This window comes from Colossoma macropomum, unplaced genomic scaffold, assembly GCF_904425465.1.
Source record: "Colossoma macropomum unplaced genomic scaffold, Colossoma_macropomum, whole genome shotgun sequence".
NCBI lineage: Eukaryota > Metazoa > Chordata > Actinopteri > Characiformes > Serrasalmidae > Colossoma > Colossoma macropomum.
In genome coordinates this window covers 148,694-1,302,126 of record NW_023495660.1, presented here as the reverse complement: position 1 = coordinate 1,302,126, position 1,153,433 = coordinate 148,694, and the positions used below count along the sequence as shown (strand labels likewise).

The following is a 1,153,433-nucleotide window of genomic DNA, read 5'->3' as shown; positions in this document are numbered from 1 at the left end:
GCAGTGCACCTCAAGAAAGGCCTGGGTTCGATTCCCCGGCCAGGGGCTACCCACTACGCCACCGTGCCGCCTGGATAGCAAACAGCGTTAGAATAAAATACTAGAATACAAAACGGGAAAAATTGGTGGAGCAATGGTTAATTAGGTAATTTGAGTTTATGCAGCAGCAGCATCAGGAGGGTCAGTTCATGCAGGTGAGGTTTGCACAGCATTGTACAGTGTGAAGCTCAAAACGGTCCAGAAGGCTGGCAAGCAGTGGGCACCCAATCGAGGCAGAAGAAGCAACAGCACCAGACCGCACAGGATTGGCAGCTGTTCAACTCGGCAAAGAAAAAGAAAACACACAGAGTTCTGTAAAGAGTGACTGATCACAGATTACAGTATTAACAGAGTGCAGCAGAGACTCTGGCAGGTCTAGTTATTACAGCCCAACTAAAAGGGAGAAACCAGAAAGGTAACAGAGACATGAGGGCTCCCTGAGATGTGAGCGCCCCTCCGCTCCACTGTCAGCAAACTTGAGTGAACGCATGAGAGCAGCAGGACGACAGCACCAACACTCCCAGTTTACCATAATACTCTATGTCCATGAACCCCCAGATCTGCACCTTTTATCTAACAGGGAAAACTAATTACCAAAGGCTTGACTTAGGGCTGGGCGATAAAACGATAACGATAAGTACCGTGATATAACTTTTCCTCGATAGAGCGATAAGACAGGTTCGATAAATGTTCGATATAATACACCGTTCTCACACTTCCACGTTTTAGTGAAAGCTATGGTGGCGTTTTCTACTGCAAGGAAAGCGACACTACTCTGCTGTCGCCAGGAGAGGGTGCACTTCCGAATTTTTCGACTTGATTAGAGAGGGAGGGGTCCCACGAGTAAAAAACGGGTCGCCAAATATACTTTAGCAACGGCTGAAACGCGGAGTTATACATTCCCTGTTTGAGTGGAGCGACCGACGATCTGTTCTCCTGTGACCGAGTGTGAGTGACGAGGTCAGTGGTGTAACTGTACTGTCCTACAGCGAACTCACCTCTTTCTGTGCATCCTAACAACTTTAGCGGTGTTAAATCACGTCTACAGCGCCGTGTTACAGCGCCAAACCGTCATATTTTAGTATTAGTGCACTCTCGAGCAACGAAAGTGAAAGAAAGAAGTGGGTTCATGTTCGAAAGTAAACTGAGGAAGCTGTGAGGCATTGGAGAGCAGGAGAGCGCTATCTTTCTAGCTGTTTTTAGCTGCTGGCTAACTTGAAGCAGCGCTCTGGCACAACACGGTGAATTGATGATACGGTAGATCAAACAAGACATAAAATCACTGCTTTCAGTTTAAACATACCTAAAAGGAGGACTCCGTTTGTCTGGTGTGACTATTACAAAAATTGCAGCTATGCTTTTCAAGCTGATAAAAACAGCTCAGAAACTTTCTCCCACTCTTCCATGACAGATTAGTGAAATGTTCCACTGTTTGCCGAGTGTTTGTCATGATCGGACCATAAGTGATAGTTGAAAACTACAATTAACCACCCAGGAGCAAAATCAGCCTTCAAACGTGAAAGAAATCATGATTTGACGTTTATCGTGATATGTATCGATATCGAACGATATGAATTTTGTTTATCGTGATACCGTTTTTGGCCATATCGCCCAGCTCTAGCTTGACTAAACAAGTAAGTTTTTAGCCTAGACTTAAAGCCTGAGGCTGTGTCTGAGTCCCGAACACTGACTGGAAGATTATTCCAAAGCTGGGGGGCTTTGTATGAGAAGGCTCTACTCCCTGATGTAACTTTATTAATTCTTGGTACTAATAGTAAGCCAGCACCTTGTGATCTAAGTAGGTGTGATGGTTCATAGTATGAGAGAAGTTCACTCAGGTACTGAGGGCGAGTCCGTTTAGAGCTTTATATGTCAGTAAAAGAATTTTGTAATCGATGTGAAATTTAACTAGCAAAAAGTGTTCTGGACTAACTGAAGCTTGTTAAGGCTTTTGCTGGAACATCCAGACAGTAGGGCATCACAGTAATCTAGCACTGAGGTAACAAATGCATGAACTTACTTTTCTGAATCCTGTAGAGACAAGGCATTTCTTAATTTATTTCTTAATACTTATTCCCTGATGGTTCTTGTTTGCAGCCTCTGATGGAAGTCTATAGGCATTCTGAAGATCAGCTTTCATTTTCACCACATATTGATTGTGCTTTACCTCATCCTCCCCATCTGGAGATGTCCCAAAACAAATATCCACTGGCAGACGAGCTTCTCTCATTAAAAAGTAGGGAGATTATCCTGTTGCTTCATTCTTTGTGCAATTGTATGAATGTACCAAATGACTTGACTCCAGATCTGCTTTTTGGCAGGATTCTGGGTTCCCAAAATTGAGAGAAGCGTACGGTTGAACCGTTCTGGTTGGGGATCTCCTTGCAGATGAGAAGGGTGTTGTTCTGGACTTACAAATCCCGAGCATCCCCAAAAGTTCCTTAAGGAGACGGCTCTCAAAATCTCATCCCTGATCCGAATGTATCCGAGCTGATAAGCCATAATGTACAAAAACTTCTCAACAAGGATCTTGGCCGCTGTTATGGCTTTCTGGTCTCTGCTGGGAAATGTTGTGCATAGCGAGTGAAATGGTCACTTACAACCAAGACATTTGCAGTTCCTTTAGAGTTAGCCTCTAAAGACAAGAAATCAATACAGACTAAGGCTAACGGCCCAATGCTCGTGATCTGGTTTAACAGTGTTGACCTTTGAGGAAGGGTTTTCCTTGTGATGCACCTACCACAATTCTTAATATAATCTTCAATTTCCCTTGTCATTCTCGACCAATAAAACCTATCCCTGAGGAGCTTGGTTGTCTGTTCCACTGCAAGGTGACCAGATTCATCATGTACAGCCTTCAGGACCATCTCTCTGTACTCTTTAGGTAAGACTAGCTGTCGCAGCTAATGCTGTTCGGCTGTACTCAGTTTACGGCTTGCAAAGGCAACTGGCCTCAGGCCCTCAGGATGTTCCTGATAGAGGACAGCACCTAGGCTATTTAAGCTTGCATCCACATGAAGTATATACGGCTTTCCTGGGTCAGCAAACACAAGCACCGGTGCATGAGTAAGACAATAGATTATCTTATGGAAACGATCTGACTCCTTGAAGTACAGCTTCTTTTCTCCCCTCATATTCTGGCGGTTTCCCTTGGCAGGAAGGTAACCTTTGGTAAGGTCAGTTAGAGGTCTGACAATGGCTGAATAATTCTCTATGAAATGGCAATAAGATTGAGAGTTTCATTTCGAATCAGGATTCTGATGTTATTCTCTTTAATGGCTGAAGATGGCAGCACAATGGGTGTAACAAGCACTCCAGCAGGACGTGTCATTATGATGTCATTATTCAAGGGTCTTCTATATTCAACTTTACAGACAGCATATTTCTTGCCTTCAGGTGGGAGAATAAAAGAATCTGGGCAGTTTTTCTTCTGACTGCCTCTTTGGGAAGTCACCCATTGAGTGTAGAGGCTGGCCTCTCAGGGTGAGAGCTAGATTATGACCACCATTCTCTTGACAGATTGTGTTTAAAAGTTGGAAATGCTTGCATTTGAGCGAATTAGCTTCTGTATCACCTGAGCAGAGTTTTCTGGAGCTTTGCAATGAGTGGCGATATGTCCGTCCTCGCCACACCCATAACAGAAGTAATCATCTTTACTCTTAGAAGGTCCTGCCAGCCCCGGGGCACTGGTGGTACTATTTGGTGGAAGGTCCTCCCTTACAGAAAAGGGGTGTTCCACAGACATGACTGTTATCTGGTATTGCAGTTGTTGTATATGGTTCCTTAAGGCTCGTACTTCGGAATGTTTGTGGGCATCTGAACTTTTCTTGGTTGGCTTCTCTTTTAAGTCAGTAACTTTCAGTGACGCTTGTTCTTTCTGATGTAACACTTCTCTGAATCTGCTCATTAACTCTTTAAGTTCAGCTTTCAGTTCTTGAATCTCAGACTTAGGATCATTCTGAAGATGCACTGGTTTCACTGTAACATCCAGCTTACGCCCTGCTACTTCATTCTCTTCCTACTCACGAATTTCAGTAAGGAGGTTCAGAAAAGAAGGAGGATTGCCTTTTCTCTCTCTTAGTCTCAGCTTCAGCAGCATCATGTCAGATTCTACAGCTCCTCTTATTAGTTGTTCCACACGTGCTTGGTCTCTCAACTCAGGTGACAAACCACCTCTCTGTACCACTCTGGACAGAGACCATTCCAATCTACAAAGGAAATCAGATAGGGCCTCTCCAGAATTCTGACGAAGCACTCTGAATGCAAAATACAGGTCCTCGCCAGATTCAGAGGTTCCGAATGCACTTTCCAAAGCTGCAACATACTCAAGTGCACTAGCTTCCGGACTACAAAGTCTAACAGCTTTAATTATTTCCAATGCAGGGCCTTTTGGGCTTTCCACAGTCATTCTCCGTTTTTCTTTGTCAGAGCAGTCACATTCAGTAATCATCAGTCAAGCTTGTTCAATCTAATTTTCCATTGTCTCCTCTCCAGATGGAGTAGGAACACTACCTGAGTAGATGCGCAGACGCCTGTAAGCATTGCTGTCACTGTGAGGTTTTACTGTTTTCTCTAATAACCCACCCAGGGCATTAAAAATCACTCACACTAGGAGAAGGTGGAGGAAGTAGTGCATGAACATCAGTCATAGGCTTTCCCTCATCCTCAAGGAGTTTAAGAGTTTAGCCACAAACCTGGAAGGAGCTGAGTCAACTTCTTTGGCCCCAACAATCCTTCCATGGCTCTTTGTTACCCACAGGGAACACATCTGGTGGAATGCGTAAAGGGTCTATCTTCTCAGGATACTCACATAACACCAACAGAGTATTTGGGATTGGGTCTTCCTTTGTAGCTCACATGCACACTCTGCCAAATATTTTAAGTGTTTGTACCGTGTCTTCAGTATGTGCTATATCAGCATCTGCAGGCACTCCAGTCAGCAATATTGCATGCTCTGGATCAACTCGTTCATTGCTACACCAAGCACCCAGTTCAGCTTGTAATTGAGGATTACGTACAAGAGCCACTCTTCTAATTCAACGTGAAATTGAATGAAACTGCTTCCAATTTTCACAATTTTTCTTCTTTTTCTCACAGTAACAGAGAGAATCCCAGGGGTGCCTCTATTTATTGTGTAGCGCCCCTACCCTTTATACCCACCCTGAGGTAAAACTTTATTAGGGGGAGGGCCTAGGTTTGGAAATCTCTTAAATAATAAGTTCTGACTTACGAGTCTAGCAAATTTTCCCTCTGCTGTTACGATTTTATATGTGTGTTTTGTTTGTCTTCACATAAAAAGAAAAATTTCAATACTGCAAAGGTTATGCTACCAGGATCAAATACCAGTAACTCTAACAGTGTAGTATTAACCCCCTCAAAGACTCCAGTTATGATCATGACATACCACCAGAAATAAAGAAAGAGCAAATTTGCTGAAATGAAAAAAAAACTTGACTTGTTGCATTTTTTTGTCTTTACCACACTTTTGTCGCCATATAAACAGATTTCACGGAGAAAAAACAATGGCTAATAAGCTTTATCATCACTCCTAAAGAAAACACTAGCAGAAATATGCGTAGATAGTACACTCTTTGTGCGTGACTGAATATAAAACAACTTATACCACTGTGTAGGCCTACACACTCAACTTATGCCAGGGAAAAAAAAAAAAAAAATCATCGCAGGCCTGTTACGTTGCTTGAGTACGTGGTGACCTAGAAAATAGCCCTTTTGCTTCGTAAAGCAAACAAAATTAAATGTTACCTCTGGGAACGATATTAGTCAGCTGTCTGTCTAGAGTGAATCCAAGAACTCAAACCTCGCTGTCTTTACCCCTCTGGAACAAGCTGTGCGCTAGCCCGGTCCTTCAAGCAGGCTAACAGACTCAGTTCTGCCTCACAGTCAAAGTGAAACATTCGTTTCACGCCAGCAGTTTCACTCCAGCAGTTTCAAGCCAGTGGCGTTCAGCGCATGCGCCGATACTTGTGGTTTTTAGTAGCGAACTTTAAGGTAATCAACATTTCAGTCATTGTATGTGGGTTTCCAATATATTTGCATTGGGCTAACGTTATATTTTAAGTTTTAGGCTAAAACAAACTTTGGTTTGAATGCATATAGAGATTCACAGGCCAAATATTACACAAACTAATGTGGCCTGGGTAAAGTAATGGTTTATGTACACATATAGCCCTATTAACTTACCCTTAACCCTTGTGTGGTGTTCATATTTTTGTTACTTAGCCAATGTTTGTGGATCTCGTGGACCCACCAGGTTATTAGGTTTTTAAATCAATGCAGCCATAACCATTTATGTAAAAAAAATACCAGATGTTTACTTTATCCCAATTACAAGCAATAAAGAAAGCATATATGGATAATATTTACCATTTACCTCTGTTAGACTATATCTAGAAACAATAGTGCTATCAATTTTTTGGTGATGAAATGCAAAAAAGGAGAAAAATTCATATCAACATATGGGCGGAAAAACATGTTTATTTTGAACAAATATAAATGAAGCAACACTAAGAAAATAAACACATTTATATTAGTCTAAAAAACATCAGCACCATTGAACAGATACAGTATCCACATCAGTCTACACAAGACACCAGCCCCATTGAACACATAGTCTCCTCATGCCAGCCTATTCAACACATGAGGGGCAGAGGTTTACTGTGTGTGTATTGCATATGTGTTTCTTGCACATGATGCATGCTTTGTCCTTCTGTCCATCTTGGGTTTTTTCCTTTTGTTGCTACTGGCCGCAACCTAGAATGATGAAAATACTTTGATCAGGATTTTTTTTCACGTCTGTCTGTCTGTCTGTCTCTGTCACTCACACACACACACACACACACACAATAGTTGGTCAAGGTAAGAAAATCAGACATAATTTGTGCAACAGTATCTCACATTTACTTCAGCTTCTGCAGATGGTTGTTCTGTGTGTCAGGCTGAAGGGACACAGCACCTTCACACTTTTATTACCTCCAGTGGACCCGAACACCACATGTGTAATATAAACATGTAGGGGGTGTACAGTGTGAAGTCAATGAAAAGGTGTTATTTTATATGTTCTTTACAGAGAATGAACCTGATGGTTTTGTAATGTGTTTTGGCTTATGGTTTAACCGGTTACCAGTGGTTGATTCATATATTGGCCACGGTATCCCTTCCTGAATGGTAATATGTATGGCAACACATACAACCAGCACAAACAGTCGCTGTTTACATCAGAGACGTTATAAATGAGGAGACCGGTATCTGGTTGAAATATGAATGAGATGCTCAACTTTCCTATAAGAACTTTGTTTACGTTGCACAATCGCTCTGTCCTACAGCACATGCATTCCACTGGCCTGAAACCATTGGCGTGAAACTGCGGGTAGAAATCTGTGGCTCTTAACTTTTAGATCAACTGTGAGAGCTTCCCAGGTAAGTCATACAGTCCCGTTTTTTTTCGTCTCTCTCCATTTCTGTCTACTCTCCTCAAATGTATGCCGTGTTTATTGATAATGGTACCCAGTGGTAGCATATATAATGTGAATAATATAGGTCCTAAAACAGAGCCTTGTGGAACACCATACTTTACTTTTGCAAGAACAGATGATTTGCCATTTACATTTACAAACTGATAGCGATTAGTGAGGTAAAATCTGAACTAGCTATTCTTGTTACCCCTACAAGGTTTTCTAGTCTATCTAGTAAGATAAAGTGGTCTATCATGTCAAATGCTGTACTAAGATCAAGGAGGACTAGCAAAGACACATTTCCTTGGTCAGAGACTAATAAAAGATCATTTACAATTTTCACTAGTGCTGTCTCTGTACCATGATGTGGCTTAAAACCAGACTGAAATTTTTCATGTATGTGATTCCTACACAAATAGGAACTTAATTGTTTTGCTACAACTTTTTCCAAGATCTTTGATATAAAGGGGAGATTCGAGATAGGTCTGTAATTTGATAGTTTGCAGGGATCAAGGTTAGTGAGGCCTAATTTCTGCTAGTTTAAGAGTTTTTGGGATATAGCCAAGGCTAAGAGAAGAGGTTTTTATTGACAGAATAGGCTTGGTTATTTCTGGCAAAATTTCTTTGTGTAAACCTATAGGAATCGGATCTAACATATATGTAGAAGATTTTGTGGAGGATATAATTTTAACTAGTTCATTTTGTTGAAGTAAGATAAACAATTCCAGCCTCTCTGCAGTAGTTTCAGTATTCTCAAGATCTAGATTGGCATTATAAGGCAGCAAGTTTGTAGAGTTTAACTGTGCATTCTGAATTATCTGCCTAATTTTTTCAATTTTATCACTAAAGTTCATTTTATCATAAAATTTTATCATAAAATTCATAAAATCATTGCTGCTATAAGCTAATGGCATCTGGGGTTCAGTAACTGTTTGGTTCTTAGTTAATTTAGAAATTGTGTTAAATAATAATCTAGGATTATTCTTATTATTTTCTACGAGAGAGGAGAGATGAACATGCTGCAGTGAGTGCTTTTCTATAGTCTATAAGGCTCTCCGTCCAGGCGGACTTTTAATGGAGCCACATTACCTAGAGTAGATCGAAAAGTATCCTCTAAGCACTTGGTCATAATATCTAATTCGGTAGGATTAGACTGACAGCTGATAGAAGCTGATAATTGTGGGAGGCTTCTGATAAAGCAACCAGCTGTGGAAGAAGTTATAGTCCGCTTAACACGAGAGCATGGTGATGAATGTACATTACCACTAAAGCGAAATTCATATGAGATTAGGTAATGATCTGAGACTGCTGTGCTCTGGGGGAGAATGGCTAAGTGATCTATGTTTACATCAAAGGTCAGAATTAAGTATAAAATGTGGCTGCAATAATGAATGGGCCCCTTTATATTTTGAGTGAAACCTATAAAGTCTAAGATAGATACAAATGCCTTACTTAGTGGATCTTGTGGTTTATCAAAGTGGATATTAAAATCTCCAACAATTATTACTTTATTTGAAAACGTTGTTAAACTTAATAGAAAGTCAGAGAATTCCTGTAAGAACTGAGAATATGGCCCTGGCGGCCTATAGATTGTAATTAGTGAAAAGGAATTCTTATTTGTTCCTCGATCACTTATATTAAGAAAAAGAACTTCAAAAGAAGAGAATTTGTAGCCTACTTTCTGGCTTATGCCTAAAGCTTTTATATGGATGGTTGCTATACCTCCACCCCGGCCACTTAAATGAGGGCTATGTGCATAACTGTAGCCTGCGGGTGTGGCTTCATTTAGACCAAAGTATTAATCAGGTCTAATCCACGTTTCTGTGAGGCACAGAGCATCTAAATCATGATAGGTAGTGATTTCATATACAATGACAGCTTTAGATGTAAGAGATCTTATGTTAAGCAGTCCTAGTTTTAGACCAAAGGTGCTGTCGCTGCAAAGTGGTATAACTGGTCTGATATTAATCAAGTTACTAGAGCAAACTTTGCGAGGATTTTTAACGCTTTGTTTTATTCATGGAACAGACACAGTCTCAATTTGGTGGAACCTATGCGGCGTCTCAAGGCAGCTCGCAGATGGTTGGTTTAGCCTGTTTGTCCCCTGCCTGGCCTTGGCCCTGGTTTCTCCGCAAATGACTGTCCTACGCTGTCTGAGAGACTATGAGCTATGCTACATGAAATGAAAGCAGCACCCTCCCGTGAGGGGTGGATACCGTCCCGACTCAAAAGACCAGGCTTGCCCTCAAAAGTACACCAATTATCTACAAATCCCACATTGTTTTCTGAGCACCACTTGGACAACCAGCAGGTCAGTGACCATAACCTTTTGTAGATTTCTGTGCCACGTCGAACTGGGATGGGGCCAGAGCATATTACGGCATCAGATATTGTCTGGGCTAATTTACACACCTCTTTATTGTTATCTTTAGTTATTTCTGACTGTCGCAGACGAACGTCATTAATACCTACATGAATTACTATCCTCGAATATGTACGGCTAGCTAGCAGCTTCAGGTTCCCTCTAATGTCTGGCGCCCTAGCTCCCGGTATACAGTTAGCTGCTACTAGCTCCTCTAAGGGAGAAGTAGGGCTGGGCGATAAAATGATAACAATAATGATCACAATATAACTATACAACTATAAGAAATGTTCCAGAAATTTTTGATATAATACACCATTCTCACACTTCCACATTCTAGGGACAGCCCTGGTGGCTATTACAAGGAAAGCAACACTACTCTGCTGTCTCCAGGAGAGGGCGAGTTTTCTACATGATTAGAGAGGGATGGGCGAAGAGTAAAATGAATTGCCAAATATACTTTAGCAAAGTCTGAAACATGGAGTTATACATTCCCTGTTTGACCATAGTGATCAGCGATCTGTTCTCCTGTGACCAAGTGCGAGTGACAAGATAAGTGGTGTAACTGTACTGGCTTAAAGTGAACTAACCTCTTTCCTTACATCCCAAAACACTTTAGAAGCATTACTTCACGTCTGCTCCACATAACTACAACGCTGTGTTACAGCTCTCAAAAAAAGTCATATTTAAGTATTAGTGCATTCCCAAGCAATGAAAGAAAACGTTTATGCACGTTACAGCCCTGATTTAAACGAAAGTAAACTGAGGAAGCTATGGGGCATTGGAGAGCGGGAGAATGTTATCTTTCCAGGCTAGCTGTTTTTAGCAGCTGGCTAACTTGAAGCAGAGCTCGGTCACTTGCACAGCACAGCGAATTGATGACACTGTAGATCAAACAAGACACAAAAGCACCAGTTTAAATGTACCTAAAAGGAGGACTCTGTTTGTCTGGTGTTAGATATATTGCGTTTCACCCCTCAAATTACAATAGAGAAATTCAGACATCTGCTGGCTGGTGTTTGAATACATGGATGTGGTAGGAGCGATGGCAGTAAGGCGGGTGTGATCCATCACTGACGTCCTGAGCCAGCTAATGTTTGCTGTTCATACTAAGCTAACATTGTTGAGAAACTAAACAGTTTAGCACTGTTGTTGGCCACTTGTTTAGCATTTGTATCAAGATAGCCTAACACTCATCACCAGACAGCTAAAAATAATGTTTTCTTTCTTAAATTATGACTACTACAAAAAATTGCAGCCATGCTTTTCCAGCTGGTAAAAACAGCCAACCAGAAATTTTCTCCCAGTATCCCAAGACAGTATTGTGAAATGTTCCACTGTTTGGCATGTGTTTGTCATGTCCTGACCATAAAGCATAGTTTAAAACAGCAATTAGCTGCTCGGGAGCAAAAAGCAGCCTTCAAACTTGAAAGAAATAATGATTTGACATTTATCACGATATGTATCGATATTGAACAATATGAAGTTTGTTTATCGTGATAACATTTTTGGCCATATCACCCAGCTCTAGGGAGAAGTTATTTTCACGTGCCATAGAATAGAATCGCCTATAACCAGAGCTCTTTCAACAGGCGTCTCAGAGGGTGTCTCACTGAGTGGGGCAAAGCTGTTGGACACGTGAATGGGACATGAGTGGTGCACGCGTGGGGTAGCTTTGGCTTTGCAGCTATGCCGCCGAGACGCCACCCATTTGCACTGCTGTGAGGGCTCTGCTGCTGGAGTCGAGGGCATGCTAGCTCTCCCTGAGGCACCCGGAGCTTCTAACAGCAAGCCTGAGCCCTGCTGACTAGCCCTGCTCTTTTCTAACTTCTGGATGCACACCTCTAACTGTATAATCTTTTCAGTCAAGCACAAAACTAACTTACACTTCTCACAAACAAAGCTAGTAACACTGCTGTCACTAGTGATGGAGAGAGAAGCATAACTAAACATGCTGCACTCAGAGCAAAGCAATACCAATACTTATGTTGTTTCATCAGCTGAGTTGAGTCCTTTCCAAGTTTTTTGCGAATCCGATGAGAGAAGAAGTGACTTTCAAAGGTCAGTGGTTGTAATTAATTGCGAGTAATATGCAACAGTGAATTGAAAATGTAAAAAGCTGCAAAAGACTAGCAAAATAGAACGGAAAATACAGCAAACGCTCCCGCAAGTAACTTCTAGTATCTTCTAGGCTGCTTATCCTTCTGCGTCGCGGGGGGAGGGTTTAATTCATTTCCATAATTTATGTGCAATTTTGGAACACACATCTAATTGCAAAGCTTTAGATGTTAATGAGATGTGTAGATTGAAACCATTGTCTTTCTTTTATTTCAATTATATAAGTACATCATGACATTTTAATAAATATGCAATAGATTCAATATTGGAGGGGCCTGTGAAGATTAATTTAAATGAAACTTTGCATGCTTCCTCAGAAAATGGTAAGGTACATTTTTGTCCAGGTTTTATCACAATCAGATGAAAATGAATAAATTTATAGCCTATTCAGAAGTCAGAAAAAGCCAGGCCGAACAGATTGACTGATGTATCATGTCCATTCTTTACAATAAAGTCAAGATTTTCAAAATCAGACTCTACAGATTGTTTTTAAAGCCAAATTTGAAAAAAGATTAAAATTCACAAACTAGCTTTTTCCAAACATTGAACAACTGCAGAAAAATTTCAAAGAATTAAAAAATTGTATTTAATAAAATGTAGGGCATGATATGAAGTTTTTTTCTTTTATGTAAGATAACATTTATAGAATTTATTGTAGTTTATGTTGCATAGCACCACCTCATGGCCAATTGAAGTCAAACTTTGTAGCCTATTAGAGACTCCCTTTGTGGACAAATCATTGAAATTTTCAACAAGGGGCAATTTAGCATCTCCAACTGCCTGACTGCATGTCAAAGCAGGAAACCGGAGTACCTGGAGGAAACCCACGCAGACACAGGGAGAACATGCAGACTCCACACAGAGGGTACTGAGAACATGCAGACTCCACACAGAGGGGACTGAGTTTGATTCCCCAACCCTCACCAGGCTGAGGAATCAAACTCAGGCCCTTCTTGCTGTGAGGCAAGTGTTGTGTGTATGTTGTTGTTGTTGTTGTTGTTGTTCTTCTTCTTCTTCTTATGCAAACGTGTTGTAAGCCATCCAGAAACCAAACTTGGAGGGTAGATGTAGTTTATGTGCATTGATTGACCTGATGGTGGTGCTATACAGCAATATTGCACATTATGGCTGCAGCACATTAATCAAAGCACTGCGTGGATTTTTCTAACTCACATCAAAAAATGTACATTGACTGATAATCTGAGGAAGTATGCACATTTTGCTTAAATAGGCTTCAGAGGGCCTCTACAGTGCTGAATTTAGTGCCAGCATCCTATATATTTCATCTCCTTTTTTTGACCACTAGATGGCACCAAAAACGTTAAACCCTTTATAAAAGAAAAATTACCTGTTTTATCCTATGGAACAGAAATAGATCCTTGGTTTTCATGATATCGTCCCCAGATTCATATAGAAACAACCTCTGGAGTCTAAAATCCAATAATTAATGAAAAAATGTTGACTTTTTTGCATAACATGGCTCCAGCATGTGTATTAATAAGTGTGGCTGGGCTGTTCTGACTCATTTGGCTATAATTATATAAAGAACTACCTAGTTGTGATCAAACTCAGAATAAATGTAGAAAAAGATAAACTGAAAACGTTTACCTATTAAATTCCTAATAACATTTCCCAATAACAAAATCATCAATATAGCCGCGAACGGCAATCTGCGGGGTCCAAACACCTGGAAGACCTCGAGGAGTAAAGTAGTGGCCCCTGGTCGTAGACTGCAGCAGATCTCAAGGTTTTTAAGAAAGTTCTCATTTTCCTATGATTAAGGCCACTAGCTGATACATCTGCAACAATCTACGCAACTCATTTTAACATCCATGATGGGGAATCGAACCCACGACCCTAGAGTTCAAAGGCAGAGGCTCTAACGCTGAGCCACAAGATGTCTGTGGCAAAACTGCAGTTTTTGAAACAATTTATTGAAAGGACGCAACAAGGAACCACACACCATTTTAGGACAAAGTAGCAGCATAAACAAATTTCATGTCTCTGGACATAGAAGGCAGCAAATCTTTGGATTTTTAAGAAAGACCCTTCATTAAGATAATTAAGCGTGTGTACTCAACAACTGCTACAGCACCATCCAACACCAGTACAAGGAATCAAACCCACGACCTTAAGCTTGAAAGGTGGATGTTTTCATGGTGAGCTACAAGAGACCCACAACAGACCTATTTTTTTGAGAGAATTTATCGGTCTAGAGCAATAAGGAACCTAGCACCACCCCATTGGGAATTAGTTTCCACCTTGCAATTACTGTGACTATTGAGTAGTATAATTTCAAACAAAATCATAATACACTGTCAGTTTGTTATTTTGTATATTTGTGTCAAATTTGGTTATATTCAGACAATTATTGGTGTATTTTTAGCCTTTTATGGCAGAATAAGCCAATTCACACCAAATTATTCAAATCTTCAGCCACACTGTGCTTAAGTCATGATATTTTCAATATGATGGTTTTAAGAAAAACTTAATTTGATTTAAACTCAAGAATTAGTAAGAAATGTCTATTCTCCATCTTTTTTCAACCGTGATATTACTGAAAGTTTTTTAAGACTTGTATTTGCAAAATTGTTAGGCTTAGTGAAAAACATAACATTCAGAAATGCTCTTCGCTTAAAGACGTACAGTAAAGCTTTCCATGTATATATCAACAATGACGTGCAGTTACTGATTTGGCTCCCTCTGGTGGCCAGAGAAATATCTGACCAAAATTTGCTGAAATCAAATTATAGGATTTCCTGTACAGTACAACCTACACATTATGCAAATTGTTAATGTGTCGTTAATATGCATAATTTGAAACAATAATCATGTCTTTATTTTAATCTTAGACAAGAATAATTACATTTTAGATTGTTGGCAGTTTATTGAGCATTGTAAGAGCCAACTTAAGCCAATTCAAACCAAATGTCATATGTTTCCTCAACTGATAATTTTCAATGTATATATCAATTTTAGTCACAATCAGAGCATAAGTGACAGATTTGTGGTCCCTTGTTTCCGAATAGGCTGGACCGCACTGATTGATCCATAACTTGCAATAACATTGTGCTTAAAAGCCAAGGTTTTTTAAATAATTATTGATCTTGAGACTTTGACGGTTGTTTAGAGACCAAGTTTGAGGCGTTGCAAAAACATTTCAGCAAGCAGTATGAAAACATCAGTTTTCAAACTCCGATGATTTACAGAAAAACAATAGAGTTTTTTAAAAGACTTGTATTTGCAAAATTGTCAGGCTCAGTGGAATACATAAAATTCTGAAAGTTCTTTTGCCGCAAGATAGATGTTGCAAAGACAATGACCATAAGTATGTTTGAAGTCATAATTTGCATTTAATGCTGATGCTCCCTCTGCTGGGCAGGATATTACCCTTATTAATTATGTGTCCATCCTGGCTTTAACTCAAATTTCCACATTTCCTGTGCAATTTTGGAACAGACATATAATTGCAGTGTTTTAGACGTTAATAAGATGTGTAATTTAAAACCATTATCTTTTCTTTATTTCATTCATAGAAGAATATAATGACATTTTAATAATTACGCACTAGATTAAGTGTTGTAGGGGCTTATGATAATCAATTTAAATGAAACTTTGCATGTTTCATCAGAAAACAGTGGTGTACAAGTTTACCAAGATGTATCACAATCACCTAAAAACTAAAGAATCTAAGTCAGAAAAGGCCAGGCCGAACAGATTCATTGGTGTCTCATGGCTGTTCTTTGCAATAAAGTCAAGGTTTCTTTGATAATTATTTACCTACGGACTCCAAAGATTGTTTTAAGACCAAAATTGAAACAGTTGTTTTAAAATCCACAGACTAGTTCAAAAAGCTCAATTTTCAAACATTGATCAATCAAAGAAAAACTTTACAGAATTTTAAAAGACTTGTATTGGATAAAATGTCATGCTCAGTGTAAGCAATGATATTTATTGATTTATTTTGATATATGATAAAATTTATAGGACTTATTCTCATTTATACTCTATAGCGCCACCTCATGGTCAATTGAGGTCAAACTTTATAGGCTATTACAGATTGCCTATGTGGACACAAGATATAATTTTTGTGATGATTGGCCAATGCTAAATCCTCCAAATGCCTGTTGAAAGCTTATTGGCCAATGGCGGCCATATTTGTCAAATGATTCAGTTGTCCTTAATATATCTTGTAAATATTCGGCCATGGATACAGCATGCAGAGTTTCAGCTCAATTGGCCAAGCGGTTGCTGAGAAACAGATTTTTGGCTGTTATAGCGCCCCTATTGAGGAATCGGTATCAACCTTAGTGGGCTTCCACTGAATCATGTGGGGTACAGGACCGATAAGTTTGATGGGAATTGGCCAAAGCATTCGCGATCTGTAGCCATTTATGTGAATTAAGCCAAACCCAGAGGGTCTTAATTGGCACGTGGCAGCCATACTGTTTATAAATATTTACATTTTTTTGATAATTCTTGACCTCCAGACTCTCCTGAACATTTAGAGACCAATATTGTCTTGATATCTTGAAAAACCTCAGACTAGTAGAAAAATGTAGATGTCACATATTTTGCCAATTATGATGATAAATTTTGGGGCGGAGCTAAAAAGGATTATGTAGAAGCAAGAATTTTGAGGGTAGCCCCCATGGTTCAGGAGATATGGGCAAAAACGTAAAATGTTGCTCTATAGCGCCACCATCAGGCCAACTGGGGTTATTTCAGTTGCCTGAGTAGTGGAGGGGAATCTACACCTACCCTCTAAGTTTGGTCTTTGGATGACTTACGGTGTCTTCTCCACAAACCGTTTTAGGGCAGAAAAAGAATAATAAATATAGCCGCAAGCGGCAATGAGCGGGTTCAAGCACACATAAGCACAAGAAGCTCTCATGCACTTTGAGCCAAATAGGCCTAATCAGGCCTCATGCAGTTTGGGCCTTCGAGGCAGAGAGGCTGAAAAGAAGTCTGAGTTTATCAACAGGCCTTCATTTGTCATGAACCATTTTACTTTTATTTTTTACATTTCTATGGACTGATCTGCAAAGGTTTGTAGAACATGCAAAGGATTATCAACATAGATGTCAAAAATACATGCGTAATGGTAAAATATCTGTCATAGTTGTGTTTGCAAGGGGTTTTGTTTCTCCATGTTTAGGCTTTGATAATCAGGCCATAATGAATCCCAGTGCACTCAAAAGGGGCCCTTTTGGCAGAGAGGAGCTCACTGAAAGTGGTTTAGAATTGGTCAAAAGGTCTCCACATGTTATGATAATTGATCAGGGAACTTGATCAAAGCTGTTCACTGAGTTATGTTCAGATTGACCTTTTGACCTTAGTATATTAAGCTGTAATTTTTGAAGGAATAACTCAAAATACTACACAAGGAGTGAAATATTTGACATAACATGTAATTACAAAGTTATTCGGGTCAGTGAACTGAATCAAATGGCACCCTGTGTTTATCTGTAGACTTTGTAATAACACTGTAATAGCATCTTTAATGATTTTTGAGGTTTTTGGAAGCTACGGCACCCTCTAAAGGTCATATTTGGACCAAATTTTGCACACCCTGTTTGAGTCTCAATATATATAAGTGCTCAAAGTTTTCAGATGATATAACCAAAGACTGATGAGTTATAGCAAATCAAGCTGGCTATGCCATGGCCGCAGTGATATATTGAAGGAGCAACAACAGTTTGAGTGAAAAAGTCAATATTTTATTGATAATTATTTATCTAGAGAGGGCAGAGAGTATTTCTAGACCAAATTTGAGAAGTTTGCATCAAAACTCAGAGACTAGTTTGAAAAGCATGGTTTTCAAACAGTTAATGATTACAAAAAAACTATGCATTTTTATAATAAACATGCAATGGAAAAATTGTTTGGCATACTGTACTACATAAGATTCATAAAGAGTTTGTGTCAAAAATTGTAATAATATGTTCATATCATGTAATAATATATGATTTTTTATGAATAGCACCCCCCAGTGGCCAAATCTGTTGAAACTTCACTGGTTGTTAGAAAGGGGCTACATGTAGACATCATTCAAGTTTCGTCATGATTGGTCAATGTTAAGCCGGTCAAAAGCCTGCTGAATGCTGATTGGCTGATGGCGGCCATAAATTTCAATGAATCAAATTATCCTTCAAGATTCACTTATAGTCTGTCTAGTAGATGCTACGTGCCAAGTTTCAGCTCAATTGGATGCATGGATGCTGAGAAACAGTTAATTGGCAATGGCCCCGCCCCCTAATGACGTATGCCCACCAAAATTGATAGGCTACCACAGAATCTTATCCTAAATGTGCATGTCAAGTTTCAATGTTTAAGGCAGAAGCATTCTCCACTTATAGAGTTTTAAATGAATTATGAGCTATTTCAGAAGGGTTCATTAGCATATGGCAGCCATATTGTTTAGCAAAGTCAACCTTTTTTTGATAATTATTGAGGTGCAGACTCTTCTGAATGTTTTGATACCAGACACATGAGGATTGAGTGAAAAGCCTAGAACTAGTTCGCAAAAGTAGGTTTTGCACATTATGCAAATTAGCAAAAAATCTAAGTGGGCGGAGCTAAATGGTCCAAATTGCAAAGTTGTTTGGCTTGACCCAAGGAATCAGCCAAAAAAAAATTTGTCTCTACACATCATGGTGTAGAAGTTATGAAGCAAAACGTGTTTTGATGCTCTATAGCGCCCCCCTTTGGCCAATCGGGGTCATTTTTGTTGCCTGGCGAGATGCACACAAACTACATCTACCCACCAAGTTTGGTGTCTCTAGGCCTTACGGTCTGTTCTCCACAACATGTTTTTCAGGAGAAAAAGAATAATAAGAAGAAGAAAAAAAAGAAGAAGAAGAAGAAAAATCCGAGCAAAAACAATAGGGTTCTATGCACTGCGTGCTTGAACCCTAAAAATCCGCACAATTCCAATAGGGTTCTACGCACTTCGTGCTTGAACCCTAATAATAATAAGAAAAATCCGCACAATTCCAATAGGGTTCTACGCACTTCGTGCTTGAACCCTAATAAGAAAAATCTTGACAATTCCAGTAGGGTTCAATGCATTGCATGCTTGAACCCTAATAATAATAATAAGAAAAACTCTAACAAAAACAATAGGGTCCTACGCACTTGCGTGCTTGGACCCTAATAATAACAAAAATCTTGACAATTTCAATAGGGTTCAATGCATTGCATGCTTGAACCCTAATAAGAAAAATCTTGACAATTTCAATAGGGTTCAATGCATTGCATGCTTGAACCCTAAAAATTCTCACAATTCCAATAGGGTTCAATGCATTGCATGCTTGAACCCTAATAATAAGAAGAAAAATCTTGACAATTTCAATAGGGTTCAATGCATTGCATGCTTGAACCCTAATAATAAGAAAAATTCTCACAATTCCAATAGGGTTCAATGCATTGCATGCTTGAACCCTAATAAGAAAAACTCTAACAAAAACAATAGGGTCCTACACACTTGCGTGCTTGGACCCTAAATATAGCCGCAAGCGGCAATGAGCGGGTTCAAGCATGCAACAGCAGCATGGGCCCTCCTGCAGGTTTAGCCCATTAGGCCTAAAAAGGCCTCAAGCTTTTGGTTTGGCCCATTAGGCCTAAAAAGGCCTCAAGCCTTTTATTATATTAGGCCTAAACAGGCCTCAAGCCTTTGTATAACAAGTCTTTGTATAGTGAAATCTTTGAATGAATAAGCCAAAATAAAAGACAAGCAGTGCAATTTTTGACATAACATGTAATTAGAAAGTTGTTCAGGTTAGTGAACTGAGTTATATGGCACCATGTGTTTATATGTCGACCTTGTAATAACATTGTAATAGCATTTTAATTGATTTTTCAGTGTTTTTGAGTGCTGAAGCGCATCCAAAGGCCAATCTGGACCAAACTGGCATACTCCATTAGAATCTCAATTTGTATAAATCCTCAAAGTTTGAACATGATCTGATCAATGATTGATGAGTTATAGCTAATCAAGCTAACAATGCCATGTATGCAGGAATTTAGTGATTTATCCACATGACCCTGAGTAGAAAAGTCAAAATGTTTTTGATAATTATTTACCTAGAGATGCCAAAGAATTGTTCTAGACCAAGTTTGACAAGATTGGATCAAAATTCAGAGACTAGTTCGAAAAGTAGGGTTTTCAAACATTTATCGATTACAAAAAAACTATACAGATTTGTAATAAACATGTATTGGCAAAATTGTTTGTGCCATTATACTACAAGAGGCTCTAAGTGAAAATTGTAATAATATTGTAATAACATGTAATAATATGTATCTGGTTTAGGAGTTATAGGCCAAAACGCGTTGACCTTCGCTATAGCGCCCCCTTGTGGCCGATTGGGCTGATTCCTTGCACCTGAGTAGCGGGAGGGACTACTACCTATTGACCAAGTTTCAAGTCTCTAGGACTTACGGTTTGGGCTGTGCATTCCGTTTCAGGGAAAAAAAAAAAGAATATGAAGAAAAATCTTGACAATTACAATAGGGTTCAATGCATTGCATGCTTGAACCCTAATAATAAGAAAAACTCTAACAAAAACAATAGGGTCCTACGCACTGCGTGCTTGGACCCTAATAATAATAATAATAAGAAAAACTCTAACAAAAACAATAGGGTCCTACGCACTTGCGTGCTTGGACCCTAAAAAGAAGAAGAATAAGAAAAATCCGAGCAAAAACAATAGGGTTCTATACACTGCGTGCTTGAACCCTAAAAATTCTCACAATTCCAATAGGGTTCAATGCATTGCATGCTTGAACCCTAATAATAAGAAAAACTCTAACAAAAACAATAGGGTCCTACGCACTTGCGTGCTTGGACCCTAATAATAATAAGAAGAAAAACTCTAACAAAAACAATAGGGTCCTACGCACTAAAAACCCTGACAATTCCAATAGGGTTCAATGCATTGCATGCTTGAACCCTAATAATAAGAAAAATTCTCACAATTCCAATAGGGTTCAATGCATTGCATGCTTGAACCCTAATAATAAGAAAAATCCGCACAATTCCAATAGGGTTCTACGCACTTCGTGCTTGAACCCTAATAATAAGAAAAATCTTGACAAAAACAATAGGGTTCAATGCATCGCATACTTGAACCCTAATAAGAAAAATCCGCACAATTCCAATAGGGTTCTACGCACTTCGTGCTTGAACCCTAATAATAATAATAAGAAAAATCTTGACAATTTCAATAGGGTTCAATGCATTGCATGCTTGAACCCTAATAATAAGAAAAATCTTGACAATTTCAATAGCGTTCAATGCACTGCATGCTTGAACCCTAATAATAATAATAATAAGAAGAAAAATACGCACAATTCCAATAGGGTTCTACACACTTCGTGCTTGAACCCTAATAATAATAAGAAAAATCTTGACAATTCCAATAGCGTTCTACGCACTTCGTGCTTGAACCCTAATAATAAGAAAAATCCGCACAATTCCAATAGGGTTCAATGCATTGCATGCTTGAACCCTAATAAGAAAAATCCGCACAATTCCAATAGGGTTCTACGCACTTCGTGCTTGAACCCTAATAATAATAATAATAATAAGAAGAAAAACTCTAACAAAAACAATAGGGTCCTACGCACTGCATGCTTGGACCCTAATAATAATAAGAAAAATCCGCACAATTCCAATAGGGTTCAATGCATTGCATGCTTGAACCCTAATAATAAGAAAAATCCGCACAATTCCAATAGGGTTCTACGCACTTCATGCTTGAACCCTAATAATAATAATAATAATAATAATAATAATAAGAAAAATCCGCACAATTCCAATAGGGTTCTACGCACTTCGTGCTTGAACCCTAAAAAACCCTGACACTTCCAATAGGGTTCAATGCATTGCATGCTTGAACCCTAATAAGAAGAAGAAGAAGAAGAAGAAGAAGAAAAATCCGAGCAAAAACAATAGGGTTCTACGCACTGCATGCTTGAACCCTAATAATAATAATAAGAAAAATCTGCACGCTTGAACCCTAAAAATCTTGACAATTCCAATAGGGTTCTAATAAGAAGAAGAAGAAGAAGAAGAAGAAGAAAAATCCTAGCAAAAGCAATAGGGTCCTACGCACTGCGTGCTTGGACCCTAATAAGAAAAACTCTAACAAAAACAATAGGGTCCTACGCACTGCGTGCTTGAACCCTAATAATAATAATAATAATAAAAATCTTGACAATTTCAATAGGGTTCAATGAATTGCATGCTTGAACCCTAATAATAAGAAAAATCTTGATAATTTCAATAGGGTTCAATGCATTGCATGCTTGAACCCTAAAAATCCAAGCAAAAACAATAGGGTCCTATGCACTGCGTCCTTGGACCCTAAAAATCTTGACAATTCCAATAGGGTTCAATGCATTGCATGCTTGAACCCTAAAGACAAGTTCAGTCAGCGCAGTTATAGTGTGTTACAGGAGCTGAATATATACAGGAGCTTTTCCATCTTCATATACCTAGGTGAAAGGTGACCATTTGAAAAACCTTCAAGGTCTTTGGCCTGACATTGACATCTTTGTTGACTGAATCTCACCAATGACACCAATGATGTCCAGTTTTGCTTCTGAGTCTGCACTATAATGGTAACGATTTGTAATTATAAAGATTCTCTATGTTACATATAATTTACTTTGACCAAGGCTGTGTTAAAAGGGGATGACACCTGTGGGTACTCTTACCACACTCTCTCCTCTTCTCCCTCTTTCTTTTCTCTCTATTTAATTTTAGCCTGCTGATTTTCTTATCTTTTCTTATCTTGTCTTTTTATAAGCCTTTGCACATGAGGTATCTGTATGCTTATGTAAACATAATAACCTGTTTATCTTAATTTTTCTTTTTTATGTTCCTGTAATCCTGAAAAAAAATCTCCTTATTAAATTTTATAATTTATTTTACTTTGAAATTCAATGTGTGGTCTTTTCTTTTTGTTTTTTGTTGTATACCGCAATACAGAAATTATGAATGGGAGTTTTTCATAAATTTCTGTTTTTTCCCCTCTATTATACTGGGGTAATTACCCAACAGCTTTTGGTGTTTAAAAGGATGAGCAATTCCAGGATCTGAGTTTCCACTGGGGGATCAAGAGGCTCATTTTGTCTCACTGCGTTACTTTGCATTCTCTCACTTTTTCCCAGTGTTTAAGGTGGTGCACCACTGCAGCTGGTTAGTAATGAGATAATAATTGTGAAACAAGACAAAAGAACAGTAAAACAAAAGCTAGGGAATGTATAATATATTGGGCCCAAGGGAAAGTTAAAAGGTTGCAGTATAGTTAAAATGATGCTTACTTGGTCATAGGCATCAGTTCATTCAAAGTGATATTGGCTTTTTTATACCCTTTTTGTTCTCACTGAAGACCATGTTTATTTTTTGGGTCAATTTTGATTAAGAACATAATCTGAAAACTAAGTTTTTTTACCACTACAGGATCCTTTCTTTTGTTCATCTGTGTGTTAAAGAGAATGTGTGAGTAAGTCTGTTATCTCTGCTGAAGCTGTGAGTGTATACACATGCAAAATTTGTGGGCTGGCGTTTGGTATAGTCTGTGTTGCTATGGTGACCAGCAGTCTAAACACCAATCTTCAGGGTTAAAGGGTGAATTAGCAGTTATCATTAACTCCAGCGTTTAAGACCATTTATTGTTAAAACTGTGTTAGAACAATCAGCAGAGCTTTATTTTACTGCAAAGGAGGATGTGGCATGCGCCCGCCCCCCGGGCCCCGACGATGACGGCCACCCAGCAGCGACGAACCTCGGCCAAGACGGCAGGGAGAGAGCCGCGAGTGGGGAGGGGGCGGAGCGCAAAGCCCGAGCTCCTCCGAATAACCCGAGTGACGCGAGTGACGGCGGGAGGAGGAGGAAGACGACGACGACGGTGCCGGCAACGAGAGGCAGCAGGGCAAGGAGCCGCTCCATTACACCTCACGTTCGACCCGGGCGGCTGAGCTGCCAGCTGGGGGCGGTGACAAGGAGGCAGAGCAGCGAGCTCTCGTTCCCTCCCTCTCGGCTCAGGTGCTCGCGCTGCCCTTAATGAGAGCCAGCTGATGCTGATCTGGCTGGCAGCGTGAGCGCCTTTTAAAAGAACTGAGAGGGAACAGAGAGGGAGAGGGACACGCAGCAGCAACAAGGACTGAAGAGCTGAAAAGCTGAGGATAAAGGACTGAAAAGTCTAGCCAGCCTAAGCCACTGGAAAGTGGCCAGCATAGTTTGGTTGTTTTGAGTTGTGTTTATTTTGTGGTGTGAATAAAAGAAATATGGCTGGTGTGACACTGAACCCTGCCTCCAGCATCCTCCTTGAGCCCGGGGTAGCACAGGCCGTGCTACAGAGGATTTTTAAATTTTTTCATAAAAATCTAATTCTGCTGTGGAGCCACAACAGGGCAGTAAAAGAGCTGTGTGTTGCCACACCCCTGAGTTAGACTGATAAAGTCAGCAGTTACCAATTGATGATCAATGCTGAATGAAAGCATATACCAGAACTTACCAGCTCTCAATATCAGTTTCTGTCGTGTTTTTGTATATTTTACTTACAATGAGGTTTTTTTTTTTGTATTAAATTGATGTGTGTATTCTTACCTGTATTCCTAAAGGGGAAAAAAAAGAATACTGTGGACCCAAGTGCCACTTATGGATTGACTCCAAAAATGTATGTTCTCATTTAATGGTACTCATTCATAGGATTTTAAAGAAATACTGTAATATTGCTTTAAATATACTACAGATAACATTACTATACAATTTTCCCCACCGCCCAACCCTGCCAGCCCAATCCACAGGAAACTTACTCAAAAGTTTGTCAGCCCTACAGAAATGCTAACAGTTTGGTATTGTGCAAATCTTAGTTAACCTACCTGCTTTTGAAACTTCCCTCCGAACATGTTTGGGTGCAACAAAAAAAAAAAAGAATACTTATGGATTGACTCCAAAAATGTATGTACTCATTTAATGGTGCTCATTCATAGGATTGTAAAGAAATTGACTGTGGTGAGGATTTCGAAGAGGCAAGAAAAAAATCTGATTAGAAGAAGCTGGGATGCTCCAAGCTGTATCGTGGATATCATGCTAAATAACCTTGGCTAGAGGTCAGTTAAAGCTATAAAAGTTTTGAGCTATATAAAAGTATGTAAGTTTATAAAAAGTTATGAAAGCAATAGCAGTTCTAGTATGTAAATATAAGATGGTTACCAAAGCAATAACACACCAAAGGAAGAAGTACACTGACATTAGCAGTGGCATTCAGCGGTGGATAGAACGTTGGATCATGTACAAAGCTAGCTAACTAGCTAGAGAGTTTACCATTTCAAACTAAGCTAGTCGACTAGGCTAATACGCTAACTTGCGATTTCAACGTTAAGAAAAAAAGGAAAGAACGGTACACTTGCAACGAGTTGTATACTTCATGACACAAACTTCACTCGTTTACTTACCATATTCATCCTCGGTATATTTTGCTGGCGCTTTCCCAGACCGTTTCACTCTCTTGCTCGCCATCTTCTCATTGCCCCTTGCAGGAACTTGGCGCGATTCTTACTCAACTTCCTGTTCGCGGGGGTGCATGGTTTGTAAAACAGTGACGGGCTGTCTCTCAAATCGAATACGAAGCTCAGGTGGGTCTTGAATGTCTTTGCTGTTATCCCAGTTTGTGAAACCGTCTAAAGTAGGTGCAATTCCACAAATTTGTACTTTTTTTAATTTATTTATGATATTTGAACTCCCCTCCATGATGTTGATGGTACGCACACTTCTTTCCCACTTCTTAGTATCCAGTTTTTTTTTGGTCGCATTAGCTCTGTTTAGCGTTACAGAGACATTGCTCTTAATCAGAGAATTATTACACCTTCTAATTCATGTCCCTGGCAAAAGAAACGTTAAGCTCATCAAATGGCTTCAAAAAAGAAAGCTGCTAGCAAAGACAGTCAAGTGCCCGAGATGTAGTCAAGATATGAAGATGAAAAAACAAAGTAATACTTCAGATGGCCTTGTGTGGTGGGTGTTTTTTGTTTTAATCTTGTTTTAATATTACTTACATACTAGATGAACATTGACTCACTAAATGAACATTGACTCAGAAAATTCAGTGGAAGGCTGTGGTTCTTTTTGTAATAAATTTTGGAGCATTTCATATTACAAGGTAGCTATATTGCACTACATTGAACTGAAATGCAAAAGCCAGTTTTAAATGAACTAAAATAAAAATACAGATGACGGTTATTACACATTATAGGCCACTATATTTTTAGTTTCCACTTTTTTCTCATGCTTTTACAGGGAATGCCGGCATAAAAGTCACAGAGGCAAGAAATACAGCCGGACTCTGAGAGTGGGATCTTTTTTGAAAAATCCAAAATCAGCTTGTTGACATGGATGACATTTGTTTACAGGTAAGCCTAAAATAATGGAATGTGTAATGCAGTGATTTAACTGTAATAGCTTTTGACACACAGTATGCCAAAACCTGATGATTAATCTTTTTAGACAAATTAAGCCTTTCACACTTTCACATAGTATTTTCTGATATTATGCCTGTAGAGTCTCTATTAAATCTTGCAACTGTATAAACTTTCTTTTCTATACTGTAGAAGAATATTTTCTGTTTAAAAGTAAATAAACACTGGCCAGGTCCTTCATTAAGTCCACCTCCTTGTTTCTACAGTCACTGTCACTTTGTCACTTTGTAGTTCTACAATTGCAGACTGTAGTCCATTTGTTTCTCTGCATACTTTGTTACCCTTTTCTTCAATATTCAGGACCCCCACAGGACCACCACAGAGCAGGCATTATTTGTGTGGTGGTGTGTTAGTGTGTGTTGCACGGGTGCAAGTGGATCAGACACAGAAGTGCTGCTGGAGTTTTTAAACACCTCAGTGTCACTGCTGGACTGAGAACCAAAACAGCACCCTGTGACTGCTGATGAAGGACTACAGGATGACCAACACAAATTGTGCAGAAACAGATGAGCTACTGTCTCTGACCTCTGACAAGGTGGACCAACAAGGTAGGAGTGTCTAATAGAGTGGACAGTGAGTGGACACAGTGTTTAAAAACTACAGCAACACTGCTGTGTCTGATCCACTCGTACCAGCACAACACACACTAACACACCACCACCACATCAGTGTCACTGCAGTGCTGAGACTGATCCGCCACCCAAATAACACCTGCTCTGTGGGGGTCCTGTGGAGGTCCTGACTGTTGAAGAACAGGGTAACGATGTATGCAGAGAAACAGATGGACTACAGTCTGTAACGGTAGAACTACAAAGTGCTCTTATATGGCAAGTAGAGCTGGTAAAATGTGTAGATACAAGGTAGGTGTGTATTGTAGCACTTTAATGCAATCACACACACGCACACTCACATTTACTAAACTGCTTATCCTTCTGGGTCATGGGGGGGGGAGCTGGAGCCTATCCCAGCGGTCACTGGGCGGAAAGCAGGTTAAACCTCACCAAATTGTGACTAACTTGGCAATGGAATGTATCTGTTAAGTGATTAGAGATAAGCTTTTCTGGAGGTTTCATAGTGTCATTTATAATGTTGAATTTTGGGGTTTGTTGTTTCTGCTTAGTGGTGATTGTGCTTGTCTAATTATTAAAAATACCTGATACATTAAATGGACCAGGTTTTCTCAAGGCTTGCGCCTCAGGCAAATTGACATGATGCAAGATGGGATTGCAAGAAGCTCAAGGACGCTTTGTCTGTGTCCCGAACACTGACTGGTAGGTTATTCCAAAGCTGGGGGGCGTTGTATGAAAAGGCTGTTCCCCCCTGACGTAACTTTATTTATTCTAGGTACTAATAATGAGCCCGGTACTAATAATTCTTCCCAAAACTGTTCCCACAAAATTGGAAGCATACAATTGTCCAAAATGCCTTGGTCTGCTGAAGCATTAAGATTTCCCTTCACTGGAACTAAGGGTTCTAGACCATCCCCTGAAAAGCAACCCCATAGCATTATCCCTCCTCCACCAAACTTTACAGCTGGTATGATGCAGTCAGGCAGGTAACGTTCTCCTGACATTAGCCAAACCCAGACTCATCCATCAGACTGTCAGATAGAGAAGCGTGATTCGTCACTCCACAGAATATGTTTCCACTGCTCCAGAGTCCAGTGGTGGTGAGCTTTACACCACTCCATCCACCTTGCTTTCTAACAGTTCTGCTTTATTCTTCCGAAACAACAGGTCTTGCTTCATTGGCGGGATTTTACTGCTTCCTACTAAAAAAGCATTTGAACAAAGCAACAGAGTAAAAACAACTTATAGCAACAGCAGACTAAATATAAGCTAAGTTTTGCAGCTCTGAAACCCATGGTGTCATCCAGTGGTCACACCCTTATCTCTAAGACAAGCACAGATGCGCAAGCTGGGGATGAATGGTCAGGCACATGGAAAAATTGACACGGAGTTAAAACTGTAATTGTACTATTAGATTAAAGAGTGTTAAGACTGCTGTATTATTAGGATTAAAAATAATGTAATAGAAAAATCTTAAGTATTTTTAAAAGACAAGCTGCTTATTACTTCTGCATTGACTTACCATTCTCACTGCTCTCTTCCACATCCTTGGGGTTGCCTTGTCCTTTGCGCATGTTGTACACGGACATCTAGTTAATAATGGACAAAATATAAACTTAATAAATGTTTTTTATTTGTTATATATGGATATTCAGCTAAAGTGCATAAAAAAGTACCCACCCCTATCCTGCATTGTTCCTCTGAATGTATATAAAATAACCATTTCATGTAATAACTTCTTGTGAGGGAGCTTTTAGAGGTGGACGTCTGGTTCCTGTCACTGCCGCTGTGAACAATTCTGACTTCTGACTTTCGAGAGCCGGTTGTAAGTTTCTCTAGAACGGAGCATTTCACACCAAACCACTCTGAATGACTCTATTTACATCCTAATTTAATTACCAAAAGTTGGTGGAATTCCATTTTGCAAAGTCCTTCAGTTAATCAGTGTCAAAAAGCCTGATTAAATTCACTGTGATTCATTGTTATTTAAAAATAAATTGTGAAAAATGGGGGTGAATATTCAATTAAATTGAAGGCACTGCAGCTACGTTAGCTAAAACTCATTACATTAACGTTAGCAGGTTAGCTAGTTAACTAACGTTAAAGCTGGAGAGTTAGCTAGATAACTAAATTTATGCTTACATCTAGCTTAATACCCCATATTAGAAAGCAACTTAGAAAGACTTAATAATATTAAGTTACACCCATAGTAAAATAAATATACAAAACTGGCCTCATAAAAAACTTTAGCTAGCTACCTACAGGGTATTACCCACTACCATTAGTTTCTATGTTTCTATAGTCTCTAAAACATCTTTGTTCAATGTCATGCATTCAACATTTTGAGTTTTCCAGTTAAGTTACAGCTACAACCTCACTAACTTTGCCTTTTCCAAACGGCAAACATTGCAAGTACAGCTCTGCCTAATGTTAAATGATTAGCCAGCTAGTTTCTACTGTTAGGGACAGCTGCTTTAATGTTACTAGAAAAAAAGATATTGTTTTAAATCGCACTGTCAAGCCAAAAATGCACACTTACCTTTTGTGATGTTTATCTTCACAACTTCTCAACTTTCGGTTGACCCTTCTTTTACAAAAACTCCTGGCCGGCATCAGTGGTTAATAATGTGCCTGGCTCTTTGAGTGCTTATGATCCTGCTTCTGCTTGGTGCGTGTCCTGTCAATCACAACCGTTAGTTTTTCTGATTGGACAAATGCAGTCTTTTGCCCAGAACCACAGTGCGTCATAACAGTCCCTACCAAAATCAAATTCCACCTTTAGGGAGCTCGTATTGTCTATGTGAACAGTTATGACTAATTTACCAAATAAGCTGATTCAGAAGGTTTATGTTAAGGAGACAAAAAGACATCACTAAAGCTTATAGAAATGGATGCAGAAGGAAAGTCTTTTGAAAAGGAAAATTAAATGTAGCAAATCCAAGAAAAGACTGAAGATGGTCCCTCATAATTGCAAAGATGGTTACATATGGTAGCTAAGTAAACCTACATTTATTGTGCAATCTTAAATTCTTAAGTTAACTACATATTTATTTTAAATCATTTTTACAAAGACTGGACACTTTTGGCCATTTTGGTATGGTTATACAATTTGATTTATTCTTACTGATTGATTGATTGATTGGGGGCAGTGTGACTACATATCATCGCTGTCCAAAGAAAAACAAGTATCTCCAAAATAGTAACTTTACAGAAGAATGCAAAACCATTCTTTACCTTTAATGGAAATGTAAAAATATTTTATACAAAGCAATTTTGGAGTATTTCTGTTGGTCCAATCATCATGAAATTTTCACAGAATGTGAAGGGCAGCTGCTGCTCTCAAATGATGTAGAAAAGTCAATATAAAAAAAATGATATACATGTTTTTTTTTGGACAGCGATGACATGTAGTTGTTAATCTGGCTAATAATAATGGTATATCTGGCTGTTATTCATGATATAAAAGCTACAGTTACTACTAATGTACAGCCACCATGGCCAATCCTATCACAATTGTTTTTCTGTTTACAGCAGTAGCCTTATCAAAGATACATAAAAAAAAAAACCTTACACAATTTGCTGACATATTATTTCAATGATTTTTAAAATTATAATTGTATTACAATTCCTTCAGTCTCAAGGCAAATTCTTGAGGGCTGATTCTTTAAACTTACAAAGTGCACTTATATGGTTGGTGTCACTGATAAAATGGCCACAGAGTGTAGCTGGCAACTATTTTAACAGTTTAAACATATATTTATAGGAAATGTAAGACGCCATGCAGAACAGCAAAGAGTGTCAGAACTAGGAGCCTTTTTTCATACACAGGTGTGATCAGGCCATGTCACTATTCCACATGAATATCTGCAATATAATTAACTAAAACTGTCAGCTACAAAAACATCATATACACCGATCAGCCATAACATTATGACCTTATTTCTACATCCTTGTTTCTACGCTCATTGTCCATTTTATTAGTTCCACTTACTATATAGGTGCACTTTGTAGTTCTACAATTACAAAATGTAGTCCATCTGTTTCTCTGCATACTTTGTTAGCCCCCTTTCACCCTGTTCTTCAATGGTCAGGACCCCCACTGGACCAGCACAGAGCAGGTATTATTTTGGTGGTGGATCATTCTCAGCACTGCAATGATACTGACAAAGTGGTGGTGGGTTAGAGTGTGTTGCATTTGTACAAGTGGATCAGACACAGCAGTGCTGCTTTTAAAAACTGTCCACTCACTGTCCACTCTATTAGATGCACCTGCGTTGTTGGTCCACCCTGTAGATGTAAAGCCAGAGATGATAGCTCATCTCTTGTTGTACAATATGAGCTAATCATCCTCTAGTCCTTTATTGGTGGTCACAGGATGCTGTCCACAGGACGCTGTTTGCTGTATATTTTTGATTGGTGGACTATTCTCAGCCCAGCTGTGACACTGAGGTGTTTAAAAATTCCAGCAGCACTGCTGCGTCTGATCCACTCAGACGCAACACACATTAATGTTCTTTGGTTTAAATTTTGTTGACTTTAGGTAGCGATTCTAAATAAGTTTTAGAAAAGAAAGGACAGAGAATAATTTCCGAGTAAAGTTATAATGCAGAATTGGACTATAAGACTATAATATAATAATGTTTCCCAAAATGTTCAATTATATATTATTTAATGTCATGTTTTACAAAATATGTTATAAATATAATTTTTCACAATACATATCATGTATGATGACTGATAAGGAATGTTTTACTGGTTTCAGTGGTGTTTCTCTTCTTTCTTTTTATTTTTTTTATAAATTCTTAAAAAGTCTTGTATCCGTCTCAGTCTTGTCTTGGTGTCACCATTCCTGTTGTTGTTGTTGTGGTTGTTATTTAGTAGTATAAATACATAGGGAGTCTGACATTTAAAATTATAAGCATTTTAGAGTTCTATTGAACTAAGTAATCTTACATTTAACAGTTGTATGGGACTGTTATTGTGATAGCTTTGATGTTTCTGTTGAGTGTGAGTGAGGTTTTTGAGTGCTGTGTATGGAGAATGATAAATCCTGCGTTCTCAGTGGATTAGTTTAATAATTCTATTAATACTTTAATTCTGTCTGTTCGATCAGACTCATGGCAGACCCCTACTATGAGACCCCTGATTCAGATAAAGGACTGTTCTATTCAGCACTACAGCACTAATGTAGAGACACAGTTAGCTAGGCTAAGTAGGTTTGGTGCTCCACTCTGATGTCCATTTAATCATGTTGTTTTAGAATAGTAAGTGTGTTAGTGCTTTATTAAATCTGAAGCTGCTGTTTATGTTCTGTTATGAATGCATGCTTGCTAGCTAGTTAATTTAGCTAAGCTTAGCTGTGTGCTAAGCTTATGGGCAGTAAAACATTGTGCCTTATGAAACATATGAAACATAAAGACATGTAATTAATGTACTAGCAGAACATACTGTGATCAATTTCAGCTCTCAGACTTTTTTGTTTAGTAGTAATGACATATTTTGATTTTGTTTTGTTTGGATGTGCTGTTCCTAATATTCCTAACTCAGGAATATTTTCACATTTTGACTGTTCAAATAAAAAAGGACTCAATAAACTTATCCTTACTTTTTCAAAATGTCTTTTTTTTAACTTACTAGTACTTTTTGTATTATAGTCATTTCTTTGAGGATTTCTATTTCAATTTGTTTCACTTTACAATACTGTTCCAGATCATCATTAACTCCTAGTTCATTGGTAATGAGTTACCATGTGTTTTATTTTATAATACTGCTCTTGATCATCATTAACTCATAGTTCATAAGTAATGAGTTACCGTGTATTTCATTTTATAAATACTGTTCCTGATCATCATTAACTCCTAGTTCATTAGTAATGAGTTACCATATGTTTCACTTTATAATACTGTTGCTGATCATCATTAATTCCTAGTTCATTAGTAATGATAACTCATTACTAATGAACTAGGAATTAATGTGTTTCACTTTATATTGTTCCTGATCATCATTAACTCCTAATGAAGAACACAGTAACACTTTGCTCATTAGTAATGAGTTACAATGTGTTTCAAGTTATAATGTTGTTCTTGAAGATCTTTAACTCCTAATGAAGGACAACGCCTTATTCATTATCTAACAGTTAGTAATTGCATAATCACTTGGTAATATTTAGAACCAAATGAATTTGAAAGTAGGACACATACACAACCATATCTCTGTGAGCCCTCTCTTCAACTGACCCTGCCCTCAAGAGAACTTTGAAGGATAACTTCTGTTCAGAAGAAACAACACTGGTTCACAAGCTTCTGTATCAAAAATAGTGTTTTCTAGTCTAAAGAGGTAAGCAGACTGATCTACTGAATACTGTAGAGTTTTAGCAGTTCTCCTATTTGTAGGCTGATGTGCAAAATAGTTCACATTGTCAAATATGAAAATGTGCATTAGCCTTTTAAGGTTTCTGATCAAAACATGAGGGACACCAGACAGTACAGTGTGGTGTGACGCCCTGCCTTCTCTGAGGAAACCTGTTTCTATGAATAACAATGGAGGATAAAATCATTTATATTTTAGAGACTGCACACTGTTTTGTGCATTTCAGTACTGTTAGAAGTGTTGTAATACATTGCATCAGTTAGTAGTTCACCAGGAACCTTGTAAGACTTCTGAGCAATGAATGTTGATTTGATCATTAATTCATGAGTAGTTATTCTAAGAAACAATGGTTACTAAGTAATTCTCTATGAGACTCAGTTGTTATTGCTTAGTTAATAGTGAACTACCCTAATCATTAGTTCACTATTACCTACTGAGTAGTTAACTAGTAGTCCTTTGTAGTTAATAGTAGTACTACTCATGTTGTTCCTGCTTAGTTCCTGATTAGTTGCTTATTAACTACGAAACAGTATTGACATTTGTGAATTGTTACACTCTTGGTAGCTACCATTCATTGAGCTTTAACATAGAGGTCACCAGAGAAATAAGTGCACATGCCTATTAGTGTGTAACATTTTTATAAAAGCTGTTATTGTGGTCTTCTCCTTTTGTACTGACTGTACTGTATATCTTTTCTAATGTTTTACTATTATATAGAGCAAATTAATGAAGAATTGTAAAAATGATTGACATTGATATGCTCTCATCTATCATATACACAAAATATACTTTGGTAATGAAAGAACCAAAAATGTTTCTTTTTGTGCTCAGGGAGAGTGTGCAGCTACAAGAAATGAATTACTAGGAGCACATTCATAAGGGAGCTGAAAGTGCAACTGCAATTCCAAAATGTGCCACTAGAGGTGCACTCATAAGGGGCACTGAAAGTGTGGACCTGGATTTAGAAACTGCTGTTTGACTCTGTGAGCAGCAAACTACTGAAAGTAATAGCAAGGTGAAAAGCTACAGTTCCCCCTGATAGCCTGCACTTTGAGAGAAATACATAAGCTGCGAAAATGAGAGCAAGAGGGCTAGAATCGTGGAGGAGCTGGAACCATTGAGTTTACATGCAATATACAGCCACTGGTTAAAATATGTAATCACTGTTGCTTTTACTGGATATTGGTTAAGAAAATTGGAATCTGCATTTACCCTAAGAAAATCACTTGTCCAAAAGTCCAGGAAGGTGCGTTCCTGGAAGGTGTGTTCCTGGACTTGAGAGCATGGATGTGTGTAAGAGGGACGAAATTAAACAAATTAGAGGTACTCTACTGTCTTCTCTCTATATCTATAAATATCTGAGTTCCTGAGTGTACAGTCTCCTGACAAGGCCATCTGTCCAAATGACTCTGAGGGAAAGGGTGTGTGTGCATGAGAGCTTGGATGTGTGTAAGAGGGAGCAAGAGGTGTTATATTTAGCAGTGCCACTGATATCTGCATGCCAGGTCATGTCCTGTCTCTCCCTCCCTTTCTCCCTCTCACTTCTCTGTTCAGTCGTTCCTCTCTGCAAAAGGCTTTCTATTTCTCAGCAGGACCAGCAGGAACCTGCCTAATCCTGTCATTTACCCTTCACAGTATCTACACTCCTGTTACCTTACTTTCAGAGAAGCAATTTCCAGATAAGCAGTGAAGGAAAGAAGAACACAGGAGAATAGGAAGTGTTGCAAAGAAGAGTCTAATTCTTTATACTGGATTACATTTTGTAGGGTCCACTGTGTGCCACAGCTACAGCAGCTGGAAATTATTTACAGCCAAGAGCCAGAGGTAAGAATGACTGACTGAGACACACATGTGCACATCATATACACACACACTTGAATTAAGAGCTAACAAAGCTACATCAAGCTGCAAACTTCTTCCTCACTAATGAGTGCTTGAGCGGTGCATTACGCTCCACAGCTGTACTCAACACATTACTCATCTATGATTAGCAGGCTAGGCTTTGAAGAAAAAGCATAAAACATTATTTTTTTGCAAGTACACAAATATAAACCCAAAAAATATCTGGTTCAATAAAAACTGGAGCTGACAGGGAGATTGTCTGTTTATGCACTGCATGATAACACTGCTGCTAATTATTGTATTACTGCTTTTTCATTTTTGAAAAAAAAAGAAAAACATTCAGTTGTCACTGATCAATTCCCTTTGACTGAGGCTGCAACTCCTAATCACTTCATAGTTATTCCCTTATAGTATATTAACATATCCAATGCAGAGCCATAGCTCTACTATGTCACCAATTCAGAAAGATATTTTTGTGACAAAAGCTTGGGTGTGCATCTCCAAATTAGATCATTAGCATATTTATTACAGTTATTGTACTGGTAAAGGCAGGGTGTAATGAGTCAAAACAAATCAGACACTCGCAAAAAAAAAAAATAAAACAAACAAAAATATAGCCCCAAGCAGCAATGAGCAGGTTCAAGGGGTTGGTTATAACCAAAGACGTTTACCAAGTTTTGGTCAGATTGACCTTTTGACCTTTGTATAATGTAGTCTTTGAATGAATAAGCCAAAATACCCAACAAAGAATACAATTTATGACATAACATGTAATTAGAAAGTTGTTCATGTGAGTGACCTGAGTCGTACAGCACCATGTGTTTATCTGTTGACCTTGTAATAACATTGTAATAGCATTTTAATTGATTTTTAAGTGTTTTTGAGTGCTAAAGCGCCCCTAAGGTCAATCTGGACCAAAATCTGTTCTAAACTGAACTGCAAGCCTGCCCAAATAAGAAGATTTTCAGCCTGGATTTAAAAGTGACTAGTGTTGGCTTTTGTAATGCTTTCGGTGAACTGGTTTCATTTATGAGCAGCATAGTAGCTAGACACTGCTTCTCCATGTTTAGTCAACGTCTGGCAGGACTAGCTGACTACTTCCTTCTTCCTGCTAGAAATAAAGGCATGGATGAGTTTCTTCAGGTCTGCTTTAGTCAGAAATTCTCTGATCCTGTTAATGTTCTTAAGGTGATAAAATGCTAATTTACTTGGGCATGACTGCAACAATTGAGATTCAAGTCTACTAGTATACCAAGGTTATGTACTAATTCTTCAGATTTAAGTGCTCTCGAGTCCACATAGGCATCTTATCTCTGTCTCTCATTGCGAGTAAAATAATCTCTGTTTTATCTTTATTCAACTACAGAAAGTTTTGTTCTATCCAGTTAGTGATGTGCTCAAGGCACTTATAAAATGAGTCAAGTGGCCCATAGTTGTTTGAGGAGAGGGCCAAGTAGATCAGAATATCGTCTGCATAGCTGTGGTAGGATATCCCATAGTCTTGTAGTATTTGGCCAAAAGGAAGCATGTATAAATTAAAATACTCTCCAAAATGTCATTATAGAACAGGACCATGAGCTTCTAAACCATTCCAAAGCTCCTCAAAAAATACAAGCTCTGCTGCAGCCTTTGACAAAGATACTCCACATGGGTCGACCACCCAAGTATAGACAAGTATAGATCAATATAATCAATATAGACACCCAGATATTTATAAGACAAAACCTGAAATTTAGTATTATTGTGAATAAACACTGGACTGTGATTCCCAATTCCCTTAGTGTATTCTTAAAATTTAAGCTAAGGTGATTCTTATCACACCATTCCACAAATCCCTGTATCTCAGCAAAATAATTTGTGAGGTTGCAGTTTTTTCATGCTTAGCTTAAAACAGCAGTATCATCTGAAAATTTACACAAAACATTGTCTCGGAACATACTCAATGCAACATTGTGGCATCTCTGTACTTAAGGTTTTTAGATCTGAAAGACTTCTATTGACCTTGACCTGTTGTGTCCGAATTGATAGGAAGGAACAGTACCACCCTACAATGAAAGAATTGATCCTCATGTCTAACATTTTGTTGATCAGCAGATGGGGTTGTACTGTGTTAAAAGCAGAGCTAAAATCAATAAATAATAAATAAACATAAGATGTGATTGGTATAGTGTAGTGGGTAACATCCATCTGTGCTGTAGACTGGGGTTCATACCCCACCTAGTCAAGTGCCCTACACTACTACCATGTCTCCCTTGGGCAAGACTCCTAGCACTACCTTCACCTACCTGTGTAAAAATGAAATTGTAAGTTGCTCTGGATAAGAGTGTCTGCCAAATGCCGTAAATGTAAGATGTGGAGTTATCAAGATCATGTTTAAAAATCATTAGCATCAGGCTCACAAGAGTGTTATCAGTACCCCTTTTATGCAAACTGGAAAGGATCTAAAATACTGTTGACCTCCGCTTTCAGTTTAGAGACAATAAACATTTCTAAGCATGTTGCCATCACTGAAGTAAAAAAAAAAGCAGAAATCCCTTCCGGCCCAGTGGCCTTCTTCTGACAAAGTTTTGAAAACACGGACTGCACTGTAATTTGATCAATTACTAATCTTGGGCTTTGCCCATCACTCTTCAGTTGTGATCTAACTCCTGTGCTGAAGAAGCATTCCCTGAGTCAAATCTAAGGATTCATTTATTTCATTGGCTTTTCCCACCTCATTCACTGTACTAATGCATCTCCCTCCCTGTATCCATATTAGTCATAGTTTTTAAAACTTCTGACATTTCCCTAGATGTCTTATGACAACAGTGGTCCTTAATTTTATTTTTATATACAACCCCATTTCCAGAAATGTTGGGACATTATGCAAAATGTAAATAAAAACAAAATGCAATGATGTGCAAATTATTTAAGCACTATATTTAATTGAAAATAGTACGAAGACAACATATCAAATGTCGAAACTGAGAAATTTTATTGTTTTTTGAAAAATATATGCCCATTTAGAATTTGATGTCAACAACACGCTCCAAAAAAGTTGGGACGGTGGCAACAAAAGGCTGGTAAAGTTGTCTAATGCTAAAAAAGCAGCTGGTGGTTGACTGGCAACAGGTCAGTAACATGATATGGGTATAAAAAAGCATCTCAGAGAGGCTGAGTCTTTCAGAAGTAAAGATGAGGATGGATTCACCACTCTGTGAAAGACTGCACAATCAAATAGTGCAACAATTCAAGAATGATGTTTCTCAACATAAAACAGCAAAGAACTTCTTCTTTCTATCATCTACAGTACATAATAACATTAAAATATTCAGAGAATCTGTAGAAATCTCTGTATTCAAGGGATAAGGCCAAAAACCAGTATTTGCTGGCCATGATCTTTGGGTCCTCAGGCAGCACTGCATTAAAAACAGACATGATTCTGTGGTGGAAATCATTGCATGGGCTCAGAACCACTTCTAAAAACTACTATCTGTGAAAACAGTTCATCGCTGCATCCACAAATGCAAGTTAAAACTCTAAAATGCAAAGAAGAAACCATATATAAACAGGATCCAGAAATGCTGCCACCTTCTCTGGGCCCAAGCTTATTTAAAATGGACTAAGGGGAAGTGGACAAGTGTCCTGTGGTCCAACAAATCAACATTTGAAATTCTTTTTGGAAATTATGGACACTGTGTCCTCTGGGCTAAAGACCACTCAGCTTGTTATTAGTACACAGTTCAAAAGCCAGCATTCATGATGGTATAGGGGTGCATTAGTGTACATGGCATGGGTAACATGCACATCTGTGAAGGCACCATTAATGCTGAATGATAAATACAGGTTTTGGCAACATCTGCTGCCATCCAGACAACGTCTTTTTCAGGGAAGGCCTTGCTTATTTTAGCAAGACAATGCCAAACTACATTCTGCATGCATTACAACAGCATTGCTCCATATTAAAAGAGTCCAGATGCTAAATTGACCTGCCTGCAGTCCAGACCTGTCACCACTGAAAACATTTGGCGCATTATGAAATGAAAAATACAACAAAAGAGATGCAGAAATGTTGAGAAGCTGAAATCCTATATCAAACAAGAATGGGAAAACATTTCACTTTCAAAACTACAGCAATTGGCCTCCTCAGTTCCCAAACGCTTACAGAGTGTTGTTAAAAGAAGAGGTGATGAAACATAGTGGTAAACAGGCCCCCGTCCCAACTTTTTTGGAACATGTTGTCGAAAGTAAATTCAAAGTGGGCATATATTTTTCAAAAAACAAAACAATTTCTCAGTTTTAACATTTGATATGTTGTCTTTGTAGTATGTTCCTTTAAAAATTTGGTTCACATGATTTGCATATCATTGCATCCTATTTTTCTTTCGGAATAATCTTAGTTTGAACATGGTCTACCTTCATAAAAGCCAACTTTTTATGATTGGTACAATCCTTCAATTCTTTTGTGACACAAGGCTTATTGTTAGGTTATACTAAAATATTGTATTCAGGTGCCGTGCCAGGAGTACTTCCTGGATCTGTATTCTTGCATGTGTTGGTCCTCGCTAAATTGCTGTTGTCTGTCGAAGAATATGAAGGCCAAATATTTTCACAAAGTTGTTCAACAATGTAACCTACCTTCAAAGATTGCTCCTGAGTCCATGGGAAAACAGCATAAAACTCCTGTTGTCACACAGTTCGCCAAAACCAGCATATGTCGTGTTGCTGGTATGCTGGTCAAAAGCAAAATCAGTGCATGTTGTATTTTGATGCTGGTATGCTGGTCACCTGCAAAACTCGTGCATGTTGTGTTTTGATGCTGGTATGTGTGTGTTTTGTGTGCTGGTTTTGTTAGTGGCCAGCAAACTAGCACCCAAACACAAAATATGCTGGTTTTTCTTTATTCACTTTATTAAAACAAACAAACAAAAAAAAAACTAGTATATGCAACTGTAAGGACAAAACCAGGGGTGCACAACTCCTGTCCAGGTGAGCCAGTGTTCAACACAAATTGGTAGTACCCTTACTCAAACACACTCACTAAACCTGGCAATTAACAAGTGATAAAGATGTTTTTCAGCAGGTAAATCATCAAACTATGCTGGATACTAGACCTCCAAAACCTGGACCTATGGAGAAAACTTTAGACACTCAACACTTTGACAGTCACAAAAAGATTGTCAAAGGGCTGATGTGACCGCAGATTTTTATTGCGACCAAGCAAGACCACACCTTATATATCTAATTAATATTATTTGTGAGAAAACTGAAGCCAATTAATTAAACAAGAAGAGCCAGCTGTGTTCCTTCTTCATTGGCATGAAATTCTCCAGCCATCGCTGCATATTTTTGTTTTTTCCACAAGAGCAAAGATAAATGAAGTGCATGTAAGATAGTAATGTCACTGCTTAAACTGGTCATGTGAGTTTTGTGCAAATGATGATGGAAGGGACACGTGAGGGCATCATTCAAAGATTAGAGCCTGTTTCTTGCTTGCCATAAGCTAAGCATGCTCGTGATACAAATTACTCGTCTGTCAAATGACTTGAGAAATTCAACAAAGCTGACATCAATTATTCTGTCTGGCCTGGCGTTTTCTGACATAAGGTGCCAAAAATCCATCAGTCTTTCTCGGATAATAAACAAATTTGGAAATATAGTACAAAGCAATTGCTTAGGGAAGCATGCAAACTATTGAAGCATGCAAACTATTGAATGATTAAATTGGTCTCCATGGGCCCCTACAATGCTTAATCTAATGCAAATTTACCTTACTATGACATTATTTCTTTCTATGATTGAAATAAAGAAAATGGCTTCAAACTACACATCTCACACATCTAAAACTCTGCAATTCCAAACAGTATGTTCCAAAACTGTACAGGAAATAAGGACATTTTACTTAAACACATCTTGGCCCCAGAATCAGGAAGGGCAATATATTCTCCGGCCACCAGAGGGACCATCAGTACTGAATGCAAATTATGACTTCAATTACACATACAGTCGTAGGCTTTACAATATTTATCTTGTCGCACAGAAAGTTTACATTTTATGTACTCCACTGAGCCTGACAATTCTGCAAATATAAGTCTTTAAAAAAAAGGTACATTTGTTCTGTAATTATTAAAAGTTTTAAAGGTTATGTTTTCTTACTATTTGAATTTTTATCGAATTAACGAAAAACTGGTCTTTGAACAATCTGTGGAGTCTGAACCTAAATAATTATTCAAAACATCATGACTTTTAAGCACAATGTGGCTGCAAGACTTGAGCAAATTAGCGTGGCCTGGCTTAGTCTTAAAAAACTACAAATACGTTTGCAATTATCGGATTATTTGAAAAATTTGTATAGAACGACAAGCAGAGAGTGTATTGTGAATTAATTTTGTATTATATTAATCAATAATCACTATAATTGAAAATTAAGAACTAGTTCCTGAAATGATGCTTGGTTCCTTATTGCTCTCTACCAATAAATTGTCTCAGCTCTTGCCAATGAGTAAAAGCCAGTCCAAGATTTATTCTTATTTGTCACTCCTTGCTTCCACCAACAACATCTTCTTTTATCTTTTGGCAGCCTCTGCCATGATGGCCATGCAAGGAATACCAAGCCTCCTTCTTCTTATAGATAGCTGAAGAGCCATAGCTGTCGGTGTGTGATGTGGTGCCAATAAAGCATTATGCAGTTCTAGGTTAAATAGTTAAATAGCAGTATAGCATTCCGGGCCTGGAGTGGCAATGACAGAGACACTATTCTCACTAATGTAAGTCAGTGTATCTCCAAAATGATTTTGAAGCTGCTTTTGAAGCTATTTTAAGATACAATTGTTACATAATGTTGATTTAATAGTTCTCCTCAATTCATGTAGCATATTAGCAGACAAGATAATGGTAGATGAACATATCCATATCTGATGATCACTTTTTAGAAGATATCCCTACATGACATCAACTGAAATCTGTATGGTGGGCCTTCCCACTCCCCTGGTTATAAACACAGTCTTTCAAAGTCTTTTTCACTGTTTTCACTTTAACATTGACTCCCACATTGATAAACCAGAAAAGATGGCCACATGTTCGCTTAAACACTTTCTCATTGGGTCATATATAAAGAATTTTTTTAATCAACTTATTTAAGATATTTAAGAAAGGAAATATATGTATGGTCAAGAAACTGAACCTCTCACTTTGGGTACCTTAAGGTCATGCTAACTTGCAGCCCCAGTGTCATAAAGAGCAAACATTGTGTTATTAACTGGCTGGTCTTCAGTTGAAGCAACAGAGTTAAATTTATTTTGGTGGTGGGTGGCTCTTTTCACTTAACAGAGTAAGTAGCTTTTAGAGGTGGTTGCCAAGCAGTGATTGGTAGGAAATCCTGTCAGTCATTTTGCAAATGGTCGATCTCTGTTTTTCAAAGCACATCTTAGTGGGCAGCAACCAATAAGCAGTAGGGTTTAATGGGGCGGAGGACAGCAGGTGCACAAATGATTCAGTGCCATTGATAACACATAACATATTGTGTTATTTCCAATTATTTTCAGTGATAGCTTACAGGATGGTAAAAACAGCAGAGGTCAGCCTCACCTACTGACTTGTACTGAGTACTGACTTGCTCCCTAGTGACACCTTGACCTCTCTCACCTGCAGCTCATTAACCCCTCTTTATAAGGACCTTCACTCATACTGGATCTCTGCTAAGTATTGCCAGTTCATCTGTGTACCAAGCCTTGTTTGTTCTCATCTGTTGGATTTTTTGGATTGCCTGGACCTTTTTCTGAACTCCTTGACTCTTTGTTTTTTTAACTCCCTTTGGTACCTTTGCTGTGTTGTGATCTATTCTGTTTTTTTGACTTTTTGGACTGACTCTGATTCTGTTTTTTGTGATTTTTGGTGTGTGTTTTGAGTAAACAGGAATCATGGATTCAAACCCATCTGGAGAGTCTTAATTACAGATATACTTCACTACTTATATACTAAACAAACCCAGGCAGATAATGAGGAATAGGTGTATGTGTAATCAGTAGTCCGGTGAAGCTGAGCGCTGATAGGTTGAGTAGGGTTACTTATACAAAATGCTCAGGAATTTACCTAACTCTTGGTTTACTCTCTCATTGTCCATTCGATTGAGGATGGTACCCAAACTGACATTTATACTCGGATGTTCACAAAATCCAGACCAAACTTTTGACGTAAACTGGGTACCGCAGTCTGACACAATATCCTCAGGGATTAGAAAAGTATGAAGTATGTGAGTGTATAGGGCCATGGCGGTGTCGAAAGTGAAAGGCAATGATTTGAATGGAACAAACCGAACACTACATGAGAAATAATCAATAATAGTGAGAATGGCTGTGAATTCTTCAGAAGGCGGTGAATCTGTGACAAAGCCTACAGCTATGTGTGACCTGGGACATTCAGGAACTGGGAGCAGGATTAGCTTGCCTGCAGGAAGAGCTTTAGGGGTTTAGCTTTGAGCACATACTGAACAAGAAGATACAAACCGGTGAACATCCTGTCTCAATGTCTCCCACCAATAACAAGTAGACAGCAATTGTTGTGTTCTAAATTTTCCCAGATGACCTGATCTAGGGGAAGAGTGTGCCAATGTGATCATGAAATTCAGTTGATTTTTGTGAGGGACATTTATTGGGAACAGTGAAGTTTTCTAAGGCTTGTAAGATCTCCTTGTCAATTTACCAGTGAATAGAGGACATTTGTACAGAGGGTGGCAAAATGGGTTCTGGTTCACGTGAGACCTCATTTTCTTCTTGATGAATATGGGGTAGCACCTCTGTCTTGGAGTTTCTAGAACCAGGACGGTAAGAAATACTGAACTGAAAACGAGAGAAAAAGAGGAACCAATGGGCGTGTCTGGGGTTAAGGCGTTGAACAGTGCAGATGAGTACCTTCCAGGCAATGGCGTCATTCCACGAGAGCTAGTTTCACTGCCAACAATTGGGTATGGTCCCCGATGCCATAATTACATTCTGCAGGTGAGATTTTGTGAGAATAAAAGGTGATGGGGAACAATTTTTCTGGCGTACCACTACATTGTGACAGTACAGCACCTAAACCTGTCTCAGAAGCGTCTACCTCTACCACAAATGGCTTGGAGGCATCAGGGTGTTTTAGGACTGGGGCTGATGTGAAAGCAATCTTAAAATTCTGAAAGGCTGTCTCAGCGGCCAGGGTCCAAATTAATTTCTTAGATGCTCCTTGGAGGAGAGCTGTCCGGGGAGCAGCTATGGCACTGAAATTTCTGATAAATGGGCAATAGAAATTCACAAAACCAAGAAACTTCTGTAGATCTTTAACAGAGTTTGGACTAGGCCAGTTAACAATTTCTTCGACCTTGTGAATATCCATAGTGACACCTTGAGCACTAATGGTATACCCTAGAAACAAGACCTGTTGTATATGAAATTCGCATTTCTCTCCTTTAACAAAGTCATTATCTAGAAGACATTGAAGTACTTGCCTAACGTGATTAACATGAGTGTCGAAACTGGGGGAATAAGTCAAAATGTCATCAATGTAAGCAATGACAAACTGACCAATCATATCTCTGAGAATGTCGTTGATGAACGACTGGAAGACGGGGCGGTAGAGAGCCCGAAAGGCATTACGGAATATTCAGAATGCCCTCTAGTGGTGATGAAAGCAGTCTTCCATTCTTTACCTTCTTTTACTCTGACTAAATTATATGCACTACGAAGATGAAGTTTAGTGAAGTATTAAGCACCTCTCAGCTGTTCCAGTGCTACGATTATCAGTGGCAAAGGGCAGGTGAATTTTGTGGAGATTTCGTTAAGGGCCTGGTAATCAATGCATGGTCATAAAGCTCCATCTTTCTGTTTAACAAAGAAAATCCTATAAGACGGGAGAAGTTGATGGACAAATGAAGCTCTGGGCTAGAGCCTCATTGATATGCTCTCCCATGGCTCTCTTCTTCTTGGGTTAAGGGTTATGGGGTTTCAATGGATGTAAACACGATTTTAAATTCAGGGGTAGTTAGACACTGGGACTGACAATAATTGGACTAGGCAGTGATTTCTCGAATAGATAGGGAGATCTGAGGATCATGTTGCTGGAACCAAGGGAGACCTAATATGAGGGAGAATTCAGATGAGTCTAATACTAAAAAGGGTAGTTGTTCTTTGTGGAGGAAGCTTGTTTCTAACTAAAGGGGTTCTGTGACGAAGGAGATGGGGTCCAGTCCAACAGGTCCTCCATCCAACACAGTGACCTTCATGGGTGTACGAAGATCCTTGACTGGAATCTGCAGTTGGGCCACCACGTTGGCATGGATAGTTTCCCTCTGCTCCAGAATCTATAAGCGCTGAAATGACAAGAGAAGACTGGCGGTAGCGTATGATAACAGGAAGGAGAACAGACTTTGAAACCAATGCCTTTATGGGAACACTCACCACATTAGCGCGTGAATGACCACACATTACCAGCCTGGATGAATTACACTACATGGGTGTAAAGTTGAAACTGGAGTTGAGACTAGAACAGGAGCTGGAGTTTACGAGGAGAACTCTTGTGCATAGGCCATTTTTGCACTTGTTTGTCTAGATGGATAGACAAATCAATGAGTTGGTCCAAATCCAAATAGGCATAGGCTTAGACTGCCACCAAGCGATTACCTTGTTACAGTTTGCACAACAGTTCTCCTTACTGAAAAACACAGCAATGTAGTAGAAAACCTCGACATTCGTCAGGGGATCCGTCAAATTTTTTCGGGCTTACTGACTGGAAAAACTGAATTAACATTGACTGTAGTGGTCTCCGTAGTAGGAGAGATTGGGACAGATACAGAGGTAGGTGAGCAAACAGAGAAGTTATGAAGAGTAGAAATGCCCCATGCCAGTTAGAAGCTGAGCAAGCTGGGCCTGCTGTTCAGATTGTTGTTGTGGATGGTCCCCAACAGACTGAGTAACCCCTGCCAATACCTGCTGGTGATGTCCCAGAAGTTGACTTTGGTTGTTTAAGATCTTCTGAACAGCCTCAGTTTCCGGCGTCTGCATGATGGTGAAGTATCCTGTAACGGTGGCAGATGGCAACAGACGCTCGTAGACGAGGCTGCAGTTAAGATCTTTAATAACAATACAATGATCCAAAAACACAGTCGAAAAGCCAGAGCAAAAAGTCAAAAACCAGAAATCCGCAACAAGACAAAAGGGTAAGGCAAAAATCAAGGTCAGGACAGAAAAAAAGGTCATCGGGAGTCGACAAAAAGACAAGGAGAGAATGCTCGGTATGCTCATAGTGAGACGATACTTCGCAATAAGCTAAACTAAAGCCCTGGCTTATATACTAAATTAACAGAGGCAGGTAATGAAGAACAGGCATGTGTATAATCAGTAGTCCAGTGAAGCTGAGCGCTGACAGGATGATCTGATAGAGTCACGTGAGGCAGCGAGGGGTTCTGGGAGTTGTGGTCTGAGGCGGCAGTGTCAGCAGTAGTTCCAGCCATGCCGGAGGGAGATGTGACACTTTCAAAAAAGGGAAGAAAATCCCCCACTTATTTCCAGTATTTGTAATTACTAAAAGTATTAAAAAGTTATTTTATTCTACTATTAAAGTGTCATTACAGCATTACCGTCTGTAGTATTCCTTACAAGTGTTGTGGGCATGTAAGTAAATATTAAACAACTGATAACTACATAGCTGTTAGTCAGTCAGCTCTTTTTTAAGGACCTCAGCAAGACGCAAGTGGCTGGTGCAAAACAGCAACTCAGGAACAATCCTCATTCTACTCTTGGAGCCACTTAACTGTTGCTTGATTGCCTTCCACTTTTGGTGTAGATGGTGCAGGCTAGTCTTGGGTCTATGTGGTGGTCTACACCCTGTTCTGCCTGTTTTAACACATGCTTTACAGTTTTTATCATTTTCTTTGCTAGCTCATTGGCTTGTGGATAACACAGGCTAGAATGTGTCATCTTTATGCTCCATGCTGTTGTAAACTGTCTCATTTTGTAACTAGAGAATGTAACATGGTCACGCATCATCTCTTTTGGCAAAAACCACCTTCATTTTGCTGACCACTCTGCTTGCTGACCACTATCCCTGAAAATGCTGAAAATGGGCATGCTCCACCATCTGTACAGTCATCATGCCTTTATTCACTGTATGCCCTGATGAGTATTATGACCCTGTCTCCAGTCATTAAGACTCTGTGTCTCATGGAAACTATGTGTCTAATGGGCCAGTACTGCTGATGTGTAAGATCAAGCTGATTTTTATGTTTTGAATGTCTTTTAGTTTCTGCAGTGTGCTATCATTTACAAACATTTATTTCAATTGTTGACTCCCTGTTAAGTTTCACTTGCCAGTATCCATCCTTTTTTATCTGAGATAGCAAAGACTTTCTTCTTGGTCAGCTTGCACAACATATCTGTTGTTGTCAGGATGGATAAGTGTTGGTGAAGGACTGCTTTGTTTAGGTCGTGGGGATCAAGACACACATAATGCCCCATTCCTCTTCTGTGTGACCGTAAGACTGTCAACCCATGCTGTGGGGTCAGTGACATGGGCTATGACTCTGGCCTGTAACCACTCATCCAGCTAGCTTTTCAGTCTGTTCATTACTGCTAGAGGAATTTTTCTGCAGCCATGAATGTTTGGTGGCACACCTGGATCCATGAATGTGATACTAATTGAGGTATTGCCCCAGTCCTTCAAATACTGAGACGAACTGAGCTATGAGATTTTCTTTTGATGCTGGGCTTTTTGCACTCAGTGACTATTCTCTTTACCAGCTGCGTTTGCTCACATGCTTCTCTTCTAAGGATTGGTGTGGATGAATGCTTTATGATGTAGAAAGGTAAACAGATGTGGGCCTTGCCTGTGTTGCACTGCAGTCTAGTTATGCTCACTGGTTTCAGTTTTGCTCCACCATATGCAGTCAGTCAGTATTGCAGAGGCAGGCTCCAACCATGCTGGTCCTCACAGATTTTGGAATATATCCAAAGGCAGGACGTTTGCTTAAACGCCTTAGTCCAACCTAAATTCACATACATGTTTCCAGTGTCAAAGCCTGAGTACCACGCCTTATCCACACTTTTAGCTATTTGGTCAGTGTGCAAAGTTCTAATGAACAGCATGTCTATGTCAAAATCTTTCTTTTGTACAGGGTTCTTGGCTGATTTGGAGGCTGTTTTGGTACAATGTTTTTATTTTCCACACATGGGAGAAGTAGCCCCATAGGCTGGACAGTGGAGAGGTTGATGACATTTGCTGTATTTTCGTCATGTTTGTTGTTGGTTAAATAGATATTTTTAGGTCATTTGTTTTGCTTTGTGTCTTTGCGTATTCTAATATTTTATCATAATGCTGTTTGCTATCCGGTTTCGACCAGAAAAGGATGGGTTCCCCTTTTGAGTCTTGGTTCCTCTGAAGGTTTCTTCCTCTTGCCCTTAGGGAGTTTTTCTGTGCCACTGTCACCATTGGCTTGCCCATGGGGGCTTGGAACCAGATTTTTCTGTAAAGCTGCTTTGTGACAACACCTGTTGTAAAAAGTACTATATAAATAAACTTTGATTTGACTTGACTTTGACTTTGAATTTTGCATGGTACAACTTCACTTTGCTCTCCCATTGCTTGCATATGAGTTCTTGCTACTTCTGCAGCCCTGAGTAAATCAATGCCTTTCTGAAAAGTTAAGATTCTTACAAAAGCTTCTCTTTCAGACACTGATCATTGATGCGGAACATGATTGTATCTCTAATCATGTCATTTTCTGCTCTGCCGAACTCTGAATTTTTACCTTTTTACTTCAGCTTAGTGACATATTTATCTATGCTAATAGCATAGCATAAGCCCAAAACTGGTGTCTTTCAAAGACAGTGTTCTTCTTTTTCAGCAGGCAGTATGTCTCAAATGCACTAAATGCTATTCTTTGTCCCTTCTTCTCAACCTCATGGCTTAACAGCCCACTTAGCCTACTGCTCACTGCTCCAAAATCCTGGTAATTACTCACCCTAATACACAATGATTTCAATGCAGAAACTGACCACTTCTGACATCATACAGTAGTCCTTAATAGTGGTGTGGGAATATTAGTAAATAAGATGAGTGACAACTAAATAGATCTTAGTCATCTTTTAGTACCTCAGCAAGATGCTACTGGATGGTGCAAAACAGCATCTCACAATTCTTAGAACCACGTTGCTGTTGCTCAACAGCACACCCTACTGTGGCTATGAGGTAACTCTTATTTCTGTTAGAATCAGAGCAGAGCACAATATACTATACTGCCTAACTAAGTAATTTTTAAAAATGAACATCATGCCCCTCAACAACACACCACCTACTTAAAATCCTTTCCTGCAGATGAGAGTAAATTATAAGTCTTGGGTTCCATTTCAATACTTTTTACATGTTCTCTCCAACTCGCCACTGGGATGCATGTCACATCTACATTACACAAGAGGCCACTTGCAGCACAAGGAGACAGTGATGAGAGGATTTTTCAATCACAGTGCTCTTGCCCATGGCTAGGTTAGCCTCAGTGTGCTAATCGGCTTGCTATGCAACTTTGCAATAAGGTTTGAAAAGTTTGAACATAATGTAGAAATGATGCTATAATAATGCTTTAATGCAGCTCTTCTACAGGGTTAAAGGCAGTATGGCATAAAGGGGTCATGGAAGCCCTCCTGTAGGAAAGTCCAGACTTATTCTAGAGCATTGTAAAAGAGGTCTATCTTATCTAAACTTTCAAAAGAATGACAGACCAAAAGCCATAAGTGAAAAAGGTACTTGTTCTCTGTAAGATATACAAAACAAGTTCCATCTCAAATTAAACGTGAAATCATGCCTGAGACATTGGAATGATCTTCAAAGGTGTGTTGCATTGCCTTTCTTTTTGTTGTTGCTAGCCAGCAGGCTAACAGAATAAGGTAATTAAGTTGTATCAGCAGTCATGTATAACAGAGTAGTTTGGAACCTCAAGTCCAGCAAATCAAATGTTATGGTTTTGAAATGTTAAGCATTTAACAGTTAACTGCTATGGCTTATAAGCAGCTTTCTCTGCTTTTTTAGGTTTTGGAAAATAAGATGTGTCAGGGAGCTATGATTCTAGGCAAGTGCCCATAATAAACTTCACTTGAGCTAATACAGTTATGGAATGGCCCTTAGCCTTAAAAACTAGTATAGAACTTTAAAATCTATTTTTTAATCTTTAAAAAGACACTCGTAGCCAGTGCAGCTCTTTCAAAAGGGGGGGTGATATTTGCTTTCGCTTTTGATTTTGTTAGTATCTGTGCTGGTGCATTTTGTACGAGTAGAGAATGTGTTGTTTTCTTAGGAAGCCAAGTAAAAAAGATCATTAGAGTAATCAATTCTTATACTTTGCTTGTAACAAATGCATGAACAAGTTTTTCTGCCATAAAAAAGCCAAACTTCAGCAACATTTCTCAAATTTTTAAAAGCTATTTTAGAGACTGTGTTTACATGTGGGATAAAACAAAGCTCAGAAACTGAGATTACACCCAGGTTTTGTACTTCAGGTTTGGAGGAGTCTATGCCACCATCAGACTTGGTGGACCTGAAACTGCCATACAGGTGTCCCCAGCTGCTTCCAAACATATTTTTTAGCTTGTGAAGCTCGGTCTGCTGCTCCAGAAGAGCCCTGATATGCTCATCCAGCTGCTGCAGTTCTCTGCTCTGTGTCCAGAGCTTGTGTTCCTCAGCAGTCACTGTTTTGTCAGCATTCAGAGAGAAAAGAAAAATTAAGATCAGTTAGACTGGAACTAAGAACAATGTTAGAAGAAGCTCATATGATAATAATTTGAAAGAATAAAAAAAAAACCCAACATGCGACCTACTTGCACAAGATGATTCAGGCATAGGAAAAGAAGTCAAATGAAAGAGGAAAACACTGCTGCTTCTCAGACTGAGGCTAGCATAATTAGCACCTTCACTGCAGGCCACAGCACTCTGTCTAGTTGCACTGTGGCTGCATCTGAGACAATTGAACAGAATAAGTGCAGCAGTGTCATTAAGGAATGCCAAACAAACTGCTAAGATATATAGTTTAGCAAGACTAGACTCAGGCACCTCTGACAGTCACTTTGAAATTTACAATATGGCATGACATTGTGTATGGGGTTATTGTAAATCTTGTTGATGTGATAATTTATGCAGTTTCTATAATGGGGAGGGCTGTAGATCTGGATTGAACAGTACTAGAAACTTGTGTTTCTAATTAAACCTCTCAAAAATTACACAAACAAGGATGTCTGTTTCAGGTATTTTCAAGTTCTAATTAGTCTTGTAAAATATTTGATTGTTGTTTTTAACTCACTGGACTAATCATTATCGTCGGTGTTGGAACAAAACCTTGTATCTTCATTTTTGTCTTTTTTTTTTTACAGAATTTGAAAATGTGAGCTGTCCTTTACATTGCATAGAAATTACATGATGAATGGATCAACAGAAAAACTCCATAAATTTTCATAAATTCCATTCAAAGTTAAAAATGTTTTTCCTTCTCCTGTAAAGTTACCATTTGATATGAGGTAAAACTCAAGCAGTCAATCAACCTTTATTTTGACTCAGAAGTACACTGAGGGTGGCCCTCATTTACAGTGTAGGCAAGCAAGTTAAACAGGGGCTGAAAAAGTAAGAATAAAACTTATCAACTGAAACAAATGTAAGACAAGAATATTTACAAAGAAATAAAAAGAACAGCTCAAATAAGAAACAGGTATAAAGTTGCAATAAAATATATATTGAAAACACATTAAGTAAAGAAACCAAATACGATAATAAGCAATAAAAAAAAGAAAAATCTTAGCAATAAAATAGTGAGTGTGACGAGTCAACAGAATTCAGATGCTCGCAGATAAAAAGTGGAACAGTCATTTTATTATAGTCAGGCAAAGCCGTGGTCAGAAAACAGGCGTGGGTCAAATCCACAGCCAGATCACAATTGTCATAATAATACCAGGCAGGCGAGAACAAAGTGAATAAGCAAAAATCGTGGTCAAAAACAAGCCAAAAGGTCAAAAACACAGATCCACAAACGATAGGCATCAGTACAAAGGGGTTAAGCAAAAAAACAAGGTCAGGGAAACAAAGAACAGGTCATAACAGGCAAAGACAATCAGAATATAACACTCAGTAAGTTTTTGGAATAAACAATACCTTACAATGTCTACATCTAAAGCCCGGGCTTATATACTAAACTAATATGGTCATATGACAGGATGCACAGGTGCACAACATTAGTATTCTGGCGATCGGGAGCGCTGATAGGTGCGTGTGCGATTGTCTGATGTCATGTGATCTCCTGAAGGATTGTGGGCAATGGAGTCCATTTCAGTTTCCGAGTCTGAGGGAAGTTGTTTTGACACGTGATCTCCGCATGCATGCTGGGAAATGAAGTCCGAATCTTCCCGATGCGTGACAGTGAGATAAAAAAGGAGAAAGGAAAAGTTAAACTTAACTAAAGCAGTTACAGGCTGTCTGAAGGTAGTTTAAAACTAAAAGTTTACAATGATTGAGTGACACCAGCGAGCTGAGTTTTAGCAACTCTTGTAGTAAACTTCAGCTCACTGGTACACTGTATCTAAAAGCAAATTTTCCTAGTTCAGTAAAACCTCCGGTATCTGAGAGGTGATCCAGTCAGTAGAGTGGGTCTGATAATTACTGTTATTTGTAGATCAGTTATAAGCTGGCATATGAGATATAAGCCGGAGAGTGATTTATAAATGAAAATAAGCTAATGTTTTTTCCAACGTGCTGTAAATGAGAACAAGCCAACTTTGTTATATAGTCTGCAGTGGTGAGTGTTGTAAAGGTTGCTAGTAATGAATCGTTTCCCAACGAACACCTTCAAAGCTAGAAACTCAAAACATTTTTCTTTCAACACTGCGATCAGTAATTTAGCTTGGATATTTGTTCTTATAAACATACCTACTTTGCCTCCTCTTGATTCTCGGTCAATTCTGTATAGAGTGAAGTTATTTAAAGCTAAATCTGCATCACTTCTGGGGTGCTTAAGGCACGTCTCTATTAAGATTAATATATCTGGGTCAAACTGTGCAATCAGAACTTTCAGTTGATCAATTTTATCCTTTTGAGGTAAATTTCTAATGTTTAAATGAATTAAATTTCTAATGTTTAAATGAATTATTCCCAGACCTTTTTTTTTTCTTACAGGGTTTACGGGAGGTTTTAGCTGGGAATACAAAGGAGGTGAAGGCTCAGTGCAGATTAGGTTGTTTGTATTTAGAAAACCATCAAATTGGTGTGCTTCATTGACATTTCTTTTGTGCTTTTAGCTGGTTCTAGATCTACTACCAAAAACAGAATATCTGAGCAAATATTGGTATTGCATAGTCAGCTAGTGTTAAAAACAGAATAAAATATGTTGTGTCCTAAAATCTGTGAACCAAGCCTGTTTGGATAAATTCCATCAATTATGTAGAATGATGGCTGGTTCCAGAAGAGGTTAAAGTTGTCAATATAAGTCAAGCCAGTGCACATTCACTTGGGTGTGCATCATTAATGACTCCTTGTCCGTCACTGCTGCTCTGACCTATACATCCAAATATTTTGGCTACCTTGTAATCATACAAGACTGGTTCATATTGCTCCACCACAACCCAAGAAATTCACATATTTATTCCCACTGAAGTCTCCATGACCTTAATTATTTCTGAAAACAACAACATCCAAAATACATTGTGGCAGCCAGCTACTTAGACACTACTAAGTAATGCCCCAACACTCCAAAGGGGCGCATTTACCTATGAGAGCACAGAGTGAGACACAGGTACTGATAAAGAGTAGCATTGTGTTTATTCACAGTCCACTCTATTACACACTCCTATGTTGTTGGTCCACTTTGTAGGTAGAAAGTCAGAGACAGTAGCTCAATTGGCCGGAGCAGGCTCTTGATGTGGATTTCAGTCAGCACTTTTGCTTCTATTTCTTTCTAAAACTAGGTTCTGAGCGGCATATCGCTACCAATTAGACTTTTAAAATGGATTAATGAAACTTGAAAAACAAACGCAGCTAGATGCAGCTCTTCCATAGTCTGACCTTACAGTTACAACACTTTAAGATTACTGAGTAAATGAAACAAAACAAACTAAGACATAAGACAAACAACTAACATTTAAGATCTGCAGAACTTAGCTAAAGTGCAAAAAGAGGAGAGCAGGCTTCTTTACTTGGAGTTACATGTTGGCTGTCTCGCTCCCTTCAGGACCAACTTTTCCTGTCTTTCTGTTTCTTCTGTTTCTTTTTCTGAAAGTTTCTCTTCCTTGCTAGCTTTAAGGAAAGAACTTTGAAAGGCAGAGCTAAGGCAGAACTAAGGCCAGGAAAAGGTTTTGGTTGGTTTGTTAGGTTGCATATAAGGAATATACAGTTTCTTTGAATGCTGCTCAAGTGTCACATAATTCTTTGGAGATTCTGGGTGTGGTTACATTTAAGTAAAAGTAACTTAGAGGCATGCAATTTCATATATAAAACATTACTGTTTCCATAGTGACTATTACAAATAACTATGGAGCTTACAGATTATTATATCTAAATGTATACCATAATATGGTTACATACAATTAGTTGAATCCTTGACCATTCTAGTCATGTAAGAAATAGGAACTACTTAGACAAAAGAATTAAATTGTTAAAAGACAATTTTGAGGTTATACGTCACACTACTATTTCTAAACAATGCTTAAATGAATGGTTACATAACTCAGTAAAATAAGTGAGTACATTATCACCAATATTTCTGTAGATATGTTGGCAGAAACTCTATGATTAAAGTACACATAGTCACACAAGCTACAAACTTTATAATCCTACTTCTAATAACACTACAAGAAGACTTGCAAGAAAAGCAGATATATAAGATTAACATATGGATTGCATACGAAACATATGGATTGCATGTTTCTCAAACAAAAGAAAAAGAAAAATTAATAAAATGGGTGAAATGAACACAGTTGCAAATGATCAAGGATCAACACAATAACCTAGATCAATGAAGAAGGGTTACAATTCAAGAATCAAAATAACTACTAGAGTATAAAAGAGTATAGTGAAGAGAGTTTGGTATAACAGAGGTGTTCTTCACAGTTTGATAAAGGAAAGGCATTTGATTGATACTTGATTAAAGATCACATTGTGAATAATTTGCCAGAAAGCAGGGTTCTCAGGAGCCTAGTCTCTGTACAGACCCAAAATTTATGAGACTGAAGGAATGAACTTAAGAGTATCTGGCCACACCAAGGGGTCTGCTCAGGGATTCGTGAGGTCTCAACAGTCCCCTCACCCAGGGTTGATTGGTGGGCCATCTTTGGCCATTGTTTTAGGCTAGATGTCTCTCTTTGTGGGGGAAGATGAGATGTATGGGTGTGAGAGAGAGGGAAAGGAATTTTCAAAAGTCACAATTTATTGGTATCCAAAATTTACTTTGGTGATGTCCAAAGGTCTCTTTAGGGTGTCTATAAAGGGGTGGTGTGAAGTTCCATTAAGTTGCACTTAAACTGTTAGTCAAAAGAAAAAGAAAGTCTTCAGACCTCTGGGTCAAAGTAGGTCTGTTTTGAGGTGAGCCAACCCCCCTCCCCACTTCTGCACCAGTTTGCCAAAAGGAGGAGGGAAGCTGATGGGGCTTGCGAGACGTGTCTTTAGTACTCAGCCATAAATTTACTATTGGTCCTTCTAAACATCCTGCCACCTGCAGATGCAGATTCCACTTTGCTCAAAAAGTTCTGATCAGTTTATGAATTAAAAACAGCAAAGCACGCTACACCAATATGATGTCAGGGTACTCTGTAATGTGTTGTAATTCAAGGTAACATTTTTAAACTATTGAAGTTATGTTGGAACTACTAATTTGTACTAAATCACTAATAATGTGTACTCAATATTGACGGTGTCCAAAGAAAAACTTGTATCTCCAAAATAGTAACTGTACAGAAGAAGGCAAAAACATTCTTAAATTTTATTGTAACTTAATGTAAAGAGATTTTAATCCAGGTGATTTTGGAGCATTTCTATTGGTCCATCCATCATTAATTTTTCACACAATGTAAAGGATAGTAGCCATGTACAGCGACGATATGTTTATATATATATATATATATATATATATGTATATATATATATATATATGTATATATATATATATATATATATATATATATATATATATATATATATATGTGTGCGTGTGTGTGTGTGTGTGTTTATAAGTTAATATATACTTTATATATACTAAGTATTCTGGTCATGTTATATCATGTAATCAATTACATAATTAGTATATCAATTAACATGGTCCCAGTGCCTTCCACAAATATTGGCAATCCTGGAAAACCTGAGCAAAACAGGCCTTTATTGCTTATCCTTTTGATCTTTCATTCAAAATATTAACACAAATTTAAGCATTATTTGAAGTACAATGATTGAAAAAAACCTAAATCTTCCATATATTTCTCAAATCTATATGTGCCATAATTATTGGCACCCTTTCATTTAATTTTTTGTGCAGCCTCCCGTTGCAAAGACAACAGCAAGCAAGCAAGCAAAGTTTATTTATATAGCGCTTTTTACAAAAGCGCTTGTCACAAAGCAGCTTTACAAGGAAATCAGCATTACAGAAAGAAATCCGGGTCCAAGCCCCCCTGAGCAAGCCAGAGGCAACAGTGGCAAGGAAAAACTCCCTAAGAGAAACAGGAAGAAACCGTGAGAGGAACCAAGACTCAGAAGGGGAACCCATCCTCCTCTGGTCGACACCGGATAGTAAAACATTGTTAGTATAAAGTAATATAGTACAAAAACAGGGAAAACAGGTGGAGCAAATGATTAATTTGATTAGTTTAGTTCATGCAGCAGCTGCAGCAGCAGCAGCAGCATCAGGGGGGCAGGTTGTGAGGGTGAGGTTTGCACGGCGAGCAGTGGCACCCGATCAAGGCAGAAGAGGCAGCAGCATCAGACGCACAGGATGGGAAGCTGTTCAACTCGGCAAAGAAAAAAAAGAAAGGAAAAACAGTTCTGTAATGTGTGATTGATTAATTTGATTAGTTTAAATGATTGATTAGATCAAATGACTAATTTTGATTAGTTCATGTAGCAACAGCAGTAGCATCAGTGGGGTCAGGTTGTGAGGGTGAGGTTTGCACGGCATTGTACAGCAGGAATAACAGGTCTGAATCTTCTCCTGTAATGCTTAATAAGACTGGAGAACACAAAAGTGATCTGATGTAACAGTGAAGGCAAGGAGTTGGGATGCAAGTGCGAGTTTCATTTATTCAAATCAGATTGAACAGAGTCCAGAAACTGAGTAGCAGAGGGCGGTAGAACAAACAAGTCCATGATGACAAAAAAAAAAAACAAACAAGATCAACAAAAACAAGCCATAGTGTAACATCCACAATGCAAGACAGACACTGAACAAACACAAGGGTATAAATACACTGAGGGAAAATGAGAAACACCTGGGACTAATGAGGGGTGGAGCACAGACAGGTGGAGCAGATAACAAGGGTGCAGGACCACGGAGGAAACATAGAACAACAACAAAAGCACATGGCACAAGAAAATAAAAGGCACATGGCTACCACAGAGGGGAAGAAACAGACACACTCAGACAATAACAAAGGCCATCCAAAGTGGGAGCTGGGTAGGAGGAAGGACCGGGAAAACACATAGGAACCATGTATATGTGGGACCATATACTAAACCGTGCAAAGGACTGGACAAGGGACAACTACGAAACAGACAGGAAACTAGACAGAGGAATACACAAGAAACTGGACAGGGGAACAGACAGGAAACTTGTCAAAAGACAGGACATGACAAATGGTTGAAAGTGAGACTGGACAGTAGCCTGAACATGGGACTGGACAGGAGATGGGACGAAGAGTTGGAAAGGAGACTGAACACGCGACCAGATAGGACCAGGCAGGAGACGAGACTGGAGACAAAAGTGGACAGAGAACAGGAGACTGAACCGTAGATACAGGATACAGGAGGGAAGCCTGGACAGAGGAACAGACAGGGGACTGGACAAAAGGCTGGACAGTGGGCTGGACAAGAGACTGCATAGGAGGCTGGAAAAATGGCAGAACAGGAGACGGAATTAACATAGACATAGGGACAGGGACAGACAGGGTTACTGGGGTAGGGACGGAGACATTGACAGGAACAGGTACAATACAACCAGACACAGAAACAGGAACACTAATGGAGACTAGTACTGATGTATAAATGGTGACAGGGACAGAAACAAAACTATTGACTGGAGACTGGATAGACATGGGGGAAACGGAAACAGAATTAAGAAGTTCATGTAGGCGAAGGAACTGGGTGGCCGACTGAGCAAGGAACTGTAAAGGCGAATGGTACTTGAAGAGCGAGCTGGGTAAACGTTGCAGGAGCAGGATGCTGGAAGGCCAGCATGTGAAGGGGACGCTGGGAGCCCGTCACTGGACACTAGAAGGCCGGCACTGGAGCGGGATGCCGAGAGGCTGTCACTGGACGCTGAAAGGTCGGCATATATTCCCTAGTGAAACATAAAGTCATGGCTGACCATGTAAGTGTTCCTACTCACTCACGTGAACTTTAAAACGTGAAATATGAATAGGAATATGCTTCAGTTAGATTTCATTCTTAGGAATTTCTAGGGGTGCCAACAACCTTAAATAAAGGTTAGATTTTTGCTAATACCAAAAGAAAGGTCAAAAGGATAAGTAATTAAGACTTTTTTACAGTTTATTTTGCTTATGATTACCAGGGGTGCCAATATTTGTAGAGGGCACTGTAATTATTATACTTAAAAATATTGCACAATTGCAAAGTATTTTTGTAGAATCCTTCTTGTGCTTTCACTCATACTACAGTGCGCACAAATATATGGTTAGCATACCAACTTTGCATACACTGTAATACACTGCTTTTTGTGCATGTAAATGATCTGCAAAATTACAAAGTACATGCCAGAAGGAGTAATTCCCACCCACAGAAATCGCTTTTTTCGGCTGCCTAATTGGAACTCCTGCCCTTTTCTCTGTTACAAGATGACACGTTCTCATAACACAATCCTTAGTGCCTGCCTACCAGCAAGCTTAGCATGCCCTCACAAAAATTCAGAGGAATTAGACCACTGCATTTAACCCATCCGTGCAGCGAAACACCCACATACATGCACACTAGTGAACACACTTGACCAGAGCGGTGGGCAGCCCTATCCCTATCCAAGTCAAGTCAAGTCAAGAGGCTTTTATTGTCATTCCATCTATGTACAAGTACACAGTGGAATGAAATTACGTTCCTCCAGGAACAAGGTGCAACAAGGAACAAAAAGTACAAAAGCACAAGAGTACAAAATTACAGGTGGCCAGGTTCTCACTTGCTTCTGGTCTGGTTTGGCATGTCTGATGAGCAGTCTGTATGTTGGAATGAGCATCACAGAGATGTGGTCTGAGTAGCCATAGTGGGGGTGGGGCTCAGCCCTGTACACGCCGGGGATGTTTGTGTAAACAAGATCCAGCACTTTAGGCCCCCGGGTTGCAAAGTCCACATACTGGTGAAATTTGGGGAGCACTGACTTCAGATTTGCATGGTTGAAATCTCCATGAACAATAAACAGTCCGTCTGGGTGTGTGTTTTGCAGATCGCTGATAGCGCTGTACAGCTCATTCAGTGCGGCGTTAGCATTAGCACTGGGAGCTATGTACACCGCTACTACGTACAGCATATTTAGCTCTCTTGGCAAATAAAATGGCCTGGCTCTGACAATCGCAAACTCCACCAGCGGTGAGCAGTGACTAGAGACTAGCACCGCGTTTCTACACCATTCAGTGTTGATGTAAACACACAGTCCCCCACCTCGAGTCTTACCGCACAGCTCAGCGTCTCTGTCCGCACGGAAGCACAACAGGCCGTCGAGCTGAACGGCTAAGTCCAGAGTGGAGCTCGTCATCCATGTCTCCGTAAAAACGAAAACACAGCAGTCTCTGAACTCACGCTGGGTAGCCTGCTGAATGCGGAGGTAATCCGGTTTATTCTCCAAGGAACAAACGTTTGATAGAAGAAGCAATACAACGGCTGGTTGTCTGGGGTTAGCCATTAGCCTAGCGCGCACCCCGCCTCGCTTGCCTCGCTTTCGCCTTCTTGCGCATTGCTTTCGGCCAGCAGGCTCAGGCAGCGCTGTGGATCTTAGCAGGCCTAGCTCACGCAGCTCTTCCCGCAGTTCGTTTGGAAGTAGAGCTTGAGATTGAGGCTGATTTCTCAACTGTAGCAGGCTCTGGCGATGGTAGACGCTGGTGCTGGTTGACGCAGTCATGATATATAGTTTGGTCGGGTTACACGACAGATAGTAGACAAAAAACAGCAAAAGCACCATTTTGCTGTTTCCGAAGTGGCTGCTGCAGCTACCCGCCGCGCCGCCGGAACAATCCACGGCACCCGGGGAGCAGTTGTAGGTTGGGTGCCTTGCTCAAGGGCACTTCAATCACGTACTGCCAGCCAAGGGGTTCGAACTGGTGACCTTCCAGTCACAAAGCTGGTTCCCTAACCTCCAGCCCAGGACTGCCCATTTGCTTTCTGATGTAGAAACATGAAGGAACCATGTAAGTGGTAAATCTAGGGCTGATTATAAGTGTAATTGACATAAAAATGCACAGTGGATATTTGTAGATATCCATAACACCAGCGAGAAAAGAAATACATGGATAAGTACAATAAAATTAAGATAAATTACCAATATAATTCCAGAGAGGAAACGATATTTGCCAAAATTTTTCTGTCTTTTAGTGTAAATCAAAAGTTAACTTCTTGAGAGGAAGTAAAGATGTTATTTGAGAAAACCATAGATTGAGAGATGGGACCTAAGGAGAAGCCTAGAGAAGTAAAATACATGTTTTTGCAATATAAAACAGCAGAATAAATATCTGTCTAGCATTATAGTGAAATGTAGCTTCTAACTGGCCATAGAACAAATACATTTTAGGGCATAATGTAAACTTACGTATTAAGAATTTCTTGTATAGCTGAATGCACCACTCCCCAAAATGTTTTTATTTTATCACAGGTCCAGAAAGAGTGAATAGAAGTGCCTTTTTGTTATTGGCACTTGAAACATAGGTCAGATCTTTCTGGAAATGTCCTATGTAAGCGCAAAGGTGTAAGATAAAATCTATTAATAAACTTAAAGTTAAATTTGTGTATATTAATTGAAGTGATATTGGGGTATAGATTTGAACAGATAGAAAGCCAGACATCCTGATCAATAGCCTCCTCAAGGTCTCTTTCCCAGATATCTTTAAGGCTTACAAAAGAGGACAAACACTCATCAGATAACATGGCATAAACCTTTTAACTCAGTTTAGTCAGAAATAGTTCAATCTCTGTGATGTCCAATCGCAACATTCCAGTGTCCATCTGAGCTTTAACAAAGTGTCTGATTTGAAGATATCTGAAAAAAAGCAAGGAGAGGCCTTTAGGTACCTTTAAAAATTGTTTAACTTCTTTCCAGGCTAGTAATGTATTGGATACGACCAAGCACCCAGGAACATTTTCTCCACATCATGTATGAAAGGTAAAACTGTATAGACAGGCCCTGCATTACAAGAGGACCCAGAGTGAGTCAGTCCTGTTAACATAGCAGCTGATTATGTGTTTCATCTGAGCTGACCAATAATAAAGCTGTAGGTTTGGCATGCCCGCTCCCCCTTTGTCTTTGGGTTTCATTAAGTTCAGTAATTTTATTCTGGGTTTTCTGTTGTTCCAAATAAAACTTGAAAACTGCCTGTTCAAATCCTTGAAAAATGAGCTAGGTAAATAGCAAGGAAAGCAAGATAAGAGATAAGTAAAGCAAGCAAGGTTAAATATTCATTCTTAAGGTTTTTATTCTACCAAAAAGAGAGAGTGGGAGAGAGCACCAGTTGGCTAAGTCAGTCTTTAATTTGTTTACAAGAGGTAAATAATTTTTGGCATAGAGATTATTAAAATCTGGTGTCAAAAAATGTCCAGATAATTAAAACCTGACATGGCTAAACTAAAAGGAAAATTTGCTAATGCCGAAGTGATAGATGTATTAAGTGGTAATGCCATAGACTTAGAGTAATTGATCTTATAGCCAGATAGAATACAATATTGAGAAATATGCTGTAATAATACAGGAATAGATTACTCTGGTTTGGTTATCTATAACAGTACATCATTAGCATAAAGCAAGATTTTATGCTTTTCATGTCCTACCCTAATACCGGAAATTTTATATTTTTTAACCTGATCATTTCAGCTAAAGGTTCAATCACTAATGAAAAGAGTGGGGCCGGGGAGTATCGTTGATCCTAGTCTTGTCCCACGTGCGACACATATTACTTGCAATACTAATCCATTGGAAGAAAGTGTAGCTTGCAAATCTGAGTATAAATGTTTAACCAGTTTAATTAAATGTGGTCCCAAATTAAACTTTTCAAGTGTAGCGAACAGGAAGTTCCATTCAACATGATCAAAAGCCTTTTCAACATCTAATGAAGCAATAACAAAAGTTTTTTTGTCTGTGTTAACAAAGTCTACGATGTTTAGAAGCCGACATATATTGTCAGAGCCATAACATTTTTTCACAAATCCCGTTTGGTCGGGATTCATTAATTTTGGTAACACAACTTCCAGTCTGCGAGCAAGAACAGCAGCAATTTTGTAATCTGTATTTAACAAACTAATCAGTTTATAAGATGGACAACCTATTCTGATGTCCTGCAATGCAGGAATTAGAATAGGTTGAAGCTTGGCCAAAAAGCCCTATAAAATTCAGGTGGATAGCCATCTGAACCAGGTGATTTGTGGGATGGCAACCTTAGTGCCTCATAAATTTCTTCTGGAGAAAAGAGGGCATTGAGGTTGTCCCTGTCTTCCGCTGATATTGTAGGAAGTGATATTTTATTTAGAAAAGACCTTATTTAAATCTCAGAGGCTGTGTTTTGTGATTCATAAAAATATTCATAGTAATTTTTGAAAGTAACATTTATAAGTGAGGGATCATTTGTGAGCCATCTGCAATTTTTAACGATTTTATAATCCTTTTACCTTGGTCTTTTTTATCTGATAGGAAAGCAGGCAACTTCATTTATTCCCAACATCATAATAGTTCTGTTTAGAAAAGCAAAGTAATTTTTACATGATTTGTGTAGTCTAGATTAAGCTTAGCCTTCGCCCAACATAGCATTATCCAATTAAATTGATTAGGAAAAGATTTATGCAATTGCTCCAGACTCTGAACTTCATCCTCTAGTTCTTGACGATTTTGTGCTTGAATTTTTTTTAACTGCGGACGAATATGATATAATATGACCCCGGATTGTGGCCTTGGCTGCATCCCATAAAATGGCAGGAGGCACAGGAGAATATTTATTCTCCTTCCAAAGGTTACGAACCCACAGCTACAAAAATCTGTGAGATTGAGAAGAGAAGAGTTGAACCTCCAGCTCTTTTATGTATTGTAGTACCTAGATTCACATGCACATACACGAGTGCGTCAGAGAGAATGATGGAGCCAATCTTACTGATTTCTACCAGATGGATATAATTATTAGGGATAAAAATATAATCAATACATGAGTATGAATTGTGTGAACTGGAATAAAATGTGTAATCTCTATGACGTGGATTCAGTTCTCTCCAGATGTCTACCAAACCAGATTCATTAGACATCTCCTTAAGCACAGAGGATGATCTGGTGTTGCTTAATGCAAGAGAGGACCTATCTAGGTTTCGATCCAAAGTGCAGTTGAAGTCTCCAGCTAAAATTGTTACACCCTTATAATTTTGGTTAAATAATAAAATCATGTCTGACAGAAATTTAGGGCAATCCTCATTTGGCTCCGAAACATTAAGTAAAGAAAAACATTGATAAAAAGTACATAAATATATTATGATATAAAATATATCTGCCTTCTTTAATCTGCTTTTCAAGAGGAAATGGCCAATGCTTATCAATCAATATAGCACCCCCATTTTTTGGGATTAGAGTTACACGATGCAAAATAAACCTGAGCGACCCAGTCACTCTTAAGTTTCAAATGTTCGATTTTGGATAGATGCATTTCTTGAAGCCACTTATGCTCTCTCCTTTTTAAGAAAAGTTAATATCTTCTTCCTTTTAATGACATGCCCTAGCCCCTTCACATCCCAGGCAATACATCTAAATGAACTGTTCATATCTGTATTTTAAGGAAATTATTTTGAAAATAACTGCACAAATGCAACTTGTTAACCTATTGACAAGTGGCATCATTGAAACATTTAAGCACACAAAACAACAGCAACAACAACGTTTACATTACCCCACCTACCAACCCCTTGCCCTCTCCCCAACTGAAAGGGCATTCCAAATATGACTAGGTCATCAGAGCCATAGAGCGCAAAAAAGAAAACAAATAAAAATAACTTAAAACTCTAAAGAAAATAACAAAAAAACAGTGATGTAAGAAAAACAGAGATTGGCAAACATCACTTGACTTACTACAGTCATTTTAACCAGATTTTAACCAGCTCTCTCCTTTTTTATGTATTCCCATATTAAAATAAATATGTAGTTGCAACAAAGGGAGAGCTGAGAAAGAAAAATAGACTACCTCCTATCACATCTATAAACACCTTAATTATCACTACAGGTTGGTTGTATAAGCCACTTATTGTTCTGAATGCTGTGCAGAAAATCCATTACAGCCGCAGGAGTTGAAAACAGGTGGATCTTGTTGTTGTTAACGCAACACAACTTGGCTGGATAAGCAAATAAACTGAATCTGTCAGCTGGAGAAAGCTTTTCTCAGCTCATTGAATTCACGTCGCTTTCTCAGGACCTCCGCTGAAAGATCCAGATAAAATCGCAGGCTGCTGCCGTTGTACATCTCGTCCCGTTTCTTCATTGCAGCTTGAAGGACAGCTTCCTTGTCTGGGTACTGGAGAAATCGCACCAGCACACTGCATGGAGGGCCACGCTCAGATGAAAATGGCACGAGCGACCTGTGCGCTTGCTCAATTTCAAACCTGGAGTCCGGTGGAAAGTCTAACCATCTTGGAAGCATTAAACACAGAAATTTGGCTAAAGGTTCTGACCCTTCTGTATTTTAAGGAAGTCCGATTATTCTGACATTTTTCCACCATCCCTGGTTCTCTAAGTCGTCAAGCTTAGCCTGTAACTGCTGTAGATTCTTTTCCATGAAACTCAGTCGATTCCTATGCGTAAGTGACAAGTCTACTACAGCAGAGATGTTGAAAGTTTTATTCCATGAAATCTGAGATTTTAAACTAAACTTAAGCTTGTTTATCCATACTTTCAATATAATGCTTCCTATGTGCTATTTAACTAAAGCTGCATCTACATAGTTGAATGAAACTTCCTTTCCTATCTGGTATCTTTCATTTTGCTCTGACCTTTGATTCAGTAGTCATGTAGATCCACAAGCTAGTCAGCTCTGCAAACACATTAGTGAATACATGAGCTTAGATCAGAAAGCAAAGCTGGTAGGATACAATACAACACACACATAACATTACTTTTCCATAGCTGACATGCGGAAAACACGCCAAAATGAAAAGCAAAACAAAAGATACACATTTTATTCCTTTTATTACGAGCGCCACATTTGTTGTGCTTTGGTCAACTAGCCAGCCAGTGTTTCCAAGTGCAGTTTATTACCTAGTGCAGTGTTTCAATAATGCTTAACAAACACCTCAGTTAATACATTATTAAATTCTATATCTATAAAGTGCCTAATATAACAAAATATTTATTTCTATTTTTACAACAGAAAAAAAGAAAAAGAAATATAGCTGCAAACATCAACCCGAGCGGAGTTTATAAATTTGTCAGGATTGTTGATGAAACCATTAGAAATTCTGTTCTACACTGCACATTACAAACAACATGAGTATTTGCAACTAGACCAGACAAGTGGTTGCAGCAATGTCCATGTTATAGTGCCTGGTTTCCTGTTTTTCCTTTTGGTAATTATTATGTGATTATGAGTTGAATCTGACTTTGGAGTCCGTGTGAAAAGGTGCAAATCAACCATTTGTATTTAGTTGCCCTTTACTTGTAAATGCTGCAGTAAAAAAGACGCCTTCGTTTTCCTCAGGATATGATGTGATTTAAGCTGATATGTTTTGGCTATTAGGCCTACTTGTTGATGATGACTGTTTTGTAATGTTTTTAATTTGTCTCATGAAAAAATGAGAATTTTTGTAAAGGTGCAATCTATCTTGATGAACCAATATGATCATTTTGGTTGTGAATTACTTATTAATGCCTCAGCATTGAAAGCATGTAGACACATGGTTTGGACCTATTTTTGGTAATTATTATGTTACGAGTTGATTTTGACAAATTCATAATTTTGGCTGCCCATTTCTTGTAAATGCTGCATCAAAATGACTTCAACTTTGGCTTTTTCATAGTATGATGTACTTCAAACTGATGTGTTTTGGTTATTGGGACTATTTCTTGGTGATGATTGTTTTACAGTGTGTTCAATTTGACTTGTAAATCAGACTTGCACTTTGCATGACTCATTACTCAGAGCTGGACATTGCTATAATATGATAAGACCACATTTGGCCACCAATTTCTTTAACACGCTGCAGCAAAATCATTTGCGCCTTAGTTTGTCCATAATATGCGAGTCTTTGAACTGACATGTTAAGTTCATTTGGACTATTTATTAGAAATATATTTTTATAATGTGTTGAATGTGCTAATATGTTCAAAAAGTGTGATTCATTTCTCAGGGCTCCTACGGACCTAACTTTGCTGCCTTTCTCAGTGGTATACACAGGGCAAGTGTGCAAGTTTGGTGACATTCTGACAAACTACTAAAAACTTTATTAAATAATATGGTAGGTTGCCTGTACAATGTAGTAAAACACATCTATTTGTAAAGTTGTTCGGCTGAAAAAATAGTTTATTTTGCCACCATTTCTTCTTATTTATTTCTAACTAAGCAGAAGACAAGTTAATTCTGCTTAATTTTTTAATATGACTCCAAATTGTAATGCCCCCTAGATGTGGATTTTAACCACATTAGCAATACCTCTTTAGTGTCAGTTTGTATGTTTGTACTGAATTTGGTCTCAATAAACCTAAGTCTATTAGAGTTGTCACCATCTAAGTCATAAAATCTCTGCTAAAATGCTGCAGCAATACAATTTCAACATTTGATAATTATTTACCTACAGAGGCAACAGTTTACTCCACTACTTCAATCCCATTAGGTAATTCAAAAGGATCTTTTCATACATTTAACAATTCCAAAAAGTATGCATTTTAAAAAAAAATATACATTTGATGGAAAGTTGTTAGAGTTGGTCAAAAGCAGAATGAGATCTCTTTAATTGTTAAAAATATGATTGGCACTGTCTAATTCTAAGTCTTTTGAAACTTTAGCAGGTCTTAAACACCCACTATGTAGACATACCATTCAAGTTTGATCATGATTGTGGTCAATGGTAAGCCTTTTAAATGCCTGATGACAGATTGGCCAATGGTGGTGACAATTTATCAATTGTCAGCTCATCCTTAAGAGCTTTACATCTGTTTAAACCCACTATGCTCCAATCTGGAAAGATTAATTTGCATAAGGTGGCCGTCTTGTTTGGAATTTCTATGTTTTTTTGATAATTATTAAGCTTCATACTTTTCCAAATATTTTAACCAGATTCATGCAAATGGGGTGAAAACTGACCGACTATTTCACAAAAGTTGATTTTGCATATTGCAAACAAAAACCCTAAGTGGACGGAGCTAAAATGTCAGCACAGCCGAGACAACAGATAAAACCAAAAATTTGTTTCTACACCTTACGGTTAAGGAGAGGGTCAAAACTAAAAAAAGTTTGTTTTGGGTGCTGTAGAGCCACTTTGAGGCCAATCAGGCTGTGCTCAAGCACCTGAGTAGAAGGAAAGACTACTATCTTTTGACCAAGTTTCATGTCTCTACGATGTATGGTTTAGTCTGCACTATTCATTCTAGGGCAGAAAAAAATAATAAGAAAAATTTGAGCAAAAACAAAGGGGTTCCAGTACTTTGTGTTTGGAATCTTTAAAAAAAACCAGTCTGTCAATAGACAGAAGTAGTAACAATGAAAAATAGATCTATGAAATCAGTCACTGTTACCAGTGAAAACCAGTAACTACTGCTAGGAGCATACCACAGTGAAAATAAGAATTAAATCCATAAACATCAATGACTATTACAAGAAGCCTATCACTTTTGTTTTTTATGTTGTTGTTGCTATCAGAGCAAAGTAATGAATTTGTATTAGCAGTTATAAATAGCAAATTACGTACTTTGCTACATAAAACCCAGTTTAAACATATCAAATCAAATGTTATTGTTTTGAAATATTAAGTATTGCAGATTGTTTTTTGGTATAAAGATTTCACTATGGGGAAATGACAAGGCCGAGCTGATGATGGCATGTTAGAAAGAGTTCTGAAATGAGCAGAAAATTACTATCACAATTTACCAAGAATAGCAGTGAGGTACTCAAGGTAGTGAGTGTGTGTATGGAGAGGGTATTTAAAATTTGCATAATCACAGAGTCTGGATTCCTTGGATATAATTCTGTTTAATAGCATTTTGTGTAACTACACTATCAAGCACTATATTATTCAATATAGAAAATATATATATATTTGTGTGACTCTTGACTCTGATATTGACTTAAATGCAGCACAAATGAGAAGTTAATCAGTCTCTCATTCCAATTCATCCTAAAGGTGTTTGATGGGGTTGATGTCAGGGCTCTGTGTAGGCCAGTCAAGTTCTTCCACACCAAACTCAACAAATTCTCTATAAGTCTCACTTTGTGCACTGGGACATTGTCATGGTAAAACAGGAAAGGACCTTTCTCAAGCTGTTGCCTCAACGTTGGAAGCTCACAATTCTCTAGAACAAGGGTATTCAACTAAAATTTGTGAAGGTTCAGTTACATCAAATGTCTTGCTTAGAAATGTCTGAATAAACATAAGCTAACATAAGTGAATGGTGACACCTTTAAACATTAATGACTTGTCCAGGCAAATAGGTAAAAAAGGACACATCAAATATATATATTGATAAACTGTTTTATTTTTAACATAGTTATATAATCTAACAATAAAACATTGTGGCCATTGACTATTGTTTGTAAAAAATAATTAGTAAATAAATTAACAAATAAATAAATAAATAGATAAATAAATAAGTGGAAAATCTTTTCAGGAGGCAAAAGTCTTAAAAGTCTAAAAAAAACACTTTATAGTAAGGGTACATGATCTGACAGTAATTAAGGCATTTATTAATGAATAATTAATCAGAAAGTAATGAGTCATTAATCAGGAACAAATTAATAAGTCATGTATTAACAACCATATAATTATACTACTCAGCATTAACTAATGCATATACTAATGAATGAAGATGAAGGTAATAAAGAATTCTTCAACATCTGAATCTATCAGGAATTCATATGTTAATAAATCATGCAAAAAGCAAGTTACACAAGTACACATTGGCCCCTGCTAAAAGATCTTTTGGTTTTGTTCTATTCATAGTATTCGATTACGTCATTGAGAAGACAATATTGCCCTGTTGGTAGGCAAGCTATTTATTTGATTGATGCAAATCAAGAAAACGCATGTAACTTAAGAAAAGCTGTAAAGCAAGTCACAACACAAGGGGATAGAATATCTATAAAGGAAAATTGCTGACAGAAGTAGAAAAGACCACGGACACTCAAATCCTAAATTCAAAACATGTCGTAGCTGTACTGTGGGAATTATCAATACAGGGATAGTAGTAATCTGCCTAAATAAAAGTTAACTAACATTTGAAGGTGAATGTTTGCGCTGCATAGAATTTAAAAGTCTGAATGGCTCTTTCTCCTTTCAGTGCCCTCCGGAAACACCGTTGTGACTGGCTTATGAGCATTTCTGAAGTTGCATGTGTTTTCTGTAAATGCAGTGCATTCATGAAATGTAGCATCGGTGTCGTCATTTTGATGAAAGTGCTTTCTGAGTTTGCAGCTTGTTTTTTATTTGCTGTTTTTGGCCACTGTATATATCAAGCTCAAGTCAAATTCTTATTTGAATTTTCCGTTCTACCTTAAATGGTGCTGCTGTTACATTGAGGTGCCTAAACATAGAAAAAATTTCGAAAGTTGGCGAATACTAAGCTAACATCAGCTTACCTAAATAAATGATCCTTGATCAAGAAAAACATTAAACTTTCACTTGGAAATGTTTACTGAGCAGCTAATGTGCAGCATAGTGAAGATGTGATCAGACGATTGGAACTGTTGAACTAACACCGCGTCCCAAACCACACACTTCTGTACTTCACCTATTACAATAATAAATGCACTTTTAGTGGTATATGCACTGTTTTTGTATATTTTGTATATTTTAGTGTGCTAGTATATGGTTTGGAATGCGAAAATAATAACGCAGTGGGAAATATAAGCCATTTAGATTTTTGGTTTTGTTTGTGATCACTACAACCACAAATCAAATAAAATTAAGTCAGTACTCTCAAATACACTGATTAATGTGCTTTAAAAATGTAAAGTGTTTAAAAAGCTGTTGTACAGCCTTTGCTGGATGGGTTATGGCGTTGTTATCTCATTACAAACAGCTGCAGCACTGCTGAATTAACTTAAAGTTGCCAATCAAAATGGTGGCAGTGTAATTGTGATGACATCGATATACTATCAATTCAAGCATTTTATACTATTACCTATGTCATACTGCAGTGTCATACTGTTACAACATGAATGTGAACTGTTATGTTTATTTACTTTATTTATTGAAAACAAACATTTTAATACATTTTGTGGATTATCTTAGTATATACCACTGTCATTATGAAAAATGTATATCACCTTAAAAAAAATAAAAATGTGTTTCCCATTATACATCTGTTATTCTTTAAAAAAAATGTTATACCCAAGCTTTTTTCTAATGAAAACGCAACATTTTGGAACGAAATGTTTTAACTGTTTCCGCAGCTGGAAATTACAACGATTCTTCTTCGCCAGTAGGTGGCAGTAATTGTGGTAGTCACCATATGTCAAGCAGCCATAAAGTCTCGAGTGAGTATCTCTATGAAACCATTTGAGAAAAGTGAATAAAAAGCAATTTTATCTAACAGGAAAACATGTTTTTTTACTTTCACTTACACATTCATGTACCCTGGTTCTATACATTATGTAAGTCATAAGATGATAATAAAATAACATTTTTAATACCTATGAATTTGTCTTGTTTTATATGGGACATATTGTAGGGGAGAGTGGGGCACAACCTAACACAAATAGTTTTTTGTTGAATAACTTTAATAATATTTAAGTTGGAATAATCATGATTTATACAAGCAACATATATGCCTCTGCTACAAAGGAAGTCTTGAATTTAATTTTTAACACCGATTGTTCATGTACAATTCCACTGAAAATGATGGGAAGTACAATTTACCTCATGGGTAGGGTTGATTGTAACAGACAAATGGTTAGTTGTAACAATTGCCAGAAAAGTCTGATAAATTAGTGCAAACAAAGTTAACTAAATATATTTCTATTTTGTAAGAAAGAAATTTGTCAACCGTACTGCATGATATATTATTTATCTATAAGACAGACAGACAGCTAGGAAATGTGGTAATGTGGCCAGAAGCACACGCTGCTTGATCTTCTTTAACAACGTGAAAAGTCTGCGTTAATTTGCACCCTGTGTTAGGTTGTTTCTCATGCTCCCCTGCTTATCATTCATCACTGTTCTTGCGAGGGTGAAAGAATAACTGTCATTTTGGTAAGTAATGATTAACCCCTACTTATTTGTTAGCTTTTAATTAGTAGTAAAGTGTGACTGGTTCATCACTTTACTTTAGGGGCCAAAACATGAATTCATCATGAGTAACCGGTTTTTAATCAGTAATAAAGTGTGAATGGCTCATCACTCTGTTAGGGGGCACAAACATTATAAATTCATCATGAATAATCAGTAAGAATCAGTGCTTTCTTTATAATGAAGTGAGACATGCAGTGTTGTGCAACATGAATTAAGGATTCCTATGACCCTACTAAAAAGGCACTGCACTGTCCATATGAATTGTTAACTAATTTCTGAGTACAGTCTGAAGTTTTAGAATTAACCATTCCCTTAGGACACACTGTGTATCAACATATGGGTTAAAAAGTGGTAAAAGGTATTGTTCGTTTTGCATCTGTGCTTTTACTCAAATAATGAAGGTGTTTACTTTATCCACCCTGCTCCTGGTGGATTTCTTCATGTGGTAGTTTGTGACTTCAAGTAAAAAAGTCACAAACTAGGACTAGTGGCTAAAAGATGTCAGTGTAAGTTTTTTTATTTTATTAAATAAACATAGATACTAAGTAGGTAGAAACAGATGGGGTAACATAAGAAATCAAAAAACCACAAACTCAAGATTTGACATAGATATAATACATGGGCTGCTTACACAGCAAGACAAACCAGACACAGATGGACAAGATGAGAGGATGGAGCTAAAGAAAAAACACAGGTGACTTTGATAGACACAATATTCCAGAACACTGTGCCTAAGGGGGATCTTGTGACAATAAAATACTTAACACATGAGTTCCTAATAAATTCAGATGTTGGAGAAAGCCTTTATTACCTTAATCTTCATTCATTAGTACATACATTAATTCATGCTGAGAATTTTAATCTTATGACAGTTAATATATGACTTCTTCTTCTTATTATTATTATTATTATTATTATTATTATTTGTTCCTGATTAATGACTTATTACTTTCGGATGAATTATTCATTAGTAAATGCCTTAATTACTGTCAGATCATGTACCCTTACTATGAAGTATGATTAATTCTACTTCCAATGTTTGGCATGGACTATATGCTTGATTTTATGCATGTTAGGTGTGGCTGAAATTACCAAACCCACAAATTAGAATGGGTGGCCACAAACTTTGGGCCATGTAACATTTGTAGGCCTGCATGTGACTATATCCAACAAATCTTTCAACTTGACTTGTGACACAGGTGGTATTTATATGGGTGATTTCTCAAAAAAATATCAGCAGGCGAAACGATGGTTAGCTGCTTGATGGTCTGGCTGGAACATTAGCCACTGATCAGTATAAATAGAACCTTTTTCCTAGAGCCTACTCAGTGGCATTCTGCCAGGAAACTGGATCCTTGATCTAAAACAGAACTCCACTGCCCCATGTGGAAAGGTATGTGGATCATACTTGCCCTCAATGCCCTTGCTTACTCTGTAATAGCTAGCAGCGATGGAAAAATTACACTATACTGTGTCAAAATCTTACTTAATTAAAAGTGGAAGTGTGGAGCCAAAAGTATATAAAAGTAAAAATGCATGTTGGTTGATTTTCCTGCTGAAAGACAGGTGATTCGACTCATCAGTTGACTGTCAGGTTATATTAGTGTGTTAGAGCAGGGTCAGCAAACAAATTTTCTCCATAAATATGTTGTTGAAATGGAAACTAAATCATTCAGAGTGATTTGATGCGCAGTGGTGCATTCTAGAGAAATGTACTATTGCAGATTTTTTCCAGCAGTGACGGGAACCAGTGGTTGCGATGCCTACAATGTAAATGTTTTAGCTATGTTATAGCTAAGTACATACTAAGCCAGAACTTTTTCAAAATTATCACAAAACAATGTCTCAGACATCAAGCAACATACCATTTCAAGCTTTCTGTGAGGTAGCTAAGGCATTAAATGCTTCAGAAGTTTGGGTTTCTATCACCACCACTGTGAAGAATTTTGATTTGGCAAGTTTCTCTAGAATGCCGCATTTCACGGGGCTCTGTCTTAACAATTTAATTGTGCAGAAATTTAAAAAAACCCCATCAAATACCCGTTTAACATACAAACAGACAGCTTAGCTATTCTGAGGGGGGAAAAAGATTTACATAGTTCAAAGGGATAGTTAGCAGATTGTATGCTTCAATGTCTATGTCCGTGTTACCAGGAGAACTTTTTTTAACTGAAAAGGACCCATTTTAATGCAGCCTAAGGGTCCAGAATCAGCCTTTTCTTTGGTAAAAGATGAATTACTGGTGACATAATCAAGAGTCAAAGCAGTTCAGCTTCAAACTACACAAGGCTGAGGTAGTAGGCTTTCTTTGTCCTGTTACAGTCTCAGGTAACTCACATCCAAAAGATTTTCACACAGAAAGATTGCTACTGCCCCAGACACAAACAACAAAATCTGCATGACAGCAGCTTCCTGAATGCATACAGAAGTCCAACCAAACATGTTTGTGCCACAATACAGAGCTACAAAACCTCTGACAAAACATCTGACACAGGAGAGCAAGCAGCAAGAGTAGCACCAGCCAGTTAAAGGAACTGAGGGAGGGTACTATTTGTGGTCCTTCCCCAGTGTCCATGGAATTGGAATCTTTTTGCTGCAGTGAGTTTACCCAGGCTAAATTTATTCTAACATCTCTTAGCAGCTCTTGACATCAGTCATTCATATAAGAAAAAATATTACTCATTCATGAAATGTAGATTGTTGCCATAGTGCCCAATACACAAGCTGCAAAGGTTAGAAGATAAGTTTTCCAAGGTAATTTACTCATTATGCTGGTGGGTAGATCTTATGTTTCACAAACACAGAGGAATTGGTGGCTTATTTCACTTCACACGTTGGTGGACAACTGGTTATTGATAGTTAGACTGCAGTGCACATTTATACTTCTCCAGAGTAAAACGCTGTCTGCAGATTCTCATATTTGAATATGCTGTTTTTGTGTATCATCTGGATATTTTGGTTTAGAATAGCCAGCAGCCACTGTATGTTTTATGTGACTTGATAAATAACGCTGTGTGATGCCTATTATTTTCACTGTCTTATAACTTTTGCACTTCAGCACATCCCAACATCATTTTCATGAATAATAGTAGATAATTATCAAGGACTGCAAAACAAATTTGCACTTTCAATACCTGTGTACACTCCCCTTGTGTGGGACATTACTTGGCAGTGTCTAAGTAGCTGGCTTGCTGCATCGCATTGTGGAAGTTGTTGCACATAGCTAGCAGTTGCTCTCTCTCCCTCAGGCTAGTGTTAGGCAAGCGATAGTAAGCACATGCTACAGTTAGCTTTAATAATTTTTAATCAGCTGCATATTAAATCTCATTGAGATTAAATATCTAAATGTTGCCGGCCTCAGGCCTAGGGGAACCTGAGCCGTGCACAAGATGGTATCATAACAACGAATGGCTGTATGATGGCGGGAGATGGTCGAGATCTCTCTCTCTCTCTCTCTCTCTCTCTCTCTCTCTCTCTAAAATGACAGGGAAAACCAACACAAAAGTCAATGTGTCGTCAGCCTGCGGGGCAATGTTTATTCTGAACCTTTTACCCACACAGCCCGTTTTCCTGTCGGTTCAGCCTAAGAGCGCCCTCTACTGGGTGAAATAAATTTGTATTAAAAGACTAAATGATTTGACCTTCTCAGCACTGTCACAAAAAATAAACAATGGTGTACTAATGTCCATAATAAACAAAATGTAATAAAATCAAGTCAAATAAATAAATAACAAAACAAATATGAGGGTCCCTATTTTACTGAAACTAATAAACTCTTTTATTTTTCAGTCCTCTACATAAACACCACGAAATGTAAAATGACTCAGTTTAATGTTAACTTGCTTGCATTCCAAAGATTTGAAAGATGTGAAACTAACTATGAACAGTACATGAGGCAAGTTATAATAAATCAGCATACATTAGCCTAAAGAAAATTCAACTGACTTTATAAAGACTGTGCTACAAATGCTGAGGTTACTGTTTTGTCAGCTTTGATAAAAAGATCTAATTTAGATGCCCAATGTGCACTGAGGAAAAAACCCTTCAAAAAAGACCAAATCATTATAAAAAAATATGTACCAAAATATTTTCACCAGTCGTAATTATTTTATATAAATTATGACAAGATTTCCTTTGTATGCCGCATATTCAGTGGCAAGGGTGTAGGAGTGAGTTTGACATTGCCCCCCAGTGAAATGAGATAATGTTAAGTTTTACGTTAGACAGTGAGGCTGCATCCTAAACAACACACTTTGGAACTTGTACTGCAAGTATGTACTGCACTACTGAAAGCATTTTTAATGGTACTATTTTTTACATACTATTTAGGGTGGCAGAATGCAGTTTGGGATGTGACTTGAGACTAACATTACCTGACAGTTCAGAGTGCTTTTTGACAACTTGAGCATAGTTAATGTTAACATCAGCTAACCCAAACCCTTCTAGTATGTTGCAAGAAGTTATACACAAGTCGTTTTCATAGCTTTTATTAGCCGTCGTTATGCACTGTGCTTGGTACTGCCCTCAAGTTAAAAGCTGGTGAAAGCTAACCTTACTACCAACCAGATGCTCCAACAAGATGAAAGCTAAGGTCAGTGAAGCTGGTGATTGGAGGAATTTCAAATATAGCATGATTTTTTTGGCAAAAGCTCTTGAACAGGCACCTCAACATAAGTCTTAACAAAGGCTAAAAGAATGCATGTTTCCAATATCGAGTGGGACATGTCCCACCCATCCCACCTAGTTCCTGTGCTATTGCTCAGTGGGATTTGAGCAGTAAACCTTTCAGCCTGGTCCTACATATAAAGGTGGATGAGGCAAATGTGTAGTTTATATGGAGTTCAAAGCAAAAGCAGTTCATGTAGGACTAGTGTCAAAATGATTAGCATTTCTGAGGCAACTAACTGAACAAACTGAAAATATGTCTGCCCAGTGTTATTCATTCTATGCCTTTTTGCTATGTTTAAATTTCAACGTTTGATATAAAAACCATGTCTGAATGACATGTCTATGCTATTTTGATTGTATACTTTTCATCTAATAGGGCTTTTTCACAATTCTTCATTTTTCTCCTGGAGTTGGAGTACTTGATGCAGAGTTGTGCTACTTCCACTAAAACAATAACAACTATGGCTAACGATGGCTTCTCTGCTGACAAAGAGCAGAGGAAAAATGGGTTTGTGCCAGTAGGAAGTATGAAGGAAAACACTTTGTCATAAGGAGGGAACACATCTTTGTGTCAGCATTTCACCGCTGTTGACTGTTACACTGAAGGCACCTTGCACTTTAAAGTTGGTTCTGTTCACAGCCACTTTCAGTGGAACAATTTTACAATTCCCCCTCAAAAGCTGTCTTCAGCTGAGGGAGTAGATGTTCGTTCACTGGAGCTGGTATTTGTGGAAAATGTCTACAGTGGTGTGACGGACCATGATGATGCAGTACGCCTGTGGAGCAACAAAAGACTGGTAAAGTTGTGTAAAGTTGTGCTGGAATATCTCATAACTAATTAGGCTAACTGACAACAGGTCAGTATCATGACTGGAAATAAAAAAGGCATCCAAGAGAGGCAGTCTTTCAGAAGTAAAGATGGGTAGAGCAACAATTCAAAAATAACATTTCTCAACATAAAATAACAAAGAACTTGGGGATTTCATCATTTACCGTACATAATTTTATTAAAAGATTCAGGGAATCTGGAGAAATCTCTGTATTCAAGGGACAAGGCCAAAAAGCTGGCCGTGATCTTCAGGCCCTCAGGTGGCACTGCATTAGAAACATACATGATTCTGTAGTGGAAATCACTGCATGGGCTCAGGAACACTTCCTAAAACCATTGTCTGTGAACACATACCATAAAAAAAAAATTCTAGAAACAGGATCCAGAAATGCTGCTGCCTTCTCCAGGCCCAAGCTCTTTTAAGATGGACTGCGGCAATTGGAAAAATGTCCTGTGGTCCGACGAATAAAAATTTTAAATTCTTTTTGAAAATCATGGATGTCGCATCCTCCGGGATAAGGAGAAGAGGGACCATCCAGCTAGTTATCAGGGCACAGTTCCAAAGCCAGCATTCAAGATTGTATGGGGGTGTTTTTAGTGCACATGGCATGGGTGACTTGCACATCTGCAAAGACACCTTCAATGCTGATTTATACAGGGTTTGTAGCACCATATGTTGCCATCCAGATATTGTGTTTTTCAGGGAAGGCCTTGCTTATTTCAGCAAGAAAATGCCAAACCACATTCTGCAAGTATTACAACAGCATGGCTCTGTTGTAAAAGTGTCTGGGTGCTAAACTAGACTAAACTACAACGCTTGCAGTCCAGACCTGTCATACATTGAAAACATTTGAACATTATGAACCAAAACATATGACAAAGAAGACCCCGAACTGCTGAGCAGCTGATATCAAGCAACAACGGGAAAATTTCTTTTTCAAAACTATAGCAATTGGCTTCCTCAGTTCCTCAACTTATAGAGTGTTGTTAAAAGAAAAGGTGATGCAACACAGTGGTAAAAATACCCTTGTCCCAACTTTTTTGAAATATGTTGCTGGCATCAAATTCAAAATGGGCATATATTTAATTCACCAACATTGATATTTTCATTGATCATTGATATTTTGTCTTTGTAGTATTTTCAAATAAATATAGATTATTAATTATTAATTATATTAATTGATTTGCACATCATTACATTCTGTTTTTATTTACAAAAGTCCCAGCTTTTTTGGAAATGGATCTGTACAAAACATTTGATGTTTTATGTATATAAGTATGTTTACTTAATTTTATTGCCTTTTTTGGTAAATACTTGGGACAGGAGGAAGTTTGCCACAGTGCTACATTAAAAGTTTTCAACATTAAGGAGTCTTTGTTGTTGTTTATTGTGCTTCATACTGTGCCATGCATTTTCAGTGGGAAAAAGGCTTGGACTGTAGGCTGGTCAGTTTAGCACGTGTTTAGCTCTCTAGGTTTTGCCCTGGCTAGTGCAGTCTCTATAGAATCCGCCTGCCAAGCCAATTTCTCTGGCCACGCATGCTTTCCCTACCTGGTCTCTGCGCCTCCAGCTTGTCCAGTCTCTTTCCATCTTCCTCATATTTATTCTCCTCTCTTCTCCCTAGCACAGGACCAAAATTCCTGTCCCTTATCTACCTGGCATCTACTCAGTTGGATACAGTGCCTTATTTTATTAAGCCTTTTTTGCTGGTTACGTCAGTTTTTCTGCATCCTACCTAAATCACTAGTTTACTGTACATGTGCTTACTGGGGACTCACTTTATCAGTCATATTGTATTTTGTTCACTGCCTATGTACATTTGATTCTACCACTTGATAGTTCTTACATTCCATTCCATGTAGTACAATGTTCTCTAGTGAGTTGCAATTATCCAAGTCCCTCCACTTTTTCTACCTGACCCTTTTTTATCCTAGTTCCACACCTTTTCATCACTCCCTTTTTCATGTTTCTATCCCTTATCTCTCTCTCTTTTTTCATCCTTTATCCTCTCCTCTTTCATCCACCATCCTCCCCCTTTTCATCCTGCATCCTCACCCCTTTCTTCTCTCATGCCTCTATTCTGTCTCAGCTTTATCCTCTCTGAGCTCCATCTTGACCCAGCTCTGTCTCAAACTGCTCCATCTCAGATCAGCTCCTGCAACCCAGTTCTGCAACTCATTTCTTACTTTACTTGGTCCATCTCAACTCCGCTCAATCTCAAGTTCAGTTCCATCTTAGTTTAGCTCCATTGTGTCTTAGCTCTGTAACTCATTTCTAACTCCACTCAGCTCAGATCCATCTCAGATCAGCTCCATCTTGGATCAGCTCCAATGCAACCCAGCTCTGCAACTCATTTCTGACTCTGCAACTTATTTCTGCTCCTTCTCAGGTCAGCTCCATTTCAGACCAGCTCTGTCTCAGATCAGCTCCAAAGCACCTCAGCTCTGCAACTCCTTTCTGACTCAGCTGGGCTCCATATCAGATCAGCACTGTCTTGGATCTGCTCCATCTTAAGTCAGCTCCATATTGGAGCAGCTTCAACACAATCAGTTCTGCAACTCATCACTGTCTTAAGTTGGCACCGCCTTGGATTCACCTGAATATTGATTTTTCATTCTTTCCATTGGTTCATTTGTGAAGATTCCTGTGCCTCTGGGAACCTGCTGTTCTCCTAATCATTTCAGCTGTTCTTCTGCCACTGCTGATTTGTCCTTTCACCATCAATGGCATTTTGGGGGGCTTAAATTTCAAGCAAGTGATTCTCATCCAACATCATAACTGAACAACTGTTCTGTTACCACCTGGATATTCCATGCCAAACTACCCCCTCCATTGACCAGAACATCATCCAGCTGCCTTCTTCATCATGCCCATCAACTCCCGTACATAGTAACTACCTTGTAATAGTCATTCTTGCTCAATGTTTATTCCATTCAGGAAGACATAATCTGCTTTAATTTCATCTGACCCCTATGCCGGCCATGTTCACCACAATCTTCACAATCCTTGTGTCTTGTTTCCTCTCAAGGTTTCTTCCTGAATTCACTGGGAGTTTTTCCTTGCCCCTGTTGCCCTTGGATTGCTGATCAGGAGTTCAGACCTGCATGTCTGTTAAGCAGCATGCCACCATGTCACCATCAAGATGTTATGCTGAATCAAATTCATCTGCTCCATATTTCTTCTCATATTACAACCTTAGCAAAACTACCTACTCCAAGCACCATACAAAGGGCCAACTTAACTAGATCTCTTTTCTGCCTGGGCTAACTTCTCCACCAAATCATACGCAGCCTAGCACACTATGCCTAACTCAGATACCCCAATGCTAGACCATCTGACCAACATCGGATTCTGAATCCAACTCCTCCATATCCTACTGGCATCCAGTCATACCACGTTTTGTACCCAACCTACCTGCTATAGTTCTTGTCTCTTCAGAATCAGCTCTTGCAGGACAGTGATTTCTGGACCTCTGTCCTTCTCATCATTTAAAGATCACCCAGTCCTTTTAAGGGCCCAGCTTTCTAGCTGCAGGAAGAAGCCACCCAGAACTCCAACCTGTTCTCAGAGTCCCCCCCCCTTCAGTCAGTCTTCCCTCATACTACCACCACATGTTGAAGGCACGGTCTGAACTCACAGACTGTGACAAGGTCTGGACAAGCTGGAAGCACAGAGACCAGGTAGGGAGAGCATGCGTGGCCAGAGAAATTGGCTGGGCGGGCGGATCCTATAGAGACTGCACTAGCCAGGGCAAAACCTAGAGAGCTAAACACGTGCTAAACTGACCAGCCTACAGTCCAAGCCTTTCTGGTGACTGTTTCCTCTTCCTGGAACTTTGCCCAATAGACTGTGGTTTGCCTAATAAACAGTGATTTCTTTACCTCGGAATATGGGTAGAGACAAAGGAGTTATGGTTACGGTTGTGTTTCAGCTGATTTAATAAAGTTCAAGTGAGCACAGAATACAATTTGTCCCATTTGACATGGTGACAGAAGTGACCAAGGTATAGAGTAAGACCATGAGACAGCAAAATGCCAGTGTTCAAGCCATCTGAGAGCTTCTTGTTTGACCACCCAGTGGCGACTAAATTGATGCGTTAGGCAATGATGCTGAGAACAATAAGTCATTGTCTTTTGTGGGGGATGAAAAATTGTAAGAAAATATGACAAATATTTTGTGCTGAGAAAGAATGTAATCCATGAGAGGGTGTGATTTTACCAGTGCTTTTAAGGGGCAAAATAGAAGGCAGAAACATTTATCCTATATGAAGTCCTATATGAACTGTCAGAGAACTGTGAATTTGGGATGCAGAGGAATGAGTACATTTGAAGCAGGCTTGTTGTTGGCATCAGAGATAAAGATAAAAAAGACTTTCGTTGCATTTAGTGAAGGACCTTACACTTGAAACTGCAGTCCAGACGGTTAGGCAAGCTGAGGATGTTGTGCCAGTGGGGGAGACAGCAGGCAGCATACAAGGGGTCGCTTATCCAAGGAAGCTGACAGTGAAACACAACAAACGAATAAATGCTGGCGAAAGACCAGCATGACCGAGGCAACCAGGCAACAGTGAGGGGAAGTGCAGAAGATCTGGTAAAGCTCAACACAAAGGTAAAACAAGGTGTCTAGTACTGGAAATCGACATTTGAAAATAATAATAAAAAAAAAAACGGGGGCACTGAAGCATGTGCCGTTTGAAATCTGTGCTTGAGGTACACAAGCAGAGAGTGATTTTTTCTATTCTAGCTGTAAGTAAACACACATGTAGTGCAGAACAGTGGACTGTAGGCTTAAAGAGAAACACCCCAATTCAGTTCACAATAGACACGGGGGCCAACACTACAGTAAAAATAAAGAGACTTTTGAATTACTGAAATCAAAACACAAGCTACTTTGTGCAGTCACGACACTCAGTAGCCCAGGGGACAGCTAAAATGTAGAGGCTAATTCAGCACCAGTATTACATACAAAGAGACACTTACACTTTATGTTGTAAAAGCCCCTGTGGTGAACAACCTGCTCAGCAGAGCAACTGCCACTGACCTTGGCCTGGTTATCAATGTCGTCAGAAAACACAGTCACACTCTGACTAGTTAGGGGTAGGGGGGTGCAGACCTGACCTTGTAATTAGAAGACATATCTGGGGACAACCTGTTAAACTTTTGGTGCTGGATATTGGCAAAAACCTACACTAACAAGAGTATGTCCCTGCTAACACTCACTCCCAAATTCCTGTAGTGTGTGCTCTTTTCACATCCAGAATACAACAGTAACAAAGCCTAACAAGCTAGCAAGCAAATACCGTTATCCTTAGCCAATGGAACTATTTTTCTCTCATCCCTCTTTACCTTTACTTTATGTTTGTTTTGAAGTGTTTTTTTTTTCAAATATATGTAAATTGTTTTCAAATGTCTGATCTTCAGAAGAATGTAAAAATGGCACCCTAATAAGTCTAAAATTTCTTCCACATTTAAATGGTCTAGATCTGGGTTTAAGATTTCATGACTAAAAGTAAAGTGAATATGTGTGTGAATTTTGAAATTAACTTTTAACTTTTCTTCTACTACTGTTTTTGCTCAAATCTGTGAAATTTTTCAATGATCAAACCAAAAGGTGATCTTCACATTGACTTTTTTTAAGTAAATAAATATATGAACTGCAGTAATTATTTCTAGATCAGGGTCTGAGCTCCTTGAGTGTTTTTCATAATGCATTCATCAGAAATAAACAGCAAATTTATATTATTTAATTAAATAATTTAAATAATCACTTAATTAATTAATTTAGCCTTGTTAGTTAACATAGGCATTCTCATAATTATAATAATTTAGTTTGTGTATTACCTAAAGCTTCCAACTTTTTTTGAAAAAAAAACAAAAAAAAAAACAACATAAATCTGTTTTGCATTGTTTGAAAACTAAAAATACAGTTTTAGGTTTCAAAGGATCTTGGTAACAAGAAAAAAAACCTATGACCAGCCTCTAAGGCTCAGATAACAACTATGAGGTGTAACAAGAACAGCACCAAACAGGGGTGTCACATTTTTTAAAAAGGAGGTCTAGGGCATGCTCCCCCAGCATGACATTATTTAATGGCCTCAAAGATCTGTTTCTTCATAGTTTATTAAGCAAAGATCTACACCTACACATATCACAGATCATACAAAATCAAGCAATGCCCTCTCCTCTCTCTTAGATAAGCTGCAGGTCCTAACTATGTTATTCAAATACACAGATTATAGATTTGTACAGTCTCAGTTTGTACAACAAAACAGAGTGTAACTTTGTTCTGTAATTGTGCTCATGTTTAATAGTCAAGGTGACATGGTCATAGTGACATTTGACAGCACAAAAATTGTTTAGAGTAAAAATTGTTTTCAGTATCTAAGCTTCTCACTCTGCTTGCCTGTGTTTAGTAACATCTTATTTTACCAAACACAGATGTACAAGAACTTAAGGATCAATGAGTTTATTTTTTGTCAGTACTGGCAAACATCTCACCTAACTTGCCATCTGCAGAACAGCCACTTTTAAATTATCATCTACAAATGGAGGAATTCAGGTATGTAAAACTGTGTTATAAACACTAGTATTAGCTATATAGAGTAAAAACAAAATATAGTTAATATATAATGTGATTGTTTCAAAATATTTAATAGAAATATGAAAACAAATAATCTGTGACATTTCTTAAAACTCATAAAAGAGTTGGCTGTTCAGCTAGCTGATGTTTGTGTTTTATGGCCTATCCCCTTTTATTTAGCTAGCTTACAAGCAACTGTTTAAAAACTTGATAGCCAGCTATATTGACCACAATTTGCACAAAACCATATTGTAGGTAGAAATCTTCACTCTGTACTCACTAATTCAGATTTTACATTATACAGCTACTGTACAGCTAAAATCCTGTCACAACTTCAGTAGTTGCCGATTGACATTACTTTGCAGAGTAACACCAGAGACCCTCCCCCAGGTCTGATATAATTGGCCTACAACTTACAAGGTCTGATATGATTGGCTGAGCCAGAATTTTTCCCCAATACTAAACAGCATAGGTTTGCCAACTCCTGTTGTTGTTGGAAAATCTCTCCCCTAGTTTAATTTTTATACAGATCTTGAAAACAAGTATCATTTCAGGAATGTTTTTGTAAATTTCAGTGGTCTCCAACCCTGGTCCTGGAGACCTACCTTCCTGCAGAGCTTATTTCTAACCATAAATTGCCACTCTAGCTGCAGCTAATCAACCTCTTTCCAAGTCCCGGATTGGCTGGATCAGATGTATTAGAGTCACGGACATGGCAGCTTATTGGAAACAGGTTGGAACTAAACTCTGCAGAAAAGTAGTTCTTCAGGACCAGGATTGGAGACCACTGGCCTAGAATGTATGTGAAAATACAAGAATTTTGTTTGCTCATTCTCTTGCTTATTATTGAGTAAAAATAAATAATTACATAAGACTGCCGTGTTTTTGATTTTCTGTCCTTGGATTCATACTGAGTGCTAAAACTTAGACAGCAAGACAGGCCTTATTTTTAATTTCACATTAAATTGGATGTTTACTGTCAGCTGTTTTAATACGTAAAATCAATGTAAACTGGCAGAACTTAATATTATAATTATTAGATTAGTTTATTATTATTATTATTATTATTATTATTATTCCCTTAAAACATTTTTAGTTCTTGATTTTTTGAATATGAGATGTTGAATTGGTACCAAACCACTTACCTCCATCCACGCCTCATTCTCTCAGGGATTAAACAAAGGACATGCAGAGATCACGCACTGCACACATGCCTGTTTGTGTTTGCTCTGCATTTTTGGTGATAGATTTTTAAATACCAATGCTAAACCCTGAATCAGAGTTGATAAGCTGATTAAAATCAAGGAGAATTTCCAGACCAAAACACGTGCAGTAGTGGATATAAATAGAGGATTCAAAAGAGCTATAATGGAGTGGATTAGAGTGGATTTCAGGTTGGTTTTTTTTTTAAAACTGGATTACTGGCCTAAAGCAAGCAGAGAACTAATATGAGGTTATAGAGTGTATTTTGGGTCATCTTTTAGGCAAGATTACTAGCTGATGTTTTGTCACAGCTCGATGATCTCACTCTGGCTAGAGAGAGGGCAGGGACTTCTGAAATTGTGATGGTTAGAAGTCAGCCATGCAAACAGTCTGCATTTTTGGTGATAGATTTTTAAATACCAATGCTAAACCCTGAATCAGAGTTGATCAGCTGATTAAAATCAAGGAGAATTTCCAGACCAAAACACGTACAGTAATGGATATAAATAGAGGATTCAAAAGAGCTATAATGGAGTGGATTAGAGTGGATTTCAGGTTGTTGTTTTTTTTTTAACTGGATTACTGGCCTAAAGCAAGCAGAGAACTAATATGAGGTTATAGAGTGTATTTTGGGTCATCTTTTAGGCAAGATTACTAGCTGATGTTTTGTCACAGCTCGATGATCTCACTCTGGCTAGAGAGAGGGCAGGGACTTCTGAAATTGTGATGGTTAGAAGTCAGCCATGCAAACAGTCTGCATAATGCAGGCTTAGAGTTGTAGGAGTTAAAGGAAAGCTTCACTAATTCAAAGCTTTATTTTTCCACTATAGACATCATTACTAAATCAGAAAAGGTTTTATGGTCACATGTACTGAGTGCCTGCTGGCAGGGGCCACCAGTCAGCTATTGTGTGAAACAAAGATGGATTTTTGTCTGTGAGAAGAATGTTTTAAAGGTTACACTGCACCCCAGGCCATGTAGGACCTGGTCAGTGTAACTGTATAACCTCCTGTATGTAGTCATGTTAAGATACTTTTACAAGCCCTCTTCTACATGCATTTACATGTCTACTTGGCAGAGACCTTGAAACATTTTTCCCAACCAGCTAAACAAGCAGGTAGGGGGAACCATTCAGCAGGGCTGAACAGGATTTTAAAACACCAAAAAATGTGTCAACTATATCAACAAATCTTGTTCTTCCAACATACTTTACTAAAATTCCCTAAAGTTAATCTGCTATTGTTTTTCCAAACTAATAATTTTCATAGAACCTTACTAGTGTTGAGTTGTGTTCAGGGATGGGGGAGTAGCTGAGTAGCACGCTACTTGTTGTAGCTAACTACAAATTTTTGTAGCTAATACCTTTAGCTGCTACAGTTTTATTACATGTAGCTAATAGCTGTAGCACCTACAAATTTTTGTGTAGCTATAGCGATAATGTTCACTACAGACTTCAGGCAATCCACGCAAAATCTGAACCATAGAACGCAGCTGTTGGCGACTGTGCAATCCTGACTCTGACTGAGCCATGGACAGGACACGCGCTGATCACCCCTTACTAGCAGGCTTAGCTCAGGGGTCGGTAAACAAAATGTTAAGAAGAGCTTTTTCGTCCTTTCAACAAAAATTAAAACACCTTAGGAGCCACTACATTTTATGTCCGTTTTAACCATCTTGGCTGTAAATATGTATCAGTATGTGCTAATGTACTAGTACAGGCTAAAAAATATAATATAAATGAAAACACAGGCTTACTCTGCTTTAAGCTTTAGGTCAGCTGTTTTCTCACATCTCAGTCAAGAAACTTTTCCTCGAGTTTCTTGTAAAATGTCTCTCAATGTTAGACTTTTTACGAGGCTGAAGTCAGCTTCTCATTCAAATTGTCCCGTTCCACCTTAAATGGTGCCTGAGGTGCCAGATTGTACTGCTGCGCCATTTAAGGTGGAACGGGAGAATTTGAACAAGAAGCTGGTGAATGAGAAGTTGACTTCAGCCTGGCGAGTTGTTGCAGATTAAACATATGAGGAAACAAGCTGGAGTGCTTATAAATGCAAATAAGTCTGTTAGTCTCCAAATTATCGATGTTCATCTTAAATCTTTCTCTTCGTGTTTTCATTAGCTACAAGCTAGACGACGTTATCTGTGTTGCTATGTGACCAGCAGTCTGCATGTCAATCTTCAGCGTTAAAGGTTGGTGAATTAGCAGTCATGCGTTAACTCCAGCGTTTAAGACCATTTATTGTGAAAACTGTGTTAGAACTGTGTGTTATAACGATTTTACAGCAGTTGAGGATTATGTTATTTTACCTAAAAATCTATTTCTGCTGTGGAGCCGCAACAATTCTGCAGCAGTGGAGAGATTATTCAGCTGTTCAGGCCTGATTCTCACCCCAAACAAAGCCAGGGTCACTGATGAGAATTTTGAGGCTGAAGTGTTGCTGAAGTCTGAATGTCATGTCTGTACGTATCTTGCTGAAATGTTTAAATTGGAGCAGTTTTATTTCAACAGTTGACAATGCTTTGCATAAAATTATTTGGTTTGTATATGGTAATTTTTGTTGATTTTTGTTAGGAAAACCCTGGAATGATTGACTTTGCCTTAATCTAAATTTTTGTTGGATATCATGATTGTTGGTTACACTTAAACTTACTTTTTGGTTATCTTTTTGTATATTTGCAGCTTTGTAATTGTATGTTTCTTTCTAGCACGTGATTAAATGCAGTGTCTTCTTCATAGTTGGGCTTGTTTCGTGTGTCACGTGGAGACAATCCACCTGACAATCACGCTTTGAAAGTAGCTAAAAAGTAGTGCACTACTTTTCAAAAAGTAGCTAAAAAGCAGCCACTACTTTTTCTGGAAAAGTAGCTACATTGTAGCCAGATTGGAAGAAGGAGGGGTTTCAGCCATGCTTATCCCCCAAAACTTCAGTTATAACATAACTACATTTTGTGAGTTCAGACCATGCCTTCAACCTATGGTGTAGTATGAAGGAAGATTGATTGAGGGGGGAGGAGGGAGAAATCTGAGAACTTGGGCTGGAGTTCTGGGCAGCTTCTGCCTGTAGCTAGAAAGCCAGATACCCAAAAAATTCCAGAATGAACTCAGAAACTGTTGAGGTCTAAGACTGAGTGATCTTCACATGATGAGAAGAACAGATGTCCATAAATCTGTTTTATCCAAGAGCTGGTTCTGAAATGAAACAACTGTAGAAGCTTGGGTAGAGAACTTGGTATGACTTTATGCCAGTGGAATATGAAGAAGCTGGATTTGGGTATCTGAGGCATAATATGGTTAGGTAGAGAAGTTTAGTCTAGGCAGAAAAGAGGTCTAGTAATATAGGCCCGTTGTATGGTGCTTGGAGCAAGTAGTTTTGCTATTAAGGATGTAAGATAATAAGAAAAATGGAGCAGATGAATTTGATTCTGTGTGACACTTTGGCATGCTGCTTAACAGACATCTGGGTCTGAACCCCTGATGAGTAAGCCAAGGGTGACAGTGACAAGGAAAAACTCCCAGTGAGGAAGAACCCTTGAGAGGAACCAGGACTCAACAGGGGAACCCATCCTCCTCTGGTCGACACCGGATTGTGAAGATTGTGTTAAATGTGGCAAGCAAAGGGGTTGGATGAGAATAGAGCAGATTATATCCTGAATGAAATGAACATGGAGCAGGAATGGCTGTTGGAGGTAGCTGGTCCATATGAGTGTTGATGGGCTTGATTACCGAGGCAACTGGATGATTCTCTGGCCACTGCGGGAAGTAGTTTGGCATGGAAAACTCTGTTGACAACAGCACGGTTGTTCAGTTATGACATTGAATGAGAATCACTTGATCACTTGCTTGAAATTTAAGCCCCCAAAAGACTGACAATAGCGAAAGGGCATGGCTCCCAGGACTGAGAGCTGAACGTGGTGAGAGGGTGAAGACAACAGCACGAGAGGAGTCAAATCAGCGGTGGCTGAAGAACGGCCAAAGTGGCTGGGAGAGCAGCAGGTTACAGACAGCATTTTCACAAACAAACCAATAGTAGTCCAGTCAGAGGGAAAAATGAAGAAATTGAACCGAGTTGAGACAAAGCTCATCCAAGGTGGAGCTGGTTTGAGGTGAAGCCAAGGTAAGACAGCGATGAGTTTGGATCTGACTGCATTAGATCCGAACCTAGATGGAGCTGATTTCAGATGGAGCAGATCCAAGATAGGACTGATCTGAAATGGAGCCAAACAGAATCAGAAAGGAGTTGCAGAGCTGAGGCACATAGGAGGTGATACAAGATGAATCCAAGTGGAGCCAGAAATGAGTTGCAGAGCTGTTTGTACTGGAGTTGATCCGAGATGGAGCAAAGGTGAGTCGGAAATAAATCGCAGAACAAAGGAATGTATGAGCTGATCTGAGAAAGAGCAGATCTGAGATGGAGTTGAGTGAAGCCAGAAATGAGATGCAGGACTGAGCTGCATTGGAGCTGAACTGAAATGGAGCCAAGTGAAATCTGAAAAAATCTGCAAAGCTGATTGTACTGTAGCTGATCCCTATTAGTTGGATTAATAACGGATTGTTAGGCTGCATCTAAACATGGCTGCTGAGGGTGATGAGATGAACTATAGGACAGAGATGGAAAACCTAGTAGCATAGTGTCAGGTCAACAATTTTTCCTTACATCTTGACAAAACAAAGCTGATGATTGTGGACTATCGGAGAGACAAGAGCAGGACACAGCTCAGCTCATTCATCAGACAGAGGAGGCAGGAGTGAACGCGATCAATATAGCCGCAAGCAGCAATCTGCGGGGTCCAAGCACAATTAGGTTTTATGTATCATTTTCTGGTCATAGAGGACACCGCAAATGGTTGGATTTTTAAGAAAGACTTCTATTGTTTTTATGATTAAGATCCCTAAGTAGTTGCCCACTAGCCGTCATGGGTGATCAAACTCAGAACCTGAGTGATTTTTGTGTACATAGTAACCAATTTTGTTCACAATCACAGCATCACGCGTCAGAATAAGCCAGGCCGAACTGGCTGATTTATATGTTGCAGTAATAAAGCGCTTAAAAAGCCAGACTTTTTAAAATTATTATTGTCCTTGAGACTTCACCAGATGTTGAAAAACCAAGTTTGAGATGATGCAATCCAGGGAGGAGTATGAAAAAATCACTTTGATGATTTACAGTAAAACTCTAGAATTTTTTGTTCATGATTGGTAACTTTGAAGTTGACAAATTGCAGTGATTGCTGAAGCTCGTTTTGTACAATATGTACAATTTGGATGTAATCAGAGAAAGACTAATGGATTTGTCGCCCCTTATGTCAGAAAAAGCAAGGACGAACAGTTTGAATGATGTCTCAGCAATTCTTTGCAACAAAATCAAGATTTTTTTAAAATCATTATTTACCTATACAGATTGTTTCAAGATAATTGTTTGGAACAATTTGATCAAAATCAAGATCAGTTTGAAAAGTTAATTTTGTAAACTTTTAACTATTGTACAAAAATGATAAAGAATTTTAAAGGACTTAGTTTTGAAAAAATGTCAGTTTCAGTGCCAGGCATCATGTGAAGTAATTTACTTTTATCCATGTTAAATAAATAGGATTTATACTTGTTTTTGAATAGCGCCACCTCATGGTCAATTGGAGGCAAACTTGATAGATTATTAGAGATCATATCATTCAATTGTCATGATGATTGGCCAGTGCTAAGCCCTTAAAATAGCAGTTTAAATCTTATTGGCCAATGGTGGCCACATTTGTCCAATGATAGCATTGTGCCTAACACCTCACTTATAAAGTAGCCCCCTTGATGAAACATCCATAGTTTCAGCTCAATCGGGCAAACATTATTTAGATTTAAAAACTTGCAGATAATTTTATAACAGTTTAATGAGGGTAAGGTGAAAAATTAGGACAAGTACCCAAAAGCAAGCAAAAAGATCTGGTTCATAAAATGACACCATACAAAATTTAATTTATAGAATTTTGTTATAAAATAACAAAGGAGTCTTCACTTGTGTTTAAAAGTGCAAACAGGAGAGAAAAAAACAAACTTTAGTAAGCTAATTGGTTGGTAAATTCAAATGAACCATTCTTAAGCATTCATAAGCACAAATAAAGCTAAATATTAGTTCAAATTAATAAGCAATACATCAAACTGCAGGAAATTGATTTGCTTATCTGCCACTACACAATGGGTCAGGTTCATTAACGCACCAGCAGATATACTGTGACCTTAAGAGCAAACAGCGTGGTGGAAGTAAAGTCAAGTCAAAGTTAATTTATATAGTGATTTTTATAACAAGTGTAGTCACAAAGCAGCTTTACAGAAAATTCAGGTCCAAGCCCCCATAAGCAAGCCAATGGCGACAGTGGCAAGAAAAAACTCCCTAAGAGCAACAGGACTCAAATTGGGAACCCATCCTCTTCTGGTCGACACTGGATAGGAAACCGTGTTAGTATAAGCTATTAAAATACAGAAACAGGGAAAAACAGTTGAAGCAATGGTTATTAATCAACCTTTATTTTGCCTCAGAGAACATTGAGGGTGACCCTCATTTACAATGTTGCCAAGTTGATATGGGAAAAGGGATTGATAATGTGCAACAACATATCAAATAATAAAAGTAAATTGAATTAAAAAATGACTCAAATCAGGTAAGTATAAAAAATACAGTAGAAAATATGAAACAATAATTAAAGCGTAGGAGGATTAGATCAAAAACAAAACTAAACATTTATTAACATGACTAAAATAATAAAATAATCATATTTAAAACAAGAATAAGAATATGAATAATAATCAATAAATAAATAAATGGGAAAAAACAAACTAAAATAATGAATGTAATGAAATAATGAAAATAATGAAAATAAGACAAAAATAAATACAGATAAAACAGTTGCAGGCAGAGTGGAGGTGGTTAGAGAGTAACAGTTTAAAATGACACCAGCAAGCAGAGCTTTAGTGTTTCCTGTAGTGACTTCCAGTTCACTGGTGTATTGTAACTAAAGGCAGATTTTCGCAGTTCAGTAAAAACTCTTGGTACCTGGCATGGTTCCAACCACTGGACCGAGTCTGATAATGAACCATTATTTACAGACATCATTGAAGTAATATATGCTGGCATATGGCAGGAGAGTGTTTTATAAATAAAAATAAACCAATGTGTTTCCTGTCATACTGCTAGTGAGGGCCAACCAACTTTTTCATACAGTCTGCAGTGATGAGTGTTATATGGGTCTCCAGTAATGAACCTCAGTGCAGACCAGTGTCCAGTGGTTTGAGGCATGTTTGAAATTACATCACCGTAGTCCATGACAGATAGTAAGATTGCCACAACAATTCAGCAAGTTCATTAATATATATATATTGAATAAAATTGGTCCCAAAATTGAACCTTGTGGTACTCCTTTGGATATAGTCAAAAAATCTGATTTGTCTGAATCTGGTTTCAGCGCTATGCATTGTTGTCTGTCTGAAAGGTAATTTTGGCACATTTGTATTAAACCAATCTTCTGTAAGTTCCTTAGGAGAAGAGTGTGATCAACTGTATCAAAAGCCTTTGATAAATCAATAAAAATGGCAGCACAATGCTTCTTCCTGTCAATGGCCATATAGAGATCATTTAAAACCAGTGTGGTAGCAGAGATGGTGCTGTGTCTTTTTCTAAAGCCAGATTGATAATTAAACAGGACGGAATTTTCATATAGAAAATTGACTATTTACTAGAAATTCTAAAATTCTAGCTAAACAGGACAATTTTGAGATTGGTCAGTAGTTATTTACTTCTGCCGCCTCACCTCCTTTATGCAATGGAGTTACATGAGCTATTTTCCAGATCCTGGGAATTCTGCATGATAGAGAGATTCAAAATATTTGTTACGTATTCTAAAATAATTGGGGTTGCTAGACACAGAAAGTAAAGATCTTCAGCAGTAGTTTTTCGTGGATTAATAGTAGTAAGAGATTTAGCTATTATGTTTGAAGAGAAGAGCTGGAATCTGAAGAGACCATGGCTGGGTAACAATAGAGTTCAACATCAGTTTGATCTAAGCGCAGATTTGAGTCAGCATTTTCAAAAATGTGACCAGCTGCAGCAAAATGTGTGTTAAAAGGTCTACAGAGTTCCTTCTGATCAGATGTCAGCTGATCATCAACTATAACAGTGGTTTGAAGGGTATAGGAATTTTTTTAAGGGATTTTTTCCAAAAGTTTTGAGTGTTTGCAGAGCTGGTAATCAGGCTGAGATAATAATCTGATTTGGCCTTTCTAACTGCAGAGGTGCAGTTATTTCTCAGTTGTCTGAATGTAAGCCAGTGGTCTCTCTCCCCTGTGCGTCTGGCAGTGGACCAAGCTTTTTTTCTAGCTTTAAACAATGAGGAAACTTCACTAGTAAACCAGGGACTTGATCTGTCTCTTATTCTTTGCTTTTGTTTACCACCATTAGAAATTATTTGCTAAAGTGGTTTAATGCCAAGTCAACATCTGTAATTTCTAGTGTAAAGTGAATTTCACTCATTGTTAAGTCAGAGAGAAAAGTCTTTTCTTTAAAATGTTTAAAAATTTTTCTAACCACCATCCGAGAACCTGTTTTGTTCTTGCAACTGTTTCTAATGCATCCAGTGGGGCAGTGGTCACTAATGCCAAGGTCAAAGACTCCTAAGGCAGTAATTTTGTCCATTTTATTAGACAGAATTAAGTCTATCAGGGTAGATTTGGTGAGATCCTTCAGGTTTTGATGTGTTGATTCCATGACTAATTGTGTGAGGGTAAGATTTCAACATATTTCCTTTGAGTAATCAGTTGAATTAGAAAGCCAGTTTTCAAGATTAAAATCCCCTAGGACCAGTTTTTCAGAAGTGGTATATTGTGATAAAAGATTGGCTATTTCATCAGTGCAGAAGACAGAGCAGAGGGAGGCCTGTATATCCCAGCTAAAATAAAAGAGTTATTTTTCCCAACTTTCACTTTCAGAGCTAGGAACTCAAAGTATTTTTCTTTGGAGACTGCAGTTAATAAGGTGGCTTGTATATTAACTCTTATATAAATAGCTACTCGGACTCCTCTTGATTATCTGTCTATTCTATAAAGGTTAAAATCATTTAAGGCCACGTCTTCATTATTAACAGATTGTTTATGCCAAGTCTCTGTTAGTATTAAAATATCTGGATCAGACTGTGCAATCAGGACTTCAAGTTGATTTATTTTATCCTTCTGATGTAGGCTTCTAATGTTAAGATGAATTTTGCCTAAACCTTTTCTGTTTTTAAAACTCTCAAGGTCTGTTGTAGGGTTTACTGCAGGGTTTTCTTGGGAGTGTGAAGTAATTGGAGATGGATCAATAAAATCAGATTGTCTGGATTAATAAAACTGTGACGTTAGACCAGTAAGCAGACGCTCGCAGATATCAAACACAAAAGAAGCTTTTCTTTGGGATTTAGGCAAATATATCATCGTCAATACACAGGCATGGGTCAGTTCCAGAGTAAACAGCAAAAAACAGAAGGCGATCATAACCAACCATGGAAAAGCAGAGCAGAGTCCAAAACACAGGCAAACCTACGCCCCAGTCACCGCCACTTGCCCAGCTACCGCCACCTGCCTTGGACTAGCTGCCCGCCCTACACTGAAATGGACTCCTAACTATTACTACTACTACTACTACTACTACTATTAATATTAGTAGTATATTAATTTTGTAGGAAGTTTGACCAGAGGAGCATGGGTCCCCCCTTGTGAGCCTTGGTTCTTCCCAAGGTTTCTTCCCCAGCTGAGGGAGTTTTTCCTTGCCACTGTCGCCACTGGCTTGCTCACCTGGAGGATTTACATTTCATGTTAAAACTTTGTCCTTAATGGATTTCTGTGAAGCTGCTTTGTGACAACATCAGTTGTAAAAAGCGCTATACAAATAAATTTGACTTGACTTGACTCGGATGTTCTACACTGACGACTGTTTGTCAGCAGAAGTGGTGTCTTCCAGCTCTTCCATCACAGAGAATCTGTTGCTCAGATGGACCTTTTGTGGAATCGGGCGGCAGGCAGAGCGCCTACCCCCATACAAACCCCCACCTGCAGCGGACCATGGCTCAGCCTGGAGCAGCGTGGAGCAGCACACCTCCCTGCTGTAGTAGGAAGGAAGGCTGCCATCTAGCTGATCGCCTGAGTTATAGCCAGCAGGGAGTTGAGGAGATCCTGATCGTCTTTGATCTGGTAGAGCGCAGCGATTCTTCCTTCAAGTTCACAAATCTTCTGGCTCAACCGTGCCCAGCCATCACATCCAGCTGGAAAGCTAAGGGGGGGCATGGCCCAAAAACAACTTACAGATTAAAATAATAAATAATAAAAAGAGAAAGGAAACACGCAGAGAGTTAGTTCTCTAAAGAGTGACTGATTACAGTTTACAGGGTTAACAGAGAGCAGCAGAAACTCCGGAAGGTCTAGTTATTACAGCCCAACTAAAAGGGAGAGTCAGAAGGTAACAGAGACATGAGGGCTCCCTGAGATGTCAGCACCCCTCCACTCCACCGTCAGCAAACCTGAGTGAAAGCGTGAGAGCAGGGGGACGACAGCACTAACACCTCCAGTTTACCATAATACTCTATGTCCATAAACCCCCAGATCTGCACCTTTTATCTACCAGGAAAAACGAATTACCAAAGGCTTGACTAAACAAGTGGGTTTTTAGCCTAGACTTAAAGACTGAGGCTGTGTCTAAATCCCGAACACTGACTGGAAGATTATTCCAAAGTTGGGAGACTTTGTATGAGAAGGCCCTACCCCCTGATGTAACTTTATTAATTCTAGGTACTAATCACAAGCCAGCACCTTGTGATTTAAGTAGGTGTGATGGTTCATAGTAAGACAGAAGTTCACTCAGGTACTGAGGGATGAGTCTATTTAGAGCTTTATATGTCAGTAAAAGAATTTTGTAATCAATGCGAAATTCAACTGCCAACCAGTGTAGGTTTGATAAAACTGGGCTGATATGGTCAAATTTTCTAGTTTTAGTGAAGACCTTGGCTGCAGCGTTCTGGACTAACTGAAGCTTGTTAAGCCTTTTGCTGGAACATCCAGACAGGATGCAGGAAGGCTATTCTAGTAATATTTGTTATATGTACATCAAAGGACAGATCAGGATATATCATGACACCAAGGTTTTTTACAGATGTACCTGATGCAACTGAGAAACTATTAAGTTTAAGTGTTAAATTAGACAGTTTGTTTCTAGCAGCTTTTGGACCCAGAAGCAGAACCTCTGTTTTATCTGAGTCGAGTATGAGAAAGTTACTTGACATCCAGTCTTTTATGTCTGTTATACAGTCCTCAATCTTATTAAGTTGAAGCTTATCATCTGGTTTGGCTGATATATATAACTGTGTGTCATTTGCGTAGCAGTGGAAATTGGTGCCGTGTTTACTGATAATAGTACCCAGTGGTAGCATATATGATGTGAATAATATAGGACCTAAAACAGAGCCTTGTGAAACACCATGCTTTACTTTTGCAAGAACAGACAATTCCCTGTTTACATTTACATACAGATAGCAATCAGTCAGGTAAGATCTGAACCAGGAAAGAGCTATTCCTGTTACTTCTGCAAGGTTTTCTAGTCTATCTAGTAAGATTAGAGTAAAAGTAAGAGTAAGTAAGAGTGGTCTATTGTATCAAATGATGTGGCCTAAAATCAGACTGAAATTTTTCATGTATATGATTCCTATGCAAATAGGAACTTAATTATTTTGCAACATCTTTTTCCTTTGATATGAAGGGGAGATTAGAGAGCTTGCAGGGATCAAGATTAGCATTTTTAATCAGAGGTCTAATTACTTCTAGTTTAAGAGTGGTAACTCATGTTTGCTCATTCATAAATGAGGATTAACAGCATGTTTTACTGCTTGCATGAGGCACTGGTGTGTGTTTCCTTAATTTACACATGATGGTAGCAATTCATAACAGAACATAATCCTGCAAAAAATAATGCCTTAACCACTCTGGTGAAGCCGATGTGAATTAAATTATATTTTCTACAATGTTTCCAAATGTTTGGCCACACATGGAGGTAATAAACAAATTGCACTTTCACTCACTCAGCTGATTAACAAGTACATTTAAAATATATTACTTTGATCTGTTTGGTCTGAGAATCACAGCAAACCTTGTAAATGCTGTTGTAGTACAGAGGAAAATTTCAGATTAACACATTTAACTGCCACTGTACATAAAACGGCCATAAAAAAATGGTTAAAGCAGTTATGGAAACAATTACATTTATCATATGAGAAACATTTATATCATCAGCTATGTTGTGAATGATCACAGAAAGCAGGGATGCTACAGTATGAGACTGAGCCACTCCCAGCTAGCAAGTCTATGCCATGCCACTGGTTAAAGAGGTGCAAATGTAGGATTAAAGCCTTGACTAAGGACTCTTATTGGAATAGCATGATGTGTTAGACCAGGCAAAGAACTGAACCCCAGTCTGCCACACAGAGGGCAACAGCATTACCCACTATGCTCTACTAAATATTACATTACTAACTTAGCCAAAAGGCAGAGAAGCCATTATAGATTTTAAGAATTACAGAAAGCAGAAAATCAACTTGTGATTGAAAGTCAGATCTCAAATCAGAAAGCAGGTGAGGGTAATTATTAAATATAATCAGGTCACAGACTAAAAGAACATTAGAAATATTTGATTCATTACAAACAGCTCAGAATTTAAACTAATTCAGCTTTGATTTTGATCATTTTGACTTATTTGGAGCCTCATAATAACTTTATTTATGCAGCAGGAGTCTATGCTCTAAATATTTATCCATTGTTTTCATGCATTACGTTATAGTTTTGAGCATGTGTGGGGCTGGAGGTTAGGGAACAAGCCTTGTGACTGGAAGGTCACCAGTTCGATCCCCTGAGCTGACAGTACATGACTGAGGTGCCCCCAAGCAAGGCACCTAACCCCCAGCTGCCCCTCCGGGCAAGTGTGCTCACTGCTCATAGTGTGTATGTGGTGTCTCACTGCACTGATAGGTTAGATTGCAGAGGTGAAATTTTCCCATTGTGGGACTAATGGTAACACTTTCTTTAAAGGGTGTCTACATAACACATTCATATCACCTTACATAATCACTTCATAACATGTTCATGAATGCTTAAATCAACATTCATAAACTATACGTTTTACATGATATTAATATGGACTACTATGTCATTTTACCGAAAGATGTTTTTCAAAATAAAAGTCCTCATTTTATTTATTATTTTCAGTGAAACTCCTCTTTTCTGGACTGTCAGCATAAAATCAGCTGGCTTTATCCCTTTGGATAGAAAGTGTTTTGACACTTTTTGCCTAGACTTTCAACTTTTTTTTTTTTCTCAAGCATTTGTATTTTGCAATATGCTATTCTTTCTGCTTTTTACACTAATTATTCATATATGAAAAAGGCCTGTTCATTCAACACTCTATACATTATTGTGGAAAATGTTACTTAAACTAAGTTTAACTTTCTTGGGGTAAATGCTAACACTGTTATCCAAATTACTTTGGAGGTTTTATTTTTAGTGATGTTCTTCCTCACTTATGGTTTTGTATAACTGTGCATTAGTTATCCTGTGTAACTGAGGTTAAATGTGACAAGCAATGTTATCACAAGGAATGATTCCTTTTTTGGCATTACTTCAAAGTACAATCGAGTGGTGGCTCTTTGATGTTCCTCACTCAGGGTGCGGAAAAATTTGTAAGAAATGTCCTTTATAAATTTGCCTTGCTTTGCCTTCACCACAAAAGTGAAGGAAGTCACGTTGTCCTCACTAAAGTGCATGTTGCATGAATGGATGGATCTTGAATGGAATGGATAAGTATTATGGACCTGTCCCACCACCACACAAAGTTTGAGACTTTAAGTTGATTAACTGTTCATAGCATATTTATGAGTAATTCACTGTTCATAGAGTAAAGTGACACGCAAGACAACATTCATAAGTGATTCATAGCATTTTAAGGAGCTGCTAATATACCATACAGTAAAGTGACACGCAAAGCAACATTCATAAGTGATTCATAGCATTTTTAAGAGATGTTTACAGACCATGTGTATAAATAGTGATAGTGATGTACAATTAAATATCTACAATTATTTTCCCTACCTTTGCAGCAAAACCCATCGACTGTGAAAAGGAGTCAATAAGCACCACAAGTAGAAAGGTCCTTTTTTTATTTAAGACCAATGTTCAGAACAGGCACTTAAACATGCTGCTCAAACTCAAATCAGGAAACTACAAACTCTTCTGAACATAGAACTGCAAAATACAGATGTGTTCAATAAAATCTTCAACTCTTTTCTAAAACGAAAAATAAAACACACCACCTCATGTGGCCATTACTTAAAGGGGTATTGCCTCCACTTTGCTCCTTTTCTTCTTAGACTGAAATTATTTTAAATTCTCTGAAAAACAAAACAAAAATATGAAGAAAATAAACAAAACAGCACAAGTCACTGCAACAGTCTGAAGATATCATGATACTGGCACTGATGCTGGCTGTCTGTCCTCTTCTGGCTATATAAATACCATACAGGAGCAGTCAGATGTGTGGAATTCTACACGTACAGGATAAGCCTATTTATACTGGAAGTGCATGAACGTTATATTAGTGGGCTAGACAGACTGTCATAGCAGAGGTATGATATATAACTAGCAGTATAGCAATTAAATTAGCTACTTTGCTTATGATCAGTAACTGTAGCCAAGAAACTTTGCTAACTAGCTAGCAGGCTAACGCTAGCTTACATTAGCTATTAAAATGCATCAAGCTAATGTGAACGTCACCTAATTAGCTAAATTACATGATTCGGTTAAGCCCCAAAGATTAATAGACCTTATGCGGCTCTTGATAACAACATTCTTTTTTTTCGAACTTAAATAACTGATACTGATTTAACTTAGCTTACTGTTCTGTGGCCGTGCCAGTCGAGCTGAAGTAGTTAGTGGGCCTAAATGAGCATTACTTATGACGCACAGCAGTGCGATGCGGAGTGATACGTTAAACAAGCTAGTCCCAAATGCAAGGTCCACTTAAAACACTCGCTAACGTTTGACTAGTGACGTGGTCTATACCAGGGGTCGGCGAAGTGTCAACAAAAATCATTTTACTATCCTGGCTGTAATATGTCTCAGTGTGTGCTAATGTGCTAGTATAGGCTAAAAGTATATAAACGAAAGACTTACTTTGCTCTGCTTTAACCTTTAGCTCAGCTATAGCTTTAGTTTAGTTTCAGTTATAGCCGTGTGTTTCGCATCTCCACCACGAAACTTTGCCGAAAAGTAAAATAATCTTGTAAAAAAGTAAAGTAATTCTTGTAAAAGGTCTCTCAAAGTTCGTTTTTTACGAGGCTGAAGTCGCTTCTTGTTCGCCAGCTTCTTGTTCGAATTTACCCGTTCCACCTTAAATGGCGCCTGAGGTGCCAGAATGTAACTGCTGCAGCATTTAAGGTGGAACGGGTAAATTCGAAAAACAAGCTGGCGAACGAGAAGCTGATTTCAGCCTCGCGACTTTTCAGTATTTGATAGTTTCTCGTTACAGATGAAATATATCGGGAAACCAACTGGAGTGATAATAAATGATAATAAATTCAAGTCCATTCGTATCCAAATTACTGATGTTTGTCTTAACTTTTCCTTCGCTTTTTTGTTAGCTAACTTACTAGCTAGCTGGGCAAGACTGTTGACTGTCCTGCTGTGACCAGAAGCCTGCAGGCCTGCAGGGTTAAACGGTAAATTAGCAGATATAGGCTGTATTAACTCCAGTGTTTAAGACAGTAATCATAGTTGAAACTGTGTTGAACGATCAGCAGAGCTTTATTTTACTGTAAAGGAGGATTATTTTATTTTTGCCTATTTTGCAGTTCTATGTTCAGAAGAGTTTGTAGTTTCCTGATTTGAGTTTTGAGCAGCATGTTTAAGTGCCTGTTCTGAACAGTGGTCTTGCCAATAAAAAAAAAGGACCTTCCTACTTGTGGTGCTTATTGACTCCTTTTCACAGTCATTGGGTCTTGCTGCAAAGGTAGGGAAAATAATTGTAGATATTTAATTGTAAATCACTATCACTATTTATACACATGGTCTGTAAACATCTCTTAAAAATGCTATGAATCACTTATGAATGTTGCTTTGCATGTCACTTTACTATATGGACAGTGAATTACTCATAAATATGCTATGAACAGTCAATCATCTTAAAGTCTCAAACTTTGTGTGGTGGTGGGACAGGCCCATAATACTTATCCATTCCATTCAAGATCCATCCATTCATGTAACATGCACTTTAGTGAGGATAAAGTGACTTCCATCACTTTTATGGTGAAGGCAAAGCAAGGCAAATTTATAAAGGACATTTCTTACAAAATTATCAGCACCCTGAGTGAGGAAAGTCAAAGAGCCACCACTCGATTGTACTTTGACGTAATGCCAAAAAAGAAATCATTCCTTGTGATAACAGTGCTTGTCACATTTAACCTCAGTTACACAGGATAACTAATGCACAGTTATACTTGTGCCTTCTCCAAAACCGTAAGTGAGGAAGAACATCACTAAAAATAAAACCTCCAAAGTAATTGGGAAAACAGTGTTAGCATTTACCCCAAGAAAGTTCAACTTAGTTTAAGTAACATTTTCCACAATAATGTATAGTGTTGAATGAAAAGTACATTTTATATATGAATAATTAGTGTAAAAAGCAGAAAGAATAGCATATTGCAAAATACAAATGCTTGAGAAAAAAAAAAAAAGTTGAAAGTCTAGGCAAAAAGTGTCAAAACACTTTCTGTCCAAAGGGATAAAGCCAGGTCATTTTATGCTGACAGTCCAGAAACGAGGAGTTTCACTGAAAATAATAAATAAAATGAGGACTTTTTATTTTAAAAAACATCTTTCGGTAAAATGACATAGTAGTCCATATTAATATCATGTAAAACATGTATAGTTTATGAATGTTGATTTAAGCATTCATGAACATGTTATGAAGGGTTCATGTAAGGTGATATGAATGTTATGTAGACACCCTTCAAAGAAAGTGATACCGGACTAATAAGGGTCACTTAATGTTACTCAAGTTCAATTGTTATGCAGCAGACTGTGTCATTACATGCTCATCTTATGAAATAGTGACATCTTATGAAATAGTGACATTAGACTTCATTATTACTCATTTTTAATGAAGTTGTGGAAATCCTGCTTTTGCTATGTTTTGTTGAAATTAGAAGATTTTGGCATGTGAATGATGCAATCATGTCAACATGGACCACAATCTCAAAGGAAGGTTGTCATGTGTATAGTTAGCAAGGAGGCTGGATATATGTGCGAGCAGACTTTAATAAGTCTTTATTTTTGTTGAGGGGACGTATTAGATAATATGTTGATATGTTTAGCTGTAGCAAGTCAGGAAACATTCCAGCTACCTTTTTTTTAGCTTCTAGTGAAATAACAGTCATGCTAATTGCCTTTGTGGTGTGTTGAGTCAAGCTAGGTTTACGCTACTCAAATTTAGGAAGTCAAACTTGACAGATTGGAGAAAAAATTGAGTAGTATGTGAGGGGCACAGACTCAAACGTTTGATTTTTTTTTTTACCTGAATCTAGATGTAATCCAGTAGTGTATACTGGTCAACGAATCAATCTGAATTAATTCCTCCAACAGCTAATGAAAACTGAAGGTGCAAAAGAAGACAGTACATCAAACAAAGAAAAATGGACATTTATGTGTGTAGCAAAGCTTTCAAATGAACTGCAAAAAACAGTGGCTAAAATACAAGAAATAAAAACCGAATTTGAGTATAACATGATATCATGAAAGTGACATCATGAAATTAAGTTAAATTATTTAATTTATTATTTAATTTAATCATTAAATAAAATCTGTGAAATACATTAAACATTAGCAAATAATTCCTAATTAAATTGCTTGTCACACTGCAAAATGAAGGCCAAGGAACAAGAAAACTATCACTAATTTAGGGGGAAATGGAAAATGATTATGTTGTTTCTTGAAACAGGTTGCCTTATCTTGAAATAAGTAGGCCTAAACCCATATTTAATTTAAATTTAATCTTAGAGCATACATCTTAAAACAGGAAACTGATTTTACTGAAATCACACCCAGGACTGCACGTGAAATTTCAATCAACATTTATTAAAGTCCTCCACTCTGCTTTGCCTCATCCTGCAAACGAGACAAATAAAGCACATTAGCATAATGATAATAGTGGCAGATCCTAAAATTAGTCTAATTTCCACATCACTGCTGTGTTATAATAATAATAATAATAATAATAATGATCATCATCATCATCATCATCATCAACCCTATTTAATAGATGCCTGATCAGAAAAATACTGGACCTCAAATTTAAAAGGATTGTTGTGAGACATAGATAAATTTAATCACTGTATTTCAAAACATCCTTTTTTTCTGAATAGGAGAATCAGTGTTTTGACTTAATCACTGGAGTAATATGCTGTTATGATATTCACTGGCAATGTATTTTTGCATTGGTGTGGGACAAGGAAAATAATGGCAACGATTTACAGACTGTAACAACAATTTAGCCATTTTCTCACTTATACATGACTGTTAAAGTGAATCAAAAATATAAAAAGGCAGAATAACATATGGTGTAACATTATGTTACACCATAACAGGAACAGTGCAGAAACTACTTTTAACATGGGTGTGATAAATAAACATTTGGAAAATCAATTTTAAGTGACTACTACTAACAAAAGCTCATTCTGCGTGTTGATTATCCTAATATATCACGCTTGGGTGGGAAAAAAAGTAAACAGGACTTATGGTGTTGTCTTGCTGCCATCTTGACAGTTCAAATGATATGCTTTCCTTTCAAGTGTTCGTGCATAGCAATGGTATTGCTGTGATAAGCCTTTTGCAAAATCTCTGTAGAATACTCCCACACTTTAGATGATCATGGGTGAGGTTTTTTTATCTGCAGCTTGGTCTCCGTTGAAATTCACATACTTTGATCGGGTGTGGCCATCTTACTTCATAGCAACGTGCTGATGTGTGTCATGCAAATTGATGTATTAACGCAACGATGGCCTAGATTAAGTTGAAGAGTCACCCCGTCTCTATTAGTTTATGTTACTGAATCTGAAAGTTTGTTTTGGTTCAGCAACAGCTTTAAAGCTGTGTAGTGTGTGATCCCAAGTCTTTTAGGGTGTCATCCCCAATATTTTAGTTACCCATAAAATCTGCAGAAACAAGTTGAATAATATGACATACCCAGTCCTTTTTAAATCTGGCAGTACTTGTAATTCACCCAAGGCCTTAGACATCAGTCATGAGAGGCAATGAGAAACAGGAAGGAAAATCTTTATCAGGACCATGTGTTTGTGCGTTTCTGTTGTATTTCACAGTTGTGACAAATGCTAACTTTGTCTCAATTGACGACTATTTAGACCACATTTGTTGCTGCGGTCTTGCCTGTATAGGTGACATCATGGATCATGGATGAGTCATTCATTTGCTGTGTATGTGTGTGTCCGTGAGTGTGTGTGTATGTGTGTGTCTTTGTGAATGTCAGAGTAATTCTCAAATCTAGCATGGTGGATTTTATTCTAGTAATAGAATAATGCATATGAAAAGTAATGAAAAAATGTTCTTTCATAGATTTGAACAAATTTATATCCACTAATTAACCAATTCACCACTGCTCCATTCTGCATAGCTGCGATACAAATCCAAAATGACTGAACTGACTGCAGTCTATATAGACTTATACTTTATTACTGAATTAATAAAATTTAAAATTATATCTGCAATTTCTCTCACACACAAACACACACACACATTCAGACATGACAGATTTCTTCATTGTTTCGACGCAGGCAAACAGCTATGCGTTCCCGCAGCAACAGCCTGGAGAATGTTCTGGAAGTTAAGTCATCTCAAGTGCGAGCTCGTTCCTGGCAACAAACATCAGAGCCCTTGTTCACCAGTCGAGGGACTGATCAGCCACGTCAAAAAGAACCCCTGGACAACCAAGGCAGGATACAGCGCAACCACAAGAGCAGCAGTGGGCACAGCTGGCACAAAGATAGGACAACAGAATCTGGGAAGGGCAGGGACCTCTCCCGTGATGACCTTCTCTTCCTGCTTAGCATGCTGGAGGGAGAGCTGCAGGTGGGTAAGAACCAAATCTTTGAAGGGAACAGAATCAGAGCATTAGTTCATTTAAGAATTTCAAAAAAAAAAAAAAAACTTTAGAATGAAGAATAGAACAGGAGCTTTGTTGAATTTATTGAACTCTTAGCAATCAAAGGGGGCAGAATGTTAAAATATCAAGGTACAAAATACAGAGGGTCCAGGACCTAGCCCATCTAATTAACCCATTGGACCCCCTGAATGCCACAAAATAAAACATTTTGGGGGACCATGAGCATGAAAAACAGATGCTCAAATACATGCTCAAAATAATTCAAATTAAGCTCATTGTTACTGTATTTTTGCTGCTTTACCTACAACTGGAGCTTCTATCTTCAAGTTTATCATGCGATGACGCTGTAATGAAATGACCTTTTGCTAAAACCCGCTCTGAAATACTGACTATCCAGTCGTAGCTCAGCAACTGTAAGTTTTCCTCTCACAGTCCAAAGACATGCAGTCAGGCCAATTGGACATGCTAAATTGCCCCTAGGTGTGAGTGTGTGTGTGTGTGCATTTATATGTCTGTCCAGGGTGTTTGCTGCCTTCCGTCCAATGACTGCTGGGATAGGCTCCAGCTCCCCCCGCGACCCAGAACGATAAGCGCCTTAGAAAATGTGTGTGTGTGTGTGTGTGTGTGTGTGTGTGTGTGTGTGTGTGCTTACAGAACATTTTTTGTCATTTTAGGCCAGAGATGAGGTGATCACAGTGTTAAAAGCAGATAAGATTGATCTGGCTCTACTGGAGGCCCAGTATGGTTTCGTCACCCCTCAAAAAGTGCTTCAGGCTCTGCAGAGAGACACCATACAAGGCAAGGGCTGCAGCTGGCAGGAAGACATCTATGAGAAGCCCATGGCAGAGGTCAGAATATCTAACAAAATGCATAGAACCATTAAAGATGTAAAATAACAGCATAAACAAAAATGTTGCTAGTGTACTGTTCAGTACTAATATATGATTTCCTTTAAATTATGCTAATTAATAACTCTTAGCTTCCATTGAATATGCAGTTTAAAGTTTTTAGTCAGACTATTTATTTAAACATCAATTACATATAATGTGTCACCTTTTAGGATTTCCTCTGGATTGTATTTTTTAAATAAATGTCATCCAGAGGAACATCTTTTGTTAACTGAACATTCCATAGCAAAATCTGCATAGCAAAAACAGCATAACAGTTTTAACACACAAGGTAGTTCACAACCAAAATCTTCTCACTGTTGTGTGTTATGCATATGTTTGTTAGTTGGACAAATTGGCGGAGAAGCAGAGAGAGACATACAGACGTATGCTGGAGCAGCTGCTTCTGGTAGAGCAGGCACACAAACAGGCACTCTGCAGGCTGGAAGATGAGAAGCACAATCACAGCGAGTTCATGAAGAAGAGTGATGAGTTCACCAATCTGCTGGAACAGGAGAGGGAGAGGTCAGTGGGAGCAGAAAGGAAAACAAAACAAAAAAAGCAGTCAACAGATAGAGGTGGAACTGCATAGAAATAACACTGCACCATTGCATCCAAGTACACTGTAAGTTCAAAATCATTCTTATCCAACGCTTCTTCTTTTATTATCCTTTGCTTATTTGGTGCCTCTACACTTTTGGAAAGGATTTACCGTAGATATTGGAACATTGCTGTGAGGGTTTGTCTGCATTCAACCTCAAGAGCTTTTATGACATCAGGAACTTTTGTTGGATGATTATTTCTAAATCACAAGCAGTACTTTTAACTAATCTCAAAGGACTTTGATATTGCTCCATCACTCCAAAGAACATTCCACTACTCCACAGCCCAATGGTCATGAGCATTATAACCCTCTAGCTAACACTTGGCAATCAAACACCTGTATCAGGTGCACTTAAAGTAGTTGGATTCACAATTAAGATGGAATTTTGAATACTTTTGGATATGTAGTGTAGTTGTCAAAGGTGGGAACAAGTCACTAAGTTGCAAGTAACAAATAAGTTTCAAGTTTTGACACTCAAGTCCCAAGTCACATCCCAAATCAAGACAGTCAAGTCTCAATTCAAGTTCCGAGTCCATTTCATATCATCATATCATTTTTTAAAACTGATTACCCTTCCAAGTAAATTACAAAATCCATGGCAGACATAATGGTATACAATGGAATACATGGTGTAGTGCAACTACACATGAAAAGAATTGAATAAGAAAACTTTGTAGTTGAAAATAATATTTTTGGTGATATATGGAGCATTGGAAGCATGGGATCAAAATAAAAAAAAAAACTAGCTGAGCACTAAAACTAGCTCAGCAAACTAAAAAACAACCATTATTTTTAATTGAATTTAGACGACAAACAACATACACCAAAAAGACCGGGCTTTACAAAATTCACAGAAAAGACAGCAACATGATGGTCAATATATGAAGCTGAAGTTGTTCTTGTTCATATTTTCCATTCCACTTTAAATGTTGCAGCAGTTAGGTACCAGGACTGCTGTAACTGCTGCAACATTTAAGGTAAAATGGAAAATTCAAATATTAAGCTGGCAAATAAAAGGTATACTTCAGCCTCTTTTTGAATGTTGTGCTTGTTTTAACAGCTTTGTTCAAATAGAGAGAGCTCTGTTTCTTTTGTTTAATTACCATGATGAAAGTATTCCCCTGGTAAGTTTCTCCAGTGCTAAGCAAGGGCCTACTGATGTTTTGCATGTTTCTAGTTTATGGAAACATACTTAAATTGTCACACTTCACTTGTCTTTCAAACTCTTTTTGTAGCCAGCAAGGAGTCTTTCTGTTCTTTTTTAGGAATGTTTGTTTAAGATCTACCCACAGATTTTCAATGCTGTTCAAGGGCCATTACAAAAGCTTCAGTTTGCATTTCTTGATTTAGTTCATGGTGGATTTTTTGAGGTATGAGGTATGTTTTTGTGAAATCCCTTTTTCCATCTACCTGTGCAGTGTTTCCTGTGCCACTGGCTGCCACACAACACCAAAGCATGATACATTCACCCCCTTATTCTTAACAGTTGGCAAAGTGTTTTTTTTTAACAAATACTGCTACTTTTTTGTCCAAAGATACCTTGGGTGATCGAGGCCAAAGAGGTCTATTTTTACTTCATCAGCCTACGGCATTTATTTTCAAAATGCCTCTGGCTTACCTTGATGTTGTTTCTCATACATCACAAGTGGATGTTTGTGATGAGGTTGCAAGTAAGTTTTCCTTCTAAAGACTCTTGCATGCAGATCTTGTTTGTGCAAGCAGTGCTCCACAGTAGAACAGTACAGAACCACTCCTCTGTCAGCTAGACTTTCATGCAGGTCCTTTGCTGCCATATGGGGGTTTTGCTTTGCCTTTTCTATCCAGCATACGAACACAGTTCTATCTGAGTTTAGTCGTCTTCCAGATCTTGCCTTGACTGTCATAGTTCCCCTTAACTACCACTGTATTATGACATTTCAAACAGCAGAAAGTGCAAGTTGAAAATGCTTTGATATCTTTTTATAGCATTCCCCTGCCTTATAGGCATCCATAAGCTTCATTTTCAGATCCTCAGCCAGCTGCTGAACTGTAAGTTTAAAGAGTCAGAGACTTTATTATGCTCTAGAACTGTTACCTGATAACAATTCCTAATGATAACTCTTGACCTGCCTTACCAGTCCTCATGAGTCAATTAGGCCTAACCTATTATTTTAGTTCTTAGAATTTACAACTGCAAGAGTGTCTAAAATTTTGTGCATGACACAATTACTATTTTTTTTACATTTTTGTTGAGGACAATAGAGAGCAACAGTGCACTGTGTTGCTGGATTTAACAGTATCTGTGATGTCTGCATGCTAAGTTAATCTTAACAATTAAAGGTGTCTGAATTTCACAAATGTTTAAGAAGAGGTAGACTGGCTAGTCTGGATTATGTAGAGCGTGATAATCTTAAATCTTAAAGGTAATTAATCTGTCTGTCTATCTATCTAGCTATGTATCTATCTATCTATTTAAATTATATTTAAACATAATTTTATAAATATAATTAAATAAATATTTAAATGAAGACCTTCGTGCAGTGAAGCACCTCACAGCAAGAAAGCATAACCTTCAAATTTAGGGAGTTTTTCCTTGCCACTGTCGCCATTGGCTTGCTCAAGGGGCTCTGCCCTGGATTTTTCTGTACTGCTGCTTTGTGACAATACCTGTTGTAAAAAGCGCTATATAAATGATCTTTGACTTGACTTGACTTCAAACGAAATAGGGACAACGCAGATCAAAAAGTTTTAGTTTATTGAAATGAGTACTCATTAAGTGTTATCTGTTCCTCCTCCACTCACCTTTCTTCTGCTATCCTTTCCTCCTTGTCCTCTTTCTGTGTTTGTCCTCTGCCCTCATTTCTATGGTCCTCATTTCTATCATCTGATAATGAAAAGGGGTAAAGTAGTTAATTTTGATATACATACCAAATAAACCCTTCTCATGCACACACAGCTGAATTTGCAGTATCAGTCAGTATCCCATATTTAAACATGGCAATATACTGTTATAAGCAGGGGCGTCAAACTTCAGGTAATGATGAACCTGACTTACCAGGGCCCTATCTATATATGGGGCCCTCCAAAAGCCTCGCAAATAAATTGATATTAGTTTCTAATTTTGCCAATTTTGATAGTCTCTGTAATTATAGAAATAAATGATAACTGCCATATTAAGTTCTGCTTATCTGCCTGCTGCTTCCTTTATTTGTTTATCTGGCTGTGTCCTCCCCCCACACTCTTTGTCTTCCTTGTCTCAAAAACAAAAGTGATTTTACCCTCTTGTGTGCAAATCTATGGTGTTAATAATACAGCTAAAGAAACGCCACACATGACAACACATTCTTTGTTTTAGCAGAGCTGTTTTATTTTTGGCCTCTCTGCTGTGACCCTAAGTTTAGATTAGTTGAATATATCTAAATTTTGTTTAATCCTATCTTACAAAACGTGTAATCTGCAATTGATTCAAATTCCCTTTAATAGCCAGTTACATTACAGTGCTTTCTATGTGAACATAAGCACACATTCAGGGTGCAATTCAGCTTATTACTGGTTTGTTTCAGCATAATAATAAAAGGCAAATGAATTACAAAGTATATTGCTATTCAATCAGTCAATCAATTTCATTCAGACATACATTGAGGGTGACCCTCATTTTCAATGTAGCTAAGCATTTACAACATTAAAGGATTAAAAAAGAAATTGAAATGGAATTTAATCAGGTTAAACAAAATGAACAAAAACTACATAAACAAATTAACAGAAAGTCTAGACAGGAAAAATGGCAAAAGAATTAGGAGAACAATTAAGAGTAAGAAGGTATACAATAAAATCAAGATAATAAACCAATTGATAAGATTTGAAAATAAAAGGATAAATAAGCAAAGTAAACTTTAAAATAGTCAAGAAAAATGCTGATAAAAGTAACTAATAAATAAAAACTGTAACAGAGTTTAAAAAGGAGAAATGAAAAGTTAAACACTAAACGAAAGCAGGTACAGTCTGTTTGAAGGTTGTTAGAAATAAAAAAATTTAAATGATTGAGTAACACCAATGAGCTGAGTTTTAGAGACGCTTATAGTAAATTCCAGCTCACTGGTGCACTGTAGCTAAAAGCAAATTTTCCCAGTTCAGTAAAACTCTAGGTACCTGACAGGTGATCCAATCACTGGAGCAGGTCTGATAATTACTGTTATTCAGAGATCATATATGAGTTATAAGCTGGCATATGCCTGGAGAGTGATTTATAAATAAAAATAAGCCAGTGTGTTTCCCATCGTGCTGCAATTGAGGACCAACTGACTTTATCATAGAGTATGCAGTGGTGAGTGTTGTAAGGGTTGCCAGTAAAGAATTGCAAGGTGGAATGATTGAGTGCAGTGGTCTAAGCGTACTGGCGGATGCATGTCTATCACCATAGTCCAGTACTGATAGTAAGGTTGCCTCCACGACTCTTTCTCTGGCATACATAGGCAGACAAGATTTATCTTGATGCAGGAATTCAAACCCATTCATGTGCTTATTTGCTCAAAATGGTAGTCTTTGACAACATAATAATCTATGAATTTTCGGCTGTGTTAGATCATCTGTTCATATGAAACTAAATGTGACAACATTATTGAGAAATCACATTTTCAAAGTAGAATAGCAGAATAAAAGACACAAATATCCATGTTACCTCTGCATTAAAGTTTCCTTTTTCAGCAGGTGTTGTATTACTTTTGGCTGTTCTGCTGTGAAGTCAGAACTTGTTGGTAATGTTAAATCTGCACTGCTAACAAGTACAGGCCCGGTTAATGTTCTTTTCTTTTAGCATTCATGTTGAGCTCAGCGTTACTTTATCTGCAAAATGATTTTGGTGATTGTAAGCATCTGATTTTGCCTACAAGCCACACACTGACAACTTATTCACAAAATTGCTATTAGTATATTGTGTGTGACATGAGGGAAATAGCTACCAGTACAGGCTATCTGCTGTTAAGCTTAAAGATTTCACACTGTTCACACTGTTCCTTTTGTCTCAAACCTAACACACACGTCTTTTGTCTAATAAACATTAATGTATGCTGTATACTGACTCATCATTGTTGCTTATAAGACCAACCACAGCAGTGTCATCAGCAAATGTGATTTGAGCTATGCCTTGCAGTACAGTCATGAGTCAGAAGTGTAAATAGCAGGGGACTGAGCACACAGCCCTGATGAGTGCCAGTGTTTAGTGTGGTGGTGCTGGAGGTGGTCTTGTCAATCCTGAAGGATTAAGGTTGCCTAGTCAGGATGTCCAGGATCCAGTTACACAGGGAGGTGTTCAGGCCCAACAAGCTTAGCTTTCCAGTAAGTTGGTGTGGTATGAATATGTTTAATGCTGAACTGAAAGTCTATGATCAACATTCTCATGTAATTGTCTTTTCTGTCCAGGTGAGTAACAGAGAGGTGAGGATATCGCATCCTCTGCAGACTGGTTAGGGTGATGCATGAACTGAAATAGATCTAGTGTGGAAGGAAAACTGCTTTTTATGTATTTTTTTTTTTTACCAATGGCTTGAAGCACTTCATAATTACTGGAGTCAACACTGTGGGTCAGTAGTCATTGAGGCAAGACACAGTAGATTTTTTCAGTGCAGGGATGATGCTAGTTGTTTTGAAGCACTTCAGGACAACTACTTGGCTTAAAGAAATGTTGAAGATGTCAGTTAGGACATCCGCAAGCTGGTCAGCACCTCACCTGAGCACCCAGCCAGGTATGTTGTCACACAGAGTGGCCTTCTGAGGGTTAACTCTGGAAAGAGTAGTTATAACGTTTACTGTGGATAGACTAAGTACCTGGCCAATGGGAGGAGGGGTGGTCTTCCTCACTGGCTGGTTGTTCTGTGAGAAATCATTCAGTGCGTCTGGGTGTGAAGCTTCACCATCACATGCATGTGATGTCACTTTGCAGTCAGTGATGACATCAGTGATATGCCTTCATGACTCAATTCAAGACATCTAAAACTCATTTACTGCTTTTCCGCTTTCTGGCACACTGTGTTTAACGTGCCGTCTCCCAGCCAGCAGCATCATGCAGTCTCAAGGTCCTGGGGCCTGGTTTGCGAAGCAGCCCGAGGATGTGCAGTGCCTCCAACAGTGTCATGTATTAAAGCTAAACTCTGTTTTCTAATATCAAGCAGGGTCTGGCATGACAGTCATGTTCACCAGTATTTCTCATGCACATCTTGGCATCTTTGAAAACTGACTACAAAAAAAGCACCATATTTTCAGTACTTGAAGTAGCCACTATGTCAGATATATATATATATGGGTCATTCTACAGAGACATCCATTTTTGTGTCCCTAGCGTTCACAGATATATTACACTTTAAAAAACATGTTAGGGTTACAATTTATTTATATTTTTAATATAAAAAATATGTTATTTTAACAATTACGCCTTCTTGAGCATCAATTCAGCAATATTGTTTTTTAAATCAATTATCTAGAATTCCAAGCACCTCAGAAGTACTTGTCCCCACAGTCGTGTGTAAAGGGTGAGTGCCACATTTTGAGGTAAAAACATGTTTTTCTGCAATTTTAACTACAATAATCTATACATGACTATGGAATATACTTAAATGACATAAAGAAAACAAATGCCAAATAAATATTATAAAATATATAATGAAAGTTGTTGTCCCCAGGAGTTGTGTAACTGGTGTTACTGCGTAACAAAAAATCGCTTATTTTGAAATAAACATCACACTGATGACATCACTTGACTTCGTTTTGCCTATTTTCTGAGGATCTATGAAAAAAAGCACATGGTAAGTCCACTGTGTCTTTTCAGTTATCAAAAATTTTCTCATTTAGCTTATGATTTCATATGAAGCTTTTAGTTGAAGTTTAGTTGAAGTAGATGTATATATATATATATATATATATATATATATATATATATATATATATATATACTTATATAACTGCAGTGCACAATGCAGCACTGCTGATCATTGGTTTCTTTACCTAATATAGATTCCTCCTTTGGAGGTATACTACAATGTACAGACTTTAAACTCAGGAGAGTCTTTGAACAGGCATTAACCATATGTAACATATCTGTCACATAAGGAGAATGTCCAAATGTATTCATTTCTTTTTCCTAACCTACAGTGAACCACTGTCACGCCCTAACTTTGTACTGCTGTTCTTTAATAAGTCATTTTTAGAACTTTACAACAGAAGGGTGAAAGGAGACTGCCAAAACTCAAAAGATAGCACAGAATATATTTAGCCATCTTTTTTGGGGGGAAAAGTGTTATGAAAGCTCAGCCACTATGGGAATGTCACTTGGTTGAAACACAGAAGGTTCTAATTTAATGCTTGTTAATCTATTGTTCTAGGATGCATTGTAGCTGCATGTAATCACTTCCTTTCTGGGCTCTGGCGAGCAGAGCAAGAGATTACATACTCACAGGACTATGTGTTGCAAAACGTGGGGCACAAGACACCATCTCTCTCTCTCTCTCTCTCTCTGTCTCTCTCTTTCTCTCCCCACCCCCCAAACTGTTGGTTGAACCTTTGTTGGAAAGCTTGTAAAGCATATTAATCTGAGAGTCTGGGGTCTGGGGTCTGCAGCCCCTGATGATTAATTGCCTACTGAGTGGTGTCCATGCTTTATGACCTCACAGCATTCTGTAATAGGCTACATCAGCTTGTATGAGAAGCCTCCTGATTTTCACAAGATGTTACAGTATACACTCACACTGCAGGAATTGACTGGATGTCATTGTTTAATGGTCATCTCTATTATCCCTCTTTCTACCCATTCCTACCAGCAGAAAACACTGAAATTATAAACAGGCTCCCAACTTTTTAGAATCCTGAAAAGCTGCGAAGCATATTCTCTAATTTTACACCAAACCTCAAAGCTAATCCTTTGTTGTCTTTTGCTTCATTCAAAAGCAATGATAGAGACCAGATAAGTCAGTATGGTATTTTTTGAAGTCCCTATGGTGCCTTGGGAGCTTCTCACTGAGCCTGGCTGCATTTGAATTCACTTGTTTAGCTTCATACTTAAACACAGCACTACATTAAACATATGGTCTTTACAATTGTAGTGTATTTTAGATAGTGCAGACTATTGTTTTTTGGGTTAAGATAGTTCTGCTTTGGAAATTTTAGTTGGTATGAAACAGATTGTGAATCGAAAGCCATTGGTAAAGCCAAGGTTGTAACATTATCTTTAAGCTCAGGTTTCTGTGTTTGCGTGTGTGTATTGTATGTTGTTCTCCTTTTATGCCCTTTTAGTTGAAAGCATAAGGTGATCTCACAGTGAGGAGTAGTGTCCATGGCAATAGTAAGGGTCAATTTACTTTGCATTTTTAGGGGTCCAAACACGTAGTTTGCACAATGTGCAAACCTACCTTTGAAACTAGTTCTAGGTTTTTGAACTGATCCTCACAAAACTGGTACCAAACTATTTGCCAGAGCCAGAGGCTTAATGATGATCAAAAGCATGTTAACAACATAGCTGCCATGTAAATTCATACTTTTGGATCAGAGCGTAGTTCACTAAAATAGCTGAAAGTCATAAATACTTTGTCTTATTTAGATAAAATATCACAGGCCTGTTATACAGTTGATACCAAAGTAGGCTATCAATTTTAGTACATTTTTGTATAAAAGGGGCATCATAACAGTGTATGTTTCTCAACATCCACACATCCGATCAACTGCAAGGTGTTTTGCAGGATTAACATTAGCATTACCATTACTACGAACAGTGGTAATTAACATTAACCAGTCATCATAAAATGTGAGTGCTATGTTCAAGTAGGTACATAACCAGTAAAGTTAAAAAAAAAAAAAGGCCACTGAGGTGCGCTACTATAAACTGGATCTATATCATACACATATAGTTGGTAAAATACGTGACAATAACATTTTTTTAATAGTCTGAAGTTTTTCAAGATATCCCCACAATATTGATCTCAAAATATTCACAGAAGTCTGGAAGTCAAGAATCATCAAAAGAATTAGGATATTTATAACAATATAGCTTTTCTGGGTTATGCCTAATGCACATAAATGGCTACAGATTGGGATTGCTTTGGCCAATTCTCATGAAACTTAGAAGTTTTATACGACACATGATTTTGAGAAAGCCCACCAGGTTTGACACCAAGTATTCAACAGGGGGAACTATAATAATCAACATGCTTAAACTTTGCATGTTGCATCCTTGGGCTACTTTATAACTCAGATATTCAGTACAACTCAATTATTGGAGTAATATGTCTGCCATTGGCCAGTAAGTTTTCAACAGGCATTTGGAGGGCTTAGCATTAGCCAGTCATCACAAAAATTGAATAATGTGCCTACATCTAATCTCTAATAGGATGTCAAGTTTGACTTCAGTTGGCCATTAGGTGGCCCTATTTAAGAAAAGCAAGAATTAGTCCTATAAATTTTATCTTGGTTAATAATAAATTACTTTAAATCACGCCTTACACTGAGAATGACATTTTTATCCAAAACAAATCTTTTGATTTTTTAAGAATTTCTTACATTTTTCAACGTTTGAAAAATGAGCTTTAAAACTGTTTAAAAGTGTGGATTTTAATCAAGTTGTCTCAGACCTGGTCTTAAAACAATTTGTGGAGTCTGTAGGTAAACAATTATTTGAAAAGTCTTGACTTTAAAGCACAAAGTGGCTGCAAGGCATAAATCCAGCTGTTTAGCCTGGCTTTTTCTGACTGAAAGGGCACTGTATATTGGTCTCCAAAGGCCACCTATAATGCTTAATCATGTGCAAATGTACTTAAATGTAATTATTTCTTTCTATGATTGAAATGAAGAAACACTAATGGTTTCAAACTGCACATCTCTTTAAGTCCTAAAACTTTGCAAATGTATGTATGTTCCAATATTGGATATTTGGCAATTTGACTTAAACCTATCTTGGTCACAGAATCAGGAATGGCTATATTTTGTCTGGCCACAAAATATAGCCATTCTTGGGAACTTCAGCAGTAAATATAAATTGCAAATATCAAGCAAACAAAGAATCATAAGCTTTACTGTATTTATCTTTTGGCAAAGAAGGTTTCTGAAGGTTATGTATCCACAGAGCCTGACAAGTTTGCAAATACAAATCTTTTAAAAAGTCTGTTGTTTCCCAACAATTCATCAAAGTTGGAAATGTGAAGTTTTCATACTACTGCTCTCTATAATCCCCTCAAACTTGGTCTTAAAAAAACAGTGAAGTCTCAAGGTTGATCCTATTGCATGATCAACTTGCACATGTATAAAGGCACTATTAATGCTAAAAAAATTTATAGCCAATTTGGAGCAACATATTTTGCCTTCTAAACAAGGGATGTACATGCTTATTTTAACATGACAACACCAAGCCACATTCTGCATGTTACAACAGCATGACTGCATAACCAGTGGGTGTGGGTTTTTGCTCCAGCTTATTTGGAGTGTGTTGCCAACATCAAAATTAGAATAAGTGTGTGTGTGTGTGTGTGTGTGTGTGTGTGTGTAAATGAATATCATATATAATCAAATTAGCATTTTACATAGTGTCCCAACTTTTTTGGAAATGAGCTTTGTATTGCTACAACTGCTGTAATGCTGTGCTGAATGAATCATCTGTAACAATCTTTTATACATTTACCTCCATATATTTCTACTGTGTCTTGGGGCCTATTCAAGCTGGATAAAATTTACCAGAGGAAGTTCAGGAATGTAATTTGTGCTTGATTGGACAGGCTGATTCATAGGGAATAAAAAATCTGCATAATTTACCCAAATAGCCTGGATCAAAACTTGGATGTTTATGTCAATATTATACAACAGGCACCACACTTTCGAACAGTAACATGTTGTGCATCTAAATGCCGCAAAAAAAAGGTGCTACACTGGACAAGGGGGAGACTTGTTGTGGGGTGACGTGCATTATCAATGGCAATTTAAAATGATGGTCATAGAGTGTGGGAGGGATTATACACCCAATTGTGGATGTCAGTGGTCTTGTCATAAATTTGTGGTTTAAGGAAAAATCAAGCACTATTTGTGTAATTTATCCTTGACAAGGCACCATTTTCAATAACCAGTTTTGTTATAATATTACTGTGATCAGAGTTTGGCCAGTTATAGAAGGTAATTCACTCTAGAATTATTAATTAGCAGGCTTGTTAAAAACTACAGACATTCGTACTGGATTACAATCGTTGATCTTATTGGTAATCACTCAAATTCCAGCACGTCCCCAGTAAAACTAATTCAAGATTCAAGATTCAAGATTCTTTATTGTCATTGCACAGGGTACAATGAAATTGGGTAGCAATCCTAAAGGTGCATAAACAAAAAAAGATTAAACTAGGAATAAAGCAAAAAAATATAGGCTAATGTAAAATATAAAATGCAAGATATTAAAAGAAAGACTATATAATTTAAAAGTATTTAAAAAGGTAAAAAATAGAAAACTAAACTAAAATAATTTAAAATAAAATTATAAAAGTAAAATAAGTAAAATAAAGATGGTGGATATAAAAGAATGTAGCAGCTATGGTATTGCACATATGTGAAAGGGAGTATTTCTATTTACAGTGTAGTGTAATAATAAATATATATTAAAAAAAAAAAACACTTGGTGGAACATCTCACAACTAATTAGGTTAATTGGTGATAGGTCACTAACATGACTGGGTATAAAAAGAGCATCCCAGAGAGGCTGAGTCTTTCAGAAGTAAGATTGGGAGGGGTTCGCCACTCTGTGGAGGACGGGCAAATCTGGAATAATTAATGTATGCTAAGGAAAAATGAAAAAGTGTTCTGTTGTGTGACAAATCAAAATTTAGAATTATTTTTGGAAAAGAAGGCTAAAGATGAGAGGGAGCGTCTGACTCATCAGCATTAAGTTCAAAAACCAACATTTATGATGGTAGGGAGGTGCATTAGTGCACGTGGCATGGGTGACTTGCACATCTGGCACCACTGATGCAGAATGATATATATGTTTTGGAGCAACTTATGCTGCCATCCAAACATGGTCTTTTTCAGGGAAGGCCTTGCTTATTTCAGGAAGAAAATGCCAAACCAATTCTGCATGTATTACAACAGTAGTAAAAGAGTCGAAGTGCTAAAAAGGCCTGACTGCATTCCAGACCTGTCACCCATTAAAAACATTTGCCACATTTTGAAACAAAAAATACAACAAAGGAGACCCCTTACTGTTGAGCAGCTAAAATCCTATATCAATATGAAAACATTTCACTTTAAAAACTACGGCAACTGGTCTCTTCGATATCCAAATGCTTACAGAGTGTTGTTAAAAGAAGAAGTGATTTATGCCCCTGTCTCAATTTTTTTTTTAATGTGTTGCTGGCATCAAATTCAAATGGGCATACATTTTTCAAAAATTAATAAAATTTCAACATTTGATGTGTTGTCTTTGTACTATTTTCAATTAAATATGGGATTTAAATGATTTGCACATCATTGCATTCTGTTTTTCTTTACATTTCACGCAGTGCTCCAACTCTTTTGGAAACAGGGTTGTAAATGAATATTACTTACCCAGTGAGGAAGTGTTTGCCAACACATGCAGCTGAAGATAATAAAATTTAGTAAAATTCTTTACTCTTCCAAATGAAGATGAGAAGCACTATTACATGGCCAAAGTGCACTACAATGTAAACTAGGATGGTATGATAATTACTTTGTCGAGAGTTCAACAAGGTAACATAAGCTAGTTCAGAAGCTAACACTATTATCATGCTAATGGTGACAGAACAAGTGCTTTTGCTCATATTTTCACATTTAACAGAGAAAAGTAAAAGCTGTGTTTGTTTCTTCATTTTGTGTAAATGTAGACATTTGTGGTAGTGTGTGCAGAGTTGTGCACTATGTAGATCCATTTCAGTATATAGTCTAGCTAACTGGCAAATAAGGTCACTAATTAGCCAGATTAGATGCTTTAGAGTGACATAAAACGACCAAAAAGACTTAAATCGTTAATCATGGTTATCATCACAGTTCAATCTGTCTTTCAGTTGGAAAATGAAGTAAAACTAGAACTATATGTTCAGTTGGTTCATGTTTGGGTCAGTTCTTGTTTTTGAATCGGCTGCTACCTGCGTTGTCCATCTGGAAGTTTTCTTCTGCTGAGACATAGCACTGATTTGTCCTATAGTTCAATAAAATGATCTAGCTAATCTGGGATTGCAGTTTGCTTACATAATTTGATTTAGATTTAACACATTTCAGTCATTCAGCGAACATAAACTTCATACAGATGAGATGGCATCACACTGATTTACACATTAGTTACCTAGCTAACAATGAATGTTTTATGATCTTTGTCAGTACTATTAGCTTAATACGTGGTAAACAAGCTGACATTGGGCTAATTCTGACTATTTACATTACATTACATTTACCTGAAGCTGCATTTTTTTCTGTGGCAGACTTTGGAGATTGACTTTTTTCTTTCGTTTCGAAATACTTAGTCCATGTTTACAGGGATGCGGGTTTGGTGGTGCTGTAATTTTGAGCAACGAATATGTGATGCGACTGATGACATGCAAAATTTACAATAGAATGTATCACCTTCACCACCCCCACTTTCCGTGTCCCTGCATGTCCATGATGTGAGAGCATGTTAATGTTACTAATGAGACTGAAATTGGTTTCTCACAGCTTCTAATCTGAATTTTCCGTTCCATCTTAAATGGTGCAGATAGCTTTGACATCAAAATATAACTACGCACCATTTAATGTGGAACACAAAATTTTAATAAGAAGCACTATAAGCAGCGCACACCTCACCATATGATCTCAAAAAAACAAATTGTTTTGGCCAAAAAAGCACTGCATTTCTTTGAAATGTTGTTTTTGGTTTAAGTATACTGATGGCTTAAGTGGCCAGCCTTGTACGTTACCACATCCACCAGCTTGCACACTGTAGGGGGCTGGGGCCGAGGCTTGCGAAGTGCAGTGAAGGATTTTGGTAAAAAGGACAGTCATTACTAACTGACGAACCGAAGGTGAGCAAAGATTAAGGGCTTTGCTAGAAACATTCAGGGCTTATGACCTGAAAGCCCACCCCCATGACACTGGTCTGTGGTACAATATTCTCTACCTTCCCTAGATGTTTTTATTTGATGATTCCAGTTAATGGGAGAATAATTGTTGGTGTACTGGAATTTCAGTAAAGCATGAAATTAAAAGTGAGTTGGTAAAAGAATATAAGTGTTTATAGTGTGTATGGGCAGATCCTTTGAGCCCAGTAAAAAAAAAAAATCAATAATAAAGACATGTTTATGGCCATGAGCTTTATGGAGTGCACAGCTGTCTAAAAGAAAAACATTGATAGCTCAATAGAAGAGAGGTAATTAGGTTTTGGACTTCATCATCGTATGTGGTAACGTGATTACATATCTGTAACAGAATGCAGGAGTCTGTTGCTCAAACCACATGGAGCACACTCTTTGGGACTGCATTTTTTGAAAAATGCCTCTTGGTTTATTTTCCAAAAGTGTTGCATTGTAAAAACAAGCAGCATTTTGAGTGCTTTGTTTAACATGTTGACATATTCAAGCCTAGGTTATATGTTGTGCTTTATCTGTTACAGGGCCAAAAACAAGAATTTCAAGCTTAAAATGAGAAAGCCAGAATCATTTGGTATGATTTAATCATATCTTCATGGATGAAGTTGATCCTGATCTTGTTTGCTCTTTTGTTTACATTAGGTCTTAAGTCTAAAGATAACAGATGCTGTTTCTGCCCTTGTGCTGTTTTTCTTACACCATAATGTTTAGCTCATCTAAATAGACTTTACCATTCTTTTTGAGTCAGGGTGTAATTTTCCTTCATGAGGCAATTTCTGTGTGGCCCATCTTGTGTAATTTTTCATGTGTCAGAAAAACACAAAACAACACTTTTTGAAGAATGAACAAAAAATTAAATTTTGACTGAATTCTGCACACACATAGCAAAGAAGCATGGGAAAAATGTAACTGTGATTGCACTGGGCGAATGAAGAACCAATAACATGCCTTAGGATAGAGTGAAGAAGAACATAGTCAGTGCCAAACTGTCTGCAGTCCATAGATCAGAGTAATGCAGAACTACAGGAGGACAATATTCTACATCAAACTACATCAAACTAATCTCGTGCAGTCATGACCCAAAGGACACAACAATAATTAGAATGATCTGCTAAGGTTAGTCATACCAGTAATTTTAATTATCCATCATAAAATCATTTGATTTTCCTTTAAGAAAATTATGACTTGGTGAAACATGAAAAAAGAAATATTATTCCCCCTGAACTCTGGCAGACTGGAAGGAAGTGGGAGCCGGGTATGTTGCTGCCTAAACAGTGCTCCTGTGCAAGCTCTTGCAACCAAACTCGTATCCTGATATGGAAAGAAATAGAGGGAAAAGGCAGCAAATTAAGGTCTCCTATCAGTCTTGAAAGTGTTGAAAAAATGCACAGGCTTGGTACATCACTGTTGCATGACACTGATCACAGGCCAGCGGTTTTCTAGCAGAGACTGGTGAAATCTTTTTATCAAACAACAAATGTGAAATGCAAGTTTCAGCCATCAACAGGGGGCAGCAGGTGAAATCAGTGTCATATTGGACATTGTGTCCAATATGTTCAGGACAGTCCTTCCACATTCATACAAATATCACAAGATAAAAATATATTTTGGCAGACAAACAGACAAAGAAGATCTGTGTTTATTGAATATGATTCATTTTTTAAGCACTCCACTTCTTTGAATAGTTCACTATAAAAATCAAAGTTATATGATATGTGGGCTTATTAAGTGCTTTTCCCGTATAATATTTATTTTGAGATCAGAGTTGAGTTGGCAATTGGAGTATCAAGCTTTATTTCAAGTGTGGCAGCTGCCAGCCATGTGGCCATGCCCCTGCAACTGTTACAACTAGACTCTCAGCCTGATACAGTTTACCCCACATATGGGGTAAATTAACATTTCCACTTACACCACTTTTGGACTTGTTTGTTCACAGGAGGTGCTTGAAATGTATTCCAGTACAGATTACTGATTATCTGTTAAGAATGTGTTCTGTATTTTAACCCAAAGAATTCATATACAGTAATCCTATTATTTTCCATTACTTTTGGATTAACGTGTCTTTTTAAACACATGAATTCAAATAAACACAAAAGAAAAAACATTTCAGCAAGATGACTTTTATTTAACACAAGGCAAACAGAAAAAAAAAAGCGAAGGCATGAGCAAAGTATATTATATTTGATATAGGTGACATATAATTTACTGAATTTTAAGTGCATTGTGTTTACATTTATAAATAATATTTTAGAAATGGCATTAAATATTTTGATGAAGTTAATCAGGAAATAGAATAATGTATGTTTAGGTTGGATTAAAAAAAATCTAACTGAGTGTACAACATGCTTCAGAGAATGTTGGGACTAATATTGCATCTCATGCAAACAGTCACTGGTCTCATATTTAGCAAAACTGCTATGCTGGAAACATTTAAAACAAAAAAAGTTGCTAAATTTTTACAGTTTAAGTTGTGAAAGATATAATTCTGGTAAACTGGTAGTATATTAAATCATTATACTTCCACAAAATCTACAATAGCTGTGCATTGTTTAAGTTGTATTTTCACTGCATGATATATTTTCATTAAAGCGAGTAGAATTGCTGCATTGCCAACTGTTGGCAGGTTGAGGTGCAAAGAGCAAAAGTATACTGAAGATTTGTATGTTATTTCTAAGCCCCAAAGCAGCCTAAGATTGATTTTTTTTTAACTTAAGAAAAAAAAGTAATAACGTCCCGCGCTTTGAACACATTTTTTTTTTATTATTAACTGTTATATCTCTCACTCAGTGTATTTGAGTGTTGAATCTCAGCGTGTGTCTATGGGCATGACGCACACTTTTGGTTACTGTGCCATACCCATCAAAAATCTGATTAGACTAAACTCATCTGCATAAAGCTCGTCCAGAAGGATAAACAGCAGAGAAATCACAGTGAGCATGAGCGATTTGGTGCGTCAACCATGTATGCATATTATTGTCTCTCAGCACATTAATAGCATGTTATTACACAGTGTGTTTGATCTAAATGATCAAAAAATTTCAAAAGAAATAGCAAATCAGTTTGCTTTTTTAAATTATTTATTGCTGACACATGCACATGGAAAGGCAGGGAGGTCCCAGAACAGACCCATAACACCAAAAATAACTTACTGCAAATGGAAATAACTCCATTTTTGTAGTTTTTAATGTTGTAATATAATTTAAACATGCCAGTTGCTCTTTACATTTTATAATGAATCGACCAAAAGAAATGGTCCAAAATAAAGTATAGTAAAGTACGTTTTTGCCTTCTTCTGTAAAGTTACCATTTTTGGTTTTGCTCTGACAGCGACAATATGCAATATCAGAAACCAACCTGCACTGCAGTTCACACAAAATAATAACACTACAGTGATTAAATTGATGAAAGAATACATTTCTTTTTGCTGAGCTGAACAGTGGTCTGATGCTGCTGCTTCATCTGCCTTGATCGGTTCCCTTTCTGAGTCTTGGTTCCTCTCAAGGTTTTTTCCTCTTGCTCTTAGGGAATTTTTCCTTGCCGCTGTCACCCTTGGCTTGGTCTTTTGGGGCTTTGCGCTTTGTGACAGTGTCTGTTGTACAATGTAATACTTAAATAAACTTGACTTGTTATGCTTAGTTTTTATAAGTAGTTTGTTCTTTTTGCAGTTATTCAACAGGGCATCCACCCACCTTCTTTTTACTACTAGATTATTGGGTGCTGGCACACCACACACTGCCAGAACACCTTGGTATAGATTCTACAAGTGTGTGAAACAGCACAGGAGGCAGGGCTGGACTGGGATCATTATTCAGACCACACACTCATCATATATATTTTCAGTGTTTTTAATAATATTGTAACATTCTCCAAGAAACTCAGTGAAGTCAGGGGTCTAGTCCACAACTGAAGCGTTTATTCCAAACTGCAGAACAGCTCAAAAACAGCCAGGAAAACCCAACTGCCTAGCATGCTCTCTGCAAAAAACAAAACAAAACAAAACAAAAAAAAAAAACTTTTTTCCTTCTTCACAAAACCTGGCACCACACTTGTATTCAGGCTCTTTTAGAACAGAAGTCCATGTTTAGCCCACTTAAACCAGAATAAACATTTCTTTCTTTTTTACTGAACTACCTACATAGTTTAGTAAATGCTGAATGCCACATTGCTCTGAACTGATGTAGTCTCCTGACCCCAGGAGTATTTGGCATCCCCCTCAGCTCAGCTTCCGGCCTGTGCGTTGAATCTGATGGGGTGTCGAAGTCCCCTCAGGTCTCCAGGGGGCCATGGAGAGGATTCCAATGGAGTGATCTGGAGAGGCCTGAGGCGCTCTCTAGAGAGCGTTGGTCAGGTCCTCTGGGGCAAGGTTCTACCCTGCCTGATCTTCCAGGAATGGGGCCAGGCAGTCCCGATGCAGCAACATGTGAGGCCAGCCCCAAGAAGCTTAAAGTCCACTGTACGGACTAGGGTGTCATCCAAATCAACGATACAGGAGGTGAGGGACACTCCTTCGAGGACCCATGCCATTAGTCTCTTGAAGGTGGTGGGGTTGTTAGCCAGGCCGAATGGCAGAACAGTAAATTCCCATAACCCCCTGCCCAGCATTAAGGCTGTCTTGGGAGCTGCGTCAAGGGCCAGGAGACCTCCCAGTAGCTGCTACGTGGGTTAAGCATGCCAAACCAGGAAGAGCAGGACAGCCAGTCCAACACCTCATCAATGCAGTCTTTCCAGGTGACATGGGCAGTTTGCCCTGTTATAGTCTCCATTTTTGTCTTTGTGGGCCGCCAGGATGGATTGAGAGGGACGATTCCTTATCTAATGATGCTAATTGTTGAGCCAGCGTCAACTAGTACCCACAACTCCTTACCATTCAATTTACATGGCACCATAAACTGCCGAGTGTGGAGGTGGCTGTGGAGGAAATAATTCACGCCGGCAGCTATATCCTCCTTTACGGCCATTCCCTGCAGCCTTCCAGCATCTGAGTGCTCACTGAATACCTCCTGTGTGGGCACTCACATGCCCTGTCTGTTTACATAAATGACATGTCACCTCAGCCACTGCTCTGAACATCTCTTTATCTTAAGTATCATTGCAACCCACCCCCACAGCCTGACAGATTTTACTGTGATCTGTGGTCCCTCCATTTTCTTTGCCAGCCACCAAGCCACCCCTAGTCTCACTGTCCGAATGAACGCATCCACCACCAAGATATCATGGAAAGTCGCCGGGAACTCAGCATTCGCTTTAATGTTGATGTCTCTTTGAAGTTTATCTTTTTTTTTTATGATTTATTTATAGACATTGCAAAATACATAAATAAAGCTGTTCAAAAATTGACAAGATACAGGCATTGCATATTGTAAAACAGAATCTATCAAAGAAAAAAAGTAACAATAATAAGAAAATAATTCAAATTAGAATTAAGGAAAAAAAACACAAAGCACAATAATAATTTAAATAAGTACAAAAGTACTATTAATAGTAATTAAAGGAGGGGATCCCCATATTATACAGACAGCAGTGAGGCAAAAATAGTATAGAAAGAGAAAAAATTCACTTGGTAGAAACATCAAGCTGTATGTCGTGTATATGATCTAAAAAGGGCTGCCAGACTTTAAAGATTTTTTTTATCTGAACCACGTAGATGTTGTTTAATCTGATCAAGTTTCATAAATGCCGTGTGAGAGGGTGGGTGGGGCTTTCTCCAGTAAATAAGAATTCGCTGTCTTGCAAGCAGTGTCAAAAAAGCCAAAGTGAGATGGCACAGAAAGGCCTATGGGTAGAACTCCGAAAAGACCAACCATGGGAGAAGGGGAGATATTAATTGATATTACAGCAGAGAGGGAATCAAAAACAGATTCCCAAAATGAAGACAAGGAACTGCAGTTCTAAAACATATGTAGGAGATTAGCAGAGCTATGGTGACACCTATCACATCTAGGGGGGTCAATACTAGGATAAATACGAGAAAGCCTACTTTTAGACCAGTGCACTCTGTGAACAACTTCACACTGCAAAATACAATGATGAGCACATATAGATGGACTATGGACGCTTAAAAATTGCCTCCCAAGACTCTGTCTCTATATTTACACCCAGGTCCTGGTACCGTATAATACGTAGAGGATGAGTGTTTGAAGACTGAAGAGTGAACATGGTGTGGTAAAGTTTAGAAATAGAGCCTTTTATATAAGGATCTATTTTTAGGATTGCATCTAAAGAGGAGGGAGGTGGAGTGGCTGGGGAATTACTGATATTTTTATGAACAAAGTCCCTTACTTGTAAATACTTGAAAAAAAATGAGCCCTGGGCAGATAAAAAAATTGAGATTAACTGATCAAATGAAGCAAATACTCCATCAAAATATAGATCTTCCACAGAAAAAATACCACATCTTGCCCATACTGCATAGGCGTTATCGGAAACAGAGGGAGAGAATAAAGGGTTAGAATGCAGTGGAGAGGACAGAGGAACAGTCTGAAATCCATAATGCCATGTAAACTGGACCCAAATTTTTAATCAATTTTTAACAATATTATTAGAGTATTTAATATGAGAAGAGTATACAGGGAGACAAAGAAGGGATGCAAGAGAGGCCAGAGAGCACAAAGCACTCTCCATATGCAACCAAGGTGTCCAAATGTCCTGTAGAGTACCAGTGTAACATCAACGGGCCAGACCCCCTAAATGCTTTGTGAAATAACTTTCCAGATCCTAGTTTTTTTTTATTCCATATAAACTGAGAAATAAGTCCATCAAGTGAAAAAAAAGGATTTGGGAATAAAAATAGGGATACATTGAAAGACGTATAAAAACTTGGGAAGAACATACATTTTAATAGAATTATAGAATAGAACGATCTTGGGAAGAACACACATTTTAATAGAATTATAGAATAGAACGATCTCAATCTGTTTTTCAATAGATTTGATCACTCACCCCGCCCCTACACAATTACCCCTGCTGCAGCCCCCGTCTTCTGGACTCTACTTCCCCATTGTGGGACTAACAAAAGATTATCTTATCTTAAGATGAGTCCCCTGAAGAAATGCATTTTTAGTACCTAAATGTTTGAGGTGGCTAAGAACTTGGTTATGATTTATGGGTGAATTTAGCCCCAGAACATTCCAGGTCATAAATCTAAGTGCACTACTTGATGCTACCACACTATTTGGACTTGTCATTAGGGTAAAGCAGTATGGGGAGATAGTAGAAAAATAGTGCCCCCATAAGCACAAGGTATAAAGAAGTACAAGGGGTAAAACATTGAGAATATAAAAGGGGAGGATAACAGGAAAATAGAAAGCTTGTAAGAATTAATGATAAAACGAATAATGACGTAATTTAGAAACAATAGTGTAAAGAAGTACAAAACAAAACAAATAAGCCAACTGGCCAAAAACAAACTTGAGCTCCAGGTCCAAAACTACCACAAGTGCGAGAAAGAACATATGCTCAACTTAAGTCAACATGTATTACTTCCTATACCTTAAGGCTCTAGTCCCGAACACAGTTAACCTCGGATGAAACATGACATCAAACTTACAAAAGCTAAGCCTTAAAAAGATATTTTAGAATCTTGCACACAAAGTTTTATATCAGCTTGAGTTACAATGCAAGCAATGCGGACACAATATTAACTTTAGTATAACAACAATAAAAAAAGCTAACCAGAACATTAATTTAAGGGAAAAACGCAGCTTAATTACAAAGAAAGTTCAAGCAACAATCCATACGGCAGTTAATGACAGGATGAAACAACTGCAACTTCGAAGCTGCCGTCTAAGAGGGCCAGTTCAACATACTCAACTGGGAGCAGAGTATACATCGGAGCACGAAAAAAAAGAGGTGAAGATTTGGTTTAATTCCCTGAGTCCAGAGCCAAAGCGCGTTGGAGCTCTGAAGGAAGTTCTCAGCCTCTGATACTGATTGCAGCCATCTTCTTTTGCCGGTCGGCAGTGTAATTCGCAGCTCAGCGCTGTAGTCTTCATATATCTGGATCTTGTGGCCCTGGTACATCAGGTACCCTCGCTTACATGCCTCACAGATCACCAGTTCTTTGACCTGATAGCGGTGAAATCGAAGAATAACAGGCTGAGGCTTCCCCTGCGGGCCCACGTTCACCATTCCGCCTCTCCAAACTAGCTGTGAGGCCATGCCAGGAACGGTTCACCCCCAGGTTTTTGGCATATAACCACTGCCTTGCTGCTTTCTTACACCTTCTTTGAGAGTACATACTCTTCCCCCCTGGCCACTGGGCCTGGTTCTTTACTGCATATTTTCATCTACCCATGGCCTCACCTCCCTCCACCACATGGTCCTCAGCTTGATGTCGCCCATCTGAGGCTCAGCCAAAGCCTCGGGCTGTGGCGAGGCCCGACAATGTATCCCCGGTTCTTGGCCACTTCTAGGCACCAAAGTGACATTCTCTCCAAGAAACTCGGTTGTACCTCCCTCTGATTTAATGACAACAGCACAACTGTTCTTAAATGAACTGATTAGGGTTTTATTCCTAAACGTGAGAACTGTAAAATAAAATAACAAACACATGTACAATTGAGCATAAATGTCTAATTTACTCCAATATTAAACCCTTTAATCTTAGTGTCAATGTTGTCTTTGTTTACTTTAACTTCGTTTTAAAACACCTTCATTTAACCGTTAGCTTTACACGAACATATAACTACATGTATATTAGCACTAGCAGCAGCAATGCAATATAAACTTCACGTAAAATAAATAACAAACAGAACACAAACCTCATTGGCTGCATTAAATTCACAGGGAGGGTATGGTTTCCCTTGTAGTGCTCCTTGACAAACGTGAAACACCTTTAAAACACTTAATTTTAACCCTTTTAACGGCGTGCAATACGAGTTCTCCGCTATCCGCACCGTCCGTGCATATAACGGGTCCCCCCCCGGAAACACTTGCGGACATATAGTTCCGCCTCAGTCCTTAAAGTCCTTAGGGGGTAGGAACCAAAACAAAACGCGCTACTGCACTGCCCAGGTAGGCAGTTACATCGGTGTTTATTTCAAACTGCAGAACAGCTCAAAAACAGCCAGGAATACTCAGCAGCTTAGTGTGCTCTCTTTTTAAAACAAAAGCACCCATTTTCTCCACAAAACCCACCACCACACTTGTTTTCAGATTTTACTTTTAGAATATAAGCCGTTTAGCAACTACTTAAACCAGATAAATGTTTCTTTTTCTTGTTACTGAATCACCTACAGAGGTGATGCCATAATATAATGGTATTCTGGTTGCAAATACATGTGTACAAATTTCTAATATGGTGCTAGCATTAGGCAGTGTCACAGGTTTTAAATAATTTGTACGTAACTATGTCCAGAATGATCTTTTCCACATCTCTGTAGACCAGTGTTAGTGGTTTTGCACCACTAAACTCTCAAAAATTATTTTATGCACTGCTACCGAACTCTGATATCCTGGGGCATTGGCTGGGCATGTAAAGATCCAGGGCTGAGCCCAGTTCACTGAAGAATTGTTTGGGATTTGAGATTTACACATCAACAGTAACCTAAAAATCTAAAAATGTTGACTGCAGTGTCTTGTAAACAAAATTATTTAAAACAAAAAATAAGAATAGTGAACAGAGATATTTCCCAAAATGCCATATGGATATATATTCACTGAAAAACTTGTGCAAGCTCATTACAAAGCGAAGACACTCTTGATTATTCTCCAGCATTTGCTATGAACCAAATTCAAAGTGTTTATAGGCTTGTAACTCCTGCATAAAAGAAACACAGGATTTTGAGTGTCACTTTGGCCAAATGCTGCTACAAGAAGCACTTGGAGACTACTTGCATAGCATGATTAGATGAAAAAGTTTCTCTGAATAAGTGAAATGCTTTGTTATCATAATTTCTCAAGGAGGGAGGAGAGCAGTCTTGTAGCCCTCTCTTGATATTTATATCTGATAGCTAGGTTCCTGAAAGCAAACACAATGATCCTGAGATAAACTGGCTAATAATAAATTAGCCATGGTATTTATTATTATTAATATCTTGTAAAATGTCCTTTTTTTTTGCTATGAAAAATTCTGCACTCATTGTACTCTATAGAAATGTAGGCTATACAGGGTATTTTGATCTCAAGCAACACTAGCATAATGTCATACTTTTACTAACGTTATCTAAATAATTAAAAATGTAATTTTTTAATCACTACCTAGTAACTTTTATTTGTATGCTTCTTGGTTAGAAACAAATAAAGGATTTAATATTGATAAATACTGTGTTGTATGTTGTTTTGTTTTTCATTTTCCTGAATTGATTTTTTGCTTAACAGTTGTGATGGCTAAAGGCAGAGATACAGCCAATATAAAGGTGCTGTGTAGAGCGTGCAGGGAGTCCTACTTGAGCATACATGGGGAGCTAAGTTTGCATATTTCTTCTCATCCTTTTTCTTTCTATTTTCTGCACATAGGTCTTTTCTCACTGTACATTTCTAAGTATTTCTAAGTATTTCTAAAGACACCTAGAGCTCCTAGGGCTCAGAACGTCTGTAAAAGCAGGCAAGAATCTCAGTATGATAGCTGCTGTTGCACTAAGTAAGTTCTGTGAACTCCTGTTTGGATCTAGTGTGTTTGTGGAAGCTGAATAGTTGTAGTTGAAGACAATAGACAGATCACAAAGAAGCGTACACTAATGACTAAACGTCTACTTCAGAGCAGTGTCTCATCTTCAGCACCAAATACATCATTAACCATGGGTAGATAAACATTGTGCCTAGCTATTAACAGTTATGACAGTCATGGGTTATTAACTTGAGAGAGTGTGGGGGTATCATATGCACTTCATTCAGGATAAGCTGCTAAAGGTGTGAAACCTGTTGAGGAGGAGAGAGGAGGTACCGCCTTGGTCAGCTGGTTTGGCTATAATTCTTTTCTAGTCTTTGATGAATAATGTCATGAAGATTTTCTCATGAGCTGGTAATTTATATTTGTAACATCATCAGAAAGATTCCAGTGACCTTCCAGATACTTACTAACTTACTATGGTGTGACATGGCCCATTGCTGTGAAGTAAACTAGACCACATAATGTAAGCTCTTTACCAAACATAGACACGTTTTCACAGGCAGATTGATGCCTACTCTTTTTAAGCCCAACTGGGTTAATATATTTTTAAATCACAGCATTTAAGCATTCAGTCATGTTTCAAAATTATTTCTGTAAAATCTTGGTTTTATGTACTGTTCCTACCTTTCAAGTAAATCTATAAACGATTAATTTCTCCATGCAATACTTGAAGCTACACCATGAGATGAAAATGGCTTCAACTAAAAATCGATTTTTCAGGCCTTTTTATCTTTTATTTTATTAGCAGGAATTAGTTCTGTTTACCTCATACTTTTGGATGAATAAGGAAAGTTGTGTCTCATTCACAAACTATAGATGTGCTATCACTAAGTCAAGTCAAAGTTTATTTATATAGCGCTTTTTACAACAGCCATTGTCACAAAGCAGCTTTGGGAAAAAAAAAAAAAAATCAAGATACAAGCCCACATGAGCAAGCAAATGGCAACAGTGCCAAGGACAAACTCCATAAGAGCCAGAAGAAGAAACCTTGAGAGTAACCAAGACTCATAAGGGGAATGCATCCTACTTAGGTTGACAGCAGATTGCAAAACAATAACATAAGAGCAATATGAACAAAGAATAAGGTTTTACCATTAAAATAGAGAAAAGGGGAAAAAAACAGCTTGTCATTGTACAGAAGTATTTGGATTAAGCAATTAAGCAACTGACTACTGTTAGAGGTAATGAGAAACAGATCTGTAAAAATCAGTCACTGTTGCCAGTGAAAACCAGTAGCTGCTGCTAGAAACATATGAAAGAGAACCATGAAGTAAATACACTTAGAAGCCTGTAATGATGATCTGTTAGTATGAATATGAGAAGTGCTCGGAGTATTGTGAGGCAGGTGAAGCCTACTGCAGTGAACATCTACGATTAAATAGTTCAAGTCTGTGCATGCGCTAGTATCATCAGAAGGGTCAGTGGCATTCAGACAAGGCTTTCTGAATAGCATAGGACACCAGAAAGCTCAACGGTGGTCAACTACTCCAAAAGATTATTATACAATGACCAAACAACTGGTCATTGTTATATATTTTTGAACATGTAGTAGGCTCTTTAACAATACAAAGTATAAAACTACACTGTACACTACAGTAGGCTATTTAACAACAAACTGTATAAAAAACATTAACACAGTTTTGTATGTGTATGTGTCCTTACACTTGCCTGATCTTAAATAAATGTGATCAGTATTCTATGAAACACTTGTTCTGGGTGTTAATAAAAAAAACCCCTTAGTTATCTTTCGGTATACAGGCAAGCACTGGTTTAAAAGAGAGGTGCTTCGATGCAGATTAGCTGGAAACCTCAGTGGTGTGATCTACAAGCATGCAATGTCTGTAATCTTAATGCTCCATCCAATCTTCCAAATCTACTTAAGCACCTGAATATGGATAATTTTTCTCATATATTTATTGACATAAGTTTTGAATTGAAGCATCTGATTTAGGTGGACAAATCTGAATCCAACCCTAAGCACATAATTGGAGGTGCACACACACACAAATAAACACACACAAACATCACCTTGATCATTTTGCTTCAGATTCAAGGTACATGTTTTCATTTTCTTTCTGCTAATCAAACTCCTGCTGAAAACAAAGACTTATAATTAAATAAATAGCACAGCAGTGGACTAAATTATATAGAATTAAAATAAGTTTATACTTTTATGCTGAATATGCTATTGATAATGGTTTTATTACACTCTTTACATTTCTTAATTAAAAAAAAATGAGACAATGTTGGCATTAAAACAACATTGCAATAAACATGGACAGCATGTAGATTCATGACAATGTAGTTTATTTGCAGATACTGCTGTCCAAAAGAAGAATCAGCACTACTTGCCACTTGCTCTATATTCAGGAAACCTGGGAACTCAACATTAGTTTTTTTACTGATCAAACAAAGACATGATTTGGTATGACATTATGAGACAAGAAGCTGTAAAATGTCCTTTCATCCAAATGGTGGTTAAGGTTGTTAGAATTACAATAGAGCAGACTTCCTGACTGCATACATCCTAAGTATGTCATAAGAATTATAACTATTGGATCTTCTTTAAGCCCAGAAAAACAACTGTATATTAACATCAACACATTTCAGTACTACTTTGTCCTAAATTCAGATCAAATCTCTCTAAAACTAGCTTATGTACAACTGCAGATCTTTAGACTGAACATCATATTCTGTCAGTCCTCAAATTATGAGCGAGAAATGCAAAATTAGCACAATCTTATTAACAGCCCTGGTCTTGTTGACAACATATCCCGCTTTACAAAAGATGTGCTCTGCTGTAATCGGTGTGGTGGGTTTTGGGTTACCTTTTATCATGTTTCTTCCACCACGTCAGTAGCCCACAGTCTTTTTTGTGTGTTTTTTTGTTGGACATCTGGCAGTAACAATGCTTTGTGTCACTTTTTTGTTTTTCTACTGGTGATATCAGATCATCTTCTCCTGCTAGCTTTTTGTAACTTTGCTCTACATTTAAATGATCCGTCACCTGCCACAACCATTATGTACCCATCCTCTTGTTTTTTTTTTTGTTACCACTACATGACTACTGCCTGAAACAAAGATCAATGACAGCAACTAGGATGTAAATACAATGAGCCACATTCCATTATGAAGTCCAGAGTGTATTCAGTTTTCTTGGTGAAATCGAGATCTGAAAAGTATAGCTATGACAGGTCTTTGTTGTTCTAGCAGATGTGGGGTTCCACCATGTGGAGGTGCTTTGAATCAGCTCCTGACACCTATCCTATATTTGATCTCAGTAATTCATTACAGAGAACCATACCAGTCATTTTTTTCATACACTCTTAAAGAAGATGGTTCTTTAAGGGTTCTTCAGTAAAGAAAATGATTTCATAGAGAACCATGAAAACTCAAAGAACCCTTTGCATGATTAAAGAGTTCTTTGCATCATGAAATTGTTCTTTAGACTGATAAAGAATGTGCTGTAGATAGTCTTATACAGAACCTTTTTAAAAAGGGTTCTATATAGCACCAAAAAGGCTTCTCCTGTTGTTACAGGTTGTTCAAGCCTGTAACAACAGAAGAATCCTTTTTAAAAAGGTAACATAACCTGCAGAACCATCTACAGCATATTTCATTAATCTGAAGAACCCATGCATGATGCAAAGATCCCTTTAATCATGCAAAGGATTGTTTAAGTGTTCATGGTTCTATATAGAACCATTTTATTTACTAAAGAAGCCTTGAAGAACCATCTTTTTCAAGTGTGTACACAAAACTCTTTGAAACCCTTGACCTGCAGCAGCTACATTAGGCCCCCAGTACTCTGTAATGAAGTAGGCCAGTCAAGTATGATTTGTAAAGAACTTCATAAATCAATTGAGTTTTGATTTTCGATAATTTTCATTAAACCAATTCTTACTATGATATTTATAGACATCATGCCGAGTACTGTGAAGTTAAGAATGCTGTCACTCATTTTTTTGTTTGCTTTGTTCTTCAGTTTCCAGTGCATTGCATGACTAATGCTTGTGAACAGTATGTATGTGAGCTTAAAATTATATGAAGACTCAAAAGTTCAACAGTGTTTCATTTGCACTTTGTCTGTTTCACAGCTGAGAAACTGTTTTCAGAATGAACAAACACAAAACAACAGGACACCACTTCATGCCTTTTGAGGGCTTGAGAGAAGTGTATATGTGTGTGAGAATGAGAGGAAGGGGGTGAGGGAGAGGGAGAGAGACAGAAACAGAAAATAATAGGTGAAAAAGATATCAGAATTTATCAGCTGGAAAACAAAAGGATATGGTGTCTTGATTTTATTGCTCACATGGCTCACAGGACAGCAGATGATTCAGCCATTCAGAACAATCAGGAGCAAGGGCCACATTTACCAAAGTCAAAAAATAAATGGCATATTGTTTATATCCAGGACTTCAGTGGTCCTTAATGACATTCATATGCGTAAGGTAGGCAAAAATGAACTTGTTCTATAAACCAAAGCCCAGAGCAGCAGACTGTGTCAAAGAACACAAACGCACCCTACTTTTGTTAAACCTGCTCAGCTCTGCCCTCATCTGTCCTTTTAAACAGTGTATGGATGTACACACACACACACACACACTTGCTGTGTCTTAAACAGTGAGATCATTTGGGCAAAGGGGGAGAGAGAGAGAGAGAGAGAGAGAGAGAGAGAGAGAGGAGCCATGTGTGTTTAATTACAGGACAGTGACATCATTGTCAGGTAATTGGGGTCCCAGGCACAAAGGCTTTTTATGCCCTTCATGTTCTCTCTGTATCTCCCTCTCTCTCATGTGCAGATACACAAAATGTTATTCTTATCATTACTTAACAAAATACAGTACACATTATTCAGAATTATTCATTCCAAAAAGTGATCCACAAACTATACACTCTTTGTAAGTAAGTGAGTAAAAAGCAGACCATTAACAGAACTAAAGGTATTAAAAGGTTTTAAAAAAGGTATTAAAAAAAAAAGGAACACATTACATGACAACTGAGACATCATGTGAAAGTTCACATACGTTGACACCTATGACACATACATTCAGTCTCGTTCCATTACAGACAGTGATTTACATGCTTGTGCATGTGTTACTAATTTGTGAAAGAACAGTGGAAGTATGGAGTCTCTGGCAGTTATGATCATGATTTCTTATATGACACAGATAGTAAGCATAAACAAAAGTAGTAACAATGGAGAAGTTCTGCTTTACCTTATACTTTGTTGTTGGTTAAGAGTTACAGATAGCGCTTCTGGCTAGCTGGAGTTTTTAAAAAATGGCAGAGACGATGTATGACGATTCATTTGAGCAATCTATGGATTGCACTGTTTAGTGCTACTCATATTTAGTTTTTTTTATTCTGGGTACCCTGGCATAATGGGTAACCACTTTCAGCACAGGTACTTAGGTATGATACAGTTCACTTGGTGAGGTAAGTAACGACAAAATGCGTAATCACAGATCTGCAACCATGCCACAGGGGTGGAAAACACCTAAATGTAATTTGGTACTATATTTAAGTATTCCCTGCAGGCACAAGACGTCAATTTGCCGTCAGAAAGACGTTGGACTCCAACGTTGGACAGACGTTGAATTTTAGTTGAAAATGAAAATCAGGCTGACGTCAATACCCAATGTTGGCTTGACATCACCCTCTGATGTTAGCCAGTCGTTGAATTTTGGTTGAAAATGAAAATCGGGCTGACGCCAAAACCCAATGTTGGCTCTACATCAACCTCCAACGTCGGACAGAGCATTTAGGTGCCTTGCTCAAGGGCACTACAGTTGTCAGTAGGAGGAGTCTGGGATTGAACTGCCAACCCTGCGATTAGTGAAAAATCCGCTCTACTGCCTGAGCCATGGCTGCGTCAACCTAGCTGTGGCCGCCTTAACGCCTTTCTGAAAACGTCACCCTTAAAAAATAAATAAATAAATAAATCAAAATTAAAAACACACAACAACAACAAAAAAACTACTCCTCAAAAATACGTCTTTTTCAGGCTGTTTGGACTGACGTCAAAACCCAACGTTGTTCAGCGACTTGAATTCAACCTAATTTCAACCATGAATTCATGCTTACATATTATATTCATTATATCATATATTCATAATTGCTCTCAAAATAAGACATCTGACAAAAAAAGTACCAATAAAACATTGCATTTATGCATGCAAACCTTAGTTCTTTTGTATTTGTGCTTATACAAAATGAGACATTGAAAAGATGGATGATTTTAAGATAACATTTGACCTGCAACCTGTTAGGACAGAAGAGTGTGACTGCAGACGAACATCAAAATTTGAACCTTGACATTTCTACAGTTCTATGGCTCTATTTGTACCACAAAAGGTGAGCTTTATAGCATCAGCAGTTATCTTGGGCTGTGCACAGGGCTCAACAAGCTAGGGCAGGGGTCGTCAACCCAAATGTTGAGAAAAGCCATTCTGGCCTTTCGACAAAAATCAAACCACCTTGGGAGCCACAACATTTAATGCCAATTTTACCATCTTGGCTGTAAATATGTCTCGGTATGTGCTAATGTCCTAGTATAGGCAACAAAAAATATAATATAAACTAAAGCACATGCTTAATTTGCTCTGCTTTAAGCTTTAGCTCAGCTACATCCACATTTCTCACATCTCTAGCAGGAAAGTTTTCCTCAAAAGGAATAATTTTTTGTAAAATGTCTCTAAACATTTGATTTTTTTAATGAGGCTGAAGTCACTTCTCATTCACCAGCTTCATATTCAAATTTTCCCATTCCACCTTAAATGGTGCCTGAGGTGCCAAAATGTAACTGCTGCATCATTTAAAGTGGAACGGGAAAATTTGAATGAGAAACTGACTTGACCTTCGCAACTTTAGTGTTTGGCAGTTTCTTGTTACAGATTAAACGTACCAGGAAACCAGCTGGAGTGATTATAAAAGCAAATAAGTCCATTCATCTACAAATTATCGATGTTTGTCTTAAATCTCTCTCTTTGCCGTTTCGTTAGCTACTAGCTAGGTGAGATTGTTGTGTTGCTATGGTGACCAGTAGACTGCACACCAATCTTCAGAGTGAAAGGGTGAATTAGCAGTTATACATTAACTCCAGCGTTTAAGACCATTTATTGTTAAATTGTGTTGAACAAAGCAGCAGAGCTTTATTTTCCTGCAAATGAGAATTATTTTATTTTTACCTAAAAATCTAACTCTGCTGTGGGGCTGCAACAGGGCAGTAAAAGAGCCATGCTGCCAACCCCTGGTCTATGGAATTATTACCATTGGATAGCAACAACTCATTTGTTGTAGAACTACTTTTTGGCAGAAGGTATTGTCAGTATTGTAGCATATTCAGTATGAAATTCTGATTTATTTTGTTTGTTTATTTTGTAGAAACTGTTGTATAAAACCAGTAGAACGCTCAAGGTCGCGTTTTATCGTGAATAACATCACGGCTGTGATAATCTAATAATATATCAAATCATAGCCGTGATGTTATTATGCAATAACACATGACCTTGAGTGTTCTATTGCTTAAATAGCCATCAAACAGAACTAGAATTCATGCCTTATGATAATAAGCCACCCCACTGTGTATGGGAACTCAGAACATGCAACATGTATCCATATCTGTAATGTTACAAATGAAAACAAATACAGCTGATACTGATAATCACTTTTGGAGATCAGTGCCGCAGCTCACTTCTAAGCTAATCCAAACAATAGTGTCGAACTGCAGTGAAAGGCGTTTCCATAAAATGATAACGCCCACACCAGGAACAACCCCTCAACTTTCACTGGCTAATATGTCTGCAGAATGGCTTCTCTCATTGATGGATATGACTCAATGGTGAAAATACACCAGTATTTATAAAGACGTTACGCATTCTAAATTAATATTGTTTTTACATGTTTACTTATTGAGCATTTAAAAATATGCACAAATGCAGATTCTTGTGATTTGTATAGAGTACTGTCTCGCGGTTTTGTGATCCCCGACTTGAACTTGCAGTCTGAATAACTAAATATAGCTAATAGCTAATGGTAGCTATCAGCAGTGTTTTCAGCAGTACTACACAATCTGCTCCAGACTAAGCACTATTTCAATTAATGTGCAATAATGGATTATAATGTCCCTGATTGAAATTCAAAAATTCAAAAAGTTTCTGTTGGTTCTCGGGGGTTTCTAATGTGTTTTGGCTTTTCTTGATGGGTTGATAATGTAAAGAATGCTAACGATTTAACAGGTGATCTAGTGACAGGTTCCAGATACATTTCTAATTCTTCACTTGGAAAATATTGGTCTCTATTGGTAACCATTAAGCTAATTCCCATTAGGGGGCAAAAACCATTAGGTTTTAATCCTAATGGTTCTAATGGTCTTTATTCAGCAGGGGTTATTGTGCTGCCAGCTTGCAAAATATAACTGAAAGTTGAGTACTGTTGACTTTCAAGCAACCATGTGCTTATTTTCCACAAGTTTTAAGGACCTGATAAAATGTTAATGTAACAGTAAACTTACCGACATCACAATCTAATGAAGGCACTCGTTAATCTTGACCTTATTGATCTCCTCTTCTTTTTTTAATTATTATTTTATGATACGTTTGTGAAACTGTAAATTGAAACTATTTCTTGATTTTCCACTGACAATAACAGAACCAAAAACAACTGACCCATTTTCCTGTTTTTCAAAACTGGATTTGAGATGAGCATCGAATGACCAAAAGATACACGGATCCTTTTCTCTGAGACATAAATGCTTTGCAAACATGCTCTCAAAATACTCAAGAAAGAGCGGAAGTCTCTCTCTGAGTGAGTGTCTCTCTCTCTCTCTATCTCTCTGAAATAAACAGCAGCTGCCAAACCGGTCAGTAAAAACACGGGTCAGACGCTGCAGGCACGTCAGTGACTTTTACAAACGGTGCAACAAACAACCTGCCTGCCCTCCATCCAAATGGACCAGCTTCACACTACAAACCCCGCATCACAAATCCAGTTTTCCCCTCCAATGCTGCGATACAGGATGCTGGCTAGGCTGACACTGACAAGCTGATATGGCGCTAGCATTAGCCGCTAACGGAAATCTAGCAAGCTTTAGCTTACACTGCCACAAACAACACGCACCGCCTGCCTGTCTGCGCTTCATTCAAATGGTCCGACTTCACACTACAAACCCAAAAACCCTGTTTACCTCCACTGATTCAGTATGGTGCGGTATCTATGCTAACACTAACAAACTAATTTGGCATAGCATTAGCCGGTAACGGAAACGTAGCTTCAGCTTACACTGCCATAGTCAACACGCACTACCTGCCTGTCTGTCTGTCTGTGCTCCATTCAAACGGTCCAACTTAACACTACAAACCCACATGAGCCTCAAAAACCCAGTTTATCTCCACTGATTCAGTACAGTGCGGTGGCTATGCTAGCTAACACTGCTGGGCTAATTTGGCGCTAGCATTAGCTGGTAACAGAAACCTAGCTTCAGGTTAGTCGATCTAAACTTATTAGCCCGACTAAACTTTAGTAAAGCACACATTTCTGTACAATCCAAATAAATTATAATTACTTAATACCTACCCAGTCTTGTCCGCGGTTTTTCAAACGGCGCCCCGCCCTTCTCCTCCTCCTCACCCAATCACCTGCAACTATTGTGACTTTTGAATTTTGAGTGACCAATCAGTCAAAACATGCCACTCTGTCATTCTGTAGTGCTGTCACCCGAAATTCGTATCCTGTGGTTGTGTGCATGTCATGCAGCAGGAAAATACATTAGATAAATTTATTAAAAGAGCAGTAATATCACAGTTTATTGGTATGACATTTTAACCATATTTATGTTTGTATAAATATATTTAAGTTTTTGAACAGCAGTATGTGACTGATTTTGTAAATACCAAGGTCTAAAGTTGTCTGTACCCCACATTAGAAGCACTTTAGCACTGTGACGTTCAGCAGATGTTAGGTTTTGGTTAGTTAACACTGTGACTTCCCAGTTAGCAAAATTTATCTGGCCCACTTTTGGGCCTCATCTTTAGTTTTGTTTTGGCCCAGTTCTGGCTGGGTGCTTAGCCCAGATCTGGTCCATATACTGTAAAACAAGAAGATGAGGCCAACACATTATAAAATTAGTACAACTAACAGATGTAGCCCAACTCTGGCTCATATACTGTAAAGTAGGGGTGCGGGAAAAATCAATTCTTAGATGCATCGCGATGCGGATGTGCTTAATTCTGAATCAATTCATTCAACATCAAAAATCATCATCATCATCATCATCGTTAACCGCTTAGTCCAGATAGGGTCGCGGTAGCAGTTGGGAGAGCAGAGAATCCCAGGTGACCCTGTCCCCCGCAACTTCCTCCAGCTCATTCCCGGGGACCCCAAGCCGCTCCCAGGCCAACTTGGAGATATAATCCCTCCAGCGGGTCCTAGGACGACCCCGGGGTCTTATTCCGGTAGGCCGTGCCTGGTACACCCCCACCGGGAGGCGTCCCGGGGGCATCCGGATCAGATGCCCGAACCGCCTCAGCTGGCTCCTCTCAATGCGGAGGAGTAGCGGCTCTACTCCGAGCTCCTCCCGGATGGCCGAGCTCCTCACCCTATCAAATAGAGTGTAGCCCGCCACCCTGCGAAGAAAGCTCATTTCTGCCGCTTGTATTCGCGATCTCATTCTTTCGGTCATTACCCACAGCTCATGACCATAGGTGAGGGTCGGGATGTAGACCGATCGGTAAACAGAGAGCTTCGCCTTACGGCTCAGCTCCCTCTTCACCACTACAGTCCGGTACAGCGACCGCATTACTGCTGCCGCTTGTCCCAGCCTGCGGTCGATCTCACGATCCTTCTTCCCATCACTCGTGAACAAGACCCCGAGATACTTAAACTCCTCCACCTGGGGCAGGTCCTTTCCCCCTACCTGGAGTGGGCATACCATCCTTTTCCGGGCTAAGACCATGGACTCAGACTTGGAGGTGCTGATCCGCATACCAACCGCTTCACACTCAGCTGCAAACCGCTCCAGTGTGCGCTGGAGGCATCCATGTGATCCAGCCAAAAGAACAACATCATCTGCAAATAGCAGAGACGCCACCCTCCGGCCTCCACACATAATGCCCTCCTGACCCCGGCTACGCCTTGACACCCTGTCCATGAATATCACAAACAGGAGTGGAGACAGGGCACAACCCTGGCGGAGTCCAACGCTAACACTAAAAGAGTCCGACTTAATGCCGAGTATACGAACACAGCTCTCACTCCGGGCGTACAGAGATTGAATGGCCCGGAGTAGTAACCCCGGCACCCCATACTCCCGGAGGACCTCCCACAAGATATCTCGGGGAACACGGTCGTAAGCCTTCTCCAAATCCACAAAACACATGTAGACTGGGTTGGCAAACTCCCATGCCCCCTCAACAATCCGTGAGAGGGTGAAAAGCTGGTCCATTGTTCCACGGCCGGGACGGAATCCGCATTGTTCCTCCTCAATCTGAGGTTCAACTATCGGCCGAAGTCTCCTTTCCAGCACCTTGGCATAGACTTTCCCAGGGAGGCTGAGCAGTGTGATACCCCGATAGTTGGCACACACCCTCCGGTCCCCTTTCTTGAAAATAGGGACCACCACCCCGGTCTGCCAGTCCAAGGGTACTGTTCCCGAGGTCCATGCACTATTGCAGAGGCGTGTCAGCCACGACAGCCCCACAATATCCAGAGCCTTAAGCATCTCCGGACGAATCTCATCCACCCCCGGTGCCTTGCCACTGAAGAGCTTGCCAACTACCTCAGTGACCTCCACCAGGGAAATGGAGCTTGACACGCCAGAGGCCTCTGGCCCTGACTCCCGTGAGGGAGGCATGTCACCTGGATTAAGGAGTTCCTCAAAGTGCTCTTTCCACCGACCAACAATATCCTCATTTGAAGTCAGAGTTTCTCCACCCCTGCTGAATACAGCCTGGGCGCAGTCACCCCGACCACTCCTGAGTCACCGGACAGTTGTCCAGAACCTCCTCGAGGCCGACCGAAAGTCTTTTTCCATGGCCCCACCAAACTCGTCCCATGCCCTGGATTTTGCTTCTGCCACCTTTTTTGCCGGTCGGTACCTATCTGCTGAGTCGGGAGTCCTCCGGGCCATCCAGTCCCTAAAGGCCTCTTTCTTCAGCTTGACGGCCTCCCTCACCACCGGTGTCCACCAGGTGGTTCTTGGGTTACCGCCCTGACAGGCACCCACAAGCTTTTGGCCACAGCCATGCCTGGCAGCTTCCACAATGGAGGTTTTGAACAGGGTCCATTCAGACTCCATGTCTCCTACCTCCTGCCGGACATGAGAGAGCTCTCCCGGAGGTGGGAGTTTAAATCATTCCGAACAGGGGCCTCCGGCAGTCATTCCCAGCACACCCTCGCTATTCGCTTGGGCCTACCGGGTCTGACCATTAGTCTTCCCTGCCATCTGATCCAACTCACCACCAGGTGGTGATCAGTCGACAGCTCAGCACCCCTCTTCACCCGAGTGTCCAGAACATACGGTCCCGAGTAGATGAAACGACAACAAAGTCGATCATTGACCTTTCAGCCAAGGAGCTCTGGTACCACGTACACTTATGAACATCCTTGGGTTGGAACTTGGTGTTCGTTATGGACCATCCATGCCTAGCACACAAGTCCAATAACAACTCACCATTCGGGTTTAGATGGGGCAGGCCGTTCTTCCCAATCACACCTCTCCAGGTCTCCCAGTCATTGCCAACATGAGCATTGAAGTCTCCCAGTAAGACTATGGAGTCTGTAGTTGGGACCCTTTCCAGAACCCCGCCCACTTGCTCCAAGAAGGCCGAATACTCCGACCTGTTGTTTGGTGCATAAGCACACACAACAGTCAGAGTTTTCCTCTCTGCGATTTTAATACGCATTGAGGCGACCCTCTCGTCCACCGGGACAAACTCCAACTGTACTGCCGCCAGCCGGGGACTCGTGAGTATCCCCACACCCGCCCGGCGCCTCTCACCTTGTGCAACCCCGGAGTAGGAGAGGGACCAACCCCTATCCAGGAGTTTGGTTCCAGAGCCGATACTGTGGGTGGAGGTGAGCCCAACTATATCTAGTTGGTACCTCTCAACCTCCCGCACAAGCTCCGGCTCCTTCCCCCCCAGTGAGGTTACGTTCCACGTACCAAGAGCCCTTCCTGGATCGGGGCCTTGTCGTGGCGGAAGGGCTTGTGTGGTCTAGGGATCTTCAGAGCTAAGTCGTCGGGAGCAACATGCTCCTGGTAGGGTCTCCCAGGGCGAACAGGTCTGGAGTGAAGACCCAGACTAACTCGATCCAAAAACCTCCATGAAAAACGGACGCAAAACATCGTGTACCCTGCCCGGGAGAGGGTCACCGGGACCTACCCCTGGAGCCAGGCCTGGGGGTAGCGTCCCTCGGCGAGCGCCTGGTGGCCGGGCAGCCCACGTAACCCGGCCGGGCTCAGCCCGAAGAGGCAACGTGGGGGGACCATGTGGGCCCACCACCCGCAAGGTCCAGCATGGGGGAGTGGTGCAGTGCCGTACAGGCAGTGGGAGACTGCAGGGGGGCCCTTGGTGGCCTAGGCCCCTGCGGCAGAAACATCAAAAATCGGTTTTATGAATATTTAATTTATAACGTAATGTTGACGGAACGCAAAGGGCGGAACTTGGAAGTGTGGAAGTGCAGCGCCCGGACAGTCTGTGGCGGCACATAACAAAAACACAACGGGATTAGCGAGAAATCCGACCGGCACCCTCTGTATTAAAAGCCAGGTTAGGTCAGGAGTCACAACCCAAATGATAAGAAGAGCCATTTTGACCTTTCAACAAAAATCAAACCACCTTGGGAGCCACAACATTTAATGTCCAGTATGACTTAGTATGTGTTAATGTCCTAGTATAGACTAAACAATATAAACGAAAATGCAGACTACTACTCTGCTTTAAGCTTTAGCTATAGCCACTTTTCTCCCATCTCCGCCAGAAAACTTTTCCTCAAAAGTTGAATAGTTTCTTGTAAAATGTCTTTCAGCTTTCGGCTGTTTTACGAGGGTGAAGTCGCTTCTCATTCGCCAGCTTCTTGCTGAACTTTCCCATTCCACCTTAAATTCTGACTGAGGCGCCGAAGGTAAATGCGGCACCATTTAAGGTGGAACGGGAAAATTAGAAAAAGAAGCAACTTCATCTTCGCAACTTTTCGGTGTTTGACAGTCTCTCGTTGCAGATTTAACGTATCAGGAAACCAACTACGTTGCTTATAAATGCGAATAAGTCCATTCGTCTCCAATTGTTCGTCTGTCTTTCTCTTTTCCTTTTTCGTTCGCTACTAGCCAGGCGAAACCTCGTTGCTAGGTGACATGCAGTCTGCACGCCAATTCTCAGTCGTTGAGAAACAGGGCTTTTGCGCTATGTTGCACACACCTCGAAGATATTTTACTGACACAGAGATCCCGCCCCCCTCCATCTCTACCACGAGACCTAAACCGAAGTTATAAAATCACTAAAGAAAACGGATAGGATGGCTATAATGTGCTGCGTGGTCATCCATTACCACTGGAACTTATTTCACCCTAACAGCGCATTTTATCGCAGATGAGTGGAAGCAGCATCTCCAAACAAGAGCAGTGAATGAGAGCCTTCCAGTTCACTTGCCACATCACTTCCATTTGTTTTATTAATAAAATATATTGGACATAAATGCATTATGGATCATTACAAATACTTAGCTTTAAAAGTACCAAGTCCTCAGACAGTAAGAAAATAGAAATCATGTATAGAAAAAAAAGATGCATCGAGATGCATCGATAATCGTTTTATAATCGCATCGCAGCCCTCTGAATCGTAATTGAATCGAATCGTGAGGTGCCTAGAGATTCCCACCCCTACTGTAAAGTGAGTAGAACTAATAAATGTGGCCCAGATCTGGCCCATATACTGTAGTATATATAAAGGTGTGGGCCAGATTTGGCTTATATATGGCACACAGTTATGGCTGAGTACCCACTTTAGTCCCCAGCCAGGTGTCATCCTGCAGGATGCCACATTCATTTATTGCAGATCATGCAAAATATTAGTAATATCTATGATTAGTATTAGTAATATTATAAATAAATAAAAACAGTAAATGAATGAAGGAAAAAAGCCTTCACCTTTGTGACAGGTCGTTCTTGAGCAAAGTGGAGTGGCCACTGAAATACAGGCTAAATCTGACATCTACCTTGGAGCACTGTTTAAATGGGTTTAGAATGTAATTTCACAGACATTTTATTTTAAATCAGAGATGGCAAACATGTCTAAAAAATCATACTTAATGAATAAAAAACATTTGTGTATGTCCCTGAAGTATAGGTGTCAACCCATTCAATGTGCCTTCATAAAATACATACATGAGATCAAGCCAACTGTGTATGAGACACTGTTTTGCGTTTTAATTTGATAAACAGCTATGTTTTCTGATTCTGTCTGCAATAATCCGTATGATTACTGGAGGATCTTTTCCACAGTAAACAAATACAAAACTGGATGAATCAAAACCTGTCCACTTCCTGATGCCTAAGAAAAGAGGAAACACATTCAACTATTACTTACTTCTTTAACTGATTTCCAGATAACATAGTTTTTGTGTCAAACTGTACAACAAATCCCTTTACCTAACAATCTGGAATAACACCACAATCAGCATTTCCAACAGATCCCTGTACAGACTGAATATGCTCAGTCACTTTGGTAGTTGTTTCACTGTAAGCAGTCACAGAGCTCCAATAACAGCTTGTCTGGAATACATGGGTTTTACTTTAGAAACTGAATAATGAGGCAAGAACTCCACAACTGTAAGATCTGTAACAACAAGAAAGTTTTTGTACTAACAAACATTAAGGAACACAATCAAAATTAAGCTACTTACAGGTCGAACTAATGTAAAGCACTCCTGGCAGTGAACTCTCATATGAACCAGGAAATATTGCCTCATTTTAACAATGACAGCATCCATTTTTAAACAGTTTTCTAGTTCTACTGACTTACACAGAAGGATGATGTGTGTGCAGGTGAGAGGACCTGCTACTGCTGTCACAAGACAATGTGCTAGTCCAGAGCAAACGCTCTAGACCTGAGCTAATGTGGTAACTTTGAGCTAATGTCCTAACCGCAAACTAAAGCGCTATACCATTATGGCATAACAGTCAAAAAGCACAGGCTATTCCTTTTAAATGCTCAGAGTAGTTAGCTAACGTTAGCTAAGGAATAAGTTAAAATTAGCCATGATGAATTAGCAATTAAGGGTAATGTAGCTAAACCTTGTGCTGATTACATTAACCTAGCTACCCTGTGCTTTTCAAGTGTTATGCTAAAATGTTACTGTTAGATAGTTAGTTATAACTTTTCATTTTCCATACTGGAACCTTATAATTTGAAATTATTCAATTATTACTCTTACATTTGCCTTCTCTTCAAACCTAGCTGCCAGCTTGTCCATATGAAAATAGTGAACTTGTGCAGGAAAATTCATTAAATGAGGGTCTTAACCTTCAAAATGTGAACTCTGGTTGCACTTATGACATGCCAGACTAGGGTCAAAAGTACTGAGGCGTAAATCAACCAATCTGCTGCAGCATAAAGGCGTGGCCCTCTTCCTTCATCCACACTGTTGGGCCACAACATTCATGTCAGAATTGGCCCTTAAATGTAGATACGAGTTAAGACCATGCACAGCTGTCCAGCATCTGGCCCAATTCTGGCCCACACTTGGGTATGTAAGCCAGAATCGGCCCAGAACTGTCTGCTATTTGGGTGAGCCACTTATGACATGTCAGACATAGGCACAAAAGTATTGGTAACACTTTCTTTGAAGGGTGTCTACATAACACATTCATATCACCTTACATAAACACTTCATAACATGTTTATGAATGCTTAAATCAACATTCATAAACTATACGTTTTACATGATATTAATATGGACTACTATGTCATTTTACCGAAAGATGTTTTTCAAAATAAAAGTCCTCATTTTATTTATTATTTTCAGTGAAACTCCTCTTTTCTGGACTGTCAGCATAAAATGACCTGGCTTTATCCCTTTGGACAGAAAGTGTTTTGACACTTTTTGCCTAGACTTTCAACTTTTTTTTTTTTTCCTCAAGCATTTGTATTTTGCAATATGCTATTCTTTCTGCTTTTTACGCTAATTATTCATATATAAAATGTACTGTTCATTCAACACTCTATACATAATTGTGAAACTGTTACTTAAACTAAGTTTAACTTTCTTGGGGTAAATGCTAACACTGTTATCCCAATTACTGTGGAGGTTTTATTTTTAGTGATGTTCTTCCTCACTTATTGTTTTGGAGAAGGCACAAGTATAACTGTGCATTGATTATCCTGTGTAACTGAGGTTAAATGTGACAAGCACTGTTATCACAAGGAATGATTCCTTTTTTGGCATTACTTCAAAGTACAATCGAGTGGTGGCTCTTTGACTTTCCTCACTCAGGGTGCTGATAATTTGTAAGAAATGTCCTTTATAAATTTGCCTTGCTTTGCCTTCACCATAAAAGTGATGGAAGTCACGTTAGCCTCACTAAAGTGCATGTTACATGAATGGATGGATCTTGAACGGAATGGATAAGTATTATGGACCTGTCCCACCACCACACAAAGTTTGAGACTTTAAGTTGATTGACTGTTCATAGCATATTTATGAGTAATTCACTGTCCATATAGTAAAGTGACATGCAAGACAACATTCATAAGTGATTCATAGCATTTTAAGGAGCTGTTAATATACCATATAGTAAAGTGACAGGCAAAGCAACATTCATAAGTGATTCATAGCATTTTTAAGAGATGTTTACAGACCATGTGTATAAATAGTGATAGTGATTTACAATTAAATATCTACAATTATTTTCCTTACCTTTGCAGCAAGACCCAATGACTGTGAAAGGGAGTCAATAAACATCACAAGTAGGAAGGTCCTTTTTTTTATTGGCAAGACCACTGTTCAGAACAGGCACTTAAACATGCTGCTCAAAATCAAATCAGGAACCTACAAACTCTTCTGAACATGGAACTGCAAAATAGGCAAAGATAAAATAATCCTCCTTTACAGTAAAATAAAGCTCTGCTGATCGTTCAACACAGTTTCAATTATAAACACTGTCTTTAACACTGGAGTTAATGCAGCCTATATCTGCTAATTTACCCTTTAACCCTGCAGGCGTGCAGACTTCTGTTCACAGCAGGACAGTCAGCAGTCTTGCCCAGCTAGCTAGTAAGTTAGCTAACAAAAAAGCGAAGGAAAAATTAAGACAAACATCGGTAATTTGGATACGAATGGACTTATATGAATTCATTATCACTCCAGTTGGTTTCCCGATATATTTAATCTGTAACGAGAAACTATCAAATACTGAAAAGTCGCGAGGCTGAAATCAGCTTCTCGTTCGCCAGCTTGTTTTTCGAATTTACCCGTTCCACCTTAAATGCTGCAGCAGTTACATTCTGACACCTTAAGGCGCCATTTAAGGTGGAACGGGTAAATTCGAAAAACAAGCTGGCGAACGAGAAGCGACTTCAGCCTCGTAAAAAACGAACTTTGAGAGACATTTTACAAGAATTATTTCACTTTTTTACAAAATTATTTTACCTTTCGGCAAAGTTTCGTGGTGGAGATGCGAGACATGCGGCCATAGCTGAGCTAAAGGTTAAAGCAGAGCAAAGTAAGTCTTTCGTTTCTATACTTTTAGCCTATACTAGCACATTAGCACATACTGAGACATATTACAGCCAGGATAGTAAAATGATTTTTGTTGACACTTCGCCGACCCCTGGTATAGACCACGTCACTAGCCAAACGTGCACCTTGCATTTGGGACTAGCTTGTTTAACGTATCACTCCGCATCGCACTGCTGTGCGTCATAAGTAATGCTCGTTTAGGCCCACTAACTACTTGAACTCGACTGGCACCGTTACAAACAGTAAGCTAAGTTAAATCAGTATCAGTTATTTAAGTTCGAAAAAAAGAATGTTGTTAACAAGAGCCGTATAAGGTCTGTTAATCTTTGAATCATGCAACTTAGTTAGTTAGCTAACGAGGTGAGATTAACATGAACGTTAGCTTGATGCATTTTAATAGCTAATGCAAGGTAGCGTTGGCCTGTTAGCTAGTTAGCAAAATTTCTTGGCAACAGTTACTGATCAGCTAGCTAATTTAACTGCTATACTGCTAGTTATATATCATACCTCTGCTATGGCAGTCTATCTAGCCCACTAAAATAACGTTTATGCGCTTCCAGTATAAATAGGCTTATCCTGTACGTGTAGAGTTCCACACGTCTGACTGCTCCTGTTTGATCTTTTTATAGCCAGAAGAGGACAGACAACCAGCAGCAGTGCCAGTATCATGATATCTTTAGATTCTTGCAGTGACTTGTGCCGTTTTGTTTATTTTCTTCATATTTTTGTTTTGTTTTTCAGAGAATTTAAAATAATTTCAGTCTAAGAAGAAAAGGAGCAAAGTGAAGGCAATACCCCTTAAGTAATGGCCACATGAGGTGGTGTCTTATTTTTTGTTTTAGAAAAGAGTTGAAGATTTTATTGAACACATCTGTATTTTGCAGTTTCATGTTCAGAAGAGTTTGTAGTTTCCTGATTTGAGTTTGAGCAGCATGTTTAAGTGCCTGTTCTGAACAGTTGTCTTGCCAATAAAAAAAAAGGACCTTCCTACTTGTGGTGTTTATTGACTCCTTTTCACAGTCATTGGGTCTTGCTGCAAAGGTAGGGAAAATAATTGTAGATATTTAATTGTAAATCACTATCACTATTTATACACATGGTCTGTAAACATCTCTTAAAAATGCTATGAATCACTTATGAATGTTGCTTTGCCTGTCACTTTACTATATGGTATATTAACAGCTCCTTAAAATACTATGAATCACTTATGAATGTTGTCTTGCATGTCACTTTACTATATGGACAGTGAATTACTCATAAATATGCTATGAACAATCAATCAACTTAAAGTCTCAAAATTTGTGTGGTGGTGGGACAGGTCCATAATACTTATCCATTCCGTTCAAGATCCATCCATTCATGTAACATGCACTTTAGTGAGGCTAACGTGACTTCCATCACTTTTATGGTGAAGGCAAAGCAAGGCAAATTTATAAAGGACATTTCTTACAAATTATCAGCACCCTGAGTTTAACCTCAGTTACACAGGATAATCAATGCACAGTTATACTTGTGCCTTCTCCAAAACAATAAGTGAGGAAGAACATCACTAAAAATAAAACCTCCACAGTAATTGGGATAAGTGTTAGCATTTACCCCAAGAAAGTTAAACTTAGTTTAAGTAACATTTTCACAATTATGTATAGAGTGTTGAATGAACAGTACATTTTATATATGAATAATTAGCGTAAAAAGCAGAAAGAATAGCATATTGCAAAATACAAATGCTTGAGAAAAAAAAAAAAGTTGAAAGTCTAGGCAAAAAGTGTTTTGACACTTTCTGTCCAAAGGGATAAAGCCAGGTCATTTTATGCTGACAGTCCAGAAAAGAGGAGTTTCACTGAAAATAATAAATAAAATGAGGACTTTTATTTTGAAAAACATCTTTCGGTAAAATGACATAGTAGTCCATATTAATATCATGTAAAACATGTATAGTTTATGAATGTTGATTTAAGCATTCATAAACATGTTATGAAGTGTTTATGTAAGGTGATATGAATTTGTTATGTAGACACCCTTCAAAGAAACTGTTACCAAAATATCTACATCCTATGACATTAAAATGTTACGGCAATTTGAAGTTAAGGTTATGACGTTAAATAGACATTGAGTTTTGGTCACCATACCTCACAACTACATGTCGGTATTCTACGTGAATAAGACATTGGGATGTGACGTTGGATTTTGGTTACCTGACAGCATGATTTTAAACCAAAAAAATATCAACATCTGATGTAACATTTTAACATCATTAATTTGACATTAAGGTTATGACATTAAAAAGACATTGGGTTTTGCATACCTCACGACTACATGTCAGTATTCTACGTTAATATGATGTTGGCATGTGACGTTTGGAAGATGTTGGATTTTGTTTAGTGAACATTATACCTTAAAACCAACAAAATATCATTGTCTAATGATGTTAGAATGTAACGTCAATTTGACATTAAGGTTATGATTTTAAACAGACGTTGAAATTTGGTCACCATACCTCACGACTTTATGTTAGTATTTGATGTCAATATGATGTTGGAATGTGACGATTGGAAGACGTTGGATCTTGGTTAGTGAACATCACAGTATGTCAGTATTCAGTGTCAATATGATGTTCGAATGTGCCGTTGGGAAGACATTGGATTTTGTTTACCTGACAGCATGATTTTAAACCAACAAAATATCAACATCGAATGATATTAGAATGTTACACCAATTTGACATTAAGGTTATGACGTTAAATAGACATTGGGTTTTGGTCACCATACCTCACAACTACATGTCGGTATTCTATGTGAATAAGACATTGGGATGTGACGTTGGATTTTGGTTATCTGACAGCATGATTTTAAACCAAAAAAATATCAACGTCTAATGATGTTAAAATGTTACATCAATTTGACATTAAGGTTATGACATTAAAAAGACATTGGGTTTTGCATACCTCACGACTACATGTCAGTATTTTACGTTAATATGATGTTGGCATGTGACGTTTGGAAGATGTTGGATTTTGTTTAGTGAACATCATACCTTAAAACCAACAAAATATCATTGTCTAATGATGTTAGAATGTAACGTCAATTTGACATTAAGGTTATGACGTTAAATAGACATCAGGTTATCGTCACCATACCTCACGACTGCATGTCAGTATTCTACGTCAATATGCCGTTGGGATGTGATGTTTGGAAGATGTTGCATTTTGCTTACTTTGCATCAAAACTTAAAACTAACAAAATATCAATGTCTAAAGATGTTAGAATGTTACACCAATTTGACATTTAGGTTACGACATTAAAAAGATGTTGCGTTTTGGTCACCATACCTCACGACTGCAAGTCAGTATTCTATGTCAATATGACGTTGGGATGTGATGTTCGGAAGACGTTGGATTTTGCTTGCTTTACATCACACCTTAAAACCGACAAAATATCAATGTTTAATGATGTTAGAATGTTACGTCAATTTGACGTTAAGGTTATGAGGTTATATAGACGCTGAGTTTTGGTCACCATACCAAAGCTCACGACTGCATGTCAGTATTCTACTTCAATATGACGTTGGGATGTGACGTGCGGAAGACGTTGGATTGGGTTACCTTACATCACGGCTTAAAACCAACAAAATATCAATGTCTAAAGATGTTAGAATGTTACACCAATTTGACGTGAAGGTTATGACATTAAATAGATGTTGGGTTTTGTTCACCATACCTTCTGAGTGCATGTCAGTATTCTACATCAATATGACGTTGGGATGTGATGTTTGGAAGATGTTAGATTTTGGTTACTTTACATAACAACTTAAAACCAACAACATATCTACGTCTAATGATGTTAGAATGTCATGGCAATTTGACGATAAGGTTATGACGTTAAATAGACATTGGGTTTTGGTCACCATACCTCACGACTGCATGTCAGTATTCTGCGTCAGTATGAAATTGGGATGTGATGTTTGGAAGACGTTGGATCTTGGTTAGTGAACATCACAGCTTAAAACCAACAAAATATCAACATCTAACGATGTTAGAATGTTATGTAAATCTGATATTAAGGTTATGATGTTAAATAGACATCAGGTTATCGTCACCATACCTCATGACTGTATGTCAGTATTCTACGTCACTATGACGTTGGGATGTGACGGGCGGAAGACATTGGATTTGGTTACCTTACATCACAGCTTGAAACCAACAAAATTTCAATGTCTAAAGATGTTAGAATGTTACACCAATTTGACGTGAAGGTTATGACGTTAAATAGACGTTGGGTTTTGGTCACCATACCTCACGACTGCATGTCAGTATTCTACGTTAATATGACGTTGAGATGTGACATTTGGAAGAAGTTGGATTTTGCTTACGTTACATCACAACTTAAAACTAACAAAATATCAATGTCCAAAGATGTTAGAATGTTACACCAATTTGACGTTAAGGTTATGACATTAAATAGATGTTGGGTTTTGGTCACCATACCTCACAACTGCAAGTCAGTATTCTACGTCAATCTGACGTTGGGATGTGATGTTCGGAAGACGTTGGATTTTGCTTACTTAACATCACACCTTAAAACCGACAAAATATCAACGTTTAGTGATGTTAGAATGTTACGTAAATTTGACATTAAGGTTATGATGTTATATAGACGTTGAGTTTTGGTCACCATACCTCATGACTATATGTCATTATTCGATGTCAATATGATGTGGGAATGTGACGTTGGGAAGACATTTGATTTTGTTTACCTGACAGCATGATATTAAACCAACAAAATATCAACATCGAATGATATTAGAATGTTACGGCAATTTGACATTAAGGTTATGACGTTAAATAGACATTGGGTTTTGGTCACCATACCTCACGACTGCATGTCAGTATTCTACTTCAGTATGACGTTGGGATGTGACGTGCGGAAGACGTTGGATTGGGTTACCTTACATCACAGCTTAAAACCAACAAAATATCAATGTCTAAAGATGTTAGAATGTTACACCAATTTGACATGAAGGTTATGACATTAAATAGACGTTGGGTTTTGGTCACCATACCTCACGACTGCATGTCAGTATTCTACATCAATATGAAGTTGGGATGTGATGTTTGGAAGATGTTATATTTTGGTTACTTTACATCACAACTTAAAACCAACAAAATATCAATGTCTAATGATGTTAGAATGTTACGCCAATTTGACGATAAGGTTATGACATTAAATAGATGTTGGGTTTTGGTCACCATACCTCACGACTGTATGTCAGTATTCGACGTCAATATGATGTTGGCATGTGACGTTTGGAAGACGTTGGATCTTGGTTAGTGAACATCACAACTTAAAACCAACAAAATATCAACATCTAATGATGTTAGAATGTTATGTCAATCTGACATTAAGGTTATGACGTTAATTAGACATCAGGTTATCGTCACCATACCTCATGACTGCATGTCAGTATTCTACTTTAATATGATGTTGGGATGTGACGGGCGGAAGACGTTGGATTGGGTTACCTTACATCACAGCTTAAAACCAACAAAATATCAATGTCAAAGATGTTAGAATGTTACACCAATTTGACGTGAAGGTTATGACATTAAATAGACATTGGGTTTTGGTCACCATACCTCACGACTGCATGTCAGTATTCTACTTCAGTATGACGTTGGGATGTGACGTGCGGAAGACGTTGGATCTTGGTTAGTGAACATCACAGCTTAAAACCAACGAAATGTCAACGTCAAATGATGTTAGAATATTACATCAATTTGACGTGAAGGTTATGACATTAAATAGACGTTGGGTTTTGGTCACCATACCTCACGACTGCATGTCAGTGTTCTGCGTCAATATGACATTGGGATGTGACGTTTGGAAGACGTTGGATCTTGGTTAGTGAACATCACGGCTTAAAACCGACAAAATATCAACGTTTAATGATGTTAGAATGTTACGTCAATTTGACATTAAGGTTATGACGTTAAATAGTCACCGTACCTCATGACTATATGTCAGTATTCAATGCCAATATGATGTTGGAATGTGACGTTGGGAAGACATTGGATTTTGTTTACCTGACAGCATGATTTTAAACCAATAAAATATCAACATCGAATGATATTAGAATGTTACGGCAATTTGACATTAAGGTTATGACGTTAAATAGACATTGGGTTTTGGTCACCATACCTCACGACTGCATGTCAGTATTCTACTTCAGTATGACGTTGGGATGTGACGTGCGGAAGACGTTGGATTGGGTTACCTTACATCACAGCTTAAAACCAACAAAATATCAATGTCTAAAGATGTTAGAATGTTACACCAATTTGACATGAAGGTTATGACATTAAATAGACGTTGGGTTTTGGTCACCATACCTCACGACTGCATGTCAGTATTCTACATCAATATGAAGTTGGGATGTGATGTTTGGAAGATGTTAGATTTTGGTTACTTTACATCACAACTTAAAACCAACAAAATATCAATGTCTAATGATGTTAGAATGTTACGCCAATTTGACGATAAGGTTATGACATTAAATAGATGTTGGGTTTTGGTCACAATACCTCACGACTGTATGTCAGTATTCGACGTCAATATGTTGTTGGCATGTGACGTTTGGAAGACGTTGGATCTTGGTTAGTGAACATCACAACTTAAAACCAACAAAATATCAACATCTAATGATGTTAGAATGTTATGTCAATCTGACATTAAGGTTATGATGTTAATTAGACATCAGGTTATCGTCACCATACCTCATGACTGCATGTCAGTATTCTACTTTAATATGATGTTGGGATGTGACGGGCGGAAGACGTTGGATTGGGTTACCTTACATCACAGCTTAAAACCAACAAAATATCAATGTCAAAGATGTTAGAATGTTACACCAATTTGACGTGAAGGTTATGACATTAAATAGACGTTGGGTTTTGGTCAGCATACCTCACGACTGCATGTCAGTATTCTACTTCAGTATGACGTTGGGATGTGACGTGCGGAAGACGTTGGATCTTGGTTAGTGAACATCACGGCTTAAAACCGACAAAATATCAACGTTTAATGATGTTAGAATGTTACGTCAATTTGACATTAAGGTTATGACGTTAAATAGTCACCGTACCTCATGACTATATGTCAGTATTCAATGCCAATATGATGTTGGAATGTGACGTTGGGAAGACATTGGATTTTGTTCACCTGACAGCATGATTTTAAACCAATAAAATATCAACATCGAATGATATTAGAATGTTACGTCAGTTTGACATTAAGGTTATGATGTTAAATAGACATTGGGTTTTGGTCACCATACCTCACGACTGCATGTCAGTATTCTACTTCAATATGACGTTGGGATGTGACGTGCGGAAGACGTTGGATTGGGTTACCTTACATCACAGCTTAAAGCCAACAAAATATCAATGTCTAAAGATGTTAGAATATTAAACCAATTTGACGTGAAGGTTATGACATTAAATAGACGTTGGGTTTTGGTCACCATACCTCACGACTGCATGTCAGTATTCTACTTCAATATGACGTTGGGATGTGACGTGCGGAAGACGTTGGATCTTGGTTAGTGAACATCACAGCTTAAAACCAACAAAATATCAACATCTAACAATGTTAGAATATTACATCAACCTGACATTAAGGTCATGACCATAAACAGACGTTGGGTTTTGGTCACCATACCTTCCGACTGCATGTCAGTATTCTACATCAATATGAAGTTGGGATGTGATGTTTGGAAGATGTTAGATTTTGGTTACTTTACATCACACCTTAAAACCGACAAAATATCAACGTTTAATGATGTTAGAATGTTACGTCAATTTGACATTAAGGTTATGACGTTATATAGACGTTGGGTTTTAGTCACCATACCTCACGACTATATGTCAGTATTCAATGTCAATATGATGTTGGAATGTGACGTTGGGAAGACATTGGATTTTGTTTACCTGACAGCATGATTTTAAACCAACAGAATATCAACATTGAATGATATTAGAATGTTATGGCAATTTGACATGAAGGTTATGACGTTAAATAGACATTGGGTTTTGGTCACCATACCTCATGACTGCATGTCAGTATTCTACTTCAGTATGACGTTGGCATGTGACGTTTGGAAGACGTTGGATTGGGTTACCTTACATCACAGCTTAAAACCAACAAAATATCAATGTCTAAAGATGTTAGAATGTTACACCAATTTGACGTGAAGGTTATGACATTAAACAGACGTTGGGTTTTGGTCACCATACCTCACGACTGCACGTCAGTATTCTACATCAGTATGATGTTGGGATGTGACATTTGGAAGACGTTGGATCTTGGTTAGTGAACATCACAGCTTAAAACCAACAAAATATCAACATCTAACAATGTTAGAATATTACATCAATCTGACATTAAGGTCATGACCATAAATAGACGTTGGGTTTTGGTCACCATACCTTCCGACTGCATGTCAGTATTCTACATCAATATGAAGTTGGGATGTGATGTTTGGAAGATGTTAGATTTTGGTTACTTTACATCACACCTTAAAACCAACAAAATATCAACATCAAATGATATTAGAATGTTACGGCAATTGGACCTTAAAGTTATGACGTTAAATAGACATTGGGTTTTGGTCACCATACCTCACGACTGCATGTCAGTATTCTACTTCAGTATGACGTTGGGATGTGACGTGCGGAAGACGTTGGATCTTGGTTAGTGAACATCACAGCTTAAAACCAACAAAATATCAATGTCTAATGATGTTAGAATGTTACGCCAATTTGACGATAAGGTTATGATGTTAAATAGATGTTGGGTTTTGGTCACCATACCTTCCGACTGCATGTCAGTATTCTACATCAATATGAAGTTGGGATGTGATGTTTGGAAGATGTTAGATTTTGGTTACTTTACATCACACCTTAAAACCGACAAAATATCAACGTTTAATGATGTTAGAATGTTACGTCAATTTGACATTAAGGTTATGACGTTTAATAGACATCAGGTTATCCTCACCATACCTCACGACTGCATGTCAGTATTCTACGTCAATATGATGTTGGCATGTGACGTTTGGAAGACGTTGGATCTTGGATCGTAAACATCACAACTTAAAACCAACAAAATATCAACATCTAATGATGTTAGAATGTTATGTCAATCTGATATTAAGGTTATGACGTTAAATAGATATCAGGTTATCGTCACCATACCTCATGACTGCATGTCAGTATTCTATGTCAATATGACGTTGGGATGCGATGTTTGGAAGACGTTGGATTTTGCTTACTTTACATCACAACATAAAACCAACAAATTATCAATGTCTAAAGATGTTAGAATGTTACACCAATTTGACATGAAGGTTATGACATTAAATAGATGTTGGGTTTTGGTCACCATACCTCACAACTGCATGTCAGTATTCTACATCAGTATGAAAATATCAACGTTAGCTGTCGTCATTATTCTACATCAAAGTGACGTCGGAATTAGACGTTGTCTGTATGTTGAATTTTGGTCATCCGACGTCACAACCAACATTCAACCAGATATCAACGTCTTTTGACGTTGGTGGCCAGCTGGGTTCTTTTGGATGAACCTTTACAGAAGTCTTTTTGAAAGTTAATACTCTCACTTTTATTCAGTCACTTTTCCAAGAGATTTGAGATAATGAGTTTTTTCTCTTTTTCTCTTGCTAGTTAGTCACGTTCTCATGCACTTCAATTTGTTATTTTTATTAAACCATCCAGCCAATTCAGTGTAAAATGAAACTGCCCACAACCATTGCAATTTGTCTTGTGCAGTGAGTAGTACCTGATTAGTAATATTAGAACTAGTACTGCATCACACATCACCAAACAAAGAAAGCTTTTAATTAAATTATTTTAACATTTACTTTTATATACTTGTGTACGTAGTATATTTTTGGATCCATATTTTCTATTATATTGAATAAGATTTTTACACAGTACCCATACATTCACCTGGAATCCACCATGGAAATACACCTTTAAAACCACACAGTGGAGTACATTTAAAACAATTTTCTTATTCAAAAATAAACTGGCTTCACAAGATGTTAAATGCTGACATTTGTGTTTGAGAACTGACATAATATGAACGTAAGTTTGATCAATCAGTGAAGCCATGTATACATTAATCAAACCAGCAAAATCGTTTAGCCACTGGCCATTATAGTGCAAAGTTTTCTTGTCTAATAAGGAGCATGTCTGAGAGACAGAAGTTATGGAACTAAAGTTTTTTTTTAGCAAGCTTTAATACAACAATACAAGTAATGGCATGCATGCGAATGCATTAAGATTCTTCTTCACGCTAAATGTTTTTAATCATAAAATAAGGCACTGTAATCTAATTTGTCTAGCCAGTTGTCAACAGCTAAGAAAAACTAAGTTGTAATTAGATACTGTATTAAAATTACTGTTGGCAACCTAGAATAACCTATATAAAGTTGAGCTTTAGTTTTAGAATGTTAAACCAGGCAGTGTCATGGTTGTATTTACTTAATATGGTTACATTTGATCCATGGACTGTCACTAACATGACAATATGTCACAGGGTGATGGTTTTGGGTACACAAAGAAAGAAACTCCCAGAAGCACAGATTCTGTTGGCCAAATTCTCAACCATCTCACCAATGCAGTTCCTTACGTTACAAACAAATGTCATTCATACATTCTGATACATTTTAAATTATTACACATAGAAATCATAATATTGAGGTTTTTCAAACAATTTTATTGATGTTATAATATTATGCATTTGTAAATGTAGTTCTTGTGTTGTAATTAATCTAATTGCACTTGGCTTGGGTCAAGCTCTTCGAAAAATGTTATAGTCACGTGTTGTATAAACAACATAAAGCATTTTCTGTCATAGTAACATCTAGAATTTGTATAAATAGGTCTGCATGTGTGCCTGTATTAGCTTACTTGCAAGCTAAATATAGAGTTTTGTGATTGGCATATGCTTGGCTCTTCAGTGCATATTATAATGGTATCAACAGGTATGAACATTTTTTACCATATGGCATTATAATTTAGACTATAAAGGGATGGATGGTCCAGTGCTTCCCAACCTAGTCCTCAGGGTTCCCCAGACAGCCCACATTTTTCCTTCATCTCTATGTGTTGCTGGTTGGGATGGAGCAAAAAGACCAGGTTGGGAAGCACTATAGATCAATTTTTTCATTGGCTTCCCATCAATCTCCTTAATCGCTTTCATGTTATGTTACACACACACACTCAAAAATAATTTGGCATAATTAATTATGGCTCTGTTTAAATATACGTGTGTTATAAGTTGAAGACTGTATCTGTATGTGTACATGTGTGTACATGTATGGCACTAGGCTCAGAAATACTGAATGAAATTGTTTTGGTGCTGTAATGCATCAAAAATTTTTCTTCCCATTTTGGCTAACTTAATAGCTTTTAGTGAGAAAAAACAATAGGAAGTGTAACTCATCTTTCTTTAGACACACACACACACACACACACACACACACACACACACACACACACACAGCCTGACACAGAGCAAATGGATATTTCTCACATTACACATTCTTTCTAATTCCTCCCTCCCTCCCTTCCTCTCTCTCTCTCTCTCTCTCTCTCTCTCTCTCTCTCTCACACACACACATGCTACAAAAACACACTCAGGCTGTCTCACACATGAGCTCACAACCACTCCTGTGAGAGGCTGTGCAACATAAGGTTCCATATAAGGGCAGAAGGATGATGTAATGCTCCATAGGCAATGAGCATGCAGTGAGGCCATCTCTCACTGTTTGGTTTCCAAGCTGGAATGCTCACATCACAGACGTGAGTACTGCATCTCAACACCAACTTCACACAATGATTACTGCGGTCTCCTATGCCTCAGGTAGGAATACATTCACCAACATATGCTCACAAATAGTGTAGAAAAAAATCAATTATTCATGAGATAAAAGCATTAGCACTTTGCTAGCACATCTTTGGAGGAAGTTTTAGTATTACAAGCTACTTTTTAAAAGTTCATTAAACTGTGTTTACTGATTAAAACAGAATAAAACTGATTATCATTACGTTCAATAAATGGATGCATGTTAAAATGTTAATTAGACCTTGTACAGATTATTTACTACTTTAGGCTTGAATTCAGCCTTTCATCATAGTCTCTGTAGTGTGGATTTATCTGACTCATTATTTCTTGGGCTGAGTTAAGCAACAGCAAAGATGTCTCGGTTTACTTTTTCTTTTTTTACATAGAGGTAAACTTCTTTGGTTGAGTAAAAGTATTTCAGTAGTACAAAATAAAACAAAAGTAATGTACAAACCTTCAAATAAAGTAGTAAGTACCTGTGACAATTATAAGAAGATCATTGTAGGGAACAGCACAGACCTTTACTTAGAAGATGAAAATCCGAGTTCAAGGTCAAATACTAGCTTGAGATCAAGATTGCTTTTTTGTGCAACATATTTTTGACTTTAGAAGATAGGCCTAATCTTTTTAGTACAGGCTAAAACAAACAATTGGAGGTTAAACAGAAGTCCTTTATTAGGGCTTCAAAGTTGTTTATTAAAGTGAATAAAAAAGCTCCTCTGTAATAAAAGCCTGATGATTTCCTGCACTGGCCATGTACTTGCAGAGCATTCTTCCTCTCCTCACACTAATGAGTTCAGGCCCATAGGTTAAACAGGAGCCTTTATTTAAGGGGTGAAGGAGGGAGGAGTGGTAGTTTTATCTTCTCCAGACCCATGCCCTCCTAAACTATACTATACTTAGGTCACAGAGTTCCATAATTTCTTACTCTCAGCAGCATACATCTTCTGTCCTATGCTTGCCTTTTCTGAGACTGTCATTGTCCATTGGTTCGAAGGATGAGGAGGGTGTCTGCAATGGACATTTATTTGATTTATTTCTCCAAATACATTCTACAGTCTACAGCATATCAATTTTTTACATTTTTAAAACTGTGTGTGTACTATTAAGGGTAAAGTCATCATTGTAATAGGTGGCAAAAGATTTACCATACCATTTATTTCTTCAACAGAAATACAAATGACACTATGGCTATATTGTGGCAGCAGTAGCCATTATTATATTGGGCCAGCAGTGGACAAGAACAAAGTACATGTAGTTCATTACTATGTGTAGGTACTTTTTTCAAGCACCTCTAGCTTACTGACATATTTCCATTTTTTGTTACGTTTATTTTCACACCGCTACATTTACTGCACAAAGTACTGCACCCAGTGTTTATTTGTCATTACTCTGAAGTGAAAGAAAACTGGATTTTCTGAAATATGCAAAAGAATATGATTTTAAACTGCAGCAGACAACTATAGTGCTCTGTTTACTAAATCGTTTTATTAATAATCATTATCCAAATGCTTGGAGACTGTACCGAGGCCTGGTCACCTTTTAGAACTTAAATATATGCCATAACGTTGTGTGGGATTTTTAAATCTGACAATTGATATCCTAAGTTTGGAGGGGGAAGTGAAATTTTAAGCGTTTCCTGAACTGATGACAAAAGAAGAGAGATGTAGGATGTGGATTAAACAGTGTGGAATTCTACATTACCAATTAGACCTGTCAAAAGTTAGCTAACTGCAGCATTGTCCTGAATATCTAAAACACACATGCACATATTCATACGTTTATCTTACCTTCAGTGCTAAAAAAGTACTTCTCTTTTATTACTGTCACATGTATGTGAATAATTTGTTTAACTGAAGTAGAAATAAAATAGAAGACTTCTACATTTAATAAATTAATAATTTACAAAGGATGTGTCTACTTTCACTCAAGTGCACTTGAGTCTCTCAATCCCTGAATGTGTATGTAGTGGATGTAAATTTGTACAGATGTTTTCTAAAAGCAAAACTGTCATGTACACCGATCAGGTATAAAAACTCCAGCAGCACTGCTGTGTCTGATCCACTTATACCAGCACAACACACACTAACACACCACCACCAGTGTTACTGCAGTGCTGAGAATGATCCACCACCCAAATAGTACCTACTCTGTGAGGGTCCTTGGGGGTCCTAACCACTGAAGAACAGAGTAAAAGGGGGCTAACAAAGTATGCAGAGAAACAGATGGACTACAGTCTGTAATTGTAGAACTACAAAGTGCACCTATATAGTAAGTGGAGCTGATAAAATGGACAATGAGCGTAGAAACAAGGAGGTGGTCATAATGTTATGCCTGATTGGTGTATTACTGAAAAATAAAATGTGATTTCAGCACAGGGGTAACCTTGGTAATCATAGATAACGAAAGCAGTAAACAAAATTAAAGGATTTTGTTCTTTTTATGTAATAAAAAAAAGGAATATAAACAAGATTATACTCTTGCTCAAACACAGTGTTGATTTTCCTAATTTGCCTCTCACAATGTTTCATGGAGTCACACTACCGCTACTACTGCTTGTAGAGTAAATAGCATAAATGTAACCTTCAGCCATTCAGTCTGTTATGATGTGAGAAATTCTTTTTAAAGCAAGGTTGTTCTATTACCTGCCTCAGAACGTGTGCAATGACACAAGTATACACAATACACAAATAAGAGGATTTGAATGAAGTCAGCTCATATTCCTTGACGTACTTTGGTGTACTTCTGACAGCATGTTCACCTATGGAATTTATGAGAGATTCTGAAACACTCTGTTTATTTTTGCCAGTCTGTAATTGCTGGAAGAAATTGTAGTTTTATATTTAAAAGAATTTTTCTTTTAAATATAAAACTAGTGAAAGGAAGTGATGTTAGTAGTTGGTGGGCTTATAGAAGGGGTGGAGGAACACCTAAGTAGGAGATTTTTTTATGATAATGTGCTGTCTGTAAAGTACTGGCAGCTGTGTGTGCTGCAGTCAAAACATCCCCTCCACCACTGGCGGCGCTCAGACCGATGAAACATGCCAGCCACCATGATGACCCCACTTTCCCCTTTGGCTCTGTAACTGAGGAACACCCACCGCTTCATTTTCCAACAATGTGACCAGCAAAGGCAGGAATGTGCCCACAAGTATGAGAAAGAAGAGCCTACTGCTAAAACAAATGCCCATTTCATGGGCCTTCACACTCGTTTATGACCATTTTACACAGGATTTATAATTTCGGTTAATGAGATACATGTAACCCAACAAATCTTTTTTGTCTTTTTTTCTTATTAGACTGAAGCTGCTCATTGATCAAGAAAAGGCCTATCAGGAGCGAAGAGAGGAAGAGAATAATAGGAAGGTCACCAATCTTAAGGACGAGCTGACTAAGCTGAAGTCTTTTGCTCTGCTAGTTGTTGATGAGCAGCAGCGCCTGACAGAACAGTTGGCACAGCAGACAGCCAAGGTTCAGGAGCTACAGACTTCTGCCACAAAAGGTCAAGAGGAGCTAAACTCTGCTAATATTCGGGCACAAGAGGAGGAAGGCAAAGTCCTGCGCTTAGAGGCTGAATTGCGTGACCAAGCCAGTCGGTTCCACCAGGAACAGGAAGCCATGACTGCCAAACTGACTAATGAGGACAGCCAGAACCGACAGCTGCGTCAAAAACTATCTACACTTAGTCGTCAGCTGGATGAACTTGAAGAGACAAACAAGACCCTCCGAAGGGCAGAAGAAGAGCTGCAGGAGCTGAGGGATAAAATTAGCCGTGGGGAGTGTGGAAACTCCAGCCTAGTGTCAGAAGTGGAAGAATTGAGGAAAAGAGTACTAGAAATGGAAGGAAAAGATGAGGAGTTGATCAAGATGGAGGATTTGTGCAGGGACCTCAATAGGAAGCTAGAGAAGGAGTCCAACCAAGGTCATAGCCTGAAAGCAGAAGTGGACAAGCTGAACCACAGAATTATGGAGCTTGAAAAATTAGAAGATGCTTTTGGGAAGAGCAAGCAGGACTGCAGCTCTCTCAAATACAAGCTAGAGAAGGAGCGTACAATAACTAAACATATGTGCAATGAACTAGATGTTCTAAGAGTTCGGATCAAAGAGCTAGAAGCTACTGAGAGTCAAATGGAGAAGACTGAGTTGGTGCTGAAAGAAGATCTTACAAAGCTGAAAACACTGACAGTAATGCTTGTGGATGAGAGGAAAACCTTGGCAGAGAAACTGAAACAAATGGAAGACAAGGTGCAAAGCAGCACAGGCCAACTCCAGGCAGAACAAGATAAAGTCACATCAGTGACTGAAAAGCTGATTGAAGAGAGTAAGAAGGCCTTACGGTCCAAAGCAGAGCTAGAGGAAAAGATGTGCATTGCCACCAAGGAAAGGGATGAGCTCAGGACCAAGCTGAAAACTGAAGAGGAGAAAAACAGTGACCTTCAATCCAAAGTCAATATGATGAAGAAGAGACTTCAGTCCTTGGAGACTGTTGAAAGGGAGTTTTTGAGGAACAAAGCTAAAGACGAAAAGATAAAAATCACAAACCGCTTCCACCAGGAAGACAACAAATTGAAAGATTTGACACAGGAGGTGGAACGTCTCAGAAGGAAGCTGAAGGAGATGAAAATGGTTGAAGATGATCTACTGAAGACAGGGGATGAGTTTGAATCCTTGGAAAAAAGGTATTCCAATGAACATGAACGAGCAAAATTACTGATGGAAGAACTGGAGATTTCAAGGAAGGAACTTTCCAAATACCGACTAGCTGAGAAAGAAGAATCCAACCAAGAACAAATTCTTTACAAGCGTCTGAAAGAGGAAGAAGCCAAATCAAGTCATCTGACCAGAGAAGTAGAAGCACTGAAGGAAAAGATACACGAGTACATGGGCACAGAAGAGTCCATATGCCGTATGAAAACAGACCATGTGACTTTGCAAAGGAAACTTACCCAGCAGGAAGTCAAAAACAAAGAACTGGCAAGAGAGATGGACACTTTAACAAGAGAGCTGGAGAGATACCGTCGCTTCAGTAAAAGCCTCCGGCCTGGCATGAATGGGAGACGCTTCTCAGATCTACAAGTCTCTACAAAGGAGGTTCAGACAGACCCAACAGACAACCTTCCTTCTAATTACAAGAGCCTTGATCCATTGGAACGAGCCGTGGTGAATGGGAAGTTGTATGAGGAGAGTGATCTGGAAGAAGAACCCAATTATAATGAGATTAATTTTACTAAATGTAACCCCTCACTTATAAACAGTGTAAACAACCTGCAGAACAGTATGAGGCGAGTGAGAGGTCCCTTTTTAAAGAGCAATCAGCAGCCAATTAATGGCAAAGTGCAACAAAACCAGAACGGAACTCATGTTCAGCAAGGGGATGTGGTCCTTGCTCACAGTTCAGGCCAACCTCTTCACATCAAGGTAACACCAGACCATGGCCATAACACAGCTACTCTAGCAATCACAAGCCCTACTACAGAGAACATCCAGTCCTACACCAGTACAGCAGTTATCCCAACCAGTGGAGGCCCACCAAAACAAAGAATCACCATCATCCAGAATGCTTCAGTCTCTCCACACAACAAAACCAAGGGCTGTTCTTCTACAGAAGGCCCCTGCACACCTGACAGATCAGTGTCACCTCTTACTGTGACAGCTTATTCCCAAACAATAACCCCTGACTTCTCTGGTTCAGTGATACAAGACAGAGCCATGTCTCCTATTCAGATAGTCTCTGTCAGAACAGGAACCCCTGACAGGCCACCAACTGGAGAGCTCGTAGAGGTCTCAGCTGATCACACTGTTGTCCGTGTAACACCAGAGAGACAAAATGGCTGGCAACTACAGAGGTCCAATAGCTCAGGCCCGAATGTCATCACCACTGAAGACAACAAAATCCACATTCATTTAGGCAACTCCTACATACAAGCTATAAATAGTGTTTCTCCACCCATCAGCCCTTGCTATTCCTCTGGGCAGGAGCAAAGAACTCCAGTATTATCCAATGGTACTCCAGTTAAGGGCAACAACAAAATCACTAGTAGCATCCTGATAAAGCCCACTTCCTCCCCAGTCCCACGATCCTCACAAATTACAGTAAGTAATGTCTACGACTGACCCAGAATGACTTGTGAGCTGGTCTACTATTTACGAAGTGGCTGTTATAGCTCTCCAGCAGTAAATTCTTCACACTAGGACCCATAATAAAAATTTTGATCTTTGTTTTGCATTGTTTTGGCATGTTTTGTCTCGTAGTGGTTAACAAAAGCTGTTGTAGTGATAAGTTTGTTTCTGTTTGATTGATTTCGGGATTTCAGCAGTATTTGCATGATCACTGATTGAAAAGAGGAGAAAGACTAATAAGATAACAAATATATCTAATTTGAGCATTAGTGCTGAATTTAATTTAGTTTTGGTTTAACTTTTAAAGTGTGCACTTACTGTATCTACTCAATGGCAAATGACCTTGTAACATGACCGTTCATGACACGACTGATGTACCATTACCATTGTTTTATTTGTCATTTACCCCATTTTTTTATAATTATTAAAATAAATCAACATTAACAAAACAATAGGTTGCTTAATAAGTTTCTCATTTATGCTATTTGTGATACATTGTATTCTGGTCATTCTAGTGCAATAAGCATGCATGTGTGGTTTAGCCATAAAATTTGAACTGCTTAACATTTATGTTTGGACATTGCATGCTTTAGATCATTTAAATACTGACACTTTCCTAGTTGAAAATGTTCAACTGCATAAATCCATGCTTTCAGCTTTGCATCCAAACTATTGATCACCTAACTAAATACAGATTACAAATCAAAAGTCAAAATCAGTTCCATCATGAAGTCGTTTCTGTGAAGTCAAATCCTAGAATTGGAGAAATCAAGAAGGAGAAACTTAAACAGCTTGTTTTATAAGCAGATTTTTGAGAAGAGCTCTTTGTAAATGTTCAGAGTTTAAAAAACTACAGAAAATGCTGAACATTCTGACATGTGTTTGCCTGGCTAACTTAAAATCATAGGGTGATGTCATAGTTTCTGCCTCTACCCAAAACACTGTAATCTCCTAACAGCAAGAAAGTCTGTGCATGGCTGAATTGGCAATCTTCTTCAATGACACAGTGGAAACAGCTCAGGGCTACATTTCTAACCAGCTACATTTCCAATGTTTTTATCAAGAGCTTACTGTCTTTGCACACCTTCTGACACAAATCGGAAACCAGGTAGCTCTTTACTGAACACCAGAAACTACACCAGAAGCACTTTATGATTCTGACCCTTTGTAAAGACTAAATGTTGTAAATAATGAAAAGTTCCAACTTATTTTCATTTCATAAAGAGTCATGTAATACTGCTACCACCACAACCAAATATATACACTATTTTCCCCTACCTCTTGTATTACGCAGATAAGCGGACAAATTTTAATACGTCAATCTTCAGTTCTTTATTCATAATTCTTATAACTCTCATTGTTATTGTAATTTTGCCTGTCCATGTCAACCAGTAGGGAGAGGAATTCCCTTTTTCATGCTTTAAGAGTTTTTCCCTACCACTGTTGCCCTTGACTGCTAATTAGGTGCTCAGACCCAGATTTCTGTAAAGGTTTTTTGTGACAACATCCATTGTAAAAAGCACAATACATATACATTTTTGAACATTGAGTTTGAACTTCAATATACAGTCCATTAGTATGCCAGCCGATTCATGAAAATGTGAAATTAGGCCAGCAGCTGGTGGTACTATCTTGTACGCTGGGCTAGAAAAGGCCAATACAAATACTAACTTAGGCACATACATCCTTAGAGTAGAGAGAACAAAGACTGCGACTCGTTAATGTACAAGCCTGACTATAGCAAGTGTTAAATTGATTCAGGCTGGAATTTGTACAGTCTGGAATCTGTATCCTCTGGACTGCACACTCAGGGGAATAATATGGCCTGGATAAAAATGCTATCATTCATTGAGGAGATGAGAACAGCTGTGATGATCTATGAAAATCAAGGCACTTTCGTGCCTGTGGCCTGATGTCTCATTACCATGTCATGACTAATTATTCAGATGTTCAGTTCACTTGGTTACAAGAGACCCAAATAAATGTCCAAAGAATTGGAAATCCAATTCATAATATGAAACTACATGTATTCTATGTATTCTAGGTGTATCACAGAGCCACATTCACTGTAGATGTCGATGCATCATGACTAGGGTCTCCACAACTCCATAACACTACTGAATATCCATTTATGTAAAATGAACAAATGTAAGTAGTGCTACTGATGTGATGCCTGAATTGTGAACTTTGTTCAAAACTAACAAAATCAAAATGGACTATAGGAGTATCTATTAGTCTGCCAGTACATGCTGCACTAAACACGTCACAGAAACACAAAATGGCTTCATCGGCTGCTTTGTGTTTAAAATGACTCCCGAGGCCTGTGTGCTCTAAAGTAGTGCTCCAAAGCCCAAACACACCCCATGTTTTGTTTCCATGGTGACAGTAGCTGAAGTGCTGCCAGTCAGTGGGTTGTTCCTGCCACAGGACAGCTTTACAACATGAAATGGACACTTTTAATTAATGGTCATTATGTGCAAAGTCTACAAACCCCTTAGAGTCTGCCCATGTTGATTTTCTGATCTGTTTTACCCTTGCCAGAAGGACAGGCCAACCTAGATTTAAAAAAAAAAAATACTGGTATTTATCACTGCTCAATTCTAGATGGTTATTTTTTGAAAACAGTAATGAATGCTTACAGTTTGGACATAAACGTGTTTTGTAGACTTTCAGAGCACAGACGAATTCCAAGAGAAATTGGTTAGTTTTGTATTTCATTAACACTTCGAATCATATTTAGATTTGTACTGCATTCAGGTACACTTGGCAGAATATCCAGAACTCCATTTTTGAATAATATCTATATATTATGATGTTTTTACTTGCTGTGGATATACTTCTGCTAGTTGTTTCTGATCTTTGCATGATACTGAATGTAGAATGATGACATACTCCCTAAATGCCTGTATGGTGACATCATTCCCTGGCTGGGATTAGATGACAGTCTGAGCTGATTGTGCAGTAAACAGAACCATGAGGCAAACCTCAGGAGAGTCATTCCCCACCACTTCTCACAACTGCTGAAATGATTCGACACCCGTCTGTCTTCTCCATGTCTGTAGTCTCTTCTTTTAAACAATCTTATCTAGTGTTCTAAGGCCTAGTCAATGCCTAGGGCTAAACATATCAGCTTGATGAGGTATAGGTGGTCAGTCTACTTGTTTTCTAGACCATTCTGCTTACACTGAGTTCCTGTTCACTTTGTTGGCTTTGTAGCAGTGAGAAACAGCAAATATTTTTTCAGTGATGCAGAGACACTTCCTTTATTGAGCTGCCTATGTATATCACAGCTACTTGTTGTTGCCATTATTATTATTATTATCATTATCATTATCATCATCATCTTCCCCCAGCTGATGGCTGCTAGTACGCTCTTTTCTCACTGGAATTTCTAGATGACTTTCTTCAAGTAATCGTAGCAATTGTACCATGATGATCAACTGTAAAGAAAATAAAGGTAAAGCTACATCAAAACACAACTAAATGTATGAAAATAAATCTCTATGGTAAGTAAATACAAATGCATGTAAAAATAAAAAAACTAGTAAATAATCCAATTATACTAGTACTCTAAAAATTCCACTGTTGCATATGAATTAAACTGTTAAATGGCAAGAGCACCATCTTGTGGACTTAACTTGTATCACATATGATTTTTGAGCCATACCAGTCAACTTGTTTGCAAAGACCTTTACCTATTAAAAGATTTCACTTCCTATAGTACATACATGGCAACACAGAGAAATATTACCTTACTCTGTACTTACAGCTAAACCTCTACTACATCATAAAGTTGGGAAAGGTGGTTAAAAGTTTTATGGATCATACTTGATACCCTGTATTTGCTCCTCTTTTCTTACAGATACCTCTAGAAGAATTCCGACAATCTGGCCCCACCAGGATACCAAAACCTAAAGCCTGCAACACACAAAAAGGGACAAATGGCACAGCCATGCCAGAAAAAAACAAAGGAGCAGCACAGTCCCCACTCAACTCCGAGAACAGCATGTCCAACAACCATCACATGATGAACCTCCCTACAAAGTCATGAGTGCGCAGATTCAAATCTATCTCCTTTAGGGGGAGAAAGTGAAAAGAACTTTTGAATCTTTTTGAATCAACTGAATCAAGTTGTCTTTGTTTTTGTTGCTAATAGTGATAAAGCGTGCATGGGATATCCCATTCACTTGTGAACTTAGTATTTCTTTTTATGTTTTTGGCGAGAATCCACTGAGATGGGTCTTGAAGGTGCTTCCCGCACCAAGATAACAATGAATGTTTGTCTCTGTGGCACAATGTCTACATTCAGTCATTAATATAATCAGTGCAATCATGCATAACCAATAATAAAATCCCTAACATTCACATGTAAAGAAAATTTTAAAAATCACATAGCCTAGTAGGCTAGTCAAATAGCCTATGTAATAGTAGAAGTAGGCACTTAATTACATATTTGACAGGCTTAATAGTACAACTGACACAGTTAGATGCATTGCTTTTTTGATAAAGGATGTATTAAAATCAAAAGTATTACATAATGTTTGATTTATCTTGACAAACTGTTTTATTTAGTTGTTAATAAAAATTGTTTTTATATTTCACATTTAGCATTTATTTGCATCTTCATTTTTGTGTCCAAGGTCAACATTTGTCCAATAGATAGGAACCATCTTAAAAAGATAATTAGATTCACAGTTATCTATTGCTGGACAATAAATGGCCCATATCATGGAATACTTTTTTGCTTTTTTTAAATTAAGAGTTGGATGTAGTGTGTTAGGCTAAGCTGAAAAAAGCCTGTCATGAATTAACTGGTATTATGGTGTCACAGAAGGGGCCCTCCTACCCGACCCATCAGCCACGTAAACCATTAGCAGTTGCCACACAGTCACACCTAACACCCCAGTTCTCCCACTTCACTCCTCCCTCCTTTAAAACAGTCTGCTCCATTTGTTGGTCTAAAATTAAGTAGATCTAGACAGAACAGAATGAAGTATAAACAAACTTTTTGAATAAAATATTTTGTATAGAATGTTGAAGAAAAGTGATTATTTACATAATACAAAACGTAAGACAATACTATTTTTAGTTTTATCAGCTCCATCAGGACCATTCAAACTGGTTCCCCTGGAATTCCTTTTATACATTTTCAACTATAAAATACTATTTGTACTATGGCTTGACTGATGGTTGGTACACTGGTTGGAAAATAACCCTGCATTCTTCCAGTAGTTTTCTAATTGTATACAAAACTCTGTAAGATTACAGACAATATCTGCAAATTAACAGCCCAAATGTTATTTAAAGGATGCCAATAATGGCCAAAACTTATTTTACAGAAAAAAAAAATGTATTATGTATACATTATTTTTCTGCTTTTTTAAATTACATGCAAATTTCTGTAAAAAGACAATAATTATGTGTAATTACATATGTAGCACATTATACAAAGATTTATACCCATACTAACAATTGAATGTGTTTTCTTTGTACTTTTAAGGTAAATCTTATTAGCTTCATATTTTTGTATAATTTTATTTTCAAACTCCGTAATACTCTGGATACAAATTTACCAGATGTTTGCATTATGTTTGATGTAATGATAGTCTTTTTTAAGAGTACAAAGCTATACTGCTTTCAAGGTTGCAACTTCCAGGCATGTTCGTGGCTCTGGCCACACCCAGTCAGTGCTGTCACAGTGAGTTTAAGGACATATATGCCAATGAATCTGACAGAATTAAAAAGAGTAAAGGCAAAGTCATGAAAACAAGGCATTGCAATAGTCCAGGCAGGAAGTACAGGAAGCAAGAATGATGCGCTTTAAGCCCTTTAGAGCAGCAACATACTTGAAACTTTCAACCTAAAGAGAGTACTGAAGCAGAAACTTTTTGCCATATGTGATTTAATGTGTACTTATCAGTTCCTGATATAAGCACATTGCTGAAAAGTCAATGATCACTGCACAAGAAAAAGCTAAGAGTTGGTTACTATTAACAAATTCTAATATATCTTAAAATTAATTTCTATTCATTGTGTTACATTAAACTGGAACAGGCCTTTATCTGCTGTTCAGAAAATTGAAAATGACAATGCTATGATTTCCACATTCCGGAAATTGTGAGTAAAAATATTATTGATACTTTTGCTATTTTGCTTAAATGAAGTTAAGTCAAGTCAACTTTAATTTATATAGGGCTTTAAACACAACAAAGTTGATCCACGGTGCTTTGCAGAGAAAATGGTGAGCAGAGATGAGAAAAACACACATCCTTACACACTCAAACTGCCCACAATCCACTCACCACATTCAAAAACACACTTGTGTGGCATTTGACCTGCTTAAAGTGTTTATGTTATCTGATCAGAATGTGAATGTGTTATGTACATAGAAATCAGACGGTCATATCAATGCCTTGGGGAAGAGAGAATAATACAGTGAGGCAAGTCACACGGAGACACTGAAACTACAAAAAGGAGTAGGTAAAGAAAAAGGTTTGAGAGGACTGGAATGTATCCCAGCAAGCAAAGGGTGGAAAGCAGGGAAGCACACTCAAAAAAATAATTTGTTGGGTTTACTTAATCCAGTTACGTCAACAATTTCCACTAAACTGAGTTGTGTTAGATATAATTAAATCATATTATTAAACGTCAAATAACCAACTTAAGTAAAACCAACATGACTGTATTAGGAAAAACCAACATGACTACATTAAGTCAAACCAGCATGACTGTATTATGTAAAACCAACGTAACTAATATGGTTAGCTTGGTTTTAATTAATAGGTTTGTGTGTAGCCAACTAAACTGACCAACATAAACTCAACAAAATGCTTTTTCTTTTGTTTTACTTAATCGTGCTAATTAATGATGACAGAATGATATTTCATTATACCGACTTAACTCACTTATGTAAATGTAACAATGTTGGACCACCGATACTCAACTGTATTTAATAAGATTAACTATACTTCATCCTTCCAACCTAACTGGCTTAAATAACTGGGGCAACTACTGAATTTCATTTTACTTAGCTGTTTTTCATTTTAACAACAGTAGTAATTTTAAGTACACTTACTAAACCTGTCAAAAAAAATCCACACAGTAAATTGAAATCAATCACTTTATTCATGTGAAATAATTAATTTAACAATTTATTTCAAACCTGGTCAGCTGTATCAACAGAATGGGACTTGCCCAGACCAAAAACGTAAGCTTTCCAACAGAGGGCAGAATGTAAACGGTTGAAAATTAATATTTAAATAACTTTTGAAAAAAAGTTTAATTTCAGAAAACTGTAAATTCAGATCCCCACTAAGTTTTAGTTTGCAAAATACATTTTCACTGGAAATTTCAATTGAAAATCTAAAATCTCTTTTCAATGTCAATATCAAAATAGGGTAAACAGAAAACAATATTCAAATAAAGGTGAATCAATGTAATGTCACATAGGAAATATTTCAAAATAAAATAACTAAATAAAAATTCATTGTTTCCCTTGCCACTTTAGTAGTGTTAAAACCAAAACAAATAAAAAAAATTCATAAAGTGCATCACACTTAGCCAGAACATTATCAAAACAGTACATGTTTAAACCAAGATGTCATGCTAAAGAGATCACAAACAGTAATGCAAAATATGCATCTTAATTTGGTGCCAGTGGCTTTTGCTCCAAGCTCACTCAATATCGCCGTACGTCACAAAGTTTCTCTTACCCTCATATTCTTGCTACTTTTCCAATAAACCTCTTATTGCCCACTCACTCATTTACACCATTCTGTGATTTTTTTTTTTATATCCATTTTTTTTATGGACATAGATCTTAACAGTTAAGCTCATCCCGTCTCTCTTCTGTGAACATCAAGTCTGTTAAAACATTCAGACATCAAGCATTAGAAACAAAGAGCATGCCACATCTTAAAAGGAATAACCATGACAGTTTAACATATGGATCCAAAAATATTGTTTATTTTGATTGCCCTAGCTCCAAGCCTCCTTCCCTGCCACCTCAGAGCATTCAACTAAAAGGCTCCACACTCACTTGCAATTTCATGTCTACATTGTCCCTTCACTGTTTGTTTTTTAGCACTTGAGCCTTTCTACCATCCAGTTCCATCACAAGTTTTGTAGAACCTCAAATGTGTACTTAAGGTTGGTTGGGTAGCTCAAGTCCAATGCGTACACGAGGCCAAATAAAACAGCGACTGCATTTGCAACGTTACCAAGGTCGCAAAGCACTTCCACACCTTCGATGATTATTCCAACATCTTCCAACTCATCTGTAGGTTCTGCACCTTCCTTCTTTATGGCAAAGATTAAGCCAAAACATGCACAAGTCACAAAACAACCTGTTGTCAACAGAACATCCATAAATCATACCTTCGAATATTCCAGAAATCGCTGCTAATAATGTTATGATTTTAATATGCAAGTGTGGCAAGTATCTCTTCCCTCAGCTGAAGCAAGCATGGCAATTTTCTATATTTTTCTTATTGTCAACAAATATGTTTGGAGTCAAACCAACAATTAACTAATCTACTAACAAGCATTGTGTGTGTGTGTAAGCTTGGTATATCTTATTTTTCTGTGCCATAGACCACCACTGGTGCCCAAAAGCTATCAAAAACAAGCCAATGAGTCACACCACTGCACTGCGTGACGTTCCTTTATTGTGAGTTTATTCATATTAGTTTGTTTATAAACAGCCAAAAAGCACAAACAGAAAAAGTAATTCTGTGGAAAAAGCAGAGGCCAAAATACTTAAAAGATACTCCCTTATGAGGTTTTCAGGGTCTTCGTTGAAGTAAACAATCATTGCCTTCAGTATGCAAGCTCTTTTTGTTTCAATGGCGTCATTCTGCAGCAAAGAACAAGGGAAATGTATAAGTGGTTATAATATTGTATTGTACAGCATTTAACACCAGAGATGCATCACCACACAAGCAAACTGTTCAGGCTCCTAATTTTTTATGATGCAACTTGCTTCATGTCATGCCAATTTACAGGCAGTGTTTGGCCACATATTATTGTGGCATGATTTGGGACACACATTCTAATAACACAAGCACCTGTAAGTGTTTCATAATTACTTGTGGTAACTAGTTATAATTAGCAAATAATTATATATTGCAAGTTACAGTACATTAAACAACGTATTGTAGAAAGGTACTTATTAAATTAATAAAAGATACAGTATATTAAGTAGTGTTCATGGAAACTTGAAACAGAATGAATAAAGTGCCCATCAGAATCAGGACACAGTCATCGAGGGCCTGTTTACACCTGGCATTAACATGCGTTTTTGGCTTGTCCACATGAAAAGCAAGGTGTAAACACCAAGATGCATTGTGAACAGTTTACGATCGGATCACTCAAACCACATTTGGACGTGGTCCGAGACAGATCTCGTCAACATTTAATACACGTATAAACAGAATTCGTCTTCTGCGCTTACCAGTAGATGAGAGCAGTAATTTTTTTCCCTTGTGGTTTAAACAGATCGTCATATTTTCTGATTCAGCCATTACTGGAATATTAGGACCTTCTACTGTTCCACCGCATTGGAGAACCCACACTATTATTCTAAACTGCTCACAGGCTCAATGAGAAGGATAATTTTGATGAGAAACTGTTGTTTACAGGAAGAAAAACAAACATACGCAGTGGTGTGCTTTTAATGGTGGAAGTAAAATCGGATCTTGTGTGTTCACTCTGGGGATGCATTTTACTGACAAGTGTAAACAGAATCTGGTCCAAGTATATCCAGATACTCTCCGGATACAAAACACTTGTTAACGCCAGGTGTAAACAGACCCCAAGATGACTCAAATGATCTTAGCATTTAGTCAGGAGATCAAGGTAAATGTGCACTGATAAAATGTTTCTGTTCAAACATAATAGTCACACTTTCTGCCTTAAGTATAAACGGATATGCAAATAGTTCCAACCATCAATGTATAAGGGCACTAGATAAAGAAATCAAGAATATTTAAATCGTGTGAACAGCTGTCTGAATAAATATGTTCATCCACCAGATATGATTTTGTTGCATGCAGAAGTAATACAACTGCACAAAATAATAAAGTAAATTGAATCGGCAAAATATTCCTGAACATTTGTTAGAAACACAGCTTGTCTGCAAAGATATTCCTAATTTTTTGTCCAGCAGCTCCTCCTTTTCTTCGCAAAACTTTTATCAGCTGGGAAGAGTGGTGATCTAGCTGCTGCATGAACTTGGATCTTTGTGGGACAGTGGTGATGCGTGCAAACTCTGCTTCTACCTACAAACATTTTACAATGACAGAAAAAATAAAAATTGTTCCTTGTTCCACAACAAATTATGGATTAATAAAAACATGAATGTAATTACCCAACAAATCAAATGGTATTTTTACTTCCCATTTCATTTTAGTTAAAAAACATTGCTAGAGTGGTACATAAACAGGTAGTATGTGCCCCTTTAAACTGTAAACCAATACAGTAATCATTTGTCCAGGATGAGGACACCTTCTACGAATAATTATTCTTCCCCAAAGCTATCATTTTCATGGAAGCTATGATAATTTCCTGGTCTGATTTTCTGACCGAGTTTCAATGACCACCACAAGTGACCAGACTTTGGGCAAACTTGCCACAATGATTTTTTTTACCCACTCCCCATCCCCCCCCCCAATGGCATCACATGGAAAACGTTCATACTGTATTAGAATAATTTGATAATTACAATTTTCATTGTAATTTTCAAGTGAACATTCCTTTAAAAGGCCATCCCCGTAAACCTAAAAAAATAGTTATTTATCAACACAACATGGACTGACCTCACGTTTAGAAAAGAGAGCTGGCCACCTTTCTTTGAAATCTGCAATGAAAGGCTTGTCTTCAATCACCTCATGCCGCCTGTAAGCAAAGGTCCTTTCCATCTTCTCCTTGACCACCTGCTGGTTGTTTGTTTTTTCACCTCAGACAATAGTGACAGCCTCTCTTGCTCTGGTATGTCCCACAGGATAGTCTGGATAGTAGTTCACCTCTGCTCTTCTAGGTTTCTTCACTTGATTTGGAGATGACCACTCTGTGTACGCTTGAGGGAACTGACACTCAGCTCTGAACATCCAATGTTTCGCAGCTTAGTGTGAAAGTTTGCCATTTTATATTTCAAACTAATCTTCCAACCAGAGAAGCCAGTAACAGAACTCTGCTCCCTTAAACATGGGTGCTTCTTCATTAGTGCTTCAGCTACCGCATGAAATTCAGCATCTGAGGGATAAGCTTTATATTTGATAATTTGTGATGCCAAGCATTCAAGAATGTCAGACTTCATTTTTGGACTAGGACAGAAGAGGGTAGTGACTTTTACTTTCAAAGTCACTATTTGCACGCTGGAGTTGGATCTCTACATCATAGACAAACTTGGGCACAGGAAAGTCATCTGGCCATGGCTCACATCTGAGGGATGATGACGATGGTGAAGATGACGACGAAGATGTCGACGGAGATGAGAGAATGTCAGTGTCAGATGACATGGATCTGTGAGTGTAGCCTTGTTCTGAATATCAGTTCTGAATGAAGTGGAGGTCAGGTAGATGAATTTGTCAAAATCAGTGTCTTTGTATTGCAGTCTGAAGTCTCCCAACACCTCACATTGTCTCCTTATCTCACTTTCAAGTTTCTCAACAGAGCCTGGTATTCCGAAAGGCAGGGTTACTTTTGCAGAGTCATTTTCTCCTAAGATGATACAAAGCACAGCTGAAGCAACCATATTGGTCAACAGGTTATTCTGGAAAAAAGCCAAAGAATAAAATGATTAAAGAAAGTGATAGGTAATACAATTCATCTGAGTGGACAGTTTCAGGTCATCATTCATACACATCATAGGCATTAAAAGCACAGTTTTGATGTGAAGAAATTCCTCAAACTGTCAAACAAATGTAAAAAAAATACATTTTCTTCTTTTAACTTGTGTAAATTTAGAGTTATTTTCTGTCTCATTTTTATCTTCGTTCCAATAGACATTCAATCAATATAAAATTTAAATTAATTACCAGACACATGTACGTATCTTTTCAGGGTGACCATTCGCAGATTCCACACTTGTAGTCAGCCAGGGGATAGCTGTCAGTCAGTTCACTTAACTTGACCAACACAACCTCTCTTGCTGATGATGACTGGAGTTCAAATGCTCTGTAGTGCTCCCTGTACCACGAAGATAGTTTTTTGCATATGAAGATCAATGTGTCTTCCATTACACACATTTGACCTACCTCTGAAAATTCAGGCAGTCCACCTACTGATCCATGCACAATAATCATCCCATTTCTATATTCAATGCCATTGCTAGAGACTCTCTGGGCTAGCATAACTGTTGTGAGACAAAGGTATTTTTGTCTTAGCTTAAGTGCAATGTCCTCTTTCATGACATCTACTGGAATTGTTGAGACGTGCGTCACATCAAATGCTGATCTCTCATAACTCCTTGTGTGCATGTGATAGCCAATCATTAGCTGGTGCTTATTCGCCAAGGACAGTGTAATGTTCTTGAAACACTTTGTGTATCTGACAACCTCTTTGAAAAAACTATGCTTGGCCTCAAAGCGCATGGTCCAAAAAAATCACGATGGGGCCAAACAGCTTTATCATTTCTGGATAATGCTCCAGAAAGTGATGTTTTGGCAGGAATCCTTGACTGGGAAATACTTCCCTGTATCTCTGTCTGTGCTCAGAGATTTTACACTCTAAATAAGCCACAGACTCCTCACAGTGGACAGGTGCAACAACACGCTCTACAATATCTTTCAAGTCTAGAATGACTTTCCAAGCTGGCTCATCTTCAGGGATCAACTGCCCAATCATAAACGGTAACAACCTTAACAAACACCAATTTTCGTGGGCATTGCCACCAATTGATTTGCGACTTTCAAAATTAAGTGGCACTAAATGAGGGCGATTTTTTTGTCACCCCACTTGTATGGAAAGTTTTTAATGCATTTATTGAGGTTGTCAAGTGTAAACAACTTCTTGGAAATAAGCTGGGCAAAACACTGTGCAAGCTCAATTGGGACTATGCCCTCACAAAAATATCATGAACAACATCAGGGGGGTACCCTGATGTGACACTGAAGTGAGCAAGTCTCTCTGTGAAAATACAAGCTTTTTTCACACCTAAAAAGCTAGCTCCTTTTGCCTGTGCAGTATTTACATGGTGTGATAAAGTGCGTCCCTAGGCCCGGCAGTATGCTGTGGCAGGGGACACACCTTATGGGTACCGTCGGGCAAATGGTCCAAGTCACCGGAATAAATACAGCTGTTACAAGAGTTCTTCTCCCCGTCACCTTTATTTACACACCAACACTCAGGATTATTTACATATATACACACGCACACATAAACGGAAACAAAACGGAAATAGTCTCTACAACTATAGAATTGACCAATGACTGCAAAGTCATATAGGCCCGCACTCGTATCACCTTCACTCTTCCACCACGCCGAAAGAAGGGATTTCCGTACCCCCCCAGTAATGCCGTTATATTGGGGGTGCTCCTCCCCTAGAATATACCATTACTGGCCCGGGTTAAAAACAAGTGCTTCAGGTATTTAAATATATTTACATTCAACAGTAAATAACTCATGATCTTCCTTACTGATTAAATTTCCATTCATGACGTCATTAACACATATTCACAGTACAGTATACACTTATTAAACAGTTTCACTCTTCTTCAGGTTTGGTCCTTCCCTCCTCTTCTACAGAGGATGGACTCACCCAGGTAAGTAAATCACAGGTGAACCCGTTCAGTTCTCTTTGCTCCTCAAAGCAAGGATAATCAGTCCTCAGGTAAGTACAGGTAAGTGTTTACCCTCAGTCATTATATTGTGATGTGTAAAGGAGTACTTTACATCATCACACACCCCCCTCTTTAAGCTCGACACCTTCCCAGTGGCGAGAAAGGAAGTCAGCTGTGACATTCTGGGAGCTTTTTCTATATTGAATGTCAAAACGGTAGGGCTGCAATGACAGATACCAGCGTGTGATCCTGGCGTTGGAATCCTTCATCCTCCTTATCCATTGCAAAGCCCTCTTATCAGTCTCTAAAACAAAGTCCCAGCAGATAATACTTTAATGAATCAAGAGCCCATTTAATGGCGAGAGCCTCTTTCTCAATGGTGGAATACTTCACCTCTCTCGGGAACAGTTTCCTGCTTATGCACAGAATGGGTTTTCGGTCCTCCCCCTCTTCCTGTAATAAGACTGCACCCAGCCCTAAACCCGGCGCATCCATCTGAACAATAAAAGGTTTTGAAAAGTCTGGGCTGGCTAAAACTGGCTCCTCACACAGTGCATTCCTGAGCTCATTAAAAGCATTTTCGCATTTCTCAGTCCACTTTACCCTTTGTGGCATGTCCTTCTTTGTTAAATCAGTCAATGCTGCTGCCTTGGTCGAAAAATTGGGGATGAACCTGCGGTAACATCCCACAAGACCCAAAAACGAGCACACCCTCCTCTTGGTAGAGGGTTGCGGGGTTGCTCTCACGGCCTCAACCTTGTCCACTTGAGGTCGTATTTGTCCCCCACCCAGGATGTAGCCTAGGTATGAGACGATCTTACGAGCGAGATGACACTTGCTCGGGTTTGCTGTGAGGCCGGCTTCGGTGATCTTCTTCAGGACAATGCTCAGATGCCTCAGATGCTCCTCCCATGACAAACTGTAGATCACCACGTCGTCGATGTAGGCTGCTGCGAAGTTCTCGGTGCCCCTGAGGACTTCGTCCATCAACCGTTGGAACGTTGCAGCTGCTCCATGCAATCCGAAAGGCATCGTGAGGAAATGGTATAGCCCTGATGGTGTTCTAAACGCTGTCAGCTTTCTAGAGGGCTGGCTTAGTGGCACCTGCCAGTACCCTTTGCACAGGTCAAGTGTAGATAAAACCTTGGCCTTTCCCAGTCTCTCTACGAGTTCATCTGCCCGTGGCATGGGGTAAGGATCCAAGGCTGACACAGCATTTAACTTTGAGAAGTCAACACAGAAGCGTAGGCCTCCGTCCTTTTTTTGGAACAAGAACGACCGGGCTGCACCATTCACTGTCCGACAGTTCAATGACGCCCATTTTCAGCATCTCCTCCACCTCTTTCCTCAGTTCCGGGACGAGTCGCGCTGGCACTCTGCAGGTGGTCTGCCGGATTGGCTCGTCCTTGGTGAGTCTGATGCTGTGCTGGGTCACTGCTGTCCGTCCTGGTTCTTCTGAGAAGAGCTTTGTTGGAATCACCTGCAGTAATTCCTTCTGCTGTTGTGCGCTCAGGTGGGACACCACAGGAAGAACATCACCTCCCCCTCCTGTAGGAAAATACTGCTCCTTCACTTCCTCATCTTCTTCAACAGCCCTTATCCACAGCTGTTCTGCGCTCGTGGTGTCTGGTTCATTCCACGGCCTCAGCATATTTATGTGGAAGTTTTGGAGCTTCTTTTTCCGTTCGGGAAGGTACAGTTCATAAGTGGTTTCTCTGACCTGTCTGTGCACTTCATTTGGCTCCTGCCATTTGGCTAAAAGTCCAGTGTCACTGGTGGGCAACAGGATAAGTACTTTCTGTCCTGGTTCCAGCACTCTTTTCCTTGCCGCTTTGTCATACCAGCGCTTTTGTTGTTCTTGAGCCTTCTCCATGTTTGTATGGACGATCTCTGTCAGCTGGCTCAACTTTTCTCTCATCTTCAGGACATAAGACAAGATGTTTAGCTTCTGCTCTCTGTTTTCTCCCTCCCAGGCTTCCTTCAAGACGTCCAGAGGGCCTCTCACCTGTCGTCCATAAAGAAGCTCGAATGGTGAAAAACCACTAGAGGCTTGGGGTACTTTGCGGTATGCAAACAGAACATAAGGTAGCCACGTGTCCCAGTCTGTTCCGTTGCTGTTTGCCAGTTTCTTCATGGCCTGTTTCAGAGTCTGGTTGAAGCGTTCTGTTAAACCATCAGTTTGAGGGTGATATGGCGTGGTATGAATACCTTTAATGCCTAATAGGTCGTATATGGCTTTCATCTGTTTTGAAGTGAAATTTGTGCCTTGATCTGTCAATATCTCTCTCGGGATGCCTACTCTGGAAATGAGCTGAATAAGAGCATTGACAATCTGGCGGGTTTTTACTTTTTTCAAAGCAAAAGCTTCTGGGTATTTTGTAGCGTAGTCACACACAACCAGGATGTAGCGGTTGCCGTTTTTAGTTCTGGGTAATGGTCCTACTACATCCATAGCTATGTGTGAGAATGGGATGTCAGTTATAGGCATGTTCACCATGGGCACCCTGTCTGACCTCTTTTGAGCTGCTGTGAGCTGACACTCTGGGCAATTTTTACAGAATTTAACAACATCTGCATACTGACCTGGCCAATAAAACCTGTGCTATTCGACTAAAAGTTTTGGCTTGGCCAAAATGCCCTGCCCAAGGATCTGAATGACCCAGTCTAAGCACTTCACCCCTGAGACCCTGTGGGAGTACAAGTTGTTCACCTTTATCAGTGACTCTATATAGCTTGTTTTCTTTTACTGTTAAATGGCAACCTTCATCTGGGTTATCATTGTACTGTTTGCCTTTAGCGAAAAGGGGTTTTAATGTCTCGTCCTGACTCTGAAGCTGTTCAAAGTTAGCAGGTAAATTGATGTTGCCAGTGCCTGGCAGTTCTACTTTCTCTGCCACCTTGGTTCCCTTGACTTTTTCTTTCCTTTTTTCCATTTTGGACTTTTTCAGCTTGGGTTCTACAGCATAAGGCAGTTCATTTAGCAGTTTCGTCATCTCTTTAGCTGCATTTTTAGATTGCTGTCTGGTCACCACCATAACCTCAGCTTTGTTTGTTTTTTATTTAGCAGGTCAACCAAAATGGGGATATCTCTACCTAGCATCACAGCATATGGGGAGTTCTGTACTACTCCTACATTTACCAGGTAAGTTTGTCCCTTGATTGAGCTGTTAATTTCAGTAGTTGGGTAGACCTGTTCATCACCGTGGATGCATTTAAACCTTAGCTTCCCTGTGAGACTGTACTGTAGGTTTTCTATACAGGACTGGGTGACTAGTGTTTGGCTTGCTCCTGTATCTATTAATGCTTTGTATTGTTTACCTTTGATTCTAACAGGTATTGTGGTTTCCTCATTGCTCTCCTGTGCGCTAAAAGAATTTTCTTTCCTGGGGATGTAGCAAAGTTGGCTGGAGCTAGCAGGTGGGTTTTGGCATTCACTGCTTTTATGGCCTATTTGGTTACAGCTAAAGCATCTAATTTTTGGCTTTTCAACTCGATTTTTACTGCTTTTGTGCCATTGTGATTTAAAAGTTGGCCTATGCTGATCAAAACCACTGCCATAATCACGTTTCTTAAACTTACTGGTTTGCTTGCTGGAGTGTGGTTTTCCGAGCCGGAACTTTCCTGCAGCTTGCCTTGCTGCGACGAAAGCGTCTGCCATTTCGACCGCCTGCTCTGCTGAAACCGGGCTCCGTTCCATTATCCAGCTCTTGAGTTCGGGGTTGATCATGTTCAGGAACTGCTCCAGTACGATGGTTTGTCCTATTTCCTCTTTTGATTTCTCCTTAGGTCTCATCCATCTCTCATACAGTCCCATGAGCCTTGTAAACAGTTCCTTTGGCGTTTCGTCTTCCAAAACATAGTCTTTACGAAAACGCTGTCTATAAGTCTCTGGGTTGATCTCAAATTTTCAGAGAATGGCTTCTTTCACTGCGTTAAAGTCGTTTATTTCCTCTACGCGCATAGCAACATAGGCTGCTCCTGCTTTTCCTTCCAGCAATGGGACTAGATGAAAAGCCCAGTCTGCTCTCGGCCATCTAGCTGCTAGCGCGAGTCGTTCGAACATTAGAAAGTAGTGTTCGATGTCGTCAGTGTCTTTGAGCTGCGGGAGCCTTGGCCACGCCATCAGCGGGGTCCTTGCGTGCTCTCCCTCCGTTTCGTGTGCTGGTACCACCGGTCTGTATATCCTTGAGTGCGCGGTTGTTGTTGTTGAATGTTGAGCTTCCGGATCCTGCTGCACACCCCTTTGACCCTGCCGGACTTCTTCCTGCAGAAGCCCGAACTGGTGCTGTAGCGAGCGCCACCTCTGGTCCTGCCTCCTCGCTTCTCTCTGCTGCTCCTCGTCCTTCCGCTGCTGAGCATTGATGAAGCCTTGGAGCATTAGCCGCAGGTTAGCGATCTCGGATGCACTCTCCATGGGTCTTTGTGCTGAGGACGGCTCACATTCTTCTTCGCTGCTGTTTGCGTGTTCTCTTTGGGTGGTTGGGTTTCTTGGGAGCCATCGCCTCCTCGTGGCGAACGCCGGAAATGTCCGGCTCGCCGCCAAAGTGTGCGTTGGTCCGCCTTGCAATCTCTTGTGTTCGCTTAAGTTGACAAACTACTGCCACAGTTGTGCGTGGCTCTGCTCTGCTGCTACCATTTGCGCAGAAGCGTGGCTCTTCGCCGCTGCCACCATTTGTGAAGAAGCGTGGCTCTTCGCCGCTGCCACCATTTGTGATAAAGTGCGTCCCTAGGCCCGGCAGTATGCTGTGGCAGGAGACACACCTTCTGGGTAGCGTCGGGCAAGTGGTCCAAGTCACCGGAATAAATACAGCTGTTACAAGAGTTCTTCTCCCCGTCACCTTTATTTACACACCAACACTCAGGATTATTTACATATATACACACGCGCACACATAACAAACGGAAACAAAACAGAAATAGTCTCTACAACTATAGAATTGACCAATGACTGCAAAGTCATATAGGCCCGCACTCGTATCACCTTCACTCTTCCACCACGCTGAAAGAAGGGATTTCCGTACCCCCCCCAGTAATGCCGCTTATATTCGGGGTGCTCCTCCCCTAGAATATACCATTACTGGCCCGGGTTAAAAACAAGTGCTTCAGGTATTTAAATATATTTACATTCAACAGTAAATAATTCATGATCTTCCTTACTGATTAAATTTCCATTCATGACGTCATTAACATATATTCACAGTACAGTGTACACTTGTAAACAGTTTCACTCTTCTTCAGGTTTGGTCCTTCCCTCCTCTTCTACAGAGGATGGACTCACCCAGGTAAGTAAATCACAGGTGAACCCGTTCAGTTCTCTTTGCTCCTCAAAGCAAGGATAATCAGTCCTCAGGTAAGTACAGGTAAGTGTTTGCCCTCAGTCATTATATTGTGATGTGTAAAGGAGTACTTTACATCATCACACATGGACTTGTTTAATCTTTGTTTCTGGTGGTAAATGTGCCTGATTTTACTTCTTTGACCTGAGTCTCTGCCTGCTGTGCTGTGCAAAACCAGCAGAAATACTGGCCTGAGAAACTTTCCACGAAGCCGGCAATTCCATGTGCCGCGAGATTGTCTGACATCACACACTGAAGTGTCCCCTTCAAAAACGTACCCAGCTGTGCAACAAAAACTCCCTGCTGCTCAAGGGTAACAAGGTCTTGGAGTAGTGGCTCGAATATTTTGCGATAGCCACAGGTCTTCACGTCCTCACTTTTACATAAAAGAGCTAGGTATATTGAGGCCAAAGAAGAACGACTGCCAGGAGGCAAATTTCCCAAAACCCAATAGACAGCACAGAGTTTGTATGTTTTATGCGAAATACCGAGGGGGTTGCAAAGTTCAAAGTCATCTACATATAGGCAGACAGAAATTCTCAATTCTTCCCCCGACAGAAAATCATTGTTCTTAAAGTACTGGCCATCTTCAAAAAATCTGTAATGCAGGCAGCAACTCTCTGTTGCTGTCTTCTCTTTTCAACAATCTTGCTAAGCACACCTTTTTGATTGACTAGCTGATGTAAAACCTTTAGCAAAGGAACATACTGAAAACTTCTTTTTGCCTTTGCATCAAGGATATACTGAACTGGATCAACAATATTGAAATGATCTTTGTAATATTGCTTCCGCTTAAAAGAAGTGGCTAATGGTCCATTTTTCCCTAAAGCTTTTGAGAGAGGGTTGGATGAACAAAGTGCACAGCCTAACTCTTCGATGAGGAACTGGTCAACATGCAGGTTATGTTTATTAAAGAAATCAGCAAGAATGTTGCTAGATACAGGCACTAAGGCAGTACTAATCAAATACTGCAACTCATTTAGTAGCTCATCAACAGCAGAGCTTGGTACATGGAAACAGTTTTCCAATTTTAATAAAACAAATGCCAATTTCTCTTCTATAACTTGTAGCACATTCTCTGGTTTTGGACCAGTGCATCATCTTCAGGTTCAGCATCAAGCAACTCCTCACTCTCTCTCAAACATGTATCTTCCAAAGTGCAAAGTGAATCTATCGTGCCATTCTTCACAATTCCAGCTTTAAAATCATTCAGTGTATATGTCTTGTGTTTTCTGTTCTTGTGTGTCTGATATGTTCCATAAATATGTGTTCAAAAGGAACAATTATCAAACGTACAACAGATGGTTTCATGTCTTTTTAGATGGCTGTTAACATGAGCAAAAAAAATCAGGCAATGTCACTACATGAACACTGATGACAGCTAAATGTTGTGCAATCTACTGATCTCATCTTTGAGATGTCTGACCAAAATGTGATCTACAAAGGTGGCTTCGAAGTGCATTCCAAGTTTTAAATGTGCAAGGACAATTTGAATATGTGCATGGATAAGGGTGTCTGCAGCCAAAGTGGCTATGGTTTAACCTGTAGTGCTTCAGTAACTGATATCTTGTAGTTTGTTCTGCAGCACAGTCTTTACACCTCCACATTCATGTTACTGAAAAAAAAAAACAAACAAAAAAACGTTTTACCATCAATAAATACGTAATATTCATTGTATATATTAGTTGCTACTTCAATGTATCCAACATAGATCTCTTAAGTCGTGCGTGATTCTGTAGTTTTTTCTGGGCTAAATCCCTGCTAAAAGCAGCGAACAGTCTGCCGCACTGAAATTACATCACATGAAAGCCTACTAATGCCAAAGTGATAACATTTGGCATAAATTTGCTGGCTTGTGTGGGTATTTTGGCAAGGCTGGCAGTGTGACATCAATTCACTGCACTGCAGTGTTAGAGTGCATTCTTCATATTTTAACTGCTAAACAATGTCAATTCAGGGTATTCTGTAATATCCTAATGATAAATATATACACAAATCAGGTTTGGAAAATGTTTGTTTTCGACAGGGTGCAATAGAGGCGATTTACTAAAACTCCATTTAAAAAAAACTCGGAGAAAATAGTCTAAGAGTACAGGATGACAACTTCAGTAGTGTCCATTTTTAAGACTTTGACCCTTCATTATAATGTTAAATATTTCTAATCAATAATTTGCAAGATGGCATTGTACGTACCACTACTAAAGAGCCGCAAAAAGTAGACCATCAAGTCTTCAAGCTCAGAAATGTTCTTACAGAGAGACGTCCTGTAATAACACATTCAGAAAACATGATTAGAAAACAGTCAAAACTAGATTATGTTTTTTAAAAAAACAGAACATTTAGTTTTATACTTCTTATTACATTAAAACCTGACAATGATGGATCATTTAATACGTCAACGCTAGGTTTGGTACAGGTTTGGCCACTCCGACTTGACCATGTTATATCATTGCTGTGATGCAAAGCCTTGTAACTCCATTTCTGCTTTTTTCACTTCTCACCATAATTTTAATCTGGCTGCTATTCTTTACATTGTGTCAAAAATGACTGATGATTAATGAACCAATAGAAATGCTCCAAAGTAACTTGGAATAAAATCTTTTTACATTGACTTCCATTGAAAGTTGAAAAGGTTTTTTTTTTCTCCTGTAAAGTTTCTGTTTTGGAGATATGAGGTTTTTGCATGACAGCAACAATATGTATTTATTAGCAGACTGGTAAAACAAAATATGTTTAAATGATTTTTAACAGTTGGGTCTTTTGAGGCATTTACAGGTACTGCTAGCCCAACTGTGCAGAATTTATTCAACTTTATTCTACATTCTTGACACATCCACTGCACCTTTAATGGTGCAACAGTTACATACTCTATATGAACAAAAGCACTGGGACACCTCTCAATCCATGAATTCAGGTGTTTCAGTCCCATTAAAATGCATTCAGGCCAATTATCACAGGTGTATGAAATCAAGCACTTTGACATGCAGTCTGTCTTTACACACATTAGTGAAAGAATGGGTAGTTCTAAAGAGTTCACTGAATTCGAGTTGTACTGTAATAGGATGGCAGAGTTGCAACCTCTGTTTAGGAACCACAGCAACTCAGCCACGAAGTGTCAGACCACGTAAAGTTACAGAGCAGGGTCGCCAAATGCTGAGGAGCATAGTGCAGAAAAGTTTCCAATGCTCTGCTGACTCAATAATTGCAGAGTTCCAAACCTACTGTTAGAGCTGCAAAGTGGCACCAACTCCATATTAATGCCTATGGGTTTTGAATGGGATGACATAAGAACTCCTGTAGGTGTGATGTGTAGATGTCCCAATACTTTTGTCCAAATATTTGGAAGCCGTTTTTGAGAAGTTCCATTTCAGCAACCAAAAAGTTTTTTGAATGGATTGGAGGACACAATGCAGCTAAAAACTAGCTAGTTACATTTTCAAAATGATCTAGATTCATGTAGACAGGTCCTAATTCAACATTTTAACTCTTTGAGTCCAAATTTCTGTGAGTAACGTACACTAATACCGTCAATATCCAAATATAACCTCATACTGACATGTCCACTTTACAGACTGTGTTAGAAAGACATACTTACTAAGATAATTAACTGGATGTAGCTCAATTCTTAATCTCACTGACTTTCACCAAACTCGCGCCTCTCTGCTCGGCTCTCCATCGAAAGCCCACATTCACTAAATGAGCATCTGAGCATGCGCAACCTCTGTCCTACGGGAAATCGTGCAGTTCATTAAGCACTGTTGCGTTGCATCAAATCAAGTGGCTTTTGTGGCTTTGACAAGTCTTCAGTTTACGTTAAGCCTGCCGATGTGGACTCGATGTGGATGGCTAATGCAGTTCATTAAACAACAGGAACCCCTTGCATCTTGGAGGCTCTTAAAGATACTTAATTCAACTGCACTATCAATAAAATACCCCACCGTTAAACCCAAAACTCAGAAAGACTGACCGTTTAATGGTGAATTGCCAACTGTGCCAGCTAGCCCTAGCCCTAGCACTAGCTAGCATAGTTGGCAATTCACACAACACACGAAACATATAGTTAAGTAACTGCACATAAAATTTTAATATACATTACATGAGGTTGCAACATGCCATGGGATGCAACCAAACTGATTTTAATTACTTTAAATATGAATTCCAAGACCAAACAGAGCATTTGAAAAACGCTAATGCTAACTTAGCTGGCACTAACGATAGCTAACTAGTGCTCTCTCAATATCTGTTTAAACGGGGAGGATTCTCTTACCAAAATGACCCATATTACACAAAATATTTTAATAAAACAGCTACTACAGCTCAACGTTATACATAACTATGACAAACACTAACCGCACTTGCACTGCTTCTCACCTAAAGAAAATGGCGTCGCTGAAGAGAAGAGTTCACAGACAGCCACGAATGTCCCGGATGAATAGATTACGGAAGCCTGTCGCAGAGTTGCTTTGACAAAATATACACTTAAGTGAATAACAACTCAACTGCATTTCATCAAAACAACCCAACTGACTCAAGTTTCATTCTCTAACACAAATGTGTTAAGTAATATTAGTGAAAGAAACTTAAGTAAAAACAACAACAGCATGAGTTTACTTTTTTGAGTGCAGTCTGTCAGAGAGCTCACCAGGGCCGATTCTAAAATCAGAGCTTTAGGGGTGCTGAGCACTCAATGAGACTAGCCCCCTCCACGTTTTTTTCAAATCATATCTTCTATCATTCTACAGGGAGATTCACTCGAAAAAGGCCCTAAATATTATGTAATAACTCTCGCTAGGACAAAGCAATCTGAACAAAACAACATGCAATGTGCTCCTCAGTACATGGAGCTTTGAACAGGCCAGGATGCCCCTGCATTTAACCTCCGTTTGCAATACCCCCGTACCCCTTCATGTGTCTGGCAGAAAACGGAGATCACTTCCAGCATCGCATGTAATGCAATCGATTACACACACGTCAAGGTATGTAGCGTATTTTTTAGTTCGGATTGATTCATCCCAACGGGAGTTACACCAGAATAGTCGGGGCCTCGTTCAAGTGAATCTCCCTGTATAACATTAATTAGCTGATACGCATGCAGACTTTACTAGTCTAGCACCTTGGCTTTAATATCAACACATAGGCCTACCAATGGCACAACAGCTAGCTTGTCTCACTCAAACTGAAACAGCAGACGGTCGTTGACTGACAACCTGCAACATTAGCTTGCTAGATAAAAAACATCAGATAGCCAACAATAACAACATAAAGAGTGATCTGTGAATTAGTGCAGCAAAGGTTAGAACTGCTAATGATTGTAATGTGTTGGTGCTGAACGATCCTCATCTGCGCTACTTACTGGAGCCACCACACCACACAGTCACACTGTAACTGGCTCTAGTGTGCGCACACCCGCTCAGCGCACCTACTGCACGGCTTCGGGGAGAGCAGGGCGGGGGGAAGAGTAGGAGAGAGAATTTCACTCTTATTTTTGGGGGTGCTGTGACTCGCTTGAGCACCCTTAAAAAGGGGCTAGATATGCCTATGGAGCTAACACACACATACATTCAAACCTATGGGCAATTTAGAATCCTCAATTCATTGAATGTGAATGTCTTTGTACCACAAGTCCCCAGAAGAAACACAAGAAGAACATGCAAGCGACACCCAGAAGGTACCAGGTTTAAAGCTGAACCCAGATCCTTCTTGTTGTGAAGTGACAGTGCTAACCACTGAACCATCAGTCCACAGCAAGCACTAATACATATGCCACTCAAGTACCACATTATTACAGTGTTGAAGTAAATGATAATGCATGCATTATCACACTGCACAATTGCTGTTGAATCGACCTTGCTGGTCAGACAGCTAGTCCAACCAGGGTTCCTGGCAAAACATAACTCTGGCTACATTCACATTACCAGGTACAAATCCGACTTTTTGCCCTAATGTGACTCAGAAATTATGTTTTCAGGGCTGTGTGGACACACAAATCTGATCTTTTCAGTCGCTCCTGGAACTTTCAGTTTCATCTTCGCCAGTAGAAAGTGCACCTATACGATATGTGGCAGTGATAAAACGCACAAAGTGTAGATACAAGGAGGGGCACTTAATGAAGTGGCCGGATGGTGTATATGATACGTGATATTGATATATCTGTATTACAGGAAGTAAAATCACTGGTTAAAAAGTTGTCTGTTGCACAATGTTGGATATCCCGATATCGATGTGAAACACGATAAATTAAGATTAAAATACAGAAATTTAGTGTCTCTCTGAACAGCAGCACGTTCATTTGTTTTGTTTTTTACTGTGTAATGAATCCAGAATAATTCCAAATATTCTGCAGGTTTATTCAACAATAGATAAAATCTAAAATTAGATAACACGTATACAAGTAATAATAGTGCAAACATTTCGTGCGGTGCAAGGCTGTGTTCTCTCAACATTCAGTAATAATAAATAATAAAACAAATGGATAAATACATAAGTAAATAATAGAAAAATAAGATTAAAAAATAAATTAAATAAAACACCAACAAAAGCTCTCTTTTCTGGTAATAGCACAAACTTATTATAGCTAGAGCTCAGCATCACAGAAGCAACATAGCCAACATAAAAGCACAAAAACTTGCAGTTTTTTCTAAAAGTTAGGTATACTCTGTAAAATGCTGTTTGCCCGTACAACCTAAAAGACTTCATTTGGTAACAGAGAACTGGGTTTATTTAACTCAAATAAATACTTTGAATGAACCATTAAAAGTATTTATTTAAAGTTGATTAAACAGTTCAATCTTGTTACCACATGAAGTAATTTTTTAGGTTGAACGGACAAACCATTGTTTACAGTGTAGAACTCTACAGTCAGAAAACATTAAAAAAATAAACCCAAAAACATGCCAACAGACTGCAAATAAGCTCAGCGATCCATTTTCATTTTTTCTATTAATTCTCCTGACTTCTACCTAATATCTTACATTTAGTAACACATTGGACAAATTATCATATCAACTTAATGCCTAAAATCTTAAAGATTTTTGGCCAAGAAAACCAGCATATTTACTTTGCTTGGTTTTAAGCATGAACGCTGACAGGTCACTACATTTCCTGAGGCACTGAAAAGTCTTTCAGAGGGTGCACTCCTGGCAAGCACACTTAAATGAGGAAAGTTGAGGTGGTGCTTCCTCCACCAGGCCAAAGGATCTCCCTCACTGTCAATTGTAGGCATGAGAAGATAGCTGTTAAATTCTGATTCAACAACAGCTTGATCAGTGGGTAGTGGTACAGAGGAGGATGTAGAGGGGATGGCAGACTGTAACAGGCTTCCTAAAGTCCTCTTTTTCCTCTTCACACTTGGTGCTCCATGGCTCTGATGAGACCCTGTCTGTACTTCTGCTGTGGCATCAAAAACAGGTTCCCTCTCCTAGAAAAGACATAGTGAAGGTTATTTGCAGCATGAGAAAATGTCTAGAGTCATGTCTAGATCATTCACAGCATTAACGGATTTTTACCATTTGTGTTGTCTTCATTTCAGCCATCAATTTTGCCTTGATTTCTATGAGGTTTTCAGCACTGATGTAGTCTGCCTTGAACCTGGGATCCAGGAAAGAAGAAGTGTCCAGTAGAGACTGTGTTGCAGAATCCTCATACTTCCTCTCCATGTAGTCTAGAATTTTGGCTTTGACTGAGCGTGTCAGCTCACTGTCCTCCTTATCTTCTGCAAGAGTCTTTGTCTTCAGCAGCTGAAGAACTGGTTGCACATAAGATACGCTCACATAATCTTCTCCAGACAGGGCGTCGGTAAACTCCTGGAGTGGCTTCAGTGCCCTGTTTACTGATTCAAGGACCTCTACATCTTGCCACGAAGGAACCAGATGTCGTGTGTTTCTGTTCTCTGAGAACCTGTGACAGGGCCCGCTGCTGCTCCAGTATTCTGTCCATCATCCGCTGCCTTGTGCCCCATCTTGTTGGGCATTCTGTAATTAGAGAATGCTCCGGCAGGTTCAACTCCCTCTGAGCTTTCTTCAGTGCTTCCTTCTTTTTCCAACTGGGTGAGAAATGTCCAACCAGCTTTTTACACATTCCTCTAGCACGATTAATGCGACTGTCACCTTTAACTGCATTTTCTGTGAGAAAAAAGCCCACAAAAATTATTTTAATTGACCAATTTTGAAGCTGAATAAAATTAGTGATTTAAAGCAGGTAAATATGATTTCATGACATGAATTTGCATATCATATACATTGTATGTAAGCACAGCCCACTGAGCCCAACCCTTCAAATAGCAAATAAAAAAATAAATCAAATACCAACTTTATTATAATTTCAGGTGTGGTTGTTCAGACAGTATGCATAAAAATAGGTCTCATAAATCAAATGATTACTGTATACAAGTGACTATATAAAATTGCTAGGAAAATGGTTGAAATTAAAATGAACACTTACCAATGGCAAGGTGGAGTCTGTGTCCAAAACACTGAAGTCTAGGCCAGTCATTCAGTTCTGTGGCTTTGATCATATTTGTGGCGTTATCCGTGGTAACACACACCAGGCACTCTTCGCGCAAACTCCAGCTCGTCAAAGCGTCTCGCAAGCCCAGAGCTATGTTTTCCCCACTGTGTTCTTCAGGAAAATAGGATGTTTGCAAACATCGACTTTTCAGTTCAAAGTCCTGGTTAATGAAGTGAACTGTCAAGCTCACGTAGGGCTCCGTTGTTCTACTGGACCACAGATCCGTTGTACACGCAAAGAATTCAATTTGCTTCAGTTCTGACTGTACACTTCTAACAGATTGAGCATACATCTCTGGTACGGCAACATGGGAGAAATGCCTTCGTGACGGAATCTTGTACCGTTTATCCACCTTATTTAGTAAGTGCACAAAGCCTTCTTTGCTAACCGTTTTAAATGGCATATCTTTAGCCAAGTAATATGTGATGGCATCGGTTATTTCTTTGTGACGCCGGGAACCCAGATCATATGGAGTCACGCTTTAGAACATTTGAGCAATGGATTTTTGTTTTACACCTGGAGCTGCATCGTGACAAGAAGCAGATCTAACTGTGCTTTCAGACTTTTTTTGCTGAACACTCCTCATACAGTTGTTTGTGGTTGTGTTTTAAGTGATGGAAAGGTTTGTCGTGTTCCCTGTGACTGTAGCCACAACGGCTCGACATTCTTTGCACAAAACCTTGGATTGAGCATGGTCATCTCGACTAAAACCAAAGTATTCCCAGACTACAGACATGCCTCCCCTTTTTGGAACCAATTCCTCCTCACTTACGTCTTCGCTTCTCGAAGATTTTTCGGCACTTGGCCTGGCTGTGCTCATTTTTTTTTTCGGACTAAGAAATCGCGTGTCTGATGAGCGTGTTCACCTCGCTCTGCCTCCCGCCTATTTACGTCACTTGATCATAGTCTGCAGCGTGAAGAGCTCCCTCTGTTGCTGCACGCGGATAATGCACGCAGGTGATGCAATTTGAGTTTGCTGTTATTCAAGGCGTTATCGTGGCTCTTTCGATGTGTTTATCCTGAAACCTCATATCGCGATAACGATAAAAATACGATTAATCGTGCAGCCCTAATTGCCTCTATAATTTAAAGTGAGCACTACCTTAATTACTTGTAAAGTTACCTTTATGTTTTATTCATGTTAATTTAGCTTGTTGCACTTTGTCATCACAGTAGTCATTCTTTTGCCATTAAGATAACTAGGTTAGTTTGCTAGGCTAACTCGTCTACTCGTTCATAGCTAACTATAATATTTAGTCACACAGCAAGCTTTTTCAGAAGTCGCTAGAAATGATCCCATGTACCACCCTAAAGCAAAACACATGCTAAGTGTGGCCATGCATGTCAGATTTACAGGTTTAGATTCAGGACCACCTGGAACAGTTACTTAGTTCTCTTTAATTTACATAATATCTGACTCAGGTGTATGATAGCTAAAGTTTTAATATCAGTATTTTTCTAAACATGTAGTATTACAAATGCTGTTAGAAAGTCATTCATTACAAATACATGGTCAATTTTTAGCATCAATAAACATTTTAAAAATATTTAATTTGCGTTATATAGCATTTGGTTGACGACTAAGTTTATATTAATGTTATATGTGTATACATATTCCTAATGTCACATTCCATGTTCTTTACAGTATTTGTTGTACAAGCTAGCCAGCTAATCCCATTCTCCTATTTTTTTGTTCATATATAAAACGTGTAAGAGGAGACGAGAGAATTTGCCAAGGGCTCCTGTCCATTTGGTTTTCCAGTTGAAAAGTTGGTTTATTTAAATTTTTTAGGTAAGTGTAACTGAATTTATAAAGCTGTTTTTTTACAGCTTGAAATGTTCTGCTAAGCACTATATATGGTTCAGCTCAGCTGAATGCTACTACCACTGATTAGTTATCCTCCACCATTAGCTATGCAATGTACAGTTGTCTGTTTTTGAAAATGTATATCCTTCAGGCGTTTACTCACAGATTAACACACATCAGATTTTGTGTCAAAGGTGTATTTGCTTGACAGTATGCAGTAGTCATATGGATAGTTTGCCTAATTTGCAAATACCCAGATTAGTGTAAAACAAAGCATTGCACTGCACTTTATTTTAACATTATGAGCAGCTTAGGGCAGTTCTTGACAGCACAGGACAGCATGGCACGATACTAGGGCTGGCCCAAACAACATTTTATGTGCTTTTAATACTTTTAATATCAATGTACTACTTGATTACTCTCTCAATATCAACCTTAAAAGAATTACATTTCAATGTAATAATTAATCATAATTTTAAGTATGTTTACTTTGTTTTCCAATCAAAATATTTAATTATATATTTATTATTACATTTTTACGTTATATATGTATGATTATATATTCAATTAACATCCAATTGTTTGACTTATGACAAATAGTTTTGCATGTTTATACATCCATTTCTAAGATGAACCTCCTAAAGATGCCATAAGACATATGTGCTCTAATGTTGTGTCAGATGAGGAGACACGTGAGTTTAACTGGATTTTTATCTATCCAGAGAGTAGCAGTGATACCGGATAGTTGAGTATAGTGGAACTGGGTGCTGGCTCTCTGAGAATGAAATACATCAGCTGAGTACAGTGGAACTGTGCGCTGCCTCTCTGAGAATGAAATACGTCAGGTGAGTACAGTGGAACTGTGTGCTGGCTCTCTGAGAATGAAATACGTCAGGTGAGTACAGTGAAACTGGGCACTGGCTCTCTGAGAATGAAATACGGCAGGTGAGGGTAGCGGAACTGGGCGCTGACTCTCTGAGAATAAAATACGGCAGGTGAGGGTAGTGGAACTAGGCACTGGCTTTCTGAGAATAAAATACCGTAGGTGAGGACAGTGGAACTAGACACAGGCTCTGTCAGTTAAATACTACAGGTCAGTCTTGGATAGCTGTTTCTCCGAGTTGGTGTACAGAGCTTGAACAGAGCTTCTCCTAGTGGGCATATTCCAGGGAAATCTAGCACAGCTTTAAAAGGGGTTCTGAGTTGGCAGGCCCTGGAATACTGATTGTAAGTAATGAAAATCAAATCAAACAGTGTTATCTGACCAAAAAAGCAACTTATATATACTTATAGTGCCTGCTGCTGGAGAAATTTCAAACTGCTATAAGTGCTTGTGTAAATGAATGAGTTCATCAGAGAAACTGTGAAGTCTTAGATTTCCATAATTTTACAACTCCTCTGAACCATTAACACTTAAGCTGTACATAAATTGCTAAAAATTTACCTTAGGTGTTATGTTGCACTCTGGGAAATCCCCACCATATTTTTACTTTGTATGTCCAGGATATTCCCTGACAAGTGCTGAACAGTTTGGACAAAATATTGCGATTTTCTGACCATATTGAAATATTGAGATTTAAATTACAATTAATCGCTTGCCATTAAAAAAATATGACGATGCTGGTGATAAAGCATAATTGAAATCATATCTGTTGCAATTTGAAAGTCTCACTCTTAAATTGTGATTTCAATATAAAAAAAAAAGATTAGTCATTCAGCCCTGCCTATGCCCTGCTGCTCTGATTAGTTATATCAGGTGTATTAGAGCAAAACAATAAACATTAATGACATGACAGATATGGAATACCAGGGGCATAAAAGCTTAGGTGGTTTAACTGTTAAACAACAAAATTATATGTACACTACCACAAGTAAATTGTGACAAGATAAGACTTTATGGCAACAGTTCTCTCTAGCAGTGGCACATTTGCTGCCCCAGTACAGGTGGAGGATTGAGCATCTCACTCTTTTAATGTAATAACAGTTTATAATGTCATTTACAGGTTGTTTCCTGATGGAGCTGAATATATGGCACCAGGACATCTGAAACTGGCAAATACATTACTAAACTATAATGGACATTAACGAAAAAAGAAAAAAGCAAAAGAAATAAAAAAAAAAAGTGAGCAGTAGATAAGTAGACACACACACACACACACACACACACACACACACACACACGCACGCAAGTACCTGTGTGTAAAAATGTGTTCCATGCGTTATATATTTCTAAGTACCTGTATGTAATAATAATTTATCTTATATCTATTATATATTATTACCTGTATGTAGAAATAACATTAACACATTAAATGTAATTATAAATAATAACATGCTTTGTGTTATATTACATATAGATATTTACATATTACTATGCTCTGTTTATTATATTCAATTCTTAACTTTTAATGAAAATTATAGTTAAAAGATTTTATGACAATCGATTTTGCACCATTTCTATTTTTATTCTCTATTAACTTCCACACGATGTAAAGGGCAGCTGGAGTTTTTATATAATGTTAATATATGTATATAAGGTTTTGCTACAACAGCAACAAAATGTTTAACAAAATGTGTAAATGTATCAAAATCTACAAAATTAAACACACGCACATGTAACCCAGGTTAGAATAAATAATAAAGAGGCACTAGTGAAGCTGAGAAATTGAATTAAATTGTTTCAAATGGTTTATTAAGTATAATTCATTACAACATAAACAGGCGCTAGTGGAATAAAATAAGAAATTGAAACTATTGGAGGTTAACTGTGACGTTTGAACAGAAAGCAGACGCTCACGGTTTGAAAACAAAAAGGAAGCTTTACTTGGGGAATCAGTGATGAGCACCGTAGTCAGATAACGAGCATGGGTCAGTTCCAGAAAACACAGCAAGATGAGAATGGCTACCATAACAAACAAGGGCAAAACAGGTCAAAGTCCACAAAACAAGCGAAGGGTCAGGTCAAAATCTCAAATACAAAAAACCAGGCAGAAGTACAAAAGGGCAAATCCAAAAACAGAGTCAGAGAAAACGATAAGAATAAGGTCATAAACAGGAAAAACATCAGAAAGAAACCGCTCAGTAATTTCATAAAGAAAGCAGTACCTTGCAAAGAGTCTAACTAAAGCCCGGGCTTAAATACTATCTAAAACAGCATTAAAAACAGCATAAAAAAGCATTAGTATTCAGGCAAACTTGAGCGATGATTGGAGGATGATCTCTCCAGAGTCATGTGACTTTGCTGAGGAGTCTGGAAAATGGAGTTCGTGTCAGAACGCGCAAGCGAAGGAACTAGCTCCGTCTCATGATTCAAAATAAACGAGAATGAAAGAGTAGTGCTAATTAGCTTAGCAATCGCGACCAAGTTGTAGCTTAAGATAAGCTAAAGCTAAGCTAACCCTATTGAATGTAATGTGAACACTGACTAAGCTAGGCTAAGCTAATGCTTTTGAGTGTAAACTAGTGGCCAAGCTATAGCCACGTGTGTGTATTTATGGGAAAGTGGAAATATAATGTGAGTTTACAGCCTCTGTTCTCATGTAAACAGGTCAGTTTTTTTGTTGGGAAAAGACTGAATTCTGAGAACATTCTTCACATCGTCCGATTCAGTGCTGCTCATGCACCGAAGGGGACGAGACGGCGAGCCAAGCCCTGTTAAGAACCACACAACCAAAAATTGAGTTTGAGTATTCCTTTTTGCTGGACTCTGTTCCACTGATCATTGTTATTTACGCATTCACTGATTTTTGATATTTGATCTTTGATGTGTGAGACTGAACTTTGATGCTTGAGTGAATACATTTTGAAAAAAAAAAAAAACCTTCATTTACCTTTAAAGCAAAGGGAGAGAATTTTGTTTCACTTTAAAGTAACTGTTTACCTATTCTTTGCTATTTGATAGTTTTGATACTTCCTTTTATTTTTTTTTTATCACTGTTAATGTAATTGACAATTGTTGGATTGTGTTTGTTGATGTGTAAATCTACAATTTCAAGCTAAGGTGATTTTGAGCTAAATAACCTAAAGGGTATTTCAAAGAAAAGCTAAAGTTAAACCAGTAATAGCCAAGATAAACCAATAAAAAGTAATAGTTTATCTTTAAGTAGGAAATAAAATCCTAAACTCTAAAAATAAATAACAAAATAAATATATATATATATATATATATATCTATATATATATATACACACATACACTTACTTCAACCCGCCAAGCCAAACGTAAACTGAACCTAGAACAAAAGCAATTAGTTAGTTAACAGACAACAAAGGTGATTAGCATAAGATTAATAACACTGAGTAACCCTTGGGTATAAAGAAAAAAAAAGGAAAGAGAAAAAAAAAAGTTCCTACCTGTGATTTTGCACTTTGAAACAGTTGTACATTGTTTATTTTAGTTGGGGAAGTTTCTATATATTGATTTATTTATTTTATTTCATTTTATTCCTAAAAGAATCTTTGCAACATTGATGAAATTTTCCAATACAGTACATAATTTGCCATATATCTGGTCTCATGTCTTTCATGTCTGTTGCTTCATGAGCAAACCTAACTGGTCCATTAGTCATTTCATCTTCTGTACAGGTAACTCACAAAATGTGTCATGCACAAGTGTTTAGAGGTTGCACACACTTTATAGTAGTCAATACATGTTTTTCTATTACAACTTAAGAATCTTGTTCATCTTGATCACCACATCTTGTAAAATATTGAGTGCATTTACATTAAATAATCTGTTAACTACAAAAAAATCAGCTTGTCAGTAATCAACACGTTTACATGCTCTTGGGTAATCAGATAATGAGGAAACTCCGGGTCTACATGAGTCAGGCAATAATCGGATTTCTGCTTTGCAGCTGGCCAACAAACTCACAGAATAAGATGTGATGTAAATGTAATGTGAAACTCAAACTTCATGCTGTGGCTTTCTTTAAAAAAAAAACACCTGAAAATATTAACATACATCATCTAGAAGATGAAGAAGCATGTAAACACACTCATTATTGTCTCCCTTGAAGCTGGAGTTAGATTTAACTGGTCAACCAGCATAATGACCAGCTTACCAGCTGGAGCTGGACTGAAGTGGTCAACCAGCTCAGTAACCAGTTTATCAGCCTAGCTGGACTGAGCACAATAAACCACTTTACCAGCTAGAGCTGAATTTGACTGATCAACCAGCACAGTAGCCAGCTTGCCAATTGGTAAATGGTCAAACTGGTCAACCAGGTAAACGGTGGAAAAGCAACACATCTTACCTGTTTGGCCTTCTTCTCGCTCTAATAATCAACAGCTAAGAGCTGATCAGAGTTAATTATCTTCGCAGCGAAGGCTCGTTCTGACCGTTAGTTTGAAAAAAAATATTAGAGACTTATCCAAACCGCTCCGTGTTCGAAGAGTTTTTGAATGAAATGGCCGAACGCGGCCGTAGGAGACCGAGGCGGCAGCATCAAAGAACAGTTAAAAGTCTGAAAGCAAAGTTCAAAGAATCCGAGGACGCGAGCCAAAGAAGTGACCGTGGCTGAATAACGTGCACTTACAACGGCGAGCTCTAACACATTCTGGGTGATGAACCCAGCTGTTAGTCAATGAAGCTTCATGATCGCTCCTGGGGTTACGTGCGATGATGAAACTGAAAGCACCGGGAGCGACTGGCGTTCGTTGGAAGCCATGATTACCTCTGGATAGGCGCGCCACGTGAAGCATTGTTCTTTTGTGCATGCGGGTCGGTTTAGGAGCGTGATCTGTGCAGACTAATGTTGCATACAGGTCACATTTAAAAGATAAACAACCAAACAAAAAAATCGGATTTGGTGAGAAAATCAGATGTGGGCCACTTTTACCTGCTGTGTGAACGTAGCCCCAGAACGGATACACATCTGATTTGTGTCCATGCGACCTTAATGTGAAGGTGCAGATGCTCCTTCGGGTTTTTGTGCCCTCAGCTGCACCCCGGGGGCGGGTCTACCCCGCGGGTATCCGCCCCTATTTCAGCCGTTCCTCAATGCCATTGGTTCGCGCTCAGTAAGCCAAGTATGGATCTGATTGGTTGTAAGACAGTTACATCATCCATCTGAAAGATGTTTGAAATCTGGAGCCAAGTCGACAATGAAAGAAAGACACACAGAGCTGTTACAGAGACTTGAGGATTGTATTCGTAAGTGCAGTACTGAGAGAAAAAAGGTAAGTTTTGTTTAAATTGAAGTGCAGTCCGTTGCTGTAAATGTTCGTCCACTGTGATTTAACATGGTAAGAAACTTAGAAAATGTCTAATTACGTGTGCTAGTTAAGTCATATAGCTAACTAGCTCTGTAATTTGCGTTTTATTTATAACATAATCTAACAGTATTGCTGAATATGACTGCATTGTCATATTTCTTTTTGTAGTATGACTGGCTATACTCTCTTCTAAGTGTTCCCAAAATGCTAAATGTTTTGAGTCTTAAATGCAGTTAGCAAGCAAACTTGTTTTGTACTACTCTCAGGGCAGCAGCATTAGTTCGATATACCCTGATAGCAAGAGGATAGTGAAGGCAAACCTGGCGGTTCACTGACGTTTTGCTCAGTGTATTCTGGGCGGCCCACTGGTGGTTAAGTGGAGTATTAGACGGAATTCTACTTGTTATTGCTTGTTTTCCTCTCACAGTCCAATTTACTTTCTTTCTTGCTTTCTTTAGTATACTTTGCATATACTTTGTAATATTAGTTTAGTAAATAATTTTAATCTAGGACAGTGTCAGCAACAACATTTTCTATAAAGTAATTGTTTATTAGGCCTAGGCATTATTTTCTCTCACTTATTTGTAATATTTGTCTTAGTTTATTTTCCAAATATACTGGGTGGACCAGCAGTGGCAAACAGTCAGTGGGGTGCCGACCTTATCAAGCCAGCAGACCGATATATGCTAACTATCTGGGTAGTTTATGAAGTTAAGTTTGAACATTAATAAAGATTGTTGTCTTAGACTGTAAACTGTAACTGCTGGCAAAAGAGGGTGTATTTCGGTTAACAGTCTTCAGATGGTAAACTGTAACTGCTTTTTTTATCCTTCGTTTTCGTATTATGCGTTCCAGATAAATACAGTACAATGGTTACACCTCTCAGAGCAGCAATAGATATAGTGAAATGGTCACTGCTCTCAGAGCAGCATCAGATATAGTGAAGTGGGCACTACTCCCTAAGTGGTCTCCACTACTCTTGTGAAGTGAGTTAAGTGGTCACTATTTTTAGAGCAGCATTAGAGTAGTGGTAACTACTCTAAGAGCAGCATCCGTTATAGGGAAATAGTCAACATTGTCAGAGCAGGATTACAAGTTTTGAAATGGTTACTATTCTCAGAGCAGCATAGGGTACACTGAAATAGTCAATACTTTCAGAGCAGCATTAGATACAGAGAAATGGTATAACTCAGAGCAGAATTGTATACAGTGAAATGGTCACTATTCTCTGAGCGGCATTAAATACAGTAAAGTGGTCTCTACTCTCAGTGCAGCATGGAATATAGTGAAGTGGTCTTTGCTCTCAGAGCAGCATTGAATACAGTAAAGTGGTCTCTGCTCTCCAAGCAGCATTGAATATGTGACACCCACAAAGTGTGGTCACTTTTGTGTTAGTATGTTTTCTTTATATTATTATTATTGTCATTATTATTGTTAGTTAAATTTTGTTAAGTCTACCTTTCTAATCCTCTTCTCGATGCACTTAAATTTTAAGCTTGGTATAGAATGCGGGTATCCCTGCTATTCCCTGATGCTACCAGAAGGGGGCAGTGTAGCGCTGGCTGTGCTGTGATTATCTACGGTAGTCTTGAAATTTCCTCTCAGACCAGAGAGGCATTCGTGAAAGCAAGCCACTTCTTCTGTCTCATCCTTTCAACCCTGTTTTTCAGGTGAGCACTGTATTAAAAATACACTATAATTCTCCTGAACTAGTTAGTACAGCATACGGATACGTATATTAGTACATTTGTGCCAATTTACGTGCATTGAGTCGAGGTTTAGTAGGTATAGAGATGTAGACGTGCCGATTCTAAGTTGTAAAATGGCGGACATACTTTTTAGTTGCTTGTGTTTAGCTTAATTTAATGATGAAACTTGTTTGAGGAAGTTCAGTGATTTTATTTTGACATTGTGAATGAGTATCAAAATGTGTTTACATGCAAGAGATGTTCTAAGAGATTTGATAGCGCCAGTTATTAGCAGTTTGAACATGTTTTTCTTTGTTGAGTTCCATGTACCACAGTTATTAAGTGAGCCTTATCTGTATTTCTGTCTTCAGTACATAATATGTAATGTTATAGACTACATATACGAGCTTTAGCTATTCTTGTAGCATATGGACATCCTGTTGTATTTTAAGAATAATTGTCTCCTTCAAACCTAAAGAAAATGTGAATTGAGGATGCTGTATTCTGCTACTGGACAAATATGCCTAAATGGGACTGTAGTATGCAGCTATCTCCCTCTGATAGAGACAAGTTCAGCCTATTTTAACATATGTGAGAAAACAAGCTAAGTATTTATATGTTTTATACTGAACTGTGATGTTTGCTGGGCAAAGAACAAAAGAAAAAAATAGACAGAGATCTTTTTATAGCGAGAATGGTTTAAATAAACCGAGACCAGAGAGGCATTCGTGAAAGCAAGCCACTTCTTCTGTCTCATCCTTTCAACCCTGTTTTTCAGGGTAAAGTCTGTCCCACGGGTCCCAAGACTGGGACCTGTAACAAATACAGTGAAGTCGTCTCTACTCTCAGAGCAGCATTGAATATAGTGAAATGGTCCCTACTCAGAGCAGCATAAAATACAGTGAAGTGGTCTCTGCTCTCAGAGCAGCATTGTATATAGTGAAGTAGTCTCTACTCTCAGAGCAGCATAAAATACAGTGTACTGGTCAGTACTCTCAGAGCAGCATTGAATACAGTGAAGTGGTCAGTACTCTCAGAGCAGCATTGAATATAGTGAAGTAGTCTCTACTCTCAGAGCAGCATTGAATATAGTGAAGTGGTCTCTACTCCCAGAGCAGCATTGAATATAGTGAAGTGGTCTCTACTTTCAAAGCAGCATTGAATGTAGTGAAGTGGTCTCTACTCTCAGAGCAGCATTGAATACAGTGAAGTAGTCTCTACTCTCCAAGCAGCATCAAATACAGTGAAGTGGTCTCTACTCTGAGCGCAGCATTGAATACAATAAAGTGGTCTCTACTCTCAGAGCAGCACTGAATACAGTGAAGTAGTCTCTACTCTCAGAGCAGCATTGAATATAGTGTAGTAGTCTATTCTCAGAGCAGCATTGAATACAGTGTAGTAGTCTATTCTCAGAGCAGCATTGAATACAGTGAAGTGGTCTCTACTCTCAGAGCAGCACTGAATATAGTGAAGTGGTCTCTACTCTCAGAGCAACATTAAATACAGTGAAGTGGTCTCTACTCTCAAAGGAGCATCAAATACAGTGAAGTAGTCTCTACTCTCAGAGCAGCATTAAATACACTGAAGTGGTCAGTACTCTCAGAGCAGCATTGAATACAGTGAAGTAGTCTCTACTCTCAGAGCAGCATTGAATACAGTGAAGTAGTCTACTCTCAGAGCAGCATCAAATACAGTGAAGTGGTCAGTACTCTCATAGCAGCATTCAATACAATTAAGTGGTCTCTACTCTCAGAGCAGCATTGAATATAGTGAAGTAGTCTCTACTCTCAGAGCAGCATTGAATACAGTGAAGTGGTCTCTGAGAGCAGCATTGAATGTAGTGAAGTGGTCTCTACTCTCAGAGCAGCATTGAATGTAGTGAAGTGGTCTCTACTCTCAGAGCAGCATTGGATACAATGAAGTGGTCTCTACTCTCAGAGCAGCATTGAATACAGTGAAGTAGTCTCTACTCTCAGAGCAGCATTGAATATAGTGTAGTAGTCTGTATTCTCAGAGCAGCATTGAATACAGTGAAGTGGTCTCTACTCTCAGAGCAGCATTGAATATAGTGAAGTAGTCTCTACTCAGAGCAGCATTAAATACAGTGAAGTAGACTACTTTCAGAGCAGCATAAAATACAGTTTAGTGGTCAGTACTCTTAGTGCTGCATTGAATACAATTAAGTGGTCTCTACTCTCAGAGCAGCATTGAATACAGTGAAATAGTCTCTACTCTCTGAGCAGCATCAAATACAGTGAATTGGTCTCTGCTCTCAGAGTAGCATTGAATACAGTGAAGTAGTCTCTACTCTCAGAGCAGCATTGAATACAGTGAAGTGGTCAGTACTCTCAGAGCAGCATTGAATGCAGTAAAGTAGTCTCTACTCTCAGAGCAGCATTGAATATATTGGTCTCTACTCTCAAAGCAGCATTAAATATAGTGAAGTGCTCTCTTCTCTCAGCAGCATTGAAGACAGTGAAGTGGTCTCTACTCTCAGAGCGGCATTGAATACGATGAAATGGTCAGTACTCTCAGAGCAGCCTTAGATACAGTGAAGTTGTTACTACTCTCAGAGCAGTATTTTATATAGTGAAGTGGTCACTACTCTCCGAGCAGCATCAGATATAGTGAACTGGTCACTACTCTCATAGGAACATATGGACACTCACCTTGTTTCCACACCCACTGTCCATTTTATCAGCTCCACTGACCATATAGGAGCACTCTGTAGTTCTGCAGCGAAGAATATTAAATTAAGTGCCAAGGGGTGTACATATAGTTAACAAAGATAGACGAAGTGGTAGATATATTAAGTGGTAGTGCCATAGATTTAGAGTAATTAATCTTATAGCCAGATAAAGTACTATATTGAGAAATACACTGCAATAATGCAGGAACAGATGAGTCCGGTTTAGTTATGTGTAACAGTACATCATCAGCATAAAGAGAAGTTTTGTGCTCTTCATATCCTACCCTAATACCGGAAATTTTTGTATTTAACCTAATCATTTCAGCTAAAGGTTCAATCACTAAAGAAAAAAGAAGGGGAGAAAGGGGACATCCATGTCTTGTCCCTCGTGCAACGCGTATTGCTTGCGATATTAATCCATTGGAAGAAACTGTGGCTTGCGGATCTGAGTATAAATGTTTAACCATTTTACTAAAATGTAAGCCCAAATTAAACTTTTCAAGTGTAGCGAACAGGAAGTTCCATTCAACGCGATCAAAAGCCTTTTCGGCATCTAATGAAACAATAACGGAAGGTTTTTTGTGTGTTAACGAAATCTACAATATTCAAAAGCCGACGTATATTGTCAGAACCATATCGGTTTTTCACAAATCCTGTCTGATCGGGATTGATTAATTTGGGTAACACAGCTTCCAGTCTGCGAGCAAGAGCTTTAGCAACAATTTTGTAGTCTGTATTTAATAAACTTATCGGCCTATATGATGAACAGCTCTGGGGGTCTTTGCCTTTTTTTAAAAGTAAACAAATCGTGGTGGGTATTAAACCATCCCCATACAAGTCCTGTAATGCAGGAATTAGAACTGGTTGAAGCTCTGGCCAAAAAGCCCTATAGAATTCAGGTGGAAAGCCATCTGAGCCAGGCGATTTGTGAGATGGCATAGACCACAGTGCCTCATAAATTTCTTCTGGAGTAAAAGGGGCATTGAGGTTGTCCCTGTCTTCTGCTGATACTATAGGAAGTGATATTTTATTTAGAAAAGACCTTTCAATCTCAGAGGCTGTATTTTCTGATTTATAGAGGGATTCATAATAATTTTTGAAAGTAATGTTTATAAGAAAGGGATCATAAGTAATACAGCCATCTGCCTTTTTTAAAGATTTAATAATTCTCTCACTTTGGTCTCTTTTTATCTGATGGGCAAGCAGGCGACTTGATTTATTCCCAAACTCATAATACTTCTGTTTAGAAAAGTAGAGTAATTTATTTATATGATTTGTATAATCTAAATTAAGCTTAGCTTTTGCCTGACATAACTTTGACCAATTTAATTGATTAGGAAAAGATTTATGTAATTGCTCCAGACGCTGAACTTCTTGCTCCAGTTGTTGACGATTTTGAGCTTGGATTTTTTTAACTGTGGAAGAATATGATATAATATGACCCCAAATTGTGGCCTTGGCCGCATCCCATAAAATGGCAGGAGATACAGGAGAATGTTTATTATCCTCCCAAAAATTACAAATCCACTGCCGTGCTAGGCTACAAAAAGCTGTTATTAAGAAGAGAAGAGTTGAACCTCCAAATCTTACTTTTATATATTGTAGTACCTAGATTCATGTGCACACACACAGGTGCGTGATCAGAGAGAACAATGGAGCCAGTCTTACTGAATTCTACCAAATGGATGTAATTATTAGGATTAAAAATATAATCAATACGTGAGTATGATTTGTGTGAGTTGGAATAAAATGTATAATCTCTATGGCGTGGGTTCAGTTCTCTCCAAATGTCTTCCAAACCAGATTCATTAGACATCTTCTTAAGCACAGAGGATGATCTGGTGTTACTTATTGCAGAAGATGACCTATCTAGGGTTTGATCCAAAGTGCAATTGAAGTCCCCAGCTAAAATCGCTACACCCTTACAATTTTGGTTAAATAATAAAATCATATCTGACATAAATTTAGGGCAATCCTCATTTGGCGCGTAAACATTGAGTATAGAAAAATATTGTCCGAACAAGAGGTCTGAAATCAAAATATATCTACTCTCTTAAGTTTCAAATGTTCAATTTCGGATAGATGCGTTTCTTGAAACATAGCCACTGATGCTCCCTCTTTTTTGAGAAAAGTTAATATCTTCTTCCTTTTAATAACATGCCCTAGCCCCTTCACATTCCAGGTGATACATCTACATGGACTGTTCATATCTGTATTTAAAGAAAAATATTTAAAAAAAAACTGCACAAACGCAACTTGCTAACCCACTGACAAGCGCCATTCTTGAAGCATTTAAACACACAAAACAAGAGCAACAACAACCTTTACCTTTATCCCACCTACCCCACTTTACCCCAGCCCTCTCCCCAACTGAAAGGGCATTCCAAATAGGACTAGGTCACCAGAGCCGTAAAGCGCAAAAAACAAACAAAAATAATTTAAAAGCTCGAAAGAAAATCACAGTAATACAGCGCTGTACAAAAAAGGGAGATTGGCAAACACCACTCCAGTTACAGCAATCATTTTAACCTAATTTTAACCAGCTCTTTTTTTTCCCTTTTCTACATTAAAACAAGTGTGTATTTACAACAAAGGGAGAGCTGAGAAAGAAAAATAGACTACCTCCTATCACATCTATAAATACCTTAATTAGCCCAGTAGATTGGTTATATTTCAAACAAACTACTTATCGTTCTCAATACTGTCCAGAAAATCCTTCGCTGCCAATCGGACCAGCACACTACGTGGAGGGCCATGCTCAGATGGAAATGGCGCGAGCGACCTGTGCGCTCGCTCAATTTCAAACCTGGATTCCGGGGGAAAGTCCAGCCATCTTGGAAGCATTGCCAGACTCGCATGCACTGAAGAAAGAGAGGTTGTTATATTATCTAAACACCCCTCAATCGCATCCAAGCGACTATCGATGGACCCTAGCCGTGAGCTGACTGCACGAATTTCAGCGAAAACAGCGTCACCTTGAGAGGGTAATGGCGGCGCCACTTCGTCTTGGTCGACAGCTTTCTTTTTTGCGCTTCTTTGGGGCTGGGAAGATGTAAACAGTGGGAAATCTCGTACCTCTTGACTGTCAGTCATCTCAGGTTTCCCTTAAGGCTGAATGAAGGAATATTTGAAATAAAAATAACGGAGGTAGTTCCAAAATTAAAAAGCAACCAGAGTAGTGCACAGGCTTAAGCGGCCATTTCCAATCGGGTCACGTGACACCCCCCCTATTTTTCCTTCCTTCACGTTCGTCTCTGGAGTCTTTCTGGTAGAACAGTGTTTCTGGATGCATAGTAAGGATAATGTCTGAGCAAAGTGGACATGACATTTCAAATTCACAGGAAGATGGAGTGAATCGTGTGGATGAAGATTTACTGGATTACATACATGAGTGTCTCTCACAGGGACTTTCAAATTCAGAGATACTGTTAAAAACTGTGAAGTGGTCTCGCACATATTGCAAAAATGACCTCCATGACAAGATATTTTCTCACTCAAAAGGACATTGCTGAGTCCGTGCTGGTTTCAATGCTAGACAGAGGTTTGACAAAAATGACAGTGTCAGTGGACAGATGAATAAAAGCGGATCTACAGGACAGCATACTGTATTACCAGCCTTTATCCCACAGGGAACATCAGCCGATGATCATTGTGTTTAGTTCTCCATGGCAGCAGGAACAGCGCAAACAGTTTGGATCATCAATGATTTTTGTCAATGCTACATACAAAGGCGTCACTCAGTATGGCTTTGCGTTCTATGCAGTGCTTGTGAAAAACTCGGAGGGTAGAGGAGTGCCAGTTGCCTTTTTCGTTATGAGTGAAGAATCCACAAATAACATTCAAATATGTCTGAGGAAGCTCCAGGAGGCAGCTAACAGTTTCACTCCAAGGTACATTTAATCTCTGCATAACCACTAAAATATTACACCTGCATAAGGTAACATTTTCGTCACTGTCCAAAGAAAAACAATTATCTGCAAAGTAGAAGACAAAAAGATTCTTTAATTTCAATGTAAGTTATTGTAAAGAGGTTTGATTCTAAGCAATTTTGGACCATTTCTATTGGTCCAGTCATCTAGACAATTTCACACAATGTAAAGGGCAGCTCCTCTGCTCAAATTATGTACAATTTGGAAACACTACTGTAGGGCAGCATTAATAAGGCTACGTAAGCCTTTTATGACAACTAATATAAACCTACATAGGCATATATAAAGGCTTATTCCACCAAGTGCCATTGTCATTAAGGCTGCATATGTTAATTTTGATGTCAGCATTTTTTTTTTTATATAACAGCTGATGCTTCCTGGAATAAGCCTTTATCTATGTCTATTGAGGTTTGTCAGCTGTTGTGAAAAGTGTATGTTGGTGTTGCCTTGTGTTACCCAAAATTTTATTCTCCCATGTCATGTTGATGTGTTATGGTGGACAAAGATATCAAAGAAATCAACGCAATCATGGCTGTGTTTCCTCATTCAGCTGTGCTATTATGCTGGTTCCATGTGCTTCAGGTAAACAGAATTAAATATAATTTTAATTTAATATAATTTATGATCAATGTTAGAAAAATTGTGTGTAATAAGACACTTGAATTTATAATTTATCAAAATATCAAATGTGGTATTAATGGTAATATGCAGTAAAACATAATATAAAAATAGCACAGGAAAAAATTGTTTTAGTAGCTCACAATGGGGTGAGAGAGGGTTATGGGTCAAGTTTCAGTGGGTACATATGATAAAATGTGTTTTTATGATTTCATGTTGTTGCAGGCTGTACAACGGTGGCTCATTAGGCATGATGGAGGACACTTGAACACTTAAGCTGGAAATATGGTCATTAAAGGCATGGTGTCCTTGAAGCAATGCATGAGTGTAAGTGATCTATAGTTAATAAAGAATATGTATAAATACTAGCCCTGCTGATGTTAATCAGATCCCTCACGTTCTTGAATATTTTGATTATATATCTACATGCAGAAGAGTTCCAGAAACTGTCAGAGGACCTGCTTGCAAGAATTGAAGCAGAAGGACAAAGCAGTCAAGTCAGCGAATACCTTCAAAACAATTGGCTGACAAATGCAGAAATGTGGTCAAATTTTGGTCGCTCATTTTACCACCACCAAAGTGAAATGAACAATGTGGTCAAGAGGTAAAATTATTTGAATTAGCCTTGCATACTTAAGTCAGACATTATAAATGTAATTAATATTTGTACACTGATTTTTCTTTTAATTTTTTTTGTGTGTGGAGATGTAAAATTTTTCCTAGGACTGAAGTATGGTTTCTTCCGTGGCTACTCCAACAAAAGAGTTGATGATCTTCTCCATTTGCTGAACGACGAAGTTGCACCATACTACCAGTAAGCAACAAATCTTTGAGCAAAACATTTACAATTTTATATATATATCTTAAATCTAGTCTATAAGTTTGTTTCTCAGTGAGATTGTAATGAATGATATAAGATTATTCAACATGTTTTTATACAACTATTTTAGGTAATTACATCTATTAAAAATGTCTATTCCATTATTCCATTGACAGATATTGCATGTTTCACAAGAATAGGCAAAACAAATCCCAATAATTTAAAAAAATCCCAGTTTTTACAATAGCTCTGAAACAAGTTTAAGCCTTTGGTGTTTTTATCAAACAGGCATTTGGGAGATCTTCAGGCTGCTCGCAGAATAAATCCAAACTCTCTTCAGGATGTGTCCGAAACTGCAAAGAGGATGAAATCCAATGGACCTGGCCAAAGTGTGACCTTCAACTCTGAAGGCTCAGAGACAATTCCTGGTCATATGTATTCTGTTAACGTACATGACATGTTTACATGCACAACACACACTAACACACCACTACCACGTCAGTGTTACTGCAGTGCTGAGAATGATCCACCACCCAAATAGTACCTACTCTGTGAGGGTCCATGTGGGTCCTGACCACTGAAGAACAAGGTGAAAGGGGGCTAGCAAAGTATGCAGAGAAACAGATGGACTACAGTCTGTAATTGTAGAACTACAAAGTGCATCTATATAGTAAGTGGAGCTGATAAAATGGACAATGTGCGTAAAAACAAAGTCATAATGTTATGCCTGATCGGTGTATATCTTCAATATGCCCATAAAAACAATGATGTAATCATCATAATGATAAATACTCATGTTACCAGCCTTAACCATGAGTAAGGGAAAGAGTGCCCATTCACAGTTTGTCTCTGTGAACTGACACTGTAGGCACTAAAAATAAGTTTACAGCACACTTTCAAATGTACAGTGCTGTGAAAAAGTAATTGCCCCATCCTGATTTCCCCCATATTTGCATATTTGTCACACAACAATTTAGGAGCCTCGTACAAAATGCAATATAAATCACAAAAGTTTTTTCAATTACTGAAGGAAAAAGGTTTGCAACACCTATCATTTGTGTAAAAAAAGTTTAAGTGGGACGGAATTTTGTGTTTAGTCAGGTTGCTTTTGTCTTATTAAATTGTTCGAAGAGCTGTGTGACAATTGCACATAAATAGAGGAAATCATGAGGGGGCAAATGTACCATACAAACAGTGTCCAAAATATTAGACTTGGATATTAGATATTATATTAGTAAGGAGAAAATTGTGTACATTTCAAAACAGTTTTTCCCTTATTAGCATACCCTCATTTTAACTAAATGATGTTTACTGATGTCTGCTGTTGTTGAGTAGTAAATAGTTCTAATTGCTGTTATCTAAACTAGCTTTACTTTGTTTGAAATTACAAGTGCACCTAAACATTTTGATATTTAATGTTAATAATAGTAAAATGGTGGTAAACCTGAAAACCCCTGCAAGTACCTCTCTGCCAAGGATTTTAAACATATTTTAGGCCAAAACACTCAAAGAATTATCATATAAAAATGGCTGAGGCATTAGGCAGTGTATTGGTAACCATTTTATCTAACAATTTTCTGTGTTCTTAATCATTTAATTATGCAGAAAAAAAAATATTTGTAGAATTTTCTTTTAATCTGAGGGTCATTTTACTACAGTGACAATTACTGTATACAGTTTCATACACAAAATAATTTTTTACAAACCATAAAGACTTCGCTCTCAGCAATTCCGTTGTCTTGTCTTGGGATGACCTCTGAGCTTCAGCAGCCGACTTGAAATCAATATGCCTAATAGCAAGTTTTCCTAGGTCCACTGCCAGGTCGTCAGCCTCATCTGTACGGAGAGATTGTCCAAAATTGCTGAAGAGTGGTGTTTTTTTTTTTACTTTCGCATTTGTAGTAAGCTATAGAAGTAGTTTGTTGTCTTGTTGCAAAATGTATCCTTATTTTAGTGCTAAACATTCAATATATCAACAAGCTAAAGTACAGCCAAAAATGTATATTAAAGGGGAATACCATTGATTTTTCGAACTCTCTATAATTAAGTAGTTAAAGAGTAACTACACTCCACTATTTTCGGCTAACTCCACCCCTGGCTCATCTGTGCAAAATGCTCAAAAATGGGAGGACGATGTTCAAGTTTGGAGGTGGGGCTGTAAGGGAAACCGGGCGGGCTGGGCTGCTGTGTTTTTATAGTTAACGTTAGTTACCAGAAAATATGGAGAGTGACAGAATCAAATGGCACTTTTGCAACTTTGAGGTCTTATGAGGCTGACAATTTCCTCTACTACCATCCCAATCTTCGACGAGGGAAAATGTTTCTGATCAGGCAGTGCATCTTGAGCCTTACCAGTATCAGCCACTGACTCAAGCTGCCAAAGAGTCAACATAGTGGCAGAAAAATGATTAGCAGCGAGTGGCAGAGGAAGGGAAACGTGAATAGGATGCAACACCGGCAGCTTTATGGAGACTTGCATGAAACCTTTAGCAAGAAATCGGTCCTTCAGGTTACCTAATCATACATTATCAATAGTAGTATCAATAAATGTGCCAATCATAACATCTTTTTACAAACTAAGCTTAGATTAACTGGGTTATTTACGGTTCTTATAGACATCTGGAACATCGCAGCCTTGTGAGGTGGTGTTGGGGATATTTAGCTCAGCATGCAAGTGTGGTTATCTCCTCACTCTGGGCTCCTGTGTTTTCACATTTATGAGTGTGGCACGAGTAGGGCGTCACCCGGGGGCGGTAACATTGGTTGACTGAATTGCATATTGTGATGTGTAATCCGCGCCTATAGCAGAGTTGAACCAGAGGGGGCGCTGCAGAGGCGGAACTGACCACAGTAAAAATGTTATTTTTACAGTTTGGAAAAATGTGTTTACATTTTAAGCAAGGCTCATATTTTTTCAGATTTCCAGAGCAGTGCAATTCTGCTGTTAAAAAAAAAAATAAAAAAAAGTCTTAGGGTGTAGTTGTAGATGTGAGCAAAGTCATTCAGAGTGGTTTGGTGTGAAGTGCTCCATTCTAGAAAAACCTAAGCCAGGATTGTTCACATAGGAACCAGACTTACACCTTTAAAAGCTCCCTCACAGAAAGTTATTAGATGAAATGATTATGAATACACTGCGTGATGACTGAGACATTGTTTTATGATAGTTTTGAGATTTTGGCCTTAAAATCCATACAAGGTGGATACATGCAGGGTGTTGTGAGGCAAAATAGTCCCATCAACATTCCATATAAAAACGAAGAAGAGTTTCAGTGCTAGGTTTTGAATAGTAAACAAGATATATATATGCTATATTTGTACTGTATACATTGTGATCCTTGGTTCCGATCGCATCTGTCAAGTCAAATCAGAGTAGGTAAGTTTCTGTACAATGAACCATTTCACATCAAAACACTGAATGACTTTGTTTACATTTTAACGATTTTTTTGGAAATTTATTGAAAAATAGGCTGAATTCCCCTTTGGGTATCATGTACTATGGATGCAGTGGATATCTTATGTTAATTTTGAACACATAGAAGTGAGACAGGTCACGGGAGGAGGGATTATGCCTACAGCTGCCAGTTCCCTCTTCAGTGATTCCTTATTGGATTTCGCAGTCCGAAGATAAGATACAAGGCCATTAAAGGACAGAAACTCCGGGGGACCAATGTGACGTTTAACGTCTTCCAAGCTGACATGAAAAAAATGAATTTAGTGGAACACAACTGTAGCGAACACTGGCTGAAACTTCACTTCAAGCTGAGTGTTTACCCAAAAGTTAAGGGCCTTTTGGCTCCAGCGAGTCTGGAGTTGAAGGTGTAAATCTGTCGACTTAACACCCCCAACCCCAAACTCAGCCAAATTTACAGCTGAATCAAGAATCAGCACCCCTGTCCCTTGACCCAAGGGGCAACAGGACACCCCCCTCTGGAATGTGGCATATGGCTCTCCAAAGTCCTGTGGACAACTTTATCTTTAAGTAACAGACAGTACATTTCTAAGGTATATATCCACTCCAAACTGCAACCACTCATTAGGACTCATTTTAACTAAACTAGACATACCAAAAACGGAACTGCTACGACAATCGGAACTGAAAATCTAAAACTTTCTAAATCCCCTGAGGACCTCAAACATAGACCCACAGCACCCCAAGGTGTGAAAACAAGAATTACCACATCACCACCGTTAGGACTGTTGCTCACAAAGGACCCCAGAAACATTCAGTGATATGCATGTTTGACTATCAATCCTGTCTAATTTGCAAGAGATGATGCTTGTATTTGTGTACCCAGTTACTTAACGTGTGTATTCTCCTTTCTTTTACCAGACGTTAGGATGTGTGGGATAACTGTCTCAAAGTTGCTGAAATAACCATTTAAAGTAGTGATCTTAGAACACTAAGCATGCACCTAGGTTTCTTTTCACTTATTATATCTCGCCTTTTGTTTTACTCGTCTTGTTTACTTGATTTTATTCTTTGAAGTGATGATTTTACTGTGTTAAATCTCCTGCCATGAAAAGACACCCAAAGGGTTACCTGTAAGACTATTTCTGCCTTTACAATAGTTGTTTTCAGGTAATATGGATAAAAACTGTCGGTTGATGCACAAATGTTAGGTTTGTCTGTGTGGATTTTAGGGACTTAATTCAATGATCTGAGACTGGGTTAATCTAACTAAGCTTTTCACCTAGAGGGAACAAAGAAGGGAGTTCCCTGGGAAGGCGCTCACAGAGAAACCACCCCCAATCAGAATCGAGAACTAGGAGTAGCTAATTACCCGCTAGGTAAGAGAACCTATCACCACCTTCGCTCCACCCCCGAAGGGAGGGGCCAACAGCCGGGTAAAACAAAAAAAGAAAAGTTTAGAACGCTTAGATCAGATCTGGATTTTGTTGTTCGTGTAGTTTGTCTTTTGTGTATACCTTTAAGTTTAACCCAACCTTAGAGAAGAAAGTGAAGATTTCTTTACATGGCCAAGTAAGGAATTTCTTCAAGTTTCAGCTCCGACGAAGATAGGTAGTAATTCAGGTTATGAGCCTCGAAATTTGACTGCACTCCCCAGCCCTAAGAAGAAGCCCAGAGATTCTGAAGCCCAGCCAGAGCCGCGCCTCGACCGGCGAACCGAATCCTCGCCAGAAGACTGCCCTGGTCCCAAGCTCCATCCTCAAACAGCCCTAAGAAGAAGCCCAGAGACTCTGAAGCCCTGCCAGAGCCGCGCCTCGACCGGCGAACTGAATCCTCGCCAGAAGACTGCCCTGGTTCCAAGCTTCATCCCCGGGCAGACGAGACGCCGGAGTTGGTCATCAACTGCAGTGCGTCGCCTGTGCGAAGTCCCACCAAGACTCCAGGGCCAGAGAAGAAACGCCCAGTGTGCGAGCTCCGGCTGATCCTCAAGCGACCCATCTTAGAGGACCCGCGGTCCTGTCTCCCGACTTCAAAGTAAGGCTGGCTATCTTTCATTTGTGCAGTCAAGGTTTGACGCTATTTTATTCGATAAGAATTCTCTTTTAGATATATGCTAGTTTAGGTTAAGTTGCCCTATAGATCCTTTGTCCTTAAGGCCCGAGTCACTTTCCCAAGGAGCGCCCTCAGCCACCTTTGCATACCATTTTACACTGTGAAATAAGTTACATTACCTGAGCCATTCCTTTGTTTGTTTATTTCTTTTCTTTTGTTTATTAACCAAGTTATCCAACTGTAGTGTCATATTTAGCCAATAAAGTTACTTTTTATTGGCTAAATATAGAAGTTACTTGACTTCAGAAGGGATTCCACCAGGAAGTTACTTGACTTCAGAGGGGATTCCACCAGGAAGACTTTTTTTGCAGATGAAGTACCAGCTGGTGCATCTCCATCTATACTGGACTAATTGTAAAATTTTATTAACAATAAGCTGAATCAGAATTAGGCAAACAAATACAATAACTCTGTCTGGCCAAAAATGCATTGTTCACTGTATCGGCAGTATGTTTGCAAATTAAAATCTATTAATATTAAAAATGTATTTGAAAATGTGCTTATAAAAATTAGAGTTAAAAAAAACTGGAGGGGACTTGAGAAGAATTATCATGGTAAGAACTGTGAAAATAGGAAATGTATCCCCCTGATAGAACCATGAACACTCGGTGAATCCTTTGGATGATTAAAAGGTTCTTTGCATCGTAAAAGGCTCTTTCAGATTGACGGAGCATGTGTTGTGTATGGTTCTATAGAGCACCATAAAAAGGTTCTTCTATTGTTACAAGCTTGACAAATTGATGGAGAATGTGCTGTATATGTTTCTATATAGGACCTCTTTGAAAAGGATTCTATATAGCACCAAATGGGGTTCTTTTATTGTTACAATGTCAAGCTTGTAACAATAGAAGAACTCTTTTTGGTGCTTTATAGAACCATATACAACACATTCTTCATCAGTCTGGAGAACCCTTTCACAATGCAAAGAACTCTTTAATCATGCAACGAATTCAGTGTTCATGGTTCTATATAGAACAATTTTCTTTACTAAAGAACTCTTGAAAAAACATCTTTTTAAGTGTGTACCAGGTCTTGCAGGTGGTTGTTAGGAGTCCCATTTTCTTTGGAGCTTTTTGAATTCCAGTTTTGGAAACTCATTTTGCTTTGACTTTCTGGAAGGTGGACAAATTAAATGCTGGTGAAATATGTTTAGTTGTTAAGGCTTCTATGTAATTTTCTGTTGAATATGTATCATGTTTTTTTTCCTGACACTGAAAAATGGAAGAACATATAATTTGTACTTAATGGCCATTTTGACTGAAAATTAAATGAAAGGGTGGTGCAGTACTGTGTGGGCTACATGTAACTATGGTAACTACTGTTATTGGGGTTTTAGATCAAAGATGCAAAGACAGAACAAGGAGTTGCAGAAAGCTGTGACTGCAGCGTCATGTCTAATAAGTCTTGCAGGATGCAGCCGCAAGATAATGCTGACCAACAAAGACGAGGTGTGCACAGAACTGGCAAAATGGTATGTGCTTCAGAGAACAAAGGCACCATTTGAAATGTATGGATTTTTTCAATTTGACGTTGACTGTTAAGGATACAGGCATTATTTACAGCATGCTTTCCTAGACATGATATTACAATCAGTGAAAAAACAATGGTATGTTTCTTATCAGAATTGATTTTGTAATATAATCCTGTTAATTACTGCCTATAAGATCACGTTAAATCTTTTCTTTTTTTATTGATGGAAATACAACCTTAATCAACAGATTAGGCATTAGGTAAAGCATTGGCTAAAAGGCAATATTAATTTCTCACTAAGGGGTAACATAAGAAAAGCATTAGGCCATAGTCTGCCATAGTCTGTGTGCATTCCAGCATTTGTGAACTCCCTGAACCTACATGTGGGTGTCTTGAGTGGACTTTGTGAACTCGCATGATATCATATAAGAATGACCTTGTAGCAGGTGATGGAGTGGTACGAACTGGATGAAACCAGCTTTTTAAAAAAGGAGTGTTGTATGCAGTTGGAAATAAGGGGGCCAAAGTAATGAAGGGGTTTTGTATCTAATGGAAACTAATGGAACATCAAGTTTGATAAGAAAAAAATGAGGTTTTCAGTTATGTATTCTGTTAAACTGGACTTTCTATTTTTAGGCTTTTCCAAAATTGAATAAAAAAAATTGAAGAACTTTGCAATGGTCTAAGTGTTGGCCCTATCATCAGGAGATCGCGAGTTCAGTCCCTGGTGATGCTACAGCCTGTAATCTTTGACTCTGCTTATCACACATGTAAACACAGTCACTAAAGTAGCTTTTTATCATTTGAGAAATATTGCTAAAATATTATTATAGTATTTTTATATTTTTTCTTGTTTATGCATTTGTTACAGGCAGAGTTGACTATTGTAATGCTCTTCTTCCTGTGCTCTCTAAGAAAACAATACATCCTGGCTACCTGTATCTTTCAGGATAGATTTTAAAGTTTTGCTACCAGTTTTTATGGTTCTAAATGACGAAGCTCCTGCTTATATCATGGAATAGACAGCCTGTTTGTGTTCCAGCATGTGATCTCAGATCTGCAGATATTGGCCTTCTGCAAATACCTTCCGTAAAATACAGAAAACGTGAAGAGACCTTTTTCAGTTATCATGCTTCTAAACTGTGGAACTCAATTACACCTTTTATTAAACAGTCAAGATCAATGCACACTTTTAAGAAATATTTAAAAACGCATCTCTTTAACTTGCTGCTTAACTAAAATTCTATGTCTCTTGGAATTGATCTTTTCTTATGTGATTTTAAATTAGTACTCTTAATTTCTTGTATTACTGTGAAGCTTTATCACATCTCTGTAAAGCACTTTGAGCTGCTACCGGCATGGAAAATGCTATATAAATAAAGATTATTATTATTATTATTATTATTATTACTATTTTTAGTATTAGTAATATTATTATTAATTTGCTTGGAATATTTTTTTTTTTTTACATTACGTTCCTTTAAATGTTACATTAAAAGAATATTTTGCTTTCTCTATGAAAGTTACCAGTTGTGTGTGTGTAATGGTGTAATATATTTGTATTTAATAGTTATTTACTGAAATTCCTGCTAAATAAGTCTGGCACCACCTACTTGTTGATAGTGAAATGCAGCCTCGTCTTAATAAAGCAATCATGGGAAACTCACGGTAAGTACAGCTCCTGACTGTGAACCAAGGAAAAAAAATTAAAATAACACTGTAAAGTGCAGTAATAACATATGTTAGCTTCTATATTCATAAATAATATTACTTAACATATCAAAGCTGGAATTACCAAAATACACTCTTTCAGTAATTTTATTTTATACACAAAGCTGTACAAACTCTAGCTTCAGTTTTATTTAGACTGATAAACTGACCAAATTATGAATGAAACATTCTGTGGTTGCCATACGTACTGTAGGTAAGCTGGATTGCTTTTTTTCTATTCACTATTTTATATACACTGTTATATGTTGGATAACAAGTTAGCAGGCTAGGGAGATGGAGTTCTCTAACATGGTTGGAGAGGTTGTTATTTTTGGTTTTCGCCACTGGATGGCAACATAATCTCATTTTCTGTATTCTTTTATTTTGTTAAAGCATATAATTATTAAAAAATCCTCTCAAAATTTACGATGAAACGAAACTTCGAGTATTGCAAATGTATAAGTAAAGACGTGTGTGGGAATGTGGTCAATAAGACATATGTCTGTTATTATTAATATTTTGCTGTAGGTTAAGAAATATTCAATCACTATACAATCAGAGTATTTGTATTATTACAAGCATAAAGTTGCATAGAATACTGTGTCTAAAAGTCTAAAAAAACAGTAGTCTGAGGGCATTGTTATGGACCGATAAGCTGACCTGATTACGTATGAAGTTACATTTTGTGGTTGCCATACTTATAGCTAGTGCTTTCACTGAACACCCTGGTAGGCTGTGTATATATCTGTGGTGGTTGGAGGATGAGAGGATAGAACCAGTTTAAAGGAAGAAGAAAGTGTTTCAAAAAAAACTGTTTCAGGATAGTTTAAGAAATTTTTTTGACATACAGCTACCAGAAATGAAAAAGGAACATAAGTGATTTTTTTTCTCCTTTGTTGTTTCTGGCAGCACTCAAAAATATTGACTTAGTATCTTGACATTATGACTTATTTTCTTGAAATATTGATGTAATATCTCAAAATAGTGACTTATTTTTCCATATATTCACTTTATATCTCTAATCGATGGCTCATATTCTAGAAATATTGACTCAAAAGTATCTCAAAATATTGACTTAAAGTATCAGAATGATTAAATGATAATTAAGTTTCTTGAGATTTTGAGAAACTAGGTTGAAATAATGAGGTATTAAACTTCAGAGAAGTAATTATTTACATAATACATAATAAGTCGTCCTTAGTGCTGCACTGAATTCAGTTAAACAGGACTAAATTATGCCCTGTTTGTAATTGAAACATGCATAATGCCAAAACATAGGATTAGGAGTGGGCAGTATACTGGTATAACATTCTCGCATGATATGAATTTTGCCATACCATGGACACCATGATAAACCCAACACAGTAAAATGTGCAAACAGTGCCACCCCCATGACAAACTAAACATAAGCATGAACAGCTTAAATGACTCTTATGAATGAAACAAAATGGTGTTTTAGACAAAACTGCACCACTGAGGGTTGCTTGTAAAACCCATCCAACAGGTGTGGAGTAAACTTAACGTGATAAACATAACAACCCGCAATAGTGACCTACCTTTGTTACACATAGCAAGCAGTAAAACATTATTTTAGACACCAATAAATGATAATGACAATGGAATTGGGGGATGAGTGAAGAGGTGAAAACAAACATGAGGAGAGGCTACAGTAGACAACGACTAAAACGTATACTGAAGAATCTGCTGCAGTGTGTATTTACACTATGAAGAATACTTTTTAGTTGCTGCTATAATGATAATAATAATAATTATTATGCGGCAATGAGCGGCTTCAACAGCAGTGCGGGCCCTTCTGCAGGTTTAGCCCATTAGGCCCAAAATGGCCTCAAGCTTTTGGTTTAGCCCATTAGGCCTAAAAAGGCCTCAAGCTTTCGTTTAGCCCATTAGGCCTAAAAAGGCATCAAGCTGTGGGTCTTATTCATAGGCAGAGTGAATAGAACTGAAAGGAAGTCAGTTCATCAAAAGGCCGTCAGTTGCCATAAACAACGAGCAGAGGTCTTTGAACACATTATAGGTATACATTCATATGTACTGATCTACACTGGTTTGTAGAACATCCAAGAGGTTGTCAACATATATGTCAAACTTACATGACTAATGGCAGCATTTCTCACATAGTAGCACTTGCACAGTGGATTGGTTCTATTTTTAAGCCATTGATTTGATGTAGGCCATAATAAGGCCCAATGCACTCATAAGGGGCCCATTGGTTGTAGAGGAGCTCAGTGAAAGTGGGTCAGAATTTGTCAACAGGCCGCCATATGGTATGATTATTGATCAGGGACCATATCCAAAGACGGTTACCAAGTTTTGGTCAGGTTGACCTTCTGACCTTTGTATAATAAGCCTTCGTATAATGTAGTCTTCGAATGATTAAGCCAAAATACCAGACAAACAGTACAATTTGTGAGAGAACATGTACTTAGAAAGTTGTTCATGTGAGTGACCTGAGTCGTATGGCACCATTTGTTTATCTGTCGACCTTGTAATAACATAAAATAGCATTTTAATTGATTTTTTAAGTGTTTTTGAGTGCTAAAGCACCCCCTAAAGGCCAATCTGGACCAAAATTGGCAGACACCAGTGAAGTCTAAATATGTAAAGGTCCTTAAAGTTTGGACATGATCTGACCAATGACTGTTGAGTTATAGCTAATCAAGCTAACAATGCCATGGTCGCAGTAATTAATTGATTGATCCACACGACCCTGAGTAGAAAAGTCAACATGTTTTTGATAATTATTTACCTAGAGATGCCAAAGAATTTTTCAAGACCAAGTTCGAAAAGATTGGATCAAAATTCAGGGACTAGTTCAAAGTGGGCGGAGCTAAATGGTCCAAATGGCAAAGTTGTCTGGTTGGACCCAAGGAACTAGGAAAAAAATATGGCTTGTCTGGCAAAAATCTGATTTAGGAATTATAGACCCAAACGTGTTGACAATTCCAATAGGGTTCAATGCATTGCATGCTTGAACCCTAAAAATCTTGACAATTCCAATAGGGTTCAATGCATTGCATGCTTGAACCCTAATAATAAGAAAAATTCTCACAATTCCAATAAGGTTCTACGCACTGCGTGCCTGAACCCTAATAATAAGAAAAATCTTGACAACTCCAATAGGGTTCAATGCATTGCATGCTTGAACCCTAATAATAATAAGAAAAATCTTGACAATTCCAATAGGGTTCTACGCATTGCGTGCTTGAACCCTAATAATAATAATAAAAATCTTGACAATTCCAATAGGGTTCTACGCACTGCGAAAAATCTTGACAATTCCAATAGGCACACAGTTTATTTTTTCTTCTCTTTAAATTTTGGGAAATAATTACTAATTATTGGCAGAAATGAGTAACACAATCTGAAATTAATAATAATAATCTGATTATTATTATTATTACTGCGTGCTTGAACCCTAATAAGAAAAATCCTCACAATTCCAATAGGGTTCAATGCATTGCATGCTTGAACCCTAATAATAATAACAGTAGCATCAATAGTCAAAGTAATAAACGTATTACTTTTGCAGTGTTTTGTCATTGTTATTATTACTGTTACTTTTTTCACTTTTTTTAGATATCATGATATCATATTGTTATAGTCTCAGTAGTAGAAAATACATAAAAATTTGCCTTCTTATCACCCACCACTAACATGCGGTTGGTCAGTGTTCTTCTATAAGCACTGACGAGATCTACAATATGCTGAGCAAAGCATATTGTGTTGTAATTTATCATAATAACAATAAAAAATTGTCATATTGCCCACCCCTGATGTAGGCAAAGATATGATGCAGTTTCTTGCTTTTCCTTCTGCATGTTGATGGAGCTTATAATGCCATTACTTGCACATCAGTTGTACTGATAATATATCGATGTAAACATTAATGATGCTTATTCTGAATTTTTCAAGATGTTCAACCAAAATGACGCTATTCTCCAATCTGGTTCTTTTGATCTTTCAATTTTGACCAGTTTCAAAACCATGGCTTTGAACACAAGAATTCCAAAGAGATTTCAGTTTCAGATTGTGTTACTCATTTCTGCCAATAATTAGTAATTATTTCCCAAAATTTAAAGAGAAGAAAAAATAAACTGTTTAAACTGGACAGTGACAGTGAAAGTGTTCTTTAAATAGGGAGTAAATAGGACTTTGAGATTGAAAATTTATCACTCCTTGTGTTTCATGTTGGGGTTAGTGCTGGGCTGAACATCTCTTGCTGGCTTTTGAAGTGCCTGTTGACCACAGCCCTCCAGCAGAATGAGACGGCACATGCAGCTCACCGTACTGCTCAGCCTTCAAGCAGCCGCCAGCTCCAGAACTCCTCCTCACTGAAAAGACACCGAGGCGAGACGCCACAATAGCAATACAGAGTGGTGGGACAAGCTTATTTACCTTCATCCAACATTCATCTAAAATTTGCTCCTGAGTAAAATGACATAAGTTACGGCATAATCATAAACAATGATTTAACACATGATGTGTTGTCAATGATTTAACACGAGTTTCTTATTGTAACACATATTTGACACATTATGACCCAAAATGTGTTAAAATAGTGACAACACACAAACTGTGTTGTTAATTAAGAAGAAAACGTCCAGCCTGTAAAGGATTTGAAATTTTATTGTCATTACACAAATACAACAACATTTTTAATGGTAACTTTCCAAGTATAATGGTTAGTCAGAAATGCATAAGATTAATCACACTAACCAAGCTTAAATACATCTTTAGTTCTTTTAAACTTGGAAAGCACTTTGCAATTTGATATTGATCAAATAAATAGTATAATATCACAGGTGCTATGAGCACTTATTAAGTCCCAGTCCCATTGTATCATCAGCTTGAGGAACCAAACAGGCTGCTATCCCACTATGGTGTGTGGTTCCCTCTTGCAACACCATTGGTTTCGTCTGCCCGCTGGTTAGATGATCCAGGAAGTAGAAAGTATATAAGGTATGCATAGCAGATAGGGCTCGTTGCTGAGACTCCATAGCCTGCCCTCTAACCCAGCCCATGACCTCAATGTTGCGACTCTTAGTATCATTGCTGGCCTACTGGTGAAAAAATATGTGGGAGGTTGGCTTTCCGCCTAGGATACTGATCTTGAGTAGATGGAAAGACACACACACACACACACTCACACTCTCACACTAAACCTCTTATCCTTCTGGGTCGCGGTGGGATGCTGGAGCCTATCCCAGCTTTAATTGGGCGGAAGGCAGGATACACCCTGGACAGGTCACCAGTCCATTGCAGGGCAGACAGACAGACATACACACCTAGGGGCAATTTAGCATGTCCAATTGGTCTGGCTGCATGTCTTTGGACTGTGGGAGGAAACCGGAGAACCCAGAGGAAACCCACGCAGACACGGGGAGAACATGCAAACTCCACACAGAAAGGACCCTGGTCACCCAGCCCCAATCGAACCCAGGCCCTTCTTGCTATGAGGCGACAGCGCTACCCACTGTGCCACTGTGCTACCCCAGATGGAAAGCCAGCTTTTCTAAAATTTAAATGCAAATTTGAAATTGCTAATTTCAAAATTTTCAATTGTGTGTTTACTGTTGCATTTTAACATTTAACACTCTAAACTGGGCTGAGAATAAATCTGTTTAAAGTGATTTCCTGTTTTGTGCAGATGTGGTTCTTGACTGACTAAGAGAGCTTGTGGCTGCACAAGCACCAGTGTTAATGACATTGTGACAATGAGAATGAAATTATAAAAACACTTTGCTTTTCTGTATCAAATTCTTCAAGCCATTATATACAAAAATGCAAATACCTCACCTTCCTTAGAGTCCCATGTACAACATGTCAGAGCTGTGTTACAATGGCTATTAGACAACAATTTGTTTCTTAATGGAGAAAAGTGTGAATTCCACCTGCAGTCAGTATCCTTCCTAGACTACGTCATCAGCCATCAGGGAGTTATCATGGACAACCACAAAGTCGAGGCGGTTGTCCAATGGTCCACGCCCACTTCAGTGAAGGAGTTACAGAGATTTTTAGGTTTCACCAATTTTTCCGCAGATTTAATAGAAACTTTAGGAGTATTGCAGCCCCTCTAACTTCTCTGCTAAAAGGAAACCCCAAGAAGATCACATGGACCGAACAGGTGGATCAGGCTTTTCAGAGTCTCAAAGAGGCTTTTACTACCGCTCCCATTTTGAAGCACCCAGACCCCACACAGCCCTTTGTAGTAGAGTGGGAGCAGTGTTGTCACAGAGGACTGGATCTCCTCTGAAATTACATCCCATTGCATTTTTTTCTCATAAGTTGTCGCCTACAAAGAGAAATTATGGTATCTGGGACCGTGAACTACTTGCAGTTAAGCTAGCCCTGGAGGAATGGCGTCATTGGTTGGAAGGAGCCAACCATCCATTCACAGTATTGACTGATCATAAGAACTTAGAATATCTTCGTACTGCCAAAAGACTCAATGCCTGCCAAGCTAGATGGTCCCTATTCTTTTCACGCTTTCAGTTCCACATAACCTATCGACCAGGTTCTCGTAACACCAAGGCGGATGCGTTGTCTAGAATGTACCAACAGGAAACTCCCACACCTCAGTCTGAGACACCTGAACACATCCTTCCACCTGAGGTAACCATTTCCTCTATTAGATGGCAGATAGATGAAGACATCAAAAAGGCTTTACCCAATGTCCATGTGCCCAATCAATGCCCACCAGGGAAGCTTTATGTACCAGAACAGTTCCGGACCCAGCTTATAACATGGGCTCATTCCTCATTCCAACCTCAGGCCATCCAGGAGAAACCCAAACACACCAGCTTCTAGCCCATTGGTACTGGTTGGAATCCATGACCCAAGATATCCATTCCTTTGTTTCCTCATGCTCGACCTGTGCCCAGTGTAAGACCCCAAAGACATTACCTGCTGGAAAGTTAATGCCCTTACCCATACCCAACAGACCCTGGTCCCATATCGCGCTGGACTTTGTCACAGATTCACCGGAGTCGCAAGGGTTTACGACCATTCTGATGATTATTGACAGATTCTCTAGGGGAGTGCACTTTGTATCCTTTTCCTAACATTCCCAGTGCTTTTCAGACAGCTGAAACCTTGCCCCAGTATATATTCAGAATTTTTGGAATTCTGGAGGACATTGTGTCTGACAGGGGACCTCAATTCACATCCCAGGTATGGGCCACCTTTTTTGAACACGTCGGGGTATCCATTAGTCTCTTATCAGGTTACCATGTGCAATCTAATGGACTGTGTGAGAGAGCAAATCAGGAACTGGGAAAGTTTTTGAGACTGTTTTGTCATGATAATCCGTCTGATTGGTCAAAATACTTGGTATGGGCTGAAATCGCACAAAATTCATTGACCAGTTCTGCCACAGGAATGACCCCTTTCCAGTGTATTTTAGGTTACCAGCCCCCTCTAGCACCCTAGACCGGCTCTCAAACAGACATTCCTGCTGTGGATACGTGGATGACGTGCAGCGAACAAGTATGGGAGGAGACGCATGAGCGCATTGAGACAGCACTACAGCGCCAGAAGGAATAGGCTGACCGACACAGAAGTCAGGCCCCAATCTTTCAGCCCAGAGACCGAATGTGGCTGGCCACAAGGAACTTTCACCTTTCTGAGGGAAGTTGTAGAAAGCTTCAGCCCAAATATATTGGGCCGTTCAAAATCATAAAACGATGTGACATACAGATTAGACCTACCCCCACGTTTTAGAGTCTCACACTCATGTGTCTCTTCTTAAACCAGTTGTTACAGGGCCCCTGGATGAGGCAACACCAGACGTCACACCACCGCCACCAGAGGAGATAGATGGGGCTCCAGTCTACGCTGTCCGTAGGCTGCTGGACTCCAGGAGACGGGGCGGGCTCCTCCAGTACCTGGTGGATTGGGAGGGGTATGGCCCCGAGGAACAATCTTGGGTGCCTGCTAGAGACATGTTAGACACAGGTCTCATCGCGGACTTCCACAGTAAGCACCCGAAGAAGCCAGCTCCTTGTCCCAGGGGTCGCCCGCGTAAGAGGCTTACTAGTTCTCTTCCTGCCCATCTATGGAATCCTCAAGAGGAGAATCTGCCTGTCCAGCACCTCGGCAGCTCTGGATCAGCTTTTCTGGATCAGAGTTTAAAAAATGGACGAACACTGAAAAAATGTACCAAATGGTTTGTCAGCTTTACAGAAACATTTCTTGTGCCATTTACATATAAAAGTTGTGTTGTGTTTCTTTTTTGTGCTAAAAAGTGATTTCATTGCTTAGAATATATTTAATTCAAACTGAAATCAAAGCTATTAGTTATAATCTTGTGGAATTAAAGGGATCCACATATGTAACATTGACATGATTTAATAAAGTTAAAGGATAGAAGATCAAATCTTGCGAGAGAAAGGCACTCTGAGAGAGAATTTGGGTGGGAAAGCTTATCAGCTCAGTCTCGCTTAGTCCGTTTGGGGGTTGCGAAGCAGGTAAGCATAATTCATTCATAATTCAAGTTTGGTGTTATTTAAGTTTTATGTTCTAAAACATGTCAGCTCTAGACGGTAGCACCTTAAAATGGCCCTCTCCTTCAAGTTTAGTGTAAAAGCTGCCAAGCAATGTTAGCAGAGAGAGGAGTAGCCATGAAACCAAAACATTCATCGGAGCAGGGTGCAGGGTGGGTGTACTGGGGTGCAGTGTTTATCCAATTTAGTGTGTCCAATTAAGCATGGGTTCAAGTTTCTGTGGTGAGTATATATTGTTATATTTGCTCTGTTAATGGCAGAGCAAATATTAATTATATTCATGGCATGACAGGACTCCATAAAATAGCTATTGCAGTAGATCAGTTGAGTAGTCAAATCTTTTGGATGCTTTGTCTGCAACACTGATCCTACATAAAACTCCCATAGCCTCAGTGGAAGTATTAGGAACGTGAGGGAGAGTCCCACTATTAACCCTGCCCCACTCTGTTATCGGATTGGCCATTGTCATACCATTTGAAATGCTTGTCGTAAAAACAGTTGCAGAAAGCGTCTATGGACGCTGTCTAGTTCTTATTTGTTCACTACTGTTATTTAGCCCTTCCCCCGTTGATATATTTGATATTTCATCATTTTTGTTAGGTTGTCATGCATTTTTTAAATTAAAAACAACTGTAGATTTGATGCTGTAATGGACTGGCGACCTGTCCAGGGTGTATCCTGCCTTCCGCCCAATGACAGCTGACTTTATAACAGTAATCGCCTGATTACTGTTATAAAGCTGACACCGAGCAATAGTTATCAAATCTTCATTTATACATAGAGGGGCAATTGGTTTTACAGCAGATTGAAACATACATAAGTCACAATCCATATAAAGCAACAATAAGTATTGTCAGCCTTGTTTTGTTTTAATAAATAAATACTGTGGTAATTCAGTAAACAGCTAGGAGTTTCTGCATTTTATTTGTTTTTTAGATTGTTTATGCAGATGCCAGTCTCAAGTTAACAGTTACAAAATATTTTTCACTTTTTTCACTTTCATCCCTGCTACTGATGATTTGAGTTAAACTGTCCCTGTGTTCTTTGTTTTAATCCTTGAAGATGACAATGATGCCGGCAGAGCATGCATCAAAAGAACACCTCAACAAGCACACTGAGGATTTGGTGCAGGAATACATGGTAAGTGTGTGCAGAAGTAGGTGATGCCTTTAAAATTGAAAGTTTAAACATATTAAAAAAAAATTAGTAGCCTATGTTATAAGAACTTAATTTTACCGAACATACCTGTGTGTTTCATTACTCCAACAAAGGAGCATGGTTATTGTAACTGGCCGGCAAAAATAAAAAGTTCAGTCGTCTTAATCGTCTGAAATTTGTATGACTCTGCATTCTAATGATAATGATTCTAATTGATACTATTATAATTGACAGTAAGGGCTATGAAAAATTTTGAAGTATTTTTCTGATTGCAGAGAAATTTAATACAGTTAAGTACAGCTTATTCTGGTTGCAGTATCCTTCATCTGCAGGGCTTATATTGCTTTAGATAGGGTGAATTATGAATCAGCGGTTAGAGTAGGACCTAATGCTTTTCTTTTTCGTCTACAGCATGTGGTGTCATTGCAGTTTACCTGTTTTCTTCGTTCTCCAACTCTCTTTTGAATCCTACTGCCACAACCGGCCTGCAAAGTTGACAGTAGCCTTTGATGTGACTTGAAAAATTGTGTAAAATTAAACACTCAGATCATACACCAGAAGGCCATGAAATAAGCCAATTAACAAAGTGTAAGTTTCTGATTTAATTGAAGAAACAAATTTAATGTTGAGTTGCATTACCCTGGGCTCAAAGAGGACGCTGGAGGCAGGGTTCAGGGTCACAGCCGCCATTTTACTTTATTTTCCCTCCAAACAACACCAAAGCTGAACTGCCTTCACTGCCTTCAACTTTTCAGTGGCTTCTAACTGGACTTTTAAGTCCTTTCTCAGTTTCTTCTGCTGCTGCAGCTGCTGCTCGTCCCTCTCTCTCTCTCTCTCTCTCTCTCTCTTTTGTTACCTCTCTGCTCTTTTTCAGAAAAAGAGCACCTGAATCGAGAGGGAAAGAGAGCATGTTGCCCCGCCTCCCCGTCACCGCCCCCTGCTCGGCAGCTCAGGCAGCTGGATCGAACGTGAGGTGTAGTGAAGCGGCCTCGCTGCAGAACGGGGGCTGGGCCTGGGCAGCGGAGTTCGGGACTCGCTTCGTGCCTCTCGTGGCCGTCATCGTCGTCATCCCCTCTCTGGTGACTGATGTCCTCCTCCCACTGTCACTTGCGCCCCTTGGCAGTGTTTGGGATTGGCGTGCTGTCCCCCACTCACTCGCGGTTCTCCTCTTGGAGTTCGGGCCCCACCTTCCTGCCGGCTATTGAAATAATGTGAGCTCCAAGTGCTCTCAGAACAGGGCGGGGAGGGGGCAGGAAGGCTCCGGGCCTCCTCAGAGCTGGGACTGGAGGCTTGAGGGGGGGTTGAGCGGGGGGTTCCTGCCTGAACTGGTCCAAATCTCCCACTGATTGTGGCTTACTGAATGCCGAACCTGTCAAACTTGTATAAATTGAATATAAATAGTTTGTCTTGAATTAACTTGCAGAATTGTGTTAAATCAAAGCAAACTATTTATGTTCAAATTGTTATGTTCAAATGTCAAATATGTTCAAAGAACTTGCTGCCATAGCAAACAATCTGTGTGCAACCAATGTTTACTGCTGAATTGAGTAAATCCAATGTGTTCTTTTTTCAGTGAAGCTATTGATGTTATTTTCTCTTTATGATGCAGTGTGTGTCTGTACACAGTCAGTTTAAAGTTGGTCACATTCTGATCTTTATTTTGAAATGCAAGGGATATTGGAGACACTCTCCCTACAAACCAGACCTACATTTGTGCATTTTCCAGTTTTGGGTAGAGTCCAAATGTTCATGAATAACCATCCATTTCACAAACTAGAGATATCAAAGTTATACATATATAAAAAGGCTTGCGCTTTGATTTACCTCTGGGGATGTGGTGAATGTTCAATCTGCCTGGTTATCAGTGGAGATTCCCAGTGAGGCCATCAAGCCCGCAGGCTTCTCTGTGCACCGCACCGACAGAACAAAGGACCTCTCCAGGAAGAGTAAAGGGGGAGGTGTATGTTTTTTGATCAACAATGCTTGGTGTGATCAGAGGAATGTACACTTCATTGAGTCTTTCTGCTCCCCGGACCTGGAATATCTAATCATCTCGTGCAGACCGCTGTGGCTGCCGAGAGAGATTTCAGGAGTCATTGTCACCGCCGTGTACATCCCACCACAACTTTAGGGAAGTCGCTCCAAAGTACTGCCAACACATCTCATGCAGCACACGAAAATCACGCATGCTGCATCACTGCTACTCCCCCTTCCATGAGGCGTACAAAGCCCTCCCCCAACCTCTCTTTGGCAAATCGGATCACCTCTCCATTCTTCTCCTGCCCACCTATAGGCAGAAGCTGAAAAGGGTACTGCCCATCTTCAGAGAGGTCCACCGCTGGTCGGACCTATCGGATTCTGCGCTCCAGGAGTGTTTTGAAGACGTATGTGAGAATGCTGTATGTGGACTACAGCTCAGCATTCAATACCAACATGCCCTCAAGGCTTGATATTAAGCTTCGGGATCTGGGTCTAAACTGTTCTCTGGGCAGCTGGATCCAGAACTTCCTGACGGGCCGACACCAGGTGGTAATGATGGGCAACATCACCTCCTCCTCACTGACCCTTAACCCCAGAGCTCCTCAGGGCTGTGTGCTCAGCCCTCTCTTGTACTCTTTGTACACCCACGACTATTCGGCCAGACACAGCTCCAATGTTATCATCAAATTTGCAGATGACACCACGATTGTGGGCCTGATCTCCAATGACAACGAGGAGGCCTACAGAGAGGATGTCAGCTTCCTGACACACTAGTGCAGGAGAACAACCTCTCTCTCAATGTTGATGTTGATAAGACCAAGGAGCTCATAGTGGACTTCAGAAAGCAAGAGAAAGTGCACACCCCCATCACCATCAACGGAGCCACAGTAGAGAGGGTCGGCAGCTTCAAGTTCCTCGGTGTTCACATCTTGGAAGAGCTCACATGGACCGAACACACCACAAGGGTGGTGAAGAAGGCACAACAGCGCCTCTTCCACTTCAGGCAGCTGAGGAGGTTTGGCATGAACCCCCGCATCCTCAGAACATTTTACACATGTACTGTGGAGAGCATTTTAACGGGCTTCATCACCAACTGGTATGGGAACTGCTCTGCCATCGAGCGGAAAGCTCTGCAGAGGGTTGTGTGGACAGCCCAGCACATCACCAGGGTCCAGCTCCCAAATCTCCTGGATTTATACACCAGCCGCTGCCTAAAGAAAACCAGGAGGATTCTAAAGGACTCTACCCAGTTTCTTCCCCTGGGCCATCAGGCTGCTGAACAGCCAGTAGTGGTGGTGTATCAGTCCATAGGCCTGTCACTACACCTCTGAGACATCATCAATGATGATCTCCATGGACAATCTACACCTCATCCACATCAACAGACTTACTCTGATCTTACTGCACCTTCAATCCAGCAAATCTATACTTACACATATAGATTGACATCTTGTACATCCTCATCTATATCTTGTATAATCCGGTAGATTTCTATTTCAATTTTCTATCCCCTGTGTACTCTGTATCTCATTTATTTATCTACCTCAGGCTCACTAACTGCACATATGGAAATGTGTACAACAGTACATATTGAAAATAGTGCAATAGTAGTGTATATTTTGTATTTAAATTCTACAAGGGGCTACTCACCTACGATTTTCACTCACCTTGCACCTGTGTAAATGTGATGTGACAATATGCGATGTGGCATGATTTGATTTGATTTTGTTCCTCTACTAATTAGTGACACCTGTTAGACAAATAGACAAACAGCAGCAATTAATTTACTCTGTCTTTGGGGTACAGTGTTTAGGTTAATCATGTGCCTTATTTATTTATAGCCTCCTGACTAAACAACCATAACGTTATCACATTTAACTAGCACTTGTCCTGAAACTCTTCTTTCACAGTCATAGGTTTCAGGAAGTGGGCTTCATATGTGAACTCTAATTCAAGATATAGGCTAAGTGCACTGAACTCCACGCCAGGGTACTAAGAATCAGTTTTCAGAGCTGTCAGATGATTGAGTGCTGAATGAAGCTTCCGACATGACTGATCACGTGTTTTTTGGAACATGAACCATGCATTGCTTGAAAGTAAAGTGTGTTGATTTTTGATGCTTCCCTCGGAGCTTTAGTGTAAAGGGCAATATCAAAACTATTTTGCTGGTATCAGGGCCTTAGATGGATTAGGCTATTTAGAGCAGGTGCATATGAATCTATTTAAAGCCTGTACATAAATGCTACTTTGCGGCACCAGTGGTTCCATTTTTCAAGTGATGGTTTCAAGAAGTGCTCATTGGATCTTACTGATTGTCTGGTTATGCTTTATGGTAAAAGTTAGGACTTTTATGCTGTGTACTACTGAGTCATGGTTTCTGAGCTGTTCTGTTAAATTAGCTAGTGGTATCTCAGACAAGAGGGTAAGGGTTAATCAGTTTTGTTTTAGTTCATTATTATGTATATTAGACATAAACATTTGTTTGATTCCCAGACTAAGATGTTTTTGCCTTATGACAGATTCCAAGCCCTCTAGCTCTTGCCTGATATTTTGCTGGATATTTTTTTTTCATTTGAGTGCAAAATCGAATTAATAAACCACGATAACTAGAAAACTAATATTTCAGTCCAGATTGTAAAATTGATGAATGAGAGGTTGGTCTGGTAGGCCAACCATTTTTATACACTTGGCTGTACAACACAACAAAGTGGTGAAACTTCTATCAGTTGTTAAGTGGTAATCCATAATTATCTGTAAGTTCACTTATACTGAGCTTCTCTAACATCTTCTGTAAGAGTGACGCAATGCACTGGATCCACCAGATCTATTTTCTGACAGTTTTCCAACAGACAATAAGCATTGTTAATTGGCTTATTTCATGGCCTTCTGGTGTATGATCTGAGTGTTTAATTTTACTTGTAATATAGTAGTATACTGTAAAAACCGCACATTTTATTGAAAGAATTAAGTTAACACAACTTAAATACTACAGAAAGTAGTTTTTTTGGAGTAAATTAATCAAAAAAATTTACTCAAAAAATGAACTCAAAAAAAAAAACTCAAAAATGAATTGTTGAGATAGTAACTCTTGAGTAAGAGTTTTGAGTACGATTTTTTTTAGCATGTTTTGAGTTAAGGTAACTTTATTTATATGTATTATATTCAGTATGTGCATGTATATGTCTGTCTGTCTGCCCTGCGATGGACTAGCGACCTGTCCAGGGTGTTTCCTGCCTTCCGCCCAATCACTGCTGGGATAGGCTCCAGCCCCCCCCATGACCCAGAAGGATAAGTGGCTTAGAAAATGTGTGTTTGTATATTCAGTATTTTTATTTAAGTTGACTTTACATGCAAATACAGACAGGCCAATAATATGTTGTTTTTAAAGACTGTTGACAAGTTATTGTGGCTGGATTGTTTTCCCTTTTTCAAACTATATATGCACACTTGTAATGAATGACAGACTGTTTACTCCATGTATTAATCCTAGTTTTAGCCTATTCAGAATTACCTACATTAACAAGTGGTAGTTTAGCACATGAAATGGTCTTGATGCCTATCAGGAGCAGCTGTCACCTCAGCACAAGTGGAATATGTTCTAATGTTTTTAACTAAAACATCAGTTGATTCTGTGGTTGAGCTGTGAGAGAATTCAGTATCAGTGAATTTATGTGTTAGACTGCATAAGACTTAGACTTAGACTTAGACAGACTTTATTGTCATTCAAATTTACACCGTACAGTGCACATTAGAACGAAATTATGCTGCATAGGCTCAGGGTAGATCAGGGAGAATTGTAAGTAATACAGTGTAGTGCAAAGTGCAATGTAGTGCAGAGTGTGGCGCATATGTAAACATATTTATGTCAACGGATAAATAAATTTTAAATAAGTATATATACAAGAGGGTGTATGCACTGTAGCTCCCAGGTATGGAGTAATTAAAACAAAGAATTGAAGCAGCATTTATTTAGAGTTCAGCAGTCTTATTGCATGTGGGAAGAAGCTGTTTTTGAACCTGGCTGTTCTGCTTCGAAGACTTCGGAACCTCTTTCCAGAGGCTAGCAGCGAGAACAGTCCATGGTGGGGGTGGGAGGGGTCTCTGTTTATGTTCTGAGCTCTGGTCAGACAGCAACTTGTTGCAATGTCCTGTATGGGAGGAAGTGAAGTCCCAATAATTCTCTCTGCTGTCCTTACCACTCTCTGCAGAGACTTCCAGTCAGAGGTGCTGCAGGCTCCTGCCCAGACAGTGATGCAACTGGTCAGTATGCTCTCTACAGTGCCTCTGTAGAAGGTGGAGAGAATCGGAGGGGGGAGGTGTGCTCTTTTCATCCGTCTCAGGAAGTGCATGCACTGCTGGGCTCTTTTGACCAGAGCTTCAGTGTGAGTGGACCAGTTCAAAGTGTCCGTTATCTGTACCCCCAGGAACTTCGTTTTGCTGACTATCTCCACTGCTGTGTCCTTGATGAGGAGTGGTGTGTGGTTGGGTTGGGTCCTCCTGAAGTCGACGATGATCTCTTTGGTTTTCTCGACATTCAGGACCAGGTTGTTGGTTTTGCACCAGTCAACCAGATGGTTCACCTCCTCTCTGTAGTCCAGGTCGTTGTCGTCCTGGATTAGGCCCACTACTGTCGTGTCGTCTGCGAACTTCACGATGTGGTTGGTAGTGGACCTGGCACAGCAGTCGTGGGTCATCAGGGTGAACAGCAGCGGGCTCAGAACGCAGCCCTGAGGGGAGCCGATGCTCAAAGAGATGGCACTGGAGACGTTGTTGCCCACCCGCACAGACTGAGGTCAATTTGATAGAAAGTCCAGCAGCCAGTTACACAAGTGGGTGCTGAAGCCAAGGGGGGCCAGTTTGCTTATCAGATGTTGTGGGATGATTGTGTTAAACGCTGAGCTAAAGTCCAGAAACAGCATGTGCACATGTGTATTTCTTCCTTCCAGATGTTCTAAGCTCAGGTGAAGTGCAGAGAAGATGGCATCCTCTGTGGAGCGATTTGGGCGGTAAGCAAACTGGTACGGGTCGAATGTGGGAGGGAGTTTGGAGGTGATGTGGTCCTTTACCAGCCTCTCGAAACACTTCATCATGATGGGGGTGAGTGCTACAGGGCGGTAATCGTTGAGGGAGGAGATTGTGGGTTTTTTGGGCACCGGTATGATTGTGGCAGTCTTTAGGCATGATGGTACGACAGCCTGTTTCAGCGAGGTGTTAAAGATGTCAGTGAGAACCCCAGCCAGCTGATCAGCACATTCCTTCAGCAACCGCCCTGGTATGTTGTCGGGGCTTGCAGCTTTCCGAGTGTTCACTCTCCTCAGGGTTCTTCGGACATCTGCTGTATCCAGGCAGAGTATCTGCTCGTCGGGGTGAGGAGTAGATTTTTCTGCAGAAGTGGTGTTCAGTACCTCAAACCTTCCAAAATATTTATTTATTTTGTTGAGGAAGTTGATGTTGTTCTCACAGGGGGGAGGAGTAGCTTTATAGTCTGTGATTGTCTGAATGCCTTGCCACATTCATCTTGTGTTTGAGGGATCCTGGAAAAAATCCTTCACTTTTTGACCATGAGCACGCTTTGCGACTCTTATGGCATGGTTCAGGTTTGCTCTAGCTGTTCTAAGTGCCACCACATCGCCAGATTTAAAAGCGGTATTCCGTACTTTCAGCTTCGCACGTACCTCGCTGGTCATCCAAGGTTTCTCGTTGGCCCGTGTGAAGATGTTTTTAATCACACTCACGTCCTCCATGCACTTCTGGATGTATGCAGACATGTTTACATTTAAATGTTTACATTTAATGTTTATATTAATGTTTACATTTAAAAGATTTGGACTTTTCAAGCTTTTCTCATAACTTTTTTTTGGTGATTTTAGACATTCGAACCGGATCTTAGTGTTAAATCAACTCATTGCAATTTAGTTTAGACTTCTCAGCTTAACTTAATAAATGTTCGGTCAATGCAACCTTTTTGAGTACAACTCATCATTCCTATTGGCTCTTGGTACCATCTATTTGCATATTGGGCATGTCTTTCCACCTTGTTTATCCTACAGTCTGTGCATTGTCATGCTCCCCAGCCTACCTTCCCATGGCTGTTTACTTGTTCTTTAAATTTTGGAGAATCATCTTAATTAGTACTGATTGAGCATTGACAGAGCTGAGTTACCATGTTCATATCTGCTGCGTGTGGTTCTGGGGTGGTTAAACAACACAAAGACTGTTTCTGCACTCTTGTATGACAAGATGGTCTAGAGTAATATTAAATTGGGTAAAACGTTGTCATCAACGTATATTATCAAATTAGTACAATTTACTCAATTTACTTAAGTGTACAGTAGGGTCTGCATGGGCCTGATAATACCTGCACCTGCCCCCTTCAACCACTAATCACGCGTGCCTGCACCCACAAAATCTAATGTGATTCTTGCCCACACCCACTCGTTTCAAACACATGCCATGCCCACCCGCCTGTTTTAGGCTATTTTATGCGTATTAAAGCCACATAAACGTGCACATTGCATAACACAATGAACGTCATGTGACGTCACTGTCAACAGACAAGGGAGCAGCACAACCGGCAAAAAAAAAAGACAAAAACAAAAAAAGCAAGGCAGCTTTATTATTATTTTTATTATTTTTATACTAATATTATTTTTATCTCTGTCAGCATTACATTATTAGCTAATTACTCTGCAAGACGTCTACAAGTGAGCTGAAATTAATTTAAAGCCAAAACAGAGACTGAGGCTCGGCACAGGTTAAAAATGCTAAAGAATTGTCATTGAAAAATCTGGTTGATTTTGTGCATAAATATTTACTGGATACTCTAGAGCTTCATGTGTTTTGCTGGTTGTGATTAACATGCTTTTCTCTGCAGCACACTTATAGCTCATTTGTTGCATGCCTGTTGGCTTCTACAATCAGCCAGTTGTCCACTCAGCCAGCCATAATACCTGCCTATACAATTATTGAGCAGATCACGTGAGACCCGCGGGTGAACCCACCTTGTGCAGACGTCTAGTATACAACAATAAAACTGTTTTGTTCACACTCAGTTCTGGGCATTATTTATGGTTAAATGATTTAAGTTACTTAAATTGTTTAAGCCAATCAGTAAAAACTATTTGAGTTGACTTATCAGAAGAGGTGTAAGTAAGGAATTACATTTACTCTCGTTACTAGAAATAATTCATAGTACATTTTAAAAATAAATTATGAACGTATCAGCTCATAAATCAATAAGAACAAAATTTAAATTTTGGTTAAATTTAAAAGATTCAACAATCAAAAAACAGCAGCTCCAGCAGAAAAAACAGCTACTTTAGTTAACAGATGTCACCCATAGCCTACCCGTTTAAAATACAGCCTAGTTTAGTTGCTGTTTTGGAGATAAACGGTCGTGTACGGCTGTGATACAAGAAATCTAGTCTTATGCAGGTTCTGTATAAACTCTGGACAGTGATTCTGTCATGCCGTTGCTGTTTAAGCTGATTGGCCTGATCTGATCAGACTGTGGGTGGAGAATGTTTGTGCATGTGTGAGGTGTATTTAGAAGAGTGCTTTTATAAAAGAAGGTAAAAACACTCTTAATTTCAGTATAAGTTGATGGTGGGTTATCTGAAGTTCCATGTGCTCTGTTTTTGCAGGGTTTGGAATGTTTAAATTAAGGGGGCTCCTGGTCTAAAGGCCCCATAGGGAGAGGGCCTCTCTCTCTTAATTCCAAATAGATGAGATCCTTTTAATAAGGACCATATGTTCTGTCTCCTTTTTCAACAAACAAGTACCCTATATAAGCAGTTGGAATATTCTGGTCTGGGGGGGGGGCAGAATTGGCACGGATCCTCTCTCAGGTACTTTATAGTGCTTGATATGATACTGTTTTACTTTGTAATAAACATCTTATACAAGGAAGACAGTGTCAGCAGAGTCTCCTTCATCATCTTCACATCATCGCTACTTAATAAACAACATGTGCTGTACACAGACCAATTGGAGCTCACCTCACATTAATAACAAACCCTCAGAGACATCAGGGCATCACTCAAACAGAGTTTAAACAGTGTTGAGCCATACTATTCAGATCATCATTTGGTCTGACTGTAAAAAAAACTGTACAGTTATCACGTCTGGACTTTCACTTAAAAATGTAGAGTCTCCGCAAAAATACTCCTCGATCTCACCTTACAAATAATACTGCATCATCAGAGACTTTGTTCAGTCAGTTCTTCACAGAACTCTGCCTAACTCTTCTTCCTCTCTCTCTCTCCTTCTCGCTCTCTTCTTCCCTCCCTCTGTCTCCTTCTCTCTGACTCTCTCTCCTTCTGTCTGTCTCTTTCTCTCTTTTCCTCTCTCTCTGTTTCAGTCTCTTTCTCTCTCTCTCTCTCTCTGCCTGTGAGTGGCTGTTTAGCTGTTAACTGTCAAATGAAGTAATAATGTCTGATTCTGTATGAAGTAATCAGAATGATTACTAGTGAAATATATTATAGTAAAAAAAATCAAAGCTGGGTAAATTGCTGATGTTGCTGATTTTAATGGTAGAAATGTTCTGAACATCTGCTTACCTTGTCCTTAGAAAAGAAAACACCATTCTTTTCTGCAGGAGCACGTGTGCCAGTGCTTCTTCTGAACAGTAGTTCTCCTTTAATGTCCTCATGAGGGCAGGGTCAGTTGAAGAGAGGGCTCACGTAAAAATACCTGAATGTGTATGTGTCCTGTCTTCAAATTCACTTGGTTTTACATATTACCCAGTGATTATGTAATTACTGTCTGTTAGATAATGAATGAGGTGTTGCTGTTCTTCATTGGGAATTAATGATGATCAGGAACAGTATAAAGTGAAACACATGGAAACTCATTACTAATGAACTAGGAGTTACTGATGATCAGGAACAGTATAAAGTGAAATACATGGCAACTCATAACTAATGAACTAGGAGTTAATGAACATCTGTAACAGTATTATAAAGTGAAACACATGGTAATTAATTACTAATGAACTAGGAGTTAATGATGCTCAGAAACAGTATTATAAGGTAAAACACATGGAAACTCATTACTAATGAACTAGGAGTTAATGATGATCAGAAACAGTATTATAAGGTGAAACACATGGAAACTCATTACTAATGAACTAGGAGTTAATGATGATCAGGAACAGTATAAAGTGAAATACATGGCAACTCATAACTAATGAACTAGGAGTTAATGAACATCTGTAACAGTATTATAAAGTGAAACACATGGTAACTTACTATTAATGAACTAGGAGTTAATGATGACCTGGAACAGTTTTATGAAGTGAAACACATGGTAATTCACTATTAATGAACTAGGAGTTAATTATGATTAGGAACAGTATTATAAATTGAACTACATTAGAAATAAAAACCCCTTAAGAAATGACGGACTGTAGTACAAAAAGTATTAATAAAGACATTTGGAAAAAAGTAAGAGTAAATGAGTTGTTTATTGAGTCCTTTTTTTAATTTTTGAACAGTCCAAATGTGAAAACATCCCTGGGTTAGCTAGCTATATCACTGAAAATAATACACCCAAACAAAATGAAATCAAAATGTCATTACTACTGTAGGAGAAAGTCTGAGAGCTGAGATCGATCACAGTATGTTCTGCTGGTACATTAATTACACATTTTTCTGTTTCATATCTGAGGTACAAAGTTTACTACCTATTAGCTTAGCTCACATTAGCTAAATTAGCTACCTAGCTAGCATGCACTCATAACAGAACATGAGCAGCAGCTTTAGGTTTAATAAAGCACTAACGTGCTTATAATTCTGAAACAACAAGGTAAAACAGACATCATACAAGAAGACTATACCTACTTAGCTCAGATTTGTTAGCAAGTCAGCTAACTGTGTATCTACATTAGTGCTGCAATGGGAATAAAACCTTGAATCTGAATCAAAAGTCTCACATTACACAGCCCAGGTGTCTGCCATGAGTCTGATTCACTCATCATACATGAGGAGATACATCAAGTCACAATTAAAATATGAACAGAATTATCAAACTCATCCACTGAGAATGCAGGATTAACTGCTCTCCTTTACCAGCACTCGCAAAAACCTCATGGGTGCTCAATAGAAACACCAAAGCTATCATAATAAGAGTCCTGTGCAACTCTATTGTTGAATGTAAGTTTACTTAATTCAATAGAACTCTAAAAAATTTATTATTTTAAATATCAAAACCTTTATGTATTTGTACTACTACTGCTACTACAGTAATAATAATAATACCAATAATAATAATACCAATAATAATAATTGGTGTTGTTAGTATTATTCTCATTATTATTATTATTATTATTATTATTATTATTATTATTGTCAGTAGTAGTAGTAGTGGATTGTGGTGATAGAAGACTTAAGCACTGACCAAGATGCACTTAAATGAGTGCATATTTGAAGTACTTGGATGAAAAACAGAACATTTTTTACCTACATTTTTTGTACCAAGCCCACCTGACACTTGAGAAGACCACCTGACACTTGGCCCACAGACAATTTAATTTTAGGACCCTTTATTTTATAATGGGTGTATGTTTTTTGGTTTGTATTTAGTTGACCTTTTACGATTTTAGAGAAGAAGGGACAGGGAATAATATACCATCAATGTTATAATGCAGAATTGGACTAATATTATGATATAATAATATTTGACAATATTTTCAGTCTATATATTATTTAATGTTTAGTTTTACAAAATATGTTATGAATATAATATTCATCTATATATAATTTATAATGAATAATAAGGAATCTTTTTAGTGGTTTCAGTGTTTTTTCTTCTTCTTTCTTTTCATTTTTAAATTCTGAAAAAATCTTGTCTCAGTCTCAATCTTGTCTGTTTTTGTAGTAGTAGTAGTAGTATAAATATATAGAGAGTCTGACAGTTAATTCTTTTGAATTAAGTAAACTTACATTTTACAGTAGAGTTGCACAGGACTCTTATTATGATAGCTTTGGTGTTTCTGTTGAGTGCCCAGAGATTTTTGCGAGTGCTGGTAAAGGAGAGCAGTTAATCCTGCGTTCTTAGTGGATTACTTTGATAATTCTGTTCATATTTTAATTCTGACCCACTGTATCTCCTCATGTATGATGAGTGAACCAGACTCATGGCAGACCCCCGGGCCACTAATATGAGACTTTTGATTCAGATTCAAGGTTTTATTCAGACTGCAGCACTAATGTAGATACACAGTTAGCTGACTTGCTAACTAATCTAAGTAGGTACAGACATTGTATGATGTCTGTTTTACCTTGTTGTTTCAGAATTATAAGCACGTTAGTGCTTTATTAAACTGCTGATGTTCTGTTACAAGTGCAGGGAAGCTAGGTAGCTAATTTAGCAAATGTGAGCTAAGCTAATAGGCAGTAAAGTTTGTGCCTCAAATATAAAACAGAAAAATGTGTAATTAATGTATTAGCAAAACATACTGTGATCGATCTCAGCTCTCAGACTTTCTCCTTCAGTAGTAATCACAGATTTTGATTTCACTTTGTTTGGGTGTATTATTTTCAGTGATATAGCTAGCTAACCCAGGGATGTTTTCACATTTGGACTGTTCAAAAATTATAAAAAAGGACTCAATAACAAACTTATTTCCTCTTACTTTTTTCCAAATGTCTTTTTTTAACATTTTTGTACTACAGTACATCATTTCTTTAGGGGGTTTTATTTCTAATGTAGTTCAATTTATAATACTGTTCCTAATCATGATTAACTCCTAGTTAATTAATAGTGAGTTACCATGTGTTTCACTTTATAATACTGTTCCTGATCATCATTAACTCCTAGTTCATTAATAGTAAGTTACCATGTGTTTCACTTTATAATACTGTTCCTGATCATCATTAACTCCAAGTTCTTTAATAATGAGTTACCATGTGTTTCACTTTATACTGTTTCTGATCATCAATAACCCCTAGTTCATTAATAATGAGGTACTATTGTTTCATTGAATATTGCTCCAGATCATCATTAGCTCCTGATGAAGAACAGCAACACCTCAATCATTATCTAACAGACAGTAATTACATAATCACTTGGTAATATGTAAAACTTGTAAAATTTGAAGGCAGGATACACACACATTCAGATATTTCTGTGAGCCCTCCCTTCAACTGACCCTGCCCTCAAGAGGACATTAAAAGAGAACTATTGTTCAGAAGAAACACGGGCACACACGCTCCTGCAGAAAAGAATGGTGTTTTCTAAAGATGAGAGGTAAGCAGACTGGTCTACTGAATACAATAGTATTTTAGCAGTTGTCCCATTTGTAGGCTGATGTGCAACTTGGTTCACACTGCCAAATATGAATATGTACATTGGCCTTTTAAGGTTTCTGATCAAAACAAACACATGAGGGACACCAGTCAGTACAGTGTGGTGTGATGCCCTAGCCTTCTCTGAGGATACCTGTATCTGTAAATAGAAATGGAGGGTATACTCCATTATATTGTAGAGACTGCACACTGTGTATTGTATTTCACTACTGTTAGAAGTGTTGGAATACACTACATCAGTTAGTAGTTCAGTAGGAACCATGTCAGATTAATTTTGAATTGATTGGTAATTTATAAGTAGTTATTCTAAGAAACCATAGTTACTAAGCAATTCTCTGTGAGACTCAGTAGTTACTGTTTAGTTAATAGTGAACTACCCTAATCATTAGTTCACTATTACCTACTAAGTACTTAACTAGTAGTCCTTGGTAGTTAAGAGTAGTTACTTAAGCATTAATGCTGCCCTACTCATTAATTCCTGCTTAGTTGCTGATTAGTTACTTTTTAACTATGAAACAGTATTGTAAAGTGTTACCATTTAATTTCAACCATTTTACCATTTTTACCATTTTAATTTCCTTACACAGTTCACAGAAACATGTGAAAATTTGCACTACCAGAGTGTACTGTGGTCAGTCTCACCTCAAAACTTTTTTCCCACATAATATCATGTTTTGATTTAGTGTTTTTCTGTACAGATTATTTCCAATGATGTTGCTGAGTCAGTCATATTTTCAGGTTGTGACAGTGGGAATATGAAAATGTAACTAAATTACTTATTTACTCTTACTTGAGTTATTTTATTTACTAATACTTTGACCTGTACTTGAGTAAATTATCACTACAGTAACAGTACTGTAGGGATTTTCAGTACTTTTTACACCCCTGCTTATCAAGTTTTACAGTGTAGTTGTATTATAAATCCATTCTGCAGCATCACAGAGAGAAAGATCCTTCAGTTAGTGAACCCAGCTGGTCTGTTCAGTGGTAGCCAGGCATGTGGGATTCCGTGCCCTGCCCCCAGGCCATGCGGTCGCAGGCTGTCCAAAACAGTGTCTATGATGGCTCGGGAAACAGATTCGACAGGTATGGTGAGGCTCCTGCCAGCCATAGATTATTTCAAGCAGAGGATAAGGCCAGAAGTCGGTTAAGCCAGAGTAAGCCCTGTTTCTTATGATAGAAATGACATTAGTCATTAGTCACATGTGCAACACAGCTGAGCTTCTAGTCTCCTTCAAAATATAGAGAAAGCCTTGCATCTGGTTAACCTATTGGACATGGAGAAAAAAGTAGACTTTGAAATTAATTTAGGCCCATTCAGTTTTATTACATTTTTTAGATTTATTTGTTTATCAAATATATTACATATGTCCAAAATGACTTGCATTGTCCAACTACAATTCCCATCCAGCAACTTGCAATGTTAGCCTGAACATAAAGTCACAGAAGCAACAGGATTCCGCTGAGACCAAACCATGGCTGCTAGCAAAATTCTGTAAACCCTGGGCTATCACTAGGAGAGACTGGGAATGGTTGCAACACTTTTTGCATTTTGTTTCACTCTCAGTAACTCAGAAAGTGTTTTGACTAGGCCAACCACATTTTTATATAGCAAATTTACATCTGTCTGCTAATTATGCATACCATTTAAAGATAAAAACATTTCATGTCATTCACAATATTTATTTAATAGAAAAAGTTGTTGAGATGTTGCAAAAAAAGATTCTGCAACTAACCCCAACCCTGGAGACAGTTGCAATATGTTAAAAATACATTAAATTTCACTAATTAACTTTTGATTTTTGTCTCAATAAGCACAGTATTCTGAAAATATGCATTGTTTTACAAAAATATCATAATATTATTTATTTGTACAACAATATTATAGTATTATTTATTACTGATTTAGTAATATTTATCAAATAACAGTTATTGAGTTTTGTTTATGCCTCCCCATCCCCCCAACCATTCTGGCAGCTTTCAGAACAATTCTGCCAACTACCAGAAAGGAATTCCATCAACAATGAAAAAAAAGTCTCTAGCACCCCAACCCCCCGCGACCCAAAAGAATAAGTGGCTTAAAAAATGTGTGTTTGTGTGTGTGTGAAGCAGCCGATGTTGAAAGTGTCTTCTGTCTTCCTGGTGGGGGGAGGGTCTAACTGAGAATGTGCAGTATGAGTATCATCACTCTAAGTATGTTTCTGATAGGAGGAATAAGACTCCATCCCATGTTGCAACCATCCCAAGTCTCCCCTAACATATTCCTTAGCCATCCCTTTGATGCAAGAGTGAATGGATAAAGGGATTGTGCTTAAGTGAAAAGAAACACCTTTCCACATCTGTGGACATTAAAGAGTTAGCATTATATGCCTAAGGAGAAAGGACAGCAGCAGGGAGCAGAGGAGTGCTGGCAACCCCGAACCATACCATCATAAGCATTACTGAAGAGCTGTAATTGCTTTGCTGTTCATTATCCAGCAGTCTGCCATTTGACAGTCTCTTAATTATAGCCATCAGACCCCAAGTATTGTTGCAAATATATAAGAAGTATGTTTAGGATAAGTGATGTGACAGTAGCACTTCACTGGTCATGACAAGAACATTATGTGGAACTCACACTTGGAACAGTTACCAAAGCAAACATTTTATATCAATTTACTCACTTCATGATCTTTTTTCCCCTTTGCGAAAAAAGGCCTACCCTTTCAATTCTAATTGGCATTTTCAGAGAGAAACCTGTGTGATGTTCTTAGAGCTGAAACTTAATGATGATAGAAAGACACAGTTCTTCCTGTGCAATCAAGCAGCCATATGTAGCTATGGGTTTGACAACAGCTTCCAGTAATTTGTTTTTTGCCACCCGCTGCTGTCAGTCCGATGTTCACATTTGTTTCTATATCAGGCTGAAAACTGTATTCATGTGTAAATCGTTTGTTAGGTTTGAAAAGGAACACTGAGTTTTTCTTGTCACTGTTCAAATGACAGTAACTTTTTGTTGGGTATAGAAAGTGACCACAATAACTTTATATTGTATTATAAGAGCATCAAGCCTTGCTTTTCAACAGGTAACAGGTGTGTGTGTGTATGTGTGGACTCTCAGCTCTCAACCACCTGGAGGGCAAAAGTAATTCTGTGGTGACAGTCTGTCCAAGTGGAAACTAAAAACACACAGTAACCTTGTAAACAAAAAAGGATTCCAAACTTGTAATTAATAACTTCATGCATCTTTAATTCTTTTAATATTCATGAGCACCTGGCATGTTGACCCCTGGAGCAAATAAGAAGTTATTGCATATTAAACAGTTGCAACTGGACCTCAGTTATTTATCAAACTGTAATGAAAGTAGAAGAAAAGAAATACATATAATATGGCTTCATGAATATAAAAACAGATTGCCTTTATAACTTTATTCTGACAGGTGAGAAGAATACCTAGTTCTTCCTAGAGAACACAAAACTTCAAAAGGGAGTGGGGATGTTTAATTTTGTATGGGAGAGAAAGCTGAATTTATGGATGGCAAACCTTGAGGTCCACCATCATAACAGTACTGAAAAAGGGGGCATTTGTTATTAAACAAACCTATACAGTGGCCACACCCATTCACTCTGGACACATACCAAGTCTTTGGCCCATGGCGATGAGGTGGAATGAGTGGGATTGAGGAGCACAGCATTTGCTAGGCCAACCTGCCCATGTGTGTGAAAGTATGTGTGTGTCTCAGGATATTGACTCATTTCAGCCCTAGCTCCCAGGCACCTTAGCAGCCGGAACCCTGATGCTGTTTTCATGCCTGACTGCAGATCGCTTGCGGTGAATGCATGTTCTCAATTTGCCTCTCACTGAGAGGATAGCCATCTTACAAACACCAGGCCTTTTCTCTCTCTCTCTCTCTCTTTTGCTTTGTTTTTTTTTTCTTTTTTTTCTAATTCGTTTAATGAAGGGTCATTCCACACCAACACACCTAGAGAATGTCCTGTCACGTTTTCATTTTCATGAAAACATTCAAGTAAGAACTTCAGTTTAATAATGCAACAACATAAAAATATATACTCCAATACATTTTTAGCTTTTAACTTAGAATGATTTTAACTAAAGTTGTCTTCCATTTTATTTTCATACACTGCAATAATACAGCGTTTATTTTAGGGAATTAATTACACTAAACAATCACTCTACTATGTTAACAACACTGAGTATTTTGTTTTATTTCACATTTTATTTTTTTCCAGTTGTTTTCATTTTAATACTATTAAGTTTGGTCAGCAGGGGAGGAGTGCACTCACTGCTGGACATCAAACTCCACCCATGAGCACGGCCATTAGCTTTCATGCCAAACACTGCCGTTTTATTGGCTGGCTACAGAAACATTTGCATGAATTAGTGTGTGCTTCATGTAAATGATATGTAAATAAGGTGCTGGTAGGCTGGTTTCATGCACTGAAGCTAATTTATGCTCAAATCTCCACTTGTTTCCACATCGTACAAAATTGTTATGAATCAGACGCAGAGCAGTTCATACCTTATAAAAGGCAAAAAAAAAGGTGTTCTTTTTTACGTAACTTTGATGATTAATGGGCCCTTTTCACAAGATTCGTGATTACTTCCGGTTTAAGCATTCGCAGGGTAAAACTCACTTCCTCTCCATATAGCTACTGCAGACGCGATGTCAAAATGTTTAGTAGTGAACTGTAACGCTCAAACACTGAGCTACAACAGCTGTATTTTAGTTTTCCTGCACGGTTGTGACAGTGAGAGTAAGAAGTGGACGGAAGCACTGATTTAACTGTAAACAGAGCTAAAATGCTGTATGTTGTTTTTACTGCAGTTCTGCTGCAGCTGCTTCACATTAAGCCGCCTCTGTGTCTTTGTACAACATGCCAGCGATTCAGTAATCTTCTGTTTTCAAAAGAAAGAAGAACCTTTATATGTAGCATGAATGTTATAGACTTTGTTTATATTAAGCTAGCTATACTGGCTAGAAGCTACTGCTAACCAAACTAGCCCGGCTAACATAAAGCAGCTTTTTCAGATGTTTTTTTCAGCTAGGAGTCGCGTTTTTGACTGAGCAGTGAAAGGTGGATGTTTTCCGAAGTGCTGCTTCAAAAATTGCCATGAAACTATAAGAATAATGCTGTTTGGTAGATCCCTAACATAGCTAGCATTAGAGCTAACTTAGCTTTAAAGTTTGAAGCTCATACGAAGCTGGTGCTCCTCAAACTGCTAATGGTAGGCTAACTAATTAGCGACTGTAGCCTGCTAGCCTACCGTAAGCTAATAGAGTTTAAACGATGTCTATCAAATAGACTTTACAGGTAAAAGTTTTTGTTTGTGTTATGTCAGAAGTCACTGCCATCATGTAGCTAAATGTGTCACAGAACCTGCTCCACGTTAGCCGGCTGGTGGCAACAGCTAATGAAAGCTAACTAGCTTCCTTATTTTGGGAACACAGCTACAGTTAGAAATGGCTTCTAGCGTTGCTAGCTAGCTACAGCTAAACAACGTCTACCAAATTCATACTACACAGAAGAACTTTAATTTCTTTTGAAAACAAAAATATTACAGAAATCGCTGGCATGTTGTTCAACTACAGAGACACTGCTTGATGTAAGCAGCTGCAGCAGCAGTATGCAGGGCAACACCACACACAGCATTTTAGCTGTGTTTACAGTTAAATCAGTGCTTCCATTCACTTCCTTTTGTCAAGATAGTGCACAAAAACTAACATATGTCTGTTGTAGCTCAGTATTTGAGCATTATAGTTCACTGCTAATGCTTAATCCGGACGTAATCGCGACTCTTTGTGAAAAGGGCCCATGGCCATTAGATCTTTACATTTTGACCATTAATTCTTAAATTCCACTTAATCAACCATTCATTGCTTCTTAAATTCCTCTTACTTAATCATTAATTACTGCTTTTGTGTTGTCACTTTACTTAGAGGGACACAAAAGCAGTAATTAATGGTTAGTTTTCGTGCACTATCATGACAAAATGGCCATTAGATCTTTACATTTTGACCATTAATTACTTCTTAAATTCCTCTTACTTAACCATTAATTACTGATTTTGTGTTGTCACTTTACTTGGAGGGACACAAAAGCAGTAAATAATGGTTGAGTAAGAGGAGTTTAATAAGTAATTAATGGTCAAAATGTAAAGATCTAATGGCCATTAATCATCAAAGTTACGTAAAAAAAGAACACCTTTTTTTGCCTTTTATAAGGTATGAACTGCTCTGCGTCTGATTCATAACAATTTTGTACGATGTGGAAACAAGTGGAGATTTGAGCATAAATGATAAATCAGCTTCAGTGCATGAAACCAGCCTACCAGCACCTCATTTACATATCATTTACATGAAGCACACACTAATTCATGCAAATGTTTCTGTAGCCAGCCAATAAAACGGCAGTGTTTGGCATGAAAGCTAATGGCCGTGCTCATGGGTGGAGTTTGATGTCCAGCAGTGAGTGCACTCCTCCCCTGCTGACCAAACTTAATAGTATTAAAATGAAAACAACTGGAAAAAAATAAAATGTGAAATTAAACAAAATACTGAGTTAACATAGTAGAGTGATTGTTTAGTGTAATTAATTCCCTAAAATAAACGCTGAATTATTGCAGTGTATGACTGAAGCTGTGAGTCAGTAGTATGAAACAAAAGCACAGTGTAATGTGTCTTTAAATGGAACATGAAATAGTTGCAGCACTTGTTTATATCAATGCGCATGTAAAGTAAGTACATCCACTTTTGTACTGGACTGTCATGCACACAAATTAGTATTATTGAAATGTTCTACTGTTGTTCTTATTTTTGCTATTACACATTATGTTGATAATAGTTTTGGTTAATTAGCCACATATCCAGCATTTATGCCCAAATTTACATGCACTCCTACCAGATATGAGTACAGATATGCCAAGATGAATGTGATGAATAACAAAACCGTCCATGAATTTGCGTGCGCTCATCTTACGGTCAGATGTGACCATAAGCATCTTTAATGAACAAGAACCAAAGAGAGAAAAGTGAAGCAACTGAATATATGGAGGTGATGGAAAGTTAATTAACAGATAATTAGCGGGATTAACACATAGGTGCTAGTAAGTTATCACGTTACTTCTTTATATGAAGAAAAATACTTATTAGTTAATTAACAATGTAATAAGCAACAATTAGCACACAGATAACGAGTAAGTAAGCCACAAACTAACAACAAACTAACTTTTTAACTAACAGTGTGCTTAATTACTAATTGATAAGTGCTTAAACAATTACTAAGTAATAGCTAATGCTTAATGAAGAGTTAACTAAGTAAATAATGGCAAACTAATAGTTGATTATTATATATTTAATGATTGATTAGCGACCGTTAATGTAAAGTGTTACCATATATATATATATATATATATATATATATATATATATATATATATATATAATTGCTATTTTGTTCTAGCTTTTTTCCTGAATAAGGTCTTTTAACATTATTAATAAATTGCAGATGTATGGTGATGTCTTTATGATATATTTTTGTTTTAAAAGAAGTAGAAGCAAAAAGTAGTAAAACTGTAAAAAGAAAAACACTAGATTTACAACTAAACCTTCATAATGCTCAGAACATCTGTTCCCCTATTATGAGAGGTAATATGTTCTTGTATTTTTTCTTGTTGTGGGATCTATTATACACAGAATATCTTGCAGAAGCACACAAAATGTATCCTGTCTTGCCATCAGAATGATTTTTCTTAGATTCCAACTGCAGCAAAGGGCTTGAAAGTTTGGAGAATATCAAGAGATAGTACTTTTACATCATTCAGATTTTGCAAATGTCAGTGATATCAACATCAGTGCTTGGACAGTGTATCTCAGAGAAGCATTTTTCTTCTTTGTTTAATGGAAAATGATGGCAAGCATCCTGTCTGGAAACTTCAAATAATGCTGATGTCAATTTTTTTGCAATACAATGCAAATTTTTGCATCCTCGTTGCCAATAAATTAAATTTGATGGCCAGCAACACTGGATGCTTTTTTGAGTGCCTTTACAAGAGATTCTGTGTATTACAGATCAACAACTAACAAAAAATACAATAAATTATTACCTCTCAAAATAGGACAGATTTTCTGGAGCAAGGTTAATGTGTAAATCTATGTTTTTCATTTTACAGTTTTATTGCTTCCTTTTTATTGTGATTCCTAGTCAAATACCTCATTACAAAACCTGATGACATCAGAGCTCATGCTACTTTATGCTTTTTAAAACCATGTAAGGCAAACTTAAAAAATTCATAACTAAAAACTACTTGGAGCACAGTTTTTACATTTTGCACAGTCGAATTTGGTTGTTTGTATTTAATTAAAGTTTTTGCTCGAATGTTTTATATGTATGATGTGACCAGACAGGGGCTAGATGAGTTGGCATATAATAGCCCTATATCTATATTGACATACATACTTGCATCTACTCCAACTATGGCAAAGCATAGGATTTGATTTCACTTCAATTCAGTTAAGTTTAAAAGTATTTTGTATAGCACTTCATGTTGTCACAAAGCAGCTTTACAAAATTCCAGGTGCTTATCAGCCCCTAATGACCAAGTCAAGGGTCACAATTGCAAGGAAAAACTCCTAAAGAGCATAAGGAAGAAACCCTAAGAGAAATCAAGACTCAAAAGGGGAACCTGTGTTTCTCTGGTCAACACTGGATAGCAAAATTACCATAACAATGAGAGTTATGAGAATTATGGATTGAAGTGAGCTTTAATTAAGCAGAAGCATTCAGATTAATCAATGGAAACCAATGACTAAGGTTAGATGTCTTATCAATGGTTTTCTAAAAAGAGAGACTAAAAGTGAAATCTGGTGGATTAGCAATTGGGGAAAACATACAGAGTATGAACATGTTAACATGAATATGAACTGGTATACTAATACTTTGTGAGGCAGGTGTAAAATGTCTGTACTGATTATGAGTTGTGTAGGGATCATCATTCATCAGTCTAATTACATACTTTAGCAGAAATTCAAGAGGAAGGTGATGAGAGACTGTTCATTAAAGTCTGTATGGCATCTGGCTTTCCATCTCGGCAGGAGGGTGGGTAGCATATGAATCTTTCTAGCACAGCAGATGGATGATTGTTACATGCAAGTGATGCATTTTGGTACAGTAAGAGGGTGAATGGCACATGCAGGTGGTGCCAAGGTGGTCAAGCTGGTCTAGAGGGCAGGTGAGCAGGAACACTTGATCAAAGACAATCTTGGACCAGCATCAAACCAAACAGCAGGAGCAGTTGTTTGGCTTGGCAAACACAAGAGGTTGTTAGTTCTGTTTGGAGGGCACTGGACATGACACGTGTGGTTAACAGAGTACAAGCAGAGACTCTGCCAAGCCTAACTATATCTAGTTAACTAAAAAGAGAGAGCTAGAAGGTAACACGTATATAATCGTTCATCAATGCCCCTCCTCTCCACTATCAACAAACCTGATTAAATACGTGATATTCTTGGGGTGACCACACTAATATCTCAGTTTATCTTAATTCTCCACAAACTCTTAGATCTGCACCTTTTATCTAACAAGACAAAATTAATTATCAAAGTCTTGACTAAACAAGCAGGTTGTCAAACAAGACCTAAAAATTGAGAATGTATTTGAGTTCTTAGGTACTGAGGGACAAGGCCATAAGGTAATTAAATATGAAAGGTATTAGCAGCGTGAACTAGTTTTTCCACATTATGGAACCCCTCTTGGGAGTGTGCTGCCCTCATTTCTAGTAATATAGCATGTAACTCTTAATCATTAGTGTAGGATAGATCATTGACAAACAAGAGTCTTTTTCTTGTTCTATTTTTTTCTATTTTTTCTTCTTGTACTTCTTCTTTCTCTACTACTTCTTCTTATTATTATTCAAATTCTCAGCTAAAACAAATTGTGCACCCTGTGAATTCTGGTGCATGTGTATCATTAGGGGGCGCTGTAATTGCTATATAACTGTTTCTTAGCATCTTGGGTCAAGCTTAAATTTTGCTGCATCTCCGATACATCAAAATTCATGGCCGCATCAGCTAGTTAGCTTTCAGCAGGCATTTAAAAGGCTTAACACGGACCAATCATCAAGATAAAACTCTAAAACGCAAAGAAGAAACTGTACATAAATTGGATCCAGAAATGCTGCCACCTTTTCTGGGCCCAAGCTCATTTAAAATGGACTAAGGGAAAGCGGAAAAGTGCCTTGTGGTCCGACGAATCAACATCTGAAATTCTTTCTGGAAATCATGGACGCTGTGTCCTCCAGGCTAAAGATGACTCAGCTTGTTAACAATGCACAGTTCAAAACCCAGTATTAATGATGGTATAAGGGTGCATTAGTGCACATGGTATGGGTGACATCCACATCTGTGAAGGCCCCATTAATGCTGAATTAATGGGGTGTGTGACAAACCACATTCTGCACGTATTACAGCAGCATGGTTCTGTATTAAACGAGTCCGGGTGCTAATCTAGCCAGCCTGCAGTCCAGACCTGTCACCCACTGATAACATTTGGCACATTTTGAAATGAAAAATGTGACAAAAGAGAACTGATGAGCAGTTGAAATCCTATATCAACCAAGAACTGGAAAACATTTCACTATCAAAACTACACCAATTGTTGTCATCAAACACTTACAGAGTGTTGTTAAAGGAAGAGGTGATCAAACACAGTGGTAAACATGCCCCCGTCCCAACTTTTTTGAAATGTGTTGTTGGCATCAAATTCAAAATGGGCATATATTTTTCAAAAAACAATAAAATTTCTCAGTTTCAACATATGTTGTCTTTGTAGTATTTTCAAATAAATATAGGGTTTAAATGATTTGCACATCATTGAATTTAGTGTTTATTGACATTTTGCACAGCATCCCAATTTTTTTGGAAATGGGGTTGTAAAAAAGAGTAGCATGGATCCTTCCATACTAAATAATTTTAGACCAATTTCAAACCTACCTTTTTTAAGTAAAGTCTTGGAAAGTAGAAGTTGTTTTTAAACAACTAAACAACATGCGTATCCAATATCAAACAAGTTATATGAGAAGTTTCTGTCAGGTTTTCGTTCTAACCATAGTACAGAGACAGCATTGATTTGCGTTATGAATGACCTCGGGTTCAGTGCTTATGCACAAAATCCTTATGTTCTGGTTTTATTAGGTCTTAGTGCAGCTTTTGATACCGTTGACCACAATATTTTTATTTTGAATACTGGGTTGGCCGTCTCTGGCATTCTTTTAGTATGGTTTAAATCATATTTAGATAATAGCCAATTAATGATTTCACTTGGAAATCATTCATCAAAAAGATTTGGCATTTCTTGTGGAGTCCCTCAAGGTTCAGTTGTAGGGCCTTTGCTTTTCTCTTGTACATGCTACCTCTAGGTGATGTCATTAGGAAGCATAATATAAATTTTCAAAGCTATGCTGATGACACCCAGTTATACATTTCCTTTTGATGATCAAGACTCTGTAGACAGACTTACCAGCTGTGTGTCAGATATTTCTCAGATGTCGCAAAATTTTCTACAATTAAATCACAAAAAAACTGAAATACTGATCGTTGGTACAGAAACTCAGAAGAAAAAAAAACTTGGTTCTTTAACTTTATAGACCAAACCTGAAGTATGAAATTTGGGTGTGATCTTAGACTCTGAGCTCTGTTAAATCCAGTGCCACCTTAAATTCACTGATACCTTAAATGTAGTGCTACTTTAAATTTACTGCCATCTTTAAATGCAGTGCTACCTTAAATTCAGGGGTACTTTAATTTACTGCCACTTTAAATTGACTTCCTCTTTAAATTTACTGCCACCTTAATTTTACTACAACCTTAAATCCACTGCCAACTTCAATTCATTGCCACTCCAGAGAGCAAAACATAATCTGGCCCGGATCTGGGACAAATCATCCGTAAAATAGATCTGGCCTGGTTTCTTTTGGCACAACAAGCCAATACTCAATGATTTGTTTACTCATGCTGCCCAGATGAGGGCCACATCCATTATGCTCATTTTACATATGGATCATCTCCTGACCAGATCTGCATCACCTCCAACAGTTTCAGCTGTTGTTAATTATTTTAACATTTTATTAGAATGTATGGAATTATTAGTCATTCACATTACAATGAACAGTATTTAGTTATTAAAACATTTTGAAAAGGTTTTTAACTGTTTTTATGTGTTACAAACCCATGTCTGGTCCTGGTCTACCCTGTTCTTCAGATTTTATTGTTTTTCCTGCTCCAACACACTCACTTTAACTCAGAAAGGGCTTGATATGTAGCTATTTGCATCAGATGTGTTTGGATCAGAAAAAACACAACATACCAGGCAGATGGTACCCCAAGACCAGAGTTGACAACCACTGAGATACACAATTTCTTCACAGAAATTATTTTTATTACTGTATTAACACATTTCTAAGAGTCTATTAGAAAAGACAAGAACTTCAAGGTTTATGCACACTAAAATAAAACAAAACACACTTAATCATATTTAATCCAAGTAACAATGTACAAACACAGAATAACATGCTTTAACTGTTAGAGAAAAAAAAATTAAATACCATTTGAACACTACACTTTAAATCATATTGTTATTGCAATCTATATAATCTTAAAGCTGTCTATACTGTACTGTAAACTATAAATGCTGTACATAGACAAATGAACTAGTCTTTAAGATGCATTGTAAATGCAAGACTGCATTTGAAAACAAAACATGGTTACTTTCATTGATATTGCCAATTACTTTTTTCTCTGTGGCTTCTGTGCCATTGCACATCATTTTTTTCCTGTATTGTGCAAAGATAGTCAGGGAGTCCTCAACCACCCTGTGAAACAGTTACATTTTTACAGAATGTGACAACATTGTTTCTATTTACATAGGTATTAAATTAAGGACTCGACTACACCACCTAGAGAATTTCACCCGAGGATGTTTAATGCAAGTGAAACCCACAAGCACACAGGTACGTTGCGAAAGTTATCCAGAGACATGAGATTGAGTTCAATTGACAACAACATTTACTAGGCATTTAAAAAAGAGAACAGTACATGTCAAATCAACAATAAAATCTTTACAACTTTATTAATACACCAGTTTAAAATCTGTGTATAGATATATAGATATCAAAAACTCAAACTGGGGCCTCGTCCTCCAGGTGCTACTGAACAAAAAAAAAGAGAAAAAAAAAATTTAAAAAAACAACAGTCAGGTATACTGGCTGTGCAGGTTTCTGAACACCAGACAATTGCCCTATATTCTTAACCAAAAAACCAACTCTGAGCACTCCAGCACCTGGTTCCACACACCTGAAACTGCACACCAAGACACCACCACACACACACAGGTTACTGAACCTCAACAATAGTGACTTCAACACTGCAAGCTAAGTGCAAAAGGGGTGAAGGAGAGAAGGAAACTCCAAGAGGCTGACAACAGGAGAGACACCACATGCAAGAAGAGGGAGAAAACACAAATCATTAGTACCAGGCAGATTATATGCTGCCTAAAACCTGCACTTAAATCACTTATACTACAGCCAATACACTTGATTCAACAATAATCCAATAGCTTAACCCACTTAGGAATTGACTTAGTGGTTGCAAGAGATAGCAAGCACTAATTTACAAATCAAGAATAGACTAACAAAATAAAACAAATAAACTTGGAATTAACCCAAACTTAAAATCAAGAAAACTAAATAACTAACTAAAGAAAATAAATCAAATAGAAAACTCAATCCAAATGGTCTGGTCCAGGCAAAACAGCAGTGGCTTCAATAAAAGGCTCTTTATACTTGGCACGTGGGATGCCACCAAGGCCGGCCAAATGGCAACGCTCCAACGCAGAACCTGATTAAAACACACTTAAATCAAAATAAAAACTAAAAAGCCTCACATTATAAAGTGGAATAAGAGAACAAACTGTAATTCCACCACTAATAAGTGCACATACCTTTAAGCTGAAGTAACAGCAAGAATGAACATGCTCTATAATCACATTTCCATCACTGTCTGGGCTAGTAGGTGAGTAAGAACCTAATCACACACTCTTTGAGCCTCATACTTAAAACTTGTACCCAAGAATGCACTACATACATATGAAAACAATGAATACAGTACGTTCCGACGCAGATTTCCAAACCCACCCGTTATCAGGCACGCCAACATACACACCTAAATAAGGGACGTATCCACCATTAATCACGGTTATATTATCAAATAAGAGACCGTGGGTGCAGTGTAGCACCGAGAACATACCTTAAGGCCAGTACTGCCCAGGACAACACAAAACAGCAGCTCCAAGCCCAGCGTACTAGGTATATGCTGGTGCTAACAGCTAACGGCGTGAGCCAACCGAGGAAGGGCTACCTGTATTCAGCAACCACCTTCAGGCAAAACGTCCCCCAGCAACAAAGCCCTGTAGTATAAGCTTAATAGCAGTGAAAAGACGAGCTCAAACACAGAGCGTCCTGCCGTGCCTATCTTCACTGGTGCTAATGGCTAACACCTAGCGTGCAGGGGAAGGGGAGGAGCGGCTCCTCAGGACTACGGTGGCCGCCAAAGTCCATAAATGACTGATGGCAAAAGCAACGAGAAGGGGAATGCTGCAGACCGGAGCCCTAAAGGGGAGTTAACTGGGGGCGGGAGTCTGTCAATCATTTTTTGCATCAACCAATTAAATAACTGCTCTTGGCCGTCAATCACATTTTGCATTGGCCAACCGCAAATTAGAACGAGCTGTCCGTCATTTTTTGCATTAGCCAATCTAAAGGACTATCTGCAGACCTGCACTCTTAGCCTGACCTGCACCGCCAGCCTGTTAACGACGTCAGCCACCAGCGCCGCTTTGACACGACAGAGCTTTTGTTGGTTTTATGAGGAAAAATAGCGAATCACGAACTGATGGACAACAAGAGTTACACTGAATGTATATTAACATTCAGTGTAACATAATAAGGTAATTAAATATGGAAACTTTCAAAAGAAAACCACGACGATAAAACAATGTTGGGTTCATTCGCAGAAAAACAAACAGGCTGCTGAAACCCATGAAAGCCATGCTGAAGACGATCAGAACCATTAGGAATAAAACCTGAGGGTTTTGCTTCCTACCGGGAATTGGCTCGATGGTTGCCGTTAGAACTTTAGGAAACAACCAACTGTAACTTATATGGAATCAGTCCCAGAACACATAATTAAGTGATTTTAATCCTTTACACATAAAATCCACCACCCAAATAGTACCTGCTCTGTGAGGGTCCATGGGGGTCCTGACCACTGAAGAACAGGGTAAAAGGGAGCCAAAAAAGTATGCAGAGAAACAGACGTACTACAGTCTGTAATTGTAGAACTACGAAGTGCACCTATATAGTAAGTGGAGCTGATAAAATGGACAGTGAGCGTAGAAACAAGGAGGTGGTCATAATGTTATGCCTGACTGGTGTATATTATATAAATAATATTTTGAATGAGCGTATATTTACAAAAAAAGTTAATAGGATAAAACATTAAATATGTTGTTGTACTATTTTCAATTTAAGACAGATCTAACAAATTTGACTAATTACTGTTTTTACTGTAATTACTAATGTAAATCACTTTTTTAAACTTAGCTGTCAAATTTAAACTCCTAAAATGTGGGGGAAAAATCTTGACTTGACTGATATTCTGGGACATCACCAATTCTGAATTAAAACAGGGAAATGTCTTTGTTTCGTCTGAACACAAATTGTAGTTTACTGGTTTGGATGATTGTGGATGGTGGATTAGTGGATGGAACACTAATAGAGGTTGTAAACAGAACATGATAAAATAAATAAATAATAATAATAATAATAAAGAAAATAATGACAGGCACTAGCACACAGAAATGTGGAAAAAAGTCATGAGGTCAAATGTTATTTTCATCATATTCTTGACGAGTGGACAAGTAAATGTGTGGTTTAAACCAAGAGAGCAGTGCTGTCCTGAATGTTTGACCCCTAGAGTGATAGGGTCTGATGACTGGTATGCTGTGGTGGCATTTTAGAGGCATGGTTTGGGTCCACTTGTCCCCTTAAAGCGAAGGGTCACTGTAAATCAACACAAAGTTATTCTGACTGATCACCTTTATCCTATGATGAAACATTTCTATCCTTATGTTTGTGCATTCTTCCAAGATAAAAATTCCCCCAGCAGAGCAAGAGACAACCACTGCATGGTTTGACGAGTATGAAAATAATCATATTCTATGTCCACAGTCACTAGATCTCAAGAAAACTGAACACCTCTGGGAAATTTTGGACTGACATGTTAGACAGCGCTGTCAACCACCATCATCAAAACACCATTTGAGGGCATATCTTTTGAAAGAATTGTGTTTCATTTTTTTAGTACAGTTCAAGAAACTTGCAGCCTTTAAGTGCTGTGTTCTTACTAAGCATGAAACAACCCATGATTGCATTAACATTAGCATAACTACTCAATGCTGGGCAAAACTCAGACAGTGTAATCAACACAGATCCTTCACATCAGGCATCACCAAACATTTGCAGCATAGCTGAACAAGGAGAACAAAGCACTAATAAGTTTATATGTAAATATGACACTATGCTGAGATGCATCAAAGCTTTTCTGGCTGCTAGTTTTGACCTAGCATCTTACTAAGACCCTTTATGGTGTTTTTTCCTTAAATCTGTGACCTGTCTGTATGACCCCATATAAAAAGTCATCAGGCATACAATGTGTGATTAGGAATATGCATAAATTACAGTGAAATGTGGACACAGAAAAAATCTGTCTGAATTATATGTAAGCCTTAATATTTACTTTTATTTTACTATATAGTTGGCATGATGGGGCATGTGAAGCCACACATGATGAATTTGAAGAAGGGAGAAAACTACATATATATTGAAAGAGAGAATAAATTAAAAAGCCATGAGAGGCCATGCATTAATGTGAGTACTTTAATTTAAGCCTGTGATATTAATGATAGAGTTGTTTAGTTTTAGCTTTTACCTTGTTAGCTAGCCAACCAGCCTAGTTCTAGCTAAGAAAACAATTTGTGGGCCCCTCAGTTTAAACATAAAAATGTGCTCTTACTTCATCTGTACACTCAGTGGTCCATGCAAGCAGTGTTAGAGACAAATTATTCCATTAACAGCACAAGGATTTTTCTTGACGTGGCGTAGTAATACAGAATTCATTTGTTTTGACGTGATCATACGCGTGTTTTATAATGGCTTCAAATGTGGTTCAGCTAATCAGATTTTAAGACCTGAACTATCCATTTTATGAAGACATATAGAGCTATGTTAGCAAAACAACAGAGAGAGAAAACTGGAGTGTAAATGATGGAGAGGTTAAGTCTATTATGGAATGTAGAGAGAGGAGGGAGGAGATTTGCTGCCACAACCAAATTTTAAATCATTGAGGGTCTGCCCCATGGCGGCCGGTGATTGCAGACACAGATGGAATCCAGTGCCCACAGGAAGCGAATAAACTGTCAAATAAACGTAGCCACATACTAACACACACACACACACACACACACACACACACACACACACACACACACATTCACATTCCTTTGACAGATGGGCACCAACACCTCACCAAAGGGAGAGAGAAAATAAGTGGAGAGGGATGCTTGCAGATGACACTCCATCTGTCTACTCCTCCAGGAGGAAAAGAATCTTACCTTCCATGATTTGTTGTCTCTTTTCACCTCCATTTCCACCTACATTTACCTTTTTCATTATTTCAAAGAAAAGATAAAATACCAGTAAATGTGCCAAGTGAAAATTAAATGAATGACTAATTAATAACTAATTAATTTGACCTTGCAGCAGGGATGTATAAAAATAAAATTTATCTGTGGCCTAGGACAAGACAAAACAAAAGCATAAACAAATTAATTCCTTTTTCCTCGGTGTGTCACACTGGAATAGCATCTTAAAATAAGAGGGTAAGTCAGGTATATGTTTAGGTTATAAGTGGGTAAAACCATTGCAGCTGTCGTTAAAACAGATGGTATCTCATTTATAGACTTTTATGGACTCTAGCAGCAGTGCAGAAAGTCTCTGTGGCATGTCAGACATATTGTGAGCTCACTTATATCACTGGGAAGAAAATTTCCTTGGACCTGGAGAAACATCTGCTCTCTTTCCTCAACAGAATTTAGAGCAATCAGAAAGACAGGAAACCTTATTACAGACAAATACACATACACACATATTCACACATGGACTGGCATGCACAGTCACATTGGTAGTTTACACAAGGCAGTAGATATAGCTGTTTTGTCACACAAAATATGTAATTGCACATACATTGCTCATGACCAATGGTCAGATAATAGGGGCACACAGATATCACTTAGATTTTTTTTTTAGTTTTCCTGGCACTACAGCAGTTGACAAGTACCCAATTGACTCTGTTTTTGGTAAAATGTGATCTGGTCCAGAAATCACTGCAAAACCTGGACAATTTAACATCAATTGCCCTCCTTTTAATACATTCTTAGACTTAGAAAAATCTCTTGAAGAAAACAGATATTTGTAATCAAATTCTATTTTTGTTAGCTAACATTAACTTTTAAGCTAACGGTAATACTTTACAATGCTGGTGCATAAATAAGCTTATATTTATACATAACTAATGAGTTCATCATGGTGAATTAATGTATAAACTAATGCTCAATGTATCAGGAAGCACATACATTAATGACTAACTGAGTCATACATAGCCATTAATAATGGCAAACGTTAAGTATCAATATTAACACATAATTAACACAATGAGTTATTCTGTTAATCAAAGTAGGATAGTTTGGATACTATGTAAGTTACCTATCGTTGTACATTGATGTAGGCAAAATTATAGGCTGGGGTCATCAGCGGTGATTAAGATTATTATGATTGAGTTTTGGAACTATTGCAAGAGGTCACTCTTGACTTTAGAGGTGCTACTGAGCACATAAATTAACCCATTTACTTAATCCACGTATACCCAAAGACAGTACAATAATAGAAATGAGACAACAAGGAAATTAGTCACCGATTTTTGGTTCAGTTCAATAAAAATCTCTCTAAATTTGGCACTCATGTAAAATCTCTCTAAATTTGGCACTCATGTTTCATATAGAATCTATTATAAGTTGTGCCTTAAAAAAAAAAAATAAGGGACCAAAAATGCAAAAATATATTCAAATAATATTTTCTCTTCGAAGTTGCACATAAATCCACAACATACTCATAAATTATGTTGTAATTTGGCCTTTTCTGAATCAGGCGGTACTATTTTCTTGATTTTCTTAGTTGTAATCTAGTTTCCATTTTACACACCTACCTTGTTCGTACTGTTCTGGTGTACAGTTAGAGACTGTAGCTCAGCTTTTCCCATGCAGAGTTGGAGTCAGTCATCCTGTAATGGCCCTGGTCCTGGAGTAACGAGCTGGTTAGATCTGGGAAAACCCTTAAATGTGCAGGGCAGGGGGTACTCCTGGACCAGGGATGGGAACCACTTCTCCCTTCATCCATGGTGAAAAAAAATTCTGACAACATAGTCACTGCTGGGTAGTTATCCAGTCTCAGCTCAGCAATGACAATAGTATTGTGCTGGTATATCAGGGACAGCAGTACTGCTGGGGTTTTTAAACACCGTACGCACTTCCTGGCAACTTCAGTACACACCTGCCTTGTTGGTACCTTGTCTTGCCATGCAAAGTTGGTGTCTGTCTCCTTTGACCCTTCATCAATGGTCAGTTTCTAACTACAGGAATACTGCTTGCTGGATATTTTTAGTTGGTGTTTTCAGTCCGTGTTCCAAGTAAAGTCATGGCATAAGATACACTTATAAGTCATCTGTTAATATATAGATATACCATTAATTTACAGTGTGCACAAATAATTGTTAACATTCGTTTGAATGTGTTTATCAACAAAGAGCATTAGCTAAAATACGATTTCCAAATATGTTTCTTAGGTCACAAAACATGAGGTAAAAACAAACTATGTGAGACAATGTAACATTTTTTACTTTTTATTTTTATCTGTCTTTCAGAACACATACAATTATGAATGTATAAAAAATATCCATCTTTAAACAGGAAACTACTGCTAATTCTTCTAATAATTCTCAAATATAAAAAGCTATCTTTATGCAATTAAAACACATAAAAAAATAAAAAAAACACAAGTCACAGTCAATTTATTCAAAGCCTGCATCTTAAAACAAAAACTGATGCCTAACATGTTTAAGCAAGTTCCCAGGGGTACCATGTGGCTACAACAAAACCAACATTTCAAACAAGAAACTGATAGCTACTTCAGTAGGTTTCTTAGGTATAATGAAGGGTATTTGTTGTTAAACAACAAACAAAAGCTCCAAGCAATCTAAACACATAAAAAATAAAGAATGTTTAAAAAGCAATGGCTAATCCTTTATTAAGTTCTTAGGGATATTTAATAGAATTATTTGTATAAAAAAAAAACAAAAACAATGAAACAAAACACAGAAAATCACAATTTCATAGAAGTCCTCTCTTTAAACAGGAAACTGGTGCCTAATATCTTTAAGCAAGCGCCCAAGGGTACCATGTCTATGTTTATCACCCAGCCAGTACGACCACTCAACGAATGAAAGGTACTGTTTTAGCATTTGATCTGTTCTGTTGCCTCGTAGCCTCCAGATTCTTGTTTTGTAGGTCAAACATGCCCTCTCAAGATGTTGGGTATGGGCTCCAGTGTGAGGATCTACAAACCACTGGGACTGATTAACGCTAAAATGTGTGTAGCCCATATCTCTCAAAGCACCTCTGTAAGCTCTCCATTCATAACACATTAATGTAGTACCTGGACGCACATGTTTAACAACTATAGTTACAGGATGATGTCGTGATCTTCTCTTCATAAGGCGCAGGACTGGATGCCATTGTTCCTTCTTTACCCCAGGTACATCAAATACCCATTTCTTTCTCCTCCAAGTGGGGCCAACTCTCCCTCGACCATACTGTTGGAATAGGATTTTTTTACTGGAGTAAGATCATGCAGGCCTGTTGAACTTAGGCCACAGCGACTTCTTCCCTGCAGGCACAAGACATCAATTTGCTGTCAGAAAGATGTTGGACTCCAACGTTGGACAGACATTGAATTTAGTTGAAAATGAAAATCGAGCTGACGTCAATACCCAACGTTGGCTTGACGTCAACCTCCAACGTCGGACAGAGCATTTAGGTGCCTTGCTCAAGGGCACTACAGTTGTCAATAGGTGGAGTCTGGGATTGAACTGCCAACCCTGCAGTTAGTGAACAATCCGCTCTATTGCCTGAGCCATGGCTGCCCCAACCTAGCCTTTCTGAAAACATCACCCTTTAAAAAATAAATAAATAAATAAATAAAAATTAAATACACACACACACACACACACACACACACAAAACAAAAAAAACAAACAAAAAAAAAAACCACAAAGCAACAACTCCTCGAAAACACGTCTTTTTCAAGCTGTTTGGACTGACGTCAAAACCCAACGTTGTTCAGCAACTTGAATTCAACCTAATTTCAACCATGAATTCATGCTTACATATTATATTCATTATATCATATATTTATAATTGCTCTCAAAATAAGACATCTGACAAAAAAGTACCAATAAAACATTTGCGTATTTATTTTTGTAAGACAGAAAGACAACATTTTTCAAAGAGACAGGAAAAAAAAAACAGTTAAATTGGATAAATATTGTGCTCCTAACTGTTTTGGGTTGGACGTGTAGTCTCCACGGCCAAACTGTCCAGGGGTTTGTTAAGTGGTCTGCCACGGCATAGGAAATATGTTCTGGTTCTTGCTGTACCACTTTTTGACAGCAGCTGCAATGACAAAGAAATATTAATGAGTCTTTGTTTAATGATGATTACAGACTACAATCAAAGGAGCCAGCCAAACACTGTAATGGACCATGACATAGGGTGCAGGTAAGTAATTAGCCTAAGCTAGGGCTGCTTATATGCAATGCAGAAAATTAGGATTATTAACGGCATATTAAGATGGTACTCATAACTACCCACACTCAAATGCTCTTAAAGTTGATGTGAATTGGAAATCAAAACGCATTTTTCTTTCTTAACACTACTTGGGTGGGAAATAACTGTGGGGAAACTGTTGTCATTTCTGAAATATGATTCATTAACAGCTGAAAGCTTTATTATAAGTTTTTTTTCTTTCAAATACACAGACAAGGCGAAATGCTGGGTAGCAGGCTAGCCTGTTAGCATCCATTTTGCTCTCGCTTTTCTTAGACTTTCACAACAAAAGCAAAAGAAAAAACTTCATGAAAAAGATCTTCTTACTCTTACTGGTTGGCAGTAGATGTAATTCTTATGTTAATGTTTCAGGAAAAAAAAAATAATTATTCAAATAAATACAAAAAGGATTACAAAATTCTCAACATTATTTTGGCTCTCATGGCCTGTTTCAGTCTGCTGTCGCTCTTATAATCATGCTACACTTTCACCACAAATTTGCCATATCCCAATAACAAAATCTATTGTATTGCTAATTTGACAGTAAAGGGGGTAGCTGTATGATTGTTAGTTAATAATGTTATATGTAACTTGTGGCCAAATGCATGCAGAAGTCCAGTACAACACCATTGCTAAGCTTATCACTTGTGAACATTTAAACTACTGAGAAGACTGTTCAGTTTAATCATCCCTCAAAGCAGTTCAGTAACACTGAGATTAATAACTGACTCATATATTACAGTCTCATTTGTTCCATATACTCAAATTATGCAACATTTGGTTCCGTCTTTACAAGCTGATTGGTTGAGAAATGTTCTAATTGTGCTGATATTTGTGACAAGAGCATGACTTTTCCACAACAAAACTGTATCACTCCGCTGACGTGTTGTCAAGTAACAAGTTTACAGGCTTTATGCATGCAAACCTTAGTTCTTTTGTATTTGTGCTTATACAAAACGAGACATTGAAAAGATGGATGATTTTAAGATAACATTTGACCTGCAACCCGTTAGGACAGAAGAATGTGACTGCAGACGAACATCAAAATTTGAACCTTGATATTTCTACAGTTCTATGGCTCTATTTGTACCACAAAAGGTGAGCTTTATAGCATTAGCAGTTATCTTGGGCTGTGGACAGGGCTCAACAATCCAGGGCAGGGGTCGGCAACCCAAATGTTGAGAAAAGCCATTTTGGCCTTTCGAAAAAAATCAAACTACCTTGGGAGCCACAAAAAATTATGTCAGTTTTACCATCTGGGCTGTAAATATGTCTCGGTATGTGCTGATGTCCTAGTATAGGCTAAAAAAATATAAACTAAAACTTCAACTTCACAACTAGTGTTTGGCAGTTTGTTACAGATTAAACGTACCAGGAAACCAGCTGGAGTGATTATAAAAGCAAATAAGTCCATTCATCTCCAAATTATCGATGTTTGTCTTAAATCTCTCTCTTTGCCATTTTGTTAGCTACTAGCTAGGTGAGATTGTTGTGTTGCTATGGTGACCAGCAGTCTGCACGCCAATCTTCAGAGTGAAAGGGTGAATTAGCAGTTATACATTAACTCCAGCGTTTAAGACCATTTATTGTTAAATTGTGTTGAACGATCAGCAGAGCTTTATTTCCCTGCAAATGAGAATATTTTTACCTAAAAATCTAATTCTGCTGTGGGGCTGCAACAGGGCAGTAAAAGAGCCACATTGGCAACCCCTGGTCTAGGGAATTATTACCATTGCATAGCAACAACTCGAACTACTTTTTGGCAGAAGGTATTGTCAGTATTAAAGCATATTCAGTATGAAACTCTTTGATTTGTCTTGTTTGTTTATTTTGTAGAAACCGTTGTATAAAACCAATAGAACACTCAAGGTTGTGTGTTATCGCGAATAACATCACGGCTGTGATAATCTAATCATATATCAAATCATAGCCATGACGTTATTATGCAATAACACATGACCTTGAGTGTTCTATTGCTTAAATAGCCATCAAACAGAACTAGAATTCATGCCTTATGATAATAAGCCACCCCACCGTGCATCAGAACTCAGAACATGCAACACGTATCCATATCTGTAATGTTACAAATGAAAACAAATACAGCTGATACTGATAATCACTTTTGGAGGTCAGTGTTCCGGCTCACTTCTAAATTAATCCAAACAATAGTGTCGAACTCCAATGAAAGGCGTTCCCATAAAATGAGAACGCCCGCACCAGGAACACCCCCTAAACTTTCATTGACTGATATGTCTGCAGAATGGCTTCTCTCATTGATGGATATGACTCAATGGTGAAAATACACCAGTATTTGTAAAGACGTTACGCATTCTAAATTAATATTGTTTTTACATGTTTACTTAATGAGCATTTAAAAATATGCACAAATGTACAGATTCTTGGGATTTGTACAGAGTACTGTCTCATGGTTTTGTGATCCCCGACTTGAACTTGCAGTCTGAATGCCTATCATTGCTAATGGTAGCTATCAGCAGTGTTTTCAGCAGTACTACACAATCTGGTCCAGACCAAGCACTATTTCAATTAATGTGCAATAATGGATTAAAATGTGGATTATAATGTCCCTGATTGAAAAAAAAGAAAGAAAAAAAACATCAAAACCATTAAGAGTTTCTGTTGGTTCTTGGGGGTTTGTAATGTGTTTGGGCTTTTCTTGATGGGTTGATAATGTAAAGAATCCTAACGATTTAACAGGTGATCTAGTGACAGGTTCCAGATACATTTCTAATTCTTCACTTGGAAAATATTGGTCTCTATTGGTAACCATTAAGCTAATTCCCATTAGGGGCAAAAACCATTAGGTTTTAATCCTAATGGTTTTAATGGTCTTTATTCAGCAGGGGTTACTGTTGTGCTGCCAGCTTGCAAAATATAACTGAAAGTTGAGTACTGTTGACTTTCAAGCAACCATGTGCTTATTTTCCACAAGTTTTAAGGACCTGATAAAATGTTAATGTAACAGTAAACTTACTGACATCACAATCTAATGAAGGCACTCGTTAATCTTGACATTATTGATCTTTTTCGTGCTGTTCTGTTCACTCAGGAACATTACTGTGGCTTTTACTTCAAGCCCACCTGCCCGTGACATCACGTGAGTGGCGTTCCTGGGGGGCATAGATCAGAGAAATGCACACAAGTGGGCTGCATTACCATCACTACAAACAAACAAAAAAAACAAAAAAGAAGCGAAACCTTTTCAGTCCGTGTATCTTTCGGTCATTCAATTGTCATTTTAAAACCAGCATTGAAAAATGGGAAAATGGGTCAATTCTCGTTTTTGGTTTTGTTATTGTCAGTGCAAACATCAAAAAATAGCTACATTTTAGAGTTTCACAAACTAATCATAAAATTAAAAAACAAACAATTTAATAAAGGATAGTATTTCATTCATCCAAATAAAAAAAATATATATTGCCTGAACCAGAAATAGATGTGCAGAGCGTACACATGGTCTCAGAAACTCAAAAATCATCTGTTTGTCGGTGTTGTGCAGAATCCGGACTCCCATTTGCATGCACGTGCCTCCAGCAGGCATACGGACACTGCAGTTTACACTCACGATTTCAATTGTTTCTGTGTGTAAATAACAGTTAATCCACCCTTTTCTTCACAACAAACAGCACAACAGGACCTAAAGCCCAACACAGAGTCTCCTCTCTCAACGAGAGTTTAGTTTAATGCAACAAAGGCGCTGGTTGTCGGTGCTGCACTCGGAGGACTGAATGGCTTTCTGTCGTATTGAAGGAGACACAGGAGAGGGTACAGAATAATGTAAATAACACCTACATACATTTCAGGCTAACAGAACAACATTAACATCATTAAACCACGACAACGTCCTTTTTTACTGGTGCGGAGCCACAGCACAGCTCTGCATAACATGCCTCTAAAGCTCCCTCTCAAAACCAGAGCCAGTGGCAGCTGCCACAGTATTATAAGAACAATCTGAACACAGTACAGCTCACAGCTTTAATTCTTAAGTCTGGAGCTGTTTACATCTGACAATGTGACATCACAGTATTAATTTTTCTCATCATTATTGGGCAGTGTGACTCATTTTTTCTCTTTGATTTTGCTGTTAAATGGCAGGAGTTCTGTAGAGTCTCTTCCCCAGATCACTTAAGATTTTTTCCTGATAGGACATTTTATTTATTTATTGTTTGTGATGTTAAAATTGTTAAAACGTTAAATTTAAGATACATAAAACACGACCCCTTATTCCTCTTCTGTTTTTTATTTTTATTATTATTTAATGATACGTTTGTGAAACTGTAAATTGAAACTATTTCTTGATTTTCCACTGACAATAACAGAACCAAAAACAACAACAACTGACCCATTTTCCGGTTTTTCAAAACTGGATTTGAGATGAAAATCAAATGACCAAAAGATACACTCAGAATACTCAAGAAAGAGCACAAGTCTGTCTCTCTCTCGCTCCCTCTCTCTCTCTCTCTCTCTCTCTCTCTCTCTCTAATAAACAGCAGCTGTAAAAACACAGGTCAGACGCTGCAGGCACATCAGTGACTTTTAAAAACGGTGCAACAAACAACCTGCCTGCACTCCAAATGGACCAGCTTCACCCTACAAACCCTGCATCACAAATCCAGTTTCCCCCCCCAATGCTGCAATACAGGATGCTGGCTAGGCTGACACTGACAAGCTGATATGGCGCTAGCATTAGCCGCTAACGGAAATCTAGCTAGCTTCAGCTTACACTGCCACAAACAACACGCACCGCCTGCCTGTCTGCGCTTCATTCAAACGGTCCGACTTCACACTACAAACCCACCTGAGCCTTAAAAACCCAGTTTACCTCCACTGATTCAGTACAGTGCGGTAGCTATGATAGCTAACACTGCCGAGCTAATTTGGCGCTAGCATTAGCTGGTAACAGAAACCTAGCTTCAGTTTAGTCGATCAAAACTTATTAGTTCGACTAAACTTTAGTAAAGCACACATTTCTGTACAAAATTATAATTACTTAATACTTACCCAGTTTGTGTGTCAGCGTGTCTGTCTCCAACGCTCTCGGCTCCAATGCTCTCGGTGGTTGTGTGAGTGTCATGCAGCAGGAAAATACATTAGATGAATGTATTAAAAGAGCAGTAATATCACAGTTTATTGGTATGACATATTTTAACCATATTTATGTTTGTATAAATATATTTAAGTTTTTGAACAGCAGTATGTGACTGATTTTGTCTACCCAACACCACAACTGACATCCCACAAAATACCAAGGTCTAAAGTTGTCTGTACCCCACATTAGAAGCACTTTAGCACTGAGACGTTTAGCAGATGTTAGGTTTTGGTTAGTTAACACTGTGACTTCCCAGTTAGCAAAATTTATCTCATCTTTAGTTTTGTTTTGGCCCAGTTCTGTCTGGGTCCTCAGTCCAGATCTGGTCCATATACTGTAAAACAAGAAGAACTAATTGATGTGGCCCAGATGAGGCCAACACACTATAAAATTAGTACAACTAACAGATGTAGCCCAACTCTGGCCCATGTACTGTAAAGTGAGTAGAACTAATAAATGTGGCCCAGATCTGGCCCACATACTGTAAGGTGGGTAGAACTAAGGGTTCTGGTCCAGCTCTGACCCATATACTGTAGTATATATAAAGGTGTGGGCCAGATTAGGCTTATATATGGCACACAGTTATGGCTGAGTACCCACTTTAGTCCCCAGCCAGGTGCGGCCCTGCAGGATGGCACATTCATTTATTGCAGATCATGCAAAATATTAGTAATATCTGTGATTAGTATTAGTAATATTTCTTCTTAATAATCAATAGGTGTCAAAAGCCATTTTAGAATGAAAACTCCATGTTGATTCTGGTTAAATAAATAAAAACAGTAAATGAATGAAGGAAAAAAGGCTTAACCTTTGTGACAGGTCATTCTTGAGCAAAGTGGAGAGGCCACTGGAATACAGGCTAAATCTGACATCTGCCTTGGAGCACTGTTCAAATGGGTTTAGAATGTAATTTCACAGACATTTTAAATCAGAGATGGCAAACGTCTAAAAAAATCCTACTTAAGCGGTCTGTGGAATAAAAAACATTTGTGTATGTCCCTGAAGTATAGGTGTCAACCCATTCAATGTGCCTTCATAAAATACATGCATACATGAGATCAAGCCAACTGTGTATGAGACATTGTTTCGCAGTTTAATTTGATAAACACCTATGTTTTCTGATTCTGTCTGCAATAATTCATATGATTACTGGAGGATTTTTTCCACAGTAAACAAATACAAAACTGGATGAATCAAAACCTGTCCACTTCCTGATGCCTAAGAAAAGAGGAAACGCATTCAACTATTACTTACTTCTTTGATTTCCGGATAACATAGTTTTTGTGTGAAACTGTACAACAAATCCCTTTACCTAGCAATCTGGAATAACACCACAATCAGCATTTCCAACAGATCCCTCTACAGACTGATTATGCTCAGTCACTTTGGTAGTTGTTTCACTGTAAGCAGTCACAGAGCTCCAATAACAGATTGTCTGGAATACATGGGTTTTACTGTAGAAACTGAATAATGAGGCAGGAAGATCTGTAACAACAAGAAAGTTTTTGTTCTAACAAACATTAACGAACCCATAATCAAAATTAAGCTACTTACAGGTTGAACTAATGTAAGCACTCCTGGCAGTGAACTCTCATATGAACCAGGAAATATTGCCTCATTTTAACAATGACAGCATCCATTTTTAAACAGTTTTCTAGTTCTACTGATTTACACAGAGGGATGATGTGTGTGCAGATGAGAGGACCTGCTACTGCTGTCACAAGACAATGTGCTAGTCCAGAGCTAAGACTATGAGCTAATGTCCTAACCGCAAACTAAAGCGCTATACCATTATGGCATAACACTCGAAAAGCACAGGCTATTCCTTTTAAATGCTCAGAGTAGTTAGCTAACGTTAACTAAGGAATAAGTTAACATTAGCAATGATGAATTAGCAATTAAGGGTAATGTAGCTAAACCTTGTGCTGATAGCCATCACATTAACCTAGCTAGCCTGTGCTTTTCAAGTGTTATGCTAAAATGGTACTGTTAGATAGTTAGTTATAACTTTTCATTTTCCATACTGGAACCTTATAATTTGAAATTATTAAATTATTACTCTTCCATTTGCCTTCTCTTCAAACCTAGGTGCCAGCTTGTCCATATGAAAATGGTGAACTTGTGCAGGAAAATTCATTAAATGAGGGTCTTAACCTTGAAAAGGTGAAGTTTGGTTGCACTTATGATATGCCAGACTAGGGTCAAAAGTACTGAGGCGTAAATCGACCGATCTGCTGCAGCATAAAGGCGTGGCCCTCTTCCTTCATCCACACTGTTGGGCCACAACATTCATGTCAGAATTGGCCCTTAAATGTAGATACGAGTTAAGACCATGCACAGCTGTCCAGCATCTGGCCCAATTCTGGCCCACACTTGGGAATGTAAGCCAGAATCGGCCCAGAACTGTCTGCTATTTGGGTGAGCCACTATTGACATGTCAGACATAGGCCAAAAGTACTGAGGTGTAAATCAACTGAGCACAAATCTGCTGCAACTTAATTGTGCTGTGGCCCTCTTCCTTCATCCACATTGATCGGCCATAACATTCACACTAGAATTGGCCCTTAAAAGTAAATATGACTCAAAACCATAGACAGCTGTCCAGCATCTGGCTAATATCTATCTGGAAGTCAACGAACACTCACAGATGTAAGCCAGAATCGGCCCAGAACAGTCTGCTGTCTGAGTTAGAGCCAACAACATGTCATAGTCTATTGATGTTAGAATTTTGTTTCGTTAAGGTTAAAACTCTGACACCATGGCCTAAAACCAATAAACCAATTTTGACATGAGACGTGTGGAAGACGTTGGATTTTGGTTACATTGCACCACAATTTTAAACCAACAAAATATTAACTTCTAATAATGTTAGAATGTCACATCGAATTCACCATACTCAAGACTGCATGTCAGTAATCTATGTCAATTTGAGGTTGGCATGTGATGTTTGAAAGATGTTGGATTTTGGTTACCTGACATCACAATTTTAAACCAACAAAATATCAATTTCTAAAGATTAGAATAAAGGTTAGAATATCACGTAGCATTGACATTATGATTAAGATGTTAAACAGATGTTGGGTTTTAGTCACAATACTCACAGCTACATGTCAATGTTCTATGACAATATGATGTTGGCATGTGATGTCTGGAAGATGTTCAGTTTTGGTTACCTGACACCACAATTTTGAGCCAAAAAAATATCATTGTCTAATGATGTTAGAATGTCACATTGAATTTTCTTTAAATTTATGACTTTAAATAGATGTTGGGCTTTAGTCACCATACTCATGACTACATGTCAGTGTTCTACATCAACATGATGTTGGGATGTGATGTTTCAAAGACGTTGGATTTTGGTTACTTTACATCACAAAACCAACAAAATATCGGTAACACTTTCTTTGAACACATTCATATCACCGTACATAAACACTTCATAACATGTTCATGAATGCTTAAATCAGCATTCATAAACTATACATGTTTTACATGATATTAATATGGACTACTATGTCATTTTACCGAAAGATGTTTTTCAAAATAAAAGTCCTCATTTTATTTATTATTTTCAGTGAAACTCCTCTTTTCTGGACTGTCAGCATAAAATCACCTGGCTTTATCCCTTTGGATAGAAAGTGTTTTGACACTTTTTGCCTAGACTTTCAACTTACTCAAGCATTTGTATTTTGCAATATGCTATTCTTTCTGCTTGCTTTTTACACTAATTATTCATATATGAAAAAGGCCTGTTCATTCAACACTCTATACATTATTGTGGAAAATGTTACTTAAACTAAGTTTAACTTTCTTGGGGTAAATGCTAACACTGTTATCCCAATTACTTTGGAGGTTTTATTTTTAGTGATGTTCTTCCTCACTTATAGTTTTGTATAAGTATAACTGTGCATTAGTTATCCTGTGTAACTGAGGTTAAATGTGACAAGCAATGTTATCACAAGGAATGATTCCTTTTTTGGCATTACTTCAAAGTATAATCGAGTGGTGGCTCTTTGACTTTCCTCACTCAGTGTGCTGAAAAATTTGTAAGAAATGTCCTTTATAAATTTGCCTTGCTTTGCCTTCACCATAAAAGTGATGGAAGTTACGTTGTCCTCACTAAAGTGCATGTTGCATGAATGGATGGATCTTGAATGGAATGGATAAGTATTATGGACCTGTCCCACCACCACACAAAGTTTGAGACTTTAAGTTGATTGACTGTTCATAGCATATTTATGAGTAATTCACTGCCCATATAGTAAAGTGACATGCAAGACAACATTCATAAGTGATTCATAGCATTTTAAGGAGCTGTTAGTATACCATATAGTAAAGTGACACGCAAAGCAACATTCATAAGTGATTCATAGCATTTTTAAGAGATGTTTACAGACCATGTGTATAAATAGTGATAGTGATTTACAATTAAATATCTACAATTATTTTCTTTACCTTTGCAGCAAGACCCAATGACTGTGAAAAGGAATCAATAAGCACCACAAGTAGGAAGGTCCTTTTTTTTTTATTATTGGCAAGACCACTGTTCAGAACAGGCACTTAAACATGCTGCTCAAACTCAAATCAGGAAACTACAAACTCTTCAAAAAAAAGGCAAAAATAAAATAATCCTCCTTTACAGTAAAATAAAGCTCTGCTGATCGTTCAACACAGTTTCAAGTATAAACGGTCTAAAACACTGGAGTTACTATAGCCTATATCTGCTAATTTACCCTTTAACCCTGCAGGCCTGCAGGCTTCTGGTCACAGCAGGACAGTCAACAGTCTTGCCCAGCTAGTTAGTAAGTTAGCTAACAAAAAAGCGAAGGAAAAATTAAGACAAACATCGGTAATTTGGATACGAATGGACTTATATGAATTCATTATCACTCCAGTTGGTTTCCCGATATATTTAATCTGTAACGAGAAACTATCAGATACTGAAAAGTCACGAGGCTGAAATCAGCTTCTCGTTCGCCAGCTTGTTTTTCGAATTTACCCATTCCACCTTAAATGCTGCAGCAGTTACATTCTGGCACCTCAGGCGCCATTTAAGGTGGGATGGGTAAATTTGAACAAGAAGCTGGCGAACGAGAAGCGACTTCAGCCTCGTAAAAAACGAACTTTGAGAGACATTTTACAAGAATTATTTTACTTTTTTACAAGATTATTTTACTTTTCGGCAAAGTTTCGTGGTGGAGATGCGAAACACACGGCTATAACTGAAGCTAAACTAAAGCTATAGCTGAGCTAAAGGTTAAAGCAGAGCAAAGTAAGTCTTTCGTTTATATACTTTTAGCCTATACTAGCACATTAGCACACACTGAGACATATTACAGCCAGGATAGTAAAATGATTTGACACTTCGCCGACCCCTGGTATAGACTACGTCACTAGCCAAACGTTAGGGAGTGTTTTAAGTGGACCTTGCATTTGGGACTAGCTTGTTTAACGTATCACTCCGCATCGCACTGCTGTGCGTCATAAGTAATGCTCGTTTAGGCCCACTAACTACTTCAGCTCGACTGCTAAGCTAAGTTAAGTAAGCTAAGTTAAATCAGCACCAGTTATTTAAGTTCAAAAAAAAGAATGTTGTTAACAAGAGCCGTATAAGGTCTATTAATCTTTGGGGCTTAACCGAATCATGTAATTTAGCTAATTAGGTGACGTTAACATTAGCTTGATGCATTTTAATAGCTAATGTAAGGTAGCGTTAGCTTGCTAAGTTTCTTGGCTACAGTTACTGATCATAAGCAAAGTAGCTAATTTAACTGCTATACTGCTAGTTATATATCATACCTCTGCTATGGCAGTCTATCTAGCCCACTAACATAACGTTCATGCGCTTCCAGTATAAATAGGCTTATCCTGTACGTGTAGAGTTCCACACATCTGACTGCTCCTGTTTGATCTTTTTATAGCCAGAAGAGGACAGACAACCAGCAGCAGTGCCAGTATCATGATATCTTCAGACTCTTGCAGTGACTTGTGCCGTTTTGTTTATTTTCTTCATAATTTTTTTTTGTTTTTCAGAGAATTTAAAATAATTTCAGTCTAAGAAGAAAAGGAGCAAAGTGAAGGCAATACCCCTTAAGTAATGGCCACATGAGGTGGTGTGTTTTTATTTTTCGTTTTAGAAAAGAGTTGAAGATTTTATTGAACACATCTGTATTTTGCAGTTCCATTTTCAGAAGAGTTTGTAGTTTCCTGATTTGAGTTTGAGCAGCATGTTTAAGTGCCTGTTCTGAACAGTGGTCTTGCCAATAATAAAAAAAAAAGGACCTTCCTACTTGTGGTGCTTATTGATTCCTTTTCACAGTCATTGGGTCTTGCTGCAAAGGTAAAGAAAATAATTGTAGATATTTAATTGTAAATTACTATCACTATTTATACACATGGTCTGTAAACATCTCTTAAAAATGCTATGAATCACTTATGAATGTTGCTTTGCGTGTCACTTTACTATATGGTATACTAACAGCTCCTTAAAATGCTATGAATCACTTATGAATGTTGTCTTGGGTGTCACTTTACTATAAGGTATATTAACAGCTCCTTAAAATGCTATGAATCACTTATGAATGTTGTCTTGCGTGTCACTTTACTATATGGTATACTAACAGCTCCTTAAAATGCTATGAATCACTTATGAATGTTGTCTTGCATGTCACTTTACTATATGGACAGTGAATTACTCATAAATATGCTATGAACAGTCAATCAACTTAAAGACTCAAACTCTGTGTGGTGGTGGGACAGGTCCATAATACTTATCCATTCCATTCAAGATCCATCCATTCATGCAACATGCACTTTAGTGAGGACGTGACTTCCATCACTTTTATGGTGTAGGCAAAGCAAGGCAAATTTATAAAGGACATTTCTTACAAATTTTTCAGCACCCTGAGTGAGGAAAGTCAAAGAGCCACCACTCGATTGTACTTTGAAGTAATGCCAAAAAAGGAATCATTCCTTGTGATAACATTGCTTGTCACATTTAACCTCAGTTACACAGGATAACTAATGCACAGTTATACAAAACCATAAGTGAGGAAGAACATCACTAAAAATAAAACCTCCAAAGTAATTGGGATAACAGTGTTAGCATTTACCCCAAGAAAGTTAAACTTAGTTTAAGTAACATTTTCCACAATAATGTAGAGTGTTGAATGAACAGGCCTTTTTCATATATGAATAATTAGTGTAAAAAGCAGAAAGAATAGCATATTGCAAAATACAAATGCTTGAGAAAAAAAAAAAAAAGTTGAAAGTCTAGGCAAAAAGTGTCAAAACACTTTCTATCCAAAGGGATAAAGCCAGGTGATTTTATGCTGACAGTCCAGAAAAGAGGAGTTTTACTGAAAATAATAAATAAAATGAGGACTTTTATTTTGAAAAACATCTTTCGGTAAAATGACATAGTAGTCCATATTAATATCATGTAAAACATGTATAGTTTATGAATGTTGATTTAAGCATTCATGAACATGTTATGAAGTGTTTATGTAAGGTGATATGAATGTGTTATGTAGACACCCTTCAAAGAAAGTGTTACCAAAATATCTACGTCCTATGACGTTAAAATGTTACGTCAATTTGAAGTTAAAGTTATGACCTTAAATAGACGTTGAGTTTTGGTCACAATACCTCATGACTATATGTTAGTAGTCGATGTCAATATGATGTTGGAATGTGACGTTGGGAAAACATTGGATTTTGTTTACCTGCAGCATGATTTTAAACCAACAAAATATCAACATCAAATGATATTAGAATGTTACAGCAATTTGACATTAAGGTTATGACGTTAAATAGACATTGGGTTTTGGTCACCATACCTCACGACTGCATGTCAGTATTCTATGTCAGTATGACGTTGGGATGTGACGTGCGGAAGACGGGTTACCTTACATCACAGCTTAAAACCAACAAAATATCAACGTCTAATGATGTTAGAATGTTACGCCAATTTGACATTAAGGTTATGACGTTAAATAGACTTTGGGTTTTGGTCACCATACCTCATGACTACAAGTCAGTATTCTACGTCAAGATGATGTTGGATTTTGGTTACCTTACATCACAACTTAAAACCAACAAAATATCTACGTCCTATGAAGTTAAAATGTTATGTCAATTTGACATTAAGGTTATGACGTTAAATAGACATTGAGTTTTGGTCACCATACCTCACAACTACATGTCAGTATTCTACGTCAATAAGACATTGGGATGCGACGTTGGATTTTGGTTACCTGACAGCATGATTTTAAACCAACCTAATCTCATGACTACATGTCAGTATTCTACGTCAAGATGTTGGATTTTGGTTACCTTACATCACAACTTAAAACCAACAAAATATCAACGTCTAATTATGTTAAAATGTTACGTCAATTTGACATTAAGGTTATGACATTAAAAAGACCTTCGGTTTTGGTCAACATACCTCACAACTACATGTCAGTATTCTACGTGAATATGATGTTGGTATGTGATGTTTGGAAGATGTTGGATTTTGGTTAGTGAACATTACATCTTAAAACCAACAAAATATCAATGTCTAATGATGTTAGAATGTAACGTCAATTTGACATTGAGGTTATGATGTTAAATAGACATCAGGTTTTAGTCACCATACCTCATGACTGCAAGTCAGTATTCTACGTCAGTATGACATTGAGATGTGACGTTCGGAAGACGTTGGATTGGGTCACCTTACATCACTGCTTAAAACCAACAAAATATCAACGTCTAATGATGTTAGAATGTTACGGCAATTTGACGTTAAGGTAATGACGTTAAATAGACGTTGGGTTTTGGTCACCATACCTCATGACTACATGTCAGTATTCTACGTCACTGTGATGTTGGCACAGGACCTTTGGAAGACACTGGATTTTGCTTACTGTACATCACAACTTAAAACCAACAAAATATCAATGTTTAATGATGTTAGAACGTTACATCAATTTCAAGTTAAGGTTATGACCTTAAATACACGTTGAGTTTTGGTCACCATACCTTATGACTATATGTTAGTATTCGATGTCAAAATGATGTTGGAATGTGACGTTGGGAAGACACTGGATTTTGTTTACCTGACAGCATGATTTTAAACCAACAAAATATCAACATCGAATGATATTAGAATGTTATGGCAATTTGACACTAAGGTTATGTCGTTAAATAGACGTTGGGTTTTGGTCACCATACCTCGCTAACATTGTTAGAATGTTACGTCAATTTGACATTAAGGTTATGACGTTAAATACACATTGAGTTTTGGTCACCACACCTCATGACTACATCACAACTTAAAACCAACAAATATCAATGTCTCATGATGTTAGAATGTTATGGTAATGTGACGTTAAGGTTATGACGTTAAATAGACGTTGGGTTTTGGTCACCATACCTCACGACTGCATGTCAGTATTCAACGTCAATATGATGTTGGCATGCGACGTTTGGAAGACATTGGATCTTGGTTAGTGAACATTACGCCTTAAGACCAACAAAATATCAACGTCTAACATTGTTAGAATGTTACGTCAATTTGACCTTAAGGTTATGACGTTAAATACACATTGAGTTTTGGTCACCACACCTCATGACTACATGTCAGTATTCTACATCAATTTGATGTTGGCATGTGACATTTGGAAGACGTTGGATTTTGGTTACTTTACATCACAACTTAAAACCAACAAAATATCAACGTCAGCTGTCATCATTATTCTACGTCAAATTGACGTTGGAATTAGACGTTGTCTGTTTCTTTGAATTTCACGTCACGACCAATATTCAACCAGATGTCAACATCTTTTGACGTTGGTGGCCAGCTGGGTTGTGTTAAATTGTTTTTGTTTGCTTGTATTTTCTGGCACAAAGTCTGGGCAGGCTTAAAAGTTAGGCGGGCAACTAAGCAAGCAACTAAGTACATCTATATTTAGGGATGTACAAGGAGACACCGGTCAGGGTTTTTGTTAAGGCTAATTCCAATCTTTAAAATTTGGTTCACAATACTGGGTCCACATTCTCACAATATCTTGAACAAAATTTGAATGAAGAAAAATGATGACTATAATATTGTTGTTATACAGCTTACAAATGACACATCTGGAACACAGGAGAAGTGATGGAGTGAGTTGCTGATTGGTGCTGACTGTTTTCAAAAATTAGTGTTTAAACAATACAGTTGCATTAGATGGCATAATTAATAGAATATCCATTTTACATAATGCATTGTCACATCTCCAAGATGCACATTTTGCATACCATCACTGGGAACTGTTATGATGGTAATCATCACCAGGCACGACCTATGTATTCAGGGCATGTTTTACTGAGACTACCCAAAGACTTATAGGTAGAAAATTAAGCTTAAGATGAATGTCAAATGTCACCCACCTTTGTGGCGGACGTTGCTTTCATCCAGAGCGAATTCTCTTGCACCTCCAATCATCTGCCCTTGTTTTCTGGTATATTGTTTCATGGCACGGTGGCAAATTTTCCTTAGAACTGAAGCCATCTTGGAGGGCGTCCTTGAGCTTCTTGCAATCCCATCTTGCATCATGTCAATTTGCCTGAGGCGCAAGCCTTGAGAAAACCTGGTCCATTTAATGTATCAGGTATTTTTAATAATTAGACAAGCATGATTACCACTAAGCAGAATCAAACAGGCAAGGTTAATGTGTGGATATTGAAGTAAATCTTGATGTTAGAGAACCCCAAAATTCAACATTATAAATGACACCAAGAAATCTCCAGAAAAGCTTATCTCTAATCACTCAACAGATATATTCCATTGCCAAGTTAGTCACATTTTGGTGAGGTTTAACCTGCTATCCGCTTAATGACCACTGGGATAGGCTCCAGCTCCCCCCATGACCCAGAAGGATAAGCGGTTTAGTAACTGTGAGTGTGTGCATGTATGTGTGTGTGTGTGTGTGTGTGTGTGTGTGTGTGTGTGTGTGTGTGTGTGAGATGGCATTAAAGTGCCACAATACAACACACCTACCTTGTATCTACACTCTTTGTCCATTTTATCAGCTCTACTTGCCATATAGGAGCACTTCGTAGTTCTACAGTTACAGACTGTAGTCCATCTGTTTCTCTGCATACTTTGTTACCCTGTTCTTCAACAGTCAGGACCTCCACAGGACCCACACAGAGCAGGTACTATTTGGGTGGCGAATCAGTCTCAGCACTGCAGTGACATTGATGTGGTGGTGTGTTAGTGTGTCTTGTGCTGGTACGAGTGGATCAGACACAGCAGTGTTGCTGTAGTTTTTAAACACTGTGTCCACTCACTGTCCACTCTATTAGACACTCCTACCTTGTTGGTCCACCTTGTCAGAGGTCAGAGACAGTAGCTCATCTGTTTCTGCACAATTTGTGTTGGTCATCCTGTAGTCCTTCATCAGCAGTCACAGGGTGCTGTTTTGGTTCTCAGTCCAGCAGTGACACTGAGGTGTATAAAAACTCCAGCAGCATGTTGTGTCGGATCCACTTGCACCAGTGCAACACACACTAACACACCATCACACAAATAATGCCTGCTCTGTGGTGGTCCTGTGGGTGCTCCTATATGGTCAGTGGAGCTGATAAAATGGACAGTAACTGTAGAAACAAGGAGATGGACTTAATGAAGGAGCTGGTCAGTGTTTATTTACTTTTAAATAGAAAATATTCTTCTACAGTATAGAAAAGAAAGTTTATACAGTTGTGAGATTTAATAGAGACTCTACAGGCATAATATCAGAAAATACTATGTGAAAGTGTGAAAGGCTTAATTTGTCTAAAAAGATTAATCATCAGGTTTTGGTATACAAATCACTGCGTTACACATTCCATTATTTTAGGCTTACCTGTAAACATATGTCATCCATGACAACAAGCTGATTTTGGATTTTTCAAAAAAGATCCCACTCTCAGAGTCCGGCTGTATTTCTTGGCTCTGTGACTTTTATGCTGGCATTCCCTGTAAAAGCATGAGAAAAAAGTGGAAACCAAAAATATAGTGGCCTATAAGGTGTAACCATCATCTATCTGTGTTTTAATTTTAGTTCATTTAAAACTGGCTTTTGCATTTCAATTCAAAGTAGTACAATATAGCTACCTTGTAATATGAGGGTATTTACTGATTTTTTTTTCAAATGATCCAAAATCTATTACAAAAATAAAAAAGAACCGTAGCCTTCCAATGAATTTTCTGTGTCAATGTTCATTTAGTGAGTCAATGTTCATCTAGTATATAAGTAATATTAAAACAAGATAAAGTAATATTAAAAACACAAGGCCATGTGAAGTATTACTTAATATCTTGACTACATCTCGGGCACTTGACACTCTTTGCTAGTAGCTTTCTTTTTTGAAGCTATTTGATGAACTTAATGTTTCTTTTGCCAAGGACATGAATTAGAAGGTGTAATAATTGTCTGATTAAGTGCATTGTCTCTGTAACGCAAAACAGCTAACGCAATCAAAAAAAAAAAACTGGATACTAAGAAGTGGGAAAGAAGTGTGTGTACCACCGACATCATGAGGGAGAGTGCAAATACCATAAATACATAAATATAAATTCGTGGAATTGCTCCTACTTTAGACGTTTTTACAAACTGGGATAACAGCAAAGACATTCAAGTCCCACCTGAGCTTCATATTCGATTTGAGAGACAGCCCGTCACTGTTTTTACTGTTTCAAAACCAGGTAGGTTAACTAAGATTTGCACAATACCAAACTGTTAGCATTTCTGTAGGGCTGATAACCTATAGATTTTATGGATTTTTTTGAGTGAGTTTCCTGTGGATTGGGCTGGCAGGGTTGGGCGGTGGGGGAAATTCTATAGTAACGTTATCTGTAGTATTTTTAAAGTAATATTACAGTATTTCTTTAAAATCCTATGAATGAGTACCATTAAATGAGTACATGCATTTTTGGAGTCAATCCGTAAGTGGCACTTGGGTCCACAGTATTCTTTTTTTTCATTTAGAAATACAGGCAAGAATACATACATCAATTTAATACAAAAAAAAACAAAAAAACTTTCATTGTAAGTGAAATATAATATACAAAAACACAACAGAAGCTGAGATTGAGAGCTGGTAAGTTCTGGTATATGCTCTCATTCAGCATTGATCATCAATTGGTAACTTCTGACTTTATCAGTCTAGCTCAGGGGTCAGCAGCACACAGCTCTTTTACTGCCCTGTTGTGGCTCCACAGCAGAAATAGAATTTAATGAAAAAATAAAAAATCTTCCTTTGCAGTAAAATAAAGCTCTGCTGATTGTTCTAACACAGTTTTAACAATAAATGGTCTTAAACGCTGGAGTTAATGATAACTGCTAATTCACCCTTTAACCCTGAAGATTGGTGTTTAGACTGCTGGTCACCATAGCAACACAGACAAAAATCTTGCCTAGCTAGTAGCTGACGAAAAGGCAAAGAGAAAGATTTAAGACGAACACTGATAATTTGGAGATGAATGGACTTATTTGAGTTTATAATCACTCCAGCTGGTTTCCTGACACGTTTAATCTGCAACGAGAATCTGTCAAACACTAAAAAGTCACAAGGCTGAAGTCGCCATTCGCCAGCATCTTGTTCGAATTTTCCTGTTCCACCTTAAATGGTGTCTGAGACGCTAGAATGTAACTTCTGCACCATTTAAGGAGGAATGGGAAAATTCGAACAAGAAGCTGGTGAATGAGAAGCGACTTCAGCCTTTATAAAAAGTAAAATGTTGAGAGACATTTTACCAGAAACTGCTCTACTTTTGAGGAAAAGTTTTGTGCCGGAGAATAAAAAGCAGCTATAACTGAGCTAAAGCTTAAAGCACAGCAATGTAAGTCTAGATTTTCATTTATATTATATTTTTTAACTTGCACTACTACATTAGCATATACTGAGGCATATTTACAGCCAAGATAGTAGAATAGACATAAAATGTTGTGGCTCCCAAGGTGGTTTGATTTTTGTTGAAAGGACAAAATGGTTCTTTTTAATATTTGGGTTGGCGACCCCTGTGCTAGTCTAATAAGGGCAGAATGTAGTCCTGTTATAGAGAATATTGAATAAAGATTAGAAAAAGAGAGCCTGTTAACAGTATCAGACTCTCTGTCAAATTGCTTTGCTGTCAAATTCTTCACCTGGTTGCTTTGCATAGACCAGTTATTAGCTACCTAGGTAGCTGCTCTCCCTCACCTGCAATCATCTGAGAGCACACGGAAGACTCATTACCGGACCAGAGTGTTTTTAGTCAGTGAAAGCTGGAGTGGCAGCAGTAGTAAGAAAACTTTAGGTTACGAACATAACCCCGGTTCTCTGATAGCATGAGTGAGGTATCTCACTATGGGTACGCCCCTCTGCATAGTCCTCAGAAGCACTTGTATCAATACACCAGCCCCTATTGGCTGGCAGCCGGGACGTGCGCGTCAGGGAGGAGCCGCCCCTCCTCCGTATTTAAGGGCTGACACAACATCACTTTGTTATTCAAAATGAGCACAACTCTTCCTCGATTCACGCAAGGACGGTGGTCTGCTGAGATACCTCACTCATGCTATCAGAGAACCGGGGTTACGTTCGTAACCTAAAGTTCTCTTTCAAGCATTTGTTTCGGTATCTCACTATGGGATATACCGACTCCCGTATTGCCAGACAAGCTCACATCGGAAAACCGGCCGCCCCAAGCCATGTAAGTCTGCCCCTTCAGAGAGGAATCATTCCCTGGCCGGTGGGTCCCGCCCCTCAGGCGGGCATACACTAAGCACAGTATGCACCAAGGTAGGCGCAGTAACATCCAGCCTGTAAAACCGGATAAAGGTATGAGGCGAGGCCCAGTTAGCTGCAGCACAAATCTCCTGAACAGAAACGCCCTGAAACAGGGCCCAGGATGTTGCCATTCCCCTCGTGGAATGTGCCCTCAAGCCAGTGGGAGGCTGCATGCTTTTGCTGGAGTAAGCTAAAGCTATAGCCCCCACTATCCAGTGGGACAGGCGCTGTTTAGTGATGGGCTTCCCAAGGTGAAGTCTTGCCCAGGATACAAACAGCTGATCAGTTTTCTTAAACTCCTCAGTCCTGTTCAGATAAATGCGCAGCGCGCGCACCGGACATAGCAGGTGTAAACGCCGCTGCTCATCAGAGGCAAACGGTGGGCGGTAAAAAGCCGTCAGCACAAGATGGGGAAACACCGCTGACGAATCGACAATTTTGGGGATAAAGGCAGGGTTAGGTTTCAATATGACCTGAAGATCCGCCGGTGCAAACTGAGTGCAGGTTGGGTGAACCGAAAACGCATGGATTTCACTGACCCGTTTCGCTGATGCTAGCGCCAATAAAAGGGCTGTCTTCATTGATAATGTTTTGAGATCCACGTCATGTAGAGGCTCAAAAGGGGGGTATGCTAGAGCCTCCAACACCAATGACAGATCCCACGAAGGAGTGAGTGACTTGGATACAGGGCGGAGCCGGCGCGCTCCCTTCATAAAACGGCATATCAGGGGGTGCTGTCCCACTATTGTGCCATCGAAGCCCACATGGCAGGAGGATATTGCAGCCAAATACACTTTAATAGTGGAAAAGGCTTTTCCCTTCTCCAAGAGCTCCTGTAAGAAGGACAAAATCACAGGGATAGAGCACTGAAAAGGCACCGCCTGTGATTTCGCACACCACTCCTCAAAAACTCGCCACTTATGCCCGTAAAGCGTTCGAGTAGATGAGGCCCTGGCACTCTGAATCGTCGCTATAACGTTATCGGGCAAACCTACGGTAGTTAGGTTGGACCTTTCACGGGTCAAGCCCAAAGAGCTAGACGCTCTGGATGAGGGCAAAAGATTTCCCCTTGCGCTTGTGATAGGAGATCTCTGTGTAGTGGGAGGGGCCAGGGCTGTCCGCACAGCAACTGGTCTATCTCCGCCACCCACTGCTTCTCCAGCCAGTTTGGGGCTATCAGAATTAGTGACAGCCCCTCTTGTCTCACCCTGGTCAGAGTTGGTGGTATCAGCGCCAATGGCGGAAACGCATACAGGAGGACGCACGGCCACGGGTGTGCTAGCGCGTTCACTCCCATCGGCGCATCCTGGTCGTTCAGAGAGAAGAACGACGGGCACTGAGCATTTTCTCTGGTGGCGAATAGATCTACGGCAGCTTTCCCGAAGATCTGATACACTACGTCTCTATGTAGCTGCCATTCCCCATAGCGAGGATTGCCCCTCGACAGCAGATCCGCACCCCGATTCAAAACACTGGGTACGTGAGTGGCTTTCAGAGACAGAAAGTGCACTCCACTCCACACAATCAGTAGGTGTGCCAACGTGTGCAACTGCCGAGATCGCAGGCCTCCCTGTCGGTTTATGTAAGCCACCACCGTAGTATTGTCCGTTCGGACAAGAACATGATGGCCAGCTAGATAAGGGAGAAATAGTTTCAGAGCCAGGAAAACTGCCAATAGCTCCAGGTATGTGGGCCGATCGTAAGTGTGGGTCCCACACTCCATTCACTGATCTGCCCTCGTGGGTGGCCCCCCAACCCGAGAGGGATGCATCCGATGTGACCATCTTTCTGGCCAGGATGGTGCCCATCGGAACTCCCCTTGTCAGGAAGGCCGGCTGTCTCCACTGGCGCAGTGCCAACGCGCAGTCTACTGAAATCAAAACTCGGCGGTGGCTGTGACGTAACTGGTTCAGTCTGAGGGAGGCCACCCAACATTGAAACTCTCTCATGTACAGGCGGCCGAACTGCACAGCGACTAAAACCATGCCATTAATCACAGAAGTCTGAGACATAGCCTGAAAGTGACGTAGTTCCCCCTCTGAAAGTGGGCTAGACACGTCTGAAAAACTCTCACCCTCTCCAAAGATAGTCGTGCCCTGAACGAAACTGAGTCCAGGCTCAACCCTATGAAAGAGATGGTCTGAGTGGGAGTTAAAACGCTCTTGGTGATATTCACCCGAAAGCCCAGTGGCCTCCGTGAGTAGTCTGGTGTGCTCTCGCGCTTCCTGCTCTGACTGGGCAGCTAAGAGCCAGTCTTCTATGTATGTGGCCAGATGAATGCCCTTCCTCCTGAGCGGCGCAACGGCCGCTTTGGTACATTTCACAAACACCCGGGGGCTCAGTGAAAGTCCGAACGGAAGAACAAGATGTTCGTAGGTCACGCCCTGAAAAACGAATCTCAGGAACTTTTTGTGAGGGGGGTATATGGGGATGTGAAAATAGGCGTCCTGTAGATCGACTGAACCAATCACCTGGTCTTACAAAATGCAACAGGGCTGTGTGTGTCAGCATCCTGAACTTGAACTGTCTGAGGTGCCTGTTTAGAGCACGCAGATCCAGAATTGTTCTTAAACCTCCTCCCTTTTTTGGGACCAGAATGTACCTTGAGTAGAAACCGCACATGCTCTCTTTGGGAGGCACAATTCTTATTGCTCCTTTTCTCATCAATGAGGATATTTCCTCTTGAAGAACACGAGCTGATGCGCCCAGAGCTTTTGAGAACAGTATTCCCCTGAATTGCGGTGGAACGATGGCAAATTGGAGTCTGTACCCCTTGTCTATCATTCTCCACACCCATTTTGAGGTCACGCATGCGTGCCATGCCTCTCTCTTTACAGCGGGCGGCGTTAAGGGGCGCTCCACTGACACCGATGGTGCATGTACACCATCTGCTGGTGTAAGCGGGAGCTGTGCCCTGGCCATCCAGGTGCTTATGTGACCTTTTTTGTGGGCAGAAATATTTTTGTTTAACACCGTGTCTGAAATGTTTTGCAACATGGTATGAGCACTGTGTTTTAACACTGCATGTGTCTGTAACATATGTGATAGCACCCTCGGCTGCAAGCCTGGATGCACTGCGGGGAACACTTTTATTAAAGAACACTGGTGTGTGCTTTTGGAATTTGGTGGAATTAAAGGAACAGCCACCTGAACACTTTCTTTGCTGGGCTGTGCGAACTGAGCACCAGCTGGGGCTCAGCACGCCTGAACTGCAACTCTTGGGGGGATGGAGAAACCAGCATCTGGCCATCCTGGTTGCTCCCTTCCCACGGCTGTGCACTAGGTAGCACAGCGCTTTTTCTTCCCACCCTGAGTGGAGGCCTGGGTTGGTTGACTCCTCTGCGTCAAGGTAGGAAGAGGGGGGTTCTTGGACCAAGCAGCTCTTGCATCGAGGGACTTGGGCTGTGCAGGAGGTCCCGTTTGTGTCATGGGACGCTTAGGGATCCTGAAGGCAGGAGGTGGGCAGGCCACTGCCTGAGCAAAGGTCTGGTGAGGAGCAGCAGATGGGGTCATGTGTGTCTTCCTGGGGAGACATATCTGCAAAGCTTCGCCTTCCCTTTTCTTCTCTTCACAGCGCTGTTGCATGGCGGCGACAGCAGAACCAAACAGGCCCTGGGGGCCACTGGAACATCCAGAAGCTGAACCTTCTCCTTGTGAGAAAGGCTAGAAAGATTGAGCCACCGGGCCCTCTCCTGTGCCACCATGATACCCATTGCTCTGCCAGAGGCTTGGACAGCACATCTGTGTAGTCGAAGGCAGAGGTCAGTCACAACGCAGATCTCATCCCAGCGGCTTGAGTCTGGTTTGGCAGTCATCTCCTCCTGCAGCTCAGCCTGGTATGCCATGAGCATGGATGAGGCATTGAGGGCTCTGACGGCTGTAGCAACCGAACGATATGACTTTTCAGTCATGGAGGACTAGAAGCCATCAGATTTGGAGGGGAATGTAGGGCTGGCACCAGTCATGGTTTTCTGCCCTGGGTGCAGGTGGAAGGCCACTATGGACTCTTCCTTCCATATCCACACAATCTAGCACTGACCCTCTCTGAATGGCAGAGAATGGTTTATTCCAGGCGCGAGTTACTTCCTCCTTGCATTCAGGGAACACTGGTAGGAGTTGTCTCGCTGTTCGCTTGGCTCTGGGTAGCCGTTTCCCTTCATAACGGGAGCTGGTAGTCTCTGCCAGGACGCTGGGCCACGGAATGCCCAAGCGCTCTGCTGCGCGTTTGCACACATCCTGCAGATCCACGCTGAGGGGCGGTGAGTCGGCATCGCTGCCGTCCACTCCCACGGTGTTCGGTTGGGTAGCCTGGGCTGACGGGATGAAAGTGGACTCATCGCAGTCCTCTTCCTCAGAAAAAAGCCCCTCAGACTCACCCAGTGAGTCAGACTCGCTGTCCATGACCGCGGAGATCCACTGTATGGCTGTGAGGCCACTGAAGTCATCCATTAGTGGCTCAGCTTCATCAAGCTAATCGCCCCAGCTCGCGCTGGCAGGCGCCTCAGAGTCCTCCGCACCCGGGGTCGCTGAACTTGGTGTAGTTCCCAACAGCGGGTCTTGGTCAGGCAGTCTAGCTGAGGGAGAGGCGTGCACAATGCTCACAGAAGTCGGGTGAGGTTAGTGCCGCTTGGGCATGTTGCAGCCCGAGGCACGCAGCACATCTGGTGTGAGTGTCCGTGCCTGAAATCTTACTGCCGCATGGGCACACTCGCGGAGGGGGTTTCTCCTCCACCTTGGAGCTAGAAGCACCCGTGGGCGCTTCCGCCATTGCGAGTTAACAAGGGAGAAGTTTTTTACAAAACTTTAGCTAGGTGGGTATAGCCACCAATGCTAGCCGAAAGTCAGCTAGCAACTGATTAGCTCGCTACTTGTTTGGAGACAACGTAGTGACCAGGTCCGCTGTTTGGAGACAGCCGAACCGTGTTAGCTTCGAGCCTCTTCCTATGGTGAAGGAATGAGGTTAACACCACCGCACAAGCAGGCAAGTTAGCGCCTGGCGACCGAGTTGTTAGCTCAGGCTGTGGACAGTTAAGCTAAGCGCCCAGGTGTGGTCGCGTCGAAGCTGAGCTTCTGAGTGAAGTGAGAAGAGGTTTTTGAATAACAAAGTGACGTTGCGTCAGCCCTTAAATACGGAGGAGGGGCGGCTCCTTACTGACGCGCACGTCCCGGCTGCCAGCCAATAGGGGCTGGTGTATTGATACAAGTGCTTCTGAGGACTACGCAGAGGGGCATACCCATAGTGAGATACTGAAACGAATGCTTGAAAGAGAACTTTTCATCAAGAGATTGTTTCAAGGGCAGTGAAAAGGCATGTGAAATGGCAAGTGTGACGTAAGAAAGCAATGCGTGAGAGTTGGCAGCCCTGCTTCTAAAACGAACCATAATCAAGTCTGTAGGTTAGTCATAACATAGCACTCTTAGGTGACTGATGCCTGATTCACACTTGCTACCTTTGACTGACGTGAGCGATGCAACTGATAATACAATTAGCCACTCTGCTCAATAAAATATAATTTTTAAAACAGCATGGTACATTTGTTTAGCCTCAACAGCATTCTGATTTGCAATGGGCTAAAGCCTGATAGACCAACCGGGAAATCTATGTGCAGTACAACAAGTATTTTGTTTAATAACATTCATTAATTAAAGAACTTGTGAAAACGTTTTATTCGGTTTTCTGTTCAGTTATCAGTGATTTTCACGGCTTATTTCAATGTAAAATTAATTCCTAGTCGATTCTCAAAATATCACTCAACTTCAATGTAGCATCTGGGATGCTCTGCTGTTTCGTTTGCGCAGCCTGTGTAAAAGCGCTGACATGTTAAAATGAGTACCGAAGTGGGAAACTAAGCCGTCCCTCGTCACTCATGACTACCCAGAGGAAGAATGTGTAAATCAGGCCTCAGTCACTGTAAACTGCAAAACAATAACATACTCATCTTTTTCAGTTCACACAACAAAACATTCAAATAATTACCTTAGTACTGAATGACCCAAATGCATCACTCATAGTGTTACATAATAATAATACTACTAATAATAATAATAATAATAACAACAATAGGTTATATTTACAACCTTTTTTCAAACTCAGGGTTGCTTAATTTTGTTTATTTTGAATTGTTTCAGGTTTGTCCATCAACTCAGGGAAGAAAGCTGTGAAGCAAGTGGCTGCAAATGCTGATAAACGTGCTAGCAGTTCCTGTATTTTTGAGAGAAGTGTGTTTATTTAGTCATCATCGGCAATAGTGGCCAGTTACATCTAGGATCACTTTATTAATTCCATGTCATGTGCATGTCCATCTAAGAAACATAGTATGCATAATTCACTTTTCACTTTTCATAATTCACGTTTCCCACATTATAGCGAAAACGCCAAGACTTTTTTATTTACAGCCCTAAACTATACTGTCACCCACATACATATATATATATATATATATATATATATATATATATATATATATATATATATATATACTACTGTTGTAGTACGTAATATGTTACTGGTACGATGCACTACAGCCTAGCAGCCATTTGTATATGTTTCTGACAGGTGAACAACAGTGAGCCGAAGTGTGAAGTGTGCCTGACAGAAGAAACCGTACATGCTGGCAAAAGGGGTTAAACATATGCTGAAAACAAAGGCACAAGCTAGTCTTTAATAACATCAAGTCTCCTCCTCTCACATGGCTTCTTGTTAAAATATTTCTCAGTGCTCATCTGTTATGCAAATATTACATTAATCAGTAATGTAAGCACAACTAGGCCTTCTTTCAAACTAAGAGAAAGCATGTTCAGCCAGGAAAAATATGCTAGTTACGTGTAGTTAGATTACTTTATGCAAGAGTTGCTGTTGCTGTTCACTCTCCCGCTGTCACCTTCTCTCTCTGTCTCTCCCTCTTTCCCCCTCCTCTGACCTGAGCTGCATAGCACTCATATTCAAACATTTTTTCTAAGCGAACAAATAGAAAAAAAACAAAAAAACTTTTTTTTAAATGGTCAAAATACACTTTGGCATTATCTATATACCTTGGTGCTCCATCAAATAATAACCTATGGGTGGGAAACACTATAATTCATTCTCTTGTTGAAGATTAAGATATAGTGCACAAATGTCCATATAAAAAGGAAACAATTCTTTGCTGAACTATAGCTGGATGAATTCTGGAAATCTTAATAGTATAATTATAAAGCATTCAAAAGATTAATGTTTGAATGCTTTCTGTTTATGTCTTGTACTAGTTAAGGAGCATCATTCCTTAACCACTCAACCTGCAGAACAGCTGAAGAAAGTTCAAACCCAGAAGACAGTGACGTGAAACAGAATAGGAGAACAAGTGGTATTTGTGTTGAGAGAACATGTTAACTTAATCTGCCTTTTGAGTTACAAGGAAGCCAATAGCTTTGAGTAGGAATTACTATATGTGCTTGTTTTGCATGTTTAATCATGCTGGAAATAACAAATAACAGATCCTAGGAGTTAAGACCGGGGGCCTCATTTATAAAATGTACTTGAAATTCATCCTAAATATTTTCATTATGACATTATGTAAGCAAAACTTACTTTTTCTGGTTTGACTTTCAAGATGCTCCTACAGTCCAGTCTGCACTACGAAACGCTAAACAGACTGTAGAGATGCAGGTGAAGATAATTAGTCTGGAAGAAAAGGTAGCATCCTTAGTAGAAGAAAGAAATTATCTTTGTGAGAGGCTTGAAGACAGTAAGTATGCAAACTATTTAAATTATTGCTTCAAAATGTGAAAAGTTCATATTAACTTTTGTTGAACACAGTTCTAGAGGATGTTACAGTGTACTGCTACTGCAATAAATTAGTAAAGGTAGAATCGTTGGCTCAGTTATACAGAATTCAAGTACATATCAAAAAAAGTTAACTTTACAAGGCAACTGGTATGGCTAAATTTATTAGAGCATTTTTTTTAAATTGTTGTATTATTACTGTCATTGCTAAAAAAATGTGCTATTATAAATATATAAGTATAAGTATATATCTCATATCTTATCTATATATCTTTGGTTGAGTAAATATACAACATAGGAAGGTATGAATGTTTGGTTTAAGTTAATTTTTAAGTGATTTAATGTCTTTGTTTAAGCTGGAAGTCACTGCTGGACCAATACTGTGTTCAGGTGTATTCGCAAGTTGAAAGTCAGTACATTCCAGTGCTTCAGCTCAGAAGAAATGGAGGAGCCTGATAAGACACTCGAATGTCAAAATGGGTCAGAATGCACATCCTCAAAACTGCTCAAAAACGGACGTAAACCAATCTGCGGATGAGCAAAAAGAAAACAATAGAACATGTTATTGCAGAAAATAAATGATTAATAATTTTTAAAAAATAATTTTCTGTTACCAAGTGTACAGCGGCTTTAATTATATTTTTCCATCTATTCCATTGCAGATTTCTGAGATTGTATGAGTTGTATGTGAACAAAGGAATAGAGCATAGAACTGGGATCTCCAGTGTAGATGGTTGGTTTGACAAAATCCCAATGTTGTTTAATTGCTTTCTGTCATAGCTCTTAAACTGAAGCTAGATGATTTGCATCAACTCCAGAGATCTGCAGCACCTGAGCCAACAACGCTTCAGATGTCTGTAGCACCTCAGAGTACTCCAAACTCTACAGACTCATCAGAGTCTTCTGATTCAGAGGATTCAGAGGCCTCACTCAAAAAGAAGTAGCAAAAGAAAAAGAAATCAAGGAAATCAAAGACTGATTATCTTAGCTGAGGTATGTTAACATTGCCAATAACTGAGCTATAACCAGAGGCGGGTAGTTTAGAAAGATTCAGAAAAAAAGATTTTGTTCTGATCACTTGGATTTGTTAAGTAGCCCAGCAGGTAGTCAGAGGCGTACTGCAGGACACGCGTGGACAGAAACACAATCATTAACCAGGCTGCTATAGCCGAGTTGGCAGCAGCTAATCCTGAAATGTTCCATGCCCTTAGGGTTAATTTAAAAAAAGGTAGCAACTTGCAAAAGTTTGTTAAGCTTTGTGAAGACTTGTGTTTATTGAGCCGAACCTTGTGTTTATTGAGCCGACTTGTGTTTTTATTTTTTTGTGCTTTAATTGCATAAAGATAGCTTTTTTATACTTGAGAATTATTAGAAGGATTAGCAGTAGTTTCTTGTTTAAAGATGGATATTCTCGTATACATTCATAATTGTATGTGTTCTGAAAGACATAAAAAATAAAAAGTAAAAAATGTTACATTGTCTCACATAGTTTGTTTTTACCTCATGTTTTGTGACTTAAGAAGCATATTTGGAAATTGAGTTTTAGCAAATGCTCTTTGTTGATAAACACATTCAAACAAATGTTAACAATTATTTGTGCACACTGTAAATTAATGATATATCTATATATTAACAGTTGACTTATAAATGTATCTTATGTCATCACTTTACTTGGTGGGGCACATTATCATTTGTAAATACATTAACTAATGACCTGTAGATGTATTAAGTAATGACTTAGAAATGCGTAATTACATCTTGAATTTTGGCATCATCATTGAGTTATTGATTAAGTATTTTTTAATGAACATGGCCATCAGTAAAGTCAAGAACAATTAGAAAAAAGGCCTGAAACTGAACTCTTGTCACTGCCATGCACCAGATATGATTTGGGTGATGGACAGTTCTCATAATGACATGTTTAAAATATCTGGAACACAGGCTGAAAACACCAACTAAAAATATCCAGCAAGCAGTATTCCTATAATTAGAAACTGACCATTGATGAAGGGTCAAAGGAGACAGACACCAACTTTGCATGGCAAGACAAGGTACCAACAAGGCAGGTGTGTACTGAAGTTGCCAGGAAGCGTGTACGGTGTTTAAAAACTCCAGCAGTACTGCTGTCCCTGATACACTTATACCAGCACAATACTACTGTCATTGCTGAGCTGAGACTGGATGACTACCCAGCAGTGACTATGTTGTTAGAATTTTTTTTCACCATGGATGAAGGGTGAGAGCAGTGGTTCCCACCCCTGGTCCAGGAGTACCCCCTGCTCTGCACATTTAAGGGTTTTCCCAGATCTAACCAGCTTGTTACTCCAGGACCAGGGCTGGGAATTACAGGATGACTGACTCCAACTCTGCATGGGAAAAGATGAGCTACAGTCTCTAACTGTACACCAGAACAGTACCAACAAGGTAGGTGTGTAAAATGGAAACTAGATTACAACTAAGAAAATCAAGAAAATAGTACCACCTGTTTCAGAAAAGGCCAAATTACAACATAATTTATGAGTATGTTGTGGATGTATGTGCAACTTCGAAGAGAAAATATTATTTGAATATATTTTTGCATTTTTGGTCCCTTTTTTTAAAGTCACAACTTATAACAGATTCTATATGAAACATGAGTGCCAAATTTAGAGATATTTTTATTGAACTGAACCAAGAAAGCTGTGACTATGTAAGAGTGTTAATTAATGTGCTCAGTAGCACCTATAAAGTCAAGAGTGACCTCTTGAAAAAGATCCAAAACTCTTAATTATAATAATCTTAATCATCCCTGATGACCCCAGCCTATAATTTTGCCTACATCAATGCACAACGATATATAACTCACATAGTATCCAAATAGATCCTACTTTGAATAATAGAATAACTCAGTGTTAATTAAGTGTTAATTAACAGATGAGTTAACAAGATATTGATACTTGACGTTTGCCATTATTAATGGCTATTTATATATGACTAGTCATTAATGTATATGCTTCATTATTTCCTTATACATTGAGCTTTAGTTTACACATTAATTCACCATGATGAACTCATTAGTTACATATTAATATATACTTATTTGTGCACCAGTATTATAAAATGTTACGAAGCTAATTATACCTTTAAAGTTACATATTTACACCTGTATGTTCCCAGTTAGGTGTAATGTATTTGTGAATGAATGAATGAATGAATGAATAGGTAAATAATTATGTAAGCAAATTTTAATTTAAAAAATCATAAATAAAACAACAGGTCTCCAAACACTATTTGCCTGTGACAAGGAAAAAAACCCTACGAGCAAGAAAAAAACCTTTTGAGGAACCTTGACACAAAGAAAAAAAATCCTCCTCTTGTCAACAATGGACAGCAAAACAAAAATACAAGAGAAAAATGTATAAGACTATAAGATTTTACAATTAATATATTAATTACTTATAATAACAACTTAAATTAAGTAAACTTGTCATTGGACAGAACTAATTGGATTAATTAATGACAACCGATGACTACTGTTAGAGGCCTATCAGAGTAAAGATGAGAAACAGCTCAATGAAAATCAGTCACTGTAATCACTGAATACCAGTGACTAGTGTTAGGAGCATATTACAGTGAAAAAACTATGAACATCAAAGACTACTGTTACTTAATCCCTGTGCTGCTCACATACTGTGGTTGGGTGATGAGGTAGTCCAGGATCCAGTTTGATAGATGGTGATCCGCCCCTGCGTTCTCCAGCTTGTCCCTTAGGAACCCAGGCTGTATGGTGTTAAAAGCACCAACTTTGTGTAGGAGGTGGATATTGGCATCACCCACTCTGATGCAAGGTTGGTAGGTGAGCCCATAGACCTTACTAGAAGGCAGAGATGGACAAGAACCAGCCTCTCTAATGTCTTCCTCAGGTGCAATGTCAGTGCCACCAGCCTGTAGCTGCTGAGTGATCAAATCTTTTAAAAATAGATTGAGGTTTACGTCGGAGCAATGAAGAAGACAGAATATTAAAGCTCTTGAAGATGTATTTAATTCAGAGGGGATGTTAAGCTTTGAAAATTTAGTAATAACCTTCAATATACCAATATTTTCCTTCTTTCTATATTTACAACTATGTTCAGCCCTTAAAGCATATGGAGTTCCATGGGGAACAAGCCTCAAGCCACATCTGATTTATAGCTGGGTCATTAATGCGCCACCATGAGGTCTTGTATCAACTATATATTCTCATCTCACTGAAATATTGTATAATAAACTCCCAATTCAGTCTATCTGTTAATGCAATTGATCGGAACATCGTATGGGGAAATATGTTTCATGCATCAAAGAACCCCAATCATCAACTGATCCATTTTAAATAATGTCATAAGTTATATTGGACACCTCGGAAACTTTTTTGCACATGGTGTGAGAATGTGGGGATGTTAATGACTTACAGGGCAGATAATATGGTTACTACCATATTATCTGCCCTGGTTGGACAAGAAATTCCTGTGGATCCAGCTGTATTATCGCTAACCGACAACTCCTTAAATTTAACAGGGAAACAAAGGAAAATATGGCTTGCTGGTTTTACATCGGCTACAAAAAAATTGTACAGAGGTGGCTTCACCCACATAATCTAAGTGTACGACATTGGCTATTTCAACTGCATGACATAGTTATGTTAGAATTGGCCACAGCTAGGATTAATACAGTTAAAACATCTACTCTCGCAACATGGAAACAGATTTGTTGTGGTGTGACAAAAAGATTGGAACAATGCTATGAGTTACATCTTATAGGCTAACATTCTTTTCTCTCTTTTTTCATTTTATTTTTGGAATATCATCCTTTTCATTAAATCTTTAGTAAATAGTTCAAAAATTATGTACAGAAAATGGGGATGGATAGACCAGGATAGACCGGGGAGGGATAGGGTGGGAAAGGGAGTTGTTTTTGATTTCCTTCAGTTCTGTAATGTTGTGATAAAGAGCTGCTTGATTAACAGGAAACAAATAAAAAATTGATCACAATAGATTGAGGTTGTTCACCCACGTTTGGTCCCCTACAGACTGGGAGTCAGGCCTCTTGTGGCCAGTGATTGTTTTAATGTAAGGTTGATAAAACTGGGCTGGACTGGTGTGATCAAACTTTCTAGCTCTTGTAAGGACTCGAGCTGCAGCATTCTGGACAAACTGAAGCTTGTTGAGGAACATCCAGACAGTGTTAATTTAGATTTTAAATTTTTAGTTTGTTTCTAGCAACTTTTGGATCAAGAAGAACTTCTGTTTTGTCTGAGTTGAGTAGGAGAAAGTTATTTGACACCAAGCTTTTTACGTGTTTTACACCATTCTCAATCTTATTAAGTTGAAAATAATCTCATTTAGACAATACATAAAATTTTGTGTCATTAGCGTAGCAGTGTTAATTTTCACCATGTTTACTGATAATGGTACCCAGTGGTAGAACATATGTAATGTAAATGTAAACAGAGGTCCTAAAACAGAGCCTTGTGGAACACCATATTTTAGGAAGAACAACTGATTTGCTGTTTACATTCACAAATTGATAGCTGTCATGTATTCGGCCAGCCAGCCACAGAATTACGATTCCCAGAATCCTCTGCCTGCTCACGTGAGTCCGGGAAGATCATCAGCAGCCTATCACCGCTCTAGTTCTCCTGAATATTGATAATTTTCACCTGTATGTTTTCTCACATGACCTGCTTAGTTAGTATATTAGCTCGGGCTATAGTTAGGTTCATTGCGAGGTATTGCTTTCCTAGTGAAACTAATGAGCGTTCTTTCTGATTTGATCTCCCGTGTTTTTGACCTTGTGTTTGGACTCTTCTGGAGTTTGGTTTCTCGTTCTCTCTGATTTTCGGATTTGCCCTTTTGATACTGTTGCCTGGTCTGTTGGATATTCGGTTTTTGACTTTTGCCTGTGTTTTGGACTCTGATCTGCCTTGCCCTATTTTGTTATGATCGCCTTCTGTGTTTTGTTGCTAACTTTGGAACTGACCCATGCCTGTGTACTGACGACGATATATATGTCTAAATCCCCAAGTAAAGCTTCTTCACTGTTTTGCATCCATGAGGGTCTGCTTACTGGTTGCATGTTACAATAGCGATCAGTCAGATCTGAACCAGGAAAAAGCCTGTCTTGTAGGATAGAGTGGTCTATTGTATTAAATGCTCACTAAGATCAAGCAAAACCAGCAAAGATATGTTTCCTTTCCTTTAAGCTCAAAATGAAGATTCAAATTCAATACTGTGATTTTAATTTGCCATTTGATACTACTAGTGATATTTCATTTACACAAAGATTTACATGCTTTATGAGTAGCTTTAATAAATATATATTCAGAACTGAACATTTATGCTTAATGCCATTATGCCATATTTGTGTCAAAATGATCATTAGAATGTATTTGATCTCTTAAGCATTTTCACTCTCTAAAAATGCATTTAATTGAATTATCAAAGAGAACACCAAGGTAGAAAGATGGCAAAATTCAAATATAAATAGGGGACTGCTCCTCTTCTCCTTGCAATTGCATATTCCCAGCTATTGTGCTCATTTTGTGGCAAAATGCCTTTGAAAATGCTTTAGACCCGATTGCATTTTCATTTTCATGGACTTCTCAACCTATTAACCATCCTGTCAGGGCAGAGCCAACAGGATGCTTAGTGGAAAAGGGTTTATCTGAAAACATGGTGGCCAATCTTTCTTTAGAATATGAAGTGAAACAGCAATATATCATTTTGTGATGATTACATTGTCGGAGAATCCTTAATAAAGCATGTGGCAGATTTTTCTGTTTTAATCAGTTGGTTGGAAATGTTTGTCATTGTTAGCCAGAGGTGTAAGTAACGAATAACATTTACTCTCATTACTATACTTGACTACAATTTTCCCTGTAATGGTACTTTTTGGAGTAGTATTAAATCAAAGTAGTTTTACTCTTGCTTGAGTTCATTTTTAATTAAATACGTTTACTTAGCTACTTTAATTTTTAATAACATTACAGAGTAAAAATAAATTCTGAGCATATAAGCTTATAAACCAATAAGAACAAAGCACGGTTAAATTTAAAAGATTCACCAATCAAAAACAGCAGCTCCGGCAGGAAACAGAGAGGTCCAGTTTAGTGGAGAAGGAGAGAGGAGGACTTAATCAGCACACACGAGGAACAAACCACATTCAAATGGTCATCTGTGTTCATTTTCACATAAACTAAAGAAAATAGCGTTATAATCAGCAGCCAAACACGAAACCTGTGGAGAACTCTGCTTTCACAACTCGACTCCAGTCTGAAGCAGCATTTGCAGAACTAGCTGATTCAAGCTAGACAGATACTGTGTTTATGGTTTTCTTCTTTTATAATGTTTCTGTTCTACTTTAGTTAGCAGGTGTCGTCCACAGCTTTCTGCCTTGGTGTTTGTCTTTAACTGTGAGAGGCTCTTTAGATGTTTAACTGTCAAATGAATAATGTCTGATTCTGTATGAAGTAATCAGCATGATTACTAGTGAAATATATTACAGTAAAAAAGTAAAAGCTGGGTAAATTGCTGATGTTGCTGCTCATTTTAATGGTGGAAATGTTCTGAACAGATATCAGTGAAAATATACAGTTTGAAGGCTGTGAATGTGTTTACTATCTGTAGAGGTTCACTGTCCGTAGAGTCCAGGGAGCTGTTGGGCAGCAGCACTACAGTAACAGTACTTGTACCTAAGTACCTTTCAGTACTTTTTACACCCCTGCTGTTAGCCTACCATCAGCTACAGATGAGGCAGATAGAGATTAATCCAGCATCAAGGACATCTTCTAATGTACACAGTGAGCATCAGATGTGAATGTATTGCTGTGTTCCACTTTATCTGTTACCAAAAATGTGCTTATAAAATTATTGTAAATCACACAAGAACCTAGTTAAAATGGCTGAGTTGGCAACAGCCGCAGTACCGTGTCGGTACTGTGTAATATTCAATCGAATTCAGCTAGGGGGTCTCTTTTTAAAAACTAATATTACAAAAATTGCTGGTATATGCATGTGACATAGTGAGCTGGATCATGTAAAATCAGCAGATGGGGCTTGTTTATGTAATGTACTGTTAGCTAGCATTAACAATGGCTTCATCCCTCTGCAATTCATGTAGTGTATTAGCAGGTGAGGTGATGGCAGAGGAATATATCCACCTTTGATGCTCACTTTGTAAAATATATCCTTACATGGCATTAACTGAAATCTCTATGGCTGGCCTCACTTTCAGACACCGTTCTCATTTTATGAAATGAGGCTGAAGTTAGCTTCTTTTTCGAATTTTCCATTCCATCTGTAACATTTAGTCACATTGAAGCACAAGAATGTAACTGCTGCACTGTTTAAGGTGGACTGGAAAATTTGAAAAAGAAGCTGGAGAGAAGAAAGCCAAGTTTAGCCTTGTTTTATCAGATGAGACTGATAAACTAGAAAACTTGACTACATGTTTACTAATGTAAGAGCAGCTATAAATTCTTCGGCTGCCACATTTTCATTTTAAAGTCTTTTGCTGAGCAGGCTGACAGGATGACTGATAGGTTGGCAGGTCCACAAAAAAGAAAATGCATTCTGGTCAAATGCACTTTCAAAGGCATATTGCCACAGAATGAGCACGGCAGGTGAGAATGTAAATCTATGTAAATGCAAAGAGGAGTAAAATGCGACAACTTATTAAAAATGAAACATCTAGAACACTCCCACCAAGCGATTTTGCTGAAAAACCTGTTAATGTTCTGCTCGTTGATGGTGAGCTGAGCAGGGGGCAGAGGTGAGAGATCCAGGGTGGGAGAGGAGGGTGGATGACTGAGAGAGAAAGGCTGAAGAATGTCTTTTGTGCATTCAAACCTGCAGGAAAACTCATTCAGGTCAAAGGTAAGCCGGCAGTCATTCAGGAGAGGGGGAGTCTTTTTCACTTTGTAGTGGGTAATCTCTTGAAAGCCCTTCCAGTCTAATGTTAGGTTGTTAGCAGCAATGTGGCTTTTCTGAGTATTTCTTATTTGCTGCTTTAACCCCTTTCTCCAGGTTGTACTTGACCTTCTAATAGAGAATTCTGTCCCCACTCCCGAATGCTGCATCCTTTTCCCTCCAAAGCTGAGGGAAGCAGAGAACCATAATTTATTGTTGCTGTATTTATTTAGTTGTAATTTATGTTCATCGCCATGCTATCATGTAAAGCGGACTATACATCCTCCAAATCTAGTCACTTTATCAGAAACCTCCCAGATCTATCAACGTCTATCAAATGTCCGTCTGAACCTCCCGAATCAGATATTATGACTGAGTGCTTAGAGAACAATTTCTAAATTGACTAAGAACCAAACCACTACTGAACCCTACAGCAGCAATGAATTTCTTTAATAATGGAATTGAAACAATCAGGCAAAAAATTCAAAATGCACAGTTAACCTCTACAAACCTGCTGCCCTACAAAGCTAATCCACATCTTGAGTACACTGTAAATACTGCAGAGGGGCTGGAATCATATACTTAACTTTAACAGATTGAGCTAATTACAATTATTTCTTCCTCCAAATCTTCTACTTGTGTATTAGATTCAAACCCTGCAAGGTTACTTAAAGAAGTTTTGCCAGAAATAACCAATCCTCTTCTTTCAATAAAAACTCCTCTTTTAGCCTAGTAATTAGACCTCTGATGAAGAAACCTAATCTTGATCCTTGCAAGCTATCAAATTATAGACCTATCTTAAATCTTCCCCTTATATCAAAGATTTTGGAAAAGGCTGTGGCACAACAACTAAGTTCCTATTTGCATAGGAATCACATACATGAAAAAATTCAGTCTGGATTTAGGATTCATCATAGTACAGAGACAGCATTATTCTCTGACAAAGAACATATATCTTTGCTGGGTCTCTTTGATCTCAGCATTTGATATGATAGACCACTCTGTTTTACTAGATAGGCAAGAAAACCTCATAGGAATTACAGAAATAGCCCTTTCCTGGTTCAGATCTTACCTGACTGATTGCTATCAGTTTGTGAATGTAAATGGTGAGTCTTCTTTTCTTACAAAAGTATGGTGTTCCACAAGGCTCTGTTTAGGACCTCTATTATTCACATTATATATGCTACCACTGGGTACCATTATTAGTAAACACGGCATCAATTTCCACTGCTACACTGATGACACACAGTTGTATATATGGAACAAACCAATTTAACCCTCATGTGGTATTCGGGTCTGTGGGACCCATTTTCAATGTTTACCTAAAGAAAGAATGATGCGATTTATTATTATTTCAACCTCAGATTTACTGGCCTTTACTTATTTTCTGTGAAGAATATATAAAATAACACATTTTCAGTGACTTCACACTGTACACCCCCTTACACATTTATATCACATGTGGTGTTTGGGTGAACCCATAGGGAATAAAAGTGTGGAGGTGCTGTGTCCCTTCACTCTGTTCTCCTCCTACATGGCCTGCTGTTAGTGTGTGTGTGTGTCTGTGTGTGTATGTGTTTGTATATGTGTGCATGTGTGTGAGGGTGGACAACATGGACAGGCTGCTGACTGGCTACAGCTGCTAAAGGAGAACCCTATGCTGGCCAACTGATATTTTAAACATCTGGTATTTTTACATAAATTGTTATGGCTGTATTGATTTCAAAAAACAATAATACAGTGGATACACCAGACCCACGGAGTAACAAAAACATGAACACCACACAAGGGTTAATAAGATTGAGGACTGTGTAAAATACATAAAAGACTGGATGCCGAGTGACTTCATCCTGCTCAACTGAGACAAAAGAGAGGTTCTTTTTCTTGGTCCAAAAGCTGCTAGACTGTCTAATTTAATGCTTAAGCAAAATAGTTTCTTAGTTGCATCAAGTACATCTGTAAAAAAACTTGGTGTCAAGATTGATCCCATTCTGTCCTTCAATTCACATATAATAAATATTACTAGAATAGCTATCCTCTGTCTTTGCAATATTGACAAATTAAGAAATGCATTGTCTCTACAGGATGCAGAAAAGCTAGTTCATGCATTTATTACCTCAATGTTGGATAACTGTAATGCCCTGCTGTCTGGATGTTCCAGCAAAAGCCTCAACAAACTTCAGTTAGCCTAGAATGAGTCCTTCGAAGAACTAGAAAGTCTGACCATATCAGACCAGTTTTATCACACCTGCACTGGTTGTCAGTTAAATTGCGCATTACATACAAAATTATTTTACTAGCATATAAAGCTCTAAATGGCCTCGTTCCTCAGTACCAGAGTGAACTTATTGTGAACCATCATGCCTACTTAGATCACAAGATGCTGGCTTACTATTAGTACCTAGAATTAATAAAGTTACATCAGGTGATACATACACAGCTGTAAGGGTCCAGTCGGCCCCGCCTGCTGCCAGCAGAGGGCGACGTCAGCAAGCTGTCCAGCCTGCGCCGCCAGCTGCCAGCAGAGGGCGACGGCAGCAAGCTGTCCAGCCCGCGCCACCAGCTGCCAGCAGAGGGCGACGGCGGCAAGGGGCCATAACTTCAGGGAACTCCAATACCCAGAAGCCCTCGGGCTGATTAGGTCCAACTCAACAAACCTGCGGACTCCTCTAAACAGTGGCGTTTGTCACACCTTTGTAGAGGGGTGACCGGTACTGTACTTATATGTATGTATATATAGTAAGAAATAGAAAAGGTGTTTGCTCCACCAAGAGCCCTTCATTTTTACAGGGGAGGTGTATTTCGTTTTCTCTTTTTTTATTTCGCCTTTCTAGTTCAACCTTTGTTTGAGCACGCTGGTTTCAGTGTCTCTTTTGTTTGACGTTTCCCACCTTTTCATTTCCCACTTTCCTTTTAGGTGCTTTACCCATTGTCACTGGTGCATCCCAGTGGCACAGCGGTAACGCCACGGACTGCTGAGCAGTACAGCGGCGGTTTGAGCCTGGCTCTGCGTCACCTCAGTCACAACATTCCAGCACGCACGCTCCATTGCCACTATAAATTTATTTAGTCTTTTTTTTTAACTGGTTTTCATTTCTGCACTTGGGTCCACCTCCCCACTGTCCCGTAACAGAAAGGTGAGACCACCATGGACCCAGCAGAATTGGATCCCATTAAATCTGCCCTGCAAAATCAGGGTGCCGTTATTGGTTGAGCATGAGCAGCTGTTACAAGACATGATGCAGCAGCTGACCCTTCTGGTCAGGGCACAGACCGAGGGGGGTTCAGCCTGCCAGTGCTGTTGCTGCTGCCCCTGCTCCTGCCTTAGCTTCCACTCCACCCCCCCCGATGATCTGAACCCCATCCGGGGTGATGCTCTGGTGGCCAATCCAGAGAGATATGCTGGGGACCCAAAAATCTGTAGAGGATTTCTCTTGCAGTGTTCTCTGGTGTTTGAGCAGCAACCCTCCCGGTTCCCCACAGAGACGTCCAAAGTGGCTTACATGATCTCGCTACTGACCGGTAGGGCTTTGGCTTGGGCCACCTCACTGTGGGAGCAGAGATCTCCTGATACTGCCTCGGGAGAGAGTTTTGTCAAGGCCATGCGGGCGACCTTTCATAACCCCATCGGGGGTAGGGAGGCGCGCCCCGCCTCCTTGCCCTCTCCCAAGGAGCCTGTTCAGTGGCGGATTATGCCATTGAATTCCATACCCTGGCTGCTGAGTGTGGCTGGAATGAGGAGGCACTAATTGCTGTCTTCCATCAAGGACTTAACGGGAGGCTCAAGGATGAACTAGCCACCCGGGAGCTGCTCTCCACGTTAGAAGGTCTCTACGACTTATGCATCCGCCTGGATACCCGCATGCATCTTTGACTGGAGAGGCGGTTCCTGCGATCCTGCCTCCCATCCCCCCTGGTGCCCCTCTCCAGCTGGGCCACCACCTAGTGGGGACCTGCCCGAGCCTATGCAACTGGGTAATGCTGGCCTGACTAATCGTGGTCCTGGACCTTAATCATTCGAGGCCAGCTGCCCTGACAACACCGGCAGCCCATCGGGAAATGCACGGGCCCGCTCCGGTCAGGGGGACTGGTGAGGGGCCAGTCATCCTTTTCCCCCACTTCAGGGCTCTTCTTGAAGGCAAAACTTTCATGGGGGCCCGGTCAACACACCACCTTGCAGGCCTTCGTTGACTCAGGAGCAGTGGAAAGCTTTCTTGATGCCACATTGGCTGCTGAGCTGGGCCTACCCATTGAGCCCCTGACACGTCCTCTAGAAGGTCTCTACGACTTATGCATCCGCCTGGATACCCGCATGCATCTTTGACTGGAGAGGCGGTTCCTGCGATCCTGCCTCCCATCCCCCCTGGTGCCCCTCTCCAGCTGGGCCACCACCTAGTGGGGACCTGCCCGAGCCTATGCAACTGGGTAATGCTGGCCTGACTAATCATGGTCCTGGACCTTAATCATTCGAGGCCAGCTGCCCTGACAACACCGGCAGCCCATCGGGAAATGCACGGGCCCGCTCCGGTCAGGGGGACTGGTGAGGGGCCAGTCATCCTTTTCCCCCACTTCAGGGCTCTTCTTGAAGGCAAAACTTTCATGGGGGCCCGGTCAACACACCACCTTGCAGGCCTTCGTTGACTCAGGAGCAGTGGAAAGCTTTCTTGATGCCACATTGGCTGCTGAGCTGGGCCTACCCATTGAGCCCCTGACACGTCCTCTAGAAGGTCTCTACGACTTATGCATCCGCCTGGATACCCGCATGCATCTTTGACTGGAGAGGCGGTTCCTGCGATCCTGCCTCCCATCCCCCCTGGTGCCCCTCTCCAGCTGGGCCACCACCTAGTGGGGACCTGCCCGAGCCTATGCAACTGGGTAATGCTGGCCTGACTAATCGTGGTCCTGGACCTTAATCATTCGAGGCCAGCTGCCCTGACAACACCGGCAGCCCATCGGGAAATGCACGGGCCCGCTCCGGTCAGGGGGACTGGTGAGGGGCCAGTCATCCTTTTCCCCCACTTCAGGGCTCTTCTTGAAGGCAAAACTTTCATGGGGGCCCGGTCAACACACCACCTTGCAGGCCTTCGTTGACTCAGGAGCAGTGGAAAGCTTTCTTGATGCCACATTGGCTGCTGAGCTGGGCCTACCCATTGAGCCCCTGACACGTCCTCTACCAGTTATGGCCATCGACAGCCGGTCTCTGGGGTCTGGACCCATCACTCATCACACTGGGCCAGTCACCTTGCGAGTGGGCCCCCACAGTGAAAGCACTGCGCTGTACCTCATCCAAGCCCCCCACTTACAACTGGTGTTAGGGCACAACCCTCGCGTTGAGTGGTCAACACAGTCTATATATGCGTGGGACCCTGGCCCCCTTCGAAATGCTATGCCGGACCTCTCCCGCAGGAGCAGGCTTCTTCTTCGTTGCAAAGAAGGATGGAGGCCTCCGCCCCTGCGTGGACTACCGTGGTCTCAATGCCATCACCATAAAAGACTGCCATCACCATAAAAGACTGCCACCCCTTGCCCCTCACGTCAACAGCGTTTGAAGCACTGCAGCAAGCCGCAGTATTCACTAAGCTGGACTTGCACAGTGCCTACAACCTCATCCGCATTCGGCAGGGGGATGAATGGAAGACGGCATTCATCACCCCAACTGAGCATTATGAGTACTGGGTAATGCCCTTCGGGCTAATGAACGCCCCGGCGCTTCATAAAATGAAGTCCTCAGAGAAGCCCTGGGTCTTGCATATGTCTACCTCGACGACAGACTCATTTACAGCCGGTCCCTCGAGGAACATGTCGGGCATGTCAGGCGGATCCTGCAACTATTGCTGGAGAACCGCCTGTACGTTAAGCTGGAGAAGTCGGTGTTCCATGTCTCTACGGTGTCCTTTTTGGGCTTTGTGGTGTCCTCCGATCCGGAGGAACCGTTGTTGCCAAGGTAGATGCTTCAGAAGTTGGCGTGGGGGCTGTACTCTCCCAATGCCTAGGTCCAGCCAAGAAGCTCCACCTATGTGTGTTCTTCTCCCATCGTCTTACCCCGGCTGAATGCAACTACGATGTTGGAGACAGGGAGCTTCTGGCCGTGAAGCTCGCTCTGGAGGAATGGAGGCACTGGCTTGAGGGGTCTAAACATCTCTTACCCCGGTAAGCTGTACTTGCCTGCAACTGTGTGGCAACGGGTGCTGCTATGGGGTCATGCCTCCCCATTTTCAGGTCACCCAGGGGTGACTAGGACCCTGGACTTTTTGCGCAGGAGATTTTGGTGGCCTAGTATGGAGAGAGACATCCGTGCCTTTATTGCGTCTTGCAAGACGTGTGCGCGCTGCAAGGCACCCCGGTCACGGCCCCAAGGTCTCCTCCACCCGCTGCCCATCCCTGCGCATCCATGGTCTCACGTCTCACTGGACTTTGTCACAGGCCTACCCCCCTCCAAGGGCAACACGGTCATCCTGGTCCTCCTAGACCGCTTCGCCAAGGCAGTGGCGCAGCGGTAATGCCACGGACCACCGATCTGCTCTGGGTCACCTCAGTCACAATGTTCCAGCACGCACACTCCATTGCCACTATAAATTTATTTCGTCTTTTTTTTTTTAACTTGTTTTCATTTCTGCACTTGGGTCCGCCTCCCTGCCGTCCCATAACAACAGCCCCCCCAGCTTTGGAATAATCTTCCAGTCAGTGTTCAGGACTCAGACACAGCTTCAGTCTTTAAGTCTGGGCTAAAAACCTACTTGTTTAGTTGAGCCTTTGGTAATTTGTTTATCCGTTTCGTTTATTTGTTTATACTGTATACTGTAATCAGTCACTCTTAACAGAACTAACTGTTGTGTGTTTCTTTGCTGAGCTGAACAACTGTCCATCCTGTGCAGTCTGATGCTGTTGCTTAGTCTGCCTCAATTTGGGACCCACTGCTCATCCGTCTCCTGGACCAGTTTTGACCACCATGGAGCTTACTGCTGTACAATGCTGGGTAAACCTCACCTGCTTGCCACTGACCCTCCTGTTAATGCTAGTGCTGCACAGACTCGAACTATTTAATCATAGCCATTGCTTCGCCTGCTTTTCTCCTTTTCTGTTTTTTAATATTTTATACTAATGTTAAAACTTTATTCTCTGTTCATATTGCTCTTTTATTATTGTCTGCTGTACAGTGTCAACCAAAGGAGGATGGATTCACCTTTTGAGTCTTGGTTCCTCTCAAGGTTTCTTCCTCTTACTCTTAGAGAGTTTTTCCTTGCCAGTGTCACCATTGGCTTGCTCATGGGGACTTGGACCTGGATTTTTCCGTAAAGCTGCTTTGTGACAACACCTGTTGTAAAAAGCTTGACTTGACTTGACTTCTCTATCAATGTGGATGTTGGGTAAGCTGTAGGAGATAACAGCTTAACCTGAGCTACAGAGATTCAACTGGCACAAAGAAATCAGATGCACTAAGTAGAACTGACCTATGTGAATGCTGTTGGGTAGCTCAATATCTCTGTGAGCTAGGTTAAGTGTGAACTACAGTAAGGCCAATGACATCCATAGAGAAACTACATGCAACAGCTATGTCCTTATCAAAGGGCTCATTAATTTTAAGAATGCCTTGGAATCCATGGAGCTGACCTCTGATTTCAGTAGGACCTGTTACTGAGGCAAGGACCACAATTTCAGTCATAGGGGGGCACTGAGACTAGTGACAGCAGGGACGCTTTGCAAAAGAATGGCAAGGCTTGGTACGAGCTAATTAGATAATCTTTTCATGCCAAAACACAAAGGCACCTGAGGCTGTGTCAACTAATGCACCACATATCCTGAAAAAGTCCCATGCAAGGAGGGCATTCTGTCTAGAGTCCCTTAGGCCATACATGTGGACACTGAGGATGTGAATACCAAGGCGCAGTGACACACACAACAAACTGAAGATGTCTAACTGCTGACCTGATGTAATGACTTGCTGATGAGTGACAAGCCAGCACCAGCCTGTGTCCAAGTAAATATGGACTTCTTGATCCTCAATGAGTACCCTAATATAGGGAGTCCATGCTGTTGTCACCAACATAGATGTTTCTGTGTGAAGTTGGGCCACAGTATGTTCAGCTGAACATTGGCCCTCATCCCCAGCTACCGTCTTTTTCCCCGAGTGCTGACTGTAAGCTAAGTGTACATAATGAACTGGGAGGCTGTGGACTAGGGGAACAGATTTGTAATACTGTTTACCTCTCTGCCTGTTATACCTGGTATTTGGGCCAACATCACTGCTAGAGTAACAACTCTAGGTACACTGGGCTGACTCAGAGTCCTCATATCCATTGGATCTCCTGCGAAGGCTAAAGCAGCAATCAACATGGTCTCTCCACAAATGTTTCTCATAGCTCTGCTGCTGAGATTTTGACTGGGGCTCCAAAACATTTGGCCATGACTGTCACAAGAGCAAGGGGAAGGTTGTCCTCTTGGCAAACTGGGGAGGTGGAGGTAGAACTTATAACGTCCAGTCTGGCAATAAACATGTCAGAATTCTCTTTTTTGATAGCAGTCACTCCATAATCTGGGAAAGCTTCATGCACAAGGTGGCTCAACTCTGCAGCCTATACCTCTAGTGGCTCATTGCCAAAATGAGTTTGTGCATTTAGGTATCTCTGAATCTTTTTTTGTTGTTTCTGACCAAGGACTGCTTGTATTTGGTTATATGTTCTGTCATACTAAGCTTTTATTTAATCTGAAACACTATCCCAGTAGCTGAAAGCAGCTCCTGCCAGTCTAGACAGAAGTACTTCGGCAAGCTGAGCTTTATCCACACCTGAGGCGTTCCAGCTCCTTTGGAATTGTCAAGTCCGCTGATTGAAGTTTATGTTGCCATCCTCAATGAAATCTGGTGGCAAAGATCAAAAATCCTGATCTCAACACAAAAGCCTTATTTCTGTGTTTTGTCCAACAACGTCTTTTGCTTTTAGGACACTTAGAAGTCTGCAAGTACGTTTTGTCCAAAAATTGCTGAGGTAAGTGCTGCTACATGCTTTTTGTGACTGGGCACGAAAAATCCTCATGTGCTATTACACGGTTTGTCCACAGAAACAGAGTTCATGCAGACCTTTACACAGTCCCTAAAATCCACCACAGGGTGTCGCTGTGAGAACATGAATGAGTTAGTAAAAAGCCATGCCGCTAAGCACTGCACCAGAGCTAGCATACTCCATCAAGTGCTTGATAGTGCGCAAAGAAACATAAAACTCACACAAGAGAAAAAAAATGGCCAGGATGTACAAATATAGTCCATGCAGTCAACGCAACTGAAAACTTCAGAAGCATGTCCAATGCGATGCAAAACCACCTCTGCCACCAATAATTATGTGAGGCATGGGAGTTGTAGGTGGTCAAGGTCTTCGTGTAAGTGGAGCAATCTTACAGAAACTCAATAGAGAAGTGATGGACTCTTCAAAAAAATAATAATAAAAAAAAAAACTGATGGATCACGGGGGAGTATCAATTGTTGCCTACACTCACTATCTGCAGTGTCAAAATAAAAGTCTCTAATTTGAAGAATTCAGTAACATAAGAATGCCTTCAAAATTAAAATTAAAACAGGCAAGTGCATTTAACAACATAAGCTTTGGTAAAATTCTGGTGTTCTCTGCATTTGGTCTAAGAAGCTGTATTTGAATTAATCTCTAAGTACACTTAACTCTCTCAATGGTGACAGAAATGTGGATGGAATGGCTTTATGACTGAACACAGATAAGTGTACAGACAAGCTGAAGAATTAATTGGTCTGATGCATCCAATGTAAAGGTTCACAAGCCCAACAGTGATCTCTGAAAGCAATGCTGATTCATTAAGAAACAAAAGATTATCAGTGAAAAATAATGTTTTAAATAGACACAACTACTTTTAAAATTATGTGTAACAGCTGAAACTTATACACAAGCAAGCCTTTGTCACCTCATAACACAAACAGCATGAGAAGTTCAGATACAGTCTGTGTTTTGGACTTTGCCAGAGGAGTAGACATATAAACAAGAAAAACATGCACAGCAGTTTATAAAATCACATGAAACATATATTAAGATTTTACAGTAAACATTCTAAAAAGTAGTTAGAGCTTTCACACTTGACACTATATGTGCATATATATTTATCTAGCTGTGTGACTGCTGTAAATAATGGAATAAGTAAAAGTAGTTGCCTTTGTTTTCCATATATGGGGTCCTTGTATGCACAAATGCTCTGGCAGATTTTGCAGCAGTTATGAAATGTGTCTAATAATTGTGGAAGCTAATTTCATGGCAAACATGGTATGACAACATGTCTTTTTTCTGTGGAATCTTCATTCTGCTTTACTCTAAAATCTAGTTCTAAAAGAAAAAATCACTGTCAAAAGCATCAGTAATCCATCGGTGCACCAAACAACCAAGAAACAGGCTTTTGTTTAAACCTGTACACAGGAAAGATGCCTATCTTGTTGCCTTGTTTACTTGAGCTCAGGCCACCACATCATATAGCCTAGTTACAACATCTAAATCAATGGGCTGCACCTATAGCTAATCTCCTGAATGAGCTTTAAGAGCAGAGGGTGCCACTGCAGGCTAAATTTCATGGCCTGTGTTTACAAAACTACCTCAAGAATGTGAGTATTATACTAAGTCAATTATACTTACAGCACACAATAACAGGCTATTTTATTTCAGTGCTAACCTAACACAGCATTTGAAAAATTACAACTGCAAAGTCTTTCCATTTCACTGGGCACAATTGTATCTGTGTACAGTATTGTATCTTTTATTACCATTACTTGTAATTTAAAATGCATCAACTAAAACTCTGTAGCCTAAGATGTATTCATAGATTTTTTAAAAATGATTAGTTGACATGACACTTGTTCAGTACTCCACAATTTGACAATCGACTGGGATGAGCCCCACGTCCCACAACCACAAGGGGTTGCACAGCTGGCTGACTTTAATACTGCACACAGATCCCTGACTGAAGACTCTGTGGAGGAAGGTATATAGGTATATAGGCCTAGGTATGGGATATTTTTAAAAATCTGTGCTGAAGGTGCACTTCAATTACAAAACTCTTGCCTTAAACCTCAGTAAAACCTAAAGACTAATGTCTTTAGCAAGTTTAAGATAGATCTCAGTTAAACCTGAGACACAGTGACATCTAGTGGTAGATGGGTGATTTTTAAATGATACAGCAGGTACCACAGATATGCTTTAAACTGTATCTTCCAAAGACACTGCAATTAAGGTTTTACCTCAGATTAATCTCTAAACCACAGCTAAATTAATGACACTGCAGTTACCCCTATTAAAAACAAGAAGACAACATCTTACACATATAGTTGAAAACCACTTCTTAGATGCCTAAATATATTACTACTTTGACTTATAATACATCTTGTGCTTACCTACAGTCTGCTAACTTTGTATTTTTTTGTGTTTGAATAAATATTGATGGATTTGTATGTAACTGATGCACTTGTAATTTTATCTAAACTTATACATTTACAGGAACTTACCTGCAACTGAGGCACTAACATTATAGTAAAATATTACAAGAAGATATCTTAAAGATTTTACACAACCAAGATTGAACTACAACCAGTTGCTAGTAATTTACTGTAAAATTACATGAAATTGTAAAAATATTTGTAAAAATATTTTAAGTAATGACAGGTTACATGCCTGAAACTCATGCACACTGTAAAAAAATGGCAAAATTAGCAGTAAACATATGTTTCCTCATTCATGGTAAAAATCTGTAAAATTACAGTTACTTAATTTCTTAAAGAAACTGCCTTTTGCTGCAATTCATCGGTTTCAGTAGTTTAACTAGTTACTCTAGTTACTTTACCATAGAGTAGTTGCAATAACAATAACAGCATCCATTAAAATAAATGCAAATATCTGCGAAATACAGGTGATATTTAGTTTTTGTAAATTCATACTCTGTTTCTGTAAATTAACAACAGCAGTGTCAAAATATGGTGTATGTTTATTAACATGTATTACATATTTTTTTAAAAAAAGACCATTAAATTGTACAGTACTCTGACAGTGAAAATACCTTTTTTTACAGTGCACAGTCAAGCTTTACAGAAAAATCCGGGTCCAAGCCCCCATGAGCAAGCCAATGGGTGACAGTGTCAAGGAAAAACTTCCTAAGAACAAGAGAAAGAGACCTTGAGAGGAAGGGAGACTCAAAAAAGGGAACCCATCCTCCTCTGATTGACATCTGTTTTACTACTAGTATGAAATATTAAAAATATAGAAAAGGGGAAAAGCAGGTGAAGCAAAGAAAGCAATTCTTCATCTTCAACTCATAGCACAGACATTGCATTGTGCACTATACTCAGCTGAAGGGGTAGATAATGAATGTGCATGGCAGTTCACAAAACCACATGAAATATATCCTTTACAGTGCACTCTAATGAGTAGTTAGGTTAGTAAAGGTACTGTAGCCGCAGAAAAAGGTTTAAAAAAAAAAACGAAAGAATGAATGATTGTATATTGGGCACATAACAGTAAGAGAAGAGTGCAGCTCGTGTGGTGGTGACACTGACCATGCATAAACCTGACAGAGGACTAACGTGTATGTAATATAACAAAAAAGAGTAAGGCAACACTGACGACTATTCATTAAAAGACTCTTTTTACAAGGACTATAAATATTCATGAGTGATATGAGTTTTTAGAAGATTTGTTAAATGTAGCGATTATTTTAATAAATATGTTTTGCTTTTTTACACTCTGTTTCAGACAGAATTTCAGGTTTTCTGAGTTTCTGGTGGGTCTCAAGTAAACTTTCCACTGCCTATTCTGTTTCACTCTGCAGAACTCTAGAGATATGGCAGTGTGACTCCTACAGCTTGCACATGCGGTCACTCACTCATACAGTGTTAATGCTCCTAAGTGGAGCTGCAAGAAAGTTCCATAGATATCCTATTACCAAATGGATAAACAGTCAAATCAGTCACAAAAAAGATAATTCTTAAAAGAGCATGGTACATTTCTTTAATTTTAACAGTTTTCTGACATGTGATTGGGTTATGGTTTCAAACCTGATAGACCAATTAGGAAATCTGTATGCGGCACAAAATGTTTAACTAGTATTTCGTTTGATAATGGTCATGACTGAGAGAATTTGCATTTTTAAAAGTGTTGTTTGTTTTTCAGTTTCATTTTCATTGATTCTAATGGCTTATTTCACTGTAATTAACTCCATCGTATGGGCATTATTCAGAGAATAGACAAAAAGCTGTGCGTATGTAACCCTGCTAAATAATCAGTCATAGGGGTTTTATTCCTTTAAAATAGCTCATAAAAATTTGGTTTAATATTGATAAACAATGTTATATTCTTTATCTTTATTTCTTTTCCCTTCTTTTTCCCTTCTCTCTGTCAGTGGCTGTGCAGGGAGAAAGGGGCGGGGCTAGGGGGATGAAGGGGGAAGGGAGAGTGCGAGGAGAGAGGAGAGCGAGAAAGTTCCACGGTGATTCTGTGGCTAACGGAACCACCGGTCAAATATTACAGTCGTGTTATCAGCTCGATATCATGAAAATAACTGTGATACAAAGAAAGAGTAATGTTGTGTAATTACTTGTACTTACAGCAGTTTAACTAACAAGTTCGACACTCATTAAACTGCCCGCTAGCCTAGCTCAGACTAGCAGCCAACCTCTTGTGCTAGTTAATATTCGACTTTTTGGTTAGCTCATCCAAGCCTTCTCCGGTCCAACCAAGTTAGTTATAGACCTCGCTTGATGCTCAACCATCTCCAGTTAGCGGTTTGGGTGACTGGAAAGCCCATACTTCCACTGGCACCGTGGGAGTCTGCACTTTTAGCCTAGCCTAGCCACCCCTGCATGCTCAGTCCACCCTCGATTATACTTTACCTCTGCGTTTTGTATTTTGTTTCTTTTGGGGAAGGAGGGAGACTGGACACGAGTAGTATTCTTTTAACGCAGCACAGTAGCAGCAGTTTATGACAACTGGCTTTTCACATGCAGCACTTTGGAAAACCTGGAGCTCTGCATTCACATGACCTGCAATAGCAGCTAGGCACACATTAATGGCAGAGTCCTCCCTTCACAAAGCACAACACAAAACTCACTTTTTGCATATTGTTGAATGCAAATTAATAAAATAAAATGAATAAAAGAACAAACAGTGCATCCATACTGTGCAAAACAAAGGCTCTAGTGCCTCATAACCATGCTTGTTAATGTGACTGCTTCCACTGACACTTATTTTACTAAACTAGAAAAAATAACTTACATTGTTTTACAAAAGGAACAAAACCCTCTTTGTAAATATGCCACAATACATTTTTAAGCAAACTCTGAACATGGATGGCTTAATAAAGTAATAATTTTAGCTGGATGCAGAACTTAACATCTTACCTTCAAAAAGCACAACACAAAACTGTAACTTCCTGCTTCCTGTGCAGCATATTAACTAACAGCTTAGGACAAAAACACCTAGTGGCAGGGAAAAGGAACTGCGGCCTACACCCGCCCCTACTAAAGGTGATGGCGTCCCTGCCATCTAAATAAACAAATGACCCTCAGATGTAACAAATTAACTGTGTTTGTAATTTATTTTAATTAATGAGAGAATGCCTATATGTGTCATGCATGTGATGCAGTGGTGCTGCTTCCTCGTTCTGGCCAGCTGCCATATTTTCCGCCCTCTCTGTATCTTGTCCTCCACTGTCTCCGCTCCAGTAACATGCTGTTGATAGGACAGTCTATTTGGCACCTGTCTCTTCCTTGGGGGATTCCGGTGGGGGGCCTCTGTACTGCCAGGGCTTTTTTGTGTCTCCTTGGGGTGGGACCCCTTGGGCAATGGTTGCCTCTGACTCTCTGCTAGCCAGGCAGTCATTCTGGCTTTGCACCAGGGAAGAGCAATCCTGGGAATTTAAGCTGCCTTCCATGCCACCTGTTAAGTCTGTGTCGTTTTCAGAGACATCACTCCCCTACTCTCCATGTCTGTAGCTCATATCTTCATAGTTCACCATAGTGTCCTCATCACTACTACACACTTCTGAGCTTTCAGTGTCACTCAACCCCTGCTCCACTTACTCACTCTCCTGCGTCTACTCATGCTCCAGGGGAAAGAACATGCACTGGGTCATGAGATTCTGATGAACCACCCTTTCCACAGCACCATCTTCTGACTGAACGACATACACAGGTATCCCAGGTTGTTTCTTAATGATCAGGTAAGGCCTCGGCTCCCACCGGTCACCTAGCTTCTGTCTGGTTTCAGTGTGACAGACTTTGATAAGGGTGCCTGCCAAACATCAAGTAATAAGGCATGTAGCCTGTGGAGTCATGGCGAGTACAATTATAAGCCTGGGTCAAGGCATCAACAAACTCATGCCAGCTTGCCTTGGAATGTGGTGGCAATGTACCCAACATATTCATTAGGGTGAGGTTGAACCTCTCTGTCTTACCGTTTCCCTGTGGGTGATAGGGAGAGGTGTGAGTCTTTGCAGTACCTGTTAGCCTGCACAACTCTTTGGTCAGTGTGCTCTTAAAATTTCATCCTTGGTCTGCATGAAGCTTTGCTGGAAAACCATACTTGCAGAAGAAGTTCCTCCATAACACTCTTGCCACTGTTTCTGCCTTCTGGTCCTTGGTAGGGTAGGCCTGAGCGAAATGAGAAAAGTGGTCTGTTACAACCAGGATGTTTTCAAAGCCTCCTTTGGATTTCTCTAGAGTCAGGAAATCAATACAGATGAGTTCTAGAGGAACACTGGTGTGGATGCTGACAAGGGGGGCCCGGAGACCTGCCATAGGCATCTTTCTGAGACAGCATCTTTCACATTGTTCACACCATGCCTTGACATCACAGAACATCCAAGGCCAGTAAAATCTTTCCCTGACCAGTGTAAAAGTGTGCTCCACACTGAAATGCCCTGAGTCATCATGAAGTGCTGACTTCACGTAGCTGTGTAACTTCTCTGACACTAATTGGAGAAAGGATCCTCTTTGCTTATCCCTTACTTACTGATACAGGATCTCATCCTTCACCACAAGTCTTTTCCACTCCTTCATGATTAGCCACTCATGCTCATTCCCTTGGTGCCTCCCAGAGCGCTAAGCTTGATGTTCTGAGATTTTTAATACAGGACAAGTTCAATCACAGGATCGGCTCTCTGAGCTGCTCTTATCTTCTGCTTTGACATGCTTGGTAGGGCATCGCTACAAGCACTGTGGAACCCGTCTGCTGCACCCATTTCCTTATTTGTTCTAGACTCCCCTGGCAAGTCTGAGTGAATCCACATGACCGAATATGCCTGTCAGGATTTTGCAATGAGACGTTTCCAGGCACTGGAAAGGTGTCTGAGGTAAGCAAATGATTGATAGGAGAGCTAAAGAGAGGTTGGGGCTGACTGTAATACTGTGGGGGTGTGACGTAGGCCTGCTGCTGAATGGGGGCCGTCACCTGTTGAGGGACGTGGAGGCTGGCTGGAGGACTGCCATGGGCCTGTTGGGTAGCAGCGTGAACTGGATACTCAACTGAGGCTGGCCCATGCTGAGGCCTATAAGGAGTAGCTTGGGTTTTAGAACTGTAGTGAAACTGTGGGGTTGTTGGATGTACATGATTGTTGATTGGACCCTGATGGGCTGGGATGGCTACAGGTGTTGGGCTAGCATATGGTAATGCATTCACCTGGCTAGGCTGGTTTGTTATGGGTAAACCCACCGCTGGAGGGGGAACTGTATCATCGACAATATATACTGCCAGATCAGGTTGGGCGCTCCCCAAGTCAGGCTGGGCTTGTTCATGGCTGACAGAGAGTCAGAGTTTCAGGGGTGAGCCATTGTCTTACAGCCGTTGGTCTGTAAGGGTATCACCACTAGCCATTTATATTTTGTGTGGGTCTGATTAGACACTTAAGTGGATTCTAAATGTGTGCTGAAAAGTGTTAATATGTGACTGGTGTAGCTCAGGAACACAAAGAAATGTAAATAGTTAATTAAACATCAAAAAAACAAAGCTGATGTCTGTGAACTTTGTTTTACCAGAACAACAATCTAAAACAGTATATAAAAAAATATATATAAACTATTAAGCTATAAGGATCCCAGCACGAAACTGGTCACCAGTATAACAGCAGAATTATTAATAAAAAATCCCAGACAGTTAAAAACACTATTCAGGTAATTCAGCGACCACTTTGTCATAACACACAGCTAAAGGCGAAAGTAGCTGTAATAACTGTCTATTTACACTCAACACTCATGACAGGTTTATCAACAATTCAGCATATTTGTCATCAACTGTGCTGTCTAATCAATTCAAAAATAACAAAAGGGGTTAAAAGTCCAAAGGATATAATTTTCTTTTTCAATAAGGTCCCCTTTCTCTGTTCGTCTGGGTATCTGTGTACTGTTGGCTGCGTTCCCGGGTTTCGGCACCAGAGATGTAACCCTTGTGTCACGTGGGAGGGAGACTGGACACGAGTAGTGTCCTTTTAATGCAGCACAGTAGCAGCAGTTTATTTGACAACTGGCTTTTTACATGCAGCACTTTGGGAAACCTGGAGCTTGGCGTTCACATGACCTGAAACAGCAGCTAGGCACACATTAATTGGGCAGTCCTCCCTTCACAAAGCACAACACAAAACTGTTGATGGATGTTTTGAATAAATAATCTTTATTTTTTGATAATGTTAACAAGTAGTGTTTACTAACTAGTAATCTTCACACTGTAAAATAGGCCTTAGCTTCAAAGCCTGTTTGTGAAAGGGGCCTCCTGAAGCTTGTTAGGATCTGCTGTGTGAGCAAGAAGAACTGCCCTTGAGATAAGAACTAGCACTGGAACAGGTGAACTTACAATGCAACCAGTCAAAAGCTAATATCCTTGGGTACTGGAACATTCTGGTACAACTAAGATATTTTTAAAGAACATATTTCATGTATGATTGGAAATAAGGGTTCCCAAGTGCAGATGTGACGGTTCCCATGTACATGCAAGGTTTGGAGATAATGGGAACTAAGACGGTATAGAATTCCATAGAAAAGGAGGGGCGATTTTTTCATCGCCCCAAACAGGATATAAAAGTGGGTGTTTTTGACATGTTCTTTGCATTGTGGTTGTCCAGGAACCATCTTGCCATCCAAGCTCAATAAAGCAGAAGGCCTTTTCCTTCCTTCCACAAGAACTCAGCGACTGAAGTCTTTTATTTTACTTTGCTTTTTACACATTTTTCTTATTTTGTTAGAAGAAGTTATTTTGCAGTTAGCTCTGTATTAGAACGCGCTAGGAGGATCCATCTCTGTCCACGGGCCTTGAGCACAGAAGAGAGGCTTTTGGGCCCAACACTCTCACTTTTTGCATATTGTTAAATGCAAAATAATAAAATAAAATGAATAAAAAAACAAACATTGCATCCATACTGTGCAAAACAATGGGTCTAGTGCCTCATAACCATACATGTTAATATGACTGCCTCCACTGACACTTATTTTACAAAACTAGAAAAAATGACATATATTGTTTTACAAAAGGAACAAAATACTCTTTGTAAATATGCAACAATACATTTTCAGCATTTTTAAGCAAACTCTGAACATGGATGGCTTAATAAAGTAATAATTTTAGCTGGATGCAGAACTTAACATCTTACCTTCACAAAGCACAACACAAAACTATAACTTCCTGCTTCCTGTGCATCATAAAACACCACCTAGTGGCAGGGAAAAGGAACTGTGGCCTACATTAAAGAGGGAGGTTAATTGAGAATGGCCAGACTGGTTTGAGCTGACAGAAAGACTATGGTTTCTTGGACAACCACTCTGTACAAATGCGGTGAGCAGAAAAGCATCTCAGAATGCACAACACATCAAACCTCTAGGCAGATGGGCTACAGCAGCTGAAGATCACATTGGGTTCTACTTCTGTATGCCAAGAACAGAAAGCTGTGGCTGCAGTGTGCTCAGGTTCAGCAAAACAGAATAGTTCAAGACTGGAAAAGCGTTGTCTGGTCTAATGAATCTCGATTTTTGCTGAGGCACACAGATGGTAGGGTCAGAATTTGGCACCAACAGCACGGATCCATCGATCCAACCTACTTTGTGTCAATAGTGCATGCTGGTGGAGGTGGTGTAATGGTGTGGGGAATGCTTTCTTGGCACACACTGGGCCCTTTAATACCAACCAATCATTACTTAATTGCAAAAGCTTATTGGAGTATTGTTGCTGACCATGTGCGACCTTTCATGGCCAAGAATTTAACATCTTCTAATGACTATTTCCAGCATGATAATGCACCATGCCACAAAGCAAAAGTCATCTCAAACTAGTTTCATGAACATGATAATGAGTTCAATGTTCTTCAATGGCTTACCAGGTACCAGATCAGAATCCAATAGAACACTTTTGGGATGTGTCAGAGGGAGATTCATAGCATGAAAGTGAACCAGAAAAATCTGCAGGAATCGCTCGATGCAATCATGTCGACATGGACCGGAATCTCAAAGGAATGTCTTCAACATCTTGTGGTATCCATGACATGAAGAATTGAGGCTGTTTTTGGTATGTGAAAACAAAATAAATAATTAATAATTAACATGTATTCAGCCATGATTCCTGCTCTTGCTTTTAGATGACTTAATTCCCAGAAAATTCTAAATCAGCACACTCATCTGAAACAGAATATATAACAAGCACTCCTGTTTTCTGACTTAACCATGCAAGACTAATGTCAGTATGGATATCATTGGGTTTTCTTTGTAACATACTCATGAACTGTATTCATCCAGTGTATATCCACGAAGACAATTATGTTTTAACCTTGTAGCCACAAACAATTTTGAGGAAGGGCATAATAGATATAAAACAATCAAATGTTGCACTAAGTGGTTTGATACGGAGCCCCTGAAGGGACGTGGTGTATTTTTTTTTCAGGAAAGGGACTTTTTTCAGTAAAGGGTGTAGGTAAAAATCTGGTGTGTGTGTGTGTGTGTGTGTGTGTGTGTCTGACTGACTGTAAGGTAAGTTCTTTTGTTTAGACAGTAATGAAATCTTAAAAAGTTACAAATTTGTCAGAATCAAAGAGATATAACTTTATGTAGGCTGCCTTTGCTAGATACGGTTAGCTAACTAACTTAGCTAGTGATGAGGCTTGCGCTGCTCTCTGCACAAAACATGTTAGGCTTGGTGAAAGTAGCCTAAATGTTAGTGCCCAGAAGTTTTTTTTGCTGCAAAAAGAAGCCTTCTGCTTTATGCACTTCTCTTCATAGTTAACTAGCTAACGCTAATGCTAGCTAACGTTAGCTCTGGGCTGATAGCTAGCTAACGTTAGTTATAGCACTCAATTAAATCTATAGTAACTAGCTTCTCAGCAAAATAAGTTACAGTAAGTGGCTAATTTAAAACCTTTTGTTCATATTACACACATTCATAGCTACCTTTCAGTTTAGGCTGTTTAGCTAGCTACCAAAGTCTCCACAGTTTGCTAAAAGTAGCATTTTGCTAATAGTTTGTTAGCCTAGCTAACTAGTCAAGAACACTGTCTATGTGACCGGTTGCTTAAGCTACATAACTAGCTAGTTAACTTCCCCACACAGGGATTTTTTGCATTAAAATTATACACCCGTGACAAAAATGAGCAAGCAGGCAAAATGACTTCAAGTTCAAGTGACAATGATAGCTAACTTTTGCTCCTCACAAAATGGATAAATGAATACAGTTTCACCACTTTATTCAGCAGCTGGGACTTACATAACTTATAGCTTGACTGTCTGTATCTCAGCTATGAAGACATGCATATAAAATGATGTACTTAGCATTTACTTTTGCCACATTGAAAACACTGTGCAGTGAAATGCAGTATAGCTCTTGTGGGTTGCTGTTCCAGAGAATTTGCATTAAAGAAATCACATGTCAGAACAAGTAATGGTTTTGCTTTTACATTTTGATGCTTTTTCCTTGTCATCTGTGAGTTGCGTTTCACATTATTTTACCATTAGGATTGCTTTAAGATCTGGCACAGAATTGTCTTCTTAAAACTGATCTTGAGACTTAAGAAGAAGGTTTTATTAATATTTTTCTTCATTTCAGATTGACATGAATGTGATTTCCATCATGACAGATGAAGAGCTTGGAGCATACTTCCCCAAATATGGAGATCGTATTGCAGTAAGAGCATTTTGTTGTCAAAAAATGGCTGCTTGCAGTTCCACTGGGGTGGAACAAGTGTAAAATGATCAATTCTGCAAAGATTAAAAGCGAAAGATCGATCATTTGCCTTTGGCCATAAGTATGCATCTAAGGATAAAATGTGGAAATGGGGTGGCTGCATTTCCAGGATGGACAGTATCGGCAGGTATGGACAAAAAACGGAGGAGGAGCAAGACATCTAAGCTGCCAGAAAAAAATTACGGTTGAAGAATTGCTTGGTGTAAACAGTTGTTTTTCCCCAAAGGTGTCTCATCAAAAGGCCCTGAAGATAAATTTGTATTTGAAATTCGTGATTTTAGTCAAGGTGTCATACCTCCAGAAACCACGCTGTGTCCGATATATGAAGAAAGCATATATCTTTGCTCAAAGGAAGTAAATGCCGAGGAGGGGCCATCCCTTGTCATTTCTTCGGATAGAGATTCTGACTTTCAGCCTGATGAGTCTACAGAGAGGAAGAAGAGAAAGGTATGCAGGTTGTCCTTTGTACAAATCAAGGCACTAATTATCTTAAACTCTTTCATGGGAAAATAACGAGACACTGTTGTAGTACATATTTTTAAAATGCTGTTTTAAAACTGCTAAATACTTAGAATTTATGTATTTATCAAAACAGTCCTGTCCAGTCAAAAGGAAATCAAAACCAGGGAGGGAGAGTTGTGTTCAAGAAAATGAAAAGCTTGGTGGACATGTAAGCTTATCTTCAGATCCTGAAGTAGATGAATTACATCATGAGGAGCAGAATGAGGTAATGACTGCAATTTTTTAATGAAGTCTTAAGGTCTACAATGCTCCATTTCTGCCACTGATATGGTATATCATAAGTTAGTTTTATAATTTGACTTGTACACTGTATGTCTAGAAGTTTGTATTTATCTGCTTCTCCAGTGTTTCCTCAGGGGTATTCATAGAGAGTTTGTCTCCCTTTTCTACAGTAACAGCCTCTACCCTACCGGAAAGGCTTTACGCTAGATGTTGGAACATTGCTGCGAGGATTTGAGTGCATTCAGCCACATTAGTATTAGTGATTAGTGAGGTCTGATGGTGGATGGTCAGTTCTGGATCACTCCAATTCATCCCAAAGATATTGGATGGAGCTCCATCATGCCAGAGGACACAGTTCCACTGCTCCACAGCCCAATGCTCCATAGCCCTCTAGCTCACACTTGGCATTGGGCATTGTGACCTTAGACTCTTGTGCAGTTGCTCCAGAGCATCCCATTCTATTGGTAAATGCTTTCCTATGGAAATTATCCAAGCTTAGTGTGCACAATTAAATGTCAGCAGTGGGTGCACCTTAAAGAAGCTGAATTCACTAATCAGAAGGGCTGTCTCACTATTTTTGGACATAAAGGGTTCTGTGTTTCACCATTTGCTTTGTGACTATAAGTTATGGAATATAATTCATTTAGAGGTTTAGATATTTGCATTCTTGAATAACTTTCTACAGCACAGCGAAAATCAAGAAGGAAAAAGAGGACAGATAATCAGATGCAAGAAAATCATGATGGCAGAAGTAACGAAAGTATATCTTCAGATCCTCAGACTTGTGAATTCGCACTTGTACAGATGAGTATGGTAAGATGTGGACTGAATGACCTAACTATCTGGTAATTAACGATTAACAACTACAGTACAATCACTACCAGGCAGAGGTGTGTAGGAACTAGTAACAAACTAATTTTATTTAAGATCTAAGAATTTTATAGATTTATACTTCCCTGGGTACTGTTCTTACCTCTCCTTAGGTACATTTTGTTAGGAAATTAAGGTAGTCATCAACATTCCATTACAAATTCTTGTTTTGTTCTCAATGTCATTCTGTTACATTAGTGACAGCAAATGTACTGCTTTGTGATTGGTCATACCTCTGACTTTCAGATTTATCATTTTATTTTAGGTTCAAAATGAAAAAAATTGAGTCCAACAAACTTAAGTTCATTTGCTTATAGTGTGTATGAACTTAAGTAGTCTTTTGACGTGATACATTTGTTTTTTACTCAAAATGTTTTTTTTAGAAAGGTAGTTTTACTTGAGTTATTACTGTTATTGAAATATGATGACAGTAGTAGATCATTCACTAACATCCTCAGAAAACACGTCCTTCACCAAGTATTGACTTCTCTTTGAATATTCTTTCAATAATAAGATTCTTCTGCGTGCAATTACACATTTCCACCAGAAAGTGGAAAATAGTGTAGCTTTAAAGGAATGGTTCAGACAGTAATGCTTTATTATGCAGTAATGCTTTAGTAATGCAATTAATGAAAGTGAATACTCAACGATTAGCATACTAATTGTGACTACCAGATTACATTTTTTGTAAGTAACATTAGCATGTTTGGTTAAACAATTTATTTTTTAAGTGTTATATACTATACTATATACATGTTATATATAAAGGAGTCCTAAGTAGGGCTATGTTCTTTTCTCTTTTTCAAGAGAGGAAGAGGGCAAAATATTTTGAGTAAATAAGAATAACGAATGGTTGGAAAGTAACACAGTTGGCAAAAAGTTTACATGGGCATATTTGTTTTGTTTTGCAGTGTAGATGCACTGATGTGTTTGTAATATTACATGAAGTGTAATATAATATTTGCAGTCCTGAATGATCAACCTCTTGCTGTAGCACCATCAGCACATCCAGTGGCAGCCACAGATGAACGTGCAAATGTGAAAGAGGTCCAGAAAGTTAAGATAAGACATTTCTGGAGCACTGTAAAGGAGAGGAGGAACGAGTGCCTAGACTCCAACCAGACTATTGAGAGAAAGAATGGCAAGCTGTTGTTAGACTATGGGCTAAAGGATATGTGGACCATGGCATTATTCCTGTCAGACTCTCACCAGTGTTTGTCCTAGCATGTACTCAGGGAATTGATTCAGTGGACGAAAGCCTGCTGATGTCATCATTTGTCAAATACTTGTCGTCTGCAGAGTGAGCATGTGTTGAGAAGGCATTGCAGGGCAATATGGATGAAATTGACAAAGAGGACTTACTAGACCTCTTCACATGAATGGGATCTCATATCCTCCCTCCAGAAGGCAACACGCAACATGCCATTCTGACAATGGCTCACAAAGTTTTATTACAAGAGCCCAAATTTGTAATCGATTGCTTCAGCTATGTCATGAGAGCCTTGCATTGCAATCTGACAACTAAAGAAAGCATACTGAAACTGTATGAGTCAAAGCAGGCCACAAACAGGAAAGTAGCACAGATTCTGAAACCATCCAAAGAATTCCTGAACCAGCATGAGCAAGTGGTTCTTACTGCTCACTTACTGCGGTATGTGCGAAGTGTCGACCAGAGGAGACTTGAGAGCTTTCTGCAATTCTGCACAGGCTCAAATGTTATGTGCAAAGATAAAATTGAATTAACTTTCAACATTTTGTCAGGTCTTAGTCGCAGGTCAATAGCACACATATGTGGCGCTGTTCTTAAGGTACCATGTACGTAAAATTCATATCCTGAATTCCATATGGAATTTGACAACATTCTCTCTGCTAATTGCTTTGCAATAGATATTTTGTAAATATACACACTGCACACAATTCTTGCAAAACATGACTGTAAGATTTAGTATGGTGGATTGAAGTATTACAGGGTATCTCGTAATATAGAAAAATATTTGGTAATTGTGGACCTGTTGTAGATCTTGAATGACAAAAGCGTAGTTTTATTAAATTTTCTACTAAAAATGACTATTTTGTCCATTTAGAAATATATACTGCAAAGCACCAGTTGAAACTGGAATAAACGACTAAACCCTTAAACCCTTGTACTTGAAATCCCATAACTTAATCCACCCTACCTATAAATATGTGCAGTGTTCTGAAAGTGATCTTGATTTTTGAAAGTGTGAAACACAAGCAACTGTTTTAATGTGTCATATTTTTAGCATTTCTTAATGTATTTGATACTCTCGTCCAAGAAGGGTTCAAAAAATTCTTATACAAAATGCTTCTTTCAATTTGGTTATACTTGAGTTGTATTTACAAGTTCAAGGAAAGATTTACTATTTAGCACTTTCTGTATGAAGTTCAATGAAGTTCAGAGCATTGTTAAATTTAGTGGTTATTATGTTTTGCAGTGTATATTTGTGAGCTGCTCATGGCAAAGCTTAAAATTAAGTTAACTGTTCATTTGCAGTTATATACATTTGCAGTTTCTGCATGAGGTTTGGATTGTATTTTAAAGTGCGCAGAGCACTGGATGTTAGTCAAATGAGTTTTGTTAGGCCCACTACATTTTATTTCTTTGCATTCTCAAGAATAAGCACATACTGTTTGTAGAGTTGCTTTTCTGTTTCATGTTTTAAAACATTTAATTGAATTCAAAAACAGATTCAGTGTATTTCTGGCAATTGGTATGACTATGTAATGTTGACATCTCTGATTTATTTACATGATATTAAAGACTCGTGTCACAGGGAGGCTCTTATTTCGTTTCTCAAATGTATGTATAAATCCAGTGCTTGGAAGGAGTCATTTAGGAAAGTGATTTGCAATTTTGCCATGGTAATGTTGCAGAGCTCATAAACAGCAGGGTCACATGGTACTGTCGATCGAAATGTACACGCACTCTTGCACAGCTGAAGGTCTGCTTCGTCTGCTAGAGACAGGAAGTTTTCTGTGCCGTACAGTGCAGACATCAAGTATTTGACATTTGGGCGCCCACTTGGAATGCTGTCATTTTTGCATTGTCTGATAACGTGAATTCCATACTCTCATGGTCTCATCAAGTTCAACCTGCAATAGATATAAAAGCAAAATAATTAACAAAAAAGAACACCTCTTGGACGTTGAGAGATTGATCTTTATACGGACTGATTACATACTATAAATGCAATAATATTTTTTCTTTCTTTCTTAAAAGCTGTCTGAAACACTAGCCTACAGGAAAAGACTAAAGCATGTATTGACTAAAAACTTAAGGCTAAACATATGGAAATCTGAATATTTGGAAGGGACATTCTAAAATGCATAAAGTGGCATAATATGCTAAAACAATGACCTTGGATCACTATTTTTTCTTCCACATATACCAAAAGAACAAAACTAATCTAGACTAGAAGTAATGTTTGAAAAGTTAAGCTCTTTTATCTCCATTAAAACTCTTAAACAACAATAAAACATGTCTATGTTTATAACTCAAACATGTGTTTCCTTAAAATTGGTGACAGTGCTTAACCAGTAAGGTTGTTAAGATTTGGTGATTACAGGTCATTGAAATGTTTATCATAAAACTCCATTCTGTGTTTTTCTATTACATGTTCTTCTTTTTAGAGGTAATTAGTATTTATGACCAGTAAGATGAGAGCCATTTAATTTTCTAGGGCATTATTTTATCTTGTTAGCAATGAGCTTTTGAACAAATGAATATGTAAATCATGATTATTACCTGGATAATTCCCATGAAACAAAACTGAAGAATCCAGGAAACATCCGTCAAACATGCTATTGTCCATAAGATCAGTGAACAAAGAGATAAAGAATTCCATTGATTCTCTTCTTAGGAGTCCTCACCAACTCTCTATTCGTTGATTGGCCATGCTCACTCCATCCAAGTAGCTGTCTATGGCGTTTCCATCATCTCTGTTGCGGCAGAGAAACCTTTGAAAATCCCTGATGTGTACATTTTCTGTACCCTGATCTCCTCTAGCTACTCTAGGGCAATACAGCTTCCATGTAGTAGCCTCCCACAATTTTTGGATTGCTGCCTGTAGTGAATGCTTTCAACAAAATGATATTTCTAGAAAATCCATCAATGCACCCATCGATACAAATACCAAAGGGCTTTAGTTTGTCATAGGAATCAAAATGCCAAATGTAGTTTGGTCCTCTTGCAAAGTAATTACGACAATGGAGGCTCCAGGCTTTTTTTTCTGAGCTGAATTCCTCTTGGATCCAGGGCCTTTAGGATTAGCTGAACGTCTTCCCTCTTCACATGCAAACCATTTTCTTGACATTTGGCATGCAACCACCTGTAACCATGGAGCTGACCTGAACTGCGCAATTGTTGTTGAGTAAACACAATAATGTTGTCTATGTTGCTATAGTTCTTTTGATGAAATAGACCCTTAGTCTTTAAAATACGTTTTAAATGTGTCTCAGTGATAATGTATCCATGACGTCTGGCAAGAATAAATGTTATGTCTTTATATTTGAGACCTAGCTGAAAGTACACTTCAATAAACTCTGCAATATCCATTCAGCCAGATCATAACTGCAACATGGCGCTCACACGAGTGTAACTTAGTGCTCATCTGATAGTATCGGGTGCTCAATTGATAGTTTCTGGTGCGCACCAAATAGTATCTGGTGCGCACCAGAAACTATCAAGCGAGCACCCAATACTATCAGATTAGTATCGGGTGCTCACCACATAGTATCGGGTGCTCACTTGATAGTATTGGGTGCTCACCTGATAGTATCTGGTGCGCACCAGATTTTTACCTAAAAAAAAAAAAAAACACCACCTCCCTTTACCAAAAAAAATTACCACGTCCTTTCAGGGGCTCCGTGGTTTGAAGAGATTAAAATACTGAAAACATTTACATAAACATCATTACATAAACATAAATAGCATCTACAAGCCAACAGTGGTCATCTGCCATAGACAATGTCTAGATATTCTAAATATTCAGGGTTCAACTCATGTTCATGTTTTTCTGTCAACATACCTAATTTTTTTCCAACATTTACATCTTATTTGTGTTGGTCAAATGCCATTGATTTGTTTGTTTGCTTCTATTCATTTACTCATTTGTTCATTCATAGACTAATAGTGACAGCCCTAACAGTAGTGTTTTCAGCTGCACAATTAGTGTTTCTAAACTGTGCAAAAGAATTTGGCTACTATATTGTGGAAAACTTTTCATCAATTCACTGCACCATTTTTGTATGTTTTGAACTTTGAAGCATAGAGCCCCAACCTTGCCTAAACAGGCCAGACTTGATGTTCATTTGGGAATATGCCTGTAAGCTTGAGACTTTATTTTGAGGGAAGTGTTTTGGACCATTTTCACTGGCTAGTTTCTAGGTTTTCAAACAGTATCAGTTATTCATAATTTTAATCAAGCATAACTGTCTGTGTAAATGATGTTCACTGTGGTCTTTTTTGAGATAAATTACTACTGCGTTTTCCATAGTACTAGTACTTTCCAGTCGCTAATGATGTGTACGTTTTTTTTGGAGAGTAACAGTGTAAAGTAATGATGCAAGAAGATCCAAAAAGTAATTAACAAAATTATCTCATTACAGTTTAAGTGAAGTAAATAGACATTTGAAGTGAATTATTTATTTTCAGTAGCAACTAGGGGTGCGGGAAAAAATCGATTCTTAGGTGCATCGCGATGTGGACGTGAACGATTCTGAATCGATTCACAAATGTCAAAAAACAAATTTCTAAATATTTAATTTATAACGTAAGGTTGACGGAACGCAAAATACCGAACGTGGACGTGGGTAAGTGTGGCGCCTGGACACTCTGTGGTGGCACATAACGAAAACACTACTGGATGAGCGAGAAATCTGACTGGCTCTCTCTGCATTAAAAGCCACGTTAGATCAGGAGTCACAACCCAAAGATTAAGAAGAGCCATTTTGTCCTTTCAACCAAAATCAAACCACCTTGGGAGCCACAACATTTATGTCGAGTATATGTCAGTATGTGCTAGTATAGGCTAAACGATATAAACAAGAGTGCAGATTTACTTTGCTCTGCTTTAAGTTTTAGCTGTAGCCGCTTTTCCTCCCATCTCCGCCAGAAAACTTTACTCAAAAGTAGATCTGTTTATTGTAAAATGTCTCTCAGCGTTCAGCTGTCTTATGAGGCTGAAGTCGCTTCTTATTCGCCAGCTTCTTGTTTGAATTTTCCCGTTCCACCTTAAATTCTGACTGAGGCGCCGAATGTAAATGCGGCACCATTTAAGGTGGACCGGGAAAATTCGAAAGAGAAGCGACTTCATCTTCGCAACGTTTTAGTGTTTTGACAGTCTCTCGTTGCAGATTTAATGTTCCAGGTAACCAACTGCGGTTTTTATAAATGCGAATAATGCATCGTTGCTATGTGACCTGCAGTCTGCACGCCAATTCTCAAAGTCTAGAAGATATTTTACTGACACAGTGACCCCCCACTCTCTACAATAAGACCAAAACCGAAGTTATAAAATCACTAAAGAAAACGGGTAGGACGGCTGTAACGTGCTGCGTGGACATCCATTTCCACTGGATCTTATTTCACCGTAACTGCGCATTTTATCGCAGATGAGTGGCAGCAGCGTCTCATGTGCTCCAAAGGCAGTGAATGAGAGCCTTCTAGTTCACTTACCACATCACTTCCATTTGTTTTATTAATAAAAGATATTGGAAGTAAATTCATTATGGATCATTACAAATACTTTGCTTTAAAACTACCAAGTCCTCACACAGTGAGAAAATAGAAATGATATATAGAAAAAAAAGATGCATCGAGATGCATCGATAATCGTTTTATAATCACATCGCAGCCCTCTGAATCGTAATCGAATCGAATCGTGAGGTACCTTGAGATTCTCACCCTAGTAGCAACCCAACACTGTTTTGTTTACTGGATATGACTTAATAACCTTAAAGGAGACTTAGCATTAGCATTAGTTTATATATATATATATGTTTATAAGCATTAAAGTATCAAAACTTATGAAAAGCACTCATCTTAAATATGTGTTCCAAATCCCCCCTTTGTCTAATGCTACTACAAATATAAATTTAAGTGGATATCAAATTGTAACAAGTGGCAACAAATAAAAGTAACACAGCAATTCTTTTAGGGAATTTTTTTTTTTTAATCGTTGCTTATGCTTTATTTTTACTTCAACATACTGGATAGCTATATGAACTAATAAAGACAATGAAGAGATCAAGTCAGAGATGTGCTTTTAATGCTTATGCTCAAATACAAACACATATCTTAAAGACGTAAGAGCTGTTGTCAATGAATGTTTATGCTGCAAACTGCACACAACTGCACATCAACTACAGCAAGCCAGCATGCCCATATGAAACTGAAACTGAAATTAAAGACAAAATATCACCTAAACAATCCTCCTGTATCTATCTCATGTTGTCCAATATATTAAATGTAGATTGTACTCTACAGGGCTGTTCCATTGTCTCTCAATGCTTCTAAAAAACAGTAAAGAGCCAGAATTCAAAATATGCTGTACTGAGTACATTTTTAGTTCCAGAGAGAATGCAGGACACTGGGATTTGCTTATTTCTGCCACCATTTTTTTCCCTGTGTGTGAGTCCCTAAATAATTGTCAAAGGATAAATGATTTGCTTTCCAGAGCAGCTGTAAATTATTGATAGCAGAAGGGGAGGATGAGCTATTTGCTGATGTCTGGCCACTCCATTTGCCTCCCTTGGCATCATTATGCATTAGCTCATAGCTTCCCCAGTATTCTCACTTTCAACAAAATGAAGCCAATGAGATTTCTTTGTGGTGTTTCCTGATAATCCATCTGGTCAAAGAAAAGTATCCAGTCTGCCTGAAAAAAAAAACAAAAAACAAAAAAAACTAATATTTCCAACATATTTTTTTCTCGCAAAATGTGCTTGTTTGTTTTTTGTTTGTTTGTATTATGCAGTTTTACTGACAACACCACACACAAGGATTCTCCAGGAGGAATCAATAAAAATGAATTTGCTCTCAATAAAACATGCTATTTTTTAGTGTGCAATTGTTACACGCTAATAGAATTTGTAAAAGACAAGGAATCCGTCAAGAATCAATCCAGATTTGGTTTGCTGCTCTGACTGGAAGTGTCCCTCTTGTGGTATCATTTACTTTTTCATTTTATTTAAGCATTTTAATTCATTTTAGACTATTTTATTCCTAAATAGACTATTTTAAACAACTGTCAATGAACTCTTATGCTTTGTGAAAATTATGGCCCTTTCCTAAGATGTTGCAGATAAACAGAGATGTTACATGTTAGTTAGTTAGGCTGGACCCTGACCCAAAACGGGAACCAGCCGTATGTCTGGAGAAGTGAAGTTTATTCATTTGCGCACAGGTACCAGACACCTAGCCAGCCTGTAAGACAATGGGCTGATACAGTTTTATAGCTGGACTGATGCCAAGATTAGCCTCAGCCTATCTATGACAAATGACAGGTGTGACAGACATGACCATGTAGGGATAAACAAAAGTAGGCAGAGCAGAATGTTCGAAAAACAATCACAGTACAGGCACACATAATACTGAATATAATGACTTATAATACAACACTAAACACATTACACAGCAGTACATTTCTACAATTTATGTTACACATGTGGTGTTGGGGTGAACCTGTGGGGAATAAAAGTGTAGAGGTGCTGTCTATCTACACTCTGTTCTCCTCCTACATTGCCTGCTGTTAGTGTGTGTGTGTGTCTGTGTGTGTATGTGTTTGTATATGTGTGCATGTGAGGATGGACAACATGGACAGGCTGGCCACTTGTGACATTTTAAACATCTGGTATTTTTACTAAACTGTTATGGCTGTATTGATTTATATATATATATATATATATATATATATATATAATACACAATTAATGTCTCAGTTAAAGAATGAATTTTGAGTTGTTCTCTGGCTTCACACCAGAGGACTGTCTGTCACACTTGTCATAGTAAGCTAAAGAGTGGCTATGAGTAATGGTATGCATTTCAATAGGTTTAGCACATATTTTGACGTAACAATAAAAAAAGTATTTGGTGTGTAGTAGCCTACATAACAAGAGATTATGTATAATTTTCAGTACATATCACTCTGTCTGAGGCTGAGACTATTGTTAATTCATGCTACATTAACATTGTGCGGTTGGTGCAACTACCACAACTAAACTAAACTAAAATAGTTTTAAACTAAAATAGCTTAAATTAGATGTAATATATCATGACAACCCTAAGGAAAAGGCAGGACCAGAAAGCATTTCTTTATACATGCAATACTCTTCACTGGTGTATTAACTAAAACACACACACACACACGCACACACAGTCTCTAGCACTTTTTAGTCAATAATGAGCAGTTAACACTACACAAACACTACACAGAAGAATAAACCAGCAAGGTGTCATCTTGGCCACCGGTCTCTCATTGAAGGACACCACTACAAACACCATGCCGTCATGTTCCAGTAAGCCTGGCTAATTTTTGTCCATTTCAGTTTTACAAAGCCTTGCTCAATTACCATGATCACATATGCTCTTGGACAAACTTGCTCTGCACCAGGCTAAATTTGAGATGCAGCGTAGCTTAATCAATCACATTGATGTCAGAAAGCTTCTGGATTAAAACAGTACTCTAGAACAGTGGTCACCAACCTGCTTCACAAAAAGCTGCCTTTTCCTTGCCTAACACTAATGCATCTGATCCAGCCAGTCATAGACATCTGTAGTAGTTAATTTGCTGGAGCAAGTGTGGCAGATTGTGGTTGGAACTAGACACTAGAATGGTAAGACAGGGCCTGCTTTAGCCTTTTGGGGGCCCTAAGCAGGATTATTATTTTTTTTTTTGGTTTGTATGTATGGGGGGGTTTAACTTTTGGATTTTAATAATTTACAGTTCAAATTACAGAGAACCTTCATTATTCTAAATCCAGGGGTCTGTATAACAGCGTACTAGGTTCTTTTTCCGTTCTTTGGAGTCCTTCTCCTGTTTCAAGCGATTTGATGTTCATAATAAACATCATGCTTTCAGGCAGTGCCATGCAGAGACCTTTAAAAGGGCAGGTGCTCAAAGATAAAATGGGAGACATGGACCAAAATGATAAAACACTAACTACAGCATAACTCTTTAACTACAGCAACAACCAGTATTCAAAAAGAACATCACAAGAAATCTTACATTGCCTTTTTGAAATACTTTCACAGGAACAACATATAATTCTGACCGCTTTATCAGTCAGAAGACAGGGGCAGTTAAACATTGGGAAGCATGAATGATGCTAAAATGCTTTAAACTTTGATCCACATCATTTTAGTGTGATTCTTGTGTTAAATTATTAGTCATTAATGGCCAAAGAGGCACATGCTCTACTACCTGCAAGACAACCTAATAGTACAGTAATTCAAAAAAAGTTGTTAAGGGGCCCCTGGTGGCCGTGGGGTCCCAGGCAGCTGCTTAGTTTGCTTTATAGGCATAGCTGGCACTGATGATAGATCTGTCGGACCAGGGTTGGTGAGCACTGCTCTAGAACAACATTTTGCTTTGATAGTGTCCAATATATTGCTGCATACAATATTTTGTTATGAATATACTGTGGGGCCTCAAATGATTAGGGATAGCTTAACATTGGGAATATAATTACTTTATAAAGATTTAAAAATATAAACATAAATGAGTATAGGTTTTAGAATGAGTAACTGCATTAATAGTTTAGTAGCAGTTCAATTATCACTAGTTGTTGATATGGATAAAGTAAACTAATATGTAAAAAAGTATAAAAAGACCTTAACTGCAATTAAATCAGAAATTTATACAGGGTAAAGATATCACTGACCTCAAACATGCTTGTTTCTATCTAAATGTAGGTGTAATGCTTACTCTTGTCCTGTCTGGTCTGCTGTGGGGAGTTAATGTTTTTCTGCATACACCCTATACAAATTTTACATATTCATTCATTTGCATTTCTGTGTACAGTGCAGTGGCAGTATATTGCAGACTTAATTCAAATGAAATTTGAAAATGCTAATTCATTATCTTAAGGGCCCATCACAGTATTTTTCCTGCTTGCTCAAAATGTTATATTAGCAGAAATTCTGTGATTATCTTCATACTTCTGCCATTTGTTGGGCACTGCAGAGTGCATAAAATGAGCCCCCCCCCTTTGCATACTGCCCCCTAACCACCTTTTAGGAATTACATGACACAATCTTAGATGTCACAGATAACACAAATTGATTATAGTTATTATATTATTATATTCATGAGCTGTGAAATCACCTGACCTTTCAACATGCTCCGCATCGCTCAACGCAAGTAATGTTATAACTACAAGGAGATGGCACACATTTACAAATGCTCAGTTTTTAAAAGTTGGGCTCAGTATAGCTCCAGATTTACCATTTGTTGCCTTTTTCGCATGTTTCTGTGGTTTTCTGAACTGGATTACTGACTGGATCTTCGCTAAAACTTTAGAAAGTCACTCTGGCGACACAGGGTAAGACCTGATGGTCAACATGATGTGTGAATTGCATCACTGTTTTAACCCTTTTGTTGCCAAATGAAGGCTAAAGCAGATAGCTAATAGAGGCTTTTACAGTGATCCGGCTGTGTGTTTGTGCTGTATTTCTGGGTTGTGGAATGTTAGAGCTGGTTTCTCTCACTCTGGCTAGTGATGGCAGGTTCCTCTGAGTGTTCTGATGTGTGAATCATGTCGCTATTTTTAACCCTTTTTTATAATATAAAGGCTAAATGCAGAGATGTAGAATAACAGTAGCGAGTGGGTTTTGAGTGATTTGATTTTGGAGCTGGATTGCTGGCTGATGGATTGTCACAGGTGGATGAAATCACTCTGGATTGTAAGGGGAAGAGTCTGATGAGTGATCTAATGTGTGAATCATGTCGCTCTTTTAACTCTTTGTTGGAATATGAAGGCCAAAAAGCAGAGCAATAATATCAGGATTTTGGGTGATTTTCCGAGCTGAATTAATCACTGATGGTGACATCACAGCTCACTGCCACTAACTAGTTAGGAGTGGGTCTCCTGGATGTCCTGATACATGTATCATGTCTGTAGCTTAAACCGTTCTGAAGTTATGAAAACTTACCTATGGTTATCGGGTCCTAAGTGTTAACATTATCTAATGTTAAGTAATGTTAACGTTAACCTAGACCCCTAATAGCCTTTCTTCCATTGTATGTGAAGCACCTGCAGCCCCCAAAAATGAGCGATAACATGCCAGTATAATGTTCATCCAGTGCATATTCAGATCATTTTGAAGTTAGAAATTCACAGTTAACAATATGAGGCTTAAAAAAAAACAACTGTGCAGGGCCTTTAATGCTCTGACTCCGAAATATTCAAAAAGTAATGAAAATCACCCATTTGCAATTGATTTTCCTTATCATGGCACTTTAGCACTGCCAAAATGAAAATACAATTGTAATACTGTTTGCAATTGCATTTTCACTGTGAATGAGGCTTCCTTTCAGTCAAACACTGTGGACAGGATGTTGAGAGGAATTTTTTGAGGCAGGGCATGTTTTCAGAGTCTAAATTGTCTGACTGTACTGGAACAGAGCTAGATGCTTATTTATGATACAGAGCTAGCAATAACGATCACTGTTAGTTACATTTTAACACTTGCTAAGAAGGCCAAGAATAATTCTGTTCAAAATGATTATCGTGTGATTCTTGACCGACTAGGAGAGCTTATGACTGTTTCCTCTTAAAACATAAAAGGTCCCTCCTGAAGTCCTGCCCACAGTTTTTAGTATATGATTGACATGAAGCTTTGCTGACAGTAAAAATGCAATTGCAAACAGCACTGCAATTGCATTTTTATTTTGGCAGAGCTGAAGAGCCACAAAGAGGAAACGGAATTGCAAATGGGTGATTATTATTCCTTTTTTTAATATATATGTCATAGTCGGACCATTAAGACATCAAAAGGACTTTCCTTTTCCATATTAGATTTAACAGCCATTGTATGCACAGAAATGCAAATGCAAATACACATATTACCTTTGACTTTGAATTAAAACAGCTACTATGTGCAGAAATACAAACGCAACACATTTTGCATTTGAATTTGAATTATTTCTTAAATTATGCACGCTCACATTGGAAATGCAAGTATAAATACACAATTGAATTAGCTTTTTCAAATTTGCATTTTAATTTGAATGCTGCCATATTCTTCAGAACTTGTACTTAATCAACTGCACCATCTCATAATCACCACACAAAGAGCCTGTGACAAGCCTGGACAGACACCTAATAGTTCTCTTTTTGGAGCGAACTAATTAAACTTTTTACTCTTGATCAATATTATTTGTGTATCATAGGCTCACGCACATTTAAAAAAAGATACTCTGTATTTCATTGGTTTAACAGCGTCATGTGACATTGTAGCTCTTTTACTGGCTGCAGAAGGTCCACCCTCTAAATTCTAGTTAAATGCTAGTCTCCAAGCTAGCTCAGGCTGGTCTGAATTCAAACAAAATCTCTGCTTGCTTAGCAGACAATGCCAGTGTGAACTACGGAGAGCACAACAGTGTGTTTCAAAAACTGAAACTTTCTCTAAAGGACATTATTTCAGCAAATGCTCATATAGTCCACAACACATCCAAGTATGCTGCAGGAAAATTTTATTTTATTGAAAATGTTGTAAAGGTGTATAGCCATTTCAGCATCTCCACTAGTAGGACAGCACAACAGAGGGAATTCTGTGAATTTCTTGAAATTGATGAATGCAATATTTTGGGTCATATTATATCAAGATAGCTGTTATTACTTCCATCTATTGACAGAATTATTCAGGAGTGGAAACTCCTGACAAGTTACATCCAGAGTTTAGGTGAGGAGGAAGTTCTGCAGAACTGATTTGGAGAGAATGCATGTGATGTGTCAGAGTCTTATTATTATTATGCCATTGTGGAGACATTTCTCAGTACCCCAGAGGCAGAGAACTGCAACAGTGAGGGGAGATATCTCAAGTTGTTCACCGAGGCTGAGGTGCCCCTCAAGAACATCAAAATTGTAAGTGACTATGCATTCTCCATTCCATGTAGCAATGCTCTCACAGGGCGTGTTTTTTCAATGATGAGCACAGCATGGACAAATGAAAGGAACTGTTTCGAGTTAGATAGCATCAAGGCAGAACTTTAGATCTGTGTGAACCTCACAGAAAGATGTACAGAAATGTACCACAAATTCATTGGCCAATACCAAACTCTTGGAGGCAGTGAGAAAAATATCGCAAGTAGGCACACTAAGTTTGGTGAGTAAAACATAATTTATGTAACAGATTTCTAGTTTAATTAACAGTTATGTAGCTTACCCAGCAAACACTCAACATTGTCTCAACATTGTCTGCTTTCCTACAAGGTTCTCAAAAGGTGCTGCTGTTTGCGTTGTATGAACACACAACATTGTCACAACCTTGTTATTACGTAACATTGACATATGGTATTATGACAACCTATTGGCAAAATTCCATGGAGTTCCATATACAACATAATGGAACTTTGGAAGATTCTAGGGGGTTGTGACAATGTACTGATAACGTTGCCACCACGTTGTCACAATGTTTTCAGATAACTTAGTCGCAACTTTCTGAAGATTTACATGTCCACATTGTGACAATGTTGTGGACACCAAGATGACAGGTTGTCACAACATTGTCACAGCATAACTGTTTGCTGGGCTTGGTTTACTTTCTGTGTGTTGTAGTATTATGGCCCCTATCACTGGTAAGATGTTTTCCTCCTTTTTGCAGTTATGAAAGTGGCCACCCTAACTCGACAGTAAAACATTCTTGTGGTCACACTGAGGCCTGCAGCAAAGGATTGCCCATTGGGAGTACCGGGAGATCTGACTTGCTAGCTGTGCAAAAGATAAACTTAACTAGGGCACTAGGGCTCAGTAACATCCATTAAAATGTGATGTGGAAAAATCTCTCCTCTGCCTCTCTGCCCCCTGATCTCTTTCAAGTGATTGATCTTATTAAAGTATGTTCATGGTATACATGCAATAAATGGTAATAAATCAGAGATGTACAGTAGAACTAGCTGGTTAGATCTTTTAGTTGGTTAACTAGCCTACATTATTACAGTTTGTGTTCACAACTTTAAAAATGGATAAGAGCAGGAGGGAAAGGTGGAGCTCAGTGAAAACAAAATGTGCACAGAAAAACTAATTCAGTCATTCAAAAACTAATTCAGTCATTCATTTACCTCAATAAATGCATTCTTAATCAACAAATACCTGAAATGTTCACTTGGAAATGTTTTATAAGCAGCTAATGTGCAGCTCAGCAAAGCAGCTGTTGAATGTGTCTTACTGGCTGATCTAATGATGCATCCCAAACCACACACTTCTGTACTTTACCTACTACACTAATGAGTGCACTTCTAATGGTATATGGCCTATTTTTACACACTATTTAGTGTGTTAGTGTGTGGTTAGGGACAAAGCACAGGCTAGTAACGCAGCAGGAACTCTAAAATAAACAAAGTACACTCAAATATGTCAGTTAATATGCTATAAAAATTAGTTTTAAAAGAGTGATAGTTTTACTGTCTTTGCTGGATCTGTTATGGCTTTGTTATGTCATTACAAACCGCCACGGCACTGCTGAATGAACATGATGTTGCCTACCAAAATGACAGAATACTATCAATAGGATTATTTCATGCCGGTCACCATTTTGAAAATTTCCTGCATGAAAACGAGTCAAGTATGGCATATTGTGTACCAGGCTGTTCATCTTAACAGAGACAAGAATGTGATTATGGCTTGTCTTTCCATCAATTTCCAAGAACCCCACACACCCATCACCAGTGGATTACCAAGATAAAGAAAGATGTTGGACTTTATTTTCAGGTAAAGGTTCACGAGCTAATGTTAGGTAACCTAACAAAATCATTGAACAATAATGTTTTTGTACTGATTTTGTTAGCTTATCTAACGTTAGCTTGCGATGCATTAATGTTACCTGAAAATAAGGTCCAACATCACTCTTTATCTTTGCAATGTACTAGCAGTATCCATCTGCAGTACCTTAGCTTTAGCCCCCTGAGCCTCTGTTTAGGATTTTTAAGAGTATGGGAGTAAATGGTGGATTGAACTTCTACGACATTACTCTTTTTAAATGTGCATTAAACATGTACAGGTGTAAATCATTGCTGATTAGCCGGTCATTCACATAGCCAATCTCTCCAGTTCCACCGCACCACAAACTTCCTTTTATTTCATGATCACTTAGGCTGAATCTCAAATGGCTCCCTACTTCCTAAGCAGTGCACTATGTAGGGCGTAAAATAATGTCTCCAGCACCAACAGTGCATAATATAACAAAGAGACGTTTGAGATTCAGCCACATGTGCACATTTCCCAACAGGATATATACTGCACTAATTTGGTGTAAAAGTCCAAATTTCACAACTCACATACTGCACTATGTAGGGAGTAAGTGTAGTGTTTAAAGTTTTCTAAAAATGGTACGCACTGCCTTCATGCCTGCCATATAATAAAACGCAATGTACAGTAGCTAGCTACTAAGCTTATTGAAAGTGATTTACCCTCTCATCACATTATAGTACTAGAGCTCAGTTCCATTTGCCATTCACATGAATGATTTATCCCCTAGTTATATTGCACTGGCTCTCGTTGGAAAAACAAATAAAAAATTTTAGAGCACTATTTTCAAAAATCTTACTACCTTTTCCACTGGATTTTAATATGAAATTTGAATATGAAACTGACTGAAAATAAGACATTAGTCTGTATTTAGTATGTAATTAGTATGATCAGACTGCACAGTATATTGCATTAATCTACTTTTTATGCATTTAATCTAAAGTTTTGTAATGTGACCCTCCCTTTATTTGCTCTATACATGTATGCATACTTGTTGCATACATTACATCCATGAGTATGTAAATTCTGTTACTTCTAGTATGGACCACACACACTTACGGTTTACACCACACCTATGCTGGCCTAAAAAGCCAAATACAAGTATTTTGAGCACAAAAAGGTAGCACTTTCAAGCCTTATAGGGTAGCAAGATGCTTCCAAATGTCTTCAAGAAGTTCTACATATTATGAGCACTTGTTTGTTGCTGAAAACTACTTGTGAACTTCACTATGCATTAACTTCACTATTTATTTAGAACCAAATTTCAGTCATTTAAGCATAAGCCTTTAGATTATTATGCAGAGGTATGGTATGGGTTTGAGTTGTTCTTGTTTTTTTATTGATACTGACACTCATTATAGGTATAGTTAAGTTTTTGTATTATAGCCATATGTTTATTGGCTGTATGCCCTAAATGTATTAGTTGACATTGTTGTAAACTTACAATTATCACTCACTGTCCATTGATTACGGTATCTTTAGATCAGAGAATGCAGAGTTTAGTTCTCAGAAAGCCTGTAATTGGCCAAAACATCCATAACAAGGATTACTGCTCTTTTTTGAAGATGGATGTGTCAAAATTTTCCATGACTGTTGTTTATTGTATTTTTGTATTAATTATACATACCAAAATATATCATTGTCTTTGCTATCTTTAAAATCCTAAGAATCTTGAATTTGTTTCTAAGAAAAAAATACATGGTGAAATTAATGACTATGTGTAAATTTATTTCCAACACAAAAATTCTAAACAAAAATTTCCAAAAGCATGTTCAGTGTGTGTGTAATCTCTTCAAGACTGTAGGAAAAGCAGGTGGCTACCTGCAACCTTATTTCCATTTTTTTTTTATTTTAATGATATTTCCGATATGATTTTTAATTTAATGATTTTCTCTTTCAAATCCATAGTTTTAATCATGCTTTAATTATGTTTTAATCATGTTTTTAATTTCTAGTCTCCTTTATTTTTAAATGACTCTGTATTTTCTCATTTGTAAAGCACCTTGAATAACAGCAGTGTATGAAAGGTGCTATATAATAAAGAAGAAGAAAAATAAAGAAACCCTTCTACACGTGGGTGTGTCCAAACTTTGGACTGGTGCTGTAAATCACAGCAACTTTTCAACTTGCTGCAGGTAGCACAATTTTACACTAGGTGGTAGTAATGGCCATTTCTAAATGTTACAAGAAAAAAGAAAATACCTGAAGAAAGCTGATTTATACACACACACACACACACACACACACACACACACATATATATATATATATATATATATATATATATATATATATATATATATATATATATAATAACATAATTACTTGTCCGAATTTATATAGTATATATATAAAATAAAATTTTAATCTAAAAAAATTGCTCTCCCAAACTCCCACTGACACCTGCCACTCCCTAACCCCTAATATGTGCATGCGCCTAGCCCTCAAGGAGCATCTGCACTCTCTCATTTCCATATGCCACATGCCTCTCAACCATCCACAATCACTTATTCATTGTGATCATAAATTAACAATCCATCACTGCCCTGCCACCCTATCATATGAGCTCAGTTTCTAATTATGGTGATTGCTTGCTTTAACTTTCCATGCACTTATACAGATCTTTTTAATGTTACTGACAGTAATGACTAGGGAAAAATAATGGTTACTTACTTCATAATGTTTTACATCAAACAATCTAGATAGGAAAGCAGACCGAGGACATGGAGTTAAAAACTGGCACGTCAGAAGCCAAAACATAAGCAAATGTTCAGGAAGGAGGTGTGACCGCCCACTCAGTAGATTTTCTGCTGCCATTACCTTTTATCTGTGAAAAGGAAAGTAAGAGAGGGAAAGAAAACCTTTTGTGGTTCTCAACAGCATAGTGATTGTTCACCCTGGAGTTGAAAATTCAATCCGCTAGGACCTACAGGATCATGCACCTGAAGTAGATTTGTTTATACTGCACTCTTTCTCTTGCTTTCCTGCTATCTCTTCTCAAATGCTGGTGTAGATTCTTAATTCACTCTGCATTATAAGCAAGCTTGCTGACAGACTGCTTTAGACAAGGGAGACCATTTCAGATGGTAATGCACTTTTTGGCAACAGGGTTCAGGCATGCTCTTCTTTATCTAGCAACAACATCATCAGCCTCAGTCGAACCAGAATTTCATGGTCCCTAGTCAAAATAATAACAGCATTATTCTGCAAAACTGTCTCTTTTATTTTATTTGTGTAAAAACATGCTAGGTTTTAGTGCACATACTGTTGTATTTATTAATAATTATTATAATTGTGGACCGAAATCTTTAGTGCATGTTATTAAAGATCTTACATGTGAGTTAATACATTTAAATATATAAACACATTATCAATTGATAGGGGAAAATGGAGGAAAATACCTCCCTTAAGAACAATGTCCATTTACTGTAAGGCTAAACCAAATCTATGCATGACTTTAGTATGTATAGGATTATACATTTAACACAGTTTTGTTTTTCTAACACAAAAAAGAAAACACTTAGCTGGGGGCTTGTTACCTCAGGTGTTATTAATCAAAGAATGCTAAAAATATCATCATTTAAAGTGAAATTGGTGCCTCAGTTTTACTGATTCCCCTTAATTTTTAGTAAGTTATGAACAATGACAAATTATATTAAAATAGAAACATTGGAGGAAAATTTTGATAAAAATAAGCCAGAGTTGAGAATTGTCCAACAGCCCAGTTTTTTTGGCCTAAGTTATCAGGCTAACTGGGAAACCCTGCTTTGTGAAATAATCCCCCAGGTATGGATATAATTCTGCCAAACTGCAAAACAAACATACAAAATTATCTCCAGCAAGGTGGCCAAGATGTTTCCCAATTCTAAATAATGATCATTGTAGTCATTATGTAATGCTAATGCTAGCTAACCAGTGAAACTCTGGTGAGCAACTTTTGTTGAAAAAGTGCGTTGAAAATCTAACTAAATGATCTTTTGGGGGCAGTATGCCAAAGTGGCCCCTTGTCTGGAGGGACTTTTTACCCTAAATATCTAGCTTTATATTTCCAGTTTAAAAGGAAAAAACTTCCACAGCATGTCCATAATCATATATTTTTATAAAATTTTATATTTTATATTTTCTTATATAACTTAAAATAAAGCCATAAATCAATGCCAGAATATTAACTGACCCTAAAATTTTTCAGAGTGAATAAATCCCAGGCATGCAGTGATCCAGATTAAATCAATTAAATTAGACCATAGTATTTCAGCAAATGTGTTACTATTAAATTTGGCTCCATCATTCAATCATGAGAAAAAAATAATTGTGGTGGCCTTATAGACAATGGAAATTACCCAACATACTGTGTTGATCATGTACAGAATAGTTAGTATGCTTTCATATATTAATTTTACTTTCATAAACAGTACACTGTACCATCAGCAGTTAAATAACTTGATTAACTCTCATGTATTAAAAACATTTTAGTTTGTTGGCAGTGGTGAAGGATGAAGCATCACTTTGTTGAAAGCTGGACCCAAGTTGAGATGGACAGAATAAGAGTCTGTTCCAGCCTTCTAGCATCCACTCGCTTTTTCTGAGCACCAATCTGGAAATTTCAGCAGCGCTTGTGGCACGGTATGTGATATCGTCTAGTAACCCACCTTCAAAAGCCATCTTAGCTGAAACAGAGCTCTCTCCTGTAATTTCCTTTCTCTCCCTAGCACCCTCCAAAAATTTGCTATGGCCATCATAAACATTAAGCAAATATTTTACATAAAACTTATTTTAAAAACATAAAAATATATTACTTATTTATATTCATTAGAAACAACCCAATGTGGATAAATCCAAAACTGATTAATCAAATTGTATAAGACCTATTAGATTTTTCCACTAAATCTTATTAGGAGGCAGTGTGCATGTGTAACAGGAACCGCATCATCAACCAGGAAATTGCTTCAGCTTTCATGGTGGACATGAAATGGCTCTTTTTATTTTTACAATCTCCTGCCATCCTTTTTTAATACAGTGCAACTGCAATGAAATAGTGATGCGCATTAACTTAATTTGTGTTTTTAATGTTTTTGTATATATGAAATGTTAAATGTGTTTATATTAATATTTCATTTTACTTATTTTGAGAGATATTCTAGACAACAGCATCCTTGCTAGGTCTGTTGTCATGTTAACGGGTACAAAAGGTAGATCAAATAAACAATGGGAGTGATTTATTGTGAAGCATAGTATATAAAGATATATTCCATTAATATTTAAATCAAAAGTTCATGGTTTTTGTAACTGTAAGTGACTTCAACATATTAGCATTGCATGAAGTGACTGATAACATTTTCTAGCTAACTTGCATAATGGTTAGCAGGAGAGTTGCACCTAAATAGGAATGTCGCGTGCACATAAACATTTGCTAGTAGTTAAGTTGCGAGTGAATAGAAATTTAAACCAGGGAATTTGATCACAGCTGAAATATATAAAGTTATGTTTATTACTTTCACATTAGACTTTAAAGTTTACATGTGCTTTGTAATGTGCCTCAGCAAATACTGTTTAATAGAGTCTGGACTACAATAAATGTTTGTGAATTTAACATGTATTGTCATTTAATACATTTACACAGTCTAAGTAATTGTGCTGTATTCTGTGAATACAGAAGGTACTATTAACTCTTTAGAAATACATAAATGTTATGTAAAAGAATTGCATAAATCCTACAATCCTTCAAATTTGAACATTCAGGTTTATTGAATATGATGGAGAAACTTAAATTATAATACCATTTTTTACATAGGATTTTTGTATTTAAATTGAATGGAAAATTGACATGTAATTAAACTTTTGGGCTTAAATATTTTTTTTGAGTGTACAACACTTTGACAGCAGTTTTGTTCCAGAGCTGTATATCATGGATACAGTCAAGTTCAGAGCTCTGGACAAATGGTGTATGTCCTGGAAAGTGGCAACACACAGCATGAGAGTTTAGAAACCAGAAGGTAAAAAGCAAAGACGGGCCATTATGAAGTTAGAGCTGTCAGCTAACAAGCGTGACTTATGTCCGAGGGAACTCTAGTTAGAGGAGAGTAAAGGGTAAAGAGCCTGAAGAAGACAAGTATGCCTACTGGGTATGGAGGCTGTGAGGTACAGCTGCACAGACTGAAGTAATTAAAAACTGAACTGAACTAAATGAGCTTAGCAGCTTAGATACACATGTCCAAAGATTTGTGAGATTTATTTGTTTGTTCTAGAAGCAATATTTATCAAGCATCTCAGAATAAGAACACTGATCTAAAATCAGGTCTTATTGGTTCATGTAGTTCTGTTTACCATTAGACATATGATTGGATCAGCATTATTACTCTAAGAAGCTTGATAAATATAAGCCTGTGTTGGTAGATGAAACTAGAATACATACTCTTAGAGATTTCTGTGCCTTACAATCGTAACACATTTTATAAAACTACCAATATAAAGGAAAACTGTAAACAAATAAAAAAGTCCACTTTGTTAGCCATGTACAATGAGTGTGATGCTCTAGCAGTGCATGTGTTTAACAGCTATTACTGTCATTAGCTTATTTGAAAATTGTTTCTCTTTGATTCAGATGTCAAAGCGACCTATCCTTGGAAGCAACAGTTAACAACACAGCCATACTCATCAAGCAATAATTTTATCATACTATTGATTAATATGATAACTTAATGTATTATTTAAAACCCTTTCTGTAATGCATAATGTTTGTTTGGAGATGATGTACATTAATACACATTATAGGCTAATAACTAATACACTCATCTACAGGAAAATCAGTGGTTTGCATCCAGTAGGTTAAACATGTTTACCAAAATGCAATATTACAGATTTTAAAATTGTTTTGGGGCTGAGCTCGGATTGAAAATGTGCTGTTTATTTATTTAATCAATAATGATGTGACAGGAACAAAGTGGGTATGTAATGATAAATTTGCAGAGTTATGGTTTAATGCATCATCCACAATATAGGCTCATAACCAATGTTAAGCATGGTACTAAACATGTTCAGAATATTAAAGAATATATAATTTTGTATATGTTGTGTAAATTATATATATGAATCATACATTATGTTAATTGGTTGAGATTTGTATTATTTATTTGTAAAATCATTCATATCCAATACTTTACCAGTAATGTAATCTGATAAGGGGTAAACCAATAGGTCACATGATAAACAAACCGCTTTCTAACAGCCCTGCAAAAAGTATGTATCCTCAGGTTAAATATGTAACAAAATAATAGTTTAATATAACATAGTAAAATAATTGAGGTAATAATTTTGCATGACATGACAGCTATTTTAAATCATACTTAATTATATTCCATTAGTTAATATCATTAGTTAACATATTTATTCATAGTCTATTTGTTCTATGTTCAGCATTAAGTAATGATGATGTGCTCCATCAAGTAAAGTCATGGTGTAAATTTATCTTAACATGCCATGGCTAATACATTAATATATCATTATTAAACGTGGACAGGATGCAACCAGAAAGACTAGCGTCTGTGCTAATTCAATATTTACTGTCATTCTTTTGTTATGCCTTTTTCAGTTATTACTTCCAATACTGAACTAAAATTTTCCCAAAGGCTAAAATCTCATTAATCAACGGTAAATAAGGTTGGAATGCTTTACAAATTAGCACAAATGCTACTCATATCCAGCAGAAATGTGGTGCTGCAGAGTGCATGCGTTGAGTGAGAACCCACTGTATGTAACTGAAATTATGCCTGAACATAAATACCCTGTGGTCTATGTAGCCTCAGTGATGTGAACCGTGCTGGGAAAATCAGAATATGTGTTTGTCCGGCACGATTGTGGATCCTCCTGTCTCATGCGCGTCCCAGTGGGACAGAAAGGTGGAGGAATAACAACAGTGGAAGCTCATTTCTGAGCCTGATCTAGCTAATACATGCCTGGAATCACCTGAGATTAAACCCAAACAAAATGGTGGCTGTACATTTAGGAGAAAAACGTGTGGTATCTTTTTAAACACATTCACAAAGACAGCGCTGAGCAAACCGTGAAAACTCTGTTCACGGTGTTTCATCAGCGTGCTGATTTGATATGAAATGCATAATGTTAGTTAACCTATATCGTTTTTTTTTCTCATAAGGTGTTCACTTACGCTGCAAGACATATTTAAAATTGTGTGTTTTTAAATAAATGGTCTTCACTGATAATTCTGTGTAGTGCTTTTCAGTCATTTCACTGATCAATAATTTACTTCTTATACGCTGTAAATTAATGATATATGGATGTATTAACTATGATTTGTAAATACTTATTTACATCATGACTACTTGGCGGGGCTCATCATAATGAATTAATGATGAATTTAGACAAGTTACATGATATACAAATGTGATGACTAATGATGCACAGACACATTAAGCAATGAATTGTATCATATATCATTATCAAATGTATCATTACATACTGTCTTTTTTCCTGGCACATCATTACTGATTAAGTAAATCAGCATTACATTGCGAGTGCATAAAACTGAGTCCAGCTGTTATCATGTAATTGTAATGAAATTTCTGATAATTTATTAATTATAAAATGTTCACACAGCCATGCCATTTCCTGCAGATTAGTGTATTGGTTATTAGCCTATAATGTGGTTAACCTACATCATCTCCATCAGACATTATGCATTATAGAAAGGGTCCTAATTAATATATTAAGTCATGGCATTAATTAACAGACTGAGTTAAAATTTTGTTAACAATTAATGACTGCCTTTATCAATGGTTCTTCATATTTGATTCAGTTCTTTATTACATTCATATACAATTCATTATTTCCCAATGTGTTAAGTATTAGTCGATGAATAAATTTACTGTGATAAAAGAATTAGTTAAGTATTAATACATGCTTATTTGTGGACCAGTATTGTAAAGTGTTACCCATTTTATAAATGTCAATCTATCTGTGACAGTTATCTTTTTAGTCACTTGTCTTGTTTATGTTGTCTTTTCATCTCAAGCTAGCTCATTCTTGCTCAATCCTTTAAATTTCTTTCCCATAAACAAGTGCTTTTTGTCCTTTTTGTTAACACTCTAACAAAGTTCTTTTGGAGGAGCATTGTAAAGGGGTTATTTTGCTCTTCATCTGGGGGGCCTCCCAGACACCCAAAGGTCTAACGTCATATTATCACTTCAATGCATTTTTCTCTCAAAAACACATGGGCCGCTCTTTCCACAACCCTCCATAATCTTATAGTTTTCAACTATTGTTTATTCACAACTTAATATAAATGTATAGATCACTATAATCTAGTGTCAAAAATTAGATCACCCAAGGTAAATATATACTGTTTTATATATACATTTTGCATTTTCACTGACACAAAGCAAGTCCATTAATAATCACTTTATTTGATATCTTATAGTGTATAAATGCATGTGCTCATCCTTCATTTAGTGAAATCCTGTTTTGTGGTTACCATATACACTTTTAAAACAGATGCGTTAACTAACAACACATTCTGTATCTAACTAGACAAATCAGTGTGTTCAGTTGGAGAAAAAAAGTCACAAAAATGTGTTGAAATATTTCTGTGCCAAGTTACAGATAACAAATTTTCCCATTTACATCAGAAAACAATATTACACAAAAAGTGTTAAAACAGGTAACAAAAGTAAGTGTGTTGTTATTTAACACATCACTTTTTAGAGTGTATAATATTCTTTTGCAGTTTGAAGTTTCTTGCATTGTTCCCATTTAATTCATTTAGTGCACAATCTCCTCCTAACCTTTGGCAGGCACTGTAGCATAGAATTGTCTTGCAACCTGACACAGAGAGTAAATGAGCCACTTTCAGGGGTCTTAGAAGAGTGTTTTCATGTTGCTCAACAATCTCTGTGCAAAGAACCATGCAAATGCAGCAGTAGATGAATGTATGTTTTGAGTCTAAGGCTCATATGCAACAAGCAGGTTGTATGTGTGCGCGTGTGCATGTGTAAGAGAGAGTAAGATAGATAGATAGATAGATAGATAGATAGATAGATAGATAGATTGCCATTGTATGTAAGGTTTGATTTATGTTGCTGATTAGTCATTGTCTTTGCTCTGTTGGCCACTGCCTGGCAGAGAAAGCAACAAAGATCTATGAATATAACATGAAGACAATTAAGACACTTTATCACAAACATTATATCATAAAGCATCAGATTTTTGTGGACATCTCGTTTATTTTCATGTTTTGGATTATCAGCAGTAGAAGTAGAAGGGAAGTTTTTAAGGAAAAAAAGGTTTTGTTTTTATTATTGATGTTTTGCTCTGGCACCTATCCACTGTCAAAATCATTTCTTCTTGGATCTGCTCCGTAGCTACCTTTGATGTTTGTACAGGAGAGTGCATGATTGTCAATAAATTCCACAGTAGAGCTGTTATAACTTTTCACTACCCTAGTTTACTATCTGTTGTCTCCAAGCTGCCAGCAGTATTCTTGGAGCGTCCATTTAACTGGTATATCTGTCATGACTCCCATCCCCCCTCCAAATTCACCTATTACGGTGTGGGTCAGGCAGCATTCTGTCACTGCCAAGCTTGAATGCTTTATCACTGATGCATTCACAGGGTGCTTCAAGTGGGGGGAGGGTCTCTCTTTACCTGCCTCATTACACCTATGGCCCATCCCTCTCTCTTTCATGACAAGGTGGGGACAGGCCATCACTCTGTCGGCTTTAAAGGGCTGTGTCTGGAGCCCCGGCACTACTAAACGCCCTACCTGGCCTGCTGGCTAAATGGCTGCAGTCATCTCACCTAATGGAGAATGGCCTGGCTGTGTGTCGCTGGGCTGTGGAAAGCACATTCATGTTTGGAACAATGAATTGGTCTAGGCTGAAATGGTAGAAAAGAGACTAGATTTTGTGTTTCTAAGACAGAGTGTATAAGAGTGAGTTTGTGAATGGTAAAAATAAAATATTCTGTCTTCTTGCTTACAATTTAACAAATTAATTGTTCTTAATGAAGACTGGTGTCACTGAAGAAAAAATACATAATGCCTTCTCTTATATACTTATCATATCACCATATTAGCATGTGTTTAATGGTTGCTTAGTGGGTCAGTGTCACGAACAAATTAAATTGGTCTTTTTGGTTCTTTAGACAATCCAGGTTTTGGATTGCTATGGCAGCGTTGGCCATCTTTTTTTTTTTAACCACAAAAATTGTTACAATACAGACATTTAACCAAACATAATTTTAAATTTGACAAATGCAGTTGATTAAAACATAAATAATAAAACATTATATTTATATCAAGCTCATTGATGGTTCTGGCAAAATGCTAGCTTTTTATGTTTCTATTTTCATCGCATGTCAGTGTAAAATGTTTCACATTAACAAATGTATTAAACTCATACATCTCGGATAGATGATTAAATGTGCCTTTCAAACAGAAAGATCCAACACCTGGGCCATCTACTAGTGAAGTGGCCACTCTCATACTAAGAAAAACAAGAAAACCAGCAGTGAGTAGCATGCGCAAGAATACAGCAGTGAATAGCATGCACGAAAATACAGCAGTGAGTAGCATACATGGGAATAGAGCAATGAGTAGCAAGCACAAAATTACAGCAGTGAGTAGCATGCGCTGGGCTTCATGTGCATGAGAACTGAATGAGCAACTATCGCTCTGTGTTGTATGGTCAGAGATCTTTTCCAATGAAGCTTTGAAACTCAACAATATTCATCATTTCTTGGAGTCTAAACATAATGGATAGATGTGTCTCAAAGCTAAGGATGCACTCGAGGTACACCTTGTTAGGAGGGGCGAGTTAATGCACAGGCTTACCTGGGCTGAAGCCCAGGGGGCCCAGGTAATTCAGGGCCTCCGATTGACCATTTTTTAAATTAGATTTATTTATTCCTTCTCCACCCACTGGGCCTACCCAGATTGTTCACAGGTTTACCCAATTACGTGGGGAAATAATATTTTAATAAGCCAATTTTTTTAAGATTGTGAGATTTAATTTGTTTTCTGTCATTGTACAACCCCATTTCCAAAAAAGTTGGGACGCTGTGTAGAATGTAAATAAAAATAGAATGCAATGATATGCAAATCATGTAAACTATACTGTTTTTAATGGAAAATACTACAAAGACAACATAGCAAAAGTTGAAACTGAGAAATTCGATTGTTTTTTTGAAAAATATATGGCCATTTTGAATTTGATGTCAACAACACATTCCAAAAAAGTTGGGACAGGGGTATGTTTACCAGGTGTTTCTTCACCTCTTCTTTTAACAGCAAAGTGTTTGGGAACTGAGGAGACCAAATACTGTAGTTTTGAAAGTTAAATGTTTTCCCGTTTCCCGGGCGTTTTAAAGTGAGATTCTGACCTGTAAAGTATGTTGTTTTCTAGCCAAAAAAAAGACTGTTGTCAGTTTTCTTTACAAGGCTCCTTTACTACAAAGGTTGGAATGGGTTTTGTAAAAAAATGTAAGAGTAAATATTTAACTTTACTTCAGCGCATCAAACTTGAGACATGGATGGACGATGACATTTTTTAATGCCCACCATGGCAGTATGTCTTTGCCTTCAATTAGGTTTAGGTTTTTAAGTTTGCAGTGTTGTTTTTCCCTACCTTTGTACACTTCAGCTGTCTGTTTTTAACTTTGCCTGCTAGTTATTTCATCTTGACAAATGAGTTTGTGGTGAGCAGACACATGCTTTATAGCAAAGGATGGTGTTGGTTTTTCAAACATCTATTTTGATAAATTTAGTGGATTCATGTTTATCAGCTAGCAAACTGTTTTTGGGCTTAAAGGTATGAGCTGAAACTGACTATTCACCTATTTACCAGATTCTTACTTGAATTTTCTGTTCTTAAATGGTTCAGCGGCTATAGGCACCAGAATATAACTGCGGCACCATTTAAGGTGAAACGGAAAATTTTAAAAAGAACCTGGTGAAGCAAACTTTAGCTTTGTATACTGCCTTCTCTGTGCAATTTCCAACCAAGACTGTCTATGACTTTTAGTGGTGTGGTTCTGGATTTAGTTTCGTGCAGTAATGGATGGCAGTATTGGAAGTCACTGACTGGCAGCAGTGGTATATGGACTATCATTAAAAACAAAAGTTTTAGGTTTTAGGAAACTATGTGTAACTAGACCCATAGGGCCATGACCACATGTAGCCCCAGAGCCCACATGCAGGTTAAAGCACCCCTGCTTCCTAGCACTGCTATACAAAGGCTCTTCTTTAGTACTCAGTTATGCACATTTAAGACAACCTGAGCAGGCTGCACAGTAACGTCACAGCACACTGATGTAAGTCACACTGCACATGTAAATTTCACCAGCTTACCGTATAATATATCCCAGACCTTATCATGACCTGTTGTTATGAGGTAATCAATGTTATTTGCTTCATTTGTGAGTTGTCATAACATTTTTGATCATCAGTGTACATGTATATGGACAACCTGATCTCACCAAAAAAATTTTTTTGCCGGTTTTTGCCAATTGTTAATGGTTTCCAATTCCCATCCACTATCTTTCTTGATTGTTGAAGGCCAGTCTGTACTCATGATACATAAGAAGAACAAAGAAGTATACAGGTGTTGAGCGCAACTGGCAAAACAAGCTAAATGAAACTAAACAAACCAGTACTCTGTTTTCCATAGTTAGTTAGTGACTATAGTTACATAGTAATAATCAAGACACTTACATCATAAATCACAGTAGTAAATCTCTTGAATCAGAGATTATGGATTATTCACTGATGGTTTTGCCAACTGCATACTATAACTTAATAAGAAATGTTTGATGAACAGAAAGGTCTAGTTTGTCAAAAAGTAATGTCGTATGATTCATGTAGTGTGTAGCCTGATTCAAAAACCACAGGTACATAAACACTACTTTATCGACAGTGACAACAAACTAGAGAAATATGTATCCCTGTATAGTGTACTTTGTCTCTTTCTCTCTTGCTCTCTCACACACACACACACACACACACACACACACACACACCCTCTCTCTTCTTTTCTGTCACTGAAAAAAAGACATATGGTGTTCCTGTTCTCTTATTTTTTGCTTGGAAATAATACAAAAGGACAAAACGGACAAGGTCAGTTTATTAGCTGAAGTTACAGTTTAATTCATAAACTTTCAAATTGGTATGGTGCTTCGCCCAGTCTAACCATTTGGAGCCCAAACAAGATGAACTTACTGAATGCTGTTTTCCGTTATCTCCACTTTTTTCAGTTTTGAACAAATTTGAGTTTGCATTTGTATTTTGAAGCATGTAAAAGTTTGACAGAACAAGCTATTCTCACAAAATGAGGTAGACAAAATGAGTTTACATATTGCAAGGACACTTCAACAAGGACACTTCCAGGTTAAGACTCTGGCTAATTCAAGCCTTTTTCCAATTCATTATAAGCACAGTAATTTTTACTAACATAAAATGTTAACATGTATTACAATTTATTTAAAACAGTTATTTTTTATTACAATTAAAAATAATTAAATAAAAAAAATACTACTAAAATCACTTTTACTTTTTAATTAGTAAAATGTCATTTTCACATATGTAAATTGAAATCCCTTATGAAACCTCTGTAAATTGAAAACTAGTATAAAGTTAAAACTGCTTGCAATAAAACCCATTCAAACATTGTAGTTAGAATATCAACATGTCAAATTACTCTTCAATTCCTGGGAATAGCTAAACCTGCTTTGCATAACAATAGGGGTATTCACAAAGCATCAAAGTTGATGCAGGAAGATGAGGTCCTTTTACCCACAGTGCCACTTAATCTATGTATCTGAAATACTGCTTAAGCAAGTATTTTTTCTTCTCTATATTACCTCAACAGTTAGAAGGTTTGCCATGCTGCTCTGTCCAAACAAATCAAAATGTGTCTTTTAAATATATTGGTTAGTCAGCTAAGTGTGTGTATGTGTTCTTGGAACATGTATATAAATTCATGTTTCAGCTCCATGTTTCCTTTATCAAGTTTCCTTAAGTAAATAGGACTAATGTCCATACAAAAAAAGATTCTCTTAGTGATACAACCCCAATTCCAAAAAAGGTGGGATGCTATGTAAAATGTAAATAAATGTAAATAACAACAGAAGGCAATGATTTGCAAATCTCATAGACTCATATTTAATTCACATTAGAACAGAGAACACGTATCAGACCATTTCATGAAAAACATTAACTCATTTTGAACTTGATGGCAGCAATACATCTCAAAAAAGTTGGGACGGGCAACAAAAAGCTGGAAAAGTAAGTGGTACTAATAAAAAACACCAAGAGCAATTTGCAACTAGATTCAGAGAATCTGGAGAAATCCCGTACACAAGGGTCATGGCTGACGGTTAATGCTTGTGATCTTCGTGCCCTCAGGCGGCACTGCATTGAAAACAGGCATGATTCTGTACTGGAAATCACTGCGTGATTTTCATGAAATGAAAAATCCCAGGACTGTTGAGCAGCTAGAATCCTGCATCAGACAAGAATGGGACAACATTCCTCTCCCAAAACTCCAGCAGTTGGTCTTTTCACTTCCCAGACGTTTACAGACTGTTGTTAAAAGAAGAGGGGATGCTACACAATGGTAGACATGGCCCTGTCCCAATGTTTCTAAAATGCGTTCCTGCCATCAAATTCTAAATGAGTTTTTCACGAAATGGTAAAATGTCTTACTTTCAACATTTGACATGTCTTCTATCTTCTATCGTGAATAAAATATGGGTCTATGAGATTTGTAAATCATTGCATTCTGTTTTTATTTACATTTATTTACATTTTACACAGCGTTCCAACTTTTTTGGTATTGGGGTTGTAATTTTTTTAACTTTACAACATTAACAACATTGCAAAACACTACCAAATTTGGCATTTGTCTAACTATGGAATCTTTGAGCATATCTTGAAGAACATCTACCCTCCATTTCAATACTGTTTTAACATGCCCTCATGAACTTTCCCTCACCATTTCCCCATGGGGAATTTCCAGTGCCGTCTTAAGGGGCATTCCATTACTGAATTAGATCAAATGACCACTTGGCAAGGAACTGATACAACATAAATGTAGATTTCAAGAACATGACTTGACCTTGCCCAAAACTTTGACATTTTATTTGATATTTTCAAACTGGGCTTTATGCAATAAACTGTTTGTTATACATACCTGCTGATGTACAGTTGTTACTTGACTGTCACTCAAAGCTTAGGGCTACACAACTAACAACAAAAATGAGGGCAGTGCACCATGATTAAACCAGACAAAGCAATTGTTAGTTCTACATTCTGACTTCTCAAACAATTGTTTGCTTTAAAAATGCGCCAACTAATTAAGTCACTGAGGTTAATCTGTCACAAAAGCAAGTACTATTCTATTGAAAAAGCTGCTCCTCATTTACCCCTTTTACACCTCTTCTCCTGTGAATAGTCACAAAAAAAAACACAAAACAAAGCAGTTCTCTGTTGTGAGAGAACTGCTATGTTCCCTTTGCCCCCTCTAACCCTGAATAGAGTACAATGCAGAACTGATTTGTTCCTATATGTAAAATGGCCCTATGTTACATATGTATTATTTCCAGCAGAGAGTTGCGTCTCTATTGTTATCTGACAGTAGGTTGGTACATGGGGAGGGAGTTTATTTGAAGGTCAGTGAATACAGTCGGACTTGTTTGAGGAAAGTCTCCTGGTGTTCCTGCTGACACAAAGAGGAGCCCTGGAGGTATGGCCAGCATGCTGGCTCCCGTCTATTCCACTCCTGTCCTCCAAGCATTCACGCATATGGCCCCTGAGGTGCCTCCAGAATGGGTTGCCTCGGCAAGAGAGAGCAGGGGAGGGAGGAATAAGCCACACTTGTCCATCTGTTAGAGCATCTTTGGGTCTTTAAATTGTCAGACTTTAAATTGTAAGACAGTAGCTCTGGAGGGAGTTATGCTGTTTGAGATGTTTGCAGGAAGGAGCGATCTGGGAAGAAAAGGAACAAGGAGCACACACACACATCTTTCTTCCTCTTCTTATTTTTTTACAGTTTTAACTCTTTTCAAACATGCTCTGTTGAAGCCTGGATGAGAAATCTTTGGGTGTCTTTCAAATTGGTTCTCCCTCTCTTACTTACACTTTCTTTCTCTCTTTCAATTTCTGATTCTGTCTCTATCTGTCTTTTCTCTCTGGGGTTAAAACTCAACTGATCTTCAAACAATATGCATAAGAGGACATATGATGCGAAAATGCTTGCACCCTAATATCTACCCACCAGACACCATAAAATCAACCTCTACCTTTTTTTGAATGGCACTTTAAATGGCAAAGGCTCTCCTCTCTTCAGATTATCTATGAATGAAATAACTTGTCATCAATTTTTATCTTAATTTGTGAGACCCTGGACTCAGATGGAAAAAAATCCCTTTCTATAGAGTAAAAGATTGAAGGAATTAATTCCAGTTTGTCTGTAATTCATAATGATGCATAATGATGACTCACTGCATGCTTAGCTTTTTATTCAGGAGGAAGGAAACACATTTCAAAATCAGTCATCAAAAATGTCAAGAGATCATAGTGGTAATAGTTAAAAGAAACACATTTGTTCAGCACACTGATATGTCTTTCTGTCAGCAGAGAGAGCAGTCACAAGGAGAGCAGCTCACTGCAACTCCAAATACAGAAGATACTTTGTGTTGTATAATTCACCATCTGCTTATTAGTCATTCACTGTGATATATATAAAGATGTTGTATAATATGCGGAGCTAGTCCTCGCGTGAAAGGTTTGTCTGTGCTCCCTATCCATATTTCTCAGAAAATCGGATGGATGGATGGAAGACAGATGATTGAAATGCAAGACAAAAACATCACAAAAGCAAATCGACTGAAAAGTACTCTGATGACACATTTGAAGTGTACAAACTTAATACCAGTATGCTAAATTATTTATGGAACAATGTGCCAATCAACTTTAATCACTGCAATCACTGGGATGCTATGGAGAATATTTTTTTATGCATTTTATTTATTTATTTATTTATTTATTTATTTATTTTTACTATGTTTTAGTCTAAGTGTAGTGTAAGTGTTCTGTACACATGACCCAACAGACAATCATGACTGGCTAACATCATTGTGAATAGACAGACGAAGCCATCCTTCCACCCAAATTGGCCAGTAATATTCCTGGGAATTGAACCCAGGTCAAAGACATAGGACATAGTCTGCTTAACTGGTTTTGCCAGTTGCGAGTCCAGGAGAACTATGTTTTAAAAATTTTTTGGTATCTACTGAGATGGAAAATAAGGCCATCAGTGCTCTACTACTATAATGAAGTGCAGTTTTAATTATGTGTACTTAAAATTGTGGTATTCCTTACCTCTTATTTTCGATGCTTCTAACACAATAGCTGTCTAACACTTTGTTACTGTGGTGAGCTCATAAACCACAACTCCAGGATCATCAGATAATGGCCCATGCTTGTCAGTCAAAAATATGTGGACACTTAATCATCACATCCATATGTGCTTGTTGAAAATCTCAAAACCAAAGGCATTAATATGGAGTTGGTTCCCCCTTTGCTGCTTTAACAGCCATTTCTCTTCCAGGAAGGCTTCTAGGAAAGATTTTACAATATGGCTGCAGGGATAAGCGTCCATTCAGCCACAAGAGCATTAGAGAAGTTGGGCACTAAAACTGGGGGGTAAGGCCTTGCTCACAGTCGGTGTTCCAATTCCAAAGGTGTTCAATGGAGTCAGGACTCTGCAGGCCAGTCAAGTTCTTCCACACCAAACTTCTTAATGGATCTTACTTAGGGGGGGGGCTTCAAATAAGATAACTCTTAATGGTATAGTATACAAAGAAAAACAGCCTCAGTGTACAATTCATGAACCTCTCAATCAATGGTTCTATAAGGGTCACTTAATCTTAATCTTGTGCTGACATTGGTACCAGAAGTAGTTGTGAACTTGGTAGTGACTGCTGTAGTGAGAGCATAGACGATTGTTACATGCTAAGTGCTTCAGAAATTTGACGAAATGACTTGTTGGAAATGTGGCAGCCTATGACTACATTGATCATCATTCTACTACCACTGTTTGTCTATGGATTCCCCATGTAGGTAACCTTTGATGTGTATCATTTAGTTGTACTATTAAAAATCCTAATATTTCAATTTAAATGGATACTTTCACTTCACATACAATGAGTTCATTCGTTCAAAAAAAAAAAAATTATATAATTGTTTGTTTTTTTCTTTTTTGTCTATTTCTTAGATTTACAAACACTAATATGTGCACTGTGTATTCAGACTGCCTACTAAATTATTAGCAACATGGCTTTTAGGGCTGTGGTTCTCTTTTTAATTTCATTTGAATAAAACACATGGGTTGGTTTCTCACACAGGGATTAACCTTAGTGCTAGACTGCATCTTCCATTCAGAATGCTGTGTAGTCCTTAGCTGGGGTACACACCATATTTATATTACTATACTTCTCATTTGTCCCACGATAGCAGTTAAGATAATAGCAGTATCTGCTGAGGGACAAACCATGGAGTGAATGGGCTGTCTAAATGATACATTCCTAGTGGAATAGTGCTCTGTTTAATATTGTAATACCATCAACTGGAATGTCTCTCGTGAACTAAGGCCTATTTCTTCTTAATCATGATATCTAAGTAACTGTAATGCCTGCACAGAGGAATTTCAGGAAAGGGTTGGATCATGTTTTATTTTAGTGAGTAAAGTAATTGCAAAGATTCATATTTAGGCTTAACATGTAGTCTTCTGCTATATGTGTGGTGCAATCTGAGACACTTCACAGGGATTCACCCTTCACAAACTTCACATCTGGATTCAGATGCCATGTCAAGACTGGACTTGAGTCTTGAGTTGAGTCTAATTTGCCCTGTATAATGTTATGAAGCTTGTGAAGACGGACTAAGATTTCATGGAATTTACCTAGATTAGACTTTTAACTCATAATGGTAAACTGCCTTAGTAGTGTCTGGAATCAGAACCTTGATTAGCTTTGTCTGGTTTCTTGACGAATACAGGCCCCAGGTATGGCTTTGACAGTGAGAGTCAGTACAGTGGCTCTTTGATTGGTTGCTAGGAAACAATTGCTACAAGCCAGGAATAAATCTGTGTGATAAACTTTAGTCTTTGTCTAATGATCACTTCACACCTTTTATTAAAACTAAAATAAGCATTGAATCAACTTGTTTCCTACTCATGGAAGAGATAAAGAAGCCATTTTACTATCTAAAATTACTACAAAGAGGAACTAGGAGTTTTGTCTGTACTGGAACACCAGAAAGGGAGAGACTGTTATTTATCACTTCTAAGTTATCTTCACCATGACAATAACATATCACCTTTTTACACTGGACTGATACCTCCTGTTGCTGCTGGCAGATTTTAGGTTACTTCAAGAAAGAGACACCTGTCACAGATGAGTTAGGGGGAGCTGATATTTTTGGCAGCGTATACACACATAAAAATAGGATGATTACCAGCAAGATTACATTCAAACCACATACATGCAGACTCATGCCTTCTGTCAAAATTTGCCATTTTGAATAATACGTAGGTCACATAAGTTGTGTGGTTTTCAACTTGGATAAGAAGCAGAGGAGGAGGGCCCTGCTGCCAGGAGAGATTTCTGAAGAATTCCCCATCCTCAGCAACAGTTCATAGTGTTTTATTCAGCCAATCTACAGAAACTTTTTTAAGCATTTTATTTTGCATTATTAAGCAAAACTAAGATCTGCACTTTTCCCTAAGATATCTGAATCAATCATTCACCCTGAGCTTCTGTTTTGCCAGATGCTACAACAGCTCACTGATTTGATATGGCAGTAAGCTCTTCTATTCTCTTTTGTTGCTACATAAATTTCCTCAATTACAGTAGCTGTAAATCAAGATTTGTGACCATTAACTTGCCAAATTTTAAGGCTGATGTAAGCTATCATGGACTAACAGTACCAAACTGTATACAGTCTCAAGAGCAGCAAAGTTAATTTCATTTTCGCATGAATGATATCTTTGTTTGGTAGTTTTGGAATGATGGGTGCAAAATGTTAATATGTGTAAATTATTATTATTTGTAATTAGTACAATCATCTCCCACTTAGTTTTCATGTGAAATTACTGCCGTTATGAACTCACAGAACACTATGAACACTCAGCCTGTGTCTCTGAAGACCAGGATCTCTCTCCAGCCATGGCACTTTTCCTCTATCACCAAGCTGGAGAGAACTGGTCTTTAAAGTGTCCATGCTCCTCTTGTTATTCAACACAGTTGTTCATAATCAGGAAGAGTTTTTTGCCTTTGCCTTTTTTACCTTCTGCCTTTTGTGCTGTGTGCCTGTCTTTTGTAATGTTTGTCTATTTTTGAATTTGGCTTGTCTTGGTTCTGACCTTCACCTGGTTTTGGACCACGTCTGTGGACTCTCCTCAAACTAGTAAGGCCTCATTTGTCGATTTTACCCACGTGTCTGACTAGTTCTGTCTCAAAAATAAGTTTTTGTGTTTGCCTTGTGTTAAGTTAACTTTTTAAATTATTTTTGTGTCTGTTTAATTATATAACTTTAAAAACATAAGTAACCCAAAAGTAACAATGTAGTTAGATTAAATTATTTAAATGTAATAATCCTTTACATTTGTTAACAGTTAATCAGTAATCTGTAACGGAATACATTTTCAAATGAATGCTCCCATTCCTGCATATATACGTGAAGAATACTGTTATGTAAGGTGACAGTGTTTTTTTTTCCTATTTCCTTTGAACTGTTTGGAAAGAGATAGCAAGACATAGATGTGCTCATATAAACAACACAGCAATCACAGCTGATGCACACCCTGTTTTCTCTCCTCTCTCTTGCTGGATTAACTTTATGTAAATGAGCTGAGCATCAACCAGATTGTGGATGTGAGGTGGAAATAAATAATAACATATATTTCCCAAACTAAGCTTGAAAAGGACTGAAAAGTCCTCTCTGCTCCTTTTAAAAGGCGTTCACGCTGCCACCCAGATCAGCATTAGCTGGCACCTGAGCCGAGAGGGAACGAGAGCTCGTTGTTCCGCCTCCTTGTCACCACCCCTGCTCGGCTGCCTGGGTTAACAGTGAGGTGTAGTGAAGTGGCCTCGCTGCAGAACAGGGGGCGGGGCCTGGGCGGCGTAGTTTAGGGCTCACTCACTGCCTTCATGCCTCTTGTGGTTGGCATCATTGTCTTCCTCCCCTGCCGTCCTCGCAGGGCTTCGTCCTCACTCATAGTTTGAGCCCCGCCTTCCTGTCGGCTCTCACAGCCGTTATTGGGGCCGGCGTGGGCGCATGCCATACCCAGCTACCATGTCCATGTGGACCCCGTGTGGGTTTTAGCTGGGCTGCAAGGGTTTGAACTGGGCATGGGCTTGCAGTGGGCTTTTTGATGGGTGTAAAGGGTCATGGGTTAATGTTGCAGGCCACAGTCAGGCTACAGATGTGAGCCCCAGTTGAATTACAATTTCGGGCCCAATCAAGCTGCCCATTCATGTGTGAGTCCTTCAGGATGTTTTGTAATCGTTTCTTGCATTTATTACATAAATATACAAATATAGAATATCAACTCCTTTTAAAACAGATTAACCATAAACAGCATTTAAATATTTCTAATAAAATACTATAAATACAGACAGTTCCATGTGGTACAAAATTTTCTGTCTCAGCTCACTTAAATACAAGCACAAAATATAGTCTTCTACTTTGCTTTATTTTTACATAAAGGTAAAATATCTGTTTCTATTGCTGGTAGGAACTGGTTCAAAATGTTAAAGATTGTCAAAATGACTGATTCAGAATCAGAGTTAACACGGTGCAATGTAGCAGTTACTGCCACCACAAACCTAGAACATTCTAGGCACCTCCAGCCTCAAAAGGTTAAGGAGCTAGCTTTTCACTGCTGCAGATTAATCAACAAAATTTAGTCAAATTTCACTGTTATTGATAAGTAAAATTGAACATCCCTGCTAGAAAAACCAGCACAGACCAGCATGGCTTGTCACCAGCAAAACCAGCATACGTTGTGTTTTGGATGCTGGTGTGCTGGTCAGCAGCAATGGAAGCTGATATGTTGATCACCACCAAAACCAGCATATGCTGTGTTTTGATGCTGGTATGCTTGACCAGCTAAACCAGCATTACAGCAGCATAGACCAGCTTAGACCAGCATGAAATGCATGCTGGTCTGTGATGTTTTGTTTTTTTTTTTTTTTCCAGCAGGGATTTTGTTGAAGGGATAAGATATTAGTTCAAATGATGATTAAGCCTGTAAGCCAGTAAACCTTAAACAAGCTCTAAAACAGACAGTTAGCCATGTGGCAAAGTAAACCATTTTCAGCTAACTGCCTAACATTTTATTTGTTTATAGTTTTTATCTATACATACTATACATTTCATTTTATTTTTTTTATTAAAGAATTGTAAAATGAGGTTCAATTTAGGTTTGAAACTTCTTTGTAATATGCTGTGTATTTTCCATACAACAGTATTTTTTTGCAGGTAGCTAGGTTTAACAGGCTGAAAAGCTTCTCCAGTAATATTCTAAATAAAGCTTTAAGTTGAAGTATTTACAAAATGATTCACTGAAAATCGCAACATAAAAATATATTATTTGAATGTGTTTGACAAGCTTTAAGTGTCTATTTTAAAGCTAGAACTGTCATAAGTAGCATTAAACCTAGTGTGGAAGTGACGGTAAATGACAATTAGCTAGCCGCTAACATAACACTCAAACAAAAAGGTGCTTGTGGAAAGGGTGCTTTGCATTATTGCAGCAGCAGCTGCTTATAAAGTGGTATCTTCATAACGTTGTTATATATTATGTGCAGCAGTTACATGTTTATTAGAAAATAAAAAAACTTGAAATTACAGGCTCTAAGCCATTTAGTCCACTTTAAACTGTGCAAAATGGCATTCAAAAGTTCTTACATTTTATATGCTGATGTTGCAGATACCTTGCCTAAAGTAATGTTACTACATTGCTCTTTAAAGTTTATTTAATAACATTTTCTCTTTCTTTTTTTCTTTTTTGTAATGTGATACAGAGGACTCTGCACACTGTGAAGCCATGTTAAATTTAGTAGTACACAATGTTTTGTATTATATCGAATTGAATGTAATTAATAAATTAATTGACAGTATGAACGCACACTTGGCATTCTATCATGTTGTGATAGAAAAGTGATGCCTGTTGTCAATTACACAGTGTGTGTTGGAGCCATTGAAAATATCTCAGAAATTTGCATGTTGGCCTGTGGTAACTGTATATAACACATGTGATAACCCACTCAAGGCCCAGGTTTACTGCCCATATTACCCATAAGGGCCCTACTTGTAGCCTATCTTAGCCCCATTATTAGCCCTTAAAATGGGACACAATAAGGGGGCCATGTAAGGCCAGTGGATGATTGCTCATGTGCTCCACTTACAGCCCAGCCTGGCCCTATTAGTTGCCCACACAGGCTAACACACATGGGGCCCATATGCAGCTGAGGAACAAATCTTTGTGGGCCCTATCTGGCTGCTGCCGTCATAACATAAACTTGGGCGGGTCATTTTATGTAAAGATGCTATCCAAACAGCGTAATGCTAGCTAGCTAGGTTGGTTAGTGTTGATAGTGTTCCTATGTAGTGTTTAGTGTTCCTATTGTGTACAAAAAACAGGGCTAAAGTGATGTATGTGTGAGGGTTGCCCTTACTGCTGCTGCTGCTTGCTTGAAAAAGTCTCTCTATCTTTGTACAACATGCCAGCAATTTCTGTAATATTTCTATTTTAAAAAGGAAGGAGAAATAATTTGGTAGACTTTGTTTATATTTAGCTAGCTATGCTGGATAGAAGCCATTGCTAACAGCGTCTATTATCTGTTAGCCGGCTAAAATAAAGCAGCTTTCTGTATTCCATTTCCCAGCGGATTTTGTACTTGTGTCTTTAAAAAGCTAATGCTACAAGCAATTAACCATCAACGATGTAATTTATCCTGCATCAGCCTGGAACGACCAGCTAATGTTAGCTGTCACGTTATGTCAGGAACACTATATATTTATTCATTCATCATCATGAACCTTAATCCAGATAGGGTTGTGGTAGCAGTTGGGAGAGCAGAGAATCCCAGACGACCCTGTCCCCTGCAATTTCCTCCAGCTCATTCCCAGGGACCCCCAGCTGCTCCCAGCCCAACGAAGAAATAATACCTCCAGCAGGTCCTAGGACGACCCCGGGGCCTTGTCCCAGTAGGCCGTGCCTGGTACACCCCCACCAGGAGGTGTCCACGGATCAGATGCCCGAACCACCTCAACTGGCTCCTCTAAATGCAGGGAGTACCGGATGACCAAGTTCCTCACCCTATCAAGTAGAGTGTAGCCCGCCACCCTACAAAGAAAGCTCATTGTAGACCGCTTGTATTCGTGATCTCATTCTTTCGGTCATTACCCACAGCTCATGACCATAGGTGAAGGTCGGGATGTAGAGCAACCGGTAAACAGGGAGCTTTGCCCTATGGCTCAGCTCCCTCTTCACCACTACAGTCCAGTACAGCATTACTGCTGCTGCCTGTCCCAGCCTGTGGCAGATCTCACAAGCCCTCTTCCTATAACTCGTGAACAAGATGTCAAAATACTTAAACTCCTCCACCTGGGGCAGGTCCTTTCCCCTTACCTGGAGTGGGCATGCCATCCTTTTCCAGGCCATATAGTTCTCTCATATCACAAACTAAGCCAGAAATGGAAAAACAAAATGTCACAGCATAACCACTATGCTAAGACACAAACCAGGAGTTGTGTTTTGAGTGAGCAATGAAAGGTGGATGTTATTCAAAATACTGCTTTAAAATTGTAATCAAACTAAAAGAATGATGCTGTGTAGCAGATCACTAAAAGAGCTGGCCAGCTAATGTTTGTTACTCATATGAAGCTGGTGTTCTTTAAAATGCAAAAGGTGGGCTAGCCAGCTAGCATCTGTAGCTTGCTAGCCAAGAATTAGCTATAAGAGAGTTTAAACAAAAGTCAGGTTTCCATTACGTTTTGCAAATGTTGTGCGCAGTTTCAAAATTTTGTCAGGAAAAAAAAAAATGTAAATTAAGTTTCCATCCACTACAGTTAGGCAAAGAAAATTTTTATGACGTAGGCTACCATGATTTGGGGCTGCATTGAACAAGCAGAAGCAATTTAACTTGTTTTTTGCTTTAAAGTAGACTTACTTTACAGCCATTTACCATCTTTTCATGTCCGTGTTGTTTGCAGCTCAGAGACGCCAGGCAGGATGAGCAATGGCCCACCTATGAAGACTGAAATGTCCATGCCACCCCGATGAAGTCCACCCATCTAGGAATGCAAATGCACCAGACAATACTGGAAGCACACAGTGCAGAGCCATTTTTTAAATGAGTTTTGAATTAGGCATTTCAGAATGTTGAAAGCAACCTTTTGAAAACTATGAGCCATGATTGGAACATCTAGGGCCAGTTGTTTCCAGTCACCGGCCACTCATGCCAGAGAATTGCCACTGCGTTATACAACCTAACCTCTTGTGTGAATATATGGTAGTGGGCGAAATGCGTGGTGCAAGCTTAACAAGTTTTCCATTGTGTGCACGCTGTATCATGACTTACAGCTTGAGACACATTGTTTATTCACTCTTTTCCATCACCCTTTTTTGCATTTCAGCTTTAGCGATATTCTAACTTTTCCACTTTGTCCTAGCGTAAAAACTCTTTTTGCGATATTTGGGTGTTTTGCTAAATTTCAGGCTATTAAATTCAAACTACATATACAAGTTCCACTTTCTTTTTAAAACATAAATATTACAAAAATTGCTGGCATATTGAACAAAAACACAGACACTGCTTGATATGAGCAGCTGCAGCAGCAGGTAAAAGGGCTACACCACACATACAGCATTTTAGGTCTGTTTAGGTCATATTCTCACTGTTTGTCGTGTTAGTGCACAAAAGATGACTCATTGTTTAAGTGCTATGCTACATTACAATTACATTTTGATATAATCTCTGCAGTAGTCACATGGAGCGGCTGCACCCCTTGTTCACCCTGACGTCATGTCACATGACTTAAATGCTATCCTGAGTTGTTTTTCTGAAATTTGTTGGCAAGCAAAAATTACTCTAGTGTGCAGTCATAAACTGTCAAAAGAAAACACACCCAGCTACCAGATTGTGGTTTTGCTACATTTCTCAGTAATTTCTTTGCCTTTACTCTTTGAACAAAAAGCAGAGACTTGAGCCTCATTCACGGCAATGGAAAATTCTGCCCATTTCAATCAAATCAATCAATCAACCTTTATTTAAACTCAGAACACATTGAAGGAGACCCTCATTTACAATGTAGCCGTGCAATACAGAAATCAGGGACTGAGAATTTGGGTAATGAAAAGAAATCAAATGTTATAATTAAGTAATAAAGATCATAATAGTAAAATTTAATAATAAGAAGATACCAATTGTAATGGTTTATTGATCATTAGATCAATAAACCATTACAATTACAATACAGTAATTTAACAAATAACAGATCAGATAAGGATAAAATAAATAAAAACATAAATTACTGAAATAAAAACAAACAGAAGTAGAAGAAATAAAAAAAAATAAAATAAAAAGAATAAAAAGAACAATAAAAAGTAAAATAATAGCAAAGACATAGCTTAAACATACCAAAAATCATAATAAAAGATAAGTAAAATCAAATAAAACAGTTGCAGGCTGTGTGGAGGTGGTTAGAGATTAAAAGTTTAAAATGTTCATGTGACACCAGAAAGCAAAGTTTTAGAGTTTCCTGTAATGAATTCCAGCTCACTGGTGCACTGTAGCAAAAAACAGATTTTTCCAGCTCAGTAAAAGCTCTCAGCACCTGAAGGGTAATCCAATCACTAGAACGAGTCTGATAAACTGCATTATTTACACTGAGCATTTCTGTGATGTACGATGGCATATGGCCAGTAAGTGCTTTATAGATACATACTTTGTTACAATTCAGGGAGCTAAGTTTTTGTCTCAGTTTACATGTAAGTTTGTTAACATGTTGTGTAAAAGTGCATTTGTCATCTAGCCATATGCCAAGGTATTTGTACTCATTAACTCTTTCAATGTCATATCCCTTCAGGGTTGTGATTTTAAAAGTGCTAAAATGGCTCTGGAAAACAGCATAAATTTTGTTTTTTCAACATTTAAGACTAGTTTATGGTTGTAAAAAGCCAACTGTAGGACATTACAAGAATGCTGCAGTTTATCCACTGCAGGACAAATATAATCAGCCAGTACAAGATAGTGTGATCAGCATATAAGTGTACTTCACAGTCAACAGTTGAGGTTGCTATGTTATTAATATACATTTCACCAAACTTTACTAATTACAGTGAGGTTGTGGCCATTTTTGTACTTGAGCCTAAACAAACATTTTCTGATGAGCTGATTTTAAGAAAAAAACTGTTTTGTTTTGAGTGTGTTCAGTCCACTGCCCAGTCTTTCAGCACAGGCTGCTGCTGTTGCCCCAGAAGCAAGGGGGAGGGTTAAGCGCTTGACTTAAGCTGTGTCCAAAACTGCATACTACTACTACCGCTATTTTCCATGACAACAATGGAGGGACCATCTTTGTTTATTTTGTGTTGAAACTTCTGGTGCGATAGCTGATGCATTGATATAGATTAAGACCACAGCGATAATAAACATACGACATGAGTAGTATAATATGCTCAGTTAGAGAACGTCAGAGGACGTCAGAGTATTTTGCTTGAACAGCAGTGTTACGTACACAACACAAAAAGATCAGTTTTGTGGGGCACCGTATAACCCACCGCCTTCCAAAGAAGAGTAACTGCATCTATGGTTGAAAGCACTAAATTTAAAACATCCAACCAAACATCCATATGTTTGCTCTTACCATTTTGTGGAGGGGAAAGCAACATCAGAATATCCTTACCAAGAGAAATTGCTTGGTTATGTAGCTCTGGTGAAGCAGACGTTGGGTGTTTGTGAGGCTGTCAGGTAAGACGTTAACCTAAGAGGAAGCTAGTTAGCTATGCTCGCTAACGTTAAATAACTTGTTGGAACATTGGGTTAGCATAGCTAGCTACTTTATGACAAGTGTCCATAGCAGTAGCCTACTTCAGACTTTATTTACTTCAGACTTTTAAAGAGTGAACTGCTTTCAAAAATTAAGAAACAGACATACAAAAATTTAGTTGTGAGTATAATTTTTACAGATGCAGAAATACATTTAAACATTAACTCCCTCATCTGACACATGAGGGAGCATATACTTAAAAGGTACTAGGTCTAGCTGCAGTCTTACCTCACTGTATGGGACATGGAGCAAAACATCTTGTGATGGAGTCCATATGAGTAGCTTACATGCCCCCCATTTTTTCTCTCCACCCACCTCCCCACCTCCCTGCCCTCTCTCTCTCTCTCTCTCTCTCTCTCCCTCTCTTCCTCTCTGTGTCTCTCTCTCTATCTCTCTCTCCCTCTGTGCCTCAGTGTTTGTCCCTTACTGTGAGAAGCTGTTTAGCTGTTTAACTGTCAAATGAAGTAATAATGTCTGATTCTGTATGAAGTAATCAGCATTATTACTAGTGAAATATATTACAGTAAAAAAATCAAAGCTGGGTAAACTGCTGATGTTGCTGCTCATTTTAATGGTAGAAATGTTCTGAACAGATAGCAGTGAATATATACAGTTTGAAGGCTGTGTATGTGCTACTGTCTATAGACGTTCACACCTATTACAGTAAGCTAGAGTCCAAGGAGCTGATGTAAGTAAGTAAGTAAGTAAGTAAGTAAAGTTTATTTATATAGCGCTTTTTACAACCGGTGTTGTCACAAAGCAGCTTTACAAGGAAATGAGCATTACAAAGAAAAGAAATCCGGGTCCAAGCCCCCATGAGCAAGCAAGTGGCGACAGTGGCAAGGAAAAACTCCCTAGGGAAACAGGAAGAAACCTTGAGAGGAACCAAGACTCAGAAGGGGAACCCATCCTCCTCTGGTCGACACCGGATAGTAAAACATTGTTAGTATAAAGTATTATAGTACAAAAAAACAGGGTAAAAGCAGGAGCAAACAATTAATTTGAATAGTTTAGTTCATGCAGAAGCAGCATCAGTGGGGTCAGGTTGTGGGGGTGAGGTTTGCACGACGAGCAGTGGCACCCGATCAAGGCAAAAGAGGCAGCAGCATCAGACGCACAGGATGGGCAGCTGTTCAACTCGGCAAAGGAAAGAAAGGAAAAACACAGAGTCAGTTCTACAATGGGTGATTGATTAATTTGAATTTAAATGATTGGTTCAGGTGAATAATTTTGCTGATGGGCAGCAGGACTCTCACTAAAATTACATTATTTATAAAGCAATCTACTCATAATTTTGACTCTTTGAGTTTTTTTTCTCTTAAATTAACTTAATTAGACAGTAACAACCTCTGCACAGTCTTTCAGGGATTCTAAAGTACTTTATTGGAAACAGATAAACTAGGAAGTCTTATATAATCATCAAACATGAAATGCATGCATTATAATGTAAACCTTGTTCCTTACACAGTTCACAGAAATGTGAGCAAATGTGCACTAGCAGAGCGTACTGTGATCAGTCTCAGCTCTCAGAACATTTTTCCCCCATAATATCATGGTTGCTTTAGTGTTTTTTTTTACAGCTTATTTCCAGTGATGCCGCCAAGTCAGCTCAGAAATATTTTTAGGTTGTCACAGCGGAAATACGAAAAAGTAACTAAGTAACTTGAGTACTTAAGTAGTTTTTCAATAAACTACTTATTTACTCTTACTTGAGTAATTTTATTCATTAATACTTTTACTTGTGCCTAAGTAAATTATCACTACAGTAACAGTACTTGTAATTAATGTAAGTTATATCAATTAAAGCAATGTATATAGCCAAGCCAATCCCACACCATCTACCATCAATATTAGCAACCCATGCTGTTCCCTCCATTCGGAGAGAACAGTTAATGTATCGTCCTCAGGTCTACAGCAGAAGAAACCGGCAGTTTTGTACAATAACCAAGCACAAACAGACACTTCCTTATGTTGTACAGATACATGATTTGTTAATAAGTAGACTCACCTGGACTCTAGATACATGATATTATAAAATGTAGACTTACCTGGACTCCAATCATTTACCTTGCTCCAAGGAACCTTAACAGATTTGACAACATAGGCTACTTACAAATGGTCATAAATTCAGCAGCTGTGCATGTCTAAAAAAAACAGGTTAATATTCAGAGATAGACACAATGTAAAAAAAATCAAGACATTGATAATGGATGTTCAGTACAAGATAAACTAAACAGAAAGAATGTTTTCTAAAACACTAATAGAAAAAACATGACTAGTTTACCTTCTGTAGAGCATATTAAAGTAGAAAAGTATAAGGCTTGGTAGCTAACGTCATATGCACTTGACAGGCAACTACACATAAACTCTCTGGGTAATGTGAGAGAAAGCCTTTCTGACTGTCACTGAATTGCACATATCAATGTAATGTTACCCTTTACATTTCGTCACTGTCCAAAGAGAAACAAGTATCTGCAAAATAGGAACTTTACAGGAGAGGGCAAAAACACTCCTTTAATGTAAGTTAATGTAAAGAGTTTTTATTTCAAGTGATTTTGGAGCATTTCTATTTGTCCATTCATCATAAAATTCACACGACATAAAGGACAGCTGGTGTGTTAAAATGATGTAGAAAAATAAAAATCGTACATGGTTTTCTTTGGACAGCGATAATTTGTTTCCAAAAAAACACAGGAGAACGTAGCTACCTTTCCCCTTCTAAATAGCATGTTATTGCAAAAAAATACGAGGCAATGCCAGCTACTGCAGTTGACAGACAACAACTGATAAAATCACAAGACTGCAAGCACGAAAGAAAGACTGTCTTACTGCTGTTGAATTGTGCACATCAACATGATGTTGCCCCATAAAGTATACAAGCTTACCTTCCACAAGTTGTTGCAGCATGACTGCAGGCTTTTCCTAAGACGGCAATATAGGGGCACTCCATTGTCTCCACAGCTCCTTGGACTATAACCAAGTGGCTCGAGTAGATTGCTTTTTACACTGACTTTCAGAAATATAAATTTACCGTCTTTGTGTAGTAGTACACAGCTGACTGTAGGAACTGATAGATGCGTTTCTGTACTTTTATAGAGTTTCCCATCGCCAAACCATTTTGTGTCAGTTGCTTAAACCACGGTACCGATGCCGCTAGTCTATGCCTGACATTTGATCCTGGTGGACGAGCCATGAGGCGAGGCGGTGACCGGGAGGCATAGCACCGAGCTGTTTTTCTCTTTTGGCCCAGGTGCTTGCAAGTAGAGGTCTCCATTAAAATTAAACAGAAGACCATATAAAAACTTTAAAAGGTGATTTTTATGTAATTCATGACGAAATACTAGTTAAATATTTCCCAGTTAGTCTAACAGGCTTTTGCCTAATCACAAGTCAGAATGCTGTCGAGGATAAACAAATATACCGTGTACATATAAAATATAATATAAATTATATTTCTATTGAGCAGAGTGACTGATGTGATCAGGGGTGGTGCCTGTGGTGGGACAGAACATATTATTAGCGGCTGGCTGAATGACTAAATGCAATTAGGCCACTGACTAAAATAGCTTTTCATGTCATGCTAAGAACATGTATTTATAAACCTACTCAGAGGTGGGTAGTAACTAGTTACATTTACCCAAGTACATGTACTTCACTAAAGTGCTGATGGATTTTTACTCTCCTGAGTATTTTTCAAATCACAAAATTACTTTTATTTCAACTAAAGTGAGTAAAGAAATCTTTTTACTCCGTCACTTTTTAGTCATTCATTTTAAGATATACTTCCATATTTTGTATGTTCAGTTTGTTTTAATGGTGTATGATATTTGTACCACTTTGTGATAGGTTACATCTCAGACCTTGCAATTTCTGTATTTTAGACCAAAAGAATCCCAAAAAGAGAAGAACAGAGTCGCACAGAGTCTTCAGTTCCTGTGCTGATAAATGCTGGATGCAGTAGTTCCACTGCAGTAATGAGTACTTAAGTAGATTTTCATCCTGCTTCTTTTGTATTTCTATTTAAGTTGTTTTGGGGAAGATGCTTTTACTTGTGGAATTATTTTATGCAAGTACTGCTTCAGTAGCTGCAGCCTTAGATAGCAGTATTTGTTAGCTAACATCTCTGAATAACATCAGGCTGTTTTCATTCAATTCTCTAAAGACCGCACCACAGTTTTTTGTGATGTTATACCTCTTTCATTTGGTTCAGATGGTGAACTGCAAGAGCTAAAGTGGACTAAATTACACACGTGGGTGTTTGTTTATTGATCTGAAGTTTTGCAGGGTTGCATGCGCTCCGTTGCTCCCACATTCACCACCATGAAAACAGAAAAACAGAAAACACTTATCGTCTATGTGTACACCAGTTCCAATTTAACCGATCAGGTCGCTGATGCTTGGCTAAAAAGACGCTCCACAGTCCATGTACCAAAATCTAACGCTCATCATTATTTTATTGCTTCTCTCTCGTTATTTAAGGCAGCTCGCAGTGCAGGAACGATATGAGCGCTTGTAAAGAGTGAAATGTTAAAGCAGCAGATACTGTAGACAGTACAGCGAAAATGTGCAGTGGGAAAAGTGTGCTCTGGTGTTGAATTCCCTCGAGAATCAGCATGGTTCAGTTGTTTGATGCGGATCTGAATTCAGGTGGAGTCGCATGTCAAAACCCAACTATAGAAAAAAGTTGGACAGGTCCGCACAAACCACGGCAGGTCTAAAAGCGCCTCCCAGCAGAAATGGAGATTCTAATTTGCTCTGCCGCCCAGTTGTACTATGTTTGTCCGTGCTGGTCAGCGCTTCATGCCATCAGCGGAGGTTTTTACGTCCGCGAACTGAACTCAATAACAGGTGGGGCGTTGCCACAGTACTGTTAAAAGTTGTGGAGCAAATGCCCGCTCGGCACCATGGTTCCGGCGGCCTTGGATGTGACCATTTGCCTGTCTGGAAAAAAGAATGTCTGTATAACTGTCTTGATGCTCCGCTCCACAGCACGAACGCTGTATGAATGAAAGGCCAGCGCGTTCCAGCTGTAGCACTGGCGCTGCAGCATCACTCACGCCACGCAGAGGCAGCATGTATGAATCAGGCGGAGCCTTCAGTCCGACAGCCACAGCTGCCCAGCAAAACACCCAAAATAACTGCTCTGTGGTTTAATTCCTGCTTTGTGTTTACTGGGAATGAATGCCGTTTGGTGAAGTTACTTCACAGTGCGCCTGATGACCATGACTGCCGTGTTACTTCAGCTGAGAATATGTTTGCGAACAGACTGTGTCAGATATTGGATGTGCGCGGAACTGCGCGGGTGGGGGCGGGAACGGGACAAATCGTTTCGGTTGCGGGCAGGAGCGGGAGAAATGATGACCTGATGCTTAGCGCTATCTAAAAGGCGGGGACAGTGAGACAGGTCACCTTTCACCATACAAAGTTTGTACATGGTAACTACAAAGAACACACCAACTGCCCCACAGAAATGCAACTATGAACATTAAAATGTCTCTCCTTCTGCAATGCATTACTTCTGTGAGTGCATGGCCCACAGGATACACTACTAAACTAATGAAGGACATCTCATGGTGGGGTACTAGTTTTGACATACTACTTAGTATGATTGTATGTGGTTTTGGACTCAGCATTAAGGAGATACGAGCAGAACTCCTTTTCACCATATTCAATGGAATAGGTACGCATCTTGGTTTATATTATGTTTCATTATACATATATCATTTTTACACCAGCATTGCAATGCCATCACTGTCTGTTTGCATATGCACTTATGAGCTGACAGAAAAGTAGACCTGTTGACCTTATTAAATCCTGACTCACTCACCCAGACTAAGATTTACATCAGTTCTATTTAAATAAAACAAGGAGATTCACTTGAAAGAGGCCCCAAACATTCTGTAATAACTCTCGTGAGGACAAAACAATCTGAACGAAACAACGTGCAATGTGCTCCTCAGTCTATGGACCTTTGAACAAGGTAGGTGCTGGACAGCCGTCCACCATGTTTAACCTCCATTTGCAACTTCTGGGTGCATACCCCGTACCCCATCATGTGGCTGGCAGTAAATAGAGATCACTTCCAGCATTGCATGTAATGCAATCGATTACATATATGTCAAGGTATGTAGCATATTTTTTGGTTCAGATTGCTTCATACTAACAGGAGATACAACAGAATACTTAGGGCCTCTTTTGAGTGAATCTCCCTGTACATTTTAAACTAACAAGCTCTTATATTTTTAATCAGTTGAACACATTTCAAATAATTAAACTTAACAATATCCCAGTATGGTGCTCTTTACCCAGTGGTAGCTGAACTGATGATTGACCTGATTAATTTCTTGGAAGTCATGGCCTAAATCACGATAAGAATGAGCTTTTGTGGTGAAGGGTGTTTACAAGGTCAAATCAGCTTAATCTGGTGCTTGACACTAATGTTTTGTGCCTGAAAGAACCTCTTCCTAAAGTGGCTATGTGTGTAATTGAGAGAATAACTCAATAGCAGGCATGGTAGATAAGTAGAAGAAATGCCCACAAAGTAACACCCCAACTACCTCTCCCATTTCTAAGGTGAATCTACCCAACGCTTTGCTTTGTCTTTGCTGATGTCAGTCACATATGCCTGAAGGATACATTGTCCATTTTGATGAAGTAGAAGCTCACCTTTTCATCGCTTTCTTATTTCTCACACAACATTATTATATATTCTAGATGCTGATTATGGAGTAGAAACAAAATAAATTTCACATAAACTGTTAACATGCTTAAAAACACAGTTTATCTTGTTTATCTATCTCTGCCTGAATATGCAGCTCTTGCATCCAAATGTATTTGATATTTTTCAGTGCAGATGATTGTACAGGCACTCAGCTCAAATGATGAGTGGTGTTCCAGAGCACATATAAATTACAATAATTAGCTGCAGTTTGCACTTTAAGCACTGCTTTCAGTGCTTGGCAATTACCCCAGTATCTGGGAAGGCATGTGTCCTAAACAGTGGTAACTCCTTACTCAAAATGAAGGCTATAGAGGACTTCAGTTCACACATTACAAACAGAATATTACTTTTTATTTTCAGTGTGTTTGTTGCTGAACTAACCCCCCCTCCTCAAGTTCTCTTTTCTATGACTTTCAAAGTCTCCTCAAGGCAGGTATGTATTATTCCACTTTGTTTTTGCATTGCAAGTTCAGCATGGCCTGTAAGTATTTTGATGTGATGGTGACTTCTGAGGTTGAGGTGAAAAACAGTGATGTTTCTATGGTAACAGAGAGACTTTTTGTGAAGTTTTTTCCTCCATTTTGAATATGTTGGCAACAGCAGGGTAACAGTAAAGTTATTACAGTGATTTTCTTACCATTCAAATGAAAGCTGTACATGTTCTGGTGATTTACCATGAGCTCCCTACAATTAGGAAAAGACCTTTTATAGGCAGCATGCTGTGTATAGAAATGCACAAATAAATGAAAAAGAAAACAACCCAAATTAATAAATTATGAATTATTGAAATCAGTACTCATTTGGGCACCTAAAACTTTTACGTGGTTTATTAGAGGGTAAGCAGTTATTATGCTCCATTTGCTCTGTTAAATAATTAATCGTTATTATCATAATTCCTTCAGATTGATGAAAAGATCCTCTGCCCTAATTCTCATTCATGAAAGATAAACCATTCATAATCCTGAGGCGCTGATGCAGAATTAGCTTGGCCTATTTTCTTCTTTTTCAATAGGTTATCAAAAATGTTTCATCTCTTTCCCCCCAATCCATGCCTCGTGCTTTCTTCTGCCGTTTTTTCTCTCCAGGTTTCATTCTCTTCATCCCCTTCATGCATCAGCTTTTGTCCATTGGGGAGTTTTAATTAAATGCACAGTATTTTACAGGCTTAAAGTATAAATCCTGCACAACCACTACAATTCCAACTTGACGAGATCAAGGCAGGCATTCACTGGTATGGTGTTTATTAAGGTTAAAGGTGACACTAAGTATAAGCAGAAAGCTCCAGAGTACCTCATTTTATGGCTTTTGAGGAGAAGAAATCTAAACACATCACTTTAAGTGATGTTAGTTCTGTTGGTGGTGTCACATGAAAAAAAGAAATATGGAAATTTTCAATCCAAATTGAAAGTGAAATACAAGAAATCAGCCATAAACATTCCACTAAAGTGTGTGCTTCATTCTCGACTCGAAAAAGGCACCCTTGTGAGTGGATCCTTGCTCACTTTGATCTGTATTCAGTTGATATGTCCCGGCCAATAGTGACGTAGGAAAATAATTTATGCAGTGTCTCATTTCCATGGCTTTGATTGTTCCTTTTCCGTGTGCGCCGGAGTGCTTGCGATTATTCCACACCCACAGAATAGGGTGCCATAATAATAGTTTGGATAACTTTGTACTAATTATGTGACCCTGGATGCAGCACAGCAGGATCTGAAGACATGTGCTCAGCTGGAATTGGAAGGAAAGCCTGTATTAGCTGCTGACAACCTGCTATTAGCCTAGCTCAGTCTCTGACTAGAATAGGCATCATCTACTCCAATTCCCCCATTGTTTCTCTCTGTTTTTTTTTTTTCTTATTGTATGCTATTTTGTTGTTGTTGTTGTTGTACAATTCTAGTGCTCCTCCGTGGAATGCTACAAATAAGTCCACAGTTTTGCTGTGTTAAATAAAAGTAGATTGTTAAGCTAGACTGTTAAGATAGGCCTATGGATAGCACCCCCACCTGTTTACTTTCACTTTGCCTAATGGCCTAATATCATGTTGGTGCCTGCCCAACTGCATCAACTCCACCAGCAACCAGGAGGATTGTCATTACATAGATCAGAGACAGCATCCCACTTGAAGTAGATTTCAGGGCTATGTTTACAAAGATGAAATTGGCCCATTAGCTGATTTCATGGGAATCCTTTTATTTTATTTGATGAATGTGATGACAGCATTAAATTTAATAGTTAATGACAGCAGTCTTATCTACAGGAAGGCTCTTGTATTCTGTTATTCTAACTGAACATGGGAAGTTTTAGCTGAAAGAGCAGTTGCCAATGGAGTTCTAAATATGTAAGTAAAAACTGTTGAATGAACACAACCAAGACTTCTGTGCCAGTCACTTAATAGAGTGCATTCATTAGTGATATTTGTTGTCATTTTAACTGAGAGTCTAAGAGAATTGCATATGACTGAGTATGTATATTTTAGTTTATAGTTTTCAGAGTTGTCAGAAGCCTCCTAAATGTGTTAAAACTGATATACATTTTTATTTGGAAATCGTATAATAAAGGGAGTATATTGTGCTGCCTATGAAGCTTACGCCTTTTGTTGCCAATTTGTAGTGTGCAGGTGAAGTGGAGAATTAAACTTTGAAAAATTGGAGCTTGGCAAGTGCCAACATTTTCATAGTAACATAATGTATTATTCCAGAAGACTGCAGATTATTTGAGATTTAAGTGGCACATCTTTTATTGTGTCATGTTGAATGTAATGGCTACAGTCGTGCTGAGAGTCTACCATTTTGGAAGTCTCTCTTTGAACTGTCCTGCTAGTGTTGCTGCCAAGCGTGGGAGCTACAGTGGGGTATGGTACGTCTTTCAGTAGGTTGTGTGACAGTGTAAGTTTCTCTCTCTCTTTTAGTAGGATACGATCTGTCAAAGCTTGCCTGCAAAACTTAAACATGACCTTCCAGTTTGTGAGCTATTAAAAATGAATGATTTATTAATCAATGATATTTCACTGAACATAGCTTGCATGATATATGCCTAATGCAGTTGTATACTTTCCCCTCCTATAGGTCAGAAACAGTTTATTCCAGGGCAAGTTGACTTTTAAAAGATGGTCAGTTTTCCAGTCTGATATTCAGGGACCATATTAACCAATTAATTCACATCAATAATATGGAATTTCAGGCATAAATATTAACTGTCATCAGACAACATTTAATCATCTTGGTGACTGTAAAACATTCTTCTCTGAGGCATCAACACCAGCCTTTCTTTCACACGAATAATAGCAGATCAATTACAAGTATCTTTAAATGTTTGCCTTGTCATAAGGCCTCTCTTTACTGGGGAATCCAAATACTTTCTTCACGATATTGTTTAGCATGCCATTGTTTAATTTTTACTATTATACATAGTCTTTATCACCACCTTTAAGTAACAGCAATTCAAGGGTCAAGTCAAGTTTATTTATGTAGTGCTTTTTTATAACAGCCGTTGTCACAAAGCAAGCACAAAAAATCTGGGTTCAAGACTAGGGGGCAATCCAAATGTGAGTGGAAAGTGGCAAAGAAAAACCTTGAGAAGCAACAAGACTTAAAAGTGGAACCCATCCTCCTCTGTTCAACACCAGATAGCAAAACAATAACATCCTTTTTGTTTAATATGTTAAAATACACATATAAATATAATATATATAAATGGATGGAAACCCAGCTAGTTTCTTGTTTTTATTGGTCATTGGCAGTTCGTCATTGTCATAATTTTTAAAATTATTATTAGTATTTTTTTATTTTTAATAAAGTACAATTTACCAAACTACTTATTCTGCACGAGACAAAAGTACTGTAGTCACAAGGCAGTTTGTCTGGCCCTTTCCCTTACTTTTTCACTCTTCTGGCAATACGTCTACCATTTATGTGTTTATGCAGTCAGGACACAAAACCACTGTCATCTGCTCTGCCATTGAAGCATCGTCTCCAGGTGACACCTGTTTGGCCCAGCTGAGGAGACAGCAGGTGACACCAAAGTCCTGTATCACACACACATACACAGGTGTGAGGAGGTGGCGCCTCGCTCTGACACCTGACATGTTCCCCTAATGTCTGCACAGTCAGTTGTGAGGGTCAGAAAAGTTTCCTCGGTTGCTGGTCAGCAAGGTCAGAACAAGACTAAAAAAAAACACTCAACCTTTCCTGTCTCACCATGGAGATCAAGCATGGTCAGTTTACTGCATGTTAAGATGTTGTAAACAGATGTTGCTTTAAAAAAAAGACAGGCCAGTGAAGCTGGTGTAACACTGTTTAACATTCTGACCAAATGAAGCAGTTAATATTTAAAGAATATACAGCTTTAACGGTCTAATGGTCACATAACAAATTATAGTCTTTTTTCCTTTTGAAACAGTTGAATTTCCCAATAAACCTAAATAAAAAATATTAATAACAGGGGGAAAAGAATGTAACATGGCAAGAACAACTTGTTTTAGCACCTCTCTAGGATTGTTCCTTATTCACATCAGGCAGGTTTTCTTTGCCACTGTCATTCTCAGCTTGCCTATAAACTGGAACTAATGTGTATCAGGAAGCTCAAGTTAGATAATTTAATTGTCAGAAACAGAAAAATAATATATCATTGTCTTCTTTTTGTCTTTTGTGTTTTGTGCATGTACTATATAAGCTCTAAAAGGTTTTTCAAATAGCAGCAGAAGAACTCTTTACCATGAGTGGCCTTGCTTAACTGATAGTATGGTGGCCCGGAGAGTCACATCACAAAAGATCACAATATCACTGAAAATTATACATATACAAACAATGCATTTGTGGTAATAATCAAAAACATACAGTACTAAAACATTGATGACATTAGTATTAAGCCAAAACACATCAACATTAGGTGAAATAAAAACAGTTTCAAAAATGGCATATTTAAACTCGCTCACAAGTTCTCCTGGCCACTAGGGGATGGCATTTCCAACATGAAAGATGCACGAAGATTTAAAGATCACCTGTAGAATTGTTAGCAAAGCATTTGCTAGGAATTATTTTACCCCTCTGGCTATAATTTGTTTAGTGTAAAGGGGCATTCTTAATGTAAGGTAATGTAGTGATTTTCTGGCTTGCAAATTGACATTAAAAAATTACTTATATTTGCAATGCATCATTCAGCTAACATCAGACACTGTAAGCCAGCTGCATGTTAGTTGGACTTCTGGACAGGAACAGGATGTCATATTAAAATACTATTTAATAATATTTAATTTACTGTTTTAGATGAACATGTATAGTTTCTTTTGTGAGTCCAGGCTAGAGGACAGCTATATATTTGTAGTGTTTGTGGCAGAAACATACGTTTTTAAACATGCTAAAACAAAGGTCTCTGATGAATGTCACTTTAGCACCAATGAAATTACAAATTAATTAGGCTGTGCCAATTTGACATTATTGTTGGACATAATGGTTGTTTTTAGTGCTTACATATGAATCATGAGAAATGAGTAGTTCTTATCTCTTACAGAAAATAAATATAGTACAAATTACAGTACAAATACAGTATAAATACTGAGCAGTACAATTACAGTACAAATGCAAATTTGTCAGAATGATCACTTCATCTTCATATTTTGCTAGTTCTCACAGACTATTTTTGAACTTATTTTCGAATCAGCCAAATTATCTTTTTGTTTAAACAAAACCTTCTTCCACACTGCTTCTAAAACATTTTTCTTGAAATCCATCACTATTCCGCCAGATCTTTCAAGAACGTACATCCTTTCTACAGAACTTCACTAAGCCAATTTACAATATCACACAGAGGACCTTGTATCTGGAACTGTGTGCCACTCAACCTGAAAACTTGTGACAGTCTGAATACCTTCAATAAACTAGCTACTTCCCACTTCCTATCTCAACAAAAAGTGCATTTTGCATTGTCCCTGCACTGTTTTGTTTATCATTTTATTTTTTTGTATCTTAATGCTCACTATATTTGGTCTATTGTGCTTTTAAAAAAAAATAAAACATGAACATGTATTTTTAAAATGTGAGAAACATTTCAAATATATAGTTGTAACACATAATGTATTTGAAACAAAGTGCATTAACCATAATAATTGGCCATTTTCATACATTTTAAATATGTTTTATGAAGACACTTATTTCTACATATATTCTATTCTATATACATACATTACCTAAATAAATGTCATTTCTGTATATATGTTACAAACAAATCATGAACGAACGTAGTACATTTGTAACAAATGATATGTTATGCTTCATTAATAATGAAGAAACATGAGAAGAAATGGCTTGTTCTTGCAGTAGTTAACATAGATAAAGTACATTTACAAAATTAATAAACAAAATAACTAATGAGGTAACTAAAATAACTAAGAATAACTAATATAGCAACTGAGATTAACTAACATATTAACTACAGTTAACCAATATAGTAACTAATATTAGTAACAATCAGATGTAGTAGTAACAGATATATAGTAGTAAACAGATATTTAATAACAACCGGGAGCAGATAAAAAACAAAAATTATTTATTAAATAAATCTTTAATATGGTAAATATTAAGATTGCAAATGTGTTATGTCATTAACGATAATGAACATAAGGTGAAAGAATAAATCTGAATAAATTTAATTAAAAAAGTGAAAGATTAACCAATATTAAGAGTCAAGAGCCATTTGTTTCAGGAGCTAAATGTTTTCACTAGTTAAGGACAGACTACAAGGAGACATTCCTTGTAGTATTATTGTTGTTGTTGTTATTCATATGTGCATGTGTAATTCTGTAAATCTAATATAGAAATACATATTAATTATATTTATATAATCTTCATTATATAAATATCCATTATGCTAATGATTCATAATATGTTAAATGTAATGAAATTATTAAGGCTGGAACTGGTCCAGAAAAAACTTGTAGATTTTAGTTGTAGAACAGTAGTAGAACAAGAAAAGACTGTGTTAATTCTTCATAATTAATGCATTAAATCTATATAAGTGTACCTACAGTAAGTCATAGTTCATTCAGCAATTCCACAGAAATATTAGCCTACATTATAATAAAAAAGCTACATATAACATGCTACTTTGTATGTGTGATTTATTTAATCTAAATTCACTTACCTAGGACACTAGACTCATCAACTGAAGAAAGAAAAATCACAGACTACTCATCATTTCTTCATGAGTCATTAACAGGTTTAATGTGTTATTACTAACACTTCATCATTATTTGACAGAATTTGTGCCTCTATTGTGAAGTGGTGGGCTTACAGAGTTCACATGTAAATACATGAAGGATCACTTGAAAAGAAAAAACATTATAAAACTTTAGTACTTTGGTAGGAAACAAGGAAGTAACAAATTAACAAAAAATGTTACATAATATGAACAGTTAATGCGCAATCAAATGTTACACAAACTAGCTACCCAGATCACATCACCACTCGTGAAGATAAAATCTCATCGCCACAGTAAAACATAAAAACAGGTACTGAAGCAATATGTTAAAGGAGGGTTCTTGCCCCAAAAGTTCTAACTTCACATTTTCATATAAATCTATTGCTCACTTACTCAATATACAACAAAAAACACAAAAAACATTTGAGTATGTCAGTCATAGTGTTGAGATGGCCTTATCATTTAATCAGGAAAGAAAAGAATGGAAACTCCTCCCTCACACACACCTTACATTATTATTGATATTATTATTATTATTATTATTATTATTATTATGTATTTATTTTAATGGAATAATAACAACAACAAGAATACTATTACAAGGATTGTCTAATATAATATAATATAATATAATATAATATAATATCATATCATATATCCGCCCAATGACAGCTGGGATAGGCTCCAGCACCCCACCGTGACCCAGAAGGATAAGCGGTTTAGATGATGTGTGTATGTATAATATAATATAATATAATATAATATACAAACTTATTTCCAAAAAAGTTGGGACGGGGCAACAAAATACTGGTAAAGTTGAGTAACACTAAAAACAAACCACACGGTGGAATAACTAATTAGTTTAATTGGTAACAGGTCAGTAGCATGATTGGGTATAAAAAAGAGTTTCACAGAGAGGCTGAGTCTTTCAGAAGCAAAGATGGGGAGGGGTTAACCACTCTGTGAAAGACTGTGCAACAAATTAAAGAATAACATTTTTCAGCAAAAAATAGCAAAGAACTTGAGGATTTCATCATCTATGGTACATTATGTTATTAAAAGATTCAGAGAATCCGGAGAAAACTCAGTACTGCATTAAAAGACACAATTCTGTAGAGAAAATCACTGCATGGGCTCAGGAACATTTCCAACAACCACTGTCTGTTCAGACAGTGGTTGTTGGAAATGTTCATTTACAGTTTATTGCTGCATCCACAAATGCAAGTAAAAACTTTACCATGCCAAGAAGAGACGATATAAAAACAGGATCCAGTAATGTTGCTGCCTTTTCTGGGTCCAAGCTCAAGACGGACTGAGGCAACGTGGAAAAGTGTCCAGTGGTCCAACAAATCAAACTGTGAAATTCTTTTTGGACATGGACACCATGTCCTCCAGGCTATAGCGGACAGGGGCCATCCAGCTTGTTATCAACACACAGTTCAAAAGCCAGCATCTGTGATGATATGGGTGTGCATGAGTGCACATGGCATGGGTGACTTGCCTATCTGTGAATACTGCCATGCAGATGACATCTTTTTCAGGGAAGGCCTTGTTTATTTTGAGCAAGAACATGCCGAACATGCCAAACATGCCACATTCTGCACATATTAAAACAGCAAGGCTCTGTAGCAAAAGGGTCCGGGTGCTAAACTGGCCTGCCTGCTGTCCAGACTTGTCACTGATTGAAAACATATGGCGTGTTATAAAACAAAAAAATGACAAAGGAGAGCCCATACTGTTGAGCAGCTGAAATCCAGGATCAAGCAAGAATTGGAAAATATTTCACTTTCAAAACTACAGCAGTTGGTCTCCTCAGTTCCTAAATGCTTACAGTAGTAAACATGCCCCTGTCCCAACTTTTTTTTAGATGTGTTTCTGGCCGCAGTTTCAAAAAGGGCTTATATTTTTCAAAAACAATAAAATTACTCAGTTTCAACATCTATGTGGTCTTTGTCAAGTCAAGTCAAAGTTTATATAGCGCTTTTTACAACAGGTGTTGTCATAAAGCAGCTTTACAGAAAAAATCCAGGTCCAAGCCCCCATGAGCAAGCCAGTGGTGACAGTGGCAGGGAAAAACTCCCTAGAGCAAGAGGAAGAAATCTTGAGAGGAACCAAGACTCAAAGGGGCACCCATCCTCCTCTGGTCAACACCAGATAGCAAACAGCATTAGTATAAAATATTATAATACAAAACGGGGAAAACAGGTGGAGCAATGGTTAATTAGATTAGTTTTAGTTTATGCAGCAGCAGCAGCATCATCAGGAGGGTCAGTTCATGAGCGTTCATGAGCGCTGTACAGCATGAAGCTCAATGGTGGTCAAAACGGTCCAGAAGGCCGGCGAGCAGTGGGCACCGATCAAGGCAGAAGAAGCAACAGCATCTGACCGCACAGGATGGGCAGCTGTTCAACTCGGCAAAGAAAAGGAAGACACAGAGAGAGTTAATTCTGTAAAGAGTGACTGATCACAGATTACAGTATTAACAGAGTGCAGCACAGACTCCATTTAGTTAGTTTAGTTATTACAGCCTAAGTAAAAGGGAGAAACAAGAAAGGTAACAGAGACTGAGATGTTTCTGAGTTTCTGATGTTTCACAGTTTCTGAGTGAATCAAATAGTTGTGTAAAGTCTTCATCAAGAGTTCAGTTTTTCTGTCTTTGATGTAGTTACAGCTTACAAGAATAATCACATTGTATACATTTGAGTGCTTAGCAAGAAGACTAGGCTGCTACGTAATGTCATTTACCTTGGCACCTGATTAGGAGTAGGTTATTGCTGAGTCTCTTTTGACATATTTGACGATAGAGTCTCCAACAATCAGTGTGCATGGTGAAGACTGCGGCGTTGGCGTCCAGCAGCGGTGCTCACCGTTAATGTCACGCATCGGCATCCTGCGGCAGGGTCTGGTGAAAATGCCGTGTGTCAGCGTCCAGCTGCAGATTCCAGCGACAATTTTTCACATCGGTGTCCCGCGGCGGTGCTCGGCGAGAGTGCCATGTGTTGGCCTCCAGCGCCGCAGTGTCCGAAGTGAAGGCCACATTGAGGAAGCCTGTGGTGGTGGTTAGAGCAAGCGCCTCACAGTAACTCCTGTAGAAGGGCACTCCAGGTCCACCCGGCATGAACCTGGCGACCATCCACACAGGACCGCTGAAATCACAGGAGGTGAGAGGGGAGCAGGGGTGATGAGAGGATCTCGAGACAGAGGGTGCCGGGCTGAGTGCCTACGACTGTGCGAGTTCCTGCGGGCCGCACTCCACGGCTCTGTCTGGTAAGGCGTGGAGCAGCTCACCCCCTTGGATCCCGCACCCAGACGAGGCCAGTGGTCTTCCAGCTGTGATGAAACTGCATCCACCCTGGTTACTGAGGTCAGGGCCTGAGCTGTTGCTAGCATAGAATCTGGCAAGTTCTCATCCTCCTTGATTTGGTGCAGAAGTGTGATTCTGCCTTCCAATTCTGCTATCTTTTAGGAGAGACGGGCACAACTTTCGCAGCTGCGGCGAGGTAAACGTAGGCATAGTGGAAGACCACCAGCATTAAAAGTAAGCTAGGCTGCTCACTGTTGCTCACTCTCTGACATGCTCACTGTCGCTCACTGTCTGACATGCTGACTGTTGCTTGCTCTCTGTATGGTCATTGTATGGTCATTGGGGTTGTAATATGATACATATAATAATATACACGTTTTAGATTGTTGAATATTAATACATTTAAAGCATAATACAATACTTTACTATTATGATGAGGATTATTATTAGCAATATATGTTTATAAGCTCTTTCTGCTACTACTACTATTATTATTATTGTGGTACACTGGTTGAATGCCAAACTGTTAAACAGTGGTTAAAAACAAAGACCACCATGTAAAAAAGGGAGTATCATTTTTATTAAACTATCCATCCACCATGTTGTACATCTAATGTGGTCTGCTGCATTTCAACTCAGCCAGCAGTGGGCGCTAGCTGCGCTGTATACTGTGGTGAATCTGCCTGATAAATGCACATAAAGAACAGTCAGTAGCAGACAGCATTCATATGTGAGCACAGTGCAGCTAGCTCCGATTAAAACCTGTATGTTGCATACATTTTCAGACTACCCCCATCCCCCCTCCCCCCCACCGCCCCTTCAATAAATGTGTTACCGCTGATTGGACCTGGTGTCTGATTTCACGCCTGTAACATATTTTGGCGAGTCAAGTCAAGCCAAGAGGCTTTAATTGTCATTCCATCTATGTACAAGTACACAGTGGAGTGAAATTACATTGCTCCAGGACCAAGGTGCAACATGGAACAAAATAAGACAGTACAGACAAAGTGCAAATGTGCAGACATAAGTGTGCAAACATTAAACTGGAAACAATACAATACATACAATAAATAAAACAGACATTAGACACAGTAAACAGACAGGACAGTGCAGCGCTGACACAGCACTCATTTCTGAACATGAGGTAGTGAGAATAAGGTGGTCTCTGCGATATTTAACATGCTGTGTTATGTCTATACTCAGTCAGATTATGACATTCGTGAGCACAGCAGTTACTGAGGTAGAAATATACAGTACTTTAGTAGAATACAGTATTAGCAGCAATGTTCCAAGTGCAAGTAGATCATCAAAAAGAGGTTTGTGTGTGTGAGTGTAAAGTATGTGTGTGAGGGGGTTTTCAGTTCAGTCCTTTTAAGTTTAAAAACCTGATTGCTTGAAGAACAAAGCTGTTGCAGATTCAGGCAGCGACGGCACGGATGCTCCGGTACCTTCTGCCAGATGGTAGCAGTTAAGAAAGTCTGTGTGAGGAATGGATGGGGTCATCCACAATGCTGGTAGCTTTGCAGATGCAGTGTATGGTGTAAATGTCCATGGTGGAGGGGAGAGAGACCCCGGTGATCTTCTCAGCTGTCCTCACTATACGCTGTAGGGTCTTGCGGTCAGAGGCGGTGCAATTCCCAAACCAGGCGATGATGCAGCTGCTCAAGATGCTCTCCACAGTCCCCTGTAGAACATATTGAGGGTGGGAGGGGGGAGATAAGCTTTCTTCAGTCTCCGCAGGAAGTAGAGGTGCTGCTGGGCTCTCTTGGCTATGGAGTTGGTGTTGATGGACCAGGTGAGGTTCTCTGCGATGTGAACTGAGGAACTGTGCTCCTGACAATTTCCACAGCAGAGCCATTGATGTTAAGTGGAGGGTTGTCACCTCACACTCTTCGGAAGTCATTCAGAGACAGGCTGTTGGTCTGCACCAGTGCGTTAGCTGCTGCACCTCCTCTCTGTATGCTGATTCATTGTTCTTGCTGATCAGACCCACCACAGTTGTGTCATCAGTGAACTTGATGATGTGGTTTGAGCTTTACTTTGCAGTACAGTCGTGAGTCAGCAGAGTAAACAGCAGTGGACTAAGCACACAGCCCTGGGGGGCACTGGTGCTCAGTATGGTGGTGCTGGAGATGTTGTTACTGATCCTGACTGATTGAGGTCTCTCAATCAGGAAATCCAGGACGCAGTTACAGAGGGAGGTGTTCAGGCCCAGCAGGCTCAGTTTTCCAATCAGGTGCTGAGGGATGATGGTGTTGGATGATGAACTGAAGTCTATGAACACCATTCTGAATGAGGTGGAGATGGCGTCGTCTGTTGAGCGGTTGGGGCGATATGCAAATTGCAGTGGATCCAGTGAAGGGGGGGCTGGTCTTTAATGTGCCTCATGACAAGCTTCTCGAAGCACTTCACGATGATTGGAGTGAGTGCAAGGGGACGGTAGTCATTGAGACAGGACACTGGAGACTCCTTCAGCACAGAGATGATGGTGGTGGACTTGAAGCACATTGGAACGACTGCAGTGCTTAGAGAGATGTTGAATATATCAGTGAGTACATCTGCCAGCTGTTCAGCACATTCTCTGAGCACTCTGTCTGGTATACCGTCAGATCCAGGTGCTTTTTGTGGGTTGACTGACACAGCGGACAGACACAGTACCTGTTCATTTAGAGGAGGTGTGGTCTTCCTCACCATTCTGCCGTTCTGTGCTTCAAACCAAGCATAGAAGTTATTCAGCGCATCTGGAAGGGAGGCATCACTGTCACAAGCAAGTGGAGGTGTCTTGTAGTTGGTGATGGCCTGGATGCCCTGCCACATGCTCCGTTTGTCAGCAGTGTCTTGAAAATTATCATGGATTTTCTTTGCGTAGGCGCACTTTGCCTCTCTGATGCCCCAGGAAAGCTTGGTTCTTGCTGTTCTAAGGCCTGCCTTATCCCCTGACTTGAAAGCCTTATCGTGGATTCTCAGCAGCATGCGCACCTCTACAGTCATCCATGGCTTCTGGTTGGGGTGTGTTGTGATGAGTTTGGAGACAGTAACATCATCAATGCTCTTACTGATGTGGCCGGTCATTGATTTTGTATACTCTTCCAGGTTGATGAAGTCAATGGAAGTTGCTCCTTCTCTGAGCATCTCCCAATCAGCGTGCTCAAACCAGTCCTGAAGAGCAGAGATAGCTCCTGGCGGTGAGTTTCTCACTTGCTCCTGGTCCGGTTTGGCATGTCTGATGAGTGGTCTGTATGCTGGACTGAGCATCACAGAGATGTGGTCTGAGTAGCTGAATTGGTGGCGGGGCTTGACCCTCTACACACTCAGGATGTTTGTGTAAACAAGATCCAGCACGTTAGCCCCTCAGGTTCAGTCCACATACTGGTGGAATTTAGGGAGCACTGACTTCAGATTAGCATGGTTGAAATGTCCAGTGACAATAAACAGTCTGTCTGGGTGTGTGTTTTGGAGATGACTGATAGCATTGTACAGCTTATTCAGTGCAGTGTTAGCATTAGCACTGGGGCTACGTACACTGCTGCTATGTACACTGTAGTCAGCTCCCTTGGCAAATAAAAAGGCCTGACTTTGATAATCACAAACTCCACCAGCACTGAGCAGTGACTTGAGACTAGCACTGCATTTTTACAGCATTCAGTGTTGATGGAAACACACAGGCCTCCACCTCGAGTCTTACTGCACATTTCAGCGTCTCTGTCTGCCCGGAAGCACAGCAGACTGTCAAGCTTAATGGAGACCGGAGTGGAGCTCGTTATCCATGTCTCCATAAAAACGAAAATGCAGCAGTTTCTGAACTCACACTGGGTAGCCCGCTGGCTTCAGAGATAGTCCAGTTTATTTTCCAAAGAACAAATGTTAGAAAGCAGGACTGATGGCACTGCTGGTCGTCTGGAGTTAGCCATTAGCCAAGCACACACCCCGGCTCGCTTGCCTTGCTTCCACCTTCTCGCACACCTCTTTCGGCCAGCAGGCTCACACAGCACCATGGATCGTAGCAGGCCTAGCTGGCACAACTCTTCCCGCAGTCTGTCTGAAAGCAGAGATTGTGGCTGATTTCTCAGCTGTAGCAGGCTCTGACGATGGTAGACATTGGTGCTGGTTGTTTCAGTCATGATTTTTGAGTTTGGTCGGCTTACAGCAACAGATAGTAAATAAAAAAGCTGTCTTTAGAAAGATAAGTTTAGTGCATCACATTGTAGTAGGCCTAGAAAAAGGACACACAGAGGCTGAAGTCATTGAAGCTGTCTTTAGAGCAGTGAATCCAGGTTTACCACTGAGGGACATGCTTGAAATTAAACGTGGACTGACAGAGCATTGTACACCATACTAAAGAGCCACTACAAAGATAGACAGCACCACTAATCACCAGCTAATTAATATATCACAAGATACAAAAGAGTCAGCTCAGAACTTTGTATTTAGGGCCACTGAGCTGAAAGAGAAACTGATATGGAAAGCCACAAATGGTGACTCTGATAAACAGTTTAGCCAAGATATGATTCAACGCAAATTTCTCCGCTCAATCGAAACAGGGCTACTGAGTGACTCTGTAAAGTTCCAGATCTTACCTTATCTCAGTAATGTCCAAACCACAGATGAAGTCCTCACTGAAAAAAGTGAATGAAGCTGCCAAGCTGGAGGGTGAGAGGCAGGAGAAGCTAAAAACAGTGAACACAGGTAAACGCCCGTGAGTGCATGAGCACACAGAAATCCAGCCAGACCACTTACCTTCTCATCCTCCCCGGGACGTTAGTACTGTTTTAAATGGGATTGATTACACACACAGTAAGCACAGCTTTCTCTATAAGTACCCAGACGGTGGTAAAACTGTTGTATGACACAGATTTGGATTTCAATGTGGGCATGGTTAGGATGGGAAAAAAGAGGGTGTTCTTACCAGCCAAACAAGTTAGCACAGTCTACATCCATGCCCACATAGGCTCTCAGTACTGGGGTCAAGAAGTGTTGTTTTCTTCTGATGAACTCAACCCAGTTCAGGAGGGCCTTGTCTTTAATGAAGTGCTGGTGAGTGTCTCATATGTGCCTATTCCAGTAGTGAACACCAGTAGTGAACACCAGGAAGCAAAATGTTTTCCTCGAACCACACACGATTGTGGGCTACTTGCAGTCCGTGAAAAGCAGCTAAACGCCAGCAACCCAGCCTGAGAACAGAGAAAGCAGACACCAGAGAGTCAAACACCAAAGTCAAGGAAATCATACAGCCGTGTGAATTGGACCCCCTGTCAGTCTTAATCATCTTGCTGAGACACAACAGCAAATTGTAAGGAAAATGCCGAGAAAGGAGTGCCATGCCTTTTCATTTGATGACAATGACACAGGCTGCATCCCATCCCTCAAAATGCATAGAACACTGCACCAGCCCTGTACAGAAAACCTACATGTCCGTCCCCAAGCCCATTTGGAGGTAAAAGAGTACCTACAAAACCTGCTAAATCGAGGGCGGATCACACTGTCCCGCTTCTCCTACTCCTCATCAGTGGTCTGTGTGAGGAGGAAAGAGTTTGCGACTGTGCTGCAACTATAGGAAGTTACCGCAAGTCAGTACCCAATCGCCATCCCATTCCTAGAATACAGCACATGCTTGATGTGTCAGTGGAAGTTCTTGGTTCTCCATGCTTGACCAGGGAAAGGCATATCACCAGGGGCTTTTTGATGAGGCGAGTTGCCCACTGACAGCATTTATCACACCCTGGAGTCTCTACGAGTGGGTGAGAATCCCTTTTGGCCTTAGCTCCACCCCTGCAGAATTCCAAAGAAGCATGAAACACTGTCTTGCTGGTCTCAGGGACAAAATCTGTCAACTGTATTTATATGACAACTTGATCCACAGGGGCAGTTTTGAAGAACATCTTGAACATGTGAGGGCTGTGCTAAAGCAATACCAAGAACACAGAGTAAAACTCACACCAAAGAAGTGTGAGATGTTCAAAAGAAAAGTGAGGTACCTTGGAAAGATGGTGATGGGAGAGGGCTACACCACGGATCCAGCTGACATTACACTAGTGGAAGCCCTAAAAGCAAGAATGCCAGCCATGGTTGGAGACCTGAGGAAGATTTTAGGGTTTCTTTCACATTACCACTCATACACACACAACCTTTCCCTCATTGCACAGCCTCTGTATGAGCTCCTGACTGTTCTGTCCTGCCAAAGTTGCAAGTCAGCTGTTAAGAGACAGAAAGGTCATATAATGTCACGCACACCAATTCAGTGGACCAGCCTACACCAAGACAGGCTGAACCAGCTGGTAGACTCACTTATCAAGCCTCCAGTCCTGGGGTATCCTGACTTTACACAGCCATTTGTGTTACACTGTGATGCATCCCAGGATGGACTGGGTGCTGTATTATATCAGAGGCAGAATGAAAAAATGATGGTAATAGCCCATGGTTTCCGCATGCTAAGCCCACCTGAAAAGAATTACCATATGCATTCAGGGAAGCTTTTGCTTTCGCGACTACCTTTACTACGCTCCATCATTTGTTGTATATCTGACCACAAGCCCCACCATTTTCACCATTATATATCACCCAGGGAAAAGCAACGCAGATGCTGACGGGCTCTCACATACGCCCCTCAACATTGATGCTCACATGGAAAAGTGCAGCGAAGTGGTGGGCCAAGATGTCATGACAGCGTGGTAGTGGAGAGAGAAAGCCCTTCACAAGGAATGGGAGCAGCGCATATTAATGCCTTAGATCTTTTGCAGAAAGAGAGCAGCAGCCGCATTGTCCAGCCCTTCACACCAGACCAGATCCGAGCTGCCCTGGAAAATGACAGCATCCTTAGCAGGGTGCTGCAATACAAATGAGAGTACCAGAAGCCAACGTAAGATGTGCTGAAATCTGAGCATCCACATGTGGTGATTTTCCCAAAACAGCGGATGAAGCTTTCTGTGGATGGGGATGAAGTTCTATGCTGCAAGACCTCTAAAAGAGAACAGCTTGCTCTTCCCAAAGCCTTTCACCCTCTAGTTTTCAAAGAGCTCCACCAAGAAATGGGCCACCTTGGTGTCAAGAGAACACTGTCTAATCCGGGACAGGTTTTACTGGCCAAGAATGCAGAAAGACATGAAACACTTCATCACAAATGTCGGCAAGTGCCTGAAGAGAAAGAAGCCAAGTAAACAGACGCGAGCACCACTGACAACCATTCACACCTCTTACCTGTTTGAAATGGTGTCGATCGATATCTTACATTTGGAGACATGCAGACAAGTATATGAATACAAGAAAGTGCAAGGGAGAGACCTCCAACTTGGTGACAGAGTATTGATCCGCAGTCTCAGTCCAAGAGGTGGTCCAGGCAAAATCCAGTCCTACTGGGAAGACCAAGTGTACATTGAGAGGAAGAAAAAGTAATGACAGTCCTGTGTACGAGGTCATACCAGAGAATGGAAAATGAAAGCAGTGTGGTATCCACAGAAATCTGTTCCTTCTATGCGATTTTCTTCCTTTTAGCAGAGAATGTACATCTGAGCCAGATGATGACTTGCAACAACCTGTCAGACTGTACCCTCAAAGACAAAGACACAAACCAGTAGTGCTTAGCTATGACACTTTGGGCCAGCCTTCGCTGGTACACAGGAACTGTGAGGTAACTGAGACTCAGGTAACAAAGCCTGTCACCACTGAGGTTAACTTTTGGAGACCATGGAAAGTTGTTGAGCTGTATTAATTCATGTATGAAAAATGTTTCAGAAAGGTCATATGATCTTTAATAATGTGGGAGAGAGTATGATACATTGATTGAATGCCATATAACAAACCCCCATATAACAAAGGGAGTATTATTTTTATTAGATAGTCCATCCACCCTGTTGTACATTTAATGTGTGTATTTGCTGCATTTCAACTTTCAACTCAGCCAGCAGGGAGCGCTAACTATGCTGTATACTGTGGTGAATCTGCCTGATAAATACACGTAAAGAACAGTCAGTAGCAGACAGCATTCATATGCACAGCGTGGCTATCTCTGAATAAAACCTATATTTTTCATATATTTTCAGACGACCCCCCCCCCTTCAATAAATATGTGACCACTGATTGGACCTGGTGTCTGATTTTATGCCTGTAAGAATATTATTATTATTATTATTATTATTATTATTATTAGCTAGCTTTTTGCAGACCTGCAGGCAAAAAACAAATAAAGCTGCACTTTCTGAACAATGAATAGCTTGTGTAGTCTTACAAACAAGTCTATGTGGTACTTCAGTTAAGAAGAGTTTCTGGAAACAAGTTAATTAAGTACTTTTGAGAAACGCAACCCAGAATGATCAGCACAGAAAAAAGCCTATGACACGCTACATGATTGTTTTGATTAGAACCTTTAAAGCTAAGCAGCCTAGAGCTCTCAGCTCTCCACATAAATGTGCTGCAAAATGTCTCTCCTCAACTAGCAAAGACAAAAATTCATTTATGAAGTATCATAACACATATTTGGTTTTTAATATTTACTATGTTTCTTAATGATTTATTTAATACATTCATTCATAGTCTGTTCCTGGTTCCTACAGTATTAGTTAATATTCGTTACTATAATAGTTAACCTTAGTTATTATATTGCTTATTCTTAGTTACTATATTAGTCAATCTGTCCACTAATTCTTTAAATGTTCTCCTATGTTAACTACTGCAAGAACAAGCAATTCCTTATCACGTTCCTTCATTAGTAATGAAGCATAGTGTATTATTCATTGCAGGTAATTACTATAGTGTCCATGATTTGTTTGCGCATAGTTACTAGGTTACTAATAGGGGTGGGAATCTCTAGGCACCTCACGATTCGATTCGATTATGATTCAGAGGGCTGCAATGCGATTATAAAATGATTACCAATGCATCTCAATGCATCTTTTTTTTCTATATAGCATTTAAATTTCTCACTGTGTGAGCTCAAGTTTCGAGTTCAAGTTTCAAGTTTATTTGTCACTTGCACAACAAGTCAGGACATTTATGCATTGAAATGCTTGTGGTGAGGCACAGGTAATCACTCTACAGAAAGTAAATAAGTAAAAATAAAAATACAAGAAAAACCAACTAAAATATATTAAATATACACAAAATATACACAAAATATATACAGAATGTAGAGACAATATACATTTTAAAGTGACTAAGTAACTCGGTGTTATTGTTATTTAAAGTGACTTGGTACTTTTAAAGCAAAGTATTTGTAATGATCCATAATGAATTTACTACCAATATCTTTTTTAATAAAACAAATGGAAGTGATGTGGCAAGTGAACTAGACGGCTCTCATTCAGTGCTCTTGTTTGGAGCACGAGAAGCTGCTGCTACTCATCTGCGATAAAATGCGCAGTTACGGTGAAATAAGATCCAGTGGCAGTGGATGTCCACGCAGCACATGTTACAGCTATTCTACCCGTTTTCTTTAGTGATTTTATAATGGTTTTGGTCTCGTTGTAGAGACGGGGGGGATCGCTGTGTCAGTAAAGTATCTTTGAGACGGGACGTGTGCAACATAGCGTGAAAGCCCTGTTTCGCAACGACTGAGATCCAGCGTGCAGACCGCAGGTCACATAGCAGCAATGCATTATTCGCATTTATAAGCACTGCAGTTGGTTTCCTGGTACGTTAAATCTGCAACGAGAGACTGTCACACAGTAAAAAGTGGCGAAGCTGAAGTCAGCTTCTCTTTCGAATTCTCCCATTCCAACTTAAATGGTGCCGCATTTACATTCGGCGCCTCAGTTAGAATTTAAGGTGGAACGGGTACATTCGAACAAGAAGCTGGAGAATATGAAGCAACTTCAGCCTCGTAAAACAGTCGAATGTTGAGAGACATTTAACTGATCTACTTCTGAGGAAAAGTTTTCTGGCGGAGATGGAAGAAAAGCGGCTGTAGCAAAGCTTAAAGCACAGCAAAGTAAATCTGTGTTTTCGTTTATATTGTTCAGCCTACACTAGGACATTATTACATACTGAGACATACTGGACATTAAATGTTGTGGCTCCCAAGGTGGTTTGATTTTTGTTGAAAGGACAAAATGTTAACATTTGTGTTGTGACTCCTGACCTAACCTGGCTTTTAATGCAGAGGGAGCTGGTTGGATTTCTCGCTCATCCAGTTGTGTTTTTGTTATGTGCCGCCACAGACTGGCGCTGCACTTCCACACTTCCAAGTTCCGCCTTTTGCGTTCCGTCAACATTACGTTATAAATAAAACATTTAGAAAATAAATTTTTGACATTTGTGAATCAATTCAGAATCGTTCACGTTCGCATCGCAATGCATCTAAGAATCATTTTTTTCCCACACCCCTAGTTACTAAGGAAACAAATTGTAAAGTGTTACCAATTTAACTGTGTGTGCAGACCACACCTTCAACATGTAGTTGTAGTATGAGAAAGGACTACACAACAGTAGCAGGGAATAGAACTCTGAGAACTTGGAATGGAGTTCTGGCAGATTTAGCTTGAAGCCAGAAGGCTGGACTCCCACATAATGAACAGAGATATGGCTGAGAAGCGGTCTGAAAACCGTTAATCAAACGGTTATATATAATATCAGTAATAGAAGGTAAAAAGGGGGAGGGGGGGTTGGGGGGCTTGAGCTATAGACATGGTTCTCCGCCAAAACTTGAAAATGGATGTTATTTAACTAATCTGACCTTATTTAATGGTAAATATTGCTTATCAGCTGGCCAGCAATGTCAAAAGAAGTTGATATCTGGTTGAATGTTGATCGTGACATCAGATGACCAAGATTCAACATATACACAACGTCTAATTCAAACATCAATTTGACGTAGAATAATGAAGACAGCCAACGTTGATATTTTGTTGGTTTTAAGTTGTGATGTAAAGTAACCAATATCCAACGTCTTCCAAACATCACATCCCAAAGTCATATTGACGTAGAATACTGACATGCAGTCGTGAGGTATGGTGACCAAATCCCAACGTCTATTTAACGTCATAACCTTAATGTCAAATTGACGTAACATTCTAACATTGTTAGATGTTGATATTTTGTTGGTTTGAAGGTGTGATGTTCACTAACCAAGATCCAAAGTCTTCCAAACGTCACATGCCAACGTCAAATTGATGTAGAATGCTGACATATAGTCGTGAGGTATGGTGACCAAAACCCAACATCTATTTAATGTCATAACCTTAACGTCAGATTGACGTAACATTCTAACATCATTAGACTTTAAAAGTTAATTGGTTTTAAGTTGTGATGTAACGTAACCAAAATCTAACATCTTCCAAACATCACATCCCAACATCATACTGACGTAGAATACTGACATGCAATCGTGAGGTATGGTGACCAAAACACGTCTATTATCGTCATAACCTTAACGTCACATTGACGTAACATTCTAACATCATTAGACATTGATGTTTTGTTGGTTTTAAGGTGTGATGTTCACTAACCAAAATCCAACATCTTCCAAACGTCACATGCCAACATCATATAACGTAGAATACTGACATGTAGTCATGAGGTATGGTGACCAAAACCCAATGTCTTTTTAATGTCATAACCTTAACTTCAAATTGACGTAATGTTCTAACATCATTATATGTTGATTTTTTGTTGGTTTTAAGTCATGATGTATAGTAACCAAAATCTAATGTCTTTCAAACGTCACATCTCAACGTCATATTGACGTAGAATACTGACATGCAGTCATGACGTATGGTGACCAAAACCCAACTTCTATTAAATGTCATAAGCTTAACATCAAATTGGTGTAACATTCTAACATCTTTAGACGTTGATATTTTGTTGTTTTTTTTAGGTGTGATGTTCACTAACCAAAATCCAACATCTTCCAAATGTCACATGCCAACATCATATTAACATAGAATACTGACGTGTAGTCATGAGGTATGGTGACCAAAACCAAATGTCTTTTTAAAGTCATAACCTCAATGTCAAACTGATGTAACATTTTTACATCATTAGACATTGATATTTTGTTGGTTTAAAACCATACTGTAAGGTAACCAAAATCCAGCATCACATCCCAACGTCTTATTGACGTTGAATACTGAAATGAAGTTGTGAGGTATGGTGACCAAAACCCAACGTCTATTTAATGTCATAACCTAAACGACAAATTGACGTTACATTCTAACATCGTTACACGTTGATATTTTATTGGTTTTAAGTTGTGACGTTAACTAACCAAAATCCAACATCTTCCAAACGTCATATGCCAACATCATATTGATGTAGAATACTGACATGTAGTCGTGAGGTATGGTGACCAAAACTCAATATCTATTTAACGTCATGACCTTAATGTCAAATTGACGTAACATTTTAACATCACAGGACGCAGATATTTTGTTGGTTTTAAGTTGTGATGTAAGGTAACCAAAATCCAACGTCTTTGAAACATCACATCCCAACGTCATATTGATGTAGAACACTGACATGTAGTCATGAGTATGGTGACTAAAACCCAACATCTATTTAAAGTCATAAATTTAAAGAAAATTCAATGTGACATTCTAACATCATTAGACATTGATTTTTTTGGCTCAAAATTGTGGTGTCAGGTAACCAAAACCGAACATCTTCCAAACATCACATGCCAACATAATATTGACTTAGAATACTGACATGTAGCTGTGAGTATTGTGACTAAAACCCAACATCTATTTAACATCTTAATCGTAACGTCAATGCTACGTGATATTCTAACCTTTATTCCAATCTTTAGCAATTGATATTTTGTTGGTTCAAAATTGTGGTGTCAGGTAACCAAAACTGAACATCTTACAAACGTCACATGTCAACGTCATATTGACTTAGAATACTGACATGTAGTCATGAGGTATGGTAACTAAAACCCAACGTCTATTTAACGTCATAATCTTAATGTTAATTTGACGTGATATTCTAACATCATTAGACGTTAATATTTTGTTGGTTTAAAATTGTGGTGTCAGGTAACCAAAATCTAACATCTTTCAAATGTCACATGTCAACCTCATATTGACATAGAATACTGACATGCAGTCATGAGTATGGTGAATTCAACATGACATTCTAACATTATTAGAAGTTGATATTTTGTTGGCTTAAAATTGTGGTGCCATGTAACCAAAATCCAACGTCTTCCACACATCTTATGCCATGGTGTCAGAGTTTTAACCTTCACGAAATAAAATTCTAACATCAACAGACTATGACGTGTTGCTGTCTCTCACTCAGACAGCAGACTGTTCTGGGCCGATTCTGGCTTACATCCGTGAGTGTTTGTTGACTTCCAGATAGATATTAGCCAGATGCCGGACAGCTGTCTATGGTTTTGAGTCACATTTACATTTAAGGGCCAATTCTAGCGTGAATGTTATGGCCGATCAATGTGGATGAAGGAAGAGGGCCACAGCACAATTAAGTTGCAGCAGATTTGTGCTCAGTTGATATACACCTCAGTACTTCTGACATGTCATAAGTGGCTCACCCAAATAGCAGACAGTTCTGGGCCGATTCTGGCTTACATACCCAAGTGTGGGCCAGAATTGGGCCAGATGCTGGACAGCTGTGTATGGTCTTAACTCGTATCTACATTTAAGGGCCAATTCTGACATGAATGTTGTGGCCCAACAATGTGGATGAAGGAAGAGGGCCACATCTTTATGCTGCGGCAGATTGGCTGATTTACACCTCGGTACCTTTGACCCTATTCTGGCATGTCATAAGTGCAACCAGAGTTCACCTTTTGAAGGTTAAGACCCTCATTTAATGAATTTTCCAGCACAAGTTCACCATTTCATCTGGACAAGCTGGCAGCTAGGTTTGAAGAGAAGGCAAATGGAAGAGTAATAATTTAATAATTTCAAATTATAAGGTTCCAGTATGGAAAATGAAAAGTCATAACTAACTTTCTAACAGTACCATTTTAGCATAACACTTGAAAAGCACAGGGTAGCTAGGTTAATGTAATGGCTATCAGAACAAGGTTTAGCTACATTACGCTTAATTGCTAATTCATCATGGCTAATGTTAACTTATTCCTTAGCTAACGTTAGCTAACTACTCTGAGCATTTAAAAGGAATAGCCTGTGCTTTTTGAGTGTTATGCCATAATGGTACAACGCTTTAGTTTGTGGTTAGGACATTAGCTCAAAGTTAGCACGTTAGCTTGGGTCTAGAGCGTTTACTCTGGGCTAGCACATTGTCTTGTGACAGCAGTAGCAGGTCCTCTCATCTGCACACACATCATCCTTCTGTGTAAGTCAGTAGAACTAGAAAACTGTTCAAAATAGATGTTGTCATTATTAAAATGAGGCAGTATTTCCTGGTTCATATGAGAGTTCACTGCCAGGAGTGCTTTACATTAGTTCGACCTGTAAGTAGCTTAATTTTGATTATGGGTTCCTTAATGTTTGTTAGAACAAAAACTTTCTTGTTGTTACAGATCTCACAGTTGTGGAGTTCTTGCCTCATTATTCAGTTTCTAAAGTAAAACCCATGTATTCCAGACAAGCTGTTATTGGAGCTCTGTGACTGCTTACAGTGAAACAACTACCAAAGTGACGGAGCATATTCAGTCTGTACAGGGATCTGTTGGAAATGCTGATGGTGTTGGTGGTGTTATTCCATATTACTAGGTAAAGGGACTTGTTGTACAGTTTGACACAAAACTATGTTATCTGGAAATCAGTTAAAGAAGTAAGTAATAGTTGAATGCTTTTCCTCTTTTCTTAGGTATCAGGAAGTGGGCAGGTTTTGCTTTATCCAGCTTTGTATTTGTTTACTGTGGAAAAAATCCTCCAGTAATCATACGGATTATTGCAGACAGAATCAGAAAACATAGTTGTTTATCAAATAAAACCGTGAAACAGTGTCTCATACACAGTTGGCTTGATCTCATGTATGCATGTATTTTATGAAGGCACATTAAATGGGTTGACACCTATACTTCAGGGACATACACAAATGTTTTTTTATTCCACAGACCACTTAAGTATGTTTTTTTAAGACATGTTTGCCATCTCTGATTTAAAATAAAATGTCTGTGAAATTACATTCTAAACCCATTTGAACAGTGCTCCAAGGTAGATGTCAGATTTAGCCTGTATTTCAGTGGCCACTCCACTTTGCTCAAGAACGACCTGTCACAAAGGTGAAGGCTTTTTTTCCTTCATTCATTTACTGTTTTTATTTATTTAACAAGAATCAACATAGAGTTTTCATTCTAAAATGGCTTTTCACACCTATTGATTATTAAGAAGAAACATTACTAATACTAATCACAGATATTACTAATATTTTGCATGATCTGCAATAAATGAATGTGGCATCCTGCAGAGCCACACCTGGCTGGGGACTAAAGTGGGTAGCCAAATGTGGCCCACACCTTTATATATACTACAGTATATGGGCCAGAGCTGGACCAGAACCCTTAGTTCTACCCACTTTACAGTATGTTGGCCAGATCTGGGCCACATTTATTAGTTCTACTCACTTTACAGTATATGGGCCAGAGTTGGGCTACATCTGTTAGTTGTACTAGTTTTATAGTGTGTTGGCCTCATCTGGGCCACATCAATTAGTTCTTCTTGTTTTACAGTATATGGACCAGATCTGGGCTGAGGACCCAGACAGAACTGGGCCAAAACAAAACTAAAGATGAGATAAATTTTGCTAACTGGGAAGTCACAGTGTTAACTAACCAAAACCTAACATCTGCTAAACATCACAGTGCTAAAGTGCTTCTAATGTGGGATACAGACAACGTTAGATCTTGGTATTTTGTGGGATGTCAGTTGTGGTGTTGGGTAAACAAAATCAGTCTGTCAAAATGTCTCATACTAACTTCATACACATACTGCTCAAAAACTTAAATATATTTATACAAACATAAATATGGTTAAAATATGTTTTACCAATAAACTGTGGTGTTTGCTCTTTTAATAAATTTATCTAATGTATTTTCCTGCTGCATGACACGCACATAACCACAGGATGCGAATTTCGGGTGACAGCACTACAGAGCGACAGAGTGGCATGTTTTGACTGATTGGTCACTCAAAATTCAAAAGTCACAATAGTTCCAGGTGATTGGGTGAGGAGGAGGAGAAGGGCGGGGCGCCGTTTGACAAGCCGCGGACAAGACTGAAGATTGGAACCGAGACCGATGGAGACAGACACACTGACACGCAAACTGGGTAAGTATTAAGTAATTGTAATTTATTTGGATTGTACAGTAATGTGTGCTTTACTAACGTTTAGTCGAGCTAATAAGTTTAGATCGACTAACCTGAAGCTAGGTTTCTGTTACCAGCTAATGCTAGTGCCAAATTAGCCCGGCAGTGTTAGCTAGCATAGCTACCGTGCTGTACTGAATCAGTAGAGGTAAACTGGGTTTTTGAGGCTCAGGTGGGTTTGTAGTGTGAAGTCGGACCGTTTGAATGGATCACAGAGGCAGGTAGTGCGTGTTGTTTGTGGCAGTGTAAGCTGAAGCTACGTTTCCGTTAACGGCTAATGCTAGCGCCAAATTAGTTTGTCAGTGTTAGCATAGCTACCGCACTGTACTGAATCAGTGGAGGTAAACTGGGTTTTGAGGCTCAGGTGGGTTTGTACTGTGACGTCAGACGGTTTGAATGAAGCGCAGACAGGCAGGCGATGCGTGTTGTTTGTGGCAGTGTAAGCTGAAGCTAGCTAGGTTTCCGTTAGCGGCTAATGCTAGCGCCATATTAGCTTGTCAGTGTCAGCCTAGCCAGCATCCTGTATCGGAGCATTGGAAGGGAAAACTGGATTTGTGATGCGGGGTTTGTAGTGTGAAGTTGGTCCATTTGGTTGGAGCGCAGCCAGTCAGGCAGGCAGGTTGTTTGTTGCAACGTTTTTAAACGTCACTGACGTGTGTGCAGCGTCTGACCCGTTTTTACTGACCGGTGGCAGCTGCTGTTTATTTCGGAGGGAGAGAGACACTCACTCAGAGAGAGACTTCCGCTCTTTCTTGAGTATTTTGAGAGCATGTTTGCAAGGCGCGTTTATGTCTCAGGGAAAAGGATCCGTGTATCTTTTGGTCATTCGATTTTCATCTCAAATCCAGTTTTGAAAAACAGAAAAATGGGTCAGTTTTTGTTTCTGTTATTGTCAGTGGAAAATCAAGAAATAGTTTCGATTTAGTTTCACAAACGTATCATAAAATAATAATAAAAAAAAAACAGAAGAGGAATAAGGGGTCGTATTTAATGTATTTCATTTTAACATTTTCTATCACTTAAACAATAAATAAATAAAATATGTCCTATCAGGAAAAAATCTTAAGTGATCTGGGAAGAGACTCTACAGAACTCCTGCCATTTAACAGCGAAATCAAAGAGAAAAAATGAGTCACACTGCCCAATAATGATGAGAAAAATGAATACTGTGATGTCACATTGTCAGATGTAAACAGCTCCAGACTTAAGAATTAAAGCTGTGAGCTGTCCTGTGTGCAGATTGTTCTTATAATACTTTGGCAGCTGCCGCTGGCTCTGGTTTTAGGAGGGAGCTTTAGAGGTTCATTATGCAGAGCTGCGCAGTGGTTCTGCACCCGTAAAAAGGGACGTTGTCGTGGTTTAATGATGTTAATGTTGTTCTGTAAGTCTAAAATGTATGTATGTGTTATTTGTGTTATTCTGTAGCCTCTCCTGTGTCTCCTTCTTTTTCAAGACACCTTCATTACGACAGAAAGCCATTCAGTCCTCCGAGTGCAGCACCGACAACCAGCGCCTTCGTTTCATTAAACTAAACTCTCACTGAGAGAGGAGACTCTGTGTCGGGCTTTAGGTCCTGTTGTGCTGTTTGTTGTGAAGAATTGTTGTTTGTTTGTTTTTTTTATTTTATGATTAGTTTGTGAAACTGTAAAACGAAGCTAATTTTTGGTGTTTGCACTGACAATAACCAAACCAAAAATGAGAATTGACCCATTTTCCCATTTTTCAATGCTGGTTTTGAAATGACTGTCAAATAACCAAAAGGTACACGAACTGAAAAGGTTTATCTTCATTTTTTATTTATTTATTTATATTTTTTTGTAGTAGTAATGGTAATGCAGCCCACTTGTGTGCATTTCTGTGATCTATCCCCCCAGGAATGCCCCTCACGTGATGTCACGGGCAGGTGGGCTTGAAGTAAAAGCCACAGTAATGCTCCTGAGTGAACAGAACAGCACGAAAAAGATAATTAAGGTCAAGATTAACGAGTGCCTTCATTAGATTGTGATGTTGGTAAGTTTACTGTTACATTAACATTTTATCAGGTCCTTAAAACTTGTGGAAATTAAGCACATGGTTGCTTGAAAGTCAACAATACTCAACTTTCAGTTATATTTTGCAAGCTGGCAGCACAACAATAACCCCTGCTGAATAAGGACCATTAGAGCTAAAACCTAATGGTTTTTGCCCCTAATGGGAATTAGCTTAATGGTTACCAATAGAGAACAATATTTTCCAAGTGACGAATTAGAAATGTATCTGGAATCTGTCACTAGATCACCTGTTAAATCGTTAGGATCCTTTACATTATCAACCCATCAAGAAAAGCCCAAACACATTACAAACCCCCAAGAACCAACAGAAACTCTTAATGGCTTTGATGTTGGTTTTCATCAGGGACATTATAATCAATTATTGCACATTAATTGAAATAGTGCTTGCTCTGGAGCAGATTGTGCTGAAAATGCTGCTGATAGCTACCATTAGCAATGATAGGCATTCAGACTGCAAGTTCAAGTCGGGGATCACAAAACCGCGAGACAGAACTCTATACAAATCATAAAAATCTGTACATTTGTGCATATTTTTAAATGCTCATTAAGTAAATATGTAAAAACAATATTAAATTAGAATGCGTAATGTCTTTACAAATACTGGTGTATTTTCACAATTGAGTCATATCCATCAATGAGAGAAGCCATTTTGCAGACATCAGTCAATGAAAGTTAAGGGGGTGTTCCTGATGTGGGCGTTCTCGTTTTATGGAAACGCCTTTCATTGCCGTTCGACACTATTGTTTGGATTAGTTTAGAAGTGAGCCGTGGCACTGACCTCCAAAAGTTGTGATTATCAGTATCAGCTGTATTTGTTTTCATTTGTAACATTACAGATATGGATACATGTTGCATGTTCTGAGTTCTGATACACAGTGGGGTGGCTTATTATCATAAGGCATGAATTCTAGTTCTGTTTGATGGCTATTTAAGCAATAAAACACTCAAGATCGTGTGTTATTGCATAATAACGTCACGGCTATGATTTGATATATGATTAGATTATCACAGCCGTGATGTTATTCGCGATAACACACAACCTTGAGTGTTCTATTGCTTTTATACAACAGTTTCTACAAAATAAACAAACAAAATAAATCAAAGAGTTTCATACTGAATATGCTTTAATACTGACAATACCTTCTGCCAAAAAGTAGTTCTACAACAAATGAGTTGTTGCTATGCAATGGGAATAATTCCCTAGACCAGGGTTGGCAATGTGGCTCTTTTACTCCTTTTACTCATTTGCAGGAAAATAAAGCTCTGCTGATCATTCAACACAGTTTAACAATAAATGGTCTTAAACACTGGAGTTAATGTATAACTGCTAATTCACCCTTTCACTCTGAAGATTGGCACACAGACTGCTGGTCACCATACCAACACAGACAGCCATATCACCTAGCTAGTAGCTAGAGAAACGGTAAAGAGAGAGATTTAAGACGAACATTGATAATTTGGAGATGAATGGACTTATTTACAATTATAAACACTCCAGCTGGTTTCCTGATACATTCAATCTGTAACAAGAAACTTCCAAACACTAAAGTTGCAAAGCTGAAGTCAGTTTCTCATTCCAATTTTCCCGTTCCACCTTAAATGATGCAACAGTTACATTCTGGCACCTCAGGCATCATTTAAGGTGGAATATGAAAATTTGAACATGAAGCTGGCGAATGAGAAGCGACTTCAGCCTCATTAAAAAATCAAATGTTTAAAAGACATTTTTCAAAAACTATTCCTTTTGTGGAAAACTTTCCTGCGAGAGATGTGAGAAAAGCAGCTATAGCTGAGCTAAAGCTTAAAGCAGAGCAAATTAAGCATGTGTTTTCGTTTATATTTTATTTTTTAGCCTATACTACGACATTAGCACATACTGAGACATATTTACAGCCCAGATGGTAAAATTGACATTGTTGTGGCTCCCAAGGTGGTTTGATTTTTGTCGAAAGGCCAAAATGGCTTTTCTCAACATTTGGGTTGACGACCCCTGCCCTAGCTTGTTGAGCCCTGTGCACAGCCCAAGATAACTGCTGATACTATAAAGCTCACCTTTTGTGGTACAAATAGAGCCATAGAACTGTAGAAATATCAAGGTTCAGAATTTGATGTGCGTCTGCAGTCACGCTTCTGTCCTAATGGGTTGCAGGTCAAATGTTATCTTAAAATCATCCATCTTATCAATGTCTCATTTTGTATAAGCACAAATACAAAACATACAAAAGGTTTGCATGCATAAAGCATGTAAACTTGTTACTTGGCAACACATCAGTGGAGTGATACAGTTTTGGTGTGGAAAAAACAGTGCTGTTGTCACAAATATCAGCACGATTAGAACACTTCTCGACCTATCAGCTTGTAAGGTCGGAACCAAATGTTGCATAATTGAGTATATGGAACAAATGAGACTGTAATATAGTCTAATACATAACCGGTGTATACTGATAAATCAGTGTGATGAGTCAGTTATTAATCTCTGTTACTGAACTGCTTTGAGGGATGATTAAACTGAACAGTATCAGTAGTCAGTAGTAAATGTTCACAAGTGATAAGCAGTGGTGTTGTACTGGACTTCTACATGTGTTTGGCCACAAGTTACGTATAACATTATTAACTAAAAATCATACAGCTACCCACGTTACTGTCAAATTAGCAATACAATAGATTTTGTTATTGGGATATGGCAAATTTGTGGTGAAAGTGTAGCATGATTATAAGAGCGATAGTGGACTGAAACAGGCCATGAGAGTAATGTTTAAAGTTTAAAGTAATGTTGAGAATTTTGTAATCATTTTTGTATTTATTTGAATAATTAAATTTTTTTCATGAAACATTAACATAAGAATTACATTTACTGCCAACGAGTAAGAGTAAGGAACAGTGTGAAATAAAAATTACTGCAGAGGTTTTCTCAGATACTCTGTGTTTATTCCAAATGTTTTTTGAATACATTACTTTCTTAAGTATTGTAATGCAGGGGTTCTCAACCTTGTCCACCTCAAGGCCCACCTTTTTATCACTAGAAAGCAGGAAGGCCCACAAGATAACAAAACTGAACAGTTTTGCTTAAAAATGTCATTTTTGGGGAATTTCCAATACAGTGATATGTGGGGGCCTACTCTTGCAATATGTGATGTATATCAGTGGACATGAAATCTATAAATATATTTATATATTTTAACTGGTGATATATAAATTAGCTGGTAAAGGAGTGACATGCACAGTTACACAGACATACACAGTCCATCTCTTGCTCAAATGTTAGGCGATTGCACTCATGTATGGAATTGTTAAACTTCAGAAAAAGATGTTATTTTCTTTTGCTTTTGTCATGGAAGTCTAACAAAAGCGAGAGCAAAATGGATGCTAACAGGCTAGACTGTTACCCAGCATTTCGCAGTTAATGAATCATATTTCAGAAATGACAACAGTTTCCCCACAGTTATTTCCCACCCAAGTAGTCTGTTTCACTCAGAAATATGTCACGTTAAGAAAGAAAAAAATGCGTTTTGATTTCCAATTGAACTTTAAGAGCATTTGAGTGTGGGTAGTTACGAGTAACATCTTAATAGGCCGTTAATAATCCTAATTTTCTGCATTGCATATAAGCAGCCCTAGCTTAGGCTAATTACTTACCTGCACCCTATGTCATGGTCCATAACAATGTTTTAATTGGCTCGTCTGATTGTAATCTGTAATTATCATCAGGCAAAGACTGATAAGTTTTTTTCTTTGTCATTGCAGCTGCTGTCAAAAAGTGGTACAGCAAGGATCAGAACATATTTCCTGCACCGTGGCAGACCACCTTTTAACAAGCCCCTGGACAGTTTGGCAGTGGAGGCTACACGTCCAATCCAAAACAGTTAGAAACACAATAATTATCCAATTTAACAGTGTTTTTTTTTCTGTCTCTTTGAAAAATGTCTTTTTGCTGTCTTACTAAAATAAATAAGCAAATGTTTTATTGGTACTCTTTTGTCAGCTGTCTTATTTTGAGAACAATTATGAATATATGATATATATATGTAAGCATGAATTCATGGTTGAAATTAGGTTGAATTCAAGTCGTTGAACAACGTTGCATTTTGATGTCAGCCCGAACAGCTTGAAAAAGATGTGTTTTTGAGGTGTTGTTGATTTTTGGTTTTTGGTGGTCTATTTTTTTTTTTGACGGTGACGTTTTCAGAAAGGCGTTAAGGTGGCCACAGCTAGGATGGGGCAGCCATGGCATAGGTGGTAGAGCGGGTTGTTCACTAATCGCAGGGTTGGCAGTTCAATCCCAGACTCTTCCTATTGGCAACTGTAGTGCACTTGAGTAAGGCACCCAAATGCTCTGTCCGACATTGGAGGTTGATGCACAGCCAACGTTGGGTTTTGGCGTCAGCCCGATTTCCATTTTCAACCAAAATTCAACCTCTGTTCAACGTCGGGGGTTGACGTCAAGCCAACATTTGGTTTTGGCGTCAGCCCGATTTCCATTTTCAACCAAAATTCAACCTCTGTTCAACGTCGGGGATTGACGTCAAGCCAACGTCTTTCTGACGCCAAATTGACGCGCTGTGCCTGCAGGGTTGTTCACTGTCAACTGGTTGTTAACTAAAAATTGTTTTGTCAACAGAAAGAGACAGAGAAAGAGAAAGAGAGAGATAATATTGAGTTTTACTATACAGATGACACTTTTTTGTGTTAAAATTAAAATGTTAAATTGCTATTTATTTATTTTTCCCCAATTTAGTTGTCTCCAATTCCACCTGCTAGTTAGGACTCCCAATCACATAATACTACCAGTGCTAAGAGGGTGAAGCCTAACACAAATCAAGACTGGGATAGTAGCACACCAAATTATTTTGTTTTCTTTTTTGTTGAACAGAAAAAAAAACTGACCAATTTTATGATTGTATTTTTAATTCTCTGCCTGCGAAAAGATTGGAGCAGTCCTGTTACCAGTCCAGCCTGCTCCTGAGGATCACTGCCAGTGGCCTTGGGTAGTGGAGCAATTATGTGTACACATGTGAACATCATTGCTGTCCTGCCAACAGCTTCTCTGTTGCCCTGGAATTTGCTCCTGCCCTGCTGCCTGCAGTTCCACCTGCTCCTGCCACTCTGACCGTGGCCCCATCCCCTCGGTCCCCTGTCATTCCAGCCTCCGAGTCCCTGTCACGCTAGGCTCTGAGTCTCTTGACCCAGCAGGCGCCCAATTGCCTGACCAGTCAGATATGCAGTTGTCTGACCAACTGGCAGCCCAGTTGCCTGACCCACCGCCCGTCTAGTCTCCTGACATGTCGGCCGCCCGGTCTCCTGAAAATCTGGCTTCCCAGTGCACTGTTCAGCCAGTCATGATAGCTATGGCTATCATGCCATATGCCAGTCATCCCACTATGATAGCTCCCCAGTCTCCGCTTCCAGCCTCTCAGTCTCCTGTTTGTTACCCTCACTTGTCTGCCTTTTCTCAGGTCCAGAGTCTTGTGCCAGTCCCTGTCACTGTTTATTTACCTGTTCTGTCTCTGTGCCTGTCACTGTCTATTTCTTTGTTCAGCCTTGTCCTTCATTCTGCACTGTATTTGTTTAGCTCCTTATGAGTTAATTGTGGATGTTGTGGATTATTCCCTGTTTCTAGTTATTCCCTTTATCTGTTTTTTATTCATTTGCACTTATTTTATTTTTTTTTTTTTGCTAGTGAAATAACCACATAGTGATGAATAAAGAAGATATATTCAAACAGGGATTTGGTTACTGGTTTCCTAACACACAACCAAGTTGGTCTCTATAGACACACAAGTGAAGGCAGGCCATCTTAACTAACCTGATACCAGACATATACAAACATGTACATGGCATGGCCTGTGTGGGTCCTGATGTTGCAGTAAAGATGGCTGTCTGCCCTCAGAAGAAATGTTCGCCTTGGAAAGTACTGTAACTGGGATGAATTATTAAGGTAGATTTGGGTCAGAGAATGTCACAGGGTGAAGCCTAAAGGGATCTCTCTCCCTCTCTGTCCTTTATCTAAGTCACACAAATATATTTCTACAGGCCTGAAGATAAAATCCACTTAATACCAAAATCACTGTCATTCACACCTGCTCTCAGGTCCTCAAACAAAAATGTAGGCTTGTGTGTGTGTAAATGTACAGAACACTTTCATGCTGTTCATCAGTGAGATGATATGGCCAAGAAAAGCTGTTCATTTAAGTTAGAGGCGGGATATCATTTTCAGTAATTGCACTTGGTAAATTGGTTATTGTAGCCTTGGGTATTATTATCAAAGTTCTGCTGGAACTTTTCAATATTTCATGCATAGCAGACTCTCCTATATATCAATATGTGTGAATGCCATTACAACTTAAGCTAATATTTTAATTGCTTCTTGGGAACAGAGGGCGAGCCAAATTGCTTTGATATCCCTAAGGCTTCTGCATTAATTTGAGATGCTCCTTCGGCCTGTATTTGGAAGGTCCTGACCCAAACTCATTTTTGGGCCATTCTTGCTGTGGATCAGGCAAGGCTTGCTGGAATAGAATGCAGGGGCCAATAATGATAATGGACAGTGATGATGTGTATGTAGCAACAATTTTGGTTAAGAGGATGGAAGACAGACTTTCGAAATAACACATTTCTTGCTTTCATTCTTTTGCCCATTTCTTTATCCTTTCTTTATCCCCCCCTTCTACCTCTCTCTCTCTCTTTTTTAAAATTACAATTTGTGGAATTGATCCTGCTTTCAAAGCTCTCCCAGGCATCTGGCTCCTTTTCATATGCATCCACCTTGCACACTGTATTTTCTACTGGATCCTAATACCATAAATTTGCAATAAGAATAGCATAAATTTGCAAAAAGAAGGAACAAAACATCTCCACTAAAAGCACTATTTAGCAAGAGACTTCTTCTATGAAATTAGGTTTTCTGAAATGAAAATGACACCTAATTATACTTGATGCTGCTTCTTGCTGAAAGTACATTTTATTTATAAACATATTCTAATCGTTGTTGCCAATATTTGAATGTTTAATCACATTATGGTTACAATATACAACAGTTAGTTCTGGCCATAACATCATGGTTTTTTCACAAACACTGCATCACTTCCCTGAGACGCCGTTGCTAAGCAACGACTTTGACAGCTGTAGGAAACGCTCAAGCCATTTGAACGTTTTTACTTCTTACTTTGCGCACAAACAGAAAATGGACACTTTTAAGATTACATTTGACCTGCAGCCGATTCAGACTCTGAAGATGAGACTACACTAAATTCCGAAACTGTCATTGACACTGAGCAAGCATTTCAGGCGGGAGCTGTGACAGAAGAACACCTAAACAACCTGGAATTAGCCAGAAATAAACCAAATACCATTCGCCAAACAAAATGGGCTGTAAAATGCTTTACAGACTGGCTGGTACAAAACAACATTAATATTGATCTAGCAAAAAATGACAACACTGAGCTAAACTTGATATTGCGGCAGTTTTATGGCTCAGTCCATACTTCAAAAGGCGAGGCTTACAGCGGACTGTGCAGCGAGTGAGCGGAGTTTGTTACTCTGACGAAGCTCTAACAAGCTGCTTGTTACGGAACTATAATTTGGCGAAAGCAACTGCTAATATGAAAACATTAAATGCCACGTTCATGGCCCAATTTATTTATTTCTTACTTTATTTATTTAACTGTTGTATAAAAGTAATAGAACACTCGAGGTCATGTGTGTTATTGTGAAATAACATCACAGCTGTGATGTTATTTGCGATAACACAACCTCTCATGTTCTATTGCTTAAATAACATATTACTAAACATAAGAAAAATTGAATTTTTTTTTTCCAAGGAATTAAATTTGATTGTGCTCTGATGGTTCTGCCCTGCTGTTCTAACTGTTTTGTAATTACCCTCTATAACCAGTGTTGAGGTTATAACTCGAAAAAAAGTAATCCACAGCAAATTACTAATTAACTCTCTGAAGCTGTAATGAGACTACATCCTGGGAAAAAGTCATCTCATTATTCATTATTTTATTTCTGCATTACCTTAAAATCCAGACTCATCTGTACCACTTGGAAAACCCAATAGCCCTTTTAGTACTTCATTTATAAACACATTTAAAAGGTCACTATGTCTTTATTCTGAACACACAGCCAATACAGAAAATATAGTAAGTGAAGTAAGATCTGCAGGGTTTTCTTTAAGATTTTATTCTCCTTTTTTGCCTTATAAAATTCTACAGTTTGACTAGCTATAACATGTTAAAGTGAGCTTAAAATTCATGTTGGTGTATGCTTTTTTAACAGGGAAGAACAACAAGGAACAGAGGAATAAATGTGAAAAGAGATTAGTTTTATTTTCACCTATATTTTGTTCAACAGTTTTGAATGATAGGTACAAAAATATTAAAATGGATTATTCCTCCTTATTGATAACTCATAAAACTTATAAAAATGTCACAGACAGGAAAAGAAGGTAGATAGCACGCCTCCAAACACACTAAAACCAGTCCCTGCCATGATTCAAAGGTGAACCATTTAATTAATCAGGTAAGAGACGTCATCTGAGCTCCCTTGGTCAGTGGCTGTCCCTGACCATGTGACCTAACTCACTTAAGATCGACATAACTATCCTAACAGTACTTATGCTTCACTGCTCATAGTCATATCCAAAGTCACGTCATCATGTGGCCAGCTCATCTCTTAGCGATATATGAGCAACACAACTAATTAAGTCAGTAACTGTAATGTGATCACAAGAATTTATACTGTATTGCATTACACTACTTCATCACAGGAAAAAGTAATCACATTAATGTAATGAAGTGTTCCATCAAACCACGTTAATCACAAACACTGCCTATAACCTAGTATGCAATCTTTTGTGGGCTGCAAAATCAGTCAAAAATATAAAAATATAATAATAGTCAATAGTATTCTATATTTTTGGTAACAGAGACTTTACATTATGTCTTCCATAACCTACAGACATCTTTGATGCTTCTCAAATGCAGCCAGGGGAAATTTGTGATCTTTGAACAAACAGCTGCAGCTCAGAATCATGATTATAATAAAGTTAAACTACACATGGAACTCTCCAGGAATTCAGGACAAAAATATCGCCTCTACACACTAATTCACCCAGTGGAGTGTTGGTCAGATCTAGTTATTAGCCTTTATATTTTTGACAGGGTTTTATTTGAGGAGAAAATGTTGGTGAAATGAGGTGAAGTTAAATGTATTTTTTTTTAATTGATTTTCAAACATATGATGGATCTGTTGCAGAACTTGCTTTCTCCCAGTAGCATTATTCTGGGTTAGAGAACAAGATAAATATGTTATTCTAAAGGATGTGTTAAATATGTGCCTTTTTAGTTATTAGGAAGTCAGGAGCTGTGCAAGGTGGAGTGTATTTGCTTGATACGAATCAGGAGTCTGTAACTTTATGTTGTGTTGCTGGTAAAACAGGACTTTAAAAACAAGAATGGTGTTTGAGTGTTGGATGATAAACAGTAAGCCTGAAATTCTAATTTCATTGCATACTGTTAGTTCTATGTCTGTTCATGGTTCATCTGTCTGATTGGTACATATCCACTTGAAGATGTAATACAGTTGGTTGCTGAGAAGACATTGCTGAGGGGCTTCGAAGCGCCTTGAGCTTTATGTTTATTAGTTATGGCAAAATGACAAAATATATATTTAGCAAAATATATATGGATTATAGTTTTACACTGCAGAAACAACTGAAACAGCAGGATCTTGTTTTAGATGAATGACAGATGATAAATGAAAACGGTTTCTTATTTAGCCCCGCTTTGACCTAACATACCTCAGATTGCAATTTTGCTGCTAAGCTTTTTATTGTAGGGGAAACTGCACGACAGGCTTGAAAGAGGAAAGAGGATTTTGACACTTTTTGATCTCCCCAGCATCAAACCTACAGTAATGAGATAATCACCAAGCTCTTTGAAGATGGAACTGCTCTCACACAAAGGCAGTGGATCCTCAAATCCCCTGTGAAGGGAAACTTGTCTAAGTGTAATGCACACATAATAAAAAAAGCTGTTTTGATTTTTTTTTCTTTTGTTTTTTAGTGACATTTGTTTTACTCACAAGGCACCTCCCACCCTGCCTGATTTTTTTTGTGAACTGGAAAAAGTTCAGCTCAAAGTGCTCAGGTTTGCTGTGTCGTGAGCATTTTTGTTCAAATAAGTTTCTGTTGTGTTTAAAATGAACACTCCTCCATCTACACCCTCCTGCTGCCACACTGCTGCCACACCCCATGCTCAAAATAAATTCCTGTGGCTATGCATAGGTCATATGCTGCCATGAGCAATTCAACGACAATTTAGTGTCTCAATGGATTTTGAATTAATCAAAAAATCAATTAATATACTAATTAGTTCACTTTAATTACACAGTTCTGGGGTAGACACAGGGTATTCATTAGTTATTCATTCATTAATCTGATACAATTAAAAATACTCTAATCTTAATATTTAAAACTTCACTTGAGTAAAATGATGAGCAATTAATTTCACTATATCTAAGCAATGACAGTGACCCTGAGCAAATTCTTCTATGATTTAACTAAGATGCTAACTAACTGTTTTAGTGGAAAGATGGAGCTGACGCTATCAAGCAGACAAGAAGTCCATGTGATAGAGAGGCAGGTATACACACAGTATACTTACTAGGAGATTGCTAAGATATGTACATACCCACTTTAAAAGTAACAGTAATTTATAAGAAATTCATGTATTTGGCTGTAACTATATGTGAATTTTTGAGAAAGAAAAGTAAGAATTGACACACTCTGTACATATCTGTCATGTCAATCAAAACTGCAAGGCGTTCTACAAATGGAATTCAAATAGGCATTATAGCAGATTATTTCTAGGATTGCTTCTGTGATGATGTCAGAGGGACCTGTTTTTGTGCAACACACACCAAAGACTTTAAAGAGACATTTAGTTATATGTAACAAGACAAATGTATTGCAAAGAAATAAATGTAAACACTTACCTTAACTCCTATAGGTATGGTGGCAATGCTAAGCGCGTCCTCATCTAGGAACCACAGTGACCTGAGGAGAGCGTGGGGTACAGCAAGTGAACCTGTACACTGTTAGAAATAAAGGTACTGTGCAGGTATATTTTTCATTCATCAAGGTACACAATGTAAAAATGTACTCTCAAAAGGTACAACAGTGGTTTTAAGGTCCAATTGTGTACCCTACACAAGTTTTTCCTAGGTGAAAAGCATGTATTCATAACCTATCGTTTTAAAACAGAACAATAAAATAAAACGCCTGGAGATAGGATGGGGTATGTGGAGTCAATACAACTTAGAAAATATAGTTTCAATGGATTATGGTACAATTATTTTCATTGATCAAAGGTACTGAGATGTACCCCACCCCAGTGACAAGAAGGCTACTGCCCCCAGTTTTGTTCCTTTATTACTGAGAGTGTAGAGTCGGAAGAGAACAAGATAAAAACTAGTTGCATTTGCTGCCCTTCGCACCCAGCTATGTGAGGCAGTGGTAAAAAAAAAAAAAACCTGCAGTACTACCAGGTAGAAAGCTGCAGCCCACAGGTAGAAAACCACTTATGTACACATTTAAATAAAATCTGTTGAGGATCTAAATGATTTCCATGTCTTAACCGAGAATTATTTGTTTGTTTTTCTTTGTTTTTCATTGGTTCCAAAATTCTAATAAGAGCACATCAGAATGTTAGCATTACTATGTTTTCATTTAATAATGAAAATGGATGTAGTTTAGTTTATGTTCATTTGACTTTTTTTATTGATTCTGAATACGTTTTAAACAAGAAAGCAACAGAGAATAACCTTATCATTGCTTTCAGTTACAATGCAAAGTTTGACTAAGACTATAAAATAATAATAACGCTTTAGGCTCTGTATTGTTTAAGGATAATGATATACATGCGGTGCTGCACAGTTTGTGGAACTTGGTGCTGAGTGGTGCATGGAGCAGCTGACGTGAGGCTTTGGTGCTTTGGCACTTTTAGTGGGTTTGGACTGTCGCATGGACATGGACCCAAGGAGCTGTACTGCATTGCTGCGACCTGTGTACGGCAAAGAAGGGACCACCACAGCTGTTGCACACTCCAATGCAGTCCTTCCACTTCAGCACGCCCATAGAGAGAGTTGCCATTGACACTCTGGGCTCCTCACCCACTACTGATGCTGGGAACCATTGTGCTCTTGTAGCCATTATTTCATGAAATGGCCTGAGGGATGTGCGGTCCCAGATCAAAGTGCAGCCATGACAACGGAGTGAGTAGTTGAGGAGTTCATCTGCCAGTTCAGGTGCCTAAGGAGCTGCTTATTATAATAAGAGAGACACTTTCGTTTACATTATATTCTGGTTCTTTTCCACCACAAAACCACAATATGTTTTCTTTTTTTGGTTATATGTTGTATTGTAGGGGGGGCAGTGCAAATTGCTGCCTATGTCACCCAAATGCTCAAGGCTAAACTTAAGGAGTTTTAAGTGGTGATCGACTGGGGTGTAAATATAAGGTGGCACACAGGCAAAATATGCTGAAAATATGTTTTAGCATGAGGATGTTGAAAGAATGCACAAAATCAAGCAAATTCCAAATTATTAGCTTTAGTTATATCTATTATATTATTATATTTATATATTATATCTATATTTAGTCAAGTATTTCTCGAAGGATCTGCCAAGTAGGTGGAGTTCTCTTCAGCGTCTGTGGTCACGTGATTACAGTGAACACAAACAATAGTAGCAACAATGAAGGTGTGTTAACCCTTTACTTGCTATTTGGTTTTGTTCCAACTTTTTGAAGAGTTACAGACAGCATTTTAATGTTTACTCCACTGACACCATGTGACATTTCTATGATGACCGAGTTTGATAAATCAGAGGTCTACCCTATTTCTAGCTCCCATATGTTCCAGTTTGGCACACCTGGTGCTCAAGTATGGTGCGTTTCACTTGGCAATAGCAACTTTGATAAAATATATGATCATAGATTTTTAACCATACCATTTTTAACAATACTACATTGCCCAATGGAAAAACAGCAGGAGATTCCATCATCTACCAAGACATTTTAGTGCAAAATCTGACTCCCTCTGTCAGGAATCTAAGAATAGGACAGTTGGATCATACAGCATGAGAATGTTTATACTGTACAACTCAAAAGTGTTTCATCTACCTATTTAAGTATAAGGGCAGAGGCATTGGACAAATTACAGTGTAAATCCATCATATACAATGATAAAAAAAATTTCATTAGTCACTGGTGTGCCTATATACAAAAGACACAACTAAAAGCATTCCATCCTTGAACATTCCATTCCTTGAACAATTCAGGATGGAAATGAATCTTTTATAGGCCCTAGTTACATAAGTAAAGAGATAATGTAGGCAAACTATGCACAAAGAGTACAGGGAGTAAAAGAGGGCAGAATGAGCCATTACTGAGTATCATTCTATCTCTGTGGTTTAGCTTCTTAGATCTAATTAGGGCATAGAATAATTTAACTGTTTACTAACATGTCTAGCACACTATAACCTAATGGATGCACAAGTGCATACTGGATTGGAATTTTCTTTGTATTTCTTTTTTTTGTCATGAGAACAAAATGATAAAACACATCAAAAAATTGTGATCCAGTGTAACCTAACATATGACATTCATATCTTCAAACACACTGGTTATGTTAATGTTATTACTAAGGAAAACCTTAGTCTAATGATGCCTAAGCTATGGCCTAAATCACTACGCTCATATCAGCATGACAAAAGAACAGATGTGTGGTCTTAAAAGAGGCTTCTGAACAAGAGCCCTTTAATGTAGCGTTAGTGTGCAGCAAGCTAGGCCCTCCATCCCCTGCAATGCTCAGCAGTACAACATCAAACACAGCACATTCATCAGTGCGATGTCAAACCAATTGCTGCTTGACGTTGAGACAAATCTCAGAACCCTCTTTAGAACCCTTTATTACCTTAAACATGGCACTATTTTTATGCGAAAGAAATATGTAGACCATAGCTTCAGAATCGTCTCATGTGGTGAAAGCACTTGCCCTGAAAGACTATCCATGTGCAGAGCTGTTTTGTGCTACTGGTTGGAGGATATCAGATTTGTTGAATAATAACCCTTTGGCAGGCAAACATTTCAGTTGTTTGCATTCTCTGTCTGTGTCAGCGAGATAGGCATAATTTCTACTTGACATTCTCTAGACTGTTGAATTACAGAAGCCTTCTCAACACAGTATGTCTTGACATTTCTGATATTTACAGTCATGACATGCACTTTTTCAGCTCATGCCACCTGTCAATCAATGTTGGTAATTCCCAGAATCAAGAAAGTGAAATAAAGATAGAGACAGCATAAGAACAGAAGTGTAATTGATGAAAGTAAGTGGCAGAGCCTTCCTCTGTTCTAACTGACTGTAGTAGAGTATCCTTACAGGTTATGTGGCAGATAAATTATAGAGTACTTCCAGCACACTCTGGCCAGTCATCAAGCATTACATCAAAATAGATCTCTCCCACTTGTTTTGATGAAGCAGGGGGTTTCCTGCAGTAACCTAGAGGTTTGGAAGGGCGAAAAGGATGTAATGAGAGACAACAATTACTGGGTGGCCCAAAGAGAGGGAGGGAACAAAAGGATGAGGTTTGAGGGAATGAAGCAGAATGCATAGAAGGAATCATATGGAAAGACTGAGGAATCCAAATAAAGCTTTTATGGCATTTGTTAAAGCCTACATAAACACTAATTGCAGGTGGCAGACCAGTTTTTGATAGGACTAACACCCTGCTCTGTACAAAAATCATAAGTAAAATACGCAATATGCTACTTATACAATATTGTACTGTGGTGTAAGTCTTAGCCTGGGCCTCACTGTTTCAGCAGTTGCTTTAACATCACCTGACTGATTGACTGATTGATTCAAAGATTGACTGACTGATAAATCCATTAATCCTTAGTCATCCAGACTAAGTGTATCTTAAGTTGCTAAAGAAAAAAAAATCTAAATTTCATTAGATTTCTATGAACAATATTTTAAGTTGAAAAAAAAAAGTAAAAAAGGGTAAAAAGTCTGTCAGCAAGGGGGACAGAAAAACTGGTTGATTAACCATAAAAGTATTTTTTTCATAATAAGTTTTGCTAGTTCAAATAGTTTTTCTCACGTAGAGTATTGTAGTATAATAATAACAACCATTAGAATAAATTCAAATGTCTGTGAAATAAAGGTAATAATTTACATTTTATTTTTGTAAAGCCCTGAATACACTACATAACTTTTAAAGTCTGATGAATTTTTCGGGTGACTGGCATTTTGGGGCTCACACATTAAACAACTTGGGATCACATCCTCTTATAGCAACATTATGTAACAATTTTACCTTAAAATAACAGTTTAAAAATCATTTTGATGGTACACTGACTTATAATAGGGCAAATGGTGTCTCTGTCATTGCCACTTCAGGCCTGGAATTCCTGTTACAGCGCTATGTAACTTTGGAGGAGCAAGCATGAAATCTCTCGTGAGAACTGTGTAACGCTTTATGAAACCACATCACACATCAACAACTATGCCGTTTCAGCTAGCTAGCTCAGTACTCCCAGTATGGACATCATGGCAGACGCTGCGAAGAGCACTGAAGAAAACGCTGTTGGAGGAAGCGAGGAAAAGAAAAATAGAGAGTGAATGAGCAGGAGACCAGATAATGTAAATGTCGGACTGGCTTTTACTCATTGCTGAGAGCTAAAAGAAGTAAAAGGATACAAACAGTCTCACAGCTAAAGGAAGACAATGGCAATCTGACAGCAGAGTGTATATCCCTGTCAATTTTAATTATGGAAGATTGCGACGTAGGCTGTAACCTTATCGGTGTCCTCCCTGTCTCATGGAGTTTTGATGTCTTTTCTGGACGCCAAAAAATCCAACTGGCCTGAAATGTGATCAAGAGGCAAAAAAAAGGAATGTGCCCCTCACACACTACTCAGTTTTCTCTCGCAACCATCAACTCTGACTCAAAATCTGCTGGGAGACTCGAGCCAACCAGCCAGACTGAGAATCGGGGCTAAAATTGGGGTAAGAGTCGTGTGGGGTAAGCCCAGGTTAAAGTCAACCTTTTTTTTAATGCATTTAAGTTGAAGAAAAAAAAACAGTATTGACCATTAAATTCTACAGTACTTTGACAGTAAAAATGCATTTTTTTATATTATACACTATGAGCTCAATTTGAATTTACAACTAAAAAACTTTTTTGTAGGGCTTTTTGACTCCATAGACATTTTTATTTCTAATTTTATTGTATTCTAACTTTTTCCTGAAAAAGGATAATTATGTCTCATTAACAAGTAAAAAACTTGCAGATGTGCTATGACCTTTTCATGTTTAAACATGTGGTATTTGACTAGGAAGTTCAAAGGAAATATATAATAAAACTGACTAGAAAAATACATACCAAAAAAATATCCAAAATAACCTATAATGCCTTATAATTCCCAAGAAAGACTTGTTCTTTCTTATTCTTTCTTTCTTATTCTTATTTAAGAGGTTTTATGTTTTTGTTTTTTCATGTTGTCAAGTATATTATACATAAAAACCAACAAATACTCAACAAGTATGTTGTGTTGCTGGCCATCAAAATAAAGTTTTTGGCCATGAGAATGCAAATAAATTACAAAACCATCACCATCATCATCTATAGTTTCCAGATGTGATCCTGTGCTTTTTTGGATATATTCTGTTAACCTAATTTCACCTGAATTCCCAGTTTGTACCGCTGGTGTCACCAGCATCGAACTCATTGCTCAGTGGAGCACAGCTTTAAGATTCTTCATGGCTGCATGAATAAAAATTCAAAAAAGGTTTTGCTTGATTTGTTTTTAATAGAAATCTGTGGTGTGCACAGGCCCTAGATGAGTTAGTATTTAACAACGTTCCAGCAACACTAAGCAAGACCAAGCATCATTCCAAGTTTGCAAGCTACTAAGTCAACTGATCATGTTGGTTATGTTATATGTCTGGAGTGCTGTTCAGTTTCATATTGTATTGTAGCATGATGCTTTTAACATGACATGTATTATATGGGGTTAATTTTGTGCCCAAAGTTTCAAATAAAATAATAAAATCCACAAGCAAAATATTAAGTATCAAAACATCCAAAATGTTGCAAATACAGATAATCAGTCTTAATATTTTTATCATTATCATCAATCATTTTCTCTCATTCTGATATACATTTATTACTCGTTTTGCCAGTTTTTGCTTTAATTATTGTCAAAATCTGCTGAATTTGCTGATATATTTTTGCTTCTGGAATCACTCTTTTGCTTCTGATTTTTGGCACTTTTTATCAGTGGGTGAGTCTTAGAAGAGGGTGTTCATCTGTACTTTTTACTGGCTGACGGATTTGGAGTGACAGGTCTTCTAAACATGTAGTCAATCAGCATGGACCGTCCCCCTGCATGGTGGAATATGTCATACCTAGTGATGCTTTAGGTCCCGCATTGTACTGGTATATCTGACATATGAGCTAATGTTTCTCATGTTCTTTTTCAATTAATAATGTGACATGTTTATGGGTCCTGTGTCAACCTTTGTAAAATGATGTAACTGTTATTTTGGGCACTGACAAATATAAACTTAGTCATTTATAAATGAATGAAGCTGTATCACCTTTTGAGTTTGTCCTCTAGGGCGAGAGAGTGTGACTCCAAGGCAGTCATAATTGTGAATGGCAGTTTAAAAGGATACTAGTGTCTTCCTTCACATGTCCCTGAGGAAGCACACGCTAGCTTTTGTGTGATAGAAGGAGACCTAGCTAGTTGGTGGGAATTAGTCATAAGTAAATTGACTGTCCATGTTTGTTGCCTGATTGAGCAATACGAAGCCTATAAAATCGTCTCTCTCTCTCTCTCTCTCTCTCTCTCTCTCCCTCCCTCCCTCCCTCTACCATCAAAAATGCAACAATAACACATAAAAACGGGGTTCTGGACTGTGAATAATTTAGACAAGATTAAAGTTGTGTCCCTGCACTAATCTATTTCATTTTAGGTTTTCTAATTATTGGCTTTGCAAAACCTTGTTCAATGAAACATTGATACCTTTAGGGACATGAATGATCTTGACTGCCATTTTTGGCAGAAAGAAAGCCTTGACTAATGTCCATCAAGTATCTAGTATGTCTTTCTCTCTCTGGAAGAGCCTATTAAATGACTGCTTCTCTTTACAGGAGTAGATTTAAAGAACCATGTGAGAAAATATGTATCGTTAGCAGAGCAGCAAGACCACATAGCTCATTGAGAATGGAAATTGAGCTTTCACATCATCTGTCGATTCACAAAAGCAGTATTAAACCCACAATTAATTTCACAACAACTGAAAAACTCATTTTTGTTCACTGCAACAATGAAAGCTCAATAATAATTTCACACCACACAAAAACAGGAGAATTATAAATGATACATGAACTCTAAATGATAATTGCAGCACTGTAAATTTAGGAGGTTTAAATGCTAAATGTAGGCCAGCTTTCTGAAAGAAAATAACTTACTATCTTACTAGCATTTCAGTTTCATTCTGGAAGTAGTAGCCTTTGACTAGGGAAGGGACACATTTGTCCTGTGCCCAAGTATAGCTAACCAGCCAGTGATACAATCACTGCAGTCCAGCAGCACTACTGGCTTTTTAGTTGCACCTCTATCTAGCACAACTGCTGTGTATATCAGTCCATCACCTAAACACATGTGTATCAACCCAACTGCTGAAGAAGCCCTACATAGTAATAGTGTGTGACTGGCACAAATACAGATTACTGCTCATGTTCTCTTTCCTGACTGCACTGATATGAGAATGAAGAGTCACATCCTTCATCATCTTCTCTGACCCGTTGCTGTAAGTTATGCTGCATCAGAGTTTGGCAGATCAGCTCTATTTCAAAGCCAGCAACAACCACTCAAAGAGCCCCACAGCCACTACCAGCCTACAGGCATGCCTTTTAAATCTAGTGCATCTCAAGGACATCAGATGGGCTCTCAGAGAAAGACAGGGAGAGAAAGAAAAAGAGAAAAAGAATGAGGGAAAGAAACAGAAAAAGAGACAGACAGACAGACAGATGGGGATTAGAAAGAAGAGTGTTGGATGGGTTACATTTAGAACTTTCATGTATAAAGTTAAATAGGCTATAACATAGAAAAGTGAATTTCCCTTTTTCTTTTCTGAAATAAGCATTTTTTGTAGATGTGATGTAGTGTGTAAACACTGTTAATGTTTCAAAATGTATTAACTCTCCAATCCATATGGTCTACATATAAAAATTAAGCATATTTTGAACTTATAATAGGGTGTATCTGAACTTTCTATTGGTCATATGATTTGGAGTGACAAGTCTTCTGAGTGGGCATGGATACACATCCACTCACTGTAATCTGCCTTGAACATGGCGGAGCACTTTGTACTGAATGCAGTAATGCCAGAGAGGGTTGTGCTGGCATGTCCAACATCATGAGCCACATTTGTTGTATTTGTAAAACTGATGTATTTAGGTAAACATAGCTGATGAATGAAGGTGTACCACCTTTTGGGTTTGCAGAAGCTAGCGCTAACTAGCCTAACACTGTCTGCTAAATGGCTAAGTAGGCGAGCTTTGCAGCTGTTTAAATCAGTGTTTCTTAACACTGCTTTTGACGACCTATAGCTCCACACAGTTTCAACTATTCCTCATCTTAAAAATACCCGATCCAGCTCATCAACTGATTAATGAGCCCTTCATGAGCTGATCAGGTGTGTTGGGTCAGGAAGTCCTTGAATCTGTGTTGCTGTGGGTCAGGTTGATAGATGTTAATCACTACAAAGGGAATAATGTTAACCTGTCATGGTTGGCCGTTCTGTTCTGAGGGTTATGAAGGCTGTTATGTCGGTCTTTTCTTGTTTCTACCCACAGATTGCCTCTGTGTCAGTCACTGAAACAGGCTATCTCAGCAGACCAGTTAGACAAAAGGCTGCTACTTCAACTCACTGTGTTCATATTAATATGATATATTTAAGCAGAAAGTATAGTTCTACCAGATAGACTCCAGAGTCAAATGTGAAGGAAGAAAAAATATTTTAATCTCAATAATATTTAAAAATTTGATAGATAATATTTTTGTAAGTTAAAGTCCTTGGCCCAGGTCTTCAAATGTCTAGACCCTCGCAGGTCCTGCCTTATAGGGTAGGCAGGTGTGGAGCCTACCCCACAAGATCATATAAGATAATATTTACTCACCGGAGAAGGCTTCACCTGGATCAAGTAGTCTTAAAACAAAACATAAGAAATATTATTAGCAAAGATATATCAGCATATATCCAATAAAAGATACAGATTGACGATAGGTTGTGAGTATTAGTAACAAGTGCAGGTATATTACTGATTGAAATGTACTAAGTGCTTTTAATTATTGCATATGTTATGATTGAGTAAAAAAGTGAATGGTTCTAAGAACATGGAGCCCATTGTGGTTGGTGCAATAAGTGACAGGTCTTATGTGCTCTAGCGCATTAGGTCACCTGAAGTACATTTGGTGGTGTTAAATTTAATATTTATTGTCAGGTTAATATGGAACTTTGAAAATGTACAGGCTTAGGCCAAGGCCTTGATGCTGCAGAGAGTTGGCTGAGAGCAACAAATTCATGTTCGCTGGGCAACGAGCCCACACATGCACTATGTTTGCTGGGCAACACATACATTTTGTTCGATAGGATGACGGGCCCATACATGCATTGCATTCGTTAGGGTGACAGGCCCACACAAGCATTGCGTTTTGCTTGGGTGACTGGCCCATACATGCATTGCATTTGTTAGGACGACAGGACCACACATGCATTGTGTTCACTGAGGTGACAGGCCCACAGATGCATTCCATTCGTTGGGATGATGGGCCCATATATGTATTGCGTTTTGCTCTGGTGACGGTGATCAAAAACTACTACTACTAAGTTGAACAGCAAACTAAAACCTAGACTCCCACTTAACGCAAAACAGAGGCCAGTCAAACAGGTGAATAGGCAACATTTTAACGGCATCTGTGATATCGGCTTTAGACAGCAGAGCGCTGCAACCCGTAACCTTAATAAACTGAAGAGTGTCATTAACAAAGCATAATACAGGGAAAAGGGGTTGGGAGGAATATATTCATTAAGACTAGCAACCAGATCTGAACGAGGAGAAGACATTTCAAAAATAAGCTGCTTCTTGGCAGAATACTTGCAAATACACCAATAGAATTAACATGAAAAGGAGCAAAAGAAGGGGATTTAAAGGGGCCAATATTATTGCAGGGAGCACTTACAGTTTCAGCACAATGGACAGTGGGCACAGCCACGGCAGCGTAGGTCTTATGGCAAAGGGGAGAGGAGTGACTGTGAGAGCTACAAAAAAAAGTGTGCCGCCGTAATGCTGGCTAAAGTCCGCCATCATGGACAAATACAGGTCCAGCCCCTCCCTATGTTCGGGATAGACGTGGCACAAAACATCCCTATAGATGCCAAAAGCGACAACAAACTGCCCAAAAGATAGGTTGCGCTGAAGTTGAGGATCGGACGTTTTAAGAAAAACAGAAATGTCACCACAATCAACCATTTGCCAAATGATAGTCAGAGAAGGGAGAAGCAGAGAGGCTAAAAACGTCCTTACCCTGAAGGACATCAGACTGCACAAGAGATGAAACAGTGACTGCAGCAGGGAGAATAAAAGGCCTACCCAAGGCCTGCGTGGGGACAGCAGTGGAGAGACTGAAGAAAAAGGCATGGTTGAGACAGCATAGGCAAGAGAAGGCAGCGCAGCAGTAGCCGCAGAGGGGGCAGAAGCCAGTGCGGATGCAGCAGAGGAGGCAGAGGGGCCAGGGAGATCTGAAAATGAAGGCAGATATCTCCTGGGGGCGTAGCTGATATGCCACTCAACGGCAACCAGCCGAGACTCAAGGCCACAAACAGAATATGCGAGATCCTGAATGACCTGAAGCAGTTGGAGATCTGGGGCAGTCAGAGCCTGAGAGACAGAGGTGGGGAGCGAGTAAGTGGGGGGAATGGAGGAGCAGGAGACCCACAGGACCTCTTTGCCTGGTGAGGTGAGGAAGCCTTCGCCGAACACTTCCTTCCAGCTTTTGTGGGCTGTGCAGGTGCTGTGGAAACAGCAGGGGCGACACTGTCAATAGGAACGTTAGGGCAGCCCAAAGTATTAGCAGCCGTGAGGAGGAGATCACTCTCGAAGTAGTAATAACATGGCTGCGCACTGTAGTTTGTGTTAAGCACAGCCAGCTCAGCAGGATAGCTATGCCTTTATGACTTTAAAGAAAATAATAAGGGGTTTAATTTTGTTTGTTAGTATGATTTGTTAACTGTTTGTGTCTCCAGAAACATGTAAGGTGAAGTTGGCTGCCTGAAGTGAGTTTTTAATCAGAGAATGTGTCTGTAATCTGGTGGGACAGCACTTGTGCAAGTTGGCATTTTACTATCCAGAGGGGCACCATGGTTGCATCTGCTGGTGGTAATTATTATCCAATTAGAGTGCTTTTTAGGAGAACAGATATGTCACTTTTTTACTGCTCTAGTGAATCCTTTCATTTGACATCTTGTTGATAGAATGATTTGCACAGTGTTGTTGCCCACTAATTCTGTGATTCTGTAAGCTTAAATTTGCAGTTCAATAAATTACATGCTATTTAAATTCATGCCTCTCAGGGGAAACCTGCATTTCATTGTTTAAACCATTACACAGACATTGGCTAATTTTTTCAGGGCACCTATTTAAGCTGCTTTAGCCTACTTTAAAGGCCAACGTATCCTGCCACCTACTAACTCCCTTCAGCCTCAGAGACCATCCCCATTAGGCAGCTCTACACATCATCTCCTCCGTCAGGTATTCTGGGCTGCGCAAAAGGCTTTCTCCATAAAGTAATGCTCTCAGACACCGCTGCTCCTGTCTGCCAAAAACTGCACCACTCACCTCTGTCTGTGCAAATGCTAATTGAAAAGATTGATGCTTTGCCCTGGGTTTCTCCAGTCATCATCACTCAGAAAAAATGGGTGGCATTCAAACATGTGTCAATCTCAGAGAAGCCAATAAAGAATTTTTTGTGGACAGCAATCTGCTGTCACACATGGACAAGTTACTTTCACTACTGAGAGGGGCCACAGTATTCTCAGTGATCAACCTGCACTATCATCAAGTACTGCTCCACCCAGATAGCTGGGACTTGACGGCCTAACTTCTCATATTCTGCCGGGGACACGCACGAGTGTTATCAGCAAAATGTGCGCATCAAAATGCTGGTTTAGTCAGTCTAGATTATGCTTCCTCGGTCACACCCTCACAGCACAAGGCATTCAGCCAGACAAAGAACACCTTACTGCCATTGTGCATTCATTATGATTTCTTTCAATAATGATGTTGTCTACTGGCCTGGGTGCTACAACTCCACTGCTGACTGCTTGTCCCACTTGCCTCTGCCTTCTGTTCCTCCCGATAATGATTTGGATACCGAGCATGAATTTGTGGCCCTGCTGTCTACTTCACTGACTGCTGTCTCACTAAATGAATTTGCAACTGCTTCCTCCTCCTGCTCTGAAACGTGTGTGCTGCGCTCTCAGATTGACCATGGCTGGCCTTCATCTTCCTTGAATCTCCAGCCACCTCCGCAGTTATTCTATAAGGTGAGACACAAACTCAACTTTTCTCATTGTACCAGTTTCACTGTGCCATGCCTTAGTAGCATTGTCACATGAAGGTCATCAGGGCATTGTACACACCAAGCAATGGTTGCAGGACCTATACTGGTGGCCACGGATGGATGCAATGGTTAAAGAACAGATCGCTTCCTGTCAGCTGTGCCAGTCATCAGACAAAAGTGTTAAACTTTTGCCTGCTCCTCTTCAACCTGTGCCCTTTCCTGCTAAGCCTTGGAAAATGCTGACTATGGATGTGGTGGGTCCTTCTGAGACGGCCATCCACGGCAGGAAAATGCACACTTGTCTTGACATCCTGACTCCTCTACTTGCCAACGGAGACAAAACACTATGCATATGATTGGCTAAATTCATCAGGCCGTTTATTTTAAGTTGCTTTAGCCTGCCCATTCTCGCCGCCCCTCTGCAAGCCACTTTGCAACCCAACTCCAACCCGCCTCCAATCCCCCTCCACCCCAACTCCTCCTTCATGCTGTGTCTGACTTACTCAATGTCATGTTGGTCATTGAAGCCTGCTCTGTTTTGTACCCTAAGGGCGGTCTTTCTGCTGCTCTTCCTGCCTTAGGCTTTCCATGTACACACGTGGAAGGGCAGGGAGGTCCTAGAACAGAGCCATACTGAAATGTAATCCGTCTGTTTTTGGGCATAATTTGTTCACCCCTTTTACCCTGTCCTTTAATGGGCAGGGCCTCCACAGGACCACCACAGAGCAGGTATTATTTGGGTGATGAATCATTCTCAGCACTGCAGTGACATGTCATAGTGCTGTGTTAGTGTGTGCTGCGCTGGTATGAGTGGATCAGACATAGCAGTGCTGCTGGAGTTCTTAAACACCTCAGTGGCACTGCTGGATCCAGTCAACAGCGTCCAGTTACCACTAAAGGAGTTACCTGTACCTCAAATTTTCTCAGAGGAGGAGGGAGAAAAATATAGACATGTCCAATCAAGACAGAAATAAAATCACCAGGTAGCACCTGTAAAAGAGGAAATTATCCCAGGACACCATGTAAATTTAATCTTGTTCAAATAGGGCTAATGAACATGTCAGGCCATCAGAGGTCAACAAATTTACAAAGTAGCATATTTCCATTATAAGGACAAACATCTAAAACAATCTGTTGCTTTTTAGAAGCAGAAACTTTTGTTATAATCTGAAATGACATTACTGAAGTGTGTCACCTAAAGGCTCCATTTCCCCTTCATTTTGCCCTATTTATCTCTCTCTCTCTCTCTCTCTCTCTCTCTCTCTCTCTCTCTCTCTCTCTCCTTCTCTCTCTCCTTTAATGCAGTGCCATACAAGGAGTAATCAGGCTTCACAGATCTCCAATACATTGGTCCCTTGGGCTATCTTAGTGCTAGACATCATTGACCTTCACAAAGCAAGTTTCACCCCCCCCCCATCTTTCCTCCATCCCTCCCTCTGCACATCCATCTATCTCTCTCTCTTTTCCTAGCTTCTTAAGTTCTTCTGTGTGTTTTTGCAAAGCTTTTCCACCAAGCTTGAATTTATCACCCCACCATCTGACTGTGTTAAAGGTATGATCATGAAAAAATAATAGATAATGTAACAGATGAAATGAAATTATAATATCTGCATCACAGAAGATGCAGCTATAGCTGGTCTAATGTATTGCATCTGTTATTAAGGGAGACAAATGGATTTTCTCATTTGGCTTGAGGCTTTGTGACACCAATCTTACCTGTGCCAGCACAAAGCATCAGACCTATCTGATACAGGGAGGAAGACTGCATTCAAGGCACTGTTTTTGCTCTGGAGTAGTCCAGAGTATTAAAAATAACAGTCTCTCACAAAACATGTTGTACCCCAAGGGCCCAGAACCAAGCTGGAAATGGAGATGATTGAAAATGATATGTAAGCAGCTTTGCTATGAACAACCAAAAGAAATTCGTTGTTATAAATTAAGATAATTTCTTTGCCATGCCCTCAGCGCATATGCCAGTGCATTTGGGTGACATCCGAACAGTTGAATTTTTCTTCCTATCTGCTTTCCTTGTTTTTGCTTTATCAGCTCTGCAATTATGCAGACAGATGACAAATTAAAGCAAAGCCAATAAAAGTGAAAATAAGTCTAAAATTGAAATGTAGTAATAAAGTACAATATACTTGAAAAAGTACATAAGTACAGTTGCGAAGTAATGCCAGGCCTAAATCTGGATCATCCTGTGGGTTTTATGGCACCATGCTGAATGACCCCAGCCACAAGGGGGCCCCTGTGAGCAATTGTGACAAAATCTAAACAGCTGCGTTGCCTCACAGCGGGAACTTTGCTAGGGAGTCAGCAAAAAAGTCAATGGCTGTCAAAGAGACAAATAGCTCACATAATGATTCTGCCCAAAAGTAATTAGATAGTATGTAGTATGAGACTAACATGACTTTCCCCAGTTTGTCAAAATATTCTAGTGGCAAGAGCTATCTTCGCAATAGACTGCGTACCAAAATGCAATGCGGCCATTCCATGAGGACATAACCACTGACATTATCGCTTGGATATTTTCAATAGCCCTGGATTCAGCCTTTCTTCTATACATTAAAAACAGCAATATGAAATAAATGCTGCTGTTTTCAGTGCAACACTGATCTTGAGGTGGGTTTGTTTACTTTGTCTGTTTAAAAGTTAACTTTATGCTTAATGTGAATAAAACTGTAACTGTGCTGCTCTGTGGGATAATCAGTAGACACAGCCCACATGTGTGATATAGTTGTGGGGCATATAGCACAAGAACATGTTTACGGCTGAGCTAGAAAAATGTGGCTGTCAAGCTATGTGAACTGGTTGTGAATAAACGGAGATGTTCTACAACAGTGTGAACTCATTCTTTAGTAATTAGATTCAACATGGCATCAGAAGCGAGTTGTTGTATTACTATGTAGCTTAGAGACATTTCAATTTAGCATAGCTACTCAAGTGCTAAGCCAAAAGCAAGTTACTGAGCTGGCTACTAGCATTCATCATGAAGGAGAATGCTGTAAAGCAAGTGAACCCTCGCCAAAACTGTAACAAGTGTAACAGGTCAGAATGCCACATTTAGCATCCAGCTGTAGCTGTTTGACTTCACAAAACCTCACGAATGGCCAAGGTGGATATGCTGCTTAGAACGCTTTCGTCTGGTAAGTAACCTGCACACATCCACAGAGGACAACCAGGTAAACACTCTCATTACTGCGTGGGGGACGAAGAGGGTAACTGGTGAGATGGCCTCAATTCTTTCTTTGTTTCAAGAAAGTGCTCTACAAAAGTGCCCAATTTGATATGTGGAAACATATCATGCAGAAAATGAAAGCTTGGATTAATTTGTGACTGCTTTATATGCTTTTGCCGAGCACTGCAGCTATGGACTGATGCATGATGAGCTGATATGAGACAAGTTAGTTGTAGGGCTAGCCGATAGTGGACTATCTGAGTGCATGCAGCTTGATAAAGACCTGACTCATAAGCCATAAGCATTGCAAGGCAATCTGAAGAGCAGAACAGTTTGCGTAGAGACCCAGCTGTAGCCTGCTCAGTAGACAAAGTGTTTATGAGTAGTGCAGCACCCAAATGAGAAAAGTCAGTAAAACAGAGACCAAGCAGAGGGAAGCACAAGAGTAATGCATGCCATGAATGTGGGAAATCCCAGTAAATGACATCTTCTGTGTGTAGAAAAAGGTAATTTTCAGCATGTTTGTGCCTCAGCCAAGGCCATGCATGAGATAAATGAGGAGGAGTGCATATTCCTTAGGACTGTGTCAGCCAGTGGAGAATATTCTGGTTCTATGCACAAATGTCAAATATGACCACTATCCTAGAAGAAGTGTTCATCCCAAAGCTAACCCTATTAACTGTGATGAGAACCATTCTAGGGCCTGGTCGACAACCTTTACATGTGATGGGCGTCTCCAGGCTCCTGCTGCAAAAGGGACAGACAGAGGTAATACAGACAGATGTATACATCATAAAAAATGTACAAACATCCTTACTTGGTAGGCCAGCCATCACAAGCCTGGAGCTAAAAGCACGACTTAATAATGTCAACATGGAGGCCATAAAGAAAAAGCTATGAACTCAAAGCTATGCAGTGGTTTAGGGGTTGTCCAACGATCTTTTTGTCCAACAACAGTTTTCAGTCACTAATATGAGAAGGTAAATGTAATGCTCCTTTATTACATTTAGAAGTGAAGAATTTCACAGTTGCAATTCAAATGTCATTAATGTTCACAAACTAGTTGCATGACAATTTGATTAACATCCAGTCCTTGAGGGTGGGGGCGTGCACCAGCTCAGAGCCCCACCTGGCAGTGTGTGACCTACGGAGCTCCTCCCTTGTGCCAGGTACTACTGTATATCTGTAAGCTAACTACAGCCATATAGCTACAGCTTTATAAAGAACAGTTTGCCCATTTTTAAACTCTTTTTTATGTCTATAAGCATATGGGTCTCCCTGCTTTAACCACAAGATAATATAATCATCCTCTTAGATGTACACCATGGAATGCAGTCTGCTGTGTTTCAGTAATGATGAGATGAGTTAATAGATCCTGATATGAGACAGTGTGTTAATTTCCTTCAGAATGTCTATACAAGTGGAGAGGCAACACACGCAGTGTATAACAGCATGGTAACTTCATACATTTTTACTTTTTAAGTCATGGCATTTAAATTTGCTTTTTTTTGACATTTAGCATGTAGGTTTGAAATCTCCAGCCAATCTTGCCCTTTTCTATACCATGTAGTATCCAAATCATAAATCTGTACCACCAGAACGCAGCTGGACATGCTTCCAGTGATATCATAATCAGCATTAGAAACACTTTATTTTGCCAAGTGTGTTACACATACAAGTAATTTGTCTTGGTGAGTGCACACATGTATGACATGTAACATACTGAAAATACCAGACAAGCACACATACCATTAACAAGTATTTTAATACAGGACAAACATTAAAATATTTTTTTAATATTTAATTATATTTAATTACAGTCAATATAATAAAAAACAAGAAAGACCAGTAACATTTTATTTTATAAAATTGTATAAAATGTACATATGTTTAGAAATGACAGTTCATGTAGTTGTTGATGTGTGTATTAATATTTAGGAATGCTGTACATTGTGTTCACTTGCAATATTCCCTTTCATTCATAAATAATAAGTTGTACAATATCAGTTCAGGTATACAAATTGTTGCAGCAAATTACTGAAATGTATAACTTTCTAATAGTGACATAATCTTTATATTTTGTCCAGTATGTGTATATGATGACAAAATATCTTTTGTCTAAGTAGTTAGAGAACTCTTGTGTGAAATTAACTCCTGTTAACAGATGTGTGTAAAATGTGTTTTCTTTAATTATAGACATTTTTGCAGTAGCTAAAGTTTAAACTGTTCATAATTAGTGCATTTCTGAAATAAAAATGAGAAATGCCTGTCATGTGACTTTTTTGAGAAAATGAAGCCTGAGCAACATGCTGTTGTAGTTTCTAAATTCATTTGAAGATGTTTTCGAGTTTATCACATATTCAAAAACTATGAATACCAGGTGAAGAAAACAGTGGGAGAGACACAAATGAGTTCAGAAAAGAATGCACATATGTTTTCACGTGACAACATGATTTGGGAATCAGACACGCTTTACATCCCTCCATGCGAAAGGTGCAATTTAAAGCTATTTAAAGTTTCCACTTTACTTTGGCTACTGCAAAAAAAGTCTACAATTATAGAATACATATTTTTCCAACTTCACACATGAGTTACCTAATGACATAGCAATAAGATATTTTGTCATCATATGTACATACTGGGCAAAATATAAAACTCACGTCACTTTTAGTAATTAAGTAATTTGCTATAGCAATTTGTATACATGAACTGATGTTGTACATCTTATTATTAATGAAAGGATTTTGTTGTAAATGAACAGAAAAACAAGTACAGCATTTATAGCCACCAATGACTTTTATAAACACAAACATTTGTACACTTTCAAATTATTTTCAAATTCTGATGAACTAATGAGTTGTTCACAGCAATTATAATGGTCAGTTAATGGTTTATTTAAGTCATTGCAAAGTGTTACTAAAAGAAGAATAATGAGCCTATGTGAAAGGAGCTAAAGAGATGTGTAAATATCTGTATATACGCAGATTTGAATATTGATACATATGCAGGTCTGAGGAGACATATAATAACTATTGTATACAGAATATTACAGAATTATATGATCTTTGTAAAAATTGACATTTGTACAGTCATACAAATAAGCATTATGTTACAGAGAAGTTATATTGTAATATAGTAAGGATTGTTTGTTGTTTTCAGTTTAAGAGCAAGGCGTCCACTGTGGTAAATGGGAGCCATAGCTCTGGAGAATGTTAGCATGTCTGTTTGTGCTGTTTTTCATGGCCCTGAATCTTCTACCAGAGAGGGGTGGCTGGAAGGGGTGATGTCCAGGATGAGAAGGGTCAGCTGTAATTTTTCCAGCATGTTTCATCACCCTGCTGCTGTAAATGTCCTGAAGCTTTGGCAGACTACAACCAATGATCCTCTCTTGCCTTCCTAAATAGTTTGGCTCGTTCTTGTGAGGTGGAGGAACCAAACCAGATGGTAATGGATGACATGTGGATGGACTCGATGATCGCTATGTAAAATTGGATCATTGGGCTCTGTGACAAGTTGAATTTCTTCAGATGTCTCGGGAAGAACATTATCTGCTCTCTCTTGGCTACCGAGCACATGTTCCTCTTCCACTTCAGATTCCTGGTTATGGTTGTGCCCAGGAACTTGAGTGACTCCACAGTGGAAACCCCAGAGCTGTTGATTTGGTGTCATTGGTATAAAGACTGAAGAGCAAGGGTGAGACCATACAAATTGTGGAACTCTAGTTCTGAGGGTCTGGGAGTCTGACATATGTTTTCCAAGCCACATCTACTGTTTCCTGATTGTCAGAAATATTTATCAAACCCACCATCGTTTCTGTGTCATTTGGTTTACAAATTCACATTGGTTTACAAAAGGGCCAACTTTTTCTCCCAGTCCAACCTGAACTTTCACCAGTGGCAAGAATCAGTACTGCAGTGGAAAGCAGTGCTTTTTCAAATGCTCAGTTGACTGACATGTAATGTAGTTGTTATCTCCTGGTTCACATTTGAGTCAAAACGTTCGATCTGGAGGCATACAATTTGCTGAATTATTAATTATAGCACTGACAGTCCCTGACTAGTGAAAAAAAATTCCCAGTCCTTTTTTTCTCACCTTCTTTCTCTTTTCCTCCCCCCTTTTTTATCTTTTTAGCAGCCTTTTTCAGACAGTGCAAAGCTTTTCTCTTCCCTTTTTCTCACTGTCTTCAAGTGATTATTTGGACTATGCGGTGGATATATTTTCTGCTCATTAAAATCTCCCTGCATCCCACCCAATCCCTGTGGTTCACTGCTCAAAGCTTTTACAAGGCTTAAGAAAAGAATCAGATATTAGTGAATAATACTTCATAAACCGTCACTGAATTTCTTTCTTATTATAATTCATAATTTGTATAGGCCAAATAATCAGTGTCAGCTGAATCAAATGCAGTTAGAGTATATGAAGTATTTAAATATTTTAAGCAATCACGTGTCCCCTCTAATTTTGTCAGTATTGTAAAGTATCGATCACTAAACAAGTTTTCAGCAGATGACATTGCCTTTTAATATGTAGTAAAGAGAACAACTGCTGAGAGATATCTCTTGAGTCTTGAAAGCTAGAAAACATAGATGCATATTCATTTTTGAATATTCTATCAAATATTATCTTGATTCTGGAAATGCTCACTTTAACAATAAAGGATATTCTTCTTCTTCTTTTTCTTCTTCTCATTCTTCTTCTTCTTCTTCTTATTATTATTATTATTATTATTATTAGGGTTCATGCATGCAATGCATTGAACCCTATTGGAATTGTCAAAGTTTTTCATAATGTGAAAAACCTATTCTTTCGAATTATTCTCTGGATTTTTGGCCAATTTTCATCAAATTAGTACCCTATGATTCAGAAGACACTGATGGTAAATAATTATCAAAAACATTTTGACTGTTCCACTCAATGTATTGAGGATCAATTAATTAATTACTGCAAACATGCCATTGCTAGCTTGATTTGCTATAACTCAACGTCATTGGTCAGATCATGTCCAAACTTTAAGGATATTTACATATTAAGACTTCAATGGTGTCTGCCAATTCTGGTCCAATGTTATTACAAAGTCGACATATAAACAATTGGTGCCATGTGACTCAGTTCACTCACTTGAACAACTTTCTAATTACATGTTATGTCAAAAATTGCACTGCTTGTCTTTTATTTTGGCTTATTCATTCAAAGATTTCACTATACAAAGACTTGTTATACAAAGGCTTGAGGCCTTTTTAGGCCTAATATAATAAAAGGCATGAGGCCAAACGAAAAGCTTGAGGCCTTTTTAGGCCTAATGGGCTAAACCTGCAGAAGGGCCCGTACTGCTGTTGCGTGCTTGAACCCGCTCATTGCTGCTTCCGGCTATATTTATTATTATTATTATTTTGTTTTTTATTTAAATTAAACATTAAACAAACAATTATTTTTATAGAAAGTAACAATTCCAGGTTTGCTGAGGTTGTTTAAAGGTGTCAGTAATGTTTGATGCTGAGGAAGCAATGTGTTTTAACCATCATTTTAAAATGACAAAAGCTTTTTAGCTTAATTCTTCAGATTCTATGTGATCATGTCTTTTAAGCACCAAAACTGCTTTACACCAGAACAAAACTCTATGTCTAAAAGCTGTGTAAGAATAAGTCTGAATAATAATAATAATAATAATAATAATAATAATTTTATTTATATAGCACTTTTCATGCCGGTGGCAGCTCAAAGTGCTTTACAGACAGGTGATAAAACATAGTTATAGAAAAGATCATTAGTACTTAATGAGAATCAGAAGAAAATGAAGAAGATTAAATTACAAGATAAACACCACGAGACATTCAGTTTTTGTTAAATGCTAATTTAAAGAGATGTTTTTAGGTGCTTCTTAAAAGTGAGCACTGAGTGTCTAATAAAAGGTAGAATTGAGTTCCACAGTTTAGAAGCATAATAACTGAAAGAGGCCTCTCCATGTTTTCTATATTTTACAGAGGGTATCTGTAGAAGGCCACTATCTGCAGATCTGCATGCCGGGACATAAACAGACAGACACTCCGTGATGTAAGCAGGTGCTAGGTTGTTTTGAGCTATCTATCCTCAATGATACAGGCAGCCAGTGCAGTTCTTTCAAAACGGGAGTGATGTGATCTCTCTTTTTTGTTTTTGTTAGGATGCCTGCTGCTGCATTTTGTACAAGTTGTAAGGGATGTGTAGTTTTCTTAGGAAGTCCAGCAAGAAGAGCATTACAGTAGTCAAGTCTGCTTGTAACAAATGCATGGACAAGTTTCTCTGCATCGCTCTGAGATAGAAAAGGCTGAACTTTAGCGATATTTCTTAAATGATAAAAAGCTACTTTAGTGACCGTGTTTACATGTGGGGTAAAACAGAGCTCAGAGTCTAAGATTACACCCAGGTTTCGTACTTCAGGTTTGGTAGATGAAGCTAAAGAACGAAGTTTCTTAAAAATCATTTTCTCTGAGTTTCTGTACCAACAATCAGTAATTCAGTTTTTTCATGATTTAATTGTAGAAAATTTTGTGACATCCACTGAGAAATATCTGACGCACAGCTGGTTAGTCTGTCTACAGAGTCTTGATCTTCAGAAGGAATAGAAATGTATAACCGGGTGTCGTCAGCATAGCTATGAACATTTATACTATGTTTCCTAATAACATCACCTAGAGGTAGCATGTACAAAGAGAAAAGCAAAGGCCCTAAGACTGAACCTTGGGGGACTCCACAAGAAACGGGAAATCATTTTGATGAATGATTTCCAAGTGAAACCATGAACTGCCTATTACTTAAATATGATTTAAATCATTCTAAAACTGTGCCTGAGAGGCTGACCCAGTATTCAAGACGCTGGAGTAAAATCTTGTGGTCAACGGTATCAAAGGCTGCACTAAGATCTAATAAAACCAAAATAGAAGGATTTTGTGCATCAGCGCTGAGCCTGAGGTCATTCATAACACGAATCAATGCTGTCTCTGTACTATGGTTAGAACGAAAACCTGACTGAAACTTCTCATATAAATTGTTTGATATTAGATACGTATTTAGTTTGAAAGCAACTTTTTCTAAGACTTTACTTAGAAAAGGTAGGTTTGAAATCGGTCTAAAATTATTTAGTATGGAAGGATCCATGCTACTCTTTTTTAACAGAGGCTTCACCAGGGCAGCTTTGAAAGCATCTGGAGAAACACCTGTTGACAGAGAACAATTTACAATAGTTTAAACATCATTGTGAACACAATCAAACACCATCTTAAGGAATGAAGTAGGAACAGGGTCAAGATCACATGTGGATGAACTTAGTTTGTTTAAAATAGTTGTGAGCTCCTCATAGTTGATAACAGAGAAAGACGTCATTACTGATGTAGGTGACCTATCAGGAATATTATAGGAGCTTGTTTGCGTCTGCTGCTTATTTTGGAAATGAATTGCGAACTCTTCACAGATATTAGAAGATAAATCATCATTAAACGCACTAGCAGAGAAGTTAGGGTTAATTAGTCGGTCTATGGTGGAAAAAAGGATTTTGGTATTATTTTTGCGTCTATTGATTACACTAGAGAGATATGACTGTCTGGATATTTTAATAGCATTATTATAGAGTGAGATCTGCTCTTTGAGAATATCATAGTGTGCCTGCAGTTTAGTTTTCCTCCATAGGCGCTCTGATTTATGACAATTTCTCTTAAACTGGCATATTTCCGCATTCATCCATGGATTTTTAAGAGTGTGCGAGCTTTTCTTCCTTTTTATTGGTGCGGGAAGGTCAAGGCCTTCCTGTAAACTAGCACTTAGATCGGAGACTAGATCATTACAGGATGGAGCCGTATCTGTTTTCGCTGAACTATTATAAACAGTTTTAAACTTTTCAACTGTTTCTGAGCCTATGTAACGTGTTTTAAAGTAACTTTAAGGTACTTTCTTCTTTACTTCTAAATTGATTTGAAAGAAAATACAGAAGTGGTCTGATAAGAAAACATCCGAGATTTTGGACACCTTTGTTTTTAAACCTTTAGTGATGACCAGATCCAAAATGTGACCTAGCTTGTGGGTAGAGCTGCCCACGTGCTGCTTCAAATCAAATGTCTCTAGAAGTCTAATGAATTCTAATGCATTACTATCTGAAGGACTATCGATATGTAAGTTAAAGTCCCCAGACAGAAGAATCTTATCATAGTTTGTGGACGCTACTGATAACAATTCCTCAATTTCTGACAAAAATTTACTATTTTGCTTCGGAGGTCTGTATATTACACTTATTAACACAGATGTATCATTAAAAAGGTTGATTGCAACATACTCAAAAGACATGAATTCACCAACAGAGGTACTTTTGCAGATAAAGTCACTATTATAAATGCAGGCCACTCCTCCTCCTCATCTGTCCTGTCTTACTGTATGCATAAATCTGTAGTTTTCAGGAGCAGCTTCAAATAAAGTTGCTGTGCCATTATCACTGAGCCATGTTTCTGACAGAAATATAAAATCCAGCTTATGCTCCTTGATAAGATCTCGAATCAGCAGGGTTTTGTTATTTAGTGACCTTACATTGAGTAGAGCAAGGTTTAATTCTCTGCTAGGCACACCATGTGTTTGGGGGGGACTGGTCTTTTTAAGGTCTATGCAAATTAAATTATCAGGGTTATGACCGTGCACGTTTTTCTTTGATTTTTTTAATTACACGGGGTTTGATGACTCTAATGATGTTTTTGGAGCAAAATCTCCCTACACAAATAGCTTTAGTGTTGAGACAGCAGAAACAGAGAGGAATGGTGGCAGTTAAGGGGACATTGTCTATATCATTAAAGGCACTTACCTGTCTCCTGATGATTCTACTTACCCGTCCGATGTCTACTACATTTAAGTCCAGGCCGGCCTGGTGTAGTAAGTTTCCTTCTGCTCCGGACAGCTCACTTGCCAGCACATTCTCATTTATTCTCAGAAAAAAATGCAAGGACAAATGACAGCATGTTAGCTGGCTAGCACTTTGAAGCATTAGGAAACTTAAATGGGCTACACCTGGTGGTTATTATTAACTCAAATTAGAGCTCTAAAACAGATCGTTAGGAAGTCTACATCCATTTAGGGTAGGAGTCTCGACATACATGTATGTCTGACTGTCAGCAACTGATAAAAGCCAGTGCACAGAAGTGTGTTTTATAAAATAGGTAAAAGTAAATGGCTATTTTGTTTGGATTTTTAATATCAGAATTTATCTAATATTCGTTGGAACCCCATTTGTGAATATCCTAATTCAAACAACAATCAGAACTTTGTGCTCTTGACATGGTTACAAAGCGTGAGGTATTATCAATTGTAAATTATTGTCATTTGTAGGCTAAGCTTTACATACCTGATCCTTCTCTGAAAGTTATGTAGGCAGGAGTTTCTTGTATTGTTAGCATGCATGCTCCATAACTGCCCTTTTGCTGCTGTAGCCAGCCACACTTTGAAGAGTCTCTGTTGTTTTCTCTGATTATATGCTGTGTCTGAGCTTCTGACAACCAAGTAGAGTTAAGTGCACAGATGTAGTGAATAGGCAGATGGCCTTTGTCAGCCCATACCAGCACCACGCTTCTGTGTTTTCTAAATACACTTCACCTTACCTTGTAGGACACTGTGACATCATTTTGTGCAACTAAAGCATTTGGTCAATGATGATGAAAGGAAAAGTGAGGTCAGTGTTCATGTGGTACTGTTTGCTATTGATGTTATTCTGTTTCCACTAATCAAGTAAAATCAATAATTAATTTGAAGGTTTTTTTATTGTTTTTAAACAGACTGAAACATGAATTTAGATTTTTTTTCAGCACCATTAAACAATTATTAATTGGAATGTGGAGAAATTGCACTGATATGTTTGCACATTTTGTATGCATTGTGTGAATGGTCTGTCTGTTGATGACAATAAATGTAGAAAACCAAATGATAGAGAGAACTGGCAAGTTGGAATCCTGAGGGCATGAAAGATGAGGCATGACAGATTTAATTAAAAACACACACACACACTCATAATCCAACAATTGCAAAGTACTGCCAATTTATTATCCATGCTTCATGCAGACTTCAAAGTGAGTCTCCAGACTGTTTGCCCTAAGTATCTTGAATAGTTTGGCCTATTAACAAGGTCACAGATAGTGCTAATTTTTAATGTTGAATGTTAGCTTTTCAAGTGCATGATTGACTCAAGTGTTTATATGTGTAGTGAAAACATTTCGCTTTTGCAAAGTGAATACTTGAAATATTTCGCAGTCACTGTGATACTAAGTGCAAACGTGTGGGTGCAAAAAACTTTTAACTGCCAGGTATCTTGATATTGATATTGAAACCTTTAGTAATGTCTTATACTAATCTGTTATTTTTTCTTTTACAAACTACTAAACTTTTGGATTGGTGCCATCTCTAGTTTGCAGCAGTTACTGACACTGGCTATGTCTGAGGTTGATCTTTATTGTTGACTTAGAAGATTTGCTACCTGCATTTTGCAAAATTATAAATCTCTGCATAGTGTCATTTTCAGAGGGCTAAGCAGAGCAGTGTGGTCTGCCTTGGCATGTGTGTCATGCTGCAGATGGCAGTGCACTGATCCCCTCATGGAGGTGGCCTGCAGGGTCCTAGCCGACCCCCTTCGGAAGATCAGAGGGATCTGCCAAGGCCCCCAGGGTTTACTAAGGGTTACAGGGGAGCAGCTGTCAATGAATTGGAACAGAAGTCATTGAGAAAGAGGACCCCACTCAAGGGAGGGATAACACACACAGCAGAAAACATAAGGAGCAGACTTTATGGTGATACTTGGACAAATGGTATGGTCCAAATAGATGACAAATATGAGGTGGTAGTGAATAGATTTGCTCAAATTTTAATTCTTCTTTAATTCTAAGTTTGAACATCCCTGGTAAATTGTGTTAAAATATTTTTTCTCTTGAACAGTCTATATTTTATGTTTTATTTTTCCAATATGTCAAGTTCAGCAAATAAACAGTAACTGTACAATAAAATGTGCAGAAGTATGTAGAGGGTGTGTACCTATTTTCATTTTCAAAACAACTACATGACTTGCATGTTAAGCATTAAAGAAAATCTGCAGGTGCAGCTTTGCAACATAAGAAAAGCTGAAGATGGCTGCTGTGTGTGTGTGTGTGGCTGTTACTGGAAAACTATGGCCCCTGCTGGGGTGTGTGATAAATGTCCTGTAAAAGCCACAGGATGGTGATGTTGTGTGGTTCTCCTGGGTGCAGACTGTGCTGAGCGACTGTTGAGGGATTTCTGCAGCCCTACTAAAGGTCAAGATCCTATTATGCAACTCAATGCAGCTAAACCAACAGAACAGCGAGTCAAGACTAGTGTTGTAGTCAAGACTGCCAGATCCGAGTCCAAGACTAGGACCAGATTAAGATTTTTTTCAGAAAATAAATAAATAAATTGTAGTTTTGTAGTTTGTAGATAATTGTACATTTATTCATAATCATTTATTTTAATCATTACTCATACATTATGAATACTATTATATTATAATGCATATATATATATATATATATATATATATATATATATATATATATGTGTGTGTGTGTGTGTGTGTGTGTGATTTAGGCTATCAAAATATCCTACCTACAGTTTTATGTAGAGCTCTACCTATAATTACGCTATGGTAAGACATTTTCACAAGGCAGCACAATTCGTCAGAGCACCTGTTGGTCTCAGACAGTGTGATGAGCTAAACTGTATAAATAACTTTCGTTATAAATATGAAAAAACTGAAACAAATTATTAATTATCACACAAGCACAACAGGTGATATAATAAAGAAGGTTGTCTTTTTTATTACTCAATTTAAACAGAGATTGGAACTTTCAGTTTTGCTTGTTTTCTTGCTTCCACTGCTTCTGTCTGTATCCTAGCAACACGTCTGGGCATGCGAAGAGTGGTGCAGAGCAGAGAGTTTAGTCCACAGAGAAAGCACTGTTTTATGCTGTTCATGTTGGGTTCTTTGATATTTAATAATAATTCAGCTTCTATTTACCTCAGACAGAAGCATCAGACTGGGCTGGTCTCGAGTCCACCTTACCTGAGATAAGACCAAGTCTCAGTGAGGTCAAGACTGAGAGAGACCAAGACCGCTCGTTTATGGTCTCGAGACTGGTCTCGACACCAAGACCGGAGACGAGTACTACAACACTAGTCAAGGCACTTAAATATACGTTTTTCACTTTGTTGTACTGTGTTGCTTTAGATTTTTATTTGTGTATTTATTTTTTGGTAAATAATAAATACCAGTTTGTAGTCAAAGGTGTGGTGTGAGTTTGTAAACCGTTAGGCCTACATGATTTTATGCATGCAATGATTGCAGATAAAGGCATCTCTGAAAAAGCAAAATATCTTTTCAGTGCTTGTTCTTTCCTTTCTTCCTTTCATAATACATGTATTAAAATATACTACATAATAGGTCATAGATAAGAAGTGCACACTGCGGAGCTGCACATGATATTATGCACTATATTACAAAATGTGCATTATATTATAATCATTTCAATCATTTTACATTTTAAAAAAATGTGCCATGTTCTAACTTCAAAATATTTAGTTCTTCACAAATTAAACAGCATGCTGTTTTCTTTAGTATTGAAAAAAAAGGTACCGCTTTATTAGTAGTATTGCTTTATCAGTTTTAAAATGATGCATTTGCATTTCAAATGTGTGTCAACAAACCACAAGAAATCCCATACAGTGATTAGAGCAAAACTGTAAATATTAAAATATTAATCTTCATTATAAATATTGGCCCTCTTTAAAATTTTATTCCTGTTTATAACATTGTATGTACTATTCATTTCTATTATAATTCATTATTAATTTTTATTTGTTTTAGATATGTAAACATTGGCTCTGATTTTTAGCAGAGGATATAATTTATTTAGCCTATTTTATTGTGGAATTGATAAGCATTTAATTTACTATCCAAAATGACCACCATATAGTAGCATGCAAATGTTTGGCACCCAGGTCAAATTACATGTTGTGTTGATTTTTTAAATGACAATAATTACACACAGAGAACACACGTCTGCAAATTTTGCACAATTACTGTTTATTTGCTGAATTTCATATAAAAACAAACAAAAAATGCAGAAGTTAGGGCACATTTTATATTTTGCCTTGTTAACAATGTTATATTATTCAATAAAAGTAGCAGTGTGTTCACTGTAGAGGATGTGTTACTTATTTTCACATAGAAAATAAACAAAACATGTAAACTAATCAGTGGTGTTCAAACTTTTGCATATGTAATGATGTATTACATATTTGTATGCAATGATGATAATGATAAAATTGTAGTAGTTCTGATAAAAATAATACACTATGACTCCGGCATCAGTCTTCTTATTTGTAACCATTTCTTGCAAAAAACTTTCTGTAAAGTGGATTTTAGATTAAACTCGTCAAACATCTGGTTCCTGTCACCACCTGTGTGATCAATTCTGACTCTGCACATTTCTCTAGAATGCTGCATTTCACATCAAACCACTCTGAATTACTTTGTTTACATCATAACAATTTAATTATGCAGGAATTTAGAAAAAACAAGTAGTGAAATTCCCCTTTAAATTTCCTTATGTTTCATCTGCTAGTTTCTCTTCAGAGAAAATAAGCATCAATCCTGTATCCAATCATGAATCATGAATCCAATTTAATATACCTATAAAAAAGTATGTCATATCAGCAAGTTATATATCAAATAGTACACAATGTAAATCAACATAATCCAAATGACTTTTTTGCTTGCATTAAAAAATTGTAACAATAATAACAACCTTCCAGGGCTGTGCACAGCCTTTGCAGTGTGGACATGGCCACTCATCTCTCCCTTCACTATAATGAGGTTTTTGTGCATAACAAGATAGGTAATAATGAGAGGTTTAATTGTGTAGTGCAGATACTTCACGCTAGCCCTCTCACTCAATTAACAAAGAGATGAAATGCTACTTTCAAACATGTTCCATAATTATACATCCATTTGCTCTTGTTTATTTATTTATTTTCATAGGCTATCCATAGAGAGCCTTTATTAATAAACAAGTTGCTTGATATTTTAATTGACACTAGTCCTGTGGATGTGAAAGACAAGGTGGAGGGGGGAACTGATGATTTATGTTCTCAGGTGTTATTTAATAATGATTTCATTAGGGCAAAATTCAATCAGGACACATTGGCATTTTCATCTGGTTTTAATTGCCTTATTTGAAGCCCACATCAGGTCCAGCCTGGCATTAAAAGGAAGTGTGGAGTGTGGCTGTCATGAGCGGACACTGTGTTACCATGATATTATTTTAATGAAAGGTCATCTCTCAGTAAATTCCACCTCTTCATGTTTAAAAATGAGTAAGCCAGTTTGTACGCAGAGAGATCACAGATTACACACTCAACTTCTAAAACAATGGTGCTTTTTATAAGAATGTATAATTGCAGAAGTGTGTTAATACAAGGCAATTACATTATATTCCCACCACAAAGACTGCATTAATTCTAGAACCTTATCCTCAGCCCTATGTTGAATCTTTAATTTCCCCACCCTCATCCCAGTGCATCAATCATGCAAAAACCTATTATAAATGTTTAAGTATGCACCCCATTTAAAATATGCAAGTACATAGTACAAGAATACAGCGTTAGCATAACAAAATTGCCATGAGACCGGTACACATGGCCCTTGATTTCCTTAGCCCTGACGTTTAAAATTGCTCACAAATCACTGCAGTGCTGGTGAAACCCTGAAGAGCTTGTGCCTCTGCAGGGAGCTGCCAAGACACTCATGACAGTAATTTAGATGTGAAAAATGTTCAATGCCTCATCAGGGTTTTTCTCTCAGCATGTCCTCTGCCACATTTTACAGTTTCTTCTTCTTCTTCTTCTTCTTCTTCTTCTTCTTCTTCTTCTGCTGCTTCTTCTTCTCCTCCTTCTTCTTCTTCTCTTTCTATCTCTCCTCCCCTCTCAAAACATTCTTTTTGTGTGCTATTCTTTTGTCACATTTAACGCAAAGAGCACCATGTGGCTTATCAACAAAATTGTTTGTGTTTGTTCCTTTGCCCTTAATTATGTAATTGCTCCATTCTTATCAGAACTAATTGAAAGGAGAAGATGAAAACTGTTATAGCTGCCTTCCAACTCTTTCACTTCAGAGGCGCTTGTGGGAGTTCTCTCTTTGATTAAAGTTTGTTACTTGTTGATGAATGAGCCATTTCTATTACTTTCTCCCAAAGATGGATTTTTTAAAATTTTGTCCAGTTTATACACTACTGTTCTAAAGTTCGGAATCAGTTGTCTTTATTGATAACCTTTGTAATTTTATTTATTACATCTTGTTCAGTGTAGAAATAAATAATATATGCTGGAAATGGACTAAAACTGGATAAAAAATAAAAGATACTTTAGATGTTTTATTCAATAGTTCATTCAAATAATAAACAATATACAATGTAATTATTTATTTGCTTTTTTTGAAGGTGTTGGCCTTTGCAGAACATCTATGTTGAAGTCTCAAATGAGTAGGTTGGCGTATTGTAGTGGGTAACACCTCTGCCTTATATGTTGTAGACCGGGGTTCAATTCCCCCCAGGCAAACAATTGTAAGTTGCTCTGGATAAGAGTGTCTGCCAAATACTGTAAATGCAAATGAGAAACAGATCTATGAAAACCAGTACTCTCTCCTACTAATTATCTGATACCTCTTGAAAATGACTAGCACATTAGAATCCATTTACACATCTATCAGCAACAAGTCTTCTTTCATAATACTGAAAACATTAATTCCAAATTTTTGGACAGTAAACGGTAGTCTACATCCAGTCTTTTTCCCTCTCCGGCTGACTCACCTGTAGTGCTTCCTGTGTAATTACACCGTAGTGTGGACTGTGTTATGCTATACACTACATACACAGGTTGCTTGTTGTTCATTTCTATAGAGTTTCTTGATAGAGACTCGAGGAGGAAGATGCTATCGCACCTTTTAATTTTTTTTTTTTTAAAAGTGCTTTCCTGCTTACCCTCTGTTTAAAACTGATGATTAAAAGTCAGTGGAAAAGATTATGTAATTGTAAACTTATGGATGGGAAATTGCACAAAAATAGTGAATGTCTGGTTGATTTTAGTATATTTAATTTCATCTTTGCTTCCTCACTGTGTGCTTTTGTTAGGTGTTTTAATGTAATACAGTGTATATATACATAACATTTTATAATAGTTAATAATTTAATAATGTAATTTAATAAAAATAGATAATAGAAGGAAACAGTGCAAAGCTGTATGGAGAATTACATTATACTGTTAAACATGCGTACCATCACTATTATAACAAAGCCTCCTGTCTCAGGAGTCTTCTCAGGATCTTGCCCAAAACTGAAGACAAGGGCAGCACAAAGATCTGCAATTTTCCAAAGAAGTTGGGACAGTATGTGAAATACTAGTTAAGCGATTAGCAAATTTTGTTTCACCTGTATTAAATTAAAAACAGTAGAAAAACAACAGTTTTACCTTGTGAACTCTATTCTTTTTGTAAATATATACTCATTTCAAATATGAAAATGAAAATATTTAACACAGTCTAAAAAAGTTGGAACAGAAGCATTTTTACCACTGCTACATCTTCTTTTCCTTTTAACAACAATCAATCAATCAATCAACCTTTATTTAAACTCCGAGTACACTGAGAGTGGCTCTCATTTACAGTGTAGCTGAGCTGAATAATAATCATAACCATAATAGTAAATTTAATAGTAAAACATCAATAAAATGAGAATAAACCATTCAATTGCAAAAATAAAATAATAAATAACAGCAAGTAAGGATAAAATAATAAAAAACATAGTTAATAAAATAAATAAAACAATAGTAAATGTAAAACAAAAATTCAGCAGTAACCAAAAAGTAAAATTTGATAATAAAATAAACTAAGGAATAATCAATGTAAAACTGTAACTAAAACATACCAAAATCATTTTCAAAGTCAAATAAAACTAAAAAACTAAAATCAAATGAGTGTAGTTGGTTACAGACTAAAGGTTTGAAATGTTCATGTAACACCAGCAAATGAAGTTTGAATCCTGTAATGAATTCCAGCTTGCTGGTGCACTACAGCTAAAAGCAGATTTTCCCAGTTCAGTAAAAGTTCTTGGCACCTGAAGGATAATCCAATCACTGGAATGGTTTACACTGAGCATTTTTGTGATTTATGATGGCATATGACCATTAAGTGCTTTATAGATAACAAAGGAGCCATTGTGTCTCCTGACGCACCACCAGAGATGACCAGCCAACCTTTTCAGTACAGTATACAGTGAGGGGTATTGTAGGTGTCTCCAGTAATGAATCATAAGGCAGAGATGATTCTTTCAGGGTTGTGATTTTCAAAGTGTTAAAATCAATTAGACGCTCTGGAGCCTTGAATTACTCGTAGTAGCTCTGATTTTCTTTGTCTCAGGGCCACACATTGCTGTCTACCGGAGAGAGTCCAGTTGGTAGCTCTGTGATCAAAACCAATATTTTTTTAGATATTTAACCCCTCTGTGTTGTTCATGTTTTTGTTACTCAGTGGGTCTGGTGGACCCATCACATTTTTGTTTTTTTCAAATCAATACAGCCATAAAGATTTATGTAAAAATACCAGATGTTTAAAATATCACAAGTGGCCAGCATAGGGTTCTCCCTAAGTAGCTGTAGCCAGTCAGCAGCCTTTCCATGTTGTCCACCCTCACACATATACAAATACATACACAAGCAGACACATACACTAACAGCAGGCCACACTTTTATTCCCTGTGGGTTCACCCCAACACCACATGTGTAATATAAGTGTATAGGGGGTGTACAGTGTGATGTTATTAAAAATGTGTTATTTTATATGTTCTTTACAAAAAGTGAGCGAAGGTCAAGGAATCTCAGGTTAAAATAATAATTACAATAAATCACATAATTTTCTTTTTTGGGAATCATTAGGTATGATGTGGGTTGGAATCGGCACTGATTTGTGCTTGAGTGAATTAAGTGTCTTCCAGAATTTGAAGGATTTGTAAATAACTGAAGGTAAGCCAATGGTCTCTGTCCCAATTTCTGCTTGTGTGGGCCCGTAATTTATTTCTTGCACTGAGCAAGAAAGATATTTCAAAACTGAACCAGGGATTTGATCTTGGATTCTAACATTTTTATAAGGGGTATGCTTGTTCACCACCACCAGGAACTGATATCTGGGATTTCAGAAGTGTAATGTATATCATTGAGTGCCGGATCATTTAAAAGACCTAGTCATTAAAATGTTTAACACTTCTTTTATCTACCACCCAAGAGCCTGACTTTTTTATGCTAGTGTTTTTATTGCATCTGATAGGGCAGCGCTCACTAAAATAAATACACCTATAGAAGTAATTTTGTCAGATCTATTGAATAAAATTCAATCTATTAGTGTTGACTTGTTTGGATCACACAAGTTTGGTCATGTTGGTTCTGTTATTAGTTGTATTAGAGACAGATTTCCACACACTTCGTAAGCGGATGCATTAATTAACCACTTCAGATTAAAATCACCTAGGATCAGCATTTCTGAGTTTATGTATGAATTTAAAGTTCAGCTAAATCATCAACAGCATGAGGGGCACAGAAGGAGGTCTATAGATCCAAGCTGCCACAAAATGGTTACTGTGTTGTGCACACATGTTTAAGGCTAAAAATTTAAAACCTTGGATTTCTCCTTGGATGATGCATTAAGTTTACTTGGATAGTGGATTTAATGTAAATAGTCTCACTGCCACCCCTTGCTTTCTTATTAACTCTGTTTAAATTATAATCAGTTGGGGCTACTTCTAACTGAGTCACAGATTGTTTTAACTTGGAATCAGTCAGAACTACAATATCTAAATTGGCTTGTGAAATCAAGATTTTCAGATTATCGAGTTTATCATGCTGAAGTCTTTTCTGTTTTTGTATCTAAAAGGATCTGTTAATAATTTTGTAGCAAGCATGGGTTTCGAGGTCTGTGAGACAGTTTGGGGGTTGAAGGGTGACCAGGATGACTTAATGCTAATAAGATTATTTTTTATTCCCATGTCTGAGTAGCTGATCCTAAGTCAATTGCTAAGTATTCATTTCTAGTTTCAGCTTGTCATTAAGATTAAGAACAGAGCCAAGCCTGCAGCTTTGGTGGAGAATGCAGCACGGGGCAACATAAATGCTGCATGTTGCCGTCCAGCAGCGGGGACCGGTGTGACTGCTATGTCAAAAAGTCCTTTCAGGAACTGCTGGAATAGGGCACCCCAGCTCTGTCCAGCTTGAACTCGGTGAGCCTCTGCATATAGCTGCCAAAAGCACAAGAGGTGAGAGGGTAGCAAGGGATTTATGCAGGTGGACATCCTCGAGCTCTTCCAAAGTGGGGAATCTGTTGCTCAGAGGGATATTTTGCCACAGAAGGTGGCATGCCAAGCACCTACTGCTGCTCTGTCTGGCAAGACATGGAGCAGTTCACCCCCTTGGATCCTGCACCCAAACTCTGAGTTTTCCAGCAGTGATGAGTCTGCATCCGCCATGGTTACCGAGGTCAGGGCCTGAGCTGTTGCTAGCATAGAATCTAGCAAATTTTTATCCTACTTAACTTGGTGCAGAAGTGTGATTCTTCTATTTGACTCTATCCTCTGGGATAGACAGGCAAAGCCATCACAACTGTATGGAAAGGTGAGTGAATCAGCCACCAGCACTGGAAAAAAAACAAACCGAAAGAGTTTAGCTTAGTTTGTGTTGGGCTTAGCTAGTCTGCTGTCTGTTGCTCACTCTGACATGTTCTCTGTTGCTTGCTCTAACATTTTTTCTGTTGCTTGCTCAGACATACTTGATAATAATCGTGGAGAGACTGAAGACACCAGTTGACTCAGTTTTGAAAGCATGACTTTTTGTCATTGTTTAGTTATACAAGTCTTCAGCTTTGCAACCACACAGGGCCTTGTTGTTGTATTTTGCGCTTCATAATGTACCACACATTGTCAATAGGAGACAAGTACATCAGTTTAGCTCCCACACTCTGTGATTACACAGTCATGCTGCAGAATATTTCTTGGTGTTGTCTTGTTATAATAAGCATGGATTTGACTGAAAAAGATGCCATCTCAAGCACATCATTTGTTGCCCCAAAATGTAGATATATATTTCAGCATTAACAGTGCCTTCACAGATGTGCAAGTTACTCATGGGCAATAACTTATCCCCATACTATGACAGACTGTGGCTTTTGAACTTTATGCTGAAAACATTCTGGGTGGTCCACAACCAACCAGAGAATACAACCTTCATTATTTCCATCTATGGTCTGAAAGCTTGACTCATCAGACCTCAAAACGCTTTTCCAATGTACATCAGTCCATTTCAGACTGATTTCAACTCACTCACTCTCTCACTCACTCACTCACTCAGTCACTCACTCACTCACTCACTCACTCACTGGTACAATCCCATGATGCTCATCACTCATATATTTACACTTTTTTCATGTTGAGGACAAAAGTCAGTGTGATAAAGTCACTGACTGCACAGGGAAAGAAAATGCTTTGTTGGCCTGAGACCAGGACCCATATTCATAAAGCTTTTCAAAGTAGTGAAAGGAGTGTTGCTCAGAGATCAGATTCTTCAATTACGTATGATGACCTTACTGAAAGTAATAATTACTACTTCTAATCTATGAAGTTTCATGAATACAGGCCCTGGTCTCAGGCAAATGAAAGTGTCAGTATATTTGTCTTTGATCAAGTGTTATCACTATATTCATTTTTTTCCAATGGACTTACAAGAAATGTATAAATTTACTAAACCAGCATGAGCTATAGTTTATTTGAAAAGCAATGATTGTTATTAATTGTAAGCTGTAGTCAAATTAAAAGGTGCCACCCTTGGGTCCAAACTGGTCTCTTCCTATTGCATTAGCTTAATCCTCATGCAGTGCCTTCGAAATGGGCAATGTGACTTTCTGTAACTTCCTGTCTGGCTGTTTCTGAAGACCTCCCACCTTATATAATTAACCCCACTTTTTTACTTAACAGCTGTGCTCCTGATTTTACATTATCTGCAATAGATATGGAAGATCCATGATTAATTGCCTTAATGGTGACTCTAAGTTGGGGGTGCATGGCTCTTAAGGTGTTCATCATTAACATTAGGCAGCCTCTGGTCCTGTCCCTATTCATTCATGGACCCATCTTTGGTCTGTCCAGAAAGAATTAAAGGACTGTGTCACATCTGTGTAGGTGCCAGAAAGTGGTCTTACACATGTTTAGTGGAGTAATTCTTCTCTATATTACATTAATGAAATAGTTTGGGCTGATTATTCTGAAAAATCTTTCATTTTTCATTGTTTCAAAATGTCAGCAGCTTGTTCATTGATTGAACATCTAATAATGAATGATCCAACAGCAATGCAACTTGTGCTAACTTACAGAAGTCCATATCTTACTTATAAGCCTTTGTAAATACAAAGCAGTTTTCATCAAAGTAAGTTAAAATGTTGTCTCATTCGAATTACAACTAGCACAGCAATTCCCACTTCTCCTGAGTGTTCTCTTCATTTCAGCATGTTCTCCACCCATCAATCCTTATAGCACTCTGCCATAATTAAGCTTTATATCCGGCCTTGGCAGTCTGATGCATCCACAAATTGTGCACTGAGACAAAAAGCTGTTGTTTACCATTTTAAGGAGCACTGCCTCATCCTGTTAGTGAATCAGACGGTGGTGTCTGCCTTGCTTTCCTGGCAGCATGAATCAGTTTTATTCAGGCACCACAGACAGGCAGTGATGCGCGTTATGTGCCATCCCCATCTGGAGCAAAACAGCCCATTGCTTATTTGTCCCCTGCTAATCAGACGCAGTGAAAGAGCTCCACTGGGTGAAGCAAACTTGAAGAGTCACATAAACACACGCACCTGTTGGAGAATGAGATTAAGCACTGATGAGCTAAAAGTGCCACATTATGCTGGTGATTGCACACATTGTAATGGAGAAATTTGAGAGAAGTGCTGGTGCTGCAGTTAATATAAAGGTCTGTATGGTTCTCTGACAATGACCGTCATTTTGTATATGCGAAGGATGCAAAGAGGAAAGTACAAAAATAAAATGTACCTGAATATTCCTATATTTTATTTTTAAGCCTTCTCTTTCTGGAAAAAGAGTAAAAGAGTAAACAAATTCAAATTGGAGATGACATATCACTCTTTGATGAAAATGCACAGTTCTTTATGAGTTATGACTGGACTGAGCTTCAGATGAGGCAAACACTGAATCATTGCACTTCAAACAAGATTCAGGAGCATCTGTAATCCCTCGGAGTTTGATTTTTGGCTTCAGTGTTATACCCTTGAAAAGTGGAGATGAAACATGCTCTTGTTTCTTTCTGATATCTTTGCTTCTCTCTCTCCCTCTCTCTTCTTTTTCCTTTTCTCCCTTCCATTAACTTATGCATTACCTTGAGTAACAAACATTGGGTGTTAATATAGCGTATAATTTGACACTAAATATGCAGATTTGTTTGGGCGAACAGCTGATTTTGTATACCCGTGTCACAACGCCATCTGTGCAGGGTCAGATGGTAGCTCTGTATTCACGGGAGCAGAGAGAAGGAGAGAGGGGGAGAGAGAGAAAGAGCTAGGAGCTACAAGAGATGTCTGTGTATGTGAGGATGGAGTTATTGTATCCATAGGAAAGTACTGTGTGGGTGTCTGCTTCTCTGGATGTGGTGAAGGGATCTACAGTTTCTACAGGGGACGGTATGTTGTTAAACTCCTCCAACTGAGCATGCACCCCCATGCCCCACACCACACACACACACACACACACACACATCCACAACCCTCACCCACCCCCACACACACACATACACTAAGAAGTTCCAAACAGGAATAGATGAATGCATAACGCTTGAAGAGGAGCTCCGTAGGCAGTTCTTCCTCAGCCTTCCTTTCCTCTCCCACTCAGTTCAGCGCTGGTCAGGTTTGTGTGTGTCCCAATGGAGATCCGGCAGCTAAAATTACTACCTCTGACATACACGCTCTCACTACCACCAGCGCCACTGTCTGACAATGTGGTGTCCTCCACTCTCAGCAACTTGACAAAAGAAGTGTGGAGGTAGAAAATGTTTGTAGCTTACTGTGGGCTTTTAGGAACTTAAAGTGAGAAAACATGCAAAGGCTCGCAAACTAAACTGCAGGAAGGAAAAAGGAAGGAAAAGGAGAGAGAGAAGAAAGAGGAGAGGAAACTGGAGCTTTTTCCACCTCTTTATTAAGCCCTAATCTTGTGCTCTCAGGCCCCTAATGGAAAGGATTCGCCCAGCTTTGTGCTCTTCTTTGGCTCCCGAAGGAGAGAAACAGCACCAACGGCTTACTCTCCATGTCACACACACAAACAAATACCACACACGCACATACACAAAGAAAGCTTACAAAGCCCTCAACGTTCAGTAGACATAAAATTTGATTTTTTTATAGTATTTTTTTACATGCAGTGAATCAATGTAATGTTTATAAGTGCTAAGCTCAAGTAGAGAAGGATATATTTACTTGAAACATCAACCCGTAGCAGCATGAGTAAAGCAGGGAAGAACTAGACAGAGACACACTGTACCTCGCTGTAAAATGCATTTGTAACCTTATGCAAGGAGATTATGGAGAGTTCTTCACAATGATAGGAGAACTGCACAGCTTTTTCACATTTTGCTATGGTAAACACAACAATTGCATGAAGTGTGAGGCTGTACTGTGAATATTAGTAAAATGTATGTGTGATAAACCTAGCAGACACTGTTTTGTCCTATGCACAACTGCATTATTTTATAGCAGCTGTTCTGAGGTTGGAACACTTTACAGAATGTAAGAACAATAATCCCATTTAACTTAATGAGAAATTACAGTGATCATTATTTAGAGTCACCATCTTGTTCTCATTAGATCAGGAAACTGCACCCTGAAGCTCAGATGCTATTCAACCGATTTGACTTGTTGTGTTACTATTATTAAAGGGGAGTTCCAGTATCAACATTTCTGCATAATTCAGTCATTGAACAAAAGTCATTCAGAATGGTTTCATGTGAAATGGTGCATTGCGGAGAAACACACTGAATCATATTTTAGCACAATGGTACACTCTCAGAAAAAAGGTACTAAATTGTCACTGGGACAGTACCTCTCTTGTCACTGTGGTAGACAAGGGTAGATCTCAGTACCTTTAGTTCAAGTACGCCTTGAAAAATCCCCAAAAGAGACATGTCTGTGTTTTACTGGTGGGATTTCTAGCACTGTGGTGATACATGCATCCATGATAGATCATAGTTGTCGAAATATCCATAGGTGGGCTGGTTCTGTACCAGAGGGGGCGCCAAGAGCAATGAACAGCAATTATTATACACAGCAACTAAGAGGACACTTGTACAGTCTGAGGGCAGAAGGACAGGGGCTCAATCAGTCACCCCCACAGTCCCATTGGGCCTGTCTATGCATGTACCTGGCCACCACGCCAATGTTACGCTCAATTACATGACAACAAAATTACTATCCTAACGATTGGTCCTAACAGTGTGGCCATTCAAGTGCTTTAAAAACAAATATCATTTCAAAATAATAACATACTTTTAAATTGAGTGCGCTATTCTTTTACATTAGGTTGAATGGGATTTCTGCCAAGTTTGTCCAGCCTTACGACAACAGCTAGGCCAGTTAGGACAAAACTGCTGAAAATGTTTCATGCCTGTTAAGACCAAATTTGTCTAGACCCGGCATTCAGATGAATGTTGTTTACAAAACACCATTGCTTTGAAGGAAAACAAACCAGAATGTTAACAGTCTCTGCATAATGTTAGTTGCATGCCAGTGGCTGAGGGTCTCTTTTAGAGTTGTTTTGAGTTAGTAAACCCACAGAGCAGGGCAAAAACAAAGACACATTTCTAATCACCATCAACAGGAGGCCAGAGAGGCTGAGCTGTGACTGCCTCTTTCTGGCTGGCACACACTGCTGGGGGCTTGCACCTGGTTGACTTTCTGATGGCTGAGTACACATACACACACAAACACACATGTACACATACACACACACACACATGCCACATGCAGGTTACACACAATGACTGCTTCTCTAGAAGGTGTTTTTCTCTGGCTCAATCCCAAATGCTAAAAAATCAGAAACATTTGATTTTCTTAATTCATAGACAAAAACAAACTGTTTATGTTTTGATTTGCCTTTTGTGCTTAAATCCACATATGAAAATATTTGGATTTAAAATACACTACAGTTTGATAAAGATCAGTATAACTTTGGAATGTAACCAGCTTGTCTTGTATGTTAAATTATAAGTATTAAGTATTTATTTATATTTTTTACAATCCTACAGTGCAAAAGTCAGAGACCACCCTTAATTTATTTCATTTCAAGTCAAAACAGCCATTAGTACAAATTATTCATTTTTCAGGGGATATTTCTAAAGTGATCACATATAAGATAATACACTTACATAAGAAAGGAAAAAAGGCAAAAGAAAATAATTGATAAAAAACAGGACTTTCCAAAGTTCAAAAATGTTTTAAAAATGTAGAGTAAATTGGACTACTAATCACTGTGCAAGACCAGGTAGACCACCAGACCTGTCACCATCATATAAGCAATACTTAAAGCTTTCATAATTGAGAGACAGAAGAGAATAAAGCTCAACTCTAGCATCAGATCTGAAGAAATCCACAGGTGTTTCTGTTCATCTTTCCACTGTGAGATGACAGCACTGTGAGTTTGAAAAGATTTGTCAAGAAGCCATTGACATTGATGGAGAAAAAGAAGATTGTTCTCAGAACCATGGACTGCTACCTGGAAGCCTAGACCTCAGCATATGTTGTGTTTGGGATTTTTTTTTGGATTGGGAGAAGCAGAAAATGCAACCACCTTTTTTTCATTTTGGAGGTTATCCATGCAGATTTCTTCAAAAGCAAGTCTCCCAAAATAATGGAAGTTGTAATGAGGCAAAGAGTGGACAGACTAAGTATTTAAAAAATGTGAAATTCTATGTTTTTTCCTGTTGCTGAGAATAACTTTTACTTAATGACCATTTTGACTGGAAGTTAAAAGGTGGTCTTTTGTACAATACTGCACATAAGGAATTTGCATTATTTAAATTACTTTATTTATTTATTTATTTATTTATTTATTTATTTTTATTTTCTTGCAATGGGTAGAGTTACTGCTTTTTACAGGTTTTTATATGTTTCTCTAGTCACACTGGATCTATAACCACATTACAGCACAGTTACAGTAAGGCTACCCAGGGATTGTGGGGATCAAAGACAAAAGAGAATTAATTACCATGAGTTCCCATTGGTATGGAATATTAAATATTAATATATGCAGTTAAACTCAGCAGTTACATGAATCAGGCCAATAACGAGTGTATCTCTCCTTCTCATTAATCTGTGCTGGCAATACAGTAGCACTGACAAAATGGGCCAGTGGCTGGTCCCCCAGTCCCCTCCCCCAACACACACACACACAGCTTTTTACCTTTTTAAGGCCTGATATGATTGGCCAGGGCTCTCAGAGCCCTTCAGTCTGCTGATTGCATGAGCAATTCTTTCTTTATGGTCACTTAAATCAACCCCCAATTCCAAAAGTCAGAGTTTTCAGAAAGGAATATCTTTATTGTTGTTTGTTATTCTTATTCAAGAATATTTAAAGTTGGAGTGCCGCAGCTAGTCAACAAAGATGGAGAGCAGTTTTCATAAAGAAGAGATTTCAGAGGCCTCCACTGAACTATTTTTCCTTTGAAAATATAATCCACTGTATATAGTATGGCAAGGAAGGAAATTATTTTATTATAGAGCTTTTTTCCCATTCCCACCCCCATATTTTTCAAGTGGTCTGTTTAAACTTCAAATATGTTCTTCATCACAATGAACAAGCCCATAAAGTCAACTAAACATGAAAACCAAATAGTCAAATTTTATATATTCACATTTTGGAATTACTTTGCATGTGAAAGTTGTTCTTCCTGTTAATCTGGTAAGAAAACCTAGAGGGAAGTTTGAAAAAGAGAGAAACAGAGAGAGAGAGAGAGAGAGAGAGAGAGAGAGAGAGAGAGAGAGAGAGAGAGAGAGATGCCCCTGAACATCTCATCTCATATTCATTTGATGGCATGAAATTATTCATATTTTTTTAAAGTGTCACACAGAGTGTCTGCTATCAGTGTGGTGCATTTAGTGTCACGTCCCATTTTTGGCCCATTTTAAATTTGATGCCAACACGTTCCAAAAAAGTGGGGACAGGGGCATATTTACCACTTTGTTTCATCACCTCTTCTTTTAACAACACTCTGTAAGCGCTTGGGAACTGAGGAGACCAATTGCTGTAGTTTTAATACGGAGCCATGCTGTTGCAATACATGCAGAATGTGGTTTGTCATTGTCTTGCTGAAATAAACAAGGCCTTCCCTGAGAAAGATGTCATCTGGATGGCAGCATATGTTACCAAGACATGTATATATCAATCAGCATTAATGGTGCCTTCACAGATGTGCCAGTTACTCATGCCATGTGCACTAATGCACCCCTATACCATCATAAATACTGGCTTTTGAACTGTGCCCTGATAACAAGCTGTGTGGTCTTTAGCCCAGAGGATGCAGTGTCCATGATTTCCCAAAAGAATTTCAAATGTTGATTTGTTGGACCACGGGACACTTTTCCACTTCACCTCAGTCCTTTTTAAATGTGCTCGGGCCCAGAGAAGGTGACAGCATTCCTGGATCCTGTTTATATATGCTTTCTTCTTTGTTTAAGAGTTTTAATTAGCATTTGTGGATGCAGCACCAAATTGTTTTCACAGACAGTGGTTTTCACAAGTGTTTCTGAGCCCATGCAATGATTTCCACTACAGAATCATGTCAGTTTTTAATGCAGTGTCGTCTAAAGGCCCAAAGATCACAGCCAGCAAATACTGTTTTTTTGGCCTTGTCCCTTTTGTATAAAGTTTTCTCCAGATTCTCTGAATCTTTTAATGTTATTATGTACCGTAGAAGATGAAAAGTAAAAGTACTTTGCTATTTTATGTTGAGAAACATTATTCTTGAATTGTTGCACTATTTGCTTGTGCAGTCTTTCACAGAGTGGTGAACTCTTCCTCATCTTGGTGGTGTAGTGGGTAGTGCTGTCACCTCACAGCAAGCAGGGCCTGGGTTCAATCGCCCGGCTGGGTGACCAGGGTCCTTTCTAAGGGGAGTTTGCATGATCTCTCTGTGTCTGTGTGGGTTTCCTCCCACAGTCCAAAGGCACATAGTCAGGTGAACTGAAGATGCTAAGTTGCCCATGGGTGTGTGTGAAAGTATATGTCTCTGTGTCTGCCCTGTGATGGACTGGCGACCTGCACCCCTTGCAACCCAGCAGGATAACTTAGATAATGTGTGTATTATAATTGCTGGCAAATGTGACTTCTAGGAGTTAATGTTCACTGTAGAATAGAATAGAATAGAATAGAGAGAGAATGGTTGTGCTAAACTGTGTGTTAAACTGATAATTCAAATGCAACCCTTTCCACCCTGGGCCATCTGTGCCACTGAGAGTTGACTCTGCCTCACTTTCGAAACCATGACTTGTAACCTCCATCAAAAAATAAGAACTTTTGCCTGACTCTGTTTTTGTAGATTAACAAATAATTTTAATAAATCACGTTTTTTCCCTATTATTCACCATTTTGGACCTTATGGACCTAGCTTGCAACTCATTTACACCCTTACTCACATTCATAAGGCACACGATTCTGCAAATGGAGCGCCGATATAGAATTTCACATCAATGACTCTGTGTCCTTGTTCACTTAAGGTACCACTATGTCATGAGTATGCATTGCTATTTTTCTCTAACAAGCACAATTGATCATTATCAACAGAATGCCCAAAATGTTAAAAAGATCATGTCTTATCTGTTCAGCTCTACATTCCAACAGATAACTTAACTAACTTGGAACAAAGTCCAAGTCAGTGAAATGACAGTACTTTACCTTGTCTTCTATTTTAAAGCTTACTTTTGGGGTGGTCACACAGCACAATCTTCATTTTTCTTCTGTCTGATTTTATTCCTATTGATTTAGACCAGCTATTTGGTGAAAGCTTTTTAAAAGCAGCATGCATAACTACGTGAAAACAGATTTGCTATAACTAAAGCTTGAGCCATCCTTCTGCTCAGCTCTGAAAATCTAGAAAGTGAACTTAAGTTGTGTAGAGAAAAAGTTACTAGGGAACATCATTACTGAACTCATCCTGCTCTTGGCAAGGTTTGTCTAGTGGCATTTTTTTCATCTCCTTATTAATCACACTTTCAGTAACTGTATGGTGAATTAAATACACAACAAACGTTAAGCCCTATTAATATTGTAAGTCTACTATGCAGAACCAACAACGAGTTAAAATTGAAGAACTTTAGAAAAATTAGGTGCAGTTTCACTGCAAACACAGGTTTGTGTTTTCTATGCTATTGTTTCTCTAACCTTACCTTTGAAGGCAAAATATTTGAACACAGTTCAAATACAGGGAATGTTCTTACTATAGAGGATCGTCAAACCCGCTATACAGCATGCAATTATTTTTCATTTTCATCTTTATCTAATACAAGTTAGGACATAGATTTCTGCTTTGTGACAATCTTTGATGCAAAAAGCTATTCAAATGGACTGCACTGAAGAACATACAAATGAACAATCATCATAGTGCATTTTGAAACATAAAATGTTTAGGTTTTTCTAGAGTTTATTCATTTTTTTTTTTTATTTGTTTTTTTATAGTTGGAAAAAGAGGTGTGTTATAATCATTGCCATCCACTATAGTATAACGTAGTGATTAGTATGCATATTCTGATAGATTATATTATTGCATATTAGTTATGGTAAAGGAAGACTTGTTAACACTTCCCTTCCAGTTTTTCCCCTGAACCATAAATGCGAAGAGGCCAAGGCTAACAAATGAGTCCACTTTTCATGTGGAGCCAATTACCGCACATACAGATCCATGCACATGACATTACAAAATAGCTGAATGCACCAGGAAGTAGTAACAACACAGTTCTGTATACCTGACTTAATAGACACTCATGATTGGTTAGCATTGCTCTGTACCGTCAGGAGAAGAGGAACTGAACCATCCTATGTGAGATATAGCTAATTGTCCTGTCATAGACTCCCAGTCATGAATTAAACTCACCTCTCTGTGATAGCGCATGACCCTCACAGCTGGGAGCATCTCTCAGGAGCTTCAGCAAGCCATTATTGGGTTAATTTGCAGAAACATTTTGGTTTGTTATCCTAGGGGGAGATGACAGGGTTTTATTCTCTATGCAGTAAATGTTTTAGAACATTACAGTCCATGTGGCTAAGAGGTTTAACAAGATTCTCAGAGTCTTTGGAAACAAAACAGAATGTAAAGTTACATTTTTCTAGTTCGCCCAGAAATGCTGCTGTGACTGTGACACACTGCTCTCTTAAAAACAAAGGTTCCTAAATGGTTTTTGCCTTAGATGTATGGTTCTAACAATAAACAGAACCTTTACATTATATGGAGTTTTTGTAACTAGTGTATTGAGAAGGGTCCACCTCCCAAAATAATATCTGGTCAGCAGTGATCCTATGATGGTCTCTTTCCATTGTTGAATGGGGTAAAGAGCAACTAACAGATTGAGCATAGCAACAGATGGGCTACAGTAAATGATTGTGTATCCACACAGCTAAGCCAAACAATTCATAAGTGTACCTGATAATATACACTCACTTCATGTATGACTGTGTGGCCTCCCAGAACGACACCAGCATCATCACATTTGCTGATAACACTACAGTCATTGGACTGATCACTGGTGTGGACGAGACAGCATACAGGAGGGAAGTGGCTGATCTGGTGGCCTGGTGTCATAACAACAATCTTTCCCTAAATGCAGACAAGACCAAGGAAATCATTATTGACCCAAGCAGGAGGAACACACTACTATACAAAGGTGAGACAGAGGTGAAAAGGGCATTCACATCAGTGAGGATCTCACCTGGTCTCACAACACATCATCAAGAAGTCCCAGCAGAGACTGTACTTTCAAAGAAGGCTAAGGGAGTTTGGTATGTCAACCAACATTCTTAGCAACTTCTACAGGTGTTCTATTGAGAGTGTCCTTACCAGATATATTGCAATCTGGTATGGAAACTGCACTGCTCTCCTGCATGTGATCAAAACTGAACAGTCCATCTCAAGAGCACCCTTCCCCTCACTACAGGACATCTACCACACCAAGGTCATTAGGAGAGCACTCAACATCAACAGGAACAGGACACATCCCTGACACAGCCTCTTCACACTTGCTACAGGAGTGTGAAGTACAGAACAACAATGCTGACAAACAGTTTTTATCCAAAGGTCATCAGGCTTGTGAACGACTCTTCCACACACTGTCCCTTCCCATCACTCTGACAGTGAACGCCGGCTAACACACACACACACATTATTTGTCAAACCTTACTGAACTCCGTACACATACATACATTTATTGCTGCTGTCATTCTTTACTTATTTGAACCTGCCATGAAATGCACAATACACTTTATGACCACTGCTTTCTGTCACTTTATGACCACTGCTCTCTGCTCTTTGCACAATACTGCACAAGTATTTTTTTAACTGCTAAGTTTACTTAAGTCTACATCTTTAATTATTATTTTTTTATGAACAGAGGATTAGCAAGTAAGAATTTAATGGTACAGTGTAACTACATGTTTCACTGTACATGTAACAATAACACTCTTGAATCTTGAAAATGGCTAATGAGTGTAGGTACAAAACGTGTATATAATAAATGGCAACTTAGTGTAGGTTATTCTGTGTGACATCATTTGTTTTTGCTAAACTCTGGACTTTATTACCAAAAAGCTGCAATTTGTTGTAACCTATGTACAGAAGCTGGTTCCAATTGAACTTTCAATCATGTTTTAATGTTAAATCTCCAACTCGAGCATTTATTTAACCAGGATGTCCTGGAGTTGTTCTGGAGGTGTTATCTTTAAGGGAGTGTGTAGACTTGGTACCCCAAGATGCATTTATTTAACTGTGATCCTTGGAAAGTTGTAAATGAAAAAAGGCCAAGGAGCTTAAAGTGCCCAATTGTTTTCCCTTTTTTATTTTTCCCCTATGATGGAGATGACCATACATGTTTTTATAGTCATTGCCCGATTCACGGAGGTCATCAACCTAATTTTATTTGTGCATTCTCTGACCGCTTTTTTGGACTAGTAAGGGAATGTGCCTCACTTCATATTTATACACCAAATAAATCATTTGAAAAAATCCTTAGAAATAAGAAGTCATGGAACACTATAAATCTTTCCAAAGCTTCAGAGGGCAAAATGATTCAGCTCTTAATTTAATTGTAGGGAGCCAGAGATGGTAGGAAATAAGCATTGAGTAACTTTATTTGGCATCTCCAGTAATCAGGAGGCAGGAACTATAAGCGCAGGTGGCCATGGAAACCACTGCGGCCGTGACTGCTGACAGGGAGGCTGGAAAATGACATAGCATAAAGTCATAGCATTCATTGACTGATGCTTCAGATAGGAAAGGGTGCTAGGATGAGCAAGTTGGACCTTGATGGTGAAGCCAGATGACAAGACAGCTTATACCAGAGTGGCTTCAATTTTAGGGTTGTCAATAATTGTGACTTGCATGCTTTTAAGAGAGCAATTTAGTTTCCTAATAAATATTTAATTTAAAAATTCTATTATTTAACACACTGCGACCCAGAAGGATAAGCGGTTTAGACGATGTATGTATGTATGTATGTTGGTATGTATGTATTATTTAACATGTATTTAACCATGAAATCCTTTGAGATTAAAATCCCTTTGTTAAGGGAGAAATGTTTTTACCCATTGGGTTAGACCTCCTGAAAGTTGACAAATGGCAATAACATTTTTGGTTTCATCTCTTCTGTGCTCTGGAGAGCACTATAAGTGCCATGTAGCAATGCTTTGTTCTGAGTTTGTCCTGAGGACAGGTCCAAGAACAGATGGCTCACTCAACCTAAGTTCATGTCACTTTAAGAACACAGTTAATACTTGGATTTGAGACATTTTTAAATCCAAGGCTTCTTGGATTTTAGCTTCTAAACATAATGGCACAAATAAATAATGACAATCGAAATTATGTTGTGGCAGTCCTCAAAGGCTTCCCTTAATTCTCTAAAAGCTTGGTCCACCTGCCATGAAATATTTGAAAACATTTGTTGTTTTACTAGGAAGGAGAATCGGAAGGTTTAAATATTGAGACGGTGCTGCTGGCATGCCTCCAGAACTTGAGAGCTTAGGGTGTGGAATCATGGTTTTTGGAAAGGGCAGAGAAAAAGGAATGTTGTCTGATGATGAGATACAGCGGTGTAACCAGGATCTTATGGGCCCCACTGCCAAAAAATGTAAATGTAGTTCACACGATTAAATAATATTTATTATTAATTAATTAAAAAAGACAGTGTACTTTACTTGGTTACTAGCTATTGCTGTTTCAACCAAATTAGTGCTATATCATCATTGTGCTTGTTTTTGTTGCTACTGCTGAATCAAAGGTAAAAAAAAATGCATAATTAGCTATTTGTTGAGTCTAATAACATGTCAGGTGGCCCAGTTGTCATAGGCCCCTTCTTTGTATTGAGGCCCAATGTGACTGTTACACTACTGCCAAGGTAAGCTTAGCTCTTTGCGACTGAACTTAAAGAAGAAGAAGTCCAGTTAGATAATAATTTCACAATAACTATACTTAAGTATTCATTTGTTACATTGGTATTCAGATCTTTATTTAGTATCCCAAAGCTTTGTATTTTTTTCAAGCTACAAGAAATTACAGCCTAAACTACAGTAAATTTAATTAGCAAGTCAAGTCTTATTGTTTATTGTCAGTTCAGCTATATACAAGAACACAGTGAAACAAAACAACATTCCTCCAGGACCATGGTGCAACACAGGAACACAAATGCAAGACAATACAATATACACAGTGCAGACAATACAGTATAACACATAAATATGAAAAACTTCATATACAAAACAGAACACAGGCGGTACTGAGAGTATGTGGAGTTGTGCAAAGGAGGATGTAACATACTATGACATTATAGCAGCCTAGCAGATAGCCTAGCATATATGAGCATAGCAGTCACTGAGGTAGCAACCAGAGCAGCAATATACAGTATACAGTATTTGGTTGATACACTAATTCTAGCAGCTAACATTGTTAAAGTGAAATAAAATGTGCAAAAATGCAAGTGTTTTAGTGAAATGCAGTAACTATATTTATACAGTGTTCCATAATTTGGAACTGCAAGGAGTGGGGAGTGAGTTAGACCCCTATTGTTATGTATGTGTGTGTGGGTCCTTGTGGACCTTGTGGAATCTAAGCGCCATCTAAGCAAAGGCCTTTAGATAGAAAAGTTATTGCTAATATCTGGAAAAAAGTTACAAATAAATAAATTAAGGCTGGTTTATTTGAAATCATCATAAATTGATTCCTGGCATCCACATTAGAGCACAAAAGACTGCACTGCCTTCCAAATGGCTGCTGAAGCTCACATGTATGGAGCACTTTGAATTATCAGACGATAAGGAACATTTTTAGTGCAAAATTTGCAATATGAGGTTGGTAAACCATGGAGACACAAAGAGTTTGATGAATCATCTCTAATATGTAAATTTAGAGATCCTTATCCCCAAAGATATTAGTATCACTAATCTCTGGTGAGGCTGGCACTAAAACCAGCAAGTTCCTCAAACCTGTTTGTTTTGGTGAGTTCTGGAGGTGGATGAGAAGGGTAACCCTGGTGCTGCTGCCATCATGGACACTCCCAGGCAAAGATGTCTTGCCAATTTAATCAGTGACCTTCTAGGCCATGGGCTAAGAGCACACTCTGTGGGGTGGAAGTGATCATTTTCAACAGTCCCATTACCTTGCAGCCTCAGTCTTCTGAGCTTGGTACTAGGTCCAGTAGGACAGGCCACATAAGTGAGTGGAGTACCTGCCAAGCTGTTTCCAGGTTGGTCCTCCTGTCCAGATGGGCCTATAGCTCCAAAAGCTCAACTCAGCCTGTGTTTTGCACTCACTGCAGACAAATAAAATAACAATGTGCTGTTACTATACCTTAATGGTCTTGATAGCTCTTTATAAATCCATTCAGTGTTAGATCTCATCTACTGTTTCCACACATACTCCACTTTATGAGGCTCTCTGATGAATGACCATGAATGAGCACACACCTTTTCTGTCTTTTATTTTTCCTTGTTATTTTATTTTATTCATTATTTATTTATTATGTAATGGCTGTAGGCAGAGGCGGCAGTACTGATCGTGTGTTGTCTGGTCGTAGGAGGTTGTTAAAAACGCTGCATAATTTCTGTAGCTGAATGTGCTCTTGACAAGGTCACTGAATCAACACTTACTGCTAGGTTTTCTGTGTGTTCTCTGAAAGGCCCTTCGTGATTAGACCTCCTGCCCCAAAAATGCAGCAATTTTGGAGAGCTCTACTGTGTCTATGTGATTCTAGTAAACCTCTGAAAAATTACCTCTTTTTTAGCTGTTTTTCCACCACTCATTTTGATATGGCATCTTGTATATGGAAATTAGTCAGGTTTTGTTAAAAGGATAATTTCCTGACCTTTTCATCATCTTCCTCTGAGGCATAATGATGGAAAACCCATCATCTTCTGCTGCTCGTCATGATCTTAAATTTATGCAAACAGCTTTTGGCCAGCAATTAAGTGATTCAAAAAAGGTGTTGGATATCAATGATAGCAAGTGTCACTTCATTTCTATCTTTGGTCTTAGAGCCCTTGTGGCCTCTGGCTGATGCATCAACTCATCTCTATTGTTGAACATGAATCCTCTCGTCTTTCATTAAAGCCTAATTAGCAGCGGATGACTCGTTTTAGTTGAGCAGCCAGGCAGACTTGGCCATGTTGTCTCTGGTGCAGAGGTGCCGACAGGCCTGCTTCGTTCCCCTTCTCTCCATAGGCTTGTTAAAATTTGTTAACAAGTAATGGTGATTCAGCATGGATGAATTTTGCTCAAAGAGATCTGCTCTAGCCAGCTCTTTGGATTGAGCTCAGTGGCATGTCATAGATTTATATTAGAGGTGTACTAATTCCACTTTGTTTCAATCACACTTTGTTTTCAAATCACAGATTCTTCATCAGTATAATAATGAGATTCATTTTATTTCTTCTGAGACAATTTTAAGCAAGTTATTACTTTCAGTTTGCTATTGTACTAAAATGTAATTATATAATTACATAATTTATGTGTAACATGACAGAATGACGCAGACGCTCGCAGACAAAAGGTGAACAAGAGGCGTTACTAGTGCAAACAGAATCCACAATCGTAGTCAGGTCACAGGCAATGGTTAAATCCAGAAAAGACAATAAACACAAAAACACAAACAAAACCAGGCGAAAAGTCCAAAAGGGATCAGGCAAAAGGCAGGTCAAAAAACAAGGCAAAACAGGTCAGAACAGGAATAAACAGTCAGAAATAACGCTCAGTAGCTCTGTGAAAAGAAGCAATACCTCGCAATGAGACTATCTACAAACTTGGACTTTAAACTAAACTAATCAAAGAAGAACAGGTGTTACTCTGGAGAACTGGAGCGCTGATTGAGCATAAGAGTGAGGCTGGAGTCATGTGATCTCCCAGGGGATTCTGGGAGATTGAATCCAAAGAGAGTTCAGAGCCAAAGGGAGTCGTGACAGACAAAGAGTCCGGGATGGCCTGAGAACGAGGCAGACCAGGACGACCACTACGCCCATGTCCGGAGACCTGAACAGGAGCAGGACTCGAGGTGCCGTGGCGCTGGACAGTCGATGACGACCCCGCACATGACGTGGATTGGAGGGCACCTTCCGGGGACGGCCCCTAGGTGGAGGAGCAGGTTTCTCTGGGTGACGGTTGTGAAAGTCCAGTATCAAACTGGGATCCAATATATCCCATGCAGGTACCCAACACTGCTCCTCAGGGCTCCAGCAACCTACGGACAGCGAACGCAGGTGCTCCGTCTATCTCCTCTGGATGGGGTGGTGTGACGTCTGGCGTAGCCTCATCCAAGGGCCCTGAAATAACAGGTTTCAGTAAAGAGACGTGAAAAGAACATGAGACTCTGAACCTGGGGGGCAAATCCAATTTATAAGTCACTTTGTTAAGCTTTTTAAGTATTTTGAAAGGACCAATGAATTTAGGGAGCAATTTTCTACTTCCCTCAGATGCTCTGAAATCCTTGATAGGCAGCCACACTCCAAGCTGATAGATGGGGGTTTCACCTCTATGGCAGTCAGCTTTCTCCTTATTTTTTCTTAGTACTTCCCCAATTAGCTGGTGGGTTTCCTCCCAAATGCTTTCGCTTCTCTGCGTCCAGGCATCAACAGCAGGGGCATTAGTGATGGCACCTGTCACACGTTGTGATTTTCATAAGTAGTGCCTCATCCTGGACAATCATTTCTTTTCTTTTCCTGGATAAACATCGCTATTGTCCAATCAACGATTTCTGACATCATCAGCCTGTGCCTTTGCTGTTGTTCAAATTCCTACCAGTGCCTCCTGCTTGTGCAGAGCAACAGGTAACTCCACAAATACATTGTCTATGAGCTATTTCTACACTGAAATGTATTAGGATAAAACAAATGGGTACAAAATTTTACTAAAGTAATTTCATCAACTGACAGATAATGTGGATGAATAATGTTGAGTCTCTCATACCGGCTAGTCAGTCATCTTACCATGTAGCATTGCTAACTGGCTATCTTGCTAGTTAGGTTGTGTTTACCAAACAGTAAAACTAAGAAAAGTGTGATTTTTTTAAGGATATGTTTGACAACATTCACAAATACCTAACCGATCAACTTATGAGCTATCTAAAGCTTATCTAGTTAGAAGGCTAGCAAACTTTTCACAGCATGATGAGCTGCTTGTCCAGGGTAGCTAATAGTTGCTGATCCTGGATAGTCAGTTAATGACTGTGTTAATCTGAGATAGCAAATGAATCCTTTAATTGACAGTATTGATCCTGGAAAGTCATTAATCCTATTACTGATGGTATTAATCCTAGATTGTCAATTAATCTAGTATTATTGACTGTTTTAATCCTTATTAATAAGTTAATCTGGTTTTTGACTGTATATATCTTGGATAGCCAGTTAATCGTATTAATGCCTGTGTTGATCCCAGATAGCCAGTTAATCTTGTTCATGACTGTATTGATCCTGGATAGCCATTTAATCCTGTTACTGATTGTGTTGATCCTGGATAGCCAGTTATAGCCAGTATTGACTATGTTTTTTCTGGATAGCCAGTTAATCTAGTTCATGACTGTACTGACCCTGGATAAGCAGTTAATCCAGGTCATGACCATACTGATCCTGGATAACCAGTCAGTAATATTATTGACTGTTTTGATCTTGTTTAGCCAGTTAATCCAGTTCATGGATGTATCCATTCTGGATATCCAGTTAGGGTTCCAGATTCAGGCGGTCAAATGATTTGTGTCCAAGTATTAAAAATGATCAAAAAAGCTCAAAATGATAAAGCTTTGAACAAATTTTAAACTCCAGTATATTAATATAATATATGATAAACATAACTTCGTTGACATCAAAATATACTCTATATCATAGTGGAAATATATGTAGGTTTAACATCTCTTCATTCAATTGCCAGCCAAAGCATTCTTGTTTAGAATATGCATACAGCCCTTACCTTAAATTGGAAATATTGTGCATTTGCTACATTAAAATACATAAGGCTAATCAGTTCAAAAAGTGTAAGGAAAACCCATGGATATCATAAAACATTGCAGTTTTAACAGTAAGAACTATTCAGAGAAATAATTGTAGATTTTTTAGGAGGATAAATAGGAAGATAGTAATAGACCTAGAAAACAGCTTTGTAATGGACTATGTGTATTCTTTTTCTATTTTTGATGTTGCTTGTAAAAATTTTTACACTTTATTTTGATAGTCCACTGTAGATGCTGTAGCCATATGTTGTCATGCATATTTTATCAGCTGTCCTTAACCCCTGTAATTATTGGTCAGTTTCTGGGACTGCTGTTGACTAGACAGTTGTAGGTCAGTATATTAGACACTGATATGGTACTCGTATGGTGGATCTAAGAGTTTTGCTGGATTTTTGCACATCAAGACTGCTGCTGTTGAGAATACTCCACCATCCAAAAAATATTCTTGTTCAAAATGATTAAAAAAAAAAAAACTGAACAGTTATATAGAGCTAGAGGATGGCTAACACATGCATTCCATTTTACATTGATAGGCTGTAATCTCTGACTACATGATGGTGATTCTCAGTGATGGTTGTATTCTGATCAAGCATTATGGTATAATGTGTTTTCTTTGGTATTAAATCATCTCTACAGATTGGATCACTTTCCTAGTGGAATGTACAAAAATTGAGAAATGTGTAAAGTAGGCTTATATTCTTCTGAAGAACTTTATTGTTGCTTTTCTAGAGCCTGCACTGAAGGGTCCACTGACTCCTGAATCGGATTTCATCAGCCAATGTACTTGTAAAGGAGAAAGTTATGTTAGCATTTCTTTTTATAAAATACTACAATAATCAGATCTACACATGCTGTGAAAAACTTTTATGTGTGTATCTCATAAAATTAAACATACATGAGGAACATGGCACCAACAAGGGAGAGCACTGATTTCACATATATCTCTGTCAACTAAGAATGACCTGAAATTATCAAAGGAGATTCAATATATTTATTCAGCTGTATGCTGTAGACACTGACAGTATAGTAAGAGATCGCAGTGTAAGATATCTGTGTGATGTATTTTTAATCCTTATGCTAAGAGCAATAAAACATAATCCAATGTCTTTTAATGTTCCTAGGTGCACTTTAATGGACACATTGTTATAATTAATATTTGACATTGCAATGCATATTATGTACATGATAACATGATTCAGGCATGTGCAAAAGTTTGAATACTTCTGTTCAGAATAACTCTAACTGCTAAGAATTATTCGGTATCTATTATGACTTGTTTAGTAAATACTATAAATGATACACTAACTAATATGAGTGACTCAGTAACTTATATAAATTATTCAGTAACTATGAGAAATATATCGCAATATTAAGCTCAAAATATGACAATAACGACCCTGTACAGTTGCACAGCTGAAGACTCGTGAAACTGAAGATTGTCAAAAAGTTACACTTTCACAACTGGAACAATTTGTGTCTTCAGTCCCCAAATGATTAAGTGCTGTTAAAAGAAAAGGTGATTTAACACAGTGATAAACATGCTCCTGTCACAACTTTTTTGGAATGTACTGAAGGCATCACCTTTGAAATGAGCATTTATTTACAAAAAACAATGGAGTTTATCAGGTACAACATACAACACTGTTTTAGTACCATTTTTATTTAATACAGGTCAAATATAATTTACAAATCACTGCTTTCTGTTTTTATTAGCATTTCACATATTATCACATATTATAAACCATTATCTCAAAGTCAGATCCTGGAGGGCCAGAGCTCTGCAAAGTTTTGCATTTTTTCCTGCTCTTACACAACTCATTGTTCCAACTCATTGTTTCGTTATGATACTAAATCAATGTCATTCATCTGAATCAATAAGTCACCATTCATTCCACTCAGTAATCACTTGATCAACTGAAAAAATTATTTTAAAATTAAAAATCTTTAAATTAATGATTCAATATAAGAAGCACACATGGAATTACAATTTGATAATATTGAATGATTAATGGAATTACAACTTGATAATACTGAATGATTAATAATTAAAAACAAATCACTACACGAAATAATGATGCTGAACCATGCACTGACAAATGTCTTTGTAAAATTAAAAATAATAATTAACCTTAAGTTTATAACAGAGAAATCTGACTCACTTAAAATGCATATTTCAGTGGATTCAGAGTGGTTTGATGTAATATTGTTCACTGTATAGAAACTTACAGATTTCTTTACAGCTGTGGTGACAGGAACCAGGGGTCACAAGGTCTACAAGGTAGAATATAGTCATATTATTTACAATCCAAACCAGTGAACACATCTTCTGGAATTTTATAGGTGATGCTTAAATAATGGTCAAACCAAATAGGTGTCTTAAACATTCATGAACTGAATTAATAGACCAGCCAGGAGTGATACAGACATGAACTAGAATAACTGAACATCCAGGATCAATAAAGTTATCAAATGGATTAATTGGCTAATCAATAGTTATGAACGACATATATTGACTATCAAGAATCAGTACACTCATAAATGGGGTTAACTCTCTATCCAGGATCAATACAGTCATAAACTGGATTAACTGACTATCCAGGATCAATATAGTCATAAACAGGATTACCTGACTATCCAGGATCAATATAGTCATAAACTGGATTAACTAGTTATCCAAGATCAATACAGACAATAATAGGTCTAACTATCTGACCAGGATCACTACAGTCATAAACTGGATTAACTCGCTACCCAGGATCAATTAGGTCATGAACTCTGTTAACTAGTTATCCAAGATCAATACGGTCTATAATATGTCTAACTATCTATCTAGGATCAATACAGTCATGAACTGGATTAACTGACTATCCAGGAACAGTTTAGTCAGAAACTGGATTGACTGATTATCCAGGATCAATACAGTCAATAACTAGGTTAACTGACTATCCAGGATATATACCTTCATGAACAGGATTAACTGACTGTCTGGGATGACTAGAGTCATGAACAGGATCACTTGACTCTCTGGGATCAATTCAGTCAATAATAGAATAATAGGCAATGCAGGATCAATACAGTCATGACCTGGATTAACTAACTATCCAGGGATAAACACAGTCATGAACTATATTACTTGATTATCCAGGGATAAACACAGTCATGAACTAGATTAATTGATTATCCAGGATCAATACAGTCATGAACCGGATTAACTAACTATCCAGGGATGGATGCAGTCATGAACTGGATAAACTGACTATCCAGGATTAATACAGTCTTGAAATGTATTAACTGACTATCCAGGATCAATAAAGTCAAGAACTGGATTAAGTGATCACCCAGGATCAATGCAGTCAGTAAGTGGATTAATAGGCCATCCAAGATCAATACAGTCATGAACTACATGAATTGACTATCCATGATCAGTACAGTCAGATACTGGATTTACTGATGTTCCAGGATCAGTGCAGTCCTGAGCTGGATTGAATGACTCTCCTGGATCAATGCAGTCATGAAAAGGATTGAATCACTATCCAGGATCAAGATAGTCATGAACTGGATTAAATGTTCAACCAAGATCAATGCAGTCTATAATACAATTTACTGGCTATCCAAGATTTAGTCATGCACTAGATTAACTGACTGTCCAGGATCAATAGAGTCATTAACTGGATTAAAGTCATGAAGTGGATTAAGTGATTATCCAGGATCAATGCAGTCTGTCATAAGATTAAATGACTATCCAAGATTAATACAGTCATGAACTAGATTAACTGACTATCCAGGATCATTACAGTCATTAACTGGATTAACTAACTATCTGTGATCAATACAGTCAGTAGTAGGATTAACTGGCTGTCAAAGATTAATACAGTCAATAGCAGGATTAATTTGCTAGATCTAAATCTCACATTAACACAGTCATTAAAAAGGATTTCATGCAGGTTCCAGACGAAATACAGTCATGAACAATATCCAGTTGACTATCTAGGATCAGCAGCTATTGGCTACCCAGGACAAGCTGCTCATCATGCTGTGAAAAGTACTACTAAGTTTGCTAGCATGCTAACTAGATAAGCTTTAGGTAGCTCATAAGTTGATCGGTTAGGTATTTGTGAATGTTGTCAAACATATCCTTAAAAAATTCACAATTTTCTTAGTTTTACTGTTTGCTAAACACAACCTAATTAGCCAGATAGCCAGTTAGCAATGCTACATGGTAAGATAACTGACTACCCAGTATGAGAGACTCAACACTATTCATCCACACTATCTGCCAGTTGATGAAATGAGTTTAGTAAAATTTTGTACCCATTTGTTTTATCCTAATACATTTCAGTATAGAAATAGCTCATAGACAATGTATTTGTGGAGTTACCTGTTGCTCTGCACGAGCAGAAGGCACTGGTAGGAATTTGAACAACAGCAAAGGCACAGGCTGATGATGTCAGAAATCATTGATTGGACGATAGCGATGTTTATCCAGGAAAGGAAAACAAATGATTATCCAGGATGCGGTGCCACTTATGAAAATCACAACGTGCTGTACCTGTCCATGGTGCCAGTGGAGGCTGGTAACCCAGAACACACTGAAAAGAGGAAAGACCTGTAGCAGAACTTATCAATGAGTTTTGCTCTATATCTGCCCATAAAAGAAACTTAGATGGATGACCAGATGTAAGAGAAGAGTGGGCCCAGGTTATTAACCTATCACAAAACTGTGATGGTACATAAAGTTTACCAGGGGGCCAATGACTAGGGACTTGGAAGTCTACTAAGGCCTTTTCTATCTCTTTATCTATTTCCCATCGAATGGCAGATACAGCCACTGTGGGAGGCAAGATTGGTTCAGGATCAGAAACTCAGATTGGTGCATACGGGACAAAACGTCTGCTTTGGTGTTCTTTGAGCCGGGACAGTATGTAATGTTGAAATTGAACCTAGCAAAGAATAGGGACCAACGAGCTTGACAGGCATTTGTTCGCTTAACATTACGTAGGTATTCTAGATTTTTATGGTCAGTGAGTACAAGGAACAGATGCTTAGCTCCCTCTAACCAATGACGCCACTCCTCAAGTTTAACTGCCAAAAGTTCGCGATCGCCAATACCATAGTTTAGTTCAGTGGATGTCAACTTGTGAGAGTAGAAGCTATCGGATGGAGTTTTAGAGGGTTACCGAAATGTTGTGATAGGACAGCGATAGAAATTAGCAAAACCAAGAAATCGTTGGTGCTCTTTAACTGATGATGGTGTGGGCCAATTCAACACTGCATCAACTTTCTTATCGTCCATCACGACCCTGTTGGGGCTAATGATGTAACCCAGGAATGAAACGGATTGTCTTTGGAATTCGCACTTTTCTCCTTTTATGTACAAATTATTTTCTAAGAGTTTCTGAAGGACTGCCCAAACATGACTGATGTGGGACTCCAGGTCTGGTGAGTACACAAGAATGTCGTCTATATAGGCTATCGCAAATTTACCCAACATTTCTCCTAAGACGTCATGGATAAATGATTGGAAGACAGAGGGGGCGATAGAGAGCCCAAAAGGCATCACACGATAATCATAGTGCCCCCTGGTGGTCACAAAAGCTGTTTTCCATTTGTCTCCTTCTTTGACACGAATGAGGTTGTAAGCACTTCTCAAGTCCAGTTTACTAAAATATTTGGCTCCCTTTAATTGTTCTAGAGCTGAGGGAACTAACGGAAGTGGGTAAGGATATGTTTTAGTGATTTGATTCAGACGTCTGTAATCTATGCAGGGACGAAGACCTCCATCCTTCTTTATAACAAAGAAGAAGCCTGAGGCTACTGGGGACTTTGATGGTCAGATAAAAACCTGATCAAGAGCTTCTTGGATATAAGTTTCCATGGCCAGTTCTTCCTCTTGAGTAAGGGGATAGACATGTGACTTAGGGAGTACAGGGTTCTCTACAAGATCAATAGCGCAGTCATATGGTCTGTGTGGGGGTAGTTTTGTGGCATTGCCTTTGCTAAACACCTCCTTGAGGTCCATGTGTCAATCTGGGGGCTTTCTATGGATGTGGAACTGACAGACAATGTGGGGGGAGATGCAGGAGACAGTGGGGTTATGTTTTTCTAACCAGGGTAAACCTAGAATAAGTTCAAACTCTGATTGTTCTATGATGAAAAGGGACAGGTTTTCAGAATGTAGAGCACTGGTTTTGATGAGTAGGGGCTGGGTCTGAGATGAAATAGCTCCTACATGGGTCTATCCAGGGCAGCTACTTGTAGTGTCGTTGGCAGGTCTTCTACCGGAGCGCAGAGTTGTTCAACGAGGCGGGAATGGATGAAATTTCCCTCAGCTCCGGAATCTATAAGGGCTGAAACAACAACAGACACTTGATGACAGCAGACAATTACTGGTAACAAAAATGACTTGGAAACCAGCCCCTTTGTGGGAACACTCAGACTCACCACTTTCCAGGGGTCGGCGCAGAATTTTTGGGTGGCCTGGTTCTGCAATCCTGTATTAGATGAACGGCATCAGCACAGTATAGACGGAGGCCTTCTCTCAGCCGTCGGAGCCTCTCCTCCTTGGATAGGCAGGAGGAGTCACACTGCATGGGTTCTTCACTTTTTTCATGAGTCAGGTGTCTAGGGGTAATTCGTGTTTTCACAATGTTTTTCCAGGATTGTCAGTTCGTTTCCTGCCACGATTATTCAGTAGCTGATTGAGGCGAATGGAGAGGGTTATTAACTGGTCTAATGAAAGGTCATCGTCTCTGCATGCCAGTTCTGTTAGAATGTCCGCCTTTAGTCCCTGGCGGAACATAACCAGTAGTGCTGCTTCGTTCCATCCGCAACTAGAGGCTAACGTGTGGAACTCCACAGCGTATTCTACTACTGAGCGGCAGCCTTGGCGAAGCTTGGTTAACATTTCACCACTGACTTGTCCTTCATGGGGGTGATCAAACACAATTTTAAATTCTTTTAGGAATTGGCTAAAAGACAGGTTGTGAATATGTGACCAACTTGCGGTGGCCCATTCTAAAGCTTTATCTGATAAACGAGATACCAAAAATGAAATCTTGGCTTGGTCGGAGCTAGCGGGTGAATTATTAAAAAAGATGGAACACTGAAGCAAAAAACCACGACACTTGTCAGGGTTGCCATCAAATTTATTCGGTTTACTGAACAGCACTCGAGTTCACCGTTGAACCTGAGGGACTGACGGGTCTCACCACCGGTTCTGCTGGGTTGAGGCTCTGAAGTTGGGTGGTGAGATCCTTCACGCTGTTAACCAGGAGCGCTAGCTTGGTTTGTTGTTCCGACTGTTGGTGAGCTAAGGACTCCAGAGAATGAGTTACCCCTGCTAGCACGTGTTGATGTCGGCTGAGATGTCCTTGCTCATTCACAGCTTTCTGTAAAGCCTCTGGATCCGCTGTCTGCACGGCTGGCGAGGTATTCTGTAACGCAACAGAATGACGCAGACACTCGCAGATAAAAGGTGCACGAGAGGCGTTACTAGTGCAAACAGAATCCACAATCATAGTCAGGTCACAGGCAATGGTCAATTTCAGAATAGAAAATAAACACAAAAACAATAACCAGGCGAAAAGTCCAAAAGGGATCAGGAAAAAAGCAGATCAAAAAACAAGGCAAAATAGGTCAGAACAGGAATAAACAGTCAGAAATAACGCTCAGTAGCTCTGTGAAAAGAAGCAATACCTTGCAATGAGACTATCTACAAGCCCAGGCTTTAAACTAAACTAATCAAAGAAGAACAGGTGTTACTGAGCAATACTCTGGAGAACTGGAGCGCTGATTGGAGCGTGAAAGTGAGGTTGGAGTCACATGATCTCCCGGAATCCCCTGGAAGATTGAGTCCAAAGAGAGTTCAGAGCCGAAGGGAGTCGTGACATTATGTCATAGCAAGTTCCAAAATGAATTTAAGGTATAGTTATTGTTTTGAATATGTAGCTGCTTAAAACTATTGTTGCTGTACAGTTGTCAATATCCATGTGCGTATTCTGGTATATTTACATGTTTATATATGTTTGGGTACATGCATATACAATGAAAAGAAAAAAAACTGGGACAGTGAGATTATTATGCGATATACTCATATAATTTGTATTCCAGATGAGCATGAAGCACAGATTGCTTTTATTTCTGGGAAATGTTTTTTTATACAGCATAAACAGAAGAACTGAATAACTCTTAGGTTAGGTGTACAGTATACTTCAGGTCATTGTCTTACCGGATTATGAACTTCAGCCCAATGAGTTTGGAGGCCTTTGCTCAGACATGGAAGGATAGGATGTTTATGTATACCTCAGAATTCATTCAGCATTCTGTTGTGCTGAATTCTGTTTCCCTTGCAGAATCCATGTCCCCTTCACATTCCTGAATGTCAGGCAGATGTATGTACTCGGCACAATAACTGTCTAAAATAGTGGACCGCTTCGTTAACTTCAAGATGAAGTTTTGTTCATTTTTATTGTTCACAGTAAGTTATACTATGCTCCAAAACACATTGATTGAGCAAACTTAATGAAGATAATTATTGTTGTGAAGAGTTTTGAGAAACAGAAATCAGTACTGAACATGTTTGTTAACAATCTTAAGAAACTGTAAGGCTTATTTTGAAAACGAGTATTTCAGTACTTGTTCAGAAATACCAATAAGTCTTCAAAGCCTGTAAAATGCTGTTTGGGACAGCCCTACAAATCCTATGAATATTTAACAAAATAACCTATTTCATATTATTAACCTAACATTTTTACTTCTAATTGTATGTGTTGGCTGTTTACATGTGTAAATAACCTTCGGTATGTGGACACGACACTGATGAAGATGTGAAGGGCCTCATGAGGAAAGTACAAAGATGGGCCTTCAGCTCCTTATGAAGAAAACAAAGATTAAGACAATAGAAAAGACTGCTGACTTTAGCATTGATAGTGAACACACAAGGCCACTGCACACTGGGGGCAACGTTCTGTGTCAATGCACTGTGGCACTCATGTACTCTGGGCACTGTTCAATTTCTCAGCACCCCATTAGAAATTTGCCATTACTACATTAAGTTACAGTTTTGCTTGATTGCCTAAACGCATTTCAGGACACCGTGTCTCGTCTCTCAAATGCTACACATTCTCAAAACATTAAACACCTGTGGCAAATTTTCCCATATTGAAATATTCACATCAAAATATCAAACGCATCCTATGAATTTCAATAAGAAATCAGGTTTTTCACACTGCAAGGAGAAGTTGAGAACACAGCTGCCTTTGTGAGTTTTCTGCTGTCTTTGGACTAAAAAGGTAACGTGTGTATGTGTGCATGTGCATGTGTGCTCCATTGTAAGTACGCTGGCGCAGTATGGCTGCCGCTTTGCATCAGATTTTGTTTGTTTTGTATTGTTTGTGTGCTTGCTTTGATGTTTCCCTGCTGACTGAAGAGTTTATCTTCATATCCACAGAGAAGGTGGCCAACAGTGATTTTCCACATGTTGCTCAGAGGCTTCTTGGGCTGGTTGGGTGACGCTACATTACAGCTATGATGTAGCCTGGGCTGGCCGCTTGAGTGACACTGTATCATGGCTATGAGACTGCCTCGACCGGAGCCCTAATCAATGTTACATCACAGCTACATGGCTGCCTGGGCCGGCTGCTTGGGTGATGCTGCACCGCAGATGTGGTGCTACCTGGTAATATCACGTGTCCTATCCAGCCAAACAATGTAGTAAAGATTTTCTAGGATCTTCTAGAATGTGTTATCCAGTCTTGGCAGTTCATTACACTGTTGTTCCTAAATGTATTGTCCATAATGTGAAGCATGGTGACCTGCAGATGTAGGTTGTGCTTACAGACCTTATAAATTCAAGAGAGAAAAACTTCATTTGGATATAGAAATCATTTCTCCTTATCTGTCTCTATGTTCTTCTCCTTCCTGTCACCTTCTTTCAGCTTGCTTCATTATACAGCAGGTAGCAGTGCAGTACCTGTAGTTGCTATTTTTTATTCATGAGTCTGTTGCTGTTTTGAAGCTTATTGCCTGAATGCCTGTTGTAGCAAGTTCATCTAAAATATTACTATGTGGCTCTAATACATGACGTAAAAGATGCATACATGCATTATATGTTATTAGACACTTTTGCCTACTTGTACCTGTATGTTTGCATTACATTTATTAAGTTTTTTGACACATATGAGAAATAACACATTTTTTCCTCATTCTCGACTGATGCAGAAGTGTGGAGAAAAGCTCTGTAATGTTTGTCCCATTGCAGAGCACTGTCAGAGCTCTGTAAAGAATTTTCAAATTTATTAATTTTCTGCTTTTATCTTTGAAAAAATTAATGAGATACTGTCATGGAACTTGTGGTTAGAGATGAACTGAGAGAACTGTGTTTAATGTTCTACAATGAGTAATGCAGTGAAATGTCACCAACACAAATAAAAATAACTTGAGCTTCAGATATTCTGAACTGTGTGCCGGCATACAGTGTAAGCCTTTCAGAAAAACTGCAAAGCCGTATTGACATAAATTACATAAATCACATGTGGCTTAATATTTACACAGATAAAAGCAGTTAAGTCTGAGAATACATCAGTCAAGGGTTAGACTGCGTCAAAGGGGCCCAAAGAAGACATCACATACATACCATACCGAGCTGAAATTTTCAGAGAAATTCAGACAAACAGTTACAGACCAGATCATCAGTCATGGCTTGTCTATGACAGAACATGGAAGAAGGGTCCACCCATCAAAACACTGTAGCATTCATTGTACAATTTCTTTTAAAAAACTTCAATAGATAAGTCAGACATTGTATAAATCTATCACACATCCTTCCACTGACAAACACTGTCTCCAGCCTCCTATTTGTCATCATTTGGACAATGTTGCCTTCCACTATTCTTGTCTTTTTCCATGAGTATGGAAAAAAAGGTAAAAAGTTGGTGGATGTTATGGTGTCTATGAATCAATAGTTTGGAAGTTATACAATCCTAGTAGGTATGTCTGTCATTTTTAAATCGGATTTACAAAATGACAGTCTTACCTACTACCTATTTTTAACTCATACACACTTGTCTAAAAGCTCTTATTGATGCTTACACCAGCAACTGATGATAACTGAGTTAAAAATCATGTATTATGTTTTTCACATGGGTGATGAAAGTAGATGTAAATACAGTATTTTCTACAAGCTGTCAATAAATGTTTTCCTTTTGTTTTGCACAGTTATCCAACAAACGTTTGTGTTTTTGTTTGAGATCCGTGTTAAATCTTCTGTAAAAATATGTGAAAAATGGCTGAAATCCGTAATAACATATTAACACATTTGCACGACACTTATGTTTTGCTAATAAAGTAACAATGAAGATTACAGTTTTATGATTGCTTACATTTTAAATTCAGAAATAATACACAGTTAGTAAAACCTGACACTGAAGGAGCAAAAGCTTAGCCCAGATCTACTCAACTATAAGCACTACACAGCGCATTTTGCAGACCACTAAACACACTTCTCTACTTTAGACACAGATATCTAACATGATGTCACTTCTTTGTTTTTTCTAAGCACAGTCTTTTAAAATACCACACCTGTGAACCAACTAAACAAACATGGCCATCAGGTGTACAGACACTTAGGTGATTAATGGTAAACTCACCAATCAGGTGTAAGCACTACAAAAAGGTAACAGGTGAGTTTTATAAAATTCATGTTTTGTTTTCTGTCTCCACAAATGTTTTTTGCTGTGTTTATGTAAGAAATTCTATTTAGAATATGTTCTATTCTGAATTTCAGTTCAATATGCAACCTTTGGAAATGCTTAGATGTGTTGACTGATGTTACAATGTGGAGAGGAAAAAAAAATCATCAGTGTGCAGGGTTGGGATGTAATGAAATACAGGTATTGGGAATATGAAATAGAATACAGAAACAGTATCTTTTTTCAGTCCTAGTTACATGTTGTAAAGGCAGTATTCAGAATACACTTTACTTTTTACATTTTAGGAAAATAGTTTGTCTTCAAAAGCAAACATGCTCATTAGATGAATCCTTAAGAGGACCTCAATTAACAATTTCTTTACCAAAAGTTACTTTAGCTAAAACCTGAATAGACTGATACATCAATGTGATGGTTAGTTTTTAATCTCAGTTTTACTGAGTTCTCTTAAAGAATGATCATACTAATAATCTCTTCAGTAGTGGACATGTTTGCAAGCAATAAGCTTAGCATCGGTGTTGTACTGGACTGCTCACAGTATTGTGGGATCAGTAGACTGAAGAAGGTGGTGAGAAAGAAAAAAATTCTAAACTTTTATTATTTTATTTTATATTTTATTTCATTATTTTATATTAAATATTTTATTACTTATATTATTTCTAAACTTATATTTCTATTACTTTTTATTGCATTTAAAACAAGGTACAGTGTGAATTAAAAAAAAAAAAGAGAGAAAAGAATTACCATGTTTTCCCAATGTGCTTTATCAATATGCATTACTGAATACTTCTTTTTTCAATTTTGCCCAACACTGTCAGTGAGTAGTACTGGTCTTGCGTGCTCAGTGTGTTTACTTATATATTTTACTCTAAAAATATCTCTGAATAAAATCACAGCAAACCCAGACTATATCATTAGAAAAGCAGAAATGTTTTTTGATGTGTTTTAGATTGAGCACAACAGTGTGTAACTTGTTCAAACAGAATCAGATCATATGAGCTCTGTGTTTGCCATACAGTGACAAAATTGGGTTTTTAAAAATTGTTGTACAGTTTTAATTGAAGTCTTTCATTTTGCAAAAAATCTGAGGTGTTCTGCTGCTTGTGTGTCTTTTTTTGAATGTGTGAATGTGTGTGTGTGTGTTTACATGTGTGCATTATTGTGTGCTGGGGTGTTTCTTTGTTTACTCATTTTACTCATGTGTGCACTGTTGTATTGGCCTGTTTCTACGTTTACGTGTGTGTGTGTGCATGTGTGGTGGGTGTGTATTTGTGTGTGTGTTTACATGTGTGCATTGTTGTGTCAGGGTATTTCTATTTTATGTGTGTGTGTGTGTGTTTATTTGTGTGGATTGTTGTGTGTCAATGTGTTTCTGTGTTTACTCGTGTGTGTGTGTTTGTGTGGCACAGAGAATGATCCCTGCTGCCAGACTGTAGAGGGGGAAATACAGATGAAATAGAGAGGGCTAAAAAGGATGCTGCACTGGAACGATGGCAGTGCAAAGAGGCCCTGTATGTAGCTGTGTGTATCAGGCTGATGATCAATGCCAGATTAGGTCTATTGGAGGCAAAGAGAAAGTTTAGCCGGGTTGAGCTTATCTCCTCCATCGGAGAGGTGAAAGTGATGTATTTCTCTTTCAGCCACCTTTAATCTGAGCTCAATCTCACCCAGTGTGACTCTTTATCACCCTCTCTGATTCACCACAGACCAACCGCTCCCTACACCACAGAGTTCTAGGCTCCTCAGATAGCCACTCTCTCTTTTCCTGTTCCTGTTTCTTTTTCACTCTTGTTGCTTATTCTTAAAATAAATATTCTCAAATTGTTTTTTTTTTACCCTCTCACTTCTCATTTATTAAAATGTTTTTTTTTTTAAAGAACAATTCATTGAAACATTCTTTAGGGAACCAAAAGTGATTTTTCTACAGCATCACTCCATGAGACATAGCCCTTTTTTAAGAGTGCAACTGGGTCAAGAACTGCTGGAAGAGTTTAATTTAAAGCACAAAACAGAAAATATTGTAAAATGCTTGTAGGGAAACAATACAAAAGCTCAAACAATGATGACCTGCTGAAATGTACAATCAGAAAGTAATTAAGAGTGCTTTCTTACTTTCTCAAGACTTTTAGTTTCTCTCTCTCCTCTTCTCTTTTCTCACTATTCCTCTGTTGATCCACCTGTGCTTTGACCACATATTTGTTCTTTTATAGTAACCGTTGCAAGGCTGCAATGCTTTACAGAGCATAAGCAGAAATCCATGAAACTTAAGCACAAGGCTCAGTTTTTGTTGTGATATCTATATTTTTTTAAATGATGTTTACCTGTAGAGTTTTTATATGCAGTATATTTTTATTATGCAATCCAGCTAATGGCGCCGTTTCCAACCTAGGTAGCTCTGATTAGCTACAAAAACATAGTCCAGCTTGGTAACATAATATTTTACACTGGAAACTCAACGCTATGTTATGTAGTGACTTTAAATGAAAACCACTGCAGTTTCTCATTAGGTCAAATCGGATTTTTGTCAACCTTGTGTAAACCATGTCCTTGCAACAACTGCAACAAAAGAATGTATTTGAGCATGGACAAGTCAAATCAGTTCAATACAGTGAGCTTCATTATACTCAGGAAAATGGGTATACCAGAGCAGGGGCCTCATGCCCATTCAAGCCTGGGGGGGTGCCTTCCTGGATTTTTTAAATCTGTAATTTTTATGTTTTTTATTTTATTTTACTTATTGCCATTATTTTTATCATTTGTAATTAGTCATTTTATAGTATGAGTCAAATGTATTGATCTAATTACAGTACATCCCCCTTTCCCTACGGTATTGTTTTCTCTCAAAAGTTGCAGGATGAAATTGGTTCACAGCAACAGGTACAGATGCACCCAGCACCTGTGTGCATCAGTGCCAAACAGTTGATGAACAGTATGCTGCTGAAGTGGTTAGTAAGCATCAGTCCCTTTTTCACATACACACACACGTCATCCAAACCGCCCATTTTTCTGGGCCACGGTGGGGTGCTCGAGCCCATCCCAGCAGTCACTTGGCAGAAGGCAGTCCCTTTTTCAAATATGTGAAAATGAAAAGCGTTTATACACACTTATGTACACTTTAGAAATATAGGCAAGTTTGCCTTGCAAGATAGTTGGCTAAGGCTAGTACCAGCTAAATCTAGTAGCTGTCCCTCAATCCAGTAGTTTAGCCTTCTGGCTTGCTAGCTAGTCATGACTTGTATAGCGTAGCATCCTATTTAATATTGGTGAAGGAGAACTGTGTAAATCTTATGGCTGTGAGCTGATAGATTTACCACCACTATCACAGCTTATAATTAGCAAAACACTAAATTCCATTTGATATATCTTCAGGTCATGCAGAGAAAAATCTCCTCATTCTTAAAAAAAAAAACACAACAAAAAGTCCCAGGCCTGTTGATGGTACAATAAGTAGGTAATTTGTACGGAGATTTATAGTGATACACTCTTAAAAAGATGATTCTTCAAGGGTTATTTAGTAAAGGCAGTGGTTCTATGTAGAATCGTGAGTTCTTTGCATGGTGAAATGGTTCTTTAGATGATGGAGATTGTGTTGTATATGACTCTATATAGAACAGGGTTCTTCTGTTGTTATAAGTTTGACATTGTAACACTAGCAGAACCGTTTTTAGTGGTATGTAGAACCATATACAGCACATTCTCTATCAATCTGAAGAACCATTTTACCATGCAACAACAACAACAATAATAACATAATAATAATAATAATGTTACATTATTACCTTACCTTATTACCTTATGGGAGATTACTGAGATACAAAAACTGATTTAATTATATTTTAAAATAATCCCTCCAAGAATATATTTGTCAAATTGCAGAAATTTGTATCATTATTTTCATTTTATTATGGCTTGTGGCTTATTCTTTTGGCTTGCATGACACTCGTGTCACAGAGCATCACATTGCTCTACTGAGGAACCTCTAAATTCATCAACAAGCCATGGAAAATGGACAAACTTACTCGTTCCACATCATCAAAGGACAAAAGGCTGCATTCTGTCATCATACATTTTCCACCTGTGTGCTGATCATTTAATACAAGAAGTAGGGCTGGAGAAGGATGATGGAGGATTCAATAATGGAGGAAGAGACATTAATAACCTTCACTATGTGGATGACTCAACACAATAGTGGAAAATTAGGAAGACCTGAAGGCCCTTATGAGGAAAGTTAAAAAACAGAGTGAAAAGATGGGACTTCAGCTCAACATTGAAAGACTAAGCAAGCCTAGTTTTGAGGGACAGCCACTGGCTGCACAGCATTTGTCACACAAGTGTCCAAAACATATAACTAACTTTTTCTTCTTAGTAGAACTCTTCCTCTCATTTCTGGACTGAAAACAGTTCATGTAATTAAACACATTCATGTCTCAGTATATCCATGCCTTCATTTAATTTATCACTATAATATGTGTGGCAATCTGCAGGAACAGCTTACATGGTGAAATTTAGAATTTTTGGAATTTGAAACTTTATAAAAACTGTAACAAATATGTCGCTTTTTAAAATTTTAAGATAGTCATCAATGTATGACATTTTAAAGTCTACCAACTCTGAAAAGCAAAAACCTGAGACAAGTAGAGATTTTACTGCATCCTATCAGGTTTCTGTTTAATCAGGAGACAGCAGGACACAATTTAAGAAGTTTAATCTGTTACTGTATTTATGAACCTTTTAACGCATATATACATTGTGTGATATGATTTCCAACTTTTCTTATAACTACATAATTTTTTTAAGTAATAAATAATAAATAATAAATAAAAGTAATGTACTTTTAACCAGGGGCGGTGCTAAGGTTAATGAACACCCAGGGCTTGAGCTGCCAAAAACCCACCCTTGCTGCCACCCAGACTGAAACAATTATCCCTAATTCTGACACAACGCCTCTTTGGTATGTTAAGGTCCATATTTTTTTTTTAAAGTTAGGACATACTTTGCGAACATCCTTTATATCTAATTACGAACCTGCATGTTAGTGGATTAACATATTTGACCGCAAGTTTAAGAAAATAAAGGTTGTTTTAAAATGCCATAAACCGAAAACACTGATACAATTTTGCATGTACATAGAACTTTATTCTTGGCCCCCTTAATGTTCTTATCTCTCTTTCTATCACTCTCCTCTTTTCCTCTTTCATTTCTTCTCTTATATTAACACTGAAGAAGAAATAATCTAATGTAGTCTTTACAAGATGATATAAGATGACAATTTTAACTCATTCCTCTATAAAAACAGACGTTAGTAATACTATAGGGATTTCTATAAGATTCATATATGAACCTTATAGCATAAACTGAATAAAAAGAATGCTGACTTTACTTTTTGTAAGTATGTTTTTTATAAATCTCTGTAGTACTGTGCTGTATAAGTCTTCTGTAATGATCTATAACACATTGACCTCCATATAATATTCCTGAAGTGCCTAATCAAGTTAGTCTGGGACTGCAATTTGTCATTAACCCCTTACAGGGCCAGGGCCTGTAGGTGCGCCCAAAGTTTTATTACACATTACTATAACCTGAAAGCTCAACCATTTTACACTAAAGTCTCTGTAATTACTGAATAATAAGCCTTCATATGTAATAAGCCTGGGATTTTGAGGGGTTAAACTTTGACTTAGACCACATTTCAGTAACTCAAAGAAAATTAACTTAATATAAGCATAGATGGTGTGTCAGATTCATATACACATTGGAAGGGCTGCAAGTATCGAATATGTTTATATTCTCGAATATTCTGCAAGAATAAGAAAAAAATAAGATGTGTGTTTAAATATAAAAAGATATATATTTATCTAGGGAGACGTGGCAGCCCAGACCAGGCTGCCGAGCCTGAGACTATTTAAAAGTGCCAGTAATGAGCAGTGCAGGAGAATAGAGGAAACAGCATCTATTTAAACACATTGTCTTAAAAACTTATAACAGCTTTTTGGTCATCATAAGTAAAAGGCGACCATGTTTTCTAAATATTTGTCATGTTTTTGAGACACTCAAAACCTGCTTTATACCTGAGATCGTACAAAACGCAACTGTTAGTTTTAACTCCCAGCACAGTCTATTTATTTTTATTTTTTTTCTGCTCCAGGTGGATGGCTCGCTTTCCAGCATAATGTCATTTTTATCTGAAATAAATGCAGTGGAGAGCATACTAGCAGTCCAGAGCAATATTAAAAGCATTGAACTGCATTGGACAATAAAGTGATATTATCACCTCAAATTAGAGCTCTAATACAGACAGTTAGGAATGGTATCTCAGGACCTAAAAAAGAAATCTTCGAGGCTTTCACCCCAGCAGTGCTTAGCTATGACAGCTGGTTAGATTTCCTTTGCAGGCACCTCAGTTTAACCCTCACTGTTTGATTCACTCTTGCTTTTGGATTGGATTTATTTGAATGACGGATGGGTGAAACTTCTGGTGAGGTTAAACTTTCCACGGCACAGCTCTGTTGTGACCCAGGCTCCCACACTCCTGTTCTGCATGGTTCTTATAAACATTTTTAACTTATGAAATGAGTTAGATCTAATGTGACCTATACCTTAAAATAGTAAAACACACACACACATATATATATATATATATATATATATATATATATATATATATATATATATATATATATATATATACATATATATATATATATATATATATATATATATATATATATATATATATAAATATATAAATCAAGATTTCAACAAATAATAAACTGTCTAGCAATAACTACAAAAGATTCAAAATCAAAATTTTGCAATACCTCAGGACATACACCCACATGAAAAGATGCAACTTTAGTTAACATATCTCCTGTCTCTGCACCTGTCCTTGGTACACTGCTTGCTAGATTTCATTAAATGGGTCTGGCTGCACTCCTTGCAAATGCACATTTTAACAAAGAGTTCAATCTCTGACATCACTCAGTCAGTCAGTGAGAGAAAATGCCTCTTTAAAAAAGAGTTATGACAATAGGAAAGGACACTTACTTTACCATTGACGGTGAAGGTGTAAAAGTAGTGGACTGCTGTTTTTCAGCTGTTGGATCATTTATTACCAACACAGGATGTAGCTGATAAGAAATGTGACACAGATTGGCACACTGTAGAACAAGGATAAAGGACTTTCAAAAGAGCTGCAAAATGTAGTGATGTGTCTTTACAAACAAAGATCAGAATTGTCCAGGCTATGGTCAAGTGTGTGTGAAAGCTGACAATAAAAAAAGCATGAGTGAATGCCGGTGATGGTGAAGAATTTTAAGGGTACTTTGGATAGCACAGAAAAGAAAAAAAGTGGATCATTGACCACATCAACCTTTCCTCTCAAGCACTAGTTCAGTTCAGATCAGTACCACCGGCCAACTGTGCTTGCACACAGAGGAATTTGACCTCTGCATTTAATCCATCCGTGCAGTGAAACACCCGCATACACTAGTGAAAACACACACTAGGGGGCAGTGAGCACACTTGCTCGGAGCGGTGGGCATATCCATGGCGGTTGGGGGTTAGTTGCCTTAAACAATTTAAGTTAATAAAAAGTAATTTGCTTGTTTACTTAAAGTTGCTATGTTTCAACCATATCATGGATTAATTAATTAAGAGATCCTTATTAGTCCCACAACAGGGAAATTTCACCTCAACATTTAACTGGTCCATGCAGTGAAACAACACATACACACTAGTGAATGCACACACACACTATGGGGCAGTGAGCACACTTGCCCAGAGCAGTGGGCAGCCCTATCCGCAGCACCTGGGGAGCAATTGGGGTTAAGGTGCCTTGCTCAAGGGCCCTTCAGTCTCGTGCTGTTGGCTCAGGGGATCGAACTGGCAACCTTCCGGTCACAGGGCTGGTTTCCTAACCTCCAGTCCCTCCTATGAGGTGTGGCTGAGTGAAGAATATTAAAAAGCAATATAATGTGAGTAAAGTAAAGAAATCAAATACATTAAGGGTTCACCACAACCCACAGTGTGATTGCCACACCTACACTGGTTGGTATACCACTGGCTGAATGTATTTTTGATAGGTGGAGCCAGGAATTAAGGAGTTAAGACTCTTAAATACAAAGAACAAACTGCATATAAACAGGATCCAGAAACCCTGTAACCTTCTCTGGGCCCGAGCTCATTTAAAATGGACTGAGGGGAAGTGGAAAAGTGTTCCGACAAATCAACATTTGAAATTCTTTTGGAAATCATCGACACTGCATCCTCCGGGCTAAAGACCACTCAGCACAGTTCAAAAGCCAGTATTAGTGATGGTATAGGGGAGCATTAGTGCATATGGCATGGGTGATGTGCACATCTATGAAGGCACCATTAATGCTGAATGATTTAGAATACTTACCCACTAGATGCAAAAAATACAGACTACCTTTAAAAGAAACACCATCAATTCTTGTTTATTGACTATTTTATAATCAGTGCCCAGCATGTAAAGATGAACTCTAAAGAATAACTAAAAAAATGGCTTTTTATAAACACTGAAGCCCCTACTAAAGCCTGAGTATACTGATAAATCAATGTGGTGAGCCAGTTATTAAACTCAGCAATACTAAACTTTTTTGAGGGATGATCAAACTGAACAGTCTCCTGATTGTTCATGAGTGCATACTCATGCATGGGTTTCAAGGCATGTTAAATGCATTATTAACTGAAAATCCCACAGCTACCCACTCTATAGTCAAATATGCAAGATGTTGTTATGAGGATAGAGAATTTATTTTCTTAGTTCATGAGATGGCAGAGGGAGGGTGGTCAGCAGTGGACTGAAGCAAGTGATTAATTTTGTAACTTCATTTGCATAAGTGATTTTTTTTTATTAAACATATTAATGGAAGAAGAAGAAAACTACCAACTGGTAACAGTGAGGAACAGCGTAAATGAAATAAAAATGACAACAGCAAAGTTCTTCCCAAGTTTATACCATATCGATATGTGTTTGAAATGTGTTTGAAATGTTTTCTGAATATGTTACTATATTGTATAGTAATGTAATATGTTAATAAAAACATTAAGGAAAGTGTATTCAGTATTGAGCCAGCACTACTTTTTTCAAAGTGCTCTGCCCAACACTGTATTTAAACCAATTGAGGGAACACATGGATGTGTGGCTGAGTCAAGCATGCAGTGTTCTCATTCTAGTATAATGGGAGACTCCAAAGTGTTGCATGGCCAGATTGAATCATGCATTTTGGAGAAAGTATGAATTGACCTCCCAAACTGGCACTTGATCATTAAGGTGAGTCATATTCTTTAAAAAACTGGGACTTTACCGCTAACAATTTTACCAGGCTGCCATTTGATAGTTGTTGTTTATAAGGATACATTCTGTCCTATAAACAATTCAATAAAGATGATTAATTCTACAAATTTGGCTGAGAAGATCTTCAAATGCAACATTTTTTTCTGAGATTTCTGTTAGCCATTATGCACACACACACACACACACACACACACACACATATTTGGAAGCCTGTTTTTGCTTGATGCTAGAATTCTATTAAACTCAATTTTTCTCCTTTAGTTTCTTTTGAGATTTTCTTCTCTTAAAAGAGAAGAGATGTCAAGGCATTTCACATTTTACCTGGGAAAAATGAAAGTCCTGTGAAAGTCAAATGTATGCAAAGTCATCAGGAAAGCCAGTCAGCTTTGATCATTATAAAAATGGAATGGCATAATGGGACTTGAAAGAGACATCATTACATTACAATGAATTGTCGAGACCTCACTTCATTTACTGTTGCAATTTAACTGAGACTTGCTCTATTTATTGTGGTGCTTCAGTGCATGTTAAGCAATTCCATTTGGGCCACAAATTAAGCCAGTTTTGAAAATGTGAGGCAAAAAATGCTTTAAATTTTTTTTTACAAAGCAATGTTTCATTGGCATTTACCAGATTATTATTAATAATAATAATAATAATAATAATAATAATAATAATTATTATTATTATTATTATTATTATTGTTGTTGTTGTTGTTACTATTATTATTATTATTATTATTATTATTATTATTGCGTATGTATTATTTGAGTTTTCTATATGTCACACTAAGTTGGTCACTATAACATTATTTAATGTGTCAAGAGGAACAGTTGCAAGAGCATGTTTTAAATACAGACAAGCTGCATCAGCAAAAAGTAACTGACAAGGACAGAGATACTTACTGAACATCACAAATATGGGCTCAAAAATGACCATGCAAATTACCACCTTATGACTCCAACAACAACTGTAACTACACAAAGCTAGGCTGCCTACCACTTCTTCATCAAACAATCATGGCTTCGGTGATCATTCTCTAGATTCACATTTCCCCTAACTCTTAACCTGATCCCAACCCTAAACTTAACCTACTGCCCAGAAGCTAAACCTAACCCTAACCCTGGTCCTAATCTTAGCTGTATCCCTGCAACTTTTAAGAATCAACTCAGTTTTGCCAAATAGTTTAACAATTTGAACATTCATAGATAATCTATAGGTGGCTATAGTGTACTATCCAAATAAAGTGAGACCCAAGGTTTTTCCCAAGGCTTTACTGACATCATGTGCTGTTAACCTTTTTTGTGGCTGAAGTATTTTTATAGAGAATGAGGAGAAGGGGGTCTTGAGAATGAAAGTGACAGTGCAAAATTTGTCCACTGGAAATTTGCTACACAGAATGACTGTATGGTTCCCTTCATTGGTGCCTCTTGTTTGCCTCACACACACACACACACACACACACACACACACACACACACAGCCCTGTCAGAGAGTTTGAGTTGGAACGGCGGATGTTTGATGTCACAGCTGTTCTGTTATTTTGTTGTGTTTTGGACACAAGTGCAGTAACTCACTGACACTTCATATATTTTTGTGAGAGAAACTTGTCCCATGAATAAATAAAGAATCAAATTAAAAAAAAAAATATTAGTCAGAACTTAAAATTCTGAATGAGAGAAACTTGTCCCATGAATAAATAAAGAATCAAATTTAAAGAAAAAAAATATTAGTCAGAACTTAAAATTCTGAATGGCTTTAATTCTGCCATGGATAAAATAACACACCTTGAAGTTTTTATTCATTATAGAAAATAAATAAGGTAAATATTTGGGTAAACATAAAGACAATATTTTCAGGTCACTACCCAGTTTGCCAACAGACCACAGAAATGCAATGAATTTGATCTTTTTAAACCAGTGGTTCACAAACTGGTATTCAGGGACCCCCAGACAGTCCACTTTATGCTCAGTTTATATCTATTGTGAGTTGGATTGGAGCAAAAATGTGGACTGTCTGGGGAAGAACCACTGTTTAAACAATTCTTGCTGATTTTAAAACAAGATACAGTAAACAGTTTAAAGCATAATTCCAGTAAATACTATACACAATTTAAACAAAATGTTTGAGTGATGTAATGTGCTTGATGCTTTGAATGACCATTGAGTTTGGGGTAATGTTGCCACATGCCAACTAAGGGAAAAATATTGCCTTCCACTAATGGAACAACAAACTGGCTTTCCTTTATGGGTGACATGTTCTGATTTGTCTTTCAATTTGCTGAGCAAATGTGGACATGTCAATACACACTTTAAGGGTCATGTGCATGGAAAACACAAATAGCTGAGCAAAATGTGGGAGAATTGCACAGAAAATGGGAGGACATATTGGAGCTGTAGCCAATTACATACTCTGCTCAATTTACGTAAGGAAATATCAACGATTTTTAAACATGTCTTTATCATTAAATGGTTAGGATATAAACAAAGTCATTTAGTGGTATAAGACATATAGTCTTATAGAAAACTTTTTTTTTTTAATGTTTTCACTATTTTACCATTGGAAACATTACATTGTATAAAACTCATATGACAGATGTAGGTCCACTAGTTGTTTTGGTTGGCACACAGGTTTGACACAGTGATTCCTGTGACCCCATCATCACCACTGTAAAGAGTAGCTAAATTTCTCTACAATGTACCAGTTCACCTTCAAACCACTCTGAATGACTTTGTTTACACAGATTTTCCTTTGCCTTTAAAAAAAAAGTGTAAATATGCATTAGGTGTTGGGAGACTTCCTTCAACAATGCCCAACAGAAAACTTTTAAAAACCTCTGGACCAGTGTTGAGAGAATGCATTGCAAAATGTGCCTTAATGCAGCTGCAGTGCATTAACAATGCATGTTATTGTTCCATACATTCTATTTTTTTTTTTTAGCTGCAGTAGATTTCCATCCCTGTTGAATGTTTTGGTGGGTAAGAACCTCATTTATTAACACCACAATTTCTTTGTCACTGAGCATTTATTTTCTTGGCTCCATTATTTAACTGCAACTTTTAAATTCTGTGACTCACAAAGCCCTTAGTTAGCAGTAGGACCATGCACAGTTTAAGTGGAAAGCAATCAAATGTAAATTTTAGATGCATTATGAGCGCACATTGTGGTTGCATCAAGGCACATCATGCGCTGTGTTTGCACTTGTACATTTCATGTCCCGGTCAAGGTGATCAGTCTGTATGCTCATTTCTCTGATTAGCCAATAACTAACTAAACTTCTTTCAAAGTATAACTAGGGCTCAAGCTAGACACAGCTACATACATCAGAACATATTGAGACCCCAGAACACATATTTTCAGAACATTCTAACCCACAATCTCATTATCTATGCTTTGTCTCTCTTTCTGTTTATTTGTTTCTCTCTCTTTCTCTTTTTTGTTGTGGCTAGTTAGTGCCTTGATGCAACCACAATATGCGCCCAAACGCATCTATAATGTGCTCTGTGCTCTGTGTGCGCATATGTTAGTTGCATGTTGAGGATGGAGGGAGGAAGAGTACTGCCACAGGGGCATCCTGGAGCAAGCTGGAGCTCAATCATAGGGGAGAGAGAGAGAGAGACAGAGAGAATGCTCTGTGGGGATGCAGAAGCCTCTTCTTTCTGCCAAATGTTCCAGGGCCAGACTGACACCCTTAAGAGCATGCAGGACTGATATCTAGGTCATTGCCAATCATGCATCACTAACTACAAGTGAACTTCAGACAAACCTGTCCTTTCTCTCTTCCAGTCATGGCTTTTTCAAGTCTCGTGCACAACTGGCCCTCATGGCCTCTTGAGAGCTAAAAATCACTTAATCGTTTCATCTCAATGATGTCATGCAGTGGGGCATATTTTCTGTCTCTCTCTTTGCCTCTTTCTATTTCTCCTTCTGTATGGCTCTCTCTCTGTATCAGTCATTAGTAGTGATACAACTGTTCCAGTGTAGGGTGGTTTTTGGTTAAGACCTCGCACTGACCTTGCTATAATTGCAATGGAGAAAAAAAATAGTTAAAATTAAAGTAGGAGAATATTAAGAGTCTGTTTGGTATTATACTTTTAATTACTATTCATTATATTAAACAATGCTGTTCATTAGATTAAACTTCTTAAGGTAACACAGATGGGTTTATTAAGTATGTAATCAACTTAATTACATGTTACAAAATTAATTAATAATAAGATCAGGCTATAAAAAGGATATCGTAAGATAAAGCACAGTACTGAGAATACTGTAGCATTCTGCTGCTGGCTGGCGCTGGCGCCTGACACCACACACCTAGGCTCAGGATAGCTAGTTTAAGTTATGTGTACATGTTGTGTGTGTTATTAAGTGTCTGGGGTCGTAGGTTCTGTGTGTGTGGGTCACCATCAAGGTGAATCCAGTGGCTAGAGATGACACTGCGAAGCTCCACAAGGAAGACAGCATGGTGAGCCTTGATGATGCAGCAAAACGAGGCTGGAGCAAGTGTAGGAGGGCCCAAGGATGATGCCAGTGCAAGGAGGCTCTGCGGGGAAGTTGACGCAGTGAGGCATGACAGTGGAAGGACTGGTAAGAGACTGGAAGAAGAGAAACTGAAAGTGAAACAATTGAAGGCTTCAGCACAGGACTGCTGCAGCGAGCAGTGGAGCAGTTGGTGAGACAGCACTGCGAGAGAGAGGACATCTCGCCGGGCAGTGTTGCGGGCCGAGGAGGTTCAGCAGTGGACACGGGCAATAGGCCAAGTACGACATGGACTAGAGGTGGCTCATCACACCTACCACCATGAGGAGGGGTCACCATGAGGGTGAAGCTGGAGGCTAGAGGGGACCTCTCACTCAAGTTCTGTGTGTCCTTTTCTGCCAGCATGCTTAATAAAAAGCACTTTTTGCAGCAGGTATGGGCTAGCTCTGTGTTTCTTCTTCTTCTCTGCTCCAACTAAGAGTTCCTTCACCTTTTATTATTATTATTTAAACCCGGTGTCACCAGTCTTAGCCACACTCATTGCAATCAAAAAGAAGAAGTACACCTCATTCCAGTTGTTTAATTAGTTGGTCTGTTGATGAGGTGTGCTTAGGCTTTGTTGAAAACAAAACCTGCAGCCACACCGGCCCTTTGTGGATAAGACTGGTGACTTGAGGTTTAAACCAAGAGTCCTATTCTGACCAATAAAAGTGATGACATGTTAGAAACATTCTCCAACCTGAAACTGTGCCATATATATATATATATATATATATATATATATATATATATATATATATATATATATATTTATACAAACATGTATATAAAGTTGGGACGCTGTGCAAAATGTAAATAAAAACAAAATGCAATCATGTGCAATTAACAAATTAAATGTTGAAACTGAGAATTTAAATATATGCCCATTTTGAATTTGTTACCAACAACACATTCCAAAAGGGTTGGGATGGGGCAACAAAAGGCTGGTAAAGTTGTGTAATGCCAAAAAAACACCTGGTGATTAACTGGCAACAGGTCAGTAACATGACTGGGTATAAAAAGAGCATCCCAGAGAGGCTGAGTAGTCAAAAGCAAAGATGAGGAGGAGTTCACCACTCTGTGAAAGATTGCATGAGCAAATGTACCGTTTACCAAATAACGTTTCTCAATGTAAAATAGCAAAGAACTTCTGTTTTTTATCATCTACGGTACATAATAATATTAATAGATTCGGAGAATCTGGATAAATCTCTGTATGCAAGGGACAAGGCTAAAAACCAGTAATTGGGCCCTCAGGCGGCACTGCATTAAAAACAGACATGATTCTGTAGTGGAAATCACTGCATCGGCTCAGGAATACTTCTGAAAAACACTGTCTGTGAACACAATTTGGTGCTGCATCAACAAATGCAAGTTAAAACTCTAAAACGCAAAGAAGAAACCATATGTAAAGAGGATCCAGAAATGCTGCCACCTTCTCTGAGCCCGAGCTCATTTAAAATGGACTGAGGCAAAGTGGAAAAGTGTCCTGTGGTCCGACAAATCAACATTTGAAATTCTTTTTGGAAATCATGGACGCTGTGTCCTCTGGGCTAAAGACCACTCAGCTTGTTATCAGGGCACAGTTCAAAAGCCATTATTCATGATGGTATAGGGGTGCATTAGTGCACAAGGCATGGGTGACATGCACATCTGTGAAGGCGCCATTACTGCTGAATGATATATACATATTTTGGCAACATATGCTGCCATGCAGACGACGTCTTTTTCAGGGAAGACGATGCCAAACCACATGCTGCATGTATTACAACAGCATTGCTCCATATTGAAGGGAGTCCGGGTGCTAAACTGGCCAGGCTGCAGTCCGGACCTGTCATGCACTGAAACATTTGCTGCATTATGAAATTAAAAATACGACAAAGGAGACCCCGAACTGTTGAGCAGCTGAAATCCTATATCAAACGAGAATGGGAAAACATTTCTCTTTCAAAACTACAGCAATCGGTCTCCTCAGTTCCCAAACACTTACAGAGTGTTGTTAAAAGAAGAGGTGATGAAACACAGTAGTAACATGCCCCCTGTCCCAACTTTTTTAGAATGTGTTGTTGGCATCAAATTCAAAATGGGCATTTTTTTTTCAAAAACCATTAACATTCTTCAGTTTCAACAATTGATTTGTTGTCCTATATGTATATGTATTCTGTATATCTGTGCATGTTTTTATGCAAACATTTATAAATGCATTAACAAATGTAGCTAAAACATATAAGTGGACGTGGAAGATTCTGAATCAGTTCACAAATGTCAAAAATCGATTTTCTAAATTTGAATTTATAACATAATGTTGACGGACGGCAAAAGGCGGAACTTGGAAGTGCAGAAGTGCAGCGCCCGGACACTCTGTGACGTGCACATAAGAAAAACACAACTGGTAGGTCAGGAGTCGACAACCCAAATGTTAAAAAGAGCCATTTTGTCTTTTCAACAAAATCAAACCACCTTGGGAGCCACAATATTTTATGTTCAGTAATGTCTAGGCTAAAAGTATAGGCTAAAAAATATAACCGAAAACACAGAATTAGCTACTTTGCTCTGCTTTAAGCTTTAGCTATATCTGCTTTCCTCCCACCTCTGTCAGAAAACTTTTCCTCAAAAGTATGAGTTTCTTGTAAAATATCTCTCAACATTTGACTGTTTATGAGGCTGAAGTTGCTTCTCATTCGCCAGCTTCTTTTTTGAATTTTCCTGTTCCACCTTTAATGCTGCCTGAGGCGCCAGAATGTAAATGCGGCACCATTTGAGGTAGAACGGGAAAATTTGAAAGAGAAGCTGACTTCATCTTCTCAGCTTTTTACTGTTTGACAGTCTCTCATTGCATGTTTGACGCTCCAGGAAACCAACTGCGCTGGTTATAAATACGAATAAGTCCATTTGTCTCCAAATGTTAGTCTTAAATCTCTCTCTTTGCTTTTTCGTTAGCTACTAGCTAGGCGTTGCTATGTGACCTGCAGTCTGCATGCCAGTTCTCAGAACCAGGGCTTTCGTGCTATGTTGCACACTTTGGAGCTGAGATTCAGCATCCCGTCTCCAAGATATTTCACTGACACAGTGATCCCTACTCTCTACAATGAGACCAAAATTTAAGTTACAAAATCAAAAAAATATAAAAGAAAACAGGTAGGACAGCTTTAACATGTGCAGCGTGGACATCTATTGCCACTGGATCTTATGTCACTGTAACAGCACATTTTATCACAGATGAGTGGCAGCCAGTGTCTCATGTGCTCCAAACATGAGCAGTGAATGAGAGCCTTCTAGTTCACTTGCCACATCACTTTCATTTGTTTTATTAATAAAAGATATTGGACATGAATTCATTATGGATAATTACAAATACTTTGCTTTAAAAGTACCAAGTCCTCACACAGTGAAAAAAAAGAAATCCTCTATAGAAAAAAAAGATGCATCAAGATGCATCGATATTTGTTTTATAATCGCATCGCAGCCCTCTGAATCGTAATCTAATTGAACCGTGAGGTGCCTAGAGATTCCCACCCCTAATACTGAGTGGGTCAGATATTTCCCCTTTCCATTGTAATCTGTTAATTCAGTGACACTCCATACACAGCATTTTTAAATGGGTAAACTTTAAGTCTATTAATTATGTAGGGGCACTGGAAAGATATTCCTTCATTTACGTGTCATTTGTACACCTGTATCATTAGAGTTTAACAGGTTTGAATTTGCCTTATATACTCAAGCATACTGAATGTTTATTAATTTATTCATGGATTTTTTTTTCATGATTTTTTCATGGTGTTTGTTTTTTTTTCAGTACAGTTGAAATGCTTGCCTGTGGTAATCGTCTATACCCTGCAAATGGAGCTGATAGTGATTAGGTTGAAAATGTTGGAGTAATCCTTTAATTTCCTGCTTTTTTATATAACTCCTCATTATGTATGATACTGACAAAAAGAACATTGCATCTCATGGTTTAGGTTTATGCATACATTCATAATTTAGTATTATGAATGTATGCATATTATCTATGCATGTGCAAAGTAACCAGCTAACACCTGCTGATTTGGCATAAACAGGGCATTCACGAATGAGGCCAGCTTGTCCACAGTACAAGTTATAAGCTGATTACAATAGTGGTGTCAACAGACTGTAGAAAATTTAGCAACCTATTAGAGACACCTACACTGTATGGACAAAAGTATTGGGACAGACCTCTTAATCATTGATTCAGGTGTTTCATTCAGTCCCACTGCCATAAAATCACGCACCTAGCCATACAGTCTGCCTTTACAAACATTTGTGAAAGAATAGGTCATTCTAAAGAGCTCACTGAATTCGACCGTGGAACTATTATAGAATGCAACTGTTGCAACAAGTCAGTTTACAAAATTTCTTTTCTTCTAGATATTTCACGATTAACTGTAAGTGGTATTATTGAAAAATGGAAGCATTTAGGAACCATAGCAACTCAGCCACAAAGCGGCAGACCACATAAAGTTACAGAGCGGGGTTGCTGAGTGCTGAATCGTGCATAAAAGTTGCCGACGATCAGCTGACTCAATAACTGTTGAGTTCCAAACCTCCTCTGGCATTAATATCAGCACAAAAACTGTGTGCCCGGAGCTTCATGGCATTCGGTTTCCATGGCCGAGCAGCTGCATGCAGGCCTTACATCACCAAGCACAATGCCAAGTGTCAGATAGAGTGGTGTGAAGCATGCTGCCACTGGACTCTAAAGCAGTGGAAACGTCCATCCATAAAGGCATAGTTGTTTGGTGTGGAAGAACTTGACTGGCCTGCACAGAGCCCTGACCTCAACCCCATTGAACACTTTTGGGATGAACTAGAACGGAGATTGCGAACCAGGCCTTCTCATCCAACATCAGTGTCTGATATCACAAATGCTTCTTTGGATGAATGGGCAAAAATTCCCACAGACTTCTAGAAAGCCTTCCCAGAAGAGTGCAAACTGTTATAGCTGCAAAGGAGGGATCAATTCCCTATTAATGTCTGTGGATTTAGAATGAGATAAGAGCTCCTGTAGGTGTAACATGTAGGTGTCCCAGTACTTTTGTCTATATAGTGTATTAGCTAGGATGTATCTAATAATTTGGAGAATGAGGGTACATCGTATTATTTATTTGCACAGCAGAGGACCAGTTGAAGCTGACTATCATCACTGTGTGTTTTATGGAGCCACACGGAGACAGAGACAGCTGGCATAATTAAGAAGCACCAAGGTCACTTTAAACTTCTGTTTGTTCTGTTTTTGTTTCACACAGCTCAGGCCAAACTCAATCAAAGCACCATAAAACGATTATGCTGAGTTATCCACATAAAGACACAGCACTGTATACACTGGTGTAAACACATTGACTATTTTTTTAGTTGCCATTATAGTAAACAGCAACTATTCTACCTCATTAAGACAAACTAAAGTGTCTTTATCACTTTTCCTGCCAGCAATGAAAGTACTAACAAAGTAATTAGCGCTTAAAGCGTTTTTTTCAGGTAAGTAGGTACTGATTGTCTAAAGAGCCAACTGTTTCCATTGTGCTCTGCATGTGAATTCACAAAACCATGAGAACACAACCTCTCAATGCCATTGCATCCCTACAGTTATATAGCAAACCAAGCTGCAGACTTGTTCCTTTACTTTTCTAAAATTATAGAACTAAATTGCTATTATCTAAGCAAATAAGTAACTAATATGTAGAGTGTCATGCCACACAGGGGCACCAGTAAGAGCAAAGGCCTTGAAAGAAGAAGTTGGCAAAAGCAGTAAAAAAAAACTTATATGGGACCCATTACTCACTCTCAAAGTAAACCTGAACCAAAAATCATATTGCATTTTTTTTATACCAAGACAACACAGTATTAGGGAGAGCAGCTAGCATTTCACTTGATGACATCTGGGGTGGTGGGACACATTAAAGATGATTTTATTGTTAAATATTATTTTCCCCCCACCCAAAGCCATTTTTGATCAAAGGTTACAAGTAAGGAAAAATTTTGTCTGTGATGCTGCATAAAATGTTTAATTGGAGCCAGCTTAATTTTCTGCTTTGTATGGATGAATTAAAAATCAGGCTGACCAATCAGGGCTCCATTGTCATGGTGGTCCAAGCAAATGTGGATCAACATTGTGGCAGAACATTTAATTTTGTTGTATCAGTGGTTTTCAACTCCAGTCCTGTAGACTCATTGCCCCGCATAGTTTCAGCTATTCCCTATTTTCCATATTCCAGCTCATCAGCTAATTATCAAGGCCTTCATGAGCTAAATTACATGTAATGGGTGCTAAGAATACCTGGAACTGTGCAGGGCAGTGGGTCCCATGGGCTGGATTTGAAAACCACTGGGTTATACAACAAGCAACACATTAAAGACTATTAAAATACAGAGGTTAAAGAAAATATATGGTAGATAACTGCTGAAAAGCTGGGGAATCATTATTACTACGTGAGGAATGTATTTGTTCTTTCACTTCTGCTTTATTCCTGAGTGTTTAATTGGAATTGATGTGAAGATTCCACGACAGTTTTTTTTATTCAGGCTGAATTCAGGCATGCTTGGTGCGAGTAGGCCTTTACTGCTTTGTTACTCACACCTCTCATTTTTCAGCCTTAGCATTTTAAGTCCAAAAGTATCCCAGACAGAAAATAATAGCACCTAACAAAGTTCCTATATTAACCTTTATGTATTGATAGATGGTGGATGTACTAAGAACTGCAGTTCTATTGAGAACTCAGCAGTTTTGACGTGATACTTCTTTGCATCTGTTTGATTGATGTATCAGCAGCTGTCATTGAAATACTTGCTTGAATATGGGTACAGACTGCTTTACCTATCTCTGAAAAACAATAATAGCAAAGTTAGTTATGCTGATGTTTGGATGTACAGTTTGAAAAATGGTGCATGGCACCTCTAGGACTGTGGATATTTGATCATGGCCACATCTTAATATGCCTCAGATCCATGATGAGGCTGTTGACTCAAGAGAGGTCCAGGGGAAAAAATACAGAGCCTTTCTTACAATATGCATCATGCAATCTCTATTTCTTTCATTATACACTTCCAGCAGCCATCAGGGTTGAAACAGTGATATTCCAGTGAAGTTAATTAACAAAGGAAGTCCTAACGGTCCATGTGGGATTCCATCATTGTCTCATGATGTGCCTATGAACACCTTGATTGACTTGCTGATGTTTAATTCCAATTTGATGTGTAGGCCTTGGAGAATGACTCATTAATGATGTTGACAACAGCTTGAAAAACTCTTTGCTAACTGATTAGTATTTCTAAACCTCCATCTCCTCCTGAATGGCTGTAGGAAATGCTGTTTGGTGGATCTTGGAGAACCATTCTCATCATTAGAGATACTTTCATTAATACAGGGAAAGATAACATAGGAGAGAGTGGGGTTGTTTGGCAATCTCTGCCCTATATCGTACGTTTGTAGATACATTAGGATAACCCAATTAGCAGCAAATGAAAGCTGAACATCTAAACAGCTAAAAAGACAGACACTTTCAGTGTTAAAAATTTCCTGGAATTAATTCATTCATGTAGCACACTTGTGTCAACCAGCCCCAACCCTGTTCTTCCCTACTAATGCACTGGAGTTTATGTAGCACTCAGTCTGGTATCTTTGAATTTAAATTGGTACACTAAAGGTTTATGGGTTAGTGTAACATCTTCTTTACAGTTGATCTAGCTATGCTCCACCGACAATTGCATTCTTTAGTAGCAACGGCAGCATGATTGGACAAGCTTTATAGAATGTGGCAAATATTCCATTCAACCTAATGAGAGATTGTAGCATACAATACCTTAACTTAGAGTGCATTATTAATTTCATTTGGAAGGAAACACCCTTACAACAGACATAGCTATTTTTTGTCATCTAGTTGAGCCAACATTAACATGGTGACAAATATCATTTCCAAGTAGTGCAGGTTTGATTAGCTGTAACAACATAGCATTAGTAGCACAGCATTTCAAGAAATTCAACATAATATAGTGTCTGTAAAAGAAGTGTGCTTTCCGATTAGGTTAAAGGTCACTTTTGCCAACATTCTGTAAAGCTTGACTAACAAGTGTAGCATGGATAATTGTCTTAGTTGTCTATTGATTGATAGTCTTTAAAAACCTTCTGTAACACTGAATTTTAAGAGCCCACTGTAGATGATTTGTAGATGCTCACACTGTCTTCAACATTTTAAATATCTGTTAAACATTTTTAATATCTGTTAAATGCAACTTTAAGTCCAGCACAGTTTGATAATTCACTGATGAGTTAAATTAATTGTATTTGAGCAGGGAACTCACCATACTGTGTTGGACACCAGCTGTCTAAGAGTGGAACTCAAGAACCCTGCTGTTGATAATCAACAAGTTTCACCAGATACTTTGTTAATAATTTGAGTATATGTAGGTAATCTATAGAAGACTATCAAAATAAACATGCTAAACATTTAGGCAATATTTTAACCCAGGTAATCTCCTGGAGATTTAATTTAATTTAGTTCAAACCCGTATCTGTACTTTTAAAGAACTTAAATAGCTTGAGCAGGTGTGGCCGATTGGTTTGGCGCTTGATCCAGACTCTAGCAGATCTCCAGGACCAAGGTTGCTGACCACTGATGAAGAACAAGCAAGACTATTTAAATTCAGTATAGCACCTGTATTTAACCAATTTGCAAAATATAGAATGAATTAGATAGTCATTGCAGTAATAAATACTTTAAATGATGATCATATTTGCCTTTTTTATTTACATAGAATAAGGCCAGACCAGCTGAATTTCAACATTTGCATATACTACATTTACTGTTTTTGCACAAGCTTTGATTAATCAATAAATACTTGTGCTCATTTGGCTTCCCTGACTTCCCTATAACCTACTGATAAGGACACAGTTTTTACGTTTATTATTATTATTATTATTATTATTATTACTATTATTTTGTGTTTTGTTTTCTTGAGGTGCATGAGTGGACACAAAATGTACACGTAAATGTGTTACCCCCCCCCACACACACACAAAAAACCTTTCTAGTGTATTTTTTCAGATCATTTTCGTGAAACAATTTTCCACTAAATGTACATTAGTTAATTTTTCCTCAGATGTTACTTGTCAATTTCTGATTATAGTTTAACTTAAACTCCACATTTCAGAACCTGTTTTTATCTTATTAATGAGTGCTGCGTGAATGGTATGCAGACTTTAAGTAATAGAATGCAAACACTAATAATAATAAGAAGAATAATAATAACCATATAGTTTTATTTATAAGTGCCTTTCAAGATACTCAAGGACACTGTAGACAAAAGATTAAGATAAAGATAAAATTTAAGTGACAGAATGCAAACACTAATAATAATAATAATAATAATAATAATAATAATAACCATATAGTTTTATTTATAAGTGCCTTTCAAGATACTCAAGGACATTGTAAACAAAAGATTAAAATAAAGATAAAATTTAAGAAAAAAATGAAGTATAATGTAGTATAATGGGAGTTGGGTATTTGATAACATGGAAAGTATTTTTGGAATTTATTTTCAACCGCAGTGCAATGACAAGGGACTTCAGCTTGTCCTCAGAACGGACTAAATGCGTGCTAGTCTCTGGGGAGCGAGCCACTGTGCTGTGTTAATGACGGTGTGTAATTAGATAGTGTGTGCTTTCTGTACTGGCACAGAACTGGTGCCAAGCAGATAAGCGGAAGAGGGGCACAGTTCTGTATAATCATCCAGGGGGTTGTGTCCTCCTATCAGACTAACAGCTTGATACCTCTGACCCACAGATTAAATAAGCCTGAATTTAGGGCAGAGGGCATTTACTAGCCCTTGGTGTTTCCTCCTGACATGCATGTATGTGTATGCACTTGTACACACACTTAAAAATGCTTTCACTAACATTGTGCATATGCTTGCATGAGGAAAGATACTTAGTTGGTTCTTATGACTCCATCATTCTCTTCATATTTGTTCCAATGTTCCACCAAACACCAGATTTCACTAATTAAGAAGGTGTAGTAGTGAAATCAGGTTGGATTATGCAGGGTTAAAATTAATATCTAAAGGAATTTGCATATTTTTTGTGCCTGTCATTGAGCCTTTAAATTATTGTGAGCTTTCAGGAAATTCCCAGTAAACCATAATAGCTATTTATTTTATTTCGAATAAAAAAGAAAAATACTGTATTTGTGTTGTAGACAGTGGAAACTTTGGTTCCTATCATCAACACTGTAAAGAAATATGAGTCCATGAGTTTCTTTACAATAAATCATTTTACATCAGACCCCTCTCAATGATGGAATTGTGTAGAATTTGTTTTTTTTTTAAATCAAGACAGAATTTTTTATTGAGGTTATTTTGAACTCATGGTGTAGCATGAAATGAATAAATCACAAGTTTAACAGAAATGTAGGAATGTTACATAAAACCAAAGTTTTGTGAAAATAACTTTAAAAACTGACTGAACATTTCATAAAGATGCTCTGACATGCTCTGACATACAAGGTACACCCGCCACGAAATTGTAGACATTGCAACCCCCGGTTTCTATCACCACCACTGTAAAGAAAATTTGAGTTTTGAGTACATTTCTCTATTTTGTGCAATTTAACATCACACCACTCAGAATGACTTTGTTTACATCTTAATGATTAAATGATGCAAAAAAAAAGTGTTTATACCAAATCATACCCAGTTAACATTTCAAATCAGTTCAGTCATTTTTTACACATTTAAATGGAATATTTAAGATGGAGCAACGTTTAAAAATGAATAAGTAAAACAAAGTCATTTGAGCACAATTTTGAAATTGTGCATGGTTGCATTTATTAAATTGAAGTTTTTGCTTAAATTGTTTGCAAAACTGGATATTCATAAAATGTATATTATAAATGTATAAATATTACTTGCTAGGCCCTAGATGAGTTGGTGTGGAATAATCTGAAACTAGAGATTTTTTTAGTAAGTTCAATGTGTATCAATCTCGTATGCTTGTAATCTGCTTTACTCACAACTTGCTGACACAGTATCCCATTAAGATGTTCAGTTTTTATCACTGCCATTCTGAAATATGTCTGCCAAAGTTTAGCCTTCACAGCATGCGTGTGATGTACACTCATTTTGACATGTTTCACTTGTCATTATTTACTGTTTGAGAAGAGCCAGACCCAACAGCAGCCAGACCTTTTGAAATCAAAGCCTTGTTTGTCCCCTTTCCATTCATTAAGGAGTCACGTTTGTCCTGAGCCTGTGTGACAGAGAGGGTACCCAGGGAGGACGAGTGCTCTGAGGGGCCTTTTCTTCAATGCTGAAGCCCCTCATCAATATTCCCCTCACAGAGGTGAGATTCGGAGGCCACTGCTCTGACAGTCCAACGCAGCCCTGCAGAAATAAAACAAGAGCCATTCAGGCATTCAAGCAAGTCCTCCACCTTTAAGACCAATACACATGCACACACACATACACAGGTGAATAGACGTCCCCACCTTCACAAATGTCATTTCAATACCCACGTTTTCCAAAGTTCAACTTCTTGGACACTCGATGAAAGTGCTTAAAACTGCTATCGACCAACGCATTAAGATGTGCAAATGTTTGGGCACCCCATTCAAACTGCATGGTTTGTTTATTTTAATAATTGCAAATAAATTAACATGTCCTCTTCAGGGAACAAACTTAATTGTGGCATTATTCAGAAAATTTTAGAATTTAGACGTGAATTTAACATATTGGACAAATAAAACATAAAATGTCACGTGTTCAAACTTTTGCACATGATACATTTTTTGCTCTATATTTCTTTCCAACATATTTAATGAAGCAATTGTGTAATGATTGTGCGATACTACATTGTTTCTGTGTTCAAGTGTGTTCATTAACTTATGTTTGCTGAGAAAATCAACCAAATCTGTCATTTGACCAAAGGTACCCAAACTGTTGCACTGCTGACCTACACTTAAAATGTTTTAAGTAGCCTAGCAGCTAAGCTAAGCAATTTTTCATTCAGTAAATAAAAAGGTAACAGAACACAATACATATTACATTGTCCTGTTACCTTATATAATGTTTACTGACCTCAAAATGTAAAGCATTAAAATGTATTTATTTATTTTTAATGATGTAACTCTTTTGACCTGATTGTGCCTGGCTCGGTTTGGGCATTGGCAAATGTACAAAAAAGTTATTGTTTTTTGTTTGTTTTTGTTTTTTAACTGTACTACTTTTTTCTTCTCTTTGCCTTTGAATGCTACACGCTCATAGGCCTTCTGATTTCTGCTAATTCATGAGTCATAAAGCCTCTCGGGCTACAGCGCTCCTAGTCTAGTCTTCTGTTAGAGAGAGAGAGAGAGAGCTGCTATCTCACCTGCACTAACGACGGCTCGCGTAAGTGATGGAGGTAGACGAAGCTTGCGCCCTCATTGCGAGCCTTCTCCGCTGTTTCCATTGGGCGGCAGTGCGCGTATCCTTTAGCTCGGACTAAAGCGCTGCCCACCGGTACTCACTGAGGAGGAGGAGGAAGAGGAGGAGGAAGAGGATGGAGTCGGCGTCTCAACACCTTCAACTTTCATCAGCCGCAACCGCCGCACGGGACGCGACCCCCGGCCACACGACGGCGTATCAACCTTGATTTTTCTCGCCATCCTACCGTCTTTCACGCCCGCGATGGATGCTGGCTGCGCGTTTTGGCGCCCGCGCGCTTGTTGAGCAGCGGCGGAGGCTTTAGGACCGCGGGGACTGCAAGAGGGGCTGCGATTGTGCACATAGCTCCAGAGGAAAGCCCCCCGGGTCGGATGTGCTAGCGCAGGATACTTCTCCATAGAAGCTAGGTGTCGTCAGCGTTAGCGACGCTGCGTGCTGCTGGAGAGCGCCCCATGTGCGCGCGGGGGATGGCTGGGCACTGCGGCCACGGCGGGGGACGTCTGTGACACGCTCCAGACTTCACTGATGAAGACCCCTCCATCTCCTCGCACGCCTTCCTTCAGTTTTCTTTCTCAAGATTAGCCTAAGTTTGTCTCCCCCCACCCCCTCCTGGTCCTCACATCTGGCTGAGAGACCCTGCGCGCATTCTGAACAATTTAAAGGCTGCCAGCATGCGTCTCTGCTTCGGATTAAGCCGCCCTCATGAGAGCCCGAGATCCAGCCTTGCCTGACTGGGATAGTCTATTGCTCCATCATTTCATCTTTCGTTGATTTTCCTTTTTACGGGAAGACGGAGAGGTGTTTTCTGCCTGTTCAGCCAGTGTGATGGTTACTCTCGGTCTGTACTGACAGCGGGATACGATCGTTTTTGGGGCTTTTTGGGGTAAGCTCATTTCTCACTTTTTCCTTTTCCATTGTGTTAAAGTTCAATGAAGATAATTCGTCATGAGATCCGAAAAGGCAGTTGGTCCATTTCGTTTGGTTTAAGCAATCACGGGGATAGCACATCTCAGAGTCACCAACTCTGGCCAATATAAAAGACAGAATGGTGCTCCTTGAATAATTTGAGGCGATCTTGCTTCATCGGTCTGCAATGTTCGCTTCACTGCTTCATGCTGGTATCGTTTTTACACTGTCTTCTAGTTTTCTGCATGTATGTATTCTCGCGATTTCTAGCTGCGTTTCTGCAACGTGTATGCCACTGTAACTTGTAGGCTTTGTCTTAAATATCTTAATTTAGGCAGCAGTTTGTTTCTGAGATATTGGAATGAAACGGCTGTAACCCTGCAGTGATTTTTTATGACCGCTCGCTTGTGAGAGGAACAAATCATTAAGATAACGTGATACGCTTTAACGTGCGCATGAGGGTGTGCGTGTGTGTGTGTGTGTGTGTGTGTGTGTGTGAGAGAGAGAGAGAGAGAGAGAGAGAGAGAGAGGGAGGGAGCGGTGCTGTCTAAGTGAACAGTAGTCTCTCTGCATCATTTTCTGACAGCAGTCTGAATATGTGAGAATGAGCGGTACATTTATGACAGAAATGCCTTCGGCCGCCTGATCCTTGTGTCTGCTTCACATCGCACTGCAAACTTAACGCAGCACGCACACACTCACACACACACACACACACACACACGCACGCGCGCACAAACCGCCCCGTGGAAATACGCAGCTGAGCTTTTCTCCCATCGCCACGGCCGACGAGATTTCAACCAAATCTTCCGTGGCTCCTGTCAGCCTGCGTTGCAGCATTCGTGAGGGTAGCCTGCGTTATGGCAAGTCTGACACTTGCCAATGCATTTCAACGCATCACGCGCGTAGCTACAGTAAAACACCAGCAGAGAGCAGAGCAGAGAGAGACGCTTCTCTCTAAATGAGGTGTGCTCTGGCGATGAAGATGAGGAATTTATCTGTCAAACCAATATTGAAGCCCAAGTCCCATCTGAATAAGGAATTCCTCTATATTGCTCCAATAACCTTGATGGACGGAAGGCTGACAGCCGTTTAAGTTTGATTTCAGAGCCAGCTCATAGTGCAGTCTGTTGGGTTCCTAATACTTCGGTTGTTGTGATGAAGATTGAAGTAATGAGGAAGGAGGAGTAGTACTGCATGCTGGTGAAAGATTGCGCTCAGTATGAAGGAGAAACGCTTAGACCCGAGCCTGCCAACTTCCGAGCTGCTCATTAGAGTACACTTCAGCATATGTTCCCTGGAGACTTGATTTAAACCTGATTTAGTGCTGAACTTTAGTGTCCCAGTGGAAAATAGCTGCATATAGGCTAGACCTGAACTGTCTTTGTCTCAGCACAGTTCTGTAGTCTGAACCACGTTAGGCCCTTTTATCGCCTGCTGTTCTGGACGTGACAGACTGATTAAAGCCTTCCTTACCTTTGTAATGACACATTCTTCAAATACAAGTCCAATAACCTTCATTGGGTAAGAACAAATTAAAGAACATGCCTCAGAAATAACTCAGCACACCTCTGCCAATATCCATTTTTTCTACATGAAAGGCAAATCTGGAGGAATATGTGTCCGAGCTTAGATATGTACACAGGTTTTTCATGCACTCAAGCCTTTTTGAGCACTGATGAAAGTTGAACCAATCAGATTCTATTCTCAAGGAAGTTGAAGTAATTCTACACATCTTGTCAATTTAACTAGAACTAGCACTCGACCTCCTGTGATAAACAAGAATGCTTACAAGATGACAAAAAAAAACACTTCTTTAAAATAAAAACAAACAGTTCCTGTGACAAAACGAGCTTTTAACTTTCATTCTGCCATTTTACATTTAATCCCATTCGTTTATTGGTTCAATAGTGGCTAGATGGTATTTTTGCCCCATCAAGACTCAGTTGTGTGAAATGCCAAGGAAACCTCTGTCGCTAACATAAGATGGATTCTATTTCTTCAATTTTCACTGTCTTCAGTTATTATCAGTATGCATTTAAATCACAACAGATAATTTTTTGTTTTTATTAGTTTAAATCTCTATCCAGACTGCTGTCAAACGTAAGTTGCAGCAATTTTTGAGTTTATGACTCCCCACCTTTCATTAAATATACTTATGTTCACACACAACCTTATCTGCTGTAATTTCCCCCTGAGGTATTGCTTTTGTTTAAAGAAATGAAATGTAGCTATGATGCCCTTTTTTTCAAACCTTAATTAGATGCCACTCTACAATGTTCTCCAATTTATGGACTTAGCATCCCCAGGGCCTTAGACTTCCCTCGCTTATAGGCTATGTTAACTCATATTTATATCAATGTGATTTAGTGTCGTGTATAAATGTTATTACGTTCAATTTATGAGCATTTGGGGAATAAGAAGTCATAAAAATGCAAGAATTTAAATGCAACCAATCAGAGTGCTTAATGAGGTAATTTGCATATGGATCATTGAAAGAACGATCAGAGGAAAATCTGTTTTTTTTCATGCGAAATGGGTACTTAGACATAATAGAGGAGAAATGAAGTGAACAATGGAGAGGAAGAGAAAGAAGGTGTGTACAGCTCACATACTAGCCATGAAATTGTTTTGTTTCTGGAGGCAGTAGAATAGATAGAGAGTGTGAGTTTGTATGGGGATGAGAGAAAGAGAGAGAGAGAGAGAGAGAGAGAGAGAGAGAGAGAGAGAGAGAGCAAGACAAAGGGGCAAAAGGACAGCATAATGAAGAGAATATGCTCTGGGAGCGCAGAGCTTAAACAACAGCTTGTTCGCCTTTGGTGCTTAAGCTTGTCTGTTCCATCCCTCAGGCCACTGAAAGATACAGCACCCCAGTAACAGCCCACTGATCTCACAACAGGCCTGGGATTTTAACAAGCCAAAAAGTCCATTCTCCATTACTTTATGCTGGGGCTGCATGATAGAAACCCCTCAATATTCTGGCAAAATATCATTATTATGGTATAACAAAATGATATAGAATTTCCAACTATTCTGCTTTATGTAGGCTAGCAAAACAAGTTGTGTATTTTCGATGCCCACTGTAACAACAATTATATGTATCACAAAATAAAGTTGATGTAAATAAAGTTGACCAATCACGACCTTTTATGCATAATAGCGCATTTGGGTCCATGCTTTGTTAACAGAGTCTTGAGTTAATAGCTTTAATAGATGAAGGGAAAATATCTATTATTTCACTATCAACAAATACTGGCTCTGTATTATTCGGATGCCTTATATTGATTTTTAAAGGCTGCAGTACAGCAAAAGCTTCCATCACATTCAGTCATGAGTGCACATGCACGCAAAAAAAGCAATATAGAGGAGCAGAGAGCAGTTTTAAAAATTTATTTATTTTTGGACAAAGCTACACTGTACTAAGTACAGAAATATTAGAGAGTCTGGTCTATATCTTCAAACAAATTCATTAGAGGGACTGTAGTAATTGGTTCATGTGTGTATGTGTGTCTGTATCTTCTTGTGAATTCACTTTTGTGCATATGTGTGCATCTGTGTGCAAATGGAAATGAGGATTTGTGGCCCATTGTGGAATACCATGTGTTGAGACTAGAATGATTGGACCAATTGCTGTGGATTTGCAAGTGCAGCACTGCCACAGGGACTCTTTAGATGTCTCTTTATCTTCCCTGTTATATTTGTAATTATTGTGAAAGGCACTGATGGCACTGGCATTTCATGAAGAGCTTGGGCTTTGGGGACGAAGCCTGCTTGCTTGTGCGTCATACGGCAAGATGAGATGGAATTTGCACAGGAGCAAAGCAAAGCCAAGCCAAGTGCTCTCAATGCTTATATAGATTTGATTTTAAGCTCTCTATGGGAAGGAGGCAGATTTTTAGTAATCTTTCTTTGGCTGTATGAGGGGTACTTACTGCTGTGTTTAAGGTTTATATTTGCGCTCACAGATAACGATATAATTACTGCCATGAAGTGGTAAGAACTGATGTTCTGAAATGATAATTACATCTTAAAAACTCCTGAGAGATCGCAGGCTGCATTCAGTTGCTAGCAGTGTTTTATGATATCGCTGACTCACAGAAATAATTAAAGAATGTTTACTAGGTCTGACGTATACGCTCCTGGCTATAGGTTTCTGAAGCCGAACTGAAGTCTTGTGTGCTTTCATAACTCCTCTCTGTACATCAATGGTCTGTTAAATGTTCTGGAATTACAGTACACAGCTGCTTGATATGAAGCAGAGGTCTTATGGCCCCTGTCTACCACATGCCAGTTCCTTCGATACAGTCGAAATTCCGTTGCTGCCTTTTTTAACTCCTGTAGCCTGAACAAAGCTGGCTCATTCTTTGTCAAAAGGAAATGCAGAGAAAAGTCACAAGAATTTCTCTGTCTATTCAATTTTTAAATCAAATGGTGTTATAGAGAAAATACAAAGGCACAAAGCAGGTATACAGGATGATATCGGAAGCATGTGCTGATAGCAGATACTTATTTTTAAAGAGTCATTGTCATTGGACTGATGGTTTAGATTTGACCGATAATCCAAATTGATATTTGGCAATGCAGTTAATGTATTCCAGATGGGCACAACGTTTAGGCAACACTGCGCTATTGAGCTAAAATGTCTCCATTTTACCACATCACACAAATAAGTTTTATATTTCTTTGTAATGCTTACCCAGGTATTTAGTCCGAGTTTTTGTATGGAATGTCATCAGCTTTGAGCTTGACAGCCCAGAATTACTATTCTGGTGCATCTGTACCGTGTAGTCCATTTAAAAAAAAAAACAAAAGAGATTGCTGGTGAAATACCCAGTATACATGATGTTAGTGGAATGCACACTAAATTGTATTACTTACTTACTCAAGACTATTATGACATCCCATTTCAGTAGCTCAACTCATATTGAAAATCAGGATCTCCAAGGATAGAAGCTCAAGCCTGTCCACAGCTATTACTGGACAGAGAAAACAATGATTGAACATGATCCTGATTTAACAATGATTGGTTAAATCAGGGTCATGGTAATGCAGTGGTTAGAAAACAATAAATGAATCCGTCCCATTACTATTGGAGCCTTAAAAAAAGCATTTAACCCTGAAGTTGCTTCAGAGGAACTACCTAGTAATTGGCATCTGTAGGTTTGTTAGGAACAAAAAGCACAAGGGCGAGCTCAGAGGTGGTTCACTGTGGTTTGCGAACTGTTCTGGTAATTACTATATTAATCAGAGAGATCAGGGGTCAACAGAGTGCACAATGGCTCTAATGAAACAAATCAAATGCTTTATCTCAGTGATCTGAAAGACAGTTGAATAGATATGATCTCATACCGGCACCTATCAGACGGCTAATTTTGAAAAGCCATTATTAGTTAAGTACAATGATCTACAGTAGAGGAAAACAGTTTCATTCTGCAGCAATAGCACTCCAGTAAGCTGTAAGCAGTGTTATAGTTAACATTACATTATTTAATTATTATTCAACTAATAAATTGATTGTAATTTTGGACAAAATCTTCAGGAATGGAATTTAGGAAGCCCCCATTGGTATATTAATGGGGCACAACACATACCTTCTACAAATAAGTTAATAAAGGGATGAAGATATAAAATGATGTTGTACATAAAAGACAAAACATAGAACCTCTAGAAAATGCTCTATTGAAAAAAGTAAGCAGCTGTCCCAGAGTCATTGCTTAAATAGAGATTATATGGCACTTACAAATCAAAGCGACAACATGTTAAAAGCATCCCCTAACATGAACCAATCTTGCAGTCTCTGCAGGTATGAGAACAGTAGGAGTTTAGACCCAGCTAAACATGCCTTTGATATGCAGACACTGATGGCAACCGTCCATTTGTGGTAGGAGTAATGCAAGCTTCCCCAGACACAGGGTAAGGATCCTGTAGAGTTAGAAATCACAGAGCAATTTTTAGCCTACAGACTGTATAATCACCATAAATTAACCTACCTGCTTGCTCACCATTACATTAAGAGGGATCTCCTGGTAAGGATGTAATAAGAAAACCCATATTCACACCATCACAGGAACTTGCTTGGACTGCCTCGTTTTTTAAGGGAGTCAACTCAGGCAAAGCTGAGCTGAGAGGGTTCCCCCAGAAGCCTCTTGATTTGATCCATCACATCTATGGTCAAACATCTAGGAGAACAGGCGAGAGAGGCAGTCACATGGAAAATAAGGGCTCAGGGGCATACTTCTGTACACTTACACATCGTCCACTTGTAAAGAACAGCATGGATCACGAAAGATGGAGGTGAACATTTGCATTTCAGTCTTCACCTTAATTCAGACTGAGAATTGCAAAAATAGCAGGAAAAGCTAGCAGGGAGCCTGGTGGTTGAGAACTGCCATAGTAAGAAAGACTCTGGTAATGGGCTCTTTCTTCAGTGGCCTCCGGCTGTCCACTCTAAACATCTCAATGACCGTCATTTAGAGGAGCCTGCAAAATGCACACTGTCTCTCTTTTACCAAGCCATTTTCATGGACCAGTTGTTTTTTAGTTCAAGGCATCAGAAGGGAAATATAGGCCAGTAGTGTCATCTTGATTCTGTGTATTATTCTTTTCATACACTAAAGTGCTTGTGTATATCGACCTTTTATGTGGTCTGTATATACACAATTATATTTTATAATTTACAAAGGATGAACAGGACTGTATAGTAGCCAATACTGAAATGAGGGCATTCCGTACTCCGACTTGGCTGTTTTTTTTCCCTCTCAGTCTTTTTGGTGGCACTATCCTGACAGAAGCAAGCTAATGTTGTGGCATAAGAGTTATAACAAAATCATTTTCCCACTGTCGGCTTATATTGTGCTTCAGAAAAATATATGGAAGCATCCCAAGGGGATGGAAAGATGAAATGCTGGTCAATTGTTTCACACACAGAAATAAAGATTGAGGCGATGAAAGTGTTGTCCTACTGCCCAGATGAAATTGCATTCACAGGTGTAATCAAATCTTTTTTGTGTGTGTTTCTTTTCCCTGAGGCAAGGTGGGCTAAAGCGAATAGTTCTGTCAGTGATGGAGCAAACGGGCCGCAGCTCAGCAGAACGCTAGAATTATCATGTTCATCCTTTTTACTGCCATCCAAAGCTTTTTTTTGTTACATCCAACAGAGCCACCTGTGAGGGCCTCGCTGCTTGCAAAATAAGGTTGGTGTGTATGTTAGACACATAGCACATATGTGCAAAATATAATAGAACGTTCATAGGCTCTGGGTTAAAAAAAGGAAAAAGTGAAAATCTATTGAAGGATTTTTTTTGCCTGCACACATTTGCCAGTGGCGGTTCTGGTTACTCATTCATGAAGGTTTTCTGTGTGATACAGTGCACATTACAAGATGGATAAACCTCCTCCCTTCACAATCCAGCAGCTTTTGGAAAGAGACCTTGGATTTATTGTAGTATCAGCTGAAGGCTATAGCTGCTTCTGCAGCACAGATAACTCAGCATTGACCAACACTTCTTGTCTACGAGAGTGATGTCTCACAAGAGACAAATAGAGAGAGAGAGAGAAAAAGAGAGAGAGAATCAACTAGCAACCCTCCAACTTCACTGTGTAAATCATTAAGGCCTTCTTGGATACAATGGACCCTATAAATAATGACTTTTGCAGTCTTGTGTTTGCTGTGTTTGGCTTTGGAGAACATTTTATAAAGGGCAAGGTATGAAGTCTGCTCATAACACCAGTGGCAGCCTCAGCTCGATGTCTGGCAACACTGTAGATGGTTTGTAGATGCTTTTAACCCTTCCTAATCTATCTTCAACTTTACATTCAGACTTTGGCGATTCATTAAAAGTTGCCACCAGCAGCGGGGAGCCTTAAGGGCATAATGAATTCCTGGGAACTAAAAATAAATGTCTGTAATTTCTACTTCATTTTTATGTAATAGAATCATTATAATTCTTGTATTTAACTCTGCACAGCATTATAGCTTTACTCTTATTTCACTGTTACATTTTATTTGGAAACTAAAGGGTTAAAATATTAAAACATCCAATGAAAAATTGTCTAACCAGAATTTTTTTTTCCTTTGTGGTATCTACATGGTATCTATGCAGATATGGCCAAACAACTCATCCATTAGTTAGGACTTTAGGACCTGTACAAAAGTAATAACAGTAATATTACTCCATCCATGTTTTCCCCAACTTCATCTCTTAAACATGTGAAGTTCAAAAATGACATCATTCTGAGCTTCTACTTCTTAACAGCATAACTACCAATGTAATTTGAAATTAAATCAATCAGTGGTGTTTTGATTTACCATGGGTTTGACCAATTTTGTGAGATAAAATGTCACTCTAGGAATGACAGTAGTTAACTACTACTGTTACCTCATAGTTTCTGAGCAGTTGTGTGCACACATTCAAAACAGAATTTTGAACGCTAAGCGCTAAGTTTCATTTAATCAGAGAAATGAAATTAAAATATAAACATTTAAAGAGAAAAGCAGGTCAACAGGCAAAAAGCCACTTGCATTAAAACATAAACTGACATTCAATAAAAGGTATATACAATTCAACTTAACTTTTCTGTATCCCTATACCTATACCTAACCCTAACCCTGGTCCTAACCCTAACACTTATGTAATAGTTAATATTATGTATTAGTAATAGTAAATTATGTTGTTAACAATTTGTGTACTTGTAGAAAAGCTGCCAGGGAATATCAAAAGAACAGGTGACCCAATTTTACAGTGACTATATTGCCTGAACAAGTAATGTAAGTGCAGTCATTTTTCTCCATTGGTGGAAGGGGGAGGGTGTTTCAAATTCAAGCAGTCATTTTCTGCTAGTGAATCAAATATCCAACGGGTAAATCAAGTAACCAGACTTACTATTGTGAGTCATGCCTTCTTCCTGATTTATCATGCATAGAACACATAACAAATCAGATGCCAATTAATTTATTAATGTTTTTTTTTTTTTTTACAGCATTAGTAAATGCTAGCTGGTGTTTACATTGTGTGAACACGTCATGGCAAATGGACCAATAATAAAAATAATCCATTTCAATTACTTGGAATAAAATCTTATGTTGATATACATGAAAATCACAAATGTCTTTCCTTCTCCTATAATGTTACCTTTTTAGAGATAGGAGGTTTTGTTAGGACAGCAGCCATATATAGCTTTCTGCAGTCATTTGCAAAAGTTTAGGCACAATAAATTTGTAATGTAATTTGACTGGAGGACGTTCTGACTTTTGTGTGCAATTGTATATATCTGTGTTTCTAAACCCAGTCCCCAGGAATCCCTGAACAATTCACATAGTTGTTTCATCCCTTGTTATGAGTTAGGTTGGAGCAAAATGTGGACTGTCTACAGGCCCCTGAGGACCAGAGTGAGAAACACATGTATTTATATAAAAATATTTCTATGCCTAGCCCTATGTCAGTAACAAAAATGTTTTTACATGTTCTGTTTGAAAAATGAAACGTAGCTTTTGTAAGGAAGTACTTCACAACAAAAAAGGCAATTTCGTTGGTCCTGATTTTATGGGTTACTCCTGTTCTTCTGTAGTTTTCTAACAAAGACTCAAAGACTTTTGCACATCACACACACGCACACGCGCACACACACACACACACACACACACACACACACACACACACACAGTGTACAAGCTGACACTTAAGCATAAAAAGACTGACAAATGCCCAGTTCTCTGAGTACAGGAGCGGTACAGAAGAAGGTGCATAAGAGAAACAACATCTGTTGGGTAGCTACCTGGTGCTGCTTTCAAAGGGAGAGGGACTAGTCGCATCAGCAGCTCCACACAACCACCGTTTGACACCTCTCTATCCTGCAGAGAAAGCTTGCTGACTGGAAAGAGGCAGCCTGGAAGAGGATTGGTGAGGCATTGATGTGGAATGGCTGAGGAATTGTCTTGTTCAAGGGACATGACTGTCCATTTTTGGTCAAAAAGAAAAATGATACCAAATCCAGGAACAATCATTGATTTTATGGCATGCATGGGGTTGTCAGATCCAGGCGTGTAAACAATTATTACAGAAAATAATAAGCACAGCTTTCTGCATCAAAAATTAATATCCGCAAAACTCCCACTTTTGTATAACTAAAAATTCTTCCTAATTTATCACACATAGAACACAACCAATCAGATGCCACTTAATTGGCATAACTTAGTTCAGTTAATTTTACTTTCAGTTTGTTTTACTTTGACTCGACTCTACCAGGGAGCCCCTAGAGGTTGTATACACATGGCACAAACACATACCAGGAAGCTACAGGCTAGACTATGTGAAGAAGACATGCCGATTCAGAACAATAATTAGAAATATGTGGTGTTCTGTGTTTTATGAAGTTAAATTGTAAAGGATTCAGCCGAAACACAGAGATAAATGCTGCAAAGATGCTATTGAAAAGTTTGATTCAGCTAGACTTTTTAATCAGTTGAACCAATTCATTGAAAAGTACCAGTTTAAAAGAATGATTAGTTTATGATTCAGACATGAATAATACCTTGCACCTATTCTAACTGTGCATTTTATCAGGTACCCCTACCATAGGTACACTGTAGCTCATGTGCACAATTTATCAGCCACTCTACCTTGTCCATGGAATGGAAAGGGACTACCATAGGACCAATACTGACTAGACATTATTTGGGTGATGGACCATTCTCAGCATGCTCAGATGTTCTAATCTGAACAAACATAGCTTGATCCTGGTTTGGATCCTCCACTGGAAACATTTACAGTCAAGTTACAGCACAGTTTCTGTCTGATAAAAGCCAGAGTTTTGAAAGACAGTTACTGAATTCAAATCAGAGTCCAATAATAATACTGGCTGCTATTGATGATAACAATAAAGGACTATTTTTGCTATGTTTTGAACTCACAATCTTGATGTTTAGCATGTCTTTATTATACTAATGAAGATATGATGACAATAGTAGATAGTTCACTTACATCATATGAAGACATATCGTTAACATTTTGACTGAGTTCTTTTTGTATACCCTTTCAACACACTCGTAATCATCAGATTCATCCACTTGGGAAGGATTCAAAGCAAGTTTCCAAATCCCCAAATCTTACGTAGTGTAGCTTTAAAATTGGTATTGGTATTACCAAATAATTTTCCTATCAGTTGGGCTCTGGCGTGTCTGATTGAAATTGCCTAAAAGATGTACATCAATTTTAAATTTATAAAACATTTTAAATCAACACAGTTCATAGAGTGAACACTTGTGTCACTTGGATGTCAGATGTGAGGCACCCCTTCTTTATGACAGCAATCCAGCTGAACTGGTACATTTGAACACAAAGCCCCATAATAGTTACAATAACAAACACGTATAAAATGTATGCAGACTTCACCTATAGCACAGGAATAACATTATAACACACACAAAATGTTTTTTAAGAGAATTTGGGACCATTTCTATTTTTATGAATTTTTATATTACAGGGACTATGTGTATATATATATATATATATATATATATATATATATATATATATATGGGACATATATGTAACCCCATGTCTTTACAAGCTATAAAAAAGTGCATGTGTTGTCCATCTTTCTCTGCAGAATTGACCTCCTTTGTTCATTCATGTGTGAATTCTACAACCTCTCTTCTTTTTCAATTAAAACTGCAGCCTGCTTGCTTGTGGGGAGAAAGGTGTGTAGTTCCCTTTCCGATGTGCTCTTGGGACACCGGCATATGATGCGTTGTTGTTTTAGAATGATTTGGCTGATTAAACCTGAGTGCCACAGTGGCAGTTCTTCCAGGCTCTGCTGCTCCTCAGAGCCTTCTCTCGCTCAGGGAGCTGCTTTTGTGCTCGCATGTTTGTGCAGAAACCTTCAGCTTTATTTACCATCTAATAAAGACCAGGGAGCCAGACCTGTCAATCAAATCACCCAGAGAGGGACGCGAAGATGAAAAATGTGTGGTGACATTTCTTTTCTCTTTTATTATTTTTTCTTTTCCATTATTTTTTTAAGTCAAGGCTTTGGCAGGACAAGCTACCCAACTTGTTAATAAAGGTAGAACTTGCTTAACTTTGCTTCTGTCTCTTTCTCTTTCTGAGGCCCAGAGCTGAGAGCCCTTGTGACCATAAACATTCCAGCAGCATTAGTTAGAATTAGGTTCCCTTGTAATTCTAATAATGAAGCCTCATCTTATGCTACATGCTGATTTGCAATTATTCACAGCGCACAAACCGCAATCTTCCACAGTCATCGGCATAAGCATCGTTTGTACTAACAGTACAAGAGGGAGTCAGTTTCATGCTCCGTTGACTGATGTGGTTAACTTCTCCCAGATTTAGCCCTGCCATGATGGATGATGGAATAACACACCAGTGCTGTGAGTGCGGCCATTATAAATCACAGGAGCTCCATATCCTGCTCAGTGCCAAGCCTGCATGCAGCCATACCTGTGTGTGTGTGTGTATATGTGTGTGGCAGACATTCACCAGGCTTCTCTGTCACTCTGCACTAATGAGTCAATGGGAGTCTGTCTGCTCAACAGACTCTTAGCAGGGGGTTGGTGTTAAGTCCCACTTGTAGTGGTGTAGGAAGTTGCACTGAGTTGATTTAAATGAGGATGTCTTCTTGGCTTTGGCTTGTGATCCATGAGGTAGTCTAAAGGGAAAAAAATGGAAATCTGATTTTAAAGAGGAATTCCACAGATTTTTTTCAAAACTTAATAATTTAATCATTGAGATGTTAACAACGTCATTCAGTATGGTTTGATGTGAAAATTGTGCATTGTAGAGAAACTTGGATGTTTTTGCAGTAGTGGTGAAAGGGATGGGTTCACAATGTCTACAGTGCAAATAAAGTCATTTTATTACTTTACCATTAAAATTGACCAGTGAACCTACACATGTTTCTGAGTTTGAGCATTATATTTGTAACAGTTTCATGTGATAACTTTCTGCAGGGATATTAACTCTGACAGTATTAATTTTATGCTACAAGAAATTACAGGTTAAGTTGCCTTTCAGAATGGTGTCTTTTCACACAAAAATAAATCCTCCTGCAAAGTATTTTAAAAATAAAGTCTGTATCAGAAAGTTAGGGAACAAAGGTATTTATTTAGACATGGCTGTTTTTAGAGCTGTGTGCCTCCCTGGACCCTTAGTGTTCTCCTTCAAACCCGTTGGACTGTTCTACAGTCCTGCATGGCCATTATGTAGCACTGCCTTGTCAAAATATTTACATGCATTTTGGGTTTTATTTTCGATTCATTTTTCTTTTTACAGTCCTCTAGTGAGTGCCAGGAAACATTTTAGCCCTCCTAATAAAGAGTGAACTGAAAAATAGCAAGGAAAAAGATCTGGGAACCAATGTCATCCATGTGTAAGATGCTGAGCAGAGTCTTGCTCAACAAGGGAGCATAATGGGCCATAAAACAGCGAATGGACTGAATAATTCAGGTATTGAATTTCAATACTGCAGTGCTTGTTTGGAGAGATTTGGGCTGGATTCGCTTATCTTTTATTAAACACGTTCGGCAGCAGAGCAGGAGAGACTACCTCTGTCCCCCAGTGCCTCGTTGCTGCTGCATATTTGGCACTCTCATAGCAGTGAGTAGTTTTGGGGCTGATGGCCTCCCTCACACCCTACTCCCAGGCCTGGAGAACATGTCGAAATAGCACTCTTGATTAGGTTTAACTTTATTTCTGTCCTGCTCAGACACCACGCTAAAGAAGAGCACAGGTTAAGTATAGCCTTCTGATTAGAACTGAACTGGGCTTGAGATCTGACTGTGTGTGTGTGTGTGTGTGTGTGTGTGTGTGTGTGTGTGTGTGTGTGTGTGTGTGTGGATTTTGACTTTATTGAGCCAAATTTATGAGTCTGTTGAGGTGAAAATAGACTGAAGGAAAAAAATCTGTAGGGCATCCACTACAAGGGCTCTTTGCGGGCCAGTCAAGTTCTTCCACACCAAACTCACCCAGCCATGCCTTTATGGACCTTGCTTTGTGCACTGGGGCACAGTCATGGTGGAACAGAAAAGGGCCTTCCCCAAACTGTTCCCACAAACTTGGAAGCATACAATTATTTAAAGTGTACTGGTATGCTGAAGCATTAAGATTTCTACAGTGGAACTAAGGGGCCTAGGCCAACCCCTGAAAAACAAGCCCATAGCCATATTCCTCCTCCATCAAACTTTACAGTTGACACAATGTAGTCAGGCAGATAACATTCTCCTGGCATTCCCCAAACCCAGACTGATCTCTCAGACTGCCAGATAGAGAAGCATGATTCGTCACTCAACAGAATACATTTCCACTGCTCCAGAGTTCAGTGGTGGCATGCTTTGCACCACTTCATCTGATGCCTGGCATTGTGCTTGGTGATGTAAGGTTTGCATGCAGCTGCTCAGCCATGGAAATTCATGCCATGAAAATTTTGTATAATACTGTATAACATGACACGCTTAAAAATAAAAATGGCAATAAGAGTTCCTTAGAGTGCCATTCTCTAAAGAACTTTTTGATGAATGGTTCTTCAAAGTCTTTTTTCTGTAAATGGGATGTGTAAGTCTAAAGAATCTTTTTAATGTTTAAAGAACCTTGATATAATGTAAAGGTTGTATATCAGTTAATGCTTTTTCCTAGAACTGTATATCCCAGTCAATACAATTAAGGAACCTTTTTAGGAGTGTATGACAACTGCTACCAAATAAAAGATCTGATTAATCAACAGTTTTCCTTCAAACAAACTCCCAACCTGAAAATGTTTGCTACACAATGGTCAGAAGCTCACTTGAGTGGTTTGGCCTAGTGACCAAAAACATCACAAGTTCTGATCTACAGTCTTAAACATGAAGGTTCTTAAGTAGTTTTTTTTTTTTCTTGGGTAAGAACAGAACCTACACACACTCAAGAGCACAAAGGTGCAAACAATTCTGCGGTTTAAGAACACGAACACGTGTTAAGAACAAATGAATCTGATCTAGACTTTTTTCTTGGGACCTTTCTCAAGAACAAATTTAAGAAAAAACTTAAGATATTGGTGAATGAGGCCCAATGACTGGTATAGAATGTATAGAATGGTATAGAATAGTATAGAATGAGGAGTGCAGGGTCATCTTTCTCCTCAGTGAACTAAACATGCTAGCTGTGTCTTAACAAATAATCTGTTTTATGAACAAAAATCTAACTCTCAGAAGCAAGTCGATGGTCAATAGGATTGATTAGCTACCAGTCTGCCAGAACATTATCTGACCTTCGCCAGTCAGAGAAAGAATTACGTCAGCACACTAGGGTGTTAGGAGATATAAACAATTGGTCGTTTTAGAAGTTTGAACCAGCATATATTTCAATGGACCTTGGAACAGCTTGTGAATAGATGGAGCCCAGTTTGTATTTAATTCCTCTCTTCAGCTTTTGTAGCATGAGACTGTTGCCTTTGGTGCTGAATATCTATGCTGCTCAGAAAAGACTTTAGCTTGGCTTGAAGTTTTTAGATTACAATTTACAGTTTAATGACACCTTGTGAAGACCAGCTTTTAAAACATAAGATTAGTATTGTTTAGCAGCAAGATTTTTGTTGGAGTATGTAACATTCCTTATTAAAAAGAAGTAAGCTATTAGTAGTATTAGCTAGTAGTATTAGCTTTTACATGAAAAATAAATGAGTATGCTTTAAGTTTACTTTTTGTGTACTTATCAGAGATATACTGAACAAAATTATACTTGGCTTATACTGACAAGTACACAGAAAATTTTAAGTATATTTGGCCTATACTTGTACTCAACCTTTTGATGAGGTATACCTATACACAAAGTTTATGTACACTTTATTGGCGTATAGTTTGGTGTGAAATAGCTTAGAATAAATAGTACATGGCTGGAACTGAACCTGACCTTGTTAACCTGACAGTGTTATTAACCCACACAGAAACAGATAAATATTTGGGTGATTTTATTGACAATTCTTCCAATGTGTGATTTTGTTGTGTTTTGAATTGGAATTTTGATTTGAGTTGTTATGTCCTAATATCCATCCATCCATCATCTAAACCGCTTATCCTTCTGGGTCGCGGTGGGGTGCTGGAGCCTATCCCAGCTGTCATTGGGCGGAAGGCAGGATACACCCTGGACAGGTCGCCAGTCCATCGCAGGGCAGACAGACAGACATACACATTCACACACACACTCACACCTAGGGGCAATTTAGCACGTCCAATTGGCCTGACTGCATGTTTTTGGACTGTGGGAGGAAACCGGAGTACCCGGAGGAAACCCACGCAGACACGGGGAGAACATGCAAACTCCACACAGAAATGACCCTGGTCACCAGGCCGGGAATCGAACCCAGGCCCTTCTTGCTGTGAGGCGACAGCGCTATGTCCTAATATGTTCCAATACAATATCTGTTTAAAAATTTTCATTCATAAAGAAAACAAATATGTTCTTGATCATAAAGATTGTATTTTTATGTGTAGTCCACTGGTAATATTCAGATTAGTTAACTTAAAGTCGACTTAAAATACATTTAAAGGTAAAAACTTACAAGTATACTGGCAGTATAAAAACTATTAAACTAGCAGTTTACTGAGAGTATACTAAAAGTGTAATTTCATCGACTAAAAATGGCATAGGAGTATTGTGGGGGTGGAGAGGCGAAGCTGGCGCAACCACTCCCCTGTACCCACTTGAGGGGGTGGGGAGAGGCAGAGAGAGAGAGAGAGAGAGAGAGAGAGAAAGAGAGAGAGAGAGAGAGAGAGAGAAAGAGAGAGAGAGAGAGAAAGGGAGAGAGAGTGAGAAAGAGAGAGAGAGAGAGAGAGACCTTGAAAGATAGGTTTAGAGATAAGTTTAGTTTCTGTTTGTGTTCATTAAGGTGTAAATAAAGAGCTTCGTTGCCTTGTGCTTGTTTGTCTGTGTGCGTCTCTGGGCCTGCATGGGCTCTCAGCCAGAGTGGATCCGCCTCTTCCCAGGCTGCTGCCACAGTAAACTCGTAAAGTATATAACTATTAAACAATATACCTGTAAGTTCACTTTTAGTATAGTTTACAATATAGTTGCAGTTCAAAATAAAACTTGTAAAAAGATGTAAGCCAGTTTGTATTCAAAGTTTACTACTCTTACATCTAAAGAATACTTAAAACATACTTTCATAAACTAAAAAGTGGACTAGTATCACATAACTAATAAACTAACAGCATATATAAGTTTACTTCAAAATATACTTTCATAAAGTAAATAGTGGGCTATAAGTATAAATTCACTAGTATACTTACTGCATAAAGTATACTAGGGAAATATACTTCAAGTTAACTTAATAAAATGAATAAGTATACTTTTTTGTAAGGGATACTTTAGAATCCAGATTTACCGACAGATTTACTAAGTTAAGCAGTAAGATTGTAGCCTGTATATGGATGGATGGATTAGTGTTTGTAATGCTTTGATTCAGCAGGATCTCATCTAACAGCCAAATGCTGTCATCACACGTAAAAGCACAATGACAGGCTCAGAGCAGTTGATAGGATGACACCCAAATATTATCCAGCCACACAGACATGATTTTAACAAATGCTTTGGGAAATTAAGGAAATAAATGAGGCTATGTTCAATTTATAATTACATAGCTGCCGATCATCCAGCCTCATTCTGGCACATAGCCACTTTGGTATTATGTTGTCTGAGATTTTCTAGGTGCGATGCAATTTAAAATCAATTATGCTACAACAACACTGCCATGTAACTGCTATTGTAGAAAAGCTTATACCACTAAACCTCAGTCATAATTTTTACAGTGAAGTTTTTTTTTCACTTCATTGCAAGGTTTTCCAGCGCACCGTCTGAATAAATGTCAGCCACAGTCAAATACAAATAGCTCTTCAGAGGAAGCAGTCCAAAGCAATATAACAACCCTTTCTCTGCGTTGTTGAGAGTTGAGTAGACGAGTGGACACGTTTGTTCCTGGGGTACTCTTCCATAATGGATTTTGCTCTTTGATCCACGAGAAGGAACCCAGCGGCCCTGTATGTGGGTGAGTGAAGTGGGGTGCCAATCTCCAGGTAATTTAACAAAATGAAGCAGGGTATGTGCGTCGAGGTAGCGGCAGTTGGCCTTGGCATGCTGAGCGGCTCCTCTCTCATTAGAACTGACCTGCAGTGGCCTGGAGACCGCGACCAGCCAGCTCTGGGAGCAGCAGGGCTCGTAAACTAGAATACCCAATGGCGTGCATCACTCACCCACAATAAAAGCATCTCCCTCTGTGCCTCCAGCCTGAGTTCACACTGCTGTGACTGCTCTTTGTAGAGAAAGAGAGAGAGTGAGAGACAGAGAGAGAGAGAGAGAGAAAGAGAGAGAGAGAGAGAGAGAGAGAGAGAGAGAGAGAGAGAGAGATTTGAAAGGCATTGTGTTAAATTATTGTACTGTTTGACTGATTTTAAGGATTTTAAGCCTCATTTATTAGGTGTTTATGCAAATATTAAAATAAAAATATTTTTTTCCTGTTAAAAGTTTTTTTTTTTTTAAGCCCCAGGTTTGAATTCCCCCGTTTTGAAAAGTCTTTGTACCTCTCTAGAGAGCAGGAAGCAGTGCAAATTCAGTCCACATCTCCTAGCTTCATTCTTACATACTGCTTTTACGACTGGGTGAAACCTGACAATATCAGTGGATTTAGTTCATTTTCTATGGTTTTGTGTTTTCAAGGCCATCTTGAAAAACGGAGGGTGTGTAGAAGTTCCAAATCTGTTTAGAGGTAAGCGAGTGAATTTCATGCTACATGAGAATTATACATTCATATTTTCAGGAAAAGAAGTTTCAGTTCATGGGTTCCTTACATTTAGACGGTAGAAGGCTATATCACATTCACGGGCACAAGGTCATGTAGGTGATCAACGACAAATGTGCATTTCATATCTGTACACTATAATTTACATTGTACAAAATAGCATTAGTGATTTCTTATATGCTTCCACATGAGAAATAGTATGTGGTAACGTACAAGATCTAAGGCATGTTGTACATACAATTAAATTCTTTATTTATTTATTTCTTTTTTTGGTATGGCGAAAAATGTGAGAAAAGGTCTGGGAATATTAAACAATAAACAGATAAAAACTGCTGCTTTGCGACCGAAAGTAAAACAGAGGGTTCACAATAAATGAACAGGGTTTATGGTAGTAGCAAAATGGCAGTGTGTTTGCGTGTATGCATTCTACAGCACATAAGTGTGATTATGCATGAGATGGTCACTCATTATCCCTCAGACAGTGGCAGGAAATATTGTACTTTACTTAATAGATACGTTACTTTCTCAATATGGTCAAGGTTGCTAAATTTGGGATTATTATTATTATTAATATATTTTTATTATTATTATTATTTTCGAATCCCATTGAATTTTGAGCACTCAATGGTACAGTAGAGCTCTGTTGCCATTTCATTCTGTTAGTACTATGTAGTTCTTTTGGCATTCAACATTTTTGGCCAGTCTATAGCTAAACAGTGTTTGCTGAGTACTTTTATCAGTGTGGTATGCAGATTTTTAATTCATAATTGCGTCCTTTGGTATAGCGTCTTTTTTCAGGGCCGAATTTCTCAATAAATAATGGACTTTTGTAGCAGCAGTGTTGTTACTTGGTTAATTTATTGTATTTGCTGTTCAGTTCTGATTCTGATCCCGTGACCATTTATTGTATGTTTGTCTGTCTAAAACTATAGCTGAGAAAAAGTGGGAAAACTGCAAAGTTTGCACAGTTCTTGTGTCTTGATATTGCAGAGTCTTACGCTGTATCTTTATAATTAGTTATCCAAATTTGCTCCAGCATGCATTGTCTTGTTCTTATGCACTTTTAAGTGCACAGAAAACTTAAAAGCAGACAAAGCAGATACCATGCTTCAAGGCCATAAGGCCAACTGGTGCAATTATTAATTTGAGTATGTATTTTTAGACAAATTCTGAAATCTCCAGAACAGTTTGTTGAATGGAAAGCTCTTGTTTCAGCACATTCACTGCCTGAAGAAAATTTTCATATGAACTGATGTTGACAAATAAATAATATTTGGAGAAGTGATTAATTGTATTTGATTTGTGCCTACCACATATTCAATCTCTGAGATCTGCCTCATTTTTCTGGATCATAACTATTGCTTTGTTCAGGATTTCTGTCAGGGCCCAGTGGAAACAAGTCAGATCTGGATTTGGCACCCCATTCAAAGATGAATCAAATTTATGCAACAATCTAATAAAGAATGCAAACTTTTGAAACTTAAAAACGATCAGTTTTGCCTCTATAATTAGCACAAGTTCTTTCAGTGCATATTATTATATAATTAAATTTTTTTATAATTATGTTTACAAAGATATACTGAGAGGGACAATTCTCTGTACTTCCAAGGAAGGATGGGGGGGCTTTGGGGTTCCGGACCACCCCCTATAATTTCCACTTATGTTTGTAGGATTCTTAAATGCAGCCAAGAAATGTGTCCTTCGTTTCTGCAACATAAAAGGACTCAACTGGCATATCCTTCCAGACCTTCACAGCACAAAACCGTCTGAAAAACGACAGAAACAGCTGAAAATGGAGAGATTGTGATTTATGTAATGAAATGAAGTGTAAAATGTAATTAAATGTTTCAAACATGTGGTGTGGCTTACATTAGTTAGAGTTTATTACAGGTGCAAGTGATTAAAGTCGATATCGATTCGTCCGTCCTCTCATCTTTTCCACACGTCCTCAGAAGGAGGGGCTAAGACATAAAGAAAGGATGCAAGGAAAGAAAAAGAGGACGAACAATTAAAGATAGGAAGATTAGAGATCTTTCTTTTCTCTTTTTTTTATTGCTAGAGGAATAAGTAATTATCAGAGACAGGGTTTCAGTATAAAGATAGTTCACAATGAGAATTCAAAAGCTTAAAAAGGAAATAAGAAAGAATAATACAAAAAATAATAATGATATATATATATAAAAAATAAATTACATTCATAAACTGAAAAGCAGATATCACATCTTGCATGAGGTAGTGGAACAAGTCTTCAAACAAAGTTGAATTTTCTCAATACATTTATTAGTTTAGCTGTTCTTTTATAATACATATACGGGATTGAGGAGATATAATTGCAACAGTCATTTTTAAATACACTGGGATTCTCTTTGTAAATTTAATTTTACGGACAAAGTATTTACCAAGTAGACTGAACAGATTAAGCAAGTAGCAAATGTCCAAATTGGAGTCTTTATAATAAAATAAAATATCAAATATATCTATTCTTAATATAATGTTCATTTTTGTCCAATATCCTTCATTGCATCATACCAAAAATTCTTAGAGTGGATACAGTTAAAAAATATGTGTTCAGTACATTCATTTTTATCACCGCAAAAATTACATATATTCTCTACCTGTTATATTTTGAGACTATACTGTTGCAGGGGTAATATATATATGAAGGATTTTGTATGTTACTTCTTTGACTTTGTTTTTTAATACATATTCATTAGAGAGGGTCCATACTATGTTCCAATCAATGACAAATGTTGATGCCCATTGAGCTAGTACCATGGGAATACTTCTTGGGATGTATAAATCTCTAAGAAATCCATTATTAAATTGTTATTCATTTATATTAATTCCATTAATTGAAGCTGTTTTAAGGTTGTAGCTAGCTACAATTTAGCTACTTTTCCAGAAAAAACTAGTGGCTATGTTTTAGCTACTTTTTGAAAAGTAGTGCACTACTTTTTAAGCTACTTTCAAAGCGCAATTGTCAGAATGTTTGTGTATCTTCACCTGACACACCAAACAAGCCCAACTGATGGTGTGAACAAGACACTGCATTTAATTATGTGCCAGAAAGAAACATACAGTTGAAAGCTGCAAATATACAAAAAGATCACCAAAAAGTAAGTTTAAGTGTAACCAACAATTAAACTTACACAACCAAAGGCGTGATATCCAACAAAAGTTTAGACTAAGTAAAGGCAAAGTCAATCATTCCAGGTTTTTCCTAACAAAAGTCAATAAAAATAACCAAATACAAATCAAACAATTTTGCACAAAGCATTGTCAACTGTTGAAATAAAACTGCTGCAGTTTTTCAGCAAGATATGTACAGACATGACATTCAGAGTCCTTTGTTAAACTTCAGCAATACTTTAGCCTCAAAATTCTCACCAGTGACCCTGGCTCTGTTTGGGGTGAGAATCAGGCCTGCGCAGCTGAATAATCTCTTCATTGCTGCAGAACTGTTGCAGCTCCACAGAACTAGATATTTAGGTAAAATAACAATCCTCATTTGCTGTAAAATCATTATAATACACAGTTCTAACACAGTGTTGACAATAAATGGTCTTAAACGCTGGAGTTAACACATAACTGCTAATTCACCAACCTTTAATGTTGAAGATTGGTGTGCAGACTGCTGGTCACACAGCTGTTCACACAGCAATGCAGACAATAAAAGATTTAAGACGAACATCGATAATTTAGAGACAAATGGACTTATTTGCATTTATAAGCACTCAGCTGGTTTCATTATATGTTTAATCTGCAACAACTCGCGAGGCTGAAGTCAGCTTCTCATTCTCCTTCTTCTTGTTCGAATTGTCCTGAAGCAGGAGAATGAGAAGCGACTTCAGCCTTGTAAAAAGTCGAACATTGAGAGACATTTTACAAGCAACTCTTTCACGGAAAAGTTTCCTGACTGATGTGTGAGAAAAGTGGCTTATATATATATATATATATATATAAGCCAGGATTGCACAATCGCCACCAGCCCCGTTAATGACTGCGTTCTATAGCTCACATTTTTCGCAGATTGCCTGAAGGCTGTAGCGAAATTGTAACGAAAATTATCGCTATAGCTACACAAAAATTTGTACAGCTACAGCTACTTGCTACATTTCATAAAACTGTAGCGGCTACAGCTATTAACTACAAAAAATAGTGTGCTACTTAGCTACTTCCCCATCCCTGCTTACCAACAGAATACTATTCCTGCACCTGTTTTCAAAGAATAAACTTTTTCTTTTGTTACCGATTTCACTGTTATTCCAACTGAAACAACGTCAAGGAGAGATCTGTCTTTTCTCATCGATTCCTCAGAACGTAGCAATATGTCCTTAAAGATGGTGGAGTTCGATTGATTGCCGGGTGACGAGCTGAATGTTGGAGGAGACATCAATTAAGCTTTTAAGATTTGAGCCTGGTGAAATACCGTATGAAGCAATTGTGTCAATAAATGGCATGTTGTCAAGACAATGTGCCTAATAAAAAACTTTGGGTCTATAATAGTAACAATTAAAAAAAAACAGTCTTTGCCCTATTATTGCTAACACAAATGTCTTGATATTTCTGTCTCAGAGACTGGCAGGCAAGGAACACAAATTAGATAGCTTTAGATTGAAACTTTTTTCACTGTTTTCAATTTTTTCTTTGTTTGTTTTTGTCTTAAGTTTTAGCATATCATTTCAGATGTCACCAGGTACAGAAGTCTCTTTTTTTTTGGATTTTTACTCAGTTATCTTCCAAATTTAGTCGTCTCCAATTCCACCCTCTAGTTAGGACTCCCCAAAGCACACGATACCATCAACGCTAGGAGGGTGAAGGCCAGCACAGGCTTCCTCCGAAAGTTGTGAAGCCAGCCGCCGCATCTTTTCGAACTGCCGATCACGCAACGTCATTGGACAGCTGAACGCGCTTGGAGAAAGTACCAACCGCCAGATCTGTTACGTCAGCTAACAGACGCCTGTGCTGACTAGCATTGCGTTAAATGATGGGGGGAGAAGGAGGGGCCATCCTACCCACCCAGAGAGAGCGAGGCCAGTTGTGCTCTCTTGGACTCCCGGCTACGGATGGCTGTAGCATCACCAGGAATCGAACTCATGATCTCCTGATGATAGGGCCAATGCTAAGACGGTTGAGCCACTTGGGAGCCCCGCTCAGATGTCTCTTTTGATTAGAGGCTTTTCATTTTATCTGTAAATCTAATGGGTTCTGATTGCCTTTAATAGCCAATTCAAATTTAAATTTTGCACACTTTCTGTTTATATGATTTAGAGTTTTGATTGACTTTTAGATTGGTGTCAGCGGCTTGTGGGTGTATTGCATTTGGAATTATATTGCTATATTGTTTTACAGTAAACAAGGCGTATGTTCGAATTCCGTCTCTCTTTCGAGCACTTCCTCAACATTCTGGAAATGCAGTTGCTGGTAATCTTAAATAGAATAATTCAGTAAGTAGGGAGCTAGTTGTACTGTGTGCACGTGGGAGTAGTGTATCGGGGCTGGGGTTTGCACTTCTGCGTGGGTGTATGTGTGTTCTTGAAGTGCGACTATTGGGCTTTCACCACAGTTTCTCACAAATAGAAATGTTAATAACTTGCAAAGGCAGTGGGAACATCAGTTTATCACCATGCTCCAAAGAGAGAGAGGAGGCACGGGAGTGGAGGGAAGAATAACCGAGGTGGATGGCAGGTGGGTTTGGGGAAAGAGTGAAGGGCGGATAGAAGGGGAGTGGGGTTGTATGAAACTATACAGCATATTCCTTAGGGCTTACAGTCTCTTACTCACTCACTCTCTGGTCTTTTTCTGACAGATGCTGCAACTGAGTAATTGAATTGAGCTGAATTCAATGGGAAGAAGGGAAAAAATGAAGGGGGAGGGAGAGAGATGCTAAGACAAGCTAGAGAAGGGGGGGTGAGGGGCAGAACAACCTGCATAACAGCGCGCACACACACGCACACACACACACAAAGCACTGTGAGATTTTTGCTTGTGTTGGAGCCAGACAGGGATTGGGGAAGCAGCTTTTTCATTTTACAATTATAGCAGACGGTTTGTTTGACAGTTTTCAGTGACTGGAACTTGCATAAGGAGGTTTTAGTTCTGAAGGTATAAAACCTGTCTGAGCTATGTCATTTTGCAAATTAAACCATTCCAGTATGCTTAGTTTTATACAGACTATGAAGGAGGGGTGGGCGATATGACAAAAATATAATACTATTTTCTGATAATACTAATATAATAAAATATATGATACTTCAAGACATTTTTTGGTACATGATATGTATCACATTATGTAGTTTTTCTGTTGGAACAGACATAAAATAACCAATTTTTCACATACTACGCTGCATTAAATAGGACCCAACAAACTGCAAACTCAGAAAACGCTTTCATTCAAATGACAACACCAGTGCTACCTTTCACAAAAGCACTGCAAATACAGAAAACACATGCAACTTCAGAAGTGCTGATAAGCCAGTCATAACACAATGGGGATGTTTACGGAGGGCACTCAAAGAGGACAGAGGCATTCAGACTTTTAAATTCTATGCAGCATAAACATTCACCAGTAAAAGTAACGTACCTTTTATTTGTGCAGATTACTACTACCACTGTATTGCAAAGGGGAATTAGCTGTAGAGTGTAACTGTAAAAGGTAAACTAGGAATACCAGATAACTACCACAGTACAGCTATGACATGTCAGTCAGATAGCAAACTAGCCAGCCTGGTTAACCATGAACTTAGCAGGGTTGGGATAGCTACAAAAAAAAATTGTAGTTAGCTACTTTGTAACTACTTTCCCAAAATTTGTAGCTAGCTACAATTTAGCTACTTTTCCAGAAAAAATAGTGTCTACTTTTCAGCTACTTTTTGAAAAGTAGTGCACTACTTTTTAGCTACTTTCAAAGCGCAATTGTCAGAATGTTTGTGTATCTCCACCTGACACACCAAACAAGCCCAACTGATGGTGTGAACAAGACACTGCATTTAATCATGTGCCAGAAAGAAACATACAATTGAAAAGCTGCAAATATACAAAAAGATCACCAAAAAGTAAGTTTAAGTGTAATCAACAATCAAACTTACACAACCAAAGGCGTGATATCCAACAAAAATTTAGACTAAGTAAAGGCAAAGTCAATCATTCCAGGTTTTTCCTAACAAAAGTCAACAAAAATAACCGTATACAAATCAAACAATTTTGCGCAAAGCATCGTCAACTGTTGAAATAAAACTGCTCCAGTTTAAACATTTCAGCAAGATCTGTACAGACATGGCATTCAGAGTCCTTTGTTAAACTTCAGCAATACTTTAGCCTCAAAATTCTCACCAGTGACCCTGGCTCTGTTTGGGGTGAGAATCAGGCCTGCACAGCTGAATAATCTCTTCATTGCTGCAGAGCTGTTGCAGCTCCACAGCAGAACTAGATGTTTAGGTAAAATAACAATCCTTCTTTGCTGTAAAATTGTTATAACACAGTTCTAACACAGTGTTGACAATAAATGGTCTTAAACGCTGGAGTTAACACATAACTGCTAATTCACCAACCTTTAACGCTAGGGATTGATGTGCAGACCGCTGGTCACACAGCTGTTCACACAGCAGTGCAGACAATGAAATGGCAAAGAGAAAGATTTAAGACAAACATCGACAATTTGGAGACAAATGGACTTATTTGCATTTATAAGCACTCGGCTGGTTTCCTCATATGTTTAATCTGCAACAACTCGCGAGGCTGAAGTCACCTTCTCATTCTCCTTCTTCTCGTTCAAATTGTCCCGTTCCACCTTAAATGGCACAGTAGTACAATCTGGCGCCTCAGGCACCATTTAAGGCGAAACGGGACAATTCGAAGGAGAAGCAGGAGAATGAGAAGCGACTTCAGCCTTGTAAAAAGTCGAACATTGAGAGACATTTTACATGAAACTTTTTCACAGAAAAGTTTCCTGACTCATGTGCGAGAAAAGTGGCTTTAGCTGAATTAAAGCTTAAAGAAGAGCAAATTAAGTCTGCGTTTTTGTTTATATTATATTTTCAGCCTGTACTAGGACATTAATACATACTGTGGCTTATTTACAGCCAAGATGGTAAAACGGACATAAAATGTTGTAGCTCCCATTTTTGTGGTTTCATTTTTGTTGAAAGGACAAAATGGCTCTTCTTAACATTTCAGTTGCCACATTGGAGCTACATTTTACAAATGCACTGCAAATAAAGAAAACACAGGCAACTTAAGAAACACTGCTAAGCCAGTCCCAACACAATGAAGTGAGCCACAACACAACGGAAATGTTTCAGGAAGACTCAAAGGGGGTGGAATACATATGATGGAAAATCACTGACAGATGTAGAGAAGACCACAGACATTCAGACGCTCACATCCCAAGTTCCAGGGATGGGGGAGTAGCTAAGTAGTGTGCTACTTTTTGTAGCTAACTACAAATTTTTACAACTAATGAAAGTGTTTTCTGTATTTTCAGCACATTTGCAAAATGCAGTTCAGGTGTAGTCAGTTTGATATTTTTTTTTTATGGCACTTCAGTGCGTTTGTGAAACATAGTTCAGGTGTAGTCATTTTGATAAAAGTGTTTTCTGTGTTTGCAGTGTGTTTGAGTTTGCAGCGTTTTTAATTGTACTGTGAATAGGGTCTTGTCGGCCACTGTACTAATAATGCTCTCTTTGCAATGTAACATGCAATTGGTCAGTGTTTACTACTAATTTAATTATGATATAGATAAATATCATCATATTGCTATTAAATGCTCTGAAAATATAAATATAAAAATATAAAATGGTGCCATTTTAGCACTGTAGCCCAGCATCACTTAAACATTCTGCTCTTCTGGAATACAGGGCATACTTTAAATATCAATTTGAAGTACTGGTCTAATCTAAGCATCTGTCCCATGGCAACATTTTTGTTTTAAAGGGCCCATTTCATCAAAAACTTAATTTGCCCCAGTTTTTTGGAAATTAAAGTTTGATATGATATAGATTAGTAAAGTACCAAAATATACCATTTAGTTCCCAGTGCATACAGTCCACATATGGAAACTAAGCTGCAAAAATACCTCGTTTGAAGTCATTGTTTCTGTGATGTCATGAAAACCAACACATTTACATATATCCACCTATTCAGCCTACATCAGTTTAGCCCCACGCGTTCACACTGAAGCATGTTTTTTGAATGAGGCACAGCATAGAACAACCAGAACATAGCTCATTTACATAGATGAGCCTTAGAGACATAGTAACAAAAACTATGTCAATACAAGGAATAAGGAGAGGTTGAACACAGTCATGTCAAATGAATTATGACTGGTTTTAGTTATAAAAAAACATGTTAACATTATAAGTGGACCTCAGAGGATCCAAGAAAATTGTAGGATATGGCAAACTTTAAGCAAATATCTGTCAATACCAATATAATTCTGACATCATCGCGCAACCCTAGATAACACTAGGGCCAAATCCCATTTCAGCCCTTGCTCTTACCACTTAGCCCTTAGCCCTCCGTTTTGTGTGTTCATGCCTAGGGGTAGGGTGTCTCGATTTTTGTTGAGATGGAAGGGTAAGGAGAAGTGTTAGAGCTACATGGTCCTCCAAGCTGAGGTTTTTTTAGAGGCACACTCTAAATGGAGTGTTATGAGAAAAAAGAAAAAACGTCAAGATGGCTGTGCGAGCCTTCACAGAAACCCACAAATGTAAGTATTTACACAGTTAAAAATTACGATAACCATTGTATTGTCTTAGTTTAATGTCATTTCAATGTATTATGGTCCTTTTCCTCAGAACAAGCATATAAATAATAATATGCTGATTTCTCTGTAGCTAGCTAGCTAAATTTCTTGTTCCACCTTAAATAGTCCAGCAGTACGCTTGAAGCGCCAGATGGTAACTGCTGCTCCATTTAAGGTGGAATGGGAAGCTAGCAAATAGCTGACTTCAGCTTCATATCACCAAAGAAATAGGGGTGGGCAATAATAAATAGTTATCGCATCCCCCCTCTTTGAAAGCATATGATTCCCTAAATTGAACTAAAGGCCAGCAGCGAGAATGCTGAACTTTACCGCTCCTCTGCTATCCCTGCAGAGTGGCAGTGTAGCCTACAGAGCACTGCTAGTAGCCTGTTAATGAAGCAGTGTTCTTTTTTTTTTTATTTTGGGGTTGTCTCATTTTGTAGGGGAAGATTTCAACCACTACCCCTTGTAACTCAGTTCCAAGGGGCAAGGTGACACTCGAAAACAAGGAATAGGGGTAAGAATAAGATATGGGATTGGGCCTTTCTTTCTTTCTTGTCACGCAATAGCTACTAACCTGGGAGAGTGAAGGATAACATAGTCCCCCATGTGAAATCAGTCACTGCATCTTTTTAATGATGTTGTTCAGGGCAGTTGGAGGAGATTGCTAATTGCTCAGTTCTGTGTAAGTGATGTAGCTGCAGCCCTTGACTGGCCAGCATAGTGTTCTGTTGACATCCATTCCTATAGCAGTCAGAAGTGCCCTTAAGAAAACCCCTTATCCACCATACCAAAAGAAAAAAAAGGTGATTGAAACTGTTCCCAATGTGTTCTCCAGGAGCCTATAACAAGTGGTACTCTTGGAGAAACGACTTACAGTACTTGGAAGGGCTGTCCTTTACTGTACTATCTCTCTCTTGCTCTCTCGCATTCTCTCTTTCGATCTTGACCGCCAGCACTGTAACTCTACAATTAACAGCAAGATCGGTTTCCTTGGAAACAACAGCACAGTGTCTTGCATATTCAAATGGAACTCCAGTGCGAGCGCTGGCTTGCAGTTCGGGAAATGTCATTTTGTCACATTTTGAATTCTATCATATCACAAAGCCTTTAATCCTTGTTTATGCATTCCACATCAGCGATCTCCAACACATGATTCCTGTCCTGACTATCTGCCTTTCTTCATGTTAGAGATAGTAGCGTTAGTGGTTGAATCTGTGAAAACTTGCTTCTCTGCAGATGTGCTGCAGGGGATTTTTTTTAAACCCCTTTCTTATAAATGACAGAGTGTTTTGCCTTGTAAAGCTGGAAATAGTGTGGCTTGGTGATTAGAGTGTTCGTATGTCACCCTGTATGCCTCTAATCACCCAAGAGAGAAGGCAAGGGGAAACAAGGGAGCCTTAGCCCTCTTTTCTGATGCGCTTTTGTTCGAATGTTTGCACCCTGCCAGAGGGGCAGCTAATTAGGAGACGATTCAGATTGCTGTGAGTGCTGAGGGTGAGTGAGTGGGCGAGAGGGGTGGAATTGGTGAAGCAGGCCCCGCACAATGGCTCACTCAGTGAGGGACTGCGCCTGTGCTGTCATTCTTGGATGCTGGCCAGTTCTGGAATGGCACCATTGCTGTCCCCTGAGGCTAACTGTGACTGAAGGGGTCTCCCCCACCTTCACCCACCAGGCATCCTCGTTTTCCCCTGTCAAGACCCCCCACCCCCTCCCCACTCTCTTTGCACTTTCTATGAGTAAAGTCTTTGTCAGGCTGAAATGTCAAGTCAAAGTTTTGTAACATGGTGGCGGATGTGTCAATTAAGGTGACAGGTTCTTTTAAAATGGCTGTTTGCATGTCTTTGTGCTCTTTCAATTAAATTCCCCTCTTTCTCTCTCTCTCTCTCTCTCTCTCTCTCTCTCTCTCCCTCTCCCTCCCTCCCTCCCTCCCTCCCTTTCTCTCTCACGCTCTCTTTCTCTCTGGCTGATCTTCATGATATTTGATTTTTTGTGTTAGTGGTTGTTTATTAAATGCAAGCTTATTCCTTCCACATCTTGACAAAGTTTTTGATTTGTTGTTATCTGATACTATATCTGCAATGGAGATATAATGTACAAATATCTAAGCAAAAGCCAGTGTGACTCTGGAGCAAAGCTGTAATGCACAGTCATTTCCCTCCTCTCTACCGAGCATTAGACAGCTCAAAGGCTAATTGGGTGTTATGTAGATCTGCTATTTGTCAACTACGACAAACATGTTTTTGACACCGAATGTGTGCTATAGCCTACCATTTGCACAGTATGTAATTTAAGCATTCAGTCAGTGTATGTCCTAGAGCAGAATTATGTGTAAGTTGACCACTGTTAAATGTGTGGTTTGTAGATGTCACTCTAGTTTAAAAAAAAACTCTGAAGGAATAATGGCCTAGTTAAAGATGGCATCACACCAATCACATTTTCATCTGATCCAAGCATGTGTATGGCAATATGAATGCCTTGAAAAAAATGCGTTTCATTGGCCTGTAGCTTTAACAGGAACCTATACAAATGGTGAAATGCTAAGCAAAATGGAGGAAAGGTTGTGCATGTTGGCAGTATTGAAGGAATGATGGTGAACAAAGAATCTGTGCCTTTGTTTTTTTAGAGATTCTCTTGGCAGGTAATGGATATTCCTGTAAAAATGTGCAGTGCAGAAGAATTTGAAAATTTTTGTGTGGCAAATGCAGGTGCATGGGGTATTACATATTGTGACTTATCTTGCTGCTTGTGGAATGGCTGTTGTCATTTACACAGTTTTCTCTGTGGTCATGAATAGCAAAGGTATCTTTTTTAATGTAATGTGAACCATAAAGTAGTAAATCAAATTTAGGGTAGTTTAATATTTTTACAGTGTGTAAAAGGAGGATCAATGGGATATTCTGATGACTTAAATACAACAATTTGTGGATGCAGCGATAAACTATGTTCTCAGACAGTAGTTTTCGGAAGTGTTTCTTAGCCCATGCAGTGATTTACGCTGCAGAATCATGTCTGTTTTTAATGTAGTGCCGTCTGAGGGCCTGAAGATCACAGCAAGCCAGTATTGGTTTTCAGACTTGTCCCTTGCATACAGAGATTTCTCCAGATTCTCTGAATCTATTGATGATTTTATGTACCACAGATGATGGAATCCCCAAGTTCTTTGCTATTTTACATTAAGAAATGTTATTCTTGAATTGTTGTACTATTTGAATGTTCAGTCTTTGGCAGAGTGGTGAATCCCTCCCCATCTTTGCTTCTGAAAGACTCAGCCTCTCTGGGATGATCTTTTAATACCCAATCATGTTACTGACCTGTTGCCAGTTTACCATTAGGTGATTATTTTAGCATTACACAACTTTACCAGCCTTTTGTTGCCCCGTCCCAACTTTTTTGAAATGTGTTGCTGGCATCAAAATCAAAATGGGCAAATATTTTTCAAAAAGCAATAACATTTCTCAGTTTCAACATTTGATATGTTATCTTTCCACTGTTTCAGTTAAATATAGGGTTACAGTTGTTTGCACATCACTGCATTTTGTTTTTATTTACATTTTGCGCAGCATCCCAACTTTTTTGGAAATGGGGTTGTAGATTGGTTTAATATAGGATTTATCAAATGATTTGTCCAGTCTTTAGTTTGTAGAACATCAATTTTACATTTTCTTTGACATTGCACTTGTTTCAGTGAAATAATCAAAACTGTTTCTCCAGCTCTCATTTTAAGACTTAAAATAAGTCATGCTTATTTAACCCTTTCTTCCCTTGCTGGTTTCTTTGTAGGACATTGAGACGGGGGAAAAATGAAAGCACCCATCCCTCTCCAGTTTCTCCTCTATGCTACAGTAATTAGGAGCTTAAAGGTGGTGTCCAAGCGAGGCTCAGGTAGGACCACAGCTACATCATCATGATTATAAAAAAATACAAAAAACTGAAGAATTAAATCTTAAATAGTGATGATCTAGTGAATGCAAGCTGAAGCGTTCTTGGGTGTTGAAATATCTGGAATTGAAACAATGAATTATTAAGATGAAGAAAATGTCTTCTGGAGGGGAATGCTAGTATTGTGTATCTTTAGGTGCCGTAGACAGGCTGGTGTACAATGTAAAAGCATGAGGTTTGATATGTTTCCTAGGTTTTCGAGGTCGGTGACAGGAATGCAAAACAGTGTGCAGCATGTAGGGATGTAACGGTACACAGTCTATTGCCAAACTGTTTGGTATGTCCTCTGTTGTTCAATGTGAACCTGTTATTTTGCTATAATTTCCAAAACGTGCTTATTATACTGCAGTCTACACACATATTTTACCTACACAGAACATCACTGGAGCATATCACAATTTCCCTGGAGCCTATCAGTGCTCTATATGTAAATATAAGCTGGAGAAGAGAGGGAGGAGCTAACAACAAATAAATAACCTTCAGCTCCAACGTGACAAAGGCGAGCACTAGCTAGACATAGACAAGTTAAGGCCACTAAACAGTGAAGGCGCTGCGTTATGTTGCGTGGCTTCCAAAAATTCTAAACCTTTGTTTTATGGTGCTCGCCGACTCCGTCAGCCAGTCTTTCAGGTAAACAGAGAAATGCTAATAGTAAGTTAGCTCAGCTAGTGTCCTTTTTCAGTTTCTATCTTTCAGCTTGAAAACAACGAGTTTGTGAAGAGGTAATAAACAGATGCCAAGCATGACAAATAATGCTAAATGTTTTATTTCATTCATTTTACCCAAGTAGAGTGTAAAAATTAACTTAAACCTGGCTATAATCATCTCTCCCTGCCAGCATTCTATAACAGTGTTCTGCTATGTGACACAACGCTACGTGACATGACACAACATGGCACGATGTGTCCACAGTGCGGTGGCCTTTACAATGTCTTCTCCTGCGCACATTAAACAGCAAAGTAATTCCTAAACTCTATGAAACATCACAGAAAGACATTGAAAATGAATCGACACAGACACTCTATCTAGCTCTCTTTAATTATTTTTTAGTATAGAGAAATCAAAGCACCAACAGGTTGTCTGTAGGCAAAATAAAGAGTTCATTGTTTAAAGGTTGCGTTTTTTTTCTTCTTTAATACAAAGCTGATCACGGTGGCCCAAAGACCATGATACATACAGAACCGTGGGCCCACTGTACCGTTGCATTCCTAGTAGCTTGCAGAAAATGGAAAAGAGTAGATTATAAAAATAATGCTTAAGTTACTGTATTAATAATTCAAATATAAGCTATGTTTACATGGCAGCTGTGCTTTTTAGCTTGCCATTGGCAAACAGCTGTTTTAGTAATGTGTTCTGTCACTCTGTAAGCTCGACAGAGTGTATGAGAATATGAGTTTGTTTGTGTGTCTCAGTAGAGCGCAGGGGCTTGTTTTAATGCAATTGCAGGTGAGATTTTAAGTATTCTCAGTGCTAAGACACAGTGAGTGAAAATATAATTCTTGTATTGCTGTTCCAGAGACACCAGCAGTGTATGTTTGCCTGTTTTTAATGGTATATTTGGGTGCTAGCAGACACTGCAGCATTATCACTTAGCTGCAAGAGATCTCTCTCAAGCATCTCTTTTGTTTGTGTAAAGCCCTACTTCATCTCATTCTGAAGAGTTTAACTATGTTGAAACAATGCCATTTCTGACGGCATTTTCTGAGACAAAGGCTACTGCTTGTTGTGGTTACTGATTGAAGATGGCTAATGTTACCTTATTAAAAGTAAATTGATGAAGTCTCAGTGATCAGCTGCTCGTGTTAATTCAAGACTAAATGATGGAGATGTATATACAGTCACATGTGATGCTCAAGAAAGCTTATGCTGCTGTGGCTAAACAGTTATTGTTTATGAATTTGATGATAAGTACCTCATATGAGTGTGCATACAAGCATGTGTCTGTGGATTTGTGTGTGTTCTTACTCAAACACACACCAAGGTACAGAGAGGTGTCCCATCTCACGCAGAGGTCCAGATGGCCTCTCTCATGGTACGGGGCGGCATGCGCCTCCACTGTCATTATCAGGACTAATCTAGGGCAGCGGGGTGTGACGCCGTGCCATATTGGAATTGTCTTGTGGGAACAAGTTCAACATAGAACCAGGGGAACATATTGGAGGTGGCACAACGAGGGTATCGCATCAGACGAATACTGCCTCTGATGAACAGATCCTGTGGGTTTTGAAGTGTCAACACATCTCCAATACGTGTCTTCACTGTTCTCTTCAAGTGCACCAAGTCCAAAAAGTCCTTTGATAAAACAAATCTGTCTTGCTATGAAAAACATGTATTTTTCATATTCCCTAGCTACATCTAATTAGACAGTTACACATGACTGAAGTGACTTGCCTGTCAGGAAATACTTGGTATATTATTCACTAAATGATGCAATAACTATTTATTTTCACTGTGGCAGTAAACCTCTCAGAGGTCATAAAGTGACCTTTTTACAGTGTCTGCTTCTTTTTATATGTACTCTGAAAGGTCAGGGTAACATTGAACCCATCGATCATGTGGCCAGCAATGGACAGAATCATTCTCTTTCTCCACTACACTTACGTGCAGACTCTTTGGCGAGATGGCTTCTGGACATCATTACTGTATTAGAGATATCAGGAATGTTGTATATGCAGAGAAAAGGAATGCAAATTTTGGCAAATTCTTTTAACTGATAACTGACCATTATTAGACTGCGATTAATCATTGTGTGATGAACCTAAAACCACAGACACAACCATGAAAACATCAAACACAGAATATTGCATTTTAAATAGACATGGCTTTCGGCTTTATTGAATGAAAAATTCATCCTAATGTAACAGATGTCACAATAGCAGAATGAAATTTTCTTACTTACATTTACCATATATTATTAGCCCAAGGTAATAAATATATATGGACTGACCAGGGCTAGATGTTCATATGCATAGTTTAAACAACAATCAACATAAACACAGCACCTTGCAGCTTTTAAGCTTTTTGTCATGGGACTTACTACATATGCTTACCATTAGCTAACAAACACATTTGTAGGCTATAGCTTAAGGCTACACTCAACAGAAGCAAAAAAGTCAGTTGTAGCATACCTTAGCATTCTGTCATGTGGCTAAATATCCTAGCTGCGATAGTGCTGTAAACTACATTTAGGATGACTCTGCTATATCCTGGTTGTTTGTTTCACATCTGAATTTCTCAAGTCATTCGACTCATACATGCATCCAGTCTCGAACTTACATCTCTGAGCGTCAGACTCTGCCAATGTTTTGTAAGTTTCGGACACTGTCAATAGTAGTGATTGAGCCACAGATTTCTTTGCTTTGTTGAAGCAAAAGGCCACGAGACCCTGCTGCTGCATGACCACCACAGGCGGGGCTAGTAGACGCACAGGTCCGGCTAGTAGGCTGGTATGCTAAAGGCTAAACCAAGATTAATGGCTTTCATTACCCCAAGAGAGCGGCAGTTCCTTCCATATTTCTCTCTAACTTTCGCTCCCTCGATAACAACCCAGATTAACATTAACTCACACTGTAAGTCACTACAGAGCGAGAGATAAGGGATTACTGAAAGAAGCTCAGCCATTGAGGTACATTGCTAAGGTTAGCGTGTTTTACACCATTTGTATGTTGTGTAATCTGGTGTATCTGAAACACAGTGGTAAAACTAATAGCTTAGGAAGAATTTCAACCTGTAGGCTTTATCACACACTACTACTGTCTTTCCACAAAAAACTGGCATCAGAAATTGCTTCGTGGTATAGTCATAAGTATCACTGTTTTCATGGCTATTACTGATACTGCAAGTGGCAGTATCGGCACTAATTCCTATTGTGATGAAGCTAGAGGCTCCAGGTCTTCACCAGCATGACAAACATGTGCAATGTATGTTCACATAAATGTACTTACCTCTTAATGTGGTCTGTTGAGACTCCTAGGGGAACTGCTGGCACGATTATCATCCTCTTTTATCTAGGTTGCAAGAGCCCACAACCATATAGAGAGAGGAGGGTGATCCCCTTGTCAGCAAACCTTAAAAGGAAGAAGAACATTGTCAGTGTTGGCCATGTACAAGTATACTTACCTGTAGAATGTTCACAGATCTGATGGCATGTCAGTTTTAAACATGGTGGGAAGTAATTATCTTAATATTGTTTTATGTGTACTGAGTATCTACCCTTTGTGTTAATTGGTTTAACCTTGGGCAGGGTTAGAATTATAAATACATGGGGAGGTCAGCCTAGCAGGGAGGTTAATTTTTAAAACAAGAGTGTGGAAGGAAGTCTCTTCGGTCTCACGACCTTGAGACAAAAAAGTTCCTGTGCTGAGGTTGAGCCAGGGCAGAGGGTGTGGACCAAGAAAATGGGTGTTTGAGGTCCTGAACATTGTTACATACTTGTTCTATGAGAGAACTTGTTTTCTTTTCGTTTTCTTCCAGTTTTCTTTTTTTCTGTTTGTAATTCACTTAATAAACGTCAACGTATTGGCACTTACCTTTGGAGTCACAGTCCTTAATTTTGGTAAACCTAGGATTCCCAACCAACCACTCGACCAGGTGTGAATCTGAGAATATCCCACATGACACCAATACAGTATATATATATATCGGTGCAAGTCCAGTTTATAGCAAGCTGTAATTAGAATGGTGTTTTAATATTTTAGTACTGTGTTGTTCATTGCTATGACTGAGTGCAGATATTTAACGTGAATGTTATAAAAGAGATAAACATAACTGTTGTTGTTGTTTGTAGTAGCATCAGAATCTTTCTGGGGGGAAATATCTGTGTCTTTTAACTACTGTCAGCACATTGTCAGCAGAAATCACATCCAAGGCTATGGATCCAAGGAGCTCACATTTCGTGTTGTTGGAGTCTTTTCTTCTTCACACTGTATAAAAAAGCTCTGTCCATGCTATGTGAAACAGCTGGTACTGACAGCTCTGTCTGTGAACAATTCCAAATAAAGCTTTTTCATTCAGAACAACATGCTGCACACCCAAGTACTGAGCAAACACACTGAGAAACTGTGCAGCTTTGCTAACACTGTGCACTGAAGCTAAACCAGGTGGTGATGTACGTGGAAGAACAATATAGTCTCTCTACAACCTATATGCAAAAATAAGTTAAAAAAATAATGTGTTAATGTTTATGCCTCACAAATCTGTTCAGTTAAATAGAGTAATGTCAGTGTGTGCAGAGTTTAGTACCGCAAATGTTGACTTTTTCTCCTCTGTATTGCTAGCCTACATGTGCCCACATGCTTTGGGGAAGCAGCTGTGACTGTGTTTGTGTGGTTAAAAAGGGGCTAAAATCACACAGTGTGTACCTGGTGGGAATATGCCAAGAAGGAATGTTTAAAGTGACCTTTGTGTCTGACCGCCATGCTGTCAGAAAACTCTTCTCTGTGTGAGCAGACCCTCGTTCACAAGCACAGTATTGGGCCAATACCTGATACCAGTATCTTAATCAATGTGTCCCTAGTAAATACTGGAAATTTTTGGTTACTGGTCACTTGGTGTGCACATTATTTGCACTGGAACTAGGGATGCACTAAGTTTGGAATTGTGGGCCGATACAGATTATTTTTCGTGTATGTATCTGCCAATGCCGGTACTAGTATATTAGCGTTTGTAAAATTTAGAAATTGGGATTACATCTACCTGGATTAGCATTACAGTGAAATATAACATACATATAACATTCATTTCTAATAGGGTTCCAAATGCAGTAAAATGAATAAAAATGCTGAAGTTTCAACACAGTAGCCCAGCATTGTGAAAAACATTTTGTTTCCAGAGTACAATAAATACATCATCAGATATTGGTTTGGATCATCTAAACATCTTTCCTGATTACAGTGTATATTTTTTAAAGCTAATATCTACTGATACCAAATAAATCTGACATCATTGTGCCTGCCTAACTGGAACACAGCAATCCTGTCTTTGCTGTGCCAACTATGGGATGTGCACTGGTACTCAAGTACTTGGTTAACCATTTGAGGTGCCAGTATTCGAATGCTAAAATTGCTAATTGCATACTTGCTCCTTGTCAGGAAGATGGAAAAAACATACAGATGAACAATTCAATAAAAAACACTTTTATGCTTTATCAGGACCGTATATTACAGTTTACTCATATTTGTGAGTAAGTATGTATATTTCACTTTGCCAGTCCAAAAAAAGAGTGCCTAAACATCAGTGTGTTGCCAAGTTGAGAAAACAGTAGCATAGCTTTATCGTTGACTAGTAGAGCTGCACCGATACTGCTACAGGCACTTAAATGCAGTATCGGTATTGGCAATGGGAATACTAATACCTATGACCAAAACCACGAAGCAATTTCTGTCAGTGGTGAGAATTGACAAGCAGTAGCAAAAATGCTCATGGCTGAACAGCCCACTAGCCAAACCTGCGTCCACTAGCCCCACCTCGGTCAACTGCATCATGCAGTGGTGGGGATATTGCAGCCTTTTGCTTCAACAAATCTTTGGTTCAACCACTGCTAATGACAGCGTGAACAACTGAAATATGTACTGCACTCCAGCAGAGTCTGACGCTCGGATATGTATGCGCGAGTGTGTGGGCCGCATGAATAAGAAAAATGACTTGAGAAGTTTGCATGTGAAACAGCATTCAGCACTGGTTTAGGTAAGCCAGAGAAGCTGCTGTGCTTAATGTACATGTATCTATATAGTGTTCAGTTCTGTGTTTAACTATTTAGCACAATAAAATATTTTAGGTTGGTGGTCTTCAGCATTTATTCAAGCAAGTTTATTTTGTTAGACTCTTATTGTAGAGGGTGCAGCTAGGACCCGCCCAACCCCCCGGGTATCAAAAGAGCTGTTAGAGAAGAAAAACTCTACATGTACAATGTAGCTGTGGTGAACAACAGCTGGAAAATAAAGCACCACAAGCAGTGGATGCTACTATCTGTGTATGTATAGTAGAACTGTTCATATATCTGGACTTATAAGCTAGTTAGGTTAGTATCTGTATCAGTATTTGGTAAAAGCCAATCCTCAAGGTATCAGTATCGTAAGGGGAAAAAGTGGTATCTGTGCATCTGTAGTAACTAGGCTAACTAGTATAGCTGATGTTAGCTAGATTGGGTGAAACAGATTGGGTGTGGTTGATTTGTTGGTGCCATATACTTGTTTTAGCTGTAAGGTTTTTTTTGCTTTTTTTGTTTCTGTTTTTTTTTTTCCCTCCGGGTTCTAAATTCCAGCATCATAGGTGCTGGCTGAACAGAAGAACTGGAGTCTAGGGAAAGGAATAGGGCAACCTGGTCTTTAATGAAACAAAGAGAAAGAAGGCATGGAATAGAACAGTAGATGGCATCACAGTAAGGCAGGTAGTGAGGAAAGAATGGTAGACAGCGAAGGAAAGATGAAGAAAAAAGAGACAGTAAGACATTCTGCGAGGAGACAGAAGGAAAGAGAAAGTGGCAGAGGGAGAATGAGACCAAGAGAGTGAAAAAGATGAGTAGAGCGGTAGAGAGAGAGCAAGGAAGAGAGATGGGAGTTTGTGAGGAGAAGACAGAGAGTGGTAGTTGGAGACACTGGAAAAGAGAGAGAATGGGAGAGGATAAGACAGAAAGAAAGATATTAGTAGAGGGAGAGCATTCTGCTTTAGCCCAGTTTGTGGTTCTTGCCCCCATTAGAGCCCACTGTGTAGTCTTCCATAAATCAGCAGGTTTGGTAATGTGCCATAAATCCCTGTTAGACCCCAGGGATTGATCACTTACCCGTATATTCATTATGGTTATTCAAGCAAAGCTAGGCCCTGATGCTAAATCTACCATTTTTAAAAATTTTGTTCCTTCCCTACCCCACCCTCCTCCCCCGCCCCAAAGTGTTTGTGGGAGAGCACAAACCAGAGTGGCTGCCTCTAAAATCTGTCCAAAGACTGCCAGTGCTCAGAAAATTGCAGTTTTTCTTCTAATTTGATGATGTGAAATGGCATTGTGGAGGTTGTGAACAAGGCATGGTTTTTCATAATCGTTCACTTTTCTGAATCACAGTGTTTTGAAAGGCCTTGTCTGTATGAGAAATGGCTCACATGGATGTTAAAGTAAATTATGAGCCAATAGGGGTCTGTACCTCATGCACTAAAACTAAGACAAACTGGGCGTATGTAGTTGTGTTTATGTAGTTGTGTTTTAGTGGCTTGCCTTACTTGCAAACAATTACTTGATGACCCATTATTTAAGGGTTCCTGCTTAAAGGAATAGTTCAGTAAATAATAATATTTAAACAATTTTCCACTAACCCAGATGTAGTTGATTGATTTGAGTCCAAATTTTGCTTCTTTAGTTTAGAACTGGAGCTGCAAAACTTTACTGCTACAGGCAGCCGTTTCAGACAACACCAGGGCTGGTATAAGGCAGCTTTAAGTTTTTAGGCTGATTTAGATCAGATTCTTCCTTATTTATCATGGTCATTGTCACAAAAACTGATTCTAGGTCAGCGCTCCCACTGCTTGGTTTATGAGTGTGGACCCTGTTGTCTAAAAAGGCTGCCCACAGCATTCAGCTACACAACAAGGTTTTGTTAAAATTTGTAGTTCACGGTAAATCATACTGTGTCCTAAACCATGTCAACAAGTCTGCGTGACCTTAACCTCTTCAACTCCTTGAGACCACTGGTGGTTCCAAAACGCACTTTGTCATATTCTTCATAACTTTCATATTTCATAAGCTACGTTCAAAAAGAGGGTGTCATATGAGAGCTGTAACTGTCTTCTTTCCAGTCAAATAGATGGGTATTGTAATTTTAAACCCTTATAATAAAAGAAGCTGAACTCACAATTTTTTTTGTCTACTGAAAGTTGAACCATTTTTCCACAAATCTGGGCTATAAACTATAAACAGATGGTGTCTCTTTAGTGATATGCTCTGTAAAAATATTTTTACAAAATAATACAAAGAGCGTCTAAGATTTTTGGCTTTCAGCAGTAAATTGTAAGTGTATGATCATAAAACACATTTTCTGTTAATTTGAGGGGAGTTTTACAAAAAAAAAATAAAATAAATAAAATAAAAATTTATATTCATTTCTTGCAGTTACTCAATAATTTGCCTTACGATTTGGTCGTGTACATTCAGATGAAAAACCAAAATATAGCCTGGAGCATAAGTTAAGCAGTTGAAGCAGGTTGAGAGAAGTTTTGCATATGTATTTTTATGGAAACAATTAGGGCTATTTGGGTTTCTACTGAGCACTAGTGTTTGTTAGCAACGACTGCCTTGAAGCTCCCGTTCTTAACTAAAAAAGCAAAATTTGGCCTTAAATATGACATGTCTGACTACATTTGCGGTAAATAAAAAAATGGTCTAAACTTGTTTTTTTACTGAACTATTCTTTTAAGAACTTGAAACATTTGTATGAAACATGAACCATTCATAAAACATGCATAGAACACTAGCTCTTGAGCAATGTATAGGCCTACATGGCTGCTTTCTAGGTAATATTGCCTGATATAATATTGCTGGGTTTATTTTATTAGTGATATTTTTATTGTTCCGTTTTTCATATATCACTGAAGGATCTTTTGATTTTCCTAATGACTGGCAATGCTGACTCAGAATGCTACACTGGTGAACGAATATATCATGTATTCACTTAAAGTCTCGTTTAGCTATAACATTACATGGTGCAAGCTGCCTTGTATTATGCTGAGGGTTGAATCAACATATATTTTACTACTTACTCATTTTTACAAAGACCTGACAAACATACATGGGTACAGCTGTTGATCTTACCAGTGGCTTTATCAGAGTTTTGTAAAGCCCTTAAGAACTTCTGAACATAGTGAACATAGAGAAATAATATGAATATGAATATGTTATGTAAGTTTTGATTTATGATCAGTCCCTGTCTCCTGTCCCCCCAGTCTTCTGCCCTCCTCTCTTCTTCCCTCATTTTTATTCCCTCACCTTCCCACCTCTTTCTCTCTCCCTCCCTCAGTTGTTTGGAACATTGATACTGAATAAATGCTTGACCAAGCAGTGCAAGATATTTTTTTTTTGTGCTTAAAACAGCAAAGAACACCTAGAAAGAGAAGGGAAAGAAACATTTCTTCCTCACTGATGCAGATTCCCTTTGAGTGAGTGAGAGAGAGAGCGTATGCTTTATGCTTATAGCATGTAATAAGTAACATGCTGGGAAAACAGTGTGGAAATCAGTATAAATTATGCTACAGTTGCGTATTTATGGCCATGCAGAGCTTGGACAGCACTTGCTGTTCAAAATCCAAACTACCTTTGAGCCCAGTAGATAAGAGGAAAGCTGTGAGCGAACAGAGCTCATGCCCATGGGTAGCCAAGCAATCTCATGAAAGGAAGGAGCTCCTTTGACACCAGTACAAAGAAAAAGTCTTTTTTTCAACTCTGTATGAGAAGAACAGACAAACTTCAATCTCACACAGGATTTTAAACCACATTATTTCTACAAAAACATTAATGACTATATGATTCTTTCCTGCTTTGCTTTTCAAAATTAGAATTGTTCGGCACACAGGCAAAATACATTGAAAAAAGTAACGCATTAAGTTTACTTGATCTAAATATGGAAATGATTTCCACATGAATAAAAAGTGTAATAAAAACTAGAGGTGTCAGATGATTCATGTAATTAATCGTGATTAAACACATAGTTTTGCATAGTTGATCGCAATAATCTCATTTGTCTTATGCTCAAATTTGACCTTAAAAAGCAGTATATTTTGTATTAGCTATATAAGTGGACAGAATACACTTCATCAGAATGTATTTATTACTTTCAATAATTGAATATCATTATTTTTACTATGTGAATGCATGGTCACATGAACTGAACATCAAAATTACATGATTTCCAAAGAACAAACACAGTTTCCGTTTTCATCACCGATATCCAACAAGAGCAACAGTGACTGCATGTTTCAGCTCCTCTCTAATAGTGGCCGTCATTATGTCTTGTCTTCAAGGGAACTGTGGTTTTTCACTTTACAGTTTGTTTTGTAAGTTGCTGCTTGTTGGTTGCTCTCCTGCAAACACTGTCCAGTGCAGTCTGCCAAATTACTGATAAATTCACAATGTTGTAGTAGCTGGAAATACTTTATCTAGAACAATAGAAAAATGCATTCATGGTGTCGTTAATTAAATGCATTATTAACATATTAACTTTGACACTACCAAAGTCAACACGATTTTGTCAGCTTGCTTATTTTTAGCTGTAATTATAATTATGTAATTATAATTATGTGGAAATCAAGTTAATTCAGTGCAGTAAAATGCAGTATTTTAATGGCTGAAAATGTAAGCTGGGAGGTAGACAGTATGGACGGTCCATACCGTCTACTGCCCAGCTTACATTTTCAGCCATGAAAATACTGCATTGTACTGCAGTATTTAGTATATACTGCAGTATAATACTGTTTCACATTCTGTCATTTGAATAGTTTGCCATACATTATGAATGGGTATCACTCTGTTCCATTTATTTGAATGTATTGGAAATTGATACGCACACAATAGCTTCTTTCCCACAATAGCTTCTGGATTGGAACATTTCGCTGTGGTCTAACTGGAGCAACAACACAGACCCATTTATCTTCTTAATCAGTTCTGATTCATATTCAGAAAGATTGCATTCAGCAGAACAACAAGCAAACACCAGACAGTGAGCTCTCAGGGGTTTCTCTGCTGGGCAAGCAATTATAGCTACAGCTTGTGACTTTTAAGGTTATTTTGTTTACATGAACTATATAGTGTGCATTGTATGCATTTTGTGCTATTTCGTCTAGATATAGCTGGTGTATGATGTGGTTAGGTTCCCTGATGTTCCCTGACGTATTTGAGAGACGCAGAACAGAACAACAGAGTTTAGTCAAAATAGCCATATCAGTTTGGTAAAACATTTTTAGCATGCAGTACCAGTACTCAGAAATTCTTTAGGTTCTTTAACTTTAATAATGCAAAAAATAAAGCAAAAAAAAAAAATCTGACCATGATATATATAGAAAATATTGCGATATTGAATTTTATCAGTACTGCTCAGCCCAAAAAGACCGTCCTTCATTTATTTATTTTTGAGTTAAAGGGCCACAAGCTATTTATTTCTCAGTGTCAGGAAAAAAGCAGAAAGCATATATTTAACAGACAATTTAAATAAATTTAATAATTAAACAGTTAAATAATTTCAAAACAGACAATCAACAACTAAATCAGAATTTTCAGCATTTAGTGTGTCCACACTTTGCCATTATTACAGCTTCTGGTCTTCTGAAGAGAATTCTGTTAAGTTTTTCAGAGTAAACTGCAGAGATATTTTTCCACACCTCAGAGTTCTGTCCTAGAAGTTGGTTGCATTTTCTCCTCACAATACATGTAATCCCAAACATATTCAGTGATGTTGAAATGTGGGCTCTGGGGTGGTCAGTTGATTGTCTATTTCCTTTCCTCTCAAATTGTTTCTTCTCAGACCCATAGCACTGAGTCGTCTTGTCGCCGTGGAAGGATGAACAGAAAAAGATTTTTTCAGATGTGAAGCAAGAATAGATCTCTCAAAGATAAAAGCGTTAAGTACTTTTTATCTAATAGTGGGAGTTTTGGTGGTCTACCAAGACTTGCAGTGTTGTTAATAGTCTTGTAATAATTAAGTTTTATGAAATTATAATAATTTAATAATTTGATAAGCTTTTAATGTTTTTTCAACTTAGATTCATTTGAATTTCCGAGGCGTTTGATTCTTTGACATCTTGTCCTCTGTTCATCTCTTAGTTCAGGATATGACCCCTGTAGAGTCAACAAATTAATTGGCAATTTGCTTGAAAATTCTTTTTCTGGTGTAATAGCGACATGAAGTATTCATCTCTTGTCCAGCCTCAGTGATAATTTGTGACACCACTTTTAGATGAAAGCACTTTTTGTTGCACAGGGTCAAAGGCTCTCTGCTTCATATTATGAAAATAAATCGGTGCTTATGAGAAAAAGGCAAAGCAACAGACTATTAGTCACTGTGCTTGTCTTTTAATACCTCATAACAAAACTGCATGTCTGAAAACCTGGGCAAATGAAAGGGACATGGGCTGGACTAAGTCACAAAGCCATTCTCATTCTTCTAAAATCAGGGTCAAATATGATTGTCCAATACAAACACTGATGAGGCTTGCTTTGTGTCTTTTCACACATGCACAGGTTGAGACATTCATGGTGCGTATCTGTCATGCTGCTTGACTAAGGTCAGAGGTCCTTTGTTTGACATTCTTTCTGCATGCTTTGTAGAGATTGATAACACTGTTATTCTCAGTGATCTCCAAGTAGAACTCATTCACTTGAATGTGGAATGAGAAAGAGAGAGACTTGGCATTAAATGCCTTTGCATTTAAAAGCCCTTGTGATCTGAATGTGTTCAAATGCAGTGCTGATCCTGAAGTTTGTGTGTGTGTGTGTATGTGTGTGTGTGTGTGTGTGTGTGTGTGTGTGTGTGTGTGTTTGTGTGTGTGTGTGTGTTTGTGTGTGTGTGTGGAATGTGGACAGCATGGCTACATTTATGGTGTAACATCACAAGCGTTTCATCCGCAACTTTCAGTGTCGTTCCTTCCTCTCTTGTTATTTTAAGTTATTTTAAGGCCTTCTTAATGTGCATGCAACTTACGCTGAGAAACATTAAATCTAAGCATGCAGTGGGCCAATCTGATATTTTTCATGCAATATGGATTATATTTGGATTAGCAATATGGAGAAATATAATGTTACAAACGCAGTAAAATAAATAACATGCAGTGTAATAAATATAATATAGTATAATAAATACATCAACAAATATTGGTTTCAAATATTGGTCACCTCTCAACATCTGTCTGATGCCAAAGTTTAATTTAAAGTGATTATTTGCTGATACTGACATGATTCCAATATTATTGTGCATCCCTAATAAAGTACACAGAATAGACTGTTGTAACTGCTAAGGAGCCATACCTAATTCGCTGTTCTTTCTCTGTAACTGATATGCCTGGAATGCTCTACATTGGAATTTTGAAATGTTTTGTAAAGTATTTTTGTAATGTTTTGTAAACATGGCATAGCCTGCTCCGAAGGCCCGCCAGCCAAATTTAAAAACTTAAATATTGTGCAGGTAAATGAGATCTAATCAATGTCTCGATGCAGAGGCTACATTTGAAAGGGACAGATGTAAATGTGCTCTGAATTAATTGAACGATGATCAGATAACTACGATCTGTTTTCAGAGATTGGTTGTTAATGCACATTAAGGGTAAACGCTGAAGTCTTTACATATCATCATAATGCAGCACATGATCATCCATGTCATATCTTGTAACATTTTTTTTTTTTTGGTTTGAATTTTTTTGTATACCATTAGAAAATGCAAGGTGTCCTTTACATTGTATGAACATTATATGACAAATGGACCAATGCAAATGGTCCAAAAATGACTTGTAATAACATTATTACGAAAATGAACCTTAATATTAAGAATGTTTCTTTCTTCTACAAAGTTTCCATTTCAGAGATACAAGGTTTTGTTATGACGGTGACAATATGCTATGTGTGTTTCTGCAGGTGAAGTCCTTTAAAGTATTGTACTGAAAGATTTTTATTTAGGCTATTGCAGTTTGTTCTAAGACATGACTTTCATCATGTTCTGAAACCCAGGCCTAGGCAAGAGTATTCTTATGTCCTGATCCCATCATACCACATACACCATACCCACAGCTCTTTCTATTACATTTACTGGTCTGTGGTGATGCCACAGGCTAGATCATGTTGCCGCTGCTCAAATGTCATTTGCTTTTCCATTGCAATATTTACCCACACTGTTCAAATAGTGTTTCCAGTGGGCTGTAATGCTGTACAGCGTTCGCTCTGTCACGGCTGATGGAGAGGCGCTCTCAGCCCCGCTGATGGGAAGAGCCAGGCCTGCTTCCCATTAGAGCATTTGGAAATAGAGCTCCGGACTGTCTATTCATGCAGCCTCGTCATTCACCACTTTCTGATTTTTACGCTCTGCCATAATTTTGCAGGAACCGTCAAGGGCGCCGCTAACACTCTATTTAAAATGACAGCATCAATACAACAGAGGTAATTTTTTTCCTTTTTTATGGAGGTAGGGAATGTCAGGATCGATACTTCAGTTTAAAAATGGATTCCCTTCCTGACCCGAATGGGGCCACTCACGGTCTGACCAATAAAACGGCAGGCACTAATTGGAAGAGACAGTGATTTTTAACAAGGGGCATCAGCAGCGCACAAATTCAATTAGGGCTGTTCACTTGACTTTGTAATTGATATTAAAGGATGTTAAATATGGAGCCGAACTGTCAGCAGTGACGAAGGGAGGTTATTTCCCATGAGGAGAGAAGATGCCCTTGGTGTAAGGTCCACAGCTGTGAAAGTGGTTGTAGTGCTGTGTGTGTGTTCCTGCCTGTATGAAGTCTTTGAGTGTGTGTGTTTGTGTGAGAGAGAAAGGGAGAAAATGGAAACTGCCGCATTATTTCACTGCTCTTCATTACATGAGTGCAGGGGAAATACAAGCTGGAGCTGAAGCAGTGGCTGCATAACTGTTGGGGATTAAAGCAATGGCTTCACACTTCTGCCCACCCAGTAAATTGACATCACACAATATGTTATGGAATTTAACCACAACAAGCAAGCAGCAAGCCCACAAACACTGACAAAGTTTGTAAAAGAGTTAGAGAATTTGGCTGCAAGTTTAAATAGTACAGTGTTTCTAACCCCCGATACACTTCCAGGTTTTTTGGGGGAGGCAATATAAGAAGCCCTGAGGGACGGCACAAAATATGCTTGCCTGTAACCCACATACTGCAGCCCTTACCGAGACAGTGCAGGAGAGGGTGTTGCAAGCATATGGTGACACAATTGGAACAAATAAAATTTGTGTGCGCCAGTTTTAGAAGCTGGGGGATCTATTCCGCAAATTAATTTATAATTAGATTTCCCCCCGGGTCAATTCTTTCAATTCCCCACCAGTGGTAGTATTGATTGCATCTTTGCACAGAAGTTGGCTATATTCTCTCCTTTATGGGGCACTGTAATTTTAAGGCTTTACTTTAGCAGCTGACTGTGAGGACTTCAAGGGGATGGCTGCCCAGAGATAGTTTTTGTGCTGTGATGCATTTGACTTTGATGCATTTAGGCTGTGTTAGATTTACAGTGTCTCCTTGTGTCCTATTGATTAGTGCTCTCTGGATGCTAGCAGCAGGTAATGCTAATCACTGTAATGGTAATAATTAGTAAATAGGATCTGGGAAACCACTCTGAACCACCTGTTTGGGGGTTTAGCTGTGACCAATTGTATACAGTTACATTCCAGGGACAGCAGTCACACTGGCACACGCATGTATACACACACACACACATACACATGCACACAGAGTACATCCTCTCTCATCCTCACTCAGTCGATATTGCTGATGCTCTCTTTGGTGATCATTGGGGCTCCATGTCGAGTGTGGAGAGGGACAACGAAAGAGAGATTGATCTCATGTTATTGGAAATGAAATGGCGGATGCTGGGTCTATGTTTCCTCTCTATGTTGCTCACTTTGCCAGGAAGATCTCTGCCAACCAGCTGCAGAGAAAGAGAGAGACAGAGAGAGAGAGAGACAGAGAGAGAGAGAGAGAAAGAGAGAGAGAGAGAGAGAGAGATGAAAACAGAAAAAAGCGAAGAAAGATTGAAATGGGGAAAGAGGAGAGAGAAAGAAATACAGGGAAAGGAAAAAAGAGAAAGAGAGAAAATGGGAAGAAAGAAATAGAGAGAGACACGGAAAAGAGGAGAGTGAGAGAGAGAATGAGATGGGGTAAAAAGAGAGAGAGAAAGAGAAATACAGGAAAGAGAGAGACTAGGAGACAGGGGGAAAGAGCGAGAGAAAAGGAATGAGATGGGGTAAGAAAAGAGGGGGAAAGAGAAACACACACACACACACACGCACATATACAGAGGTGTAAGTAACGAATTACATTTACGTTTTCCCTGTAACAGTACTTAGGGAAGTAGAGTTAAATCATAGTACTGTTACTCTTACTTGAGTTAATTTTTAATGAAATACTTTTACTTCGCTACTTTAATTTTCATAACGTTACAGAGGAAAAATAAATGATGAGCGTATCAGCACCAGTAAGACCGACGCATGGTTAAATTTAAAAGATTCACCAATCAAAAAACACTACAGAGAGGTCCAGTTTCGTGGAGAAGGACAGAGGAGAACTGAACCAGCACACACGAGGAACAGACCGGTCAGTCCAAACAGTCATCTGTATTCATTTTCACACGAACTAAAGAAAACGGTGTTATTATCAGCGGGTACACACGAAACCTGCTAAGATCCGCTCTCACAACTCCACTCCAGGCAGCATTAGCTGAGCTAGCTGATCCGAGCTAAACAGGTACTGTGTTTACAGTTTTCTTCTTTCTTTTATAATGATTCTTTTCTTTATGAATATAAAACCTAGTTTAGCCGTTTTGGAGATAAACGGTCGTGAATGGCTGAGATAGAAATCTAGTCTAATACAGGCTCTTCAGCAACTCTGGACAGTGATTCTGTCGCGCTGGCCTGAGCTGATCCCTCTCCCTCCCTTTTTTTTTCTCTCTCTCTTTCTTTCCTTCTCTCTCTCTCTCCTCTCTCTCTTTCTCTCTCGCCCCCTCTCTTCCTCTCTCTCTCTCTCTCTCTCTCTCTCTCTCTGATGGGTAGCAGGACTCTCACTAAAACTACATTATTAATTAAACAATCTACTCATAATTTTGAGTCAGTTTTTTCACTTAAATGAACTTAATTAAACAGTAACCTCCTCTGCACAGTCTGGAACATACTGGAAACAGATCAACTAGGACATCGTATATAATCATCTAACCATGTATTGCGTGCAGTTTACTGTAAACCTTGTTCCTTACACAGTTCACAGAAAGGTGTGTAAATGTGCTCTAGCAGAGCGGACTGTGATCAGTCATTTCTGTGTACAGATTATTTCTAATGATGTAGCCAAGTCAGCTCAGAAATATGTTCAGGTTGTGACAGTGGAAATACGAAAAAGTAACAAAGTAACTTGGTACTTAAGTAGTCTTTTAATGAACTACTCATTTACTCTTACTTTTATTTGTACTTGAGTAAATTATCACTACAGTAACAGTACTTGTACTTAAGTAGGGATTTTCAATACTCTTTTCACCCCTGCACATATATACATATGAGAGAGAGAGAGAGAGAGAGAGAGAGAGGGAGAGAGAGAGAGAGAGAAAACAAAAAAAACAAAAACATTGTCTGGGTTTTTCATTGCTGCAAAAAAAAGTGATCAGTCTGTAGATTTATTGCGGTGTGGTGGTCCCAGAGGACTGATTTTGTGCGTTCCAGCACAGACGCCATGCTAATTTGGTTGGGAAGAGGCCTACAGGGAGCACTGTAACAGACTGGCAAAGATTATCTGTAAACTTGTGAAGAGGAGATGTTATTAGGCACTCCACACACACCAGATGCCATGGAATTGATGCAGTGACTCCAAGTACTTAACTGTGGTTGGAATTGTTAGATACATTAATGTGTCTTTTGAACCTGCAGTACAGCCATGGCTTTTGAATGTATAATGTGTGGATTTTCATGTTTTGTCAAGTCAAGAGTGACCATGTACATTTGGTGTACTTTAATGATGAGAAGATAAGCTCAGAACAGCAGTTTTAAAAGTATAGCATGCACACCCATCCCTATTTGAAATTTCCATTATGTAAAACAGAGCTTTAATTTTTATTATAATAACTTTGTCATAGTTTGTTTTTGTTTGTACCCAATGATAGCAAGCTGCTGAAGACAGAAACCATTGTAGTTTCTCACTTTACGTCCTGTAGCTGTGCAGATAAATTGCTTTCATTTTTTTTTCAGGACTTTTGACAGGAAATCATGGCCGCTATGCTTAGGGGAGATGATTTGACAATTTGCTGAGACGAGCAGGCAGAGAGCTGGAATGCACCACAGATTTTGTGGTTGGGGGAGCGTGTCCCATAATCAATACAGAAATGTGTCTTCTTTTGGGGGGAGAAAAACAGCTCTCAAGTGAGGTCTTCAGCCCTAAAGTTTCTCTCTTTTTCTTCCTATCACATCTTTCTTTTCCTTGTGGAAGATGAGCGACATGTCTGGATGAGTGGTTTGGGAGTAATGGCCTAAGCTGACAACGTGTTACTAAAATGAGCCCGAGGGAAGATTGCTACACAGTGCAAACTCATTTTTCTCTGCGCACATTCAGTTTAGTGGGTTTAGGAGACGACGATCTGTATGTCACCATGCACCATTCAAGTCTTGAATGCAGTGCCTTTCTATTCTCTCTATTTACATTTGTCCATGCATGCATAACACATGATTATTACTCAGTTGAATTGCTAGCTTGGCTGTTGCTTAAATAGTATTAGTGAGTAAGTATAGTACTATTGTTACTATAATCACATAATAAATAGGACTGTCATTAAATTTTAGCTGGTGATTAATTGATGTATAAAAAGATAGCTTATTAGCTATCTTGCTTAGTTACTTCACAGTTAACAAGACATGCAGTATACTGTGCATAACAAGTGTCTACTGTTATACAGTGTCAACCAAGCATACATTATTCTCTTAAGACTGAAAATATGGGTGAAAAACACTTCTGCAAGCACAGACGCTAAAATTAGCATTATCTATATTAGCTATCAAATTAAAAATGTCATAAGAAAGAATTTATTTCTTTTATTTACATAAATTTGGCGCAAGCCCACTAATGAAAATACATCACGTTATGCTTGCTGCAATACAATGTGATTGTGTAATCTACTGACTGAGGAAAATAACTGCGGTAACATTAAATATTTGCAATTATCTCAAATAATCAGTTGATTATGTAATAATTGTAACAAGCATAGTAATAAACATTAAGCACTACAAAAAAGATTCTTTCTAAAATTCTACTTCTCAAGAAAAAGCACTTATTATAGATAAAATGTTTGCTTTCAGTATAAACAAATAATAAATGAAAGCAGGTAACAAAATATTTTTTCTTATATTATTGCAATATCACACATATGATTGTAGCAAGGCTGCACAATAAATCATATTTCGATTGTTACCCTCAGTTTCTGTGAAAAACACATTGGTAAGGGCTACAATGACAGAACAGAAATGTAATTACTATTCTCTTTCCCAGTGTTATGTGTAAAGTGTGTGTTGTAAAATGTATAAAGCAGTAATGGCTACTGTTACAACAAATCTGCTTGATCATAAGGAGCATCATTATTAAGAAGTTAAAGATTTTCATTTTTGTAAGCCTATATACAATAAAAAAAATAAATCTTGGTGTTGTGTCCTGCTTGCAAACATGAACAGAAAAGGCTGCTCAGGGAAAACTGCCTGTTTTTAGACTAAAGGTGTGTTGAAATCGTTCTCAGCACAGCATAGGTAACAACATGGTAGCATCAAGTAGTGTGGTGCTGATCTGAGTATATCAGGCACAGCAGCATTGCTGGGGTTTTTAAAGCTTTGGGCATAAAGAATCAACTGCTAAATAGTGCTTTTGTAGTTGCTCACAAAAGATTCCTAACAACTAACACCACTATGTTTATACTTCCAAAATCCAACTAATTGGCTTCAAAATTAGTTTCCAGATGGAGCTTGACTATCTCTGTAATTAGATATGTAACACACATGTTGGTGTTGTCTATAACATCCTATCTCAGTTGCTTCTCTTAATTTAGCTCCTGGCGTTCCTTCTCTTTCGGAATTCCGTCTCTTTCTCTTACTGTCTGGCTTTCTGTTAGGCATGAATGCTTTGTCTTATGTACTTTCCTGTCATCTCTGCCCTGTAATTGTATTCTCGTTCTGAAAAGTGTTCCATCTATGACCACAGCATGCTCATGTGTGTGTCATACCAGGCTTCATGTGCAGGGGTATATTGTGCTGAAAGCACTATTTTTACACCTGGTTGGCAGGTCCATTGGCTTGTGATTCATAAGGGCAGAATCAAATTGAACCTGTTGACTTTTGGTGTCGGATCCTTGGGATAAAGCTGTCTGTTACAAGAAGTCTGCGCTTTATCCTCCCTTTATACTTTCATTTACTGTAACCTGCAACAAAGCATTAAAATACACTGTGACTTAGACTCAAGTGATTAATCACTTGAAATGCAAATTTATTCAGTTGGCTTTGTTCAGCCTGATCTCACAAAAAAATTGTAATAACCACTGTGATTTCATTGCATTTCATATGAATGAGGTCAAAAGAAAAGCTATGAATGCTAAGCCTGCCTCTAGCAGTAATCCTAACCACATTTCATATGAGTCAGTTTGTGAAAACTAGTATGAATTTGCAACTGTGAGATTCTGTAAGTACACTTTTCATTAAAGACATAACAGTATTAGGGCTCAGTAAAAGTCAGTGAAAGCCATCAGCTGTTATAACACTGACCACAGGTTTATAGCTTCAAGCATATACTGCTGCTAATAACTCATAGGTGAACCTTCAAAACACTCTGACACCCACAGACTCTCTGCACTTTAAGAAACGTGGGTAAACCCGAAACTTCAAATGGGCACCCAATCTCATAACTGCAGAATGACAGACTACATCAATAAACTGAGCATATCTTTTTATCCCTTTAATTAATAGTGTTATTATTTCAGGGAAGGCTATGCTGTAATTTGGTTTCCTTTATTGCATATGCTAGTATGTTCTAGGAGGCAAAGCTTTTATCATTAAAATAGTATCAAGTCAAATATCTGCTTGTTAAAGTTCTAATATGAAAGATCACTGAAGCATGTAGTTGATAGGAAAATAGATTGTCAGCCCTAGATAGGTTTGAGTATTGTCCGAGTATTGTTGGGAGGAAGTGGTTCTGTGCTACTAGAACCAAATTACATAGCTCATTCTGATTTCACATTTTGATTTTCTACACACATTTAATTTCCAATTGCAGGACTTTCATCAACTGTCATGCCTTCTGTAGCTGAGACCGTCATCCCTCACTCCGTCCAGTACTCCAACTCCCAGAATTCACTGGGAGGTCACATGATCAGGAACTCTCAGCCATCCACCTATCAACGTTCACGCTCACCTGAGTATTGATTGTGTACACCTGTTTCAAGGACTATAAATGTTTGTCTACTATGCTTTGTCTTTGCAAAGTATTGTTACATCCCTGTGCATTACCGAGCCTTGTTTATGTGTATTGACTTTCCGGTTTTTGAGATTCTGCCTGTTTCCGTTTACGACTTTAGCCTTATCCTTTTGGACACTGTTTTGATTTTGTGTGTACGGACCCTCGTCTGCTTGTACTTTGATTATGGATTCTCCCTACACTAAAAACCTTTTTCTATAGCCTGCTCTGTGCTCGTCTGAACTTTCATCAGCCGTTACATCAACTTTCATCAATGTACTGCTTATGAATTAAAAAAAAATCTGTGATGCTGTATTTTGGTATATCAAAGCTGTTACAGTTTTCACGGTTGTCAAGGTATCATGATACATGTAACAAGTGGGTGGGAGGGGGGAAACTTGCTTGACTAGTGGTCGACATAGCACATTACATTAATTAGTGGTTTTGACGCTGTTTCTTTGGGGGACTTTGCGAGTTGTACTATGCTATCTTTGGCTCTTTTTACATTTTGTAGTGGAACCAGGAGTTAAAGGGAGAGGACATGAGAGTGGACTGAGAGAATGTTTGAAATGAGCAAACTCTCCCATAGGTTTTGTTCTATGGGAGGTATATCCATGCCTGAGGAATCAGGTCCCTTGTTGCATCCGAGCAGAAGATAATTTATCTTTTAAATCTCTTAAAGGATACATATTATTGTTATAAATACTGTAATAAATACAACCCTGTTTCCAAAAAAAGTTGGGACGCCATGCAAAACCCTATATTTGATTGGAAATAGTACGAAGACAACATAGCAAATGTTAAAACTGAGAAATTTTATTTATTTTATTTTATTTTATTTTATTTTTTTTTAAATATAAGCCCATTTTGAATTTGATGCCACCAACATGTTTCAAAACTTTGTGACAGGGTCATGTTTACCACTGTGTTGCATCACCTGTTCTTTTAACAACAGTGTTGGGAACTGAGGAGATAAATTGCTGTAGTTTTGAGAGTGAAAGTGTCCTTATAGAATTAAAGCTGCTTAAAGTTTCAGGTCTCCTTTGTTATATTTTTCATTTTATAATGCACCAAATGTTTTCAATGGGTGAAAGGTCTCAACTGCAGGCAGGCCAGCCTGCACTACTGGTTCATGCTGTTGTAATAAGTGCAGAATGTAGTTTGACATTGTCTTGCTGAAATAAGCAAGGCCTTCTCTGAAAAAGATGTAATCTGGATGGCAACATATGTTGCTCCAAAACCTGTATATATCATTCAGCATTAGTGGTGCCTTCACAGACGTGCAAGTTACCCATGCCTTGTGCACTGATGCACCCCAACACTCTCACGGATACTGGATTTTGACCTGTGTGCTGATAACAAGCTGAATGGTCCCTCTCCTCTTTAGCCTGGACTATACAGTGCTACCTGAGGGCCTGAAGGTGACAGTTCCACGCGGGCATATATTTAAAAAAAAAAAAAAATACAATTTCTCGGTTTCAACATTTGATATGTTGAGAATATAAGGTTGCGCCTCATTTTATTCTGTTTTTATTTACATTTTGCACAGCATCCCAACTTTTTTGGAAATGGGGTTGTAAATAAAAGTTGATAATCAATAGTCAATTTATTTAATCACTTTCATCATTTGGTATGTTTGAACTCATTTATTGTTTTCTGACCTGACTGATGCCCTTTAGCTTATTATGTAGGTGTTAAAGATAAGATATGCAACTGTTCATGCCCCATAATATTGAGTGTAAGCTATCCTTTGCAGGCTAATAGGCACAGACATGAAGCAAGCATATTGTGATGCAATACTGTGGTTAGGTTTTATAAGGTAGAATTAGTGAGCCTGTTGCAAGTTAAAAAAACTGTAATTAACCTAGAAGTGAAGAGAAGCTGATTTTTTTCTTTCTTTGTGTGTTTTTGAATGTCTGCTCATTTTCACCCTCTTAAATAACTCCTAGACCATACTGAGGGCTCAAACCTGCACCGTGGCCTTCACTCTTAAAAATGCAGATAAATGAGGAATCATTCATGCCTCCAAAATATATTCACAGTAGAGAGTAAGAGAGAGAGGAACGGAGAGAGAGACAGAGAGACAGAGACCGTTTTTCTGGCCAATTCCGAGGATTATGTGTGTTGTTGATAATGAGCTTTCGACAGGGAAAGGATTCAAATATGGAGGAGGCCATTACTGCCTTCTCTTGTCGCCTAATTGCAGAAAATCCAGTCCAGCTTTCAACAATCAGAGAGGTTTGAAAACCGAGAAATGCTGGAGCACTGGTACAGAAAAAAAGCTTTGCCCTCTTTCTTTAATGTGGCAGAAGGACAAAAGGAAGTGGCAGATTTTCTGGGGTTTTGTTGCTGGCTTGTCTAGGTGACTTGACACAAACCTGCTGGGTTTCTGGACATAGCGGGAGGTGCTGGGATGCTGGAATGGAATGGTGTGTTGGAGAGGGTTGCTTTTACTTTCTTTCGCAAATTTTACAAATTTAATGCTCCTTTTCCCAAATCTCTCTCTCTCTCACACCCTGCGTGGGTGTCTCTGACTGTGATGTGTGGAGCCATTGATTACTCCTGCATTGTTTCCAGATGGCCTTTGGGGGATAAGGCCAGAGGGGCGGCTCAAAAAATAAGTACTCACTAAATCCCTAATCTTATTCACCCAGTGATTCAGTCATTCTGAACCGTTCAGTTTTTCCCACTTTCCTTTTCTTTGCTCACTCATTCACACTTGTCCACTCACTTGCTCAATCATATGTTTGCTTTAGTCACTTATTCACTTGCATATGTAAATCACTTTAATGAGACTATAATTTCCATTGATCTTTATGAAGTTATTGAAAGAAAATGGAAAGCAAGCAAATCGATCCTGTCTCTTTGTAGACACCTCTGTCAGTCAGCACTGTAGCTCATCTTTTTCACAGTTACATTATGTTGCGATTGATTGTTTTCCTGGCGTTTGTGTGGGAAGTCTGTGTTTGTTTCCCTGCTCTCTTTGGCTCCATCGAAACAGCACTCAGACCTACAATAGGGCTACAGGAACCATATGAACTGCAGTGCCTAATCAAGGATTGATCCATTGGCATCTCAATTATGCAGTCAACTCTTGCAGGTTTGGCTGCTGTGAAACTTAATTTAGTCTTCTTAGGCTGTGGGGGAATTTAAATTTGGTTACTTTCTTATCGATTTAGGTAGACGCATCTTAAGAATGTTCTGTTGTTATGGCAATCTGCTGAATGAACCAGCATAATGGCATCATTACACAGACAAATTTATTAGGAAGTGTTTTGCAGCTGTTTTGGAGGAAAAAGATTACCCAAAAATGCATTTCCCTTTCTTGCATTTCTCCACTCCGCTTTTAACCTTTGAGGGTGTAACAATACACTCAGCCCATGACTTGTTTTGATGTTTTGAATAAAATTTGAATGAAGATAAATAATTGCCATAATCATGTTGTGAAACTTGTCAATGACACCAGAGTACTACAGGAGTGCTAGCACGAGTTGCTTGGTGCTGATCACTTGTAAACTTTGGTATTCAAACAATGTCATTGCATTTGTTACTATAATTAGTAAAGTATCCAAGATAACTGGACATGCTTACTGGAACAAGGTGCCCTGCATAACTGAATGTGTTCCTTGTTTATGCTGGTGTCTATCTCTTACTCTGTGACATATCAAAATTGTCTATGAGATATACAGTCAGTAAAAATAAAAGCCTCATGCCTAGGCTTTGCTGTCAAGCCCTCTACAGTCTATACTGATCGGTTTGATTATTGACCATGTACTTTATAGATTTCAAATAGAAACAGTAATATTTGTGTGCACCCTAATATTAATGCCATTATAATTTTAGTATAGTCATAGGCGTCAGTAACAGCCGGAGAATTTCTTTTTTAACTTGCGCAATGGCACACAGACAAAAGGTTCCCCACCAGCAAATGCCATAACCACACTATAATTACACACTGCCATTACACATTTACAACACGATTTGAAGTGCCACCATTTTGATATGACTGCAACACTGTGCCAGCATTGTGATAACCCACCATAATCCTCCCCTTTCTTTTCTTTCTTGTTGCTCAGACTTGACAACTCATTGGCTTTTTTCCTCCCTGGTGTTTATCACCATAACAACCATGATCAGCTGAGCAGCTATAGTTGGGTTCTTTGCACATCCTGGGAGGAGATGGAACAAATTTCTTTGGAAGTGACATGCCACCATAGTGGTAGAGAAATGAGATCAATTTTAATGCACTGATACAGTGAATGGACACAACTATTTACATTGGATTTGATCTGGTTTAGACATCATTTCACAAATTTATGTCCAGCTTTAGTTCAAGTTGACATTTTATTTTTGGATTCCAAAGATCATCTCTGAAGTTTATTGGTTTTTGCCATGCTTTTGTTGCTAGATAACCCTAGATAACTTAACGTTGTCCCTAGTTTTATTCAGACTTTGGTTGTTTGTAGTCAAGTTTGACTCAAATCTTGGTCCTGTGGGTTGGATTGGGTCAGAACGTTCTCCGGATATATTTAGGGTTACACCAATATTTCAGACCCAGTTAAAACTCTACAATGGCACGCATTCGGCACTACACTTTGGTGACATAAAGTAGGTTTAGTTTAAAGTTGTGCATGGACACATGCAAAAGAAAAATGGAACACACTGCAAGACACCACTTTTAACATGGTTACAGCTCCAAACACAGTCAAGATGTTCTAGCTGTTTGTTCTGCTGCTGGTTAAATGACATAGTGTGTGCATAATGTGTCTGTGCTTCTTTGTTCACTTGATAAAATTGATTTTGTCCACCCATACAGATGTAATTATAAGCCTAATGTGATCTTTGCACCTGTGCTCCCTGCTTAAAGCTAGCTAACTGCAGCATTTCTTCCCTCATCAGTTGGTCAACACAAATTTTGCAGATTTATTACAAAATAGGAATACATACTTTGGCAAATTCTTTTATATAACCAATCATTATTAGTCAGCAGTTAATCATCGACGGCAGTCTTTAACCTAAAATCAAGGAGGTGACCCATCAGAATATCAATTCTAAAACCAATAGTTCCATTCTGATATCTGATTATCTGAGCTGTGTTTAAAATCCTTTATATATGCACACGTATGAGTGAACACATCAACCAAAATCAGTATTATTGCACCAATATATCAAAAAGTGTTCTTTGAGAATATATGACCAAATACTAAAAATTTTATGAAATGAATAGAATATACAATGATGGGCTGGTGAGGTCTTCTAAAATTCAGAAGTTACATTTAAAACTGACCGGGGCTAGCTTTGGCTTTGGTCCGCCACGTCCTTCTCTATAATTATCCACACTCGTGTAGTTAACTCCCAACTTTGTACATCACACTTTCTTCAAGTTTCACGTTTCAAGTTTATTTGTCATTTGCACAACATGTCAGGACATTCATGCATTGAAATGCTTGTGGCGAGGCTCAGGTAATCACTCTATAGAAAGTAAACGAAGTAAAAATAAAAATACAAAAAAATACTGAAACTGAAATATATTAAATATACACAAAATCTACACAAAATATATATTAAACAAGGGATAATCTGTGAACAATATATACATTTTGTTCACAGACTTTCTTTCAGAGAACATGGAAATAGTTTTGGTTTTATAATAGTTAGTGGTTTTATATATGTATGTAAATATCACTTTGTAGTTGTCTGTGTTATAGCTTTATAGATGTCTGCTCAGCTTTGTAGTCGTTCTGTTGTCCTCTCGAAAACTAGACTGGAGCACCGCTGTTTTTAAATGCGCACTTCATTTCTAGCAGACCTTTCCAGTGGAAGCAACTGCCTATTCTGCCTACTTGTATATAATTTTAAAACATTCCTCAACTTGGATCATAAACTAAAATAAGAAATGTCATTTATTGGAAATAAAATAAATTAAAACAAATATTTTTTACTCATTGCATTGGTCAAACAATTGTTTGTTATTATTATTATTATTATATTATAGTCAAAGCTAGCTATTGTTTATGAAAAAAATTGTTCAGTTTTGGGAACTGTTGCTCTTCCCAAAACCCTGGCAGTGACCTCAGTTGTCTGTCACAGGTGAGAAATGTAAAAACTGAAACGTACAGAACATCATAGAGGGGCTTTGGGGTAATACCTGCTGAGAGGTCTTATCTTTTGTGAGAGGCACAGCAGTGGCTCACCAAGGATACTTGGGAGTACTTTTGTGGAGCACAAAACAGAAATGAAACACCCTATTGGGAAATGCCCTTGTCACAGGCCCTGTCAATTTAGAGTAACGTCCGAATTCAGTCTCTGGTGTCCATAAGTCCAGATGGATAGAACTGGCCAGTCCAAATGAATGAAACTTGCAGTGTTGTCTGTAAAGGTTTTCCGACATCTAGGTCACTAAATTATTGGGGTGGGCAATCGGAATTGGGCAAGGTTAGCAGTCAGCTGTTTTTGTTCCAAACACACAAGGTCAGCATTTTATTAAAATGTATTATTTATTTTTAGATTTTTTTTAATATAATATAAGCCAGGTAAGTGCACTGTACTAGATTTTTCACTGTTATTTGAACAGGCAGCTGATTTATTTACTTACAATGCTGGTATGGCCTGTTGAAAAGCAAATATTGTTATTTACCTTGTGTTTCATGTGGTCATTTAGCCTACGCAGGGCTAATAAAAATCAGCCATTAGCCAATTTGGCTGTAAAGAAATTGGAATCGGCCATAAAAATACATGGTCAATGCACTTTTACTGCATTGTCTAGTATTTATCGATTGTAAGGCAAGTCAAGTCCTGGATATTATACCAAAAGTCCAGTTGCCTTGACTTACTACTGCTAGACTGCCCTACAATGCTGCATGAGTAGCAGCTCAAAAAGATGTGCTCACTCATCAAGAAAGCACATGGTAGCCATTATGGATTCTTCCTCTGAGGCTGGCAGCTGTGGTGCCATAGGGAAAAAAAGATAGTGAGTGGGAATTGGCAACAGCTAACACAGGGGAGAAAACTGAACTAACCGAATAAATAAATAACAAAGCTGAATTATATATCCACAAATTGGGTGTTAATGGCTTTTTGTTGTGATTATTTACAGTAATTGATAATTTAAATGCAAATGAATTCATAACCCCTGACCCATACTGTAAAATTGAATGAAGCCTGGTAAGCCTTGTTGTTTTCCACACTTAACCATGAAAATGCTTAGCAGTGCATGGGTTGCTCTGCATTCACATTTGAGTCTGATTCATGTGGGATTTGATGGAGTGTTGTTTCCGTGGCACCATGCAGGCGGTTTATGAAGTCTTTACAGCAGAGGGAGAGAGAAAGAAGGGGAGAGAGATAGAGATAAACAAGGCCATGAATTATGGGGCTAAAATGTCTCCTGCTATAAACCTGTTTTGTTCCAAAAGCACCAATGAGCAGCAGGCTGTTTTAACTCCTTTGTCTTTCAATTACTGGGCCTTTGATGTTATGATAACACTGTTATGAAGATGAAGTGCTTGCATAAGTTTAACTACATTTGCATATGCATAAGCTGTATTAGCATGGGTAGAACCAAAACTTTAGCTGTTTGTAACAAGCATGTAGTACCTTAATATCAGCTGCATGCATATTCAACACACAGATTCAGGTTTTATAGCTTCTTTTCATTCTTCTTTTATCTTTTTTTTTGTAGCTTCAAGTCATTTCATGTTACTATTTTTCCATCATTTGCATGCTTGTTTTAAGCAGTAAACATATTATTGCTTCTTTACGACATCAGTGACACCATTACTCCAAACCTCCAAATCTCTCTTCAAATGTACGATTTTGTTTATGTTTATATGACAACATCAATTTAGTGTGGGTTGTAGATTTTGTAAGGCTGAAAGACTGATGCAAATGCATTATTTTTCAAGGGGTAAAGTCACTAACAGTAATATGAGACAGACAGAATTGCTTGAGATTGCTAGCATCACAGCAAAAAGTAATAAGCTGCTTCTTGTTAACTTGATGAGGCAAGGGGCCTAAAATGATATGACTTCGCACCATCAGAATGAATAACAATGATGTTTGGGCACAGGCTGCAGGCTGCCTTTATTTGTTTGGCCCTTCAGGAATTGAGGTCTTTCAAGCAGAATTCACACAGAAAAGCAAAGCAAAGCCTGTCACAGCAGCCTTTACAAGACAAAGGTACACAGTCACATTCATTATCCTGCTCCTATTATGTGGGTAACCACAAATGGCTGGTGTTTCACATATCTGACACATTAGCTATGTATTGCCTGTCCGGATGAGTATGTCCAAGTGGATTTAAAATCTGTTTATGCTGAATGTGCCAGTGCTAAACATAAAGATCTTGTAATTATGTAACTATATTTAATTCATACGCCAAGGTTCTGATTGTCCTGAGAAGCTAATCTCCAGAAGAAACAGAATTACAGAATTGTGTGTGGTACTGTGTATATTTGTGCCTAATGTTGTGTGCGCGTGCCCAAATCTGTTTGTCTGCCTCCATGTGCATGGTTGCGCTAAGTAGTGTATCTGCTCGTGAGTGTGTGTCTCCCATTCTGTTTAAAGTGAGTTAGCTCTGAGTCATCAGCCACCCTAAGCAGCACTGCTAAAGAAGCCGGCTGTTATTTGGCTGTCAGTGCACTATCATTTAGCATTCAGCTTGCGTCCGCCCGCTAGCACTGTACTTTACAGCATTCCACTTAACATTCCACTGCTGCCTATTCTACTCCTTCGTCCATGCACACACACAGACACATTTCCCTATCATTAACCATTCAGCCCTACTTCTGTCCTCCACCTAACACTGTACCATGCTGCTGGCACTTCACTAACGGCTGTTCTCCCTCTATAACTTCTTAAGCAAACACAAAGCAAGTGTACATGTAGAACACCTGCGTGACAGAAGAAACATCTTCTCTAACAGGAGGAATATTATATTATGAACTAAAATTTGCAAATCAGAGTTGTTACATCAAATTTCTTCCATACAAATAAATAAACACATATAAGTGAATAGCGACAATGGTTACCTTTAAATGCTTAACCATCAATAACTTTTCAAGCTTTGCATTTGTTTTTCTCAAGAGCTGTATTTTGTGGGTAGGTTAATTTAGTGTGATTGTTTTTGTTTCACAGTGGTGCTGGTGCTTCCTATTTCCACTTTGGACTAGTGCCATGTATTCTAAACAGATGAAACACATCTGTTTTGAACTTGTAACACAGAAAGAAAACACAGTTTTCTGTTCTTTCATCATTTTAACAAGTCATGTTGTTCCTTCACTACTTGGATCAAAAATAGCAAATGAAATAAAAAACCATACAAAAATAAGTGAAATTATTAGCTTTCTGACCTGATGTCCCACCCTGTAACACAGAAGTTGATTAGTTTTGCTACAGATTTTTTACAAGTAGTCGGTTCTGTCTGCTGAAATACTTTGCTGGGTCTGCATACAGGCCACGGGTCCATAGGTGATGTTATGTTATTTAATAAAATAGTTCTGTGTGTTTTGTTTGCACTTTCTGACAATCTAAGTAATTTCTAACACATTCAGTTATGTTGAGGTTTGGGCTTGGTATATTTACTGTGTGTGTGTGTGTGTGTGAGGGGGGATGTGTGTGCATGTGTGTGTGTTTTGTTCATTTTCAGGATAAAAATGTGGTTACTTTGAAGTAACTTTTTTTACTTCTTTCTAGAGCCCTTTTTAGCCTGCCACGATGGCTGGGTCAATAAAATATGACTTTACTACTAGTGGCAGTGCTGACCATAAAAGAGAAATGGATAATGATGATGATGATAAAAAATTAGACAACAGAATTAATTACAAAATTCAGAAGTGGAAGGGAAATTTGTGGCTGGAGTATAATTTTGAGAAGAATGTGACTGTGTCTGTCAAGCATATTCTCAGGTTCCATGACAGGCAGATGCTACAATTCTTGATATGCTTCATTTTTTCCTAGAAGAAGGGCCGCAGCTTTCAACAAAGTGCTGTTATAGGGACCTTGAGTGATCCCGGTAACTAACCTATAGGGCCATTTGATCAAAGCCTGAGGTGTGTCAGTCTTCAACCTGGCTAACTGTATCATGGTTTGACTGTTCTGATGGAAAAAAAATGGAGTGGACCTGGAGGACATGTTGCAAATAGAAACACTTGATTTTTTTTTTGGTACTGAAACGTTTGTAAATTGTAATTACAATAAATGTTTCTATAATTTTGGCCACAAATTTTTTATTTTTCTTAAGATTCATTGGTGGCCAGTGCAAATTTACCCCTAGTTATAGATAAATATATATAAATATATATTACAGGACATGTGTGACCTCGGAGGCTGAAAAAATCTAAAACAAATGCGAGTGTGTGTACATGACAGGAACAGCATTTACAATATGCTTTTCTCTGATTGGCACTGAAACCTGTGTTCATTTTCGTGGCTCTGTGTTCTCAGCAGACTCGACTGCATTAATGTCAAGAAGCTGTTAGCCACTGAACATCCAGACTTCAGGGTAATTGCTGTTCCTGGATTAAGGAAAAAAGCCTTCAAACTGAAAAGACAGTTACATAATTAGAGAATCTTTATGTGCATCACTGGCACATTCAGCATAAACAGGTATCAAATCCACTCGGACTTACTCCTCTGGGCAGGTGCAGTGACACGGTATGCAGCTAATGTGTCAAACCTATGAATATCAAATCTGTGAAATATACACATAAAAGAGGGAAATAATGAACATGATTAAGTGCCTGAGCTGCAAAGAGCTTTGCTTTGCCTCTCTGTGTGGATTGTGCTTGGTAGATCGTAATTCTTGAAGGGCCAAACAAGTAAAGCCAGCCTGCAGCCTGTGACCAAATATCACCGTTATTCATTCTGATGGTGCAAAGTAAGTGTAGTTAATTATTCTTTTTTTTCACATGCAATGACTTGACTGTTAATTACAGCTCTTAAAGGCGGTGACTTCCTGTCCCAGCACAGAAATAAAATGCCCCCTGAATGATAAAGTCTGATGTAATGTCCTGGATGTATTTTGTAGTGATGTGGATGGGGCAATGCAGAGGAAGCAGGAATTACCTAACTAACTAGCACAAAAGAGAAAAATAAGCAATTTATTTTTCTGCTTTATTGCATCAAAACACACCTCATAATAAGGAGTGCTTTCACATAAAAGGATTAAATTAAAAAAACAGTAGTTATGGCTCAGTTATAGGCAAGTTAATATATATATATATATATATATATATATATATATATATATATATATATATATATATATATATATATATATATATAGACTTGCCAGATGTATCATCAGTTTGATTCTGCAATGTTAATGTGAATTCTTTAGCATCTACTATTCTGTGTGATCAGAGATTGTGTAGTGTGCCTGCTTTCGGTTCCACAGTGCCAGTGCACAATTTCTAAGACACCCTAATGTGCTGTGTGTGTGGATGTGGGTGTGTAAGCCACTAGGGACACAGGGAGCTCTATAATTCCCCCATTTAAGTGCTGGTGAATGGAGGAAGTTTGTGAGCACGGCGAATGATGAGGTGTCAGCCTTCGTCAGGTCTGTCAAACTCACAGCATGTGGCCCTTTTCATTGTTTTCTTTACACACTTGCTCAAACACACACACGCACACACACACACACACACAAAAGTTAGAAAACAGTGTGTCTCCCAGCCTGCCTAAGCTTGCTTGTTTACAGTCGTCTTGCACTCATTTGCCACTGCAGAACAGTGTGTTCTTGTTTCCTTTATGAAGCTCCTTTTTGGAGAAGACTGAACGACCTGGAGCTGCTTCCAAACCCAGAGAGAGAGAAAGAGCAGTTTTATTAAAGGAATAGCATAGCTCAGTCTGAAATTGTTGCAGTGAATGAAAGCAAACAGCTAGCGATTAGCTATGCTTTTGGCATTAGAAATGGACAACATGACAATATTTTATCATAATCATGATTAATTTTTTTATCTATTTATATATTTATTAATTTTTTATTATTTTATAAACAAAGCGCTATTTTAAGCAAATTGTAGAAATCATCAGTACTTGAAGAACTGATAAACTACATGTATAATTTATAAGAGCAAAATTAGTCCTGTTCAATTTGATTTAGTGCAGGACATTGTGTAAAATGTTAAAGAAAAATCTTTGTATCCACAAGTTTAATGTCAGTTTTTAAAATGTGACACTACTAGTGCTACTGTTGTGTGTGTGTCAAAATATCGTGATACGTATCAACTTTCATGACCGTGTCTTTTAGTATCGTGTAAATATTTTGTCATATTGTCCAGCCCTAATTGGCATCATGCTATTTCTTGATTCCTAGCTTTCTTTCATTGGTGCCGCTTACAAACACAATCATTCTGCTCTATTCCGTGCAAGAGAGAGTCAGAGAGAGATGACAGCATTATTAAAGGAATGGTTCAGCAAGAAATGCTAAAATAAATGAATCGCTAGCAATCAGCATTATGCAGTTGGTATCACACTATTTTTTGATTACTAGCTTTCATCTGTTTGCTTGTCATATTAGCCTATTTGGATGGGCCTCTTTAATACTCGAAGATGCTGCTTCCAAACACGATGCTGTTTCCATTCACAATTAGCCTCTTTAGCATGTTTTGTTGACCTGCTTTTTTAATGCGAGAGGCTCTTCTGCATCTCTTTTTGGCCCTCTTTTATTTGTTGATTTCTGAGTTTTGAGGAAGAGCCAGGGGTGCAGGCTTGCAGGAGCCAGGCTTTGAGACCTGTAGCAGGGCAAGGATGGTGTGAGGGGTGCTGGACATAACCCAGCTGTGTCTCTTTTTCCCGGGGCAGCAAAGCGGAGTGCTCTGGCCTCTATACCTCCCCTGAAACAGGATGGAAAAATGCCATTCAGTCGTTAATTCGGTCACGGCTTCTTCTAATGAAAAAAGTACCTGGGATTTCCCTTGCTTTCAAAAGGACCTTTCTCGGGTCAGCTGTCCCGCCTTTTTGTGTCTCTGTTGTTCCAGCTCTTTCTGTGGCACTTTTTAAATTGCGTTCTGCACTGTTTAATTGGATTGGTCGTTTCTGCTTCCTCTAAGAATCTGGACCGTTGTTTGGGAAGCAGCACCATTGGGTCTGCATCACCGCACACTGCATTTGAATTGAGTTGATTTATTCTGATGGCTAAGTCATGTATTTCTCTGTCAAATTTATTGCACTGCATTTTTCCCTCTCCCATGCACTGGGAATGTTTATTGCCCTGTGTTTCCCATGATTCCCTCAGTCATTTAAAACAGCTGAATATGCCGGATGATTTCCCCACAGTGCTCAGATCAATAAATTCTACATATTAATTAAGTTCCTCTGTCAAATTCAAGGGCTCCCATTGCGTAGACCAATCTCTTTGTATCTTCCTCTTCCTGCTTCTCTTCTTCCTCCTCCGCCTACTCAGCTTTTCCCTCTCTTCCCTGAATTTACAGGACACTACTTTATTTCATCCCTCTGTTTATGTGACACTGAGTGACAGAACATTACAGGACTGTAAAATTGAATTAGAGGTAAAGTTCCCACTTGCTGGGTTTTGATGGCTATGAAAGTCTTTATGGCCCTCGCTGGTCTTTTTAACTGATTAGATTTCATTAATGTGGAAAACATAAATAATAGAAAGGCTGCTCATGCGTTCCCCAGTTTCTGCTCATAGCCCCATCATGTCTTATATTGCTGGCCAAGCCACAAAAGCAGCATGGAGCAGGCTCATATGAAGAAAGGTGCCTTGAAACTTAACTGAGTGTATGAGGAAGGGAAACCCATCCAAGACCTTGAGTCTGATGCTATACTGATGCAAATGTTTCTCTGTTGCATCTATCCATGTCTCTGCCCTTCACCACTATGTTACATGCGCAGGCCTGTACTGCATAACCTGCTAACAGAAAGCACATCTATAGCATTACTCAACCAAATGAAAACCCTCCATGTGTCACCCCTTGATGTATAACTGTTTTAATATATATCACTGTGGGCTAATTTAAACCAGCACTTTCTGTCCATTGTTTTATCTCACTTGGCATTACTTAGCCTTAATTTTAAACGTAACTGGCTCTGTGATCACCTGAAGAGGTTAATTTACTTAGTTTTGTTTTCAAGTAAATAAACATTATGTTCTTATTGATGCACCACAGTACAGTGTCACCTGTTCTCTGTTGTTTGCCCACACTGCTTTAAAAAGTATCAGTAGTGCATTAAGAATCTAAAAAGCGTTGTTTGGGATAAACCTTTTTAACTGCTCTGGCTGTTATTGTTGTCTTTTTCTGCTTCCCCCTCATCTGAGATGTTGCCTTCGTTTAGTAATGCTCAGTATTGATCTCTCTGCAAACATGCAGGGGTCACAAGAGACAAGACACATCAAGTGTTCAGCACAAAGAGAAGATCAGTCTATTGAAGATTTAGACTCTCTCTCTCTCTCTCTCTCTCTCTCTCTCTCTCTCCCTCTTACTCTCTGCCTTTCTATCCATGTCTCTCTCATTCTGTGTGTCTCTCTTTTTCTTTTTCTGCATGGCAACATAACATTCAGTGCCTCAAGGATAAGTATTTTACAGTAAAGGAATGCAGCATTGCAAACAGTCCAAGGCCAGGTCACTGATGCAAAATGATGGGCATATTTTGTAGACTTTGTGAGCCGTGACTTTAGACCCAAAGGAAAGTTAACACTGTTCATTGACTTCTTTCCTCTGTACAATCCAAGGCCCTCTGAAGTCCAGAGTTATTACTTTTGTTTTGCTACTATACCATACAAATGTTACTACATGTTTAATTACATAGTGAGTTCTGTAATTAATTACATTTATTTGCTTGGATTTTCATTCTGAATTGACAGCTTTAAGTCTGCGCATTTTTCATGCCTACTGTCCTGAGCATGTTCATTAGGAGTCTCTGTGTGGATTTCTACCTTGTAAGAAGTGAAACTGTTTAATTTAAACGTAGTTGAAAAAAAAAAAAGTTAAATTGCTTGCTACCGCATGAGATGTTTTAGGATAAACTGACAAACCATCTTCTACAGTGACAAACTCTGTTGTAATAAGTACTTTGCAAATTAAACTGAACTAAATCAAGTGCAAACAAATGAACAAAACAAGTCACGTACTGGTTGTGTCACCAGTTTTAGAAAAGCACTGATTCTTCCTGTATCGGCACCTTGAAAACCATCGAAAAACATTGCATGTGAAGAGCACACTATTTTTATTTTTAAAAGTTCTGTTCAGTACAGAATACAGGATAGAATCTCTGATGTCCAATTTCTCATTCTATATGTCTTCAATCTGGGCAGTCACAGAGAGGTTGGGGTACAGTTGAAGCACAATTCAGTGCTCTTCATGCCACAACCCTTTCAGTTCTGGGACTTGACTCCGAACATTCTCTAGCCTCTCTTTGAAAAGCAGTCAGTAATGCAATGACGAAAATAGTTGTCATGTTGTCTCCCCCCTCTCGGGAGACTCCACTTGGACCCTCCCTGGCTCTGCCCACTCACTTTTGCAGAGCAGCAAGTGGTATAAGACGTATTAACTCCCTTGTACATACCCCTTTGTTTGGTTCAGTTGTTTGCGAAGTCAGTGTTTCAAACTGAGTTCCCAGCCATTTGTCCTTTGTTTATACCTGTGTTTTGACCCTCACCTTGTCTTTCTGGTTTTTGACCATCAATATGATGTTGCCTGCCTGTGTTTTGACCCCTGCCTGTTGTGACTGAGTGTTGAACTGCCCCAAATAAAGCCATTTCGCACTCACAACTGACTTACTTGCCTCCAACGTTCCTTAAATGTTATTAAACCTTCACCAATATTGCAGATGTGAATAATGTACAAATGTGCCTCACAATTGTGAATCAAGGCATCAACATCATTCAACAAACATGAATAATTTTGATAAAAAATTCACTTATGTGTTTTCAGTATTGAACTACTGCATCAATTCCCCTCTAAGCATACCCTTTCCATTACTAAAGTGGTAAATAGCTACATTTAGGAGTTATCTGGGTAAACATTTGACACTTGTTTTGTTTTTAAAATACAGTATAGGACTTTTCTCCCAAAATCATTCAGCCCCTGGGTCATATCAAAGAAAGAATCACTAATATCCATGTACGCAGTATCATGGATGTGAGTGCATGTGCTAAGCTAGCCAGGTTTAGAAAGCTCTTGAGCATATCATAGGCAAACAGAATTGTCTTGATAGATAGGCACCAAGTAAATGTGGTGAGTAACTTTTCACCCTGCCATCTGCTGAAATCTCCTGTTATGTTCCATCTTCCTAGTATTCCAATTTACTTAAAATAAAACTCTTATCACACTCTTTGGCTGCTTCCAGTACCTACATGAATGCAGTAGATGCGAAATTGAGTTTGAAAACTTACAAACATCAGCCAGCACAAAACATCGTTCGAGGTGTTGTAAAGGTACTAAAATGTATCTTATTACTCAAATTTGTAAGTATCTATTTTTTTTTTCTACTCCACAGTTAACCAGATGTCTGCTCATTAATTCTTCTGGATACTCAAATATCAATATTAGTTGGAATGCACATACCTAACGAAAACCAGCACGTTTACATATGCCCTTCTATTCAGTCTAAAGCAGCCAGTTCACACTGAAATTATACGTTTTTCAGTGGCAGATTTCTTTTTGAATGAGGCACAACTCAAGGTAGCCAATTGGAACAGACATCATATACGTATATCAGTCTAAAAGGCACAGTAACAAAAACGGCCTGTTTAATTCTAAAGAGAGGGATAAGAAGAGATTGGAGATTGGTTACATAAAATGAAATATGACCGTTTTTGGTAAATCAACCCACACAAATGTCATAAGGGGACCTCAGGGAAAAAACAAAATGCAAGAAAAATGTAGGATATGAGCAAGGCAATTCTTTCAAGGCAGTTGTCTTAGCACACTAAGAGAAGATGATGCTTATCATGTATGACTTAGCCCAGTAATGACATGCACTTGTCCCTGGACAGCTGTAGATCAAGTATGTGTAGTATATGTAGCACATTCTCTTTCATCAGTGTCTGCTCCTCAGAAGAAAATACAGTAATGTGCCAGAGAGAGAATCAGAGTGAAAGGCAAAATGGTAAGCATTCAGTAATTACACTCACATTTCATCCAAATTCATTAGAAATATCAAACAAACAATATAAAACAAACAAAAAAGAGACCAAAAAGGCCCAAAGAGGTTATTGTCAGAAATGGGCTTAAGGATATGCTACATTGACTGTCTTTAGAGAGTTCTGACAAGGCAAGTAAGTTGCAAGGTAATTGCAATTATGGAGCAATTATCCTCAGGTTCACTCTTCGCTTGCCTGTGGGCTAGTGAAGCATTTCTGGTGAAGACAACACGGATGTCCCTGAGTTAATCAGACCAGAGCTGCCGAGCACTGCTTGCATCCTCTACTATTAACTGCTTTTTGAGAGGTGAGAAAAAAAGAGGTCATTTCAGGCTCTCCCAATTATGTATGTTGACATCATCAGCACATTGTACATTTCAGCAAAACGTGTGCAATTTCACGGATTGAAACATGCTGTAATCTGGCCTTTCCCGCTCTGTTTTTTTCTCCCAGATCAAACGACATGGTAGAATTGCTTCCTGTGCTACATTTCTAAACACTTTTGTGAGTCCCTGATATGGGTAATAATACATCAAACTGCATTCGTATGCTGATGACTCGTGTGCAAGCATTTCCATGTCAGAATGTCGTAGTAATACTGCATAAGTGGTGATAAGGCCTCCTACCACCAGGAAATCATCATGTGGCGACATATACCCTACCACAACAACATTACACTACTTATTCAGTCTGCACTCTCTGACAGTATTGTTTTTCCCCCCCATCCCCGAAAGTTGTTATGCTCAGTATCACGCTTTACTCTCTGCCTAAAACCGTAGAATATATTCATATTTTTTTTAAACATTGCATTGTTTTACCTAGCATTTTGCCTTTGTCTGTACTTCTTAGTTTGATTGCCATGGTAGGCAACTTATACTCGTCCACTGTCTCATGGCTACCACTTCTGTCTAAAATAGTAGGGCATAGTAGCTCAAACATCTATTTGGTGCTTTGACGGTCAGTATTTTAGGATGTGTTTATAATTCTGTCTAATGCTGAGAGCAGGATTGTCTATATCAACTGCATATCTCTGGAAAGTGTACCATGAATCTAGGTTAATAAGTTAGTAAACTCAAATTCAAAGTTACTTTATTGAAAACCACTTAGTGGTTTGTTAAATTTATCTCAAGAACAGTTTGCTAACCCTTAATTCAGCTTTGCAGAATACCCTAATGGCAAATGTGAGTATCAGCACATACATATGACATGAATTTCAATGTTTCTTAATAAGCTTAAACAGACCTGTAGGAACTAAATCTTGAGGAACTGGTGGAATTTTCAAATGCAAATATGCTGTGAATATATTTCAAGATGTCTTTGAGACAAGTCCATGGCATTTGTGGCGATTCTTTACAATTGGGCTGTAGTTGGAAGCAACTGAAGAGCAGTGGGCTTTTCCATTGGGAAAACAGAAATGACTGTGAAAGAAAGTAAATATAGGAATGATTAGCATCCACTCCTACCAGGATTGGCCCATGCCAGCACAGCTCAGCAGACACCACACTAATCTAGCATTTGCATGGTAAAAGAAATGAAAAGGGAGTGATCCTGCACCCGGCCCTGTGCTCCACACATCACACTCAGGCTGCAAAATTGCCAAAGAAAAGCTTTTGCAGCAACGTTATAGAAATGCTGGATGCCACATCCTATTCAGCAAAAAAGCAGGCCTTCAGCTAATGTAAGACTGTGTGTGTCTATGCCACAAACAGGATGACACATGAGCTTCTAACACAGGCCTACACTGAGTTGCTAGTTTTATTTTTAGATATTTATTAGATTGTAGCTACACTCACTGGCAGTTTTATCATACACGTTTAATATACAGATGCACTTTGTAGGTTTAAAATTACTGAAGCCCATCTATTGATATTAACAAATTATCAGCTCTACTTTGTACCCTGTTCGTCAGTTGATCAGATAGTATTTTGGTGGTGGGCCATTCTCAGCAGACCAATGATGCCAACATGGTAATGGCATGTTAGTGGGTGTTGTGCTGATGTGAGTAGTACTACATTCTTTCATAATCAGGGCTGTATATCCACTTTTTGAACAGGTAGCACTGGTGCTAGAAAAGTTGTGAGTATTAGCACAAATGAAAGTTTTAGCACTATTCTAACAAGTCATTCATAATAATATGTGCAGATAGTCCTTTTTCTTCTCAGTAAAACAGAGTATGCACAAGGAGGCACTATTAGCATTCTACTAGGTTTTGTGTGCATCATTAAAATGGAGGAAATGGAGAAACTCTTTAGGATGCCTGTGTGTTTTTTTGGTCGCAGATTTCAAAATGGGAAATTTATTAGCTAAAGGAGTTGTGCTGCTCAGTGTTATTTAATATTTTAAGTCATTTATTTTGTCTTATGTAAAAAGTTGATTATAAATAGGGATGTAAGCAAAGAAAGAAGGAGCAGCTTGGTGTACCTCTGCATTCAGAGACATCTTTGAGCTGGCTTTTTTCAGAAGGCAAACAGTAAAATCCCAAATTGTAGCTGGTTTACCATGGACATTTACAGCATCATGCGAAACAGCTTTTGGGCATTTTGTATTTTGTATTTTCTACAAGCATTTAAATTTGTTCTATAGCTCTTGGACTACCTGATGAACTATAACTACCATGAACACTTATACACATGTGTGACTGTAATATTTTTTTAAATTGGCACAGGATAATTTTATCCTAGCATGTGCAGCAGTATTGTTACACTGTACAGCCCTGCTAATACATTGTCAACTGTGTCTGGAATTAGTCACTTTGTAACTTGTTCACTATTCATGACATACCATTTGTTCTGTAGTGAACAAAAATGTAAGGGCCAAAAGATTTATTGATCGATAATTTGATCAACACTTCAAGAATGCTGACACATTATATGGTGCGCTATTTTTCAGTTTATGTATATATAATGCAGACTTGCTCATTAACTTGGTAAAGTGGAGGTGACACGGCATGTATGGGGCAATATATCATCCATAAATAATTTCTATCAGCACGCAGTAAATTCCATTGACAGGAAGGAAAACTGAAAGATCGTCACCCTTACAAATAAAGCGTAAATCACTTTAAAGCAATTTTATCCCCACATTTGTTTACATCATTTGCTTGTCAACAGGAAACTGTCAGTCTCATGTAACTATGATAGCATATCAAGGCGCACCAAGGACAAATGAAACACACAGCCAGTAAGAGCAATGAACACATCTACACAGCACAGGATATCATGTATAACAATAACATTCAAGGGTACATGCATGCTTTCCTGTACTAAAGAGAGCCTTTTGAGATAAGCTGAAGCATCAACTGTCAGAACTGTCCAAATAAATGGGGGTGGGGTAATGATTGTAATGCAGTTTTTTAAAGATAAATACAGGCAGAAAGAGTGTTTTAAGAATAAGGTGAGAAGAATTGAGATGCAAAAAGAAAGGAGGGGATTATGGGTTGATGTTTCAGTTATAATTGAGAGTTCCCTTGGGCCAGTGTGCTAGCCACAGTCCCATACTAATGCAGCTCTGTATTGTCCTTTGTGCAACAAATTCAGATCACTGCAACTGACCAGTAGTGACCAGTAGTGCTAATGCAGCCTACCACACTGAAGTGTGCCACAGCTGCACACTAATAGTCTTTGTACAATTCAGCTGTGGCTCTAGACTAACACAGATTTGTACAGTCCAGTACGCTAGCTGCAGCTCCAGACTCATTCGCTATTGTATGGCACACTCTTCTCACCGGACATTGGGCTAGCATTTGGCTTTCGCCATGCTGCAGTTGCTCTAGATCTCTGATGTTCTCTATGGCCAGGGGACTGAGGCTGCCAACATCTGGATTACTGAGAGCCATTAGCATGCAAAGCCCTGTAATGCAACAATATGAGGGGGATTATTCAATCAAAGCCCGACTGAATGAAAAGGGACAGCAACAAACACACTCTGTGTGTTACGCTCTGCGTGAATTGGCACTCTGTGAATGGCTAAGCAGGGTGATTTGTTTTTATGGTGGTATAAAAGACAACACACAGCTTCCCCTCCATACACCAACGCATAATAGAAATCACTGTGAAAAGAGGGTCTGTAATTAATAAGATTAAACATCTGAATTAGTGGGTGAATATGTGAGAGATGCCAATGTCCTTTGCTTCTCTGCCAATAATAAGAAAAAAAGCCGTAGATAAAAATAAGGTTAGAAAGCAAGATGAGTGCAGTATCCTGTGCGTCCACTGTTAGTTGGTATAGGAAAGGAAATTTTCTCTTCTGGTCATTAGTGCAGTGATACAGATAATATTTTGATTTACTTCATTTCATTAGATATTTTACTTAAAACAACTGTTCTAATTAAGAGTTTTGTCTTTCCAGCAGCCTGAAAGGTAATTGGTAGAGAATTACAGTGCGTAAGATATTAAAAAGATGATAGGCGCTGCCTCAGGGTCTGTCAAAGGAAAAGTATTTTAAAATGAAACCCAATATCCGCCTGATGAGCGATAGTCTGTCCAGAGGCCTGTCTGAGAGAGAGAAATAGAGAGAGAGAGAGAGAGAGAGAGAGAGAGAGAAAAGAATGAGTGAAGAGGATTTATTTTTGTTTTCCTTGACCTCTTTCCAGAATTCAGAATGAAGTCGCTTGATGATAGTGAACCTAATTGGGTTGACAGGGTGCCGTATTCGTCTTAACCACTCAGTCCTCCACGTCCTCTCTCAGTTTGTCTTTCGTCTCTGTGGTTCTCACTCCTCACTCCCTCACTCCTTCTCCATCTCTCTCTGTCTCTCTCTCTCCCCTCCCCCTTTCTGTCATCCATTGCACACTGCTTTCACACTCACTTTACAATCTGTTCTGCTTTCTTTCTTCCATGCTCTGTCACCGTTCCAGCCACTATAAGAGATATGTGGATTATAAAAACATCTCACTGATTTGCAGATAGAAGAACATCACAGCATACATTCATGCCTTGTATTGTCACAATGCCAAAGTATTTAAGAGAATCCATACATTGGTTTTTCTTAATCATCTCCCAAATCCTCCTTTGCCTCCGTTCTGCTGATGTAATGTATAATGTATAGACACATATGACTCCTGACACTGTATAAAAACCTCTATGTATTTGACATTGTTGGGTTCAGACCATCAGGCTGACGATAGGAGGACAATGGGAAATATATTTAACAGTGTAAGTGTTTTGGCTTTTACTCTTCATCACAGTCAAACCCTTTCCGTATGACTAACACAGTGCAGCCTTATTACATGAAACCAGCAATACTGAGGCAAAGGATGATATGGAAGATGATTAAGAATAACCAATTTATGGATTTATTTAAAATGCTTTGGCATTATGACAATACAGGGCATGAATTTATGCTGTGATGTTCTTCTGTGCAGGGTGAGCATGTGAGAAGGTGATCATGGACGTCCGTTGAGAGCAGAATTTTGCATACCTTGGTGATAAACAAATTTGTGAAATTGCAGTAGCTGGAAAGAACTTTTATCAAAAGACCCATCAATGGAAGATGCTATTTATAAGCTGTGTTTGATTGAGGACTACACAGTGGCATGCGAATAGTTGGACTTTAGGCTGGAACTACAGCTGGTTTGTAGGTTCAAACTATGAAAATGTTTTAATAGTTTTAAAAAGTGCTGTTAATAATTTGTTGTGTGCGTTTATTATTAATTTTGGACTTGGACCCACATGCATGCATGGCCAGGCAGAGACACGGTGGATGGGCTGAGGCCTGTGGCCTGCAACTGTCTGAAAACTTGTCTTTGTTAATTAGCTGTGGGAGGAAAAGCGAGATGCCATTAGACAAACCCCTTAACAAGATGGCTCCTCTGTGTGTGTGGGACAGGCTGGTGGGGAAGTTGGGAATGTGTGAGTGTGTGTGTGTGTGTGTGTGTGTGTGTGTGTGTGTATGTGTGTGTATGTGTGTGTGTGGATTGCTGAGGTCAGGTTTGTGTAACATTGGAAGGTTAAAGCAAGGGTGCTCATCATCTGTGTGAATATCTTTACCTTCTTTATTGTCCCCCCTTCCTCCTTCCCTCCCTTCCCTGCTTTCTTTCTCTGACCAACATAGCATAGAGAGACAGTGAGATAGACAAGTATAAGGGGATAATGTCTGTGTGTGTGTGTGTGTGTGTGTGTGTGTGTGTGTGTGTTTGTGTGCAGGAGGGGATGCCATCAGAGAGATGACACAGATGAAGTTTATGAGTGCAGAGGAAGTGGGCAAACACAAAATCTCATCAATTAGAATGCCTGGTTGTTTCCACGGAAACTCAAGCGCAGACATTATTGAGGCTGCTGTTAAGCACTCGGAGTAGTAGATGCTTTAAACAGGGAGAAAGAAAGAGGGAGTGAGAGAGAAATGATAAGGATAAAAATGACATTGCCTTTTTGGTCTTGTCATTAAAATGAGACCATACATCAGAGAACCAAAGATTAGAGGAGATCAAAGTTACTACGACGTGCTGACCATCCCTTGGTAGATACTCATTATTAAAATTAATTCACATCAGTTGTATTAAAGTTCCCTGTCAGGTGGAGTCCTTGTTTTTATCTGTAAAGGAAGCACTCTGCTGGGTACTGCCAGTATGACAGTTAAGAGCTTTTTGTGCCATTTTCTGAAGGAGAAACTGAGAGTGATGTTTTCTTTTTTGAAAATTAAAATCAGCCCCATGCATAAAGCAGGGAGTGCTGCTACTCCCTAAAGCTTGTGATACCATGAAGGCTTTGAGGGGTGGTGTTGTAGTGCAAAGGTATTAGCATTTGTTTAAATGCAGGGAAGCCCAAAACATGATGCATATTCTAAGTAAAAAAGATATTAAACTGGCACTGTGATGGCACCCCTCAAATCATTTGAGTGATACCCAGTATCAGTACTGTTATTTAGAGAATATAATTGCACCGTTTTCTGTTGCAATCATTTTTCTATACATTCTTTCTTGACTCCATTTTTTTTAATGTTATGAAAAAGCTTAAATATGCCCCTTTCCACCAAGAAAGTGAATACCATACCTTTTAGCGTACCTTTTAAACTCATTTATAATACACAATAGGACCTTAAGACCACTGTTGTCCCATTGAGCATTAATTCACATTGTTTGTACCTTAATGAAAATGTACCTGCACAGTACTCTTTTTTTTTCTAACAGTGTACATCAAGCATTACAAAATACAGAACTGCTAATCAAAGTAAGCACTGTTTTATTTATTTTATACAAGCACACAAGATTTTATTCATGACGTGGGCCTTTGAAGCAACACCGAGTTCAGATAGGGAGGACAGCGGAGGTACAGTATCCAAATCGACATTGTTCTCCATTCTCTCTGGTGTATGTGCGTGTGTGTATGCGAGCATGTTTGTGTGTGTGTCAGAGGAGATTAAACAGTTCCCTGCTATAATCTTCCTCTTGGAGTGGTGCAAGTGTTGAAACCACACTGACAACTCTGTGTGTATGTGTGTGTGTGTGAACCCAACAGATTCCTGCTAAGCTGGGATGAGGCACCTACACCAAAGGTAATCTCTGTTCGCCAGCCTTTGTAAGTGGAGGGGCATTGGCAGCCATGATGAAGCCTCAGCACATCGCACACCCATGTAATTCTTGCTAATTACTGACCACAACCAGATAAGAGCTACTTGTGTTCAGATAAGGTGGAAGAAAGTGGGAGAGAGAGAGAGAGAGATCATGTTAGGGTGGATAGGTTGGGTCGGGGGAACTGCACATGTTCTTCGAAGTCTGCTATTGCTGTGGTTACCACGGAGAGGAGATGTTTAGCCCTCTCTAAGCCAGTGAGCAAAGGTGGCATTGGCGCCCTGCCAAGACTGCAGCCTACATGCATATTTCCTACACCGGAAAACTCACTGACATTGAAGGGGGACCTAATTAACTGTTGCACCAAGTGCCAATTTTAACAATGTTTGTTTTTTTTGTTGTTGTTTTTGTTTGTTGTTTTTTTCCTCAGAGCAGCTCTGTTTAAAACCTTTCCTCACCAGTTAGGGATTATGGATTTGGATTGATATTATGACACTGCTCCTCGTATCAGAGACAAAGAGAGGATTAAAGCTGAATAAAGAGCTCCATTACGGCATGCCAAGCTAACACATAGACTTCACAGTTCTCCCCTTTACTCCCTAAAGCAATGATGGAATGGGATCAGAGAAGTGACACACAACCCCCTAGCCCCTGACATCATCACTGCACATACTTCCAGTGATAAGTACATAATACAGTAACTACATCTATGATCTAATTATTAGTGGATTTATGGCCCACATGTATGTGGGTCTCTGTATATTCTGGGTCAAAGTTGCTTCTTCATGCTGAGGAAGTGTGTTTTGTCGGTTGTGATGTTCAGTGCTCCCGGAGGGCCCATGTTAACCTCTGTTTGGCCCCTGAGAGCCAGCAGGGGCAATCAGGGATGTGGTCGCTCATTAATGGGCAGTTTCATTTGATACATGACCATCTTGTCAATGATGGATGGGACTTTGAGGATGTGGGTGGCAATTTAAAAGGACAAGTTCATGTGTAAGAATGATGGAGGATGAGGGATGGTATCTCTTTACAGCACTCTGGCCTGTGCTGTCCGAAGGTCCCAAAGGGCTCCAATAGTGAGAGGGCAAGTTTGTTGAAAACAGCAATTTTCTGAGTGCATTACCATGTTAGTGCTGAAGTACTGCCACTGCTACTGCCATGTTTCTACACTGCCTGCAGATATTTATATTTTGTCTGGTGAAAGCTTGCCATTGTCTCATAGAGATGAAACGGTGGCATTCATACACTGCTTGTGGAAGACTCAAGCGAACACTACCATTCCTAATTTAAACTTCTTGTTAGGTGCAGAAATAGAACACATGAGCTCATGGTTATGAGACACAAAGAACTTCAGTAATAAGCATGTCTCTCCAAGTAAACATTTTTTGTCATTTTATGCTCATTTGAGCAGCTTGCCAGGCCTTTAACATGGTCTTGTTAAAGTTGCCTTGTGGTAACCATGTTCTGAAATGCTATTATACTGTAATCTATTGTGTTCTCCTTAGGTGTGGGTGTGTAACCATGGGTTACTGCAGAAGCTCAGGAATATCACCTACTGTTGGAGTGTCAGGAGAACAGATAGAATGTTATAGCAGCAAATGGCCAGTGACCTAAGCTGGGGCCTTGCTTGGCCAGTTTCTCTGCTAGAGAGTTTTTCGCTCACCCACTCATGAAAACGTTGCTAAGCCCTGCCAATGTGACTGCTTAGATCTCCACTCCTCACAAGAGCTGAGGGAAAAAAACAGGAAAAGGGAAAGAAAGAGAGAAGAGAGAATGAGAGTAAGGGATGGGAGGGAGAGAGAACAAGTGAAAGAAAGGGAGAGATAGAGGGATAGAGAAGGGGAGAGGACGGGCAGAGAGGCTACAGGGGATGCCAGGCAGAGAAGTGAGCTCTATTAGAGATGAGATTGCGGGGACATAGAAGCAAAACGCTTGAGTGGTTTTCTGCTCTGGTGATACCATTTCATGTGACCCAGTTTCCGGAGCTGCACAGAATGCTAAATACTCATGCTAGAAACTGGCTAAAATGCGGGCCAGTCGTGTTCAAACGTTTAGATGGTGGAGGTATTTGAATTAAATTAAATTGAATTAAATTAAATATTTCACCTAACATCAAAGGTGAGCAGGCCTTTCTTTACCAAAGCTCAAGCAGTACTTTCTGTAAACCATTCTAATGACAGTACACCCCCTCTTAACTGAAAGCAAATATCATACCAATTTCACTATCATTTCATGTTCTCTAAAATACACTCATAATGATATAATAGTTAGGGCAAATTACTCTGTAACCATCAGAGACACATAAGGGCCAGCTGTGTAAATGGTTTGAATAGATCACCATTGGCAGTAATTGCTTGTGTTCCTGTTACCTTGGGGAAGAGAGGCTGTATTCTGTGAGATTCAGATGGGACCAACCTTCTTCTCTAAAACTCTGACAGAATTGTCCTCATACAGCCATCAGAGAGGTCCTTCGTGAGCCATACAGAATTGTAGAGAAGACAATGCTATAGTTACTGTTTTGCTACAGTGTTGCTAGTTGTCACTGGGATTCACTGGAGCTTTCAGGTTGTGGGATTTTAATGCCTTTATTCTTTGCTCCTGTCATGTACAAGCCTGTCTCCTCAGGGAAAAATTTAATCAACCGGTATTATTTATGCCTTCAATTAACACCTGCACTTGATGGATCCACTTAGAAGAGTAATCGCTTCAATTGAGCTAATTAAAGGTGTGAGAGGAGGGATGGACCACAACTGAGGCCCCAGGCCCTCAAAGGGTTCAGCTGAAGAGCTGGAAACATCTAATCCTACAGAGACAAGATAGCGGATGTGCTTTCTACACAATCTGTCATAGACTCTGTCGCTCATTAGTTAAACACTACTATTAAGTTTTCCAAACTATCACAATGTTCAATGGAGGAGGTACATGGAGTGCAGCTGCAACCAGATCAGAAAGGAAGTCTTAGTAAATGACTGGCCATAGCATTTTCCTCGTAGGCCTATACACTCTGAACGTACTTTAGTTAATGTATAACTAATGTATAACATTTGGCACAGTGACTTGACTGGTTCTTGCACTTTCCCTGAGGATGAGGAATTAAATCTGTATTACAGTGACTATGTAGCTAAAGTAATGTGTGTACATATGCATGTCTGAAAGAAAGACCAATAGGCAGAGATGGAAAGCACTCTTGGTGCGCATTAAGGTTGGACAATATGTAATAATTATAAGGGATGACATTATGAGCCCATCCAAGCATATTTTAATGGATCAGGTATCAGATATTTTAAGAATGATCAAGTTCTGATCCTTTGTTTGCTGTTTTTTACATTATACTTACATCACTGTTGTAGTGATGTGAACAGCCATTATCTAGACTGTGCAGAAGCAGAGCGCATTGTCTGAACTTAACAAAAAGATCAAAATGTTTGCAGTGTGGAACTGTTTTACAGTAGAAAATTAATCTTATAATGTCTGCATTGCCAGGGTTTTGTTTGAGCTAGCCATGTTTCTAAATACATAAAATGTCAGCAAGCACCTATTGTGCTTCGAGTCTACTTTCTGCCACTTGCCACGAGTAACATGCCACCAGAATGCACTTTTTTCACTCACAAGTTATGACCAGTTGACGATGAAACTATTACAGAAATGTTTTGTTTTACCGACCTTGCTATACTGCTTCTGGTTGAAAACCACCATTCACTCATTTAGAAATGCCAAAAATATTTATGCAGCCTGAAAGTAATCATATTTGTCTTGTAATTTGTTGTCTTGAGTTGATGTCCTGAATCAGCCCTGATATTTCGTATGGTATCAGAACATTCTTTGGCAGCGCAAAGCTAAATAGACCACTTATGCAAAACACAGACAAAGGCTTTGGTGATTTTGAAGTTGTGATTCGATCAATGCTACAATCTTATTATAAGCTATAATAGGTTACAGTAACATAATAGCTAAAGATCATTGTGTGAAATAGCCGAATAAAAAGATTAATAAGATGTAAGCATACAATTTATTTTAACAAGAAGCAATTTATGGGCTGTAAATGTATAATTTATTAAACCTATAGCAAAGAACACCAAACCAAACCAAGAAGTACCAAACCATAAAAAAGAACAAAACTACCTTGTTTTTGAGCTTGAACATGAGCGTTTAATAGGATCCACTGTCAGCTTTAGGAGTAGCCTCTCAGTCTGTTTTGCTTTTTTTCTGTGCATGCTGGAAATATGCTCACTCAGACTTTTTTTTTTGGAAAGCCCTCAACCCTCTGCCCTTCACATTACCAGACTAAGGAGTGTGATCAGACAAAAGACAAAAAAAGACAAAAAGAGGTGCGATAAATTACCCACACCTAATGTGCATATTTAAAAGGGTTAATATGGAGTAAGATATTGTTGAGGGCTGAAGCAAACTTACCCCATGGCTTGCTTTCTGCCTGACTGCTGGCTGTTTAAATAATGCATGGAGGCGCTGACAAAAGCAATGAGCAGACAGGGCCCAAGTGGGCTCCTCAGGGGCAAAAAACTGACCCAGGCCAGATCTATTCCTCCACTCAGGATTTTAATGATGCTTGCACGGCCAGACATCCTCACTCTTGTTCCCCCATCTCAGCAGGAAACAGAGGTAGCGAACAGGGTTCTTATTTGTTTTTTGTCTTTGCATTTCTCTCTCTGTGTCCCCCTCTCTGTCTGTCTCTGTCTCTGTCTCTCTCTCACTCTCTCTCTCTCTCTGACATCTGACACTCTCTCTAATGCTTTCTTTCTTTCTCTCTTTTCTTGTTTTGCTCATCTTTCATTTTACTTCCCTGCCTACACTTTTCACTAGTGCAGGGCAGGTATTGATAAAATTCTATATCACAATATTTTCCGTAAATAGCTATTATGGTATTACATGATCGTTTACATTAATAAAGTTTACGAACCCATGTACTTTTACTTTATATATTTTACTTCATATAAATCAATCTCCATTTCAGATAGCCATCAGTACTGTCCAGCACAAAACACTTTCCCCTTTATCCACAATTTAAAAAAAAATAAAAGCTCAGTTGAAAACATGATCAAAGCAGTCAAGCGCTATCATGGATGGTGCTTCCCTGGTGTTTAGCTGTGTAGGTTACCCGAGTGCTCTGTCTGGCTCCTGCCCCAGTGTGAGGCTCTGGTCAGGGGCCAAGCAGAGGAAGGTGCCCCCCGAACCCGCGGTGGCTCTAAGATTAGCCAGGGGATCCATGGCAGGCTTTCAGCTTTCCTCGACAGAGCACACTGGATCTGTTTGGTCCAGATAAGACACTCGCACTTCAAAGGCACTTTTTAACCCCACCAAGAGATGAGCCCTCAAGGCACCAAGCTGGTTTTGTTTGTTAGTTTTTTTCTTTTTAATTGGTTTGCTTTATTTATTTATTTGTCGTTCTTGAAAATTCAGCGACCCCTCCCTTCTTTCACGGAGTTGTATTTCTAGTGTAATTTCTACATTATTAAAATATAACCCAAGCAATCCTGCTTTACCTTGCTGCTATTAAATCTTGTGAAACACAGACATCAACATGATTATGACAAAAATATCACTCTGACACAGCACTGCTCTAAATGGTCTACTTAGCTCCATTGCATTTCCTAATTGAATTTAATGTCGATCTGTTATGATTGACGTTGCCTTGGTGACCATCTGCAGTGGAATGCCAGCATATTTTGTATTTAAATGGTTGAAAACTCAGACTGTAATTTTCACTTAATCATCAGTCACGGTACAGTGCAGATGTCCTTAGACCTGTTCCCTTGCTGTTTTCTCATTAAAACCTCAGGATCAACAAGTTTTTACATTGCGTGTGAAACTTTTCCTTTTCTTTCTATCATGTGCCAGCTGTACAAATACAGCTTGAACAAATGTAAAAAGAATATACAGACAAACAACGCATGTGCACACATAGTCCTTGGGGAATCATGCTGTCCTTTAGACTGAAGAATGCTGAACTGGCAACCTTTGTGTCAAAATGGCTTCTATTATTTTCTGTGAATTTATTTATTCTGCACAAGGCATTTTTTAACACACAGTGCAGTGCTTAAAGGCCCTGGGCTATGCCACCCCTTATCCAGTGTCCCAGCAGGCCTTCTCGTCAAAATAATTGGGAACTCATTTTGTATAGAAACAGGCACTGTATCTAATGGTCTGCTACACTAGAGCTGTTTCCACTCCTCTCTTACTGTTTCTTTTTAGCTGCCTCTCCCTGGCTGCTCTTGGCTGCATTTCTCATAGGAGTTGGCAATATAGCACAAAATATAATGCACAATACTCCTCAGTTTTGTGGAACTCAGAACCATGCTACCCCAACCACCTCGAGAGTGAGACCAGTTGTGCTTCCAACCATGGATGGCTGTGGCATCACTGGGGATCAAACTCGCAAACTCCTGATGATAGGGTGATGGTTGCGCAGCTTGGGAGCTTAACAAGTTTTAAGCATGGAAATTTGACCTAATAATATGGAGTTTGTGAAATGCCTGAAAATGAGATAGAACAATCAGAATTAACAAAACATCCACCCGTGTTATGTACGTGACAACACACCCACAACTGACTTTCAGTCTGGCACAACATTCAAGGCCAGACAAATTGGATGTAGTGATCCCCTTGGCTGAAAAAATTATCCTGGAGGCTACTTTGCATAAACTAAAAGCAATTTAAATTGCAGTTACAGTATTGAGCAGAAAAATGCTATTTTAGCCCGATTTCAAACACATGGAATCACAATCACAACCACTTTCCCAATACGGGTGGAGACACTAAGGCTAACAAAACACAAAAAAAATTGTCATTCTGTAGCCAGGCTGTCTGTAGGGGCTGTGTTTCATATAGCATGTCAGTCGGAGTCATCAAAGAACAATATTTCTGAAATCGCAATGTGTATATCTGGCTTTAAAAGACATTCAACTACAGTTCAACCAGCCAAAAGGCTTCCAAAGATATAAAACTCCACAAGTGAGCTCCTCACATGCATTAGCCTCACATGTGATTCCTGCTGTCACTGTGCTGCAGAGATTGTTATTGAAAGAGACCGACGAGGGGCATGAGAACCACACCATGAATTGTACTTGCAGCTGTACAGAAGCGCTATCTGATGTGGAACAAAACCAGCTCTTCTTCACCGCAATGTTACCAAGCTAATTAATGTAACGTAGCTAGCAAATGCACATTTTAGCCAGATTTATTTGTTAAGGTATATTGCACTCATTTACACTAACAACTGAATTCTAAGTAGGTATTCATTATGGGATTGTACTCTGTATCAGCGAGTATGAAAAAAATGTACTTGATCTGAAAAAAATGGTTTCAATGCCTTCACTTCTCATTCTGCCTCCCTTCACCTGCTTACCTTTGTCTGCCTGTTTTAACTGCCTGTCTCTGGCTGCCTCTATTAGCTGCCACCAAAGGCCTGTCCAGCGCTGCAGATGCTGAAAGCTATGGTGCCAGAATTTTATTTTATTTATTTATTTATTTTACTGGAAGCTCCACATGAAACACTTCTGGGGCTCCCAAGCTAAGCTTATTGTATAATTAGAAGAGCCTGTTTGTTTGTGCACAGTAGGCAAAGTGAACAGTGTCTGCTGTCAACTTAAGTACTTCACTTAATGCCTCAGAAATATGGAACTTATTTGCTCGGTCTAGACCAGGGGTGTCAAACTCAGTCACTAAAAGGGCCATATTAAAAAACCTCAACAAATCCGAGGGCCAGAGAGCGTTTATGTTTTAATATGCCAAAGCATCAACAGCAAAATATAGCCACTTGTAGTAAACCTTCAAATGTTACATGTGAATACATGATATATTTAGGCTAAATTAGCTACAGATAACTGTTAAATCTCTTTAAATGTCCTCAGGATGTAGGTCTTTTAAACCTACTTGTGTGTTTGGTCTTAACACCTGACATCTTTTCTGTTGCAAGTTAATTCATTCTTAATCAGTTTCTGAGCTGCTGAGTGTTTACAGTGTTTATGTTGGTTGAACTGCAGCTGAAACGCAGCTGGTGTGTTTGGTAATATGACATTTGCAACTGGGTATAAAACTGCTGTCCCATAGATTGTTGATGGGAGTGGGGTGTCAGCCCAAATTATGTTGCAGTGCATGCAGAGGATTGTAGTGCTACTGATTGTGGGCCTTGTGTTTGACACATGGGGTCTAGACCAAAGTGTCATGCAGAAAGACTACTATATTGATGTTATAACAACATGCTTTGATCATAAAATTAATTACCTTTTCATTAAGTCAGTTACCTGTTCAGAGAGGAAGACTTTAAGAGGTAAGTTATAACAGGCCATAACTCAAGCAAGTCATGCTTTTTTGAACTATGACTGGAAATTTGCATATATTAAGTCTGTCTTTGATCTCATGATTAGTATACTTTGTATTCACAGGTCTACATACTTTTTCATACCAAATGTATTGTCATATTTTTCTATTTCTCTGTCTTCTATGCTTCCATCCTTCGCAAGGGTGCTGTATAGCAGAACACATAATGTTGTATTCCATTGTGCCGGGAAGGGCTGCAAATTTTTAAAATCATTATTGCAGAATTAGCCATTGCAATGATATCACTGAGGACTGCTTTAAGTTAATAAGAATTTGAGCAAATATTTTCTTTCTTTTTTTGTGTATGGTGAGAGCATTCCAACCAATTCTCACAGATCTCAGAAAAGCTTCTGTGGGCATTGTGATGAATCAAGGCATTCACTTAATCAAATCAAAATTACAAATGTGTCTTGGAAAACTGAAATTTCCCTTCTTTTTGAAATAAAAGGGTTTGATACAGTATGTAAATGTTTCAAACCATACTGTTCACTCCACTGTCCATATATGGAAACTAAGCTGGTGTCTGCATTGCTGTGTGACCAGCAGTCTGTGCGGTAATCTTCAGGGTTAACGGATGAATTAGCAGTTATACATTAACTCCAGTGTTTAGTACCATTCATTGTGAAATCTGTGTTATAATGATCTGCAGAGCTTTATTTTCCAGCAAAGGAGGATTATGTTATTTTACCTAAAAATCTAGTGCTTCTGTGGAGCCGCAACAGTGCAGTAAAAGAGCCAACCCCTGGCTTAGCTAAAGTGGAAAAAACATTTTTGTTATACACAATTACTAATAGTACTGCGCAGAGCCAGGGTCACTGATGAGAATTTTGAAGCTAAAGTGTTGCTGAAGTTTAACAAAAGACTCTGAATGTCATGTCTGTACATATCTTGCTGAAATGTTTAAATTTGAGAAAAATTGTTTGGTTTGTATATGGTTATTTTTGTTAGAAAAACTTGGAATGATTGACTTTGCCCTTACTCAGTCAAAATTTTTGTTGGATATCACACCTTTTGGTTGTGTAAGTTTGATTGTTGGTTACACTTTTTGGTGATCTTTTTGTATATTTGCAGCTTTTCAATTGTATGTTTCTTTCTGGCACATGATTAAATGCAGTGTCTTGTTCCCACTTTCAGTTGGGCTTGTTTGGTGTGTCAGGTGGAGATACACAAACATTCTGACAATCGTGCTTTGAAAGTAGCTAAAAAGTAGTGCACTACTTTTCAAAAAGTAGCTAAAGAGTAGCCACAACTTTTTCTGGAAAAGTAGCTAAATTGTAGCTAGCTACAAATTTTGGAAAAGTAGCTACAAAGTAGCTAACTACAAATTTTTCAATACCTATCCCAACCCTGATAAAGAGAGATCGGTTGTGTAAAAATTAATTATAACTGTTTTTGGCATATAAACCCACACAAAAAACTGTCCAAACAAGATCAAGCAGAAAAGTATCCTACATAGTTTACTCTTATAAGCAAAGGTTGATCAAAACAGTGCTGCGCTTACCTATTTAAAACATTTTCATTGTCATTGTGAAGCTGTTTTATATTGATCATATGAGTTTCTTTTTTTTTCACCTGGCTCTCGTCCTTGTCTCCAGTATTTTTCAATATTTTTATGTATATGTTCACCAATATGTTTTAATATATTTTGGGGCATGTTGCAAGTTCAGTATGCAGCAGTATATTGTGCAGCTCTAGTGTCGTGTCTGGGGAGTCCCCAAGAGCTCTGTTAACATGTTTGGAAACAGGAGCATGTGTATGTGTGAATAATCCCTTCAACCAAACACATGGGTCCTCCTCTAGAATCACAGGTGCCCTCATGCCATCTAAAAGAGACAAAGAGGTGCAGCTGGTGAAAAGGTGCATGCCTTTATCACTCTTGCTATATGAACCAGCTGTCTTATGAATTGTATTTTAGTGCTGTGTTGCTTGGATACAGCAAAGCCGATGTCAAGTGACTGTGGCTGAAGGAGAGTCCCTCTGGCTGTGTGCGTGATGGCGTGTGACTGGATGCCTGTGTGTGTGTGTTTGTGTGGGAATGGTCCCAATTAACCACCTTGTAAGGGACACAACTGCAAGGCAGATTTGGTTTCTCTTGGGTTGCCAGGTTTTGGCCACTGTGAAGACTGGCAGCAGTGAAAACCCAAGATGTCCTATTACGCAGCAGAGCTCACTTTGCCTGAGTACAACTTTTTTTTTAATCCAGCATTTGCTAAAATATCGATTTAAGAAGAAACAAGAAGAAACAATTGGTAAACATGAATTAATTATTGATTATTTGCATAATGGGCTGGCAGTCAATTAGCTTGTTACTATGCAGTTTGCTTCTTGTTACTATGCAGTTTCCTTCTAGGTTTTGTACTCTGGTTGTTGTATTTTTTTAAAAACATTGGGTCTTTATAATTGGCTATTTGTTACAGACACTTTTTTTTCCTTTTCTGACTGCTTCTTGAAGGCTACATGTTCTTTCAGACTAATAGTGTTGAGTTGTTTTCTCTCACTTGTTTTCTTTCACCTGTTTTCCTTTGACTTTTGACTTCCTTATGCAAGTGGATTATCTTATATCTAATTTTTTTAGACATATCTCTTGAAAAATGAATAGTTTATACTTAATAGTGGTTTTGACAGGAAATTAAATAAATGAATAGTGGTCTCTGACCTTTGAAAAATAAGATGAAATACTCTCTCTCTCTCTCTCTCTCTCTCTCTCTCTCTCTCTCTCTCTCTCTCTCTCTCTCTGCAGCACTGTTAGTCAACAGTGGCTGTTTGTGAGCTTGTCCCTGAGTGTCACCATTGATGGGACACAGAGGAGATAAAACTCATTCAGCAAATGAGCCATTCAGTCTTCCAAACTTTCCATCTCTCTGTTGCTCCTTCTGTCTCTCTCTCTCTCTGTCTCTCTGACTGTCTCATCTCTCTCTCATTCTTTCTTTCCTTCTGGTTCAGTCGTTACCCAATAATTAAGTTGCATTGGATAAGGGAGGTGAACTGGGTGCTATCTCATCCTTCGCGATAGAAGGATCAGACCCACCTATTTGTGGCATATGAATGTGATTTGGAAACCTTTTTGCCCTCAGCAATAACTCCATGCACGCAATGTGCCACATGTTCTTAACTAGCTCGACTGGCTAGTCAATTAAGCAGTTTCAGTGCTCTGAATGAACATGAGAAAAACAGAGGCATGCAAAGACACTAAAGGGCTACACACACCTACAAATTATTTCCTTTTCTCTCAAAAGGGGAAAAAATTGCAGAGGACCAGCAGTTGATTTGTTTCATCATTAGTTGGGCATATTTCATAATTTATTTCATAGTGTCACATAGAGCAGCTGCTCTCCAAGCTTCATTAGGAATATTTGGCCCACAATTAATGGAAAGTGATGTTGGAATGCAAAAAAAGGTTCATTTTTAGAATATGAAGTTGCCTTGAGACAAGGGGAGCTGATTTTTATTATCTATTGCCATAACGCTTAATGTAAGGCTCATTATCTTTTGCAATAAAGCTTAATGTAAAGCTTAATATGTGAAGTGTTTTTCTTTTTGCTAAAACTTTATTTTGTAGTCTGTTGTGATGGAATTGTTTTCAGCAGTGTTTGCCTTGCTCGGCAGTTGCTGAGACACAAGTTGAGTCAAAACTCCAACCCGAAGTGTCCTTTTATGCCTCTGAATCTGAAGGATGTGTTTTCCATTTGCAGCTCAGCCATGACCTTGATTCATGCATCCCTTCTCTCTTTCTCTCTCTCTCACTTATACTCGTATACAGCTTTTTCCCTTCTCTCTGCTAATCTGCACAGTGTGCTAAACGTCTTTGGAGAAGAGACTAAAATTTTGACATGTAGAACTCACAGAAGTTCTGACTTTCCCACATACCATAAGCAAACGAATGAGAGAGAGCAAGCAAGAACGAGAGAAAGCTAAAACTTCACACATCTCATACTGGTAAGACACATTAATCTTCCTTTATTGACACTGGTTCTCTGGCTTCTCAAACAAAGTGTGCAGCCCTAAAGTGGAACAACTGTACAAATGAAACTACCCTGCACCAGCAGAACCTATTCCATTTATTCTGATAGGAACTCCTTATTGTTTTTTGACATATGGCTGGATATGTTGGTTGATGGCCAGAGGCATATGAGGGTCACTGCCACTGAACACTGGCTGACACTGCTGTCCAAGCTTTCCCGTCCTGCTCTTTACATGTCAGAGATTATAAATGACTCTTCAACACAAGATTAATATTACTGGCCTGGGTTTGTTCTGCAGAAAAGTGTTAATGAAAAAGAAGCTTTGTGTGGATTTTGGAAGGGAACAAGGGCTTTCAGCTGGGAGAGCTCTTGACTTCACCACAGTGAAGCTGCCGACTTTAGAATAGGCTGAATCAGGCTTTTCCTGACCATAGAAGTCCAAGTGCAGTCAGATGTGATGGCTGAACCCATGGCATATTGAAGGTTTCTTTTATAAACTTTTTTTTAAGTTAATTTTAAAAATTTTTCTAAACAGTTTAATTATATCCAGGGGGCTTCCTTATATTACATAAGTGCACATCAAGTCCAGGAGGGTGAATGCAACACAAGCTCTCACACAGTGTTTTTCTAATTGCTGGTTACACAATGTAGTAATGTGCCATTGACATATTATGAAGTACCCAGATATGAAAGAGAAATCATGGAAATCTCAAAAATTGAATAAATATTTGATAAGCAAATTTGCTGATGTGCTTTGTGCTCCTTAAATTCTTTAGTTTTAAATTTTGGTCAGAGGTTTTAATGTGTTTTGTTCAATGACAGAAAGACTACTGCGGCCATCTAAAGGCTAACATATACTTAACAAAAAGCAGGGCTGATAGTACAAAGTGCAACTTTACCACACAAAGTGTCACAGAAAAGCGCTGATAAACAAGCTCAAGCTAATTTGCATTATACTCAGATTTAATGGCATAAAACTTTCAACATTAATTAGCTCACTAACTCCTCACAAGCACAGTGTTTTTCAGTCAAAAGGTGAATGAGGGATATCTTATAACGCATTACAAGTTCAAATATCAAAATTTTAAATGCCCATCCCTGGTGGTAACTAGTTATATTTCATGTACTCAAGTTAAATTTTTGATAGATTAGTACTTTTTCTGAGTGTTTCCAAAGCATAATACTCTAATTAGACTGAAGTATATTTGTGAGCAGCGCAGTCTATTTTTTCTCAGTTCCATTTTTGCATTTGTTGGAGACAGCATGTACACTGCTTTTCTGTTGAACACATCTTGCACTTTCAAGCTTTAACATTTCATTTTAGACCAGAAGAATTACTAAAAGAGAAGAATAATGCCTTACAAACTTCAGTTCCTGAGTCAGTACTATTTTTGAGTATGGGTTTAGGCTGCTCTGCCCATCTATACACATATTTTTTGTAGATTCCTGACTACCTAATGCCTCTTACTGAAATTATTTTCAGTTGCATGCAGAACATGAAGCCTACCTTAAATCACCTCTGCACCAATGGTCATTATTCAATAGTACTGAATAGCATAAGCATATATCAGTGGAAAGTTTTGAATCAAACCCGCACAAAGGTTTCATTGATCTGAAGTACTGCTCCAGTAATTCCAGTGAACTAGGCCCCACGAAAACATAATTGCAGGCAACTGCATGGACAAAAAGATCATTTCTTTAAGTGTAAATTTCTGCATTTCTGGACATTTGTTTTGGGACAGTGTGTATTGTAAAAGGCATTTTATTAATACAACTTGAATTGAAAAAGTTCATTTTTCTAGTTGTGGTAGACCAACTAGACCTATTGAAATACTAGTACCACCAATACTGCGGTCTTTAAATAAATTCCCTGAGTGTCCCTGATAAATGTTAAATGCAGCACTGTAGGCTGAGCTGAGGCAGATATGGTGTATTTGGGTGAAGTGCTGCCCAGCAGCCTCAGCTCTCTACTGCAGCTGTGGATTTCATGCTTGCCTGACTGAGTAGCTTCACACTGGCCCAGGCCATTTCTGTTGTTCTTCTCATCAGTGCTGAATTTTTCTGTTTCACTCTGTTTCACTATTCCTTCTTGTTCTTCCTTCTCCTCCCTCTTTTTCTATCACTTTCTCTGTCTCTTTTCCCCCTACACCAGGTCCTCTTGTGCTTTATTTTCAGTTTGCAGTTAGGCCTAGACTGTAGATTGAGTCTCTGCTGAATTTTCAGCCTCCAATCTTAGTTTTTTGTCCTTGTGTGCTTCCATCTCTATCTTTTTTGCTATGTTTTGTTTCTCTGTTTTCCATTTTCTTTCCTTCCTCTTTTTCCTCCTCAATACGCCCCCCCCCACCATGTCTCTCTTCGCTGGCCATACATGGTCTTCTTATGCTGTTTTGTCCCTGCTTCTGCTTGGACTTGGTCTGCGTGAATAGCTACTCTCTCTCTGGGAGCCTACGGCCCAACATCAAAGACCTGTTCTGGTCTCTGATGTTCAGGCTCTGCTGTAAATGTGTGTGTCTGTGTGTATGTATATGTGTCCTCCTCCTGTAGTCATAGTTGCTTGAATCGGTTACAACGCTCCACCTACCTTCTTGTAACAACGTTATCCTTTTATGTTAGATTGTTTAAAGGATTTTTGAGTTGGAAACACTTAAACTAATGTGTGTGTGTGTGTGTGTGTGTTAGAGAGAGAGAGAGAGAGAGAGAGAGAGAGAGAGAGAGAGCATGTGTATGTGTGTGCATGTTTATCTCATGCATGCACACGTGAGAGTGAATCGGCACCATTCGGCATATTCTTTGCATCCCTCCCCCCTCTTAAATAAAAGCAAAAATTCTAGAAAATCCAAGCGCTGTCTTTCTTTTTTGGCATTTCCCTGACACAGCATTTGCACCAAGTGGGGGAAGGAGGGAGGGAGGGAGAGAGAGAGAGAGAGAGAGAGAGAGAGAGAGAGAGAGAGAGAGAGAGAGAAAAGGAGCTGGATGACATATTGAGGGTCAGGAGGCAGAGTTGGCCAAGGAAGAGTGACAGTTACTCACCTTTACTGTGACAAGTTAAATGGACTCTCTTTCTTGCTTGTGCCACCCCTCCTTCTTCTACTCTTTTGTTCACTTCTCTGTCTGATAATTTTAGGGGTGGTTTCTACTCTGTTCATTATAAAAGATTTCAATCACAAATAACAGTGTTGTGATTAGGGGTGAGCAATATGATGACATGCTATCAATGTTATGATACACTACATCTTGTAAAGATTTTCTGAGTATATTGTGCTTCAGCATGCATCACTGTGACCAGGGGTTCCCAGTCCCAGCCCTAGTAACCCCATGTTTTGAGACAGAACATGGATTGTTGCACTCCATAAAACATACAAAGTAAGTTGTTGCAGGTGTGGGTGAATACGTATTGCCTGCATACTGCAATGAAGATGAGGCCAAAAAAGTATTTTTATTCCATAAAGTGAAAAAAGTCAGACACAAAGCCAGAGCAAATAATACTTTTTCACTTCATTTTGACCCCATGTTATGCACATTTTTGTGTTTTTTCTACTTTATATACCTGACTCAGCCCAGAAGGAACACAAAAAAGTGCAGAGTGTGGGATTGCCAGGGTGCTTGTTCTAGAGCAATAAACAACTGCATGTATTATATAGATAAATTAGACCAAGTATATAGAGCTTGTAACCAAGAACAAGCAATGTATAGTAAACAACATTCAAAAAGTAGGACGTTGAATGTCCGCCCATTATGGTACTTTTTCCATAGCATTTTGTTACACAACTGCATTTACTGCTGCATTTGTGTCCAGGCATTCATGGTCTGTGGTACAAAACAACTCAATAAAAATGTTATGAGTATCGTATAGGCCACCAAATTGCGATCGTTAAATTTGTCAATTTTTCTTTTTTTTCTTTTTTTGCTTTGTAGATGTCAATAGCCTCATGTTATAAACTTTGCTTGTAACTCTCACATGTTCTTTCAAAATATGCATTATATTGATAAGGAAACACATTATTCCACATCCAGTCATTATTCTCATTTTACCTCGCACTGTTTCAGCTGGCTTTGTCCCTGTGGTTTCAATACACAATCAAGTAAGACCTGTCCTGTTGTATTGTTGTGTCCTGTTGTATCTTAACCTGACTTTAATCATTATATATCTATATCTATATCTATCTATCTATATATGTATAGATATATAGATAGATACATAGATGTGAGGATAAAGCCATTAAACACTGTAATAACCACTAAGCATGTTCAAGCGTTTAAATGGTATTGGAAAGTGCTGTTGGTGCGAAAGAGTATACAGGGAGTGAAGCCATATTTATTAGATAACCACCTTGTAAGTGACCTCCAGTTGGACACCTGAATGCACCATTAGTGTACAAGGACACAGCGTTGATTGCTATTTCTAGAACACAATAACTTTGTAAATAGTTTGCTAAGGAAACATTATCTAACTAGGTACTTAACACTAGCATGTATGCTAGCTACTATGGCACAAGTGCTTTTTGTAAGAGTAAGAGGACCAGGCCTAGTATGGAAGAGGGTTGAGAGGACCTGTTGAAAGAAGATTTTCTTGTAAACATGTAACTTAAAATATAATATCGCAATACTACTGAAGATGTTTCTTGCTAGCTGAATGCCATCACTCCTCAAGAACCATTTATTTATTAGCCATGCTAATACATGCAGTGTGGAGGTACAGGGAATAAGCCCTCTGCTTGCTGTGATGTTTTTATGCCCATAAGGGAAAAACACTATATTTGATCTCAAGCAGTAATTTATTCATACACATGTAAAATGTACATAGTTTTTCTTATATATCTATCTCAAGTCTCACTAGAAGATGCTCCCTGAGTTTGCAATGCGCATCTGAAAAGTGGTTGATTACTGTTAATTGTAATACCTGTCCTAGACTTGCTAGATCATTGATGTGTTGATGATTTGTCAACAGTCATTTGCTTGTGGTTGGTCTTGAACCTGCATTATTTCTTTTCTCTAGAAGACTTAGCTACAAAAACCTAATTCGAGTTCTTTCAGGCTTTAGAGACAGATTTTCTGTCAGGCTTCATATTCTGTCAGACTTCACTCCTGAATTCAATTGAAACAGTTAACATGCTTCTCAGATTATCATTTATCCTTCTGATATGTTCTGTGCTGGGCTCTTGAATTGTGCATGTCACAATGCATAAGGTATTTTATAAACTGGTCCTTCTCTTGAGACATTAGTCTATCTAAAAGTAAGCACATGCATTTGTCTAAATTTCTAAATTTGATGCTCTCTGAAAGTCTAAACTCAAACTTTGCCATGAGGGAAAAAGTGATACATGGGCAACTTTGTCTATTTCCACAAAACCCCAAGCTAACAGAAAATCTGCATTTTGCTGTGTGCTTCAGGGAACCAAGGGGAGGGATTGTGCATGTATATTGTGTAAGTGTGTGAGTGCATATGGATGGGAGAGTGGTAAACAAAGGAGAGCGGTGGGATTGACTAGAGTAAACAGAGCAGAGTGGTGGGATTGCGTGGGTTGAATCTCTCCCTGCAGAGCCATAGGGCTGATGGAGCTCTGCCGCATGCTCAGCATCCATCACCAAGATTGGGGTTCCTGTGAGGGCAGCACCCCCTCACCACCACCATGCCAGCTCCATATGTTTGCTACAGCTGTTCGACTCTTCTCTCATCTCCCCCCAATAATTCGCTGTCTCAATGTCTCCCTTTGTCTTTCCACACCTCCAAGTGTCTCTCTGCAACTCTCTTTGCCTCTCTACATCTTTCTGCATCTCTCCAACTCTCTCTACATCCCTCTTTATGTCTCCTCCCCCCGAGATTAGATCATCACCTCCAGATTTTGATGGCAAGTGTGCAGGGCTGGCAGGAACATGGCCAACAGGGAGGGCTGTTAAAGCGCACACCCCTTGGGCGGTTTGGCTCGCTTCAGAGAAATTGCAGCAGTGTATCTTTTGATAGACGAGAGATTGGAGAGCTCGTATTACTCGTGTTTATGCCTGAGAAAAGTGTTTGGAAGGTCAAGACAGACAGTTTGCTGATGAAAGGAATCGCTCTGGGGAAATTCAGCAGTATGGCAGGCCCAGTTTCAGGGGAGGGTCTAAAATGTCAGCTGGCAAATTTAGTCTGATGGCAATAAGTTGGAACATAATGCGAGTGAACTGTCTGAAGGGAAAACAGGCAGAATACTAAAACCCTCATTGATGAGGTTGTCTGGATGAAGACAGGAGAGATAGAGAGAGAGATAGAGAGAGAGAGAAAGAGAAAAAGAGAGAGAGAGAGAGAGATTGAGCAAGCAAGCAAGAGGAGGTGGTGAAGGATGAAATGATCGAAGGAGAACTGCAGAAAAGCAAAGAGGAATAGAGAAAAATAAGGAAAAAAGAGACAGGAAGGAGTAGGAGGAAAGAACGCTGTTGAAGTTAAGACTCATAGATGAAAAGAACTGCCCACATGCCTGCAAAGCAATCAGAAGGAAACTGACCCAAGTTTTACTGGTTGATTGCAATCACATTGAAACCTTTAATATTCTGCACTGCAAACATTTTGAACAGACTAATTAACTAAAGCCCAACAAATCTTTTTCTGTGCATCTGATTTGATCCTGTGCTTGTTATATCCCTTTGTTTTTCAACTCACACGCTGCAGGAAGCCAGACACCGAACTTGGGCTGGGGTTCTTGGCGGCTTCTGCCTCTAGCTAGAAGGCCAGACCCCCCAAAAAATCCCAGGATGAATTCAGAAACTGTTCAGATCTAGGACTGAGTGAGGTGTATGAAGAGTATGCTTGAGGGACCATCACATGGTAATAAAGACAGTAGACCAGAAATCTCTGTCCTGCAAGAGCTGATTTCTGCAGTGGAGCCAAGAACTGTAACAGCTTGGATAGATAACTTGGTATGAATGTATACCAGTGGAATATGGAGGAGCTGGGTCCAGAATGAGGGGTTGGTCAGGTGGTCTAGCATTTTGGTATTTGACTAAGCCTAGTGCAGTATGCATCATATAGTTTGATGGAGGTGTTTATCCTAGGCAGAAAAGGTCTAGATAAGTTGGCCCTTGCATGGCACTTGGACTAAGTACAGTTGCTATTGAGTTGGTAAAATGAGAGGAAAGATGGAGCAAATTAATTTGATTTCATGTAATGTCCTAATGGTGGCATGGTTGTGCCTGCTATATCCAGGTCTGAACCCATGATGAGCAAGCCGAGGGTGAGAGTGTAAAGAAAAAACTCTCAGTGATGTGAGGAAGAAACCTTCAGAGGAACCAGGACTCAACAAGGGGAACCCATCCTCCTCTGGTCAACACAGATTGTGAAGATTGTGTTAAATATGGCAGGTAAAGATTAGATGAGTTAGATGAGAGTAAAGCAAAATATGAATGTGGAGCAGGAATGGCCATTCAAAGGTAGCTGTTGCATATGGAAGTTGATGGGCATGATAATAGGTGGAGGGAGCTGGATGATGCTCTGGTCACTTCAGGAGGTAATCTAGCATGGAGTACCCTGTCGGCAGCTGAGTGGTTGTTCAGTTATGATGGTGGATGAGAATCACTTGCTCAAAATTCAAGTCCCTAGAAGGCCAGTGATTGTGAAAAGATGACTCACAGGGCAGGATGGGATGATAGAGTGAAGTCAACAGCATGATGGTAGCCAAATCAGCAGTAGCAGAAGAGTTGCTGAAATGACTAGAAGAGCAGCAGGTTTCCAAGGGTACAGGCAGCATCTTTGCAAACGAACCAATGTTTGTTCACACTGAGGGGAAAAAGGGGGCATACTGAAGTGGGGTGGGGGTAGTCCTCCATGATGAGAAGGTCTGGTGACCCAGAGGAGAAGGAGTGGGAGTGGAGGAAAAGGGGGAGGCAGACTATCTCTGCCAAGCTGTACAGTGGATAGCTGAGATGTGATGGTATCCGGACGTATGGTGAAGTGTATGAGTTTAAGCCGAGTCGAGATGGAGATGGCTTATCCAAACTTGAGCTTATCTGAGGTGGAGCCAATCCGAGGTTAAGCCAAGGTAAGACAGCAGTGAGTTGTTGAGCTGATTGTGTTGGAGCTAATCCGAGGTGGAGCTGATCTGAGGTGGAGATGACCTGAGATGGAGCAGATCTGATATTGAGCCGAGCTGTGTCAGAAATGAGATGCAGAGCTAAGGTGCATTGGAGCTGATCCGAGATGGAACTGATCTGAAATGAAGCAGACCTGAGAAAGAGGTGACTTGAGTCAGAAATTATTTGCAGAACTGAATTGAGTGTGAGCTGAGCCAAGACGGAGCAGAGTTGAGGTGGAACTGATACAAGGAAGGCAGGGACAATAGAGACAATAGCAAGAAAGAAAAGAAATGGCGGCTTGTGTAGCCGGTCGGAAAGTCTGACGGAAAATCTGATGAAGGAATAATGTCAGCATGTAGAATGTGTGTTGGAGTGGTGACGCCATCACGCAGGGTAAGCATCGACGTGGTGGCATGGTCACATGGTTTCAGGAGAAAAGAATCGAAGTCTGCGGCACAGTGACACTTAGCTGAACTGGCGTCTCACAGCTGATTGCAAGAATTTTGTCACATGGAGCAGAAGATAAAGATGTGAATATATAGGGTCCCAGATAGGAAAGAGAAGGGGATTCAGGCATGTGCCTCCCCCCAAACTTCAGTTATTCCCTAACTCCATATCTTGCAATGGAGTGAAAAAGGGTCTTGCTGCTTCCTAAGATGCTGACCTAATTGAAAAAAGTTGACCCGGCTTACCAGGCAATTGATGATTAGACCAGACACAGGTGGGGTTCATGAACCAGAGTTTCTTCAGGCAGGGTATAATAGGCTGGTGAACCTGCCTGAGAAGGAGATCAATAGAAGAGGCTATAGCTAGACATTTAGACCCTGATTCTGGGTTTGCATTTTATTTTCAGATGTCAAAAGTTCACCCTGTTTCTGGTAAAGTTGTGTTAAAAGCTTTGAGTTTACCTGCACATGTTAAGTGACCATATCCTGTCCTTTCTGCTCCTGTTAGACTGTTACCACTTGTTAGAGTGGCAAAGCAACAACATAATATTTTCTAAGCATTTTTGTATTGAGTTGTTAAGCATCATCCTCACACAGGCAATTACAGTAAGTCTGTTAAATGAGAAATGATGTTTGTCTGTGCTCTGGTGATTCTGCAGTTAATCTCTGGAAACTGGCAGAAGATCTCTCATGGACGGCAGAAATCAATAGGCTAGAAACCTATATGCTCGATATCTGCAGATCAGAAGCATGCCATATAGCACTCTCTTTCTTTCTGGCATTACTCACAGGAGGTCCTTGGAAGATAATTCAGAAAAGCTTTATTCATACTTTCATAGGTTCATATTTGTGTCTCTGAATCATTCCACTCCCATATGCTTGAATCCCTGTGCAAGGATGAATAAGACAGCCCAAAAGCTGCTATAAAGATACACTTCACCCAAAAATGCTTAATTTGCTAATAATGGAAGAAAGATACTAGGAGCCAACTAGCAATATGTAGAAAAGCTTCCCAAATATAGCTTATTGACTGCTAGCCATATTAGCAATTTTGGGTGAAGTATTCCTTTAAGAGCAAGAAAACTGGCAAGCCCAGGCAGTAGCAGCTGGAAGAGATGAGGCCACAGTCACAGCTTGGTTGCCCCCAATGACCCTGGACTCACAAACCAGAGGGAGAGTGTCCACAGCCTGCAGCTGATGGTAGGGGGTAGGCCCAAACTGTAAGCTTGACTGAGAATACTAGGCCGCAGGCAGACCACAGGGGTTAGAGCAGACCCTCTGTTCTATGTCTGAGGAAAGTACCATCAGCCAGAATCCTAGCTTTTATCAGTCATGGAAGAATTAGTTGACGGCAGTCTAATGAGCTGAAAGTGTTTACTATAGCTGGTTCACTCTTATAATAAAATAAGGGTTCCTAAAATGTTCTTTGCTTGAACATACAGTTCTAAAAACTTTAAACCTTTACATTATGTGGAGGTTCTTTAAACTTTCTTCACACTTTGCACATCTCCTTGCAAAACATAATTGCTTCAAAAGTGTTTCTTCTGTGGCAACCTTTTGAAACAATACTGGAATTTTGTTTGTATAGTACCATTTTAAAAGAGTTCTTTAAAGCAGTGCTTCTTCTCTTTATGTGTTGCAAGTTAGGTCTAGGGGGGTCCCTCAGGACCAGTTTGAGAACTATCGCTTTAAAGAACTGTTTTTTTTCATCATAGAGAACCATTTGACCATGCAAAGGTCCATTTATGCATTCAAATGGATCTTTGAGTGTTTGCGGTTCTATATACTACCATTGCATTCACTAAAGAACCCTTGAAGAACAATTTATTTTAAAGGATGTACATGTTTGTTGCCCTTGTTTGTTGTCTAACTGGGGTAGTATCTCAGTCAGGTATGGAGCCAGTCTTGAAGCAGTTCAAATGTCTGACTTATTGATACTACTCATGATGTCAGTTCAGTAGCATGGCTCTGAATATTGTCCTTAATGATTGCTTCAGTTGCTTTGTTATTCTGCTGGAAATGGAGACTAATGCAGGAAAGGCTGATTTTACAGCAGCAGTAACAGCAGCCAGGCTTTCCCTTCTTCTGCTCTTCTATTGGCACCACCACAGTCATGCAAATATGCCAGGCTTGAATTGCCTTTGATCCATTGCTGCTGCTAAGCTGCGTTGTCATAGTCCTATTCACAGGGAAGGCCATACATCATCCCTGCCGAGCAAGACAGAGAGCATAAAAATAACTGTGTTGTTTGGTGCTCGCACTCTGTGGCAGATGTTCTAGAGGCATATAGAAAAGGCAGCGAAGACAATAACCATTAGAATCATATTAGAGTTTGTCTGGTGGTGCGCTCTGGGCCATAAACTGCAATTAAATGCAAAATAAAATATTTATTTTCTGTCCTTGCTGCAGTGGAAGTAATTCTGGATTCGTAATGTAATGCCTCTTTAGAAGGAGCCAAACTGGTTTCCGTCCGGTGGTTTGTGCCGTCTGGGGAAAGTGGTAGGTAAAGCTTTACAATGCTAACAGAACCAAGGCACTGACTGTGTCTGACTGCAGGCTTCATTTACTTGTGGACGATTGCTGTATACACATTTGCTGCCGATATCATTCTCAGTTAAGTGACACGAGGGGGTCTTTGTAGTGCAGACAAATGAGTGTATTAAGGGGAGGCCGGCTCTAATAGAATTGATCCATCCGGGAGAGTGATCAATGTGTAATTTGATGCTAGCTGACCCGGAGAGTTCATCACTGCGTGTGACCTTTTCTTTCTTGAGCAACTTTAATTTTGTGCCTCACTCTTGCAGTGCTCTCAAAACACTGAGAGATTAGGACTCTAGAACAGAGATCCACCCAGGTGGTTGTGAATTGGCAGGGGCATGCTTCCACTTGTGTGCAGAATGGATTCGGAGGGATCCTTGGATTTAGAGGCGGGCGTTCTTGGTTTTAGGAACCTGTTGGTCAATGATACAGCAAAACTATTTACTCTGAGCTCCTGAAAGCATCTTGTAGTACATACAAGTCAGTATGTACTACAAGATGCTTTCAGGAGCTCAGAGTAAATAGTTTTCATACCATAGGATTTTGTCAGGTGAATCTTTTGGTTTCTGCCTAATGCATATTGAAGCACAATGTTTATGTGGAATATATGGACATACTAGTCTTTTTTGTGTGCCTTTTAACCTGTGTTATCCTAGGTAGCAAAGTGCTATGAGACTTCCTAATGCAGTCCAAATGTCGTATCTCAGTACCAGTTCCGAGAAATCTTTATTGGTACAGAATACGTAGATGTGAGGGGGTCTCAGTGGATTGCCCAGCAGGCTTTTGAGACAAGCACATCAAGGAGTCTCAGGATGACTAATCTACTGACACCATCATTAAGCAACAATTGATCACAGCTCTGGGAAAGATTACCAGACTGAATCCTCTTTACAACTCCTCTTTATGTGACAACTGGAATAAGGTCAACATCACAAAGGTTAAATGTAGGACCAAATAAAGAAAAAATATTTCTCTTCTTACAGCAGAGGATAATGGTTATATTTGAGCTGACAGGTGGAATAACATATCATATATATATATATATATATATATATATATATATATATATATATATATATATATATATTTTGCTGTCTCTGTTTCCGTATTATTAAATTACATTTGCCATCTGCTTTATCTGATTTTGATATAGATTGTAAAGGCAGTGAGCCTCTGAGACGTTCTGGCAGCCATTTGTTGGTATTCTGCAGCCATGAGGTGCAAAATGATTATTAAATTATTACAGGTTCTCAGTTAAAGCAAAAAAAAAAAACAAACAAACACATAGCCATTGTTATCTCATGACAGTTCTCATTCCATCACAATAAAAATGGGATTGCTATTCAAGCCTTGCCAGTGGAATTAAGGTTATGGGACAAGATGAAGCAGGTCACTTTATGGCTGAGGAATTGGAGCTTTTGTACACTGAGGCTTTATGTCAGATTGCTATGTGTTAAACAAGTGAGGCTAATGTCTTACCTGGCTAATAAAGAGATAAGAGCTATTACTGGCAGAACAGTATAGATTTTGTTATCATGTGATATTATCTGAGGTGATCCTTTATTTTGTATTTTATTTTCTAGTTTCTTTCTGGTTATTTCCATGTTGAAGCACAAAAAAATGTTAAGCCATGATTCAGTTATTCTTTCAATGCCTGAGATTGATTTGCTACTCCACCTTTTTTATCCCACTAGCACCCACGTTAAATGCAGGGAATAAAAATGCACACAAAATAATCTTTTACAACTTGTAGTTGGCAAGTTTGAGAGGTTCGCTTTGGAAAAGCTGGAGGCCCTAGAATTTCACAGCACCCACAGAGCTGGTGTCCATGTCTGTGGGTATTTTACATCACACATTGGAAAGTGAGTCAGAACACTTATGAGAGAGTGATGAGATATGAACTTACCAGCCTCCTCACCTCTGCGTCCTAATCCATGTAGTTCGTAACATCTCTGGCTATTTATTTGACTACCTCCTCCTGTGTGTGATGAAAGAATGCAGCCCTCTGCTTCTGCCTCATCTCTCTGACAGTATCTACCTATTTTAGACAGTATCTGCCACTATTCTCTCTCTCTCTTTCTGTCTCTCTCTTTTTCTCTCGTCTGTGTTAAATGCATGCTAATACCACTCCCTCCCACACTCTTGCACTCTCATGGCTGTGTATAGATCTGTCTAGCAGTAGAGTTTTTGCTGTGGACTTATGTAGAGGTTTATCTCCCACTTCAAGTGGAGCTGAAGGCCTGGCAAAGTCAGGAAGCTGGAGGAAGATCCATCCACGCCATGTCCGCCGGGACTGATTACATCATCATGTGGGTTCGAACAGGGGCCAGTGCAACATTTTACCTTATAATGCAAATCTTTCCTCACATGTCGTAGACGGTGATTACAGTACAGTAAACACAAACACAATTGAAAAAGTTCATTTCAAACTGTATTACAAGTATAATAACAAGAATATGCAGCTACAAGTATACTTTGAAACGTCACAATTTCCCTCACATTTTAATTAAGTGTGCCAAAATGCGATCATAAAACAATTCTCAATGCATCTCGATTGTTTTTTTAATTATTATAGCCTACATTAAGAGTTGTGTTTAGCTTTGTTAAATTTGAATCTAGCCTACACTCTAGCCATGTTCTTTGTGTCACATATTGTTCACCGTAAAGCTCATGGTGTTTATTTGTCATCAGAAATAGGAACTGATTAAATATTTTATATTTAACATGGTTTGACTTTGCCGGTGGTTCAAGCATTATCTCTTTGTTCTGTCCCTACATATCAACCTGACATTGCCTTAGACCAGTGACTGACAAGACTAGAAGTGTTTGAAGCTTAGAGAAAGCTTTTTTTGTGGGTAGTATCACGTACCATTGTGCCAAGTCTAACTTTCTGTTCCATAGATTTCAACAAGGTGGTGTAACCACTGCTCAACAACAGCTAGGCTATAAGATTGAGAATTTGCAAGCCTTTTACCATGTTTCTGACAGTGACTTTACAGTAACATCCAGCTCAGCTACGCTTACTCCAACAGGATGAAGGCATCCAGAAACCTAGAGAGGATTTCTGCTTCTCTGTGGACTTTTCACCAGAGGGTTGAGCTTTGGGCAGGGCTGATGTTTGATTTCTGCTTCCATGCTAATTTCCTCATCTTATTGCACTATGCTTTTCATTTATTGTTTTTTTAGTCTTCAAGATAGCAACATGACATGCTTGGAAAATAATCATTTGCTCGGTATTCTCTGTGTGTATTTATGCAAGCGCAAGTGTGTGTCCCACTGTCCCTGTGTAATCAATTGTGAAAGGGAGGTTTGTAATGGCTTCTTTTTTTCTGGTCTTTGTCACATTGGTAATTAGCAGTGCACATTGAACCAGATATACAGGCCTAGGCCTAGCCCTCCATAGCTGAACACATACAAACACTGCATCCTTTAGGAATAGAATATCTGAAAGTAGATGGGCTGTTTTTGGCTTTCCCATGGTGCTTTGTGTTAACCTCAATCTGTATCACCGGGGCAGCGTGGTCTTCTCCATGTTCCAAAAAGCCGTCTTTCAGTTTTAAATGCATTTTTATATTTTGCCTCTTTCCCCCAAGCCTCCCTTTCTTACTTTTTTTAGTCTTGTTGGCGTTTTTGAATAGGTTCCTAGTTTTGGAATATGTGTCTGTGCTGCTTTTGGCTCAGCTATGCTTACAGAGCATAGTAACTGGTAACACCTCGTATTAGCATAAAACTTACCTCCAATCAGCATACCCAACCAATAAGGGAAGATGGGAGAAGATAAAGCTAAACCATATCTGTTCCTTACTTTTGTTTGTGCAGGATGAGAATGCGTAAGCCTACACACAAGTAGGATGAATAAAGTGGAACATGAGTTAATTTTGTTTTTATAGCACAAAAAAATTAAATCTTTAAAAATGGCTTCTTGCCATTCTTAATAGCAAAAAAATGCTATTAATCAAAGTATAACACAACTGGGTGGATGACATCTTACCCTGGAAGGTTTATTCGCCCGGTTCTGGTGGCGCGGCGGGTAGCTGCAGCGGCCACTTCGGGAACAGCAAAACGGTGCTTTTTTGCTATTTTTTTGTTTACTATCTGTCGTGTAACCCGACCAAAACTATGTATCATGACTGCTTCAACCAGCACCACCGTCTACCATCGCCAGAGCCTGCTACAGCTGAGAAATCAGCCACAATCTCTGCTTCCAAACGAACTGCGGGAAGAGCTGCGCGAGGTAGGCCTGCTACGATCCACAGCGTCGCGTGATCCTGCTAGCCGAAAGCGATGCACGAGAAGGCGGAAGCGAGGTAAGTGAGCTGGGGTGCGCACTAGGCTAATGGCTAACCCCAGACGACCAGCCGTTCCATCGCTCCTTCTCTCAAACGTTTGTTCCCTGGAGAATAAACTGGACTACCTCCGGATTCAGCGGGCTACCCAGCATGAGTTCAGAGACTGCTGTATTTCCGTTTTTACGGAGACATGGATGACGAGCTCCACTCCGGACTTAGCAGTTCAGCTCGACAGCCTGTTATGCTTCCGTGCGGACAGAGATGCTGAGCTGTGCGGTAGGACTCGAGGTGGGGGACTGTGTGTTTACATCAACACTGAATGGTGTAAATATGCAGTGCAAGTCTCTAGTCACTGCTCACCGCTGGTGGAGTTTGCGATTGTCAGAGCCAGGCCATTTTATTTGCCAAGAGAACTACGCTGTACATAGTAGTGGTGTATGTAGCTCCCAGTGCTAATGCTAACGCCACACAGAATGAGCTGTACAGCGATCTGCAAAACACACCCAGACAGACTGTTTATTGTTGCTGGAGATTTTAACCATGCTAATCTGAAGTCAGTGCTCCCAAAATTTCACCAGTATGTGGGCTTTGCAACCCGGGTGGCTAACGTGCTGGATCTTGTTTACACAAACATCCCCGGCACGTACAGGACCGAGCCCCGTCCCCACTACGGTTACTCAGACCACATCTCTGTGATGCTCATTCCAGCATACAGACCGCTCATCAGATGTGCCAAACCAGACCAGAAGCAAGTGAGAACCTGGTCACCAGGAGCTATCTCTGCTCTTCAGGACTGTTTTGAGCACACTGATTGGGAGATGTTCAGAGATGCAGCAACCTCCGGTGACTCCAGCCTGAAAGAATATACAGAATCAGTGACTGGCTACATCAGCAGGTGCATTGATGATGTTACTGTCTCCAAACTCGTCACAGCTCACCCCAACCAGAAACCATGAATGACTGCAGAATTGTGCATGCTGCTGAGAACCCGTGACAAGGCTTTCAAGTCAAGGGACAAAGCAAGCCTCAGGATAGCAAGAGCCAAGCTTTCCTGGGCCATCAAAGAGGCTAAGCGTGCCTACTCAAAGAAAATCCACACTTTCAAAACACTGCTGACACATGGCACATGTGGCAGGGCATCCAGGCCATGACCAACTACAAGTCACCTCCACCTGCTTGTGACAGTGATGCCTGTCAGATGCGCTAAATAACTTTTATGCTCTGTTTGAAGCACAGAATGGCATGACAGCGAGGAAAACCACTCCTCCAAGTGAACAGTTTCTGTGTCTGTCCAGAGCTGATGTGCGGAGAACTCTACACAGAGTCAACCCACGGAAAGCACCAGGATCCAACAGCATACCAGGCAGAGTGCTCAGAGAATGCGCCGTACAGTTGGCTGATGTTCTCACGGACATATTCAACATCTCTCTGAGCACTGCAGTCGTTCCAATGTGCTTCAAGTCCACCACCATCATCCCTGTGCCGAAGAAGTCTCCAGAGTCCTGCCTCAATGACTTCTGTCCCATATCACTCACTCCAATCATCATGAAGTGCTTTGAGAGGCTTGTCATGCGGCACATTAAAGACCAGCTTCCTCCCTCACTGGACCCACTGCAATTTGCATATCACCCCAACCGCTCAACAGACGACGCCATCTCCACCACACTCCACCTGGCTCTCACCCACCTGGACAATAGAGACACCTATGTCAGAATGCTGTTCATAGACTTCAGTTCTGCATTCAACACCATCATCCCTAAGCAGCTGATTGGAAAGCTGAGCCTGCTGGGCCTGAACACCTCCCTCTGTAACTGGGTCCTGGATTTCCTGACTGAGAGACCTCAGTTAGTCAGGATAGGTAATAACATCCCCAGCACCACCACACTGAGCACCGGTGCCCCTCAGGGCTGTGTGCTCAGTCCACTGCTGTTTACTTTGCTGACTCATGACTGTACTGCAAAGTACAGCTCAAACCACATCATCAAGTTTGCTGATGACACGACTGTGGTGGGTCTGATCAGCAAGAATGATGAGTCAGCGTACAGAGAGGAGGTGCAGTGGCTAACGGACTGGTGCAGAACCAACAACCTGTCTCTGAATGTAGACAAAACTAAGGAGATGGTTGTTGACTTCCGGGGAGTGCAAGGTGACCACCGCCCACTTAACATCACTGGCTCTGCTGTGAAAATCGTCAGGAGCACCAAGTTCCTCGGTGTCCACATCACAGAGAACCTCACCTGGTCCCTCAACACCAACTCCATAGCCAAGAGAGCTCAGCAGTGCCTCTACTTCCTGCGGAGACTGAAGAAGGCTCATCTCCCCCCTCCCATCCTCACCATGTTCTACAGGGGGACTGTGGAGAGCATCCTGAGCAGCTGCATCATCGCCTCGTTTGGGAATTGCACCGCCTCAGACCGCAAGACCCTACAGCGTATAGTGAGGACAGCTGAGAAGATCATCGGGGTCTCTCTCCCCTCCATCATGGACATCTACACCACACGTTGTAGCCGGAAAGCCACCAGCATTGTGGACGACCCCATCCATCCCTTACACAGACTTTTTCAGGTTTTTAAATTCACAAGGACTGAACTAAACCCCCCCACACACACACACACTCACACACACATACTCCACACTCACACACGCACCTCTTTTGATGCACTACTTGCACTATCTGGAACATTGCTGCTAATACTGTGTTTACACTGTTTTTCTACCTCAGTAACTGCTGTGCTCATGTATGTTATCTGACTGCGTAAACTCACAGATCACAGCGTGTTAAATATCTCTGCACCTTATTCTCACTACCTAATGCTCAGAAATGAGTGCTGTGTCGGCGCTGCACTGTCCTGTCTGTTTACTGTGTCTAATGTCTGTTTAATTTATTGTATTTATTGTATTGTTTCTAGCTTAACTTTTTGTTTGTTTGCACACTTATGTATGCACGTTCACACTTTGTACTTTTTGTTCACCTTGTTCCTGGAGGAACATAATTTCACTCCACTGTGTACTTGTACATAGATGGAGTGACAATAAAATCCTCTTGACTTGACTTGACTTGATGTAGTGTAGAAATTATATTAGTCAGTCGTAGTACTGCTGTCCTTTTGGTTATATAACACTCCCAGATTGCTGACTAAGGGCCGACTTATTGTGAGGGATCCCAACCTAGCCTGTGCAAACCAGCCAGACAGGTAGTAGAAACCTGCCCCTGTGCATTTAGGCTCTTTTCTTGGCATGTAGGTGTCCCGCCAGCATGTGAAATGTAAGACAAAGAACTACTCAGTGAGACCTAGCAGCACTAATGGATTTCCCCTCTGCTCAGTCTTGCTTCTCTTGTGCAAAAGTATTCATCGAGTCTCAGTGGCACAGGTCAAGCATGACAGTGATACATTTAAATGGATTCAGAATGAAATCTCTCATCTGGTAGTCATTGGTAAGGGGTGTTTGGAACTTATATTGCGTGTGGCAGGGTAGGGGGTGAGTGTGTGCACTTGTTTGTATGGTGGTGTTGTGCACTGTTTTTGTCCTTGCATTTTATAGCTTCTTTTCATCTCTTTTGTTTTATCAGGGTTTCTGAACACATATTCTGAATAGGTTTTTTTGGAGTTTTCATAATGACATTGTTTTTCCCAGTTCTCTGTCTCTCTCTCTCTTTCTTTCTCACTGACTGACACAAATTATGCATAGAAAAAGATCTAGACAAGAGCTAGAGTCTTTAACTGTACACCTACTGAATACTAGTAGAGTACCAGGTAGGTGTGTCTAATAAGGTGTATGCAGTATTTAAAAATCCCAGCAGTGCTGCTGTGCCTGATGCACTCAAACCAGTGCAACATGCATTAATATGCTGAGCATATATGAGAAAATAATATCGGGTCAGTGGCGGTCCTGTGGTGGTCCCTTTCCATTGATGGATGTGGTAAAGGGCAGCTGATGAATTGTGCAGTAATAGATGGGCTATAATCTCTAATAGTAAAACTACATAATGCATCTATATGGTAGTATTACCTGATAAAATTGCACATAAGTATGAGAACTTCATGTTGTTTTTTGTTATCATTGTATTTCTATCTGTCTATCAGTCTGTTTTTGTCTTTCCAAGTGATTGCCTTTTATTTATTCACTTACAGCAAACAGTATTCTGAGATTGTAGTGCTGTCTTCAATAGTGCTGTACCAGCTGCATCACAACTGAGAGTCAGCTGGTGTCAGTCAAGACCTAGAAAAACCTTTTCTATTTATTTCTTTAGAACTGTAATCTTACTGAGGACGTCTTTTTAAAGACCCCCACCTCCCAATCACCTACACTTGGAGAAAATCACCTCCTCCCCCCACCCCAAATTGAATATAAACAGCAATATCATTCATTTTGCTTTGGTGTATCATATTAAGTGACTTAATACAGGTGGCTGCCAGAACGCTTTGAAAACAAGTCCCATATCAAAGGCCGTGGTGTTAAATATTCCATTCTGTGTAGTTAAGCAGTGAAAATGTGCTTCTCTGGCTCTTTTTGAACAGCATGCAATTTGGGCTAAATTGGTTTGATACAGACTCCTGGTGCATGCCCTCTCTGGCACAGGCCACACTCTCTGTCGATGACTGTGAAGATTAAAAGTGCACTCTGGGGTTGCAATTCATGGCTTTGCAGTTTAGGGCTCCATGTTGCCTGGGCATCAGATATGAAAAATGTGCTTTGTGTGTCCCGGATTGCGACCTTTAGTTTCTTGGGTGTTCATAATGGAAAATGGACTGCGTGGAGGAGTTTTCCCCTGCTGCTTAGTTGTTTGGCTCCTAAAAACACAGGCTTTAGCAAGGGAAGGTCCAGTGGGGCCTATATTTGCGGAGGGTAAATTGGGGTGCAGGGGCAGACAAGGGTGTGTTTTAGGGTGAGTGTGGCCGTTGAGGTTCATGAGTTCCCTAAGGGTGCATATTTCTCATTGCACAATTTAATTGATATTAATAATAATGTTTATTTATATAGCACCTTTCATATATTAAAAATGCAACTCAAAGGGCTTCACAATAAACAAAGTTAAACCAGAAAGAGAAAAAAGATAATCAGGAAAAAATAAATAAGAAACAGCAGAAACGGGGATATATTAATAACAATCACAATTAAAAAGCACAACTTAAAAGTATAAGTAAAAATACAATGAAAATGTAACTAACAAGATAATAAAAGTAATAGTAACATTCCAGTAAAAACAAAGAAAACAATACACTAGTTAAACTAATATATTTTTAATAAATATATTTTAACTGTTTTTTTAAAACACACTGAGAGAAGGAGCCTGATGGATGTTTATAGGTAATGTGTTCCACATATTATCTTTTGTCATTATTGTTCATTTTTGGGTTGTTTAATTAAACACAAATAGCACAAATTCAAGGCACCATTCATGACAACTGCATTTGTGTTATGTACTGTGAAAGTAGAAAAACTGAGAAAAGTCAATAGTTCTACAAATACAGATAAATAGATATTTAATTCCTTAAAAGATCCCAATGATTATACAGGTTTGTTGTGACAGTAGCCATTACTGCTCCATGTATTTTACATACAAATCTGGAATTGAGAACAGTTATCACAGTCAAATTTGTACAGACTATTAATTAAGGTTAGAATAGTTTTTGAGCTGTGTGGGTGTGTGCTATGTAATGGGCTTTATAGCAGAGTGGTTAAGAGTTCACGCCATATGTGAGAGAGCAGGGTTTGATTCCCTGCTCAGGAGAGTACAATTCACTAATACTGTGTACACCTCCTAACACTACATTTCTATCAGTCTAATCACTATTGGGCAGCAATTTTATTTAATACATTGTCTTATCACAGCTGTTAACCATGTCTTTATTGCATATACATGTAACACTCACAATTCTAGATTTCATTTGTTTTTAGCCATTTTAGCATCATTGTTCCAGATATTCCTCTAAAAGTGTTATTATCCATTGTATGGATTGTATGGAAACCAGTAGCCTTACTACAATATTCAGTTCAGAGGTGTCGAGGAATACTAACTGAAATGACTGTCCTGGTCTGTGGGAATGACCCATATTCTGTGTATTTCACTTATCGAATGCATTTTAGTTGTCACCACAGTACTGTGGAATAAAACCCTTTGTTTGTCTGCTGTGTCTTGTGGAATTGCAGAAGAGTGATCACTGCAGTCTCTCAGTATTTATTCTTGTTTATTGACTCCCTCCCTCTGACAAATGCAAATTCCTCCAGTTTTTGGACAACTTCCTGATATAACAGAATAGAAGAAAGGGTTTGTTTCAGTCCCCTTGCCCCATCCCTTTCCCCCCTCATCTTTCTGCCCCTTCTTTATGTTCTCTCTGTCTTTTTTTCATATTTTAATAAAGAGAGGCCTTATGGCTTTGGGGTTGTGGAGGGTGATGCAAAATATGAGGTGGCGTATGAAAGCATTCCACACATACCATTGGCACTTATTCATGGATTTTATTAGATGGCCAATATCCTGTTTATTGCTGTTAGTGTACTTGTTCTTTCTCTCTCTCTCTGACACACTCACCTTCACTGTGAAGGATTAAAAATAATTATATATACATAAATATATATACAACTTATTTTACGTAGATATATGTATAGATATGCAGTGCAAGTTGTAGGAATGTGTAGTTACATGCTTGTGAGTACATGCATTCATCTGCAACACAACTTGAATGCAGATGTTCTTATTTTCTTCTGTTTATCCATCAATGAATACTTCAGTTAATTAGAATAGGCTCTTAAATGCTTATTAGGGCTGTTATAAATACCATTCCAGTCACGCTGTAAGCATCTATTTGTCTGTTGTTCATCTCATATCCCTTCCTTCTCCACTAGACCAGTTTCCCGAATGGATACATGGGCACCGCAGCTTCAGCTGCTGCCAAATGCACAAAATGTCACCATCACTCCTAGTGCTAATAATTGTGCCGTACTACTTTATTACTAGCCATGTCATAAAAGAACTAATTCTAATGTTCACCGATACTCTTGCTCATAAAAGACCTGTAATGGCTTTATAGCTTCTAGTGTCTGCTGGCAGAAATATGACTGCACATAGATACACAGACAAGAAGACAACATACACACCAACCACATCCATACAGAGTAACAGATATTCTATCTTTCCCTCAGAACACATCCCCTCTCTCAGCATACAGATGTCTTGGAGTATTCATGTTAGTATGAATTATATAATTATATAATAATAAACATAGATACAATAAAAACTAGCAACAATTTCTCATTTTCAAAAATGTACAACCCCATTTCCAAAAAAAGTTGGCACACTGTGCAAAATGTAAATAAAAACAAAATGCAATGATGTGCAGATATTTTAAACCATATAGTTCATTGAAAATGATACAAAGACAACATATCAAGTGTTGAATTTTGATAAAAAAAAATATTGTTTTTTGAAAAATATTTGCCCATTTTGAATTTGATGCCAGCAACACGTTCAAAAAAAGTTAGGACGGTGGCAACAAAAGGCTGGTAAAGTTGTGTAATGCTAAAGAACACCTGGTGATTAATTGGCAACAGGTCAGTAACATGAGTGGGTAGAAAAAAGCATCCTAGAGAGGCTGAGTCTTTCAGAATAAAGATGAGGAGGGGTTCACCACTCTGTGAAAGTTCAAGAATAATGTTTCTCAGTGTGAAATAGCAAAGAACTTGGGGATTTCATCATCTACAGTACATAATGTCATTAAAAGATTCAGAGAATCTGGAGAAATCTCTGTATGCAAAGGACAAGGCTGAAAACCAGTATTTGCTGGCCGTGATCTTTGGGCCCTCAGGTGGCACTGCATTAAAAACAGACATGATTCTGTAGTGTAAATCACTGCATGGGCTCAGAAACACTTCTGAAAACCACTGTCTGTGAACACAGTTCATTACTGCATCCACAAATGCAAGTTAAAACTCTACCATGCAAAGAAGAAACCATATATAAACAGGATCCAGAAGCGCTGCCACCTTCTCTGCGCCTGAGCACATTTAAAATGGACTGAGGGGAAATGGAGAAATGTCCTGTGGTCTGACAAATCAAAATTTGAAATTCTATTTGGAAATCATGGACATCATGGACACTGTTTGATATGTTGTCTTTGTAGTATTTTCCTTTAAAAATATGGCTTACATGATTTGCATATCATAGCATCCTATTTTTATTTACATTCTGCACAGCGTCCTAACTTTTTTGGAAATGGGGTTGTAATTGATATCTTGTGAACAAGTTAGAAAAACAATGTTTGATGCCTCCTCAGTTATCGTATTTGTTTATTTCCACCACCAGCACCCTTGATTTACCATAATGAGGTACTGATTAGCCAAACCAGGTATTGGAAGATAACTACAAATGAACCTAGGCTGCCACGCAGAGAAGTTTGTAAAATCCCTACTTGTTGTATTAATATAATTTGCATTTATTCAATTTTTTTTTCTGAGCAAATAAACACTTACTGTCCAGATAACAAGCTTTTTAAATTGGATTTTCTCAGATGCTTAAAACTTTTGCACACTGCTGTATTGTACTGTATTAACCCAGTATTAAAGTTAGTCTCAGCTGTACAGTCTGCACAGCACCCATATGAAACATCAAGGTTTTGCAAACATAAGTGTACCACACAGGCAAAATCAAAGGCTGTGTTTTTTTTTCCTTTTTGCTGTGGAAAAGGCTAAAAAATTAGAGATGCACAGATACCACTTTTCCCTCCTGATACCGATACCTGATCCTTGTGTTTTGACCCATACTGAGTACCAATACTAACTCTATCTAACCTAACTAGCTCATAACTCCAGATATTTGTACAGTTCTGCTTTTTAAATATTTTCTTTTGGTAAAAGCTTGGTAAAAGAGTGTTGTGTTGAGTCACTAATAAAACATATCAAGCTTGAATGAATGGCATTTACTTGTTATATAAAATCCAACAATTTGAGATGCTTAAAACTAACCTATTTTGTAGCCAGTATTATATAGTAGTAATAAGAACCATATTTAACTAATGAATTAAATGTTAAATGTTTATAGTGCAAAACAGTTTAAAACAGAACAGAACAATATATAGATAAACTTGTGATATGTACGTGTAGGCGCACAGCAGCTTCTCTGGCTTGGGATAAATGGTGGTGAATTTTGTTTCACATCTGAATTTCTCAAGTCATCTATCTCATTTGTGCATCCCGTTCACTCTCACTTACATTTCCGAATGTCAGATTCTGCTAGAGTTCAGTAAATACAGAGTACAGTCATTCACACTGTCATTAGTAGTGGTTGAGCAACAGATTTTCTGGATTTGTTGAATCAAAGTCACACAGGCCCAGCTAGCGAGCTGCTATGCTAAAGGCTTAACCGAGGCTAAAGGCTTATAACCCATTACCCCAAGAGTTTCTTGCATATGTCTCCCTTACATTTGCTCCCTCACTAACAATCTGGGTTATATAAGAGTAATATTAATATTAATATTCGTAATATTAACTCTGCAGATGAGGGATTACTGAAAGAAGCCTCAGTCCGCCTTTGAGGTAAGGGGCTCCCCTTGGCTTGTTTAACCAACACTGTATGTTGCATTATGTGGAGTGTTTGTGACATATTGGTGAAATCAATAGCTTAGGAAGAATTCCAACTGGTATATCACTAATTACTGCTGGCTTTCCATGAAATTTTGGCATTACAGATTTTGCCATGAACATTTTACTGCTGCTTGTCAACCCACACTGTGGAAGTGCTGTTAAGTTCCATCTACTAGCACACATGCAAGCATCAGCGTGAGTGTGCATCAGAAATTGTGTTATATTATTCGTCTTGTTAACAGTATGAGGGCTATTATGCAGAATATACAGTATATAGTGGTGCATTTGTATGCTTTTTCAAATACAGCCATTGGTAATACTGTTGAAATTATGAATTTTTCACTAATTATTGACATAGTACAGTGTTCTCAAAAGTATTTGCTATACTTTAAAATGTATTAAGTTCATTAGAAACAAAATGTCAAACCAAGTGACATTTTAAATAAATCATTCCAAGACCTTTCAAAGGTGGCTGCTGTGTATTAGATTGTTATTTTGCTGAAAGATCCACTTGTGTCATTTGAGCAATTTCTTCACAGATTTTTGAAGGTTTGCATCCATAATGACTTTGTACTCTTTAAAGTTCATGATCTCATCAATGAACACAAGCTCACCAACATCACTGTAAGAAAAACATTTCCACCTTTACCGTACCCTTGGTACAATCTGGTTGGAATTCTTTTCTAGACTTTTTCCACACAAAGAATCTACCATCAGACTGATGTTGTGCTAAAACTGTTCCTCTGAAACAAATATCATTTTTTTTAAAGATCGTGAAGTAACCTAAACAACTTCATTAAAGTTTAACAATGGCAAAACTTTTTAGGGTCTCACTATGAAATAATGATTTATTAAAATTCAAGAAAATAATTATTTGGGGATATGTTTTGAGACACTGAGTCAAAATCTTGAGAAAATAAGTTGTTATTGTGAGATTTGGAGTCTTTTGGAGAGAATTAGTCATTATTTCAAGACACTTAAGTCATTATTCTAAGGCACGTAAGTCATTATTTCTAGATATTAAGTCAGTATTCCAAGAAAATAAGTCATTATTATGAGCTATTAAGTCAGTATGCTCCCCTTTCTGCAGCTGAAAACATTTACATGTTTTATCCACTTACTGTTGTGTTAAAAATTAACTTCTATATCAAAAATGAATTACATACATACAGCTATTGCCAAATCCACAATAGATATTGTATGATGTTTATATTTGTGTAGACACACAAATGCGTTTATACACACACTGCACACTATGGAGTCCCTTCCGCTCTCCTCGACCCAAGGCCCAAGTTTTACTGCAGGACTTTCCATGGGTCACACTACTGCATCTTGTCAGCATCAATAAGAAATGTGCTCACCCTTGCAAAAGAGGCCCTGAAAAAAATGGGAAAAGGGCAGAAAAATAGTATGAAAAAACACTTTTGGTTGTCTGCTCTGAAGCCTTGGCTGACTATAACACTGTCCTTCTATTTTTTCATCTGAACTCCCTCATCTAGCACATATATATTTATTTATTTTTTCTCCCCTCATGACTGGCCCTCCTCCAAGCCTGTTTGGGTTTATTCATTTTTTATTTATGATGGGGAATACTGCAGTGTCAGAATGTGGTTGCCTGATTTTGTTTTCACTGGGGGTGGACACAGCCTTTGTCTTGCCACTCTCGCCATCCTCCCCCCACCTAAAACTCAGCATGCCCTGTACCTTGGCTTGCACCCCAGAGTTCTGTGGGGGGAAGGCATGTGTTTGATGTTCAATGTCAGACTGATCAGAGGAGAGAGCAGTCACGTTCTTGTTTGATAATAAAAACAATAACACACAAAGTGTGTGTGTAAACAACAATAAAGCCCCAGGGAGCCGAGGATCCCACACAGCTTACACATATTAACCTTGAGGAGTCACAAGGTGCCAGGGGAAGAAAACTGCTAAATGATGTTGAACTCAATGTAGGGGACTAAATAGAAAGGGTGACGATAGGGCTGATGTTTGTAGATAATGTGTAGTTCCTACTGAAAAGGTGACAGGTTAAAGCGCTTAAAAAAAACTCTTTGCCAAAAATGCTTACACCGCTGATGAAAATTTAATAGAGTTAGGAATACACAAATGAGAACATACTAACCAATGCCTACTAGTTTCTGTTTTTTGTGAAGCATCCAGTTTGAAAGAAGAATTCCTTTAGATGCGAAAGCCCTGTTATAATGTCTTTCCAGTAATACATTCAGAGTCTTATCCTTTTTACTACATTAAGTTCTTTTTTTTGTTTCCACATAATTAAGTGGTTAAGATGTAGTCAGTCACTCAGAATGGTTTGATGTGAAATGTTCCATTCTAGATACACGTCTGTAGTGTACATCTGTAGTGCTCAATGCACATCATTTTATAATAGTTTTGAGAGAAAAAAAATGGCCTAAAGGGCCCATAACAAACACTTTTTAAGCCAATATTGTATATTTTTCCCCAGAGACTCATTTATGAAATGTGTATTTTTAGGTACCAAAATGAGTCAGAATTCATTTTTATATCACTAATTACTTTTCAGCCTCTCTTTATCCATTAGAATTAGCGTCATCTGTTTTCGTTACTGTAACTTTTAAACCAATATATGTAATTGACCACTGCTCTGATTGACTGCTTTATATTGTGCCTCATTCAAAGAGAAGGCTTGGGTTATTTGGATTTCACCATCGTCAGCATTCCATGTAAAAACTGAAAAGAAAAGTATAAGAAGCTGGTTATTTTAGATAGTAAATAAAGTGGCTAGACATTGCGACCCTGGTTCCTAACACCAAGTCTCTCTATGTTTGGGACATGAGCTACTGTGTTTTCTATCACTGTAAAAAAGAAGCTCAATATGGCCTATATTGTAAGAAGCACTGTGATAGTTTCTGAGAGAGTGTGTATGCACATTCAGAAGAGAATTTGTATTGCTAAGGGTGTATTATTCATTTCTTTCATCAGAGTAATAGTAAAAGGTGATTGATGTGTGACATGTATTCCTATTCATGTATTTATTTGTTTAAAATGGTAGTTTGAGACCCAAACAAAATAAAAATGTGTGAATTTTTGTTTTTTTAGGTCACCTTCTTTACATATAAAAAATGCAACAACAGCGTTGAGAAAGCATGTTATTAAATGAGAAGAATAGATTAAAAGAAAAACAAAAAACTTTAAAAAAATTATACCTCAGCATGAAAGAGTTAAAGTTCTTTAAACTGGCAAGTTAAAACCCAAAACAAAAGAGGTGGGAGTAGACACTCTTTTTAAAAAAGTAGAAACTTTTTTTTTAAATCCTACAAGTTACCTGTAGGTTGCAGTGATTATTTGACTGGCCTTTAAAATTCCTTTAATACAAAATGATTTCCTTAATTGACCCTTAAAGTCAGCGTAACTCTCTGTAAGATCACACAATGAAGCAAAATTCTGTACATGTGCTGCTTTGGATCCTGCCCAAAGTGCACGGCAGCACCATATGAGCAGACTCAGGAACAGTTGGTCAATTCCTCTCCCTGCTGAAAGCATTATGAAGCCAATCTCTGCACTAACCTCGGTCCAACCATTGAAAACAGTGTGTTGTTCCTCCAGTTGGTGTCCATGTCTGCAGATGTGCACCTGATCCTGTGCTCCAGGTAGGATGTTAGTCAATGAATTGGCAGTCGGGAGAATGACAAGTTGCAAATTACCTGTGGCAGTGCCGCCTTCACGTGCCATGTACGTGTTGTGCCAGGCAGCCGGCAGGTAGCAGGCAAGCTTGAACACTGCCATTAAAGCCCTGCTTGACACAGTGTAATCTACAATGCCACAGTGTGCTGCTTGTGTACACACACACACAGACACACACACACAGACACACACACACAAGCTGTTTCCCTCTCTCTTAGATGCAGTTTATTCACATATACAGCATTATTTTAATGTATTGAAGCATCCATGCTTTGCCTATAAACATGCTCTTTCATAGCAACTGATGCAAGGTTGGACAAGCTTTAAAGAACACAATTTTTTGGCAAAAATCCCAATTCAACATTGTGACAAACTGTAGCACACCATTCTCACAGAAACAGTGCCTAACCCCTAACCCCTAAAAGTTTAGATGTTAGGCCAGAAACACACACACAAGTATGCAAAGGCAAACACTTTGAGCAATGCAAGCACTGTTTCACACATTGCATTCTAAAAATGTGTTACAACGCACTTTATAATGCAATGCAAAGGCAAGCTTCATTTTTGAAACATTTTGAGCAAACATAACATCCAAACTGAATTAATTAGTGTATATATATTGCATTGCATTATAAAGTGCGTTGTAATATATGTATATATATATATATATATATATATATATATATTAGGCTTGTACGATAGTGTAAATTTAGACAAACGATTATCATCTCCAGAATTATCGCGATAAACGATATTATCGTGTTAAAAATTAATTTACGAAGAAAACCCAAGTGAGTGGGCCTTTCAGTCACATGATCATTTTATTGCAGCCTATGTAAGTGAACTGCTGCATCTCAGTGGAACAGCAAAGGAGAATTATAGCAGTGAATCTTAATTCTGGAAAAAACAGTTATGTTAGAAGAAATATTAATAATAATTATTAATATTATTATGATTATAGTCTTTAACAACCTAGACTGTTTCATACACAATTAACATTATCATACATCTCAGGCATCGCTGTCTTGCTGAAGTACTTACAGCTTGGCAGCTCGTACTGTGGAGTGTTTGATTTGCATATACCAATTATTCTTTGCCAGACTGAAACGTTACATTCTAATCTTTTCAAGTGGCATTTTAAAAACGCATATTTGTAGTTAATTAGTTATGTTTGCGTGGTCTATACTTAAATGCCGTCTTTTCTGTTATAGCTTAGGTCTAAAATTTTAACTTACCATAGATACATGTACATGCTTGTACAAAGTCAATGGTTAAATATAATGTACTTAATATTGTACTTAATATCGTCAATATTGCCCCAAGGCTTATATATATCGCCTCACAGCAAGAAGGGCCTGGGTTCGATTCCCAGCAAGGCGACCAGGGTCATTTCTGTGTGGAGTTTGCATGTTCTCCCTGTGTCTGCGTGGGTTTCCTCCACGGTCCAAAGACATGCACTCAGGCCAATTGGTCATGCTAAATTACCCCTAGGTGTGAATGTGTGTGTATGTCTGCCTGTATGGACTGGCAACCTGTCCAGGGTGTATCCTGCCTTCCGCCCAATGACAGCTGGGATAGGCTCCAGCACCCCACCGTGACCCAGAAGGATAAGTGGTTTAGATGATGTATGTATATATATATGTACACATACATAAATGTATGTTATAATCTCTTTTTCTATTAGCCCAGCTATTCTGTTTGTATTAACTGCTTTACAAATAAATGAACAATCATGAGAGTTTTGAGCAGGTGGTAACACATTGATTGAGAGAAGAGATGTTGCAGGTCTTGACCTTGAAAATTAACTCTCAGAAAAGAAAGAATCAATAGCTGAATAAAAAAACTGGTTGAGTAACAACAAACAACAAAGGCGTTCATTTCATGTTTTAATTGAGCCCTTTGTTTCTTCCTTATTCTGACTATATGAGAGAGAGAGAGAGAGAGAGAGAGAGAAAGAGAGAGAGAGAGAGAGAGAGAGAGAGAGAGGGAGGTAGTGACTCCCATAGTCAGCATTTTTCATCAAAAACACGCCTACTTGGCCAACATTCTATTTGCAGGATTATAGTAGTCCTTCACCTAGGGACCTACTTTTAATCTTAATTAATTTCTGATAATTCCCTATTAACATTAGCAGAACACGAGTAATATTGCTAAGGATCAGTAGGGACAATGTGTTTTAAAAACAAGAAGTCCCTGGGATGGTGGGCTGTGTATGTGCAGACTGAAAGAAAAAGCCTCCTGTTGGGATAGGGGAAGCAGACAGAATAGGGAGATTATCAGGCCCAGGCTTGCTAAGGCAGTAGACAATTGGAGCATTAATTGTTATGTTTTTCGCACGATGGAAATTGACAGTGTCTTTTTTATTATTATTATTTTAAACATGGAATATATTAGTTGAAGTAGCACTTATTTAGAGACTCTTTAGCGCACACACACTTGCACAGTTACTCACCATCCATCACTGTCCAGCACAAGCAAAATCATTCACATAGTCTACAAACCTTTGTTCCTTAGTCTGACGGTATTGTAGCTGACACTAGCAGTGCAATGGTCCATGTAGTTCCAAAGCAGCTGGTGAGTTTTTGTCTTGAGTCTCTTCTCTTTAGTCTAAAGTAAGTGTCTGAACTCAGTTCCAGTGAAACGTCACAGAAAGAGGGTGTTGGCAAGAAATATTTGTCTGAACCTGATGGGATTCAGCTATTTGGGCATTCTTTTTGAAATATTTGGTGGGCCTACCTTCGACCTTGGAATGCAACCTGAAATTGACCATTATTACCCTGTTAGTTAATTTTTCTGGTCATATTAGGCACAGTTCATCATATCATGCCATTTAAAAGATGTATTAGTAGACAGGAAAAACAATATTCACAATGTTTCACTTCCCCTTTCGTCAACCACCACCTATCATCAGGCTAGGCACTTTGCTTGCTATGAGACCCCCCATAATGCTGTGTTTCACCTGGAAATACATCACAGTATGGATGGAAAATGTGATGTCCATTTCATATTTACTGATGGATTTTGACCTGCACTTTCCCTCGCTTTTGCTTTTTTCTCCATAATTTATTAGGAGTGTAACAATACACTCAGCCTACGATTTGCTGTTCTCAAAATATTTTATTTAAATTTGAATGAAGAAAAATTATGACCATTATCATGTTGTTGAACAACTTACTAACATCTCTAGAGCTGGGAGGCAGGATTGCTGGAAGGAGTTCTTGACTGTTTGCACTTTGGTGTTTAGACCAAAGTGCAAATTCTACAGAAACGTCCACTTTTCAATTTACTCATAGGAGTCACTGGTGTTACCAATCCTCATTGGTGTTACACATAAAAAGGTGACACCAGAGACAGGAAGACCAGTGACATTTTTAATGAAAAATGCATTTTACAAAATGGCTGCTACGGAGCATTAAACCACATGTCGTCAATCATGGAATATCCACTAAAATATGTAATCCATTTGTATTCTGTTTTTTCACAGTTACCTAAGAATAAAGTAGGTCATACCAGTGATGTCAACTAAAAGCTTCATATGAAATCATGAGCCAAATGAGAATTTCTGATAACTGAAAAGACACAGTGGACTAACCATGTGCTTTTTTCATAGATCCTCAGAAAATACGTAAAAGGAAGTAAAGTGATGTCATCAGTGTGATTGTTATTTTAAAATAAGAGGTTTTTTGTTATGCAGTAATACCAGTGACATGACTCCTGGGGACCACAACTTTCATTATATATTTTTTTATAATATTTATTTGGCATTTGTTTTCTTTATGTCATGTAATTTGTATATTCCATAGTCATGTATAGATTATTGTAGTTAAAATAGCAGAAAAATGTGTTTTTTCTTCAAAATATGGCACTCACCCTTTACACATGACTGTGGGGATGAGCACTTCTATGGTGCTTGGAATTCTATACAATTGATGTCAAACACAATATTGCAAAATTGATGGTTCAAGAAGGTGTAATTGTTAAAATAACTAATTTTTTAAAAAATATAAATAAGTTGTAATGCTAACAAGTTTTTTAAGTGTAATATATCTGTAAACGCAAAAATGGGCGTTTCTGTAGAATGACCCACAATGCAATAGCATCTGATGACTTAAATATTCCACCTTATTTTTCACATGACCACTGTATTTTAAGCTTATGGCCAAAATATCCATTTGGGGAATAGAAGTGTTGTTTAAGAACTGTTTTAACTATGTCAAGAAACATATACTTACTACAGCTGAATGAAGCTGAAAGTACAGCAAGAATAGGAATCTTACAAACATAACCTCCCAAAAAAGTGCTTCAAAGGACATATGAAGTTGGCATTAGAATGACTGCAAGAAAAGCCTAGTTGTCATTGTTGAAATTCGTGCCCATAAAATCCAACAAGATGACGAACTGCCATTTGAAAATCGCAGGTTGCAGACTCATTAACTGGTTTAAACTTTATTGTCTTTATAACTGGATATTTTCTGCCCTCACTAGATTAAGTTTAGCAGAAAGCTAACAGGCTGCCAGGCTAACACTTCAAAATAAAAGACAGACTTCAAATTCACAGTTTAAATAAGGAGTTCCTTAAATACTGAGATATATAAAGTAAAGAATATCACTAAAGCATTTCTCTCATGCAGGTTCAGGTTTTTTCTTGACAGATCGGTTACAAACATCAGCACACAAGCATTCAAGCATGCCAACAATAAAGATTATTTACATTTTTATTTATTCCCACATTTCTCTGGTGTTAGGATGTTAGCGTTTAACATATTTTACATACATAAGCTGTTTATGCTTCCCAGGAAGTTCTGACTATATAACATAATGGGCCATATGAATAATGTAGATAGAATATCCATTCTCCATGATACATTGTCAAAATAAAATAGAAATATGTATTTTTTATCTGATGACAGCTGTCGTTTTCGCCAAGGTAACATACCCGGCACTACTATTAGGAATTTGGAGTCTTATTCATTCACTTATTCAAAACGTAGTGTTGTGGGTCAGGTCAGGTTTGCACCGAAATGTCAGGCCTGATTAAAGCTGTAGAGCTGACTGTTCAGTTGCAGTCTGCGTTGTCCCTGGCCCCAGCATGCATAGGCCCTTTCAGTAAACTCTATCACCAATCAACAACACTTGAAGAGAGGAAAAACTGAAGATCCAGCACACACACAGCCACAGCCACAGCCCAAAAAACTCCACAGCACTCACCTTCACTAAATAACACTTCTTAGGTGGCTGTGAACAAGAGTGGGACTGAAAAAGAGATGGAGAAAGAAAAAAGATAGGAAGAAGACCCAGATAAAGTTTAAAAGTCAAGCTATTTTTGTCTGTGTTTCTGTGCAACTTCTCAGTACATTTCGAAAGGAGAGCTTCAAAAGGAATGTAATTAGTGGCCTGAGTGCTCCACCACTAATTCATACATGGCTGTTTCTGTTCTTCAGTTTGTCTCTGTTTTTTATGTTCCAAATAGATACAGCTCAGGCTGTTCTGCCTTCAAATGGACAGCTTGTCCAGCCTGACCTGTTAGGCGTCCGACTTTGCTATCTCCCTCTCTCTCTCCTGGAGGCAAAATGTGTGAGTGTTTTGAGAGACGGGCATCTGTGATGAATAACTTATGTAATGTCCCACGGCCATGGCCCTTGCAGACACGACGAGCAGCTGTCTCAAACACATTTAATTAATCCAGCCCTTGCTTGTGCCCGTGCGGGGTGGTGCGGCCCACTCTCGGCTGCCAGGCTCTCGCCCATCACACCAGACTGGCGGCAGCTTCCCTGAGACGGACAGGAAAAGGATGTCATATAGATGTCATAGCAAGTGATGGAACGAGAGACGCGCTATTAGGATTCGAACATTTGTGATTTGGACCACATTGATTAATTCTGTCTGAATAGGATTCCGACTGGGCGTAGTTAAATGGTCGATTGGCTGTACTGGCTTGCCAATCCATCATTATACTTTTAGCTAACCATGTATGGAAACTGACTGCTATCAGTTTCTGATATCAGTGACATGGAAAAACCTTTAAATGGGTTTCACGTCAGAGCTAGACTCTATGACTCTCAGTTACACACCTGGCCAAGCTTTTACGTGGGTAGAGTAGTATCTGCAGTCAGAATGATTTAAGTTTAACATTCTTTGCTGAGTGGCATTTTGAAAAGCATGTATAATGCACCAGAGCAGGTTTGCATATTGCATATGTGTGCATGGATATTTTAGCGGTTAGGCCAGTTTAGCACCGTGCAGCTCCACAGTGGCAGACAGGCTGTTCTACTTGTGCTTGTGCCAGGAGCTGAGGAACAATGGTTTGTCAGTGGAAAGGTTAAAAGAGAGAAAAGTGTGTGTGTGTGTGTGTGTGTGTGGAGGGTGGTGCTGTGGGGGTTTTAGAGGGAAAAGGAATGAAAACCCCTGTAAAATCCACTTTGTAACTAGGGTGATGCAAAACAGTTTACATGTTGAATGAGGCATAGGCATAGCACTTACATTCAGCACAAATATTTCCTTAAAGAGCACAGAGTTTGAACAAACTTTTTCAGTGTTATAAAGCACTGGAAGTGCATTATACACTCACTGAACACTTTATAAGGAACACTGTACTACAGCCTCCCTTTCCTCTTAAAACAGCCTCAATTCATCAGGCCCCTGAACTCATTGTCACATTCATGAAACCAGTTTAAGATGAATTTTGCTTTGTGACATGGTGCATTATTATACTGGTTGTAGAAATTCTTTGTAAATTTTGGCCATGAATGGATGCACATGTTCAGCAACAGTACTCATTCAAAGCAAAGACTGATTAGTATTAACAGGTCCAAAGTGTGCCAAAAAAAACATTTCCCACACCATTACACCACCTCCACCAGCCTGGTCTGTTGATACAAGGCAGGTTGAGTCCATGAATTCATGCTGTTGGTGCCAAATTCTAATTCTAACATCTCTGTGCATCAGGAGAAACAGAGATTCATTTGGCCAGGCTACATTTTTCCAGTCTTCACCTATCCAGTTTTAGTGAGTCTGTGCCCACTGCAACCTCAGCTTTCTGTTCTTGAGTGGAACCCGATATGATCTTGTACTGTTGTAGAAGCCCATCAGCCTCAACGTTTTGTTGTGTTGTGCATTCTGAAATGCTTTTCTGCTCACCACACTTGTACAGAGTGGTTATCTAGATTAACATAACGTTTCTGTCAGCTTAACCCAGTCTGGCCATTCTCTGTTGACCCCTCTCAGCATCAAGTGTTTCTGTCCGTAAACTCTAGAGACTGTTATGCATGAAAATCCCAGGAGATCAGCAGTTTTAGAAATACTCAAACCAGCCAACAATCATGCTATGGTCCCAAAATCACTGAGATAACATATTTTCCCCATTCTGGACATGTGAAGCTGCTAGCCTGTATCTGCATGATTTTATGCACTGCTGCCACATGATTGCCTGATTAGGTAATGGCATGAATGAGTTGGTGTACAGGTGTTCATAATAAAGTGCTCAGTGAGTGAATTCCAGTACATTATATACTTTACATAGTTTCAATAAATAATGTTATGTATAATATAAATACATTATAAATTTCAGCTGCAGCTTTATAATGCAGTCCTATTAATGATTATGTATGTTTAAAAATGATTATTCATACACTAACCATTTAATTAAGTAAGCATCAACATGTATAAATGTTTACATAAAAGTTTACATACATCATTCAAAACAAGATGTAAACAGTTACTATGTTTATCACTAAGTACATAACTAAGTATTAGTAGAATTATCATTACTTCACATTTGTTATTTATGAATTTTGGGTATCGTAATTGAATAACTATTAACAAACTTACATTAATGATTAGTTTTCTATATTTAAAATCATTATTAATTCTTTGACATCACTATGTAAATGGTTACAAACATAGAGATTTAAGAAGAAACACTGTTTAACTGAATCAGATGGTATTTATTGATGCATATATAATAATTCTATAATTATTAACAATCATTAAAGTATTAGATAACATGTTTCTGTTTGTTAGTGCCTGTCAAAAAAATATTTCTGAAGTTACTCAGCTGCACAGAGTTTAGTCTCACACTAAAAAGAACTGCTAGTGAAGAATCATTATTGGTGGTGTATTGTAGCTCGTGACTGACATTATTCTGTGCAGTGGTGTAAGTAACGAAATACATTTACTCTCGTTACTGTAATTAAGTACAGTTTTCCTGTAACGGTATTTTTTGGAGTAAAGTTAAATCATAGTACTTTTACTTGAGTTAATTTTTAATGAAATACTTTTACTTCGCTACTTTAATTTTCATAACGTTACAGAGTAAAAATAAAGGATGAGCGTATCAGCTCAGACACCAGTAAGAACTACGCATGGTTAAATTTAAAAGATTCACCAATCAAAAAACACAACAGAGAGGTCCAGTTTAGTGGAGAAGGACAGAGGAGAACTGAACCAGCACACACGAGGAACAGACCGGTCAGTCCAAACGGTCATCTGTATTCATTTTCACGCGAACTAAAGAAAACGGTGTTATTATCAGCGGGTAAACACGAAACCTGCTGAGATCCGCTCTCACAACTCCACTCCAGGCAGCGTTAGCTGAGCTAGCTGATCCGAGCTAAACAGGTACCGTGTTTACAGTTTTCTTCTTTCTTTTATAATGATTCTGTTTATTACACTGAAAATCTGCTGCGTATATTTTATTACAGTGCCTGTCAGCTGCTTTAGTTAACAGGTGTCGCCCACAGCCTGCAGTTTACCGTTTATAAAGCCTAGTTTAGCTGCTGTTTTGGAGATAAACGGTCGTGAACGGCTGAGATAGATATCTAGTTCAATACAGGCTCTTCAGCATCTCTGGACAGTGATTCTGTCGCGCTGGCCTGAGCTGATTCCCCCCTTCTCTCTCTCTCTCTCTCTCTCTCTTTCTCTCTCTTCCTCCCCCCTCTCTTTCTGTCTCTGATGGGTAGCAGGACTCTCACTAAAACTACATTATTAATTAAGCAATGTACTCATAATTTTGACTCAGTTTTTTCTCTTAAATGAACTTAATTAAACAGTAACCTCCTTTGCACAGTCTGTCAGGGATTCTAAAAAACTTTACTGGAAACAGATCAACTAGGACATCGTATATAATAATCTAACGATGTAATGCGTGCAGTTTACTGTAAACCTTGTTCCTTACACAGCTCACAGAAAGGTGTGTAAATGTGCATTAGCAGAGCGGACTGTGATCAGTTTCAGCTCTCAGAACTTTAGCTTTATATATTACGTGTATATTTATGTATATACATTATATATATATATATATATATATATATATATATATATATATATATATATATATATGTATATACAAAAATATACACGTATATAGAGAACATTGATAAATTGATAAAACATTTATAAATTAGTATTGTTAGGTGGTTAAAGATTGGCCTATGTTATTTGACCTAAATAATTTACATTTGTTGGATTACATTGAATTCTTCGATTAATCAACTAATCAAACACACCACGGAATCACACCTCACACACAGTGATAGATCGAGATGCTCACGGCATATTAGAAAAAATAATGTGCTTGGTTAGAGGGCTCATTTGCATGTTGCAGCAGTCTGAGATATCAGTACTTCAAAGGCCAATATTATGATACTGATTAAAAACTGATACATATACAGTACTGATTAAAAACTGAAATACTGATTAAAACCTGAAACTAATACAACCCTGATCTGTGGCATAGAAGCAGTCCCACAGGGTGGTGTGGAGGAGTCTGAAGCAATACAGACAAAGTTTTATTCTAGGTTTGGGCCTCAGCGGACCTCAGAGTGATCTACCTTTAGCTTAATAGATGTCCTTGAAGAATCTGCCATTTATCAACTTCTGTTGTCAGTGTTCATATTCCCTTCTCTTGCTCTCTTCTTCTCTCTCACAGATGCTTGAGGTGGGTCAGGATCTCTATTCTTTGTCAGTTTTTAAGGGATTTGTGAGAGCAAGAATAGAGCTTGCGCCCAAGTTATAGATCAACATGGTACTTGGAGAGTTTGAGAAGAGGACAGTCTTCACTCTTAATGAGAAAGGATGTGTCTGCTACATAGAGCAGATAGAGTGTGAAAATGGAACAGAAATTCTGGCTGGCTAGACTGAGTTTTGACTGGCATTGGGTGCATATTGTAACTGCAGCATGCAATATTAATGTGATGTCTAATGATGCAGTAATCTACGGGAGTCCAGTGACTTTACCACAATTAAAGATGTTAGGCACAAAGTGGAGTAAAACCCTTTAACCACAGTAAAATCAATGTAATGCATTTTTTATACTAGATATTACATTTATATTGGGTGCTTCCTAATATACCTTTCAAAAAGTAAAATAACAGCAAGTTTATATGATAAACTGCATCACTGTTCAGTAAATAACTTTTAACAAAAATCATAGGAAACCATTATTCCATCAAAAATTGGTGTATTAATTTACAGTATGGTTAACAAGCGATGTAATTAACATTTTTGCATATGCACTGATGTTTCAACTGATGTGTATGTATATCGACTATATTACAATGGCTTTGAAGATTTTAGAACCAAAACTACCAGTTTTATGAATGTCATTTTACAACGATGCAGTCGACTCAGTGCTCCCACTCTGCCTCCCATTTCTCCATGCTCAGTGAGTTGTAATATCTTGCTGTTATTTACAGAAGCCAAATACCAGCGTGATCCTCAGTTGAGCGGCAGATAATCTGTGGATCACCAAACAGGCACCTTTGCTATTTCTGACAAAAAAGAGTCTTTTTTATTTCAGAGAAAAGGTGTTAAAATGAAGAGAGAGTCAAAAAAGGAGGGAAAGGGGGAAAAAAACGCAGCTCTATCTCATTAATAATTCATCCCATGCAGATGATTTTGAAATAATAGTTGTAAACATCCCTTCGCTCGGTTTAAATCGGAGGCATTATCTGTCAGGCAGAAAAAGAGGCATGATGACTACAGTGTGGTAATTGTGGATGTGCTCCCCTCTGGAAAACGGGAGAATAATTAGCTAGCGCAAATGAAAAGTGCAGCTTTATTACTTTGCACTTCGTTCAAACTGTACTTTAATCATCGGCGCTCGTGCACACCGAGCACGGTGGTCTACTTATACTTATGCCACCGAGGTGGGATTTGGTTTGTTTCAGTGGCCCGATCGAGTGATGAATGAGGCAGAAATCATAGGCTGTCACCAGCCACCTTATTTTAACTATAATCACATTGGTTTTTTTTTTGTTTTTTTCTCCACGAAGGGGATAAGAAAAATACCCCCCAGAAGTAATAAAAGAGAAGAAAGAGGCTTTGGTGGGTGATACAGTACACATTATTTAGAGAGAAGGAGGAAATGAAAATGCCAGAGCTGGAGTTTAGGGAGATTTTGCAGCCGTCTCTCTCTCTCTCTCTCTCTCTCTCTCTCTCTCTCTCTCTCTCTCTCTCTGCCCGCTTGTTTTTGGGTCACGAGCGAGTGCAAAGGGTGGGGGGAATGGCACTGGCTGCTTTTGCACATTTCTCTCTCTCTCTCACACACTCTGTCTTTTCATGTCTCTTGCTCTTTCTCCCACTCCCGTCTTCATCTTACCGCTCCTTCTCTCACTCCTCTCTCAATCACCCTTTCTCTCACTCTCTCTGTCTGTCTCGCTCACTTTTCTCTCCCTTACTTACCCATTCTCTTTCTCCCTGTCTTTCTATCACGCTGTCTCTCTTTATCACCCATTCCCTCATTCCCATACTAACCCATTCTCTATCTCTCTCTCACTTTTCCTCTCGCGCTGCCTCTCTCCCCCTCTATCTCTCTTGATCACTCCTTCACTCATTCCCTTACTCACTCATTCCCTCTCTCTTTGCCTCTGTCTCCCTCCCTCCCCTTTCTCTCTGTTATTTTTAATGTGTATTTGCAACAGCTCTTCTGCTCTGTAATAAGGACATGTGATGCGTGAATATTTTATAATGTTATATAAGAGCCGACAGCCCTGGAGACCAGCGGCCTCCTTTTTGTTCATTTGCTTTAAAAACAAGCAGGACAAGAAGACTGAGAAGCAGAAACTGAGAAGGAGAGGAGAAAAAGTAGAGAGGAGCTCGCGAGGGGAAGGATCGTTCTATTAAGTAGCAGTGCTCTCTCATCTGCGCTATTGGTACCTTGATACCTTGCAAGAGTACTCTAGGGCAACAGCCACAGCCATGAGAAAACACTCATCAGCAAGTGCTATGCTAATAGAAAGTAATGGAGAGAGAAAACAAGGGAGAGCTGGGGAGAAGTAGAGAAGTGAAAAGAAAATGTTTTTTTGTTTCCTTTTTTTTTAAAAAGAATACTCCAGTATGTTTCCACCGAATTGTCTGCCCTATCTGTTAATTGAAGTTGATTATGTGGTAATACAGATTTTGCAGTGCTTCCCTGTTCTTAGAAAAGAACACAAAACCTGTTGACCCAAAACACACTAACAAGAGAAGTCAGTGGGCAGTTCCTTAAGTTACTTATAATAAAAGACTTATTCGTTGGAACAAATGAGAACACTGCCATCCAAATCAACTATGTTGAGGTTTGTTTGAAGCAAGAACGCAAAACAGACCAAAGACATCTGAATGGACCAAACACTGAATGAACTTACCATGCTGTTTTGACAGGTGGACATGTTTCATCATCTCTTCATGAATACTGAATTAGTCATTTTTGGGGCTGGGCAAATTATTCAGATACACATTATGGCACATTACACACATTACTTACATTCATTTGTTTGGCTATAGTTTTTACTGTTGAATGAAATTCAGGGGAAGATGCCGAGCATGCTCGTTTACCCACTGCGGAGCTGAGCGGAGGAGAGAAACAGAGATAGCAGGCTAGCTAAACAGTTAAGCTAATTCCTATGGGATTTGAGTGGCCACAACTTACTAAACAAAGTTTTTAAAGATTTACCTCTGTATCATCGCTACATAGGTAAACTAAAATTCTGTCACACTCATCTGTCTCCTTAGTGGACATAACTTTACAACACATCTCTCTGCATCTTTGGGACGCCCATCGTAAAAAGTGATGTACAAATGTGTAAAACTATTTGGTACAAATCAAAACTGGTTAATTATGAAATGCAGAAATTATAATGTTTAAGGGTGGTATTGAGAATAAGTATTAAGTGCTCTTTCAGAAATGCCCAACTATTTGAAGCTTGTAAAGTGTTGTTTGGGACAGCCTTAGTAATTTTGGAATAGACATTTTTAAAACAAGGCTGAGACAGTGTTTAAAGTGGTTATGAAATACTCAGTACACACATGTGACCACACGCTTCTATTATATTATGTATGAATGCACCAAATTTTTACCATTTACCATTTTTGGAAATGTAATAATTCACTCAAGGGCATGTTAGTGATTTCACCCAGCTTTGTGTCGTGGGAAAATCACAGTAACACTTGACCTCTCATGGTTTGTTGCTTTATTACACATGTCGGATGCCAATCCTGGTGGGTCAAGATGCTGCAGACTTTTTTACATATCAGTATGCAGGCTGCAGACTTTAGACTGTGTTTCCCCTGATTTAACTCACCGGATTCAGCTCATCAGCTAATTAGTAAATCTTTTGTAAGTTGGTTTCAGATGGAACACGTCAATCTGTGTAGAGCTATGGCCCAGAAGGGACCCAGCTTCACATCCCTGCTTTAGAATATCACATGACAGATGAAACAAGGCACACTTAAAACCCAGAAGCCCAGTCAGACCAGAACAGAATGTGGTTCAGATAGCTTACTGGAAATTATCACACTTATTACCAAATATACCTCACAAAATTTGCATAATCATCTGTGACTTTTTCTGCATATGACTGTTGTTTACACCTTTGAGTTTGATGTTATATATGTCAGTGTGAATGCTAAATGAAAAAGAATTAAAATGCGATAATATATAATTTGCTGTTTTGGCTCGGGCCAAGGAAACCAAATCTACAAATACAAATGCCCTCTTATGATAAAAGCCAATAGGTAGTTGCTTCAGCATCTTCTGGATTCTATTATAAATGAGTTTTAAGTGAAAGGGTTTTCAGTTCCTCACCTACAAGTACAGGGAAATGCACTGAAAATGTGTGTGCTGCAGATTCAATGTAATTTTGTTTTTTGCCAAATTTCTGTGAATTAGCGATCCCGGCATATCTCCCTATTACCCACTCTCTCTTTTCTCTCTCTCTCCCTTGGTCTCTCACTGCCTGAAGAGTTCAAAACTGTGCTTATGCCCGGAGTGGTGAGGCTCTTATGCCTGTCTGTATTAAATGCATGCATCTGGCTCTCCTCACTATCCAGTTTCTTGGAAGCTGCTGTGCAGCGTTTTCGGGAGAGCTCATTTAGATCAGGATATCGATCAGCTCATGCTCACACACACTACTTGTAGCCATGGTTACTAAGTATGGCTGGCGTGGAGCCGGGCCCGGGGGCAGCTGCAGTGTGAGCTAGCAGCATGAGCGTGCTGTCATGCAAAACTAATGTTGACTGGGCAGCAACGGCATGACCACAGTCCGGGCATACACACAAACACACACACACACATGCTCTCTGTCTCTTCTATGTGCTCTCTCTCTCTCTCTCTCTCTTTCTCTCTCTCTCTCTCTCTCTCTCTCTCTCCTCCCCATCTGTCTGTCTCTCACACAGACACACACGAACACACACACACCCTACACATATATTTGCACACATTCATTCATTCCGGCTCAGTTCCACTTTGGAAGTGCATAGAGTGGATTCGATTAGAGTTCACTATGAATGCCAAAACAGGCTTAAATGACAGTGGTGTATTCTGCCTTTTTTAGGATCACATGATAATGTCCCTCTGTGAAAATGGCTGACTGTTGCTACTTTGAATTAAAACTAGGGATGTGCATTCCAACTCATTTTGATATTTGAGTATCCATATGAATTCATAAATGGATATCTTGTTGAAATAAACACCATGAATCAGAGAAAAAAGAAGGCAAGTACGGATTTGGGCTTATATTAATCGCTTACCTTTTGAGTAAACAGCACTGGTATTGCATAAAAATGGAGCATCACACAGAGGAATGCATTTCAAAACTTGTTTTTATTATTTAAAAATAGGCGAGGTAGATGTTTTCATGATGAATTAATAATGCAACGGAGTCTGCCTCAGATGAGCTCATGCACTAAAACTACAACTAACTGGTACAACACTGGATAGTGATAGAGACTCTACATTTGTTTTTTCCTCTTGTGCCAAGATGTTAGTTAAACATACTTGCAAATATGAACAAAACTTTTATTGTTCTGTAATGTGTACAGTTTTGTTAAAACAAAATCTTTGTTTCACTGAAGCGTTGGTTCATATATTTTCCCTGTCTTCCTGAGATGAAACAGAACAAATAGCTGAATAGTGATTTTAGTATTGTAGGCACCTATAAACTGTGCACCTATATACTGTGAATGTAGTATACTGGCACCTATATACCATGCAAACCAGCCTGCTCCAAATTCCATGAGTATATACCTATATTGGCACTCCAAAGTACTAAATGAGTAGTTGAGAACCCATGAACTTCTACAACCCCATTTCCAAAAAAGTTGGGACGCTGTGCAAAAATTTAATAAAAACAAAATGCAATGATATGCACATCATATAAACCCTAAATTTCACTGAAAATAGTACAAAGACAACAAATCAAATGTTGAAACTGGCTGGTAAAGCTGTGTAATGCTAAAAAAACACATGGTGGCTAATTGGCAACAGGTCAATAATGTGATTAAATATAAAAAGAGCATTCCACAGAGGCTGAGTCTTTTAAAGGTTAAGATGGGGAGGGGTTCATCACTCTGTGAAAGACTGCACGATCATATAGTGCAACAATTCAAGAATATCATTTCTCAATGTAAAATAGCAAAGAACTTAGGGATTTCATAATCTACGGTGCATAATATCACTAAAAGATTCAGAGAATCTGGAGAAATCTCTTTATGCAAGGGACAAGACCAAAAACCAGTATTTGCTGGCAATGATTTTTGGGCCCTCAGATGGCACTGCATTAAAAAAAAACAAACAAACATAATTCTCTAGTGAAAACACTTCTGAAAACCACTGTCTGTGAAAACAGTTTGTCGCTGCATCCACAAATGCAAGGTAAAACTCTAAAATGCAAAGATACCATATATAAACAGGATACAGAAACACCACCTTATCTGGGCCAGAGCTCATTTAAAATGGACTGAGATGAAGTGGAAAAGTGTCCTGTGGTCCGACAAATCAACATTTGAAATTCTTTTTGGAAATGATGGACACAGAATACACAGTGTCCTCTGGAATAAAGACTACTCATCTTATTATCAGTGCACAGTGAAGGCACCATTAATGCTGAACAATAGATACATGTTTTGGCAACATATGCTGCCATCCAGACATCTTTTTCAGAGAAGGCCCCGTTATTTCAGCAAGACAATGTAAAACCACATTCTGCATGTATTACAGCAACATGGCTCCATATTAAGAGTCTGGGTGCTAAACTGACCTTCCTGCAGTCCAGACCTGTCACCCACTGAGAACGTTTTGCGCATTATGAAATGAAAAATACTGCAAATGAGACCCCGAACTGTTGAGCAGCTGAAATCCTATATTCTAAATCCTAGTAAGAACAGGAAAACATTTCACTTTCAAAACTACAGCAACTGGACTCCTCAGTTCCCATATGCTTACAGAGTGTTGTTAAAAGAAGAGGTGATGCAGCACAGTGGTAAACATGCCCCCGTCCCAACTTTTTTGGAATGTGTTGTTGGCATCAAATTCAAAATGGGCATATATTTTTCAAAAAACAATCAAATTTCTCAGTTTCAACATTTGATATGTTGTCTTTATAGTATTTTCCTTTAAAAATATGGTTTACATGAGTTGCATATCATTGCATTCTATTTTTATTTACATTCTGCACAGTGTCCCAACTTTTTTGGAATTGGGGTCGTATATTAAAAATGTTCTTTTCGAAAAATAAATTGTCCTGAAAACACACTTTTTTGGTGATAAAGCAGGACCAGAGTGGGCTTGTTTTCAGGCTCAAGGTCACAGAATGCAGGCCTTGCCCACTCCAATCTCCACAAACCAATGCCATTAAATCACAGCATTTCTTATTTTTTTTTGGCAGAGAAAGGCTAATTTACAGACTACTGTGTTTAAAAAAAGGTTAGCTAACATGTTTTTTTAAATTTCAACATTCTTCTCATCTTCAATTTAATTTACTATTCTTATTTATTCACTTTAAGGAGGTAGTGATGCTACAATACCAGTTTTTTAAGAAGGAGTACCAGTACGATTACGTGTTTTTTAATACACACCTATGCCACGTCCAATACTGTACTGAATAACCTACTTAAGTAGCTGTTAGTGTGAATGAATGCAAAGTAATTTAACAATTAAATTATTAAAATCTAGGTGCAGTAGCTAGTTATGTTACATTAGTTACCTTGGATTGAGTAGCATTGCATTGGAGAAAAGTGGGTTTTGTTCCACATTATTAAAGCGCATCTGTGATATACAGGTGATGATGTACACGGTAGGACAATACAGTCTCTATACAGCCTATTTTACAAAGACAGTTTTTAAAAAAATCATCTTATTAACGTTTATACCTCACAATTCCTTTCAGTCAAACCGAGTAAAATCGGCATAGATGGACTTTGGTAGCAAATGTTGACTTTTTTTACCTCTTCAAGTGCTATTTTGCTTGCCTTCTCAGTGCCACCTTGGCTTTTTCGTTCTTTTCTGTTGTCATCTGATTCATGTTTGGAAATTACTACATTGGTCATTCGTGCAAAAAGTTATGCCCTCTGCCACTACTTGTTCTGTCAGACAGCACCAGATTTATACTGCTGTGCCAAATGCCTTCAGCCTAATCACTTCCCAATCTATGAGACTCATTAACTGACCAATTACAAAGCAAACTGGGGCTGTTCCACTTGTTTGGTGGCACTAATTTAAGCTTTAGAATACTAGAAATACAGACTTGGTTGTAGCGTTTAAACTTTATAATTGCCTGTGCGTTCTTCTGTTTATATGTGTGGGTTTTTATGTTAGACCACATTAACCAGCACAGTGTGACCACCCCTCAAGGAATTCTACCAACTTGTTTGATTGCACACTCTGGGATTTTGTTGAATCTAAGCACTGCTACTGATGCAAAATTTGGAATACATTTTGGCCATTTTTTAAGGAGTGGGGGAGAGGATATTGGAGATATCATATATACAGATCAGAAAATTTGCAGAATGCCTTAAGATGTCTTGCCCTCACCCCATCATTGTTTATCAAAGTGCCCACCCATACTTTTTTACCACTTAATTAAATTTTGTACCAGGTGGCCCCATCATGCCTCTAAGTGCACAGAGTTGATTGAGTTGAGCTCGTTGCCCGTCTGTACAGCAGATTTATATTCATTTGCAGCAACACTTCTGCAGTCTGGACCTCTGGTCTAAGGGCAGCAATCAATCATGATTCTGAATAGCCAATGTCAATGATTCACGCCAGACTCGGCCTTCAGATCAATCCAATACTGCGGCCTCGTCCAGCCAGGCCCAGGCCTTTTCCTTCTCCTAATGCTCTATGGATTAGGAATGACCATTGACGTTATTGAATGGGGTCTGCTATTTCCATGTTCTCGGATTACTGCTGTGCTCTTAAGCTTACTTGAGTCAATGACCGAATTCTGTACTCTGTAACGGTTAATAGATGATCTGCTTTAATATAGCCCGAACTTTAAAGAGAGATAATATGCACTTTGAGTTATGTGAACATGCTTTGTTTCTAAAGCACATATCAATGCTGCAGAATACTTGACTGTCATTACACCAGGGGCATTTTACACACTCAAGGTCACATTGTTGCCCAGAAACATTTTATTTTTATCCCTGGCTAAAGCTTACTGCAGATTACACTCTCCACTTATCTCTGTCTCTGAACTGCAATTTTACCTCTTAAAAAAGACCTCAAGTGTTACTGGCCAATTAAGTGCTCAAAAGGAGAAAAAAAAAGAAAAGCAGGAGAGGAGAGGAATAGACAGCACCTTCTGGTTGTTGCTTACAGAAAAGGTGGATGTTTAGAATGAGAGAGAGAGAGAGAGAGAAAGAGAGAGAGGAGATGGGGGAAATATGGCAATCCTCTTTAAAATATATCTCTGGAGCTGACAGAAAGATTAAGCATGCTTGACAGCAGGACTGCATTACCCAATATTGGGTCCTGGACAAGCTGGAGAGCCAGATAATTCATCCACTGAGGTATAAGATTGAGTCGATTTGATTTCCCTGTTATTTATCGCTCTACATTGCGCTTGAACCATGCTGATTGTTAATCTTTCCCATGCAATATTTTATGCTAATTTACTGTTTCTCTTGCCTTGACACAGGAGCTCAAGATCTTGGCCTATCCTAGCCGGCAGAACTGAGACAGATAAACAGACAGACATACCAATAGATAGGCAGACAGATTGATGGATTTTTAGATAGATTAGATAGATATCAGATGTTAGATTTTTTCCTATCTTTGCTTGTAACTGTATAGCAAATTTAAGTTTTATATTCCATGAGTTCCTATTGAGCTTCACTTATTAGGAAAAAATTAATGAGTCTCGGTAACACCCAGGACTCCTGGCCACTGCACAATTATTATTAGAGCGTTATTGTTTCATTTATTAGTTTATGTTCATTAAGCACCACGTCATAATTGCCTATTTTTTTCCTTTTTTTCTCAAAGGGACCACAACTCAGTTAATGAACATGCCATTTAAAATGAAGATGAAAGTGTCAGTTAATTATCTGAGAGGAAAATGCTGTGAGGCAGATTAATTCTAATAAAAAAATAAATCATTATGCTGTGTGCTGCCTGTCAAGCGCAGATCTGGTGAGGTTGTTCACAGAACCGTGTTGATAGTGAACCCACAGTGTTAACTGAATGTAATTCTACTGCAGCTGGCGTGCCAAAGGATATAAAACCAACTATTTCAGTAAAGTTTGGAAACTGCTCAGAACATTAAATGTTACTAATAAAAAAAAGGATTTGCAATTTTGTTAGGATCCACAGCAGTAACAACCAAACCAGACTGAAATACATTACTTCTTTAGATAGACAGACGATTTGAGGATTATGCCTTGTATGGTCGCTGCTTATAATTTGACAATATCTGTATTGATGAGAGAGTGCTTTTACTCTCCCTGCTTATCAGTGCATTCCTGCCCAGTAAACCTTGTAAATCCCTGCTAGCTATTAGCATGGGGTTAAACATGAACCAGTGGGATCTTGCTGTGGTAGGGAGGGGTTATGAAGGATTTATAAGGGCCTGTGACAAGCCTTAATCTAAATTTTTACAGCCTCCATTAGGAACCGATCAATGTGAAAAATAAATTGGGCCATGTGTTAGAGAGCTGCTGTATTTTTTTCCAACGATGGAAATGCAGGTAATGTGCTGGCAGGCTAATACACTACTTGATACAAGGGTTGAGAAGTATGTGTGTGTGTGTGTGTGTGAGAGAGAGAGAGAGAGAGTGTGTGAAAGAGGGATTTGAAGAAAATATCTTAACTCTGCTTGTGTTGTGTAGGTGATGCAGGAGTCTAATAGCAACACTATCCTTGTGCTTCACGTGACCTTACACTGCATAATCGCTGCCTTCTGATGACCAAATAGGAGACTCAGTGTGCTAGCTAACAGGGATGCCTTTCTGTTTGCTGTGCTGTTGGTTGTAATAACCATAAAGTAAGCAAGGGATTGTAACTTTCCATTAATTCTGTTTCCCTGGCTCATGCACTCAACTGCAAAATATATTATTACTATATATATTATTTTATATATATATATATATATATATATATATATATATATATATATATATATATATAAACCTTACCTAATTCCAAGGTTGATCAGAACAATTTGGCTGACCATGGTAAGCCTTCTTCATTCCCTTTTAATGTGATCAAACTAACTTTGTCTAACTGTCTTTAAACTACTTATAACAAATCCATTGATTTTATCTGCCTACAGTGACAGTGGCAGTAGTAGTTCGCAGAAGTCAGTGGCAGATTCCACTCTTTACTGGCATATGCCACTGTGCTAGTGGTGTGTTAAACTTCATTTTCTTTCTTGCCAGTGGCAAGTGTCGCATGCCATTCTACTGAATGCTACTTCTACAAGTCACTTTTTTTTTTATCTGTAGCTGTATTTAAGCATATTTACACAAGACAACCATGTATTGCATTCATAATTTAAAGGTCTCATATTGTAGAAAATTCAGTTTTCTTCACTTTTTTAAAGGAGTTTTATGTAGTATATAAACATACTGTTGCCACTCCAGTCTGTAGTCTCCGTATATGTAAGCCGCAAAAACTCAAAAAAAATCTTTTTTGAGTTGTTTCTGTGATGTCATGAAAACCAACACATTTACATACATCCAGCTATTTAACCTACAGCTGTTAAGCCCTGCCCATTCACACTGAAGTTATAAGGAGTGTTTCAGCCTGCTTTTTGAATGAGGCAGTCAGTCAGTTAGATCTAATTTATGCATATCCGTCTTAAAGGCACAGTAACAAAAACAGCCTATTTAATTCTGAAGGATAAAAAGAGGGTGGAAAATGGTAATGTAGGAAATGTAGGATATGGTCTCTTCAGAAAAAATGTGAGAAAATTCAGGACTTCAAAATTCAAATGGCAGTGGTAAATTCTACTCGCTACCTGACATGAGCAAAAGTCAGCAGCATGTTACATGCGATTTTTTTTTTTTTTTACATGCCATGTTTTCCACGATTAATTGCTGCTTTAATAATTTAAATCATCATCATCATCATCATCATCATCATCATCATCATCGTTAACCGCTTAGTCCAGATAGGGTCGCGGTAGCAGTTGGGAGAGCAGAGAATCCCAGGTGACCCTGTCCCCCGCAACTTCCTCCAGCTCATTCCCGGGGACCCCAAGCCGCTCCCAGGCCAACTTGGAGATATAATCCCTCCAGCAGGTCCTAGGACGACCCCGGGGTCTTATTCCGGTAGGCCGTGCCTGGTACACCCCCACCGGGAGGCGTCCCGGGGGCATCCGGATCAGATGCCCGAACCACCTCAGCTGGCTCCTCTCAATGCGGAGGAGTAGCGGCTCTACTCCGAGCTCCTCCCGGATGGCCGAGCTCCTCACCCTATCAAATAGAGTGTAGCCCACCACCCTGCGAAGAAAGCTCATTTCTGCCGCTTGTATTCGCGATCTCATTCTTTCGGTCATTACCCACAGCTCATGACCATAGGTGAGGGTCGGGATGTAGACTGATCGGTAAACAGAGAGCTTCGCCTTACGGCTCAGCTCCCTCTTCACCACTACAGTCCGGTACAGCGACCGCATTACTGCTGCCGCTTGTCCCAGCCTGCGGTCGATCTCACGATCCTTCTTCCCATCACTCGTGAACACGACCCCGAGATACTTAACCTCCTCCACCTGGGGCAAGTCCTTTCCCCCTACCTGGAGTGGGCATGCCATCCTTTTCCGGGCTAAGACCATGGACTCAGACTTGGAGGTGCTGATCCGCATACCAACCGCTTCACACTCAGCTGCAAACCGCTCCAGTGTGCGCTGGAGGCATCCATGTGATCCAGCCAAAAGAACAACATCATCTGCAAATAGCAGAGACGCCACCCTCCAGCCTCCACACATAATGCCCTGCTGACCCCGGCTACGCCTTGACACCCTGTCCATGAATATCACAAACAGGAGTGGAGACAGGGCACAACCCTGGCGGAGTCCAACGCTCACTCCGGGCGTACAGAGATTGAATGGCCCGGAGTAGTAACCCCGGCACCCCATACTCCCGGAGGACCTCCCACAAGATATCTCAGGGAACACAGTCATAAGCCTTCTCCAAATCCACAAAACACATGTAGACTGGGTTGGCAAACTCCCATGCCCCCTCAACAATCCGTGAGAGGGTGAAAAGCTGGTCCATTGTTCCACGGCCAGGACGGAATCCGCATTGTTCCTCCTCAATCTGAACCTCCATGAAAAACGGACGCAAAACATCGTGTACCCTGCCCGGGAGAGGGTCACCGGGACCTACCCCTGGAGCCAGGCCTGGGGGTAGCGTCCCTCGGCGAGCGACTGGTGGCCGGGCAGCCCACGTAACCCGACCGGGCTCAGCCCAAAGAGGCAACGTGGGGGGACCATGTGGGCCCACCACCCGCAAGGTCCAGCATGGGGGAGTGGTGCAGTGCCGTACAGGCAGTGGGAGATTGCAGGGGGGCCCTTGGTGGCCTAGGCCCCTGCGGCAGAAACTGGCTCTTGGCAATTTAAATCAGATATGGAAAATGGAAAAAAAAATCTGTGACATGTTCCAATCACGACTGGCACATTCTCTAAACTGGCACATGCCAGTGGCATAATAAAAGTAATTTTCTTCAAAAATGCAAAATACTGGTCCACAGAATGTTGTTAACCCCGCCAAAGTGAAAGGACTACAACTTATTTTATCAATTTTTTCATGGTCATTTCAGTTATCTTTCACATCTAGTTGTGTTTTGCAGCAACATTGGAAATTTGGACTGAAACACAAATATTGCTAGAGTGTGCACATATGCATTTGTGGCATTATTATGCACCTGTGTCTCATACTGCTTGAAATTCAGGAAGCACATATTCTGCAACCATCTGTACCAATTTGCAGCATCTCTCCCTATGGTCTTTATGGCATGTGTGTATATTAGCCTAACCTGAGTGAGAGCGATAGGGCTTAATCTAACACCCGGCCCTAAAACACACCATTAACTACACACACTGTTTAATGCACAACCAGAGGAAATGAGGGGAGAAAGAGTGGGGCAAATCGAGGAGGAAGGATTGTGTGCACTTTAGTCTAGTGCATTCACTCATCCAGTCAGCCCTCCATAAAGCATCAGCCAATTGTGAATGCCTTGCAGAGATCATAGATAAATTAGTTAAAGGCATATGATGACCTGAAACAGGTGCCAACTGTGTCACATTTAAGATGAGTTTTGTGTGAAGTTGTAAACACCTTGATGGAAGAATGTATTATAAGAATACTATGATTGCAAGACATCCCTTGACTGCTAATTAATGTTACCAATTGTGGATTTCGTTGAGTAAAAGACAGCCAAGAATCTATTATAATGGACTTTTATAGAAGTTTTGGTTTTAATAATTAAGCTGTACACTTCACAATGTTATTACCATGTCAAGTTCCAGGAAAGTACTACAGTGTAGAACTCTCTTAATTAATTGATTGCACAATAATAATAATAATAATAAGAAGAAGAAGAAGAAGAAGAAGAAGAATTTGTTTTCCATGTATGGCAGTGATTAGATGGAAATTTTAAAATGCGGTCCTGAAATCTGTAGCCATTATGAAGTACACGATAAATGCAAACTTAAAAAACCACAGCTCAACAACTGAATTGTTGGCAACAGTAACATATTTGAAACAACAGATCCAGGTGGAAGAATTGTTTATGATGATTATTATTCATCTAATAATTAATTTAGTTAACATAGTTAAATAATTTATTGATAATCTGTATTTAGTATTTTTTCATATTTTACCATTTTATAAAATCAACAAGCCACTTGAGACCATGTGTTAGTAATTTTTGCCACATGTAAGGAGGTTTTAGAACACCCCATCCCCATGATAAAATCACAGTAAAGTGTGGCCTATCATTGCTTTGTTTTAATGATGATCATACATATTATAAATTCTCCTACTGGTCTGTCTTACTCAAAATGGTTAAGCATGATTTATTACTGCTGTTTTCACTCTTTGACCTTTCTGGAAGTTAATTTTCAAAGTAATCAGTAGATTATTCAGGTATTCAGTAATTAATAGTTACAGATCTACTGGAATATTACAGTATGAGAGAATGACATCACTGAAGGCAGCATCCTGGATTGTCTGCTCACCTATAAAAATAATCAAGACACAGCGTGAGAGAGAGAGAAAGGGAGTGCAAGAGAGAGAACAAAAGCAAGAAGAGAAAGCACAAGAGTGAAGAAAGAAAGTGAAAGTGGGAACAACTATGATTTCTTGATTAATTTTCAAAATAATCAGTAGATTATAATATAATATAATAATAATAATAATAATATAATAATAATAAAATTTCTGTGGGGAGCCTGCTCACCTATAAAAACAATCAAAAGACACAGTGAGAGAGAGAGAGAGTTTAATAGAGAGAACAAAAGCAAGAAGAGAACGCACAAGAGTAAAGAAAGAGAACACCATTAGAATGGACGGAGAGAAAGAAAGAGAGCGAAGTAGCATCATCATCAGGAAGAGTCATGTCATCGCTGAACGCCCTGCATCTAATCAGCATTCATGTATGCAGCTGCCTCCTACTCTCTCTCTCTTTCTTTCTATCTCTCTCTCTCTCTCTCTCTCTCTCCCCAACTCTTACACACACACACATACTACACACACACATGCACACACATATTATATTCATGAAAAACGGTGTCATTAATTAGGGATCTCCAGTCTGCAGGGCTGTGTAGAAGGCTGTGTAGATCTGTGCTGTTCTGTATAAGGCCATGTGTGTGGTGTGGTTTGGGGCAGAAATGATGGGGTAATCGCCTCTATAGTCTCCATAGTCATGCTCTGCCCAGCTAATCCAGCCTGACCTTGGCTGGCTGCAGCACAAGACACTGCAGCACTGGATTAATATGCACTACTTTAGTGAGCCAGAACAGAACCTTGCTCTCTGTCTCTTTCTCGTGCTCTATCTTTTTCCTGTTTTCCGATTTCTATTTCTCTCTCTCATCTGTCTCTCTCAGTTGGCCTCCCACTGCCTTTTCTGTAGCTGTATAAATTGTCTTCAATTCATATGAATCTCTCCCCCCTCCCCATGCTTTGCTCCATTTCTGCCTCTCCTCTCTCTCTTTATACTGATGTCTTAAGCAATCTCCTTCTGCAATATTTTCCTTTTTCCTCTATCTGTCTTCCATCCTTTGCCATTGTTTTTGTCCTGCATCTCTGTCCATCTCATTTTCTGTTCCTTTCCTGTACAAATCCTTTCCTTGCATGTGTTATACTTTCACTCTCACCTACTTCGCTTTTCCTACTAAGAATGGACAGAGCAGAGTGAGGGATAGAGAGAAGTGTGTCCACTGTCTACGCACAGTTGTCACTTGCTAATTTAAGCCACTGGCAATTTTGTAAAGCTAAACTAATCATTTTTATAGTCTGGGAACAGAGCTCCTGAATGACTTCTAAAATACTACTAAAACTTGGGTTGTATTGTAAATGCCATTGTTTCTGCCTGAAATGGTTCCATTAATTATATACTGTGTAAGTTATATAAATAGTTGTTTGTAACGACATTTCTTAAGGTTACATACTGATTTTCAAACATTGGGACACAGTACCTTCAGAAAAATGTGATCCTAGTGCTCACCACATGAATATGACATGTCATTTCAGTCTAGGAAAGTAACTTAAACTTAAGTCAATGAAAATTTCAACCTGTGTTCTGACCACTTGAACATCAAAACTGATGAAAAGGTTTATGACAGCTGAGACCAGATATTTTTATATTGATTTATGGCTGTTCTCATCAAGAGCTTATCAAAGGGCATTGTTTAGGTGTCACATAGCTTTTTAAACACTGCCCTTAAGAAAAGTGTCTCCTATTTTTTAAGTGTATTTTTAATGGTAGTTTGCAGGGCAGTGCTGTCACTGGAAACATGGGTAATATGTGTCTCCCATGTTTTTGTTTGATTTGGCTGGCGTTAATTACTCTGTTCTTTTCGCCAGTTGAGATGATAATGAGTCATTGAATGAGAGATGATTGATCCTAGAGGGAGGGTAAACAGAGAGACAGAGAGAGAGATGATATTTCTGCAGCTTGAGACCCACAGAGAGAGATAAAGAGTATGACAGCTATGCTAATATCAGGCACAGAGCACACACACACACACATTTTGCCTCTCTGGCCTACCATACGCAAACATACCATTAAAAAAAATTAACATTTTATGTGAATAAGGCAACATTGACAGTGTATTGCGTAGGCTTTTTTTTTTGAAGTACCAAAGGTACTGTATCTTCTCTAGTGGGAGCCTCACCTGTATCTGACCCATATAAATATGTAATTCTTCTTCTTTTTCTTCTTCTTCGTCGTCTTCTATCTTCTTTTTCACTTCATTTTGTTTCACCTATACATGTCGATCAAAATCAACCAATTTGTTTCCCCCAGCTAAATTTAGTTTGACAAGGCAAGAGCTACAGCACTTAATGTCTAAACTGATATTTTGCATAGTGATGTTTTGCATGGTTTTATCCAGTGGTGGTTTAATAGGGGAACTCCACTTTTACTAATACATACTAAATACCTGTTTCTGGTGCATTTTCACATTCACAAATGATCCCAGACCTTTTAACATTCATAGATTTTTAACAAACAAATAAAGGCTTGTATGTAGTGCCTTTCATGCATTAAAAGAACATAAGAGGTTCAAGAACAAAAAAAGATACCTTACATCAGGGGTCTTTGATCATTTTCTACTGTTATAGCTACAGTTTTCCTCTTCATTTCAATAATGACCGATGTAATGATACATTGTATTCATCTTCTAATAACACATTCTCCTATTGTCTTGCCTATTTACTCTTATTAGGCCATTACTCGCCTCCTCATGTGCTTCTCACGTTGTTCCTCTTTCTGCACTCATTCTCCTTTTATTCAAGCTAAAAGAACAAAATACTCACAATAGAACTATTGCCAATAAATCTAGGTCTGTATCCAGTGTATACTGCAGCACTACTACTACTACTACTACTACTACTACTGCTGCTGCATTCCACACTAGATTTTTATTTATACTAGTTTATAGTATAAATCTAGTTTGTACTAGTATATACACTATAGAAACAGTGTAAAACAACCACTGGTGTTTTTCACCTACATTACTGTGCGAAAGTCTGAGACCACCCTTCATTTATTTAATTTCCAGTGAAAAAAGCTATTAAGTACAAGTTGTTAATTTTTCAGGACATATTCTTGAGATTACATTTGAGATAATCCACTTGCATAAGGTAGGGGAACGTCAAAGTGGAAAAACAAGAGTTTCCAAAACTGGAATTTAAAAGAAAAATATTAATAATTAAAAGATATAGAGAAAATGGGACTCCTGATTACCATGCATGATCTGGTGGACCACCAGAACTGTAAACTCTCAGATGAACGGTACTTCAAGTTTAAGATTAAGATACACTCCATACACTTTATTTTATGATCGCCAGAAGAACAGTTTTTTCTGCCCATCCTTTGACTGTGAGTACACAACTCAGTGCTATGGGTCTGAAAGGATGTGTAGCTGTCAAGAAGCCATTACTGAGAAAAGGAATCAGACCAAGTGGCTGCTGGCTTTCTACTTTTTGCCCCTGATGGTAAAAATTGAATAACTGAATGCCATTGAATAAGTAATGCCAATTTTGATGGGAATGAAGGGTAGTCTTATAAATGAAGGGTAGTCTTTGACTTTTGCACAGTACTGTAAATGAGCAGTTATTTAGTTGTGGGAGTGTTGTTTACCCAGATCCAGCCAATTTTTGCTGCTGATTATATCTTGGATGAACATTTGGATTTCTGATTACATGTAACTTTTATACTTTTATTCACCGTAAAATTGGAATTTTCTGCTGTTTTGATGAAAGGTGGTCTAATGTGACCAAATAACTACATTGAATAAAAGTTATAAAAGGCACTATAATTAGAGCAATCATTACCCATATGTTTGGTTGATTTGAGAAATATCTTCAAGAACAAAAAATTCCAGATATGCTCATTAATAAGTTACGTTTATATGTTTGATCATTTTTAGAACTTTTAGATATTAAGCATTTAAACATCTACATGAGGACTTTGTATAAATTCACATACTAAAAATGCAGTACAGCTAAAATAACTCACTGATGAGACAAACTCTGCTCATGCATATCATGAGAAGTGTTCTGTTCTTTCAGAGAGTAAGAAAATGTGGCAATGACATCCTTTCTCACACAACAGGGAAATCCGATTTCTATAACTGGTTTGTGTTAATTTGAATCCAGTTGGAAGTCATTATAAAGATCCCATTTTAAACCCCTCAAACTGGTCAAGGGCGCCGACTGTGACCTTGATGTATTTTTGTCAGTTTTGGAATGTTAAGCCGCTTGGCTACACTGGAGTAGTGTTTTTTCAGGAGTATTTTTATACGAGAGCCGAATTTTGTGATCATTCCGCAGATGCTGCTCTTTTTTTAAGGTTACTCTCATATGCTGACCGGGGTCAGCCTCCTGCCATCATTTCTAACATCACCCATTTTAAAAGTTACACTCCAAATTGGCCTCAGGTCAGTGACTTAGGCCAACTTCTGCCAGCAGTGCAAACACTGAACTCATGCCTCTGCTTTTTCCAGTGCCAAATAATGCCATTTAAACCCTGTCAGAGGTGCAAAGAGATAGATATCTGTGTTCCGCTATCCACAGGCTGTTGATGTAACAGTACAAGAAGGGTTTTGAAGGCTCTTGGGTTAGATAGTAAGCTGCTCTGAAGGAGCCTGCATTGACTTTAATAGCCTATTATGAAGTTGTGGACCGTCAGTAGACACAATGTTTTTGAGCTTTCTCAGGTTTTCCTAGCATGTTAGCCAAAGGAATTATATGTTACTAGTGCTGTCAGTAGAGATGACACAGTGCTGCTTTTATACTGATGTTGAAACTTTGAGGATTGGCTTATACTGATCCAATATTTTTGCTTAGCTTTTTAATTTTTTAATTGAAGTGCTCCACTTAAGAAGAGCATGTTAAATTAGACTATAATGCACACTCAAACAATGCTACCACCCCACAGTAAGAAATACAGCTAACAACATGGCATGATGCAATGTGAAGGATACCTGGCATGAGGTTGGTGCCATCTCAGTCACTGTTAGTAATCCGGTAGACCAAACATTAAAAATTTCACATAACTGAATTCTAATAATAATCAGCTAGGTTTCTATATCTATTACTAAGGTTGATTCATTCATTGTGACAGCCCTAAACATTCCTAGACCAAACCTATAAACAACAGGAGATGTTATGTAAGAATGTGAAGAGACATTTTTTTTGATACAGGCAGAAATATGTGTCACACCTGCTCTGCTGCTGCCGATGTCATGAGATGTGGTTTCCGAGCGGCACCCGCTTTTGTTGTTATGGGATGGCCTTGCAGTGTGGGCAGTTCGTAAATGAGAGCTATTCCAGTGAGTTCACAAACAAATTCATCACTTGCTTCTCCCCTGGCACTATAGGGAGTCTGTTATTCTCTACACCGGCAACAGAAAGAAATATTGGATTATCAACTCATTGGGTTTTGACCTCCCATAAGGCTTCCTGTGAGGTGTTATTTTTCTATTTATAGTCCACCGCTTTATCACTGCAGCAGTACATGTCACATCACACAAATGAGTCACGTTTGCAATTCTAATCTGTCCTTTATACAATAGCCATGCATCCATTTGTCCTCACGGGATGAAACAACTCTGATTGTTCTCTTTCTGCCTATTTTTGTTTTTTTCTCCTTTAAAAAGGCAGTTCATTTGTTTGACAGGCATTAGTATTGTTTTAAAGGGATGCCGTGCTTGATAAGAATGGCTGGCAGACATATTGTGTGCCATCCCCTGGCATGGGCTAGTCTTGCGATGTGAGTGAGGGAAAGAAAGAATGTGCACATACATAGACACAACCAATTCTTTGTTCTGCTATCTGCATGTAAAATTGGATGGATGTTTAAACAGGTAGCTCTGAAGCTGGGTGCTTGTTTTGTTTGCCTCCAGAGCTCACTGATCAATGAGCTTTTTTCTTCCAATTTACCCCCTCCAATAATGAGAACTGCTTTTTACAGGGCTGCCTTCCTCCACTCTCACTGTTCTCCTTTTTTTCTTACTCTTCATCTAGTATGAGGCCAAAGCCCAGAAAATGAATTATGTATATGCAAATGTCAGTAACTACTGCCAAGATCGCAATTTTAATTTTCTTTTGGCTTTTTTTCCTCCAGTAGGCAGATTTATCAAAAACTCTACCTGCAATATAATTGTAGTCCTTTGACAATGTGTATACTAAGGGCATTGTGATTTCAATACTGTTTTGATCCTTTAGTCTCTTACTATGTTTTGCCAGTTTTGTAAAAGAACATAGTCAGTGGTCAAAGCTAAGCATTTGCATGAAAGTTTTCAGAGTATTGTGGGAGGTGAGAGGGAGGGTCTTAATATGCCTGCACTCACACAAACAGCTGGGCTTTTTCCCCCCACTTATAATCATTTTATGTCTTTCTTCTCTTTCATTCTCATTTTACTCTTATAAAAGTATTTTATAAATTCTTGTGGTTGTGTATTTTTAGAAGGCTGGGCAAGCCAATTAGAGCTTAGTAAAGTTGAGACAATTTAAAATCATAAAATACCAGAAAACATCAAATCAAATGTCCCAGAGATGTTAGCTAGCTACTAAGCTAACACATGTAAACTGAGCTAGTTACTGTTAGCTAATGTTAGCTAGCTACTAACCTTTAAAATTAGCTAATTTTATTGAAGTGCTTCACTTCAGCTGAGCATCTAAAAATAGGCTCAATCATGCTCAAACTACTCAAACACTCTACTACTGCACAGGAAGAAATACACAGCTAATAACATCCCATTACGCAAGGTGTTTTCTATTTCAGAATAGATTTGTTAAAAGATGGGTGGGATTCTTTTTTTCCCTTTTCTAATGTCTGATCCAGTATTTTTTTTGCTAATTTCAGGCCAATACTGATACCTGCTATTGGTGCTTCTCAGTCACTGTAGATTATATTAGTAATATAGTAATCTACTTTTTGGTGATGGATCAATGGCCAACTGATTACATGCAGTAACCACTGCAGATCTAGATCTGAGATCGTGAACATAATTATAATTGATGATATCAACTCTATTAATTTATACATTACTAAAAACTAGTATTGTAGCAGTACAAAAACGAGAGATCCAATATTTTTCATGCACATATCTGCTGATGCTGATACACAAACATTTATAAAATGTAGAAATAAGGACTAAATCTACCTGGATTTCCATCATGGAGAAATATAACATTTATTTGTAGACATCTGCAAATGTAAGTATGTTGAATGAAATGCAGATATTTTAGTGCAGTAGCCCAGCATCACCCAAACATCCTGCTTTTCTGGAACAAATAAATACATCATCAAATATCAGTTTGAAATATCAGACAAATCTAAACATCTGTCTGATGCTGAGATTTTTATCTGCCAATACCAATATGATTCAGATATTTTTGTGAATCCCTAGAACCTTGATGGCAGTTCTGAGTCTGGGTGTGTATGAATATGCGTACAATTGTTTTTGTGTGTGTGTATGTGTGTAGGCAGGCATTTCGAGAGAGAGAGAGAGAGAGCAAGAGAGAGAGAGCACACTCATCAAGATAACTCTTTGATTTGGTTCTGTTCCAGCCTCCATCAGTCGAGTCTTTGTTTGAATTCACTGATTAGGATGAAAAGATGGCAAAAAAGATACTGATCATGAATTACAACTTTTTTAATGTTTCATGAAGGAACTTTCTTTTATCTTATTAATCTAATAGATCAAAGATGCGTTTTCCAGTGCTCGTTAAAAATGTTCCTGTACGAAATAGAATGCTGAGTGACACCTATTGTTCTTAAATGGGCTGAAAGTAAAAGGAAATAGTTAATGGGGCTGCTACTGTTATACATCGAACACACAGAAAGTCTTCAAGTAAAAGGTGAGATTTTCTTTTTGGGTCTTTTGGGTTAAAAAAAAAACAAACAAAAAACAAACAAAACATTTATAGCATGTTAAAGTTCATTTAAGGACAAAAAGATGCTACAGTGATACAGTTGATTAATGATCACAAAATAAATCTCTGTGTTTGCAAGCAGGATACACAATATTAACATAAATATCTTGCATGCACATATTTTAATGTTTGTTGCAGTTCTGGGTCCAAGTTGTACAAATATTAAACACCGTCATAGATGTTACTGTAAATTAGGGCAACTTGGGAACAGACTGTGCTGAATTCTCTTTATTGTGCATTTAATTGTACCCTATATGACATTTGTGTGTATTTGCGCAGACATGCACACATGCATACTGGTCAGTAAGCGTGTGTACCCATTAGCTGCACTTCTCTATCTGATGTTCTCTCTATTGCTGTTTGTGTCTGTGTTTGTAAAGCCATAAATGTTCCGTCAGTGCTATAATACACATTTTCTGCTATTGTAACTATTGATGAAGAAATAAAATAAAATATAAAAGCATGATTCTGATTTATGTGGGTTGATCTTTTGAGGCTTGCATGGAGGTAAGCTTGCCCCACTAAGGGCAATACCATCCACAGTCAATTAATAATTTCTTTGTATGTATATGCAGACTGTAGGTACATAGACTGAACTGGTCACTACAGGTTTTTGAATCCATGGTTTCACAAAAATAAAATCAAAATGATAAATCAGTAGTGTTCTGTATGTAGTAATTTGTATGTTTACCAGAAAAATTTATCACAGCAAAACAGCACAAATTGCTGTTGTCGCTAATGATTTTAATAGTTGAAATGTACTATACAGGTATCGGTAAATTTAGACAGTTTGGAGGCTGTAAAAATAAAGTTTCCTGTCTTAAGAGGGTGACACATTATCGATAGGTTAGCTCGACAATGCTTTCGATAGTTTCCAATAAGTTGTATGAAACCAACAGCAAGCTGTCATGCGTGAGCATCTTAGAGAAACATAATATATTCTCAGCAAAAGCCAGCATGATGAGTAACTGAGACTCCAAAACCATAGGAAAAAGTCAGTTGATGTATTAAGCAAGGATGCACCGATATTTCGGCCACCAAAGCAGTTCAGCTGAAAATGGTCAAATGTGGCACTTTCGAAAAACAAAAAAGGCTTAAAAAGGACAAAAGATTGAATAGGACTACTACGAAGTGTCAATTAACAAATCATTGTAGTGCTAATAAAAACAAGAACGCTGCTTTTTCCTTGAATCTCCTGCATGGTGAGCACAAATGAAGTCAGACAGTTTAAGCAGCAGACAGTCAGTGTGGAAAAAAAGTGTGACAGTCTCCTGGAACTTTTTCACGGTTTCTATGGACAGTAGACAAGCAATTAATAATCTCTATTTATTCTGAGTATCAAGAGAGGGCATGATGCTCAAGAACGTCTCCACTGCTGGTTTGTTGGCATTTGAAAAAGCAACATCCTGCTTGATGCTCAGAATGCAGCAAAACAGAGTCTGTGTGAGCACACCAACACCATCTGGAGCATCGGTTTTTGAAATGACAAAAACTCACAAACTTTTCACTGTTGTTGAGTGTGCAGGATTTCATGGACACATACTGCCCATGGTGCTTTGTGACAACGCCTGTTGTAAAAAGCGCTATATAAAAAAACGTTGACTTTTGACTTGTATTTTTGTCAACTCAGTTCTGATGTATTGACTGTGTGTTTCTAACATAATGAATAACCAACTTTCTCTGTGTGTCCACTAATATTAAGTGAAATTATGATGTTACCACACAAAAGTTTAAAAAGCAGCCATATCCCCAGTAATTGGAAGTCCCCACATTTAGAGGTTCTGTTTATCCATAAAATTCTCTGTACTGTTGTGTAACCGTTCCCAGCATAGTTAAATGATTATGCATGGCTGGATGGCAAAGGCATCCAACAAAATTTGGTCCTTTAATAATGTATTTTAATTGTGGACCTAAATAAAGAATTCAGATTATGTGTGTATATGCCCGTGCGTATGTATGTGTGTGTGCTTACTGTCACATTGAGTGGGCAGACAGTATTCCATCCTCCCTGCTCTGTAATTGAATTGCTGCTCTAATCAGTGGCCAGGAGGTAGCCGGGTTTCAGCAGCTGACAGTAATGTCCTCTAATAGTCATCAGGCTCGCTCTCACGTTCCAATCCACTGAGTCCCCTCACTGCCTTTGCCAGTGCTCTACCAAGAGTGTGTATGTGTATGTGTATGTATGTGTAGACATATGTGTGTTTTGACAAAGAGAGAGGAGAAAGAGAGAGAGAAAGAGAGACAGTGATTGAGAGTGCATAACTGATTAAACCTGTGATTTAACACTAGCCGTTCAGGATGTGTTCAGAAGCAGAGGGATGCTGGGTAGTATGCATATACTGAGACTGAAATGCTAATATTGAAAAATAGCAAGATCTCTGCAGGAACCCAAGAGTAGCTTTAAGTTTTCTCTCCACTCTAGTTGTCGTGAGATTCTTCAGTTTGGGTTGCCATACGCCATAATCTGATTGGCTAAACATTCCCAGTGGATAAACATTTCAGTGACAGGAGTATGCTCCAGTGATGCTTCTCATTCTGAGAGTTTTGTTCTGTTATTGGCTGGAGTAAAATGCCACATCAGCATGTGAATACCTATCCTCACATATGTCCTGAGGGAATGGCTCAACCCCTGTGGGTGGGACTATGTGCACTTTCACACCTACCTTGTTTGGTACACATCAATCAGACTTTTTGCTTGGTTTGTCCCATTTTGAAACAAGTGAACCATGGTCTCCCAAAAATTTCAGGCCTCTCTCTGCCTCCAACTGACCCATGGTTCAGTTTGCTGCTAATGGGGATGCATTTTCACAATTATCCGCACCAGATGAGGGAATTCAACATCAGAGCATGCTTTTCTCTTTATACAGCAGCATGTCAGAACTGTACTGTTCACCTAATCTGCCGGTTCTAAAATCTTTTGGCTGTAATGTGAAAGTAACAGAGTGCTTGTATCCCAACCAAATTTCTGACCAATAAACAAACAGCCATACGTGTAATTTGGTGCCCTTTTGCTATTGCAGTGTAAAACCAACCGATCCAAATGAAAAAGATACCGTGTCACAAAAACCCTTTTTCATACCACTGTACTTTTTTACTTCTTACTAGCATATTAATACAAATTTATGTGAACTAGTATATGTTTTTTTGAATGACTATTTAGTTGTTAACAAATGCATGCATTTTCTTAATCTAATTTTCCAATCTGAAAATCCAGTGCACTTAAACTGTTTATCCTAGTATATCTGCTGGATTTTACTGGACCAGGCATTTCAAAGAAGAAGCTGCTGCAGAACTCTTCCTTCTCGATAATCTACTTTACAGGACACACACACACAAACAGAAACAAAATACACATCTGTGCTTCAAAACATACTTCATCTTTCCTCCTCTTCTTTCTAATTCCCTCACTCTCATTCTCTTCCTCCCTCTCTCTGACTGATGCTCTAGAGGGAAAGAGAGGAAATGCGGACGAGGGGGAAAAAAAAGGTCAGCGTTGAGTTATCTGCGCTGACAGAAGCCTTGTTCAGAGCTTGGGCGGCGTTTAGCGGACATATGCAGCCCATCGCGCCGAGACGTTCTGCAGATTAGGCAGGAACCTCTGGCCCTGTGCAACTGCACTGCTCTGACTTTCTTCAAGCCCTTGAAAACTCCACTTTCAAACTGCACTTCCAAACTCCTTTTTAATGGGTTTCCGTCTTTTGGCTTTTTTTTCCCCTCAACAGCTTTTGTGGACCCCAAACAATTTACAACACTTGGTGCAGAAAAAAGAACTTTTCTTTCTTCAAGATTCTCTTTTTAGTGCAACTTTCTATGGAATTCTGAAGACTCTGCTTATGTTCCTGGGGAAATGGGGAAAGAGATATGATGTTCTCAGAGTTTTATATGGAAAACATCATATTGGTGTGCTTCCCAACGTTTAGTATATGTGGGTGTGAAGATTCTTAAGTAGTGGCATGGTCTGAAAAGGAAAAGCGTTTATCCCCCTTTCTTGATGTAATGGGCATTAAGAATACTAGCTTGGAGCTTGAAAATATTTGTCTCAATCTAATGGGACTGTTTAAACTGGGTTTGGACATAATTTCTCAAATATTTGTCATGTTTAGGTTGGGTCTCAATTTCACATTCAGGCTTCTTATATCCCATCTCTGACCTTTAATGAATTTTGGCCTGCATTTACCCATACTTTAGTTTTTCTACCTAATTTATTTCTCTACTCCTACATTTATTACATTAGTTTTCAAATGAGCATGCTGAGGTCGAGACATATACATCAGATTCAGACAAATATTTTCAAGCTCCAAGCTAGCATTATTTATGCTCATTATGTCAAGAAGGATGAACGCTTTTCTTTTTCAGACCATGCCGCTACTCAAGAATCTTCACACTTCACACTTCACACCCACATACACTGAACCTTTAGAAGCACAACAATACAATGTTTTCCATATAAAACCCTGAGAACATCATATCTATTTGTTGGCAGGTCAACAGAGGTCAAAATGAGAACAACATGTTACGTAGAGTTTGTTGCATATTGTAGGGCTATCATTAGACAGGTGGCATATTTTAAGTTCAAACTGAGTTTAGACAGAATTTTTGTCTCAGGTTGGGTTTGAATTTGAAGATTGGTGCTGTAGGTCATCTTGGACTCGGGCAGAGTGTTCAGGCCTGATTACAGCTCTATGCTCTAGTTGTATAGCTGAGAAGTGAGAGTGAGATAGCCTGGGCACATAAAGAAGAAGTCAATGCTAAAGACAAACAAAAATAATAGGAGTTCAGAATATGCGAACTCATGGTAGAGAATAGACAGTTAACAGGGCTGTAAACTGAATGTACATAATCAGATCTTCACCATACTGCAATGCCTTGTAGAGCACACTTCACAGAGAGAACGAGGCCAGTGGTTTCTAAATCACTAGAGTATCTGATAAAGAGATGGGACCCAAAGGGGAATGGCAGCCATGTTTATTTGGATGGAGAAATAACAATAATTTTTTGCACATTTGCATATAAATGATGGCTGCTACACACACAGACACAATCAGAGAGAGGAAAAGAGAGGGAGAGAGTTGAGGGATGAAGATGGAGGATGCCAGGGATAGACTGAGATTGGGCATGGGTTTTATCTCCATAGAGATGAGGACGGGGAGGAAGGTCTGAATGTGTTGGGGCTCAGGGAAATAAGAGAGACAAGAGAGAAAAGTGCCATTGTTCAAGAGAAAAGGCAGACCCAGGCAGACCTCAACGTGTATGCCTAGGTCTAAAGCCATTTACCACACAATCACTGACCTGATATTAGTGCTCTGCCTCACCTGACACTCTTAGCACATTTAAAAATTGCCTTATATAATGAATAGTTATGGTTCTAAAAGCCATTTGGGTGAGTTCTGTTTAATGACTTTGTAAAACAGTTGTTATATGAACATATAAGTTAAATTCTGTGTTAATGCACCAAGTAACACCAAGACCATTGTACACTTGGCATAGTGTAGTGGGTAACACCTCTGCCCTCCACACTGCAGACTGGGGTCATCTCTTGCCAGGCACACATCATACGCCATACCAATAAGACCTTGGGCAAGACTCCTAACACTCCCTTCGCCTAACTCTGTAAAATGATCACATTGTAAGTCACTCTGAATAAGAGCATCTGCCGAATGTCATAAATGTAATGTACATATTCATGGAGTAGTCTTTTCCTGGCAAACATGGCTTACTCTTAGGCTGTCTTCAGTTAGGTCCTAAGTTATTAATTTCAGAAGAAATGCAGATTTATTTAATTTATTAGATGTTACTTTGAATAACCATTTAGCTGTTAACAAAGTTATGTATTATCACAATGTAAGAATTGCTTTCCATTGTTGCATCAATATGCTGTAGGTTTTTGGATACTGACAATTAAACTGTTTTATTATTTGTATTATTATCTTTGTTTTCTCATTTGTTGAGAAAAAAAATCTAGTAACCCTGATTTGTGAAGGTTTAAGAACAGCTCTTTATTTATAGTAGATGGATCTTTGCTTTGCACACTGGTAGCATAAACAGGTGAGTGCCTAAAATCAGCTGACTGCTTTAAAGGTCACGATGCACACACACACAGTGGGGACAAGAAAATTGCGATTGGCTGTGAGTGAGGTAAACCTCACTCAGCAATTTATCCCCAAGGATAGAGAGTATTTATAGAGACACTGTGTGTGTGTGTGTGTATGTGTGCGTGTGTGTGCTATTTTCCATGATTCTAGGTGACACTGTTCTTTAAGAAACAGCCTAGTTTAGCCCCAGTCACAGCTAATCAATCACATATTTCTCTCAGCTTACACACATGAATGCACACAGACAGACACACAGAAACACACACACTCAGTCTCATACTGTGTGTGTGTGTGGACGTTAGTGGTTAGCTGGGTTTGAATGCATGAGTGTAAAAGTCTTAGATACATCACTGGCTGTGAATATGAATGGTAGCAGCCTGACTCATGCAATTCAGTCAGGTATTAAAACTTCTGCAAGGTTAAAATAAAACATGAAATCTCTTTTAGATGTGTCGAAGCTGTGTTTAAAGAGAATGGGCACAAATTGTTAATGTGAATTGCCATTAGCTTAGCACTAAAATACAAAATGAAGTCCAATAGGGGTGCTATTAGAAATTTGCATTATAGTAGAATTTTTTTTCTCATTTTTGACCACGTTTTTACATGTATGACCCAAACTGAAGGTCTAGCTCTAATAGTCATGGTTCACAACTGGTGTCCAGGAAAAACTTTTTTCCCCTGGCAAACGGCTTCTAAAGGGGTTAAATTTCTCTTGGATGTGTGCCAGAAATGATTTAAAGTGAGGTTGGTGATAAAATTCAGTGTGTGTGTGTGTGTGTGTGTGAGTGTGTTTTAGTGAGTGTGCTCTGCCTGCCAGCCTCGTATTTATTGCAGTGTTAAAGTGCAGTAGAGGAGCATTATCGTGCTGCATTTCTCCAGGCTAAGACCTGTCTGCTCTCAGACCCATCAGCCATGCATGTGCCTGCAGAATGGCAGGAACAATACTGTCCATTACACTCTCTCTTTCTATCTCTGTTTCACACACTCACACAGACACACAACAATCTCATACCATCTTTCTGTCTCTCGTCTCTCTCTCTCCTTCTCTCCTCTAAATGCCCGTGGCTTATGATGTACATGCTATTCCTGTTTATTATACATTTTAAAGCTAGACTAAACTTACTGTTACACAGTGAGACACCTTATTCTGTTGCCTCCTGGGAAAGAATACAATGGCTGGTCATATTTATGTCTGTTGCATAGAGCTCACGTTGGTTTTATTCCATTATAAAAAGTAAATTTCAATATGTTGTTGTTGAGTGATATGAACTTTTACTTTTATTTTGTTTTTGATTTGGAGTATCCTGTGATAACAGTTAACCCCAAAAAGTCCTCACCTCAATGCAAATTCAACATGAACTTGGCTACTTAATTAATTCTTTTAAACTCACCTAAAAAGTGTAACATGCATTAAAAACAGTTTACGACAATATGGATCAATAAAAAATAATCCACACTGACAGCTCACTCTGGTATGATAGCTAAACGTGCTCCCACATAAACATTTGAAGGGCACTGTAATGAGAGATTCAAATTACTACAGAATTTGAAAAAATACTGAAATTCTTACACTGTTAAAATGAAGAGTGGAGCTGCAGAAATGTTTTAAAATGACACGATTTTGTTCCATTAACTTTCATTCAAAGTTTAGAACGTCTCCTGTTGTCATTTTGGAGATACAAGATTTTTTTTGTGACAGCCCTTTCTTTCAATTTCAGTTTCAATTTTGGTCAATAATAATAACAGTAGTAGTAGTAGTAGTAATAATAAGCGTAGTGTCATTATGTGAGTAGAAGCATTAAAAACACTGAATGGATTGAAAACCACCTTCTGAAGTCCCCAGGCCATCCATCAACTAGTGAAGTGCAGAAGGTTGTGCTTTTAGGTGCCGTACACATCTTCACAAAGTTGCTTGGGTGAATGACTCTGACTCTCGTCTCTCTCAAAGGCAAGAAGAAGAAAACACAAACAGGCTTCTACTACCACCACTAATACTACTACTTCTACTACTACTACTATTACTACTACTACTACTACTAATAATAATAATAATTATAATGCTTTTTGGGTAGATCTTGATATTGTAAATCTTACAGTTTGTGCAAAAGTTTGGGCACCCCAGTCATATTGGTATGTTGATTTTCTAAGAGAAAATAAGTACTCATTCTCTACAGAGAACACTCTTCTGCACATTTAATGTACAGTAACTTATAACTTATGTTTTTTTTTTGTTGTTTTTTACTATCAGCTCAGTAAATGAATAGAAAATTTACCTTACAATTTGCAGATAAATGCCATATTTAAGTTTGTTTCCTGTAGAGGGCATGTCAACTTATTTTCACTTAAAAAATCAGCAAAATGATTAGATTGTATCACCCACCCCTAATAGGACCAGTTTGTGTTGTCTAAATCCTGTTCTCCACCAAGGGAACAGTAAACTGGTCTCAGATCAGCAGAAAAGGCAAGCATTAATCAGCCCATACTTATCATCCATTGCCAGGGACTACTGCAGCAATGTTCTTTCTCCAATCTGAGCATCCACAGTGCATATCTCTGCATAAGCAGGCAACATGGCCACGCCTCCCTACATGGCAGAACACTCCAGAATTCATGTTGGGAGGAAAATGTTAATTGGGTTTAATCAAGCTTGGCTATGTGTTTGTGTGCTGCCAGCAAGATTATACAGTTTTCTCTGGCACTAAAATGGATGTGTAATGAATGATAACCCAAATGGCTTGCTCACTCATAATAAGAGATTTGAGCATCAGTAAAAATTATGAGCAGAAGGGAAGGGAAAAAAAGAACTTTGTAATCTCAGCCTGTGTAACTATGTTGAAAATATCCTCATGAAAATTCTCTAATTGAATCCATTTTCTTGGGACTAAATATTTATATTCTGAACTGAACAACCCCTCTTCCTTTGCATGTTTTATATTCTTTCCCCCTCACTTTCTCTTCTGTCTCTCTGTGTCTCTGTCTCTCTGCCCTCTCCCTCATTCTTTCTCACTCTCTCGCTGTTTCCCTCACTCTCTCTTTTCTCTCTCTGAGCTTTAACTACTCAATTAAACTGCTGACATTTTCAACATCCCAGATCTAAAATGAAAAATCAATGGGTTGCCCGCAGGATGTTTTTACAGCTTTGATTCTTCACATTAAATGGACTCAAAACTAGCAGCCAAACGCAATCAGATCTGTGCTGTAATTTCAAACCTCTGCTCCAAAACTATCTGAAGGAAGCCTTTTTGCTCATTCACCCCCCTAAAACTTTTGATGCTTGACGCACATATATAACAAACCCAAAACAGCTCTACTCTATTGAAATTAAAGCTAAACTTTAAATTGAACTGAAACAAAACACACTCACACCACTCGATAACTGGTATGTTCAAAGTGATTTTATTTTCACGGCAAACTCTCAAGGTCTTTGCACAAAAACACATTAATGCACAGCATAATCTTTTTTAGAGCTGTTTTATCTGAGCTACACCAAGGCCTAATGACTCTCCTTCAGAGTGGACAGCCAGCACATGGCCTCACCTTTACCACTGCAATTTCAGCGGATGGAGGGACAAAAGACAGAGACAAAAAACCAAATGAAAGACTGAGATGTTGAGGCAGATTGGAGCAGAGAGCTAGTCGTAATCCTGAAAGTCAGTTGTGCTGTCAGAAGGGCATCGGACACTCCAGGACCTTCACGCAACCCCTATTTCATCAGCACTGGCACACCATTATTTGATAATCTCTCATTAGTGTGCCTGCTGTGATAAGTTTATGATGTGATGATGTTAGAAGTTTATGAGCAGAGACATGCACATGAAGTTTGCAGTTGTGGGCGTCTTGCTCATGCAGATAGAGAAGACAGTGGCGATAATTAAGGGAGATAATTACGCTTTATCCGTCTGAGCAATTGCTTGTTTTAGTTACAGACTGCCACGACGCCTCGGAGTTATTACCACACAGAACGAGTCTTAATTAGCTGGAGCTTGATTAGCAAGGTTTAGCTCCGCCCACCCCTGCCACACCACATTGCCACAGCAACTAGTCACGCGCCCCTCCCCCGTTGCCATGGCACTGGAGACATGTAGCACTTATAGTAAGCTTTTTTTCTGCCCCTTTTATATTCAAAATTGTCACTCCCGCACCCAGATACATTGCCTATATCCTCACATCTCTCTCTATTTATTTATATATTTATCTATTTTTTCATTTCCATTCGCAGATCAACAGTGGGATAGAGATTTCTGGGGTTTGACGGATTTAAGCTAATTCAAAGGCAATAAGGGAATTCCTCCATGCTCTGCACTCTTTGCTGATTCTGGTTGGCTGGTTTTAATAAAACGCCTTTGCAGAGGATATTGTTATTCCTGTTCATGGCCAAATGAAAGCGCGCCCATGCCGTAATTGTCCTGGCTGCTTTCTTTCACGTATAGCCCCTGATAGTGCATGATGATCCTGTATCCGATTCACTCATTGCATAAAGACATGGGCTTGTAGCAGAATGGTGAGTGTTTGCTCAAAGAGCACTTGACCCTGAGGCCTCCCAGCACTCTATTCTCTGAGCGCATCCCTCTGAAAGCCCCCTGCTACAATTAAAATGGAAAATGTAAAAAAAGGAAAATAACTAAATATATAAATTAAATTGGTGTGATTGACTGTACTGAAAGTAGCAGAGATGAATAATGGGACATGCTTTCCCTTCTGTTAATTAGCTGCTGAGATGTTTCTTTTGTAAATAAAACATTCACGGAGACACAATTAGCCGAGCCTGTTGAGCTCTCGGCAGCTGGCCTCACCAGCTGTTCCAGCGGGGAGTGGAGCGAGGGATGGGATGGGAGGGGAGGAAAAGAGGGAGAACGAGAGATAATGGAAGAGGCAGAGCGGGGGGTTGGACCGAAAGGGACACAAGATGACCCGAGCGTAAGGACCTGAAAGGGTGCGATTACGATCATCACCGTCATTAGGCAGTGCAGCTGCTGGTGAGCGTCGATGCTGACCAGCAGGGAGCACAGGAGCAAATGAATAGGCCTTCGTTCATGGCTGATTGACACTGAGGATGTACATGTGACAGGCTTTACCTATCTCCAAAAAAGCTGATGGTGGAAACAGCAGGAGTTTGTCTGTCTGCCCCTTTGTCTGACCATTGTCTGTATGCCTCTTTTTACCTTATTGTGTGTCTGTTTGTATTTTAAATACAGCCATAGGCAAAAGTTTGAATTCTATAAGGGAAGTTTGAATTCTATAGGGAACCAACTCTGCTATAACTTTCACACAGGCCTTTTTTCATATTAATTTTTTCTTCCCCCATTATTTTAAATTCAGCAAATAAACAGCAATTGTGTGTTAAATTGTGTAGAAGTGTGTTCTCTATAGGGTATCTTTACTTATTTTCAATTAGAAAATTAGCAAAACAGTGTTCAGCACAGTATCTACATATTTTTGCTGTGGCCTGCGTGTAGTAGGTAGAAGCTTGTGATTGTGTGAAATACAGCATTGTCTGATTATGCTCTTAGCCGCATTGATGATTGCCCCTTAACCACATTGACAGTTGTATCATGGGGCCAGGCAGCAGGTAACATGGTAATGCCACGAGAGAAAATAAACATGCTTGTGCTTCTGCCCAGGAACATGTAGCTTTTGGTATATTTTGGTTGTTAGTGCTCTAGGTTTAATAAACCACACTTCAGCACCATATAAATCACCTACTGTTAACATGATAACATAAGGTAAAGCTTACTGCACTAAGGTTGCGTATAAGCTTCTGTTGTTGTAGACTGTTATTGTTGTTAGGCTATTAGGCCTAATCATTTAAGGCCTAGTTATTTTATCATTTAAGTTCATAACACATTCTGTTCATGGATAGCTACAGCATGACTTTGGTCTGTTTTGAGGCACAACCACTATAAAATGTTGTTTTATTTTCTTATATGTCATATTAGGGCTCGTATAGGATGTAGACAACAAAATGGAATAAAACATAATGAGGCAAATGTGATTTACAAGACATTTTTTTTTTTGGTCAAACTTTAAGCCAGTCTAATGTTTAATGGTTACCAATGTTAGTGTTTATGTCTCATTGGAGCCACGTATAATAAACTTAAACATGAGCAAGTCATTTTAAAACCTAATGGCAATTCCTTGCATTGTCAGTCTGTATATTTCTCCCTGACTTTCCATAACATAACAAATACCAGAATATTTCATATATTCAGTATTTGAATTTCAATATTTAAATACTGGCCCTGGAATGGTTACCCAAGTGCCCGTGCACATCGCTAGAAGCTGTCAGCAATTCACAATACTACCACAAATCACCACAAGTCTAGCATGTAGAGTGTGCTTGTGTGGACTTGTGTTCAGAAAAAAGAATAGAGCAGTGTAGTTTGAAATAGTTCATAGACTGATACACCAATCAGACCTTAAAGCAGAGCTGTGGCCTCTGCAAATACTTCGTCCTCTGGAGTCTGGTGGGGTTGTGGTTTGTGAGCCACTGTCTGCCCACTGTGTTTGGAACTGGGACTACAAACTGTCCATTTACTACTTTGTCTTCTACTCACATTTTTACTGTCTGTGTTTGTCATCCCCCCCAGACTCTCAGTTTCTTTCCCTCTGTCAGGTTGTATGTCTGTCTATTCTCCCATGCTTCCTTACACTCACTCTCACTCACTCTTCTTTCTGCAAAGCTTTCTCTTCCATGTTGTCTCTCTCTCTGTCTTGCTTTCTGTCTCTATCTTTCTCTCTGTCTCTGTCTCTCTCTATCTCTCTCTCTGGCTTGTATTGGGTCACAGCTGGTGCCGTTGCTCAGCCTCTGCTGGGTGCTCAGTCAACTGCTATCCATCCACACACAGCTGCAGGCAGCATGCACGTACACTCGCACACACGCGCACACACACAATATAATGAGCCTGTTAGTCTCCGCTGCCTGCCTCTCCATCTTGCTGATCTGCTGTTGTACTCCAAATGTTAACACTGAATAAGTGAATCTACCCCAGACTGTATTTGTCATATGTTACTTAACAATTTTTATTCTGTTAAAATCTAAATTTTAGGTGTTTTTGTGTAAGATCTTACCTAGGAAACTAATTAAAAACAAATCACTTTATTCCCTGTAACAATAAATGTCCTCCAGATATTGGTTCATATTAATGAAGCTTAAGTTTTTTAAGTTAAACATTTAATTTTGAAAAGTAATATTAAAAATATTTGTATCCTCTGATGTGTTGTTATGGTGTTGTTACTACTTCACAACACTGACATGCTTCTGTCTCTCTTATTAACAGTGGACGGCTGCACGGACTGGTCAGTGGACTACTTGAAATACAAAGTGCTTCTTGGGGAGCCAGTGAGGATTAAGTGTGCATTGTTTTACGGATATATTCGCGCCAACTACACCCACGCCCAGAGCGCGGGCCTCAGCCTCATGTGGTATAAGAGCGCCGGGCACGGGGACTTCGAGGAGCCCATCTCCTTTGACGGAATCAGGATGAGCAAGGAGGAGGATTCCATTTGGTTTCGACCAGCCGAATTACAGGATGTCGGCCACTACTCCTGTGTGTTACGGTAAGAAGCCAGGAACGTCCATCTTTCATTAAAATAAAATTATAAAGTATTATCAAATAGAGATTTGTCCGCTTTAGTTCATTGAAATCTGCCCCGAGTGCTTGGAATGTGTGCATGCTGGGCATAGTAAAATGTATCAGCGGAAGTGGAAATGTTTTCTGTGTGCTATATAAAATAGAAATGCACAGAAATTTTACCTGATCCTGAAGTACATGCTAGTACCAATGCTTTATCTAAACGATTTGATATATGCTTAGAAATCCTGGAATTTGTACCGTAGAATACCATACCATATTTTTGTTGCTGTCAGAACAAAACTTTGTGTCTCCAAAATGATAACTTTACAGGAGAAAAAAAGAAACATTTCTAATTTGTAATAGAAGTTAATGCAACAAGATTTATTCCAAGTAATTTTGGACTGTTTTTATAGTTCCGTTTATCATGAAATTTTAACACAGTGCAAAGGGAACTGGAGTTCCCAAAAAAAAAAAAATACTAACAGCATTTTTTTACTCCTTGTCTTAATGGTATAGTAGTAAAACATAATCCCCACACCACCATTCCTTGCTTCAGTTAAGCTCCATCTACTGACGTGCATGCAAGGATCACTCAGTAGCGCACGTGCCATAGAAATTTCTTCATGTTATCAGTATTGTTATTGTTATTGATAATATTGATAACCATACTGTATTTAACAGCCATTATCAGGGCCAACACTGATACGATATCAATATCAGGGCAACACTTACATAAAAGAAGCACCATGCTGTTTTTATTGTTGTATGTACTGCAGTAGTTTCTAAGCAAGCATGTACACACATTAAAACACTAAATGATTATTACTGATTTCTCTTGAAAGAGTAACAATAAAAAGCAACTTAAATATGAAGTATGTCCCTATGCTTTTGATTTCATGCTCAAAATGGTTTGTTTTAAATCTACACATTTTCAGCTGTTAGATCCTGTTCTTTGCATCTTAGAATAAATGTGGAAATCACATTGAGAAATCACAAAGAGTAGATCAAAAGGTAGAATTAGCTACTTTTGCCTGAACATTAAAAGGTAAAAGACTTGAGCAGTTTTTTCTTTTCCAAATGACCTTATGCATCTCATGACCATACATTTTAAACTTAGCTTAATCTCACACTATCCAGGGTTATTATTCAGCAAATACTACAAGCTATGCAGTAACTACTTTGAAAATAATATGAAAGTTATGTAGAAGGGTAGAATATATGTCTCAAAATGTCCACAGTTTTTAATGAGATAAATGAGTGTTTACTTATAATTGTTGATACTTATTGTTTGACTGGTTGGTGGTTGTTGTGTGTAGTTGTGACAGGATGGTGTCAAGAGCTTTACAGTATGAAGGAAAGGTCAGCAGACTGAGTTAGTTGCTAATGGGAGCTTTATAATGGCCCTTTGCAAGACAGAGTACTAGAGCGTTATTGTAAAGATAGCAGTGCTCTTGTATCTGCCTGTTTTGATGTGCATTTACTGTGTAATCCATTGGCTGCGGGAAGGTTGTTTGTTGGCCCTTTCTCTTTCTGTCTTTCTTTCTCTATATGGCTGTTGTTCACTGAGTGCTGTGCTAAGGAGGGAGGGTTACTGGAACAGTCTCTCATAAATCATGGTCCTTTAAAGTCCTCCCATGCCCATTTCTAATGAGTTCCTCCATTCTGTAGCTAGAGGAGGGTTGGGCAGAGGAGCCGCTACAGTCGTCCTCTGCCCCATCATGGCCACTGCCTTACTTAACATGCTAAATTAATTCTTCATTCATCTCTGGGGAACTATAAGGCATTAAGGACCATTGGCAGATGCATAACTCAGGACTCATGTTTGGTGTTTTTGAATGCATACATAAGATATTTGTGCATTAAGGATGTGGGATTGTGTGTGTTTGTGTGTGTGTGTGTGTGTGTGAGAGAGAGAGAGAGAGAGAGAGAGAGAGAGAGAGAGAGAAAGCGGGAAAGAGACAGCATAAAAAAAGTAGTTAAAAACCTCTCCATTATCCTACTCCTTCAATTGTAGAATAAAGAGAACAAGAGTGTGAATACTCTCTGAGAGCCAGGTAAGAGAGGAGCTGCTCTCTTAGAACAACTGCACATAGGGAGCATTCAAATGTGCTTTGATCCTAGTCAAAAAATTACAGAAATCATAGAGCAGAAAAATTTTCATTTATTCTCACTAACTCAAACCATTGTCACATCAGAGGCTGTAGTTTCCTAGAGTATATGTCTTTCAGATTAGCTTTGATAAAGGAAAACTGTCAGAACAAAGCCTTTTTGAGAATTTGTTTAGAATTATGTAAATATCTGTATAAGTGCATGAATAAATTCAGTCGGTAACCACCAAAGCCTAATGATTTCTGGGAACTAAAATAATATATATATATATATATATACAGGGCGTCCCAAAAAAATTGACATCATTTGACAACTGAGTAACTACATGTCCTAGGCAAACAAAATTAAATAGGCCTCATGTTGAACAATACAAGACTTATTTATCAAAATTCGAACAAGAAATTCGGAGAGATGTAGATTTTATAACCGATTTCACAAAGCTTCACAAATGTAATATCTTCAGATGCTGGTGGTCGTCCAGATCCCTTTGCCCTGTACAGACATGTGCCATGTCCAAATCTGCTTTCCAGTTCGTGCATTTTTATTGAATTTTCTTAAAAATGCACAAACTGGAAGGCAGATTTGGACATGGGACATGTCTGTGCAGGGCAAAGGGATCTGGATGACCACCAGTATCGGAAGATATTACATTTGTGAAGCTTTGTGAAGTTTGTGCATTTTTATTGAATTTTCTTGCACACTCTTGTTTGACTGTGTTCGAGCATATTCTAACACACAAAATGCCTTTTCATTTCTAGTGAACGCCATTCTTCAACCTGAAGAAAAAAAAAAACATTAAAAATTAAACTTGGTTAGTTTTTACACATCTTGTTAAAATTTGAGATCATTTGAGGGAGAATTGGGTATGTTATTAGACTACGAAATGTAATTTTTTTTGGGACACCCTGTACATATATATATATATATATATATATATATATATATATATGTTTTCTCTGCGGAATCTAGGTAGATACAGCAAAGTAAACTCTAAGGTTAGGCCAAGAGTTGAACAAAAGAGTCACTTAGCTGGCCTCAAAAAAGTCATTAGCCATGGGAGAAGGTCTCTCTCAGCTCTGAAGGTCTCATAACTGTGTGTAGCTTGTCGTTATTGGCTGGCTTGGGAAGCCACATAGCTTGGGTGTAGCATCTCTGAGCCAGCCAGCAGGGAAACATACACAGAGACAAGACAAAACAAAACATATGATACCAATATAAAGTTCTAGACACTGACTCTGAATACAAACTGTAGCTTAACTGCCGGTTTTCAGTCAGTTGTAATGGAAAACAGCTTAATGCCATGGCTTTACTTAAAGAGTCAGTGTAAAACTCCTACATACAAGGTAAAAGATATGTCATAATGTCTGTTATAAGCTTCACTTGAAACATGTCTTTTATGAAAATCAAAAGTCTATGTTTAATTTAGAAAACTGTTGTAATTTCAAAAAATGTTACAATGTCCAGCATTAACTTAACTGTAATACTAATTGTCCACCACTGAATTAAAGCTTACTGTTTGTTGGCACCAACATCAGAACATTCATAGTCGACACCCCCCCCTCCCCCAGGTGAGAGAGAAGATGCCCTTTTAGAGTTGGTGCTCATAGGGAGCACTAAACATTGCGTATATAGATCTTTAGTTAAAATCAGCAGGATATAATCGCTCAGCTTTTATCCTTGAAGTCCGAGCCCAGCAGTGTGCCTATATCTCTTCAGTCCGCCTCCCAGTATCCCCTCCAGCAAGCAGTTATCAGTGAAAGTGATGTGGTCATTTTGCAGCTCAGATAGATATTTTCAGTTTTAATTACAGAAATTCTGTATCCAAAAATGGGGGAGAAAGTAATGATAGAAATGCCACTCACATCATTTTCAATAGATTAAATGTACGCAATGCATCTTCTGACCAATAGTAATTTGCAAGTCCCTGTGAACATACAAAGGACGGTCATGTTGACAGTCAAGAAAAAAGCTAAAATGCCAAAAAAAAACATTAAATGACTATTGCCTCTTTGCCATTATATATGTGTGAGAGAGATTTTGTGATCATGTGTGTGTGTCCTGAGCCTATTTGTGTGTATCAGTTTTTCCAGGTATGACTCACTTGCATCTATTACTCATCTACTCAAGTCAGAAACAAACTCACACCTCTCTCTGTCCCTCTCTTCATGAGCTGCCATGGGCCTGGCGTAATCATTCTGGGCCCAGTTATTGTGTAATCGGACTGAAAGTGGGGCGAAGGGATTTGATTTGGATGAGTGTGTTGCTTTTTAGCTAGTCACAAATGCTTAGGCTAATTAGGACCAACACTTACTCAACCAGAATTGCAAGGAATAATCCCATTCTGCATTTTTGCCTGTGTCCCTCTGTTTCTCTCCAGCTCGAGGAAAGCTTTGGCACCGTTCTGAGGGCTGGGGGAACAATGGGCAGTGACAGAAGGAAAAAAGGGAAAAGGGCTATTTTTTCTGTGCTGTAAAGCACGAATGGGGCAACTAGTCAAATGTGATGGTTCTTGTGCACATACAGACTTGCTTTTTCAGTGCTATAACGCTGTGCCCATTTGAGCTATGATAAGCAAAAGAGGATGGTTGTGATCTACCCAGAGGATTAAGAAAGAGCGAAGTAGAGAGAAAGAGGGAGAGGGAGTTCTCTCATGAGCTTACTGAATAAACCTCTAAAAGCTAAGGTGCCATTGGGTTAGTATAACTTGGTAATGGATGGGTAAGTTCAAATCCTAAGCTGCTGTTCTGGATTTCATAGTACGCTTCCTGGTCTTGCAGTTTTATCTGCTCTCTGTGTAGGTGCCAATGATGTATTTTTTCAATGTATCCACATGTTTAGTATTGAGTGATCATCCAAAGAACCATTCTGATCTTTTATTTTTAGAGAAGCTCCTATTAATCACAACCGCTTGGCTATTCGAACTGAATCCTTGGATGAATATAAGACAAATAAAAATAGACCAGAGTTAGTCAGCACTGAAGGCTGGCACACTCTGTGCGCTAAGCTGTGGGCTGATTTGAGGAGATAGAGGGATAACTGAGGTTCTTTCAACTCAACTAAACTTTCACTGGCCCGCCACACTGAATTTCTGCTGCTTGGCTGTGGAGTCCCGTCAGTGGCAGTAAAAATGAGGAAATCATATATTATATGTGTGCATAATTATATGGTAATAACTTATTAACCTCTGAGGTAAAGGGCGTCTTCTTCTGAAAGGCTCATTAGGCCTCTTCATTAAAGGGAAGGCTGATTTTAGAGGACTCTCTCTCTCTCTCCCTCTCTCTCTTCCTCACAGGGTGAGGAACGAAATTTAATATTATACGCTTCGTCCCCTTGCTAAGTTAACCTTCAGTCTGAGCTAAAATGTGCTTTGATCCTAACCGAAAAAATCATAAAAAACATAAAGCAGAGAAATTTTCATTTCTTCTCGCTAACTTGAGTCATTGTCACATCTCAGGCTGTAGTTTTCCAACGTAAACGCCATTCAGATTAGCTTTGATTAAGGAAAACTGTTGGAATACAGACTATATTTAGCTTTTGTTTAGAATTGCATAAATTCATACCAGTCCATGAATACATTTAATGTATTATGTTTAAATCATCATACAAAAGCTTACTTTCTTATTGAGACCAACATTGGAAATTTCAAACTGAATTTCATGCCCCCCCCAGCTAAAATTGTTTTTCTCATTAATTGGCTTGCCTCCTGTGAAATCTACTTGCACATCAGCCACCAAAGCATAGGCATATGGAAATACACTGGACAATAATATAAGCTATGTGATGTTATCTAAATGTAGCTGATTTGAGGCCATCGACACTGACGCCATCGGCCTCCCTCTGCATCAGTCACCGGTAGGGTGTTAACATATTGAATTTGGATTAGGCTCCGGGCACAATAGGCAAAACAAAAGGAGGGGAGTACTCATTTAGGAGGCAGAGAGATTAGAATGTACAGCTTTATACGTGATTCACCATGGTTTGGCATCAGCAAAAGGAGTCCCAGCAATAATAGCCTCACGCTTGTTCTGTTGCTGTTTTGGGGCATATATTCTCTACAGTAGGTGAGTGTGTAATTCTGGATTTTAAGACTTATTTTGCACATGAATTGTAGAAATATTACAGATTAAGAGAGTGAAGAGGAAAGTGGTTAGGTTGTGGTGTCCTTCTGAGAAACGGTTTGTCTGTTTAATGTCCTTGAATGTGGTTGTGGAGGACAGCACCTGAATTTTTTGTTTACCTTGAAGATATATATATATATATATATATATATATATATATATATATATATATATATATATATATATATTCCTTGTGTGTGTGTGTGTGTGTGTACAGGTGGATTCTGTGTGTGGAAGTATGTGTAGTGTTTTGTGCTTGTATGTAAAGTATGCAGTTTTGCATAAGAGAAATAAATCATTTAGACAGTGCAATTGTGCTGAGGAGGCTCCACCCTCCCAAGACAACCATCCCCACCTCCAAACTATACCTACCTTTGAAGGTCCCTTATCCTACATTATGTACAACACTATGCAAAAGTCAGAGTATTTATTGTGTAGATTCTTTGATTTTTTTACAATTTCTATTCTGGATACTTGCTTTCAGTGTTTAAAAAAAAAAATCAACAGGAATATTTTATACACCTCCAAGTTCAGGCTTAGAGGTCGGTGGCATTTTCTCACAATCTGCATTCAGGGATCTAAACACTCCTTGTAACTTCAACATCAATGGGTGACCAAAGTACCATTGGTCAGATTGTGGATCTGAAGGGAAGCTATAAAAGTGAAGACCAATCTTTCTAAACAAATTAGAAATAAAGTTATAGACTTGGTATAAGAAAATATAGGAAAAGGCTACAAAATAATACCCAAGTGTTTGGATATCCCAGTGAGCACTGTTGGATCAATTGTGAGGAAACAGAAGCTGCATTATACCAGCCTGGCACTCCCTAGACAAGGCCGTCCATCAAAAGTCCCAAAAAAAGTAAAAAGGGGACTTGTGAGCAAAGAGGTCACTTTGAAGGAGATCAGAGTTCAGTGGTTGAGACAAGGGTCAAGGTGTACCAGTCAACAGTATCAAGAGCTCTGCAACGACTGACCTGTATGGGAAGGTAGCTAGAATGAAGCCATTATTGAAGAAAAAACACATCAACGCACATCTGGAATTTGCCAGAATCACCAGAGTGACCCAGGTAAAATGTGGGACAAGGCATTGTGGTCAGATGAGACAAAAATGGAGCTTTTTGGCCAAAATTCAAAACACAAAGCTAGCATTGCCCTTTCCTCAACAAATGCCATGCTAACAGTGAAACAAAATGTAGGGAGATATTGCAAGACAACCTTCTTCGTCTGCTTAAAAACAAGAGCTTAGGAGAAACTGCACCTTTCAGCAGGCCAATGATTCCAAGCACAAGGCCAAAGCAACACAAGTGGTTGAACAACACAAATGTGAATATTCTACAGTTAAGCTAAGAATCTGTGGCATTATTTGAAAATTTGCGTCATCCAACCAACCCAAGCAACCTGGAACAAATCTGTCAATAAGAATGGGTGAAAATTCACTCTAAAACAGTGCAATAGGTGGTTCTACCAAGTACTAGTAAAAATTAAAATGAATACAGGCTGTTTTTATGATCTATACACTGTATGGCCTGGGGAGTTAATGGTACATTTCGAAACAATGCTTATGTACTCTATTTAACTCAAAACTCAAAAAGGTGAAAAAAATGTAGTTTCGTACAATATGGGCCATTTAATAGCACAGCTACAACTGTTGAGTAAGTGATATAAAGCCATAAAGCACACTAACACACAAACAGACATGGAGGGGGTGCTGTGGGACATACAGAGTTAGGGCCACAGGTCAGCATTGTGTGTACAAACACATCCCACCAATCTGCTCCCTGGAGATGCACTTCCTTCTGACACACACAGACATTATGTGCCTCTAAACTGTGTGTGAAATCAGTCTTATCTCCTGTCTGTGTGCATGCATGTGTGTGTTTGTGTGTGAGAGAGAGAGAGAGAGAGAGAGAGCAAGAGATTCAGAGAATGAAGGAAAGTGATGAGCTGTGGTATAGGTGCTGTAAAGGTGTATGCATCAGTAAAACTGTAAACTGCACATCTCTGAGGAATACAGAGCAGTTTGAATTTAGACTCTTTTAACCGAGTGACAGACATCTGCTGATGTACAGGAGATGATGACACCTCCCCTGCATGTGAAGCAAATGAAGCCAGCCTGAGCTAAATGTATTCTTGCCTGCTCTCCGCCTCCCAAATAACGACGACAGTTCAAATGAGACCAGTTGGTATGAGCCCAGAGTGAAAAATTTTCAAAGGACCCTGAACAACTCCTGCAATGATGAAGGAGCTTTTGTCTCCAAGTTCTGAAAAGCTCAGCTGTTGTACCTTATCATGGAGTAAAGCCAGCTCAGAGATGACATGAGTGTGAAAAGGAATTTTTTTTTGGCAGGAATGGAGCCGCTGTCTCAAATCTGATGAATTTGTTGCCGAGCCCCTTTTATTCCATATGTCAGCTAATGTGCAAAATAATCACCGGTGACAGTGTTTGTCTTTGAGTTCTCTGAGAGAGGCCATCAGGATGACAGCAGAATAAGTTTCTACTGACCCAACAAGAGCTTTACTCACGCGGTACGTTAGTCATGCTTTAACTCTTGAGCTAATCTTCCATGGCAGCTCATGACAAAGTGCATAGCACTGAAATATGTATCTCCCATAATGTAACATAATGAAGCCACCTGACCACCTGTTGTGTCTTTGTTACTGGAGTTTTTGATTTTCTTGTTTATTCTAGTGAGAAAGACAGTTGCCTGTTTATCATTAGTGTTTAAATCAGCATTATGACAATTTCAAACACAGGACCATAGTCGCTAAAAATTCAACTAGTAATGTCAGCTAATATCATTTTAGACGGTCAGAAAACTCCAAATGTTTTAGTTAAACCATGTTTATTGACTCAAGTGGTCCATGCTTGAGTGTGAATTGTAAAATGTGTTCGTAAATGTCAAACTTCTGAAATTCAAATAAACAACAGAATCTCACCAAGGTTCTGTCTGACAGAGCTCGTTTCTGACCAAGTTTCAGCTTCACAAAACAAATGCAGCCACAGTTAACTCATTTTACGATGGCACTTTGCAACGTTCTTCATTTACCCAGGTTTAGGTACTCAAGCTCTGATTAATCCTTGTGCGCATGCCCGCGAAAGTTTGATGTTTATGACTAACAGGTAATCATGTGAAACATGAGCAGCAGTCAAATGCCATGGTTTTAATGCTTATCGGAGTAATAAATGTTCTATAACCTTGATAGCTGTTATGATTTGTTTCTCCACTGCAAAGTAAAATTGTTCACATGGGTTATGCCACAAATGTCACCAAAAAAAAAAAAGATCTGTAAAGCACTATAGAGGTCCACCTCTATCACCTCTATAAGAATAGCTTGATTGGTCAGAGGCTTCCAAATGATCTAAATAATAGAATAATTCCAGAAATTATAAATAATATTTATATTGTCTTATATTTTCTTCAAATTGTATGGTAATATATGTTATACTAACAGCAAAGGTTAGGTTTGGATGCATTTTACATTTATGTTTTTAATGTGGTAACCATTATTATCAAGCTTAAGTTCTGCCTGTATTCCTGTAATAAGGAGGAGCACCTGGTGATTCATATACGTTAAGTTATACAGTACTTTGCAAAAGTCAGAGACCTTTCAGTTATTTATTTTCCCAGATGGGCAGAAACACCTGTGGATCAGATCTAAAGCAGGGGTTGAGCATGCTTTTCTCCTAACCCATTTTTGTCTACATCTTTGAAAAAAAAAAAAACTCCATTTTTGGAAACTCCTGTTTTTTTCACTTATTTTCCTTTGACTTTTCCTTTAAATTAAATCTAATTTTTGTCAAAAACCACACAAAGCACAGAAATTTGCAAGGTAGCTAAGGTGTATTTAGGTACTTGCTTGTGTGAATGCTAGTGTCTCTTTGAAGGGGAACATAATGTCAGTGAGAGATTTTGGAACAACTTTTTTTGGGAGGACACAGCTATGATGGTATTTAGATTGGAGAGATGAATGAGTGGCTGTACGGTGCACAAAAGTTGACAAATTACATACTGGTAAATTTGATATTCTTGATGTTGGAGGCTTTTGTGTAATTTTAAATTCATGTGACACTGAAAAATGAAAAACTTGTAGTTAATGACCATTTTAACTGGAAATTAAATACATTTAATTGATCTATTTTTCAATGACAATTGATCACTTTTAATGCTCAGTTTGGGAGCAGAACAGCATCACCAAGCAGAGCTGTGTTACCTGAGGTAGTGGGGTTCAATGTCTTGCCCATGCGCACAAAAGCATGCTGGTCATATCTAACCTGGAATTCCCAGTCATTTCTGGGATCCAAAATAGCAACCTTCCGATTGCTGGCTCACCTCTCTTGCCATCACGCCAACAGCTACCCCCAGTATCCTGGAACAAGCTTGAAACCATTCAAATACTCAAGAATGATTTGTTTATATTTGAGCTTTCATTAAATTACATAGCAAGCAACTTCCAAGCATTATTGAGGCTTTATCGACTGTATATCAATAAATATGAGGAACATTGATATCAGCCAATTTTATTGACTAACCAAAATACTAGCTAGTGGTTACGAAACAAGTCCAAGATGTTCACTGACGTTTTCTCTGGCGACCTGTTTAGATAATGTAAAGCAGCATCCTGTCTGCTGGGATGGATGGGCAGCTTTACTTTCCCCCTCCCTTTTTCTTCCTCACTCCCGTCACAATGAGGAAGACTGTGACGGATCTTTCCTGCCGTCTGTGAGTGTGCGTGCACTTGCTGGATATTTATGGATTCCCTGCATGCTCTTCCATTCCGGGCTTTTCCGTGCTTGGTGCTGGGGGTGCTTGCAGCCCTGCGGGAGCTTGCAGGGATTGGGTATGCCGCGGCAGAGCCTGACGGCTATCTCTCAGGCAGGTGACAGAGAAGCACGCCACCGTCGGCACTCCCTCATTCCGCTTAGGGCGGCTCTGTGCACAATAGATCCAGCTCACCTGTCACATCACACACACAGCATGGACTGGGGGTTGGGGGCGTTGGTGGTCATGCGTGATGTATGCTGAGGCATATTTGTTATGGCTGGGGAGGCATGTGGGTTGAATGGGCGAGCGAAACAGACTCGCATGACATGGAAAGCCATGCTGTTGCTATAGGAAAGCATTTAGATAGCTGTATTGGGCAAGAAGAGGGAGATAAAGGAAATTCATATAAATACATTTGAAAAGCTGTGAAACTGAAACCATAAAAAGGCTATATAAATAAAACTTACTAAAACTTATGATCAGTGAACAATTATTTTGGCTCAGAAGTACATTAAGGGTGACCCTCATTTACAATGTAGTTGAGCAGTCAAAGGATTTAAAAAGTTATAATTAAATTAAATTTTAGCAATTAAAACAAATCAAAACTAAATTAACAAAGAAAATATATAAACAAAATAAATGAAAGCTCACATAAGAAATAGAGATAAAACAGCAATTAAAAAAAACAATTAGGAGATTAGACACAAAGAATCGACCCACTGCCTGTTATTATAGGGGAGAGTTCAGCACCAAACTTTGCTAGAATTGCACAAGTGTTGTAGTACTCAAGTTCGGTCTTGGTCTCGAGACAAAAAAAATTGCTGTGAACATCACATGCATGGGCCAAATTGTAGGCTGCTAAAATGTGAATTTTAGTGTTAGTTCAGAACTGTTACACCACTAACACATGCACAAATACAGTTCATCCTGTGTGTGGTGTGTGTGAAGGAAAGAGAGGCCCTGCTTTGATTAGGAAGAGACATGAGGAGGTTTCCTGCAGTAATTGATGGAGTCCCACAGCTAGCTAAACTCATTACCAAAGTACTGCTTTGATCAAAGCAACCCAATCAGCTGCATTGTTAGGCAGATGAGCCTAATCTCTCCAAACAAAAGACATCTCCGTATTAAGCACGTTCACACACACACACACACACACACACACACACAGGTGTGGCGGTTTGGCCACTCGTCAAAAAGTATCATAATGGGCTCCTGAGTAGCACATGTGGCCAAGAGGTTCACGGCCACAGTCGTCTTGGCTAGGAGTCTCTGCTGCTCTCAGGGTGGGAAGCAGGATTTGTACTGCTTGTTAATAGTGATCGCAATCTTGGCGTTTGCATTACCAATATCACAGAAGACTGCAATATTCTTTTGCTTTAAGCAATCGCAGTTCCAGATCAAAGTAATGCTGACCAATTTTTTACCATGTGCTTTGTTAATATATTGTAAGGCATATCGCAGTCACGTTTTGCAGCTAAATAATTTAATTATATCATCTATCTATCTATCTGTCTATCTATCTATCTATCTATCTATCTATCTATCTATTTACATTACATTATTACATTTACATTATTGGTGTTTTGAGGGGAAAAAAGTGCCTGTAAAGTACCGTAGGTAAGGTAGTGATTGCGTCTGTCCATCTATAGCAGTGTGCTGACCATTCATGAGCAGGTACAAGCTTCACATGTGTTGGAAGAAGAAGATAGTTGTTGTCTTATTAATGTGTGAGGTTTCATTCTGACCAAGACAACATGCCTTCACACTCCTAATCTGTCTGGTACCTTACAGAAGACGAGGTTTAGACAACAGGTGGCAAATAGCAATGACTAATATTGGGGAGATAATTGGGTGAACCCCACTCCTCCCCACAAAAAAAGCATAACATTATGTCTGTCCACATAGCTGTATTATCTGTGCTTTCATGGCTGCAGTCCTCTGGATGATAATGCCTCCCTGCTGTATGAGTTTGACCTTTTCACAGCAAATTGCAGAAACATAGAGCTTCTCCCCCATCATTTAACCTTCTGCATGTATTTCACACGAATTACAGCCTGTTCTCCATGTAAACCTGCTGCTTCTGATCTTCCAGCCAGTGGCATTCCTATTAGAAGTACCAGTGCACTTCAGGCATGTGTTACTGAGAGTGAGGATGGGTGGGTGGGCGTCAGTGGGGTGGCCCAGTTCGATTGGAGTACAATTTAATCTGACTGAGAGAGGCATGTGTAAAGGTCTGCACCAATCTATTAGATACCCTTCATGCCGTGCTGATTGGAGATTTGTTCCATGCTTGTGCCTCAATTCCATTTGATTAAGCGAAGCCAGAAGCCGTGGGCATGGGGAAATATCAGTGCAACACTTTTGGCAAGGGGACACAACTGGAGCAAGTCTGTGGCTTCAACTTCTGTCTTTTACACACTTAATGCCAAGGATGCAGCCATGGTAGGCTACTTTTCTCAGCCATTACGTCACGACCGTTTTATATGATCCGTTGAACGTGTCAGAGAAACGCATCTTTGGTTTCTGAGAATTTGATCGATGCAGGAGACCTTCAGTCACCAGTACTCAAGACCTTCAGTCACCAGTACTCGTCCGAATGCAGCGCAAAATCAGAGGAAACAGCTGTAAGTGGGGGGATGCTGTGGTACAAGAGTAATGAAATGTAAATGATAATTTAATGTTTTTAAATGTAAGATTAAAATGGGTCACACTGCTTATATAAGCAGGGATTTGCCGGTACAGACTGCTCAGATCTTAAAAGTGCATGAGTGAGTACTGAAGGGGAGCCCTTGTACACAAGTGCTTAGGTCGGTCTCTCCTATCTTAGCTATAGCCTTCACTTTGAAACATGTCTACTGACTAGGACTGAATGTGTGGACCACAGAAAGACTAAGTACATTTTTTACAATTGTGATATGTGAAATGCTAATGAAAAAGGAAAGCAGTTATTAGTGCATTTCTCTTTGATCTGTATTAAATTAAAAACAATACAATATATGATTTATTTTGTTTGTTTTTAAATATATCTTCATTCTAATTTTGTTGACACATTATAAAAAAGTGGAATGTTTTGTCTTTCTTCCATTATATAAGTCAACTGTGCAGGACCTTTGTTGTTGTATTTTGCACTTCATAATGCTACACGTTTTCAATGGGAGACAGATGTGAACTGCATGCAGGCCAGTCTAAAACTGCACTCATTGGTGATGCAGCCTTGGCAGCGTTTTTGGACGTTTTTGACATGTGGCTTCCACTGTGCATAGTACAGTCTATTTTGTATTTGAGGACGCCTTGATGTTTGACAACATATCACTGCATGGACATGATGTTTTTAATGCAGTGCTATCTGAGGGATTGAAAGTCATGGGCAGTCAGTTTTCAGCCTTGCCTTTTACATACAAAGATTTCTCCTGATTTTCTGATTGCTTTTAGGATATTATGCACTGTAGCCGATGATATACCTAAAAGCCTTGCAACTGGTCATTGAGAAATGTTTTTCCTAAAGTGATGCGTTTTTCACTGAAGCATTTTTTTTTTGGCAAAGTAGTAAGCCTCAACCCATCCTTGCTCTTAAAGGACTAGGCCTTTCCAGCATGCTTCTTTTCTACACAAGCATATTTGTATTACCTGTTGTAGATGTTTTTTAAACATTTCACAGCATTCCTAATTTTAAATTCCCCCATTCAGCTTTTTTGGATTGTGCTGTATGCATCAATTTCAGAATGGAAATATATCAACAAAAAACAATTAAGTTGGTAAGGTACAACATTTAATAGGATGAAACTGTTAAGTACAGGTCAAAGTGGATTCACTAATCAATGCTTTTTGTTTTATTTGCATTTCACATACTGTCCCAGCTTTTCTTGGAAAACGTCAAAATTTGTAAGTCAATATTTTGATGTACTGCTGCCAGAAACAAAGATCTTTCTGGTGGTCTCCATCTGGAGCTGATGGGCTTCCATAATGTTTAGTTTTTCTGAGGGTCTTACTTGCAACAGACACGATGCACCAGCAAAACAGCAGTGCACATGCTATCAAAAATGATGAGTACATCGATTTTTTTAAAACTTGTTATTTCATTTATTTATTTTTCACAAGAACAACTAAGTTCTCTCAGACTTTGGTATTATTAGCATTCAAATGTTACATCAAACCCCTAGCAGTTTTTGTTTGTGTCTCATAAATTAAAAACTGATCATATATTTAAACATGTTACATAACACCATACTAAGTGTCATAATTGTAAGTCCATTTTACCAGATCATCCTTTGGCTGATGATTTGCCCTTACGCAACATGCTAAAGATTACATTATCTTGTGAAACATATGGAGAGTGAAGTAAGAAAAGTAGTCAGGCCTTCCTCCAGTATGCAGCTTCAGTCATGGTGGATGAAGGAGATCTTGTCAAGCTTACAGCAAAGCCAGATTATAATATAAAACCTTTTGATGGCCGGACTCTCTGTGGTTTTAGGATTTTGAAAAGAAAGTTATCATTACATGACATTTAAAAAATAGAACTATGTAATTCACAAGTTTGTGTTTATTTGCTGAAAGGTAGCAGCAGTTCAGGTTCTCCACTGGCAAAACAGTTTGTCATTGTCAACTCTGAACTGTAATTTTGCAAAGGTTTCCTCCTTTCAAATCCTCAGCTCAATTCTGTGTTGTATTTCCTCCAGGTCTGGGTGGGGAGAAGATTCTTGCAGGCTGGGTCTGAGCATAGCCCAGAAAGACACTATCTGATAGCTTCCACACTGACCTTCTCAGTATCTGATGTATGGCTTTATCTTCCAGACAAAATGTCAGAATGCAGTTCTTTAGCTAAATCAAATTGCTCTGGCTGCCTCTGCCTTCTTCCTCCCCCCGCGAGCCCCTGCTTTGCCAGTGTCAGAAGTCAAAGTCAACCGCAATGCTGCGGCTGTCACTCAAAGCATGATGGGATGTGACTTAAAAAAGGAGCTGACTATTTTGCAGGGAGGAAGAGAGACAGATGGACAGACAGAGGGAGAGATAGAGAGAGACAGGCAGACAGAGAGTGAGAGATGGAGGGAACGAGACAGACAGACAGATGGAGAAAAAGAATGACAGTGAACAGGAAGAAAGTATCTTAAGTTCCTCAGATTGTATCTGTGCATTGGCAATAAGAGTCTAGTAAACCTCACTTTCCATCCATGTGTGACTTTCAACTTTTCCGCCAGTAATGGGTTTGCTGATGGTTATGGAGTGATTTGAATGGTTTTATAGATCAATTACAGACTCCTCAAGGTCATCTGGTGGTCATTGACAGTGGGGGCTGTAAATTCTTGACACAGCTGTAAGGAACAGGTTGTGCTGTATATTGGTTTTAGGGCTGTTACGCTTTAAATAAATAAATAAATACATAAATAAATGTAAAAATTACCTGTGCAATAAATTGGCAGTTCGGAGTTCATTGTGGTGCATATATTGGACTATTCCTGAAGAATAAATACAAATAAGCATATGTGCATTAAAATGTAATGTATTTTTTAAAACTTAATTGCAAAGACTGAGAAAATATTTAAAAATACATTACAAATGTTAAGAATAGCCATTTTGTTCTTTCAACATCTCCTGCTATGCTTTCATATCATGCTAATATCCTAGTATAGACTAAAAATATAATATAAATGAAAACACAGTCTTACTTTGCTCTGCTTAAAAGCTATAGCCGCTTTTCTCATATCTCCAGCAGGAAACTTTTCCTCAAAGTAGAATAGTTTTCTTGTAAAATGGCTCTCAATGTTCAACTTTTTACGAGGCTGAAGTCAGCTTTTCATTCAGAGTTTCTCATTCGAATTTTCCTGTTCCACCTTTAATGGCGCCTGACGTGCCAGAATGTAACTGGTGCACCATTTAAGGTGAAATGGGACATTTCGAACGAGAAGCTGACTTCAGCTTTGCAACTTCTTTAGTGTTTGACAGCTTCTTGTTGCAGATTATAAACGTATCAGGAAACCTGTTGTAGTGCTTATGACTGCAAATAGGTTGTCTCCAAATTATCCATGTTTGTCTTTGCCTTTTCATTAGCTATGAGCTAGATGAGATTGGTGTCTGTGTTGCTGCATTGCTATGTGCCCAGCAGTCTGCGCCAACTTTCAGGATCAAACGTTGGTGAATTAGCAGTTATAGGCTACTTTAACTCCAGCGTTTAAGAACATTTATTCCTAAAACTGTGTTAGAACGGCAGAGCTTTACTGCAAAGGAGGATTATTTTATTTTTATCTAAAAATCTAATTCTGCGGTGGAGCCGCAACAGGGCACTAGAAGAGCCGCATGTTGCCGACCCCTGTCTAGCCAAACAAGGTATTGGATTACTGCATTAATATTGTATCAATGCTGTTTGTATTTATTTTAGTATTAGCATTTTTCTGAGCAAATATACATACAGTTTTTAATAAAATTTTCTTAGGGACCTAAACCATTCGCCCAGTACTGTATTTGATGTTATTTGTTTGATATTTGCTAATGCAGCTTTTTGAATATATATGCATTACTGGGCTGATTTTCTGGGAACAGAATAAATCTCATTTTGTACTAAATCATTCTGCCAGTGCTCGTCTTCCATTTAATATGTAATGCTTAAATACCATGAATAGCAGAATCACTGGCATTGTTTAGATTTGCTTTAGACGTGACCTTTTAGACTTTTTTCAGGCACAGAAGGTTAAAAAAAGATGAAAGGATTTCTTGAATGAATCATCAAAACAACTCAAAGGACAAAGCTCTGACTAATCTTTCATATTGCATGACATGATGGATATTCTTCAGGTGATGAGGAGCTCAGCTAATTGAAGGCATTTTCTTTGAAGTCCATGTGACTAAATTGCAAACTTCCACCAAAGATTTCATTTTAACATAATTAGGTTTCACTTATTATACAAGACAAATGAGACTGAACTAGTTTCAACCTAATTACAAGGACAAATGGTTCTTTTGACCCAATAAACAGATTATCTGCATTACAACTTCACAGTGCTTTTGCTTCACATGCCTAGAGAGAGAGAGCGAGATGGAGAGAGAGGACGAGAAGGAGAAAGAAATTTACATTTCTGTTCATTACTCACTTTATACAGTGAACTGACACTTCAGCTGACCACAATCATTCATTTTTATTACTTGTTGAGGTCTGCAATATTTAAATATTTAGACACAAACCCACTGTGGCTATAACTTAATATTCAACACTGTTACAGAGGGAGTGACAGAGAGGGAGAATATAGATGAGGCAATGATAGACTGACTTTTTTAGTCAAGACGAGGAGTCAAAAGAGAGCGCTAAGGAGATATAGCAATACATTTGTTGGCTGGTATTTACATATTGGCCAGTATTGAAGTATGATGGATTTATCGGTATTAACAATAAAAAATCCTGGCATTAAGGCATCAATAATTAGAGGCTTCTTTTGCAATGAGCTGCTATTTCTAATGTGAGGAAAAATGTTTATGTAATGATACAGTATTTATAATCCAGTACTTTAAGCTTAGAGACTGCTAGGCTGCTAGTAACCACTTATTAGCTTCTATTATAGCAACACAGGGTGAACTGGAAAATATTAACATAAAAGACCATTATATTTTTTAAAAACTAGATCTGAAATGCAAAATCTAACTTTAAGTATGAGAATAACATCATAACTTCAAAAATTAAAAGTTCTTTCTGAGAAGAGATCTGACGAAAAATAAGTGCTAATTAACAGAATCACCAAGAACTCTTTGAAGTTTCACCGCTGTGCTATGATATTTTTATTATGAAAGAGTTTGTGAGTTTCTGCTGTATTTCTGTGTTGTGAAATGTGACGGATGAGAGCTATATATGCCAGTTTACAGTTGTCAACTGTGACATTATAACATCCAATAGAGCAGCTTATAACTTGACGTCTGTTTAATGTTTGACCATATTAAATGGTCAAAAATATTATTGACCATAAATTTAGCTCTTCAAAATAGGCGCTGATCACAAAATGTTCATATCCGTTAGTCCTTACAACATATGGGTGTGTATGCACACACACACATGTACGCATGTGAGTGTGAATGTGAGGCAGTACTGTTGCACAGTGATGGGTGGTGTGTTAAATGCAGGCTAAGTGGGGGGACATTTGGCTGGACTTGACCCCAGCAGAAAATCGTTAATCAGCTGAACTCCATACCCTCCTGCGTGAATTATGCTGCAGCCGCGTGCAGGTAGGGGCCCGATTCCTCCTCTCCCTCCCTTTTTGTGGCCCCTGTGCACACTGACCTTCCACCAGGTCATAAATAATGCACTGGCCATAAAGGAGTGATTTAGGAGAACACTACTGCCACCGCTCCAGCTTCACTGGCTTGAACAGATTGTGGCCTGAGAGATCTTTACAAACCATCCCTCGAGAGATTTCTTCTTGATCTCTCTCTGTCTCTTTCACACATACACATACTTCTTAGTCAAATAGCCAGTTGGGCATTTGACTTCTCAGCAAGGCATGTACATACAAGAAATATTCCACTTGCTGTATAATGCTAGTATCAGAACACTAGCATATGCCAAGTTCAAACACTGCATGTCAGATGCATTTCTTTCACTAAATGTATGCTTCCCTCAAATAGACATAGTTTTCCTGGAAAGACACTTAAATTTTAGAAGTCAAGAATTATCACTTGTTTTGTGATGCTATTGAAAATGTAACTATGTGATTACATTCAATTACCAAGTGAGTCATGCAGTGCAGTACATGTACATTCAATAGAGTGAGTTATGCATTGAATTTACATTCAATGTTCATTCTGTGTCAGCATTCTCTAGATTGCACTTCTGACCTTGCTCTGTCAAGAAATAATAAAAACTTCTTTTTTGCCATAATTTCTCCAATGCTGGGGGATGAAGGCTAGCATGAGCTTCCTTTAAGTCATATGAAGCTGCTGACAGCTAAGCACCGGTTTTATTAGCTCACATTAGCAAACAGACGTCCACATTGGCTAGAACTGCACTGAGTGGTGACGGAGAGAGATGGGGGCCTCCCAGAGAGAGTGAGGCCAATTATGCCAATCATAGAGCTTCACTGGGGAATGAACCTATGATTTCCCAGTGATAGAGCCACCCCTTAGATCAGGCGTGCACAGCTCCAGTCCTGGAGGGTCGGTGTCTAATTCAGTTCGGTGATTAACCTACTCAGACATACCTGATTACACTTATCTGTCAAATGCAAGGTTTAGTGGGTGTGTTTGAGTAGGGAAGCCTCTAAACTGTGCTGCACACTGGCCCTCCAAGGCCTCTAGATGGTTGTGCCACTTTTCTACTTATGAACTCAAATGAGTTGAGGGTTCTTCCAATGGTATTTCACTGCTTGCTTCAATGCACTATGAGTTAAAAATACTTGGTATTAAATTACACCATGCTTTTATTATTCCAACTGGTAACTGTGACTTCTAAGGGTTAGTCACTCACCAGCCAGACAAAACCTTTGAAGAGTCATAAGTCATGATATTACTTGAGACTTGCCATGGAGGACTGTTTTCAAACCTCAGTCAGTGCTGTGTTGGCATGCGCCCTAAATCTTCTCATTATATAATCTTCTAATTAAGGCAAGTGAAAGATTCTCCTCTGTACGAGAAATCTCATCTGAGCTTGCATATAAAAGCGAAATTAGCCACAGCTGCTTGACCTGTTTCTCCTCTTCAGAGCCAGTAGGCTCCAGTGCATGGAGTGCTCTCACTCCATCTTAGTCTCCAAGCAAAGGGACTATGTGGCAATGAGGAGGAAGTTAATGGCCTAGCCTAATGATTTAACCAGGCGAGGGTTGTGGTCCACAAGCTACCTAATTCCCATACAACAGCTGCTTTGATCCTGCTAATTATACGTTATTAATTTCCCTCCAAGCTCCTTAATGCCTAGCACAAAGGTTCAGGCATGATCATGCATTATAGAAATGCTATTACTTACACCTTGACATACTTTCATACAGCATACAATGTATTTATTTAATGAGCAGTTTTACCATTATCTACTTACGAGATGTGTGATTGTGAGATGGATGTAATGCAGTGTTACTTAATGCAGTGCCTATACCATTAGGTCTACTGATACAGAAACATCTTGCAGAATATGGCTTGGTTGACATGTTGCAATAAGTATGGGTATTCAGTGTTAATGGTGCTTTCACAGATGTGCAGGTGTGTAGGTTGCCCACTAATACCATATCATGACAGACCCTGACTTTTGAACTTTACGTTGGCAACAGTCTAGATGGATATTTTCTTCTTTGGCCCAGAGAACACAATGTCCATTATTTTCATAACTAATCTGAACGGTTGACTCGTCATATCACAATGCATGCTTCCACTGTGCATAATACAGTCCATTTTAGATTCAGTCTAGCCCTGAGAATTCAGCAGCGTTTCAGGGCTCACTCCGTGAATCTTTTGATGTCATGCACTATAGAGTGCCTAAAATCTTTGCAATCATTTCCTAAGAAACATGTTTAAAATGGCATTTTTAGCAAATGGTCACCCTAGTCCTACTCTTGTTCATGAAGGCCTTTCCAGTATGTTGCATTTACATCCATGTATAATTGCAAAACATTTTGTATGTTCGTAGTTAAAAATTACACTGTCCCTTTTTTTTAATTATATTACAGGCAGCAGTTTTAGAATAAACATATTTCCAAAAAATAATGACCTTGATATTAGGTATTATTTTTCTTCAAATACAGGGCAATATAAATCACTGCTTAAATGTTTTGGATATATATATATATATATATATATATATATATATATATATATATATATATATATATATATCATATCCTACTTTAAGACGCAGGGGTGTTGCTAAAGTACGCCTCTGTCTGTGGTGTTTTGGTAATGCAAGGAAAACTTGGGACTGCATTGTTTAATTATTATGTTTTATTTAAAAATTAAACTCATGAATCAAAATCTTTCAACTTCATTTTAAAAGAAAAAGAAAAGATCTTAAAACATTTTAAAAATACAAAAACTATTCTTTTCACAAACTGACACATTAGAGTAATTACAAATGAACACAAATATAATAAAAAAAACAATAAGAATTGTGTGTTTTTAAATAAGTTAAAATCTTGGTTAGACACATTTAAAAGAATTCCTGATGACTTCTCAGTGCGCTCCAGCCACTGCAAGGATTTGTTAAATCATTATGACATTTTTTATGTATTTATTCATCCATCCATCCAACAAGGGAAATTGACCATTTTGCCACTTAACTATGTCCAGTCTGGCAGCACCAACAGCCCCAGCAAAGAAGACCACCTGGGCCAGTAGGAGGGGTTAAGTGCCTTGTCCAAGGGCATGACTGGGTATACTGAATCGCTGTCCTGAGACTTGAACCTGCAACCTCCCAGTAGCTGGCTCACCTCTCCTACCACTAGGTGGCTGGCAACCCTGTTCTATTCTGTCCCATTGCTGAAAGACTGTTTAACCAGACAAAGCATTCGATGGCAACTGTATATACTGGACCTCCTCAAGGAGAGATTTCAAAATCTCATAACAGTGTGACATCAGATCACAATGTTTTATTTATTTGTATTGATTTTAATGTTAGTGTTTATTTAAAACAAGTAAATACTTACTCCCCAGATTAGTAGTTTTACATATAATTTACTCAGATGTCAAAGACTTTTGCACTGTACTGTTAATTATATATTAGAGTGTTATTTTTGATTCCGAAGTGGCTTAGTATTCTTTTTCAAAAAGCAGACTCCCCTAAACAGTAGGAACTAATGGTTACCATTTCTGACTTCATCAAGGGAACTGTAGAGCTCCTAGTATTTCACCCACTGAAACGCCTTATGCATATGGATGTCTTCTTTTTCTCACTTTGCATCCTCCATTTTCAGACAAATGTGGAGGTGACCCTGACAAGAGTTGGTCAAATGGAAAGTTTTAAATGTTGAACAACTCACTGACAAGTGAAACAGCATGAGAAAAGATGAGTAAGAAAAGCCTGAGCTACTGGAGCTAAAAATTTCCATTACTTAGGGAATTTGAAGACATTTGCACATTTGCAGGGCCACTTTCTCCTTAACAGGCAATCATATGCACGGACATGCAGACACACACATACACATACACACACACACACCCAGTCCATGCAGTATCAGCAGTGAAACACATATCAGCACCATCAGCAACTCAGCAGATTTTTTTCAACAGAAATGTTATTCACTACTCCCACTCTGAGTGCAAACTGAACAGCGAGCTGTCACAGAAATGAACTTTTTTTTGTTTTTTTGTCACCAGACAATTTTTTTTCTTCACTCGGTAATGCTTTACAGTTGCCCTGCCATCTTCATCCTAGCAATGATAGACATACCAGAGCAGACACACACATGCGCACACACACACACACAGTCATACCATTTTGATGTTATTTTACTATTATTTCATTTCTTCTTGTCTACAGAATCCCAGTTATGTCAAGTGTACAACTGTTTCTTCACTTATCTACCTGAGCACCATTATAACCAGCCTGCTGCAGGTCTAATCTAAATGAGGAAAAGAAAGAGGAAAAGAAAAAATGGTGGGCAGTATGGCAAAAATATAGCATCTCAATATTTGAGAACATTTTCTCGATACACAATATGTATCATGATTTTTCAGTTGTACAAGTTAATGTACATGTTGGAACACAACAAATGCAGCAACAATATAATAGACCACATTTAAACAAGACATCAAACAACTGGTAAAAGTAATAAAATAAGATTAATATCCAATCATAAATTGAGAGTCTATGCAGTTTGGGTAGTCAAACTGCATAGTGACAAGTAGCAAATTGTTGCTGTTTAAAGGCTCTCTATAACTGGTCTAAATCTTGGTCTAAATATTGGTAATTTTATGATAAATGCAGTTGTTCAGTATTCCAGTATCCAGCATTCATTATGATGACAATAACTTACTATCATATTGCCCATTAAGAAAGAAAGAAAGAAAAACGTAAATAATAAAAAAAAATAGAGCTGTAGGCCAAATATCACAAAGTAGGAGAGGCGTTGGGTTTGGAAAGGTGTTGTAGGAGTTGGCTTAGTCCATCGATCACTTCTCCCTCTTTGGACATGCTTGTGTGTTCCCCATGGACAGGTTCAGCAGTGCTACCTGGAATATTTAGCAGCAGTGGGGGGCTCGGGGGATCTCATTTGCACAGGTGTCCATCTGCTGTGCTGTGTTTCTTATAATCTCCACATCATGTTGCATTTACATCTGCGCTTCATAAAAGTGCACCACTTGAGCCAGCGGTGCATTTAGCCTGTCCAACGCAGAGATTTGTGGCCAGCTTGTGGCTCAGCTCACCATAGTGCCAGGTCCAGCTGCAGCAGAGTGTTTTCATCTGACTGACTCTAATCAGCTTTTCCTTCCTAAAGATTAAATGCTAAATTTCAGTTATCCCTCACTGATCGGGCCTGCAGACCTGAAGACCTTGCAGGAGGCAACCCTATCTGGAAGTCCATGTATGCTGCAGCGTCAGTGATGGACTATTGAACTCTGACTGGCTGAGGCAAGCCTGTTAGCAGTATTAGCATGGATGGAGGCATATGGTCTGATCGGATGCATTGATCATCGGCTTCTGAATTCTCTTGTAACACTGTTTCACCCAGTCAATAGCCCTGTCCATTGATCTTGATGGTCCGTGTGGGCTTTTTGCCCAAAGATCAGCCAACTGGAACAAGCCAGAGTCTGCATCTCTACTAGCTTGTTAATCAGGCTAGAAGTCCATAGCTCAGATAGGTTAGCTAGCCCGTGGTTAGGGAAGTGGATGTGGTGATTGAATTTTCTGACTGCTCAGTGGCTTGAGACATGTTTGCTGCTGGCCTTTCCTGCCGGCTTTGGCTTATATGATGGGCTGCGTCCTGTTATTGATAGATTGTACAAGCTCCGAACCAGGGTTGAGTTAATAAAAGGCGACATGAAGTGAAATTACAGTCTGAGCTTAGCGGCACCACATGTTGGGCTACAGAACTATACCTAATGCTGGTTTCTGCTCTCCCCTGTTTAAACCTAGCTGTTCAGCTGTTTCTAATCCTTTTCCTCCTTTTCAAACTTTTGTCATGAGTGAACAGTTACAGAACATCAATTCTGGCAAGTAATTTTCTGCTAGCTTGCACTGTATCTGCATAATATGTGAAAACAAAGGCCTCAATCAATCTTCGGTGCTGTTGACTATCATGCCTGCCTTCCAGCATTAGCTTCTCCTTTTTTTCATTCACCTTCTTTTATCCCTCCATTTCGTCTACCCCCCCAAGTTTTCTCAATAGATAATGCAAGATTGGCCAGGTTCATCTCTCCTCCATCATCGATATTCATGCTAAAATGGCTGAGCAAACACAATGCATTTCTGCAGGCATTTGTAATGTTCCCGACAGCATGCGTTGCCAGGCAGAGGGAATGATATTATTTTCATGTTGGTGTTATGAGAATGTCAGTCGGACTTCCACTTGTCTCCTCTGGAAGACAAGCAAAACACATTGTCTGTACTGAAGCCGTTCTGTGATTGCAAAATTACCCAGGTCTGTATCATAACAGTGACAAATGATAGGCAGTGTTTGATCTTGTTTATAAATATTGCTTTCCTAAGCCATGATCATGTTTGTCTACCTAAATGCTGTTTACTGTTGGACATTTACCATGTTCTTCAAAAACTAACCAAGTAGCTAAGACCTGCTGTAGCCTCTCACATTAAACAAGATCGGATAACCCCATCTTTTTGTTGAAGTGAGTTCTTTAACGTTTCTGATGTGTCATCTTGCTTCTTTTGTGTTGTTAGCTGCTATAATCCAGAAGATGGCTAAGCAGTTGAACTTTTGTTTTAAATTAGGTGGACTTGTAAGCTGATTTGTATGTAAACTGACTTATTTCTGTTAAACTGTCATTTAAATTGGGTTGTGGAAATAAACACACTCTAGGCACTTCAGTGGCACTTTACTCAGTTATGCAAGAGTTAGGGTTTTTAGCATGCTAGCAGGCTAATTTTTGCTTTGTCGAATGTAGAAACATTGAACAAACATTAATACAGTGTATATAACAGAATGTATCATATGTACAACATTAATGTTAAGCATTTTTAAGGATGTACAAATTACGTGGAATGCCTAGACTAGTGTGGCAGTGTAATAGGGCTGCTGAGAAAAAAGTGGGGCATGTGTTCTTTTTGGTGCATAATGCAGACTGTAGGTAGTCAGTCCACCATAATAAAATAGAGTCCTTTTATTTCAGAATGAACCATAGCATTTTATACTTACACTTTTGCTTGTACTGTTTCTGTTGGCCAACAAGATTATCCTCATAATCCTATGAGCTATACTTCATCACATCTGCCTTGTGCTTACCAAGTGCACTTTGTCCTCTCCAGGTTTCCATATATCTGTTCTGTTCTGGTGTTTGTTTTCATACCTATTTGCATTTAGGGAGTTGTTTTCCAGTAAATTCAACTGTGGCTGTTACTGCACTCTGTTGTGCTGCTGAAAGCAGCATTCTAACCAACCTGAGAAATAGGCTTTGTCTATTTTAAGTGATTTGGGTTGTTCTGATGCAGGGACAAAAATGCTGGCAACAATGTAACAATGTATAACATAATTGACTGATTTATCATCCTATTAAAGTAAATTTTATCCTATTAAAGTTTCTGGATGGTTATGAAAAGGAAAATAAAGCTGGCTTTGAGCTTTCCAAAAAAAAGGACAAAGACAAAGAAAACCACAGTGCATCTCTTTTTTATTTTAAAAGATTGCAGCAGCATCATGAACAGTGTTTATTCAAACTTTCATTTACTTTTCTTCTTTTGCAGAAATTCCACATACTGCATGAAAGTGTCTATGTCGCTGACAGTGTCTGAGAATGACACAGACCTGTGCTATAACTCCAAAATGAAGTACTTTGAGAAGGCTGAGTTGAGCAAAGGGAAGGACATCCTCTGTCCTGACATAGAGGACTATGTCCAGCCTGGCAAAGACCCAGAGATTGTATGGTACAAGGTAAGATGCATGTATGCATATATATTCCTTTCCTTCAGAACCCTGTTTATTTTCTAAGGATGCTTTTGCACCTACCTTGTTTGGTGTAGATCCATTGTCATGTGTTAACAATCTTAAAAAAACAAACGAAAAAAAAAAACTCTCGGAAAGGTATGGGCATTGTTAGGATTTTATCAATACTAATAATGTCTATCAATACTCTTATTGATCCTACTCTCCATTACTTGGTGCAGAAAATGAACATGACATGAAAATATGTGGAAAGATGAAAAAAGATTCAAAATGAAAAGATGTGAAAAGGCTGTGGTCATATCCCTACAGTTGAAAATACTAGCAACCATAAGCAGTACAAAATGATTTACCCCTGGTTGTCAGGACAGCTCACAGTAAGTTCAAACTTACGCTACCTAGAAGTTGGCAATTTATGCTATGTTAGCTATTGGCTACAGAATTCAGTACAGACTCAGCTTAAGAGTAGTACTTCCCCCTCATGAGTTATCAGAATATCACAATATCAGAATATCCTAATTATTTTTTCAATGCTGGAAACATTTTCTAATATGGACATTTAGACTATCAAACTATCCTACCTGTAGTTTAAACACAAGGCTAAAGTTGGCTTCCTATCTGCCAGCTTCTTGTTCGAATTTTACCGTTACACATCAAATGGTGCATTAGTTATTATTATAACAGCTGAGGCGCAGGCATGCACCATTTAAGGCGGAAGGGGAAAATTTGAACACGAAGCTGGCTTTAGCTTTGTAGTTTTAATTCTGGTAGCATTTTTGATAAGGTGATTCAAAAATCAAAGTATCCTACCTAGACTTTTATGTAGTTAAATACCTATGCACTACCATAGGACATTTCGTTGCTTTCTAAAGCAAATCCGCTGCACTACTTAGGATTTACAGAATGTTGTATTTGTAAGTGTTTCATGAGGTTACTGGTGTTACACCCATTACACGCAACACTTGTTTTACATATATTGTATTTAGTTGTGTTGTCATTAAATTTAGTAAAATGAGCCCAAAATATCTCATACTCTGACTTGGTTGCTCTCTCTACTTACCACAGAACTGCTCAATGACTTTGAAAACACATGCACTTGTATCTTGATGTGTTCTGATTTGTGTTTTATGCTTAGTGCTTTGAAACATATCTGTATAGAGGAAGGGTGTAGAAAATGAACTTTTCTGCTTGTGATTACCTTACATGCCCTGAGGTGGTGCAGTGCTAAAAAAGAACCCCACACACAGAGCCAGAAAAGGAAAAGTTATGGGAGTTTATCCAGGGCCTCTGCCAGCTTTGGCTGCCCACGGCTAACTGCATACTGGAGGAGTAGGCACTTGGTCAATTCATCAAAAGTAGATGAGTGTCGGATTAGATGGCTGCGGCTCCTCTTTGGTTTCTCTGTGAATCAAATTAAAAGAGGGATAATGGCTGTGGACTAGGAAGCCCCCTGGTTATTTTCTGTGGCTCTGTAACAGGTTTGATTGAATACAGTCACTCTGAATGCAGGTGGAGGCTGACCTACAGGGAAGCCTGCTATAGGAGAGTTCAAATGAGGAGAGTGAGTGCAGGGGTGCAAAGAAAAAGGGGGAATAACTGATATGGGAGGCAAATTCGGCCCAAAAAGAAATTAAAATTAAAACAATAAAATGTAAATGCAAACCTCTTTTTGCCATTTATTTTTCCAAAAACCTGCGCGAATATCCTGCCAAAATTGAAAATGTAATGAAATACTTATATTTGCAATTTAATTTTTGACATAAGCACGAGTAATTAGTGACAAAAATAAAAATAAATTTAAAACAGCTATTTGTCATTTCATTTTAGTCCTTATTCTGGTGTTTCATGGCCATATCTAAAATGGAAAAGCTAATACATACATACATACATACATACATCATCTAAACCGCTTATCCTTCTGGGTCGTGATGGAAAAGCTAATAGAGAAAAGAAAATGCAAGCTTGACTTTGGCTTTGCCTTTTCTTCATAAAATGCATAATATGTGTCAAAACTAAAGTCAAAATGCAATGTTTACATTCTTATTTCTTTTTCATAGCAATAGTCTGCATACCTGAAATTAAAATGAAAATGCAAAATGGATAAATCAAAGTGACAGCAAAGTGACAGTTTGCGATTCGGTTTTCAGCCTAGACGCACTTTAAGTGTCACAATATAAAGGCAAATGGAAACAAACATCAGCACCACCTGCTGGAGATTTACTTTTCATTTCCCACTTTGGTTTTTTGTTTTCGAGTTGACCAACATGCAAATATATGTTAATTAGCACTGGGCCGGGCTACGGGGTACATTTTAGGACATTCTCAGACCTCCGCGTCAGAACGACATCATTCCTCGAACTGAACGACTTAGAGTCTCGGGAAAACCATCATCATGTCTCAGATCTGGTGTAACTGATCAGACCAAACGGCCTCAGAAAAAAAGGTATCAGATCACACACCGTCACACAAAATGCCGTCGATCATTAGAAGTAGCAAACACCCATGAAGTATAGATCTGAGGATGTCCTAAAATGTACCCCGTAGCCCTGCCTAATGTTAATTAACATATATTTGCATGTTGGTCAACTCGAAAACGAAAAAGCAAAGTGGGAATTCAAAAGAACATCACCAGCATTTGCCTTTTTATTCTGACACTTAAAGCGCATCCACGCCAAAAACTAAATCACACACTGTCACTTTGCTGTTGATTTATGCGTTTTGCATTTTCATTTTAATTTTGTGAGGTATGCAGACTATTGCTATGAAAAAGAAATAAGAACATAAACATTGTATTTTGATTTTAGTTTTGACACATATTATGCATTTTATGAAGAAAAGGCAAAGCCAAAGTGAAGCTTGCATTTTCTTTTCTCTACTAGCTTTTCCATTTTAAAAATGGCCATGAAATACCAGAATAAGGACTAAAATGAAATGACAAATAGCTGTTTTAAATTTATTTTTCTTTTTGTCACAAATGGCTCGTGCCTATGTGAAAAATTTAATTGCAAATGTGGGTATTTCATTTCATTTTCAATTTTGGCAGGATATTAGCACAGATGTTTGGAAAAATAAATGGCAAAAAGAGGCTTGCATTTACATTTTATTGTTTCAATTTTAATTTCTTTTTTGGCTGGATTTGCCTCCCATATGACTGAAAGATGGACATAGCACCTTAACCTTAATCCTGTTTCAGGATTCTCTCTCTGCCACAATAATGAACTCATCTGTTCATCAAACTGGAAATTAATAAGTACTAAATATGTTGATTGACACACACATTACGCATCCTTTGCCAAGGCCACTGTTCAAAGCAGAAATTATAGCTGTTGTCAAAACACTGTCAAGTCTGAAATTTAATGTACCCATTCTGTTGACATCACTGAAAGCCCTCCCATTTCAAATCAATTTATTAACATGTCAGCAAAATGAAATGTGAATATGGGGTTATCATGAACACCATTGTATCCCTTCTCTCTTTCTCTCTCATCCTAAAGGAGTGTAAACCCAAGCATTGGCGGCAAAGCATCGTGAGGAGGAGAGATACCCTTTCCATTAAGGAAGTCAGAGAAGACGACATTGGAAATTACACGTGTGAATTAAAGTTTGGAAACTTTGTGGTTCGAAGAACCACTGAACTGTCAGTCACAGGTAAGGCACCATCTAGTGCTTTTCACTCAGCTTTCTAACAAATACAGTACTTCGTCATTTTGGGTAGTTGCCAGTGGTCTGCATTTACAGGTTATCAACAAGAATGTAACAATCTTTCTCTGTGGATCAGTTTGATGTGTCGTTATTTTGCTCCATAATGGGAGGCATTTTGCTTTATTTTACAGTGTTGTCACTCGGAGTACTGCGGTCTAGGGCTGAGTAATGTTTTCTTTAAATTTTTGTGATAGATATTGTAGTATTTGAAAAAAATTGGGTTAGAAGCTGACCTAGATAAACTATTTTAGAGCTAATTAAGACTCTAGTGTATTTATATTAAGGATGAGTCAGAATTTTATAGTGGTCATGAAAGTTTAAAAATCAAGTAGTAAATTAGATTGTTTGATATGCAATTTAGCTTCTCTCTGACATTGTACATTCTCATATTTAAAAACCGTGAGATGATAAGAATTCAGTAATCCACTAAGTGTGCAGTGTAGAATCTGTGACTTGGTTTGGTCAGAGAATCTACACTGTTTAGTACAATGGAGGAAACAGAGCACCACTAGATAGCCATCTAAAGGCTACCAAACCCTGGATTAGAAATGCCTCACCATGCTGTTTTCAAGCTTAAAGTATGACAGGATATAAGTTACAGCGTGGTTAGGCTAGTTAGGCTATGTATATTTAGACTGGCTCGGTTTAAAGTCATGTCACCCATTAAGGATTTGTGTTCTAGGTTTAATATAGTGCACTAATAGTGAGATGCCGAGTGGTGCTGTTATGACACAGCGTTTTGCCAGCTTTTCTCTGCTTTTGTTTGGTAGGGGTAAGGTTTCAAATATTTTTGGAATAATGCCTTATGGATTTAAATATGAAATTTGACTGAAATACCCATCCCTAGTTTATGGAGGGACAGTTAAGGCAGTAGTTGTCTGTTCTGGTAAGGACTACACAAATTGTCCAAAATATAATATTGCTACATGATGCGATTGCAATATACCTTCCAGTATAATGATATCAGTTTAGTGAACCCTTATAGGTATGGTTAATACTATTGGGGCAGATTTATTTTTGACCAAAGGTATGTATGTGTGTTGGTTCATGTGAATACCATGACCCATTCAAACACCCAAAGAACATCTGTGATCTGTGATGTGGGTCAAAGTGCACACAGCACAGAATGACACATTGAGTTATTGTTTCAAGACCAGTGCATGTGCTTGCGATATTAGTATTGCAAATTCTGATCCTCTCATATCTAAAGCGTATATACTATTGCTTATGTTTTTGCTCCCCACTTATCAAAACGTAGCAGGCTATGTCGAACAATAATAATCTCTATTAATGTCCTGCAGATCAGTATAGCTGGCATAGACTACGATATATCATCTTACTCAATGTCCCACATATCCCACCAGAAAAACTTATCCCTTTTAAGAATAATCAAATCAAATGATCAAAATATCAAATGGATGAGACAGGAAACAAAAAATCAACAGCTGAAAGAATTTAAATTTTAATGATAAACATTCACTCATCATAGAGGATTTGCATAGGTAGCATGTACCATCTGTCTGGACTCATCAATTTACCTGAATTAAAAATGTCGCAAAAATTTGCCTCTTTACATCTCAGCAAATTAGCATTACTATGCAGAGAAGTTAAGAAGAAAAAGTGTAGGCAACTGGAATGCCCAAGGGCAAATGGTCTTTGCTGTTTGGTAGAATACCAGGCCATTGGTGGTGTCATTGAGAGAAATATGGCATTCCTCCTCTTTAATAGTGATTTGCAATCGGTTTTACAACACAATTAACCTAGATATTAGCACATGCATAACATGAGACCATCTGTACCATGACCTTTTTTGTGTCCCTGAAATGTACCAGGTAGTTGACTGTTTGCCAGCACTATGACTGACACTATTTAGAGTCTAGCTGCGAATGATTGGGGGGTGGGGACTGGACATTGTAAGCTTGTAGTTTATTACATGCAGAACTGTTGAGTTTATCACATGCAAAATTGAGTTTATAATTGGTTGTACTTGTCAAGCTCCTGGCATCAGTCATCTTACTGACCTTGTGTGTGTGGAAAGCTGAATAAGGTTTTTTTTTCCTTTACCAGGCTTCATGTGCCTCAATTTAGCCTATCTAATAAGCATGTCTGTATTCAAAAAGAACACACAGTGATTTCAGTAATATAAATTACACTTTTAGAGCTTTCACATTAAATGTATTTCAAAAAAGAAACACTTGTGAAAGCTCAAAACCTTTTTTTTTCTTTTCACTTGAGCACTCTAGCCAGGATGTTATGGTCAATACTCCCCTGTAGTACTGATTTCTAGTGGCTGTAATTAGCTAAGCAGTAGAACAAGCCCTAAGCTACCTCAGCAATTCAGCTTAACCAACACTTCTGAAATATTTACATCTGGACTTTAGGACCGTCATGTCAAAAAAACGCAGGTGACACACAATTAGTGATTAGCTGCCACTGACAGGGCCCAGACTTGATGCATTGTCCGTTTAGGCTTTTGAGTGTGTGCAGGTGTGTTCAGCTAATGTCTCAAGCGGGCTTGGGTACATTTAATCAATAGCCGGTCGTCTTAATGCTACTGACAAGTGAAACTAAAGGTTCCCCTTAGGTCCACCCATTGTTGTCTTAACTTATTGAAATTGAGCCATTTCTTAGGTTAGGCTTGCCATTGGCATTTGTCTAACTCAGGCTTTGTGGATATTTAAATCATGCTTTCAAATGTGCTGTTTTCACACTGTCATGGTACTAGTCAAAGGAAGGATTGATTTAGTGGAGGCTTGCCCATTGTATGCTGCCCCAGTGGAGCATAAGCACTGAACTCTTCCCATGGCATAAACCTCGCAGCCGCCACAGCGGCCCACACTCTGCAAGAATGAGAGAACTTTAATGGCAGCCCCTGGTCTCTTTGTGAACATAACAGGGCTATTTACTCATTTACTCATTAAACTCATTTACTCATTAAAGGACTATTGCACCATTTTCGCTTAGCTCCCATCGCTGTTTTTCCAGTTTAGCTTGATATTTGAATGTGCAAAAATATACCTCATACATGCTTTATTTGACCTATTTCCCCTGATAGTAAGTTGTCCAGATAAATAATTAATTTAGCATTGAAAATTAGCTGAAGCCCGGGAATACTCAACCACTCAACCATAGGCATGAAATCTCTAGGACCCCGTTAAGCCTTAAGAGTAATATATCCATGTATCTGTATGAATAGTTCATAAGAGAATAGAAATGTGAAGTGCATTCAAAGCCATACACTGCTTCCTTCTCTTGGTTTTAGACATACACCCCCATCCTGCACACTTTTCCCACCAAATTCTCCAGCTCTCATATTACCTATCTACAGTGTGCTAACAGGTTTTTAAAATGAATGTCCATTCCCATCATGTAAACATTCCAGTGATTAATTAGCACATTTGCCTTATCGAATGTGTGGTGGAAAAGGTGGGACAGTGTTAAAGATTATCCATCACAGAGAATATTAAAATCTCTGCTCAACTCAATTTTCATTTTGTTAATGCATTGACTCCCTGCATAGAAACAGGTTACAGGTCAAGCAAACTATTTGCAATTTACCGGCATGAGATCGTCAGTGATTATGCCCGAGGCTAAGGCTGAACGGATTTTGTTAAAGGCCAATTTCAGCAATCAATCATGTCGTTCATCACATCAGCCACAATCTCCTCCTCCCTGGTTTCATTTTATTCTCTCTCCGTCTCTATTTTTCTCCCATTTTAAGTCGAGAGACGAGCAATTACTGTTATTATGCTAAACAGTAAACATCCCCTTTTGCGTATTGCAATCATTGGTGAATCAAAGTGAGTGCCAGAGCGTTATCCTTCTTGATGTATGCTTAAATGGACCCGCCAATTACTAAGACAGGACCTGATTGCATGTAGGTTATTTAAATGGCTTTGGTGGCGGCCACAAGATGAGAAACAATTGACAATCACAGTGTGGGATTCTATCAGCATGAGCTGTCACTGGCGATAGATTGGGATCTGCCTGGATTTCATTACAAAAGTTGCACTGAAATGTCAGCATATACTTATCTAGAAAAGATAAGGTTTGTCCTGGAAGGCACCAGCTTTTGTGCATCTATGGGGAACAGGTGAATACAGTACGTGTCCTGACTTGACTTTGTTACAGGTAGACATATGTGGACATGCATATAATTGGAGTTATTGGGGCATGTTATGCATTCAGAACCAGTTTCATTGCTTCCCTGTAGAAGTAGAGCTGCAATTTGAGGTTTATATGCCGATCCTTTATCAACCCTGCAAGGCTGATGCAACCCAAATCCATTGGTTGGAGTAGAGCTGAATAGTCCTTGTCCTGAAGGGCCACAGCAATGCTCAGTTTAATGTTTATCCTGCTCTTACACACCTGATTCATCTTATCAAGAGCTTGGTAATTAGCCGATGAGTGGGATCAGGTGTGAAACCACTAAACTGTGCCCTGGTAAAGCCCTCCAGAACTGGAACTGCCCATCCATGGATTAGGCTGGAGCATCATCCAGTAGCAGTGTGTTTTATCATTGTTTTCCAGTTTGAAATTGGAAACCGTGAGCACATGAGGCCCAGGGCCATGTCTGTGGTTACTGATTACACTCATTCTTCTCATTCTGTGGCTATGTTTACAAAGCAACCCAATTACTATGCCTATTAATATGCGTCCCCAAAGAAAATGATTGGCTCTTCTAATTCCTATAGGGGAGCATCGCAACAGAGCTTTTCGCAAAACGCTGCACTGCAGTCAAATGGCAGTCTAATGAAAACTAACGATCATAGTTATTGAATTTGTGTCATGGATTGGATTTTGCTCTAACAGAAACATGCATCAATATTTTCTCTGCTGTACGTTTAAGCGTATAGGGATCTTGTAAATATAAGATATAGTGCATTGTTGTTAGAGTCTGTTATTCCCTGGAGTGTTTCTGCTTTTTCCAGCAGATAATAAGAAGGATTGGTGCAGAAAGTGCTGAGTTAGGAGTCTTAGTGAGATGTGGAAGCCCATACCTGATACAAGTACGTCAGCTTGGATTTCACTGCACTGAAACCAGGAAAAAAGTACTGAAATAAGTCTTTGATGAAACATAATGTTGAGATATTAAATTATAACTTTGAATTCAGTCTATGCATTTTATTTGTCTAATGTTAACCTTCAGCAAAATCAGTGCTTTTTCTGAAACTTCTATTCGTATAGCGCACTAAATGCTATATTATACTAATATAAAATGTAGGTGTGATATGTCAGCATTTTGCAGAGCTGACATGGAATTCATGGTTGTGAGTCTCTTTTCTAGAACTGCAACTGTTTTTTATCTAGTAGTTTATCAACACAAGCACAATGCTGTCATCCCTTTGATATCTCCATCGCTACAGTGGCAAGCTCGGAGAGGTCAGTTTCAATTTGGTTGTCTTTAGGACCTCTTAAATTTAATGATCTCTCCCTTCATTGTGGCCTATTAAAACATACATTATCTCCTAAATGAATTTTGGGGGTTTATGACTATGTTGCTGGGCATGGCTCTTGGTTTCATCCCCAGGATTAAAAATCCATGCAATAAAAGGTACATAATTGAATGCCTCCTCATTGGAGTGTTGTTATAGTTGCCCTAAGGGAGACGAGCTGAGCTGTCTTACGATGACGACTCCCAGCTGACACCAGTGATCTCAAGTTTGTTGTGGTGCTGTTGTGGAACAGACTAGAGCAGGCTGATAGTGATTTTAAAGAGAAGATTATTCAAAAAGCTGATATCAGCTGATATTATATATGGTCAAAACGAAACGGACTCCAGTAGTTATAGCTAAACAGTGTTTTAAAAACTGTTGTGATTGTCAGTTAATTTTCTTCACCTCAAACAGTAGAAATTCTCAGACCTTAAAACAGGTAAACAACTTCAACTCTCGCAAGACGCTCAAACGAGAGTATCCTTTAGTACCTTGCAGGATGTTGGAAATCAATGGCAATAACTCGGTGGAGTCTGTGGATAAATCAGCAGAACCCTAGTACAGACGATGCCACTGACAAAATAAGAAGTGCTAGCTGATTTTAGACCCTACTTTATGACACTCAATTAAGAGTCTTGGTAATTGGTTAAAAAAAATACTGATTTGAAATTTTCAGTTCATGTTTTATTGATAGCATTGATGGTAAAACATGCATGAGAGCTACATTCTGAAATCAGTCCTGATCTGATCCCTGCTTATTTCTCTTAAGTGAGATAGCTTGTTGATCCGTACTGCCATAATCTGTTAAGTGTGGGCTAAGATAGGGAAATTGAGTGAGAAATATTGATCCACTCGTACCTATTATGCTAATCGTAGCCTGGGGGAAATAAGACCTAGAGAACATTTACAATGTTCTTTACAAAGCTGCTCATAGTTCTCCAGTTGCTGCTTTGCTGACAGCCTCCAGTAAAGAGCTCAAATGACACTTTTTTCGCACAAAATTAATTAACATCATAAAATATATATTTACCACACATGTCCATATATAATGTTCAGGGCATTTCACATGACAGGATATGTTAGATGCATTCGCTTGGTTTGAACTACAACTGCAAAATTAGAAAAGTCTGGCTGTGCATATTGACATGTTTTATTGAAACTTTTGGCATATTTTAAATATGTATTGGATGATTTCCTGCCCCAGGGGGCTCCTCTGATCTCACTTTCTCTTGTTCTGCCATTTCTTCCTCTGTTACCGAGGTCATTCCAGGCCCTTTGCTGAGGTTGACTGATTACCATATGAAGGATGGTGGACCATAATTGCTCTTTTAATTGATAGAATATAATTAGGGTGACCAAAGCGGTCCGTAGTCTGAAAAAAGGGAAAAAAAAACTATATAACTCTAATTCAGGGCAAGATGTCCTTTGTGAGGCCTATTGGGTCTCTTTTGTGTCACTTTTGCTCCTGTTAAAGAGTGTTAGATAAGGGCCATTCAGTACAAATAGCGTTCTTCTGTCTTTCACTTCATATGCCGGGCATTGTTGAAACCATGGACCGAGAGAGGTGAGGCAGAGGTGAGTGAGATTTGGGTTACATACATTTTCAGGACAAAAATGCCCTGACCAGTTAAAAATGGGTACCCCGCAATGTCAGACCCAGCCAAGTGTTCCTGTCTTTGTAAAGCTCTTTTTTGCAAAAGCTACATTTTTAACTTTTAAAAACTTTTTTTAAAAATAGCAAAAACGTTCCTTTTTTATTTCTGAGGTTAAGGTTAAGAATAGGTGTAGGGTAGAAAATCTTAGGTAGTTACATATAAGCACTAAGTGAACACTTTATTAGGTACACTTACATTGTATTTACACTCATTGTCCATTTTATCAGATCCACTCACCATATTCTATTGTGGGAGCACAGAACTAGCCTGGAGTTCTGCCTGGACAGCTAAACTTACTTTCCTTTAGTGATACACCCACAGCGCAGCCTACGCTTGGTGAGGTAAGCACGTCGCTTTGCTGTAATGTAAATGAGGAGTAACACAAACTGTACTCAATAACTTGTCTTTTTTTTTCAGTGTTAGCAAAAAAGACTAAATTTACACAAGAGCTTCAACAACTCAATATTACATGAGATTTTTCAGTATGTAGTTTGTCTACCCTTTGGCTTTATTACAGCTTTCTTGGAAAAAAAAATGTAATTAATGGCCCTTTTTAGCGGACGTCAAATAAATGTAGGGTGGATATATAATACAAATGACGCATGGCCCCATGTCCTGACATTGTATATCAACAAAACTGTGTGTATGCTTGTGTGCATGCACATGTGAAAAGCTTTCGTGCAGTCTCTCAGTGAAAGGACTGTGAAGCTTCAGCCCACGTGAAGATCAATATTTAATGTCAACATTTGATAATGATTTTTTTTTATTACTTTGCTCTCTGTAGATCTTGCCACTGTGCAAGAGCCCGTGTGGGGTGCTTAAAGATGAGTCATCCCTCTGCCTGCAGAATTTTCACTGTCTCAAGTGTGGTGATAGCAATCACAACGTTATTGCATGTAGTGCAGATGACTCGGTTAATCCTCCCTGACAGTGCAATACAGCCATCCCTGTAATGCAGCAGCCGTGTGTTGGAGACATTAGCATCAGATCTCATAACCATAAACTGCGGTTAAAAAGTGCAAAGATATCACTCCCATCTGTGTCCTTCTTTACCGGCTGAGAGCACATACCACCACTTGCTGGAACTTCCCTAGTTGTCACTCAAACTTTAGTTACCCTGGCAACAGTGAGAAATAATGGAAAAGTGTCTTTTGCCCTTGCAGGGGCATTTTTTCCACTGCTTTACTTTTTCTTATCTGTGATTTTGTGTATCATGCGGATAGCAGAGGCTGTGGAGGGAAACGAGAAGAGTAAAAGAAGATGAAGAGGGATAGAGAGAGGATGAGGAAGTAGGTGAGACATGAATTTGGGATACAATGATATGGAATGGGGTAGAGATGAAGAAAGAGAGAAGCACAGGTGTGTAGATATGGCAAGACCTGGTTGAAGTATGGACTGATGTGGAGGCGAATGTAGTTGGAGGAGTTATACGTATATAATATTATATATTACGTAATATTATAGCAGAACAGAAAGTACTGAGTGAATGATGGAATTGAATGGAAGAGAAGTGAAAAAGAGGGAGAGGAGAGAAGAGACAGATGTACCTCTTTTCTCAGGTTTCAGGTGCATATAGAATACACATTGTGCCCCAAAAATTATGTGCGTAATAAGCACTCAGTTTCTTTGCAACATACATGGAAAATTAATGTCTGTACTTCATACATATGCATTTGAAGGATGATTATGAGAGATCACTTAATAAACCAGTGTGGCTGGTTCTGCATTCCATTCAATGTTCTTGATGTGAAGTTTCAGCAGGTAGTGTGTGAAATGTGTGAAAGGAGGAATCTCTTCTACACTGCACTTGCACATTCTCTTTTGTTGACAGCTATACTATTTTGCTATACATTTTAAACCATGTGCCTTAGAAGCAGAGAGCAGTTTGGGTTAAATTCAGCGTGACACATTGTACTGTACAAAACTATATTGTGTACAAGACTACATACTGACAGCAGTATATTACTATATTTAACAATACCCTCTTAGTATTATACCAGCTATTCCTTCAATTAATTCTTTCAACAAATAACAGGCCAAGAGGCTCCTCTAATGATCCTCACAGTAAGGATTTAAGTTGAAGAGTTACATGCATGTCTTACAAGCTCCAAAAGTTAGAGTTGTATAGTGTTAAACTCCATGTGTAAAAGTGAATATACGTCACGAATAGCTTGGCGCTGACATGACACTGCAAGACTGAATCCTATAGCAAGCTGAAATTAGTATTATCATTGCTTTATTGGTACAGGTTGTGCTAGGTAAGCTGGCATGCTATTAGGTAGCTAGCTCACTTTTGCTAACTAGGCCAATGTTAAATAACTTTACTTTTATTAGTAATAAATGTGTTGCTTTTACACTGGTTTACATATTATTGCAGCTCAAATAGATAACATAAATAAAATAAATAATGAGTTTACTATCATGAATAGTAATTCTAGTAAATAATGGACACTGAAATACAACATTGAGTTGCAGTACAGACAGTCCTTTGCTGCCTCAGAAAGCTACTGGCACCTAATTTTACAGTAAAGCTGATCATACTGTACATTTTGATCTATTATTACAAAGTTGTTACAATACTTGTACAGTAGCCAGGTCTTTAATATAGTAAAAGGTCTTTAATACAGTATAGGTTATATACTATATATGGTTATAAATGTTTTCCCAGAATTCAACACGAGATGATGTATAAAACTGTGAAACATTTAAAGTGTCATACTGACTCAAACACAATACATTATTGTAGAAATTACAGAAATTCTTTACAGTTTAGGATTAGAGTTTAGAGCGAAAGGTTCCTTAACATTGATTGGACAGCTGTGGATATGTGGTGCTCTTTTGTGGGTACTCAGCACAAAAGTTGGCTTTTTTTAACTTTCCAATGCAAAGTGCATTGCACAGGCTAGAGGTATGCGTTTCGGTTGTGGTGTGCTCCATAGACAGCAATGAAAAGAAGCATGCTTGGAAGAGTTAGAAAAGACCAAACACCACCTTAGTAGGTGGTCTTATGTACTTTTTGCATGCTTAGCTGCAGCTTTTGTAACATACATTAATTTCACATGCATTGTGAGCACATATTGTGGCCACATCACATTAACAAGTACATGCCTCTGGTCCAGAAGGATTAAAGGACAGATGAGGACAGGTAAAGCAATAAACTCTGCTCCTTAGCAAAAGACAGAAGGAATGTTAAAGTGAGAGGAGAGCGCGCTCCTCTTAAGCACTGAAGCCGATGCGCTCTGCTCACTGGAAGAGCTCTTAGGCATGATAGATGGCCATGTGATCCATTACAGTTATTTGTCATGTGCACATTTTTATAAACACATTACTGATGGAGAGCCCCACGGGCCGGCAGCATGGGGGCCATTACACAGTCCTGCAGTGCTTTTTTAAGGCTAAGCCAACACCCTTCATGTAGGACAACATTGCCCAGTGGAAATATCTTACAAACACCAGCTCCTAATTCCACAGAGAAACTCCAGTAAGGTTAAATACATCCATTAGCTGTGATGGACAAGGACCCTCGTGATACACATTAGCATACTGTCACTGTCGCTCCAACAGCAGCAAGCAGCTCGGAATCCAGTGTGGTTTCCTCCACTCTCCCCTGGTGTCCTCTCTATTTTCATCATGCTGCTTTTTAGCTTCTTATATATCTATTTTTTTATTCCCACTGTTACCTAATCTCTTTAGTCAGTACTTCTCTTCCTTTTCCCGCTTGCTGAATAATTATATACATATATTATCTTGTACTCTAGAAAACAAGCCCATTATATCATACTCTTGTCCCTCGGGACAGCTCTTAAAGCTTGCATTTCCTGATATATACAGTCACAAATCGAGAGAGGTAAACGAAGGCTGAGAGAGGGAGGGGAGGAGAATGTGTATGTGTGTGTTTGGAAGGTTGTAGCTGGACTGCTGGTGTGGTGGGTTGTCTTGTCAGCGTGACTTTAAACAGGCTTTTAGCTCAGCTCCCTCCTCTCTCAGCTCCACTCTCCCTCACTTTGATCAAGTGAGCACACACACACATACACACACACATGCACACACATTAACATTCATCTGGTAGCCCCACGCTCAGCTCTTTTACCCTCACACTGACATATACGTGTGCACAAACACTCACAAGATAGTAACTGCATATGTTATGATAAATCAGGAAGAAGGCAGCTTGTGGACTAACCAGTAGGCAGTGCAAATATCATAATAATGTACCTGTCAGTTTACAATTTACCAAGTTTAAGAGTAATTCCAAACCATGAACAGTGGTTTATAACTACACAGGAAGTTGCAGGAAAGTTTACCCATCAGTCATTGCATGTCTCTTGAAAAGTCTTTGTTTCTTCATGTTGATGATGTTGCAGGGCATCCCAAATTAATGTATTTAATCAACTGGAGTTTGCTTAAGTAACATCCTGTACTCACTGTTAACAGGGTAAGGGTACCACTAGTTTTTTTCTGCTCATGAATGACAGTCATGCTGATTTGCCACCTGAGCTCAGTTTTACACCGTTTACAGGAAACCATATTTTTAGATGATGTGAAGGTGAAGAGCTGTCATATTTTTCACTTTTTAGATCATGCACCAACACCGCACTGCAGTCTCCACAAGCGTTCAAATTTAGAGGTGCTGGGTGGTCCTGGACTTCCCACAAGAGTAAAGAGACCCTACGTAAGAGAAACAAAGTTTAACTTGGTGGGTCTGATGTTATTTCTTTGAATAAAATGAATACAAATTCTGACGCAATCAATGCACTCACACGAGTTGACAGTCCTCTAAGTTTGCGTCATGTTCAACATTAAATTCCTCCTCCAGGCCAAATCCATAACATATGCGTACAATCTAGTGCACTGATCCATTGCTCTGGTTTAAAACTGCCATCTTAAACTGCTAAGAATATTTTAATTTTATTACTTTAAATCAATAGCCATGAAAACAGACAAAACAAATTTTGCAGCAATGACATATGCAATCAGATGTTTTTTTGGAAAAAAAAATAATTTGCTGGTCGAACATCTGGTGGGTAACCTGTCGCATCATGGAATATTGCACTTTTTTTTAAATTATAACTATTATAACATTGTAGTGACATAGTAGTAACATAGTAATTGTACCTGTTTGTCCAGCATAACTTTTTTATTCATATGGGTGGGTCATCACCCACTGCTGATGACCAATTTTTTAAACAATATATTTTAATTAAGTAACTTGAAAAGGGCCTACCTGCTGTGTCTTCTTGTCAGTGTAAAAGTAATTCATGTTGCTACAGATATGAAAATAAATTACTCCTGCCTAGGAACAAACCTCACAAAAATATATTGTGAAAAAAGTGTGCATCACTATATATGTTGCTTCAAAGTCCTCTGTCACAGTTTGAACCCGGGTCTCCACTATCTGTATTTTCTTTTAATTAAGTAAGACAGCATTTAATGGGAAGCATAAACATTGCCAAGCCAAAGAACTGATAACAAGATTTTTTGTTACTATCAAGATTTATTGATACTACCAGTTTAACTGATTTGTAGTTGTGGGTTTAATCAATAGGTAAGTTGGATTTTTGGATTTTCATTTAGGAGTCATCTATTTTTCTTTTGAGTTTTCACAGTATACTGCTCCTTTTTTGACATTTTCACATACTTGTTTACACATATTTTATGTAGCAGTAATTGATTAATAAGTGTACAGAAAAAGCTTTTGGATCTAGTGAGGTGTGGTTTATTTATCTTTAGTGAGTATAACTTCCAGATGGTATGGCCTGTCATGTTTTACACATACAATTCTTGCTTAAACTATCGGAAATTGGGGGCAGTTCAGAGGTTTTTCTACTTGATTGATGAAAGAAAAGAAGAGAAAAGGGATGCAGACACCAAAAGAACATTAGATTGAATTGAGAATTGCCTGAAGCTGTAAGCTGAGGTATTTGGAGAAAGGAGCTTAAGAAAGTCAACCGTAATATGAATGTGAGCAAAGAGTTGCAACTCTGTTGAAACACTGACAGCAGTAGATTGTGCAAAATATTGTAATACTACGGCAATGTGTTTTCAATGAATTGATATGTATAAGCTTGGGAATTAAATAGAGATGTCCAATACCAGGTATCAGTATCAGGCCAATGTCAGCAGAAAACGCTGGATCAATATCAGTTTATCGAACTTCTCTAACAAATTTAAACTGGAATAGCACACACTCACATTGTCATGCTGTTAGCTGTTTAGTAATAGAATACTGAGTAGATTCAGCATGATAGCTTAAGTGAAGTGAAATCAATTAAAAATAGCTCAATTCAAAGCTTAGAATTTTTTTCAAATACTGTAATAATAAAGTTTTTTAATACTTTTTTATCTTAAAGTAGAATTATTGATGGTAAAGTGGTATTGTGCCATCTGTAGACTTAACAGTAACAAAAAGGAAATGCTTTTCCAGACAAAGCACAAAAATAGGTTATAATGTTGTCTTTAAAATTATTGTGATTTTTCAGAATTTCTGCATAATTTAATCGTTGAGATATAAACAAAGGCACTCAGAGTGGTTTGATGTGAAATGCTGTATTGTAGAGAAACCATTTCATCTGCTTGATTAAGTGCTCCTCTTTGCCCACCTTATGGACTAGTTTGACCACCATGGAGCTTCCTGTAGTCCAGTTTTTTAGGCCAAAAAATCTCAAAACAGTCTTAAGCATCATGTAGGACACTTGTAACCATTTTAGTTTAATAACTTTCTGTGAGGTAATCTTTAATGGCAATAAACACTTTAGATGTCAGATTCCTGCCATCGCTGTGAACAATTTTGATTCAGTATATTTCTCTTGAACAGAGCTTTTCTCATCTAACCACTCTGAATGACTTTGTTTATGTCTTATTGATTTAATTTGCAGCCATTTTGAAAAATAGTTGGATTTCCTCTTTTATTGCTATTTTTTTTCCCAAATACCATTAAGTGTGTGCTGCTAAAAACGAATAAACACAGAAAAAGTGACCTTAATACAGAAAATTCTAACCTTTTATTCATTTATATCATGCCAATCACCGTTTTCAAGTTTCACTCACCACCTGACATTCAGCAAACTTGGATAACTGACTTGAAGAGTTGCAGCTGGTACATTTCTTCTCCTTAACCAGTATTTCCTGTCACTATGCAAGGCTTTATGGGAACTGGAGTTCATTGTGGCAGGTTGTCCCCTTGGACTGCTGGCGGGTAGCTGATCTCTACTAAAAGGATCATTAATTTACCCTCCATGTCTTATTCCCATACTAAGCCATCTCAAGTTGGTTGATGAGAAATCCAAAGTTTCCCCCAACTTTTTTGTCCCCTTTTGTGACTGTGCAGGTACCCAAGCAGCTCAGAGCAAATGCAGGTTCAGTGTATTTTTGACAGAAAGAAAAAGAAAAGTCTTGAAACAGCAGCGCTGGGCTTTGCGGAGTGCCTGTCGCCTTGATGTGTGTCAGAGCTTTGTGATGAGCAGGCACTTTCCCAGGAACCTCAGTGCAGTGTTAAATAAATGATTGGCATCTTCAGGGGGCGCCTCCATGGCTGGAGCCGCTATGGATGTCAAGGGAGATGTCTAATGCAGCCCGCTGGCTGCGTACTTGTTCACTAATGCACTTATATTTAGAACTCATTTGCAGAGGAATGGTGCAAATTATGTCTTTTTTTTCAAATGTGTCCTTTATTAATTACATACGGCTGACTATCTGGGTGGAGAGAGAGAGGGAAAGAAAGAAAGGAAGAAACAGAAAAATCAGAGGTCAATATAAGGGTCCGCACTCAGGCAGACAGGCAGGCATAATGAGTTGGCATTTTAGCTGGTGCATCTGCCATCTAGGTACACTTTGTAGGTATACATGGCCTGTAGCCCATCAATTGCCACAAAATTTATCAGTCACCCTCTACCTCATTCATCAATAGAAAGAGACCACCGTAGGACCTCTACTGAAAAGATATTTTTTGGGTGGTGGACCATTCTCAGCACAGAATTGGCACTAAGAACATAATGAAATGTTAGTGGATTTTGTTTTCAGTGGTACAGAGGTTTCTTTCCATGGATGGACAGAATTTGGTGGCTGTCAGATTGTGCTTTGCAACAGATGGGCTCTGCTCAGCAATTATATACCTACAAATTGCACATATTAAATAAAATAGTCAAAGAATATAGGTACAAGAAAGGTAAATTAGCAGCTAAGTGTCCTCAAACTGGTGGATTAGTGTTTGACTGTTGGTGGAGTTCAGGACTGTTCATATGCATTACGGCAGTCTCAAATCATTTTCCAGCCAGTGTTAATTTTGGCTCATTATGAGATTCACAATTAGATCTGGACCCAGCCCAGTCTGGTGTGGAATGAAGTGGAAATCTTTGATGGCAGTAAAACACATTTTTTTTTGTAAGTGTCCATCTGCTGATTTCGAGTCCCACCTGTGCGATCAGCCTGCTCTCCTAAAAGAATTTGTTAGAATTTTAATGATTTTATTAGATTTTCTGCAAATGCTGTCATTTAAGCCATGTCTGCTAAACTTTTATGGCAAACCTTACCCATTCATAACTCTTCATATGAGGTGAATTCCTGTGAATTTGCATTCATAGCACCCTGCTGGTGTGGTTATTTCATGAATTGCTAGAAGAAAACTCAACCATGTGTCACAAATGTCATTTTTAGTTCAGCAGTCTTCTGAAACATCTCCTCACATCACCCCCGTATCACCCATGTGGATGTGAAGCCAGTTCCAGCTGCAGTGACACTTCTCTTGTGTAAGAATGTGTTCACACACAGTAGTACTTCCCCTCTGTGCTTCCCCTGTCTGATTCCTTGTTCTCTGTGACTGTAGACTTCTGTCTCTGATCGCTTGCTTTTTTTGTATTTCTTCATTTCTGGTGCTCCGTACGGGTGCTGTATTGGTGTCGCATGCCCAGATGATGCATGCATAATGTCTGATCTGTTCTGACACACACACAGCACAGTAACATCCAGCGATTACTTCGCTGAGTAGGCCTGTCACGATTATGACATTTAAGCTGACTCTGAATTGTCATACAGATAATTGTGATTAACAATTTAACTGTGTTTTTGTTGAATGAATGAGACCATGAAAGTTTAAACCTAAAGTGTTCAATTTGGCTGGCAAGCTGTCTTGCTTTCACGTAATCGACACTTGGTATCTCCCTACTGATGACAGAAATAGCTGCAGCTCAAATAAACAAATATTACTTACCACTCTTCTCTAAAGATATTATAGCACTATGTCAGAAGTTAGACCTTTGGTCGTTTTTATGAGAACTGTGATGTAATCTTAATAAATGCATTTTCTGCTTTTGCTTTTCTCAACCCAACTGATCAAATTTCAGTCAATTCACATTCTGCTAATTGCAACATATGTAATAATTGTCACCGTATCACTAATATTGTGCAGAAGTCAGAGACCAAACTCCATGTAATTCATTTCCAGACAAAGCGGTCATAACGTATAAGCTGTTCATTTTTCAAAGAAAAAGGAGATGAGCAAGGTTGAGTCCTGGGGGGTCCAGGGCTTTCACTTAAAGTTTGAATGTTTCAAAACCAAAATTCTGGGGGGAAAATATAAAACATCATTTCCCAGTGAAGAATTGTTGAACCAAGTATTTTGTTGCCATTGAAGCTAGCATCTGCATCACTATGGTGAGTGAGTTAGCAGCTAGCCAACATAGGACCCCCAAAATACCAGGAAACATTTAGCACACTGGAAAAATAGACAGATACACCTGTGGATTTTTTCAGATCAGAAGCAAGAGTGGAGTTGATTTTCTCCTATCCTTTAAAGATGAAAGCTTTAAGTAATGTTTATCTGATGGTGACAGATTTAGTGGTCTACAAAGTCTTGCATGGTTGTTAGGAGTCCTGTTTTTTTACTTTCCTTTGGTTTTCCTCTTTCGTATACACATAGATGATCAAATGTATAACCTCTCTGAAATCTCCCCTGAAAAATGAATAACTCATTTAAAAATATTTACTTCACTATGTCTTGACTGCTAAATTCAAGTCAGTCAGAACTGACAGAACTATTATCATATCTAAGGTTTTGGCTTTGTAGTCTTAACCAATGTACATAAAGAAGTGATAGTATCAAAATATTCTATACATCCAGCAATTACTGGAGCAGTGATAGTCAAACATATTCAATCAGCATAGCCAAGAATAGCCATGTTCTGCACACGGCCTAATTGCCTCCCCACGCGACTTTGTCTCTTCCTGCGTCCCTCTTGTCGTTAGTCAAGTAAAGGTGTTGTAGGTAAGAGCAGGGGGTCCTGATCACTGTCTTAGCTGACCACTGACCACTCTTCTCTCCATGTGTCCTCTCCTGCCCTACGCAGGGGTCAGGCCCCAAGAGTCTCATTCTCACACTGACACTTCACACTCACGTGCCCTCACTTCGGCATATTCCAGGTGTCAAATGGTTTCCTGGGAAACCAGAATTGAAATAGAACAGAGACAGCCGTTGCTGTGGTAATGAAGCGAGGATGGAATCTGATGTCTCTGATGCTCAGAGGTACTTTTAACCGCCTAGTCGTTTGGTGTTTGGTTCTTTGTCCACCAGAGAGAAGATGAGTCCGCATATACAGCTCTATACAACTGATTGCATCAAGTATTGCCACGAGTACATAATGGACATAGCTTACTGTATATATTGTGTCATTTTTTATAATGTATGAGAGAGCATTTTTCTCATCTTTGTTTGTTTGGTTTCAAAGGGACCGAACGTCATTTCTTTTGCAGTTGTATTTCCTCTCACTTTAATAAAACCTGCACAAATCTTGTTGTCTCCTGGTATTTCTCCCATTGTGATCTCTCTGTCTCTCTATCTCTCCCACACTGCCTTCTCTGTTTCCTCATCATACCATCTCTTCTCATCTCACATTTTCCTCTCTCTCTATCACGCTCCCCCCTCCCCCTGGGTCTTTACTCCCCTCCTCCCTCCATCCCCTCTTTTGCTCTTCTGCTGTTGTTTTCTGCTCCTCTGCACTGATTGTGTGGGGTGATGCGTAATTAGCTCAGGTGTGAGAGCACCTGTCGGCTGGACTTCTGACTGGTTCAGCTTTAGCACGGCTGCTGGCCTTGTTGCTGAAAGCTTCCTCACCATACGCTCACCTGTTCTTGTGTTTTTTGTTTACCTCCTTTTGAAAAAAATGAACAAAAAAAATTGCATCAACTAACTGAGGCATCCTCTGCTTAGTTTTTAAATTGCTTAGTGTTATGCAGACAGTGCGTGAGCATCGTATAAAGTGGCACAGTTGGTTGTGTGGTTACGTCTTTGATTGCATATTGCTGACAGTTTTAGTGAAAGAAACTCTTGAAATGCCTACTTCTGTAAAAAAAGAGGGATTTAAGAGACACTCAGTTAGTCTTATGAGGCACACGTCATAAGCTGTACACAGTTTTAGCTGTTTGTTTGGCACTGTTTAGACAAAGCAAATCAAACTCAGTCAGTTAAGAGCCACTTGACTCGTGTGTTATGAATTATTTCCAACACAATGACACAATGTTGATTCAGGGTAGTAGACAGAAGGTTATACAGTGTTCGTCAGGGGTGGCTTGTCCATTAAAATAATTAAGCACTGCTTAATAAAAATAACATGGAAAAAATTCAGAACAAACATATTTCATAATCATAGCTTATTCATAATTCTGATTTCTCTGTCTTTTTCTGTAATAGATGGGCCTAAGTGCCCTCCCACACACTTTGCACATTTCCTCTGTCATTGTGCTTAACGTTCAAAGGTATCCACCAGCCGCCACTGTTTTTCATCATATTTTTGATCTTTTTAATTAAGTTAGGAATTTTAGTCAGAAAAATTTAATCAGAACTGTTCACAGCAGTAATGATAGGAGCCAGACATTTTGTGATCATTTTAAGATAAGGTTTTTGCCTAAAATACATTGCAAAATTTTTAAATCCATTCATGCCAAATAGGTACATGCAAGGTGTTATAAGGCAAAATAGTCTCCCAAATAAAAAACATTTTTTAAGATTTACCACTATTTTACCATTATATACATTATGTTCATTATGTAGAACTTGGGAAGACAAGAGTAGGCTCACTGGTTGTTTTCAGTAGCAAATTAAAAGGCTATACCACCTTTGTAAAGAAAATCAGTGAGTATCCTGGCAGTGCACCATTTCACATCAAAGCACTCTGAATGACTGTCATCATCTCAATTATTAAATTATGCAGAAGGTTTGGTGGAGTATTGTTGAGGATATTGGTGGAATTCTACTTTCACTTCAGACCTGTTACTATAAGATGTAAGTCTTATTCCTAGGTTTAATGACCAAATATTTGTTATTGTGATACACAGTTATTTCGTATTCTCAATATAGTCCGCTAGAATCCTTTTGGGGAATGTATATTGTTTCTGACATGGTACTACTGATCATGTGGGATTTCAAAGCTATTGATTACTGCTGTTCATATGACTTGTGAGGTCACTCTTGTATTAAAGACAAAAAAAAAACAAAATTCTTTTCACACACACTTACACACACACACACACACACACACACATTCAGACACCAATCAGCTGCAAAAGCTGGTCTCTGCAGTGCTGACGCTGAGGTATTTTCAGCTGTGACCTGCGGCAGAGGTGTATGGGGATGATGTCAGAATGAAGGCTTTTACAGTCATATAATGAGGCCGTCTGGAGAGGCTCTCTCATGGACACTGTTGTCATTGCTATCTGACTGCACAGAGCTTGTTTTCTCTCTCTTTCTCTCTCGCTAGCCTCCCCTCCCCCTCTCTCCCCATGTCGTTTTCAGGACTGAGATTGTTTTGCCTTTTTTTTTTCCTTTTCCAGAGGTACACACCTGGCTGTACTGCTGTGAGCTATTCAGTGATTACATACAAAACTGTCCTTTGACAGGAGGCTGTGGATGACTGTGCCGAAGTGCATGTGAATGTGCATGCATGTGTGGATTTGGTGAATACCTGTGCATTTTTGTTGTCACAATTTTGCTGAACCGTATGTTTTATGATTTTTTCTCTTTCTCGCTTTCTTGCTTTCTCTTCTCCTCTTTGCTCTCTGCTCTCTCAAACTCTCTCTATCCATCTCTCTCTCCTACTCTCTCCTTCAACCTCTCTTTCTCATTCTCTCTGTCTCTCGCTCCTCCTTTCACTCTCTCTCTCTCTCTCTCTTTCTTTCTCTCTCTCTCTCTCTCTCTCTCTCTCTCTCTCTCTCTTTCTCTCCCTCTCTCTCTCTCTCTCTCTCTCTCTCTGTCTCTCTCTCTCTCTCTTTCTCTCTGTCTCTCTCTCTCTCTTTCTCTCTTTCTCTCTCTCTCTCTCTCTCTCTCTCTCTCTCTCTCTCTCTCATTCCTCCTTTCTTTCTCCCTCCCTATGGAAACCATTTCTAGTGCTGCAGACAGGGCCTGTCGAAGATTATAGGAGTGAAGACATTTCCGCTCATTCTCTCTAATCCCTTCACTCACTGAGACAAGCTCTGCATCACAAGGCTCAAAGCAAGTCAGCCACCTAATTACAAATAAAAGACCATTTGATATGTTCTTTTCTTTCTAACTCTGCTTTCATTGACACAAGTCAGGGGAGCATTTGCAGTTGGCTGACCCATATTGCAGCATTTACATAATATTACATTAGTCTTGCTAACCAATACCTGCTGTGTAATGACCATCTTTTGCCTTAGAATATATCATAAATGGCTGTGAGATTCCCACAGTTCAGCCTTTGGTATTGAGATTCATGTGTGCCTACTGACTTTTTAGATCAAAAAAGCACATTTGACTTGGCTACTGTAGAAAGGAATACGCTTCAACATCCTGTAGAACCTTAAAAGCTACATTTTATTATCCTTGCAACCTGAGCTCTGTTTATAAATTTGAACTAAGCATCTTACTTCTGGCAAGTGTCCAGCAAGTGTCACCAGTTTTTAGTGATCTTTAATAACGTCTTTTTAATAACCATTTTTTTATTAACCTTTTGGTTGTTTGCTATCTGGCGGGTCAGGGAAGAATTGTGGCTGTGATACCGATACACAGTGTAGCAACATGTTAAATGTTAAATTAGTCAAATAGGTGACTAAAAAACCCTAACATGGCTTATTTTAACATGTTCAAGGGAAAATTGAGAGTAAAACAGGCATACTAGATGGCCTAGCATTCATTACACTTTATTTAAAACAAATTTGTAATTGTTTCTAGTAACATTAGATTAGATTAAGTGACCCTTATTAGTCCCACAATGGGGAAATTTCACCTCCGCAATCTAACCCACCCGTGCAGTGAAACACGACATACACACTAGTGAAGGCACACACTAGGGGGCAGTGAACACACTTGCACGGAGCGGTGGGCAGCCTGGGGAGCAGTTGGGGGTTAGGTGCCTTGCTCAAGGGCACCTCAGTCACGTACTGTCAGCTCAGGGGGATCGAACCAGCAACCTTCCGAGCGCAAGGCTGGTTCCCTAACAGCCAGTACTGTGCAAAAGTGTTAAACACCTGAGAAAATTATTTTTGTGAACTGCTGGTAAATTGGCCAGAAAGCATTTATTTACCTAGTAAAATGCAGTAATATAATACATTGAAATATCCTTAATATCAGTAGTCATTTTAAGTGTATAATAATGTACCCATTTCTAAACCTCTCCTTGTGGAAGCACAGATTTATTTGTGGTTGTCATCCAAACCTGTTTTCTAAACTCACCTGCACTTGTTATTATTTACTGCATTTATAGCAAAAAAAAGCATTGTTACATGTTAGTGCTATATAATGTGTTTTTACTGCTGGGATAAATGGTTTTTATGCAATTTGCCTAGGTGCCTAGGACTTCTGCACAGTACTGTCTGTGAATAAAACTAATCGCTTATATTTTTCTAACATGCTAATGAGTAAGTCTCTGCGTGTCTGAGTCAAATTGGGATGTGCAGTTTGAATCACCTGTAGACACAATACAGCATCATACATTTATGCTGTATTGGCAAATATTTTATATTGGACAATTTTTATAAAGTTTTTATATAATCTGAATCAGCACAAACTCAGTTTTTCAATTATACCAGTTGTTGAGTGCAAATATTAAATGCGTAAGAAATAAATGCAAAGGCAAGAAAATACACAACCAGAAAAACAACAAAGGATATAGAACAAAACAATTTGAATAAATAATCCAAATAAATACTGTAATGGTTATGAACTTATAAAAGTCACTTCATATCTCTACTGTCTGTATGTACAGATCTGTGACCATTTTTCTCAGCTCTGTCTGGCAGCACTCTTACTGTTGCTTATTGCTATATTGCAATAGCTGTCCAGAGCCAAATCACACTGCTGACATTTCTCAAGTGTCTCCAGCCTTGTAATTACTGCACTTGGAAAGTGTTTGTAGGTGTTCTGCACACAATTTGAAGAAAATCTTCTTTTTTTGAAAGTCTGAAGTCAAAAATTGTTTGAAGTCTTTCAGAAGTTGCACTCGATCTGCTAGCCCACAGCAACGCACTAACTCTATATCAGCAGTGACATTTTGAAACACAGTATATTTTATCCGCTGACTGGATACCAAACGATGACAAAACAAAACAAAAATTGTACAAAAATTGATGGATGAACTTCGATCTTGTTTACAAGGAAATACAAGTTGACAAGTTGACCCAAGTTGAATTTTGACATTTTGTTAGAAATCTCTGCTTCTGTAGGTGGAATTCAAAGTTTGTTGATATCTCAAACAATTGTAAAGTTCAATTCAATAATTCAATTACAATAAAGTTGGAGTATGAAATATAATGCAAATAGAAATGGAAAGCAGTGATTTATAAGTTCGTTTTGAACTGGATTCTAAGCAGTCATTTTTAAATTGATGCCCAGCACAGCACCAATTTAAGAAAATGAACATCGTGAAATGTTCAAAAAACGTCTTAGACAGGTGATGCAGTTATGCTTATGTGTAGAAGGAGCATTCAGGAAAGGCCTAGTCAGTCCTTTATGAGCAAGGTTTATTAAGGCTTGCCAATTTGCCAAAAATGCATCAGCAAATCCAACAATTTAAAAATAATGTTCCTTAGCGAGCAATTTCAAAGATTTTAGGTAGTTCACCCTCTACAGTTCAAAATGTCATCAAAAAATTTAGAGAATCCAGAGAAAACTTTGTGCGTAATGAAAAAGCCTGAAAATCACAAATGAATGCCCATGAGCTTTGACCCTTCGGCGACTTTCTGTCACTTCTGTGATAGAGGTCACTGCATGGGCTCGGGAATGCTTTGACAAACCATTGTCAGTAAACACCATCCATCACTGCATCCACAAATGCAAGTATAGACTGTACTGTCCAGAAACACTGCCAAGTTCTCAGAGCTCGAGCTCATCTGAAAGGGGCTGCATAGTGCACAGTAGGTGTTCAGTGGAAACACATGTGGTGATCTCACAAGTCAATCTTTCAGATTGTTTATGCAAATAATGGATGTTGTGTTTTCCAGGCTGGACGAAAAGGACCATCCCGACTGTTACCAGCATAAAATTCAAAAGCTAGCGTCTGTTATGGTATAGGGGTTTTAGTGGGTAACTTGCATCATTAACACTGCCTTCTAGATGCTGTCTTTTTAAGGGACACCCATTTTCATTTCAACATGGCAACTCAAAGCAACATTGTGCACATACAACAGCATGGATGCATAATCAGACAGTGCAGGTGCTAGACTGGCCTGCCTGAAATCAAGACTTGTCTCCCATTGAAAGCATATGTGTTATTAAGCCCAAAATACAACAACAAAGGCCCTGTACGACTAAGTAGCTGAAAAAGTTTTCAAAACTTGATCAGTTAGAGTCTTCAGTCCCCACACATTTATTAAGCAATGTTAAAAGGAAAGGTGATGTAACAGAGTGTTTACAAAAAACAATTAAGTTTATTTACAATTAAGTTTTTTTGGGATTGGCTTTGTACAACCCTTCCACACATACCTTGTTCTGATATAAGTGCACCATTTGCATGCAAGTAGTGCTAAATACCTGTCCCTTCCCCAACTATGATGATATGTCTATATAAGCAGTGTAACAGGCCAGTCTTTTTAGTGATTGTTTAAATGACGGATTGTCCCTTTAAGTGCTGAGAAACAGAAGTGATGATGCTGTCGGGGCAACAGTTGTCCTAAGGGACCAGTAGCTTTCACACTTGCTTGGTGCATCAGACTGATGTGACACACTGATGATGTCACAGGGCGAGGAGCAGGGGGGCTCCTCTCCAGTATGGTCCAGTTTAGAGCCAAGTTGCATAAGCAGCACACAAGCACATCTGCACATACAGCCTATATACATTCAGTTTTGGGTGTCTGTCTTATTAAGTTATTCCTTATGATTCACTCACTGAACCACGCACACACATGTCTCACTCACAGAACTATTCAATGCCCAGTGGAAGCTAAGTGCTAATGAGTTGTGTGTACTTGTGAGCTTCCTCATGATTTACATCTGGGGCTCTCTAATGAGAATGACGTGTCATATAATTAATTCCTATTTTTGCCAAATTAACACTCAATTAGTGTGCGAGCAGTCACAGTGCGCACAGCGGTGCTAAACAGGCACCAATGGCGGGGAAATCACACTTGTTCACTAACGCCCCACCCCAAAAAAAAAAGTTGATAAGAACAAGGAATAGCGATAGTTTGGCTTCTCTTCATCATGTTAGGCAAAAGCATCACTGACAGCCTTCAGCATGGAGATGGCACAATACCACTTTTCCATTTCTGATTCTGATACCAATACTGAAACCTTGAGTCTTGGCTGATACCAATATGAATTTCCTTTTTTTTCTATCAGAACAGCTAAGCTTTAAAAGTAGATTTTAGGCACTTCACTTGAGCTGGTACTTAAAGTTAGCTCCATAATTGACACCCTTGATAAAGTTGGCATAAAAAAAGAAAACGTGATGAAAAAATTTCATTCAATTACATCAAACACTGAAAATATGCAGAAAACCTAGACTTTATTGAATTATTGAAATGTAACTGAAGCATACATTTTCCCATTTATATTTCACTTTTTTAAGTCCACAAGAGTGTTCAGGAACTCTTGTGCAGTCATTATGACTGCATATTTCACTGAGGTGTAAATATGAGGTGAACAGAAGCCAAATTTCCTTAGTCATTCATCAACATTGGGAAGATTAGAGAATAGACAAATGAAATGAGAAAAAAACCTGTGTTAACCTTCATAATTCAGGCGATGTCTATTAAAAATTGCAACAAGCCTGAATGCCCATATCCACTGTTAGGGTAATAATATAGGCATTTAAACCAACCAGAGCTGTAGCAAACCTGCCTGGAAAAGGACACATGTATTTTACCACCATGCTTAGTGAGGAGGACTTTTAAAAAGGCAGAAATTTACACAAAGCAGTAAATGCAGGGGTGCCTATTATTGTAAGACATTGTTTTTCTTGGGGTATATTTCTTAGACTAAACTTACTTTTTATATTTCATATTTTAGTGTGAGTGTAACTAACCACAAAGATGTTTTTTCACAACGTTTTTTCTTTGACAAGGGTGCCAATAATTATGGAACTGACTGTATGTTACACAGGTGGATTGGATTTGTTGTTCTATATTGGCTCAGTATTGATTATTGTGTGGGTGTCATTTCTGCTCGGGACAGCTGCTAATGTAGCGTGTGCTGTTGTTAGTGATATTACTTACTGTAATGCATGTAAATAGAGCATCAGACATACTACAAACCAAAGGAGAGACATGGAAGCCTGAAAGTTACTCCAAAGTCATGCAAGGCAGGGATAAAAAGAAGAAAAAAAGGGGAAAAAAAACATACTTGTTTATTTCTATTTCAGGTAAAGTGGGGAGAGAGTGGGGGGAGCATATGTTACTGTGTTGTTTGGGGAAAGAAGAGGATCCTCCTGAATTTGATTATAGAGTGGTGTGCTCAAGAGCACCCCGGAGGGCGTTGCTGCCGTCTGAGACGTGTATCTGCACAGCACTTTCATTTTCTTCTGGATCGTTTGATTCTGTCCACATCGAATGTCCTCACAAGGACAAATGTGCAGCTGTCTGAATAATATCTGTCTGGTTCATGTTTGTGTCATAATTTGAATTTAGACAACTGTGTCTGTCATGATAACTTCTTTTGGGAACATGAGAACATTTCAATGAAGTGCTTGACAAAGCACTGGAATCTAAATATAAAAAATTTCATGAGTAAGAGGCAACTGTAATTAAAAAAGTTTGGTTTTATGTATTTATAGTGAAATTAAGGAATGGGGTATCAATCAAATCAGCTAGGCAATGAGTCTCAAAACAAACAAACAAATACAAAACTGAAAAAACAACAAAAATAACCAGAAAAAAAGATATATATATATATATATATATATATATATATATATATATATATATATATATACAAAGTCTTGTGCAAATGTTTTGGCACCTCTGCTCCAATTACGTCTTTTTGACTTGCTAAAAATATGTTAACACACTAGGGCTTTTTTATTTGCTGAAATTATAGATATATAAAAAAACACATAAAATCGGTCACTGAGACGGTCATTCAGATTTGCAGAAGTGTGTTCCCTGCAGAGGTTGTGTTAACCTATCTTCACTTAGAAACATGTCATTTTGACCAGGGGTGCCCAGACTTTTGCATAGGGCTATAATTTGTTGTGGCTGTCTATGTATGGGAAATCAAAATGTAATAAGTTACTCAGATTGTGAACTTACGTAAGTGAATGAAAATGCAGCAGCCAATTACTGATTGACTGTACAGTTTAAGTATGCATGATATCAAGGTTACTGACACACATGTACAGTCACACACAGACATGCAAACACACCACCCTTCCTAATCGGAAATATTAGTTTGTTTTCCTTGGTCAGCCAGAGCTGATGTGATTAAAATTGATTGTGTGGCTTCTAGGCTACATTGTTATGACAAGTTATTTTAGTGGCCCTGAAAGTCATTCACCTAAATTAAAAGGGGGACAAAACTGTGACTTAAGGCATGTTTTCCGCTTCTTAGGCCTTGCTTTATTAATGAAATACAACAACACGTAACTGGAATGCAAGGGTTAGAGAAAATGCATTTGTTTACTTTTTGCCCAGCCTTCCATTTTCAGTCTGTCAGCCCTTTATTCCAAGCGGAAAAATAGTTTCTCCCTCTATAGCTCAGTAGCTGTCAGTAGGGGCTGCAGGTATCCAGCTCTGTGGGCTGTGTGCGGCTATAATTGTGGGTTGATTTGTAGTCTTCAAGGGTCATCGTTTCAGTGCCAAGCAGGACAGCCTTACAAAACCCCAATAAAGCAAACCAGCAAACCACATTTTTTTTCCCCTCCCAACTTATCAGCTTTCTGGAGCCCCCTTCAGGGGATGGGGGGTTTACTGAGGGGAGTAAATCAATTCTTTATTTGGCTTACATGTGTACGATTTTGTCTTGTGGGCTTTAGGCGGAAATCTTGAGGCTCTGGCTTTCCTGCAAGCCAGCAGGAAGCTAATAAAACAGCACAATAACAGCATAGCTATGTTCCTCCATTTAAGCTTAGCCAATTTCCTTTCAATAACAGAAAATAACTCCATATTTCTCTTTGTTACCTCTATGACTTCAAATACAGATGAACTCTGCACATGTAGGTTTGGTAATTTTGCTTTGTGTTTTGCTTTTATTTTCAGAGACACAGGGGGAGGAAAAGAGAGACAGATAATTTTAAGTGCTATCTGACTCTTAAGTTCTGTGGACTTCTGATGGCCATATAAAGAAGTCTAAGATTTTTTTTCTCTATAAAAATTCTCTGTAAAAATTGTAAACAAAAATGTTCCAAAACTGATGTTTTGTCCTTCATACATTTTTCCTCCGAATGTCTCTGAATTACCAGATTTCCATGGTCATTTAGTAGTCCAGATATGAATAATCCTACACAGTCATATGCAAAGTAACACCCCAGTCAAATCACGTTTTGTTGATTGTCTAATTGAACATGTCGTCTGTAGGGTGCAAAGTTAAATATAACATTTTTTTCTGAAACTTTTAGTCTAGCATTTTTTATTTATTTACTGGGTGTAAAATATTTGAAAGATAATAAAACATACAATATACAATGTGCCATATTTTTTATTCCCCAATATGTTACATTTAGCAAATAAACAGGAATTGTGCATTAAAATATGTACTGTATAGGATTTATACTTTCACTATAAGCAAGTTGTACAAATACAAATATGTGCTTCTCCCCTAGAAAAGTTGGACCTTAAAATCATTATTATACCTTTGATGATACATTGTTTATACTGTGATGAGCAAAAAATGTACATCCACAGTACCTTTTTCTGATTGTGTAGGCTACTACTGTCAAAGGACCTTAACTACCAAATTTGGCAAAGCTGGCTGGGGTGTTTTAGTGAAGTTGCCAGTCTTACGACATCAGTTCAGTGTATAGCAGTATTAGCTTGCAAGTCGCGTATCCAGTGATATTTAGAGAAAAAAATGTATGTAGGATAAAATATATATGGACTTTGGAACATTTTGTTCACCACAGGGTGCGATAGAAGTGGTTTCCAAGAATGCCATTTAGTTTTACCATAGGGAAAAGGACTGGACCTGGAGTCCTTACACATGCAGGTTACCAACTACAAAATGATGATGTGAATTGGCTGTAAGAATCTTGTGGCATGGAATCTCGATACAGTCTTATTTACAGTGGTATGCTGTAAATGCTGTAAATGGTATGCTATTGACAAGAAAGCAAACACCAAATTATAGTTCCTGAGGAGGTTGAAAAGTGCTGGGTTGGCCCCCTCAGACTTGACATCAATATACACCAGTTACATTCATTGTTAGACTATGCCTGCTCAGCATGGCATGGAAATCTGACACAGGCTCTGTCAAACCAGATTGAAAGTGTCCACAGACATGCATACCAAGTCATCAAGGGTAGCCCACTTTGTGGGGAGTTTGCTTTCAGCCTTCTGATTTTCCCTTTTAAAGACTGGCTACCACCTTTCAGGTCCCAGACGTCCAGCCAACAAAGTAGAAATAGTAGCAAACTACAGATCTACAAATGAGAACTGATAGATATTTGGATATGATAGTAATAGTGTTTGGTATTTTTGAGATATGCATTTGTTTTGCATTTAGATAAGGTATTTAGTATTTGAATATCTTTATTAATGTCTAAGTAGACTTTGTACAGTACCTCACAGTTCATTATTTTTGTAAAACTGCTTTGAGTGTGAAATAAAAATCCAATCCACTAATTTATTCACAAGAGTGATCATAAAACAGTGAAAATATGACATATTTTGTCATCTGTTCAGGCTTTATGATGGAAAATGTGTGTCAAAATGTCATTACCTGCCATTTTCTGTAGCACTTGACCAAGTCGGCAGTATCTAAGGAGGAGGTGGGGTCATATATTGTACATATTGTTATGGACCTTTGAGTTGCATGGGGGTTTGGAACCACATATTCTGTCCCTATGCAGTTCATCCTTTCTTTTCATAATCCTTCTATCCCTGGGTTCTCTTAGCACACTATATAATGGCCTCATGTTGTGCCCCTGTCAGAGATGAGAAATGGAAGCTACTTTAGTTACTCATGCTGCCTGGCGCGTATTGGGGCTGTGAAGGTGTGCATGTGATGTTGCCAGTGAGCAGAGAATTCCCCAAATATCCCCTTCTATGACCACTCTATCCATAAAGTTTAAATCAACCTGTGGCCACATACACAAAGCACTGGTGACTCATAGTACTGTGTTGAGATCAGTGTTAAAATTGTAACTGTGGCTGCTGTAGTGATCAGCTTTTAGTATATTTGAAGTTCCAGACTGAATATCAAATCTGATCATAAAAGCCAGGTAAAAAGTCACTGGGAGATAGGGATGAATGATACTGAGAAAAAAAAAATCACATTTTATGTTTCCAAGATAAATATTGTAAAATTTGACGAACAAAAAATGAGTCCCCACTAATCCCAAATCTCTCTAGCAGTGGAAAGTGTGTGTTTAGAGGGGGAAACAAGATTAAGATTAAAGCTATATGATATGGGCAACAAATTGCAATGAGATTAACGTATCGAGTCAGAATTGTTCACAGCGGTAGTGATAGAAACCTATCAAAGTGTTTATTAACTGATAAAATTAAATGATACATCACACAAGTAATTATTTGATATGGTTGTAATATATATATAATATATATTATATATATATATTATATATATATATATATATATATATATATATATTCATGCCATGTTCTTATAAAACACAAACTATAATGTATGTATTAATAAAGGCTTAACAGAACGTTATGCATTGCCATCTCTAAGCAAACAGAAGCATTATGTGTCATGTGAAAGTGCCTGTGCCAGTGTCTGTTACATAACTGTTGACCACTCTGTGAGAACCACACTCTTTCTTACTAATAAGACCACTAGCTTGCACTACACATAATGATTTCCATGTCTTTTCCATGACCCTGACATGCAGTAATTTGCACTTTGTCATCACCTCTGCCATGCGACAAGTGCTAACTAATTTGTAAAGCTGTAATTTCTCTTTATTTTTCCCACCTCTGTGCTAAAAAGAGAACATATTGCATGACTTCCAGTCACTCATAAACATGGGTTATTTTATCACCTCTACTCCCATGATTTTATAGGGGCTGCCCTGTGTGTCCTATGTGTAACCAGTGGTGGTTATGGAAGAATCCATTTGTTAATGTGGAGAGGGGGTTCTGTTGGGGTTTCCCTGTCAGGCTGGATTATTCCCACTTTAACACTTAATGGTTTAATCCCCCTGCAAATATGACCTCATTAATTTGATGTTCAGATGAGAGTCTGAAAGTGCCGCTGGTCAGCTTCACTCTTTAAGACTTTAGATGATGGGATTTCCCTGTGCATATCCCCAGAGAGGAGAGAAAGCTATGGTGTATGCTGCTGGAGAGAGCTTAGTGATTTCAAGTAGTTGCTGGTAAATGGATACACTGAGAGAGACTGTGTCAGAGGGCGGTTCAAATTGTGAAGATAATGTAGGACATATAATGATAAGGACATGGTAATGCTATAGGATTTACTCCCCTCTCTTTTTGGTTTGCTCACCCGTAAAACGTGGCTACAACAGCATCAGAATTTCTTTCAGCTCTTAGGAGGCACAGAATTGGCAGAACAACCGCTACCTAAGAAACAACCACAAGCTCGAAACTCACTTTGCTAAAATGTAAGGACTTGACCTCTAGCACAGGGTTGTTGGAGCAGTGTGCCACAGGCAGCTCTTTGGAAAGTGTGATTTATTCTGCGTTGGCGCCTGTACAGATGCTCATTTCCAGTGGAGATGTTTACAGATTGAGGTGAAGCTGTCAGACATAGAGGGCTTACAGCAGGGTATGCTGTTTACCCTTAGGTTCTCTAGTAGAGGGATTACAGAACAGAGTGTTCAGTTTATTGGGGGGGATGTGAGGTTTGGGTGTGAGTGTGTGTTTGTATGCTTCTTTGTGTGCTGGGGCTGCATAATCTAAATGCAATGTTTAATAAAGCTATTGGATATCACAATGGCGATATGAGAAGCAATATATTATTATTATAGTACCGTGTCTCTGACTGAACATTTGGGAATTACGTTTTTAAGAAAATAGCAAAAAACAAAAAAATAATTTTTAAAATAGCAAAAACACACAGTGTCACTAATGCGAAGTACTGCTCTTATAAAGCTTCAAAAGCTATCTATCTTCTAATGGCGCCCCTTATAGAAAATTCGTAGCCTGTAAAACATAAGCATTTCATGGGGAGCTTCAGTCTAAAAATGCTTGCAGTCAGGCTACATATATTCATATTTTTTTTCTATTTCTGTTTTCAATGTAAGCCCACAAAAACAAATAAACATATGTTTAATTCCTTAAAAGCTGTTTATGGTGATGTAGATTGGTTGTGACAGTAGCATTACCGCTTCATACATTTTACCATACCCCATGTGTGTTTTACAGACAACGCTGAGACAAGACTGAGAATAGTCATCATGTTTAAAACATTTTTAAGAGGCGCTGGTAGTTCAGGATAGAGTAGTTTTTGAGCTGTGCATGGGTATGTTTTATAGCAGACTGTTTAGCTAAATGGTTAAGGAATTCACTGTACATGTGGGAGAGCAGAGTTCATCCTAGTGCTAGGAAGCATTTGTTGGGTTTCTAATGATATTTCAACTAATCTAACTATATCACAGTCCCTAATGATGTGTTCATAGAGAAACCTTGTGGGGTGGGGGGATGGGGCTAAATGACACTTACAATGACGCACTCACTCTATGTCTGTCTATCTAAACAACTCACATTCTTTTTATTTTACTCATTAATTTCACTTTATCTTTGGATTCAATTAATTCAGCCATACAGGAGCTGACACTAACTTTAGTATGTCAGCATGACCTTTAGTAAAAATACAAATCAGGCAAAGGTACTTACTGTGTAGAGCAGAGAACATTTGCAACTTAATGTGTGGAAATATCTGAACATTTGATTACCAAATCCAATTTCGAGTATTTAGGAAGCTATTTAGTGTATCATGAAATGCCAAAATGCATCGTGATCTAAATTGATTATTTTGGTCAGATTCCTAATTTTTAACAGAAATGCTGAATACATAAATGTGACATGAGAAACTATTTACACAGTAGCACAATATTGACAATTAAAGGAGAATTCCAGTGTTTTTTTTTTTCATTTCTGCATAATTAAATGCTTATGATGTAAACAAAGTCAAAGTGTTTTGATGGGAAATGTGGTATTATTGGGAAATTTATGGAGTCCGAATTGCTTATAACGGATATAATAGTAAACAAAAGACTGAAGACTTTAATGCATCTAGAAGCTACTTCACAGAAAGCCATGATATGAAATGTCCCTAAATAACTTGACTCATAGTTTTGAGAGAAGATTTACTCTATTTTCCTATTATATTACATTAAAAATCGAGTCTGTAAGGGTTAGATTTCATATCACAAAATTTAAAAATTGGTAGAATTCCTGTTTAAAACTGTACATATAGACTTTCATATGTGACAATAGCAAAAGAGAATTTTATTTTGGCCACACGAAAATGCAAATGAATGCATACTTAATTGAACATTGTTATAACCGGTTATAATTGATTATAGAATTTTTACATCAATGCAGTTGAGTTGCTACCTTTAGACGGATGCATCAATGTGTTGTTCTTTGATATAGAATTAATATATAGTTAATTAATATAATTAATCTCAGCGTTTCTTCTTCTCTTTCTCTCTCTCTCTCTCTCTCTCTCTCTCTTTCTCTCACCCGCTCTGTGTCTCTCCCACTCTCTTCATCCCCTCCTTCCATCTTACACTATCCCATTCCCCTTTTCTCCTCATCATGGGGTGTTCCAAATATCTAACCCTGCTGTGTCTGATTGTAGTTGTCCCATGCCCATTTGGGCTGTATGCCCTTGTGGCCTGTGCTGGCACTCCAGACCGCAGCCCTGTGCCCGGCAGGCGCTGCCATCACACACTGACCTGTTTGAACAGCTGGGCGGCCTGGCAGCGCCTGTCTCTGGGGATTAGCACACTGGCACAGCGGGCAGTGGCCCTGCCCACAGCAAAAGACACCGCAGGCCATACAGGGCCACACTGCATGCACTGACAGACTGAACATTACAGACTGTCAGACCCAGACCTCATCTGTGTACATTTATGTGTGTGTACATGCACCTCTGTGTGTGTGGTTATAGGTTGCATATAACAATCCTGTTTTGCTCCTGACCAAATTGAAAAGTTTGACACCAATAGTTTTTGAGGAGCTAAAAATTCTGATATATATATATGTATATATATATATATATATATATATATATATATATATATATATATATAAATAGGTTAAATTTAGACGCATGATATACAATATATATACGATATGCAAATCTCAATTCCAGACAGTTGAGACAGTTAGTGAAGCTCAAGTAAAAACAGAAAGAGGGGTTTTTTAAAATTATTTTGACCTGTGTTCAAATTATTTAAATGAAAACGTTAAAAAATAATATTGTGTTCTACCTTATCGACTTCTCTCTCTCTCTCTCTCCTTTTCTCTCTCTCTTTATATAAACATACTCTAATTCTGAAAAATAATTCTCACAACATGTTCCAAAAAAGTTGGAACAGGGGCAATTTTAGACTAGAAATGTTGTGAAATTTTCCAGATGAGGATTCTTGAAATCCGGTCCTTAAACACACACAATACACCTGGCACAATCAAGTGTATTTGAGCAAGGAAATCACCAAACTGTGCTCACCCTCCAGGAGAAGATGTGAGAAACCCTATCTTAAACAGTCAATGCAATCATGCTTTTAAAAAGGAGCACCCAGGAAAGGCCATCGTCCTTTATAAGCAGAGATAGGTTGAGGCGCATCACTGCCAAAAATGATAGCAAATAATGAAATAGTTAAAGACTGATGTTTCTCAACTAGCAATTGCAAGGATTTTAGGTATTTTAGCCTCTACGCAGCATAATAGCATCAAAAGATTCAGGGAATTTAGAGAAATCTCTAAATAAATTGAATACCCTTGACCTTCCATCTCTCAGACAGCAGTGCATTAAAAGCTAGCATGCTTCTGTGATGGATATCACCGCATGAGCTGTAAAACATTGTCAATAAACACAGTTTGACACTGCATCCACAAATGCAAGTTGAGACTGTCCATATGTCTATAACGTCCAGAAACACAGCTGACTGGGCTCAAGCTCATCTGAAATGGACTGATGCATAGTGTAAACATTCATTATGTACTGATGAGTCAACCTTTCAGATTTTTACGGAAATAATAGATGTCATGTTATCCAGACCACCCAGACTGGTACCAGTGTAAAGTGGTAACAGTAAAGTAAAGTGCAGGTTTTGGCCTGGTCTGCCTGCAATCTGTACAGTTATGCAGCTGAACAACTGTATAATGAAATAATGGCAAAAAAACAAAAAGACTTTCACAACTATATCAAACAATCAAGCATCATTAAAAGCAAAGGTAGTGTATCATAGAGGTAAAATGCTCTTGTCCCAGCTTGTATTTAAAAATAACTAAAGTTCATAAGGTAAATCAGACATTGAATATTGACTCTAATACAATTTACTAATCACTGCTTTCTGTTTTTATTAATAATATTTCACATGCTGTCCCAATGTTTTTGGAATTGAAGTTTATGTCAGTCAGGCCCTAGTGCATGTTTCTGTATGTGTGAGTTTGTATGGACCCTTATTTAAATATTTGCTCTGTATAAGTGTGTGCACATGCCTGCCTATGAGCTTGTATACATGCGAGTGTGTGCGCTGTGTGCAGACAGTCTCACAGACCTAGATCTGTCCATACCCATTGTAGTGTTGCTGCTTCAGTGAACACGTGTATACATGCAGTACTAATGCAGCGCTATAGAACATATGACTGCCACCTGCAACTAGGCACAGGGCATACAGTAAATGTTTATACACACTAGTTTGAGAGTTTATACACACAAACCATGGGTCAGTTGAGGCTTCTCAGAAATCATCATTCCAACTAATTTTGATATTCGAGTATGCATAATAGTTCATAAATGGATTTCTGGTTAACTGGGGAGAAAGGGAAAAAACAATGGGAAAAATAATAAATAAATAACAACTAAATCAATCAATCAATCAATAAATAAATATACATTTTGGCTAAAATTAGACTTTTTTATCTACCTTTATCTACAGTGACAGCACTGGTTATCTAAAATACACAAAAAAATTGTTCCACAGGTTTAAGTGTCGATGAGTAACATAACATAGTCTGCCTCAAATGAGCTAATGAGCTACAACTACGGCTAACTAGTACCAGTACTAGATACTAATGGAGACTCTTCCGTAGGTGTTTTTCCTCTTCAGTGGATAATGTGCCAACATATTTGCCAGAGAAAAATATTATATATGTTTCTGGACCTAACATCAACCTAGCCTATTTAGAAAGAAACAAAATAGTGATATCTCTGCCTTCTCAGTCACAGCCATAACAATGCATCATATGAAACAAGCCCACTTTAAGGTGGTTTAAAGTAGAAAAGTATAACATATTTACTTGCAAATACAAGCAAAAATGTCTATATGAGTTGTTGGTCTATATTTTTTTCTACGTCTTGCCATGATGACATGCTATAAATCGTAAATAGTAATAGTACATAGTAATTTTAGTATTTGAATACTGACACTTCGAACAGTTAACCAAATACCCATGCGCACACTTATTGTAAGATACTTGTAGACTCACAATTACACACCAATCTGTGGTGTAGTGTACCTGTGCTGATGAAGTCAAATCTAAACACAGAAAAGTGGTCAGGGTTACACAAGGGCTGTGAAAGTGTGGTTCACGGGCTGTGTGCGCTCCTATTTCCCTGGGCTCCTTTTGGCTGCCGAACTTGTTTATGTTATGAAACCTCAATTTGAAGGCTTTGCATTATTCACGACAGCTGTGGTGTTGTTTATGGAAGAACACTGGAGCCCATCTCATTCCTTTTGGCAGAGGTGTGTCCGTTAGCAGCTTTCTGTTAAATAATTCACCAGACCCAAGCGCAATGTGCAAGTTAAAGGCAACACTTGAAAGCCTGACATATTCACCCACATAATTTCAAACTGTGAGATAAGTGGGAAAAATGTAGCCCTTTGGGTCAGGAGGAATAAACAAACATATACTTTATTAAATATTATCAAACGGAAAGACTTAGAGTGCTGCTAGTCTTTCAAAGAGATGTATATGGCCTCAGTGCGCCTGCCCACTAGGAGGTGAAGCGTGTGCGTGTGTGTAATGTTTTCATGTGATCTTCCCCAGCATGCACTGAAAGGGTGTGGCAGACATCGTTCTGTACACATCTCATTGGCACTGTGAGTGTGTCTCCGTCATAATGGGAAGTAGATGCTGTGGGGTACGCAGCACCTCCTGTCAACAAAGAAAAACAGAAAAAAAAAAACAAAAAACATATTTTTGGAAACAGAGAAGAAAAGTCCAATTAAAAATGAATGATAAAATATTCATTATTTGATTTGAAATTATTTGAAATGTGTGGACTGAGTGGCTAGAACAGTAACCAATAGTAATCTTTAATGTCTGGTTCATTTAATCATTTCTTGTTTACCTTAGCTGTTATGGCAAATAGCCTCGGGTAGCTTCTCAGAATGGCACAAAATACCTTTGTGAATACAGAACAAAATAAATGTTTTTGAAGCCAGAAAGTTATTTAGCTCAGCTAACCTACAAGTACCTCCCCTAGAACATCAAACATAATGTTGCATTCTTGGTACATTCTGTAATAATATTATTGATATTGTCATTATATTGCAGGTTTTTATATCAAATCGCTTAGAATGACTTTTTTACATGTAAATAATTAATTTATGCCAAAAACAAATCAGTAGAATTCCCCATTAAGCACCAAGTGCAAGAGTGCTTTTCAGACATGTTGCACGTTCCTCTTTTAGCAACAATGAAAAGAAATGCGCTTGAGAGTTTGAAAAAGTGTTGTTAGAATGCCTCCTTAAGCTTTTCTGTGTCGCGAGATGAAAAAAGTTGAGCTCAAAGTGGTTGAGCATTTTTTTTTCTGTGCTGACTGGTCAGATAAATGTGAAGACAGACTGTGAACATGGTGGAGAGTGGCTGCAGTCGCCATAGGCTAATCTCTTTGGTTTCATGAATCCAGTTAATCATGGCATATCCAAATGATAGCTTGCTAGCTACATTGTAAAAAATGGCTCGTCAGATGAACCTAAAAAAATTACTTGATGTAGTAACAAGCAATTGAACTAGTTTTATTCAACACAAAAAATGACATCGATTGAAAGAGTCATTTGTTTAGAGTATTTAGGTTTAGAGTATTTATTTAGTAAATTTATTTGTGACCACAAAAAGTATTTTTTTGGGTTGATATAACAAGCCATTTTTTACAGTGTATGGCAGACAACACTAACCAACTAACTTTGAGGACACTAAAACACAGCTGTCTGACAGCTGTTGCTGCTTTGAAACTTTGCAACCTTCAGAAACGTGTTGTGAAATTGTATAGAAAATCTGTACATACCTTCATTAAGTACTGCTATTCAAATATTGAAATGTCACTGGTGACATGGCCACACCCCCTACTTAAAATACATTGCCACCGCTATGGTTTCTATACAGTAAACGATTTCACTCAACAGTCGTCTTCGGCAGAATGCTGTGTTAATGATGCAACACTTTGCTGTCTAATTTACACAAACTGGTGCAGTCATGGGCAGGAAGTAGAGCGTGAAAGCTCTATAACCATTACCATATATAGCTCTCAGTGTATGTGTGTGTGTTTTGTGTATTTTTAATCTGCCTATGGACCTTTTTTAATATCACTACTACAGTTACAGCTCGCTTATTGTGTCAAGAGCAGTACTAAAAGTGATGGGTGAATTTTTCTTGAGGGAGAAACTGTGTGTGCAGGGGATGAAAGAATGTGTGTGTGTGTGTGTGTGCACGCACAGTGCAGCGTGATACTTAATGTTAAAAATGATACTTTTCCGAGAAGAACAGATGGTCGATGTGCGCTGCTCAGTCCTGATTAGACTGCTGGGACTCTGAGAAAGAGAGAGAGAGTTAGTTAGTGAATGAGCGAGTAGGTAAGCAGTGCTTGGCTTTGAATGCACTTTTCATATTTATATTTTCATATGGACTATTCATGTGAATATATGGATACATTTCTCCATCCATTGCCTTTTTATATATTTAAATTCCCCTTTAATGCACTGCTTCCTCTTTGTGCTTTTCTCTTTTTTCTGCCGCAGAAAGATCAGCGTTCGCAGTGAGGCATTCAATTAAAACAAGCAAGTAGCTCTGTTTGATATCAGCTAAAAGCCATGAACATGAGTAGTTGCCCTTCAAAAACACACAGCACAAGCTTTCACACTCACTCGCCCATTTTATTGTGGAACGGAGGGAAATGCACTCCATCTCTTAATTAAAGATTATATCACATCAATTTTTCTGCATACAGAAATAGTGGGAAAAAAAGGCCATTGCAACTGACTTCAAAGAAAAGTTTTTTTTCCCCTCACTGTTTCCTTAACGAGAAGAGCAAGTGGAATAATTTCTGTAAGTTGGCTAACTGAAAACGAAGGGGAAAAGTTATTTGCGGGAGTAAGATTGACGTTTTTAATATCCATTGCACCAGGCCATTGGATTGGGAGCGGCTCTGTGGCAGTGCCCATAAGAAAGTGCGCTGCATGTTGCAGCCGCTGTGTGCTGCAGCGCTTTCCTCGTTAGTGAGAAAACAATGTGTAATTAAAGTAATCATGATTAATTACTGCTCGCACTCCGTTTACACATCTGCTTAATTATAACTCTGGAAAAAAATACTTTCACTTTGTTTGGGCTTGCAAGGCAAGGTTGTGAAGATCAGCTGAACTGGTATTCTTTTGAGAGTATACTATGGGTGTCAGCTGCATGCTAGGAGAAAACTGCTCTCTAACCCAAACTCACCTCTTTCTTTGAGTATATTTATGTTACAAAGTATATAGATCTAACAAAGAATTAATAGAAAATATTTTCAGCACAGGCAATTCAGGTTTACACAAATGGAGCTGTTTTCTCAGAACCAGCTTAAAGGAATAGTTAGGCCAGGGGTCAGCAACCCAAATGTTTGTCCTGGCAACAAAAATCAAACCATATTGGGAGCCACAATGTTTTATGTCCACTTTATCATCTTGGCTATAAATATGTCTCAGTATGGGCTAATGAACTAAATGAAAACGTAAACTTACTTTGCTCTGATTTAAGCTTAGGCTCAGCTGTAGCCGCTTTTCTCGCATCTCCGACAAGAAACGTTTCCACAAAAGTAGAACAGTTTTTTTTGTAAAATGTCTCTCAACGTTTGACTTTTTACAAGGCGCAAGTCAGCTTCTTGTTTGAATTTTTCTGTTCCACCTTAAATGGTGCCTGAGGCACCAGAATGTAACTGCTGCACCATTTAAGGTGGAAGAGGAAAATTTGAACAAGAAACCGACTTCAGCCTTGCGATTTTTGACTTTGACCGTTTCTCATAGCAGATTAAACGTGTCAGAAAAGCAGCTGGATTGCATATAAATGCAAATAAGTCTGATTTTCTCCAAATTATTGATAAATCATATATCAAGATATTGATAATCTTTCTCTTTGCCTTTTTTGTTAGCTGCTAGCTAGATTTGTTGTCTGCATTGCTATAGTGACCAGCAGTCTGCATGCCAATCAGCGTTAAAGGTTGGTGAATTATAAGTTATATATTAACTCAAGTGTTTGACAATTTATTGTTAAAACTGTGTTAGAACGATCAGCAGAGCTTTATTTTGCTGCAAAGCAGGATTATTTTATTTTTATCTTACAATCTAATGCTGCTGTAGAACCGCAACAGGGCAGTAAAAGAGCTGCATGAGTTAGGCCAAAAATCAGATTTGCTCAATTTTTTACCTACTCTACATGATCAGCCAAAATATGCTTGGTGTCCAAATCTTGCTACTTTAGTTGAGCCCTCAGGCTACAAGGGCTCAGCTAAAGTCACTGGAGTCATTGTAACTCCAATTTTTTTCATACATGCCCATACTTCTCTAAAACCAGTTAGATTACATTCGAGATTTCAGTTGTTTCTCATGTTAAACATATATCTTCAATTCGGAAATTCAGAAAACAAGACAGAAATCGCATATGCAATCTGTAGCTTCCATTTGCCTGCATGACTCAAAAGGGAGGCTAATATCAGCACAACACGTACATACTGTCTTCAGCACAACACGGCGTACTGTCTTCTAAATGACGTTGACAAGTCTGAGTGACCTTAATGAAGACCTGGATGCACTTGAAGCAGGTTTTGAGAGGTTTTGTATTTACAGAAAAGATTTAGGTGACTGTTAACTATTGTTTGTTTGCAATATTGGCCTCAAATCTCCAGAAGTAGATTTAAAAGTAAAGAAGCAATTTCAATAATGTAGGTTATAATTAAAATGCAGCTCTTGAGATTCGAAAATTGCATAAAAGCAATGAATCATGTGGCTGTAAGCTGAACCATTTGCAGATACAAGTACTTCAGATTTGCAGATACAAGATGCTGTTGTAGTTTTGAGATGCTGCTGTGGCTGCTGAGCAACAGCTGCACAAGCAGAATTCATGGCTTCAATACAGTTCATTTTGGTATCATCATGTTCTCCATTCCTCTTTCAGCTCTGCCAAAGGTTCTGTGAATGAAAGTGCTTGGATTTATAAAAGACTAGGCAAGGCTTGGATTAATCCATTTTTTAATTTTACCAAGGTACGCAGGTAATGCATGCCAAGAGAGACATAGGGCTAAAGCCTGCCTCTCATTTACCCACTGTGAGCAAGATAGGAACTATGGAAATCGATAAAGCATTTTCTCTCCTACTTCTTGAGAAGCACAGCAACTGCTCCATTACATAAAGACACTGGGCCTGTGGAAGGTCGAATGAGCCTGTATGTGGGTTGCTGGGGGGAGGGAATGGATGTGTTCATTAAGCTGAAGCGCCCACATCTGCTTGGCCTAAACTCACGAACACAGCTGGGGAACAGTGTAGAAAGCCTCTGTGGAGGACTTTTATGGTACTTAAACGTAACGTCAAAGAGAAAGAGAGGACTCTAAGGCTCGCTTAAAAGAGCTAAATCATGTCTGCGAGTTAATTAGGTTGCCTTACCTTGCACAGGAAGTTCCTCTACCAAGGGAAGGAAATGGATTTCCTCTTAAGGGTGCTTTGCGCTTGTTAGAAAGGCAACCAACACCTCAAGTGCTGGCTGAATCTCTTCATGAGCCTTCCGCTCAGAGGACGCAGCAATGATGCCCTCTAATCAGCTTCTGCATGAAGAACCATTCAACAACAACAAAAACTGTGGTATAAATACAACCTGGTGAATCAGTGCTAATAAGCGCAAGATAAAATAGGACTCAGGGATCCAAAAGTAATTCTGGAAAGCTTTTCTTGTATAGAGTAATTGGAGCTGAGCAGGTGGTTCAACTTTTAGGAGAATGCAAATACACTTTTCTTTTGTTCCCACTCCTTCCCACCTGGATAAATGTCAAGTGGCCACACTAAGTCACAGCATTTAGGTCATAATCAGCCTCCCCGGCCTTGGCGTTTCTCTCTGTTGATGGAAATGATTGTGTCATAGAGAAAGACGGGTGCGCGTGAAGAGAGAGCATTACTGTTAATCAGCAGGAGAAATGGCAGCGGGCTGCTTCTACACGCGTGTGCACACACCCCACCAGCGCAGCGTCCCATGGCGTCCTCCAACAACAGCGGGCTGCTTCTGGAGAGGCGCTGTTCTGGTCTGATGTTCAGGAGTGTGGAGGGGTAATCATGCGTAGCCGTGAACGACTCTCTCGCTTTTTAATGAGAGAGAGAGAGAGAGAGAGAAAAGTGCATTCATGATTTACCCCTTTCTCAAAAGAGCTTCTTCAGAGCTGGCGCTAGACAATTGGCTGTGTGAGAGAGATGCGGGACATACATGAAGACAGTACTCTGGCTGTCACATGCATCTGACAACCACCCGTTTTCCATATTAATGAGTTGACACCTGTATGTTGGTGGGTGCAGGACCCACATTTGATGCTTCTGCTCATTATGTGCACATAGTAATGCCCAATTTCTCACTGAGGGAAATACTACAAGAGGGCAAAGGAAGTTTTGCAGGCTGGAAGGGAACCTCAGAGGATAACAATGTGTAGTATAGTGATGTTGACCTGCAAATGAACTGTTATACACATAGTACATAATAAGAAATAGTCTTACCTCAAAAAGGGAATTATACCTTAGTCAGAATTATATATAGTCAGAATTGTTCACAGCAGTGATGATAGGAACCCAATGTCCAAAGTATGTAATGCCTTTAAAAACTACCATGTGACATTTTTACACCAAATTGTTAATTGCTAATAAGTTAACTGACACCTGAGACATGAGCAGTGCTTCCATTGACTTTCTGTACAATTTGCAAATGATAAAATGTATATATGTATAAAATATTTAAAAAATGTTAAATGTATTTTTTTGCACTTTTGCTTCAAACTGACTGAGCAATAAAAATGCTTTGTGTAATGATGCCTATAACACTAAATGTATGTGGTGTTATTTTAGTTTTCACTGTATCGCTAAAGAATCGCTAAACAATTTTTTTTAAAGTTGAAAAAGAAAAACAGTTTTGTCAATGTTCATAAAATATTATTGACAGTATTTGTTTCAATAGCGCACACTGGCAAACCTTTTGAAAACATTTTCTATTTAAAAAAAAAAAAATCCACTGGAAGGAAATGTTGGTACTGTTTTAGTAGTTTTAGCATAAACATAATTTTTTTAAAATCAGTTTATGGCGGAACCTTACATGCAGGAAATTCTAGGCAAGGTAGACCCCGGGTTCCATCATTTTAAAGAAATTCCCCTCCCTAATTATAGAGTTTCCCTACAATAAACAATTTCACATCAAACCTCTCCAAATGACTTTGTTTATATTTCAACAATTGAATTACGCAGGAATTTAGAAAAGTCAATGTAATTCCCTTTGAAATTGTTCAGATACAGTAGCAAACACTGGCTAGAATTGCCTTAGCAATTTCCATTGTTTTTCTGCCTCAGAAACAGTACAAAGAACTGTTATCTAAAAGTCCAGTTGGGCTGGCAGGCTGAAAAAAATACCAAATCAACCCTTTTCTTTTTCCAGGCAAACAGGCTTCTCTCTTTTCCCAGGCCTAGTTGGATTTCACTGAACCAGGTACAAATATGTTTACATAGTTGGAGTAAGGACACCATCTTAGATGCAGTTTTGACTTTTAATTGGCTCCACCCATCACAGTACCACCATATTACAGCATTTATTTTTTCCTGGTCCTGCTGAAAAAATAAGTGTTTGTATTTGATTCTGCCTATTCTTGAGTCACTTTCTGTCTGTTCCTGTAGATATGAAAATCCTTTATATCAATAAGTAGATTAAGTGATTAAATGCAAATCAGGACATTTTTGCTGAATGCATTTTTTGCTCAAAGCATGCGGCATACAGGGCATCCCAGCCAATTCCACTCTCATTATACTCTGGGATTGGTTCAGGCTTCACATTCACTATGATCTGAATTTTATATTTTCAGTGTGTTTTCATCTCTCTCCAAGTTGCCACACGGAGCGAATCAGTATTCTCTGCATTAAACAATACAACAGGCTTATAGTAGTTGTGTTGCTTCAGTTCATTGCAAAGGTGTATATATAGTTTAGTTGATGACAACAGGGATGAAGATTGGGGCTGCAAATAAGGATAATTTTTATGATCGATTCTTGTATTGACTATTAGTTGACTGACAAATCAAGCCTTTATGTCTTATGTTTCATCTCACTTTGCCTCCACAGTACCATCATCATTTAAGCTTTATCTGTGAAGGAATTCTGCTAGTGTGTCTGTATGTCAATGTGTTGGAATGACTGAGTGTCATATGAACATTATAGAGCAGTTTTGATTATAAGTACGGTACTTTAATTTCCAGTAAAAATGGCCATTAAGTTCAGTGCATTTTTTTATTTATTATTGATATTTTTGAGAAGACCAGTTATAAGATAATCCATTTGCATAAGGAAGGGTAAAATCAAAAGAAAATAAATGAAAAAAAGAATATATATATATATATATATATATATATATATATATACAGGAGTTCTAAAAAGCTGTAGTTCAAAACATTGTGAAGAGAAAGTTTGACTCGTAACAGCTATGCACGTCCAGCAAAACTGAAACCATCAGATAAAAACAGAGGAGAACCTTTAGGGCCTTCTATGCTATGATATCTAGGTAAATAAGGCTAAGCGAGCTCTCCTATTAGTTAGGACTTCAAGAGTTGAAGAGAAGTCCTAACACATTAGATTAACTATTGGCATAACTACAAAGTGACAGTGGAATCAACCCATTACATTTTGATTTCCAGTGAGTGGGACCAGTTTTGTGAGGGGAAAAAAAACATGACTGCTTAACCTGGAAATTAACACGTGAGTGTAATCAGGTGTGTTGAAACAAGTAAATCATCAAACTGTCCTGGACGCTGGCCCTCCAGGACCGGAGTAGCGCACCCTTTCTCTATTCCATCTGGAGGTCCTGGATACATAACTGACCGAATACAAGCAGCAGTTTAATTAATGGGCTATTAGAAATTGAAAACAGTGGCAGTAGCTTTGTATCACAGTCACTGTGAATCTCCTACAAGGTCAACTTATATGCCGGTATGTCTGCCGTAACCTTCAAGTAAAGCATGTAATGTCTTTTAGAATCTTCAGATGTCTGTGTTTCATCTAGAATTGCCATTTTCGAAGTTCCTGTCTCACATAATACCAGAATGTAACTGCTGCACAGTTTAGGGTAGAACAGAAAGTTCAAATTAGAGGCTTCAAATTCAATATCATCGGAAAGGGTTTATTTGAATTGCTGTTACCTTAGTGCTAACAAACTACTAGAATACTGTAGGGACACTAGCAGACGTTAGCGTTGTGTTTTTTTTTTTTGTTTTGACCGAGTTTTGACATTTATGGCCCAAAATGAAGGCCTAGCTCTAATAGTCATGGTTCGCCACTATATAAACAGCACGTAAAGCTTTCATCTTTGAGAGATAGGAGAAAATCAAGTTCCACTTTGAGAAGGCAACTTAATGCTATGGGTCTGAAAGGACATGTAACTGTCGAGAGGCTGTCACTGAGAAAAGGAAATACACAAAAGAAAGAACATTTACAAACGAAGAGACTGCTGATGTTCTCAGAACATTGAATCATAGAAAGTGTTTGGGACAACTTGGATTGTGAGAAATAGAAAATGCAACTAACTTCTAAGGCTAAACTTTGGATGTGTGGAAGATATCCCAGTACATTTCTCTTCAAAATAAATGGATGCTAAAATAAAAGCAAAGTGTACATAAACTAAATACTGAAAAATGTCCTATTATATTTAGATGTTGAGTCTTTTGTGTAATTCTTTGTTAAACAATTGTTTTCTGCTTTCTTTCCTGACACTGAAAAATGAATAACTTGTACTTACTGGCCATCTTAAGTGGAAATTAAATAAATGAACGGTGGTCTCTGACTTTTGCACAGCAATTTATGTGGCAAATTGACTTTCAAATTGACTCAACACTGTCAATGACTAATTGACTAATCCTTGCAGACATAATGATGGTGATGGTGGTGAAGACCAGGATGATGGGTGATAACACTGTTGTTTCAGTTCTAAAAATTGTATAAAATAAATAAATAATACCTATGAATTATAATGCCTCTCAGCTTGCCTCCACAAATTCTAATCTTATTGGCTCATTTCCCAAGAGTGGCTAGTTAATAAAGGTTTTGTGGCTCTTGCAAGAAGCTGCAGACGGGTTGTGCAATCCCTTTTGGCCTTTTATAAACAATTTAGACTTCTGTATCAGCAGAGGTTTTAAAATGTTTCACTGCTAGTGCTGCTATACCATTATTTTTAAGAAATCCCAGAGCAACAGAGGGAATGAAGTTTGCCTGAATTTTGATCTTCATTATGCATGCAATTTTAATCTCTTCATAGTCTCTTTATTATGTTGCTCTATATGTAGGACATTGAATATGCATAGTAATGAGCATTGCAAGTGGTGTTCATTAGAAGACCCCGTAATGTCAAAGGACCATTCCAGCATTTATCTGTTTCAACCAATGCAATAGACAGCTTGCTCAGACAAAGCCCTCTACATGAGACTAAGTACAAAGACTTTCTATTTTCAGTCCCATAAGTCTCATAAAGAGATTGTGAGGCTTCTAATGAGGAGGAAGTAGAAAATGGTATTTAGGATAGACTCATTTACTGGGCAGAGCCACAGAGTGGTTCGATACGACGTGATGGTGGGTCGTGGTGGCTGACTGGATGAAAGCAGGAGATCCAGAAGGTCATGTGGTTCATTTAGTAAACAAATCCAAAGGGTAGGCCTGTGCTCCAGCCTTTTGAAGTCGCCCTGTTGGCTCAATAGCAGGTCGATGGGCCAGCACTGGGCTTCAAGGCTGCCTTCTCCCTACAGGGCTTTTGAAGTTGCGTTCTTTCTGCACAAAACAAGACACTTCACTATGCAAACGGAGCTTGTGATAACTGGTTGTCCACAAGCAACATTTAACATTCTGGGAAGCTTTTTATTTGCCAAAAGATGTTGTGTGACACAAACTGACAACTCTAAAATGACTCTAACAACTCCAAAAACCATGTATATTTGAAGCAGCTTTCTAATGTGTGACAATGCATTTTTTAGCTTTTGAAGTTAAGAGATAACAGGATCCTTTGAGAAAGGGAAAAAAAAGAAATATGACAAAGAGCGAGAGGAGAAGAGTAACAAAAACATATTATAATCAAGCAACAGATTTATCACGCGTCTGCCTCTGTTCTTTGTTCTTTGACTTTCTTCTGAGCGTGTCCCTTTGCTAATTCACAAAACCAGTGGGACCCAATTATATTTGGGAGGAGGATGCTGGCTCTCTTGCCTGCTCGCTCGCACCTAACTGGAACAAAAAGAGTCTTGCTGGAGTTGCAGGAGCGCACATGTTTAAAAGTAGAGTGCTTTTATAAGGCTCAGTGCTGGGCCTGGCTGGGTTCCTGTGATGTTTTGGCAGCCGTAGGGAGAGTAATTTCCTCCTCTTCTCCAGCCTGACATTTGTTAAAGGAACCCCCCAGAGAGCCGCTCTCCAACCCCTGATGGTGATTAGTACGCTTGCTACACAGCATGGCCACCCAGAGCAGCCTCAGTCAGCAAGAGCAAAGAGACAGACAGACAGACAGACAGAGGGAAGAAGGTAAACAGAAAAAGAGAGAGGCACCATAATGAGAGCAGGAGAGAAAAGTCAGAATCTAAATAAAAAACAGACACATATAGAGGAGATGTGAGATGGGGAGAAAGAGTGAAATAAGTGTGGAAAGAGAGAAAAGGAAAGGAGTGAAAGAGAAGCAGAGAAAGAGCAAGCGACATAGAAGCATACTTCACACTAATAGCTTCAATTGGGCAGGATTAGTGGTAAGGTCAGAGGAGCTCATGTTGAGATGCTGCTTACCTTCTGGCCCACATTGATGTGTTGGAGGGTAATTATGAGATAAGAAATGTATTGATTGCGCTGAGATATGGTTTCAGATGGAGCCGTAATTGAATGTGGTATCCGAGCACATGCTTCTATTGAATTGACTTTAGTGCTCGATTTCTCTTGGGATGAAAACAGATACTGATAGTTTTAAATGCTCATCATGGCTTAGCCTTCTATGAATGGATCTAGTAAGGCTAAATAAGGTGGAAACACACTTCAGCAATCTATATAGAACAGAATTGTATATTGCCATAGATCACTAGACTGAGAATGACCACAGTCGTTCAAGACTAAAAATTAGGATTCACCTAAACTGAAAATTTCAGCTGTGCTCAGTTTAAAATCTAAATTAAGTAGCTTCGTTTTGACAAAAAAAAACTCTCCCACAGCATGTCTTCAAACCTGTTTCAGTGTGATGTGAAGCGCTGCTCTTCTGAACCATCCAAACCTTTGCCTGATAATGGCGCCCCCTTGTGGAGAATTTGTATCCTGTGAAACGTGAGTGAATTCAATGAGGTCCTTCAGTCAGAATTCCCTGAGCAGCTTTTTTCTATTTGTGTTTGCAGTCAGACTAAAACAAACAAACAAACAAACTCCTTATGATGATGTAGATTTGTTGTTACTGTAGCCATTACTGCTTTATACATTTTACCCTGCAGTCATGTTTTGCACACAATACTGGGAGAGAGAGATAGTCTTCACTTTTTTAGCAACTTTACAGGCAAGTCACTCAAGATAGCGTACTTTTTGAGTTGTGCATGTGTTTTGTAACTGGCCGTTGAGCTTAATTTGAGTTTTTAAACTTTCATGACATATTCTGACTTACCCTGGGAACTAAGCCCTCATCCACACATATCAGAATATTTTTAAAATATACTTTCTTCCCTCAGAGCATGCCACAAATCTAAAGCAGAGCTTGACCTGCTTGACATTGATCTGCAGTCCTTCAGACCTATGTAATTTGATAGTTTCACACAAAGTCAGATTTTGCTTGAAAATAAAAGCTTTAAAAAGTAAAAGAAAACCGCCTGTTGTGGGTTTATTTACACTGCCATGGCTATGCTGCAGTCTCGGAAATGTCCACACAGTCTTGATCAGGCAGAGAAGCTGAGTGTTTCTTGTTTCCCATTAGAGTTATAGAGTTAGAATTTATTTAAGTCTGACTTTGGTTAATAATCATCTTCATATATCTTTAGAATTATTAAGGTATTTTTTTAACATTCGCAGTTAAGTGACACCCCATTTACTGAGCGCAACACATTCTGATGGCCCTGGACTGCAGTTTAATATCGAAGTAAAGCCAAATTCAATTATAAATATGTTATCAACTCAAAATTCACCTCTAAATTGCTCTGCACGCATATTTTTAGACAGAGTTTTCATGCCCAGTAAATGAAAACATCTACAGACATGTGCAAGTTCATGGCGTGATGTGAGCATCTTCAAAAAGCTGCATTTTGCCTGTCCACATGAAAATAGTGGAAAAAGCAACATTTAACATACATTTTCAAACACTTTTTGAGGATGGGATGCCAAAACACAGAGAATAAACTATGTCATCAAAAATATTCTGATATGTGTGGACAGGGCTTGCTCTTTTAACACAAGAGTGTTATTCTGAAAGTAGCACAGTCTGTTCTGCTGCAGTTTCCATCTATTCTTATTTTTGGATATAGACCATTGAAATGTCTGGTAATGAAGGTTGCACTGGCTGGTGTTGGCCTTTCAGGAGAAAAGCAGAGAGAAGTGCTGGTGGTGACGGGTAGAAGGTGGTACTCATGGGTGTATGTGGTTAATAAGCAAATACCTGGCATTTGAAATGAAACCCCACTATTTGGTTAGAGAGAGAGAAAGAGACAGATACACAGAGGGATGAGTGGATGGTTGCTCCTTAAGGGCCACTTCTACAATCTGCCCTCTCCTGGGGCCATTATCATTACAGAAGACTCTGCTGAGGAGAGGGGAGGAAGTGAAATAAGGTAAAACACAGATAGAGCGTGAAGGGTGATAGAGGAGAGGGGAAAGGGGCAAGTGAGCAGATAGCAAAGTTAACTGAAAAAAAAAGAGTGTGCAGTAGGGCTGAACAACGTTAATCATTATCACAACATTGCAATACTGAAATCACAAAAGTGTGTGTTATGCAAAGGAGTCTATAACCAATAACGGATATGTGAATCCCGACAGATCCTCGCAAATGTTCCTTTTACCGTTTAGATTAATCAATTCATATGAACTAACAAACAAAAATTATTTTAGTATATAGAATAATGCAGGTCGGTCCTTACCCGCATCACATTAAAGGTTCACTAATGTGTTTCCATTATATTAGAAGGTACAAACAGGTGACAAATTAAAGGAAAAACCTGAGTAAACCGTTGGAGAAATACAAATGATGCAGATGCTTCCAGACAGGTATTCAGTTAAGTTATTAATATCCTACCATGCTCTGTGGCATGTATGAAAATACCGAGCAGGTCAAGTTGTTCTTGATTTGGATGATAGGAGGAAAACATCTAAGTGATATTAAAAAGGCTCATTATTATTATATCTGCTCTTAGATCTATGGGAAAGACATCAGTAAAGAGGGTTGGAAATGTGTTTGAAGGCACACATATAGTGACTATGATGCTTGTTTATTAATGCAATATGTAAAGAAGAACAGAAGAGCAACTGTTCCTCAAGTGACTGAGGATGTCAAGGCAGGACCTGATTAGACTGTGTGAGTAAGAACAGTCTATCCACAGAAGAGCTACAGTGCATAAACCCCCTCATTATGAAGATGAATGCACATTTGAGAGTTCAGTGGTGCAAAAAACACAGGCATTTTCTACAGAGATGTGGAAAAAAGTGATGTGGTCAGATAAGTCATCCTTCCACTGTATTCTTCACAAGTGGGTGAGTGCTTGTGTGGTGTTATAAAACAGTGCAGGCCTGAATGCTTGACCCCCACAGTGAGGTGCTCTGGTGGCTATGTTATGCAGTACGAGGCCATTGCTCATATGGTTTGAATTAAACTGTTTCCTTAGTAACTGCAGCATTCCTTTATACTATGATCAAACCTTTCTATCCTGATGGGAGTGGCCCCATTAACAGTGACAGTGCTCCCATTAACAGGGCATAGGGGTCACTGAATGGCTTGGTAAATATAACAGTGATGTAAATCATGCTATGGCCTTCAAAGTCACCAGATTTCAACCCAGTTGAACCACTGTGGAAGATTGTGTACCGACATGTTAGACAGCGCTCTCCACCACCATCATCAAGGCACCTAACCCCCAACTGCTTCCCGGGTGCAGTGGATAGGGCTACACTGCACGGATGGGTTAAGTGTGGAGGTCAATATCCTTTGTGTGCAAGCGCAATTAATCAATGGTTCTAAATTATAAATTATAAATCAGAACACCAATTGAGGGAATGATGTTCCATCCCTCCAATACAGTTCCAGTGTCTTCCAGAAGCTGTTGTGAGGCTTTTGGGGGCCCAGCACCTTACTAAGACACTTTATGTTGTTTTTGCCCTTTTCTTTGTCACCCATCTATATGTCAGGATCACAACTTCTAGCAATATATCTCCATATCGCACATCCCTAACAAGAATATTGTACTGCTGCATTAATTCCCTCTGTAAACACACCCTTTCCATTGCTAGAGTGACAGTTATCTCCATTTGGAAGTGGTTTGTCTGGGTACGTTTTTGACTACTTTTTGTTTTTCAAATATCTCAATATTTATTGCCAAGACATCTGAAAAAAATGTCATTTAGACCTAGTGTGTGATGTTGAGAGTTTATGTAAGAAACCTGTATGATGTCCGAGGGCACTGACCAGTCCCTGTGTAATCCTCGTCTCTTACTGTGCCTTCACATACGCACGTGTTGTGGCACAATGTTGGATCAGCCCCACAGAGCGTCCAGCACTGCAGCCTAAGCCCAATATGAGTCATATCCCACTACACTAGCTGAGCGTGGCCAAGGCTGAGGAGGGATTTAAAACCTCTGTGTATGAGTGTGAGAGAGAAAAAAGAGGAAGAGAGGGAGGAAGGTCTCTGTATATAACCTTTACTCCCACCAAGGTAGGATATTTTTCTTTATTGCTCTGTTTCTCATGTACTTGATAAATTATACATTCGTGATATTGCAGGGCAGCGTTTGGTGAAAGAGAAAAATCAATAAAGTGTTTGTGTTACATTCATGCTGATGAGTTGACTCAGGAAAGCCTTAATGCTTCCGTCGAGAGAGAGAGAGAGCTGGGGCGAGGCAGCTAGGGGCAGCCATGCAAATATCTCAACTGGCAATTCATTAGTTTTCCCCTTTCCCCTGCACCTCTCCCGCAGAATAATGGCCCCGAAAATATGGCAGTCACCACTCTCCCGAGCAGAAATTGGATTTTGGATGAATGATCACAAGTTTTACATTCATCAAGCCCTCACGTTTTAAATCCCAGCTCACCGTAGCTTGCGATCAGAGTGTGGAGAAATGAGGAGATGGCTGTTCTGGTGGAGCCACTCCACACACGAGTCACCAGACTCATCAAATGCAGCTCAGCTCACCCTCTCAGTTAAAACACACACCTCTCTGTTTCCATGACCTTAAGGCTGATGCTTGAGTATTCAGGTAGTTTTTCAGTGGAATAGTGCTATATGAGTATAAAGGGGTCAGAGCTTTCATGCCAGATTTGATTGGGAAAAACAATGCAAGAACAACAAATTAAATTCTCACTGGTCATAATATCTAGTAAGGAAATAAATAAAAATAAAATAAATAAATAAAAAAAGTACCTATAAACTTTTAAATAAATATAGTCCTATGATGTTGCCCCTTTCTGTTGTTCTTGGGAAGAGACTTCCCCCGTCTAATGCCATTTAATGGAGGACAGAGCCTTGTGGAGGACAAGTTTAAGGAGACTAAACTCTGCTGCCTTTCACACATTCAATGCAAATGTTTATTGTAACTTCAGCCCCTCATCATTTACCAGCAATACATTTCCACGACTTCAAAAATACATGTCTTTTGCCATTAATATAGGACTGTATACTGATGAAAATAATATTTTTGTTTAAATTTGAGCATTTAAAAGTACCAAGCAGCTAGGCTAGCATAACGTGTTAAAAGTTTTAGGAAGAATGTAAGCACTCACTCAAACAGCTGTGCAGATACACTCACTGAACACTTTATTAGGAGCACCTCCTTTTATCTACACTCATAGTCCATTTTATCAGCTCCACTTACCATATAGGTACACTTTATAGTTCTACAACAACAGACTGTAGTCCCTCTTTCTCTCTGCACACTTTGTTAGCCCCCTTTTACCTGTTCTTCAATAGTCAGGACCCCCACAGGATTGAATCTATAGGGCACAGTGACAGCCACACAAATTTCCTAGCATAAACTCTGATAGAACTCTGGGGTATAATAGTACATCATGACATTGTGATGCAAAAATGTGATCAGGCTTGTTTAGAACAATGGTCCTTCTATTTAATTATGGCATTGAATGCAGTTGTATTATTTGAGCACCAAAGTTTGAAAACAACCAGGACCAGTACGTTTTCATAGCAAGCTGTGCAACATGGACAGTCACCATTTTTTTCAGTCGGATTTTGTTCAAAATATTGTGCATGATATTAAATCACAAAACCAGTATCAAGAATCTAGCCATCGTTCGTTATACCAGTGCAGGTATACCATATTAGTGTGATGTTAACAGTACCTATACAGAATTTAAAAAAAAAAGGGATTTTGCTGATTTCTCAAAAATTCTGCATAATTCAACCATTAAGATTTAAACAATGTGATTCAGAGTGGTTTGATGTGAAATTCTCCCTTCTAGAAAAACTTTATTCAGAAACATTCACAGTGGTGGTGATGGGAACCAGATGTCCAAAGCCTTTCATGCCTTTAAAAGCTCTCCCAAAGATGTAACAGTTGTTACATGAAATGGTGATGAATGAACCACCCGATGCCCGAGACTTTGTTCTGCGATAACTTTGAGATAAGGTTTTGGTTTAATGTTTACCACCATTATGTGCAATTATGTCAAGTGCAATATTTCTCCATTTATTACTGTTTATTTATTTGCTATTTTATTCACTGTGCAATACTCACTACAATACATACATTTCTACATTTCTAAATTTAAATTTAATACTTTGTATATTTTCTTGTAATTTTTGTACATATACATATATCTTTATATTTTTATTGTTTATTCTATTTTATATATTGTTTGTATATTTCCTGCTGCTCTGTCTTCTGTGCTGCTGTAACACCGCAAATTTCCCCATTGTGGGATTAATAAAGGATTATCTTATCTTATCTTATCTTACCCGATGCCCGAGACTTTGTTCTGCGATAACTTTGAGATAAGGTTTTGGTTTAAAATTTTAAAACCGATTCATGGCACATAGGTACATGTAGGGTGTTGTAAGGCAAAATAAGATAAAAGACAAAAATAAAATGGTTATATTTGCATTGTGGATGTCATGACCCCTGGTTCCTATCACCACCACTGTAAAGAAATACAAGCCTGTACATTTCTCTGGAATGCACCATTTCATGTCAAAGCACTGTAAAAGACTGCATTCTGTGGAAATTTGGAAAATTGGTGAATTCAGATTGTTTGAAAGAACAGTTTAAAATAAATAAAAGCTTAAAACATTTTCTTTTTGGAAAAGTGGTTTCTGTCTTGTTAGTGTTTGCAGTACTTTAGTGCAATTTAATAGAAGCAGAAGAGAATGAAAGAGTTCATTCAAAACAAGCTATGTCAGGCTTTCAAGACATTCTTTTAGCAAAGAGTACCAGCATGGGATCATTAACTTTATTAATGCAAATTTAAGTATCATTTTGTCATCGGAAAATGTCATATTGAATTTGATCTGTACTTCTCAGCACTAGTTTCTAATTTGCCAGTGCCCTGAATTACAAAGCAGACAAATTTGCTATTGCATACAGGCATGAGCACAGCGTGCTCCATTTTTGCACTTGATGAGTCCAGAAAGGGTTTCTTCTTCCTTTTTTTTTTTTCCTTTTGGCTTTGGGTTTTGTCAGAAACGAGACGCCTCTGTTGCCAAATCAGCCCATGTCTGCCTGCTTAGTAGAGGATGAAGAGCAGCACATGTAGGCCTAATCATTTTAGGCCCTGCTTGAGTCCGCTTTTCATGTCTTCATGAAACAAAATAATCAATGCATATTTCAGAGAGAAAGAGCTAATTAAGATAATGAGATTTTCTCTGTCGAGTGGCGTCTACCAGCCAAACGCGGGGGCTCGTGTTTCGAATTGAAATCTGTAATTGATGACTGTGTGTGTATGTGTGAGAGAGAGTATGTTTTGTGAGTGCACGTGTGCCTGTGTTTGGGCGTGTAAATGTGTGGGTGGGTGTTTCTCATCTCTGTCGTTTCTGGATAGTTTGTTTCCAGCATGCAGGACAGTCTCTCCTTCTTGTTTGTCATGTACTTGCATTTGTCATCATTATGAGCGCATGATGAAGCGCAGTTTCACAAAGGTGAAAACGCTGCCATGTTAACAAATTAGGAAAACGAAATAGGCTGCTCCGCCGCTCAGCTTGTCCACGGGAAAAGAAAAGAGAGCCAATGGACTGCAAATAAGATCCGACACGTTAGGCGATTTATAATACAGCGGGGACAGGAAAAGAAAAAAACCCTTCCAGTGTCTGAAAGTAAACATGAATGTCACTGAGGCGACGCCAATGACACACACAAATGAATAAGCAGCCGAATACCAGACTCCAGCTTTCCAGTGCTTGCAGAGCTTGATATTGACTACCACTCTGTGAACAATATGGAAGTGGAAACCAAATTACTCCCTATCGTGTCCTCCAAAATGGTGTAGGCAGGAGAGAAAAAGCGCTTCAGGGTTTCTTTTAGACACCTTATTTTGCCAAGTGTGACTATCGTACCCCAGTTGTACTTTAACATCTACAGACAATAAAAACATAAACCATTCAGAACCTTGAAATTACAGCCTATGCATTTTCTGAAGCAAACATACTGGAGCATTTGGTTAACTTTTCTGGGTGCCACTGAAATCGCTATCCAAGTATTTGTTATACTGCTGAAAGTTACGCAGACCAACAATTCAGTAAGGCCATGTTAAGTTTTATCAGGGCTGTAAAAAGTGACAAATTTGAGTGTATTATACTTGGTTTTTACAAAAGTGCCTTGGCTCAATTGAATGTGTTGTTAAGCACATGGTTGAGAAGGAAGAGGTAGTGCTGCTAATGGGGAGTAACTAGGCTGACCACTCTATGCTAGTTTAGCTAAAACCAAAAACAATAAAAAAATATTTCTCAGGTTTTCTACAATAGACACTTGATGCCTGACACTTGAGTCTATGGATTCCACTTTTTATCAAGACAGTGCCAGAGACATCAGTAAAGGGATTTAGCAGAAATTATGCCATCCTAAAAGTAGCTAACATTACTTTTCAGTTGCTGCACTCTCAGAAAAAAGTACTAAACTGTCACTGGAGCAATGCCCTTCTTGTCACTGTTGTGGGACCCTCAAGGGTGTGTCTTTAGTACCTTAAATTAAGGTAATGTAATTGTACCATAATCCACTGCAATTAAGTTTTACGTTGCAGTGACTCCACACACCCATGTTGTCTTTATTGAAGTTTTTTTTATTTTATTGTTCTGTTTTAAAGCATTAAGTTATGAAAATATATAAACATGCATTTTTCTCCTGGGAAAAATTATTTAAAGTACAAAGTTGGACCTTAAAAGCACTATTGTACATTTGAGGGTTCACTTACATTGTTTGTACCTTAATGAACAAAAATGTACCTGCACAGTACCTTTTTTATGACAGTGTATAGATAATAGTGATGTGATGGCAGTACCTACATATAGCTACAGCATTAGCAGGAATTTATTCCACCAGGCACTAGATTTGCCTCAGATGAAATCTAGACTGCATCATTAAACACATGAATTTGCACATGAATGAATGAATGAATGAATGAAAGAATGAATGAATAAATGAATGAATAATCAGTTAGCATGACTGTTGATTACAGTTGACTAATGTTTGACAGTTAACATGTCGTACTGTTACGGATACTTGATTAATATCAAAATTAGTTAGAATGCACATCCCTAGAACATAACTTATACCCATTTCTTCAGTGCTGTAGAAAATCTATTGCTTTGACTACTACTAAAAGTCCCTCTCTGTGAGATTCTAAAGTTGTATTTCTGCTTGATGATGAAGTTAAACACTGTAAATTGGGAACATACCCAGCCAATGTGTATGTCCCTTGTAAGCCCCTCAGTCTTATTAAATCCATATTGTAAAAAAATCTCTAAACTCTGACTGAGAATGCTGTGTTTAGATATGAACAGAAGTCCAAAAATTTGCTTGTGGAGCCCTGTTGCAGCATGACTGTGTTACATATTCCCATGTAAAACCTTTGGGTCTTTTTGATCATTTTGTGATTAGGGCATAGCAACCTTGAAAGAGCATAAAATGTGTTGCTAGCCTCTGGTACAACAACAGACCATAGGCAACTTGACCTTGATCCTCTTAACATCAAAATCCAGTGAGGCAGCTTAATATGCTACAGCACTAACCAGGGTATAGTGAATACTTGCTTGCCATGCAGAAAAAGACTGATAAATAGCTCTGCTGCTCCTTATTATAGACAAACAATCTTTTAATTCTCGTCACTGAGCAGAGAACATCATATTTCATGCATAGTATCATCTGAAAAACTCCTAGCTTTTAAACAACAACTGTTCAGGAAAAGAGAAAATGGCCAGACTCCCCAGTGCTTTGGCCTAATTATCATAAAGCAAGGTGTTCAGAGTTGATTATTTAACTCTTAGCAATAAAACAACAGTATAAAAGCAATTGAGACAGAAAATATTGAGATAGGTGTCAAAAACCAAGACAGCTTTACTCCCAACAGCCTGAAATCTTCTCATGAGAGGCCACTGGGCATGAACTAATGCAGTTTTGGACATAAGAGAATTCATAACTAGAGCAGAATTCTAACTAAATTAAATATATGTACATGTTCTCATAAAACCTGAGCTTATATGCACTTGCATCAATGCTGAGGCATACTTAGCATGCATTCCACTGTGTGTGTGATTGGCACAAAGCCAATTTCAGCTGGAAATTAGACAGTATATCACCCGGAGATCAGCCGTGGTAGCATGCCAGTGCTGAACATGAGCAGCCAGTTCCAATTCCAGGCCAGGCAGCTGAGGATGCAGCTGGTGCTGCTCTGTAGATGCGTCCTGATTAACCTCCTGATCTAGCTCAGGGGAGTGCACAGTTCTAACCAGCATTAATAATGAACAGCATTCTTAGCTAAGAAATACGGGTGGAGAGTGTTTAGAATGTTTACTGCCTTTTGTTATAGCTGAAGCTATAGTACTCTGTCCTGTTTTTATTGCTTAGACAAACTCCACTTTTAGAAAGGGCTTGAACTGTCTGAACCCAACATAAGGCACAATGAACCCCCATAATAAAGAAAATTAGCAATATAGGTTCTGCTAATGTTAGGCTAGTCTGATAACCATGAGCAACATGTAGAGGTCACTGCAAATGTGACGGATTCAAAAATAATCACATCGCTAACTTACTTCCTCATTTATTTTTATATTTTTAATTATATTATTTTATATTATATTAATTTTCCATTACAAATAATAATAATATATTTAATATATTCCTGAATATACCGGAGGATTTTTTTATACTTCCCTTAACAGGGCATTCCGGTCAAAAGCTAGCATTTAATGTTATTGTCATGTTATCCAGTATTCTGTAACACAGCATTAGATCCTTTAGTTTCATTGGTTTGAAAAAAAAATCATAATTTTATGTCGTTTTTTTGTTTTCATCAGTGTCCTGTCATTACAATACCCAGAATGCATTATGTAAGTATATTATACAACCATTGGGAATATTTTTGCCTTTATTCAGCACAAAATGGAAGCCAGATCTTATTACTCTTAACCCTGAGGTAAGGTATCAAGCTAGCGAGCTACCTTGCTAATTTTAGCTTTTGGCTTGTTGTCCTTTTCATCCAATCAGTCATTTCTGCTCTCTGTGGCAAATTCATTCTCTTAATTGTAATGATGACTCAAAGACAGTTACTACAGTTGTTAGCCAGTTGTTAGCTTTAATGTAACATAGCATTAATTGCCTTCCTTCTGCATTCACCAACTAACAGGCCAAAAAAAAAGTCCACTCCCAGAACATCATCAGAAGTGAGTTTTCTTAGTCTTCACGTGGAAACTATTGCTCTAGAGAGTACTGCAGCACTGCTGCAGGATGCAAGTAAGCATATTTACAGTGGCTGTAGTGGTAAAATTCTTCATTTTGTGTCCCTTTAATTAATCTTTAATCTCAAATCTTTGCCCGCACAGTTTGTGATTATATCTGTAGTAGTTCAAGTTTCAACAAACAACGGACAGACCAATGTGGTACATTTTAATGGAAAAAGTAAGTGTGAGGCCAGTTGATGCCCCCTGAGCCTCTTACTACCACAATTCAGGGACCCGCCGCACAACACAGAGCAACATCTGAGGCAGCGAAACCACTCAAAATTCATAGTTCAGCATAGATCATCATGGATCATGCTCCAGCTGGAGCACTGCCATTAAAATGTGCACCTCGTGTTCCTCCTGTTGCTTTCTTATGCTGCAGATAAACTTGTGATGCAGGCTGTATAGCAGAGTCGTGTCAGGTTAAATACACGCTGTGTGCACCGCTGATATGATGACTGACCTTTGTGGAACAGCAGAGGAATACATTGCATTTGAGAATGCAGATTTGGCGTTTTGGACGATTTTCAGGAGAATGCTCTGGTCATTTGATGTCAAGAAGACCAAACCTGTTAACTCTTGATGTTTCTCAGGTGGCCTCTCAGGTGGTCCACTGAAATCTGCTTAATAGAAATTCATTTTGTTGTTTTTTTTTTGTGCTTTGCTGCTTCCTTTCCATTTCCATATGTATGCAACAGGGTCTCTCTCTCTCTCCGTCACTTCCAGAGTTTCTTAGCAAGTGTGTCTTAGTGAAACACTGGCCAATTAGCAAGCCCATGAAGTTGGTAAGGGCTGAAGATTTCTTGCTTCATCTGGTTTTTCTTTTTGCCCATCATTATTCAAGTGCTTTTACTCTACTAATAAGTGTTGCAGTGCAAAGACTTTCTGATGACACTTTGAAGAAGATAAGCAATTACAGAATAATGATAAGAAGTTGGCCTAAGTGCCGGTCTTTTGTTCGGAAGCAGCTGCTTAATTGAACTGAGTGTATTATGGTGAGATGAGCTTTAAAACCAGGGCTATGACCATGACCTCTACCAGTGTCCAGTGCAGCAAAAGGGCAGCTTGGCATCTCATCATCAAAATAGCTTCCTTCCTTCCTTCTTTCCTTCCTTCTACCTGACACACTCAGTCAGTCTTCAATTATAGCTGCTATCAGATGTGAAGCCTGTAGTGCCAGATTTCTCCCGGCAAAGGTAGCAGTTCCTTTCTTTTTCTTTTAATTAAACATGCAATTAAATATGCACAAAATCCAGCTGAATTAACTGACCACTCCTGAGAACTCTCTGGATGTGGCCTAATATTCTAATGAGCGTGCCAGAGTGACATTCCTCTGTCCAAGACTTCAGGCCTGTTTCGCCTTTGTAACAGAAATATCTACAATGGCGCAAGCATGGGGAATCGAATGTGATCAACCCTATGTATACATATCTGATTTAGAGAATCAAAAGATCTGCCATCAGATTACGTGTGTTCATAGGTGGTAAAGGGATAATCGCAACAGACTGAGCTTGTTACATTACTTTTTGCTCACTATACTGTCAGGAAAAAGGATACTGTATAGATACAGTCATGGCCAGAAATATTGGCACCCTTGACACTTTTTTTCAGACAATGTCCCAATTCGACCAGAAAATTGTTGAAATATAAATGCTTTGTTAAACACAGGTGTATTTCCTCTGTTTGCATTGGAACAACATAAAGAAAGCAGAATCTGATCAGTTTGAAAATTGACTGGATAATATTGTTGGCACACTTTATAAATTGTAAGAGATAATTGGATTTCAAGCAAGTAAACCTCGCAGCACCTAGCACTATAGCAAAGCTCTCTCAACAAATTCAAGCTGAGCTGCAGAAACAAAGTACAACAGTGTAGGGTCACACTGTCATCTGTCATCATCTGAATAAAAGGGAGACCAAGGAGTACCACACTGCAGACACATACAAAAGCCAGATTGGAATTTGTGAAAACTTCCATAGGAAGCCAGGTTCTTTCTGGGAGAATGATAAGACCAAAATAGATCTTTTTGTTAAAGCATATCATTGTTTGGTTTATAGAAAATACAATGCGAACAGAATTCCTATAGTAAAACATGGAGAAGGTTCACAGATACTTTGGGGTCGCTTTGCTGCTCCTGACACTGGGTGCCTTGCATGTGTGTTCATGGCATCATGACAACATTACCAAAGAATTTTATGCAGCATTGATGGGCCCACTGTCAATAAGCTGGTTCTCCGTTGGAGGTCACTGGCCTTTCAGCAGGAAAATAACCCAAAACATACACCAAAAAGTACCCAGAAAAGGTTTAAGAAAAAGCACTGGACTGTTCTGAAGTGGCCATCAGTTCAGATCTCAATTCCACAAAAAACTTGTGGAGAGATCTCAAAACAGCAAATGGGAGAAGGCACTTTTCAGAGTGTAGAGTCCATAAGAAAAGTGGTCCAGAGTTCCAGTACAGAGGTTCAGCAAACACAGGAAATGCTTGATTTCAGTTATTCTTTCCAAAGGATGTGCTGCCACATGTTAAGTTGAGGGTGCCAATAATTTTGTCCTTCCCTTTTTTTGGAATGGATATACTAAGTTCTGAGTGGACACAGAAATGAAGAATTGTGTAAAGCTACTTTTGAACTTTTTGGAGTGAACAAAATTATATTATAGCAGTTTGTGAGTTATTTGGTTCATACCTGGGAGTACCATAAAGGTACAACAATGGTTCTGAAGGGTCAGTAGTGTACCTTAAATACGTTAACTTCACATGCTCAAGGGAAAGGTAAATAATAAACTTTTTGTATAGAAAAATGAAATAAAAATAAAAATCTGGACTAGGTTGTCAGCTTAAAAAATTAAATGGGGTAGAATTAGGGTACAATTAATGTTTCCTAACTTAAGGTACTGAAGACATGTCCCAGTATCACCCCGGTGATGGGCGGTACCTTTCTTTTTTCTTGAGAGGTTGCTTTTGTTCACTAGGTGGTTCAAAGTGTGAAACTGTTCAAGTGGAGCACACGGTTTTGGTAAAAAGCTATGTAGGAGGGGCAAGTAACCCCCCAAGCTTTGGTGAGAGTACACAATCTTTACCCAAGATTAGGACCACCCAGTTTACATCAAAAAAGGGAGAAATTCTGGCAAAGCACATGTCAACTTTGGAAAGTTATTCATAGGGCATACTTTGTACATGCATACAAACTATGCACCTTCACATAACTAGAAAACAAATATGGAATTATGTTTCATTGAGCTTTATCCATTATAGTGGAGTTAGATAAATCTTTATAATAATCTCTATATTATAGTGGAGAAATCTTCATAAATTGTTAAAAAAATCTTAACAAACATGATATTCTTTTACTGAATACACCCTACATTTGTATTCATTTTAATTTGTTACTATTATCTTTCTTCTGTGATTATAATCCATGAGGATTGAATTACGTCTATTGTAATGTGACCTGATTACCAAACCATTGAACCGCCACAGATGATCTGCTGGCATTTGGAAAAACCATACAAAAGTCATCCTGTTCACACATGATGACCTCTAAATGGAAAAGTGCTGTCACATTTATGGAAAAGGTTGCATGTGTGAAAGCTAATGACGTTTCGGCTGAGATCGTTCGGGAGAATTGAGCTATAAATTAGAAAGGCTCTATCTCAGTTAATGTTGCCTGATTCGGAATAAATGCGCTCATATGTTAAAGCAGACACACAGCAGACACCTTGGGTGTTAATGTGGGCTTGAATTTGCTACAAATGAAAACATATTGTTTTTTCAATGTACATAATTATAGTAGAGAGATATAATGCAATTAAGTATAAGTCAATGTATGGTGATTTTTTTTTGGTAAATTGTTCTTATTATTTGATACAAATGACAGCTTGTTCATGCACTCTTGATGTTTCTCAGGCCACCTCCCACGATACACTGATGCAGCTGTATCTAGACTTGCAGCGTACAGTTGAGATAATGAGCATTTTTTTTTTTCTATTACCACAGCACTGCGTGATAAATTATGAATGTCAGCACAAGCTGGAGAGAAGCTTAGAAATGTTTTTCTTTCTTTCTTATTCCCTGCACATATTCTAACAAGCTGCTTGTGAGTACTGGCCAGTCTTAGCACAGGAGGCCTAATTCTGCCAGCCATTCTTTTTACAGTAGGGCCAAAATCTAATAGCCATTCCTAATACAGTGTGGGTGGGGTGAAAAAATAACACACAGCAGATTGATCAGGTGATGCAACAGTGGGGAACATTGGGCTGTAGAGGATATTGACAGGTTTGTTGAGATACATAAAGGTTAAAAGAGCCCATTCCAAATAGGCTATCCATGTATGTATGTGTGTATTTCAGCTAACATAGATAGAAAGCAGAGTATATTAATTTGTATTAAAGTAATGTGAAATCAGAATCCATTTTTCATTCTGAACATAAGATATTTTCAAGGGGAAAAAGGCTATTCTGGGGGAGGGGGGGGTTACAATAGTGGACGGGACATGAATTTTGTTCTTCAGGATTTGAATGGATCCTCAAAAGTAGGTGTTCCAGAACAAATGTACAGTCAGTCTCTGATGGTCAGCAGGATCTGTCTGTTTTACAGAAAAGCCAAAGGAAAAAAAAACAAAAAAAGATTTTGTCAGAAAATTAAGTACTACAATATTTTGATGTGTATTTTCTATAGTTTCTGAATCATGATTCATTAATTATTGAAAGCTGAATTTTATTATTTTTTTTGGTTGTTTGTTTTAATTTTTTAAGACGTGGTGAAACACCAGTCAGCAGGATAGCCTGTTAGCACCTGCTTTGCTTACACTTTGCTTACAGCAAGAGAAAAATACCTCACTCCTGTTAACACGAACATGGATAAGCGTAAGCGAGCTGAAATAACTCATAAGCGATTATTTTACAACCAGTCCAAATACAGACAGTGAGAAAGTAAAGTGAGGAGAAGAAAGGAGGTTGTCTGCCAGCACACATGTATGTGCAGCTGGCAGCAGAGGGGATAGGTGTTCTCGTTTGATAAGTGGTCAGGGTAATGGGGTGATGGTAAGACATTATTGGCCAGTTTTATTTTCCCACCAGCTGGAATACATTGACGCAGTCAAATATCAGACGCCATTTAGAGGCGGGCAGAAATCACCAGAGGTAGGAACAAGTCACTAAGTTGCAAGTAAGAATTAAGTCTTAAGTCTTGGCTCTCGAGTCCCGAGTCAAGTCCCAGGTCAAGACAGTCGAGTCTCAATTCAAGTCCTGAGTCAGTACAGGCAATTAATCAATTAGTAGGGCCATTTCAACACTGATGGTAACAGTGATATAGCCTTTCAGTGGGAGCATGTTAGTAGTGTGTAACTGTGTTCTATTTTGTCACCTCCCAAATAGGGGTGCGGGAAAAAACGATTCTTAGATGCATCGCGATGCGGACGTGAACGATTCTGAATCGATTTACAAATGTCAAAAATCGATTTTCTAAATATTTAATTTATAACGTAATGTTGACGAAACGCAAAAGGTGGAACACGGAAGTGGGTAAGTGCAGCGCCCGGACAGTCTGTGGCGGCACATAACAGAAACACACATGGATGAGCGAGAAATCCGACCGGCTCCCTCTGCATTAAAAGCTAGGTTAGATCAGGAGTCACAACCCAGAAGAGCCATTTTGTCCTTTCAACAAAAATCAGACCTCCTTGGCAGCCACAACATTTATGTCCAATATGTCTCAGTATGTGCGAATGTCCTAGTATAAGTTAGGTTAAAAATTATAAACAAAAACGCAGACTTGCTCTGTTCTGCTTTAAGCTTTAGCTATAGACGCTTTCCTCCAATTTCCGCCAGAAAACTTTTCTTCAGAAGTAGATCAGTTTCTTGCAAAATGTCTTTCAACGTTTAACTGTTTTCCGAGGCTGAAGTCGCTTCTCATTCTCCAGCTTCTTGTTCGAATTTTCCCGTTCCACCTTAAATTCTGACTGAGGCGCCGAATGTAAATGCGGCACCATTTAAGGTGGAACAGGACAATTTGAAAGAGAAGCGACTTCATCTTCAAAACTTTTGTGTTTGACAGTCTCTCGTTGCAGATTTAACTTACCAGGAATCAACTGCGCTGCTTATAAATGCGAATAACGCATTGTTGCTAGGTGACCTGCAGTCTGCATGCCAATTCTCAGTCGTTGCGAAACAGAGCTTTCGCGCTATGCTGCACGTGTCCCGTTTCAAAGATATTTTACTGACACAGCGGACCCCTCCTCCCGTCTCTACAACGAACGAGACCAAAACCGAACTTGTAAAATCACTCAAGAGAACGGGTAGGACGGCTGTAACAAGTGTTGCGTGGACATCCATTACCACTGGATCTTATGTCACCCTAACAGCGCATTTTATCGCTGATGAGTGGCAGCAGTGTCTCATGTGCTCCAAACAATAGCAGTGAATTAGAGCCTTCCAGTTCACTTACCGCATCACTTCCATTTGATTTATTAATAAAAGATATTAGAAGTAAATTCATTATGGATCATTACAAATACTTTGTTTTAAAAGTACCAAGTCCTGTCACAGTGAGAAAATAGAAATCCTGTATAGAAAAAAAGATGCATCAAGATGCATTGATAATCGTTTTATAATCGCATCGCAGCTGAATCATAATCGAATCGAATTGTGAGGTGCCTAGAGATTCCCACCCCTACTTCCAAATATAATACAAAATCCGTGGTACACAGACAATAGCATAGACAAAATGCAACTAGATATGAAAAAGCTTTGTACTATAAAACGTAATAAAAAAAAATTGAAGGTAATTATTTTTGATGATTTTTGGGAATATTGGGTACATAGGATTAAAATAAAAATTAGTTTATCACTAAAACTTAGTTTAACACAATTTACAGAAAAGACAGCAAAATGATGAAGCTAAAATTGACTTCATTCACAAGCTTTTTATTTGATTCCAGCACCTAACTGCTGCACCATTTAAGGTGGAATGGCAAATTCAAATTTGAAGCTGGAGAATAAAAAAAATCAAATCAAAGAGAGCTTGAACTCTAATGCTTCACTTGTTTTCTGAAATAAAATAAGCCGAGCATGAGCACAGACATTTGACAGTGCAGCTGTATATCAAAATTATGGCAGGAAACAAATCCATTCACGTGAAGCGACTGTGTAGAGTCCCGTCTTCAGTCGGACACCTCTCCATGTTGCTTCCACTTTGGGTCTCGAGTCTTTCCAAGTGATGAGGCTCAAGTCTGAGTCAAAGTGTGGGTCATTGGTGTTCGAGTCAAAGTTGAGTCACAAGTGTTTCTCGATTTTGTCCAGTTGAGTCTCAAGTCATCAAATTTGGGCTTGAGTCCAAATCGTATGACTTGAGGTCACATCACTGAAAATCACTACTCTTTGTTCAAAGATTATGGAGAAACAGGAATTTTGTCTTTTGAATGTTGTGATGCAATGAATAGTGCTTAATGTGACCATGGACATGAACTAATAAAGAAAGAAAAGATCCGTTTTAATTTCAGTTTGACTTTGATTAATTCTGTTCATTTTTATACAACACAAAAACATAAGGGATTTGTTCAGTACTTACTAAGTCTTCTCAGTTGCAGTAGAATATGTGAAGTGACAACTTGAGTGTCTCTGGCATCGGTACTTTAGACTTTGGCTCTGCTCCATGCAAACTCACACTATTAGCCCGAGACCACGCCAGTAAATTGGAGCATTTCTGACACCCAGTGCTTGTGAAATTTGCCTCATGGTGACAGGTCATAATGTGCTAAGATACATTTGCCTCCCTCTACCTCCCTCTTACCCTTCTTTCACTGCCTTGATCTGTCTGTCCAAATAACAGTAGCAATAGGTACAGGAATATATTATTTAAAACCATTCTTCTCCATCTTTATCAAACGTTTGAACTAGCCAGCATCTGGAGGGAGACTTTTCTCCCGCAGCCTCCCAGCTGAGAAAGCTTTAGTTGGCTCTCTGCTCTTCCGAGCCTCTATAAATAAGAATAAACATTCTCCTGGGTTTATATTATAGCGTGATGCTAGTTTGCAGTCAGCATGCGCTACACAGTATCTGACCTTAATCCGCATTGGTTCGGTGGCACATCCCTTTCCTTAATCACTGACGTGGTGTGTCCCCGAAGGTACTGAAGCCATTAGTCGAGTTGAAATGGTTGTCAGGCCAAGTTTGGAAAAGCCCATTACATTCTGAGCCTTAGAGAGTGTGAGTCTTATTTATGCCTTTCCCTTGGTGCCTATTTTACCATGTCTGTATTTTCATCCCTCTTCAGTGGATTGGGCCTGGGTAATTTTACTCTCCACCGTGACTAAAGGTGGGTTGTTTTGTTGAGTGTTGACACGGAATTAATGTTATTTGTGTGTGTGTGTGTGTGTGTGTGTGTTTTTCTCTTTTACAGCCCCTTTGACCGACAAGCCTCCAAAGATCCTCTTTCCTGCCGAAAACAAAATGAGCATCATGGAGTTACAATTAGGTAAGAATGCTGAGATTTCTTCATGCAGGTTGCTGATACCTGACTCACGGAATCTGTGCTATCCTCATTATGCACCACGGGGGTCCAGTTTGTCCTTTGCTTCTGCCAAATGCATCACGTAAATGATTGACATTCATAATGATCCTATCTGTGGTCCCATATGGTAAAAAACGTAGTTTGTATGTATGTGTGACGCCCCGGCCATGTTGGCGGCTGAGTGTGTTTTGGCCATATTGCTGGCGTCCTGGCATTGTCCGCTGCCACATGGTGTGTGATGTGCTGTGCATGGCAAACAGCAGAGACCCAGCGGGGAAAGATGGGGTGTGTTTGATCACCTGCATTACACTTGAGATTGCCACCTTTGTAGAGACAATGGGCCTTTTATGCTCTTGCACTTGAATGCTAGTTTGCAGGTGTATGAGTGGCAGCGAGGGTGAGTTGAGCCACTGAGCATGAATGACAGGCTTTAGAGAAGCTAACCAGGCTTGGATCACTGCAGCCTCATGGGAATAGCTTTGCCAAGCAGCAATTGGTCAAAGGCTGGACTATAAAAAGAATGAAAATGGACCATTATGGCTTCCACCTTTTGAAAATGAATTTGTCATGGTCGTTGCACATCGGAGAAGGCCGAGGGGGAGGCAGCTTTGTGGGGAAAATGCCCGATAACGCTTCATTTGGATAAAGGAATGGGAAGAAAAAGATCATGAAAAAAGAATGGACAGCAAGGAAATATATCCTTCTAAACGTAGGTTTAAGTGCACTTCAGAGCGCTTCGGCAATGACGTAACGTGAATTAATGCGCCTTCAGTTTAGATGTCAGCGCAGTTGAAAGTGCTGAGGGATGACACGCAGCCTGAAGGCAAAATGGGGGGATCTTGGATGAGTGGCAGCTCCACTTCGCATCCCCGCCGTGAGATCAGCCAGCAGTTACTCTGGAAAATAAGCTCAACTTCATGAAATATATTGGGAAGAACATGAAAGCACTGCGTTTTCCCAGGCTCATCCAGCCCTGCATTCATATACACGTAGTATATAAAGACATTCTAGTCCCTGTGATGCACTTTCACCAGGGTAGTGGCATTTCAGGCTAGACCATAGAAGTCCTCCATTTCTGTGGCTTCTTTTTCTTTTATGTTCTATTGCAGATGCTTGGGGAAGTGCTTAATATTCATTTCTTCATAAAGTATAGAAACATAAATGGCCATATTTGACAGTTAATTAGGCATATGTACCCCTGAGATAGAGAAAGAGAAAGAGAGAGAAAGAGATGTAGCCAGTGATACAGAACGCAAGAAGTGAGAGAGAGACTGAGAACAAGGCAAAGGCAATGAGAGAGAGTTTAAGTGTGGATGTTAGGAAACTACCAAGCTCAACCCCAGGAAACAGAGAGATGAATGTAAACTGCTGGTCTCAATTAATCAACACTTCTTTCTTTCCTCTCTATACCCACTTTTCTTTATCCTGGTAGATGCTTTTCTTGTGCAATCGATTCACAGCCAGTCAGTGGATTACGAGCTGAAATATACTCTACTATAAACGCTAACCTTGCTTACCTCTCTGACTTCTATAGCCAGATTGGGTCTACAAGAGTTGCAGTGTAAGTGCATGAGGAAGGAATTTTGTGCAGGCACCCACATCTGTTTATTTCTCTGTGAACCCAGAAAGCATGCTTTTGGTAACTGTTTTGAGGGCAAGTAAATTAACTTAGTAAATATAAGCTCTCAGAGATCAACTTTGAGATGTTTCACCAGGCAAACCTGCAGTGGAAGTGTTTGTTCTTTGATGACCATTTGGCCAATATGAATATAACTGTTAATTGTGCTGGTTTTTGTTTGTTTATTTCCCCACACCCCTCTCGGCCCTTTTACTGGGACTGTGCCAGTCCTTCAGTAGGTTGCTGCAGGATGGTAGATGCAAATGACACTAGTTCTGACAACAAACCAAATGCCTAAGGGTCTGATGAAACTGTGTACATGCCGTGATTACTGCAAGTGGCTGTATCCAAGCATTATTCTCACCTGCTGTTGAGTTCTTTTTTTCTGCAGTGACCCAGAATGAACTGCCGATGTTTGTTGACAGCACTTGCAAATATCCGACGACAGTGACTTGTTTCAGTGCCTGGCTTCTGCCTCTGAGGCATGCTCAATTTGGGCCGGTCTCAGCTGGGCTTGCCAAAATGATGAATGACAAGCCTTCAACCAAGTGTCACTTGCCCCTGAAGGGCCGTATATCCCCAGTGCTCGCCGCAAATGGACTTTACAGCAGCAGATTCTGCATCGGTCAGGCTCCATCTCGTTGCTATAGATCAAGCGGAAAGTACCAGAAAGTTTTGCCCGCTTCTGGCTTGTCACCTGGCAGGAGCTGATATGCAGGTTCTGTCTGTGGCTCACAGAGTTGGCTTTCGTTCAGCAGTACTGCGACATTCAGCCTTATTGTGAGTCTAACCTCACCACTCTGACCTAAAGGCCCTGTATCTGTTCTGTATAGAGCTAATGAGCTCTTATGTTTTGCTTCTATTCATTTGTACTTACACTGAGTTGCCAGAACCACCTCCCCTTCACTTCTTTCTCAAATTAAAAATTCCTTAAATCTATTAATCAGGACTTACTTATCATTCAAACAGTAAATTTTGCCCAAAGGCGATAAGATTGTGTGTATGCAATTTGAATATTTTGTAGTCTACCTGTTACCTGAGTACTGTCTTTTTCTGTAGATATTTTTTTATGTTTGAATTTTATGTTTTTTATCCTGATTAAGTACCACCATTACATATATTCCATTACTACGCAATCCAGCATATAGGTGCACTTTGAGGTATAGTTTTTATCTGTGGCCAATCTATTGCTGCACAGATCATCAGCAGCCCTCTACCTCATTCATCAATGGAAAGGATCCCAATAGGACCCTCCTACCCATATTTGGGTGATTTGTGTTGCTGATACAAGTATACCACACACGTCAGCTTGGCTGGGGTTCTTACACACCTCAGCCACACCATCCTTTGTGGAAAAGATTTGTTACCTCAGGGCTAGAAGTAGTCTCAAGGGGCAAGACGAGATGTAACAAGAACGCACATTTGAGGACAAGTTGTTGAACTTTTGGTGCAAACAAGGGTACTCTCCCACTAAAATCTGCCCCCTTGAGTCCTAACATCCAGTATAGAACCCGTAAACTAAGAAAAAGAAGCTAACCAGCGAAACACTTTGGCTACCTCAACTGTTTTTCCCTTGCATAATACATACATAATGTTTATTTGTACTGCATGTAATTTATCCTCTGCACACATGACACAAATCTACATGCTTAATTAGACTTTTTTGGTGGGACCTTTTATAGCCATGCAGACTTATTCATTAGTTATCCACAGTGTAGAAGGAGCACAGCATTGCCCCTACTTTGAGCTCTGCCTTCACAAAGCATTGGATTGTGTTCCCACCCACACTTAGCCCACAATTTCTCATGGTTATATCCAGAGATTCTTTGTCCAAGATCATGTCTGGCACTGCAAGACTAGGCTAGAGGATGACTAACACAAATTGTGCAGAAAAAAATGGCCCAAAGTCTTTAACTGAACACCTACAAGGCATACTGACAAGGTAGATGTGTCTAATAAAGTGGCCACAAAGTGTACACTGTGTTTAAAAACCTCAGCACCTCTAGCATGTTGTTGTAACTGCTGTGCTGAGAACAGTCCACCACCCAATCAATATCTGGTCAGTGGCGGTCCTATGGGATTCCCTTTCCAGAGACAGGGTGGATGCCAGCTGATAAACAGTGCAATCTGTAATTGTATACCTACAAGTATACCTGTATGGTAGGTGTAACTGATCAAATGGCCAAGGTAAAAAAGTACAAGGTAGGTATACCTAGTATATTCAGTGTAGCAGCATAGTTCTTCTGCGGTGGTCTGTTCTTAGGCTAGCTTTACACTGTGAAACTTTCATGTACCTTTAGTTGCTTGAAACCTACATGAAACCAAATTCCACTTGAGTTGCATAATGTAAAGCATCCTACAACTCACTTGAAACTCAGCCACAACAGTTGCAATCATCTTGGCTTCATGAAACATGTGTAATGAAAATGCCAATCAAAACATTGAGAACACATCGTGCGATCACACAGATTGAATTAGTTACTTACACACTGATTTTCAAAGACTTAATATACACCCAGTTAATAGATAAAAAATGTCATAGGTATTGTAAAGAACCCTGGATAGATGTTTATATTTAAATGTAAATATGTAAATTACACCACACAGATGACTTTATAGTGAGAATGATATCAAAAAATACAAATTACTATCTTGGCTAACTAGTGGAGTAATTGTATGTGTTGTGTGCAACATTAATTGTTTTTGAATTGCTTTAAGTAGCTGTCAAGTTGCACAGGCAACTTTGCAACGACGTTACAGGCAACTCAGAACATGCAACTAGTTGCATGTAAGTTTCACTGTGTAAAGCAGCCTTACATTAAATATTAAATCATGTCATATTTGTGATGACTTTGCTGAAGGTAGGACAAAGATCACTGCAAGACAGTAGCTCTTTGAAACAGGGTCTTGTTTCACTGTGTAGCTCAGAAGTTATTGCCACTAGAAACATCAACAGGCCTCTGTATCTTTTTTTTTTGCTTCTAATGCCCAGCTGCTCAGCATTGCTCTCTCGAAGAAAAATCTCACAAGTGATTCATTCAGATGTACAGGAGCGCTTTCGTCATCTGAGAGTCAGCCATCCCAGGCAGCAGACCAGAGTGGCTCACCAGGCTAGGGTCAGTATGTGTGCATGTGTGTGTGCTTGTGTAGTGCAAGCAATCAAGGGTTACTCTTCTGAACACCCAGCAGATGTGGGCTCTTTCATGGGGGAGGGAAAAATAAATAGTCGAGTATTATTTCTGTAACTAGCGCCCATCAGCACAACTGGGCCACTAATGACAAAACACCCCCTCCTATTCTCTCTCTCTCTCTCTCTCTCTCTCTCTCTCTCTCTCTCTCTCTGCTCACCAAAGCAGGGGATGCTGAGAGGAAAGAAGCCCTGCAGACACTTCAAACTGGAAAGCTGACAAAGTGAACAAAAAAAAAAATAGATGGTTGTGGCTTTATTGGCAGTGTTTCAGCCGCGAATGGTGATTTTGATCTTCACTAAACGTTGAGCCTATTTGTAGAACTCCATTTCTGTCATTCTTTCCCTCATCCCTCATGCCCCCTGACATCCTTGCCAATATATACCCATCCTTTGTTTTCTTTCTTTTGCTGCTTTCCTTCATTTCTACCCCAAAAACTATTTTACATCCCTTTTCTTCTCCATCCACCCTATCCCGCACTCTTTCCCCCCTCTCTTTCTCTTTCTCTTTCCCCCTGCTCTCTCTCTTTCTCTTTCTTTCTCGCTTTTGCTCTCTCCCACTGCTCTCTCTTTTTCTTTCTGATCAGACAGTACTCTCTGCCTCTTTGCTGTCATTCTTCACAAACACCCCAAGCGCCTGCTTTCCACCCCGCGACACCTGACATTCAGCTCCGGCGATGATTTCTGACATCAGAGCGCACCAGAGGCTGCTATAGTCCAGCGCATGAGTCACGCCGTAAATGGCAGTGCCACCTCCCTTTTCTTTCTGCCTGACTGCATGACTTGAGAGATGAAAACAAGGAGAAAGTGCATTTGTCAGGAGCTCAACAAGGGCCCTTTTGGCAAGTGGGTCACCGGTGGTTAGGCTGAATTGTGCTCCATTCTCTGTAATGCCGATTTTCTGCATTTCTGATGGAACGATAGCTTGGTTGTGCAAGTAGGTCTAATGACAAAAAAGGTGTAAAATGCTTTTACTTGTTTGTGCCATGGGAGGTTCTGAAAAGCAAGAAAAGGAGAGGCATTAGGGCACCCAAGGACATGTCCCATCCTATGGTGCAGGGTGCAGCATTTGTTTGTTGTTTGCCCTGATTTACTTACTATTCAAAAGGATTTCAGGGGCTGACAATTTCAGGTGCTGTGTAAAATGTTATTATGAAAATGGATTCTGTAACTGAGTTACATTCAGAACTATAAAATACTACTAAAAAAGAATATAATTTATAATTTTTTGACCTTCAGTTTTGGAAAGTCTTGTTTTTCTCTTCCTAATACAAGTGGATTATGTTATATCTAATCTCATTGGAAATATTTCCTTTAGCTCTTTTAGGTACTCTTGAGAAAGAAATTTGCAAGGTTGCTAAGGTGTGTTTGGATAGTTGCTTTTGTGAATGTTAGTAATGTCTGTGTATAAGAACAAAATGTCAGTGACACCTTTGGGAACACCTTTTGTTGGAAGGACACAGCTGGAGCTTGCTGGTTTTGAGATTGGAAAGATGGTAAAGTGGCAGAAGGTACACAAAGAGTGGGCAGATAAATTACTGGTAGATGTGATGTTAGATTTGGAGGTTTTTCTGGAATGTTCTGTATATATCTTTACTGCTTTTTTCTGAAACTGAAAATGAGCTTCAAATGGGGTGATCAGTAGTCTAGTGGTAGAAGAGGTGAGCCAGCAAACTGAAGACTGCAGGTTCAAATCCCAGGACTGACTGGGTCTGCCTGGCTGTGTCCTTGGGCAAGATACCTGACCCTCCACTGACTCAGGTGGCACTGCTCTGTTGGCGCTCCAAGCCTGGGAATAGTTAGACAGCAAAATGACAAGTTTCCACTGTAGGACCAATAAAGTACATAACTAACAAAAAAAATCATATTCTTTTTTGTAGCTGTTTTATAAAAGCAGTAAACCACTTGAGGTTTTGCATTGCAATGATTTTATCACAGTTAAGGAGGTTTTAGAAGGTCCACTTTGCAAGATGCCTAACATATCCATAGTAAAATCACTGAATTGTACAGCCTCTCTTGGCGTATTGCTTTACTAGGACAGAGATTTTCAGTCGTGTCAATGAAGACCTAATACTTTCATTACCTTCTCACTCTCAATCAATAAGTCAAGCAATCAGTAATCAATCAATCATTCAGTCATTCAAACACTAATTGGTCGGGGTTTATAGTCCATGATTTCCCCTCATTAGTTATTATGGGACCTGGAATAGAACAAAACTCTGGACTGGCTGGAGCCTTGGATTGAAAACATCAGCATTTTGCCATGGGAATCACAGAAATGTGCCTATAACACCTTTAGTAAATCTGTTCCTCAAGGCCTGTTCTTAGGGTCAGAGCAACATGATGCTAAATGACAACCAGATCACTGAGAAATGTTTGTTAGCATGAACACAATTCAAGAAGCAGCATGACCTCTGGTCCGACAGCCTTTGGGACAGGATCTGCCCACTCAAGGACAGGCATGCAAAGCCACCAGAGTTCACAGCGGACGCCATTGATTTTCCAGTCCTGTCTGACTTTTTTTGCTGTAATTGGAGCTCATGGTCTGTCATAACTTGCCATCTTGACTCGATTGTATCCCATGCATTTGGTTTGCCCCTGGTAGAGTTCAGAGCCAGGGCATAGTGAAGGAACTGAGGTTTCTCACATTTGTTTTGAGCCAGGAACATGCTTGTGCTTGCGGAAGTACCATGCTTCTCTAATAATATAGAATCCTCACCTATCAATCTTTAGTTTTTAGTATTTAACTATCAATGGTCACTACACATACCCTGTGCAGAAACAGGGTAGACACCTGTTTATACAATATTTCTTCAAATCAAGGGTATTAATAGAGAGTTTGTACCTGCCCCCCACTTTCCTGTAGTAACAGTCTCTTTTTGTCTTCTCTGCACTTCAGGCTTTACACTAGATGTTTGAACATTGCTATGAGGATTTGATTTGATTCCACCACAATAGCGTTAGTAAGGTCATGTACTGATGTTGGTTAATTTGTTAGGGATCACAAATGCCACTCCAGCTCATCCCAACGGTAATGAAATGTGCTTTATCTCTCAAGAGAATGCAGTTTTACTGCTCCACAGTATGGAGCATGTGGCTGGTACAGAGCATCCCATTCTATTGGCAGTGCTTCTTTATAAAGATTGTACAAGCTGTACATGAGCAGTTGAACACCTGTATCAGCAGTGGGTGGCTGAATTCGCTAATTTGAAGGGATATTTTGGAGGTACAGTGTCCATTGTATCTAACACAATGTCACTGAAGCCGACTGATGAAAATGTGAAACAACACAGTTATTAAATCCAGAGGGGACTTCACATTAACTTTGACGCTTTCATATCAAAACCTTCGAATTTATCTGCCAGTTGCCCTATACATTGTGAAAACATTATATTACATATGGGCTAACATATGGTTTTCTTATATCTCATGCTGTGTATGCTCGAAGCTGGCTCTTTTAGTTGCCATCATATATCATCAGCAAAGATATTCCATTGCTGCGTTCACATGTGTAAACTAAATAAATAAATAAATACAAAAATACTATGTTTGATAAACTTTGAAAAAGACAACACTTAATTGTTCTCATCGTTAATATATATGTGACAGTGACATAACAGGCATTTTCATGCATCTGTATAGAGTGGAACAGTGATATGTTTAGTCCCAGTACCATTCTTTCTTTTCCAAGCCCACTGGAGTCGAGTGTTGACGCTTGGGTAAATGTCACGGCAGTGGAGTGTGCGCCGCTGTGGCAACGGGGAGCTGTATGGCAGATCAATATTACATCATTTCTCTCAATTAGGGAATGCTTATTGTTTGTCTGAGGCATTCCTGTCTTCCTCCAGTCTGGCTCTGCAAATAGTAGGCCAAAAGTGAGGAAGCTAAACCGGAAATGATATACTTCTAAGACAGGCTTCTTATATATATATATATATATATATATATATATATATATATGTATGTATATATAAATGCTGCTGATGGTGAATGATGTTATTATTGTTGGGGCCTGGCAACTGATATTGACCAGTGTTGAGGTCCCATAGATTTACCTGGAAGAAGAGCAGGTAGAGGAAGAGGAAAAGACTAAAGAGAAATATGGTCAGCACACAATCACATTTCACTAATTCATGCCCTGCTATTACGTGAAAGATTGAGTGGAGTTCCTTTTTCAGACGTGGATGTCCCTCATGCATTGTGTAATAGTCTCTTTCTTCATTCTTTTCTTCCACAGTACTTAATGCCAGAAGCATCAGTATATTTTGTCCCAAAGCCATTGAAACTTCACCGAGAGGATGTTGATTAGTTGTCATCTCTTTTCAGCAGAGCCATCTCAAATGAACTGGATTTTAATTGCAGAAGATTATAATTGCACAGTTACAATCTACTCGCCTTTCACCAAACACTTTTAATGTCTTTAATTTTTAACAAGTAATTATTACGCTATGATCTGTCCCTGTATTACACACTTTTTTTCTGAGGTTTTCCTTCACTATCCATTAAAATTTGAGCCTTGAGCTCTTCGATATGATCATTAAAATCTATTACTTAAAGAGCAATTAGAGAAATGGATTTAGTGGCGAGCATTGAGTAAAAGCTCGCGGAGGTGGGGAAAGTGTTCAAAATTGGCTTTATTCCTTAGCCAAGCATTCTGCTCTACTCATTACTTCTGTGTGTATTGTTTATGAAGGAGTCACAAAGCCTGTTTTTTTATTGATTGGGGAGGATGATAACTTTAAAATGGATTTGATTTTTATTTGTACTTTTCATTTTTCAGCAATCCTGTAAAATTACAGTCATTGAAGGGATCAAAATCAAATCACTGCCCCTTTTCTGAGGTTCTCCAGTCCACACAGGTCAATTCAAACTGCTTTTGCCAGATACAATTATGTGTCCATTACCTGGTTTTCATTATCTCAGGGAAAATGAAACAAGTATTGTATTCTCCAAAGGTAGACTGTAGAAAGTGAAATAGGAATAGGCAAGGTTTTGAAGGTCGCCTTTGGTCACCATGCCCTCTGAAATCTGGAAGAGTGATATAATCTCTTCACAGAAATCGCTGGTTAAGTTTTGTACCAAAGCAGCTTGGTCTTTTGGGCTTAAATATTGCTCTGGTTGTCCCTAAGTAACCTCGTTTACTCTAAGGCTTCAGTGATACTAAGCAGAAACTCAGAACAGAGAACAAACAGCATGTACAATATACTACACTACCCAGTTTTGTGGACTCCCTACTCCAAGTGGCCAAGGTTTTTTTCTGGTTGGACAATGCTCAATGCAATAGATCAATGCTCTGACAAGATATGGAGATGCTAATGGTTCAGGGCGTTTGCTATGTAATGTGGTATATATATCAGAGACTTTATAAAAGAAGGAGGAAACAGTTCACTGGTTGAAATACAAATTGAATATTTCACAGTGCTCAGCATGGCTGTGTTATAGAAAGTCCCACCTATCAATAAAAAGAGCTTTGTTGGAAAAGATGTACGTAGGAAAAAGCCCCCTTGTTGCAGAGAAATGTGTAGCAGCCGGAACAACCTGAAAAATACCACAAACTTTTTTTGTGGTTTTGTCAAGATTTTACCTGTGAATTTAAATATGTTTTAGAAATGTTAGCCCAGCTATCAGTTTGGGTTTATAGATGTCTCCCCATTTTGTAGGAAGTAGGTAGACTTTCCTGTGAGCACTTTGTGTATATTCACACAGCATGCAAAGTGCTTTTTTTCTGCTTGTGGTGGGAAAACTGAACTCTAACCCTAACCCCAACTCCTCTATTTTTGTTTGTTTATTACGATTTTGTGATTAGTTGCCAACAATTCATTTACATAACATGTCCATTAACAAAACCAAGTAAAACTGATACATTTTTCCCCTTTTTTCTATATTCGTTTTTGAAATAAAGATTAAATGGCCATGGATGTATGCAAAATGTGACAGAAAAAACTGAATATGCTTATACTTGGCATGAAAAAAGTAAACAAGGAGGAATGCCAGGCTGAATCTGTGGAGTAGAGCGAGGTTTAGTTAGTCCTTTTATTGGTTTTGTTGAATCAACATTTGTCCATGCTTAAATAGACCCACATTCTAATATTACTGTTCTCTATGTTCCACGCTGATACTCATAGATCAGACACTCAACCAGTATCTTACGAAATCTTATGCAGTCTTATGTAGTAGCTCTGAGCATGTGTATGTGCAGCTCGCTCTCTCTCTCTCTCTCTCTCTCTCTCTCCCTCTCTGCTAATGTGTCTAAGCTCTCAGAACCATAATTAGCTCCTCTTCAGTGTGCTATGAGTCACCCCAATTGCTAGGTCTTCTCTCTCTCTCTCTCTCTCTCTCTCTCTCTCTCTCTCTCTCTCTCTCTCTCTCTCTCTCTCTCTCCCCCTTCTCTCTTTCTCTCTCTGTTTCTTTCTTTCTCCCTCTTATGCCCTCGCCCACCCGCCCACTGCAGCAACACCAGCCGCTGCAAATAGCACCGCCGCAGTTCTGACACCTGCCGTACCCGCTGTTCTCCATGCACTTGGCTCTCTCTTAGTCATACATTAAAAGGCTTGGTATGCAGAGAATTGATGGTCTACTGAATGGGACACTAAGTACCTACATGATTTCATGGGGCACTTGTTTTTTTTTCTTTCTTTTTCTTTTTCTATTTGTCCAAACCAAAATTATGTCCACCAGTGCTCCTGAAGGGCTTTGTATTTATTGACTGAATTATTTATTTTTTTATCTTCGGGATCATAACAAATAAAGGTTAAAAGCGCACAGGGATCAATTTTATTTATTTATTTTTTATTCATTTATTATTTTATTTAAAAACTAAAATCAATAGTGAGCTTTGCACATTTTTTTCAGGAAAACAACAATAGTCACAACAACAGCAACGCTACATGACTTGAAGCACGTGACTTTTTGCTGTTCTTTTAAAAGGAAATGCCTTGTACTGCAAAAAAAAAATAAATAAAAACAAAAATAAAAAACACGAGGAGGTGCATGGCGTGTCCCATAAGTTGAGACTGCATTTGCAGTTCCTCTACTCCCAGTCTTGATTACATGTAACATAAGTAAGAGTGAACAAAGCCCCCAACCACCATTCCTACTCTCTTCATTGCCCTGAGAGGCAAATATTTGAAGTTTTGGAGACTTGAGCACTAAAATAAACATCAGAGAGGATAAAGCTGTTATCCTGCACTAACTCTCGGAGCGAGGAGCTGAAGAGTGACGTTCTCAGAGGCAAGCTAGCATGGAGAGACAGCTTTCCCATTCGCTTTGAAGGCATGCTTCTTCCCCGACTGCTTTACATGAGTGAAAATAATAGTGCAGCATCCTTCTGCACAATCATGACAAACTTTCCCTGTTTCTGCACCTCGACTCTTCTGCTGTTGGTATTTTCATCTAGTTTTTTTTGATCTATGACTAGCTCCTCTCTGTTAGTAAGGCCTGTATTAGAATTTGGCCAGGCTGACACCAGGGTACCTACAGTGGTGCACTATAACTAGGACCCGATCAGTATATTGGTTAACCAATAAAAACAGCTGATATTAAAGCTATGTGGAGTTATCAGTATTAGTGAAGACACCACTGATAAAACATGGATATTTACAAATATAATAACGACCAAATGGCTGTAATATGAGACAGTAACACATTTCTATGGATCCTTATGCCTTCATGCTCTTCTGCCAGTCTCTCCAGAAACTGATTAACTTCGCAGTAACCAGTTGCTCACATTCACGACTATGTATATAAAAGAAAAGTTGGAAATAACCTTTGTTTGGACAAATTTTGTATGTTGGTGCTGTAAAACAGTTGTTGTCAAGTGTTAAAACGGTTCAAACTGCAAGAGGCAGTTCTGTAGGTGTTGTTGTGTCCTACCCGAGCTTCAGTCTGGGGCAATAAGTTAAAAAAATGGTAACTTACCTTTCAGGGAGGCTCGCACACTCTCACAGGCTCACACACTCTTCACAGATTGCAAATAAAATAGCTACCATGGTTGCTGCCCTAGACAGGATTCCTGAACAACAATATCTAGATGATAGCAAACTGACAAAGTAGCAGCAGTCAGCTGAGGGAGAACAGCAGACTACCACTGACTACTTCTGGTTGTTCACCCGGTGGAATTTATTTGTTGTGACAAGTTTATTCAAGCAAAATTTGCTCTAACATCAGCAGCTTTTGCCAAAAAAAAATTCAACCATGAAATGCAGATTGTTGCTACAGCATCTATTGCACATATCGAAGAAGGACAGATGGTCATATGCTTAAATAACATGGAATATTTGTCTTGCTGCTGATAAAGTTGGTCTACTAAGCAGCAACAGTTAGCATGAATGCAAATCCAAGCTAATTTGCTCACCTCAGTCTCAGGCGTTTTATATTTTCAAGCAGTGTTTGAGGTGCTGTGGGTGGATTTTTCATGTTCCATTAACACAGTGGACAACCAGGTAACAGGTCATGCTCAAATTCTCCACAGTGGAATGCTGACTACATATTCTCATATTTGTCTGCAGCCACTGTAATGTTTGGTGTGACTCAATGGCAGGTAAAGTTCTCTTTTTACCATCTTATAACAATTGTCTAAGTAAGGACTGCAAAACAAGCTGCTGCTCTTTTTCAGTATCTTTGTCTCACTTTGCTTGCTCACAGGTAAACACGCCCCTTTGGAGTGTTGAGGCGTGACCTGGAAGCATCTAGCTGGCTGCCGCAAGGCTTTGTGGAAGTTGTCTTTAAAAGTAAAGCTCATACCTCATTGGGCATAAATATTTGGATTTCCTGGGCTTTGGTAGATATACAGGTCTTCTTAGACAAAATAATAGACCTAGAGCTTAATAAAAAAAAAATTTGCAATTTTAATCACAGTCTCAGATCAGAAAAATCTTTTTCCCTAAATCGTTTGGACCTAGCTCCACCTGGAGCTACATAATTTAGGTTATTTCATTTCTGATGTTTATTAGAATTTAAGAAATTGCACAGCATTGTTTAACTAAAACTGTTGGAGCCTGTTCAATTTTGATTATATTCGATTCAATTGGCTATCAATTGGCAATTGGTTATCAAAAGTGTACTGGTATCGGTATCAGGGACAAAATTTTCATATTGTTCAGGGACTAATGATAAATGCTCAAAGCAATCCATTATTATTTCATTTTGCCGTTGCTGGTGTCTCTGACATCTATAACTTGTGGATACTTCCAGCAGCAGCCTCCTGCCTGGCACATTCATTGCAGACGGAGGGTTGGGTTAGTAGGCGGATTGGTGTGCTGTGATGCAAAGCCTCAGGAGTGTCCAGGAGGCTGAAGCTGATGACCACGAAGTGTCCATCTGTGGCAGCACACTCCAGCAGGCCTGATTGTGTGACTTGAACCACACTGCCTTAAGCCGTTCCTGCTGCTTGGCCAGACAATTAAATTCACAATGTCATGGTCTGTGTCACCTCCTCACTCTCCCTCAGAACTCTCTCTTTCTGTCTGCTCTCTTTCACTGTCTCTCACTCCTCTCACTCACTCTTTCGCACTCATACTTCTACTTCAATAGGGAAAGACTTATTGTCTCTCAGTCCCCCCACACACTTCATCTCTTTCTCTTTACTATTCCCACTGTCCTTATGTGCCAAAGCTATCTTTTCAAAGAGATTTTTTTGCCCCCACCTTGTTCTGCTGAGTAAGGCTATTTTACGTAAATGTAAAGCTGCTCTTCTTTGCAAAGCTGTAGAAACATCCCCCGCAGAGGGAGGAAAAAAGCACTGACACTGCTATCAGGCATCATCAACAACAGCACTTGTTCCCTTAAGTCATGCACTTTAACTTGTGTGTGGGCTCCCCGAATGATGTCAGTCCTCCTGCAAAATGAACAGAAAGTGAAAAAGTGCAGTCAGTGGTACTGTTTCAGTTTAGCCATGATTGTTCTTTAGCACACAATTTAGCAAAGCCAGTGATGCTACTTATAGCTCTTCGCCTGGATATCAGTGATAAAAGAAATTGGATCAATATCCCTGTTCTGAAATGAGAAGTTTGAGGTGGATCGCCATGACTGGGGGACCAAACACCAATGCTGCTGGTCAGGGATGTAGTGGTACATAAAAAGGTGGATAAACCCAAAACTTCAGTGAACACCCAGTTAGTTTAACTGCGGAACAATGGACTACAAACGTAAATCAAGCTTCTCTATTTATATCCTTATAGTGTTACTATTTCATATAAAGTGCACTACTGTTTGGTTTCCTATATTACATGTGCTGTGTAGATTCTGTAAAAACAACTTTTTCTGTAAAAAAAAGTTGTAATATGAAGGAGCCATTGATAGACACCAAGTTTGCTTTAGTGTAACATCCCTTTATACCTACATGTTCTGGCTATATGCCTAGTAATATTTATATCTCACTGTTTCGTTTTGCAATGACATCTGTTTATTGATGAAATCACAGTCACACATTTTTACCACTGGGTCAGAGAAGGGTTTCCTTCACGCACCATTAGTACAACGCATGAGCTGCTCTGCATCTACCACACAAATATCATCACTTCTGTAAACTATTATTTTAAAGGTATTATAGAATGCTATAGAAAGTGGGAGTGCATGCTTTGACCAGAAATCTATGGAGTTTATGCTTCACTCGCATGCAAGTGAAAAAACAGTGTTTTGATTGCCATAAGACATGACTTGCACAGGCAGTGTAAAATTAAAACATTGATTAAATTATAAACCTATCTGGTACATCAGAGAGATGACTAAGCATTCTGCAGACATTACTGTTTTTCTTTTTTACCCCTTATGTGGCCAGGGCCAGCCGGCAGGCCCGAAGTTTTATGACACAATTCTATAACCTAAAAATAGCTCAACCAGTTTGCACTGAAGTCCCTGTAGTTACTGAATAATAAGCCTTAGTATGTAATAAGCCTGGGATTTTAAGGGGTTAATGATGAAAATGAGTATACAAGTACTCCTTCAGAAATATCAACAAGTATCTGAAGCTAGTAAAATGCTGTTTAGGCCAGTTCTAGTAACACAATGTTACAGTATGTGATTAAAATATATACCTTGTACATTCATGATTTCAGCCGAATACTATATAGGGGGCTAAGCACTAGAGGCATTCTGAGCAGGTCCTCACACGTAGTCCGTGCAGTCCATGTGGTGCCAGTGCACCTATTGCTGTAGTGCCATCAACTGGCAAATTATTTATTAATTATTAATTTATTTAAAGGTTTGATATTGCAAAATATTGATATTTTACAGAAACAATATTTTAGTCTATTTTTCCCTTTTTTCTGTGCTGTTATCAGGTACTTTACAGTTTACCATAGGGTCAAATAGTGTCTAAATGCATTTGAATCATAGAGGGCTAGCTTATAATGCTAAGTTATTGATGCAGTTTGATGGCAACAGGACTGCACAGCATACGTGTTACCATACTTAAAGTTAAGAGCATAACATTAAGCTGTCAATGTCAAAAATAATTTGTCATTACAGAAAGAAAAGCTTCAAAAGATTCATTAAGCACTTCTTATTAGGGAATTTGCTTGAAATTAAACTGCTTGTAACTGATGCAGCTTTTTAAATTCATATTTCAGATCCTATTCACATTATTGTTATAATTCAGTATTATTATAAATAAACATTGTCCTGTCCCATTAATTTTTAAATTATTCCTTACTAATGACTTCACTATTGGAGTGGGTCATACGGTTCATTAGTTGCAGCTGACAAAATGCATCAGGAAGCAGCCACATAAAAAAAAAAATAAAAAAAAAACTACGAATACAATATCATTCAATGTTTCACTATAGATTATTCTTTAAATAGTATTTTTCAAATGCTGATGATATCCGTGATATACTCAGAAAAGCACCTTGTGACATAATGTGACATTATTTATCACAAGAACAACATACATCATACTCTAGTTGTTAGCAAAGAAAGACTAGTTTATAATGGTAATGTAACTTATACTGCTATGATCTGGGAATGGCAGAGCTGACAGAAAGCCAAATTATTTCAGGCCAGAGAGGCAGAGTGCGGGTCTTTATGTATTGTCAAGGCACTCCAGTAAGACCCAGCCAGCAATTTACAATTTGATGGACACGATGAGACCTGGAGCCTGAACATGTGAGAATCTGGATGTACTAATTAGCATTTGTTATCTGTGTGTGTACGTGTGTGTGCGTGTCTCTGAGGTGGGTCCACTGTGTTCATCAAAACGAGTTCGCTTTGTACCAGAGCATAACATCTGCTAGCTCCACACCTCAGGGAGAGCTTGCAGTGCGGGGAAAGAGCAAGAGGGTAGCATTCTTTTAAATTCTTTCAAATGGCTGCTACAGTGAAGGCATACTGAGCAGGCCACACAATACACCTCCATAAGATTACTGCTCTTGTCTTGTTGGAACAAAGCTTTTGTGCCACAGCCCCCACCTACATATACGTACGCTGCTTTTGACACCTTACTAGGACATGGTGTTACAAATATGTCTCGTATGTGTGTCTGAATATCGTCACTTCTGGACAAAACCTTACATTTTTGTCTTCATTTTTTAATGTTTTTAACAGAATTTGAAAATGCCAGGTGCCCTTTACATTGTCATAACTCTCCACTTTTTATTTATTTATTTATTTTTAATTTTGTCTGTATAATTTTCAACTATTTCTTTTTCTGTTCCATTTGTCATGAAAGTGTAAAGTGTAAAGGTCTGCTGTCCAACACTTCAGTCCAGAATCTGAGCTGTGATAAGCTACTGAACCACTTCAACCATTTACCCTAGACATCTACACCTAGTGCTGTAAAATGTAGAATTACCTCTGAGGCACAATGCTTAATTAGCTTTTAATCACTGTGGTATGCTGTTAATTGTTATAGTAACTAATGCTAGCCAATTAAATCCAAGATAAGCAACTGTTGCAAAATGTGTCACTCTGAATATGTTAATAGGTGAGTATTTTTCTATAACTTTAGGGTTAGGGTTGGATGGTGGTTGTCATTGAAACTATAATTTGCATGGGGGCACTGTGGATGGGGACATTGTCATCCTGGAAGAGACCGCACTCATCAGCATTGGCATGTTTCATTATAGTATAATGGTGATCCGTCGGAATAACTTTGTATTGATTTGCAGTGCCATTTCCTCTAACCAAATTGCCCTCTTGCCATCTTAATCCAAACTTTAAGTCAACTGGGTCTGCTGAACATTTTTAGACATGCCACAGAGCATGGTAGGTACCTTTCCAAAAGCATCTGCACTCGTTATGTTTCTCCACTCACTTTGTCAGGCTTTTTATTTTATTACCCATCTGTTTATGTAATAAGAACTTTTAAGGCTAGCTCTGAACATAACACTCATCTTAACCTGAGTAACGAAAGAGAAATGATTTACCCTGTAAGTTTTTGTAAAAAAAGAAAAAAAGAAAAGTCCTTCTTTTTTCTGGTGATCAGTTCCTGCTTTTCTCTAGTTTTCCTATGATGTCAAGACATGATTACCTTGAATATGTACAAAAACACACACACACACACCCCTTTGGACACCCCTCTATCCTTCACGTATCAGCATCCTCTACTTGTCTATCCTCCTCACGATAGCTAAGGGAAGGAGGGAAGCTAACAGGAGCAGATTTTGATCGCTGTCCTTTATATTAATCGTCTGTAGTGTCAAGCTCTTGTTTCTCGCTCAGCAGGTATTGACAGATGCGTCACAAAGAATCCTTAGGCCCCTGGATGATGGGTGTGTTCTCACTGACCCTCAGACCGGTACAGCCTGCACGTAGAATGACACACTTCAACCCGTCCCTTAAGGAAAAAAAAAAAATTTGAGTAGTCAAGTAGTTCTTCGCTTCTGACATCTGGAATGCGTTTCTCTGAATTTAGATTAGATGCTGATTTATTGTTTTATGTAATGTGGACATCAAATTGATAGAAATAGCCTTGTTACATGGCAAATAATAGCAATATAAAATATGATTCGCTGCATACACTTCAATGTACTGGAGAGCTCTATTGTACAAGCCCATTTCCAAAAAAGTTGGGACTCTGTGCAGAATGTGAATAAACAATGATGTGCAAATCAAGTAAACCATATTTTTTTAAAGGAAATACAAGGCAACATATTAAATGTTGAAACTGAGAAATGTTATTGTTTTTTTTTTAAATATATGTCCATTTTGAATTTGATGCCAACAACATGTTCCAAATAAGTTGGAATTGCTGTAGTTTTGAAAGTGAAATGTTTTCCCATTCTTGTTTGATATAGGATTTCAGCTACTCAACAGTTCGGGGTCTCCTTTGCAGTACTTTTCATTTCATAATGCACAAAATGTTTTCAGTGGGTAACAGGTCTGGACTGCAGGCAGGTCACTTTAGCACCCTGACTCTTTTAATATGGAGCAATGCTGCTGTAATACATGCAGAATGTGGTTTGGCATTGTCTTGCTGAAATAAGCAAGGCCTTCTCTGAAACAAAAAAAGCATCAAAAGCAAAAAAACGTCATCTGGATGGCAGCATATGTTGCCAAAACATGTATATAAACACTTTTCCACTTCCCAGAGAAGGCGGCAGGGTTTCTGGATCCTGTTTATATATGGTTTCTTCTTTGCATTTTAGAGTTTTAACTGTCTGTTTTCACAGACAGTGTTTTTCAGAAGTGTTCCTGAGTCCATGCAGTGATTTCTACTAGAGAATCATGTCTGTTTTTAATGCAGTGCTGCATGAAGGCCCAAATATCATTGCAAGCAAATACCGTTTTTTGGCCTTGTCCCTTGCATACAGATGTTTCTCCAGATTCTCAGAATATTTTAATGATATTATGTACCGTAGATGATGAAATCCCCAAGTTCTTTGCTGTTTTATGTTGAGAAACGTTATTCTTGAATTGTTGCACTATTTGATCGTGCATTCACAGAATGGTGAACCCCTACTCAGCTTAACTTCTGAAAGGCTCAGCCTCTCTGAGATGCTCTTTTTGTACCGATTAACCACAAGGTGTTTTTTTTTTTAGCATTACACAACTTTATCAGCCTTTTGTTGCCCCGTCTCAACTTTTTTGGAGTTGTTGGCATCAAATTCTAAATAGGCATATATTTAAAGAAAAAACAAACAAAAAAAAACAAATAACATTTCTCAGTTTCAACATTTGACATGTTGTCTTTGTACTATTTTCAAGGAAATATAGAGCTTAAATGATTTGGATATCATTGCATTTTGTTTTTATTTATGTTTTGCACAGCGTCCCATCTTTTTTGGAAATGAGGTTGTATGTGTGTTGCACTGGTAATACTCAGGCTAGTAACATGTATGCATAAAACATTATTAGTTGGTTCTCTTTCAAAGGTTGTAAAGGTCTGCTTATGGACAAAATACCATTTTACCATTATATTGCTACAAATTGCCTCTGTATGTAGCAATATGTAAAGCCATGTTGGTGAATTCTTGATGTGACATAGTTAACCAAAATGATTTCAATGTGTTGGATCATATGACTGATTTATCAGTAAACCCAAGGAGCATCTGTAATTAGTCAGGATACTCCCAGCACACTATAATGCATACAGTGTTGGTTAGAGGCACATTTAGAGTCAGGACACAAAACTGATCCTTGGTACTAAAATTCTTAGAAAAATGCTTGGCGTACCAAACCTGAAGTATGAAACCTGGGTGTAATCTTAGATTCTTAGCTCTATTTTATTCCATATGTAAACACAGTCACTAAAGTGGCTTTTTATCAATTGAGAAGTAATGCTAAAGATCAGCTTTTTCTATCTCAGAGTGACACAGAAATGTTTCATTTGTTACAAGAACACTTGATTACTGTAATGCTCTTTTTACTGGGATTCCAAAGAAAACACTACATCCTCAATGAACGTACAATGCAGCAGCTCATATCTTAATGAAAATGAAGAAGAGAGATCATATCACTCCTGTTTTGAAAGAACTGCACCGGCTACCTGCACCGGCTACCTTCAGGATAGATTTTACCTTCAGGATAGATTTTAAACTTGTGCTACTATTTTTTTTTTTTTCTGCTACTAGCCCTAACACTGACTTACATCACAGAACGTGTTTATGTTCTGTAGATGTTTAGATCTGCAGATACTGGCCTTCTGCAAATACCTTCCATGAAATACAGGAAACTGGGGAGGCCTCTTTTGTTATATTGTTACTTTTTCATTATTACGCTTATAAGCTGTGGAACTCAGTTCTACCTTTTATTAGATAGTCAAGCTCAGTGCATACTTTTAAAAAAAATTTGAAAACATATCTCTATAACTTAATGTCTAATTAAAATTCTATGTCTCTTTTGGTATTCATCTTTTTAATCTGATCTATGTCATTGCTTAATGAATGCTCTTAGTTTCTTCCGTAAATACTGATATCGCAATAATGATTAACAAACAATATATTATTCAGCACTACTCTGAACAAGTCAAAAGCGTGCAGGTTGGCATAATATCTGCCCTGAGGTAACGTGCCACATTAGGATGTAGCCTCAGGTCTGTGTGCTGCAAGCTAAGGTGAAGAGTATGCAGCTGCCTATGTCTGTAATGGGCCCGCCTGTTCCCTAGAGAGGGCCTGATAACTAGCAGCGACTGTATAAAAAGCACTGTAGATATGAAATCTAATATCTACACAAATGCAGTGGAAGATACAAGCATATAATTTGATTTTGACCAACTTGAGTTTCTCCCTCAAGCTTTGTGGAATTCTCTGGTCGTTATGTATACAACTGCCATGATTGATTTTACATGTGATCAGGATCGGAAAACAAGAGCACTCCATCCTAACTGGTGGAATTTGCAATATTCTAAAGAGAGGCTGGTCAGTGGTCTTTGGCAGCATTGTTGTGCAAACCTTAGTTTTGAAACATGTGAAATGCTAATAAAAAAATTAAAAACAACAATTAGTAAAAATTCTCTTTAACCTGTATTAAATTGAAAACCAAAAAAAAAAACATGCTATTTGTTGTTTTGTCATAGGAATACTATTGGGTTTATTGCCAATATATGCTTATTACAAGTATATAAGCCTGTATCAAAAAAGTTGGGACAAGAGCATGTTTACCCCTTATTTTACATAAATTTTCCCGTGGACAACAAAAAAACGGGGGCTTCGTTGTGATATTTTACACCTTTTAATTTGCCACAAGTTTTAAATGGTAGACAGGCCTGGACTGCAAGAAGACCAGTATAGCATGTGCACTTTGTGATGCAATCATGCTATTGTAACACATGCAGGAAGTTGCAGCAGAATGTTATTGAATAAAATGTTGAAATAAGCATGGACGTTTCTGAAAAAGACATCGTCTAGAAGACAATGTACGTTGCTCCAAAATGTGGATATATCTTTCAGCATTATTGAATCCTTCAGAGATGTGCGCGTTATGCCATGGGCACTAATACACCCACTTGACAGACCCAATTTTTTTTACTTTACGCTGGTAACAATCTGGGTGGTCCTTTTGTTTTTTTGAACGATTCATTCATCAAACCACAATGCACTTTTCCACTGTGCATTGGTCCACCGAAGTCGGTGGTGCTTTTAGACCTTGTTGACATACAGCTTCTGCTGCGCATTCTACAGTCTTAACTTGAATTTGTGGATGCAGCGACGAACAGTATTTATTTAGAACAGTTTGCCAAAGTATTCCTCAGCTCATGTGGTGATATCCATTAAAGAAGCATGCCTGAGGGATCAAAGGCCATGGACTTCAGCCTTGCTGCTTAGGCACAGACAGTTCTCTGGATTCCCTGAGACGTTTGATGATATTTTGCATCGTAGAAGGTAAATTACCTAAAATCCTTGCAATTGCTCATGAAGGAGCAGTATTCTTGCACTCTTGAATCATTCATTGATGCATTTTTTGGCATAGTGGTAATACATCTATGCTCATAAAGGGCTAGAGCATTCATGGATGTCCCGTTTATATTTAAACATCACCATGTTTAAGATGTTTTTGAGCATTCCACAACATTCCTAGTGTTAAGTGAGTTACTTTGCTTTTGATGAAGCTCATTCAAATCATTCGTTATTTCTGGGGATTTAATTTTTTTTTGCACTGAATCAAAGTATACCTGTCCTACTTTTCTTAGTCCACAGAGTGAACATTGAGCATTTTGCAGAATGATCTAGATTCCCATGCACCATTCTTGCGACCGATCAAATCTCAATGTGTTGCTCTTTCTGCGCTCCAGTTCTATTTTAACACATTCCCTGTGTTCTTGATTCCCTATATCTCCATCCTTATGATTCCAGCTAAAACTTATCTGCTTCTATGCCTCAGTCCCTTTCTTTCTCTCCTCTTTTTCTCCCTACCTGAGTATCCCTCCCCCATCTTTCATCCTGCTGCCTGGCTTGAATCTTACCCCATGCAGTCATTCTGGCTGTAGATGACTAGAACGCACCAGTCCCAGAGGCCCCCTACATTATTGATGCCTACTGTTTCGCAAAGAAAAGAGGGAAAGAAATGCATGACAAAGAGAGGGAGTGGGGAAAAAACTTCCTGCCAGTTATTGAGAACAAATTACAGTTATTTGCAACTGCAGCTGCACATACAGAGCTGAATGGGCTCAGACATTTTGTGCTACATGGCTCTGTTAGCATAATTTCCACTTTCTCAGATGCGTTGGAGTATTACACTTTTTTTTAAGTTCAAGTAATTTTTGTTTGATTTTGGGAGTTATACAAAGTCCTTTAAGAAGGTACACTGATGGTCTGTTTGAAGAGCATCTAGTTGTATGTACACTAAAATCAGAAATGTTTGCTTGAGAAAGTAGAGAACATTTGCCCATGCCCTTTAAGGTTCATTAACTACCTGCTAATGTTGCGGAATATTGATGAACTAATGATAGCAGTGATAGTTTGAATGTTTTCAGTGGCCTTTGTTTGAACTGAACTGTAATCTTGAACTTGAACTTTCCACTTGTAAGCAGTAAGGAAAGCAATACTGTGGAAAGTATACAAGTAAGAAACATCTACACATTAACCAAGAAATATACAAATATAACAAATGCTGATATGTATAAGTTAGCATATTTGACCTCTTTAGTAAGATTTATAGCAGCTTTTATTTTCATTTTTGTACTGATTGCAGATAATGGAAGAGGGGGTTGTATTTTGTGTACTGGGTATATTTCTGATATACTTCTCCCTGTTTAAGGTATATTCAGTCCTGATAAAGCAAAGCCAAAAACCCACCCTTTGGTAATTAAATGTACTGGCAAATGTCCCTCTTCATCAATTTCAGATATCTTGTCCCTGAAGCCTCTACTACTGTCCCTCCCTCGTCTCACCACCAATCACCCACCGCCTCTGGTTCCAATAAGGCAGATTGTAGCTCTCCTCCATCAATCGATAGTCATTACCCAGGTGAGCTCGATCTACAGGGGCTGTCTCTGACCTCTTCTCCACCAGCTAAGCAGCCATGAGACTTAAAGGGGAAATCAGATTTAGAGGAGATGGAGAGGGATTGACCCCTGTGTCTTTTAAGGCCACTGGAAAAAAGTCCTCCAGAATTCAGTGTTTTGGTACGTAGCTTTTGTGTGAAGTGGTGTGGTTGATTGGGGTCCCTGAACGTATATGGCTCCATTTATGATGCTTTGCCTTCCAATCAGCAGATGAAGGCTGTTCATTAAATACAGCTAGCCTACTTTAGAGACCCAGTGAGACCTACCAATTCCAGTCTCAATGCTATTTTTCCCCTATGAAAGCAACACAGCCTCTGTGCTGCCACCACTTTAACAAGACAAATAATTGAGTTGATAGAGTTTAACGTCTCTGTGGGGGCTCGTCTTAGACTGTAACACATTTGGGATCATGGCAGGAATTCATTTCACATGTTATTGTACCGGAATGATTCTGAAGAGCAACATAGTGAAGGACAGAGACTTCAAATTTAAGCTGATAAAATAGTTCTATGGTGCCTGAAGGCATAACCTTAGCCTAGCCTACTCTGTTGCAGAATTGGACTGATAACTGATCAACTAACCCTAACACACAAATAATAAATTCTTTAATCAGTGCTATCTGTTTAAATGCTAATTTAAATATTATATGCATTTATTATTTCAAATGCATTTGTGCTGTTGTATTGTTCTATTTATTACTTATGTGTTCATTTTAATTTCTCACTGCTATAAACCACTTTAATTTGTTTGACATTTCCGGTATTCATAAATTTTACTTCTTCTTAATTTATGTTCAAAAGAATTGATCATTGATCAAGAATGAGTATTTGCATGCAGAAGTAGCAAATATAATTACTATATAGTCCTAACAGTGAGTCCATATACATGTCTTCAAATACTCCTGCACTGCTGTGCATATTTTAGTATTCCTCCTACCCCCTACACATCTGATTAATTATCAAGCCCTGTATGCATATCAAACCTACTACAGGGCCAGTATTGGATAACACTGCTCTATGTAAATGCACACTAGATATAGTGTACAGCCTTGGATTTACTCTTTAACTACTGTGATTCCTTGCCATACTGTCCAAGATGAAGCCTTTGCTCAAACTGGGTCCAACAGATGTTTTTGCTGTTATTTTATAGGCATTGGAGTTATGTCTTAACAAACAACTTATTTAGAGCAACAGTTCTGAATGTGTTGCCATGGGCACCTGTTGGGTGATGTCATCAAAGCACGCCACCTCCACCTGCTGCAGCTGCTGTTGCTATAGAGACCGTTTGTATGGAAGTGTGGCCAGGGAGAGATGGTGGAAGGGTGTCCTTTGTGTGGGCTTGTGTTTACTGTCCAAAACTGTAATACACCAAGTCATTCTGTTTATTCAGATTATTTTTAGATTTTTAAAAATTGATCTCAAGAAGTCTTTACCAAGTGAAATAATTTTACTTCTTACAGAGTATATTCTGTAAAATGGTACACAATGCAGTGGTTTAAATCTCAGAATTATCAAGTTTGAGGTTGTGCATTCCGTCTAATTTTGATATTCAAGTGTCATTAGAGTTTATGAACGGATATGTCAGGTTAACTGCAGAGGTCCAGAAGTTCTGAGAGTTGAAATGCAGGGTTAGTCAAAAGTCAGAAACCAGTCAGGTATCTGTAATATCTGTAAGACACGAAGAATGTTGTGTTAGGCCACTGTTGTTCCAAAGGGTGTAGCTATGGCGCATGTTCCCCTCTGGTGTAATATAGGGGTTCCCGACCTTTTGCAGCTCACGGCCCACACAACGGACCCCAAAGGCTTTTATGACCTACAAGAAGATTTAACCATCCTAATTATTTAAAATGCAAAGAAATCAATGTAGCCTCCTGATTTTCACTCAACTTTATGATCACACAACATAGGCAACACCAAGATATCTCTGAAAATGTTCTGTTAGCAACTGTTTATCCCGGATTGATGAACTTTGTACAATCTAAAAAAAAAAAGAAACATTTTACATTGACTTGCACTGAAAATATTGGCACCCGTGGTAATCATGAGCAGAGCAGGCTGTAACATAAACATTCTTTATTGCTTATCTTTTGCTGCACATCTTTCATTGAAAATATTAACAAAAACCTAACCTTTTTTGAAGTAATTGAAAAAAGCTAAATCTTATCAGAAAATAAATATTTTTGTCAAACCTGTGTGCCACAATTATTGGCACCCCTTCATTTAATACTTTGTACAGCCTCCCTTTGCAAAGATAACAGCACTGCGTCTTCTCCTATAATGCTTACTAAGACTGTAGAACACATGGCAAAGGTTCTTAAACTATTTCTCTATACAGAACCTCACCAGATTCTTCAGATTCCAGGGTCCACACTATAGACTGTCCTCTTCAGCTCATGCCCCAGGATTTCTGTGGGGTTTAGGTCCTGGGAATGGGGTAACCATGGCAAAACCTTACTTCTTTGGTCAATGAACCATTTTTGCGCTGATTTTAAGGTGTGCTTTGTCCTGACAAGATCCAAACTATGGCCCAGTTTAAGCTTCCTGGCTGAGGCAGTCAGCGTTTGATTTTATTTCTGCTGGTATTTGATGAAGTCAGTGAAACCATGTATCCAAATAAATTGTCCAGAGCCTTTGGAAGAAAAACAGGCCAACAATATCACAGATCCACCACCATACTTCACAGTGGGGATGAGGTACTTTTCTGCATAGCTATCTTTGTATCCATACCAAACTCACCTCTGGTGTTTGTTGCCAAAAACCTCCATTTTGGTCTCATCTGACCATAGAACATGATCCTATTAAAAGTTCCGTTTTGCAAACCGTAGGAGCTTGAGTTGACAACAGAGCCTTTCTTCTTACAACCCCCTCAGACAACTTATGGTTATGTAGATGGTGTTTGTGCAGCTCAACAACCTGTTGTCATACATCATTACTGTTTTCTCTGGTCTTTCTCATAGTGATGGATGACTGAGGGAATTTGGCCTGTGTTTAATCTTATATATATTCTTTAGTGAATCACAAAGTCATGGGTGACTAATCTCTCAGGTGAGCTCAAAAACATAAAATATGAATGGTATTATACATCAGTTATAATTTATACTTGCAAATTTCTAGGGGTGCCAATAATTGTGGCACATATAGATTTAAGAAAAAAAATTGGTATTGCTTGGATTACAGATATGTGAATTATATACAGATATTTGAGTTATACACACATTACAGAAAGCCAGCTATCTGATTTCCAGTCCACTCGTTACACATTGATTTGAGTCACTCTGAAAAGAGATAAAGAGATGAGATCAAAGAGAGCAGCACGTGTAGTGTTTTTTACCCAGATTTAGCTGCTCTCTTGTGTGTTTGTGTGTAAATAAGTTTGTATATAGGCCTGTTATACTCATAACTTTTAGCTAATGATTAATTGCCAAATAAAAATTGCAATTAAAATTTTTTTTATTGTATGCATCTATGAAATTCAAGCCTGAAGTGGCCACATGTTATTAACAAACATAAAATAAAAACATTACTCACTAATGCCCTCTAATAGGGGTAGTAGAACAGAAGTTAGAACTTTTTTATTCTCAGAGACAAATGTCCTGCAGTAAATGTGTTTTCTGCATCCTTTTATTACATTTATTTGCCTAAATCAGTGAATGAAAACATTGTTTGTTGCAAACATGTGGTTGTTAAAGCTAACAACTGAGAAAACTAATTGCAGTGATCATTGTGATCAGGCTGTAGTGTAATCATTGTGATTGGCCTGTGTGAACCTGTGTACAAAGTATAGAATATTAAGGATGTTTGGAAGAGCTGACACTTATTCTGCTTGTCACACTTGTTTGTCCATCTTGTTGTCTTGTTGTCCTTTTAGACAGCTAGGTCAGATATGATTCAATAGATGCAATAGACAGAGCCTTGCTGAGCACCTGCCTTGCTCTCTGATTGCCCTGCAGTTGACAGTAATTTCATCATGAGTTTCGCTTGATGCAACCTACCTTCATAGCCAAAGGTGGTTTGTCTCACACTTTTTTGACTTTTTGTGTTCTTGTATTCTAAATATTTTATACAGGACAGCGAGTGCACGTGTGGGCATACAGAGCAAAGCCGGAGCAGAAGCTGTCACAGTGGATAGGAGTTCTACTTTATACACAGTGCTAGCTTTAGGCCTGATAGTGTGTTTAGTTTTGATACGGCAAGCCGCTGGGTTGTGTTGCTTTTGGAGCAGATTCTCATTGCGGTTGTAATATGAGATAAATTAGCAATTCTAGTGAGCCACAAGAAATTGCTGTGAGGTTTTGAATAGAGGAAAGTGAAAAAGAGTAAAGCCAGAATATGGGCTCTTACAGACAAAGCTTCATTTCTAGAGACTAAGAGACTGGTGTCATTCTCTCCATACTTAATAACTGACCTATTGATATTAGAGCCCAAGCAATATGGAAATATTTTGATTCTAACCGATTTTAAAGAGCTAAAAATTATGTTAAGCAGTCATATAGGGCAATATAAATCTGTATGGTCAAAAATGAATGATGTATTCGGATATCAGCAGTGATTGACAAGTAACACGATGACGATACTTCAAAAGCAATGCCTGCTGTGTAGGTAAAGAGAATTGATAGAGAACTAGAGAGGACTAATTTAATTTTAAACAGCTTGCTAAAAAATGCCAAGCAGTATGTGAATGTAATGTTTTCCTCCCTTTTATTGTTTCAAGAATGATTAATTACTGGGCATTAAGTCATTAAGCTACAGTCTAGCCTTTTCCACACTGTCTCTGCTGGTTTCCCAGATCGCAACATATCATCTAATGAAAATTCTCTGCACTTTCCATGCAGTTCAAGTGTCCCAGTGGATCACATGAGTTGTAAAATTCAGAAAATATAATGGTTTCCAACATATTATCATTGTGGTTTCTTTAAATTAAGCTCCAGGGCTTATTTTGGCCAAGAAGACCAGCACATCCATTTTTTCAGGCTTGAGGCTTGAATAATGACTGTAGTGTGCCAGACTGCCTTCTCACCATTTCTGCATTATTAGGTTAAATTTCTCAACTTGAAATTTGTTAAGTCAACTGTGAATAATACAGAACATAATCAAAATTGCAGCTCTTGGGATTTGACACTCCTTCAAAGTGTGATTTCGATCACGAATAACCATGCAGCCATAGGCATCCATAGCAGAACTAAAAAATAGCTTCCACTGTAACATCAGGAAACACCTTTTTTAATATGTGAAGTGCATGGATGTGTAGCAGTCAGGTTTCTCCAGCAGGGGTGCTATTAGCACACAAGTTCCGCTGTTTATTGCATGTCACACTGGACGAGATGCTTCGACTAAAATCTTGCCAAACTCCATATTGTGTGAATTCAGAAATGCTTCACGTCAGATTATATGAAGATTTTCTGCAGATAATATATGTGATGCCAAAAAATATTCTACAGGTGGCTTCTTTTCTGCCATAAAATAGGGTCATGCAAGCAAAAAACAAATCCAGCATGAGATGCGATTCTTTGTCTAAAATAAATTTAATTAAAAATAAAATCAGATTAAATAGAGGTTGGAGCTGTTCTTGAACAGGGAAAGAGGGTTACACATAATGCTCACTCTCCAAAGTGGACTTGAGGTCCATAGGCAAATGTTTCTGTCTACTATGCGGTAGCTAGCTCTGCTATTTCATAGCAGGTCACTATATGTGAACTGAGGGCTGGGCCAGACCAATACGATAAACTAAAATTCTTAAGCTTGTGAAAAATAAAGTTTTTAGTCCTGTCATTTTGTGTTGGTCCTTATTGGCTGTTTTTAGACATGTGCTGTAGCAGCAGTCACACTGCAAGATTTTAGACCAAAATTTCAGACTGCTGTGTGTTATAATCAATAACCACGATTGTAGGTTTTGTTGCTGGTAAAGTCAGTGATAAGTCAGCAGCACCTCAATATTGGCCAATGTTATCTGACAACAGACATATCCCTCAAGCCCTGAATGATATAATCTGTTACAGACAATAAACAATGCCATGTTTACTTATTCACACCTTTTCATGCTAGAGTGAAACTTGATTGATTGCTGTGACACCATGTACAGCTTTAGCTCCTAGGATAATAAATTTTCTGCTCATTCTGTAGAGCTTATGGCACTCTGCAACTGTTGACTGGGATTTTTCAGCGCTAAATTACAGTGAAGAGCCCAAAATGGGGAGCAATAATTGTTGGTTTTGCGTAGTTTAATAGGGGGCTCAGAAAGCATGTGGGACCCAAACCGCTCTTTAATGAACAGATTCCATCTCATTTAGTGACACCCATTCAGGAAACAGAAGTTCCTGGCTATTGTTTGTATTTTCCCTTTTTTCCTCTCTCTCTCTCTCTCTCTCTCTCTCTCTCTCTCTGTCTTGCTCCTTGTCTGTGTCTCTCTCAGTTGTTTTTGAACTAATCACACACAAGCCCCCACCATTGCTAGGAGCAACAGCTTTGAATTCTTTCTGGCCGGTGAGGGGTGATCAAGAGTTGCTAAGGGGAATAGTTTTAGTTAATGGCTTTGACTTAGCAGTTATTAAGATGTGTTGCTTTCAAGGAAGTGCATTCAATTGTTGGTTTATTTGGTGAGAACACTCTGGGATGTTAATTGTGTTTCTTCATATTTAGTCTTTTGTATTTACATTTAAATTACAACCCCATTTCCAAAAAAGCTGGGAAGCAGTGCAAAATGTAAAAAATAAACAAAAAACCAAATTCAGTGGTGTGCAAATCATTTAAACCCTATATTTCATTGAAAATAGTACAAAGACAACATGTCGAGTGCTGAAACTGAGAACTTTTATTATTTTTTGAAAAACATATGTCCATTTAGAATTTGATGTCAACAACACGTTCCAAAAAAGTTGGGACGGGGGCAACAAAAGGCTGGTAAAGTTGTGTAATGCTAAAAAACACCTAGTGGTTAATTGACAACAGGTCAGTAACATGAGTGGGTAGAAAAAGAGCATCCTAGAGAGGCTGAGTCTTTCAGAATAAAGATGAGGAGGGGTTCACCACTCTGTGAAAGACTGCACAATCAAATGGTGCAACAATTCAAGAATAATGTTTTTCAATGTGAAATAGCAAAGAACTTTTGCTTTTCATCATCTACGGTACATAATATCATTAGAAGATTCAGAGAATCTGGAGAAATCTCTGTATGCAAGGGAAAAGGCGAAAAACCAGTATTTGCTGGCCGTGATCTTTGGGCCCTCAGGCAGCACTGCATTAAAAACAGGCATGATTCTATAGTAGAAATCACTGCATGGGCTCAGAAACACTTCTGAAAACCGCTGTCTGTGAAAACAGTTCATTGCTGCATCCACAAATGTGAGTTAAAACTCTAAAACACGAAGAAGAAACCGCATATAAACAGGATCCAGAAGCGCTGTCACCTTCTTTGGGCCCGAGCTCATTTAAAATTGACTGTGAGGAAGAAGAAAAGTGTCCTGTGGTCCGACGAATCAACATTTGAAATTCTTTTTGGAAGTCATGGACACTGTGTTCTCTGGGCTAAAGACCTCTCAGCTTGTTATCAGTGCACCGTTCAAAAGCCAGTATTCATAATGGTATAAGGGTGCGTTAGTGTGCATGGCGTGGATGACGTGCACATCTGTGAAGGCACCATTAATGCTGAACAATATATACATGTTTTGGCGACATATGCTGCCATCCAGACAACATCTTTTTCAGGGAAGGCCTTGCTTATTTCAGCAAGACATTGTCAAACCACATTTTACATGTATTACAACAGCATTGCTCCCTATTAAAAGAGTCAGGGTGCTAAACTGACCTGCCTGCAGTCCAGACCTGTCACCATTGATAACATTTGGCGCATTATGAAATGAAAAATACAGCCGAGGAGACCCCAAACTGTTGAGCAGCTGAAATCCTATATCAAGTAAGAATGGAAAAATATATCACTTTCAAAACAACAGCAATTGGTCTCCTTAGTTCCCAAACACTTACAGAGTGATGTTAGAAGAAGCGATGATGCAACACAGTGGTAAACATGCCCCCGTCCCAACTTTTTTGGAATGTGTTGTTGGCATCAAATTCAAAATGGACATATATTTTTTAAAAAAACAATAACATTTCTCAGTTTCAGCATTTGACATGTTGTCTTTGTACTATTTTCAAAGAAATAAAGGATTTAAATGATTTGCACATCATTGCATTTTGTTTTTATTTACATTTTGCACAGCTTCCCAACTTATTTGGAAATGGGGTTTTACATTATCAATCATGTGTTTGCATTATAAAGCAGAGCATACTATGGTCTTTTGCAGTGGCCAAAAAATCAAAACTTGGCATTTTTGTATACTGTAAATTGTACAAGAGGGTGATTGTAAACTGGATAGGTTCAGTTGGCCATGACATATCAAGGATATGGTGGTCCATAAAAACCGCATGTAAAATCTAAAAAGCAAGCTGTGTGTGGGGACACTTCTGTATTCAGGCAGATATTTTAGGTTTAAATAAAATATACAGTTAAATCAAATGGACATTTAGGGCCTAACAGATTGAGTTAGTATATTGGTCAGTAGTATCGTCAGTCGTTGTTGTCTTGCTAATGTGTCAGTATCAGTTGCTGATAATTAAGACCTTGTTTATACAGAAACCTCTGATAGAAGGACAACTATTCAGTTCTGAGAATTTCATGGTTTCATACTGACAGTCTTTGTGATTCTTTTTGCGGCAATAAAGGCTAAACTGGTGAAATAGCCAAAAACATACAACATATATACAAGCTTCTAGCATGGGGATAAAATATTATAATATTATGGGTGGGTTGCAACAACAGAGATTAAACTTAAGCCTGAATTAAATTAAAGTTTATCTATTAATACAGTTGCACCAAACTTTAAACCTAGTTTACAAATGAGGGTTATATTTAACAGTTTAATAGATTTCTGACAGACTTCTCGAATAGTATTCAGAGATAGGTTTTAGGTTTGAGTATTTATGAAGAATTCACTGTAAAACTTTACCTTATAAACTAAAAAACAATGTGCATTTCAACAATGTGCAACGTCTTACCACCTTCGAATATCCGTTAAGGTAAATCCTTCATAAATAGTATTAAATCCAGTGTGGGAAAGTGAATGTAATCTGTTATCATAGCATGGAGATGCTAGAAATTAAAATTATCATAACAATGGAAATGGAAAATAGGATATGAATCTTAAAATATTGTCAAACCAGTGTTGTATTAAAAATTATTATACTCACATAGTTTTATGTATAATTTTCGGGACTGGCTAATTGGCTCCCCCTGATGTCAAGCCTCTGGGTCTAATAAGATAACCTAACAAAACAAGTGCTGGGGTGCTTCACCCTTATGCTTTTTACGATTTAGAAGTGACAGTCATATGTGATAACTGACAATCATATCTGTCAGTAAAGCACTGTTTAACTAAAATAATTGTTTGATTTTTGATCACATTACATTGTACAGGTATATGCTAGTAATATCAGTTCAATATTAGATTTTTTAGCTCTGTAAAAGCAGCATCAGTATTGGTCACAGAAATATTATGTGGGTTAGGCCCTACTAACGCTTCATGAGTGATTGAAATATGAAGACAGAATCTGATTCAGATGAACGGTGTTAAGTGGTCCTCATTATGGAAGTGGTGTTTGATAGATTCTATCATCAGAACAGTAATGGCTACACCTGTAGGTCACACCTTTAATCTGGTTAATCTTGTCTGGTATGATTTTTACCTGCCACTCTTTCTTAATTCAACCCAATTATCCCCATAGGGCTCCAGGACTCAGTTGACACAGCTCATGGCAAAGTGCTTGCTATCTGAAATCAGCATTTTAGACTTAAAAGTATTTTAAGTATTTTATTTCAGCATTTTAGATGTCAAAAAGTGCCAGTGCTGGGTAATTCATAATAATTTGAAAATATGGTATCACAGTATCATTTAACGTTAACGAAACTTACTTTAACAAAGAATGCCATAACCTAATATAGCTTTGTGGTCATCCTGTTGTTATACTAAAAATATGTTTGTTCTCCCATTGAGTGAAGGATTGAGCCATATTAAATATATTTATGGGCCACACTTTGGGCAGCCCTGTAATAGATGAGATATTAGGGATAGAAAGATCAATGGGTTATAGGTCAGAATCAGCTGATTTCAGACCTAAATAAATAATGCTTTAATTTGGCTGATAATAACAGCCCATCAGTGATGCAAAATATGTGAGCCAAATTTCCCTAAATGCTCTGAAAGGAAGCATTTCATCTGGTAGTTTTTTACAGTATCTCACCCTCAGCCGATATTATTTGCAAATTTTAAAAGACTAACATGACTAGTGAGGGAAGCTTTGCATGAGTATGGACAGCGGAAGATGTTTAGTACTGCTTCAAAAATCTTGAACTAGAAATGGAACAAACTGGTGTAGCAGAAAGCTGAAAAGTTAATCTTCAAGAAACAAATTGCCATCAATGTACTGAGTCAGTTGTACAGTCATGTGTTTGTGGCACTTGGTTCTGCATTAAAATATTAGATTTTTTTTCATCAGTTTGAGAATTTTCCTACTTTGTTTGTTGCCACAGTTATTTCATTATTTGACTTCTAGCTGTTTTTGTCTGAAAATACAGACAAAAATACATGGGATTGTATCAGTGGAGCGTGACAGTTTTGGCCTTGAAAATAATGAAAAAGTCAATGTGTTCAATAAGCAGTGTGTAATAGAGCATTATTTGCATGTTAATTATATATTACACTAACTGTAGGCTACAGCTAAAGCTCCTCAATTTAGGAACATATCGCTGCTGTCGGAAGAAAACCTTATATCTCCATTTTTGTCATTTTTCAGTTTTTGACAATTTAAAAATGCCTGTTGCCCTTTACATAGTGTGTAAATTTCATGAAAAATAGACCAAAAGAAATGGCTTGTAAAAAAGTCTGGTTCCATTGACTTACAGTAAAAGTAAAGTAGTTTTTTTTTCTTATCCTGTAAAGTTATTTTGGAAATACAAGGTTTTCTTCCGACAACAGCGATATATAAGACATCTCTATAATAATCCTAATTGCAGATAGTTCCCTTTTTTAAAATATATACACACTTCATTGGTTAAGAAAACGATAGACACCGGTTGGTGTGCCAATTCCTCCCAGGACCTGCCTCTATGAATATGTATCAAGCCATCTTAATTTCATTATATATTAACGAAATGTGGATGCCTGGGTATAAAACATGCAGAGAAAGCTGCAGCTCTGCTTCGCATTATGTAAGCACTGTAAGATCAGGAAGGTTTTAATGCAGAAAATAGAACTTTCCCCTATTCCCCCATAACTCATTAAAAAAACCTTCACTGCTTCATTTAGGCAAAGAAACACATTTCTACTTGTTATTACAAGCAATCGAAATGTGCACAGATGCACTAGACATCAGTACATTAAAATGCCACCACTTATGGTCTGGGTGCTGTATGTTAAGTTTTGTAATGCTGTTGCTTGTCCTTGAGTGGCACGCACACTCCCTTCCCGCCCCAAAAAATACATTTTCAGGGTGTTCGAAGCTTGTTGAATTTGAGGAGGGGTTTTTTAGTGCAGAAGTGTGGCTTTGCCTAATGGCCTCTGAGCTGGAGCCCTAATGCTGTTAGGGAGTTATGGTATAAGTAGATTGCTGGTGTTTTGGAACAGACTGCAGTGCTGACCTAGTTTTTTCCCCTCCCTTTTCTCACACTTTTATCTCCAACCAGACTTCCGAAAGCAGAACGCCGCACACAGCTCATTAAAGCCGTGGCGTTAGAAGTTCAAAATAAAACACTATCCCCCCCCACCCCCCACCCCTACATTTCTTTTTTTTTTTTCTTTTTCAGAACTACAGACTTTGGACCAGAGAGCCTCAGATGGGTAAAGCAATACAGACTCCAAAGAGTAGCATAGAAAATTGCCTCTAAAATCTCTATAAGGGCAAGAAGACAACACAGAAATCTTCCAGCACGGAGTTTTGGATGGTTTTTAAGAAATATTTGTTGTTTGAATTCTTGGATATAGACCCGCATTGATCTGTTGTGTATCGCTATGTGAATAGAAGGTTGTTTTCATTTGACAGCCCGATGTCGCCCCTTTAATTAACTGCGTCACTGAGGCAAGTCAACATATTCCCATTATTGTACATCCAGTGTGTTCAGCTTATAATGCATCCTGCAGTCAAAAGTCCCCAGACTGTCTCTCGCTTGAACAGAGCTCTGAATGTTCTTTATTGCAGTAACAATTTGAACAAGGTCTTGTTTAATGTTGCTTTGTAATGGCACGGATCCTCTCACAGCTCAGCCATATGAGCGCCTTTGTCAACCATTCCTTATTTTGGCACCCCATGGTCACTGCTATAATAAACCCTGCATTCTGTTTAGAAGGAAATATGACCTTGTGTGCTGCCAGATAAAGTGAACTTTAGAAGAAGAGTATTGCCTTCTCTTTTGCACTTTCTCTCTCTCTCTCTCTCTCTCTCTCTCTCTCTCTCTCTGTGCTTTCCCCTGAGGCTCTGTTAGGAGTCCGTGAAGGCACTCAGGAGATGTACTCTATCCTAAATGTTTTAATTAACAGAAATATTACATATTAAGATGTCCTCTGATGCATACTCATGTGAGTGAACAGCATTAACCCTCAGCATGCCAGTCTGTCTCTCTGCTGTGGTTCTGTTTTGTTCTGTAACTCTCTCTCTCTTTCAGCCTCTGTTCTAGTTTTACCCCTCTGTCCCCCTACCTCTTCTCTCCCTCTCTGCTCTCTGTCTCTTACTCCTTCCTTTTCCCTGCCTCTCCACCTTTTTCTCTCTTGATTTTCTCTCTTTCTCTCTCGCTTGTTCTGTTTTTGACCCTTCCTATAGAATGTGTTTGGTAATCTCCTTTAAGCAGCACTGTGTTAATTGCTATGGGCTAAGCCAGTTCTAAATGCAAGCGGCAGGTCAACTTCCCTCTGTGGCGGAGGCAAGGAAGGTCATCGGCCCCATCAGCTGCCCGTGGCCCTTTCGCTCGACTGCGGCCCCGCACCACACACACAAGGAAAAAAAAACGTCATTAGCCAAAGGAAGGCTCGTACCCCAGCGAGCGTTAATTGTGTTATTTCTTAATTTGCTTCCGCTGCACAGGTTCTAAAGCAGCTCGCTGAGTGATTGGAAGCCACATTAAACAAGGGGAAAACAAACAGGGATGCTGATTGAAAAGCTCTGCATGGATGAGGTTTAATGGAGGTGAAGAAAAACAGGGGGCGGACAGGGCTGAAGGCAGTGGGGCAGGAGGGGGATGGGGGAACAGGACAGGCTGGAATGGTCAGGGAGGTTGGCCTGGCCAAATCCTTACAGCAGCTCATACTGTTCAAGCATCTTGTTCACTTTAACAATGAACACTGTGCAGTAGCTGTTGATTTTAGAGCATACCGTTGTGTGCCAGTTAGTGCAGCATTTTTCTGGTGAAGGGTAATTTTCATTTTTAAATTTAAATTGGCCTCTTAGTCTTATGCAAATTTTAATGCAAGTATGAAAGTAGAAATAGATAAATTAGACACTTTGGCTGTTCACATATGCACATATGTAAACAAAGAGTATTTGAATTTCCCAAGGAGAACTTTTAAAATGTTATTAATAACAAACCTGGTTGAACTTTTGTTTGTGTGCAGCTAGCGAAAATAGTACCTGATCATTTGATTTAGTGATAATCTGTGTGTGATCATAAAAACTACAGCTTGACAAACATAATGATAAGTCAGAGTTTTCCACTTTGACACTTCCAAGTCATTTCCCGTTCCAAGGCTTTCTGATGAGATGTATTCAGTCAAAATATTTTAACCTTTCTATGACATACATATGGCTTTCCAGTTCTTGGTGAGAGTCCGTACTGCAAGTGCTAAAAGTTATGTTTCTTCTTGAAATACTTCTGTATATAGCTCTTTTTAAATAGTGTAATTTTGCTTAATGTGACAGTATCAGCAGCTTATGCCATGAGATTTTGTGTTTCTACGTCACCCTCAGTCAGCTTTACTTAAATCCTAGGCCTATCAATGTCTTAGTCAAATATCTGATTAACCTAATAACTTCATATACCTGATAAACAAATAGATGAGCTTAGATATTTGTATATTTGAGTAACAATGCCCATCTCCATATGAAAGTCAATAAAACAGGCCAGTTAGGCAATGCACAACAGTGGTCCATTTGATTTAGATTGATGGGAAAAGCTGAGAGAGACCTGTGCTCCTGCATGACTTTTTCCAGAGGGATGGAGGAAGCAGCTAGGGTACCAGTCCCCTGCTGCAGAGCCCACCTATGCAGCTGCACTCGGGCTAGGGCGCAGCTCTCAGGCAACCAGCAGGCTTCACTGGCTCTCTGCTGGAGCTTTGAGTTCACATTCTGCAGTCTCCACGGTCATCAAGAGCAGGGAACAGTTACATTAGAGCCCTGCAGTGCTTTTGCAGAACCAGGGAAAAATAAGGAGAAAACAGCAGGAGAGAGAGAGAGAGAGAGAGAGAGAGAGAGAGAGAGAGAGAGAGAGAGAGAGAGAGAGAGAGAGAGAGAGAGAGAGAGAGAGAGAGAGAGAGAGAGAGAGAGAGAGAGAGAGAGAGAGAGAGAGAGAGTTCATGTTCAGAAAATACTGTTATATAAGCAGTATTATACCAAGTTATGCTTTCCTAGGAAGTAAGAACAAGCCCTGATGGGCAATTATTGCTAAAATCTGTGATTTACTTGTTTGTTTGTTTGTCTGTTTGTTTAATGGAGAATTATCCAGTCATTATTTTTGCTCTGTGTTTTTGTGATATCTAGGTAGATACAGCTAAGATAGCTCTTCCACTGGTTAGGCCTTCCTGAGCTGAACTGAAGGCCTAAGGTGTCAGATTAACGACTAACATAGGACCTGACAACAAAATCAACCATTCACGGTTTGGTTTCCGATGGGTGAGACCAACTGGGTGAAGGAACTTCACTCTAAATATGTGACTGACTGTGAGTGGTAGTGTGATCAATGCGTTTCTGTCAGTTGTTTGAAATAGGCAATTCTATGGCAGGACTCTTAACTGAAAAAGTGTCTTTTACAGGCTTCAGGTGTCTGCAATCTAGAACAGCCAAGGAAAATTTCATGAGAATCGCTGTTTCATGTTATTAAAATGCATACAATTCCAAGAAGAAAACAAATTCTTTTAATTAAAACAGTGTTAGCATTACCTTAAGCTTACAAATCTGAGATTAAGTTCACTTTTCAGAGCTCTGCACTGCTTATTTGATCTGGTATTTCCATCTGAGAGACATAAAATACCTGTTGGGCAGGTACATTTGTTAGTCTCAGTAAGAGACTCACTTGTCTGTGAGCAGTGTTTTGTAGTTACTAACACTCCTCTTGCTGTTGGCAGAGGCCACCAGAAAGTAAATGTACAGCTTATACTTCACTTCACATTTACAATGGCAAGTGAATGTACTATTTGGAGTCTTTCTCTTATTGGTCCAGCATAGGCGTTCCTCCCTGGAGAGAAAAATTGTGAGGTTGTTAATAACGGACCTAATTTCTGTGTGATTCTCTGTTCATTTGTAAATTCCATTTTAATGTGAATTCTGTAAAATCCTCTGCAATTCCTTGAATTTATAATGCCCTCCATAAGTAGTAATCATAGTAGTAGTTTATTTATCTGTTGTGGTCACCTCTGTCTATTTATTCTCAGCTAGTGCAAAGGCAAATAGATGGCTTCACTACAAACTTTTGGAAGTGCTTCCATCGTAATTCCAGTCATTATCTTTCACTTTCATCCCATCAGTTTGAAGGTGATCCAACTCCGGCACTAATGAATGCTTTCAAAACTTTCCTCTTCTTCATGGTGTAGGTAATGGGAAGCAAAATGTTCTTTCTTTCTTCTCAAAGCCCTGGCCCCCTTCTCAAAGGTAATTCCTACCCATAGCAGTTGAATGTAAATGTCTCTTTTAGCAGCAATCACAGTTGCTTTGAATAGTTCACCTCATTTGTAATATGTAATTAAAAGAAAATACAGCACTGTGTTCTTCACAATCTTGTTTACTGATTGTGCCAAGATTTTTTCCCCTCTCTTTTGCTAATTGAACGACTAAACAATCAGGGAGCTGATTGAATCTTGTTGCAAATCAAAGATTCGCTCTGTGCATGTCTCTGAAAGCCATAGACAGCTTTTGGAAAATGTGGGACACTGTTTGATAAAGCAGGGTGTAGAATATGGATTTTTTTTAGTGTTAGACACGTGCACACACACACGTGCGCGGTTTTAAAGGGGTGTTTGGGGTGGCGAGTGCCTTCCCTAAAATGTGATTGGCCACCCCAGATGCCACCCCAAAATTTTTACATCACCCCCACTACCCCACCGCCAAATCGCCTTCACACATTTACAGTGCCAGTATGTCTCATCTGTTTCGCTTTGCTTTAAGGAGAGAGTGGTTTCACTATTGGCAATCTGTAGAGCAACTGTCCAACCTCTCTCCAACCTCCATAAAATTGAACCTGGGGGGTCCTGTGTTATTTCCTTGAATAAAATCTAAATTTTCTGACAAAATAAATGCCCTCGCACTAGGTGACTGTCTTCTATGTTTTATCATGTTCAATGTTAGATTCCTCCCCTTGGATAAAATGTAAACTTGCTCAGCCCTAATTTGTTACGTAGCTCTACAATATAGTGCACCAACTTGCACCAACTTTTACTGTGGTTAAAAACTGAATAAGCTCCAGCACTCTCACACGGCTGAGAAACTTTAGGTAATTTTGACTTAAAGTTAGCAGCAGCCACAAAACACAGAGAATATATTTTAATAGCAGCCATGCCACAAGCCAGCAAATATGTTTTTGTTAGCAAAGAGTTTTTATTTTAGGCTGTTTGAAAACGCGTGATGGGTAATATTCAAACTATCATGTTGCCTCATACAATAAAACATTTTTGCACAACAATCAATATATGGCTGGAATTTTACTCATTTGTATGGCAGATGACTACATATTTTTCTTTCTACCTAAATAACATTTTAATTAAGGAACTGAGATGTCACAATTCTTTCCTTGGGTCTGCCCAAACCTGTGCCTGTCACAAATATTGCATAATCACCTGATCACAATTATTTGAGCTGACTGCAATTATTTCCACAGTTATTAGCTTTCAGAATCCTATGTTTATGTCATAGCACCTAACCTTAACCTAAACCTATGTGTTTATCTGACAAAAGAAAACAAACAGCAACAGCTAGTTAGCCCTACAACATCTTTTTCATTTGTTTGTTTTTCTATTATCCTGGGAACATTTGGTCCCCAAAATGGCTGTTGCAGTTCAGGGTGTGTGTGTGTGGTTACACACACAGACCCAGACGTCTATTACTATTTTTATGGGGCGTTTCCATTGACTTTTATATTACAGTGACTGAGTACTGCTATTCTTACACCTAACCCAGTCCTAACCTCAACCTCAAAAAAATCTTCTATATTTTCATCTCCATACCCACAGAGGTACATTTCTTTTCTCTCTCTCTCTCTCTCTCTCTCTCTCTCTCTCTCTCTCTCTCTCTCTCTCTCTCTCTCTCTCTCCCTCTCTCTCTGCCACTATGGGCCCTGAATTGAAGCATTTGCCACCTTCCTGAAATAGGTTTATGGAACAATGAGAAGTGACTAAAGAGAGAATACAGGGCACAACTCTATCGGAGGCTGAACCCAGACTAGTGAGGCTGTTGGGTGGCTGGGCAGGCGGATGGGACATCAGAGCCGGCTCAGACCTCCCCAGTGATATACTCTCCTGATCCACAGCAAGGCTGTTTAACCGTAACCGGCCTGTGCGAAATTACCTTCCACAGGCCATGGTTTGGGATATAAGTGGAAATGCCAATCACTGTCACTAGCCCCCACCTCTCTCGTTCTCTACTTCTCTATCTGTTTATTTACCCACAGCTCCATAAATATTATCCATTGAGGAGGTGCACTTTTGTACTCCTCTATGACTGGCGCTTGTAATTCAACTAAGTGTTCATTAATCCACATTGCTTTCTTATTTATATTAATGGCTTTAGTTTGGCTTCCACTAATAATAATAATGTATCTCAAATGAAGCGAACTCTGAGCGTTTTCTTTTTTTCTAGGAACTACCCTGTCGGTTTAGGATCAATTAGCTCTGCTGATTAGCGCGATTCCAGTCAACTTCATTAGTCCTGTTCGGCCGGTGAAAAATGACTTGTGCAAGCCCTCGATTCATGTTTGCTAATTGCATTTGTTGTTGTCTGTGATTCAGGCGAGACGGATGTCTTCGTATCACGTCCAAAGCAAATCATGTTTTTTTTTTTTGTTTTATGTGATCATCATTCTTTTTATCTCGATGAATGTGCGACTCACCTAATGAGTGTGCTAATTACCAGTATGCCAGTCTTTCTAGATCTAATTAGTGGGGTGGCAGTATTGCCATGATGACATGCCACACAGAGGCCTAAATGTCTGGAATTGTGTTGTTTTTTTGTTTTGTTTTTTCTTTTCTTTATAGGGTAATATCCTTAGTGTGTGTGAGAGAGAGTGAGAGAGAAAGAGGGAGGACAATGCCAGCAACCAGTAGTAATGAACTCCTAATCTAATCCATGTAAATAAACCAGTCTCACAAGCATACGCACACACACTGAGTAAACGATCTGCGCAATTGCTTCTCCTTGAGTTAATCATCTCTCTTTATGTTGTTCATTTGTCAGTGGTTATTGTTTGTAGAGGTGGTACTGTTGCACAGTGTCATCTGAAGTGGAAGGCAAATTCGTTTTCAGCAGTCTTGCCTTGCCACAGACGATTGTCATCCAGATTTACACTCACAATAGCCACTGTGATGGAATCTCTAGCCAATGTAATTTGTGTGATTGCGATGTCACAGGTCATGATAAACACTCTTTTTTACGTGCAAAGCACTGGGTACAGTTCCTTCCCTGTTCCATTATACAGTGCTTAAAATAAATGCTAGAAAATCAAACGGTTCTGAATTCCTATTGTTATGTGGGGCTTTCATAACGTGTTCGAAAATGTTTAGGCTTTACAACAATATGTCGTGATAGGCCACCTTTGTGGCAGTTTTGAGCCATAATTTCACTCCATGATTGAGGTTATTTCATTTTAACGGTCAATGTCAAAATGTAAATTAAAGTTTGCTCATGACATTTAACTCTCTCCCTTGGTCGATGGGGTGCTAGAGCTACACGTGCCTTTGTTCTGATGTTTGATAGGATTCCTGTTTAAGTTTGAAAAACACATTCATCGGATGCCCTTAGCATTACACTGGAAAACGGTTTTCACCTGAAGAATTCTGTTACCAGGACGCATCGATGTCCTGGATGTTTCTCAGAGTTTCTCCTTGACATGGTACTGCCATAGCACAGTTGAAGGTCCAGTTTGGAAATAGGAAGCACAATTGTAATGTTCTAGCCTGACAGTAGACAATAATGCAAACTTCAAATATCACAATAGTGTTGAGTTCTCTTCTCTCAGCAGAAAGATGGACATAAACACATTTTTTAGATCAGAAGTAGGAATAGAGCTTGATATTCTTCTGTCTCTCAAAGATGAAAGCTTTAAGTAAGGTTTATCTGATGGTGACAGTTTTGGTGGTCTGCTGGGTCTCAAATTGCACACCTTTGGACCACAAAGGTGTGCGGTTTGAGACTATAGATCATCTCTTACATTGCATAATTGTGTTAGTTGTTCGCTAGCCCTTCATCTGACCAATGGATGTTTTTAGACTGTTCTCATACCAGAGACGACTTTAATATTTCAGCAAGACTGCTGTACACTCATACCAGCACCACATAAAGTGTAACCACTGCTATGTAGATGTCACTCTGAGAATGGTCCGTCACCCAAAGTCAGTGGTGGTCCTGTGGCGGTCCATTGATTGATAGGGTTGGGGTCGAACGTGTTCTTAGCCGCAGATGGGCTACAATCTTTTGAGCCTACAAAGTATGCCTATGTGGGAGGCGTACCAGATACAATAACCAGTGAGTGTAGGTACAAGCCAGGTGCCTAATAAACTGACTGCTCAGTGCTTTTTCTGGAAGACTTGTATTTCACACAAAGAAGCACAACAACCCACTTCAACGATGGTGCCCCCCTCCCACACCGACACCCGTCAGCTGATAAACCAATAAACCTGTGAGCTCGATCACCCGTTTAAATTCCTGTTTTAGCCCACCACTGTGCCCTTAGACTGACGAGGGCGACAAGATACTCTGGGGGTAAATAGCAAGTATGTTTGTTTCTGAATTTATGGAACGGTCTATTGGAGTAATGAATTATCCACCTTGTGCCTTGCAGGTAATACATTTCCCTTTACTGCCTCAATTATCTTTCCCATAAAAGAGTCCTGTGCAGCTGGCACTGAGGAAAACGCACTTTACCCGCTTAGGAGTGCAAGTAGTGCTGCTATATATACTCAATTCAGACTACAGATTGGGGTTTATGTGCTCAGTTCAGGCTACAGAATGGCCTTTAATGGTCTAACAGTGTCTGGAGAGATTGTTGATTCTTGCTGTAGGACTTTGGTAGAGTTTGGTGGAATTAAATGAATTGCTTATAGATCTTAGGGTAGCATTTTACTGTGGGGCAGTATTCATAAAGCTGCATGACACATGCATAAGCTTGTCATGACAGTTAAGTTACACCTACATAAACATTTGTTATGGTTTATTCCAGTAAGCATTGTTACCTTTTGTCACATTGACATAACAACTTACATTGAGTGACATCACAGTGACCTAATGCTGATGATGTGACATGGTTTAAATCTTATAAATGGTAAAATGAAACTCACTTTACAAAAGGGCCACTGAAAATGCTCACTTCTGTTTAACCAGCCTAACATGGCAGGCAATGTCATATTATCAGCATGATGTCATTGTGACGTACAGTGAGATACAGTATTTGTGATTTCACCCCAGAAAGTGTCATGAGACAATCTAATGTCTGATAAAAGTCAGTGTTACCTGACATAGATGTTATGTCAACTTGACATCAATCTTGGCACATGCAAACTTTTTGACAAATGACGCCTTTTGCAATTAGTAAAGTAAGTTTGTAAATGTTTCTGCAAATCGGATAGTTGTCATGAAGGCTTTATGTAGGGGTCATGTAGCGTTATGAACACTGCCCCACAGTAACACGTTTCTGATCTTATTCGGTGTAGCTGATGGATATGTAATTCTGGCTTCAGCCTCTTAGCCTCATTTTATGAATGTTTATTTTATTTGTTGACAATTCATCAAGACATTGTGTTCTTGTCGAGTCTGTGAGTAGTCATATGACAGTGTGTGTGCGTGTATTTGTGTGTTTTGTTGGCCTATGTATTTTTCTACCAAGAACAAGTGAAGGCAATAGTGTTTTGCAAAAAGTCTGATGGTAATGAAAAGATATGAACCTCACATGTTTCCATGGAAACCTGGCAGCATTCACATGCATAACTCACATGTTTGTATGGCAGCAACATAAAGTAGGAAGTCATGATTTCACTCCAGAATAAATCAAAAGGACATTGCTATGTTTTTTTAACAACTTTCATCATGGAGAAGGACTCATAGCATGTGTTTTAGTATTTCGGTTTAAACATCAAATTACTTTCGCATTTCTCTGTCAAATGCATTAACCAGCATGGTAGCAGGACTGTGAAAAGCCTTTTCAAATACACTTGTACACTTTTGCTTTTAGCAAAAGGAATTCATAACCCAGAGAGGCAATGTGAAACTGTATGTGTGTGTTTATTTCTGTGTGTATGTGTTAAAGCTAATGGTGTTTAGAGGGGGGATTTTGATTCACTCATGGAATAAAGCGGTTCTCTCCTCTTTGTGGTGATGAGTATTGCCCCAATAGATCTTATCTCAAAGATATAGCACAACCCAGGAGGAAGGCACTTTATTTTAATGTGACAGGTATTGGATTTGCTGAAGAGAGTATATTTAAATATGCTTGAACGTGGCACATTTAAATGCTCTCCCTCTCCTCTCCTCCCTCTCTCTCTCTCTCTCTCTCTCTCTCTCTCCCTTCTCTTTCTCTCTCCCTTCTCTTTCTCTCTCTCTCTCTGCTTTCTGCTTGTGGAGCAGATCCACAGTTAAATGAGTTTTCCTCTCTACCTGCAGACTGTCGCCTTCAAGGCCCCTTCTCGAGAAACCACTGTCCCCAGCTGAAAATCACCGCATTTCAGAGGCGGTGGCTGCTTTTTGTGCCGATGCGAGCAGGCTTGACTCCGGCAAGTGGCGTTACTTAGCAGACAGGGTGTCCAGGCGTCACCCTGGGGGAGAGATGGGACATATCAAGGGCCAATTACACGCTGCTGGAAAAAGCCTTTGAGTGAAGCCAAATGGCACTTTAGACTCCCCGTTCCCCCGCAGACTCATTAGAGCAGCGCCCGCTGCCGAAAGAGTTCGCGGGTATAGCTTTTCTCTCTGTGTGTGTGTGTGTGTACGCACGCCGTTTCACCTTCCGCGCAATAGATTTCAGTTGTATCCTCCGTTATTGTGATTGTTGCCATTCGTAGGTCAACTGGGTGCATATACCAACTGGGCTTCATGTGCTACAAAAGTGATGGTGTAATGTGTAATTTTTGCGCCTATTCCTGGCCTTCAGCTTGTGCATTTAACAGCTCATTAATCCTATGTGTCGTTTAGACCCAAATCCTCAATAGCTGCCTCCCTGTTAAATTCGACACTCATCTTTCATGCGGGATACAATTTTAGATGTTTCTAAGCCCCTGGTGGCCAGCCTAAGAATAGCTTGCATGCAAATTCATTAACTAGATTGAAATCTCATCCTGAACTGTGTCGGAGGCCTTGCGCGCTCTCTGGCCTTGCCTCCACGGACCTGTACCAAATACCACGACACATGGTGCAGCAAATGGGTAATTACCAGTTCTCGGCAGGAGCCGGCTGCAGCCGGAGCTGCTTCCAGTCTGAGGCCTAAGCCCAGGGTTCCCAGAGCTCCCTCCTCTGGAAAATGATCTGCACATTTTTACAAATATCAAGGGAGGCCATCAGGCCCTGTTAGTGAGCAAACAACACATTTATTCCCCCGCTCCGGTGCGCTCCACTAGCAGACCCTATTGTTAAGCCTAATTAATTTGTTTACCTTCAACTTGATGTATCTGGAGTTTAGTCTTATACTGTCCCGGGTGAAGGAGGTTTGAATTATCTCCTTGCTCCCTCCGACGGTGGTTAGGGTGCACATGGAATAAAAGAAAATGAATAATAAATAAAAGAAAGAAACGAAACCTGAAGAGGAAAAAGAATTGTGGTGGGATATTGCTTTGAAGGGACCATATCCTACATTTTTTCTTTTATTGGCATTTTGACACCTATTGATATTTACGTAGGTTAGTGCATGAAAAACATACATTTTAAATGTTTTGGAATCTCTATTCTTCCCTTAGAATTAAACAGACTTTATTTGTTACTGTGCCTTTAAGAATGATATATGTGAATGATTTCTCTGCTCTGATTGTTTGCTCTGTGTTGAGCCTCATTCAAAAAGTGTTCCAGACTGAAACACCCCATATGAATTGGAGGGGTTGAATTCCTGTAGACAGAGTAGAAGGATGTAAATGAATGCATTGGTATTTGGAACATCACAATAACAATGAATTCTGAACAAGCTGTTTTGCTGCTTAATTTCCACATGGACTGGTGAGGAGTGGCTGGTATGTTTTTAAATCATATTTCTATACTACGTCAAAGTAGTTGGTATAATGGGTGGTATACCTGTTGAATATCTTCCTCAGGCATGAGTTTGTGTTCTTTTGCATCTGAATCTGAAAAAGGTAAATTTCTTATTCAGCAGCTTTTTGTCCATGTTTCTCCTTCCACCTTAAATGATGCAGCAGTTATATTTGCCTTAACAGGTGCCAGAATGGAACTGCTGCTTCATTTAAGGTGGAGCAGAAAATTCTCATAAAAAAACAAATAAAAGGCCAAATTCAGCCATTGCTTTGCCAGGCCAGTGGGGCTAGTGGTAAAAAGCAATACTGACATAGGTTTATCTATATATTGTTCATTTTCTTTATTTTGCGCAATAAAAATATTTAAGATTTACTTTGGTTGTTAAAAAAAGTGAAAGTATCCCAAAATAACAAGCCACTGTAACCTACAAAAATAGGTAAACTTAAGCATCTAAAATTATTTTATTTGAATATAAATGGACAATTCCACTGAATTACTTCAATCTGCAGTCCCATTGAAAAAAAAAAAAAAACTATTTGACTATTCAAAAAGCCATTAAGTATTTAGACTTTATAAACACTATATGTCGAAAAGCATGTGGACACCTGACTATCACAGCTATATGAGCTTGTTGGACATCTAATTCCCAAACCATGGGCATTAATATGGAGTTGACCTCTGTTTTGTGGCTATAACAGCCTCCGCTCTTCTTAGAAGGCTGTCCCCAAGATTTTGTGTGCAGGAATATGTGTGCTTTCAGTCAAAAGAGCATTTGTGAGGTCAGGCACTGATGTTGGATGAGAAGGCATGGCATGCAGTCTGTGTTCCAAGTGATCCCAACGATGTTCAGTGGGGTTGAGGTCAGGACTCTGTGCAAGTCACTGGAGCTCCTCCACACCAAACTCATCAAACCATGTCATTATTAACCTCTCTTTGTGCACAGGGGCACAGTCATGCTAGAATAGGAAATGGCTGTGCCCAAACTGTTGTCACCATGTTAGAAACATATAATTGTTTAAATGTCTTTGTATGCTGTAGCATTAACATTAACTTTCACTGGACCTAAGGGGCCTAGCCCAAAACCCTGAAAAACAGCCCCAGACCATTATCCCATCTCCACAATCTCCACTTTACTCATGGCACTATGTATTCCTGTAGGTAGCATTCTCCTGAGATCCCCTAATTCCAGATTCATTCATCAGCAAATAGTGAAGTGTGATTCATCACATTCCAGAGTCCAGTGGCAGAGTGCTTTACACCACTCCAGCCAGTGCTTGGCACTGAGGCCTAGTGATCTTAGACTTACCTGCTAGGCAATGGAAACCTATTTTGTGAGGATCTTAATGGGCAGTTCTTGTGCTGATGTTGCTTCCAGAGGCACAACAGAACAGAGTAGTGGGCAGTACAACAGAGGATAGACAATTTTTTTAAATGTGCTACACACATCAACACTCGGCAGTCCCGCTCTGTGACTTTACGTAGTCTGTTGCTTCATGGCTGAGCTGTGATTTCATTTCATGTTAGATTTCACAATCATAACACTTACAGTTGACCAAGGTCGATCTAGCAAGGCAGAAATTTCACAAACTGACTTGTGGCAAAGGTGGCATCCTATGACAGCGCAACATTTAAAGTCACTGAGCTTTTCAATACGACCCATTCTACTGACAATGTTTGATTATGGAGATTGCATGACTATGTACTTGATTTCATACACTGTTAACAGTGGATGTGGCTGAAACACATTTATAGGGTACTTTCTATTGGGAGGTGGCTTTCTCAAACTGTAACCCCTAAATTTCAATTGATTTGTGAAAATAATACTTTTTTTTCCCAATGTTATTATCTAAAAATGTAATAAAATAGCTTTTTCATTTCTTTTAAAGTGAAGTTAAAGATTTATATTTATCATTAGATTAATGTTTGAATAAAAAAACTGCTGTCCCATGTTTTCATGTCACTACCGACTCACAAAGAGTTTTAGTCTATTTTTAGTCCTTAATTTAGCCACACACAGCATTTTAGACGAGCAAGTGAAGCTGCATCCCTTTTACTGATGGCCACATGGTGAGCAGTTAGATCCAATTTTTAAACTGATTGTGTCCCAATGTGTCTGAAAATCAGCTTGTAACCTTAAGAATTGTCACTACCAAAAAACACTGGTTTTAAAGAAGTTTCTATTTCATGAAGTTTAAAAAAAAATAAAATATTATATATATATATATATATATATATATATATATATATATATATATATATATATATATATATATAATTTTATTATTATTATCAACAAACAGTCCCTACCAAAACATTTGGTAAAATTGTAGAGGCATTATCGCTCAGTCATTTGTTGTAATAAAATAAACATGAATAAGGTAGAGGGCCACTCGAAGCAAAAGTAGTCTAGTCTACGTCCTAGTCAGTCAAAGTCCTAAATGTGTTTTCAATGCTGACTTTGAACCAGTTCAGTAGTATGATCCATATACAGAACAAAATGTTCAGAAATATTTATTATACTGTTTTATACATTTCTATTCCACCCACTACTACATCAAACTGTTTTGTTTTCCAAGAGGACAATTAGTTTTTCAATGATATGGACCCTTTAATAGAAGAAAAAAAAAACTTTGAGCAAGGTGTAGAGCCACATTCTCCCACACATTCCCTCTTACAGCAAAGTGATTAAAAAAAAGAGGTTTTTTTTTCCTTCGCTCTCTCGGCCAAAATCATCAGCTGACCCAATCTGTGCTCTGCAGCCAGCAGAAGTTTCTCCTTGGCCAATTAGTGTCCTGGGTTGAGGGTGTCCTCCTGGGGGTGATAAGACATGTGCTTTTTCAGTGGGCCCTTAACAGCCGGCTCAACCCTAATCAGCTGCAGCTGCATTAGCGCTCAGATTAGGCTTGTATCATGGAGGACCCTACACACCCTCGGCACTGGCTGCCTTTAACAGCAGAGGCAGCACCACCACAGGGGCAGGCATGGCCCGTCAGAGATAAGATGGAGCATTCGTGGAGAGGAGAGGAGGAGGTGTCAAAGTGGAACTGGAGAGTGTGTTGGGGGGAGCTGAGGTAGGTGGGGGTGTTCTAAGGTGTGCTGCGGTAAGTCGTTTAAAGTTCTGATACCTCTTCTTATGGAGAGGTGATGGGGTGTGTGCATTGTGGGGGATTAGATTGGGCTTTTGAGAAAATGGTGTTGAGTTTAAAGGGCAGATAAGTCTCGAAAGGGCACAAGGTCTCAAATTGGGACAATATGTACTGAAGAGAGAAGGGAGAGTTTGAAAAAGCGAGATTGAGAGATATTGAGAGCAAGGAGAGAAGGAGAAATAGGATTCATTTTGGTGTTTCCTGACTCCTTGCAGTGCTAAGTTAAGCTTTCTAAACAGCCACCATGCTCTGCATAATTGCATTATGAGTCAGAGTCTCTGCTTGAGTCACTTCAGAAGCAGAGTGCTCTCTGTTGGCTTAATTCATGCCAAATCTGTGGGAGCAGACTGTTTGTTATGTAATTACCCAATTCGAAATGATAAAAGATTTCTTACCTTTGAACCATTTATGGGCCTTGTTCACTTTCCCACCTTTCATTTCCATTTTAATCGCAGTTAGAAGAAAAAAAATGCTATCTGACAATCCACGGTAATTATCACTAGCTCTAATAGCAGACAGATAATGGTTGTCTTTTTTTTCCTGTTGAAAATGCTGAATAAATTTTCCTCTTTTTTTCGCACTCAACAATAAAGCAATACTGATGGAGTTCCCTCGCTTAAAAACTGGCTGTGAAAATGTCGGGAGATAAGATGGAAATAGCATTTTAATCAGACTCGGTTGACTCCTCTTTTCGGGGAGAAGCTACAATTTGCTGATATTTAAAGGAGATTTGTGAAGGTACATTGCATTCAATTCCACTGTAGACTGCCTTAGCCGGTAGCGAGGTGATTCCAGCGAAAATGAAACCCTTTCTGCTGGCTCCAATCCTTAGAAAACGTTTTAGGCCGTGCTGTTTCGAGCCCAGTGAACACTCCATATCTTCCTGTTGTTACAAACAGAGCGATTATGGCCCATTGCCTCTTTAACATACCATGTCTCTTTCTCAGCTCAAGTCTGTGCTGAGCTGTTTACGCTGGCTGGCTGTTTATTAGCATTGGGGGTAGAAGCTTTATGTTTAGAATGAGGGAGTAAGCGAAGGAGTGAATGAAGGAGTGAGGGTGGAAGCAAGTGAGCGAGGCAGGGAGGTGGTGAGTGAAGAAGTGAATGAATGATCCAGTAAGTGGGCTTAAATTAATGTTTGCTGTTTGAAAATTTGGGGAGTGTCATCTTTTGACAACCAAATTCTGTCTGTGATTGTCTGTGATTCATGTCTACCACATGAATATGCTCTTATCTATACCTACATTTTTAATTGTCAGATGCAGCTAGACTTTGGGGGCTGTGTCAGTTCTAGACTGAAGGCACAATGGATCAGTTTTAACCCAGGACACACATCTTAGCAAAGAGTACACTGTTTGTAATGTTTGCTGTTGGTTGTGATAAATTTCCCTCATTTGTATTTCTTGTCTCACTGATTGATATCTGTGGCTATGACTAGAGAGGTTCGCAAGTCATGTTAAGCAATTCAGAGTCAAGTCTCAGGTCTTTAAGGTGCAAGTCTGAATCGAGTCTCAAGTCTCCAGTTGTAAACTTTAGTTAAGTCTTAAATTGTTATTATCCATTAATAATTTTGCTGTATCATTTAGAATGCACTGCAAAGCACACATTACACTTGACGCGTCTTGCTCTGTTCTTACTTTTCCACATATTCAATAAACCTCTACCTCACAACAAAAAAATTGTATTCACTTATTATTGTTTACAAGATATCTGTGACTTACAAAAGGCAAAAGTATCAGGATTTTGCTAGATCAACTATCAGGCTAGCTATCCTATAGTCCAAATTATGCAACCAAGAACCCAACAACCAACCTTTTGTGGGTGTTTCCTTTTTTTCTTTATTTTTGGGGGGGTATGTTATAGTGTTTCACAAACATGTATACCATATTGTTCTTGGTGGCAATATTGGTACTTAAATATGGTTTTGAAAATGACAATATTTATACTTGTCTCAAATAAGGTAAGGCACTAGTTGCGGGCAACATACTGTTTGAAATTCTTCCTAAGGTATTAGCCCCAAATAAGCACAGATAATGCAATGTACAAACACTGCAAAACACGAGAATGATAACCCTTTACCTGAATGGCTGACTCGGGCGTCTTTCTGTAGTCCCTCATTTCCCTCTATGTAGTCAGTAGCAGTTTGAGTTAAATGTTAGTCCAAATCGTTATCAGTGAAGCAAACATTATGGAGAGATATAGTAGCAACAACCAGTCTCCTGGGGTAATAATAGCCTTTAGTCTGCAGTTAGCCTTTAGCAGGCAGCTTACTAGCTGTGCTAGTGTTTTCTCTAACACTGCAGCAGACAATGGCATGATCTGAGGCTTGCCTTCACATCAAGTCAAGAATCTGCATCTCAAGAGCTGCAACTGATATTGTGAATGACCAACATTTACCTAACTCTAGCAGTGTCTAATGGTCATAGATGTAAGCTTAAGTGTATATGACTCACACATGAGGCAAATGACTTGAAGAATTCAGACCACTAGCATCACTTTTAACTGGGCTCAGAGAAGCTGCTACGTGCTTATGTATACACAAGTTTATCTATATATTGTTCAGTTCTGTTTTTACTATTTTGACCAATTTCCCAGTACCATTCATTCAAGATTAGTATGATTCATTTGTGACGCAGAACACTGCTTTTATTAAAGTAAATTATTTAAAAGGTGGAATTGTATAAATATTAGGATTTATAGGCACCTATCAAGCTGTTAGATTACATAGAGTTAGTATCGGTGTCAGTGTTCTGTGTTCTGTACTCTGTAAAGGAAAAAGTGGTATCAGCGCATACCACTAGTATCTAGTATCTTATAAATTAATTACTTAATGTTTTGCCAGCCCAGTTCTAAAAGTTAGAAAAGTTTAAGTATTTTGAAGCCATGCCGGACCTGACACAATGCAAGCTGTTAGAGACTGGCAACAAAGTAATTTACTGCAAAAGATGCTTGCACAATTTACAATCCCTTTAGGTCGGAGAATAGAATTTTATTTCCTGCGTTGAATGTTGTGCAGGCTAAAATTTCACAAGTCTTTAGTCTAGAGTCCAAATGCATTTGGGGCTTGAGTCAGTTAACATATGACTCGAATTTCTATCTCTGTGACTCACACTGATCGATATATTCATGCTCTCCTCACAAATGAATTCTTTTGTTGCAACTGTTTCCAATACATTGGTGCAACTGTTTCCAGGTTGAACAAACTTTACAGAGCCTTGTCATGCCAAATTATGTGAATTTATAGTGCATCATTCATTTCAAATTATTAATATTTTAATGCGGATTGAACACTATTAAGATAGACCAAATGTAGTTTTCACCCTGTCTTACATAGCGACCATCTGTGAATCATCTCCTAACTTCATGGAGGCTATGTATGGCTTATAATTTTCTCCATCCTTCTCCTCAACTGTTACTGAGTAGCTTGACTTTAGGCCTGTTGATATAGCTAGAGGATACATTTTGTCATCCTTTGTGTTTTTGCCATAATAAAAGTTTACATGTCAAGTATGAGGAGTAAAGTATTATTGGAAAATCCCTTAAAGTACCTTTAGCCATGCTACAGTAGCTAGTGGTGTAGGTAACATTAGCTAGCAACAGCAAAACAGACTCAGTCCATGCATGAAGAGGGGGCATGGGTGGGTTCAAGGTCATTTAGTGTTGTTGGTGCGAGTGTAGACCATGGTGTTTGACACTGGCCCTGGCTGTGAGTGTGTGGTCAGGGACGGGGGTGACGCAGCGGTTACTGTGTCGGAGCCGTGGGCATGGTAACACAAGGTCATTATGACAACATTTGTCATCACGCTCTCAAAAACCTCCAAATTAAATGGTCACTAGCCCGGAGATATGTGTGTGAAATTCTCTCTCTTTTCTCTCTCTTGCTCCTGTTCTCCTCCTCCTCCTCCTATTTCTCCAGCTCCCTTGTTCCGGACTTCTCCAGCTGCTTATTTTTTTTATTCAGCTGTTCCAGCCAGAGCAGCCACGCTCAGCTGAGGGCGATTTGTCTTTGCACTTGGGAAAAGGGGAAAAAAAGAATTGAGTATTAGGAAAGGATTTGCATCCATATTTGACATAAATTCATTTTCTTGTGTGACTAAGTGAAGAATGCTGAGGGCGACGTGAGATTGTTTACAACATGCGCAGGCCAAGACCTTAGCGCTCAGCATTGAAAAAAAATCATTATTTTCTTTGGTCTATGAGGGGAAAAAATGGAAAGTGCGCTGACAGACTGACTTTGACAAAGCAACTCAAGCTGTTTGTGTTGGCCCTTTTGTCGACACTTTACTTTGACACTCTTGCGCTGATGATTATAAAAACTGTCTCTAAAAGCTTTGGGTAGATGTGGTTGTTGATATACTGTCATGAAGAGAGTTGCCATTTACTTAGGCAGCAACAGCTGTGTGTTTGAGTTGAAATTGCTGCAGTTTTTATTCTAAATGTGGAGAGTGCGGTTCGGCACCCAAGGTATCTGGGGTCAGACTGCAAGTACAAGCAGTTTGGTGTGCTAGTGCTTCTCCACGCTGATTTGATTAGCAAGTCCCTTTTGAGAGGCCAGAGATGATATGGTGTGATGTTACTTATGATAGCAGAGGGTGTGTTTGTGAGGACAGCCATGCTGAGAGCAGGCACAGCAGAAACATTTGTCTTTACCTCCCTGCTTCTCTGCAGGGCTCTTCCCTCTCGTGTGCTTTGTCTGGCAAGGCTTGTAGAACCTTGTATCAGCAGGAAGCGGCTAGTCCTCCTAGCAATCCATCACAGTGGCTAGTGGGTCCCTGGGGGAAGTGGTCATAGACAGCCGGATCTGTTTGTTTTGCCCCTTCGCTGCTGCCCAAATTGCCTAGGCGACACATTTCCACACAACAGGCGTCATTAGCCAGGGAAGCAGGTGTTCTTCTACTTCCTGACCCTAAATGCAGGCAGGTCTTGTCCCAGGGCACTGTGGGATAGCATCTGGAGGACCACGAGGAGAGGTGTAGAGCAGAGTAGTCTTACAAATGATGCACAAGCAATGATCTTTATCATCACGCAGATTGTGCCATGGCAGCCTGGTCTTGGCCTACATCACAAAAAAGGGTGGCATCTCTTGATAATGATACAAAATAGCAACACAATCCACACATTTCTGAGTACTAGCTATTTCACCTAAAGAGGCTATTAGTGTGAACCATATTACACTAGAGTTTGAAATATTTGTCCATGTTGGTTTCGGTCGGATGTCATTTCTCAAATATATATTGGGCTTGGCTCTGATTAAAATGTTCCGTGTTCAGGTTCTCACAGCAAACTTCCCACATTTACCAGATTTTTACCCTGCATTTCCCCTTACTTTAGTCTTTTCTCCTTACTTTAATCTTTCCACCCTACTTTAATTGCCATTTTTAGTCTTGCATGCTGAAGTCATCACTCGCACTGTTGACAGAATTTAGCACCGAGGTCCACTAGGCTGAAGTCCTGAGGAAATGGATGTGAGATAAATAAAATGCAAATAGATTCAGGAGAGTTTAAGACAGCCAAAAGGACATAAGGTGGCAATATGTAAGTATGTAAGTTTTCTTTTTTAATTGAAAGAAGTATCATTCCTCACCCTGTAAAGCCAGAAATAGTGACTTACAGTTACATTATACATATTCACAAATTAACATCACCCTCACAGCCTCAAAAAGAAGCTGTAGTTACATTTTTAGATCTCAAATAAAAAATCAGTGTTATATTGATATATGACAGTAGTAGACTCATTCACTCGCCTCCTTGGCAGAAGTCAGTTGCCAACTTTCAAATGAGTTCTCTATGTATACTTTTTCAGCACATCATGTTCATCCCATAGATAACATTATGTTCATGTTCATCACATAGATAACATTAAATAGGTGTGCAAATTAGCCCAGACAATGTCTGATACCGTAATATGCTCTGGCCCCATCTCAGTTTGATGTGGCACTGAAATCTACAGCAGGCTATGGTCACTGAATTGCTGGTTGTCCAAGTGGTGCTCAGCAAACAGTGTGGGCTTTGTAGATAATTGGTCTACTTTTGAGGGCAAGCCTGGTCTTTTGATTCAGGACGGTATCCACCCCTCGCAGGAGGGTGCTGCTCTTATTTCTTGTAGCATAGCTCATAGTCTCTCAGGTAGCCATCAGTGTAAGTCAGTCAGTTGCTGACAAACCAGGGCCGAGGCCAGGCAAAACAGGCTAAACCGACTATCTGCTAGCTTAAGATGCCACATAGGTTCCACTCTATTGTTGGTTCCCCAAATCAAACAAAATTTCCGAAAACCTTCTAAAGTTTGTTCTACTAATCTAATCAATATCACACCAGTTAAACCATTTTGAAATGACAGCACCTTTGGTCTAAAACTAGGGCTGCTTAATTTAAGATCTCTTATATCTAAGGCTGTCGTTTACAAGTTTACTCAAAATTAACTTATTACTGATCCTGATTTTGATGCTCTGTGCCTCACAGAAGCGTAGATTAGACCTGATGAATACTTTGCTCCAAAAGAAGCCACCGTCACAGGCTACAAGTATGTACATAGCTCTCGTTTAAGCGGCCAGGGTGGAGGTATAGCAACCATTAATACAAAAGCTGTGAACCAGAAAGCAGGCTATAAAATTCTCTTTTTTTAATATGAGTGACTGAGGAACAAATAAGAATCTATAGGCCACCAGTGCCCTACTCTGAGTTCTTACTGGGATTTGCTGACTTTCTATCAAGTTTAATAATGCTCTCGAATAAAGTAATATTTGTCAGAGATTTTAATATCCACTTTGATAAACCACAGGATCCACTAAGTAAGGCATTTATATCTTAGACTTTGTTGATTTCACTCAAAATATAAAGGGTTCCAATCATTATTGCAACCACACTCTCGACTTAATTTTGACCATTGGTGTAAACATCATTTAGCTATTCTCTCCCAGAGCACAACAGTCTCAGATCATTACCAAATTTCACATGAAAGCCGCTTTAGTTGCAATATATACCTCCACAGCTGCTAGCTTTATCATAAACCTCCCTCAATCAGCTTCTATCAGCTGTCTGTCAGAACCTACTGAATTAGATATTATGACCAAGTGCTTAGAGGTTACTTTTGTTTTACTCTAGATAATGTGGCTCCATTAAAAAGTTAAAGAATAAGGCAGAAAAAGCTTGCCCCATGGTACAATGATCATATTTGATCCATAAAACAGACTCTCAGACAATTAGTGCAAAAATGCCACGTCATTTAACTAGAAGTATTACTTAGGAGCACTTAGTGCAGCACGCTCAACCTATCTCTCCTCTTTGATTGAAAATAATAAGAACAATTGTAGATTATTCTTTAGCACATTTCTAAATTGACTAAGAACCAAACAGCTACCAAACCCCAGATGCTATCAGCCTAAAGCAGCAATGATTTTATTAAGTGCAACTACTGCAGAGAGGCTGGAATCATTTATTTTACTTTAACAAACTGAGTTAGTTTAAATTATTTCCTCTTTAATTCTTGTGCTTGAATGTTAGATCCAATTCCTACAAGTTTACTCAAAGACATTTTGCCAGAAATAACCAAGCCTCTTCTGTTAATAATAAACTCTTTTAGCCTTGGCTATTTTCCAAAAGCTCTTAAACTTGCAGTAAGTAGACCTCTAATTAAGAAATCTAATCTTGATCCCTGCGAGCTATCAAATTATAGACTTATCTCAAATCTTCCCTTTACATCAAAGATTACATCAAAGCTGTGGCACAACAACTAAGTTCCTTTTTGCATAGGAATCACATGCGTTAAAAATTTCAATCTGGATTCAGGGCTCAACAAAGTACAGAGACAGCACTAGTGAAAACTGTAAATTATCTCTTATTATTCTCTGACCAAGGAAATGTATGTTTCTGGCTCTGCTTGATCTTAGTGTGGCATTTGATACGATAGACCACTCTATCTTACTAGATAGGCTAGAAAACCTTTTAAGAGTACCAGGAATAGCTCGTTCCTGGTTCAGATCTTACCTGACTGATCATCAGTTTGTGAATGTAAACGATGAATCATCCATACAAAAGTTAAGTATGGCATCCCACAAGGCTCTGTTTTAGGTACTCCATTATTTGCATTATAAATGTTAACACTGGGTACAATTAGCAGTAAACATGGCATCCATTTCCACTGCTATGCCGATGGCACACAACTGTGTATATATATTGATCAAACCAGATAATAAACATCAACTTCATACAACTGAAGACTGTGTAAAGGACTCACAAAGTAACTTCGGTGCAACACAGACAAAACAGAGATTTTTCTTCTTGGTCTAAAAGCTGCTAGAAAAAACTGTGTAAATTAATGCTTGAACTTAATAGTTTCTCAGTTGCATCAGGTACATATGTAAAAAACTTTGGTGTCACAATCAATCGTGATCTGTCCTTCGATGCACATATAACAAATATTACTAGAATAGCTTTCCTCCATCTTTGCAATATTGCCAAATTAAGAAATGCATTGTCTCTACAGAACAGCTAGTTCGGGCATTTGATCACCTCAAGGTTGGATTTCTGTAATGCCCTGCTGTCTGGATGGTTCAGCAACAGCCTTAATAAGCTTTAGTTAGTCCAGAATGCTGCAGCCAGAGTACTTAAAAGAGCTAGAAAATTTAACCATATAAAGCCAGTTTATCAAACATGCACTGGTTGTCTGTTATATTCCGTACTGAGTACAAAATTCTTTCACTGACAAATAAAGCTCTAAACGGCCTCATCCCTCAGTATCTCTTATCTCTTATTATGAACCATCACACCTACTTAGATCACAAGGTGCTGGCTTACTATTAGTATCTAGACTTAATAAGGTTACATCAAAGAATAGAGCCTTTTCATACAAAGCCCCCCAACTTTGGAAAAACCTTCCAGTCAGTGTTCAGGACTCAGACATAAATACCTACTTATTTAGTCTAGACATTAGTAATTAGTTTTTCCTGGTAGATAAAAGGTGTAGAATGGGGGGTTCATTGACATAGAGTGTTATGATAAACTGGGAGTGTTGGTGCTGTCGTTCACTCAAGTTTATTGATAGTAGAGGGGCGCTGACATCTTAGGGAGCCCTCATGTCTATGTTACCTTCTGGCTCTTCCTTTTCGTTTGGCTGAAATAGCTAGACCTGCTGGAGTCTCTGTTGCACTCTGTTAACACTGTATACTGTAACTAGTCTCTCTTAACAGAACTACTGTCTGTGTGTTTCTTTGCTGAGCTGAACAACTGTCCATCCTGTCCAGTCTGAAGCTGTTGCTTAATCTGCCTTAATCGAGTGCCCACTGCTTGCCAGCCTTCTGGACCAGTTTGACCATCCTGATGATACTGCTGCAGCACTGACTTGAACTATTTAATCATAGCCATTGCTTTACCTGCTTTTCCCCTTTTCTGTATTTTAATATTTTATACTAATGGTACAACCTGATTCTCTGTGCATATTGCGCTTGTGTTGTTGTTTTGCTACCCGGTGTTGACCAGAGGAGGATGGGTTTCCCTTTTGAATCGTGGTTCCTCTCAAGGTTTCGTCCTCTTGCTCTTAGTGAGTTTTTACTTGCCACTGTCGTCACTGGCTTGCTCACTGGGGCTTGGACTCGGATTTGTCTGTAAAGTTGCTGTGTGACAACACCTGTTGTAAAAATATATAAATAATCTTTGGTTTGACTATTTTGAAAAATACTTTTGTACTAGGAGTTGCACATCTATTAAATTTAACTAGTTGACTAGTCATTCGAAAATAACGGCTGTAGTAGCAGATGCTCCCATTTTAGATGTGAGCTTCAAGCATTGGCCACAGAACTACACAGGCTGTCTGATTTAAACTGCACACTAAAATCATCACAGCTCTGAGAAGCTCACCTCTCACAGAGAATTTAAACTGGCTCTGGTCCATGCACTGTCTGATGGGAAACAAACAATTTATCAAGATAAATGTTTGTAGCAAGCAGAATATCTCCTCTCTTGAAGCCTTTTAGAGCAAGATTTAGGTGTAGTCACTGAACCAGGAAACATTTATGATATCCCATTTTAAAAAGTTATTCCTGAATTTTGTTTGAAACTGTAGGTAGCAAGTAAATGATACCTTCATTGGTTTGCCAACTGGTACTCCAAGTTTGTTTTGGTTACACTGGTCACACTAAACGGTCTGTGGTTAGATGTTTTGCATGTCAGTCAAATGGCCCTTTCCAATTGCGGTGCTCAGAACCAACCTAGTCTGGCTATTTTTTCAGCACACTCTGACGCAACCTACAGTGGAATTGGTTTCATTTCATGTAGTATTTTCACAATAATAAAGTACTTTGGGATTTATATTATTAAACAGGTGAAGACTAACATCATGCTATCTCAGCACAGAAAAGAATGAGAACAGTGCTTAATGAAAAAGTTTATCCACACTGAAAAATATTTGGGATTTAAATTCATTAAAGCCTAATTTAAATTTAAATTTGAACAGCAGATTGTATTATTAAACAATCTTACTGTTATTGTTTTTTATTTATTGTGGTCTAATAACAGCTATTACTGTTGCTACGTGGCAATCTACCCAGCATTATCTTTAAAAACTTGTTATTCACAACTTTGGGTGATGATGTGGTTCAGGTTGGTTTTGGACAGAATTTTGTTTAACTCAGGTCAGTTTCAGGCTCAAATATGTGGTTCAGGTCAGCTTTGGACTCAATTTTAGTTGGTTGGACTCAGATTCAAAACTTGGTGGGTGGTTTGGGTCGGGTCAGACTTGAACAGGAAGTTCTCAGGCTGTATTTGGGTTTGGAACAAAATTTCAGGTCCAAATGAAAATTTGTATAACAAGCATTCCCTACTTTACCCTTGTGTGACATACTTAGTAGGGCTTTTTGCTAGCAGACTTGGCAAAATTATCATTCAAATGAACAAGGCCATGCTGGTGACAGTGAGAGACATTAGCTCCGCTGTAGCATCGCCCCTTTATGACACTCAGATAAGCTGTGAATGGCAGTTTGAGTTTGACACATGGCTATGTCGTTTTTGCAGTCACAGATGCTGTAAGGGAATGAGATGGGTATTAATGCCTGTGTATGTGTGTGTATGTGAGTGCGTGTTTGTGTGTGTGTGTATGCACGTGTGCTGCTCCCTCTACCGTGATTGAAAAGGCCATTACAGACACAGCTTCCCCTCATTGTGACTACAGAGAGTGGAGAGAAAATAGCAATTACCACCATGAAGCTTTTGAAGCAAAGCATGCAGAAGAGTGCTGCAATGTAGCATGATGTACACATAGACATACGCTAATGGAGATAATAGCGTACAGTTTCACACATAGAAACTTAAACACACATGGAACAACACACACATGCAGACACACAAAACCATCCCTGTTCTTTGTCTTTTTCTGTAATTGCTCCGTAGATGGTCTAATTGCTAATTTGTCGTTGATTAGCAGAATCCATTCAGTGGCTATGCCAGTGCCACATTTAGGAAAGTTTTTATAACTGTTTTCATTGCTCAAAACGAAAGTCAGCCATGGCTAGAATGTTAATCGCTCCTTGCGTCCCTCTCTCTTTTTTTCTCCTTTTCCTGACTTTTTGTTTTCTATGGGACAGGGTAAAATCAAATCTTTTTATGGGGAATAAATGATAAGAACTAGCTCTTTGTTTTTTGTGTCTCGTGTCCTCTTGACACAACCTTTGGTGGGTTACCAAGGCAACCTTTGCAGTAATGTTGGATGTGCTAGAGTGCTCAGGTAGAGAAGAAAGGCAGCAGAGTTTAGAGATGTTGCATCTGTACCATGCAACAGCATCACTTATACTGTGGTGCCCCAGAAAACCACAGCAATATTTTAATGCTTTACTACTACTGTTACAGGTAGAGATGCCTTGTGTGGTTCTGAAAATCATTGGCACAATTCCAGCACTGTATAATATTTCTCTTTCTCTTTCTTTCTCTCTCTCTTTGTCTCTCTCTTTGTTTCAATACTGGTTTTCACCTCATGGCATTAGCTGGATTGGCCTTAGCTTGCTAACTAGCAAGCTAGTAGAATAAGTAACAAGGTAGTTGTGTACAACAGAGATGGTGCACTTTGCTGAGTGAAACCCAGTTTAAACCTAGCAAATCAAATCATAGCAAATTCCAATTTTGAGTAGTTAAGTGATTTATTATTGATTTTACTTTACTCTTTTTTAGGTTTGACATTGAAGTTTCATCAGGTCACAAATAATTCACAGGCTCCTGCTCTTGAAGTCTGTACTTATCACTTCTTTTACCCTTCCTAGGGGGTGATCCAACAAATTTCAGTTATGATACAGTACCGGAATGGTCTATAAGATGCCATCAGGTTGGTGAGGGTATAAAGAGGGCATGTTAAACACAGTATTCAAACAGAAAGTCTCTCTTTCTCCTAATTCAGTGCAACTTTATTGGCATTGAATGTTGCAAATTACGTTATTGCCAAAGAAATTAACATACACACACACACACACACACAAAGCAAAAACTAAAATATAATTATAATAGTAGAAAATATGTTACAAGACCATTAATCATCAGCAAAGAAAGAAAAGGGTGAGGAAACCTTTTATACACCTTACAACAATATATTTGTTTTGCCTCACTGGTTGTCCCTGAGCTTGCTCTGCAGTAAGATGCTACAAATCTTGCTGCCTGTATCAGCTTACTCTTCTCTACAGTACTTTTTCTTTATAACCGCATACAGCAGATACAGCAGATTTTCTTATAGAATATGTTTGTAATTGAATCATACCTGGAGCAGTCTGAGAGAAAGTGCAGTGCAGTGAGGTCACAGCTCAAATTATCTGGGCAGCCACATCAACCTGCGGTGAACAGTTTCGAAGGCCAGTCTGTGCTCGCCAACACTGTACATTATGAGGGTTTTCCTGAGGCTTTTTTTATTCAGATCTAAGAGATGGCCCACGTAGCACATGTGTCTCAATTAAGGGACGAGTAGTGTTCATGTAAGGGTAGGCGGTCAATGATGTTGAAGTCTCATTTTATCTTTATCTTCTGATCATTTTTTGAACTTCAGTTTTGGAAGCTCCTATATGTTTTGCTTATTTTCATTTGACTTTTCCCTTCCTTATGCAGGTGGGTTATCGCATATCCAATCCCCTCAGAAATATCTCCTGATAAATGAATAACTTGTACATAATGGGCATTTTGACTGGAAATGAAATAGATAAAAGGTGGTCTCTGAATTTTGCAAATATTGTAGTATTTTCAGTTTACACAATTTTTAAGAGCAAACACATTTAAACTATTTGATCTGAAGTCTTTACTGTGTTACATTTGAACATCTTTCAAGTCATTACGTGAGTATGAAGCAAATATGTGGTCTTTCTAAGGTCTTCTTGAGATTGCATCTTCTGTTTTGTGTGGCACTTTATTGTTTTTGCACTATTGTTGTTTGATGTATTTTGTAAATTAACAAATCCAGATGTGTCCCTGCGTGGCAACGAATCTTGATTCTTGATTTTTTTTAATTGTGCCAGACTCTACATTGCAGTATGTGTCATGCTTTTATAGATTCTGTCTCACTCTTTCTGTCTCTCTCCCAAACCTTTTGTTGCTCCATTGGCTGTGTTCTAGAATCCCAAGACCACTATTCTAGGCTTCAGTGATTGTGGTTCTAATGGTTTAACATTAAGTGCTTTATTAGTGTTCTGTTGCTCTGTGTCCAGAGTTCTAGTCCCCTGAGAGCACTTCATAATGAGCACAATAAAGCCCAGCCTGTGGGCACTCTGCATGATATGGATGCAAATGTTAATAGGCCCAGAGTGCAAAGCGAATAATGTAGCATGTGTGTGTATCAGCCATTAGCCTGAGATGACAAATAAGCGTCTATAAGTGTGGATTGTGGGATTATGTGAGAGATAATAATATGCTGGGAAAAATGGTGTTCTTATTGTGGTACACACATAGAAAAAACACACATATATAGAGCAAACAAAAAACAAAACAAAACAAATTCAGTCAAAATCAAAACGTGATTTAAAAAAAAATGAACTTTACCTTCTCAGTGAATCAGCAATGATTAATTGACAATATGCATGATAATTAATTATGTGACTTTAATTATAGTTCATTTAAATTCTCCTTAAGGAAGATGTATATAGACCCAACAATATCCACAGATAAATTGCTATCGGACAGATGTTTAGATTTGATCAATATTTTAGAATGATCTTTGAAGAATCATTGTACTTTAGAAGAGTTGAACGTTTAGGCAACACTGAGCTACTACGTCAGCAAAAATGCATTTTATTGCATTAGTAACCCTCTACAGTAAATACTAATTTCCATTACAATAAATGTTACAGTCCACTAACAAATGAATGTTACTTTCCATTACTTTTGAATTTGTCTTTTAAAGTCATACAATTAAATATAATGTGTATACAAATGTACACAAAAGTCTGAATATCTCCAGTGGAATCAGTGTATGTGTTGTTAATTTTCTAAGTGAAAATGAGTTCACATGTCCTCTACAGGGAACAAACTTAAATATGATAATTTTCTGTAAATTGTAGTGTACACTTTCTATTTATTCTATTAGATTAACCTATTGTAAATAAATAAAATATTAAATGTGCTACAGCTTTTGTACAGGCTACATTTGTTTCTGTTAAATTCAGCAAATTAGAAGTACTCATGCAATAAAATGTGCTGAAGTGGGTTCCATTTTAAGAATATGTACTTATGTGTAAAACAAAAAATGTAGTTTGACCAGGGGTGCACAATTGTTTGCATACATCTGTAGACTGTGTTTGATGTGAAGCATGATTTTAAGAGAATCCTACTAGCAGTCACCCATTACATTTTTTATAATGTAAGTGTAATCTAAATGCTTTTTTCTGTAACAGCAACAGAATAGTTACCTTTTTTGTAACATGATTACTGTTACATGTATTCTGTTACTACTCAAGTCTAATACTGCCAGACCTAAATAAATCATGGGCCATTTATCTTCCACTGTATTACAGGGAAGTGATTTGTGAAGCTGTGCTTTTATTGTAGTGTGAGTCTACAGTATTCTAACGTGTCATAACTCTGTCGTAACTGAGTCATGAAGCACACTGTACAGGTCTTTTCAACTGATCTCCTCTCAAACACACATCCTTCTTGAAGGTAAAATGTAGTTGTGGTTTCTGCCATCTGAAGTGGCTTCTGTTAGGAAGATGATTGATATATAAGGGGGCGTAGACAGATCTCCTTTTTGCAGACCTCAGCATGGACAGCTATTGGCTGAGTCAAAACACTGAGTGATTTATAAGCCAATAAGAATACAGAAGAAAACAGGCACTCTCAACCTATGGCCTCCATGGCTGTAGAGAATTGCTCAGAATGATTGATGGTGGAGACACTGCCATATTGGTTCAAATGGACCAGTTACATAGTAATTGGTTTTCTAAACATTTATACATGAAGCAAGTCCAGCTAATCTCCTGAGGGTTTGGCTCAATGGGAGGCATCTGAAGAATAAGGGACACTGATTTGGCACTGTGAAAATAGCACATTTGCATTCTGATACTGCTCCAGTCTGATCCCAAGGTTAATGAGTGTAAATAGCACATTCGATTCTCACAGCCTGCGCAACTTTGTGTGGATGCCTTTGTGACACATAGAGACACACAAGCATACACAGTGCACATAGATTGGCTGGTACACGTGGCAGAAAAGGCAGAGTTACTTTGTGACTGAGGAGCTGCATCTGCATACAACATATGGAGATGCATCCACTCTCTGCTAGACGCGTACACAAGCAAACAAATAAAATGAAATCCTGCCCCCCTCTTGTGCAGTGCTATCCCCTTCACACACCCTCCCCATGGAGCCTCAGAAGTTTGTTTGAAATTCAGCAGCCTTTCTTCTCTCTGCTTCCAATCTAATGGAATGTCCCTCTCGCAGCACACACACTAAGGCCTTTTGGAGATGGGGCGGCAGCGTGGCTGAAGGCTATGCGCACACACTGATAACACATACAGCGCTGTGCAAAAGTCCGAGACCACCCTTTCAGTTATGTCATTTCCACTCAAAGCAGCCATTAAGTATGAGTTATTACGTTTTCAGTGCCAGAAAAAAGCAGGAAACATTTTTAATTTAAAAAAAAGTACTGTGTCCTCCCAACAAAAGCTGTTCCCAAAGGTGTCACTGACATTGTTACCTTTCAAAGAGACACTAACATTCAGATAAGCAACCATCCAAACAAAAGCAAACAAATTTCTTTCTAATATGCATTTAAAATGGCTAAAGGAGACGTTTCTGAGGAGATTAAATATAAAATAATCCACTTGCATAAGGAGAGGGGAAGTTAAATAAAAATGAGTGTAAAGTCCATTCTTCCACTTTGAGAAGACAAGTTTTTGGGTCTGAAAGAATGTATAGCTGTCCTGAGGAAAGGAAATTGAAGAAAATTTGCAGTAGAACATCAAAATAGGACATCTGAGATGTGGAAGAAAGTGTTTTGGACTTATAAGTCTAAATTTATATTTGGGATCATGTGAACCATCTTCTAAGACTGGACTTTGGAGTTGTTTATAATAAGCATGGACAGATATCCCTGTAGATTTTTTGAAAAACTAGAAGTCTCCCAGAATGAAAGGAAGCTGTAGTAAAGGTGAAGAGTGGTGGACACACTAAATGTTGAAAATCTTGATATTATGTTTAGTTGTTGAGGTGTCTGTGGAATGGTCAGTTAAATATGAGAAATGAGTCACTTGTAACTAATGGCAGTTTTGACTGGAAATTAAATAAATGGAAGGGTGGTCTCTGACTTTTGCACAGAATTGTACATCTTCTCATGTGGACAAACAAGATGTATACTTAAAAGCTGGGAGACGTTCATCTCATACAGTGTGTGTATGCAAACTTATAAAAGAAAATATTGTCATAGTTAGAGCAAAGCAAGCATTTTACAGTACTGAGCAAATTCAAAAAGGATCCATTCACTATAACCACTACACTGATCTGATCTAGATCCAGCTAATATGAGGTCCAAGCAAGGACCATAGCCAAGAGAGTGCAGCAGAGAGGAAATTCAACCTGGCGCAGACCCTGATGATCCAGTTCTACACAGTGATCATTACGTCATGTATAACCACCTGGTTTGGGTCCTCCACCTGAAAAGAGCAAGCTGAACTGCAGCATATAATTAGGATGGCCGAGAAGATCGTCGGAAGTAGTCTGCCAACATTTTAGGACATCTTCAATAGCAGGGTCATGAATCACACTGGCAAGATTACAGCTAACCCCTCTCATTCTGGACTTCACCTCTTACAGCCAGTTCCTTCTGGTAGAAGACTCAAGGCTATCAAAGCCTGCACAACTCGACCTGCTTTTTCCCCAGAGCTGTAGCTCTTAATGACTATAATGAACACTTTGCACTTCAAACAGAACCTAGAAAACCTCCCTTACTTTGGCCAATACTGTTTCCTCAGCTGTATAAATGTTCACATCATTATCTAATAAAGCACTAAGCCACAAGAAGCTGAGTTACAGTGATTTTGTCATGGGTAAGGGTGTGCCTAGACTGGACTGCCTAAAACCCTCTTACACATGGTAAAATCAGTGCATGGCCTCAAGTAGCATATTGCTATCTTAAAACAGTAGATGATATAAAATGATATACAATGATTCAATGAATAGTTTTGATTATTATTAATAATAATTGAGATAAAAAATTATTCTGCCAAAATGTATTTTCTTTAGAGTTTGTTATTATTTTCAAGCAGTGAAGGACTGCTGAAATAGGACAAAAATGTTCAGTCATCCATCGTTGAATATCTATTTTTTTGTTTTGTTTTTGTTTTGTTTACACTTGTTTACATAGGATTTAAAATATTGGCTCCTGCATCCAAATGGTGTGCAATATCTCTAACAAATAGTCATTTGTTATTCAGGATTGTGCATAAAATTCCATACTGGACAAAGCCAGAATTTCTTTACTTTTATAGTACACTATGTAGGATGGAGGCAGCCATTTGAGATTCATCCTGGGTTTGTCCCTACTTATTTTACAATGGCTTCGAATGCAGCTCAGCCAATCAGATCTTAGGACTGGTTGATAATATACTGCAAAATAATAATTTGTTTTATCTCTCCTCAGATTCTGCACATACTCACATACTTGTCTTGTTTGGATCTTTTCACATTGGCTTTTATATCTGCTCTCATATATATCTTTTGTTCTCTATTCTATTTATTCTATTTTTATTTTATTTATCTGATCTCAGGTCAGTTGCTTCTGTTCCATGTTGGCTGAGTGCTTGCCTTGATCCCGGCTCTGATAACTTCCAAGGCCAGGGAGCTTCCTCCTGCTGACCTGAGCTTAGTAGCCCCTGGCTGGGTCAGTCAGGAGACAGGTCTGCCAGCTCCACTGACGCAAACCCAGCCATGGTAGAGGTAGGAGGAAGGGGGTTTGGGAGCGAGCTGTTTTCTTCACTGTTTATTAGAGCCTGCAGGCACAAGAGATGCTAGTTGAGGACCTGGGCCCAGCTGTCACCGCACTTACTACTCTACTTACTACTCTGTGTGTATATAAGAGCTTTCAGCAGGCTTGAAATTTTCAATCAGTGCCGAATATCCGACCCATCCCGCCTCACAGCATATGTATATTGATTGTTTTACAATGGCTTCAAATGTGGCTCAGCTAGTCAGATCTTAGGACAGATTTATAATAGACAAATTTCTCATATGTGTAACATACTTATGTGTAAGATTCCTGAGACCATAGGCCATGTTAGGTTCCCAGTGTACAGTGGAATGTGGAGTAAAGAAAAAAAAATGACAAATTGAACCTCCCCCATAAATGCTAGCGCAGCTAGCAGTGAATGGAAGCTAGGGCAGTACCATCATCCCATTTGCATAATGCTGACTGACTCCTATTGGCTTTCATTCATTATTACCATTAATTATTATTCATTATTAGCATCTCTAGGTAAAATATTCCTTTAATGCATTAAAATTCAGCTCACATCAGAGTCAGTGGGCAGGAGCTAGGCTTAGATAAGTGGCTGTGTTGTATTGCTGGATTGGCTCACATTTTGTTGAGCTTTTGTGTGAATCAGTGCACAAGGGTTCATACCTGGCTGGTGCTGAAAAGAGTGCCAACAATAATAATCGATAAAACACATGTGCAAACACTTTCTCAGACAGCTGCATACAAATAAATCCCACAATAGAGTCTTTTATGTGCCTTACCTTATGCTTCACAGCCACGGGTGCTTGTGGTTTGTGGGAAGTTTTGGACCTAGCAGGGCTAACCAAGGACAGAGAAGGAATTAGCATCTTCTCACAGGTGGACTAGAGAGATATCACTTTCTCTCCCACTGCCCTACACTCTCTCTCTCTCCCTCGATCTCTCTCTCTCCCTCTGTGTTGTACCCATAAGCAATTGCTTTTATCTGTCTCCATCAGTGGGCTAGCATTAGTGACATTTAGCACAAGTATCCACCTTGGGCATTGTGCCACAGCACAGCCAGTAGACAAATGTCTTTGTGTGTGTGTGTGTGTGTGTGTGAGCGCGCTGCTTGGTTATTAAGCTCCTTTTTTTCCAAGTGTCGTTTTAGCAGTTGAGCTGATAGTGGCTAAGATAGTTTCCAGGGCAGGATCTCAGGTCAGTGGCTTCTGCTCCATGTTGGCCGAGTGTTTGCCTTGATCCAGGCTCAGATAACTTCCAGAGCCACGGAGCTTCCTCCTGCTGACCCAAGCTCAGTAGCCCCTGGCTGGGTCAGTCACAAAACAAGTCTGCCAGCTCCACTGAGGCAAACCCAGGCCATAGCAGAGGAGAGATGGGGGAGTGAGCTGTTGTCTTCACTGTTTATTAGAACCTTCAGGCACAAGTGGTACTAGTGGAGGAGCTGGGACCAGTTGTCATTGCACTCACCACTCTTCACAGTTTTGTGTATATTATTGAACCAGTGCCGAATATCCTACCCAGCCTGCACCACAACTCCAGGTTTTGAGTGCAAACTGTAACTGGCTTGACAAAATCTGTCACCACCAACTGGAGACTAAATAAAACTCCACATTCCTAATGACAACATATGTTATAGGAATATGCTGGCATTTTCCAACCTAATCTCCGTCTACCACATCTATAGCCAACAGTCGATTACCATGGACAATAATTTCAACATGATTCCCTGTGCTTTGTAAAAGAAAACCCACAGATTTTAATTATGTTTATGACTTATTCTAAGCCATGTCATTCATCAAATTTTGACTGAGTTCTCTTTAAGTGCTTTTCAGCATGCTCACAATCACCAGATTCATCCACTCAGCAAAGGTGGATGAAGCACAACCAACATTACAAAATGTTCCTCTGCGCATTGCATGCAAATACACATTTGCACCAGAAACTGACATAGTATAGATTTAAAGGAGTAATTTGTAGGATTTTTTGCTTAAATGAGAGGTTTTGCATTCCAAAACTAAAACTTTCAATAGTTTTGACATTATGAGTTGCAGAAATATCTACTGAAGTTAGCATGCTAACTAGCTCGCCCTGGCCTGCCCTGTCTCACAATACCACTTTGTACCTTAAGAGGTGACAGTGATAGTACACTGTAGTGTTGAGTCTGCCATCAGTCCAACATAAAAGGATGAAGCATTAGCACGCCTGCTACCGGCAAGAAGCCACAAAGAAAAGAAGTGACATAGAAGCAAAACAAAAGTTAACATTGTCTTTGCTTTCCATTGCTGGAGACAGCTCTTGGCAAGTAAATGGAAGAAGTTTAATACTGAACTTGCATCATTTCTTCTAGACTGGTAAGTAAACAGGAGGAGGAGTGAAGAGGAAGAATGTGGGACTGTGTGGAGAATGATTTCAACATATTGTGTCATCTTACATATTGCTCCTTTAACATATGGACCATTTGCTGCAGACATGGCAAGTACAGATTAAGTGAAAACAGCAGGATTAAAGCTTTGTTACCTTGTGGTGGCAATGACAGTTGTTTATAAGCTGTACAGAATTACATTTTGTTAAGATATATTCAACAACATTCCAAAAGACTTTAGTCTGCAATATAAATGCATTGTTCTCACGCTGTCCTCAAATACCTCAGTTGTCCTTCCAAAAGATAAGTGACTCCAGCATGCTAGATTAAAACCTGTTTATGATTATAAAAGTAATGAAGAATAAAGTAGAAAATAAACTACAGGAGAGGTAAAGGCAGGCGAAAGTCTCTTCAAGGTGGGAGACACCTGAACCTAAAATTTAAACTACTGACAGCAGCCCAATACATTTTTGAGAAATGATGTCTGAACTATTACATCGTGTTTGGTTGGCTTTGGACAAATGATTTAAGTTTTAGTGTACACTCAGTAGCCACTTTTCTCTGCATCATTTGTTAGCCTTTATTTGTCTTGTGCAATGGTGAGGATCCCACTGGACAGGATCATCACTGAGCATTATTTGGGTGGTGGATCATTCTCAGCACTGCCTTGACAATGCAGTAGTGGATGTTACACTGGCACAAGTGGATTAGAAACGACACACTCTGTGTACACTTATTGTGTGCTCTACCAGACGCAACTACTTTGTTCGTCCGCTTTTTAGATGGAATATAAGTTCATGTGTGGCTGCCCAGTCTGTAGTAGTCATTAGTCTCTTCTGTGGTCAGTTACTGTACACGCAACAACTGTTGGCTGGATATTTTTGGTTGCCAGAATATTCTCAGCTCAGTATAGACAGTTGTTTAACTATTTCAGCACAGATCAAGTGTCTGATCCACTTGTACCAGTGCAAGATGAGATAATACACTACCACCATGTCAGTGTCACTGCAGTGCTAAGAATGGTCCACCACCCAAATCATAACCTCTCAGTGGTGGTCCTATAGGGGTCCTGTCCATAGACAGAGTGGGTAAAGGGAAATAACCACTTTGTGCAGGAAACATAGGTGACAATCTGTAATTGTAGAAGTACAAAATGCACCTAAATGGTAAGTAGACCTGATAAATTGGACAAAGAGTGTAGATGCAAGGTAGGTATACCTAATAACGTGGCCAGTAAGTACATATTGCACTGTATATTGCATTTTCTATCTTTGTGTGTGGTTCCAGATGAGCATATTGTTTGTTGTATGTTGAGACAGAGGCGAATTTTGCTGTGTCTAGGGCACTGGCTGAGTTCAGGCTTATCTGACCATTGAATCATTGCTCTGTCAGCTCAAGAGATTGCAGGTGTTTATATGTGTTCCTCTGTGTGTGTGCGTGTGTGTGTGCATGCATCTGTGTTTATGTGTGTGTATGGATCATTGAGAAGGCTCTTATAGCTCACTTATGCTTGAGCTGAAGAGTCTCAAGATCTGTTGAACACTGGTGCACAATGACATTCTCCTCAGCGCTCTGTCAGCCAGGCGAGATGTTAAAAAAGGGTGGCATAATAAACATTGCTCAAACAGCCTCAACTTTCCAAATGATAAGATATCCCAGTTTCATAAATAGGTTTCATTTAACCTATACAGAGGCAGAACACAGCTAACCTTTGCCCACCCCATGGCCCATATAATATGATATAGTATATGCAGGGGGAAAAAAAGCAAATACATTAATAATGCAACAATACAGTCATGAGCTAGTCATCTATATAGGCTATTTGATGGGCAAACTGATGCAGACGTGAGATGTGGACATGTTTTAAAGATCAGGTGTTTAGTGTTTGTGTAGTGTAGTGTATTTAATGTGCTGGGAGTGTTTACTGCGGACAGTAATGCACATTAAGCACTGAATGTATAATATATGACTGAGCTTAGGGCAGCAGTTGTTTAGAACGGTGTTCTTTTGGCTTTAACAGCATTCTTTAGTTAGAGTCTCATTATTCTACACACCATTAGACCAAGCCCTAAAGCTAACACCTCTCTCTCTCCCTCTCTCTTTCTCTCTCTCTTTCTCTTTTCACTCTCCTCATTCACACACCTGTTTTTTTCCTCCTCCTGGGTCCACCCTCCTTTCTTTCTCACTATTTAGTGTTGTGACAACACCCTGCCATAATTTTGACATTAGATTTTCAGGCAGATAGATTTTTCAGACAGTTTTACATCACACCTCAATTTTCCCAAGGTCATTTACTGTAACACAGCATTCGGCACTGAATATATTAATACTTTCGCTTCAGCCCAACCTGCAAAAGATGCACAGTCTCTCTCTCTCTCTCCCTCTCTCTCTCTCTCTCTTTCTCTCTCTCTCCTCTCTCTCTCTCTCTCTCTCTCTCTCTCTCTCTCTCTCTCTCTCTTTGGGTATCTCCAAGGTGCCATTGGTCCGTTCTGCTTGGCTCAGGGGGCTTCAGAAGTGACCCATGTCCATGTGCCCAGTGCCCGGGTCTCTGGCAGGCTGTTCCTGTTGCTCCATGTCTGTGTGATGTGTGCTGTGTGATGTTGGTCCAGGCACACTGGCTGTAGTCCCAGCCTGAGTCTGTGCCCTATAGTCCACCATGGTGGCCACCTCTTTGGCCTCACTCCCTCAGTCTGGCCTGCTATTGTGTTTAGAGTCTTTTCCTCAGCCCCTCTCATCTCTCCTACTCTGCTTTTCTCTCCTGTCCTGTCCTTTCCTCCTCTTTTCTATCCTCTCCTCTCCTTTCTTGTCTTTTCTATCCTATCCTGTGCTCTCTCTTTTCTATGCTGCACTTTTCTATCCTCTTCCTCTCATTTTCTCTCCTCTCCTCTTTTCTCCTGTAGTCTTTTTTCTGTCCTTTCCTCTCCTCACCTTTTTACCCTCTCTTCACCTTCTCTTTCTTTTCTATCCACTCCTCTCCTTTTTTACTTATCTCTCTTCTCTTCTCTTCTCTTCTCTTCTCTTCTCTTCTCTTCTCTCTTCCTGTATTAGACCTCTCCTTAGACCAAGCACTGGATCCAGGCCTTTGTTACTCTCCTCTCTCTCTCTCTCTCTCTCTCTCTCTCTCTCTCTCTCTCTGTCGCTCTCTCTCACTCATCCCGGTGTGAAAAGGCTTAGGTGAATTTCCATTCGCTTTCAGAGAGGCTCGGCTGCTAATGAGCTGGAAATGCATGGCTTAATGGAGAGCATTGTATATTGCTGTTGTTTATCAGGGGCCTGTCTAATGGGGCACTCGTGCAGGTTTGGGAGGGGAACTCCCTATCTGCAGTATGTGCAACACACACACACACACACACACACACACACACAAACACACACACAATTGATATCTTTTATATTTATGCACCCTTACACACCCACACCCACATACACACATACTCTGTCTCTCTATCTCTCTCTCTCTCTCTCTCTCTCTCTCTCTCCCTCTCTCTCTCTGTATTTGTATCTCTCTGTTTTGCTCTCTCCCTCATTTTTTCAATGTAACAACTCTCATGAGTCCTCATGCTCTCAAACAGACCATGGACAAGAGCCAGAAACACAGACATCAGGCGAGATTTTAGAGAACGGCGGTAAATAAGCTGGTATCAGCATTGTGTTTATAATTCTACTCATTTTCTGAGATCTGGGATAGTAGATCACGGCAGGCTGGTCAAACAGAGCCCAATTAAGTAAAAATAACTTCATCTCCATAATGAAGCTACATGCACACTGCACAAAAGAAGAGATTTACTGACACCATCTGCAACATGGCTTAATGGATAGTAGGATCAGATGCACAGGCATACATACATACGCACATGTATACTAGGGCTGCACAAAGTATTTTTTTTAAGGCACAACGATGCAAAAATGTGATACTTTCTGTCATTTAATGTGCTCTTCAACATAAATCATGTGATTTCTCAGTGCTGTTGTTGCATTTATTTAATATGTAAATAATAGTACAAAGCAATATGTTACAAGAATGTGTTTGCTTTTTCTTGTAATAAAGTAACGTAATGGATTACATTTAAGTTCTTGTAATCACATTACAGTTGTGTTACTTTTGTCACATCTTTAAGAGAACAAAATACATAACGTGATAATACATTTCCCCCTATATGTGATCCATGACTGTCATAATACATAGTTTGAGTGTGTGGGTACCTGTGACAGCTGACTGTTACTCTGATTGTGAATTTGACCAGCACAGCATGAGCAGAGGGAGCTCTGTAAACTCGCCGAGCAATCTGTCAAAACACCTATTCTCACTAATATGTGTAGGCCATTGGTTGGCATTAATCTATCTACAGGGAGTGTACAAAATTAGATAAACACCAATGAGATGCTCAAACTCACTGGCCACTTTATCTGGTTCACCTACCATATAGGCGCACAATTTTTTCTGACACTGGGTTGTGTCATGACACTTTTTTGATTAAATGTCAGCACGTTAGAACAACTGCCTTTGTAGCTTAATAAATATCACAGTGACATAATGCTGATGATCAGATTGCTTTAAACAACTAAAATCTCGTAACTCCACAAGGCCAAATAAGTTGAATACTTTTGTTCAACCAGCCTAACTTGGCAAGTTACATGGCATATTTATTAGCATTATGTACACTGAGTTACAAAGTCTATGTCACCTCATCCAATTGGATCAACCTAAAGTTTGAAAAATCGTCCATGTCTGGTGTTTTGTCAACTTGATACCAAAGGGCCTCATTCGACATCCATTCTTATGAAGATATTTCCCAACCCACCTACACAGTTTTATGAAGATTCTGACATTCACTAATGTTTTTTTTTTTGTTCCTAGGTAAGACTAGAACTACGCAGCCTCAAGAGCACAAAAGTGCTTACAGTTCTCTGGTTTAAGAACATGTCATAAATCTGATGTAGACTTTTTCTTAGGACCTTTCTCGAGATCAAATTTAAAGATTAGGAAGGTGCTTGCAATGCAGTAATGCCTACTGGAATGAATATGTAGGTCTATGTCAGTTGTCATGAAGTGCTTGTGTAGATATAATATAGTCTTATAAACATTGCCTTATAAAGTGTTAACAATGGGGCTTTTACGCACCCCAGTGGTGCACACCTTACTCCTGGGTCAGAAGTTTGACCTCTGAGAAAGACTAACACAAAGTATGAATGAAAAAAGATGACCTACAGTCTCTACCTGTACACTTATAAAGTGGGACAGCAAGATATGTGTGTTTAATAAAATGGCCAATAAGTGTATACAGTGTTTAAAAATCCCAGTAGCACTGCTGTGCCTAATACTGTCATACCAGTACAACATAACACTTCCACTTTTGTATCACTGCTGTGCTTAGAATGGTCCACCTCCCATATAATATCCAGTCAGCAGTGGTTCCATGGTGGTCCCTTTCTATTGACGGACAGGGCAATGAAGGGCCGACAAACTGTGCATCAGCTGATGGACTACAGCCACTAATTGTAAACCTAAAAACTGTAAACCTACCTGATATCACCAGTGGTTATGAGTATTTCATGTAGTGTTTCCATTTATTTTGTACCCTCCCTGTAGCACAAGCAAAGACATAAATGTATGGCTCTCTAACACTGCGGTTTGTGTATTGTTCCATGCAGAGGGGTTGAGCCCTTTGAGATGAAGAATGCAGAGCTCAGCTAGAGAGCTATTAAGCATGAAGAGACCCTCACCTGCCTTTTCCATTAAATATACCCTAGAGAAATACTCACAAACACAGCTAACATATACAGCACATACTCACAGACACGTACACTAATAAAAGTAATTGATATCTGTACGTTTAGGTGGGTAACACCTGTGCACTAAATGAATGCACATAATCTAGAATATATGCACATTGTTTATTCTGCTGTATATGGAAGCCTGCAGGCAGTCCTTAGAGTCTCTTTCCAGGCAATTCCGCCCCAGGCAACACTCTCTGGAAACAAAGGAACGTAGGCTTAGCATGTCATCCCTTTAGTTTAGTCTTCCAGTGCATAAGCTTTAAGCTGGTCAGTGATTCAACTCCAGCTGCCTTCATACGCTGGTATAAACAGGTCCTTAGCGTGGCCTACTGACCATTTGCCGAAACAAGATTTACTGAAGGACATCCAAAGAACAAAAAAAGACAAGAAAAAAGGTTGAGGTTCCTTACCTTAATCCCCTAATCAGGCAGGGAAGCCTGCGCTTTAAATCCATGAGGCTTGTACGGGAGAAGGCGAGATGTTAGCCTGTCACGGTAAGGGCACCCATGTCATGGCTAATAACGCAACAGGGAAATTGCTGAGAGCAACTCTTCACAAAAGCCCTGGTAATTCCTCACAAGGCATAGCCCACCACAGTGACCACCATAAGATTAACCCGAAAACGATTACTCTAATCTCTGACAACACAATTGTTGTAGGGTTTTTATTTGTCTGCGTTATTGTTCCTTGTAGTGTTTCTAAATGAGGAACTGTCTATACCAAGGCTGGAATGTTTTGTGTGTGGTTTTACATAGCAAGTATGCAGGTACATGTAAAAAAGGCAGTGCTTTTTATTTTTTGTCTTCTTGCAGTAATTTCACTTATTCATTATTGGCCATTCTCTAAATTAGGTAATGACAGATAACGGCAACTTAAGGAAAAGTTAAGTTGTTGCCACAGTAGTCCTGAGTGAAGTGCTTAACTCTAATCTGTACCATTGAGAAGGAATTATATATTATTATAATAAAATAAAATCGAGCTGTACTGTATTATTCTGCAGTGCAGTGTGTATGAATAAAATAGAGCCTCAATCCTTGTGCTTAGAGTTGCTTGCTTGCAGTTGTTCCAAACCCAGTGTAGTGTTGCAGATGAGGCAGAAAGCACAGGGAGCAGTGAGCAAATTAGGGGATATAGAATGGTGATTCATGCACCAGCTAGGCTTTACATTGCAATGCATGAATAGGATCCAAACTGTTGGACTGTGGAATAGGTGTAGGCCAGAATCTGTTTTAGTATGCTGCAGTAGTGTAATACTGACTGACTTCTGTGTGTGTACATTTTTATGTACGTGTATAAGAGAAAGAGATGTAGCAGTTCAGCATGTGTGTAAGCAATTGTGAAAGCCAGAGTGTACATACAATGTTAGATCACCAATACCAGCTTTTGTACATCAGTATTAATAAGCAAATTGACACCTTAACCTTGAAACACAGGTAAAATGAAACATATTGTCATATTTCAAGGGATGTAATGTAAGCAGGACATATTCATGAAGATGAATCATGAGACTTTTTTCTTCTGGTGCACCTCTGAAAGTTCTAACTTCTATCGGGCACAACTAAGGGCAGCATTAGTCTATCTGAGCTTAAGCTGTTGGACCTCATCTGGTTAATACTTACAGCTGAAGGCAAAGTTATTCACAAACCTCACACTTATGGAAACACAGTTTAGCTAATTCATTACTGTTCCAAGTGAAGAACACTAATACATGTCCATTAATTGCACAAGAATGTAAACTCGGTAGCGGATCCTGGCAGCAACTTGCCAGGGCACATGCAAAATCACACAGTTTCTGAGCGCCTGCTGCTTATTGGTTGCCTGCCGCCCCCACTTACCACTGGCATGTGTTCTAAAAAACATAGAATTGATTAAGCTAAGAGATTATGAAAGAAATTATTGAGAATTGTGTAAATCAGACATTCACTATTGTGATCATCTGGAGAGTGCTGTGTTGATTTTTTATTACTTTAGAAGCTGGAAATGTTTTGAATTAAACTGCCATATATGGAAATCACACTCACAGTTCAATGTAGAAAACTATTTACAAGCAGTATCTGAGTTTTTGCTGCTGTATTTGCTTACTTAAGAATGTAAAGATTGGTTAACTAGCTAAGTTTTAACTTGATATAGTAGTCAGATCAACCGGACTGAGCATCTCACCAGCCCTGCAAACTTGTTTAAATCTGCCACTAGAGAAGATACAGCGCAAGAATGTAGGCATCAGATAGGCCACAGCTGTGTAAAGTAGTAAGTGCCGGGTTGTTATGTTCACAGTTGTCACTTTGTAATAATGTGTTCTCTGTCAAGCTAAGATTATAAACTAAGGCAATGTTTCTTAATCCTGGTCCTGTTGGCTCACAGCACTGCGCCATTTCAACTATTCCCTGCACACCTAATCCATCTTGTGACTGGCTCCGTAATCAGTTGTTGAGCTAGATAAGATGTATCAAGTCAAGGTGTACTTGAAACCGTGCAGTTCTTTCGGTTGCTAGAGGCAAGATTAAGAAACACTGAGCGAAAGTAATGATAGCCAGCTAGATAGAGAACACTAATGTCATTAGCTTGTATGCTAGCACCATCTTGGGAAGTTGTGCCCCTCTTTGCTGCAGTACAGCCTCTACTCTTCTGGGAGAGCTTTACACTTGACATTTGAACATTTGCTGTTTGATTGCATTCAGTGAGAAGAGCATTAGTGAGGTCAGGTACTGATGTTGGATAATTAGTTCTGGATCACAAACTCCTCTTTAATCGTCGCAGAGGTATTTGGTGGTGCTCCATCACTCCAGAGAATGTAGTTCCTCTGCTCTACAGCCTAATGCTGGGGGACTTTACACCCCTTTAGCCACCACTTGGCACTGGGTATGGTGACGTTAGGTTCATGTGTGGCTGCTCCAGAGTGTCCTATTTTATTGGCAGTGCATTTTTATGGAGATTACAGAATCTGTTTAGACAGTTGTATCTGTTTACATAGCATCTATCAGCCTAAGAAAAACAGCTGTAATGGCAGCTGAACTGAGCTAAAAAGCAGCTGAACTGTCCTTTCACAAACACAACTAGGCACATGAGTGCCAGTGCTAGGCTTGTTGTTACTGGGCCTAAAATAGGCCAGCTGCCTGCAGAGAGGGTGAAAGAAAAGAAAGAAAACAAAAAAGGAAAGGAAAGGAAAGAATGAATGAAGCAAATAAAAAGAAAGAAAAAAGCAAATATAGAATGAAAGAATTTGAGAAAGATTTCAAGAAGGAAAGTAATAAGGAAAGAATGCAGAAAGCACATATGGTTACAGTACTGCATTAGTATGCTTCTGGTACAGTCCTATATCAGTATGTTCTCTGTGTGCTTGCATGTTTTATTCTGGAACATGAACACACAGGCATGAGAATATCCACACTTTCACACTCAAGTACACACTCACTCACTCAAGAGGTTGCACGCTCACAAATTGTACTCCACCACAAGCAGAAACAACAGCTTGAATAGGTCACAAACACGTACACTAGGCATACTTAACCTTGCCCTCGCCCCCTCTTACCAACAAACAGACACACACAGTCGCACACGCTTACACACTAATACACACAGGGATGCGTAGATGCTGACTTTGTCTCCTCCTCTTCTCCTTTTCTGTCAAGTGCTCATCAGGAGCGATTAGCCAGGCCTGGGGAGGGAAGCCGCTGCACCAATCACGCAGAAATCTGCCATGCTCTGGGGATTTGGGGCAAGAAGAAAAGAAATGATGGATTTGAGATCTTTTGAAGCTCACTGGGAACGAGACAGATAGGGAGAGTGAGAGAGAGAGAGAGAGAGAGAGAGGTGTGTAAGGAGACAAGACAGAATGTGTATGTGTGCAAGAGAGAGAAAGAGGGAGGGAGAGAGAACGGTGTCAGTCAGTCGAGTAGATTAAAGGGTTTTAGTGCTCCTCTGCAGTGTTCTCATACACACAGCTGAAAGGACAGGCTTAGCTTTTCTCTCTCTCCCTCTCTCTCTCAATACTCCACCAGTTTCAGAGGACATCACTGCCTGTTTTGGTGCTGTGACAGGGACTGCACTCCTCTCTCCCATGAAACACACACTTGCTCTTCACATGCACTGGTGACGCAGTGCATTCTGTGAAAAAGAAGAAAAAAAAGAAACACGGCCAGTGATTGACATGTCAGCACTTCCTGGCTGGCAATTTATGCAAGCGCCATGTTCCCACCCTTTCCCCCCCAATCCACCCCCCTGCCCCAAAAACGTTCTCTCCCGCACAAGGTCATAATTTAACTTCCTCGTTGTTTACTTTGCCCTGATAGCATTGCTTGTAATTTATTGTATAGTTTTAATTAAATGGATTGAGAGGAGCTTAAGTGCCCAAGGTTTTAAGACAAGCTATTTTTTAGGAAGCACAAGGTTATCTGAATTCTCAAGCTTGGGCACAGCATGGCCCAGGCATAAAGCACTTGCCATAAAGTTGAATAGGCTCTAAACTATGGATGTGTGTTAGTGGAATGAAATTGTTATACAAATGTCAGACGCTAAGGGCCATATATACACAATATGTCCAGATGTATCCAGACAGCTATTCTAATTAGCGTATTCACTGGATACACTTTAAGATGCACCCCTTGCTGGCGAAAGCCAGGCAGTATGACAGTATTTATCGTTATTGTGATAAATTTCATCAGTATGTTTTTCTGAGCATATTGTAGATATCGTCAGCACTTGAAACACACATTTTGCAAATGCTTGTTTCAACAAAAAGAGCACATTAGTCCTTTTTAATTTTATTTAATCCAGAGCAATAAGTACAATGTTGGATCAAATTATTGGATTTATAGTCCTTGTTGGTATTTTTTAAGTGTGGCTTTAATTTGTTGTTCTAAATCTAAATATCATGAGACATTGAGTACCATAAAACTTTTTAAAGTATTGTCATATTGCAGCATAGTGGGGAAAACTACCATCTATACCCTTGATTTCAGAAGATATGTTGAATGGGCAAGTGTCTATACTAGGACTGAACTGATAGAGTTTGTAGGTGATGAAGTTTCCCAGACTGCTTAGCAGTTTTGCTAGTTTCTGTTTATTAGCACTTATTTTTTCTTGTCTTCAGGTCTCTTCATAGAAAGTTTTTGACTGTAATAGCAGTGAGCAGGTGGTGACTGTCAAATTAGCAGTCTATAAAAACTAGCATGCCAGCATGAACACATCAATTCCTCAGAAGTGAACAGTTTTCTACACATAATTGGTGCCTGTTCGTTACAATATAGGAAAAGCCACTAAATATTGGTATTTTATCAGCAGGTACCAATAAATTCACAGGACCTCAACATTGGCCAGTATTATCAGCCGGGCCTTATACACATATAAGTATTATGAGAAGAGGGGAGAAAGAGGACAGTGTAGTGCTAACCTTTCTCTCTAGGTGCTCATACTAGTTATTTTGTATGTTTGGTGTGATAAATGAAGGGATTGAAAAGCATCTCTATGTACAGTTACTGCAGTTATAATGCACTATAACCTGCTGTGTTAATTGGTAATGCTGCAACGTTGAAGTCTGCTTCTAATCCAACACACCTGTCGCAATGTTCAGATACTCTGGAGGACCCCAATTAACTAGAGATGGTGTGCTAGATTGAAGCTGAGACTAAACTCTACTGGCTGATAGATATCCAGTAGCAGCAATGGGCATCCCTAATTTGTACAGTGCAGGGCATGATTTATTACTATATTCATAGCATGCCCCATATAGCAGTTAACCCACAGTCTTCAGCATAGCTTTGCGGTTTTCCTAGCTATTTCTTATAAACAAATCATACATTTCTGTCACTCTGTACAAACCACATGTTGTGACAGAGTTAATTGTTATCTATGCTTTTTCCTTGCAGCTGGCATTTATCTGAGCTTATTGGCTGAGATGTCCTCATCAAGGGTTGTTTACAATGTGTGATACTTGCTTGTGTGATTCTTTAAAGTTGTCAGTGGTGGGTAAAGGTGTGCAGCGGTGGGTAGTAACTAATTTCATATATGTAATTACATCAACTTAAGTACAGTTTTGAGTATTTTAATAGAATGTTTTTAGTTCCATATAATCTACTCACAATTAGTTCCTAATTGCTAAATTTGGGGTTTAATTTCATTCTGTTCTGTCAGCACCTGGAGTGCTTCACCATGTCCTTTAAAGCTTTCACATTAAAGCTTTATCATTTTATATTTAGACCCAGAGAATACCAAAAAGAGAAGAATAGCACTTAACAAACTTCAGTTCCTAAGCTGATAGATGCTGGATTTACTAAGATGTTCTGCTGCCTGAATAGATACTTGTTTAGTTCTACTCAAGTTATTTTTTGCTAGGCTACTTTTACTTCATTACTTCACTGAAATATCATTACTTTTACCTAGGAGTGCACAATATATCAACCCCTGGTATACTATTTATCTGTGATAAATGACCTATTGTTATTGGAATTACTATCGATAATTTAGCATCCTATTTTTGAGCTTATGTTTTTACTACTGGTGAGCATTTTTATTTTGATCAACTCACTCAAATGTAGAGCACAGTGGATAACACCACAGATCCATGGATACACAGATGACTGAAGGTTTGATTTCCTGTCCAGGCAGAAATGCCATTGCTAGGCCATTAAAAGTGCTTGGGCAAGACTTCTGAATGTTGTGTTATTGGTAATGTTAATTATCATTATCAGCCCATCAATTCTATGTTGGTACATCCCTACCTATGTGTTTAGACCCCTCTATCCAACTCTGTTAGTAGAACTAGTCTTATCTCCAGAAGAAAAAAAAAAACCTGAGGGCCGATACTGTGGCACCTACCCTGACCATTTAGCACATGCTCAGTGCACCCACAATGCAGCATCACATGTTTACACACAGAGGCCTCTTGGAATACCTGAGGACAGAGACCATAAGGATGAGAAATTATGAAAAAAAGAGAAAGTCCGAAATAAAAGGTAGTGGAAGGAGAGGGGAGTGATAAGAACAGAATGAGAGAAGGCAATGAAATGACAGAGCAACAAAGAAAGACACAAGATGTGAGAAAGTGAGAAATTTGCATGTAAGCATGGGAAGCATGGAGGAGAAAGAGAGAGGGGGGTAGTTGGAGACACACCAGACAGTCCGTCTGGCTCCGTTGGCCCACTTTTCCCTGCCGAGTCTGGAGAGAGGAGATGTGTCTCCTTTTTTCTGCTTCTGCAAGTGTTTTCAGGCATGAAGAGGTGCCCTTTCTCTGCGTGTTTACTCTGCTCTGGCTGTTGGACACTCTGGTCTGTCCTAGGTGCGGTTTCCCGGATGTTTGCTGCTCTGATCTCTAGCACAATAGCTGAATGTGTCTGAGGAGACAGGAAAGGAGAGTGAAAAAGAGAGAAAGGGAGGAATTGGAGAGAGCAACAGAAGGATTTCAGTTTTTCTTTAATGTTGATCCCCATGGACTAGCACTGTCTGGCAGTGAGACCCCTACAAGACCTTTGTCGGGCCTGAATTTGTAGTCTGAACCCGAATATAGCCTGAGATTCTGCTTCCTGAATCTGGTCCAACAGAACAAAGTTTCAAATCTGAGCTAACTCGAGCCAGGCAAAATTCTCTCTGAACCTGACTAATCTGGTAAAAAATGTAGTCCAGAAAAAAGTTCTGTCCAAACCTGACTTTAGTCTGGCAATATTTGTCCAAATCTGACTGCAGTCTGGCAAAAAAAAAAAAGTCCAAACCTGACAGTGGTCCAGAAAAAAATTCTGTCCAAACCTGAGTAGTCTGGCAAAATTCTGTGCAAACCCAACCATAATCTGGCAAATTCTATCCATACCAAATTATACCCCAGGAAAAATTCTGTCCAAACTTAATCATAGCTGGTCCAAATTTTGTCCCAAATTGATAGTAGTCTGTCAAAATTCTGTACAAAAAGACCTGCCACAACCATCTGGAGCCTGAATAAATCTCCTTCTAAGTATGAGCTACCCAAAAGTAAGCTTATGAATCTATTAATTCCAAAGACATCCCGTTCATGCTGACCTTGTGGTGAAGTGGTGCTGCCACAATACTTGGACGTGTGCCAAATTGAAAACTGTTTAAGGTAATAAAAGTAGGAAGCCACTCCAGTGTTATATGCACTATAGCCTGAGATATTTGTCTAAATCTGACTGAACCTGATGAGTATAATCAGGTTCGGATATCTCAAGCTCTAATCTTTGAAACACTGGCCAGAAATGGACTTCTGGAGAAGTATGTTGTTGGCTCTAAATATTAAATATTTGAGAAATGATATAAAACCATATCCAAATGTTCTGGTCCCATAAGGTTTGGACAAAATATTTCAAGCTCTGTTGCCTACTTCAGTCAGTGGAGGGGCTTGAGATTGTGGATACACAGGACCTTGTACTGACAATCACATATAAGTAAACTTCAGCAAGCAATGTCCAGTTATCCAAAAGCAATGTAGTGCTAACATTATCAGAGCGCAGAATGGAGAGTATCATTTCAACTCTCTGACAGCTAAGATGATCTCGAGGTTACGTTGCCTTTGGGAACATTTAGCGTGAGTGCTGCCTTTCATGTGTTCTTGTGATCTTTCTCTCTCTCCCTCTCTCCCTCTCTCTCTCTCTCTCTCTCTCTCTCTCTCTTTCTCTCTCTCTCTCTCTCTCTGCCCCTCCTGATATCCAGTAAGCTTCTCTAACAGCTCTCTCAGCAGGAGCGGCTGCCGGAGTGGCCAGCACTCGCTCTCCCCTCTGCTGGTTGCTATGACTTCCCAGCATCCAGAGCAGCAGTCCCTATTAACCTGGAAGAGAGAAAGAGAGTGAGAGAGAGAGAGAAATGGGGGGATTATAGAAACCCCATTATTTTAGTTCATTTCCTTCGCTGATCATCTGCAGTGTCAGGACGGGGGGAGGAGAGCTGCGCTATTCTCTACAGTGTTCACAGAGGCGGAGAGATGGAAGATGGCTTTGTGCACAGAGATTACGGAAAATAATGTCGCAGTGTCTGTTTATAAGCAGAACTCCCAGGATGCAACACTACTTATTGCTCTACCCCTATGTGACGCCTAAATATACCCAGTGGCTATCGTTAAGTGCATTGTGATCTTAGAAGAGCTCCCTATAGAGTGGCCAGGTTCTTCTGTGTGAATTTTAATCATTCTGGCCTACTGTTTTGAATTGCGAACATTGTTCTACATGTTCTGATTTTAATTTCTCAGCCCATTTATGCAAGGTCACTCCAGTGAGGTAAAGCCAGCAAGTCTCGGGTCTGTGTAATTTCTATGTGTTAGGTAGATGGCTGGTGAAACTGCACTAGTGAATGTGCTCCATGGGGCGGGCTTGAGTACCTTCCTTTGTTGAAACAGGAGCGAAGGACAGGAGCCTGTTGATCTTTTAAAATGTCAACCTGGCACTGGCAGAGGAATTTTATTTCAGCAGCAGACCCATTCTCCTGCATTTTTACCTGCTTAGCCTTTCCTGTGGCTCTGTACATGGAGCGGCATTGATCTTGAGTGTACACACACATCGGTCCATTCATGGAGTTTGTTAGATTGCTGTGCTTTTGACCCCCTACAAGGAAAGCTGGACAATGTTGGATGACCCTCTTCCTTACCCCGTCACTCAGCAAGATGCTAGCATATGCGGGCATCTGTTAGCTGATGTAACAGAATTCGCAAGTGTGTTAGCAGCAGTTTGAAAAGATAGGGAGTGAGTGTTGGACAAGGTAAAAATCTGAAGGAGAATCATTAACTTTACCTGCCCTCACAGTTAAATCAGACATAACAGTTGCATATTTGGTAGCAATGGTCCAAATTTATTGTTTAATATATGCATTTGAATTAACATAATACTGATGATGATGCTTCAAAGGCAATAGTTGCCATGTTGGACAAGAAAGCTGACAGAGCACTAAATGACTCTTACTAAATAATACTAAATATTAAAAGTTGTTAAATCATGAAAATATCATACTTCATGGTTTTTGAAAGGCAACTAAAGATGAATTTAAGGGCCCCTCTGCTATATGAGAGAAAACATCTCTTTTTTGTTAGTACGTCCTTGGGAGAAGAAACAGCAGTGGACCCCAAAAGATTCTAACAAATGCATGTGTTTGCAGTTACAACTTTTAAAGTTTGTTACTTAAAGATCTTGAGTTATTCAGTGTTATGTACGCGATTTCTGTTAAAGAAAATCAGTTCATGCTAAAATTAGGCATACTAGCTAAAGACGATAAAGAATGCAAGTCCAAGCTGTAGTGTAATGGGCTTGTGTGTTTCACTGTTGATCTGATGCTGCTCAAACTGTTTGAATGCAACTGTGCTAACCAGTGCAAGAGAGCAAAGGACACAAACAGCATTTTTAATCACTTTTTCTCATTTTCATTACCACTCCAATTATGTGTTAGACTTCTTTTTGGCCTATTTAAAGCTGTTCTTTCGGCCTAAAAGTCAAAGTGCCACTTTTTGACCATTTTCAGTCAAAAATTTTCAGTGGCTTAAATACCAGTGCATCTTTAATATTTAAAAGACATTTTTAGGTGAATGTAATTTTAGAAGTATTTTCCAAAGACCAACACTTTTGAGTCATTCTTGCCTAAACTGGCCATTAAACCTCAAATCTTCTGGTTGTGGTGTGGTGGTGTTTTCCATTATGCAAGTGAGTGGTGCTTCACATTTTAATGTTTCTCTGCTCTTAACACAACTAATCAGCTAATTAACAAGCTCTACTCATTACATTATTTGAAAACACTAAAATGTGCAGAATAAGGGGGTACTCCAGGACGAGGATTCAGAACCTATGCGCTGTCCTTTGTAAAGAATTATTAATTTGCAAACAATCTATGAAAAGAACTGAAATGAACTGAAACTGCTGGTGAATACATAAGCAGCAATGTATACATGAGCAAAAATGGGCCACCAGGTTATCAGTTATTTGATAGTAATTATTGGCTGTAATTTCAGTATCAGACTGATAGTTAAAGTTTCCCTTTTATCAGTGAATAATATATCTATTATCAATATATTGTGCATCCCTACTCTCAGCAAAGGGTATCCTGAGTGCAGGGGAGCAGTAGAGTGATATGTCTTGAAGTGGAATTCAAACACACACACACACAACAAGAACACACAATAGCCCAGTCATAGCATTGTGAGAGCACCAACACTCTCTATAGCATAGCAACAAGCAGAAAGGCAGCAAAGCCTGTCGCCTGGCCACACGTGAATAGCAGCAAAAGTGGCATCCTGAATGGGCCTCGTTAATTGAAAACTCCATGTATGGCCGCAGCTGAGAGCGCACTGAGAAATTATAAGACAAAAACACAATTAATATGCCATGGAGACCCGATTCATGAAAAAACAGCAAGATCCAACTTTGTGGAAAACAAAACACACGCACATACAGCTGTACCCACCTGCATTTGCAGGAATCTAAACTAAAATTGAATTCTAGAATTATCACAAAAGGACAGCTTTTGTTTTGGTCATTGTTAGTGTCATTACTATGTAATTGGAGCTAGCCCTCATCAGTATAGGAAAAGTGGGGTGATGTGTTTATTTCAGGTGTCTATGCAACGCTGCTCTAAATTTGTGGTTTCCTGAGTGTGGAACTGTTCAGTCCATTGCTACAGAACAAAAGAACAAACAATAGTTGCTGATTTTCTCCTGTTGACTGTGTTTCTTTACAATGATAAGCTTTTTAAAGGAAACACAATGATATTAATGTTTTAAGGCGGACACAAAAAAGTGTGCTTTTCTGTTTAATCTACTCTTCCGCTATAATAATGAGATTCCTGAGAAATAGATCTGAAAAATGTGTGCTAACAAGGCTAAAAACTAGAAGATTATTTATTTGTGTTTCTGAACAAACATACACATGAATAGTCCAAGTTACGTTACAGATCCAAATTGCTCTGAGTGAGTTTGCGCACTTGCACGGAAAATAGCTCAATGCATCCAACAATAAAGAAGTCTTGTGTATCCTTTATGGAGTGATAGAAACCGTAGTAGCACTCAGAAAGATATGTTTCACTGTGGTCTATATGTGCGTGCTGTAACTCTCCTAGCAGCAGATTTAAATGAGTTAAAGGGAAGTCTCTGAAAGGATTACCATTCTGTTCGATAGGTTTCACAGTATTCCAATCTGGTATGCAGAAATCAACTCAACCTCAAGCCTGAAGTTAGCACAGCATGAAGATGCTTCCAGATAAACCCTCAGAATAGCAGTGTTAAATAGTTTTTCATAACAACACTGGTTCTGAAAATGATTACTCATACAAAATGAGTGCTTGTGAGGACCTCATTGTTTTTTGTGACGCTACACTGAACTGTTGCACACTCAAGTCTCTTCCTCCCTCTTTTTCTGTCTGAGAAATAAAAGCCACTAGGATTTGAATTGATCCCCCACTTTTTCAGCAGCAAAACGTGCAGCGGTGTCTTTTCTTGATTTGCTAGGCAGTAATTGAGCGTCTTCACGTATGTTCATTAAGTCGGGGCTGTGAAAGGAGACTGCTCATTTGAGTGTAATCCCTGTCTTTGTAATGCTCCTGGTGGCTTTCATATCTGGCCGTGTGTGTCTTCTTGGCTGTCCAATACCACATCGACTATGAGCTGTTTCCAAGAGGGTATGTGTTGCCAGCACTGCAGCTTCTCTTTCTTTCTTTCTCTCTCTCTCTCTCTCTCTCTCTCTCTCTCTCTCTCTCTCTGTCTCTCTCTCTCTGTCTCTCTCTCTCTGTCTCTCTCTCTCTCTTTCCCTGCGACTATGGAGGAAAAGCTCAAGGAAGGCAAGAGAGATAAGAGGATGCAGAGAGAAGGAGCAGACAATCGCGTTAGGCCATGGTCGCCTGGGCCAGGGGTGTGGATTTAAATGAATCGCGGGCGTCCGGTTGTTAATGTCACTCGTTTCGCCCGTGGAGGCATCGGGGATGGTACTGAGAGTCACTCAAACTCCTTGACTCACTGAGGTCAGCACAGAGTCTGCAGGAACAGTGGCTTGGTTCAGGCCTGTGAACTCCCTCTTGCCTACACTGCAGAAATCTGTATTTTCTCTGCTCAAACACAGCTGACTTCAACTGATGGTTCAGCCAGATATCAAATTTACACAATTGATTCTTTATCCCATATGTTTTCCCTTTATCCCATGTTGAGACATGTTTGGTGTCTGAAGATTGCTTCTTCAGTTTTGCACTGCATTCTTAAAAAAGATGGTTCTTCAAGGGTTCTTTAGTAAAGGGAATGGTTCTATTTAGAGCTGTGATTTCTATGTAGAACTATTTCATGCTTAAATGTTGTATGGTGAAATTGCTTTGTATGGTTCTCTATAGTTCTATGTAGACCCTTTTTGTAAATGGTTCCTTATAGCACCAAAAAGAGTTTGTAACAAAAGAAGAACTCTTTTTGGTGCTATTTAGAAGCATTTTCAAAAAGATTATATATAGAGCCGTAAACACATTCTCCATCAATCTGAAGAACAAACAATTTTACCATATAAAGAACCATTTATGCATGAAATGGTGCTATGTAGAACTCATAGTTCTAAATAGAAACATTCCTTTTACTAAAGAACCCTTGAAGAACCATCTTTTTTAAGTGTGTGGAGCTAGTGGTTAATGTGGTTAACACATAATAAAACCTTATAGCTTGGTTTAGTTTAGCATAAATCATCATGCCCTAGCCACAATAACATCATAACTCGCATGGAATATCTGAAAACAATATTTACTAGCAACAAATTAAATTTAATCTTAATTTTAGCTGTATTTTTGACCTTTATTACATATCTCATACAGCATGGATACTCATTTCCGGTTCTGAAGGGTGTATCCAATATTTTTATGTAAGCTTCAGGGATTTGTGGACTTGCAGGCTTCTCTGATGAAAATGTGTAATTGCATGCAATATGCAGAAGTTGTAACATCAGTTGTTACAGATCAAAATCTTACATAGTGCAGCAACAACTCAAAATGGTTTGAGGCACATTCCATTAGCTGTTAGATGTTACATTAGACCTATACATAAAATGTATAAGAGTATTAATAGGGAGTTGTGACCCCCCCACCACCACCCCTTCCTTTTGCTGCAGTAACAACCTTGCTTCTCTGGGAAGGCTATACACTAGATGTTGGAACATTGCTGTGAGGATTCAGCCACAAGAGCATTAGTGACGTCAGGTACTGGTGTTGAATGATTAGTTTTGGATCACAGATAGAACTCAAACTCACTCCACAGAACACAGTTCCACTGCTTCACAGCACAGTATTGGAGGGCTTTATACCTATCTAGCTGATTCTTGGCATTTGTGATGCAATGCTCCAGATCATCCCATTCTTCTGGCAACGCTTTTCTAAGGAGATTATACAAGCTGTGCAACTGTGCACGCCTGTTTTAGGAATAGGTGTGCCTTAAAGCTGAATTCATTAATTAGAAGGGGTGTCTGAATTCTTTTATACGTACAACATGGCTCCAGTCCAAAATCAAAGATGCAAAATTTTCACAGAACCATTGCTTTATATCCATGAATCATGTGACTGTGCAGAAAACACAAAACTATGCAGCACATTACGCCTTTGAGGACCGTGGAGAGGGAAAGGAAACACAGTTTTGGTTAACAACTAAGGAGGGTACCTAGAAGGAGCATGGGCTCTCTTGTTCTTTTTTTGCTGACTAATTTTTCATTAGGGCTAATCTTCGAACAGTCCTCAGCTTCTGTGTGTGGGTGTGAATAAACCAGAAGCTACATTTCCGAGGTGAGACACAGCAATTAGAGCTGTTGATGATTCACCGTGTAACTCAATAATGGCTTAGTGGTTGAGAAAAAAAGAGGTAGGTTCGTCCTTTTGAATATGTCAGTGTTTTTCCCTCTCTCATTCTCTCTCTCCCTCTCTCTCATCAGTGTGCAGTTTTTACTTCATGAGACTGCAGTGACCTCCGGTGGCCTGGAGAAGAGCTACGCTTGAATAAAGGAGGTTCCCTGAGTCTGAGGCTTTTCAAGAGACACCTATAGTCATGCTTGTTTTTGGGGTCGTTTAACACAAAATGCTCCCTGCTGAGTGAGGCACAAAGGTTAACCATGAGCAGTTATTACTTTGATAGCTCAGGTGGAATTATGTGGCAGGGGCACAGTTGAAGAGAATTGTTCTCACATTGTCTCAGAAGAGAGAATTCAGAGGCTGAAGAAAACAAGGCTTGTTTCGAGAAATGAGTGAGTTTACAGCTGAATGGTTATGAGCAGTTGTGCCGAGTGTGATAGTCAGGATAGGCCTGCGTGTGCGTCATATGTGTCCTTGGAGGCGTGTGCCTGTATGTGAACATGAAAGCTGTTTGAAAGTATTGGAATGAAATTTTGCTTGCGTTCCAGGAGATGTGGTATGGTTGTAAAGGTTCATAGGCAGGCAATCTGACAATAATTTACACCACAAAATGCTTTATTCTGGTTATATTACGTTTTTGCTAAAGCCCTGAGCAAGTGCGTGCGTTGTAAAAAGACAGATATGGACCAATTATAGTGAGCCTGTAAACAGTAACATGTATAAAGAAACTGCCTTAACTGCATAGTAACAAGTAGCACTTTACTGTAATGCACTGTTAATAAGGCTACCTGACACTTACATAAGCTCATCATGACAACTGACATAGACTTACATACAACATAACACTACATAAAATCTATATATATATTTTTTTTGACATTAGGTTGTGTTGTGACCTTTTTTGGGTGAAATGACATGGTTTGTTAGAGTTATATAATGCTGATGGTGTAATATAGCGTAGATCTTAAATATGATATAATGAGACTCGCCTTATCTGTGGGGTGCTAAAAAAGCTCACTTTTATTCATACTGTCTGACTTGGCAAGCTATGTCATTCCATCATCATTGTGTCACTGTGGCATGCATTGAGCAGGAATGTGTATGATGTTTTTCCCCAGTAAGGGTCATAACACAACCTAAAGTCAGAAAAAATCAATGTCACTTTGTTCCACAAAAGGTGGAAAATGCAACCCTTATGACTAATTGGAATTATTGTTTATAAATGCTGATGTCAGTTGTAATGATGAGATTATGTACGTGTCATTTTCACCAGTTGTTTGATTTTTCATCATCTTGCCTTTTCTATATTTTATGTTGAACAAAAGAAAAATAAACTATAAAACGATATGCTCGTAGTTTTTCAGAGCCTTTTTTAAAATGTGGCACTGCTGTTTTGCTGGTGCGTTTTTCTTCTTTGAAGTAAATCTCAGAACAACTAAACTCGAGTACAAATTGTGTATAGTGATGTTACAGTGACTGCCATATTCCCTTTATAAGGGTACATACTCGTCCATTGAGTGTATGTGTATTTATTGCTGCATTCAAATGTGCAGCTCACCAGTTAAATACCAACTGCACGGCTCAACTGCCACACGTCATAACATGCATCCGCTGTCAGAAAGCTGTCTCCAGAGAGAGTGTGAGTGAAGGAGAGATGGAGGGAGTGAATGAGAGATACACGCTTGATCCTAATACCCACTAGAGATATGTAAAAAAGCGAGTGATGAAGAGCGGTGCGGAGGGAAGCGGGTGTTCCCCCGGGCGTGTCAGATTACAGCTCTGCCGTTCAATTCACAATCATTCTCATCCTCTCCTTTTCAGTCTATCTCTACATCTCTCTCTCTGTCTTCCTCTCTCTTTCTCTCTCTCTCTCCCTCTCCCTCTCTCTCTCTCTCTCTCTCTCTCTCTCTTTCTCTCTCTCTGCATTGAGTGTGTTTTTCGTTAGGTCTATTCCTTCAGAATCTCCCTACGGCTTTGGTCAGTGCACTGACAAAAGACCTATTGTACCTGCACTTACTCCTCTATGTGAAAGCATTATAATAACTGATCCCAGTGCAGAGGCCCAGTGGCTGCAGCACCGCTCCTACAGTGAGACAAATATTATACCACAGTTAGCTTTGACTTTGCAATATGATGGGCTAAGAGGCATTCTATGAGTGCCAATATTTTCCTGATACTGGCACTCATAACCACATTCTTAAATCTCTGGAAGTATGGCTCCACTTTATTCACCTGTAACCTAGCAACAACATTCGTTTAATGGAACTTTTTTAAGCGTAGTATAAATAAACTTCTTTCTTTTTAATTAATTTTGGTTTAATTTCTCAAAAGCTAATTACAACTGTCAATAATGAAACTGTGGTACAATTGTAATAACACACTTGAGGTAATGCTATACTGTCAAATCCTGGCACTGCTAGTCAACTGCGTCAATAGAGAAGTGATCCCAGTGCAGTAGGCGTTTCTGCCTAGCTCTGCTCCCACAGCAAAGCAAAATAATACAAAACTGATCCCAGCACAGTAGCCCTTTGTGCCAAGCGCTGCTTTTACTGTGAAACAGAATAATAGCAAACTGATCCCAGTGCAGGAGCCTATTCTGCCTAGCTCTACTCCTACTGTAAAACAGAACAGAAATCTGATCTCAGTATAGCAGGCCTATATACAGTGCCCTCCACAAACATTGGCAACCCTGGTAAATATGAATAATATGGCCTGTAAAAAACATTCCCCTTTGCTTATCCTTTTGATCTTTCATTCAAAATATTAACACAAATCTAACCTTTATTTGAAGTACAGTAATTGAAAGAAAAAGACTAAATGTTATCATGCAATCAGTGTATGTGTGCTACAATTGTCAGCACCCCTTCATTTAATACTTTGTGCAGTTGCCCTATGTAAAGATACAGCTTGAATCTTTTCCTGTAAAGCCTACGGAGACTGGAGAACTCACATCAAGGAATCTAAGATCATTCCTCCATACAGAGTTTCTCTAGATTCTGAGGTGTGAGCTTGTGTACTTGTGTACTTTTTCAGCTTATCCCACAAGTTTTCTATGGGGTTTAAGTCAGGAGACAAGGAAAGCTGTGGTAATACTTTGATTCTGTGCTCAGTGAACCACTTTTGTGTTGATTTTGAGCTGTGCTTTGGATCATTGTCCTGCTGGAAGTTCCAGCCATAGCCTAGTTTACATTTCCTGCCTGCGGCAATCAGGTTTTGGCTTAATATGTGCTGGCACTTGATGGAGTCCATGATACCATGTATCTGGACGAGTTTTCCAGGGCTTTTGGAAGAACAACAGCTACACTTCATCACAGATCCACCACAACACTTCACAGTGGGGATTTGGTACTTTTTCTGCATGGCTATCTTTGTGTCTATGCCAAACCCACCTTTGGTGTTTGTTGCCAAAAAGCTCAGTCTCACTGATAGTTCCAGTAACATCTTATGAACTGTAGGCATTTTGTTCATCCTCGACAGCAGAGGCTTTCTTCTGGCAACCCTCCCAAACAACTTGTGGTTATGTAAGTGGTGTCTGGTTGTAGTTTGATAGATGTTCTGACCCCAAGAGCTAAACAATGTCAATGGCAATTCAATATAGACATATGTCCACTTCCCAGCAGATTTCTAACATCTCAAATTGCTTTAAACTGGTTAGTTATTGATCTGATAGTGGAAATGGGCATTTTAACTATTTTGCTCTTTTCTTTTAGCCATTTCCTGTTTTGTGTAGGTAGACAGTCTTTTGTCACACAATGTTACTGTATTCTCCTAGTGATGGATGACTAAGGGAATTTGGCCCATGTGTCACCTCATATTTACACTCCAGTGAAACAGGAAGTCACGGCAGATCATTAAGTTTTCCTAATCGCTCAATATGAATGTAAATATACTTTAGCTTTGCTCTTATTGTGATTTCACTTATAAAATTTCTAGGGCTGCCAACAAATGTGGCACACATAGGTTTGAGAAAAAATATTTATGTCATGATAATATTTAGGTTTTTCTCTAAATTATTATATTTGAAATAAAGGTTAGATTTTGTTAATATTTGGAATGACTGATCAAAAAGCTACGCAACAAGGAGTGTTTTCCACTACCCATTTAGCTCATGTTTACCAGGGGTGCCAATATTTGTTGAGGGCACTGTATCTGCTTGTACTCCTACACCTAAACAGAATAATAGAAATCTGATTCCAGTTTTTGTTTTTTTGTGTGTGTGTGTGTGTGTGTGTGTGTGTGTCTGTGTAGGTGAAAATAAGTTAACACATCCTTTACAAGATGCAAACATATGGCATTTTTCTGGCTTTAACATATTGGAAAAAAAACATAAAAAATCTAAATGTACCATACCATCTTATGTTTATTTTTTCCCAATATGTTAAATTCAGCAAATAAACAGTAACTGTCCATTAGAATGTGCAGAATTGTATTCTCTATAGAGGATGTGTTAACTTATAATCACTTATAAAATCATCAAAGCATAATTTAATTGCCCAAACTTTTGCACACAACTATATTTTGGCATGTAAAAAAAAGAAGCGATGTCAACAGCAAATATAGAATTAAACTGGTGAAAGATTTGTTCTCTTGCTTCAGGTGGATGTATTTTTTTTTGCTGGTAAAAATGAAATGCAATAAAAGATGGAAACACATTTGCTAAATAAATAATGTTCATGCAAATAGAATTAAGTCATATGACTGCTCACTTCTGTCTGCTTTACCTTGCCGTAACAACAAAACAAAGCAGGAGTCAGCAGTCAGCAGCAGGTTGATGAAGCTAAAACGTACCCTTTTCTCATAAAGAAACCTAATGGTGATGTTAGGTGGTAAACAGACATAAGGTGCCTGCCTCTGAAATTGCTGCCAGTGCGTTTTGTCTCTGCACTCTAATGATGGAAAAACAGAGCCATAAAATTAAACAGAACAGCAACAAGAAGCTGTTCAGCATTAAATATTTCTCTGTAAACTCGCTCAGAAGTGTTTTTACGACTATGACATTGTCTTGTTATTGTCTTGTTCAGAGCTAATGGAAACTCAGACTAATATGTATAATTATTTTTCAACATTTCAATTATTTGCTTGAATTTAATTTGACAGTTGGGTGGAGACCTGGCAGAACATATGCAGGTATGTAGCTAAATCCAATCCAACAGTAAGAAAAGATAAACAGATCCCAGTCCTGAGCTCCACACCAGCAATGAAATAATGGGTAACTGATCTGAAATCAGCACATGCGTGAAGGGTTTGGGCAAGCTTGTAATACTGAGAAGTCTCAAGCTGTGCTGCCTTTAACACTCGGAATGGAAGAGAGTCTACTGTTTTGTGTGTAACGACTTGAATAGTGTGTGCCTGCATCTGTGCGTATGTATGTCTTGCAGTGTAGCTTCCATCTGTGCCAAGTCCCGCAGTGCTACTGCAGTATTGCTTTATTTAAATCACATATGCACCATGAGTAGCACATACCAACTTGAGACAGATGCACGCGCACAACAGGCTGTCTGAGGCATGTGAGCCTCTCATGTGGTACGTGGGGTCAAAGGCGACCCGCAGTGCCGCTCTCCATGGTGAGCATCAGTGCATTAACCTTAACATAAGCAGACATAATTCAGCTTTAGAGAGCACACTTCACTATCTTCTGCCCCAGAAACTAAACATTTCATATGAATCACTGTCCACTGTATCTCGAAGGCTTCTCCATGATGGAACAGCCAGCAGCAGCCTAGATGTACTTAAAGTTCTCTTTTCTTTCTGAATGTTTTGCTATTGTGTGCCTTATTAAATATGAAGAGACTGCCTTGCAAAATGATATGATTCTGAAAAGGATACGTGCCTTAAGACTCAATATTAGATGTTGATAAATAGCCTACAAAAATGTTTACATGTCAGCTCAAGTCAATACTTGAGAACAGCTTAAGTAGATGTGATGTCTCCAAGCAAAATATTGAGTAATTGAGGACAGTATTACAAAGAATGATTTGGGAGGAAATTGGCCCAGTCACAAACAGCAGCTTTGCAGCATTATTCGCCTTATATCTGAACCTTCTGCTATTACCCATCGAATGGTTCTGTCAATTGTTTGTGTAGGAAGTGGACGCTACATAAACACACCGTTTACTCTTTTTCAGATTTTCTCTTTGTCATTATCTGTTCCTCTTGCAAGGATGTGCTTGCTAAATGTGGATGTACTGGTCAAGATTTTTTTTTTTGAATCTTTGAAGCTCACACTATGTGGCTTAATTGAGAACATAAAACACACTAGAACATTTTCAGGGCATTAGCCAGTATAAAGTATTTGCTGTTCAGTGGGCCCAACTGGCATTTTCTAATTTTCATAGGTGACAACCTCTAGTAGAACTTACATTCACAGCATCTAAACTCTATAAAATCACTGACACCTGTATAGCATATTTTTACCATTAAATCTTTTAGCAACAACAGCAATTTATCCTGTTTTGATTTTCTTTACTGTGATCTATTACACAGATACATCTGTGATCTGTCGCTCTAATTACTTCATACAGAAGTTCATTTTACTTTATTTGGAAGTTAAACAGCTAAACGCAGTTGTTAACTATGCATACAAACAGGGCCGGGGGAAGTGGGACTGCTGAGCGTGCTAAAACACCCCCTACTTTTCAGGATTGCTTTTCACGAACTGCTAAAAATAATGATTATAATAAAATGTTCTGAACTTAATAATTTGAGTGTAATAAAGACCCATGCGTGCTTGCTTTAAAGTGGAGTTTTTATCTTTACATTTTATTTCTATGTTTTCAAAACCTGCAGTAGCCGTGTTTAAGTTAACACTTCATTTTCATTGCAGTGAGCCAAATCGCTTCCCTCGCCAATTGCTGGCCACTTTAGGGACATGCTGCTAAAACTCACACAGATTAAGGTGCAAAAAGGGAAAGTGTATGCAAAGTTATAGACCAGTTCCCAAAGTGGCCTAATATTGTTTTTAAACTTTAAAAAAGTCATTGTTCACATCATATACAGTACACATTGCTTAAAATTTCAGTACCCATACGCAGTCTAAGACAGGAAAAAATAGAGCAGAATCAGGTTGTGGCCTACAATGAGTTTACAGGACAAGGACATTCTGACTCTGAGATTGAGGAGCAAATTTATCTTTGCTAATGCACTTTTTTGCCTTAAATATTGGGCGCATGTTTAAGTGAGTTACACTCCAGACACTTTAATATTTTCTTTTTTTATTGGTTTGCCTTTGTTGTTTTTTTTTTTCCTTTCTTTTTCTACAAGGAACTAAAGTCTAATCCCTCAAACGCTGATCTGATTATTACAGCATAACACCTTTTTAATGTCTGGCAAGGTTTTTCATGTGGGGTGGTATCTGTTTTGTTCGTGTACAAAATTTTACATAAATCAGTATGCCTACACTACCACCCACAGTCTGAGCACGTGACTTTTTAGTCTAGTATGCCTTAGACAGAAAGTGAAAAATCAGAACATGCCAGGAATATTGATGTTAATTGGCCTGAATTAGAGTAGATTTCGTGTATCTCAGCTTTACATGGCCGCATACCGCCAGAATTTCCATAGAAACTTTATTTATACAGGTAAAATGTATAGGTTGATATCTGTGCATTCTAAAATGAAGTTGCATCAAAAGTAAGAGGCATCTTGTTATTTAAAACAATGACTCATGCATCATCATGCTATGTCATTTTCATACAGGCATAGCTGTGCCATTCAAATACAGTGCAAATACACTAGCTTTAATTACTTACCTCATTAAATTGCAACATAGATAAGCCCATTCTGGTCACACATCTATAGTACAGAGCAAACTTATTCATTTCTGTTTCATTCTACTTACTCTCATAACACATATACACAAAAATACTGTAATATATTTTCAATGTATTTGATTTTTTAAAATGCCTGCCAACAATTAAGGCACTCAGCCTTTATTACTGATGGTTTTCTCTAGCTGATAAAGGGTGTAACACTCTGTTGTTTTGCATCTGCAGGCAGTCCAGTGAACCTGACGTGCCGAGCGTTCTTCGGCTACAGTGGCGACGTGAGTCCGCTCATCTACTGGATGAAGGGCGAGAAGTTCATCGAGGATCTGGATGAGAGTCGGTTCCGAGAGAGCGAAATCAAGTGAGGCAGTTTTTCTGTTCAATGGGTTCTGCGGTGTTTTCTGTAGCATGATGAAGCTAGTAGCTCTCTTTAAAGCAAAAATCATTTGAAACTATTTTGTATAATTTCCGCCTTATTGGCTTCTTTAGTTTTGCTCTTGAGCTACGAAGCTAATGTAATGGAAGCTTGTAACACAAATTAGCATTGTGCTAACGGTATGCGTTGATGATCTCATTCTTGCCTCAGTGTCAAGTTGTTAAGTAATCTTAACAAACTTGTTTGTTTGGTTTGTGACATTGTATGGCATACTGGTACAAATTAAAATGAACAAAAATCTCGATAAAACTTTGGATTGAAGGTGGCAGCTACTACAGTTTTAAGCAGTGCTGCGTACTTTTGGCTAGTTTTATTTATTTTAATAATATTATTGATAAACTACATTTGAAATAAAGGGATCTTTGTATAAATAGGTTTCTTTTTACCAAGCTTCATGTAGACTGTTCTTGAATGCTCATAAAATGCTCTTTAATCACTACTGTTCATGACAGATCCATGCTAGGACAGTTTGCATTTTAAAAGATTGCTGTAATTCTGAGCGTTCCGTTTGCTTTGTTATTGTATAATGTGCTTGGAAACTTAGAATATATAATATAGTGGGGCAAACCTCCTCAAATGTAGTTGGCATTTCATAATCTATCTCCATGTAGGCGGCTTGAAGCTGTTCCTGGGTTTACCAGTGGTCAAGTGGTCGTTACAGAGGGTATGAGTGGCCTAGTGGTTTCTATGTGGTGGACCAGCCACATTGTGGACATTACTGAAAGTATGAGGCTGACTGGATGGCTATGTGTGTCAACAAATTGCTTTAGACCTATAAAAACAGCTGTACATATTGTTTTAATGAATGCTTGTTCGGTCTGTGCATGTTTGCATAGCCATAGGCTTTGTGATCTTATGCTACTTCTTTTTGTAGTGTGGCCTGAGCCCACTCTTGAGGCCACAGTCTCAACTATGTAGCTTAATACAGCAAGTACAGAATGAGCTAAGACAAACGTTTTGTTGCAGTCAGTGCAAATATCTCCTTTAGTGCCTTGAGCTGAGGACAGGGTTACAGTGAGATGGCTCCTACTGAGAGCGAGGTTAGCCAGAGATGGCTGCTCCTTTTCTGATCATTATCAATGTTTTATTCTGGCTATTAATAATGTAAGGCAGGCATGCAATCTTTATCATAGCGTGATAAGACTGATGGTACACAGTGCTGACAGGCTCAAACACGAGATCTACCCGCTGGAGACCCTGAAGACTGAGCAAATGTAGAAGAACACACATCCTAGAATACTCTGGTCTAGAACAGATTTGTATAGTATGCCTCATTTTGGTACTTTGAAGTGGTTTTTTTTTTGGTCATGTGTTGCTAAATTGCATAGCAGATCACATGATTCTTAGTAGAAGTAAGGCATGGCTGACATGAAGAATTTACCACCTATACTGATTTTAAAGAGCTAAGGATTTCAACGTGAGCATCACAGTGCAAGCACTGAACTCCCAGAACAATCTGTGGAAATATCTTATCACTGTAACATGGAACTCATAGATAAAGATCCCCATGTTCTGGAAGCAAGAGCCCCAACCTCAACTGAACCGGCCAAACTTGATTTTCATCCAGGAATAGCTCTGTAAGATTTACATTTTATTCATAAACATTTTATGAGTCATTTTATTTGGTTTTTGGACATTTCTAGTGGTTACTTTCTCATTTTTTGAATAGCATCAGGGTTTTAGAGAGTAACTTGAAAGTAGCAAGTAGTGAGATTGTTTTTTGTGTGGAAATCTCATTACAGGTTGTTATAACATGGTTATAACATGTGATCATAATTCTTTTTGATCGTTGTTTTAACCAAGATGGTGTTTTATGTTTAGATTTACCAATTCAGCCTATAATAAATTGAGCAGATGGCAGCTTAGCAGTCTCAATAAAGACTGGTACACAAGCATGAAATCATTAAATTCTCATAAATGAGCAATTTTTTTTTTTATATCTGGGATGTCTGTTTGCTACATTATGAACAAGCCACTAAATATTGCTGCTTTTTTGGCATCATTTCAGATACATATTAATCTACTGGATCTCAGTATTAGCCAGTGTTATCAGTTATATATCGGTCTGGTCCTAGTCATATCATTGAGTAACAAGTAGCCCTCCAGCTCTAACTCATGTCATGAATGGACAATACTTTTCCAGGTTGCAAAACAAAGTATTGATATTATGTCAGACCACCACATGACACAGTTTAACAGCATTTATGAATGGTTCTAATGGATTGCGGTATGAAGATCACAACACTACATGATCTTCAAATTGATATATCTGATGGAAGTGAGCACCTTTGCCCTTGTTGATGTTTGTTGGTGAATGTTTTGCCATCTACATCAGTTCATTCATTTTATTCATTCTAGTTTCTAGAGCGAGTTTTCTCTCACATGATGTCTTGGCTCTTTTCATTAGCTAAGACACTCATTCATGATAAAATCTCCCAAGCATACAGTAGAGGAAATGATTATTGTTCCATTATGCTTGGGTACAGTGAGCAATGAGGTAGGGGAGAATTTATAAAGAAAAGTCTTTGTTCTGTATGACTTTACATTATGAGCGTGAAATTGTTCTTTGGTGCTTTTGAAGTGCTTCACGCTTAAAGGAGTCCCTCTACTAACTCACTCAAATGCACACACGTTCACAGATGAATTTGATTGATTAATTTTATTACCCTTTCTGACTTGCAGCCAAAAGATTGGTCTTTTTGAAGTAATTAAAAAAAGCAAAAACATATCAGTTTTCTGAATAATTTGTCTTAGTCTTTATGCTATGATGTTTGCACAGCACACACACACGCGTGCTGGGCATACACATGCAGCCCCACCCAGCGTGCCCATTGTTCCCCATGCACAGCAAATGAAAGCTAATGGAAAGGTTAACACCAAAACAGGGTCAGACAGGCAGCGAGAAGAGAGAGAAAATGAGTCAGTCAATGGAGTGACATTTAAGAAACATATCTCTGTTAGGCCAGCAAGGCTTAGAGCAGCGGAGCGGCAACACCCCGCACTGGCCTTGGGGAAAGTCCAACCAATTAGGGACTGGTGAAGGGAACGAGGAGAGGAGTGAGAGAAGACAGGGTTGTATGATTTTCTGGTACTAAAACATTACCTCAGTACCAAAATTTTTGAAGAGGTGCAATACCATCATTCTGATGCCTGATGACATTTTTCTTTGTATTGCACTCAAAAAAAACAGGGCTGTACAAGTGAAATACATGAAGGAGAAACTATTAATTTCTGAATGAGTTGAACAGTAATGAGTGCTAGAATACATGCATATATGATGCTAATGATGTTAGCATTAGCTACCTAGCTAGTTGACATTACTGTAGCAACTCTTTACAAAGTGAAAAACAACTATTAACACAAACATACAATTTTAGTTTATATTCTGGTGTAATTGGTAGTCATGTTATAGTGCCTGGTGACTTAATTCTCACCTGGAAGAGTAAATAATTAGCTAAATGTTAGCAAAACTGAAGAGGACCTCCTAGTAAACATATAGCTGGAGCTCAGGTAAGCAAACATTATTTGGGTCTGCCCTCTAAAAGTGATATTGCATCTGTTAGACGTTAGAACTTTGTTTTTGTAAGATTCATGAATCGGTTTTGAGTTTTCTTTCATTACTTATATTTTAGCGTTATGTCTGAGAGGCCAAAATCATTTATTTTCACCCCCAGTCGAACCTACAGATAATGCCCTGGGAAATATGTCATTTTTAGTGATTGTAAGTTTGTGTGCTGTTATAAATATTGTTCTGTTCTTTCTGTCAACCAACTGAGGCTATTAATTTTGTTGCCTATGGCATTTATTTGGTATCAATATCAAGGAATCAAAGTGGTTATTTGCACTGGAGTCAAAATTCTGGTATCGATCCCGCACTAGAGGGAGAAGGAGGAAAAAAGAGAGAGGAGAAGGAGGAGGTAGTGCAGGAATGCCAGTAGTTGAGTTGATTGAGAGAGAGTGGAGTGCATTTATATGTTGACTGACAGGTTGACAGATTGGCTATATTCAGGAAAAGGCAGGGAGATGTGAGTGTGTGTACGTGTCTTACCTTGCACACTGAGCAGCATTTATTATTCGCCCTCTGTCTTGCACTAGGCAACTTAAAGAATTGTAGACAGAATTGCATGACCACTTTTTCATAACCCTCCAGCTTTATCAGCATACTAACCACTAGCATTGTAGGTTTGATCTTAGTCTAATGAAATAAACCTTGCTCTGCAGATTCACACCACAGCAGCGTATTTGGAGCTAGCATCTTCAGCTGGAGGTTATGGCATTGTGCCATACTGGAGATCAAACAGTGTGTTTGCAGTGTGGCTGCCCTCTGGAGACATGTCAATCACAGCCCCCCTCGAGAGATCCTCTCGCTGTAGCTTACGCTCTGCAGAGCCATCAAAGTCTGCGTCTCCATTCTACTGATCTCATGAAGCTGCTTTCCAGAGAGCGACTGAAGCCTTGGTTATTATTCTTTGACACGTGATTGTGTATATATGTGTGTGTGTGGGTGTGTGTGTGTTTTCAAATGGCAATCTGAAATGAAAGGACAATATGCATGATGCTGAGGGATATAATTAAATTTATAGCTAGATACTTCTGTGTGATAGGTGCGTGGGTGGGCGTGTGTGAGAGTTTTACTGTATATACTGCTGTGAGTGTCAAAGACCTGAGCTGCCGCAAGCTGTACTCACAACTTGTTTTTATACAATGGACGCTATTTTCTTGTGCGCACAGGTGAAGTCTAATGGTACAGCACCGGCATGTTGCTATTTTGGTTGGGTGCAAGTGCATTTTTGCCCATTTGCGCTCAGTTGCTGTTTTGGTGGCAGTTATTTGCAGTTAGTATAAAAATAAATACAAAATTTAATTGCATTTAATTTTAATTTAATTTTTGCTTTAAGTAACTCACCATCATGTGTTTGTGGATTATTCCTTTAAATACCAGTCTCATCATATTTATTGCCGTAATTACTGATGTAGAGAGCTTTCACACAACAGATAGACCCACACTTAAAATGCAAATGTAGAAAGTTACGTCAGCCTTATATACAGTCAGGTCCATAAGTATTTGGACAGTGACACAATGTTTGAAATTTTGCCTCTGCACACAAACACAGTGGATTTGAAAATATAGCAGTCAAGATGTGATTAAAGTGTAGACTTTAATTAAAGGGTTAACAAAAATATTGCATTAATCATTTAGGAATTACAGCCATTTTTTTACACAGTCCCTCCATTTTCACAGTTTCAAAAGTAATTGGACAAACGGAAATTGTAAATACAGAGATTATTTTTAAAGATTGGATGCAAATCCTTTGCAGTCAGCAGTCAGTTGCTGCTTGTTTGTGGGTCTCTCAGCCTTCAATTTTGACTTCAGTAAGTCAAAGCAAGCTCAATTGAGTTGATGTCACTGACTCTGCCTTTTAAGAACATTCAATGAAATGAACCTTTTTCAGCCAACTGTGTCTGAACACATCGGAATTAGACCTCCACATTTAACCCATCCGTGCAGTGAAACACCACATACACACTAGTGAACACACACACTAGGGGGCAGTGAGCACACTTGCCCGGAGTGGTGGGCAGCCCTATCCACGGCGCCCGGGGGGAAATTGGGGGTTAGGGGCCTTGCTCATGGCCACTTCAGTCACGTACTGTCAGCTGAGGGGATCGAACCGGCGACATTCCGGTCACAAGGCTGGTCACCTAAGCCCACGACTGCCCCACAATTTCATTTCATTGCCTTAAGAATCTCTTGGGTTGCTTTTGTGGTGTGACTTGTTTTTTGGTCATTATCCATTTGTACTGTTAAGCACCATCCTATCAGTTTTGCAGTATTTGACTACGTTTGAACAGAAAGTATAGCACTATACACTTCAGAATTCATCCTGCTACTTCTTTCAGCAATCACATTGTTAATAAACACCAGTGACCCATTTCCACTGCCAGACATACATGCCTATGCCATAACACTGCCTCCACCATGTTTGGCAGATGATGTGGTATGCTTCAAATCATGAGCCCTTCCTTTCCTTCTCCATACTCTTCTCTTCCCATCATTTTGGAACAAGTTAATCTTGGTTTCATCTGTCCATCTGTCTTGTTCAAGAGCTTGGTAGTTAGTCGAATCTGGCCTTTCTGTTCTTGAGTGTCACCAGTGGTTTACATCTTGAGGTAAATCCTCTGTATTTCCATTCATGAAGTCATCTTTTGATTGTAGACTTTGACAATGAAATGGCAGCCTCCTCCAGAATTTCCTTGACCTGACTTGATGTTGTGAAGGGGTTTTTCTTCACCACGGAAAGTTTTCTCTGATCACTCACTTTAGTTGTCTTCCAGGTGTTACAATGAGCTTTACATACTACAAACTACATATATATATATATATATATATATATATATATATATATATATATCATTATATGGAGTGGGCCCTGGACTTCATCTATTCAAGGGTGCTTTAGTAAAGCCAATGGCTATATATTTAACAATAAATATTCAAAGAACTATTTGAATGCATAAATAGTTCTTTGCATGGTTAAATAGTTCTTCTCTGATTCATTCCATGAAAAGACACCCATTTGATTCCCCGCCTGATGCAATGTGCAAGGGATAAAAATCAACAACTTTAATTAATGTAGTGAGTGAAAAATTTTATTGCATGTCAAAATGTTTTTGTTCATATATATATATATATATATATATATATTTTGAATAGAGGGACTTTCAACTGACTGACAGACAGCCATCACATTCCAGTCCATCACATTCTCCTCTGTCACAACTCCAATATGATGAGGTTGCACTTGTCGGTGTTATGTGAAAAAAGGTGTCATTTATTTTCTTAAAAAATGTCAAATTACTATGTCCATTTGGCACCAATCACATAGAATGATCTGATGTAAAAGCAGTTCTACATAGCACCAAAAAGATTCTGTGATTTTTACAAGTCATTGAACCTTTTTTTGGTAACATATAGAATATGTATATGTGTATGTGTATATGTATATATACACTGTATTGCCAAAAGTATTCACTCACTCATCCAAATCATTGAATTCAGGTGTTCCAATCACTTCCATGGCCACAGGTGTATAAAACCAAGCATTATGATTATGCTGGGCTCTCTCGGCAGGCTTGACCTCTCTAGCATTCCCAGCAGTTTTTTTTAAATGCCACTTAGTGCTGCACATGGACAAGTGCACTCTTTAAAAAGCCATCAGCCCAGTTTTATCTACCGCCCTTGCCAACCCTGATGCCTGAACAACCACAAAGCGAGCAGAGAGAGGGAAAGCTCTCCACATGTTTACTGTAATACTCCTTAATCTGCCTCTTTGTCACAGTGCAACACTGCTCTACTCCTCGGCTTCACATTGGCTACACTTGGCTCATTGGCTACACTGACCTAATAATGCCAGAAGGCATGTGCCATGAAATCAGCATATCATCTAAACAGGCCTTTGATGATCAGAGATTATTTGGTACTTACTGACCTTCACAAACCTTTCTATAGTAAGAGGGATGAGAGAATTCAATATTTTCTTTTTGTTTTCATATACAGCTCTTTGTCTCCAGACATATATTAAACAAACTGTATATGGGTGCTGTAGCCTGCATCTGCTATAAACAAAACCTTTTGCACTTAGCTTATACACTTAAAATGATGTGTCAGCATATCTCTGCAGTATGCAGTTGTCAGTTTGTTAAAATGGATCCTGAGGCGAGTTTGTCATCCCAGCCTCTGGCATTCAGTGTGTGTGTGCATGGCATGCGGAGTAGCTGCAGCAGTGGTACACAACATTACACAATGCCATATAGAGCAAGACAATGTAACACAATAAAACTATGCATTGTAGATGCCTACACTGCGTTATATGATGATGAATTCAGTTGTTTCTTTGATTTGTTAAATTTAAATTTGGGTGAGCTTTCCCCTGGGTTGGATATTATTTGAGGTTGCCACGTTTACACAAATACTTAAAAATTAAACTAAATTTTAAAGTAGTACCATAGCCATCATTTTGTGCATTTTTGTGCATTCTCTTGCAGTCATAAAAAAACAAACATGGTGGGGCTAGCATACTTACCATGTTTATAGAGAGATATGCCCAAAAAACTGTCTAAAAGCAGGCCTGTAGAAGTGAAGTATGTAAGGACGTAACTGTTAATTTCAGTAGTCATGTCATGGTATTTATTGACTTTAGAAGTAAAGAACTTATTAAATGATACCAAAACTGAAGAGATCTTCCAAAAGAATACAGAAACAGCTTGAGCTCAGATAAATAAACATTACTTGATGTTCCGCTATAAAGGTGTTACTGCACTTTTTTCTCTTCTTTTTACCCCTGACAACCCCCCACAGACAATGCACCTGGAAATACGCACCAACCAGTCACTTTATTAAGTACACCTCCTTGTAGCTACTCTCACTGTCACTTACCATATAGGTGCACTTAGTTGTACTATTACAGACTGTAGTCCATCTGTTTCTCTACTTTATTAGCCTCCTTTATCCTGTTCTTCAATGGTCAGGACCCCCAGAAGGCCATCACATTTTCTGAGCACTGCAGTGACACTGAAGTGGTGGTGGTGTGTTAATGTGTTTTGGGCTGGTATGAGTGGGTCAGACACAGCAGTGCTGCTGGAATTTTTAACACTTTAGTGTCCCTGCTGGACTTAACATGATAACATATCGTCAATTTGCCCACCCCTAACAAAATGTCTTATTTTTAGAAGATTGCAGAAAGATGTGATTATGTAATATGATTATTTTCCTGAAGTAACGTGTAAATACAGTATTGTTACAGTGTATAAAAAGTCTTATACACTAGCTGTGTTTTGTAATTTTTCGGTGGTATAAAACAGTGTAATATGTCTTTAAGTGAAACATGGAACAGTTGCAGCGTTCGTTGAAAAACATTGTTTTGTACTGGATTCCTTATGCATAAATTATTAGTATTATTGTTATTTTCTATTTTTATTCTTATTGTTATTCTAGATGATATTGATAGTAGTTTTGGTTACTGTACAGATACACCAAATTTGTATGTGCCCATTTTATGATCAGATTTGACCATACACAACTTTAATGAATTAGGGCCATTGAATGTAAAAGCTGGTCATTAGTCTGACAGAGAAACATTCCAGAGAAGTGTAGTACACTCTGTTTCGCATGATTCCATTACGGCCATCATTCAATGACAGGTTCATCTGACCCATTTGACCTAGCCAGGTCAGTTTAGTTTCTCTTCTTCTTCTATAATAGATTAGCATCTAGTAACAGCCCCGTCCCATTGGGAAGCCTCATTTGACCCAGCCAGGTCAGTTCAGTTTCTCCTCTTCCTCTATAATAGATTAGCATCTTATTAAGAGGGGCCGGTCCTGGGTCAGCATAAAAAGCCCTGAATAGAACCAGCGGGTGATGGGTACACAGGAAGAGAGGCCACATTTCAGCCATTATTAGCCCTTCTCTCACAGCCAGCGTGCTGTAATTTGTCTGATTTACTCCCTGCACGCGCGTCGCCCGAGTGGCGGTGATTAATCGTTATTAAACGAACTGGAGCGTCCTCCGGGGAGGACGCGATACAATACACTGGTGTTCTGGCACTCATCTGTCCTGTGTTATTAGTCCCGTGTGCCATCAATGGCACCACAATGGCAGCGGAAATATCAGTAAACAGAACGGAACAGAGAGCAGGAGGGAGGGAGAGAGGCAAGAGATTCAGCAGTGGTTTGAAGCTTCATTTACTTTATGGAATATTGTGTCCTTCTTCTAACCAGACTTAGTTTCCATGGTAGCTGCTAAGAAAAGCTGCTTTTTTTTCCTCCTCCAAACCTCATTATGGAGTAATCTTCCCTACCGTGCAAGAAAAAGATTTGCTATCTCTGTACTGATTTATATAGCCTACAGTATATTCTTATTACTTACTTCCTTACCGAAACACTCATTAATACACGGGCTGCTGAAAAAAAAACATTGTACTTTATGATTGTTGGTGCTGCTTGTGTCTTGTTGTACAGATATCTGCTGCACTGTTTGTGATGGTTATTCCACTCAAATCTGTTGATTTTCATGTATACTATTACAGCTGTCTTATGATAACCAATTCATTAGCTGATACATCGACCCATCAGTTACAGCCTCGCTTTGCCTCATGCTGTTACTAAGCAAGCTAATACAATTTCGTCTGTTGTACTCATCTGATGAGTGTTGGAATGCCTTACTGAATAATAATACTGAATTGCCACGAGATTATTTTCAGTCGCTTAGCAGTGCTGTCCCTCTTCTTTGTTCTGTAGGACTCTGCGAGAGCACTTGGGGGAACAGGAAGTGTCCATCTCTCTGACCATAGATGCTGTAGAGGAAAGTGACCTGGGTAATTATTCTTGCTATGTGGAAAATGGCAACGGAAGAAGACAAGCTAACATCCAGCTCACCAAGAGGGGTAAGAAACCAGCTAACAGACGTGTGTGCATCAGTAATGCATGGGCCATTTTCAGTTGTCCTCCAGTCATCACTGCTCCTCCCCAACTTATGAGATCTGTCCATAATAAAGCACCACACACTTTTCTGCTTACGAACCTCAACCAGCCTGACATGTCAGATTGCATCAAAGCACAAATTACTGTTGTAGTTGTGTATCCATTTTGCAGAAAAAGTGAAAGGAATGAAAAGTGTTTTTTATGGCATTGCCAAAAATAAAATAAATGTTACTCTTATTTTCAGAAAGTAGTAGCCAGTTAAGCCAATTGATGATAGTGTTGTGAGTCAATTGATAGTTTCCATCTATCAGGATTGTCACTGAAGCTGGATGATAAAAATATCAGAAAATGTCCCCTTCATGGCTTTAAGATGGCACCAAAGTAGCCATACTTTACTCAAAATGTTTTTTTGTTTTTTTTTTATGTGAAGCACCTCATGGACCTGCTTGTAACTCACTCACTCATTCACATACTCACTCACTCACTCACTCACTCACTCACTCACTCACTCACTCACATTTAACAAGATTGTCCACAAGGGGGAGCTACTGGCACTATAGAGAAATTTCTTGGTGGGCCGCTGAGAGATTGAGAAAGAGAGAAATACACAGTTGTTTCTAATGTAGTCCTGTATAAAAAGGAACAGAGATCGACTGGAACAAACAGTATGTGTCAGACAAATACTGGAGTGCACATCTACACACATTAGTGGCCCACTGCATTTTCACTGTGTAGCCCCACAAATGCCACAAAACAAAGCATAATGATAACAACTTGGAAAGTTAAACTGTGAAGGCTAACCAGAAAGAGATGGAGGGAGAGGGGGTGGTTGACTTGAACAAGACACAAAAAATAAAGATGTGAAAGTACACAATTTGTTTGGATTTCAGGATGAGAAGCCATAGGGCCAGAGTGCAGAAGGGTTGTCATGGGTAATGGGAAGGAGGTCACTGTGGTTGTATTGGGCTGGTCTAGACAAAAGTTCAGGGCTGAATTTGTCCAGACATACTTTATAGATTATATCAAGGCTTCACTTAGTCCTCAACTTACTGATAAAACCTCAATTTTCTCCCAGAGCCTTCCGCATCCACCTACTCCACTTTTGGTAGCTTAGTTGTCGACGGTAAGGGATTTGCCTGTTTGTGTGACATCTTACACTTTGCAAGAGACAAGCTGCTTTTAAATCTGCTCAAGGATGCATTGATGTAACTTAGCTGCAATGTACAGTTTTTTTTTAAAGATATCTTAAAGATATCCTTATTAATTACACATGCTTGTATCTACAATCTTCGTCCATGTTATGAGCTTATTATTGTCTTTTCTTCAACAGTGGAGAATACACTTTTTATTATTGGATAACAATATAGTTATATGTTGAATTTCAATAAATGGTGATTTGTAATACTTTTTTTAAAAAAATATAATAAATATCTCTTTAATATGTATAAATATCACAAAGTTACACTTTTATACATTATTCCACCCCAACCTACATAATTCATCTTGGACTATGGTAATGTCCACTGGGAAGAAACAAACAAACAAAACAAAACAAAAAAATAATAGGGTGCTACATGCTGGTGCTTCACATCTGTGATATTTTGTGCCCTTGTTTAATATATATGTTCATGTAACATGTTCTAAATTAGCCCTAATATGTGATAATTTGTCTGGCTACAGAGCATTCTGTTTTTCAACTCATGGTTTTGCTATTTAAACTAAAAGCTTTATTGTAGCCAGCCATGCACAGAACGCCTTCTCTCATGAAACATGAACAAGGGCAACAGTGTGGTTACATCAAAGTTAATAAAAACAAAGGACTATTATTATTATGAATAGTGTAATAATTTTAATAATAGGCTACAATGTTTATTGATGGGCTAAAAAGGAGTCCATTGATATGCTCGGTTTGCTAAACATATAGCAAGAACTACCAAACTATACCAAAAACAAAGTTAGCTTGCCAAGCATGTTTACTTTGTCTGGTTTAGGCAGTTTCTCTGTGGTGTTAGTACTGTGTTAAATCAGGTTATTAAGTAAAGCTGCCACAGATGGTGATTAAGAGGGTCTTGTCAGCATTAGGAGCGGTATTTCAGTCAGTATTTACATCTCCTTCTTTCTGTATGTGCTCTGATGGCAGGGAAGCGACTCCTTTATATTTATAAAGTTATTCATTAATTTATTTATTGGGAAGGTGGCTCTTGCTTGCCTGTCATCTCTACCTTCACATCAATAGATAGTATCATCAATCACTATTGCCTAGAGAGCACAATCAGAAAGATAGTATTGTAGTGTGTTCGAGAAATGTTTTTAACATGTTAGTTTGGGTTACTGTTCTTCAGCGTTAACTCACAGGATTATTCTGATAGGGACTCTTATTGTGAAGGGGGGATATGTGTGTAGAGCAGGAAGAACTGAGAGCCCATCAGGAGCTGAAGAGTTGAGAGTCAGATATGTGCTGAGGCTTAGAGTGAGCTAACAGAGAAAGCTGATCTTATGTATGGCATAGCTGTGGCCTATGGCAGCTGTTTAATAAAGCACCATGACTTGAGCGAAAGCTGTGTCTCTGTTGAATGCAGAAAATGCTACAGTACACTGCACACAATTTCACAAGCTTAATAAGTAATGTGGGCTTGTGGATGCTATTTTGACACTAACATATCCTAGCAACTCCCGAAGAGAAAATTAGCATTATTATAGAGGAGGAGCAGCTCAGATCTCATTGGTTATCTTTCACGCATGACACACACAGCATTTTGTTTGAGGTGGTCGGCACTTTCCCCACTCTACAGGATGCTGAGTTGTAAATGCTGAACATGTTTAATATTTATGATTCAAAATTGGGGTGGCCAGAGGCCAGATGGCTAGAGGCCCTGCCATACCATATCATGATACTTAAGCCACAACACAATTCTGATGCTGTTTTTTTATGTTATTTGTGAGATGCTACAGTAAGTGTTGCAATATGACACATTTTGATACTTATGCCTCTGTGTATCAGTACTGTTTTTTCCTCCCAAAGTTTTGCAAGACCCATTTTTCCTGTAACCACTAACAGGCATGCATACAGTCGTGACACTTTTCCATACTCATAACACCATGCACACTCTCTCTCTTTGTTGCACACATACACACAAACACACGCGCACACACGTAACACACACACATACACACACTGTGGGGCTCCTTTCTGACAAATTGTGATTTGCTGATAAACATTTTGCCCATGGCCGCTCATACTTGTGTTAACACAGAGAAAGAGTGGCTTTACCCATCTTAATAGCCTTCTCCCTTACCCTCGACATCAGCCTTTTTGAAAAGGCAGATAGACTCTGCGTTTTTCTGAAATATTTCTCAGACAGTTAGACGTGTTTGTCGAGGGGGATTACTGGGGCCGAGCTGAAGCGCTCGTCTGTCCTCATTTCACATTTAAGTTTGTTTGAAAGTTTCCCTCAAGTCTCTCTTCACAAGTGAAGCACCATGTTACCAGAGCAGTGAATTAGTCTTTTCCACTTTGGGCTTTACATTTACTCTTGAAAGACTGTAATTACTATTGTAGTTTTGCTGTGCGTTCAGTTTATGTAATTATGTACAGAGCTGTACAAAATTCAGAGACCAACCTTCACATATTTAATGTTCAGTTAAAAACAGCTATTTAGTACTAGTTATTTATTTTCAGGAAATATTTATTGGGAGATTAGATATTAAGTAATCCATTTGGGTAAGGAAGTGGAAATCAAAAGGGAAAAACAAGACAACCCAGGATTTACCAATGCTTCAGGTAAACAAACTGTTAAGAGATATAGAGAAAATGGGACTCCTAACAACTGTGCAAGACCTGCTAGACCACCAGCACTGTCACCATCAGATAGATAGTAAAAAAAAAAGCTTAAAGCTTTCATCTTCAAAAGATAGTAGGACGTCAAGCTCCACTCTTTTTTTCAGATCTAAAAACCTGTTACTGAGGAAAGGAAATAGACAAAAAGAAGAAAATTTGCAAATCAAGCAGAGACGTTGCTGGTGTTTTCAGAACAGTGAACTGGATCCAGAGCTGAGAAATCATTTTAAGTGTTTGGGAATATTTGGATCATGAGAAGCGGAAAATGCAACCAACTTCTAAGACTGAACTTTGGAGGTGTGGAAAAAAGATCATAGTACATTTCTTTGAAAAACTGAAATCAATGCAGGCTGTCATAAAAGCAAAGAGTGGACAAAATGAATACTAACAAATGTGTCATTATATCAAGGCTTCTGTACAGACGTCTGTCAGATATGTTTTTTTCTTTTGTCCTGATGCGAAAAAATATCCTGATGCTGAATAACTTAATGGCTATTTTAACTAGAAATGCGAAAATCTGTGACTGGTGGTGTCTGACTTATGCACAGTATTGTATATGCAGTAATGCATTTAAATTAATGAATTTAATTTAATTTAGTTAGGTTAATTTATTTACATTTGATATACACTCTGTGTTAACAGGCAGTTTTGATCTTTTTTCCATTTCAGTTTCAAAAAATTGACAGAAACAAGGCAAAATGTAAGGGATATTTTCCTTTCCACATAAGACTGTACACGCATCAGTAATCTTTCAACAAATTCAGATCATAATAAATGATCTTTTCTGCCTTTCAACATAAATGTGGCATGGATTAAAAGTTTATAATCCATACTTTTGACCACCATCATTAAGCTGTGAGTGAGAAATAGTTAAACAAAATGTGAGACTATGTGTTTCAAGGCACATATGTTGCATTGATTCAAGTTAAGGATTGTAGGGCAGCTTTTGGTTCTACCTGTATTTAAAGGATTAGGTCACACAAAACTGACATGGGAGATCATTAGGAGTCTGTGTGGTGTTATACTTTTATTACAGTTTTTTATATTAAGCAGTGCTTTTCAGTAGATTAATCTTCACAGTGGTTTCAGGGACATGGATGGATTTATTAACAGTAAGTTATCAGCTGTGTTAAATTGAATGAGTAATATGTGTAAAGTTAAGACAGAAATGATCAGACTGTATTGATTGATTCTTGATGCATTAAACAATGTCTCATGTTTTTCTGAACAGCCTGAATTTCTTCAGCACTTAGTAAGAGTTGATGCCAAACATGTTCACCACTGCGGTTGTTCAAGGCATACTATTCAAGGCGTACTGTTTTCTCCTTTTTTTGATTGTGGGGGCGCCTCTAGCCAAGGCTAAACGGAGCTCACAATCAATAACTTGTTCACTGATCTACTGTGTAGCACCTGCTTCTCTCTACTTGCTTACGCCTCTTCCAGTCCCAATTCCCTAGGTATTTTCATCACCATACCAGCAGAACAGTCCCAGAGGTCCTCTGTAGCGACTCTGAGCCAGGCATCAAAAATAGCCTTGTGTTTCAGACAGTGTTGTGTTATTTACTCAAAAGTGTAATCCACTGCAAATTTCTCATTTTCACAAACTGTTATGGGATTGCTTTTCTTATTACTTTCTGGAAAAAATGCAAGTATACTACTCTTTACTTCTACATTACTCTTAAAAACTACCAACTGGCAATTACAGTGAAAACCCCAGTAGTCTTTTTTAGCACATCATTTACATAGAAATAACCAGTGACAGTGGACATCATTTAAATGGTCTGTCACTGTCCCTGCCTTTTAAAGACACAAACATGCTTAATTTAAATTATGAATGACTGATGCTGTTTGAAAACCCAGTAACTAGCCAACAGAAACAGTTCAAAAACAGCTACCTTGAAAATAAAATCTTTGTGAACAAAATGTAAAAGCTTACAGAGCTGTTCATGAATGAAAATCACATCTGGCTTGTTTAGGTGAGGGTGGGTCTTTTCTTTAGCCGTCTGTTTTATATTAGTGTGATTAGATGCTTTGACAGATTGTTCAAGTTTACAGCGCTTTCTGTTTTCTCGCTGCTCACGTTTGCAGTGAAAATGAGTCATGAGAAATCATGTGCATTTAATGCAAGCTGCACACACATGCGCAAATTACGTAAGGACAGGCATGGATCATTTACAATAGTATGCAAAATTTGAATACCACTGGTCAAATAAGATGTTTTGTTGATTTTCTAAGAGAAAAGAAGTTAACATATCCTTTAAGGGAACAAAATTAAATATGGCAGTTTTCTGCAGGTTATGGCACAATTTCTTTTATTAATTTAAAAACAATGAAATATAAGTTTTGCTCTGACCACAATTTATGTTTTATTTATTTATTTTTTTCAGTAGGTTAAATACAACAAATAAACAGTAAATGTGCATAAAAAGTTGCAGAAGTGTGGACATATCTTTGCTTAGAAAATCAAAACAAACATGTAAATTTACAATTTGCACATAATTAATATTTTTCTCTTTGAGATATATGAGTAATGCAAGTAATGATTATATTAATAACTGTAATTTGATTACAAGAATTCAAACTGTAATATGTTACACTGCTTCATTACTGGAAAAAGTAACCACATCACTGTGAGACATTAAATTGTGATGCCTTATCCCCAACACTGGTTTTAGATAGAATAATTAATCATTATTTAAGTTGTAGAAACCAAATCATTAATTATAGTTTTTAATAATATATGATACTCATGATTTATATAATCACTGATCATATTACTTGAAATATTAAGCATTTACATTTACAATCAAATCAATCAATATAATTATGAATTAATTGTATATGTCTTGTTTTAAATGATTTTAAAGATGATTTATTTGTGATCGTGCTACTTTGTGATACATAAACATCTCCTTAATGCTTAGTTAATCATTAAGTGGTTAATATGTACTTTTTAAACATTAATAGTCATTAGTTGGACCTCTATTATAAAATTGTGACTTTATAATGTATTTTATAATGTTTATGTTACTTATTACATTTAAATACAATGTATTTAAATGTAATACAATAAATAAAAAAAACATTTACAGTGCTTTAATTGTTGTGTATTAAAACGTATGTGGTTATTAATTTAAATTGTGGCATTTATTAAAGCACAGTTAATAATTATAATTATTGACTATCATTAACAAACTACTAGGTAATAATTATATTGCTATTTATAGGGGCCTGTTATTGTAACATGTTTTTGGAACTCATTAAATTAAGACATAACTTGTCTACATAGTGTCTTATGATTTTTGATTGACACCCTACACCAGCTGTATCAACCAGTGATATCATGTTTCACTTCCCACACTCACCACCCCACATATCAAGTGAAAACACTCAGCAGAAATATGTCACGATACAGAAGGAAAATGTGTTGTAATTCCCAGTTCATGTTGACTTTAACTGTACTAATGTAGCATTAGTAGCTTGTACAATAATATGGAAACAGTCACGTTTTCTTTAATAGTTTCTGTATTTAATTTGCTTAGAACATTAAATTGAACCCGGTACCAGGAAATGAATCATGACCTGAATGTATCACTATAGCCCTTGTTTCAAAACAAGGTCCTGAATGCTTCTCTCTCTCTCTCTCTCTCTCTCTCTCTCTCTCTCTTTCTCTCTCTCTCTCTCTCTCTCTCCCTCTCTCTCTCTCTCTGCTTTTCCCTTTCTTGCCTTTTAAAAACAGAGTGGTTCTCTATAATCAAAATGATTGCGGTCTTTCTTTTCAAGAGGTTTAAAATTGTGTCTGGGGTGGCAGAGGGGGTTCAGGGGCAAAAAATAGCAATACAAAGGAAGAAACAAATCCACAGCCACTTTCATCTCACCTATCTCAGCTCAGAGGAGAGAGAGAGTGGGTATTGTTTTTAACCTGTTTTGGTGGAGTCCTTTTTTTATATATATATATATATATATATATATATATATATTTTGTCATCTATTTTCTGTATTTAGCTCAGCGCCATGTGTCCTCAGCACTGGAGTGCTGTTGTAGGCCCAGGGCCTAGGGTCCTGTGGTAATGGAATCTCCTGTGGTGTGTGTTGAATGCCAGTGCGGGACGGATGGAGGCCATTCATGAGGCAGCGTTACTGGCACAATGACCCTGCGCGATTTGATGCTGCGACGAATTTTAATTATTATGCATTAAAACAAGCTAATGCATTTGGCTGGAGTGTGCTGCAACAGTACTGTCTGTGTCGGTGTAAAGCTTTTGATCTTATTCTAAACTCAATTCAGGAATAATACAGAGTTGAGATGGGTCAAGTTGGGCAAAAATTAAACTTCACGGAAGTCAGGTTAAGTGTGAATTTAACACTGCTACTTTACACTGGGAGGTCAAAGCAAGCACACAAGGCCATAAATGTTGCAGGTTAATGTATGAACAATTTGAAAATGTCTCCATATTTTTTAACAGGGCAGCAACCGAACAGTTTAGCTATAAGCACTTGCACCCAACTTGAAGCAATGAATCATCCAACATCCATATCTGCCTGTTTAAATATTAATGCCACCTCAGCCCAAGAATGAGGCATGGATGATAGCTCCTTGTCCAAGAACAAAGAACTACTTGTTCATCTTCACTGTCTCTCGCTCTCTCCCTCTCTCTCTCTCTCTCTGGAGATAAACGGGGTGTGAGGTGCACTTTTTCTCCTAAGAGTTAGTATGAGACTCACCCGGTGGTCTCGACAGATCTTTCTAATACTTGTGGAATAACTGAGAAGTGCTGCTCTATGCAGTTTGAGTTATGGTAACCTGCTGGGGCTGCTTCTTTTCAATTGTTCTGTGAAAATTTTACTTTCCTTTTTCAGAGAGAAAGTCCTCTCATTCTTTAAGCTAGCTGGTTTTGAGGACAAGTGACAAATCTTTGGGTGCAGCAGCAGCAGAACACATTATATACACAAAATTAATACACTTAATTACTCATTCACACTCATTACATTCTGTGTTGTCAGGTTCACATCTGCATTACCTTCTCTTTCTGTTTGTCCAGGGTAGAACAATAACAGAAACAAAATTGTAAATGTGTAAAGAATGTTTTTCCATTCTGCAAAACAAGACTGTACATACAAAAATAACTAAATAACAAAATGATAAAGTATAGCATAATAAAATATCTCATTTTCTGCTTACAAACACAAATGAGGTGTTGACTGAAATTTTAGATGTGGAACGGTTTTGTTGTCACTCTCAATCACTGTGACATTTTTGTATAAAATGAATGTTTATTAAGAATTTAAAATGTATATTTTTATATAAATTTATGTATAGTTGCTTACAAAGATTTGGTCAAATTATGTTTTGTTTGAAAAAGAGAAGTTAACACATTCCATAAATATTACATTTTTTTTCTGCAAAGTTTTATGCCCCTTTTCTATTTATTGGCCACATTTTATGCTTGATTTTTTTCCCCAATGTGTCAAATTCAGCAGATAAACAGTAATTGTGTAGTAAAATGTGTTTAAATGTGTTACATGCTAATTTTCTCTTAGAAAATTAACAGAATGTAATATGACCAGGGATGTCCAAACTTTTATATACAGCCGGATGTGATTTTTCACAGGTCAAAAACAAAATAGGAATATTGCCAAATAATGAATTAAAGTAAAATAAATACTAATTATTAATAATATTTTTTCCACACTTCCAAAGTTCAGTCTTAAAAGTTGGTTGCATTTAGTGCTTCTCACGATCCAAGTAATGCTAATTACAAATTTAGACTCCATCACTCCATAAAACCTTGCTCTGCATCTCAGATGTCTAGTTTCCCTGAGGAAAACTGAAGTAATCATTTATAATGAATAAATAACCATTTTAATAATATAAAGAATGATTTAGTTTCAACTCCAGCTTTGGAAACTCCCATTTTTTTCACTTATTTTCCTTTGATTTTCCTGTTTCTTATGTAAGTGGATTATATTGTATCTAATCTTCTCAGAGTTAATTCTCCTTAAAAATGAATAATTTACATTTTATGGCCAATCTGACTGGAAAAGAAATAAATTAAGGGTGTCTTTTGCACAGTGCTGTAGATATTACAGTATTACATTATTTACAGTAGATATTATAGAAACCCCTCAAAGCATTGACAGCACTGTGCCAGTGATTGAGGATAACCTCATCAGCACCATTAATCTGAGCTGCCTGATGGAGAGAGAGTGTAAAGTGGTTTCCAGTAGACAAATACTACTTAACTATGCTCCACACTCTGCTCTATTATGTGCACTCATCTGTTACTATTAATTAATACTCTCTTTTTTCATTCATCGTTCATGTTGGCCAGCCATCTCATTAGCCACTTTTAGCTTTGCAGTTGTTATTTTTGTCCTGAAAGAAAACTTGGATTTATGAAGATTTTTTTTTTTTTTGGCATTCTTATGTCCTTCTTCAGCTTCATTGTGTAGCAGAGTTCCGGGGGAAACCACAATATTCGCACATATCGCCTCCGTTTTTGTAACTGCTGAGGTTCTTTTTTTCTTCCCCACCCAGGAGACTTCAGTGTTGAATATTTTTACATAGTAAGTCATTTCACTTTTAAAGTTTGGGCTTTGGAAAGCACTTTGATGGCAGCCCACATCCCTTTCATTTGCTGCAGTATATTAAAGGATTTGCTTGGAGAAGAGAATCTGGGAGTAAACTGGAAGAGATTATTCTGGGCCTGCCGGATTGAAACATCTCCGGAGCTCCTGGCCCAGTCTTCCCAGCCTTCCCACAAACACACCAGTCATTCATTTCCAGCGGTCAGATGTTTATTTCATGGGTCTGATGTTGCACTATTCATGAGTTTTATGTCTAGATGGGCTACGATCATGTTGATCAGTAGAAATCAATGTTGTTTGTGGGGTTTTTTTTTCTGTTAAAATTTCAAAATCCTCCAGATCAGTTGTTTGAACCAGGTGCAAACATGCAGAGCTCTTTACATACAAATCCTTTCATGCCTGGCAAACACACACATACACACACACATACATACGTTCTCTCTCTCTCTCTCTCTCTCTCTCTCTCTCTCTCTCTCTCTGCCTTCTCTCATTATTATGCTTTCTCTCTTTATCTCTATTTTATCTCCTTCTCACTCTTTCTCCTCTCTTGTTCTGTTTCCTACTCTTTTTCTTTCCATTCATCCATTTCTCTCCCACTCTCCCTCTCTCTCTCCTTCTCTTTATCTTCCTTTCTTTCTGTCTGTTTTCATCTCCTCTCTCTCGCTTTCTCTTTCTCTCTTTCCTTCTCTTTTTGTCCTACTTCTGCTGTCCCTCTCTTTCTCTCTCCTCTCTGTCTCACACTTTCTCCAGCAGTCTCTCTTGCTCTCTCACCTTCTCTCTTTCTTCCCCTGTCCATGTCTCTATCTATCTATCTATTTATCTATCTATCTATCTATCTATATGTATATCTATATGTATATCTATGTGTATATCTGTGTATATCTATCTATTTCTTTCTCTCTCCTACTTCCTCTGTTTCTGTCTTTCTCCATTTCTCTCTTTCTCCTCTCCTTCGCCCCCTTTTCTTGTTGCTTATAAATCTTAGATATCCTGACAGAGAGACAGTACGTTTGCTACCACTATGAACGATAATAATAATAATAATAATAATAATAATAATAATAACCTTTATTTATATAACACTTTTCATTTTAGTTATGAAATCTTAACATCGTTTACAGAGGAACATAAACAAATATGGCCGAATGTCATGGCCAGCCTTGTTGAAATGCGTCTCAGAAGCACTATAACAGAATCGCTCAAAAGAGCAGTAACCGAAAGGCCCTACAGCCCAGGAGAGCCCGAAAAATAGGCCATCTAATTAGAGGATGCGTCCAAATTAGAGAACAAAGCAGCTTTGAAGATGCATTTCTACCTGTTACATATTGCTTTCTTTTTTAAAGTTAATTAGCCATTGCACTCGTCCGCTTGGTAATTTGTGCCATTTAAAAGAATGACCTGGATTCCTTTTTTCCTCTCTAATGGCTCTTAGGAGTAATGAAGTCTTCCTCTCTGCTCGTTTTGTTTCTTAATGCCCCCACTTGACCTTTGGAGCGGATGGCCACAACCAGTGAGAGCAGTTTTTCTGCCTCTACGGATCGTTTTTTCCCTTTATCGCCAGATTCTTTATGGCACACTAGTACATTATTTTGTGTTTCCAGATAACAGGATGCTAGAATCCAATTTTTCATTCAATACCAAATCTTTAATTGTGCTTTTATTAATGCCTGTTATGAACATATGCAACTGAGCGCCTTTATGTAACTGGCCCATAAATGTGGTGCCAGCAGTCTTGACCCCCTCCACAGACACCACACACATGCGCGCACACACACACATACACTTGTGCACCCCTAAATCCCCTTTGCTGCTCTTTTCTCCCGCCTGTGCCAATCGATGCGTTCCGGCCGACTGGGCGATCTAGCCGATTGTAAATCTTTCAGGCTTATGCTCAGCTTTGTGCTACCGTTATGTAAGCACTTGGTGCCCTGCCACCTGCCACCTCTCTCTGGGTTCTTTTGATAATTGTTGTCTTCATTGCATTTGCTGGCACAGGCACCCCTATAATATGTTATTAATGGTGCCCGAGGTGGCTGGGGAATTTGGCTAGACATGACAATGCCCATTTTGTTTTTGCAGCACCTGATAAAGCCTCATTGCTTCGTTTCTGACTTGAGCTTTAGTGCTAAACAAAGCCGAGCCGAGATGTGTCGGAGAAAGTGGAAGCCTTTTAACACAGGATGCGACGCGTGCGTGGACCTTGGCTTTAATGGGCTCTGCTCACTGTGTGTGTCTAAAGTAACTGTGAGTGCAAAATGGCCTTGAATCGGAGCGAATAGAGATGTGTTTAGCTTTATCGGCTTAATACTGCAGTGCACAGAGAGATGGCACCTGTGTCTGTGTGTTCTGTGTGTGTAAGTGTAGAAAACATTTCTGTTACCACTGAAAGTTTGACAATTGTTGCATACAAATATAAAATGATTTTTGTCATTGCCTAGAGCTATGCTATTTTACAAATGTTTCCCATAATTTAGAATTAAACCAATAATAAGGAAATTTGTGTCCAGAATGATAACTTGAGCTACAAATGATTCAAAAATGAGAATGCTGCAAAGATGTGGAGTTCAGTCAGACTCGAGCCACAAATATGATGACTTGAGACTTGAGTCAATGAAATCAAAAGGCTTAGACTTGGGCCGAAGTGGAAGAAACAGGATAGTCATCTGGATACAGACTTCATTCTGTAGTTGGTTACTTTTCATGTACAGTACTGTGAAAAGGTCTTTGCTCATTGTTTAAATCCATTTATCTTAGCAATGATTGTGTTTGCTTATAAAAACATCAACAAATCAAAAAAGTAACTATAGTTTCTTGTTTGGAATAAAGTAGTTGATACCTTGTGAGCTTTGTGAGTTTGAAGAACATTGGCTCCAGGTTTCTCCTTGATGCTCCAAGTCATCACATAGATTTGTTAAATTTCATCACTAGCACATGTGATTTTTTTAATGATAAGGCAAACCAGGTATTGGATAAAAACTACAAGTAACACTAGGCTGCCATGAGGAAACATTTATAAATGATTAAACGAACACATTGACACCTGTAAAGTCACAACTTGCTGTATTAATGTTGTTTGTGTATATTTTTATATTAATGTTTTATGAGCAAGTAAACACTGTGCTTTTTAACTGTGTTTTTATCAGGTGTCTAAAACTTTTGCCCAGTACTCTACATGGATTCGTTTATAGGCATACCAATACTGCATCGAAAGTATATTTAATATAGATGGTTATGCTTTGTGAAATGTTAATTATATATATATATATAGTCTCTGATCCAACTAGTTTAATTGTGCATCAGAGTTTCAGTACATTTGGTTTATATGAATGGCTAGTGTTGTGGTACTAGAGTCCAGTGCTGGTCTTGTGTCAGTCTCAACATCATTTTGACTTAGTCTTGTTTTGGTCCTTTCTTTAAATGTCTAAATAAAATCTGTTAGCTACCCGGTGAATATCTAACTGATGCTTTTCATAATTGCTTATTGGAATATTATTTGTTCGCTGATGTTCATTGGTTCCAAAATTCAAACATCGTCTGAGGGCAAATAAAAATGTTATTATTACTGTATTTTCATTTAATAATAAAAATGGATATGTTATTTTGTTTATATTCAATTGACTTCAGGTGGAGACTTCTGAATAAGAAGAACGGACAGAGAATAATTTTACCATCATTTGCTTCCAAACATTACGATGCAAAGTTGGACCAAGACTACATTTTTTTTTACTTTTTAAAATTATGTTTTACAAAATGTATCATAAAATATAATGTTATTCATTAATGTGTATCATATATAATAAATGATAACAAGTGTACAATTAGTTTTAATTTTTATATTCTAAAAAAAAAAAAATTCATCTGGCCTTAGTCTTGGCTCAGATCTCAGTGATGATTCAGACTCTAGGTCTTGACTGTAACACTATGAGAGGCAAAACAGATGATATCAGTGCTGAGAACTAATTATAATACCAAATACTCAATATAACACCACATATATTGAACAATTGAAAAATTTATTTTCCACATTGACATAAAAAACATAGGTGTCCCCCACTGACGAAATCCCAATTTAACCCCTGCTCATAACCAAATTGTCGCATCTGTTTCTAACTTATTTAGGCTATTAGCGATCACATTGGTTGGAGTCATTCAGAATGGGCATTGCTTAGATTCATTCATGTCCCACAATTTGCTTTTAAAGATGCACACATCCCATAAACTGTGAATTTAGGCTCGTGCACCAGTTTCAAACATAACATGTGGGCAGAACGCACCTGAAATTGCTCGAAACACCAAGCTCTCAGTCTTTAGTCAGTCTTAAGGCGGTAAAAACTGTTTGTAGCATTTGCCACATAGACAAATGTGTGCCACCATTTTTCTCCATAGCAGGTAAATAAGCTTTCTTTATTTGAATGGCTTCTGTAGTTAAAACAAGGGCAACATTCACAATCACTACATACAGACATTCTGCAGCTATATAGTGTCAGGACACTTTTGGGGCATGGAGGGGTAGCAGTTTTGAAGATAGTTAGGGAAGGTTGAGGGCTCAAAACAGGAGTTCCCAGAAACCATCAAAATCTTTAACTATAAAGTTTATTTTATTGTTTTTTTGAAGTGTAGCAGCGCTACTTTTATTTGTATACATTGTGTCTGTTATGGTTATCCATGTAGCATGGATTTAGTAATTTATTGGAATGGAAATAAAAATATATATTAAATTGTTATATACCAACATGAGCATGGTATTTTAACATGCTATCATTAAATAAGCTATATTCCTTTTAAAGTCATTTTTAGTGCTCAGTGTTGGCATTAAATTTGCTGAAGAACGCATAGTGACTTGGGCTCAAACTTGAATCTTGACTTGGGACTTGAGTGTCAAGACTTGTTACATGTAGCTCTGACCGCATATGATAAAGTTAATTTCCACAATGCCTTGCTGTGATGGAATCTCAAGGCAGATACTTTGACAAGAAAGTACTATAAATTTTAATTACGGTATAATTTATCATTCAGTGACTTCTTGCTGTTCCCACACTTGAAGTACTCAGTAAAACATCTAATAAAAGTACCTTTTGGTGTCTGCTCTATTATTTAAATTGACATTGATTTATATTATATTATATTTATATTATTTAAATCTACATTGTGTAAGTCGTTACTGAATAAAATAACATGATTAATATGACAAGTGGAAACTTTTGAGCAGTGTGTGTGTGTGTGTGTGTGTTTGCAGAAGTTGTAACAGGCTTTTTATTGCCTTATGTTATATGTGTGTTCCATAACTGTTAGTAGACATCCCTTATGTGAGTCTATACATAAATGTTGATCACAGGGTGAGCTGACTCAGTTATCTTCAAGTAGTGTTTATACCAAAGATAAAGGCACAGAATATTAAAGAACTGGCTAAATAATGATAAAGCTTTGAGTTTCAGGCTTCAGCACAGCATTCTTCTCTCAGCATGTGTCTGTTTCCTTGCTGCGAGCCTCATGTTTGCGAGCTTTAAACAACACACCCCCCTGCTTTCCCAGCCGCACAAACACACAAGAAGATGCATTTTGTGTCGGGAAGGCAAATCAGGCAGCTTCTTTTCCATTTCCTTGACACAGAGCCTCTGAACAATGAACACCATTCGTCTTCCCTCCTCCCTTTTCAGCTGTCCTATTGGCTGAGTCATCCCTCCGCTCTCTTTTCCCAGAAGAGAGAGGTGCAGAGCAGGCGAATCGGGGCGGCCGCCGGCCCAGACGATTCCTCAGAAACCCCTAACACCAACGTCAGCAGTGACAAATCGAGATGGCAGCAGCATCCAAAAACAGACTTCTCCATGTTTAGAAGGGAAAGAGAGAGACATGGAGAAGAGAGAGATAGAGGGAAGTGAGAGAAAGAGGGTGAGAGAAGGGGAGACAGAAAAACAGAGGGAGAGAGAAATGATGAATCGTGCCATGCCAAACGGCTTTGTCAAATCTATCGGCACATAAGTGAGGCGCAGCCCTGCCAGTCCACAGATAATTTGTCTTAATCTAGCCATGGTGGCTGGGAGAGAGAGGCAGAGAGAAAGAGACAGAGAGAGAGAAAGACTGAGGCTGAGGGATGAGTCTCTTTAGCTTAATCTCACAGCAGTGACAGACACAGCAGATATGGCTAGGACTCATCTGATCTGTGGTGGGAAGGAAGGAAAGAGAGAGAGAGAGAGAGACAGAGAGAGAGAGGGAGGGAGGGAGGATAGGAAAAGGAGACAGGAAGATGGGAGTGCACATAGGTGATAAAAGTTCATTAGGTTGTGTTCGTCATGCCTACACACACAAAATACAGCATATTAGGTAGAGCAGAGCTTTAGCCGGGCCTGAAATTTTGGTCTGAACTCGAATACACACCAAGAATGTTCTCTCAATGCCTGAACCTACCCACAGCATCATGTTTTCATCCCCAACTCGACCTGATCCCGACATATATGTATGAACTCGATCTGCGCCAAACCACATTATCATATTTTGAGTCTAAAACTGATTCAAGTATGACAAAATTCTCTCTGAAACTGACCCAAACCGGCTCATCAAAACCCAAAGTGCAGAATAAAACTTGACAGAACAGTGCTGGTTACAAAGGCAGTGACAATAATGGCCATCACTACAACACAGATTAATAATACATAAATACAAAAAAATTGTTATAACAAAAGAACTAGCTGTCCAAAATTAAGTTCAAATTCTGCTTTGATGCATTTATTCCTCAAATAATACCTTTGAACAGCATCTCAAATGTGTTTTAGTCTGGATACACTTTCCATACTGTACTGTTCTCATGCTGTGCGATGCTGATGTAGCGAGATGTTGGCTATTTCTGCACATAGGACATGTTACATAGGACATATTGAGCATGTAATATTTTTGGCCAAACAAATCAAATGTTCTTTTGCCTGCACTAAAAAGTATTTTCCTGAATCGATTCACCTTTTTGCTCACGAGCGTGGGCCTCATGTATTGCTAAGTGGGTGACTCCAGTGTGAAGCAGTAAAGAATATCCTAGCAGTAGCTCTGTTGGAAAATGGTAACTGAAGCAGTGATGAGTTAGACCTAATTCGATTTTCCTTAAGTGGTTTGGAAGATTAGAACCATTGCAATTTATTCTTCACAACAAAGGCGTACAACTGCCGTTCTTTCACATGGGAAAATGTGCCTTAACTATATCTAATTGGCAGAATGGCTTAAATCCTTTTCTGCTTTGCTTCCTCCACTCGTGTGTGACCGCCCTCTATATTACAGAAGTGACAGTTGCGGAGAGCATATGCTCTAAATTCTCCGACTCCGGAATATTCCCTTACTTAGCTTTTACAGGCTGTTGTCATAGCAACTGTGATGATGATAACTAGAGTGGGTGGAGCTTTGAATCATCTATGAACACTAATCATTTGAACCCACTGATTCACGATGACCCCACATCAGGCCACTCACAAGAGTCCAGTGTTTCTGTTTAATGTATGGCGATTTCTCTACCTAATCTTAATTTAATGGGGAGAGTAAATGTTAAGAGATAGAATTGCCCTTAATTTTATACCTTAATGTAAAAGTTATTAGAATGCAGTAGAATGAATGTCTTCTCTTTCTTTTTTCTGTCTTTCTCTCTCTCTCTCTCTCTTTCTCTCTCTCTCTCTCTCTCTCTCACTCTTTCTCTCTCAGCAGAGCTCATGTATACAGTTGAGCTGGCCGGTGGACTGGGTGCCATTCTGCTGTTGCTGATTTTCCTGGTTACCCTTTATAAGTGCTACAGGATTGAACTCATGCTCTTCTACAGGAACCACTTTGGCAGTGAGGATGTGGACGGTGGTAAGATCAAAATTACTTATGGCCTTACTCAGCAATGCTTTATACAGTGAACTGCAGGAGAGCAGGACACAACCTAATAAGATTTGTATTTTTTGGTTTAAATTTTTTGGAAATGTTTTATACAAGCATCATGCAGATCTTTCCTACAAAAGACAACTTAAACTTTGTTTGCAGCACCTACTGTTTATGAACAAGCTTGCTAACTTAAGTACAAAAAAAATATAAATCTATAAAATGAAAATATCTAAAATATATAAATACAATTCATGATAGAAGCTGTGTCAAATGACAAATGTATTTTGACCTCAAAGTAACATCAGCATGATAAATTGAAATATTTTATGTAAATTTCCATAACTGTTTTTGAATTTATATATGGAAGATATGGACTTCCCTCATGGTTAACTTTAAGAGACTTAGTTGTAACACTGCACTACAACTAACCTGCCGTGTGCAGGCATTACTTTAGTCTGGTTAGCTTTTGCCATTAGTTGTTTACATTCTTCAAAATGAGGGTGACTACAATAATATATGTTTGATTTCTGTGACTTATACACAAATCTCAGTAACTGAAACAACATAAGATGAAAAAAGTTACTTTTATGGTCCAAAAACAGGCTTGAATCTCAAGAAATATCTATCAAACTGCTGTCAGATTTCACACGACATTACCATGGCGATGCAAGAAGATGACCAAAGCATGTCGTACTTGAACCTGCTTAACTACATATAATGTTCAAGTTACATTTTACCCCATGTTAGGTTGTGCCTGACTCTCCCTTACCCAACATCTGATTCATAAAACTGTTCTACGACATCAAAATGAACAGAAATTTGAGCACAAAAAAAATGGATCAACTTCAGTGTGTAGAAACAAGCGCCAGTGGTGTGATGCCTTATTTACATATTGTTTAAAAGGATATTCCCCCATCTTTCTCTTATATACATATGGTTTACAAAAAATACACCCTAGTTCATGCAGATTTTATGAATTGAGCCAATAAAAGGAAGGCATTCAGCAGGCTCATGAGCTAATGATTGTCCTCATAGGGGGAGTTTAAGGATAAGCTTTGTTTTTTGGTCATTAATTAATTGTTCTAGAAATGCTATGACGCAAAAGTGCAGTACAATATATATTTATATTAAATGTTAATATATTAACGTTGTCATATTGATGTGCATGTAAATAAAAATAAACAGTACTTGCACTCCAGCGTTAACTCAAAATCTGTCTTGAAAATGTTTATTGCCATTTGATACCTTTGATGACTTGATGCATTAAAATGCATTTTTACTTTGACTTTTTAAGGAATTAATTTTAGCTTTTGTAGTAAAAAGCAATGTAAGCAGCAAATTCAACAAAAAACAACATATTTTACATTTGTTTTTGTCTTTGAAAATAGGTAGAAAAGGACTTTTACACGTCCCCCATGTCCATTTTTGAGCCCAAATTCAAACACTGGTAAGCAGTGATTGGAGGGCTGCTAAAATAAGGTGGAGCTTGGGATTGGTTGATTGGACTAAACCTTATGCACTGTAATGATTTTAATTGGCCATAATACAATGACACGCATCACCGAAAAAAAAAGACTGACGCTATGTATACCAAGTGTAAATAGGATGATGTTGCAAGGTACTTAGTATAAAAAACATGCTTTTACTATTTGCACTTAGTGTTCATAGTAATATCATGCTGTGTACACTTACATAAATATATGCTATTTAATACAGTGTCTTGTTACTGATTCAGCAGTATTAGCCTAGGTGTAAAATGATTGTTTTTTTCTAAGCTGTACTTCAGGTTATTCTTACCAACAACACTCTCTCTCTTTTGTCAGAAGGTTGCTGTCCCCAGTTGATTTGTACTTATTTGTTCTTGTAATTGTACATAGTTACTTCTGTTGTTTACATTTTCACTTGCTTATCTGAATATGTAGATTTAAACAAACAAATTTGTCTGTAAAAAGTACATTTTAATTTTAATTACAACAATGCTAGTTGATCTAAAGGAGTAATGAAATGTTTTGTTTATTTAAGTCAATTATGAACAGTACATAATCCTTTAGAAACATGAGAAGTACACAAACATTGCCTTGCTAGATTTAAATAGCAAACTGCTGAATTATTTTGCCAAAATTAAAAATAATTTGCAAATGAGGCCTAAACTCTCCCTTTCCTTTCTGCAGAACCAGCATCATTGTGCTGCCATAAATAACAGTTTAAGCTTTAACAATTGTTATTTAATTGTTAATTGTTATATTATTATTACCTACAATATTTATTAAGCAGTGAATGGAAAATCACACTTACTTATTTTCTTGGTAATATTACTCTGTATAACCCTTCTCTCCCATTTTCCCTTGAACACAGCGTTTCTCAGTGCTGCCTCATTTTTGTTCATGGAAAGTATAAAAAGTTTGGTGCACTATATTCATGTCATTTACTAGGCGAAGTTAGTGCAAATAACCAGGCTGCATGGTTAATGGTATTTACATTTAGTGTAATCAGATACTGCCAAAATCTAATTTAATTTCCTTAAAATGCAGCTTAATGAATACTCTTTCCCCATTGGCTACCCGTGGCTGTGCACATGACATCAATGTTTAAAGCCATCAAAACAAATCATACTAAACAAACCTAATTAGTGTGCAAGTCCAAACTGTTCACTGGCTAATCTACCTAACATTTTATTTTCATTTTATCTTCTCTCATTCACAAACACCACAAACAGCTTTTTTTCTCTCATTTGGCCTTACAAGACTGAAGCAGCAGGTGTCAGCAGCCTGATTTTAATAATATTCTGGTTTATATAGGCACATGGGGATGGGTCATGCATGAAATACATATTCATGTCTGTAAACATTACATTTTCATATTTAGCAGACACTCTTATCCATAGCTATTTAAAATGGTTGGTGAGTGTAGTTGAGTTTTACTGGTAACTTATTGCAGCTGTTTTTTAATCAGTAACAACAGGGAACTATATATGAATAAAAAATTTAAAAAAAAAGATCCGTTATATTTGAAAACACCACCATCACTCTCCCGTTGAGATGCAGCAGAAGATGGTCAATAGTATGGCCACTGCAAGGAAAAGATCACAAGGCCCAGAGATGAATAGAACATGAGAGTGTGTGTGCTGGAACTGCTTTTTTGTGGAAGAAATGGCCAGAAATAGAAAATACTAAAAACTTGTATTTGAAAGAGTGTATTCGATAAGGCTTTAAACAAAAGCGTTTTGTAAAAATTATTACTTTTTCTTTACTATGTGAAAATGCATACAAACAATATGTTATCATGTGAAGCATCACAGCTGTGAAGATCTACAGTGACCAAATCACAGCTGTTCTATTACAATACAGATGTTATTTATGTCAGTGTACTCCCTGGCATGTTCTTTTGCCTAATTAACAGTAGAATTAAAATATATTAATAAAAAAATGACAAGGAATAACTCAAGACAGCTTAAATAATTATATATATTTTTCTACTCCTCCTACACTTAGGTTTAACCCATTGACCTCACATTTGTGTCCAAAACCTCATCTCAAAACTGGCATTAGGTAAAGTATTTGTAACAGTTTTGTGCAATTGTTTCCTGTGAGGTAGCTTCTAGAGGCTTCTTGTAATGGTTCCTATCACCACCTCTGTGTGAGTCTATAAATTTCTCTTGAATGGCACATTTCACAACAAACCACTCTGAATTCATTTGTTTACATCTTAACCATTTAATTATACAAGAATTTAGAAAAAAAATTGTGGAATTCTCCTTTAAGGATAACCATGTGACACTGAACTTAAATAAGGGTATGCTATGTAATGAATCCATTTCTTACAATGCACAGAGCATTTAGTGTGTTGTAGCTTTGTAACTGCACACAACAAAGCACAGAAGTGCATTCGTATTGTACCTCTTATGTGGCCATGGCAATGGACATGAATTGTGAAGCCAACAGCCAACAATAGCCATAATTTACACATCCTCTCTAGTCATTAACTTGTTTTTTTAAATCTTTAGAACCCTGACCTGCTGCTCCTTTACTGTGGCCTCTAAGGAGCAGATACATTTCAGCCCCTTTGCTCTGTTTACTTCCTCCAGTCCCAACTGAGAAATCGCACGCAGTTTATTTGATGAATGGTGTTCAGTGATGCGCCTACCTCACCTTGACATTCCATTAAACAAATTGAATGTCCCGTGCGCTGTAGGTCAGGACTACATGGACTAAATATTTCACCTCTTGTAACAGATTTAATATTTTCGCTTTGGGCTTTGGAAATTGCCAGGCCTTTTCAGATGAACTGTGATAAAGAAAGTAATTTTTCTGCTCCTTAATAATGAAATAATGTGTTTAACTTGCTCTTTGTCTAGATCAAAGTCTGGAATGTCAAAACATTCCTGTATCAAAAGAAATTAAAACTTTTCTGAAGTGGGTGTCAGTTCAAGGTTATTCGTAATTTCCTCTAAGAGCTGTTGGCAGGCAACTGAGCTGCCATACATTAGAGACAAAAGACAGAAGGGCTGAGAGAAATATTAGTTAGCAGGCAAGAACCATAGCACATAGGGGTGTCACTAGGTTAGGGAGCCCCCTTCCTTTTTTGTTGCTCTAAAGCACTGCATGCTTTCTTTTGAGGCGCCTTGATGACCGGCGTTCTGGACATTTCTATGAAAGTCATTACTGCAGGAGCTGGGATGGGGTCCCAGCTCAGGGGCCTGAGCATAATAGATGGTTATAAGACAGATAGTGGTGGGGAAAAAGCTGGATAGGGATGGAGGGGAGTTAACACCAGTGCCTTGAACTTAATTCCAAACAGCGATTGTCTCCTTTAATTGTGCCACTCCGGTAAGCTCAAGGGAGAGAGAAACAGATTTTCAATTTGCTCTCAGTTTAAGGGGATCAGTTTCAATAAGCCAGCAGGCCTTGCCCACAGTTCCCCAAAGAGCCGCACACATCCCAGAAACACTGAGGTGATTATTCCTCTCCCCACCTCTCCCTTGCACATTTAGCCTGCCCCCAAAGCCTGAAAGGACTTCCTACTGGCTGAGGAAACTGCCATTCAAAGACTATCACTTTAGCAAAAACTGCGTAAGTGTAATCAGACTAGAATTAACACCAACATACTAAAACTGAATGTGCAATGTACAGCCCATCAACAAAAGAAAGGAGACAAAATACTCAGATTTTATTGCATCACAACAAAGCTTTCAGGGAGCTTTTATACTTTTATACTTTTATACCTGCTATAAAAAGCCCAGCCAGACCAACTCAGCGTTAATCCCTGAATCGATCATTCTCTTTAAAATAGCTTTGACTGCACTCTGAGTCGCTGACGGCCATTTTTATAAAATAAGACAAAGACATGAATCATCAGCCAGAAGCAATAACACAAATGCTTGTTTGATGGAAGTTTGTCAGTATCGTCCAGATGTATGCAAAGGTGGGCCGTTGGTGGTTATCCTTTGATAAAGACAGACTGGTTGTGGTGAACCAAGCTGGTTAACAAGTGTTAAAGTTTCTGGAGTTCAGTGTATAAATTTATACCTTAATTTGCAAGGGAAAAAAATCTCCAAGTTGAACTCATACAATCAAGACACAAGAGTGGTGTTTTTGCATTTTATGAAAAGACATTGTTTTTGAAGAGAACAGAATACAAGTGTGCCAACAGGATCCCAAAGGCATAAGGCTTTTGAAGTGGTTTGAGAGCCTGAGACAGAATGCAAGAGAATACTGGATAGTGTCCATATCAAGGTCTCAAACACCCTTTTGTTTTTGTGTTTGTTGGATTCCAACAATGTGGAATGGCCTTACAGAGAATTGGAATACTTAGTACGCAATTTCTATGCATGTGTTAACTTCATATTCTTCTTGAAAACTATAAAAAATCTATTTTAAAAGTTGTCCAAAGGGGAAAAGAGATGCTCTAGCAGTGTGAGCATTGATATGCTTTCAGAATCACCTGCTTGGAAACAAAGGATAATTCACTGAAAAATGCCAACATAGCTAATGATGAAGTGCTACTGGGGACCGGATTGCATAATTTGTTTATTCTCATTTGCATAATAGAAACGGGCTCCAACAAGCCTGCATTTAACATTAGCGGCACTAGCATTTAAACAAAGCGTCCATTTAAAGTTAAGGATACGAAGTTTATTCGCAAGACATTAGGATCTGGTACCTCATTTATAAAGCACATATATATATATATATATATATATATATATATATATATATATAGACAGCAGCATGAAGCCATGGAAATGGTGCCATGGTGATAGCACTACTGGAATTACAGTGGCATTCTTGCCTGTGTGTAGAGTGAATACATTAGATACATTGTAACCTAAAATCTGTCTTGAACATAACCTAATGTTTGTAATGCTGTATTTTCTTTGTAGTTTGGGACTTCAGCTACAAGTGTTCAGCTTGTAGATGTTTCAGAAAAATTCAGCATCCAACCACTGTGGTACGCTGCCATAGCTGCTTTCAAAAACATGAAATATAGCTTTACCCTCACCAATCTGAAGCCTAAAGTAATTTTTAAACCACACCCAGGCAGTTGTCAGATTTCTTGGTTTTTGTGCATCTTTTTTTCATTAAAATTTTCTAGATTTTTAATCCAGCTCGCAAGTATAATATCATGTGATTACCAAAAAACCTTTGATTTTAATAGGTTTGTCTTATGTTAATTTTGTTGTGCGCTTGTTTTTAGTTTTTTTTTTAATAATTCTTACACAAATGCTGCAGACTTTTCTTAATAACAAATTTAGCGTGGCTTTCAAGCGAGGTCCCTGATCTCAGCCTTATCTCATCTATATGTGAATGAATAGTCTCCAAAGAAGTGAATCCATTACAAACTTTACAGATGCAAACTAAGTGCTCAGGTGGGCATCTTGTGATACCCCCTTTCTTCGAGCTGCACCTTCCCTCTATACTAAAACCTCCTGTTCAGACACGCGGCCTGCAGTGCCACAGGAGAGCGCATAAATATCCCACATCTTATTCACCGCTGTTTCACAAGTTCACTTTGGTGTCCGTGGGTGGGACGGGCGTGGATGCGTCAGACCTGCAGGCCGACACGGCGAGTGTGTGTGTGGGTAGCTGAGGGGTAGAGGTGCTGCGTGCGTGTTTGTGTAGCACCGAGTCTGAGCTCCTCTGTGGCCCGATGACGGAGAGAGAGCTGACGGAAAAGCAAGATTGATTATTCCTCCTCCGAATTTCAGCCTCCTCCTGCTCTTTCACTCTTTCCGTTTTGTCTTTTATAGTTGCTCCCTCACTTTGTTTCCCTCTCTGTCCTTCACAGAAGAGTGAATCATGTCTTCTTAAGTAGTGTAATGATCTGCCTACTTTTCTACCCAAAAATGGAATATCACCAAAATTGTTTTGAATGCTCATCGGTACTATACTACAAATATACAGAACATGTAATACAACAGAGTTTATTGCTAGGAGCTAGTGCGAGAGTTTGGGCATTTTCCTAGCAGAATCCCCTTACTCAGAATGCTTAGAGAATTCTTGCCATAAGATTATCGACACAGGCTGCATGCAAGATACACACTGGGGAAATTAAATGTTATTGCCAGCATCATACATGTCAAGGTATCTAGGTAGCCGTTATTGATTTGCTGCTTTATAGTGCAGTGCCTATGATGTAAACAAAACATTTGTGTTTATAGTTACATTTTTGGCCATGGCCATGCTGGAACAGGAAAGGGCCTTTACCAAACTGTTTCCACAAAGCATATAATTGTCTAAAATGTCTTTTTATGCTGTAAAATTATCATTCACAAGAATGGGACTAGCCCAAACCCTGAAAAACAGCCCCAGATCATTATGCCTCCTGCATCAAACTTTACAGATGGCACTGTGCATATTGGTAGGTAGTGTTCTGCTGGTATCTACCAAAACCGGATTCATCATCCGACTGCCACATAGTGAAGCATGATTCATCCCTCCAGAGAACACCTTCTTCCTTCTCCAGTGGCGGGAGGCTTTACACCACTCCAGCCTACGCTTGGCATTAAGATTAAGAGACCCTTATTAGTCTCACAGTGGGGAAATTTCACCTCCGCATTTAACCCTTACAGACTAGTGAACACACACACTAGGGGGCAATGAGCACACTTGCCCAGAGCGGTGGGCAGCCCTATCCGCAGTGCCCGGGGAGCAGTTGGGGCTTAGGTGCCATGCTCAAGGGCACTTCGGTCACGTACTGTCGGCTCAGGGGATCAAACCGGCAACCTTTCAGTCACAGGGCTGGTTTCCTAACCTCCAGCCCATGACTGCACGCTACTCCGTTACGCGACTTTGTGAAGTCTGTCACTTTGTGCCTCAGCTGCTGTTCCTCCTAAACGCTTCCAATTCACAATAATAGCATTTGCAGTTGACCAGGGCAGATAGAACAGGGCAGAAGGTGGCTAGTGGCAAAAGTGACATCCTGTGTGCCATGTTTAAAGTCACTGAGCTTGTCAGCACAACCCATTATACTGCCAATGTTTGTCTACTAAGATTGCATGACTTTGTGCTTGATTTTATACAGCTCTGAGCAATAAGAGTTACATTAGAGTTTTACAGCCTGTCTGTTCATGGCTATAGATCAGAGGTTCATGAAGTTTAAGCAGAGTGTTTTTCTTTAGCTCTTATTTTTAAACTCAATCAAAAAAGTAATGAGTATCACCCTAACACTTTGAAAAGTGGTGAGTCAAATGCGTGCTTGCTCCCATAGCAGCCATATGCAAAAGCATGGTATAGCTAAAAGCATTAAATGTTTGTAGTCTTTTCTAAACTTGGGGAAACATGAATTCAGGAAAGGTATGAAGTCGAGCCTCCCTTCATTTTTCATAGACAACAACTGAAGTAATAGGATTGAGGTTTTGCAGTAAACATAGCAAAAGCACCGACAGCAGTAAGCCTACCAGAAATATTTTTATGGTCCCAGGACATGTTAGGAGACGTGAAAAACACATTTAGTGTTGATTCTTTGGTGGAACTGCCCTTCAAAGAGCTGCCTACTTTCATTGCACAGTGGATAATGTTTTTTTCAACACACACATCATGGACTGGAAATGTTAGTTCTGGCTGCTCCAGACCCAAGGCAAAACCCCTACCTTTTATACATAACCCTTAACTTCAGCCTACACCTAACCCCAATCCCATCATGAGCCACCTCCCAGAAGCAATCAGTCCATCCAGTCAGAGAAAATGGAAATACTAGCGGTAAAAGAAGGCAGGTATATTGAGGCGGAGATAAAGACATGCCGAAATGGAGAAGGAGTGATTCAGGAATGGGGGAGAAATGCTAGGAGAATGGTAAAGAGTGATAGAAGAGTGAGAGAGAGTGATGGCTCTGTCTGTAGTCTGAAATGAGCCATTACAGCAGCATATGGGACGCACCTGCCCCGTGCCGTATGCCTCTGTGCTTCTCCACCACTGCGGACGACTGCAATCTGCACCGCTAGGCAGAGAGTGGTGCTAAACTCATGAGAGGCTTGGAAAAAGTTTGAGTTCTCATTATAAGATCTGACAGATTGCATCTTTTTTTCAGTTTGGCATATGCAAATGACAGCAGCTTCATGTATGTGTTTATATGGAACCGTTTTTGGCTGACAAGAGTATGCAGGCAAGTGTAACTTCGACTTCATAAAGTTTTTAAAAATACATGTTGATTTTTTTTTTGTACAAATGTTTGTACAAATTCTGTTTTCTACAGAATGTTCATGTAATATATATATTTTATATAAATATTTTGTGAGACAATCTCAATTTGGCAAATACCAGCCATGCATTTCATTACATAAATTCGGACTAAAATGCTGTGTTACTTTTATAAAATGTATTTGAATGTTTAGCAAAAATCATAAAGCAAATTTGCATAAATGTAGCCAATCTGTCCAAAAACAGAAAAAGTTCTGTCAAAATTCAGGCTTTAGGTATGGTTGCTGCCTCTGCTAGTAGCCATTTGATGTACTTTGGTCTGTTCTATAGAGAGCAGCATATAATACAGTGTTGGAAACTACAAAAGCAAGTTATTTGTAATTACTTAACTTTAAGTAATGTGATTTAGGCATGTAGCTTGCACAGTGCTAATTAGCGAGTGTAAACAGGAGTGCAAAAATTTTCAAAAGAGAAAAACATAATATTACTCTTTATATTTCAAAAGAGGGAGGAGCAGGTTCACTTTTTGTGCTATATCCCAGGCATAACATACATTAGGATTTCCAAATTAGCAGCAAATAAGAGCTGAACGTCTTAGTGCGCTTGTTATGCACTTGTAACGACTAGCCCCAACATGGAATTGGTTGGCACATGTTTTGGGGATGGTTGGCCCAGCATTTGAAGAATAAAGTAAAAAATATAAATAATCCAAGCCTTTAAACCAAACCATAAATAAAACAGTCAGTGGCAACCACATAACATTTTTGATTCAATTAAACATTAAGAATATTTCATTTATTTTATTGTGCTTAAAAACAATAAGAAGAACAATAATAAGAAAAATAAAAATGGGGCACTTTTAACAATGTACAACTCTTTTTTGCCTTTTATTATTCTATTTTTTAATAAAATATCACAATTAATTATATATTTTTTTTCCACTTAGTGAATCAAAAATTGGCTTGTTAAAACAAAATATTGCAAAATAAAAATTAAATCTTTAAAAAAAAAATAATACATAAATAGGTTGGATTCAAAGTTATGTTAATTTCCTTTTGAGATAGACTCCCTTATCAAATGGCTTAAAGCTTAACTGTAATAACAAATTGTTACACATTTTGGTTAAAATATGAATATAAATGTAATATAAACAGTGGCATAGTTCAGTAATGCATTCTAGTTGTGTTGTTTAGTATGCAATTTATTATGCATGCAGCGTATATGTTTGTGACAATAGCCCTACACAGGCTGAAACATGCCAACCAACCCCATTTAGATTAAGACCAGGCTCTATATACTATATTTACTTTATGTAAGTGAACTATATTTCATTTCTACTCAAATTTCAAAGACATTATCATTTTTTTCTTTTTACAGTTTTTCTCTCCTTCCAAGCTGTTAGGTTCGATTGCATTTTAATTAATTTATTTTTTTATTTATAATTTTTTATTATGTCCAATTAAAAAACAGTTACAATTCATTTTTTTACATGAGCATTTTACACACTTCTTTATCCCTCATAATTGAACAGGCTGTTTTTGTTGCTCTGCCTTTAAGATAAGATGTATGTAAATTACGTATTTTCTGATTGGATGCCCTCTATTGTGCCTAATTTAAAAAGTAACCTGGGCTGAAACATTCTTTATAACTTCATGGTGAATGGGCGGGGCAAAACTGTTATACTGATATGCCAAGGTTTTTGACATCATAAAAACAATGAATTCAAAACCATTTAAGCCTTCATTGCTTCCTTCTAGGGCTCCATCCACAGGTGGGGTCTCATAGCTCCAGTACAAACTTTAGACAGCCAGTGTGTTTTGGCTGATAAGCTACATTTGTAGTAAGTGGAAAATTGTTAAATTTTGATGTTTGATGAGATCATTGCTTTAATTCCAGGCCAGATGGCACAGTTCAGTCTGAGTGTTTGAGTTACATAATGGCTGTGGCTACTATTGTGCCATTTATCATAACTTGATTAACTTAGTCAGAGTGTGCGCAGCCCACCTTCATCCATCTTAGCATATAAGTGAGCTCAAGGTTTACTTTAATCAGAATGAGAGATAGTGCAGTGCACTTAAAAGAAGATCGCTCACCCTCCTTTCCTCTCCTTCCCCTCTCTCTCTGTCATCCTTCGCTTACGGGTCCCCACCAGCCGACAGAGGGATGAGGGATGGGGCTGGATTAGGCCTTTCTAGGAGATAATTAGGAGTGAGAGAAAGGATGGAATGATTAGAGAGAAAGATAGAGGGACAAGAAGATGTACAGAGAGAAAGAGGGGAAGGGAAGAGCAGGGTAAAAGAGAATGATGGAATGAGGGGAGGGGTCATAGAAAGAGAGAGAGATTGGAGGGAACAGGGAGAAGGCCGAGGAGGGATTGGGGTAGAAAGACAGAGAAAGCAGGAGTTAGGAGGCAAATAGAGAGGATGTGGGAAAGAGTCAGAGAGAGAGAGAGAGAGTGATCTGTTTTGTAATGAGCTCTCCTGAGGGAGAATTAGTGTCTTGTGTTCTCTCTCCCTGAAGAGCTTAGTCTGTTGTATCCTTCCTCCACTTCCTCTGGCATTCCCTGCTTTGTCTCCTTTAGTCTAGTTGTGTATGTGTGTGTATGTTGTATGTGTGCCTTGGTAGTAGAGTCAAACCGATACTACGGTGTGCCATAAAATTAGGTGATTTTGGGAATGGGAATGGGAATTTCACATATTTTTCAAAATGTCTGTATGATTAAATTACTAAGATGCCAAGAGAGTCATTCAGAATGGTTTGATGAAAAATGCTCCATTCTAGAGAAACTTGCCAAGTTTTATTTGCAGTGATAGGAACCAGACGTCTGAAGAGTTTAATGACCGAAAAGCTGCCTCGGTGGAAGTTATTACAGAAAATGTTTATGAATATGTTGCTTGATGTCTGACACATTATTTTATGAAAGTTTAAAGATGAGCTTTTGGCTTAAAATGTATTTGTCAAAAAGTATTCATGACACAGAATACATGAAGGGTGTTCTAAGGTAAAATACTACCCAAAGAAAATGTGTATTCTTTTATATTTTTGCCATTATTTTATCATCAACATAAAACTCATTTACTGGTTGTTTTGGATAGTAAATAAATTGACTATTTTTGTGTTGTAGCCATCAAAACCTCTGGTTCTTTAGCAACGCTATAAAGAAATCTGAGGCGGTGAGCTACAATGAATCATTTCACATTAAACCACTCTGAATTAAAAAAAAAAGTTGTAGAATTCTCTCTCAAGATTCCACAGATTTACTGGGATCATTGAAAATCTTGCTAATACAGCATTGACATTGCTTGGAATGCATTCATTTCATTTTATAATGAACACACACCTGTACCATGAGGACATCTTTTCTGGGAATTTTCATGTTCTTATATGATGTTTTACAGAGACTGCTTAGTTAGCACTGGCCAGTTTCTCCTCCAGCAATACAAGCTTACCCTGTAAACTTGACAGCATCATACTTAAAGTAATGAAAACAAGTAATATGCATTCAAACATAAGTTTGAGCTTTAACATCCCTACATGTAGCAGTGCATTCTTATCAAAAAGGGTTCTTGATAGCACCAAAAGAAGGTTTTAGGATTTTTAGCAATAGCGGAATGCTTTTTGGTGCGATACAGCACCACTTTTTAAGAGGTTCTTTTCAAGAACCATATAAAACATGTTTTCCATCATACAGAATTTAACCTTGCAAAGAATTTAGCATTTATCCTTGCAAAGAGTTCCTCCTATCATTCAAATGGTTATTTGATTTGGTTTTCTGTTGTCACAGTTCTATATGACCATTGCCTTTACTAAAAAACGCTGAATGAAACGCTGAATGAATGACAACTGCGATTAACTTTGATACATTCTGCCTCTGTGCTACATATTTTATATTTTATAGGCTTTGAATTTCTGCTGTTTTTATTTGAGTTAAAGAAATGTAACAGTCATATCTGCCATTTCACAGGTGACAATGAAATCAGTCAGTTTAGTTGTTTTTTTTTTTTGAGTCTGTTTAAATTTTTTGTACTGTATAAAATTCTATCAGCCAATGCTGAAACTTATTAGAATTTTTAGCTAAAAACTGGTATCTGTAGCAAAAATGTAATATCCGTCATGCCCTGGAAGTCATCTTACAGGCAGTGGCCTGTCTGTATCACTCAGACTGGCCCTCGCATTGGAATCTTATAAAAGTCCACCATCAGTCCTGGCCTTCTCATAGTCCTTGTCATCTTACAGAGTGGGAGAGAGGATTTTTCTTTATCTCTGCACCAAGATGATTATCCACTATTGGGTAGCTCAAGGCAACTTTACCTGGAAACAAGCCAGATGTTTCAGGTGTAGGTGGATTTAAGGTATGATCCTGTCCACAATCCAAGACCAAAAGTTTAATTGAAAATCTCTTTCCAAGTTTGAGTTCATGTAAATATTCTTAGATTTGGGTTCAGAGTAGGGGCCTTAGCAATGAGGCTAAGCAATACGGTCCGCATACTGTTTAAAAAAAAAAACAACTACATCCACCTAACTGTTGCCTTTAGTAGTCGCTAATTAACCAAATGAGGTGTGTTTGTTTTGTGATGGATGTGAAATATGCAAGGTAGATCTTCAGGAGAAGGGTTAGTGACTACTGTTTTATACCCTCCTTATTTTAAGCACTGATTAACAACATTAAGCCAATTGATTGTTTACAAAATGATAAAATATTTTGACACAACTCTCAACTCTTGCTTAGTAGCTGTCTCTAAGCACCACTTTCTTTATCAAGTAAGGAAAAACCCAGAAAAATCTACTGAAAACAAACCTGCAGTAAGGATGGCAGTGACAGTAAATTAGTCATTATAAGGCTAAGAGATGTAAAAAGTTGAGGACCCTTTAATTCAAATACACACTCATTTTAATGATGTCTAACAATAAATAATGTCACAGAACAAGGTTAAGGATCTGAAGAAACAGTCTTTGTCTCAAAGCCCCCTCTTCTAAAATGAAAGCCTGCTGTGTGAAGGTCCAGTGGCTGAAAGATTTCCCTGGTTTCATTCATGTTAATATGGTTTTCATGATCATTTTTGCCTTAAACTGGCTTACATTCATATTTTCAGATGTATGTTAGCATTGAAATGATCATAAATCCAGTGCATTTTTCAAATAATATATTTGTTTTAAATGTTTTTTTCCTCTTCATGTTACTCAAATTTAGTGTGTTAGCAGAACTGCTATGGATGCAACGGACTCCACACCCTCTTATGCACTCTCCATATTTTGTCCCTGCCATAGTGTTTAATACTCAAACTTGTCTACCAGCTGCCAGTGGTTCAGGGACAGATTGATTAATGTACACTAGTATCTGACACTCACTCACATGGACACACACAAGCTGAACCTCACTAATGACAAGGCATGAAAAGCACCATATATTTAATTTGAGACTGGAATAAGACTGGAATGTGACTGGGTTTTTCTTCCAGCTCATGAATAATTTTCTGCTCAAGAACAGCTGTTTTTGAAATCATTGGAATGAAGTGTGCAGTTTTCTGTTTTTAGTCAAATGCTTCAATAACCATATGTGTATAGGACCTCACGCTGAAGCCTCAGAAAATAGCAGACACATGTACCATTTCATAGGCTGAAAGGAAAAAATAGGAAATAGTGATATATTGGGGGCTTTATTTGTCACAAAAATCTCAGTGGTTCTTTCTCAAATAAACAAAATAGCTATGAGCAGGAAATTGAATGCTCCATTTTAGTAAGACAAATCCACTTAATTTGGACCCGCTTCGGACAAAAAGGCAGCTGTGGTCAATAAGCCCCTATGGTGACTCCCCCCAGTGGCTTGTTTTGAACAAGTTGCACTCAAACATTCTTAGTGCAATGAGTCAGCCCACAGGCCTGTTCCACAGGTCGCCTTGGCGGTAAATGGCCGGCCGTTTGGAGAGGGTCTGAGATCGATGGCCCACGCTGTTCTGGCTCGATGAGCATTAGCCTCCTTTTGTGAGTAAGAGGTGGTCACCCCTGGATATGCTGATTTCTTTGTTATGGTAAATGGGCCGAGTGCAGTTGGCCCAGGATGTGAAAGCCTAATACAACTTGCATGTTCTGCCAATCTTTTTGATTACTGTGCTGTTTTCTAGTGCTACAATGTGTCTCTATAAGGTTTAGCCCACACAGACACTGTGGCCTAAACACTCAGTTTTTGTTCACCGTTTCATGGCTTGTCAGAACATTGTTTTTAGATTTTCTACCATATAAATTTTTTTTTTGTTTGTTTTTTTCGTTTGTGGAAAGTAAAAGTAATGAAATTTCTACTACATTAAAGCTTTTTGGATGTGGTTTCTCAACAATGCACCAAAAAAGAATAAACAAAACACAAGCACTATTAACATGTCCACCACTGCCAGTTTAATGTTTAATAATGTATTTACTAAGAAATGTGTATTTTTGTGTGTTTTGCAGAAAACAAGGACTATGATGCATACCTGTCTTACACTAAGGTGGACCCAGACCAGTGGAGCCAGGAGACCAGAGAGGAGGAACGCTTTGCTCTGGAGATTCTCCCGGATGTTCTGGAGAAACATTATGGGTATAAACTCTGCATCCCTGACAGGGATTTGATCCCTACTGGAAGTAAGTTCACCTGGGCGTAGAGACTGTGCATGTCTTTCTGTCTGTCTGTCTGTCTGTCTGTCTGTGTGTCTGTATATGTTTGCTTATATACTGAGTTGCCAGTTTATTATAAGCCCCTATGATATGTGCCTGTACATCTCTTATCCTCATCCATAAATGGAAAGGGACCCCAATAGGACCACCGGTATTATTTGGCAGGTGGACCAGCAGTGACACCCACATGGTAGTGGCATGTTAGTGCAAGTTGCGCTGGTACAAATGTGTCAAGCACAGCAGTGTTACTGCAGTTTTTCACAATGTGTACACTTACTGGCCAGCTACCGTGTTAGTACACTATTTGTATTAGTCATCCTCTGGCCTTAATTCAGTGATCAGCCTCTAACCATAGGTCCACTGTCGGCTGGATTTTTTGTGTTCGGCAGTCTATTCTCAAGCCAGGATTGAAGCGTGTAAAACCCCAGCAATGCTGCTGCACCTGAAAAATTCCAGCACTCCTTTCACACAATACCATGCTGTGCTGAGAATGCTACACCACATGGGGGTTCCCAAACTTTTTCATGCCCAAACCCACATGTAGAGATGTTTAAAAGTGTTAAAGTGTTAAAGTGTTTGTCCTTCAACCTGCCAAATCAGCATGAAAGCATGAGATAGAATGAAACATGCATAGGCTTATATTGGTGAAACTGGTGATTTAGAAAAATAATAACATATCACAGTTTATTCTTTGTTTAGATGTATTCCATTCAGCTCTAACATTTGTTATAAACACATTAATACATTTCATTAATATTTAGTTGGACATTACATGTCTAGATTTGTTGTTATCCATGTTCTCAGCTAGTTTAGAAAGTTAGCCAGTCTGTACTCTGATCACTGTTGCAGAAAAAAAAAACAGCAACTGTGGATCCTTACTGTTGTTGTTCATGTGACAATAGATAACTGCATTTAAAATCCGCTTCGAGAGCATCAGTGGTGCTGCACGATGCAGAAACAGTGTGATTCAGATCTGAACTATGCATCCCCACATCAACACACAGTTTTAAACTACTGACCTAAATAATCTCTTGTCAGCTCTGGTCCTTTAGTGATCCCTTTCCATTGATGGTGTCCCTGACATTGTGCACAACAGCAGATGCCTTCAGTCAGTAATAGTGTACCTCCAAAGTGCATCTATATGGTAAGTGTGCCTGATAAAATGGCCAATGAGTGGCGCTACAAGGTAATAAACAAGCAACTGTATGTGTGTGTTTGAGGGCATGAATGTGTCTTTGTGTATTTCTATGTGTACGTTTGTTTGTGTATGTTTTTATTTATACACATATGTATGTATGACCCTGTCTTTTGTCTTCTTGTACACGTGTCTCTCGTTTACATATTCATTTTGTCCCATGTGTCATGTTGATTGTATGTGGTGCACTAACCCCAGCCTCAGCCATTGTGCCAAACCTGATTATAATTTCAAATTTGGAGCAGGTTATATAAACATACACTCGGCACACCTCACCTGCTGGAGGATCTCATTAGAATTTCACAATTCTTCCATTGCACCACCTGCTTTCATTAATGCCAGTCAGCTATCAGCATTAAAACTGCCTCTGTGTGTCCAAAAGACGGCCAGCCGAGCGCTGAATAGCAGTCATCTCTCTCATCACCACCACTCAGTGCCTGTATTTGCAAATACTGCACTGCTGTTTTGGTCCTTTTACAAGATTATGTACCCACTGAAGTTAAAAGAGCTGTGTTTATTTGAGATAATCACTGCTATAGTACTGCAGTTTGTTTTGTTTGTGTCATGCTTTGCTTCCTACGGTTTCCTCCATCTTGCCCTCTTTGCTTTAAAATCCCTTTGTCACTGTTTGTGTGCTGTGTATTTACTCACAGGGGACTGTTTGTTTTTAATGTGGGACAAACGGCACACACAGGGCTAAAAAACTCTGTCTGACACCCCAGCCCTCACGCACTTACTTTATTTCACGGTGAATGTGTTTGTTTTTCAGCGTTCTCAAAGTTAAAGCCTGAATCTGAATGTTTTTACAGCCAAATTACATGGAACTTAGTCTATGTTTGCTTAGTAGGACATGTAAATAAAAAGTAAACTCCTAGATGAATAATGTGCATTGTAAAATGAACATTGTAAAAAACATCTTGTTTTCTTTTTTCATATGGGTCGTATCTGGTATAAGGAAAGTCCTGCTGTCAAAACATTAGGCCATGTTTTTCATGCACAGATTAAACCTACACTTTTAAAATACATGTAACTAAATGATTTTTGCCTTGGATGTATGGTGCTGAACAAAGAGACATTGTCACTGATATGAAGCGCTACTCTTACTAAGCACCGATAACTACATGAGTGCTAATAGTGCCCCTTGTGGAGAATTATCAGCCTGCTAAATGTGAGTGAGTGAGTGAGTGAGTGAGTGAGTGAGTGAGTGAGTAAAAGAATTAGTGCTTAATTAGTCAGTTAGATAGTTATGAGTTCCATGAGGTGCTTCACATCTAAAAATGTTCTTTACATTCAATTATCTCATTTACGAAAAAACATTTTTGGTTCCTAATGAGGTTCTGAATTCACTCAGAGCTTTTTTATGGAACCAAAAATGGTTCATCTTTTGCATTGCTGGAAAAAGCCCCTTTCTGACACCTTTATTTTTAAGAGGGTAGCCTGAAATACATTGCCAGTGGGAAATCTCTGTTGGAAATCCTTTTTAGTCAAGGTCTCAATTTAATCTGTGTGTGAAAAAAGTCCTATATGTTGTATTTCAAACTGGCTTAAGGATGCAACCGTAAAAAACGTTTCAGACATACATAAGCCCTTCAAAAAGTAACTTCCAAGCTTTGTTAGCCCTGTAGTGCCGAGTCACATATTAAACTGGGATAAACTGGTTGTTTTTGAACTCAACAGCAAATCAGCAAGGGCTAAAGATGAATCACCAGCCAGACAAATAGAATGGTTCATGCCAGTTTCTCTTTTATGGAAGTCCCTGCACTATTGTACTGATGAGTTGCTGCTGAATCTTCTGATCACGCTTTGAATGTTGAAATATTTATGTTTAGGTTTCACCAATGATCATTTCCAGGATGACACGAGACTCCTTAGAGGTACTCTTCCCCAGCTTTCACCACTTGTGTCAGCTATCGTACTGTACGCCTTTTCTGAAACTTGTGGTCTGGGGTGTTGCTGGGAGGGAGAGGTATGTGGCTTGGCATTTGCGTCTAAAAGGGGACGTGTGAGGGGCTCTGTAGCAGCTCCAGGGCCGAGACGATAAAGCAGCCATTGGCTCAGGCTGTTCTCATGGGGTTTGCTTTGTGATCTTGGTAAGCCTGGTATCAGACAAACCTAGATGCCGTAGGCCACAGACAGCGAAGAGAACAGAGTGTGAATGCACTTTTACTGAAAAGGAGGACTGGGAGGTGAATAAAGAAAGAAAAGAGATAGAAACGACAGAAAGGATAGCACTGGAAATTTAGCATGACATTCTGGGCCAGATGTACCTATGTGAGAAGGTGCAGTACGTAATATGCTGGGGTGTGGCGCAATATGAACTATGCATCATGTCTGAAATTCATGTTCAGTTTACTAAAGCTGAAGCTACTCGCACAGACTGCATGTAGGACCACCTATTAATTGTACTATGCTTTTGATGCCCAAGGTTTGAAGGGCACAGTGAAACAGTGGCAATAAACAAGTTCAGTGACAAATGGTGTTAAAGTAGTTCTTTTGTAGCAACATATTTCACAGAGGTGTAATTCTACCTACACTTGAAAATCAGAATTTGGGAAACAATAATACAGAAAGTCAGTGTCATAACGGTCAATAGACTCCCATAGTTCCCATAGTTTGAATAGTGTTATTCTAATGAAATAGTGTTATTCTTTTGGAATATATTCATTCAGCACTTGTGTGTCACTATCTAACCATTATCACTTTTAGTTGTTAAAGTCTTCTAGTATTACACCTTTGAGACTCTACCACTAACCCCTACTTGATTTTAAGAACAAAAACTGCCTGCCAAAAAAGTAGTAAATAAAACAGAATATGTAATCAGCCACACGTCCAGTATTCCACCCATTTCTTGCCTGATCCTCTCATATTTTACATGAAATATATGCATTTGAGGGAGATAATCATGTACTTTCAATGGCCAAAAGTATGTGGACACCCCTTCTAATTAGAGGGTTTGGATATTTGGCTGTAGCTGCCTTGGTCAACTAAAGTGGAAAAGTCTAGGAACAACAACTGCTCTGCTGTGAAGCAGCAATCCACATAAGCTCACCGAACAGAAGTGCTGAAGTGTGTAGCACTGAAAATCGTCTGTCTTCAGTTGCGCCATCACTACAGAATTCTACGCTGCCTCTGAAAGCAACGTCAGCACAAGCTGCAGGTTGAAAGCTTTGTGGGAGTCATGCCTTTAGAGGAGGAGAATACTTTCTGCCCAAATGCGTTACAGCAGTTATTAGGTTTGGTGGAGGAGGAATCATGGTCTGAGTCTGTTTTTCATTGTTTGGGCTGGGTGCCTTAGTTCCAGTGCCAGGAAATGTTAATGCTACAGCATACAATTATATGTTAGAGGATTTTGTCTGAACCAACATTTTCAGGAAGGCCCTGCTGAGTTTGATATGGAAGAACTTGACTGGCCTGCACAGAGCCCTGACCTCAACCCCATCAAACACCCTTCAAACAGGCTTTGTGATTAATTGGTGAACGTCAGTGGCCACTCTTGCGGCTCAATAGATGCAGACATTTTCCAAAATCTAGTGAAAACCCATCCCAGATGACTAGCGCCTGTCATAGCAGCAGGGGAGGGAAACTCTATGTTCTGGAATTTGTGTTCAAACACATATGGATGTGATGTTTGTGTGTCCACATACTTTTGACTGTGTAGAATATGTCAGAGTTTAGGTTTATACACTAGTTTTCCTATGTGGTAGCTTTTCCAGGCAGTAACAGTGCTATGTGCCCTTGAAACTTGTTGCAAAAGGCACAGTACATCTGGCCTCTGTCAGTGTTACCTTTGGTGTAGTTTCTGCTTTAATGTGTTATGCTTCTCTCTAAGATTTTGATTACTGAATTACCAATAACTGAGACAGTAAGGACTGTTAAGTATAGAGTAGCTATTTAAAAGGCACAGTTTTGTTTTCCAGTATCAGGACATTCACAAGTGATCTAAAGACAGTTATTATTTTTTAGAAATGCAGGCGGCATAGCAGAAGGACACCCAAAGGGAAGCAAATAGTTATGCTTTGTAGTCATATTCTCCCTTTTAAAGGTTGATAGTGAGGTGCGGCGTTTGTTTTGCATTTAAAAGTGCTGTTGTCGTTACTGATTAAGGCAAAAAATTGTGTCTTTGGATGTGCTTCAGCTGGCTCAAGCTCGTAGCTTTTGTTGAGCAGTTTAATCGGCGCAAAACAGTAGAGCGTGTTAAAGAAGGGTTTTAGAGATTGCCAGCGCTTCTGTTTTTGTTTGATGTTATGTTTTGTGTCCTGTGTTCTTCCCCATTCTGTTTGTTTTCCAGTTTCACTTTTCCTGTTTTTCTGTTGAAACTATGTCTCAGATTAACACATTTGAATTCTTTCAAATGCTTAAAATGTACCTGACACAGTGTGGTAGTCTATTCTGGACACTTTTCAGTTTTCAAATGAGACACCACAATAAATAGTCAGCATGTAACTAAATTTGTATATTTAATTATGTATTTATGTCACATTCTTACCTTATTTATGTAATTAATGTATGAAAATGTTATGTAAATACATATATTCATAATAGTTTTGTGAATTGAGAAATTCAAATTGATATCTTTCTCAATTTCCTTTCTTCTTTTTGCCATCTTTCTCTCCTCTCTCCCTCTCTCTGTTCCTCTCACTCTCTTTCTCCTGTCTCCTCTATCTCTTTTCATCCTCTTTTCTCTCTTTCTGTCCCTTCTTCTTTTTCCCCACTTTTTTGCTCTCCCTCGCTCTTTCTCTCTTCTTTCTTACTGTTTTTCTTCTCTTTCTCGCTCACTCTCTTCCATCTCTCTTCTTTCTCTTTTCTTTGTATTTGTCTCTCCTTTTCTCTCTCCCTCTTTCTCTCTACCAATCTCTTTTTTCTCTCTCCCTCTCTCTTTCTTCTTTCTCCTTCTCCTTTTCTCTCTTCTTTTTCTCTCTCCTGTCTTTTTATTTATCTTCTTTCTCTTTCTTTCCCTCCTTCTCTATTCATGCTCTTCTCTCTCTCTTTTCCTGTTTATTTCTCTGTTCCTCCCTCGTTTTCTCTCTCCCATCTCTTACCTTACTTTTTTCTGTTTCTCCTTCTCTCTTTCCTTCCTTCTTGCTCTTCTCTGTCTCTCTTCCATCTCTTTTCCTTTTTTTTTCTCTTTCTGTCTTCTATCTTCTTTCTTTCCACGCCACTCTCTCTCTCTCAGCGTACATAGAAGATGTGGCTCGCTGCGTGGACCAGAGCAAGCGGCTGATCATCGTCATGACACCCAACTACGTCGTGCGTCGGGGCTGGAGTATCTTCGAACTGGAGACACGCCTGCGCAACATGCTGGTGAGCGGCGAGATCAAGGTGATCTTGATCGAGTGCGCTGAGCTGCGCGGCATCATGAACTACCAGGAAGTGGAGGCACTGAAGCACACCATCAAGCTGCTGACCGTCATCAAGTGGCCCGGGCCCAAGAGCAGCAAGCTCGACTCCAAGTTCTGGAAGCGGTTGCAGTATGAGATGCCCTTCAAGCGGCCCGAGCGCGTGCTGTCCCACGAGCAGGTGCTGGACGTGAGCGAGCAGGGCCCGTTCGGCGAGCTGCAGACCGTCTCGGCTATCTCCATGGCAGCGGCGACCTCCACGGCCATGGCCACGGCGCATCCTGAGCTGCGCTCCACCTTCCACAACAGCTACCACACCTCACTTAGACAGAAACACTACTACCGCAGCTATGAGTACGATGTCCCGTCATCCGGAACCCTTCCACCCCTGACCTCTCTGGGCAATCAGCACACCTACTGCAACATCCCCATGACTCTCTTGAATGGCCAGCGGCCACAGGGCAAAGGACAGCGGGCCGAGCAGCAGCAGCAGCAGCTGGAGGAGCAACACGCGAACAACGCCATGCTGCCGCTGTTGCCCCGGGAGACCAGCATCTCCAGTGTCATCTGGTGACGCCATCTTCCGACGAGGGGAAGGAACTGGTTTTTAATTGCCATTTGCTGAAGCCCTGGCGATGGAAGAGAACGGGAAGAACAAACACTAAAGAAGAGTCAAAACAAACGTCGACTGCTGCTGTCGAATTTGCACCCCAACTCACAGGGATTCAAAAACTGTGGAGTTCAGAACACACCCAGAAACCCTGAATCAGAACACATTTTCATTAAGCGGAGTGGGTGCAAAAGCCTATGAGAACTCTGAGAACCCATTGCGTTTCACACCTGCACACTTTTCACATCCACACACACATGCAGACACACACAAAAACACACATGTCGCACTCACTCTGACACTTGCTAGGAATACAGGGTCTTGTACATATATTTGAGATTTCTTTGTAGCATTGGTATTTTTTCAGTTACGGTCTATTTTTGTGTTCTTTTACTTGTTTTTATCATCCAAATTTTTATATCTAATTTGATTTCTTTTTTATTTTTTCCTTATGAAATATGAAATAACTGAAGAGAGCTCTGTAAGGTATAAAGACTGATGTGTTGTATTTTTCTCTTGACTTGTAGTTTGCAAATGTAGTTTGAAACAATTTCTTTCTTTTTTTTTTTTGTTTTTCTTTTTAAGGTTATGGGATTTGTGGCATTGTGATGTTTTCTTTGAGAGAGCACCAGTTTTTGGTTGTTGTAGTTTTTTGTTAGTTTTGGTGAATGAACAGTGGGTATCTCTCAACTTTTAAGAGGACTATAGAACAAAACTCGATTATGCAAAAGGTGCAGAGGCCTGGGAGCAAATCCTCTTCCTGAACGAACGACCAAGCAGAAGACACCAGAGAGGAAACAAAACACCTCACGACGATCTAGTGTCTCTGCTCTCTCTCTCTCTCTCTCTCTCTCTCTCTCTGTTTCTCTCTCTCTCTCTCTTGCTCCTTAGCTCTCTCTTGCTTTCTCTCTCATGAAATATCGATACTTTCTATTAAAAAAAAACAACAGCTTTGCTGTTTAGCTTGATAGTGAAAGATTTCATCATAAGAAAAAAATCTGTATATTATTTTAAAAGAAAGAAGTATATTTTTGTAACAAAAGAATTTGCTTGGAAAGACATACTTAGTCACATTTCATTCCACTAATGAGAGGTGTAGAGTGAGTTCTTTGCATAATATCCTACCTTTAATTTGAAAGGAAAAAAAAACACAAACGTATTTTTAATGTTTCTGTCAAAGTCTTAAATCATGGTTGGGCAAAGGGGAAAGAGTATATTTGTGTTTTTAGGACTATCTTACCCATGATGACGGTGTCATTTCTGAGTGTGCATAGCAACTAGATATGTATTCAATTTATAATATAAATATCTATATATATATATATATTTACAGACATTTCACAACTGACAAAAAGTGCTTATCATCAAACCAAACCCATAACTTGGAATAATTGCATCAAATTTGTTTTTTCACTACATATTAAAACCTGTTAACCTCCTCTTTAGTGCCTCCCTGCTGTCCCATGACAAAGCGCCACCTATCTGTTTGGAGTGGCACTGCATCAGATATGCACTCACTTCCTGCGTATGCCAACTTACTGCCATGCCATCTCTTTGGTTCTAGGCCTCATCTTTGGTGTGGAATATAAGCTGATTTTATGGATCTGAGATGAACTGGGTACATTTTTACCTCATGACATGAAGTGGCAAGGTTTAGGCTGTGGGCCTGTGGTTCAGTAGCAGCTTCTCTCTAATGTCTAGTCTAGTCCACATAAGAATACTGAAAAAGCCTCATCTCAATTTGGACATGAAAACCAGAGGCAAACATCACTTTTGGTTAGCAGTTGGTCTGATGTTAAGGAAACCTAGGTGGAGCTTTAGTGCTGATGTAGGATCCAGCTTATGCCATCAACATCCTCATCTTTACCATTTACAGGAGTAATGCAAAGCTGCTCTTGAATCAGCATCCAAAAGCAACCTCCACCATTATCACAAAGAGCCTCATTAAAACTTAGACTGAGGCTTTGTGTCTGTCAGCCATAGACCTAAATGGCATTATTGTGGCGACTGCAACTCTGCTGTCAGTTCAAAGAGGCAAAACCAAAGCTGGCATTTTGTGATTGTTACTTTTTTTTTCTTTGTTTTTTCTTTTGTTTTTGCATTTTTTAAACAGTCCAATATGTACAGGGCAGCAGGATAGAAATTATGTGATGAAAGGCAGCACTTTTATTATTTTTTTTCTTTCTTCAAAACAAAAGGCGATAATTCCCTGGTTAAGAAAGAGGTTGAAGTCCCATCCAGAACTACATCATTTTATATAACAACATTGATCATGATCCAGTATTTGTTACTCTTATCAATGGTGCCAAAAGAGCTGATTAAGTCATAAAAGAACAGATGATATGCAAAACTATGTAAATTAGGGAAATGGTGTGGGAGACAGGGTTACGTCAATCTTCTGATCATAAAACTGACATTTGATTCCTCAAATGACTCCATTAAACTCTTCACCTTTGCCGGATCTGTCTTGGGTATTTTCTACTGGAGCTTGACTTCTCAGAGTCACTGCTGTTCCAGATAAGTCACATGTTCTCAATTGCTGGCAGAAATGTACAGCAAAAGGCTGTTGGATTTAAGAGTTCACTGATCAGATTCTTTTCATTTGTTTTGTTGACACTTTTCTTTGTCTTTTTGTTTCTTGTAACATTGTGTATATATCAAAAAAAAATATTGAAACGGTAATAAGATGAAGACAATCTAGCCACATTCATAAAGTACCAATGTTGCGTTTTTTCCAAGTCAGTGACAAGTTGTTTCATGAACATTGATGATAAGAGTGATCAAAATGGATGAGGATAATGATAATGGTGACAATAATAATAATATATAGCACAGATTTATCCCTGGCACTTTCACAACTCTGACACTAAAGATTAAGGTTCTGTTTGTCTTCTGTTTTGGATTTTTCTCTTTTTTATTCAGTACCTGCAATGTTAATTGAAGAGATACTATTATTAATAATAATAAAATACACATTTATTAATTGTTCTTTACACCTTCTTAATTAATTATCCAGTAATGTTTACTCTGTGTCATTTAGGGTACAGAATGAATGTATGAGTGAATGAATGTATGATTTTTTTCTCAGTCAAAGCAGGAATCAGAAGAAGTAAACTATAAAAAGGTTTTATTAACTGTTAAAATTAAATAATTATACACTAATGACCTTTTTTCACCAGGCAGTGTGGTGCAGTAAGGTACAGTTAAAAATCATGCATTTGTTGCCATTTCCACTGCAATGTAAACCGTATATGAGTACATGTGCTAAATTTGGTAACTCTTCTTGCCGAGTGTGCTGAGCCAGAATGTATGGGTGGAGCTAGAAATAGTGTGGCCCATTGATTGGATGCTCATAACAGCATTGTCACACGGTGTCAAAAAAAAATAGCTACCCCGAATTGCTGTCTATTGCTTTCACATAACACTAAACGGCAAGTTAAAGGTAAATCAGAACTGGAAGCTCCTTGCTACTGTTGTTTGTGCTTACTGTTCAAGCAGCTAAGAACTCCTCTTATATTTATGGTTCTTTTATGCGGTGAGAACCAACCAAGGTATGGATAGTGCTGGGTTCGGATTTGTAACTGTACCATACTGCCGGGAGAAATAAACACCAGAAGTTGCCATTTACAAGGTACATTTACCTTGTATCTGCCATCATTAGCCATGTTATTATGTAGTGATAATATATTGTGGTTTACAGCTGCTGACTTTATGAGCCCCCTCTACGCTGATCATCAGTGGAAAGGGATCACTGTAAGACCACTGCTGACCAGATTTTTTGGCAGTGGACCTATTCTTAGCACATTCTACTCTTATTCATTCACAGCAGTGACACTCACATGATTGAGGCCTGTTGGTCTGTGTAACCTCTTAAAAAGCCTACTTTTTACTACTTAAAAATAATTTAATGCTTTGGCATTGTTCACTGCACATTGCGCTTGTGGTCAGAAACTGCTCTGTGTGTCTGATAGAGCAACAGATGGCCACAGTCTGCAACTTTAAGCCTATATAGTGCATCTATAGCTGTATGCAAAAGTTTGGGCACCCTGGTCAAATTGTGTCTTGCTGATTTTTCCAAGTGAAAATAAGTGCACTTCCTCTACACAGAGAACACACTTCTGCACATTACTGTTTATTGGCTGAATTTAACATATTGGGAAAATATTAAAACGTTTTCCATGCAAAAGTTATAGCACTTTTCATGTTATGTTAATTTTTTTTTTCCAATATGTTGAACTCATTTGCAGAAAAATGCCATATTTAAGAGGAGATGAGTTAACTTATTTTTACTTAGAAAATCAGAAAACATGTAATTTGAAAACAAGTGTTTGAACTTGTGCATACAGCTGTATATGGTAGGAGTATCTGATAAAATGGTGAATGAGTGTAGCTAAAAGCCTAATGAAATGGCAACTCAGTGTACATATTGATGAAGTACTAAATGAGCCTTGCCTTAAGTTGTATGGAAGGCTTCTTGCAAGTCTGCAGTGTTTCCCCCACCAGCAGTGTGTGAAACTGACAGAGCAAAACAGGAAAACAGAGCGTTAGCTGTGTTTACCTGCTCATTACTCGTTTTCTGCAGAGAAAGAAGGGCGGAAAAAAGGCGCGTTGACTGTCATGTTGCGCTGTAGCCATAACCCCCCTAACCCCCCACCCCCCACCCACCCCCGTAACCATGAGAACCATGTCAACCTCCCTCCTGATGAGAGCAAAAAATGAGCCAGAAGAATGTGTGTGTGTGTTTTTTTATTGTTTTTGGAGGAAAGATTTGAAAATCTGGGCAGAGGAGAGGAGAACGACAAGATAAAAAGAACACAATGACATTCATGAATAAATAAAGGTCTGCACTTGTTTCTCCTTATAAAGCCACCCCTCCTTCCACACATACACACACACACATACGCATAACCGGCTCCAGTGCACACAGGCTCTCCATTTTAATTGGCTGACTTGGGCAAGTGCTGACCAAAAGGCAAGCCTTCATTTCAGGTCTAATTAAGATAATTGTGTTTGGGCTCCAATGCTGATCACTGCCTGGAGACCGTTAAGCCAATAGTGGCTCTGTTAATTCCCTGATGGGACACACAAATCAGTTAGCCTGCAGAGGCTCGCGAGCTAGCTTAGGCAGACACACAGCCAGCCTGTAGCTGTCTGTCCGCTGGTGTGGGCATCAATCTCTCATTTCAGAGAGGCTTGAGGCATTTCTGATGCCAGTAGAACTACTCTGAGAGCTGCAGCTGGAGTTTTCCAGATTTATAACAGCACACTCTCTGGATGATAACTGCATTTTTTATTTCTATATATATTTTTTTACTTTTGGCAAAAAATGCAATGTATGATTTATGATTAAGAATATGTGTTATGCTGCACAAGCTGCATTATTCGTGTGTACAGACAATGTGTGTATGCATTTTGCGAGGCAGAACTTGGTGGTGAATTGCTGACAAGTCTTAGACTCACCCCCTCCACCTCTCTCTCTACTTCGCTCTCATCACAGCCTATAACTCACAGCCTTGCTGTAAAATCGGGATTCAGCAATCAATAGGATTCTTCATTCTGCTCTGCTTCTCTAGACCTGAGCCACTGAATCACACACCACACACACTCACACACATACAGCCTCAGGTGAGTCAATATACGCTGCAAATAAGTACTCTCACTTTATACATCCACTCAGGCCTCTACAGCTTTTCCCTCTAGCCATCATGAGTTCCTCACTGGCATCTAGATGGAGTGTGTTTGGCTGTGGAATCGAACGGGTTGGAATATGATTTTATCCCACTGGATGTAAAATATCTGAGCAACAGTCAAGGAGTCCAATGTCCATCCATTATATTTTTAGCCAGACCATGTTAGATGGAAATAACACTCATTTCAACAGACCCCTATACTAATACTGCCACACTGATAGTAGAAAGGGCCTGTATTATTTTTCCCTTTTCCCCTGAGGTCCACTTATAGGGTTGTTCTTCAGGACAGTAATTGCACCTGGTCCTGGACTACACTGCATTCTGAACTGAGATCCTCCATTGAAAATAAAATGTAGCACAGGACTTAATTTCTGACAAGGAATCTCATGTTTGTTTTTACATGACAATTTCCCCAGCCTCTCTTTATCCATTAAAAGGAAAAGACTTTACCTTTAAGACTTTTATATTTGCATTGACCTTTGTTCTGATTGGCTGTTTGTATTGCTCCCCATTTAAAAAGTACCATTGTTGGATTACACAACTGCTTTGTTTCATCAAAACACCTATAGAAATTCATTTGGGACATCAGCGAGCTTATTTTCATACTGCAGCCTTCTGCAATATCAATTTTACATAGGCTATATTGCAATAATATTTAACAAGTGCTGTATTGTGCAGCTGTAGGCATGTAGTCATTGTTAGATTATAAATGTGTTCACCTTTATTTATTTGTATGTTTGAGTCATCAACTGCATGTAACTTGCAGCCTGTGGCTTAGCAATAAGCTGTGTGCTAGTCTGGGTGTAAAATGGCCTTCAAACATTAGCCTGCAGTAATCACTTCTTCTGTTCTGCTACATTTCCAGCCTAATGTGAAGAGCAGAGTTCAATAGCAGGAGATATTTAAGGTGCATGGTCCTCATAATCACACACTGATGCACACATAGTTTAATCAATTGCTTATTGAGCATTCAATCTTCCAAGCATTTAACCTTCCATCTCTGAGACAAACTCACCTTGCATGTCCTCCACTGAGAAATGTTATATGTGAGGTTCCACTCAGTACCCCTCCAGCTCTGGCATCTACAAGAAGGAAGAAAGAATGGGGCCTAAAACTCCAGATGTTTTCATTTAACATAAAGCAAACGCCATCTGGCTGTTGGATATCAGCCTCGCCTCTCCAACTGCAATCCCACTCGCTTCATTAAAGAGCCACACAGGGAAGCAGCCTCCAGACAGCCAGCATGAGTGAGAACGACTTCATCACATTAACACTGTTCCTCTGAAGCCACTGCACATATTTGCCACTTTGTAAGTGCATATGTCCAGATTTTGTAGAAAAAAAAACAGAAAATAATAGAATAACCTACTATGCCAGGACAAACTAAATAATCATATTATACATATAGTGGTACCCTTGAAAAGGAGGGGGAAAAAGCTTGAAAAATATCTCTGTGGTTAATTAAACCTCCCACTGAAAATATAAGAAAAAAACAATTAACTTTGAAATCAAATAAATTTCGTCTAAGAAAACAAAATCTTAGACTCAAATTGGCACCTCTATATTTACTGCTTTGTGCAACTTCCCTTTGCCAACATAATAGCAATGCATTTTTTCCTGTAAAGCTTAATGAGAAGCATCTTCCACACAGAATCTCTCTACATCCTCCAGGGTCCTAGGTCCTCTCTTTCAGACTCTCCTTTTTAGGTCACCCCATATGTTTTCAGTGGGGTTTGGGGGGGACTCTCCTTGCCATGTCAAAAGCTCGATTCTGTGGTTACTAACCATTTTTGTGTAGATTTATGCATATGTTTTTGATCATTGTCCTGCAAAATCTAACCACAACCCAGGTTAAACTTTTGGGAAAGGGCAGCTAGATTTTCATTTAAAATCTCCTGGTATTGCACCAAGTCTATGATGCTGTATGCCCTAACAAGGTTCTCAGGGCCTTTGGAGAACAAGCAGCCCCAAAACATCATAGATCCACCACCGTACATAGCAGTGAGGATGAGGTGTTTTCTATATTATCATCCAATAATTGTAGAGCAGGCCCTGTGGCGTATACACGTATATATCTATCTGTCACCATAAAAACAATACTCTAAACTTTCATCTTGGAAAGACAGGAGAAAAGCTCCAGTCTTGCTTCTTGCTTCGGTGTTTCTGTCTGACCACCTACCTGACCAGCTACCTAAACAGCTCCAACCCACTGGGTCATGGACCTCTGAAGGTTCCCTGTGGCATCTGGCACCAAGACATTAGCAGCAGATCCTTTAATTCAATTCAATTCAATTCAATTGGACTGAGATCTGGGGAATTTGGAGGACAGGGCAACAGCTTGAATTCTTTGTCATGTTCTCCATTCCTGAACGATGTATGCAGTGTGGCAGGGTGCCTTATCTTGCTCAAAGAGACCACTGCCATCTGAGAATGCCATTGCCATGAAGGGGTGTACCTGGTCCGCAAGAATGTTTAGGAAGGTGGCATGTGTCAAATGAATGTCCACATGAATGCTCAGACGCAAGGTTTCCCAGCGAAACAATGCCCAGAGCATCACACTCCCTCCATTGGCTTGTCTTCTTCCCACAGTGCACCCTGGTGCCATCACTTTGGCAGGTAAACAACATGTACCCAGCCATTGATGTGATGTAAAAGAAAACAGGCCTCATCGAATCAACCTTCTTCCACTGATCCGAGGTCCAATTCCAACACTCATATGCCCATTGTAGGGGCTTTTGACAGTGGACAGGGGTTTGCTTGAGCACTCTGACTGGTCTGCAGCTGCACAGCCCCATATGGAGCAGGCTGTGATGCACTGTGTGTTGTGACACATTCCTTCTGTAACCATTATTAACACCTTCTGTACCTTGTCCCACACTAGCCCCTCTGTCATTCGGACCAGACGGGATAGCCATCATTGCCCTTGCACGTTGATGGGTTTTGGGTGTCCAACACCCTATCAGCAATGTGTGGTTTGTTCCTTCCTCGGACCAGGCAGATGCTTACCATTGATGACCAGGAGCACACCACAAGTTTGCCATTTTGGAGATGCCTCGACCCAGTCCTCTGGCTATAACTACTTGGCCCTTGTCAAAGTCAGGCAGGTCTTCACGCCTGCCCATTTCTCCCGCACCCAGCACATCGACTGTTTGCCTACCATCTAATATGTACCAGACCTCAACATGCTCCATGGTTACAAGATAATCAGCATTATTGGCTTCCTCTGTGAGAGGAAGATGTGTGTACTCTGTCATATTTCCTTTGTAGAGACTAATGACAGTGGCAATGAATTTGAAAGTTTTAATGTTTTGGGAAGAGTCTCATGAGGAAAAAAAATCATCTTTGTATTCAAAAAGCACCTTTGATTTGAGAAACCCGCAGTAGAAATCATAACAGTATTAAAGTGTGTGTGCATGCACATATAACTCACTGTTAAGCTCTAAACTCAACAGAGTAATTTCAGAAGTTTGAATATAGCCAGTTCCATATGCATGCAGTGATTAACAATAGACCACAGAGGAGAGCCGAGACAATCTAGACAGTATGCTGATTTTTGCCATAACAGGTTTTTAAGCAACACGCTAGCAATTTGCAAGAAGATTTACGTAACTGTGCATGAATAATCCCAGTGTGAGTGCGCCTGAAACAAGCATGCATCAATTATCAAATACATCTAAGCAAAACTGTGATCCATAAAGCAGCAGCAGTCCTGATGTGAACACAGAGGCTTGCTTTTCTCTGTGGAACAGTGCCATCTGTTGACCATAGGTGCTATATTTACATATGGGCAACATCTGCCATGTTACCTGACAGGATCTCGATGGTATATATGATACACCTACTCCTACCTCATCATCTTCCTCATATTTCAAACACTGTTAGCTGCTACGCACTGACAGTGAAGAACTGAGAAGGGCTTTGGGTCCACCCAAGCACTATAATTTGATTAGAAATTCTGCCCAGGGCAAAGAATATCAACAGGCAGCTTATTTATTTATTTACTTTTTTCACATAAATTTGCACTTAGCATCACATTTCACCGCTTCCTTTTATTTCTGTTGGGTTGGAGCAAATAATGCAGGATTTACACACTTGTTTATACATAAACAGATCTGTTTTACGAGCAACTCTAAGCGAGTTTTTGCTCCTCGGCTTCAGCGAAAACTGGCTTTGACTGATCAAATCTTAAATCAGTTGGTAAAGACCTAATGTGACCAGTGTGTAAGGGTCTTCAGGGAGCGCTGACCTCAATGTTGTAAAGCAACTCAAAGCCCTAACCGACTCACTGAACGTCCACCCCCTGCCCCCATGAGGGCTGCTGGGAAACCAAACTGCATCAGTGCTCCCAAAGACCATAGACAGGAAGATGTATTTTATGTGTTCTCGGAATGTGGCCCGCGGGGCCTGTAAGGGATGCGCTAGATAGTGGTAGTTTCTCCTCTTAAAGCACCGTCGCAAATCTCACACCAGTCACCGCCGGAGCGCGCATCAATCTCTTGATTGTGTTGCACTCTGCGTTCTGGAGAAGTATTGGTCTGAGCATTGTGCAGAGTGAGCTGGGCCCGCCGTTATGTGCTGTGTGGTTTGCTGGCCAGGATAACGGAGCTACAGTATGAGAATGATCTATCTTCTGACATCCACAGCCACAGTGGCTTTCTATTCATCTAGTCATTGTGGGGTCGAGTGCCTTTTTACAGACATAGAGTGGGAGAGACAAGCAGGGAGATAGATGGAAAGTTTGGTCTGTTTCAGGATGTAATGAAAGTTTGGCTGCATTGTCCTGTCCATCTGTACCGTAAATACATATTTAGTGGTAGCCAGTGGTAATGGCGCTTCGCTCAAAATAGCTAAGAACAAATTAAATAAATAGTTAGCATTAATTAATTTGTTCAGTGCAATTTAGCTTTTAAACCCCTATTAGCCAGTGGCTAGGGCATTACTTAGTGAGGCCCATCAAACATAAAAGTGATTCATTTCACATAGTGAATAAACTACCTGCAAATGTGTATTACACCATCAATTCATTGCTCCTTTTCTCATCCATAATTATGTACCTTTTTCTTTTATTTGTTCCTTTCCTCTCCCTTTATTCTGCCATAAACTGCTGACCCACTCTGTTCTTTTCTTTTTTTTCTTTTTCAATCCTCAATGATTGCTGAAAAAGTCCATCTCATACATAATCCAGCCTCTCTGCCTGTTGATTTCTTAACTATGTTTTAATTATCGTATGTATAACATGATACTGTGCCATTAATATGCTAGTAAACAGTGAACATTCTTATGCTGGTTGTTGTATGTTGTAAATAGATAGCACAATACAACAACTTTGAACTACAATTATCCTATTATTTAATTGCTAACATAGCCAAGTATGGAGCTTGCAGCCTAAACTGAGCAACTACTGGAACTGAAGCATCCTGATTTAGCTAGCAACGTTACAAGTGGTCTGAATAAAAATAATAATTATGGGGTTTGCATTCTACAAGCATAATCTGTTAATTAACAGATAAACTCTCATAGTTTCCTCATAGCAATGCCGTATGTGAGCCTATGTGTGCTGCATACCAGTATATCTCAAGAAGTCAAAGTCACTCTGAGGATGGTAGATTCAAGTCACGTTCTGGAAAATAGAGCTTACAGATTGATGTCCACATTTTGAACTGTGGTGGATAAAGTGAAAAGGCCTGAAAGGCTGAAAAGTGGCCTGAAGAGGGCTTCTGCACATGCAAATTCAGGTGCTCATGTCAATGAAAGAGCGATTGGTAACACTTTTTTTGGTATATATTCACCTCATTCACCTGTGAATCCCTCTGTGACAGTATGAGAGAGAGAGGGAGGGAGATTCAGTGGCTGAGGGCTGAGGTCTAGAGAAGCAGAGCAGAATGAAAAGTCCTATTGATTGCTGAATCCCGGTTTTACAGCAAGCCTGTGAGTTATAGGCTCTGATGAGAAAGCGAGTGAGCAAGAAAGAGAGGGAGAGGAGGGATGAGAGATAGAATATCAGAACACAATCTTTTAGTTCACAGACACTCACAAAGACAGTGAATTAGGTGCACCTGATTTATAGGGCTGCAGGACACACACACCTCCTCCTCCACTGCTGGAACTGTAAGCTTGGTGTGCCATTGACTGTCAGCGTCTTACGAGATATAAACTCTCAACTCTTCATGCCCCCTGACCTTCCCTCGTGCGACTGGCTCATAAAGGCCATTCCCCTCTTTAAGAGCAGGGCAGAGTTGAATTATTTGCTTAATCACATTGACACTCCTGCACTGTGTGAGAGCATTGTGTGAATTTTGAAAAAGGCCTGGCCCTATTTTACTGAACTCAACTCAGCTTTATTTATTAATATTTTTATAGTGTCTTTTACACTATGAAAATAAAGTTAATTTGTCCAACAACAGTAATAATTATTTTGCTAGTGCATAATTTTTTTCTTAGGTTTTTGTTTGCAGCTGTTTTATTTGATTTATGCTTCTAATGTATCGTATGACAAAATGCAAAACAGTAAAAAATTTGAATCGCTGTAAACTGAATACAGTTCGATTTCATTCTATGAAACGCATGATACCGGGAATAATTTGTGTAGTTCTGTTTAACACAAAAAACTCCACTGAGCAGCCCTCAGGGGTGTATTTCACTCATTTTTGCCAAATACATATATATTTTTAGCCGTGTTTTAGCTTAAATTTAAAAATCATCAAAATATCTGCATTTCAAACACTAGTAAGTCACTTCGGGGCTCTGCATTCAAATCCATTTTCTCCTGTGCTGTACTGATCCACAATCAATGTCTCCACAGAGTGCTTTCCTTTTTTCCCCTACTTGATTTCAACTTCAATATGTTGACAATTTACAATTAGAAGCCGTGCAGATATCCCTCTAGCTTTTTTTCTCTCTCCCTCTGTCCTGGAGAGACTGACTGGAGAGCAAATTCAACCCAGCATCGCTTCAGGTTGTGCTTCTCTCTCTCTGCTTCTGAACACGCGGCGGCTAGGCATCCTACTGTGCTTCTCAGCAGCAGTTAAAGTTATCAAATATCTGTTTTCATTGGCCCTATCAGGCATTTTATAGCCTGGAGCGGTGAGTTTAGGTACACACCTGCAGCTTTCAACAGCAGTGCAAGAAATTACAGGCAAAATAGAGTAAAAAGAGTCACCACTAGGTGTGCAACAATAAACTGACATGTAATGGTGTATTAAATCACAAGGCAACAATATCATGGAATTCTTACAACTTGCAAAAGGTTTTTCAATTTTGGAAGATTTATACCGTAATGACATGTCATACTCTACCTCAAACATGAGCCCTTTTTGATCTACTGCAAATCAAACCAACTGACAACAAAAATTTTAATTCAAGGCTGAGGCCAAGACCTTAGGTGAACTTGTTAGGTCATTTCCCTTATGTTTGCTGGTTGTTTAGCAGTTGGCTTTCTGCTATTCTTTGAGTTGACTATGTAGAGTGTTTACATTGTTTACATGTGTTGTCACAGATTTTTCAGAAGCTTTTAATGTCCCAGTGCTCCAGTAAATGTATTCCCCTTTAACTAATCAGGTCATTCACTTTCCTTCCATAGACAGTAATTTACAACAGCAGTCGATTTGCCACACTCCCCTGCATCGGTACGCAATACACTCTTGAAAATAAAGGTGAGCAAAAGGTTACTTGGAGAAATTGCATAAGAGAACCACTTTGTTTCCATGCATCTTTTAACAGATAGCTCTTTAAAGAACCATTCCTTGGAATAAGATGTGTCAGTGTGAAAAAAACTTTTTTAAGGCTTAAAGACCTTCCAAATAAGAAAAGATTCATTACTAATTAAAGTTTTTTGCCTAAAACTGCCCATCCAAGCCAGGAACCATTTAGGAACCTTTACATTTAAGACTGCATCTGTTTATGATTGTTGAGTTGTTTAGAGCATTCATTTTATTTACATTATGCGTTTGGTTGTTTTGTTTTATTTTGTTTTTTAAAGACAGCTGTTAGTATGCTGTTGGACAGCGCTGGGTCAAGGTTGTCAGTTGACCTATGTATTGCTTGGCTATATTGGTACAGCTAAAACCATAAACTTTAAGGTAGCTTGACAAAGTCAGTTAGAATGCTTGAAATGTTCAAGCAGTTGAAGATGTTGTTTGTCTGAATTGGTTTCAGGTTGTTGCTAAGTTACTAGGCTACTGCTGTGATATCCCATTTGATTGCTAATGTGTTGCTAGGCTGTTGTTATGGCATTCCAAGGCGTTTCTTTTCTAGGCCATTGCTATGATATCCCATGTGGGTGTTAAAGTGCGCTATAGCCAGTGCTGTGGTATCCCAGGTGGTTGTCGATATGTTAATAGGCCATTGCTATGGCATTCAAGACAGACGTTAAGGTGTTGCTAGGCTGTTGGTGGTAGTTACTTGAATTTTTTTGAGCACTGCGCCTTTCATTTCCTATGGGAAAAAATTTGTCTTTGGATGATTGCCAAAACCGAAATCCATTCATCTGATTGGTCCAAAAAATACAAGTTGATGATGATGAAGATGATGAACGTTTGTGCCATGTTTGGTGGTTTTATCTCAAAAGCTGCAGACTGTGAAATGCTGACAATTTTGAGTGTAGAGTAATAAAAAGAAACAGATTAAGAAGAATAGCAAGTTGGCTTTGTCAACTTAATTACTTACACACTCTAAATGTATGTGTTTTAACATGTTGCGCACTACAGTGTGTCATTAGATTGAATGGGATTTTTGTTAGCATTCTGTAAAGCTTATCAAACCTAGCAACTGTAGCTACAAAGTGACGCATTTGTGGGCAAAACATGGATAGGTCAATTAAAGACCTGAATGGCTGTTTAAACCGTTGTCTTTCTTTGCTCCACTCAATTAAAATAAACTCCTTTGTTTTTTTTGTGCAGTTCTCCTTTCAAATGTGTAAGTGGAGATCATTCCTCTTTCCTTTCTCTCTTGCCTAGTCTCACATGCATCTGTGGGTCTCCGGATGTTGTCAAGGTCACCGAATCCTCAGCTTGACGGCGCTAGCTCCGTTTCCGTGGTGACCGTGTGGCGACAGCAGCCATAGCAGCTTTGGCGTGTCTTTGCTTGGCAACAGCTGTGCTTTTATTAGCACAGAGACAAATAATTAACTCGTTATTATCTTTGGCAATTACGAGCTTAATTGGAAAGAAAATAGGGCTGGTCCAGGGGCGGGGAGAAAGGTAGGTCTACTATGAGTATGGGTAGAGATGTATGAATTAAAGTAGCATCTTTATGAGTGAGTGAGAGAGAGAGAGAGAGAGAGAGAGAGAGAGAGAGAGAGAGAGAGAGAGAGAGACATGTGAGATCTTTGGTTGGCCTCTTCTTCTGTTCTCTTTGCACCCTGTAGTTCTCTTTTTCCCAAAGGAGTGTAATAAATCTCACACAGCAGCTGGAGGAAGTTAATGAAATTAGGCGTAAAGGAGCTCCCTCTGGAACAGAGGTGTGTGTGGGACTGTCAGGTGGAGGAGGGGCAAGGGAGACCCCACTGAGGGATTCGTAATTGACATGAAGAGGAGATCAGCCCTCACACCTTCTCATATTAGCCACCATGTATGAAGGACTGTTTTGAGAGGCCAGACAACACAGCATGCGCTCAGTGTGAGAGGATAGAGAGAAAAAACAGCATTCAGCTAATTAAAAACTAGCTTGGCGAAATGTGATCAGCTGTCAGGACTTTCAAGTGATATTATAGTACAATTACGCTCGAATCACTGAAGACAAAGTTAATACCTTTCTTCCCAGGAAATATAACATGCAGCCTTATGAGATACACACCTTAATAGGGCTAGTGCATTATAGAAAGTGTGTATTTTTGGTCCCTACTACAAAATGATGGGAATTTTTAGAGGGAAGCATTTCTGATATTTGACCATCTAATGTTTCATATACACTAATTTCATGAATCAAAGAGAAGTTCAAAATCATTCATTTCCTTTTTTAAATCATTAAAATGGCCTATGTCGTGGAAAACTGAATTTAACTAACCTTTTTTTTAAGTTTGATGTAGTATGTAAATATTGTCAAAATTTCAAAATGCACCATTCGCTCTCCAGCCCATAAAATCTATATATGGAAACTAAGCTGCAAAAACCCCTTGTTTTGGATTCATTGTTTCTGTGATGATAAATAACCACACAAACATCATGAGTGGACTTCAAGGAAAAAAATAAAGTACAAAAAAAAAAAAGCATATGGTCCTTTTAAGGTCAACATGAATAGAAAATCATAATGCATGCTCCTTCCATGTTGTGAAGGATTTCCGATGGTATTAGGGAGTGTCTCTGAGCTATCTGAGCATTTTCACTCCATGACAGGTGTGGGTGGTGGAAGGAGAAGGTGAAACATGATATTATGGCTTAAAAAGATTTTTGTCTGTGGTGCACAATGAAATAAAACATTTATGAGGCAGGAAAAGTCACTACCCTTCAATCAAAGATCACAAAAAATCAAGAACTTTGTCATTAAAATGGTGTGGTGTGATATGATGAATCATTCTTAATATGACAAGGGAAATTAACTAACAAGGTGAAAATTGCCAAAGTCTTCAAAGAACTGAACGAGCGCCAATTTGCTGTTTCAGAAACTTGCCTGTCTGTCTGCCTGTCCTTCTGTCCTTGAAGCTGCACACTGGTGCTTAGATGTTATTTAAAACATGATCATTAAAGATTAAACAGTGAAGAAGTTGGCTTCACTGGGTGAATTATTATAAGTGCATCTTGGGATTATCACTAGTTAATTAAGCCCAGTGCTCTCTGCCATGGGAACCTGTGTATATTACCATATAGATAATTAATGACAGTGAGAAGTATGTGGGCAAGGGTACATACATGGAAAATTAAAAAAGAAAAGTTCAAAACCAAACCATGTGCTTCACACATATAGTAGGACACCCCCAATTAAATTACGTTTTCTTGGTTTTCTACATGAAAATAACTTAACACATGCTCTACATCAGGGGCAATTTTTAACACAGCAAGGTTTGGGTACCTACCCCACAATATATGACATATTTGTCATTCTACATAAAATTTCAACAGATTAGGCTAATATAAGATTGTTTTATACCAACAAACAGACAGAAATGTGGTAAATTAAGCTCAATGTTTCTGTAATGCAGTTTACACTGCAATCCAATCCAAATGTCCAAAGCTGCTTTGTGTGCTATTGTTGTGTGGCTTGTATTAATATTGTTTAACATTTGAAAAAAAAAAAAAGGATTCTTATTATATTTATTATAAAGTGCCATCAACAGCCCACTACGGACCACTTGCTTTCCCCAGTACAGACCGAAGGACCACCAGAGGGTGCCTATGGGGAAACTCTGTGTTACAGGGAAGAAACTAATATATGCAACCGTATGCTAATTGTAGTGCACAATTGCTTCATGCACTAAAATTTAATATATTGGAAAATAAAACATGAAATGTTTGCACATGCCACATTTGTATGTTTTATTATTGGTAAATTCTGCAAACAAACAATAAGTGTGCATTAAAATGTGCAGAAGTTCTCTGTAGAACATGTTTACTTATTGTCACTTAGAAACTCAGACAAACATACTTTGTCTGGGGTGCCCAAACTTTTGCATATGACTGTATTTGTAAAACGTTTTGACGATAGTATCAGTGATTTAAGGTTTAAGTTGAGGGGGCTTTTATCTACATATGCTGAACCACACCCTTATCATAGTCCCCCATTTTCAGGAGCTAAAGCTAATTAGACAAATGAACATAACCTTTAAAATGTCATGTATAGCACTTGGTTGTGAATCATTTGCAATCAGTGACAGCCTAAAGTCTATGACCCACAAAGACCTCCAGATGCATCCTCAGAGATGCTCAGCAAAACCTAAGATACAGCTATTTTCAGTTCCTGCTTGTTTTTAGAGCATTCTTTTAACTCAAATGAAGTATTTGGTAAATGAAATGTATTCTGAATGAGGATTAGATTGACTGACTTGGCCAGAACATTTCACTTTAGACCCTGAAAATATATTTGCTTTAGTAGGAAGTTTTGAGTCATTATCTTGCTTCAAGGTGAAGCACTACCCAGTACATTTCATTTCATCTGAGCAGTTAAGATGCTTCTGCAGACTTAAGAATTCCCAGTGGCTGCCAGACCATCAATAAAGATGAGTGAGTCAGTTCCACTGGCAGCCATACATGCCCATTCCATGTTTCACTGATGAGGTGGTGTGCTTTGAATCATCAGCACTTTCTCTTTCTCCAAACTTCTCTTTTTCCATCACTCTGTAGATGTGGAAATGTCTAGAGGCCTTACAATAAGATATGCTTGACAACATACTTAAATCACTACACTGTGTTTTAAAGATTTGTGACATATTGAGTATTGTGATATGACACCGAGGTATATTGCAATTTAAATCAATTATGCCATATCCTGGCGGCACGGTGGCACAGTGGGTAGCACTGTCGCCTCACAGCAAGAATGGCCTGGGTTCGATTCCCGGCCGGGTGACCAGGGTCATTTCTGTGTGGAGTTTGCCTGTTCTCCCTGTGTCTGCGTGGGTTTCCTCCAGGTACTCCGGTTTCCTCCCCCAGTCCAAAAACATGCAGTCAGGCCAATTGGACATGCTGAAATTGCCCCTAGGTGTGAGTGAATGTGTATGTCTGCCCTGTGATGGACTGCCTTCTGCCCAATGACAGCTGGGATAGGCTCAAGCACCCTACCGCGACCCAGAAGGATAAGTGGTTTAGATGATGTATGTATGCCATATTCCAAAAGAAAACTTTCTCTGTTTTATCTATTGATACTCACACGCTGTTAAAACTACATGATGTAAGATTGGGGATTTGGAGATCTCTCTGGTGTAACTGAATGCAACATGAATATTCAAACAGAACTCAGTCAAAACTCGGTGAAGTACATTTTCCAAGGATTTAAGTGAAAATACCTATTATTGTTTTCATATCTTCATTAGTTTAATCTTGATTATGAGCTAAACCTTTTTCGACCCTATATGTGTGATGCTAATACTTAAAGACTCATGACGTGGTCTGAAAAACAAAATCTGACTCTATTTATCTGACTTTTAAATGACCATATTTCAGCATTAGTAATGCCACAATTTTAATATCTGTTTTTATCCAGATTGAATTACATTTGAATACAACAGTAGGTGAAAGTAACAAGTCAGGAGGACTCTTGTTGATATATTAGAACAATATTTCTGAGCCCTGCCTGAATGGGGAATCAAAACCTCCCATGCAGAGTGAGGGTGCTATCCACTTCACTACCTTGCTGCTTACAAAGGCACCACTGACAGAAGCATTGCCACCCATTTCAATAGTCATTTTCACATGTACTGTAAACTTGGCCTTGTTATTTCTCTAATGCCATTTTAGATGTTCCATTAATTTACTAACTCAAAGTTTGTAGGATGAGCCTTTGGAGGGGCAAGTGGACACATGTGAAGTGGACACTTAAATAGCAGAACTTGTCAAAATATTGTTGCAATCTGATGCAATTTCATTTTCAAACTTCTGAAAAATTGACTCATTGCAATAAATACTGTAAAATATTTATACTCACAATGATTATTCGGTTTCCTATGTTTAAGCAGCAATTCATGTAGCAAACCACTCCATCTATTTTACATAACTGCTGATACAACTTCATTACATTATTCTCCTAGCTTGCTAGTCAGCTAGCTAGCAACAACAAAAAGAAAGGAAATACAACACAGTTTTAAACCAAAGCTTACAGCCAGACAAAGCAATTATTCACAAAATTTATATGTTCAGAAGGTTTGCATTACAGAGCTGGCATGGCTGACTTATTAGCTTACTGAGGCCAATCTTGCTGAGGGTGAGTGTGTTCCATTTGAATAATCCACTGCTCACTGTCCCCTCCACCCCTCATACTGTTACTGGCCATTTATGTAACATAGGTATGGCACACTTCCCAGTGCTGAGTCCAAGTTGGCAAGGGCATGTAAAAAAATGATTGAAAAGGGATCTTAGTGTTCACGTTCACGTCTGGCCCTGCTGGTCCCTACTTTGAGCTCTCCAGAAAGGAAGAAGGGGAAAACGTCTCCTCAGTGCCATCTTGTGGACAATATATTTTTGCATACAATTACAATTAGCTTAATAGATATTAATAAAATATTGAATATTGAATATTTTTTTTCGCACCCCTGCTGGTTGTGCTTATGCTTACGTTTACACTTGCGTTATTTATCAGACACTCTTATCCAGAATGTCTTACAAAAGCAATTTGTTGTCAGCTTGGAAAAAAGACCTTTAAGTTAATACAAATAGGATAAAGTCCAAAAATCCCCATGAACTAATACACTGCCACAGACAGAAGTCAGAGCTGATACCTAGATACAAACCAGAGACAAGACATTTAATGAGTGCAATTACAAGTTCAAGTTTTAATCTAAGTGCACATTTTTATATAATTTGTGCATGTTTTTATCTAACCTGTCTCTCAACTCTACTGGTTTTGTTATGTAATCTATAGCAAACGGTAACCTGGCCTTTCTGTTTTAGATGGGGGGTTTCATCTTGTGATAAACTCTCATGAGGTCATGTTGGTGTATTCTTATCATTATGGTGTTCTTTGATACATCTATAGGTACATCTTGGAGAGTGCTTTTGATCTGATCAAGAGGTTTTTTCATTATTGAAAGAATATTTCATCCAAAACAGTTTTTTTTTATTATTGTGTTGGCGGGTTCTCTGTATCATTATTGTATCTTCACTACCACATATGCTTTATTATCATTGAAACTTCTTTAGGTCTTTTGTGCATGAACTAACAATGCAAAGGCATACAGCTGTCCATAAAGCAGGGCCAGACGTGAACTCGTAACGAGAATGTCATGACCGGGGACTACTGGGGTCCACTTGTAAAACTTGGTGCTGGATTTTGGCACAATCTAAAACTCATGCTATCGCTCCCTGCTTTGAGCTCTGCCTTCACAAGGCATTGGATTTGTTTCGAAATTTGACAGTTTGTTCCCCCCAGTAACTCTACATTCCAGCTCACATTTAGCCCAACATATAAACTAGCTAAGAAACTGCTATGTGGCCAATTGTCCAATTTATTTTGTTGACCTAAAATGGAAGAACTACAGTGAATGCAAAACATTGTGCACCCCTGTCAAAACTGCAGATGTGCAGCAAAGATATTTACAAATCTTAATACAGAGTTCAGTGACATTCAAGTCAGGGGACAGTGAGGTCTATCAGCATTTCTTGGTCCAATGGTGGATTTTGAGGAATGTTTTGAATCGTTGTCCTGTTGTAGAGGCTAGACTAATTATAATTAGAATGAACACTGTGTGTAACATAAATGAAAGTTCAACAATTGGTATTTTTCTTGACATCAGGAACTTGATTTGGGCATATAAAAATTAAATATTAAATATCAACTAGTAAAAATTCAGTTCAAAATTACAGTGCATTTTTACTAGTAAATATGTTATTTTCACATGTAAAAACCCACTTTCCATACAGAGGAGGGAAATCACAGGAAGAAAAGGCTGTTTTAAGTAGAGAACCAGTTAAATCTGTTGATCTGAAATCCTACTTGAGCAAGTGTTTTTCTCTTCTGGTCTCCTACAAATGTAGTTATAACTAAAGTTTGGAGGGGAGGAAATGCCTGAAACTCCAACTTCTTCCAAGTTAACGCCCTATAAATTCACATCCTCACCTTCTGTTCCTGTGACAAAGTGTTATCAGTCCTCAGCACCACCCTATCTCCTCTGCATTCCTCAGTTCTACATCAGTCCTACCACAGCTATGGAGGGGTTGGCCTTCTAGCTACTGGCAGAAGCTTCCCAGAACTCCAGCCCAATTTATCAGAGCCAATCAGTCTTCACTCATACTACCACCACGTGTTGAAGGCATGGTCAGAACTCACAAACAGCAGTTAGAAGGCTTTCCATGCTGCTCCATCCAAACAGATCAAACTGTGGCCTTTAAATATATTGGTTAATCAGCTGAGCATGTGTATGTGCAATGTGTGGATGTGGGACCAAACATGTTCAGAAATATCATTTAATCCACATCAGCATCTTACCAGGAAAATTACTGGCAAAGTGGTTCAGGCAATATCTTTTGTGGGACTATGTCATGTTATGAATCGATACTGGCATATTTAAATGAGGTAATAGCATGGCCATGCTTTACATTGCACATGTGGAAAAAAAATCATGCAAATCTGCCACTGCATTTTATGAATCTGGCCAATTACTTATGGACTGCACTGTATGTCTTGATTATCAATGCAGGATGATCACAGCGTGTCCATATTGTGTATGTAGTCCAAATCTTTCCTTTGCATAACACTAACTTGCCCCCTCTAGAATTCAGTTATTATTAGCAGTCTTTGGGTTTGTGGATGAAACTGTCCTTTAAGCTGTGCAGCTTCATCAACACTAAGCATATGTTGTCTCTGCACAGCCTGCAGGGTTTACAATAGCTTGTTATCGCTTTCCTTCCAGATGCTTCATGTACAGTGTAGAGGCACTGGGGCAGATGGGAATCTTTCATCAGCATTGACTGGAAAGGAGAGGCAGGATGAGAACTTGTTTTCTTGCCTTCCACGGCATAGCTGAAATCCAGGTATTCATACAGCACACTGTTTGCGATAAGACGGCTAAGCTGTGGAAACAGAGGCACAGCTCCAGCTGCAGAATTCTGGAGCTAAGATTTTGATAACATAGGATGATGTTTCCATTAGTGCAGATTTCTGGAAGTGATTTGCCATCTTGCTGGTGGAGCTTTAAGCAAAGATGCTGTCTTTGCTGACATTCAGGCTGATTTAGACCTTTACTCCATCCTCCAGTCTCTGTACCGTCTGCTAAATAAGGAGGAATGAAAGAAGCTTGTAGCGGCGGAGAGAGAGACATGAGAGAGACAGAGAATGTGTGGGGGATAAAAAGAGAGAGAGAGGAGAGAGAAATAGAGAGAGAAAGTGAGATAAAAAGAGACAAGGAGAAAAAGAGGGAGAGAGAGAAAGAGAGACAAGGTAGGGAGAGATGGAGAGAGAAGATAGAGATGGGGAAAAAGAGAGATAGTGAGAAAACAAAGAAGGAGATAGAGACAGCGTGAGAGAGAGAGGAGAAAGAGAGACAGGGAAGAGAGAGAAAGAAAAAAAGACAGTGGGAGGGAGAGAGATGGGATTAAAAGAGAGAAATGGTGTAAAGGGAGATAGAAAGAGATGGTACAGAGATAGATAGAAAGAGAAAGAGAGAGAGAAAGAGAGATGGGGAAAAGACAGAACGAGATGAGGAAAAAGAGAAAGATGGTGTAAAGAGAAATAAATGAGACAATGAGAAAAATAAATAGAGATGGCAAGAAAGAGAGAGAGGGATGGGAAAAAGAGGGAGAGAGACAGGTTACAGAGAGATAGAAAGAGAAAGACAAAGACAGAGACAAAGAGAAAGAGTGATAGATGGGGTAGAGAGAGATAGAAAGAGAGAAAGATGGGGATAAAGAAAGAAAGAGAGGAGATGGAGAGAAAGGAAGTATAGAGGAGGACAAGGAGAAGGAGAAATAGAGAGAAACAGGGTAGAGATAGAGAAATAGAAAGAGACACAGGGAGGAAGAGAGAGTGAGAAGGGGAGAAAGGAATGGAGACAGGGTAGAGAGAAATAGCGTGAGGAAAGGGTAAGAGAGAAAGAGAGAGAGAGAGAGAGAGAGAGAGAGAGAGAGAGAGAGAGAGAGAGAGAGAGAGAGAGAGAGATGCTTCCTGAAGTGTGTGCAGTGTGGCAGCTCAGGGGAGCAGATTAATTAGCCGGTCTGTGCTGAAAGGTCTTCCATATCTGGATGGGCTCTGACAGCACCGCGGGCTTCCGGATCAATCCGTCATGATCTCCTGCCTGCTTGGGAATGAGATGGGATCGCTTGGGGAGTCTGACTGTGTGTGTGTGTGTGTGTGTATGTGTGTGTGTGTGTGTGCATTTGTGTGTGTGTGTCAAACACTGACTTTAACTTGAGCTGCTGTAGATTTAGCAAGGGACATATTTCACCTTCTGAGAAAGAGATAGAGAGAGAGTGAGAGAGAGAGTGAGAAAGAGTCAAAGGCAGAAAGGAGAGTGACGAGAGTGACATTCTCTGCAGCACTTCAGTTCAACAGCAGAAACTCATCATCTACAGTACAGCTTCCATAGCAGTCAGTATACATTTACAGTAGCTTTCTGAGCACATAGCTAAAGTATGGAAATCTGTGTATTCAAGGCACATGCTGATGTTGGTGTTATGAATAATTAAAGGCCAATTTATGAGCTTCCTCACTGAGCTATTTTTTTTTTTATTATGCTACTTATTAACTTAGCAACTGATAGTATTTTCAACAGATGTCATATGTCAACAGTGTCTGCTCTTGTGAATAGTACTGATAATGATATTATATACTTTTTACACTCATTTTTTTTTTTTTATTTTATGCACTGGGCTCTGTACTGTGTTCTGTGCACATTATCTGCACTCTGAGGACCAAAGATGATTACAATTAACAGTGAGCACTGAACAAAGCTGAAGTTGGTTTCTTATTCATCAACTTCTGATTTAAATTTTCTGTTCAAATAAGAAGCTGGCTAACAAGCAGCCAATTTCAGCCTCATGTACAGTAATAAATAGTCTTTACTACTGAAGACCAACTGGTGTCTTCACTTCATTCACTCATCTTACTGTCCACTGTTCTGTTTTTACTGTCAACTGTCCTGCACTTAATGTTTATTTTATTAGTTTAGTACTGGACAGCTTAGTTTATTAGTGTTTTGTATAATCGATTGCAGGGTTCCCAACCCAGGCCTCAGTGTTCCCTAGATGGTTCACATTTTTCCTTCATTCCTGACGTGGTTGGGTTGGATTGTATGTATTTATTGTTTTTAATGACTTTTGCATTGTGTTGCTCCTTTTGTACTGCTTCCCTCTGAGTGAAATGTAGCAACATCCTGGAGGAACTATATTTCGTTCCACACTCAACACATGGCTGTGGTGAGAAGGAATGACAGCAAAGTTGAATTTGAATGCCTTAAAGGTCACAGAGGGAAAGCAGCAAGATTTCCTTGTATCTACACTCTGTAGACTGTAGTCCAGCAGCGTCCTGTGACCACTGACGAAGGACTAGAGGATGATGAACACAAATTGTGCAGCAACAGATGAGTTATTGTCTCTGACTTTACATCTACAACAACAAGGTAAGTATGTCTGATAGAGTGGACAGTAAGTGTAAACCACTCGTACCAGTGTAACACACTAACACAGTGTCACTGCAGTTCTGAGAATGATCCGCCACCCAAATAATACCTGCTCTGTGGGGGTCCTGACCATTGAAGAACAGGCATACTTAACAAAGTGTTTGGTCAGTGTATGTTAAAGTATTCTTTAACCATTTCCAAACCTCTCTTTGAGGAAGCCCAGTATTAATTGTGGTCCTCATGCTACACCTATGATATGGCTATGTAAAACTTTATTATGCTAAATCAAGCATGCTGGTGATGGAATTACCAGGGACATTTAAGAGAATCTGAAACCAAACTTTGTTCTTCAAACTTATATAACTTATATCATCTACTCTTCTGAAAATAAATTCTTGTTACCTTTACTGTATTTATGCTTATTTGCATCTATTCCAATGATAAATGGTGTGTTTACAAACAAAACACAGTTATTGGCAAGATAACTTGTTTCAAACAATGCACTTAGGTGCCTAAGACCTTTTGCACAATACTGTACATAAATAAGTGCTCATCAAGGACAACATATAAAGAGTTTTAGACATGACACTGGGGATTGCAGCAGGTTTTGATTCTACCACAGACTGCAGCTGGTGCTGTTTTCGTGTCTGAGACAGAGTATGATGGTCACTAATTTGTGTTTTTAATGTTCTTTTCAAACTAAAATGTGCTCTTTGAAGTACTCTGATTTTTCTGGTTCCCTCAGATAGCAAAACATAAAAATGTTACAAGGAGTGCAGATGAAAGAAAGCACGCCTGTTAGCTCAGAGCTCTTTATTTTGACAATTCAGACCAGGGTCAACGCATCTTTTCACAAATTTAATGGTGAATGCAGGTATTTTGACTGATAAAAGCTTTGAGAGTGAGATATGACAGCTCACCGAGAGGAAATGACATTAGAAGATTTTCATTAAGCACAGGTGCTTAGTGCAGGTTTTTGGTGTTACTTAAAGGAACATTCCAGGATTTTTTAACCTAATCTCTTTCTGCTGCATTTGTACAGTTGATTGCCACGGACAGTAATTTCAATGCCTTTCTCTCCAGGTAGAAAAGAACAGAGAACGTGGACTTGAAACACATTTTTAATAGAAGCCAATGGGCAGTTGGTTTAAAGAAATACTCCAGCATTTTTTCTCTATCTGCTGCATCTGTACCATATTATCGATTGCCATAGATGCGTCTCCCTGTAGATTATAACTGAACAGAAAACATTTTGTCTTGAAACATGTTTATTATTGAACTCAATGGGAGAATTGAAAATGATTGTATGTGTTAAATTATGATATGATACTGATGCTGCTGCAGCAGAGATTAGGTTGAAAAATGCTGGAGTATTCCTTTAACTCTTTAAAGTATATAAGTTTTGGTAAATTATGTTTGGTCCATTAAAGGGCCTACTGCCTGAATTTTTCTTGAACTTTATTTTTTCCCTGAGGTCCACTTATGACATTTGTGTGGTTTTATGTACAAAAAATAGTTGTTAATTCATTTTCACATGATCATTTTCCAATCTGTTTTTATCACCTAGAATTAAACAAGCTGTTTTTATTACTGTACTTTGAAGACTGGTATACATAAATGATCTCTTTTCTGGTTAGCTGTCCTGTATTATGTCTTAATTAAAAAGCAGCCCAGGCTGAAACACTCCTTATAACTTCACTGTGACTGGCTGGAGCTAAACTGCTGTAAGCTGAATAAGTGGAAATGCTTTGTTTTATATTTCATTTACAAAAAACAATTCCATTCCAAATTCCAAATGGGCTGTTTTTGCACCTTAGTTTCCATACATGGACTGTATGGACTGAGGAGCTAATGGGACATTTTGAAACTTTAGTGTTTACATATTACATTAAATGCTTTTAATTATGAAAAAGCTGGGTTTTACACAATATGAGCCCTTTAACATTCCAACACATTCACCCACTGTCCTCGACAGACACCCCTTCTAAGCAGCTGCATCCATTGACTGCCCTCTCCACATGGCTAGCCATGCGTTCCTGCCCGTATCAAACAGTCAAGGTGCCATGTCCTGCTCCCCTGCTCAAAGGCACAGCCTGACCTGCCGCTTAACAATTCTATGACTAATGTTCCTGGAGCCCAGCATATGGTGCCCTGCCCCACAAGAGCATGTCGGACCCCATCACAAAGATGCAGAACACTATTTTACACACCATGGCCTTGTTCAAGAGAGAGTTTGTTAATGCTGATTTGTTTTGAAGCACCTCATCATTAGCTGACTTGTTTTGAAATCCACCATGTCTTGAGGTTTGTGGGCTAACACTGCCCTCTTGTGGTAGGAGACGTTTGTTTTCCTTTTATTTTGTTTGTTTGTTAAGCTTGGCATTTTCAGAAGGCAAAAAACTGTGCATTTTTAGCCTATTATTTTATTTTTTTCAGTGCGGTCAAGGCATATAAGGTAACAATAAAAACACAGGTCTACAAGATTTTCTAATTATCCAAATATACTCCAATAAATAGCTTATTTCATCAGACAGCTGTACAATGCAGGAACACACAGGAAAGCTAAATAACTGAATTAAAACAAACAATCTAAAAAACAAAAACTATAAAGCTATTTCCCCAAAAGGGAATAACGTCAGACTTTGGATTCAGCGATGAATTCAACTCAGAAGGCAAAGAGAAAAACACAGTCCAAGTATTATAGTACAAAAATAGCGTGTGTAAAAAGGAATAAGTTCTTGTGGAGAGCGCATGCGCACTGCCGGACTTCCCCGCAGTCTCACTGAATGAGCGCTTGCCGGCTCGGCTCGGTCCGTTTAAAGAGTGAGAGCAGAAAAAGACTTCTACTTCCCGTAAAACATGTCGAGCAGCAGTTCCTCCATGTTCACGGTGCCGATGACAGGGGTGAAGAAAAGCCCCGCCACCACGTTAGCGTTGATGGAGCGCAGCATGGAGAGCGCGATGAAGAGCTTAGCGAACCTCGCCGTGTCTCCTCCGTGGATCATCTTGACGTATTCATTCAGCGCCTGGTGCGCCTCGCTCTGCAGCCCCTGAATGTATCGGTGGCACTGCAGACCCGCCACGTCTGAGAACGACACACACACACGCACGCCGAGGTACGTTAGGACATTGTCTGAGTGCTATAGACACACTTTAGTTTACACAGGTCTGCTTGTGCAAACTGACACGAAACTCACACCTGTGAAATCGCAAAGAGTAAAACGATTGTCTAGACTGAATGAATAACAAGTAGTGTATACATATATATATATATATATATATATATATATATATATATATATATATATAGTATAATATAATAGTAATCATGATTGCTCTTACTCTTAAGAAACAAACCAGTTCCTTTGTAACGTCAACAATCAGCAAAACTAATAATAAACGAAACGCTATTTTTACTTTTATTATAATTGTTATTAATTTTTGTTTTCTTGCAGTTATTCGTTTTGTGCTGTTCTAATTATTCTTATTATTATTTATGGTGGTGGGCGTCGTCATCCTCATCTCAAGTGTAAACACATTTCCAGCTGTTTTTAAAGAGCGCTGAGTATAATAAACTTTTGCTCACCTGGGTTAAACAGGATGGCCCCTTTTAAGTAAGCGTACTCCTTGGTGCTGATGTCCAGTCCCCAGCACTTGCTGAGAAACATTTTAATGGCCTGAACGTCCACGAGCGCCACGCCGGCGTGTCCGCGGGCGCGCGCGCTCTCCTGCTCGCCCTGCTGGCCGCTGGTGAGGATGCGCTGCAGCATGCTGGGCTCCGCCGTCTCTGCCGTTTCGAAGTCGATCCTGTCCTGCGCCATGCCGAGCACGAGCAGCGGCGCCCAGCTGCTGCGCACCAGCGCGTGCTGATCGTCGATGGGCAGCTCGCGGAAGCACGGCACGTTCTTCACGAACTTCAGCGTTTTGACGAGCACGGCGGACGCGGCTTTGCACGTGGTGTGCGGCGAGCGCAGAGCCACCTGCTTCTTGGCGCCGCACGCGCACGCGTGCATGGACACGGCCAGGCGCGGGTTGCGGGGCGCGTGCAGCGCGGCCTGGCCGTCGCTCTTCAGGATGCTGTAGAGGATGCTGCTGTGCGGTCTCTGCCCGCCGCAGTGGCAGCTGTCGGAGTGAGCCATGCTGGCAGCGCCGCGCGCGCTCTCGGAGTCTCGCTGCTGGTCAAACGCTGCTCGCTCCCCCTGAACACTTCCATGCACGTCGGCGGGTTGGGTTCCTTGCGTCCAAACGGCAAGTAGTTAGAGTTTTTAAACAGGGCTCGACACCTCCTACTTCTTCTCTGACGCACACCATAGGGGGGAGCCAGTCCCCCTCTCATATATATGAATGTGTTGAGCAAGTCAACAAATTTTATATATATATATATAACTCATATAGTGCAATGCTTGAAATGTAGACTGATGAACCAAGTGAACCAAAAAATAGACTGATAGTTTATTTACAATTTAATGTATTTTGGGAACAACAAGTAGTTACGTCATGGTCAAAAATAACAACTGCTACAAAATAATAAACTATAATTTTCCGTTTAAAGTAAATTCTTGCCATTCGAAATTACTATGAATAGCTAAATGATCAGCAAGATTTGGTCATGAGGCATTCTGGGGTCCATATGATGCTATACAGCTTTTTCAGTTATTATGGGATCATCTACAGCTGATTATAATCAAATATTTCTTCAGTTTTCCAGATTCTGCAACAAAATTAGTTCCATATTACTTAAGACATTAATTTCAAACTATTGAACTGTAGTGTACAAAATATATCTCTCCCCCACCCCCCACACACACAGTTCTCAGTTTTAGGTCCAAAGTCTAATCAAGTATTGTTATTTCATCAGTATTGTTCTTTCTGTAGAAAATAACAGAACAAAGCCACTCCGCATCCAGTAAAAGGCATTTCTGGCTGGAGAGTGAACCCAGGAGGCACACTCTTCTCACATCGACAATGATACTTTTATTCTCCACCTCATTTCAAAGACATCAAGCCTCATGTTTACACAAGGCCCTCTTAAAAGGAGCAGAGAGCCGAAGAAAGTATAAAAAGAAAGAAACACATGCATTTCCTTGTCCTTGATTTCCAGCCTTCTTTAACACAGCTTTCCTTTGTGGCAGACGCGGCAGAAATCGCAGGGTTCTGAACTCATTATCTCGGCTTTGTGGTTAACTGTGCATGTGTTCTCTCAGCCTGGGCCTCCTTTATGTCTGGCTGAATTCATGGCTCTGCCTCTCGGGTGGCAGTTTGGGAGGCTGAATATGTTCGCATTGAAATAAAGCCAACGAGGCCCTTCAGAGGGCGTCTACCTGCGAGCAAGGTGTCTGTCTAGACCAGATGAAGATCAGGCCAAGTGCTCTGGCTGTCTCATTATATTATGGTTGAAAATGACATGGTCCTGGTGCGGTTCCAGGGGTGACTGATTATTGGCCATTTATGTGACTTATGTTATCAATTCTAGGGAGTAAAACTATTCTAAAGGCAGGCTTTTGCTTCTGTGTGAACACTCTTTTTATTCAGCTTTGCGTACTGTAACAGAATCCTATTAAAACCATTTCCCCTTGGCTTCAGTACCAGGACTGGGCAGATTTACATGCGTGTGTGTCATTGCCTTCATTGTCAGTAACTAAAAACATTAAATTATCAAGGAAACTTTCAAGCCCAGGGTCATCCTTATTGTGCACATATGTAAGAGACAGACAGCGTCATATTAAGGTAGTGCTCTTGGATCTGAATGGTCGAAGGACAAGTCTGCAGTGTAGGGGATGAAAGCAGTCACAGAGGATTAGAATATTGTGAGATAAATGCGAACTCGCACAATTGATTTATTTGAAAAAGATTTTTTTCCCTCTTTTTTTCACCATTTATATCAAGGCCAATGTCAAGTAAACAACCTTCACAGCCTTCTCTACCCCCCCCTTCCAAACACATACACACACACACACACACACACACATGCACACACACTGTTTTGTATCCAACTGAGCTTCTGTTCAAGGTCTCAGAGTCTGACAGGCAAGTTTCTCTGTGAAATTACAATTTTGCCTTAGATTATAGCTCTCAGTAGCGTTGCATGAAACGGTGCACATTCTTTTCTAGGTCATGTTCTCTTTGGTGACATGAAAAGTTGGCCTTGAAGGCCAAGGCTTACGTCTTCCTCCTCCTGCTCCTGCACTTTCACAAAAGTAGGGGGGCTTGTTCTTCAGTAGCTTCACCAGGCCAGATGTGCTTAAATATAAAAGTTCCTAAATGGTTCTTAACTTGGACATGCATTCAGGGTGGAGCCAAAAGGTGTCTAGCGGTGGCCAGTGCCACTATAGCGTGGAGCTTGGCCACTACTCTGGCCACACCAGTTAAACAAAATGAGACAGTCAGCCTGCCCCCTTTTCTCTCAAAATGAATAGCTAAGTAGTAAGTAGTATGTAAAAAAATAGTGCACCACCATGAGAAGCATATAAATTAGTGTAGTGTGTAAAGCATAAAAGTTTGTGGGAAACAGCGTCAGAAGAAATATATTAATAAAAAGAGAAAACAATTACACGACAGAGTTTCATGGCATTTTCAGTGCAATGAAATCAACTTCTCCTCTGGATGTGTTGCCACCTTGCAATTTCCGCCATGTCTGCCACAACCTTTACTGAAAAAGAACCATTAGAAGCTATTAGGATTAAAACCTAATGTTTTTTTTGCTAATGACACTTGGCTTAATAGTTTCCAATAGAACACGTTTAGATCCTATTAGGAAACCATCAAGTGCATTTAGAATCAGCCATTAGATACATGCAAACCATTAGGACTCATTAAAAAACCAAAACACATTACAAAACCATCAGGAGCCAACACAAACAGTTAATGGTTTTTCAGCAGGGAAGGAAAGCTGTGTTAAAGAAATCTGGAAATCAAGGACATAGTCTTTTTGTACTAGTGATGGAAAGTTTGATTCATTTTACTGAACCGGTTCTTTTGAACTGTTTGTTTTAATGATCAAATGTCTATTGCCACTGACTCATTCAATAATTCTTGTATTGGCTTTGCTTAATAAAATGCCTACATTTACAAAACAACAAATGTCTCACATACCCAAAATCCTGAAGCTGAGATGTTGAGAAAATGTATTATCTAGATTTCAATATCTTAATTTCAGTCTTAGAAATAAAGTTCTTATGTGTATTTTGGCTTGGAAACATGGTTCTAGGAAAACATTTCATTGGTCCAGAGTCTTTATATTATGTAGAAGTTCCTGAATTAATGCTTGAGCTTTAAATGTCTGTGTTTAAGCCAAAGCTTAATTTAAATGCTAATGCCAATGTGATAGCTTAGTGCTAACATAATATAGGCCTGGATGCACTTATAAAGCGCATTTAAAAAGTTTCTTTCTGCATCAGAGGCCTAGCTACAGGCCCTCTCACTTGGAAGCCAGGCTCCCTCAGATTCCTGACTGCCCAAAAGCAAAAAGTCCCCATCATCTGATGTCAATGAAAATTAGTTATTATATTATGATATTAAGATGTATTAAGATGAACGCCAAGGCGCTGGTCCCTTTATGTTCACCATAAACAAATAAAAACAAAACTCTCATTTGATAATCTTCATTTTTTTCACCATCATCATTAAGGCAACTTTCACTGTCAGTCATGTAGATTCACAGTTTTGAACCCACCATTCACCTTACCCATTTGCATTCAGTGCTGTAAAAGGTAGACTACCCAGCCTTTAAGTGTGGTATGCTGTCAGCTGTTGCAGTTACTAGTTAAATGTGAGGTCAGAAACCCTATGTTGTGTTTTCTGTACAGTGAATGTGCTCACCAGAGGGCTTGATTTGAGAAGGGGAAAGTGATTTTGAGGGGGAAATTAATTGGATGAGACACGAAGAGAGCATCTGTACCCCCCAAAAAAGGGAGATAGCATGCCAGTGTATTTTCATCCAGCTCGTCAGATTTTGGAGATATATGTTTACAGTTTACAACACGAGGCTGAAGTTTACTTTTTACTCGCCAGCTTCTTGTTCAAATTTTCCTGTTCCACCTTAAATGGCACAGCAGGTGTTATAAAAACTGCTGCACCATTTAAGGTGGAACGGGAAAATTTAAATAGTAAGCTGGCAAACTAGAAGCTGACTTCAGCTTTGTGTTAACAATATAGTTTAAATGCATAACATTCGATTAGCTGGCTAACAAACAGAAATCGGATCACATCAACCCGACCTTGAATGTGAAGAAGGAGATTCTGATCAAGAACCTGGACCTCAACCTAAAAATTGCAGCCTTGCATCAACTTCTCAGTGGCACTGTTTATGGCCAGATTTCTGTTTGTTAGCTAGCTAATTGAAGGTTTCGTTTTACCATAGTTAACACGAAGCTGAAGTCAGCTTATAACTCTTCTAACGCTTCTTGTTTGAATTTTCCCCTTCCACCTTAAATGGTACAGCAGTTATATTCTGCCTGTGCCTGCCCACCCATGTTTCGATAGACCACTGTATTTGTGTCGTCATTTTTTAGTCGGAGCCATGCTCTTATGCCCATATTAAGAACTCTGGGTCTAAGCTTCATTTCTCTTTGGCCGGAATGAATAGCATTTTTGAAAAATCGCCTCTATCGCACCCTGTGGTACATTAAAACGTTCAGAACTGGATATATTTTGCCCTATGAACAAAAAAATACTGTGCAGGGCCTTTAAATAATGCATCAGTTACATTTTTGCAACCGTACAGACAAACTTTAGCTTCGTTGGTTATCATAGTCACTTCAAACAAAGTAATCCAATATCCTACATCGATTCAAAGTACAACACTGCCAGAAAATAAAAGTTTAAAAAAGAAAAAAAAAAAAGTCAGTGGCTGAGGGATTATTTACATTGCCATGGTCTGATTACACACACTTGCACACAGTCCTGATCAGGTAGGGAAGTGAAGTTTTATACCTTTTAGCTCTATTTGAATATTTTTCAGATGTGACTTTGGTTAATCATCTAGTCAAGTATCTTTAGGATCATTGAGATTTACAGTTAAGTTACTGATACTATTACTAAAAAAATCCTGATTCCAGAAGTGGGCCAGCGTCACCAATTCTACACCAGTGAAGGTTTTGTCTTAGAACCATACAGACCTATGCAAAGCTTTGAACACACCCGGTCAAGTTATGGCATTTTTCTGCAAATTTTAGTGTACAATTTCTATCTATTTGCTAAGTTTAACATATTGGAAACATTAAAGCATAAAATTTAAACTTTTTCCCCCAATATATAAAATTCAGCAAATAAACAGTAATTGTGCACTAAAAGGTGCAGAAGTGTGTTCTCTGTAGAGAATGTGTTCTTATTTTCACTTAGAAAATCAACAAAACATGCAATTTGACCAGTGGTGCCCAAATTTTTTGCATACAAGCATACAAAAATCTTCCTTTATTTATACCTCCAGATATCATTTTGCTTTCCATTTCAATAAATGAACTTGGAAGGTGCAGTCATTAACATAAAGGCAGCCTTATTGTTGTGGGCAAATGCTAAAACTCATTGAACTGAGTAACCACTTAAAAAATGCAAAATGCACAGTTTAACTGAAGTTGTACCATCCAGAATGCTCCTGCACAGTAAGTTAGTGCACAATACGAGCTTTATTTGTTGCATTTCTATTATCATCACAGTTTTCATCACAAGGTCATGGTACTTCTTGTTTTTTTTACCTTTTCATGTGTGCATCTGAGAGGGAGAAAAAGAGGGATATATACAACCCACAGTAAATTTAAAAGTCTACAAAAGCTTTTCAGAGGCTTTGATGAGCCTTGAGCAGTTTAAGCTGGTGAATGAAATTCACAATATTTTCTCAAAAAAGCATTGCTCTAGCCATTAGATATATTGCATACACTAAACAAAGTGATGCATGAGTTTACCTGACTTAACTGTATACATAATTTCCACAGCAAAAAAAATATTAAACATCATCATCATCAAGTTATTACAAAAAGTAAATCAAAAAGTAAAATGAAAAACAATATAGTGTTCATGTAATATATTTCATTCATGTGGAAATGATAAACACACAAAGTGCATTACCATTTTCAGAGTACCATATTTTCACCTTCAGCATTTCTGAAGCTGAGAAAAAACATTATTTTGTTTGTTTGCAAGCAATGAAATGATTGTGCAGCTCAGGATTGAAATAGGTTTGGGAACATTAAAGTTCACTTCTTTTCTTCTTTTTTTCCCACTTTTTTATTATTAACTCCTTAGCTCCCTTTCACTCATAAAATGACATATTAGTCATAAAATGCAGTTTCCATCTGTTTTAGAGGTCCTTCAGTTAAACTATGCATGTTTTTTTTTCTTCTGTAACATTGTAACATTGATGGAGTATGTTTTAATGGAAACGTGCATGAAAGCGAATTGGATTTTTATCTTTAGTGGTGAGCAAGCAAGTCAACATTCATGAAAGCGTTCTTGTGTTTAAATGCTGTTTTTACTGTGGCAGTTGTACATGATTGTTTGATGATACAAAGAAAGCTGCAGTTGTGCTGTCAGCTTTATTTCAGCACAGCGGTTTTTATTAAGAGGTGAATTGTTTTCACAGTAGGGGGTTCTCCTTTTTCATCCCTCAGTGCTTGCTAGCAGCTCAACACAGAGTCACAATATGTCATACACAGAAAGCCAACACTGTCCAACAGAGCCAAGCGAATTATGCAATTTTTAAAAATATTTTATTTTATTAAATATATGATTATATTAATTATATTACTCTCTATTCTGCCAGGCTAATTGCTTCTTGCCTGCAGAAAAAGGTTAGTCAGACAAGCTGTCAAACAGTCTTGATCAATTTTCCAACCCTCTCAATAAACATGTAGATCAAAAATCATGACATTTTCCAGTATCGTTCCAAAGATATTAAACTATTTTATTCCAGGACATACAATGCATTAATTCTGTCTCTTCATTGGCATTGTTTCAATTTAATGGGGTCATAGATATGTCTACATTTCCACTTGAACCGAAAGTAGTTTACTGTGTTCTCATATATTGCGATTCACTACTTTAACATACCTACTTGCCAGTGAGCTACATTTTCTGCTGAACATTTTTACTCTTGAATAGCTTAATATGCCAATATTACCATGTCCACATGGTCATTCCAAGCACCACTGTAAAAAAAATTAGGCGTCATTTTCGATTCCAGTCTCTCTTTTGATACACGTTAGCAGCATCGTTAGAACCGCATTCTTTCACTTGCGTAACATCACTAAACTACATAATATTCTAGCTCTAAACGATGCAGAAAAACTGGTGCATGCCTTTATAGCCTCCAGGCTGGACTACTGTAACACCATTTTAGCTGGATGCTCCAATACATTACTAAATAAGCTCCAACTGGTCCAGAATGCAGCTGCTAGACTCCTTACAAGGACCATAAAATTTTACCATATATCCCCAATCCTTTTGTCATTACACTGCCTACCTGTTAAATTTTGTGTAGAGTATAAGATCCTTGTCTTAACGTATAAATCATTAAATGGCCTGGCCCCACAGTATCTTAGTGAATTAATTCAGTCATATGAACCCACACATACGCTCTGCTCACAAAATAACGGCTTGCTGACAGTTCCTAGAATTAGAAAAACCACAGCACTTGGTCGAGCATTTTCCTACATAGCCCCAAAATTGTGGAATCATCTCCCGACCTCTGTTCAGGACTCAGACACACTCTCTACATTTAAAACTAGACTCAAAACTTATCTGTTTGCACGAGCATTTTGCTAATATCAGTTGTTTGTGCTTGTTGTTTATTAAATAGCGATGATGTGAAGATGATGAAGAAGTCTCCGCTGACACCGCCTTGCTTGTATAAGATGTTTATTACAAAGTAAAACAGTATCATATCAAGCACTATAAGGTACCTGAGAGGGGATCCGTGTCAATTCTGAAGTGTCCCCTACCGAGCAGTATGACCTACTGCTTATATAGGGTGGTTGTTATGGAAAAAGGAGACGGAATATATAGTCCTTCTTAGAATAGTCTCATTCATCTGGAACTAAAGTGGAAAGGACCTTTGGACGAGGGGCCCCCTCACTTAAACATTCCAATCCTGCAACGTCAGATTACACCTGGAGCATGGATACTACACACTATTACTCACTAATATCTCTCCATAAACAGACCTGCCCTATTAATCAATTTCTTTTTCTCTCTCTCATTCTCTCTCTCTCTCTCTCTCTCTCTCTCGCTCTCGCCCCCTTTTTTGAGCCCCTGAGCAACGTTTGCCTGAATTGCCACATGGGAGCCACCAGAGCTGCCTAGATTCACCACCAGAGTTTCACGCTATACAAAGCTGTTCAAATCTCACCTGCATGAACCGACCCTCCTGATGATGATGCTGCATAAACTCAAGCTATCTAATTAACCATTGCTCCACCTGTTTTTCCCTGTTTTTGTATTCAAATATTTTATACTAATGCTGTTTCCTATTCGGTGTCGACCAGAGGAGGATGGGTTCCCATTTTGAATCTTAGTTCCTCTCAATGTTTCTTCCTCTTGCTCTTAGGGAGTTTTTCCTTGCCACTGTCGCCATTGGCGGCGCTCATGGGGGCTTGGATCCAGATTTTTCTGTAAGGCTGCTTTGTGACAACACCTGCTGTAAAAAGCGCTATATAAATAAACTTTGACTTGACTTGACTTGACTTGTTGAAGGGTGTGCAGTCTTATAGCACACTACCGAAAGACTATAAAAGTGAGGAAACAAACAATAACCTAAATGAAAACACACCATAAGATGTGCTGAGAAACATTTGTGTGTGTTCAAAACACTAATTTCAAGAAGGATTTATAGTTTAGACTTTTAAACCAGTAATTCCAGACTGGAACTCATTCTTTCCTTGGACACTATCAACAGGAAACATCACCCATACAGAAGAAAATCCAGGCTAAAGTGGACTGTACATAGTAACCAGTATTACTGCTAAATATGCTTTCGCTACTAGAAAAAGTGCTCATTTGATAACATCACAAAATGTTTGTCTTTTTGCATTGTTTTGCACTTTTATATGTACAATGCCAAGCGTCTGCTTTAGTGCTGTAAAGCACGCTGCCACCGCACTCAGAAGCAATAGAAAGGTGTTCTCTGGAATGATGAATCAAGCTTCACTACCTGGTAGTCTGATGGACAAATCTGGGTTTGGCGGATGCCCCTTAGTTCCAGTGAAGGGTGATGTTAATGCACACAGAGCCATTTTAGACAATTACATGCTTCCAATTTTATGGCAGCAGTTTGGGGAAGGCCCTTTCCAGTTCCAGCATGACTGTGCCCCTGTGCCCAAAGCGAGGTCCATGAAAACATGATTTGACATGTTTGGTTTAGAGAACTTCCAATGGCCTGCACAGAGCCCTGACCACAACCACACTGAACACTTTTGGATTGAACTGAAACATTGATTGTAAGCCAGGCCTTCTCGTCTAACATCAGTACCTGACCTCACAAATGCTCTTTTGACTGAATGGACACAAATCCCCACAGACACACTCCAAAATATTGTGGAAAGCCTTCCCAGAAGGGTGGAGGCTGTTGTAGCCACAAAAGCAACAACATCTAAATTGGAATGGAACAAGCTCAGAAGTGTGATGGTCAGGTGTCCACATACTTTTGGTCATATAGTGTATGAACTAGATTTAGCCATATTAGAAAAATATGGCTCCAACCACTACTGTGGCAAGTTCTGTGTTTCTGGTTAGTAAGGCTGTCATTTCTGTTTTGTGTGAGTTTGAAGGGGATGGTCAAGTGGATAGACTAAACAAGTCATGCCACAAAGGTGATTCTCCTCTTTCTGTTTGATACAGGACTAATGACACAATTTCCCTTTAAACTCTAAGGACCCATATGTGAGCCTCCACTTCAGTTCCTCACTCCCATATCTACTATATTTTCATGTCATTTTCATAGCAGTTGCCTAATATTAAGTCTTAAGGTAAATATCTGAATAATAAGCTTAGGGTCAAAGGGGTTAAGCTAAAGTCAACAGTAGTTGCTACGTCTGGATTTCACCTTGAACGATGCTTTTAACATTAAGAACTTCTTGCGAGAAGATGCAGACCTTATTCTTTTCTGTTTTCCCTAGCTCCACAGTAAATAAGTCTGGTCTTGAATAACTCATACGATTATGCATAACTTTGTCTGTGCTCTCGATAACCTTCAAAGCAAGAGCACAGCTTTCAAACAGTTTTCATTGTAGTTATGTGAAAATTATGTGAAGGACTCCTTGAGGACATTTTCAGTGACAAATAATATTCTCTAGCAATTTCACATATATTGCAGATATATCTGCATTGCCCTGCTGTCTTATCCTCCAGCTGTTTCCAGATATTATCTAGAAAGACATCCAGACAGTTTTTTTGACATGCACTTGATGCACCCCTTGCATACTTAGAAACTTATAAAAGATGGGTTGATCAATGAACACACATTCATAGATGTAAAACTGCAAAACATAAATAAATGAATAGCTACAGATTTGTATATCATTGCTGTTGTGACAACTTTACAGGTAAATGAAAATGCATCCTTAACTTCAGTGTATGTTAATTGACAGGATTTTATTTATTTATTAAGAAATAAATTATTATTTTATTATTATTCATCTTGAATTTTTCACACAATGTAAACAGCATTTTTATTTTTAAATCACACTTAAAAAGAGAGAGAATCATAAAGTTTGGATACGATAAAATTTTATATGTCTCTCAAATTAGTCAGTTCTGTTTATTTGCTTAATGCTTCATACAACAGACAGCCCATATCAGCTTTACAAAAATCTAGATGCTGAGACTAATAAGCAAACCCAGGGCAACAGTGGCAGGAAAAATTTCCTGAGATGGTGTGAAGAAGAAACAGATTATTTCTCATGAAAAACAGGAACGATTTTGTAAAATATATATATGTGATCCTGCTGTGGAGAGATCAGCACTAGCAATTATCATTTAGAAGAAAGGATGAGTAATCAGCATGAAACACGAATGACATTAGACATCAGAGCTGCTCCATTTGCTCAGCTATTGACTTCCAAAAGCTAAACCTGGATGCTCACACACTATAACACAATACCCATCTGAACTTCCCCAGAGTTCACACAACCTTTACACATTAATGCCATACACTTGAAAATGACACCAAAAAAACTTATACTAAATACTTATACTAAATACAGCCCAGCATAAGCAAAGCATCATGGGAGCCAAAGCATGCTCTGACACCATAGTATGTGGCACTGTGCAAAAGTCTTAGGCAGCGATGAATATTGTATTATTGGCTGTACAAATTATAGGTATGTAGGTATGTACAAATAAATACCTACTGCCCCACAGGCGTACATTTACATAATGCTAAGATGCTTTTGAGAAAGTGGGCCCTGATACTTCACTGTTATTGGTCTTCATAGACTTAACCCTTTTGTGGTGTTGATGTTTTTGTTTTATTGTTTTATTGTAATTTTTGCATTATTATTGTTTTTTTTTTGTTTGTTTTTTTTGTTTTTTTTACAATACAGCCATAGCAATTTATGTAAAAATACCAGATGTTTAAACACCTTTATTCCCTGCGGGTTCACCCCAACACCACATGTGTAATATAAAGGTGTAAGGGGTTTGCAGAGTGAAGTCATTAAAAATGTGTTATTTTATATGTTCCTCACAGAAAATGAGCAAAGGCCAGGAAAACTGAGGTTGAAACAATTATAAATCACATATATATAATAGCATATTTTTAGCATAACATGTCTTTAATGCTAATAAATAGCATAAACCATCTTACACTAGGTCAGGTGGCTTAAGCTGTGCATCAGCCCCCCACCACAAAGGTGAAATGATACCTATGTGAGTATATTGCCCACACAAACGGCTTTACATATCATTTTTTTCATATGCATAAAAATTTTACACAGTACTGTAGTTTAAAGTATGTTGCTCTCCAGAATTAAGGATTAATTTCGCAACTTGATAAGGGTTATTAGTAAAAAAACATTCTGGGTAAAATATCTTTGTTATTTATCAAGCTGATAGTAAATGAAAACATGAGCAAAATCTAAACGTACAGCTAAAACTATTCAAACAGAAATATCTGCATTTAAAAATGAATATTTGGTAATAAACAGCAGCACCTAATCTTCTCTCAAGACCTATTTGAGCCCTGTTTTTTCTAGGCAGGAAATTCTTTTTCTTTTTCAGCATAGGCTGCACTCAAGACTTGATTCTTGAATCAAGAATCTTTAATCTTGAATTATGTAACAGCAGGTCAATATATAAAATATTTTGTTTTTACGCAAATTCTTTATCCCCAGCTTAAACTATTAGCAGTGAAAAAAGGCAAATATGGATATTATTTAGTGTCTGTTGTGTAGCCACTCCAGCAGAAGAGCTGTTCTTGAAAAAGTGCTGTTTCCTTGTTTGGCTCAAATAAAACAGAGCCATCCAGCCAGGTTGTCATGACCCCATGAGAATAAGAAACTGGCACAAATGCACAGCAGCAACCTTGAGGAGCTTTTAAAAATGTAGCCTTGCTTTTAGTTCACACACATAAAAAGAACCACCCTGAAAGTTAAAACAAAGAATTTCCCCAAAGTTTCCTGTATGAGAGAGCTTCTTATTGCCTTGTTGTGTTATGAGAAGTTCAGGCTGTTACTATAGTAACTAGCTCGATTTTCTCCCTGCCTGCTTCTGTGACTTTACCCATAAAGTGAGGTGGCCTTGTGGCTAAGAGACTTACAAATTGAATACTCCTCTTTTCAAGGGCTTCTGTCATTCTGTCTGTAGCTTAAAGAGCTATGGGAGAGGAAATTCATTTGACACGCTGTGGTATGTGTGTGTGCGTGCATGTGAGTATCTTGTGAGTTTCTGTGTGTCAGTAAAGGGGCAAGAACAACAGTTAAGACGAACTGTAGTACAGTGTAGCGAGGAGTCTCATTGTGTCTGTTATTGATCTGTGGGCATCGTAAGGTCTGCCCTGTCTTGAGGATTCATTGCCAGGACACAGACGGGGCGGGAATAAGTCCTTCAGTTTTGAAGAAAAGTGAGCAAATTTAAGAATAAGTCATTCTCAGTTGGCCCTATTGCTGAATTAAACCTTCATCTGTCAAGTATGCTGTGCACAACCAGTCAACCTTGCTCCACTGAACCGCACAATGAAACCGTAGCAGATGTAGATGTCCTTACATTATACACAAAGAGAGACTTAAGACTATCATGTAGCCGTTCCTAGAAAAGACATAAAAGTTAAAGGAAACACTTTATTTCTTTTATTTTTATTTATTTATTATTTTGGAAGAGGCGGAGCATTTGCAATGGAATCTGGTTATGTTATAATTATCAAGGCTTGGTCTGCTCTACAACGTAGCAAAGGGTTCCGTAAATCCTATTCCTTATGCACAATATAACTTTTTGAAGGTATTGTCGGCCTGCGAAGGGCACAATGAAAGGAATCTGCATCAGCACTCCATCAAATTTGAGTCAGCAGTGTTTTCTGACAGAGACAACTCACCACTTCCCAACATGTACCAGAAAGTGTTAAATATAAGATTATAGTGACTGTGCTTTGCTTGAAAATACCTCCAAGAATTTGAAACTTAAAGGGCCATGTCAACTTTTAATCTGCTTATACTTTTAGCTATTGGATCCTGCTTAGCATTATGCCAAATAAAGAACAACACTTTGACTTGACTAAGATTTTGATCGAGATTTTTGCCCTTTTGTATTTCCTTGGCTGGATTTGAGTTGGGCGAGACAATTTTGGAAGACGCTGATGTCAGGGTCATCCCTTAAACCAGTCAGAATTAGGATTTTTGTCAGTAGCTCCGCCTGCACAAGGTAAAGTCTTGTTACTGCCTGACAAACTATTGAGCTAAATAGCTAGCTAGCATTTTAAAAACACTCCTTAACCATGATCAAATCACTTCATGATTATAATTATAAAGAAAAGTGTCTGCAGTGCCTGAAAAAAAAAAACAAAAAAAAAAACATTAGTTCCACAATTTCACACAAATTGTAGATAGAGCTGATCCTTCTCTCCTTTTCTCCCTCTGCTGCTACTGGATGTCTGATGCTTCTGGGCAGAATGAAGTTAATTAAATGTCTGTGTAATTTGTGTACTTGGTAATCAATTCCTCACGCTGCTTGCTGTCATGCTACCTAGCCACAGTATACCATACATTAAAAAATGCGAAGTGTTTGAATAATTTGCCAAATTCCAACTAGTGTTAACCACTAATACTTGTAACTACAATTATTGTAGTCATTCCTGGTTGGATGCTGTGCAGTGTGAGATGCCCACTTATTAAGTTGAGTTTTGGCCAGTTTGGTGGTGAAGGAACTTTAGTGGTTCCTTTCATGTTTCCCTCACTATACCACAGATCATTTTTAAAAATCATTTTTTTGATGGACTTTCTTACTGGCCTGTCAGGCCCCAGAAAAAGACTGAAGATTAGAAACAAAGTTTTTTTTTTAATCAGTGTTTTAATTTGCTTTTTACTTTACTTTACTTTAGAATGGAATGAATCAAATTCATCTTAGAAAACAAGCCATTCGCATTAAGAGACACATACTGTTAGGAAATAAGCACATATAGCCATACATATATGTAAAACTGCAATTTCACATGTCATTCTCATGTTTTTTATGTTTCCTGAGTAAAAATAAGGGGGAAAATAAACAACATTATATGTCATATACTTAATGACTGAAATTTCGGATGTCAAATCTACAAATTTTATTTTCCATTTAACTTTACATTTATTCTGTACAGAAGTGGTGCCTAATTTATGATTTTTACACAGCTACCTACTATCCTAATACAGCCACTTAAACCAAAACATATCACTCAATTTGGAGTCTTTGTGCTGAGGACCAAAAATCAAACAAAAAATAAAGTGTTTGTGTTATGGATGGGCTGTAACCATTTAAAATTTTCTTACTATTAAATCCTAGTTTTTACAAGAGCTTCTCCCTGCAGGATGCAGAGCAGAGGCACTGGTGAACGGGCTCATAAAAACACTTACTGTCAGCCCTGAGGTAGTGGCCATGATGGTGAAAACCAGTAGCACTGCTCCTGTCCCTGCCCCTTGCTGATAAGAGCCCCATTACCAAATGTGAAGTGAGCAATGACATTAGTGGTTAGATAGGCCAAGTGAAAGCAACACCCCTCGCAGCCAGATAATATTCTGCAGATGAGTTTATGATTAGCAAGTTTGCAAGCAAGGCCATGAGCACAAGGGCACTGCCGTCTCACGATTACTTGCGTAAAGACTAATAAGAATGTCCTCAAGCTACTGAAACCACTGGCAAGGTAATCTACTTGTGTGAAATTATAAATTATGGGCTGGTATACCTATCAATAACAGTTTTTGCAAGAGGATACAGATCTAATCTTAGATTTGCATTTGTATGAGAATACAGATCCATAATCTTTGGTTACGACATCTTTACCATTTCACTCTCATCTCCCTTTGGAAGCCATAAAGTAGGCTATGCTTTTGAAAACTGCTCTGTACTTTCTTTGAGTGGTTGTTTTTCCTGGACACACTCTCTCTTCACACACACACACACCACACACACACACTTTTCATGGCCATGCAGCAGCAGTGGTTGTCTGCTGCTTCAGCCCAGCTCAAGGCCAGCACACAGGCACACAAACACAAGGTCAGCCTGTTCACAGCACATAAAGGAGCAGATGCCAAATACACAGCAACCACCCCCCCCATACACACACACACACACACACACACACACACACACACAGCACTACTGCTTCTGCTTAAGTACTAATAAGAGTTCTTGATGGGTTTGTGCAGTTCTGGGTGCAAATGTCTGAACATAAAAAACATTCTCACCTCCTGAATTATCATTAAAGGTTCTTTCCAGTATGAAGAGCCATAGTTTAACACGGCAATAGTGTTGTGACATCAGTCCCCACAATGTTCCCTCTAAAACTCTGAACAGTTTAGAATTTTCAACCCTGTAACACAACTGATTCACATTCTAATTATGACTAACTAATTTTCATGTAATTATTGAAGCAAGCCTTAGGTTCAAGTCAGGGCTTACCTTGTTAGTAAATGGGTACAAACAAGAAAACTTGAATTAGGACCAAGTTACATAATCCTCATATGAATTTGCTTATATTAAAAATATATTTGCAAAATATGTATTGGTTTAAATGTATAGAAATAATGTATTTAAATGAAACAAATATATTTACCTGTGCCATTTTTGAAAAATATATGAAAATACAGTGCCTTACAAATGAATGCAGCCCCCTTAAATGTAATTAGATTTCTCTGGATTGCAAAATACACATTGATAGTTTGTATGGTGCCAAATTTATTTTAAAGTTTGACCCTCAAAAATATCCTGAAAAAAAATTACCAACTGAATCTTTTTGCCTATGTATTTGCTGTGAAAGCTCCAAGTTTACACAGATCAAAGATATTGACCTAATAAGGACACAGTTGGTTTAGAATTGGCCCGTACCTATGAATCATTGAAGTTCACTTTTGCTGGATAAAAGACAAGTGCCACTGGTCAGACTATGAATGTGAAGGATAGCTGTGAAAATTAAGACCAAAGAGCATTTTAAGGAAATTACAGATAAAGTTATAGACATGCACAAGATAGAAAAAGGCCACAAAATAATATTGAAGTGTTTGCATACCCAGTGAGCATGAAGAGCAAGAAGGTGACTTGTGAGGAAAGCCACATAAAAGGCCAACATTCTTTTTGAAGGAAGTACATAGTTCACTGGCTGAGACTGGAGATCATCATATCAAGAGCTCTGCACACAATGGCTAGAAAGAAAGTATTGCTGAAAAAAACACATCAAAGTACCCCTGGAATTTGCCAGAAAGCATCGAAGTGACCAAGCTAAAATGTGAGATAAGGTTTTGTGGTTGGATGAGACAAAAAATGGGGCTTTTTGGCCAAAACTCGAAATACTATTTGTGGCGCAAAACCCATCAGTGCCCATTCCTCAACAAACACCATCCCAACATCCCATCTTGTTAAATTTGAAGGACAGATGGGCAAAATACAGGGAGATACTGCAAGCCAACCTGCTTCAGTCTGCTTAAAAGATTGGGAGAAACTTCACCTTTCAGCAATACAGTGATCCCAAGCACAAGGACAGTGCAACACAGGAGTGCTGAACAACAAAAAGGTGAATGTTTTACAGTGGGCATATCAAAGTCCAGATCTCGATCCAATCAAGAATCTGTGGCACTGTTTGAAAACTGCAGTCCACAAGAGTGATTTTTCAGTTTTCTTTATATCGGCTGACAAATAATGAATCTTGACTTTTACTTTAACAGCATATTGGTTTGCACTAAAAATACTGGCTGGAACAATCTGTGTGTCATTTGTAATCCAGACAAATCTGATGACTTTTAAGGAGCTTAGATACTTTTGTGAGGCACTGTATATGTGCTCTTTCACTCTCCCACAAGTTGCATGCTTGTTTTTCAGGCTACCAGGTGAAACTTACATGCAACTAGTTTCATGTTGTGAGCTGCTTGCAACATATTTTTGAAAAACAAAGTTATAATTGAATACATTTAGGTACTCCACTAGTTAGCCAAATTCACAGCTTGTATTTTTTTTACTCCATTCTTAGTGAAGTCATCTGTAAGCTGTCATTTATGGAATTTCATCAATGTTTTTTTCTAACTTGAAAGTTATTAGTTTTTCCTTTTATCTATCTGTATGTTTATCTATGGTTCTTTAATATTGGTGTTTTTATCTGTAGTTTGTATGTCAAATCTTTGAAAAAATGTGTTTGTGTTTAACAATTTTTGTTATAGCCTAATTGATTTCTCAGTCATCCTCTCTAAGAAGAAGAAAATCAAAAAACTTCAGAAAACTCATGATGTCATGCTACAGGAAACTGACAAAATGAAAAACTACCAACCTTGAGCCACTCAGGGGAAAGGGGTCTTCTTTTCACAAAAGCCCAATAAACCATCTTCTGTTTTGCTGTCTTGTCTACTGAACCAGTGATGGCAGTTGTTTGAAAGTATGTCATTCAATGTGATCACATGATGTGTTCTCACAGTTCTGCTTGGTTGTTTCATCAAACAAAGTTTTATACGAAGTTGAGATGCTTGTGACAGTTCCGGCTGAGTTTCAAATGAGTTGAAGTATGCCTTCCGTTCCATATGTCAAACACAAGTCTAGCCCGTGACACAATCCTATCAGGCCCACAAAAGTATTTTAATTTTCCGTAAAGCCTGTTTCACAATGAGCTGCTCTACAAACCCCAGCATGCACTGCAACATAATGTGCGCTCCCACCTCCTCCCCCAACAACAACCTATGGGAGAGCGGTTACACCACAAAAAGAAAACATGGCAGGTGTCTAGTTCAAGCAAAGTTCAAGATTACCTCTTGCAGGCATTTCAACAGGTTTAACAGTTATCTGTAGATAAAGCAGCCTGTTGCAGCACAGCACTCACTAGCACGCCATCCAAATAATACCTGCTCTGGGGTGGTCCTATGGGGGTCCTAACAAACATAACACAGCAAAAGAGGGCTAACAAAGTATGCAGAGAAACAGATGGACTACTGTCTGTAATTGTAGAACTACAAAGTGCCCCTGTATGGTCAATGGACAGTGAGTGTAGATACAAGGAGGCATTCCTAATAAAATGCTCAGTGAGTAAGTGAGTATATATATATATATATATATATATATATATATATATATATACAGTGGCAAGAAAAAGTATGTGAACCTTTGAACCTTTTGGAATTTTATGGTTTTCTGCATTAATTTGTCATAAAATGTGATCTGATCCTCATCCAAGTCAAATGTATTGACAAATATAATGTGACAAATATAATAATAATACCACAAAAAAAATACGATCTTGCAGGTCTATATTGTACACACTCATTCAACATTCAAAGTGGTAGTGGAAAAAGTAAGTGAACCCTTGTAATTAATAGCTGGTTGACCCCCCTTGGCAGCAATAACCTCAACCAGGCGCTTCCTGTAGCTGTGGATCAGACCTGCACATCGTTCAGGAGGAATTTTAGCCCATTCTTACTGGCAGAACTGCTTTAGCTCTGTCATGATCCTTGGACGCCTCATGTGTACGGCTCTCTTCAAGTCAATCCATAGCATTTCTATAGGGTTGAGATCTGGGCTCTTACTTGGCCACTCCAAAAGGTGGATTTTGAGGTGGAAGATGATAATTTCATGGTGATGTGCAGTGCCTTTTTTACGCCAGATGTAGCGCTGCGTGTTCTTTCCAAATAGTTCAATCTTAGTTTCATCTGCCCACAAAACATTTTGCCAGTACCGTTGTGGAGTGTCAATGTGCTCTTTCGCAAACTTCAGGTGTGCAGCAATGTTCTTTTTAGTAAGCAGTGTCTTCCTTTGTGGTGTCCTGCCATAGATACCCTGCTTGTTCAAGGTTTTATGGACTGTAGAGTCATGAACACAGATGTTAGCCTGTACCAATGACGCCTTCAAATCTTTGGCTGACACTCTGGGTTGTTTCTTTACCTCATTGATGAGTCTCAGTTGTGCTCTTGGGGTCATTTTGACTGGGCGGCCACTTCTTGGCAGAGTAGACACAGTCCCAAATTGTCTCCTTTTGTAGATTGTTTGCCTTACTGTAGATTGGTGAATTTCTAAAGTCTTTGAAATCGCTGTATAACCCTTTCCAGCTTTATGTAAATCAACAATTTTTGATCGTAGATCCTCTGAAAGCTCTTTTTGGCGAGGCATGGCTCACATACGCATATCCTTCTTGTGCAGAGCAAACTCAAAAAGTTTGAGTGGTTTTTATCAGTCAAAGTAGCTCTAGTCCACACCTCCAAACTCAGGTATGCTAACACCTGACTCCAATTAGCTTTTTTGAGATCACTAACTCAAGGGTTCACATACTTTATCCTTATACATATATATATATATATACACACACACACACACACACACACATATATATATATATATATATATATATATATGTATGTATGAAATGTCCCGGTACTATCGGAACAAAACTTCGAATCTTAGTTTTTGACAGTACCTGTTGCCCTTTGCATTGTGTGTAAAATTCATAATGAATAGGCCAAAAGAAATGGCCTAAAATTACTTGGAATCTGGTTACATAAGACTTTTTTCCTTCTCTTGTAAAGTTACCATTTTGGAGATAGTAGGTCTTGGTCTGCAGCTATATATATATATATATATATATATATATATATATATATATATATATATATATATATATATATACACCTTAGGATGCTACAAACTTGGGAAAAGGGTTAATCAGGGTTATATCATTACAATGAACATTCAAGAGTAAGTGCACATGAGCCAACACTGTGTATAGAACACCCTGCCTGTAATGGCTCATCAAGGATCAGAGTTCATACATAGTGTGTGTCTGTGTGTGTGCACGAGCAAGCTTGTATGTGCATTATGGCATAAGGTAGTTGAAGTTGAACAAATGGACGTCTTCATTTTTCATGGAACAATTTCGAAGCTTGGTTGCGCTCACAAGGCCTTGCACCTTCTCCGCCTTTTGTGCAATTCTTTGAACGACCAGTCTGTGAAGACTCTCTCCATCTGTACTCTGACTCATGGTTGAGCTCTGAATGTGTGGCCTTGGCTCTGTCCTTCTAGGTGCAGCGATGAAAAGATAATTCATTAGATGAGCAGAGCACAGGAAAGCTAGTTTATAGACATCTCCACACTCTCAACCAATTGCAGACAAACAGCACTTAGACTTGAAAGTTATGTGCACCTTCTGCATGTTGTCCAGATCTCTCTAAATGAGAAGCGGGAAAGTGGATCATAAAGCTTCATAAAAAAGTGTTGCTTATGCCAGGTTTGTTGCTTAGAACAGTGGTATACCTTGGTTTGTCTTTGTATGGATTTTTTTTTCTGTTTTGAGCCCTTCCATCCCCCCACCACACACATACACCACACACATACACATACACACACACACAACAAAATAATTTTTTCACTACCTAAAAAATTTTAACACAGTTCAGTCCAGCACAATGTCCTGAAGGTTAGGTGGTCAATACAAAATACATGGTTCTCAAATTGGGGCAAGCCGGAACTTATGTCCGTGCTTGGCTGCAAGGAGGATGGAGATGGTCAACCAGGACATGGCAACTCACCCCATCAATGTTACATGGCATGCAGAAATCATAGCCAACCAACTATGTAGTGATTGGCCCCATTTTTTTTTTTTTTGCCCAATTTGACTTGCATCTTGACTACGTTACACAAGTGTAGAACAAAATTATTCAAACAAAACACACTAGGCAGGTTAGCCTCAGTGAGCTAATTGGCCAGCCATGCAAACTTTTCAATGTAAAATGTGTTTGAGAAGTTTAAATATAATAATAATAATAATAATAATAATAATAATTTTATTTATATAGCACTTTTCATGCTGGTGGCAGCTCAAAGTGCTTTACAGACAGGTGATAAAACATAGTTATAGAAGAGATCATTAGTATTTAATTAGAATCAGAAGAAAATGAAGAATATTAAATTACAAGATAAACACCACGAGACATTCAGTTTTAGTTAAATGCTAATTTAAAGATATACATTTTTAGGTGCTTCTTAAAAGTGAGCACTGAGCTTGACTGTCTAATAAAGGTGGAATTGAGTTCCACAGTTTAGAAGCATAATAACTGAAAGAGGCCTCTCCATGTTTTCTGTATTTTACAGAGGGTATCTGTAGAAGGCCACTATCTGCAGATCTTAGATTACATGGTAGAACATAAACAGACAGACAATCTGTGATGTAAGCAGGTGCTAGGTTGTTTTGAGCTTTAAAGACTAGTAGCAGAACCTTGAAATCTATCCTGAATGATACAGGCAGCAAAGGCCCTAAGACCGAACCTTGGGGGACTCCACAAGAAACGGCAAATCGTTTTGATGAATGATTTCCAAGTGAAACCATGAACTGCGTATTACTTAAATATGATTTAAACCATTCCAAAACTGTGCCCAAGAGGCCGACCCAACATTCAAGATGCTGGAGTAAAATCTTGTGGTCAACGGTATCAAAGGCTGCACTAAGATCTAATAAAACCAAAATAGAAGGATTTCTATTGGTTTTATTTCTATAACGTACGAAACATCAGTAAATAATGCCTTTGTCTGGCTATAAACTTATTAGAGTCGTGCTTTTCTTTTTTTTGTTGTTAGCAGTGTAGCATTGTAGCATTTAGCATGCTAACTAGCCAGTTAACTGAGTAAGGTGATTAAGTTATATCAGCAGTCAAGCATAAAAGATGGAGTAGTTTGCAACTTAAAGCCCAGTAAATTAAATCTTATGGTTTTTAATGGTAAGCTTTTTTTTGTTTGAAAGGGAAATGAATCAGGTTGCAATGATTTCTAGGCAAGCTTTGATGCCGAAGTTGACAGTGATTCACTCAATTCTTCACCTCTCCGAGGGCTCATTTAACACCCTTCACTTGAGCTAATAAAGTAGTGGAATGGCCCCTAAGATGGTGCTGAGGATTCTCTCAAGGTGAAATGATAAGGCCAAGAGAATGAAAAACCAGTATTAAAATGGGCAGCTTGTTGGGGTCTGAAGATATAGCCTGCCCCCTTGGTGGCTCTACTGCATTTTCCTGCCAGTGCAGGCTCTGGCTCACAGCAGTAGTGAACTTTGAGGTCACGTCATTTCTGTCTGCCTTGACGACAGTTTGCTCCAGTGATGTTGCCATTACTAGGCTAACATGGTGCTGCAGATCCTCTGTTGTCAGTGCACTGAGAAATGCCAGTTAATGCTGCACCTTTTCAAGAAAGTGGGCATAGGCCTGCCTCACCAGAACTGCATGGGCTGGGAATTAGCTAATGCACCGCCATAGAGCTGTCTTGTATGCTGTTAGCAGTGAGTGTTTTAGCTCCCTTAGTAATGTTGAGCAGTATTTGCAACACTTTTCCCTCCAATGCCAGACTTAACTGCAGCACTATCATCTCAGCCGTCCACCAATAATGTCTTGCAGCCACGTTCAGCTGAACCCAGGGACTTTCATTATAATCGCAGGGTAGGCATATGACTCCAGCTGCCAGCGGAGCCAAAACACTCTACTCTTTGTCCACTCTCTACAGGCCTCTTGAGTGCTTGTCACTGCTTGCTGCCATGCCAGCTCTGAGTACTTGCTGCTGGGCTGGCTTGCTTTCTGCTGCTAGCTCAGTTCCACCCTCTTCAGGCCTCCCCAGCCCCAGCCAGAACTCTCTGTCAGAACTTCATTGCTGCTGGCTCCACCTTAGCTGACTCTGTCCATACTTCTTCTCACTATGGTTGCCAAAGACTGGTTCATTTTCTGCCATAGCTGCTCCACCATGAGCAAGCTCAAGCCATCCTACTTCTGACACAAGTGTGATGTTAGTAAAGAAGAGGCTGGAACAGGAAACATCTTGGAATTAAATAATCTTTTATTAACGTGTTCACACTCAAAGCTTAAAACTTAAATGCTTGGTGGTTAGATGGAGGAAAACAGTGTGCTTGGTGGTTAGATGGAGGAAAACAGTGTGCTGTTAACAAAGCTATAAACATTACTCAGCATAAAACTGTAAACATTACCCAACATAAAGCTTCCAATGCCATTCAACATGTACCTACAGAAACAAAAAGAAAAGCACATGCATAGCTAATAACAGACACTATTGTTTGTTGATCTCAACTTGGGAAGACATTTTGTGCAGCAGCTGAGCAAAGTGAAATAGGACAGGTACAGTAAAACTTAGAATCATGCTTAGAAGCAGGGGTGTAAAGAGTACTGAAAATCCCTACTTAAGTACTGTTACTGTAGTAATAATTTACTCAAGCACAAGTAAAAGTATTAGCAAATAAAATTACTCGTGTAATAGTAAATAAGTAGTTAGTTACAAAACGACTTAAGTACTACTTAAGTTACTTAGTTACTTTTTCATATTTCCGCTGTCACAACCTGAACATATTTCTGAGCTGACTCAGCTACATCATTGGAAATAATCTGTACAGGAAAACACTAAAGCAAAAGAGAGCTGAGACTGATCACAGTACGCTCTTCTAGTGCACATCTACACACTTTTCTGTGAACTGTGTAAGAACAAGGTTTACATTAAACTGCATGCATTTCATGGTTAGATGATTATATAAGACATCCTAGTTTATCTGTTTCCAATAAAGTATTTTAGAATCCCTAAAAGACTGTGTGGAGGTTCTTACTGTTTAATTAAGTTCATTTAAGAGGAAAAAAAAAGAGTTAAAATGATGAGTAGATTGCTTAATTAATAATGTAATAATGTAATAGGTGTGAACCCCTACAGAGAGTAAACTCATTCACAGCCTTCAAACTGTATATTCACTGATATCTATTCAGAACCTTTCTACCAGCAAAATCAGCAGCAACATCAACAATTTATCCAGCTTTGATTTTTTACTGCAATATATTTCACTAATCATGCTGATCACTTTATACAGAATCAGATATTATTACTGCATTTCACAGTTAAACAGCTACACAGCCTCTCACAGTTAAAGACAAACACCAAGGCAGAGGCGGGGGGAGAGGGAGAGAGAGAGGAAGAGACAGAGAAAGAGAGAGAGAGAGAGAGAGAGAGAGAGAGAGACAGACAGACAGTGTGAGTGATAGAGATAAAGAGAGACAGAGAGAGGGCGGGGAGGTGGGGAGGGATCAGATCAGGCCAGTCAACGACAGCGCGACAGAATCACTGTCCAGAGTTTATGAAGAACCTGTATTGGACTAGAATTCTTGTTTCACAGCCTTTCACAACCATTTATCTCCAAAACAGCAGCTAAGCTGTATTTTAAATGGTAAACTGTAGGCTGTGGGCAACACCTGTTACCTAAAGTAGCTGACAGACACTTGTAATTAAATATACACAACAGATTTCAAGTTTAATGAACAGAAGCATTATAAAAGAAAGAAGAAAACTGTAAACATGGTACTTGTTTAACTCAGATCAGCTAGCTCAGCTAATGGTGTCTTAGGCTGAAGTCAAGTTGTGAAAGCGGAGATCTCAGCAGGTTTCATGTTTGGTCGCTGATAATAACGTTGTTTTCTTTAGTTCATGTGAAAATGAATACAGATGACTGTTTGGACGCGGTGTGTTCCTCATTTGTGCTGGTTCAGTTCTCCTCTGTCCTTTGCTAAACTGAACATCTCTGTAGTGTTTTTCCTGCCAGAGCTGCTTTTTTTGATTGGCGAATTTTTAAATTTAACCGTGCTTTGTTCTTATTGGTTTCTAAGCTGATATGCTCATAATTTATTTTTACTCTGTAACGTTATGAAAATTAAAGTAGTGTTAGAAATTTGGCACCAAGAGTCAGGGGACTGGAGCTTCGGCATTGACTGGAGTTTATTTCCACATACAGAGTATGGGTACAGCGTGGTCGATCAGCAGTCAGTCAGCAGGATCAGGAGTCTAGTCTTATTCACGTGCATGCAGACAATCATACACGGGCACAGCTTGGTTATAAGTGTGTCACCAGTCTGGTCTGGTCACCAGTCTAGTCTAGTCCAGTCTGCAGTCCAGTCTAACAAGAATATTTTAGAAGAACCTTATAAACTAAGGAGGGGGACAGAGGAACAAAAGGACTTTGAGGAGGGGTAAGGAGGGGTTGTAGACGGGGGATATGAATAGAGATGTAGGGAGTAGAGTTAAGGGGGGTTGATGGTATCACCTTAAGGTCGTGAGACAAAGGGTCATTTAAATACAAACGAAGAAGTGATCGGACAAGGTGAGAGTGCGACCAGTTTCACCTTTCTGCCATTTGCTCTCTACAATGAAAATGGTTTAGACCTTAAGAAGATAACATATATTGAGAATATTTTCTCTCAGTAGCGAAGTAAAAGTATTTCATTAAAAATGAACTCAAGTAAGAGTAAAAGTACTATGATTTAATTCTACTCCAAAAAGTACCGTTACAGGGAAACTGTACTCAATTACAGTAACGAGAGTAAATGTAATTTGTTACTTACACCTCTACTTATAAGCATGTTAATATCGCAGTTTATTTAGGAAAAAGCTCATAGACTAAGACTCAAGGACCTTTGCACCTCCATGTATAAAAATATGATTCAGAAACAAACTTGTTCATTTTCTTTTGCTCCAATGGTAATAGAGCATGAAATGAAGGCTGAAATGTTTAAAATCACTGCTTAATTTGGCTTTTTTTGGTGTACACAAAGGGAATACCACTGACATCATATATTCAGTGTCCCATCTGGAAAAGATTCTGCATTAAACAAACATCTCTAAAACAATAGTAATTGTTTTTTCAAGAAGATCTTCCAAAAAAGTTTATAAAAACCAAAACTACTCCCAGCCCCAACCACTTACAAATATCATTACATCTGCTAAACTATATAAATTAAAGTTTTGGTGAACATATAGCATTGCAATTCATGGATATTAATTAATATCAGCCGTCTACATCTCTAATGAACAAAGGTTTTAAAAGCTTCTCTGTGTAATGAGATATTGAAGCCCTAGTAAAAAAGTCCTTGTATACATTTCTTATTATGTTTCTCTGTCTCAGATCAACACTAATTAGCAAAAGTTTGGAAAGACAAACTAGCAGGAAGCATTATCAAGGTCCCTGTGAATAATTCAGCACTCTCCGTACTTCTAAAAACCCAATTCAGTTCTGTAATTGAATAGGCCTACAGTGTTCCAAGATATATTTCATTATACTATTTGTTCGTAATTGAGCTGCTGAGGAGATATGTGCAATTAACATGCTAGTGAAGCTACATCTGCAAATTTATTAGAAACCCCGACCTTGTTGGTCCATCCTACACATTTAGATTGTTGGCACATCTGTTGATGCACCTATTGGTGTTAGCGTTTCTCTAGCCCTTCATTGGTGGTCAGTTTCTGGTGGTCAGTTTCTTTCCTGGACATTTTTTGACGGTGGACCCCACTCAGTTTTGCATTGACATTAATGTGTGTAAAAGCCACAGCAATGCTGCTGTGCTTCATACACTCGTGCCAGAGCTACTACCATGATACTGCAACATCAATGTCACTGCTTTTTTGAGAACAGTCCACCACTCACATGATATCAGGTCAGCAACGTCCCTGTGGTCAGAAACTAACTCATAATGAATGTGCTAGAAGGTAGCTCAAAAACTGTTCCTGGCAGCAGATGGGCCTCCAGGGACCTACAGTGCCCTCTGTAATATTTGGGACAAAGGCTTTTTTTAATTTGCCTTTGTACTACACAGTTTTAAATTTGTACTCAAACAGTTCACTTGTGGTTAAAGTGAACATTCTTAGATTTTAATAATAGATATTTATGCATTTTATTTTTACCACATTTTATTTTATGTTTAATTGCTTCATTAGTGCAGGTATAAGAATGCTTTCACCATCTAATCTTGATTCTAGGCTTTTGGTCACCTTTGGAGGCTGCTTTTGCTTTTGTCAAAATGAGGGCCAGAGTTGTGTCAGTGAAAGTCATCAGTCAAACATTAGGCTTACCAAAATCACATTATTAAGAAAGAGAGAACTGGTGAGTGCTGTAACCATAAAGGGTAAGCAAAGGAAGACTTCCACAGCTGATGACAGAAGAATTCTCACCATAATGAATACAAATTTCTGTGCACCTGTTTGACAGATCAGAAACACTCTTCAGGAGGCAGTTGAATATTTGTCAGTCAGTACTGTCTGCAGAAAACTTCATGAACAGAAATACAGAGGTTACGCTGCAAGATGCAAACCACTAGTCAGCCACAAAAACAGAAACATCTTATCAGCTCAAGTTCAGGAAAAAGCTTCCAAACTCACTCGATGTTGCTTCATCCGACAGCAATACAGTGATCCCAAACATGCTGCCAAACTAACAGACAGGTAAGCAGACCTCATAAAGTGACCGGTGAATTGAAATACAGGGCAATTGTTTCTCACAAACTGGAAGATCACCGTAGTTTACACACTACATAAAGATATACTATTAACATACTGCTAACAGAGTTGGAAGTTGAGAAGAAATGTCCACCTTCTATTTACATGAGTGAACATTGGCTAGATGAAGGGTTCATCATTTTGTTAACCCTAAAGTCAACCTGAATTCAGAAACAACCCTTTTTTTCATGTTAGGCTGCGTTCAGATGGCTGAGCGTTTTACTGCAAAAAAAATAAAACAAAACAAAAAACAACTGAACTGCAAGGAATCAGCCTGTGACGAGTTTTGAGAAGCAGAGAAGGAGCACAGTGGATCTTTATGGGTGGCGTTATGGGCAGAAAGTCAAACATCACTAAATGGATAGACTAGTTTAGTTCTTTCTACTTAGCCCATGCAACTATTAGCAGTATTAAGTGCCTTGAATGCAACAACCAGCAAAGACACACAACATTAAAGTAAATTACTCACCAGGCTACAGCAGTGACGAGCACTCACTGTCCACTTCTAAAGGTTTTTTAAACTTTGGTGATAGCAATGTAGAGGATGGTACATATGTGGGTGTTTTCTAAATTGCAAATGTGAGCAAATCTTTCCTATTGTACAATATAAGTTCGTTCTCCAGTTTGGTTTTACCTGCCCTCCTTTTTGATTGGTTACCTCAGGAAAAGTGACACATGATGAGCGGATCTTTTCAGCTGAAGTTAAACGTTCTTCAACTTGATCCACGAGGATCCATGGTGGAAAAAACGCTCTCTGCGGCAAAAAGAGTGAAGCCCATTCTTTTGCCCTCAGACTGTACAAGTACTCTAAAATAACTAATAACTGTGTGTTATATGGCCATTCTTCAAGACCTGTTTCAACAAGTCTCAGCTGAGACTCACCCTGGAAATGAAGCTCATTGGCCGACTTGAGTTCCTCAAGCTTTATTGCACTTTGGCACCTCCTCTGGTGCAGTACCAACCACCTGTAGAGGAATTTCGACCTGTTACAGATACAAGCATCACTCAGCCCTTCAAATTCCACTGATAAAGCCACCAAAAATGACTCTTGAACCCCTTATAATCCCAGGCCTATTACATACTAAAGCTTATTATTCTGTAACTACAGGGACAATACAAACTAGCTGAGCTATTCTTAGGGTATAGAAGTGCATAATAAAACTTTAAGCCTGTTGATGTGCCTTGGCTATTTAAGGGGTTAATAAAGGGTCAATGTGGTAATTTTGAACAACAACAAAATGTAATGTTGGCAGGAAAGTGTGCTAATAACTTGCAAAACCACAATTGCAAAAATCAGGGAATGGCTAAAGCTTCCTCCTCAGAGTCCCTTCCCTGACACTAAAGAAATTGCGTAATGATTTCCAATCTTGACTTTCTCTTACAAAAAATCACACAAGTTTCACATGTGAGAAAGCACATGTGGTTTTGCACACTTCACATGTTAAAATGTGTTAATATGTCACATAAAAAATTGTGATCACGTGAAAATGAGGTTTTGCACACACTGAATTTTTTGTACAGCTAGACATTCTTGAAAATATGAGTTTGCCAAGTAGTATCTTCAAAATAGTTCACTACTTTTCACTTTTAACTTCTCTACATTTAAGTGTGTGATCAAAACTATAATTATAAACTCTGATACGGCTGATCTGATACAAAATGGGACTGACAGGTTAGGAAACTGGCAGCCCATGGTAAGTTAGCACTAAACTAGATTGAAAAATATGCCTAAGGGTAGATTAAGGTAGACCTGTTTATTTGCCTCTGTGTATGGCCGCTTTTAATATAGGCTGCTGCTTTTTGTTTACAAGAATCATGCTCTTATGAATTGATATTATTGCACTCCTGTGGAGTTGTATGCAACTATAGCAGGCACCAAGGACACCTGCGGTTTCAGACTGAATAGCTGCGTATGCTGCATATACTGCAAGTGAGGTTTTAATCAATTACCTTCCTGCTTTCTAACATGTAACTGGAGACTAGCAATGTCCCTGTGTTAGTACCCTTTTTTTCTTCAAGACTGAAAAAAATTAGGTCACAATATTAGGTAGCTTCACAGCTTTTTTTTTTTTTGATACAAAGCACCTCATAGACCTCGCTTGTAACTCACTCACTCACTCACATACTCACTCACTCACTCACTCATATTTAACAAGATTGCCACAAGGGGGAGATACTGGCACTCTAGGGAGAATTCCCGGTGGGCCAATAAGAGAGTGAGAAAGAGAAAAATGCATGGTGCTTTAGTCTTGTAGATAAAAACTGGAAGGTGCCAGAGACAAACAGCATATACCGGGCGAATACTGGAGTGCATATATCTAGACACGTTAGTGGTCCAGTGCATTTTCATTGTATGGACATTCCCGCAAATGCCACAGCCCCCAGGACAAAACATAACGATAACTGCCATGAACGTTAACCCATGAAGGCTAGCTAGAGAGAGATGGAGAAAGCCTCCAAAGCGTGAATAAATACTTATGCTCTAAGGCTACAGAGGTCTAGCACTATCACACACTGGCTAATTAAGAAGCTAGCTAACTTTCAGTCACTCCAATTCTCAGGCATGTTACAGCATCTTTGACATGTTCACGCTCATGTATTTTTATGTATTTTAACATGTGTTTTTTTTTGTTAAAAAATGTGTTAAGTCATGTCAAAGTTTATTTATATAGCACTTTTTACAACAGGCGTTGTCACAAAGCAGCTTTACAGAAAAATCCGGGTCTGAGCCGCCATGAGCAAGCCAATGGCGACAGTGACAAGAAAAAATCCTTAAATGCAAGACGAAGAAACCTTGAGTGGAACCAAGACTCAAAAGGGGAACCCATCCTCCATAAAATACAGAAATGGAAAAAAACAGGCGAAGCAATGGTTATAGTTAAACATACATAGAAATATACATAATGCAAGTACACAAACGCAGATTCATCGTGCTACACAGACATGGTTTTGCATGTTGATGCATTCTAAAATGTGTCACGACACAATTCATAATGCAACGCAAGCACAAGCTGCATTCTGAGCGTTACAGAAAGGGGATGCTATAGCGACAGCCAAACTGTTTCATACAACCAATATGCTTTCCCCCAGTCAACTTTCATAGAAGATGAGCAGTTGGACAAGTATTTAGCTTAATAAGTATACACATTCTCACATTATTCAACCCCCCAACCTACATGAGTCAGCTGGGATAAAACAAACAAACCAAACAAACAAAATAAAACAAATTACTAATGGGGTCTACATGCTGCTGCTTCGCATCAATGAGACTTTGTGTCCGTATTAGCATATCTACATTTGAGTCCATCAGACTATTCTGGACATTATGATGAAAAATGAGCCTTTTAGAGCAAGATATATCCATGAGATTTTTCTCATGTCGTCTCCCTGTAAACACGTGCCAAAACAGTGGGCTGTGATTGGACATCTGGCACGTGAATCAAATAACCTCTTCTGACAAGGTACATTGTTCAAACAAGGATATTTAAATTTTTCTCAGTAATATATGAGCTCCCAGTACTGCAGCAGATTGTTAAACTAAAATTTAAATTTGTTGTTTAGTTAACAAAAACATTGACATAACACCATATTTTACATTTTGGCAATGCAATGAAACATCCTGTGTATCTTTTGCACTAGGCCTATGCTTGGTTGATCCTTCGAATTTGATACTTATTACTTTTCTTTTGGCATAATGTTCAAATATAATCAGGTAATCATTTGTGTTACACAATGAGTCACACAGTGATTACATTTACATTTGATTTACATTCTTTCATGAGGTTTGTGACTATATACACAACAATAACCTTTCATCAAATCAGATTATTGCACAGAGCTGTAGATGATTCTGTAATAATGGAGAAAGCTGTATCATATCTTAAAAACAATATCCAGAATGCCTGGTATTTGAACAGAGGTGATCAAATCTTGAGGCAGATAACCTATCAAGGAATGGGTATAAATAGATTATATTTATCATTTGACAATGTTTTGGTGTTCCCAAAAAACCTGACACATTGAACAAAACATCTTAAAAAACCTTCTGGCATCTAGCTTGTAGTATTTCAGTCTTCCCTGTTCAAGTTATTATTGAATAAAAAACCAGCAATATGACAAGTGATTTGTCAACTTTTGAATGGTAGTGTACAATATGAACACAAATTTGGTATGGATTGAAAATTTTGAATTTGTATTTTCAACTGTATTTTTCTGCAAATGAAAAATGATTAACATACGTTTAACATGCTTTTATTATCATTGGTGACAAATGCAGCTTCTAAGGGTTTATCTAGTGTATTCCTCTATGTACTCTCGTTTGAAACAGGAATGTCTCTTCTAAACTCAGTACCAGTAGTCATCTAACTGCTGCTTTCTCTCTCTCTCTCTCCCTCTCCTTCTCTTTCTCTCTCTCTCTCTCTCTCTCTCTCAACTGTAGGTGAATCAGGTTACCCACAGTTCATCCCAATTGCTGCCTCTCCATCACCCTGCCGCCTCCTCAGGTGCAGTATCCGTCAGCATCGGCCACCCCAACCGGGTAAGATTGATGACCATGGCCTTTACTGTTGCCGCTTCACCAGCATGCACTGCCAATTTTACATATTAATTTATGGCCTGCAGCACTGTAATTGAGAGAGGGGGAGGAGCAGGCGCTTTGGAAGGGGGATGAAAGCCGCTCTGTCTCTGATTTATGCTCCTTTCATCACCTTTTATAGGGTCCGTTTGAGCAGGCCATGTATACGTTGCCTTCACAGGTGAGTGGGAGAGGGTCATGTTTGCATAAAAGGCTAAATTATGGGCCTAATAGTGTCGCCAAAGCAAGAGCAGCCATTGGGAAGCAAGAAAGGCCAAAGAGACAGAGCTGGAAATGTCACTTATGAAAGAGCATGCATTTTCCCTTTGACATAAACTGTAGTTTTACAGCTATGAAAAAGGTTATTCATGTAATGATTAATGTGGCGTCAGTACACACTTCATTAGAACTCTTCAATAACTATTAGTTAAAGGAATGGTTCACTGAAAAATCTAATTTACACAGTTTTCTTTATACCTTAAACATAATTAATATAGAGATTTGGTGTCAGATTTTTGTCTTTAGTTTTGCAGCACAACTACAAAACTAATATACCAGTTACAGGTCACAGTGTTAAGATAGGTCAGACTTTTTCTTGTGCATTTGAATATTAGAATGTTAGAATTCTTCGTTGTCATTTACAAAGTGAATAGTTTCCATTATCTACAAATGCAGCTCTGCAGATCTGTATTTTAAACCAGAAACGCGATGTTATGTAGCAACTCTGAACATACACTGTAGCATTCTGATGTGTATAATTTGTAGATTTTGACAAAAAGTTGTATCATGCCATTCCATCAATTTTTCTAAATTTCTCCATAATTAAATGTAAACAAAGCCATTCAGACTGTTTTTGTAGACATAGCGATCCCTGGTTCCTGTAACTATCATTGTCTAGAATGAGTTGCTAAGTTTCTCTACAAGCACCATTTCACATCTAAACACTCAAAAAAGTGTGTTTACATCTTAATAACTGAATTATGCAGAAATATGGAACATTCAGTGCAATTATTTTTAAATTTGAATGGGATTTTTGGTAAAATTCTATAAAATCTGTCCAGGACATGCATTTGTGAACAGTGCACGTATAAATTGATTGAAGCTTTGCTGTAACATAAAAGCAACTAAAAGCAAAGTAATTGGAATAGTAAGCTAGTCCAAGCAGATATTCCAATAGTTTCCAATAAGGCAGCATCAATTTACAAGCCTGTGCCTGGTTTGAAAACCGGCTAAAAAATTATATGGATGTTGCAAATTGTTTCTTTCAATGCAGGACTACACATAGAGCAAATAACATTAGTGTAAAGAGCAATGCAACTACACATAGTAATACCTGCTGCAAAAGGAACATGGCTGTGCAATTCTGTTTAACAACTACACTCTTACAAATTATGGTTCTTTAAGGGTTCCTTGATAAAGAAAATGGTTCTATATTAAACCATGAACACTCAAAGAACCCTGCATGATTAAAGGGTTCTTTACAACGTGAAAGGGTTAAGATTGATGGAGAACGTGCTGTAGATGGTCCAATATGGAACCTTTTTGTAGAGAATTCTATATAGCACCGAGTGCTATATAGAACCCTTTTCAAAAAGGTTCTATATAGAACTACAACCCCATTTTCAAAAATGTAAATAAAAACAAAATTCAATGATGTGCAAATCATTAAAACCCTATATTTAATTGAAAATATTACAAAGACAACATATCAAGTGTTTAAACTGAGAATTTTTTTTGTTTTTTGAAAAATATATGCCCATTTTGAATTTGATGCCAACAACACGTTACAAAAAAGTTGGGACGGGGGCATGTTTACCACTGTGTTTCATCACTTCTTCTTTTAACAACACTCTGTAAGCAATGGGAACTGAGGATACCAACTGCTGAAGTTTTGAAAGTGAAATGTTTTCCCATTTTTTCTTAACATAGGATTCCAGCTGCTCAACAGTTCATGGTCTACTTTGTTGTATTTTTAATATTATAATGTGCCAAATGTTGTCAGCGGGGGACAGATCAGGACTGCAGGCAGGCCAATTTAGTGCCCAGACTCTTATGGAGCCACGTTGTAATACATGCAGAATGTGGTTTGACATTGTCTTGCTGAGAGCAGGGCCTTCCCTGAAAAAGACGTCATCTGGATGGCAGAATATGTTGCCAAAACATGTATATATGATTCAGCATTAACGATGCCTTCACAGATGTGCCAATCACCCATGCCATGTGCACTAATACAGCCCTATACCATCATGAATACTGCCTTTTGAACTGTGCACTGATAACAAGCTAGGTGGTCTTTAGCCCAGAGAATGCAGTGTCCATGAAAAAGAAATTCAAATGTTGATTCGTCAGACCACAGGACACTTTTCCACTTCCCCAGTCCATTTTAAATGAGCTCAGGCCCAGAAGAGGTGGCGGTGTTTCCGGATCCTGTTTATTTATGGTTTCTTCTTTGCATTTAAGAGTTTTAATTAGGATTTGTGGATGCAAGTTTTTCTGAGCCCATGGAGTGATCTCCACTACAGAATCATGTCTGTTTTTAATGCAGTGCCATCTGAAGGCCCGAAGATCACGGTCAGCAAATACTGGTTTTCAGCCTTGTATACAGAGATTTCTCCAGATTCTCTGAATCTTCTAATGTTATTATGTACCGTAGATGATGAAAAACAAAAGTTCTTTGCTATTTTATGTTGAGAAATGTTATTCTTAAATTGTTGCACTTTTTGATCATGCAGTCTTTCACAGAGTGGTGAACCCCTCCTCATCTTTACTTCTGAAAGACTCAGCCTCTCTGGGATGCTTTTTTATACTCAGTCATGTTACTGACCTGTTGCCAATCAACCACCAGGTGTCTTTTAAGCATTACACAACTTTACCAGCCTTTTGTTGCCCCCGTCCCAATTTTTTTGGACTGTGTTGCAGGTATCAAGTTCAAAATGGGCATATATTTTTCAAAAAACAATAACATTTCTCAGTTTTAACATTTGATACGTTTTCTTTGAAGCATTTTCTATTAAATATAGGGTTTAAATGATTAGCACATCATTGCATTTTGTTTTAATTTACATTTTTCACAGCGTCCCAACTTTTTTGGAAATGGGGTTGTATATAAAACACATTCTCCATCAGTCTGAATAATCCTTTCATGATGTGAAGAACCCTTTAATTATGCATTGTTCTTTGAGTGTTCATGGTTCTGTATAGAATCATTTTCTTTACTGAAACACCCTTGGAGAACCATCCTTTTTAAGTGTGTAGTCTAATCTAACAACAACCAATGGATTCTTATGCTTTTCCATTGCATTAACAGGTTGCTCTTCTATATTCTCTGTAGCTGGAGATGATAACAGGTTAAACGGCTCAGCAGATAATGCAGTTAACAGGCTCCTACAATAATATTCAGATACAGGCTTTAAGTTCAAATCTGTAATTCAATGCAGAAGTGCAGTATGAGTCAAGCATTCAGGCCTGTAGTATTCTCTTGGTGAGCAGCACATATGCACTCTCTAACTTATTGAAAATATGCTGAATGATGACTCATCTGATTATATCACTTTTTTCCATTCTGCACAAGCATCACAGTCATTGAATGCTCGCTTTTGATAAGTTTTCAACTCCATTTACTGATGTCTTTTCCATAGATCTAAATGGAATAAAGATGTCACATTAATCACTCTTCCAGTTGAAATACTAGCTAGTTGAGAAGTTTTTGTGATTGAAGCTCCTGCCATTCATGAATCCTGTTTCAAAGTCACTTAGATCTTTCCCTTTTGCCATCTTGATGAGAAATCGAGATCAACTGGGCCACAGACCATGGTAAAATGTTAACTGCTTAAAGGAGCATTGGTCAAGATTCAAGATACGCAACTTAAATTGGTGAACTAAAACAATACTGGAATTTTTTGTACTGTTTGGATTTGCCTCCCATTCACACCCAACAAAAAGTATGTCTGTGGAATCGATGGTGCCCACTGGAGTTCATATAGAGTTTATTGTCTAGCTTTTTATTAAGTATATTGCCTTACTTTGGGATTTAGATGTAGATGATAAAAGTATGACATGATGCTATGTTTGCTTCAGAAGTAGTCAAAATACCCAATATAGCCTATATCTCAATAGAACACATAATGTTTGTTGCTTTTCATAGCAACAAACAGTGTCACAAGTTTTGAACAGTGAATAACATGGCTATAGGATAATTTATCTCAAGGTGGTTGTGTTTGCTTTGAGGAACCTAGTTAAAAGACAGAAGCATCAAGAGATGGCTACAGTCTGCTCTATTCCCAGCAAAGTATTGATTTATTCAACTTGTACCCTGTATTTCATTGGTTTAACAGTGTCAACTGACAACATAGCTCACCAGCTAAACGCAGAAGGTCTGCCCTCTAAATGCTATGTTAGTCAATTAGTGAGCACTCATAACTGCCTCATGCAGTGCTGTGAAAATGCTAAAAAGAAAAATGACTAACAGTTCTGACTGGTCAGCGCAGCATTTTTTCATTTAAAAAAGCAGGACAGATGAAGTTCATGCCTTCATGCTCAGAAATTATTTACTGACTGCACTGAGACACTGGAGGTCAGATTATTCTCTGTCACCTCAGTGTATAAGCTAATGACAGATCTGAATGGCAAACTTGAGAGAAGACTTAGGGATCACTTTTTTGGCTTTGCTGTGAACACCAGGCTGAGACAGCTCCAGATCTAGCTAGAAAATGTGAGGCTGACTTCGTTCTTTTCTATGAAAGGGCAATGAAATATGTAAATGACAGATATGACTTTTCTGCAAAGAGCTTTCACTGCCAATTTTCTGAACTGAGTCTTGTACATCCTGTGCCATTTGAAGAATTTTGTGAAGCAGTATAGGCCAAGATATTGATATGGATGGACTTTACAAAGATTATGCCATTGTGGAGACATTTCTGAGTTCTCCAGAGGCAGAGAACTGCAACACTGAGGAGAAGTATCTCAAGTTGTTCGCCAAGGCTGAGATGCCACCCAAGAACATCAAGATTGTAAGTGCCTATGTATTCTCCATTCCATGCAGCAACGCTCACACAAAGCGTGTTTTTTCAATGATGAGTACAGCATTGGGAATGAGAGAAATCATCATGAGGTAGATAAAGTCAAAGCAGAGCTCTAGATCTGTGTGAACCTCACAGAAGGCTGTACAGAGATGTAACACAAATTCCTGGCCAATAGCAAGCTCTTGGAGGCAGTAAGGTACAGAGTCAAATATCACAAACAGGCATTGGTTTGGTGAGTAAAACATTAATTTATGTTATAGATTTCTAGTTTAAATTGGCCAACTCTGTTATATAGGTTATGGTTTCCATTCTGTGTGTTGTGGTATCATGTCCCCCTGTCCCTGGTATGATGTGCTCCTTTTGGGGGTGTGATGTCCTCCTTTTTGAGGTTACGAAAGTGGCCACCCTAATGGAAAGTCAGCCATTCAGACAATTCAGTGCACTTACCTACTGGTCCTTGGTCCATGTAGCCAATTCTCCACCAGCTTCACCTGCTTCATATGTAATAGTTAACTCCTTTTTGGAAAAGTGCCTCCCCACAAACACAAAACATGAAAAAGAAGCTATAGGCTACAGACCACAAAGAGAAGGGGGGGATGTTCCTAATATCTATTTTATGTTTCGATTGTTTTACAGACTTGGTACATTCAAGAAAGAATATAGTGGCTCTATTGTGTGGAGCATAAGCAATGTAATATGCTCGAATCAAACTGTATTAGAGCTGAACTGAATCATATCAGATTGGTGAATCTAAGTGTATTGGATCCTTACTTGTTTAACTGTGCCATTTTTGGATCATAACATGAACAGTTTGTATGTGTACTGTACAGTCGGTAACACAGTAATGTAGTGTGTTACTGTTCCTAAATCCAGTAATAACATTACACTTCCTAATAGTGCACACTCAAAAATCAACTGACCTCTCGTCACATGACTTTGGCCAGAGTTTGTGCAGGAGATTAGACAAAAATGGCAGAGGGATATACAAGTTTTTGAGGGGTAGAGATATGTACATTACTTGAAATGTATTGCGCGAAAGGACAAGAATGTGATGATAAAGTGCAAACTGTGCCCAGGCCAGAAACTACTATCCACTGCTGTGAACACATCAGATCTCTCCAAACACCTAAACAGGCAACATGCTTTCATGAAATTAGTAGAGAAAGACCCCCAGACCCAGAGTGAATCTCAAGCTGAATGTATGCTGACCCCAACCAAGCAGCCAAAGCGTTTTTTTCATCAGGTAACTAAAGCAGTGATTAACAGGATTTTTTTCTGAGAAGTGCTCTTTGGGCTGGTTTTCACTAACTCTACTGTTGCCTTTGCGATATTTTGTTAAAAATCATAAAAGAAAGAACTTGTGTATATCTGCTTACTGGGATAGGCTGAAGTCAGCTTCCAATTGCAAGCTTGTTTGAATTTTTCCATTCCACCTTAAATGGTGCAGCAATTATTATTATAATGCCTCCAGTGCCAGAATGTACTATTTAGGGTGGAACGAAAAAAAAAAAATGAATAAGAAGCTCACAAATAAATATGTATGGTTTAATGTTATAGGTGACAATTCATCTAAGGCGACGTTGTACAGAAACGCAAAAGTATTGTAATGAGTAGTGTAACTATCCATAGGCATTCAGTAAGTAAAGTAATGCATTACTTTTTTTTTAAAGGAATGAGTAATGTGTAATAAATTAGTTTTTGAGTAACGACCCCAACACTGGTACTGTATCATTTGAAATGAAGAGATACACGTCCCTATTGATATTATATACTTGTTCTTAGAAGTGAGCAGTCTGTGGCCTCAAGCGCAGAGATTTTTTTTCCCTTTTTATTTGAGGAAAGCAAGTCTGTTGACCTGTTTTTGTCAGTTTTGTACTTGATTTGAAGCTTTTATACCCTGAATAAAAAAGATAGACACTATTCTCACCAAATTTTAAACCCTAAAAGCTCTTTAGATATTCTCCATCATTAGCCCATGGCGTCCAAATGCCACACGTGTCTGAAAGCCTGAAGTGTAAACCCTGCTTCGCTGCACTGATGGGTAGCAGCTCTGTCATCAGCCTTGATGAGAATCATTTAAAGCATCTGATCTTTGACTGCTGTGTAAAGATAGCGCCATACTCCTTTGTGCTGGTGAGTCTCGTCGTAATTTTCCGCTTAAATCCGGATGATCCCTGTCTGAATCTCTCCCCCTGCAGACTCGGAGAGTGAAGGCCGAATAGGTAGCGCAGAAAACCTTGAAGTCCTCATTGACTAGGAAAAAAGTGTGCTTTATTCTCGCCCTTCTCAATGTCAATCGGCAGGATAATGGACGACACACGTTTCTCCCACGCCTCTGCTGTGTCTTCTGCTGATGTAATTACAAACAAGTGTCTTCCTCAAGGCCATCACAGAAACACAGAACTCAGATGAAAACTGCTGTTTAATTAAATATTGCTTGTCCTTGTGTGTTTCAGCGTTTTACTCCACTGTAAGTCTAAATGCATGTTTTTCAATTCAAAGGGAAGAAAATGCAAGGTTTTTGGTACAAGGCCTCCAGATGGAGTGATGAATACACAAGCTAAAGAATACTTCTTTTGTATGTTGGCTTTGTCTGTCTTTATAAATCCATTTTTAATGATAATGATCTGACTGAGACCATGTGCACAGATTTGTAAAAATGTATACATGCACCAGTGCAAATCATACATTTCCTTCAGTTTAGCTTTTATTTCCCTCTGTATCCAATTCTACTTTTCCACTGATTTGTCAAAATGTATGAAAATGCAGAAATTTAGAAAAAAAAAATGGTTGGAATGACAAATAGCAATGCTGTAGGTAAGAAGTGCTAAAGACTCTTTTTCTCTCTGTCTTCTCCATATATCTTCCACCTATCTGTTTGTATATCTCTTTTATATCTCTCTTCTTACTCTGTTTCTCTCACTCTGGGTCTGTCTATCTCTCTCTGTCTGTCTCTCTCTGTCTTGCTTCCTTCTTTGTCTTTCTTCTTCTCTGTCCTCCTCTCTTTCTCTCTCTCTCTCTCTCTCTCTTTCTTTTCTCTCTCTCTGTCTCTCCCTGTCCACCTTGCCCCTTTTCTGTACCTCTCTTTTCTCTCTGTTCTCTCTTCTGTTTCTTTCTCAGTCTGTCTGTCTCTCTCTCTTTCTCTCTCTTGTTTTCTTTGTCTCTTTCTTTCTCCCCCCTGCCTCTCTCTATCTTTCTGTATCTCTCCCCCCTCTCTTCCCTCTCTGTCCCTCTCTCATCCGTCTCTCCTCATCTCTTACATTCCGCTTTTGCTTTCTTGTCTCTCTTTCTCTTTCTCTCACTCTCTCTCTTTCTCCTTTTTCTCTCTTTCTGTTTCTCTCAACTTCTCTCTCTTCCTTTCTTCTCTCTCTTTTTTTTCTCTCTCTCACCTCTCTCTTTCTCTCTCTCTACCTGCCCATCTTCCCCCTGCCACTCTTTTCTTTTTTTCTCCTCTCCCTCCTTTCTCAGTCTGTCTGTCTCGCTCTCTGTTGTTTTTTTTGTCTTTTTCTTTCTTTTCTGTATCTCTCTCTTTCCCCTTCTTCTCTCTCTGTCCCTCTATCATCCAACTCTATCTGCCTCTCTCTTACATTTCTCTCTCTTGCTTTCTTCTTTCTCTTTCTCTTTCTCTCTCTGTCTGTCTCCCCCCTCTTTCTCTTCTCTATCTCTCCTCGCACTGTTTGCATCTCTCTCCTTGCTCTCACTCAGGGTCTGTCTGTGGGCCTTTCTCTGTCTCTCTCTCTTTGCTTTCTTCTTTTTCTCTCTCTGTCTTGCTTTCTTCTTTGTCTCTCTTCCTTTCTGTCTTTGTCTCCCCCCGTCTCTCACCAATTTCATTATGCAGATATATATAAAGAAAAAAATGGGTAGAATGACATATGACAGTGCCTTGTAGGTGAGAAGTGATGTGGAATCTCTCTCTCTCTCTCTCTCTCTCTGTCTCCTCTATCTGCCTGTGTATCTCTCTCTCTATTTCAAATGTTAATATTGATTTTTATCTCTCTCCTCTCTCTCTCTCTGTCTCTCTTTCTTTCTCTCTCTCTCTCTCTCTCTCTCTCTCTCTCTCTCTCTCCCTCCCTCTCTCACGACAACCATAAATCAGCATGCTGTCACCTGTAATAAAACCCATTTGTGGAGCACAGGATGTGAATAAGGAAGGACAAGGTCAGGGTCAGTTGACTGGTGAGGGGGAGTGAGGAGGCGACTCTACTGTAATACAATGTGACATTGCATAGTGGTAGCCAGACAATTAAACCCAATGCAAGACATCCATTCTCTCTCTTTCTCTCTCTCTCTCTCCCTCTCTCTCTCTCACCCTCCCTCTCCCTCTTGCTCTCTCTCTGCCTCTGTATCTCTCTCTGTATTGCACATGCACAAAAACCAGGTTGTGGAAATAATCACCAGTAGACTTTTTGATTAAATTCTCTTCCGAAGAAAAGCACTTTCCACAAAGAGACAGCCTTGAGCATACACTGCACACAAGGGTACAGTAGACAGAGCAGGCACTCAGAAAACTGACAGTAAAGTATATATATTTTTTCAAAGGTTTCAAATGTTTTTCCTATCAGGTGAGCCTAATCAAAACAGGCTCAAATTGATGGAGTGAGTGAGAGAACGAGAGTGAGAGGGAGGGAGAGGTGGAGCGGAAGGAAATAGTCATGATGTAAAGAGAAAAGAAAAAAAAAGAAAAGGAAAAAGTGGCCTTCATTTTGATTTGAGGTGTTTTGACCTTGTTCTTATCCAACCCCTGAATTAATAAAATGGAAAAATAACAGTAAATGATCTAAGCTACTTAAAGGCTGGGGCTAGTGGCGAAGCGTTTGAGTATTCAGGATATATTCCTGCATGTGTTTAGGTAGGTCCGTGAATCACCTCTGCTTCTTATGTTATCAGTGCATAATCACTTCTGCTTCTTATAAATGATAACTGACCAATTGCAAAACCTGCTTAATTTTCTTAGCCGTCAAATTTCGCTGTAAATATATTATGAACTTGAAACTATACATATTCCAAAGATGTGCCTGGAGAAGTTGGTAAATACACTCGATACTCTGACAGAGCAGAGGATGTTATTTTCTACCCATTTCCATCGGCTGAATACACATACTTCCACATAGACCCCTATTTATAGCAGTAATGGTTTTGGTATAATAATGAAATGAATACTAAATGGGTGAGCCTCTAATCTGGCTCAGCCAGATTGCACTGAATCTCCAGAGGAGATAATAAGGTTGACTTGACTTGTGAATGCATCATTTGTTAAACTATTTACTGAAATAAGCAGTCAGAAAAAGTAGTCTTAGTGGGTAGCACTGTTGCCTCAAGAGCAAGATGAGCCTGGGCCACAAAAAACTGAAAACTCAGCTGATATATATTAGAAAGATGCCCATCCATGCTCTTTGTTTATATATTGTTTTGGTTTTTTATTGTATCTAGCTCTGTGAGAAATTTGCTAGGGTCTTCTTGTAATTGTTTGTGTCCGAGTACAGAGGAGTGTTTAGGCGGCCCAATCCACATGCAAAGCTGACTTGCTGCATCACTGAATGAGCCATAATAACCTAATTTATTTAGCACCACAGCAAGAACCAGCAAGAGCAAGGATTTAATACCTACTTTCATGATGTGGAAATTGGTGGAACTATATGAGGAGGACGTGTCAGGGTTAGGGTGTGCAAGAATGTGTAACTGTCAGCATAGTTTATCACACTCAATAGTATAATGAATTTTGCAAAGATTGTACTGGAAATAGTTTCCTTCAGATTACAGTACCAGAGCTCAGTTCCTTTTGCTATTCATACAAACAACAGGTGCCAGTTTGGCGCAGTTTAGTGCTTGCAGTTAAATACAGTACTATTAGTAGCACTATTAATCAATGCGAGCTAATGACGGCCAGTAAGGATTTTGCATATAAGATTATGTAAACTGGCCCCAGTCTTCAGTCATTTTAAGACATATTTGTGTTGGTGAGTGATGCTTTAATGGCCTTACCTTTATGTTATATTTTAGGTGCTTGATTTTGGACATTTCCAGTATTATTAATGAAAATACTTATGTAAATATATTTTCAATGGAGTCTGTTAGCGTTTTTCTACAAGTTTTACATTGCGCGCTTCCATAGACTCTCAAATTACTATTCTTTTAAATTCTGTGTCCTTCCCTAGCACTACCTTTGTTGAGTACACTGAAAAAAATCATGCATCAAACTGACATGATTAAAATATCTCAAATGGCTATTAATGAATGAAATGTATTACACAACAATTGCCAACATTAAACAAGCAATTTTGTTGATGTTACATATTGTGTTGATGCTACATTTTGTCTGTGTACCACTATTTGAAACAAAAAATGTTTGTGTATTATATTGCACAATGTTTGTTTTTTTTTTCTGAACTGCATAATATATTGCTGTATAGTGATACTGACCTTTGCAGAAGTGTGCTATCCGCAGATGAGCTTCTCACCAATCACTGAATGCTTTATTGTGTGCTGTGAGCATCCTGGCCAATCACAGATGTTCTTCAGCTGTTTGGATAAATCAAGTGTTCACATGATCTAGTGAAAAATAATTTTGGTCAAAAATATTGCAGATGAGTTTAAACCACATTACATCAAGAGTATACTGATGTATGCTCAATGAATTGGAAGATGTCTCACAATTGCAATATGATTGCAGTGTAATTTCACTAGAGTATGTTGTGCATATTGTACCACTCTAGAATTCTGCATTCCTGCTAACTTTCCCCCTCTAAACAAACCCTTTTCATTACTACAGTGATAATTAGATTCATTTGGGAGTAGATCATCTGGCTAAATATTTGATTCCTTGATTGTTTTTCAAATATTACAAATCTTTTCGCAGAGAACTAAAATTATTTTTCCCTTAGTATTATTCTGCCTCTGTTTGTTCTGCTGGAGGACTCTGACTATTGTTTTTTTCTTAGCTAATTTTGTGAATACCAACTAAGACCCTAAAGAAACAGAAAGAATTATGGAATCCAGCTTGAGATGAGACTGTCAAGGCACATCAGTGAGGGGTCTTGGATTTTAAGGCCACCATTAACAGAGGGGAGTCTGATCCTAGATGAGCACTGTGAAATTCATTAAGGATTCATGCCCTGGTCTAATTAGATCAGGTGTGTGTGTGTGGGTGTGTGTGTGCATGGGTGTGTGAGAGAAAGAGAGAATCTACTACAGGCACAAAGCTTGAGCTACCCCAAGGCCTCCATGCAAATGGAGGGGATGCTTTGTATCATAAGACCTTGGGCCAAACAGACAAACCCCATATGGGCTGAATTTGTTGTCCTCAATCCCTTTTTAATGATCTGCCATACATTTCCCATCTCCTTGAAATATGTGATTCACATCAATACATGATTTGTTTTTATGCATAAACCATGGCTTTGCTTGAGTGTTTGGCTGAAGGCTTTTGAAGAATTGCAGCCTACTTTTGAATAAATGAGACTGAAGCTCTGATTGAGAATTGGTGAAACATTTGAGTCTATTCTGAATGTAATGTCTAAGGGTATGATGAATGGGCATATAGCTGTATTTTATTGGGTGGACCCTGGCTTGCAATACTGTGGTGATTTGAAGTCATCTGTAGTAATCTGTAAAAGAACACTCTGGCCAAAATAAAAAGAGTAGCCATCCGTTGTAAACATATTTTCTCACACCCTACAGCAGTGATGATGTATCTTGAGGAACGTTTGAAAAACCTCAACTACTTTGGGTGCAAGTCTTTTTTCTCATTAGCCGGTAAATGCAGAAAAGGGACAGAAAGCTAATGTTACTGCTAAGGAGCCAAACATCTTCTTGCAGCCATTTAACTGTAGTAACTGTTTTCAATCATTGCTGCAATGCAAGAAAATAGATTACTCAAATGACAGAAATGATTCAACAGACAAGAAGCACAAAAAGCTAAATGCTAAAGTTTAGCTAATACAAGGAAGCTAACATAGCTAATGAGATAACATACCTCAGTTTGGCTCCTTTTCTCTGACTCAAAGGATAAAAACCTGTCCCTGCCAACCAATTTGTACTGAATAAAGACAGTCACGTTTTCTTAGTGAGTTTGTTCAACCAAGACCAAGGTAAGAGCTGTGGTCACACTGAACATGAGTAGAATTGGCCTGGCAAATGAAAAAGGCAGCAGGAGCATGGAAAAGGAATTCGCTTGCAGTAGCTGTTAATTTTGCCGAGTTCATCTAGGTGAACTTCAATCCCATGGATTTGTGAATTCTGTCAATCTGATGAGCTGAGCTGATGAACTCTAGTTTTAGTCCAGAATGCCCTTTTAAGGTACTGAAGCAATTATGCTGATGGTGTTTGAATATATGTGGTTGTACAATTTGGAAAGTTGAGAAAAGGGTTGTACCGACACAATCCAAACTTTAGCATGAGGTTTACATGTCACAACATGAAAAACTTAAAATAAGCCAACAAAACCATAAGAAAACTATTTGTGTTGTGGACATCATGACCCCTGGTTCCTATCACCACCACTGTAAAGAAGTCAGTAAGTTCCTCTTCAATTAATCATTTCACATCTAACTACTCTGAATGACTTTCCCCAACCATACAACCATCCAGACCACTGAATTACACAGACATTTTGGAAAATCAGTGGAATTCCCCTTTAACTCTCAATGAACATTTGACTTTGTTCTCCATCAATTGCAGCTTCTTTCTGTCTTAAACTAACACACATGCCTAAGTTATATGTTTAGTATAGATTAATAGTTTCAATATCAGTGTTTTCAGTCCTGTTTGTTCCTTCTTTGGAATAAAGCGAAAATTGTTGAAACATGTACTTTACAATTGTATCTCAATGAAGTATACTATATCTACTGCTAACGAGTTAAAGACAAAGTGTTACAATCCTCCCTGGTCAATTTATAAAATTCATATATACAATTTAAGAGTGTGAGTTTTCACTGTTTGTTAACGTTTAAGAAATGTGAGAGGTGACAACTGGCAATCATATCAGTCAGTGAAGCACTGTTTAACTAAAACCGTTGGACTATATCACCTGGTATTATGGATTATTAACAAAATTTTTAGCCTCTTTAGTATTATCCGTCAGAAAATAGTTGAGAATTGTTGAGTTAGGCCCTAGTTGAGAATTTGTGAAACTTAAAACTTAGAAGGATCTGGAAAGAAAACATGTTTTTCCACAAAACATCAAGCTTTATTTTCACTGACATGAAAATAAAGTGAAAGAACCATTGCGTCATGTTGTCAAGGTTAATGGAACTGTTGGTTTCACTTAGATGTCAGACCCTTTTCTACAAGCCCAGTAACTAAAAGGGTCGAGTTACTCCCAAGGGATCAGTCATTTATCTACTTTCATGTTTCAAACATGCTATAGATGCTATAGATGCTATGGATACAAAGTAATGCAGGAAGACCAGTGGCAAACCTGCTAGAGCTAGGCCTTCAGTTTAGGCCATAAATGTCAAAAACAGGGAGAAAAAAAAAAAAACACTTTTACCATAATGCTAGCGCCTTTTTGGGAGTTTAGTAGTATGCTAGCACTAAGCTAATAGCGATTTAAATGAACATTTTTTGACTGATATACATTAAACATGGGCATTTGAAACATGTATTAACATATATCGCATATATTACCTTGTAACAGTTTTACTGTGACTGTGACTTAGTTTCCTAATTACGTTCGTGGTAAAAGAGAAATTTCACTGACTTTTCCTAATTTCTTGCTAATTCAATAATTGGGATGAAAACGAAGTCATTCAGAATAGTTTAATGTGAAATAGTTAATTGCAGAAAAACGTACCGACTTGTCTTTTTTTACACTAATGGGTACTAGGGGTCATGATGTCAACAACACAAATATAGCCATTTTATTTACTATCCAGTGAAACTACACATATCTTCCTAGTTCTTAAATGTAGTGTTGATGATGGTAAAAAAGTGGTAAATCTGAAAAAAAAAACAAAAAAACAAAGTTTTCTTTGGGGATGGCTTTGTTTTACATCTTGCATGTACACTTCCACAATTAATGGATTTTAAAAATACACTTTAGGTCAAAAACATAAAGCAAAACTATTGTAAAACAACGTGTCAGGCATCAGGCAGCATATTCATAATTATTTCATTTAATAACTTTCTGTGAGGTAATGTTTAGCAGCATTAAATTTGTCAGAAGTCTCATATTACCACCACTGTAAACAGTTCAGTTAGTCAGTTTCTCTATAACAGAGAATTTTACATGAAACCACACTGAATGACTCTGTTCACATCTTGCCCAGTTAATTATGAAGAAGTTTGAAAAATCTGTGATATTCGCCTTTAATATGTCATGTTAGAACTAGGATTTACCTAGATTCCAAAAAAGTAAACATTTTTCACTGCGGTGGTTTAAGAATTTAACCCTTTTGAACTAACATTTTACAGTGAAATAAGAGTATTTCTATAATGCTTACAGAGGTTTTTTGTTTTACTCGTGTTTTGTATGACTTGTTTCGTTGATTGTTATTGCATGTATAGTATGTCTACTGGGCCCCAGGAGGAATAGCAGCTATTGTGATAGCTAGTGGGGATCCTAAAAATAAACAAACAAGCAAAATACCATAGTGTTTCAGGCTGAAACACTGAAACTCTTTTTCGCAAACCTGCTTGTTTTGTGAAAAAGTAGTAGATTTCTATACGACTGTTATTTGTAACAGACAAATAGGGTGCCTTTTTTTCTAAATGTCTGAAAGCAGCACAAACAACTAACAAGTTATAAAGGCTGAGACAAAAAGTGTGACAACTCTCCCTGCTCTCCACTATATAATTTATCCTGACTGCCCCCTGCATGAGTTCTTGGAATGCAACTTGTTTCTCCTCCTGCTGTGTTTTGGAGTATGTGGTGCATTTCTTGTTGTGAAGTCCTTGTGGCTTTGGAGACCTTGTCTACTTTGTAAAGCAAAGCTTTAACACAGAACACTTTCTGTGCATTCTGATCCCCCCAGAGCTGAGCAAGGATCTAATAGTCCTTCTCATGTCCTGTTCTGAAAGGTGGCCAGCAGCTACACTGAGGCCAGCTCAGTGCTGCCATCTTGTGTATGTGTCACTAATTCAGTTATCCATTTCTACACAGAGGAAAAAAATCTTTCTTAAGATTGACACAGAGAAATAAAGCAGATCTCAATATTATATTAATGAGGGATCACTGATTCCTAAATTGTTTCTCCTAAACCCCTTTTAAGAGAAAAGAGAAGACTAATACCAGCCTTTCACTGGCATTCTGATGATGAAAGAGAAATGCGTGAGTTCTTCTTCTGCACTAACAGAGTGCTGAAAGAGTTCTGTGATACAGAATAGAGCTTTATAAGAAAACACTGAGATTTTACAATTTTCTTAAGGAAATATTATTCAGCTGAGACTGGGGTGAGATGATTCCGACACAAAAGAGTTAAACCCATGTGTGACAACATTTTGATCAAAGTGAGAAAGTGAGTTTTATGTCTCAGGAGCCAAATTTCAGAAACAGGAGGAAATGCCTTAAGTCTGACTCTGATTTCAAACTGGACCACATCTAGGAGAAGTACCTGAGATCAAGAGGAGATCTCATTTAGAATATTTCTTTTCTCTGGGTATTTGACATCAGTCTACTGTTTAAATGCACATGGGAAAATCCTGTAAAGGTAAAAAAGATAAAAAGATATAAAAAGTAAATCGTCCAGACATATAAATGAACCTATACAATATAAACTTTATTAAATAATGATACAAATGAGCTTCCAATATACAAAATTGAACACAATTTACGATAAAAAGCTTAGAAATATAAAAATATATTAAATATGTTAATGTGTAAGTATATTTGTATTGTGACATTGATTGTCCTTCTTCCTTTTTCTTCTTTCTACAACTCTAGTAGACCATCTTCATACAGTGGACAGAGGTAAGAGTCCGTATACTACTTCATCAACCAGTTAGTGAGGTCAGCGCCACATGGACATGTCCAGTCCTGTCTGCTCCCAGGACACCCGTACAGGTATAATGGACTGGAGGAACTGCCCACTCTCTGTCTCCTTGGATACAGCATAGTGGTAAGGAATCAGCTGTTATTGTATTATCCTGTGTCCTGAGTGATGTTTGTTGGAAAGCCAGAAGCGTTTGAACAGGCGGGAGAACACACATGCTATGCTTTCTTTTGGGTGGACACTGCTGGGGGCAGGGTGTGCATGGCCTGATGAAAGGTCCAGCAGATGTACGTCCCTTGAGCATCCCTGGAGTTGGTAAAACTGCTCATGGTAACCCATGCTCCACAAAGTGCTTTCACAAAACATCTGTGAAAGAGAAAAATATTTAAATACCGAATTCTCAATTTAATCATGACACTTCATCATTCTGTTTTTCCTTTGATACCAAAGAACAGACAACAAAAAATAAAATTTACATTTGAATTTTAAAGTGGATTTTCACTCATTTAACTTTGGCATAATTCAGTCATTGCGATATAAACAAACTTATTCAGGGGGGTTTGATGCGAAATTTTGCACTGTAGAGAAAATTACTGATTTAGATTTCTTCACAGTAGTAGTGATAAGAACAATGGGTCGTATATATATGTTAGCATGTGTTGATAATGCTAAAATAGTGATAAGTTTGAAAAAAGTTTCCTTTGGGACTTATTTTGTCTTAGAATGCCCTGCATGTACCTCTCTGGCATGAAAGGATTTACGAAAAAGAGGTTTTAGGCCAAAATCTTATCTGAAAACTATCAGAAAACAATGTCCCATGCATTAGGCAGTGTATTCATAACTATTTCATGTAATACTTTTCTGTGAGGTAGTTTTTAGAGGCATTAAATACTTTGGATGTCTGGTTCCTATCACCAGCACTGTGATCAATTCTGACTCGGTAAGTTTCTGACTTTCTATGCAGACATTTCGGTGAAATTCCCCTTAAAAAAACATTTCATTAGGAAACTAATAAACAAGAAGAAACTACAAACAGTAGAAATTAGAGACTCAAGAGAAAATTAAAGCAAAAGATGAAAATAAACTCTTACCTTGATGTGTTTATCTGTAGGACTAAGAATGAATCAGTAGGAGAAAGGTATGACTGTTTGTGCTCACCTGGTTTACTAGCTTTTATAAGTGGCCTTCTGACAGCTGTAGGTGGTTTTCAGAGTAATATGACACCTGCCACACTAAAGATTAACATGGAAAGCCCACCTGCTTCGACAACCCTGCATGGTTTTACAATAGTGCTGTGTGGGGTTTTGCCCAACAGGTTCAACAGAGGACAAACCCTGTGTACTACAATGGAATGAGACCATGTAATCTCTCATAAAAAGCTGTAAATTTTCTAAGGGAGCATTTTCTTTGGAGTTTTCTTGGGGCTTTTCCAGATTGTTAAGGACTATTCGTTTCTTTTAAAAATTAGTTTGTAAACAAAAACTGTAAGCAGGCATTTAAGGGAAATAAAGTTTGAACTAATCCAGGATTTTATTGTATATTTGTGTTTGGTTTGTAGTTGGATAAGATTTAGTACTGTAATTACAGTTTTTAATATGCTTGAAGGTCAACATTTCTTGACCTGCTCACATTAATAGTGTTTTTTGCATTCATGGCTGGGAGGCAAAAATTTTGTATAACTTTTTTATATTACTTTTGTGCTGATTTTCATTATAATGGGTTTGTTTTCTTGGTCTACCTACTTAGTCATTTTTAACAGATAAAGCAGATAGAGGCAAGCTGTGAACTCTGTTGAACTCTGTTGAAAACTGTTGAGTACTTTCCCTTTGGAATGGTATAAACTATGTTTTAGAAAGGAAGGTGAAACAAGGTAGTTTAGAATGTTTGAGGGAGTACACAGGCAGTCAAGTAATTTTATGATATGGGTAATCAAAATACAATGTTGCCATAAAACATGGACAAGTTAAAACATGTTACAGCCCACAGAAGGAAACTGAACTGCAAAAGCAGCCTGTTTTTAATTAATTGTTTTTGTGATGTCAGAAAAACAAACTCATTTACAAAAATTCACAATTCAGCCTACAGCAGTTAAGATCCCCACCTTCAGAATGAAGTTATGAGGAGTGTTACAGCTGGTTTTTAAATGTGCCTATTTAATTCTATGGAATAAGGAAAGGTTGGAAAACATTAAAATTAGTTACAACTTCTTTGGGGGACACAAAGAAGATAAGTGAACATAAGCAGGAAAAAAAACAAAAATAAAATAAAAATATAATAAATATGTGTCAAACACAAGTCAGGCCTATGGTACAATCCTAAATTATTTACATTTTTTATTATTATTAGCCTGTTTCACCCTAAGATGCACTACAGTTCCCAGCATGCACTGCAACATAATGTGTGTTCTGACCCCCTTTCCCTGACAACAATCTATAGGCCAACGGATACACAAAAAGAAAACATGCCTGGTGTCTAGTTCATGCAAATAGGCAGTTTTTAAAAACTACCTAAAAAAAATATTTTTATTTTAATTATTTTAAAATAAGTATTCAATGTCTATTTTGCTGTTGCAGTTTTGGCATATTTTGAATAAACAATGACCCATTTGGGTCATGGCAAAATAAAAGTAAAAATGAAAGAAAAACACAGATCTGTAAAGCTGCTTTGTGACAACACCTATAAAACAGCTGGCCCAAGGATTTGCTGACATTTTTTAATATGACCCTTTTAGTGGTTGAGTTTGACACCCCTGGACTAATGAGTCTAAATATGTAATAAGTATTACATGGATCATGAGAATTAGAACATGTGGATACTTTGGAAGTATTACTTTGGACAAATATCCCTGCAGATTTTGAGTCTCCAAAGAGTAAAGGTAACTGTAAAAAAAAAAGTGTATATGTGAATATATAGCCCTAAATTAGTATACCAATTTTGTTATCACACCATTGAAATTATATTTATGCAAAATGGATATTTGACCAACAAATTAATTAACTTGTTGATTAGGTAAGCGCTACACATCTACATCTATATCTACATCTATACAGTGGTCAGTAGCGTGTGTATGTGTGTGTGTGTGTGTGTCTGTGTCTGTGTCTGTGTGTGTGTGTGTGCACATGGAGGGACATCTGGAAGGAGGGGTTTAAATTGCTAATTAGGGGTGCATGTGAGTGGACGTGTGTGCATTGGCCTAAATGTAAATAGGCCATCTGCAGAGTCCCTCATTTCAGTCATACAAGTCAGAGTAGCCGCTTCATTTGGAGTAGGTCAGCTGCAGGAATGGTAAGTATATATTCATTCTGTTTTTAAATAGTGAGAAAGAATATAAAGAGTTCCAAGAAGCTTTGTGTCTTTGTGAAGAGATCTGTGTATATTTTATTTTAAACACTGAATTGATTACTAGTATGTTGTTCTGCCCCATGATCTGACATGAGTTTATTGGAATGATCTATGGGCTGAATTATTTTAATTTTAAGTTACAGATTTATTAGAGTTATGACATGGCATCTCAACTGAGTCAAGGTATCTGTTTTCATAACCTCATTGAATGAACAATTTAGGTTTATTTTTAGGTTACTGTGTATGTTGATAAAATTGTATTTCAGTATTATACACAGTCAGAAAGCACCCTGCTTTTATATGCATATGTGCATACATGAAATCGGGGGACTGAATCTGTTCTAAATTTCAGTGAGTTGCTATCGTCCACACTCACTAGCCATTTTATTTAAAACACCTATGTATTTGGTATGCATCATCCACTTACACTGTTTAAAATTCAGTTAAATTAGAAAATTCGTGTCAGTTTTCTGCATGGTTTTGTTCAAATTCAAAAGATCAAATATTAAAAAAAAAAACAAAGCATGTTTTAGTACTGCGTCTTAGATTATGTCAACAAAACAGTTTGAGCTTGAGCTTACTCAATTTGAACTTACTCAAAACAAAAACAAAGTAGAAAAAATACCCCTTTTTTCTGAGTAAGCTCAACTTACTGTATTTTGTAGTTCTAACTTACATGCAGTACTAAACATGTAAGTTAAGAGAATTTTTGACTAAACTAATTTGAGAAAATTATGAAAAGCAATGCAGAAGGCTGACTTAAAATTTTAGGTTGAGCTGACTTTAATTTTTTATTATGTAGGTATACAATTAGAGACTATAGCTTATCTTTTTCCATGCACATTTATTTGTTATCCTATATGCTAAGTGGACCTGATGGGCAATGGCCATTGAAGGCAGATACAATGTAGTGTACCTAATATACTGGCAACTCAGTGCACACACAAACATTGAGTAATAATATTGTACTTTCACTATCCCCAATGTTCTTTGTTCTAACAGTACGGCTTCATTAACACGTGCTTGAGGACTCTAGTGGTTGAGAAGTTTGGAGAAGAGACATGGGAAGAGCTAAGGTCAGCAACTAAACATTCGGTGGAGGGGTGCAGTACATGCTTTAGAGTGATTTGCTCTTCTTTCTGTGACCAAAGTCATATTTTCTCAGGTTATTGGCAGAGGTCCAAGACAACTTTATGACCTATGAAATTTATGATGATGTCATCACTCTTCGCCTGGTGCAAGAGGCTTGCAAAATGCTGGGTGAGCCTTAATTCACACAAACAATTTTTGATCGTGCATCTAAATCACCTAGCCTTCTGTCTTTTAAATATTCAGGAGCAAGGTCAAGATACAGGATGTGTAGTGGATGTTTTGTGTCCTCTGACATGATTAACCTCTTTGCTCTTGTGCTTTTCAAACTTAGTTAAAGCGTATGCTCTTTTTCCAACTCCCATTCATCATCTCTCCGGTCGCAGGTTCACAAACATCATCTATTTCATCTGTTTGTACTGAGGTGCGCTGAAGTGTTCTTTGCCATTCCTCAATGGTCCCAGGGTCAAATGCAGAGTCGATAAACTAAAGCAGGAACTAAAAACAAGAGAAAGAAAGCAGAGAAAGAGTGCCAGTGAAAAGCTTTCGGGCTGTTTGTGGGCAGTGTCTCTGTATGCGACGGCCTTGGGGAATGGTTGTGTGCTGATCAGAGAGCGAGTGAGATCTGTGTGTAGGTGTTAACAATGTCCCCGCTGAAGGCTGCCCATTGAGAGCAGTGTGTCACGGAGGATGCTGTTCCAAGTGCAGATCCCTGTGAAAGAGCACAGACAAGGACAGGTGCGAACCAATGAACAGGTTGCACACCTGGGCTCCAGTGAATCACTGCTAGGCCTGAGGGACCCAGCAGAAACTGTTGCAGCATGGGAAGAAGTTTAGGTACCAGGCAGGGATGTATTGGAGGGTAAATGCACCATTTACATACTTTTTAAAATTTAGCATTTTTGTCCACCTTTTTAAGAGGTTACAAACTTATTGGACTTTCTAAAAAATGTGATTTTGACATATCTTGTGTTCAGTGATCATGGCTGCATATGGTTTCAGAGTTTTTCACTGTCTGCCCTCACCTCCTCCCCCCTCCTTTTCCTAGTTCCATTCACAAAATCTGTAAAGAGACAAAGAGACCATTGTATTATGTTATATGGATCATTCTACCATATTGTTTCAAAGTTAGAGTTAAAACATTTCTGACTTTCACTTTAGACTAAGATCTCTTTGTTACCTACTACATTCTTAGGATTTTTAGAATACTTACACTTTTAATAAAATAAATAAAAAAATTGAACTATTTTAAAATCAACACACAGCATGTAGCAAATATTCACTAACAGTCTCCTTAGTAGTGGACATGTTTCTAAGTGACAAGCTAGCATCGGTGTTCTACTTGACTCATGGGAATTGTGGGAGCAGCAGTCGACTGAAGCAGGCCATGAGAGAGAAAGAAAGAAAAACAGGTTTTGGAACTTTATTTAAATGATAAGTGAATTTTTCATAAAATGTACCAACAGAAGACTTATATGAAAAAAAACTGTCAACTAGTAACAGTAAGGAACAATGTGAATTAAATAAGAAAACTTTTTGCCTTATTTCTATCTGTATTCTAAATGTATTTTGAGCAAGTAGCACATTACAGATTACATTTGTGACAGTGTATTCAGTATTCAGTGTATTCATCACTGCTTTTTAAAAGTATTTATACTTTAAAAAAGTATTTTTGCTACCGATACAATAATAATGCCTTTGAAACTTTCCAAAATATTTCGGTAGTGACAATTTTAGTTCACTTTGAGCATAACTCAAAAACACTAGCCAGTATGTGACTCACAATCACAGCTTTGAACAGTTGTACACACACACAAAATCACATTCTGTTCCATTAAAACACAAAAAGAAATGTACATAGTTGCAGTACCTATGTGTTTCAGTAGTGGCAATTCTTAAGGTTACACACTGATTTTAAGACTTTGGGCCACATTTACTTCAAAACATTGGGATCTAACTGCTCACCATGTGGCCATCAGGGACAGGGATGTAGTCTCACTTCCTGCTCTAAAATACAGGGGTCTGGCTAAAATAAGGCTTCGCCTATGGACTAAAACAAAACATAACAACATGGGGCATCATTTTTGTAGGAAGTAGATATTAAACTCATAAATCAAAATCTTTCAATTTCACTAAATACATGAGGAATTTTGTACATCATAACATATTTCTTGTAAATATCTAACGTCTGAATATTTATTTGTTTTTTACAATAGTTTTAAATAGTTTAATTTTGAACTAATTCAGTAGAATGATCCAAATATTTCACAAATTCAAACCTGCTAATGAGTGTTGCCTTTTATAACGGTGTGTAGTATCATGCCTCTAGAAGAATGTACAAAATACTGCAATGGTTTTCCTTAGTGAAAACACAGCATCACAAAAACGTAACACTCTGCAAGGAGCTCCGTGGTGCTTCCAGTATTCAGGTTGCAAAAAAAGGTACATCATTTAAAATTAAAAACGCACGCAGAGAATTGAAACATGGAATAATATGAACATAACTTGGTTTTAGTAGAGCAGGACACTTTCTCGCAATCCCTAAAAAGCATTCATCGACAATCCTCAACTCCATCCAGTGTTGAAAATGTACTGTTTAATAACTTATACAATTACCAGCTTTAGTGAGGTGGCCAGTGACACCCCACAACCCTACCACTATGCAGCTCCACTACAATAAGCACATACATAGAAAGATATAGGCTTAACAGGATGCACACAATTTTGGTGTCTGTCAGTGTTCATAACCAGTTATAGTCAGTGTTCTTGTTCAAAATCTTATCAAGTCATAATGTGTTAGAGCATATAAAAAGATATTATGACTCATAGATAGCATTTAAATTAAAACATTTGTTTTACATAAAGTACTAGCCTAAGCAACCAACCTGCAGTGCAGCTCACATGAAAAAAAATGATTATAGGGGTGAAAAGATATGATTGGTTAATGTTTCTAGTTGTTCATCATTCCACAGTTATGCAGATGAAGTTTAGGGTTTGCTACCTTTTCTTTTTTTTAGCACACTATCTCTGGAACTGGACTTGTTTACTGGGATTGTTGCTGAAAGCTGTGGAAATAGAACTTAATTGAAGAGGCACTGCATAATGTTTCCAGTTTAAAGTGCTGTGTTACAAAGTTGGAATTTGTTGTTGTAGATTTGAATGCTAACTATAGCATGCTGACTATAGATTGAATACACAACAACAACAAAAAAAAAACTACGCTCTGTGTATCACTAAAGAATGACCTGTCAAATATACAAAGTAAAAAGTCATTTTTAATTATTAATGCACTCTAACCATGAAGCTTTGACAGAGTTGTGGTCTACAACTTCTGATTAGGCTGAATGGTATTTTGCCAATGTTGTATAAAGTTTGTCCAATTTTTCAACAAGATTGTGGGTGGAACATAAATAGATTAATTGATCTATTATACTTAAACTGACTTGGATTGAATTCAACTGACAAACAAAAGTGAAGCTGAAAACTATATGTTCCCTTGTTTTTTGCCTTCTAGATGTCTCCTCCGAGGTGGTGTTGAAGCTTTTTGGAGAATACTTCTTCAGCTTCTGTAAAATGTCTGGCTATGACACAATGCTACGCACTCTTGGTGGAAACTTAGTGGAATTCATTGAAAACCTTGATGCCCTACATAGTTACCTGGCATTGTCTTATCAGGTCTGATACTTTTGCTCATGCCAATTTCAGTTATTATGTTCTCTTATGGCTTGTGTTTCCTCATTGACCTCTAGATTTAGTTATGTACACATTTTAAAGCCATTTAATCCATGTTAAATTCTTACAGTACCCTACAACCATCTGCAGTCTTTCTTAGGATCAATTTCTCTTTGTCTCAGAAGACGTGAAGCAAATTTCTGTATGAAAAATCACTGACTGTTGAGTTCTTTCTCCTAAACCACCATTAGGAAAAAATGAGAAAAGAGGAAACTAACATCAACATTTAATTGTAAGAATTTAATTGTTCCGGCTATACATAATAAAGCAGGAGTTCTCCTGCGGCACTTATGGAAAGATTTCTGAGATGTAGAAGAGAGCTATTTAAGGAAATCATTAGATTTTGCACTTTTCTTATGCAAATATTATTCAGCTAAGACTACACACTTAAAAATAAAGATGCCTGAAAGGGTTTTTTAAATGATGGCAGAAAAAAAGACTTCTAGTTCCATGAAGAACCTTTCAATGGATGGTTCTTTAGAGAATCATTTTTGTAAATGAGATGTGTGAGTGTGAGGAACATTTTTAAAGTTTAAAGCATCTCCACAAAATGTAAAGTTTCTAGCACTTAAAATGCCAAAAAAAAATCACTTTTACAAACATGGTTCTTTAGGAAACCTAAACTGTTTCTTCTGTGGCAATAAATTAAGAGTTAAGTCATCTGAGACAATATTTTAATCAAGGTGAGGGTTATTTCTCAGGAGCCAAATTCAGTAATAGGAGAAAATTGCAACACATTGATTTCAAGACTTAAAGCTGCACTATGTGAGACTTTTTGTTAAAATTGAAAGAAGTGGCATTACTGATTCAGGGAAAATACTGCACTGCTGCCACTCTTCAAAGCCTGAAATAGTCAGTTGAAAGGCAGAGGTGTCAGGTCAGATTCCGCAAGGGTTTTTCAGACCGCATCATATGTCTTTATGTATTAATGTCATGAATAGAGTCTCAAAAAGAAGGTCTGGGTCGATGCTTAAGGTTCAAATGCAAAATTAAATGTATACTGATGAAAATCCGATGACAATAGTAGATTATTCACTTACATCCTTGGAAGACATGTCCTTCACCAAGTTTAGACTGAGGCCTCGGAATACGCCTTCAGCACACTTGCAATCATCAGATTTCTCTGCTTGGGGAAGTGGTCCCAAAGCACAACTGATGTAGTTCTGCACTTTACAGGCAATTACACATTTCCAGAATGTATGTAGTGTAGATTTAACTATGTATAGGAGAATTAAATAAGATTAAGATGAGAGTTTATTTAGAATATTTGGTGTAATGTACAGGGTGTATTATTTGTACCAAATCACCAGATGGGTGAATGATCTGATACATGTTACATACAAAAGATCATGTGGCCAAAAGATCTTTATGATTTTGTAACACTGGTTTCAAAATACAGCCACATTGTACATTTCAAGCAGTACTTTCTTGGTGTTATAGGTAATATTACCTTTATACAACTGTGTAACTCACAACTTGAATGGAAGAAAAGGCTTAGAATGCTGGTTTAATTTTTTTCTGTCACCTGGTATGTGTTTTGCCTCAGGAGATGAATGCACCCTCTTTCCGTGTGGAGCGAACAAATGATGGCAGGACGCTGCTCCACTACTATTCTGACAGGAAAGGTCTCCACCATATAGTGCCTGGTACAAAACACACACTCACACACACACACACACACATGTTTTTGAGATATCTGCTCTGACCTTGAGATAAAACAACTTTAGAGACTAATTCCAATAACTGAAAAAGACATTCTTCCTCTCTGGACCTGTTCTTCCTCTTTGGTCTTGTTTCCATGACTACATGGCAGGCATAATTGAAGCAGTGGCAAAGGATTTCTTTGGCAGCAAAGTGACCATGACCATCCTGGAGCAGCCGGAGGAGGAGGAACGCACAGGGAAGAAAGAGCATGTGATCTTTCTCATGACACAGACAAACGAAGGGGCCAAGGCAGAAACCCACCCAAATGAAGAGAATGGGGCAGAACAGAAAGACATTGCGAGAAAGGTCATGTCGGGTAGGTCCACCTGCCACAGTACCATCAGATTCATCATTAGGCCTGGTTTCTGTTTCCACTTTAACTTTGTTACATACCGCAAATGTGACCAGTTCATATACATTGTACAGCCATTTAAACAATGCTAGAATCTGCAAGTCTCTCTGTGGCCTGAAAGTCAGAGTTTGTGTGCAGTTGCAAAAAGACTTAAACCTCATAGGTTGTATTTTGTTGATTAAGCTGGTATGACTTACAAACCTCTGGGAATACTGTATGTGTCAAACTTTAAAGCATTTTGATTTATTTCTATGTGACTAATAATACATGCATTTACAACACTACTATTTTGGAGATACATATTTCTGTGGACAGCAATAATATATACTTTTCTTTCCATTTCAGACCGAATTCCGCACTCGTTCTGCCCCAGCTATCCAAAGAGACTGTGGATTGAGGAGAAAGCCTTCTGCAATGCTTTCCCCTTTCATATCGTCTTTGACCAAGATGTAAGACTTCTTTAGAAAACATCTGCTAGAGCAAAGAATGGGGTCGATTTACAGTGTGATCAACTTCATATTGAACTTTTTTTAATGACATGCAAAATGATGCAAAAACTACCAGTATTTTGATTTTTCATGTGACAGCAAACACAACTACAACTTATTTGGCATCACACATTGTTCTATAAACTTGTCTCAGTGAAAATAAAGTTTATACAGTATAATATTTCACACAGAGATCAAAGTATTTATACTTTATGATTGGAATCAGGAATAAGAAACACCAGAATAAAACCTTTGGGAAAAAAGAACATTGAAGTGAAATAAACAAAGTGTAAACTTGATTAGATACAACAGAAGGTTTTAACAATTTACAGAGTTTAACAATTTACAAATCTACTAATCAATATACTCTTATATGTCATTTTGTAATACATAGCATATCACTTTTTTTTTAAACATTGCAATATAATCAGATTCTGGCTCAAGGGTCATGATAACATCGTATCATCCATATTATTTACATCTGTCTGTATTTCTGCAGCTCATAGTAAAGCAGACTGGCGTGAATATCCAGAAGTTTGTGCCAGGCCTGCAGAGGACAGGGATCCGTCTGGATGAATACTTCATCGTGGTCCATCCTGAGGTCACCCTCAACATTCACAGCATCAAGAAGTTCATCAACAGCCAGTTCGTGCTGAAGACTAAGAGAGAAATGCTTCCTCAGAGCTTTCAAAATCAGTCCATGCTCAAACTACGAGGTATTATTGGCCATATGTGTAAAATATTTTGAATGCATTAGGTGCTCTTTATTAATAGTCATAAAGCTGATGAATTATGGGACATTTAAGATATGTTAGAGCAGGGAAAATGCTAAAACCTGTGTTGCAATGGCCAACAAATTTAGTTGGAATTTAGCATTCACTACTTTAGTGAATATAGATACACTATATATCCCAAAATATCCAGACACCATTTCCAATTAGTGAATTCCGTTACTTTAAGCAGCCCCCATTCCTGCCTCAGGTGTTCCACAGAGTTTAGTCAGAGTGGCGTTTGTGATCCAGAACTCATCATCCAACATCAGTGCCTGACTTCACTAATACTCTTGTGGCTGAATGCAATGAAATCCAGACAGTAATGTTCCAGTGTCTAGTTAAAGCCTTCCAAGAAGAGCAGAGAGCAGCCAAGAAGTGGACAAAGTCTCAATTAATACCCTTGCTGTCTGAAGAAATGTTGCATAAGCAGCTGTCTACTAACAATTGGACATGTAGTGTAGATGGATGAATTTATGTATGTGTGCAGCAGTATCAGAAAAAATGCAGAAACATCAGTGCACAAACAAGAAATGAAGCGCAGAACACAACGTCAGTGCATATTCAGTGGTATGTGTGGAGTATTGTGGGTGAATGTGAAACAATCAGTAGTATGTGTGATAAACTTTATTGTTTGTATGGGTGTGATTTGACAGTCTTTGTTTACTGCAGGAAGCAATACTTAAATTTGTCCTAGATTTGTTTGCTGACAGTCCTAAATAGGGCTTTTGCAGTGAAGAGTTAAGTTTGTGTTTATGACACAAACAATTTTGTGTGTGTTGCAGGTCAGATGGTGTGGATGGAGTCTCTGTGCTGCATGGTGTATCTGTGCTCTCCTAAGCTGCGTAGTCTGCAGGAGTTGGAGGAGCGAGGGCTGCACCTGGCTGATATCGCCCAACATGACACCACACGTGACCTCATCCTGCTTAATCAGCAGAGACTGGCCGAGATCGAGCTGTCCAACCAGCTTGAGCGCAAGAAGGAGGAGCTGCGCATCCTCTCACGCAACCTGGAGGTGGAGAAGAAGAAGACAGAGACGTTGCTGTATGCTATGTTGCCACGGCATGTCGCTAACCAGTTAAAAGAGGGCAAGAAGGTTGATGCAGGTAAAGTAATGAATGGACTGAGAGATCAGCAATACTAGACTCAACAAAGATGCACTTTACCAGTCTTTATGATGTCAGTTAACTGGTGATATCACACACTTTATAGGACACCTATCCTACACTGTTCTTGATTTTTTTTTCCTGAGGTCCACTGATAATGTTCTTGTGGCTTTATGCATAGAAATCAACCGTAGGTTATTTTTGCATGACCATTCCAACCTCTCTTTATTCCTTAGAAATAAACGGGCTGTTTTTGTTGCCATGCCTTTAAGACTGATAAATGTCTCTGATTGGTTGCCCTGTGTTATCATTTAAAAAAGCAGTCTGGGCTGAAACACTCCTTATAACTTCAGTGTAATTAGGAGGCGCAAAACTTCTATAGGCTGAATAGTTGATGTATGTAAATGCATAAGTATTCCTGACTTCACAAAAACAATAAGATTAGAACAGCCTGTTTTAGCAGCTTGGTTTTCAGTTGTGGATTGTGTGGAATGAAAAATGAAGGTAAGAATCCACGCTTTATCAGTGTTTATATACTGTATTAAACTATTTTATTTCAGCTAGAAAATGTTGTTTTCTTTTTAAATGAGCCCTTTAAAAGTTATAATAGTGTTAGTTACATAAAATTGTTGACTTTACTTATTTGCTCGATAAAACACTAACATTACAATACAAATTGGTAACAAATACAAGTCATGTTACGTCTGTGTGTTAACCATTTTAAACCTCTCCTTGAGGAAACCCATTATTTGCTACTAACCAGTACTAGTACTGATTGTTTGGCCAATCAGTACTTCATCAAGTTATGCCTGATTAAGCAATCATGTCTGCTTCTGGTGGAATTTAACAAGTACACAAAATGGCTGGAGCTGCATTGAGGACAAGAGGAAACCAAATCCACTAACTTGCTCACCAGATATCAATAATTTTTCAAAATAAGATTTTTTTTTTTACTTTTTTATTGTATTAAAGTTAATTTCTTGAATATTTGAATACAATACACTTACTGCTCAGATAAATAGTTCTGCATCATACTGTATGTAAAACATTTAGAGATTGTTTTGCAGGCTGTTTGAAGAAGTCTGCAGGAGGTTTGAACAGTGGTTACAGTAAAACCAAATAAAAGAAGAAAAAAGAGGAAAAAGAAGATTTTAATTTAAAAGAATTAAAACCTGCAATAAATGTAAAATGGGTCCCAAAAGTTGGAATATCTTTAGTATATTCCCCTTTTGCTTTAATTACAGCATGCACTCGAAAGGCCTTAACATGGTCAATGTCACAAATATTCTTAAATTTGCATATGACCTAGAAATAGTGCAAAGGCGTAATTAAAATTAAAAGTTTAATTATCATAACTTTAAACTCTTCAAAATTCTAAAACTTGTTTATTTGCAAGATTAAATGAAATTATTCCCAGATTTTCAATGTGGTTTTAGACTTTTGGCTGTATCCCAAACATAACCTGAAATACCACAGCTAAACTACTGTTCAGCCCAAATCAATTAAGTGTCATACTCTGTATGTTCAAGTAATTCATTATTTGTATTTGCTTTCTTTGTGATATTATTTCCTCTCAGGAGAGTTCAAAGTGTGCACCATTCTCTTCAGCGATGTGGTCACCTTCACGAACATCTGTGCAGCCTGTGAGCCCATTCAGATAGTCCACATGCTCAACTCCATGTACTCAAAGTTCGACCGCCTCACAAATGTCCATGATGTCTACAAGGTCAGAAAAAAACAAGAAATCATTATGTTTCTACTTCAAGGTTTACAAAGCATATCTAAGTAATTGTACGTGGTTTCAGTACATCTAAAAGGATCCCCAAGGTCAAACAAATCAAGTGAAATAGCTTGATTATAAAGTTTTCAAAACAGCCATTTTTGTCTGGTAGTGCACAATTGCTATTTATGTAATGGCCATTACAAGCAAGTCATACACGATTTGATTAGTCATTTAGTCTGCCATGAAAATACTAACTGAAAAGATTTGATGCAGTGTTTTCCCTGAAATCACATGACTGTGTCCTCACTGCAGGTGGAGACGATTGGCGATGCCTATATGGTTGTTGGCGGTGTGCCCATCCCCAAGGACACCCACGCTGAGCGCGTGGCAAACTTTGCCTTGGGCATGAGGATTGCAGCCAGGGAGGTGACCAACCCTATCACAGGGCAGCCAATACAGGTGCCAGTTCTTATCTCTGTTTAACTGTGGTGGTGAGTTCAAGGGGATTGCTGGTGTTGTGTGTCTGAGCATGTTCTTGTAGAAATAATGTGATTTCATTGAAAGTGTATTTGTGATGATATATTATCACTATCATGATAAAGTACAGCACATTGGGATTTTCTGGGTATGTAGTAAAATGAACCAAGTGCAATAAATACTGGAGAACATATATCCTAAAACTAACATGCCAAAACATTTATTAAACACGTTACAAAATACATTTCACTCATTTTTTTTTACCTTGGAGAACCTTTTAGATGTATTGAAACTGCATACAATCACTTAAATGTATTTCATAGAAATATAATGATTTCTTCATTTTTTTTATTAATTTTATTACAACTGTCTATTTGAAGATAAATGTAGATACTTTATGGTTTCTGCTCAGCTCTCTAATGTAGACATCTTCCATCCTCAAGAAAACTGTAAGACATAAGTCACACACTACATGTGATGATAGATCATTTCTTTGTGCCTCTTGACATGTTAGTTCTTTAATCAGCATTTTATTCCTTCTAACAAAACTCTCCACAGGGATTAGCAACAACATTGGTACCAGGCATGACATTAGCACCCATTTCTGTAGCATGTGCAACACTGTTGCAATACATTGCTAAGTTAGCTTTATTACTTCTCATCTGACATATGCAAATAAAAGCTTTTATTTTTTTTAATATAAAGATAAAGGCCAAAGATTTTAAGCTCCAATTTACAGTTTTATTAACTTGAAAATCATCTCTCACTGTGTACAGATCTTGCTGTATTTTTCATTCTCTACGGGGGGCAAGGTTACCAGGTCCAGCAAAAGTCTCCAGCCCAAAGTTTGATATTGAAAAATATCGATAATAGAAACTGTTATATCACAATTATAACATATAACATTGACCAACTGTATGTATCGTAATAAAGACATAAACTGGCAATATACTTAAAACAACAAAAGAACTGAACAAAACGGAGCTACTGCCAAGCATGCTGTTGAAAGAGTACTTAAAAAAAACTCAGTGTACATCTCAACACTGTTAGCAGCCTGCTTTGTGCAGTGGACCAGCTGCAGTCAGAGGGAGGTTATCAAGCAGCGCACTGAATTAACTCAAACCACTGTATTATTTTGGCACTGTATTATTTTTGAAGTATACTGCAGCCTACTGCAGACCAGTTATAGAGAGCTTGTAAACAACAACCATTGTACTGCACAAACTGCAGCCCATTATTTCATTTTCATAGACTGTTGATGATCCATTCCAGCTTTTTCACAACACTCAGAAAACCTAAATATTGTCATGCATACTGCAAATCATTAAAATGACTGTAAGTACTGTAATGTTATATTGTTGCCATATCATGCATCCCTAATATGTGTATTCCAGATCAGAGTAGGTCTACATACAGGTCCTGTGCTGGCTGGTGTAGTGGGTGAAAAAATGCCCCGATACTGCCTGTTTGGAGACACAGTCAACACAGCCTCTCGAATGGAGAGTCATGGAGTTCCTGACCATATACACCTGAGCCCTTTTACCTACAGGTACCATACATACTAAATCAGTACACATACACATCTGAATATTCTTTTTCAAAAACGTCCCTTAGAACTACTATTGGACTACTATTGACCCCATGCCTGTAGGTGTGAGAAAAACACATATTTTTATTGTGGAGTTTGAGAATAAAACAGGCTCTCCCGCCGGTTGTCCTGATAAACTCACACGCACTCCATACATATCAGTCCCTTTGCTTACTGGTTCTCATCTGACATTTTATGTAAACTGCAGAGCCTGATTCTGGCACATACCTGAGTATATTAAAATTCAGTGTTCATTTAAGAATTTTCCCCTTGTTATGTAGACAACACAGTTCTCAAGTCACGCAATGGTATCTTTATCAGGTGTGTGTAGCATCCCTCTGGCACTTTTTTTGTGGAGTTTGTGGAAAGGGTGAGGGAGTTTCAATATAAAACACAATTAGCGTCCATGATAAAGTTTATTGCTTTCACATCTTCGCATGCACACTGTGGGCTTAAGCTGCTACTCAAAATCTGAAGACTTGGTCTTGGCAAATATAGAACTGCCTGTGAGTATGGGCCATTCTCATACCTGGCAGACTGAGCACAGATACTTGTTGAGTGGGGTCTGATATGATAAATGGTACTGTGCAAAAGTTAGAGATTGCCCTTCATTTATTTTATTTCCAGTCAAAACAGCCATTAGGTACAAGTTATTTATTTTTTAGGAAATGTTAATGAGAACTTTAAATTTAAGATAATCTATGTCCATGAGGATAAGGGGAAAGTCAAAAGGAAATAAGCGAGAAAACAGGAGTTTCCAAAACTGCAGATCAAAAAAATATTAAAAGGTAAAGAGAAAATGTCACCACAGATTAACTTTCAAAGAAGCATTCGCAAATTAAACAAAGAAACTACTAGTGTTCTCATAACAAGAGACTGACCACACCAGAGCCCACACTTCTACATCATTGAATCTGTTTCTAAGACTGAACTTTAGAGGTGTGGAAAAAATATTCCTACAGATTTCTTTGAAAAAAAAAACCCTTTTTCCTGATGCTGAAAAATGAATAACTTGTACTTAATGTCTGGTTTGATTGGAAATTAAATAAATGAAGTGTGGTTTCCTTTGCATAGTACTGTTTTATTTATAGATAACCACTGACTCCTTATTCAGCTGTTGCTTTGTCTCATGCAGAGGGTTCCTCCAGATTGGCCTTCTTGATGTTTTGCATATGGCTGTTAAACTGGAGATGACAACAGCATAGATTTTTAGGTGTGTACGGATGCTGGTGGAGCAAGTCCATTCACAATTAGGCCATGCTCTTTGCATGTGAAGTATTGATATTTACCATTGCAGGAAGCCAGTGTAGGGATGTGGAGTGCAAGGTTCTAGTTATTCTAGTCATCCCTGAATTTGCCCTTAGCATATATACTTTTCAGGTTCTATTAGAAGATTAATGCCTAATCTAGCTACTCTAACTCCATGCGTCTTTTTTGCGTTTTGAGGTAGAAAATGACAGAGCCACTGTCTGCTGGGCTTGGCTTTGGGTATTTACGATACTGTTCCGAAGGTCATTGTGTAAAGTTTGCACCAAGGTATTAAGGTTAAAGATGCTTGGGTGGCCAGTACATAGAGGAATTTTCTAGATTCTATTTGTTTCAGGTTGAAAAAGTAGATGTAAGATATAGCATTTTGTGGAATGTCATTGCTCTGCTTCTTCCATCGATCATTTCTTCTTGAATTGTCCATGGTGTACTCTGAATCTGTTCATAAGCAGAGTTCCAGTGAAGTCCTTTAGACTTTCCTTATAGCAGAAACCTGTGCCACAGTTTGTCATAAAATTAAGAAATACAATGCATATAACCAGTACTTGTTTACACATCCTCACAAAAACAACTTTAGAAGCTATGCACTGAAGAACAAGATGTTCAAAGACTTCCAACAGAACAAAAAGAAGTGAGAGTGGATGATGACTTGTTGTGAGTTTGGTAGCCTGTAAGTTTTGTTGTCTGCTGCTTAGAAGGTACAGAAGAAAGTACAATATTTTTCCTCCACTGAGGTGTTTCTCAGACTCCACTACACTTTGTCTACTATACTTTGGCCTTCTGAAAGATCCATGAGTTGATGATTGCTGGTAGGTGCATACATACCTACATGACCTAATATTAAGTAGAATGTAATCTGCAACATAAAAGCATTTTGTTCTGCACTCCATAGGGCCCTCAAGGATAAAATGTTTGACATTTGTGAACGGGGGGAGATCCAGGTGAAAGGCAAAGGCCTGATGACCACCTACTTCCTGCTCCAGAACCTCCAGCTGTCAGAGGAGCAGATCATGGGCAAAGGGAAGGAGGAGACGTGTGTGTACCAAGATGATCAGCAGAAGGAGGCACAAAGCCTAGAGAGTAGGGAGTTTTTTTATTTTTTTTTTGGTATAATCTTACTTTTAACATAATCTAAAATCGAAATGTATCTATGAACTGAGGCAAGTCAGTTATCATATTACACCACTTCATTCTTTTGTTTGTTGTAATGCTGCACAAGCACAGAAAGACACTCGCGGATCTTAAAAAGGAAGTGGTTTAATAAGAGACAGTAAGATGGTCAGACAGTTTCAGGGCAAATCCAAAATCAGAATCCAAAAGCCTTGCAAAAAGTCAAAAAGCCAGAAGATACAAAATGCACAAGCGACCAGAGCAAAAGGGCAAACACAAAAACGCAATATCCAAAAAACAGGTAAAGGGTCCAATACACAAGTCAGAAAACCCGCTCAGTAGTCCAGTGAAGGGCAATACCTCACAATGAGGAGAACAAACCAGAAACTATTTAAAGCCTGGGACAAACAAACACAGGTGAATTGCATTAATACTCAGGTGACTGAGAATGAGGAAGCTGTGTGTGATTGGTGGAAGGAGTGACATCATCAGGATTGGAATCATGGGAATTGGAATCCTGTAGAGTATTAGGCAAGGGAGGAGAACCCGGAAGCATGACATCTGTATTGCTAGTGTTGCTATTAAGATGTCACAGCTCCCACAATCCTATGATAGTTTACCAACGCTCACAAGTTTAATGGTTAAACTCAAATCAGTGCAAAATCAAATCAGACAATAATAAAGAAATCAGTCAAATAAAGGTAATTTTTGTCCAATACCATAATAAGTATTATTATCGTAAACCATAAAATCACATGGATTTAACTTTTTTTGCACCGATCAACAGAAAAAGTTGAAAGATCTCTGCAAACTGATTTAAATTAATTACAAATATAAAACACAAAGTACCTGACTGCATAAGTATGCATATGACCCTAAATCATCCACTTGGTATTAAAAGTCACATTATTAGTTAAACGGAGATCACCTGTTTACAGCCAAGGGTATTCCAATTAATTGTGAAACAACTGTATCTCATGTCAAACTTCTGGTGAGTCAGTATCGTGGCATAACCTGCATCATGAAGGAAAAATAACACTCCAGGGAGCTCAGTAAGAAGGTGATTGGAATGCACAAGTCAGGGGATGGATACAAGAACATTTCCAAGTCAATGAATTTTCCTAGTAGTACAGTTAAGTCAGACATTAAGAAATGGAAAGAGTATTGCACATCTGTAAATCTGCCAAGAACAAGCTGTCCAGAACAGTTTGATAGAAGGCATGTGGAATGCTCTAATGTCAGCTGAAGAAACGTTCTTTATAAATCTAGCTATTTGGCCATCAGACTAAATGTTGTTTACATATCATCATAAACACACCATCCCCACTGTGAAGCATGGTTCTGGCTGCATCATATTATGGGGATGCTTCTCTGCAGTGGGTCCTGGAAGGCTTATGAGGGTGGAATGAATGCAGCAAAATATAGAGAAATCCTGGAGGAAAACCACTTGAAGTCTATAAAGAAACCTGAGTCAGACACCAGATATCAGTGCAATAAATGTGGCTGAAAATAATATCAGTGCAATAATATGTGGCTGAAAAAGCTGTTGCATATTAAATACTACGTTAATGGTGTTGAATACTTATGCTGTATGTATTTTATATTTGTAATTATTTTAGATCACTTTGCAGAGATCTGTTTTCATTCTGACATGAAAGGGTCAGTTTCTGTTCATCAATGTAAAAAATCCACTGTGATTCAGTGTTTTAATAAACATGAAAACTTGCAAAGAAGTGAATTATTTTATAGACACTGTAGATCTGGATTTTTTACACTGATAGGCTAGTGAAAGGTCTTTGGCCCACTTTAAAATAAGGCTGAATGATTTGGGGAAAAAATCAACAATAATAATAAGCCCATTGTGAAAAAAATCACAATGGACTTATTGTGAATTTTGTGAGCAATATTGTGACTGCATTGTTTTTGAATTGTGAATTTTTTGCATGAATTCAGGTCCTTGTTGGCCAAGAAGACCAGCATTTTGTATGGTTTGAGGTTTTAACACTGAATGTAGTATGTCAGGCTGTACAAAACACATGAGTGTTTGGTTTCTTGTGATTGGTCTAACTCGTCTACTGGTGATTCACACGTTAAATTTTTGAGCACAATCATGAAGGCCGTAATATAAACTGCAACTTTTGCGATTTGAAGATTGCATTGTTTCGTTTTTGCACTTTTTTGAAATGAAAACAATTAATCTTTCAGCCTTACCGAACCTGTCTGTTCCATGTTCTATTATTTAAATAATAGTGATTGATAAAAGTAACCACACATTAATGTGGTTAATAATGCATAACTGATGCAAATTCTCTTCTTCCTTAGATAAGATAACAGCAGAGCAGAAGAATGTTAGTGGGAAAGAAGAAAGGAAATCTGTCAAAGAGCAAAGCAGGAGCTCATCTGCCCACTTCTCTGTTGATGACCCTTCACCTCAACCCTCTGCTGATGTCACTCCTAATATCTCAGTAGTTCAGTACCACTTACCAGATTACTCTGAACCCCTGGACAATGGCCTTCCTGCAGAAAACATCAACATCAACTCCCGTCTGTGCACTCTGCTTTAGAAAACACATGACTCAGAACGGTCAGATTCCACAACCTTCTTGCAGTTCTTTTTAACCTCACAGTCAGAAGTTTTAGAAATGGCCACAACAAAGGTCTCATTTGCAAAAGATGTCAGGCTGGCCCACAGCAGGGCTTCATGTGTATCCTTTTTTTTCTTTCTACGTGTATTTTAGTTGTATGTTTCTGCAATCTGAGGATTATGATTCATCTGGAGATAAATGATTTGTGTTATGTTTATACCGTAGCCGTTCAACTTGGAAAGCTAAAAACCTTATGGACAAACTCTATGATGATGCAATATTATACTTCTTTGACAAAAGTGATGATCAAGTAAATGGTTTAGGCCTTAAACCTGGGAGCTGGAAATACATTACATAGAGTCTGCAAGTGCAGTGGTCCACCAAGATAACAGACTTGAAACAATGTTTATAGTTGTTGGGCAAAACCATTAAATCAGCATAGATCTGATGTTCACTTTGTATTGATCTTCCTTGTTATTTTGGCCATTGATTCAGCACTGGAAAATCAACCATACTGAACACTGTTCCAATGTTGATTCAACCTCCAATCTTCTGTATGCAGCGTGATTGTGTTACCTTCTGCTCAAATTCTAGCAACTTATGGTGCTGACAAAAGTTGGTATAATCTGTGCTTGACAACACAAGCTTTTTTAGGTGTAAAAGATGGTGTAAGTGGGTAAGGCAGAATATACAGTATATCTGAGGTTCAATCCCAACTAGGCAGCACTGCCATGAAGGAATGAAAGTCCTTGGTTGGGGCTCCAAATGCTGCACTTACTTACCACTTTAGGTTTCTTTGGATTAGTGTCTTAAAATGTGTCGTATTTTGTAAATAGTGAACTGAATTTACTGTTTTCAACACTGAATCAATACTCCACAGTCATAGAGTGAATACTGATTCAAAATTAAATCAACACCAATACTGACATTAGAGCAACAGCTGTTCAGCTATCAACAACTACTGTTGAATCAATGTTCAACATGACTGAGTTTCTAATGTGGAATCAACGGCAAATGCAATGAGCAAGATCAATCAGTCAATCAAATTCAACATCAAAGATCCATGTTGAAAGCTAGCTGTTTGGGTAAAGCATCCAGCAGAGCTACATTTGGCAGTCAGCAGGTACTAATCCCACAAAAACATGGGTTGCCAGTTTGGAATTGTTGAAACAGCCACTGTAGTGGCATCAGTTTTACTAACTGCATATGATTAGGCTACATATTACTTTGCTTAAGAGGTGCATGCATCTGTATTTCCAGCAGCAGAACATGCTCTGCCTGTTGCAATCCCTGATTATGCCTTTAAGAGACATCTCTGTTGTTGTACATAACTGTGTGGCCATTCTCATGCTGAGGCTCATGACTGACAACTTGGATAAACCAGCTCTGTGGACACTGGCTTGCCATCTGGGAGAGACACCCTCAGGCAGGCCCACAGCAGGACCCTGCGGCTATGCTTCATTTGCACCTGTTTTCTTCGTGCATGTGGAGCTGTGTGAAAACATGACCCACTAATCACACTCTGGAGAAATCATCCACAAACCCCTGAGCGCTTTCAAATGAAAATCAGATGGCACACACAGATGACCAAAGGCTAATAACAGCAAGGCTGGGCAGCCATAGCCTTGTGTTAGGACAGTGACCTAAAGGTTGGTGGCTTAACCCCTAAAATTGCAGGCTTATTAATTGGTTATTTATCTTGAGTAATCAAGCAGTAACGACTAAAAAAAAAATCTGTAATTATGCAGTGAAGAATTTTAGTCCCAACATAGTTTAAGTAGTTAAAATCACATCAGTGAAACGCTTCTGGTAATATATGAACACAACTCAGTCAAAAGTACTTAAAAGCTGCTTTGGCCTTGGTTGTTTTTCAAATACTTTTTCCTTCGTCTGTCGCTTTGTTCTGTAAAACCCTGAACATCAATGCTCCGAATCATCTTTATTCTTATGGAGCTGCTATAAGAGCTCCTTATTAATTATTATCTGTAAAGAAAAAAACAAAAACAAGGATTCTCGTAGGTCAAGTGGGAACAGCATGTCTGGTGTTCTGGTGTTCGAAGCCCTCATTATTTCAGTTTTATCTTTCTGTGAAATGAGTATGTAATAGAGTGGCCATTTCGGCTGAAAATAAATGGTTTTTGTAATATTCATACTTGTGAATCTTTAGCAGAACTCTTAAGGACAAACGCTTTGACAGTGTAATATAATACCTCTAGAACAAATAGCCTCTGAAAAACCACAAAAGAGATCAAGTAAATGGTAAAGCCTTTAAAATCTGGTAGCTACAAATGCACTGTATGAAGAATCTGGGAAAGTAATGGTCTCAAAACATCCAGCAGAGAATATCTAGCTGGATTTGGCATGCAGTATGCCTCCCTCTCACCACTGTTATGCAGAAATTTCAGAAGTATTTATGTACAAAATAAATAAAAGTAAAAACAACAAATCATCCTATATCTTTTACTGCATCTTTTTCACATTACATTTATAAGTACATCAAATTCCTCCATGCGAAGATTCAATTTTAAGGCAAAAATCATTTATGGAGGGGGATGTGACAGGAAAAGTAGTCTGGCAACTTTTGAAAATAAATAAAGTGTGTATTTGCATAATAAACTAGTGAACACTGGAGCATGCCAAGTGAGCGACAAAGCAAGAAAAAAGCAAAGTTAAATGTCAGTACACACAGTTCCTTGGCACTGTAACAAAAACCTTTTCATCAAGGTTCTCTGCACAAAACAAAAGTAGGCTACACATCACCTATGAAATCCAAAGTGAATTTCTATACTCTTCACTGAAGGGCTATGGCAATGAATCATGTATCACAAACCAAAAACAACATTTTGGCAAACAAAGAGCAATTTAAAATACCTGGAAGAATACAAACATTCAGATTGGACGTGTTTTTCTGCAATTTTCTCATTATTAAAGTGCAACGAAATGCTTCATTGAAGAAATAATACTTCCTAAAACACCAATAATGCACGCTGCGAACAGTAGCTGCACAGCAGTATTCCTTCAGGTTTTCTACCCCTAAAAAATTTGCTCGCCAAGCTCAAAGCGACAGGTCTGACTCTGGAGTGTCCGTTTCCGATCCAAAGCGGGTGCACGTACTGATCTCTTCAGGGATGACTGTCGCAGCGTCACCGTTTAGGCTGGCTTTGGGGAACAGCACAAGACCTTTAGTGAAAGAAACAATAATAAAGGAACTGAAGGAAAGAAACATGGAAAGACAAGCACCGAAGATATGGACAACTGCTTCTGCCTACACCAGGGCTATCTAATCTTATCCACAAAGGGCTGGTGTGGCTGGAGGTTTTCATTGCAACAAAGCAGGAGCACACTTGATCGGTTGTTTGAAGACTGATTATATGAGTGGAATCAAGTGTGCTCTGCGTGTTTGGAACAAAACCTGCACCCACACCAGCCCTTTGCAGACAAGACTGGACACCCTTGGCCTCAACTGAAAACAATTCACTCCCATATCAATACAGTGTATTTATGGAAACTACGCAGCAAAAACAGTCCGTTTTGAATTCAGTGTTTCCTTGATGAACTTATTCACACAGTCATCTGCAAAGGTTTGAGTTTTGTTGATTTTCTAAATTAAAATAAGATAACATGTCTTATACAGCAGTGGTCAGAGCCTGCTGATTTACATTTTACACCAAGTACAAAAAATTTTGTTCTAAGGTCCTTAATTTCTGTCATCAGGTTGCCACTGATCTTACAGTCCTGCTAGACCATGATGTTCCATGCTCAGCATCTATTTTTCTTTTTTCTTCTCTAAAGCTCTCAGTTCAGCAGAAACGACTGTTGCTCTGTACTTTGACAGCTGCAAAAAATTGTTGATCAATCAATGGAATCCTTCTCACTCCATCTCAAGACAGCAATGGATTTTGACTGCTCTTGATATTATTTCTTTGGAGCTTTCAGTTGCTTGGACACATGGGGCTCAGTCAAGAACTATTAATGCTTTGAAGAAGGCTCTCCAATCAGTGGAGTGTTTACTAGGCCCTTGCTAGAGTTATCTATTTGTTTTTGCATTTTAAGAGAAGTCCCGCTATTTAACCCATCTATGTATCTTTTTTTTCCTTTTTTCTTTTCCATTTGTTTTCATGAAGCTATGTTTTGATATGTATATGGCGTATGTATGTTTATGTATATATGTGTTATTTATTTATTTTTTATGTACTGTTTAAAAGCTTGATTCGGTTATCTGTCAACACTGCCTGGAGGGGGAGGTGAGGAGGAAAATGGGATGTTATGTGTTCTTATGATTATGTGTATGCCAACACAATCATAATCGTACTGTCATGCCGAGAATATACATTGACCAGCCACAATGTACTCCTACGTTTCCATATTTTTTGTATATTTTATCAGGTCTACTTACCATAGAGGTGCAATTGTAGTTCTACAATTACAGACTGTAGTCCATCTGTTTCTCTGCATAATAAGAGCAGGTATTATGTGGATTGTGGATCATTCTCAGCACTGCAGTGACACTGACGTGGTGGTGTGTTAGTGTGTGTTGTGCTGGTCTGAGTGAATCAGTTTTTAAACACCTCAGTGTCACTGCTGGACTGAGAATAGCCCACCAACAAAAAATATCTGGAAAACATCATTCTGTGGGCAGCATCCTGTGACCACTGATGAAGGACTAGAGGATGACCCACACAAACTGTGCAGCAACAGATGAGTTACTGTCTCTGACTTCATATCTACAAGGTGGACCAACAAGGTAGGTGTGTCTAATAGAGTGGACAGTATGTACGTAATGTTTGCACAGGGCACAATTTATTTCCCCTCCCCAAGCCCAATATGTTCGCCAAATAAACAGTCCAAAAGTGTGTTCTCTGTAAAATGCCAGCAAGGGTTCCATTCCAACAAAGCAGGAGCAAAAACCTGCAGCCACACCAGCCTTTGTGAATAAGACCGAACACCCCTGCTGTAGAGGATGTGCACACAAATTTTCACTTAGAAAATGAACAAAAAATTTAAATTTGACCAGGGGCACCAAATCTTTGTATATGACTCTATATCTGCCTATTCACCCTACAGCAGTTTAGCCCGGGCCACAAAAGCTGAAGTTATAAGAGGTTTCAGCTCGGACTGTTTTTTTTGCAGGGAGACCAATCAGAACAGAGATCATCTACATATACTAGCTTTCAAGGCCCGGTAACAAAAACAGCCTGTTTAATTCTAAGGGACAAACACAGGTTGGAAGATGGTCATCTATGAAGGAATTATGACTGTTTTTGTTACATATTATTACAACAAAACATTACTACAAATATCATAAATAGATAATGAACATTCAAAAAACAGCATGCAGGAGTATTGACTCACGCTCCATCTCCTCTGTACCACCGTCACTAAGAGCCTCTGTATCTGAGCATGTCCGTGTGCGTCTCTGTGACGACCTCTGTACTGTCATGCACTCTTTCGGCACACTTGACCTTGAGAGCAGGAAAAAGAGAAAGAGTGTACCAACACACTAACACAGAGTATCAATATAAGTAGCAAGCACTTTGTGTAATGAAATAAAAAACCTAACAAAAAAAGTTGTTTTGTGTATACTGTACCTGTCATAACTATACGTGCCTGGATGGCTAATTGACCGCTTCATCTACACAGTAAAGAGAAAAGGGAAAATATAAATATGTTTTTTTCTAGTTTAGCATAATTACTCAAATGAATAGAGAGACAGACAGATAGACAGATAAACAGATAAATAAAACATGCCACAAACGTTATTTTGCAAGGTGCCACACAAGAACCGCTTTTAGTTCCCTAGAGAACCCTTTAATGGATGGTTCTTTGGAGAATCATTTTTGTAAATGAGATGTGCAAAGACCACATAACATAAAGGCATAGAACCTTTACATTATGCGAAGATTATTCAAACAATTAAAAGGTTTTTTACAGTCACAAATCTCTTCAAACTTAACTTCCTTAAGAAACCAAAAGGGGTTCTTCTATGGTATTGCTTTAAGAACACTTTGTGGCACCTTTTCTTTCTGTCTTTTTTTTTTTTAAAGTGTAGATTTGTTTTTTACCCTCGCCATTTGGATGGGAGAGGGGGAAACAGGGGACATTAACGGGTCTGAAGGACTTGACTGCAACATGTCTGTCTGGAACTTTGAGTTGGCAATCTTCATACATTCCTCCAAGGTCTGAATAAAGGTATTACAAGTGGCGCTCAGCAAAGATGAAGCCTCATTCCTTGTCTGGGAAAACAGCCAAAAAAAAGAACAAAAGGAAAGAGAGAAAATATTCATTCAGCATAAACACAGTAAACAATGTGAGAGTATCTCACAAATGCCACAGTGACTATTAGAAAAACATTTAAAAAAAAATTATTTTAACAGCACATTGGGTGATATCTGTTCCAGAATTTCCTGCTGATATCGGAAGGTAAAAAGAATGAATCCAATCTATCCTGAAATAGCACACAGTCACATTCAGTGATATGTTGTTAGCCATGTATTTCTTCTTGTGGGGTAGTAGAGTGTTTGAGTACTTTGAGCATGATAGCTCATCTTGTGTGAAGTGCTTAATTAAAAAAAAGCTCATTTTAGAGATTTCTAGTAGTTTCTAAAGAAATAATGTAGTATTGATACTGAAGTTTTCATTGTCGATATCAGTATCAGTATATGATACTTTATGATATAAAATATCATAAGTATCATCATGCCCTCTCTATATGCAAATGCTTAATTATATTTGCTGTGCTACAAAAATACAAATTTAACAATGTAAAACAATATACAATAAATTGTTCCAAAATCACAAGTTTACATGGCTAATCAGCCCAATTAGCATCATGAAAAACATGTTATGTGAATTTACTAATTGGAGGTCCCAGATTCCATCCACTTACTATCTTTGCATTTCAGTCAAAAGTTCCTTGAAAGGGCCAATATCATGGAAAAAGACTTAAACGTATGTGCATATATTGTTAAAGTTTTGTTAAATGTACCATTTATAGAAATTGAGATGCAAAAACAGCCTGTTTAAAATGTATAGTTTTTGTGCTGTCACCAAAACAAGCACATATAAATATATCCTACTATTCAGACTCTAACAGTTTAGCCCCGCCCATTAATTAATTCATGAAGTGACAAAGTCTATTTCAGCCCCGACCGCGTTTTTAATCAGTCAGAATACAGGGTCAATCAGATGTCTTAAAGGTACAATATTCAAAATATCCTGATAAATTCTAAAGGAAAAAGAGAGGTTGGGAAATTCGTGCAAACTTATTTATTTTTGACTGTTTTTGATACATACAACCACACAAATGACATAAGAGAACCTTAATGGAAAATACAATATTTAAGGGAAACGCAGTATATGGGCCCTTGTGAATGTGAATGAAAGGCAGTTTCAAATTTGGTGTCTAACCTCTGAGTGGTCTCCCTCCTGCTCCACTGACTCCTGAATGGTGTGAACCTGTTGCATTAGTAAGTCACAGTAGAGACGCAGCTCTGACATCTTGGTTTTCAAAGACTCAGTGGTCTCTGTTAGTTCTGCAAGAGGTAGGTACATCATTTCACATTTTTTAGAACTCATTTTGGTTTAAACTTTATTCACATGATTAGGAACATAGACAAAGATAGAAAGAGAGAAGTAGGTGGTGAGAATACAGAGAATGTTAAAAACATGCAGGGAAAATGTAGGGGTAACACATGCACTGTGAATGTCCCACCTCTCTCTTTTTTGGTTCTTGTGTCGATGAGCCCAGCCTTGGAGCTCCCCAGAGCCACAAGCCATTTCTGTCTCTCAGCTGCATTTACTGCTTTCACGTAAAAATGCTGCTCTCCTGGTATGATGAGCTCCAGCCTCGTATTATCGGTCTGGTGAACTAGTTTACGAGAATGAGGAAGTTTGGAAAACAAAAGAATTAGGCCAGCTTCTTAACTCTGCAGAACTCTTTTAGTTGATGGGCAATAATCCTTGGAAAAAAAAAAGTTCTGCTTGTACAAGCAACACTTATGTGTACACATAAGCTTTCATAAGCTATAAATGGATAAAATTCTTTTACCTTTAATTTCACACACTGACATCTTTATACTGCCCTTGCTGCCTTTGCAGACATCATCTTGGGAGTCGTAATATGAAATTATTCCATTGTCCAAAACAAACCACCGTGGCTGCCATCCTAAAACAACACACATAAAAGAAGGCATTTCAGTTCACATCCTCCAAATTGCAGCTACCCACTTTTAGTAAGGGCTGCCTGTTATATAACTCTCTATTCGACTGTCATTTGGTGAGAACTTTGCTAACATTACATGCAAACATTAGAAAAACCGATATGATCATATAAAAAAAAAAACTAAACAGGTCAGCAGATCTCTGCTCGCGGTCAGTCAAAAGGAAAAGGAAAAGTGCTGGCCTATCGAGATTCCGCTAAAGTACTGACCAAAGAATTTTTCACTCTTCCCTTTCTTTTTACAAGCTAGTTATATGAAGTAAAGCAACAGTAAAATTCTTCACACAGACCACCGTGACAGGGACAAAACAGGCATAATCAATACAAGCAATCAAAACTCACCAGAACAACAGTAAAATAAACTTAAATACACTGTTTAACGTCATTTACCCAAACACTCTTATGGAGTGCCATATATTCAAAAATAGGTCGCAGCTACATAAAAGTTTATAACCTGACAGGCTCGATGTTATGGCAACAGTTTCCCATGTGACAAATATTATTAACAATAATAAAGCCTCTATTAGCTACCTGTCATGTAGTTGGTCCACTTGTAAAGTACACCTTCCATTCTTCGCAAGCAAAAACGCGACTTTAAAAATGAGAAACTCGTCAATTTAACCAACACTTCATTGGTGGCCTTAGACCCAGTTAGCTTGCTAGCCTCCAAGCTAACTGCGAGGTGCATTCACGTGCGTTTCATCTCGACAAAGAGAGTCGAAGCGCGTTTATGAAATAAAAAACATTTTCGAGGCTAGTTTGTTCGGCAAAATAACGTCACATCGTGAGAAGTGCTCGCTGAGCGGAGCCGAAGAGGAGGCGAGAGAGGAATGGTTCCATTTCCGCTGAGTGAACGCCAGTGAACCGGATGTGGCGTTTATTTTGGCTGAGGGTTGCCAAAACTCGGCGGACAGACAGCGCCGCGCATAAGCTCATTAACAGCGTAGCAATGGCCGGAGAGGCCGGGGAGGAAATACCTGGTAGGATACATTGCTTTATTATTGCTTTTCTTTTAAGTTACAGTCCAACAGACGTTAGTGTTTTTTAGCGCTGCGCCAGTTCGCTAACATTTAACGTTACATTAACTCCGCTTGAATTAGCCTAACCAGCTAACTAACTTAGATGGTAGTAACGGTACGTATGGGAGTGCATTGCGTTCCAGAATCTGTGTCATGATTAGGATAGCTAAGTTAACCTTTTGGCTAGAATTATGTTAGTTATTTAGCTACCATTTCACATTGTACTGAAATATAGCGAGCTATTTGAGATGAGATGAGAAATAGCTGGCTATGTGTTGTCAGGGGCAACCATGCCATGTGGTCACGCCTCTCTCTCTCTCTCTCTCTCTCTCTCTCTCTCTCTCTCTCTCTCTCTCTCTCTCTCTCTCTCTCTCTCTCTCGTCCGTTTTCTAGCGTATTTGCATGACTGCTTTACGTGCCGTATTGACCACCAAAGCAATTACAAGATGATAGAGGTGGAAATATGACAATATTCATCATTATCGTGATTAATTATGTCGCAATATATATCGGAGGAGTCTCTAAGTATGTAGTAGATATGATCAGCACTTAAAGAACACTGAGCAACTCTGCTTCATTACATGAGTATCCATGAGTCCTGTCTAATTGGATTCAGTGCAGTATGTGAGACGTTGAGTAAAAATAATTGTATTTGTAGTTTTGAGAGTATTTTTTGTAGCTATATAAAGTTATGCATGCCATATATTGTGTATTTCTGCCACATCACTCATATGTACTGTGCATCAAATGTAATTCCTTTTTTGTTGTTGTTTGTTTGAAGAACATCTATCTTGAATAGTTTTCATAGTGAATAAGAAATCACTAAACCTCTACATTAACGTCTCTCTGTCTTAATGTGTCACATAAAAAAAATTCAGATCATATAGTTGCAGACAAAGAATACATTTATCACCAGAGCCTTTGAGTCTGAAATGGACGGTAAAGAAATGCCTTTATGAAGTTATTGCCTTACTTATTTATAGATTCAGGGGCTGTCTTCACATTTGGCAAGAGTAAATTTGCAGACAATGCCCCCAGCAAATTTTGGTTGAAAAATGATGTCCCTTCGAAGATAGCATGTGGAGATGAGCACACGGCACTCATTACAGGTATGCACAGGCTGTGTTTGATCATTCTTTAAGCATTATTGTAAAGTCCTGGAGTATTATGAATCCAATATGTCTAATTAAATATCTATAACTTTCTAATCTCTGTTTTTGTCCCATTTAGAGAATGGAAAGCTGTTCATGTTTGGCAGTAATAACTGGGGGCAGTTAGGTCTTGGAACAAAGACCAGTGTAAATAAACCTACATGTGTGAAAGGTATGTGATTGTCTGATGCATTATTTTATCAGAAAGAGTATACAGGGCACTCTTGCTGTCTGTCACTAGCAGCTGCTAAATCAGTCAGTGCAATGTTCATGAAATTCAGTTGAATAGAGCCTTTTTACTATAATAAAATATTAATTAGCATTGTATAGTATTTTAATTCTTATGGAGGGAAACAGGAAAAAACAAAGCCACAGATCTGAGTTCCTCTTAATCCCAATCTGGAGTGGTCCATAATCTTGTTTAATCCTAGAGCTCTAGGCATGTGATTGCTGAGACAATGCTAATTGTACTTGTTTGTCTTGAGAAATAGTCTTTTTCTACAAAAAGTCTCTTTGGCCACTCATCAAGCAACTTTTTCCTTTTTCACCTATATGGGAAATCAGATGGCATAGTCATCTTGGTGTTCTGAAATCTCAGACTGTGGCATGTTCAGTAACCCTTTCGCAGCTAATGCAGAATCTCTTCTTTTGTTTAAGCTTTGAAATCTGAAAAAGTAAAACTTGTTGCTTGTGGAAGGACTCATACGCTTGTTTACACATGTAAGTATGCTTGTGCACCTTACTACATTTTCCTACAGAGAGCAAAATCAGCAGCATTGTCACATTGTGCTAACAGTGCAGGCATACAAAAGAAGTAATTTTCTTCATGAGTGTTGTTGATAAGGTTGGCAAGGCAACACAAGGGTCGGGGGATGTGACACTAGTCTGGCTTGTGTCATCAGCATGTGGTAACCTGTATGCGGCTGGTGGGAATAATGAAGGCCAGCTTGGTCTTGGAGACTACGAGGAGAGAGCCTCATTCCAGCTGGTTGATTTCTTCACGAAACATGGTCCAATCAAAATGCTTGCTGCAGGTTCCAACACGTCAGCTGCCCTTATGCGTAAGACTTCTTCCTGCATATAAAATTGGACGCAAAAGTTTGAACACCCCTAGTCAAATTACATGTTTTGTTGATTTTCTAATTAAAAAGAAGCTAAACAAACTTAAAAAAAGGCAGTTTTAGTTAGTGCACAATTTCTATTCATTTGCTGAGTTTAACTTGAAAATACTAAAATGTATTAAAACTCTTGCATTGGACACATTTTATGTTTTATTTTCTTCCTACTGTGTTAAATTCAGCAAATAAATCATAATTGTCTATTAAAATGTGCAGAACTGTGTTTTCTTTATGTGTTAACGTATTTTTACAAATAAAACGTGTAATTTGACCAGGGGCACCCAAACTTTTGCATATGACTGTAAAGAATTATATTTGATTGTTAATTGTCAAAGGTACACAATCTGTGTAGCCCTGGTTGCATTGCCCCTGTAAAAGACTTGTTAACATGTATGAAATACATTAAACTAGTACTTGTATAACCTATGGAATAGTGTTTTTGGCTCTTTCTGTAGCATCAACATGGCTTCAACTGATTTCTTTATTTGCTTTAATGAGCTACGAGTAAGAATAAATTAATATCCAATGACACCACGCTTTTCATATCTCCAGCAGTAATCTTGACTTCTAGGCGTTAAAGCCCTGTTAAAAAGTTGGGCCTCTTCTATGGCCAGAGCTGCTAACTACAGCTCTGCACAATGGTGTGGTTACTCTGTGTCCCTAATATTTGGTTCTCTGGATTATGCTCGCTCTTTTTGCTGTATTCTCTTAGAGGATGGAAAGCTGTATGTGTGGGGTGATAACTCTGAAGGCCAGATTGGTTTGGGTAAGGAGGCTGGTGCTGTGACTCCTCGGGAGCTTTCTGTCGGGAGACGAGTGGCTTGGGTTTCCTGTGGCTATTACCACTCTGCCTTTGTTACAGGTATAAACACTTATAGTGGCATAGTTCATACAGCTCTGCAGTTCAGTATAGTCCTGGGTTCAGTGTAAAATAGGTATTCTTAGATGATGAATAATAGTAATGTTTTAAGAACTTTTTCATGTGGACTAGATGGAGGAAGCAAAGATAGAAAGCTAAGATGCAAGTGTTCTTTGGGTGTTTGGCATTCACATGGATACAGATGGGTGACAAATTTAAGGAAAAGGAAGGAATATTTTAATAAATGAGTGGGGAAACAACAAATACAGATGCTTTCAGAAAGGTGAACTACATAATTTAATAAACATCCTACTATGGTTGTTGACGTATGAAAATTACCTCAATTTTGGATCAAGATCGCAGGAGGACAAGATCTAGGGTTCGTTATTGGGGAATTGATGGTATAAGCTTCAATCATAAACATTGCTCAACTGGGTAGTGTTTCAAAGGGACAGTGACTAAAATGACATCAGTAAATTGTGTTGGAAATTGTGGTCAAAAGCACACATTCAATGGCTGTGATGCTCATTCATTAGTACGATTTGTAAGGAAAAGCAGAAGAGCAACATCTTGGCTACAACTCCTACTGTGAGAATGTCAATGCAGGACGTGATCACACTGTGTCAGCAAGAACAGCCTGTCCACAACTACTTAGAAAGGGATATTATAGTATGCAGTGCATATACCCCTCTTTAAAAAATGTGTTGTGAGAAGATATGTTCTTTAGCTTTGCATACCAAAGCTGAAGTACGAAACCTGGATGTAATCTTAGATTCTGAGCTCTGTTTTGTACCGCATGTAAAAACCAGAGTAGTTTTTTATCATTTGAGAAACATTGTTAAGGTTTGGCCCTGTTCATTCATTTGTTACAAGCAGAAATGCTTAATGCTCTTCTTATTAGGCTTCCTAAGAATATAGTACATCCTCTAAACTCATACAGAATGCAGCAGCATGGATCCTAGCTAAAACAAGAAAAGAGAGGTATATCACTCCCATTTTGAAAGAATTGCACTGGCTACCTGTATCTTTTAGGATAGACTTTAAAGTTTTTAAGGCTTTAAATGACCCAGCACCCGCTTACTTCACAGAATGCCTGTCTGTTTATGTTCCAACACGTGATCTTAGGTCTGCAGATACTGGCCTTCTGCAAATACTTTCCATAAAATACAGAATACATGGAGAGGCCTTGATTATTATGCTTCTAAACTGTGGAACTCAATTTCACCTTCTATTAGACAGTCATGCTTAGTGTTCAGTTAAAATTCGGTGTTTCCTTGATATTTATCTTTTAAATTTGATCTGTCCTTGTCCTGTAGGATTTTAAATTAACACGCATAGTTACTTCCATTACTGTCAAACATTATCACCTGTCTGTAAAGCACTTTGAGCTGCCACTAGTATGGAAAGTGTTCTATAAATAAAAAAAAGATATCATTACAAAGGCAAATGCACATTTCGGAGTTCAGTGGTACAAAAACCACAGGCACTGTCTACAGAGAAGTGGAAAAAAGTGATCTGGCCAGCTGAGTTGTCCTTCACCATATTCTCCACAAGTGAGGGAATGCATGTGTGGCATACAGACCTAATTGCTTGACCCCTACAATAAAGGTGTCCGATGATTGCTGTGGAGGGCATTTTGGAGCGCTCTCCACCACCATCTTTAAAACACCAGTTGAGGAAATATCTGTAAAAAGAATGGTGTTCTGACCCTCCAGTACAGTTCCAGAGACTTGAAGAATCTGTGCCAACGATCATTTAGGCTGTTCTGGTAGCACATGGTAGACCAACACCTTACTTTCCTTTGTTTTGTCACCCATCCCTATATAATTGTGGTAAAAAATAATACAGGCCAGTCTTTCAGCATATGAAATCAAGGGTTCACTAAAATGTTTAAGTATCTTGGAAAGCACATCACAGTTGCAATATGTGGCAATATAAAAATAAAATGCAATGTGGCATTTTGTCTGTATAGTGTAGCCCTAACAAAAATCTTGGACCACTGCCTTAATTTCCCCTTAAAAAAACTAGGGTGGGAAGCAGCTCCATTTTGCCATAGACTTTACCAGCTCACAATCCATTACTGCTGACGTCTGTTCACTGGCCTTCAGTGGTTGACAATGCTTGACGTTTATCAGCCACTGAAGGCCAGGACTGCATTACTTGAACTGAAAATTTCATTCATTAACTTGAATGGATGAAATGCATTGGTCATGCTGGACTGGAAGCCATGTTACTAAGTGGCAGTTGTGTTGTGTGTTCCAGTGGATGGGGCCTTGTTCACATTTGGAGAGAGGGACTGTGGAAAGCTGGGACTGTCCCCAGCTCAGCTGCCCAATCACAAAGTGCCTCAGCACGTAGAGGGCATTTCTGAAAGGGTGCTACAGGTGGCCTGTGGTGGAGGACACACAGTGGCTTTCACTGGTATGAAGTCATGTCTTTTGAGCAGAATTGTCAAACTGTTGTTAAGGGTGACCAAGTCCCATCACTCTGTCTATATAATGTCATTTAAAGTTGTGTCCATCTACCCTGAAAGGATTTGTTGCCTACTTAATCTGTGTGTGTGTGTCTTTGTTTGTGTGTTTGTGTGTGTGTGATCTGACTCAGAGAATTATCTATATTCATTTGGCCTGGGTCAGTTTGGCCAACTAGGTCATGGCACCTTCATCTTCGAGTCTCGTTTGGCCAGAGTGGTGGAGCACTTCCGCAAGGGGAGAGTAAAACACATAGCATGTGGAGAAAATCATACAGCAGTTCTTACAGGTACCATATGGCTGCGCGGTAGAACTGAATGTAGCCCTCTGCTTGTCTGCTTATCTACTGTGTTGCTTTCTTTCACAGTAGAGCACTTTCCCAGATACATAAATGGAATGCTTTAATTAGAAATGTGGTAATTTTTTATGGCCAATTTCAATTTTGATTTCTTTACAGCCAAACTTGCAAATGGCCAATTTTTTGCCTGATTTTTAGCCTTTAAATTCGAAGCTCACACTTTGTGGGGTAAATAATCAGTTGAAACACATCAGCACATTACCAACACTTTCTGTTAGCCAAACTTGTAATATTAACAACATTATTTGCCTTTTAATGGGTCTAACTTTCATTTTAAAATTTGCAATTTTAAATCAATTACCTATTTATATAACAGGAATCAAAGTGCTACATTGAACATAAGAGGCAGCTAGCTATTGAGCACAATGAGTCATGTATAATTATTTTACGTCTTTTTGGGACAGGAGTAGCAGCGGCATTCAAATACAATGCGAGTGCACCTATCTCCCTCACCTAATTTATGTCATAAAGTTGCAACATAGATCTGCCAAAATGAAAACAATAAACTGGGTGATTACTGATTTCATGTTTAATTTATGCCTTCATTTAATCTTTGCTTAATTTATTTATTTTGTCTTTGCTTAATTTATTTATTTTGCTTTGTTTATTTATTGCCTAGAATTTATTCTGTATGATTTATTTGGATAATTCTGCCAAATTGGCTCAAAGTCAGAGGTCAAAACACATTTCAGACTTTTAACTGACTTGGACTTTAGACTAAAATCCTTTAGCTTTGAATGACTTTATACCTTAATTATACTTATTTTATTAAGTAAATCATTGAACATTCTAACATCTCTACAAATGATAATAACACTACAGAAACTTTACGAAATGTTTTGGTAGTGACTGATTTGATAGTGACAATTTTAGCTAATTTTGAGCATAACTCAGAAACAATAGCCAGTACATGACTAGGGGACACAGCTTTGAACAGTTGTACACACATAAAATAATAAAATCTTTCATTAAAACACACAAAAAAGTTTGCTTATTTGCTGAAAATATGTGTTTCACTAGTGATAATTCTTAAGGTTACACACTGAGTTTTAGAATTTGGGACACATTTACTTAAAAAAATGGGTTCTAACTGTTCACCATCTGGCCATGACAGGGATGCAGTCTCACTTCCTGCTCTAAAAGTCGAGGGTGTAGCTAAAATAAGGCTCTATCTGTGGACTAAAACTATTTGTGTTTAGCAGCAACATAAAAATGCGGGACAGAATTTTTACATTTAAAATGAAACTTATGACCTAAACCCTTAACTTGAATAAAAAGATATTAAAAAAAAAAATTTTTCACAAGTGAGATGAGGGTTAGGGTTTGGGACAGCAACCTCCTAATAGAAAGTACCCCAAAATTATAATTTTGTATATTTTTAGCATATTAGTATCTCAATTAATGCCTCGAGCTAAACTAGGTCATAACATAATCCCCCAAAATATTTAAGGTCTAAATACTTAATTGTTTTGTTTTTAAATTATTTTTTAATTTGTTTTTAAAAAAATGGTGGGACCACAGTTTGAATTAGTTCAGTATAATGGTCCATAAATGGTTTATTTCGTCCTTTTGTTCTTTTCAAGTGACTATGTGTTTGGATATTATCCATATAGTTTTGTGCAATACTGTTGAAAATATATTCAGTTCAGTTGTAGGAATATAAATTTGAAAAGAATTCCTGTATTTTTAATCTGTTGTGCTCATTTCAGTTAGTGGCCTTCTGTACACATTTGGTGATGGCCGTCATGGAAAGCTGGGTCTAGGAGAGGAGAATTTCACCAACCAGTTCAAACCAACTTTATGTCCACGATTCCTCAAATATAGTGTGGAGTCTGTGAGTTTCATTAATATAATCTCTATATCTTGCATTTTCAGCTTTATGCATCAAGCTTCTGGATATTTTCGTTATCTGTAATATGTGTGTGTTTTATATCTGTGCTAGGTTACATGTGGCGGATGTCACATGCTGGTGTTGGCCAAACCTCGGATCAAAGGGTCAGAAGACGTGATTCTAGAGGATGACGATATCACTGAGGACTATCTTGAGAAGTCGTACACAGAACTGCTTGGAGAGACAGTCACTCAGACCAACCTGAATAGAAGCTTTTCAGCCCGTGTCAGACGCCGAGAAAGGGTGGGTCAACTCAGCCTCCTTTGAAGCTTTCCTACTGAAATAACACTTAATTACCATTACTTAGCTAAATATTCACCTTATTGGAACCTTAAAGGAATACATTAGCATGGCTGAAAAGATTAATTGTAATTATATCACAGTTAACAGTAAATTAACACTAGTTCATGGAGAGCAGTTAGCATGGTCTCATATGTATGACGCTAACAAACCCCCTAAGCCATTTATCATTCATTGGGCAGAAGGCAGGAAACACCATGAACAGATCGCAAGCCCGTCACAGGGCGTCATTGTGAAATAGAAGTCAGAAATTATACATGATTATTCTCTGTCAGTAAGGGTTAATTTAAACACGGTGTACTCTTAAGCAACAAACAACAGGGAACTCATTTAAATTTAGATTTGAACCACATTTATATGCAGAAGCAGTCATTACAGCAGAAGTTCAAATTTCAAGGATTACATTTAACATTTAAGGATACATTTTACATTTAAAGTCAAATCTCCTGTTTTTTGCTTTTAGGAGCGTTCTCCAGAACAATTTAGAATGATGTTCCGGACTCTTCCACCTCTTAGTTCAGGTTACCTCAGTGCATCTCTACCTGTGTCTAGTCAGACCTTGCCCCCACGATTGCCCCCCACGGAGTTACACAGCAAGAGGGACTCCAATGGCCTTCAGAGAAGTGGCCTTCACCACAGCACTGGTAATAAACAGTTTTTCCACAATTCTGGAGATTGATAGCTTTTTTCACATACCAGGTGAAAGTGTTTATCAGTACTCAAGTATTATTTATGTATTCTACAGCTTTGTGTGTTTTTGTGTATTTATTTTGAAAGGCAAGGTGATGAAAGAGCAAGAAGTTGATGGGAAAAGTTCTGCAGTTGAAAACAGTGAGGACAGTGAAAGTGTGAAGGATTTGGGAGAAACCACTGACTTATTAAATTTAGTGAGTGCTTAAGTCACTTAATACTGTGATATTTTACAGTTTGTCTTAAAATTGTCTGATATTTTCTTATGTAATTTTCCACATTTTAAAAATGTCATTGGTTGGAAATGTACAGATATTTATCTGTTGTACAAGATTCATGGAATGACTGAAAAGAAAAATATTGATGGATTATGTTCATGTTTCTTTCTTTACTGACAGACTCATGTAATAAAGATGGATCCTGGTGAGAAGAGTCTTACATTGTCTCCTGTTCAGAAGGTAGGCAGTAGGCTGATTACAGTTGCTGATGTTTAAGTAAGGGAATCATTTAAATACGTAACCTTTAGCTAAGTGTTTTTAGTTGTTTTTTTTATTTATACTAAATGAAAGTGATTTAAAACACCTAACATTTTTTTTAAAGACCACTGATATTCAGTAGGGTTTCTGGCATAAAAGCTAGCTGTATGCCTTAATAAATGCCTTTATGATGAGATACAGATGTGCTGTGGAAAGAAACGTTTTGGTTCATACATTACAGAACCTATTAATATGTTTTGTTGTCCTTGTCAATTCCGCCACACTGGATTTAAAATAAGCAGGCCAGACTTCGTAGGAGTAAATTAAAATCCATATGTGTCCATTTAACACTGGTAATTTAATTGTCTAGACTTTTCCCAAGGGTGTCATTTTATTTTCAGTTTTTTCCTCCCTTACCATGGCTCTGTCTTTGCCATTGACTGTGCTTTTTTTTCTCATTTGTTTTTCAGCTTTGAGTTCATTCTGCACTCATTCATCCTGCTCAGCATGTTCATTCGTTTCTCTCTCTCTAACGCTTTCCCTCTTTTTATCCTCTGCTTCCGGGGTCTTGGATAGAAGAAGGTTAAGGTTGTGAAAAGGCACGGTAAGGAGGTGGGACAGCCTGCACAACACCCTGCTCGCTCTACTAGGCATAAAGCCCTGCCCACTGAATTACTGAGAAGCCCTAGTGGCAAGTCACTGCTTGGGGATTCTCCACTTTCCAGAAGCTCCTATCAAAGTTCCCAGAGCTGGGGCAGTGATAAGGAGAATGCACTGATAGCTTTGAAGGAAACCAGGCCCACAAGGCTCAGAGCAGAGAGCAGTAGAGCTAAGAAAGAGACCCAGCCAATGAGCCTGGCTGATATTAGCAGAGCTAAGTCTCTGCCTCGCACACCCATACACACAGCAGGGCCAAGCCAACTAATGGAGATTGGAGGTAAAAGTAAATCTACTAAACAGCCTAAAGGAAAAGCCCAGCCAAGTCAAGAAGACCTAAGCAAGCCTGCGACTAAACCTCATTCTGCTGAAGTGAATCGTTCAGAGATAGACTTTGACACTAAGGCTGGTAAACCAAGGGGAAAAGCTAAATTCGCAAGCCAAGGGGATTCAGGCAAAGTAGGATCCAAAACTCACCAGGAATCAGACTCCAAAAGGCAGCAAACAAACTATGAGGAGAAAGAAAATGTGGTGAGGAAGAAGCCTAAAGAAGATCAAGCAGGTAAAGAGATACCTAGAGAGGTTGCTGCTAAAATCACACAGGCAAAACACATACCTGTAGAGGCTAAAAGCAAGATATCAAAGGTGAAAAGTAAGCCAGTAATTGTGCAAAGCAAATCACCAGACACTGCTGAGTCCGACTCAAAGTCAGGATCAAAAAAGTATGACAAAAGAGATGTAAGGACAGGGGACGTCAGCACTAGAAACAAACATCATATTCAAGCACAGGATCCTACTAAGAAGACCAAACCTGACCCAAGCCTTTTGCTTTCTAAGGGAAACAGGAAAACACAAAAGACAACCAAAGCACAATCCATGGACCCTGTATCAGTAGCCAATGCAACCAAGAGCACAAAGTCAGAATCAGAATTACAATCAGAGACCATGCGGCAAAACCTTCTCACGGGGGTAACCTCATTTATTCAAGATGTTAGACCGGAGAGTCCTGTGCGTCTTCTGAGAGAGGTGACCACTAGCCAGGTCGTGTCCCGAGCAACAGCTAGCAGCTCCTCACAGTCTGCACCACAAACTAAATCAGGCAGGACAAGAACAAATACACTTGCTGAACGAACTCTCTCAGATGCCTCATCCATCACTGACACTTCAGAAGCTGCAGAGGAGGGACCAAGCAAAAGAACATCAGCTACAATAAACGTAATGCCTGAACCTGGACCTTCAAGTGAGGAGACCCCGAAGTTCCAGTCTGGAGCCAAGTTATCAGAGGAGGAGAAAAGTGACAGAACTGAGAGAGAATGTGAGGAATCAGGAGGTGAGAGTGGTCAGATATCACAGGTGGAGGAGGCGGAGGAAGGGAGTAGGGAGATGACAGAATGTGAGGGATTGATAAAGGGAGGGGGGGAAAGTAGCAGTGCTGAATACGATGAGGAAGAGAGTAAGACGGGTGATTTGTCAAACAATAGTGAAAGTGATGAGGAAGAAAATGACACGTCGAGCAATAATGTGGAAAGCGAGGGAGAGAGAAAGGAGGAGGAAAGTGAAACCGAGAGAGAGCAAGCAGAGAGCGAGGCAGAGTCTGATGAAGAAAGGAGTAGTAGTGTGGTGGAGAAAGGAGAGGAAGAAGAAATGAGTGAGATAAATAGAAAAGAGAAAGAGAGTGAGGATGAGGAGCAAGAAGAGGATGAAAGCAGAGTGAGTGAGGTCGAAGAAAAAGAGAGCAGTAAAGAATCGGGTGAAGAGGGAGAGGAAGAAGAATCAGAAGAAAAAGAGAGCGAAGATGAGCAGGAAAGTGCCAAATCAGAAAGTGACAGTGAAGCTGAGGAGGATAGCAGAAAGGAGAGTGAGAGTGGAGAGGAAGAAGGAGAAGATGATGAAGAAGAAAATAGTATTTCTGAAGAGCAGGAGGGGTCAGAGGGGAAAGAGAAGAGTAAGGCAGAAGATGAGGAAGAGTGGGATGAAATGGAGAGTGGAAATGAAAGTGAGGGAGAAGAGAGTGGGGCAGGAGAGGAGGAGAGTGGAGGAACAGAAAATGAAGGAGAGGAGAAGGAGGAGGAGAGTGGAAAAGATGAAGAGAAAGAGAGTGGAGAAGAAGAAGATGAGGATAGTGAAGCAGGTGAAGAGGAAGAAGCAGAGGAGGAAAAAGATGAAGAAGAAGGAGAGAAAGATGATAGTGAAGCAGAGAAGGAAGAAGATGAAGATGAGGGAGTAGAGGACAGTGAAGCAGAGAAGGAAGACAATGAGGATGAGGGAGCAGAAGAAGATAGTGAAGCAGAGAAGGAAGATGACGATGAGGGAGCAAAAGAAGACAGTGAAGCAGAGAAGCAAGACGATGAAGATGAGGGAGCAGAAGAAGATAGTGAAGCAGAGAAGGAACAAGATGATGAAGATGAGGGATCAGAAGAAGACAGTGAAGCAGAGAAGGAAGACGATGAAGATGAGGGAGCAGAAGAAGATAGTGAAGCAGAGAAGAAACAAGATGAAGTGGAAGAAAACAGTGAAACAGAAAAGGAAGAAGATGAGGAAGCAGAAGAAGATCAAGAATCTGAGAATGAGGAGGAGGAGGAAGAAGCAGATGAAGGAGCTGAAGAAGTAGAGAAGGAGGAGGAAAGTGGCGAAGAACATGAGGAAGAAGAGGATGAAGCAGAAAATGAGGAGGAGGAAGAAGAGGACCAACAAGACGAAGAGGAGAGAGAGCAAGACGATGAAGAAGCAAGAGAAGAGGAAGAGGAAAAGGAAGAAGAAGCAGAAAGAGAAAATGAAGAAGAAGAAGAAGAAGAAGAACCCAAAAAGAAAGGAAAAGGGAATAAAAAGGCACCCAAATCAAAGCAAGAGACAAAGAAGGCCAAGCAGTCAAGCAGGCTTCAGCGGGGCTCAGCTAGGAGAAGCCAGTCGGACTCTGACTCCCAGGAGCCTCGGCAGTTTTGGGACGATGTTCTACCTCAGTACCTCAACTTGAAATAAGTCCACAACCTCAGCGCCACTCTATGCCACTCTCACAGTATCACATATATTGAGTTGGCAGTTAAGTAGGTACACAGCTTGTAGCTACACATTGGCAATTTTATCAGGTACACATACTGTGTAGGCACACTTTGTTTATTTTACAGTAACTGATTGTAGCCCATCTATTGCTATGCAAAATTTGACAGCAGCCCTTCAACCTGCCCAGGTGTACTTAATAAAATGGCAAGTGTGTAGGTACAGGATGGATATACAGTAACTGTGAAGCACCTTTGCACTATACTGTACTTTTTTGTCTCATCTTTGTCCATTGCTTGTTGCCAAATGGCATTTTTCCTCATTTCTGCTTGTTTGAAACCATCTTCCATTATATGCGCTCACTTTGAACATCCTTTATTCCATGCTTTTCATGCTTGAAGTGCCTTAGGACTTATAAAAGATTGAAAAAAATCTTTCACTATGCCTTGTCCTTGCTTGGGTAACATCAGTAAACTGCCATTGACTCCAGCATATTGTTCTTAGGCATCCATAGGTTGAAATGCATTTTTTTTTATTTTTAACCTTGCTGCCTACGTGATTGTTTTCTTTTTCTCAGTATTAAAGCTTTGCTTATGAACTGTTATTGAACAAAACTGCTAGCCTCTTCTTTCCTTCCTTTTTGTTGTTTATTTTTCACACTTTTCCTACTCTTTATGTTCTGTCTCTTTTTGTTTAGGTTGTGCTAACACTTTTCACTTCATTTTGGTTATACGGTTAATAAAATCGGTTGGATTTTTGGCTTACAAGTTAATCGCTACATCATTTGGTTAGAATTTCACTATTTCACTAGTATGTCATCATTTATCAATGTTTTATATAAAATCAAGCCATAGACAACAGGTCCTCTTGCATTAAGAGAGTGCAGTGAGAGGTTGGTTGATATTTTCGTGGTCTTCCATGAGAATATTAATAAAATTTTAGGCCTGAATGTTCAGAAGTGCTGTGCTCTAATAAGGAGGCTGAATGGATTGCATTTGCAATGGCCAGGTGAGTATTCTCTAATATGCACACCCTTAGTGGACAAGTTGATTGTGTTAATTCAGACCCTTGTGTCACGTGTGTGTGTGTGTGTGAGTGAGAGAGAGAGAGAAAGAGTGTGTGTGTGTGTTTGTGTGTGTGTGAGTGAGAGAGAGAGAGAGAGAAAGAGAGAGTGTGTGTGTGTGTGAGTGAGAGAGAGAGAGAGAGAGAGAGAGAGAAAGTGTGTGTGTGTGTGTGTGTGTGTGTGTGTGTGTGTGTGAGTGAGAGAGCGAGAGAGAGAAAGAGAGTGTGTGTGTGTGTGTGTGTGTGTGTGTGTGAGAGAGAGAGAGAGAGAACTTTTTCTCATGTATTGTGTGTGTGATAACTCCTCAGTACCTTTCTCACTCGTTTCCTCTTCGCCTTAACTCCTGCCTCCACTTTTTTCCTTTTTCACGGAATCATTTATTATATTCTCAGTTGTGTCTTGTTCAAACAAAAGCTCTGATGTCTGTCTTTTGTTTGTTCTTCCTGTATGATCTTCTGCAGGATTATAGCCACAGAACCATAGAGCTCAGCGATGATGAGACAAATGGAGAGGAAGCTCAAACAGAAGATGAGGAGGAGGAGGAGGAGGATGATGATGATGAAGAGGAGGAGGAGAGGGAAAAATGTGAAAAGGAAAAAGATGGAGAAGAGCTTGTGGAACAAGTAGAGCAGCAAGAGATCAAAACAACCCAAGCAATGCCTCAGGTGACCCAAGACAAAATACAGCACTGTGCAAAATGCAGAGAACACTCTTCATTTATTTAATCTGTAGACAAAACAGCCATTAAGTTTAACATAAGGAAAATATATAATGGAAAACATATATTTACCAGAAATATAATGTCATATTTCAGTTTTTAGTGTGCTCAGCCTTTTCCTTTATTACAGACTTTTTTATAGAATTCTGCAGAGGTGTTTTTTCCACATTTCAAAGTTTAGTTTTAGAATGTGGTTGCATTTTTGCTTCTCATGATGCATTAAAACCCGAACACATTCTGTAATGCTGAGGTATGGGCTCTGGGATGGTCAGTCCATGGTTCTGAGAATACCAACATTTTTTTCTTTGGATTTGCAATAGTATCATCTTTTTTGTCCCATTTTCCCTGTATCTTACAATCATTTTTTGAGCTCCAATTTTAGAAACTCGTCTTTTTTCACTTATTTCCTTTTGGCTTTCACTTTGCTTATGCAAGTGGATTATCTAAATCGTATTTCTTCAGGAATATCCCCTGAAAAATAAATAACTTGTATTTAATGGCTGTTTTGACTAATGAAAGGTGGTCTCGGACTTTTGCAGTCATTGGCACGGCCACGTTAGTATGTTTGGGAAGACAAAGGTGCGTACAATGTGTGTGAAATTTGCCCTGGGTTTGTAATAAATAAACTTAATTGTTTATTAGCTTCATATTTAAATTACATTATATATGAACAAAAGATTGTGACAGCTCAATGGTCAATAAGACAGATAATAAATAAGTTATTGTTTTGCTAATGTATTTAATATAATTGGCAGTTATGGGCTGGAGGTTAGGGAACCAGCATATGACCAGAAGGTCACCTGTTCGATCCCCTGAGCTGACAGTACGTGACTGAAGTGCCCTTGAGCAAGGCACCCAACCTCCAACTGCTCCTGGGTGCTGTGGATAGGGCTGCCCACCGCTCTGGGCAAGTGTGCTAACTGCCCCCTAGTGTGAGTTTACTAGTGTGAATATGGGTGTTTCACTGCACGGATGGGTTAAATGTGGAAGTGAAATTTCCCTGTTGTGGGACTAATAAGGGTCTCTTAATCTTGTCTGTTTTATCCAGGAAAAGGAAGATGTTAAAGAGGCTACTGTTCCTGATGGACCAATAAAAGGTCAGTTTGAAGATCTAGTATCTAGCTGTTAGTAGTTGCCATTTTATAGACATACTGTGTGATTTAAATTATACACTTAAATTGTAATGCAAGCAAAAGAAAATACCTTTTTTATGAAAGAAAAATTTGAAAGAAAGAATTATTTTGATGAGCAGTACATGTTCCGTTGTTCTGAGAAGCCAAATGAAGGTGATTTTGATGTTGTTCTGAAGAGCCACATGAAAGTGATTTTGATGTTTGCAGATTCTGGACATAAAGACACTTCCAGTCCACTTATAGAGGAGAAGTCGCAATCCCAAAATGAAGCCAAGCAGAACAAACCAAAAAATCTCTTTGGATCTAACAGCAAGGTATCTGACACAGGTCAAGGTTGTTGAATAATGCTACTTAGTACAGAGATCTTATGACAATTTCCTATCATACTAGAGGTGACCAAAATTATCATAGTTTTGGTATTATTGTGATATTGTTATAACATATACTAAAAATGGTTAAAAAGCACTAAGACACATTGAAATCTTTTTACAACAGCTAAAAGCATAATTATTGTAATGGTAGATTATAATAGATTGCTATTTGCTGTTGTTCCAAAATCATTATTATCATTACATAATTGGATTGTTGCCATCACATGTAAGTACACAATGTATTATATTACTATTCCTTCTCTTCCTTAATGGCTTCAGCTCTCTCTGTTCAAGCGGAGGTCTTCCACCAAAGACAAGCAGACTAAGGAGAAAGCAGAAGCCCCAGCGGAGAGCACTACATCAGCCAAGCCTTCCAGCGAAACCCCCTCAGGCAGTTCAGACAGTGGAGATCCAGGGAAGAGCCCCAGTGTTGAAGACCCCAACCCCCGGCCCCTCCGGTCCCGTTCAGCCACGTGCAGTCTGCTGTGATTGCTTCAGTGGACCCATTAGACCAGCATTTTCAGACCCTTTCTCAAGGACATGTCCCCTGCAGTTTAGTGTTTCCCTGATCTGTCACATTCAGATTAAGTACACAAAAGGATCCGTGGCTGGTGCATTAGAGCAGGAAAAACCTGGATTCCAGCAGTGCCCTCAGGACTAATGCTAGGAATTTCTGTTCTTAGCAATAAAAGACAAAGACAATCTGTAAACGCTAACCTTGTACCAACGCAGAGTCACAAGTTAATTAGGTACATCTACTTGTTTCTACATTCACTGGCAGTTCTATCATTTACACTTATCTGTTAGGTGTACAGTTATGGACTGTACGGGCCATCACTCACTAGATAACATGTAAATGAAAGACCATTTTTAGCACAGCATTGACACCAGCATGGTAGTGGCATGCTAGCAGTATTTCTGTTTTTTTTTTAAAACTGTACACTTCCTGGCCCCTTTTTAGACACACATGCTTGTTGGTACAGCCTGTAGGTGAACAGTTGTAGACTGTAGCCTAGACTGTAGCCCAGGGGTGGCGAAATGCAGTCCTGAAGAGTCAGTGTCCAGCACTGTTTGGTAATTTTTCCTGCTCAAAACACATAAATTAAACCAAGAAATTAATACCTGAAAAAATTCAAGTGCGTTTGAGTAGGAAAATCACCAAACTCTGCTGGACTCCGGCCCTCCAGGACTGGAGTTTGCCACTCCTGGGGGGGGGGCATTTTGTATGTAGGTTGGAACTTCAGGAGGAGCATTGGTGACCACTACACTAGTCAACATTGTAACACACAGTAATATACCATTACTATATTGGTGTCAATACTATGCTGATAATGGCCCACCACCAAAATAATGGTATGTCAGTGGTGGTACTTTGGTGGTCCGTTCGTTTCCATTGGTAGCGTGCAGTTGACTCAAACAATGTGCAGAAACAGATGGGTAACAGTCAGTAAACGTAACCTACAAATTGCACCTGTACAGACATAGCTTGTGGGTTTAGCTGGGGTGTCCACATTTTGGTTTTCAAAACAGAGGACACTGGGGGCAGGAGGGTGGCAGAGAGCAGACTGCAGAAAGCAAATGTCAACATGAAAACAAAGCCAAATCCTGGAAGTTAGACAGTTTAGAAATCCTGACCAGACGTGTGTTTAGGTGCAAAAAAGAAAACATGTCCTGGACAAAAACGATGTATGGTCACCATAGTTTGCCCAGAAGGAAAATGTAGCTAATATATGGTCAACTTGTATGATATCCAAATGACAGCCTCTAGCGGCAGGGGCTTGACTCCTGGAATAGCAGTGACAGCCATAATGTGCCTTGCAAACACTATACAACCATTGAGGTTTTGCTCAGTTGGGATATTTTCCAAGGCACTTCATGGGGCCATTTGAATTTTGGTACTATGTTTCATTTCTTGTGTGTGTGTGTGTGTGTGTGTGTGTGTGTGTGTGTGTGTGTTTTAATCACAATTTCTTTCATACGGTTTGCTTTTTGTCATAACGTGTATGTTAGATAGTGATTTGACTGTTTGTATGATGTGCATCATATAATGTAAAAATGTGTTTTAAAGTAATTATTTATTTATGCTTAGTCCAGTTTTCTTCGAGACCCTTGCCTAGTAGGGTAACATAACATTTGTATTCGATTGCCAGTGGGAATTTTCTTATATTCTTTTACATGTTGGATTGAGTGTGTAATGAGTAAAATTAATTCTACGTCTGTTTTTCATTCATTCTTTTTTTCATTGTACTTTTTTGTCCGCATTGATCATTAATCCCGTGTGGATGAACACCACTAGTTGGCAGTGCAACAGACGCGGGTAGACATTGACGCAGAGTCTGACTTGCTTGTTGTCAACCAGCCAGCCAACAACTCGTAACCGGCGAGCAGTTCTATTCTTTTAAGGATTTTTACGCTTTACACATTTTTTAATCTTTGTGGGAACTATGGAGGAGTACCATTCCGGAGATGAGGTATTTGGTTTGTGTTAGTTAATTCCTCCGCATAATTAAGAAATAGTTACACTTAGTTAGCTAGCTCGTTGGCTAGCTAGCTAGCTGGCTAACTTTAGCTGACATCTTTTTCGCCCAGGGACGAGCTCTAAAATACAGAAGGCAAATTATATGTACTTCATCAGCTAACCTAAGATGATTTATATCGCTGGAAATAGATTTCTTTTCGGTTTTATTCTTTAAAGGGTCCACTTTTGCCAATACAATTGCTGTTTTATAGTTACAATAGACATTTCTGGGTGTGGCCAAAGGATGTTCTCAAATTTAGCACTGTTTTACGTCACTAATTCCAAGTTTTACTTGTTGATAAACAAAATGTCCACACATTTCATCGCGGTAGTTTCGCTAGACGAGAATTATCCTGAGAGATGACTAGTAAAGTGACCTAACCCTGCGTAACCTAATACGAAAGGAGGTAGTCAACATTAAGCTCTGGGTCATGCTGCAGCAACAAGCATAGAAACACAAAGATTCTGGTTCATTTGTGAAACATATTCCTGACATTGATGCTGTAGTTAAATGTTTGACAGCAAATTGACTTTTGCCTGTTCTTCTCAAATCTTCACGTTTCTCTACCAATGCTCTTCTCTGCCTGTGCTCTTTCAGGTGGCCTTCAATCCTGATGAAGCAAGTAACGCTGTTAAAGAGGTAACTAAACATGAAGATTAAAGGGCCACTGCGACCAAAGTGAAAAGTGTAAACATTACAGCATCTGTTGCAAACATGCCTGTTCGCCTCCTACAGTGATGGCACATTAGTCTGGAGAGTAAGATTTTCCAGTTTAAAGATTAGGAAAACCCCCTTTTGGTGATGCATTTTGAGGGTGGCGGGAATGTTTGAAAAATTGCATCATTTGGGGGCTTATACTCGAGGGGGCTGGGACCTGTTTGAAATGTTTTTGTTAACTAGCTAATGCTAAAGGAGCAAGATAGTTCACGATAGAAAGTCAAATATCTGATCTGCTCTTCATCTACATGAGTGGATTTCTTTAGGGGGATTACCAGTTGTCTGATGTATTTGCATAATGCATAATGGATGTTGTAGTGAAGGAAAATTGATGGACAAAACACAAAAAGGACATAGAACTGTGACAGGCTGAGGGATAGAACGTTGTGCTACAGAATATTAACATATTTAAGCAATTGAACACGAGAGGGAGTGTGTTATCGCGAAATAACATCACGGCTGTGATTTGGTCGCGGATAACACACGACCTCTAGTGTTCTATTGCTTTTTATACAACAGTTAAATAAATAAAGTAAGAAATTAATAAATTGGGCCGTGAACGTATCATTTCATATGTTTTAATGTTAACAATTCCTTCCGCCAAATAATAGTTCCTTAACAAGCAGCTTATTGCTACGTCAGAGTAATGCTCGCTGCACAGCCGCCAGTGCGCTCCTTACACTAAATTCCGGAACATAACGTTACATTACCACTGAGCAAGATTTTTTTGTTTTTTATTGCGGCAGTTTTATGGCTCAGTCCGATTTGGTCAGGCTCTGAAGACGAGGCGACACGTTTGGCGAATGGTATTCGGTTCATTCATGTTTAGGTGTTCTTCTGTCACCGCAGCCGACTGAAAAGCTTGCTCAGTGGTAATGACAGTTTGGGAATTTAGTGTAGGCTCATCTTCAGAGTCTGACCAAATCGGCTGTAGGTCAAACCTGATCTTAAAAGTATCAATTTTCTGTTTGTGCGCAAAGTAAGAAGTAAAAGCGTTCAAATGGCTTGAGCTTCTCCTACAGCTGGCAAACCCGTTGCTTAGCAAAGGCGTCTTAGCGGAGTGATACAGTGTTTGTGAAAAACCCGTGATGTTATGGCGAAATATCAGCACCGTTAGAACGCCTCTCAACCAAGCAGGTTGCGTGTCCGCTACTAACTGTTGTATAACATGACAAATAACATTTTAAGTGCAACCTTTAGGCCAGAATGCACTGTTAACAACACAGTTAAAGAAATCTGTACAACTGGAGAAGTAGACAATTATTTTTTACTGTTGTTAATATTTGATTAAACAATAATTGTCTGTTTTGCAACAAAAACTAACTGTTCTCTATTACTCAGTAGTAGATTGTGTGCTGTGAATGAGGATCTTTGTTGTGTACCAAGTCCCATGCCTAACTCGTGCCTGAAGGATTAACAGTTGCTTTTTGAGTAGAGGAAGGTTCCGTTTACATTTTGAGTGTGTGTGTTTGGCAGTGCATTGAGGGTGTTATTGGAGGCGTGGACTACAACCAGAATAAAGTGAACCAGTGGACGGCCAGCATAGTCGAGCACTCGCTCACTCAGCTGGTTAAACAGGGAAAGCCATTCAAGTACATTGGTAATATGCTCATTTTAGTAAGGCTTACACATTTCACATAAATATATTCAAAATTTTACTGACTCCCTTGACTGATTGTGTGTGTATGTATGTGTTTGTGGATGCTTCAGTTAACTGTGCTGTGATGCAGAAAAGTGGGGCAGGACTTCACACTGCCAACTCCTGTTACTGGGACACAACCACTGATGGTAAGTGATAGGGCTACATATAACATCCCTATTTAAACAGTGGGACAGAAAACTTGCACACATAGGCAGGATTCTGTTTGTATGTGGAAAAACAGCTTGTTTGGTAATCGTTATGGAAGTATTGGCTTTTGTTGATATTGCCAAAGAGTGCCCTCTTACTAAGCACAACACTTTGTGATTGTGCTTAGTAACGTGATTGAGTAGCGTTGCAGTAGAGAAGTGCAGGTTTTGTTCAACGTCAGAAAAGCTCTGTACAATTCATTACAGCTGTAAGTAAAGTACATTTCATAGTTTTGATATCCTCATCTGTCTCTTTCAACAACAGTCTCTGTAGCACAATGACAAGAATCACATCCAAGGCTAATCCGAGGAGCTCACTTGAGGAGTTTTACGTTTTGAGGGAGTCTTCTGTTCAACTGATTGTGCTGTAGTTGAATGTCTTCTAAAGCCAGACTTACCCTGTGTAATTTTAGAAATCTTCTTTGGTGACTCACACTACATTTGAATAGACCACTGTGTACAGACAAAGCCTACAATTTATATGCTCAAACTGTAATAGAACACTTGATCTGATGTGAAACGCAGCCTCTACAAACAGCTTTGTCTGTGGACAATTATCAGTAAAGCTGTATCGTTCAAAATAAAACACTGTGGGCCAAGTTCTAAGCAGAAACGCTGGGAACCTGAGTTACAGCAGCTTGGCTAACCACATTGTGCATTGAAACTAAACGCACTTTAGAAAAAAAAAAAAACACTATATTAATGTTTATACCTTGCAATTCTAATTTTTGGTGCCACGACCTCTTTGTCTCCATCCATATTGGTGAAATAGTTGTGGCTTTGTGTTTAAATACAGGCTAAAATCACAGTGTACGTCTGGGGGAATTTGCCAAGGAACAATATTTAAAGTGACCAGTGACTGCCATGGTTCAGCAACATTTCTCGTCAAAGCAGACCCATGTGCCAACTTGAGTTGGTTGATTATTAGCACGGTGGCATACACACAATTTACATCACATATCAGGTATCGGATATTGGTATTGGCGCATATGATGTGTACGCGTATGAGTAAATGAGCGTGGTATTGGGCTGATACCAGTATCTGTATCGATACATTCCTGCTTGTGAGACGGCACGATACATTTTTTTTTTTCTTTTCCAATAGGAATACCAATATTGAAACCTAGAATACTGTCCGATACTGCTATTTTTCACTGTAAAAACTACTAAACTTTAAAATGAGCTTGCCTTACTTAAGATTTGCATCTAAAAGTAATGTCATACTCAAATTACTCAAACATTTTACTACCACATAGCTACGACATGGCATCACACAGTGTGAGATTTGTTACAAGACTGGATTAGATTAATTTTTTATGTCCCTTCAATATCCAGCATTTTCTGCTGATATCAGGTCACTACTGATACCCATCAGTACCAGTATGCTATGTCTGATTTATAGCATAATTTTTATTCATCAAAATAATGCAGGCTAATGTTGAACCATGTTACTGTATTAATTCACCACTGCATTTTTGAGAAACTGCATGTCACAATCATGTTTTGTAGAAATATAAATGCAGTACTCATGTTTTGTTCATATTGTGCAGCCCTGCTCTACCAATATTGTTTTTTTTCTACAGTTAATCAAGAAAAGTATATAAAAGAGCATCAAATGGGCTGGGACCTTTAAATTCTATTTCTTTGCACTTTACCAAAGTTACCTGCAATGTATTCACTTCAGATGGTTTAAAATCCATAAAAATTGAATAAATAATAACGTTCCTTTTTAAACATGTTTATGTCTGGGTATCACAATACTGTGTAAGGTTAACTTTGGTGTAATTTTAAGAGTTTGGAAGCCACTCTTTCAGCTTACATTACTAGTACTCAGATTTCATATCTTTATCTTTACTGCCCAGCACTATTATCCAATGTATAGAATCCTTTTCAATAGTGAATTTCCCATTAACAGTTATAGTTGGCACTAGACTTTGTCTATGTTAGGAAAACTGTTTCAATGACAAATGGAAACAGCCACAGTGGAGTCTTTTCCTGAATGGGATCTTATTCATTTATTTTTCATTTTATGTTTTTTCTCTCTGTAGGAAGCTGCACAGTCAGATGGGAGAACCGCACCATGTACTGCGTTGTAAGTGTGTTTGCCGTCGCTGTCACTCTCTGAACCAAGAACCAGGGCCAACGTCACACCTTCAGACCAATATACACACTTGGACACCAGGGGGTGCCACCACCTCATCTCAGTATTCTGAACCAGCCTGTGCAGAATGTCTGTTTGGAAGTCCTCTGCTGTTTGGAGTGGCATGTCTTTTAATGACAGTTCCCTTGTGCCCACAGTGTAAACTTTATATTGTATCATAACTGCTTGTCTTTGATGCTAAAGTTATCTGTAGTTGCCATTCCTCCATTTTGTTTTCTCTGGGTTTGTGTAGAATCACTGCAAATATGTACAGTGTAATATTTAATTGATAGATTTGCTCATCCAGGTTGAATTTGAGTTTGTATTAAATTAATGCTTGTTTATTTCATCACAACCTTGCGAATGCAGCATTCATAATGTTATTTCTGAGAATGTATTCAATGAAAATATACAAAGAAATGCATCTGATGTCAGCCTAACATATTAAATATAACTTTAAAATGTGTTTTTAACTGCAACCATACCAAGAACTTTGTAGGACGTTCTGGAAGTCATGATTCCTCAATGATTCCTGTAATAACACGCTAGAAGAGTGACATCTTTCAGAAATGCAAAAACAATGGTCTTTTTTTATTGATTTCAGTATTCAATGTGGAAAACAACAAAGCAGGAACAAGACAACTGTAACAACACAAATGCAAATTCCCCCTGTGTGTGTTTTTTCCCCTCTGTATCTATTTATGAATCGCTTAAGAATAAAAAAGATTTGTGTAATTCACCAATTGGGCATTCAGTTGTGCTTCTTGCACATAATAGCACTGCACTAAAAAGAAAATCTGAGGTTTTGTCCAATCGAGCTCATATTTCTTATTTACATTTATAGCAGACCTGTTTTCTGACTACTGTAATTCGGTAACTGAATGTAAAAGAGGATATGAGTTTTTGAAAGCCCATCTAGGGTGAATTACTGGTCAGCTATTTTTTACAGTCACTTCTGCAACAAAACACTGCAATTTCACAACTGAGGTAAAAAGAAAGTATTTGAGCTGATGTGGCTTGGCACTTGGAAATATTACAGAAACAAAAAAGTAGCAAGAAAAGCTCATTAAATCATTTACAAGTGAATGAAACTTTTTGTTAGCAGATTATTGCCTACTAAAATCATACAGCTTTGACGCGGAGGGTGATTTTGTTTATATAAATGTTTTGATTACTGTAAACATACACAGAAACATTCTTACCCTTTCATAAGCCAATCAGGGTTTTTCAACTCTTTCCTTTGGCTTTATAGCAAATTAATTGAAAGGATATTTTTATTATTGTTATTTATCACAGTGCACCTTTAAATTGCATGCTTATGTATCTACAAGCAGTGCCGTAGATGTCCGAAAGAGAGGATTAAAAGTTTTCCTTGTTGAATATAAATTCAGCTCCGGCCTGTGACTGCGTGAGGCATTGCTTTTCCAAGGCTTTGGCTAGAAGGGGTGGCCCACAAAGAAACACTCCCACTTTACATCTGAAACAAAGGGAGAGAAATAAGTGATACACCAAAACACACAAAAATAGTTGAATTTGAAAGTAAAAATAAGGCAGCACAACCTCTTAATGGAACAAAGTTAAATATGGCGTTTTTCTGCTATTTTTAATGCACAAAAAATGTTATTTGCTGAGATTAACATAAAAAAATAAAAAATTATAAAGTAAAAGTATTAATACTTGAGTAGAAGTATAAAAGCATCATGTCAAATGAAAGTTTGTTAGGCTCTATTCTATATTTAATATTAAATAACAGTGAAGAGATGCAGTAAAGATGTTGTCACCAACAATACATAATGAAATTAAACCCCCAAAAAAAGAATGAATAACTAAATATAAATGGAAAAAATGTAACTGAGTAAAAAGTAGATTCTGTTACTCAGTAATATACTTGAGTAGAAGTAAAAGTATTGAAAATGCTCAGGAGAAAACAAATCCATTGTGTACTTGGGTAAATGTGATTAGTTACTTTCCACCTTCTGCTTTTGCACATGCAACATTGTATGTTTAATTTTTATATTTGTATATTAAATTCAGCATACGTATGACTGTACATAGATACATGTATTCATATGTATTGTACTCGCAGTACTAACAGCATTATATTAGGCCAATATAAGGCAAATATATATATTGAAAGTAGTCTCGAATGAATCTGACTGATTTTAACTATAGGACTACACTCACCCTGGGTGACTGGTTGCAATAGCGTTGAACTCATTGTCCCAGTTGGGTTTACCATACAGAGTCTTCTGCTTCAAGCCAGTGATGGGGTCATTCTCTGCTTCGTGATGAACTCTGAAGTGGGCAGCCTTCATTAAGGAATGCAAGGACAATCATTAAAAAGTTACAATTAGAGCTTTATAAGGCATTATTGATTACATGAAATCAATAACATGTTCCCAATGATTTTTCAGGATTACATCTATTAGATGCCACTAATTTTCTACCTGACTGTGCCCCCAGTCTCACATGCTAAATGCTAAAACTTCAATTGCAAAATATTACACCGACTTAGTGCTGACCTTGCAATGTAGCTGGCTGTGAGGCATTCATTGAGAAACAACTGTGACTGCATTTTGACTAGCAGCGTATAGAACTCTTTTCTTTTTGTGGAATGTAAACTTTTGCCATATTTTCTCATTTCAAGGAGAGCACTATAATCATTTCTGTGTATATCTTCACATTTCCTTTTAGGATGTGTTTATGTGTTTTTTGTGAGTGTCTGACCTCGGTGTCCTTCCAGCGGGTAAGGTAAATGTTATAACTGAGAAAGTCTCTCATGTTCTTCTCGTTCATCTGGCGCTCCAGAGACTGTAGCAGGTCCGCAAACCACTCAAACGCCTGCGTCTCCGGGCAGAGCCAATAGAAATAGATCTGCCAGAGTCAAAGGTCAGAGTAATAAATTGTTTAGTGAAGGGCAGCAACTAAGGCTTTTCATAATGGACATAGTCATGTGTTTATCCTGCAAAAGCACTTACGAATGTAAAGCTAGAAGACCTGTACATTTTGTCAGGGATGAAGAAATCACTTCCATGTTTTAAAGGGCCTATATCATGGAAAACTGAATTTTCTTTGCTGTTTTAAAATAAAACCGTCCAATGTACTATATAAATATTACAGTTTCAAAGTGTACCACAGTCCATAAATAAAAACTGTTTTAAATTTGTGTTTTTTTGATGTCAACGCATTTACATACATCCACCTATTCAAACAACAGCAGTTTAGTCCCATCCATTCACACTGAAGTTATAAGGAATGTTTCGACCTGGACTGCCTTTTGATTGATGACCTGATGGAACAGTACATGACTGTCAATCAGGAATATGTAGCCCTACACTCATATTCAAATGATAAGTCTTGTTGCTTTTCTAAGTGAAATTTTAGTGCACAATTTCTGTTCATTTGCTGTGTTTAATATATTGGAAAAATAAAAGGTAAAATATAAAATGTGCCATAGTGTTGGCATAGGCCCCATATTATATTTGTTTCCCAATATGTTAAATTCAGCAAATAATAAGTGCATTAAAATGCGCAGAAGTGTATTCTCTGTAGAGGATGTGTACTTATTTTTACTTCAACAAAAACATGTCATTTGACCAGGGGTACCCAAACCTTTGCATACAACTGTACTTGAGTAAAGTACATTAGTAGTCATGAAACAGATGGAGTAGTTTGTCACACAAAACCCAGTTTAAAGACAGCAAATATTCATGTTTTTTTGAAATTTTACATATTGTATTGTTTATAAAACACTTAAAAACAGCCAATAAGCACCATCTTCTTTAGATTTGAAAAAGAAATTGAATCAAATCACAATGATTTATGGCAAGTTCTGCTGCTGAAGTCTATTTTTATGTTAAATTGATCGCTTACCTCCCCACAAGGTCATCTAACAAACTTCACTCATGCTAATACAGTAAATTTAACTGATTTTTTTTTGGATATGAAAAGACACAGAAGACACAAGAAGCTATTGTGGATAATAAATGAAATGGCTATATTTGCGCTGTAATCATGACAACCCCTGGTCCCTATCACCACCACACTATAGAAATCTGAGTGGGTAAGTTTTTCTATAATGAACCACTTTACATCAAACCACATCTTACATAACAATTGAATTATACAGAAATTTTGAATTGGTGGAATTTCCCTTTAAGATGCCATTAGTGATTTGCCAATGGTAAATGGCGAGAGCAAGCTGATGACTTAAAAACAGTACTTAAAAACAGTACTGAAATGGACAAGCATCTCACCTTCTTGGTGAACACGTTGGTGTTTTGCTGGACATGCTTGTACCAGACAGATTTCAGAATAGAGGCAAAGGGAGTGACGCCAATGCCAGCACCCACCAGCATGACTACCTCATAGCGGAAGACGTCCTCACTGGCTGTGCCAAATGGGCCATCCACTGCCATCCTGAACACATAGATACAAGCTTAGGTTTAGCAACCTGATCATGGTTGAATGGCATAAATAAAAGCTGCTTTTTGAAATAATGATGACATTGGCAACTGTTGTTGTTTTACTGCAAACTCTTAAGATGTATATACCAAAAGATGAGTGCAGCAATTACGATAAATCATAATTACCTAGATTATGAACATTTTCATTATGCCATTTCATCCAAGAACATTAGTGTTTTCTTAAACTGGAAGCAGGGCACTAAGGAAGAACAGACTGTATGCCATCAGTACAGTCTTACATTACATTATATTGTTAAATACAGGCAGATTCACTCGAAAGAGGCCTCGAATATTATGTGATAACTCTCGCTAGGACGAAGCAATCTGACCAAAACAACATGCAATGTGCTCCTCAGTATATGGAGCTTCAAACAAGCTGGGATGCCCCTGCGTCAGAGCGATGAGGTAGGTGTCGGACAGCCGCTGTGACGTTTAATCTCTATTTGCATCTTACAGGTGCATACCCCCATACTCCTTCATGTATCTGGCAGAAAACGGAGATCACTTTCAGCATCGCATGTAATGCAATCGATTACACATACGTCAAGGTATGTAGCATATTTTTTGGTTCAGATTGCTTCATCCTAACGGGAGTTACAACAGAAGATTCGGGGCCTCTTTCGAGTGAATCTCCCTGTATTATGATCAGCCTTTCTAAATGTCAAAACGTTCCTTCTTTGGGGAAGCAAAAAAGTCTGGGATGACGAAATCGACACACTGTTAATATCCCACAGTGCCTGCTACCTTTGGAACCTTTGCAAACATCCGCTTACATCTGCTCACTTCTTCTTTCTGCCAGCGCTCTACAGTCTTGCCACGCCACATCCCTTTTTCATACACATGCAGTTTCCCCTGCACAACTGTGACTTACTGACACAATAGATTGCATTACATCTTTACAGAGCTGCTCACCATGCAGTCACCATGCAAATACAACGCACTATTACAACGCCTCAATTAAAGTCTGCTCAAGTTCAACAGTGGAAAGTCCTGCAGGGAATCTAAGCCAGGGTGGCAAAAACACAAAAAACCCAGATAACCCAGAACAATGTAAAAAGATCTCAACTGATGTAGATATATTCCCCCTTAGCCTTTGCTCTTAACCAGAATTGGCTTTCAAGTCTCCAAATGAGACCTGCTTAAAAAAATTACCCTGAGTTCAGGCTGGCAAAGAGAAACACTACATTTGCACAGTTTTCACACAAATGACAAGTTTACAGCACCGCCTCTGTTCACACACTTATCTTTCACAGCTACTTTAAGGCCTTATCAGAAGGCATTTGTTTATTTATTTACTTAATGCATATTAATGTCCATGTTTTTGGAATAGGATGACAAACACACTCATGTAGGTGTGAAACATATAGTGCATGTTTAAGGTCCTATAAAACAAAGTACAAACTGAATTTTAGGGGTCATAGTTCCCATAGGTCCCTATACAAATACTAAATAATTCACTGATATATGTGTGCAATATCATTTAAATATATACACAATATATAACATGAGAAACTCATTTTCACTGTTACCATAGATACGCCTTTAAAAAGGTCGGATGTCTTTGGCTGGTTTTGAACCTTTGAGCTCTTGGTTTCGCAGCTTGCCTCTTTCAAGCTGCAGTGTATTGAGCACTTCAACACAAATGTGCTACACTAGAGCTTCTTACTTTGCTGATGTGTATTACACTCTTACTTGGGCAGCTCCCAGGCCTCTTGACCATCTGTCTTGTCCCCTCCACACGCCGAGTAGAGAGCCTGTGTCCAGTCACCAACAATGCGGATGTGGACGCTGAAGTGGTCTTCCTCAGGGGCAGAGGTCAGGGTAAAGGGGTGCCACTCCAACTGAGAGATGGATGGACACTGCATGAAGATGTACTGGCCCACCTCCATCTTAAAGCCCTTCTTCTTCATCTGCAGCTCCAGTGTTTTGGATGGATGCATCACCACCTGGCAAAGGGTGGACAGACCACTGTTGTTCTGTATTACAAGGTAAGGTGACCTTTGGCTTGGCTTCATAATTGTATCACACTATTCAAGGATATACTTTTGAATATTGATATGTCAGTCATTTGTGACATATAAGTAGATTGATAATAATGTCTACTAATGACCGGGAACTGACTAAAATATGAACACCAATACATAGCATCTATGCCAACAGTTACTCTCCATGGCATCTTATATTAAATGTCATGGCCACTGACCTTAGTGATGACCACCTTCTGCTGTGAGCGGTAGAATCGCACTAGTCTCTCGCATAGATACAGAAACATTGGCCCAACCACCCACTTCCACGTCTGTGAACGAAACAATGAGCAGTTTCTTGAGTTCACAAAAGAGTACAAAAAAAGTGCACATAATGTATTGCACCGGCCTTTAGTACACCATTTGTTTTTGACCAATGACAGTGTAACTGTAATGAGCTGTTTAATATACAAAAAATTTACAGTAACATTTTTTGTTGCTTTGGCTTTGTTCCTCTTACACTGGATTTGGATCAGACTAGATGTACATATATGTCCAAAAGCATCTAGACACCCCTTTTAATTAGAGAATTCAGCTACTTTATGGTCCTCCCATTACTGATCCAGGCGTTCAATTGAAGTTTATATAATCTCCATAGAAAAGCATTTGTAATAAAATGGGATGCCCTGGAGCAGCTGCACATTAGCCTAAGGTCACTATGCCCAATGCTAAGTATGGTTAGAGGGGTTTAAAGCCCCTCCCCAGCACTGGACTGTGGAGCAGTGGAACTGCGTTCTCTGGAGTGATTGAGCTCCATCCAATACCTTTGGGATGAGCTGGAGTGGCATTTGTGATTCAGAACTAATAATCCAACATCAGTACCTGACCTCGCTAATGCACAAATGCTGAATGCAGTCAAATCCTCACAGGAATTTTACAACATCTAGTGTAAAGCCTTCCCAGAAGAGTAGAAAGGTTAGATAAGCAGGTGTCTACAAACCTCTGGACATAAAGTGTACAGGCCTATATATATCATAGTATAGGTCTGAGTATATTTAACATGGGAGCGCTTGTCTAACAGCTGGAGTTGATCTTTGGGTTACCATTGGTGGGTTTCCAGCGAATTCCGGCTCAGGGCAATCAGCAATTCTGCCCCACTCCTCAAACCGACTGTGACATTTTAAAGGTTTGTGATGTTCTAGACTGGCAGGAGTCTGGCCTCGCACGATACGGCTGACAAGAGTCAACACACACACAGACAGATGTATATTATTGACCCACTCAAATTAAAATGTAATCATATTTCTCCAGGAAGAGGTGCAATGACCAAATCCTTGTGCTGCAAATATCAGTGTGATGTGATCAAGTTGCATCATAGCTGTTTCACATTTTACAAATCCATTAGCTCATCTATACATTGACTTTAAACAGATTTTAAAGTGAGTGTGTTGTGAGTGTATAATGTCCTATTCTCACTCACCCGATCCCATGCAGTACTAGACCAATGAAGAACACAATGAAGAGGTGGTGAGTGAACCAGAACACTTCGAAATAGGACCTGCGGATGACCTCCATGGAGGACGTGATGATGAGGATGAGTGCGAGGGTGATGACCACGCCGGTCAGTCCTGCCACCGTGGTGAACATCACGATCGTCTGGGTCTGCAGCAAGGGGGAAGGTAAAGGAAAGGAAGCGCAACCACAAAAGCCATTACTGGATTGCAAAGACAATGGTTGAATAGTACATAAATGTCAAGTCATTGAGTATTCTGTATGGTTCTGAGTTAAAGCCATGGTTCATCTACCTAAAATGTAGTTGAGCTGAAAAGACATGCTTGGGGCCTGGAGTTTGCTTCTATGGTTTTGCAGTGAAACTATGAGACTAATATAGCAATTAGCAGAGGAAGCTAATAGCTACCAGTTTAATATCGTGGAAACTGCATGTCTAAATCATTCCACAGTTACCTCAAATTACTTCGAGTTGTTAAGTAATCTCAAATAGACTTTCTTACGTGGTTTCTAATTCTGTATGACACACTGTGGAAGGGGAAGTATGTTGCATAGCTAAAACAGCAGAAGATTTGGCTATTTTAGTGCATTTTTACAATTAACAGTATGTCACACAATATCAGAAACCATATAAATAAGTGAGATTATTTGATAATTCAACGCAGTTTGAGACAAGTACATGTTGAGGCATTTTTGCTATACTACTATGTACACAGCCTATTTTATATATATATATATATATATGTATATATATATATATATATATATATATATATATATATATATATATATATAGCAAAAATATGTATGTTCATATAACATATTTAGTACTGTGCAAAAGTCAAAGAACAGCCTTCATTTTTTTAATTTCCAGTCAAAATGGCCTATAAGTACATGTTCATTTTTCATCATCAGGAAATAAAGCAGAAAAATATATTTAACACAAAATTATACTGAAGCCTCAACATCAGTTTTTCAAAGAAATCTGCAGGGATATTTTTTCACACCTCCAAAGTTCAGTCTTGAAGTTGGTTGTATGTTTAGCTTTTCACAATACAAGTCATCTCAAACACTTTAAGTGATGTTGAGGCCTGTGTTCTGGGGTGGTCAGTCCATTGTTCTAAGAACACCAGCATATTTGATTTGCAAATTTTCCTGATTTTTGTATATTTCCTTTTCTCAGCAACAGCTTCCTGATAGCGACACTTCCTTTCAGACTCATAGTGTTGAGCTGAGCACAGAGGAAAAACAGACAAAAATGTCTGTGTATTTTTTTTCAGATCTCAAGCAAGATCTAATCTCTTCAGACACATCTCCTAAAAAATGAATAACTTGTACTTAATGGCCATTTTGACTGGAAATTGAATAAATGAAGGGTGGTCTCTGACTTCTGCACAGTATACGTTTAGGAAACCAATACACTGCTACAGAAGCATGTTGTACATCTTTAATATTATTGGTATCAATAATATTATACATAATATTATTGTGTAGGAAGTTATTTAACTTGAAATTCCCCTAAATTCCTAAACTGCACAAATAATCTTTAGACCACCTCCAGCAATTCTGCGAATAGTAGCGTTCCTCCTCAGTGGGGTCATAGGCCCAGCATTTGTCAGAATGGATGATATCATTTATTGCTCTATGATGCTGAAGGGCTCTTCCCCTTGTTGTGCTATTCCTGGACACAGGAGTCATGCTGCTGCCATGGTAACAGCACGTGATAACAACACAAGCAACAGAGCATGATGGTGATGCGGGGTGAGTACGTGAGTTTCTTTCTGTGTAGGCATGTGTGCATGAGTGTGTACATATGTGTGAGAGACAGAAAGAGAGTGAGAGACAGAGAGAGTACATTTGCCCTGAGGTGCTTCCCTTCATCACTGAGATTGTTCTGAGGCTCAGTGATGGCTTAAATGAAGTCGTCCTAAAGAAAAAGAAGAACTTCCACCCACAGTGTGGTCATGCAGGAGACTCCCCAACTATTGGGACACTGTGAGCAAACCTTATTTCGAAACTCTCTGCAAGAGTCTTAAAATATCACAAGAAACATGTTTTCCCGAAACAACAAAATAAAATAAATTTGTTTTTGATTGCATTGACAGCCATCCGTTTTCCTACTAGAACAAAATAAGTATTTAACCACCTCTCAAAGACAATAAAGACAGTAAAGATTGGGGGGAATCTTTCGAAATGTACACATACTAAAAATATTATATATTATATTAAAAAGTATTATAGTAAGTGCTAAAATGTTTCCCTAGCCGCTTTTAAAAGGCATGTGTAACGCAATTCTGATCACCCATACAGAAGTAAACTGTTTTGTTCACTTTACAATTGTCACAGGTTTTCCATTTCATAATTGCTGTCTAAGAGTAAGCTGACTTGAAATACCTAGCTAGAATTCTGCCAACTGAACAGAGGGAACCCTAAAACCTTTTATTTAAGTTCTGCAATTAAAGTTCTGCAACTGAAGTACTAGTCTTATTTCATTGTGAAAGTGTTTGTTTTGAAACAAAAGGCTGGTAGAAGGCCAAGGTATGCTGAAGGTCTTTCCTGAATGGATTAGTGTAAAAACCACAACATGCAAAGTAAGCTGTATGTTACTGGAATTTTTTTACACAATCACCAATGCTACCTGGGCACTGCAGTTCCCATAGGGGTGCAAGTGGAAATTAGCATGATCATGGCAGTTGTAATCGGGTGAACAACAGCTACTTATAAAGCAAATAAAAGGTTGCTGTATTAAACATTGCTATGTAGTGACGTGCGGCTAGCACATGCTGAAAAATGACTGAAACATCTCAATCTTTATTTTAATCCTAATTTATTATTAGTGTTGCAACTAATTCTGACTACAGAAGTCTGACTACAGCCACCTTTTATTGGTATTCCAACTCACTCCTATATATAATATTAGGAGGGGCATACTTTTATTCAGAACAAAAAGTCATTATTGATTGAACTAAAAAGCTATTTTTTAAATGTGGCTATGCATAACATACCATGCCATGGAGATTTACTGCTTGTACATTCTTTGGAATCCCATTCCATAGAGTAGTGGTCCTTAAACCTGTGCAGAACCAGAGAGTAATATGCCGGCAGATTTTCACTTACTGTTTTATCGCTCCTGATGGGGTTAAGAAAGGACTCATTCTCTCTGTTGCCGATCAGAGAGAGGACATGTGTCAGGGAGCTGGTATTGGCCTCCAGCTGAGCGTCCATGAAGCGCTCAAAATTAAACAAATGAGCGATGATGTGCACCGCTGAAAGAGACGGTTAAAGAGTTCAGCTAAGGCCACACGGCACATTCACCCAACAATTCCCAACACATACCAACATTCTAATATTTCAGGGGGTGGCATACCAAACCATAGCATACCAGTTACTTTTATGAACTTTATTGTGATAGAGATTCAAAAGGTACCTGTGTGGAAGGCAATCATGTACGCCACCAGTTTGTGGAAAGTGATATTTCGGTCTAGCTGGCGGGCAGCAGTGCGGCTACAGCACTGCAAAACACGTACATTCACACTCAATTAAGGGGGAATTCCAATGAAGTTTCTGCATAATTCAATCATTAAGATGCAAACAAAGTGTTCTTATGTGAAATGCACTATTCTAAACTTGCCAAGTCAGAATTGTTGACCACAGTGGTGACAAGAACCAGATATCTGAAGAGTGTAATGATGCTAAAAGCTACCACACAGGAAGCTATTATATAAAATGGTTATGAATATGCTTCCTGATTGTTGTTCTATGATAGTTTTGCCATGAAGTGTAGGGTATTTTTGAAATATATGCAGGGCGGAGAGGTGCATGTAGGATGTTATGAGGCAAAATCTGCATTAAATATAAAAAATGTCACATGTAGGTTCACACTGTTTATCACTGTTTGCATAGCAAAAGCTTTCATAATTGTTACACGCATGTTTATAACTGCAGAAAACCATCTTTCTCTTTCTTTCTCTGTCTGTCTGGCTGTTTGTGCTGTGTCTGACCTGTATGGAGCCCCGGAGGAAGGAGAGCAGGTTTCGGCAGACCGGCAGCAGGATCAACATGCAGTTAAAGTTCAGACATGCAGCTGGAGCCCTCGCCCAGGACAAAGCATGCTTGGGGGCAAGAGACAATGAGAGAGAGATGAAAAAAGAGAGAAGCAGGAGAATTAGAGTGAGAAAATGGTGTTTTTTCTGTGTAATTCTGTATAACTCAAGGTTTTGCGAATGTTTTACATTTGCTGCATTTTAGGTTTTTGTAATTGGTACAGTCTCTTTGTTCATGAGGGTCAGGGTGTGTGTGTGTGCAATACAGAGACAGCGAGCGAGAGAAGTGGTGAATTCAGTTTCCTTTTGTGTCTACTTTAAGCTCTAACACCTGTTCAACCACAAGTTTTATGTCCTTTGATGCATGGAAAAAAGCACAGCGAAACTCAATAATTATCCATTTGATGAAACTGGTAAAAAGTATAAAAGAGACTTGCATTTATGTAAGTAATAAAAGGGATTTCAAGCACTGATAGGGGGGCATGTCTCTCCCACTTTTTGAAATTCTGTTAGATATTTCAGGGGCACAGGATGGCTGTAGAAAATTGTACATAGCTGAGTTGCAAAAGAGCTGTCAGATCAACTATCATATGGCTCCTTCTACTAGACTTCTTCAAAGTCAGAGTTCAATACCTATTTTAGACCTTGGATTATGGACTAAAACCCTTTTGCTTTGAGTGACCCTGTACTTTAATGATGGTTATTTTATTCAACCAAATTACTGAACATTACTTTTTGTCACTGCCAAAACAATCATTACACTACTGAAACTTCTGTTTGAGCAGTGACTATTTCAGCAGTGACATTTCTGAGCATGTTCTGCATTTTTTTCAAATTCAAATGTGAATTAAACTGTACATTTACAATTGCATTTCCCATATGAATGTGCATTACATAAGACATAATTCATATGTAAAACTTGTATTTGCTTTTGCATTTCTGTGTATAACAGCTGGAAATATTTAACATGGAAAAGCAAACCTTTTGACATTTCATTGTCATTGTCTTAATGGTCTGCATTTCTTCATCATTGTGCTTCAGCTCTATCACAATTAAAATGTATTTGCAAACCTGTTTGCAACTGCATTTTCACAGTCAACGAGGCTTCCTGTCCATTAAAAGCTGTGGGTGGGATTTCAGGAGGGAGCATGTTTTAAGAGGAAGTGATGAAAATGTCTCAACTTTGGCATGCTGGAGCATTAGTAACTGCTGCTAGTGGCATTTTGACACATGCTAACTTGGCAGATAATCCTGATTTCCTGGTCTGTCATAGGCACCAATGTTAGTGACTGGAGGCTTGCAGGACTGTTAGAGAAACACTGCCTAGAACATTTTAGTGCTTCCCCTGCTCAAACAAATACAAAGAGTCACGGGCTGGACCTGGTTTTCCAAATTTCTCACTGTAAAAATCACCTTAACAATACTGGTACAGAGGGTGTTCATTGTGATGCTCATGCTACCATTTAAGTATAATCTTTGTGCTAAAATGCTTTCAGGTATGTTGGGTGCAGTGAAAACATTTACATGTGTAGGCCAGTGTTTCTCCTGGACTAGACTGGGTAGCACTGGGCTAACACACAGTGGCCCTTAATAGGAATATCTATCGTAGGCCGTCCAGGTCCTCTGACAGTCTTGCGAGCCTCTGTCTGAAGTCGGTCATGATGTCACTAACATTGGTGCTTGTGACCACCACGACTTCTTTTAGACTTTAAATTATGTCTTAAATAATGCATGCTCACCTGTGAAATGCTATTGTGAATGCACAATTTAATTAGCATTTTCATATTTGCATTTGAATTAGAAAAATGTCCAGGATATGCTGCATGCAAAAGCACTAGTCAGTACATAACTAGCAGCTTTGGACAGTTGTATGCACTTAAAATCATAATATTTTTCATTAAAACACTAACCAGCTTTAAATGCCGAAAATATGTTTCGGTAGTGACAATTCTTATGGTTACACACTGATCTTCAGAATCTGGGACACATTTATTTCAAAACAGTTGGATCTTACTGCTCACCATGTGAGGGATGCAGCCTCACTTCATGGTCTAAAAAGCAGAGGCGTGGCTAAAATAAGGCTCCGCCTATTGACTAATGTCTTTGTGTTTCGGTAGTGACATGAAAACTTGGGACAGCATTTTATTATTTAAAAATGAAACTCACAATAAATCCAAAACTTTCAGCTTTACTTCAAAATAAATTTAACAAATCTTAAAATTTTCCTTTTAAAAAACCAATTATTTTCACAATTTGGGGGTTACGGTTTGAGCCACGTCCCAAAAGAAAGTACCATATAAATAATGATTTTGTATACATTTAGCTTATTGCTAGGTCAATTAATGCCTTGGGTTTAAATAGATCATAACATATCCTCGTACATATCTATGGTATAATAATATATAATGATAATTGTAATAAGTATAATTTTAGGCCCTATGTTTATCCATTTTAACAGTTGAATTACTGCATGTATGTTATAGCCTCCTGACATTGACCAAATTTGCACTGCTGATTCTAAGAGGTACAAAAATTCCTGGCTTACTGTGGATTCCATAGTTGAAACATGCACATGCAAATGTGGAGCCTCTGGAACCTACCCCAAGGATGACTCTGGTGTAGTAGAAACGGTCAATCAGAAACGCATTGTAGTAATGGACAAAGAGGAACGCATTGATTCCAAGCCAGACCAGCTGAAAAGAAAACAAAAACAAGTCACAATACATGAAAACATCTGCAATTTATTCTATTATTATTATAATTATAATTATTATTTTTAGAAGAGAACATGGCTGATGAGATGTATAAAAGTGCTGCTCAAGGTTTTGGAATTTAATATTTAAAGAATGTGCAGCCTGTGAAGTCCTAACAATCTACAGAGAATGTACTGAAAAAAAAACATAATTTCCACACATTACATCCACACAATTAAGTCTTTCAGTTTACCTACTTTGTTAATGTGATATATTTTATTCATTTAGAAATGATGTACATAAGTCAAATGAATCAAGTCAATTGACTCTCTTCAGCGTGGCAGGAACAGAAATATGAATTAAATTCAGATTCAAAAAGACTTACAATAACGAAGATGGATAGTCCTTCATTTGCTGCGAAGTTGCCCATGCTGAAAGAACAGAACAGTCTGTATGTGTGTGCTCGTGTGTGAAAGACAGACAGAGTGGTGCAGAGAAGTGAAAGGCGCTTGGTATTTAAGGCAGAGGATCATGGAGGAAGTTTAACATGCCTGACAGATTCAACCTGTTAGAAATGATGAAGAGAAGTTCCCCGGCATTTTGAAAGTGAGAGAGAGTGAGAGAGAGAGAGAGAGAGAGAGAGAGAGAGAGAGATTGCACTTGGGCCAATGGCATGCATTTTTCCTATTTATTTCCTATTACATAATTCAGTAAATACATGTGAAAACATTTTGAGTGCATCAAAATTAAATATAGGCATTTATGCCTGCCAAAATGTAAAAATGTCGTGTGGTGTTACTGTCAAAACACACATGCAGATTACAAAAACTATTTAAAAAGGCAATTTAGTCATTTACAATTGTAAATAAAAGGAGGGCAACTATAAAATTCAACTCTTTGAAAAACATCTGTCTGTAAATTCCAATTTCCTCAAATGTCACACAGCACAACTAAAAACAAAGAATTTCTATTTTGTCATGCTGAGCAGGGTATTGCCCCATAAAGAATACCCCAAGTGACCTTCACAGTGCAAAGCCAGGGTCTGTAGCTTTTGACAAATATTGTTATTTATGGTTAGACTGATTTACCAAGTCAGGTGCTAAGACACCAGGAAAACCATTAAAACTGTATTATTATGTTATTATAGTAATGTAATATATATATATATATATATATATATATATATATATATATATATATATATATACATACATTTTATACTTCATGTCCTCTTTTTAATTCTTTGCAAATAAACTGTGCACTAGAATTTGCTCATAATTGCTTGTGTGTTTAGTTTCATACACACACCTACACACAAAAGACGGAAAATCTCTGGTCACTATGGAGACAAAAGCACATACAAAAAGTGTAAATGAAGATCTAATCAAGATGACCACAAAGCATCCCTTTGAAATGAAATCTGACATCACTGTAGGATTTTCCATTTATGACAAAAAGCTTAAAAATAAGAAATCTGTAAGAAAGAAAAGGAAGAATAGAGAAAGAAAGTCCACAAATAAATTGTATACTTTTTTATTTTTCTTGTGTTCTGGGGCTTTGCTTACAGAAGATAGATGTAGAAAGCATTCACTCACAGGTGCCACTGTAAGTTACGAGATAACATTTTGCCCTAATGAGATCATTCTGAAAGAATAATACCGTTCCTCCATACTGCCAACCACCAGAGGGCACTAAAGGCTTAAGTACAATCATCTATCATCATGCGCATTTCCACGTCACAACTGTCATCCTCTTTTAGCAAAATATTTCAGATCATAATGTGCAAAAGTGGTCCCTTTTCGTTGCAAACCTGTACAAATGACAGTGAGAGAAGTGCAAATAAGGAATATGAGTACTTTAAAGAAAGACTAAACAATTAAAAAAGAAAAAAATTTCAATATCTTGACAAATTCTTTCACAACCTGTCATGCTACTCAAAATTTGCTTATATGTATAGTCTTCATGACAAAACCATAATGAGCTACCATCCTACGTGTCATTCAATACCCCCCTGTACTGGCTGAATGAAAGAAGGTCTCCACTTGAGTAGGGTACTGGTAATAAGATACAGTTCTTTATCGATAAAGTCGCTCAAAGAAGTAAGACAACATAAGCAAGGAATAAACCTGAGAAGCTAGTGAGTGAAACAGAACTCTTTCAGGCAGCTGTGGCCTCCAAGACATTTTACAATGCACAGACACACCTAATGATAAAGACTTTACAATCCAATTAAATCCACCTTAAAATGAAAGAAAGGTTTAAAAATATGCATCTAAGGGGCTTAGTTTCTGAAGGTCAAAGAGATACCAAAATGATTCCAAGCCTATAATAGACTCACTGCATTTGGAAAACTGGAAAAGTGGTTGCAGTTGGAAGCTCACTGCTTAGCCACTGATAGACATTTAAAGAAAAGATAGTGCTATAAAAATATTCTAACAATATTATGCCAGCTACTTGCAAGAAAAAGTGCGAAACTCAACTTATAACCTGGTTTCAGCCATGGGCGTCGCTAGGCCAGATTTAGGGGGGCTTTAGCCCCATCCCCCTCCCCCCAACCAAACATTATTATGTCCCCTTTCTCAAATAAATGTACATTACCAGTTCAAATCCTCTATAGTTTATTCTCTTTCATTCTTCATTATTCAGCTGTGCCATCACGTCTCCAACTTCGTAGTATACTGTGACAGCAGGGTGTGACTTGGGGGGAGACGCTGCTGCTGCTCTAATGCAGCGCTACCTCTGATGTGCTACCAGAGATTAACTAACATCACGTGAAAAGCTGAACCCCCGGCAATCAAATCAGACTGTGTAATTTGTAAGCCAATCGTATCAGACCTGGGGGAGGGGTTCGGGTTTAACTTGCTCTGCAAAGTAACGTGAGCCGACAACTGCTGAAGCTATGATGGACTTGTGGCAAATGCTCATTAAAATAAACATTATACCTTATACGAGTTCCATAATATACAGAAACAGTAAGTAGTTACAGAGTGACTATTCACCTATGATATGGATTTGTGGCAAATTATGGTCAGTATAGTTGGCTATACTGGGTTTTTACTGAGTGCTTGTTAGCGAGTTAACTTTGGGTTTACATAAGGCTAAAAAAGGGGTTAAGCTAATACTAATATTAGCTACAAGCCAAGCAGTTTAAGATTTTGAAGAAACGACACTTCGTAGGGAGAGTGTGAGAGTGTGAATGAGCAAACAGACAGAAATAATGTTACTGACATTTATATTCTTTGTTTTTATATTCTCTTTAGTTTTTGGAAACAAAGTATTAGCCATATTTTGTTGCTTACAGTAAATTAATGTCAGAGAAAGGGTCATATGATGTTGACCAAAATTAAATTTTCTATCCCTCAAATCCTCAAACTGTAAATGGAAAAACTGACCTCTTATTATTTTTAGTTAATGAATTCTTGTAAATATGAATTTAATAAAAATAAATAAAAAAAAATATTACTAAACACAGATAGAGAAAGAAGCTGAAGGAGACTGACAGGGCTGAAAGTAGCAGATCAAGTGATCAAAAAGAAAGTGAGAGAGTTGTTTAAGCTTAAGTCCCCCCCTCTAGTGACGCCCCTGGCTTCAGCAACACAAAACCTGAACATTTGACCACAAGACGAAAGTAAGAGTTTCATGACTCATAGAGTTTGTTTACACCTTGCATTAACATGTGCTTCTTGTCCAAATCTGGATATACTTTGGCTGGAATGCATTTACACATTTTACTAAATGCGTCCCCAGTGTGACCAGATAAGATCTGATTTTACATTCCTGCATAAAAACCGTATCACAATCACCCTTTGGTTAGGAATGGGCAGTGTATTACACACACACTTATCCGCTTATCCTCCTGGGTCACGGTGGGTACTGGAGCCTATCCCAGCAGTCACTGAGTGGAATGGACTGCCTCACATTTAAGGAAGGGACAAAACTGGAATAAGAAGTTAACTTCAGCACTGTTGAATTTCTCAAGCCATTTGTCTTATACATTTGTATTATACATGCATCCCATACATTCATGCGGACACTGATGGAATTTCGAAAATATTACAATCACTTCAATACCAGCTAGTTTGCTAGTGTGCTTATTTGGAGCACAAAACCTTCGTCTGATGCAGGCATTTATCTGGGTGACTGAGGGTCTGGTGTCTTAATTTTCTTGCAAAACATGACTACAGCTTACAACGTAGTCACCCTGCTAAATGGGCTAGCAATAGCATCGTATACGCAGTTTGCGCGCTACGTTATTTTAACTTATTTCTTGCATACCAGTGTAACAGTTAAGACAAAACTTACACGAGGCTGTAAACATGGTTTCTAACATGCTACTACCAGTGGATTACACATTGTCAAATATTGGAAAAAACTTTTAAAACAAGCAGCGCCACTACTGTCTTGAGGACATGAGACACAGAAGACGTAAATGTACATATTCCATTTACGCTTCAGATTTGTCTCTGACCACTTCAAATGTGGTCTGAGCAACCCAATCTTTATCTGTGTTCTGGGTGTGTTTATACCTGGCTTTTTTATACAGTCAAGTGAAAAGTCAAGTGAAATCCAAACCTGATACAATTAACGAAAACGCATGTTAATGCAAGTTGTAAACAGCCTGTTATACTGTCTTGTTGACATTTTGAGCCGTCAACTCGTATTGCCACTTCCCAACCATTAAATTTGGTGGTAAATATATTCTTCTTTCATGAACACTTTGATACTCTTCTACAAACTGTTCAAAACTATCAAAAAGCATTCAAAACAGGACTTAATGGTGTTTCCATTATTTTGTTTAACACCTTTCAAATATTTGATCTTGTTAAAAAAGAGAGCTCAAAAGACATAGAGACAGACAAACAGACAGACAGAGAGCTCCCACGTTACACAACAGAAGCAGCGATTTCATTTTCTTAAGGATAAAAGATAGCACATGCATCAAGAACCCCATGCCACAAAGACAGCAAACGCTATCGTCTTGTAAACTGAAAGGAAAAAAAGGGGGGGAATCTTGCCTTCGCTGAGTCTGAGAAAGACCCCTTCATACATTCCTTAGACCATCAAGGCAAAGAGAGCTTTGAATGTCTTCATTGGCTAATCAAAATTCAGGTCCATAAGGGTCACTTTTTTGTGCTTTAGCTGTTCTATTCAGCACAGACTCTGGTTGACCTCTCCATTGGTAACTGCGTCTTTGGCTGTTTCGGGCTGATCCAGGCCAGGCTTGTCCTGCGGCAGGTTAGGTGGGGAGTAGGGTCCAGCGGGCAGCTTTAGTGACCCACAGCACTCCCACAGCCCCTGTGCTGGGCTGGACGAGAAGAGGCGCCTGCAGGGGTGGCAACACTGGTAGAAAAGCAGCATGAAGAAGACAGCCAGCACATAGCCCAGCAGCAGCAGCAGCTCCAGCACGGGTGCATCCACCTGCCGGTAGAAGTCAGTGCGGTGGACATACCAGAGCGAGGTGAGCGCCGCGTTTTCAACAAAACGCAGCGAGTAGTAGGTGGCCGACCGGCGCCAGCCATGACCCTTGTCGATGAGGTCCGGGTCGTCCAGCTTGAGCTGTACTGCCGACCAGCAGAAGACGTTGATGCCAGCGTAGAGGAAGGTGAGCATGCAGAGCACAATGGTGGTGCCCACACGTGTCAGTGTCTTCTCAATGTTCTCAGGGAAGGGTGAGTGGCTGCTCCAGAAGCGCACCCACGGCTGCAAGAAGAAGATCAGGAAGCTGATCAGCACCAAGGGCAGCACCCACACCTTCAGCACAGAGCTGAACAGCACTAGCACAGCCACTCGCGTGGCGATCTCGAAGCCGCGCCACAAGAACACGCATAGGTATGCCGCTGGATGTACTGAAACCTCATAGTCGTCGTAGCGGATCTTGATGGCCAGGATGTTGCAGCGCAGTGCACCATACACAATGGACAGCAGAGAGATGACCATCAGCGTGCCTGAGTGAAGGAGAGTGAATACTGATATATTATTTAGGTGAATAATTATTAGGTTTACCTACAGGCATATGCAAATGTTTCGATGCCCCTGATGAAAATACATATATTTTTTTTAACATTCTCTACAGAGAACACACTTCTGTATATTTTAATTTGCTGAAACATTGGGGAAAAATAAAATAAAATATGACCTGTGCAAATGTTACAACAAATAGAAACACTATATCTGAGGTTGTCCCCTGTAGAGGATGTGCAAATTTATTTTCACTTAGAAAATCAAACTTTTGCATATAACTGTAGCTACAATCTGATTAATGCTATTTAATCAGTTACATCCACAATACAGTTACACCCACAATACAGGTGAGTACACTGACTGTAGCCTGTTGCAAAATGTATCAGGTGGCCTCTTCCATTTAAGGAAAGGGACCACCATAGGACCACTGCTGAACAGATATTGAGTGGCGGATCATGCAGTGACTCTGACACCTTAGTGGCATGTTAGCAATGTGTGGCACTGGTTTGAGTGTATCAGATGGCACACACACATACACACACACACAGGCACAACACATGTTACACTCACTGGCCAATTGTAGGTATATATACAGTGGTGTGAAAAAGTGTTTGCCCCTTCCTGATTTCTTATTCTTTTGCATGTTTGTCACACTTAAATGTTTCAGGTCACCAAACAAGTTTAAATATTAGACAAAGATAACACAAGTAAACACAAAACACAGTTTATAAATGAAGATCTTTATTATTAAGGCAAAAAGAAATCCAGACCTACAGGGCCCTGTGTGAAAAAGTGATTGCCCCCTAAACGTAGTAACTGGTTGGGCCACCCTTAGCAGCAACAAACCGCAATAAAGCGTTTGCGATAACTGGCAATGAGTCTTTTACAGCGCTGTGGAGGAATTCTGGCTCACTCATCTTTGCAGAATTGTTGTAATTCAGCCACACTGGAGGGTTTCCGAGCATGAACCGCCTTTTTAAGGTCATGCCACAGCATCTCAATCAGATTCAGGTCAAGACTTTGAGTAGGCCACTCCAAAGTCTTAATTTTGTTTTTCTTAAGCCATTCAGAGGTGGACTTGCTGGTGTGTTTTGGATCATTGTCCTGCTGCAGAACCCAAGTGCACTTCAGCTTGAGGTCATGAACAGATGGCCGGACATTCTCCTTCAGGATTTTTTGGTAGACAGCAGAATTCATGGTTCCATTTACCACAGCAAGCCTTCCAGGTCCTGAAGCAGCAAAACAGCCCCAGACCATCATACTACCACCACCATATTTTACTGTTGGTATGATGTTCCTTTTCTGAAATGCTGTGTTACTTCTACGCCAGATGTAATGGGACATACACCTTCCAAAAAGTTCAACTTTTGTCTCGTCATTCCACAGAGTATTCTCCCAAAAGTCTTGGGGATCATCAAGATGTTTTCTGGCAAAACTGAGACGAGCCTTTATGTTCTTTTTGCTCAGCAGTGGTTTTCGTCTTGGAACTCTTTGGATGTTGTTGTGGGGTCTTTTGTGACCTCTTGGATGAGTCAAGCCTACGGTCTTGGGGTAATTTTGGTCAGCCGGCCACTCCTGGGAAGGTTCACCACTGTTCTATGTTTTCGCCATTTGTGGATAATAGCTCTCACTGTGGTTCGCTGGAGTCCCAAAGCTTTAGAAAAGGCTTTATAACCTTTTCCAGACTGATAGATCTCAATTACTTTGTTTCTCATTTGTTCCTGAATTTCTCTGGATCGCAGCATGATGTCTAGCTTTTGAGGATCTTTTGGTCTACTTCACTTTGTCAGGCTGGTCCTATATAAGTGATTTCTTGATTGAGAACAGGTGTGGCAGTAATCAGGCCTGGGTGTGGCTAGGGAAATTGAACTCAGCTTTCCAAAGATGTGATAAACCACAGTTAATTTTTGTTTTAACGGGTGGGGGGGTGGGGGGGGTTCCCTTAATAATAAAGATCTTCATTTATAAACTGCATTTTGTGTTTACTTGTGTTATCTTTGCCTAATATTTAAATTTGTTTGGTGATCTGAAACATTTAAGTGTGACAAACATGCAAAAGATTAAGAAATCAGGAAGGGGCAAACACTTTTTCACACCACTGTATATATATATATATATATAACTGCGTGTGTGTGTGTGTGTGTGTAGATGTCACATACGCAAAAAAACAGCATTTTGGGTTTACAATATGTAAGCACATATATCGTATTTTTACTTTCACTTTTTCTTCATCAGTAACACTAACACAAAGCATCCTTTTAGGAAACAGGTGTAAATCAATTCATGTCAACACATCTGAATCTAAAAGCAGAGAGAGGAAAAGACTGATGTAAATTTGATATCTGGCTATTCTTAACTACTGCCTTAGCCCCACAGTATTTCAACACAAATGAAACATAAATTTCTTATGCATCTGACCTTTCTGATGGACACATAATTTTAAAATATTCAAAACCACAGATGTTTTATGGTATTTTGCCTATATGAGCTTTGTTTCTGCATGTCAAAAGTTACAGTTTTGTGTTTCTGTTTGTGTAAGTATGTCTCAATAAATATATGCATTTTCTGCTTTATTTTACTCCTCAATGCAATGCAACGCAACTCACATTACCACAAACATTTGATTATAAAAGCTAATAACTGTGGAAAATAAGGCAATTATGTAATAACAGTGACAGGCCTAGCGAGAAGCTGAGAAGAAAACAGAGAGGGGGGAGGAGACAAAGAGACAGAAAGAGGAGGAGAGGAATAACGATCTCTACTATATAAAATCTGACTGTGCTTAAGATGTAAACAACCTTCCATTATTGATCTGTGGTGACAATTCACCACAGTGATATGTAGTAATAGCCTTGCAATATAAAATGTTCTTGGAACATACGAGAAGCAAAACGTCCCTGGGGTAACATGAGTGTTTGAATATGAAACAACATAAATCAGCCCATCCTGTTCCGGTGAATCTGACAGCAGCTGACACTGTGTACTATAAACGCCATTGTTTTCTATTTCCCTTGTGGTTGTGTGGGGAAAACACGGTAGATGTCCCCTTCCTCATGGCGGAGTACCCAGACACCAGACCTAAATAAATCTACAATTCCACTGTAAACACACAGCCTTTTTCAGCCTCTGTCAGCTGATCCAGAGTCAGTCTCTGCTTGGCTAATCCTCACCTACAGCACTGAGAGCCAAGAGTGGCCGACTGATCTGCCGCCCACTGCGATCCTCCATCTGCACCGCGGCTCTTTCGGGGGCACTCAGCAGTTTGGTGTACACCCCCGCATCCCCGTTGGATGGCTTCTAAGCCTGTTACACAGTGCTGTGTGTGCAAATCACCAGCAAGGCAAACAACACAGCAGGGCTTGTGCTGAAATAGAGGGGAGCCTGAGGTAGCAGACACCACCCGACAGGTTGTAAAGAAACATTTCACTTCACCACACTGACAATGAGGGCTATTTGTCCATGCTATTTTGTTCAAAGCAGCACTGTTTGCTACAAGTGCCTAAGACCGGTCATAACCTTTAAATGTATGAATCCTTCTCTAAACATGAGCATTTACATACGCCAGGTTGTTAGCGAACCAACACACATCTAATCCGAAATCATCTACGAATTGCCATGATAGTTTCAAACTGTCAATAACAATAACAAAAGGATAAAACAAAATATATTTATCAATTTTGAAATAATTATTAAAATGATTATAGTATGCGTGCACACACACACACACAAATGCCTCAGTAACACATAATCAGGTGTAGAATCAATCAGAGCTATATTTTGAAATATAAGCAACAAAAAGCTACAAGTTAAACATTTTTTTGTAAGTCCTATGATGCGTCTCAATGACTGCTTTCTTTAATGTACATTTATTTAAGGCAGTTTAAGAAAAGAGCATGGGGTCAGTATCAGCTGATACTCAAGTTTTCAACATCAGTATCAGTATCAGAAAAGAAAGAAGTGGTAATGTTCCATCTCTACTCCTATTATTTTAGTAAATATTTCATATTTTGTTTGTGACCACCATTACCACAGTTTTGAAATTGTCTTTTTTTATTTTTATTTAGTTTTTCCCCTTTGGTTACTGATTTCAGTTTAGTTTCAGTTAGTTTTAAGGATGCATTAATAGTTTTGTTTATATTTTCTAAAAAGTAATAGTTTAGTTTTTATTAATTTTCAGTAGGTATTTGTTGAGGGAGGAATAAAATTAACACAACAGTAGACTGAGCTTGGCTCGGCTCCAGGTTTCTTTAAAGACGGCCAAACACAGAAGGGATCCACTCCTAAGCTCTCATTCACACACTGAAAAAAAGTTCTTTTCTCAGTAATTCTATTTCATTTTAGTTCTTTTTGTTATATTACACTTTTGATTAGTCAGACAGATTTAGAAAACTGTCATTTTTATTAATTACATTTTATTTATAACAGTTAACAAGCACATATGTTCATTGCTAGTTTTTGTTTTATTAGTAGTTTTAGCCCTGTTTGTGACTTATCTGGAAAAAATTAAGAGGTATGGAAATGAGACTGGCTTGCTAGCGTGAACCTTGAACCATTCAGCCACTAACAGCTGTTAAAACTGTTACTGGTGTGGTACAGTTTTGCTTCCTTTCCATGCTTCATTGCAGGATGTCTCTGGTATTCAGCTTATTTATAAAACAAAGTGAAACTGCTTATAGCAGCGTTGTCTTCTCTGTTTATAACAGCCCTTATCTGAGTGCTGATATCCTTCAAAAGCAAGTGTGCATCCTTGAGATAGTGCTCAAGGAAGTGGATAGTCTTAAAGTGGTGTGAAGTGTTCCAGTGCCACTCTGCAAAGCCAAGGCAGGGGTGTAAAATGTAGCAAAGAGGAGGTTTTAAATTTAGTAAGCTGATGCTACATAACTGTGCTTATAAAGAGAGCAGACAAAGGAAACAATCAGAGAACACGCACGATAATCTTCAAGAAAAGGTTCAAAAAGGATTTTTGAAGCTTTAGAAGTCGCAATTATAGCTGGTGTTAACAAGTATGACCTAATTTTAATTAATATGCAATGTGTATAAAATATGTTGTTGCTGTCAAGAAAGAAATATCTCCAAAATGGTCACTTTACAAGAGAAGTAAAAAAAACTTCTTAACTTACAGTGGAAGCCAAAGTAAACAGATTGTTTAATAATAGAAGTAATTCTGAACCATTTGTATTGATCTGTTCTTTACGAAATTTTAACGCAATGCACAGGGTAACAGCAGTGTTCAAATGATGCAAAAAAAGTTAAAAACAGCAAAAACAGAGATTCAATGTTTTTTGTGAGAGCAACAATTTAAAATGATTTATTTCTCATTTGTAGCTCAATGAAACAAGCAGAATAATTTAAGCAGAAGTGCAGATTGTGAACTTTCAACTGATAGGCCTACCACGTTTCTATTTGTGAGTATAAGAAGTTGAAAGATATTTTGTAGGGATGCATGTGGATATTGGAACCATATCAGTATCCACAGATATTTAGTTTAAAAGAAATTATTGCCATTGGATAGATGTCAAGATTTGACCAGTATTTCAAAGCAAAATTTAATGATACATTTATTGCACTCTGGATGAAATGCTTCCTGCATTTTATTCATTTTACTGCATTTGTAAGTCTACAAAAATGAATGTTTATTTCTCCCTTATGCTAATCCAAGTGGATTCAGTCCCAGTTTATACATTGTTTAAATGTGTATGTATTGCCATCAGTATTGGTACCGGCAGATAAGTACATGACAAGTATCGGATATTGACATCAACACAATATCTATATTAGTGCATCCGTAATACTTAATTATAATTTTAAAGTGAAGAAAAAATTTTGTTGTACATAAATAAAAGCTTCCCTTTACATTTTTGCCCTGTGTTTGTCATTGCTTAACATAGACATGGAAAATCTGTCAAAACATAATAGAAATTTAATGTAAATATTTAATGTAAATATCATACTACAGAAATAATTGAACTGAATATCAGTAATTATATAGTGAGATATTTACATTCAATTTATATTTCATATTTTTTTGTAATTTGATAATGAAGAAAAAATGTTGTGGGTAAATAAAAACTACCCCTTTTTGCCATTTTTTTGTAATTTCTTAACATAGAAATATAAAAAAGTAAGACGTGCAGACCAAAATCTGTCAATATAGAATATAAATTCTGTATTGACAGATTTGGGCAGCACGGTGGCGCAGTGGGTAGCGCTGTCACCTCACAGCAAGAATGGCCTGGGTTTGATTCCCGTCCGGGCAACCAGGGTCATTTCTGTGTGGAGTTTGCCTGTTCTCCCTGTGTCTGCGTGGGTTTACTCCCACAGTCCAAAAACATGCAGTCAGGCCAACTGGACATGCTAAATTGCCCCTAGGTGTGAGTGTGTGAATGTGTATGTCTGTCTGCCCTGCGATGGACTGGCGACCTGTCCAGGATGTATCCTGCCTTCCGCCCAATGACAGCTGGGATAGGCTTCAGCACCCCACCGTGACTCAGAAGGATAAGCGGTTTAGATAATGTGTGTGTGTGTATTGACAGATTTGAGTCTGCATTTACAACATTTTCTGTTTCTAGAAAATGTACACTAATGTGATTTATTGAAGTGCACAGCAAAAAAGTCAGAATTCTTAACTTCTTAGGGTTAAACATGAAATGTACATTTCACTGTACACAGTCAGAAGGACCATGCCAAAAAAGCAATGATTAAAATATCTCAGGAATGTTTCAAGAAGTTCTTCAAGAACTAACTGCACAGAGGAAAAAATCTTGAGTCCACTATTTTTAAACACCACAAAAGACTTAATATTAAAGTTCCAATATTTGGGCTAGAATGTTGTGTAAACGCATTAAGTCGCTCTTACATCATTCATCATAAAACAGATGTAAACACTTACGCTTCAGCTCATCCACACCCTGCTATCTACCATTCAACATGCGTGTCAAAGCCCCTGAGAGCATGAGGCCAGATTACAACTCTCATAGCTCATGACCTTAGCTAATCAGCTTGTCTCATATCTTTGCTATGTGCCATGTAACGCTCTGTGAGCAGAACATTTCGAGCCAGCCCAACAAAATGCTGACATAATATTATAGAACCTCTCCTAACTGAGCTCTTGTTTCTGACATACATTACTATGCAAAAGTCAGAGACCACCTTGACTTCAAAAAGGTATTGAGTACGTAGTATATAGTACATTTTTCAGCTTCAGGAAAACAGTAGAAAATATATATTAAACAGAAAATTACACAGACGCCGCAATAACTAAATATTAATAATATAAGTTTTTCAGTAGGTGCTGTGTCCACACTTTACCTTTATTACAGCTTCCCTTTTTTCAGGAGACTTCAGGGATCAAGGATCAAAGAAATTTGCAGGGATATTTTTTCACACTTTAGACATTTTATTGAGTTCATTTTATGCTTCTCACGAATCAAGTAATCCCAAACACATCTAATGATGTTGTGGTCTGGACTTCTTGGATTCTTGACAGCTACACATCCTTTCAGAACCAAAGTGCTTAGTTGTCTTCCCACAGTGGCAGTATGGACAGAAACACCTGTGGTTTTTTTTCCGATCTGAACCAAGAAGTGAGCTTGATTTTTGTCCTTTTCTTAAAGGAAGGAATGAGTTATGGTTGCTTACCAGGTCTTGCATGGTTTTTAGGGGTCTTACTTTCTCTTTAACAGGTAATAATGTTTTCACTCCAGTTATACAAAGAAATGCTTGTTTTTCATTTAATTTTCTTTGACTTTCCTCTTGCTTATGCAAGTGGATTATCTTACCCACAATCACTTCAGAAACATCTCCTGAAAAATCAATAACTTGCCCTAACTGGCCATTTTGACTGAAAATTAAGTGAATGAAGGGGGTCTTTTGCACAGTACTGTATGATTGTAAAAAAGAGTGATCTTTAACTTCCAGTTTTGTTGTGAAGGCAGTTTTTTTTTAAATGTTCTGATTTGAACAATATTGATAATGTTTCCCAGGCATGAAACTATTGCATTTTATATAAGGCAATAATTTTTTCTTCTCTCTAAATTCTGCGTTCAGAAAGAATAATGACTTCCTTCTTCAGAGTCAAGTCGAACACAGCACCAATCCTGGTAATGACAAACCACAGCACTGCTCAGTTTAGCCAAACTATTTGGCCCAACACACCCAATCCACCTCATAATCAGTTGATGAGCTGGATCCGGTGTGTTGAGTCAAGGATTACTTGAAACTGCAGTACTGAGAGTTACAAGGAGCAGGACTAATGCTGGATTCAACTGAACTCAGCTCTTTTTCAACCCATGTGCTTTCAAACTACAAAGTGGGAAACAACATACACGTCCATGTGTATGGTTAGCCAGCTAACATTAGTGATACGATTAATAACATTTAATGTACAAGATGTTTTTACCCTCTCAAAAAACAACTTTATAGTCAGTGTTAAAGATTTAAGCAATATAACTGTATTTAATGGATTTAAAACTCATCTTTCTTAAAAGAACTCGTAGTTGAGAACACCATCCCAACTTTCCAAGTAGGAATTCTCATTTGAGGGGGGATCTACTTACATCTTTCCTAGTTGGAGGTTGGAAATATAAGTTACAAACTCAAAGGCAGCACTAGAAACATGGGGTTGGAGCATTCTCTCAAACTTGTGAATTCTGTGAATCACAATAATAACAATAATAATGCAAATGGGAAGTGCAACCTGTACTCTCTGTGTGATTCAGCTTTCAGTGATCTGTGTGTTTGTGTGTGTGTGTGCGTGTACTCTCCCTCACCTCTCCCAATGGAAACACCCCTCTGCAGCACGCAGATGTAGAGCTGCAGTGTGAGCTGAGGGGCGGAGCCCAGGAAGGCCTGGATGACGGAGGTTCTAGCAAAGGCTGCCCGGTGGGTGACCAGCTTGCCCTCCGCCTGCCCCACCTCCTGCTCCACCTCCTCTGTCTGACCACTGCGGGGCATTTGCTTCTTGCGTGTAATGGTGACATAAGGCTCCTCCACCTTCCCTGAGCTTCCGTAGATACAGAAGGCATCTAGGCACCTGGGAAAATGACAGGCGTTTCAGTTACATGATTAAAATAAAATGTTTCATTGTTTGTCCCGTATGAAATTGTGCACATGTGGCAGAATCCTAAATGGCAAGTTTACTTTGTCCCACTTTAGTAATCTCCAATTTCCATGTCGTCCCATTTTTACAAATTCCAAATAGTAAATATTTCATATTTTTTATGAAAGAACAATGGCACACAGTGTCACTGATGCCAAGCATTGCTTTTTTCCCTATGGTGATTTCCATGACCAAAACTTCACTTTTGCCAAGTTCATGAGGTGCTCTATGTATAAAAACAAAAAAACATACCTTATTCAAATACTCGAATAAGTAAACAAATGCTTTTATGAGTTTGTACAAATAACCTACCCCACCCCTCATGATGCTGCCGCCAAATTTTGTTTCAGACCTGTGGGAAAAACTGAAGACTTGCAGGAACATTTTAAATAAACAATATAATCATCCTAAATAATCACTGCTGATATATCCAGAAGTGTTTTGAGTGATTATTTTTTTTTATTTTAACTTTATAGTGTAATCATGCAAGTCATAAATAAAACACAACCAGAACCTGAAACTGTACACCCTGTAGGTATAAATCTTTGGCCTCACAATGATTGAATTAATAATTTAATAATTAATAACGCATTTGATTTATTTGCTCATGAGTTTGTATTCCATTTTTATTCAACAATTCAAAGCATCATGAAATCTCAAATTTTGTCAAGATTTGATTTGATAATTTTGGTACAATTCAGAATTATTTTTAAAAATACACAGAACACACAAATCCCAGATAGCAAGCATATATCGGTCGGCTGGCTTGATAAGGTCGGCACCCCACTGACTGTTTGCCACTGCTGGTCCACCCTCGAACCACACAGATTACTGTCCTGCATACAAGATCTAACTAGTTTTTAATCTCCTCAAACTGATTTTAATGCATAGAGACATTTGTTTTAGAAAATAAACAAAGATTACAAACAATTGAGAGAAACAAAATAATGACAATGCATGAAATAAAAAGATTTTGTTGCTGACATTGTGTTAGGTTAGAATTATTTACTAATTTAATTTACAAAGTATAACTAAAGAAAGGAAGGAAGGAAAATGAAGTAATTTGGACTATGAGTGGAAAAAAGTTTGTTTTTATTTTATCAGGCAGCCAAAGAATTTAGCCAAAAAAATAGTGCTTACTTTATTGAATATTATATAATTGATTTTAATCCATTTTTTTCTAAAATTGATGCAGCCGGATCACCACCATCAGATCGATGCATCAGTACATTTTCACACACTTAGTATCCTCAATACGCAGTATTTACTGTCACACCTTATTCTTGAACTGCTATGCATGAACTCTGCAAATCATTAGCCTTGCTCCATTTAATTACATGGTGAAACTGAACCTGAATCACATGCCATTGCAGCAATCATGACGTTGAAGTATGCAGACTGCAATGTCATTAACCTGAGGGCTAGAAGTCAAGGCACAACATAAGCTCCTAGTCTATTTACTCCCACTGTGTGCAAACTAATGCTGTCACTACCTATTCTATTTGCAATCAAATAATCTACTGATTACATTGAAAAGTAATACACTATATGTCTAAAAGCTTGTAGAAACCTGCTTATCCAACAGTTTTTTTCTAAAATCGATTAATATTTATCTATTAATGGAGAGTTTAGCCCCATACAGTAAACAGTAAGCCTCTAGTCTTCTGGGAAGGTTTTATACTAGATGGTGCAGTGAGCATTTGATTGCATTCAGCCACAAGAGCATTAGTGAGGTCAGGTACTGATGCTGGATCAATCCAGAGAACACAGTTCCTCCATTCCACAACCCAATTCATGGCTCATGTGCAGCTGCTCCAGAGCGTTCCATTCTATTACAAATGCTTTCTAATGAAGATGATTCAAACTAATGCCAGCAATGGGTTTACCACAAAGTAGCTGAATTCACTTATTAGAATTTCTAGATTTTCTGGATACTTTTGGAGATATAGTGTAATAATGCAACAAAAATATAGCAATAAAATGGACTTCATTGGACTTTTAGAGAAAAAGAAAGAAAAGCTAAACTAGGAAGCCTTTAATAAGACATCATGAAAAACACCACGACAAACAAAATGCAAGTAAATGGGCGCATATATCAGGCTATAACAGGTTATATCAGGCTATTTCATGCAGCAAGACAAAACAGTACAAATTAATACATACTGAAATCTCATCACTGTCATTTTTTACATAATTCAAAGATACCAGCTGCCATTTACACTGTCAAAATTTTATGACAAACACACCAATAAAAATGGTCCAAAAAATTTTAAAATAAAATGTTGTTACATTAACTTACATTGAAAGTTAAAAGGGTTTTCTCCTTCCCCTGTACTTACTGTCCTGGAGATTCTGTGATGGACATTCTGTTCTGACAGTGATGATTTGTATATAACAGTGTTAACGAATCACTTGTGATTCACTGAGAAGGTCAATTTTAATAGATAATGTATTTTTTTTTAATGAGTAATAGATTTTAAGCTGCACAATCTGCTACACTAAGACAGTGTCACAAACATTGTCCTTCAATCATCAGTTTTAAGGGCAAACCTTTCAACAGACTATTCAAAGCCTAATAAAGCCCTCATCCACCCACATATCCTTATAAACACCCTGCTGTGCTGCATCACGGGTGCATTTTAAGGTGACTGATGAAATCTGGGTTACAGATTTAAACCCATCAGTCGCCTTAAAATGTGCAAAGCCTGATCGATGCAGCACAGTGCTCCTGCAAAATCAGCATGCATGCCAGACCAGTGCTGCCTGAGGGGACAGCTTTTGCAAGCCCCGATGGGCCATTTGCCCATCTAACTCATTCAATATGCAGAGGACAGCCAGTGCACAGTACAAACCAGCTAGACTGTGCGGTGCAGAGCTTCTAACTCCAATTGTTTTTTTTTAACATCCATAGATATTACCAGTGCATTTTTACCCTCATATTCATTCACTCAGTCTTCATCATCCATTCAGCTCATCTGTGCTAGATAAAAGCACATTAATATACAATTAGAGACCCAGTGGAGGAAGATATCTGACTTTATTCCAAACGACATTGTGAGAAAGGCAATGAAATGGAAGTATAAATCATTGATGAGCCACGCAGGGTCCCTGAAACATTGACCAGCACTATCTGTTTGGGCCTGCACAGGTCACGCCGTCTGAACTGCACTGGGCTAGAAAGCGATGTCAAATGCATTAATTATGGATACAGTCTAAATGAGGATGATGGACAGCTGGGGCCAACAAACGCTGCACTGGCTGTACTGACTATTGTCAATAACACAGTGACAGGCTATTCTTATCACATTTCACAGAATGGAACTACACGCATTCAGCTTCTTTCTATCATTACTTGACAAGCAACAGCTGACATATTGCTGCTTGTTAAAAATAATAGAATCTTGCAGAATTAGAAAAATATGAAAAATATGCATTACTTTAATTATGCCTTATGGTTCCAGGTGGTACACAAATAATTGGAATTTATTGCACATGCTTTGGATCTCAGGTCACCCACGCCACAACACTTAAGGCAGGACAAAAACCAGTATGATGTGGTTTTCAACAGGGATTTTCCCCCTTAGGTAATGTTACCTGTCTGAGACTGAAGCTTAGACCTATTTAAATACCTAAAGAATATTTAGAAATATCTCACAGGTAAACAAAGCTGACACGTCACATTTAGGCAATGGCCAATGGACTGACAACACACTTGCTTGTTGCTGTCATAAATCAGGATTTTTGACTTCGTCCGGTCACAGGAAAGGCTGAAAATACCTTTCGGCAACATTCCTTCACCAACATGGCATGGCTTGCTCACTGTACGTTACTGTTGAACGTTGTGGCAGCAGTACAAAAAAGTAGAGCGCACCTGATAATAGGTCCCAGCTGTAAAATGTGGAGAAGCAGCACGAGCGGCCTGTCTCTGCTCAGGTCTCTGTGGATGAAGATGAGGGTGAGCTGCACCAGGACGGAGGGCACCAGCGTGAACAGCAGCGTGAAGCACTGCCAGATTTTGTCTCCGGCCGAGCGGTACGTAGTGCTAAGGTAAAGCGCAGCCGTCGTCTCGGCTGTGAACAGAGAGACCGACACTAGGACCGAGGTGGGCAGTCTCATCCTCACGCTGCCATCTTGGGCTTCTCCTCTGCTGATCTCGCATGCAGACTGCGCTGAGACGGAGAGACACCCCGCCGTAGCGCCGCGGCTGATTGGCGTTGTTTCTTTCCCTACCCGTATTCCGGAAAACCCCGCCTCTCGTGCTGGGATTGGCTACTGGGCTCCAGACTACTGCGCTGTGATTGGCTAAAATCTTACAGCCTACTCACTCACAGCTCGCCTAAAACTTGTGCAAAATCTCTGTAAACACTTCAATATAGTGATTTCTTGTTCCATTTGAGCTCAGATATCACAAAGAAAATGCTTTTGCCTAATCAGAACAGAGAAGTACTAACTATCAAAGTACAATGCGTTTCATAGAACCCACTATATTTTCCCAAAATATTCAATTAGCTGCTGAACAACCAACAATTTATGTGAGGTGTGTATTGATAGTCTAGTTACAGTAGTATATACTAGGCTTCTGAATACAGTCTTCCTTTCATAAAACACAGAAATATGGTTTACTTAAATGTACACTCTGGCCAACATGAAATATGTCAACTTCTGTTGTAAACATGCTCGCATCCTACCGCTGTGCCACAGCAAGATAAGCCACCAGAGGCTGTGCAAGGGGGTTTTAGGACACCCTTTCGTGTGATAAAATCGCAGTAACGCACGGCCTCAAGTGGCTTATTACTTTCATTAAACAGCGGCCAACATAAAATATGATAAAATATACAATTTTTCAGAAAATAATTTAAGCTATTATTAAAAATAGTCTACATAAACAAGTATTCCGCCAAGAAAAGTAGTTCATTTAGAGTACCATTGACGAGCAACCATGGACCGCTGAACGAGGAGAAGGATGTTCGGTCGCCCATACATACTGCACCACGTAGGAATTTTAATGCTGACTCCTGAACACCAACGGTGCAAAATATAGCTAAGAAGTAGTCATTTGGGACTCAGCCATATCCATACTCGACAAATCATGCACTATTTGGATAGAGGCTAGAATGTCTAAACTTTCATAGCTAGAAGATTATTTAGGGAGTACGATGCCATTTAGGATTCAGCCTGGGTTTGATGCTACTTCTACTTCTGAAACACAAACATTTGAAGCCTGTAATCCATTCAAGTGACATTTTTAGACTTTTATACTGCCGTTTTACAGTTAATTATATCGTAAGTAATTTTATTCAAGCCAGTGATATTAACGATGGAGTTGTTTAGGCTGTTGGCTATCTTTTAGCCTGTTAGCTAGCTGACCAGCCTAGTTCTAGTTAAGAACATAAGCTGCCAGCCCCGCAGTGTAAATAAAAAACGGGTTCTTACTTCATCAACGTGCTAGACGGTCCATGCAAGCACCGAGAGTGAGGGACTATTCTATTAACAGCACAAGGGTTTTTTTCGTGCCATGGCGTAGTAATACACAATTTAGTTGTTGTCATAGGTGGTCATAGGTGTGTATATATGGTGGATTTTACAACAGCTTCAACCGCGGCTCAGCCAATCAGATTTTAGGACTTATCCGTTTTATAATCGGTTTTAAAGACTGGGGAAGGCACTCTGATGATGTACCTTGAAGGAAGGCGATAAGTTTAGGGTGGATACATGAGGGCAGGCTGTCTGAAATGTTTTATTTTCATCTTGCTAGCTGGCTAATGTAGAGAGAAGCCAGATAGCTGACGACATTGCTTGGAAGCCAAGCATCATGTCAGTACTGATAGCCTCTGCTGGCAGTCAGAATTTCTCTAATACTTTGAGAGGATTCCCAATGGTGTATGGAGTAACATATTTACGCGTTTTGAGTATTGTAGCTAGTGAGAGGGCAGTAATGGATTAAAAAATAAAAAGCACAAAATTAAGATTTCCGTCAAACCAACACGCTACAGAATGCAATACTGTTTTACAAAATACTAGCTACATAACGCGACATAGTAAATGCTAGGAATGCTAGGCCGGAATGCCCCTTAACATGTTTTTAGCAACATGGCCCTAACAAAACATGGCACCCTATCGAAAGCCTGTCGTCTTAGCCAAGATCCCACCTGCGATTTGGTTTACCTTTACGAGATGACATGAGTTTATCTGCTTTTTCATTCCTGTTGAATTTCATTTTCTTCTTGTGGTAACAGAACCTGGACCTCTTTGTTATTCCTCACACCTCTCACACTTTGAGTCGTAACCTTTTATTTTTATGCCTAAATTATACTAAATAATAGTGCCTAATAAACTTAATCTTCAATGCTGTGCTGAATGTATGTTCCGCTCAGTTCTAATTTCTGAGTAGGTTTTTGGCCTGATACTTTTTCAGTTCTACTAAAGTTGTTGTCTTTTTTGGTAGACAAGTCTGCTTTTCATGTTACTTGAGTCGTTGTTCCATTCAACAAGACATTAATTGGAGTGTGATTTGCCGGAATACGGGTGGGGAAAACACAGGCACGATCATTTCGCTGCTCCCCCTGTAGGTGGCGCTTTAAGCTCAGGTTTGGCTCAGTTCTCAACGGCGCGAGCAATTTCCTATGTTGTTGTTTAGAACAATCTGCTTTGATTAATCATTTTCATCAGCATGAAGCAACTTTCATTTGCTCTAATGGCCTTTAAGAGCTAGAGAGATTGATTGCTCACCGGTGTGCACGGATGAGACGAATCAGCAGAAGGGCATGCAGGTAAAAATGCCTGGTTGGTGAGATTTAATCTCACCAACCAGTAGATGGTGGTATATACATTGCCATGTGAATTCCTCATACAAGACGAAAGTGAGCGTCTGGTAATGGCTGCATAATTTCATCTCAACTTTTCAACTTTTTAATGTGTTTGTGTATTTTGTAACAGTATGTGTGGGTGTATTTATCAGCATTTATTGTAGTATTTATTAAATAAAAATTTACAGAGAATTTACAGAGTTAATACAGAGACAAATTCATGGGCACAAATGATTTTTCAATTAATGTTGGTAATTTACATAACGTCACAAAACTGTGAGATAATGGGGCGAGAGATGACAATATATATATGTCACTGACACATCAGACTGCTGGTGCACACCTTCATTACTCAGCACCCCACTTTCCGCACCCCTGGAGGAATTTCACTGCATTTCTCTGCATAATTTCACCATTGAAATATAGGCCCAATCCCATTTCTTCTTTTTACCCCTACCCCTTGTTTTCGAGTGTCACCCTAACCCCTTGGGACTGAGTTACAAGGGGTAGTGGTTGAAATCTTGACCTACGAAATGGGACAACCCTCAAATAAATTAAAAAAAAAAAAACATTGCTTCATTAATAGCCTAGTAGCGTTGCTCTGTAGGCGACCCGGTCCGTCTTCAGTGATAGCGATTTGTTCGAATTTTCCCGTTCCACCTTAAATGGTGCCGCCGTTACATTCTGGCGCTACAAGCATCAAGACTGCTGGACTATTTAAGATGGAACGGGAAAGTTAGCTAGCTAGCTACCGTGACATTAGCATACTATCAGCGATTTTTTATGCTTGTTATGAAGAAAAAGACCATAATACACTGAAACGCCATTAAACTAAGATAATACAATGGTTATCGTAAACGGAAAAATACTTACATTTGTGGGTTTCTTTGGTCGCTTGCGCAGCCATCTTGCCGCGTTTTCTTTTTTTGTCATACCACTCTGGAGTGTGCCTCTGAAAATCCTCCGTTTGGAGGGCCGTGTAGCCCTAACACCTCGTCCTACTCCTCTATCTATCTCAACAAAAATTGGGACACCCTTACCCTAGACGTGAACGCGCAAAAGGGCTAAGGGCTAAGTGCTAGGGGCAAAGGGTGAAAAGGGATTGGGCCATAAACTAAACTGTACCTCTCTACCGTTAACAGATGTTAAGAAATGCCAAAAGGCCAAAAATGTATCTCAAAACTATCGCACAGCAATGTCAGGCAGTATATTCCTTAACCCCTTCAATGGCCAGGGCTCACTTTATTATACACTTCTATAACATAAGAATAGCTCAGCCAGTTTGCATTGAAGTCCCTGTAGTTACTGAATAATAAGCTTTCATGTGTAGTAAGCCTGGGATTAAAAGGGGTAAATTTCATGTAATAATTTTCTGTGAGGCAGCTTTTACAAGTACATTACACCTCAGATCAAACCACTCTGAAAGACTTTGTTCTCATCGTAACCGTTAAATTATGCAGTAACATAAACATATCAGTGTAATTTCCCTCATACATGTAACTGTTTTACTAAAATAAATATGACTAATACTGTTAAAAGGCTACAACTACAACAACAAAAACTACTACTACTATTACTACTACTACTACTACTAATAGTAATAAAGTGAAGTAAAGCAGTGAAGAAACTTTAGTCGCTGTCCTTGGTGCTGATCCATTGATTAATAGTCAAATAAGTGATGGTTATTTCAACTTCCATTTAGGCTTTTCAGTTTACTGTGTGCCCACAAAATTGTCACCTCTTATAAAGAGTGGGTTTTATCATTTGCTAACAAAATGACAGTGACTTGTAAGTGATTCGTTTAAAGTCAAATAACAGATATAATGCTTATAACACCATAACATATAGCTTACATGTATTTGCTATTATTTACTGTGTATGTTTAAAGCCAAATCATTAGAATTCTTTGGCAATCATCTCAAAAAAAATTTTGTGAAAAATGAGGCTGGAAGGTTTCATTGTTGACAGCAACAAGCTGTCAGCCTGCTTGAAAGTATTCAGCCTGAAGGCTTCTATATATATGCTATGTATGGAGATTATATATAATGTCCATACATAGCATACCCATAGAAGTATCCAGGCTGAATGCTTGTTTGGTTATGATTGTTTTCCTCTTGAGTATTGAGCGCAATTGTCCACCTACCCAACCCAACATGGAAAAACATGGCAGTCAGCTACCTTTACCTGGTACAATTATCATACAATCCTAAAATACATTAAGACAGACTCATCATTTGGTCAGAAAGAAAAAGGTACAATAAAAGAAAGTGAGTGAACGACAGATAGAGCACAATGTATATCCCTCAGTGCAAGTGTGATCATGCATGCTGGAAGAGCAGTCCACCAGAGAATTGCTACAAAAGGGATGCACTTCTCAATTTGCATCTTTTCAGGGTCTGATTGTTGCTGTTAGTTGGATCAACTTCATTCCATTTTACTGAAAATAGGATTGTATCTGGCCACAGGGTGGGAAAATACACCCCAAAGGAAGTGATAATGGAGAGAGAGAGAGACAGACAGAGAGAGAGAGAGAGTATGTGTGTGTGTGTGTGTGTGTGTGCTGAGCATGTGGGCTTGCATGATCATCAGATAAAGGGAGCTGATTAGTAGAATGAAATACATTTTCATGCCCGGGAGCTCACAGCTCACAGTATATCAGTATGCAGCTACTCCAGCTTGATTTGCATCCTAGTATAATAAGTGTTTCTAAAATTATGGGTACATTTAATGTCTGTTAAGTCTATATTTGATGCATTTGAATCACAGGATGCATATTTCCTATTTTATTTCCTATCTATAAATAATATGTGTAATAGTTTACTGTAGGGCAGGACACATAAATAAGCAGAAAACACAACCAGCTTCTAAGACTGAACTTTGGAGGTGTGAAACAATTTCCTTGTGGATTTCTTTGAAAAACTGAAGGCAAGTCTTGAAGGCAAAAGCTGAAAGCAAGTCTCGAAAAGAAATGAAGATGTAATAAAGGCGAAGGGTGGACACAGTAAATTATCTTTAGTTGTTAAGACTTGTGTGTAATGCTATGTTTTCTGTATATTTCTGACACATGGAAAATGAATAACTTGAACTTGATGTCTTTTTTTAAGAAACGAAAGGGTGGTATCTGACTGTTGTAATATAGTAATATACAACCCTGTTTCCAAAAAAGTTGGGATGCTGTACAAAATGTAAATTAACTGAAAATAGTACCTATCTAATGATGAAACTGAATTTGATGCCAGCAACATGTTTCAAAAGTTGGGACAGGAGCATGTTTACTACTGTGTTGCATCACCTCTTCTATTTTTTAACAACACTCTGTAAGCATTTGGGAGCTGAGGAGACCAATTGCTGTAGTTTGGAAAGTGAAATGTTTTCCCAATCTTGCTTAATATAGGATCTCAGCTGTTCAAGTCTTCTTTGTTGTGTTTCTGGTTTTATAATGTGCCAAATGTTTTCAGTGGGTGACTGCAAGAAGGCCAGTTTAGCACCTGGACTCTTTTTTAACATGCTGTCTAGATGGCAGAATGTGTTGCTCCAAATCCTGTATATGTCGTTCAGCATTAATGGTGCCTTCACAGATGTGCAAGTCACCCATGCCATATACACTAATGCACCTCTATACCATCACAGTCATCAATTTCGATTTGTTGGACCACAGGATACTTTTCCATGTTGCCTTAGTCCATCTTAAATGAGCTCAGGTCAGAGAAGGCTGCAATGTTTCTGGATCGTGTTTGTATATAGTTTCTTCTTTTACAGTAGAGTTTTAACTTGCATTTGTGGATGCAGTAACGAACTGTTTTCACAAACGTTGGTTTCAGAAGTGTTCCTGAGCCCATGTAGTGATTTCCACTACAGAGTCATGTCTGTTTTTAATGCAGTGCCACCTGAGGGCCTGATCACTTATCATGGCCAGCAAGTATTGGTTTTTGCCCTTGTCCCTGGCATACAAAGATTTCTCCAGATTCTCTGAAATTTTGAATGATTTTATGTACCGTAGTTCTTTGCTATTTTATTTTGAGAAACATTACTCTGGAATTGTTGCACTATTTTCCCACACAGATTGACAGAGGGGTGAACCCCTCCCCATCTTTACCTCTAAAAGACAATCATGTTGCTGACCTGTTACCAGTTAATCTAATTAGCTGTGAGATATTCCACCAGGTTTTTTCACTTTACCAGTTTTTTTGCCCGTCACAACTTTTGTTTTGTGGGTGTCAGATTCAAAATAGGCATATATTTGAAAAATAAATAAATAAGATTTCTCCGTTTCAGCATTTGATATGTGGTCTTTGTACTATTTTCAGTTAAATATAAGGTTAAAATGATTTGCACATCTTTGCATTCTGTTTTTATTTATGTTTTGCACAGCGTGCCAACTTTTTTCAGAAAAGGGGTTGCACATATTTATTTTAAAATTATCAAAGACATATCTTACGGACATAAAATGTAGCCACAATTACTGAATGAGTCTTGCGTATTACTTTTGGATGTCATAGTGTTCTGGATGTGTAAATGTGGTCATACAAGCATTAAAAACAGGCCTGCTGGGCATTCAAAGCCTATTCTTCAGTTAAATCATCACCTTATATTTGTTGTGATGGGATCTGGAGTTTATGCTTCATGCATGTTCTGTAGGACACGCAACTAATGACGTGTTGGGAAAAAGAGCAAAAAGCTTGGAAACAAGGTAGAAAATGGACACATCTATACATTACTGCAGAAATAAAACTGGTCATGTGTGGTTACATTATATTTTACATCATAGGCTAATTATGAATCACATTACAGTTGTTTCCATGGATATTACTCTAAAGTGACTGTAAGAAAATGATTCAGCCACTTCACTCTATGGCCCAGTAACACAACCTTTAACGAAAAACTGAACAACGAAGTTGTACAATAACCTAATTCAATCATTTGGAGAGTCACAAAGACATGTCTTTGAAATGATGGTCTTCACTCATAGATCACAGTTATTCAAAGGTTAGAATTACTTTCAACAAGGCTGAAGGGTGTTCATCAAAACCTCCACAAGAATTTCCTACCACTGGGTCTAAACAGTCTATTAGCAGAGAAGTGAATAATGCATCTCAGCGGTAATCATGTTTGCTTGATGAGATTAAAATGAGTGAAACACAGTTAGTAGTGATCAGCATGCGTTTCCTCCGCTGGGAGCCCCATTTAGGCCTACGGATGCTGGGACAGGACTAAATATGTGCTGGGACGTGTGAGGGAATAACAGTGCTACATCATAAGATGCTAGAACCCCATTGGGAACAGCTGAAGACCCTGTTGACTCACTCCAGAAGGATTCATTAACTTGTCATTTTCTTCACTGCCTTTCACATCTCATGCTTATTTAGACCCCAGGACGTGAGGGCTTGTGTTTCAGGGTAGGCAACAGTCATGGCCAGGAGAAGCCATGTGGCTACTTGCCTAGTTAATGAAGATAAACACTGTAGATGGAAGGAGGTGGCAGCCAGATACACCACTTCCAGGAAAACGAGAGAGGTGAAATATCAGCTTTAAATCAATAGTATTTCTATGAAAATTGGGTAAACCATGTACTGTACGCTTTAGTACAGGTTTTTTTACCACTAGGCCATGGACCACAAGGGGGCCACAAAGCACCCTCTGGTGGCCCTCAGGCCTATACTGAAAAGGTGCAAATGGTCTGTAGTGGGCATTCAATGGCACTTCGTAAAAAATAGTGAAAAAAATAGTTTACTTAACAATAAATATAAAAAGATTTGAAATAAATGATATTAATACAAGCCCTGTAACAAAGCTGCACAAAGTAGCTTCATCAATTTGTTGCCCCTTATATTTAGTAATAAAATATATCACTTGTCCTATTGCAGGAAGCTGGTGTAAAATAAATGCATTACGGAAACTTTCTGCTTAATTTGCCACCTTTCTACCATTCCATTTGATTTTGTATAAAGAAAGCTTTTATTGACCTAATCTGTTTGTATTTTGTGTCCAGTAATGCATTTTACATATTGCAGGACACCCAAGCATCAGCTTTGCTTAAGCAAAAAGGTTGAGTTTTGTTTTCTCGTGGGCCTTCATGCTTTCTGATGATAAATTGGTGGGCCTTAAGGTGGAAAAGGCTACGAACTCTAGGTCTAGCTGACACAGCAACCACCTGTTTAACCCTTCAAACTGCAGGTCTTTTATTTAGTTATTAATGTTAAAATTTAATCAGTAACTGCTATATAACTACTATGTACTATGTAACTACTATGAATTATTTCAAGATCACTATGAAACTAATTTGTAAGTTTTGTAAGATATGAAAGTGAGGAATTGAAGTGTGGACCCACATATGGATACTTATAATTTAAGGGGTTAAATCTACTGGTCAAATAAAAAATATTCTACATTTTTGATGTTTTATTTTTCCCCCTGAAGTCTACTTATGATATTTGTGTCAGTTTGTGTACCAAAATTCAGTTTTACATGAACAGTTTTTAATCTTATTCCACAAGAATTAAACAGGCTGTTTTTGTTACTGTGACACCCCTGGTCAAATTACATTACAAAATTACGTTTTGTTGATTTTCTAAGTGAAGTGGAGAACAAAGATTTCTATTCATTTATTTATTTATTTATTTATTTATTGCAAATTTCAAAGACGTTTGCACAGGCCACACTTTCTTACCATTTCAGTCATGACAGAAGGCTTTGCTGCCCCCACTGCTGAAAATGAAAACTGTTCTACAGAAAGGTGATAAATTAAAGGACAAACATGAACAAATGAGTGAACAAACATAAAGGCAGATGCTTACAGAAAGGAAAACAACAACCCCATTTCCAAAAAAGTTGGGACGCTGTGCAAAATGTAAATAAAAACAAAATTCAATCATGTGCAGATCATTTGAACCCTATATTTCATTGAAAGTAGTACAAAGACAACATATCAAGTGTTAAAACTCAGAAATTGTATTGTTTTTTTGGAAAATATATGACCATTATGAATTTGATGCCAACAACACATTCCAAAAAAGTTGGAATGGGGGCATGTTTACCACTGTGTTTCATCACCTTTCCTTTTAACAAAACTCTGTAAGTGTTTGGGAACTGAAGATACCAAGTGCTGTAGTTTTGAAAGTGAAATGCTTTCTCGTTCTTGTTCAATACAGGATTTCAGCTGCTTAACAGTTCGGGGGCTCATTTGTCATATTTTTCATTTTATAATGCACCACATGTTATCAGTGGTGACAGGTCTGGACTGCAGGACTCTTTTAATACAGAGCCATGCTGCTGTAATACATGCAGAATGTGGTTTGACATTGTCTTGCTGAAATAATCAAGGCCTTCCCTGAAAAAGACGTTGTCTGTATGGCAGCAAATGTTGCCAAAACATGTATATATCATTCAGCATTAGTGGTGCCTTCACACTTGTGCACATCACCCATGCCATGTGCACTAATGCACCCCTATACCATCATGAATACTGGCTTTTGAACTGTGTACTGATAACAAGCTGAGTGGTCTTTAGCCTGGAAGACACAGTGTTCGTGATTTCCAAAAAGAATTTCAAATGTTGATTTGTCAGACCACAGGACACTTTTCCTCTTCCCCTCAGTCCATTTTAAATGAGCTCGGGCCCAGAGAAGGTGGCAGCATTCCTGGATCCTGTTTATGTACAGTTTCTTCCTTGCGTTTTAGAGTTTTAACTTGCATTTGTGGATGCAGCGATAAACTATTTGCGTAGACAGTGGTTTTCAGAAGTGTTTCTGAGCCCATGCAGTGATTTCCACTACAGAATCATGTCTGTTTTTAATGCAGTGCCGCCTCAGGGCCGAAAGACCATAGCCAGCAAATACTGGTTTTTGGCCTTGTCCCTTGCATACAGAGATTTCTCTCTTTTAATGTTATGTACCGTAGATGATGAAAAGCAAAAGTTATTTGCTATTTTATGTTGAGAAACATTTTTCTTGAATTGTTGCACTATTTGCCTATGTAGTCTTTCACAGAGTGGTGAACCCCTCCTCATCTTTACCGCTGAAAGACTCTCTGGGATGCTCTTTTTATAGCCAATCATGTTGCTGATCTGTTTCCAATTAACCATGAGATGTTGCATTACACAACTTTAACAGCCTTTTGTTGCTCCTGTCCCAACTTTTTTGGAATGTGTTGTTGGCATCACATTCAAAATTGGCAAATATTTCTCAAAAAACAATAGAATTTCTCAGTTTCAACATTTGATATGTTGTCTTTGTACTATTTTCAATAAAATATAGGGTTTTAATGATTTGCACATAATTTTGTTTTTATTTACTTTTTGCATAGCATCCCAACTTTTTTGGAAATCCCAACTTTTTTGGTTGTACAAGATACAATTAAGCATTTAACATCCATGTGCTTTGTAGCATGTATAAAGATGCTGAGCAGGCCCAGTTGATTTTTAGTTTTGGATCAGAATGGCAAAGGAACAAAAAGGGTTTGTTATTGGGGCACAGATGGCAAGAGATTCGAGAGTGAATAAACATCTGCATTTAGATCTATGGGAAAGACAGTCAGTAAATAAGGTTGAAAAAAGTGGTCAAAGTGCACATTTAGTAACTGTGATACTTGCTGAAAAACAGAAGAACAGCTATTCCTTTGGTGACTGAGAATCAATGGAGGACTTGATCAGACTGTGAGAGCAAGAACAGTCATCTAAACGTACATAGAGCAGGATATATAATACTAGGCCTGCAGTGAGTGAATCCCTTGTTACAAAACTATAGGCACTGGTTTACAGAAATGTGAAAAAAGCAATATGGTCAGATGAGACATCCTTCACCTTATTCTCAACAAGGAGGTGAGTGTATGTGTGGCATAGAAGAGAACAGTACAGGCTTCAATGCTGGACCTCTACAGTGCAGAGGTCTGGTGGCTCTGTTATACTGTGGGGGGCATTTTGCTGTCACTTGTTCTCTTACATGGAAATGTCATGACCAATTAATAAGGTTATTCTGACCAGTCCCCTTCATCCTATAATAAAATACTTCTATCTTGATATAAGTGGTGTCTTCCTGTCAGTAATAGTTCCAGGGGTTCTCAATGTTTTCATCTCATTAATAAGTAATAAAAAAATAATAATCCAAAGACCTTTAGAGGGCTTGAGAGTCTTCAACCAGCCAAACTGAAGCACATCAGACTGGGACAACCCAACAAACTTATCAGCTCTGATGCAACCAAAGGACATTGTCTGCAAAAAACAGGGTTAATTGGAGCGACAGTGGGAGAACTGAAATCGAAATGTTACTTTCTGCATATAAAATGTGCTCATACATTTAAAATATCACTGGAATGTGCAAGCGTTTAGCAAAATTTGGTTATCAAGGGATTTAATTACAATCATTCAAAGAAGTATTGTGCTCTTTCTTATCACAGGGTTTAATAGTGGACAAAATGTTGTTTTAACATGTATTTGTCTTTTTTCTGTTATTATTCATTATCTTTGTGTGTCATGCTGCCTTCTGGCACTCATTAGCTTTGTGCGACTGCAAAAAGCAGTGGTATTCAGTCCTCAATCAAAACAACAGGTTCTAGTGAAAAGAATGAAATTAAATATGATATAATTTTAAATAAAGAGTGAGAGCAAGAGAAAGAGAGAGAGAGAATTTCTTTTTACTATCTTAAAAATATATACTTTAATTCATTCTTTCGGATTCTTACATTCTGCTTAGTCTTAAATGTATTAAAGTGTGTTTTGTTTTCTTTTAAAATTTTATTTACACTGAGAATCAGCCATAAATTATGAAAACAGGAAGGCTTCACATGTTACAGAACATTAAAGCCTGTCTCTGAATATTCTTGGAGAAGCCTGTTAAGTTGTGACTTGGAAAAAATTAAGCGATAAAGAATGGAGGGTGTGTTTACATCACAGGTGTGGTCTGGTTGCGGCAAGTACTGTAAAATCTAGAGTCTACATCATCACACAGAGCTAATAGATTTATGCAATAACACACTAGAGGGAGTGTCGTAGGCACAAGATATAGCACAACCTCGAGTGTATTATTGCAATCATAACAATGATTATACCAATTATCCGTTTTTATTATTCAATTTTGGGACAATTCTGGCAAAACAATTAACAAGAATGTTTATCAGAAAATAAGCTCTGCTCTATCCATATAAATGCTACTAAATGAAGTATCGCAATGCAAAACCTTCAGGATATCTACACTGGAAACGTCAAATGTGCTCGTCAAGACGAAACATAAACAAACTTTTTAGATACACACAGATGCATTAGGTTCAGCCAGGCACGTCAACAGTACTGCCGTTTTGGAGTGGTCTGCCAGACTGAGTTCAGTACAGGGTGGCAGTTTAAACAAAGAGGTACTGTCCAAATTTACGCTATTTAAAGAACATTGCACTCAGAAAATGGCATATGATATAACAGAGAGAATGCAACACTTATGTTTGTGTAGTATTTATGTGTATAACCATGTGATTGATAAAGCACAGAGAACTTGTTGGTGTGATTGTTATTCCTCTTGGTTTATATGCAGCTTATTTTATTTAGTAACCTAATAGTATAGCTACTGTGAAGTAGCTATACTATTTTATGTACACTGATTGTTAGTGCTGAGTAAGTGTGCTTTGTGGGTACAGCATACCTTAATCAGCATGGAATATTCACTTTAGATTAGCACCTTCTTATTGTGTTTTTTGGGGGGAGGGTTATTGTATTTTTATGCACAAACAGATAAGAAGTGATTCACACATTTATGGATTGCTAATGTGTGTGAAACTATTGTGTATTAACACAGTACTTTATTGTGTGAGATTATTGTGTTTCTACCAGAGGCTAACATGTATAAGTTTTTAACATTTTTAAAGGAATCCTTTTCCTGCTGCTCCAGACAGCTTAATAGCATGATCTCAGTTATCAAATAGAAATAAATAGAAATATATAAGCAACCGAGAGCAATCCATGCAACCTAAACAGCTATTTCTTATTTATATTTATTTTTAGCAAATCATGTACACAGCTGTAAGCAAATTGTCAAAATAAAGAAATCTGCTTTGCACTTTGGCAGTGTGGCAGTGGCTAAGTATAGCCCTATAATAAAACCCAATGACTTGTACATAAGTTATGTCTTATTTAAAGTGGTAAATGCTATGTTTAAATAATCAGCAACAAAAAAAATGCCTAACAAAACACATTTGGTGAAAATTGATTGAGTAATAAGGAAGTTATGGCTGATTTAATAGCTGATGAAATCATATCTCATATAATGTGCATTATATCTCAGCACATGGCTGACGCCAGATGTACCGCCTCAGATAGAAAACGAGACAATGCAGCATTTATGTATTTACCTTGTGGCGTCAGGGGTCGCTTTGGCTCCCATGAAGCTTTGCTCATGCTTATCTGGGCTGTATTTAGGCATTTTCAAGTATGTAATGTTAATGTGTAGATGTCATTGAACTCTGGAGCAGTTTAAAGCATCATTATGGAACTTCGAGTGGTCCAAACTACTTCTGTGCAGCCCCAACCTACAATATCTGTGGTTCAGAGTGGCATCATCAGTAGAAATTGGTGCTCATAGAATGCCAGTCAGCTAATCATATTGAGAGATCTGAACTTAGAGGAAATGGAGGAGGGTGGAAGAATGCTATAAGAATAGTAATGAAGTCTTGATTATAATCAAGGATTTTACACTGGTATGTTTGTGCAGTTACCTGTGTCAGCCAGAGGAGGATAGGTTCTTTTGAGGCTTGTTCCTCTCAGTGGTCTTTCTTCATGCTCTTGAAGGAGTTTTCCTGCTACTGTCCCCCTCGGTGATGTTCATTAGGGGTTTTGACCAGCATGTGACCAGAAAAAGAGTCAGAAGTAAGGTGACCAGATTTTTAAAACAGGGTACTAACTAAGTAACTTGGTAAATTGTGTCAGAAAATGATTTTGTTACAGTGGCACACAACTTGATGCTGAAAGATTCCACTATTGCTTGTCATTTTTCATCATTTTTCACAACATATTCACTACAGTAGTTCAGTAAGACTCATGATGAAAGGATCAGACTTATTTTCATTTTTTCACTAATGATCATGCAAGCAAATCCACCTGCCACCTCTATTTAAGACCTCCATTCAGCTTTCTCCAACAGTTCATTAATGCCTAAATAATTGCTTCCTGTGTTCTATACATAGCTGATCAAACTGCAGTACCTCTGTTCTACACACAACAGTTCCGTCAGTTGCCGTGAGGTTCCTTCTAGGCCTCTAATGAAAGCCTGAGCTTGAAACCTACAAATCAAAGCACAATTTCAAAATCATACAGGAGCGTACCATGCTGAGTGAAGCAATGATAATTTGTGGAACACTCAATAAAAACAATGGTCAAACTCGGATCTAGCCCATTTAAATACTTTACGTTTTTGATTATGTAAAAAATCAAATGGACATGGCAATCTATCCATGTATTTAATGCACAAAAGATAAAAAAAAAATTATCAGCAACATATTCTGTCAAATTCTGTTTTACAACCAGCCAACAGGAACACCAACTCTGCATCACAGAAACCCCAACGAACTTCTCAACAAACAGTAGTGGAGCACTCTGGGTTACATCCCTCCTATTTGGAGCTATGCTCTGCCCATTTGGAGTTACATCCCTCCCATTTGGAAGTTTTCCAGCATGCAGTAATACTCTACTCAACAGAATGGCACATACACATTAAACTATTAGAGTCTTCAGAGATGGGGGATTATAGTCTTATTTAAACTGTTTATTTTATACTGTACAAAACAGCCCATGTAATATAATGGAGTTATTATAATTGATGCCGATACATTATGCAAGGAAGTATATTTGATTCAAGTTTACTTAACTAATTCAAGAGTTGTCAGCTCATTGGAAACCATTGATAATTATTGGGCTGTTTGACCTTACTTGCTGCAGATGTGTGGATCACTAATAATTTGAAAGTAGCTACAACCCATATATAAAAGTCATTTAAGCTTGAACCTATTAAGTAACATAATTTCTTTGAGGCAATAAGTTTGCATGTTTTTTTTTAAAGTAAAATCAACTAATTTAAGTTTACAGCGTCGCAGCAATCACTGCATTTAGTCTGCAAAGCATGCTCTGGGTGACATTTACAAACTGCTTCCTCACAAGAGGGAAGGGTATTATGAGAAGAACAGAAAAGTTAGGATGAACAAGACAAAGTGTTCATAGCAGTTCTGACTGTCATGTGCTACCCTTATCTGCAGTTAATGATATGAAAAGGTCTCATAGGCAGCTGGATCTTTCTGTAAAGGTCACAATAGTCTCCTGTAGGTCTGATGCCCTTTGACACAGCCTCTGTCTCAAATTTATTTTTCACCTCTCATATATTCATGTCTTGTACTGATAAGGCCCTGCCTGCCAAGGGGCCCTGCAAGGTCCTCTTTCAAGTGAAAAATTCCATGCTATAATATTGTAACCATTTCATGCTTCCATTTACATAAAGTCCATATAAATTCTAAAAAAAAAGTATTGGGAAGCATAAACAGTCAAAATCTACACTTTAAAAAATAAAGGTCTTCGGAGTGATGCTGCTTTTGAATCATTTTTGGTTCTGTAAAAAATCTTTCATAGTGTTCTTATTCTATGTCCCTGCCTGGATATTCCTCCAAAATGTCTATGCACACAGTGCTGTGAAAAAATATTTCTCCCTCATGTTTCATCTTCATATTTATCACACTTTGGTTGTTAAAAATCTTCAAATAAAATTGAATATAAGACAACTTTAGTAAACACCAAATATAGTTTTCAGTTTTTTCAGTGAATTCAAATTCTAATGCCCTTGAAACATCTACCTGCTCATGAAACATTATGAAAACTGACATTTAGTCAGTATTTCAATGTTATTACTGGCTAATGTTGTTTGCAGTCAATAATCACAGCTTAATTGCAGTGTTAAATACTTTTCCAAACACTACGACTGAAGCAATTAGTGTGTGAGCGTGTGTGTGTGGGGGGGGGGTTCCAAAGATGTGACATTAAGCTTGGCTGACATTTAAGCAAGCCAATAAAACCGTCACACCAAATAATGATTTTGTTATAGTGGCACACAACTTGATGCTGAAAGATTCCACTATTGCTTGTCATTTTTCATCATTTTTCACAACATATTCACCACAGTAGTTCAGTAAGACTCATGATGAAAGGATCAGACTTATTTTCATTTTTTCACTAATGATCATGCAAGCAAATCCACCTGCCACCTCTATATAAGACCTCCATTCAGCTTTCTCCAACAGTTCATTAATGCCTAAATAATTGCTTCCTGTGTTCTATACATAGCTGATCAAATTGCAGTACCTCTGTTCTACACACAACAGTTCCGTCAGTTGCCGGGAGGTTCCTTCTATGCCTCTAATGAAAGCCTGAGCTTGAAACCTACAAATCAAAGCACAATTTCTTCACTAATGGAAAAGTGAAATCAGCTCTGCTGTGACTGGGGGTTCCTATATGCATTCATATAGTCAGTCAAAACATCTAGATCATGTGCGTGTCTATTTTACAGCACAGATAGAGTTGAATTGGCATCACATCACATGTCTGAAAGCAAATAAAACTTCTTTTTTGAAAACAACAATAAAAACAGCTTCTTAAATAAAGCACATACAACTGGATGAGACAAAAGTACATGCGCTTGGCATATACAGCATTGCTCACTGGCAATGTATCTAATCACCATAAGTTTTTACAATATCTACAGTAGTTCAGTTGTCTCCTTTGTACCAATTAACCCATCTATGCAGTAACAACAAAAAAAATACTCTTCTGCACATTTTCATTACATGATCCAACCAGCCAATAGGCAGAAAACAACTTGTAAGCACATTTCTCATTTGGGCCTTTCAGTGACAAACTTAGCTTTTTCTTTGTTAACTACTTAAAGTGATAGCACAGCTTAGATGGATATTCTATTTACAGTTGGACAATACAATTTCTGAACTTGAACCAGTCCAACAATAGCAAAGATCAAGCTTTTAGGTTCTTCTAGGGCACATGTGTCAGGCTCCAGTCCTCGTGGGCCAAAACACTACAGACTTCAGTACACTGCCTCATTAAACATACTTGATTCAGCTCATCAGCTAATTAGCAACGTCTTCACAAACTGAAATCAGAGCAGTAGATGACGGTAAGCATTAATTTTCACAGCACTTTGGCCCCCAGTTTGACATGCCCATTCTAGGGCACAGGTTCCCAATCCTGGTCCTAGAGTACGCCCTGCCCTGCACATGTTTGTGTTTTCCTGTTCTAAAACACCCACTTCGAGTCATGTAGGGCTTGCTAATTAACTGTTATGTTGGATCAGGTTTAGTGGGAGCAGGGAAAACACTAAAATGTGTTGGGCAGGGGGTGCTAAGGATCAGAGTTGGGAACAAATGTTCTGGGGATTAGGTTCTTTTGTCTTAGAAGGACTATTGAAGTGACTTTGAAGGGAATTTTATTATATCAGACATTCAGTGATATAAATTTAAACGTATACTTATCTGAAGGGTCCAGGGGATCCAGGTGAAGGGGAATCCATGATGCAGGTATGTGTAAAAGAGAAAAGATGCTCCTCAGGAGAAAATTTATAAAGATTTTATTTCAAGGCAGCTGTTTGTAAGGTTTATAGGCTTTCAAACAGCAGCAGCCAAATTAAGAGTTTTATTCAAGCATAACTGTCTTGTTTAAAGGCAGGGATGGTAGCAGGCCTTTTAAATGACAATAACTATGACTGACTCTTTCTTAATGAAAGGACTACTAGATTTTCTCCAGTACTCGCCTATTGCCACAGACTTGTTTGTGTCTACAGCGTAACACAGAACTAAAGTAATGAGTAATCCCATTGCAGAAGAGAGAAGTAAATAGCAATTTGTAAATGAATACTTTTTTGAGTAACTACCCCAACACAGATTTTAGACTGTAAGTTTTAGACTCTAAGTTAAATATTTGATTTTTATACTAGTGCCCATAAGTGTTTACATTACAACAACAGCAGAGGCTCTTTTGACAGGCCTTTTTAAACAGCTTGTTGTCATGGAGATTATGTCTCCTTGTAGTTGTATATGCCTGATAACCTCAGAACGAAACCAGCACCTGCAATTGTACAGCTGTGATCCTTAAAAAATATCTAGTGGTAGATCAAAGTGAATGAAAAAAATAAATTGTCATAGCCTTTGTTGCTCACCTTCACCAATAATCTTAAAAAAGGTGCCAAATAAACCCAAAAAGGATTATTTCAAGTGATGCCTAAAGAACCTTTCAATGGATGGTACATTATTGAAGGAATTTGCACATTATTTAATTTAAATAACCTTCACATAATGCAAATATTCCATACCAATTAAATGTTTTCATTGGACCAAGAGGATAAAGAGGTTTTCCAAAGGCAGACAAAAGCACTTACTTTACTATCCATGCAAGGATCTGAAACCCAGTCAACAACAAAAAGGTGTTGCTCACAACATTACTTAACTACTATGTAAAACTCAGTTAGAGCTCTATTTAAGAACTTCACAGATGCTTGTGTAGCTCCCTATTTTTTCTCCAATAATGAAAACTTGGTGTAGCTGCTTCATACCAACATTATGTTTGGTTTGGTTGTTGTTCAATTTTTGGGGCGTGATTTTCAGTGCTGTGATGATGTGTGACGAGTCAGATTTATGAGGGGAAATCTGCACAGGCAGTCAGTGCTGCACCAGAGGGGGCCCAAGTAATGGATCTCGTAGAAGATATCTAAACCCACCCACGAGCTCTATTCCCGGGATGAAACTAAGCCTCATCTCACTGAAATGGATCTTGAAGAATGGCGGATGTAATATAAAATACAGTTATTACACACATCAACAGTCAAAGTCAAACAAAGTCCATATAAGAAAGACTGTCCACTCAACAGCCATCTTTGCATCTCCCTGGACTGTTATTCCACTCATACAAGACCAGACTCCATATCTTTGAATGAGAGAGGAGAGACCTATAAATCTGTAACTAAAAGCCAATTTATGCTTTTAAAATCATGTTTGAAATTACTGTTAAAATATGACTAAAAAAAGCATAAAAAGTTTGTAGTGTTTCACTCAAACAACGCACAAAAACAGGTTTTTCAGCTTGCTCTGGCTCCTGCGCATACACAATTCTACACAGCAAGAGGGGAGCTTGTCCCATGCGTGGCTTTACCAGCAAGCTGATTGGCTTATCTTATTGAAGGGTAGGACAGATGCCATGTTGAGCACTACGAGTGTTCACGTTCATTTTCCAACCATTAAACTGTCTCTTCTTTTATAACATCTCTGGGGCAAAGGAGCAGGGCCCCCTGAGGTCTATCAGTGCACATTTCTAAAATATCAGTAATGTTTGTATGTTACTAAAATTAGTGTTTAAACATTCAGCACACACATTCAGCAAAGTTTGAGTAAAAAAAACAAAGGAGAAATACGATAAAGCGTGGCTTCAGAATTTCTTATCAGAGCTATCTGAGCATGGCTCTAATATTCTTATGAGTGTGTGATTGACTGCCCTCAGTCCATGGCCCCCAGCAAGCTATGTCACTAAAGCAGTAATAAACACAACAGTGCTAACAGGGAGAAAAAAATGAAATGAACTTCATACACTGGTCGAGTAATAGACTATCCCCCCTGTGTTTACTCACTAAAAGCATTTTCCAGCCTTATATAGGATGACATCTTAAAGAGGGTAAGGTTCTTATTCACTTTACTGCTGGATGTGAATCCAGGTAATGCCTGACTTTCACAGATGCTACAAAATGTCATCGTGTCACATGATTTTAAAAACTCATGAAAGCAAGGTGGTTACAGTTTTTGAAGTCAGGTGCTGCCCACCCACCATCCACCATCCACTGCCTGAGCTACAACAGGCCTTCTTGATGTCAGAACATCCATTTTGTTGGCTGGAATCTCAGATGACAAACATGACACGTGTGTCATGTGAGGTTTTTATTCTTAAGTATTTATTCACAAGTAAGTAATAAAACTTTGGGCCTACTGGCAGGCCCTGGCCACTTAAGGGGTTAAATAAATTCATATAACAGCAACAGTGATATCTAGTAAGTACAGTTTTATCTTCATCTTCCTGAAACTGATTGAAAACCTAAACCTGGAACCAATGGAAAACCTAGAACTTGCTCCTGATTCTATAACATCTAACTTTGAATTTAACCATGCAAAGTATCTGTTCTCACCTCCTGGATGTCTGTTACTGAATTAGTGACTTTGCCAGGCATAACATTTCCTGACAATTGCTCTAAATAATAATGAGATTTAGCTTTTTGCGAGATCATCAGTTCCTGTGCTCTCTGAAGAAAGCCCAGTCTGTAGCAGCATACACTTTGGCAGAAGAAAATGAGTTTACATTTGAAACAACATTTCTCCTCATTTAACATGGAAGACCAAATCCATAGGGTACATGACACATATGAAGCCCTGGGAAAATCTGTTTTAAATCCTGCTGAAAGTCTATTCCAACCACATGAAGTTCTTGTGCTGGTAAGCATCATAATGTAACCTAAAAATAACTTCCACAGTTAAATCTTAAATGTGCCATAGAAAGCCATATTTATAATGGTATAGTTGAATAAGGAGAGTTTGGTACATGGAACTGACATACTGTGAACCTCAAAAACTGTTTGAGGTATGTGTCTCCTCCTGCATTCGCATAAGAGGGCAGTAAAATGGGCCAATTCCAAAATCCTAAACTGTTATGTTACAGTCTTGAATAAATATACATACACCAGTCCATGTTATACCCCAGCAGGAAACAACAACAGTGAAGCAACAGCAAGAACTTTAATTGACTTTGTGCTGTTTGAAAGCAAGTAGCTAGTATCAGAAATGGTAGCTGCTGGCAAGCTCTAACTAGCATAGCTAACTAAATAGGATCCTGACCTAAATTATTTACACAGATGCTCATTTTATTTTCCTGCATGTGTCTATTTTGACATGTTGCTTCTGTGTGAGCCATCGAGGTGCCTCGCTGTAAACCAGCAAATCAGAGCAGAGCTCATCAAACTAAGCCCACCAAAAATGGGAAACAAATTGTATCATTCTGGGGCCAAATCTTTGGATTATAAATGGGTGTGTAAAACCTGCATTTTCGCCCCAATCAAAGTCACACACCTTCTATGTAGACAACAATTTAAAATACTGAATAAATGCATTCTATGGCACCTTTAAACAGTGCATATCAGGGGAAAAAATCCCTCCATTTTTAAAGAAAGAGATTGATTTACTGTAAAATGTTTCAGTCCCCTATCTATTCAGTGCAAATATGGAAACCAAGGCAGTAAAAATAACCTGTTTTGAATTCATGATGGTTGCGACTTTGAAGTGTCACTAGTCCAGACTGGTTTTTTACCATCTTACAGTTATTAGAAAGGAAAATAAAAATGTTAAATATTGTGCTGCTTCAAAGGACTCTCTAAAATTCTCTCTAAAATGTACATTTCAGCTTAGGACTACTTTTTGGACCTGATGTGCCAAGGACATCTAGGGGGAAGACACAATAAAAGACTGCTAAGGAACCATTAAGAAGTCAAAAAACATTTCTGAGGGTTCAAAACTCTGCATCCAGACCACCACAACTCTATTAAGAAACTTGATAGAGGGATTTTTTTAAAAGTGTTGTTACAAATCTGACTTTTTGAGTGGAGATTGTTTGTCTGAAGAAGCCAATAGCAGATGTAGTGGTCTCCCTGTGGTGGACACATACAGATGGGTTTGTATTAGCCGTGGCACACACAAACAGAGTAACACAGAAGTCATGGGAATGAGTCATGGGAATGCCGACAGGGGTCTACAAAGGAACAATTGGACATGACAGATAGATTTTCTAAACCCCTCTTCTTTCTACATCCATCTAGATTATCTTGTCTTCCCAGTATGAGGACACACTCACACGGCTGTCAGTTCACAGTGGGTGGAAAGTAGTCAGGGTCTGGAGTGTTATTAAGGTTCCCAGCTTATTCATTCACTTGCACATCACTGTGCCCATGCATGCGTCCAAGCAGTATTCCTTCATCCATTCCCTTTTGCAGTAGTGGACTTTGAATTTCGACTTTGAATCAGAGATAGAGTGCCATGTTGGAAATAGTGTTTTTCAATTGTTAAAGCTTGCATGACTATTGAACTTTCTGTGGTCCATATTATAGCATGAGCTATAATTAATGTGATTTATGTACTTTTTTGCTCCAACAAGCCTTTAAAAAGCAGACTTTGTTTAAGTAGTTTCATTCTTTTGACATTAACACAGAATTTGTGAAATTGTGTCATTCATGATTAGATTAAAGCTACACCATAGCTTGCCCAGCACCTGTTCAGTAAAAGAGTCATCTTCACACATTTGAGAAAAAGTGAATTCTTAACACTTGGTGAAAGAACATGTTTTTCTAATGTGGTGAGTTAATCATCTACTATTGTCTTCATAACTTCATCAGTATAATCAGAGTCGATTTCTTGACTCTGTCATGTCTGGGAGTCAGGGTTGATGCTTGGCCAGTGACTATGAGTTGAAAAGCTTGAGGTCAACCCTTTGACTCTGTCATTTTTATTGTAATTGGCTCAGGGAATATTTTGATGGAAGCATGTGTTGAATTTGAGTAGCATGGGTTTGTTTACAGGCTTTAAGATAATCCAATAAGAAACTGGCAAATAAGTTAAATTCAGCCTCCTGGATAGAGGAACAAGATAACATTCTGCTGCTCCAGAATGAAAACTTGCTTTAAATTTGGTTAACTGCCTAATAATGGTTTATTTTCATAGAATTATGACTACAGTAATTATTTTCTCAATACATCACACAGTTTGCTGTTGAAGCATGAGATCCCTTCAGCAGCCTCCTCGTGTGAAATATGTGAAATTATGTGAATTCTGATGGTAAGATGTGTTGAAATATTAATCAACTGTAATCATTTGTCAGACTACCTGATTTTACTTGACATAATCTACGAAATTTCATCACATCATGATGATCTGTAGCTATAGCAAACTCAAGAAAACTACAGCGCACACATCATATTTAGCGTGATTTTTCTACTGACTTTCTACTGACAATTTTAACAAAAAAATCTTACATAGTGCAGCTTTAAGTATGCCTACCTCTGTATAATATTGTGTACAATTAGTTGTGCAAGACATGTCAATTTCCATTGCCTTTTTTAAAGAGCAACCTGTTTCTTGTTTACACAGCAGTAAATTTGATTTTCTGCTGATCCACTCATGAGATATCTGTAGTTTTATCTACACTTTTATCTTTTATCTTTAGGGCTAGTGTAAATGATATCTGTTGTGATTGGATGCTCAGAGCTATGCCTCATTCAAAAAGCAGTGTGAAAGACTCCTTAGCACTTCAGCTTGAATAGGCAGGCTTAATTTGCTGTAGACTGAGTGAAAATATTTAAATGGACTGATTTTCAGGACAACACAAAAACAGTGAATTCAAAACATGCTGTTTTTTTGCCAGCTTATTTTTTCACACACACACACACACACACACACACACACACATATATATATATATATATATATATATATATATATATATAGATAGATAGATAGATAGATAGATATACACAAACACATAGTATTTGTATTCACATTTGTTTGGAATACATTATCTGTTCATTCTTAATATTGAATATTATATCGAATATGAACTCCTGCTGTTAGTGTTTGGCAGCACAGCAGTGAAGCAGTTAAGCTAGTGTCTAAGTGTGTATATACTGTCCAGTGCACAGTCTTAACATAAAGACAGTAATTTAATTTCCACATAATTGTGCATTGACGCATTTCAGATGCATCACACAGGTTATAACACAGAGGTGTCGGCATTTAGAAGTGTATTTATCAGTTGGTCCAGTTTAACCCAATGAACAAGCTGTAGTGGCTCCACCAAGGGGTCCTGTGAGTATGGGTTAAATTAGGCCAGAGCTTTATTGTGAGATTGGTAAACAGAGCTGAGCTCCAACGCTGTAAATTGATAAGACTGTAAATTTCTTTCAATACAGTCTTCAGGAAATCCATTTAACTGTTAGAAAACCTATAAACCCAAGAGAAGAGCTTTCTCTGTTGTTTTCATTCAGAGAGACGAGTTAAGCTCGCTGTTTTTGAGTGCCGTGGCTTGTCAAGTCTAATCATACATCCCATCCTGACCTTACTTCCCTTGATTTCTGGTAACAATTTTCGCAATGTTATTGGATGAATCATACATATCAGAGCTGTCAATCAACAACTCTGGGAGCACCTCAGGTAGACATGTATGAATTTTGGTGAACTTCAATATATTCATAAAGAAATGCAACAAAGTTAGTACACAAAAGAATTACATTGCAAACAGTAATGCAAATGGATTTTCATTTTGGCAGAGCTAGAGCACGCTGAGGAAATGCAATTGCAAATGGACGATTGTTATTTCGTTTTAAGTATGTGAGAGTTGTACCGTTAAGATAATGGAAATGAAATGTCAAAAGTGTTTTGCTTTTCCATATACATTTTTTTCGAGTCATTATACCCAGAAACGCTAAAGCAAATACACATTTTGCATTTGAATTGAAATGATGTCTGTAATAATGCACACTTACATGGGAAATGCAATTGGAAATGCACAACTAAATTAGCATTTTAAATGCTAAATAATTTGAATTTGTTAATTATGCCTCATCTTGAAGTGGCCTAGATTATTTGCCATTTGGAAGCAATTTCAGAACATTCTGTCACATAGATATGTATTTGGTGAAGTTTGTATGGTCATATACAGTTTTTATCACTGCATTAGGTAGATCAAATGTTTGATTATACGCCTGCAGGTAAATGATTTTAAATGATTTTGACAGCTTTGCATAACAATGATGTTTTGCCAACACTTTTGTTAAATGAATTCACATTTAGCTAGCTTGCTAACAGTGTTTACAGATTAATACTGCTAATCAGAGTTACATTGGTTAGTGATGTTAGGTAGAACGGCTGGGACTCAGTAGGTTGAGAAGCATGTTTCCGAATCCAAATGGATGGCACTGGAAGTTCTGTATAAATCGTATTGTCTCTACCAGTAGTCTCTAAAAACAGGAGGCAGCTGTTCCAAGCATACAGTTAAAAAGGACAGGAAGGGTTAATGTCAGATGGGAGGCATCATTGTTTGATATAGTTCATTAAAGCCTTTAGAGTGACTTTCGTCTTTGTCAGAAAAAAAATAAGAAGATATTTTGATAGCAAAGCAGACAAACAGTTAGATTTCATCATGCAATAAAAACAGAAACAGATAGGCTCATCACATTTTCATGATATCAGTGCTGAACACCAAATAAAATGAATAATACTTTTTCCCACAATGTTGACACTCATGGAAATAATAGGCCTCCCTACCTTCAAATCACAGGAAATGGAATAGTAGAAAAGGCAAGTGGAAACATAGTTCCAGAATTCTTGTGATTCGCATGCTTGTATTTCGATCAGAGGTTTGTTTTTTTACTGCATCGCAAGGGGTAAAATAGGGCCAGCACTTTTAGTTTACATGAACGGCAAGCAGAGTTACAGAGAATGGAAATATGTATCATTTCTAGTGTATGATTAATCCTTGTTTGTTATACTACAGTTATATTTTTGCTGACCACTTTATTAGGCACATGGACTGATTGACCTTTTTATCAAGTGCTTTATCATATAGGTGCACCTGCATACTTTGTTTGCTTTTATTTACCTCATTCATCAATGGCTAGGATGCCCACACAACCAACATCCGAGCTGGTATTATTTGGGGGTTCTCAGCACTACGGTGACACTGACATGGCAGTGATATGTTAGTATGTGCTGGTAGAAGTGGATCAGATACAGCAGTGCTGCAACAGTTTTTGAACACTGTGGTACTGTCCACTCTATTAGACACTCCTACCTTGTTAGTCCACCTGGTATATGTAAAATTGGAGATGATAGCTCTTCTCACAGTGAAAGAACACACAGGTGTTTTCTTACACTGTGAGAAGACCACTCCACGCTGTGGGTTTGAGATGATGAGTAGATGTCAATAAGAAAGGAAATAGACAAAAAAGAAGAAACTTTTGCAAATCAAACAAAGGTGTTGCTGATGTTCTCAGAACAATGGAGTGACCACCCCAGAGCCCAGACCCTCAACATCATTGAATGTGTGTTTACTTGGATCATGAGAAGCAGAACATGCAACCAACTTCGAAGACTGAACTTTGGAGGTGTGGAAAAATAGCCCTGCAGAAAACAGAAAGCAAGCCTTCTGAAAAGGATTGGAAGCTGTAATAAAGGAACAGGATGAACACACTAGTACTAACAGTGATGTTATATTTAACAGGAAATTGCACAGAAGCCACAACAACAGTAACAGTAGTAGTAACAGTAGTAGTAATAATAGTAGTAATAGTAGTAGTAGTAGTAATAGTAGTAGTCATAGTAGTAGCAGTAGTAATAACAGTAGTAATAGTAGTAGTGGTAGTAACAATAGTAGTAATAGTAGTAGTAGTAGTAGTAGTTGTAGTAGTAGTAATAGTAGTAGTCATAGTAGTAGTAGTAATAATAGTAGCAATAGTAGTAGTGGTAGCAATAGTAGTAGCAGGTGTAATCATAGTAGTAGTAGTGGTAGTAATAATAGTAGAAGTAGTAGCAATAACAGTAGTAGTAATAGCAGTATTTGCCTACTTGAAGAGATTTAGGAGTATAGACGTATTGTACTTAATAAATCATATTTTGCATCATTTTTTCAGGGTAGATTTTTGTACACTCAATCCATCTTTTGTATTTAGCATTAGTATTTAGTAATGACATATCCCATTTGAAAATGTCACTTAGTCCAAGGCTGTCCTTCATATCAGTATAAAATTTAAATGTTACAGTCTATGGCCCTGTCCTTTTTAAAATCAATGCTTCATTCTCTTTGTCAATCATAAAAGTGATACTGTAGGCTATTAATCTGTGCAAAGCTGTAAAAGGGTAGCTGTCCAAATAAAAAGTTCCAATATTTTCTCTATGGGGGAAAAAAAAGATGGCAGATGCCATTTACTCTAAGTGCAACCAGAATGATGTTGCTATGTACACTTAGTGTAAGTAGCATGATTTTACTATTCACACTTAGTGTTCATAGTAACATCATACTGTTTACTCTTACATCAGAACATGCTACTTTACACTATTTCTTAATACTAATTCATTGTATTAGCCTATGAAATAATAATAAAATTGTTCTGCTTTTCTTCCAAGCTGTACTTGAGGTCATTCATACCAAGCCCCAACCCAATCTAATTTGAAGGAGTAACTGAACATTTTTTATTTATCATTTAAGACAACAATAGTGGAGAGTTTATAATAATTCACAAACATGACAAGTACTCTCTCGACTTAAACTGTCTTAAATCAAATTTTTAAAAACCCTGATTTGCCACATTGTAATGCCAAAGCAATGACTGTTTAAATAGTGTGCATATTCCCCTATTGTCCAGATGGGGAATCAAACCCCAGTCTTAAACATGAAGGGCAGTGGTGCCTTCCACTGCACTATACCAATCATTTCACTGTCCTAGGCAATGTTTCAGCTTTAGCAGATGTTTTTGTTAGATTGGAATTTTACATATTTATTTATTTAATACTTATTGCGCAGCATCTAAAAATTACTCTTACTTATGTTCTGGTTTATCCGAATCAGAATTATATTTATTGTCTAAGTATGTTGACACACACAAGGAATTTGGTTCCAGCTGTTGGTGTCTCTGTTTTAAATAATTAATTGCAATATACAAACAATGTACAATTAATTTACACACAATACACAATGTACAATATTTATGTTATATGAGCAATATGCAGACTATTTATGGACAAGTTTTATACAGACAATGCACAATATACAAGCAGCATACAGATTATGTAGGGGCAAGCAATATGAGTGTGTGTGGTAGTGCAAACACAGTAATCTACATTGTGTATAAGAAAGACATTGTGGTGCACAGTGGTCTGCAGCAGGGTGTAATAACTATCTGGAGGGAAAAAAAAACAACAGGAGCAGCTATGGATCAGCAGATGATATTAGTGGTCAGCTATTTATGAGGGTGATGGCATGAGGACAGAAACTGCTCCTGTGTATGGCAGTCTTAGTATGTAGGGTTCTGTAGTGCCTGCCGGGGAGGAGGAGCTGAACTAGAATGTGGTGTGTAATAATTTTGCCTGCCCAGGGTGCCCAGGGTGGGCAGGGGAGCAGCAAGGATTTTTTCATAATACTAAATAACCTTCATCTCCAGTTATCCTTTGAATATAGCATTCTCCCAATGCTGCCTTCTCTTTGTTTAGTATGAAAATTTACGCAGAAACAAGCTCTTTGGTGTTCTGAAGGCACATGATTTACCAGGCTTAGTTAAGGCAAGTCCCTTAACTGTGTGATTAATGCTATTTTCACCTAGCGCAAATAGACACTGCTAAAAAACAAAACAAAACGAAAGAAAATAATGGGCTTCCCCATGTCACTGAAGCAGTTTTTCAAAGATGTGGACACTCTGCGCACATTTCAATCAATATAATTCAATGTGTGGACGTTTTCCACGATCGCCACCTGCGCCACGTTCGGCTAGTGTGAACTCCTGGCCAATCCCGGCGCAGGAGGCGGAGTCTGCCGGAATAAGGATGAGGAAAAACAACGCTGAAGCTCAAACGTGAGACAGAGTGGCTCGCGTCACCCATTGGCTCTCTCTGCGTTCAGGTGAGGAACTGTGGACAGATGTGTAAGAAGCAGCCTACCAGGAACTTGAGGATTTTCGCGCTGTAGAGTTTTAAGTACTTGAGCGAGTTTTTTTGTATCTAAAGGACGTAAAGGAACCAAACGACTTCTACAAAAAATGTCCCAGCACTAGCTAAACATGTCTTTAGAGGAAGCGTTTGTGTCGACCCATGAGGAGAAGTTGACGTCCAATGAATCGTGGGACTGCAGGAGCGTGCCGGACCCCTCGGGGTCACCTGTGTGGCACGCGGGCGTCTTCATCGCCGCCGTGTACGCGCTCATCATCGCCGTGGGGCTCGTGGGCAACGTGACGCTCATCCGAACCTTTTGCACGGCCAAGTCCATGCGCAACGTGCCCAACCTCTTTATGTCCAGCCTGGCTTTCGGCGACGTGCTGCTGCTGGTGACGTGCGCGCCCGTGGACGCCTGCCGCATCCTGGCGAGCGAGTGGCTCTTTGGCAGGGTGGGCTGCAAGCTCATTCCCTTCATCCAGCTCACTTCCGTCGGGGTGTCTGTGTTCACCCTCACCGCGCTGGCGGCGGACAGGTGGGAGACTTGTATGCATGTTTGTGTCTCGGTACAGGACAGGCAGAGCTCCCAAAACTCTTTAAAGAGCTCCAGGGACAAAATGAATTTGCAACTATAAAACTGCTCTGCAGGATTGCTTTCAGTTGAATCAGTTCAAATGCGTGCACTGGTTCCACATGAATAAACGAGATTTTATCAGCATAGTTATAGCCAAAAGTAAGTAATATAAAAATGATAATACATTTCATCCATGTGGAACTGATTTACACGTTCAAGTCAATTCAATACCACGTTTATTTTTTCAGTATAATGAGAAAATGCACAGCAAAATGACCACATTTTTTGTGTATAGTACCAAAAAAAATTCTCTGGCATGTAACAAGTGTGGAACCCTGTTTTGGTATTAAAAACATTCTTCAAAGCAAAAAAGGGTTCCGTGTCATACCAAAAAGTGTTCTGACTTACAATTGCAAAACCCTTTTGGAGCTATACGACATATTTTCCATCATAGTGAAGAACCACCTATGCATTCAAATGGTTCTTTGAGTGTTTGAGGTTCTGTGTATAACCGTTGTCTTTGCTAAGAAGAACACCTGAAGAACCTCTTTTTTAAGGCCGTATAACAAGTTGCCCATCGCAGAGAAAAAAGATTTTTGCATTCAGATGGGTATTTGAGTGCTCACTGTTCAGTGGATAACCACTGACTTTGCTGAAGAATTTCCAATTTCCAATTTCCAATTAACACATACAGTATTTATTTAATGCCTACAATCATCACTTAAATCCAGCTGGACACAGATAAACACTGAATTAACCAGTGAGGATTTTGCTATTACACTGATGTTGTTGAATTAGTAACACTTAGTGTTAAATGAACACCTATGGTGGTCATTTAAATCCAGCTGCACACAAATGACCACTCTAAGCCTGAATTTCAACACTGGAGATTTAGCTGTGTAATATTTTGATTGGATGGATAGATGGATGGATGGATGGATGGATAGATGGATGTCACAAAAATGAGAAAATAGTAAAAATAGCTGAAATCAGTGAGTCATGATCAATAAAATGAAATATGTAACAGAAGGCTAAAACTGTCATATTCTGCATTCTTTCTTTGTGATCAATAAGTACCGTTCAATGTCCATTCCCCAGCTTTCAATTCTCTCTCACTGTGCTCAGATGGGTCCAGCTGAACTGAGCGGATACCTGTGAACATTGCAGATGTCAAAGGAATAGTCCAGCATTTTTCAACCTAATCTCTACCCGCCACATCCGTATTGTTACTGTCAGAATAAAACCTTCACCCTTGGAAATACTAGTTGTCATTTATGATGTGTTAAAATTTGATAATGAATGAAGCAAAAAATGCTCAAACATTACTTAGAAAAAAAGAGTGCTTTCCATTATCTTCATTTTAAATTTTAAGTTTTTCCTTCTCCTGTAAAGCTACCATTTTGGACATACGAGGATTGGTGACAACAGCAATAAAAGCATATGATCATTACCACTGACAATAATGTCAGTGTGTTTCCCTGTACTTGAAAAATAGAAAACCTGAAAACTTATAATAGAAGCCACTGAGCAGGTGCTAAAACAACTGTCCATTGGCTTGTATTATAGGTGTGTATCAAATAAACAGGTTTTCTTTTCTTTTACTAAGTACAGGGAATTGCAGGGGCATTCCTTCAGCACTGGGAGCTTGCTGTGTGGACTGTCGCTGAGGTACATGTTCCCTCAGTCTTCTGGAACGAACAGAATGATCCAGTGACTTGATGGAAAACAGCCATGCTTGGCTTCTCCTGCTAATGTCTGCAGACATTACAGTAAACCGTACAACATGGATTTGGTGTGATATTGCTCTCGTAAATATTCTGAGCCTAGTTTGGCAAGAGTTATCCAATTGGATTGGATTATGTCTTACAATCTGGTTATTTCATTGGCTCTTTTATGGAATGTGTTTAGTTCCAAAGTCAGATGTATGACTGGGAAGCTGGAAATTAACCTAACATTACCGCATTTAGAAGCTGTGACATGATTGCCACTGTGAAGCTTTGTCACATGATGACTGGGTGCCAATTTTGAAAATTGTGAAATGATTAACTGGCTGATTGAAAGTGTTCTAACCTTTCATGTGTAGAGCAGAGAGGAGCAGAAACAATTACAATTCTGAATAAATTATCCTGGCATCAATCACCAAAATGTTTTACATCTGTTCTTCACTGTGAAGGCGTCAGGAGAGAACAACAAGGTATTGGCAGGTGCAATGGGAAAAAATGTTCTTTGACTTCCAACAACAAAACACTTTGGGGCTATGCAACAGATTTTCCATCATGGTGAAGAGCCATTAATGGATTCGAAAGGTTCTTTAAGTATTCACAGTTCAATATGTAACCACACCCTTTACCAAAGAACCCTTGAAGAACTATTTTCAATTTAAAAATACAGTATTTAATTAACGCATACAATGTTTACTTAAATCCAGCTGGACACAAATGACGAGAGTGAATTTCAACTCTAGGGATTTTGCTATGTAAAATTATGATTGGTTGGATGGGTGGATGGATGGATGGATGGATGGATGATATAGAGCAGCAAGAGTCAAGAGAGAGCAACAGGGCAAGCTTTACAAAAATATACTTAGTCAGTAGATAGAAAAAACTAATCAGAAATAAAATACCCAGTAAGAATTCCAAAAATAGAAATCATAAAAGTGACAAGAGCTTTCTCACCCACTTTGTTCAGAAGAGACACTTGAAAAGCCATTTTCTCTAAGAAATGTGTGTAATGATGAGATTTTGAAACAGGACAGATGGCTCTCATGAAGAGAGAAGATAGTTTTGCTTTGCCAAGGTGCAAGTAGAGCACGTACAAGGGTACTTTGAGTTACCATGTCTTATTGGAAGCATTAATGTGGCTTTTGTGAAGCTGTGACTAGATTATTTTACAAAATGACATTCTGATTTAGCTTTTTGCCAAGATTTATTGATGTGGAATTCTTTTAAAATGTGAGTTCATTTCCAACAAAGTGCTTCATGCTTATTAAATTTATGAAGCACATATAGAGATGAATATGCAAATACTGAGAAATGAAAAGAAATATACTGGGAACAGTATGTTCAAAATGCCGCTGCTAGGACCGTCACCTTTTCAAAAAAGAATGACCACATCACCCCTGTGAGTCTTCACTGGTTGCCCATTACATTCTGTGTTCAGTACAAGGTTCTCCTTATAACATATAAAGCTTTGCATGGTCTGGCTCCTCAATACTTGGCAGAGGTTCTTCATCTATATGTCCCATCCCATACTTTAAAGTCACAAAATTTAGGCCTTCTTCATGTTCCAAGGTTTAAATTGACTTCTATGGGTGGTTGATCATTTAATGTAGTAGCTCCCAAATTATGGAATACTCTCCCTCAGTCTATTCGGGATGCAACCTCTCTGTCTTCATTTAAATCTCTGTTAAAGACTTACTTGTTTTCACTGTGTTATCATTGTCCCATTTATACTTGAATATTTTCCTGTATTGTCCTCTTGTTTAATGTATTGATGTTTAATGTGTTGATGTTCTTTGATTGTTAAGTGTCCTTGAGCATGGGAAAGGCGTTATATAAATAAAAGTGATGATGATGATGGAAGTTTGAACAGTCCAAAACTACACTATTAAAAGCAAAGGTGCCAAGAAAGGGATCTTTGGAGCAATGCCATAGAAGAACCTGAAAAACTTTGCAACCAAAGCCAACCATTCAGTTAAAGGGTTCTTTAAAACCAAAAGTCGCTCGTTTATGGTTTTGCTTCAAAGAGCAAACAGCATCCTTTATTTTAAAGAGTGCATTACAAAATGTTGTAACAAAAATAATAATACATTTTCTTTGTATACAGTTGTTTGCAAAAGTTTGGGCACCCCACCAATTACATATTTGGTTGATATTTGAAGTAAAAAGAAGTAAATACAATGTCAGCAACAAACTATTTTTGATTTTTTTTTTCTGCAAATGTCAATGTACAGTTACTTTATATTTGAATACTTTAAAAATATAAAAAAAAAGTAATCGTGGTGGGTGCAAAGGTCTGGAAACCATTCCAAGTTCTCAAAATTTAGCTTGTCAGGCCTTAACTGTTCAGACTATTCAGGCAGGTCAAGAATTGTTATTAGGAAATGGCTGAAGACAATTTCAGTGCATAATAAATTCTCTGACTCTTCAAACTTTGTGTTAGCACACAACGACCATGGGCTTCTCTAAGTAGTTGGCTGCAGTTATGAAAATGCAGCTAATTTGTGCATACAAAGCAGGAGAGAAGATAAAAGCAGGGGGAGGCCATAAAACCTTACGTGGAACCTCATCATGAAAGTCAAAATCTAAAGTATGCAAAAACAACACCCAGATAAGCCAAATGAATGCTGGAAACAAGTGCTGTGGACTGATGAAATAAAAATTTAAATTTTTTAGCCACGATCACCAAAGGTATGTTTGGAGAAAAAAAGGAGCATCATTTGATGAAGAAAACACCTTGCCAACTGTTAAGCATGAGGTGGATCTATTATGCTTTGGGGTTGTGTGGCAGCCAGTGACACATGAAACAAGGGTAGATGGAAGAATAGATGCCAGTAAATGTGAGCAAATTCTGGAAGCAAATGCGACACAGACAGTCAAGAAACTGAAGCTGAAAAGCTGGCCTCTACGACAGGACAGTGACCCAAAACGTTCCTCAAAATCCACCATGAACTATTTCAAGAAATGCAAGCTGAAACTTTTGGAATGGCCCTCACAATATCCTGACTTGAACATCATTGTAAATCAGCAGGTAGATTTAAAAAATGCTGTGCATGCAAGACAGCTCTAAAATATCAAAGAACTAGAAGCGCTGCAAGGAAGAGTGGGTGAAAATTCCTAAAAACAAGAACAGAAAGACTCTAGCTGGCTACAAAAATTGTTCGCAAGCTGTGAAATCTGCCAAAACCTGTATTACTAAGTGACATAGTTGGGTTTCAAAACTTTTGCACATGCCACAATTGCTATTTTATAATCAAATATAGTCTTATGTTAACATTTAGTTAAAAAATTATAAAATTTTTGTTTGCTGCAGAGGTTATGTTTATTTGTTTTCACTTCAAAGATAAAAATGTAATTAAGCCAAAACTTTTGCACCCAACTGTATAGTGCCTTCTCCAAGAGCTTGAAGTGCTTTACACACATCCATAAAACACATACAAAATAAAGTCAAGTATAGACATCTATGTAAAAAAAATATATAGACAGATAAATCAACTTTAGAAGAACAACATGCCTCCCTAAAAATATACATTTTACCAAGACGTTTAAAAGACTTAAAACAATCTGCTGCTCGGATGCTATCAGTGAGCTGACTCCACAGGTATGGAGCAGCAGAAGAGAAAGCATCTCCCATAGAACAAAGCCTGGTCTTGGGTGCAACTAGCAATTCAGACCTAGCTGAATGGGGGAGCAAGCAAGATGGACAGTAAAGAGATACTTTTTCAGATATGTAGTCAGCAGCAGTGTCATGTAGAGCCTTATAAGTAAGAAGTAGTATCTTGTGCTTATCTTGTGACCTGGGGCTAATAAGAATTACATCAGTTTTAACAGAATTTAGTTTAAGGAAACTACTGCACAACTAGGTTCTAATATCCCTCAAACAATGTATTAAAAAGTGTATTCAAAATGGAAGGAATATCTGGCTTTGTGCAAATGTACCATCAGCATATAGAAGATAGCTCAAGCCATGCTGATGAATAATGTGACCGAGTGGGAGCATATAGATACAAAAAAAAAAAAGACTCGATTACTGATCCCTATAGAACACCATTGGTGACAGTGGTTGGGGCTGATTGCATCCCATTACCTCTCACAAACTGCTGTCAGCTACTCAAATGAGACTGAAACCCAGACAGTGCAGTGCAGTGCAGCTCAAGGAACTTGAGCATCTATACTTATTGTATTTTGAAAGATTCCTGCGCACCTTTGGTAATGAAGAATTTCTTTTCTTTCTCTTACAGATATAAAGCCATTGTGAAACCCATGGACATCCCAATGTCCCTTGCCACAGCCCGGATCTGCTTGAGGGCTTCTGCAATCTGGCTCTTGTCCATGGTCCTGGCCATCCCAGAAGCCATCTTCTCTGACCTGCACCCTTTCCACATCTCAGGCACCAATGAAACCTTCATAACATGTGCTCCATTCCCTCATGGGGAGGATCTCCACCCCAAAATCCACTCCATGGCCTCCTTCCTTATTTTCTATGTCATTCCTCTCTTCATCATCTCTGTGTACTACTTCTTCATCGCCAGGAGTCTGATTCGGAGTGCGACTAACATGCCTGTGGAGGGGAACATAGCCATTAGGAGACAGGTGAGGTGCTTCAAATTCTTCAAGGCATTGAAATGTTTTGTTAACCTTGACATCAGTAATAACAATAACTAGAAGTCCTTTTTTGTGTTTTTATATTGGTTCAAGGCAAAACAATACATCTTCAGTCTACAACCTTCCACCTACAGCCAGGTGTGTTGAGAGCTGAAAATGAGCAAAAAAATACATACTGGCTGGAGTGCCCAGAATACTGAAGTGATAGCTACAACAGTTATGCAACAGCAGCTCAGCTTGACAGTTATTACAATGCATGCATACAGCAGGTGTTCAGAACACCCAACTTTGACAAAAAGAACTATGATGTAGAGATTAGCAAAAGCTGTTGCCAACGGAACCCTGAGACCCACAACAATGAAATCTGAAGTTGCATCTGAATATAATATCCCTAATCTGCTCACCCACACTGTGCATGTGAAAAGAATCATGTGTCTAATTACCAAGCTGTAAGGAGTTCTGCAAATATTCAGCCGTAATTATACATTTAAGCGCTCTGTGTGGTCTGCCTATGAATAGTTTAGTCTTTATGCGATCTGGCTGTAAATACACCCTAGTTTGAAAAGGCCTGCATGCGTCATTGAGATAAGCGTAAGGTGATATTGGACACAAATTCTTGATCTTGATCTCAGTTCATACAAGGTGTGTAAATCGCTGACTTTAGATTGATTCAATTCATTCAAGACAAAAATTTTAAAAATGATTCAACAAATTATGAAATCTCACCTCGATTCAGAATTCAACGTTGTAATACATTGAATGCAGAAATGTACACAGTAGTGGAATATAGACATTAAAGACAATAAACTTAGCTTTTTGTATTTGGAATAGGTTTAGAATTATTATAAAAAATAATCGATTCAAACCTTCCAAAATCGATGCAGCTGAATCACCACCTTCACCACTGATAACTATGTCCACTGTGTTCATATGTTCAAAATTGCGCAGATTTGTGTCAATTCCAAATTGCCAGTGTTAGTGAAATACATTGAAATTAGCAAAACTGTCACTCCATCACCTACTGTGATCCCTAAATAAACATAAAATTCTACTTTTAACAGAATAAAAATCTTAAATAACAGTTTTGGAGGGCATGAGTCTACTGTATTATATACAGAATAAATAGAGAAATATTTAGAAACCATGTGTCATGTGGTCTAGGAGGCAGTAAGTGTCTATCTTATAAGCTGCCATGTTAGATTTTGTTTATGACAAAATAAAAAAAAACAGATGTCCAATATGCTGGTCGTTCAAAAGATATGTTTAAAAAATTTGACAGGGAAAGAAGTATTGAGCCACCATGTTCTCCTCTAATTTGTCCCATTACATCGCTCTGTTTATGTTTTCTTCAATGTCATGTAATGCTTTCATACCATTTGCAGAGAAGCAGCCCCATTTCATGATCTTTGTACTTCACTGTGGGCGTGATGTTCTTGGGATCATACATGTAACCTTCTTTGTCCAAACATGAGTTCTGAGTTCAGTTTTTTGTTTCGTCTGACCAGAGAACATTGGTTCCAAAAAGTTTAGATTTGCCCAAATGTTTGTGTGCAAATTTTAGATGCACATCTCTGTGCTTCTTTTTTCAGCACTGGCATGGCAGTGTAGTTCACTGCTTATTGTTTTCTGTGTAACTGTTGTTCCTGTCATATTCAGATTGTCTGGAACGCTTTTCAAGTGACTGTTGGCTTCTCTCTTACCATAATTGTCATTAGCCTGAGAGCATTTTGTGAAATATTGCCTTTCGGAGCGTGATTGTGTTCCATGAACTTTCCACTCGCACATTATAGAACCAGTTGCACTGGCAGGGATGTTCTAGGGTCCTTGCCATGGCTCTTTTTTATGGCTTTTTCCATTCAAGTGTTGGTTTATAATGTTGTCTCTTAGAACTTTAGGACCGCCCTCAGTTTCATCATGATTGCTACTTGTTGCATGAAGTTTTTCCCAACCAGTGACCTTTTGTAATGACACCAGATGCAATTTGCTCAAGAACACTTTTTGCTGCATTAATATCCAGATTTTTTTATGTAATATATCTAAAAACTTTTTTGTTAGATCCCAATTTCTCATTGATTGATGACAGTGTGGTTTATTTGCAAATATGGATGGCCATCGTAGTGGAACAGTCTGACCCTGATGCTACAGAACAGAATGTTCTCTGGTGATTGAGCAACAAGCATGAGCTTTTATACAGCTCTAACAAAGGCACTGTGGTTAGGTGTGAAGTCAAGCCCCAGACTGTCTAGATGATTCAGCAGTGAATGTGGATTCAAGGAGGTGATGTGAGGACAAATAGTGGACTTCCAAATGGGAAATGCTATTAGAATTACAATATTGCTAAGTCTAAATAGCATATATCTAAATAAAATACACTAAAAACAGCTGAATATGCCCAGACTTAAGTAGAATTTTTGTTTATGCTTATAAATATGTACTTAACTCAAGAGACATGTTTAAATTTGAAGTGAACATATTCACTGGACATACATTAAATAGCAAAAGCAAACATGTCTCAATACTTCTTTTACCTCTCTGTAGAAACCACTAGGTAGTATTGATGACCAAAAAATAATGCTGATAACAAGATTACAACAAGATGAAGGTTATAACACCACTGTATCACTATCATACCGATGCTGTCACCAATTTTAACATGTCGATGTCACCAATCTAAACTAAAAATGTTAAAGGATGCACTGCAGTCATAAGGGCACAGTTATATTATAGACACTTAATACTGTGTTGATGAAAATCTAGTGATGGCACCTGGTTATCACACAATACGCAGTATAATGAGTCCTGAATGGAAATTATATAAACTGCCTGGACTCATTTTTGGTACTGTAACTGCTAGACTGCATCCACTACAATTGAGTAAAATGCTTATTTAGTAACAAAGGCTAATAATGTGATGAACAATGAGTTGTTGTTCATTCCATTTCATTGCGCTCCATTTGTATTTAACTAGTGATCTGAAATGCATGTAATAATTGACATTAATTGACATTATCTGAAAGCTCAGTTATGTGAATGCTATTAGTTCAAAAAGTACACACAGTAATGTGCAAATATCAGAGACCCCCCTTATTTATTTAAACAACCTTTAAGTAGAAGTTATCCATTTTTCAGTATATATTTCTGAAGGGATTAGTTATAAAATAATCCACTTGCATATGGAAGGAGAAAATCCAAGGAAAACACAGTTTCCAAAACCTACTAAAAATTATTACAAGATGTATACATAGAAAGAAAATGGCATTCCTAAAAACCATGCCAGAAATGCTAGACCACTAAAACGGTCACCAACAGATAAACAGTACTTGGAGTACTCTGATTCAAATCTGAAAAAAATCACAGGTGTTTCTTTCGATTCTTCCACTGTGAGAAGACTCAGTACTATGAAAGTATGTGTAACTGTCAGCCTTTACAAAAGAAAAAGACAAAAATAAGGACAAAAAAGAAAAAGGCAAATTTAACAAAGAAGCTGCTAGGGTTCTTAGAATAATGGACTGACCACCACATGGTCCAGACTTCAACATCACTGATTGTGTTTGGGATTACTTGGATTGTGAGAAGCAATAAATGCAACAAACCTCTAAGACTGAACTGTAGAGATGTGGAAAATATCCCTGCAGATTCCTTTGGGAAACTGAAAATGTCTCCCAAACAGAATGGAAGCTGTGATAGTGGCAAAAGTTAGAAAAACTAAATACTGAAAAAAAAAAAAAAGATTCTTAAAGATATGTTTTCTGTTTTTTGTCTGACACTAAAAGATGAGTACATTGTACATCATGGCCATTTTTGGCTGGAAATTAAATGAAGGATGGTCTCTGACATTTGCACAGTACCTTATGAGCTGATTCTGTTATTATTATAGACTTTAGATTATAGATGTTATATTATTATGCCTATGCAGTTGTGACATTTTAACAGTGATATAATGGTAGTGTAGCATGACCCTCACCAAAATGAAGCTATTTTTGCGTGCAGTGAATTAAAGCTTCATATATGAGAACTGTTAAATCTCAGTCAAAAACATGGATGAGCTTTTCTCATAAGATATTGCTAATGCTTGACCTCTGAGTTCTTCTTATTTAATGCATAATATTACATCTGTCATATTTTTTTTTTTTTTAAATCTGTAATACTGAATATGAGGCATCAATATGAGATTCCAGAACAATCCAGAAGAGGAATGCATAGCTTTTGACTGAAGTCTACTGCCAGTGTAGACTGGCAAGTGAAACCATACCTGAAATGTAACTAATAGACTACTTCATGGCTTTTTAACTCCAGTACTGGGTTACACTGCAGTCCTAAACAGTTTTAGGTTGTTCCTGCTCTAGCATTCCTGATCTAATTATCATGCCCTTCATGAATTTGATTAGGGGCAGATTTACTAAGAGAGGCGCTAATTACCAACAGTATACCCACAGTATGCACTGCCACGCTAATGAACAACCAGCTCAAGCTGGCAGTGAAGGAAGATCTGCTCACACAGAGAAGTGTTACTGACACCGTGGCAGTTGGACACAAAGTCACTGGTCACTTTAAACATTGTGCTTTGGTATATTCTTGCCAGACCCACACTATGCGATAAAGGCCCCTTTTTAAACACACAATCATAACCGCTTTCCCAATTTGGGTGGAGACAGAAAGGCCAGCCAAACAGAGGCAAAAGAGTTGGCCTTTCCTATCAAAGTCTGTATATGCCGAATTTACTCTGTTAGACTGAATAGAACAGCGAGACATAAACGTTAAGAGACCATACTGTGTGACTGTTTGCATCATGTGTTTGACAAATTCTATCTTTTCTCTCTAAACACAAACAATGGTCACCGAGTTATAAAAAAAATGAGGCAGTTTTTGAAAGTGTGTATGAGGAATGTGCTTGCAGTAAAGAGGTTATTAGTTTGCCTTTTTATTGGATGGGATCATGGATCACATTAACACGTTAAAAAGAGTTAATTAAAACATTGATGTGTTATGGAAATAAGATACTCATACAAATCAAATAATTTAATCATTTTCTTGAAATTGCATTAGAAATTGCAGTAGTTTCTTTGTCCAAGCGTTTCTTACATGTTTGACATGGATACCAAAATTAAGTTCTTCGTAGCAATGATAAATATTTTTTTAAAAGACTGACACTGCCGTCTAGCGACAACTTATCTACAAATTTTCGAAGGCAAGATGTCAGCGGATAATGTACCAGCTTATTATTAATGTCATGTCGGTTAAAATCTGTATTATTCTGTATTATGGTTATTAGACTGTTTTAATGTTTACCTTTTGTGCAGTTTGTCATGCTTTTTGATGGGATTTTAACAATTTATTTGGCTGAAAACTATAGAAACAATCTGGCAACCCTGAAATTAGACCCCTAGGGGGTCCCCAGGAGTGGAATTGAAACCCTGTCGCCTATTGGAAGCATAAAATATTTGTCTTTCCTCCCCCACTCTAGATTTGATGAGATGAAGCTCTACACTTGCAAAGGACAGCTACTTTTAAACCATCCTCTTTTCCCTCTGTACCTTCAGATCGAGTCAAGGAAGCGCCTGGCTAAGACGGTGCTGGTGTTTGTGGGCCTTTTCGCTGTCTGCTGGCTGCCCAATCATGTGATCTACCTGTACCGCTCCTACCACTACTCCGTGGTGGACGCCTCCATGAGCCATTTCATCGCCAGTGTGACTGCACGTATTCTGGCCTTCACCAACTCATGCGTCAACCCATTCGCCCTGTACCTGCTGAGCAAGAGTTTCCAGAAGCAGTTCAACAAACAGCTGTGCTGCTGCTGTCCTCCTCTGTCGCGGCGCACCCATAGTGTGGTGCGTGGTAACACACGCATGAGCTCTCTGAAGAGCACGCAGAACCACACAGTGGCCAGCTTCAGCCTAGCCAACGGCAACCATCTGTACCAAGAGGGCTAGGCATAAGTGCACTGTGTTTCAAAAGAGTTTCAATGTCATCCATTATAGTAACTAATCCATTCTATAGTGTAAAGCAGCAGGAGGACCTACTCAGCTCTGGTCCTAAAGGGCTGTAGTCTAACAAAGTTTGGTGATTTCTCTGCCCACTAGAGGTTGCATGACTATAAACTTCTACTGTTTGTGAAAAGTATCTTCTTAGTAACTTGCTAATTAGGGCTAGATGCTACAGTTTGAAGGGTTGAGATGTGTACTGCAGAACAGGTCTTGTTGTAGGTAGTAAGGTCGCTGTGCATTTGCCGACCGCTACTCCATTTTATGCAACGGCAGTTTGTTTTTGTTTTAGGCATGTCACACCTGTGATTGGTCAATGTGCCTGTCAGTCAAGTGGTCCTTTGCTATCCAAGAAGCACTTTGAAATTTACCCAGTCCAGCTTACCAGCATGTATTTGAATTTTACACAGCTTGCAGTGAAATTGGTTTAATCTTGTGTAGTATTTCCACACGCAAATGATTTCTGTTCTCTCCTCCAAGCTGTTCGCTGCAGTTTTTCAGCACCAACTAGTGGATTCCTTATTGACTAGTCTATGCAACCCCTAATCTACTAAACCTGGTAATTAGTACATGGGGTGAATTAGGTGGATTCGAACAATTACCAAACTGTGCTAGACTGCCACTCTCCAGGACTGGAGTTAAGTTTCTTGTATAGCAGAGGTGCCCTGGAGGTCTACCGCCCTGGAGATGTCCTTGAAGGCCTTCATTTACTGGATCAGGTGTGCCAGATTTGGGTGGGAGCTGAACTATTCAGGATGGTAGATCTCCAGGTCCAGGATTAAACACCCCTGCTCTAAAGTAAAACTGCTTAACCTTGCTCTAGAAGATCTACCTTTCTACAAAGATTAGTACAAACGTAACTTTCATGTACCTCATTCTTATGTTCCTGATCACTTTGGTTTGAATTTACTTGATTTAAAGTCAACCTGAAATTACAATTAACTTTTTTGTTAGTTCATGTCCCTGGTCATATTAAGCACAATTCATCGACTCATATAATTAAGAAGACACAAAGTTTCCCATAATCTTCCATCAAGATGTAGTGACTTTTTCCTGTCCCTAAAATATCTTCTGATTTTTTATTATATCACCAGCAGGTGGGAGAAAATAATATTTAATAATATCATGTTTCACCTCCCCCTCCCACCATACCCACCCATCACTGAGTGAAACTCTCACCTAGCTCAACAGCCATCCATCCCTAAGACCATGTTTTGCTCAGAAATATGTCATAGTGCAAGAAGGAATATGCATTGTGATTTGCTTTAAATTTAATAAAATACATTACATCAATACAATTGACCTATCCATACCAAAAAATAGCACTTGTGTAGCTACTAGTTTTATGGAATGTTGGCACAAATCCCTTTTAACCTCCCAAACTCCAACTTTTTGTGGAAATGTGTATATTTAGAGTGCATTTAATTCATTTTTATGTTGAGTGTTGGTGTTTGTGAAATATCACACTGTTAGAATATACGGGGTATATGTTTTTATTCATTTATTTATTTATCTTCTTGTAGCTGATCATGGTTTTAGGGATAAGCATCATACCGGCTCACTGGCTTCAGTTGTGTCTACCTAAAATCAAATCAATGGTCACATTAAGTACTATTCATCATTTAAAGACAACATTTTGTTTTCCTGTAATCTTCCATCAAAATGTAAATTCTTTTTGTCTGCCTCTAAAAGGTCTTCTAATTTTTTATTATGTTACCATGCAGGAAAACGGTCAGCTGGCTCAGAGACCCTCCCTAATACCAAATTTCACTCAGAACTATGTCAGGGAAAATGATTTCTGATCCACAGAAGTACAGCATTCTGGTAAAGTCAAGCTATTCAGTGACAGAGAGAGACAGATAGAGAGAAGTAGTGATAGAGCATTGATTTGAAAAGAATTGATTCTTTGGCCCCAGCCCATGTGGTCACATGACTCTGTGGTCACGTGATGCAAGTGACTTGGTCAGTGACTCTGAGAGTCCCATTTGCTTGGAATCAACTTTTCGACTTAGGCTTATGTTAAGGATGTGCTAAAATATTAATCAGCTGTAATCATTCGTCAAGCTACCTGATATTTCTTTGAATTAATCTTTGAATTGTCATCATACTATAATGTGGAGCAATTCAAAAGTTAGGTAAACTACATTAAGGATGCCTACATCTCTCTGCTATACCCTGTATTACTGGCTCTGGCGCTCTTTGTTAAAATTAAGCGGAATTGGAGAGTCAAGTCCTTCAATTCCAGAGACAAGAGTTGGAGTTGACTCCAGAAGACCCCAGTCGTGCATCACTAGAGAGAGGTGGAAATCTTTGAATCTTTAACAAAAAAGGCCAAAGCTACACAAAGTCACTCAACTAGGAAGTCAAACATGGATAAGGCAGGGTAAGATCACACCTTATATTTAGGTATTTTGCCTGAAAAAGTTGTGCATTACAGTTTCTCATTTGCAGTGTTGGGGATAATATGGCAAGTGATGCATTACAGTAATGTGATTACTGTATAACACATTCCGGTTTAAATTCTTACAATCACATTACAGTCACTGAGTTATTAAGAATTGCGTTACTTTTGGTACTTGTACATATTTAAGAGAAGAAAATAAATTATGCTTAATGCATTTAAATCATAAACTATCTCTTTTGATTTATCATCCATTCCTGTCCTACATAATTTGCACGCATGCATGCTACCTGCATCAGCTGACTGCATTACTCTTGATTGTGAATATGAGTAGCACAACGCAAGCACATGAAGTGTGTTAAACAAACTGTCAAAGCATCTGATTACGCTAATATGAAACTGATGGATAACGATCCCTGTGCTGAAGCAAAGAGAGCCCTGACCTCACCTAAACAGACCGTGTTCATTTTTATTCACAAACAGCTCTGTGAGCTTTACATTTTAATAGAAATATTTTATTTGGAGGCTAAATTGTTTCTACTGGATAGTTTACAGGTTTTGATTGACTATTTCTTTCTAAATAAAATACTGAAAAGGACTATTGGGTTTTCCCTTTGCATAGCTGGCACAAGCAGATTTACAGAGTAACATAGAAGTAATAAGTAATGAGATTACTTTTTTCCAGGAAGTAATAAGTAACATAATCACATTACAGTTTGAGAGAAGCTATTAGTAACTTGTAACAGATTATTTTTTGAGTAACTACCCCAAAACTGCTGGTATTTTTGTCAAATGTAGTAAGTTAAATTTCAGTTAAATACGTTACATTTGGCAAAACTTGAGTTGGTATAATAAACATGCTAGTCTACTAATTGACCATTGTGCACGTTAATTCAAAGGTTTTGTTGCTGTGGCTTATTTTTCAGAGAGCATAAGAGTGCTGATCTGGGATCAGTTTAAGCTGTTATAACATTGAGTCAAACACATGAACTGACCCCAGATTAATGTTCTTACTCTGAGACACTTGATAAAGTACCATTAGTAAGGCATACCTGGCGTAATGTGCTCAGGTATAGTAAAGTTAGCAGCCATTGTTAGCTTTTGTTTGTTCTTGGTTAAGTGCATTATGGTCCTGAATATATGTTATGCTTTACTCTGTAAACTGGCCATACGGACGGTGATGTAAATAGTATGTATGTAAGGATATACAGTGCAGTTTTCAGTGACCTTGAACACTATTGACTCTAGACTATGTTTTATTGTCATATTGGTATTCCATTTTCATGAACAATTCTCAAGTCTGTGCTCATCAATTATAGACACGCTTTGGGAAACAAACGGCAGTGAAACATGAGAGAACTTCATATCAACTGTACCATACAATTCTATTATGTATCCAGTGAAATGCTTTCGGCCTCTGTTTTCTGTTTTTGTAATGCTCATTTTTATTAATGAATGATCATAGTAGATATTTATTAATGGTGAAAGTGTTCTAGTTTTCATCACCTGCAATATTTAATATGACTATGTATTTTATATGTTGTTTTATTTGCCACATTTTGGACAGTGAAGACTTGGTGTGCTAATGCATTACATTGATGAACTAAGCTGAACCCTGGTAGTGAATGTTGTTACTATAGTTCAGTCGTTTTATCTACTATAGCTGAAAAAGTTATGTGCTTTGACAGTATTTGACAGTCAGTGAACAGTAAGATTTTTGCTTCCTCAAAAAAAGGCCAGACACAGTTCAAAGGAGCATCAAGGTGGCAAGCAATGCCTCAGGGCATAATTTAATAAAAATGTAGCTATCTGTTTCTCTCAATTTCAGTGGTCACTCTATCTGTGTCTGTGGCCAAGCTATATCTGCTAGCAGCAGGATTTCGTCTGTAAAGTGTTTGAATTCTCTAGAGCTTTAAGGCTGATTGATACGGCTTTTCTGTCAGTGCAGACAGAGCCATGTTGGTCTTTTTTGCCCATTAAGCTGTCACATGTCACACTTTGACAGGAAAACAATTCCGTGAATTTAACTTGGGCAGGTCAGATAATGCAGTTAAAAAATTTCTGTGAAAATGAAACTATTGTTCTTTGTGGCACTGTGGTCTTGTATCGATGTAAGAAGCATTGATGTGTTTACAAATGTGAATAAAATGGTTTGTTTAACCACAGAAATGGCTTGAAGTGTCATTTTTGGCTTTTGTCTTTGTATTATTAATCATGTATGTTCTAGTTGTGTGCAATGTGGTAATTATACAGACATGCCACCTGTTTGAGATGCAGAAAGCCAATTAGCAAATGCTTCTCTCTGTTGACATATTATTCAAAATAAGCTTGAATGACTCATCACTTCAGAAAAAGGCCCTGTCTTTTAGGAAATTAGGAAAAGTACTCACAATTAATGAGCCAAACTATCGATTCTCCTTAGACATCAATAATGTGTGTGTTAGAGGAAGTGCATGCTGGGGGTAATTGCAAGTGATTTTCAATTGTACATAGTTAGTAGTACGGTATGTCTATACCTTTTTGTACTTCACTCTATATTGCATTGCTTTCTGCTCTGTAAGACTACCGCTCCCATCCCTGTAGGCAAACAAAGAGGCCCTCAGAAGTGTAGGGGGTGATTGACATAGGGGGAAAGCAGAATCTCTCCCTTCCTCTCCTCATGTGGAGACTGGGAGAGAAAAAAGCAATCCTCCTCTTTAATACTGGCCCAAAGACATATATCAGAGCCTGTTATGAAGAGATAGTAGACATTCCAAAAACAAGCTGATTGTGATAATATGATAAGAACTCTTGCTATGAAAGTAAAATAAGGATGGAACTTCTAAAACTAAGGTCAACGATGCCTGCAAAAATAGTTTTGCAAACTTCAATTATGCAGTGCATTCCCATCCAACCAAATAGAGACAGTACATACAGACTTACATCAACATAAAATGCAGTTGCAGTTAATACTGGCATTCATTTCAATGCTTTCAAACGTTTCTTTCAGAATTTGGAGAATTCAGCAATTTCCCAGTCCTTAAAGGTGAAAGCAAACCTGCCCTGATAGGTACAAACCTATCTCTGCATATTTTTACCTTTGCAGCATCGAGTGCACCAGCATTGAGTCCACTACCACTCAATCCTGGTAGTGCTGGTTCATGATGTAGTCATAGCTGGAGAATGTCCTCTCCTTCTCCACAAATGAGAACACAACAACAGGAAGCACATGGCGCAACCCAGAGAACCTAGATGCATGGCAGTAGAGTGCACTACTGAACTGTGTTTTAGTGGATAGTACCTTGGGCTTCTGGAAAATGTCTGATTTTCTTTTTAGTCGCATGTCTCTGTCAGTTCTTCTTGGTCTCTGATGAAACGAATCAATTCCTGTAGCAAATGTTCCTCATTTCTCTTTTATGAAATGTTTATGCCTGCTTTCTATCTTCATTTGTCCTATGCCTGTTAATGGCTTTTCCCTTATTTGCCACAAACTGAAATGCAGCCTGGCACTGCTCATGCTGGCATTAGTGAGTACAGACTGGACAACCATTGCAACAATATTTCTTTTTCATTTTGTTATTATAACTATAGTGAAGGTTAGTTTTGACATTAATTCAAGATACTTTTATGTCTATTATCAATACATCTGTATAGCTCTATGTTTGGTTCCCCCTCATTAATCTTTTCACATGCCCAGTTTAGGTAGATGCCGTTCAGTGTTTATAGTTTATAGAGTCCGTTTATATTTGAAATGGATTGAGTTGTTTATGCTATAGTGCTTTATTGGAATACAAATATGACACAGTGTCAGTCCAGGCTCTGAGCTCCGTCTCCAAATAAGGTGTATGAGAAAGAGTGACTTCTCCTTCTACGACAGGTAGTTTGACCTAGTCTTATTCTCATTCTTCAAGACATTGCTGGGCAATGCCCCTGCTAGAGCATAGATTGGGTTCACGTTCTGTTTTTTAAACCCTTCTACATTCTTAAAAATAAAGACTTTTTTGAAGTAATGCCATAGAAAAATGACTTTTGGTCAATGGACTGTCCTTAAAAGAGACATAATAAACAAAACTGCAATTTCCTGGCCAGTTCACAAATACATTTCTTGTCAATGTAACTACCATCCAAGAAACAGTGAAATGTGAAGTCTGTGCCATTTTGGCGTATACAGATTTTTACAGGAAGTGATTCTACAGGTTGTTAGGATTTGCTGCTTGATGCTCTGTCACATTGAGTGTCTCATCAAGTGTCTTTCATACTTTCATCTTCGCAGCTGCCCTTTCACATATGAACATATCTGATGGGCAGAATAGTACAAGACAGCAACATAATGTCACATAACGCTAATGTTAAAGTTCTGTGTTATTGATTCAGCAGACTCTTATCTTTGGATGTTAATAGGCTTTCTGTGGGTAACTTAGATTATGTTCTGTTCTCACCCACTAGAGTATTATGAACAAATAGCTATCAGACTAACAGGATCCAATAATGAATTCTAGGGTTTTAATTGAATGCTTTGAATATCTTTTTTTTTAATTGAATGTTTTGAATGTCTTTTTTCATTTTGAATGTCTTTTTATGAGCTTCAAATGTCTGCATTTTGTCTAGAGACCTGCAATAAAATGCAGATATACTGTGACACCACCGTTAGCTTAGTGCGAACATAACATCATGCTGGAAGTCATCCCATTAAGGTGAAAATTAGCATTATCATAGTGATGGCAATGGGAAAACCAAAACTACTTACTAAGCCTACTAAAAGGTTTATGCATTAATTTGATTTTAATTTAATGCATTATGTTGCTATGACATGCTTGGCTGACACCTTAGTATCCCAAATGAACATGCAAAAAATGGCCTTTTCTTTACAGAGGAATAAATAACAAGGGAAATTATACAGCACAAAACTTAATTATTATACATACATTATAGAAAAATGTATGAAGAGTTATGTACCCCATAAAGAACTATTTCTGTAATCAAGATATATGATATGTGAGGAACTTTGCTGATTTTTAAAGAACTGTGCATACTGTGAAAGCTGTATACCAATTAAGTCCCCTAAAACTGTAAATAAAAGCCAATCACCACTGAGGAGAGTACAAGCTTTTTCACTTTTGACAGTATGATCTTGAATATCCTTGCATGACTTCACCCAGCCTGCAACACTAGCCTGTTTTTGAGTCTACAGGGAATTCTGTGTTGTCACTTTGGATCAGTCAGTTTTCTGTGTGTATGTTTGTGTATGTGGGTGTGTGTACCTCTAAGACCTTGCTCACACACTGACACAAAAGGTCAAACATTTGCACCCTGGATTATTTCCATGTGGTAAGTTGTTCACTAGAAATCATATTGAATCTGCACATACATCATATTCCTGAAAGTATCCAGACACCCCTTCTCATTCATAAGTTCAGCTATTTTAAGGTGTACACATTGCTGCACTCAGTTGCACATATAGCTTGTATATCTCCACAGAAAAGCACTGACAATAGAATGTGATGCTCTGGAGCAGCCACATATGAGCCTAAGGTCACCATGCCCAATACCATGCATCAGCTAGAGGAGTCTAAAGCTTCCCCACATTGAGCTGTGGAGCAGTGCACCTGTGTTCTCTGAAGTCATGGAGTACCATCTAAAACCTTTGGGAAGAGTTGGAATGGTATTTATGCATCAACATTATTACTTGATCTCACTAATGCTCTTGTGGCTGAATGCAATCAAACCTTAACAATGTTCCAAACATCTAATTTATAGCCTTTTGAGAAAAGCAGAGGCTGTTACTGTAGCAAAGGGAGCACCCTATGTGTATCCTTGATTTTAGAAGTAACTTTTGGGTAGTGTAGCAGTGGCTTGTTGGGTAATTGACCACAGCAAAAGATAAAAAAACACCCATTCATAATTTCTGTGATGTGATATGCCCCAAAAACAAAAAACAAAGATGACACACTGAATTTCAAAAAATCAAATAGATTATAAAAGTAAAGAAAAAATGTTTTCTGGATTTCAGGAACATGAAGAAGAAAACATAATTTTAAAAATCTTCAAAAAGCAAAAACAAAACCCTAAAAAGTTTTCACATTCAAACAAACAGGCATAAGCTTACATGCTTAGATACAAGGCTTTAAAAAGCTTTAAAAAGTCTTTATCTCATGTCACAGCATACAGAACATGGAAGCCATAAAGTCTCATGAGTGGCATAAAAGTCAGGGCGCTACACGATCCAAAGAGCAAGCTCACATAATAGAAACCTTAAGAAGAGCCAAGGTTTAAAATGGCGACCCCATCCTTCTGTAGGTGACACGGACAGTGAAGCTACACTGAGCTTCTGTTGAATTTGACAGCTTGAAGTAACAGCCTGAGTCCTTAACCCTCTGGGGTCTGTGGGCATTTTCCTGATTTTTGCATATATTCTTAAATTCGCTTTTAAAGGCACTTGCATTCAACATGCTACCCACATATTAAATATCAAAATGTTCAGAACAATCTCAGCTCTCTCTATAATGAGGCCCTTTTGACCTGGAGCACCATGTAAACAGATAAGTGGGCCCGAAAGCTGAAAAAATGGTAAAAGGTAAAAAAAAAGGTAGTGGAATATATGACTAAAACAGTAGAAAAAATGTTATATAAAAAGCACATTCACTCGACATGGCCAAATAGATGGTCCTTATGACAATACAGAATTGATTATTAAAATTATTCTGAGCATTAAGATGATTTGCATAAAAGACAAAGGATATGTGAGTGAATATTCAGTTTCTCCCTTCACTCCCCCTCTTATTAACCACAAAATGGCCATTGTCCCCACTATTCAAGAACTAGTCTAAGGGTTCTAATGCTGTGTGCTGATGCTGTGATTTGATGATGAGTCCCCTCTCTCCAGGGACCAGGCTTTGTCCTCCTATCTCACACAGGGTTCAGGTGTCCATGACCCTCTTCAGTTTTCCAGACTAAGAGCGCATCACAGCACAATGACCTTAATTTTGCAATCTGTGAATAATGAGCTGAACAACAAGTGTGAAAAATGTTACATAAAACTAAATATGTACGATAAATGTGTTGGCTAACACACTGGCTTATTATAGTGCTGGTAATGACAGACAAACACTAAAGGGAAACAATTTCAACAGCTGGTAAGTTTCTATGTCTGTGTATTTGAGCTACAAAAGCAGTGAAAACTCAGCAGAGCAAAATCTTTTGGGTAGGCCTCACCAAAACAGGACCTTACCTTACCATTATACTCTGGTGAATACCAGCAAGAAATCACTTAAACAAACTGATATCAATAATCTACATGAATAGATATTGCTTTGTGACAATAATAAATATAAGCTTTAATCTACAAACAGACCTTCCTGATGTAAAAGAGAGGCTGAACTGAATCTGCCTCAATGGCTGTAATCTGCCTCGAAGCAGCTTCTGATTAGGTACTGTTTACATTCTAATGGAAGAGGCTGAAATATCATATCAAACCAAGGAGAGCTGAGAAATACAGGCTTTGAGGAAAAACAGCCAAAGCATAAACCATTTTTTTAATTTGAACAGATAGATAAACTAGACTAGTAAACAGATAAACGCATAAACATTCTGAGACACCCCCAGATTTGAAGTTTAACACAAAAATGCTTCATTCACTACATGAGGCAAACCAAAACAGCTAAATTTGAGCAAACCACACTCCCTTAAAGGAAAAACTCAAGGCAAGCTAGTTCTTAATTACAGGATGAGCACCACTTACTTCAAGAAAGCAAAATGTCAACGTATTATTATTATTACCCTTAACACAAACATGATCACTTTCCCTGCATTTCTTTTTTTTTCCAACACTTCACAGCCCTACTCCATACGACACCTGCTTTTCCCCTACTTTTCTAACTCCTTAAATCTTGAAAAATTAAATCTAACTATCTATTTTTAAACCTTCTACAAACCTGTCTTCAGGATTAGTTAGGAAAAAAAGATCAAGAAAAAAATAAACATAAGTGTCTGTGATACTGTGTGATACTGATGAATAATAGCGGCCTGAAAACACACACTGCACAGTCAGAAAGTGAACTGGTAAATAGAAAAACTTAACAAATTGACAACTCATAATTTTACTTTGAGTATAGACATTGGAAAGAAATAAAACTCAAACACACAGAGGCTTACAAATTCAAAGACTTTGGTACTGACAAATTATTCAAAATGGAAATGACCTGAGCTCAGCTAGCTCAGCTTGAAACACACACACACACACACACACACACACAGAGGTCAAATTAAAGGTAAGGTATGAGAGTTGAGAGAATATTTTGTTCTTATGATTTATCACCCTCCTGTCTGAGGGCCTGCGCTGACCAGCTCGCACCAGTGTTTACAGCACTCTTTAACAAATCACTGGAGCTGTGTGTCGTACCTTCCTGCTTTAAACGCTCCACCATAATACCAGTTACCAAGAAAGCAACCATCACAGGATTGAATGACTACAGACCCGTTGCTTTGACCTCTGTAGTCATGAAATCCTTTGAGAGGCTGGTGCTTACCCATCTGAAGAACATATCCTCTGCTAGACCCCCTGCAGTTTGCATACCGGGCAAACAGGTCAGTGGACGATGCAGTGAACATGGGACTCCATCTTATCCTCCAACAGTTTGAGCACCCAGGAACCTATGCTAGAATTCTGTTCTTGGACTTCAGCTCAGCCTTTAATACGATCATCCCCGGACAGCTACACAACAAACTGCTCCAACTCAGTGTGCCAACCCCCACCTGCCAGTGAATCACCAACTTCCTCACTGGCAGAGAGCAGCAGGTGAGGTTGGGAAAGTTCACCTCAAACACCCAGATCATCAGTACGGGTGCTGCGCAGGGTTGTGTACTCTTACCATTGTTCTTCTCACTGTACACAAACGACTGTACCTCCACTGACCCCTCAGTCAAAATCTTGAAGTATGCAGACAACACTACAGTCATTGGTCTCATCCGAGACAGTGACGAGTCTGCTTACAGACAGGTGGTTGATCAGGTGGTCCTTTGGAGCAGCCACAACAACCTGGTGCTGAATACAGCGAAAACAGTGGAGATGACAGTGGACTTCAGGAGGAGCCCTGCAACCCTGCCAGCACTCACCATCCTGTACAGAACTGTGATGGCAGTGGAGTCCTGCAAGTTCCTGGGCACAGCAATCACCAGGGACCTGAAGTGGGACAGCAACATCAGCTCCATCATCAAGAGAGCCCAGCAGAGGATGTACTTCCTGCGTTAGCTGAGGAAGTTCAACCTGCCCCAAGAGCTGATGGTGCGTTTCCGCACAGCCATCATAGAGTCAGTCATCACCACATCCTGATGGATGTGTGGGGCAGTGTGGGGCAGCTCAGCCACCAAGCATCCCCAGACTGCAGCGCATCATCAGGTCTGCAGAGAGGACAATTGGGGTTAAGTTGCCCACATTGGTGGAATCTCCACTGACTCGTCACACCCCGGACACCACCTGTTCCAGCTTCTTCCCTCAGGTCGGCGCTTCAGCCAGATGAGGATCAGGACATCCAGGCTACAGAGAAGCTTCTTCCTACAAGCCATTACTCTCTTGAACAGTTAAAATATTACACATAAAAATATTCCAGCTTCTAAACTGCACTTCTAAATATATTGGTGTATGTTAACACACTCAACAGTCCATCCTCTGAAACCTCTGTCACAGACCAGCGTTTCTTTAGCACCTCACTTAGCTGCCTTATTACCCCACTTATCTGACTGTTACCTCACTGATCCCTACACCCTTTAACTGCTGCTGCTCTCAGCACTTTAACTTAAGACACATACTTTGCACATTGAAAGGTTTACAGGTATGACTCTGTGTGTATGTGTGTGTGCGTATGAATGAGTGATGGTAGGAATGCTTGTTTTATTTTATTTTATTTTATTTTATGTTATTTTATTGTATTTTTATTTTATCTTATTTACTACATGTAAATGTTTGTCAGATACTTGTGCACTGTGAGCTCCTGTAACCAAAACCAAATTCCTTGTATGTGTAAGCATACCTGGCCAATAAAGCTTGATTCTGTTTCTGATTCTGATTCTCAAGGCTCAGTGCTCATAAGCAGGCCTATTGCTGCGTTTGTAACACACACACACATACACACATTCCCTTAGGAATGTAAACGTGCAGATGTACAGTTACGGGGATAACACATACACTTACTTATATATTACTTAAAACCTGGAATAACTTTTCATAATAACTCATAATTATTTACAAATTACTTTCACAATGCAGACTGAAATAATACAAACCTAATCATGACTTCTCAAACACAACACATTCTGCATATTCATTTTACCATAAAGTCATTCTTAGAACTCCACACATTTTGCAGACCTATCAAACTGCACGTTATTGGTGGTACATAGCAATGACCTTTCTGATATAATCACTAACAGTGATTCCAAACTTTTGTTTGGCAATGTAAATACATACATATGCTGGCCCACAGATTTCTCATATGCTGACACATTCTCTTTCACACACACACACACACAAACACACAAACAGGTAAACACAAGAAAGGGTCCTGTAGTGCTTAAAACTTGGTTATCAGTTACATTCTTAACCAACTACAATTCAAAAACAAATGTGGTTTTCAGTGAAAACAAAAACAACAGGGGTATAAGGAAGCCAATATCAAGTTGAATGAACTGATTTCCATGACCAAGTAAGCATCATATGACCCATACTGCAACCTTCCAGCTTTCCCTCGAGCCCAGTATATTACACTTTCCCCAAATTTGTCTTGTTTAATGATTATTAACCCACTGCTAACCAACTGCAGTTGTGCACCACCATAAACTCTGGGAGAAACACAAGCAAGATTTATGCCCACATCAAACAGCAGATAAACGTCAAAATAGCAGAAAAATGCCAAACAGCAGAAAAAATGCCAAACCAGCAGAACAATACCAAATAGAAGTGAAAAAAGCCAAATGAACAGATAACTCCAAATGGTGGATAAAACGCCAAACTGGCAGATAAAACGTCAAAACAGCAGACCAGGCCTTTTAACCAGGCTTTGCAACTGGGCTTTGCAACTAGAGTAAGAGAGAGAAAGTGGTAAGTGGTGGGGGAGCACCCGCAGGTGTCTTCCCCCCAACACAGACTTGGTCAAAGTGGTTGCACATTTATGCAAAGTATATGTAAATTAAAGAATCTACACATACATTTGCTGATTCATCATTACAAATCAAAACTACTAAAATGCCAACTACATCTCTTTATGGCACAGCCTGGCATGACTACACAAATAGATCAGTTTAATTGCTTGTAACTCCAATTCACATAGTCAAACACTTTCTCCATGCTT

General features: G+C 38.6%; 11 protein-coding genes, 2 long non-coding RNA genes and 1 pseudogene across 17 annotated transcripts; 8 read left to right on the top strand and 6 right to left on the bottom strand.

Annotated features, from left to right (window-relative positions):
* The first annotated feature begins 34,937 nt into the window (after positions 1 to 34,937).
* filip1l (filamin A interacting protein 1-like) lies at positions 34,938 to 173,143 on the top strand. 5 transcript variants are annotated; one of them, XM_036563150.1, is made up of 7 exons: positions 34,938 to 35,243; positions 71,261 to 71,344; positions 105,266 to 105,560; positions 106,269 to 106,442; positions 106,828 to 107,006; positions 165,722 to 168,515; positions 172,405 to 173,143. In XM_036563150.1, the coding sequence occupies exons 3-7, from the start codon at positions 105,276 to 105,278 to the stop codon at positions 172,591 to 172,593; spliced, it is 3,621 nt and encodes a 1,206-aa protein (XP_036419043.1). In that variant the 5' UTR covers positions 34,938 to 35,243; positions 71,261 to 71,344; positions 105,266 to 105,275; the 3' UTR covers positions 172,594 to 173,143. The 5 variants fall into 5 exon arrangements, with proteins under 5 accessions (XP_036419043.1, XP_036419042.1, XP_036419047.1 ...); XM_036563149.1 differs by lacking the exon at positions 71,261 to 71,344; XM_036563154.1 differs by lacking the exons at positions 34,938 to 35,243; positions 71,261 to 71,344; positions 105,266 to 105,560; positions 106,269 to 106,442; positions 106,828 to 107,006 and adding an exon at positions 107,014 to 107,106.
* On the bottom strand, positions 125,046 to 130,067 carry LOC118802701. The gene is made up of 2 exons (XR_005006770.1): positions 129,914 to 130,067; positions 125,046 to 129,679 (listed from the first exon to the last, which is right to left on the bottom strand). It is a non-coding gene; the product is annotated as an uncharacterized LOC118802701 (long non-coding RNA).
* Positions 173,144 to 288,470: 115,327 nt separating the features above from the next.
* Positions 288,471 to 291,334, bottom strand: LOC118802708. The gene is made up of 4 exons (XM_036563163.1): positions 291,125 to 291,334; positions 290,279 to 290,906; positions 289,730 to 290,154; positions 288,471 to 289,613 (listed from the first exon to the last, which is right to left on the bottom strand). Exons 1-4 carry the CDS (start codon positions 291,332 to 291,334, stop codon positions 288,471 to 288,473), a joined length of 2,406 nt encoding a protein of 801 aa, XP_036419056.1.
* A 4,827-nt stretch (positions 291,335 to 296,161) lies between these two features.
* LOC118802707 lies at positions 296,162 to 308,954 on the top strand (annotated as a pseudogene).
* A 97,487-nt stretch (positions 308,955 to 406,441) lies between these two features.
* Positions 406,442 to 412,597, top strand: LOC118802714. Its single transcript, XR_005006771.1, has 3 exons — positions 406,442 to 406,537; positions 408,451 to 408,586; positions 412,372 to 412,597. It is a non-coding gene; the product is annotated as an uncharacterized LOC118802714 (long non-coding RNA).
* A 100,194-nt stretch (positions 412,598 to 512,791) lies between these two features.
* On the top strand, positions 512,792 to 932,619 carry il1rapl1b (interleukin 1 receptor accessory protein-like 1b). Its single transcript, XM_036563167.1, has 12 exons — positions 512,792 to 513,197; positions 545,523 to 545,624; positions 679,545 to 679,824; positions 706,646 to 706,832; positions 710,336 to 710,489; positions 778,384 to 778,458; positions 878,805 to 878,937; positions 889,309 to 889,454; positions 907,595 to 907,741; positions 923,836 to 924,006; positions 927,064 to 927,108; positions 930,408 to 932,619. The coding sequence occupies exons 2-12, from the start codon at positions 545,543 to 545,545 to the stop codon at positions 931,142 to 931,144; spliced, it is 2,157 nt and encodes a 718-aa protein (XP_036419060.1). The 5' UTR covers positions 512,792 to 513,197; positions 545,523 to 545,542; the 3' UTR covers positions 931,145 to 932,619.
* A 24,611-nt stretch (positions 932,620 to 957,230) lies between these two features.
* nr0b1 (nuclear receptor subfamily 0, group B, member 1) lies at positions 957,231 to 978,386 on the bottom strand. Its single transcript, XM_036563170.1, has 3 exons — positions 977,991 to 978,386; positions 959,649 to 960,296; positions 957,231 to 959,147 (listed from the first exon to the last, which is right to left on the bottom strand). Exons 2-3 carry the CDS (start codon positions 960,199 to 960,201, stop codon positions 958,906 to 958,908), a joined length of 795 nt encoding a protein of 264 aa, XP_036419063.1. The 5' UTR covers positions 960,202 to 960,296; positions 977,991 to 978,386; the 3' UTR covers positions 957,231 to 958,905.
* Positions 978,387 to 1,013,734: 35,348 nt separating this feature from the next.
* gucy1b2 (guanylate cyclase 1, soluble, beta 2) lies at positions 1,013,735 to 1,030,820 on the top strand. The gene is made up of 14 exons (XM_036563162.1): positions 1,013,735 to 1,013,758; positions 1,013,854 to 1,013,927; positions 1,014,017 to 1,014,111; positions 1,017,455 to 1,017,615; positions 1,019,219 to 1,019,318; positions 1,019,486 to 1,019,743; positions 1,020,074 to 1,020,177; positions 1,020,716 to 1,020,932; positions 1,021,772 to 1,022,092; positions 1,023,670 to 1,023,818; positions 1,024,128 to 1,024,274; positions 1,025,687 to 1,025,841; positions 1,028,039 to 1,028,226; positions 1,030,579 to 1,030,820. Exons 1-14 carry the CDS (start codon positions 1,013,735 to 1,013,737, stop codon positions 1,030,818 to 1,030,820), a joined length of 2,235 nt encoding a protein of 744 aa, XP_036419055.1.
* A 2,465-nt stretch (positions 1,030,821 to 1,033,285) lies between these two features.
* On the bottom strand, positions 1,033,286 to 1,039,909 carry plekha3 (pleckstrin homology domain containing, family A (phosphoinositide binding specific) member 3). The gene is made up of 8 exons (XM_036563147.1): positions 1,039,591 to 1,039,909; positions 1,038,889 to 1,039,005; positions 1,038,553 to 1,038,708; positions 1,038,249 to 1,038,373; positions 1,036,904 to 1,037,074; positions 1,036,430 to 1,036,473; positions 1,036,194 to 1,036,303; positions 1,033,286 to 1,034,021 (listed from the first exon to the last, which is right to left on the bottom strand). The coding sequence occupies exons 1-8, from the start codon at positions 1,039,745 to 1,039,747 to the stop codon at positions 1,033,897 to 1,033,899; spliced, it is 1,005 nt and encodes a 334-aa protein (XP_036419040.1). The 5' UTR covers positions 1,039,748 to 1,039,909; the 3' UTR covers positions 1,033,286 to 1,033,896.
* Positions 1,039,910 to 1,039,916: 7 nt separating this feature from the next.
* rpgrb (retinitis pigmentosa GTPase regulator b) lies at positions 1,039,917 to 1,058,548 on the top strand. Its single transcript, XM_036563161.1, has 19 exons — positions 1,039,917 to 1,040,039; positions 1,041,062 to 1,041,187; positions 1,041,309 to 1,041,401; positions 1,041,887 to 1,041,949; positions 1,042,132 to 1,042,290; positions 1,043,060 to 1,043,209; positions 1,045,469 to 1,045,627; positions 1,045,811 to 1,045,966; positions 1,047,745 to 1,047,869; positions 1,047,978 to 1,048,169; positions 1,048,690 to 1,048,870; positions 1,049,004 to 1,049,113; positions 1,049,315 to 1,049,374; positions 1,049,972 to 1,052,081; positions 1,052,163 to 1,052,803; positions 1,054,373 to 1,054,774; positions 1,055,876 to 1,055,924; positions 1,056,168 to 1,056,274; positions 1,056,611 to 1,058,548. Exons 1-19 carry the CDS (start codon positions 1,039,928 to 1,039,930, stop codon positions 1,056,818 to 1,056,820), a joined length of 5,205 nt encoding a protein of 1,734 aa, XP_036419054.1. The 5' UTR covers positions 1,039,917 to 1,039,927; the 3' UTR covers positions 1,056,821 to 1,058,548.
* A 107-nt stretch (positions 1,058,549 to 1,058,655) lies between these two features.
* Positions 1,058,656 to 1,064,294, top strand: dynlt3 (dynein, light chain, Tctex-type 3). The gene is made up of 5 exons (XM_036563148.1): positions 1,058,656 to 1,058,802; positions 1,059,448 to 1,059,489; positions 1,061,044 to 1,061,167; positions 1,061,278 to 1,061,355; positions 1,063,464 to 1,064,294. Exons 1-5 carry the CDS (start codon positions 1,058,776 to 1,058,778, stop codon positions 1,063,538 to 1,063,540), a joined length of 348 nt encoding a protein of 115 aa, XP_036419041.1. The 5' UTR covers positions 1,058,656 to 1,058,775; the 3' UTR covers positions 1,063,541 to 1,064,294.
* LOC118802696 (cytochrome b-245 heavy chain) lies at positions 1,064,117 to 1,078,941 on the bottom strand. The gene is made up of 13 exons (XM_036563146.1): positions 1,078,616 to 1,078,941; positions 1,078,138 to 1,078,230; positions 1,075,496 to 1,075,606; positions 1,074,922 to 1,075,006; positions 1,074,612 to 1,074,760; positions 1,071,466 to 1,071,647; positions 1,071,089 to 1,071,218; positions 1,070,225 to 1,070,317; positions 1,069,714 to 1,069,967; positions 1,067,812 to 1,067,974; positions 1,066,283 to 1,066,429; positions 1,065,740 to 1,065,864; positions 1,064,117 to 1,065,032 (listed from the first exon to the last, which is right to left on the bottom strand). Exons 1-13 carry the CDS (start codon positions 1,078,658 to 1,078,660, stop codon positions 1,064,915 to 1,064,917), a joined length of 1,695 nt encoding a protein of 564 aa, XP_036419039.1. The 5' UTR covers positions 1,078,661 to 1,078,941; the 3' UTR covers positions 1,064,117 to 1,064,914.
* Positions 1,078,942 to 1,080,563: 1,622 nt separating this feature from the next.
* Positions 1,080,564 to 1,097,507, bottom strand: xk (X-linked Kx blood group (McLeod syndrome)). Its single transcript, XM_036563169.1, has 3 exons — positions 1,097,160 to 1,097,507; positions 1,092,960 to 1,093,222; positions 1,080,564 to 1,084,175 (listed from the first exon to the last, which is right to left on the bottom strand). Exons 1-3 carry the CDS (start codon positions 1,097,402 to 1,097,404, stop codon positions 1,083,379 to 1,083,381), a joined length of 1,305 nt encoding a protein of 434 aa, XP_036419062.1. The 5' UTR covers positions 1,097,405 to 1,097,507; the 3' UTR covers positions 1,080,564 to 1,083,378.
* Positions 1,097,508 to 1,126,961: 29,454 nt separating this feature from the next.
* grpr (gastrin-releasing peptide receptor) lies at positions 1,126,962 to 1,139,660 on the top strand. The gene is made up of 3 exons (XM_036563160.1): positions 1,126,962 to 1,127,368; positions 1,133,367 to 1,133,718; positions 1,139,271 to 1,139,660. The coding sequence occupies exons 1-3, from the start codon at positions 1,126,962 to 1,126,964 to the stop codon at positions 1,139,658 to 1,139,660; spliced, it is 1,149 nt and encodes a 382-aa protein (XP_036419053.1).
* The last annotated feature ends 13,773 nt before the right edge of the window (positions 1,139,661 to 1,153,433 follow it).

What these genes read in the sequence shown, in the direction of transcription:
- filip1l (XM_036563149.1), top strand. Translation starts at nt 105,276, where the DNA reads ATGCGTTCCCGCAGCAACAGCCTGGAGAATGTTCTGGAAGTTAAGTCA. An exon ending in TGCTGGAGGGAGAGCTGCAG is followed by an intron (nt 105,561 to 106,268) that starts GTGGGTAAGAAC and finishes TTGTCATTTTAG; the next exon opens with GCCAGAGATGAGGTGATCAC. An exon ending in CACGATCCTCACAAATTACA is followed by an intron (nt 168,516 to 172,404) that starts GTAAGTAATGTC and finishes CTTTTCTTACAG; the next exon opens with ATACCTCTAGAAGAATTCCG.
- xk (XM_036563169.1), bottom strand. Translation starts at nt 1,097,404, where the DNA reads ATGAGACTGCCCACCTCGGTCCTAGTGTCGGTCTCTCTGTTCACAGCC. An exon ending in CAGCTGGGACCTATTATCAG is followed by an intron (nt 1,093,223 to 1,097,159) that starts GTGCGCTCTACT and finishes TCATTTTCCCAG; the next exon opens with GTGCCTAGATGCCTTCTGTA. An exon ending in GGGTGTTTCCATTGGGAGAG is followed by an intron (nt 1,084,176 to 1,092,959) that starts GTGAGGGAGAGT and finishes TCCTTCACTCAG; the next exon opens with GCACGCTGATGGTCATCTCT.
- gucy1b2 (XM_036563162.1), top strand. Translation starts at nt 1,013,735, where the DNA reads ATGGCCATTGAAGGCAGATACAAT. An exon ending in CCATTGAAGGCAGATACAAT is followed by an intron (nt 1,013,759 to 1,013,853) that starts GTAGTGTACCTA and finishes TTGTTCTAACAG; the next exon opens with TACGGCTTCATTAACACGTG. An exon ending in ATATCGTCTTTGACCAAGAT is followed by an intron (nt 1,020,178 to 1,020,715) that starts GTAAGACTTCTT and finishes GTATTTCTGCAG; the next exon opens with CTCATAGTAAAGCAGACTGG.
- nr0b1 (XM_036563170.1), bottom strand. Translation starts at nt 960,201, where the DNA reads ATGGCTCACTCCGACAGCTGCCACTGCGGCGGGCAGAGACCGCACAGC. An exon ending in GGCCATCCTGTTTAACCCAG is followed by an intron (nt 959,148 to 959,648) that starts GTGAGCAAAAGT and finishes TGTCGTTCTCAG; the next exon opens with ACGTGGCGGGTCTGCAGTGC.
- plekha3 (XM_036563147.1), bottom strand. Translation starts at nt 1,039,747, where the DNA reads ATGCACCTCGCAGTTAGCTTGGAGGCTAGCAAGCTAACTGGGTCTAAG. An exon ending in CTCCCATCCAAATGGCGAGG is followed by an intron (nt 1,036,474 to 1,036,903) that starts GTAAAAAACAAA and finishes TTTACTGTGTAG; the next exon opens with ATGAAGCGGTCAATTAGCCA. An exon ending in TGGTACAGAGGAGATGGAGC is followed by an intron (nt 1,034,022 to 1,036,193) that starts GTGAGTCAATAC and finishes CTTTCACTAAAG; the next exon opens with GTCTTGTGCTGTTCCCCAAA.
- il1rapl1b (XM_036563167.1), top strand. Translation starts at nt 545,543, where the DNA reads ATGAAAGCACCCATCCCTCTCCAGTTTCTCCTCTATGCTACAGTAATT. An exon ending in CAGAGATTGTATGGTACAAG is followed by an intron (nt 706,833 to 710,335) that starts GTAAGATGCATG and finishes CTCATCCTAAAG; the next exon opens with GAGTGTAAACCCAAGCATTG. An exon ending in CACTGAACTGTCAGTCACAG is followed by an intron (nt 710,490 to 778,383) that starts GTAAGGCACCAT and finishes TCTCTTTTACAG; the next exon opens with CCCCTTTGACCGACAAGCCT.
- grpr (XM_036563160.1), top strand. Translation starts at nt 1,126,962, where the DNA reads ATGTCTTTAGAGGAAGCGTTTGTGTCGACCCATGAGGAGAAGTTGACG. An exon ending in ACCGCGCTGGCGGCGGACAG is followed by an intron (nt 1,127,369 to 1,133,366) that starts GTGGGAGACTTG and finishes TTTCTCTTACAG; the next exon opens with ATATAAAGCCATTGTGAAAC. An exon ending in ACATAGCCATTAGGAGACAG is followed by an intron (nt 1,133,719 to 1,139,270) that starts GTGAGGTGCTTC and finishes CTGTACCTTCAG; the next exon opens with ATCGAGTCAAGGAAGCGCCT.
- rpgrb (XM_036563161.1), top strand. Translation starts at nt 1,039,928, where the DNA reads ATGTGGCGTTTATTTTGGCTGAGGGTTGCCAAAACTCGGCGGACAGAC. An exon ending in GCACACGGCACTCATTACAG is followed by an intron (nt 1,041,188 to 1,041,308) that starts GTATGCACAGGC and finishes TGTCCCATTTAG; the next exon opens with AGAATGGAAAGCTGTTCATG. An exon ending in CACGTCAGCTGCCCTTATGC is followed by an intron (nt 1,042,291 to 1,043,059) that starts GTAAGACTTCTT and finishes GTATTCTCTTAG; the next exon opens with AGGATGGAAAGCTGTATGTG.
- LOC118802696 (XM_036563146.1), bottom strand. Translation starts at nt 1,078,660, where the DNA reads ATGGGCAACTTCGCAGCAAATGAAGGACTATCCATCTTCGTTATT. An exon ending in GAGGCCTGGGAGCTGCCCAA is followed by an intron (nt 1,067,975 to 1,069,713) that starts GTAAGAGTGTAA and finishes CTATGTGTTCAG; the next exon opens with GATGGCAGTGGATGGCCCAT. An exon ending in CCAACGTGTTCACCAAGAAG is followed by an intron (nt 1,066,430 to 1,067,811) that starts GTGAGATGCTTG and finishes TGACTCTGGCAG; the next exon opens with ATCTATTTCTATTGGCTCTG.
- LOC118802708 (XM_036563163.1), bottom strand. Translation starts at nt 291,334, where the DNA reads ATGCGTGACCTCAAAATGGGTGTGGAGAATGATAGACAAGGGGTACAG. An exon ending in ATCGGATGCATCCCTCTCGG is followed by an intron (nt 290,155 to 290,278) that starts GTTGGGGGGCCA and finishes TCCCTTATCTAG; the next exon opens with CTGGCCATCATGTTCTTGTC. An exon ending in TACCACCAACTCTGACCAGG is followed by an intron (nt 289,614 to 289,729) that starts GTGAGACAAGAG and finishes CCCACTACACAG; the next exon opens with AGATCTCCTATCACAAGCGC.
- dynlt3 (XM_036563148.1), top strand. Translation starts at nt 1,058,776, where the DNA reads ATGGAGGAGTACCATTCCGGAGATGAG. An exon ending in AAAGCCATTCAAGTACATTG is followed by an intron (nt 1,061,168 to 1,061,277) that starts GTAATATGCTCA and finishes TGGATGCTTCAG; the next exon opens with TTAACTGTGCTGTGATGCAG. An exon ending in CTGGGACACAACCACTGATG is followed by an intron (nt 1,061,356 to 1,063,463) that starts GTAAGTGATAGG and finishes TTCTCTCTGTAG; the next exon opens with GAAGCTGCACAGTCAGATGG.